The sequence below is a fragment of the Ostrinia nubilalis genome, chromosome 22 (genome assembly GCF_963855985.1).
Source record: "Ostrinia nubilalis chromosome 22, ilOstNubi1.1, whole genome shotgun sequence".
NCBI lineage: Eukaryota > Metazoa > Arthropoda > Insecta > Lepidoptera > Crambidae > Ostrinia > Ostrinia nubilalis.
In genome coordinates, this window is record NC_087109.1 from 12,332,581 (window position 1) to 13,444,475 (window position 1,111,895).

Consider the following 1,111,895-nt stretch of genomic DNA (forward strand, 5'->3'; position numbering starts at 1 on the left):
TACCTACCATGACCAGTTCATCATGATGAGATGATGAATATCTGATGTAAACACTTGAATAACTTTAGAAACTATACTAATCTATAAAATTAAAAGAATTATCTTCCAACTCCTAAGTATTAAGGAGTTTTACCTTCTATCATCAGCTCATCAATATGAGATGATGATTTCCAGGAGCAAATACTTGAATAACTTAAGAAAAAGTTTGAAAAACGATATACGTGCCTATAAAATTTGAGGGTTGCCCTCGATTTCCCTAGGATCTCATCATCAGATCCTAACTTGGTGACAATGGGACCACCTCGGAAGTGTACCCTATCGAACAAAAAAAGAATTTTGAAAATCGGTCCACAATTGACGGAGTAATCGGTGAACATACATAGAAAAAAAAAATACATACAGTCGAACATAATTATAACCTCCTCCTTTTTTGAAGTCGGTTAAAAACTTTAAAAGAAAATATAATTACTTTTACCTAAAGCTCAATTTATTAATGAAATATTGCATACAGAAAAGGCATTAAAATAAATTAACGAATAAGAAATTATCGACCAAAGTAAGAGCTTGAACTCGTTTTTCCAAAAACAGCAGTAATTTATTGTCGTTCGCCATATTTCTGTTCCAATTCGTTTTGCATTTTGTTTGGTTCCGTTTTACATGTATCGCGGGATATTTTTGGCTTTTCGGCTAAAAGCGCGTCCACTCCCTACAGACGACGTCATCGTCACCCTTTTTATGTTGCCTGCCATATTCTGACTTTGCCCGCGTAAAATAGGACCAGCGTTGCCAGACGTCCCGATTTTGGCGGGACGTCCCGATTTTTTAATCAAATTTAAATGTCCCGCGCGGGACAGGCTCGGTCCCGCTTTTCGGAGAGAAACACTCACTTCACCAGACTATTGTTTGAAACGCCATATTATTGTAAATAATGAAACTTTTTTAATTTCGATATTTTTTCTTTTTTTATTCTAAAGACGAATTTAATGATAGAGTAAATCTGTACCTCTAGCATGAACAACTTTCGTCTTCGAATCGTTTGCGTATTCGATAAAATTGGGGGGGTTGTTGTAGTTTTTGTACTAAATCTTTTGATGGCGATTTGAGTACGCAAACGATTTGAACTCGAAAGATTTTCGTGCTAGTCGTACTAATTTAAAATATTATTTTTTTGTTAAATACATTTTCTATGGCTACTTTTGCTATCTATTGTCACGTAAACGTAATTTTAAGTCAAATAGAAAGATAAATATTTGAAAACCTTTGATTATATACGTTTTTTTACTATGTCCCGCTTTTGACGGAAGAATCCCGCTATTTTCACTCAAAAAGTACCAAAGTCCCGACTTGGCGGAAAAAAAAACTGGCAACGCTGAATAGGACCCAAAAATCATCTGAGGGCTGAGTGTGAGTTTACATCAAACGTATTCGACATCGAGTGCGTTAAAAATATGTATGAAAATAGTTCTTGAACGTTTCCGATAGAGGCGCTGTACAATCCGTCATAATTATTACATTTTATGTCATTTTTTTGGGCTGGAAGACGTAGCGTGGGCAGGCCTCCTACTAGGTGGACCGACGATCTGGTAAAGGTCCCGGGAAGAGCCTGGATGCGGGCAGCGCAGGACCGTTCATTGTGGAAAACCTTGGGGGAGGCCTTTGTCCAGCAGTGGACTTTATTTGGCTGAAACGAACGAACGAACGATGTCATTTTTTTACGCGCTCACTAGTGGTCTAGTGAGGACGTTTGATGTAGGTAAACTCAGCCCACTGCAGCACTGTTGTGATGGTAATGAGTTATTTTATTTGAAAATGATAATTAATTAAACAAAAATCTAAATTAGATAATCAAAGAAAGGATGATACAAGTTTAGACAGGGAAATCTACACTACAAAAAGGAAAAAAAAAAAGCTTTATTACGTAATCGGATTAAGCGTTTAAAATATTTTTATGAAATAGGACTAGCTGACCCGGCGAACTTCATAATCGTCTGAGTCCATCCATACTCTCTCATCTGTGGAGTCCATCAGAATTATTGTAATAGCAATAGTAAATTATTTATTCAAATCGGTTTAGTAGGTACCTACTTTTGGAGCCTATTCAATAAGTACAAACAATCAAATATTTCTTCTTTCTTAGTTGCGAGAGGCGAGACTGACTGAAACAGAACCTAGGCGTTATTTACAACAGATGCATAGGTGGAATTCCACTTCAGAATTGTCATCATACTTAATCAGCATCAGCATTAGTATTAACCCTTTACACACGACGATACACGTACGTGAGAGTGACTTTGAAAAAATCTCATGCCCATGTAAACTTGTTTTTGCGGCCGCAATCGGCAGCGATCGCTCGTGAGAGATATTTACTCGCACACAGTGCCGCTCAATTAGTGTTGGGACCTGTCAGTGCTCGTTTACTCGGACTTAAAGTTGACTGCATTTTTTGGAACGAGAGGCGGCCAGTGTAAATATTGATTTTATGTGGTTATTGTTGTTTTCGGATAAGTGTTATAGTTTTATTTTATTACGAAAACAATGATTATCCGAATGGAATACTTTTATTGTTATTTCATTGCATAAATTAATAATTATTACTACCACAAAATTAAGTCGCACGATCGTAGCTGGTCGGTCAAACCTCCAGTAGTTGATTGAAAACTATTTTATTTGTTATTTGATATTATGGCTTAGTGTTTAGTTGTTTTTCTATTTTAGTGCATCCTAAATATGAAGGATGTGTCGTAGCATTATTTGGGAACGCAACCGACTATGAAATTAAAGATTTTCATGACTAAAAAGACCAGGAAACACAATTTCGGGTTTTTACGGACTTTGAAGAGTAGAATACCAAATATGAAAGCTCAGATGACGAAGTAGACCCTGAACATGAATCAGCAAGGCTGGTCAGACATTTTAAAAATACTATGTGGCAAGCAAAAGCTGAAACAAAAGCCACGTCCGCAACAAAATACAGGGTCAATTCGGAAGAAAATTCAAACAAATTGAATTCGTACTCCAACTGAGTATCTCAATTGATTATTTTGACGACACATTTTACAAAGAGATGGCTAGGTGTACAAACTTGCACTACATGCGTTAAATCGATAAAGAATTAAAAACTATTAGAACCGAAATTGCTATAGTGTTCGGTGCACATATTTTCATGAGATGCCTTCCGGACCCATGTTTGCATATGTACTGACACACTAGTATAAAAAATAGGGGCTTATTGCTAACAAAATGGTTCATAACCGATTTGTACACACACGACATTCCCTTTATGTATTTTACCATGACCAACTAGCAGAAACAGAACAAGACAACCGCTTTGGAAGGTGCAACCCATGATAAATAAAGGATCAATATACCTGCAAAGAGGTCTATCTTATTATTCAATCGTTGAACGATATGAGTGGTGTAGATATTCTGGACTAACAAATGGAATGCCACCAAACCTTTATTACAAGATAATAGGGTTTGAAAGTTCTAGTTTAAATTTTGGACCTGGCAGTTGTTAATTCGCGGCGGCTTTAGAAAATTGATTGCACAGCTAATGGTTATTCAAAAAAAGACATTTTAGCATTACTAGATTTTCGTTTCAGCATAGCTGAGGCTTTAAACAGATATCCTAATAAAGAGCATCGTGTCGAAAATTTACTAAACGACTCGACATCCATAAACAATATAATATAGACTTTTAAGGTCAGAAGGCAAATTATAACACAGATGAGAACGATTGCCTGGCTAAAAAGCACCGAGGTGTTACATGTTGGAAGGATGTTCTAGCTGGTCAAAAATTAAATGTGCTAAGTGAGATGTTTACCTGTGCCTTTCTCGCAAAAAAGCTGTTTCCAGTCATATCATCTTAAGCCATAAAAATTACATTTATTTCTTTATTATTAATTATAAAGTAATTTTGTTCTATTTTACAATCTCTTAATAATCATCTCGGACCTCATATTGGTACCAACCAAACTAATAAAGGTTTTTACTTTGCAAGTTTGTCAAAAGGTGGATATTTTTTAATTCATTCGTTTTTTGTAAGACAATTTGCTAAAGGAGGTTTAATTGCTTGTTAAATTATAGCTTACTCTTTACTTATAGGGGTCTCTTACCAAATGAATACTTATGTGCTCATAAATTAGTAGTTTTCATTAAATAAATTAACTAAATAGTATAACACTCACTATCGTGAGACTAACAAATTATACCGAAGCCTCACTATCGTGAGGGCATACTTTCAGGAAAACTGAAAATGCAAAATTTTTAAAAGTATTTTTCTAATCTTATTTAAACTCTAAAATAACCCCTAAGTAAAGTTTTATTAAAATATTGACACTTTTTTATTCTCGTGTGTAAAGGGTTAACAATACCGTTTGTTGAATGTTTATCTGAATATCTCCAGTACTAACTAACTACTTGTAATCATTATAGCCTAGGCTGCCCCTTTACATTTTGAACAAAAAGTACAACTACTCGTATATTATTTACAAATTAATGTTAAGTAGATATCTATCCCACAACGAATGTGCAAAGAAAGCAGACTTCACACGTCGAGAAATTGTGTAAGACATTAAAACGTAGGGGGAGTCCGGGACAGTTTAGCAGGTGGGAGACAATAGCCACTGCTCATAGAATTTTTATGGAACTAAATATTGCGACGTAGCCACACTTCTTAGACTCCATAGGCGCGTCCCACCTCGCTCACGCATTTCCGTTGCGATTGGCAGTTTGGTTTAGGAGTGACAAGTGATAACACATTTTCGAGCCCAAAAAGTAACTTTTTTCAATTTTCGATATTTGATTTCAGTTGTTTACTATGAATAGATTCCAGCATGTCATTTATATACATCGTAAATGTAATTATCCTAGTTCCATTTACGGTAGACAGTTTTTACTTAAGTGTTATAGTTTTTTATAAAAATGTAATAATGGACAGCTTGGCCTGGGGTGGGAGACATTATCCTGGCATCGGGAGGAGACTTTACCCAGGGTAATCTGGTACTTTTATTGCAGATAATCATACAAAATGCCTTTCAAATATAAAAAGGAACATCTAGAAACAGGAGCAATTTAGATCTGTCAGTAATAAGAAATGCTATAGGTTGAAACATAAAAAAGGAAAATTATTAGAAGTGTTGCCCCAGTAGAAACCAGTTTATCCAGATCAACCAGTTTTAATAGATAAAACGTTGCTGATTTTTTTTTAAAACCTCAAAGAATTAAATTTTGACACATTTTCATTCAAGAAGATTAAATTTCTTTATAGTATTATAATTTTTAGTGATTATTTTGCTTATTTTTAAACCCGGGTAAAGGCTCCCTACTTGGGGGGTCAAGTCTCCCACCCAAGCGGGAGATATTAGCCAAATATCACTTTGGTTAAAATTGTTAATTACTTTTAAACTAATAATGATATATTAAACTTTCTTAGAAGAAAATATACCTAAATAACGTAGCTAAAGATATAATTAATAAAAAATAGCTATTTGTAAGTATATAAATATTTATGAGCATTTTAGTGGAAGGCGGGTAGACTCTCCCGGACTCCCCCTACTTTCTCGGCTGACATAACTAATGACAATTTTAAAGTTACTCTCATTTAATTTTGTGCTCAGTATTGTTGTGGTTCAGTGTTGGACATCTTTAGGGCTCGCGCGCACGGATGACTTTTGTCACCGTGACTTTTTTTAAAGTCCATGGACATGGTATAGAGGTGCGCGCACGTAACGACGTGACAGTGACAGAGACTTTTTTAACATTTACCATACATTTATATGGAGGTGACAAAAAGTCACCCGTGCGTGAACGCCAGCCCTTAACACCTATTTTGTTTAGCCTAAGCCAGGGGTGTCTAAACTAGATGGGACCCAGGGCCAATAAAAATGACTAAATACATTGGTGGGCCGCAAAATATTTATGAAAATAAAATACTGGTAATAATAATTATCGTTATTTATTATCTACTTTTTCATTAATTTGTCTTTTACAATTCTGTCAACATCAAACTCAATATTAGTAGGTAGTAGCTAGGCGCAGTGCATGTTTATGTGAAGTATCTGTCAATGAAGACCTGTATTTCGATTAAATAAGCTTCATTGTTGAATATGCACTCTCACAAAGGTAGGTACTGCCCATCATCGAGCCCATTTTTTGCCCGAAATTCGTCAGTTTCGGGAAACGTTCAGCGAGGAGCTTAAAAAAAATCAAGTCCTGTTTAAGTTCTGCCATTGTAAAAGGGGTCTGATTGCAGATCACACAGTTCCAGTTGATAATCAATCTTCACAACGATGCGCGGTAGGTACCTATTTTGCGTTCGGGGAATTCCCCGAATTCTCGAGTGAATAGTGATGTGTGCGACGTGATCGAACATACCCAAAACATTTGAATTTCGTCGCGATAAAAATAATTTGCTCATTAATGTATTTAAACAAAGAAGATAAACAAGCTTTTGCTTTTTTTTCCGAGGTTTTCCTCGGACAGACAGACAGACATATCGAAACTATAAGGGTTCCTTGTCAGGACTACGGAACCCTAAAAAGATTCCACGGGCCGCAATAATCCAAACAGGACAGCCCTGGCCTAAGCTTAGACGCAGGCCACCGACTTTTAGTTGGCCGATAGTTGGGTCGGGCTGTTAATCAGTATGTACGCACATTACACCGATTTGGTATAGGCAAATTAGAATCGGGCTTGGTATCGGCCAACTAAAAGTCGGTGGTCTGCGCCTAGGCTTAACCTACCTCCTGTCATCTTCTTCGCCCACCTTCACTCGTTTAGGAGTTGCCGGTCCAATGTCTATGTTAAACGACGCTAAAACATACTGTATTTGGACGCTATGACTCATTCGATGAGTTTTTTCACCTCTACACAAAAATATCGACCCGAAACAGTTTAGCGCGGTACGAAGAAACATCTGTTTTCAAATGCTAATTTAAATTTCAAAGCTGTATACAGTGTGAGTCACGTTAAAGTGTACATATGAAAATAGATGAAACTAGACCTATTTTTATCGATAAAAAAGAGGTCAAAAATTTTTTTAAATTTTTTTTTAATTTTTTATAGAATTTTTTTTCTTCCAATTACTTATTGTAAAGAAAACGTAATAACTTTTAAACTAAGCGGTATATCCTGATAAAATAAAAACAGTAATAATGCTAAATAACAGGTGATACTAAATAAATACATAAAATACACAAAAAAGGCCAACAAATAATAAATAATGATACTTTTTGAAAAAAATCTGCTTTTAAATTCGTGTTTTTTTGGTTATTTGATAAATTTCTCCAAAAAATGCCCCTATAACCGGTGGTTTTTATTACTTTGTACTATTCTCTATCGTATTACCTTCGTAAAACAAAAAAATCGCATGTCTCTATCCCTATCACAACGTTTGCAATGATCGTTTGAACTAAGCCTCTGCGGGCGCGCCATTCAACGCTTCGTTAACAACGAAACTAAAAATGGCTCTAGATTTGTAATTTTGATAAAGACAAGTTAGATTTCAAATAAAAACAAAAGATTTCGAAGTAAAATTAGCATTTTAGTTAAAATTAAAATTGTCTCTACCTGTAGCGGAGAATAATGTTGTGGCAGGCCTTTGTTCAAACGATCATAGCAAATGTTGTGATAGGGATAGAGACATGCGATTTTTGGTTTTACAAAGATAATACGATAGAGAATAATACAAAGTAATAAAAATCACCTGTTATAGGGGCATTTTTTGGAGAAATTTATCAAATAACCAAAAAAACACGAAATAAAAGCAGATTTTTTTAAAAAAGTATCATTTTTTATTATTTGTTGGCCTTTTTTGTGTATTTTATGTATTTTTTTAGTATCGCCTGTTATTTAGCATTATTACTGTTTTTATTTTATCAGGATATACCGCTTAGTTTAAAAGTTATTACGTTTTCTTTACAATAAGTAATAGGAAGAAAAAAAATTCTATAAAAAATTAAAAAAAAATCTCAAAAAATTTTTGACCTCTTTTTTGTCGATAAAAATAGGTCTAGTTTCATCTATTTTCATATGTACACTTTAACGTGACTCACACTGTATAAGCGGCCATTTTTGTAAAATATAAATATTAAAGTTTTTATAACAAGGCAGGTAATAGACCGCAATCGTAGGGTAACTACGCTGGTTCTCGTCCAATTAGCGGAGTTGCCAGCTTTGTGATGCGAAATGAATATCTTGAAATACCCTTACATATATGTGTCATAATTGTCGTTTTAGTCCTATAGTCTACTTTACGTTAATATTACATGAGAATGTAAATATCACGGTTTTTTTTATAAAAAATATTTTATGCAAAAGAGGCGATTTCGCTAGTTTTCGTCCAAAAAAATTGGTTTTCGTCCTAGTGTACGCTCGTTTTCGACCACTATGTAGAAAAAAGAGTGCAGTTGCATTATTGAGTTAAAACCAATTCTAGAATACAGTAACTATGCATTGTGGTATATCATTTGAAAGCTAATTTTGTTAGCTTTCAAATGATATCAAATAGACATAAATAAATTTCTTACCTTAATTTAGGGAATTATTGCAATAGGTCGAAGAATAAATGGACGAAAACTAATCTACAGTTTAGCTAATTTTAATTTTCGTCCACCCCACAGTGCCTGTTCATGGAGTCATGGAAGAAAACAACACAACACTTAAAGCTGTTTTTAGTTTTCGTCCACATCTTTTTAACGGTTTTTATGGGTATAAGAGTGTAAAAAAGTGGACGTAAACTAAAATGTTTAATGTAATAGCAATAAAGATCATATTGGGAGAAAAAACAATGTATTTTGTAGGTCCGTTGAAGTAAAATGATCATTACAAAAATTAACTATGTTTTAGAGTTTCCGTCCACGTGGCGAAAACCAAAATTTTGCAAAATCATTATGCTAGTATTAGTCCACTTAATTTATCTGAGATTTATACGTTATTATTGTCTCGTAATTCAACGTCAAGCCGGAACTGGGTGTTAAGGCAAGTTATGTCGGTTATCAGAAAAAAAAAATCTATGTAGCATATTTTCAAAATAATAGGCATTTAAAAAAAATCTAAAAAATCTACTCCCGGTGACGGTCTTTTTACTCCTTTTGCTACAAATCTTCACTTCTTCAAAAAATTTTTTTTGTTATGTAGTCCTGAATAATGCTTCTCTAAATTGTAATCAAAATTACAAAACCAGCTGCTCCAGCTAGGATAAAAAAAATATATTATTTCCAAAAAAATATCAAAATAAAAATTTTGTCTAGTTTAAACTGATTGCACTGGAAAAAAATTGTACTACGCGAGTTTGGCAAGTAACATCAAAAATTGGCGCATTTAGTAAGGATTCCAAAATGGTATATACCACTTGGTAAATTCTTGATTTTTTTTATTGGAAATAGTCCCGTTCTTTAACTTTATCAGCTACCTTGGTTAAAAATATTATTCTAATGTGCATAAAATGCAAGTTTCTGTGACTGACTGTACGGTGACTTTTGTCACCATGACAGTAATAATTATTAGTAGTTGACATACTGTCATGATGACAATAGTCACCCATGCGCGCGCGCCTTTACTACCTGCTCTGCCTGCACAAGATGACCCTCTCCGTCTACGGTTACCAGGTCCAAAAACAGGACTCTGTGCCTCATTTGACCGGATATTGTACCCTAAAAGCCGGACATGTCACTACTCATGTGGGTGCAATTAGTGTCATAACTCATAGCTCACGAGTGAGCACTATCACCATCGGTCTAAACTAAAACCAGCATCGTGGCCTTCCTCATTGAGGGCCACGGCGTATGCTGAGTGGAGTCCCATTGCGATGGGCATCGCTGTTGCGATAGGATAGCACTGCTCAGACACATTTTAATTCCTCGTAATATTTATTAGGGGTCGCAAACCGGGATACCGAATTTCGAAAATACCGGAATACCGGGCCAAATTTAGGTATAATTAATACCGGTATTCATTTCACAAAAACCGGGATATTCGGTATTTTCGGTTTTAGTAAAATAAATAAAAATCACATACAAATAGAAAAATTTACGCACCATTTAATTCAAAATACGCGCGCGCGAGTTCGTTTTGAGTTGATATATGAGTGATAGTCGACGTAAACTCCGCCGCCGACGTCCTGACACCTCTCATCGAAAACATCTGGATGGAAGAGGAACTCCCAGACGTCTGGAATAAGGGGCTTTTAATTACTGTGCCAAAGAAAGGGGATCTAAACCAGTGTAGCAATTGGAGAGGTATGTATATTTGCTCTCGATACCGTCAAAGGTTTTCTGCAAGATTATCTTGGATAGGTTATCGGGGGCCGTTGAACCTCTTTTGCGTAGGGAATAGGTCGGCTTCCGCCCGAACCGCTCGTGCACCGACCAGATCAATACTTTGCGTATCATCTTGGAGCAGGCATCAGAATGGCAAAGGGAAGTCTATCTTACCTTTGTAGACTTTGAAAAGCCTTTGATACGCTAAAGTGGGTAATCATATGGTCGCGACTCGCTGACATTGGTGTCCCGCCGAAAATTATCGATCTACTGAAGGCCATCTACAAGAAATATTCTTGTACTGTCACTCACGACGGCCTCATCTCCGAAGACATCGAGGTGCATGCGGGCGTCCGGCAAGGCTGCCTGCTTTCGCCGCTTCTCTTTCTGGTTGTTTTGGATGGAATCATGTGTCGTGCAAATCAAAACTAACGGCGTGGAATAGAGTGGGGTATAATCGGAGTCTTAGAAGACTTAGATTATGCCGATGACCTCTGTTTGCTGAGCCACACGCATCACGATATTATGCAATCCAAAATGACCTACATCGAAAGGCGGGCATCACGGGGCTCAAAATTAACTGCCGGAAGAACCAAGTGATGCGATCTGGAGTGAGGAATTGCACACCATTACGGATTGGTGTAGAAGATGTAGAACGTGTCCACAATTTTACCTACCTCGGAAGCGTCGTGCCAGAGACTGGAGGTACCGAAGAGGACATCACTTCGCGCATTGCTAAGGCTAGAGCTACCTTCGCACAACTTCGTCCCCGTATGGCAGTCGCCCCGTATGGCAGTCACGGAAACTGACCCGAAGGGTCAAGATCAAAAGTTTCGGGTCCAACGTTAAATCCGATCTGCTCTATGGGTGTGAAACGTGGAAGGTCACTAAGGTCATCTCGCACCAGCTGCAGGTCTTCGTCAACCGCTGCCTTCCCCGAATTCTCGGCATATACTTGCCTGAGAAAATCTCCAACGTCGAGCTATTGGAACGCTGCCACGAAATTCCGATCGACCAGCAGATCAAGCGCCGCAAGTGGAACTGGATTGGCCACACTCTCCGAAGAGATCCCGATCACATCCCCAAGCAGGCTCTGGATTTGAACCCCCAAGGAAAACGCAAACGTGGTCGCCCCAAGCAAACTTGGCGGCGCACTGTAGCAGACGAGGCGAAGAAGATCGGCAAGACTTGGAGCGAGATCAAACGCGAAGCTCAAGACCGAACGCGATGGAGGACTGTTGTGGACGACCTCTGCCCCATCTAGGGAATATAGGACCTTAAGTCAAGTAAGTCAAGAGTGATAAAAGTTTAGGTTGGTACTTTACTGTTTCTTCGATCTCATTACAAGGCTCAACCAAAAGTTTAATCTAGATTTAATAATATTTTGATTAACTCAATTTGATTTGGACTGAATTTTGTTTTATTTAGAAGAAAACTTTATTTAGGTTAGGTACCTACTTACTATTCCTCCGCAAACTAACTTAAACTTTAGCTTAATCCCGGAAATATCGAAAATACCGGATTATCGGTATTGGTTTAGAGCCAATACCGAAAATACCGGTTTTGCTGAAATTATTCGGTATTGCGACCCCTAATATTTATGGGTTATTTCTGTCTTTTTTCCGTATACGTTCTCTGTCCTTAACTAATTGACGTTCATCGTAATGTTTCTTTCTTTCTTTCTGATGCGTGCGCCTGACGCGGAAGCTACATGAAAAGCCTAACAATAAAAGCCGGACAGGCCGGACAAGACCGTAAAAAGCCAAACATGTCCGGTTAAAGCCGGACACCTGGAGACCGTACCTCCGTCCCGCTCATACCTTTTAAAATGGCTTCTCCACCTCGCTTAAGCTAGAAACTTGAATTTTGGGCACATTAGAATAATTTTTAACCAAGGTAGATAAAGTTAAAATCGGGATTATATCCAATTAACAAAAATTGTCGACAATTACAGCAAGATTTTACCAAGTGTTATACCATTTTGGAATCCTTACTACGCGATTTTTTTTGAGTACAGTCAGTATAATTTAGGTAAAACTTTAATTTTGAAAAAATGTATTTTTTTTTCAACCAAGCTGCAGCAGCTGGTCTTATAATTTTGATAACAATTTAGAGAAGCATTATTCAGGGTTACATGACAAAAAAATTTTATGGAAAAAGTGAAGATTTGTGGCAAAAGGAGTAAAGAAACCGTCACCGGGAGTAGATTTTTTTATTTTTTTTTTAAATGCCTATTATTTTTAAAATATGCCACATAGATTTTTTTATATTTTTCTGATAACCAGCACAACTTGCCTCAACACCCAGTTCCGGCTTGACGTTGAATTACGGGACACCCTGTATACAGGGTGTTAGGTAAATGGGTATATGAACCGACACTAGCCCATGTTAATATGGGCATATAAATGGTATGGTGAAGTCAGAAAATTGATATCTTCATTTTAATTATTTTAATGTTCATACAAATCGGATTTTATAAATTTTACCCTGTATAAAAACCTTTATAAACCCTTAAAATAGTGTTTATGCTAATAATTAGACATACGTGCCAAAAACATTACGTAAAGTAGCTAAAACAGTAAAGTAGTTCGGATAACAGCACTTTTTTTCTAACTCTATGACGTTTTCAATACACCTGTGTGGAGCAGTAACTTTCGAAGACTTTTTTGGAGTCAATGCTTATCAAATTACCTTTTCATGCAGGTATAATGGTCGCTTAGTTAATATAAATTGCAACAAATCCAAACTTGCACGGAAAGGTAGGTTTATATTTTAGTTTTACATACTTAGTTGTGGCAACTCGGTCAAATGGACGAAAACAGGAGCTGGGCGGAAAACCAGCGCAATTACCCTACTGGTGTTAAGTGAGATGCAGTCTAGGATGTATGACCATTGATCTGAGGTACATACATCTGCCCTGTATTAAGTGCCTATCTATCACTCTCGCCTTGAAAAGGTCGGGATTATAATTGAGAATCAAACGAACTTGCAAAAGTGAAGTTCGATACCAATTATGTGACAGCTTCATTCGACGCGATTTATATAACATAGTGTAGTAGCGTTGCCACGCTACAGCCTTGCACGATTTTTTAAAGCAATTTTACATGACTTTTTCCTTTTAATTTAAAATTAAAAATAAAAAAGTCACTCAATTGACTACCGTAGTTGTTATCCCTACCCTTCTTCCGACAACGATTTCGAGTTGTTGCTCATTTAGTTAAAAGACAATGATGATTTTTTATTTACGTGTGTAAATGTTTCTTGATAAATGACATTTTATTTGCAGGGTTGGGAATAAAATAGTAACACGTGTAAGGTAAAACAGTGTTGACTTTTACTATTCAGTGTTAATGGGTGGGTGTATATATGTCGCAGGCAAATTGTATGATTCCGCATTTTACAAACGGCGTCGTCAATTCACAAACGCTCGCTGTTCTATGAAATGCCGAAGGCAAAATGTAAATTGCCTTGGCACTTTATAATATGCCAAAACATTTGATAGCCAATTCAATCGCTGTTTACAAAATGCCGCGGCAAATTGAAGTATTTAGTTCTTTTTCTTACCACGCGAGGCGCTGCTAATCAAAACAAGAAAAATGGCGTCGATTAGTGGTGTTGTGATACAGAAAACAGTGCAGTATTCAAAGGACTTTTCACAAAAAAAGACATTTATTATACTTAGTGAATTAAGAAAATTTTACGATTCACAAATAGGAGCAGTGAAAAAGCTATGGAAAAATAAAATAGTTTTTGAGGTTATCCGGCACGTAAAAAACGCTAAGGTGACAATGGAGTCTGGTGCTCGGAGGACTGCTGTGGAATATATTGGTATAAAAAATATTGTGTTATGTCTTCTAGACTTCTTCTTGGTATAATTAAAATGTAAGACTTATCTAAAAGAGTGACTAAGATATCGAAACTTATTTAATGTCATATTTTTATGTACCTACTAGGTACGTCAATAGTTTAAATTAGTTTAGTCTTGTTTTTGTTATGAAAATATTTTAATTCCTTAAGGAGTAGCAAGTATTTTAGGTTTGTCTTACTTAAATAGATACCTACCTGATTTCTGAAATTAAGTCTGATTTGTCCAACATGTGTTTTATGATTGATGGTCACCCTATTGCAACAATCATAGTCGAAATTTTATCAATTGAACGAGTCGCCAATTTGCCTTCGGCATTTCATAGAACAGCGAGCGTTTGTAAATTGACGACGCCGTTTGTAAAATGCGGAATCATACAATTTGCCTGCGACATATAAATCGCGTCGAATGAAGCTGTCACATAATTGGTATCGAACTTCACTTTTGCAAGTTCGTTTGATTCTCAATTATGTTTCCAGCTTCATTCTTAGCGATTTATATAACATAGTGTAGATGTTTAGAGACAGTTTAATAAAATGTCATCAGTGTACTTCAGGTGAGTAATAAATTGGATTGTAAATAAAAAATGTTTTTGTGTAACAAATCATTCTATTTTCATGTGTATACGAATACAATTATATTAATTTAATAATCAAGATGATAATACATTTCTAGCAAATTCATTATCATCACAAGACAAAACATCTTTATTATAATACTAGCGGCCGCCCGCGACTTCGTACGCGTGGATCCCGTTTTACCCCCTTCATCTATCTTACGCGGTTTAGATTTTTTCATACAAATATTTTTTCCCGCTAACTCCCGTTCCCGTGGGAATTTTGCAATATCCTGTTGTAACTAAGCTTTGAGTTTACTAAGGTACCTGCATGCCAAATTTCAAGCGTCTAACTTAAGCGGTTTAGATTTTTCATACAAATGTTTTTTCCCGCTAACTCCCGTTCCCGTGGGAATTTTGCAATATCCTGTTGTAACTAAGCTTTAAGTTTACTAAGGTACCTGCATGCCAAATTTCAAGCGTCTAACTTAAGCAGTTTAGGTTTTTCATACAAAAGGATTTTCCCGCTAATTCCCGTGCCCGTGGGAATTCCTAAGTATCCTATAACCTGCCCAGGAGTACGAAGAATAATTGTACCAAGTTTCGTTAAAATCCGTCAAGTAGTTTTTGTTTCTATAAGGAACATACAGACAGACAGACAGACAGAAAGACAGACAGACAGACAAAAATTTTACTGATTGCATTTTTGGCATCAGTATCGATCACTAATCACCCCCTGATAGTTATTTTGAAAATATATTTCATGTACAGAATGAGGATCAGTACTGTTGTAGAAAATTCAATAAAACTAGTATCTACGTTAATCTTTAAGACATAAGAAAGATATATCTTTTTGAATTATCCAAATCGGACCATTACTTACGAAGATATTAAGTAATAAACATAGGCCGTTTTTGCCGCTAAAAGTCAACGTACGCAGGGCCGCGTGACGTCATTATATCCGAATCGAGCGCAGCCGGCGTACTATTGGGATGGAAAATATTTTTTTCCAGCTAAACCATCAGTTTTAGAAAAAAACTTTTAATAACATTTATTCATCAAAATAAAGTAACCTATCGACCAGTAATTTAAAAAAATAAAAATTGTGAAAATTAAGTATCGCTATGTCCAAAAACCACATTTTCATAGGATTCGATGCAATGCGGAGACGCGGTTGGGGTGAGTGTAACTTAATGATTGTTTGTATTGAACATAATAATACATAATATGATGCTAATATACTCAACATCAAATAAACCGCACCTTCCGCGACGCGAACTTTAAAGATTTTCTTCCGACACAATCATGGTACCCCAACAATATTGGTGTTATTTGAAAGCCCAATAAATATCCTTAAAGAAAAATACATTTCCTTTCTAAATAAATGATTAACATATACCATGAATGTGACTTGAAAATAGACCTCACTTTGGGCTCACCTCTGGGATCAATTAGACCAATTTTTATGGTTATAAAACCAAATAAAGATCTCACGTGTCCTCTTTAACAGATGGACAGCGATTAATCCCAACTTAACAGTTTTATAGTCATAAAAAATGGCTATAGCGTAACTACCTATTTTTTGAAGAAGTGTCTCTGGATCCTTCTAAAGACACATTTTTGGGGTAAAAACCTTTCCTTTAATGAAATGAAGGTAAGAACTAGGCTTTTAAATGGTGCCAATATCGGTGGGAAGTGGGGAAGCATACGTTTGAAAATGCTTGTCGCGGGAGGTGCGATTTATTTGATGCCCAGTTTCTGGCCTGGGGGGGGGGGGGGGGGGATAAGTCATACCCAGCTTATAGCCTAGGGGGAGGGGCAAGCCTTACCCAGCTTCTGGCCTTGGTGGGAGGGGGGGAGAGGCAAGTCATGCCCAGTTTCTGGCCTGGGGGGGGGGGGGTAAGTCATACCTAGCTTCTGGCCGAGGGGGAGTCATTCCTAGCTTATGCTTATGGAGTGGGGGAAGGGGCTAGCCTTACCCAGCTTCTGGCCTGGGGGAGGGGGGGGGGGGGTCAAGTCATAACCAGTTTCTATGGGATGGGGGGAGGGGCTAGCCTTACCCAGTTTCTAGCCTGGGGGGAGGGGGGGTATGTAATACCCAGCTTCTGGCCTAGGGGGAGTCATACCCAGCTTATGCTTATGGGCTGGGGGGAGGAGCTAGCCTTACCCAGCTTCTGGCCTGGGGGATGGGGGGGGGGTCAAGTCATAACCAGTTTCTATGGGCTGGGGGGAGGGGCTAGCCTTACCCAGTTTCTGGCCTGGGGGGGCGGGTATGTAATACCCAGCTTCTGGCCTGGGGGAGGGGGGGGGGGGGGTCAAGTCATAACCAGTTTCTATGGGCTGGGGGGGGGGGGGCTAGCCTTACCCAGCTTCTGGCCTGGGGGGAGGGAGGGGGGGGTAAAGTCATACCCAGTTTCTGTCTTTTCTGGCATGGGGGGGGGGTGTCATACCCAGCTTCTGGCCGAAGGGGAGTCATATCCAGCTTATGCTTATGGCCTGGGGGGAGGGGCAAGCCTTACCCAGCTTCTGGCCTGGGGGGAGAGGGAGGGGTCAAGTCATACCCAGTTTCGGGCCTGGGGGGGGGGGGGGGGGGTAAATCATACCCAACTTCTGGCCGAGGGGGAAGTCATGCCCAGCTTATGAACTAGGGAGAGGAGGGGGGCACGGGAGTCATACCCAGCTTCTAGGCTAAGATTAAATAGATTTCCAGGAGGGAGCAGCTGTCCTTTCCTGCAGCAGCTGGTCCGCCCATGGGAACGGCGAATAGATAGGTAGGTACGTAGGTTTAACTCAGAAAAACTAAATAACAGGTAGGTATTGCGTGTACATCGAAATGATCTGCATAGAAATGTCTTGTAGCCTAGGCAGAGTGTATCTGCCTCAGCTATACCTTATTGTTAGAAGTAAATAAATTAATACTTATACATTTTTATATTTTACTTGGAAGAAGATATGACTCTAACAACACTTATGAACACTTTATTTGAATAAATCGCCAAATATACCACCGCGGAGACCCCAATCGCGTCTCTGCGTTCCATGAGCGGATGGATTTTTTGCGTTATTTTTCACAATTTCTATTTTTAAAATTACCTATTGATAGCTTACTTTATTCTGATGAATAAATGTCATTACAAGTTTTTCTCTCAAACTGATAGTTTGGCTAGAAAAAAATATTTTCTATCCACGCAGTACGCCGGCAGCGTTCGGATCGGATACAATGACGTCAACGGTCCCGCGCCGGGCGGTCAGTGAACTTTTTTAGTAATTTGGCCATAACTTCGTCAATTTTTGTCGTAGAACAAAAATTTTTGGACTGTGTATTAAGGATTTCTTAGCCCTATAAATCTGCATTCACAGCTAAAAATCGAAATGATCCTCATTGACCTCTCTACAGATTTATTATAAGTATAGATAGATTTAGCAAAGGTGATCGAAGAGTTTGACCAACCCGCGGTCTTTCTAATCAAGTCTATACCGACTCCGAGTCTGTTGGCCGCAGAAGTTGACGCATGGCGCGTACTGTGCGCCGTGAACAAGGATGTATCAATACCACTTTCAACAAGAACATCGCAAATCCAGTGACTCATTCTTTGGCTTGAAATTTTATTATGTGGTTTTTTATAACTTATAAATAAATAGCTACAAGTAGTTTTACATAAATCCTTAGTTTTATTTATATATTCCTGTAAACATTTACCTTGGCAGATCTCTGGCTTTTCATGATAAAATGGAAGCCTTAAAAGAGGTTGCAATGAAGTAGGATTTGAAGTTTTAATAAAATCAGGGACTTTTATAAGTATTTCTCTACTATTAATCAGAATATTTTCAAGTTTAATTAACGCAAAAGTTTGCATTCGATGCGCAGTTACTAGGGCCAACAGAGTCAAAGTCTTCTTTGAGAGAGTTTCCAGGTTAAGATCTTCATTAGGCCATTTTTGAGATAAATATTCTAAAACGATGTTTGGGTTCCATGTAAAGTTATATTTCGGTCTTGTTGGTCTTAACCTGAAAACTCCTTTCATGAATCTTTTGATTCGATCATCATTAAGTACATTATTTCCAAGTAATAAAGATAGAGCCGACTTATGGCTGTTAATTGTTCCATATTTGGCACCAGAATCGAACATTAGAGTTAAAAAATGTATTACAATCGGTACTGACGCTGCTGTATAATCATAACTATGTGAATTACAATAATCAATCCATTTTCTTATAGAAGAATCATATTGCTTATACGTATTTTCCGATAAGGAAGAAAGCATTATTTCGACAGATCTGTTAGACAATGATCTTTTCAATAAAGCTTGCCTGATAATTTCGCAGCAACCAACCTGAGGCTGCGGTGTAGGTAAGTTGTGAGGTTGTCTGGAAGGCGAGATCAAAAGGTTAATATCAGGATCAAATGTTATAATGCTATTGTCAACAATTAGAGTTTGAAAGAGTGGAAACCAAGGCTGGGTTGGCCAATAAGGTACGACTAAAATACCTTCTGCCCTGTCATTAATGATCTTTTGAATGCTTTTTAAAATTAGTGAAAATGGAGGAAAAGCGTAAAAGAATATTTTATGCCAAGATATTGTGAAAGCGTCAACGGCCCATGCATCAGGGTCGTTCTTCCAGGACACAAAATGGTGACATTTTGTATTTTGGCGAGTGGCGAACAAATCAATGTTAGGATTTCCAAAATGGTTTTTTAGTTGTAGAAATGCATAGTCTGCCAACTCCCATTCTGTATCGCTAAATTTCTTTCGCGACAATCTATCAGCATCATGATTGTCCTTTGTATTAATATACGAGGCAAAAATAATTATTTTTCGCTTTTCACACCATTGCCAAACCTGTCTTGCAATATTATTTAGATTTGGGAATTGTACATTACCCATTTTATTTAGACAAGAGATTGCAGTTACGTTATCAATTTTTAATAATACCTCACAGTGTCTTAAGTCTTTGGCAAATAATTTAAGTGCAAAAAAGGCAGCTCGGAGTTCTAATTCGTTTATGTGTAGTTTTAATTCATCATTTTTCCAAAAACAATGAGATTCTTGCAATATGCGCCCCACCCAGATAAGGATGCGTCAGAAAATATTTCGATACAAAAGTTATTAAAACGTAACCGTGAAACGTCAGATTTTACGTGTTATACCCACCAAAGCAAATCATTTTTTATCTCAATTGGAATTGATATATTTTGTTCGTAACTTGGGTTTTTCATCAAAAATAAATATTTGTGTCGTTCTAACAATTTAGTGTACACCCAAGAATAATCAATAGCTGGGCAGGCGGATATTAGCAGTCCAAGTAGTCTAGCAAAATCGCGCAATTTGCAAGATTTTATTCGAAGAAATTTATTTAAAGTGTCTGTAATTTTTAAACGTTTTGTGTCTGGTAAATAAATAGTCATATTTTGTGAGTCAAACACGTATCCAAGAAATTGACAAACTCTGTTCGGTATCAAGCAGCTTTTTTGAAAATTGATGATAAAACCTAATGATTGCAAAAATGATATAGTGGCTTGTACATTCTCATCACATTCTTTATAGGTACGTCCGATGCATTGTATGTCATCAAGATAAATAACCGATAAAAAATTCTGACTTCTTAAATATTGCATGACTGGTTTGAGTATCTTAGTGAAAACAAATGGTGCTGTACATAAACCGAAAGGTAAACAATTAAATTCGTAAAGTGTGTCGTTATAATTGAACCTGAGATACCTACTTTCTTTGTGATTTGTTTATATTAATTAAAAAGTAAGCGTCCTTTAAATCTACTGATGCCATATAACAGTTTTCGCTTATTAACTTCATAGAATGTCTTCCATTTTAAAATGAGAAGGCTGGATAAAGTTCAGGTTTTTTAAATTCAGAATGAATCTTTTTTCACCGTTCGGTTTAGGTACTAAAAATATGCTGGATATAAATTCTCCCTCAACATGTTTACATTTGGAAATGGCATTAATATTTAACAATTCTTTAATTGCAATTTCAAAATCGAATGACTCTTGTTCTGATTTTGGGTAAACGTTTGGTTGTGAATACTGTATAGGCTTTAATTGAAATGGAATCACATATCCTTTAATCCAGTCGAGAACAGTTTCATCGTCGGTTATCTCAGTCCACTTATGAGTGTAATTGCTAAGACGACCAGCGTACTGTACCTCAGATTGCTGCGGTTCTAACGCCGATAGTGTTGGTGTTGCTGGGTCCTGGGGGGCGGCGGCGGCGGCTGCGGCGAGCGGGTGCGGCGGGGCGGCGGTGGATGAGCCCTGGCTGCTGGAGGTGCTCTGTACGCGGCTGAGCGGTTCTGCCCCGCATCGAACCTGGCCGTTGTCTGTCTGGGATGCAGGGCTCTGGTGTTTAACCTTCCTTTGGGTTTGTCCTTGTTGTTTACATTATTTTTACCCGTTTGTGGACGCTGTTGATTTTTCAACGTGTCACCTGATTTTTGGATAGTTTTTGCCGCGTTCAATTTTTCGGTCAAATTTTCTCCGAATAAAAACTTGTCTCGACTTGCCTCTATAAGTGCACCTTTTAGGTTATAGTTGATAGACGATATGACGAAACTACGCCGTGTTTTCGTCTCTATGTGGTGGCTATCACAGAGAAGACGGCTGGCATCACTGAGTGGTTTTAACAATTTTTCTCTTGAAAATTCGTTAGATATCAACACGTCGGTTACCTGCGCTAGGGCGGCAAGCGCTGCTGCTATACCTTTTTGTTTATGTAGCAATGAAAAATCTCTTTTTACCAGAGCGTCCGGGAGTGCCGCTTTCGCCTCTGGATTTAAGATTGGCGGTACCAATAGGTCGCAATTGGCAGGAATAAGGTATTCACTTACCAGTTTTTCTTTAGTTTCTTTAGGTAACCCTTTGGCGAGTATTTCTTGCCATCTTGTAGCAACATCTTTGTGGATATTGTTTCCAAAAACAGTTTCAGGTTTGGGTGCATCGCCCAAGAGACTTAGTATAGAATCATCGAGATCTTGTTCGGCTGCTGGTACCGGAACTGTTGGTGCTGTGCATGCCGAGGATGGTCCAGGCTGTGGCGACAAGTCTGCCACTTGAGGAAGTGCAGCTTCTTGGTTCGATGAGTTAGCTGGCGGTGATCGCTCGCAATTTGGTGTCATTGTGCCGGCCCAATCACTTGGCGGTAGGTAAATAGAATCGCATCCTCGTTATATGCGAGGCAGAAATCTTCAGGTATGTATGGGCCTGGAAAAAACCAAGCACCATTTTTAGTAATGAAGGAGAATACCCAGTGTGGTAAGCTCGCAACATCTTGTATTTAACGGTAAAAGCCCAGTGTGGCAGTTACGCATTTAAAATTAACGAATATTGGTAGGTAGGTGGAAAAAATAATCACTATATTTAGCTGTGAAGGAGAATACCCAGTGTGGTAAGCTCGCAACACAATGAAAGTTTTTAACGGTAAAAGCCCAGTACGGCAGTTACGCATTAAACAGAAAACAGCACAGTTTACTTACTTGGTGATCTTTCTGGAGGTTGATCTTTATTTTTTACATTCTTTAACTTTCCTTGTAACTTCTTAATTTTCTTCATTATTTTTTCGTCGTCCATATCTTCATACTTTCGTTTTTTCCCCATCTTCAGAGTTCAGAATAATATATTTTTTACGAGTGACTGTGGACGTGCGAAGGCTACAGCACGGACACGCAGAATGAGCAACAACTCGAAATCGTTGTCGGAAGAAGGGTAGGGATAACAACTACGGTAGTCAATTGAGTGACTTTTTTATCTTTAATTTTAAATTAAAAGGAAAAAGTCATGTAAAATTGCTTTAAAAAATCGTGCAAGGCTGTAGCGTGGCAACGCTACTACACTATGTTATATAAATCGCTAAGAATGAAGCTGGAAACATAATGTTCAGCAGCGAATTCCAGTCTCTAGCTGTTCGCAATGTTCGCATTATAAAAGAGTATAATTAAATTATTTTAGTAATGCGTCACAGTCAAATTTAATCAATTAGCCTACCTAATCCTATTCTACTTCCTCAACTAGGTACCTACACTACCTACTCGTAGGTAAGTAAGTATCCTTAATATTATTATAAATGTGAAAGGAAGGATGTTTGTTACACATTACACACTTTCACTGAAAAACTACTGAACTCGATGAAACTTAACAGTATTATTGTTTAATTGTTTATGCTTTAGAATAATAAAGGCTAATTTAACGACCTGTGTGTGACTAACTAAATAAACTCCACGCGCAGCCGCGGGAAAAGCTAAGCTTAGAATAATATTGTCTACCTACACAGTTATTGTTACTATTTACGTAGTTCGTAACCAAAATGAATTATTATATATTTGCTATTTTTGAACGCATTATCCGCAAATTCAATGGATATAAATACAACAATACAACTTTAGCAACAATATCTAGAATATTAATTCGACGGGGCGGACGTTAACATAGTATATTTAAATAAAAAACCAAGCAAACTATAGAAAAAGTAGTTCCAAGGGTAGTGGCGACCAAGGAGGATCACAGCTTCATAAGGTTGGTATAATAATTATGTTATTATTTAATACATTACCTAAAATTGTCTACAGTTGTAAAATTAGTTCAATGGTACAAGTTATGTAACTTAAAAGATGTCACCCTTTAAAAGCATCGAATAGCATAGTTAGGTACTTGACACTTGAAGATGGCGAAAGAGTGGACTAAAGAGCCCGTGAACCCTAGAACATCCTTATTTTATAAAAATTGAAAGTTTGTCAGCAACGCATAGGTACTCCAACACAGGGAAAGACGTTGGACCATCATGAAGTTTGGACTCCTGGCTTTATACCGCAAAAGCTGATTTTTTTGTAGCATTTGGGCAATAATTAGACGATGTTTCCTCATCAGCCAGAGAGTTTTGACAGTTTCAACCCCGTGCCAAGCATTCATGATGGTTCATTGGGTGGGTCTGGGGTTCACGGGCTCTTAACTCTTCTAATAGAGGCCCTAAGCTAGCATTTGACCGATTGAATATTAAACAAGATTGCTTAATCTTATTAATTGTTAAGGGTATAAAATTAATTCAGAAAAATAAATGGTTCTTTTCTTTTTAGTGGAAACCTCTCCGGTTGGCACCTGTTAAGAAGTCATATAAGTTGTAAGCAGACATGCAGGTGTTCCAGTTTCTTCTAATTTTTGCATTAATTGCTATGTCTTCAGCTACAATTATTGAAAGAAGACCATGCCCACGTGATTCTATAAGATTGGGACCAAACTGTTACAAGTTAGACAAAAACTATATTAATGATGATTATTATGTTAATGATAATTATGATTATTAAATGTATTTTTAAGCTTGAATTATGACTGCATGCACACGCGTAAAATAATATGCCTGAAAATTGGCAAAATATGTAAATGATAAGTTTTTATAAAATGAAATAAACAATACGCCAACTGGCGGAATAAATTCGCAGTTTGGATTATAAATAAACCCAAAAATTGGGTTATTCCGTATTCGACCCACGACAACTCAACCCACTCATTATTTTTTCCTTACTCAACCCAATTTTGTTCCTTACTCTACCCACAACAAATTTTTAATTTTATGTTCCTTATTCACCCCAAAAACATTCCTTTTTTTTTTTTTTTTCGGGGAAAAAATGCATTGAATTGCATACCTATCCTGCGGGGACAGGGTAGGTTATGTGGGGCTCACCAAGTCAGAAGGACAAAGGCATACCCACTAAAAAGACCCCGGTGCTCCGTCATTCGCCTTAAGGGGATTCCGGACAAAGCCTTCACTACCACAGTCCCTCCCGGCGATTGCCCGCCTACACGACGGGCCCTACAGGCCCCCCAGGACGGGGGGCGACGGGAGCAGCATTTTATGTTCCTTATTCACCCCAAAAACATTCCTAGCTCAACCCATTTTAAAACCACTTCAAAAATATAAGATTTTTATGCACGGTCAGAATAAAAATATATTTTTTAGAAATTGAAGCTCAGTTAACTTTTGTGTTAAGATCGTTCTATTAAATAAAACTGCAGGAGTTCTGATACAATAATATTATTATATTTGAAAAACGTTTTTCACAAAAGGACACAAATCAAATAATGACTAATTAAAATCTACTATAAATCCACTATAAATCTACTATAAATCAAACGACTGTGATTTTTTATTAAATCAGTATAACCAAGCTATGGCGTATAATTTTTTCCCCAGACACTTGTTCATGAATGTCCAAAAATATAAATAATACAATGTATTTTATCTTTTTTTTCAAGCGGTATGAGATGACAAAAGAAAAATAATAAAACTATTCACGTGGACAGCTAATCCCGCGGTATAAGTTTTGAGCCTCTTAATTTGTTTATGTATTTACCTTAAAATAAAATAAAATCTTTGATATATTTTAGTTAATCAACATACCTACTCATATCTATCATTTTTTCATGTAGGTGATGGTTTTTTTTTTATTTAATTATAAATAAATGTACATACTAGTACATATTTATTTATCATTATTAAATTTCTGAAAAAACAGTAAACGTTGTTTTGCTATCCATACTTATTTTTGGTATATTTACTTTGGGTTGAGTAAGGAATGCATTTAGGTAGAATAACGAAATTATGTAATGGGTAGAGCTAGGAATACTAATTTAGGATGAGTGAAGAAATGGGTTGAGTTGTCGTGGGTCGAATACGGAATAACCCAAAAAAAAAATGGCCAAGTGCGTGTCGGTCGTGTCACGCGCAGTGTAGAGTTCCGTAGGTCTCCGTCATTACTACAATATATTTCAAAAGCAAGCAATTACTTAATCATCTAAAGTCACTTTTCATATTTTCTTTTAAGGAATTTTTACTGGTTAAGAAATATAATACATGAGTCAAATGACTATTACTCTTAAACTAACTGATGTATCTTAACCGTTATAGTTTTCCTTTAAAGTTCATGAAAAGCAGTATTAACTATTAAGAATTTTTCCAAATTTTTCAAGCCAACAGTTTAGTTTTTAGAGGGGGGGCTACCTACTCGAACAAAAATTGGCACTTTAAACTTTAATAATTTGCAAACAGATCCCAAAATGGAAAAATAGTCTTGGAAACACCGAAGCTATTTTAAAAGACCTATCCAACGATACCCCACACGAGGGGTAGAAGATGAAAAAAAAAATTCATCCCCACTTTTCATGTTGGACTTGTCGCCGAGGCAATGTTATCCGTGATAGTATAATTTATTTATATTTTAATATTATTATGTTTCTTTTACACCTTCATAAAGAGAAAAAGAGAGACATACAGACTGTCACCACTTGACTGTCACGGTGGCAAATAAATGTCACCCGTGTCGTGCACGATCGCCCTTATTTGGGTATCTACCTACTACCACAGAATAATAATAAGTACTACTGCTACTACCTACCTTTTTATGTTTGTAACCTACGTAACTAAATTGTTTTCTTGTTCTTGCAGGTATGTCCTTATACCTACTTTTTACTTACTCTTGAAATACATTTTGTATTTGTTTTGTACTTGTAGGTAGGTAGGTAGCCGGTAGGTACATGATGTTTTTTTTCTTCAATAAAGTTGTAGTTGACTAACCAAACAAGTACTGTCTCTTTAAGTAGGTGGGTATGCAGTCAAGGATGGAAAAAGGAAAATAATTAATTAATTAACTATGTCATGTCAAGTTATTTATTTATTACAAATACACAATACATTACAAATACTCAAAACATTACAAAAATCAATGTGATGCTACTACAAAACTTAAGTAGTTCATATTCATATTCGATATTAATTATAGAAAAATTATTTATCTATTTGTGTATGTTACATAGATAGATACATACTTTTCTAGTTTAATTACGCTAAATTGTTGGTTATCTACTTGACAAATACTCGTAACAACAAAATAACTTTAATAATTTTGAATCCCTAAATTATTCATCTTTAAAACCCCATTCCCATGCTCCGTCTGGCCAGTGTGGAGAGCTCAGTGTACTTACCATGAGTTTACGTTAGGTGTGCTCGATAGCGCGTACGTCAAAAATCTCTATGAAGATATTGTTTCTTGAAAGTAGCCGCTAGGGGCGCTGCACAATATGTCATACAATTAATGTAATTTTTTTACGCTGTCGCTAGCGAGCACACCTAACGTAAACTTATGGTAAGCACACTGATCATAGAAGGGAAGTGGAGAGTGTAAGCCAAATTCTCCATTTTGCTTCATGGTAAGTACTAAATTAGAAACTAGGTACCTAGTCTAGGTACTCCATTAAAACGTCCTACTGCAATGGAGACTTTTTGACCTGATGATGACCATCATAATGCATCTATACTTCTATACTAATATTATAATATAATATAGTGTATAAGTTCCCTAACATTGCTAAAAGAAATGCTGTGTATAGGTACCTGTAATTGAGGTCATATACGCATCATGTGTTAAACCATGTTAAAATGTATGAACTGTATTATGTACTATGTGACTTTGTTGGTGTACCTAATAAATAAATAAATTATAAATGCGAAAGAAACTGTCTGTCTGTCTGTCTCGCTTTCACGCCTAAACCACTGAACCGATTTTGATTAAATTTGGCATAGAGATAGTTTGAGTCCCGGGAAAGGACAAAGGATAGTTTTTATCCCGGTTTTTAAAAGGACGAGCGCGATAAAGTTTTTCTGTGACAGACAAAATTCCACGCGGGCGAAGCCGCGGGCGGAAAGCTAGTAGTTACTGTATGAAAGAAGATTATGCCGTATTAGGTTGTATAACATTATGATGTGTCGTGTCGTGTCGCTTCTGACGTGTTCGATCCAATCCCACACAGACTGCGGCCTTATTAGGCGATGCGTTCTTTCATGATCAATCTACTGATTGTATTAGTATTTGCAAAGGGGAGGCGCTTTCATTTACAATTTGAATAATTACTTTGTTTGTCATTTACATTTTTATTTATTAATCATCATCATCATTTTAGCCATAGGACGTCCACTGCTGAAAATAGGCCTCCCACACCCCCAATGATTTCCATGTTGCCCGGTTGGTATAATATATCAGACATAAATTATGTCTCAGGTATATGTATAGCGGCCCGCGTCCAGCGACTTCCTGCTATCTTTATGATGTCGTCGGGTAGAATCTTATATTAATATCCAATTCAGGCATCATAGCTAAAGGAGAAGGCACAGCATAATACTCTAGCAAATTGAGTTCTTAGAATAACAACGTTAGTTTTCCTGTTTTCCATCATCATCATCATCATTTCAGCCATAGGACATCCACCGCTGAACTAGGCCTCCCCCAATGACTTCCATGTTGACCGGTTGGTAGCGGCCTGCGTCCAGCGCCTTCCTGTGCTACCTTTATGATGTCGTCGAGTACAATCGCTATCGCAATTAGGGTTGCCAGGCGTCCGGCTTTAGCCGGACATGTTTGGCTTTTTACGGCCAAATATGTCCGGCCTGTCCGGCTTTTGTTAGGCTTTTTATTTGGTTAGGCGAAAGTCAAGCCACAGAATCATATGAAGCGCACACATGTCCGGCTTTTAGGGTAAAATGTCCGGCCAAATGAAACACAAAGTCTGGCTTTTGTGATTTTGGACCTGGCAACCCTAATCGCAATCACAACTCGGCCGTCCGCGAGATCGTACGCGTGGATCCCGTTTTACCCCCTTATGGGTGGAGTTTCGTAAAATCCTTATTTAGCGTATGCCTACGTCATAACATCTACCTGCATGCCAAATTTCAGCGCGATCCGTCCAGTGGTTTGGGCTGTGCGTTGATAGATCACTATGTCAGTCAGTCATCACCTTTTATTATTTAAATTAATTATAATTATTGTGTATTAAAATCTATAATAAAATACCCAAAGAATTTAGGACATTAAACATTTGTAATTTTAAGAAACATTTGAGTAAATGGTTGCTATCACTGACACTTTACGATTTAAAAGAGTTCTTTGACTTGCTGTAGTTTTGTTCTTCTTTAGAATCGTCGCTAATATTGTGGTGTTTCTAATTTAACTTTTGCATGCTAATAATTTTAGCTAAACATGTATAGTTTTCACTGTCTGTACCTAACATCTTTATATACCATGTTTAATTGCAAATAAATGATTATGATTATTTATTTAAATTTAGATTTAGTAAAGGTAAATTCGCACTAGCTAGCTACGTTGCGACAAGTTCAACAGGCGTAGAAAGGAAAAGGTGTACAACAGATACAGAACAGATTAATCATGAAAAATAAATCCCACAACGTATCACAGATTGTAGAAACTAAATTAGTTTATTGGTAGTGAGTGGTGTCACGTCTATTGCTCTTAGCGCAGATTGTTTATTGATTTCAGTTCTTCATTCGGTCATATTATTATGTCTCGAGGAGTTCCACGGAAGGTACAGACAACAGCACAAGCCAAAACTGTGACATCTTATAGAGTGGTGATAAATGCTATTTTGCCCCAAAAATTTACAGTCTGATGTATGCTGTACCTAGTTGTATAATTAATCTGTACATGTCTGGGTCCGCAGACCGCACCGTATCGATCGGCCGCACCCGATGCGGGAAACTAACTTTAAACACGTGGATGCTAACATAAGGGTTTTGGAATAACATTAGATAAAAGTCTGACTAAAAAATGGTAACAAACCTAAACTGAAGCAGGAAAGAAATCCTCTCCTAATAAACGTTAATATTATCAGGTACTGGACAAGATAATACATTTTCAAATAGGAATCCATTTTATGGTCTTTTGAAGTTTGAACCCCGCGAACTACAGTTTTGTAGATCTCTACAAAAAGGTTAAGAAACACTGCCCTAATGGTTCATAGGACATGTGTGTATAATTAATAATAATACATAATATTCATTATTGTAATGAAAGTAAACTGCAATAATTTTTTTTTGGCAATCTTGAATGACCACGCATATCTACCAAAACTAGCCGCAAAGTCCAAATTTATTACATTTGCTCACACAATCCCTAATGTAATAATTTACAGTTGCTTTTCAGTCCAGCCCGAGGGTGTGTCATCTCTGAGTCACCGAATGTCGTCACCCCAGGGGTGTGCTAGGGGGTGACTGTTGTGTGTATTTTTGAGATGAGAGTTAGTCATCAAAATTAAAATAGCGGCGATCACAACAGATCGATAACGGTCGCAGTGATACTAGGACTTTCATCATCATCATCATCATTTCAGCCATAGGACGTCCACTGCTGAACATAGGCTTCCCCTAGATGCTTTTCACGTTGATCGATTGGTAGCGGCCTACGTCCAACGCTTCCCTGCTACCTTTACGATGCCTTTACTAGGACTTTACTGAACTAGAATAGCCGCTCAGCACAAATAAAATAAAAAAATAGTCATCAAAAAATATTAGGGGTAGTTATACCTATTTAGGTAGAGGTACACTGGCCACGTAGCTTGCGTCCATGAAAATGTGTACTGGCGATCATCGAAAACATACGCTAGTTATTAGCATGTTACATGGTAACTACAACGGAATTAGTGTTTTTTTAACCCTCAACGAGTAAACTCTTGGCCTGCATCTCACCTGATGGAAAGTAACAGTCAACTCAAGCCGAAGGTGGAAGCGACACCCGGAATCATAAACTACAGAGGCTATCTCACCTCCAACTGCCGGAGCACAATAATACTGTTATAACATTGTTTTTATTTTGACAGACTTAGTTAAAATGGTGGAGCTAGCCTTCTCTTCACTGGGAATTGAACCCAAAACCCTTGGGTCTAAAGCAGGTGGTTTATACACTAGACCACAAAAGGTGGTTAAAGGATGAAATATGATCATTAATTCGTACTTTCGTACCTTACAAAATGCATTAGCATAATAACCAAATGCATAATTTTTATTCCGCAAACCATAATGTTGTAAGAATTTTGTTTTAACTACATTTCTGATAGAAGTTTGAACACGAACATGCGTTGACCTCGCGCTAAAGAATTTTCAATTAATTACTTTTTTATGACTTTTTGGCTTCTATTAGTCTGGACATGAAACCCTGCATGACAATGTGTTAATTTCTACTTTTCTGATCTAGATTTAATTTTATAACATTCTGTCTGAACGCTCCTCAGGCGACTGGTTCATCATGCAATGTTCCAGTGACATTTCTAATCAGTCAACTGACCCTGCGAACTTATATTACCCCTATGTTCACCAGAAATGTAGGATTCTGATGGTGAAAGAATTTTTCAAATCGTTTCAGTAGTTTTGGAGTCACACAGAAATCAAATCTTTTCTTTATAAATTGGTATAGTTTGAAGCTAGTGCAATATCCTGTAAGTCGTTTTCTCTGTTACGTATTATCATATATGTATAGGTCTGTTCATGGCAAAATTACTAATATTAAGTGGTAGCCCTGCATGACGTCATCTCCCGCGGGTAGCACGCCAGACAGGGGTTCGCCGACATGGGGTTGGACGCGACACGCCCCAGCAAGGTGTGCAGCCGAAATGGGTTCAAATTTGCTAATGGCCTTAGTAGGTAGAGGTATGTAACTTAATCCACTTACTTAAATGAAATTACTATTTAAGGCCTATATTCAGCAGTGGACGTCCTATGGCTGAGATGATGATGATTAGGTTTTTTGAGTGATAATAATCACTCAATAAGAAGTTAACATTTTTTAAGGCATTTTTTTACTTTATGGTCACACAGAGTCCTAAAAAAATACTTTTTTTTTCTTCTTTATGGCTCTCGCGGATTACGTTTAGCCAAGAAAGGGTTTTCGACAAAAGAAAATTACTTGAGACTGGCTAAATCTGCAACAGACCGCACCCGCATCCGCATCTGCACGAAGAAGAAATTAAAAAAAAATAAGTAGGGGGTAGAGGCACACGTTGTGTGGGTAGTTGGTAGATGTGAAGATGTTAAACAAAATTAATCAACTACCTACACCTTCATTTTCAGCATTAGTTGGTTTGATTTGAGGCTAGGCATTTTCAAATTCATAATTTTTTGTTTAATCTAATAAGGTTAACTGCCTGATAGAGTTATGGAATCTAAAGAAAGTTTTGATTAATTTACAGGTAAGAGTAAAACGAAGTTAGTGTCCCAAAACATACGAGTAATAGTATCATGTCAGTAACTAACCTAAAAATTCTACTGAATTACAGAACTTACGAAGTCATGAATATTTAAGCAACGATCAATAAATTATTTGACCCTGTTGGGAATCGACACTTCTTCCCTCCGGCAATCGTGTTCAGGTACGTATTATATTATGTCATCTCTCAATCATAATGTCATTGAACAACTTTTACTGCACCGGCGCGTTGCGTAGGCGGGCCGGTCGGTGACTCACCGGTCGCAGGTTCGAAGCCGCTTCAAGGCAAACTGACTTGTAGTTGTTGTGAATTTTGATGAGTATACTGTGATGTTGGTTATAAACAAATAAGTACTATAAAATAAACCTCAATTTATGTCATGGTTGCTAGCAATTGTTATTATATGAATAATATTGTTCTTTACAATGTGATGATGACTAAGTTCATTTTAATTAAACATTTTCCTATTAAGACATAATTTAAGTAGGTACTGTAACTGTTTACCTCATGTTCTGATGATCTTTGACGATTTGTAAGATTAAATTCCATTTTTTTTTCAACATTTAGCCATAGAATTCGCACTTAAGTAACTATTAAGTCATAAACAGTAGCCAGTACGTATTGGGGAACTCTATGTTCAGACTTCAGATCATAGAACATAGAAATTTCTATGTTCTGTGGTTCTGATAGTGCTGAGCAGTGCCACGCCTATTCCTTCAACCTACCTGAAATGATGATGATAAAAGTATGAACTTTTTTTTATTAAATTCATTGAGTAGAAGTTAAGCACGTTCAAGCTGGAAAACTCAATAAATTGGTGTCTAATCATTTGAATTTTAACTGCTCTGGAGCACTTTTTTAACTTCTTTTGGAGTAATTGGGTAAAAATGGCCTTAATGCCTAAGGGGGACAAAGGATTATCTGAACCACTTTAAGGATGGATTAAGTAAATAATAGACACTAAATATTATATTATATTGATTACTTCATTGCGGTTGTGACTTGTGGGGCGTAGGTAGCTGTATGTAGGCCTCCGAACATCTGCTATTTGTTATGACAATGGACACGTCATTATTCGAGGAAGGCGCTATGTTTACTATATTAGGCTGTGGAGGATAATAATAAGTTATTGGTTTTCAATTTGGTTATAATTAGGACATTATTTGGTGTTTACTGAAAAATTTAGGCTAAAATTGTAGAGTTCGAGTGATTCTGCATTAAGTAGAATTTGAATAATTTGTGCCAAGGTCAAGTAGAGTCCAATATTAAAGTTTTAAGATTTTTTGCTTTTGAGTAAAATTAAGTATTATTAACGTACCTACTTACCTAGTTTGCGATGGGATCAAAATATTGCGTTCATCGTTACTTCTTAGTTATTCTGTATCGTTCGTTCGTTACTGACTTAGGAATTTTTGGTTTAAAAGTATTAAATTTTATTGGTAGGTACTTACTTATGTTCATTATTTCCATTTAAACAATATTATTTCGTAGAATAATTCCCGCAATTCAATTTTCCCTGTGTGGCTTGCCAAATTGCAAAGCCATTACACTCCAGGACAAAAAACCGGGAACAGTTTATAAAATATTCGCTGGCGCTGCCAAATTGTTCCGCAGTGATTTTCGATGCAGGCTGCTTGCTGTTATACAGCCTTTCAAGTCTGGCTTTTTATTTACCTGTTCTACTAGTCAAAAATCTTAATAATGAAGTCTGTATTTTACCCTATATTTTCAAATTTTTCCTGCATCATTACTATTTTAGGTAATTTAAGTATCATTAATTTAGTGTCTTTTGTATCTTTTTCTTTTTACAAGCTTTATATTGACTTCACTTGTTAGTATGTGTGGGACAAATCTTGCAACTGAATTTAAGACCAGTTCTCCTACACCGATTGAGCTGAAATTTGGTATACTTATGTAAGTACGATGACAATGCAATATTATGGTACCATTGAGCTGGTCTGATGATGGAGTCAGGAGGTGGCCATAGGAACTCCTAAACGAATCGACGGAATCGCATCGAATTTGGGTTCGTTGGATTTGGCTTTTTGAGCACTTTAGTGCTAAATGATGTTCAGGATCCTGAGATTGATAAACAACTAAAAAGTGTAAAATAAAATTATAATTAAAAAATAACTTTTTTTAAAACAAGCTTTATTCTGAAATGCAGTTGTACTAAAACGGAAAAAATAATTGTACGCAAGGTTCAAATAATTTCGAAAGCTTGTAGCGCAAACAGAAGAAAAGAGGAATAAATTCCATGCGCGATACAAGCTTTCGAAATTATTTGAACCTTGCGTACAATTATTTTTTCCGTTTTAGTACAACTGCATTTCAGAATAAAGCTTGTTTTAAAAAAAGTTATTTTTTAATTATAATTTTTCTCTCTGATTGTTTGATGAAGCTTTTTGATCACCTTGAACTTTGTTTCTTTTGGTATTGAATAAGTAACCTTTTTAGTAAACGTATTTTGATACCATGTAACCTACTTGGGGTTAGGACCTTTTACCAAATTCCTAATCCCATTTAGGCTCTCAATCCAATGGTGTTTGTTTTGTTAAACATAACCCTAAAATAGTGGCTTCAAAATTTAGAGCCATTTTTGAGTTTCTTTAAAATATCAATATTTAAGAGCGTTTACGCCGTTTGGCGCAAAAACAGTACTTTTTCAACTCGTTACAATCATTAACCAGTAATACTACAAATATGTTATAGGCATAAATAGTTAGGCAATTTCGTCGTCTAAATAGTTAATTGAGAAAATATTGCGATTAGTTTAGTATTTAAGAATTCTATCAAGATAAGTCCACACAGGTTTTGTAAATTTCCACTTTAGCGTCAGTTTACAAGCTGAAATTTTTATAAAAATACTGTGAAAACGATTTAACAAACATTTATATCCTATAGCATAGATCCTTGGGCAAATAGTTATCTGAGAAATTTTTTAGATTTAAGCATTTTACAATAAGAAATAACAAATTAAAAGAACGTGAAATACCCAAAAATCAAAGTGATTTTTTCACCAATATTCTTCCTTTATTCAACATAAAAATAGCTTAATATAATAAAACAACATCTTCTTTAAAATATTTACTTTGAAACGATATTTAATTCATTGTTATTGTTTTGCTATAAACATTTGAAAACTATTAAAAAACGCCGCGCGCGAATCATTTCCAATGATGCCCCTTGAAACGCCGCGCTTCGCGTAAACGCTCTTAAAATATGCTAAAATTCAGCTAAATGTGCAATGCTCAATTAAACTTAAAACACCTATGTATGTACCACATTTATTACAAATAAATATATTCTATTCTATTCTATTCAATAACTCGGTCTAGCTACACCCAGGGCAGTAAATCCAGGTACCGGGTCATAGCGGTCGATGCCCCGCGGATCAATACAGCCTACAGCCTGGATGCGGGCGGGTGGCACTAACTGCTGTTGAGAGGGGTTTAGTTAATCGTTGCTTAAGCTAGGTCACGAAAATCAATTGATTTTTGAGTAGCCCTGCTAATGCCCTGCCTTTGTGGTTCAGGACTAAGTAGCGATAAGGGTAACAGTGGACTATTAAAACTAGTGGAGTATTTTGAGATGAAAAAAATATAATATTTTATTAGTCTTTGCTAAAGACCTGGCAATCAACAATCGAAGGATATTAGTTCGGTTAGCTTGTATTGCTGACAATTTAGTCGCAATACACGAATATGAAGCGAATGTAATTAGGGTAAAAGATTTAATAATCGACACAGAATATTTTGAGGTCTTCGTAGAAATTGTCATTGAGTTGTCGAATATTTTGAAAGAAGGCTATACGAGTACGTCGACGATTACAACTTGTAATTTACAAGTGAGAGGAACCAGAATGATCAGGCTAATACGATGCAATTGTCCAAACGGTTTGAGAATGGGACGTTTATTACAGAATAGAGTTCTGCTGATAACGCATACTGTTCAATAGGCAATTGATTTTTTGAGCTTTCGCTAATACCCTGTTCAGTGATGATAAGAACCCCTCCCTGTTAATCGACAGTTAAACCCGCATCAGCTCCATCGGTTCATCCGGCCCCAGCAAACCTAACTACCGCATCTCAGTCTAGCTTTCAGGGCGTGGCGCAGCTTCCAGCCTTCCATTTTTGCTGCTAGAGCGAGACGGAGAACCATCCGCATAAGGCTGCCTCGCTCGCTCAAGCACTAGGTTACAGAGGAAGTCTGGGTTGCGTTGCCATGGCGACCTGTGGGTGGCGGGAGTGGGAGTATTGATGAGTTTGTGATATACTTGAAATTACGTAACGCTGAATATGGGTACTTAGGCAAGTAGGCAGATAATGTATACGTTTTATAATCTCGAAATAAAATAATAAGTTCATTTCAGAAAGCTACATGACTGAAGAAAAGGGCGTGTACCTATTATATAACTTAGCTATTTTATTGTTATTTTTTTAATAATATAAGACTGTCAAACGTGTGCTCGTTTTCAGAGCTGCTTGAATATTGAGTCAGCGTTGCACAATATGTTTTTTTTATCCCTAGTGTGTATTAGGCTTTACTCATTATCACATAACCCACCCACCACTTGCAAATTGCAGAGGCAAATTAAAATTATCTCATTTTCCCATCTAAAGTATCAATCTTGTTCAATCCCGCTACTTAATCCAGCGAGATTTATTATCTGTCCCTGACATGACGGACCAAAAGAGCTCCCTTGATGGCCCAGATAACTTTGAGGACGTATATTGAGACAGATTGTTCGTAAAGTGACTTTTATGTTCAAAGACCAATTTCTTATTCCGCCTAGACATTATCCACTCAATATTTTTACTAATACAGTTCATATTCGCTTGGAGATTTCTAGTTATACTAGGAACTAACACTTTTGACACGCCTACGCGTTTGGACACCATTATTGCTTGTACCCACACTGATTGTTTAATTGGCCTTTTCATGGCCTTTTTGCCGGGAAATTGGTCAATTCAAATGTCTGATGGACTGGCTAAATTAGGGATTTAGATTGGAAAGAATGACGCTAGATGGGATCTTTAAATTAATTAAACATTTAAAAACAGATACATTTTGTGTTGTGGTTGTAGAGTTCTTGAGCAGCAAGCCATTCTGAATCTTATTAAGTCTATTTTCGAGAAAAATGACTAAGTAATAAAGAAATTGCGGATTTAATGTTTCAAGATTCGAGTAGAAGTCAAGTTTCTTTCTATTCATGTTAATAATTTAAACTACCTTAATGCGGGACTAACAATAAAGTCATCAATCGAGTAAGTTTTAATTTTATTAAAATTAACATGCTCGTATGGGTAGGTACGAATGGTTCTGAAGTGCCTGTCTGGGGACTTTCTCTGTCATAAGAGATTTAACTACCTCTCTCAACTCATAAAAGTCTACAGACAGACAGACGTCTTTGGTGGGCAGCATTATTATTATGGAACTAGGGACAGAGTTGATTTTCTTTTAAAGACCAAAATAAGCGAATTTCATTGCGTCATTTTAGTTTTTCCTTCCCGCTTGCAGACAACGGCATTTTTCACTGAAACACCCATTTCAATGAAATCCAGTGGCAAACGCAAATCAAAATGCCTTTTAATCCAATCCTGCAAGGTCGTACAGGATACTTCCGAAATAAAAGTGGCAATATTTCATCCGATTGTCTATGCGCAATGGCGCGCGGCGCCGGCCAGAGACAAAACGTTTTTATTTTTATACGGCATTGCATCATGCGGCTAAGGAACATTTTATGTCGCTACCTAGATTCAGAGGAAAGACGTTCGATAAAAAAGAGTGATAATAAATTAAAAGGTTAAACTAAAGCACAAAAGCAAATCGAATATGAAAACAAGAAGTTGCATAAACACCAGTAATAGTAGCCGCCTAGCAACAATAAAAATAACGACGAGTTAATTTGTAAGTATAGGACTTACTTTACTACCTACCCTACATTTTCCCAATTTCGGTCTTAAAACTTTTTACTTCATAAAAGCCACACAAGGTGCCTTAACAGAAAAGACAGCTAGCCTGTAGCTACCAATTATTCTGAAGTGCAATTTATTTGTTTTCGAGATAGTGAGGTTGGTGTAAGACATATTTTATCCTCATTTATCTGTAATTTTCTAAGCTTCAAAAGAGTGCACACGAATTCAAAGAGTGTCGTATACCTCCCAAATTTAGTTCCGCGTCCCGCACTAATTAGATAAGTGCACGTCGCTTCGTTCCTCAATTTGTGCCTATTCCTGGCCTATCTGTTTTCTGTTTACTTTGAAGATGAGGTTTTGAGTTTCTTCTTTAAATTAGCACCTTTATTTAATACACACTTCATTAGTAACTTTCCGCTATGGCCACTTTAATCAGGATTTTTTTTTCTTGAATTGGAAATCAGTTTCTTTGTCCAGCAGTGGACGTCATTTGGCTGATGAAACAAACAAACAACCAACACTTTCTTATGTTGTGCTTTTTCACTGCTACTGGCCCACATTGTAGCAAGCTTAAAAAGCTTCGGGTTATTCAAATACAATTTAATTGTCTCTACATTGTTTAATATTGAAATGTGTCCATAATAGTGGCCAACTGTGCCAACCAAATTATTTCCAATTCAATTGAATTCTTATTTGAAAACCCCATTTGTGTGACCTACTTCTTTATCGGAAGCAATTCTTATTCCTTTCATGTCAGCGACATACGACGAAAGAAATATTGCCCGAACGAAAACAAATCATAAATAAACATCCAAAATTGCCCTGAAACTTGATAATCTGCCCTAAACACGCCAAAACACTGGCATTCGACATCCACCCTTCTTGCTAAAACAATAACGCTAAGCTTTTATAAGTACAACAATGGTTTATTATTGAGTTGCGTATCGCGTGATCCTTGGATTATTAGCCTTTATTCTTATTGAATACAAAATCTGATAATAATGGAATAAAGATTTGGTTATATATGGTTTATGTCGTAAAAGCAAATAAGTAAGTATTGTGCGTAAAGTTGAAGAAATTAAACTGGTAAGTGATACCGATTACCGACTGCCCACGATCCCGCCCACATTTTTTGAAACGTGTCCTGCTACGTGGGTTTTTGAAATGTGAATGGGAACATGAATTTTAAGACCCAAAAGTCAGAATAAATTTCATATTTTCAGCCTTGAATATAACTAATGGGTAAGTATTGCAATTTGCAATACTTACCCATTAGTTATATTGTAAATTACAGGAGAATGAAATTGCAAAGTTGTGTAAAATTTGTAGGTAAGGTAAACAAGTGAATACGGAATATAATAACACCTTATTAACAAGAGCTTTTAGATAACATTTTGTGTAGTATAAAGGACAAATTAAATTTAGAAATATTGTTTTCATTCTAAAGCTCTCCGAAGCTGCGGCTCTGTCCAACAACTATCCGACATGTTTGTAATTTCGCGGCGTAGGCCTTCTAGCGCCATCTATAGGATTCCAAGACAAAACTCCTTCATAAGTTTTGCAAACCGGCCAGTCTCACAAAAGCAAGCGTCTATCGTCGCGTATCAATACGGTGACAAAAAACACTTTCCGACCATGACCGAACGAACAGAACAAAGAATATGTATAAAATTCTGTTACAAACTCGAAAAAACGTGTGCCGAAACAATCGAAATGCTACAAAAGGCGTTCGGGGAGGAATGCATGGGGAAAACCCAGATAAAAGAATGGTACAAGCGCTTCAAAAATGGCCGAACATCTGTCGAGAGCGCTGCCCGTTCCGGCCGGCCCTCTAAATCGGCTGAAAACGTCAAGCGTGTGCGATTAAAAATGAAGGAAAACCGCAATTTAACTATTAGAGAGCTGGCAAATGAGCTGAGCATCCCGAAAAGCACCGTTTCAGAAATATTGAACAAAAAGAAAATTCCCCACTCTACCAGAAGGACGAAAAGGAAGAAAACTGAGAAAAACAAACAACAAGCCCCTAAAATCGTTCCCGAGAGTAGCAACACTGATGCAGGCTTTCCAAATACGGAAGCGGAAATGGCCAGTGTTGCTAGCCATCAAAGTACAATGCAAGAAGTTATTCATCAAAACCCGCTACACAATCCGACAGATCTGTATTATAATTACCAGAATCAAAATATAATATTATAAAAAAAAAACTAATATCATTTTCATTATCCTGCGCTGCGTCTCTACCCGTGCATACTACTTTCTTTATAGCCTTGTTTGTGTTTTACGCCACAGAGCACGCCACGAAGGTCGACTGGTAGAAACTGAGTAAAGCCTTCTATTTTACATTCGTGAGATTTATTTCATGAAATGTAGCGAAGTAAATTACACGCAAAAAATAGATATGTAGGGTACGATAGCAAATGATCACAAAATTGAATTTCTCACGAATCTTACCGAGAGACCCAAGCAAGGCACATTTACAAACATGAAGACATAAAAATAGTTGTTGCCTACATTATTTAGTTGATGAGACATTACAGTTGGTTGACATGGGAAAACCTGCAGCTGTTTCATTTATAATTTACAAAAGCGATTTATTCTTCTTCACGACCTTAGATTAATAAAACCTATATAATAATCTAAGTTCACGACATAAAATGGCGCCTGGCGACCTTGAAGAAACTAAACTCATTTATCAAATATTTCGTGACGGTTTGAGCGACACAATTTCATTTCAGCACCTACTCGTATATTATTATACATCTGAATCGATCTAAGCTGGATATTTAACTACCAAGCATTTTTATTTTAAATGTGTATCAGTCTCATCAAAATCCGTCCAGTAGTTTTTGCGTGAAAGAGTACAACACATTTGTCACCAACACCAATCTCTTCACGTTTATAATATCAGTAAGATAAAATTTAAGTTGCGATGGAAATAGTATTCGAAATAAGCCTGAATGCTGGCTATAACTATTATAAGCTGTAATAAATAATTCTGTCTACTTTTTCCACTACCTATTTACAAAATCTATCATAGTTATTTAATTTTTAGCGTATCTCAAACTTTTTCAAGTTATTTATTTTAAAATCTATCATATTGCTTTTACTACGTCAACTCAACCCAGTAGGCCTAGGATGCGCGACGCGATAAGCGTTTATCACGTCATTTTATTGATTTTACGCGATAAGCCTGAGATACATTTGTCGTCAATCGATAAGATTTTATCACGGCGAGCATCCTAGCCCGTCAGGTCAGGCAACAATTTCAAATAAAAGACATAAATAAATCAAAATAAAGTTTATTGGCAGCTGTGCCTACGCGTCGGCGATGGTGACCTCCACCTCTACTCCAGGCTCGATGTTAATAGACGTGATCTGCTTCACGATCTCAGAAGGAGAGTGCAGGTCGATGACCCTCTTGTGGATCCTCATTTGGAACCTGTCCCAGGTCTTGGAACCCTCACCGCAAGGCGTTTTGCGGGTGGTGATGCGGAGGATCTTGGTCGGCATGCGGACGGGTCCCTGGAATAAAAATAGAGCAGACATTAGTGTTGGAAAACTTATTTTAGCACAGAAACATAAGAGTAACAGTAATTTGAATACAGAAATATCAATTCACAGAACCACATGGTTGAGATGAAAATTATTTTAAACTAGCTTTTGCCCACGGCTTCACCCGCGTGAAATTTCATTTGTCACAGATCGTCATAAATTATAGCCTATATGTTATTCTGGATTATAAACAATATTACTGTAAAGTTTCATCAAAATCCGTTCAGTAATTTTTGCGTGAAAGAGTAACAAACATCCAAACTTTCACATTTATAATATTAGTAGGATACATAACTTGAAAAAATCTAATTTGTTAAGGTGGGAAATTGAGAAACAAACCTTTAAATATAGGTTGAGATGCAACTCAAACGTTAGAAAACTTTCAACTTTAGTTGTTTAAACAAATTTAAAATAAGGTAAGCAATAGTTGTCATGGTTTTATTGTAACTCTTCTATGAGCAGAGTCAGTCATGGAAGACAAACACTGCACTTTGAAGAGTATTGATGTCGCGCTGGTTTGTGAACACTATGGCACAGAACACATAGTGTCTTCATCTGGGCGCTATATGCCTAACTACAGAGTAGTATTCAGGAATGTCTTTGTATGAGGACATGTACAGATGACAAAACATCAAAGATTGTTGCATCTTAGATAGGTAGTTGATACAAATACCATTTAGCAGCAAAAACATCTGTCTGATGTTGTGGTCAACTGAAGGTTATTAGGTTTGGACTTTAACATGGAAAGTTCCTTCCTTTATATCTATCAAAGACTAATCTAACTAATCCTCTAATACAAATGTTGAGTAACTCTAAGGTTATTTATGTCATTAAACAGTAGTAATGAATAAGGAACTAATAGGTTCATATTTTTGTAATATTCACCTTAACACGCAGCTTCTGTTTCTTGGCTCCGTTGATGAGGTCAGCGCAGACCTTCTCCAGTGAACGCACGTTGCGGGACGTGAGCGTGATACGGATGCGGTGGATGGGGGAGACTTCAGCCTGGGGCTTCTCGATGTCCTTGCCTGCTACGACGGCGGCTGCCTGGAATTACATAGATATTAATATTAATTATTGTTTGCTATTGACAGAAGTATTGTAGAGTCTGTGGCTATTAGACTGGTAGTTTGCGGTTGCTACAAAATATTGTGGTTTCAAGTTAGGTATGTGGTATTTATTACTAAGTTGTTATCATCTCTCTAGGATGGATACATAGCGTTTTGTTTAAATCCAATGGTATTAAACTCATTGAAAGTCCACTTAAGGGACACATTAGGTGTTATATTAAAAGCGTACAAAGCCTCCAGTTCACTTGCTAAAGAAGGAATCGAGCATAAAATGTATTAGAGGCGGGAATAGGCGAACCACGGATTTATCATAATAATACCTTTATGGTTAACTAAAGGCATGAGAATAGAATATAATTAATGATTTTAATTAGACAATAACTATTGAAAGAGATAATAAATAGAAGTTTTGGACCACACGTGTGTGAAGCTAACCTCAAAATTTCAATGAATCACAACTCCGCCAAAAACATAATAAATGTAGAAATTCATATTTCTGTCGATAAAATTGGATTTACTTACCATGTTGATGCGATTTCCCGGTCGAGATAAACAACTTTACGACTAAAAATTGCTCAGCGCTGAACCGGAGAACAGCTTGCTTGACAAATGTCACGAAAAGAAGAGAGAATTCATACCATAGACAAAAATAAATAAATGAAAAAACTGAAGTTGTAATTACTCTTTTATGCTCTTTGGTTGTAATGTAATCACTAACGCCACCTACAACTCCTACAAGCTTAGGATTCCGTGGCGGGTAGTTGAACCGATAGGACGGAAAACATGGTCGATCTGTTTTAATTTATTATTTAATGGACTTTAGTAAACAAATCTGGTGTTATTTTATGTTCTAAAGTGCAGTGAAGTGATAAATTTATAAAAACATTGAAACACTTTGAATTGTAGCGCGAATCGAGTGTCAAGCGAGTTCACAGCGAGTTGTTGTGGGATCAAATCGCTTTGGACCCAACGCGATGGGCGTCTTGAAACCTGGCTACGTGAGTACTTTTTGTTTCCATTGAATACAAAAAAACGATAGAACTAAAACACCTAGGTTCTCTTGTTCGTGTTAAACATCAATTTCCACGTGATATTGGCATAAATAAACGACTTGCCCACGAAGGCGAGCTCACTCACTCACTCGCTTTCGTGATTTGCAAGAAGTTATACTCGTAATAATATTATACTGTCTGAGCATTCGCTTCCACCTTCGGCCTGATCATCAGGTGAGATACAGGCCAAGAGCTTCCTTTGTATAATAGATAAAAAAAACTAGTTAATTACTTGAATGTGTTGTTAGTGTTCTTTATTCATTACATCTATGTGAATAGTTAATGAAAATCACTTGAACGGTAGGTATCATTTAAATTTAATAATAATATAAATAAAGGTACTAAAATTAAAATAAAACATTATTTTAACGACGGGGCCTGTAGTGTTGGTACATCATAGCTAGATTAACATAATCACATTATCACCCTCAATTACACATAATTCAGATAAAGCTGTTTAGATGTTTCTGGCTTACTGCGGGCAAAATGATGTATGTAATTTAAATCAGACGTTGTTCAGCATTAAATTCTTCACTTGCTTGTCAAACTTCCTGAAAATAAAGATGAATAAAATTAAAATTATCAATGAAGAATTAATCTTATCTTGGACAGCTTACATTCATACGGGTGTACTAAAGAACACAAGTTTTAATAGGTGTACAAATCATTATTTTATAGGAAAGAGTTCTTTTATTAGTAGCAAATTTGTTTAGAAGCATACTTCACTTTACCTACTCATATTTTTACTTACTGGGAAGAGATGGGGTCGCCTGGCAGATGGAAAGGATTACAAATGGCGTCGGCATACAACGCGTGCAGTCGTCTCAGTGCTGTGCGGACTTCTGCGTCGCGGATATTGCTGCCGCTGGGTGACGTAGAGCTCGTTACAAGCACCAGCTTGATGCGCGTGTTGGTCACATAGCCATAACTGTAATGGTTTTGAGCATTATAATTTTTTCATAATAGAAAGCACTATAACGCGGAATGAGGGTTTTCGCCAATGAAAGATCCGCTAGATGGCGGGACGTGGATGTGGAGTCTGACTGCTGCGTGATTGGTGGATTTTGACATATCTGTCAATGTCATGTCAAAAATCATGCAGCATTTGGACCTCGCGTCTACGTATTGCCATCTGGCGGATTTTTCATTCGCGAAAACCCTCATTGAGAGGAAAAGTTAGAGTCTACTTAGCTACAGTCATTTTAACATACATTTTATGCGTATCAGTGGAATACAAAAGTCCCAAATACAGGTCTCTCATATCAGTGCGGGCTGCATTCGCGTTGGCGCCAGCAGCGCCATTGCTGCTGGTGGTAAGACGCTCCTCCAATGCATCGAGGGCGGTGTGGACCAACCATTGTCGTGATAGCTCGTTGTCTGACCCGGAATCATTGCCGATACCGCCTATGTATAACGGGGAATTCTGGAAAAAATATCGACTTCATTACTTATTTCGTATTGTGTAGTAGAATGCCAAAAGCACCCAATCCTATGAACATTTTTAACTGCACAGTCGGACGGACAAAGTGTTTCTGTCTCGCTTACAGACATGGTTGGCTTGGCTAGTATCTAGAGTATTTGATATTTGAACTTGAATTATGTACATCAGTGTGAGGATGTGTTCGCCTCAACTTTCTTTGAGCGACCTATTTGTAACACTAGCGCCACCTACCTATGTGTTACATTTTTCGCCAAGCATGATATTTTTTTATTACCATGTTGTAAAAAAGTCTAATATTATTCATTTAATTAAATATAATTTTATAATTACCGAAAATCGTGCTAAAAGTCATTTTTATATGAACGCCGATTTTAAAAAAAATATTTTACAAAATCTACACCGCCCCATACAATCGATCTTTCTCATTGGTGTCTATGGTTCATGAATGACACCAAAACAAAGTGACGTGTAAAATTTACTGATTTTCCTAAAATAGATCAAGACTGTGTTTGAAAATGTTCTTAGAGGTGATTTTTGGTGAATTGTGTAAGTTAAAAAGTGTTTAGGTATTTAAAATGACTGAAAACTTACATCTTTGCCGATAACTGCGACACAAACAGCCATCGTTGCTCTATGTTGACGGGAAGTAAATTGGTGCTGCCAACAGCTTACAACTAACATTACAAGGCGGGAAACTTTGAAAAACTTTATTGGCGTACATACGTGTGCATGACAATAATTTTATTGATTATTTATTACCATCGGACGCGGACGTCTGCGTGAAGTTGCATCATAGGTGATTTAGGGCAATGTGTTGATTGATTGATTTGTGGTCCAGAATCCAGATTTTAAAATGGCAGGTAACGATGAAGACATTCACCACTTTTACGAGACGAACGAACGCGGCGAGCGTGTCATGGTGCGCTCGACGGCTTCCGAGCAAGCTATTTACATACGTTTCGTAAATAGCGTATCGCGCCCGGTAGACATCTGGTGGATCGATTTCCAAGGCCTCCGTCGTCATTATGTGCGGATGCAGCCACGCACATATTTCAACGTGGACACCTACGTCACTCATCCCTGGGAGTTCACCGATCCGACGACTAACGAGAACTACGTAATCCACAACAAGAGGTTCTTCAGAGCTCCCAGCTGCCTGGCGGGGGTGCAGCACCGGACCAACTGGTTTGTTTGCGTCCAGGTAAGGTCCCTACGGAAAACTGCTCTATTGTTTTTGGCTCAGCACTTAAAATGTCCTACGCGGGTGCCCGCCCTTGGCTTGCCCCGCGAGCTGTCCCGAGACTTAGAGGGCCTCATCTTAGCTATTCAGAACACACCGCCTCCGCCGCAGCGCTCCTGATATATGGTTTTGGATACAAATGGGCGGACGGCAGTACTTATTAGTTTTATATCTGTGGCGGGGGCCTTTCTGGTTTGTTTAGTTAGTAAGATATGGTTTGAATTATGTGCTTAAGATCATTTTGTGGATTGAGTTCATTTCTGTTGTGAACTAACTGATAGTAGCCTATCCAAAAGCGAAACTAAGTAACTGATATTACAAATATGTTTCTGTTCCTATCTTACTACTATTAACATTATAAATTACAGTAAGTGCTGCCTTTTTAATTTGTGATTTAAACCAAAAAGTCCTTTCTTTTAATGACATTTCATTATTAAACATATTTTTATCATATATGCCGAAGATGAGTATAAAATATATTGTGTGTGTAAGCATACAATACTGAACTCTTAAAAGGTTAATGTGAGTCCCTTAAATTGTATAAATTAAGGGCGAACTATAATTTTAGCGTAATCTTAAGACACTTATGTCTTGACTTGTTGCAAAATGCTCAATGTTTTCTAGCGGATTATCTTCTAAAATGGACTATTTAGATGATATCTTTAGTAATTTTAAGAAATATTTGGAACTCAATCAAGAATGAAAATTAATGTTAAGTAAATGTTTTGGATTGTCTGTATTAATAAGAACAAAACCGCAATTAATATAGCAGGCGTATACAATTCAGTTAGACCAAGTGATTAACTGACCAACTGACTGGTAGTTTTCATGTGTATTATATTACATGAAGCGCTTAAATGTATCTGTTTTATTAATACAGATAAACACAGGGTCTCTAAAATCTATTTTTAAGCTCAGACCTCCTTTAAAATTTTACCAAAGGCCTCAAAAATAGGTTCTTTAGTACATTTAGACGGTTCAGGGTTTCCATTGTATAGGTTTTGATGAATAATTTTATGACTCGTTAAGATCCGTTATCTATCGTCTGATATTTTATTTATATGAGGTGTCGAATCTCTTGACTTTTAACTTGAAAATATGATGTGAAAGTCAAAAAGTTATGTTCTCTAAAAATTTGCATTTATTAACCATTCTGAGATCTTCGCTGCGCACGTTTGATAGTCAGAATAGGTATATTATGTTTCCGACATTTTAATAACAAATTAAAAATATTTACTTAACTATGTAACTAGGTCAGTATGGATGCAAGTGGATAACACATTAGTAGCATCATGTTTACTTCGATGTACTGTTGACTCATCTGTAATTTTGTCAACGATTAATATTGTTCGCACTATTTTATATTATTCAGGTAGAATTCTTCTGTTACAATATTTTTTTAACATTACCTACTTTTTACATATTTCATTATTTTTTAATGTGCCAAACTCGCTTTAAGTTTATTAAAAAGTTCAGATTTTACCTGAATTATGTAAATTGGGTTTATTATGGAAGTTAATTTTTATTTTGAATATTATGTGCGAATGTTATATGATTAACACAGCGAGTAGGAGGTAGATTTAAGTGAAGCAGTGGGCGAACCAAGTAAGATATGATAAGTAACAGCAATTCTTCTTTCCGAACTGCATTTGATGTTAGATCTAAGAAAGTAGAATAAAAATCAGAATTATGTATCTGTGTTTCTAGGTAAGGATCCCATGTACAAGTTAATTTGTAATTTAATTATTTTTTAAATTTTATTTATTACTTCCCCATTATTACGTTAATAAATTAATAATTTTATTTCAAATGTGATAATGGCAAGATGGCTTGTTAATGCATAGAATGATTAATAACAGCAAAAATAAAATTGTAATTATTACAAAAATATTTCTAAAATGTGTGTAAAACCAAAGGTTTTGCTTTTACCTGTTTTGCTTTTGAATCTTAAGGGATTAAAAGGGTACCTTCAAATAAGTCCAAATTAACATGATGGAAAAAATAAAATTGTTTTCCAATTTTGAAGCAAAGCAGAACCAATTTATGGTAGGTACCTAATCGAAAAAATTATCAAAGATAAGAATTTAATGACAAGCTTTAAGGGAGTATACGCCTAAAAATGAGGCACTCCTAAAAACGAGCTTGGGAATGGATAATATTTGGAATTGTTTCGTATTTAAGGGGTAACATCTGAGACTGAATTGCTAGGGATATTTAGATAATCATCGTTTTGAGCGATACGTTACAAAATTAAACAAAATTGTTATGCATAATTGATAAAAATTCTTGAAGTATTGACGTGCAGCATGCATACTTCTATTAGTTCAGGTGCAAAACTTTGCGCCAGGAACTGGCAAAAATGTCTTTTATTTTCTTTAAAATTAAATCGACTGATCATGGACGTAAAATTTTTGAGAATAAGTCCATGATTATTTCAAGTTTTAGTAGAACACACTTTATAGAAAAGGAAAGAAATGTAGGTGCACTAGAGATTGCACAATTTAGGGGGTGCTATGAAGCGATGTTTGTCTCTTCTCTTTGAATATTTGGATTTGGTGTGGAACTGACTGGTGAATCTTGTGATCAAGAAGATATTATCGAATCAAAATTTTTATAAATCTATTGTATATCCCATAAATGTTATTTAGACTTTGGAAGTCTTTGTGATGGATTAAGTTAAATAATGTAAAAATTACACATACTGTCAACATACATTTAATTAAGTATGATAGTTTTATTGTGACTCTTATAAATTAATCTGTGATGTAGGTACATAACTTTAGATGGAATGTACGAGTACCTATGTACTGTGCTAAGAAAAAGATGGTTGCATTTATATAATTATTTGTATTTTGTATAGTTATTTTATTTTTATATTATTCACGGAACTAATTAATTTATAACTTGAAATCCGATTAAATGTTAAATTAAGGCCGGGTAGCAGAGAAAATGGCGAAAATGAGGTTTTCATTTTTCATTTTTGAGGTACTAAACAGTAAAATTAAAGGCTAAGATTTTTATTGGGCATAGTTGAGGATATTTTCTAGGGCTATTAACGGATGGAAACACGATTTGATGAAGTTGACTCGATAGAATAAATTCCCAAAGTTACCTCTATTCGTTTTCTATTTATGGTTTTATTTTTAAAATAAGCGATTTGGGATTCTAAATCTTTTACTAAACTAAAGTTCAGAAATAACTTGAGGGCTTTTAACGGATGAAATTTTTATATTGCGTCTTATTTAGTTGCTATGTTAAAAAATGTGGAAAAAATCGTCCATGACGGCTTGGACAATCTCAATCAGTCGCGCGGTGGCGCTTACGGAGGACGGACGCGTGTCAGTTTTTTGGCCGTGACAGTTCGCGATTTGTCAATATTTTTGACAATGATGACTTTGATGAGTCACAGTATAATAATATCAGTGTTACTGGAGAAAGCTTAAATTTTTGATAATTAAGAATTATCAATTTTGTCTTCCTATTGAAATTTTAATCGTTCGCATCCTTTTAAACGAAGACTCTACTCATGATACATAGTACATTCCTCAAATATGAGACAAAACCAATGAGTTAAAATTACATTTTAATAGTATAGCCTGACCAGGAACATAAAAACCCTCGCCATGTTGCGGAAAACTAATGGTACTAATTTCTTTTAATGGCAACAGTAACTGAAAACTTCATTGACATGTCACCTTGCATGTCAGTCTATTGTTGTCAAAGTGTAAACAAACTTTATTTTAAATGTTTGCAATTGATTTTGTGAATTAAATTGCTAAAATATTTTTATAGTCGTGAAAGAAAAGTGGTTCACGATGTGTTAATGTATTTGTCGAAGAGAAATACTAAGGGTTCGGACAATATTTTCATTGAATAATGTTTCCGACAAAGGTTGTCAAATTGACTGACATGTTTATCGTATAGTACAGTCCACTATGAAAATTAGCTGTAGTCTGTTTCAACTACTTATTTTAATGTTTTTTGTCACTTTCTAAGTTTTGAATTTTATGGAATTGGGAAAGAAGTACCGAGTTTGAAGAGTTCATGAGCAGACATTGCAGTTGAATATTCAAGTTCTGAATTTGATTATTGATGAATAATAAAATAAATCCTACTAGCTCGATTGATGGTTTCATTTAATTTATTTAAACCAGGTTACCTTTAATAATATTTTTCGTTAATTTATGAAAATATCAAATTAGCCCGTAATCCTGAATCCTGATACATAAATTTAGCCTATTAATTTAACACATGTACGACTGTACTCAGTGTTGCACTATCAAATGCAATTGAAGCGCCTCTATGCCAGGGTTTTTATGTTCCTGGTCAGGCTATACCTACATACAATCGTCTTACACTCTTTAGAAGAGCACACTGACACAAATAAATAATAAAAAATATTGTCTAAGGTCTGTAGCTAAAGATCTAAGCTGTAAGATATAAGAATCTTATAGCCAAAAACATGGAAGATGCAGCAGATATCAACGGATTTAAAACTGGAGTTCATGTGACTCCTTGTAGACTTGAGTGTCTAGGGCGTCCCTTCCTCCACCATGCGTAAGAATTTTCACAAAAATACTGTCTAAGGTCTGTAATAAAAGTCAAAGCTGCAAGATAGAAGAATCTTTTAGCCAAAAACATGGCAGATGCATCATATATCAACGGATTTAAGACTGGACTGGCACCACCTTGCAATGTCATCCTCTCATTGTTATCTGTAATGTAAATTATTTTTAAAATGTATTTAAAAAATAAAATGTTCGTTTTATTATTTCAATAATCTGACCTCTCAACTCAACTACACTACACAAACACCTTTGTTCGCAACTGTACTGACGAAACCTCGATATTATACCGTTCATTTAAGACGCCACGCCTCTTTGAACCGTGTTTACTTTGGCAGTTATATTCTATATTTATTCGATTCTAAAATATATTCCCAAAAATTTTGAAAGTTGTTTTAATTTGTATCACTTTGATATAATTTGTATTAGAAAGTGCTGTGAGTGCGATGCTTGAACGGAAGGAAGTCAACCTAACCTAACCAACTGCGTATTTCTAAACTGCGTATTTCTATACTGTGTAGCCGCGAGAGCTCTTTGGCGCGCTGTCTTCGGCGAAGTATTGCGCGCGCAGATTTAGACAGCGCGAAATACCTACTTTAGCAGAAATACCAAGCCTTAATCTGTAAGGTAATGAATGTTGATTATCAATTATAATTAATTATTATACCAATAAAATTAGGTAATAAGCCAAATATAAACGCACTAGGCCTACACTTTTTCTACTACTAAATGTTTCCCAATTTCTACTTCACAAATTGACAATTAAATTCATATTTTGATACCTAATTATTTCTAATATTACTTTGATAATATGATTTATTCTTGTTTTATGTGATTAATAGTTTATCCATATACCCTACGAGTTTCTAATCTAGTATTTGAGAAATCATAATTTTTATTTAACTAATTATATTTAAAGATACAAAAACTATTTTTGACCTATCTACCTACCTTGTACCTACAGTCATTTAGTATTTAAGGAATTAACTCTAAGAATGCCATATTACTTTTTAGCTTTTGATGTTGTTTAAATATACAATTTTGATGGAATTAAAATATACATTGATGTCTATGAGTGTATTTTACTATTCTCCTTGTCGCTTTTGAGTGTATAATTATGTTGTCTACTGGCAAGATACAATGTCTTTTAAAATCAAGATTGACTAAAATGCAAGTGAAACAAAGTATAGGGTATAAAAAATAATTTATTGTAAAAAAACAATTAAGTATTTTGAAATCACAATCACTTTAGGTATGGCAAGTCACTCGGCTGACTTCTTGTCTTTGTGTATGTGCGCTACTAGTGCCAGGGCGCCGCCTGGGATGAAGCGGACGAAATTGTCCGCAGTCAGCGGCCCGAGGGCATAGACACCTTTGGGGCCGTGTAGCAGCTCGTGCGTGCTCTTGTCTATGGCCACTGGGTTCGCTCTGCCATCCACAGGCTTCTTGGGATCGATACCGAAACCGATCCCGCTCGAATACGGGTTAGCCTGGCACTCGCAATTGTCCGGAATGATTTTTTCAGTCTTATCGCACGCGCATCTCGTCTTCTCCGGCCGTCTGTTGCAGTCTGACAGATCACATTTTGTGTCTGTGTTCCCGTTTATCTCGGAATAATTCAAGTACCTAGATTTGCAGCTATTGATGCCTTGTTCCAATACGTTTTTGAAGTTCATCCAGTGGTTTTTGAGGAAGCATTCCTTGCGTTCGTCGTCAATTTTTTTCTTGACGTGCTTTTCTTGGAGGCAGTTGATGCAGTCGTCTTGTTGTATGCAGTTGAGGTTGAAGTTTGTTTGGAGGAAGAAGAGGTCTGGTTTGGATCCGATGAGGACCGCTATGAGAGAGACGGTGACCTCGGTCACGTGGTCTGTGGTCAGGTTGAGGAGGCGCACGCGCTTTAGGGCGTGTCCGCAGGCGGGGTCGGTGACCTCGGGCGTGACGTCGATGATCACGTGGTCCGGGAACGACTTGTAATTGGGGTAGTTGCCTTTGGAGCCGTCGCACATCATTTTGTAGACCTGTAATAGATAATGTTTTAGTTAGCAATTGTTTAATCAAAATATAGCCTAGCTGGCTGGTAGGGTAGACGCCACATAGGGGAAAAATGACGTGACGCCACTAGGTCTTACTTTTGATTTTGATCATAATTATGTTAGCACTGGCAAGAACTTTTAATTAAATTGGAAAATGAAGAAGAATTGCAATTTAAGAAGAATTCCAAATAAAGAATTTCTTCTAAAATAAATTTTCCTGCGTTTATTTCGGTCTGTCACACAAATATTAATTGCGCGTATGCGCAATAAATCCCACGTTTTCAACCTGGTATAAAAATTGTTCTTTGTTTTTCCCTGTGTGTCAAATTATCTCTATTATTTTTACTAGATCATCGTCTGGTTTGCCGTCTTCAGCCCGTGGTCGCCACTCGAGAACTTTTGTGACAACGCGCAACGGTCATCAGTTCTACTAGCTACATCGCCAGTTAAGTTCGGCAATACATGTAAAGCCTGGTCCGTAAGCACGTAGAATTTTGTCCAATGACCTGAAGCTACCCATCCTTATCCCTCGCGCGTAATTATATTGCTGTCGCGACTGTGCGACGCGCGCCCGCAGTGAGTGTGCGAGCGCGACAGCAACATAAGTACGCGCGAGCAATAAGGATGGGTAGCTTGGGGTCATTGGACAAAATTCGGTCTATTCCACTTTGATCACCTGGCTTTGATGACCCAGGTGATCAAAGTCCACTTCCAGCGACAATTTAGTGTCCTTTGATCACCCACGGATATGATGCCCTGGGTGATCAAAGTGGACTCCAATTAAATTATTATTTTAGTGTCCTTTGATCACCTACATACAAATCACACCTCCTCTGAATAGACACGTCATGTCCAATCGTTGTAAGTACAAACATTTTCTTAAGATAGTCAATTTTTTTTACAGCATGAAATATTTTAAAGCGTTACTTACCTGAACAATGTTTGTCCGTACATTAAGTATAAGAGGAGGTGTGATTTGTATGTAGGTGATCAAAGGACATTAAAATAATAATTTAACTGGGGTCCACTTTGATCACCCAGGGCATCGTATCCGTAGGTGATCAAAGGACACTAAATTGTCGCTGAAAGTGGACTTTGATCACCTGGGCCATCAAAGCCAGGTGATCAAAGTGGAATAGACCAAATTCTACGTGCTCACGGACCAGGCTTTAGTATGTACTGACCTGGCAGTAGTCGGGATACTCCTGCGGATCCAGCCTAGCCAACGCAGCGGGCGGCGCGCGGTGCACGTGCAGCGCCCGCACGCCGCGCGCGCGCGCCGCGCCCACCGCGTCCGCTGCGCTCGCGCCGGAACCCACTACTAGCGCTGTGTGCGTGCCGCCTGGAATGATGGAATAAGAAAATCATCAAAATCATTTATTCAATTTAGACCACAAGTGGCACTTATGAACGTCAAATCAAAATGTAAATAATAAAAAAAGAAAAGGTAGCCCTTATGAGGCACTTTACATGTCTCCTTATCTTTTGGGCTCTACCAGCGCTTCGAGACAAACATATGGCAAGTGCTGAGAAGAAACGCCGAAACAAACTCAGTAAAATAAATACGCCGGAATAAACTCTGTAAAATTTATTTAATAAACAACTTGACACCATTCCCCAATCATTCGAAGTCACAACTTTTCTAAAAAGACACTTCATTCTGGTCTTAAAAACTTAATTAATTACGATTTTTGGTCACATTGTAATGAGGGTTTTCGCGAATGAAAGATCCGCTAGATGGCGGGACGTGGATGAGGGGTCTGACTGCTGCGTGATTGGTGGATTTTGACATATCTGTCAATGTCATGTCAAAAATTTTCAAACGCGAAAACCCTCATTGAGTTGACAAAATAGTGACGTCACTTGCTTGTAGTGCCATACAAAATCTATGAGAGTTTCGTTTTGACAGTTTTAAAAAGTACGTCAATGAGGGCTATCGTTTTTATAGCCTGACCAGGAACATAAAAACCCTGGCATAGAGGCGCGTCAATCGCATTTGATAGTGCAACACTGAGTACAGTCGTACCTGTGTTAAATTAATAGGCTAACTTTATGTATCAGGATTCAGGATTACGGGCTAATTTGATATTTTCATAAATTAACCAAAAAATATTATTATAGGTAACCTGGTTTAAATAAATTAAATGAAACCATCAATCGAGCTAGTAGGATTTATTTTATTATTCATCAATAATCAAATTCAGAACTTGAATATTCAACTGCAATGTTTGGTCATGAACGCTTCAACCTCGGTACTTCTTTCCCAATTCCATAAAATTCAACACTTAGAAAGTGACAGAAAATTTTAAAATAGGTAGTTGAAACAAACCACAGCTAATTTTCATAGTGGACTGTACTATACGATAAACATGACAGTCAATTTGACAACCTTTGTCGGAAACATTATTCAATGAAAATATTGTCCGAACCCTTAGTATTTCTCTTCGACAAATACTTTAACACATTGTGAACCACTTTTCTTTCACGACTATAAAAAGATTTTAGCAATTTAATTCACAAAATCAATTGCGCACATTTAAAATAAAGTTTGTTTACACTTTGACAGCAATAGACTGACATGCAAGGTGACATGTCAATGAAGTTTTCAGTTATTGTTGCCATTAAAAGAAATTAGTACCATTAGTTTTCCGCAACATGGCGAGGGTTTTTATGTTCCTGGTCGGGCTATATACTTAACAGTTGGCACCCCTGGCGATTGACAGGACCTTACTCTACAGTGGCGCCATCTTGATGAGTGCAAATGCGATAGTCCTCCTACCACTTTAGCGCTCACCAGTTGGTGCCACTGTCTTCGCTACTAGCAAGTGACAGGACCTTACTCTACAGTGGCGCCATCTTGATGAGTGCAAATGCGATAGTCCTCCTACCACTTTAGCGCTCACCAGTTGGTGCCACTGTCTTCGCTACTAGCAAGTGACAGGACCTTACTCTACAGTGGCGCCATCTTGATGAGTGCAAATGCGATAGTCCTCCTACCACTTTAGCGCTCACCAGTTGGTGCCACTGTCTTCGCTACTAGCAAGTGACAGGACCTTACTCTACAGTGGCGCTAACTGGTGAGCGCTAAAACGATAGCCCTCATTGACTGGTGGTATCAACATGGCTATTGTGTTCACCAGTTGGCGGTAGGGAGAGTGTAGAGGGAGGTAGCCAGCTTAGTGGGAGGGAGCAGTTTAAGAGATGAGGGGGGGGGGCAACGTAGAGAATGGAGACCAGCTTAGGATGAGGAAGGGGCCAGCTTAGAATAAGGAAAGGGGCAGCTTAGAGTGAGAGGAAGGTAGCTGGACTGTGAAAAGAAAGATTATGATTTTTTCAGGACTTACCGCAGTCTCCCAGCTCAGTAAGAGCCTGCTCTATATCAGCGAGCGCGTGTAGTGCATCTGTGGCATGTGGTAATGAATTAGGTCTGGCGCCGGCGCCGCACGCCACCACCACGCGCCGGCATAAGTAGCGGAAGGAGGGAGCAGCTTAGAGTGAGACGGGGTCGCCTTAGAGTGAGAGGGAGAAAGGGGGAAGCTTAAGAGAAGGAGGGGAACGGAAGTAAGAGCGAGAGGGGGCAGCTCAAGTAAGAGGTCAGAGGGGGTACTTACCATAGTTTACTAGTTCACTGAGCGGGTGTAGCGCGTCTGTTGCGTGCTACGCAAGGGGGGCAGTTGAGTCTAGAGAGCTAAAGCCCGGTCTGTGAGCACGTAGAATTTCGTCCAATGACCCCATGCTACCCATCCTTATCGCTCGCGCGTAAATATGTTGCTGCCGCGCTTGCACACTCACTGCGGGCGCCCGTCGCACAGTCGCGACAGCAATATAATTACGCGCGAGCGATAAGGATGGGTAGCTGGGGGTCATTGGACGGAATTCTACGTGCTCGGCGACCAGACTATAACAGTTTAAAGTGAGAGAAGGAGGGAATAGCTTAAAGTTAGACTCACCACAGTCTCCCAGCTCAGTAAGAGCCTGCTCGATATCCGCGAGCGCGTGTAGTGCATCTGTGGCATGTGGTAGTGAGTTAGGTCTGGCGCCGGCGCCGCACGCCACCACCACGCGCCGGCATAAGTAGCGGAAGGCTCGACCCTCGCACACGTCGAAGCTGGAATAGATAGACAGAAAACCTTTAGTTGCACTCAAATTCCTATCAGAGCCCGTGCAGACCATCTTTTATATTTAGGCGCCATTGGCGTGCGTATTATGATCGCGCCCTATTAACTTGCCCTTACTATAAAGAAGTGCGCAGATGCGTATATGGGCTCACATTTTTAATTTTTGATATTTCCATAGTTCATTCCTTTATTTCTTGCATTTATTTACTCCACTCACGCAAAGGTATAAGAGCACCTTCGAACAGTGCTGCGGCCACGCTGCTTTGTCAATTCATTTACATAAAAAAAAAAAACAAGTCTTCGCTTGACACTCGGAATTTTGAGGATTTTTTTTAGTATACTAAATAAAAACCTGTTTTACAGAAAATTACTGGTACAAAATGATGTGCGTATCGCGACGATCGGAAGGCAAATGAGTTGACATTTAAATGTGACATTTAAACTGGCTAAACGCCTAGGATTTTACAAGAGCAATGTTACGTAATTTAGTATGGCGAGTGACGTATGCGCATAGGAGCCGTAACACCACCTGCAGCATTCAAAAAGAGGTCTTGAGCGATTGTCACCACGGGTTTAATAACTGGTGGGCCGAAATGACTAAAGACCCAGCAGCGCGGTCACAGAGCTGCAGCCGTGCGACACAGCAGCTGATTTGAAAACGCGCTCTTACTATGTAAGGGTACAAACAGTCCACGAAGTGAATTAATTAAACTTATTAATTAAAATCGCAATACACCCAAATGGTCCAGCCAAAACCGAAAAAGTAGCAAGTGGTATATGAAACTAAAAGGTGAAGTCAACAACCTTCATAAATGATGTACTCACCCCGAGACCCAGAAGCCGGCCTGCAGCGGGCACGACGCGACACAGCGCGGCGCAGCCACACGCGGCGCGCGCGTCACGCTCGTCACCACCGCGCCGCTGCGGAAGTACCTCTGGAAACCACCAAACACTATAATTATTCATGTAACAAATGTTTTATCTACTTAAAAAATACATGAAGGTTGTCAAAAGCACGGTCAGTCTTACATTTGTAGGTACGGCCAATGATGATTTGATCTGGTGCAAATACGAAAGTTTTCATTTAACAATATACATTTCGTAGAGCTGTGAAACATTATTTTATTTGAACGTGTGCCACTGTGTGATGGAGGATGCCTCTAGTACTAACCTACAACACTGATTATAGAGACTTTAGTACTGAGCTACAGTCAAAATCAAAATCAAAAATATTAATTCAGTTTAGACCACAAGTGGCACTTATGAACGTCAAAATATAATAAATAATAAAAAAAGAAAAGGTACCTAGCCCTTATGAGGCACTTTACATGTTTCCTTATCTTTTGGGCCCTACCAGCGCTTCGAGACAAACATAAATGGCAGTCTACAGATTGGTACGTATCGTCGGGAGAGCAGCGTACATAGCGTCGAAAGTACTTAGCCGGTGATATCGTGCGCGCACCTTAATGATGATGGAGGCTCGGTACTGACGTACAATCTTGATGATAGAGCTTATGATGTAGCTTAGAGAAAGCCCGGCGCGGTGAACAGTAATGCTAATCTGTAATGCCCTGCTCTGATCCCTGATGGAAGATTTGGCACGTACCTGTAGTCTACACACTCGTACGTATCTCCTACAGTAGTCGGCCACAGCTCGAACCCTCAGTCTACCAGGCGCGGCGGCAGCCAGCGGTGGTAGACAACCAGGCGCCGGGTGATACCGTGCCACTTGTGATAGAAGCTGATGTAATGTAGTGTGGTGGAAGCTATGGTACTGACCTGTAGCCTACACACGCGTACGTATCTCCTACAATAATCGGCCACAGCTCGTGCCCTCAGTCTCCCAGGCGCGGCGGCAGCTAACGGTGGTAGAGACAACCAGGCGCCGGGTGAAAGCGTGCCACTTGATAGAAGCTAGTGTAATGGGAGCTAGGCCACTTGTGATGGAAGCTAATGTAATGTAGTGTGGTGGAAGCTATGGTACTGACCTGTAGCCTACAAACTCGTACGTATCTCCTACAATAATCGGCCACAGCTCGCGCTCTCAGTCTCCCAGGCGCGGCGGCAGCTAACGGTGGTAGTGACAACCACGCGCCGGGTGAAAGCGTCCGCACTCCAGGCGGGAAGGTATGCCACTTGTGATGGAAACTAGTGTAATGGAAACTATAGTAAATACCTACGCCGCCGGGCGGGAACTGGTTGTGGAGTCTGTATTCGTAGTACTGACCTATTCTGCCCCAATGATACAAACTTGCTTGTCTGTCTATAGCGCCGGTAGTAATCAGCCACAGCGCTTGCGCACCCTAACAATGATGGAGGCTCTAGTACGTACCTGTAGTCTGCAGACTTGTAAGTGTATCTACACACGCGCACATAGCGTCAAAAGTAGTCTGTGACGGCGCGTGCGCACCATAATGATGATGGAGGTTCTAGTACAGGACCTGCAACCCAGCTGATGGAGAGTAGTACGTACCTGTAGCCTACAAACTCGTACGTATCTCCTACAATAATCAGCTACAGCCCGCGCCCTCAGCCTCCCAGGCGCGGCGGCAGCTAACGGTGGTAGAGACAACCACGCGCCGGGTGAAAGCGTGCCACTTGATAGAAGCTAGTGTAATGTAGTGTGGTGGAAGCTATGATACTGACCTGTAGCCTACACACTCGTACGTATCTCCTACAATAATCGGCCACAGCTCGCGCTCGCAGCCTCCCAGGCGCGGCGGCAGCTAACGGTGGTAGAGACAACCAGGCGCCGGGTGAAAGCCTGCCACTTGATAGAAGCTAGTGTAATGGGAGCTAGTGTGGTGGAAGCTATGGTACTGACCTGTAGCCTACAAACGCGTACGTATCTCCTACAATAATCGGCTACAGCTCGAGCCCTCAGTCTCCCAGGCGCGGCGGCAGCCAGCGGTGGTAGCGACAACCAGGCGCCGGGTGAAAGCGTCCGCACTCCGGGCGGGAAGGTATGCCACGCGCCGCCGGGCGGGCCCCGCCCCAGCACTATGTGCGAGATCTGAAAACGATTTTTCACATTTAAAAGGTCATAAAAAAACCCATAAAACTAAGTAATTTTAATTTTGCAAGTAGGCTCTGGAAATCAGCAGCGTGGGACGTCCACCTACAAGGTGTACCGACGACATCGTAAAGGTAGTAGGGAAGCGCTGGATGCAGGCCGCTACCAATCGATCAACGTGGAAAGCATTAGGGGAGGCCTATGTTCAGCAGTGGACGTCCTATGGCTGACATGATGATGATGATGATGAAGTAGGCTCAGTTTAACTTTCCCGCAGGACAAACTTGACCTGCACTGGTTGGGTTTTTATTGGCGGTCAAGCTGTAGATCCTGGCTACACAGGAGTTGCAGCGGTGGGAACGAGAGGTGGGCCTGTCGGGCAACCCGTAACCCACAATTGGGGGGCGTCGAGGCTTTGTCAGGGTCATGATGCAGGGGATATCATTAAAAATCCCCATAAGTAGGGGTTGGCGGGGCGTTTGAACGGACCCATTCTTTGGAGCTGCGAACGAATGTCCAAGTTAAGGCAATAACTCGCGTCTCCGTTTCATTGGGCTCCGGTGGACACCGTCGAATTTTAGTGGGTAAGCCTCGCCTTTAGTGAGCAGGCGGGTAGTGTCCCACATAACTCACTGGCCGTCCCCATCAACAGTGAGTAAGCGCAAAGCATTTTCCCACGTTAAAAAACATAAACCTCCTTCTGGCGCAGTCAGGTAAAAAGTTATATTTAATGGATGAAACATAAGGTAACGTATGGCTAGATGGCCAGAACCACACCAGTTGCGTTCAGCCTTTTGCCATGCAGCAGGACGTTTAAAAGCTTACTTTTCTTTACATAATTAGTAATTAATTGGATTGGGGATTCTTTGATGGCTCAAACTAGGAGAGCAAGTGTGGTTTTGTTCCGCAGTCGACGAAACACGTCATGGTGTTGTGCCCTGCGTGCCCAAACAACTGCACGCAGGAAGATTTAATGAACTGACAACGCCACTCTTGTGGCGGAGTTTTGGGCTGATACTGTATGTTGTTGTCGACACGACAAGAAAAAGAAGAATTAATTCTTCTTACCTGTTTCTCCACGTCATATTTCCACTCGATCAGTGGGTCAGCTGGGATGCCTAGGTCAGCGCACGGCCTCAGAAGGTTGTCCATCTGAAACATGGTACATAATCATTTATTTATAACGCCATTCCATTCAATTACTTGATAGACATTGAGCATTCTATGTCAAGAACGCTGCGTGAATTGAATCGAAAAGTAATTTCATTGTTGAGTTATAAAATTACGAGTAAACATTGTTCTTACAAACAAAAACTATTTTTTGCAGTAAAGTTAAGTATATTAGAGACGTCGTCTTTTTTTTTGGTATTATTCAAGGAAAGAGAGATAGTTCGGTCATCAACAGTCCACTTGGACGCAGTTCAAAGGATTTGAACTTAATATTTTACTGTGGTTCACGAATCATTTGCCAAATATACTTTTGCAAAATTACTACCTAACTCACATGTTTATTTGACTTTAATCAATATAAAACTTCTTCGCTTTTATAATTACATAAATTGGGATTAAATACATAATTCTTAATTTACTTGCATGATCTTTTAAATGTTCTCCATAGCATTCAGGGTCGACTTTGATCTTGGGAGAGTAGACATCTAGCAGAAGGAATAGATAATTAGGGAAAGAAAAGATGAAGTTAAAAGTTAGGTCCATACGATAAGCCCATACATTTGTCGTCTAAATCGATAAGATTATATCACGGCGCGTATCCCCTAAATAATGTAAGAAGCGATTCTGATAGATAGGTACTGCTACTGGGTTATAGCAGTTATAGACCGTATTTAAACTACTACAGTCACTGACACTAAAACAGTTCAAGGATGTATAAAAACGCGAACGATCCATTTTTTTTTGTAGTCAATTCAATAACCTTTGTTAGACGAAGGCCGAAGCAGCCGAAGTGCCACGCTTTACGAGTAGCAATAACTTTGTATGTACTCGTATAACAATACCTTCATTTCAATAGTTTGGATGTTTAAAATATTGACGGCTTCTGACTTGGTGATTGGCGCCTAACTAAGTAGGCCCACAAACCCTTTTTAATTTACCAGAGGCAAATGGAAGATGAGGAGATCCGTAAACTAACTAAAGTCGCTGACATAGCTCGACGGATTATTCGTTGCGGGTCCAATGACAGTTTAACTTTCCCCCGGGACAAACTTGACCTTCATTGGTTGGGTTTTTGTGGCGGTCAAGCTGTAGATCCTGGCTACACAAGAGTTGCAGTGCTGGGAACGAGAGGTGGGAATAGATAGTCCCGTGACATAGCCCGACGGATTAGCAAGCTGAAGTGGCAATAGGCAGGGCAGGTACGCAGAACTGACAGCCGATGGGGCAGCAAAGTTCTGGAGTAGAGGGCATTTACCGAAAAACGCAGCATGTGACGCCTACAAAAGGTGGACCAACGACCTCATGGAGGTAGCAGGAAGGCGCTGGATGCAGGCCGCTACCAAACGGGCGATGTGGAAATCATTGGGGGAGGCCTATGTTCAGCAGTGGACGTCCTGTGGCTGAAATGATGATGATGAAATAGAAGATTTGGTCTACACTCCTACGCTGGCCAGACAGGTTGGGGAGACCCGATGTTTACATATTTGTCCCTTAGGCCTTTTACGAATCCTCTCTAATCCACCAGAGGCAAATTGAGGGTTTGGCATGTATATGTTACGGTTAATGTGATAAATTGAAAATTATTAATAATAACCGGTTATTATGAATAATTACCGACAGTCGCGGTAAAAGTGATAAATTAATCACATTTAACAGTGATTATTTAATAATTCAACCTTAGTACTAACAAATTTCATAAAAGAGAACAACATCTTGTGTACGTGCTCGTGTACAGCCAAACTTTTGAACGTTTTGATATCATATATAATTTGGCATAATGAGTTTGGAATGTTTCTTGCATAATATTACTTTTCCATGATGCCTATAACATAATGTTTTGATTTAAAGTGAAAAATAGGTTAAGGTGCGGCGGGGGTGGCCCTTGGGCCACCCCTAAGCCGCCTATTTAGTTTTATACACACATTAATGACCTCATATTAATCACATTTACCAAATCATGCGGTAATTATTCATAATAACCGGCGATTATTCATAATTTTCACATTTATCACTTTGACCGTAACATATACACTCCCTTGGCCAGACGCGTTGGGGAGGCCTTATATTCGCATAATATTTGGCCCATCCAAATGTACCAACATGATGCAATAAACATTTATGACTATGACTATAGTCGCCTTTTTGCGACATCCACGGGAAGAGTGGCGGTTTCCTATTCTACTCTGCCGAGACCACACGGTCATGATATTATTTTTCCAATAAATTAAACCGGATCCACCAAACCTGATAGTGTGACCACTGACCAGGCTATGACCTATATTCCTCCGAGTAAATAAACATTGCATAATGAATATTTTACGGCGAGTCATTTGTTATGAATAAAAAACACATAATTAATGATAAACATTAATTAGTGAGTATGTAACTCATAGTAACTGCAGATAGGACCGTGTCGTATTCTATCACAGTAAGGTATACTGTATTGGTACTATTTTTTAAATTATTATTGTACAGTCAGCGTCAAATAACACTCAAACGGCCGAATACTGAAACGCCATTTAAATATTTGACGGCTTCTAAAATAGTTAAGCAGCTCCTAAACTTACATTTCGCATACTCAAAACAATATCTGAGCAGTTCTCAATTTGTAAGCACCTCTCAAATTAAGTTGCACTTAAACGCCACTCAAATGAATTTTCGCATACTGAAACGCCATTCAACGCTAAGCATTACTCAAACAACTGTCAAATCGTCTTAAGCAGCTGTTAAATTTGAGAGTGCTTGCCCGGTATCTTAAATCCTATTCTTATACCTAAATCGACCTAAATAGTGGTAAATAATGTGTGTCATCGTTATCATTTCTTTCGAGCCTTGAGGAAATACCTAGGAACGCAATAAGGCTGAACGCTATTGAAAAATATTATTATAATGTCATGCAATTCCGAGCGAGGTTCCGCGTCTCTAAAGAAACGGTGTTGTTTCTGGATACATAATTTGGAAGCTCTTTGAAACCCCTCACCAAACGCCATACAACCAGTGGACCAAATACTTATTATAACCCTACTGTTCTACGCAACGGGAAGTTATGAACGTGTACTAGGTGATATCTTCCACATCTAACAACCAACTGTGCATCGTATAGTGCACGAAGTAACAACCAAAATAGCTGCTATGAAACCGCAATACATAAACATGCCTATTTCTGAGGAATAAGGGGACATCGCATAAGTAGCAGCATTTCCAAGAGTTGTTGATTTGTCAATTTGATGCACTGTCAACAATGATAAATGTCAATTGTGGTTACGTTTCGGTCCACGATCGCCACTTAATAGATTTCAACAATAAAAGTATCACCTTTAAAATTATTTTTTTAATTAAATAAAAATGCAAGCATTAATTTTTTATATGACAAAACGAGATTTATATATGTTACGGCTAAAGATAGGTGTGAACATAAACTTAAGATTAGCCGGCTAAACTTAAGTTTATCTTCGACGAGGTGTTAATGTTAGTTTCTTCTATCTTTTGCCGGCTAAACTTAAGTGTAACTGCAGACCCCTGGCTAAAAATGTAGAAGGAAATGGAAAAGAAAACAATGTAATAATGTTTACTATTTTGACACGAAAACTTAATTAAGAAATAATCACTTTCATTACACATACTTTTATGTACCTACCTATGTAGGTATTCAAAATTACAATTTATTATTACAATAACAAAATATTAATTACTTAAAACAATATCTACCTAATCATTAAAATAAAATAATAAGGAACCATTTGGTCATTACAGAATCTTCTGTAGGTATTAAAAATTACAAAATAAAACTGCGCGCGCGTTGTCTCCCCACCGCCCCCTCAAGCCCTCCGCCGGCCTGGCGCGCCCATCGAATACATTTTTAGCCGTTTCGTTTTGGCTAATGTGCACATTAGCCGGCTAAAGATGGAATATCAGGACGCAAACTAACATGTTATCGAACTTTAGCTGCTTCTCGAAGATAAACTTAAGTTTAGCCGGCTAATCTTAAGTTTATGTTCACAACTATCTTTAGCCGTAACATATATAATAGAAACTAAAAATAAACTGTTCTATGTTAAGTTGATTGAGTATATTTCCTTAAAAGACAATACATAAACAAACGATGCTGCGTGTAATGGATAAAAAACGCAAAGTTATCATTTGTGTAAATGAAAACATACTTTTTTTGGTAAATGTTGCCATTATGTAAACATTTGAGAGCTGCTTAGCTGATCACGGCTTCAAATCCGTTGAGTGGCGTTTGAGACTACCATTTAAAATTGAAGGATACTTAAATTTAGGAGCCCGTCAGCTGAGTGAAAGATTTGAGTAGCGTTTCAGTATTCGGCCGAAAGTGGCCAAAAGTTGACAACACAACCTCATTCCAAGTCGTGCTGCGAACTTTTTGGATACTTGGGGCACGGTAATACTATCTATACAGTATTCCAACTCGGCCATATTTTTGAAATAAATGTCAACAGTCGCGCGGTACGTCACAGTATGACAACATGCGATAGAGCTGCCCACCTACAGTACCCAGTTTGATTACATCTGCCTACTTAAAATTTCTATCTAGTTTTGTAATTGTATTTTTTATTTAGTTAGACAAACAAAATACTTTGTGAATGGAATAGGTTAAAAATGTGTGTTGTTTTGTGATTAGTAGATTTAATTTAGTAAAAACTACTTAAATCATTTTGAAACTTTAATAATCATAATGATCTGTTACTTTAATTTCGGGCGGGCGAAGTCGTGGGCAAAAAAAAAGCTGGTTTAATACAATATAATTTTCATTTCAAATCAAACTGACTGAAAATCAATTTGACTAGTTTTTGACCAATTTGACCGTAAATGACGGTCATTCAAATTCAATCAGTTTTGTCATTTTTAACACTTGGCCCACAGCTTGGCCACCGACGTCCATTCGGCACATTCGCGACACCCCCGACTTTTGCATACTGAGCGCATACCGAGATTTGAATTTCGAAAGAAAGTTCTCGTTTCGTCTGTTTATATGAAGTTACAATACTGTATGATATTATTACCGTGCTTGGGGTGTCACGAACTTTGTAGGTTCAAAGCTAAAAGAGCTCGATAAATAAAAAATTAAAAAAAATGATGATTTTCAAAGACTGATTAGTTTTTACTTCTTTTATTCGCTAAATGACGAAAATATAACTCTTCTTTTGCCATTGTGTAATTTGTATTTTTAAAAAAGTGCATGCGATTTCTGCAGACAGGAATTTTCAATTTAAAATCATCGAATATATTAATTAATAAAATAAAAATAAGAATAAGACCCACAGGTCATGTACCCGAAGTAAATCACGCGCGGGCGCATTAATCACGAACACGGAGCGGACATTTTTATTTTATTTTATTTGTTTAACAATGTTTCAACAGCATTAAATTGTACTTTTTACACTCGCGAGCAAAACTATGGAATCACTTACATGAAGTTGTTTCCACGCGATCTTGTGTACTAACGAATTTGTTAGTAACAAAAAAAGTGGCACCATTTTAAAGATTAAACTTTTATCTTTAAATTGATACCAAATTTATTGAAATCACACCAGTATTTAAAAAGATGTCCCGGCTGATGTGAAGAAGTAACGAAAAAGACATGTATCAACTGTTTGATACGTCGCGAGTTGCGGCCTATTTACCCCTATAAAAGCACGCGTTTTCGGATTTTTGCTTTCACACGTTGATTCATACACATCTCCGCTTCTTTTGACACTTTACCTGGGATTCTACACCTTCAAAAGCAGCACAAATCGTTGCACTATTGCAAGAAGGGCTCAGCCAGCGGGCTGTCGCACGTCAGCGCCACATAAGCCAGTCCTGGGTTTCGAAAGTTTTAAGACGCTTTCGGGAGACTGGTGGCTTTATCTCGAGACAAAGTTCTGAACAGCGCCGATGCACATCGCAGAGCGAAGACCGGTTTTTCATGTCAACCACTATATGAAATCGTTATTTGACTGGAATCGACGTCCAGCAAGAGCTCAGAAATGTTCGTAGGATAACTGTTAGCGAGTGGACAGTTTGTCTAAGATATAAGCAATAGAATTTGACTCCAAAAAGGCCTGCCACAGGCTCGAAACTGACGGCAGGTCACCGATAAGCACGCTTTCAATTTGCTCGTACACATCTCGATGGGAAGTCGAGCAAGCCACCCCCATAAGCCACTGTTTCAGCGAACAAGCACTGCACAAATCGCTCCCCAGGCCGCCTATAAACCCGACCTCTTCGACTGCTGCACTGCAAACACAGTTTGCATTCATCGGAGAACAGAACTCGCCTCCATTACTCGCCTTCCCATCGAGATGTGTACCTACGAGCAAATTGAAAGCGTGCTTATCGGTGACCTGCCGTCAGTTTCGAGCCTGTGGCAGGCCTTTTTGGAGTCAAATTCTATTGCTTATATCTTAGACAAACTGTCCACTCGGTAACAGCTATCCTACGAACATTTCTGAGCTCTTGCTGGAGGTCGATTGCAGTCAAATGACGATTTCACAGAGAGGTTGACATGAAAAAACGGTCTTCCCTCTGCGATGTGCACCGGCGCTGTTCAGAACTTGGTCTCGGGATAAAGCCACCAGTCTCCTGAAAGCGTCTTAAAACTTTCGAAACCCAGGACTGGCTTATGTGGCGCTGACGTGCGACAGCCCGCTGGCTGAGCCCTTCTTGCAATAGTGCAACGATTTGTGCTGCTTCTGAAGGTGTAGAATCCCAGGTAAAGTGTCAAAAGAAGCGGAGATGTGTATGAATCAACGTGTGAAAGCAAAAATCCGAAAACGCGTGCTTTTATAGGGGATAAATAGGCCGCAACTCGCGACGTATTAAACAGTTGATACATGTCTTTTTCGTTACTTCTTCACATCAGCCGGGATATCTTTTTAAATACTGGTGTGATTTCAATGAATTTGGTATCAATTTAAAGATAAAAGTTTAATCTTTAAAATGGTGCCACTTTTTTTGTTCCTAACAAATTCGTTAGTACACAAGATCGCGTGGAAACAACTTCATGTAAGTGATTCCATACTTTTGCTCGCGAGTGTATATTGTAATCTTATTGATCGAAAAGTAGAGAGCGAAGAGGTGGCGTTTCGGCAATGCCTGACATAGGAGGTAGGTTCATATTTATTTATTTACTAGCGGCCGCCCACGACTTCGTACGCGTGGATCCCGTTTTACCCCCTTCATCTATCTTACGCGGTTTAGATTTTTTCATACAAATGTTTTTTCCCGCTAACTCCCGTGCCCGTGGGAATTTTGCAATATCCTGTTGTAACTAAGCTTTAAGTTTACTAAGGTATCTGCATGCCAGATTTTTCATACAAAAGGATTTTTCCGCTAATTCCCGTTCCCGTGGGAATTTTGCAATATCCTGTTGTAACTAAGCTTTAAGTTTACTAAGGTACCTACATACCAAATTTCAAGCGTCTAACTTAAGCGGTTTAGATTTTTCACACAAAAAGATTTTCCCCCTAATTCCTGTTCCCATGGGAATTCCTAAGTATCCTATAACCTGCCCAGGAGTATGAAGAATAATTGTACCAAGTTTCGTTAAAATCCGTCGAGTAGTTTTTGTTTCTATAAGGAACATACAGACGGACAGACAGACAGACAGGCAGACAGACAGACAGACAAACCTCAATCATCACACCCTGATAGTTATTTTGAAAATATATTTCATGTACAGAATTGACCTCTCTACAGATTTATTATAAGTATAGGTAGATTAGGACAACCAACAAGACATAGTTTAAAAAATCTTTACGTTTCAACGTTTGCCATATTTTTCAAATCGATGTCATATTTATTTTAAGATAGAGTTAAATATTTAAACAACTAATCTTGATTCATTTTTTAATGATAGAGTGTATTTGACTTGTATTACAATGAGGATCATTTCGATTTTTAGCTGTGAATGCAGATTTATAGGGCTAAGAAATCCTTAATACACAGTGCAAAAATTTTTGTTCTACGACAAAAATTGACGAAGTTATGGCCAAATTACTAAAAAAGTTCACTGACCGCCCGGCGCGGGGACGATGACGTCATTATATCCGATCCGAACGCTGCCGGCGTACTGCGTGGATAGAAAATATTTTTTTCTAGCCAAATTATCAGTTTTAGAGAAAAACTTGTAATGACATTTATTCATCAGAATAAAGTAAGCTATCGATAGGTAATTTTAAAAAATAGAAATTGTGAAAAATAACGCAAAAAATCCATACGCTCATACGATTCAATGGCACGCAGAGACGCGATTGGGGTCTCCGCGGTGGTATATTTGGCGATTTATTCAAATAAAGTGTTCATAAGTGTTGTTAGAGTCATATCTTCTTCCAAGTAAAATATAAAAATGTATAAGTATTAATTTATTTACTTCTAAAAATAAGGTATAGCTGAGGCAGATACACTCTGCCTAGGCTACAAGACATTGCTATGAAAATAATTTCGATGTACACGCAATACCTACCTGTTATTTAGTTTTTCTGAGTTAAACCTACGCACCTACCTATCTATTCGCCGTTCCCATGGGCGGGCCAGCTGCTGCAGGAAAGGACAGCCGCTCCGTGCTGGAAATCTATTTAATCTTAGCCTAGAAGCTGGGTATGACTACCCCGCCCCTCTCCTCTCCCCAGGTCATAAGCTGGGCATGACTTCCCCCTCGGCCAGAAGTTGGGTATGATTTACCCCCCCCCCCCCCCCCCGGCCCGAAACTGGTTATGACTTGACCCCTCCCCCTCCCCCCAGGCCAGAAGCTAGGTAAGGCTTGCCCCTACCCCCAGGCCATAAGCATAAGCTGGATATGACTCCCCTTAGGCCAGAAGCTGGGTATGACACCCCCCCCATGCCAGAAATGCCAGAAACTGGGTATGACTTGACCCCCCCCCCTCCCCCAGTCCATAAGCTGGGTAAGGCTAGCCCCTCCCCCCAGCCCATAGAAACTGGTTATGACTTGACCCCTCCCCTCCCCCCTCCCCCCCTCTCCAAGCCAGAAGCTGGGTAAGGCTAGCCCCTTCCCCCAGTCCATAAGCATAAGCTAGGTATGACTCCCCCTCGGCCGGAAGCTGGGTATTACTTACCAATCAATCAATCACAAATTAATTTCAAAACAATAACTGGCTTTCAGCAAAAAGTGTAGTACAAAATCAATCAATAAGCTGGGTATGACTTATCCCCCCCCCCCCCCCCCCCCCAGGCCAGAAACTGGGTATTAGCATCATATTATGTACCTATTATTATGTTCAATACAAACAATCATTAAGTTACACTCACCCCAACCGCGTCTCCGCATTGCATCGAATCCTATGAAAATTTGGTTTTTGGACATAGCAATACTTATTTTTCACAATTTTTATTTTTAAAAATTACTGGTCGATAGGTTATTTTTTTTTTTTTTTTTTTATTTATTAGGACAACCAACAAGACAAACACGCATACATGAAATTACTATAACTAAAAGTGCTTAAAACTAAGTGCTGTCTTAATTAAAGGCTGCCACGGCATGCAATGTGGACAGTTGCAAAAATAAGAACTAAGAGATAGTAGGTAACACAGTGAAAAATTGAAGTGTAATGAACATTATGAATAAATTTCTTTTACATTATTTGCTGTGGCTGTAAGGGACCTCAGCACAGAGCGCCTGAATTTCAATGGCTTATGATGAAAGATGTCGACGTCACATGCTTTGCACAGTCTGTTGTACTCCCTTTGCAGTCTGCTCATGGTGGCGTGGTAACCCAGATTGGTTTTACTAAATTTTGTTGCGAAGGGGACATACTTGCAGGAACGTGGGAGCTTAAGCGGTACGTTAAAATTAATTGAGCTCAAAAGTGAGGGACAATCGACGGCTCCGTTGATGAGTTTATACAATAGCATACAATCCAAGAGCATCCTACGCTCCCGCAAGCTGTGCAGTTTGAAGTAGGCCAGTCGCTCTCCATATGAGGGCAGCTCCTTTGCCATTCTAGTCTGGTATGATAAATGCCACAAAAAACGTTTCTGAACGCGCTCTATACGCTTTATGTGAACATCGTAATGTGGTGACCAAATCTGACTGCAATATTCGAGACCAGAGCGGACCAAGGACCTGTACAAAAGCACTTTAGTGGAGGGTTTTTTGAATTCCTTCGTACTGCGCAAGACGAAGCCGAGCATCTGAAAAGCCTTGGTGACGATATGGTCGATGTGTTTATGGAAACGCAGTTTCCTATCCAAGATAACTCCCAAATCGCGAATAGATTCCACCTCCACCAAGTGGTGGCCATCAATATTATAAGTTGGCAGCTGAACTTCTTTCCTTCTTGAGAATCTGATAAAATGACACTTATTAAGGTTTAAGAATAATTGGTTTTTAGTGCACCACCTAGCCAGACCATCCAAGTCCTCCTGCAATAATAAAGTGTCATTCTGATCTCTGATTTGCATAGCTAGTTTCATGTCATCTGCATACAGAAAACACTTAGCGTGATTGAAGCTGGAAGTTATGTCATTTATGAACATGTTAAAGAGGACCGGGCCAAGATGGGAACCCTGAGGCACGCCGGATGTTGACAGGAATGGCCGCGAAGAATAGCCGTTCACCACCACCCTCGAATTCCTCTGTCTAAGATAAGAGGAGAACCATTCAAGAAGATTACCAGAAATACCGAATGTAGAGAGTTTGTGTACTAGGATATTATGATCCACGGTGTCAAAAGCCTTACTGATGTCTGTGTAAATGGTATCCACTGATAAGCGTGAGTCAAGAGAGACCGAGACATACTCGACAAATGAGGCAAGATTAGTGGTGGTAGAGCGAGAAGTCAAGAAGCCGGATTGTTGGGGTGAAATTATCTGTTTTATATGCCAAGCAAGCGCAGGGCACACCATGGACTCGAACACCTTGCCAAATACACAAAGAATCGATATTGGTCGATAGTTTTTAACTGAACCGACGTCACCTGACTTAAAGATGGGGACCACTCGTGCCTCCTTCCAGGCTGAAGGAAAAATACCTGTCCTCAAAGATGTATTGAAAATTAAAGTAAGAGGCAGAGATAACGCTTTGCGACAAATGAACACAAACAAAGGCGGTATACCATCGGGTCCAGCTCCCTTGCGCCGATCTATTTTGTCTAGAGATTTAAGTACTTCTTGCTGTGAAAATTGCAGGTTTACGAGGTAATTCGTCGTGATAATTTGGTCATTAGAAGTCACGGGTAAATGGGAGCAGGTCTTATATACTGAGGCAAAGAAAGAGGCAAACAAGTCGCATATACCCTCGCCACTGTCCGCCATGCTGTCATCGAGGGTCATGGATGACGGATAGGAGTTACTATTCCGTTTTTTATTTTTTAAAAATGTCCAAAATAATTTCGGGTTTTCGCTAAGAGAGTCTTCTAAATCTGTGAGATATTTTTTATGACACGTATCTATCAATTCAACGCATCTTCCCTTGAGCGAGCGCAGAGCAAGCTCGTCCAGAGGATTTTTGTATTTGCGGAACTTGACACGTAGCTTGTATTTTTCCTTTAAAAGTCGAATGAGCTCAGTTGTGTACCAAACTGGATACTTTTTTGAGGTTGGTTTGGATTTAGGAACGTGCCTAGCAATTGTTTCTTTTAATATTCTATTAAATGAGTCGACCATGACATCGACTGAAGATGAAGATAGTTCATGTTCCCAAGGCATTGTGTTCAAATGCCTAACTATTTTGTCATAGTCCGCCTTGTAGAAGTTGAATCTTCTGTTTGCGGCGTTCGGCGGTAGACTACAGGGGTCGCAGCAAGAGACGGTCACCTTCAGGGCAGGATGATGGGAATCGAGATTACTTAATGTGAAGTCACTACGAACAACACCTTTGACCGCTATGTTGGAAAGAACAAGGTCCAGAATCCTACCTCTATCATTTAAGATGCTATTAAACTGTGTAAGACTGTTCAGGGCGATGAAATCGAGCAAAGTATTATCTAATGGAATCCCTGCGGTGTAATTAGGTGTAGGCGTATAGTTTTCGTTGTTCCAACAAATGTTACCCAAATTAAAGTCGCCTAAGATCAAGGTCCGTGCATTCGATTCAAAAACGCGGTTAGTGTTATTGATGTAACAATCTAAAATATTTTTTTGTATAGGTGACGGAAGATAAACACCACATAATAACAACTTATCAGTAGAGCCACTTGTACTGCGCATTTCCAACTCGACCCACAAGTCCTCGCAGTCGCTTTCCAAATGGGGCAACCTTCTAGAACCAATACGTTTAGACACCGCAATGAGCACCCCGCCACCAGATTTGACAGTGTGAAAGCCGCTAGTCTCGCGGTCACGCCTATACACCAAGTACCGGTCATCGAAAAGCTCCCCGTCATAAATCAAGCTGTTAAGCCATGTCTCACACAAGCATATGACGTCATAGTCAGTACACAATACATTTTTGTAAAATTCCGTGGTCTTCGTGCGAAGGCCACGGACGTTCTGATTGTAAATACTTAAATTATCGAATTTTAATCTTTAATTACTACACGCTTAGCTTAAGAGAGTAAATAAATAATTATACAATATTCACTTAGGTTAACTGTTCCAGTGTCGATACGTTACGTACAAGTACATACTCTGACGTGTCCGTCCTACGCATGTAAATACGTCCTCCACGAACCCAGACGTGTTTGTATTGCAGCTCCTTAGCTTTGGCGCGCGCTGCAGCGTGGAGGAGCTTATTTTCTGGCGATAGGTTCTCAGTGACGTAAATCGCGGTCTTCTTATCGGTCCCGAAGCCCAGGTGCCCCGTGTTCAATCTATCCTGAGGGTGGGATTTATTGTACTTGATTGAAGCAGCCAGAAGGGTATCCCGGGAGCGAGGACTGTTCAGTTTTATCAGAATTGAGCGGGGGCGAGGACTATCAGGGTTCTTTTTCGCGACGCGCGAACAATAGGAAATATCCGATTCGCTGATAGGGCAGGACACGGTTTTACCCAATTGTTTGATGATGGTTAAAAGATTCTCAGTTTTCCGCTCCGGGACGCATTGAATTTCTAAATTTGAGGCGCGGGAGATTTGTTCGAGCTGATTGAATCGACTTGTGATAATATTCAATTCGTTGCGGAGGGATTCTTTCTCCTTCGTGATGGACTCGAGCTTGCTTTTCCAGGTGGCTATTTCTGTGTTGAAGCCATCAAAGGATTCGCTTATAAAATTCATTGATTCCTTCAAGGAACCTACCTCGCTTCTAATGGCTCCCAATTCCCTGTTTATATCGCTTTTTAACTCCCTTACGCATTCCTTTACAAATCCCTGCAGTTCCTCTTGCATAATGGTCCGCAACTCTGCGCGCGAGACGCACGCGCCCGAGCAACCGGCCGCGGGCGCGGTCGGCGCAGATGCAGGAGCAGCCGCGTTCGGCTTTTTAGTCGGGCCCCGTTTCCCAAGGCGCACGGTCACGTTTGGATCGGCGCGCGCGCCCATGGAAGTGGGCCGGACCGGCGTATTCGAATTGTCGCTTCGCGGTTGTTTGTTACGACATTCTGGACACAACCAACTCGACTTGATGTCGGACGAAAGATTCTCTAACTCTTTAGGCGATATACCGATGCAAAGGCCATGATAGAAGGCCGAACATGTGTGACATTCCATATAATCATGATCTTCAATAACCGATTTGCAAGCGGCGCATTGATGCGCAGATCGGTGTTGTTTATTCATTACGTTACTTTATTTTGAAGAATAAATGTTATTAAAAGTTTTTTTCTAAAACTGATAGTTTAGCCAGAAAAAAATATTTTCCATCCCAATAGTACGCCGGCTGCGCTCGATTCGGATATAGTGACGTCACGCGGCCTTGCGTACGTTGACTTTTAGCGGCAAAAACGGCCTATGTTTATTACTTAATATCTTCGTAAGTAATGGTCCGATTTGGATAATTCAAAAAGATATATCTTTCTTATGTCTTAAAGATTAACGTAGATACTAGTTTTATTGAATTTTCTACAACAGTACTGATCCTCATTAAACTTGATTCATACGACAGATGTATAAATTGGAAACTTTGCCCGGAAAGTCGTAAAAAACTAATTCTACTTAATAGGCAATGCCACGGGCTGAAGGTAAGTAGTTATTGATAATTGATAAATATTTATAACAACGCTAGCGCTACTTATAATATTGATCAACCGTTACAGTTTATTTTTCACAAGCTATTAAAATAATGTTAATTGGTTGGATTCTAGGAAGTGTCCATTGATTCATTTGACATTGGACTTTCAAAATTATTTATTTGTAAATAAATTAACATTACTACCGGTATCAATAAATTAATACAAAGCGAATACTTTCAAGTTAAAATTATAAACGGCAATTAAGAAAAAAATGTGGTTCGACAATGCAAGTTCTTTAACTTTTAAAATAAAACAATAGGAAAAATAATCTCATTATCTTGGATTATAAGGTTACGAGGCTCAAAAAACTAGATAGATAAAAAAACTTTTAAACTCATTTTATTTTTGCAAGTGGGCTTTTAAAAGGCACTTTTAGCTTGTTATCGGTGCCTTTTATTGGTTCAAAATCAATATTTAGACCAATCACAGGACAGATTTAATCGCATTTTGGGCATAGGCAAAAAGGGCCCTTTTTCAAATTAAAATTTTCGTCAAAAAATACATGAAATAGCTTGCACTAAGAGTCTAAAACTACTGAACCAAGGCGTTGCAAACATCAAAGGAACATCGTTTTTCCGCTTCCGCTACAGCTTTGTAAAGAACCAAAGCTTTATAGGAAACACTGTCATGTTTTTATTTGATAAAAAAATTAAGCAAGAAGTGAATGAAAAAAATATTGCATTTGGATTCGTGATCGGCAAAGTGGAATCAACAAAAAGTATTTTCGGATTTGACTTTTTTATAATCTTATTTGTTCTTAAGCTACTCGTATCAACACACGTTTGGTTTTATCTGCTGATAGGTACCTACTACTTTAGTACTATTAAAATATATTTTAAAACAACCGCAAATAGCTTCTTAAGCGAATTAAAACATAATGTGGTAAGTAAGATAAGTAAAAACGCTTATTTTTTGTTTGTGAGCTCTACATTTTTACATGCTTCAGTTAAAATCAGTACGTTTATGTAATGCAATTTGTGTTTAAGACAATTTAAATTATAAAGTGTATATGCTTGCATTTATGCTACTCTATGATCATCATTGTCTTTTTAATTGAAATACAATCGATAAGTGACATTTTCGTAACAAGTCCCTCCAAGGCTTTCCCACACCCTTTAAAGTTTTGCTGTGTCTTTCTGGCAACAGTATTATAACAGTATAAGTACAGTCAGCGTCATATAGTTCGTGACACCCAAAGTGGCCAAAAAGTTGACAACACCTTATTCGAATAGTAACAAAGAAGTGTTACGAATTTTTTAGCTACTTTGGGTGGCACCCACCCACCCACAATAGTAGTGTGTATAGCACCTATGTGTAGTTTTTCACACATTAGTACACACACTAGATCAACGAGGTGTCAAAATTCAGCAAATGAATGAATGAGTTGGCGTGGCAACCGGTTATCGAACGCCACCGCGGCCCACGATAGCAAAATATGAATATACATTTTAGATAAGGCCGCGGTCTGTGGCGCAGCGTACTGATTAATTATTAAAATATACGTGACTGTAAAATGTATAAGTGCATTCAGTACACAATTACACATGCCAAGTCTGAGTACGGGAGCATTGCTCACTTTCGTTCCCACCGCCAATAAAATCTCAACCATTCAAGGAACTTTTGATGAAATTAAAATGAATGAAAAGTAGCAAATATTTCCATGCCTAGTTTGGTGTTGGCCGAATTGTAGATCTTGGATATACTGGAGTTGCAGTAGTGGGGACGAGAGGTGGAATTTTACTTGTGTCATCACTAATTAGCCAGTACTTATACGTGTAACGTCTTCCATAAGGTCTATCGCTCCTTAGGATAATCTTACGTCCAATAGTGGAAACTTCTAGTAGACTTCTTCCTCAAATTTCTGGCGCTCCTTGGGAAGACTATTGCGCAGCAATGGATTGCAATTGACTTAAATGATGTTTCGTTTCCTATATTCACTCGGACTACTCTTTGAGTTATAACCACTAGTATTTAATTAGTGTGACTAGTGTACTCAAGACTGCACATAGCACGTATTCAATAATCAACACACCGCCTCTTCATTTAATCGTGTTTACAAGACGTGGTAATTTACGTCTACCACTTGACTACTCGACAACTCTTCCTGACTTGAATGCGCAGACGCACGTGGATTGTATGTATGACACTACGGTCATACAATCTACACGTGGAGTATACACACAGATATTAAGTTTTACGAATTCTTTCATCAGTATGTCACTTACATGTCCGTAATATAGCTTGCTCTACCATCTCCATGATATGTTACAATATTAATGGCAAATAACAATTTGCTTAATTCAAACTACCAATCAAATGATTACTTCGCGACCTACAAATCATACAAAACTTTTTCATTTCGTTCCTACAACCAAGTTGTAGGCCAATTCTCGTGACAATATTTTTGAACATATTTTAAACACGATAAAGATTAATTTACTGGGGGGCACTCAAAAAAACTTACCAGAGGTTAACGGGTGTGTCAAGTTGACAAATTGTTAGTTTGTTGCTAAGCGATTAGCGTTTTAATTAATGAGGCGAGGCAGATAATGCAATGTAATCGACACATTAACTATGCGAAATTGTACCTACAATTAATTTTAAAATAAAATAGAGGCCTAAATTACCTACCGTAAGTTTTTACTGCAAGTCAGTAACAACTAACAATATTTTTTTTAATTTCATCAAAAATTAAAGTAGGTACCTACCTATTGGCTTCATTTAGTTGAAATACTTGAACTTTAACTCTATACAATTTATTACTTTATTGTGAGTAGTTAAATTTACACAAATCATTACATGACTAAACAATTACCGACCCTATTTGCGTAAGCAATCAATCCGATTCATAGTTTATTTATTTACCTAACTCAATGGTTTTCCTTCTTAGGCAAAGTGTATAATAATATGGCTATTATTTCATTCAATATTAATTATCATCATTATTTCAGCCACAAGACGTCCACTGCTGAAAACAGGCCTTCCCTAACGATTTCCAGGTAAGTCGGTTGGTAGCGGCCTGCATCCAGCGCCTTCCTGAAACCTTTATGAGGTCATCTGTCTACCTTGCGCGTGGAAGTCCCACGGCACGTGACCTCCACTCCAGAACCTTCCTGCCCCATCAGTCGTCACTTCTGCGTGTGCCCTGCCCATTGCCACTTCGGCTTGCTAATCCGTCGGGCTATGTCAGCGAGTTTAGTTCGGTTACGGATCTCCTCATTTCTGATTCGATCTCGTAAAGAAACAGAGCTGACCTATCGGCACCAATTTTATTGGCGGTCAAGCTGTAGATCCTGACTACACAGGAGTTGCAGCGGTGGGAACGAAAGGTGGGAATAGTCTTTTGACCAATATTTTAGTATCAATGGGAGACTCACCAATAAAGGGATGGGGTTCTGGCTTCTACCCTCCAGACCTTCGGCTAGCTCCAGTAAGTCTGTTTCGTATAAATTCTGTCCTTCTGGCAGGTTTGATAATCTGGAATACACAAAGTACAGATTACTGAAATGGTATACCTTTCTAAGAATGAGAGGGACAAATGTGCAGGTCACTTGTGCAGGACCGATTGTTGTGGAAATTTTTGGGAGACCTATATCCTGCAGCGGACTTTCTTGGATGAAACGGAATACTAAATTTTTTTTTCGTTTGTTAGATTCAGCCAAATGACGTCCACTGCTGGACAAAGGCTTCCCCCAAGGATTTCCACACAGACCGGTCCTGCGCTGCCCGAATCCAGTTGCTTCCCGCAAAAATTATTCTATTCTATTCTAAACTAGCTTTCCGCCCGCGGCTTCGCCCGCGTGGAATCTTGTCTGTCACAGAAAAACAATATCGCGCGCGTATTTGCTCACCGTTTAGACCTACCCTGGACTACGACAAACATTTTAAAACCAAAATCAGCTCAATCGGCCCAGCCGTTCTCGAGTTTTAATCAGACTAACGAACATCAATTCATTTTTATTTATATAGATAGATAGATGTCGCCGCCACCAACCGGCCATTGTGGAAATGGAAATAATTGTGGGAGGCCTATGTTCAGCAGTGGACGTCCTATGGCTGAAATGATAATGATGATTTTAAATGCTTGCAAGTTACCTGGCTCTGAGCATGTCATCGATGGGCAGGTCTTCTGGCACTCTCTTCAGGTAGGGCACGTTTCCTGCCAGCATGAATGACGTCACCATCCCGCTGGGGCCGTTGCCTGAGGATTTTATACAGCTGTTGATTGCCAATGGAAAAGACTAGTCGCCTTCCATCATTCATCACAGAGGCGGCTTCAGAAGGCGCTACATGCATACGGGTGACAAATCAGAGGTGCTATACGGCGGTGCTATTAATAAAGCTGCGTATTTCAATAATACTTATGTATGATTATCTTAATAAAGATTGTTCAACGGCCAAGTCACACAACATTAACTATAATAATAAAGAAATCGCAGTAAGGAACCATAGACTTGGCACGACTTTGTCTAGATTTCATTACTTTTTAGAGATAAACAAGCAGCTCTATCGAGACTTGGCTAGTATTTTACAGAATGTTTTTGGTGGGATCCATTTTAGACGATAAAACTACGCATTTGTCGTCAATAATGATATAACGGTACGAAAGATTATATCCCGTCACTGCCCCCAGCTGATCCTTATTTTCGTGAGATCTCAAATGGATCTTCAAGATAATGACACCGTCTCAAGTTCCAGATCGTTCCGCAGCAATTGCTTTGACCCGGCCAATTACGCGAGTCAACTGTCGCGATCCGGTGGACAGACGGACACGATTGATATCTATCCCGTGTCTGGCGCGTGTTAATCAGGACACTACTCCAGAAATGTGTGTGTGCTGAGAAGAAGCAGCGCAAGAAACTCAGTCACTATTGTATAGTTCACAAATGTCAAAATTACAAAATTGTCAAAAGACAAAAAATTATTACCAGTAATAGTAAAAACAGTTTAAAAGTATGTACAAAACATGAATGAATCTATCGAAGACCAAACAATAGCAAATACACGAATAGTAAACATCGATTGTGTAATACTGCAACACTGATAAAAATAATTAGATATGAAAATGTTACGTTACCGCGCGAGCTGAGGTTTTTACTCTTTGAATATCGTATCGCGCCTTAGATGGGTCCTGTATTAAAATTTGGGGGCCCCATCTAAAAAGTAATTACATCAAGGGGTCCTTTTCATCTAAAAAATTACATTTCAAAATTATAGAACTTTCCTAGCCAGTTGCCTAATCGGCACTGGGCCCCTGTATTCTGGGGCCCCGTATTATTGATACGGCTGATACGGCGGTAGCTACTCCCCTGCTTTCAATGAAAACGAGTCTCTTATAAAAAGAAAAGAACTATTTCTTCTCAGCACCATATATTGTTGTCTCAAAGTGGTAGAGCAAGCTATATTTAGGCGGTGTTTATGAGCCCTGTAAAGGACCTACATAAAGAAGGATAAAGAAATTGAATTTCACTATTTTATTTTATTTATTGGTTTACCAACAATTGTACAATAATACATACATACAATATAACAAAAAAATTACAATTAATACAACTCTAGTGGCAGCTGGTATAAAATATTTTTTGAAATGATTTTTTTACAAGGAATTATCGGAAAAGGAGAAGATCCACAATGTATGGACCAAAAACCTATCAGTAGTTTCATTATAACGCACATATTTTTAACCCACTGAAACCTTTTTTTTAAGAAATCACCGAAAAAGGAGAAGGTCCTTCCTTAATCTATGAATGTACCAAAAACCCAGAATCCATTGGGACTAAATAGGATCAGTAGTTTCATTATAGCACACATTTTACCCCAGCGAAAGCTCGATGTGGAAAAACCTTGTGTTCTATGATCTCACTATCAGAGTTAGGTCATCCACTAACCACAGGGTTATTAAATCAAGAAGAAATGACACGTTAAAACAAATGAAATTGACTTTCTTGAACAATGACCAATTTTCGTAAATCTTCTTTTGTTTTGTGAGATTGATATTGGGTCATACAGTCAATTGTTGAATATTATGGAAGTTTTTGATGAATGAATGTATTGAACATGACACCGTCGATTGATTGATAATGTTTTTGATTGTTTAATAAAAACAAAAGCCGTGACCGCCATTTTGTACACGTGGAGATTGTGTTCCATTTTGTCGCCCGGCCAAATATGGCCTCTCTATTTTTTTATCTACATATTTATTGTTACATACAGATTACAGACTCTAGCAAACACTTTATTGGTCTGGATTAGCACGATATACACTTATTATTCCCTTTTTTTCAGTTTATAAAAATACCAAAAGCACAGAAATTCAACTTGGACTGCCACAATTTTTAATTTTCAATTATTTGATTTGAAACCAATAAATTGCTTGTCAAAATTGTTTTTGTGAAAAAATGACGTCACATCTTCAATTTATTATGCGAAATGTAGCAGTAGTATTTTTAAACTTCGTAACTACTAGGTATGTCAATTGAATTTTTTTTAAACTTAATTCAATTTTATCAATTGGTGGTTTGCCAGAAGAGGAAAAAATGTAAAAACCTCGGGTCCAGTCCAGTAGTAATCTTATCGGGTATCCAAAAGTATCGGGTCGGGTAGTCTTAGTTGTCAAATATACTTTTTTTAATTAAAATACCAATAAAAAATACATACTCACCAATGACAACGACCTCTTTGTATTCGATGTCGTTTGACAGTGTGTGTTGGCAGGACTTCATGGTGTCTCTCATATTTATCCTTCAAACATAAAATATAACCTCCTTGCAATTGTTATCTGTGCTCTTTTCTCTTTCCCGCCTTTTATAGTCTGTTAATTGACTTTTGAGTATTGTCGTCAGTTAGTTAAATGCGTACTAATAATAAATAAATAAATTATATCACATTCAGTTTTGAGTCCTGCTGACTGTTTTGTGTCTTTTAGTTCGATGGTCTGCGCTTGCGACGATTTTTTTCGATATCTGTAACAAAAAGAACAGATAATTAGTAACATGCAATAAATAACTTGATGACATCCTACTATAATAAAGGCCATAGCAGACTTATCAACTCGGAAAGGGATCAACACCATTTGCCTTTCGCGCGCTGTCAACGGCGCCGAGGCGTTATGAAGTTTCATACAAAGTATCACCTCGAGTTGATACGGTTACGATCCCTTTCCTGGTAGATAAATGTGCTACGTCCTTTAATGCAATAAACGAATTAACAGATGAACGAACTTGGAAACTATTTGGCAAGCATCTTGACAAGTTATTATTAATCACGGCATTTGTCTGCCATATAATGGTTGTCTGTGTACTTAATAAAAAAGTGAATTCAAAAATAAAATTGTGAATTTTGGCCACTAATCATCATTAATATAATTTACATTCAAGGTAGCAGGAAGGCGCTGGATGCAGGCCGCTACCAAGAAACCGTGCGATGTGGAAGTCATTGGGGGAGGCCTATGTTCAGCAGTGGACGTCCTATGGCTGAAATGATGATGATGATGATTCAAGTTGTCATAGTCTGAGAAATAATATTTTTGCCAGCCTGTTCTTTAGCTACACCCTGTATTTATGTACAACACCCTGTGTAGCAATTTAAAAGACGAATTTCATTGTTTAATACTATAATAAATCATATAATTTGGGGAAAATTACGTATGACTTCAATATTGTGTAATTTATTGTGATAAATAAAAGATAAATCGATATACCTGTGAGTATGTTACTGACTCAATTGAGCATATTATTGAATTATATATTTATGACATGGAATGGAATGCGATAAAAATATTGACTTTTATAAAAAAAAAATTGTTGTGTATGCTAAAGGACTACATAAATAAAGGCTAGTTTGTATGTTTGATTTGAGCTAAATAAATAAACACATAATATCAATGTATCTATCATTCGTGCCTAAGACGGGCCCTGTATCAAAATTTGGCCCCATGTAAAAAAGTCATTGCAAAATTAAAGAACTTCCATAAGCAATAAAGATAAAGATATTTATGTATTTGGGTATTTCTTATGAAATCTCAAAATTTGAGATTTTATTTAAATTTCTTTTTTTTTACATTAACTTAGATATTTTTTGCAGAGATCAGAAAAGTTACTTTTAGAGATCTGTCCAGGGGTATTGGTCTTCCATATTTTTTTATATTACCTATAAAAAATGAGGTTTTAAAAAATTAATAAATGAGGGAATGATTAACGGAGTGAGGGAATGATTTATTATTATATTATAGTAAAAAACAACATGTACAAATGGCATATTGGCATGCTTTAAGCATTGACAAGTATTTCGGGTATTCACTAGTCTAAGTTTTTACTTGAACTTTCGCTTTTTTCTTTAAATATTTTAATCTTTCGTTTTCCCGCAGTTTTTTCAAAGATTCAGTATTATTTTAATTTTTCTCGCCTTTTTCTATCGTACTCTTTCTTTTTTATTTATTTTTTTGCATCACTCAACTTCTTTTGTCGTGCTATTTTGCTTCCACATACATGCACCTCTTTTAAATTAAATACCATGAAATACAAGTTACATGAAATAAATAAGCCTAGGCGCAGACCATCGATTTTTCGTCGGCCGATAGTTTAGTCGGGCAGTTAATCAGTATGGGCATGTATGGAAGTTCGCACATTACGCCGATTTGATTTGGCCGACTAAATAGTTGAATACGATTCCCAACTGCCTTCCAACTAAAGTATCGTCCAACTATCGGTCGATAGCTTGATCAGACGGCGCTCCTCTACGCGCGCGCAGACTGGCCGATTTTTCGTCGTCCAACTCGGCCGATAGCTTCAGTTTGCTCCTCGTTTTTGGCGGGAAAGGTTATTATTACTAATTAATTGATTTAACTAGTTATTACTCTCGATTTCACTTTTTCATGATCATTTCCCTTTCATCATCATCATTTCAGCCACAGGACGTCCACTGCTGAACATAATCCAATGACTTCCACATCGCACGGTTGGTCCCGGCCTGCATCCAGTGCCTTCCTGCTACCTTTATGAGGTCGTCGATCCACCTTGTGGGTGGACGTCCTACGCTGCGCTTTCAGGTACGTGGCCTCCACTCCAGAACCTTGCTGCCCCATCGGCCATTAGTTCTGCGTACTATGTGCCCTGCCCATTGTCACTTTAGCTTGCTAATCCGTTGGGCTATGTCAACGACTTTGGTTCGTTTACGGATCTCCTCCTCATTTCTGATTCGATCTTGTAAAGAAACACCGAGCATAGCCCTCTCCATAGCACGTTGTGCAATTTTGAGCTTATTTATAAGGCCTATATTGAGAGGCCACGTTTCCGAACCGTATTACCACACATTATTGCAGATCCATTATGTACACCTCTCCTATAGTTTTATATGCCAGCTAACGTACACAAAAACTGCTGTTACATGATGCAGATAATGTGATAACATTTTGGTGTACTGCAAACCTGCCTATTGGATTCTTTCGGAAAAAGTAAGTATGTGAGTGACTTTGATTATTTTAAACACTCTGATCAAAATAAGTGAATAGGCTAAAATATCTTTTTTTGATTGTTTTTCGAATGAAGATAATAATTGAAGACATGAATGGAAGAAGGTGATAAATGTCGGATTTCAGATTTTTCTCAGTTCGATGATTGGGTAAAGGTATGCTTTATGCTTTATGTTTGAGGCTACTTATAAAGGTGTTATGTACGTTATCTTTTTAGACGAAGGGAAAGAAACTTACACCTCTTTAAAGGAGCCAAAAAAAAGAATATTTTTGCGAAAGTATAAGACTATTCAACAGAAGAACTGGAAATTACAGTTCCGCTACCTACTGTAATCGATTATGACAGTCAAAATGATTTAAGGATCTATTCAGGACTACTCTAGAATGTTAAAAAATCTTTCATAAGCATTGAAGTCAAGGGTTCTTGCTTGAAGACTTTTTTTAATCATGTATGTCGGTATTATAAGTGCCAAGAAGTAGGTATATACCGCGGTAAAGGGTTGATATCTACCTAATCTATCTTACACGATAACCAGTAGACCAGTAGTGAATATTATAATAACAATAAAAACAACTTAGACTACCTAGTACCTACAAACTTAGGTTCTAGTTTGAAAGGTTTTAGCGTGAAATGAGGTAATAGGGGGCTGTAGTAAGTTAGACTAAGTATATTTATCTATTAATAATTACTTTAAGTGCATTAAAATCAATAATGAATAAATAAAACTATTTAAAATTTTGCATGTCCATTACTCGCTTGGCCGCGCGTGCCCGCAAAAAGTAATATGTAGTAATGTTAGGCACCATAGGTACTTACGACTACATAAGGTTTGACCGCTACAGTTTGCAACAGTAGCCAGAAAAAAAATAAAAAAGATTTTTCTCCATACAAATTTTCTTGTCATATTTTTTTTAAGCATGAAAGGCTCGTTTTATCGAAAAATGCATAATGACAAATGTTGATCAGCATTCAAAATGCTATCCAAAACAATTTTTGTTTCGGTGAAATTATGACTTTCGATCGTATGTCCACCTATTTTTAAAATCAAACTACTGTGTGTGGTAGGCGTGGACCTTTGGGAATAAGCCGTATGTAGGATAGGGTAGCTATAAATATTATGTGAAAAATATATCGCTAAGCAAATTCAAGAGTAGTTAGATTAATTCAGATATTTTTTTGATTATTCGTAGAAGTACGAGTAAGATTCTTATGAAGATAATAATTGGACTTTTTTCTTGGAAATAGGGAAAACGCTCCTCTATACTTTCATTTGAGAAGATATTTTTAAAGACGAACGAATCTGATAATCTTGTGAGAAATTAATTTTAAAAATTCAAGTCATCATAATTAATTCTGGATGAAAAAAAAAAACAATATTTTCCGGCCTGCTGCTATTGTGTGTGTGTAACTTTGACATGTGTCAAATAAAAAAGTTCGTTTGTTCGTATCTTGACAGACGACTTCTACAATCTCCAAACTTCATAATTAGGAAGTTGGCTGCTATCGCCCACTAATGACCTGTCCACGTTATCAGGTGCTCTTAAGCGGTCATTGACACCATGTGTTACTAAGCTGATTGTGCTGAGGATAATTAGGCAAAATATCTTTTATGTTTAGTAGAATTTCCGGGACGAATTCCATCTCTAGTTCCCGCCAAACTCCTGTATAACCAGGATCTAAAGCTTGACCGTCTATAAAACTCAACCAGTGTTATGGGCCATTGCCCCTTAGTTTGCCATTTTTTATATATTTTTTATTTTTCTTTATTCAGAAAACCACAATTTCGCACTTCGAAATAAAAGATAGTTAAACCAATGATTTACACTATAAAGATAAATATTTTTATTTACAAAACATGGGTTTATCATCTTTCCAATTTCCAATGACATAATCTCTGATACGAGTAAATCCAATGTCCAATGAACTCTGCCCCTTTTTAACTACGCATAGTTAAATTGTAGACCATCGGTTAGCAGGAAAACGGTAGCAAGGGCCGAATACATTTGGGATGCCCCATGACGTAGGCGGTGCCACTGCCAACACCCATGGAATATATTACTGGTATATGGCACGGATAACAGCATGTCAAAATTAACACTGCGGTATCTTATAGCCGTTGAAATAAGAGCGATTTTGGAACAAAAATGCATAGTTTGACGAGCTGTCTTTAGCTAATTTTGTAAGGGACACTCGTGTGTATGACAACGATATTAATATGAAGATTTTTGTAATATATTGCCTGTCAGATAAGATGTCATAGGTTATTTCATCCAGAATATATTCCGTTTTGGCAGATAGGTATACCTGTTTTGTTTAGATAGCAATATCATAAATAATAAAGAGGAATTATCACTATGGCTGGGATTTGCGCTGCATCTTTTTGGCACCACATTAAAGTTCTATTGCAGTGGTAGGGTTAAAAGTTATAAAGAAAAAATATAAAAGAGATTTTTACAAATAAATAATTACAAAAAACTACGAGGTAGCCAATAATTAACTTTAAAAAAAAATAATACCGACTTCAAATGCGTGAACACAAAAAAAAAAACTAAAAATTAAAAATATTGCGTATAAAAAAGTTCAACCCCAATTTTCCACCCTTGGGGGTGAAATATTTTCTTCAAATTCGCATGAAACCACCCTTTTGATAATACCTATTCAACAAAAAAATAATCGTTCAAATTGATTTATAATCGGCGGAGATATTGCGTATAAAAAAGTTCATCCCCAATTTTCCACCCTTGGGGGTTGTTTTTTCTATTATTAAATTTAAATGGGACCACCCTTGAGGTATTACCTATACGCCGAAAAAAGATTTGTTCAAATCGGTTCATAATTGGCGGAGTTATCGCGTAACAAACATAGAAAAAAAAAAAACATACGGGTCGAATTGAGAACCTCCTCCTTTTTTTTTTGAAGTCGGTTGAAAAGTTCGCTTCACCTCTTTGTTACTAGGAATATGGTTGTTTTGTCAACTTTTTTGACACTTTGTGTGTCATGACTATTTGACGTTGACTCTACTTGTTCAGTTTTCTCTCGCGCAGTCTTCCATCATAACTTTTAATTCATAAACTCAGTCGGTAAAGTAATAATTAAAAACAATGTCGCATCTGGCGTCTGGGTTATTTATTATTAGACGTGTTTAAGACTCTGGCCATCCTTTAATAGTTCCTAAAATAACACCAGTTGGCAAGAGGAAAACATAGCAAGTAAGTTTCATGAATTGAGAAACACGACGAAATTATTTCCAGCAATTTACTTACAAATTTATTTACGGCTCATTTATATTCATTGATGAATCATTATTCGGATCGTAATTAAATAAGACAGCATTTATTTAAGAGGCTCTTATCATTAGTTTTATAAGAATTAGGTACTGTCTGATCACATTCTTACTTAATTACGAGTATAAATAGTGCAAAATCATCATTATTATCATCAGATCATTTAGTCTCCACTCCAGGGTGACGTATGACCCTCTCTAACCAGGTAAATATTGTCCTGTGAGTAAGATGGGCAACATGGAAAGCATTGGACGACCTATGTTCAGCAGTGGACGTCCTACGGCTGAGATGATGATGATGATGAGTAAGATGTTGTAGGAGGGGGAGATGTAATGATAATTATGTTAACATTCATTCCCCAAGCCTTAGGCCAAATTCTCCATTTACCACTTGAGCTTAACTGAGCGTATCATGATCTTTTTTTTTATACGTGGAAAAAATGCATAAAACTGCATACCCGCCGCTGTGGTCAGTCGACGGGTTATGTGAGGCTCTCAATGCCAGAAGGGCAAGGCCTACCCACTAAAACAACCACGAATGTCCTTCTTTCTGGGCATAGGGGAAATGCCGGTATAGCGAACCTAGTCCCGATTTCGGCATATGCCAAGTTTGTCCAGCTTGTGCGGAATTTTCATGGAAGGGTGATGGTTTTTCCAGTAGCGGCGTAAGGGGGGGGGGGGCGGTGGGGGCGGTCCGCCCCGGGTGCCAAGCATCAGGGGGTGACAAAAGTCGCGCAGATTAGTACTCACTGGCGCACTGCATGATAAAGATCATGATACGATTGGTATCATTGTAGCTGATTCGTACATCTTTCATCTTCGAATCGGTATCCTGGGGGCCACCAGACCTGACCATTCTGGGGGTGCCATAGCCTAGAGCATGGGGGGGGGGGGTGATCGCCCCGGGTGCCAAGCCATGCTACGCCGCCACTGGGTTTTTCCTCCACCAGATTGGTCTGAAGTCAAGTTTGGCGCACATCGGGCGTCACGTGGCTTTATTTGTCTCCACCTCGTCCATCAAACTCGACCTACATTCATAACAACGACCTATTTTTAGGCTAGAATATACGCTAAACGCAAGATCGAAGAGGCGTGGGTGTGATACCTCTTTACAATGATACATTGCTTGTAGAAGGTGGAATAAGGCGTACGCACTATGTGAACAATGCAAGAATGGCATATTAAGCTAAATAAACATTCTTATAGAGTTGTAACAAGGGCCATTTCTACAATAAATGATCTACTTAAACCTACTATTCTATTCTATTCTATTCTACACCTTTTGTTCAAAAGAAAACTAATGCTATTATATTGACTAAGTTCTATAGTCTGTATGCTTTAGAAGTATGCGTAAAGGTAACACGCAATAAAAATACCTAATTCATTAGAACAATTTATTATGAAAGTTCAGTCTTTGACGATGACGTCAGAGGCTCAGAGCGTCATTTGAATGGACAGGGGCGTATTTAAGGAAAATTGGTACGTTTTGTACCAGTACACAGTCTACCGTCTACACTATTTTAATGTAAGAAACATGTCTATATTTAGTATCTAATATTAAGTAATAAATAAAAGCCTTTCTTATTTTTATTTACTTGCCCCAAGTCCGGCCACAGAATAAGTAATAGTACAAGTACAGAAGGATTACTCCGCAAGACGATTTAAATAAATACGAGTCTTGCTACGACGCGATACAGTGGAATTCAGCTCGCACAGCACTACGTACCTACAATTTTATTCACCTACAAGTTTTGTCTCTTTCTATCGTGTGCCTCTGAACTCTTCTTACGCTGTTAGGGTTGCTGTCTAGTGAAAAAATAATTAATCTACTTATTATGTAATGAGGTACGTATGTAGGTAAGTACCCATTCATTATGGAAAACCTTGGGAGAGGCCTTTGTCCAACAGTGGACGTCATTTGGCTGAAACGAACGAACGCATTCTGAGCAGTAGTCATGGTAGGTTAGGTTCCTATACTATCCTAAGAATTATTGATTACCCACATGGCAAACATACCTTTCAGCATCTTTGGGAAGCGAAAAAGGCTTTTCGAATTTAAACACCCGAACGCCGCACAATATTTCTTTCTCTTTATGTCCATTTTTAAATAATACTTCGATCATAGAATTAGGTACTACAACGCACGCCAGCGTCCTGACGGGCGCGCGCGTGACACTCGACTGATATAATACCCGCCGGCGGGGCGCTTCGCTGTAGGTAATTATCGGATGTACCGCGCGGAGTGAGCCAGGCCTGGTCCGGCCCTGCCCCACAATGGCGACTAAGGCGTGGCTACCACGTGACTGACGTCTGACATTAGGCAAACACACTGACACCACGGTTTTAGTAGATAAGATATCGCAAATTGGTGAGTACCCACATTAGTAAATACCTACTAATAAAGTAATAGATTATAGTTGAGGTTATTGGACCTGTTTAAAAATACGGGGTCGGAAAATAGAGGTTCATGTACATATTTTACTAGCATTTTCCTGCAGCCCCGTCCGCGTGATCACAGAAAATCTTTACCCCGCGTGTCACGCTTCCAAATACAGGGATAAAAACTTTCCTTGAGACGCAAACTAACTATACGATACCAAATTTCGTTTAAAAAGCTTCAGTGGTTGAATTGCGAAAGAGGAATTCATCCACTCATCCTATAAACTACCAAAAATTAGAAGATTACTATGTTTTCTATAGATATTTTAATTAAAAGCACAAAAGGCAATGTCAGACATGGTATGGTTTCCTGACTGACACCAAGGTTGTTAACTAACATTATAGCACACTAAAATAAAAAAATACTCTCAAGATAGTGCCAAAATACATTATAGACCCCCTGTAGGTAGACCGTAGTCAGACCAAACATGAAAATCTAAATATAACTCAAAGGTGACTGACTGACATGACATAGTGATCTATCAACGCACAGCCCAAACCACTGGGCGAATCGGGCGGAAATTTGGCATGCAGGTAGATGTTATGACGTAGACATCCGCTAAGAAAGGATTTTACGAAACTCCACCCCTAAGGGGGTAAAACGGGATCCACGCGTACGAAGTCGCGGGCGGCCGCTAGTGAAATATAAACATGACGTAAACATATCCAAATTTCATGATAGTGAAATCTAGGTATCGAATTAACAATCAAGAGGCATTCCAGTTTTGATAAGATAGAAACAGACATACGTCACGGTATCGTACGAGTGATGCAATATTTTATTTCGGAATTCCTTTAAAAAGGTTATAGAAGAGTTTTTTATGAAACGGTACTTAAAACTCGACTCAAAAGCTCGGTTTCTGAAAATCTGAATTGAGATTTCCAGTTTGAGCGAGCTCCTCATCTCCTACTCAAGGATAAATAATAATATGTCATGGTAAAATTGTGAATTCCGTTAGTTTGCAATCTCACGCGTTATATTATAAACTGACGGAGTTCGCCGTTTCACGTTGACAAAATATAATATGAAAAGTTCATAGGTTTAGAAGATATGCACGCTTGAACCAAACATCTAAATTCAGAAAATGGCCAAAGTCAAGCATGAATCCAAGCCTGTAGATAAATAAAATTTCACTTGATGACTTAGGCTGACCAATACTGGCCAATTTCACTTTTCACCAAAAAGATGAAAACAATAAAAAGACTGAAACTTTTCCAGGAGAAAAAAAAGAAAAACGACGCAGGCGGAATTGCGCGCAAAAATAGTGAATAGATAACATTATCGCGTACAATTGACCTTTGTCTGTTGATAGTAAAAATCGTGGAAATAAACTCGTAGTCTAAATAGTCATAATCCGTGATGGAGTGGCTGTCTTATAGATAACCTTTAACAATAGTTAGATAGGGGGTCTACTTTATCTTGAGTTAAAAAGAAGGTCGGCGCGGACTTGAAATGAGGATTTAAATAAATATAGAGCGCGCTCATCTGCATCATCATCATCTCAACCATAGGACGTCCACTGCTGAACATAGGCCTCCCCCAATGCTTTCCATGTTGATCGATTGGTAGCGGCCATACGCTCATAGCATAGTAATGTAACACCATGGCCTTTCATTTTCAAAGCGACGTACCACGAGATATTACCATAAAATGGTCAAAGTACTGTCTTACCAAGCACTTTACCATATCGTAGTCAAAGTAAAGTCGAGTAAAAATCCCCGAACACATCAGTGTTCCCGAATTCAAAGATCTGACTAGGTATCTTCTGACCTGATCCATCATAGATCAAGATCGGAGATACAAGTTTAGATATGAATAGATAGATAACATTGATATTGAAATCAACCGATAAATTCTTTAAGTAGGTACATAGGTAATGCAAACATAGCTGTATTCATAAACCTTCGTTCGTTCGTTTCAGCCAAATGACGTCTACTGCTGGACAAAGGCCTCATAAACCTTAGCATAAACTAATTGAAAAAGAGGATATCAATAGTAAACTATTTTCTAGAGCTGCTCCTTCAGCACTTATGGGAAATCTACCTACATTATTTTTACATTATGGTGATGGGACGCATTTATAAAAGGATTATATATATCAACTTAGTGATAGTTTTTAAATAGTGAATCATTATGATGGAAATCAATTACACAAGAAAAGTAATCCCATAGGGCAGGGGATTTTTCAGAAGCAAGCGTCATCCATTATCATTTTTCAGAAGCAAGCGTCATCTATTATCCTAGGAACATCTGGCATCACAATCATTAGTTTACAACACAGTAAACAATTATTGCTTGTACTATTTGGCAACTCAGAATCTCAGACGCTCTCAGGAAATCCCGAGGCAAGATGGCGGAGTGCCAGGAACTAGAGTTGCCTGGAAAAATATCATTAGTCATAGCGATTTGGACTAAGTTTTAAAAATAAATATGTGAGATAGTCAAACTTGTAGTAGTCGTAAGTGGTAACTCGAGTAATAGAGTTCAATTATTTCGGACTTTTCAGAATTTACAAAATATTTGTCTCAAAAACACGTGTGACATGGTAAGGGCAATTTAAAATTATAGTTAGTGGTACCACCATCTTTCATCATAGTCTATCGCCATAATACAGTATTATAGCATTGTTGTGTTTTGGTAGATGGAGGTAAGATAGCCAGTTCCTCCGTGGTTAAGGATTCCGGGTGAAGCTCGCTTCCACCTTCGGCCTGATCATCACTTACCATCAGGTGAGATACAGGCCAAGAGCTTCCTCGTTGTGGATTAAAAAAAAAGTGAGCACATTACACCGATTTGGTGTTGGCAGATTCTTCATATAAATTAGAATCGGGCCCATCTATCGGCCAACTAAAAGTCGGTGGTCTGCGCCTAGGCTTATGGTAATAATAGGTTCTGCTCTGGCAAATGCTGCTATTAGTTTCTTTACGAGACCGAATCAGAAATGAGGAGATCCGTGAAAAAACTAAGGTCGCTGACCTACCCCGACGGATTAGCAAGCTGAAGTGGCAATCGGCAGGGCATATGGTACGCAGAACTGACGGCCGATGGGGCAGCAAGGTTCTGGAATGGAGGCCACATACCGGAAAGCGCAGCGTAGGACGTCCATCCACAGGGTGGACCGACGACCTCATAAAGGTACCGGCCATTATGGAAATCATTGGAGGAGGCGTATGTAAAAAAAAATTGTAAGAACCTTATAACCTGTATTCTGGCAAATAAACGCTTCTTATTCTTATTCTATATTTTTGCGAACATATAAAAGGTATTCATATTCAATAAGTGAAATTACGCAAACAAAGAAGTTTGATTTGATTTGATTCAAGATGCTTATCAATTGACTTGCTATCAGTCGCTGCATTGTCACTGCAGTTATCAACATTGTCAGGCAAAAGTAGGTCCTTGAAGGTATGTACGTTGTTTAACTTTATTACATTACGTTGTAACTACTCGTACTTTGCTAGTCACGGAAAATTATTAAGTTTCAAAACATTGTTACACTCTTTAAAAATGTAGTAATTTCACAATGTTGCAAGAACTAAATAATTTATTAATACAACTTCGTAGCTTAAGGATTACATAACGCATAATAAAATGTTTTTAGTATGCTCTTTCCTAGCATAACTGCTTGTGCTCATCATTTGCTTCCACTGGGATTAGAATCTGTAACCAGCTAAAGTTTCAATCCAACGACCACGAAGCTAGGCGACCGTCCATATCGAAACAATTTTCAGAATCGATTATATGACTCAGAATTTAATAATAATGAAGGTAACTACGAAATGAAAAAGTTCTGTATTTGACGACCGCCTACCGAAAACTTGTTAATTACGATAAATTACGTCTGACATTTGAGTTATGACTAGTTACTTCGGTTGTTACAACCCACACAATACGTAGAAAACACATTAATATAATAAAAAGTACGTACGTACAATATGTACGAGTATGTAACTACAATCATGATTATAATCCTCAAAGTTACAATATTGAAGTTTGTGATTCATATAATTATTTGCCTTAATAACGATATTGATTTGAATTTTATGTCATGACAAACTCTGAAAGGCCTATGATTGTTACGAGTACCATTAATTTGTGTTCAAAATCCACCCCTTGGGGAGGCCTATTTTCAGCAGTGGACGTCCTGTAGCTGAAATGATGATGATGAAAAAAAGATATTTTATAAAAACGTCACACAACGTCGCCGTTCATTTAAATAAACATGATAATAAGATTGATATACATAATTAATCGACCTTGGAATTAAAATGTAACAGCAGACATGAAATTCAAATCATGAACCGTTATAAACAGGACTCTAGTACGGTATATCAGATTTTTAAAAAGAAACATTATAATTTTTAATGAATGGTAGAATTGGAAACTTAAAAAAAAATATCCCGAATTCCCGATGGATGTAAAAAGACAAATTAACTGTGGTTTCAGCAGAGTGGTTCTATTCTATTGATCGATTTTGCCCATACCTTTTGACGTCGATAAAGTAGGTATATCACGGCGCGCATACTAGCAGATGATGATGGATTATACTAATGATCCTGGTGCTAGAGGGTCGTGCTGTGTTTCTACAGTATAGGGCGATGATGATGATCTCGATATTATCACTCCGGAATATCAAGTGGTGTATTGCACAATATATCGTAATATTCGTAATACACGTGTCATTGCCAAGATAAAACTTTTCACTAAGCGGCATGACTTGCAAGTTTTGCCCATACGACTGAATATAAATGTATTTCTTTGCATGTTTTTTGCAAGCGGAATTAAGGCCTCAATTTGATTTGATGACAGCATGAATTTGTGTTCTGCGTAGCATTTGGTCCGTAAATTCTCTGTCTCATGCATCGAGCAAAAAGAAAATGTAGGTAATGTCGTATTTTTATTTCATTCACCAAAAAGCAGTAGGAGCTAGAATCGATTAGTTTGAGAGACCCAGGGATAAAAGGATAGTTTTTATCCCGGTCTTTTTTCACGCGACCGAAACGCGGGCAAAGCCGCGGGCTTAAGCTAGCGTATTATAAATCGAATTAATCATGACATAATTACACGCACTGTTTAGTTAGCGCAAGTTGATTCAAGTTTGTGTAACACCACTGATATGATAAGTGATAAGATTCGGAGATGGATTAACATCTTTTGCCTATGGCTTCGCTCGCGCGAAATTTTGCTTGTCGCAAATCATGATAAATTATACAGGGTGTTAGGTAAATGGGTATATGAGCCGACACTAGCCCATGTTAACATGATCATATAAATGATATGGTGAAGTCAGAAATGGCAATGCCAGATTTTGTATGGAAGGTGGCGTCTTTTTTTTTTCGCGCGGCCATCGACCAAACTTTGTTTTTTAATTACAAAATAGTGTAATAAACCAAACTTACTATGGCATGTATACCTCTAAACTCAGTCTGAACTGAGTTACGAGCATTAGAAGTTTGATGATTTTCATACTAGATTTGCTTTTTGTGTGCAAGTTTTGTAAGAAATTGCAACAAAATATTGCGCTATTTTTTTATTGCGCTGATTCTGCTCCATACTGATGTCTGGAGCCTTTAATGGATGGTATTGTTTGTTTACACATACAATCTCACTATTTTGTTGCAATTTCTTACAAAACTTTGCGCGCAAAAAGCAAATCTAGTATGAAAATCGTCAAACTTCTAATGCTCGTAACTCAGTTCAGACTGAGTTTAGAGGTATACATGCCATAGTAAGTTTGGTTTATTACACTATTTTGTAATCAAAAAACTAAGTTTGGTCGATGGCCGCGCGAAAAAAAAAAGACGCCAATTTCCGGCATTGTCTTTTGATATCATCATTTTATTTTTTTTAATTTTCATACAAAATAAATTTGATAAAATCCGATTTGTATGAAAATTAAAATAATTAAAATGAAGATATCAATTTTCTGACTTCACCATACCATTTATATGACCATGTTAACATGGGCTAGTGTCGGCTCATATACCCATTTACCTAACACCCTGTAGTTGGGAATAAATTAAATATTACTGTAAAGTTTCATCAAAATCCGTTACGTAGTTATTTCATAAAAGTGTCACAAACATTCATCCATCATCACTTTTACATTTAATAAAGAATAAAAGTCTTAAATAACACTTTTTAAGAAGTCCTAAAGAACGTTTGGTCTAAAAACTTTTTTCTTACTTGTACTAAATAATATGAAATGACTAGTCGCTGTTTCTAAAGTATTTTTATAAGACAAGCCAGACATAATATTAAACCTATTAAGTCCGTCTGACCCTGACTGAGGCTCAGAATAATCGGAACTTTAATCATTATTTTCTTGAAAGAAATGCTAAGAAATGTTTAGATAGAGTTTCGGTTTTTTTTTTCTAATAGTGTTTCTGTTAAACAGTAAAAATTTTAGCTGGACTTTTTTTTTGCTTTAAAATCAATCAAAAAATGATATTAAGCCAATTAAACGAATTAAGAACAACTTACTGTTTACATTATTATTATTTAAATGCAGATGGCAATTTAATTAATTAATACACAATAAAATAACTTATTCACGACACTATCATAGAATAAAATATACTATAATTTATTAAAAAAGTTGTACTTTTAAATATTCACGCCACAATTTATCATGGTTTTTTTATTTGCATATTTCTGTCCTGTCATTAAATTAGTTATGGTTTACTCGTAATTATCGGTACATATAGACGAAAATATTTACTGCATTTTCCATTTTATTACCATTTATAATTAAATGATTAATATTAAAGTCGACATAATATCATAAATGACCAATTAATTAAATTGATTTAACACGCACCGAATCACGATGTAGAAATCACAAATGAATTAAAATTATTAAACATTTAAGCCTTTATTACATGACAAAATAAAAAAAAAGAAAATATCAAATAACCTCAAAAAAGAAAAATGTACCTGTGTAAAATTTTCCGGTACAGAAGCACTAAGAAAATTCACAGAAAAGGTTTTTTTACACGATCACTTCAACGTTTGAACGAACTCGCGGCGTCGAGACGAGCGCTCTCTACGGCAGCCGGTGGCCAACTGATGTTTACGGACCGACAACAAATGGAGGTAACGTTACACAATACCGGTAATACGGTAGGTCTGCTTGGATTATGTCAACCGGCAATGAGTTTGTTGCGCTTCTTCTCAGCACGTGCTTTGGCAAATAATGAGACACGTAAAGGAGTGGATTTTTAATTTATTTTACCAAACCATTTGTAAAGTACTTAACGATTTATTAATCACTTTTTAATACGTTGGTGTAAGTACAATAGCAGGCGTGTTTTAGTTCTATTGCTTTTTCGTGGATTCCGTGGAGACAAGTATTTCCGTAAGGTTTCAAGACGTCATCAGGTCCAAAGCGGGTTGTTTAGAGATTTTTTCCTGCAAATAGATGACACTAATGGGTGATTCATGAGTGAAACTGACACATGATAATTAGCTCTAGTTCGTGGAAATCGTGGTGAAAGTTATTGATTCGCATACGACTTCGCAAAATTTGTATACAGGTGACTCATTCATGGGTGATCGGACAAAAATGATGGGACGCATCGTTAATATAATGAATATTTTTTGATATGATTTTATATTTTTTGCTTGTATTTTTTTAATTTATTTTCTTTGCCAGTTAAACAGTTTTTTCTTAATTTATTTCTTTTACTGGCAAGACTTCTGCGTGTTCTTGATTTATGAACAGTTTATGAGTACACTTCCGATCGGATTTTCCGCACGCTTCTATGTATGTGCCGTCATCATTATCTATCTTTATGAACACTAACAGGTTATCCAGTACGGGTTTATGTGCTCGCTGAGTTACTTTTATTGGCACTAAAACATGGTAGGTACTAGGTACATAGAACTTGCATACAACTGCATCAGTCAACACTGGTTTAAATTCTTTATTGTAGTGCCTTTTGCCTGTGATGCATATTTCGGCACGCGCGCGGTTTGGCCCACATGCCGGCTGCCTGTATTTTAATAATTAATATTATACATTACGCGTAGGTATAGTAGGAAAAACTATCCGTGTAGATTTGGGATAACACAGAACACATCTACTATTCTGAAATAATATTTTATTTATTGACAGAAATATTTTATTTATTGCCAGAAATATTTTATTCATTGGCATTAGTGTGCCCTGAAAAGATCTGTTCAAAGAATATCGTTCTCCAAGGTCCAAACTATATGCTAAATCTAATCAGAATTCATATAGCTGCGTAGCCGTGTAGGCGATTGGGGTAGTACCAAAAAAAAATAACATTTTGACATCAACATATTTCAAATTGTTTATTATAAGATACATCACTGAATAATTTTGGTAATAATGGCGTTGAAATTCAAGTATGTTTTAAAACTTTTAAAATACATTTAGGACAGTCGGACGTAGTCAAAATATTTTGGTAACACATTAATCACAAGCTACAGGTACTTTCGTTTCCCGTCTATCACGTTACCGGTTTTGGCCGGTAAACTCTGGTTTTTCCTGCTTTCTACATTTCTACCTGTTTGTTGCAACCAAATGAGTTTTGACCATGTATCTGTATAGAAGTCCACTGCTGGATATATGAGTAAGCCCCTCTTCCTACTAAAAATAAGGATAGACTTAGCCTAGGCGCAGACCATCGATTTTTCGTCGGCCGATAGTTTAGTCGAGCAGTTGATCAGTATGGGCATGTATGGAAGTGCGCACATTACACCGATTTGATTTGGCCGATTCTTCATACAATTTAAAATCGGGCACAACTATCGGCCAACTTAAAAAAAATTAAATAAAGGCATAATGATAAGTAAATCGAGGCAGGACAAACTTTACCTTCACTGTTTGGGGTTTTATTGGCGGTCAAGCTGTAGATCCTGGCTACACAGGAGTTGCAGCAGTGGAACGAGAGGTGGGAATAGCACCGTAAGTGTAACCTAACACGGTGTCGCTATCGGACTGGATGGACTGAAGTATTTTGGTGAAACCAATCCTAACACAAGCATTATAATTAGCATAACTGGAGGGGTTAACAGGAATATTAGTAATTTGTACAATACGGAATACTCTTAACTAAAAAAACAAAAGAAAAATAAAAATATACTAGTCTAGCAAAGAAAAAGACAATGTTGTATAACAAAATTGACCTTCAAAGTAGGTAAGTCGCAATTAACTAACGAAAATATTGAAACAATACTACACAAGCGTGACAATAGAAGAGGATACGATTGGAAAACGATTTTCGATGTATAAAAACATTCGGTTGTTTTAGTTTACGATGTCCGTGAGAGAGAAGAAACTTCCGTGGAAAGAAATATAACAATCTTGGTTTTTAAAAGAGTTCTTGTTGCTTATAATATTTAGGAAAGATTGAGATATTATGGTGTGTAATTTTGTATTATGAAACGATCAAACGACACTCAAGTATATAGTATGTATAAAAAAATCATAAGTGCCAAATATTGGTCTAAATTGAATAAAAAATAAACATTTTAATTTTCAAAATATGAATAAAATAAATATGCGCTTCTTTACTTTTACATACATATTTTATTCTTGAATGTGACGTAATAATTTTGAATTACTAAATTAGTCAGGACTTGTAACAACTATAATTAAGTTTTTTATCATTATAGTATATGTAAATAAATAAACATTGTTTTACAATGATAACGCACTGAAACAATGATGTTCATTATGAATCGGATTTTTTTTTATCATTGGTGTATTAATCAAATCACCTAATTAGGGGTATTTTTCCATTTTTAATGACATTACAATATTCCTAGAAAACTATACTTCCTATTAATTTACATTCATAATGTTTTTTTTTTGCTTAGCCCAATATTTGATTGGTAGAGTTTACATGTGGATTAAATACCAAGTATTTATGCGTTTTGTAAACCTTAATTTTATTTGTGCCCTTGTTCGCCCATTTATTGCCCCGAAGCAGTGATAGGGTTAACACAGGGACGTTTAAAAGTACTTTTTAAAAGGCTACTAGCTAAAATAAATTGTTTTTTTTTATGATGTATAATATGATAAGCATGTAAAGAATAGTATAGTAGTATAGATGTTCTGATCTATAAATAAACCCGGTAATCAATGAGATAAAACACCTGTGAATTATCGTATTTTTGGGCGATAATTATCAACTACTGCGCACAACTTGTCCTTCCCTATAACTGCGTAGTCAGTGAAGGGCTTAGTACCAAACAAGCGTGTAGTATCGAAATACTATAATGGTTCTGTATAGTTTTCAAGTTTTTTAACAAAAAAAAAGTAATTTAAACATAAAAAAAAGAAAGAAAAAACGAAATAAAAACTACATATTTTGTTAGTACTTTGTAAAAAAAACTAATAGACAGCTCTAGTTGCTATTGCAAATTAAAATACGAAAAAAATGGTTTAACAATGACTTCAGTACTGATCCCCAAAAGTGTAATAATTTGATTATGTAATTATAGTTTTGTTTATTAATTTTTATCGAGTATTATTAGCAATAATACTTTGCAAGGTCGCACTATATCGAGTTGAGGTATTCCTGCTGCGCACTATGTTGTCACAGTAAAAGGGAAAATAAATACGTCTTCATAATTTATTTTGATTTTACCGTCCAAAGCAAACATAAAAAAAACCTTTAAAAATTGCGGCAAAAAAGAACAAATAATAAAAAAAAATGTGTAAAAAATACTACAGCAAGGAAAGTAGGTGGCACTGTAGGCAGCAAGAGCTTGAAAATACGTATTTAAAATGCGTAGGCGCACGGTAAAAATGAAGCTGGTTTACTTTTCTATTTTACTGTGATGGTGGGCTTCGTCATTGACTATGACCGTGAGATAAAAAAAACTATACGTGATACGCAGTGTTATGTATGTATAGTTATGCACGTATGTAGTTAGGCTCGCAGTTACGCCGCTGGGCGCTAATAAATCAGTTTACGTTCAACCGCTGTCTTATTGCTACGTACCTATCACTGGCGACGGGCTGATAAAATTAACCACGCGTGTGCAATATCTTACCTGATAAAAATGCCTATCGGTAGTATTGAACCGTATAACTTTTCGAGTAATAACTGGGATGCGTATGTACGCCGGGTGAAGCAGTTTATAGCACTAAATAACATCGCCGACACATTGCACGTGGCCACGTTAGTAACCATTGTAGGCGCAGAGTGTTACGAATTAATGTGCGACTTGTGTTCCCCGAATACCCCGGAATCAAAATCATTTGAGGATCTAGTTAAGCTAGTGAAAGAGCACCTGGAACCTGACAGATCGGAAATTGCGGAAAGGCATATTTTCCGACAGCGAACGCAACGTCAAGGAGAAAGTGTTCGTGAATACTTGCAAGCGCTAAAACATTTGGCAAAAACTTGTAACTTTGGAGATAAGCTGGAGGAGAACTTGCGCGACCAGTACGTATCGGGTTTGTGCAATGAAGACATGAGATCGAGGATCTTCGCGGAGAGGAACGTGGACTACAAGCGCGCAGTGGAGCTCGCACAGGCGCTGGAGGCGGCGGAGCGGCACGCGGCCACGGCGAGCGCGCAGGGCGCGGGCGGCGCCGGTGCGCGGGCGCGCGACGACGGCTTGCATCGGCTGGGCGCGGGCGGCGCCGGCGGCTCCCGGGCCAACGCGGGAGCGCCCCGGCCGCAGCGCGCATGCCCACGGTGTGGTAAAGTAGGGCATGTCGAGGGCAAGTGTCGTTTCAAATACTACAATTGTGATGAATGTGGTCAACGGGGCCATATAAAAGCAGTGTGTGTTAAAGGCAATAAAGTGAGTGGCAAGAACGCAACGAAAAATCAATTCTTTTTGAATGGATCGGACTCGGACGATGAAGGTTGTAACTTTTATAATTTAGTAGTCAGTAGTGACGGTGATGGGCCTTATTTTGCAAATTTAAAAGTAGAAAACATTTTATGTAAATTTGAAATTGACACCGGAAGCAAATTGTCTGTTATTTCTAAAAAGTTCTATGACAGAAATTTCTCTAATTTACCAATTGAACAGAAACAAATTACCTTAAAATCGTATACCGGTGACGTCATTGAGACTTTGGGCTTTATTATGGTCAACGTTAGTTGTGGCAAAAAACAAGCAAAGTTAAATTTATTTGTTATTGAAAACGGCGGGCCGCCATTGATGGGCCGTACGTGGATAAAATGTTTAAAATTGGGAATAGTAGAATGCCACAATTTGACTGAGGAGGACTCAATGGCGATTTCTTTGCGAAAAGAATTCCCAGATGTATTTGCTGAAGGTTTAGGTACGTTTAAGTCTAAATTCAAATTGTATTTAAAAGATGATTCACCTGTTTTTATTAAAGCGCGACCCATACCGTTAGCATTGCGACAACCTGTCGAAAGGGAGCTCGAACGATTGCAGCGGGATGACGTCATTTACAAAGTTGAGAGGTCAGATTATGGCACGCCTATTGTGCCTGTAGTTAAAGCGAATGGCAATATTCGATTGTGCGGTGACTACAAAGTCACAATAAATCCACTTTTAAAAGACTTTCATTACCCGTTGCCTCGTATCGAGGACCTTTTTGCCGCCTTAGGAGGGGGTGAACAGTATACTAAATTAGATTTATCCAATGCATTTCAACAATGTATTTTAGAAGAAGACTCGCAAGCGATGACAGCCATTACTACTCACATTGGTACTTTTTTATATAAGCGCGTACCGTTTGGTATTAAATGCATTCCTGAAAATTTTCAAAAAATCATGGAAGAGACTCTAAGTGGCCTGCCATCGACTGCTGTATTCGCTGATGATATCTGTGTCACAGGGAAAGATAAATCATCCCACTTGGCGAATTTGAGAGCGGTGCTACAAAGGCTTAATGAAAATGGGTTAAGAATAAATTTTAGCAAATGCCAATTTTTCAAGGATAGCGTTACCTACTTAGGGTATAAAATTGATAAACTTGGTTTACATACAGATTCAAAAAAAATTGAAGCCATTGTAGCAGCGCCCGCACCAACCAATGTCACTCAATTAAAAAGTTTCATGGGTCTGGTAAACTTTTATTCTAAATTCTGTGCAAATATGAGTGACATTTTAAAGCCTATGTACGATCTGTTGAAAAAGAATGTTCAGTGGAACTGGACAGCTGATTGTGATAGGGCTTTTAATAAAATAAAAACGGTGTTAAGCAGTTCCCCTGTGCTCGCGCACTACGATCCAAACTTAGAGTTGATTTTGTCGGTTGACAGCAGCGCGTACGGCCTGGGCGCGGTGCTCACGCAGCGCCGCGCGGACGGCGCCGAGCTGCCGGTGTGCTGTGCCTCGCGCACTCTCAACAGTGCCGAAGCTAGCTACTCTCAGATAGACAAAGAGGCGCTCGCTATCGTGTTCGGAGTCACTAAGCACCATCAGTACCTATACGGGAGACACTTTACTCTGAGGAGCGACCATCGACCTTTAAGTTACATTTTTGGTAAAAATAAGGGTCTGCCGGTGACTGCGGCAAGTAGACTACAACGTTACGCGGTTAAGTTAGCGGCATACGACTTCTCTATAGAATTCGTTAAATCGGAAAAAAACTGTTTTGCCGATGCTCTTTCTCGTCTTCCTCTAGAATTGACCAAAAAGCAACTACGAGGTGAAGACGAGGAAGGTAGGTATTTGCATTACGCACAAGATAGCTTTCCGATCAGTTTTAACGATATTAAAACGGAAACGGCAAAGGACGTGCTTTTAAGTAAAATATACGGATTTGTAATGTATGGTTGGCCGAATAGATACGCGTATAATGAAATTGAAAAGATTTATTTTAATAAAAAAGATTATTTATATATTGATCAGGGATGTTTAGTATGGGGTTATCGTATTGTGGTCCCAAAGTCATTACGAAATTGCATCATGAAAGAGATCCACGACGGCCACCCGGGTATAGTTAAAATGAAACAAATCGCACGTAATTATGTTTGGTGGGAAAATATAGATCGAGACTTAGAGGAGGTTGCGCGCGAGTGTTTACCGTGCCGGGAGCTGCGGCCCGCGCCCCCCGCCGCGCCGCTCCACTCGTGGCCCTGGCCAGCGGAGCCATGGGCACGATTGCACGTCGATTTTCTCGGCCCGTTCAATAATAATTATTATCTCATAATAATTGATGCACATTCAAAATGGATCGAAGTAGAAAAAGTCAACACAACCTCAGCCAACGCAGTTTGTGATAGTTTGAGACGTCATTTTTCTCGTTTCGGTTTACCTAAACGCATAGTAAGCGACAACGGACCGCCATTTTCATCTGCCGCTTTTGCTGAATATTTAAATTGTAACGGTATTAAACATACTTTAGTGCCACCATATCATCCCTCGAGCAATGGAGCTGCTGAAAACGCCGTGCGCACTATTAAAAGAGTACTCAAAAAGGCAGAATTAGAAAGAGAAGACACGAATAGGGCGTTGAGTAAATTTTTGTTTATGTACAGAAATACCGAACAGAGTACGACGGGACGCGAACCTGCAGTCGCCCTGATGGGCCGGCGGCTGCGCGGCCGCCTGGACCTGCTGCGCCCCAACGCCGCCGAGCGGGTGCGCGCGCGCCAGCTCGTCGAGGAGGCCCGGGACGAGGCCCCGTTACGCGTTGCCAAACAAAACGAGCCAATTTTGATACGTAATTATTCCAAGTCGGGCAATAAGTGGGAGGAGGGCGTGGTACATGAGCGTATTGGACCTGTATCCTACAATGTGACTACAAAGAACGGTCATACACATAAGCGTCACATCGATCAGATACTCGCTAGGAAGTCACGTCATTCACTGAGCCGAGTGATGGATAATTCGCATAATAAGTCAAATTCGGCTTGTTCTAAAGACATGTCGGTCGGTGACGGTGACCACGAACATGACGAGTCATTTGATAGTGCGGAGGAAGGACCGAGCACGGGCGCGGCCTCTCCGGTGCCGACCTCGCCATCGACGTTGCTGTCTCCGACGGCACAGCCTACTGATAAAATGCGCAGGGAAGCTGCTATACGTTGTTGCAAAAAACTTAAAAATGTTAACTAATTTGATTAATGTCGAAATATATAATTATTTTGATGTTACATTAAATACATATTTATATATGTTATAACATTATACATATACACATACGCTCATTTAACTTGTTAGAGACTATATTTATTTGTTGTAACAGAAACGGAATGGTGGTGTTATATTTAGGAAGGAAAAGTGTTATGTATGTATAGTTATGCACGTATGTAGTTAGGCTCGCAGTTACGCCGCTGGGCGCTAATAAATCAGTTTACGTTCAACCGCTGTCTTATTGCTACGTACCTATCACGCAGTATCTGGAATATTTGGTGTGGACACACAAACGACACAAGAGATACTTTAACGTAGGTATGAAGATTGACAATTCAAAACCTAATTTTTTGTTTCTGTAATACAAGGCAGGTATTTGATCGCAATCGCAGCGTGTTAATTGAGATGCAGTCTAGGATGGTACATATCTGCCCTGTAAGTGCCTATTCAATCTCGCCTTGAAAAGGCCCGGATTAGTGTTCAGGAAAGACAGCAGCAGGCAGCGAATTCCAGTCCCTTTCGCATTATAAAAGAGTTATATTTATTTGAATCATATTTGACAAATATTTTGGCACTTATGACCGTCAAAAATAATAATTATATGGTTTTTGAAATTTTGATTAAATTGTAGAGAAATAGGCCTTCAGTCATAGAAATAATAAATACACTTGAAAGGTCTCGAATATCAGCATGTATATTGTTTACGAGTTGCACTGTCATTGATAACACGCCCCCCGGTAGTGCAGTTAAATTTAACTTATCAAGGCGTCTAGACGATTCCATTAACTACTTAGTTTACATTTAATTAACTTTATTTAAAGCTGTCACAAATGACAGCCTTAGTAAATAAATTAACTCTGCTTCTGCTGATTTAACAAACCATACCTGTAAATAAATGGGCACTTTAACTGTTACTTTTTGTAACTATTACTACCGCCGTAACTCGCAGAACTAATGACCGTTAAGCCAAAAATGTTCTCGTGTGGCGACTACGGGCCGTAAGATACGGTGTGAGCAGCCTTTCTACATGGTGGACCGACGATCTAGTGAAGATCGCTGAAAGCAGCTGGATGCGGGCAGCGCAAGACCGGTCTGTGGAAATCCATGGAGGAAATTTTCCATAACGAAGCAAAAACAGTTAAATTCGTCTTCATATTTACTAAGTGCTTTTAAATTATATGCCTCAGCCTTTGGACATTTCAATTGCTTCCAATCATTCATAATTGTACGTTACTTTGTAAAGTACTAGACAACACATCAAATATCATGAATTGACTATTTTATTGGTAAAGTGACATTTGAAGACAACATAATGGACGGTTAATGACAGGGTCTTTCCAAGGACTTATGCCCGTTTTAACCATCAATCCCTAATTTTTAAGTGACCCCTATGTAGGGTTGCCAGGCGTCCGGATAAAGCCGGACATAGTTAGGCTTTTTGATTGCGTGTCCGGCCATAATAACCGGTGTCCAGCTTGTCCGGCTTTTTATTAGAATGCCGCGCCAGGCGGAAGTCGAGCACAGAATAATATGAAGCGCACGCATGACCTTGGACAAAACCGATGATGATAGTAAAATGTCCGGCCAAATGAAAAGCACAAGAGTCCGGCTTATGTGTTTTTTGACCTGGCAACCCTACCCCTATGGTAACAACATAACAGGAATTTTGTTTACATAGGGTTCACTTAAAAATTAGGGATTGATGGTGAAAACGGGCATTAGAAGACGCATTTGTTTATCTTATTCATCAACGCGCTTGAAGGCCAAAATCTGCCCAATGAAAGAACAACCTAATATAACGTATCAAAAGTATTTAAGTACCTAGGTATACTTCTGGTGAAGGTCGCGGGAGGTGCCTGGATGCAGACCACGCAGGACGACTCGTTGTGGAAACCCTTGGTGGCCTTTGTCCAGCAGTGGACGTCATTTGGCTGAAAAGAACGAACGAGCGAGGAATTACAAAAAAGACAAAGTATCTTATGTTAAGCGAATTTATACGATGCGAATATTTTTTCAGGTAAGCGCCAGTAGTTTAGTAATTAACACTGTCTAGCTAATTGGTTCCCAAACTTATTTGAGACGCGCCCCCTTTCGACCATTCAAAAAATTCCGCGCCCGACCTCCTCCAGTCAAGCTTATTTATTGGTCGTATCGAGCAGTCTGGAATGCATTCTCAGCGGTCGCAGGTTTTTTATACTTAAGTACACAGATGGCCCGCGCCCCCCTTTAAAGGTCTTTGCGTCCCCCACTTTGGGAACCAACTAGCTCCAGCAATTGGAGTTAATATGCTTATTTTATCTAGAAAAATATCATTATACATGTAGATACATTCTTAACGCGCGTAGCTGATATATAAATGACACTAATTGAATTCATGGGATCAAAGATCACATTTGCATTGCAAATAGATAAAGACAGGTTAGACAGGTCTTCTGCATATACTTTGTACGATAGATCGTTTCACATTACGCAGCTATGCCTTCCTTCGTTTTCTTCAAAGTCAAAAATGTCTTCATTTGCCTCCATTTCAGCACTTCCTGGACAACGGCAAAGATCCCCAAGGAATTCCACAACGACCAGGTGTTTGCTTCACCACACCAGATCGTCGGTCCATCCAGTGGGTTTTTTTTAAATAGTGACACCATCAGGGGAGATACAGGGCAAGAGCTTCCTCGTTGTGAATAAAAAAAAGAAAGAATGGCGTAGTAACAATAAAATAAGATCAATATTCGAAATTCTCAAACTTGCAGACTCTAAATATCATTCGATTCACATCCAGACCTCATCGCCATGCACCTGTCAATCGATATTAATGAATATTCCATAGCTTATCGTGGTGACATCGGTTTGGCCTTCGATATAGTCACCAGACCGCGTCTCTATGGATACCATAACGCACACAGAATACATCAAAGTGTAGGCATTGTATGTGTGCTTGTTGTGACTCAGCAGCTTTTGCAAAATAAGTACAAAGAAACCTAGGGTTTTTAGAAATGTTTTGTCCATTTAAAAAGAGCGTATTATCTAGAACTAGCCTGTATAATGTATTGAAAAAGCTTTTCATGATTTGAAAAAGCTTAATGCTTTCACTTCACACTAACAAATTATTGTGGAATGCTTAGTCAGTCATAGTCATAGTTATTTATTTTTAGGCCTTAAAAACTCAAATATCTAGGGGGCCCGAATCCACACCGTAGATAGTATTAACTGCTAATTTTGAGAATACCGTTAGCCAACTCCATTATCACTTAAAAGACCTGTTATCCCACCAAAATAATGGAAACCTAGTTCATTCAATTTTAACAAAACATCCGAATAAAGAGCACGCTCTCATATAAATAACAATAGTGTTTTCGTGTATTCAACGTGAAATCATCTATATCAAATCTATAGAAAATAAACAATACCCCGTAATGATGATTCATTTTCTTCTAATTTACCTACTTTGGCTAAGAATCTTTTGAACTCTAGAAATTCATAAAAAACCATTATTAGTTAATACACTTACGCCCGTATTCACAAACATTACTATGAGGTCTCACAGTGCGCGTGGACTCACAGGGTGACACACGAAACAATCACAGAGCTCTATTCAACGCTGTGCATCCGATTTGTTGCAAGCATCGTTTGTGAATACGGGCGTAAGCTGTTTAAGGAGCATTTTACACAAATGTCAACATAATTTATCCAGGTGTAAATCATCAGTTTTATTTCGATAACCCCGATTCGAACTATTTGGGGCACTGTACTTCTTGTGGTCCTTCGAGCCGGATCGATGTTGTATCCGAAACAAATACCCTCGCATCCATTTCCTGAGTTTTTTTTTTCAAAGTATTTCAGAAGTAAATCTCACTAAATGGGACATTGACTGGCCTATAAAAACAAAAATGTTATAATCACCCTGAATAAGAATATAACAACATAATAGCATCTCATTAATAATGTATGACTCCAGACATGAATGGAAGATGTTTTACATTATGCGACTTGTAGATTTTTTTCGCAATTATTATCCATTTATGTTTATTATTTATTACTATGTCTATTTATATGCTTACAATTAAAACGGTCAGCGAACCGAATACTTTATTGTGTTAAAAGAAAACAAGTATAACTTGCTCACACAACGGTAGCTTAATACATAACTGTGTGTGAACATGATTTAATTTTATGTAGAGTACTCGTACAGCTTCAAATAGTTCGTGACCCCCAAAGTAGCCAAAAAGTTCGCAACACATCTTTGTTACAATGAGGGCTATCGTTTTTATACTTAACAGTTGGCACCCCTGGCGATTGACAGGACCTTACTCTACAATGGCGCCATCTTGATGAGTGCAAATGCGATAGTCCTCCTACCACTTTAGCGCTCACAAGTTGGCGCCACTGTCTTCGCTACTAGCAAGTGACAGGACCTTACTCTACAGTGGCGCTAACTGGTGAGCGCTAAAACGATAGCCCTCATTGCAATAAGGTTGTGTTGTCAATTTTTTGGCCACTTTATTCATCATCATCATAATTTCAGCCACAGGACGTCGACTGCTGAATCGATCTGTCACAATATCACCTTACACGCTCTAGATTCTAGAAAGTTGCGAATATTAATTACTTTCTTCATAAATAATTATTTAATTTTTATTACAGTAGCTAGTAGTATAATTGCATGCATCGATCGATTAATTAATTTAATAAAAACTTAATCAGTGCAATAAAATATTCCACTGCGGACATTAAAACTGATTTATGTAACATCAATGTAGTACTCGATTGACAAAGTCACATTGTCACTTATCGGTAGGTCAACAGTGACTGACAGTCCTTCTTTATGTGACTACTATTAGTTGAACTATTTAATGTAAGGCTGCGAGTACATATACAGGGTGTTAGGTAAATGGGTATATGAGCCGACACTAGCCCATGTTAACATGGGCATATAAATGGTATGGTGAAGTCAGAAATTTGATATCATCATTTTAATTTTTTTAATCTTCATACAAAATAAATTTTATAAAATCCGATTTGTATGAAAAATGAAATAATTAAAATGAAGATATCAAATTTCTGACTTCACCATACCATTTATATGACCATTTTAACATGGGCTAGTGTCGGCTCATATACCCATTTACCTAACATCCTGTATACCATAGGTAAGTACGCTATCTTTTTGCAGATACATTATTTAGGAACACAAACTTCATAAAATGCCTTATCACTGCCAAATAATAAGAAAGTTAGAGGACGCCCACTGGCCACCTGACGGTCAACAGTGGACTTAGAGCGTGCCCAGACAAATATTTCGACAATCCAGGACAGATTGTCCTGGCGCCTCAGAATAAGAAGAGCCGACCCCAAATAATGGGAAACAGGGAAAAGAAGAAGACAAACTGCATATAATATGCTAGCTCTATGCTTAATTTTAGTGGCTAAACTAGGTTTCCAGGATCTGGATTTTATGAAAATAATTGTTGACTTGACACCCACAGTCAATAAAAAAACTGGCAGACAGTGTTAAGTTAGTTTTTCTCGACACGCTGGTAGCGCAAAAAATAGGCTCCTTAAGCTTAAGAACAAGATTGGCTATACATAAGGACTAATGCACACAAATAAAATTAAATAAACTAGACTTTATTTCATTTCGATTAGGAGATCTACTACTAGTTGTAGCAGGGCTATTATTCAGCAAAAAAGTACGATAAATACTGAAGACCACCTACTTAAGATAATCTTTACATACATCTATCAAAAAATACATAAAACAGCAAGTGTAAATACAGCTTTGGACTCTGACCTTGCCGCGTTTGCGTCACTGCCCCATGCGGCGGCTATACTTATGTTATCTACCTCCTATCTACCATGGGACTGCAAGTCATCTCAATTAATAACCTTACCTATAACTACCTAGATACTACTACCTAAGTATAAATAATTCCAAAAAAATTTTAATAAAAAGACTGCCCGCAGACTTTTTGTAGGCAGATACGTTTTTGTCGGGCTAGTGATCATTATGACATGAAAGGGCGCACATTACACCGATTTGGTATCGGTCGATTCCACATACAAATTAGATGCCGAAAAATCTCTAGTCTGCGGGGACTAACAGAATGAGGACTATCGTTTTAGCGCTCACCAGTTAGCGCCACTATAGAGTAAGGTCGTGTCACTTGCTAGTAGCGAAGACGCGTCTTTCCGTTCTATACATGGCCAGAACGCACCCATAGGAAACTGCTCGTGTATATTTTGGAATGTCCCTTTGTAAATCGGTCACAACAAACTATACACGAATTTTGCGTACTGATCGTGTATAGTTTGTATCGTGGATGGATTCCGTCTTCGCTCCAAACTATACTACACCACTTACAGTTGACTAGTGTGTTTAGTTGATTTGATTTAGTAAAATATGGAATTATTACTTTTATTAGATATTATGCTCGTGCTTTGTCCTCGAGATTAGAAATAAGAACTACCTATATGTAGTATCACGTACGGTGATGCCATTTTTAAATTAATTAATTAATTATTACATAAAATATTATTATTTTACTGAATCTACATATAATAAATCTAAATTTATAACACTAATGTAAGTGGTTTCTGAAATTAAATTGATTAGGTAGATTTCAAATTAAATAACAATTATTTATTAGTGTAATCATAAATTCATTTAAAATGAGAGAGAGTAAATGAAGAAAGTTAAACGTGCGTTATTAACTAAAATTGTCGACCGTTTGGTGTAGTTATTGATGTGCCTTTCCCGAGAACGCTCTCCTCACTGAGAATATTCTCGGGAGCGCTCCCGGGAGCGTTCTCCTAAGTGAGAAAGGTTGAGAATCATGTTTATCAAATGGAAATAAAAAAACTTTTTTAAGTAAAATAGTATTAAATTAAGTCGACAGATAAGTGTATATTAAACAATACACTCTATTTGCAGAGAAAGGCTATATTCTCAGTGTTCCCGAGAATATTCTCGGGAACTTTCTCGGAAATATTCTCGGCAACTGTTCCTTTATTATATTTTATTTTTTTCGTCGTGAAATGTCGTTTTAATGATATGTAAGATGACAGAAATTTCTTTTTACATGCAATTAAATAATATAACTGTCATTTTTTTCGTTTTTAACACGCTTTTATTAGGTCGTCGTGTTTGTAATATAACTAACTATGTAATGGAATCTTAGAATCTGATTTACATGCATTTCTAAGTCTTGTATCATCATGAAACTTTATGCAGATTAGATGACAATACAATATTGTGGTACCAGCTGGTCTGATGATGGGACTGGAAGGTGGCCAAAGGAACTCCTAAACGAAACGGTGGAATCACATCGCGTTTGGGTTCATTAGATTTGTCTTTTCGATATCTTCAAGTGCTAGATAATGTCCAGGGTCCTAATGATGGAGTCAGGAGGTGGCCATAGGAACTCCTAAACGAAACGGTGGAAACTCATCGAGTTTGGGTTCGTTGGATTTGTCTTTTCGAGCACTTTAATGCTAGATGATGTCCAGGGTCCTGATCATTCCTGTTAGTAATTAAAAGCGTGTTTTTAGTTTTTGAAACTATTCTTTACATTTGACATTAAGGGCATATTTCACAATCGCTTAGTAAGGGCCTGTTTCGCCACTTCTGGATAAGTTGTGGATAGCCTGTCTGACGGATCATTTGACACATTTTTATATAAAATACGTGCTAGCTAGATTGATCTTAGTCTGTACGAGATTAGAATGGTTCTCAAACAGCTGAAAAACAACAAGGCACCGTAATCACGGCTGAGCTTCTGAAAGCAGGTGGAACGCCGGTACTAAAGGCTTTTCAGAAGCTGTTCGATTCCGTCATCCTCAAGGGAATTACGCCTACGGCATGGCAAAGAAGTATGGTGATACTCCTCGTCAAAAAAGGCGACAAAACCTTGTTGAAGAATTATAGACCCTTTCGCTTCTGAGCCATATCTACAAGCTGTTTTTGATAGTCATTACGAATTGTCACGCTAGCAGGCTTGACAACTTTCAGCCCCCCGAACAAGCCGGTTTCTGAAAAGGCTTTAGTACCATAGACCATAATAATATACGCTACGGCAGATTATACGGAAGATCAAGGAGTATAATCAGCCACTTTGCGTTTGTGAACTATGAGAAAGCCTTCGATTCGATTGAGACATGGGCACTATGGGCAGTGCTGCAGTCTCTCCAACTGTGCCAAATTGACTATCGATACATTGAAGTGTTGAAAGGCTTGTACAAACACGCCATAGTAACAGTCCGTTTCAAGATCAGGACCCGAAACCTATCCAGTTGCAGCGAGGGGTGAGACAGGGAGACGTCATCACCACCGCCCTAGAAGATGTTTTCAAGCTTTTGGGCTGGAGCGGATTTAGCAGGAAGATCTAGGCACAATGCTCGATGGCTTCAATAGAGTCTCTCAACAAGTGGGTCTCAAAATGACCATGGACAAGATTTAAAAATCATGTCTAAAAACCGTGTTGCACCCACTCCTCTAAAAGTTGGAGACTCTACACTCGAAGTTGTTGACAACAATGTATACCTGGGACAAACAGTCCAGTTAGGTAGGTCCAACTTCGAAAAAAAGGTCAATCATCGAATCCAGCTCGGTTGGACAGCCTTCGGGAAGCTTCACGATATTTTCACGCGGCGTCTCCGTCGCGTCGCCGCTCCGCTTTAAATCCGCTTTGAATCCGCTTGAAATCCGCCAGAGTGGCAAGGGCCTTAAATCTCGAGGCACACTCATGTTCAAATACCGTAGCCGAGTCCTAAAGCTGCGGTACGCGTTCGCCACGAAAAGAGTGAGCAAGACAGCAATATTTCACTCACACGTTTCATGCCTTGTTTATGACGACTAGTCTTAACGCCCAGTTAATAAAACATCGAAGCATTACAAATAATACCACATATAAACAACAAAATTAAAATTAAAACTAAATGTATTCTGTCGAGAACACTGAGAATATTCCCGGGAGCGTTCTCGGTTCTCGAGAATATTCTCACTGGGAATATTGCCGGGAACGAGAACTTTCTCAGCGGCACATCTCTAGGTGTAGTGGTTCGAAACGGATAACTGTTCCGGAGGTAGCGGGTTCGATTCCCGCACAGTACAAACATTAATTTGTGTGCATGAACATATTTGTTTGTATTGGACTGGGTGTCTTATTATTATTATTATAAAACTTTATTGCACAATAAAATAGTACAAAAGGTGGACTTAATGCTTCTGTGTATAATAAGTATGTATTTACAAAAAAAAGTATTTAAGTATGTTTATATCTGTTATCTAGTACCCATAGTACAAGCTTTGCTTAGTTTGGGACTAGAAGCGCAGTGTAAAATGTCCAGGGATATTTATTTTTATTTATAAGCTTTTATCTCAAGAACAAAATCATTTTGACATACATAATAATAATTCTTAATTTAAGAGTTATTGGAGAATTGATAAAATATCAGCCCCATAACAAATATATTTTCTATGGCAGAATACAAACACCAAAAAACTCAGTTATGAATTAATATGTAATAGAAAGAGAGGTAAATAAGTCAAAATGACGAGCATGCAACTACTCGCGTATATATTGTAATCGCGAACTTATTACAATACATACATGATTAGTCCGTATGCGTACTGACGATGTATATTTTGGAGGAAGATAATTGACCTAAGTCACTACAAAGTATACGCGAGCAGTACGCAGCGTATGCGTACTGGTCGTGTATAGTTTGGAGGAGCTTAGTAAAAAAAGTCATATCCAAACTATACTCGATTAGTTTCACACCCTTGCGTTCTGGCTATGTATAGAACGGAAAGACGCAGCGAAGACAGTGGCGCCAACTTGTGAGCGCTAAAGTGGTAGGAGGACTACCGCATTTGCACTCATCAAGATGGCGCCACTGTAGAGTAAGGTCCTGTCAATCGCCAGGGGTGCCAACTGTTAAGTATAAAAACGATAGCCCTCATTAGTTTCTTCAAACGTTATGATAATAATATGTGATGTGAACATCAGCCTGTCAGACAGTCACAGTACTGTATCAACATCTGATTGATTTAAAATTTTAAATCCTCATGTGCTTTGTGTACCGATTGACATTTAATCAGTGCTTCTCATCTCACTGCAGAAGTTTGTTTGTAACCCACAAGGAAACCTGGCGCGGTGCCAAGGGGACTACTCCAAAAACGTTATCCGAAGTTTCGAATGTTTCCATCCCTTTTACGCAAAGCCAGATGCCAGCAAGAGCGGCAGAGTCAGACTCGAAACTATATAAACGGCGTTCCGGAATAGCCCTACTGGTTAGGTAAGACCCAATCTAATCTAGAATCGTACTCTCGCCCTTTCGAAAAACAGTCTAGTTTTGTGAATAATAGGTTCTCCCTATCTGGATGATGTCATTGCAAGGGGATTAGGGATTTTGACACTAGTTTTTGTTAATTCCAAAGAAAATATCATAGAATAGACGGAGAATTTATTTATTATATCGATGTGCTAGGTCTTGTTTCAAGGTGGTGAACAAATGGCTTATGTTTTTCCGGGTTTGGTTGGGATTTCCCTTCAAAGGTTGATAGTGATGCCCTCAAGGTTTGAATCAACCAGATTATTTCATTACATTCTCCGGCTCGTGATCGCCACTCGAAAACTTTTCTGCCCTAGCGGACATACAGCTGTCAGTGCGATTAAAGTAAAAAGATATACACCATGGACTGGACATAATATGAACTGTTAGGTACCTGCTAATATTTTTTGCAAAAATTCTCGCTTATACGCACGGATATTTTTCCTTGTCGTCCAAAAAAGATCCTTAGAGAAATTAATGGCAGACACATTCCATGTCATCTTATACCATTAACCTTGAACCTGACGCCGGATTTATTTCTGGACGCTAAAAATAAGAAGCCAAGTGCGATTTTAAACAACTGCCGAGGGTTCCGCAGCACTGGCACTAAAATACTTTATGTAGACGATTCCTTTATAGATAACCGGTAAGGGGTTTATCTAAATTAATATCGTCTGCGTGTGGGTAGTCATATGAATAAGCTGCTTTGCATTCATGAAAAATACCGTACTCTCGAACGCACAATTCTGCGGTTGTTTTTTGTGACGCGACATCTACCAATAAAGGATTCTTATCAAGCTTTTTCCTCTAGCTCATGTTTGATTATTATGTTATGGAATAAAAAATAAAATTCTAAAGTGCACTTTAGGTACCTTAATCAATAATTTTACCTGTGAGTTAAATAATATGTTATTCAAGCTAACGCGATAACGCTTTCGAGACCATGGGATAAGTTGCAAAAAATCATCAAGGAGGTGATTAAGGGCAGGAAAAATCGTATTTCCCCGTCATTTCTCAAATTAGAGACTGAAAGTTCATAATTATGTTTTTAGTAAGATACAAAGAGACCAATCGAAATCAACATGGGCGACCTTTGTACTTCAATATTAAAAAACTTGAAGACAAATATGCTGTAGTTTTATTTAGACCCAACGTTTATACCCCAGTTTCTATTTCTTCCGAGGGTCGCGTATATTTAATCGTTTCCTAGACCAATTACAGATGATGTATTACGTACAACGGGGTCATGGATGCATCGCCAGACGAGGGCGAGACGGAATTAGACGATATATTTTAGAATACTTTGTTTTTAGAGTGTAATGACTAGCCCAATGCTTGGTGACCCTGATTCTGTCAGTAAGTAGGTAAGTACTTCTTTATCCCTTGAAAATGATGGAGGTCTCTCAATTTTTCCTCGGTTTTCAGAAGCGCGTTGACTTTTTGTGTCCAGCACAAGTTTGTTAGGAAAACTGGAAAACGTGACTTTTATTCGGTCAAGTTCGGATTTATCTGGTCAACTGCTACCCTTAATATCAAAACTAAAGCACCTGCATTTCAAACAGCCTCCGAGGACTTTTAGGACTGTTTCAAAGATATTGGAGTCGGTCTTATAAAAGCACAACTGACCTCCTGCTAAAAACATCTAATTTGAAAGAACTCAGTTCAAAAGTCATTTAAACTGACCTACAAAACGGCTATTTGTCTGACGAATATTCAATTGGTTGCAATTTCAGGAAACTAACTGATGGATGATGTAAACGTGCTCTCGAGTGTTGACGTGACTTGGCAAGCGTTTGGGAAGTGGGGTTGTCTCCCCAAAGGGGGTAGATCGATAATGTATGGGCAGCAGCTGTTAGATAACTACCGCAGGTGTAGTTCAGGAAGTGTAGACTGACTTTCTTGCGCTACTTCTCAGCACTGGCCCATTTATTGTCCCGAAGCAGTGGTAGGCTTAAATTAATACTGGGACGTGTAAAAGTCTCATCACCATCATCATCATTACAGCCACAGGACGTCCACTGCTGAACATATGCCTCCCCCAATGATTTCCATATCGCCCGGTTGGTAGCGGCCTGCATCTAGCGCCTTCCTGCTACCTTTCTTTTTCTTTTTCATTTATTTGGGACAAAAAACAGTCTTACAATGGGTCTTAGTCTAGAATCGCACTTATCTATCTAAACTATTGTATGACCAACAACAATGTCCACATATTACATATAAATATTTTATTGAGAGCAGACCTTTAAAAAATTAGGTTTAGAGTAATTAAGTTTATATAAATCATATCTTAAAAGTTATAAAGTAAGCCTTTGTGAGGTCGTCGGTCTTAAAAGTCTATTTGCAGAGAATATATGAATGATCTTTATATTCGTTGAAATCTGCGATGCAAGATTTTGATTGTGAGAAGGTGGCTGACAAATCTCGATTGGGATTTGGGAGGCTTAACGTGTTCTTTCTTCAGAATCAGTATCAATATGAGCACGCTCAAGCTGAAAATCTCAGTTCAGAAACCGGCCTGCGCATACGCAGAGGAAAGCAGCAGTGGACAGATGTAAGCGCTGGTTTATACATCTGCAATATCAATGACTTAGACAAGCCATTGTGTGATAGTACAACAAACACACGTAGTACAATGAAAGTAAATTGTAATCCATTATACAATACAATAGTGCAGTCTCCGGCGGATGGACTGTTTTATAAACATCCATTCACGTTCCTTTGTACTATCCTTATTACAATACCACCTGATGCTACAACACTGTTATAATAAACGCTGACTCTTTCATACGCACGAGAAAATTGTCATTACAAGCTATTTAGCAGTTAAATTAAAGGCTAGTTTATATTTCGATTCCTAAATAGAAAGAAAGAAAGAAAAGTATTTATTCTATAAATAAAAGCCCTTTTGTCGCAATTTTTATATCCAAGGGTCAATGCTACGGGACTATTCCCAATTCTCGTTCCCACCGATGCAACTCCTGTGTAGCCAGGATCTACAGCTTGACCGCCAATAAAAACCCAACCAGTGAAGGTCAAGTTTGTCCCGGGGGAAAGTTAAACTGTCATTGGACCCGCAACGAAATTAATCAGAAGAACATAGGAGGAGTTCGAAGGGTCACTGCTGGCAGTGTTTGTTTTTTAAGATTGGTAGCTCGTTGTTTTTGGCGCCTAGAGCAACTGCTACTCTTTTTTTAGTCTTTTAGGCCTTGATGAGAGATTTATAATCTACGGATTTACATACACATTCAGCACAAATAGGAACAAACGATTTCTTTCAGATACGTGTTTTACCATTAAAACAAAAGAATAAACGGAACGAATTAAGAAACCAAAAAATTGTCCTCATTGTCTTTAACTAACCTCGCCAATGAGAAGTTACGACCAGTTGCGAAAGAAGCCCTTGCGCATAACATAATACGCTCTATTACCCCATATAACAAGCTAGTTTATGTGGACAAGTCAATGTGCCATAACAAATGGGATTATTCCAGCGTTCTACTACAATGGAAGTGCACTCGGCGAGTCCTTTTCGTATGATATTTTGACCTATAGAAAAAAACCGTCCAACAAATTAGGAACATAAACGTTTCGTACCACTTTAGTGGCGACGGGAAAGCGTAGTGGGGGCAGATCTCCCACTAGGTGGACCGACGATCTGGTCAAGATTGCGGGAAGCACCTGAATGCGGGCAGCGCAGGACTGGTCGTTCTGGAAATCTTTATTGCGGGCATTTGTCCAGCAGTCGACGTCATTAGGCAGAAACGTACGAATGAAAATGAACCCCTTAAATTATTATGTGCTGTGCTATGTCTAGATGAATTCTGGATTTGTGACAGATTCAGAGAGCTAGGGACTGGAATTAGCTGCCTGTCAGCCTGTTGCTATCTTTCCCGAACACTAATCCGCCCCTTGTTAATGCAGAACCAGACACAGGTTACCGTACCATCCCTATATTGTGGACATTCCACCAGCTCGCAGTCGCACTAAGCGTTTCGATGACTCTTTTATAATGCGAACAGCTAGGGACTGGAATTCGTTGCCTGCTGCTGTCTTTCCCGAAGACTATAATCCGGGCCTTTTCAAGGCGAGAGTGAATAGGCACTTACAGGGCAGATATGTACCATCCTAGGCTGCATCCCACTTAACATCAGGTGCGATTGTGGACAAATACCTGCCTTGTTATGTATAAAAAAAGAAAAAAAAATGCGAGAAGGAATAGGCACTTACAGGGCAGATACCATCACTTACTTTGAAGACCGAAAATATAGCGAAGAGATAACTACACGGAAGCTCAGGTCAGGAATGTTAAATATTTTGCCCAGAGACTGTGTTTTAAAGTGCCCTACTGTGCCTTCCTTCAGTCATGGTCTGCTGATGGCGAGCCTACCTGAGGTTGCGTCAGCAGAAGGTCGGTTCCGATCGAATCAATAAACAGTAATTAAGCTTTTTATGTCGCTTAAAGAACAACCAACGTTAGCTTGACAATAAGGCGTAGCGCGAATAATCTTGAGCGTACTGATTATGATATTCAGTAGGTAGCTAAATAAGTAAATACTTTAAAAAATCGAACTGCCTGGTGGGAATCAAAACCACGACCTTTCGCTTGCCGGGTGACTGCTCTTCCTTCTCAGTTACTTAGACACTGGATGAACCCATCAAAGTTTTCAATACACTGTTATAATTTTGTTTGTGCTGTGATTTCATTAGCAAGCTACGAGTAAAGTGGCAATGGGCAGGGCACATAGTACGCAGAACTGACGCCCGATGGTTCTGGAGTAGAGGCTGCGTACCAGAAAACGCAGCATAGGACGTCCACCCACAAGGTGGACCGACGACATCATAAATGTAGCAGGAAGGCGCTGGATTTGGGGGAGGCCTATGTTCAGCAGTGGACGTCCTATGGCTGAGATGATGATGATGTGATTATTTACATTTATTTGAATCAATAAATTGTCATTGTCAATTTTAATGACTGTTTTCTTTCAGCTTAGGGATATTTGATTAGTCTCACTTATTTTTATGAATAGTTTTAGGTAGCTTAATTAGATAAATGCCTTATTTTCTTTTGATTAATTTAATGAGAGTCTAGACATTTTAATTTGCTCTAGGACCAACTTTGCCTTTACTGGTCGGGTTTTTATTAGAAATCAAGTTGTAGAACCTGTCTACACATTAATTGCAGCGGTACAAATGAGATATAGAAATGATCCTGTAAATAACAATTGGCTAAGTGCTATTTTATTTATTAGGACAATATAAATATAAGGAAAATAATTATTATATGTAAAAATGCTATAATACTATTGATCACCAAAATAATATTATTCAAGTCCACTGGTTATTTCAATAAAATCTTCAATAGAATCTATGTAAGTATTTTTTTTACATTTATTGAACATACACACTCACCCACAGGCTTTGCTTAATAAATTATACTGATATGTGTTTGGTATGTAATGGTACCTATTTGATGACTAGACTTGAAATTTGAATACAAATTGTATTTTTGCAAACAAGTAACAAAAGAAGAGAAATAAAAGGGTTCACAGTATGGCGTAAGTAGTGCTTGAAAAAGTGTACCTATTATTGTAATTTTTATACGAGTTCATTATTCTTTATTTATTATGTAAATGAATTGAAAATTCATTTCAGCTGTATCATCTAAACGCCGCTTTATCTACTGAATAATTAATAACTACAATTTAGATATGTTTTTCTAGCTAGTTATTATGTTAAATAACTCTAGTAATATTGTGTAAGGCCACCATAAGAGCTATTATCGAACAAACCACAAGTAACCTTCAGGCACGTGTACAACAGGCCAACCTTTCCTCGAAAACCGACGGCGAGCGCACGTCGCAAGAATTGTCATAACATACACGATTATTGTGAGAAACCACCACCAAACAGGGTCCAGTTACCTACAACAGTACCTGGTTTTAGAATAACAGCACACGTGCAGTATCAGATCGATAGAACAACTCCCATGTCTGCATAAATAAAACACTGCAGATGGGAACACCTCAGATCGATTCGCACACGTTTCCGTCTTTCCCATCTCTCTGTATGCCCTCATAATTGTTACGCAAGTCGACTGAACAGTAGTGAACGACACTGGCATAGAATTTCCCAGTTGCTGATACAGAAAAACAGTTTTACTCACCAAAATAAGCGATGGTAAATGAAACCGATGATACCCACTATAAGTTAGATCTATTACAATACACAATACACTAATCACACTACACCGATAAATAACTAGAACGAATAGTTATGAAATTATCTTAATTATAACTATGTCTCCTTTGTAATTCAGTAAAATAATCTTATTTTTTAATCGCGCAAAGTGCCACTGTTTCACTCGAATCGAACTTGAAAAAAGTACAGTCTCTGACATATCCGTCAGAGGCGCTAGCGTCGATTTTTGACATTTCACATCTGGGCAGTTGGTTCAGAAATTTGAGTCGTACATGCAATGCATTTTTAATTTGAATCACTAAAATTCAAATACTTTAGACTTAAATTATACATAATATTTCTAATTTCCATCTATTTTATTTATTAAAGTTATCGTTATAAATGTTTGTTTCTGATCAAGTACTTGAAGTGTCAATCAAATAAAAAAAATAGATTAGAGATGTCCAATTATCGACATCTGCAGTTGGACAGTAATCGATAGATTTGAATTTTGAACTAGAACTGTAAGAAGAAAAAAGTAAAGGATTTTTTCGTCATTTTCATTATTTATCTTCAGAGTAACAAAAGCTATAGTAGTCTTACTTAACCTTTGACGGTTATTAGAAACCACAAACTTGTTGAAGTACTTAATCATCATTAAGAAGCCGCTTGTCAGAATACTCTGTACATTGCTTTAATGGCAATAAACATTTTTGGTTATGCTCAAAGTTACCCTGCGTGATCGAATCAGAAATGAGGAGATCCGCACTTCCGCAGGAGAACCAAAGTGACCGACATAGCTCGCAGAGTTGCTAAAATGAAGTGGCAGTGGGCGTAGAGACGATGACCGTTGGGGCAGAAAAGTTCTCGAGTGGCGACCGCGGGCCGAAAGACGTAGCGTGAGCGGGCCTCCCACTAGGTGGACCGAGAATATGGTGAAGGTCGCAGGAAGAGCCTTGATGCGGGCAGTGCAGGACCGGTCATTATGGAAATCCCTGGGGGAGGCTTTTGTCCAGCAGTGGAAGTCATTTCGTCCCTCGCATGACTAACTATTCTATCTCAGTCTTTTGGCGATTTGATAACTCAAGTCCTATCCATCCAGTCCATATTTTTATTTTATTCAACCTTTACTTTTTATTGGTTTAATAAAATGAAAATGTTTCGTAGATACAAAAATAAAATGGTAAGGTATACATTGAGGTCCATTTATAAAATGCGAGAAAAATTCTACCAGTGAGAACAGTGATCCTAGATTCCCGTGTTAGTGCAAAATAATCATCGACGTTGATTTTTCGGGACATACATCACTTCACATGAATGAATTGAACTGTCAATGTCAAACTGATAATGAGTAATCAGAGGAATTTTGGTATTTTTACAGGAAAATCCCAAAAAATAATTCTGCACAAAAATAACAAAAGTAATTATAGCTGAAAACAGTAGTTGCCATGTCATAGTTCTAGATTTACTAAAGAAACTTCGAAAGTTTTGAACAAACATGTACAAAAACATTGAATTGAGGAAGCTGCCTGCTGGGTCTCTAGTGAGGGTGACAGAGACGCTAGAGATCAACGATGCCTGGAAGAAGGTGATGAGCCGAATCCCCAAAAACTTGGACGATGATAAGTTTGAACCGAAATATAATAATGAACACGAGGAGTAAGTTTTGGCAAATTCAATAATAAAGTACATTAGCCAACATTGTACTGTCTGTATTATGTTTTCTTCCCAGCACTGGCCCATTTATTGTCCCGAAGCAGTGGTAGGGTTAATATTGGGACGTGTAAGTGCTTTTTAAAAGCCTATTTGCAAAAATAAATGAGTTAGAGTTTTTATATTCACAAATAGTTATTCAAATTAGCGACACTAATCCTAAAAGGGCTAAGGACATTTATACAAATCAAAAATGTATGAATTTGCTGTATTTCTACACTAAGGCCTTCTCAAGCACTTGTTTTTGTCTCTTGATGTCTTTTTCAACCCAAAAACCCTTGAATTAATTTCTTGTATGTTTCAGAGCTATTGCTAGGGATGCTAAACACACAAATAGGTTCTGCGCAGAGATACTGTTCGATGAATGGGCTACGTCAGGCAAAGTACGACCAACTCTAGGCACGTTGCAAGATATAATAAAAAAAGCGGGCATTTTAAAAGCTGCTGACGAGATAGCACAGATGTTGCAAGGTATTAATAATTTTCTTTTTAACCGACTTAAAAAAAGAGGAGCTTCTTAATTTAAGTTATTATTGAATGTGATGAACAAATTTTTTATGTTGATAAACACTGTATCCTGCAAATGTCAGCTAATCATAGTAATGTATCACTTTTGGCAATAGTAGATAAATAATAATCCAATCTTTGAACTAAATTAAGGTTTTTTTGTTTATTTTATTTATGAAAACAAAGTATCTGATTGTTTAAACCAAAGTTATATTTTGCATTACATAAATACATGATGATTGATAGTAACACTATAATATTACTATTATGTATGTATAAATTATCTTATTATGTGTATATTTAAACTGTGCTTTTATCCTTTATAGAATCACCTGTTACAAGGCCTGATGAAGGTCCAGGAATGAAGATCAATACCAGCATAACTGAAATATTGAACGAGAGTAGAGCGCACAACAACGTCACAAAGTCCAAGAAGGACAAAACCGAGTCCACAGCTCAAATGAAATCATTAGACATCCCCAGCTTCTTCAAAAAGTTAAAGTCAAAATCGATAGGCAACAAGACAACTCAGCAAATGCAGTCCGAAGGGGAACATTACGCAATCTACAACAATGATAGCAGCTATTCTAACGAAGGCGTTCCCAATATTCCAAACCTAAGCAGACTGATCAAACCTGGAAACAGTCAGAAAAATACTATACCCTATCCAAGACAACTAATCAAGATTGATACCGATATCCTGCAGAACAAAACGCTTATTCAATTCGATTATAACGAGTTGAAGGACATTACCTGTGGGTTTTCAAAAGACTTTATCCACGGCCCAACCGGTCCTACAGGAATGATTGGCAGCGGTGGGTTCGGCGACGTATACGCTGGCTGGCACAGACATCACGGTACACTTGCTGTGAAAAGGTTCAAGAACCTCGGTATGATGACAGAGAAGCCAGATTTTATGCTGCAAAGCTTTAATTCAGAAGTCAAGTTTCTTGCTCAGTTGCGGCATGACAATATAGTCCCTATTATTGGTTATAGCATACAAAAAGAAATGTCATCGTTTCCATCACTGTGTATTGTATGCCAGTACATAGACGGAGGTTCTTTAGAGCAAAACCTAGCAGCCAAAAGGCTAAGCGAGAAGCAGAGGTTAGAGATAATGCTAGGAACCGCTAGAGGGCTGAAATACATACATAACACGGAGATTTTGGATCCGGACAACACGAGTGCGGACCCTGAAGCAAATAAGGTGCAGTTTATACATGGGGACGTGAAAACTGCGAATATTTTGCTGACAAGGGATTACAAACCTAAGGTGAGCATCATACATTCTTGTTATTTTCCTCTGGTACTTGCATAGATGCTATTTTAAAGTTTCAGTAAAGAATTAACCTGTTTATTCACCTCTAAATTATCAAATCAATAATTCAATCTTGACCAGTATTTTGGCACTTATTGCCTCATACATTGGAGTATTTTAGCATAAAACTCAATAAAACTCAGTAAAACTCATTTATTTCTGTAAGTAGGCTTTAAAAAAGCACTTTTACACGTCCCAGTATTAACCCTACCACTGCTTCAGGACAATAAATGGGCCAGTGCTGAGAAGAAGCAGCGCAAGAAACTCAGACACTATTGTCATAAAAACAAAGGATAATGTTTTTTATTTCTCCAACAAAAAATCATTGATTTCCAACTGCAAGTTATTGTACAACTGTCTAAAATAAAAATATCTCTACGTAATTTTAAATATTTTTCAGCTCTGCGACTTCGGTCTAGCGAAACCTTTCAAGAGCACAGAGATCACGCAGTCACTGATCGGCACTAAGCCCTACATGTCCCCAGAACGCTTGCAAGGCACCGTCACCCAGAAAATGGACGTCTACAGCTTCGGAATCGTACTCTTGGAGCTACTAACAGGCCTCCGATGCGCCATCAAGTTCAAAAGCATACAACACTATATCAAAGAAAAAGCACCGAACGGTGATATAACAGAATTATTAGATACAGTGGCCCAACCTTGGTCGAAAGCGCAGGAAGTGTACGAGCTAGCCAAAAAGTGTCTCGTTGAAGATTATATTCTGAGGCACTCGATTGACCAAGTGTATGAAGAATTGATTAGGATAAATGAGGAGTATAAAGACGTGGTTGTGACGAATGATGCGGACCAGATATGATGATCTAAACGCTCGATAAATGAAAGATGAGTTAAATAGTTAATTAGACAAGTCGGTAAAATTGTTAGTTGCTCTAAGTTATTTTTAGAAGGCAACAAGAAGGAATTTTGCAGAAAAAACGACGATAACTACTTCGATTAGTGGCCAAGGACCGCAAAAGTTATAAATGGTTTTTAAAAATGACCGTTGAGAAATGAGAACAAGAATTAATTTTTTGAGGTAGAAGACACCCGAAAAAATCATGAAACAACTGCATTTACTTAGCCGAACACATTCCCTTAAATTACGTAAATTTAACGCCATCTAGTGGGAACAACACATTCAGGTTTATATTATCCTTGAGCCCCTCGGTTCTAAGTCTGTTAAGATTTTTTAGCTTTTTAAATTTAAAAATTTTAAGTGAACTTTTACAAGTCTGGAACTGGGAGAGCCTTGCACATTTTTTTTAGAATAAAATCAAAAGTAAATAGGAAAGATAGATTTATTTAAACGTAAAAAAAAAGGAAAATGAACGTATTTACTTGTTAGATCATTTAAATATAGAAATATATTTTATTATTATGGTAGAATATTTTTATTATTAAGTTTTTCGATAAGTAATTAAGCGTTAAAAAATATTTCTACGTTTTTATGTATGTTAAAAATATTAAATGTGCTTCCAAATACAATAACTTCAGTACCTAACACTTAAGTTTAAGGGAAAGAAATTACTTAAAGTGCCTATCTATACATTTACAATTTAAGTGTATTGTTGACCAACTATGAAAAAAAAATGTTGATATGTGTTACCTATGTACTTTATATAAATATTATTTTTGTCCGTTTATTAAAGTGGATTATTGTAATTTATATTGTTTTATTTTGATTTTGTTTCTAAAATCAGATTTGTAATAAACGCCAGCATCCACTGGCATCAGTCATATAAATCTACCTATCGGGTCTATCTATATTTCGGGATTACAATTATTTCAAACTAGTTGTTGCCCACGGCTTCACCCGCGTGAAATTTAGTTTTTCACAGATTGTCATAAATTATTAAGTGTTATTCTGGTTATGAACAATAATACTGTAAGATTAGGCGCACACCGTTGATTTTTCGTCGGCCGATAGTTTAGTCGGGCAGTTGATCAAATCCCACCACCACCCATGGTTCTTCCTGCCTCACGGCGTACGAACCGAATCTCGGGAGAGCGCGCAGGTACTTGCTCTGGGCTCTTTCCCCGGGCGCTTTGCTTGACTCCCTACAAATTTCTCTTATCCTTGTCCCTTCTCATTGTCAATTCTCCCCCTTCTGGGGCTTGACACCACAAATACGGTACTTCGCGTCGGGCTGCTAACGTTGAGGAATGTCATCACTTCTCGTAAATTCGCCTGATTGTGTGCCAGGAGTGCGCGAACTCGTGCAGCGCGATCCAATTACTACGACTACTCGTGAGGTCCTGGTGATAAACAGGTCCTTGCTCGGCTCTCCGTATCGCATCCAGCATCTTCTGTCGAGCTTCGTCATAAAGGTTACATTCCCAAAGCGCGTGATCGCGGCTCTCTTCGACTTCCTCGCCGCATGGGCATAGTGCAGACTCGCACAGCGTCATCCTATGTAGGCGCTGCCTGAAGCACCCGTGCCCAGTTATATAACAATTGGGAAACCACGTAGTCCGGTTCAACCCAGCCGAGAGAGAGCCTCACCGCCACAATGGGAAAGAACTGGTACAGCTCACGTCCGTCACTGCTGGCATCCCACCGCTCCTGCCAAAGGGTCACGGCATCCTCTCTAATGGTGCGCTTCAATTCCCGGCGCTCCCTGGGGGCCAGTTGGATTCCCTCCTCCGCAAGTCGTCCTGCACGAGAGACTTCCAGGTCGGCGGGCAATACGCCGGCAAGCACCGGTAACGCTGGGGGGGGGGGGGGGGGCAGTTGATCAGTATGGGCATGTATGGGAATGCGCACACTACGCCGAATCGATTTGGCCGATTCTTCACACAATTCAAAATCGGGCACAACTATCGGCCGACTAAAAATCAACGGTGTGCGCCTACTCTAAAGTTTCAACAGAATTCCGTTCAGTAGTTTTTGCGTGAAAGAGTAACAAACATGTTAACATCCAGACATCCATACAAACTTTTGCATTTATAAATTAGTAAGATGGTAGGTAAGATTGTGTTTGTGAAAAGTTTAATAAAATAGAATATTTAAGACGAGCCGATTACAATAATTACAATTGATTAATGAAATCGTTATCTGCACATCACTAACGTCAAATAGTGTTGTTAAATAATCGATTTAATCCCTCCCCAATTGAATAGTTTGGTGAGGCTATTAAATGTATCGATATTTAATCGGTTATAAAGTTATAATCGTAATCTAACTCAATCACTCAACCATCGCGTTGTTTATAAAGGGTGTTTTTTCGAGGCATACGACTTTAAATTGCTTACACTGTTTCTAGTGATATTTAATTTGATAGTTGGTGGTACATTTCTAGACAGTATGTTTTGACATTCCATAATTAAGTAAATAAATAGAATTATTTCAGAACAAAAGGTTACAGAGTGCCCCTGGGCCTGGCGTCATCTAAATTAAGGTTATTTCGTGTCAAACCCATGAAACAAAACCTTTATTAATCGATAATTTATAATAATCGATATACTATTGGTTTATATGCTCAGCTCAGCACTACACTACAACTGTCAAAACTGCATTGTTGTGTTTACTTCTCAAACTGAAGCCGTGGTATTTTCTCTCCAAAATCGAGGTTTTTATAAAGTTATAACAAAAGTAATCATGATAGCAGGAGCGCGGATGGCCCGCTTAGCTCGTGAAGTGAAGAACTTTGAAACTAAGCCGCCGTGGGGCATATCTTGCCATCCAGAGAAGCCAGACAGCTATGACGTGCTTACAGTCACTTTGCTCGGTCCTAAAGGGTCTCCGTACGAGAAAGGAAGGTTTAAACTGACCATTACCATCCCTGAAAGGTATCCCTTCGAGCCGCCACTGTTAAAATTCAATACACCAGTTTACCATCCGAATATTGATAAAGGTACGTTTGTATGTAAATACTTGGTAAATTGCAAATAAAAGTTGTTGTAGTCTTTCAACGTCCGTACATAGATGAATAGTGTTAGTATTGAGTTAAATGTAATTTTAGTTAAACATATCAGTTACAGTACTACATTTTAAGACTAAATTATTTTAGTTCTTGTAGTATTATTTGATTCTTTGTTTTATAGGTGGCCGTATTTGCATGGACATGCTCAAAATGCCTCCGAAAGGCGGCTGGCTCCCGACAATCACTTTGGAGACGCTCCTGGTGTCTCTGCAGACGTTGCTTGCGAATCCCAACCCCGACGATCCATTGATGATGGACGTAGCCAACGAGTACAAGTATGACATTGAGACGTTTTTGGAGAACGCTAAAAAGCATACTGAGAAGCATGCAGTAGGCACTGTTAAGTTTAATTAAGAAATTGTTGTTGTGGAAGATAAAATATCATCTCAGGAAGTTTTTCATTACATGTAATGCATCATCTGACAGAAAGTTCGTAATCGGAAATGACTCACAATACACGTAAAAACAGATTCAAGTTTGTGTTAATTACTCCTATTAATGATTACACTAGTTTTGTATTACATTTCATAATCAAAAATCAAAATCATTTATTCAGTTTAGACCACAAGTGGCACTTATGAACGTCAAAAAATAAAAAATATAAAAGGTAGCCCTTATAGGGCACTTTATATGTCTCCTTATCTTTTGGGCCCTACCAGCACTTCGAGACTAACATATGGCAAGTGCTGAGAAGAAACGTAATAATTATGTATGTACAAAGTAGTTAACTTGGTCCCAATAGTAAAGATAAATAATTTACTTAGTTTATCATAAAACTTTAAACAAAACCCATAACATTGTTTGTTTTAGCTGATAAATGATTAACTTTCTGTCAAATGATTATTATTCCATTTGCATAGTTATAAAAAGAGAAGAATCTATAAAATGTATCTATGTTTAGCAAAACAAGCAAATATCTAAAATTATATTAGGTAAGTTTGAAGTGTTTTTTTGAAATTCTGAGAGATGATTTTATTGTTAAGAATAAAATGTGATCAATAAGTTGAAATTATAAAAGTATGTAAGAAAAAGAAGTTGTTTGTAAGCATATTTGTATTTTTATAAGTTAAGACAATAATAATGGTAACAAGTTATTTTGTTGTATTGCTTTTGGATTACTTTTAAATGTAATCCATGGAACCCCAAATAATCCTAAATCACACTTGTAGCAAGTGATTTCTTTATCGGAATGTTTCAATTTTCAATAACAAGTAAGTTTGTAACTTGAATAATGAGAATCCTTTAAATATAATACTTTTCTATACCATGCATAGTAACTTTTCTTAGTCCTAAATTAGGCTTTTCACTGGCAATGATTAGCATACAATCTTCAGAATAATACTTGTTTGATACCGAGTTTTTAAATCGTAGTCTTCAGCCTGTGTCAGTGCTGCTATCGTCACCAGAACTTGCGCTTTCTGTTTCTGAAGAACTACTATTTCTTTTCGTTTTTTTAACATTATCTGGTTTAATTTCTGCATTGGAAACACTGGGACCATCTTGAGTAGTGCTATTATTGTTGCTTGCATCGGTTTGTGGCTTGATGACTTTCTTTTTTTTCTTATCGTCACTAGTGGTAGGTTTCAAAGTCTCTGTGGAGACGGTAGCGACCATCTTGGACTCTATCCTGGTCTCTGAAGGCTTGAAATCATCTTCTTCTTCTTCGTCCAGAGGTTTTCTGCTGGCTATTGATGCTGCTACTGCAGATTTGTATGCTTCAGGGTATTGGGTACTGAAAACATTACAAAATATGACATTACTTTCTATACTGTCAGTATAAACAAATTTATACCAATTTCTATTGATCACAGAGAAAAATCTAATCTATCTGGCAGTAACTAGATCAGTGGTTCTTAACCTTTAAGTCATGAGGGACCATTTTACCAAATTTCTGTCTTGTCAGGGACCACCTCATAATCGGTCAAAGCCAGTTTGACTGCAAAAATCAGTTAAAAGTAGTTTTGACCAAGGTGTGCAAGTGCACATCATGGACCACTTGGAATGCCTCCAGGGACCATCAGTGGTCCGCGGATCACCGGTTAAGAACCTCTGAACTAGATAAATATGTATTCTAATGCTAAAAATCTGAAAGAAATACCTTAGTTTAGTTTTTATAGCCCTTATTTTCTTGAATATAAACTCGAGATCCTTTCTCATCTCCATGAGGAGTTGTGTGTGCTTCTTGAATTCAACGGAAGCAGCACGCAGACGACTTGCAGATAGCTGGTTGCAGTTTGTTAGCATTTCTGTGGTTTTCTCGAAGCGTTGTAGCCTGGAACATAATTGGTAGATAATAAATAACAGCATCTTAATGACATGTCGGTATAAATACATACTTTTTTCACTACTGTATAAACTAGTGAAGAAACCAATATCAAATAAGTAACAGGAATTTTTAGGAAATTTAACATTTTACCCATATACTAAATTACCTATATTAGTGATTTTAAATAGAAAATTAGACTATTATTAACGAAAACTTACATGTTTTTCTGTGCCCGTATAATGGTTTCTACGTCGGTCTGGTCGACCATTCCCGCCAAACCTTGCACGAAAACCTCCGGGGCGGAGTAGTTTTGGAAGCATTCTATCGAAAAATCACTCTCTGGGGTCTCATTTGCCATTTTTGTTGATATTTTGTTAGGTCTTCGATCGATACATTAGTTCGCTGCTGTATGTTGTGCTGTATGGTTTAAATTATCAGTCTACAGGATTTTCACAGGTGCCGATTGAAAAGATATTGAAATTTCTAAGCGCTTTTGGCTCAAAATAACCTGATTTTATGGTAATTAAAGGAAATTAATACCAAGAAATAGAAGGTAGGATTCATTGAAAAATAATATCTGTCAAATATGTCAAAGTGACTTTAGCTTCGTGTTTTACCAGTTTTACGAAGTTAATTCTTTGTATTCAGTTTCGTTTTTTGAGAATATTTTTTTTAGACCGGCTTCACACAGAGTCCAAAAAACGCTTTGTTAAGCGTGTGGAATGTGGATCGAGTAAATAATATTGGCACCATGTGGGACATCCTCATGTTGGCTCTGGACGGGACAGGATATGATACGAGTGTTTAGAACCAACGTGTGGACGCCTTACGAAATTAGCTGATCAACGACGTTGGTACGAGCGTTCTGCCCCCGATAGTTGAAAAGGCGCATCTATCAGTTTTTTTCGGATATGAAGTAAACTCAAGAACAGCTAAGAATTAAGTAGCCCTTTAAATTTTTTGAGAGTATCTTTTTTGTCTCTGTTTTGATATGGTGTTAGATGCGCCTTTTCAACTATCGGGGGCAGCGTTGGCGGCAATGCGTGGTGCCGGTATTAAAAATAAATAGAATAAAAGAAACAAATAATTTAAAGTGAAAACGTTTATTTTAAACCATTATTCCACCTAAGGATTGACTTGACCCAAACCTTGAACTTGTAGTTGGAAGGGTACGCCGTATTCGTTCACGTTCTTTTGAACATTTCTTCTCCAAACGTTGGATTTATTAAGTTTTGACCTCTTTAACCTTTGTTTGTTTGTTAAAGGAAACATGCGCTTGCTTCTCAGATCTTGTCTTGAAACCTCTATTGCGTTGTATACCCATCTTGGAACGTACACATTGTTATTATTCTCGTTATGAAAGAGCACTTCAGACTTCATACCGTCTCCCAAAACGATGTCTGTAACCTTCCTCTCTACTTCCCTGAGATTTGCTTTAGCGCCAAGTCTCTGCACTTCTGCCCTCACTTTCTGCAGCTGATACTGCTGTTTTGTAGAAAGATCCGACAAATCCTTCTTACCTCTGCTATTTCTAACAAAATTCAGCGCATTCCCGATTACCTGCCTCTTCCTGGTTTCGAAAAACTCTGCCAGATCATTAGGTCTAATGGGATCATTTTTCTTGACTTTATTTTTGGTACCAGAGAGAAGTTCGTTGACGACCCGCGAGACTACGTCATCGTCATCCCTCGCTCTATTCAAATTAAGTACAACCGCGTCTAAATCTTTTTTATCTTCTTTTTCATCCGCAGATCTCGTGTCTCCATAAAAATAATCTGTATCTACCCGGTCCTGGTTCTGTTTGGATTTCATCAAATTACCATTCAACGTACCAAGGAGGCCTTTGAAATCGGAGATATCGACGACTATGGCGTCTAGGTCATCGTTGATTTTGTATTTGGTTCCAAACTGTTCGATTTGGGATTGTATGTTGGATTCTTTTGAGCGTTTCCCGCATCTGCCGTGTCGACATAGCGATTGGTCATTGTCTCTGTTTTCGGATCTAGTTCGACCTCTGCAACCGCATCGCCCGTATTGGTCGCATCTCTCGGCACACCTCAACGGGTCTTTGTCTAATTCCTGTTCTAATTCATCCAGGATTTGCTGTACTTCGCTAATATCTTCGCGATCATCTTGGCGATCTTCCTCGCGTTCCTCGCATCGGTCTCCCCTGCAGCCACAGCGGCCAGTTTTGCATATTCTGTCTTGTCCGACCCCTGTTCTCTGGTCTTTCTTTTCTGCATTGTTTTTTAGGAAAAGATTCAGAGTGTGTACATTCAGAAGACTGGCTAAATCGTTTCGTGCTTTTCCTAAATATGGTTTGTCCTGGCTGGGATATGCGTGCGTTTTGAGATGATTCACCAAGTTCTGGAAGCCATCGTCATTTAGACTATTGGCTTCTTCGTCACTCACGAGTCTTCTCTGAAGAGTGGAAGCCACAGCAGCAAGCAGAACTAGGAGTTGACACAATTTAGAAGACATTTTATTTTTGATTTTTTTAACTTGCCCACATAATTTAACAGTTCGAAATGGTTATAAGAAATGAAAAGTAATGATTGAATTTATCTTAGATATAAGTTTTCTTAATTAACCGTGATATTGGATTGAGTAATCGTAATCTTTAAAAACTTTAATTAAAAATCCCCCGTAAATTATAATTTCTTCGGATGACGTTCAGAAACTCGCACTTCAATGCAGTTTTGTAGAATTTAGTCGTTGTATCGATGGTCATTGTTTTTAGGCTAAGTTTTTAGGACCCTGTTTCATATTATGATTTTAAACTATAAGGTCCACTCGCTAATATACCATGGCAACTTAGATATGAATCGTGTGAAACAGAGATTAATTAATCTGCCACAGTGTCTAGATTGCTAAAGTCGATGTCTGCCATGGCTCTTAGGGGCAATACTTAAATGGTGGTTTAAACTTAGGTCTTTAATCTTTACAAGACAATAGTTTTCACTTGAAAAGATACAAGTGAAATAAAATACCTTTCGCATGACTTTACCACAGTTAAAACATTATTAATACATCGGTTTACCCTGTCAAAATTTGAAGAGCCGCCTATCATAAATCAGTGTTGTGTGTAATTTCTGCAAAGTCAGCTTATTCTAACCAATTAATAAAAAAGTTCATTAATTATAATGTTGCGTAACGTAACATGGTTCTTATGTGTCTACTAGTGACTTGCCCCGGTTTCGCACGGGTGCATCACTCGTAGTTTTAAAGATCATGGGGATAGACAGCGGAAAGCGACTTTGTTTTACACTATGTAGTGATTAATAAATGAAACAGATTTAGCTAATGCTTAATTTATTTCTAAACCACAAGAGGAGCTTGCAAGTAACCCTCAATAGTCATTTCGACAGGCACAGCGTAATGCATCATCACCTCCTTCTCAGGATCTGCCAGCAGTTCTGTGTTGCCATTTTCATAAACCTGGACATCTGTGGGCAACACATATTTTTCCTTTTTGATTTTTGGAACGACTCCGTTACTCCTTCTCCATGCGTGAACATCTTCATGCAATTTCTCTATCAACTTCCTTGCTTTCCTGCTATCTGTAGTCAAAAGTTTCTTTAGATTCTTGTGGTAGTCTGCTACTGTTCCACCACGCTTAGACGTATCAGCAGACGAAGCAAAATCCTCAACTACTCCGTTGGGATAAATAATTTTTACACCTCCACCTTTTTTCGCGTTTCCTTGCCGTCTAAAATACTCATCTTCTTCTCTATTGTAAGTGTACCGGTCGTATACTTTGTTCTGCTGTTGAACGAAGGAGGTCAGGTCGAATCTGTCGTTATCTTCTCCAAATGCGACGTCTGGTTTCATCTCCATGTCAGCCACGAATTGGCAGAGGATTGGGGGAAGTAGTGCGCTGAAAATCAGGTAAATCATGGTCTGAAACAAAAGGGCACAGGTAAAAGCATGACTAAATGGTGCTTTGCTCGGAGTTTTCCTGCGTGATCGAATTAGAAATGATGAGATCCGCAGAAAACACAAAGTGCAGAGCCCGCAGAATTGCTAAAATCATGTGGCAGTGGGCGGGGCACATAACTCGTAGAGCTTATAGTCGTGGGAGAAAAGTTCTAGAGTGGCGACCACGGGCTGGAAGACGTAGTGTGGGCAGGCCCAACTATGTGGACCAACGATCTTCTGAGGGTCATGGGAGGTGCTTGGATGCGGGCAGCGCGAAAGTGAGTAATCAAAACTGCTATTAAGTGAAATTTAATAAGCACAAAATGTTACAATAAACTATTAAGAAAACATATCATACCTCTTGATAAATTTTCACAGCATATAGGTAGGTAAAAAAAGCAAAACTATTATTTTTTCTAGACAATTTTCTTCATTAAATGATGAACACGCTCTCACTGACACAAATTACAATCAATGAAGCAGTTCTTGTAGTTTTATTAAAAGAAAGTTTACACAGACTATCCGGGACCGGAGTAAACAACGTCAAAGAATGAAAACAATAAAACCAAATACGATTCAAAGGATTGGAATTGTGTAATATGTGATTAATTATGCTTGTAGTCGTGTTATTTCAACATAAGGACGTCCATTGCTGGGTAAAGGCCTCCGTCAAGGATTTCCACAAAGACCGGTCCTGCGCTGCCCGCGACCTTTATTATATCGTCAGTCCACCTAGTGGCATGGCTGTCCACACCGTCTCTTCCAGTCCGTAGTCGTCACTCGATATTCGAGAACTTTTCCGTCCCATACGGCCATCAATTCTACGAGTTATGTGATGACTTGAGTATGTTAATTCTACTTAGCAAATATTCTTTAATCGTATCACTGTGGGGGCAAACCTCCCGCTAGGTGAGCCGACGATCTGGTGAAGGTCGCGGGAAGTACATGAATGCGGGTAACGCAGGACCGATCCTTGTGGAAAACCTTGGGGGAGGCCATTGTCCAGCAGTGGACGTCATTTGGCTGAAACGAACGAAGATTTCAATGGTATGTAATGTATCTACAGATTAACTGCGTTTCAATCTTACCTCTTGCACTTGAAAAAAAAAGACGCATCAAAATTAAGACTTTTTCCCAACCACTCACACTCAATAATAGCTCTTACTATTATATTGTGAAGGAACAGAATACCGCTGGAAAGAAACATTCAGTAGCTACGTAACACTGATTTTATGCCGCAATTTTGTGAAAGGTAAGTTTAATTAATTTTAAAGTTAATCAACTCGTAACTTCTGATTCAGGGGCGGATTTTACAGGCGTGTCAGTATCGTACAACTTGTTATTTCAACACAGGAAATATTTTAGACGCAAGTATAGTTAGTAGGTAATTAATATTTTAAATTATTTTAACTAGCTCGGAGTAAATTCTTTGTCTGTGGCGGAGGCATCTTCTATTTAAGCCTTTGTCATCTGAAAATAGGATTCTAAAAACTAGCAGAATTATATTCAGAAGGTCCATGAATGGTCTTCCTAATCTACATTTAAAGATACGAAAGTAGCTCTGTCTGTTTGTTACGTACAATGGGCCACAGTTGATCACAGTTCCAGCTACCCATTTCCATTTTTTCTCTCGCTCTCATCAAAAGGTAATTCTTGACCGAAAATGGGTTGCTGGAACCATAGTACGTGTTCACGCATTCATTTCATTTTAAATGATTTAGATGTGAATGATGAAGATGATGATGAAATGAGGAAATAAGGGACAGGAAAGCGGTTCGATAATTACACAGACTGATGACGCATTCATAAAATAAATATCATAGAGATAAGACTTAAGACTTTGGCAACAATGTTACAGGATTGTTGTGTTCTGGCATTTGAAGGTAAGATAGCCAGTTCCTCTGTGGTTGAGGATTCCGGGTGAAGCTCGCTTCCACCTTGGGCCTGATCATCACTTTCTATCAGTGAGATGCAGGCCAAGGGCTTCCTCGTTGTAGATAAAAAAGACTAAGAACGAGCCTACTATGTCTATGTCAATTCTGTTACAACCACGCACGACAATTAAAACAGAATCAGCGCCCGCCAGGCGGCGCCACAGACGTGACGTCACGGACGCCATTTGCATTTTTTCCGACCGCGCGCGTCGGACGTGACGCTCGCTTTTTATTGCGACATATGGCGGGAAATGTCGTATGAATAAAGATGGCCGCCATCGGTAAAAGTCGCTGTAAATCTTTTGACCTTTTGTGAAGCTGATGTAGCCGTTGGAGAAGAAATAAGAGAGGCAGCGCCTAATTTTTTAACCTAGGCAGTACCAAAAGTTTGAGTCCTGAAAAATTCCGACTTTGTCGGTTAAGTTGGAGACACTACCTAAACTTAGGCTGAGTTACTTTAACTTTGAAAAACGTCAAAAATATGTCAAACCACATACAAAAAGCACCGGATAATGTTAGGCCCAGAACAGACGGTGAAACGCAACTGCAACGAAACTGCAACTTTCTGATGATTCTAATGAATGATCCTGAAACTGAAAGTTTCAAACTGGTCGCGTCATGTGTGGTCTCTCAACGGACGCTATGGCAGAAACTTAGATGCAACTAAGCAGTTGCAGTTTCGTTGCAGTTGCGTTTCACCGTCTGTTCAGAGCCCCGATTACGGTAATTTTTAACGTCTCAGCACAAAGCACAAAAAAAAACAGCGTACGTCAGCTGTTTTGACCAATCATATCGCAGAATCGATGAAGCGCGTCTGGATTGGAGACGTTAAAAATGACCGTAATCGGGGCTCTGGGCCTTATTGTTACGGTTAAAATAAGGTAGTGCAACTTAGCCTAAGACTGGATTGCACCATCTTACTTTAAAAGTCTTCTTCTTCTTCTTTTATTTTGGCGACGGCTTGGTTTTGAGAACCATGATTTCACCAATGTCACGTAAACAGCTTTGACAAAGTTACAGGGTTTTAAGGGATACTTTAAAAGTAACTGTAACTATTACCGGTGTTTTTCTATGGAATTTTGACATATTTTTGACGTTTATTAAATGCAACTTAGATGATGCCACTTAGCCTAAACTTACTAAGTAGTTTAAAGTATACAATTCGGTAGATTGGAGTCTTATACTAAAGTATGGAAATCTATTCACTATTTGCATTGGATACCATCTGAATCGGAATCACCACACACACAAGGCTATGGAAAGTAGTCTGGTGCTAAGCCATGAGGTTTCAGGAGGTCAAATGTGCCAAAACCATAACCCTTTTACTAACGTATTCCACTTTGAGCACCCGCTCAAACAGCACCTGGTCTATTCCATGAGCACCTATCGATATTTTGGGCAGGTGCTTTGAAAATGTCACTAAGGTCATAGTTTGTGACCCGCTATAGGCAACTGACATAGTTAAAACGTACCAATGAAGGCTAAGCCATACAAATCCCAACTAATATTATAAATGCGAAAGTAACTCTGTCTGTCTGTCTGTCTGTCTGTTACGCTTTCCCGCTTAAACCTCGCAACCGATTTTGATGAAATTTGGCATAGAGATAGTTTGAGTCCCGGGAAAGAACATAGGATAGTTTTTATCCCGGTTTTTGAAACAGGGACGCGCGCGATAAAGTTTTTCTGTGACAGACAAAATTCCACGCGGGCGAAGCCGCGGGCGGAAAGCTAGTCTTGTCTATAAAACAAGCCTGCTAAATTATTCAAGCAATAACTACTGTTTTCCACCGGGTCACTCGATTTTAAACGCATTAGTCACTTGACAGTAATTGTGGCTAAACAATACTTGCTGTCACGATTTGACACTTGTGGATAATGGGACTTTGTATTATTGATGCCTTGTATCAGACTAGAAAGTTTCGGCCTTTGGTACGATTTAAGTTTTTAAAGGTTAGGTACTTCTTATCTACTAGTAAGTTATTTACGTATGTATGACCCTTCCAGCTAAGCTAAATATAAGTACATAATCTTGTGTAGGAGTAGGTTCTATTTACCACGATAGTCCAGCAGTCGTCGGGGATCAAACTAGCGTTCCTCGAATTTAATCGGAGTAGAAGATGATCAAGCTGGTTTCAATTCAGAAACCGGACCTTTTACAGTGTAAAGCTTTCGCGTTCCATTTAAATAAAGAAATTTTGAATTTTTTGAATTTTTAACTAAAGTAAAGAAACGTACGGGTCTCAAGACGCCAGTCTGCTTGTGTCCACGGCTGCAGCATAGCAGCATTAGCAGCCGAAACGTCAAGCCGTGAGTTCATGTGTAACTCATTTAAAAAATGTCGCGTTGAGATCATAATTAATATTACTTAGCGGAATAGAGCAACAAAGGACTGAGCTAGCGAGATGTCACTAGCAACAACATTGCGTGAAAAGAAATGCGTGATGCCGTCACCGTCACGTCAAACAGAATCGTTTTTGCAACTATTTGACAGTTCCGAGGCACTTATTGGCACGCTGAAATTTAAACTCTGAGATATTTTCAGATCCTAAGTTGGTGCTTTAGAAACTGGTGACTGATTCAGTGATTGATTTATTGTACAAAACAGTGAAATAATCCTGACACTGACAAATGATATCCAGTGTCATCCAAAATCGGTTTCATTTGACAGCTCGCGGTTGTTGCTCTAATTCGAAGGAATATTAACTTTATGGTTGCGACCCGTGTTTCTCTACTTTAACACATCTCTGACACAGTTACATCCTCCCAAACCAGACGTGCAAACACAGCGCCATCGCAGCTGCGCCGGCGCTGCTAACTGTTAACTCAGCTGTCAACACAATGCCCACGTGCCAGAAAACAGGCAGACGTAGCCCCTTTGTTCGCTGTGAATTACATTATAGAGCATCGTAGGTATAGTACGTGTATGTTGAGCCTCTACTAAAGCTAAGCGTTTCGATAACTCTCTAGGTGAGCTAGGGACTGGAATTCGCTGTCTGTTGCTCTCTTTCCTGAAATTTCGAATCCGGGCCTTTTCAAGGCAAGAGCGAATATTATAAGCACTTACAAGGCATTTTAATTAATTAAATAAATAAATAAATAAATAAATGTACTATCCTAGACTGCATATCACTTAACATCAGGTGCGATTGCGGTCAAAAACCTGCCTTGTTCTGCATAAAAGAAAATCAAATGTGGCGACAGCTTTAGCTTTTAACCAACGTTGTTACTGCTTAGAACGAGGTTATGTTTGTGAAACGCACCAGAAAATTGGAGAGAGTACTCTATTTGGTCCTATTATTATCATCATCAGGCCATTCAGTCTCTACCTACTGCAGAAGGACTCTTTCCAATGTACCAGAGGCAAATGGAGGATTTGGTCTACACTCCCCTTAAATTTTGAGATTGCTAAAAAGGTGCCTTCTAATATAGAGGCGTGAGGAAGCTCAATTGCACTACTTATTAGTTTTCATACAATGTTTAGAGCGCTTTTCCTCACGCCTCTAATTCAAAGGCACTTAACTACCTATCCTACACATAAATTAACCTAGCTTTAGTATGCTTAACTTAAAGAACCTCCTCCTTTTATTGAAGTCGGTACTTCTTTTTACTTTAGTATCTTTTAATTACAAGATCTATACTAATATTATAAATGCGAAAGTAACTCTGTCTGTCTGTCTGTCTATCTTGCTTTCACGCCTAAACCACTGAACCGATTTTGATGAAAGGCATAAAGATAGTTTGAGTCCCGGGAAAGGACATAGGATAGTTTTTATCCCGGTTTTTGAAACAGGGACGCGCGCGGTAAAGTTTTTCTGTGACAGACAAAATTCCACGCGGGCGAAGCCGCGGGACGAAAAGCAAGTAATTTTATAATTCTAACACCATACTTTTTTAAGGTCGAGTTCTGTCTATCATTTAAAAGACAGTAGACACCCTATATGAAAGTTCCGAAGACTCCAAATCTATGCCCGTGTTGCACAATAAAGCAATCGGAGCCCCTCCGATCGTTACGGGCCACAGGTGCTGCGGCGCCCCGGACAGCTGGACCCACTGCAATACTGTGGCTTTCTTGTATACTTACAAATATAGCAAGTATTATACCATGCCCCCATAGACGTTGGCAGGTTTCGAAACTAAATTCTTAGGCTGGGTTGCACCATCTCATTTTAACTATAACAAACGTCAAAAATATGTCAAACTCCATAAAAAAAACAACGGTTATCGTCATAGTTACTTACGGTCAAAGTTAGCTGGTGCAACTCAGCCTTAGGAGACCAACCTTAGTATTCTTAGGTGACTAAACTTAGGTTTACGCAACCAAATCATTAGAAATATACAACAACAACAATAGGTCAGTGTCAATGTTTTGTTTTTAGTAAGATTTTTATCCACCTGCAGTCGTGGACTAAGTATCTAGGTAACAGTAATATTATGTAGATCCGTTGGGATGTTGACCTGTATCAGAAAATATAGAACAATTAAGAATAACTGCTGGATGCTATGTACCAGAAAGAGGTAAAGTCGTAGGCAAAAGCTACTTAGAAATAAATACCTACCTAATAAAAGTTCTACATTCATAGCTTAATAAGTAGCAACTTATTGTTAGCTTAGGTAGTATCTACATTCTAGACAATGATTTAAGCAAAAAGTTGATAAACAAAACTATTTGATACTGTAAAAACTCAATGTCATAGTGTTTAACGGACAACTTTGTCGTTGCTTTGGCATCTTAAGTAGCATTAATAGGTTGTCTTGTAACAAAAAAATGTATAATGTATACCTATATACAGGGTGGAAACGATAAGTGATCTCACTCGATTATTTCTAAACTACACAAGATATCGAAAAACTGGTTACTGATCCTGATGTTGTTTCCAGCTTCCATACTAAATGTATGCCAACCACTCAATATTAGAAGGGTATTTTTTTTAAACTTTAAATTAACTCGTAAATTGCATTCTTATTTAAATTATTTATGGAAAACATTAGTTTTAGGCTTTTCTTGCTATAAAATTTGCTATAATATTATCAAGAGATGAGTACCATATCAGTGATAGTACTAAAATGTATGGAAGATGGAAACATTGAATTTTTAGATAGATCCAGTTTATTCTGTAACTTAATATTGATAACATTGGATAGAGCTCGTGAAACACTTTTAGGATCAGTAACCAGTTTTACGATATCTTTTGTAGTTTTTAATATTATGAGGCTGTACCAAATGTATGGAAGCCGGAAACATTGAATCCCATCAAAAACAATACTTGTCAAAAAAACCAAGTCTCGCAACTCAGTTGTTCTACGGTAAAAAGTTGTGAGATCCATGTAATACCAAGTCCAGGCCAGGAAATCTTTAACGTTTTACATAAATTATTGACTTGGCCATCGCACTAAATAATTTAATTTACACGTGTTTTCATGCGATGGCCAAGTCAATATATTTATGTAAAACGTTAAAGATTTCCTGGCCTGGACTTGGTATTACATGGATCTCACAACTTTTTACCGTAGAACAACTGAGTTGCGAGACTTGGTTTTTTTGACAAGTATTGTTTTTGATGGGATCTCATTTCTTTTTGTATTTTGTAGACAGCAGTTATGTATCTAGAAAACTGGACCGAAATTGAAAAATTTTACTCGACTTGGCGGTTGCACTACCGTGCCCCCAAATATCATTTCTTTTTGTATTTTGTAGACAGCAGTTATGTATCTAGAAAACTGGACCGAAATTGAAAAATTTTACTCGACTTGGCGGTTGCACTACCGTGCCCCCAAATATTTTAGTTTTTCCTTGATTCATACACCAAACACTACTTATATTCCAAATTTGAAGCTTCTAGGTCTGCTAGAAGTGCCTTAGAGTTTTGATGATCGGTGAGTCAGTGAGTCAGTGAGTCAGTGAGTCAGTCAGTGAGTGACAAAATTAAGTAACTTTGACCCGTTATAATTCTTAAACTACTGGTTCAAATTGAATGAAATTTTAAATATACCGTGTCTTTACAATGCCTGCATAGCTAATGAAAATTCAGCCTTCTAGTTTTATCCACAACGAAGTTACAGGCGGTCGAAAATGGCCTGAATTGCTTCGAGAAAAGGATGGTACGGCCGTGCCGCTTTTTTGCTCGACTTGGTGGGGGCACTGCCGTGCCCCCAGATTTTCGGATCGATCCAGTTTATTCTTTAACCTATTATTGGTACCGTTTGATAGAGCTCATGAAGCACTTTCAGGATCAGTAACTAGTTTTTTGATATCTTGTATAGTTTAGAAATAATCGAGTGAGATCACTTATCGTTTACACCCTGTATAGTCTAACATGCTGTCGGTACACACCGATTGGGGCTCAGATCGTTAATTTGTACACAGGTGTTGCGGTCCGCCCGCACAGCTGTTCGGAGCTATAACAATACCTATGTACTTCTTTACATAAAACATGTACATAATATCTCTACGTCAATCAAAGACTTTTATGTAGAGTCGACATAGTATGTGATTAAAATTAATATATTTTTCGTTGCAATATTATAACTTCAGCAGGAGTCTTATCGCTATGAAGCGATTTCTTCTACTTTGTGATTAAATATCGATGAAATACTTTTGAGTAGGATTAAATATGTAAGGGTTATTGTGCCTTGTAAAGTACGAGTATAAAGCTTGAATTTGCCCCGAAGTTTGACTCTAAAGATAACATTTTTATCTGAAAATTGGATGAACCAGTTACGCTACTTATGTATTATGAATATTTTTTAAATACTCGTAGCCTTAAGCAATTTTTTGTATTATACGAGTTTGAAAACTCTTGGGATAAAATGAGATTCTAATATTTAATCAATTAAAATTCAAAAATCCATAACAACCCGCATAGTAAACGAAAAAACGCCCGCCCACAATCGTGAAGCGCAAAACAAGCGAAAACGCTCGCCGCCCAGCGCCCACTGTTTACAGAGAAAAGGTTTTTCCGCCGCTCGCCGCCCTAGCTCAGTCAGCCGGCGCGCGCGAAACGAAACGCACGCGTTCCCGCCAAAACCCACGTCACATTGACAGCCGCGTAGATAAAAAACATTCTTGTTTTTTTTTCCAAAAAGGTTTAGGTTCACACAAACATTGTGGTTTTGTTCTTGTGATTTGTTATTGACTGTGTTGTGAATTTTGGGACTGGTCTTCGTTAGCCGTCAAAACGCAGGAGGTGAGCTATGAAATTAATTTATTGTGTGCAATTAATGTGATATTTCCGAGCCGTGATTTTATGCCGAAATGCAGCGCGTCAAATCTGACGCGGAACATGAGTTGGAAATTAAAATTTTATCGTCTATTTGTTTTTGCCATAAATTAAGTCTGATTTGTTTTCTATGGAAGCTTCAGATCCTTAAATTATTTATTTTGAAAACAGACACAATGATAATAAAAATTAATGATGTTTTAATGATAGTTAAGTATTTTCGAAATGTAGGGTAGATACAATTATTTTGAAGATTGTAATAGGTATCATTTGCAGCAAAAATTGTGTCAGGTAGGTATTGAATGATATTATAAGTTAAAAGATAAGATAAAGACAAGAATGTGTTTGTTTATTTGTTGCCTGGACAAACACATTAAACTTTTGGAATTTTAATGTCTCGTAGGTAATATTTCTCTGTCTTAGATACTTGTCACTTATTAAACCTTAATTACAATTCTTGCAAAAGAGCAGCTTTCTTATTAACACTGGAAAATCTAGGGATCTTTTGATTACTTAACTCTGGCCTAAAAGTAATTCACAGAAAACCTAAAGATCCTATTACATGCATAAAACCTTCTTGCTCAATTTAATATTCCTAGTTCGATTCCCATTGGCACAGAAAAAAAAAACTTATTTTCATAATGAAAATCCTGGCCACTGCCGCCTTTGGGAATAAATAAAAAGTTATTAGTTTCCAGCGCCACCTGGTCGCGTCAGATGTTCGCGCCAATATGCCGCCGCCCGATGCTGCATATTGTAAAGTTTATTGAATGTTTTCTTACGAAACCCAGAAGGGTATTTGGTATTTGTAACCCCTTAAGTGTGGCACTTATCTTTGTTATTTTATTTTTTGGGGGACCGTAACTTAGAGGGAAAAAGGAACCTTAGTTCCTATCAGTCCTTGGTCTGTAAATACTTTCTTAAAAATACTAGATTTATTAGAAAAGCTTTGAACTTTTTAAATGTGTTGGTAAAATGTTTTGGGTAAAATGTACATGTTTTTGGTAAAATTAAGCTTCCTAGTCAAAGTAAAAAAATGCCGCATAGAAGATTTAATTTTAGACTAAGTATTGCTTTTCCTTTCCTATGTCTTCTTGATCACAAATCGTAAAATAATATAATAAGAAAATAAAATAATCGTGAAGTAAAAATTAACCCCAAAATATGACACAAGTTTTTGCCATTTACAATCACACTCTTTAAAGCGGTTTATCACTTTTAGGCTGGGTTGCAGCACCTTTAACTTTAAACAAACGTCAAAAGTCTGTTAAACTCGATACAAAAAACAATCGTTAAAGTCACGGATAAATTAAAATAAGGTGGTGCAACGCAACCTTAAGGAAGCCAAATTGGGAAGGACTTTAAAACGCTGAAAGCTACCTTGCTAAGAATTAAATTCACTTTTCGGACTCAGGTTTTTTTAATTACATAAGACGTACAGTTTAACGTGTCCTATCAAATTATTATATGAATCAAGTAATAAACTTATTAAAGTTTCAAATAAATAGATTAAAAATATATTTTATTAATTTTCCTTGGCCATCGCAGTAACTAACAATCTCGCTCCGATCGGCGACCGCAGTATCGCCCCCATGCTCCATGCGGGCTGCGGGCTCACAAACTCAAAGATACTGACGCTATGACGTTGATTGTTTGTTGAACCAAATTTGATAAAACTTCAAAGCAGACCGTAAATCAAGTAAAAAAGTATTAGATCTATGGAATATAAGCGCTGAGTATTGAAAAAAGTCAATTTTCAATTTAAATTACGTCAGTAATATTATAGTTGCAAATGATTTATAGTTTACTAATTTTAAAGAGGTAATTTTGAAGATTGAAGTAAAAATATAACAATGTAATAATCCCAATACACACTTCACACTACTACTAATAAACATGAAGAAATTCTAAGAGAGTATTGTGTAGTAATGGTAGTCCGTTACTCCTTCGCGCGAAAAATACCATCTCATCAACTTTTTATGAGATTATTTAAGCGTTAATATAAAGTAAGAGAGTTAAGAGTAAAGGTGCATCGTACACCTGTATTCGTATACCCACCCTTTACTGAAATCTAAGCAGCCAGAGTCACAGGAAAAATCTATAGCAAATCCACGTCTAGTTCAGTAGAGCCCCCATAACACTGGTATTTGATGAAGCACTCGTTTATCTCATGCGGGATGCGGGTAGATGTAATGTGGAATTTAAATAAGCTGGAAACAAGATGGTCTCTTCTATAAAATATCTATTAAACCTGTTTTTAAAAGTATATTTGAATTTTACTTACCGATTTCTTCAAAAACGACACGAATAACCCTTGCATTTTAGAGTCTGCGTTTCTCGCACCCCTGTGCAGTCCCTGAAACAAAAATAAATAAATATTATGCTGATTGCTCTGGTGAAGTAAGGTAGATGATTATTTATGAGACAAAAATGTATAATTGGAACTGCCTGGCTTCACACTGTAATGTAATACCTGACAATAGTGACTGAGTTTCTGCGCTGCTTCTTCTCAGCACTGGCCGAAGTCCCGAAGCAGTGGTAGGGTTGGGACGTGTAAAAGTGCTCTTTGAGAGCCTACATAAGCCTACATAAAATTAGTTTTAGTAAAAAAAAAATTAAAGGCTCTTCTGAACTATCAGCCCCCATCTTTTGGGAGGGTGATCTTTAACTGAATGTGACATTAGACCACCTTACTACATATGTATTTGTATGTCAATTGTTTTTTATGCATTACAAGGCAGTTATTTGACCACAATCGCAAATGATGTTAAGTGGTATGCAATTTAGGATGGTACTTACTTATTGTTTTTTTTTACAGAATAAGCAGGTTCATTATTTTGTTTAGTCATCATACGAGCTTTTTGCCAACAGCAAAAGTCTACCAAAATCTGTTTTTTTATAAGTATCCCATCTTTTTTTTAGAGGCAGTACGAGTAGCTTTCAAAAATCGTACTATCTCTACCTTTTCATCGTCATAAAGGCAGTTTACAAAGCCTAAAAGTAGCTCTACTACAACCACAAGAGACAATTTCTCACAGCCTTGTAGGCCACAAAGTTTCTGAATAAATAAAACTGCATATTACAGCCACACGTGTGGAGCCAGGTGCGCGGACATGTACGTGAAATGCCAATATTGGAACCCTTCTTCTACAATTTACGATAACGTTTCTCCGTGCGTGTCATTGGAGTTCCAATTATATTTTTACCGTAACTTAGGACAACTTAATTTTACTTGTTTTTATTTTGTGCTGTGCAATGACGAGTATCTATTTACCTATTAATTTCGTTAGCTGCAACCGGAGGTTCCAAGAAAAAGCAAACTTTATTTAATTAAATTTAATTTAAAAGAAAGAAATTACAAATAAACTAAAATTAGCCTAGCCTAGTGATACCGTCTCGAAGTATGAAACGAACATGATTATAGAATAATTAGTAAAATTAATGAAACGTCGCCGCTGTCGTCATGAGAGGCGCATTTTGCTGATGATGCTCCGCGCGGTCCATAGTGCAGTTGCAATGTTGATTTGGGTAAACTGGGTCAGCGTCGATGCAGCGATCTTCATAGATTAGGCGTACGTAACATATTTTGTCATTACAATGCATCATAAACAGGTCACTCTAAACTAAATAAATAAAATAACCAAATAAATGATTGGGGAATTGGGTGGGTAATTAATTACTTATTGTAAGTTTCTACTGGTAGAATTATCTATGCATTAGAAGAAACAGTGGATTCCTCTCAATAAAGATTACCTACATTAAACTTCCCCAACAACTTATTACAAACCTACTAAGTGTCAATAAAATATTTTCTATTTGATTGATCGACTTGGAAGTTAAATCTCTACATAGATTTACGAAACATTTGAATTGAACAGTTCAAAAGAAAAAATCGAAAATTCGATGGCTTTTTACGTTGTTATGGGTTTAGGTACTCTTGGTAGAGACCTGCCTATACCGTGAAATGAAATAAATTATCGAGTTTTTTTTATGCACAACCGCAATCGCACCTGATGTTAAGTGAGGTGCAGTCTAGGATGGTACATTATATCTGCCCTGTAAATATTCACTCTCGTCTTGAAAAGGTCCGGGGATTATTGAGTATTGGTAAACATCTCATCTTGGGGATGCAGAATGTGATCTAAGATGGAGTGAGCTTACCCAAAAGATCTCCTGAAAAATAGAAGTTTTTTTGCATTGCTGCTGATGATGACAAAACTGAAAGGTAGAGCAATAGAAAACAAAACTTTTTCTTGGTTCCTGCGACACTTATCAACTGCCAGTCTTCATATTCCATTTTCAATTAATTTTTTTTTTCGAATTCCACCTGTTTAGTGTTTGTTTCAAAACAGTCCTGTAGACGCCAGGTGCGCACGCGCTCTTTGCACAGCTGCGGCGCTGGTTGCTAGCGGTGTATTGTTTGACAGCTATTTCGGGCGATCGATTTTTGAATTACAATTGACGTGGATAATTCGCGAACGTAAAACGTTCTCGTAACTACGGTTTAGAAAAATGACGTCGACGCCATAGTTGTGACATTATGGTCACGTTTTCTGTACTTATAACTGTTTTCTGCAGTTTTTAATTAATAAAATAATCACTTAGCCCTTAGGAAAGCCTTTCTAGATAGAGTTCCTGCGTTATGATCTCTTGCATTGGGAAAAACAAGAACATTGCAGATTTTTCTGTCATTGTTGTCACAATAATTGTTGATAGAGCCAATGCTATAGATAATACCTATATATTATGCTGGCTCTACCTGACCTAATGTCAACATATTATATAGCCTCAAACTTTTTCAAAATGTTCTTAAATTGGACCCAATCCACTTCCAATCCCAATCCTACTTTTCTTTTCAATACTGCAACTCACCAGGATCTACAGTTTGTTCCCCAATGAAAGCCACCTATTAAAGAATCTAACAGAAGTAAACAAATTGCAGGAATAGTAATGTGCTCATTATAAGTATTAGAAGCTGCGGGTAGCTGTTGACGAGGTGGCCGGTCACAATCAGAGCGCCCGCAGCGCGCGGCTGATAACTGAGTGCGGGCGGGAGCGACAGCAGACAAGAGCGCTTAGGCCCAGTTTTTTGATTCATAGTTAAAATAACAAATTGTTAAATTTTGCTACTAATGGTTAAATATTAACAAAATGCTAACTAATAGTTAAAAAATGTACTAAAAGTCAAGCTAACCATTGTTCGAAAAACATTTTTTTCTGATATTTAACCACTTGTCATTTGACATCTGTCAAACTTGACCATTGGTTATTTTAACTACGAATCAAAAAACCGGGCCTTAGTGTGAGTTCACATCAAACGTACTCACTGGTGAGCGCGTAAAAAATGACTTAAATGTATGACGGATTGTACAGCGCCCCTAGCGGAAACTTTTTAAAAGCCTACGTGCAAAAAATAAATGAGTTTTAGCTAAAAATTATGAATACAAAAGTCATAAACGAATAATAAAGTCCTACCAGGCTTCTTGGCGGGAATCTGAAGCGTCATGTTAGCGGTTTTGTTTTATTTCCTCAAATTCATGTTTGGGCGACTATTAATGTGTAATAATGGTGGATTATTTACCATTAAGTGTTCGTGAACGTGCATGAGTGTGGGCAAGTGAAGCAAAACTGTGCATCGTGATTCTTCTGGTTCTGTCAAGTTGTCCATAGGAGGTCTCAGTAAAGCACCACAACTTTACTGAGACTCAAGGGGTGGGAAGGGGTATCATCTATCATCCTTCATTATATCATTACTTGATCTCATTTTGTAACTCGTAATCACATAAATACTTGAAAATGGCACAAATCAAGTCGACCAAAGATGCAACATTTTCCGATTAACTTTTAGTTTTGTACACCACAACTTTCTGTCGATTATTTTGATACATTTTGTCATATTTTTACATTAAAAGGATTTGACTATCATCAATCTGTTTATATGCCGAACTGCACAATCTAGTCAACCTACCTACCTTAAAAAATAAAATAATTATGATGTTGGTAAAAGGTGATTTTAATTCAGTTTTCTATGCCCTTGCGGCGATAACACGCCCTCATGCTGGCTCTATGAAACGTAATAAGTAATATTGCTCCACGGTCATACGGGTGAAATATAAAATTAACGATCTTCTTTCTCAAAACTCAAAGTATGTACGGTATTAAAACGGTAACCTAATGGATTTTAATACTAAAAACTAGTAATAGATAGAGTGATTCAAGAGGTAGATTTATATGCATAGTGTATAATGTAAAAGAAAAGCCGAGAAATTCCATTACAACCGTGCAAAGTCGGGACCGGTCGCTAATTTTATTCAAAATTAAAATTATAACCCTTTTTTTGCTGTCGCTACCGCCCGCACGCGATAGAGGGCCGCGATGTTTGCCGGAGATTTGGGTGAAGACCACGCTCCATCGAGCAGCTCGGGGCTCGGACTTGGTTCTTTAGATATAGCTTTTGCCCGCGTATTCGCTCGTGTATTTCGGTCTGATATACCCTATGTTACTTAGGGATAATGTAGCTTTTTAAGGATGAAAGAAATTTTGAAAACGTTCAAGTAGTTTTTGAGTTTATTCGTAACAAACATACAAAAGTACAAATGGTCTTTATTCAGTTGGCGCCACTGTAAAGTAAGGTCACTGTCACATGGCAGTGGTGCCAGCCAACTGTTATTGTATACAAACGATAGCACTTTTAAACAAAAGCTTAATTTAAATTGCTTAATTAAGTTAAAGCACATATAACACTGTTTGTTTGCTTGGTTAGCTTGTACCAAAATAAGTTTGTAATATTACTATGAGGATAATAGTGCTGGTTGCGTAATAGTATAAGTTTATTTAATGTTCAGCAGTTGTATTTGCAATATTGCGCAATTGTTTGTTATCCCAAATAAAATAAAATAAACATAAAAGCTTTAGTGAAGAGCTCCCATTGAAATGCTATCTTCACACTTAAAACCACCAAATTTTTTTATAATTTTACGACACGAAATGAATTAAACCTAACTATTACATTATTCTCCAGAAATCAAACTCATGACCTATCTCCAAGCCGTGGCGTCAGATTAATGTCGGCAAATACTATTAATCATGGCGCGCACCTGCGAGGGGGTGGGGGGAGTGGATAGAGGGGGGAGGGGGGTTTGAGACTTTCAGGTTTAGTGGACACGACTGTACTGTGGTGGTGCTGTGAAGTATCACGATTAAATATACATCATCATCAATCTATACTATCTATCTATACTAATATTATAAATGCGAAAGTAAAGCTGTCTGTCTGTCAATCGTCGCTTTCACGCCTAAACCACTGAACCGATTTTGATGAAAGGTATAGTGTCCCGGGAAAGATCATAGGATAGTTTTTATCCCGGTTTTTGAAACGGACACGCGCTATAACGTTTTCTGTGACAACAAATTTTCACGCAGGCGAAGCCGTGGGCAAAAGCTAGTAAAACAATAAAAGTATTTAAAAATAAAAACTTTCTTGAACGTTTGTCTTAAAAGGAAATTGCCTTTCCATTAGTAATCATGCATTTAGAGACATTTGTTGTGATTTCCTTTTAAAACTTTAATTTAATTGCATTTTGCTATTGAACTTAGTTAAAGAACGAAATTACCTAGTATCATCTTAAATATCTACGTTGTAACTTGTAACTCAATTTTACTTTTTAGGGTTCCGTACCTCAAAAGGAAAAAACGGAACCCTTATAGGATCACTTTGTTGTCGGTCTGTCCGTCCGTCTGTCAAGACCCTTTATCTCAAGAACGCGTGAACGTATCAAGCTGAAATTCACATGAAATACTCAGGTCTATTGTCCCTTTAAGCTGTGAAAATATCAAACTTCTAAGCCAAGCCAATCAAAAGATACAGCCGATTATGTCGATATTTTCAACAAATTTTCGACACTCGCAAAGGAATCAAAACCTACAGGATACTTCCCGTAAACTCAGAATCTTGAAATTTGGCATAAAGCATTGTCATATAATGCAAATATAGGAAAAATTGCGAAAATTACATTTTTTTAGTTATATAATATAATAAAAATATTTTAATAAAATGAAACTTACTACCTTATTTCTCACGAACGAATTAAGGTATCAAATTGAAATTTATACCAAATACCTAGATCTATTGTCCCTTTAAGAAGTAAAAAAATCAAACTTCTAAGTTAACGCGATCAAAAGATACAGCAGTTTATACCGACACCTTAGACGAATTTCCGTCACACGCTAGGGAATCAAAACCTACAAGGTACTTCCTGTGAACTCAGAATCTTGAAATTCGGCACGAAGAAACGTTATATAGTACAGATAATGGAAAAATTGCGAAAATGATAAATTTGAAGTTATAAAAAATTTAAAATATTATTTTTGCTTACATGACATAAAATATTTTTTTAATAATTATAAACTTACTACCTACCCTTTTTCACATGAACGCGTAGAGATATTAAAGTTGAAATTCATATCAAACACTTCTTAAATCTAATTGCCTCTAAACTGTGAGAAATTCTAAATCAACGCAAAAATTCAAAACGCTGAGGTAGGTACCTACCTATAATGCAAATATAGGAAAAATAAATAAATAAAAAATAATCATACCGCATATTTTGAAATTCGCCACTACTCGCAACGGAATCAAGTAAGTAATTTGATTTAATACGTCATAAATTGTAAACCGCTACGTTTGTACGGCGGAACCCTCGGTGTGCGAGCCCGACTCGCACTTGGCCGGTTTTTTGTAATCGGAAAACAACAAAGCAGTTTTAGATCGTGAGAAGAATGATTTTGACTTTGTGATAGAAGGAAAGTTACGAACTAAGCCGCAGAAAGATGCTAGTACCTAATAGGTAGGTTATAAATAGTAAGATAGGTACGCAATTAGTTATTGTAATTAGTTGGTCCTTCGAGCCGGATAAATAGCTCCTAAGCATTCCAATTAAAATTTTCCAAGAATATTAATTTAGTTTTAACCGAAAATATCCATTGAAATATATTTTCAACAGGAAGGTATAGGTAAACCGTATACTACAGTACAGGAAAATTGTTTTCGCCGCGAGTTGTCAAAGTAAATCTACAATTTATATGAGATCGAAGCTTGTGGAGTGGTTTTTGTTGTCAACTTCACAGCGCAAGTGAGATTGGGCTGTCACACGCACGGGGCTAGGGCTGTGGCTTCACTGACAGCTGTGAGCAAAGCGGGAACGAATAGGTTACAGGAAAATCGCATTTAGAACTACATAAGGCGTCACTCGCCGTGTTTAGCTTGGTGATGATGATCTGACCATCACTATTATAGTTGCCTTAATGAAGCTGAATCACCTGTCCAGATCACTGATCGGCGAGTACTTAATCTATGGATCCTAGATCAACTTTCGCACTTAGAACTTTCGACATTCTTTGATTAGACACCTTTTCTCCCTCATCATCATCATCATCTCAGCCATAGGACGTCCACTGCTGAATATAGGCCTCCCCCAATGCTTTCCATGTTGCCCGGTTGGTAGCGGCCTGCGTCCAGCGCCTTCCTGCTACCTTTATGATGTCGTCGGTCCACCTTTGTGTGCGTCCCACGCTTTCCGGTACGCGGTCTCCAGCCGACCCGACCTTTCTCCCTAAATTATGTTAAATAAATAACATTTACGAGTACCTACGTAGTTCTAAAATTCACATGCACTTTGGTAAGTACAGTGTTTGTAATGGCGTTGCAACACTTTGGGTCTCTGGTGGCAAGATAATCTATTGTTACTGATTCAAAGCTTGAAAGAGTTGCCCGATGAAGTTTTGTGTAGAACAGCTATGCAATCTCCATAACCCATCTGGCCCGCGTGGGGAGTATAGCCAAAACCTTCATTTACCTCAGGTAAATTGGAGAGGCCTGACATAGCCCGCAGAATCGCTAAAATCATGTGACAGTGGGCGGGGCACATAGCTCGAAGAGCTGACGGCCGCTGGGGCAGGAAAGTTCTTGAGTGGCGACCACGAGCCGGAAGACGTAGCGTACGTGGGCAGGCCTCCCACTAGGTGGACCGACGATCTGGTGAAGGTCGCGGGAAGTGCCTGGATGCGAGCGGCGCAGGACCGGTCTTTGTGGAAATCCTTGGGGGAGGCCTTTGTCCAGCAGTGGACGTCTTTCGGCTGAAACGAACGAACGAAATTGGAGAGGGTCGTGTTCCTACAGTGGAGACTAACCTGTGGCCTAATTGACGTATTTTGACACAGTCAAAATCTCGTTGACGTTTAGAAGTCGTCCTATTGAAAAACAGTTCTAAATCCGCAACAAGGGTCATTTTGATAGAACGATTACTCGATAGGATCGCAACTCAGCGATTTGTTGTCGTTAAAGTTTTGTTACGTGAATAATGCCCGTTTTCACCATCAATCCCTAATTTTTAAGTGACCCCTATGTAAACAAAATTCCTGTTATTTGTTACCATAGGGTTCACTTAAAAATTAGGGATTGATGGTGAAAACGGGCATAAGGCTACGGATAATGATGATGATGAAGTACAGTTATAGCTGTGGTTACATGGTTATAGCCTACAAAATAGAAGATAATTATTCATATCTTTCACGCGTTTAACTGTTGCTGAATGAATCTTCACCCTTAGCACAGATGGCGCGGCAAGCGCGGGATTGACCTGTCGCACGCACGCGCAAGAGTTGTGCCGAGGGTTCAGTGACTTATCATCATTGAGTTATAATGTACTACGTAGTAATATTACTTCAATGCTTATCATAGTCATTTTCAATCTTCACCTTTTACCAAAGGAAGAGTTACCCTTTAGGAGGATATCTACCCGTCTTTGTTACAATTGGAGTGTTATGAGTGGGTTCACCTCCATAGTTCTGGATTGACGGGGATCGAACTAGCCTTCAACGGACATCATTATTTAGGACATTGTCGGACAATTTTACGCACCATCAATCCCTAATTTTTAAGTGATCCCTTTGACTACAAAATTCCTGTTATGTGTTACCATAGATAAGACATTGTCGGACAATTTTACGCACCATCAATCCCTCATTTTTAAGTGACCCCTTTGACTACAAAATTCCTGTTATGTATTACCATAGGGGTCACTTGAAAATTAGGGATTGATGGTAAAAACGGGCATAAGTCTCTCTAGTTTTTTTTCTTTTGTTGGCTTTACACGGCTTGTGTGTTGCCGTCTCTCTAGTTCAAACTTTAAACGTAACGCGACTGGCTATTTGACAGATGCTGTCAAATCCCGAAACGTCACATGGCACAGCCACGCTCACACTCTGTTTACAAAGGCTCTAGCATCCGATTTAACTTTTATTTAAGAATAACCACGAGCGCTGGGCCCGACGGCGCCGACATAGTTTTCATAATTGAACGCGCGTGTGTGTGGCAGCCTGTTATGCTCAACTTTGATTAAACAAGCAATCAACCGCGGTTTAAACTGTTCAGTCAATTGCTTTTGGATTTTTAAGGATTAAAATAATATTTTAAACTTGTAAAGACATACAGCCTTTGCTGGGAGTTCAACTCTCTCCGCTATGTTCAAGTTAGATTCAAGTTCTAAGAGGGAGTGCAGAATTAAAAAAAAAGAAATATTTAAGTAAAGTATGCATAAATCATAATAACTATTAAATAATAATGAGCAGTCGCCAGCTTATTAAAATAAAGAACTTAAATACAACTTCATAGATCCGTGATCTGTGATACCTACAATATTCTGTGAAAACAATATGTCATTTGCTGGAAAAGCCGACTCTATTTTAGCATTTTTACCCGACTGCGCCAGAAGGAGGTAAATATTTAGGCTGAGTTGCACCACCTGACTTTAACGGTAACTATGACGATAACAGGTGCTTTTTATATGGAGTTTGACAGATTTTTTAAGGTGGCCGGCTAGCCTTACATTACCACAACAAACTTCTTACAGTAACAGGGTACTTCTCATTTACACTCAAAGGACATTGTCAGAAACCGCCTAAAAAACCGCCCAAAAACATTAACCCATCATAATTATTTTCTATTTTTTTTAATACATTAAGCACCCTTTCATTCTAATGGACACTTAAGCATTGAAAAATTAAATAAATAAGTCTTTCAACGTTTATTCTATAATACTATTACAACTTCCGGACGTTTTGGTGCGTGGCATGGTCTAAAACCTATCAAGTTCCATAATTTTTGCCGATAAAATCTGTACGAGGCATTACCGTACTTTATTGCTGGGAGTCCATGTATAGTGATGTTCCTGCGGCCATCATAGACAATAAAATATCGATTTTGAAAATAAAATAAATCGATTAAACTGCTTTGAAGACTAGATTTGCGTTAAAAGCTAAAAAGATATTGACACTATTACAAGAAGCTATCTAAAGTGTCCAACTGGTCGAAGGTCGTAAATAAAATAAAAATAATTAGGACCATAAACTGATATTCATGGTATCATAACTGTAAGTGTCAGAATCCGATGTTGAATCCAATGCCAGTTGAAGTGTGAGAAACATATATCAACCTAGTATAGTTGCCAGTCTCTCATAATCTATGCCAATGAGGGTTTTCGCGATTGAAAAATCCGCCAGATGGCAATACGTAGACGTGAGGTCCAAATGCTGCATGATTGGTTATTTTTGACATGACATTGACAGATATCCACCAATCATGCAGCATTTGGACCTCGCGTCTACGTATTGCCATCTCGCGGATTTTTCAATCGCGAAAACCCTCATTCATAGCACATGTATAATAATAGACCAAATGAACTTTTATAGATTGTGAAAGAGAAGATAAAGATTTTATTATTTTATTAAAATCTTGCCACGAGGTAGTTTTTCAGTAGAAACCAGGATTGGATAATCGCTACAGGCAAGTATCAGAACATTTTATAAATATTTTTAATCGATTATATCCTTGTGAATCGTTTTAATAAATTGTCATTTTACTTTTTCAATTAAAACTTTTTCAATCCCTAGTCTTGTCAAACTGTCATAATGTCAACAAATTATAAATGTCACGTCAGTTGACTCAATTTCAGTCTTCTGTGCGTTTATTGTATTTTTATTTCAATGAAATAGTGCTAAAGGGTTAGTACTAAAAGTGAAAGCCTTTTTTCAGAAAGAAAACCAATGTGGTGCCCTTATTATTCATACTGTTTGAAAGTTACAAGTCAGTGATACAGAGTTGCCGATATTATAACTCCGTAGTGATACCATACCAAAGAAGAAGTTTTCCTAAACACTTGTGTTATTTTTATATGTGATCAAATAAAAAGGATTAATTCTACTGCTCAAATGGAATAACTTATCCCAAGAGACCGAATATAAAAAAAAACCTCTCCATAGAAATTATCACCATCACGAGGATGTGAATTTTTTTGAGAATTTGATATTGGTCCTGTAAGAAAAGTAGTTGTATTTCAGTAGTAGAATCAACCCTTCTTGTTTCATCAGCAAGAGTAACTATAAAAACGCCCTGTAGGTAGGTATTATTAAGCTGAAGAGTTTGTTTAGTGTCAAAGACTGTCACACAGTGTAACTTAAATTGGCATATTATGATAATGAACATAAAAACTTAAATAAATATTTATGTTAATATTTTTTCTATTTATTTATTTTCCCAAAGCTTCACAGTGACAGCTGAAACAGCAATACTGTTGTAAAACTAAACTTGGAACAAACTGTTACAAATATTTTACAAATTCAAATAAAACCGCATGTTGCTTTACTTTCTCGTATAGGTAATAAATGTAATTAATGGCTAGATTATTAATGTTACTTTGTTACCCTCAATAGTGAGGAGATCTTATAAAATGGTAACCCTGATTTTCATTGTCATTCAAGTGCTCTTTCTTCGCATAGGCTTCTGTGATTTGGCCAAGGGCCACACACATTGCGATAACATTATGCGACATTGATTTGACAGCAGCGGAGTGAAGTCTTGCGACTATGCAAAATGATACCCTGTAATCGTAGCGCATATAGACATAGACGGGGCGGGGCACATAGCTCGTAGAGCTGATGGCCGCTGGGGCAGGAAAGTTCTTGAGTGGCGACCACGAGCCGAAAGACGTAGCGTGGGCAGGCCTCCCACTAGGTGGACCGACGATCTGGTGAAGGTCGCGGGAGGTGCCTGTATGCGAGCGGTGCAGGATCGGTCTTCGTGGAAATCCTTGGGGGAGGCCTTTGTCCAGCAGTGGACGTCTTTTCGGCTGAAACGAACGAACGAACGAAAATAGTGGTACTATTTACCAGACATTACTATTTATTGCATACTCGCCGGATTACACGTAGGAGCACGCGCGTTACAGCTTCGGCCTTGCATTATTATAAGATCTTGTTCCGCCCTTTTACGAACTTCCTCCGTGAGGATATCCCCGCCGAATTCTATGATGAACCTATCAAAAGTCATATTCTGCAATGTCAACCCACCACAAGGTGGACTGACGACCTGATAAAGGTAGCGGGAAGGCGCTGGATGCAGGCCGCTACCAACCGTGCGATGTGGAAGTCATTGGGGGAGGCCTATGTTCAGTAGTGGACGTCCTGTGGCTGAAATGATGATGATTATGATGAAATGAATGAAAATGACAAATCTTCGAACGTGTATAATACCGTGCCAAAGTAATCATATAATTTTGCCACCTTAATAACTATTGCCGTTTTTGTTGTAATAATAATAATAATAATAATATAATAAAATCTTTATTTCATTACCAGCGGAATTGCTTATAATTAATAGTGATCGATGCCTCCTTTTAAGCTTAAAGAAGCCTGTGCCAGGAGACATCGCTCTTCCTTGGAATATTATGTGTGCGTAAATACAATTCAATAGGTACTTATACAAAAATAAAAGTAAGCACTAATACTACATAATATCAACTAGGTATACTAAGTAACATATCTGTAGTAACAAAGTAAGGGGGATGGCGCGCGCGGAGTGAGTGAGTGTATGTGTGAGTGAGTGTATGTGTGTGTGTGTGTGTGTGAGTGTGTGAGTGTGTGTGTGTGTGTGTGTGTGTGTGTGTGTGTGTGTGTGTGTGTGTGTGTGTGTGTGTGTGTGTGTGTGTGTGTGTGTGTGTGTGTGTGTGTGTGTGTGTGAGTGTGTATGTGAGTGAGTGAGTGTATGTGTGAATGTGTACATGTGTGTTTTATTTTTATTTATTTTTTATTAGTTTAGTTTAAGATTGTCTCAATGTCGTCATAAGATTTTGGCTTCAGCCATTTCATTAAAAGTTTCTTGCACTCGAAGTAATTTTTGTCATAAATATTAATCTCCTTATTAAGTAAATTATAGAGATACACAGAACGCCTATCATATTGCTTTTTTGCAAAGAAGGTTTTAAATCTAGGAGCATGTGCAACAATATCTTTCCTCCTCCTATTGGTGAAGTCAGGGTTATAAGGCATGGATTTGTGCTTTCTCAAAACAGTGTGAAGCACATACAACTTCCTAACTGAAAGAAGGCCACTAATTTGATAAAGAATTTGTGTTGGAAATCTAATCTTTTTAAAATACATAACCTTAATTAGGCTACGTTGGGCCCGTTCTACATCAATGAAGCAATGTTGTAAAGATCATGCAGCGCTACTTGCGGATATTATTGGAAAGAAAACTATGTAGGCTCTAGATCTGAAGCCGCTTTAACGAACACGAAGTGCTCATACAATGCGGCGTATTTTCTTCCAGTCTTTAGTCAGGACTTTAGTCGAATTTATTTATTTATTTATTATTCATTATTGAGCAATTACATATTTGATCCAAATAGCGTCCTAAATCCTCTTTAGGTTTGTCTAGACACTATTGTTCTCTATACAAATAAAAACAAACGTTTTAGTATAATATAATATAACATAATTAAAATCCCGGTTGAACGTGATATAGCCGCACTAGAATACGATGCTTTTTTGCATAATCGCAAGACTTCGTTCCGGTGTCGACCGAATGTTATCATGATGTATGTGGCCCAGGGGTTACCGTAGCCGCTAAGGTTTGAAACTTCTTGCTTAAAATATTGTAGTCTTTGGCATAGACTACGACGGTAGTCATGGAGATAGGAGTTTGTTATCTCGTGTCAGATGTAAATGGTGAAAAGAAAACTCATGATTCGTGTTATTTTTATGCAATATGTAGGTATTTTATAAAAGTGGAACCCCGAGTGATCTCCAAAACCCATTCTATTATTATATACGATTCGGCTTCGATATCTATAATACAATAGGAGTTTATTTCATGTGTCAGATGACAAGAGTGGAAACAACCTACGATTCATGTTGTTTATTTACGTGCAATATGTGGGCATATTATAAAAGTGGAATGCCGAGTTGTATTTCTAAAACTTGTTCTATTATTTTATACTATTTGGCTGCGACTCGGCGTGACGACAATACAAAACATTTTTCGCGAATCGGTGTTCATACATTCACACAATACATTAGACGCCATGTTGTCATAAACGACATATTATAAAATCGCTGTGATTTAATATTCTTAATCATTAATTTTATGGCAAGTGTCCATCAGGAATCATTGTTCTTACACACAGAATCGTATTATTTCGCTTTCGGCTAGTAATATGTCAAAATTGTTGGTTCTTAGGCGAACAATGTATGGAGAACGAACATTGTCCTTTGATGGTCACACAATAATAGTTCATAAACGGTATAAGTTAGAACAATACCTTTGAAATCAGATGATAAAATATCAATTTAGCTACATACAAAATAAATTTTATCGTAATAGAAGCAAAAATAATACGAAAAAATCACATGAAACGATAAAAAACGGGGTCATTTTTCGCGTTCTCATCGTGTCACACCTTCGGTTGCAATGAAACATTTGGTTACTGCATTCACAATTTTCATTCAATTTGTGTGTAGCATATACTAAAATCATCGTAATTAAATATACTTTCCACACAATAGTCAAAAAAATATCTTCTTATAATTATTTTGAATTGAGAAAGCGAAATACGTTGGTCACACGATTTTAGTTACCTAAAATTTTGAGTAATAATACAAGATTGCCGTTAAACCGAACACCAGGAACCAATCACAGTGTTCTATTCGGTTAACGTCAGTCACGCTTCGACCATTGGAGAAGTGAGATAGGTCGATCGTCGCTCCGCGAAAAAAATACGTAGCTTTTTGTGATTGTCCATAGACATACCGTCGCTTGCTTGAACAATATTTTCTACCTCTAAAATTTAAACAATTTAATTGAAACTTTGCCATTGAAAACTTAACATGTTAGACTTATTTGTGTAGTATTCGACTTGAACCGTTAAATTCAAATTTAAGGATAATTAATAAAAAACTAAAATTTTCGTCACCTTAGTGGCATCACCTTCGTGGTGTTTTATACACGAAGGTGATTTTAGGCCACGAAAGTGATTTCTTGCTTTGGTTTATTTTAAAATATAGTGATTGGTGTTTATGTTTTTATAATATTTTAATAACTAATAAATTACGTGTATAATACGTGGTAAAGTAGAGATCAGTACATCAATAAATAAATAAGGGCCTCGTATTTTTGTTGTCTGTCTGTATGACTGTATGTATGTCTGTATATGTGACTGTGTATCTGTTTGTAAGATAAATTTAATCTGAAGTTTGAGTTAAAAGTTGTACAACACAAATACGAGGCCCTCTGGCCTAAATAAAAAATATATTTTTGTTGAGGGACTGATAATCAGTTAGAGTTCTTTTTTATTGAGGTACTGATAATCCGTTTTTTGCTTCTTTAGCATTTCAGAATGCCACCAGTGTCACCCTTAAAACCAATTGCGTAGAATCTTGTAACTTAGTAGGTGATCTAATCGGTAAAATTGTATCTTGTATTTAAGTAGGTACCTATTTATATTATGTTATTGCTATTTATCTATGAAAATAAGACAAAATATATGTTTTATAAACACTTGAGAGTCATTTACAGTAGTAAAGTTTGAAAAAATTATTGCTGTGAAGTACAGAATCACTTTCGTGGCATCAAAAAATTCAAAACGTTAAATCTTCCAAACGAGACTCACTATTTGACTGATTTACTGAGAATACAATCTTCACATCAAGCGCTACAATTTTTGTTTACAAAAAGTTGAAATAAGTTAGAAATAAAATTCACCACGAAGGTGACGATGAGAACCGTGGCGATGAGAAATACCCAACAACATTTGACAATTGTTAATTTTGTTATTACGTTAAAAAGTCCGGGCCTCGTACTCCTGTCTGAAGTTCTGATCACGGCCGTGTGCGTGGCAGCTCGATTATACAACTCCGATGAAACAAGCAATCAGCGCCGCGGTTTCGACTGTGGAACTCAATAAATCTTTTGGGAGTTTTGTTTTGAGGGTTTAGGTTAATTTCTTTTGCAATTCCATAATAAGTAACCAAGAGTGAGTTAAGTTCATTTGTTTTTTTTTGGTTGCATAATAGGTAGTAAAGAGTCAGATCAAAATACAGGGTGGAATTTTGTTATGACATCTGAAGGGAAAGTACTTACTCTAAATACTGTAGATAGATAGAAAATTTTTTCAAAGAAAAAAATTCCTTAATTTTGAAAAAAAAAAGAAAAGACTGAACTGCAGCATCTTATTGACAGAATACTTACTACATGTAAATGTAAACAGTTACTTACTTTACAATCTGTTTATTATAATAGTGTCTTTTCCTGTGGTGCGGTAGAAAAAAAATACATACAACCGAACATAGAAGCAGACAGCCTCTTCCTTTTTTGATTTCGGTTAAAAACACCGCTTATGGTTAAAGTCACGGTTAAAATAAGGTGGTGAAACTTAGCTCATGACTACAAAGCCACTCTCTACTATATTTTAACACACATAATATAACTACAGGTTGTTCAAAGACATCAAACCCCACGTTAAGCCGTGCTGCGCTTCCGTACTTTACTATATTTTAATATACATATAGTTATATACAGGGTGTTCAAAGCCATTAAACCACACGTTAAGCCGTGCTGCGCCTCACTTTACTATATTTTAATATACATTATAGCTATATACAGGCTGTTCAAAGACATCAAACCCCACGTTAAGCCGTGCTGCCGGGAGCAGGCGGCTGGCGGTGACAGGCACCTACCCCTTGGCGCGCCCCATGAGAGCCTCAAGGTCCTCACTTTAATCTTTATGTTTTTGACTCTGGAATGCTTTGGGCTAGATGTAGAATACTCGTATGATTTTTATGGGTAACGAAATCATAATAGCAAAATTCCCAAAAAATATTTTGAACTTATTTAGTACAAAAAAAACCGGAAAGGCTGGAAAAACTGGCTGGCTTTCATATATTACCAGCTGACCCAGTGTAACCAACGCAAAGCGACTTCTTACCGCCTATAAAATAATTTTATAAACTGCGAAAGGCGGCATAATAATATTTTCAAACCTAAAATTAATTTTCCGATGTTTATTTATTTTGCTAATTGTGAGACTGAGACGAAACCTTGCAATCAGAGATTATTAAAATCGGACCAGCCGTTCTTGTGGTATACTAAATTGTGTAATACACTTTGTTTTCTTCTGTATAAAGACATACCTACATATTCTATTTCCATTATTTGCTTTAAATAAAAACAAAAAACAGTCAGCCGCTCTTGAAAAGCATCACACTTGTCGAATTGTCGTCAAAATTGGTTTTGACAGCTCATAAAAATGACCCCATTAACAGGTGACGTTTAACCCTTCACTTCTCGTGTGCCCAACTTTGCCGTTCCCCCAAAACAAATGCAGTTGCACCCTTGTACGGGGGAATGCGGGTGACGTGCTTGCTATTGTTGGGGCAGCCATAATTAAACCACGACCCACTTTTAATTGTTTTTGCTAAAACATGATTTTTTGAATTGATAAACTCACCTACTCTTTATTTTCAACCGACTTCAAAAAAGGAGGAGGTTCTCAATTCGACCCGTATGTTTTTTTTTTCTATGTTTGTTACGCGATAACTCCGCCAATTATGAACCGATTTGAACAAATCTTTTTTCGGCGTATAGGTAATACCTCAAGGGTGGTCCCATTTAAATTTAATAATAGAAAAAACAACCCCCAAGGGTGGAAAATTGGGGATGAACTTTTTTATAAGCAATATCTCCGCCGATTATAAATCAATTTGAACGATTATTTTTTTGTTGAATAGGTATTATCAAAAGGGTGGTTTCATGCGAATTTGAAGAAAATATTTCACCCCTAAGGGTGGAAAATTGGGGATGACTTTTTTATACGCAATATTTTTAATTTTTAGTTTTTTTTTGTGTTCACGCATTTGAAGTCGGTTTTATTTTTTTAAAAAGGTAATTATTCAAACTAAAGTTTAATATAAACATGACTTGTGAGTACTATTTTAATAGTTAACTACTGAATTGAGATTTTTGTGCACGTTAGAAATCTTATTCAGAAACCGGGCGTAACCAACCAATTTTGACTTTGACCTAACATAAAATCAGAGATGTGATTTTTTTAAATTTATTTGAAATAGGTACTTCTATTTTAAATGCAAATAGAAAATGCAAAATACCTATTTTGTATTTAAATACCTTCCAGTGAAAAGTATTTTTTATTTTATTTGAAATGCCTTTCGAGATGCATTTTGTATTTTTTGATAAAAATACTCTTTCCCACGGGGACATCCCGTTTTTTGCAGGATTCCGTTTAGTATATTCACACGTACGTCGTACATCCCGTTTGCAGTGTCCCGCAAAAAAGCGATCTCATCAAATTTAACTCACACATTTGTGTGTTCACCAATGCTTTGCATAATAGGTAGTAGTTCAAACATCAAAATAATATTACCTACTAAACTAGATTGCCGTGAAAAAGGGCCCTAAATACTTGTGTTTCAACATGATAATTATTGTCTGGCATTAAGTCCGCCACTGTACAGTTGTATGTGCAAAAGTGTAAATAAAAAAAAAAAAAAATAATTAATAAGTGTGACTTATAGAACGCATTTCCCTTTTCTCCTCTTTTGACCAAAGACAAGATAAGTTGGTCACGCTCCAGCCATCACTTAACACAGATTAAAAATCCCACCATAAACACCGTCTAAAAAGGTTCTAATAGCCGCCATCGATAATTGTAATCGGGGGGGCTAGGGTGGCGCCATCTGCCGGCAACCCCCCAGGCTGTCAACCGCAGGCGGGCAGTATGAGCGAAATTGATTCGTTGATATGTTTAGTTTTTCGGCCCTTTTTGAGGTTAGGTTCTTTAATGTTTTTAAATTTAGGTTCTTTGTTCTGAGAGGTTTGGTGAGGCGTGGTTTACATAGTCTGTACCTAACTGAAACTCAATGTAAATATTGTGATATTTGAAAAAGAGGCCGTAAAGCTGAGTGCCTTGCGCTGTTTTTTCTCAGCACTAGCCCTACTAAAGCAGTTGTAGGGTTAAAAGTATACCTACCTACATGAATGTATGAAAAGAGTTTTTTAAAAGCTTATTAGCAAACATTTATGATCCTATGACTTTTTTCAGCTATGGGCACTAGCTCACTTTATTTATTAAGCTGAAGGAGTGACGGTTTTTTTCAGGCACCTACCACTGTACAGTAGCATAAAGCAATTATGATTATATCCGTTGCTGGTGCAAGCTTTGCTATAGTACCAAAACAAAACAGTACAATTAGGCGGTCTTATCCCTAGGAAGCGATTTTTTCCGGACAACTATTTTTGTTGTTGTTGTCAAAAAGACCTAGGTCTTTCTTTCTTTCTTCTTAGGACGGACCCATTCAGCGCTGATTTATTGTACTTTTAAAGGTACCTCCTTAGTTTAAAGTCTCAAATCAGGCACGTAGTGAGCCCTAGCCAAGTTCTTACTACATCGCTCGTCCCCGTCGCGCCGGCCGGCGAATGTTGTTGCTAACGCGCGGACTCAACAGCGCTGATCTATTGTACTTTTAAAGGTACCTCCTTAGTTTAAAGTCTCAAATCAGGCACGTAGTGAGCCCTAGCCAAGTTCTTACTACATCGCTCGTCCCCGCCGCGCCGGCCGGCGAATGTTGTTGCTAACGCGCGATGGAGGCGGGTGGCAGGTGCGCACGACGGCGCGGCTTTGGCAAATTTTAATGAATGTTTGTACAGAAGTGAGAGGACTGGATGTGGCTTGTGTTTGAGGATCAAATTGGGTTTGATATTAGGCATGATACAAGTAAATACTTGTGTGGTCATAGGGCCCATTTTATTTAGCAATGCAGGTCGATAAACTATTGACAGTAGGGTCATTCCATGACAAATGTTACCGAGGGTGAAAAACTAAATATGTTTTTTTTTATTTGTGTATGCAGTATGAGTTGTCTTTTCTACCTAACTGTTATATTTTTAATCCCATTCCATTGTGTTCAATGCCAAAAAAAATCAGATTTAATTTTACCTGTGTCCATTTTAGGGTTAGTTAGTTATGGCTATAAATAAATTTAAAATTATATTTGAAGTATACGCCATGCTGGTTTCGGAAATTTCGAAGGTTTAAAAAGATATCTACACGTTTATGGGTTAAAATCACTTTGGACGCAAGTTTAAATATTATATTATTATTATTTATATGTATATTATAAATAGCATTAATTTTACTACGAAAATTTTACTCCAATCAAAATAGCAACTATGCTCATCACTATCTTCATCATTTACGCCGCAGGACGTCCACTGTTTCACTTATAAGTATCTCCCAACTACGCTCAACTTCTGCTCAAACTGCGCTCACGCCGTTCTGTTTTCTCTATATCCACGTCCTCGTACCATATGCCACCAGCGCCGATGTTATATGGATTTCATTTAGGAAATCGTATAATATTACAACAGGCGTTTAGCCGTGCTAATGCGTATTTTTATGCTTAATTTTTCAAAATGGCCGCCGCGCCACTTTTATTACGCTGAGTAATGTTTTGTCAACGGATTTTCGTGAGTTTACAGCTGAATTTTAGTTTCGTATGGTTTATTTTACGTTCGCCCTTTTTTATTTGGCCATAGGTACCTACTACCTACACTAAATAATAAATGTTAGTGTTCACTCATGTGTCAGTTCGTGAGAAATGATTGAAATGATAACCTTCATTGACATACATTACATAAAATTTTGTTGCGATGAATAGAAATCTTAACGCAAACTCTTGTAGAGTTTACAAAAGACTCTATTCAAGGTGTTTACTGAGAAATGTTTTCTTTATTTTATGTAAGAAGTAAAAACTAAGTCTTTCAAAGTATTAGTTTTCTTTAGTACTGGCCCAAAAGGCGCTTAATCTTCTATCAATAATATTTTTGTGTGTAAACATTTTTTGTAAAGAATACGAGATTCTTTGTAAATACTATTAAGTCCCTATAATCTGAAAATTCTTGAACAAAAATGTAATTTATTGTTACAAATTCTATGTAAGGATAGAAGAGATGTAAAGAATTCTTTGGCATTTAACTCAATGTTGGCTTGTAGGGTTATATGAAAGAATTTTGCGAAATTCAACCCTCAAGGGGGTAAACCAGGGTTGATTTTTCATGAAAGTCCTTCATTTTTGAGGCTAAGTAGATTGGAACTGTTTTTAGGCTAACAAATAAAGACCAACGTGTTTTTACTTTTTAACGTTGTTTAAAATTCTACCCCTGAAGGAGTGAAACGTGGATTTTACATTATTAAGAATAGGCTGATTACAAATACTATAGGATCGTTATAAGTGTTTATTTCTCTCTATTAATTGTCCTGGAGAATAATTACTTACACGTCAGTTTGTCCGCAGATTCTGATAGTCTTGGAAAGTATATTTTTTGATCTTTTTAAACCATTTTTGCCCAGATTTATCGCGACTCAAGACGGTTATTAAAGCTAGTTTCCACACCCCGCTGCAAGTGGCACCCTACCCTAAGTCGCCAGCTGTGTCCGCGACGGACGCAAAATATTTCATATACAAGCTGTGCCAGCGGCTTTGCCCAAGTGTGCACCTAAATAAGCATTATGTTTTAACAACAAACTGGATAAGTGATTTGTGGCGTGTGTTTGTATTTCCAGCTCTAAATGGGTTTGTGTGCTTGATAATAATACCTACCTAATTCGAAAATGACTCCTTTGTACTTTTTTTAAGCAGAACAAGGCAAGGTTCATATCTGCCCTGTAAGTGCCAATCTTGGTAAAGTTTTAAAGAAAATCAAATAATCTCGAAAAGGGGTAAAATTTTGTATGAGAGCACACTTTTTATTCTCATTTATGTTCTCAATTGGATACACTATGGAACAATTGTACATACCATCTGGGAATTGAACCTGTAAACTGATTTCTATAACAAATGTTTGGAAACATATTCGTAGCATAGCAGTTGTGATAGCAGTTTTGTTGCAAAATCGTACCTAATAAAAATACATTAAGGTCCCACAGTGACAAGTGCAATGAGGGCTATCGTTTTAGCGCTCACCAGTTAGCGCCACTGTAGAGTAAGGTCCTGTCACTTGCTAGTAGCGAAGACAGTGGCACCAACTGGTGAGCGCGAAAGTGGTAGGAGGACTATCGTATTTGCACTCATCAAGATGGCGCCACTGTAGAGTAAGGTCCTGTCAATCGCCAGGGGTGCCAACGGTTAAGTATAAAAACGATAGTCCTCATTGAGAGCATATGAACCTAAACGTGTTAGTTGGAAAACATCATCTATCACAACTACACAAGGTACCAAAGTGTGAAACTCGTAAACAAACTCCATACTCAATTTAAACAACATATTAATTCATTTAGCACGATTCCCATCGCATTACTTATCTCGTCCCAATAACATTCCACAGGCAGCTGTCGTTTCCCACGCGGTATGGTAATGCCACCCCACGCCCAGCTGTGGGAGAGAGCACGTGTTTCAGCCTTTTGGACCTCCAGATCCATTATACAACCGCAGACTTGCGGGTAGATTAGGAAGAAACTGTTGGGTTTAAGACAGGTCGATGGAATTTTATTTGGGATTTAGTTATTTGTTGGTTTGGGAAAAAGGAGGGTGGGAAAACTTGCCGTTAAAATTAAAATAAATAAATAAAACTTTATTTGTAGCCAATTACAATTTTACATAGACAAATTGAAACGTTAATGACTGCAGTAGTCAAAGACTGTGTCGCAGTCATTAGCGCCTTCCTCTAATACAGACGCTATTAATAAACAATTTATTTTGGTTACTATTAAATAACTGAATACTTATTTAGCTTTAACTGAATACCTACAATACAATATCTGAATTGAGTAAGTAACATTGAGGGTTATAATGCTTGTTTACACAATTTAACATTGGTATATTGACTTTATGGTATCTTTACAAATAAAAAAGTCTTTGAAGATGACATTCTTTGTTAAGAGTATTATTACATTAAATACAAAGTTTGTATACCTATCAGTCACATAGGATTTTACAGATTAAACGACAGTTTAATTTCTTTTGATTCAGGAATCTGTTGACGTAAAGTTAGGTATTTAGACATAAAGTTAGGGCTTTTTAAGAAAGTATTAGTTATTTGCTAATACTCTTAGTAAAACAAAGTGGCATTTGCTGTCCGTCCCTATTTATGCTTAGATCTTTAAAACTACGCAACGGACTTTGATGCGGTTTTCTTTAAAAAATAGAGTGATTCAAGAGGAAGGTTTATAATTATAAAACATCCTTCCTACTAATATTATAAATGCGAAAGTTTGTGTGGAAGTCTGGATGTTTGTTACTCTCTCACGCAAAAACTAGGTACTGAACGGATTTTGACAAATCTTTACAGTATTAATTTTTATAACCCAGAATAACTAGGCTATAATTTATGACGATTTGTGACAAACTAAATTTCACGCGGGTGAAGCCGCGCAATTTAGTTTTTCATAAACAAAACTAGCTATAATTTGGATCTTCTACCACTAATTTCACAATCAACCAAGCTTTTTACCCATGGTCCTCATTCAAACATTCCATAGCTTCCAAAATTCCAGCTGTATTTTATATCTAATCCGCACCGGCGAGGCCTGTTTGCACAGGGCTTAGGGGGTGGGGGCGATGATGAAAAATGCGAGCCCAGCTGCCGGCTCTCACAAGCTGGATGCAGGATTAAAGCATACGTAGTAATGTAAGTGGAATGTGTTAAAAGTGGGTTGATAAGTTTTGTGATAATTTGTAGATTGATAAGCGATTTTTATAGGAAAGTTTTTATCTTTCCTCAAACAATAATTAATTTTCTTCAAACGCTTCAACATTCGCATTTTATATGGTTCAAAACTCTTACAATTAAAAAAAAAAAGTAATATTGTTTTGACATAAAATATCTTCAAAAGTAGGTTAGTAGGCATATTTTGCGTAACAATATATTATGATTTAAGTTATTATATATTTAATTTCAAGGGCTATGCTCGGTGTTTCTTTACGAGATCAAATCAGAAATGAGAAGATCCGTAAACGAACTAAAGTCACTGACATAGCCCGATGGATTAGCAAGCTGAAGAGGCAATGGGCAAGGCACATAGTACGCAGAACTGACGGCTGATGGGACAGCATGTTAATTTCTGGAGTGGAGGCAAACGGAACCGGAAAACGCACAAGGTGGACCGAAGACCTGTTAAAGGTAGCAGGAAGGCGCTGGATGCAGCAGGCCGCTACCAACCGTGCGATGTGGAAGTCATTGGGGGAGGCCTATGTTCAGCAGTGGACGTCCTGTGGCTGAAATAATGATGATGATGAATGATATGGAGGCTCACCTTTTTCGATTTATATTTTTTCCCAGTTTTATAATCAATACCTCAATAATTTATGTACCTAAAATACATACTCCAACATAATGTAGGTATATTGTTCGTGACATTCTCTGATCTTGTAGCGTGCTACGAGCCTATAATACCACAGTCGACGCTACAAATTGCTACAAAAGGCTGTAGCACGTAGCCGTTGCTACGAACTACGAACGTAGCAATAAGTTTAGTGTCCTTCAGAAAAAGTCCTGTAGCACTTTAAATACTGATTTTAAATAAGTTTCTTGAAATAATAATATGTATACCTTTATTCTATTATTCGTTTTCATCATACTTACAATTGGTATTACCTTCATTTTATCAAAAGTGAAAATTAATTCGATTTGTGATCAATTATAACAATTTGTGGTAGTGTTTTTTGAAGCTCTATTAGAAACTTATGTATAGCAGTGAAGCACTATAGCACTACCGCAGACTGACAGTCGAAATTATGATAACGTGACAGATTGAGAGAAAGAACGAATGAATGAATGGAAGAAGTAATAGACTAAGAGCTAGTGAACCCCAGACTTACGTCATTTTATAAAAGCTGAAAGTTTGTCAGCGTATGCTCCCAATATAGGATATAATGTTGGTGAATTATGAAGTTTGGGTCGTGGTGGCTTTGGGAGCTACCCTAAAAAAACTGTCTTTCAAGGAGTTGGAACTGTCAAAACTGAAAAAAAATCAGATTTAATGGTATAACGTTAGTAGAATTACAGTCTTTTGAATATACAGAAAAAGCCACCGTAAAAGTTAGACTTACGTTATACTATAAAATCTGATTTTTATGTATAATATTTGGGCAATAATTAGAAGTATTTTCCCCAACAGCCAGACAGTTTTGACAGTTCCAACTCCTTGCCAGACAGTTTTTTTAGGGTAGCTCCCAAAGCCACCACGACCCAAACTTCATAATTCACCAACATTATATCCTATATGGGAGCATACGCTGACAAACTTTCAGCTTTTATAAAATGACGTAGGTCTGGCGTTCACTAGCTCTTAGTCTATAAGTATTTTGGATTGATTGACTGTATTTAGATTTAAGCATATTTTGTCTCTTTTTGTTAAGTACTAAGTACAAATAATGCATTATTTAAAACATTAGCTCGATAGTACATCTACATTTACTTTTAGCATTCTCAAAATAAATATAGACTTATAATTTATTTCCACCCGTTTTCTTTTAATCAGCTCCCAGATGCAAATGTCGCAAATCGATCAGCGCCATCCGGCGATCTTTTCGGTATTAACGCGCCATCTGGCGGCGATATTGCCATAGACTATAGACCGTGCGCGCTGGCCGAAAGGGTTGATACGATTTCTTTTGTGAAAATCTACTTTGATTCATATTATTAACTTATATTTTCTGTATTGCTTTATTTATTTACGTTTCCGGCGTTAGGTAGGTCTGTGTGTGTCATCATTAGTAAGTTTTTTAATAATCTTACTGAGTTTACTAAATATAGAGGCTTATCAGCTTAAGTGAAGCAGCAAATCGAGCACAGCGTTGAATAGAGCTCTGTGATTGGTTCGTATGTCACCCTATGCGTCCACGCTCACAGTAATACATAGTAATGTTTGCGAATACGGAGGTTAGTCTGTACTACAGGAAGATGACCCTTTTTTAATTAAGACAATATTAATGGATTTTGGGCAAAGGGAGTTGATGTTATAACTTTTCTCCCTTAGATGTCAAGAAGAGAGGATTCATAAAATATAAAGAGGAATTATGGAAGGCTTAGTTATTACATTCAACAACATTGTGCAAAAATAAGTCTGGAAATAATTCTACTTAGAATATTTTCTAAAGGCTACCCGTGCGAAGCCGAGTCGGGTCTATATTTTAAAACAAAGAATAAGAATAAGAAATTTATTCATAATGTTCATTACATGTCAAATTTTCAATATATTTTCTTATTAATAATAAACAATTGCAGTATTAATAAGAAAGAAATACACATCATGTCCAAATAAATTAATAATATAAATAGAATTAATGTCAATTAAATGTCAAAATAAATAGTGGGTAACAGTGTCAATAATAATTAAATTCCAAACAGTTCGTCAATTTTATAGAACGCCTGCTCGATCAACCACTTTTTTAATTGAAATTTAAAAGAATGGAGTGATACCGCTTCTTTCACTATTTTAGGCAATCGGTTGTATACTTTAGGCCCCAATAGACGCACCAATACGTGCGTCAAAGAGTCAGACTTTCGTAGTCTACCTGCAGTCAATACTAGTGCTTCGGCGAAGCGAGTGTTATAGTTGTGACGATCCCTATGTCTCACAAATGAGTCCAGGTTCTCGCGCGTGTATATAGCTACCTGGTAAATTACTATGGACGGCAGGGTGAGTATACCTAGGTTTCTGAAGTGAGGCCTAACAGTTGTTCGCCGCGATACCTGTACAATGGCCCTCATAGCGCGTTTCTGCATCCTAAATACCCGCTCTCGGTCGGCACCGAGACCCCAGAGCTCAGCACCATACTGCAGCAGCGAGTGCACGGTTGCGAAGTAACATGTTCGCATCGTATCTTCTGCTACTACCCGAGATAGTCTGGTCAATGCGAAGCACGCGCTCCCCAACTTGCCACACAACTTATCCATGTGCGAGGTCCATGTCAGGCCCCGATCTAATTCGAAGCCCAAAAAGGTAGTGGCCCAAAGTAACCATATCTTTTAAATAAATTACTTTTTTAACCAACCTTTTTTCGAAAGTTAACATTTTATTTACGCGTGCAATCCCGAAAGCGCTCGCATTAAAAGTGACATTAGCCGAACGAATTCGTTTCCAACACGCCACCTGGTGTCGGTGTCGGCAAACACGCGGCTTACACTGTTTGGGCTGCAGATTAATGTCATCAACAGCAAGCATGGCAACACCAAACGGGAATGGTAGGTGTACGAGTGGACAGAGCGACAGTGACCGTATTACTATGGTATTACTCTAGAAAAGATGCATAATTCTTAAAGATTGAAAGAAAGAAATAAATAAATAATATCCTTGGACATTTCACACTACCAAATCTATTTAAAAAACACTTCATCATCATCATTTCCAGGACGTCCACTGCTGAACAAAGGCCTCCCCCAATGACAAGGTGGACCGATGACCTGATAAAAAACACTTACTTACGCCTAATTTTGTCCAGCAGTGGACGTCTTTCGCGCTAGAGACGCATTCTGACGTTTTCCCAAATAGACATTTCACATCATTCCTACACTACACTTTAATGACAGAGCTACTTGCATTAGCTAGTTATAGATCATATAAACATCCCGATTGTCGAAGTTAAACTGTCTACGTAGTAGGTCGTTTTCAAAGTAGTTAGTTTTCAATATAACTTGCCCTTCAACCACTTTGGGACAACACATCGGCTGGCGTTGAGAATGACTGACTGAAGAAACTTTATTGAATTTGTTATTTTATTAAACTTTCATGGTCATTTTGTCATTATTAAGTTTGCATTTGTATGTTTTATTAATTTATTCTTTCTATTCCAGGTCTAATTCTACCCTTAATTCTCCTTTCCCCTAACTTCACATTAAAACTAAAGTTTAATGTAAAAACAGTTGACAAGCGCTCAGCTGAGCTGCGGCGAGCGCCGCCCGCCCAACTGCGCCCAAGGCGGGCGGGAGCATTTGGTTTCCGTCGGATGGTACACACACTGTTATGTAATAAATAATGGGGCAGCGTTCAACACATTTGAAAATAATATCCTTGTGAGTTTTCGCACTAAATTCCCTACTGTTAATATTATAACTACGAAAGTAATTCTTTTTCCTTTTCACACTAAACCACTGAACCGATTTAGATAATAATATGTAATTTAAAAGAAAACCGTCTGAATGTTGTGCTTACCCTTAAGTGACATATATATCAGAAATGTTATCTTCATAAATGTTAATCATAAGAGTATAATATATATGTTGTTGGTATGCCATATAAATAAATAAATAAATAGATGCAATTTGGTATAGAGATAGTTTAGGACCCAGAAAAAACAATAGGATAGATTTATCCCGATTAAAGAGAGACGCGCACGATTTATTATTTCTGTGACAGACCAAGATTTATGTGGACAAAGCCGCGGGCAAGAACTAGTTAAGCAATAAAACGTTAGTAATAAGTTTAAATAGTTACTACTGTAGTAAGCAATAAGTTTAAATAGGTACTAAAATCAGTTCGTCTATATGAATACTTAGGGTTTAGCACTAATATTAGGGATTTTTAGGAAAGGTACTAATTCAGCAAAAAGGTGTAAATCTAGTTCACGTTTATAAGACTCGAAAGGTCCCTAAATATCTTGCGCTTCCAAACGAACAATATTCAATTATCCCAACGAAGGTCTTCTGGAATTCAAATGATTGTGCAAATCTTATTGTACGAAGCAATTTGTTTTGATTTATTCTATAAAAAGTCTTTGAGACAGATTGCCCGACAAATTGGATAAAGTTGGAAGAAAGGCTCTAAAGGTTTGATAGGTATTGAGAATTCAATAATCTGAGTAGTATAACTATGGTTATAACTCGGATATGCTTTAAAGAATAAAAATAAATGTCTCTCATTGCGAAATGTTATCAGACCTCAAGTAGAGCCAAGTTTCTAGCTCTACTTAAAAACCAATTTAACTCTATGGTCTACATATTATACCATAGTTAGTCAAAATATGTGGCATTTTACTAAAACATCACGCGAACTTCTTGAGATAATATAAAGCAAGGTTTCAGTTTATGCACATTCATGAAAATATACTATTTCGTTTTTAATAAAAATCTCTAATTAATTACGCTTTACTTTCCCGCCAAGAAGTCACGTTGACGTTTATGACAGCTCAGACTTTTTTTTAATCCACACATTGGAAGGAAGGCCCATTTCTTTCAGCTTCATATAACCAGCCAGCATCAGATGGCGGCTCAGACTTTCTATAATCTACGCATTGGAAAGAAGGTTTAGCTTCATAACCAACCAGCACCGTGGTGCATAACGAAAATTGACAATTAAAACGCTTCATTTTCCCGCCAAGAAATCTCGTTGACGCCTAAGGTGGCTCAGACTTTTCAACCGACTTCAAAAAAGGAGGAGGTTCTCAATTCGACCCGTATGTTTTTTTTTTTTTTTCTATGTTTGTTACGCGATAACTCCGCCAATTACGAACCGATTTGAACAAATCTTTTTTCGGCGTATAGGTAATACCTCAAGGGTGGTCCCATTTAAATTTAATAATAGAAAAAACAACCCCCAAGGGTGGAAAATTGGGGATGAACTTTTTTATACGCAATATCTCCGCCGATTATAAATCAATTTGAACGATTATTTTTTTGTTGAATAGGTATTATCAAAAGGGTGGTTTCATGCGAATTTGAAGAAAATATTTCACCCCCAAGGGTGGAAAATTGGGGATGAACTTTTTTATACGCAATATTTTTAATTTTTAGTTTTTTTTTGTGTTCACGCATTTGAAGTCGGTTTTATTTTTTTTAAAAGTTAATTATTTTATTCGCATTGGAAAGAAGACCCAAAAAGTAAAAAGTTTTGTTTTAAAAATGGAAGGAAGGCAAGGCTCTAATCTTCTTTCAGCTTCATAACCAGCCAGCAGCGTGGTGCATGCGCCGCGACAGATGGCGGCCGCACGTGCCCGCCATATGGCGGCTATTTGCGGCCTGCTCTCTGGGAACCGGGCGAGTAGGCAACCGATCGAATGTTATCGTGTGCGATATTGATAAGAAAAGGGTTATTGCAATCAGGGCTTATTCTAGGGTTGATAATATTCATATTGAAGAATAGACTGCGTAGCTACATTAGAAACTAGGTAGATGCACTAGGTCCATTACTCCAGTAAATCCAAATTAGTATTTACTCGATTAAATTGGAACTTAAGTAAGAAGTTGAATTTTAATATTTAGACCGGAAAACTGCGGTTTACTGGCAGCGAAGAAGATAGAGTTGCTTTAGTTACACAATTCTTAACAATTGCGAACATTTGTACATCAAAATCAAAACAAAAATATTTTTATTTGTTTAAACCAATTAAATTAGTTAAGTAAATTGTCAAAAAGTGGTTTTAAGGAGCATTTAGGCATTATTTTTCTCAGTATTCAATAGCAATTTATTTATTACAATTGATGCACCCTACATTAAGTAATTGAAGTCCACAACATAATCTTAAATTGATCGAAACCTTCGTACACGTAAATGGATAAAGTCGATCGATTCCAGCATCGCGCAGTAGCCAGCGGTCCATCTGTGCGTCCAGCCGTGATTGTTTAGACGAGTGATGTACAAACAGCGAGTAATAAAACATTTTACATGGATCTGGATGGAATTATGGATGAAAACAGTTTAAATACAGTTGCGGCATACTTTCAGTTGAGAATTTGGACTGTAGGCAGATGTGTTTTATTCGGAAATTGTGTAGGATGATGATGAAAATGTTCGTGTGTACACAAAACTTCTTATCATAGCTTTGAGTGATCAAATTACCTTTGCCAGTAATACACGTGATACTTTTACAGTGGTGGTATTATGCATCAAGTAATACTTAAATAGACAGACACGCGGGTGTACTTTAAGTTAAGGGTGCCAACAAGGGTATATTTTATTTGTCCTAGTTTCAATTTTTCTTGAGTTTCATGAAGAAAATGCAGGTTTTCCTATTTTTTAACATAGTGGATAGATTTTACTGGTCCACTTTAGGTAAGTACTGATTTCGACAAAAGCTACTTATATCTAATCTACATACCAAACATAGTTACAGTGCAATTTTTTCTATGGAAATGATGAGGTTAGTTTTTAAGGGCTGATTTAATCACCGAATAACTTGTAATTTTTAATTCCCGCCTTAGGCAGTTCGATTTTTTCAAGTTACCTAGGTATTTATAATCTTCAAACTTTTAATTTTAACTGAAGACTAGACTTTGCTATTGATAGTTTCTGTGCTGTGTCAAAATTGTCCAACTGTAGAAAAATCTTAAATAAAGCATACAAAATTACGAACGATGCCCTGTTTGATCAGACTGTTTTCCCGCTTCCTTGACGGGCGTGTTATCGAGGTGCAAATACACTAAGCAGGTGCGCACGCGCATTCCTTTGCACTGCGTCTTGTCTGCGGCCTACAGCTTCCTGCGATCGCGAGTGCAATATGGGTCTTATCGATTACTCTATTTGTGCCCTTGAAAATATCATCATCATCATCATTTCAGCCTCAGGACGTCCACAGCTGAAAATAGGCCTCCCCCAATGATTTCAATATTGACCGGTTGGTAGCGGCCTGCATCCAGCGCCTTCCTAGCCTAGCCGCGATATTCCGAAAATTCCCGCTCAGAAATCGTATAAAAAGTGATAATCAGAGTATAAACGTTATTATGTCAAATTAATTATGTCAAATAGCAGCTATACCTAACCTACTTCATAGTCAAACATACAACTTCTTCTTGTCGTGTCGACAACGTGTCTATATTTCTGAAAGTGTTGTGAGTGCTTATACTAAAACGTTTATTTTTATTTGTATAGAGAACAATAGTGTCTAGACAAACATCAAGAGGATTTAAGACACTATTTAAATCAAAGATGTAATGTAATAATAAATAAAAATAAAATAAAAACCTATACAGTGTCAGCCCAAAACTCTGCTACAAGAGTGGCGTTGTCGGTAGCATTCACCATATCTATAAAGCGAAAGGTCACTGATTGACTGACTCACTCATCACGAAATATCAGAAATTACAGACACTACTTTTACAAGTGCTAGGAGTCTCAAATTTTGCATGGGGGTTCCTTTTAAAACGTAGGTGCTCACTAAAGACGGGATTTTCCAAAATTCAACCCCTACGGGGGTAAAACGGGGTCCACGCGTATAAAGTCACGAGCGGCCGCTAGTCAAATATACAACTAGAGACCTATTATTTTATTTTATAAACCAAAAACTGAACTGCAAACCCGCTCCTCAATTCCTCATCCGTCCCAAACTTCGTAACAAGCGCCGTAAGTTAGCATTTCAATAACGTGCAAATATAAAAATTGGAAGACGCACCTGCAACCCGCACCTGCGCTAACGACCCCACCCCCGCCCTCTAGGGGCACCCGCCCACCCCCTCTGTAGGGGGTTAATGAAAGGATTGAGCACCGTTTGTCTTGTTTCGGGAACCATGTGAGACAAGATGCATTATTTTTTGAAATAACTTGAAAAATCCAATTGTTTAGGGCGACAATTTAAGTGACAATTACTTTGGGATACGATACGACTCTTAGAGCTGATTTACACGTGTTGTTAAGTAGGTAACTAAATTTTAAGTGATCAATTGCGTTTAAACACGAGTTTGCTACTAAATTCTGTGTTTACATGCAATTAATCACCAAAAAGTAAGTTAAAATTTAGTTATGTACGTACTTAACAACTCAATAGGTACGTGTAAATCAGCATTAAGGCCCATATACCTACTAAACAACGCTCAACCGCTCAACATTTATTCTGTCAAAGATTTTCTCCTATGATTGGTGGAAATAGGAAATTCAACCGAAAGACGTTTGAAATTGAATCGAGTTTGGAGTGTCTTTTGCCCGTTTTCACCATCAATCCCTAATTTTTAAGTGACCCCTATGGTAACACTTAACAGGAATTTTGTTGTCACTTAAAAATTAGGGATTGATGGTGTAGGAGGCCTAAGTTTGGTGTGTGGTGTTTAGCCTTCCTACTTTTCAGTGTTGAGGAGAGGTAGTTGAAGTAAAACTCAATTGCTGGTTCAGAAGGGAATACTTTATTGGCGAAACAATGCCATATTTATTTACAAAACTTATGTACAACTAGACTACCTAAGCAACCATACATTTTGACCAATCGCCGTTTGATGTTATATTCTTGTCGTCTCGCTCCCACGATGTCTCTCTGTCATCGGGTTCGCGCAGTGTTCCGAGTGCGGCGCGAGTCTTCTGTCTCGCTCTCACGCTTCCTCCTTGTCGCGCGGCGCGCGCGCGGAGTGCGAGGGGAGGTGTCGACTGGAGTGCCCGCTGGCTGCCGCCCAGCCTCGATCTTTTCGACGGCGGGCAGCGGCGCAGGACGCACGCGTGTACCGGAGCGCGGCGCGGCGCGTGCCCACGCGGCTCGCCGCTCCACACGTGGGCGTTGGTGATGCTGCTTGGTGACAGTGGTGCGAGCGGTGCTGGTGCTGCGATGAGGGACGGTGCGACGTGCAGTGGTCACAACGAAACAGCTCTTCTCAGAGCTATGCAACGGCTCTTGTCAGGGCCACATTCCTGTTTCTATTATGATGACCAATGTGGTGTTTCTGTGCTGAAAGTTGCTTGTGGCTTCGGCTGCAAACATTCCTTGTTTCTATTCGAAGACGATTTTTATTGTGGTCGCTGGCGGCTACAATGGTGAAAACGGGCATTAATGGCCTGATGATAAATAGCTTTATTTAGTTACTACATTTCAGTAACATGAGTGGTCAAAAAGCTTGCAATCTGTTTGTATGAAGCCCAGCATTCGAGTGGTAGAAGTGTGGCTGCTTAGATCTAAGTGTGGCTGACACAACGCAGCGGCCGCTGACAAAAGGCAGGTGTGTGTACGTACACTCGGACCAATACGAATTACGATGGTTTTATAAAACAAATGAAAACTAGAAGCACTAATCTAAAATCTTCTTGGTCTAAAGGGGATTGAGAAAATAAGAAAATTGAGATTGAGAAAATGCCTAGTGGGATTTTAAGGCGATGTTTTGTATCGACACACCCTTGTAAGTGCACAAAAGACTCATATAATGTATTTGCAATAGTAGTTCCTTATGTGCATTGCCTCCGGTGTAGACATCGGGCTAATTAAGTCACTAATAAAGCAATTATTTCTATAGCTGTGTTATAGAGTAATTTATTAAATTTTCACCACTTTGCACTCACACAAATTCAACGATAAGTCCACAGAATAATAATAAGTACTACGTACAGAAGTTTTACTTCGCGAAGGTATTTAAAAAAATTTATGCTCATTGTCATTAACAATATGGTGTAATTTAGCCTGTCTCAAGAGTCAAGCACCATTTTCAACCGACTTCAAAAAAGGAGGAGGTTCTCAATTCGACCCGTATGTTTTTTTTTTTTTTTTTTTTTTCTATGTTTGTTACGCGATAACTCCGCCATTTATGAACCGATTTGAACAAATCTTTTTTCAGCATATAGGTAATACCTCAAGGGTGGTCCCATTTAAATTTAATAATAAAAAAAACCACCCCCAAGGGTGGAAAATTGGGGATGAACTTTTTTATACGCAATATCTCCGCCGATTATAAACCAATTAGAACGATTACTTTTTTGTTGAATAGGTATTATCAAAAGGGTGGTTTCATGCGAATTTGAAGAAAATATTTCACCCCCAAGGGTGGAAAATTGGGGATGAACTTTTTTATAATATACATTAAGAATATGGTCTCAATGTACTGCCTACCTTCAGTGGTAACATCAAGGTAATAATTAGTTAACTAAAAAGCAAGAAATAAGTAAAATTTTATAAAAAAAAATAAAACCGACTCCAAAAAACCTACACTAAAAAGTAGAAAAATAATTACTAATTACCTACTTATTTATTAGGACGAATTATTAATATTTATGTAGGTATACCATGATTGATACTTTTGGAGTCGGTGCAGGCAAACTTTACATGTTTCATAATCTTGGCACCGACTCCAGAAGTATCAATCATGGTATACCTACATAAATATTAATAATTCGTCCTAATAAATAAGTAGGTAATTAGTAATTATTTTTCTACTTTTTAGTGTAGGTTTTTTGGAGTCGGTTTTTTTTTTTTTTATAATGTTGACAAACGTCAGTGATCGGCATTGCGCCGAAGCTATAGGGCTGACTTCGGTAAAATGATGTGACGTGAGGTGCCAAACTGCGGAAAATGACGGAGGAAATACATGATTTAGCATGAATTATCATGAATAATATTAACTACTTATTTACCTCTCAGTGTCTTGAGGCAACTTAAAAAAGTACATTCTGTGTTTTTATTATTATTAAGGCAGTTAAATACTGCACAGTATTTAGTACACCTTTTTCTTTATTTTCTTCCATCATACACAAGAATACGCGTGCGTGAGTCAATGTTCGCTCGTATGTGAGGCCTTGTCGAATAGTATCCTGTAGGTGGGACTTCGTGCGTGTTTTCGATGTAAACTCGCGGAGATGAACAGGCCTGATAAGTCCTGCAATGTTACTCGTATTCGTCGCTTTGGGCGGAGTGTACTGAGCGGGCGGCTGCCTATCGTCAGGGCGACGGGAACAGCTGGACAACACGCGCTCATGCAGCCTGACCTTCGAGGGAGTGAGTTCTTCCTCGTAACGGATGTTAAAGATCGCTACAAACTTTTAAACTTTCGCTAATTTTTAAAGTTAGGTATGAAATTAGCGCTTGCGCTTGGCCGCTAAGAAAACTACATTATTTTTTCACTTTCGACCAATTTCGATATTCTTTTGTTTTTTCACGACTCAAATTTTCGCCTAATTAGAAATACCTAGGTACCTACATACGTTTGTAATAATTTACCACATAAATTATAACGTGTATTTTTATATTTTCGAAACCAAGAGCACACTTAACATTCAAGATTTAGGCCAATTGAGCCACTACATGTCCATTTTTGAGGTACGCAGTGATAATATAAAGTTCTAATTTACTAAACTATAGCGCTTCTTCTTTGACACTAGGTACAAAACTTTTAATTTTCCTTTTTCATTTTTCACAGATGGAGGCCAAAGTGAAGGAAGAGATGCCTGACAAAGACTACACGCAGCCTACGAGCACAGACAGGCGAAAATGTGAGTATTTAGACCCATTCTTAACACATAAGAATAAAACAAATGCGTGAACACAAAAAAAAACTAAAAATTAAAAATATTGCGTATAAAAAATTTCATCCCCAATTTTCCACCCTTAGGGGTGAAATATTTTCTTCAAATTCGCATGAAACCACCCTTTTGATAATACCTATTCAACAAAAAAATAATCAGTCAAATTGATTTATAATCGGCGGAGATATTGCGTATAAAAAAGTTCATCCCCAATTTTCCACCCTTGGGGGTTGTTTTTTCTATTATTAAATTTAAATGGGACCACCCTTGAGGTATTACCTATACGCCGAAAAAAGATTTGTTCAAATCGGTTCATAATTGGCGGAGTTATCGCGTAACAAACATAGAAAAAAAAAAAACATACGGGTCGAATTGAGAACCTCCTCCTTTTAGACTCCGGCATGAGCACGAGATGACATGCAACAATTTACGGATTGACCCCTATAAACCACAACAAATCATAACAAAATCCCAACCAATCGTCACGTTCATAGCCCTCATTAACTCAATAGTCTATCAACTCAAGGGGATCAACAAAACATAGCTTGTAAGCTACGTATTGTTGGATCTCTCTCTCTTTTCACGTTTGGTAGCAGACTGTATCCATTAGCAGACTGCAACTAAACGCCCTTGGAGCTCAGAACTTTCGAAGTTCAATAAAAACTGTGAGCACATTATTAGGTACTTTAACCTCCTCCTTTTTTGAAGTCGGTTGAAAATAGAAATTTTCACTCTTGATTTTAGCCTTTCAAGTACCAGCGACTCGAGAAACAATAGAAATCAACGTTGTCACCGATTTTTCGTGCTATCACAGGCTGAGTTGTACCACCTTATTTTACTGGGACTAAAACCATAACTGGTATTTTTGTATGGGGTTTGACACAAGTTTGTGAGATGATGCAACCTATCTTTAGGGTTCCACGAGATAAGAATGAATAAATTGATTATTTTTTTACTTTTCTTAGGATGAAGCGCATTTTTTGGTCAGAAATGAAATTGCAATACAAACAAAAGTGATAAGAAAAAGACGGACTGGACTGGAAAAACAATCAAATTAAGTGAATCAGTGTTGTAAAATACAATCTTAACATAATTAAAGCGTGGATCATAAAGAAACAAAGCTCAAAGCTACATTTAACCGCAAACTCATTGATATTATAGGCCACAATGCAGGCCGTAATGCGGGCCCCGCATAGCGATGCATAGCGACAATAGTTACGAGTAGGTACATTGTAACTTTCATTCAATTAGTGTCACATCTGTGATCAGCGCACTCTCTGGACCTGGTGTCATGGGTGTAGTTATTAAAATTTCTTAGCGATTAGAGTCGCCTTTTAAACTAAATTATAAATACAACTTGAAAAAATCAAACTGTCTAAGGCGGGAATCGAATCCACGACCTTTCGAATGCCGAGCGACGGCTCTTCCATGGGTGTAGTGTTTGTATAACTAAATGAAATAAACCCGTAGAGCAACCTACATACTTTTAGTTGGCCGATAGTTCGTCGCTTGCCTCTCTAACTGACGTAACTGACATTTTGCAAAATCTTCAGGCGATTAGACAGATCGATTCGTCTTGCAAAATTGATTAAGATGGTGTAGATAACTCAGTTTCGAAAAAAAATTCATATACGTCAGTTAGAGAGGCAAGCGACAAGTCGAAGCCGACCCAGGCTTCCAATTTGTATGGAGAGTCGGCCGATACCAAAATCGGTGTATTGTGCGCACTTCCATACATGTTCATACTTGATAGTTACAGCAGCGCTACCCGACTATCGGCCGACTAAGGGAGTCTAAGCAGAAGTGTTGCAGTGTAAGCATAACAGCAGAGTTACTTTCGCATTTATAATATTAGTACAAAAATAGGGACAATGGTAATAAGTTAATAACTTAACTAACAACTAATAATAACTAGTCTGTAGCAATATGCATATTAACGTCATCAAAGCAAAAATATTGATCGTTCGTAAAATAGATGTTATTTGTAGCTACAATAATAGGAATTAGGGGCAGCGCTCGCAACCAGCGACCTTTCATAACGAACCACAGACGACACGGCTAGCTGCTGGAAGTGTAACACACATACTTATTTTTCCGTCGGGAAATGCATGAAGTTGAATTAGTACGTAGTTAGTTATTTAAATACACTCGAAAAACATAACCTGGCGCAGTCGGGTAAAAATGTAGGGCCTACCAACCAAAACCCGACGGTGTCCTCGGAAGCTTATAGTGAAACGGAGCTGCCAGTTATTATTATAGGACTCTAGAACATTCAATTTTGTCCGGGGCTAATAGCATACTACAGTTTCTATGCCTGATTAAAAAATTGACGATATCGTATTCACGACTGAGGCCGTGGAAGATCTAGGCACAATGCTTGATGGCCTCAGTAGAGCCTCTCAACAAGTGGGTCTCAGAATGAACATGGACAAGACAAAAAAAATGACATATGCCCGTGTTGCACCCACTTCTCTGAAGGTTGGAAACTCGAAGTTTTTGACAATTATGTAAAAATTAGAGAGCTTTAAGCCCACTTTCTTAAAGAAATGAATAGATTAGAAAAAAATGTAGGGAGCGAAATATGTATAATGCGGGGGAAAAAAGCTTTTAATCTATACGCAGATAGAACCAGTCCCTTCTTTCCCACTTGGATCTCTGGACGTTTCCACGGTCCTAGACCTTTTTTAGAAGGAAAGTGTTTAGATGATGACAGGTGCCTAGTAAGTTAAAGATGACTCATAGAACAATTATGGAAGACTAGCATTCCGCCCGCGGCTTCGCCCGCGTGGAATTTTGTCTGTCACAGAAAAAATTAATTGCGCGCGTTCCTGTTTCAAAAACCGGGATAAAACTATCCTATGTCCTTTCCTGGGAATCAAACTATCTCTACGAAATTTCATCAAAATCGGATCAGTGATTTAGGCGTGGAAGCTAGACAGACAGAGTTACTTTCGCATTTATAATATTAAGTATAAATAATAGTCTCTTCTAGCACATTCTATTCATACGTCAGTCCGTGCCTTCGGGTGAGCACAGTAGATTAGGAGCACTTGCGCAAGTTCCCACGGTCCGTGCTCGGCGCGGGCGGTGTTTCGACGAATATGACACTGTCGTTACACTCATATTATACTGAGTTGTGTATAATATTATGCCTTGTTTATTTGTTTGAATAATAATGACGCATGAATCGCATTCCAAGTAGTGCTAGCCACAAAAATAAGCAATTAAGACCAAGCTACATTGCCAACGATTGCTTAATAAATGCGAAATACCACTCACTGATTAATCACGAAATCTCCAAAACTATCACACCTACAAATTTCGAATTTGGCAGGTAGGTTCCTTATAGATATCCGCTAAAAAGGGTTTTACGAAACTCCACCCCTAAGGGGGTAAAACAGTGTACAAAGTCGCGGGCGGCCACTAGTAGTATTTAATTTTGTATGATTTCGAAAACGTTGTTATTTACAATGAAAGAATGATAAAAAACAAGTCATACAGAGCCACATAGTGATTTCTAAATTGTTTTCTTTCCATTTATTATCATAAAAAGTTCAAAACGCTAAAGCATTTTGATAGGTTACCATTAGAGGCACTATCATCATCATCATCATCATTTCAGCCATAGGACGTCCACTGCTGAACGAACATAGGCCCCCAGAATGATTTCCACAATGGCCGGTCGGTGGCGGCCTGTATCCAGTGCTTTCCTGCTACCTTTATGAGGTCGTCGGTCGACCTTGTGGGTGGGTGAAAAAGCACTATGTTGATTGCTATAATTTTGATGGTGGCAAAAGTGACCTATGTCACCCCACCCACACATGCATATTTTAAGAAAAATCAATAAAATTACTACTGCACTAGTGTTACATTATCTACTACCGCGAATTGGGTCGTCTAGGTCGTAGTGATTTTCCATGAAACGAAATTATTTCGCTATCAATGCCATACCATAACTTATGTAAAAAAAACTTAACCCTCCTTTTGGTGCAGTCCTCCAGTTCCTTTTTTAGGCATTAGTAGAGCCGCTTAAAGCTTTATTTGAACGTGTAAATATGATTTATAAATGTACATACCTACTTATTAGTTTTGCCTGCGACTTTTTTGAGTCTGTCAAAGAATTTATATTTATCGAGCTATATTAATGGGATAAGATTAAGGATTTCCTAATAAAGAAAATTAAATTAAACTAATATTAGTAGGATCCTCCACTCCGCGCTTTCTTAAGTAGTTGACGACGATAGAGATGGCACCAAATAATATACAAATTACAGCAGATAAAATAAAAGACATAAAAAGAAGAACTCCAAAATGGAATCCCAGCGATCAACCAATATTTCCTACTTTTTTCTTTATCTTCCCATCGTCCAACCATGGTAGCCCTATAGCGGTGGCCAGCCGTGGGTTCCCACGTACCTAATTCATGGTGTTTGCCTACAGCCCGCCTCCGCCAGTCATTGCTGTCCACAAGTGTTATTATAGCGCTATAAAACTCTTTTATGACTGATTGGACTTTAATGGCCAGGCTTGAATTTTTAAAGTATAATTATTGTTTTCAAGTTTCAGGCGGTTGTAGAGTCGTTTTAAAGGGCGCACTTAGAAATATGTAATTACAACATTGGACATGTTTAAAAACAATTTTTGAAAGTCAACATACAGAAATGTACGTGAAGAATCGTATTTGGGCATTTCTACGGGGACGACCGATCGACCTACTGGGGCGAAAAAAGTACATTTAAAATTGAAGTACGGACTTGAAAAAAATCACTCGTATTTATAGGACTCTTGACTTGATGGAGAGCATATTTAGAAGACCGCCAGGTTTTACATCTCGCCTTGATAAAATCCGAAAGTTCAAAAACGGGCGAAATTTGGCCTAAAATGGAGTGTCCGGTTTCCAGAATTTACTCGTTTTTGCTTCATAACTTTTGAAATAATAACTTCCCCATTATGAAACCCACATTCACAGAACAAGGGATAGTTAATAAAACTATATAAATGAGTTTCTTTATTGCAAGTCCTTGGGTTTTAATACAGTAACACATTTAAATTTTGTCCGACGTGTGTGCCTCAATTCCGTGATTTTTACTTTTGTGCTCCTATATCACTAACAACGCACAATACGAACACCCACGCCTGATTCCCATAAACTAGCAGTTGCACTCGAGTGGTCGAGCAGTATAAAAGAGGGATCAGTCGCTTTGAGGAGCATTTTTCAGAGGTTTGAAATCACTCAGAATTTTTGGTCACTGGTCATTTCTCAAACCGGTGTGCGATATTAATAATGTTCATGAAGTATTTAATGAGATTACTGCTGAATTAATTAAGTATTTAACTGATATCTGCCATTACGTTTGGTAGAAATCGTTGTAATTTATAATATTTTCGAGTAATTTGATGAAATGTGATTTTTCCTCAATTCCGTGGATCTCAATTCCGCGGAATATGGGGCATCGAATTGAGAAAACACGTACACCGAATTGATATTAAATGAAAATAGATACTTTTATTGTGGTATAAATTGTTTGTGTAACTTAAAATAATAATGAAATCAATAGAGCATAATAATAGGGTGAACTACCCATCATTGGACAGTAGGTACCAGACATTGGACAGAAGACAATAAAACTAATTTTTTGGGGTTTCATTAAAAAAAATACACTGCTATTGCTATCTTATTAAAATAATTCTTCCAGGTTCTTCCCTCGACCTTCACCAGATCGTCGGTCTACCCTAGTGGGGGCCTGCTCAATGGTCCGTGGTTTCCACTCGACAACTTTTCAGTCCCAACAAACATTATCTGTACGAGCTATCTGCCCCGCCCACTGCTACTTGATTTATGCAATTTTACGGGCTATGCCGGTCACTTTGGTTCTCTTGCCGATATTCACATTTCTGATTCTTATTAGGCTCATAGTAAGCGACCAAGTTTCACATCCATACACCATCACTGGCAACACACACTGGTAGAAGACTTTTGTCTTAAGACGCTGCGGTATTTCAGACGTAATAGCGAAACTTCCTGATCGATGCTTAGCTGAGTTGAATTCAGCGATAGACCTCTTTCTCAAAGTTGGACCTAACTATCTGGACTCTTGTCCCAGGTATACACAATTGTCAACAACTTCGAGTGTAGTCTCCAACCTTCAGAGGAGTGGGTGCAACACGGACATTTGACATGATTTTTGTCTTGTCCATGTTCATTTTGAGACCCACTTGTTGAAAGGCTCTACGGAGGCCATGACTCCGATATCATCCCCGATATCGCGACTCCTTGGTCTTCTGTATAATCTGCCGTAGCGTACCTGTGTGTGTACCATAATACTAAAGCCTTTTCGGAAACAAGCTTGTTCGGAAGACTGGAAGTCGTCGAGTCTGCGAGCGAGATGATTCGTAAGGACTCTCGAAAACAGCTTGTAAATACGCCTCATAAGTGAGATGAGTCTATAATGCTATCACCACACTTTTGTGCCATGCCGGAGGCGTTTTTTCTTCGAGAATGACGGAATTGAACTGCTTGTGTAGAGCCTTTAGTACCGGCGAAGCTCAGCTATAATGCCGTAACACCTGGTGCCTTGTTGTATTTCAGCTATTTGAGTGCCATTTTAATCGTGTACAAACTGACGTCCGATAATTATAATCTTCGGTATAGTGTCAGGTCAATCTAGCTTTTGGGTTTTGCAATATTTGTTTTATGTTTCAGGTTAAGAATAAATAAACAAAGAGACCCTGTGTTATGTATTTATTTGTTTTATTTAAATAAAATTAAAATAAATATATCAAAATTAAGAATTTATTATAGTTCCTTATTAAAAAATTAAACATATTGATTAGGATTTTTGTTTTATTCTATTTGTATTTCAGACACATAAACCTAAAATGAACCATCTAACTAATAGACCAGCAATCAGATATCAAAACGTTTTAAGTATTTATTATATTAATTATTGAAATACATTAGGTATTTCTTCATAATGTCATCAATTCTAAGTTTGCGGAGCGATTTTTATATTTGGAGATTCATTTCTCAATTCCGTGATTCATTTTCTCAATTCGGTGCTCTCTCAATTCGATGCTTAACATTTCTCATAAACCACTTCACAATATTTAGTGACAATGCTATTTTTACATTCAGAAAGGAGTAACATTTATTTTTTTGTATTGAAACTACTTAAAAAACTAAAAATAAATTTTAGCACCGAATTGAGAAAAAATACACCGTACAGTAGAAATGCCCATTTAAACCCAACTTACAGAAACTTTATACATATTAGGTATCGTTCGTACGAAATGGAGATTTTGATAAAACACAAGAGTAGGCAAGGAACGTCCACCCACAGGGTGGAAACCGACCTCATAAAGGTAGCAGGAAGGCGCTGCATGCAGGCCGCTACCAAGCGGTCAGTCTGCAAATCATTGGGGGAGGCCTATGTTCAGCAGTGGACGTCCTGTGGCTGAAATGATGATGATGAGAGTGAGGTACTAAGTCTCAATTACCTCTCGTGCTCCTGCAGTGAAGAATAAATGAGCTGATATGATGATGATACTGAATAGGCCTGGGAAGACCTTATACTGAACGACTAGATTGAGCGTTGGGGCGTTTTGGGTACTCTAAAGCCCGGTCTGAGAGCACGTAGAATTTTGTCCAATGACCCCTAGCTACCCATCCTTATCGCTCGCGCGTAATTATATTGCTGTCGCGACTGTGCGACTGGCACCCGCAGTGAGTGTGCGAGCGCGATGGCAACATAATTACGCGCGAGCGACAAGGATGGGTAGCTTGGGGTCATTGGACAAAATTCTACGTGCTCACAGACCAGACTATATCTATTTCATGGGTTAGAAAAGTTCTTGAGTGGCGACTACGGGCCGAAAGACGTAGTGTGTGCATACCTCCCACAAGGTGGACTGACTGTCTGGTGAAAGCCGCGGGGTATCTGGATGCAGGCAGCGCAAGACCGGTCGTTGTTGAAATCTTTGGAAAGCTTTGTCCAGCAGTGGACGTCATTTGGCTGAAACGAACTAGGTAACGAACTTTTTGGCCCAGAACACACGGTGAAACGCATTTGCAACGAAAGCGTCATGTGTGGTCTCTCAACGGACGCTATGGCAGAAACTTAGATGCAACTCAAAAGTAACTAGCAGTTGCAGTTTCGTTGCAGTTGCGTTTCACCGTCTGTTCTGGGCCTTTCTGTTCAAAAGTTTTTCTTTAGATTCTAGCCAAGTGTGCGAGGTTCCTATAAGTACAAGTGCAGACCGTGCAGACGAACGACAGTCAATGGATTATTCACGCGGCCCACTTAGCTTGACCACTATAATCGCATCGCCCTATCATTTGCTTCCATTTTTTATTCCGAGCTAACTCCGATCGTGACTTTTCATTTTATAATGCTTTAAACCGAGTTTTCCAAGGGAAATGGAAATAATTTTAAAATATGGTTCATTCAGTGACTCAATGTTTGACTTTATAATGATAGGGGAACCTATATTTTAAATTATCAATTTTACGTAGTTTTAGCGCGTTTTTATGGGTTTCGGTAAACGCTACCGATTACGAGTCAAAAATAGAGACGGAACAAAATCAAAACACTTTTTATTCCTTACGTAAACGATTTTAATGAAGTTTTTTAAATAACATTTTCATCCCTAATAATTTCAACCTCATGAAATGATTTTTTATGACAAAAGTATAAGTGGCAGCAATAAACTCTACATAGGTAGGTCTACTTACAATTGGTGCAAAATTACACGTATTAAAATATCATTAAATGTTTTCGCTTGAATTACAGCAACTTTTTGAAAGTAAAATAAGAGGTAGAACAATTTTTTTCAATATTATGCCAATATGAAACTTATTTAGAATACAAAAAAGTGAACGTTAAAAATTCTTCAAATATCTATATAAATTGCGTATGCAATGTAAATTACTCAAAGGCTAATACCAACATCAATAAAGTCTGAGATTTATGGTCTAGATCCAAACAAATAGTCCAGGCTAATGCACGCCGAAAGACAACCCACAGATAGGAAGGTAAGTGAACGGATTGATGCATAGAAACACGCGAAAAGTACAAAACAGGTGTAGAATTTCAATCGATTAGATTCCTCTAGTATTTTTTGGAAACTTTTCTATGAAACTGAAGTTGAGAGGTAACATCGAATAATACCTTCCAAGCAATCTCTCCAAAATTGATTTTTGGTAACCAAACCAAAGAGTTGTCTTACAGACCCTATTAAATTAAATGATACGCCTTCGCTATCTGACTATACAGCCAGCCCAATGGCTGAATTTCATAAACCATACGAAATAGACAGACAATTTTGTATAGATAAGTAACTCGTATTATTCTGCCGATATTAAGAACTTTGTTTTTTTTTAATTTAATATGACCTATCCTAGAAGATATAATTAACTTTTTAAAAAAATAAAACCGACTTCAAATGCGTGAACACAAAAAAATACTAAAAATTAAAAATATTGCGTATAAAAAAGTTCATCCCCAATTTTCCACCCTTGGGGGTGAAATATTTTCTTCAAATTCGCATGAAACCACCCTTTTGATAATACCTATTCAACAAAAAAATAATCGTTCAAATTGATTTATAATCGGCGGAGATATTGCGTATAAAAAAGATCATCCCCAATTTTCCACCCTTGGGGGTTGTTTTTTCTATTATTAAATTTAAATGGGACCACCCTTGAGGTATTACCTATACGCCGAAAAAAGATTTGTTCAAATCGGTTCATAATTGGCGGAGTTATCGCGTAACAAACATAGAAAAAAAAAACATACGGGTCGAATTGAGAACCTCCTCCTTTTTTGAAGTCGGTTGAAAATAAAATCTAGTAATTACGTCATGTATCTGGGGGAGACTTTGTCCAGTAGTAGGCGGCACTAGGTTGAAACAAACGAACCCAGGACATGCTAGACCTTATAAAAAATTACACCAGGGAATGAACACCGAATTAAAATGACATTTATGTTCCATACTAAATGACAATTTAAACCAGAGTTCAACTAGGGTGTAACTTTTATTAATAAGTGGATTAACGTTCCGAAAGCACGGAATATGTCTCATCTTATCAAATCCCGGTCAATAGCATTGGACACCCCACAACACACAACACACCACAACACAACCAGGCTAGCCATAAATCCTCGGTTGTTGAATGGGCCCTATCGCTGACCCTTGCAATTCATCAGGCTGTCGATCGCAGGCCCTGTCAGCCCTGCAGCCCTGCACCAGTGAAGCTGAAGTCAGATCTGTTCCATGCTCTACTTAACGTAGGTACTGTTGAAATTCTGCCCTTTTAGAAGTTGGTACGTACAAAAATCGGAGTGAAGCGATTTTGGAATTATAAAAACTTCGAATCGCCCGTATTTTTATTATTCCTCGAGTTTTAGTGAGACAAATAGCAATTATTTCTTCAATATTATATTGAAGAAATATTTATTTGACTGGCCATCGCCTAGACCATCTAGGAACAAAGTGAGTGCCATGAATTGTTACACTTTTTGTTTGTTGCCAGTTTGATTTGGACATTGCAGGCTTGAATTAACTTTGGCATCTTGGAGGTTTTTTGTTTAAAACTTATAAATTGACAGACAATAACTAAACCCAAAACAATTTAATCCAAATCAGTCAAACCGTCCACTTACGTTAGGGCCAGTAAATCAGCGTGTAGTATCGCGCTAGTGGCGCCACCAATCATTCCTCAGACACTAGAGCTAAGGCTGCGTTCACACGCAAACACCTGTAACAAGTGTCTTATTATTTAAGGCTGAGTTGCACCACTTTATTATAACCATAACAATAACAATAACCGGTGCTTTTTGTATCGTGTTTGACAGATTTTTACCTGACTGCGCCAGAAGGAGGGTTATTGACGTTTGTCAAAGTTAAAGTATGATGGTGCAATGAGTTGCACCATCATACTTTAACTTTGACAAACGTCAATAGGCTAAGTAAAGGCTGAGGCCTTAGAGTTACAAAGTTTTCTTTGAAATATTTTTAGGGTTCCGTAGCGCGAAGAAACAATTTAACCCTAGTAGCATCACTTGGTTCAACTGTCTGTCAAAATCCGTTTTTTCAGAAACTCGTGAAGGTTGAAATAAATTATTATAATCTAGGTACCTATTATCCTAGTTTCAATTCAGATCTTAGAATTAGCAGTTCTTACAACGCTTGAAACAAATTGAGCTGTAATAGTAAAGATCTTAATCATTGCATCATATATTTTAGAAACATCTAATAGGGCTTCAAGTGGCTTGCATCTAATAGAAAGAAAAGAAAGAAAGAAAGTATTTATTTGATGACTTACTTGACTTATGGTCCTATGTCCCCTAGATGGGGCAGAGGGCATCCACAACAGTCCTCCATCTCGTTCGGTCTTAAGCTTCTCGCTTGATCTCGCTCCAGGTCTTGCCGATCTTCTTCGCCTATTTATTTGATGCGATGATAATATTGTTTATTATTTATTTTTAATGCTAGTAGTAGCTAAACCCCAGCCTAGTCCCGCGTGCGTCCGACAGAGGGCTCTCGAGGCGCTCGAGCCCAACGAGTAGCGCCACCAATCATCCTGTCCACTATGCTGTGTACTTGTGTTGCGAGGCTGGGCTAGTGGCTGTTCAGATCTCAAGGCCATAGGTTTGATTACTAAGGGGAGACGACATGACTTTCACGAAGTAAATGTTAAAAAGTAACTACTTTGTGAATTAATCTTTGGAGACAGATAAACGCATAAACTTCAAGATCATTTTAAGCTTTTTATACTGCATCTTGCATTTTATATTTCACCTAATTTGAGGAATAATAGCTACTAGCTGTGCCCCGCAGTGTTACCCGCGGTAAAACGTAGCCCATGTCAGTGTGTCAGCTAACTCCATACCAAATTTTGTTAAAATCGCTCCAGCCGTTTCTGACGTGATGAAGTAACAAACATACACACTCGCAAACTTTCGCCTTTATAATATTAGTGTGATTGCTGCCTAAATAGTTTCTAATCTGAGCAAAAATGGCTTAAAACCTAGTTTTCCAATGTCATTTCGAAAACAATATAAGCTTTGCTAAATTCCTCTAAAATGCACAAATTCTAAAACCGCCAGGAGGGCCAACAAACTAACTGACAGCCGTTATCGGTGGGGCCATAGCGCGGGCGGCTGAGTGGCCAGCGCGATAACGTGGGGCCACTAAAACAGTGCTAACATTATTATTATGACGACTAGCTTTTAGTTGATCGGTATAGTAATATTAAAGTGCTTTGAATACGAGTAGGGGTTGTAGCATTCTTGCTTAGAATAGAGCTTTTCATGTTTTTGGTAGGCAAGATTTCTTCTCTAAAGATACTGTAAGTTTGCTCTTGTTTTATATTATCAGAGTAAATACAAATGAGTAGGTCATCTTCATAGAAACGCACCGAGCGCGGTTTGTATGTGAGCGCGCGCCAATACGTATGCGGCGCGCACGCACACACTGACAAAATTCGGGGCAACTCACCGCTAATCAACGCTAAATTTTGTCAGTGTGTGGGTGCGCGCCGCATACGTATTGGCGCGCTCACATACAAACCGCGCTCGGGCGTTTCTATGAAGATGACCTACTCATTTGTATTTACTCTGATATTATTCTGAATACATATTTAACTTTTTAATAAAAGGTACCTACTATCAGAGTAAATACAAATTGTTGTATTTACTCTGCTACAATGTTGTCCATTACAAAAAAAAAGTAAAATTGCGAGTGTATTTTTACAAACTCCAATTTGTTTATACGCATGGTTTCACGAAAATATTTGTTAAATGTTGTGAATACAAACGTATTAGGTATGTTTAATCTAAAAATTTTAGTGGCTAACACCACACCTTGTCATGTCAAAAATACTGAAATTCAGTGTCAAGTTATCGGCCGCCGCAGCCACAGGTGACGAGTGCCGGCCGCGCGATAACGTAGGGCCACTAAATTAGCTGTTTTAGAACAAAACACTATTCAGTTTATCAAGCTTTGTTTTTCGCGGAGCTTTATCCAGAGATTCAGGATCAGGGTCTAAGGTAAAATATAATAAATTTTACCTTAGATATATTCTGGGCTTTTTGCCCGCGGCTTCGCCCGCGTGAAATTTTGTCTGCCACAGAAAAAACATTATAGCTCGCAGCCACGTTTCAAAAACCAGGATAAAACTATCCTATGTCCTTTCCCGGGACTCAAACTATCTCTTTACCAAATTTCTTCAAAATGGGTTCAGTGGTTTAGGTGTGAAAGCCTAACAAACAGTATTAATAGGAAAGGCAAATACAAGGTAGGGCATAAATAATAGGGATTTAAAGTGTCTCTGTCTAATTTGGATTGAGACACACAATATTGCTCAAGTGTGATGTGATTTTTTACAGTATCAGACATCCTAATCTTATTGCAGATTTACTTGTTTTTATAAGAAAATTACAGTATTTTTTCGCGTGTTTTCCCATGCAAAAACCCTTGAAATAACCATGTACTGGCTAATAACGACCATGTTAATGTGTGTGCCCAGGTGGGCCGTTTCTCATGGGCAACATGCCATCCCGCATTATTGTGCACTCAAACGATAAAGATTGTGTTTGTTGTTCCCTTTTTTAACGCAAAACATTGTTGCTGTAATTTTAAACAGATCCAAAGTAATATTAAAACAGTGGCTATGTGTTTTTGTTTTCTTTTTTCAAGAACTTTGATTTACTCAGGTACCTACTTGAAAAACTTCTTACATAGGTTGACTTTGAATCGACTTTTGGGTAGGAATCTGTTCCGAGTGCGGGCGTTAATATCGTCTTGTAAAAAAAAAAGTAAAAAGTATTTTATTTGCCAACAAAAAAAAATAATCTAGCGGCTGCTGCACTAAGCTGTGCACCAAACACCAAGTACATATGTAGCGGCACAGAATAAATACTAGTACTTGCAGAAGTTATTATAAAAGAGGTATTTGCTTAATTTTTCTATACCTGACTTCGTCGCTTGCCTGTCTAACTGACGTAACTGTCATTTTGCAAAGTTTTCAGGCGATTATACACATCGATTCGTCTTGCGAAATTGATTAAGATGGTGTAGGTAGATAACTCAGTTTCGAAAAAAATGTCAGATACGTCTAGTTAGAGAGGCAAGCGGCGACTTTAATTGCACGAAGACATCCCATTTTTGCAGAAACTGTTTTTGCAGGATCCCGTTTATGTAATATACGTGTTACAAGAAAATCCCGTTTGCAGTGTCCCGAATAAACCGATCCGTTCGTAATTCGAACTTCATGCACATAAATGTGTGGTCACACGACAGTCCAGTTTTGTGGAATCCAGTAATGCAGGGTCCCGCAAAACTGGATTGTCGTGGGAATGAGCCCTTAAACTTATATTTTTTTCTTAAAAGGACTTATGCAAACAAGTTTCAGTAATTTTTCAAAAGTTTTGCCAAAGGAACTACTGCAAAAATCGAAAATCTTACGTATCCTTCAATGCGTTTGCATTTGTTTTGAGTTCCCCTTTCTATCGGCCACTGTATTGTGAAAGCACTTTAAGCTAAACACTATAACTCTTACGCAGTTGTATTAGGTGTTAGTTTGCAATAAAAATGTATAGTCTTTTTGTGTTTGTGCTTTCAAGTTTCAACTGTACAAGTCCTGGGCAAGGTGTCGCTGCCACACCAGTTGTATCTTAGGACTAGAGTCGTCTAGATTCGTATCAATAGATAACGATAAATGATGCTAAAGGATGTTTAAATCGTTTGGATTTGAGTAACGAAAGTAACCCTTATTTTTGTAACTTAAGTTACACACATTCTCAAAGGCTGTGGGCGTATAATTTGTTCTCGGCTTGTTTTAGAAAATTGCTGCCTTGCTTCAATTATCTTGCTTGTTCCAATATGATTCCGTATATCGACTTAGTCCATGTTTTTCTGTTAGAGTCATGTCAGACATGGCTGAAATTCTATAGAACTTCTATAATAGAAGGATAAATTACACTGTTTCTTTGTTTGTTAAAAACCCTCTTCAAATAGCTGGAACTACGTACATCATAATAAGAAGTTACTTAAAATTATTAGTGAATCAAAGCTTTCTAATTTTGTGCCCACACCATCTAATTAAATACGCATTTTCCGTCCATAGACTTTTGTAATGTCAGGAAATTAGAGTGGAAAACTGAACAAAATAAGTTTTATTTATTTATTTATTTGAAATTAAAATTATCTTCATAAAGTTTAAAACCAAATAAACAAGGCACTATGAAATAAAAATACAACCAAATCATTGTTTATTTCATTTAGCACACTTCAAAAATTACGAGCGAATGTTGCGGATTTCATATTTTCTCATGATTATAATTTCATACAACAAACAAAATGTTTATTGAATGTGATTTTTCAACAGTTTTCCTTTCATTAATAGTTGTTTGTCGGTAATTGTGCGCAGATAAAAGCGGCCTTAGGCGAGGTGTCGCCGCCACGCGCCGCGCTTAACGACTAGGGGCGGGCGGGACTCGATAACGTCGATATCGGTTTGATAACTTTTATTTCGTTCGTTCGTTTCAGTCGAAAGACGTCCACTGCTGGACAAAGGCCTCCCCCAAGGATTTCCACAAAGACCGGTCCTGCGCCGCTCGCATTATTTAGCCGCGTTAAAATAATGACAGTGAAATACAAAGTAAATCATAATTGTTGCCAATTCATGTATTGCGTTTAGTTCCCGCATTTCAGCGATTTAAAAAATATAAAATTAAATACAACGCGAAAGTTTAAAAAAAATGAATGTCATTTAAAGTTTCTAATGCTACTAAACCTAAAACTGTGGAATCTGTGTGATTCCGGCAGAGTGGGAGTTGCACTCTTCCCATTGATGTCTTAAAAGGTGGCAAATGCGGTTAGCGTGGGAGAGAGTAAGCAAAATCATTCATTTGACTCTGAAAAGTAAGAGAAGATCTTGCTCCTGCAGTATAGAGACTAAAATAATGACGTAATGATGATGATGATGATAACGATGATACGTCAATTTCCAACTCTTTGAAAACCTGTTTTCTGATTAAGGGTTCTTTTTGTATCAGATAAGTTAGTAAGAAAATACCTAAACAATGGTATTGTGTAACGTCCAATAAAACTACAAACATCGATATAATTTATCGTCAAATCATCGACACCTCCCTCCCCCTACGCTACGCTGCAGCGCGTGCTCCTGGCAGCGGTACTTGGCCCACCACTAGGTTCCCAAACTTTTATTTATTCTGTCACCGGCAGACTAGCTTTTTGCCGCGGGCTGCCGCGGACGCGCCATTACGTTTCGGATAATGGAGTTATACTTGAGATCGAAATGGGGTGTAATGTGAGTGAGCCGTCCTTGAAACTCAAATTAGTAGGATTTTAGCAGTTTTGGTACTGTATTGGATCAAAATTGGGGTTGGAAGAATACCTATGAGTAAAGCAAGAAAATTTCTTAATTTTGGTGTGGCTCTACTAATAGTATTAGTGTTTTTAGAAAGGCCATAAGAAACTGTTGGATTTAGTTAATTTTGACCGAAAATAGCAAGTTTGAAGTGAGTGTGAAGAAATTTTTTTTATTTTGTTAAAGTTTTTCATTTGAAATACATAGATAATCAAACATATAAATTATAATAGAAAACTCGATGACCAACTTTGTGATCGTTTCACTACGAGGTATGAAGTAAAGAGTAGTTGGTACAAAAAACAAAATATTATGTAACTAGCTAGCGATTGCACGCGACTCTACTTGTATGAAATTCAGTTCGCAGTTTTACATGTAAGTTTATCAAAACTTATGTCAAACAATTGTATCTACATAGATATTTTTGTAAACGATAGACAAACATAGAAAGTAGAGAAAAGTAGTATTAAAATTGATACACAACACTAAGCTTCACAACTAATTTAACGATATAGAAATTATATTTTTTAAACTAGAAAAATCGATTGCCTCTTATCCCAACATTCCCTGGGAATGTAATAATCCCTACACCCGCTCGTCTCGTGGCCCCACACTCTTAACCATAGACTATCTGTGCAAACTGCGTGATGGGGTACGTGTCTCTGAATACGCGCGCTTTAACGACCAGCGAGGGATGACGCTTTTTAAGGGCCCTTTCAGATTTGCTTGCGAACTGTCAGGGAATAAATCGACTATCATAATGCTGCTAGTAATCCATCAATAGGCATGACATTTCCGTGATACTTAAAGAACACTTTCTGCGTAGTATTTGATGTTTTCCTGGAGTCACATCACTATCCGAACTTGTGAAAATATTACAAACACACATGACAAAGGTGACTGAGTTTCTTCCGTCACTTCCTCAGCACCAGCCCATAAATGTTGTCCCGAAGTGCTGGTAGGGCAAGCAATATTTGGGGCGTGTATAAGTGCCCTGAAAAGGGCGTATGTACTGTATTGTATTTGTACTGAATAAACTATTTCATTTAGCCACTGTCACATAATTATACAACTTCAATAGCTTATGTACATGTGAGGCTTTAAAAATAATTTTTTAATGTTGTTGTTAGTAGTAGCACGATATCGTAGTTGTAGCACAACGTAAAGTTGTTACTACGAAATACGAGGTTTTCATTTTCTTTTAACATCTTTGTAGAAAAACTTTAGTGTCACTTGACATAAGTCACCAGCAGTCTCTAATAATGAACTTGATGCTAAAATAATTTATTTTCCTAATTATTTAATGACTCTTCGAGTGACAATTTGACTGTGTAATGCCCGTTTTCAACATCAGCCCCTATTTTTTTAGTGACCCCTATGAAAACAAAATTACTATTATAATAATAGTAACGTATAACAAACAATTTTACAGATCATATTAGTTAGTACTACAATTTATTCAAATGTTATTACCATAGGGGTAACTTAAAAAATAGGGATTGATGGTGAAAACGGGAATGAGTCTCTCTGTACAGTGTACACGCAGTGACAAATACTCGTCATAGTAATGGACACATAAGTACGAAATATTATAATAATGAAATACTGAATTTCTGACTATCTTTTTTTCCTAATCTGTGAGAGAACAACGTGTTTTTTGCAAATGCTTAGGCTAGGGATTAGTACGGCTGGTTTTGTAGAGATTTCTTAAATCAGTCCTAAAATCATTTTACACAGCATTGGACAGCGCTGAAAACATTTTAAGTCTTTTAATTTATTATCACCACGACCACAGTTAACTTTAAATCCTTATTGTGTTTTGGGAAATTCTGTAATACGAGTAGCATGAGGTGGGGTCATCCCGGGTGGAAGTAAAATTTTCTGACACGAAAAACATGAATAAATGTACTTAACGACTTATTAAACTTCAAACAATATACAGGGACACTTTTAAAATGAACGACCAAAAACCTATTTTAGACAACGATAGTAGGTAAATATCTTTTTTTATGTAAAAAACACACATTTTATGCAAACTAGCAGACGGATCACCTGATGGTAAGTGATTACCATTATCATCATACTCTTTAAAGAGTATTTAATAAATAACAGTCCCAGAATTCTCTCGTTACTTTATACCTAACCCAATTTAATATTTTAGAACTCTATGTATATTGCCTGCAGTTAGTAAAAAAATGTTCAATCAAAATCGCCCGCCGGTTTCGGGGCCCGCCTGTTTGCGCCGCGCGCGTGTCTCCGCATGCCGGACCTTCGTTATTCGATTCCCACCCAATTTGTGGGTGAATAACGCTGTATTATGCATTGATCACTTCACGGTTATCACATAAATCTGGGTGAAACGAGCTTTTCAAATTTTACAGGAAAAGCTCCATGATATGCAGATTTTTGACACTCTTATCTATAGCACGAGAGGGGACGCGTATCCTACGTCACTTGACACTAAGATAAAGCTCCATGGCACACGTTCAGAAAAGCTGTGATAAGCTTTAGAACAATTAATTACGTAGGGTATCTTACGATCCCCTCTCGTACTATTAATACGCGCCATTTTATTTGTGTATCCAGCTTTTGCCAGTGACTTTGCTAGTCGTCACTACAGTTACCTAGCTGAAGAGCAGGTGGTTTACTCCAGTAGTTATTGGTTCTTCTGCAGATATGACCGATCAGCCCATTACAACAGGAAGTACATACAAGATTTGATTCTCAGCCCTTTTTTCCGTCGGGAAATTCTTGCCAGTGGGTTATGTGTGTGGGACTTTACCCACCAGAAGGGAGGGGCCTACCCACTAAAATCCGACGGTGTTCTTTGGGGCCCTTGAAACCCAAGTTATTGTTATTCGTCCGATTCTCAGTGCCTTGATTGACCCTTAATCACCTCAATTTTATTGTTACAATTCATAGAATAGACAGTTCATAGCACCTATAGGAAAATTTTATCTATTATTGTTTGTTGCAGCAACGACAGCTGGCAAAGAGAGGAGGTCGCCGGAGCAGGAAGAGGTCAGAGCCTCCCCCACTCCTGGACCTCCCAGCCCACAGAACAATGGGACTACAGGTATGAAACAACCACTGATTGCATAAGATAAGAACATCTCTCCACTTTCCTATGGCCATACCAACCCAACGGTTAAATATCTGGCTGAATCAAGAGAAATGTACGCGGAATTGCAGCTGCTTTTGGCAGATTGCAAAGAGAACATTGAAAATGTGTCGCTCACGTAATTTTGTATGAAGAATGACAACATCTTCGAATGCTAAAAGCCCAAGTGCAAAACATGTTTAGTTCAATACGGAATTGGGGGCCATGTACACCTCTCGTTCCCACCGTTGCAAATCCTGTGTAGCCAGGATCTACAGCTTGACTGCCAATAAAACCCAACCAGTGAAGATCAAGTTTGTCCCGAGGGAAAGTTAAACCATCATTGGACCCGCAACGTAATTAATCAGAAGAATATAAGAGGAGTTCGAAGTTAAGGTTAAGGTTTATAGAAGATTAACAGTGAAATGGTGTTAAAGTGTCCCGTTTGCCCCCAGCGGCACTGTCCTCCACCGAGTCTCTCTCGCCCCCGCTGTCAGAAGCGTCCTGCGCGCCCGCAATGCAGCGCAGCGCCGCTTATCTTTATCAAATTTAGTGTGACATCTGATTGCAGTAGTTAAGATTCTACGAATACTTGTATTATGTGTGTAACAAGATTGTAAATAATATGTCCCATTTGCCCCCAACGGCGCTTTCCTCCACCGAGTCCCTCTCGCCCGCGCGTCGGAGGTGTCCCGCGCTCCGTGCAGCGCCTGTGGTCTGCACTCATACTATAGTAGTAAAAGTCCCAGGGAAAAAACAGGATAGTTTTTATTCCGGTGTTCCTCACACGGGCGTGATACTTATACGTATAGACTTCTATGTACGCGGGTGTAGCGGGAAAGAACTAGGATCTACTACTTAATATGATTGAAACAATGTTTCGTTTGCCCCCAGCGGCGCTCTCCTCCACCGAGTCCCTTTCGCCTCCGCTGTCGGAAGCGTCCCGTGCGCCCGCCCTGCAGCGCTTGCGCCGCTTCCTGTCAGCGCTGCAGCAGTTCGCTGCCGACGTAGGCGCGGACGCGGGAGAGAGGGTGCGACAGCTGATTTATAACTTGGTGGTGAGTGCTGGTGTTTTTGCTACTTTATTTTTAATTTCATAAAGCCAAGGCTGCATCCGACTGTGACGCGTCTTTCCATTCTATACATGACCGGAACGCAAGGGTGTGAAACTAATAGAGTAGGTATAGTTTGGAAATAACTCTTTACTAAGTTCTTCCAAACTACGAGTATACGCGAGCAGACTATGTGACGTTACACAAATACCATTTTGCCAGCGATCCTTCTGCATCTTTCTCCAAAGTCTTTATTTGAATTGGTTGATGGACGGATGACACCATACTACATTTTTTCATCATACCGGTCCTCCTACTCCTAGGACCTACGATTATCAGTCGAGAAAATCTAACCTTCAACCAATTCAAATTAATTATTCATTTTGCGTTACTGAAAAGTAGGTACATGAGGACGTAGTCGGTCTGTAACGATGACGTTTTAGCAAAAATAAATAATCCTCTACTTCCCCAGTCAGGGACGCTGAACATCGAGGAGTTTCAAGCGGGAGTGCAGGAGAGCACCAACTACCCTCTCCGCGCGTCAGTCCCGGGCTTCCTCCGCGCTCTCCTGCCGCTTGCACAGAGGGACTTACATGCACGAGCACGGAGAGCTAAACAGGTGAGAACGTAACACTACGAGTATCATCATCTAACGAAGCGACATATATTAGCCCAATGGTGTCGGTTTCGGACTGGCCGAATCGATATCTAAGGAACATAGGCTCAAAGTTCGAACCCATCCGCTGCTGGACTATTATGGAGAATCCACTAGTAACAAATCCCCATACTGGACAGACATAATGGAGCATTAGGGCCGTGTGGATGTTTGTTACTCTTTCACGCAAAAACTACTGAACGGATTTTGACGAATCTTTACAGTATTATTGTGACGATCTGTGTCAAACTAAATTTCACGCGGGTGAAGCCGCGGGCAAAAGCTAGTGAGATCATTAATGCATTTCTTACGAGAATTGGACGAAAACTCGAGTAAGTAGTTCGAAGCACAAAGAACCCCCTACGCGTAAGCGTTTGCTGAAGCAATTGACGCAGAAGAAGAATCTTGGAGAAAGAACTAGTCTAGTGAAGCGCCTGAATATGGGAAGCAGCTTGAGGGAGGCCTTTGTCCTATGGATGGGAGGAGGACTAAGAGACTATTAATATGTACCAACAGGATGCAATAAACATTTATATGACTATGACTATGACTAATAAAATCGAGGCCAGAAACTATCCTCAATAAATGTCACCAACTAAATAATATAATCCAACATGTAGAGAACGCTGTGACAAAGTTCGCCAATTGCCATTTGTTTGTCCCAAACTTCATTTACTATCCTTGTTGCCGTTTCTTCCACTAACACCCTGTTCTCTCCACAGACCCCCCTCCAGTACATCAGGTCGCACGAGCACCTCATCTTAGAATCTGGCGGCGACGGCAGCGACATCTTCGCGACGCCCCAGCCTGCCGGCGAGACCCTGAAGCGAAGAGCCAGTGAACCGTAAGTCCTTATCATCATCATGTTATTTGGTCACCACTGCAGGAGCATGAGCCTTTAATTCACCAGAGGCAAATGGAGGATTTGGATCTTGCCAACGATGGCCAATGGTGCCAAAAGCCAAAGGTGTGTCAGTATCGGTGTTCTGTCGTCGGCTGAGTTATTCCGGTGAATGAACCATCTACCTCTACTAACACAAGCATACAAAAATAATATTTATCTAATTGATTTGTGTTAAGAATCTTAAATCTTTTCATACTGCCCCAAACTGCCCATGTAGACAAATGCCCGTATTCACAAACGATGCTTGCTTAAGTGAAGCAGCAAATCTAACGCACAGCGTTGAATAGAGCTCTGTGATTGGTTCATGTGCCACCCTGTGCGTCCACGTAAATAGTAATGTTTGTGAATACGGGCGAGAGATTCTTAGCAAAGAAATGTGATATCTAATTTATGTTATGTTATACCTACTGTCTTACTCATATGCATTAGCCTATGTTACATACGTTAAAAAATATGGGAAAGTTAAACTAAATTGAGCATCCATCCCTAACTCAAATCAAAATCAACGCATTCTAATCCCAACCGTCAAGCTCTTTCGTTTTTTCCCATCCCGCACAGATTGTAAACCAATCAAAAGTTCGCAAACGAGTTGAAAAATCATTAGCCGGCAGCGCCGCCGCGGGACAATCGCGAACTATCAATAATCGCAGGTGCCTGTTGTGGACAGGTAATTTGTGCCGCCCCCGCCGCGTCTTTCCAATCTATACATAGCCAGAACGCAAGGGTGTGAAACTAATCGAGTATAGTTTGGAATATACTTTTTTTACTAAGCTCCTCCAAACTATACACTGCCAGTACGCAAAAACCCGTGTATAGTTTGTAGTGACGTAGGTAAATGATCGTATTCCGTAATATACATAGCCAGTACGCATACGGACTGATCATGCGTGACGTAAAATGTTGGAATGAGTGCGTTATTACAATATGTGAGTATGTAGTTGTATTATTCGACATTTTGATTTATTGACCTCTCTTTCTATTACATGGTAATTAATATCCGCGTATCTTCTTTAAACACTGAATCATCTTTCGGCACGTGCCGTTATTTTGATAGAGGGTTTTTAGTTAAAAATGCCGAAAGGCATTAAGTCCGCCTTATGTACACTGTTTTATGTGCATACAAGTTTAAAATAAATATAAGTAGGTAGTAATAAAATAAAATAAATGTAAAAAATAAATGAACATAATAAAGAAGAACGGTCACGCCCCATACAAAAAAAACCCAGACCCGACAGAAACGAGACATACCTCAGTTTTTTTGTTATGTTTTAATTAGTTAAATTATATATTTTTTATATTCGAAATCAATGTATAACACCAAAATATTACCCTTTGTTTTTGTTCAGGCGTTATACAAAAACTAATACAAAATGATTATTTATCACCAAAATTGGTAAATGTATGTACCTAAATGTCTATTACAGCTGCTATGGAATGTATCTAGGTGACCTGGAGATACAGCCGGATTATACAGGGTGGTTATACATATGGAACGATAAGTGATCTCACTCGATTATTTCTAAACTATACAAGATATCGAAAAACTAGTTACTGATTCTGAAAGTGCTTCACGAGCTCTTTCAAATGGTACCAATAACAGGTTACAGATTATGGAAGCTGGTAACATTGAATTTTTGGATTTTGTAACTTCTCGTTTCCATCCTGTAGGGTAATTGCGCCGGTTTTCCGTCCAGCTCCTGTTTTCGTCCATTTGACCGACTTGCCACAAACAAATACGGAAAATTAGAATACAAACCTAACTTTCCGTACAAGTTTGGACTTGTTACAATCTATAATATCTAAGTAACAGTTCTGCCTGCATCAAAGTGTAATTTGACAAGTAATAACTCCAAAAAAATCTACGGAAGTTGCTGCTGCACACAGGTGAATGGAAAACGTCGTCAAGTTAGAAAAAAAAACGTGCCGGTAGGGAACTTTCATGGTATGTTTAATTACTGTTTTAGCTACTTTACGTAATGTTTTTGGCACGTATGTCTAATTATTAGCATAATAAACACTGTTTTAAGGGTTTATTAAAGTTTTTGTATAGAAATCTTAGATAATTAAGTGGACTAATACTAGCATAACAATTTTGCAAGATTTTGGTTTTCGTCCACGTGGACGGAAACCCTGACACCTAGTTAATATTTTTAATAATCATTTTACTTCAATGGACCTACAAAATACAATGTATTTTCTTCCAATATGATCTTTATTGCTATTACATTAAGCATTTTAGTTTACGTCCACTTTTTAACAGTGATAAACCCATAAAAACCGTTAAAAAGATGTGGACGAAAACAAAAAACAGCTTTAAACGTTGTTGTGTTTTCGTCCATGACGTCATGAGCAAGCACTGGGGTGGACGAAAACCAAAATTAGCTATTCCTGTAGATTAGTTTTCGTCCATTTATCCTTCGACCTATTGCAATATTTTCCTAAATTTAGGAAAGAAACTTATTTAAATCTTTTTGATATCATTTGAAAGCTAACAAAATTACCTTTCAAATGATATACCACAATCCATAGTTACTGTATTGTAGAACTGGTTTTAAGTTAATAATTAAACTGCACCCTTTTTTCTACACAGTGGTCGAAAACTAGCGTACACTAGGACGAAAACTGATTTTTTTGGACGAAAACTAGTGAAATCGCCTCTTTTGCATAAAATATTTTTTATAAAAAAACCCGTGGTATTTACTTATTGTCATATAATATTAACGTAAAGTAGACTATATAAGGACTATAATGACATATGATACATAAGAGTAAGTGTATTTTAAGATATTCATTTCGCATCACAAAGTTGGCAACTCCGATAATTGGACGAGAACTAACGCACTTACCCTATAATCCGGCTGTATCTCCAGGTCACCTAGATACATTCCATAGCAGCTGTAATAGACATTTAGGTACATACATTTACCAATTTTGGTGATAAATAGTCATTTTGTATTAGTTTTTGTATAACGCCTGAACAAAAACAAAGGGTAATATTTTGGTGTTATACATAGATTTCGAATATAAAAAATATATAATTTAACTAATTAAGACATGACAAAAAAACTGTGATATGTCTCGTTTCTGTCGGGCCTGGGTCACAGATGACCGTTCTTCTTTATTGTTTTATTAAAATTAGTAAAGGAAGCACGACAAATAGTGTGTTACACACACGTTTAAAAAATAATCTCTTAACTCACTAGAAATAGAAATCTTAAAAATGTGATAAGCATGTAAATTTTTTTTTACTTCTGCTTCGTTCGCTACGCTACTCAGCCAGGGATGTCCTAAAGTAGATTCCGTCAAATTATCGATAAAGTGATGTATTTTAATTATTATGGTGCAGTAGCAAAATGAGCGAGGAATAAGAATTCAGAATGTAACGATAGACTTAAAAGATAAATTTTCCTAGTTCAATTTTTGTGTCTTATAAATATATTCAAATCATTTCCTATTACGTTGAACTTTTTTATGTTAAGTTTTTTATTAATAGCTTTTATTTAACTTACACTATTCGTTTGTACGTATAAATGTAAATTTTCAAAACTTGCAAACGATTTTTCGACCATACGTAGATCCAGACAATTAAATTGCAGTAATAATTACAGGCCTATTATTTAACATAATTTTAAAGGAAATGGAAAACTCTTTTAGACAGAGCTCAATACTTATCTAAAATAGCAAACAAAATAGTATTTGTAAAATATCGATACTCCTTTTATAAAGTATATTACCCCAACATTCATTCTATCGCCGAGATCATTGAATTATGAACCTTAAATCGTTTGTAATAGATAATCAATTTAATCTATTAAATTTTTACTGACATCTACTGTAGAGTAGCGGAATTATTACTTCGGAATTTGTAATTTGCCCAGTGATTTTCAACTATGGTCCTTATTACTTTGCATTAGATGTTGTATACACTGAATCATGTGTTTAGTGTCACCTAGTGATGAGTAGCAGTACAATAATGTAAGTAAAACGAGATTTTAGCTTTAAATCATATTCCCTTTTGATAAGGTTGGATTTCAATTGATTTGTGACATGCGCTCTTTCGAAAGGCCAGACCAGTGCAACGAATGACAGACAATAATCTAAGTGTTCTTCTCTGCTGTAGCTGTGGTTTCTGCATAATTAATTTTATAAAAAGTGGTAAATATAAGTGAAGCTCATCAATATGAGATGATGATTTTCAGGACTTAAGATAAAACATGAAAAATGATATACGTGCCTATAAAATTTGAGGGTTGCCCTCGATTTCCCTAGGATCCCATTATCAGACCCTGACTTGGTGACAATGGGACCACCTCAAGAGTATACCCTATCGAACAAAAAAAAAATTTTGAAAGTCGGTTCATAATTGACGGAGTTCTGCGGTAACGTAGGTACATAGCTACAGAAAAATCGAATTGAAAACCTTTTTTTTAAGTTGGTAAAAAACTACTTACAAGTGTTAAAAAAATAGTTTCATATTGATTCAGTAAAATAATAATGTGTTACATGAAATACATTTCACTTTAAATAGAATTCCATATTTTAGGTACTACATCAAAATCAAACTAAATTCATAATATTATTTATGTCAAGTGTAAGTAGTGTAGTATAGTTTGGATCGAAGCCGCAAGCATCCACAATGCGAACTATACACAGCCAGTACGCAAAATTCGTGTATAGTTTGTAGGAACAGATTTACAAAGGAGCACTCCAAAATATACACGAGCAGTTTCCTATGGGTGCGTTCTGGCCATGTATAGAACGGAAAGACGCGCCCCCGCCTCCCCTGAACCCACACGTAGGGATGTGACTCACTTGCTAAAGGAACTGGTATGACGATACCGGGAAATTGGTACCATTTAGTATTTTTTCTTTGTTTGAACTTGGCGTTTGTTAAGTGGATAGTAATAGTTTTAGTAACTGTCGTTTGTTAAAGAATAACATAAACCATATGATTACGTAGAAGAAGAGACTAAGAATTTTATTAATTTTGATCTTTTAACGCCTGATGATTTAGTGCAGGCAATTGCTACTATGTTTTCTTTTGCTATTCTTATAATATCTTTAACCGGCAATCGTTATTTACTTAACTTACATAAGAATATTATAGTTAAGTTTTTCTGTAAAGCTCTACAGAAAGCATAATAAATACCTAATCATCAAAAGGAAAAGAAGCTTAAAATTGTCTAGGTAAGTGTCACATATTAGCACTCAAAGGTAGCGTTTAACGTGGTAGTTTAAAACCAGATAAAACACGTTATTCGATAGCTGACCATGGACCTATAAAAAAAGGCGGACGGAACTCGCGCTACAACAAAACTGTGACGCAAAATTTTGGCGTTTGTCTATTGTGTGAGTGAATTTAGGGATGCCATGTTAGCCAAAACATTTTACCCATTTATTTTAATAAAAACATAGATCGGCAGATGTTACTTGGAAATGTAGACATAATTATTCCGTGCCATTTTAAAAGGATGAAAGGTGAATGCGTTGAGGTAGGCGCGAAATTTTCAATGTTCAAATTTTCTTACATTGTTTGCAAGTCAGTGTGTCAGGGTATGTACATAATGTTGATCAAAAATGATTCACGCAGTTACAAATTACGAATCTTGTGTACATTATAATCATAATCTTATGCATCATCAATATATTATTATTATCTCTGATAGATTTTTTTTAACATTACAACCTGACACTGACTTGCAATCAATGTAAGAAAATTTGAATTTTGCAGTTCCACATTTTTGGGAAGGATAAAAGGACAATGACCAAAAATGTATGGAGTGTGGTCCAAATGTCCACCACTAACGAGACCTATATAGTAAAATAGTCTACTAAATACTAATTCATTATAAACAAACCGCAATCAAAAATATGCTGTCAGTAAAAAGTTATGGCTGAATGAAAAGTCATGTTTTTTACCTTTTCAACCGAAAAATGTTCTTGATATCATTCTATCCATAGCACATTTTGGACTAATCTATGCATGTTATGTCATGTCGTTTATTGTGCCGTGTTAGATACTCGCTAAAAGAAAAAAAAATAAGCTTAGAAGAAAGACAACAATATTGGAATTATGGTCGGGTGGTCGCTGCTCCGCCCCTATTGGTTGTAGGGTGATGTTATATAACCTAAAACCATCCTTGATAAATAGGCTATCCATAACAAAAAAAATTTTTCAAATCGGACCAGTAGTTCCTGAGATTAGCGCGTAAACTACTACAATTTTTCATACGGTCATAACTTTTTACTGACAGCTTATTTTTTTTTCGTCCCATACTGAAAGTTAATCTCTATTTGATGGACTATAAGCCAATATAGGTCTCATTAGTGGTGGACATTTGGACCACTTTTGGTCATTGTCCTTTGCCTATAAAGAAAATATATCCCATTAAAACACAATTATTATGATAAATTATTTTATTTCAATAGTATGCGTAATAAATAACTAAAAAGTCCTAAAATTATTATTAATTTCCCATATTTCGGGTAATTTTCCCACGTAAATAACTTAGAACACTGGTCTTTGACGTATTATTTTTTAGAGTGAATGACGTTTGATTTCAATTAATTTCAATATTTTAATGTCGGGAAATAAGTGATTGGATTATTATTTTGCCTGTAAATTGTGATTCCTTAATTTTTGTTTGTTCGAACAGAACGGTTTTTAAACAATTTCATCACACAAGACATGTCGTATTCGTGTTGTTTTTTCGCTGCTTAAATGTGTCAACTGTGTGAAGTTTGCACTCGAAGTGGTGTATCAGGGTGTGACGTACAGGCAAGCTGGTGTATCCTAATGTCACAGTATTTTGTTGATGAGAATCCGTCCGACTTTTTTTATAGGTCCATGTAGCTGACAACACAATTTCAGTTCTGTAAATCACACGAATCCCGTTCACGCGATACCAGAATCACGGCCCTACCCGTCACCTGTCACGCACAGTCACATTTCGTCGCGGCCGCGATTGTTCGAGTAATAGCGAGTCGATGGCGACTCCTCTGCGACCTGTCGAGGGCTGTCATTGCGGTCACCGTGATGCTTTTGAGCTTTTTGGGGTGGACTTTATCGATATTACATGAGAGAAAAGCAGTACTGCCAAAGTACCTACGACCCAATAGTATAAGTACTCATTACTCATTGCTCGAATATGAATCTACGACTTACTATTGTCGTTTAGTTGTCTTTTTTTAATCCGACCGACCGCGACACATCGATACAATACAATAAACCGTGAACCTGATAATTTCCATAAAGCAAACAATCTGAAGAATAAGATTTTGCTAATAGAAAACACCAGGCGCCAAGAAATATGTACGTCTATTTCACTAACGTCATTTAGGTCCACAATAAATAGTGCCAGCTGCTTCAAATTTTAAAATACGTCGCACCATAGTAGACGCCATTATTAGTTCGACAAAACACGCGGCGCCAAGCCCCTGTTTAGCAGTTTATTATCATTGCGCCATTTGGCCAGCCTGGCCGGCGATTTAAATTCCGTGGCCATTCGTTATGGCGGGTTGTGGGCCGGATTTATGGGAACATGGCCAGGGGCCGGTGTTTGTGGCCGTCAAACGCTGCATCAGGCTTTGGGAGCCCAGAGAAAAACGGTTGGCACTGGACAACCGAAAACAGCGATGTAGGCGAGCTTATGTGATATGGTAATTGGTGTGAAGACTACTAGTAAATAACGAATGTTTACTATGACATGATAGGGTAGAAAGGGCTTTTGGAAAACAATATAGATTTTCAAACAAACGCTCTTCATTATAGCAAAGCTATAGACATACACAGACTAAGTAGACATCACAATGAGTTCACATCACACTGTCTTAAAGACAGATCTGAAGTTAATATCTAAATGGAATCAAAATTACCTAATTACTTCATAACGTCGAATGATGAAGAAACTTACCTCAAATTTTGATGGCAATCATAAAAAGTCTCAAAGAATCGATGAAGTATCAGATTTAAGAGAGATGTAGACTTTACGATTGCGTTCAGCGATTTAGAGGCTCGTTTTAAAGAGCGCCTGACGGTTTAGTGCGAGCAATTATCGCGATCTGAAGTTTGCTGGCGGCACGTGGCAGGCGCTATAAATGTTAATAGCGTTGACAGACGACACTGCCAGCTGCTGCCCGATCGGAATATAATACTTGGGAGAGTTATGGAAAAACGCAATCTGGTGAGACCCTTAGGAACTCTAATTTATTATTGTTAAATTAAGAAAGTTTGTGGTATTTGGTTATATGTAATATTAAACAACTTTTTTCTTAAGCTTGAAAAACAGCAACAACTGTTTATAGTTAAATGAATCAACACGCAAGAAAGAAAGATCTAAAAGAGAAACAAATTAAGACATTCGTAAGAAAATCTGCAGTTTCAATCTGAATTGTTATTAAATCGTTCGCTCATCAACCAAAATTATTTACCCAAAATTACCTATTCTAAACAATATCAAAGAGAAAATTGTTTCTTGATTCTCACTCCCGAGTTTTGGGTCCAAATGCCCACAATTAATCAGAAGTTGCGCAAAGCGTTCAACGCACCACATGTCCCGTGTAGCGCCTGGAGGTTTGCAATTACTTAGTGATTTAACTTCTGCTGTACTAATTGCTATTGCGGAAAGGCAGGCGCTGCGCTAATCTTACTCCAAAGATTGTTTTGCAAAATAGTTGGTTATTACTACTGTGCTTAGTAATTGAATTCTAACTACCAGGATGTATCGACATGATTTCTTTTAAATAATATCTACATCGTTTGGTAAAAATAAATACCTATTGTATTGTGTTTAGGCACAGTATGGTAGCAGCAATAAAACTAGGTTTTTGATGAAATTAGAGTAAATCTATTCAGAGATACTTTTACAGTTTGAGAGTTGAATGGCAAGTGAAGTACCTACATTATACAAGAATAAAAATCTATGGACGCGCCTATGTGTCGACACAAACACTTTCACGAGATCGTTGTTTTGCTGTTAGAAACCGCACAGGCACGCGCCTGAACACCTATACTTATCTATACAATACATTAATACATAATAAATAGTGCTTAATTAAAAGAAGTATTCTAAAGTACGATTTTTCTGCCGGGTGGGTGTAGTGCAGGTAGCCCAACAAATACAACAAAGGTATCGCTATTTGTTCATAGACTACATATAAATTCTTATCCTAGACAAATATCAACACCTCAACTTGTTATTTATGGGTTTTGATAAGTAATCCAAGCTTACGTAAAGTTTTGTGCAAAGTTTTTGTACACTAATTCCAAGACCTGTTGGCTGCAGAGAGGGCGGAGCCTCCGGATTATTAATTTATCGGCGATTGCAGCGGAGACCTGCATCGATTGGGGTGCGGGCCAAGTGAAGAGAGGAAAGCTTCGAGCCAAGAGAAATTGGTTAACATAATTTAAAATGGCATTGATAGAGATTCAACAAAGTGCAAACAAAGTTTTATATTTATGAACAAGACCATCATCAAATAGTTTTAACTACTTTTTTCAATCGACTCACATTCAGTCAGTCATTTGCGCTTGATGCACAGATTACGAGTGATGATAAAGGTACTCCTAGAGTGCAAAATACATTTTGTCGAATTTTGGTTTAATAAATATAGACTAGATTTTTATATCATGTAAAATTAAAAATATTATAGTATCAAACGTAAAGTATTGAGTATTATACTCATGTAAATTATGATATTGATTTGAGATACTTAAATCTTATCCGAATTGCGATGATTCTTCTGTGCTCTACATTAAGATTATTACGTCTAAATAAAAATAAAGATTTGAGAAACTTTCCGTGTCATCCGCCATAATCTTTTGCCTTCGCCACCTATAAATATTAATACCCTCCGCAGTGTTTGGCCAAACTTGGCATTGTCTTCATTTGTTCAGTCGTTTGTTCTTTGCTCTGAATTGAATCCACTCTTTGAACTGGTATTCGTTCCATTGAAGGCTTCGCCGATTGGTTTCTGCTGATGACACAACAGCCTACTTATATTGTTTAAGTTAGGTTTGTTTTTTGGTTGATAATTAGTTATGAGAGGTTCGGAATAAATCCTTAGTTTTATGAATAGAAGGCGCACAAAAATTTCGCACTTTGAGTATTTATTATGGTATCGATACCGAAGGCTGATGTTCCAAACCCTACAAACTTGTTATTTTCGGACGGTCATGTGAAAAATACTTAATACATAAATTATTCTGTGATACTACTTACTTACTTTTAATCTACTGTCATCTATTGGCAGAAGGAGAAAAAATAGAATAAAACATGTAACATCGCGATTCGCGATGTAGGACTCAGTGCGCCATCTTACATTACAATAAAACTTTGTAGCATTTTGTTACTATTGTGATTTTTCCCACTGATTCTCAAACTTCTCTTCCAGGTTCTACGACGCCCAAACCAACGGGTCGCACGAGGACTACGCCCCCATGGCGAAGCGGCCGCCCCCCTCCAGTTTGTTCCTAAACCCCTCCCCCTTCCTCTGTCCCCTGCCAAGCAACGCCAGTCTGTTCGACTATGCGCCCCCTTACCACGCGTACCATACTCAAGGGGAGAGCGCATTTGAGCGGAGAGATGGTGAGTGGAGTTGCTAGTGTTTTATGTCAAAGTCAAAGTCAAAATTTCTTTATTTGTTTGGACTAATAAATAGTTCTTACAAATCGTCATTTTGCTCTTAAGGAGCCTCTACATGTCTCATAATCTTTTTACCCTACCAGCGCTGGTAGGGTAAAATGGTTCTCAAACTTTTAATGGGGTAGCCCCAAATAATACTTTTGGTTCAAAATTAGTACTAAAGATACGATTAGTGATGTCCGAATATTATTGACAACCTAGTGCATGAGGCAATCATTAATTAGAGCAATTAATACATTTTCTAACTTGTCATATTTTATTGAAGTAGACACCTACACACATGTTTTTTAACAAGCTTCAAGACCGTGGGTCTCGCAGTGTGTAACTATATTTTAATTTAGTTACGTTATTTGCTATTATGTATTATGTATATTATATGAATCGTAAAGGGATGGCAGAGAAGTGATGGATAGAAATCGTTTTAAATAAGAAAAGGGAGACACAGGATTTTTTTTTAAATTCCTTTGTAAGCACATTGAAAACTATTGTGTTACCAAAAGTCATGAAGAAATAAATAATTAAATTTTTTTCACTGTCTTAAAGGAGGCATATCAGTCCGCGACGTGTCATCAATGAACGCGTCATTCTCCGAGCCCCGCTCGCTCGCAGCGCCCCCTGGTGGTAAAGGGGATGACGAGTGGAAGAACATCAACACCATGCTCAATTGTATTTTAAGCATGGTGGAGAAGACGAAACGAGCGCTGGCAATACTGCAGCAGAGAGGTGGGTGCTCGCAACTATTGTATAGGTCATAGATTCTCAAAGTTGTGAAGCGGAGCGCCTAGTGGGGGACTTCTTTTAAGTCTTTCTTTACAATAGAAAATAATTTTATTTGGCTTAATTGACCTTGTGCTTCCAAGTTCCAACAGAGTAAAATAAGACTATCCTAATGTGTCTTTATAAAGCGGCTAAAAGATAAATAAATATGCAAAAATCAGGCATTCCCAAACCTAGGCATGGACCTGGGCATTCCCAAGTCTGGCCAGCATGGAAAGTATCGGCCAAATTCTGCATTTTCCTCTGGTAAATTAAAGAGGGTCGTGTTCTAGCAATGGAGTCTACATGACCTGATGATGAATGATTCAATGAATTGGAGAAAATAAACATTTATCAGAACGCACCTAATTACAAGATATTCCTAATCTTAAATTACAAAAGACAACAGTCTTTTTGGATTTAAGACCAGCCCATTTTCAACTCCACAGGTGTAGAACCAACAGAAAGCAACGACATTAAAAGGGCCGCCAGCGAGATCATGGCGGCGGCCGTGCGCCAGACGGAGGAGCGCGTGGCCGAGGTGCGCCGACGCGCCGAGGACGCCGTCAATCAGGTGAGGTATCTACTCATTTCGTATTGAGCTACTTTTTTGTTAATGCATAACAAGGCAGTTTTTTAATTTTGATCACAATCGCACCTGATGTTAAGTGGGATGCAGTCTAGGATGGTACATATCTGCCCTGTAAGTGCCTATTCACTCTCGCCTTGAAAAGGCCCGGATTATAGTCTTCGGGAAAGACAGCAGCAGGCAGCGAATTCCAGTCCCTAGCTGTACTCTACGCCCTTTCCCACTGCTGTCCGGTTTAGCGGGATGGTATAGCAGGGTCTCGATACGCAAAACTGTACGATACATAAATGTGTGTTTAAAATTTGAATGACAAATTCAAACGCATCTGTTTTTTCGGGTAACTGCAAACGGGATATTCGTGTGATTGTTAATGTTAAAACACGTATACTTTTAAACAGGATCCTACAAAATAACCTGCAATATTAAACGGGATGTCTACCAAATATACGAAGAGGGCGATAACTGACGTACCTACAGTTACCGGTGTAGAAAATAACGAAATCTTAAAGTGACCTCAGATTGAAGTGATTTTGATCAAGTTACGTCTTTCGTACGCAGGACACGTGTGGAAGTCCTTGGGAGAGGCCTTTGTCCAGCAGTGGACGTCATTTGGCGACACCATTTAAAAGCAAACTTTTTCTTGTTAACAGGTGAAACGCCAAGCCCTGGTGGAGCTTCAACGAGCGGTGGGGGCCGCCGAAGCTAAAGCCTTGGAGCTGGTGGCAGCCGAGAGGAACAAGGTGGAGAGACACCGCCACAGCCCGCCGCCGGGGAGAGACCTCAGTCCCAGCGCCGCTGCTCAGCAGAACGTAAGTCACGAGCCTCGCCTTCACACACCAGCAGAGCAAGCCTTGGAGCTGGTGGCTGAGACGAAGGTGGAGAGACACCGCCACAGCCCGCCGCCGGGGAGAGACCTCAGTCCCAGCGCCGCTGCTCAGCAGAACGTAAGTCACGAGCCTCGCCTTCACACACCAGCAGAGCCAAGCCTTGGAGCTGGCGGCAGAAAGGAACAAGGTGGAGAGACACCGCCACAGCCCGCCGCCGGGGAGAGACCTCAGTCCCAGCGCCGCTGCTCAGCAGAACGTAAGTTGAATGGCACAATCTTTGTCTTCACTGATGTGTGAGATAATATCTAATGTCACCCACTTTGCTCTGGAGAGAAGTCAATCTAAACTTCAAACTCCTTTACTACAGTTTAACTTTCCCCTGGAACAAACTTGGCCTTCACTGCTTGGGTATAAGCGGTGAGGCTATAGAGTCTGGTACATAGATGCCTGCCAATAGCGGAAAAGATGTAGGAACTAGATTTCAACAGCCTGGGCAGATACCCATGCTAAGGCTTATACCCTTAGATACCACCTGGATTTTATTATTATGGCTAGTCCAAAACTGGGGATTCTTTGTTGCCAAGAATAACTTGTTTGTCCCAATTCCAACCAGATTGAAATAGATAAAATCGAGTTTTAACGTAAAGCTTGTAGAAAAATAATAGCAATTACTGTTTGTCTCTATAGTGTTGCTGGAACTGCGGGCGCAAGGCGCAGGAGACGTGCTCGGGTTGCAACGCGGCGCGCTACTGCGGCGCCTTCTGCCAGCACAAAGACTGGGAGAACCACCACCAGGTGACTATCACGACAACTGTAATTTGTAGTTGTTGAGGAAACTGGATGCGGGCAGCGCAGAACCGGTCTTTGTGGAAATCAGGAGGGGCCATTGTCTAGCAGTGGAGGTCTTTTGGCTAAAACGAAGGAATGAACGAAAGTAGGTGTTGACACAAACGACTGCTCTTGATTCATTTTATAGTTTGCAGCGATAGAAACTGACAATTACTTCACAATCAGAAATCTAAGCTCGAACTAAGAGATTGGTACATAAACAGCTCAGTGGTAATGTTATTTGGAATGATTTATCTGAAGAAACGGTATCCATAATATACTGAACTGATTCGTTTATTTATTATTAATTTATAGCCCACAACTACTAGATTGGCATATGAACCCTTTTCTAACATCAACTTTTTTCCAGGTCTGCAGCGGAAGAGACCAGAAACCGACAGCGCTGCTCCGAACCTCCCCCCCAGTCCCACCCACCACCCTCGCCAAAACCCTCACCCGTTCCACCACCCCCATAGCTTCTGCCACCACCAACCCCCCCGCCACAACCGGATCAGACCGCCCGGATAACCGGTTATCGCTCAGCTCCCTCAACTCAGCCGAACGCTTGTTAACCACCAACCAAGAACGGACCTTATCCTCGACCAATAGCGACCGGATTGCTCTGGCAACGCTGTCCAGTGCTCAGGGGCTCATAGGGGGGATCGGAGGGAAGAAATGACGCCTCAATAAAGAACCCCTAGCTTGTAACTCCGTCAGGTTTCCGAGGAAAGTTAGGAGGTAATTTACTAGTCTGATGTTGGACGTTGGTCCTAATAATTTGTTTAGTATAATCAAACCAATGCAATTATAGGTGTTCGTTAATGATAATTGTGTACTTCTATAGCTTCAACCACATCGCCATCGCCGGCGCGATCAAAGGCCAATGACAGGCCGCGCGATCCATGACAGTTCACGCGACCTGTCATTTCCCTATGATCGCGCCGTGATCGCGCCGGCTATAGCGATCAGTGCGTTGATGTGGTTGAAGCATAGTTCAAGTCTGTAAATTTCCATTGTTGATAGACGAAATGACGATTCCTAAATCCTATTGCTAATAGGGATGTTTCCTGGGTCAAAAAGCAAGAGTTTTAATTAGTCCGTCAGTTAACTTATCAAAAAATACTCTACACGTATTTTTCACTTTTTCAAACTAATGAAAATTTAAAGAGATAAAGCGCGCCAAAGTTCATAAGAAGAGGCCCGTGACGTCAATGCTTGCATAAAAGTGCCGCACGTTGTGACGTCGTGCGGAACTTCAACGCACCATAACTATGTAATTATTTGTTAGATTGACAAATAAAAATAATATATGTGTCCAATATTTTTTGATATTAAACATGACGGACTAAAAAAATTTTTTTAAGAAACTAGCCTATTGTCTATGTTTAAACTTTAACGTTCCCTTGTGAAAGTTTGTACAACTTGACTTTCACTGGTTGGGTTTTATTGGCGGTCAAGCTGTAGATCCTGGCTACACAGGAGTTGCAGCGGTGGGAACGAGAGGGGGGAATAGTCTATGGTTAAAAATGGAAAATTACTGATACGAAAATACAGTTCAGAGAAAACCATTATTTAAACTACATGTTGATTTAAGATATCTAATAAAAGTTGTAAAGATTGTTGTAGTAACAGATCTAGTTGTTAATTTACCTCATTAATTTAAAACCAAAGATACATTTTTAGAGCCCATATCATTTAAGGTTTAAAATATTTTTTGTAAATAGATTTAGTGCCATTTTTAGTTGACTCACGGATAAAATAATTATGCAATTTGTAAAATAGTAACAATTCTAATTGTGTGTCATTTTTGTCACCAAGGTCAGTAAGCGTGGGTCATTTTGTGATACTTATAAATGTAAAATGGGGATGGGCGTTGTAAGTTTGAGAAACAATGTATTTTATATGCCAATATTTGTGAGATATCATTTTTTTTTTCAAACAGATTGTGGGGAGAAGTCTAGTTAATATTTTCATGGTTGTATAATATAATTGTTAATTATTTAAGCAGCATTATCATTCCACTGAATAAATACGTAATAATATTAATAAAATAAAATACCTAATAGCCTACTACGTTTTTCAACTACTCAAAATTAATAAATAATACCGCTGTTTGTTTGTAGATCATCTTTAACTATGCAAATACTTACACTTTCTTCAAATACAATACCACTATATTTTTTCCTTTGAACTTCTGTATGAAATACTTATACATACCTATTACCTAATGATGTACATAAATTAATTATAAATAAATAATAAATTGCTGTGAATGTAAATATAAATACTAAACTTATTTAAGTTATCGCAACTACCCTATGATTAATGTGCAATATTAAAATTAAATCTAACTTTATTGATGTATAAAATTTCGAATTTAGTAAAACATAAGGTTTTAGGGGCTTGTGTTTCTGAAACTGTAAATAATACCCCATTAAGAAAAAGTGGGTCAGAATTTCGTATAATATTAGTTTTTAATTAATTACATCAAGTTAGTATGAAGATGGGGGCAAAATACAGTTTGAGAAACAGAGGCTGGAGCACTTTATAGAATAATCAATTCTGCATCGAATTCGTGAAATAAATACTTTAGAAAATAATTTAAATATGTTTTTAATTAACCCTATCCTATTTGCCTTCTGTCCATACCTTAAAATGTAACAGAAATAAGATTGGTCATCTTAAAAGCAGCTTCTTTATTAGAAATGGTAGTAAATAAGAAACACAAATCAATATTTCAACGTTTTCAATGTTTCGGACTGGAAAAAGTAGTTTCCTGACCTACTACAAAGTCTCAGGTATAAGCATAGGTATACGAGTAATAACGACATAGATAATTACCTACACAATACATTATTTATACAATCTAAATAAATATTTCTGAAATAATAATCAAGTTTTAAAATTCAAAAGACCGAGACTCGAGAGGTCAAATACCTGCCTTGTTATATGCATAAAAAACAAAAAAAAATCTCAATTTAAAGGGACGAAATCTGAATAGTAGGTAGAATGCTATTGATTTTGCCACTGTCTTCATCTCTTATGGCCACAGTGACGAAGTCTCTCAGTCTCTCAGAGAATGTAATTTAGAAAGAAAGAAAGAAACATTTATTGCAATGGACATCACAAAATGTACCCATTCTGTTGTCTAGTTTTAGTTATTATCTTGCTGTATACCTACTTGCATCGAATAAATATTTTTCTTTCTTCTTTCTTTAAAAGACAAAAGAGGTAAAAAGGATTTAGAACACATTTCATACTCTCATTCTGGTATATTTTACGAAATATTAATAAATATGTCGCAGACGGTCATGAGTACGGACACTAAAGTGAAACGCAAGTGCGCCACCTAGCGGTGAATCGGCGCAACACCGCTTTGGCGCGCTTCGACAGAGTCGTAACGGTCACGGCGGGACGGATCGAACTCACTTTCGCTCCGGACGCCGACAAGAGAAGACATCGTCACGGAACTGTCCCACGTTTCACCTAGTGCCTATTTTATCGCTCGACGAAGTCTAGATTGTAGTAGTTACTAAGAACTAAGTGCTGATTTTGAACTCTGTTTGACGATTATTAAAAGTGTTCGAACACAAGTCTCATTCTCATTGCACGATACCCTATTTCGCCCACAATATCTGAGGTTCGAATCCCTGACGAGCCGACATCAGAATTGGGATCGAATCGTGCAATTGAGATCACTTTCAACAATATTGGAACCAACACGCTAATAAAGAGGCCAACATTTGCGACGTGCTATTTTGGACCAACAAAATAAGAACATACCTACTACCGGCAAGCTCCTTTGACATCCAGGAACCGTTCGCTCGCTGGTCGTTCACTGGGCCTCGACCAATGTCGTCTCACCCGGTGGGCTAGTACCGCGCTGAGGGCGGAACAGTGGTGTCAAAGTCGAGCTGAAGGTATGCCCGGAATATAACTGGCCAGAAGAATGAAGAATCAGGATAGATGACGCGGGGCGACGGTCAAGTTCACAGCGTTGGACCGGCGCGAGACAGCGGTCAAGCTCACAGCGTTGGACCGGCGCAGGACGGCGGTCAAGCTCACAGCATTGGACTGGCGCGGGGTGGTGGTCAAGCTCACAGCAATGGACGGCGGCGGCGGTTAAGTGGAGGACACTGGACCGGCGCGGCGCGGAACGAGGTTGCCCGCGAGTACTTTGGATCACAAGGGTGAGCGATATTGTTTTTCATTTGATTCTTTTGCTGAATACTTGTTGTTGTTGGTTAAATATTGTCGCCAAGATTGAGTGGCAGACGTTTCAATAATGTTACTGTAATGACCGGTATAGGTCAAACACAAGTAGTCAGCACAGAATACATTTTATGTTGTGTAATGATTAACGATCGAATTGGAGGAATGCCCATCAGTCGAGTGCCGATTGATTAGTAATAACGATGATTTGAGTAATGATATTAGTGATGTAGAGGCCACTGAGTGATAGTCACAGGGATGACTACCACTATGTTCGTAATCACAGGGATGATTGCGATGTGTGATGTAATCACAGGGATGATTACATAATTTTGACTTGATGACGGACCATAGACTTTCGACTTATGACGATATCGTGATCACAGGGATGATTGCGATTAGTAATGTAGTCACAGGGATGATTACATTATTTTGAAACCTATAGTCACAGGGATGACTTGGGGTGTAGTGTGCAGTTACAGGGATAATTGCAATAGTAGTCACAGGGATGATTACTTTATTTTGAAACCTATAGTCACAGGGATGACTTGGGTATTGTGCAGTTACAGGGATAATTGCAATAGTAGTCACAGGGATGATTACTTTATTTTGAAACCTATAGTCACAGGGATGACTTGGGTATTGTGCAGTTACAGGGATAATTGCAATAGTAGTCACAGGGATGATTACTTTATTTTGAAACCTATAGTCACAGGGATGACTTGGGTATTGTGCAGTTACAGGGATAATTGCAATTGTAATCACAGGGATGATTACTAGTGATTGTTACAGGGATAACATTCACTCATTTTGAGAGTCACAGGGATGGCTTTCAAAGTTGTGGCACTTACATACCTACTATTCATGATGCTTTCTTTAAATTTGACTAAAAGGCACTTGTACTTTTTGGCTTTTCTCTAGTACCTATTTTCGTTAAAGTACGTTTTATAGGACAAAGGTAGTTTTCAGTTGATGAATTTTCATGTTTTACCATCTGGTAAAAGGTAGTTGTTTGCAAATTAGTATTACGTCCAATCAAGTGATAATTTAATCTTAATTCAAAATAATTTTTGGTTTGGCTCAGTGGTACAAATGGTATCAAAAAAGGGGGCCGTTAAGAACATGCAATAAATTACGTCACGTGCTCAATCACGCGTGACCTCGGCTGAGTTTACATTGAATGAAGATGTTATTGTAAATTATTTGGTTCCTAGGTGGTAGGTTCACCACTGATGTGAATATTATCGATACGGACGTACGTGACGGATGTAAATAGACTAAAACTATTAGAATTGCTTAAATAGACTTCCTGAATTCCTTGTCGGTTTACCTTGTAGGTACTCGTTTAGTAGAATACGGGCGGTGAGCTTAAAATAAGATTTCATCTTAGGAAAGTAGCAGCCTTGCCACTTTGCACTTGCGTACCTACTATTCATGATCAATTGAGAAGAATGCCATAGGGTTTTGTACCAGTCTAAAGTTGAAGTCGAGGTACATGCTGATCACAGTTGTGGTGATGATGATTATTTTTTCTGTAATGGGAACTCGAGTTTGCTCTTGAGCCGTAAATCGTGGTGTGTAGTCCGTGGGTGATGCACACAGTGTTGTGATGGTACTTAATGGTACAATTTCAGTAATGGTGTTTCCTGTGGCATATGGAGATACTCGAGTGTCCTACGAATTTATTAGTGACTAACATTATTGAAGTGTTGAAGTTAATGATCATGTTACATAGCCCTGGCTACTTCTATGTTCTTAAATGTTAAGTTTCGATTTTAGAAAATAATTAGAATTGAGTTAGTTTACTTTCATGTTTTAATAGCAGTGATTGTGGTAGCGATTGGTAGTGTAATTATGAACATTTGATTGCAATGAAATTAGAACGCCTGAGGTAGACGTGTCTAATGTAGTACAAAAATGCTAGATAAAGTATATGGTAGATGAGTGTACTTGATGGAGGTACATTGCTTTTTCATGGATGATAATGAATCCCCTACATTCATATGGACATGGACCTTAAACCAGTTGTAGGATTAGTCGATCAAAACTCAATTATTTTAAAGTTACTTTTCTCAGTATCGTAGTATGCAAGTCGCTCAGATTGCTTGCATCTCCCGTGCATTCGTAGTCGTAAGCGTAAATCGGGCCTGATTTCCCGTAGCAGTGCGGCCATGACTGTGAATGGCATGCGTTTGGCGGGGAGGTGTAAACGATCGCTGTGAGTCCACCGGATTGTTTGTATTCGGGTACCGGAGGGAGGTAGCCCATGATTGTGTTGTATTTGGGTACTGGATGAAAGTAGCCCATGATGTGTTGTATTCGGGTACGGGATGGAGGTAGCCCATGTTTGTGATATGGTGTAAGAAACAATCGGATGGAGATGAAGAGTATTGTTTACTGCTTTGCTGACCTTAGTTATTATGATGATGTAGTTTTGATGGACCTTAATCTCTATTGTGTTTTGATAATGTATCAAGCGATCACTAGGTAGATAGTAGCGTACGTATTTCCGAATAGTCATCCGTTAAAATCTAACTGATCGTTGATTATTTCGTATTCAATTCTAATTGATTGTGGGAATAGACGTCTATACTGCAAATAGAGACGAATATTTCGAGTTTTACAGACCCACTTTATAATGAGTCAACCCATCTACCTTCGTTTCAAATTGTGGAAATCTATGATGGTGACCGTTATGTTTTAAAATCCCTAATTAACAAACGTGTATTGAGTATTCACATGATCGTGTTAGGAAGACCCCTGAAGGCCCAGTACCTATTGAGATTGTGAGGGAAACGAGTTGGATGACTAAGTTCCATCTAATTAATTACAAGCACAGGTTTCTCAATTGTTTGGTCGGAAATTGTACCAGGATGCCGTAGCCGTAGCCTATTAGAAACTGGTATCTGCTCTGAGTAGTCCGTGGGAATTCGGTAGTGCGATAGTTCTGGGTGGTGCAGTAGGATCTGGCAGTGTGTAGCTAAGATCATAAAGTCATTGGTTGATTGACTTAGGCTCCCGAGGTAGGGTAGCAAAATGTGGACCGCGATTGTGATACCTGGGACTCATTAAATTTTTGAAGTAATTTTTGGTAATGATGATTTACCACATGGTCTTAGTGACTTCAATGTAGCAATTATTAGGAATTGTGAATAGTAGTGATTGGATTCCTAAAAGCTAGGTAGTTTCTAATAGATAGCTATGGTTACTAGTTAGAAACACTAGACATCTACTTGGATGGCTTTTATTTGGAAGAGTGGATAGAGTATAGTAAACTAGTAGTAGAAAGAGTAACTAGTAGTAGAAAGAGTAACTAGTAGTAGAAAGAGTAACTAGTAGTAGAAAGAGTAACTAGTAGTAGAAAGAGTAACTAGTAGTAGAAAGAGTAACTAGTAGTAGAAAGAGTAACTAGTAGTAGAAAGAGTAACTAGTAGTAGAAAGAGTAACTAGTAGTAGAAAGAGTAACTAGTAGTAGAAAGAGTAACTAGTAGTAGAAAGAGTAACTAGTAGTAGAAAGAGTAACTAGTAGTAGAAAGAGTAACTAGTAGTAGAAAGAGTAACTAGTAGTAGAAAGAGTAACTAGTAGTTGTAGAAAGAGTAACTAGTTGTAGAAAGAGTATCTAGTAGTACTGAAAGTTTAGTTTCCTCATTTCTGAAAGCACATAAGTTGCTTGAAATAGGATTGGCCGAGCGGATACTGTGCTGTTCTTTTGGTTTTTTTCAGATGATCACACGAGGACGTGTGACACGCAGGATGGCCGTGTCGCAGACGGTCATGAGTACGGACACTAAAGTGAAACGCAAGTGCGCCACCTAGCGGTGAATCGGCGCAACACCGCTTTGGCGCGCTTCGACAGAGTCGTAACGGTCACGGCGGGACGGATCGAACTCACTTTCGCTCCGGACGCCGACAAGAGAAGACATCGTCACGGAACTGTCCCACGTTTCACCTAGTGCCTATTTTATCGCTCGACGAAGTCTAGATTGTAGTAGTTACTAAGAACTAAGTGCTGATTTTGAACTCTGTTTGACGATTATTAAAAGTGTTCGAACACAAGTCTCATTCTCATTGCACGATACCCTATTTCGCCCACAATATCTGAGGTTCGAATCCCTGACGAGCCGACAAATATATCAATAAAGTCCTACGGTTACAACGCACAGTAGATAGTAACCTAAAAGCAAGTTTGCTTTAAAATATCAAAGTCACATGAAATTCAGTTAAATCCCAATGAAAACCACATTTTCCACTTAAGTAGCAGTTTGACTTTCTGCTCCTGACGTTTCTTAAACCCTTTACAAGCCAAAGTTATCCTAAAAACGGCAACTCTTTGATCTGCCTTGGCGAACAGTTGCAAAGGGGATGACATGACACATCTTTGTGCGCAAACAAGCCGCGAGCGATGCTCAGACAGGTCCGCTCTGGCCGGCGTCTGACAGCCTTCTGACGTTTCACGTTCCGAATTTGAATTTCGTAATCTACAGCTACCGCCGCGGGCCAGTTGGCATCTTTGACGCAAAAATTGCTTTTCAGATGCAAAATGAATTGGAAATTGTTTTGATACAATGCAGAAATGCCTTTGATATCGTTAACTCTTTGCATTCGGTACGAAGTTCGCCGGGACAGCTTGTTTTAAGTCATATTCGTGAAAAGTGTTCTTTTATTTAAGCCAAACGGAACAAGAATCCATTGCCTTATCAAAACTTCATAGATTAGAGGGTCAATTAACGAATCTGTCATAGACCAACACCACGGCTGTCATCGCAAGGGCTATCGCATTGTTTGACTTGAGGGCTACTGCAAATTACACACTGACCACACGATATGAAATGCAGAGTTAGTCTTTGCATATTTTTTTTACCACTAATAAACTTTCAGATTTAGAACTTGTTTTAAAAGTTACAACTAAATAGTTTTGAATGGGAATTTAAAAACAAACAAAATAAGAAAAAAATGTCCCAAGTTATAAAAAAAAGTCGTTGTAGTCTTTCTTATTTCTTAGACACATTATCGTAAATGCCTGGCACATGGATTTTTTAACTAAGATCTTTATTTTCAAGCTACAAAAATTTTCTTTTTCTTTTTCTTTCTTTCTCGCATTTCATTCTTTTTAAGTTTTTCCTTTACTGAATAGTCAACTACCCAACGAAAAATTATAATCTGCGTACGATGTAGAGACGTGAAATGAGTTTGCAAAAGCAACCACTATGAGTACTTAGTCATCCAAACCACCATGGACTGGACGGACGCTCTCCATCGGCCGTCATTCCGAATATGAGTGGTTGATGCGACCGAACTAATGAAGACTGAAGTGTCAGTGAGATCCGTAATTAAACGTCAATCAAGTTCCTTGATAAACTTTACTGTACCGTGTGTCACCAATGTGCATAGAGAGACAAAAAATAGGAAAGGCGAATGGTCGTGGAATCTAATCTCTATTGAAGTAGCCATTTTAGTTAAATAGTTATTAAATTTTTGGTTTTTGAACGAGGAGGGCCGACCCCAAATAATGGGAAGAGGCACGGAAAGAAGAAGAAGAAGTTATTAATTTTTTGGTTTTTGAACGAGGAGGGCCGACCCCAAATAATGGGAACAGGCACGGAAAGAAGAATCAAATCAAATCAAATCATTTATTTTGCGAAAATGGGTTTACATCAGTAGGTGAAGAAGAAGAAGTTATTAAATTTTTGGTTAATGCATTATGTTAAGTTCCTTTTATCTTTTCGTCAAGTTGTCTAGTCTCCACTGCAGATGCACAATCCTGCGTTATTCATCACAGGCAATCATTTTGACCAGCGTACCTACACGGGTATTTACTTAATTTAAATGATAAATACTCATATGAAAACAACATATTCATTTTATAAATAAATCTTATTGAATGTTGGATGATTCAGATTCTAAACACATCATCGTTAAAATTAAATGAGAATTTTTGAATTCAATTATTCATTCTGCCAAATGTATTCGGATAACCGGAGTGTATTGTTAGTCAAAAGTCAAAAAAAAAGTCAAAATTTCTTTATTTGTTTGGACTAATAAATAGTTCTTACAAATCGTCATTTTGCTCTTAAGGAGCCTCTACATGTCTCATAATCTTTTTACCCTACCAGCGCTTCGTTTTTACCCTACCAGTGTTTTGAATATGTAAACAAACCGAAAGTTAACTCATTTTTCGTTCTGGTGAAAAACCGCTCATATTGCTAATGAGTAATAATTACCAGAATTCTCATGAAACGAGGTAAATAACCCAATACAATGAACTAAGGTCATTTAAGTAAGTATTTCCATTGAAAGTTTCGTCGAAAAACAGTGTTTTAATGGCGATCTATTATTAAGTCAAACAAACATTAATAAAGGATTGCGGTTATGGTAACAGCATAGTATATTATTATTATATTAAAAAGTTATTAAAACTGTAATTAATGAAAGTCTAAACAAATACATAGACACGTTAATGACTTTCTTATAATGTGTCAAGTGGGTGCTGTTTCAAAATCTTTGGGAATCACTGGACTAAGCACAACATGAAAAAAATGGCACAATGGCTCGATTACTTTATTTTTCTATGATCGACATAAAGCCTGCGTTTTCCCAATAAAAAGGAACATTCATAGAGAAATTTTAACTAATGCAGTGTCCCAACGATGTCGTCGGTCCCCCTTGTAGGTGGACGTCTCACGCTGCGTTTTCCGGTACGCGGCCTCCATTCCAGGGAGCAGGGAAGCGCTGGACGCAGGCCGCTACCAATCGATCAACATGGAAAGCATAGGGGGAGGCCTATGTTCAGCAGTGAACGTTCTATGGCTGAAATGATGATGATGATGATGATCAGTGTCCCAACTAAAAGTTGAACTTATATCCTCTGAGTCGAGAACGCCAATTTCTAACTAACCACTAAACCATGAGAGAGTCAATCGTGAAATAAAACAATACGCCATGTTTGCAGAAAAAAATGTGTCTTTAAAAAATTATATTGCATCAGGAATTTTCCAATTCGTTAGACGGAAATTAATTATTTTTACAAAGTTTACCTCAATATTCTAAAGCACGATTTTACGTCTTACGTGCGGTACTAAGTATAATACTAAGATAGCAATTAAGTAAATCCCTGCACATTATATTATAGGAAGTACTTAGTACATTCAACCGACCAAACTTTGACTCATACAATACACGCTGTCTCAACGGATACTACAAAGAATGACTCAGAATACAATAGGAGTAGCACGATTTCAACATAATATTGAAAGTAATGGACGGCTAAAAAGATTTTACCAAATACAACGAAAACCCGATCCGTCTGAACAGCATGGGGAGTATCAGGGTAAGTCAGGCTGTCTTTCCCGAAGACTTTAATCCGGGCCTTTTCAAGGCGAGAGTGAATAGGCACTTACAGGGCAGATATGTACCATCCTAGACTGCATCCCACATAACATCAGGTGCGATTGTGGTCAAATATCTGCCTTGTTATGCATAAAAAAATCCTTAATTTGCCAATATGTGTCAGAGTCATCGTGATGATAAATAAATAATCAGTAATATAGTTTGTTAATTTGTCAAAGATCACATTAACTTAATTGCGTAATTTAATTTTCAAATAATTTTGGGGTTTAAAGAAGTTTTTAGAGAAGGATATTATTTCCTTTCATCATGAAAATTCACTGTCGAAAGGAACGATGATGGAAATACACCAAAAATGCTTCTATTTAGTAAAAAATTATTGTGTCCTAAACGCCAAATCAAACGCCTGATAGAGACTGTGTCTCCAAAAAGCACGAGAGCAAAGCCGCTTGCTGGAGCTAGTTTTCTACTAGCATTTTTATATTCGTGCTAGCCCCACCGACCTGTTTTGTCTGCAACTTGCGATGCCCGACCAGTCATCTCCATAGTTGTGGTCAAAGAACACGTTTTGCTTCTTTTTGTGCTGTGTTTATTTAATTTAGTTGTAATAAATATGCGTACTCTGGTGAGTATTTTTTTATAAACTTGTATTATTTAATTAATGTTACGTTGATTGTTTTTTATTGCGTATTAATAAATGTAGTTAATAAGTTGTAGATAGTCAAAACAAAACAAAAAACAAAGTAGGTATTACGTGCATAATATGTGTGTAAATTATATTATATATATATAATATTGATCGCAAGTAGCTAGTTTCTTTTCTGGCCTTTAAATATTTAGAATACTAGCCAAATTACTTGTTATTAATAGGCACAAGCTACAAAGCCTCGTGAAGATTTTTTTTTGGGACTGGAGAGACGGTCTTGTGTTTTAGTCATATAACGTCCCTAATTAGTTGACCACGACTGTATGTATCTTTGTTTATAGTTGGGTTGAATACCGTGAGATTTTAACTAAATTAAAAGTTTAATTTATTAAAATGGTCGTCTATGCGGCTTTTAGAGGGTTACCCATAAACTCATTATTTAAATTCAAAATCCTAGGTTTTTTTGGATGATTTTTTTTTAAATTTCGTAGCGAGTGTAATGTCAGCATAACTTTCCCTAGTTATGTACGTATTATTTGCGGTCTACCTGCAAATCCTGGCTATACAGAAGTTGGTCTGTAGTAGGGAATTTAGTGCAATGATTTGTATGGAGACCCCTCCACTTTGGTATAGAAGGCTCATTTTTGCAACAGTGGTTCTTTGGGTGCTCCTGAGTGGATTTCCGTCGGTAGACATCGGGAGCCCCCCCTGTGGTAGCAGGGGGAGGGGGGGCAATTTTCCTTCCGCCGCGCTTCACTTTAAGGCCCATATCTTCAAAACTATGGGTATCAGGGCAAGTGTGGTATCATTTTCGGATAATTAAAGGATGGCGAATTCATTTCTAGAACAAACTTTTTGCCTTTTCATACAAAAAAATAGAAATATTGAGTAAAATTCACAAAAACCAAAAAGTATTTTTTTAAATAAACGTCGTTTACTTTTAAACCACTGGAGATAATGTAATAAAAAAAATGTGACCTGAAAGCTACATTTATCAGGATTATAAAAATATAACATTGTATGGTACTTTTTTCGCAAAAAGTAGGTGAAAAAAATTTTTTCTTCAGGACACAGCGGGCGAATTTTATTGCGCATCGGAAAAAAATATTTATTTTATCCATGAATTCATACTATTTGGTTCATAAGCAAGCAAGGATTATTATTTTAGAATTTATTTAGAGTTGCTAGCACATCAATCTACCATGATTTATATTTTTTCGTCCATTGATTTTGAACTCTATCTGTGAGAGATAAGGTTGAAAATAGCTTAAATACATTTTAATATTGAAAATATCATAAGAAGAAAGCCTAAATAAAGAACTTTAATTTGTCTAAACGTCTTAATGATTATTATTATTTTAATTAAAACTTTTATTTCTACATACTATTGTACCAGTGATTTAACGGAAAGGTAAGTGTGAGGAAAATGAGGTTTCACAATCATAGTACGGGAGATATTTTTAGCACAATGGTTACGGCTGTGACCGTTTTAGTTGTTTTTTCAGACAGCACCAGCTTCTGCATTACTTACATCTCACCATTTCCAGACAAGCCTCGGCAGCTACGGCAAACCGGTCCATGTAGGCTCCATCTTGCTATCGACTCTGGTCCACCCCCAACCAGTCGGGTAAAGGGAAGACTCGAGTCGGTTGCTTGCACCTGATCCTATACGCGAATCCCTTGATATACTGCCAGTAGCCAAGGCTGATACAATGCTGCTGCTGCTGTCTGGGTTATCTTATGTAGGGCCTAAGCTAAGCTAAACTAAGCTAGGTCTAAGCGTAGTCCACAGCGACCCATTAGGATCTTTATGCTCCATTTTTTTATTCCCTATCATCCAAAAAAATCCTATCCATTAGGTGAATTAAGCGTCTGAGTGAAAGCCTTCTAAGTCTTCTGATGCCGGATATGCTGACCCAAGCAGACCCATCCTTGCAGTATTGATTCATGGACCCCACATGTATTCCACATTCTCGAGAGCTGTCTTCTGTTGTTAGGCCCATTTTGTGGGACATGTGGTTCGTTCCATAATGCCCAGTTTGCGTACCAGTAATTGCTTGGGCTTAGGTACCTTTTATTTCCGCTTAATGAGTTTTCTCCATGACTCTGTGTTTCCCTTTAGGAATGATTTGGAGAGGCTTATCTTATATCTTTGGAGCTTTCCCATTCAGCACTGTGCTTCTTGGATATGGCCATATTATGGCCATGAGGTATGCTGTTACATAAAGGTAAGTATCAGTTCTGACCCAATAGGTATCGCCTCTGACCCTAGTTTCGCTAGACTATCGGCTCTCCCATTGCATTTGATCCGTGTATGTCCAGGTATCCCACATCAGGGACACTTTCATGCCTTCCGAGTTTGTTCATCTTTAAGATTGCATCTAGAATAATTCTAGACTCAACCTTCACTGAGGCGATGGCTTTTTGTTTGAGTGCTGCCTGGCTGTGGATCAGGATGTAAATATTGCATTTTTTACACCCCTGTTCTTTAGTGCACACATATTATAGCGTAGAATTCAGCTTGAAATACTGTAGCAAACCTCCTTAAGCGTTCACTATGTTCGAAGTGTTTACAGTTCCCGTTCCCAAGGCCATCTTTGCAGTGGCGGCGCGTAAGTCCTAAGGCACCCCCTGGTAACCCCCACGATTTTGGGGTTACCTACCGATTCCAAGATTGAAACACAATGACATAGACCGCAGACTTGCTATGCAGATGCGCCAGTGAGTACTAATCTGTGCGACATGTGTCACCCTCTGATGCTGGGCACCCGGGGCGGCCCCAACCCCCACCCCCCCCTACGCCGCTACTGCATCTTTGAGCTGTCAGTTAACCAGATTAGGCTGTTCTGTTGGGATTTTCGTCCTCTTTTCTAGTCGTCCCTTGTTCAATATCTATCCACTTACTTATTAGGTCAATCCAAGGGGTTCGTGTATAGGATTAGTTGCAAGCAACCGACTCAGTCTTCCCTTTACCCGACTGGTTGGGGGTGGACCAGAGCCGATAGCAAGATGGAGCCTACATGGACCGGTTTGCCCGTAGCTGCCGAGGCTTGCCTGGTAATGGTGAGATGTAAGTAATGCAGAAGCTGGTGCTGTCTGAAAAAACAACTAAAACGGTCCTTCCGTAACCTTTGTGCTAAAAATATCTCCCGTACTATGATTGTGAAACCTCATTTTCCTCACACTTACCTTTCCATTAAATCACTGCACAGTATGTTATGAGACTGTATAATCGGACATTCTCATTTATTTGATGAACCGTATAGAGCTCAGTTATACAAATATGATAGTAAAACTCTCGTTTGAAAATTCCAAGTAGTTTTCGCGGTATAAAAATTCAAAGTTACCTATTTTTTTTCTTCAAAATTATGCAAAAATATTCTCACTCGTTAACTAATAACATTTAATTCAGAATTGTTATAATACTTTATAGAGCTCTTAAAACTACACGTAATAAGCGTATTAAGTGCTTCGTAAACGCATTCAGTTAATTAGGAAAAATGTTTTTAGTGATTTTTGTTTTTATTTTTTTTTCTCAATTATACCTTAATATATGCAAACATTTTTAATTGCAAGATATAGTCTGATATTTAATCTAATTGTATTAAAAAAATCAGCTTTAAATTCCGTGATATATTTGAGGAAAATCAAATTGAAAATATGCGCCATATAGAATTGTAAATTTCCCATCACTTTTTAATAGCAATATTTCTTTTGGATGTTTAAATATCATCAGCTTGATTGTACCAAATTATTGTATTGACATCCGATTTACATAGGTTTCAAATCGATGAGAAAATTATTAAAGGTAGGATAAATTCGACTTCCTAGATTTGTTTACATACTTTTTTAGTTAGTTACTTACATACAACTTAAGTTAATATAAGAGTGTTAAAAAAGAAAAAAAACTCGACTTGAGAACCTCCTCCTTTTTTTGAAGTCGGTTAAAAACGATGTGAATGTGACTTTTTAGAACCTTCAACACTATGCACATAACAGGCGGGATTTGAAACTTTTTAGACATGAATTATTCCTTCCAAAATTGTCGACCCTAGACGCGTAAAAATTTTATTAAGACGTTTTATGTTTTTTCTCAAATATATCACGGAGTTTAAAGCTGATTTTTTTAATACAATTAGATTAAATATCAGACTATATCTTGCAATTAAAAATGTTTGCATATATCTATATTAATAATTTCGTCAAGGGGTACGGTAGACTGGATCGAAACCTTATATGAATAACAAAGCATAAAAAAATAACGATTTTGAGTCGACAACATATATCCGCAAAATTCGGATAATGGAGAATTTCGTTAAATTCCGATGGCATTGACAAACAAACCGCTGTCGCCATCTTTAGTAGTTCACCATCCACTCACTATGCGATCAACGCCAAAAGCTGGGTTGTCATCGATCCATAAATAAATGGAAATCAGTGCGTTTCGCGATTTTTATGATAATATACTCTTTGTTATGTGTTTTTTCTTTAAACCTGGTATTGGCCGATTCAACCACAAAAAAAGAATATTAGCCATAACCTTATATAGTTCCAAAATACTGGACTGTCCTGTCGATGACATTGACAGTGGGGCGCCACCGTCAATACCGGATCGCTGGTTCAGATTTTTGCCATGTTGGAAACCATATAGTTGAACGATGGTAGCGCCCCCCTGTCATTGAGTTTGGTGGGACAGTTCAGCGTGGGTCATCTATAAGTTGAAGTTCAAATGTCAATGTCATTTAGTTTCGCACAGTGATAAATTCCAGTGACATGCAATTTTTGTAATGGTAAAATATTTGTAAGAAACTGCAAACAAATGCTAATGTGCAGTCGATGTGTGGAATGCGACAACATTATACTCGGTAAGCGGCTTAATTTTTTTTTTATTTAACCCGAAAAATAATAATAAATGACCACATGCATAGCCTGTGTTGAGTTGTTATCAACATAAATACAGAAACAGACACGATTTTTGCACCGTTTTTTCTGATAACCGAATAGACTCCTTCATGCGCAAGTTCCACTTGAGCTCGGCTGGTTCTTATTATAAATAATTTTGTAATATATTTTTGCAGATAATTTCAATTATTGCGAGTGTTGTGGCTTAGAAACAATTAGGCAGTTAAGAATAAACAAGACTCGGGCACTATCAAACCTTTTTCCTAAAAAGCAAAAAGCTGCTTCTGCTGCTTCACAAGATTTATTTGATGACTTTCAGGTAAGTTAATAGTGTAGGTCACTGAGTAAAGTAAACTAATCCACGCAAGCCTTATAAAGGACCGGGCCACTTTTGACCCGTGAGCTCCAAAGCGTACAAACATAATAATAATAATAAACTCAATACCCCAATCCAGCAAACGCGGCTCACTTGGAATAGGCCCGTGAGTCAGTCGTCAGTACCGAAGAAATCAACTTCGAGGATTAATAAAACTCATAAAAATAATAAATAAACTTTATTTATCTTTCACAGAGGTATAAATAAATATTAGAGGTGGGAGGATATACCTACACCTACATACATTCACAATACTTATTATTATTTGAATATTTGTCTAAAAATAAAATATATTTCTCTTATTAAACTCAGTTAGCTCAGATGGAGCGCGACAACGGAGAAGTCGAGGATGTAGGTTCAATTCCTGCATGTGGTGTATTTTTTCATCACATCTTATTAAATTTGTTTAATAAGAGTAACACAATATATTTCTCTTTTAAGGTTGATAACGAAGAGTTGACACTAATCGAGGATTCATTGATGATTGATGATGCTTCTTCGGACAACAAGAAAAAACAGCTACTGTCAGTCAGCAGTGATGATGCTTCTTCAGACAACAAGGAAAAACAGCTGCTGTCAGTCAGCAGTGATTTTATTTCTTTAGAAGAAGAAGAGAAAGAAAACATATCAAATGGCGGGCAGACCCCCGAAAAAACGTAAATATTCAAGCAGGTTTAGTACAGAATATCAGCCCCCCAGGACTAACTATTTATATTTAGCACTTTCAAATAACACCATTCAAGTATCAGTACATTCAGTTGGTTCTATGATTTATGAATGTGTTCAATGTCAAGCACTTCATTTCTTAGGTGAAAAAATTAAAAATCATTTTAAAAATTGTTGTCATAATGGGAAGGTATACATAGACCCAGACAGTCTTAAAGCCAATTCCAGAAATATTATTAGCATTTTTTGAACCAAACAGAACAGATGAAAGTGTTTGACAATATCTTTACACTGAAATTCCGACACATTTCAGATTTATCCATGGACAGTGGCAACCACGAATATCTCAGTCAGCGGCTGATAAAGTAATTGCAAGAATGTATAATTATTCCTTTTCTGATCGGGAACGATATTATCTCCGGCTATTACTTCTTCACGTCAAAGGGCCGACTTGCTTCAGAGATATTAGAACTTATTAATATGAAAATATTATTTACACATCATTTCGAGAAGCTGCTCAAGCAAGGGGGCTACTTTTTGACGATCAAGAATGGGAAAGATGTTTGGATGAAGCAATTGGTTTCAAACTTCCTCGGCAATTACGACAGCTGTTTGCGTTAATTTGCGTGTTTTGTGAAGTAACTGATCCTAATGCTCTTTGGGAAAAAATTGCATCACATTTTATCGAAAACTTTACAAGATCCCGCCCTGAAATATTATCCAAACAGTTGGCTTTACAAGAAATTGATGAAACATTAAAACTCCACGGAAAGAGACTAACAGATTTCGGACTTCCGGAGCCAGATATTGATGAAAATAGTATTTTCTTATCTGATCCCGTTTCTGACTATTAATAAGAGTTATTTACATAACCTATATTAACGATTGAATTTGATTGTTTTGTTAATTTGTCTTAGTTTATTTTGAATGTTGATTTAAAATAAAAATAATTTGTGTAAAAACATTTGCAGTTTTTATTTACCATATTTATTAAACACAACTAACGAAGCTATATGAATCTATATTTAATATTCTTTGAGAACCGATGACTACAGAAACATCTATCTACATTTTGCACCTAGAATTGTGTATTATGAGTCAAATTGCACCCGAGCGAAGCCGGGTTTTCATCTAGTTAAGGTATAATTGAGAAAAAAAATAAAAACAAAAATCACTAAAATCATTTTTCCTAATTAACTGAATGCGTTTACGAAGCGCTTAATACGCTTATTACGTGTAGTTTTAAGAGCTCTATGAAGTATTATAACAATTCTGAATTAAATATTATTAGTTAACGAGTGAGAATATTTTTGCATAATTTTGAAGTAAAAAAATAGGTAACTTTGAATTTTTATACCGCGAAAACTACGTGGAATTTTCAAACGGGAGTTTTACTATCATGTTTGTATAACTGAGCTCTATACGTTTCATCAAATCAATGAAAATGTCCGATTATACAGTCCCATAACACACTGTGCACTGGTACAATAGTATGTAGAAATAAAAGTTTTAATTAAAATAATAATAATCATTAAGACGTTTAGACAAATTAAAGTTCTTTATTTAGGCCTTCTTCTTATGATATTTTCAATATTAAAATGTATTTAAGCTATTTTCAACCTTATTATACCTTACAGATAGAGTTCAAAATCAATTGACGAAAAAATATAAATCATGGTAGATTGATGTGCTAGCAACTCTAAATAAATTCTAAAATAATAATCATTGCTTGCTTATGAACCAAATAGTATGAATTCATGGATAAAATAAATATTTTTTTCCGATGCGCAATAAAATTCGCCCGCTGTGTCCTGAAGAAAAAATTTTTTTCACCTACTTTTTGCGAAAAAAGTACCATACAATGTTATATTTTTATAATCCTGATAAATGTAGCTTTCAGGTCATATTTTTTTTATTACATTATCTCCAGTGGTTTAAAAGTAAACGACGTTTATTTAAAAAAATACTTTTTGGTTTTTGTGAATTTTACTCAATATTTCTATTTTTTTGTATGAAAAGGCAAAAAGTTTGTTTTAGAAATGAATTCGCCATCCTTTAATTATCCGAAAATGATACCACACTTGCCCTAATACCCATAGTTTTGAAGATATGGGCCTTAAAGTGAAGCGCGGCGGAAGGAAACTTGCCCCCCCTCCCCCTGCTACCACAGGGGGGGCTCCCGATGTCTACCGACGGAAATCCACTCAGGAGCACCCAAAGAACCACTGTTGCAAAAATGAGCCTTCTATACCAAAGTGGAGGGGTTCTTGCACTAAATTCCCTACCACTGATACCTAGGCGCATTGAGGGTTCCGTACAGAACTCTCTGAACGAAGTCCTCATTTATTAATCTCACTACAAACTCCCACTTTTCCACGCCTACTTACAGAGATTCGGGAAAATTATGTAACTAAAGCCGAAGGTTAGGTCATTTCGTTGAAATAAAATGTAAATATTGAGATATTATCTTGAATTATCTTGGATTACAAGAATTCTATTTGCATATACATAAATAACTGTTATTAAAAGTAGCCTTGTAGCAATTATTTAAACGAGATAAATTGGTTTGTGATTAATACCATTAATACTAAATACCTGCCTACTTTTTCCTCTATTTAAAAATATGGGATTCTCTACAACAATCGCGCGATCAAATCTATTTTGAGCTATGTTAGTCGAGTCTGCAATGGGTTCTTTCTGCTCTTCTTCATAATACATCTATCAGTCACCATCCGCATTAAGAAAACTGTTGGAACACATGGCGCGAGATTCCAATTTCAGCAATAAAAATCGCAAATATTAAAGTTTTATAAAATAGTTCGTCTTGAGGAGGTAGACCGTACGTAATCCTGAAAATGCGCACATTTAGAAATCCTTTTTGTCCTAAACACAATTAGGTGGTACGACTTCTGCATCAAAATGTGGTCGAAAATAGTCGAAATGTTTCGACCAAACTTAATAATAGGTAACCCCACCACCCTAGACCCAATAGATTTGTTGTTTGAAGCTCACCGGTGAGCCGCGTGGCGTTCAACGTGTAAAATAGCAATTCACTCACCACTTCCAGCTCATCTTCCTCTCAGTCCTGCTGCTGGCATGGCTCGGGCATGCTACACCCATCAACCCGGCCCGCCGCCTGGTGAACAGGCCGACGGAGGCCGGTGACTTGTACCCGCGCGCGCGCCGCTCGCCGCAGGATGTGAAGGGAGGATCGCCTATTAAAGGTAAGTTATCAAACTCACGAAATGATAGTACATTTACTATCTTAGGGTCTACGCTAAAATTCGCACAGGCGCTCGTATCTACATCATCATCATCATCATTTCAGTCATAGGACGTCCACTGCTGAACATAGGCCTCCCCTAATGCTTTCCACGTTGATCGATTGGTAGCAGCCTGCATCCAGCGCTTCCCTGCTACCTTTACGATGTCGTCAGTCCACCTTGTAGGTGGACGTCCCACGCTGCGTTTTCCGGTACGCGGCCTCCATTCCAGAACCTTGCTGCCCCATCGGCCGTCAGTTCTGCGTACTATATGCCCTGCCCATTGCCACTTCAGCTTGCTAATCCGTCGGGCTATGTCAGCAACTACGTATCGGTACTAACGTATCTACATACTCGTAAGTAGGTATATCAAAAATAGCATGAGTGGCGCAGTATGGCGCCATACTTAAGTACTCGCACGCGTGTGACGGTTTTCCAAACGCACGGCTGGGTGCGCGGGCGCACGCAACGGGCAAGCAAAGCAGGCTAAAGTTACATCATCAATATCATCATCATTTTAGCTACAGGACGTCCACTGCTGAACATAGGCCTCCCCTATGATTTCCATATTAAACGGTTGGTCGCGGCCTGGATCCAGGCAGCGCCTGCCACGCTCTATCAATACTGTTTTCTCGATTCTGACTCAACTGAATTACCAACATTGTAAAGGCATTGTTAGTAGACTTAATACGTGTGGCGGTTAAACTTGAATCGGCGATTGCAACAACCATTTTACACAATAATTGTTCACTTTTAACACTCAAAAGTACGGAATTTCACAACACATAAATCTAAATGATTTATCATTTTTGCTAAAATCCTTCGATGCAAAATGACGCGACGTGCGTGCACTGTCTGAACGCGACATTTTCATCCACCCGCACAAGTTATATTTATTTTATAATTTGTTGAATTTTTGGACAACATCACGCGTGATTTGTTGTTAAATTATTATTTGTAAATACGAATATTTTACATTTTATTTATTCTCAGTTCTCACACACTGTCACGCTGGGTTTTCTTGATTTGAATGATTTTCAAAAGGACCACCAAGAGTCGAATCGTTGAGATACTTTTAAGACCTGTCAAAACGAAATCCACTTTCTGGGAGTCAACTGACGAATTGATTAATTTGAAAGCCTAATATTGTGACTGACAAAGAGCCAGCTTTGACGTATAATTTATTTTAATAGTTTTTGTTTAGCGTTTTTGCTAAATAGTTAAATCTTGATTTTACGAGCGTCCTCTTGAAATTGCCATTGATCTTGATTCTTGTATCGCACTCATGTTGATAATACATGGTGTGTTAAAAAGAACTGAATCCCTTGTAATATCCTATCCTATATTTCCCAGGTCGAGTCCTGCTGACCCGCACTCAGCCAGCGCTTCGCAAAGGGGAATACATCTGCGGGGGACGCGTCTGCAAGCTGCAGCCGGGAGAGGTGCCCAAGGGATGCAACGGGATCTGCCAGTACCCTATCTAGGATATTAAACTAGTCTTTATTACTTCTTTGTGTTTAATTTGTTATTATTAACGTCCTGTAGTGACACACTACGGGACAACAACACTCCCACCGCTGCAACTGCTGTGTAACCCACGCTGAACTGTCCCACCAGGGGGGCGCTACGATCGTTCAACTTTATGGTTTCCAACATGGCAAAAATCGGAACCAGCGATCCGGTATTGACGGTGGCGCCCCGCTGTCAATGTCATGGATAGGACAGTTCAGTATATTGGAACTATAGCCGGAAGTTGACACACTAGTCAATTGACGTACTTTTAAAAGCTGTCAAAACGCGACTGTATGGCATAGGAACGACGTTTTAGTTTTAGCACTCACCAGTTGGCGCCACTGTAGAATAAGCTTCTGTCACTCGCAGTGCTGCCAACTGATAAACATAAAACGATAGCGATAGCATCTCAAAAACTCACTTTGCTTACATACACCATAGACACCCTATCTACACGGGAAACTAGCAGGATTTCTTGCACCAAGCTGTACCAATTGAGATCACAATCTATGAGCCGTTTAAAGGCATCACAGCATCACGTCTCGTCAACTCGCATTTGTTCATGGATTATTTTTCTAATTTTTTAAAGAGTGTAAAATAAAACAGCAACTAGATACAGAATTATTCTTTGTCTTTATTCCCATCCCCCTTCAAATATTTCTGTTCCCAGCGCTGCTGGTTGGCTTTAAACGTGTCCACGTCCAGTTTCTGGGCTATGATCCGGCCGTAGTTAGTCCCGTTGAGGAGGTTGCTCTTGTCCTCTAACTCAGCCATCAGCTGGCCCTTATTTTCCTGTGTACCCTTGGCTGTTCCCTTGATGGTACAGTGGTAAATAAATTTTAACCGCTGTACCCTTGGCCGTAAAACCCAACCAACTTAAATTGTACACGTGACCAAGAGGACTAGCTTTTCTTGAATTTGGCCAAAAGACAAAAACAAATGAACATCGATAAAAACAAATGAAGTAACATGGATGTAGATAAAAGTAAAACCTAATTATAATTAATTAAGTACATAGAATAAAGACAATATTACGCCATTTTCCTGTACCACTTCTGAAATGTCAAAATTGTAGTATTGTCGACCGTCATGTAATAAAATAATACCGCCATTCCTCTCAATAAAACAAGGTATATCTCATCGTCAATGCAATTAGCTTCCATGATAAAATTCACAACAAATTTGTCCTAATAAATAAATAATGTAATTATTTTCTACTTTTTAGTGCAGGTTTTTTGGAGTCGGTTTTAATTTTTTTGTTAAAATTAATTTATTTCATGCTTTTTAGTTGATTAGTCCTTGTTATTCTCACTGAATATGGAGAGTACCTCTGAATATGGACAGTAGGGGAACCTGTTGAACCTTGGACAGAGTTGTACCTAAAACAATTGTATATATTTTTTAAATTATACGGTTTTATGAAAAGTTGTCTAGGGTATTACATACGTTATTTGTCAACATTAACGTGAAGTTAGCTAAGATTCGCCGACGCCGTGCAAGTACAAGAAAAAATGGTAATTTAATATTTTACACTGACGCAGTGAGATTTTGGAGGTTTACTTCATGTCAATTTATGAAAAATGTTGCATGTTTGACAAAACGGTTATAGTTAGAACATAATCTTTATATATCTAGCTACTGGACGATATGAGTTTCAGATCCTAAGCTCAAATGGAAGTGGGTTTATTATGCTTATTAAGTGAAGTAGTCGTAATGTTGTACCTTGACCACCCAACTAGCGATGTACCTTGGTCACTGATTTTCATTACGTTTTAATGAGAATTTTATTGTAATAAAAAAAACATATTATACTGTTATAGAAACAATGCCCCGAAGACCTCAAAATAGCAATTTAAAGTCTGTTTTTGATAATTTTTTTAATTTCTAATGTTTTTTTAAATTTACGTTTAATGTATCTTCATATGACTTTTTTAAGATTATTTTTGTTGATAAAGCGGTTTTAATGGATATTTTGCTAGAATTTAAGTTAAGATAAAAAAAAAAAAAACTAGATTGCAAGTTAAAGCCACTCCAGCGCGTATTTTGTCCTACACGACATAACATATCAACATTCAACAAAATTTTCTAGAAAAAATGTTGAATATTGTCATATTTTTGTCGATTGTGTAAGGCTAAACATGGACTGGAGAGCCGGCTTAAACTTAAGTGATTTGTTGCCAGAAAATTGTGAAAAATAATTAGTGCAAAAAATATGGATGAGGATCTTTTTAAAAAAATACTTTTACTTAGATATTGTTGCTAATAACTGTAATAATTGGTATTTCAAATAATAATTTAACAGAAAATTAACAAATTGAAGCGAATATAAGCATTTATTTAAATTTAAATAGGTACAACGTACACGGTCCAAGGTACATCTGGTTTGTTGTACCTAGGACAGTTTTCCCTTTTTTTTTCTAGCAGCTAGTATGCCCAAATTTTTAAAATTATACACAATTTTATGAATGAATTATGTAGTTAATTAAATGATCTTTAAATATAACTACACTAGACAAGTTTAACTATCACCATTATTTTTCAAAAAATCAAAATTCGAAAAACTGGCCTAAGTACAACAGGTTCCCCTACCTATGTTTAATGAGATTGAGACTATAGTTTTCCATTTTAAGTGTAAATAATCTTCCCTACAAATACAGGCTAACTACCTAATTTAAATATGGGCAACTAAAAAGTATCATCTAACTATTAACTTACAAAGTTCGACCTTTTATCATCAGCTCACCTAAAAAACCTGAAGTAATACCACAGAATAATAATAAGTTGGTAATACCTATATGTATATGTACCTAAAATATTTAAAGAATTATTCTCCAACTCCTAAGCTTTAAGGAGTTTTACCTTCCATCATCACCTCATCAACATTAGATGATGACTACCAGATGCATACTATACTTGAATATCTTTAGAATAAATATGAAAAACGATATACGTGCTTATAAAATTTGAGGGTTGCCCTCGATTTCCCTAAGATCCCATCATGAGATCCTGACTTGGTGACAATGTGTCCACTTCAGAAGTGTACCCTATCGAACAAAAAAAAGAATTTTGAAAATCGGTCCACAATTGACGGAGTAATCGGTGAACATAAATAGAAAAAAAAATGTGTAACCTTTTTTGAAGTCGGTTAAAAATGGCGTAATATTGTCTTTATTCTATGTACTTAATTAATTATAATTAGGTTTTACTTTTATCTACATCCATGTTACTTCATTTGTTTTTATCGATGTTCATTTGTTTTTGTCTTTTGGCCAAATTCAAGAAAAGATAGTCCTCTTGGTCACGTGTACAATTTAAGTTGGTTGGGTTTTACGGCCAAGGGTACAGCGGTTAAAATTTATTTTCCACTGTACCATCAAGGGAACAGCCAAGGGTACACAGGAAAATAAGGGATCAGCTGGACTTCTGTTGAGGGCTGCAGGAATCAAGAATATACTTACATATCGGCGTACCGAGGGGGAGAAGGGGCAGAGAGGTCAGCTGCCCCTCCTCCTGGAAATTTTAGCTCCCCTCTTGTCCCAAAAGCTGGGTACTTCTATTATTTACATACTATAGACATCTATTCTGCACAGAAAACGGCAGGGTTTAAAACTGAGACCAGAAAACGTCAAACTCCTATGAGCTGTCATAGGCGTACTTTTCCAAAATTTCCAAGAGTGTAAAATAAAACAGCAACTACAGAATTAATCTTTATTTCCACTCTCAGCTGCTCTCTTTAAATATTTCTGTTCCCAGCGCTGCTGGTTGGCCTTAAACGTGTCCACGTGCAGTTTCTGGGCTATGATCCGGCCGTAGTCGGTCCCGTTGAGGAGGTTGCTCTTGTCCTCTAACTCAGCCATCAGCTGGATTTCTGTTCAGGGCTGCAGGAATCAAGAATATACTTACATATCGGCGTACCGAGGGGGAGAAGGGGCAGAGAGGTCAGCTGCCCCCTCCTCCTGGAAATTTTAGCTCCCCACTTGTCCCAAAAGCTGGGTACTTCTATTATTTACATACTATACAGGGTGTTAGGTAAATGGGTATATGAGCCGACACTAGCCCATGTTAACATAGTCATATAAATGGTATGGTGAAGTCAGAAAATTGATATCTTAATTTTAATTATTTTAATTTTCATACAAATCGGATTTTATAAACAATATTTTGTATGAAAATTAAAAAAAATTAAAATGATAATATCAAATTTCTGACTTCACCATAGCTACCATTTATATGCCCATGTTAACATGGGCTAGTGTCGGCTCATATACCCATTTACCTAACACCCTGTAGACATCTATTCTGCACAGAAAACGGCAGGGTTTAAAACTGAGACCAGAAAACGTCAAACTCCAATGAGCTGTCATAGGCGTACTTTTCCAAAATTTCCAAGAGTGTAAAATAAAACAGCACTACAGAATTAATCTTTATTTCCACTCTCAGCTGCTCTCTTTAAATATTTCTGTTCCCAACGCTGCTGGTTGGCCTTAAACGTGTCCACGTCCAGTTTCTGCGCTATGATCCGGCCGTAGTCGGTCCCGTTGAGGAGGCTGCTCTTGTCTGATATCTCGGCCATCAGTTTTATTTTCTGTTCAGGGCTGCAGGATTCGAAGATGCGTTCGAAAGCGCGGGAGCCGTGCTGGGACAACGCCAGCGTTTGGTAGTAGCCCTGGAAAGAGCATGGAATTGTATAGTTGACACCAATAACAAGTAGCGATGGGCGATTATTACTTAATTAATCGAATTAATCCAATGGTCTCTATAATCGAATGTATTCGATAAGCAATCGCAGTCATTCGATTAATCGACGCGCGCCGTATTACTAACGAATAACATGATTCGTTCACTGCGGTCCTGAGAGCGCGCGCCGCACTACCTACTATCTACTATAACGAATGAATCGTCGCGTAAAGATAGGTAAATAGATTTATCATTCGATTGTCGATTATTATTCGATTTTTTTTTCGAATTACTAAATTGACAATCGAAAGTTCGATTGGTCGATTGTCGATTCATTCGACTATTTTTTTTCGAACAATCGCCCATCGCTAGTAACAAGTAATTCCAAGACTTTCTTTGGACTTCTTGGCGGAAATCTGAAGCGTCAAGTTACCGTCATGTTTTATTTCCTCAAATTCGTGTGTGGGCGACTATTAATGTGTAATAATGGTGGATTATTAACCATTGAGTGTTCGTGAACGTGCATGGGTGTGGGCAAGTGAAGCAAAACAGTGCATCGTGATTCTTCTGGTTCTGTCAAATTGTCCATAGGAGGTCTCAGTAAAGCACCACAACTTTACTGAGACTCAAGGGGTGGGAAGGGGTATCATCAATCATCTTTCATTATATCATTACTTGATCTCATTTTTAACTCGTATCACTTATATACTTGAAAATGGCACAAATCAAGTCGACCTCGACGTGTATTGCCAACATCATCAAAAAAGAAGAAGAAGACTTTCTTTTTTTCAACCGACTTCAAAAAAGGAGGAGGTTCTCAATTCGACCCGTATGTTTTTTTTCTATGTTTGTTACGCGATAACTCCGCCAATAAAATTATGAACCGATTTGAACAAATCTTTTTTCGTATAGGTAATAGATATGAAACGGATATCCGGTAACTATCCGGTAGGCCGGATATCCGGCCTAAATTTACTATCCGGCCGGATACCGGATAGTAACTCACTATCCGGCCGGATACCGGATATTAAAAAACTACGACAATTTCCTATTAATAAAATGAAATACATTAATCTTTGAGGTAAACATCAATAAAATGGCATATAATAATGACGTCTTTTATTTAAAGTCCAAAAAGTTACAAAAAGCCATATTAAGGCCTTTAAAAAAACTAATTTCTTTTTCTGGGCTATTCAAGTGAATGACGAATACATAAACAGTAAACTGTTAAGTCAAAATATTGCCAAATAAAAATAGGCGATCTTTTTTTCACTGATGATCTGATGCAATTCAGTCAGATTAAGCAGCAAGTAAACTAATTTAATTTTCGCTATTCAATCACACACTCACGATGGCAACCGAAATCGCCCGAATTGATCTGCCCCCTAGACAAGTGGCAAAATCTGACATTCTATTCGGACTGATTCGATTTTCGAAAAGTGTGACTAGTCTAGTCTACTAATAGACCCACTGATCGCGTTCGAAGCACCTGTGCGGCGCTAAACTCGTCACGACATGCAACGAGACAATGGGCCAACTATCCGGCCGCCGGATATCCGGCTATCCGGCCTAGCAGCTGGCCGGATATCCGGTATCCGGTATCCGGCCAAACAACTATCCGTTTCATCTCTAATAGGTAATACCTCAAGGGTGGTCCCATTTAAATTTAATAATAGAAAAAACAACTCCCAAGGGTGGAAAATTGGGGATGAACTTTTTTATACGCAATATCTCCGCCGATTATAAATCAATTTGAACGATTATTTTTTTGTTGAATAGGTATTATCAAAAGGGTGGTTTCATGCGAATTTAAAGAAAATATTTCACCCCCAAGGGAAGAACTTTAGAGGTGTACCCTTTTCTCTGAGAAATCTTCGCCGATTATGAACCGATTTGAACGATTCTTTTTTTGTTGCGTAAATAATCACAAGGGGTGGGACCAATGGGACCACCATGTGAATTTGAAGTCGGTTTTTTTTTAAAGTTAATTATTAAGAGGGCCACGACTTCTGCAGTGGAGACTGATGATGATGATAAACTTAGAGAGTAGAGTAGTCGAACATTTATTCGTTCGTTCATTCGTTTCACTCAAATGATGTCTACTGCTGGACAAAGGCCTCCCCAAGGATTTCTACAACGAACGGTGCTGCGCTGCCCGAATCCATTCATATTTAACCCATATTTGCTATGGGCCTGATAAGAAGACAAGGCCCAAGGGCCATGGGGCGTGATATCCTTGGAGTTTCCTGCATGATCGAATCAGAAATAAGGATATCCGCAGAAAGATAAATAGCCTATCTATTTTATTTATTTTATTTAGTTTACCAGAAATTCATCCTACTACAGTATACATACAGCCATAGTGGTAATAACTAAATGCACAATTAATTTAAGGTAAACACCGCATGCAATATATTAGTAACATCAATTATAATTATTATTGATTGAAACTAGACCGGTAGACAAATAAATTGAAAAGAAAAAGAAGTTACAGAAATGGTTAGATACGGGCACAGAAATCTATATTAGTAAATTCAGCAATATCTAAACAATATTAATAATATAGTTTGTAAATAATATCCCATCAAAAACAATACTTGTCAAAAAAACCAAGTCTCGCAACTCAGTTGTTCTACGGTAAAAAGTTGTGAGATCCATGTAATACCAAGTCCAGGCCAGGAAATCTTTAACGTTTTACATAAATTATTGACTTGGCCATCGCACTAAATAATTTAATTTACACGTGTTTTCATGCGATGGCCAAGTCAATATATTTATGTAAAACGTTAAAGATTTCCTGGCCTGGACTTGGTATTACATGGATCTCACAACTTTTTACCGTAGAACAACTGAGTTGCGAGACTTGGTTTTTTTGACAAGTATTGTTTTTGATGGGATCTCATTTCTTTTTGTATTTTGTAGACAGCAGTTATGTATCTAGAAAACTGGACCGAAATTGAAAAATTTTACTCGACTTGGCGGTTGCACTACCGTGCCCCCAAATATCATTTCTTTTTGTATTTTGTAGACAGCAGTTATGTATCTAGAAAACTGGACCGAAATTGAAAAATTTTACTCGACTTGGCGGTTGCACTACCGTGCCCCCAAATATTTTAGTTTTTCCTTGATTCATACACCAAACACTACTTATATTCCAAATTTGAAGCTTCTAGGTCTGCTAGAAGTGCCTTAGAGTTTTGATGATCGGTGAGTCAGTGAGTCAGTGAGTCAGTCAGTAACCATAAATATACCGTGTCTTTACAATGCCTGCATAGCTAATGAAAATTCAGCCTTCTAGTTTTATCCACAACGAAGTTACAGGCGGTCGAAAATGGCCTGAATTGCTTCGAGAAAGGGATGGTACGGCCGTGCCGCTTTTTTGCTCGACTTGGTGGGGGCACTGCCGTGCCCCCAGATAAATACAAACCTTGAGTCTCCACACTAATTTGTCCCTTGCCTTGCCCCCGACGCAGGCGCTGTGGCAGAAGGCGTCGGCCACGTGCGAGCCTTTCGCGTCACGCAGCACCACCAGTAACTCTTCAGCAGACAGCTCTAGAAGACTGTTCACTGCTTTGGCTGGGCCAGACCAGCGTAAGATGGTAACCTACCTCCAGTGTCCACCCTTATGTCTCCTTAACAGTTTGTCCCTCAGTCTCTAGACGAGCGTGTCCCTATCTCTAGTCTCCACATGAGCTTGTCCCTCAGGCTCTAGCGAGCTTGTCCTTACCTTCAGTCTCCACACGAGCTTGTCCCTTCAGTGTCCACAGCCACACGAGCGTGTCCCTTTAGTCTCCACACGAGCGTGTCCCTTTAGTCTCCACACGAGCTTGTCCCTACCATGTCTCCACACGAGCTTACCCCTAGTCTCCACACCAGCTTGTCCCTCTAGTCTCCACAGCAGCTTGTCCCTCTAGTCTCCACACCAGCTTGTCCCTCAGTCTCTAGACGAGCTTGTTCCTACCTTCAGTCTTCACACGAGCGTGTCCCTTGAGCCTCCACACCAGCTTGTCCCTAGTCTCCACACCAGCTTGTCCCTTGAGTCTCCACACAAGCGTATCCCTACCTTGAGCCTCCACACGAGCTTGTCCCGTGCCTTGCCTCCGACGCAGGCGCTGCGGCAGAAGGCGTCGGCCACGTGCGAGCCCTTCGCGTCACGCAGCACCACCAGTAACTCTTCAGCAGACAGCTCTAGCAGGCTGTTTACGGCTTTGGCTGGCCTCTGGGGAACGACGTAAAATGGGTTGTTTTAGAGTAAGATAAGGAAAACGCAGCGTGAGACGTCCACCTACAAGGTGGACCAACGACATCGTAAAAGTAGCAGGAAGGCGCTGGACGCAGGCCGCTACCAACCGGGCAGCATGGAAAGCATTGGAGGAGGACTATGTTCAGCAGTGGACGTCCTATGGCTGATATGATGATGATGAGAGTAAGGTACCGTAGATAGATTGATGTACTTTAATTTACTCAAACACCTCAAAGAAATACCAAATCGTAACGGCACAATGCAGGTTGGCGCCACTGGTGATGACTTTTGTCACCGTAACAGTATGTCTCTCCAAAGGCAAAAATATGTACTAAGTTCTCTTTTTTTTTTCACTTTATAAAAGTGTAAAAGAGAAGAGAGACTGTCACGTGTCACTGTGACAAAGTCACCACCAGTATCAGTGCGCGCAGAGCCTTACTCGACAAATAGCGCCAACCTGGCGATGCAATAGTCCTCTTACCGATTCAACACTCACCAGTTGGCGCCACTGTCTTTGCCATTAGCAAATGACAATGACCTTATTCTACAGTGGCGCCAACTGGTGAGCGCTAAAACGATAACGATGGCGCGGAGGCGTGTGCCATAGTAAGCTTGTATCAGCGCCATCTGTTGAGTGATTCCTGCCACCAGTTTGTAGTGATGAGTTGATAAGTGTCTCTAGGTGCCTGGCTCTCTAGGGCTGCCTCTAGGTGCATCCCTGCTGCACTCTAGGGCTGCCTCTAGATGTTTCACTGCTGCTCTCTAGGGCTGCCTCTAGGTGCATCCCTGCTGCACTCTAGGGCTGCCTCTAGATGTTTCACTGCTGCTCTCTAGGGCTGCCTCTAGGTGCATCCCTGCTGCACTCTAGGGCTGCCTCTAGATGTTTCACTACTGCTCTCTAGGGCTGCCTCTAGGTGCATCCCTGCTGCACTCTAGGGCTGCCTCTAGATGTTTCACTGCTGCACTCTAGGGCTGCCTCTAGATGTTTCACTGCTGCACTCTAGGGCTGCCTCTAGATGTTTCACTGCTGCACTCTAGGGCTGCCTCTAGGGGTCTTGCTGCTGCACTCTAGGGCTGTCTCTAGGCGCATCGCTGTTGCACTTTAGGGCTGCCTCTAAGTGTCTGTCTGCTGCACTCTAGGGCTGCCTCTAGATACTACAGGGAGTGTGTTACATTTATTCACAGCAATGTCCTTATCCTTCATTTCAAGTATCCACTGACCTGGAACTCCAGGATGCTCTGCAGCATGACGGAGCCGTGCACGTGTATGAAGTAGTCGTCGTGCAGCTGCGACGTGTCCAGGCGGCTGAGCGGCAGCAGACGTAAGCATGCCACTGAGAAGTACTTCTGGAGATCGCCCACTAAAGAAAGCTAAGGTGAATCGCTTCCTTTCTTGGGTTTAAGGTGGAAATATTTACAACCGCGATGCAGTTTTGGCGAGGAGGCGTGTGCCGTTGTAAGCTTGTATCAGCGCCATCTATTGAGTGATTCCTGCCACCAGTTTGTAGTGACGAGTCGATAGGTGTCTCTAGGTGCCTGGCTCTCTAGGGCTGCCTCTAGGTGCCTCGCTGCTGCACTCTAGGGCTGCCTCTAAGTGCATCGCTGCCGCACTTTAGGGCTGTCTCTAGGTGTTGCTACTGCACTCTAGGGCTGCCTCTAGGGGTCTTGCTACTGTACTCTAGGGCTGCCTCTAGGTGCCTCGCTGCTGTACTCTAGGGCTGCCTCTAGATGTTTCACTGCTGCACTCTAGGGTTGTCTCTAGGTGCCTCGCTGCTGCACTCTAGGGCTGTCTCTAGGTGCCTGGCTGCTGTTCTCTAGGGCTGCCTCTAGGTGCATCCCTGTTGCACTCTAGGGCTGCCTCTAGATGTTTCACTGCTGCACTCTAGGGCTGCCTCTAGATGCCTCGCTGCTGCACTCTAGAGCTGCCTCTGGATGTTTCATTGCTGAACTCTAGGGCTGCCTCTAGATGCCTCGCTGCTGCACTCTAGAGCTGCCTCTGGATGTTTCATTGCTGAACTCTAGGGCTGCCTCTAGGTGCCTCGCTGCTGCAGTCTAGGGCTGTCTCTAGGTGCCTGGCTCTCTAGGGCTGCCTCTAGGTGCATCGCTGCTGCACTCTAGGGCTGTCTCTAGGTGTTGCTACTGCACTCTAGGGCTGCCTCTAGATGCATCGCTGCTGCACTCTAGGGCTGCCTCTAGATGTTTCACTGCTGCACTCTAGGGCTGCCTCTAGATGTTTCACTGCTGCACTCTAGGGCTGTCTCTAGGTGCCTCGCTGCTGCACTCTAGGGCTGCCTCTAGATGTTTCACTGCTGCACTCTAGGGCTGCCTCTAGGTATTTTGCTACTGCAGTCTAGGGCTGTCTCTAGGTGTTGCTACTGCACTCTAGGGCTGCCTCTAGATGCATCGCTGCTGCACTCTAGGGCTGCCTCTAGATGTTTCACTGCTGAACTCTAGGGTTGCCTCTAGGTGTCTGGCTGCTGTTCTCTAGGGCTGCCTCTAGGTGTCTGTCTGCTGCACTCTAGGGCTGCCTCAAGATACTACAGGGAGTGTGTTACATTTATTCACAGTAGTGTCGACTCACCTGGAACTCCAGGATGCTCTGCAGCATGACGGAGCCGTGCACGTGTATGAAGTAGTCGTCGTGCAGCTGTGACGTGTCCAGGCGGCTGAGCGGTAGGAGACGTAAGCACGCCACTGAGAAGTACTTCTGGCCGGCTTCGGTACTGCACTCTAGGGCTGCCTCGAGATTCTGGAAATAGTATTGACGTCATCATTATGTTTGAAATGAGGTGCACCTTGCTGCCTTCTTAGACGCAAAGAAGGACGATGGAGGATATGCTTCGAGTTTCCCTATGTGATCAAATTAAAAATGAGGATTCATATGAGAGCCAAAGTACCTGCCACAGGTCAAACTTAAGTGGCTGTGGCAGTGAGCGAGGCACTAAGAACTTGTCCAAGTGACGCCTTTTGTCACTCGCACTGTATGAACCACTAGTAGTATAGTATCTCCAAATCACGCGAGTAAAATCGCGACATCTGGACCAGTTCGTAGAACTATAAAAATTCTCTAAAGACGTAGTGCAGCAGGCCTCCCACTAAGTGGACAGACAATCTGGTGAAGGTCGCGGGAAGAACCTGGATGCAGGTACAGGACCGGTCGTTGTGAAAATCCTTAGGGGGGGCCTTTGTCCAGCAGTGGACGTCATTTGGCTGAAACCAACCATAAACTTACCGGGACGTCTCGCGCGCAATCTTGGCGAGCAAGCTCGTCGAACATCGGCTCGAACTGTTTGTGTACTTTTAGCGATAAAACCGCCTAAATTGTGCCGTATCTTTTGTATAATTTCTTTCTTTGTGGTGGAGCTGGTGGACAATTACTAGTGTATTTTATGTAAACTTACCGCGACGAACAGCGCCTGTCTCGCTCGCAGCCGCACGCAGGCCTTGGCGATCGCAACGAGCACGCCGGTGTTGCCGATCACTAAAGCGCCGAACTTGGCGCTCAGCTCGTCGAACATCGGCTCGAACTGATAAAACAGATGTTGATATTGATCGTCTTTGTTACGATAATATAATCATTGAGCAGTAGGCTACTGTTATATGGTGGGTGCTTTCGGACGGGTGCTCTAACTGGACTACTTCGAGAAAACATAACGTTTACACTTGAAAATTTCGACGGATTCATCCAGTGCATTGGTTCCCAAAGTGGGAGGCGCGCCCCCCAGGGGAGGCGCAAAGACCTTTAAAGGGGGGCGCTGTCCATCTGTGTATTTAAGTATAAAAAACTTGCGACCGCTGAGAGAATGCATTCCAGACTGCTCGATACGATCAATAAAATAATCTTAACTAAAGGAGAGGGGCCGCGGAATTTTTTGTATGGTCGAAAAGGGGCGCGTCTCAAATAAGTTTGAGAATCAATGAATTAGAGCATCCGTCCTAATAGCACCTGCATGAATAGCAATCAGCCGAACAGCACCCACAACACAGCAGCCTAGTGCTGGCTGCTAATGTATTTGTTGTAATATAAAGCCTGGTCCGTGAGCACGTAGAATTTTGTCCAATGACCCCAAGCTACCCACCCTTATCGCTCGCGCGTAATTATATTGCTGTCGCGACTGTGCGACGCGCGCCCGCAGTGAGTGTGCGAGCGGTGTCTAAGCAATGTACATACCTCTTCCTTACACTGGCAGTTGTCAATGAGCCGTTGTACTGTGAAGTTGAGCATGGGCACAGTGGCCAGCTGGCCGAGCCGGTTGATGAAGCACTTGGCGTAGATCTGGGTATACATCTTCTTCTTGGCCACGAATAACGCAGCCTCCAAGAGCCTAGAACAATCCCAACTAATATTATAAATGCGAAAGTAACTCTGTCTGTCTGTCTGTTACGCTTTCCCGCTTAAACCTCGCAACCGATTTTGATGAAATTTGGCATAGAGATAGTTTGAGTCCCGGGAAAGAACATAGGATAGTTTTTATCCCGGTTTTTGAAACAGGGACGCGCGCGATAAAGTTTTTCTGTGACAGACAAAATTCCACGCGGGCGAAGCCGCGGGCGGAAAGCTAGTGAAGAATAAAATAAAGAGATTAGTTCAAAATAGTTGAATGTTGTTGTTCAATTAATTAGTTTATGCCACTTAACTAATCTAAAAGATACCATGCCTAAACCAAATTAGGGTGAACGCTATAGTAATTAGCCAATACATAGTTATTGGCCAACTTGCCTTAAATAAAAAGAAACAAGCCTAATGGAAGTCATTAAGAGAGGAAAAGAGACAAATATTTTTTCAGTCCAATGTAGTAAATATTTTTGTCTCTTACTTATACAATACAATATGCCAATAACTATGTATAGGCTAATTACTATAGCAATCACCCTAGTTTTTCCACACTAGCAATTTGTTCTGGAACCAAGTGGAAAATATTATGACAAATAATATGCTGCTATTTAACAGCTTGCAGTTTATGGTGACTATGTTATAACTATTCACAAAGAGATAAAGAAACGGTCAAAAATATTTGTCTAAAAAAATAAAAATGTAGACCTACCTAACAGCTGATTGATCTCCAAAAACAGGAGGCAATTCGCCACTCTCCATATTGCTGCTCTCCTTAACATTATCTTTACTGTCCACTTCAATTTTCTCATCATTCTTCTTCTCATCGTTGGCATTTGATACCCAATCATCAGGCGCAAAGCTCTCATCCAAGAGCTTCTTCAACAAATTTTTAGTTATTGAATTATCCACATTTCTGATTGCATATAGTAACACTTGCAGTAATGCTGACGTTAGATTCTGGTACGGTAAATCCTTAAACTGGGGCCAAGCAGACAATCGGTTAGCAAACTCTTTCACTAATTCTTTGAACTCGTCAGGTACAATTTTGTATTCCATTTTCGTCAAATGTGGAGGAATGCCTTTGTTATCTGGCAATGTCACTTTGAACATATTCGTTTTGGGTTTTTCACCAGGCAGTAGTGTAATTCCACTGAGGCATTTTAAAGCGCTACGCAAAATGTGATTAGCATATGAATCCCATACGAAGTCTTCTAAATTATTGAGAGCATATTTACAGATTTTAATCGTGAATTCATAGCATTTCTGTACATGTTCCTCACTGTATTCGGATTCCGGTTCCGTTTCTGTCTTCTTTTTCTTTTTGGGCACTTCTTCTTCGTCTTCTATGACTTGCAACTTTTCTATAGCTCTTTCACAGGATACTCTTAGTAACGTTTCAACGACATGACTAGAAAAGTTGTCCGAACAGAGTCTACGTAGTTCAGGTGAGAGGACTTCGATGAAACGCTCCAGATCTGCAGCGGATGCGAACGGCAGCAGCAGCTCGATCACTCGGCAACCGAGCTGATTCCCAACTATATTTAGCTCTTCATCTTTAGTTCGTTCCAAAACGTTGTTCACAAGTGATTCTGAAAATTAGAGAAAATACTATCATTATTATTTTTTATCTAGTGAAAACATACAATATGGTCAACTTAGCCTTCATTCAGACAACATTTAGTGGCCAATTTCATAGGGTACAAAAATATACAAGCCAAAGTAACCTTCATTTTGAAACTTTTGAAGACATTAAATAAATAAGTTTAATCACCAAAAATGACCTCCCAACAGCCTTTAATGACAAACTTACCTCTTTCTTCTTTGTTTTCAACTCCTTGCTTCATAGCATCGAGGATTCCCACGAAGTATTGGTACAATTCATCGGGCATGCGAGTGCCGCGGCCCATTTGCCCCTTTTTCGCATATTTCTTCGCGTTTGCCAAGAAGTTTTTACGCTTAGTCCGGTTCCGCTTTTTGGGGAAACCATTTGCAGGGGTTTCTTCACTCATTTTGTAATATTTTCCTGGTTTTGAAACACAAACAAATAAAAACAGGTGGACTTGAGAGGTTATGTTGTCATAACATGAGCTGTCAGTGTCAGTGAGAGCACTGCTGTCAAGCTAATTTTCTTTTTTTAGCAACAGCATGCATAGTTATACAACCAAGCTAGCACGTGTAGTATGGCAAATGATAACCTTTCACCGCCGCAGTCTTCTATAGAAGACAATATCAGATCACATTTCTTTAATATTAATACTTAGACAAATTAATGCTTTCTTTATTTTGTGCGTATTTTTACGATTCACTAATAGGGGACTTTGTTTATTTTCAAAACAGAAAGTGAGTTGGCGACTAATAGGTTAATAGCGCAATTTTCAAAGAATATTCAAGCAGTATTGGCTTTACATGGATATTAATATCCATAGTAGGTATATTAATACAAAAATATTTTTTTTTGTTAGATAAGCTAAGCTAATTAATCTTGATTTTGTATCTTTTTCGTTTACATTACCTACCTACACGTTTGCCGAGTATCTTATTCACCCATCCCGTGATTTTTTACATTATTGTTTCCAAACAGAGAACGCTAATAAGTAGGTACTTAGTTAATACAAACCAAAATCAACACGGACAAAGGCTACTCAGTCAATCAATAATAATAAACTAATTTGCATACAACTATTAATAATTAACAATGCTATGCATAATAATACTGACAGACGACGCGATAGCCTGTTATAGACACAAATGTGTGTACCAAGAACTTTGTAGACGTTCTGTGAATGTAAATAGCGTCCCCCGGCGCCCATCAATGAAGCATTCTTGCTGGAATGGCCCTTCCAATAGCTTCGGGGCGAAGAAGACAAATAATGTAGTCGTCTCAGTCTTGGAACCACGGCTTTATATATGAGCGTGGAGGATTCAATAAATTGATAGGAGGTAGTATCAAAGCCATTTTAAAACTTGGAAAAATAGACAGATGGAAAACAATATACTACTATATATTATTCTACTACTACAAATAATATTTGCAAGTTTTACAACTCCTAGGAACTATGGCCCTGCCTGTGGTAAGCTTAACGAAGCATAACGCACTACTGCGCGTGCATTTAAATCTGAATTCAAATATCTATTCTGCATTTATTAAGCCACTCTACCATGACTTTAACATCACCGCTACTCGCGTAGACCCCGGCTTTACCAACGAATGCACTCACGGGCAGTCGACCAACGAAACTAGTTTGTGTTGTCAGGCGCCGGCTTTCGGGCACGCTTGCGTTAAATCGAACCGTGAACTTTCGATGTCGTGAATAAAAACTGTTTTAAACTCTGATAAAAAGCTTTTTGGTGAATTAACAGTGTCTCTTTCTTTGCAGAAAAAAAAAAGAAAGTGGTGTTTACTTTTTAAGTTTCGAATTTCGAACACTGAATTCGAAGAATTGAAACTCGATTCTCGATTTTTTTTTTATTGTGAACTTTTTGCAAGCGAACTTTATGGTTTGCGGGAAAAGGTATTTTACAGTGTCGTCAGAGTTATAGCAGTCGTTTAAGGTGAGATTTAATTATTATGGTGAGAGTTGAATTGTCGTGAAGCTGTGCGGCGAGTCGGGAAATGCTTGGGAAGGCGTTGACCGAATAAAGCGCGGTGACACTGAATTAATTATTTTCTTTCTTGTATAGTTTTTAGGGACAATACTGTAGCGCATTGCATAACGTTACTTTAAAAAGTTTGAAAGTTAGTTAATAAAGTTATTTCTAATTACTAAATTACAGAAATGAATTCGCTATTAGTAAATAATTTGATATTTAACTGAAGATCTAATTAGAAAACATTTATTGTCAAACATTAGGTAGAATTAAAATAGGAACCGACCACAGACCTGACAATAAAGGTCTTATTACGATGTTTCAGGTTCGATTCCCAGTGGAGCACAAGAAGTAGCTACTTCCATAATGTCTTTCGTTCGTTATTTTTACGGCTTCGCGGCGATTATCCGTAATTACTGTAATTTGAGCCACGATCGTTCAATTAAAACCCCAATTTAAGCACTAGCTACCTATTTTAAACCTTATTTCGTAATCCTTAAGAATTAATCAAGAAGAAACCAGGAAATGGGACTCAGGTACACTGTAAACTGTCTTAAATTAAGTTTGCTCTATAATTTACCCATAGGTAAATAAATATGCAAAGTCCCTTTACTTTAACATCTAAAGAAAAAGCAAAACATTTCGAAAATCGCATCAAATAATGTCATCACGTAGTCGCACAAACATATTAGAAAATAAGAAGTGAACTAACTTAAAAACGTATGTAGAAAGAGAGAAAAGTTAGAAAAGTCAAGTTAACAAATTGTTTTAAATTAAATTAGGTTTAGGCGCAAAACAAAAGTTATCTAATAAACTTTTACCTATTTCTTTTCTTTATCAGTCATGTTTGTATAGCGATAACCCATATTTCTATCTCTAATCAGTGTAACACAATTTCTTAATCTACAAAGTGTATTTTCAACCGACTTCAAAAAAGGAGGAGGTTCTCAATTCGACCCGTATGTTTTTTTTTCTATGTTTGTTACGCGATAACTCCGCCAATTATGAACCGATTTGAACAAATCTTTTTTCGGCGTATAGGTAATACCTCAAGGGTGGTCCCATTTAAAGGACAATGGGCAAAATGGTACCCGGCTCCAATAGATATGTGTCTAGTATCGTTTGAAAGGTCTTACCAAGATGAACATCTTTTACTATGACCACCAAGCTCAGATCTGGTTGTGTACGAAGATATACATACTTTTTTGCAGAATGGTACCCGGCTCCAATAGTTATGTTTGTAGTGTCATTTGAAAGGTCTTACCAAGACGAACAACATTTACTATGGCCACCAGCCTCACATCTGGTTGCGTTCGAAGATAAAGATACTTTTTGTGTAACCTAAGTATCATACAGTATGAAGGGGGACGCGCTCGGGGCAGGGCACCGACGAGATGGTCGGACGCGGTGAGGAAGACGGTGGGCGGGAGTTTGCATCGTGCGGTCCACACAGCTTATGAACACTATCTGTGGTCACGATCCTCATCAGTGAGGGACCGAGGAAGAAGAAGAAGAAGTATCATACGTGTCCATCGTATGGTACTTAGGTTATGCGAGGCAGGAAGGGTTTACTGCTCCAGCATCCTTCCTTAACTCTATAATTATTGATGGGGATAATAATTGTGAAATAAATATTTTTATTTAAAGAAGTACAACACCCTTATTAATAAAAAGTTACACCTAGGAAGAACCTTGGATTAAAATGACATTTCCATACCAAATGACAATTTAAGCCAGAGTTCAACTAGGGTGTAACTTTTATTAATAAAGGGGTTAAAGTTTTATTACTTCTTAATGGTTTTATTCTGGGTTGCTAAAGCGAATAAACCCACAAGACCCAATAAGTCCACCCACAAGATGGACCGACGACCTCATAAAGGTAGCGGGATGGCGCTGGATGCAGGCCGCCACCAACCGGCCATTGTGGAAATCATTGGGGGAGGCCTATGTTCAACTGGACGTCCTATGGCTAAAATGATCATGATGATGATGATGAAAGCGAATAAAGGGCTAATAGCTCGGGTAGTTCATCGTAGGTATAATCCTTTCCTTTTCAATGCTTCTTTTAGTTATATTAATAGATTGTAGTCATAATACATACTCGTATACATGGATGATTGTGTTATACTTTCATTATAATACTTAGTGGAATTACTGCTTTCAAAACGTGAATTAGAACTGGCCCCATAGCAGACATTTTCCTACATCTAAAGGCCTTTTAAAATATATATTGGTTATGGCTATTGGAGCGGGTACCACTTTCCATACATTTGTGCCCATCATCCTTTAATAATAGAAAAAACAACCCCCAAGGGTGGAAAATTGGGGATGAACTTTTTTATACGCAATATCTCCGCCGATTATAAATCAATTTGAACGATTATTTTTTTTATTTTATTTTATTTATTTAATAGGACAACCAACAAGACATACACTGCAAGACAATCAATATTTACAACGTATTTAACTTAATCTAAGTGAATAGGTATTATCAAAAGGGTGGTTTCATGCGAATTTGAAGAAAATATTTCGCCCCCAAGGGTGGAAAATTGGGGATGAACTTTTTTATACGCAATATTTTTAATTTTTAGTTTTTTTTTGTGTTCACGCATTTGAAGTTGGTTTTATTTTTTTTAAAAGTTATCCTCAGATCATAACAAGCCCATTAAATGTATTTTTAGTCCAATTATAGGTAGCTATTATAAACTTCTCTTTTTCCTGAGTCGAAGACCCCTATTTGTCATAAAATCAAAATTATATTTAGTTAACTGATTTTTTATCTGTAATGTGTTTTGTTTTTTTTTTTTATACGATTATTATTAAAAGATGAAATGTTATTATTAATAAAATTCCTGATCGATTTATCTTGGCCTTCGGAGATCAATGCCCGCGCATTATTATTTTTATTGGTATCGCCGTGTAACAGGCAGTTTGTGCACGATAAAAAAGCTAGTCACGCTACTTTGTGACAATGATAGCGCTTCTTTTTTCCGAAAAAATAAAAAAAGTTTGACATTTTGTTATGGCGCGAAACGAAAAAGGTCGGGCGACTTTATATTGTTTTATTTTTCTAACAAAATAAATTATGTCGTACTTTTCATTTGTTTTTGTTCAAGCCCTCATGTTAACGAGGATTTAGGAATATCATGCTGTCATGCATGACTCCCAATTAAAAATACCATTACTACTTCTCTTGGCATACCATAATCTTCGTAAGATCTTTGTTTCAAAATGCCACAGGTGAATCAATCCAGCAAAAAGTGTTGTTAGACCTATCTTACTCATAATATTAAACATCTAGGCCACCTGAGCCCCGTGCACGCGCCTACACCATGACGTCACGCGCTCAGAAGCGGGAAACCTGTTTCCAAAACTCCTGTCCCTGATTTCTCGGAATCCTCTTTCAAGTAGGCACATAAAACCTGGCGCTGTAGCTTACTGACGCGATGAATAGTCTTGAGCACATTGGTTTCGGGGTTTGATTCCTGATCGGGTCACTTTAGGAAGTGATATTTTTTACATTGAGTGACAAAAATGTTGACACTTATTATGTAGGAAGATTAGGAATACTTAATTCTTTCGATATTATTGCTTTTGCTGGGAACGCGCCCACACTAAACAAGTTATGATAATATGAAACTTTGTCTTGGTTCGGACATCGAACCCGCGACCGCTAGCGTGTACAGTTCTCAACCACTACGCCAGTCCGTCGTAAAGTATGCCTTGTGTGAGACCGCAGGACTTTTGAAATGGCCGCCGCGGCTAATCCATTGCGACACAATTCTCACATGTCAAATTAATTAGGTCGTTGTAATTACACTCGATTATACCTAGGATTTAGGCGACACTGTCTCTCTCGCACTTGGCATTAGTTGAAGGTGCGTGAAAGAGTCAGATAGAGTTTAGCTATAGCGGATGGGGCCCTCTGACTGAATCATCCGATGCTTGCGGTCAGACAATCCTATTGTCAGACTATTGAAGATCCACGGTCATCTTGATAGAATAATAACAGCTGCGCCTATAGAAAACTTAATATTGTGTAAAGCGGTCACAGAATTGAATGTATCACATTTTTTTTTTGTTTTTTTTTTTAGAACTTTGTCTACGGAGTCACAAAGTTAGGTACCTAATATTCGTGACAAAGTTTCACTTTATTTAGATTGTTTGGATCTGTCAGGTCTTGGCAGAGCGAAAGATCTTGGCGCCAGACGGCAAAACAATCGGCAGTCTGACATCGACAGCCTTGATCTATTGTCGCCTCTAAATGATTCCTCTTCCAGATGATCTGTGTAATTTGAATGTTTCCGGAAAAGAAATCCCTGGTTAGGGATAGGGTTATAAGTAGTCTTGGAATCGATCCTGGGGAGAGACAGTAGGTTCGTTCGTACGTTTCAGCCAAATGACATCCAGTGCTGGACAAAGGCCTCCCCCAAGGTTTTCCACAATGAACGAGTGCGACATAGGTATATGCCTTATTTGACTTCAATAATTGCTTCCTAAACCATCAGGATTTATTTACGTCATGTAACGACTATTATTGTTCAGCTTGAGATTCATCTCAATGTCAAGTTGAAGAACTTCAAAACAGGCATACTAATGTAAATGAAGATAATGTAGCCCACAAAGTGCTAAGATTATGCTAATGTTCCCTCTTAGCCTGGCACTTAGCTCAATTAGCTGTAATTAACGCTTTTGAGCTTTTAAGATGTGTATTATGACCAGAGTTTGCCACAATATTTTTACAAATTGTAAGCAATCAATGAGCAAAAAATTTATTTGTTTAAGTAATTATTATGATCTTTGCTCTACTAATTAAATAAATGGTTCTTGAATAATAAAATGCGCTCAATAATCAAAATGCGTACGATAATCAAAAATCTGCCAAATCAATGTGGAGACTCTCCATCTCCATACCTACTATAGAGATGGATGTTTCTGAGCTATGGAGTCCATAGCTCATTAGGTAGAGCCACAGATAGAGTTACAGCCGTCTGCCGATAAGAAAGAAACATGCTTAATTATCTTAGTTAATATCAAATTATCAATGTTACCAGTAAAGCCAAGTTAGTCCTGGTCCTGGATGAACTTTACGCTTTGGGTACGTACCGAAATTAACGCATTAGAAAAAGTTCAAAGGTGAACTGGTAAAGATTAACTGTTCTTCTGCTTTATTTAACTTTGTGCAAAAGAGGTGACAAAGACAAAATACCAACAATAAAGTGTTTGGTTGGTGTCATCATCATCATCTCAGCCATAGGACGTCCACGTCATACGGCTCTCCTCATTTCTGATTCGATCTCGTAAAGAAACACCGAGCATAGCCCTTTCCATAGCACGCTGCCGCGCTGTGCAACTTTGAGTGTTTGGTGTGGTCCACTGAAAAATATTTCAGGCATGTTACGTTACCACTATTACAATACGACTTGCAAGTTATGCACATGCAAGCCGTATTTCATAAAGAGGACGTGGTACGTTCAAAATCACCTGATCACGAAACAGGTACGAAATGGTGCCAAGCCGGTATGTTGTTTACATCTTGTATCAGTGCCTTAGATACTTCAATGTTGTTTACGTTTACATGCTCTTGTTTAATATCAGAAACAGACATTTCCACGTGTAAACAGAATGGATTGCATCCGAAATACATTCTAACCAAGAGATTTGAAAAAGGCTGGAAAAAGAGAAATCTGTATGTTATCAAATAACATACAATACACAATACATACATTAGTAGTAGACTCTCTACGTACTGTACTGGAATGAGGAAGTTTTACAGCGTTAATGAAGAACTTACTGAGGTTCTTTTACTTGATAGAGCAATATTAGACTGATGAATATTTGCTCACTATTCAATTAAATTACATAAACGTACTTAAACTCAAAGTTTCAATATGATGTGTTACAATACTTATATGACTTTGGAATAGTTATAAATAGTTGAAGGCATTGAAGGATTTACTACATAGTTTTGCTATGCACTAAACTCTACACGTGTAGATTCGCTGGCAATAGACTTTCAGGCGTTGGCTTGATGATGGAGAATCTCTGTTCAAATGCACGTGAAAGACAGAACCTGCCGAGCTTTTTCCTATTATGTGTTTATTTAATGTTATATGAAGATGCCGATACAATATCGCGTATCGTTTACAATGGCTGGTTATTAAGACGTGGCCGGTGGAGCGTGCGCCGGCAATGGGGCATGACTTTGATCTGGGGCGACGACCTGTGGGTAGCTTGATAGATTAAATTATCAATATTTAGACTAAGCGCAGACCACCGATTTTTAGTGGCCGATAGTTGTGCCCGATTTTAAATTGTATGAAGAATCGGCCAAATCAAATCGGTGTAATGTGCGCACTTCCATACATGCCCATACTGATCAACTGCCCGACTAAACTATCGGCCGACGGAAAATCGATGGTCTGCGCCTAGGCTTAACAACAATGTAAATCTGTGAGTTTATAGGTACTAGGAACATAATTTAGAAAATTATTTCACTATAGTATGTTACATAAATTATTTTTTGTAACAGATCGATCAAAGCAAGCGAAGCCGCGGGTGAAGCTAGCCGTAGACATATTAAGATTCTCTATTTTTTCGTCTTGTTTATAAGATACCAACGATCTACCACATATTTAAAACAGCAAAAAAGGACAGTTGTTTGAGATAAACTGCAACTTAAAGAGGGGATTACGCGACAACCAGAATAGATATTTGTATTCTAATTTTAGCGAAGTTAAAACTTATAAGTAGGAGAATAAGAACGAAACGAAGATATACGGAAAAGAACTCAAGGAAGTAGGTAGGTAGGTACTTATGTTAATTTTTTATGAAATTAGATCGAGAAACCCTTTAAAATAGTAAGTAGGTAGTAGATACGTTTAGATTTTATGCTAATGCTAACTATTAACAATTAATTCCTTAGAACACTGCACAATCGCGTTATCGTGGAAAAGGCACATTTCCCACGTTTTCACGACTCATTGTGCCTCACATGAAAGCAAACGTATCAAGAGTCATCTTCAATAGTCCGACACTTTGATTAAGTAAGTAACTAGAACCTACTCACTTCATCATCATCATCATCATTTCAGCCACAGGACGTTCACTGCTGAACAAAGTCCTCTCCCAAGTGGTCAACGGGGATCGAAATCGTTAGACTGATATCGTTGTGTTGTCACCTCATTATTTACATAAATTATGCACAATAGGCTAATGACACAATTATTTGTCCGTCAGACAGATAATTATAAAATATTAGACTCATATTATCTGACCACAAATGTAATCAATGACCATGTAGGTGTAGGACCTACATGTTTCCTCGTTCAAATAATCAGCTACTAACTTTTGCCCGCGGTTTCGTCCGCGTGAATTTCAGCCTACGTCACTCAGGTATCATGCCCCTTTCTAGTGGCGAAAGAATTTCCAAAATCGTTTATGTACGAGTAGCTCCAGAGACTACTTCCTATAAACAAACTCACAAACAAATAATTAGTGTTCCCGCGATTTTGCCGGCGTGAATTCAGCACGTCTGTACTCTACCTATCACAGAAAGACTATTGCTCCCGTCCCGATTCGATCATAATCCGCGAAATTCCCGACTTTTAAAATTAATTTCCTGTTTTCCTTGGTATATAACTAGATCTTGAAACTATTTAGCTACCTACATCTTTCATCATAAATTTCACTGGTTGAGTTGGCGGTCATAGATCCTTACACAGGAGTATTGAACCCTTACCCTTTCTCTCCTTTAATTTTCCCGTCGGAAATGCTTTTAAAACCTATCCCCGCCAGAAGGGCAGAACCTACCCACTAAAACCCCACGGTGTCCTCTTGGGCCGCCAGTTATTATCCTAAAATTGGACGTACATCCGCGGCTCCCCCTCTCTCCCCAAGGTTTATGTATGAAAAGGCAACAGACAAACAGTCTTCTTTTCTCATAAAAAATAAGGACATATTGCTTATCAGCTATTGTTTTCAGGAGCGAGATGCGCGAGAGTCTGCGTCGGCTCGCGTCGGACGAGCTCGTGGCGCGCAGCATCATGGGCGGCAAGCGGCGCGTGCGCGTCGAGCTGTTGGATGGAGAGCACATCAACGTTGACATCGACGTGAGTACACCAGACGAACAGCACATCAAGCTGTAGACTGAGTCATCTTGTAATTTAAATAGGGACTATTTAATGTGATATGCTGTCGACTGCACTTTGGTTTAGTGTATCAAGGGCGAGCACATTAACATTGACGTCGATGTTAGTACAAAATCTACTTTGCCTTCGACGCAACATAATGTCCTTCAAAAATGTGGTTACGCTCGTGATTATGGAAAATTCGGGACCGTTGTAATCAAATAATTTGTAGTACGTAATTACTCTATTTAAATATTAATTAAATTCTCTAATTGATAATAGGAAGACTGAGTTCATTTAAATAATATGGTCCCCAACGAATGAAAATTGTACTTTTCACCAATTTCTTAAAATATACTGAAAACACCGTGAGCCGCCTCTTTCTGGAAGAGCTGCTTACCGTTTCGCAATACATTGTTTACAATGTACCGAGATGGGTGTATCACAGGCACTTGATAAGTACCAGCTGTTCTATTTGCAGAGAGTGTAAATCACTCAGATTTGATGGGCTGTAGGCAGATTATGGACTCATAAATTGTAGTAGGTCCGACGTTACACATCACTTTATGCCTACCTACTTTGAGTGTGAAAATATCTATGAAAACAACAGACCTTGAACCCATAAATACCCATACCCTTGATGCTGATGGCTCTTAGGGCATAAAAGTTCTCCATGGAAACGTAGTGAAGGCATGCTTCCTAGTCGCGGGAACATGTAAATGCCAGCAGCGCTAAACCGGTCGTTGTGTTGTATGTTTTTCTAAGAGTGTGTTAATAAAGTTTCTGTCTAACAATAAAACATTTGTCACACTTGGATGTGTTATAATACGGTCTGCAGTCAGATGCTCAGGTCTTCAGTTTGCGTTCTTTGCTCGTCCCCGCACTGTCAGATCGCATCAACTCAAAATTATAGAGCCCGAGAATGTTGTTCAAACATGATGCTTCACTTCGACCTGACCGCAGACCTCAGAACGCATCCAGCGTGGCAAATCCTTTATGCTCTCTAATAAAAGAAAAATTAGGTATTTCAAACCCACCTCTATTCCTTCCAGCGTAAGGCCCGCGGCTCCGAACTCCTGGACCGCGTTTGCGAGGACCTGGACGTGCGGGAGCGAGACTACTTCGGGCTGCTGCATCAGCAGCGCGCCGACCCTCGCGTGTGGGTCGACCTCAACCGCCGCCTGTCCAAGACCTTCAGAAGTAAGCCCTTTGCAGAAGAGCAGCACTCTTCTTAATAGAACAAGCCTTGTGGCTTGGAGATCGCAAGTAAGCCCTTTGCTGCTGTTCTTCTTGATAGAAAGTGCTTTGCTCTTGTTCTTCTTCAGTCATGAGGTTGTGCAAGGCTCCGAGTTGCTGGACCTTTGCGAAGATCTGGACCTCAACCGGCACCTGTCTGAGACCTTCAGAAGTATAAAGCCTTCTTCTTGATAGAGCTAGGTCTGACGCTTGGAATTGCTGGACCGCGTGTACAAGGACCTAAATGCGCAAGAGTGGGATTTGCTGAACCAGCAGTGCGTCGACATAAAGCGTCGTCTGTCCAAGACCTTCAGAAGAAAGCTCTGCTGCTGTTCTTCTTCTTGGTAACACCAGTCTGAGGCTCCGAGCTCCTGGATCACGTGTGCAAAGACCTAAACGTGAGGGAAAGGGGTGGGTCGACATGAACCGCTGCCTGTCCAAAAATCTGCAGCTACACATCATCTGCATCATGTCGTAATAGCTTAATGTTACAACCACATTAACTACCAGGTTAACGCCGCATTTCTCACCACAGCGTTATTTTAATGAACTATTCATATTTTACAGATGAACCATGGGACGTGATTCTGGCAGTGAAGTTCTACCCTCCTGAGCCCTCAGAATTAAGAGATGACGTCACTAGGTATCAAATCAGCTTGGCTGTCAGAAGAGATCTCCTGGAAGGTCAGTGAGCCCAAATGAGGCATAATAAAATTATGTTAAAAGTAGGTAAGAAAATAAAAATAAAGTAAGGAGTTGGATAAAATTGGACTTCAAACATTCTACAGTCCGGGCTTAATTTTCTTTGGCACTTAAAAGTTGGTTGTTGCTATTTTAGGGTGAGACCGTAGAGGAGTAGGTATCAATGGCACAAGTTTTACCGCAAACCAGGCTGCTAGTGATTAGCATCTTATTGTAGTAGTCAGGGTCTGGCTAAAAGTGTTAAGACGTCTAATGCAGTGGGTGAGATAAGTGAAACCTTACCTTTGTCTTAACTCGTTCCAGGCCGCCTCACCTGTTCCACCATCACATACGCGCTGCTAGCCTCCTACGTCCTGCAAGCCGAACTGGGTGACTCCTCCGGCGACATTGCACCATCCGCGCTGACAGAGCTGCGAGCCGCACCGCTACATGCCCTCACTCCTGACCTGGAGGAAAGAGTGCGGGAACTATACTCCAAGCACAAGTGAGTGAGCCTTACTGCAATATTACTGCAGGTGGAGTTTATGTAACTGCTACGGTAAGCTGGCACCGTTCGCCCGAAGTGGGAGAGCGAGTGTGCGAGTTGTACTTCAAGCAGAAGTAAGTGCCTCTTCTGCAAACGTCCTCCAGGTGGATTAATGAACAGCCATAGATGACTGTCATAGCTCAATGGGACCAGCGGCTTATCATGCTTACCTGAACGGAATCCTTTCCGGACGATAAGGTACCGTTGATTCGAATCTGTATCGTCTTAATCAAATTAGACTATGTACGAAGATGGGGGGTAGAATGAGGCTTTAGTTAGGCTTCAAATATCGAGCAGCTTCTAAAAATTATTAAGTTGTGTGGGACTCGAAATGCAGTTTTCAAACATCCTAAAATGGGTTTGCCGACGACGTCTTCTGTGGAAGTCCCACGCTATACGGTAGGACAACGACATTAGCAGAGACCATAGCCCCAATCCTGATGTGGTGGCGACCTGTAGTTAAGATACTGCAGCAGGCTATTTAACCCTTATGACCTTTATTACGTGTTTTCTTCAGAGGCCAAACCCCAGCGGAAGCGGAGCTGAACTACCTGGAGAACGCCAAGAAGCTGTCTCTGTACGGCGCCGAGCTGCACTGCGCACGCGACCTGGACGCCGTCGACATCGTGCTGGCCGTCTGCGCTAGCGGCGTCTCCGTCTACCGCGACGGGTGAGACAAGGACGACAAGTTTCTTAAAGTTACAGTAGACCTAACTTTCTAATAAGCACTCCAACAGTCATCAATACATATGCACTTTATTTCAATAAAATTTTCACATTGTGCTGGCCGTCTAGTCTGCGCTAGTGGCGTCTCCGTCTACCGCGACGGGTGAGACAAGGACGACAGTTAGTTAAAGTTACAATAAGCCTTGGGGTGTAACTCTTTGAAAGTTCTCCGACAGTACGTAATATAGTCGAACTCGACGTCGTCGACTCCGTATTCTTAGCTATTCCCATTGACTTTCTCTTAAGTAAGAGGGGCTTGTAGAGCTGAATGAACGCAGAACACATTTTAATTGTGTCTAGTACCACAGCTTGTACCTAGTACCCAAAACACCCTATACTTTTAGCGGAAAAGTTTTTTTTGTGGCTTCTACTTCTAACTAAAATGAGTTTCCATGAATTCTGGAATACGAGATTTGCAGGTCAGAGTCTGAGGGCCCCTTTGGATTTAGGGAAGCTGGTGCACGATATCGCATCTATCTGATAGCTACACCAGTGTGCCTACAGCTGATATCCGTAATTTTTTCTTCCCAGGGTCCTAATGAACCGCTTTCCCTGGGCCAAGATCACGAAGATCTGCTACAACAAACGCAACTTCACGCTCAAGCTGCGTCCCAGCGAGTTCGACGACTTCGAGACTGCGCTGTCTTTCAAACTACCCTCCACGAGGGCTTGCAAGAAGCTATGGAGGTGCAGTGTGGAACACCACATCTTCTTCAGGTATAGAGCACTGAGGGAAGTCGAACCTTAACTTCGAACTCCTACGTTCTTCTGATTAATTTCGTTGCGGGTCCAATGGCAGTTTAACTTTCCCCTGGGACAAAATTGACCTTCGCTGGTTGGGTTTTTATTAGCGGTCAAGCTGTAGATCCTGGCTACACAGGAGTTGCAGCGGTGGGAACGAGAGGTCGTATGGAGCAACGAAAATTTGTGTATCAAGCTGCGTCCCAGCTAGTTCGACTTCGAGACGATACTGTAATTAAACTGTCCTCCACGAGAGCCTGCAAGAAGCTATGAAGGTATACCGTGGAACACCACATCTTCTTCAGGTCTCATCGAACTCATTGTGAGACCTAACCAGTAACTGTATCCATCTTCTGTACCACATTTAAAGCAAATAAATGATGATTCTGATTCTGATTCTCATCCAACCTCTCTTTCCTGTCACTGTAACTCTTAAACTAATAAATAATAATAATAAATAATAAATATCCTTAGACATTTTACACTGCGCTTCTAGTCCCAAACTAAGCAAAGCTTGTACTATGGGTACTAGACAACGGATATAAACATACTTAAATACTTTTTTTTTGTAAATACATACTTATTAAATACTAAGGATCAACAGTTTGGCGTCTAATAAACAACCAATTGATGATGGTTGAACATGTAGTTAGTCACGGCAGACGACTTAATGTTAGTGACCTACAAACTGGTCGAGTTAACTGCGCACCTGACAGCCGTGACGTCACGTCGAAACTGGTACGGACGAGGCGAACGGGGACGGAGTGTGCGGATGAGTGCGAGGTAGAGTCGCATTCCAGCGAGATACGCAGTTAGCTCGATCGGGTTGTAAATTATAATTCCCTCCATTGCAACTGACAAGATGACTGAAAAGGTAGCTGTTAAAAGGCGATGGAGTGGACTGTATATTTCTGAGAGATAGGCCTGCTGGTGATTAATATATGCAAAAAGCAATTTAAGGAAACACTCCATATAGCCCTATTTGCTCAAGACATTAAACCAGACCAGTGTATACCTACCATGAGTTTACGTAAGGTGTGCTCGCTAGCGATTACGTCAAAAATCTCTATGAAGATTTTGTTTTTTGAAAGTAGCCGCTAGGGGCGCTGCACAATATGTCATACTAATTAATGTCATTTTTAACGCAGTCGCTAGCGAGTACACATAACGTAAACTCATGGTAAGCAGTGTAAGCACACTGCAAGAGACAGTAAAAAAACAAATTCAAAGTCCAAAAACAATAAAAAAAGTAAAAAACCATAAATATTTTCAAAAAAGGATTGCTGACCAAACTGCCAGCAACAGTAGCCTTTTAAGAATGGTTGTTAACCTCGTACCTTTTGTTTCCCAGACGCGAATCCCCAGTAAAAGTGGAGCGCATCGCAGGCTTCCCACGCCTGGGCTCGCGCCGCGTGTCGTGTCGCCGCACGCTGCGCCAGATGCGCGCCGAGCCGCCGCCGCCGAGGGCCGTCATCGCCTGACAGTTGACACTGACAGCTCACTGACACTGACAGTCACAGCTCGCGCGCGCTGAGGAATGGCCGATTGCATTTTGGCCATTAGAAACTGTAGAAAACAAAAATAATGTGTTGTTGGAACTGTGTAATCGAATTGCAAAAGTATTATTTTTGTACTCTTGTATTTTTCTCTGTAGTTAAGTTATACTTTACAACTAGCGCACTTTTCTATTCTTATAAAAAGTTTTTGTATTCTATATTTTTGCGATAGTGTCTGGTCCAGACGGGTGTAATGTGTAATGTAATCCACCGTGTAATGTAACACGAATTCTACGTGTGGACGGCTGCCCATTCTATTTCCACTACATTACACGATACATTACTTACATAACACGTTACACCCAGCTTAAACTAAGCAATGTATTGTTTTTCAATTCTGCATCTAAGGATTTAAGTTAAAAAGTGTTATTTTAACCGACTTCAACAAAAGGAGGAGGTTTTTATAAGATTAGTAAAATTACGACACGACAACTTTGGCGCTAAAAAGACTGTTGTATTTCATAGTAAACGACCGCGAAGTGCCATTATAATGTTAAAAATATAATATTAAGTTATTGGCATAAGTAACTCAAATCGATTGCCCCAAGTGGGACTAGAACCACAGAAATGTATGTATACAGCCCGATTGAGCTAACTGCGCACCTCGCTGCAATCCCTTGCACACCTCTCCTACTACGAAAAAAGCAATCCAAAGTTCGTATATTTCCATCCCTCTCACACAAAGCGAGGTGCCAACATGAGTAACAGTGACAAATATCCGAAACTACGTAAACAGCGTTTCGGAGTAGCCCCGAAAGTAGCGTCGATGTCACGTCACGGCTGCCAGATGCGCAGTTAACTGGATCGGCTCGTAGAACCTCTTATGACCTTGCTTGCAGGTAGCAAATGAAAGGTTGCTTAACCCTTCATTTGGCAAGACACAAATTGTTTGATTTTTTCAATAAAATCTATTTAGACCTAATTGTTACTATCAAATAAAGTTAAGAAAAATAATAAAAAAAATATTTGGTTGGTATTTTCGCGAAAAACGATTGTTGCTTATTTACCACATTGCCAAATAGGGGTACTTAAATATAACATTGAGATATATTATAGAATTATTTTTTTTATATGAAAATCATAAAAAAAATCAATCGTATTTCACATTATATGCATTAAACTATTTTTTGGCCATTTTCGCAAAGTCGACAACGACCTTTTTCTCCAACATTTGATAGATGACGCATGTCATCATACTTCACGATCAATATGCCGAGCCAAGGTTGGCTTTTTATTTTCTCTTTAGCTTCTGAAACTGGTATGTTACCGTTGTCTGCTATAGTTGTTGACTTCAACGCAAGAAAAATGTGTTTATCATTTAAATCAGTTCAGCGGTATAAGCTTGAAGACAGACAACACAGAGACAGACAGCAAATTCTTCCTCTCTCCTAAAATGATGTGCCCGACAGGGTCCATAATTGCATCAAAAGTAATTGTATACCATCTCTAATAACATTATTCATGTAATACATGATTGATTTATTGGGTATTGACACTTTTTTGTATTAACAAAAAGATAAACCTATTTTGTTAGATGTTTGGCACTGATGCTTCTAGGCAACATCGAGGTTCGGAAGCATGTCATATATTAGAAAACATAGTTTCTACGCCAAATATTGCTTTATATGATTAGTTTGATTTATTATGAATAAAATTTAGACAAAACAAAAACAATTAGAGATGATAAAATAGTATAAAATCATAAAACTTCCGTCTTTGTTATTCTCATTGCGCGTCATCTTGGCGTCTGACAGAAATATGAATATGAAATCACTCAAAACTCAGTCGACGACCGATTTACTAGTGTTTTGCTGAACTAAGCTTCGTAACAAAATCGAATGATTTGCACAAAACTTATTATTTGGTGCTGTAGAAATATTCAAAGTGGTTGTTGCTTAAAAGCATCACTGCCAAATGAAGGGTTAATTTAGAAAATTGAATAACATCTTCGTAGAACTAATTCTGAATTGCGGAACATTTTTTTATTTAAAGGCAATGTGACCTTAAAATAGCTAAATTAGAATTCACAGAATATGTTATTTTAAGAACAATTAATTGAAGGAGGAAAATCCTAAAGATCTTCTTATTCCGACGAACTGGTGAAGGTCAGGAAGGCAGCGCTGGACCGGTCGTGGTGGAAATCCTTAGGGGATACCTTTAACCAGCTATGGATGCCTTTTCAACCGACTTCAACAAAAAAGGAGGAGGTTCTCAATTCGACCCGTATGTTTTTTTTTTTTTTTTCTATGTTTGTTACGCGATAACTCCGCCAATTATGAACCGATTTGAACAAATCTTTTTTCGGCGTATAGGTAATACCTCAAGGGTGGTCCCATTTAAATTTAATAATAGAAAAAACAACCCCCAAGGGTGGAAAATTGGGGATGAACTTTTTTATACGCAATATCTCCGCCGATTATAAATCAATTTGAACGATTATTTTTTTGTTGAATAGGTATTATCAAAAGGGTGATTTCATGCGAATTTGAAGAAAATATTTCACCCCCAAGGGTGGAAAATTGGGGATGAACTTTTTTATATGCAATATTTTTAATTTTTAGTTTTTTTTTGTGTTCACGCATTTGAAGTCGGTTTTATTTTTTTAAAAAGTTAATTATGGCTGAAAGTAACGAAGACCCCTTCTGTTCTGTTAAGTAAATAAACATTACTTCATTAAAAATCAATTTATATGTTAATTTAGTTTTACCTTTTTAGAAAATAATGTTATTCATAAGAAAATATTACGTGTATCACAGCAATAATACTTTAGAATTGTGACTCAAAGAGTAACGCTTATTTTTATTAAAGTTAGTTAATACGACGAAAGTCACACTTATATTAAGGTATTCTTTGTTTTACCCCAAACTTCGACTTGTGAGTAAAAGTAAATTAAATATGTTTGTATTTCACAAAGTGTCTTATTGAAAAACCCATCCTGATTTAAGTTATGGCCAATGCCATATGTAAGAAACTTTTACCTATTACCTACTATTGCAAAATTATCTTAATACCTATCCAGGTGTTAACACCTGTCCTATGATTATGTCAGATCAAATCAAAAATATTAAATCATTACCCATGGTCAAAGGTCAACCATTAAGTCTATCATCCCTTAAGTTGGGACACCCTGTATAATATTGCATTGTCATCAAGTCGCATACTGCATTATAGTACGAGAGCCCACGACCAAAATTTTTGTCTCATAGCAATACGGCCAAAACCGCATCAAATCGATAGATACGATTATCCTGAACTCGAAAATACCAATATCAGATATTTTCCGCGTAGCGTTTGATCTGACCGAATTTTCAAAAATGTCAAAGAATTTTACCGAACTGCATTATAGCAATATTATTATGTCTGATTTGCAGACTGTAGTTGAATGATAGTTCTGAGATACCGGAAACATTATTTTCAGACGTTAGTGGTGTAGCGCAAACCCGTAAAATCACTTAAAAAAATTAAAAATGAGACAAAAAAAATTTCTCATAGCAATACGTCTGAAAATCTTTTTTATTAGTAAATTTTGGTTATTTGATGCGAACAAAACAATTTTCAGACGGAAATGTGAACGCATTAAATTTTGAGACCGTTTTGAAAATGTTAACAAATTTTACCGATCGGTATCATAGCAATATGTCTGAAAATTGTTGGACATGATAAAATAAGTTGTCCACATGTGCAAAAAATTTATATCAGACAAATTAAGTGTAGCACCTTCTCTATCATACAACTTTTTGATACACTTAAAGTGTCTGAAAACAGGTTTTTGGTAATCATGGCAGCAATACGAAAAGTTGAAAAAAAATATTATTCGTATTGCTATGATACAGGTCGGTTAAATTTGTTGACATTTTCAAAAATGCGCTCAGGCTATATGCTACGCGCAAAATGTCTGAAACAAACTTTTTCGTAATACAATTATAAAATCTATGTACATTTTCACTATCAGACGTATTGCTATAATACCGACTGTCATTTTAATTTTGACACAGCAGAAATGGCCTCCCACGCAGTTGCTACACTTTCGACCGTTACTACACACCTAGTCGGGTTCAGAATCATACAATCTAACGATTTTATAGGGTTTTTGCCGTATTGCTATGAGACATGGTTTTGGTCGTGGGCTTTCGTACTATTACCTATTGTACACCTAACAAATAGACTGCAAGTTTAAAATCTGTCTGTTGCCATTTTTTGTAAAGAAAAACTAATGAAATTAATTAGGCTGACTAAGAACTCGGTTAAAAATAAAAAGCATTAAGTAGGTACTACTGGTACTACTTAAGATTTTTGCTAACTTATCCACCAGGTAGATACTATCAAAAATTATAAAACACATGTTTTACACAGCCGCAGAATCACGTGAATTTGAAAGAACAAACACCTAAAGTACCTATTTACAACCCAGAGTTGGACAAAATGTAATTAGTTAAAAATTAACAATTACATTACAAAATGTAATTGGCGAGTTCAATTATTATAAATTACTTGAAATTGATAAAAAGTAATTGAATTACAATTACAAATTGTAATTGGTAATTGAAATTACTCAATTACCTTTTCATTTAAGTTATGGAAAACGATGAGGTAAAGAAGATAAATCAAATATTTAATCCAGAAAAAAATTTACACAAGAATTATTTCAAATTTTATTTTTATTAATCTAAGATTTTAAAACGAATTATTTTGTAAAAAATGAACTAAAAAGATAAAAACAAGACAATTTAGTGTTAACAAATGCAATCGGAGTCATCTATGACTAATAATTTTGTTAGTGATATGTAGGTAATTGATGCCTCCGACTGCATTTGTGAACACTAAGATGTCTTATTTTTTTCTTTTTAGTTCGTTTTTACGCAGATGGGTTTTTTGTTTTTTCAATAATAATTTTATTTTAATCTTTTTAGTTAAGCACCATACATTTTTGTAAGCTACTTAAAAAGCCATTTATTTTGATACCTCACTTGATTGGTCTTGAGAAAAAAAAAATTTTTTTGAACACGTTATGGCGCCTAGAATCCGCCATTATGATTTTTTCCAATTTTAATATACACAGTGTCACTCTCACGATTAAGACGAATCTAACGACACCTCTCACGCTAAAATCGGTTTAGGTTGTAGGCCGTGCCAAAGAAATATACATACATACATAAACTCGAAAAACATAACCCTCCTTCTGGCGCAGTGGGGTAAAAAGAAATTCAAGATTGTTTACAGTATTGTACAAGCAAAAAACAGACTTTATCCACTCAATTATATAAAAGTAATTAAGTAATTTGAATTACCAATTGCCTATGTAGTTAATTGAATTAAATTACTTCCAAATTTACGTCATGTAATTTGAATTACAGTAGTTCAATTACTTTGATAAGATTCATTTGATAAAAATGAAATTAGTAGGAATTCAATTACACATGTATTAATTAATTACAACCTATACCTCTAGCACGAAAAATTTTCGACTTCGAATCGTTTACGTATTCGAATCACCATCAGGAGAGGCAATCGAGATCGTCATGTTATTGTCTAATTCAAAAGCTGGGTATCGAATTTTACGCAAACAATCATCATCATCTCAGCCAGAGGACGTCCACTGGGCCTCGTAATTGTTGCCCGGTTGGTAGCAGCCTGCGTTCAGCGCCTTCCTGCTTTATGATACGCTGCTTCCTGCTACCTTTACACAAACGATTAGATGACGAAAAATTTTCGTGCTAGAGGTACTAGTATTAAATTGAAAACCTAGTAAAATAGGTACTTAAAGTAATTAGAAATGACGCCATCAAATCATGTTTAATTCATAACGATACAATTTGTCGTGGTTAACTTATTCCTTGCGTTTTTTGAATATTAATGACCTGTTTATTATTTAAACAGCTCGGTTTTTACAGTTGAAACTTTATATAAAGCCAAGGTAAAAATTCACGTGAGTAACTGCCGGCGACTACCACTGGCCAGAAGACGTAAGTGTGGGCAGGCCCCCCATTAAGTGGACCGACGATCTGGTTAGGGCGACCCTCAGGGTGCTTGGATGCGGGCGGCGCAGGACCGGTCATTGTGGGAATCCTTGGGCGAGACCTTGGTCCAGCAGTGGACGTCATTTGGCTGAAACGAACGAACGAAAAACTGCGGGCAAACAAGGTACTCAAGTTCTTTCTTGAACTGAATTTTAGCGTGAAATTCAGTTTGACAGAATTCGCTGCGAAATCGTGGGCAAATCATGCATGCATGCAAAGCATGCTACGAAAGTCAAAAGTACCTCTCTCTTTGAAAATTGACAATCAAGTTATTTTGTTGAATCCCACGCGAGTCACTAAGGACGAAAGAAAGGACGGTTTATCTTTAAAAACCTCAATTACTTATCCAATGTAGCCTTGATACTTCCTGGGATTTCCTAATAAGTCAATGAGTTTATTCAAAAACATAAGTAGGTACATAATCTTTGTAAATAAAGAAGTATAGGTACGATAAGAGCGTGACCTGTGATCTTATTTAAACTTAACATCTGACATTCTACCCCAGTTGAAACTGAACCACGCGGCGGTAGGCTGTGTTTACCTACCTCACTTTGGTACATATTTATTTTATTTATTAGAATATTGAATTAAATTAAGTGACTGAAAACTTGACGGATGACTTTCGTAGCAGTGAAAAAGCTCTGAAAGTTGTGAACTTTTATAAAACGTGACAAACGTGCAAACACTGAAAAAACTCATTTGGAATTCCAAAATGGTAAGTTCGAATGTTCTTTAAGTTTTTCTCGAAATCATAAACTTGAGTTTTTATAAATTAATGGAACTTTATGTCTGTTATCATAAATCTTGGAAGTTTTTTTTTCAGTATTTTCCTGTAATGCCAAAACAATTCAGTTACTCGTACATATTGTTTCAAATCATGAAAGCATCTTTATTTACCGGATTATTTTTTGAAATGTAGAAAACGCCCTTAACATTTGTCGGGTAGGTTTCCTAACAAATTCCTTCGACTCTATGTTGTCTACATATTACCCTTCTTGATTCTTCCGCTATTTGATACCTTCCTAATCATAAGTTATTAGGTACTTCTTCTTTATAACTGTGTCAGAACCTTCCTTGAAAGGTAATTTTATCTTAAATTTTTAGTGCTCTTCAAACTACTTAGTACTTGTTATTGTTGTTACTTTAGATATCTATAGGATAGGTATCTGACGATGTGCGTCAATATTTCAAACCGGTTGTAAATGCCTAAAAGCTAATTAAAACCTGCAATTAATTACTGGTGGAAACTGAAACAAATTGCCCGTAGTCAAGATAACTGGAGGTTTCAGCTTGTGAACGTAAACAAAACTTACGGTATTTACCTTACTCTTTAGTATATTTTAGCACTTATACAACTACATACCTGCTTTTACTAACGTACCTACCTACTATAGTGTGTTGTACGTAACGTAGTACGTTTACTAATTAGGTAAGAAATAAAATGTAAGAGGAAGAAAATCGGCGATAAATCTTATAGCACACTACATAAAATTGCCGAAAGTTTCTCAGATATTTATGTTAATAATTTTATTATTTCTCATTCCTTTTTTTTTGTTTGGTATTTGATTTTATGGTAGCCACTCGAGAACTATTCGGCCCCAACCCTAACGGCCATCAGTTGTACGAGTGCCCCGCCCACTGTCACTTAAGATGCTGTCAATTTATTAAAATTGCAGTTTCATAACTTTGAACTTACTACTTAGTTATTTAAAACAGACTTCCCTTACATATTATTATGGTAACTAGTTATTTTGTTTTATTTTGTTATCAAAACTTATCAGTAAAATTAAAATACACGTAGGATATCGAGGTACTGACGTTCGATACGACAAGTCAGAGTTCAGGGAGAAGCCCTGAAATGTAAGATATACCAATGTGATAAATAAATAACTCTAGAACTCGGAGGAATGGAAAAAACCAGCTAAGCACAAGTCGTATCTATCAATGATACGGGACCCCGGGCTTCAGGGGCTCCCAGGACCGGACTTTATCAGATTAGAGTATTAGACAGAGTAGGCAACTGCTTAGGGAATTACTTAAATTTTTCAAAGATATCTTTAGATCAATGGGCCCCTGGATCTAATAACCATAGATGGGCCCCCAACAAATTTTAATACAGGACCCGTCTAAGGCACGCTACGCCACTGCCTCACAAAAACACAAAATAAAACGGGAAAGATTCTAACGATTTTCACGCGCACAAAGTCGTGACCGGCCTGCGTCCAGCCTTCTGCTAAGTTTATGACGTCGTCGGGGTTCACCTTATGGGTGGTTAAACGCTACCAACCGGGCAGCATGGAAAGAATGGGGGGAGGCCTATGTTCAGCAGTGGACGTCCTATGGCTGAGATATTGAAAGTCGTGAGCAAAGTTACTCTTATGACTTACTTTTAGGTATTTGTTGTTTCAGATGAAGTATTTCCTCCAGCTATGTTACTGCCTACTGCTGAGCGCATGCGCCGCGCTCGCAGCGCCGGGCATCTTTGATGACTTGGGCCGTGGCCTGCAGAAGGAGGTGGCGGCCGCCAAGAACCCTGTCTACAATACCCTCGCCTTCATCGGCTCCAGCCAGTGTGAGTCTCGATCTGACCTTTATAATAGGCGCTGGAGAACGAAGGGATCCTAGCTGTCCCCTTTTGACCACTAGCTAGGTATAGGTCCCGCGTTTCCGAAAAAATGGCTTACGGCACCGTTTTTAGTAGGCAGGACTTGCCATCCTCATACAATTTTATGTATTTTCCGGAAAAAAATGGCGTTGATGCCAGAAGAAATAGACGACGCGACGGCTAGTAAAGCGATGACGGACCTGTGTCTTAGGTTTTTAAAAATCTTAGGTGTAGTAAAATTTTGAATGTTAATACAGGTTCCCATGTCAAAAAGTTGGCTGGAGTCGCGTACGAGCAGATTGAGGGAGAGAAGGAGCCAGACCTGGACCAGCTCACACTGAAATATGTCTCCCAGTAAGTGTTCCAAGGTGTACCGACCTCATAAGAAAGCAGGTAAAGAACTGGAAGCAGGTCGCCCGCCACCAACAGGCCAATTTGGAAATTATTGGTGTAGGCTTATGTTCTGTGACTATTATGATGATGGTGATGAAGTGAAAGATGTGGATTTAAATAAAAATAAAATAAAATGGTTTATTCAGTACATGCATAGGCCCTTTCGGACACTTTTACACGTCCCAAATATAGCTTGCCTTACCAAACTCTGTCATCTTTGAAATTGTACAGTTACTTACTTATTGGTTTTCAGTTTTCAGAGGTAAGTACCTATCTATTCTGGGCATTTAGAAGATAAGTAGGATATTATTATTGACCTGGTATCTACTTTGTGGTTAACTTCCAGCGCCATAAACGTGTCTTTCAACATCAACACGCTGAAGGACATCCCGCTGGCCCAGGACGAGAAGCTGGTCATATTCCTCCACGGGTTCATGGACGACCCTGGCTCGAACACCTTCAAGACTGTCAGCGAGGCGTTCTATAAGAAAGGTAAACTATTTGCAATCTGTCTTTAAAAGCGTAGGTACCCTCGGTTTCTTCGGACACATTATGCGGTCTTCAAAGCATTGTCTGGAGGAACAAATTATCTTGGGACAAATGGAAGGTAGACGTGTTCGGGGCAGGGCACCGACGAGATGGTCTGACGCGGTGAGGAAGACGGTGGGCGGGAGCTTGCATCGTACGGTCTACACAGCTTATGACCGCAGTGGAGGAACACTATGTGTCGCGATCCTCATCAGTGAGGCTTCGAGGAAGAAGTCTTTAAGACATTGAAAGTCGTTAAAACGTCCAGCTGTTTACTGTTCCTGTTTCAGAGAGTTCTTTGAAAGAAAAAATACCTAATTGTGAGAAATGTCAAGGATATCTGTCTGTCACTCATTCTTAGAACGACCAGCCACCATTGATAACTTGACCTTACTTCTTGAAGTGATTGTCACGATCAATGTTATAAAGCTGAAGAGTTTGTTTGTTAACACGCTAATCTCAGGAACTACCGATTTGAAAAAATATTTTTGTTTTTGGTAGCCCATTTAGCTATCTATAAAAGCTAGGCTATACACGCTACGACCAATAGTAACAGAGCATCTATGAAAAATGTTGCGGAAACGGGAAATAAGTAACATTCAAACTTTTTTCACGTGTATGAAGTCGCGGTCACAGTTAGTTTCAAGTATACCTAATATTAATGTATGCTACACGTTTGTGTCTATCAATGGTCTGCAGGTAATTTATTACAAACAAACATAATCTGCCTTCATTCTGTAGGTAATTGAAATGTTATTCTTCAATCTATGTATTTGTGGTAGTTACATTTAGTATCCACTTAGCTAATTTTATTCTAAATAAAGCATACACCGGAATAATAGTGATATTATCATTATCCTCAACGACCATGTAAACTGCCGCCATCAAGATGCCAATGCACATAAATTACTTTGATGTGCCGTGTAGGTATAAACAAACATGGATACTTAGCGTACCTAAATAATATGCACAAGGATGTCGTACACATACAACACCACATTAGACTTTACGTTTTTTTCCCAAAGTAGCACGCATTACCAGTTACCACATCATAAGTGGCACCAGTGGTCTAAATTGAATAAAATATCTTTGATTTGGTTTGATTTTGATAGAAACAGTGTTTAATTTTATGGGCTCTTGTTCCGTAGGTGTAAAGAAGTGGTAGGGAGTTAAAATACTAATTAATTTAAGAAGTAAATAATACAAAGTTGTAAACTTGTAATACAACAGTAAATAATTATTTTTAGGCAATTCATTAAATGGTAAGCACGGAATCAAACCTAGAAACTCGAGAGAGTCGCTTCCAAACCACTGGACCATAGCAGAGGTTTGTATTCGCAGAATCGAGGCGTTAAATTAAGGACAGATTTTATCAGTCATCAATTACTGGTCATAATGTAAAATGTAGAGCCGATATTAAAAAAGGGCCATCCTGCACAGCCCTGAAGTGTCTCAATAGCGTGAAATAAATTGAGCATTAACCGCGATATCACCTTGTAACTGCCTTTGAAGACTCAAGTTCAACGGGAACTGACGTCACTGCGCGGATTATTCCACTTTGTTCACCTGTGTGATATCACTGGGCGAAGAAAGTGGAATTTTTAGTGTCCTCATTTCACCTTGGAACCATTTTCCAGGTGAATTGATTCGACTAAAGCGGTCAACTTTGTTCACTTAGGAATTAATTCACCCTGGTCTCAGCATCTGTTTGAATCTGGGTGAATTAATTTTTAGGTAAACAACGACGACTGACGACGAAAATGAAGCTGGGTGAAATGGTTCTGAGGTGAAATGAGGACACTGAAAATTCCACTTTCTTTATCCAGGTGATATCACCCAGATGAACAAAGTGGAATAATCCTACTGCGCTGGCGCCACAATCGTTGGACACGCGAACCATTGTGCAGATGCAATTTTGTTGTTGCAACTGGTATTTTATTAATAGCAAGCCATGTAGTGTGCGTGGATGATACTATTATGGAAATAACGAGTTGTGTGTTGTTCCGAGGCAAAACATCTGTTTTTGTAACTTAGTAGATAGTTCCTGCCCGCATTTTTAGCTGCGTGGGTTTTGGGATCTAGATTTTTTTCTCGCTATAAAAACACAATCGTTAATACCATTTTCATAAATTGAGAATAGATGGGCTTTCATTTTTAGTGGGGAACTTTTCAAGGCTTTGTTAGTAAAAGACAGCATCACAGAACAGATTTGCTCAGTCTTGGGACTGATACAAAATAAAAGTAAAATAAGTATTTATTAAAATTATTACAAAAAGATGGTTTGTCATAAGTAAGAAACTATTATACGAAATTATAATGCGTTAGGCACGTGAAAAATGAACTTCTATTATTAAAGGATATTTATAGCCTGACCAGGAACATAAAAACCCTCGCCATTTTGCGGAAAACGAATGGTACTAATTTCTTTTAATGGCAACAGTAACTAAAAACTTCATTGATATGTCACCTAACATGTCAGTCTATTGCTGTCAAAGTGTAAACAAACTTTATTTTAAATGTGCGCAATTGATTTTGTGAATGCTAAAATCTTTTTATAGTCGTGAAAGAAAAGTGGTTCACAATGTGTTAAAGTATTTGTCGAAGAGAAATACTAAGGGTTCGGCAATATTTTCATTGAATAATGTTTCCGACAAAGGTTGTCAAATTGACTGACATGTTTATCGTATAGTACAGTCCACTATGAAAATGAGCTGTGGTTTGTTTCAACTACCTATTTTAAAGATTTTTGTCACTTGAATTTTATGGAATTGGGAAAGAAGTACCGAGTTTGAAGCGTTCATGAGCAGACATTGCAGTTGAGTATTCAAGTTCTGAATTTGATTATTGATGAATCCCAACTAATATTATAAATGCGAAAGTAACTCTGTCTGTCTGTCTGTCTGTCTGTCTGTTACGCTTTCCCGCTTAAACCTCGCAACCGATTTTGATGAAATTTGGCATAGAGATAGTTTGAGTCCCGGGAAAGAACATAGGATAGTTTTTATCCCGGTTTTTGAAACAGGGACGCGCGCGATAAAGTTTTTCTGTGACAGACAAAATTCCACGCGGGCGAAGCCGCGGGCGGAAAGCTAGTAATAAAATAAATCCTACTAGCTCGATTGATGGTTTCATTTAATTTATTTAAACCAGGTTACCTATAATAATATTTTTTCGTTAATTTATGAAAATATCAAATTAGCCCGTAATCCTGAATCCTGATACATAAAGTTAGGCTATTAATTTAAAACAGGTACGACTGTACTCAGTGTTGCAATATCAAATGCAATTGACGCGCCTCTATGCCAGGGTTTTTATGTTCCTGGTCAGGCTATACCACCTGTATTACCACGTGATAAGCAAATGAATAAATAATTTATTTTTGCTAGCCACACCTCAGATGCGCGTAATTTGTACCAATTAAGAATATTAAAGAAACGAGTTGCTTGAGTCAATAATGCATTCATTGCAGGTATTTACACCAGAAGTGGTTTAACCATACCTTCGTGGTTGATTCATTAATGCAATATTATCAGCTTAAATTACATGCTTTTGCATCAGCCCCCCTAGACAAAACGCACTTTTTGATCGAATCGAAAATCGAATCCGTCAAAACTCCATACAAAAAAGGGGCTTTTCGACCACTTTTCGACTGGTTTGCGATTATAATTTGCACTTTGTCTAGACCCACAGGAATGCCCGAGAACTTGAATTTTATGACTCACGTGACATTTGTTAATTTCTTCTGGGAATCCCACTATAAAAAAGCAGGGAGGGGCGAGAGACATTACAAAAACCACTGAACAGATTTTTATTCGATTTTCATGACATTTCTTAGATTCATTTTTCATATTTTTTTCTGGTGATTAGAAAGAAAGCAAAATAATTTATTTCAAAATACCTATAAATAGGTAAGAATCAGACTCAGAATCAGAATATACAAATACTGGTGTGGTTTTTTGAACCAGGAAATTTCATTACGTCATCATTATGATTTAAATCTTGTGTTTGTTTGAATAACATTTGTTTGTCAAACTGTATGAAGAAGTCATAAATGATTAAAAAACCCACTTCAGGCATTCTTGAGAAGTCTTCGTGAGGCCACATTATTAGGAAGTGGTTAAGAGCGTTTACGCGAAGCGCGGCGTTTTAAGGGGCATCATTGAAAATGAATCGCGCGCGGCGTTTTTTAATAGTTTTCAAATGTTTATAGCAAAACAATAACAATGAATTATATATCGTTTCAAAGTAAATATTTTAAAGAAGATGTTATTTTATTATATTAAGCTATTTTTATGTTGAATTAAAAAAGAATAATGGTGTAAAAATCACTTTTTTTTTTTTTTTTTTTTTTTTTTTTTTTGTGGAAATTTGAAAACCTGTGTGGACTTATCTTGATAGTATTCTTAAATACTATACTAATCGAAATATTTTCTCAACTAACTATTTAGACGACAAAATTGCCTAATTATTTATGCCTATAACATATTTGTAATGTAACTGGTTAATGATTGTAACGGGTTGAAAAAGTACTGTTTTTGCGCCAAACGAGTAAAGAGTTTCGACTCGAGCCTCTCAAGTAACTTAAAAAGTCATAGGTAATCGTTTCAGCCAAATGACGTCCACTGCAGGACAAAGGCCTCCCCCAAGGATTTCCACAAAGACTGGTCCTGTGCTGCCCGCACCCAGGCCTACTTCTCGCGATCGTCGGTCTATCTAGAGTCCTTTGGTGTCTCCTCTATTTGTGCGTGTATGAGGGTCCATAAGAAGATAAAAGAAACGTACACTTTAGATGATGATTTAGACACTGACTTGTCACATAAGATTTCAAACAGTTTTGTATAACGCTTTACATATTAGGAATTCGTATGAGTAATCTCGCTAATGCCCGCTACAGTCCTAATAACAATGTTTTATTTACAGGCAAGCACAACGTGTTGGCGCTGGACGCTAGCCCGCTGATCCACTGGCTCTACCTTCGAGCCTCCACCTACGTGCGCTTCATAGGGGAGAAGCTCGGCGCCATGCTGGCACAGATGGCCGAAGGTAAATGTTCTTGAACTACATTGTATGCTCTTGGCGGGAAAGTGAAGCGCCATGATTTGCAGTAGCATAGGGCAGTCTTACTTCAAAACAGCCGAAAATTAATCTCAAATGATAATGAATTGCTTAAACTATTCAGTGTTCATAAACGTGTTTTAGAAATTGCCTACGAAGTCGAAAACAAAGTCTGCTATCATGACCTCTTTGCCATTTTCCATGCCCTACTCAACAGGAACCCTCCAAGTCACTAGATCAGACTCGATTATGCAATCTATGAAGTAAGTATTAAACTGATTTTGAAAATTCTTTCACAAGTAGAAAGCAACATTCTTCCTGAGTGGCAGAGGTCGTTAAAATAGATCAAAATTCACGCTGCTGCAAATCTCTGTAACATTATGGAAAGCCGCAACCAAAATCTGTAGTTTTTTTCTAATAATAGACTTTCTCATCCAGCCGGCTACGACCCGTCGAACTTCTACATCGTCGGGCACAGTCTGGGCTCGCACATCGCCGGGTTCACGGGCAAACAATTCACCGGGCTCACCGGGAGTCGGGTCGGCCGGATCACCGGGCTAGACCCGGCCGGGCCCTGCTTCTCGCACGTCGATGATGACGTCAGGCTGAACTCGACGGATGCGGAGTTCGTGGACGTGATCCACACTGATGCAGGCGTGTTCGGACTTAAACAGCCTATTGGTGAGTTGACTAACGCCCGTTTGCTATCAATCCCTATCCAAATCTGTCCATCAAGTGTCAAATTTCAGTCTGTTTTCGATCAAATATCCACAATTTTTTTTAAAACATCGAAACCGAGGATATTTTAACGGACGGATTTGGATTGGGACTAACTTACTTCATCTTAGCAGGAGCCCTAAGTTCGATCGCAAAAAATTGTAGGCCTATAAATTTTCCGTCAGAAACGAAGTCTAAGTACATGCTTCTAACCCAATTTATTTAATTGGTAGGTAGGTTACACCTACTACATTTTGGTTTTGAAACAACGCAACGATCAAATTGTGTCGAATTTCAATCATTATTATTATTCCAAAAACAGCATGAATGTACTCTTCTTAAAATATTTTTCGAATCACTAATGTAGAGCGTCCGTTGCATCCATGCAATACGAGCCAAAAACTTTATGTCAGCTGACATTCGTCTTTGCATCTTCCAGGGCAAGTGGACTACTACCCCAACAGTGGGTCGCTGCAACCCAACTGCCTATGGGAGACGTGCAGCCACAGCCGCGCGTGGAGGCTGTTCGCCGAGTCGGTGCTGAACGAAGCCGCCTTCCCCGCGGTCAAGTGTGAGAGCTGGGAGGCGTTCTCTAAGAAACGATGCTCCAATGAAGTCAGGTAATAAAGAGGTCTATTCCACTTTGATCACCTGGTTTGGATGACCCAGGTGATCAAAGTGAAGTGAAGAGAAGAGAAGCTACTGGAAAAATTATTTGTGTTGGATAGCCCATTTATCAAGGAAGGCTTTATAATGTAACATCACACTACGGCCAATAAGGGCGGAGCAGTAGGTAATGAAAAATGTTACAAAAACGTCACAAAATATTCAAACTAATTTTACGCGTAAAGAAGTCGCGGGCACATTTTATTACAAAAAACAGTAGGAATCGTCAGGTTAAATGACACGTGGAATGACAATAGGAATGTAAAGGACAAACAACTCACGTAAAAGCACGGTGAAACTGGCGAGGTCTTTGGTCTGAACAGCCCTAGCTGGGCTTCCTCGGCTTCTGCTCCAACCGAAGGCACACTGAGCTGATGAGCTCACGTAATCTTCAGAGTCCAATGAGACACACCGAAAACAATGCACTTTGTTTGTAGTCACAAAACTTTAAACACTGGCACAAAAACACTTTAGTTTTCAATCACAGTCGTACAAAACAATTAAGAAAAAAATACAAATACATAACCTCAACAAAACACAAAACAATAGGATTGACTGCCGTTCCAAATTCGAATCCAAACCGATTTGATGCTGCTGCACCGATGCTGATGTCGATGGAATCTTGCAATATTGGGTTTTCCAAGTCTTCTCACTCACTCCTGTATACTTCGCACATTGTAAAAAGGAGAGGGAAAAGGAGGGTATTTTTTCGTGTCTACCCACGAAAATGTTAATTTTAATAAAATTACATTAATACTTACTTAAACAAACGATGAAAGAGTTATCGTTAGACACAAAATCTAAAAATAGAACGTAAATTGTTTTTACGGTGGTACCAACTGCCTAACAGTTAACAGTGTCTTTGGTTAAATTGTTTTTTTTTAATAACCATGGAATATTCCATCAATAATTAGTTTACTTACGGCATCGCGAGTGTCGATGTAAGGACACTTTAAAGCCTTGATCACACGTACAGAGTAAACGGGCGAGACAGTAAAATGTTTACTCGGTCGAGACAGTTTGGTGAGCGAGTCACATACTCGAGCGCTCGGCCGAGCACTCGGCGTAATGTTCATACACACCGAGTACTCGGCCGAGAGCACTGTCTCGCCCGTTTGCTCGGTGCGTGTGATCAAGGTATAAACGGTGAAACTGAAGTTAATCAACTATCTTTTTCCAGTTACATGGGATTCCCCTCCCAACCTGGCACTACGGGGCTCTACTACCTACAGACAGGGGAAGTCAGCCCGTACGGGCTCGGAATGAACGGGACAGTATACGTCAACAATGAGGGCATCGTCAGGAACATCTTGAAAGGGTAAATCTGGTCAAACAGGGGTAGAAAGTGTTGCCATGCAAAAAAAAAATCCAGTCAGTGAACAAATATTAATTTAAATCTTCTTTTAAACTTTCAGCAAGCCTTTTACAATAACAAGTATTCTCATAGCTGTGGCAAATGATAAACCAATTTATTGGCATAAAACGATTTAAATTGACTCGTATGTGTTAAAACTGCAACGAAAATCAAAACAATATTTTTCTTATATTAAGTGACATTTATACGTATTACCTCAATAAAGCAATTAATGTTTATTTATTTATTTATTTAAAACTGTAATATATCAAAGTACAAAATGTATTTTATATCTGCTAATCTAACGCCCGATTCCCATATTCAATCCTTGTCCAAATCCGGATTACAACTGTCAAATTGAATTCAGTTTTAGATTATATTTCCAAAATTTTCGATGCATTTACACTTTAATATTGTTTAAATAGTCTTATAAACAATATAAAAATGTAAAAACATCAAAAACCGCAGTTATTTTGGCCAAAAACATATTAAAATTTGACAGTTGACAATCCAAATCCGTATAATTTGGATTAAGATTGAATATAGAAATCCAGCATTAGACTATAAGTAGGTATGTGACAGTGACAGTGAAAATAAAACGATCCAATTTAAAACAAAGCATTTTTATTTTATTTCTATTTTATAACTTCTCGTAAATACAAAATAATACGGAGCTGGGACGAGTTAGAAAAATAAACATCTTCAATAAATATGGGACGTAACACAAGTGGACATTGCGCTCTCGGAGAAGATAACTTTAAAGTACCTATATTACACAAAAACAATCATATCTGTTCTAAAAAGAACGTCTAAACGTTCTTGTACAGATTTAATAATATAAATTATGTAAATTTTTAACTCTCAGCTTTTATTAAACGTTCTAAAAATCCTTCCATTACGTTACCAACACCTACAAGGCACTAAATGAGTGTTATCCTCAATTTTGTCACACAAAAACTAAGTTTTTAAGTAAAATCAAAACAGCAGCTATCTTCTCCGAGCACACAAACGAAATAACGATAGGGCTCGCGAATTTGACACAAAAGCACTGATGATTGTCAAAATCTGTCATTACCATGGCATATACATTTGTACCCATAACACTTCTGCCTCAAACCCACAAGCCCCTCCAAATAAATGTCATATACATAAAAAAGACAAACATTACAATTAAAATCTGATTCACAATCAGTGCCGATAACTTCATAATATAAACTTATGTACTATTACAAAAACTTTACGTCTAGCTAGTGTATGAAATATATTAATAATAATAATTGTACAATATCAGTATCATTTCCAACGTTTTGCAAACTGGTGTGATGACTCCGCGGTATTCCCTAATGTTAGCACTAACATTAAATCATTCCATCGGGCTCGAAGGACCATAGTCCTGGAAGCCGATTATACAACTCCTTATATAAAAATTTGCTTGCATCCGTATACGTAAAGCATGCTATCTACAACGATACTAATAAGCATGCTTTCGGCCACGTACAGCGAAGTCAAAACAGTAGTTTTTGAAGAGAAATAAATCTTAAAATATCTATTTAAAAAATTATAAAAAAGAAACACTTTGTGTCATGATCTAGTTAATTCTATGAATTTGTGAACAGTTTTGGAATGTCCTGTTATATTAAGATATACAAAAAAATCGACGCGTTGCTCATATAATAGTGTGCTCGTTGAAATTATAATAACATGTTATTCAATCATTAGCACAAATCAAAAGATTTACGAGACAGCATCAACAGTTAATGTAACTTCTTAATACTCAATTTGACCAATCAATATAATCAAGATGACAGTAATAATGTTAACGTGTGATGAAACTATTATTTCAACGAGTAACGATTGTGCTTGTGAATATAAAGACGAAATGCTCGACTGGCCTTAATATACGCTAACACCGACTAAGCATCGCCTTGTGGGAAATCGACCACGTAATAATAATTTGTCAATTAACATAATGCAGTCATAAGAATAATTATAAGAATACAATAGATTTAGCAATCTCAAGGTAAAAGTTTCATACAAAATCCAAGTAATACTAAGAGATCTATGATCATAAGAGTTTTTAAATATTGCACAGAAATCTAATATCATTTTCAATTACTTACTCAAGTCATAAAAATAAGTAGATCCGGTTCTAAGGACCAAAATGATCCTTCGAGCCGGACATTAAGGCATGTTTTAAACAATGGTCGATCGTCCCACATGTTTTATAGGTTATACTAATTCCACGTACAGGATAAAACGAAATAGACCGTAACTATAACCTAAGTAGCACCTACCGTTGAATATACTCGCAACCGTCATAGCAACACCTCAATATATTATTTTATGCTTTAACATACATTTATGTGTTGACTCTGTGGGCCCTGGGTGATTGTACAACTCATGTTTCACTCTAACACATTCGTAACTAATTGTTACTGTCATGTGATGTCATGCTTAATTCAATTGTAATTTACACATTAAAATGTTCAAACCAAGTTATAGAGTAAAACAGCAATAAACAAACAATTTAGAGTCAAAATATTATATTTTCAAATAGAAATAATCTTCATTAGTCCCATGCTACATTGTCGCGATTAAAGTTTTTAGTCATAAGATAGAAATCATACTTTTTAATCTAAAAAACGGTGGTCTACCTCGTGTGACATATTTTAAAGCTAATCCGTATTGAGAGACGTTAAATATGAATTTACACGAACACTTCCTTACTATGGCAACACTCATTTGCTACAAGCCGTATAATATGTACCGGTTAGCGGGGTGAGCGCAGGCTTATTCGTATAATAATAACTACTTATATTGAGGCATTATTGTATCGCTAACTTTATACATCGACTGTCAATTCCAAAGTGTCAAAATAGCTGTCAAATTTAGTTATTTATGTAGTTAGGTGTCTTAGAAAAAAGGTTAGTTGAAATACGAATGCGCCCACGCTCCATGCTACACACAGAAGTATCGTATAATATCGCCTTAGCCTAAGCTTATAAAAAACTTTGAAAAATGCTCACCGCCCTAAACATGTATTTTACATACAATAAAAATTGCATTTCTTAACTTTAATAAAATAAATCGAAGGTGCGTTTCGACGTCACAACATCAAATATAATAATTAATTAACACTGTATCAATCAATTAATATAAATGTTTTTTATTTAAATAACTTAGTATTAATATTCGCAGTGATGTCGCTTATAACTAGGTATGTAAACATACTGTAGACATGACTCGAGTTGCCATATTGGAATATTGTGATGGCAGAGGCATACTCGGTTTGACGCCGTAGTCATAGTTAAAAAGTTTTATTACTGTCTTGTAGGTTGGCAGCGATGGAGTGTTGCCAGCCACAAGATCCAAGATGGCGGCGCGGGCGCGTTACGGCTGCGTGCTCTGCTGTTGGATCTCGATTTTCTCCACTGTCATGTCTGGGTTCATTGCAGTGGCCTCCTGTGGACAGAATAATCAAACGTTATAGTGCGTGTTAGCAACCAGTCACAGTTCTGGTAACAAGATTGTCGCAATAGGCGGCATATTAGTCTGGTTGTGATCACCACCACAGACGAAATGTCAAGCTGTATGTACTATAGTATATTTTGAGTCTCATTACTTTCAGTTTTACACGATTTCGTAGTTGCCTCGATTCATCATGGTCATTTGGTCTCCAATGTAAGCACTACCCCTTTTACACCCTTTCTAATTTATGAAAGGCAAATGGAGGATTCTGGAGGATTATCCTTCACTCCCCACGCTGACCTTCGACAATCTTATGATGATTTTAAACGATAAATGTATAAGCTTATTGAGTGAAATCGAAAAAATGCCGGGATGTAAGTTTATCATGCCATCCCAGGCCTACAAGTGTGTTTAGTCCGATTTTTAGGCAGGGTACACCGCTTCTACCTGTTTCATCCTTAAGTTGCTTAAGGATGAAACAGGTTGAGGGTTGGGAGTTTACTGGTCTCTTCTGCCAAGGGGGTTATGTTTATTATTATACACTGACCTGGATGGCCTCGGCGAGCGCGCGGTCGTGGTCGATGGGGTCGCCGTCGGACTGAATGGTGATCTTTTGCTCCACGCGAGTCTCCACCACGCCGTTGCGCTCCGTCTTGTACTGGAATTAACGTCATATCCTCATGAATGCTTGTCTATAGGGTACTGAATAACTTCCACGCATGAGATCGCTCTATATCGGGCCAACATACTAACAAATAATTTGAATTAAATCACAGTTTTTAACACACTAAAGTTTTCAGATTAATCGTCCATTTATCTTATCACACTTTTTCAGCAACTCAGTAAACTTTACTATTTAAATCTTATTTTACAGTTAATCGAGAACTAATTGGATTTTCACGACTAAAATTTTGAGTTCTTTCAATGAAGTTGTATCTTAAAACTATTGGTAATAGTTTCGACTGTCTAATTATTGGTTAAAGCTGAAGTAATCATATCTATCCAGCATTTCAGCCACAGGACGTCCAGTGCGTCCATAGGCTCCATACATTTCCAGATTGGCTGGTTGGCAGCGGCCTGCATCCAACACCAACCTTTATGAGGTTCACTTTATGTGGATATACCACGCTGCGCTTGCTGATTCACTCTCATTAACTAGCTAAAGCCTGGTCCGTGAGCACGTAGAATTTTGTCGAATGACCCCAAGCTACCCATCCTTATCGCTCGCGCGTAATTATGTTGCTGTCGCGCTCGCACACTCACTGCGGGCGCGCGTCGCACAGTCGCGACAGCAATATAATGAGGGCTATCGTTTTAGCGCTCACCAGTTGGCGCCACTGTAGATTAAGGTCCTGTCACTTGCTAGTAGCGAAGACAGTGGCGCCGACTGGTGAGCGCGAAAGTGGTAGGAAGACTATCGCATTTGCGCTCATCAAGATGGCGCCACTGTAGAGTAAGGTCCTGTCAATCGCCAGGGGTGCCAACTGTTAAGTATAAAAACGATAGTAGCCCTCATTACGCGCGAGAGATAAGGATGGGTAGCTTGGGGTCATTGGACAAAATTCTACGTGCTCACGGACCAGGCTTTACAGAATATGTAACTTACTTTGATTTGATTTTGATTTTGGAATTTCTTTATTTGCATAAATAACATACATACATGTTTAGTTAGTACATGATAACTTAAAAGCTAGCGTTTTTTATAGACTTAATAATACGTCTTTATAAAACATGCAACATAATAACATTTAATTTAAATCATAAAAGAAACAACACAATAGCTACGTTGAATTTAAACACTTATAAACTAATCGGCTTAAGATGTCGATTTAGCTACATATAAAGTATCCTACCTAAATTGTTGCTAATTATAAATTAGACTGAACATCATAAAATATAAAATTATCTGCTTTTATGAAGAAAGGAAGCAAATAAATACAAAATGTGACAATTAGTGGGTAGTGCGCAAATAAAATATCAACACAAACGTATGGTTGCGTTAAGTTATACGGCGAACGCTTCGGCTCAACCGGTCCGGCAGTCGGGTCGCCTGAGTCATCTATACTCGAGGAAATAGTGATGCGGTAAGCGATATCGACAATAACTATCGGCATACCGTAAATTGTGAAGTCGTGTTTTACCGATATTGGATATTAGTAAATTGGAATGATGGGGATTTATGTCACTTACTGTGATGGTTTCGACGGTGCGCGTCTTGGAGCTGATGGTCTGCGAGGAGACCACCTCGCCTTCAGGCGCCGGCGTCTCGGGCTCGTCCACGATGGGGCTGGCGCCCGTACTCGTCTGCGGAACAAACTTTCATTTATACGTCATCCTAAAAGGTGACGATTTAATTTATCTGCAGAGCTGTAGCTAAACCGTCCACCTAAGCTTTTGAAGCTAATTGATCAAGGTAGGTGCTTTAACATAAATATTTTTTTTTCTGTGTTCATTTGCAATCAGTCCCAAGACTATGAGCAAATCTGTTTTTTGATGCTGTACATACAACATAAATATAATTTTTAATTTGTTACACGAAATCCTATACGTTCATTGGTAGTTACACTATTTAAGAAACTATGTTAAAGCTAAGTAGAAATATTATAACGTCTTAAAGAAAGAAAAGTTCTTTGGAGATTATGATAGGTTTATTTAAAAAACTAAGCAGAATATTGCCCCTGCCAGCTTATATCATGGAGGCTTATACTGCCTACTTTTCTAAGGCCTTCAATTTTGTAGTGCGAAATGTTTACAACTTTATATTCCAACACAGCTAAGGCCTTCGACATGGTAGTACCTCTTTATCTGCTATTTACAAATGCGTCTTTAGCCACAAGGCACCCTCGTAGTGGATGTTATTAAAAAAACTGAGCAGAATATTGCCCCTGCCAGCCTGTATTATGAAGGTGTATTCTAACACAGCTAAGGCCTTCGACATTGTAGTTCAACTCTACTGCCATTTACAAATGCGACCTTATTTTAATAGCCACAAAACTCACCCTGGTGGTGGTTCCGTGCACCATGCTACCGAAGGGCGCGTTGCCCATGACGGTGGTGGTTGTGGTGGTGCGGTACGCGCCGGGCTCCTGCAGGGAGGAATGTTGGGACCACTTAGTTATAATATTAGAGATACGTGGTATTCTGTGTTTGGTTAGTTGTTTTGGCCATGTGTTTACTCAATGTGTAGATTACTGATACTTGTTGGGTCGATAACGAGACGGTGTCAGCCCAAAACTCTGCTACAAGAGTGGCGTTGTCAGTAGCATTCATTAAATCTTCCTGCGTGCAGTTTTTTTGGGCACGACAATAGGTAACATAATTTTAAAATATTAATTGGACTTTATGACGAGTTTTCTAAACTTCAACGTAGGTCTCTGTGTCACTTACGGTTCACAGTAAATAAAAATCCGAATAACTTGTTAAAGGAAGTAGGATAGTAAAAAATAAAATTATACTGTAACTATTCCTGTTCAATATTAACGATCTTAATCTAGTTATCTAAATTGTTTTGACAGTTTTTTTAAAATTATGTACATATTTACTGCATATCTAAATATATCGCGTCTAGATGCACTATCAAAATATATGCTTAAATCATTCACAAATCGCAACAGTTCGTGCATAATATGTACGTGAAAATAACAAAATGCTGGTAAAATAGTTACCGTACCTTTCTGATCACGACCAAAGCTCGAAGCGTCATTGCACAATTGCATTCAGCGTACTAATGCGAAGCCTACCTCAATAACGATTCCTTGAGGAAATCCTTCATGCAAGAGTGGGTATGCGGCACATGCTTATATTTCAACCGATAGAAATGGCATTGCTTCGTATAGCTTTGTAAATCAGTTCTGTAGCAGCTACCTCATTTTGAATCTTACCGCCTTGACGTAATGTTGATAATGTGAAAAATTACAATGGTAAGATTTAGGCGTTTGAACCTTGATCTTAAATTCAAAATAACTTCTTTGGAACTTTAACATACTTTCTCAATTTTAGTGGCAAATGAAAAAAAATGCTATGCAATCATATTTTTAAATGTCATTTCTATCTAGATTGAAATCGCAAATACAGTTTCTATTCAGAAGTGTGAAGTACTTTCTGTATGTAATTTAATTATGGCTTCTCCAAGAAATAATATATCACCTTCTTAATTACTTACAAATATTACTTCAAACTTCACCTAAGTTCTAACACATACAAAGCACAGAAGTAATGCATTAAAACAATCATTTTATAATTTCAAACACATTACCTGTGTATTTTTAACTTGCTAAGAAAATACCTGTAAATACCTGCATTTCCTTCTCCAGTTGAAACACTTCTGATTTTAAGATATGACTTTTACAAACTAAAATAAACAAAATAATCGTCCAAACAACAGTTTAGTTCGACAACTGCATTCCCAATGAGCGACTATAGCGTTAATGATGGTAATTGGTATTTCCTTTACAATTAATTTTGAACACAACTCGTCATCGTATAAAAAAATTATGAAACTTCAGCGTTAAGCCGTGCTTTAACCGTTTTTTTAAATAAGTATATTCTATGAAAATATGGCTAGTTTTTGCTGTTAACTGGCAAAAATATACGCCTGTCTTTGAAACTAAAGTTTGGGAAATACTATGCTAAACATTTATTTGAGTTACTGGACCTTGATTTGTATTCTAAAGAAAAAAATGTTACTAAATCTTATTAATTGCATGTATAATGTAATATTTTTTGAATTTTTAAATTAACCATTTGTTCGCCGGTCAAGTTAGATACTTATAACACCTAAATAATATTTATCAAGGTCAGTAAACTTACAATACATAAAGCACAGCTTTAGCAAAGCCATTCCGAGCTTTTAAACAATTTTCCCAATTAAAAAATTGTCCGGTACTTTAGCTTTTAAAGTTTATAATTATGTCACTTAATACCGACACCATAGTAGCAGTTTCATCAACAGCCCTTTACAGTCCACTGCTGGACTATGAGCCTCCTCCACTATAGTGGAGGGTTTTGTCATAATCTCCACGCTTGGCAGGCGGGTTGGAGATCGCAGTTTAAAAGTAGCAGTTTACGTGTTCCATAATGCAGTACACCGAATAACGCTTACTGTGGAAGCGCGGCAACAAATATCGCTCGTGACCCAAAGCTGCCTGGCCCAGAAGGGAGATACGGGAATACATAAATTTTTACAATTAATTCTATAGATTTTAAACAAAATTACTTTGGTCCTCTTTAGATTAAAAATTGGGTAAAAACATGATTTTATATTCTTCCAAAATCTGTAAATCTAATCATTTCATATTTTTCTGTATAAATTAGAATCTAAATGACTTAAGATCAAAGAGACTTAAAGGTTGAGTTAGCTGAAATTTTTATAAGTTAATAATTAACTTTTTAAAAAAATAAAACCGACTTCAAATGCGTGAACACAAAAAAAAAACTAAAAATTAAAAATATTGCGTATAAAAAAGTTCATCCCCAATTTTCCACCCTTGGGGGTGAAATATTTTCTTCAAATTCGCATGAAACCACCCTTTTGATAATACCTATTCAACAAAAAAATAATCGTTCAAATTGATTTATAATCGGCGGAGATATTGCGTATAAAAAAGTTCATCCCCAATTTTCCACCCTCGGGGGTTGTTTTTTCTATTATTAAATTTAAATGGGACCACCCTTGAGGTATTACCTATACGCCGAAAAAAGATTTGTTCAAATCGGTTCATAATTGGCGGAGTTATCGCGTAACAAACATAGAAAAAAAAAAAAAAAAAAAACATACGGGTCGAATTGAGAACCTCCTCCTTTTTTTTGAAGTCGGTTGAAAACAGTCACTCAGTCGCCTATCATTTGTACTGAAAAACTTCTTATAAGTCCAACAAACAACGTTCAAAAAGTAAAGAACATACAATTTGTCTTTTACACAGTTATGTATTCTCGTATCCCACCCAAAGAATTACAACGCCTAGAATCCGAGCAAGCGCAAGAAAAGTGAGGCACTTCAAACTTGAACATAGGCTTAGTTTGGCAATTGTCAAAGTCAAAGTCTAGTAAGGTCACATTGGACGGCATGTTTTTTGCCTCACTTTAGCCAAAGCGCTTATACGAAGACTGTCCATCTATAGCTGTCGCGCTCGCACACTCACTGCGGGTGCCAGTCGCACAGTCGCGACAGCAATATAATTACGCGCGAGCGATAAGGATGGGTAGCTTGGGCTTGGGGTCATTGGACAAAATTCTACGTGCTCCCGGACCAGACTATAGGCGTTAATAATCTAAGATCTCTTAGTCCCGCCACCGATACTCACAGTGACGTAGTAGTGTCCCTCTCCCGCGCCCTCCTCGAAGTCGATGGGCGTTCCGGAGTCGCCGCTGCTGATGGAGCTGTCGGAGCCACGCCTAGCCAGCTGCTCCGCGGGTTGAGGCCGTTAGTGACGTTGGCAAATGGCGGCGACGTTTTGAAATGGCGGCGCCGTTTTTTGAGGTTATCGAAATGAGGATTTCATTTTTTAATTGGAAATTGTTAAGAATGAAGTTTTTTGGGTCATATGACGTTTTCAAGTAGAATTTTTCGTCAAATGCCGTTTTGAAAGTAACAGATTTATGTTGTATGTCATGGATGTGCAATCCCATGATAAATGGTATGGATACGATATCACACAGTTATTTCAGGCCATAATCCAAAGCGTTATTGACGTTCAGGTCGATGGGTGCCGATTCGGGATGGAAGAGAAAACAAAAAAAGAAAAATTAGGAAACGAACATGCGATGGCGATGCAACTCATTGACTTTGACCATGCTATGAGTATTGTTCTTTATTTCGCAAATAAGTATTAAACGGGTTGCAGACCAAGAGCTAAATAAGTTAATTTAGCTTTGTAAGCAAAGCCAACGCAGTTTCCCATAGTGTTTGTATGGTTTCCAGTGTCCAACAACTATAGAAAACTGCGTCAGTTTTGCGAGCTAAGCAAATTAACTAAGCTTAGCGCATGGTCTGCACATTAAGCAGGTGAAAGAGTTGCATCGCCATGAAAAAATCAAGTTAAAAAAACCATTAGAAAACTCAAAAAACTCAAAATGCTACATGCTAATGACTGAATAGACCTGGCGTTTTCATTGACGCCCGTATTCACAAACATTACTGAGGTCTCACAGTGCGCGTGGACGCACAGGGTGACACGCGAACCATCACAGAGCTCTATTCAACGCTATGCGATTTGCTGCTTCACTTTTTTTTTTATCCACAACGAAGAAGCTCTTGGCCTGTATCTCACCTGATGGTAAGTGACGATCAGACCGAAGGTGGAAGCGAGCTTCACCCGGAATCTTCAACCACGGAGGAACTGGCTATCTTACCTCTAACTGCCGGAACACAACAATGCTGTTAACATTGTTGTTATGGCGACAGACTTAGGTAAGATGGCGGTAGCTAGCGGACTTAGAACCACTTAGCAAGCATCGTTCGTGAATACGGGCGTTAGTATCGTTCGAAATGAGTGTTACCTTGTCGCCGGTGGTGACCATGGTTTTGACTTCCTGTGTCAGCACGCGCTGCTCCTGCCTCGTGGCCGATGACGTCAGAGTGTGCGCCACGGTCTTCTCTTCCATCTGCTGCGTCTTGGCCTTCGTGTCCAAGTCGTGATGGGTCGTCGCCGTCCGAGTCGTCACGGCCCGCGCGGTCACGTAAGGACTCTTCCCCTCCATAGGTTCCAGACTTTCCGCCTATTATTAAACTAGCATGCTTACTATTTACACATAAAAAGGAAAACTAAACACTTAAAAGCTTGAAGCTAAAATTAAAATGCCACACTGTACAAAATTAAAGGGAAAACAAAAACAGGGTGGCGTCTCGTCTGCCGGTTATTCGAATTTAACATACAGAATCAAACGCACCTTATTTGTGTGGGTGGAGAATGTCACTTCTCCGGTGCCGAGGTTCTCCACTTCCTGTTCCACGTTATGCGTCACGCCCTCGTCATTCTTCGTCAGAAGCTGCTTGGTGGTCGTCTTGACGACGACAGGCGGCGTCGGCGTCTTCTTCGTCCGCTGGGACACTGGAATCTTAGAGGATAGTGGGGTACTGGAAGACACGTAACCCTGGTGCCGTATGTGCTCGCTTGTCGTGTACTCCGTGAAGGTTTTGGGCTCGTCTCCTTTCGCGGGGCTCTCGTCTTTGCCGAACGTCGAGAATTTGTGCGTGTTCACCGTTTGGATGTCGATGTTCGCTGGTAAGTCCTGGGTTTCTTTCTCTATCGTGTAGTTGCCGCTCTTGTCCTCAAAGTGCGAGGGGTCGATTTGAGAGTAGTGCAGGATCAACTGTCCTGTCACCGGGTCTCTGACGGCCGTGCTCGGGTCGATGTCGCCTGTATCCGGGTCGATATCTCCGTATTCCGTCTTGATTCTGCCCGTGACCGGGTCAATTTTGCCTGACAAAGTCATGGTTTGCGTCACCGTTGTCCTAGCGCCCTTTAGCCTGGGATCGTCAGGGTCTACGTCAATAGTCTCACCAGTAATAGGATCGACGATCTGGTACAAGTAAACCGTTTTCGTTGTGATGATTCTGCCTGTGGTTTCGTCGATGGTGCATTCTTTAGGATCAACTTCTTTCACGCGTCCCTTTTCGTCCTTCTGGGTCATGATGTAGATTTTCACTATGACCAACCGGCCGGTGATCGGGTCGATTTTGCTGAGTTTGGTGTAAATCTCACCGGAGCTAGGGTCGATTTGGGATGCAGAGTACAATGGGTGGTTGTTCTCATCAACTTCTCCAGTTGCTGTGAATATCTGCCCATTAACAGGGTCAATCTTGATGAGAGACTTGTCAATGTCTGTCGCTCTAACGATGGTACCGGTCTTGGGATCCAGGCGGCCGTAGATTGTAATGATGTAACCCGTGACGGGGTCAACCTGTCCAGCGGTGTACAAAGTTTCTCCTGTTTGAGGGTCTTTAGGTCCTGCGATCCAGATTTGGTTTGTTTTCGGGTCAACTTTAACGTTCCTTGGGTCGTTAGAAACGATCTGCTTGCCGGAGATAGGATCAACTTTGTTCCTAATGATTCTCAGGCAGATCAACCTGCCGACGTCCTTGTCTGGTTTGCCAGATTTCGGGTTGATTTGGCCACTTCTCAATAAGAATTGACCTGTGACAGGATCAACTTTGAGGTCTCTGCTTTCGAATTTACCCGTCTTAGGATCGTTGTAGGTCACGGTTCCTTTCACTAAATCGATCTGTCCGTATTTCGTGTCAATCTTGTTGTTCTCAGGGTTGAACTGACCAGTTGTACTTTCAATAGCAGAGTGTTTGGGCTCGATGACGCCTTTCTTTGAATCGACTTTGCCTACAAACGTTGTTACCTCCACTACAGGGTCGATGTGCGTTCCAACCACAATAACCTGTCCAAGTTTAGGATCGACCTTTCCTGTCTTCGGGTCAACGACTCCTGTGACAGTAATTTGTCCGTTATTCTCGTCAATGTTAACTGGTTTAGTATCTTGAGCACCGGACGTGTCAGTTACGAATATAACACCATTAGACGGGTCAATGACACCATATTTAGTAGAAATATGTCCAGTCTCAGCATCAACTTTACCTTTAGTATGCTCAACCGATCCGTTTTCAACATCAACTTTGCCTGTTCTAGGGTCAATAGGGCCGGTGATGGTGGTGATTTCTACGACAGGGTCATCCTGTTTGGCTACGCTCAAAATCATGCCCAAGTTAGGGTCAATCTTGCCCGATTTAGGATCAATTACACCGGAATTAATAAATATTTGTCCAGTTTCTGGTAAAACGGAGCCGTCTCTAGTTTGCTTTTGTCCTGCAGCATCAGTGACAACGATGGTGCCTCTGTTCGAGTCAATGACTCCGTATTTAGTTTCAATCAAGCCGTTCGGATCAAGAATTCCGGTCAGATGTTCCACTTCAGCAGTGTGCATATCTGGCTTTTTAGTCTTAGGATCAATTTTGGTGAAGATAACCATGATTTTAACAATCTTTCTCTTGGGAGGCTCTGGTGGTGCCGTGGTCGGTTTGACAGGAGACGCCCTCTGTATTGAGGAAGCGATAGGCGAAGCTCTCTGCACATAGCTGGTAATAGGTGAAGACGTACGCACTGGCGATTGTAAAGGCGTTTGTGTTGGCGTGGGTGTGGGTGTTTTGACTGGCGAGGGAATCTGCCTTGGCGGGGATACGCTAGCTCGAGTTACTGGCGCTACTTTAGACAACACATTCTGCTTATCGACTATCGTCAACTGCTGAGCGAATGAGGGGTCTACTTTGCCTGTTCTAGGGTCTACTACTGCAGTCGTGATGATGAAGTTGCCGGTCTTAGGATCGATCTCGGCTTGTTTCAGCTCTTGTTTGCCGGTTACAGGGTCCTTGTAGAAGATTTGACCAGAGCGAGGGTCGATGATTCCAAAGTCAGTGTGTATTTTGCCATCTTCAGCACTGACGTAGCCTTTAGTGGTTTCAATAACTCCAGATCCAGCATCAACAGACTTTGTGTACGGGTCGTATCGGTTGGTGATGATAACTAGACGAATCTCGCCCTTGGTAGGTGGCTTCGCAATCGGTACCACTGTCTTGTTCACAACGCTGAATTGCTGAACCAATGTTGGGTCAACTCTGCCACTAACTGGGTCTACGACTTGACTAGTAATCAGCATGTGACCAGTGGCAGGGTCTAATTGGGCTTGCTTCACCTCCTGTCTGCCAGTTCTTGGGTCAGTCACAATTATCTCTCCGGAACGAGGATCAACGACGCCAACCGCTGTTCTGATCTTGCCATCGGGCCCTAATGTTCCAGGGACGGTATCAACATGGGCTTGTGTTGGATCCATCTTCTTAGTAACCGGGTCGTATCTAGTCGTAATTATAACAAGATTAATCTCCCTTTCAACTGGTTTGGCTTCTTTGCTGACAATGCTTAATTGTTGAGCTAATGTAGCGTCAGGCTTTCCGGTCTTGGGGTCTACGATTCCAGAGGTTAGAATGAGATGGCCTGTCTTAGGGTCTGTGGTAGCTTGTTTGAACTCCAACGTGCCAGTAGTAGATTCAACATGCTCAATTTTACCAGTTCTCGGGTCAATGATTCCGAAGTTTGTGTGTACTCTGCCGTCTGAAGCAATGATACCTCTTGATGTTTCAACATGACCATTAGGATTTTCAAGCTTCTTGGTTTTGGGATCATACTTGCTTGTGATCACTACCAACTGCACTTCTTTGCCTGGCACGGGCGTGAAGTTGTCTTTAGGTTTGTCGACAACAGTTATTTGCTGTCCCAAAGTGGGGTCGACTTGTCCTGTCAGGGGATCAATAACACCAGATGTCAGCACCATGTTTCCTGTTTTAGGGTCAACAGTGGCTTTCTTAAGTTCTTGCTTTCCAGTGATAGGATCAGTGATGAGAATATCGCCAGTCTTAGGATCGATTCCTCCGAATTCGGTATCGACTTTATTATCTCTTCTGACGGTACCAGGGATGGTATCAACGTGAGCATTGGTCAAGTCGAATTTCTTATTCTTCGGATCGTACTTGGCGGTCACAATGACCAAATTGACAAACTTCTGCGGTATCTTATCTTTGTCGACAATGGCCAACTGTTGAGCGAGACTCGAGTCTACCTTTCCTGTCTTGGGATCAACAACTCCAGATGAAATAATAAGATTGCCTGTTTTAGGATCAGTGACGGCTTGTTTGATCTCTGTCTTGCCGGTTTTGGGGTCAATATGTTCCACTTTGCCCGTCCTTGGGTCAAGAACACCGAAAGTCGTGTGGACTCGGCCGTCAGCTGCTTGAACTCCAGGTAGAGACTCCACATGGCCGTTAGGGTTATCCAACCTCTTATTCTTAGGATCGTATTTACTTGTAATTATAACCAGTTGAACCTCCTTTCCAGGTACTGAAGTTACTTTCTCTTTAGGTGCTGGCACAACGGTTATTTGCTGAGCAAGTGAAGAATCAACTTGGCCGGTGCGTGGGTCAACCACTCCAGCTGTAAGAAGTAGATTTCCAGTTTTGGGATCAACAGATGTCTTCTTGACTTCCTTCTTACCAGTTACCGGGTCAGTAATGGTTATTTCACCAGTTGCCGGGTCTATTACACCGAAATCTGTTTTTACTTTGTTATCAGCTTCAATCTTACCAGGAATGGTATCTACGTGAGCGTCGCTAAGATCTAGTTTATTGTTCTTGAGGTCAAATTTAGATGTGACGATTACCAAGTTGACGAATCTTTCGGGTACACCCTTTCGTGAATCCCTGTCAACGATAGCGATTTGTTGTCCAAGTGAAGAGTCGACTTTGCCAGTTTTAGGGTCTGTGACGCCCGAGGAGAGAATCAAATGACCGGTCTTAGGATCAGCAACAGCTTGCTTAATCTCTTGCTTGCCCGTTTTAGGCTCCACGTGCTCAATTTTACCCGTCTTGGGGTCAATGACACCGAAGTTAGTGTGCACTCGGCCATCTGAAGTCACAACACCTCTGGATGTTTCTACATAACCGTTGGGGTTATCCAATCTCCTGTTCTTGGGGTCATATTTGCTTGTAATAACAACCAATTGGACTTCCTTTCCAGACACTGGAGTGAATTTATCCTTTGGTTTGTCCACAACGGTTATTTGTTGACCTAAGGTAGGGTCCACTTTGCCAGTTTGAGGATCTACAACACCAGATGTGAGCAATAAGTTCCCAGTCTTGGAGTCAACTGACGCTTTCTTGACTTCTTGCTTTCCGGTCACTGGGTCTGTCACTGTGATTTCTCCTGTGTTCGGATCAACGACACCGAACTCTGAGTGAACTTTATCGTCAGTGCCAATTTTTCCAGGAATGGAGTCAACGTGCGCGTTGGATAGATCCAGCTTCTTGCCTTTGGGATCGTATTTAGAGGTGACAATCACTAAGTTGACGTATTTTTCTGGGTGTTTTGGAGCGTCTTTGTCTACGACGGTCAATTGTTGAGCTAGTGACGAGTCAGGTTTGCCCGTCTTGGGGTCAATAACACCTGAAGTAACGATGAAGCTACCAGTCTTATTATCTACCGTAGCTGGTTTCGATTCGCGCTTTCCAGATTTTGGATCAGTGTAATAGATCTTCTTTGCTTCGAAGTCTAATATACCGAAGTTGGTATGCACTTTGTCATCTTTGTCGCTGATGATAGCGTTTGACGTTTCAACGAAACCGTTGGGATTTTCTAGCTTCTTGTTCTTTGAGTCGTATTTGCCTGTGATCGCAACCAATTGCACCTCCTTTCCTGGAACTACCGCAAAGGTATCGGTCGGTTTGTCAACAATGCTATACTGTTGGGCCAACGTTGTGTCCAACTGTCCAGTCCTTGGATCAATGACACCAGACAGAAGGAGAATATTTCCAGTTTTAGGATCCACTTGCGCGTGTTTGATATCTTGGTGCCCAGTCTTGGGGTCAGTGACCAGGATGTCACCAGACCTCGGGTCGATGACCCCGTATTCAGAGTAGATCTTTCCATCTGTTCCGCTCAGAACTCCTTTAGCAGAGTCCGCGTCAACGAATGACGGATCTAATTTCTTAGTCTTCACGTCATATTTGGTTGTAATAACTACAAGACGAACTTCTCTATTCGCTTTAGTCGCGTCTTTTTCGACTATGCTAAATTGTTGTCCAAGTGAGGAATCCACTTTGCCAGATTTAGGATCATGTACTCCCGTTGTTACCAACAGGTTGCCTGTCTTTTGATCGACGTAGGCCTGTTTTGGATCCTGCTTTCCTGTCTTCGGATCAATGTATTCGATCTTTCCACTTCTCGGGTCAATGGCCCCGTAGTTAGAGTGAACTGTACCATCGGGCGACACCACAGCTCTGGACACCTCAACATGCCCGTGGGAAGCATCTAACTTCTTGTGTTTTCCGTCATACTTGCCGGTAATCACTACTAAATCGACCTCCCTTCCAGGTTTGGCTCCAACTTTGTCTTGTGCTTTTTCAACAAAGCAGTACTGTTGGGCCAGCGTCGAGTCCATCTTGCCAGTCTTGGGGTCGATGACTCCAGACGTGAACAGAATATGACCCGTTTTGGAGTCAACATGTCCGTTCTTTACTTCTTGCTTATTTGTTGCGGGGTCTGTGTATGTGATTTGACCTGATTTGGTGTTGATAGATTCTTTTTCTGTTTGGATCTTCCCATTGGCCTTGTTTAGTGTGCCTTTGGTTACTAGAATAGTGCCATTGGCGTCGTCAAGCTTTTTGGTCTTAGGGTTGTACCGGCCGGTGATGATAACGACTTGAATCTCGTTTTCTGGCTTGGCAGCGGCTACAGGGGCGACTGTTACGGCCGCCATAGGCGCTTCATGATGCGCCCTTTCTGCGTCAAGCAACGCTAACGTTGGGTCAATGAGATGCTTAGGCGCTTTAGCTTGCTCCTTCAAAGCTGCCGACTGCACGTAGTCAATGCCAGGCGTTTTGAGTTTGCTTGGATCATCAGCCGTTTTACGCTTCTCAGCGCTTTCAGCGACTTTCTTGTCTTCACCCGGAGCGTAATTGAACGCGAGTCCCGCTTTCCTAGTTGTCGGACTTTGGCTCTCGTCAAGAGCTCTTTGCCGCTCTTCTGAAATGGGTTCTTTTTCGTAACTGAACGCGCCTTGAATGAAAGGCTTGGTGCGCGTTGGACTTTTTTCTGTGTCAGTGTATTCGTAGGGCTTCGTGAAGCCAGGTTTGTCTTCGGATTTCGTGGGACTCTTGTCCATAGACGATTCGAGGTTAGAGCTCTCATTCGACGTGTCGAGCACGGCCACCTTCGCTTTGGGATCTTTAACTTTCTTGTCTTTCTCTTTCGGCGATTTGTCTTTAGTTTTTGGAGATTTCTCTTTTGGCGACTTTTCTTTTGGTGATTTCTCATCTTTTGGCGACTTGTCCTTCTTGCCAAATAGTCCGAAACCTCCCTGTGAGATCGGATGGGGGTAGGGAAGAAAATAAGAAAAATTAAAAATAATAAAATAATTGCACAAAATTATAAAACGCGACAAGTGTCGTGTACAAGTTTACAACATAATTTCGATTAAAAGGCCAATCTCCGTTTTCAGAGTGTTTAAACTTATACAGAAACACGCAGTGCGAACTGAATACAAAAATGCTGTATGCATATATGCATGCCTCGCTAGTTGCAGTACTTGCAGTATCTAAGACGTTCATATTTACAAAATGTATAATACACTATCTACTTTGACATCACATACTGCGATGAAGTTGAATCGAAAGATACTGTGTCTACCATTCGCTTGTATGGACATTGTATTAGCAGCGTGGTGGAGGCAGTTAGACTCACCTTGGCTTTCTTGGGCGTGGTCTCCACGTTGTTCGTGATGCCTGGATCGCTGGACGTGTCTGTGCCTGAAACAGGGATAAAACAGTAATTTGAGAACATAGAATTTTAAACTGAACTTGAAACTGTAGCCAGCCTGTCTTTGACGTCTGCTGACACTAACGTTATTCCAGACCACACATAACTAGTCAGCCAGTGATCAGATTTGCGTGCGCAATCAAACTAGCGGCATTCTTTACTGAACCTGTGAGCCCGTTTACGAGAAGTCTTCTAACCTGAATCATAAGATAGTCTAAGTGGCAAGGCTTGTTATGATTCCGCCTGACAGTTAGGCAGCGAGCTACCACCATCATACCTAAGTCTATCTGCAGTTGGAGTTAAGATAGCCAGTTCCTTTGTGGTTGAGGATTCCGGGTGAAGCTCGCTTCCACCTTCAGCCTGATCGTCACTTTCCATAAAAGTGATGCAGTGAACGAGATGCAGGCCAAGTGCTTTCTCGTTGTGGATAAGAAAAAGAACCAGTATAATATAAAATTATTTTAGCTTCACATACCGTTTTCAGCGGGTTTCTTCTGTTCCGCCAGTTTCTTCTCTTCTTTCTTATCCGGGGGTGCGGTGGGCATGACCTTCACGGCTCCAGGCGGGGGCTTCTGCAAGTGTCAAGAGGTTTTTATGAAATCAAGAACTGCCATATTATTGTCGTAACACTGCTGTACAATTTCTGAGAAGATTATGGTAAGATTTTAGATACCTAAGCACATTTTTAATTCAAAATGGAACGATATTGAATTATTGACACACTAAAACTGTCTATGTTAATTAACTCAATGTTTATTTAGAGCATCTTTGTTAAAAAGCCAGCTATTGTTTTTTAACTAAATGTAGTTATTATACAGTGCATATTATTCTTCAAATATTACCAAAAAACAGACTTGTGATTTTTACTAATCATTCAAAATGTAAAACTATATGATCTACAAACTCTAGTAAGCTCGTACTAGTTATGAATGACGTCATGGAACACAATGGTGGTGACTTGTGACGCATGAACACAGCCATTCAACTGACATTTATGTATGAGTTTATTGATTTTTGACACTTATGTCATTGCACGTACAAATAAGTAACGTAATAAAATATTATCAACATACATTATAAAAAATTCTGGTTACATTCATTAATAGCTTTCTACAAACTGAAATATTTGTCTGGCTTTATTACTAAGACAGTTACTGTAATAATACTAGTGAATTAAAGGCTACCATGTGGTAATTACTGCCACTAATGGATTTTAGACTAACATTAACCCATTAAAAACATCGGGGAAAACCACCACCACCACAAAGCCCATACTTAACGCAGCCCAAAATCTATGTGTACGTATCTAGGCTATTTTTTAAATTTATTTATTTCCCCCTATCTAAGCGAGTGCATTGGAGTAAATCGACCCTTAACTTCGAACTCCTCCTACGTTCTGATTAATTTTGTCGCGGGTCCAATGACGTTTTAACTTTCTCCCAGGACAAACTTGACCTTCACAGGTTGGGTTTTTGGCGGTAAATTCTCCCCCTATGCTAAGATTCGTAACATCCCCGCTGTTCCCTCATCTCCCCCTATGCTAAGATTCGTAACAACCCCGCTGTTCCTTCATCTCCCCCATTGCTAAGATTCGTAACTCCGCTGTTCCCTCATCTTGCCCTATCGTCCCTACCCCGCTGTTATCGTCCCTACCCCGTTGTTCCCTCATCTCCCCCTATGCTAAGATTCGTAACAACCCCGCTATTCCCTCACCCCCTTATCGTCCCTACCCCGCTGTTCCTTCATCTCCCCCATTGCTAAGATTCGTAACCCCGCTGGTCCCTCATCCCCCCTATCGTCCCTACCCCGCTGTTCCCTCATCCCCCCTATCGTCCCTACCCCGCTGTTCCTTCACACCCCCTATCGTCCCTACCCCACTGTTCCCTCACCCCCCTATCGTCCCTACCCCACTGTTCCCTCACCCCCCTATCGTCCCTACCCCGCTGTTCCCTCACCCCCCATCGTCCCTACCCCACTGTTCCCTCATCTCCCCCTATGCTAAGATTCGTAACAACCCCGCTGTTCCCTCATCTCCCCCTATGCTAAGATTCGTAACAACCCCGCTGTTCCCTCATCTCCCCCTATGCTAAGATTCGTAACAACCCCGCTGTTCCCTCATCTCCCCCATTGCTAAGATTCGTAGCCCCGCTGTTCCTTCATCTCCCCCTATCGTCCCTACTCCCTACCAAGCGAGTGTTCGTGGTAATCCCGCTGTTCCCTCACCCCCTATCGTCCCGACCCCGCTGTTCCCTCACCCCCTATCGTCCCTACCCCGCTGTTCCCTCATCCCCCTATCGTCGTCCCTACCCTTCTGTTCCCTCAGCCCCCTATAGTCCCTAGCAAGCGAGTGTGCACCTTGTCCCGCTCGGCGAGGTACTCCCCCTCCAGCGAGCTGGCGGAGGACGCGCTGGCCCCGCAGCTTCCGGCAGCGTGCGCAACACAGGTTAGGGCGGGGATACACAACATCTAGCTAGGCCCATGGGCGATAGCGATCGGCGCGCGTTGGTGTGGTTGAAGTATTAGTAAACCGATTGCTAAGATACGTAACAACCCCGCTGTCTCATCTCCCCCTATGCTAAGATTCTTAACAACCCCGCTGTTCCCTCATCCCCCCCAGCCCCCCCCCCCCCCCCTATCGTCCCTAGCCAAGCGAGTGTTTGTGATAACCCCGGCTTGTTTCCTCATCTCCCCCTATGCTAATATTCGTAACCCCGCTGGTCCCTCATCTCCCCCTATGCTAAGATTCGTAACAACCCCGCTGTTCCTTCATCTCCCCCATTGCTAAGATTCCTAAGCCCGCTGTTCCTTCATCTCCCCCATTGCTAAGATTCGTAGCTCCGCTGTTCCCTCATCTTGCCCTATCGTCCCTACCCCGCTGTTATCGTCCCTACCCCGCGGTTCCTTCATCTCCCCCTATGCTAAGATTCGTAACAACCCCGCTGTTCCCTCATCCCCCCTATCGTCCCTACCCCGCTGTTGCCTCATCCCCCCCTATCGTCCCTACCCCGCTGTTCCCTCATCCCCCCTATCGTCCCTACCCCGCTGTTCCCTCACCCCCCTATCGTCCCTACCCTTCTGTTCCCTCACCCCCCTCCCTAGCAAGCGAGTGTGCACCTTGTCCCGCTCGGCGAGGTACTCCCCCTCCAGCGAGCTGGCGGAGGACGCGCTGGCCGCGCCGCCCGAGCGCCGCCGCAGCTTCCGGCAGCGTGCGCAACACAGGTTAGGGCGGGGATACACCGGCAGAACGGGGATTCGTTGGAATAATGTTAATTACTACTCCTGGATTGGATATTTCCGCTCATTGTGATTACTGTTAAACTGTTGTACCTAATGAACCTTGCGTGATTGAATTTTTACATAAATATAAGTGCCACTTGTGGTCTAAACTGAATAAATATTTTTGATTTCTTTTTTGCAAATAGAAGAAATTTTCTAAGACTAAAACGACTAAAGCGGCCTAAAGCAGACGACAGTAATCCACTGTCCAACAAAGATTGACAAGTATGACAGTAGGAAAGTAGTGGCTAATTTAGTATGCTTTAAAACTTACAATCTTGCAAATTTTGTTATCTTCAATCATAATATTATGATAGCAAATGTTGCTGTTATTGTTAAGAAATAGGCACTCTAAAGCTTGATTGCACCATCTTACTTTATCTTTGACAAACGTCAAAAATCTGACAAACTCCATATAAAAAGCACCGGTTATCGTCATAGTTACTGTCAAAGTAAGATGGTGCAACCCACCCTTAGACTCCTCGCAGACTATCAACTTCTGATAGTTGGGTCGACTTCTAATTTGTATGAGGAATCGACTGATACCAAATCGATGCACTTCCATACTGATCGGCCGACAAAGTCAGTGTTCTGCGCTTAGGCTTGTACATCAATATCCAATCCAGAAGAAGACATACATATTTCCCCACTTAAATGAATATTCTCTTAAAAATTCCGGTGTATTCCCCGCCGGCGAAATGTTACATGAAAAAGCGACATGCACATAAGAAATACAATACATTTGTTTGTCTGTGATTAGTATGTAACATGCAACATGAGTCACTGCCACCGTAGCCTTACGGCCGAATACTGAAACGCCATTTAAATATTTGACGGCTTCTCAAATAGTTAAGCAGCTCCTAAACTTACATTTCGCATACTCAAAACAATATCTGAGCAGTTCTCAATTTTTAAGCACCTCTCAAATTAAGTAGCACTCAAACGCCACTCAAATGAATTTTCGCATACTGAAACGCCATTCAACGCTAAGCATTACTCAAACAACTGTCAAATCGTCTTAAGCAGCTGTTAAATTTGAGAGTGCTTGCGCGGTATCTTAAATCCTATTCTTATACCTAAATCGACCTAAATAGTGGTAAACAATGTGTGTCATCGTTATCATTTCTTTCGAGGCTCGAGGAAATACCTAGATCTAATCGCAGGAACGCAATAAGGCTGAACGCTATTGAAAAATATTATTATAATGACATGCAATTCCGAGCGAGGTTCCGCGTCTCTAAAGAAACGGTGTTGTTTCTGGATTCATAATTTGGAAGCTCTTTGAAACCCCTCACCAAACGCCATACAACCAGCGGACCAAATACTTATTATAACCCTACTGTTCTACGCAACGGGAAGTTATGAACGTGTACTAGGTGATATCTTCCACATCGAACAGCCAACTGTGCATCGTACTAGTGCACAAAGTAACAACTAGTGCAAAAAGTTAAAATAGCTGCTATGAAATCGCTTTACATAAACATGCCTATTTCTGAGGAATATGGGGACATCGCATAGCAGCATTTCCAAGAGTTGCTGATTTGTCAATTTGATACTCTGTCAACAATGATAAATGTCAATTGTGGTTACGTTTCGGTCCACGATCGCCACTTAATAGATTTCAACAATAAAAAGTATCACCTTTAAAATTATTTTTTTAATTAAATAAAAATGCAAGCATTAATTTTTTTATATGATAAAACGAGATTTATATATAATAGAAACTCAAAATAAACTGTTCTATGTTAAGTTGATTGAGTAGGTATATTTCCATAAAAGACAATACATAACCAAACGATGCTGCGTGTAATGGATAAAAAACGTAAAGTTATCATTTCTGTAAATGAAAACATACTTTTTTTGGTAAATGTTGCCAGTAGGTAAACATTTGAGAGCTGCTTAGCTGATCACGGCTTCAAATCCGTTGAGTGGCGTTTGAGAATACCATTTAAAATTGAAGGATACTTAAATTTAGGAGCCCGTCAGCTGAGTGACAGATTTGAGTAGTGTTTCAGTATTCGGCCGTTAGAAAATACACACATCTATAAATAAATATGACTGTCGGTCAATGTCATGCAGATGACCCACTCAGAATATTAACTTGATAAGAATCTAACGATACACAAACAGATTAGTTAAGTAATTATATTGTTTTCGATATTAGATAACTGGAATTCCAAATAACGTATACCACTTATAGCCTGACCAGGAACATAAAAACCCTCGCCATGTTGCGGAAAACTAATGGTACTAATTTCTTTTAATGGCAACAGTAACTGAAAACTTCATTGACATGTCACCTTGCATGTCAGTCTATTGCTGTCAAAGTGTAAACAAACTTTATTTTAAATGTGCGCAATTGATTTTGTGAATGAAATTGCTAAAATCTTTTTATAGTCGTGAAAGAAAAGTGGTTCACAATGTGTTAAAGTATTTGTCGAAGGGAAATACCAAGGGTTCGGACAATATTTTCATTGAATAATGTTTCCAACAAAGGTTGTCAAATTGACTGACATGTTTATCGTATAGTACAGTCCACTATGAAAATTAGCTGTGGTTTGTTTCAACTACCTATTTTAAAGTTTTTTGTCACTTTCTAAGTGTTGAATTTTATGGGATTGGGAAAGAAGTACCGACTTTGAAGCGTTCATGAGCAGACATTGCAGTTGAATATTCAAGTTCTGAATTTGATTATTGATGAATAATAAAATAAATTCTACTAGCTCGATTGATGGTTTCATTTCATTTATTTAAATCAGGTTACCTATAATAATATTTTTTCGTTAATTTATGAAAATATCAAATTAGCCCGTAATCCTGAATCCTGTTACATAAAGTTAGCCTATTAATTTAACACAGGTACGATTGTACTCAGTGTTGCACTATCAAATGCAATTGACGCGCCTCTATGCCAGGGTTTTTATGTTCCTGGTCAGGCTATACAAAGAAATCCGGTCTCATAAAGTAAGATTTTACTCACTTACGGCCGAATACTGAAACGCCATTTAAATATTTGACGGCTTCTCAAATAGTTAAGCAGCTCCTAAACTTACATTTCGCATACTCAAAACAATATCTGAGCAGTTCTCAATTTTTAAGCACCTCTCAAATTAAGTTGCACTCAAACGCCACTTAAATGAATTTTGGCATACTGAAACGCCATTCAACGCTAAGCATTACTCAAACAACTGTCAAATCGTCTTAAGCAGCTGTTAAATTTGAAAGTGCTTGCGCGGTATCTTAAATCCTATTCTTATACCTAAATCGACCTAAATAGTGGTAAATAATGTGTGTCATCGTTATCATTTCTTTCGAGCCTCGAGGAAATACCTAGATCTAATCGCAGGAACGCAATAAGGCTGAACGCTATTGAAAAATATTATTATAATGACATGCAATTCCGAGCGAGGTTCCGCGTCCCTAAAGAAACGGTGTTGTTTCTGGATTCATAATTTGAAACCCCTCACCAAATGCCATACAACCAGTGGACCAAATACTTATTATAACCCTACTATTCTACGCAACGGGAAGTTATGAACGTGTACTAGGTGATATCTTCCAAATCTAACAACCAACTGTGCATCGTATAGTGCACGAAGTAACAACCAAAATAGCTGCTATGAAATCGCTTTACATAAACATGCCTATTTCTGAGGATTAAGGGGACATCGCATAGCAGCATTTCCAAGAGTTGTTGATTTGTCAATTTGATGCTCTGTCCTGTCAGTCAACAATGATAAATGTCAATTGTGGTTACGTTTCGGTCCACGATCGCCACTTAATAGATTTCAATAATAAAAAGTATCACCTTTAAAATTATTTATTTAATTAAATAAAAATGCAAGCATTAATATTTTTATATGATAAAACGAGATTTATATACAGGGTGTTAGGTAAATGGGTATATGAGCCGACACTAGCCCATGTTAACATGGTCATATAAATGGTATGGTGAAGTCAGAAAATTGATATCTTCATTTTAATTATTTTAATTTTCATACAAATCCGATTTTATAAAATTTATTTTGTATGAAAATTTAAAAAAATAAAATGATGAAAACAAATTTCTGACTTCACCATACCATTTATATGACCATGTTAACATGGGCTAGTGTCGGCTCATATACCCATTTACCTATCACCCTGTATAATAGAAACTAAAAATAAACTGTTCTATGTTAAGTTGATTGAGTATATTTCCATAAAAGACAATACATAACCAAACGATGCTGCGTGTAATGGATAAAAGACGTAAAGTTATCATTTGTGTAAATGAAAACATACTTTTTTTGGTAAATGTTGCCATTATGTAAACATTTGAGAGCTGCTTAGCTGATCACGGCTTCAAATCCGTTGAGTAGCGTTTGAGAATACCATTTAAAATTGAAGGATACTTAAATTTAGGAGCCCGTCAGCTGAGTGACAGATTTGAGTAGTGTTTCAGTATTCGGCCGTTAAAGTGAATTCTTACTTATGAATTTAGAAATAGTTAAGGAAAAGTGACTACTATAAAATACGTTACAGTTTGCGCAGAAACATAATTTGAATATAGTATTTTGAAATCATGTAGTATTGAGCAGCGAACTGTTAAAAATATTACTGTGATTTATATCAAGGCTATAAGGTAAACCCTCCTTGGGTGATTCTAAATGAATTAAAATCACATCACAATACAAAAAGTTAAAAAAAAAATAACCACTAGTCATGCATATTTTCTAAAGCTACTCTATTCGTGTATTGTATTAGTACATGAATAACAGTTACAATAACTACTACGTTACAGTGGAACGATGTTATGACTGTGCTGTTTCTATCAGTCCAGCGGGACAAATGTAAACAAACATCTGCCAAAATCAAAAGGAATCTTTTGGAGATTATTTTTAAAATGTAAAGATGAGAATAGACTAGAGGAGTATTAAAACTCATTTATTTCTGTAAGTAGGCTTTAAAAAAGCACTTTTACACGTCCCAGTATTAACCCTACCACTGCTTCGGGACAATAAATGGGCCAGTGCTGAGAAGAAGCAGCGCAAGAAACTCAGACACTATTGTCAGCCTCTTTTTCAAAGGTTTACATTCACTAAACTGGTTGTAGAAAAACGAGCCGCACTAGAAAATATTCTTGTGTTAGTGTCACACTTTCACAAACCAGACATTTTGCTATTGTATCATACGTAAGAACGTTACATTGCATAAAAATGCTCTACTATAGTCTATACTCATCTTAACATTGTGGCATTTCATTTAGTTGCAATAAGAACTATTTTTCAATAAAAATGTATCATCTGATGTGCTTTTTTGCTCTGAGTTAAAGATGATATTGTTTACATTTAGTGCGCCATAGTGTTTCGACAAATCATAGATAAAGTCTTATTTCATGTGAACAACTCATTCTTTAGTAAAGCCAGTGACACGACAAAGACTTTTATTGTTACTGCCATAGAAACAAAAAATTTTTTTCTAAAAACCTCATCAAAATCAGTTTAGCCAACCGCGAGCTAATCGCGAACAAACATAAAAACCTTTATAGGCGGTCGGTCTAAGGTAAAAATTACTGCTCTACTCCGTCCTATGTGGAAATCCAGTTACTTCCATTACCAATAAGTAGGGGAAAATTCCAGTAACAGAACAAGTCAATATTATGTTACGAAGCTTCTTAAATGCGGTGCAGACTTAAGATTCGCATGACGAATTGTTTACCTAGCCTTTGCAAGCCGAGACTCGATGACATCACTCATTCATACATCTTACTTTATGAAATCAAAGGTTAACCACAACATAGTGTCATCAGGTTGTTTTCATAATCCCATTGAATAAATGTGACCTGTATTTAAGTAGGTAAATATAGATCATAGATTAATTAACTTCACAAATTGGAGCAAAGAATTTAAACTCAATTTCAAACAAGAATTTACATAGATAAGGGAGAGGAAGAACTTGTCAACCAGAATCACTCATCATCATCATTTCAGCCACAGGACGTCCACTGCCGAACATAGGCCTCCCCCAATGATTTCCACAATGACCGTTTGGCAGCGGTCTGCATCCAGCGCCTTCCTGCTAAAAGCCCGGTCGCCGAGCACGTAGAATTTCGTCCAATGACCTCAAGCTACCCATCCTTATCGCTCGCGCGTAATTATATTGCTGTCGCGACTGTGCGACGGGCGGTCGCAGTGAGTGTGCGCCCACCTTATGGTGGACCAGAACCAATACGCGTTGGAAAAGCAAGTAACTATAAATACTTGTTCACTAAACGTTTCTTTAATTACAAGTAATATGTCAAAACACTATTGCGCCCGCGCTATCTCAATAGAACTTAAGGGCGCGCATGTCAAAACACTGTCAATTCAAAATCAAGTAAGTCAGTCAACTGACTGAGCAATAATCTACTTGGATTTCAGTCGTCAGCATTTCAGCTTACGCGCACCCTTAGTGAAATTACGCAATGCATCCGAAAATGGGGGTCCAAAGTTGCAGTATTGTTTGTAGTTATTTTTTAATGCAGAACAACGCAGGTATTTGACGCAATCACACCTGATGTTAAGTGAGATGCAGTCTAGGATGGTAAACACGCCTGCACTGTAAGTGCATATTCACTCGCCTTGAAGTTTTCACGAGTTTAAAACGGATGCAGGGCTTGATCACTCATACAAATAATACAGTAGTAGTAGTAACTTCGGACCGCCATATTTCGGTTTCGGCAGAGCGTAATTTTTACATGAGTTGCAGACGAAGAGCTTAAACTAAGTTACATTTAGCTCGCTTAGCTATCGCAGTTTTCCATAGCTGTGCAAACTGTAAAATATACAACACTATGGGAAACTGCGTTAGATATGCGAGCTAAGCTAAACCAACTTAGTTTGGCTCTAGGCCTAGGATGCGCGCCGCTATAAGCTTTTATCGGTTTTACGCGATAAGCTCATACATTTATCGTCTAAATTAATCGATACGATTTTATCACGGTGCGCATCTTAGCCCGGTTGGTCAGCAAACGACGTTACAATGACGTGTGTGTTGTGATATGTTTATGGTGTTCCATGGTGTCCAAAAACATAACATACCTTGTCTTTGATGGTGGGCCGCGGCGCCGGCTGCGGAGGCATGGTGTGCCTCTTAGCAGCCTCCGGGGGCATGTCATCCTTGTCTGTTCCTAGACCTGGAAATTAAAATTGGACTTTATTGTAATGTGCTAAGGTATCAAGTACGAAAGCAGACCGGAGTTTAACTGTATGGCAAATAAGATATGTAGTTGAATTAAGATATTTGAAATAGTGTGATGAAGTCAAATATCAAGTAGGGACGAAAAGAAATCAAGCTTAACAGTGTCCCTCTTCCCCAAAGATATTTAGCAACAAATATGTATGTTACAGTCAAAACTCATAATAACATACATAACGCGCTTGGTCAAAACCACTTTTGACTGGAAAAATCAGTCAAAGTGATATTGACCAAGGACATCAGTCAAAACCACTTTTGACTGATTTTTACAGTCAAAAGAGGTTTTGACCGATTATGAGTTTTGACTGTAACATGTATAGTTCGATTTGAAGTCTACTTTAAATTATTGCTTATTAAAGTGGCTATAATAATACAAGAAATAAAAATATGAGACGAAAAAAGTAAATAATGCGGTTGTGAAACAATCAATTTTATCTTGTGTACGAGCACTTTATGATATTTATTATTGTTTTAATTTCAATTTTTTCTCTCGTGTGAGGCGAGACATAAAATCGCCAAAAATTATGATACATCTCTGGCAATGCTTTCACGAGCATGTCAAGAGGTAATTACACTAATTGCAAACGGCGTAGTGCCAAAATTAAACAAGCCTTGTTTATGACATAGTACCCGCGCTACTGTTCGCCGCAACCGCGGTGTAAATTTACTTCCACAATATCATATTGTGTAATATTACATACTATGATATGTCACATTATGACTGCGGCTTTGCCCGCGTTTTTTTCATGTTTTTGCAACAAATTGAAGAATAACTTCTGTATCGTGCAGTCTAGACGTAAACGGTGCCAGCTTTAGGCCTCTACTTACTTGGTTAGACGTAAAAAAGTTTGCACATACAGCTAGACCTCACTTAATTATATGATTTACATTTCTGATAGTTTTCTATTTGAAAGAGACATAGCCATAACACCGTCAGTTCAGATAAAAATGGGGGTATTGTAGAGAAGCTATTATGTCACAAGTGCTTTAATTGAAATCATTGCACATTATTTAATAATATAATAATAATAATAAAAGCATTTATTTCTTTCTTTCACAATCCAATAATACAGTGAAACACAAATTGCTATGTACTAATTGAACAGGGTAATTAGTATTTGTCTATTACATATTTCCATTTTTTTGACATAATTTGACCTACTTGGGGGCACTTCAATTTTGGCCAATCTATCCATTCAGGATTCCTATAGTGTCGACCTTGACACCATGGTGGTTCCATCCCACACTTAGGGGAAGTGAATAAAACTATTCCCCGAGATTCCCAGCAAATCAATATAAACAAATGTATTTCAAGGAATATCAAAAATACTTGTATGAGTCACTGTGGCCGGCTCTATACATCTACTTCGGCGATCAATATTAATAACATTTCGCTCTGTCGATTCGGTAGTTGAACCACAGAATAATAATAAGTACTACGTACAGAAGTTTTACTTCGCGAAGGTATTTAAAAAAATGTATGCTCAATGTCATTAACAATATGGTGTAATTTAGCTTGTCTCAAGAGTCAAGCAAGTTTGTCAGAAGTTTTGTTGACAAACGTCAGTGATCGGTACTGCGCCGAAGCTATAGGGCTGACTTCGGTAAAATGATGTGACGTGAGGTGCCAATCTGCAGAAAATGGCGGAGGAAATACATGATTTAGCATGAATTATCATGAATAATATTAACTACTTATTTACCTCTCAGTGTCTTCAGGCAACTTAAAAAAGTACATTCTGTGTTTTTATTATTATTTAGGCAGTTAAATACTGCACAGTATTTAGTACACCATTTTCTTTATTTTCAACCGACTTCAAAAAAGGAGGAGGTTCTCAATTCGACCCGTATGTTTTTTTTTTTTTTTTCTATGTTTGTTACGCGATAACTCCGCCAATTATGAACCGATTTGAACAAATCTTTTTTCGGCGTATAGGTAATACCTCAAGGGTGGTCCCATTTAAATTTAATAATAGAAAAAACAACCCCCAAGGGTGGAAAATTGGGGATGAACTTTTTTATACGCAATATCTCAGCCGATTATAAATCAATTTGAACGATTATTTTTTTGTTGAATAGGTATTATCAAAAGGGTGGTTTCATGCGAATTTGAAGAAAATATTTCACCCCCAAGGGTGGAAAATTGGGGATGAACTTTTTTATACGCAATATTTTTAATTTTTAGTTTTTTTTTTGTGTTCACGCATTTGAAGTCGGTTTTATTTTTTTTTAAAGTTATTTTCCATCATACACAAGAATACGCGTGCGTGAGTCAATGTTCGCTCGTATGTGAGGCCTTGTCGAATAGTACTCTTGTAGGGGGCAATCGTGCGTGTTTTGTTTTCGATGTAAACTCGCGGAGATGAACAGGCCTGGTTGAACAAACAAACGAATTCCAGTAGTGGAAAATAGTTACAATTTAAACGGTATCTAATCGTCAGGATTTGAATAAATATGTAGTATAGTAAACTAATGTATTTTTATGTGTACAAATGAATCCTTAAAAATAATGTTGGGAAACATGAAACTTTTGGAACAAACACTTCCCATATTCTTCAGTAGTAGCAGTAAGTATGTAAAGAACGCGTGATTGGGAAAGCGGATCCCGCGTAACGGGATAAGGCGAGGCAGAGAAAGAAGAAGCATTATGTAAAAAGATGTATTTTTCGTAACTTTCCGGGAGGCAAATATTAGGGCGATGAGCATGTGCTTTTCCACTCGAAGTCAAGACATGAATACACGAAGTATACAGTATGTATACTTTATCTAGACGCCAGAGAAGGGTGCAGGGCTTGTCTGTTAGGATTGGACAAAAGTATTGGCTGTGATATGCAGTTCATTTCTAAAAGATATGATGAATCTATCAAAAAGCCTTTTTAGAGTTAATAAATCGAAACCAACTTGCTCTTGTACAGCTTGGAGACCAGCAATCATTGAACACCATTTTGCCAAATGCAATCTTTTCTTATAATGTAAATATTTTAATACTCAATATTTCTTTTTCACTTCTCACTTCACAAACAAGTTCCACTACCACTGACTATTGACTAGTTAGACCCACGATCGGTCTGCGCGAACGTCGCGTGCGCACTGGCGGCATAAAGTATAAACAAATGTTGAGTGGTCGTGATATTAATATCGGTGTTCACTATCGGCTAGACGGGGTGGAGGTGCGTTTATGATGCTTGCCAAAAATACAAACAACTTTGTTGAGGGACAGTTTCATCGGTTGGTAAAGTTTCCAAAATTAAGTTTGTGAAAACAAAGTTAGATCGATTGAAGCGCCACAATTTAGTCGGTATTATTGCTAGGAAGCGTTCACTTTTAAAAAAACTAGGGAAGGGACTAGTTATATTTGGAGCAACAGAATCAGCCCTTTCGGAATGAAAACAGTTTTTCTACGCCTTGTCTAAACAAGACTATTTGATACAAGCCAGTTTTGGTAGTTGAAGGTAAAATAGTTCTTCTGTGATTGAGGATTCCGGCTGAAGCTCGCTTACATCTTCAGCCTGATCGTCACTTCCACACATCCATCAGGTGAGATGCAGACCAAGAGTTAAGGATCAAAAAATAATCTGAATCTTATGCAGTTGTAATAAATACAATTTTGCAACTACCAAAATTATGATGCTGACGATTGTGTACATTCATGCTTCCGCGTATTTCGTAACAGGCCTTAAACAGAACAATATTAATAGACGTTTCATTAGGACTATAGGAGCAATAATTTGGTTCAATGAGACCGTGACGTCACTCCAGGCTGGCACAGTGACAATCAGTGAGTCAGGCGGCCGCCGAAAGTGCACTAAGTGATGAGCAAGGTCACCTGTGTTTGTATTTGTTCGTAAATAAATATGAGATAACGCTAATAAAGTTTTCTTTTGACGATAATTAATTATGACTCAAGTTTATTTAGAAGTTATGAACTTGAACTTGATGAATTGATTTGTTCGTTAAAGAATTTTGACATGAAATATCCACAAACTTGAGCGGGTTACAATTTTGCATAGGTAAATTGTAGTGGTTAAAAAATTAAATTAATTTTATTGGATTTTAAAACTTTCGCGTTCCATTTCAACTATAAGTTACAAAAAAAAATATATTTAGGTATGTTTATATCCGTTGACTAGTAACCATAGTACAAGCTTTGCTTAGTTTGGGACTAGAAGCGCAGTGTAAAATGTCCAAGGATTTATATTATTTATTTATTACATCTAAGCTGTGAGTACATTCATAATGTAACTCAGTCATTAATATCGCGTTAAGACCCGTGTTTTTCTTTTTTAATTTTATTGTAGTAAGTAACAAAACACTTGATATAAAATATGTACTTAATAGCCCGTGTTTTCTAATGTACGATTGATTGGTCGTTGTGCTTATTTCTGTTTCACACTAGTTCTTCATGACCAATTACTGAGAGGAATGTCCCCTACATTTGAAACACTTCAATTGGGATGGTGACATTTAAATTTTTCATTTGGTTTTTGTGACGTCATAAGAGAACAGCTCATAATAAATATTTCATTTTAAGATAATAAGACTGCAAATTGCTTATTTTGTGCGATGTACAATAGATTATCTAATTAGCATATACGATTAACTAAGTTTGTGCATACATATTTTGTTCTAAGTAAATTAGTGATAAATTCAAATAAATACCAAATTCTCATAAGATGAGCTTATCAGTCACATTAGTCATGTGTGGTAGCTGTGTTACATCGAAAACGTCTGAAACTGATCGTTTTTTACCAACTACGTCACCTCCAATTGAGAGTGAATGCGTAATTTATACCATGATTAATGCGTTGATTTTGTGTTATAGTATCAAGTTGTAGAAGCCAAGAAAACTGGCATCACGCCTGGTGTGTCGTCATAAACATTAAGGCGATGACAATATTATTATGTTTTGGGATCATTACATTTGTTGGATCATCAGGTGTGTCTGTATAAATTCGGGCAACTCGTCCCACGCTGTTTTTAATCAGTCATGAAAATTTCAAGAAACCTGCAGAGGTCAAGACGAATGAAAAGATAATGTCACTGCAGAAAATAGATAATAATCATCAATAGACGGAGCACGGGTGGACGCAGAGTATAGCAGACCTAAAGTATAGTTCTAATGACCACTGGTCCACTTTTTTAATTGCGTAAACTATAAAAAAAACAGTAGTAGGCCTAGAATGAATTTATCGCGGCATTTTATCGATTTTACACGATAAGCACGTACATTTGTCGCCTAAAATGATCGATATTTTTTTTTATCACTGCGCGCATTCTAGCCCGTAGCTAGGTGACCACTAGGTTTCTGGTAAGGCTTAACTGGAAGTAGGGTTGCCAGGCGTCCGGCTTTAGCCGGACATGTTTGGCTTTTTAGGGTCTTGTCCGGCCAAATATTGCCTTGTCCGGCCTGTCCGGCTTTTGTTAGGCTTTTTATTTGGTTGCCGCGCCAGGCGAAAGTCGAGCCACAGAATCATATGAAGCGCACGCATCAGGTAGCAACCGATGAAGATAGTACTCACTCATGAGCTGACACTAATTGCAACCCCCCCCTCCCCCCCCCCCGTCACATGTCCGGCTTTTAGGGTAAAATGTCCGGCCAAATGAAACACAAAGTCCGGCTTTTGTGATTTTGGACCTGGCAACCCTAACTGGAAGGCGTCTCCTATTTTTTTCATAAACATGCAATAATCTCAATCAAATTGAAAACAACAAAAACTCGAGCTAGTGTCTAGACCCCGAGAGGCTTTGGATCAAGATAATCACACTGTAAGTAACTAAACCCCGAAGCTTTGAGCTAAAAGAGCCCAACTTTCATGGCAACGCCTTCCAGGGGCTATGAACAAAGAAAGTCCAGGTTTAGGGCCTGGACCCCTAGGGGCGATGGCTACAGAGGCTGGACCCCCAGGGGCTATGGGCTCACTCTTATCGCTGTGCAGAGCACACTGGGGGTCCGGGCGCAACAGTAGTGCGGGCCCGTTGTACAAGCTCACGGGGTTCCAGGCACGACTGTAGTGCATGCGCCCGCTGTACCAAGCTCACTGGGGGTGGGGGTCCAAGTGCAACTGTAATAGGGGCCCGCTGTGCCGAGCTCACTGGGGGTCCAGGCGCGACTGTAGTACAGACCCGCTATACCAAGCTAACTGGGGGTCCAGGACTCACCGGCGACGCTGCTGGTGCTATAAGACAGCGTGCGATGCGAGAGAGTCCTTGCGAAGTGCGGCGGCGGCGCGCAACTCGTAGTGCGGGCCCATTGTACTGAGCTCACTGGGGGTCCATGAGTGACTGTAGTGGGGGGCCTGCTGTACTGAGCTCCCTGGGGGTCCACCTGGGGGTCCAGGTGCGACTGAAGTGGGGGGCCCGCTATACCAAGCTCACTGGGGGTCCAGGACTCACCGGCGACGCTGCTGGTGCTGTAAGACAGCGAGCGATGCGAGAGAGTCCTTGCGAAGTGCGGCGGCGCGCGACTGTAGTGCGGGCCCATTGTACTGAGCGCACTGGGGGTCCAGGAGTGACTGTAGTGGGGGGCCTGCTGTACTGAGCTCCCTGGGGGTCCACCTGGGGGTCCAGACGCGACTGAAGTGGAGGGCCCGCTATACCAAGCTAACTGGGGGTCCAGGACTCACCGGCGACGCTGCTGGTGCTGTAAGACAGCGAGCGATGCGAGAGCGTCCTTGCGAAGTGCGGCGACGGGCGCTGCGGCGCGCAACTGTAGTGCGGGCCCACTATATCGAGCTCACGGGGGGCCAGGCGACTGTAGTGGGGGGCCAGACGCGACTGTAGCGGGGGGCCAGACGCTACTGTAGTGCGGGAAAGGGGGGCCAGGCGCGACTGTAGTGGGGGCCAGGGGGGCCAGGACTCACCGGCGACGCTGCTGGTGCTGTAAGACAGCGTGCGATGCGAGAGAGTCCTTGCGAAGTGCGGTGACGACGCGCGACTCGTAGTGCGGGCCCATTGTACTGAGCTCACTGGGGGTCCATGAGTGACTGTAGTGGGGGCCAGGGGGGCCAGGACTCACCGGCGACGCTGCTGGTGCTGTAAGACAGCGTGCGGTGCGAGAGAGTCCTTGTGAAGTGCGGCGGCGGCGCGCGACTCGTAGTGCGGGCCCATTGTACTGAGCTCACGGGGGGCCATGAGTGACTGTAGTGGGGGCCAGGGGCCCAGGACTCACCGGCGACGCTGCTGGTGCTGTACCGAGCTTACGGGGAGCCAGGCGCGACTATAGTGGGGGCCCGCTGTACCGAGCTCACTGGGGGTCCAGGTGCAACTGTAGTGGGGGACCCACTGTACCAAGCTCACTGGGGGGTGGGGGTCCAAGTGCAACTGTAATAGGGGCCCGCTGTACCGGTCCAGCCACGACTGCAGTGCAGGCCCGCTATACCAAGCTAACTGGGGGTCCAGGACTCACCGGCGACGCTGCTAGTGCTGTAAGACAGCGTGCGGTGCGAGAGAGTCCACGCGACTAGTGGGGGCCCGCTGTACCGAGCTCACAGGGAGTCCAGGCGCGACTGTACTACCCGTTCGCGCTAAGTTTGCCGGTCCGTGGAATGCGCATCCCCTCCCCCAACTGCGTTTAAACGCAATTAGTTACTAGTAGTGCGGGACATGGGAGTCCAGGACTCACCGGCGACGCTGCTGGTGCTGTAAGACAGCGTGCGATGCGAGAGAGTCCTTGCGAAGTGCGGCGGCGGACGCTGCGGCGCGGCGGCGCGCGACTCGTAGTGCGTGCCCATTGTACTGAGCTCACTGGGGGTCCATGAGTGACTGTAGTGGGGGCCAGGGGGTCCAGGACTCACCGGCGACGCTGCTGGTGCTATAAGACAGCGTGCGATGCGAGAGTCCGCGCTACTGTAGTGCGGGCCTGTTGTACTGTTCTCACTGGGGACCAGTTGCAACTGTAGTGACACGGGAGGCCAGGACTCACCGGCGACGCTGCTGGTGCTATAAGACAGCGTGCGATGCGACAGAGTCCTTGCGAAGTGCGGCGGCGCGCGACTCGTAGTGCGGGCCCATTGTACTGAGCGCACTGGAGGTCCAGGAGTGACTGTAGTGGGGGGCCAGACGCAACTGTAGCGGGGGGCCAGACGCTACTGTATTGCGGGAAAGGGGGGCCAGACACGACTGTAGTGGGGGGCCCATTGCCCCGAGTTCACGGGGGTCCAGGCGCGATTGTAGTGCGTGACAGGGGGGGCCAGGGGGGCCAGGACTCACCGGCGACGCTGCTGGTACAGTAGGACAGCGTGCGGTGCGAGAAAGTCCTTGCGAAGTGCGGCGGCGGCGCGCGACTCGTAGTGCGGACCCATTGTACTGAGCTCACTGGGGGCCAGGCGAGACTGTAGTGGGGGCCAGGGGGGGCCAGGACTCACCGGCGACGCTGCTGGTGCTATAAGACAGCGTGCGATGCGAGAGAGTCCTTGCGAAGTGCGGCGGCAGGCGCTGCGGCGCGGCGGCGCGCGACTCGTAGTGCGTGCGCCCGCTGTACCGGAAGCGGGAGCCCAGGAGTGACTGTAGTGGGGGGCCAGACGCAACTGTAGCGGGGGGCCAGACGCTACTGTATTGCGGGAAAGGGGGGCCAGACACGACTGTAGTGGGGGGCCCATTGCCCCGAGTTCACGGGGGTCCAGGCGCGATTGTAGTGCGTGACAGGGGGGGCCAGGGGGGCCAGGACTCACCGGCGACGCTGCTGGTACAGTAGGACAGCGTGCGGTGCGAGAAAGTCCTTGCGAAGTGCGGCGGCGGCGCGCGACTCGTAGTGCGGACCCATTGTACTGAGCTCACTGGGGGCCAGGCGAGACTGTAGTGGGGGCCAGGGGGGGCCAGGACTCACCGGCGACGCTGCTGGTGCTATAAGACAGCGTGCGATGCGAGAGAGTCCTTGCGAAGTGCGGCGGCAGGCGCTGCGGCGCGGCGGCGCGCGACTCGTAGTGCGTGCGCCCGCTGTACCGAGCTCACTGGGGGTCCAGGAGTGACTGTAGTGGGGGGCCTGCTGTACTGAGCTCCCTGGGGGTCCACCTGGGGGTCCAGGCGCGACTGAAGTGGGGGGCCCGCTATACCAAGCTCACTAGGGGGCCAGGACTCACCGGCGACGCTGCTGGTGCTATAAGACAGCGTGCGATGCGAGAGAGTCCTTGCGAAGTGCGGCAACGGGTGCGACTGTAGTGCGGGCCCGCTGTACCGAGCTCACGGGGGGTCCATGAGTGACTGTAGTGGGGGCCAAGGGGGTCCAGGACTCACCGGCGACGCTGCTGGTGCTGTAAGACAGCGTGCGATGCGAGAGAGTCCTTGCGAAGTGCGGCGGCGGGCGCTGCGGCGCGGCGGCGCGCGACTCGTAGTGCGTGCGCCCGCTGTACCGGAAGCGGGAGCCCAGGAGTGACTGTAGTGGGGGGCCAGACGCAACTGTAGCGGGGGGCCAGACGCTACTGTATTGCGGGAAAGGGGGGCCAGACACGACTGTAGTGGGGGGCCCATTGCCCCGAGTTCACGGGGGTCCAGGCGCGATTGTAGTGCGTGACAGGGGGGGCCAGGGGGGCCAGGACTCACCGGCGACGCTGCTGGTGCTATAAGACAGCGTCCTTGCGAAGTGCGGCGGCGGGCGCTGCGGCGCGGCGGCGCGCGACTCGTAGTGCGGGCCCATTGTACTGAGCGCACTGGGGGTCCAGGAGTGACTGTAGTGGGGGGCCAGACGCGACTGTAGCGGGGGGCCGGACGCTACTGTAGTGCGGGAAAGGGGGGCCAGCCACGACTGTAGTGGGAGCCTGCTGTACTGAGCTCCCTGGGGGTCCACCTGGGGGTCCAGGCGCGACTGTAGTGGGGGCCAGGGGGGTCCAGGACTCACCGGCGACGCTGCTGGTGCTGTAAGACAGCGTGCGATGCGACAGAGTCCTTGCGAAGTGCGGCGGCGGGCGCTGCGGCGCGGCGGCGCGCGACTCGTAGTGCGTGCGCCCGCTGTACTGAGCTCACTGGGGGTCCATGAGTGACTGTAGTGGGGGCCAGGGGTCCAGGACTCACCGGCGACGCTGCTAGTGCTGTAAGACAGCGTGCGATGCGACAGCGTCCTTGCGAAGTGCGGCGGCGGACGCTGCGGCGCGGCGGCGCGCGACTCGTAGTGCGTACCCATTGTACTGAGCTCACTGGGGGTCCAGGAGTGACTGTAGTGGGGGGCCAGACGCGACTGTAGCTGTATTGCGGGAAATGGGGGCCACCCACGACTGTAGTGGGAGCCTGCTGTACTGAGCTCCCTGGGGGTCCACCTGGGGGTCCAGGCGCGACTGTAGTGGGGGCCAGGGGGGGCCAGGACTCACCGGCGACGCTGCTGGTGCTATAAGACAGCGTGCGATGCGAGAGAGTCCTTGCGAAGTGCGGCGGCGGCGCGCGACTCGTAGTGCGGGCCCATTGTACTGAGCTCACCGGGGGTCCAGGAGTGACTGTAGTGGGGGGCCTGCTGTACTGAGCTCCCTGGGGGTCCACCTGGGGGTCCAGGCGCGACTGAAGTGGGGGCCAAGGGGTCCAGGACTCACCGGCGACGCTGCTGGTGCTGTAAGACAGCGTGCGATGCGAGAGAGTCCTTGCGAAGTGCGGCGGCGGGCGCTGCGGCGCGGCGGCGCGCGACTCGTAGTGCGTGCGCCCGCTGTACCGGAAGCGGGAGCCCAGCCGTGGGAATAGCGTGCTCTTGTCGCGTGGCGATGGGCTTGTTAACCTGTGAGAGAATGTGGATTTAGTTTTTGTGTATAGAATCTGCATAATAAAAAGAAAAAATAAACGCCATTTGACTCCCGAAGATCGAACTGGCCTTCGGATCTATCAGCACTGGTAGGGTCCAAAAGACAAGGAGACATGTAAATTGCCATAAGGGCTACCTTTTTTTTATTTGATTATATTTTGACGTTCATAAATAAGTGCCACCAGTGATCTAAATTGAATAAAATATTTTTGATTTTATTTTTATTTTTTGAACGGCTAATACATCTAAGTCGAGAATTGAATATTGTTTATTTGATCTTTTTATCGGGAAATACTCGTAAACTTAATTTTAAAAAGAACGAAAGTCAAAAAAAAAATGAAAAAAATAATAATACAAAGAAAATTGAGAATAGAAAAAGTAAAAACAAAGAAAATAATAAACATTAAACAGAGAGTTAAAAAAAAAAGAAAAATGTGATCTGAAAAAAGTATAATATCAAAAAAATAAAATAAAAACACAAAAACCACTTCAGATATCGACCAAACAAAAAGAAAACAAACTTCACCTAAAGAAAGTATGGTGTTGGTGGCGGTGGTTGGCCAGCTTGAAGCCGACGGCGGCTCGAGTGTCGCTCGTGGCTGGTCTAAGGGTCTCGGGCCGCGTGAGGTTGTATAGTGGTCACTTAAGGGTTACCTAAAGAACGTGTGGTGCTCCACGCAGGTCTTCCACAGCTTCTTGGCGGCGCGGTGGTTGGCCAGCTTGAAGCCGACGGCGGCTCGAGTGTCGCTCGTGGCTGGTCTAAGGGTCTCGGGCCGCGTGATGTGGTATAGTGGTCACTTAAGGGCTACCTAAAGAACGTGTGGTGCTCCACGCAGGTCTTCCACAGCTTCTTGGCGGCGCGGTGGTTGGCTAGCTTGAAGCCGACGGCGGCTCGAGTGTCGCTCGTGGCTGGTCTAAGGACCTCGGGCCGCGTGAGGTGGTATAGTGGTCACTTAAGGGTTACCTAAAGAACGTGTGGTGCTCCACGCAGGTTTTCCACAGCTTCTTGGCGGCGCGGTGGTTGGCCAGCTTGAAGCCGACGGCGGCTCGAGTGTCGCTCGTGGCTGGTCTAAGGACATCGGGCCGCGTGAGATTGTATAGTGGTCACTTAAGGGCTACCTAAAGAACGTGTGATGCTCCACGCAGGTCTTCCACAGCTTCTTGGCGGCGCGGTGGTTGGCCAGCTTGAAGCCGACGGCGGCTCGAGTGTCGCTCGTGGCTGGTCTAAGGCTCTCGGGCCGCGTGAGGTGGTATAGTGGTCACTTAAGGGTTACCTAAAGAACGTGTGGTGCTCCACGCAGGTCTTCCACAGCTTCTTGGCGGCGCGGTGGTTGGCCAGCTTGAAGCCGACGGCGGCTCGAGTGTCGCTCGTGGCTGGTCTAAGGACATCGGGCCGCGTGAGGTGGTATAGTGGTCACTTAAGGGTTACCTAAAGAACGTGTGGTGCTCCACGCAGGTCTTCCACAGCTTCTTGGCGGCGCGGTGGTTGGCCAGCTTGAAGCCGACGGTGGACTCGAACTGCTCGAACTCGCCAGGTCGCAGCTTCACGTAGAAGTTGTGCCGCTTGTAGCTGATCTTCAGGATCTTGGGCCACGCGAAGCGGTTGATGCGCAGTCTGGGGGAATGGGGGAAGACAAATTATATGAACTTCTTTTAATCAGAATCGCATCGTCATATTAGCTGTCTCAATTTTTGAGAACTGCTTTGTAACTTCACCACCGGATACCCGGCACTGGTTAGCCGGCAACCGGGACATGTGAAAAGGGCCTAAGAATTTGAATAGTCACGGGACCCACCTATAACTAGGGCAATTTACATCGACAAATAGGCGGGGTCTACCAGCTAAAAGTTGCTGCCAATATCTTTGCTTGATGCTCACGTTTCGGGCTTGCCCCCTAAGCAATCGACGGAGCCAAACTGTCTAGCCTCATCCGTCAAATATTAAGCTCTAAGCTGACATGATGGAAAAGACTAGGATTTTTATTACAGGACATAACCAAAAAGGACATTGTCAGAAACCGCCTTAGATTCCTGGGCACAGCAGTAAAGTATCAAAATTAATCTCTTACTTTTTGAATACTTAAATATTAATTAGATTGTAACGGACACTTGAGGATTAAAAAATGAAATAATAAAAGTATTTTATATGTATTCCATAATACTATGACGACATCCGGACATTTTAGGGCGTGGCCTGCTCCATATCCTATGAAGTTCCATAATTTGTGTCGATAAAATCTATGTAAAATCGGCACAAGGCAATGCCGTACTTCATTGTTAGGAATCCATGTAATAGTGATGTTGACTGCGGTCATCATAGACAATAAGATACCGATCTTGTAAATAAAATAAATCGTCCAAATTGCTACAGTATGACTAGATTTTAATTAAAAGTTAAAAATATATTGCACGATACTACAAGAAGCTATCTAATGTGTCCAACTGGTCGAAGGTCATGAATAAAATAAAAAGAATTGTGATCATAACACTGATATAGACAATGACAACAATATGGGATCATCTTTAATATATCTGTTACAGTTTCAAAATTCGATGAAAAATCCAATGCCGCTTAAAGTGAGAGAAATGTCTAAAGTTCTAATAGAATTGAAAGTTTTATTCGCTCAAAATGCTTATAACAATCATTGGTAATACATTTCAAATATTAAGTACCTTTATAATGTATCGATAGAACCAAAATGATATCCTCTCAGCTTGGAAAGGGAAAACCCAGGATTGGGGGAGCGCTCCAGGCAATTTTTAGAACATTTCATAGGTGGTAGTAAATAATATTTATTTTATTATTAAAATTGAATATTTTGATATTGATAAAATTGAATATATCTTTCGATTCAAATACCGAATATTTTTCAATCGATAATAATTATCGAGAATTGTTAATAATATTCAATTAAAAGTTGTTCAATCCCTAGTCATGCATAGACTAAGACGGTAACCATGGAGATAGTTAGTTTGGTAAGTCACGTGTTAAATGTCAAGAGTGGAAAGTAAACATAGGATTCATGTTATTTATTTACGTGCAAAATGTAAGTAAGTAAATCATAAAAGTGGAACGCCGAGCTATTTCCAAAACCCGTCCAATATTATAATACAATTTGGCTGCGACAACTACAATACAGAACATCTCCCAAATCGATGTGCATAAAATAATATAATACAATACTAGTAAGTAAGAGGTTATGATAACAATATTGCTATCAATAAGTTTATAGAATTGGTCCGCCAGGAATAATTGTTCTTACATAAAGATTTGTGTCATTTAGAACCTAGAAAGTATTATTTCGGCACTGTTGATCTAACGGCGAACAATGTATGGAGAACGAACATTGTCCTTTGCAAAGAAATTCGATGAGATAACTACTCGTATATCTGTTATCACATTCCTACTGCCTAAAAAGTATTAATTGAAGTGTCAACAATATTTTTAGCCCAGACATTTATTTCTAATGCCTATCAACTGACAAAGGGTCAAATTCTCGTAAATATCCTATACTCTCATTCCTACTCACTTCTCTCGATGCACCAGCAGTCCCGAAGAGCAGACGCCGAGCGTGATGTCGACGTTCTCCGAATCCTTAGCTGGATGGAGGTCCACGCCGTACATGGCCAGCTTCTTGGCGTTCTCCAGGTAGTTCAGCTCTGCCTCTGCCGGGGTTTGGCCTCTGTGGACAAATGAGGATGATGAATTTTGTTTACATTATTACAGGATTGACAAAACTTTATGACAGTGTTCGGGGCACACACATAGCTTGTAGAATAGATGGCTTAATGTGAGTTTAAATCAAACGTATTCGATATTGACTGCGTAAAAAAGTGACGGATTGTTCAGCGTCCCTAGCGGACACTTTCAAGAACTAAAATCTTCATAGACATTTTTGACGCACTCGATATCGAATACGTTTTATATAAACTCACACTAAGCGCCCTGTATAGTTCTCAAGTAGTGTCCACGGACCGAAAGACGCAGTGGAGAGTATCTACGATCTGGTAAAATCGGGAAGCGTTTAGATGCGGGCATGCGTTGTAGAAATTCTTGGGGGAGGCATTCGTCCAGCATGGAAGTCTTATGGTTGAAACGAACTATGTATGTCTACAAATTGAATCATGCATTCAGTCCAAGATTGCCACCAAAACATCCAAATTTTTGACTCCAGCTTAAGCTGCTTGCGGACCACACTCGATGTCTCAGGGGCCAGCTGACCTGCTGAGAGTTGCTACCGACCTGTGCAAACTCCTCATATATTCTTCTGATTAATTTCGTTGCGGGTCCAATGACAGTTTAACTTTCCCCCAGGACAAACTTGGTCTTCACTGGTCACACTATAAAGGAGTTGCAGCGGTGGGAACGAGAGGTGGGAATAGTCCCGTTTACCTGTGCGTCTTGTGTAGCTCCACGACCTTCTCCTCCAACTCGGGCGTGCAGGCAGCAGGCGGTGCAAGCTTCAGCTGCTTGCATAAACCAGCGCCGTGTTCAGAGCCCTCGTGGTCGCCCAGCCACACTCAAGTGTCGTAGGGGCTACCTTACCTACTGGAGGCCTGGTGGGTCACCTGTGGCTCCTACTGAACTGCTGGGGTTCTTTAGTGGGTCACCTTCAAGCTTCAGCTGCTTGCAGAGACCAGCGCCGTGTTCTGACGCCTCGTGGTCGCCCAGCCACACTCGGTGTCGTAGGGGCTCCCTTACCTACTGGAGGCCTAGTGGGTCACCTGTGGCTCCTACTGAACTGCTGGGGTTCTTTAGTGGGTCACCTTCAAGCTTCAGCTGCTTGCAGAGACCAGCGCCGTGCTCAGACGCCTCGTGGTCGCCTAGCTCAGACTAAAAATTCATTTTTGTCCCCAGTATAAGCTGCTTGCGGGCCGCAGTCGCTGTCGCTGAGGCTAGCTGACCTGCTGGAGCCCTCTAGTGGATCACTTGTGGCTCGCTGCCGACCTATGCACCACCACCAGTTTAACTCCCCGGGACAAACTTGGCCTTCACTGGTTGCGTTTTTATTGGCGTTCAAGCTGTAGATCCTGGCTACACAGGAGTTGCAGCGGTGGGAACGAGAGGCGGGAAAAGTCCCGTTTTTGCTGGAGCTCTCTAGTAGGCTGACCTGCTGAGATTCTACCAACCTGTGTGTCTTGTGTAGTTCCACGACCTTTTCCTCCAGTTCGGGCGTGCAGGCAGCAGGCGGTGCGAGCTTCAGCTGCTTGCATAAACCGGCGCCGTGTTCAGAAGCCTCGTGGTCGCCCAGTTCTGATTGAAGTAGGTAGCTCGCTAGCAACGCGTGGGTTACTGTTGAGCATGGCAGGCGGCCTGAGGATATAAGTAAGAGGTGGTTAAAATGAGCAGTCTATGCGAATTGTTGTTGACACACAGTCAATTTAAATATTTACGAGCTGTCACAACGACTTTCCTCCTAACTAATTTGCTAACGCCCGTATTCACAAACATTACTATGAGGTCTCACAGTGCACGTGGACAGGATCACACACGAACCAATCAGAGCTCTATTCAACGCTGTGCGTTCGATTTGCTGCTTCACTTAAGCAAGCGTCTTTTGTGAATACGGGCGTAAGTCAATTGACTTTTATGAATTTCAAAGCTAAAGTAGCTCTCATCAATCTATTTAAATTATTCAGCAAACTATTTAAAACTAACTGGATTTAACTTTTCAGGGCTGGATTCAAAAGAAAGTGTCTTGGGATTACTGGTTAAAGATCATCTGCCAATGAATAGCTGGCAAATGTCTTCACATTGACATTCTCATCTGTACTATCAGTGGCGTAACTATACCATCCGAGGAACGAGGCAAATTCTGTGCATGGGGCCAAGTCATTTTTCAGAGGGGCCCTGGGAACATTTCCCTAAAGAATCGCGAGGGGGGGACGAGGACGCTTAGGGTGTTGGGCCGGGGCCCGTGGCATTTTGTCAGCCCTGCCACCCTATAGTTACGCCACTGTGTACTATCCTCCTCTCCAAGTTACCTTCTTATAGACTTCGGACGCAGGTTGGCCGTAGTAAGGACAATCTGGTCAGGTGGAGATTCTTGGATGGCTTAAACATGGAGTGCAGGTGCGGTTTTGTGCCCCAGTCGATGAAGCACCTGATGTCGTGCCCTGGGTGCCCAAGCAACTGCACTCAGAAGGATTTGATGAGTTCTGCTGACAACGCCACTCTTGTGGCGGAGTTTTGGGCTGACACTAGCCCACCACCACCCATGGTTCTTCCTGCCTCACGGCGTAGGAACCGAATCTCGGGAGAGCGCGCGGGTACTTGCTGTGGGCTCTTTTCCCCGGGCGCTTTGCTTGACTCCCTACAAATTTCTCTGATCCATATCCCTTCTCATAGTCAATTCTCCCCCTTCTGGGGCTTGACACCACAAATACGGTACTTCGCGTCGGGCTGCTATCGTTGATAAATGACTGACACTGTGAAGAAGAAGAAGTTACCTTCCAACAAGTCCCTCCTGACGGCCAGCACCAGCTGGTACCGCGTCAGCTCTTCCTGCAGCTGTGCCGGCTCCGGCGGGTAGAACTTTACTGCGAACCTCATCTCCCAGGGTTCATCTGCAAGGAATATATCAACACTATGTAATACAGTAAACAATGGTATAATACATATGTATGTATGGATGGGTTCTTCCCACCTTAAGCAGTTCGATTTTATTAAGTTGTTTATTTAAAATTTAGTTTGAGAAGTCACTCTATTCGCTACAGAAATTTTAATAACGATTGAATTGAATGAGGTTCTGTTTCATCTTAACTGACAGTCAAATATTTGTAACAATATTTCTGTTGGATGTTAAAGGGTACTTAGTACTACTACTCAACATTGATGAAATAAAAAACGCGGCCATAACAGCTTTACACTTGAAAATTTCGATAGGTTCATCCAATGTCTAAGTAGCTCAGTTGGAAGAGCAGTCGCCTGGCAAGCGGAAGGTCGTGGTGGGTTCGAATCTCGCCTTCGATTTTTCAAGTTATTTATTTAAAATGTCTTTTAGTTCTAAGAAGATAAATCAGACTTACGTTTGATAAGCTTGGACACGCGTTTCTCCAGGTCGATCCAGACGCGCGGGTCCCCTCGATCCTCGTACAGCAGCCCGAAGTAGTCTTTCTCCACCAGGTTCAGTTTGTCGCACACTTTTCCTAGGAGTTCGTGGCCCCGGATTTTTCTCTGTAATGAAACACGGAAATTATAAATGTGGGCTATCTGTATTGTCAAGAAAAATATCGGGTTCATTAAAATTGAATAAGATGGTGGCATGAATAAGATAGGACACATTCGCACTAGATTAGCACATAAAATAAATCAATTGCAGACTGACGGCCGATGGGGCAGCAAGGTTCTGGAGTGGAGAACGCGTACCGGAAAACGCGGCGTGGGACGTCCACCCACAAGGTGGACCGACGACATTATAAAGGTAGCAGGAAGGCGCTGGACGCAGGCCGCTACCAACTGGGCAACATGGAAAGCATTGGGAGAGGCCTATGTTCAGCAGTGGACGTCCTATGGCTGAGATGATGATGATGATGATGTTTTAATGATCTTAAACGTTGCTATTTCCTAGTTAGCTGTCTAGACATAATAATACAGCAATAATTAGGGCTCACGTAATTCCTGTGTAAGCTTAGTTAATTATTTCATCCCTAATAAACTACCCTGCTCAGTTTACCTGGCAGCAATTAGGCGCCCAATTTATAGTAAAACGAGCACATAACACAAACATAATGCCTGTAATGGAAATTGGACTCGCAAAATTAGGGTGTGTTAATCCCAAAGGATTAATTTTTTTCACATACAATATGAATAAAATAAAGGTTAGGTGAAATTGTGAAACATTTATAAAAGAACATTTTGGTCAAATTAATGGTTTCAATAAGAAGTCGTCAGCGTATTCAAAATCAACAGATCACACATGATAGAATTATACCTACTAATTACATTCTGTAGAAAACTTACTGAATGATCAAATTCTTTTCTGATAATTTTGTTTTATGTAATAGTGAATTAATATATATTAATGTTTCTTACTAATTTTGGAGCTTTTCCACATTTCCTACATTTTCTCTTGTCTTCTCCATCCTCTTGATTACATAGACCCATATCAGAAAATCAGCAGACGATAAATAACATACGTCGATTGCGCTAGCAAACGAAATTCACGACAAAGTCCAAGAAAATTGGAAAATAGAAACATAAGACCTTATTTTCCCGTCTCAGCATTAGCCAAGTGAAAACGAGATAACTTGGCAGACTTGGCACGCTTCCCGGGAGGCTTGACCTGCTTACAGCGACTGTTAGACAAGACCTTGAATTTGATAACTAGTCTTTTCTGAGGTAAGTGGTGAGAAGTGGCCTATGACATTCAGTAATAGCGTAGTTTTCTACCCGTGAATGTAAAAAAACAACTAATTTTATAAATATTGACACAACTTTATTTAAATTGTCAATTAAACTATTTAAACTCATAAAACTCATTTTATCTTTGTAAGTAGGCTTTTAAGCACTTTTATACGTCCCAGTATTAACCCTACGCCCTACCACTGCTTCGGGACACTAAATGGGCCAGGGCTGAGTAGAAACAGCGCAAGAAACTCAGTCACTATTGTCAGCCTCCTTTTCAAGGGTTTACAGTCTTTAATTTAACTTTGAAAAATATTTTTACGAAGGTATTTTTTTTGTGATCTATTTTACCTTCTCCTTAAGTTAGGCACGGTCTTTATGGGACACCTGTATATCGAAATGTTTGAAGCTACTCGTATAGTCAAGTATCAACGCCCACGGATTCCTTGTATCGCTATAAATAAACTCGAAAAAACAAGTAGAACTGTGTTTTTCGATTACTTTGATGATAAAGTAAATTGCCGGCGGAATTTGACCTTTTATGCCCTAATAAACCGGTGACATTTGGAGCAAACATAAAACTGTTATGATCTTTTATTTGGGGCTTATAACTATAAATACACTTCGCTGTGCGTACTTCTGCATGCATTAATGAAATCAACAATTCAAGTAAACTCTAGTTAAGCTTCAACCACATCAACGCGTGCAGATCGTGCCGGCGATGGTGATCTGCACGCGTTGGTGTGGTTGAAGCTTAACTAGAGTTTACTTGAATTGTACGAAAACTATAGACACTTACGTCTGCCTCCAGATCCATAGTGGAGCCATCTAGCAGCTCCACCTTGATCTTGGCCAGGTTGCCCGAGGGCCTGCGCTTGGGCGAGGCCTCCTTCTTGGCCTTGGCCTTCGCCTCATCCTTGGCCTCTTTGGCCACGCCCTCCGGCATCGCGCCGCTCGTCCTTCACCAACTGGAAAGATGGAGAATAAATCGTTAAAAAATACAGAATAAAACTAGATAGTATTTGATTGAAAGGTCCGTAAAGGATGATAGATGAAAGATCTAGTCAGATGTTCATAATACGATCTAAGTATATTATTTTAAAACTATGCTATCCTCTATCAAGCGGTCTCAATACAGAAGTAGAGGGGCGATAGTAAGGCAATTTACTGGGCGTGCTGCTCATGAATACGGCCAACTTTTACTATTCAACCGAATGACATAAAAACTGTTCTACACTAAAAGTTCCACACAAAAGAATAATAAAGTAGCTGTTGCGTAGTAGTTTTTTCTCGATTATTTTCTAGTTTTATTGCAGAGCCGTCTTATGTCACTCCAAGTTAAGTAAACATTACTATTATGTTGTTAACTTGTGACAACGTAATGCTTAGTAATTGTCCGACCGACAAACGACATTGCAATACCTAAAAATAAAACGTATGTCCACGGAAAACATAAAAACAAGTCAAATAGCCACTACGCCACAAGCAAGTGCAAGTCGTTTTAGATCTACTAGCATATAGGGATTTTAACATTTATATTTCAGCTTGGGCAGTCGCCTGGCAAGCAAAAAAAGTCGTGATTGCCATTTCTACCTTCAAGGATTTCTCCCAAGAAATATAATAATATTATTTCCTTGTGCGTGCGTGTGTATATCGAAATTCACGAGGACAAAAGTTGTACAAAATTTGGTAGTACACTTCGTTCCCACGTGTTACACGTGTTGGATGTTTGTTTACTCCATTGTGAAGCAATCCACTGCATTCTGACACATTCTGAGCAAATTGTCATCCATTGTTAATTCGGGTAGACATTTGGAGTCGACCATTCGGTTTCTATGGACTCATCAACGAATAGTAGTTTGGAAAAACGAGTGAACCTTTATGATGTATGTGGATTTCCTTTAAAGGTTTTTAAACTACTTAGGTAAGTATTTTATCAAGACCCTGGTAAGTGTCCTAGATTGAGTTTTAGACTAGGCGCAGACCACCGATTTTTAGGTGGCCGATAGTTGTGACCTTTTTAGCACGAGACTTATGTATTGTCTAATGTAATGTTGTGTGTTTAATGTGTTTTTTTTGTGTTTTCTCTTCTTTTATTTGTTCATTTTCATTTGTGTTTTCGTGTCAAATAAAGGTTTTTCTATTCTATTCTATTCTAAATTGTATGAAGAATCGGCCAAATCGAATCGGCGTAATGTGCGCACTTCCATACATGCTCATACTGATCAACTGCCCGACTAAACTATCGGCCGACGAAAAATCGATGGTCTGCGCCTAGGCTTAGAGATAGTGAGCATTCGTTTTGACAGATAGACACGCGTCGTAGCGTCTCGCTATATCTTTCCTTCCTTAATAATTTATTCATTAAAATATCGAGCGTTACTAGCTGCGTTTCCAGATGTCTGACATGGATATCCAATGGCACAAAACAGCAGACACTACGAGTATTATTACCAAATTGTGAATTGTTTTTAGTAGGTTTTTAAAACTCGATAAACCAGCAAAGCGTGGGAACAATACCGTGAAGGAGACTACTTAAAGCTATCAATTAACTATTTAACTCCCACTCGTACATCAACACTGTAATTTGCCAAAAATACAATAGAACTGTATCTCCTTGGCGGCGAGGTTTCGCTTCAAATTATACAATTAAACATACTACATCATACATACATACTATACAGTTACATACATGTCATATCTTATGTATAACAGTCTCTACGTTTGATGGCCATTGTAATATTGTTTGAATTTTAAGTTGCATACTTGCAAGATGGACAATAAAGCTGTGACTATTCTGTTTCTGTTGAACGACTTGTCGTGCTTGTCTTGGGAAGGTTGAGAGTGCTCACAAGAGCGCACGGCAGGTCGCCTATGCGCTGCACTGACCAGGTCAAAACCACACTCAATGGTCCACTCCACGAGTGCACAAGAAAGGCTGCAGTTCGGAAGGAATGGCGACAGATTGTGAAGCTTGCCACCGGGCCGGGTGTGACGACCACGACCACTCTGGCAAGAGTGTAGCGACAAAGAAGAAGAACACGAAACTAATCATCTTCTCACAAGATCAAAACCAATAAAATAAAGGCCTTTAAAAGAACTTCTTAGAAGCTGAGCCCATTAAAACTCTACTAGCCACCTCGTTAGTCGGTTATTTAAAACACTTCTCCGCTCTGTTCCACCTTGGTGGACACCGGGCCTAAGAAAGAAAGAAAAAATATTTATTTTAAGAGATGTCGTATCAACTTTATGAAGAGGCTGTTATATTTTAGCTATAACAACAATGCAGTGTACTAATAGTAATACCGAAATAATTGACCAACACCTAAATGAGCGTTTGATTGGTACAAATTGTTTCTTACGAAGTCTCGCATTACTCGAGTAATTTAGAGCAGATTCTAATACAAAAGGAAGCAAATAAAACAATTCAAAAATGTAGAATTAAGATAGATAACTCTATCCTACCCCTGTAAATAGTCTAGATATTAAAATTGGATAAGGATTTAGTATCATGTTAAGTGTTAATATGCTGTAAGAAAACACTAAAATATATTTTTCTCTAGCAGCTAGCAGTCTTATTGTTTTGAACATACGTTTTGTATCCCTTTTCTTTTCATTTGTCGTTAATCATGCCAGGAGCAACGAGCGGGAAAATCAACAATGAGACTACCGAGGCAATCGAGGCAATCATGGAGGCACACAATTCAGTCGCATTAAGACTAGGCGCACACCGTTGATTTTTAGTTGGCCGATAGTTGTGCCCGATTTTAAATTGTATCAGGCCTGTTCATCTCCGCGAGTTTACGTCGAAAACAAAACACGCACGATGGCCCACCTACAGGATACTTATTCGACAAGGCCTCACATACGAGCGAACATTGATTCACGCACGCGTATTCTTGTGTATGATGGAAGAAAATGGTGTAATAAATACTGTGCAGTATTTAGCTGCCTAAATAATAATAAAAACACAGAATGTACTTTTTTAAGTTGCCTCAAGACACTGAGAGGTAAATAAGTAGTTAATATTATTCATGATAATTCATGCTAAATCATGTATTTCCTCCGCCATTTTCCGCAGTTTGGCACCTCACGTCACATCATTTTACCGAAGTCAGCCCTATAGCTTCGGCGCAGTGCCGATCACTGACGTTTGTCAACAAAATGGTGCTTGACTCTTGAGACAGGCTAAATTACACCATATTGTTAATGACATGGAGCATTCATTTCTTTAAATACCTTCGCGAAGTAAAACTTCTGTACGTAGTACTTATTATTATTCTGTGATTGTATGAAGAATCGGCCAAATTGAATCGGCGTAGTGTGCGCACTCCCATACATGCCCATACTGATCAACTGCCCGACTAAACTATCGGCCGACGAAAAGTCAACGGTGTGTCTACTCTAAGAGTATTGACTGAGGCAATCCTGGAGATACAATGGCGCAAGTACACTATGCGGGAATTAGTAATTAGTATAGTGTAAACACGCACTTCGGTTAGTTTCCCATACTTCGGTGTGCAGGCTCGCGCTTCGTCTCGGTGAATTTCCCGCATAGTGTACTTGCGCCACAAGGCGAGGCAGGAGCAATTCAGTAGTCCTTTGATCAAAGGACGTAACGATTGCGTGATAGCCGCGACCTCTGGCGGAGTGCGGCCTTAATTTGTTCAATTGACGCTTGCTTCTGCTACATATTGTAGATCCCGAATTGTACCTACGACGGAATTGTGTTAAGGTACAGTCTTATTCATTTTTGTTCTCGGGAAATGTCATGATTAGGTCTAGCCAAATGATTTGCTCTCTACCTCAGATCTTGACTAATGAAGTGAGAGAGACGGAAGGGGAGACACCAAAGAACCCATCAGTGGAAATACCCAAGCTACCTATAGCTATCGTGAAATTCTATAAGACTAACGGCCGAATACTGAAACGCCATTTAAATATTTGACGGCTTCTCAAATAGTTAAGCAGCTCCTAAACTTACATTTCGCATACTCAAAACAATATCTGAGCAGTTCTCAATTTGTAAGCACCTCTCAAATTAAGTTGCACTTAAACGCCACTCAAATGAATTTTCGCATACTGAAACGCCATTCAACGCTAAGCATTACTCAAACAACTGTCAAATCGTCTTAAGCAGCTGTTAAATTTGAGAGTGCTTGCCCGGTATCTTAAATCCTATTCTTATACCTAAATCGACCTAAATAGTGGTAAATAATGTGTGTCATCGTTATCATTTCTTTCGAGCCTCGAGGAAATACCTAGATCTAATCGCAGGAACGCAATAAGGCTGAACGCTATTGAAAAATATTATTATAATGACATGCAATTCCGAGCGAGGTTCCGCGTCTCTAAAGAAACGGTGTTGTTTCTGGATTCATAATTTGGAAGCTCTTTGAAACCCCTCACCAAACGCCATACAACCAGTGGGTGGACCAAATACTTATTATAACCCTACTGTTCTACGCAACGGGAAGTTATGAACGTGTATCTACTAGGTGATATCTTCCACATCTAACAGCCCACTGTGCATCGTATAGTGCACGAAGTAACAACCAAAATAGCTGCTATGAAATCGCAATACATAAACATGCCTATTTCTGAGGAATAAGGGGACATCGCATAGCAGCATTTCCAAGAGTTGTTGATTTGTCAATTTGATGCTCTGTCAACAATGATAAATGTCAATTGTGGTTACGTTTCGGTCCACGATCGCCACTTAATAGATTTCAACAATAAAAAGTATAACCTTTAAAATTATTTTTTTAATTCAATAAAAATGCAAGCATTAATTTTTTTATATGACAAAACGAGATTTATATATATATAATAGAAACTAAAAATAAACTGTTCTATGTTAAGTTGATTGAGTATATTTCCATAAAAGACAATACATAAACAAACGATGCTGCGTGTAATGGATAAAAAACGCAAAGTTATCATTTGTGTAAATGAAAACATACTTTTTTTGGTAAATGTTGCCATTATGTAAACATTTGAGAGCTGCTTGGCTGATCACGGCTTCAAATCCGTTGAGTGGCGTTTGAGAATACCATTTAAAATTGAAGGATACTTAAATTTAGGAGCCCGTCAGCTGAGTGAAAGATTTGAGTAGCGTTTCAGTATTCGGCCGTAAATGCCATACCATCGATATTTCCCCTGAACCACCAGAAATTTGAACCAAATACTTCACCCTGACACTTTCCAGATATAAATCCCGATTCAAGCAAGCCATATATCTTCGTAACTTCTCCAACCATGATCCTCTTGAGTTAGTATACAATATACATTGACGCAACCAGGCATATTCAGAGCGATCAAACATCATGGCCGTTAACCAGGAGGATATTGGCACCTGGCAGAACGCCAGCTGAATCATATCCGATCCATGTCATAATTTAAGGGAAATGTACTGAAGTGATCGTTTTGGTTTATTACTTGGCCGGCTCTGATTCTGCCAGGATTGCGCACTTGTACGGATTACATTTTAAGCAACTCCAAAGAGGATTTCGACGAAGGACGAAAATAACTATTGCAATGTGAATCAAGAACAGTGGCCCAATTCTGTGTCCAAAGCAGAGAAAAATAAACTGCCTCAAATACGTAATCTTTCGTCATTGATAAGTTTTAATTTCGCCATCACGTAATAAAAGTAAAAGGGTACAAGAATATTGGTAGCGCAGTGAGGACAAAAGAACAGCAAAAACTATCGTCTCAATGGCTCTATTATAGGAAAAAGTATTAGTTCACATTGCAAATTCAGCAGTCCTCAAACTGCCTCTGGTTACATTCGTCAAGAGTGCTATACCATAACGCGAGTCTATTAAATAAAACTTTACGACACTCTATTGAGCAGTTACGCCTCGTTTGCGAGTACGTGCCTTCGGACGTGATTGCCAAGTCGTCATTACACATGGATGAATATTCCAATGGATAATCGATGAGAGAATAGAAACTCTGTAGAATGACCTCTTGTGATGAAGGTGACTCTTACTAGGCTACTACTAAAGTAGATATCACAGAGTCTACTGCCCGGTCCGCATGATATAAAATGTATTTAATACATTCCATGCTTGATCACCAAGGATCAGGGGATCGAAAGGTGTACACTGTACTGAAGGTACTGTACATCAAGGTACTGAAGTATCTATATGGTGGTTCATGGTGCCATTTGTAACAAAAAAGAAGTGCTATCGACGATACATTTACGTTTAACGTCAAAGCTCTAGCTTTGTACGAAAAGTGGCTTCTGCGATTTTGCATTCGTTGACTGGAATGAGGATCAGTACTGTTGTAGAAAATTCAATAAAACTAGTATCTACGTTAATCTTTAAGACATAAGAAAGATATATCTTTTTGAATTATCCAAATCGGACCATTACTTACGAAGATATTAAGTAATAAACATAGGCCGTTTTTGCCGCTAAAAGTCAACGTACGCAGGGCCGCGTGACGTCATTATATCCGAATCGAGCGCAGCCGGCGTACTATTGGGATAGAAAATATTTTTTTCCAGCTAAACCATCAGTTTTAGAAAAAAACTTTTAATAACATTTATTCATCAAAATAAAGTAACCTATCGACCAGTAATTTTAAAAAATAAAAATTGTGAAAATTCAGTATCGCTATGTCCAAAAACCACATTTTCATAGGATTCGATGCAGTGCGGAGACGCGGTTGGGGTGAGTGTAACTTAATGATTGTTTGTATTGAACATAATAATACATAATATGATGCTAATACCCAGTTTCTGGCCTGGGGGGGGGGGGGGATAAGTCATACCCAGATTATAGCCTGGGGGGAGGGGCAAGCCTTACCCAGCTTCTGGCCTTGGTGGGAGGGGGGGAGAGGCAAGTCATGCCCAGTTTCTGGCCTGGGGGGGGGGGGGGGAAGTCATACCCAGCTTCTGGCCGAGGGGGAGTCATACCTAGCTTATGCTTATGGACTGGGTCAAGACATAACCAGTTTCTATGGGCTGGGGGGAGGGGGGGTATGTAATACCCAGCTTCTGGCCTAGGGGGAGTCATACCCAGCTTATGCTTAATATGGGCTGGGGGGAGGAGCTAGCCTTACCCAGCTTCTGGCCGAAGGGGAGTCATATCCAGCTTATGCTTATGGCCTGGGGGGAGGGGCAAGCCTTACCCAGCTTCTGGCCTGGGGGGAGAGGGAGGGGTCAAGTCATACCCAGTTTCGGGCCGGGGGGGGGGGGGGGGGGTAAATCATACCCAACTTCTGGCCGAGGGGGAAGTCATGCCCAGCTTATGACCTGGGGAGAGAAGGGGGGCGGGGGAGTCATACCCAGCTTCTAGGCTAAGATTAAATAGATTTCCAGGAGGGAGCAGCTGTCCTTTCCTGCAGCAGCTGGTCCGCCCATGGGAACGGCGAATAGATAGGTAGGTACGTAGGTTTAACTCAGAAAAACTAAATAACAGGTAGGTATTGCGTGTACATCGAAATGATCTGCATAGAAATGTCTTGTAGCCTAGGCAGAGTGTATCTGCCTCAGCTATACCTTATTGTTAGAAGTAAATAAATTAATACTTATACATTTTTATATTTTACTTGGAAGAAGATATGACTCTAACAACACTTATGAACACTTTATTTGAATAAATCGCCAAATATACCACCGCGGAGACCCCAATCGCGTCTCTGCGTTCCATTGAATCGTATGAGCGTATGGATTTTTTACGTTATTTTTCACAATTTCTATTTTTAAAATTACCTATCGATAGCTTACTTTATTCTGATGAATATATGTCATTACAAGTTTTTCTCTCAAACTGATAGTTTGGCTAGAAAAAAATATTTTCTATCCACGCAGTACGCCGGCAGCGTTCGGATCGGATACAGTGACGTCAACGGTCCCGCGCCGGGCGGTCAGTGAACTTTTTTAGTAATTTGGCCATAACTTCGTCAATTTTTGTCGTAGAACAAAAATTTTTGGACTGTGTATTAAGGATTTCTTAGCCCTATAAATCTGCATTCACAGCTAAAAATCGAAATGATCCTCATTGAATGAAAATTTATAGATTCTATGTAAACAACGTTTAACTTTCTCTGCCCGAGCCTACCCTTTTCTCTCCTATAAGTAACGCAGGCTACTACTCAAATTTCAACATCACTAATCTAAATACACAGATGTTCAAAGTCAAAAATTGATTTATTTGTAGACTAGATAATGCGTACGTGCGATAGTCTGTACATTGTAGGCGCATAGCATCGCTGATGTCACCGCATTGTGGCCGGTCAGGGCGTGTTATTGTCCAGCCTATTTGGAGCTCTATTACAAGCTGCTGGCCTATTGTTGGGCTAAATAAAGCTGCAGGCTGCCGTACAAGCGAGACAATCGGTAAGTGAGTCTTTCATCTGATAGCCAAGATCGCTTGGCGCCACAGGATGTTACATGGAAGTGCACTTTGCTGGTCGATCCACTTAGGTTATGTTAAAGACTTTGGTAATCTTGCACAAACTTTGACAGCGAACTCTGATTGGAAATGTCTTTGATCACAAAGTAAAATAATCGAGGCTTCCGGCGACTGGGACCACTCATAGATAACTTAGAAAAATATATTATTCAGGCCAAAATCGGTACAGTCATACGAAAACACCCTATTTTTAGGAGCGCGTTCTGGACTTCTTGAGATCCTGACTGTGACTGTCTGTACTGTCAATGAAAGAATTTCCGAATCATATCAAATCTCGCAGGTTGAAATATGTATAATAGGTATGGCTATGGACAAAAAGGTTTGAAACATTTGAAAACAAGCAAATGATTTTGTACCGAATACTACTGACATTACTCTCAAAGAATTCATGGTCACCGAACACAGAACCACTTTACATGATAGCTAAGTGTAATTTAATGGTGGCCGTCGAATATAAGTAATATAACAAACAACATACATATTACGCTGTACTTCACGTGGCCTAAAACTCTATTTCCGATAAGGCATTGTTTTTCCAAGTTCGGAGCTTGGTCGCAGTAAACATAGATGCAGTAGTATAAAGCCATGTATTAATTAGGCAACATTATTTGTTGATAAACTGTTTATGACTAGAGTGAAACAAGTTTACCATAAACACAGGTTTCTGAAACTTGGCCGTCCACACTTGCTCTCCACTCATAGCGCATAGCGGGGAGCACAGCAAAATGTATCATGAACAATGTTTCATCACCTATGTTTATGGACTGTTTATAAACTGTTTACATAGATGATGAAACATTATGAAACACTGTTTATGAACAGTCTATAAACAGTGTTTATCAACAAATGTTGCCTAATGAATACATGGCTTTACTGCGAAAGTAAATCCTCGACAGAACAGACTGCAGATCTTAAGTAGAGAAGAATTAGTAATAGCATTAAGAATTCGTTCCGGACACATTCCGCTAAATAAATTCGCTTATATGATGAGAAAGTCCGACACGCCTAATTGTAGTGAGTGTAATGTAATTGAAGATGTTTGTCGGCCGTTTGGTGTAGTGGTTCAGAGCGGACTACTATGCCGAGAGGTCCCGGGTTCGATTTCCGGCCGGGCAGAAATTGAAATGATGAATTTTAATTTCTGTGACGGGTCTGGGTGTTACTATGTATAATATGTATGTATTTAAAAAAAAAAAAAATATATAAGTAGTATATCCGTTAAGCTAGCACCCATAACACAAGCATTAAGTTGCTTACTTTGGGGCTAGCTGGCGCTGTGTGAAATTGTCCAAAGATTTATTTATTATTTATTTATTTATTTATTTATTTATGTTTATCATATCTTGATGGAATGTGTCCGCAACGAGCAATTTAGAATTAATTTACAGTTCTCTTGTGAAATTTTGTGGAATGTCGGAGGATGTAATAGTGTTATGGCTTTTCCTCTATCAAAGGAAGCCAGAGCACTATACAAATTAGTCAGAGTGGGTTTGAAACGGAGGTAACTCTGCTCAAACTCATTCATGTAACTAAAATGTGGCTGTACGGAGCGACATGGTCGCCTAATGTTGATCAAGCTCCTTAAATAAAGATAGAAAAAAAAAAAAAAACAGACTGCAGATGGTCATAAATTGGGCTTACTTATCCCATTTTATTCGGTGTTTACATTATAAAAATGAAGTCGTAACTTTTAAGTTCCAGCCCAGACAAACTAATGAAAATAACGACTAGGGCTACTGACTGTGCTGAATTTCACTATGGCTCTGGCGCCACATGGTCGAGACATGTTACTGTGAGAGTTTTCTTCCGACGTTTTCCCACTAGGTGCCGGCAAGTAGAGCGAGTCGACCTGAATGATATAATAAACATTATACACTTGCCTTTGACGACAAAGGCACTGTTTACTGCTTTGATGACCTCTGTGGAAATTGATTACTGTTGCGGGTTTATTACTTTTTTGGCTAAAGCAATTACTTTACTTTATTCCTTTGGGGTAGCCATAGCCAGATAATGGTAAAATAAGGGGCTGTTTGCATAAACGTAAAACCAAAGTGACCAACATAGCCCGCAAAATTGCTAAAATCAAGTGGCAGTGGGCGGGGCACATAGCTCTTAGAGCTGGCCGCTGGGGCAGAAAAGCTCTCGAGTGGCGACCACTGGGCTGAAGACGTATTGTGGGCAGCCCCCCCCCCCCCCCCCCCACTAGGTAGACCGACGATCTGGTGAAGGTCGCGGGAAGTACCTGGAACCTGGATGCTATGGAAATCCTTAGGGAGGCTTTTGTCCAGGACGTCATTTGGCTGAAACGAACGAACATAAACGCACTTGATATGGCACTTTCGGTGAGTCAGAATAATGTCGACACACTGCATGTAGATATTTACCGTCTTGACGCGGAGATAATTGTCAAAACTGGATTCCGTTTAAGAATTTACGTTTGTACAACTTTCCTAGTTGCAATTTTGCACTTTCTTTGTAAGAGGTGTAAACATTTTTATTCCGAACCCGCTGTGTACTCTACAGTGTGATTTCACCCAGTCATAGTAATACGCAAGACTTGAATTCCAGCCATTTAACTCATCCTAAAACGTACATTAATTAACACATACTATGTGAGCCGTGAATTACATTTTGCGTAGGTCAAGAGAAGCGAATATAACATCAGCATCTACCATATTCTATCAATATGCGAATTCCTCTTTTTTATTCAAAGTCGAGTTTCTATAATATCCAGCGCCAAGTTTTATGATTTCAGGTTATCAGGTCTGGCAATGATATCAGATCTATAACCCAAACTCAAAATAAAAAGTCTTCTGAATCGACCCATATCAGTCAAGCATTTCATGTGGAATTCCTTCCATGTATTTTAGAACTTGTATTCTGTTAGCCTTTAAGATGCTTGGAATCCCACCAAATGGATATTTTTGGTGGAATTCCAAGCATCAATGTCAAGGTATTATCAAAACCAACTGGTATAATAGACTCCTCGACAAAATCATCGCTCCTTATTACAAAAAAATAACTTTTTTAGCCAAATGTGCAGACTCTTTTAGTCGAGCTACAAGTAGGTATATCCACATAACATTCCCAAGTAATGATTCAATGGATCCATCATTCGTTAGCAGACTCGATTGTTATTGATTTACGATACGTATTAAATTCGATGCTACTTCAATTGAAACAGCATTGGGTCGATTACCGATAAGTATTGACTGGTTTGTTCAAGTTTAAGGCCACAATTACACTTAATTGGTAGCAGACAGCATTGTTTACACGTACGAACTTTTGTTACGTTGGAATTTTGTTTTTGTGTGACAGTAGGCAAACGAGCACGTATCACCTGATGGTAAGTGATTAGGTACCGTTTTTGTAGGAAGCTTGATTTTGTAGCTATGTAGTTCTAAAACTTTAATATTTTCGAAATGTTTTAAAGGGACAATGCACCTGCGTGAGTTATAGTGGAGGCCCTAATAGTTTCAGTGGTCTGGTAAGTATGAGGTTTTTCAGCAAAAGTAAGTGTATATTTAGTAAAATAACTGAAACCATAAAAAGGACTGATTGTTTGGACTGTAATCCTATTACACTACCTATTTCACTGACACGGCTAAATCTACGAAAGCTAATTTACAAAAATCTATAAAATATTGCAAAGGTTAAAAATAGTTTTCGCATATTTCTGTAAGTGTAGCAACAACATATCTACGACAGGAAATATCTTGGCATTTTCTACTCGTATTTAGCAGTGAGAAAGTAGATAGTTCAGTCAAATAGGAACATCATAGAATAGAGAGAGAACTGAGTAAGTTACTCAAGTGAAACTTTTGAATGCGTCATCCTAACAAAAAATTAACATACTTTTTATAATTAGGCCCGTCTGTTGACGCTTCAGTGAGTAACGAGGCCGTAGGGTAGTTCAGCAACGCAACCACGTGGGTATATATTACTCATGTGACGCAACAGTGGTTTCTTTATCTTACAGGTGTTCAAAACAATGATAAGCACTTACATTTTACAGTAACAATGGACAACTATTTACATTTTTCTTTCGCAAAATTATTTTTATTTTTTTTTTTTAGTTCAGTTTAACAGTCATATCCATGACATGCAGTTATGCACTTACAGACACTTACCATATTTCTTTAAAAGTCAAATATAATTAATTCATCGCTATTAATTGTAAATTCTATAGACATTACAGTATTTTATTTTCCTCAAAACATGGTTGAAGGTCTGCCCAAAATAATCTTCATGTTTTGCACTGTCGTCGTATATTGAGGTCGATTGCAATAAACATATTTGTTGATTGTTTACTAACAGCACCACCTTTTCAAGTACGATCACACTATTAGACTATGACATAACACAATGTCTCTCTCTATCCCGACAAAATAAAGATCTTCGGCAGGCCTAGGATACACTCCGCGATAAGGTTTTGTCGCGCCATTTTATCCATTTTACGCGACAAACCCATACGTTTGTCGATGCCCATAGATCGATAAGAGATTATCACGAGCGCATTCTAGTTCACTCTATCACATTGTATGCATTCTTTCGGTTCGAAGTCACTGAATAAAGAAAGGAAATCATCTTCTGACTAATATCAAAATAAAATATCAATAGCCACTTTTTCTACCATAACAGAGCGTTATCACGAGCCGTTTGCTTGCGTGGGCAACAACAAAAACAAAGCCAAAGAAACTAGAGCAGTTGTAGGGCGTGGACGGGGTGTGGTCTAGGTCGAAATTAATTAGGCAGGGCAAATGGCTGAAAGTTATGCTGACAGGTGGAATGTGACGTTTGATGGCACGCGGCGTTTGTCATTCGAAGAATGCAGCCATGTTTATGACAAGGCATGGAAAGGCTAAACAAACAACTTTAAACATTGACTGATCTCGTATTTATTTATGACATAGGAAAGGACAACGGGACTATTCCCAGCTCTCGTTCCCACTGCTACAACTCTTGTATATCCAAGATCTACAGCTTGAATAGGAAGACAAGTAAAATAAACTGAATACTCCACGTGAGTATTACAAAAGCACAGCATTGTTGTGTTCCGGCAGTTAGAGATGAGATAGCCAACTCCTCTGTGGTTGAGGATTCCGGGTGAAGCTCGCTTCTACCGTAGGCTTGATCATCCCTTTCCATCAGGTGAAATGCAGGCAAAGAGCTTCCTCGTTGTAGAAAAAAAAAATTAACTTACGATAGAGCGGTACAATTTGCTGTATAAAACTTTTTTTTATGCATAACAAGGCAGTTATTTGACCACAATCGCTTATTTAAGTCCTACAGAAACACCTACTAATCAAATCACCACCCAATTAATTGACTGTTAATTCCCCCAATCAAGAGCTGTTCCTTACTTATCAGATCTAAATATACGATACCATATCTCTATGAGTTGCCCATTAACTCGTATAAACACGGTAACCATAGCTCCCCCGTTCCCGAATTAAACAAAGGCACAAAGTAGTGCAGACCATGAACCCGCGCGCCCACAATTAGCATGCCTACACGCAACGCTCAGCACGCCATGGTTGATGTATGATGGTGTATTGAATTTGAATTCTGCGTATTCACCATTGGGAAAACAAATTTTGGACCTATATTGACGTTTAGATATTTTAAGGTTTTTAAAGAGGATGCCGTCTTTTTGTAGGGCTGACTGAACCCACTTAAAAGCAAATCTTGGTGCACATTTTGAGGTAGCCCATATACCTACTTTGATTTCCTATGCAGCGAAGTAGAAAAATGCTTCTTATTTTTCCTTCGTTTAACACTAAATGCTCACCTAACATCCCTCCATCATCGCTCTTCCTAATCATCTGGTACAGGACTGATACACATATCATATCGGATCATAATAATATCGAATGTGAAGAGACAGTACTACCATCATAACGTAAGCTAATCCCAAGTTTTAAAATATCACACAGCTGTTACACATTACAACATAGCTTAAGCATACCTAGCATTAGTGACCGTTAGCTTCATCGCCTCAAAAGGCGTACAGTCATATACGGCAGTCGTGAGTATTGATGTGCCGTTCCCGAGAACGCTCTCCTCACTGAGAATATTCTCGGGAGCGCTCCCGGGAGCGTTCTCCTAAGTGAGAAAGGTTGAGAATCATGTTTATCAAATGGAAATAAACAAACTTTCTTAAATAAAATAGTATTAAATTAAGTCGACAGATAAGTGTATATTAAACAATACACTCTATTTGCAGAGAAAGGCTATATTCTCAGTGTTCCCGAGAATATTCTCGGGAACTTTCTCGGCAATATTCTCGGCAACTGTTCCTTTATTATATTTTATTTTTTTCGTCGTGAAATGTCGTTTTAATGATATGTAAGATGACAGAAATTTCTTTTTACATGCAATTAAATAATATAACTATCAATTTTTTCGTTTTTAACACGCTTTTATTAGGTCGTCGTGTATGTAACTAACTATGTAATGGAATCTTAGAATCTGATTACATGCATTTCTAAGTCTTGTATCATCATGAAACTTTATGCAGATTAGATGACAATACAATATTGTGGTACCAGCTGGTCTGATGATGGGACTGGAAGGTGGCCAAAGGAACTCCTAAACGAAACGGTGGAATCACATCGAGTTTGGGTTCATTGAATTTGTCTTTTCGATATATTTAAGTGCTAGATAATGTCCAGGGTCCTAATGATGGAGTCAGGAGGTGGCCATAGAAACTCCTAAACGAAACGGCGGAAACTCATCGAGTTTGGGTTCGTTGGATTTGTCTTTTCGAGCACTTTAATGCTAGATGATGTCCAGGGTCCTGATGATTCCTGTTAGTAATTAAAAGCGTGTTTTTAGTTTTTTAAACTATTCTTTACATTTGATATTAAGGGCATATTTCACAATCGTTTAGTAAGGGCCTGTTTCGCCACTTCTGGATAAGTTGTGGATAGCCTGTCTGACGGATCATTTGACACATGTTTATATAAAATACGTGCTAGCTAGATGATTCTACGAGATTAGAATGGTTCTCAAACAACTGAAAAACAACAAGGCACCGTAATCACGGCTGAGCTTCTGAAAGCAGGTGGAACGCCGGTACTAAAGGCTTTTCAGAAGCTGTTCGATTCCGTCATCCTCAAGGGAATTACGCCTACGGCATGGCAAAGAAGTATGGTGATACTCCTCGTCAAAAAAGGCGACAAAACCTTGTTGAAGAATTATAGACTCATTTTGCTTCTGAGCCATATCTATAAGCTGTTTTTGATAGTCATTACGAATTGTCACGCTAGCAGGCTTGACAACTTTCAGCCCCCCGAACAAGCCGGTTTCTGAAAAGGCGTTAGTAGGTACCATAGACCATAATAATATGCGCTACGGCAGATTATACGGAAGATCAAGAAGTATAATCAGCCACTTTGCGTTTGTGAACTATGAGAAAGCCTTCGATTCGATTGAGACATGGGCACTATGGGCAGTGCTGCAGTCTCTCCAACTGTGCCAAATTGACTATCGATACATTGAAGTGTTGAAAGGCTTGTACAAACACGCCATAGTAACAGTCCGTTTCAAGATCAGGACCCGAAACCTATCCAGTTGCAGCGAGGGATGAGACAGGGAGACGTCATCACCACCGCCCTAGAAGATGTTTTCAAGCTTCTGGGCTGGAGCGGATTTAGCAGGAAGATCTAGGCACAATGCTCGATGGCCTCAATAGAGTCTCTCAACAAGTGGGTCTCAAAATGACCATGGACAAGATTTAAAAATCATGTCTAAAATCCGTGTTGCACCCACCCACTCCTCTAAAAGTTGGAGACTCTACACTCAAAGTTGTTGACAACAATGTATACCTGGGACAAACAGTCCAGTTAGGTAGGTCCAACTTCGAAAAAAAAAGGTCAATCATCGAATCCAGCTCGGTTGGACAGCCTTCGGGAAGCTTCACGATATTTTCACGCGGCGTCGCCGTCGCGTCGCCGCTCCTCTTTAAATCCGCTTTGAATCCGCTTGAAATCCGCCAGAGTGGCAAGGGCCTTAAAACTCAGAGGCACACTCATGTTCAAATACCGTAGCCGAGTCCTAAAGCCGCGGTACGCGTTCGCCACGAAAAGAGTGAGCAAGACAGCAATATTTCACTCACACGTTTCATGCCTTGTTTATAACGACTAGTCTTAACGCCCAGTTAATAAAACATCGAAGCATTACAAATAATACCACATATAAACAACAAAATTAAAATTAAAACTAAATGTATTCTGTCGAGAACACTGAGAATATTCCCGGGAGCGTTCTCAGTTCTCGAGAATATTCTCACTGGGAATATTGCCGGGAACGAGAACTTTCTCAGCGGCACATCTCTAGTCGTGAGCATCGTGACCATGTTTACTTCAAGCTTGAGGCGTCACCATTCATCATCATCAAGTCATTTGGGTAAATTATCATTTCACTACAAGGTTACGTAGTAGTTGTAGTTACTATCTTGGAATTTAATAAGTCGTTTTTAGAAGTCAAGATTATCAAAACAATGAAGAGTGCTAAAAGGCAGTTAAAAGGGCTATTTTTTTGACGTTCTTCACGCAACGGTTAATTTGATAATTTCCATAATGTGGGGTGTCATACAACTTTAAGACAGTCAGACTCCACATCTTTAATGTCTAAGATTCTCACTTCACTACTGTGTAATTTCAATCTGACCTACATCGTACTCACATACTTTGAAAATAACAGGTATGTTGTAGTAGAAATTTCGCACGTTGCTACCTTGTAATATTGTCTGGCGTACCTTGCACTCGTACACTTCGAAATTCAGTACCAGTCTCAAATATTAAAGCTGGAAAACCATATCCCCCATTCATTTCCCACCCCGATGCTGCGTTGCTTCCATTCACGTAGCCATTGTCCCGGTCGATGGTGTTTGGGGAGCGTGAATAATCCATGTAGCCGTCTGCAGAGCTGGAGTGGGTGCATCGATCGCTCGAAGATTTGCTACAGGAATTTTGAAAGAGATATGTACAATAATGGGAGGAAGAGTCTGAGTTGGATGATATTTTTCTTTAGTACCATTGGTATTGTAAGATCGTCAATAAATTCAGACGTTTGCTAATCTGGTGAGTGAATCGATCGGTCGGAGATTTTCCGTTGCTGTGAGATATACGGAATATACGCGTCTAATAGAAGACATTTTTCTTTGGTACAACTGGTATTGACACTATTACTCCCAGATAAAGATAATGTTTGGGAAACGAGTAAAGGGCTCCTAGCCAGTAATAGCTTTCTTTATTGCTCAATACAAAAAACACAAGTTCAAAACGGCACGAGAAACGTTTGGAAAAGTCATGTAGACGTCTGCCGAACCGATGCTAGTAAGTAGATCGGTCGAAATTTAACATTGCTGCTCTATTTTCAACCGACTTCAAAAAAAAGGAGAAGGTTCTCAATTCGACCCGTATGTTTTTTTTTTTTTCTATGTTTGTTACACGATAACTCCGCCAATTATGAACCGATTTGAACAAATCTTTTTTCGGCGTATAGGTAATACCTCAAGGGTGGTCCCATTTAAATTTAATAATAGAAAAAACAACCCCCAAGGGTGGAAAATTGGGGATGAACTTTTTTATACGCAATATCTCCGCCGATTATAAATCAATTTGAACGATTATTTTTTTGTTGAATAGGTATTATCAAAAGGGTGGTTTCATGCGAATTTGAAGAAAATATTTCACCCCCAAGGGTGGAAAATTGGGGATGAACTTTTTTATACGCAATTTTTAGTTTTTTTTGTGTTCACGCATTTGAAGTCGGTTTTATTTTTTTTAAAAGTTAATTATATTTAACGTTTACTTCTTAACCTCCGACGTAAAAGAGAGTTACCATTTACCATGTATGGTTCTACCTTTTTTCGCAGAACTTTTTTAATCATAATTTTACTATGCATAACAACGGATGGCATAATCTTCTTTACGCAAAAATTCGTTAGGCATACAGTCATTTGGTATACATTCAAAACTAATAATTTTGTACGGCAGAATCATCTTTAGGCATAACTTTAATATCCCGAATAATTAAAAAGCAGAACCATCACATCGCAGAAAGTTCTTAGTCAGAATCGTCTTTTGGCATACTATTAAATGTAAAATGTTAATTCCCCTATCGCATCGCATTTATAAGGGTTATAGGGATGAGGTGGAGGGAGAGAGGGGGGTAGGGGAACTCCCCCTGTGAATGGAGGAGATCAGAAACTTAGTTTCTGAAAAAAACTGAAAATGAAATTTTGAGGTTGAGGATTGGAAATCAACTATTTAAGTACGCGATTCTAGACTTAGCGCTCGGCGGCCGCTGCCGCGGCACGTTCGCTGCGCTCGCTCGCTCACTCGCCTTCACGCTGTGTAAGGTCGCAAGTCTAACCTAACCTAAACTATAGCTTTGTTGTCCAACAAGTTTTTTAAAATGACCTTCGTTGGTACATTTGAAGACTAGATCATGCCGATTCTACACTGACAAAAGGACGTCTTAGGCTGGACAAACACGCAAACCCAAAAGTTGGGTAGGCACTCTAAATGTTACGTATTCAACCATTGGAATACCATTAAATAATGATGCCAAATAATCATGGTGCTAAAGAAACATTACCCTAATCGAAATTATGCCAAATAAAATTCTGCTATCTTAAAAGTATGCCATTGAAAATTCGGGTATATAAACATTCTACCAAACGATGATTATATTTAACAATGTTTATGCCTTATAAATATTCGGTTAAAAAAGATTATGCCAAGTGAGTTATGTCAAATGAGTTTCTGCGTAACGAGATTCTGCCAGATAGAGGGGAGCCACCATGTATATCTGTGGCATTTTGTTTCTACCAGTAAAACTATTTTGAACAGATTATATTGACCATCAAAATGCCATAGAGTTGTTTTCTAGAGATAAAATAATATGGCCGCAATATTTCATGTAGTCATTCAACATCAACTTCAGCTGAATTGCAGAATAAATATTTTGAAAGTTATAAATAATACATTCATGAACAGCCGTCCGTCTGTCTGGGATGTATCGATTGATGGGTTTCATACGTTGCCCAGTGTGTGAGAATTTAAGAAGCTTTTCACGTGTCTATTTTGGAAAAATTCAAGGAATATAGAGCTTCGGCTACTGTGAAGCGATGAGAATAAGCAACAAGGACTTTCCTTAGAGTATTTTTTATGCAGGTATTTGACCGCAATCGCACCTGATATCAAGAGAGACACAGTTTAGGATGGTAAGTCTTCAATTGTTGACATATTGAAGACTCTACATGATTCGTTCGAAAATTCGAAATTAATTATACATCCTACTACCCTCCTTTTCGGTGCCACATAAGTAATCAGTCACCATTCTACACAGAGATCGTAAACACAGTCGCCGCCATACAAACAATTGCTAATTACCGCTCGCAGTCTGTCTGCGTGGATATTTCACACGGTGCTGCCACAATAGATGTTTCAACAGTAAAATCACTGTCTACGCCTATAGCAGATGTTCCACAAAGGACTTGTCGCAATAAATTTTTATTTGAGGGCCAAATAAACGGCTCCAAATACCTTTACGTAACTTCAAAGATTTCCTGGGCATCCAAACTTCGTTCGAAAGTGGTATTTCTATTTATCTTTGAAATTAAAAATGATTTTGCTGTGACCGTTAATAGTCTCAATGGAAATTAAGATTGCAGTGAAAGGAAGTCAAATAAGAATCCAGTCCGTGTGCATAGCGAGTTTACTGCTCATCTGCCTCTATTCCCCGTTGTTGTGTGCCTGCGTGGATGCAAAACAATCAGGCGTAAAGCGCGCATAACAAATCAGTCTCGGGTCTAACAGCTAACTGGATTCGTGGATTGTTCTTTTGATACATTTGCGTCTATCCCTAGAGAACATACATTAGACTATAGGCACTAGGTCTTTTGTCCCGCTAATTCTTATTTCATCCCATTGTGAACTTTACAAAGTTTTTGGCGAAAGTCCTAAAAATGTCTTTCCCGAGTGACATACGGCTTAGCTGCCCCGGCGAACTTCATACCGCCTATATGGTCATCAGAAATAATGTAGGATTCTTATTGATCAGTGTATAAAAACTTCATTTGGCATTTCCTAGGAACACTTACAAGCCAAAGTGGTGGCCACCACTAACGCTTCAACGTTTCCAATCCCGAATTTGTAGCCGCAAGTATTTTTCATTTCGCCGACATCTGAAATCCAACGTGGCGTGAACTAAATCCCAATAAGACAGACGAATCTCGAGGATCTCTTTAATCCGAAGAAAAATAAACCCATAGAGTCGAGTTCCTTTCCAATTTGCAGCCGTCTGCACCTGGCCTTTGAAAAGTTTAAATCGGAACGACTGACTGTTTTACATTTCTTAAGTTTCAGTTGAATGTCTAATGTTATCTAATTAGATAGCTTCAGGTTCTATCTGTTTTATTACTGTGGAAAAAGAATAAAGTACTTTGCCTAAGATCCCTGGCGGAATTTATTCGCAGTTATGTCAAAGACAAAAAAATAGTACCAAAATAATCTAACTTCCGGCTTAACGAAGTCTTGTATCATAATTAAACTGTAGTTTTATAAATTAACCGTAAGAAGTTTTTTCAATACAGAGATTTCTAATTTAGACGTACAGTTATAATCGTAGTTACTGTAAAAGTGAGGCAATAATAAAGACATTAGTCTGATTCCGACTAAAAATAGACAGATTGCTTTTAACGTTTCTAAAAGTTGGACGTTCGAATGAGTACAATAACCACAGTTTTTCCATTGACGGAGTTTACAATGGCGCACTCAGCAACTTTCACTGCATTAAGGGAGCTTATAGACGAGCGACAGTATATCGGTGACTGCTTGCGACTACAGATATTCAAATTAGACGACTATCGACGCTTAGCGAATACGGCTCATAGTCGCCGACAGTCGCTGATGCATCGCGACTAGACATTTTCGCCGCTTCAAAAATCGCCGCTGTCAAAATTTTGAGGGCGCGCACCTCTAATCTCGACTTTCAAAGACGGGTAGTCACTAACGTCAGAGTGTCAACATGTCATGACAGCAAAAAGTGCGAGTCGGAGACTGTCGCCGACAGTCGCCTACAGTCGCTGACCGTCGCCTACAGTCGCTGGTCGTTGCCTATCACTATCGCAAGCAGTCGCCAACATAATGTCGCTCGTCTGTGAGCTCTCTCAAACGAAAGTTTGATGTAACAGAGCTTCCTTGTTGAGTCTATTTCGGCGTTCATTATAAAGTTGTTTTAATGAGCCCTGCATGGGACTGCATGGCTGAGATGGAGTTTTTATGGCGGAATGGGAATGCAGACTTTTATCAGTGCTGTTAAAACTTTATTTGTCAGACGGTAAAGTTTTGTATACGAGGCATGGAGATGGTAGGAGTTTGGACAATAGATACGAGGTAGAATAGCCTGCGGTGTGAATTTTGGTTCATCACGGAAATTTTTGAGGAATCTTCTTCAAATAGTGCATATTAAATAGGTGGTTAGTACCAAACTACCTCAGGTTAGTTTAATACTGGATAAAAGCTTAGTACTTTACGTAATAATATGAGTGTAATTTAATTATTTTTCGACCACACAATTTTCTAGAAAGACGACAAGACACAACCTTTGCAATCGAGAAAAGTATACACAAGAGAAAATCCTCCAGTAATAAAATTACCAACTTTCTTGAAATTCCAAATGTAAGCAAAAAGATCACAAAACCAACATCATTCTACCGAATCATATGATCAAGTCGCGTCCCTCCGTCTTTGGGACCCTCTCCATTGTAATTAGGAAAGTGCTAAGGGCCTCCTTCAATAAAAGTGTCACTTCATTGTCATTTGGGTGAACAGTCCGATTAGGGTGGTACGAGAGAACAACCCTTAGCGCATCGTTACAACGAAATAATGATGACTTGGATGTTGATTCTTTGGAGGGGAGTTGTGAAATTTTGTGGTACCTTTTTATCAAGTATAAAAAAAATTAAAGAGACTTATGTAGAGCATCCGGCAATACAGTAGATGGATTTACTCTAAGACATTCCGCCGACTTCGGACTTTTTGTCGGCCGATAGTTAGGTTGGGCTGTTAATCATCATGAACATCATCAGTATGAACATTATTGAACATGTATGGAAGAACGCATACTACACCTATTTGGTATCATATAAATTGGAAGCCGACCAAACTATCTAGTCTACGGTGTGTCTTATAAACAAGAAAAGTTTTGATAATTTCAATACTGAAGAAGCATTCAAAATGTATTTTTTTATTGTTTCAGACAGTTGTTTAAACTTCCTTTGGCTTCAATCATTACTTTCTTTTTCAATTGTATCAACTAATCCGTCTTTCCTTCATTCATAAATACGATGTAGATTATCGTCCGCTAAATATTTATGTTATTGCTAAACTAGCATCGGTTATGCTAAAATGGCTAACAATACCAGTGGCAGGAAACGTCTTCATCACGTCATAACATTTCGAGACGGCTCATGATGCACACAAATTCCTTGTTATAGTCTCTGGAAGCTTTAACTAGCATCATAAACATATTATTTACGACTATGATTCCAGTAATCGTTTTGTGGTGCTATAATTCAGCACTGACAGTTGTGTGAAATTGGATGCTTTGGGATTTAGGACAAGCTTGTCAACTTTGTTTTATTTGTAGCATCTTATTATGCTGTGTTTTAGAAGTATCTTAATAAATTACTAGTATTATTCCTCCCAATTTCATCAGTAAGGGTCACTCTAAGACCCCTTTGCAAGTAGATTCGTTAGATTTCAACCTCCACCACAGAATTACTAGTCTCTACTCCTCCACTTTGAATAGTACATTGATTAAAACTCATTCGCCTTATCATTCTGCAGTGCGTCACTAACAGCTATGTATGCTAGAAGGTCTTGTAAACGACATTAAATGCGTCTGAGATGAATTAACTATCTCTTATCAGTTCCAAAAATTCTAACTGGTGTCATCATATTTCGAAATCACGCGCCCGAAAGAAGTTCGCGAGCTTTGAGCGGCCCCAGCCGCTGTTTAGTCTGCCAGTGTTTTGGGCGAGCTAATTTATGGGCCATCCCCGATTATTTATGTGGTTCTAAAGCTGCGTCCTCGCCGAGTGCATTCGTCAGTTAAACATTCGAACATCAACCGAATGTAAGAGAACTATGAGCGAGCGAGCAAAGGAATTTAATGCAGTTTCAAATTCTTTTAAATTAGATAACATTGGTTGGTGACCGTAATCTTTCTTGTTCGTTCGTTTCAGCCAAATGACGTCTACTGATGTACAAAGGCCTCCCCCAAGGATTTCCTTAACAACCGCATCCAGGTACTCCCCGCGACCATCACCAGATCGTCAGTCCACTTATTGGGCAGTGTTACAGTCTCCAACATCGAAGTAGTGAAAGGCTTGTACAAAAACGTACACAATGTAGATCTGCCTCCAAGATCTATCAGGTTGCAACGAGGGTGAGGAGACAGAGAGACGTCATTTCTCCGAGTCTGTTCTTGTTCTTATTTGTTGTTGCTCGCGTGCATCGCTCTGTTGTGAACACACCTTAATTAGATTGCTTATCCCGAAAGGGGTTATTGGTCCTATTAAATCTTGATTGTGGTTGCCAAAGATGGGCCAGCCGCCATTCGGGCAGAAAATACACAGTATGAAAACACATACGGCAACTATAATTAAATGCACTCTGCGTTGCAATCGGTTCACCAATAAAGATCCATTTCAGTTCATGAGTTTCATCAAGCATTATAATGGAACCACAGAAATTAAATAAGTTATTTTAAGCACAAAATTTTGATGACTTGAAAAAGGTTGTTCTAAAGAGGCTAATGCCCGTTTTCACTATCAATCCTTAATTTTTACAAGAATTTTGTTTTCAAAGGGGTCACTAAAAATTAGGGATTGATGGGGAAAACGGGCATAATAAGTACTCACATTCCTTATTGTATAGTTCTTACCTGAAAATAATAAAGTAAACGTTAATACAGCATGGTAAATAATAATATACACAGTAAAAATTGGGTTACCTACTGCTGAAATTACGCAACTAGCTATATTTTCACTGCAAATTACTACTGCACAGTTATTTAGGTAAAATAGTTCTCAAACAGTTTACGGCAAAATGCAACTGCCAATTTATGCAAATGTGGCATTCAACAAATAACTTTGTAATTTTCATATCGTACGGTAATCTGAGGGATTTTTCCTTTGTCCCCCAGCTAAGGGTGTTTAATCACGCGATGGGATATGTACATCCAGAGCATATCAAAATACATATTTTTATTGAAAAATCACATTTATTACAACTACATAAAGTGCAGCAGGATTTAGCTTATGTGTCGCTTGTGCATGCAGCTCAAATTATGGACTAATGGACTTGCAATGGGTTGACTTGATTGCATCGGATTTAGTGTTGATATGATTCGCAATATTATCAAATGTAAAATAATCAACATCGAGATTTACGAGTCTTTCTGTATTCATTTCATCATCGTCATCGTCCAAAGTATTGTGTATTCTATGACTAATGACAAGAAGTACCTATTCATCTATCAGTAAATTGCAATAATTGCATGTTATATTTCAACGGGACTATTTCCACCTCTCGTTCCCACCACTCCTTTGTAGCCAGGATCTACAGCTTGACCGCCACAAAAACCCAACCAAGGATAAGTTTGTCCCGGGGGAAAGTTAAACTGTCATTGGACCCGCAACGAAATGTTATATTTCAGTCCAAATTAATAAATATTTAGAGTATTTAGTATCTAAATTACTAATTGCATTCTAAATTTCGTTTCCCCATTGACATGCCACCTCCCAGTATGCCTTTCCAAACGTTATCTTCAATACAAGACACAAAATTACCCTCTATACTTGACAGCCATTGTCAAGATCGTTTCTATAACGTGGGTCTATTCAATGTTCCCATTCAAGGCGAGGATTTCACCTCCATTCATGCTGGCATGCGAAGCTTCAACTCGTGCTAATGTATTTTCAATAAATACTATGTAGCAAGCTCGTTTAATAGGTTAGTTATTTGTACAGGCTCAATAGAGACCGTTGAAAGGTATTGGTTGGGTTTTAAATGAGGCTGGAATAAGGAGCTGTTTTCACCTGCATCAGAATTTGCCATCGAGTACTAGGACGAGTTAATATTCTTGCTAAGATATTACGCTTTTCTAATAACTGAGCAGGTTTAGTGCAAACATTATTAGCATATCCGTTCGAAGGTACCATTTTATGGGATTATTCTGGATATTTCCAATAATGCCTTCAAATTGCTTTCTCTCCAAAATTCATTGTACCTACTAATAAATTGACAGGCGCCAGTTCATTTCCAAAAATAACAAAAGAACACACCTCATTTTGGAACTCGCAGACAGACCTATTAACATAACATCTAAATAGTAATAATAACTACATTACGTTACCACAACAATAGCCCACGTTGTGCGCGAGCGCCGGTGACGTCACCCACCTGGGGTCGACGACCTTGTCACAGAGCACTCGAAATCAGAGGTGAAGCGATTACTACGAGTAGATAGAGAAAGATGGGAGCCCTTTTGTCATTTTAATTGTTACTTATTGACTACGGTTTTAGTCAGGGGACAAGTTTGGTTACTATTTTAAGTTACGGGAATATTTTTTTGATTTTAATTATGGCAAAGTAATATAAAATCTGTATATTAAACGACAATATAGCAAAAGCACAAAACTCTATTTGGTGTAGATGTAGAGTTAGGTAGTTGAGTCATTGTTGGGAAAATTTAATTTAATTTGTATGTGTTAATCAAAATACAGTCGTTCTCACTATTGTTATCTATGTAACCAAGGCCTAAAGGCTAATTAAGACAAACCAACACATGACAAAACAAAAAGTTTTAAGCTGGTCAAACTTTTTCTCAGAAATTCCGTACATTTCCTGAAGAAGTCATAACATTTTGAACATAAAGGTAAACATCCCTGACAATATAGTTGGAAACCTCACATTGGCGATGATCCAGGTGCACACCTTTTACTTTCGTTGTAAAAACATTGTTTAGCTTCAAAACTCCCAATAAATCATTCAAACTGCTTGTAATATTTGAAAGCTGTCTATTGAAAACGTTGAAGCGATTTTTGATGAATTGTTGGAAAATATGCAAATGTAGCATAAACGTTTTACAGTATGATTTATAGAACAGAGAATTAAATGCGATATAATTTCTTCTTAAGTATAAACCACCATTAGTTTATTTTATGTCTGTTATCTAAGTAGTCACCAGACCAATTTACAAGCTCTATTTAGTTTCGAGCTAGAGACAGCGTGAAATGAAACAATAATTTAATTTGATGGAATCGAAACAGGTAATGTTTTGCCAAAAAGTAATAAAAAAGCTAACATTTATAGCTCACATCCTGTCTGCTTTATCCTAAAACGTTTCTAACTCGATCTCTGAGTACCGTTACTCTATGCCGAACAGACAGCCAGGTGTATTGTAGGATTTGTATTATGTATGCGCGCGCGCCGGTTTTTGGCCACAGCCGCTAATTGCTCGGAATCGGAGGGGGGATAAAGCGCATCAGCAAACTCTATGGTAGAGACTAGAGCAGGGATGGCGAACCAATAGCACGCGTGCCATCGATGGCACGCGCCACAATATTTAGGGCACGCCCGCCAATCACAAAATCTTCTATACTAATATTATAAATGCGAAAGTAACTCTGTCTGTCTGTCTGTCTATCTATCTGTCTCACTTTCACGCTTAAACCACTAAACCGATTTTGATGAAATTTGGCATGGAGATAGTTTGAGTCTCGGGAAAGGACATAGGATAGTTTTTATTCCGGTTTTTGAAAAAGGGACGCGCGCGATAAAGTTTTTCTGTGACAGACAAAATTCCACGCGGGTGAAGCCACGGGCGGAAAGCAAGTTCATTATAAAATAAAATAGTACATAATGTGTTTTGAATAAAGGCTACTTGCCCTTATCAGTTAGTGTCACTGTAAAAAGTAAGGTCCTGTCACTCGCCAGTGGCGCCACTTGTACTATACCCCTCATTGATAGCATTAGGTGATATTTGATGGCACGTCTATGACTACATCAAACATTTTTTCCGGAAAACGGGCACGTTGATACATAAAGGTTCGCCATCCCTGGACTAGAGCCATTAGATGTGGTTAACCAGGTATAGAAAATTTCGTTATTGTTTTTTTGCAGAGGGAGGATCGCAAACTCTATGATGAGACTTAAGATGTGGCGAACCAAGTAAGAGACCATTTTTCGATTGATTTTTTACTACATTGTATTGTAGATGATGCATTGTCATGTTTCTTTTGCAGAAGGATAATGTGAGTGCTCTATGGTAGTGAGATTTTTATGTGGTGAACAATTTTGCGATTGAATTTTTTTACTACATTGTAAGTAATTCAGATTTCTAATTTCTGTCGTGTCTTATTGGAATTCCAATGATTGTGTACCTAGATCTGTAAAAATGTAATAAGGCACAATCTCTGTCTCTCTCTTATATCGGAACCAAGGACACGCAAACGCGACAAGAAATATTAGTGTTAATATGTATTCATAGACTTTTTTCATCAAAGACACACCAGACAAAAAAATACATAATCAATAAGGCCCTTAAAGAAATTCCATTGATCACAAGACAATACCTACATGTAGTTCTTAACTAACGGCTGCACCATCTTGCATTGTGTACTGTGTCCCATTGTGTGGTAATTTAAATAATGTTCTAAGCGTTTATTGTCCCACATGCACATGGTATTTAGCTTTACGGCATATTTTCACATAAACACTAATGGATTTTGAGTTAAGCCTTAAATGTTGTCATGTGGAAACAACCCATAAACCCATTAAAGGCAGATGAGGTTGACGAGAGAATATTTATACGGTTTTCAACTTTATGACAGCGTAAAGCTTTAAATATGCTCGTAGGGCGGCTGAAGATATTGTTATACGAGAATTCAATAGATATATCTGGTGGAAACCCGACAATTAAATACCAATACCTATGTTTCATGTTTAAGTGTCTCTATTTTAATTAATGTCCTTATTGGCGTATAAAAACTTTAATCCTTTATCATAAAATGAAAGATCCTCTGTGCCGTGGTTGAGGATTCCAAGTGAAACCCGCTTCCACCTTCGGCTTTATCAACACTTTCCATAGGGTGAGATGGAGGCTAAGAGTTTCTTCGTTGTGGATATAAAAACAATGAAAGCAAGGCCTTTCATCAAGATTATGTTTGTCAGTTCACCGTCCATTTCAAACCAAGTCATTCATAAAAGCCACTGCGATCAATTTCCATTTGACCGAGCGCATCGCTCGCGACTTACAATTAATTGATCATGTCACAGGTCACAGTTTGCCAATGACAATCGATTGTTATTGACACCAGCTGAAGGTGACATGAATGATTACAGCTCCCGTAGACTACAGTCTTTGTCGACCGTTAGTTTGGTCGACTTCTAAGACTCCCCTACCCCACATTGCTAATTTTGCCTTTTGTCCACAGATAATTTGGTCGGTTTGTTATCCAGTCTTAGTAGTGCGCACATAACACCGATTTGGTATCAGCCGATTCCTTATAAAATTAGAAGCCGATCAAACTATCGGCCGTCTCAGTCTGTAGTTTGGTCCAAGAGTCCCCACATTTCTCATACAACTTTCAAACTATTGGCCTACAAAAATTCTGTAGTCTGAGGGTTACTAATTTCCCTCTGTATTATACTAAATCGGTGTAGCGTGGGTCCTATCATATTGATGTAACAGCCTGACCAAACTATCAGACCAAAGTATGCAGTGTGCGGGGACTCTTACTGGCTTTCTAGTTAGAAGACAAAAAGTTACACAGCATTTGCCGCGCACAAGCCGTGGTTCCCACGGAGTTAGGCACCGCATGCGGGTTTCCCTGCATGCTTCTTCACCGCAAACCTCTTACAATGGACGCTTAAGTTGTAGAGGCAACTGTTACTTGTAAATAACATTATTACAAGAAACCACACTGACGAAAATGCTTAAGGGTTTGCAGTAAACTGAAACCAATAAATATGGAGTACGTAGAGCAGAAAAGGGACATTCTTTTAGATATCCAGAACGGAGTGCGCGATGTGGTCATATTGAAAGTCTATTGTTTCTTTCAATTAACTAACAACTTATCTCTCGCTCTCTCTCTCTACGTATCCTGTCCAGAGGATCCAAAATTTTGGACCTAATATAAAAAGTAAATCAATTGCTATACCTATTATGGTACTTTTTTCAACGATTGAATCTTATCTTCTACTTATCAATTTCAAAATTTCTTTGAACATGTTCATAGTACGTAACTCGATGAATGCTGAAAAAGCTACTTCAAATATAGCCAGAATCCAAACAATGCTACACGCCCTAGTTCCACTTTCAGAGGCGAGTGGCATAACATCGTAACCGCATGATGTATCGGCGGGCGACACTCGCAGCTGTGGCTAGGCACACATTATTATGAGCCAACTTTATGCCACTACTAGTACAACTCGATACAACCCCACACTCTCATAATAAAATTTTGCCAAAAAGGACTGCAAAACTTCGTGAATATTATGGGGGATACTTAACTTACAACTCTCATGGAAAATAGTTCATTCATAGACTTGAGTAGTAGCCTGTTATCAATTTGAACTCTTATCTGCCACCAATTTAGAAATCTACGAGTAAATCTCTGCAAGTATTTACAGCTATGGCACAATATTTTGATAACATCTAGGTCAGTGATCATTACTATGTCTGTCGTCTCTATCTTTAATTTTAACTAACATTTTTCAGGGAGAATGTATGACGACTACCCAATGATTACTTTCCGAATTACAACACCAGCATCTATTTTAAGCCAATACACATGATTATAAAATGTTGAAAGTTTGAAAGCATGAATCACGCAACCCTTCACGTAGTAGGCGCTCTGGCACTCCGCCAGCACTAGAATCAATTGCCCGGGGTCAATGGCACTTTATCAGTGCCTACCTGTTGGTTCCGACTGCTTTGCTTTTTAAGTTTTTAAACAGGTTTTCAAATAACAGCAAGAATTGATTAAGCCTAGGCGCAGACCACAGGCTTTTAGTTGGACGATAGTTGAGTCGGACTGTTAATCTGTATGGAGATGTATGAAAGTGCGCACATTACACCGATTTGGTACAGCCGATTCTTAATACAAATTAGAATTGGGCCCAACTATCAGCCAACTAAAAGTCGATGTTTAAGAAGATTAGCACGCTCAAGCTGGATATCTCAATTTGGAAACCAAGCATAAGAAATTCTAATTACTTACTAAGATTTAATGACTCGACTCGAAATAAAGATCTCAACAACAGAAAGCTTTATCATAATATCAGCATCAAAATATTTGGTAACGATTCATCAATGTCATTTTAGACCACTCCAATCCTAGCTGCAGACTATACTTTGTCAGCCGATAGTTGGGCCGGGCTGTTATGAAAGAGCGCACACTGGTATCGGCCGATTCTTCATAGAAATTAGAATCGGGCACAAACTAAAAGTCTATACTATAGTCTGCGTTGAGTCTCGACTATCCTTCAAAATAAAGACAGTCGTTAAAACCTGTATAATTAATTCAACAGAGATTCTACAATAAATAGCGGAACGAGAAGTGCACCAAGAATACTAAATCACGAACTAAAATTACTGGCCACTCCTAAAGCTCTAGTTAAAACTAACCGTTAAGTTCAGCCAGTTAAAAACTTCCAACAAATGGGGTCTCGGCTGGCGTCTGGAATTTAATGAGCCGTTTGGTATGGTTATGGAACGGATTTTGAAATATTGCCAGTCGGCGGATGCAGTTTACCCGGGCTTTAGGGTTGTTATTACAGTAAACAACAGAAGATTGACAAAATTAAATACTTATAAAAGCGAAAGATCACTGACTCACTCACTCATCACGAAATCTCAAAAACTACAAGTGCTAGGAGTCTCAAATTTTGCATGCGGGTTCCTTTTAGAACGTACGTGCTCACTAAGAACGGATTTTACGAAACTGCACCCCTAAGGGGGTAAAACGGGATCCACGCGTACGAAGTCGCGGGCGGACGCTAGTTAAATATAAATATGTAGCTGATTCATTAGGTTTAAATGCAAGGAGCGCAGAACCGGAAGTTGAGGAAATTACTGGGGGAGGCCTTTGTCCAGCAGTGGACAGCTGAAACGAACGAAATGATGATAGTGCCTTGATCTTGGATGCAGTTGGTAAAGTTATAAAAGACATCAAGATAGCTGGGAGCGTTTGAATGACAAAAGCAAAAGATCGTGCTGAGTTGCGTAGATGAAACCGAGAATGGTTGAAAGATTTATGGTGATAATATCAATTGAAAATGCTAAAGTAAATAAATAATTAAGAAGAAGAACACAAATAGATAACATAATTGACGGCGAAATCCTCAATGGACAAGCATCAGTGATATTTTAAGCCGATAATCCTCAGACGGGACAGCTAATTGGATTCCTTCCTAACGAGCTGGCTGGAGCTTTCCAATAAGGTAAACAACCACAACAGCTTTGGATATTAAGATATAATTTATCACTTTGGCTTCGTTCCGTAACAATTTGTAGGTACAACTACAGCAGTAGAGTATTCCAGTAACTGGGACCACTTTCAGCTTGATCCACGGGCCAATGTGCATGTTACACCAAATGAATAAAAATCTACTCTAGAATCTTAGAGTGGGCCCAGTTGCCGGAAGAAAAAATATTTAAAAATTCAATCCAGCTACTTGGTCTGTGGATTAAGCTAAAAGTGGGCCAAGTCGCTGGAAAACTCGTATATACTAGCACATCAGACTATACACTTTTGTTGCAAAATAACACCTATTGTAGCCACATTAGATGCCAGTGTCAAGCTTAATGTGAAGTCTGATCAAATGAGAGTCTAGAGTTGAACCCCGTAATTCAATATCACAGTCGCTAACTTCGTTATCTTCGTCTATATTTAGACGGTTGCCTCATGTCTGCTGTCTGTCATTGTTGCTAGTTTAACTCGCCTTTGACTGCGGCTTCACCCGCGTAAAATTCAATTTGTCACGGATAGACAGGCTTACTTGACATTGTTATTATGATGTGTAAACAATAATACTGTAGAGTTTCATGAAAATCCGTTGAGTAGCTTTTGCGTGAAAGAGCAACAAACATTTATCCTTCCTGATAAACTTTCACATTCATTATTGCTAGCTTTAGCCCCGAATTCGCTCGCGTGAACTTAGGTTGTTCATCATCATTATCATTTAAGCCATAAGACGTCCACTGATGAACATAGACCACCCCCGGTTCTTCACCTTCCTTCGTCGATCTATTTTACTGAGGGATAATGTAGCATTCTAATGGTGAAAGAGTTTTTCAGCTTATTCGTTACAATAATAAAAAAAATCCTATGATCAAAGAGTGATCAGCACTGTCCTGTAAGCTTATATCGCACCATTTTATCGACTACGCGATAAGCCCATACATTTGTCGTCTAATATCATCGTAAAGATTTTGTCTCGGCACGCATCTGAGCCCGGCTGGCCGCTTGCATATACCCGGTTGAAAGAATTTTTGTCACAAACATACAAAAGTACAATTTTTCCTCTGATGGAAGAGTGAGCAGCACTGTCCTGGAGCTCGCATATTCCCGGAGCCTGATGTAAGTATCGATCGGGGATTCGGGAGCGGCCGGGTCGCCGGAATCAGGTCAGATGCAACTCAACTGTGCATTCAATTACTGACCAGTTAATCGGGCTGGTTTAACCCTTAATTGGTCGCGTGGGGTGTTATGCACCCCAGAGCAGGTTTCCAGGCTCACAACTTTTTAAAATTTGAATTTAGCGCGCTGGCCTTCTAGGTAGCTTCGTAAACACGTAAAACGTACACGATTCAGTTGCGAGCGGCTCTCTGTTGTGGACGGTTGGGCTCGGAAAGCGTGTTTGGGGTGCACGACACCCCAGGTGACTGTTTGTGTTGTTTAAATTTCGAGGTAGTGGATGATGTTAATTTCATTATTTCCCTTTTAAAACATTGTAATAGAGAAAAGAAAGCCCGAAATTATTCATTTTTACAATAAAACAAAAGGGGGAGTTGATACAAACGACCAAATGTGCGCCAGTTATAATGTAAGAAGACGCACCAAAAGATGGCCGATGGTGATATTTTTCATCTTTTCTAATATCACAGGTATCAATTCCTATGTGATATACAAATCTAAAATTGACTCTAATATGTTCCGAAGAATGTTTTTAAAGCGACTAGCTGTCGATTTAGTCAAACCTCACCAAATATCAAGAGCCAGCATGCCCACACTACCACAACCGCTGCAAAAACGACTAAAAACACAACATGGAATTCAGGACCAAGAATCTATTTCTGAAGCAGGCCGATCGCAATCATACAAAAGGTGTCATATATGTCCAAGAAGTAAGGACAAAAAAACAAAGACTGAATGTTCGAAATGCCAAAAACATGTGTGCAATGACCATATGAATATAGTCTGTCAAAATTGTGATGATAAAAACTAGGAAACGTAAAAAAATATTTTTCATATTAAAAAAAAGGTTAATTTTCTTAAAAATACGTTCAAAAGTTGATTAATATGTTAGTTCAAATGTCCTAATTAAAAAAATCTGATTTTGCATGTATTTCGTATTTTATTTAATTTCCTAATTCTGGGGTGCCAAACACCCCACGCGACCGCTTATGCAACTTTTTAGGCGCGCCCAATTGAGGGTTAATTATAGTTTTGGAATGGGATTGGATTGTAATGGAAGAAAGCGGTGGTGAATGGTGATTGATAGGTTTTTGTAATTGGCGGATTGAAAACTTAAAACAGACCATTCAGAATTTCAGATATTTTGCCGCCCGAAAGAGTTAGTGAGAAAACTGATTGTAAACTGTTGTAAACTTGAAAAGTTGTTGAATACAAATCATTCTCAATTTATCTAACACTGGAAGTTTAATTTGTAGTATAGTCAACATCTCATAGATAATCATAGTTGTTAAAATAATTTATCAGATTTAACACTACTTTGCTTCATCTTGGTTCAGCCCCATAACTGTTACTACTAATTGTGTGATGATGAGGATCATTGTTTTCAAATATGTTATGGTACTGACGTAATTATAAGCCTTCAATATAGATTCATCAAGATTAGAAGCCATCAATTTAGATTCAAAAAGTAAGCAACTCTAATGCACGAAAAAGTACAACCATTTTCTAATGACACAAAAATTAGAAGCAGTTTGGAACTGTAAAGGTTAGCAAAAAAACTATAAAGTACAGTTATTTGGACCTCAATTAAAATGAATAATGCTGACGAAAGCTTTCTTATGGAACTGTTAAACTTCCAAACAACTTTTCTGGGTCCAATATTCTTGGAACAATTTTATTCCAGTAGTTTGAAGTTTACAAATAAAAGTTCACCAAACTGCCATTCCAAGTTGGGAATTTGAAGCGAAAATTATGCAGCGACCGTAGTTTGGGAAAAAAGGATAATATCCTTACAGAAGTCTCACTGGCCTGGACTTCGCGAGGCGTGTTTCTTCAGCTGTGACTATGGGAAGTTTGATAAGTGTTAAGCATTTGGAGTTTCTGGAGTCATAGACTTTATTCATACAGATTACTCCGAAACCCCGAGTCATGGGTGAAGTTAAATAGTATGTGCTAGGAACACATGGTACTTATATCGAATATTTCGATGGCATTTATTTTGCAGCTTATGATGTAGGTATGTTTTATTTATTTGCCTCATCTAGTCTCCATTATACTATTTTCTGTGTAAAGCCAGGTAATTGGCGTAATAATCGAAACCATTACATCATTTATTTACTGCCGTATTAAATTTAAGTACTTCGAGCCTTGAACGGCGAACGCCCCTAACCCTGACTTGTTAATCGTCGATGAATATTTAAACCCTCCTCTAGCAGTCGGGCAAAAAGAGGGCAACATTGTGACAACGCAATCCCGATGCGTCAATACAGGGGGGCTGGTATGGTAACGTCATCCCCCACGGGGAGGGGATATCCCTCCACTAATAAAACTTGCGATTGTTTGCTTAATGGGGCGCATGGATTCCCATTCATTGATCAAACTTTACGACTTTGAATGGCGTTTATTTGTATTATAAACAACGGTTATGAATCTTCAGTTTCAGATGAAAACTACGTAATTCTGAGACAACATATTCAACATACTGATTATAGAAGCGTGTTTTCCCGAAGGAAATGAAAAATATTATGACAGTATTCAGTCAAGAGACGCTGTGTGTGAGATAACACTTCATATTTTCATGAATACCACGAAATGTTTTTTATTTTTCACGGCAAATCCGCCTCTATGTTACGAAAATCTGCGTTGAGGCACGTTCACAACTTTTCTTCTTTAGTTTTACGAGACATACTTCCCCAGTTTCATCTTCTCAGCACCAGCCCATATGTTGCCCCGAAGTGGTGGTAGGGGTAAGCTATATTTGGGACATTATACAAGTGCTCTGGAAAGGGCCTAAGTACTGAATAAATGATTTGATTTTGATTTCGGACGATTCGAATTATCATTTACAACATAATCAATAAATAGGACAATGACGTGTCTCATAGATAAAAAAATTGCGATATTGCTATTTCTTTATCAATATCATACATCAAGCATTCTTGGCAGAAGTTTGTGGCAGCACGCCTCCTTCAAGAGTTAGGAAAGTTCCGATATGATGGAAAGTTGTCCAATATTCTTTAACTTCCAAGTAAGCTTACAATGGATAAGATTGGCGCGCGATGTGTTGAACAACTTTACTTCAACGATGTTCACGGAGTTTCCCACATAATAGAACGTTGTGGCACCTATCTATTGTTTGGGAAATACGTGCTCTTAGAGCAGGAGACAATGCTATACATTGTTTAGGAGACATCGTAGATTTGAAGGGAACATGTCAAACAAACAGCCACAACCACAAAATATATTTTCAGGATAATAATAATGTCTAAGTAGGTATCATTATAACATTTGTTCATTGGGTGCAGCAGCGTAGCCGAACAACGGGCTCAATTTCTCCGATCACCATCGTCGCTGCAGGAGGCCTGTAGCAGCCTAGACGGGCTGCTTGCCTTCTGTGGGGATCTGGGGTGGTTGGAGTAGGAAGACAAATCGTGCACAATGGCCCAATCATGAGGCTAAATGCGGTATTCAATTGCCCTGCAAAACTTAACTAACATTTTCCGTGCGTAGAAAGTGCAAGGCTACTACATCTACGTCTCCTATTAACCCTTGGCTACTACTCAAAATATTTTTTACACGGTCACTACTCAAGGGTCATTTTGACCCTGCTATAAAACTTTGTATATCTTCAAAACTATTGCGGATTATGGAGTAAAACACATTATTTAATAAAAATGGTTTATAATGTAATGAAATAACAACTTGAATTGTTAACTAAACAGTTTGAACAAACATTAATTGAGCATGTGTTGCAAATGGGTGTTTTACACGAAGAAAAAACACTGTTGGGTTCGCGATCTTTTTTGTAGGGACAAATGCCGCAAAGCTTCCTTTTAGATACCACATTAGAGACAACTGGAACAGATCTTTCAGGCATAGGCAGTTTGTATATCCCTGAAGTTATCAGACGCAATTCTCGGGGAATCTTTTCATTGCAAATTCGCTGCTGAGCGTAAGGTAGGCATAACTTCATATCAAGCCCTCGTAGGAAGTTTGGTCGATTTACTGATGCTGTGTAAAGAAACAAAGGTGGAGGGGCCTTGTATCGTGGAAGTATCTACCTCATTAAAATAACCATCATCAAGCAACAAAACATTGACAATTTCTTCATCCGTGAGCGCATTTCTACCACCCATGCCTATGACAAACCAAACCAAAATTAAGAAAAAGACGACGACAAAAAGCTACACAATCATTGCAAAACAAACCCTCAAACAAATAGTATTTTACACATAAAAAAAAAGGTAAAAAAAATATCACAAAATATTTTTTATCGCCTGTCCCTGCTACTCAAGGGTCACCGTGACCCTGTCTTTGCCATTTTGTCGCGAAAAATGCACTGAGCCACTGGAAACACCCACCATACGAAGCAGCGAGCGCCGTACTGAAAATACACGGGCGGGGGACTCGCAGTCTTTAGGGGCCATTGCCAGTAAACGTAGGTTTTAAAGTTGGCAGGGTCTCACTGACCCATGAGTAGTGACCAAGGGTTAAACGCTATTATGTACACGGCGTACGACATCAGTGTCAAACGTTCCTATCGATGTCCATAACGTCTGAAAAAGACCACAAAATCAAAATCAAAAATATTTATTCAGTTTAGACCACAAGACGTGGCACTTATGAACGTCAAATCAGCATAAGACCTATGCTTATTTTTATTGGATCAAGTAGATCTATCAGTAAGCTCTACTAAATAACATATCAGTTAATCTATCTCAGTGTTAGCGTCAAAATAATACCATAAACCCATTACCTATCCATCTCGCGTCACATAGCGGTAAACCCATCCCCATCGGAGGCAGTAAAAATGAAAATTTTACCGAGCACATGCGCGCATAAACACACATAAGTGTCACCTTAAAGGGTGGAGATACAGTTGATTTTGGCGTGACCTGCAGCTTAAATATACATAGATATTTTCAAAGAGCTATGGTATTTAGTGCACGGTAATAGGGTTGGTTTTTCCGAAGCTAGACAGATGTATAGTAGCCACAATGTTTTCCCAACGTGGCGCAATCTCTGACGAGGGGTGCGAGGCTCCGGCGAGTCGGGCTACACGATAGGCAACGGTAGCAAAAAACATTTTCAGACCTAGCAAGTTTCATAAAAAAGTCTTTGGCATAATATGTAGTACGAAATACGGCTGGCAGCAAAAATTTTCAACCCTATCAAACTCGATATTACAAATTATAACGGTACGAGTAGTAGGTACAACGATTCAGAAAAACATTTCGGCCCTAATCAGCTTTAGTGTATGCTGGATGCCAGGCCAGTGTGATAACGGGGAGATATTCGGAATCTCCTCAGGCATTGAACGATTTATTAGACTTGAATCCCTTAAATTTTAGAATTTCTGAAAGTGAGAATCGAATCCACAACCCTTCTCTTACCTCTGAGCTACTTAAACATTGGGCAAACCCGTTTGAGTTGCAACTCTTAACGCTAAAACTTCAAACTTCACGAATTCAATTTAGATTTGAAATGCCTGAATTTATGGTAAAATGGAGACAGCCGGAACCTTTAAAGTGGCTGTGGCTGAGTTAGTAACTTAAACGTAAACACGTGAATCTGCTAACTCTACCTCCGATGTATATGGGGGTATGCCTAGACAGTTTTATGTCATTGGTTTTATTTCACCTACGCCAATGTGGGGTGGCTGGTCGCATTTTAAACCACATCTTCCTCTTCGCTCTCGGGCCTTGGCGCGAGCAGACGCGTCGCAGTTTTTATTAAAAAATACAAAAATTTTGTGCAACTAAAATATTCCTTACATAACAGTTTATAGATTCTAATCTTGTTTGAAACCATCTGCAAATACTCAACAAAAATTCCGATCCGTGCGACAGCAGCGGCTACCTCGTCCCCCGCGTACCTCAAGTGCGACAGAGTGAGTTGCCATTTTTCGACTCGCTCAGTCCGATACGTCACGGCGCGCGGTCCCACCCACCATCTCAACGTGTTTGCTACGAGGCGCTACGAAACAGTGATTGCGCGCTACGGATCTGGTACTACGGACTGTATGCTACGTGTCGTGCTACGGACGGCTTGTGCGGCATCTGACTTAAGTGAACATTGTGCGCCAAAATCAACCTTATCTACCTAATAATTAGACCCAATCCACGTCCTGCTAACACGTCTTACGTAAAACAGTGAACAAACATACGAAATGAATAAGTCATTATCCGAATCAAACTTAAATGTATCGCCCCCGCGCGATATAAATATAACCCCACCGAACTACGTCTCCAACCGTGCTGCTAAGAAGAGAAAGGAAGACCACAGCCCTCCAGTGCACACGGACACTCAGCGCGAGCCCGGGAATAACGACATTTCTGCACTTAGAGAAGAAATGAGGGAAATGTTCGCAACACTTCTTGCTACCCAGCGGCAGGAATTCGAAAAGATCAATCCCACTCTAAAACAAATCCAGGACACTAACATAAAGATAGAAAGCTCGATTGAATTCCTGTCCAGACAAAATCTAGAACTACAAAAAAGAATTGAAACCTTAGAACTACAAAAAAAGGAGGACGCCAAACACATCACGGCCCTCGAGGACAAAATCGAAAACATGCTAAAACACTCAAGAAAAGCTAATTTTGAAATTAAGAATGTGCCGAAGAAAGAGAAAGAAACAAAAGAAGACTTAATCAAGATGGTGACCTGCTTGTCCTCCTCAGTGGGCGCTGCCCTTACCAAATCCAACGTGGCCGACATCTACAGAGTACGTGGCAAAAAAGACAATGTAGTTAATACCCCTATTGTTGTTGAAACAACGTCCACTACCCTGAAGAGTGAATTACTACAGAGCTGCAAGACCTATAACATCCGCAACAAAACCAAACTTCGGGCGAAACACCTTGGATTCGTCACACAAGAAGAGACCCCCATATTTGTCTCGGAGCAATTGACCCCAAAGGCCTCACGCTTGTATTTTCTAGCGCGGGACCTTGTGAAATCAACGACGTTCACTTTCTGCTGGACCGCCTACGGAAATGTATACGTTAGAAGAGATGAGAATTCCCCAATAATTACCATAACGAGCGAAGCTCAAATTAAACAACTTTTCCAAATTAAATGACTAGCCTTAGTAAGTAAATTTAAAGGTCTCTATTACTTATGTAATTTTGTATTACTAATCTCACTGTTAACACTTTACAAACTCACACCGTTTTTTAATCTGATCATAAACTATAAATCTAAATACTCACATACACACACCATACATAATATACTCATTACTCGTACACAAACACATAATATACTCTCACACACACAAAAACTCACTTTTATTTACGCTACTATATCGTACCAAACTTATAACATCCTTTATATGAGCATACCTCCTGCACTTCTTAATTACAAACTTTCTACTTCAGTTCGACGACCGCGGCTTCTACAACTTCATACATGATGAACAATTTTAATAACTTAAAGGAACTTGATGATATTACTATTGCACCCTCAGTAAAATGTGACCTACAGGATCTTAACAGTCACATTAATTTTAATAAATGTAATCTAACTATAATTCAGCAGAATATAAGGAGCATTTATTGCAATCTTGACAACTTTAGTGCTACTTTTTCGAATCTAATAGAGGAAATTGATGTTATAATTTTTAGCGAATGTCATCTTAACCCACGCAAGCCTGTCCCACAGCTAAATTATTATTCTCACTTCGCATCCACTCACAACTCTAACCAATGTGACGGCGTGGTGATTTACGCCAAATCTAAACTAAACCCAAATTTTAAAGAAGTACAAATAAATGACGCTACCTGTATTCAATTGACCATTTCTAACACTACTATACTAGGTTTATATCGCTCACCATCAATTCGAAACGCCTCGTCCTTTATTAATTCACTTGACACGTACTTGGTATCAAATAAACACCTACCAAACATAATAATTACTGGCGATATAAACATAAATTTAATTAATAAATTAAATGAATCAACGTATGACAATAACAACAGAGTTTCCTACCTAAATATGCTAACCTCTCATGGTATTATGACGGGACACACACTCCCAACTAGGGAAAATAACTGTTTAGACCACACTATGCTAAAAATTGAAAAGGCCAAGGTCTCCGTCTCGATTGCAGTCCTAAACTCAACAGTTACTGACCACGCCGCAGTATTCATGAGTATTTCCAAAATTAAAGTTAATCAATCTTCAACTACTACCCCATTTATAGACTACGAAGAAGCTGCTAAAATACTATTAACTAAAGACCTACCAAATTTGCTAACGAACGATGACCCAAACTTCGTGGCAAAACAATTAATTCACAAACTCTCTGAATCTTTGAAGGATAGTACTAAAGTCCAAATAGTGTCGAATAAACAGCGCAGTATTAAACCTTGGATAACCAGTGGAATACTGCGCTGTATCAGAAATAGAGATCGAATGCAATTAAAATTAAGATCAGACCCTCATAACGCCATACTCAAACTAACATATCTAAGATATCGAAATTATTGTAATAACTTGATTAAAAAACTAAAACGTAAATACGAATCCGAACAGATTAAAAACAATATTAAAAACCCTAGAGCGCTTTGGAAATCAATAAAAGAAATAACTCACCTTAAGGCAAACAAAACCACCAATAATGAATTACTAGGTATTATGAACTCGCCGATAGATTCCGTAAACCACATAAATAATTTTTTCGCAAACGTTGGCAAACAACTTGCCGAAGACATCATCAATAAACCCTCTAATGGAAAAGTCCAAACCATTTTGCCGGCGCCCCAACCATCATCATTCGTTTTATTGGGGACTGACATTGAGGAGATTAATGCGGTTATCTCAAACTTAAAATCTGAAAGTGCCCCTGGCTGGGATGGAATCCATATTAAGTTTCTCAAAATGGTCAGACCCATTGTTGTTCCCATCATCTGCCATTTAGCAAACCTCTGCTTTGAGAAAGGTATCTTTCCCACTGTTCTAAAAAAATCCATCGTCACACCAGTCTACAAAGGCGGTAACAAAAGCGACCTTAATAACTACAGACCTATTTCTGTCCTGCCGGCTATCTCAAAAATAATCGAAAGACTTATTAATGCTCGAATCATTAACTACCTTGAAAATTTCAAAATCATTTCCACCTCCCAATTTGGCTTCCGTAAGGGGAAATCCACCGAAGATGCGGTCATGGATTTGTCTTCTCTGGTCACTAAATATTTAGATCAAGGAACTAAGTGTCTAACGGTCTTCTTAGACCTAAAAAAGGCCTTTGACACAGTGGCCATACCCGTACTCCTAGAAAAAATTGAAAACATTGGCATTCGGGGTACTCCATTAAACCTACTAACAGACTATCTTCGGGACAGATCGCAGTGTGTTAGGATAGACGGTTATTTAAGTAACGCTACAACCACTGAGTACGGAGTACCACAGGGTAGCGTACTGGGCCCCACTCTATTTCTAATATATCTAAATGACTTGACAAACCTTAATATTGAGGGTGGTCGTATTTTTTCCTACGCGGATGACACGGCCATCGTATTTGGAGGCTCCTCCTGGAACTCTGTGTTTGATATAGCGGAGAAAGGACTCTTTAAGATCTCTAACTGGCTCAAATCTGCTCTCTTAACCCTAAATATTGCTAAGACCAACTATACTTGCTTTGCTATTAATAAACGAACACAACCATCTATTAACTACGAACTAAAAATTCACTACTGCGACTACAGCAACACCAAATCCTGCGGTTGTGCTGCAATCAAATGTGTAAACTTCACTAAGTACCTCGGGGTAACTCTCGACCAACGGCTATCTTGGCATCATCAAATAGATCATATTGATGATAGAATAAGAAAACTTGTGTGGATCTTCAAAAAACTGAGGCACGTCACTTCTCAAAATCTTCTCTACAGCATCTACATAGCTTTGGCCCAATCTGTCATGATATATTGCATAGCTATCTGGGGAGGTGCCACAAAATCTAAATTCCTCGAGGTAGAGAGAGCACAAAGATGCTTACTAAAGACGATGTTTTTTAAACCGTACAAATTTCCCACAGACGAATTATACGAAACCTATAACATAATGTCGGTTAGAAAACTATATGTCCTAGCATCAACACTTAAAGTACATAAAACCATGACATACAAACCCGACTTGATGACTGGTAGAAGACAAAACAATGTGATACCTATTCCGACTTGTAAAACTGAATTCGCCAGACGGCAATTTTATGTTCAGTCTACTTCTGTATACAATAGATTGCATAAAAGACTTAATATTTATAAATTGCAATACTTTGAATGTAAAAAAATCCTGATAAAGGGACTTGCATCTTTTGGCTACCATGACTTAGAAGAGCTTCTTTCAAGGCCTGTACTGTAGGCTTTTATTCGAACCTAACCGTGTTTTGAGTAGTGGTCTTTAAAAACCGATCCCAAGATTAAAATCGTAGGGCTACCCATCGCACACAAACTCACACACACACACACTCTCTCTCTCACACACACACACACACACACACACACACACACACACACACACACACACACACACACACACACACACACACACACACACACACACACATGCACGCACGTACACTTACAAACAGTGAGAATCGACCGTTATTTAAATATTTAAAAATTGTAAGAATTTGCTTCTGTAAAAAACTTCTACTGAAATCTAAAAAGATGATTTTATTTTGCATACTAGTGTTAAAGATTACCTATGTACTTAAATTATCGTAACCAGTGTAAGAAGAGCGGGGCCTCCTGCCACAGGTATATCCATATACTTACTAGGTAGGCCCCAGCCTCAGATTAATGTAAATACCTGCTTGTAAAAGTAAATAAAAAGATTTTATTTATTTATTTATTTATCTTTAGATGGCAATAATAACAACAAAATTGGAGTGTTATGTGTATTCGGGAACCTCTAGATAAGAAAAAATGGTTTTTAATCATATTTTGGAAATTCCAGATGGACACAGGCTATTTTATAATTACCTTGCATTATAGGTACATAATAAGCACCTAAAACGAGCGAAACCTTGGCCATTGAGTTAACATTTTAATAAAATTAAAAAGCTCAATCACGCCAAGAAAATCGTTTCTAAATCTATATATATAAAAGAAAGTCGTGTTAGTTACTCCACTTATAACTCAAGAACGGCTGAACCGATTTAGCTGAAAATTGTCAGGGAGGTAGTTTAGAGCCAGGAGAAGGACATAGGATACTTTTTATCCCGTTCGAAATAAAAAAAAAGTCTGCTTATTTATTGCCATTAAGGCGGAACAAAGTTCGCCGGGTCAGCTAGTAAGAATATAAAGATGAAAGTTAATGTGTACCTAAACAAATATAAATTGCATTACACAACAAAGTTTATAAATAAAATAAATGATACAAGGAAAATTAAAAATACCTCGAGGTTGCACTTGCACTGCGCTGACGTTTGGTTATATTTACCTGCAACAATAAAATTATAAATAAGCATAAATAAATCGACAATATTTATTATACAATGTTATGTTTAAGGTTTTGAAAAAATTACAAAAACGAAAACTGGGAAAACCAGTGTTTTATTACAAGCTTTCTACCTGTCCGTAATGAAATCTTGCAAGTTAAAGACCTCCTTCCCAGTTTTCTACCGATCTGAAATTTTACATGCATGATTTTATAAATCTAGGCATTCAGTTTCAGCTGCACGAGGTGGACCGACGACATCATAAAAGGTAGCCAGAAGGCACTGGATGAAGGCCGCTACCAACCGGGCATTATGGAAATCATTGTTCAGCATCCTGTGGCAAAAATGATGAGTTTCATCTTCAATCGAGCTTATTTAATTGATTTAGTGGTAGGCGAAAATAGTTTCATTGCGTATCACGAAACGTAATCTGTGCGTTTACACTTGCGTACTCTAATTTTAGTTTTGGTAACATAGTTTAGCGGCTAAAACTGATTTTATGTCAGTTCTATAACATTTAGGCTGAGTTACTTTTTTTCGGACAGATTTTTGACGTTTGTTAAAGTAAGATGGTGCCTTAGTTTTGGAAATAGTATAGCGGCTGGAACTAATTTTACGTCGGTTCTATCACATTAATCGATTCGATCTAGCCCAAAAATACCCTAGTTACATAACACGAAACGTAAACTGTGCGTTGTTTACACGCGTGTTTACGGTCGGCAGTTTATTGCGCCCTCACGCGACTTTTACGTTCTACGGTTATTTTTAACGTAAATACGGTCCACTTTCGTCTGCGGACCACGTTTTCGTAATAAAGAAAATTAGTAAGGTAAGCATGGTGGTCTTGTCGTGTTGCCATGGCTACCAGCCCCTCGACTTTACTCTCTGGTCCGAGTCAATATTAGAGATTATGACTTTTAGCAATGATGGAAGGTGACCTCTTCATCTTTTAGTTTATTAACCCAAGTGGTTAGAATATGAATATGCTAGCGCTAGAGTCAAGTATGAATCATATTATGAAATAGAGAATTCGGTGTATCAGACGGGTCCTATTGATGAAGGTGACTATCATAAAGACAACCCCTAAGATAGTGTTGTTACAACTAACAAGCTAAAATGAGATTTACCCCATGATCAATTTGCAATCTCGCCCCCATTACACGCTAACTGCAGCAATAGCGTCGCGACAATGTAATCGATGCATCGATAATGCGATTCCAGGCTCCGCCATCGATTAGGCGGTAGCCGTTAACTTGTATCGAGAGGGCATTTAGCTAAAGTTGTCTACGGATAAAAGTTAGTAACGGATATAACACTCGAGTTATCTGTTGTGAATAATCGATAATTCGAATGCAACGTGCTCTGTCTATCGATAACGCGAAAGCTGTTAATTTGAATCGAGACGGTATTTAGCCATAAGGTCTAGAACCGAAGGATTAAACGGTACAGAACGGATAGAATACACCGGTGATTCGGTTAGTATAATCGATGTTTAGATAGGTAATACGACTAAAGTGTGCTTTATACATCGATTAGAGATAGCTGTTAACTTGATCGAGCTGTCATTTAGCTGAAGCACTATTAAGCCTAGGCGCAGACTAACCGATTTTTAGTTGGCCGATAGTTGGGACGGATTTTAATTTGTATGAAGAATCGGCCGATACCAAATCGGTGTAATGTGCGCACTTTCAAACATCTTCATACTGATTAACTGCCCAATCCAACTATTGCAGAGCTGAATGTATCAATACAACGTAACGATCGAAGGGCTAGTGGAAACGATCGTTAAATTCTGTCGATTTCTCAACTGGCCAACTTAGACATGTCCCAACTTTTCCAATAACTAGATCATCAACTTACGAAGTCCATCAATTGCTCCCCAACTCAATTTGCTGGCCATCAACACGCCATCTGTGACACAAGACCCTACATCAAACAATCTAGCAACTCGACCCTGTCCAATGCCATCTCTAAATCTATTAAGATCCAGTTAGGAATAATAGTCGTGCTCCAATAAACAAGATCGATTGTTGTTTTAGTTTATCGATACTGCGGGAAAATATATCGATAAATATCTACAGTTGACAGCACAACAGATTGACAAATTTTGTTGAAAAGGCGCATTATGTTACAACTACTTGTGCTACTGCTAAGGTAAACGTACCTTGATATGCCGTCGTTTGTACAAATAATATTTTAAACATCCTTATGCAAAACCCCTCCATACATATTTTAATACATTGTGCAGTAATGTGCAGATATGAAAACGAAACAATACACTTGTAGCATTATTTATTCATGACAATACAGCTTTATTCAACGTGCAAGTCTGTCGAAATCATTTTGCATTGTTCGAGTCAATATTTTGCGTCCATTAATCCATTCACAAATTAGCACTTGAAATTCAGCTGTTAAAACATAAATATCTTTCAAGTCTTTATACAGGCTGTTTTTTTATAGCTGACCAAAGTTGATTCTACTACTCAAACTGCAGTGTCCTACGGGACCAAAATCAAATTTAAAAAAATACATCGTACCTATTTAAAAGATTTTTTAAAATAGGTATTTGATCTTCGGTCTTTTTGGAAAAGTTTATTGTATTAGCAGCAGACAAACAGCAGCAGTATCAACTCTTATTTATTTGATCAAGTATAATTTTTGACAAAAAGGTCAAATGACAGGTGGGACTCGCCGCTGCTGGGGCGCTGGCTTAGCTTGCACGTCTCCAGTGCTATGTAAGCGGCTTCATATTCATTATTTGTATCTTACTAACATAGGCTAAGTGAAAATTGTTACTAAAACGATTATGGACCCCGGTCTGACAATAAATTTTTTCAATTTCAAATTTAAAAAAAAATTCAAATCGTATGATACTCTGACATTATCGACAAAAGAAGATCGCGGCCATCACTAATGATCGGCGACTTGTTCTTAACTCGATTAGCGAAGTATCGAGACGGCAGGCTAATTGGGGTCATCGGCCTATTTATCGATGACGCATCGAGTCGGCCATTCGATTCTACAATCGGGATAGATAACCCCGGGGCGGTCGAGTGGGTGTCAGCCATTCATGGGCTTCGATTGTTGTAATAAAGGCGAAAGGGCCATTGTCATAACTAGTTTTGTTTCATCTAGTATCATAATCAGAAACATCTATTATGAAAAATATCATTAGAGAACGTGTAGAAATAATAGTATTTAAATGAAATTCAAATAAGCTTTTTTATTAAGCTAATGATGATGGCTTCTTCGCCAAATAATTTTTTTCTTAACACATAAATTATGCTACAAACGCGAGAAAAATGAATTATTAAGACAATTAGTATGCACTATACACACTTCAAACAGAGAACAGGCAGCAGCGCTCTCTGAAAAACATCAACCTTTTAAAATGTGATCTCCAACCCGCCTACCAAGCGTGGGGATTATGGTAAAACCCTGGAAGAGGCTCATGGTCCAGCAGTGGACTGTAAAGGGCTGTTGATGATGATGCACAATTGTGCAGTTAGTGGGTTTTAAAACTTGCGAAGAAATTCAGGAGTGGCTGAAAGTGGTGGTAGTCAATACGCTGACTGAATCTTACAAAACCTGATCAAAGATAGCAAGTGTCCAAGCTTACAGTGTCTAAATAAACTGTCGATAAAACCATAATCAATCAAATGATAACAGAGATACGGAAAATTGAATTCCATGCAATATTTAACTTCGCATGGTATCATTCCATGCACTCACAATAATACCTACATTCTATCTTTATCATTCTGATAACTGGTTACAGTTATTATGAAAATAAATATCGATATCATATCCTTTTATAGCAAAAAAGCTTTTCAATTTGAACCAGCAGCAACAATAAATAGTACTATCAAACAAATTGTTGTTTGTACTTGTTCCAAACGTTCCAAATAATAGCTCTACCAACATTTCGGGACAACATATAGGCTGGTGCTGAGAAGAAGTGGCAGAAGAAACACGAAGTCATTTTTTCAGCCTCTTTTTCAACTGAATAGATACAAGACATACATTAAACAATATTGTAAGAAGTGCAAATTGGCAGAAAAAGTCTACGCACTCTTGTCATTTCAAACCTTAATTGTAATTGGTAAAAGTAAACTTTTCAAGACAAAATTACTCAAGAATCATTCGCCAATGCCTTCTCAGTAATCAACAGCTGTATAGCATCTTTAGAACGAGCTGAACGTAAGCTATTGGAAAGTTCAGACACGATTGAAATAGCGAAAACGGGCAAATCCACGGTTGTACTGTTGCAATTGAATTTGCCGATGCGATGAAATTGTAGAAAGACCCGTTCGTCGACCTTGACTTGACAAGGGGTCATTTACAAAGGTGTATGTTTAATATTCGCCACTAACTTCTGTCAAAAATGATACCGATTCGTTCTGCAAATCATTATGAGAGGTTACCAATGGAAAAGAGGTCTTTACGTTTTGCTTGAGCTCGATGACATCATGATTGACACCACAAATACCATAAATGAATATTCTTTCTTCGATAGGAGTTAATTTACAATTAATGCTTGGAACGCAATCTTATGTAGATTGTATAAGAGTAAATGTCCCATCCCAATGTCTCTATTACATCAAAAAGTCCTTATCACGATTCACTACTAGAAATAAATTACCTATCAGTGATAACAAAATAAATAAAGATTATCGTCTTGTACATTGCAAGTCTACCTTCTATACTTCCATTCTACTTTTCCATCTTATACGCTCCCGCTCGTTCCCCTTAATCATTTTACAGCGGCGTCACGTCGGCGACTTTGCCCGGATCGATTACTGAGCAATCATAATCGGATCAGTTAATTGAAACTTACTACAAAGAATAGGACTTTTTGATTGAGTAATAAACTTTATGGTTCTCTTCAGAAACCGCTCGTAATAAAGGCTTAATGGGTAATAGCCACAGCCTTACAAACAGGTCGGATGATGGCATCATGACGAATGAAATGAAGTCATGCAGTTATTAAAAGTGTTATTTACTTCTGAAAGCGTTCGTTATTTTGTACAATGTGGGCATGACTTGATCGTTGCAAAGAATATTTATTAGACATGCAATTTTGCATTTTATCTTAATTACAAAATTAACTGTCACGTCCATGCATTCAGTCATGACCGTGTCAGTACAATACGATACATCATCAAAGTTTCCAAAATGAACAATTTCCTAGAATGGTTTATCATCAACATTACCCACAAAATTGTCCGTCATCATCACTCCCATTCAATTAGCACGAGTATCAATCACAAGCCAAGTGGCTGAGTGTGAGGAATCTATTGACACGCATGGCCGAGCCGACCCTACGGGGCAAACAATGGATTCGCTACGGGGAAGGCCTCTTGGAGGCCTGCACTTGGGAAACTTTGATGGCGACTCATCTACTCGTAAACTTTTAGTAAGGAGCTAAGTGCGAATCAGTTTCGTAGATTTAGGTAAGTAGGACAGGAACCCGAATAAATTGGTTTTGATTCTCTTGTGAGTCTAAACTTGATTTATAATTCTACAGACGGACAAAAAACTCATATTTAAGGTGCCTTTTTTGTTAATCATCATCAAACAGCATTTATGGCTTCTAAGAAGAAGCTATTTCAGAATTCAACAGCGCATTCCTACGATCCCAAAATTTCAAATTGCTTTCTTTGGTGAGAAATAAACTGATGATAATGATGACACATTTACCATTTAGCGACAGTGATGCAGTCTTTACGAGTTCTTAAGAAACTGCCCACCCACTCGTAAGGTGAACAACACAAAGCGCGAGTATGAATGTGCTGTCATATTATATCACAGGACCCGGAAGCGATTGTGGCGCCTTTTGAATAGCCAATTAGCTCACAAATTGTGTTATTGCCTCATCCTGTATTTTGTAACACCCATCGTGGTTTTTAATACAAACATATTGTTACTTCTTCTATAACAAACGCTAATATCCCTTCAAGTATCAGAGAATTCAGACAATAGAAATCAATTATTACTGCGGTCTTATGCGACCACATGGGTTCCACAAGATTATCATACTAATGATTTTTAACGGTAGAATTTGCCTCATACTTATACAATTTATAAGCACAGGTGAATCTACCATCTACTTGAAAGTACTAAATAAGTTTGATTTCGGTGAGTAAATATTATTATTTTTGCCAATCTCTGCCGAATCAGCAGGAGTGTTGTTGATACAAATCAAACCCATCGCACACCAGATGCTACCATAACTCGTGCGCAAGCGCATACCGGGCCACAATACACGAGAATGCAGTGAGCATCCTTGAACTGGGAGTTTCCAAATTACCATGTGAGGCAGTAAAGCTGATTCCACAATAATCCACGCTTTTTTCCAAAAACACAAGAGACCAGACCTATAACAACGTTCTTTGGCGTTACAAATAATAAACTAAAGAAACTGCAATATTCTTCATTCTTGTCAGAAACGGGAACAGATGCACAGAAAACGACTAAGCCAGAATGTTTTAAAAACTCGATAGCATCTAAAAGAGATTAGAAATTTTGCACAACTCCTGAGACATGCTGTTACAAGACACTAATTGATAATTTCAACACGTGTCTCTTACAAATTTCAGGGCTATAAAGAGAGACGTCTTATTTGCCGAAGAATAAGACCTTGGGGGTAAGTCCAATCCTTCTGAATCTACATCAACTGTGAATGAACTAAATGGGCGGACAGGGCGCGTAAAAATACCGCACAGTAAATATAGGGCTATGATGTCAGCTTGATCCGTTGTAACTGAGACGATTGTCTCAACAACGGGCCGGACCAATGAGCGAACTTTTTTCGGCTTGGAAATTGAGTTAGCTTATCATGATGTTATTCTCTTGTCAGAAAGTAATCAGTAAACAAGTCCAATGTGTGTGTAAAATAATAAAAAAGCAAACATCTTGGTTTCATTGGTTAAATTTAATGACTAACTTTTTAAAGTAAAGAACTTTGATGATATATGTCTCTGATATGTAGTATATCAGAGACATACATCATCAAAATTGTTCATCATCAAAGATGGCCCAATTTTATATAGCGGTTAACTTTCTGAAGACAATAGCCAACTTCCTGCATGGAATACAAGTACAAATAGCATCGAATGAAACGATTCACGCATTACCAAAACTCCTTAGATACGTGTTCAGTCACGCTATCATCGATCTAGCTAAGTAGTACGCATCGTTACTATCAAATGTCATAGTTCACTCCAATAATTTTGAAGTCCCTGTACCTAAATAAAACGAATAAGTTCTTCAGATTTGAAACCCACATAATGATTGCCTGCTAATTTTACATCCTTTTAGTGCCTTTTCTGTGATGCGGATTTTGGATCGCGTGCGGATGTAATCTGCTATACGAATTTTTTTTCCAGCGTGATTTTTCACGCATGCGGACCAGATCCGCAGTCGTACCGAAATGCGCATCACAGGAAAAAGGCACTTATTGGCATCCAAAAACTAGTCTAATAATGCAGTAATATCTAGAACCAGTTCCAGCACATTTAATAAGCTGCCGGAATGTTTATCGTCGGTCTTCCGCCGCCGTTCATCCGGAGTCGTTCGCATGATGCCGGCTTAATGAAGTCGGTTCCAAACGTAAAAACTGTTCAGTTTTTTGCTTCTAAATTGAGGAATCTCTCAGTTTGTTCTTTATTAACTTCCGTCACGATTTTAGTGTCATACATGCTTCACTTTATTAGTTGTAGAAAGAAAAAATAACTGGAATTCAACGATCTTGTTCATTAAGTGATTTAAGTTATTTATTGTTTACCTCTAAAAACTTTACCTGAAAGACTTGTTATTTTTGCGCGACTGGACTATGATGCAGGCTACTGGCTATCTTAGTAAAAGCTTTATCATCCGACTAAACACAACCAGGTCAATTTCACTTTAAACAAACAAGCAATTTCCCACTTTTATACCTCGATGATTTCTTTATCTCTAGACCTAAAATTTTGCACAACATTTTGGCTTCACTTAACATCAATTAAATCTACTTTGGTAAATCTGGTCACAAAACAATAATTTGAAATGGCTATGGTTGCATGATGGTGGGAGTAGGTACATACGTGAGGGAATGCCATGATATGACATTTCATTATGTCGCGTGCGGTGCATTACAATGTTTTATGGTCGGAACTTATGTTGGCTTTTTGTGGAGTGAAACTTGTAAATCATTTACTGTTATTTTTTAACCGTGTTATAAGTTTAAACAATAAACTATGCCAACAATACCATGTTTTAATAATCTTAAGAAATTCTTCGTCGTTAAATGTAGGTTAGGAAGTGGACATGAACCTTCAAAGTAACTAAATAATAATTCTAAGAAACTACATAAAATAGTAAAAATTCTAGAGTTTCATAACATCGTTGTCCAAAAAAACAGTTTCTTGTGATGATTTATCATTTGTTTGGTCTTAGGTACAACCTTATTAAATTAACCTTGTCAAATATGTAGTTAAAAATTATATATCTAATCTAAGCTGGTTCATAAATAAACACTCAATTAGTGCCAGTGAGATCATCAACTTAATAATATTCACTGATGTAATGTTTTTTAATGTTTGTTTTAATTTTAACTGTGAACTGATTAAATGGAAATGGAGTATCTTATTGCCGACTTTTATAAATACAGTACTCATTAGAGAGATGGCTTGTATTTAAGTATTCATCATCATCATTTCAGCCATAGGACATCCACTGCTGAACATAGGCCTCCCCTAATGATTTCAATAATGACCGGTTGGAAGTGGCCTGCATCCAGCGCCTTCCTGGCTTCCTGCTACCTTAATAAAGTCATGAGCATCGTATTTAGGGGTAATTAACACCTTGAGTATAATAAACAATAAGTTAATGACGTGAAATTCAAGGTTAATCTATCAAAATCATGACATGACAAAGCAACGGCAAACGGACACAGTACTTCAATAAAAATGATTTACTGGCATAAAACAATTGATTCCGTATGTATTAAGCCTCTATGTAAAATTAATTATCGCCGTCATTGAAGTACACTGACAATGGCTAATGGCCGCCATATCAGATGGTCACGGTGGCAGCGCCCGCGCGGCCACTTGTTAAACCTTTAACTGGTATAGGGAAAAATATTTTCCATCGGTTTTGAACCTTCTGTTATGTCACTAAAGTTCAAAATACGGTGGCATCAACATAGGCGACGCTTGCGCAACTGTTGGATCACACGTGGACGATTCTAAATAATCTGGTAATGTATAGATTTTAGTGTATTTATCTTTGGTAAAACATATTGCTAACAATAATAAGCTTCTCTTTGCTCAAAATGCAGCCGATATGTTGTCCCGAAGTGATGGTAGAGCAAGCCATATTAGGAGGTGTCACATACACCTGAAAAGAGCCTTTGATACTATAAAGAATTTCACCTACTTATTTGTGTATTTGTTATCATTTTTACATTTGTATGAACTCGTCATATTTTATCTTGAATAACATTTTGAAGAGCAGGAGGTTCAGTTTTTGTTTATGGAATGGACACCTTATTTTCAAACGTAGCATTGGCATGTCCTGAACAACGAAATAACACCTATATCTTAAAAAAAACAAACATCTGTAATTTTACTACAGTATATTCAGTCTTACTTTCACAGCATTCACTATACTGGTAAACTCTAAATCAAGCCATTCATAAACAGCCAAAGAAGCCATTGAAATGCAACGCCAAAGAAAGCATTAGTTCCAGTGAAAAGAAAAAGATTTTCATTGACTCGTGTCACAGTTACCAACAATGCAACCGTAGAAATGTCTTACCCTGTTTATTTACATTCGCTTATTGTCTCGGTATTTCGGATAAAAAGAGGCCAACCGGTCGTGGACTGTATATTTAATGCCCCTGATGTCATGCGTACAACGCCGCAGAGTTAAAAAGTCCGCTTTGCGTATCTCCGGGCAGATAATTGGGGGGTTACTCAAGTTGGTAACGTTGCAAGTTTGAACCAACCGTCCCAACGGTCGAAATGGCCGGATTTTAAATACTTGTTTCGAGTATGGTTGGTTGTTTTGATGAAAATAAGGTAAAATTCAAGATTTTATCAAATAAAGGATTTGTTCCAACAAATCGTTTATCTACTTATTTTACGGTGACGACATCTACGAATCAAATCAATAAAATGCTGAATGGTAAGCTTAATTCCAATATTTTGCTACTAGAACGATGCCCAACTTATACAGAGTTCAGAGTTGAATAAATTGGAGGAAGCTCCGGGTTTGACTAAGTATATTTTTAAGGAAAATGTGGATATAGTCAGTCAGGGACTAATCGACTTTTTAGACAGCTTGACAGAAAGACACTATGTTAAAGAAATGTGCCAATATCTCTAAGATATCTACTACAATCTTAACGGTAAACTACAAACCTATCTACAATTCGCACGCGGCACAGTAAGCCAGTAAATGGTTCGCGCTAACGAACCGTTTAGAAAAAAATGGAGTCTCGATGACATCATGAAGTCGACCGGTTTCGCAGAAAGCTTAAGAGCCCGTGTGGCGGTCATAGCTAATGCAGACTAAGGCCAACATACACTTACTAAAGGTACCGCGTGTTCAGCTAATAAAAGCAGTTGTTTTGAGGATTTCATATTGACTTTCAGGCTTTTTATTTCTGACTTATTATGTCCTTGATGATTGGTGAATTCAAGAATAATCACAGAATCATGTTTGGCACTAAAATGTTGGATTGTTGACACCGAAGCCCTTAGTGATTTTTTATGGGACAGGAGGCAAATCATCTATTAGTAAATAATTTCCTTGTAGAGTTAAAAATATAAATAGACTTAATAAGAAAAACTATAATAAGTAGCACAATATGTTACAATGAATGTGGGCATTCAATACCACAAATATTTATACCTGTTAGTGTAGTTTATCTGCCTACCTTGTAATCTGTATTTCATAGCTCAGAAACAGTGAACAATAACATATTAATTCATAAACATAAATAATAATGTTAATAACGCCTACTGATTTCACATAGTATCTTTCCGATACCGCAATCGTTCATTGATAACGCCTGACTTTCATTTGGTTTGTGAAATCATTCAAAAAATACTTTTATCGTTTTATCCACGACAAAAGGCATTAACTTTTCTGCTACTCTACTAGATTACGGTTGTCTTATCGCCAATATCTGAAATTAGTCGCAGAACCGCAATTTAGCTTTTAGTGAAGTCACTTAATTCGTTGTAAACCGATTCCATTTTGTGATAACTGCACTACTTAACCTCCGTAGACTGTAGGGTCTTCATAAGCTTTGGGAGGGCGTAGACTGTAGGACTCTGGAGTCAGGCAATCGAATATAGCAGATTTTTTAATAGTCAATAGAAACTGGAATTTTAAAGCAGAGCTTAAATAATAATAATCTCTCTCTTGGAAGCTACTAGGGATAAGTAGTAAGTAAATAAACGTGCTCAGACTCCAAACAGTGTCAAGGCATCTAGGCACATAAATCGTGACTTCTTTATATAGCTTTCATACATATTTTATGAGCTTATTACATGCTTTAGCTGCGATATTAGGTTTACAGCCAATAAAATAAATTTCATACGAAGTAATGGGATTAATATAGCTGTAGACAAATAAACCATTCTGCGTACAAGTTATTGCGATGCATCTCGAAGATGTTTGTTTTGATGAACGAATTTTAATAAATTTATTTTAAATCTGGGTTATTATGAATGATATTATCATTAATCAGGGAAATACGAGTAGTACATGCGTACTAGACTTGTTACGAATCGAAAATAAATTTGTCATTTTTTTAACCACTCTTGAATAGCCTAACGAGGAAATATGGTATTAATTGGTTAAGTTGATTCTCATCAGACAGGGATCGTCGGCTGAAACCCCGCAGACTAGACATTTAGTCGGCCGATAGTTGAATCGGGCTGTTAATCAGTTTGATGAACATGTATGGCAGTGCGCATATTACATCGATTTGGTATCGGCCGCTTCTTCATACAAATTAGAAGTTGACCCAACTTTAGGCCGACTAAAACCCGTATTCACAAACGATGCTTGCCTAAGTGAAGCAGCAAATCGAATGCACAGCGTTGAATAGAGCTCTGCGATTGGTTCATATGTAACCCTGTGCGTCCATGCGCACTGTGAGACCTCATAGTAATTTTTGGGAATACGGGCGTAAGTTTGTAGTCTGCGAGGTTTCTTTAGAGTGTAAACCTGCTAAGTCATTAACCAAGTCTTGATAAATCGCTGTCGTCCAGACATCCCGTTCCATCCCAGCCCTTCAACGGTACTGTAGGCATTATGCAGACGTTACTACCGCATGGCGGGACCGGCCGGTCCGCCGTGTAAGGATCTACCGGTTCCGAACCGGATCGGATAGTTATCGAGATAATCGCAGTTCACTGACCTTATAGATGAGACTATTAAGACTAAGATGCCGCGAAATTTTGACACATTGCTTGGACTATCTATTCTAAGATGACGAGTACGACGACAACCATATTTCAAGTACCATCATCATCATCTCAGCCATAGGACGTCCACTGCTGAACATAGGCCTCCCCCAATGCTTTCCATGTTACCCGGTTGGTAGCGGCCTGCCTGCAGCGCTTTCCTGCTACCTTTATGATGTCGTCGGTCCACCTTGTGGGTGGACGTCCCACGCTGCGTTTTCCGGTAACGCGGCCTCCACTCCAGAGCCTTGCTGCCCCATCGGCCGTCAGTTCTGCGTACTATGTGCCCTGCCCATTGCCACTTCAGCTTGCTGATCATTTCATGTACAGTTAGCGTCAAATAGTTCATGACGTCCAAAGTGACCAAAAAGTTAACAATACAACGGTATTCCAATTGTAACAAAGACGTGGTGCGAACTTTTCGGCTACTTTGGGTGTCATGAACTGAACATGCTGACTGTACTCGTAACAATAGTAATGCAATTATAACTAAATTATTCCAACAATAATTGCAAACGGAGCAAAGTAAAATAGCGACTAAATAACGGCAGGCTTCCGGGCATTCTCCATCTTATTTATTTTACTAGTCACGACGCAGACAAAATAATTCAAATAAACAAATTACATCCTATCTATCTTCATTTATCTGAAGCAATCCTTTGCCTTGGACTAGTCACTAGCTATCGGCGATAACCTTAAAAAATAAAATAAAATAAAACCTGTACAATCCCAGATAGAAGTTCAAGAGCGTCAGTACCTCTGGCACGAATAACTTTCGACTTCGAATCGTTTGCGTATTCGAATCGCCATCGAAAAATTTAGTATCAAACTTAAACAGCGCCCCTGTGAACGTGACGTAAAGTGAACTAGTATGAGAAATTGTAGCACGAAACTAATTTTGACAATCGAGATCGTCACATTATCGTTGAATTCGAAGGCTGGGTATCGATTTCTTTTAAAAGAAGTAATTGTATTGCACAAATTACTAATAGTCCCGTTAGCCCCTTGTGGTAAGCCGAATATACTTATGTTACGAGTGGGCTCATCACAATAGTCGAGCGGCGGTGGGAACTCAAGTCCAGTCCGACCCCTTCACCGTTCTGCTATCGTAGCTTAAATTTTGTCGAACATGCAAACGATTCGAAGACGAATTTTGTGTTAGAGGTACTGAGCTAGCTTTCAGTGGAGCCTTGGTCCTAGGCCATAAATCCTATGCATTCTGAATGCACCGACCTTCTCCCATGCATTAGCTAATCGTATTGTCGACTGACTCACTATGAGGTAAGCGGGTAAGGCTAGGAACACATTGGGTACGAACTAAACTATGTAGAGTTAGAGAAATTAAACATTTCTTAAATAAATTAACCATTAAAACTGCCAATTGGGTTTTGTCGAAGGCCACGTGATAACAGAACGTAGAAAAGAACGTAAAAGTGGACATAACATACAGCTCTCTTTACATTTAGGCTGGGTTGCACCATCTTACTTTAGCTTTTTAACAAACGTCGAAAATCTTTACAAAAAACACCGGTCATCGTTATAGTTACGTTTAAATTTAAAGTTAGATGGTGCAACTCAGCCTTAAATGTGTTTTATTTATGTTTCGATAAAAGAGAACATTTTTAACAAACCACGACAAACACTAAAGTAAACATTTTTAGCAAAGTATGACTAAAATTCGAACATCATCTAAATTCCAGCACCATTTGATATGTCATGCCGTTGTACCAGCAAAAACTAATGAATGAATATCTATATTTAGACACAAGATGGCATAATATTAGCATGAATTTACTCAGCTTTGTACATACAGATCACGAAGTTAAGGCATTTAGTTTGTTTTATTCTAATCAGTAGTTTTTGCTCATGTGTTCTAGGCTTAATAGTTGAGGTCGAGGCAAAACGTGTCGTTTCTCAAAATGACGCTATCGCATGTTACTTTTGATCTAAGCTGGCGATCCAAATATAGTAATGATTAATATTATGACGTGATAGCGGATGGACTCGTCAGCATTGGTAACCGATAGCGATGACTGGGAAACGATATTTTATTTATAATACTTGAGTGTGAAGTCAAAGGACATAAAAGTATTGGGACTATATGAACAAGACGTTCAAGATAGAATCAAATGGCGGCGCATGATTGGGAAAGCCCGAGTAACGGGATAAGGCGAGGGACAAGAAGAAACACTTCACTTAATTCAAGTCAAAGAACAAGAAATCACATTTGAAATGTATGCTGAAATGACATTCAGATAGAATCCCGGTATTAGACAGCAATTTCAGTTGTGCAGTCTAGGGTAGTACATCAGACTTGTAGCGTTTTTTACTCGTCTTTAAAACAATGGTTTGGAGAAGACATGGGAATAAAAAAAAACTTCCAGACCCTAGCATTAGGTGGGAAGCAAAACATGAATCAAAATAAACTAGGACGACAATATTTTCTTCAATCCCAGACATTCAGAAAAGTAGAGAGCATTCAAGTTCCTTGCAATTTTGTAGGTGGTTCAGCGAACACAAACGGACGTAGTTTCAGGTCAACAAAACATTCGAGCAATTTTGCCAAACCGGAAAATTTTCCTACTATTACATGTTTATTGCAGAAGAAAATTACCAGACCACCGGCTTCGGAGTTCGGTTTACAGTAAACACCAATCTTGTGAAAAATGCAGTTCAATTCGGAGTAACAGCTCAAAATACAGTACTCGATGCCAAAGGAAACACGAGTCTAGTCTGGAATAGTGTTGTTAAAATATCGATATTATTTATCATTTTGAAAACTACACTTTGGTCAAAGAAGGATGCCAGGAGCCATTAGCTCCATTACAACTTTGCTGTGTAATAGTTTCAGAGTTGGACTCTTTCGACTCGAGAAATTCTACGTTTTATTTCGATTAGACACATTGTAAATCAATTTCGTGCACATGTGTTCTTAGTTTGGTTACATAGTAGACTTGATCAACGTGATTAGTGATTGTCTGTCGAAAAAATTGACCGGTGTCAGCGCCTATTAGCGACTTATTAAATCTGACCAGTGATATGAACCCACTTGTTACAAATAAAATTAAGGACTTGTTCCCACTGATACATCCCGTTTTTTGAAGGAACTGTTTTTACAGTTCCAGTTTTGATCCCGTTTAGTAATAAGTATACATATTTTACGTGTTTTCATTCACACGAACATCCCGTTTATGTCCCGCAAAAACTGAGCCGTTCTAACTTGTAATTCGAATTTCAAACAAATAAAATAAGTCTATGTGTGTTCACACGATAGCCCAGTTTTGCGGGATTCTGCATTATTAGACACTGCAAAGCTGGATTGCCTCGGAAACGAGCCCTAATACTGCAAGAGTTTTTCTTTAGACAATCGATACTAGAATCATCGACATTCCTTCAACTCTAACTCTAGCGGCCTGTATTCTTGCGCCTACGCAGCGGTGGGCGGCCCAAATCGTGGCCTAACGAACTTCCTCGCTTTTGCCTTCGCATATATTTCAATCAGGAGCAGACAAGTCAGTTTAGGACCAATTTGTAACCAGAACTGTGTCAAGACTTTAAAGTTGACAGCTCGTGTGAGAGGCCAAGTATGAATAAATGAAACAATATGCCCGATAGTAAGATGTTATCTCATGGTGTTAATGATATCTGTGGCATTAAGACGGTTTTAGGAAGGAAGCACATCATTGGTAAACCTGTCGTATAAAGAAATATCAAGTAAAAATATTGGTCGTGGCCAAGCAAGCCAGAAAAGTTGACAAATTCACGTACAAATGTTGACATCATAAGAATCTTAAAGGCTTAATTAAAGGATGCGACTGATTAGCAAACCTTAGTCACAACTTCAGTACTGGCAAGCACTCTACAATTCTATGCTCTCTGCTGCACATTGCTCAATTAACAGTATGAAAGCCTGTACGTGATTCAATGAGCCAGCCCGTATATAGCGTCCGTAACAGTATATGAGAAGGAAACGTCTTTTCACGATGACAGTCGCTATAATTGAGTTGATCAATTCAATGCAACATTGTACGAGGGCCTAGTGACACAGTATAAATAGGGATAGAGTCGCCTGCACAAATGTGAAAACAAGCCCAACATATCGGTACCATCATCAGAAAGCAAAAAGTATTAAAATTAGAATAATCGTCCAAGAGAAATGCCTATGCAAACCATAGATTAGTTATGCAGGAATCAACTTGATGCTCTACTATGCCTCTTTCAACAAGACTGCGAGCGAATGTACCTATGGTACCTATAAGTTAACTAAAATCAAATAGAAATAGTGGTTATTCCACTAATCTTCAATTCTCCATCGACTCGCACCATCAATGGGTAATGTGAACTTTTCTTTCACAAATCCCAAACCAAGTTACTTTTCTATGAAACATCCATTTCAATTTTGCACTCTACTACTTTGCTAAATGGTATGATAGCTATCTCATGAATAGTTAGCAGTACTGTATACTGGCAACTTTGACAGTCTTTAATTAACTTCATACTTTAGGCAGCCTTGGAAAACGAATCCTAAATGGAATGTAAATAAGGTCCTGATTCCTGAAGGAGGTATCTTATTTTGTATGGTCTTCTAAAACAAAAACAAGTAAGGAGGTTAACGTAACTTTCGGAGTGTGGTCCCGCCGAGTGTTGCCATTTGGAAGGTCACAAAAACCTTTGGATGCAAACATTCCTAAACTGGTTCCTACAATGAGAGCCGCGTGGGCCGAAATCTTGTTGCTCCAGGGTTGCCATCAGAAAAATTTTTGGAACTTGCAATTAATTTGTATAATGCCATATTTTTCAAGATGGAGAAGTTTATTTTAGGGCAACATCCCTTATGGGCCTTTTGTATACTTTTGAATAATACGTATCCGATGTGTGAAGTTTTTAATGAGATTTGAAATTCGAAATATTTAACGGCTCGATTTTTTTAACGGGATCCGAACTATGGGGTTTTATCTAAAACCCATCAACCATCTAATACATTTTTGTTGCAAAATCGCACCTACATAATTACTTAACTGAAATAAATTAGCTTGACGTGCCTTCCAGTAATTTAAAAGTAATATATTACGTGTTGACACCCCTGTCTGCGCCCGTGCAGTTTATTTTTCTTCGTTGTCACACCACTCCGGCCAGTTTTTTGGCACCACACCAAATGCATTCAGGGAAGTTTCTTACGTTCATTTCGCTTACAACTGCTGGAGAGATACGGTTTCCTTCCTCAAGGGAATTAAATAGAAACACTTAAGAACTTTATTTGGGATGGAGATTTTTTGGCATGTCATTTGGGGGAGTTAAGTTTTAAACAGTTTTGCTGTGTAATATTTTATGCCTCTAATTTTTCTTCCATTTCATTGTTCAGATTAAAACCCTGATGTCAGACTTCATGAGTCACCATGGCTTAATGCCGACGGCTTATCGCGCCCTTCGAAGTGTGGAATATTTTTCTAGTTGGAAAATCAGTTTGAATTATTCAAGCTTACAATATCCTAGAGTCAATTACATCCTAAAAAAGTAATTTCTTCGTTTAAGTGCCCAGACTAACAAATACTTATATAGATTTATCCAAAATTTCAAAGTAGTCCAGTCAATAAAGCATTATAGATGGAAATCCTTGGAACACAATTTTTGACTTCGGGACTTTATTTAGACTAGTTAGGAGGTGAACCTAGCAAAAGTCCCCGCCCTTAGCCCTTGAGCCGGCGGGGAGAGGGGGGTTTAAAGGTGCCACTTTTCGGTTTTTCGCTTAATTCTCGGAAACTATGCGTCCTAGTGACATGACTGCTATGAACCAAAAAAAGCTTATTCAATTTGCTACAGGTGAGATAGTCAAGTTTTTCTATATCTTGTATAGTTTTCGCGGCATCTGCTCTAGAAGGTCTGTAATATTGGAAATTTGATTTTTGTCTTACATGTTTCCATCAGGAGAAAATCGACTAAATCAACATTAAGCTAATATTCTAGACATGCGGGAGCATGTTAAGCCTAGTTCCAGGGAGGGGACTGCACCGTGCGTATATTTAGACGAACCAATTGGAGCCACCTTTGACTCCTCATCACTCAAAAAGTACTGTGCATTAACACTTCAAATTTGGCTCATGTATTGAGACTTGCAAGATATAAACATCAGCTTCAAATTTCATAAATATACCTCAAACGGTTCTTTAGGCATTGACGTCTAAAAATCTACATGGCTGACCTATAAGACCATATTCTAACCACTTCCAGATGACCTTGAAGGTTCAAATTTGGCATCCAGATAGGTAGTTGTGTAAATACACCAGTAAATTTTAACATTTCACAGGTGATAGATAGATTTTAGTGTCCGAAATGACGATTTTTGAACGTCAATACCTAAATAACCGTTTGAGGTATATTTATGAAATTTGAAGCTGATGTTTATCTTGCAAGTCTCAACACATGAGCCTAATTTGAAGTGTTAATGCACATTGCTTTTTGAGTGATGAGGAGTCAAAAGTGGCTCCAATTAGTTCGTCTAAATATACGCACGATGCAGTCCCCTCCCTGGAACTAGGCTTAACATGCTCCCGCATGTCTATAATATTTGCTTAATGTTGATTTAGTTGATTTTCTCCTGATGGGAACATGTAAGACAACAATAAAATTTCCAATATTACAGACTTTCTAGAGCAGATGCCGCGAAAACTATACAAGATATAGAAAAACTTGACCGTCTCCCTTGTAGCAAATTGAATAAGCTATTTTTGGTTCATAGCAGCCATGTCACTAGGACGCATAGTTTCCGAGGATTAAGCGAAAAACCAAAAAGTGGTACCTTAAAACCCCCCTCTCCCCGCCGGCTTAAGGGCTAAGGGCGGGGACTTTTACTATGTTCACCTCCTAACTAGTCTAAATAAAGTCCCGAGGTCAGAAATTGTGTTCCAGGGATTTCTCTCTACACCGTCGTTAAAGCATTCATTGACTGGACTAAAGGTTCTTTGACGATTTTTTGTCTTAATCCAATAAGACCGCGTGGTCTTTGGTCAAGTCAAGATCGTGACTCATGGACAAAATACGCGACCCTATACTGTGACACTTAAGTCATCATTCTCTTTACTTAGGCTGATTTGCATCAATTTACTTTTTACCATAACTTTACATAACCGGTGATTTTTATGGAGTTTGTCAAAGTTAAAGTAAGATGGCGTAACTCAGCCTTAGACTAGGAACTTTTGCCACCTGAAGAGTTCTAGGGTTGTCTCAATAAAAAATGATAACTTTGTTATTCAACCTCGGTGCAAATTAATGTTTTTAGTGATGACGTCGATGACGTAATCCTGCGCTGCCGCGTGGGACGGTATAAATGGAGTGTGTCAAGGACCCGTTAATTCGACAGATGGCAGTAAAGTCAAATAGTCGAGATGAAACGACTTTTTTATTGCTGCGGAATTCGGCGGAAGACTGCGGGCGACCGACGCTGGTGACTGCGGTTTTGGGCAACTGCAGTTGATTTAGTTGAAGGACATCATATCCTGCAGAGGCATGCCAGTATATTATTATTTAAATTCAGGTTGAATAGTCTTGGCGACGCAAAAAAGGAAAGCTGGCTTTATTTATATGCATTTTATTTAAGGGTAATTTCTACTATCACCAGCAGCAGGGTCACTACAGCAGCGTAGGTAAACACGAAAAATTAATTTAATGTAAGTGAGCTCATGCTGATAAGTTAATCTCAAAAAATGATGAAATAAAATAAGACGAGAAACATTTAACATTAGTTCAAAACTTCAAATAAGAAATATCAAATAAGACCAAAAACATTGTTGAACTAAGATCTAGTACAGCATCATTCACGTAAAGCATAACCTACAAACACTACGCTAACTATGACTAAATCTGTACACACTCCTTATCTAGGCATCTAATCGTGTGGAACAATAACAAAGTGTGTCAGCGTAATAACACGGAGCCGGCGAGATGAACTGCTTGCCGTCTGAGATAATAACATCAATGACGAGATGGTTAGGGAGGACTGCTTGGGACTAAACTTCATCCTTACCACAGAATACAAACATAATCCATCATCTTACCTAAGTCTGTCGCCATAACAACAATGTTAACAGCATTGTTGTGTTCCGGCAGTTAGAGGTAAGATAGCCAGTTCCTCCGTGGTTGAGGATTCCGGGTGAAGCTAGCTTCCACCCTCGGCCTGATCGTCACTTACTATCAGGTGAGATACAGGCCAAGAGCTTACTCGTTGTGGATAAAAAAAAATATTTCGTGCATATATTATGTTGCATAGTCTTAGTTCTAAGATCCCTAAATATTTAAAACTCTGTGTAAAGCACACAGGGCACATTAGTTTACCCTACAGTATAGGGCCTACACCATATTTTTGGCAACATGTCGACTGATGCTGAAAAGAATTGGCGCTAGACGGTCTTATCTTTCAGACTTTAGTTTATTTATTTAGGCAAAACAATTTACCGTCTAACACTTAGGTAACGCTAAGCTGGAAAAGAAACTTAATCCAATAATAAGTCACGCCACGTTGTTAGAAAACCCATTAAACAAGGTAACATTTACAGTTTCAACGATTTTGAACTGAGTTTGTTGCAGCTCTCTGGTAGGGAAAAAAGATTATGTACATGAAAAGGCCAAAAATGTCTACAATATGCCTTATCTCAACGCCATCTAATCAAGCAGATTATGTAGAACAATAACAAAGTGTGCCATCGCCCAGCTGATGTTGATGAACCGTTTGTTTTCTTAGCTAATAGCAATGATGCTTTTATAGGCGGCTGTTTTAGGGTAACAAGAGTAGACTTATTTTTAGTAACCAACGTTAGGGACACGTTGAATTGATTTTTCTTTTGTAAGAAACACGCTTTTGTGACCGCATCCTTTTTCGTGTATTTTGATACGGGATTTCCTATCAAAATCTCAGAGATTTCGCCAAGAAGTATTTAAGTTGATGCGAAGTACTAAGCCTATGTAAAATACGTGTGTGATGTCTATTTGTAGCAGTCGGTACTTACAAATTACAGTCGATGTATTTTTATACAATTAATTATAAAAGACTAATTTTACTGCGGTAAATGTGGTCATTATTATGACAACAGATTACTATTATTAGCTTTTTGTTTGGATGAATCAAATTAATATTTCTGATTCAATCATGATTCACAAGTTTTATAACCTTTAGTCAGTGTTGGCCACCGAAAACAATGAATAGAAGTGGATCAAAAGTCAAAACATAACATAAATAGAATAGAACTTACTAAAGTATTTATTAGATAAAATTTATTTATGAAGCCAAATCTCAATTACTGATGCTACTCGAGTCTGAGGTCTGAAGTGGCAATATACTATTTTTATACGACACTCGAGTGCATTCATCGGCACTTATCGTTGTGCGGACCGTAAACAAAGTCAATTGAGTCATTCGTGTCGTAGTAAAGTTTGACAAACTGGACGTCTGTTCACGTAACACCTACGATGTTTAGAGATTATTGTACCTACCCAGTACCTAGCATTAGAATATTGAAAGAACTAATTGCAATATCTAGACTAAGGCCCAGAACAGACGGTGAAACGCAACTGCAACGAAACTGCAACTTTCTGATGATTTTCATGAATGAAACTGAAACTGAAAGTTTCAAACTGGTCGCGTCATGTGTGGTCTCTCAACGGACGCTATAGCAGAGACTTAGATAGATGCAACTCAAAAGTAACTAGCAGTTGCAGTTTCGTTGCAGTTGTGTTTCATCGTCTGTTCTGGGCCTTAGAGAACTAAAAAACGGAAGTTGAACTTTAAATTCGAACTCCTCCTATATTCTTCTGATTAATTTCGTTGCGGGTCCAATGACAGTTTAACTTTCCCCCGGAACAAACTTGACCTTCACTGGTTGGGTTTTTATTGGCGGTTAAGCTGTAGATCCTGGCTACACAGGAGTTTCAGCGGTGGGAACGAGAGGTGGGAATAGTCCCGTATCTAGAGGACTAGTTCGACATTTGGTCATACATGGTGCCTAGTTCAAAACCATCGACGTATTTTGGGCATTGCGGTGGCTCCGGTAGTTACTCACACAGCCAGTAAAACTAAAATATTTTTGTAATAACTTTCGTACCAAAAATTAGCCCGTATATCAAACCTAACGGATCTTTAGCAATCAAACGCTGTACAACTCAAACAAACAGGTTTCTAGCTCGTACTTAAGCTATAAAAATACCAACAACAACCGTTACTCTAATAACCAGGGTTCGAAAATATCCGATATTTATGATATTTATCAGATACATATCTGATATATATCATAAGGATATTTTCGAACCCTAGGTTCGAAAATATCCGATATATATCCGATATTTATGATATATATCCGATATATATCGGATATATATCATAATATCAGATATATATCCGATATAATATCGGATATATATCATAAGGATATTTTCGAACCCTGCTAATAACACTAATGCTTGACGAAAGATGCGCCTGCGCCTACTCAGGAAGTTGCAATGCTCTAATTGGATGACCGGGGCTCGGAATGGATGACGACATCTTAATTGTCTATGATTTAAATGTAAAAATAGACAATAACTTCATTCTGTACTAAGTACAATCTTACTAGGCTAGAGCTATAGTTATTCTGTGCTAGAGCACAGAACAGATTTTAAAGATAGTGAAATATTCATTTTAAATACTGTCTTCATTAACACCTCGCAAAAAATAAGCATTTACCTACTCAGTCGCTTAATTAAGTTCGCCTTTTTCACAGTCATTACCAGATTTTTTTTATATCATAAAAGGCGACACAGCTAAGGCAAAGCAGAAATATATAAATCATTAACGCTACCATTTTGTCCACCGCCAAAAGATAGCTGACAAAAACAACAAACTCGTCAGCTTATCGAATGGAATACGAAGCGGAATTCAAATCAACGGCCGCCCGAACAGGCCCGGTGCTGGAATATCAATGAACGCATAAACAGGATCACAAACAAACGTGTGCCCACCCTCAAACTGGATGGCCGAAATGCAAATAAACTCGATTTATTTGAGGCACGATACGTGGACGTATGGAAATGGATGGTCAAGACCATGATTAGGTATTTTCGAAGGCCTACAAACGGTAACCAATATCTTTCTTAGTTTCTTCACTTTAGGGATTTCTTGATGATATTTGTGAGGTTTTGTTAGGAAGATCGGGGTTACGGGTCAATTGATAAGATGAATTTCGTGTCTACAAATTGTAATTATAAGAGATAAGCCCCGTCCAGATAAAACCTTCAGTCACTATGAAAAAAAAGAATGATTTCAAGTTTTATATTCTCGTAATCGTAACTCCCGAATGGCGGAGTTTTAGGCCTCAGCCTCGAACTTAGCGGGCAGCGGGGCGGCGGCGGCGGCGGCGCGGGAGCGGCAGGATCTTATGCGTAAAATCAAATAGACCGGTTCTCGAAAACAGCGGCGCGGCAGCGGGCAACGGCGAGGGAGCGGGCAACGAGCGGGCAGCGCACTCCTTCTTTTGCCCACAATAAATCGAGCGTTAGGAATAAATTTGAATCGAAATAAAATTGTCGCCGTTGTTCAGACATTTCGTTTGCGAATAAAAACAAATATCTCGACAACACAACCCCGAACACAACACTTCGCCGCTAAAGCGCCGCGCGAGCTGCCCGCTTGTTTCGAGAACGGGTCTGCGTTGCCCGCCCCGCTCCAGCGCCGCCGCCGCTCCCGCCCCGCTGCCCGCTAAGTTCGAGGCTGAGGCCTTAATGTCCTGGGAATATAAAGCTCCCGAACAATTTCTTTAAGTTGAAGAAGTCGATGGTGGTGGCCGATCGGTGAATTCTCAGTGGATTTCAATTGTTTATCAGGACATTCTTGAGCACATCGGACTATCCATTGTTGTTCCAAAATAGCTTCTATTGCAACTAAATACAATGACAGAGTGTACTGCTTGAAGTACCGTCGTGTGTACCATCGGCTGGTAACGCGACAAGTCGACCAATGATGTCACCAGGAAACCTAGAATTGCCGCAATGCCGAATCTCGCGGTGATGATGTCACGCCACGGGCAGATTGGCCAGGGATAAAGGTCGAGGCTGAGCGCATGGGCAATCAGCGTTTTATTGAATGAAACAGCTAGATCGCGAGTAAACTATACCTACGACTGTAACTACTTCGTTGGGTAGGTTACTATTGGCGGTCAGTAGATCCTAGCTACAACATAGGACTTTCAGTTGTGAGAGATTGTAAATTTCGTCATATGGGGGCAATGAACGGAAACAATCGGATTTGGAACATTGTCCAATGTTTACCTATCCCAAGAATTTTGAAGACCAAGCCAGGCGACATCAGATTACTGACCAACTTTTTTCACTTCAATGTTTTACTGATAGCATAATATTATCTCATGTCTCTCAGTGGTCAGAGCAGTGGCTTGGCAAGTAAAAAATTGTGGGTATAAACAAAGTCCAAGGCAGTATGATAATTCATCAAACCTGAAACATTGTTTCGGGAAAGGCGATTAGTGCAAATGTGGTGCATGTAAAATCCTAGATATGTACAGTTTCAAATAGTTCCATACTGTTCAGAGTTGTAGTGCAGAGTTGAATAGGAGCACCCATACTCTTCACATGAATGTCGTAAATTATGTGATCATCAGACCTAAACAGTCAAGCCAACATTCGGAATACAGGCAAAGTAAAGAAGGCATGCTCCAACTGTGGGGACCAAATGACCTGATGATGATGACAGTCACATATTTATCAGCGATACTGTACAATGGCATTTAAGCAAAACACATTTTTGCTTTTAATTAAATTTAAATGAAAATAACTAATCTAGAGCAACATAGGTATCTGAATTGATTATAGAAATATGTTTTTAAGTGTCATCAAACTTGTTGTGCAAGTTAATAAAATACAATTTATTGTGGTCAATTTAATTAAAGATAAATTTTATTTATAATCTATATTTATTTTATAACAGGAAAATGATGACACCAAACAATTAATATAATTAGGCATAAATTCATATTTAATTTATAAATATTATATGAAATTATGAAGGCTTGTAAAATTTTACCCTTTACATTATTATCCAAAGAATAATTACTCTACATTATCGTTATTAAGTTACTTACATGCATTAAAAATAATCATTATAAATGAACAAATATAAAACATGTAGGTACCTAATTGTTATTAAGAATCTGACCTTACTTTGATTGTCTTGTATGACATCATTATTGGAACTCAGAGGTCGGACTTTTTACCTAATAAAAGGAACCTGTTAGTTAACGTTACAAGTTTTTGGAACATATTTAGACAGCATAATTACCTGTAAATTGTACAACAAAAAATGCATCATGACTATGACACACATGCATTCCATCTTATTGCTTATGGGATTACAATAAGATTTCACAGAACAAGTTAAAACTACACTACATAACTCCTAAAAACAGTTGTTTGACCCACATACAATAATACTTTATCCAGAATTACACCTGTAATATCGCTGTACGTGCTCGCGGCCACAATCTGGTAGTACGAGGCAGCGCCTACTTGCTACTTATCAGAAGTAGGACGCCGCCGCGCCCAAGGAGTAACCGCCCTTCGCTCGCGTCTCACGCATTCCAATAAGAAAAAATATCTTTTGCAACTCAAGCAACCGTAAACAATACCTCTTCAACACACAAGTACGCCGGAAAACACGTAAACCGTCGGTATTTAATTGGCAAGACCGACCACGAACTTTTACCGCTATTTTTATGTCAGAAAGCTAAACTACGCAAATCTTACAAACTATCTTACCTGTTGATTAACAAGATCCCATTAAACGGGACGCTTGCAGGCCGAAGAGTGGAATTTCACACAATAGATACCGTTTCAGCACGTAAACACTGCGGTCACACAAAAAGGAGAACTGGCTAAACACTGTCACCAAGGATCCACCTTTACGATCGCACTGTTTCACACTAAGTTCAGGTTTATGAATAGTATGGTTTTTCGCGGACTTTCTGAGTACCAGGACCACAATTTTCATTCATCGCCCGGTGAAATCATTCGAGACGAGTGGCAGTTCTGCAACCGACCAAGGAAAACTACGGGCGCGGGCGGCAGGGAGCGCGCGCGTCATCCGCCATATTGGATGATTACGTCAGCTCGACAGCCACCTTTTTTTGTTATTAGCATTGGGTAGCTGGTGGATTGCCACTTCTTTCGTTTTTGTAGTGTATCCGAAGGTTTTTTCTTTTTTTCGGTTTGGGCTTAATTCCGAAACAAACCAGGGTGCGGAAACTTCCATACAACGGTCATCGAAGTGAAACTTGCTTCCAAACAGCGACATCGGTGAATAAATTCAAATACTTTTTAACTACCCTAAAACGCTCTAGATGTCGCTGCTCCTGTTTCCTTCATATTTTAATTTTTTTCTTAATTAAAATATATTTGAGAATATTGTTAATTACAATGTGAAAACTTTTTTTAAATGAAATTAATTTGTTTTAATTTAAAACTGAACGGTGACATTTTTTGTTACAATTTACATAATAGAGTAGTAGAAATTACTATTTAACATATCGCACCCTTAATAATATAGGGGCACAACTCAAAATTTTTGGTTTTTTACTTTTTGTACTAGAGAGGCACATTTTCGTCAGTTCTACAAGATGGCTTTCACAGAAATCGAAAACAATGATCAGATAAAAGAGTTCTACATTTTGTGCCCCTTCCATACTTTCGTCTATCTTCCCGCTAGAAGGGCTGAATCAGAGACATGCCGATATTTGTCGAATCCGGCCCGCGCGACTGTGGTCCAATTTGGAGTTGTGCCTTTGTGTGACAAACTTTTAAGTAAGTGTTAGTGAGATAAGACTAATTAATTCCATATATTTCTAATAATATGTTACATTTTCATTTTTATTACATTGATAAAGTCCCGTTAATCATAGAAAATTATAAAATATAACTTTAACTTTAGTTAGGCGGACCATGGATGGGTGTTTGTAGTTAAATTTACAACTCTCCTATAAAAATAATTTGCTTCTTGGTATTAATTTTCATACCTATTGGTTGATTAGGAGCTTACAGAATGTTTTATCGCGATGCTAAGAAATAAAGCGGTGGTTATGAAATACTTCCCGACAAATAAACTAATGATTAATAAAACAAGAGACATACCTACGTGCTACGTGTTAAGGCTATTAACGTTCGCTCGGGGCTCGAGTTGGCTTTTTTCTTTGTTTATTTTATGAATAAACGCACTAGTCAGCCAAAAGGTGAATAACTTTAATATGATAGTGTTATAATTTTTAATTATATTATTCATTACTTTATTACGGTCACATAAATTGATGCTAGTTAATCACTCAGATTCTGAGGACTGAGGATACATCGAATTTATTTTAAAATTATCTTTTCACGTATTAAGTTACTACAATTTTACTGATCAGCTATTAGACCTTGAAATTTTCAGTTTGTCTAAATTTAAGTTCTAAAGTGCTTTTTGTCTTAAAAAATATGAGTTCGTAATGAAATCTTGTGTTAACACCACTAACAGTTTTTTTTTAATATGTAGCAAATATTGTACACAAAAACAAAGAAAAAAGATCACGGAGTTTGTGATAACAAACCAAGCATACTTTGGGATAAAAATTGTACAAAATAATAAATATTGGGTGTCCAATATCGTCGTAAACCTTGTGTACCTAGACTCTTTGCAATACTGAAGTCAAGCAGGACGTAAAGGGCTTCTATTTGGAGGGCCAAAGATATGTATTGAGCTTTCTAATCACTAAAATGATCAAAAGCAAAATGATGATGAGTACGGAAAAATTAAAAGCAGCTATCTTCGATGGACTACAAATCCGTGCTCTTATAAAAGACTGTATTTGTAAACCATATAACACAAATTGAATCTGAAGCATGGCTAAGGTGCTTTGGTGGTGGCTTTAGTAGTAAAATATTTTTTGGGGAATGTTAGAACACCAGAATGGATATTCTTGTGTTCAAAATTGGTTGCTAAAATCCTTCAAAAATTACACACGCCAATTTGAGTATTAAATTGTATTTTTTACAATAGCCATTTGAACTGATTCCCACATAATGTGGGTGATTATAGTAAGGGACAAGGAGAACGGTTCCTTCCACTAGGACAGCAGGATAGTGGAAAAAAGATACCAAGGTACTGGCTGTTGGACTTTAATAAGTGATTATCCTGAACAAATCCATAACAGAAAACCTTACAGAAAAAGTTTTTGTAGGTTTTTCTTGATTTGATGAAAAGCATATTTTTTATAGGGTAAGAGTCCCTATCTATCTAAGTAAAAATATTTTGAATGCATAAAATTAGTATTTTCATGTCGGTTTTCTCAGAGAAATAGCTAATAGTCTTTATTTTAATCTAATTCGACATATCTAATAATTTTCTAGTATTCAGCACCCTACTCTTATACTGAATTGGATATAATATATTGGGCGTAAATCAATATAAAAATCGAATAATACACTTATTTTTAAATATTAGAGAGCAATATTAGGGAATATGCTATATAAAACAATTCAGCCTAAGGATTAGATGGGCACAAGTATAAGTAATACCCAAAATCACAACAACGGAAATAGTAAAATAAAGGCCTAACTTTGAAATATTTTTTTAAACAATATTTTTAAATACTCATAATCAATATTTTCAAAAATGTCTTATGTCAAATTATATAACAGATACCAGTGATGAAGTATGCTTAATTTGAAAGTTGTAGCTGATAAAATAAAGATTTTAGAGCCAATTATGTAAAAAACCGCGATCCGCCGATTGGTTTTTTGGCTTTTCCCAAAAAACTGAATTTTGGAGTTGTGCCCATTCATTATTAAGGGTGCGATATGGCAACTTTGTTTTTCCTCCAAAATGGCCGGTGTTGTTTTTGTTATGTTAAACAATGTTAAATGCATTCTTGTTTTCTTAGCCATCATTTAAGTGTTCTGTGGCCCTATAAAGTATTGAAGAGTCGTCGAGTCAAATTCAAGTTCATTCCTTCGTACCTGCTGCTGTTCTGGTTCATCGGAGTTTTGTTCGTTCCTTCGTGAATCGCGAAGAAACTTTCTGTTATGTTCACAAGTGATCTGAGTTTTCTTAATGTGCAAATGCTTTTTTAGTGTTGTTGAAAACTTTGCGAAAAGACGCTTTTGGTGTATAATAATTATGTGTGTTCATAAATAAAGTAAAATTATTAAATTCAAAAGTTTTTGTTTACTTATTTGCATTTCCATGTGCAATGTAGAATTTTTCCAAATCCATTGTTTTGAAAATAATACAATACGTACACCATAAAGATAAATTTTTTTTTTTTAAAATAATGGATTTGAAAAAATTCTACATTGTACATCATAAAAACAATAATCCTTTGAAGGTTATGAGGGCCTATGTGTGCGTGAACTGTGTGTATGTGTGCGTGGACTTTATGTATGTATTGCGTGTACTATGTATGTATGCGAGCGTTACGTACGTAGGTTAAGTACAGGGAATTTAACACCAGGCTGTCAATTAGTAGGTTCAAAAATTTGACAGAGAGGGTTCTCTATTTCCTATGTATTACTTTTCTCTATGAAACAAACTGTATAGTAGCTGTAAAATTTTAACTTCAGCAGTTTTGAAGAGGAAAATTATTTAAATATAACTTATTATTCATAAAATCTCAAAAAATGATTCCATCATGTTGTACATCCCAGGTTATTATAGTATAGAAATATTTAATCGTATTTCTTATTTTTAAATATTAAACTTATCGTCAGTTGCAGGTTCACTTGGGGTAACTGACAAAATACAGTTTTTCAGTAGAGCCGTTTAAAGTTTTTTTTCGTCTTAAATCGGACATAACTTTTTTCCTATTTAACCTTTTTTGGATCTGTTTTTACAGAAATGCTTAGAATTCTACGCGGTTTTAGATTAAATAAAAAGAATTATCTAATATGTCTTAGTTAAGGAAATAAATTGCAGTTACACCAATGTATTTTTGTACTTTTGACAGTTACACTAATTTTACACCATACTTTTGGAAAAAACATAGGTCAAATTGGTGTAAGTACTGCCCATATTAAAATAATTTGATGTTTTTGCTGGGTTTTGTTTACTTAGTTGCTGTATAATTTAAGTAAAAGTATTAAAAAATAAGAGAATTCATGAAAAAAATAACATTTTGTCGTTTTCTTTGTTTTTTATTTTATTTTATTAGAAGTAACTTTTATTTTATTCATTAAAAAATGTTAAAAAAGCCATGGGAATCAAGAATATATGTGTATTTAATTTTTTTAAGACAGAAATATTGAAATAACTACAGTGTTACTGTGAAACTAAGTAATTTCAATATTTTTTGAAGCTTTGACTTACCAATACCGTATTTAGCTCTACAGGGCAACTTAAACTGAAAACAAAATGGATTTAATTTCCCACCTCTTTATAGCAATGTTGAATTAAGGTCATGAGTACTACAACAGTAAAAGTAACAGAGTAACAACAGGTTAATGTTAGCAACGCGCAGTGACGCCTAGTTGGCTGTATAGTTGCTCAATTTCAATTTTTTTTTTGTTGAGCTAACTTTAACTTGTTTAACTGATACTGCTGGTATAATAATAGCGACGTTTTACCTGAAAATAAAACGTTTATTAAACATACTTACCTTATTCGAAGCCTTTATAATGAGAGTAGTGTCTGTCTTTTCCTGTTTGAGTACTAGTTTTGACGTATAATCTGCCCACGTGACTTCCGCTCCGGTCCCCCACCGCCTAAGCACGCCTCAATTAACGACACTAGCGCCACCAACGGTAGCTCGAAACTAGGTTTCGATATTCTCGTCATTGTGTTTTATGACACCAGGTAGATTTAAAAAGTAGGCTTCGAATAAGGTAAGTATGTTTAATAAACGTTTTATTTTCAGGTAAAACGTCGCTATTAAACAGTACTGTACCGTTATTCGAAGCCTTTATAGTGAGAGACGTGTCTATTATCTCCTGGTGGCGCTGTGTAATTGCCAATGTGATCAATTGAAGAATATGACATTGATCAGTGAGAAATGTTATGAATTAGTTAGAACTTTAGCTTATCTGTCTACTGAGTGGTAATGTACTGTGTGTAGGTACATTATAATATTTTACAGAACGCAACCTGCATCTGCATCTCCGTAAATTCACGTCTAATGCATCGTTTATTAACAACTATGTAATAATTAACTATCGGTTACTGTACGTCATGTAAAAGGCGCAAAAGCTACGTCCATCCTCACTCACAGTATCAGACCGTTGGATGAATTTAATAAGCTTCGGTAGGAGTGAATAATTATTAGGTATGGATAAGAATATTCACTGGTACAGTTAAGGTCGCTTGCCGATAGCGGGCGTTTGATGATCTCCAACATTTCCCACATTTAGGTATCAGCTCAGATTTTAATATTTATAAACCTTTACAGGACCGTAGCCTAGGTGGACGGTGTAATGAATAGGTGACAATAGCTAGCCGGCTATGTATAGGTACGATACTTTTGTATTGCCTGAGTATTCCGCGTTATCGCTGTTCGTTAGGTATAGCGAAGTTTGAGTCGGAATTGATAAAATTTGTAATAATACAGACTTTCCTAGTACAAACTTAGTAAACTTTGCGGTTTACACACGTCGGTGCTGTGGTAAGACTGTGCGACCATTATCTTTAGGGCTATAACAGTGATAACTTGTCAGCTAGATCAGCTTATTGACGGTTAGTCAACCAGCTTAATTCAGAGCAATCTTAATATGTAATTATGTATTATTGTAATTACAATTATGATAATAATGTTATAGGGCTGAACAAGAGTTTGTTTGCATCAACACAAAAACTATCTTTGTGTTGGAGTCCTTTAACCACGAATTCTATAAAATCATAATAACATCATTCTACCACCAATAGTAGCGGAGCATCAATAAGAATGTTGCGAAAGCGGGAAAGGTTATGCAAACGAAGTCGCAAGCACAGCTAGAATTAAATGATAGTTTCGTAGCCGATCTAAACCTTATCAGGTTTCATCAAGGCCCTTAGGGTGGGCATCGGATTTAATTTCGAATGATTTATTTTCATCACCCTGAATGCCGTTGGACGATCGCTCTGTGCACGATGTAATAATATTTATGTAAAAATATTTATGTAATGATGTTTGTGTAACACTAAGTTTTATATCATCGCCAATGTCACTCATGATTCGTTGAAGTGTACATACCTAAGTTGCCAGTAGGTAGGTAAGTACTAATTTTTGTGACAATAGTCAGCAGAGACAAATTACTTTATTGACCTAGCGAGTCGGGTAGGTATTAGAATATTTCACGAGGCTGTTGTACTTAAAACAAGTTAACTCGTAAACAGTTGTGTGTGCCACAACATTTTGCTTGTGACTACCTTCGTTACAGTATAATAATTGATGGATTTAAATCACATCAAATACGAATTTTGTAAATTGTACTATGTAGGTAGGCGAAGGACTTTCGGCTCCAAGCAAAGAGCTTAAGAGTGCGGCACATTATCCAAAATTAATTCCAATCATTTTTATGTACTTCTGTGTGACCCTAAGGTCACAGTGATAATTGGAAAAATCAGAGTTAAATTACTTTCTTGGACTGAAGGTTTTGATTTATTCCCTTTAACTCCTCGTAAAAGTCGTTCATATTCATACGACAATTTTTATTGAACCACAGAGGTGCACAAAAGGTCGAATTAACAATATGACATGGTGTCATATGACATTAATATTAAATTATATTTATTTACTTAAATTAAGTAGACAAGACGTAGTCATTGACACTATAATAGGGCACACGGAAAGTTCAGTTAAGATACTGAAGACTTGTGTGACTTTTGGTATGCAATCTTTTCTCCAACGAATGTAATGGCTTGTATAAATGAGAAAATAACTAATTGTAGTATGTAAACCTACGCGGTTTAATATATATTTGGTAAGTACGGTTTACTAAAGTCACTGTTTTCGTTGTACAGTGAAATTCAATTGCGAAATGCGTTACCATGCAGCGTGCCCAATTTGTTTTAAGCTCAGATAAGCTTTATACTTTTGGTTATTATGGATCATAAGTATTTGGTATTGGGTGCCATGAGCGCCTCAAGTTGGCGGTTAAAATGCTCTTTGCCTCACGCAAATCATGAATTGTAGTGTTATAACATGAGAAGAGCCAATGCTTTAGGATTTGTAACGTTACGTGACTTGATCTGTATGTTTTTGGTAACCGAGACTCGGTTAGGCCATTTTGTATTTATGGAGTTCACCTTTTACTGTTACTAGTTTGTAAGACTGTTATTATTTTGTTTATTTATTTTATATAGGTAAGGACCGACTTCATTGTGTTTATTATCCAGACTTGTGTGCTTTTATTACAATAGGGGCATGGGTTATATCTGACCCCGAAGCAAGGATGGGTCCTGAGTTACCCCAGAATGAAGTCGTCCAATAGGTAAGGGCGCAAATGTCGCGACTCTTTCTGTGCGAATCAATTGCCGTCAGAACATTTGCATGAGTCTGTCGGTGTACTATAGGTATGTATAGCAGACAAATACTTATTTTAGTATTCAGTACTTTGTGGTACCCGCCAAGCGTCTATGAATGTATACCTTATTTAAAAGACTATCAGGTCAATAGTTTTTACTATGCAGAGGCTGCATAAAGGCTTAAGTTTATTTAATTTCTCCAGGCGTTAACTGTTCGGTACCAAAAATTCAGGGCGCATAGCTGCGGCCCCGATTAATTAACATCCTTCAAGATTCTGAAGGTTTAGGGCGATGCCCTTGTATCATCTCGGCAGTAATGAAATAAGCCAAACTGACACGAATCGAGTAATTTTTGCGTAATCTCATGATCTCTGTCTCCACCTTTTACCCATGGCAGGTCTTAAATAGCTTACTTTTGTCATGAAATAAAGCATTTTAATTAGGGTTCCATAACCCTTGAAAATTATGAGGATTTGGGGCGATGCCCTCATATCCTCCCGGCAACATCACTTTAATTTTGCCGTGCAAAATAGAATTTCCGAACCTTTTATAGTTATGCGGATTTAGGGCGAAGCCCTCATGTCTACCCGGCAACTTTACTTATTTTCGTTTGCCGTGGAATAAGGCGTTTGGGTTCTATAACTCTTCAAAATTATGAGGATTTAGTTTAGGACGATGCCCTCATGTCTTTGAACCGCAAATACAAACGAGCGAGGTTGCTTGGCTCGAAATGTAATGATTTGAGTCCGATTCTCTTTGGGTAATCTCCTATCCCAGAGGGATGAGGGATAACATGAGGGTTTAGAGCGATGCCCTAAGACCTCTCGACGTAAATAAAAATGAGCGAGGTTGCTCGGCTCGAAATGTAATGATTTGAGTCCGGTTCTCTTTGGGTAATCTCCTATCCCAGTGGGATGAGGGATAACATGAGGGTTTAGAGCGATGCCCTAAAACCTCTCGACGTAAATAAAAATGAGCGAGGTTGCTCGGCTCGAAATGTAATGATTTGAGTCCGATTCCTATCCCAGTGGGATGAGGGATAACAAGAGGGTTTGGGCCAATGCCTTACTAAGACCTCTCGACGCAAATAAAAATGAGCGGCGTTGCCTGGCTCAATATGAGACTCCTTGAGTGTTTGAGTTTTCTCCTATCCCGGTGGGATGAGGGAGAAAAGGTTCTGGCTCCTGGTTTTTCCCTGTTTGCTCCAAGAGAACTTACCCTCGCTACAGGATTATGCTGCTGCGTTTTGGTTACACTGCCATCTAGCTTGCCGAGTAGCCAGTGAGTTTTCCACTGTAGGTATTTAGCATAAGGCGAAATCTCAGATCGATCTGCGGAGCAGAGTTGCGATCGTATTGCTGCCGAAAAATTTTCCAGACGCCGCTAGCATCAAATAAACTGCGTATCAGGCTGAATAGACAATGTTCATCCTTCACCGTTTATTACACAGACTCACTGTTTAACTACACAGTAACAGCATAGCGTTTTCCTGAAATCATAGTTTAAGAAAACCACAAAGGTATTATTATACTTACGTACCGTATCCTAATAGGACAAACTGCACACTTCACTCTTGGGTTATAAGCCATGCGTTAGACTTCCATAATGGCGGTAGAATAGGTACGTCGGTACGCTACCCTACCTAGTGGAAGTTTTCATACTTTCCCCGGATGTATATTGATAAAGGTAGTTTACCGTTTATTTATTTTGTTGATTTATAAATCAACACAATCCGTCCGATGGAATTCGTATGTCTGAAATGGTATTGGTAAGTTGGTACTTACAGCTTATTGTAGCAAGCAATCACATCTTGCGACTATCACATTACACCACACCATCCTTTGATTTGACCTCTACGCCAACTCTTGCTCCTCTTCTGCACGTGGACATAATATTTCCTCTTTCCTTTTGAAAATAAAGACATCTAACGGAAAACCCTTAGGAACAAACACAGCTTAAAAGGAGTGTTATACCGTTAGGAATGAACATTGCTAAAAAGGAATATTAGTTTTAAAACACATCTAACGAAAACCGTTAGGCACAAACATTGCTAAAAAGGAATGTTAGTTTTAAAACACGTCTAACGGAACACGCCGTCAGGTACGAACATTGCTAAGAAGAAAAGTTAGCTTAAAAACATATCTAACGAAAAACCGTTAGAAACAAACATTGCTAAAAAGTAATGTTACTTTTAAAACACGTCTAACGGAATACCGTTAGGTACAAGTATTACTAAAGAAGAAAGATAATTATTAAAAATTACACTGAGTTAGATTGAATGCAATCTACCCCCGAACGGTAACACCGTTGTAAAAATAAATTACACTGCGAAATAAGTAATCACAGTAATTTTTATAAGTTTTCAGCCCGTACATAATAATTTAGAAGTACTTACATTATGATGGTAATATTTTACCTGAATCACGTCACGACTAGTACCTGTGAGATGGGTCGCGAACTAGCGGAGCTAATTCTACGACCGTCTCGAACGGGAACTAAAACACCAATGACGAGAATATCGAAACCTAGTTTCGAGCTACCGTTGGTGGCGCTAGTGTCGTTAATTGAGGCGTGCTTAGGCGGTGGGGGACCGGAGCGGAAGTCACGTGGGCAGATTATACGTCAAAACTAGTACTCAAACAGGAAAAGACAGACACTACTCTCATTATAAAGGCTTCGAATAACGGTACAGTACTGTTTAATAATGTAATATGCCTTAAAACTTTCTAAATTCCTATTTTATTTCATGTTATAAACCTTAGCAAATCAGTGTAATTGCAAAGTTTTGTAGCAAAATTTTTACATTATTACAGATACACCAATTCAACCTGGTAAAATTATTACAATGTCAGATGTTATTACACCAAAATTTTGAAGGAAATCTGAAAAGTTCACACCTGAAAATGTCCGTGTAATTGTAATTTTTTTAAAGCTAGATTTTTTTTACGTATACCATTCGAAAGAGCAGAAAAAACTAAGAAAAACTGTATATTTAACTCAAAAACCGTATTTTGTCAGTTACCCCAAGTGAACCTGCAACTGACGTTATGTCATTAACAGGGCGAGATCTGTCAAAATTTGACAATAACTAACTTGTACAAACATTCGTCATTGTTGTGTGAAGGATTTTTATTAAAAATACAGGAATAAAGAAATATTTTGCTCATTAAATTCTATAATCTTAATATTCGTGAGCGCATATCTAGTCTTCAAAATGCAGGGTAATTATGTTCCATTTTAATTTGTTGGAAATGTAATAATCTGAAGATTTCTTATGTTTTTCTTTGTTTTATTCTCATTTATTTACTTTCAGACACAAGACCCGAACTGTATGAGGAAGTGAAATTATACAGAAATGCCAGAGAGCGTGAAAAGTAAGTCTACAAAAAAAATAATGGACGATGGATGAATCACTCATGTTTTATGGGTATTTTACTTCAGATTTATCATAATATTTCCAAATTGATAAATTTAATGGATGTCAAGGGTTATAGTTATCAAGAATGAGGGAAAACTCATTGTGCTTAATATTATCCTTGATTTGATTATTATTGATTTTTTGTTAGGTTTGCTACATCTCTCTTCCAGAACTTTCAACATTGATTAAATTTGGAATACATTTTAACTGTGAAGTATTCATATTGTAGGTCAAACATCTAATGATATCACTCTACTTACCAATAAAACAATAAAGACTATCAAAGTTGTCTAAACATTGAAATTAAAAAAAAATCTAGATGCTTTAAGTCTATTTTGTATATTCAAATTAAAATTCTTTATTTGCAGTAAATAGGGTTTACAAAATTGCCTATTCAGAGGAATTCATTTCTCTCAATTCCGTCCCTTAAAACATATTCCAGGCATGACAACATGGCTGAGCTCTACGCTGTAGTCAGCACACTACAGCATCTGGAGAAGGCGTACATGCGTGACTGTGTGCGTGCGCAGGAGTACACAGCAGCTTGCAGCCGCCTGCTCGTGCAGTACCGGGTGGCGTTCAAACAGGTGCAGGGAGACGACTGTCCCACTATAGAGGCGTTCGTCACTAAATACAGGGTGAGTGGAGATGTCACATGCTTTTTCTTTGGTTTTGCACTAAAATAATGTGCCATTTCAATTATATCACTTTATTACTGCTCTCAAGACATGTAAAATTATTGATTGTCTTTTTTACTGTTTAAGAAATAAATAAATAAATATCTTTGATAAATATCTTTGGACAATCTCACACAGCGCCATCTAGCCCCAAAGTAAGCAATTAATATGCTTGTGTTATGGGTGCTAGCTTAACGGATATGTTACGGTCAAAGTGATAAATGTGAAAATTATGAATAATTGCCGGTTATTATGAATAATTACCGCATGATGTGGTAAATGTGATTAATATGAGATCATTTATGTGTGTATAAAACTAAATAGGCGGCTTAGGGGTGGCCCAAGGGCACCCCCGCTGCACCTTAACCTATTTTTCACTTTAAATCAAAACATTATGTTATGGGCATCATGGAAAAGTAATATTATGCAAGAAACATTCCAAACTCATTATGCCAAATTATATTAATATTTGATATCAAAACGTTCAAAAATTTTGGCTGTACAAGAGCACGTACACAAGATGTTGTTCTCTTTTATGATATTTGTTAGTACTAAAGTTTAATGATTAAATAATCACTGTTAAATGTTATTAATTTATCACTTTTACCGCGACTATCGGTAATTATTCATAATAACCGGTTATTATTCATAATTTTCAATTTATCACATTAACCGTAACAGATATACTACTTAAATATACTTTTTTTTTTAAATACATACATTATACATAGTAACACCCAGACCCGTCACAGAAATTAAAATTCATCATTTCAATTTCTTCCCGGCCGGGAATCGAACCCGGGACCTCTCGGCATAGTAGTCCGTTCTGAACCACTACACCAAACGGCCGAAATAACTGAACTATAAATACAGTGTGAGTCATGTTAAAGTGTACATATGAAAATAGATGAAACTAGACCTATTTTTATCGACAAAAAAGAGGTCAAAAAATTTTTGACATTTTTTTAAATTTTTTTATAGAATTTTTTCTCTTCCAATTACTTATTGTAAAGAAAACGTAATAACTTTTAAACTAAGCAGTATATCCTGATAAAATAAAAACAGTAATAATGCTAAATAACAGGCGATACTAAAAAAATACATACAATACACAAAAAATGCCAACAAGTAATAAAAAATGATACTTTTTGAAAAAAATCTGCTTAAAAATTCGTGTTTTTTTGGTTATTTGATAAATTTCTCCAAAAAATGCCCCTATAACAGGTAGTTTTTATTGTTGTGTATTATTCTCTATCGTATTACCTTTGTAAAACCAAAAATTGCATGTCTCTATCCCTATCACAACATTTGCTATGATAGTTTGAACAAAGGCCTACCACAACATTATTCTCCTCTACAGGTAGGGACAATTTTAATTTTAACTAAAATGCTTATTATACTTCGAAATCTTTTGTTTTTACTTGAAATCTAACTTGTCTTTATCAAAATTACAAATCTAGAGCCATTTTCACTTTCGTTGTTAACGAAGCGTTGAATGGCGCGCCCGGAGAGGCTTAGTTCAAACGATCATAGCAAATGTTGTGATAGGGATAGAGACATGCAATTTTTGGTTTTACAAAGGTAATACGATAGAGAATAATACACAACAATAAAAACTACCTGTTATAGGGGCATTTTTTGGAGAAATTTATCAAATAACCAAAAAAACACGAATTTTTAAGCAGATTTTTTTCAAAATGTATCATTTTTTATTACTTGTTGGCATTTTTTGTGTATTGTATGTATTTTTTTAGTATCGCCTGTTATTTAGCATTATTACTGTTTTTATTTTATCAGGATATACTGCTTAGTTTAAAAGTTATTACGTTTTCTTTACAATAAGTAATTGGAAGAGAAAAAATTCTATAAAAAATTAAAAAAAAATGACAAAAATTTTTTGACCTCTTTTTTGTCGATAAAAATAGGTCTAGTTTCATCTATTTTCATATGTACACTTTAACGTGACTCACACTGTATTCTGCAACTTCTGCTGAATCTTTTTGTATTCTTTAGGCTTAGAGTCGTATTCACACTATTTGAAATATTGACAAATAACTGTGTCAAAGATACATTTCAAATCCATCATAATTGAGTTGTAGAAATATTTTATTTACTTACAAACCATACAATAAATTCGTTATTCTCTATAATCTAACAAATCAATAACTTTATATTATTCATATTTGCAGTTAGACTGCCCAGCAGCATTGGAGAGGATAAGAGAGAACAAGCCCAACTTGATCAAGGACGACAAAGGGAACACAAACAAATACATCGCTGAAATTGTTTCCGTAAGTTTTTTCTTTGCTTTTGCATTTCTCATTTATAAGGCTTCCAGAAGTAAATTTCAAATAATAAATTTCTGCAACAATTACTCCAATCAGTCACATAAATTATGCTATGTTCTCAAAATTATTAAGAAATAGGACTACTGAAGACCACATACATACACATAGAGGCATAATTATGTACAGCAAGGGACGTTCTGTGTTCAAAAGATGATGATGAAAATACATATTCTAAGCATTGATGCAATGCTACTCTGCGCGGCGATGCAAAGTGTATAGGCACTTACAGGTAGGTACCGTCCTAGGCTGCACCTCCCTTATAGTAGGGAATTTAGTGCAATGATTTGTATGGAGACCCCTCCACTTTGGTATAGAAGGCTCATTTTTGCAACAGTGTTTCTTTGGGTGCTCCTGAGTGGATTTCCGTCGGTAGACATCGGGAGCCCCCCCTGTGGTAGCAGGGGGAGGGGGGGCAAGTTTCCTTCTGCCGCGCTTCACTTTAAGGCCCATATCTTCAAAACTATGGGTATTAGGGCAAGTGTGGTATCATTTTCGGATAATTAAAGGATGGCGAATTCATTTCTAGAACAAACTTTTTGCCTTTTCATACAAAAAAAATGAAATATTGAGTAAAATTCACAAAAATCAAAAAGTATTTTTTTAAATAAACGTCGTTTACTTTTAAACCACTGGAGATAATCTAATAAAAAAAATATGACCTGAAAGCTACATTTATCAGGATTATAAAAATATAACATTGTATGGTACTTTTTTCGCAAAAAGTAGGCGAAAAAATGGGTTATTCCGTATTCGACCCACGACAACTCAACCCACTCATTATTTTTCCTTACTCAACCCAATTTTGTTCCTTACTCTACCCACAACAAATTTTTAATTTTATGTTCCTTATTCACCCCAAAAACATTCCTAGCTCAACCCATTTTAAAACCACTTAAAAAATATAAGATTTTTATGTACGGTCAGAATAAAAAATATATTTTTTAGAAATTTAAGCTCAGTTAACTTTTGTGTTAAGATCGTTCTATTAAATAAAACTGCAGGAATTCTGATACAATAATATAATTATTTGAAAAACGTTTTTCACAAAAGGACACAAATCAAATAATGACTAATTAGAATCTACTATAAATCCACTATAAATCTACTATAAATCAAACGACTGTGATTTTTTATTAAATCAGTATAACCAAGCGATGGCGTATAATTTTTTTCCCTAGACACTTGTTCATGAATGTACAAATGTTTCAAATAATACAATGTATTTGATCTTTTTTTTTCAAGCGGTATGAGATGACAAAAGAAAAATAATAAAAGTATTCATGTGGACAGCTTAAATCCCGCGGTAGAAGTTTTCATCCTTTTAATTTGTTTATATATTTAGGTACCTTAAAATAAAATAAAATCTTTGATATATTTTAGTTAATCAACATTATTCATATCTATCATTTTTTCATGTAGGTGATGTTTTTTATTTTTTTTTATTTAATTATAAATCAATGTACATACTAGTATGTATTTGTCATTATTAAATTTCTGAAAAAACAGTAAACGTTGTTTTGCTATCCATACTTATTTTTGGTATATTTACTTTGGGTTGAGTAAGGAATGCATTTGGGTAGAATAACGAAATTATGTAATGGGTTGAGCTAGGAATACTAATTTGGGATGAGTGAAGAAATGGGTCGAATACGGAATAACCCGAAAAAATTTTTTTCTTCAGGACACAGCGGGCGAATTTTATTGCGCATCGGAAAAAAATATTTATTTTATCCATGAATTCATACTATTTGGTTCATAAGCAAGCAAGAATTATTATTTTAGAATTTATTTAGAGTTGCTGGCACATCAATCTACCATGATTTGTATTTTTTCGTCAATTGATTTTGAACTCTATGTGTGAGACATAAGGTTGAAAATAATTTAAATACATTTTAATATTGAAAATATCATAAGAAGAAAGCACTAAATAAAGAACTTTAATTTGTCTAAACGTCTTAATGATTATTATTATTTTAATTAACACTTTTATTTGTACATACTATTGTACCAGTGATTTAACGGAAAGGTAAGTGTGAGGAAAATGAGGTTTCACAATCATAGTATGGGAGATATTTTTAGCACAAAGGTTACGGCTGTGACCTTTTTAGTTGTTTTTTTTCAGACAGCACCAGCTTCTGCACTACTTCTTGCACTTACATCTCACCATTTCCAGGCAAGCCTCGGCAGCTACGGGCAAACCGGTCCATGTAGGCTCCATCTTGCTATCGGCTCTGGTCCACCCCCAACCAGTCGGGTAAAGGGAAGACTGAGTCGGTTGCTTGCAACTAATCCTATACGCGAACCCCTTGGATTGATCTAATAAGTAAGTGGATAGATCTTGAACAAGGGACGACTAGAAAAGAGGACCAAAATCCCAACAGAACAGCCTAATCTGGTTTACTGACAACTCAAAGATGCAGTAGTGGCGTAGGGGGGGGGGGGGGGGGGGGGGGGGGGGGGGTGCCAAGCATCAGAGGGTGACACATGTCGCACAGATAAGTACTCACTGGCGCATCTGCATAGCAAGTCTGCGGTCTATGTCATTGTCTTTCAATCTTGGAATCGGTAGGTAACCCCAAAATCGTGGGGGTTACCAGGGGGTGCCTTAGGACTTACGCCGCCACTGTAAAGATGGCCTTGGGAACGGGAACGGGCGTCTACTGTAAACACTTCGAACATAGTGAACGCTTAAGGAGGTTTGCTACAGTGTTTCAAGCTGAATTCTACGCTATAATATGTGTGCACTAAAGAACAGGGGTGTAAAAAACGCAATATTTACATCCTGATCCTGTGGGATACCTGGACATACACGGATCAAATGCAATGGGAGAGCCGACAGTCTAGCGAAACTAGGGTCAGAGGCGATACCTATTGGGTCAGAATAGGATACTTACCTTTATCTAACGGCATACCTCATGGCCATAATATGGCCATATCCAAGAAGCACAGTGCTAAATGGAAAAGCTCCAACGATATAAGATAAGCCTCTCCAAATCATTCCTAAAGGGAAACACAGGGTCATGGAGAAAACTCATTAAGCATTAAGGTATCTAAGCCCAAGCAATTACTGGTACGCAAACTGGGCATTATGGAACGAACCACATGTCCCACAAAATGGGCCTAACAACAGAAGACAGCTCTCGAGCATGTGGAATACATGTGGGGTCCATGAATCAATACTGTAAGGATGGGTCTGCTTGGGTCAGCATATCCGGCATCAGAAGATTTTCACTCAGACGCTTAATTCACCTAATGGATAGGATTTTTTTGGATGATAGGGAATAAAAAATGGAGCATAAAGATCCTAATGGGTCGCTGTGGACTACGCTTAGACCTAGCTTAGCTTAGGCCCTACATAAGATAACCCAGACAGCAGCAGCAGCTTTGTATCAGCCTTGGTTACTGGCAGTATATCAAGGGATTCGCGTATAGGATCAGGTGCAAGCAACCGACTCGAGTCTTCCCTTTACCCGACTGGTTGGGGGTGGACCAGAGTCGATAGCAAGATGGAGCCTACATGGACCGGTTTGCCCGTAGCTGTCGAGGCTTGCCTGGAAATGGTGAGATGTAAGTGCAAGAAGTAGTGCAGAAGCTGGTGCTGTCTGAAAAAAACAACTAAAACGGTCACAGTCGTAACCTTTGTACTAAAAATATCTCCCGTACTATGATTGTGAAACCTCATTTTCCTCACACTTACCTTTCCGTTAAATCACTGGTACAATAGTATGTACAAATAAAAGTGTTAATTAAAATAATAATAATCATTAAGACGTTTAGACAAATTAAAGTTCTTTATTTAGTGCTTTCTTCTTATGATATTTTCAATATTAAAATGTATTTAAATTATTTTCAACCTTATGTCTCACACATAGAGTTCAAAATCAATTGACGAAAAAATACAAATCATGGTAGATTGATGTGCCAGCAACTCTAAATAAATTCTAAAATAATAATTCTTGCTTGCTTATGAACCACATAGTATGAATTCATGGATAAAATAAATATTTTTTTCCGATGCGCAATAAAATTCGCCCGCTGTGTCCTGAAGAAAAAATTTTTTTCACCTACTTTTTGCGAAAAAAGTACCATACAATGTTATATTTTTATAATCCTGATAAATGTAGCTTTCAGGTCATATTTTTTTTATTAGATTATCTCCAGTGGTTTAAAAGTAAACGATGTTTATTAAAAAAAATACTTTTTGATTTTTGTGAATTTTACTCAATATTTCAATTTTTTTGTATGAAAAGGCAAAAAGTTTGTTCTAGAAATGAATTTGCCATCCTTTAATTATCCGAAAATGATACCACACTTGCCCTAATACCCATAGTTTTGAAGATATGGGCCTTAAAGTGAAGCGCGGCAGAAGGAAACTTGCCCCCCCTCCCCCTGCTACCACAGGGGGGGCTCCCGATGTCTACCGACGGAAATCCACTCAGGAGCACCCAAAGAACCACTGTTGCAAAAATGAGCCTTCTATACCAAAGTGGAGGGGTTCTTGCACTAAATTCCCTACTATTAACACCAGTACGCCTAGCACGAAAAACTTTCGAGTTCAAATCGTTTGCGTACTCGAATCGCCATCAAAAGATATAGTAAGAAAACTACAACAGCGCCCTTCTGAACGTGTCGTAATTAGTGAACTTAGTATGAGATGTGGTTGCACGAAACTTATTCTGAGAATCAAAATTGTCACGTTATTGTTTAATTCGAAGATTGAGTATCGAATTTTATCGAATACGCAAACGATTCGAAAACGAAAGTTGTTCATGCTAGAGGTACAGGTGTAAATGTGGTCAAATACTTGCCTAGTTCTGCATAAAAGAAAGATCTGTGTCTGCCTTTCTGTTAACGTAGCAATATGTTAAATCGTTAATGTTTGTCCTTCCAGCTGTTCATAACCCTGATGGACAAGCTTCGCCTGGAGTTCCGCGCCATGGACATGATTCAACCAGAGCTGCGTGACTTGCGCGACACCATGGACCGCCTGCTCATGCTGCCCGAGGACTTCGAGGGCAAGCTCAAGGTGCGTCATAGTTCTTACCAAGACGCAGTAACGTCGTCTTGAGTGGCCTTTTTGACAACTTTATTATTATTTTTTTCCTTTTTTCTTTCTCCTTTTTGATGTTTGTGATCTAAATGATAAGAATGTATCTATTTTCTACTATTGTTGTTGTCAAATAAAGATTTTTCTTTCTTTCTTCCAATAGAGGCAATGTAATAAATTAAGTATTGATGCGAGACATTCCTTCTTAAAAATAATAATAATTTCTGATCCCAACATAATCTGTGTCGTCGTAAATTTTATTAAAAAAAAAAAACAAAACGAAACCAAATATCCTAAATTCTATTCAGTGTGATAACATCTTTTAATACTCATTTTTGTTTGAGGGGATTCTGATTAACAGATGAGTTCACGGGGATCGGGTTGGGGGATCCTAGTGGACGAAAGGAGACAAACAACAACAAGTGTCCCTTAAGGGCTACTTTTTTTATTATTATTTTTGACGTTCAGAAGTGCTAAAATATTGGTCAAAATTGAATAAAATATTTTGATATTTTTAATGCCACTGAAGTCACGTTTTTAGCGTCTACTTTCTGACTGCTATAGGTCAAGTAAAAAGGCAATACAAATATTTGCTTAAAGGCCTATTCAAACCTGAGCGATATTCGCTGCCGCTGTGGGTAGAGGTACATACCGCGTGGGTTTCGCTCAGGTATTTAGTATCAAGTACCGCGGCTAGAGCGTTTTCTCTGCCGCAGACGGTAGCGAATACCGCTTAGGTCTGAATAGGCCTTTAGCCTTTATATGTAAAAATTTAGTATCTGTATACGCTTATCGCGCTTATCGACGTAGCGTGGGCAGGCCTCCCACTAGGTGGACCGACGATCTGGTGAAGGTCGCGGGAAGTGCCTGGATGCGAGCGGCGCAGGACCGGTCTTTGTGGAAATCCTTGGGGGAGGCCTTTGTCCAGCAGTGGACGTGTTTCGGCTGAAACGAACGAACGAACAGTAATAAAATTCTTATTCTTGTTCTTATTCTACACGGTGTTTATATTCTCCTTTATACAACTCCAGGTGCAAGAATGGCTGGACAAGCTCTCTGAGATGTCTGCGTCGGACGAGCTGTCGGAAGCGCAGGTGCGGCAGCTGGTGTTCGACCTGGAGACCTCCTACGGCGCCTTCAACAAGTTCCTGCACAAGGACTAGCGAGGTATGAGCTTTAGGATAGTGGACGTAGTCACAGAATAAGTAATAGTACAGGTACAGAAGGATTACTCCGCAAGACGATTTAAATAAATGCGAGTCTTGCTACGACGCGATACAGTGGAATTCAGCTCGCACAGCACTACGTACCTACAATTTTATTCACCTACAAGTTTTGTCTCTTTCTATCGCGTGCCTCTGAACTCTTCTTACGCTGTTAGGGTTGCTGTCTAGTGAAAAAATAATTAATCTACTTATTTGTAATGAGGTACGTATGTAGGTAAGTATGCATTCATTATGGAAAACCTTGGAAGAGGCCTTTGTCCAGCAGTGGACGTCATTTGGCTGAAACGAACGAAAGCATTCTGAGCAGTAGTCATAGTAGGTTAGGTTCCTATACTATCCTAAGAATTATTGATTACCTACATGGCCAACATACCTTTCAGCATCTTTGGGAAGCGAAAAAAAAAGATAAATCCGGTAGATTACTTTTCGAATTTAAACACCCGAACGCCGCACAATATTTCTTTCTCTTTATGTCCATTTTTAAATAATACTTCGATCATAGAATTATAATCATACTACAACGCACGCCAGCGTCCTGACGAGCGCGCGCGTGACACTCGACTGATATAATACCCGCCGGCGGGGCGCTTCGCTGTAGGTAATTATCGGATGTACCGCGCGGAGTGAGCCAGGCCTGACGTAGTGTAGAATTTACAGATGCAGAGAGTGGCCTAGCCAGGTGTAGAGTAAACTAAATTTTTATAGCAAATAAACTAGCCAGGTGTAGAATAAACAGAGACTCTCTGAGTACTATCAACTGTCATCTTCTACTAATCGGTAGCCGGAAATCCTGGGGGGAGACGACCATTCTAGCATGGGATAGCTAGGTGAAGAACAACAAACACAAAAAGCCTCTGGTACTTTTAAATTTCACACACTTTGTAAACAAAACTCCAAGTTTGGAAAGTCTTACAATCCCATCTTATCCTCTATTCGAGGTAGCCTCATAAAACACATTAATTTTTTTGCAAGGAGGCTTTCAAAAAGCGCTTTTTCATGTCCGCCTTATTCTTTTCTTGCAGGTAAAATCGAAGGCTCAAACGCGTTGTCACATATTTATAGTTGTGCTTAGTGGAACATGTTATAACTTATACCGTAATGTTACTCGTAATGTAAGTAAGTTTTATTAACGTATGTGAATATACTGTATCATTTACAAGAAGTTCTTTTATTTATTCAATTAGAATCAATTGCAAACATTCGATCTATCAATCCGCCAGTTAGAGGTAAGATAGCCAGTTCCTCCGTGGTTGAGGATTCCGGGTGAAGCTCGCTTCCACCTTCGGCCTGATCCTCACTTACCATCAGGTGAGATACAGGCCGAGAGCTTCCTCGTTGTGGATTAAAAAAAACGATTTTTCAATCGTAAAAAAACCGTTAGTCCCAATCGAACCCTGGACCTCTACAGATCGAGTATCCAACTCAAGTCTAGCAATGAGGGCTATCGTTTTTATACTTAACAGTTGGCACCCCTGGCGATTGACAGGACCTTACTCTACAGTGGCGCCATCTTGATGAGTGCAAATGCGATAGTCCTCCTACCACTTTAGCGCTCACAAGTTGGCGCCACTGTCTTCGCTACTAGCAAGTGACAGGACCTTACTCTACAGTGGCGCTAACTGGTGAGCGCTAAAACGATAGCCCTTATTGACCGAGTTAGTGTCTGAGGTATGGGAGCGGCGCAGGAGGGTGTTTTTGTTATGTCAAACGTCAGCGAGACTTCAGATGCGCTTCAGATTTGTAAAGATGACCCACGGTGAACTGTCCCACCAAACTCAATGACAGGGGGGCGCTACCATCGTTCAACTATAAGGTTTCCAACATGGCAAAAATCGGAACAAGCGATCCGGTATTGACGGTGGCGCCCCACTGTCAATGTCATGGATAGGCCAGTTCAGTATTTTGGAACTATATGCTCTGTCACGTCATAATATTATTTTGTCATTGTTACCCCTCCCGTGCCGCTCATATCTCAGGCACTGGCACAGATAAGTACAAGACTTATAGATTAGGTGATAATAACCCACACATCTATATAAAAGCGAAAGGTCACTGCCTGACTGACTCACTCATCATGAAATCACAGAAACTACAAGTGCTAGGAGTCTAAACTTTTGCATGGGGGTTCCTTTTAGAACGTAGGTGCTCACTAAGAACGGATTTTATGAAACTTCACCCCTAAGGGGGTAAATCGGGATCCACGCGTACGAAGTCGCGGGTGGCCGCTGGTTTTTAAAATGTTTTCCCCAGTTTTTGACAAAACTTGAATGCATAATTTTTAATACTTAAAAACCTTATTAAAAGTAAGTACCTACGTTTTATGGCGCTCGTATAACGTAAACATGATTTGATTTATGTAAGTAAACAGTGGAAAAGTTGATGTCAATTTTTACGTAAACCGTTCGTAAGACGCCATCACTTTTATCGGCTTACGTATTGCAATTATAATTAAAATTTTACTATGTCCATAACCATCGAAAACTAGGGTTGAAACAGCAAACCTGAGTTTTCAAAATGTCCTTTTTTACCCACAACGAGAAAGCTCTTGGCCTGCATATCACCTGATGGAATGTGATGATCAGGCGAAAGTGGAAGTGAGCTTCACCCGGAATCCTCAACCACAAAGGAACCGGTTGTCACCATTTTACCTATGATTCACAATATCTCACCTGATTGCCGAAACACAACACTGTTACTGTTAACATTGATGTTCTGGCAAGACTGATGACATACTTAACCCTTAACCAGGCCAAAAAAAACTCATTGGTTTTCAACCGTATCTTCACAGCATAAAGTTCAAATTGATGTGGGCTCTATTTAACCAAAGACCTGGTTAAGGGTTAAGTAAGATGGTGGTAGCTAGCCAGGCTGACTTAGAACAAGTCCTACCAAACCGGGCAGAAAATATTGTCCCCACAAGGAGTCGAAGAAGGGACGTCTGGATTTTGGTGATCGTGGATGAGAAGTGTGTTTCTTGAACAGTTATAAGAACCCAGAAATCGCCTGTATACGCCCGGTCAAGTTAACTGCGCAAGCACCTGGCTGTCGTGACGTCACATCGACGCGCTGGGATGGACGGTGCGAATGCGGGGAGGTTTTGTGAGGGCGAGTCGCATTCCAGCCAGGTGCGCAGTTAACTTTGACCGGGTTGTACTAATAAAATAGTACCTAAATGTAAAGCTTGACGAGCAAGCCGATTGGTTACATAAAGTCAATATACTATGACAACCCTCAAAACAAACGAGTGCATCGTGTGTAAAAACGTGCTGGCTTATCTTGAGCCATTTCGATTGACTTCAAGTAACTTCTGTAGTATAAGAGTGCACTCACTTCTTGGCCCATTCACTTGTTACTACTGTAGTACACAGTAACGTAACTCTCCAACCAGTTAGACTTAAAAGATCAAATTGTTAATTTTAATATTTTTAATTAGGAATAATGAGTGGTTTGGTGAAGATGAGTGAGATTCTAGTGGTGTTGGTGTGCGTGATTGGTCTTCGGATGGTGAGTTTTTAAATTTAAATGTAGGTACTTACTACCCGTTCGCGCTTAGTTTGCCGGTCCGTGGAATGCGCGTCCCCTCCTCCAACCGCGATTAAACGCAATTAGTTAGTGATTAAATGCAATTAAGTGTTTTATTTTACGCAAATACACAATTTTTATCAATATTAATAAATAAAAAATATTTTCAATATAGTTTGCTAAGTATAGACGCTTTCCTTCGAGTGACGTCATATCGCCAGCGGCAAACTTATCGCGAACGGATAGTAACGGCTTTGTTGATGGAGTACAGATTACAAATATTCCCTAGTTTAGAGACGCTCCTTTAGTATTTTTTATTTGCCGCAGTATTTTCATTTTTACATTAATCTTCGTAATATTTCTTTTCAATAAGACAATACGGAAGCCTTCATAGAAGCTATGAAGGCATGAGTTTCATAACTTAAGTAGCCATGAATTAGTTGGATCCGAATTATAGTCGTGACGGACTTTAGGTCCTATTTCGTTAAAAAGTCTACAGTAAAATGTACTTGAATTATCAAGGAACCCTTACCTCCACAGTGCACGACAAATCTCTTCGAAACCATAGACCAAAAGTACCACCTAGTCAACGAGGCTTACTCCGTAGCCAAGAACCTCTTCAACCAAGGGCGGTCCAACTACCATGGCCTGAAGAACAAGAGTCTCCACACCATAAACACGTTTCTAGATCTGGTCCAGATCATGAATGAGGAGATGGCCAGAGAGCTGAGGAGCGCCGTCGTGAAGTTCTACAAGATTAAATACTTTTACGATTTCACTAATTATGTGATATCGCTTGAAGAGGTAAGAGAAAATAGCATGAAGAACTCATGCTATTTTTAGCAGAATGCTTTATGCTTTAAAGTTAAAATAATTTAACGAACGAAACCCATTTACTTATGCAAGATTTTGACCGTTTAACGCCCATATTCGATCTTCAATCCAAAGATTTTAGCAATCTTCAAATCTTAATCTAATAAACCAATCTGTAGATTATTGGTCTCCTACCTGCTTTCCAGAGCCGCTAAGTCTATCTAGGATCGATTACTGTTTGCTGATTGGTATGTTATCCCCTGCCGTATGGCGCAAGTGCACTATGCAGAAAACTAACCGAGATGAAGCACTAAATCCGACACCGAAGTATGAGCGACGCACGGGTGGGGAAGGAGAAAGTAACAGAGATGGTGTTCACACTTACGTCTCGGCCAATTTTCCGCACAGTGTACTTGCGCCATTAGGTAGACAGATACATCCATGCACAAAAGAAAGACACATGACTTTCTCTCACGGAACCTGAGATATGTCTCATAGTTTGCTCCATCTTAGTAATCTTACCCTTCTGCACAGATGATAGATATAACCGAGCACTGCCTCGTGGAACCAGCGGAGAAGCTGACCCAGATCCGGGAGCAGTTCCTCCGCGTCATCAAGAACTTCGAGGACGTCCGGCACTTCGACACCGTTAACAAGTGCCACAAGGAGCTGCCGGACGAGGTCGCTGCCACGCACTGCATCCTGCACCAGGCTGTTCTGTGAGTAGATCAATGAATTTCATTTGTAGCATATGGAATATTTTATAAATGGAGCCAGTAGAAACGTTGACTCTTTCTACAACCGACTTCTGCTAAAAGCTGCGGCTATCATATTATAATTAGAGAGGTGTTCTTCCACAAAGCAGCCTCTGTTCTTCTTATCTTCGAGAGAAAGACATCAACTGCTAGACCCAGTAGGTCAACCCACAAGTTTTTTTAAATCGCTTTAATCCTCATAACTCGTCGTAGTAGCTTCGTCTCGCACAAAATCCTGTTCGCATTCCCTTCCTGTGACTACCTTACCCAGTATTTTCCAAAAACTCTTTAAGAAAATAACCGAGTAGGTATAGTTGTGTACTCATTTACTTGTTTTTGTTGACAGCTTCAACGAAACAATGCAAGAGAGTCTCGTCACGATCGTGGAAATAAAAACCCGGCAACATGCCCAGGATATGAACAGCTCCCTCTACAACGTCCAGAAGTGTCTCCGGGACTTCGTGCCGAAATTCTTCGACCAGCTGCTCCTGGACGCGTATACAGACAACTGCGGGTACCTGAGGGTAGTCAACGCGTCCATTGCTGACCTGGTCAAGGACAAATGGAGGGATAATGTCACTCTGTTCACGGAGAAGTGGAGCCCGCTCGTTACACTGCTGAAGGAACGGTGAGTTTGGGAAATAACACTAAGTGGAACGACGATTTGGTAAAGAAGCACCTGGATGAGAGCAGCGCAGGATCGTAGTAGAAATCCTTGGGAGAGGCCTTTGTCCAGCTGTGAACGTCACTTGGCTGAAACGAACGAACTGGTTTTTGAAGAAATAAGTAAGATTAATGTTTGAGTTTTAAAAAATGTGGAGGAAGTGTTAACGCGTAGGTATTACCTGTGGTATTTCTACTTACATATTTTGATTGTTTGCTTCGCAGGTCTCAACCACCGCAATCGCTACAAGATCCGTTGTTCTTAACGCTCTTTGCTGCAAACTTGTCTTCCTTGGACATCTTCAAAACCCTGTATTAGTGAAAAATATTGAAATATTAATAAGGAGCAAGAGAAAGACAATTACTTATTGTGTATGATCATAAAAATATAAGTCGTACCTATTTTGTTACATTTAAAAGTGTCGTATAAATTCTGTGTTCAAGCTTCCTTAGAATTAAGTAATGTAAAATACTTATGTAAGCAATAGTGTATTTTTGTAACAGTAAATGAAATTATTTTAAATGTCCATAGTTGTGTGATTCTTTCCTACCCTACATCAGTTTAATAATGGATCAAAATTTAATGCGATGCGCGTTGGCATGGCAGTGGTTATAGGCACTTACAAGTCACCATTGAAGTGAAAAAAGAAGGTATCTGGTTGATGGTTGAGAGAAATGCTCATTTTGTTTAGATTTGCTTGAGATGTGTTTAACAAAAATAAAGGGGCAGTTTTATAGCTAAAGCTGTATGATTATAATTTTCTTTGGCATGATTTAAAGCTGTCAAACTGACATCTGCTAGTTTGACATTAATGACATTTATCGTAATTTTTTATTATAGTTGCTTGCTGGGAAACAACCAGGGTGCGGAAACTTCCATACAACGGTCATCGAAGTGAAACTTGCTTCCAAACAGCGACATCGGTGGATAAATTCAAATACTTTTTAACTACCCTAAAACGCTCTAGATGTCGCTGCTCCTGTTTCCTTCATATTTACATTTTTTTTCTTAATTAAAATATATTTGAGAATATTGTTAATTACAATGTGAAAACTTTTTTTAAATGAAATTAATTTGTTTTAATTTAAAACTGAACGGTGACATTTTTTGTTATAATTTACATAATAGAGTAGTAGAAATTACTATTTAACATAATGGCAACTTTGTTTTTCCTCCAAAATGGCCGGTGTTGTTTTTGTTATGTTAAATGCATTCTTGTTTTCTTAGCCATCATTTAAGTGTTCTGTGGCCCTATTAAAGTATTGAAGAGTCGTCGAGTCAAATTCAAGTTCATTCCTTCGTACCTGCTGCTGTTCTGGTTCATCGGAGTTTTGTTCGTTCCTTCGTGAATCGCGAAGAAACTTTCTGTTATGTTCACAAGTGATCTGAGTTTTCTCAGTGTGCAAATGCTTTTTTAGTGTTGTTGAAAACTTTGCGAAAAGATGCTTTTGGTGTATAATATTATGTGTGTTCATAAATAAAGTTAAATTATTAAATTCAAAAGTTTTTGTTTACTTATTTGCATTTCCATGTGCAATGTAGAATTTTTCCAAATCCATTGTTTTGAAAATAATACAATACGTACACCATAAAGATAAATATTTTCAAAATAATGGATTTGAAAAAATTCTACATTGTACATCATAAAAACAATAATTCTTTGAAGGTTATGAGGGCCTATGTGTGCGTGAACTGTGTGTATGTGTGCGTGGACTTTATGTATGTATGTGTGCGTGGACTGTGTATGTTTGTGAGCGTTACGTACGTAGGTTAAGTACAGGGAATTTAACACCAGGCTGTCAATTAGTAGGTTCAAAAATTTGACAGAGAGGGTTCTCTATTTCCTATGTATTACTTTTCTCTATGGAAACAACAAACGCGCGCGTTCCTTGTATCATGTTTTTTGCGATTTTATGATAACTAAAATAATTTCAAAATGCCTAAAGCTGTTCGAGACCTTCTACAAAGTGAATTAACTTACGATGAGCCGGATCGCATGCCGGAGAAGATCTCAATAACCAACTTGGATCTGTTCATGTATTGTGTGGCTATAGTTGGTCATTTCGTGGATCTGGGCTTCGATATAAACGTAGCTGTGAGGTATGCCGTGGCCCGGCAGATGGTGATCTTCGGGTGGACGCTAGTCTTCATCCTTTTGCCCGCATTTGTTAATACATTAGTATCAATACGGATGTAAGTAATCTATTGTTTTGGTTTGTTTTTCTCGCGAGCTCTTGATTCATTTTATGAGCACCTTTGTTAATGAAGTTTATTATCAGTTTTATGAATGGCCTTGAGTGTGATGGGACCTGCATTCAAATCCAAACTTGTGTAAATAAAAATTTTGTGAACCGCTTCTTGATTGTTACTTAACAACTTAAATAAAGCACCTAATTTACATAATGACATCAAGTTAGTGTAGATGAAGTGCAGTGTTTTCAGATATGTGTGATACTACCTACTCTAATCTACTTTACCATCACTTACATGTACCACTTTCAAGCGAAATAAATGATTTGATTTGATATTAATTAATAATTTTTCCCAGTCGATTTATTTACTCAATGAATGCCATACTAACTTTAACTTTGGGTCTCAAAATTACATCAGTCTCTAATTTTCAAGTCTATTACAGACCTATGGTAATCTGTATTCTTTTAAAATTTTAATAAAATCAAAAAATCCTTCATTATTTTATCACCCAATAAAAAGTTCCTTTTTCTCAAGGTTCTTAGAAGTTTATCATTTTTATCTATATCTTATAATAATAGATTCTTTGTTGTCTCTCCTGATAATAAATAATTTATGCCTTTATCTATTTGTTCAATAAAAATGATAGCTATTTGATTTTTATTTTCTAAATTATGACTTTGGGCACTTCTTTTGAGTCATAAGGACACAATAAACTATTAATTTATAATTCATAAAATAATCAGATCAGAAAATTGCCTGCTGTATGACAATTTGTCTCGAAGTTCTGATAGGGTCCAAAAGATAAGGAGACATGTAAAGCCCCCTAAGGGCTACCTTTGTTTTCTTATTTTTATTTTAGGCGTTCATAAGTGCCAAAATACTGGTCAAAATTGAGTAAATATTTTTGATTAGATTTAATTTGAAGATCTGTTATTTCAGGTATTCCCAAGACAAACAACAGAACTCGCTCTCTAATGAGTTCTCGAAACGTCGCTGGCTGCGGATAGTGGTGCTGGTGCTCCAAATGGCTCCCATCCTGAGATTTGCAGATGCTTTCATGTGAGTAAAAAGATGCAATGGCATTCTGCTATTTAACTGACTTCAAAAAATAAGAAGTTTCTCAATTCATCCATATGTTCTTGCCAGTAAGTAAATCTTACCTGTGGTTGACTGGCAGAGAATGCCACGTGGCATTAAGACCGCCACTGTACAGTTTTATGTGCGAAAGTATAAATAAATAAAATTGGGGTGTTATTTTGTGAAAGAACACATTTTATCTAGAAGCTACAATTTAACCACAGGAAAATTATGTAAAAGATCTATTTTTAACTCAAAATGTCGCCGCATTATCGCAACATAATGTTACCTACTTCAAATTAATTAATGGTTATTATGTGTTTATTAAATATGCGCGGCGCCAGCTTTATCACCGGGAAATACTGTTTGTTGGGTTCAGTGCGAAACGTTCTGCATTGGCTATGTGCTTTACAACATTGCTGATAAAAGACTTAAAGCTTCAACCACACCAACGCGTGCAAATAGCCATCCGCCGGCGCGAGCAAAGGCCAATCACAGGTCGCGCGACCCATGACATTGGCCTTTGATCGCGCCGGCGATGGCGATCTGCACGCGTTGTGTGGTAGATAGAAGCATAAGGCGTCTTCAAAGTAGAGACGAAAAAGTTTAAAGTACTGAAGAGAGACCACTTGAAATATGTCGCGGTATTTTCTTATTTTCCCAAAGGAAAATAATGCCAGTCCCTAACAAAGTAATACTCGTGACCATTTACAAGCTCATAGCAGACTTATCAACTCGGAAAGGGATCAACACGGTATCGCCTTTCGTGAGCTGTCATCGCCTTTCGCGCGCTGTCAATCGCGAGTCGTGAAGTTTACGTTACGGTGCGGTATAATATGGAGTTTCATACAAAGAATACTGACCGCCTCGAGTTGATACGGTTACGATCCCTTTCCGGGTTGATAAATGTACGACGTCCTTAATTCAGAAATCGCTGCACACCATTTATTTTGCCCGAGGTACTTCACTTCAACAAGTGATCGCAAAACTGCAAACTTGGTTTGGGCATAGTTTAAAATCACTCAAAAGTAGCAGTATAAAATTAATGAATGATGCTGACAACGCCACTCTTGTAGCGGAGTTTTGGTCTGACACTGTGTAGGTTTGTTGTCGACACCATAAAAAGAAGAAGAAGCCGTATATTTGCTACAGCTAATCATACAGACGACATCGTAAAGGTAGCAGGGAAGCGCTGGACGCAGGCCGCTACCAATCGATCAACATGGAAAGCATTGGGGGAGGCCTATGTTCAGCAGTGGATGTCCTATGGCTGAAATGATGATGATGATGATGATGAATCATACAGACCTCAAACTCCTACTTTATCAACAGCTACGCCTTAAAGTGTCGTCGCGCCGAGCGCAAACAGGACCCCACGTCCCAGCGGCAGTACTACGCCCTGATGCTGAAGGAAGACAGCGATGCTGCACTGCTGCGGATCTTCGAGTGCTTCTTAGAGGCGGCGCCGCAGCTGGTGCTGCAAGTCAGCCTGCTGCTGCGTGGAGACTATCAGTTCACTGGTGAGGATTATAGACCAGCAGGGCTTTGCAGACTGCTACCAAAAGACTAATCTGGACATCTATCGCAATAGTGCGCTGAGTGCGCGCTAGCTCTTACAGCTATTGCCACTGTGAGTAGTAGTACTGTGACTGTTTTGTCACTTGTATTTACCCAGGTTGTGACGACGTAGCTTGCGCATTATATCCACGGTCTGCATACGAATGAATGAAGAACGTTAGTTCCTAAAGTAGATTGGATCACATTAACTTTATACTGCACCCGAAACATAACCTTCGCTAACGCCTGTTAAGACCAAGTCCCTTATTCCCAAAGAACTTCCAGCATTACTGTCATAACTATTTTTTTTAAAGTGATGCCTTCTAAATGGACTCCGCAGAATACCAGTGCCCATACAATTCTTTCTCTTCCAGTGCACCAGATCCTGTCGATAACATCGTCTTTAGCCAGCATGGGCTGGTGCCTGGCGGCGTACCAGCGCGCGCTGCGGTTCGCGCAAGAAGACAAACTTAACATGAGCTGGCTGGGATCCGCCATGCAGACCGCCTGGCACTATCTGCTGTCCAGTAAGTTAAACTCATTTATTTTTGCAAGTTTTACACGAGCTAATGAGGGCTATCGTTTTAGCGCTCACCAGTGTTAATTGTGAAAAATATAAAACGTTAAAATAGCGGTATCGTTATAGCCAATGAGCTGCTGTCATAGTGACATTGACGTATTGTCAATGTCACACGAGAATCAAACGTCAGAATAGAGGGACGCGCGGAGACAACTCCGCGCGCTTTTGTGCTAAGTGATGAATTGTAATTAAAATAAGGCAATATAATGTGAAAGATGAGTATCCAGTGTTTTATTTATGAGAATAGATCGACCGGCCTTTAATACCAGTTAGCGCCACTGTAGAGTAAGGTCCTGTCACTTGCTAGTAGCGAAGACAGTGGCACCAACTGGTGAGCGCTAAAGTGGTAGGAGGACTATCGCATTTGCACTCATCAAGATGGCGCCACTGTAGAGTAAGGTCCTGTCAATCATCAGGGGTGCCAACTGTTAAGTATAAAAACGATAGCCCTCATTCCCACCAGCCCCCTGCCATCACCGGGGAACTTGACGCAGGTTAGCGTTCCACTCCGGCGACGGCGGAGGGGTCAGAGGAGGCGACAATATGATCGCCTCCAGTTTCCTCTCCTCGGTGATTGCCAGCGGGCCGGGGGCGTGGGGGCGCCCCCGCCTGCATTGCACAGGTCACCACCACCGTCGGACGGGAACAGCTGTGTGCTTCCAGTTGCTCCTGTCGCCCCCCGTCCTGGGGGGCTTGTAGGGCCCGCCGTGTAGGCGGGCAATCGCCGGGAGGGGCTGTGGTAGAGAAGGCTTTGTCCGGAAACCCACAGTTTCCTCCCACTTATGGCGAGTGATGGAGCACCGGGGTCTTTTTAGTGGGTATGCCTCGTCCTTCTGACTTGGTGAGCCCCACATAACCTACCCTGTCCCCGCAGGGTAGGTATGCGATTCAACGCATTTTTTCCCCGAAAAAAAAAAAAAAAAAAAAAAGGTTAGCGTTCCATCCCTATATTGTCGACAGTCCACCAGCTCGCACTAAGCGTTTCGATGACTCTTTTATAATGCGAACAGCTAGGGACTGGAATTCGCTGCCTGCTGCTGTCTTTCCCGAAGACTATAATCCGGGCCTTTTCAATGCAAGAAAGACTGAATAGGCACTTACAGGGCAGATATTATTATGTACCATCCTAGACTGCATCCCACTTAACACCAGGTGCGATTGTGGTCAAATATCTGCCTAAAAAGTAGGCTTTTAAAAATCACTTTTACACGTCCCAGTATTAACCCTGCCACTGCTTCGGGACAATAAATGGGCCAGTGTTGAAAAGCAGCGCAAGTACAAACCGGTCCAGTTATCTGCGCACCGGGCTGCTATGAAACTTTCCCTCGCACTCTGCGTTCGCTCCTGTCGTTGCCAGAGCGTCAATGTGACGTCACGGCAGCCAGGTGCGCAGTTAACTTGACTGAGATGTACCTAAGTTGCAAAATTATCTCAAATTTTACTAAACTACGTGTGAAAATGTTATTTTCTGTTGATTACTATGCGCAACATATGCGCTTGTACTGTAATAATAACATAACGACCTATTGCCAATGCAAAGATACATAGGAATATTACATACACATAAAATCATCTTCACTAATGTTCTTATCATAATAACACTTGCTCCCGGCGACCTTCGAATAGCAACCGCAGTTTTTTATCAAAAATGATTCATACTAAAACTTTGTCAATGACACATTCTATAATAATTAATAGCTGAGAACTGACTGAGTGATAACATTTGAACCCAATACCTACCATCAGGCAGTTACGGAGGTCAATGCAAATTATTACATTGAAATATTGGCTACTGATAAGACTATTATTCAATGAAAATTAACACTATGATGATGATGAAATGACTTTGTGACGTCATCATATTAGTTTTTACTAAGTATTTAATTATTAAATATCTCTTTCCAGTGAGCAGAGTGATATCATTATCACTAATGGCGTACCTCTTCCCACACTGGACGGTGCTTGCCTGCGTCATACACATCCTCATCATGACAGCGTGGATTCAAATCTTCGAACACCCTATATTCTGCGTACGCAAAATAGCCGAGCTAGCGTTCGCCCTAGCTTTAGGAGCTGTATACCTTTTCACATACATACTGGCGGTCGAAGGCAGAACTAGGTACAGATACGCAATTTATTATAGTATATGCTTCTGCCAAAATGTGGTCTGTGGCGCCATATGGTATATCTACGCTGGAAACGAAGATAGACAGTCTGGTCATTTTACACCGTTACTGGTGTTGACGGTGGTCCCATATGTGATAGGGCTGGTGATCATGGTGCTGTATTATTCGTTCTTCCACCCCAAACTGAGAAAAGGAGTAGTTAGGGAGACAGATATAGCTGTTACGTTTAAAAGTGAACAGGCTGAGGTTAAATAATAAATAATAATAGCTACTTATAATGGCATATTTCACAGACGTGATTGACCTGACTCAAGGATTAATTAGTGCAGATGGTAAGAAAATAATGTGCCAAGAGCAAGTACCTAGTATGAATATCTTGATGCCAACTTTGTCTTCTATCAAATGTGCATCATAGATAATAATTTGTTACCTACTTATGTCTGTAATTATTATGTAAACTATACGTAAGTAAGTTTTGTCTGACCAATGCTCAATTTTGTGTATAGTTGTACCAGTGCATGTTATGTGTAGAATAGGTACACTACATCTAATACTTTTACATCAGCATGAGATTTGATTTTGTGATAAGTAAAAATGAAATCGTAGATAATTAAATGACTAGTGTAAATAATGCCTAGTGATATGAAGAACCAAGACTGCCTCGTTTTTTTAACTATTTTAATGTAATATTTTTGTAGAAATATTCCTAATGTATGTTGGTACTTATTGAATCTCTGTAAAATACTACAATGCATTTTAATGCAATTATATTTTTAATAAAACAATGTTTACATGTAAAATTTTATTTTGTCTTCTTATTTATTAATTTTATATCATATACTTTACAATTTAGGTCAAGAGAAGCATTACTCATTATTACAATGTGACATTCCATATAATACACCATCTTGTCACATCACAGTCATGGTTGGTTCTGTCACCCACATTGGTAGGAGGGTACACCAACTATTACTATCTAAAAATTAAATAAAACCTAATGTCACCAAATAAAAGGAGCTCTTTCTCGTAAAATTCTCAGCCCAAACTTATTCCATTCACTCTGGTTGATCCACAACTCAATGGCGGACTCCAAACAAGACATAACTGCTGCTCCCTTCCAAACCGTACTTGCTGGATCAATGTCCTTTGGTGACGTAACTATTTCTAGCTGCTCAGTCTTATATGCATAAGGTATCTGTAAAGCCAACCGATTCTGGAGCCACAAATACAACCCGTCTACCTTCACACCTCCACCGACTATCAGAATATTGCTGTACATTTTACGTTTCAATTCCTCACTTGGACACCTGTCAATGCTCTGTAATATAGCAGCGTCTAGAGCCAGTACTTGACCAGGTGCTAATGATACCACGTCTCCAGGACCACCTTCCAAAGCATCAACAACAATATCCTCATCCGGGTTGGCTGATGGCTGAGATTCATTCACAGCCTCAAACTGCTGGCTTTCATTGGCAGCTGGGTCCGCTGTTTCACGCTTTCTACCAGTTTCTCTCAGAAACTCTGCATCAAAAGGATCTTCAGGGTCACTAGGAGGACGATTCTGAATTTTCGTAGTTTTTGGGCCAGTTATTTTCAATAGATCAGTGTAGAACATTGATAGTGGTGAAATTATGCATTCATCTCCAACTTGTAAAGTGTATTTGTTGACTACATCTCCAGGATGGTCCACAAAGAATGTCTTTTCCTGTGGACCGCAAACATCTAGGTTTACGTGACAGAAATTCTCATACAAATTTCTCATTAGTATCACATCTCTTGGTATGTTTTCTGTCCAATCCTTGTAGGGAAATGCACTCTTATGGAACATCCAGGACAATGCTTGACACACATCACCAGCTCCATAGTCCATTCGTAATCTGGTTGTCTTGTGTGATATGCAGTCTTCAACACAAGATATAGCAGTTTTTTGATCACCAATATCAACTACACAAGCTGAGCCAATGCCAGCACCAAATGTAGCACCAACACTTTCTTGAACTAGAAAACAGTGGCCAAATCCTAGATCTCTCAATAATAGAGACATTAGGCATTTTAGATGACTTCTGGAGTAAATATCAGGTATTAGCAGCACACATCTGTATTTTACCAGTTCTATTAAAGGTATTCCTAGTTTGTACTCAATGATGGAGCTCCATATGGTGTACAAATCGTTCAAAACTGAAGAAACTGAACCACCTACTTCAGAATGTAAATTAAAATCCCCTCTTCTATATGGAAAATGTATGTTGTAAGGTAGTTCTGGGTCGATATCTAGGACTAGATCACCAATGACAATTTCACACTGAACTTGAGGCCATGGTTCTCCATCGTTAACGCTTTCTGGCAAAGATCTACGGTTAAAAGCGGCTATTTGTTGAGGAGGCGTCGCGTACCGACGAGCTCCGTTCGACTGGACACATGTCTGAAGAGTGTGGGATATCTGCAGACGACATTCTTCAAGCTCTTCAATCAAATCCTTCGTTTTTGGGACGCTTGGTGGTATGAACGGGTCCCGATATATTTTTCCGCCAGGACGACGTTTCCTTGCAATACAATGCAGTTGTTTGACTGGAAGAAGGTCTGAAGCTCTTCCTATTCTTACGTAGAGTGATCCTGGGTGGATCACGATGATCCTATTAGAAGGGAACTGCTGGAAATGTTCTGGACCGGGGTCGTACGTCGGCATACTCATTTTACAGGATATTTACTTCCCCAAACTGGTCTGAGTAAACGCTCGTGAATTTTGAGAGCCAGTCTCGATGTAGAATTCTTCAAACCACCCGTATTACCATAAAATCTGAAAAATAAACAAATCAGCCAGAAAACTAACCTTTCTCTGTTTTTTGACATTAATGACACATTGACTTCGTTTCACGTACGTTTCGAAATCGTAACGACTTGAATTAGGATTTATTTAAATAATCCATGACTTTGAAACCATGCTTTCTATAATTCAGGCTCCAAAAAACTACAAAATAACTACGTTGAGGAGTATTTTTTTGTATAAAAACTACTTTTTGTTGTTGAACCAAGCCAAAGGCCGAAAAGTTATAAAATACATTGTGATTGTGCGTGTGTATCCGAATTCATATTTCTGGCACCATTTGTCATGTTGCCATCCTATGAATATCTCGACCACAAAGGGTAAGAAAACTACTATGGCAGTAAACTTATTATACAAAAATAACACAAAATTTTAAGTACCCATGAGTTTATTAGTATAAAATAAATTAAAATGATCAAAGACAAAATTGTTGTTGACAAACAAGCGATTTTCTCAAGGAAGTTCAGAGATTTGGCTGACAATCTTATGTGCTTGGGGAAAATTGTTTTGTAGGTTGGGAACCCTTAAATTTGACATTGACAGTGTCAAAGTTGACAGCTATCGCGTCACACCAAAAAAATCGCGAAAAATAAATATTTTCGCTGAGTTTTCCGTGATTAGGAAATTAACGCGAAATCATGGTGTCGAGAAGCCTCACTGAGGTTTTCGTGTTAATGCGAAATAATGCAATACACAGCAGACAGATATTTGCCGAGCAGGTGTGGAGAACTTTTATCGATTGCACTGTTTTGGACGTATTTTATGATGCAATTTGTATTAAAAAGACCTTCAAAGGGCTTTTCAAGTACATAGCGGGCTATTTTAATCATTTTCCATTTGTAAGACGGGTAATATTGGGTGAATTTGGGCTATCAATCCGTAATTGTGTCATAAGATAAATATTTACTTTCTAAATGACACTGGGACTTCCTTGCCTCAGTTGCCACTTTTTATATATTTCAGCAGTCAGAGAAATATACATTGGGGCTTTTAATAGGGTTTTATAATGATTACATACATTAGGTATTATCAGCAATAAGTTACCAAATTGAACCATTGATAGCTAGTATACTTTCTCATAAAAAATGCCTGGGCTTGGGAGAATAAATACCCTGGGAATGGTACATAATTTGCACTGAAGAAACCTAAAAACACTGCCAGCCATTGCCTAGTAGATGGGTTGTGCATTTGCAGTGGAGGCCAAATTACCTAATCATGATGAAATTATTAAAGTTAAGATAATATAATTTAGACTAGATATAAGGTACATATTCAGGGCTGCCTTTATCTCACCAGGGGCCTTAGGCTTTTATAATAATAGAAAGAAAGAAATGTTTAATTCAGACACAAAAAAATAAAATCCAACTAAACTAGGGGGTCCTTTTTTTCAAAAGAAAAAAGGGATCCATCAGGGTTTATTCCATTTAGTGGCTGGAATATGCCAGAATGCCAATGGAAAAGAGGGGTGCAGCTTTATAGACTTTTCATAATCATCATCATTTCAGCCATAGGATGTCCATTGCTGAACATAGGCCTCCCCCAATGATTTCCATGTTGATCAATTGGTAGTGGCCTACGCAGGCCCCTCTTTCCCACTGGGCACTTTGGGCAAGTGCCCAGGGCCCCGCGACCGAGGGGGCCCCTGTCTACTCAAAAGACCTTTCTCCAGATGATATGGACCCCTCTTGATCCTTAAGTGCCCAGGGCCCCTAGTAGGTTAAAGACTGCCCTGGGTCTACGACTGTTCAGTGATATGGAAGTATTATGTAAACTTGCTTATTTAGAATCTATTTGTATAATCTACAGCAAGGCAATGAATCGGAGCGCGTGCGTCTGATGCGAGCGAGCTCCCGCGATATGGAAGCGGGCATCGAGCTTCGAGCCGATGGTTGCGCGCCGCCGCCCTGGACCGATGCTTTGGAGGAGGCGCACTACGTCATCACCAGGTACCTGTAGTGTAGTCTGAAGCAGGTGACGCTCAACGCAGTATGTACCTACTGTACCTTAATACCTTATAAGTGCATAAGTGCCACTTGTGGTCTAAACTGAATAAATATTTTTGATTTTGATTTTATTAGCTTTGCCAAATACTCAATAGTTTATTGCTTCCAAATAGAACGTACCTAGCGCGCTAGAGCGTTAGCCTGACGTCGCGTTTTAGCACCGAATTGTGCTGCCTGTAGCTGTAGGCCTAGGATGCGCGCCGTGATATTATGCTAACGTGCCTTTTATCGGTTTAAAGCGATAGGTACTCATACTGTCCATGTCGTCTAAAATCAGCGATAAGATGTTATCACGTCGCGCATCGCGCATCTTAGCCCGGCTGGTAGAATGTGGATCAAGCAAGACAAATACAACGCCGGTGCTAGCAACGCTCTGTAACTTTATTAGCGCTATAGCCGCTATAACGCGACGATATTTTACGCGTTTTATTTTGCGAAGACATTATAAAACACGCACGTGATAAACTGTGTCAACTCCAAAAAATTGATTTTCAAGGTACTATCATAAAACGGTGGGGGGGCGGTCCGCCCCGGGTGCCATGCATGAGGGGGTGACAACAATCGCGTAGATTAGTAGGTACTCACTGGCGCATCTGCACGACAAGGACGGTCATGATTGGTATCATATAGCTTATTCGTACTAACATCTTTCATCTTCGAATCGGTAACCCAAAAATCCTAGGGGCACCAAAGGATGGCCCCGGGTGCCAAGCAATGCTACGCCGCCACTGACTATAATAGTATATTTTTTATGACTTCCCGCCCAGGCTAAAGACAAAGCTGTCTGAGCTGCAAGCCCGCCACGAGCGCCAGATCCGGCGGCCGGCGCTGGACGACGCGACCGAGCAGCAGCACATCAGCCGCCTGACGTCAGAGATCGCGCGCCACTTTGGGCACGCGCACACACACTTAGGGGCCATCAAGGCACAGTGCAGGCATGGTGAGCGACTATCATGTCATTTAGTTTCTACTACAGGGACACGGCCCTTCAATCTACCAGAGGCAAATGCAGTATTTGGCCTACATTCCCCACATTAGCCACTTTAGGTTGGAGAGGCCCGATGTTCGTTTATTTCTCTAGTCGCCTACCACACGGTACCTATGTTGTTCGTTCGTTTCAGCCGAAAGTCGTCCACTGCTGGACAAAGGCCTCCCCCAAGGATTTCCACAAAGACCGGTCTTGCGCCGCTCGCATCCAGGCACCTCCCGCGACCTTCACCACATCGTCGGTCCACCTAATCGGAGGCCTGCCCACGCTACGTCTTGTTGTTGTATTCACGATCACGAATCATAAGCCCAAATATTTTTTTACAGGTAACAAAACAGAACAGATGCTTGCGACTAACGTCGTGACGGCGCTAGTGACGACCCTCCGTGACCTCAGCGAGGCCTTCCGCAACGCTCAGTCCAACTACCTCAAGTCCCTGACCTCCAGAGAAGAAAGGTCGAACGCCTACTTCGATCTCCCAGACTTTGAAGAACTGAGCCTGAACGATAACGACCTACTACCAGGACTAACGAATAACCAAACAGATTTACTATTTTCTCTACCAAGCACGTCGGGCACACAAAAACATTTTACGGACGAACCAAGCAACGGTGCATTCCAGAAACAAACGCAAAAACAAATGCTGCTTCTAGAAGAAGAAAACACAAGAATGGCGGCAGAAAGAGAACAAGAAGTCAATCAGATAGTCCGGTCGATAGTAGACCTTAACGACATCTTCAAAGATCTAAGCCACATGATCCACGAACAAGGAACCGTCTTAGACCGAATAGATTACAATATCGAACAAACCCAAGTACAAGTGCACGAAGGATACAAACAGCTGCAGAAAGCTGAGAGATACCAGAAGAAGAATAGGAAAATGCACTGTATATTAATTCTAGCGGTCACAGTTATAGTGATGGTGATATTACTGATAATTGTTAAGAGCTAGTAAGACAAAGAGCTGGATAAAAGATGCCTTATATTACGTAGTCATGCAGAACGACTATGTCTTTGTCTGCAGCCAAATTAGTGAAAGGTAAGAGTTGCTAGAAGCCTATGGCTTTCTTCGGGGCTCGATATGAGAATCCTGAGGCATCCATGGAATTCTCGGGTGTCTCAAACTAATACAGTGTTTCATATCAATGTGTGGAAGCGATTACCAAAGCACATGCTTAATAAATTAATTAAGAATATACTGGTAAGAGAGTGCGGTGCGTTTAAGCAATTAGGCAGTGGTAAATGGTTTAAGGTAAGGGAAATCAATGGTTTTAAATTCTAAGCACTACTGCCTACCTCGATTGAAAGTAATGCCCGCCGCTGTCCACAGTCATTTATAGTATTGTCACATTTAGTGAGAAAACTTTAAGAAAATTTAGTTTGAATATTTTTTTCTAAAACAAAAAAAAGTGTCAAACACACACTATGTACCTATGTCTCTACTATTGATTGTACATAATGTGTTTTATGAAAATATTTATACACAGGTAAAAGTACAGAACATTACAGTAAACAAGGTCCTGTATCTAGCAACTTTACCACAATGTCTAAAATTACTAAACCATTATTGAAATCAAATCATTCCTATAGAATATTTTGAAATCGGTCTTAAATGAATTTGTTATTTATAAATGTCGAGAGAATGTATTAAATTATGCTTATTTATTTGTAGAAGTTAAGTTAGTGCTGGAAAATTCTTATTTCAGTGTACAAAAGACATTAAATTGATGAAATTTTGTTGTATGTAGTGAACTGTGTGTTGGTCGAATGCGAAAGGTATCAAAATGAACTCAATGATTATTACACAACGAAGATCAATACTTGATTCAATTTCAAGCATAGATTGTGGCTTTTGAACCGACTTCAACAAAAGGAGGAGGTTCTCAATTCGGTTGGTATCTTTTTTTTTTTTTTGATTGGTTAAATTTCAATATTATTAATTTAGGTTCATTACAACACATAAATTGTAATCTTAATATGACTAAAATTGAGTTGAGTTTTGGTCTTGTAATACGAACCTAAGAAATCGTAGCTAGCAGTCAGTAATATGTGTGCTTAAAAGGTATTGTTTTAGTTTATATAGTGTACTTAAATGCCCAAAAGTGATCGCCCTTTTTACCCGACTGCGCCAGAAAAAGGGTTAAGTTTAAAAAAATAAACGGACAGACGGAACCAGATTTGTACTATACTTTCATTCCACAAAAAAATCTAGGTCTATTGTGCCTAGGACTGGACTGGATGAATGGTCTTTTGTGGATGTGTATTATTATTTTATTACTTCGAATGTCGCCACCACTGCACATGATCTAGTCTGCTGTGTTAGGTGTATTTATTGTAAAAATAAGTTATGTTATAGGGTATTAATTAATTTATATTTGCGTGTGCATATATTGGATTGGATTGTAAGAAATACAGTCGATAGAGTGTATGAATATAAAAAAATATTCTGATTGCATGAAATTGGTGTTATCTAAATATTGCATATCGTCAGCCTATTAAACATGCAAGCATAGGTACACTTTTCCCAGGCGAGTACAAAAATGGAATGATATTGCACCATTGACCAAAAATACACAAAATAGAAAGTTATTTAATTAATGTACCTACTTTGTGATGAGTGTGCCAATGTCTGATATTGCAACATGAGTTCTAATCTTGTTTTAATTAATTGATACATTTTATCCCCCTACCTCATCTAAATTCATTCACCATAAAAAATAACACTTCAAATAAATAAATGATATGCTTTTTCAAAAAGTTGTAAATGTGAGTTGGGACACTATTGCTTGACCATTCCTAATCTTTATTTCGCTGTTCTTTTTAATTATTATTGAAACATGAAGTTCAATATTACTTCCATATAAATATAATAAATGTTAAAAGTTGTTGTACTATGTAAGTGCTATAATTTAAATAAAGTTGTTAATTTATTATTATTAATGACATCATGAGAATAAAAAATATGTACATTGAAATGCACTTGTTTTATTATTTACAGCTCCATACAAATGCGGAACAAAATGGTTTCTAAGGTCCTAGTGGGAAAATGAAAACAATTCACATTGAAACTTGTTATTCTGTGGGTGAAGCCATATAAATCTTTAAATCTATAAATCTTTAGACAATTTCACACATCGCCAGCTAGCCCCAAAGTTAAGCAACTTAATGCTTGTGTTATGGGTGCTAGCTTAACGGATATACTACTTATATACTTTTTTTTTTTTAAATACATACATATTATACATAGTAACACCCAGACCCGTCACAGAATTTAAAATTGATCATTTCAATTTCTGCCCGGCCGGGAATCGAACCCGGGACCTCTTGGCATACAAGCACGTTCTGAACCACTACACCAAACGGCCGATATGAGACAATTTTATTGCAGAGGTTTAATTCTTAATGAAGTAGGATCATAATAAGAGAAATTAACTATGTAATTAAAACAAGGAATCAATTGCACTAAAGAATTATAATTGTCAGTGATCTCTCAATATATAAACTCCATCTTGCTATTCAAACCGCTGGGACAGGGAGCGATGGCTGCACGTGTAATCGGAAAGCATATTTTATATACCTCTCAAATATTTACCTACAAAAATATATCGCTAATATTATATCTTTACTTAATTATGATGATAGAAATATGCCTATTTTGAAAGCAAATGTTTTAACAATGATATTGAATTATTTAATTTTATCTATTAGAATAAGATATAATTTAAAAACAGTAAATTTTATGCTCAGATTGATCTAGATAGTACCCAACTTGTGCCTGCCGATGAGGCACAATGGACATGATTATAGACGCAAAACTTAACAATGCAAGGACATGATTTAATTCATTTCTATGTACAATTAGTTAAGGCCCATTCACTCCCAGTCCCATTACAAACATACCGGAACATTCACAACACAAAATACAACGCAATTCAAAATGTAATAAGACAATAACCACTATTCAACTATGAGTCTTTGTGTTTATTGTAAAATTCGTCTAAGTATTTTTTATAGGCGGCCTGGTTCGACCAGAGGTACGACGCCTGCTGATTCAGGGGGCTCTGGACGTTGGGTTCTGCCAGCAGACTTTGGATTGACAATAAAACAGTGCGGACGTCATACAGAGCCGTCCACTTGTCCTTTAAAATATCTAAACATATTAATCCGCACATGTCCACGTTTGGATGGAAGCACGGGGTTACAAACTTCACTACTGGAGGCGCGTACGGGTACGAATTGGGGAACTCCAACGATAATTTGTACTTGTGTCCCGCGTAAACGGTGTCCTGGGGACCGTTGATGGTCCCGATCCATTTGAACAGGTTCTCGCATTCGGGGAACGCTGATATACCTTTGTCAGCGCATCGCATAAGTTCCATCAGCTCTTTTTGAAGTCTGCAGACAAAGTAAGAGTTTTAGCAACTGCCCCAAAGTGGTAGGAAAAGAAAAATGCAAGTGCATTGTCTGTTTACTCACCTTTTGCTGACTGCATGATTGTCTTTAAGCTTTATCGTGTCCTCGTTTTGTTTCGACGGGTTAGACGATGAAGCGTAATGAGGATTAATATTTTGAGCCATAATACGACGAGAAAACAAAATCAGATGCCACTAGTTTTCTGTTGGACGATCGACTTCCTGTTAAATTTGAAAAAGCTCAATTTTTATTGGTTATTGAACTGAACATATTTGACAGCGTAATGGCGGCAATCAACGACGAGCCGCGTCAACGAGAAATAACACGTTATTAGTCTATGACTGTTATTAGTAACGTTATTTTGAAAGAGATGTCATCGTATCACAAGATGGAGACGACAAAAAAATTGCCCATACTATATACTAAGCGAGTGGCCATAAAATTATGAAACATTTATTTTATGATTATATATTTTGTATCTCATTCGTGGGACAAAACACGTTTTTAGGAGGTTATTTCCTGCTAATAATGTTCTTGATTATATCTGATGGTTTTTAAGTAATAATGTATACGTAAATCAGGTTACCAGTTAAGATTTCTTCCAGTGTTAATGATTGTCTCTTCATTTCGTTAATAATTCATAATTAGACTCGTAAAAATTACTTGGTCACAGACCAGAGCAAATTTTCACGCAATCATACAATACAAAATAATAAAAGTCCCAAGAGACCACTAAACTTTCACTTTCTCCGGTGAATTTAATGTTCATTAGTCCGTGAAATTGGAGATCTGCGTTATGATGATTGAATGCAAAAAAGAAGGGTCTAAGAATCTATTTAAAATCGAGCAACCTATAATTACATTTAGTTTCACTAAGTATTTCAAGCGATTTGACTAGATTAAGAAGTGTTTTACCGCCATGGTGAGTATTAACTATTAGGTATAAATATCTTTTGTATTTTATTGGCTTACACTACTTTGAAAATTTTGAATCCCGGAATCACCTAATAAAAATCCTCGTTGAGAATCCCAAAAGTGAAATCCTTCGTCCTGTGTGTATGACATCATCCATCAGTGACGTCCTTGTGAAATTGATTTTCATTCATTCACTCATTCGTGACTCACTCTTGTCTCTTGTGTTTATTTTGACATTGACATTAGCTCTCGACGTTGTTGCTTGTTGTTTGTTGAGATAAATTTCACAATTTCAAGATAATTAAATAAAATACAGTGTTCTAAGTTTGTTTGCATCCAACTGAATTAATACTTACCACAAGATAATAAATCAACTGCTAAAATATGGGTTGCCAAGTTTATTTTGAGAACCATCTGGTCTCTCAACTCGATTGCACCAATGTGTCGTCATTGAAACAGAAGATTTCTCAAGAATATGCTGTCCCTTGTGAAGATTTATATGCTACATTCCAAGGGAAGTTAATTGCTGACGATTACGAGTTGAATGACTGCGGAAATGTGGTCAGAGTGTTCACGAGATTGGTTGGAGGGAAGGGTGGTTTCGGATCGATGCTGCGCGCTATTGGGGCTCAGATCGAGAAGACGACTAACCGTGAAGCTTGCAGAGACTTATCTGGGCGACGTCTTCGCGATATTAACGAGGAAAAGCGTCTTAGGAAGTGGTTAGAAGGCCAAGAAGATCGTGAAAGGGAAGCTTTGGAGCGAAAGCAAAGAAAGATTGAGAAATTGATAGCTGAACCGAAGATCGATGTTAATTTGAGTCCTGTATACGAGAAAGAGCGACAGGAATTGCCTGAGAGGGTCAGTGCTGCAGTGGACGCTGGCTGGCAAGCGGCAGGCACTAGTGATGGAGGTTTAAAACGTAAACTGGCCGAAGAAAAACCAAAAGGCAAGAAGAAGGCAAAGCTATGGATAGATGCTGAACTCTCAGACTGTTCTTCGTTGAGTGAGGATGAGGAAGAAGATGAAGCTAGGTCAAAAGACAGACAGATGGTGTCCACAGACAGCGGAAATGAGTCTGACCACACGTCTGATTGTAGTAAATTGTGATAAATGAAACGAGTACAACATTTATATGATTTCTTGTAAATTATGAATGAATAATCATAGAACACCATTAGGTCATTATACTAATAAATAGTCTACTCATAAAACCCTCAATAAATTGGTCCTCTTTCAGTTGGGACTATCAATGATATAAACATACATAGTTAATATCAATAGCAGGAAGAGTTCAGTAAAACAGAAGAAACATTACTTATACATTATTTTTCTATGCAAGAAATATGTATTATCATAAAGGAAGCATAGATCTATAAAAATATTAAGCTTATATTCCTGTAAAATGAGATAAAGCGCATGAATTTTAAATCCAAATAGGTACCTAAAATATTGACAGATATCCAAGTGTTCATGTAGACTGATGAGTTTTAATTTAGATGCAACCAACTACTTGTTTATCACATCTATTACAATTTTCATTTTACCTGAAATTTTCTAATTTTGATGATACTTATGTGATGATATTGATTTTAGTCAAATATGGTATTAATTTGTACATCTAAATTGGCTAATTAAGTTTTTGTAGGGCAATGTATCTAAACTACCAATTAAATATTTGAAAATATTACATCTGTTTTATTTATTACATTCCTATCCGTTATCTACATTTGTTTAAGGTTTTAATTAAATATAATAAAGACCCACAATAATAAATATCGTAATACTCTACTAATAATTTTGGCAGACCAGTGAGTCTGACTCTTGGACAAAATATAGAATTTCTAAATTAATTCATTTCTAACCAAGCTGTAATTAAATATACTTTTCTTGGTTCATTATAGTTTACCATGTGGAGGCTTGTGCTTCTGATGTCGTTGGTGGTGCTCGTGTCTGCGAGGCCCCAGGAGTTTGACGATGAAGAGGACAGCCACGATCCCGCTGCGGATAAGAAAGGTATGAATCATGAATTTACCAACCTACCTTAGTAGTCACCAAAGAAGCTTAGCTAGTTATGGGGTGTGGTCACACTAATTGATTTTAATTTTATCGCTCCAATTTCATCATTAAGCATGTATTATAAATTGAAGATTATTTTCATGGTTTTAATCCTGTCTATCCACGGTATCGGGTTTATAAGTTATGATAAGTACGAGTTCGATATGCACGAAACGCCTAATATTTTCGTAATAGCAAATGCACACGTGCATAACTTTGCCTGTGAGCTTCATAGGCCATATTGAGTTAGTTGTTTTTGCGAGTACTTAGTTCTGTATGATGAATACTTGATCATCTTTACTTATGTACCTAAGTCTAAACCTACTTTTAAAATTTCAGACGACGTGGCGCGTGTGCAAATAAAAGTCTACAGGGGCCCGACAAAGCATGACGGCTACGCCCCATGGGGATTCTGGGTCAAACAGCCTTCTGACGAACAATAAAAGGCTGGCCTTAATAATATAAGTTACATTAGTTCCTATAAATAATACTAACATTAGCTTATTATGTGTATTTTTTAAGTTTATGATCTAAATTTATAAACGTTTGTTATTTTTAACGTTGGTTTGTTAAAATAAGCTAAGTAAAGGTTGTTATTATTTTTGTATTAAAACCAAAGATTAAGTTACAGTAGTCTACACATTTATTTTAAACTTAATTTACGTAAGTACCTCCCACCCCCCCTACTTAATTTAACTAAGTAATTAAACTTAATTTAACTAAGTACCTCCCAACCACTCCACTTAATCCTATAAGAATTAGGTAAAGTGTATTAAAATTAATTGCCGTAACATCACCTTCTGTCATGAAATGATAATATTAATACGCTCTCAAAAAGCCGAGGCAAACTACTAATCCTACATACAGGGTGTATGATTTACATAGTATTTAAAAAGAAGACGTGGTATGTACCTAGGTATTTAATTAAGTAGGTAGGTACAAGTTCTTAGATAAGTACAAAAATAAACAATCGGTTAAGACAAACTGTAGCCGAACTAGAAAACCCGGCTGCATAATACTTACTTCTTATCCCATAAGATTGAAGGATAGGTATCATTTAATTTTGTTCTAAAGAATACGCATGATTAATGATTATGTCTACCTACTATAAATAATTATGATTTAATAACTCACAAGATCACCGAATGATCATTATACTTAATAAGTGTATGTTATTAATTTGGTTTACCTGTTTCCTGTTTCTATTTATTTTGTATGATTCTTCTTGTTATACTAGCGCTGATGTAAAATCGTATCTTTTAAGACGCTAAAGTTGAGCTTGATGTTAATAGTGACCACAAGATACCTACTGAGGCTGAGTTGCACCATTAACTTTAATGGCAACTATAACAATAACCGGTGCTTAGTTATTAAATTTTTAGCGTTTAGAGTCGCATCTCAAACTAATTTGAAAATTATAAATAACTCAAAAAAATCGAACTGCCTAATTATTATTTTATTTTTTCAAGTTATTTATAATTTTCAAAATAACCGGTGCTTTTTGTATGGAGTTTGAGTTTTGACAGATTTTTGAAGAAAGAAAGAAATAGACTTTATTAACACAGTAAGCACAAAACGAATATAGTTAAATTGTGGGCCACTGTGTCAATAGGCTCCCGCTCAGCATTTATCCTGACATGCTCGTAAGGGTATGTCAAGAAACTGGTCTTCCGCGAGAGCCCTTGTTGTGGCTTCGCGCATCCCTTCGGAGAGACATCGACTCGAGTTCGATATCTTTCAAAAGGGGTGAGCAACGACGTTTGACGTTTGTTAAAGTTAAAGTAAGATGGTGCAACCCGTCCTCAGTGATTCATATACTAAAGTCCAGGCTTGTGCACCGGGACGATCTCTACTAAATCTACTTAATCATAATCCCGCATATTGCCAGTGAATAAATGTTATTTGTTTGACAGCATTCTAATACTCAAGTAGGTAGAGCCCTACACAGGCCTACTTAAGGAATCGTCGAGTTGAATTCAGTTCACTTTCTTTTCAAAAGTAAAGGAATGTTTTCTTTAAGTAAAATTTTCTATCTACAGTATTAAGAGTAATTTCCCTCCAGGTGGCATTACAAAATGCCACCCTGTATAAGTAATCATAAAATGTAAAGGAATCAACAGGAAAACTAATATACTTAGTCCAATATACGTAAGTTACTGTCAATAGGATTATTGTTGAATCGAAAGTTTCCTTATTCCTATTTGAACATTGAACAGGCTACAAACCAGTAAACCTTTTGATCCAGGTAGAAGTTAGAATAGGCGGTGAATACAGGTTTTATTCCATAGGAAATCCAGGAATCTAAAAGCTAAATCCGTAAGTTACACATAAAGTAAATCTGCATTTTAACGTTGAATTTATAAATTAAAGCCAGTTCCCGTCTGGGGTTTTATTCTCTGTTTGTATTACAGTGCATTATGCTTAAAAGGATTTTCCCGCTAATTCCCGTTCCCGTGGGAATTTCGGGAATTCCTTTCTTAGTGCACCTCTACGGTACGTAAGCTATGTCCCTTCCAAATTTCAAGTACGTTAGCCGTTTAGGCTGTGCGTTGAATGTCAGTCAGTTTCTCCTTTTATATAATATTTAGATTCGTAGAGGTATCGAAAATTGCATAGGTAGGTATATTGACATTGACTTTGTAATTTGGCGGGACGAGTTTGTGCAGCTTTGTGCAGTAGTTTGTTGGTGTCGTGCGGTTAGGTCGGGTGTTAGAACGTTAGTTTAAACAGTAACATTGTTTGGTTAACCTTTCGGAGCCAAAACATTTGGCTGGCGTTAAAATGGCGCTAAGGTAAGATAATTTAAATTTAGTATTTTTTTATGCAGAACTTGGCAGGTATTTAACTGCAATCGCACATGATGTTATGTGAGATACAGTCTAGGATTACATTAAAGAGAGCAAACGAACGACATTTTGTTTTTTTGATGATTTACTTTGGTGTTGACCAAAATATTTGTTGCTTGTGAGTAAATTTTGTTTTATGTAGACAGATAAAAAAGTTTTGTTCACTTTTATTTGTGGTGCATCACGTATCGGGCAGGGCTAACTGGTTTTAGGCATTTTTTTCCTTTTTTTAAGCTCGTGCAAAAATAAGATTCGTGATGGAATAGGTAGACAGATGATTTTTGAATGTGAATAACATCCAGAATTTTATTCGTAAATGTAATTTTATTTCGAATTAGATTACCTATAGGTAAAATTATTGTGTACCTTAGGTACAGCGATATCGTAAGTTGTGTCGTATTTAGTTTACTTATTTAGGTATGCCTAACTCTGCCTAAATACCAGGTTGTCTGTTGAAGATGGCTCCCTAGCGTTAAAATCAAAATCAAAAATATTTATTCAGTTTAGACCACAAGTGGCACTTATGAACGTCAAAATGTAAATAATAAAAAAAGAAAAGGTAGCCCTTATGGGGTACTTTACATGTCTCCTTATCTTTTGGGCCCTACCAGCGCTTCGTGACAAACATAATTGGCAAGTGCTGAGAAGAAACGCCGGAACAAAGTCAGTTAGTCGGCCATTTTCCTTCTGATTGGCAGTAGGTATTATACTTACTGTGTAATAAAGATAATAATTCTGTCTACCTATAAAAAAATCCTGTTTTCAATATCTAAGTCATTGTTATAACTATGTATTTCAGCCTACAAAATATCTGAAAAAGTAAAAGTTACCAGAAGTACGCCATACATTCAATGAACAAGAATTAACAAAATAGCCAAAACTCTTTTAGATGCGCTAACTAGTTGTGAAGGTGACCTGTCTAGAATTTCAAGGCTATTCCTTTATTCATCTATCTAGATATTCAAAAGCGCTAAACGTTTTTAACTTAGTAGTCTTGGTACTTGTATTTTTTCCAAAAACTCCCTTTTATTTGCGAATTGTGTTATTAATGTTGTAGAATCATTTATAGAAAATCATACATGTGCACCAGTAGATACTATATCTTTACTAGCTTTCCGCCCGCGGCTTCGCCCGCGTGGAATTTGTCTGTGACAGAAAAACAAGATCGCGCGTGTCCCTGTTTCAAAAACCGGGATAAAAACTATCCTATGTCCTTTCCCGGGACTCAAACTATCTCTATGCCAAATTTAATCAAAATCGGTTCAGTGGTTATAGCGTGAAAGCGATACAGACAGACAGAGTTCGTTCGTTCGTTCGTTTAAGCCGAAAGACGTCCACTGCTGGACAAAGGATTTCCACAAAGACCGAGTTACTTTAGCATCTATATATATAAAAGAAAGTCGTGTTAGTTACTCCACTTATAACTCAAGAACGGCTGAACCGATTTAGCTGAAAATTGTCAGGGAGGTAGTTTAGAGCCAGGAGAAGGACATAGGATACTTTTTATCCCGTTCGAAAAAAAAAGTCTGCTTATTTATTGCCATTAAGGCAGAACAAAGTTCGCCGGGTCAGCTAGTTCTTAATATTAGGTAGTAATATTTATGAAACGGCGATCAAAACTCGATTTGAAGTTACTCTAAATTATACATAATTTTGCGGTTGGTTCTGGCAGAATAGATAGACTTCACTCCCATTCTACCCGTGGATGTCGTAAAAGGTGACTGAGAAACATCAATCAATCAAAAATCAACATGAACTTATTGGTGGTTTCAAGTAAGTACTTACTTAACTACCTACATATTAATATTTAAAGAAACCTACCTAATAATGAGCGGCCGCAGCAAGTCATAGTCATAGTCATTTATTCCATACTAGCTTTTGCCCGCGGCTTCACCCGCGTGAAATTTAGTTTGTCACCGATCGTCATAAGTTATAGCCTATGTTATTCTGGGTTATAAACAATAATACTGTAAAGTTTCAACAAAATCCATTCAGTAGTTTTTGCGTGAAAGAGTAACAAACATCCAGACATTCAAACATCCAAACTTTCGCATTTATAATATTAGTAGGAAACAATAAGAAATCTGAAACTAATTAGGAATTCACTTGCATCTTGTAAAAAACATTAAATACGTAAATTACCAGAACATAGTTAGTTTTTCTAGAATGAGAGCAAAGCCGGCATTGTCATAGTTATTAGACTTCATAGTCACTAATTTGTTAACGGTCATTGTAGCGCTACATTTTAGCGGCTCTTTGGTGACGCTATGGCGCACCGCTGCCACTGCAAGCGTTGATAGAGCTACGTTATATTTAGGTGTAATAAAAAGTGTTCTGTGGTAAAAGAGTGAGACATCCTCGACTAAGAGGTTCAGAGTTTAATTCTCATGTGGGACACATAATTTAGTTCACGAGTAGGCACCTATTTTTTACCTGTTTTGGAAAGGCGTAAATTAACGTTTAGCTAGGCGCAAACAACCGACTATTAGTTGGCCGGTAGTTGGGCCCGATTTTTTGTATGAAGAATCGTCCGGTACCAAATCGGTGTAATGTGCGCACTTTCATACATCTCCATACTGATTAGCAACCCGACTCACCTATCGGCCGACAAAAAATCGGTGTTCTGCGCCTAGATTTAGTTTAACATTGACGTTTTAACTAGTGTTCAACACGTGTGTGTAACTTATTATTAGAACTTATTAGGGTTTGAATTAGTTCTAATCGCTTCGCATGTGCAGTGTAGCACTACCTCTACTCACACATTAGTTTGTTTTAGATAACAAGTGACACTCGACCGGCGGCAGTCGCGACATGCTGCGAGCATGACCAAGAGCAGCCTGCGGGTCCTGTGGTCGCGTCTCGGTGAGGACATTGGACTTTTGTTTATTTACAAAACATAACAAACGCGTGCTTATGTTGTGTGCTAAAAAAATGTAAGACTTAACCTTGCTTGGTTTACTTAGATAGATCTATGTTTTATTATTTATGCAGATGCAGAGTATAATCCGGGCCTTTTCAAGGTGAGAGTGAATAGGCACTTACAGGGCAGATATGTACCATCCTAGACTGCATCTCTAACACCAGGTGCGATTGCGGTCAAATACCTGCCTTGTTATGCATAAAAAATAACAGCCTAGTTTCGACCAGTTCTCGACTGAAGACAACATCTTGTTTTGGTCAAAAATTCCTCAATATTCCAGGTCGTCGCTACCAACAGCTGGTTCTGCTGCTGGTGGTGGTGACCGCTGCGTGCGTCCTGTCACAAGCATGGTGGATCTCAAGGGTCACCAGCGCGCTGCTGCCGCCATACCCTCAGGGTCAAGACCTCCGGCATTACAGGAGAGATAGGAACTTGAAGCGGTACTTGGACAATATGTAAGTCTTGATGCTGAATTAAATTCAAATTCTTTATTAGATAGGGCCTTTACAGGGCATTTAAACACGTCGCAATAAGGCTTGATCTATCCCCATTTCGGGACAACCAATGATGGTTAAAAGACAGCTATTTCCTGTGACAAATCAACCATCACTGGTTGAGTTTCATTGAAGGCCAAACTGTAGATCCGGGGTAAACAGGATTCGCAGAGGTAGGAACTAGAGATGGGATAAGTCCCAGGATTTATCCCTGTAAAAGCTTCAAGCCCTGGTCATTATACTTTGCAAAACCTGAGGAAATAAAAAAGAGGAAGATACCTGAAATGGTACTTTGATAATGTACGTTTTCAACCGACTTCAAAAAAGGAGGAGGTTCTCAATTCGACCCGTATGTTTTTTTTTTCTATGTTTGTTACGCGATAACTCCGCCAATTATGAACCGATTTGAAAAAATCTTTTTTCGGCGTATAGGTAATACCTCAAGGGTGGTCCCATTTAAATTTAATAATAGAAAAAACAACCCCCAAGGGTGGAAAATTGGGGATGAACTTTTTTATACGCAATATCTCCGCCGATTATAAATCAATTTGAATGATAATTTTTTTGTTGAATAGGTATTATCAAAAGGGTGGTTTCATGCGAATTTGAAGAAAATATTTCACCCCCAAGGGTGGAAAATTGGGGATGAACTTTTTTATACGCAATATTTTTAAGTTTTAGTTTTTTTTTGTGTTCACGCATTTGAAGTCGGTTTTATTTTTTTTAAAAGTTAATTATTCTTTAATTAAATTTAACAAAAGCTCGGCAGCTTTCCAATCAATTGGATCACGTTGTAATTCGCTGATACCATGGTCTAGGATTGTTTTTTATTCAAATAGGGATTTATTTCAACCTTATGTTTTCCAGCCAGCTGCTGATAGAGCCCTCGTCTTCCCACCACCCCTGTGAGGGGACCGAAGAGGTTCCCCTACTGGTGCTGGTCTCCAGTGCTCCCTCCAACCTGGACAGCAGGCAGGCCATCCGGCAGACCTGGGCGAGACATGTACCGACATTTTTCGTGATGGGCCTGGATGGGCCAGATGTGGATGAAAAGCTGGTAAGAGTCGAAGAAATGCTTCAGTTGCTCACACAGATACTCCGTTAACATAGTTGAAAAGGAATGTGTAACATATCGGGACTGGTTTTTTGGCGTAATGACGTAACGACTTGCATCACGAGAATCTACGAAAGAAAACATCTGAAAAAAATATCTTGTACATTCGCCAAAAACCATCTTAGGCATCTTAATTCGATCAATTATCGCCTTCCCCTGGCATTTAAAGAACCAACTGTCACCCTCACCTCCCTGGGTTGTGTGGAAGAGGTTTCTTTCTCGATTTTCGACATTTTCGAGAGAGCAATAAGACCGCGGTCTAAATGATGCCTTTTCGGTTTTGTATTTCTTTTCTTTCTCTGTTTTATGTTCTGTACAATGACCCACATATCTAATTAAATAGAAAAGTTGTCTTCAGGTAGACCCATCAAATTAAATTCACACCAGTTATCTCCAGGTAGACATCTACATCGAGGCGAAGCAGTACGGCGACATGCTGGTCTACGACTTCGCGGACCACTACCAGAACCTCACCCTCAAGACGGCGCTGATGCTGGAGTGGTCTTCGCACCGCTGTCCTCAGGCGCAGGCGCTGTTCAAGACCGATGATGACGTGTTCGTCAACCCCTGGATGTTGGGGAAGGTGGTGAAGGAGCATGTCAATAGTCAGCTCATAGGTGAGACTTAAGCCTTGATCACACGTATCGAGGAAACGGGCGAGACAGTGTTCTCGGCCGAGTACTCGGTGTGTATGAACATTACGCCGAGTGCTCGGCCGAGCGCTCGAGTATGTGACTCGCTCACCCAACTGTCTCGAGCGAGTAAACATTTTACTGTCTCGCCCGTTTACTCGGTACGTGTGATCAAGGCTTTATAGGCCTGCTTTTTAGAACAGTGTTAAATTAAAAATTATTCATTTACTAACAAAATAGAAAGAAAGATATTGTTTGATATTTAACCAATCAGTGAATGAAACATTTATTACAGTGGTGGACATCACATAAAGACAAAAAGGTACTTAAAAAAAACAAACCAACCGAATTGAGAATCTCATCCTTTTGTTGAAGTCGGTTAATTAAAACACATGAATTCGTATTTATACGCATGTAACAGAAGAAATAAATCGGTGAGAATATAGTAATCGAGTAGGTAGTTAGTAGTAATAGTAACTAGGACGTTTGTAGTAAAAGTTTCATATTTATACTCGTAGTAGTGTTTCGTAGAGAGGTTTAAAAAGTATGTTTGTAACTGAATTTCAATACTTTTTTCCCATAATTTTGCTGAATGCTGAAAAAAACTGATGAAATTTCATTTTTGTGAACTTATTCTAGGGTACAAGATCAACAACAGCCTGGTGCACCGGGACGAGTACACCAAGTGGTACCTGCCTCGCTGGCTGTACCCTGACGAGGTCATCCCGGAGTACCTCTCTGGGACGGGGTACATTATCAATGGTAAGATCGTTACTCATGATGAACATTCGATTTAATTTTATGCCCTTTTTCACCATCAATCCCTAATTTTTGAAACCCCTATCAAAACAAAATCCCTGTTATGTGTTATGGGGTCACTTAAAAATTAGGGATTGGTGGTGAAAATGGTGATTAGTCACTTATTTACTACCTAAGAGCCAAAAGCACACGATGCGGAACGGTTTCGCTGCGTCGTCTTACATAGAAATATCTTTGGTGGCTTTGGCTTTGGTTCTGAAATCTCCCTATACTAGCATAGTATCATAAAAAAAGTTAATTCCTTCCCTGGTCTCTTCAATATTCTGATTAAATTCGTTTCGGGTTCCAAGATCCCATGGGACTACTCAAACTTCCACGTTGTAGATCCTGGTTATATTATACAGGATTGCAGTGGTTGGGAGAGAATGAGAAGTGGAATTAGTCCCGTTTTAACATAAATTGTCGAAAGTTTACAGAATAATGTAGGGTTAAGTATGGTTTTGTAACCATTTCTTTTTATATTTTCAGGGGAATACATCGAAAGAATACTCAAAGCGGCGTACAAAGTACCTCTCATCAATTTAGAAGACGTTTACCTTACACACATCGTGGCAAAGAGGACCCTGCATTTGACCCTCTCGCACGACCGAAGGCTGAGTCCCTACAAACCCTGGATCAGGTCTGCCTGTTCTTACTGGTGGCTGGCCACAGCCCATAGTTTGAGTCCGGACGAGGTCATATCCGCATGGTCTAGCATTTTACCTTTGATCAAGCAGTTCAAAAATGGCCGCGATGTATGTAACCTCTTTAGGTTCCTGTCAAGTTATATGTTTTTATATTAATTTGTGTGTTATAGGTGAGATTATCATAGGATCTAAGGGTAATGTATGGGTGCTTTCAGGCACGTTTGTTTTAGGTTTGTAAACGAAGGCCATTATGCGTCAGGAACGTGTATTATGTTAGGTTAAGCAAATAGAAACCAGAAATCAATATTGTTGATGTATCTTTTTAATAAGTGTTTGTTGTGGAAGAACGGGGTCCCGTAGCACTAGTAGGTAGAATACTTAAAAGGACACCTACCTAGCATAAGTATTAGTATACAAGAAATAAGATACAGATTACAGAGTAATCATTATTGAATTTTGCATTTGACCAACATTTCTAAGGTAACTGATAGAAGATTGTAGTCTAGTAGTTTTGAGTGGCATAATGTAACTAAAACGACAGAGTATAGAAGTGCTCCGTCAAGGCACTCACAAAGTTAAGATTTTATCGGCACACATCCTTTATCTGATATTTTGACATTATTGTTTTGGACTTTATAGTCCACTAGCTTTTGCCCACGGCTTCACCCGCGTGAAATTACGTTTGTCACAGATCGTCATAAATTATAGCCTATATGATATTCTGGGTTATAAACAGTAATACTGTAAAGTTTCATCAAAATCCGTTCAGTAGTTTATGCGTGAAAGATTAACAAACATCTAAACTTTCGCAATAATAATATTAGGTAGTAAGATATTTTCACTACTTAAAGGACTCGCATCATGTTGGTAAAGTTGGATAACCTATTAAATCGATTCAACTTGTCATATCTTTGTTCAATACCCAATGATTGGCGTTTTGTAGTTACTCGTATTATGGGTTTACCAGTCGCATGTTTTGGCAGACTAGGATGTTTCAGTTAGGCCTAATGTAAAATTAACACGAATGTCCTTGGCTTGTTTAATTACATTCATTAATATGCACAAAGAGACCATATTAGCATGTTTGATGTAGGCTGATCATTCCATTATTTGATAATTACAAAATTATAATAACTCTTATTACCTAATTAAAATGAAAAGGTAGAGCGTATTAATAATTTCTTTCTAGATTAAGACTAGGCGCAGACCACCGATTTTTAGTTGGCCGATAGTTGGGCCCGATTTTAATTTGTATGAAGAATCGGCCAAATCGAATCGGCGTAATGTGCGCACTTCCATACATGCTCATACTGATCAACTGCCCGACTAAACTATCGGCCGACGAAAAATCGATGGTCTGCGCCTAGGCTAACGCCGCCGTTTCTTTATGGACGTCGTACATTTATTTTATCAACCTGGAAAGGTATCGTAAAGGTAAGACCAGACCAACGCGTGCAGCCGGCGTGCACGATGACGATGGCGATGGCGACCAGACAGCGTGTATGAATTTGTAGCGATGTGTTCACATCAACGCGTCCTGTCATTGGTCGCGGCGATCTATGCAGCGTCTGCACGCAGCGATCAGCGATCATCGCGACATTTGTCACTGTGGCGTTTCTGTTTTTTAAAATCGATGTAATAAATAGTAAGTAGGATCTGTTAAAAAGTTTTTACATAATTATAAATGATACCACTAGTCTGACCTACTTGAATAATAAAAAAGGTTTTAGAATAAAGTATCAATATCAGAATTTATTTTTTTGTAATAAACAAATTATTCTAGTTTTCTCGAGAATCTGCTTCTTCAACTTCATAAATAAAATTGGGAATATTGGGATATTATCTGCAGAACAAAATAATTGAGAATGTACGTACATGTCTGCAGCTTTCTCAAAGGCCCTAGAGCAATTCTAAGTACCTATGCCATAAATGAAAACCTAATTAGACCCATCAAACGTCTCAGTCATTAATTTAGTGCCATTAGAAATACCTAGTTGACCAAAACTGATGTCTTTTTGTATTTTTGAGTTACCTATTATTTAAGACAAAAAAGATATTTGGGTGCAGTCCTGTTGTCCCCCCTGCTTGGCCCCCCTGGGGGAGCCAACAGGATTTCGAAATCCTGTTGTCCCCCCTGGCTAGGGGAGACAACAGGACTAGATTTTTAATCAATGATTTGAGGACTGTTGTCCCCCCTGGCAAACATGATTTAAAAGCCATATATTATTTGTATAAAATATTTTTTTAGATACTGAAGTACTTGACTGAATGCCAAATTGCCAATTGAATACCTAACCGTTTGTTAAATAATAATTACCATTTTGATAACGAAAAAAATAAGGTGTTGGTGCCGATACTGACACCTACAAACTTAAAATTTGGCAGGTAGGTTCCTTATAGTGTTATAGAGATCTGCCAAGAACGGATTTTATTAAACTATTTATTTAAGGATATGAAATAATATGAAGGATATAATAGAGTTTTACGAAATTCCACACATAAGGGGGTAAAACGGATTCCACGCATACGAAGTCGCGGGCGGCCGCTAGTTGAATCACTGAGCAAGTGTTGAATATTATGATTAATTTAAAATTATGCAGTTTTAGCGTCCTACCTACTAATATTATAAATGTCAAAGTTTGTGAGTATGGATGTTTGATACTCTTTCACGTATTTAAAAACTACTAAACGGATTTTTAGTAAACTTTACAGAAGATAATATTTTTTATACATGAGAATAGCATACCTTTAACTTAGCTTTAAAGCCCACGGCTTTGTCTGCGTAAAATTTTGTCTGTCACAGAAAAAAATATAAGAGCGCCTTCCTGTTTCAAAAGCTGGCATAAAAACCACAGTTGATAAATCAAACAGTACGGAAGCTTCATACAAACGCTCGAAATCAGACTCACGCACACAGACGCACGCTTTACACGAGCTCTAAGCGAACCTCGCAGTCCATCCGTCGCGAGTGTCGCGCGCGTTGTGTTTTTAATAATAATTTCATTGTATGCACTGTCCGCTGTATTTTTAAAAACATGCCACGAGTGTATTGCGTAGTGTACGGCTGCTTGAACTCGGCATCTTCAAAACCAGAACTTTTATTTTTTATACTTCGTAATAATTCTGAATTGTAAAAAATATTAAATATTACTTTTTAAATAAAGTGCTTACATCTGATTTTGTAATAGTTCTTTTTAAATTACGTAATTACGCTTTTTAACAATTTATGTGTTCTATTTGATAAAGTAATTTGCTCCGCACCACGCTTTTGTACTAAGTGATGAACTGTATTTAAAATGAGGCAATAGCTATGTGAAAGTAAGTATCCGGTATTTTATTTGTGAGAATAGATCTTCTAACGGCCTCTAATAGTACTTAATCAATTTATTCGATTATGTATTCGATCATTATAGAACCTAATTAAAGTTTTATTTTTTTGTTAACTACTTAGTCAATTAATTTATTCCATTAGGTTTTTGATAATTAAAAAACCTAAATAAACGTTTTAATAAATAAGTAAGTAAGAACCCCATTAATTGTATAAAGATTAAGAGTGCCAACCCTAACACTCAGTCGAAGTGTAGGTATTTAACTCGCCGAAAGGGCTAAGTTTCCGTACTGCTTTAGCTCATAATTATATATACTGTGTAAAAACTATCCCACGTCCTTTCCCGGGACCAGGCCTGGCTCACTCCGCGCGGTACATCCGATAATTACCTACAGCGAAGCGCCCCGCCGGCGGGTATTATATCAGTCGAGTGTCACGCGCGCGCCCGTCAGGACGCTGGCGTGCGTTGTAGTACCTAATTGTATAATCGAAGTATTATTTAAAAATGGACAATTGGACATAAAGAGAAAGAAATATTGTGCGGCGTTCGGGTGTTTAAATTCGAAAATAAATCTACCGGATTTATCTTTTTTTTCGCTTCTCAAAGATGCTGAAAGGTATGTCGGCCATGTAGGTAATCAATAATTCTTAGGATAGTATAGGAACCTAACCTACCATGACTATTGCTCAGAATGCGTTCGTTCGTTTCAGCCAAATGACGTCCACTGCTGGACAAAGGCCTCCCCCAAGGTTTTCTATAATGAATGCGTACTTACCTACATACCTACGTACGTACCTCATTACAAATAAGTAGATTAATATTTTTTCACTAGACAGCAACCCTAACAGCGTAAGAAGAGTTCAGAGGCACGCGATAGAAAGAGACAAAACTTGTAGGTGAATAAAATTGTAGGTACGTAGTGCTGTGCGAGCTGAATTCCACTTTATCGCGTCGTAGCAAGACTCGCATTTATTTAAATCGTCTTGCGGAGTAATCCTTCTGTACCTGTACTATTACTTATTCTGTGCCGGGACTCAAAACTATCTCTTTACCAAATATCAAAATCGGTTCAATGGTTTAGGCGTGAATTCGTATCAGACAGACAGATAAAGTTTTTCGCATACTTAATATTATTTAGTAGGGATAATTCATAAAGATACTAGCTTTCCGCCCGCGGCTTCGCCCGCGTGGAATTTTGTCTGTCACAGAAAAACTTTATCGCGCGCGTCCCTGTTTCAAAAACCGGGATAAAAACTATCCTATGTTCTTTCCCGGGACTCAAACTATCTCTATGCCAAATTTCATCAAAATCGATTGCGAGGTTTAAGCGGGAAAGCGTAACAGACAGACAGACAGACAGAGTTACTTTCGCATTTATAATATTAGTTGGGATTAGTTGGGATAGTTGGGATTCGGATACCGGTACTGCCGGTACCAACAACTTATATTTTTTTCGTTAACAAAATATTAATTATTATTTGACATTCGTTTAGGTATTTAGTTTGGCAATAAGTATGACATTCAGTCAGGTACTCCATTTTCAGTTCATCTTAAAAGTTATAAAAATATATGGCTTCTAAATACTCAATGTTTGCCAGGGGGGACAACAGTCCTCAAATCATTGATTGAAAATCCAATCCTGTTGTCTCCCCTAGCCAGGGGGGACAACAGGATTTCGAAATCCTGTTGGCTCCCCCAGGGGGGCCAAGCAGGGGGGACAACAGGACTGCACCGATATTTGGACTAATAAGTACTCTGTGGTTTGGGTGCATAATGTAATTCCTTTGCCTTAAAAAAAGTAAATGTCAAGATGACTGTTGCACCAAAAATGAAAATGAAAATTGATTTTGATAGATGTTTTGTTGAGTTCTGTGTAGTTTTGTGCGATTTAACGATAAGAACTACAATGGTAAAAGGTAATGGGGGCAATTTTTTTCCCTCAAGGAAAAATATGAATTGGTTATAATCTTACTTGCCCACAAGGATACTGTACGAGCACGTCAGCATCGACCGTGACTAGCCGACTGGCCCATGAACCCTGAACGAACGTGCACCGTAGGCACTCTACACCGACGGCACATTGGACTGGACACATTGAATTGTGTACCTACATTATGTAAATCTTGTATATAGCAATAGCATAACAGTAATAAACCAGATATCAACCGTCCGCGTTGTGTTTCATTTCCCCCACTGAGGCCAAGAAAGCCTTAGTGCAGTCCTCCTTCCTATCAAACCTTTCTTTAAATCTAATTAAAAGGTATTGTTAGGGCTCTAGGGACTACAAACGAAGCCAGAAATATAGCTTGGTTATGAGTAACCAATACCTACTACCTATACCGCATGTAATCATGTCTCATTCTATATAATATATGGCCGCCTGAATAAACTTGAGTGAAAAAGTGTTTCCACTGTCTCAATTGCATCAAAAGCTTCAAACAAATCATTTAATTCAGTTTCCATTTTGCCGAATAGGCGTGATTGACAATAAGCGAAAGTGACAATATGCGTGACAGTTGTGGTGACAGTGACAACCTGCACGCGCAGTGATCGCCATCGCGGTCGCGGCAGTGTGAAACAACTTTTGCACGCGCAGTGGTCGCCATCGCCATCGTTATCGCTGCACGCGTTGGTTTGTCCGAACCTTAAGTCGTAACCATATCAACTCGAGGCGGTCAGTATTCTGTGTATGAAACTCCATATTGCAATGCGCACTTATCCGTACCGTAACGTAAACACCTCGCCTCGCAATGGACAGCGCGCAAAAGGCGATACAGCGTTGATCCCTTTCCGAGTTGATAAGTCTGCTATGAGCTTTACTTGGTTCGCTGATGATAAGTTATTATATTCCAGAAAAATATCCAGTTTTGTTCAAATGTTATGTTCAATGGGAATGTAGGCACTAAATTGATTTTAAATGAAAATACTGTGTGTCTGGTGATAAAAATAGATGCCATTATAACGAAAGCCAAAGACTTTAAAATCAGTACTAAAATATCTAAAATAAGTACTTAAGGCTTACTTATATAGGTTTAAGTATGAACAATTTAATTTTTTATTGATTAGTTAGTCTTATTCATTGATCGAGCATAAATCATGTGAATTGTAAACAATAATGTAAATAATAGTTACCAAGTTTTGTAATACATTACTATTTTTGTGATATTAGTTTTCATTTAACAGTCAAGCGTGATCTGCCTGATAACAGCCTTTTAAGTTGGTAAAGTTTTATCAAATCATACTACGGATTTTTGGATGCCCCTCCCCCTTTTAGTGAGATATCGTGAGATTTGCCTCGACGTCCTCCCTCCCTGTAATCTCACGTGAAATTTTCTAATTTTTAACACGCTTTTATTAGGTCATCGTGTATGTAACTATGTAATGGAATCTAAGAATCTGAATTACACGCACTTCTAATAATTCTTGTATCATCATGAAACTTTTCAATTATAAGTAGATTATAGATGACAATACAATATTATGGTACCATCGAGCTGGTCTGATGATGGGACTGGAAGGTGGCTGTGGAACTCCTAAACGAAACGGCGGAATCGCATCGAGTTTGGGTATATTGGAATTATCTTTTCGAGCACTTTAGTGCTAGATGATGTCCAGGGTCCTGATGATGGAGTCTGGCCTTTTAGTGCAGTAATTTAAAGCGTGTTTTTAGTATTTTGACTATTAATTTTTTAATGTTTCTTACATTCCTTCTAGGTCCAATTTAACAGAAGAAGATGGACGTAATTTGATTGTGTGGACCGAGTAGTATGATTATGTAGGCAGTCAGGTGCAGCGATAAGGATTATACGTTTTCTTATTTCATTCATTGACATTGTGTACCTCAGTCTTAGAACACAGAGATGTATTTGGTGAGGTGTAACATTTTAGTAGTACAGTCGCGCAGACTGCGACACTTTGGACATGTCTCAAGGTGGGATTACAACTCCATAGAGCGATTGTTCGTTCAGGGAAAGGTTGAAGGGCTCCTATCGCATGGACTGACCTAGTTTTTTTTATGCAGGACAATTTGACCGCAATCGTGCCTGGTGTTAAGTAAGATGCAGTCTAGGATGGTAAATATTATCTGCCCTGTAAGTGCCTATTCACTCTCGCCTTGAAAAGTCCTGGATTATAATGTTCAGGAAAGATAGCAGCAGGCAGCGAGTTCCAGTCCCTAGCTGTTTTATAAAAGAGTCATCGAAACGCTTAGTGCGAGCTGGTGGAATGTCGACAATGTAGGGATGGTACGCTAACCTTCGTCTGGTTCCTCGGTGATGGAAGGGGGCTGGTGGAATTAGGTCGTATAATTCCTTCGCACATTCTCCGAAGTAAAATTAGCATTGGAAAACTGCGTTTCTGACTGGACCAGACAGTCTGCCAACAGAGAGAGATGGCGGGAGATCGTGCGAAGAGCTGTATCCTCCACAACCGACGAGAATGCTTCAAAGTGACCACGACAGTTCTGCCAAGAGCGAAACGTCTAAGAGAAGAATTAAATTAACATTTTATAGGTGTTCCCATTTCTTTGCTATTATTTGTGTTCGTTTCTTGCAATGTAACAACCCTCTTACTAAGGCAAATATTTAGGTATTTATTTCCACCAATAACCTAATGTGATATAATAAAATATTTTTTGTAAAGCATTATTACAATGTTAGTACTTAGATAACTTTAAAATCCACCCGGAAGCTCATTAGTGAGATAAACTTGATTAACGAATAACTAACTAACTCCTAACTCTGTGTTAGGGATAAATGATATTTCTGTTTTTAATTATAATGCCATACAATAACTAGGTGGTCATATAACAGTTGGTGGACCGACGATCTGGTGAAGGTCGCGGGAGGTGCCTGGATGCGAGCGGCGCAGGACCGGCCTTTGTGGAAATCCTTGGCAGAGGCCTTTGTCCAGCAGTGGACGTCTTTCGGCTGAAACGAACGAACAAACGAACAATAACTAGCTCTACCTACTTACTTTACTTCGATGAGTTCACCTTCAGTCGTTCCTATTGAGTTTTAACATAACTTTATGGGTGGCTCTCTCTATGGTGGCTCTTAAAATCTAAAGACTCCGTAGCTTATGCTAGTTTTTATTTCCAACTATGATACTCAACAGAGTAACGGCGTTAGATTTACAACTAACCTCTCACTCTACATAAATTGTATTTAGAGAAACAAGGCACCCACTGAAACAGTCGTGTCTTGGCATCTACCTATGTTGTCAAGAATTCAAAGGTGGGTGATCTTTCAGGCAACTTTTTGTTCGTTTGTTAAATTTTAAAATTATGTCAAGTGTCTTTTATAAAGTTACTAGCGGCCGCCCGCGACTTCGTACGCGTGGACCTCGTTTTACCCCTTAGTATGTAAAATCTGTTGTTTGATATCATGTTGATACTCGTAGATGGCGTTTCACGGCTTCCCCCGCATGAATATTTACGAACGTCAAAAAAAGTAGTTTGCCCAGCGCTGTACATTTTAACCAATGACGATGATCGCGCTTTTTAGACACGTCTCATTTATTTATTGAAATTTATTTGTCACATATCGTCATGAAATTATAGCCTATATGTTAATCTGGGTTATAAACATTAATATTTAATACTGTAAAGTTTCAACAAAATAACGAAAGAGTAACAATCATCTAGACATCCAGACATCATGACATCCAGACATCCAAACTTTCGCATTTATAATATTAGTAGGATTTTCTTTCAAAAATCTAGAATATTCTAATTATTCCCCTAAATCCGTCCCCCAACCTGCAAACAATGCATCAACGCTTGCATCCGAGCTTGAAGCTATAAAACGCGCACGCGCAGATGGTCAGCATCTCACTGCACCATGGAACTCAAGTGGATCGTGCTGGCTGCCCTCGTGCTCATCATGGTGTACCAGGTGGAAGCAGGTTCGTCTTATGTCTAGTTTAGCAAGGGCATCTCCAGTTTGGAAAATGAAGAAGTTAGAAGTGACAAACGGACACTATAGATCAGTTAAAACAGTTTAGTATTTTTCGAACTTATGTAGGTACAGTCAGTTGTCAAATAGTTTGTGACACCCAAAGTGGCCAAGAAGTTGACAACATAACCTTATTCCTATTGTAACAAAGACGTGTTGCGAACTTTTTGGCTACTTTGGGTGTCACGAACTACTTGACGCTCACTGTATTTACTAGAAAGAAATACTACATGTAGGCTACAACCTAAGTTGTTAGGCGGATTACATTATTCATCGTTTCCATTAGAGTTTCACTTTTATTTAGAGTATTTATAATATTCCTTAGATATTTCTTTTGGTATTATAGTAATAATAGAGATAATTTTAAATAGAAAAACAAATTGCACATTAAATAACGATAAAGAGGTGATCAAGGCAAATGATATCTTCCCCGAGATGAAAATTGTGATTATTGAGAACCTTTCCATACTATTGTTAACTACACAAACAATTTACAACGTAAACAACTTAAATAATCCTGAATGGATAGAAAAAGGTACCTACCTATTATTTAGCAGTCTGAAAATAACCACAGCAATATTAAGTAATTAAAATTTCTATAAATAACCAGAGAGTATCAAGCATGAACATTGTTAAGTGCGCTTGAAGTTTTTGTGGCAACGTTTTCCATTTCCGCGAGTGATATGAAACAAACCATTCAGGCGTGGTTCTTTTCTTTATAGAAATTGAATCACGCCCAGACGTCTGGAGCCACAGAAGTAAAGATCACAGGAAAAAAGTTGGAAAACTCAGTGCGTGGGACAAAGTCTTCAAGAATTATTATTTAGACGACAAAAATACTGAGGAAGAGTCTGGTATGTATACATACACACATGTATAAATCTAATTATATTTATAAAACACAAATGTATTCATTGAAACAGCTAATGATGAACATTTTTTTCTAGTGGCACAACTTCAAAAAAAGTTTAAGAGCGAACGAGATTGCAACAACGAGAAAAATAAAAAGAGAACCGCTAGAAACATCGAAAATCACAAGAAAATTGTGATTTACGACATACTTTCACTTCTGACACCACTGTTCGCTACGAAGTCTGTTGATTTTCATGACGAAGCACCGGCCAACATGATCTCACAAGAAGAAAATCATAACAAGAAGCCCGATGAAGGCCGAAGGGTTTTAAGATACGAAAACAATAAGACAGCTGATGAGGAATCGTTATTTGAGGTCCTAAGTAATAAGCTTCATAATGATATCGACAAAAAAGTAAACAAAGCCAAAGAAGACAAAAAGATAGACCCTGCTAGGCATTTCTTGATGTCACTACTCGAAGACTTTGAAGCGATACCAAAAACGTTAAAAGTTGATGCTAAATTCGAGATCCTGTCAGTGTTGAGGAAGTATAATAAATACTATGAGAAATCATCTACCCCAATACCAGCTGTGTTGATTCCTTCGTATAGAAATCCTGAATCAACTGATTCTGATTCTTCTGTTCTATCGGACTTATTTTCCGATTAGCGATGACTACTAAAGATTAATCCTTTTATTTTTTTAAATGTAACGTAAGTTTAATGAATTTTTTTACTTTTTATATTCAATAAAATCTACCGCAAAGATTTGTCTTATTTGTTTAATCTTCTTTGCTATCTACAAAAGTCGTTCTATGCAATCGTTTGTACGAGTATATCCTTCAAGTATTTCATATACTTAATATCTTAGGAAAAATAGATTTGTAACCCTCGCAACAGTCATTGTAGCAAAATAAAGCTCAAAATTAGAATAGGATATTTAATTTTTACTTGGTCTAACGCTGCTCCGAATTCCAAACCTTTTTAGACTTTTACTTCAACCACATCTGGCCGAAGGAAGACGAACTTGAGGAAAATGACCTTAAATGCGTTCCTGGTCGTACCATCATCAAGCTCATTGAAAAACCGGCTGAACCTGTGGAAGTAAACTCGTCAGACGACGAAGATGAAGATTTCGGCAACGCTTTGCGGTCTCATATGAACACCAAGATCAAAGAAGATTACTGTAAAGTGTGTGTCTGCTCAGTGGAAGGGAAGGATGAGTACTGCAGCGGAAGACCAGCGATGAATGTCAATGAGTGCCTCAGGATGAGCACATTGATGGAGCAGTTTCATAACAACGTGCCTTTCGACCACAAAAGGACTTTGGCGTACAGAATTAGGAGAGGTTCGTCTAGAATGCAGGGTGGAATCGGTGCAGCTGAAATTTTCATGGCAAAATTATTAAATAAAGTTGTGTTGCGTTAGTTTTGGTGGTAATCATAACTGTATTCAATCAGCTTGTCAATATTTTTAGGGATGGGTTGAGTGAGTCTTTCTCAAATGTAAATTGTATGTATTATCCTGATATACAAGTACCTAGCTATCAATGAACTAATTTTCAACTAAAAACAGATTTGAAAATCCCAACTAATATTATAAATGCGAAAGTAACTCTGTCTGTCTGTCTGTCTGTCTGTCTGTCTGTCTGTCTGTCTGTTACGCTTTCCCGCTTAAACCTCGCAACCGATTTTGATGAAATTTGGCATAAAGATAGTTTGAGTCCCGGGAAAGAACATAGGATAGTTTTTATCCCGGTTTTTGAAACAGGGACGCGCGCGATAAAGTTTTTCTGTGACAGACAAAATTCCACGCGGGCGAAGCCGCGGGCGGAAAGCTAGTTATAAATAACTTGAAAAAATCGAACTGCCTAAGGAAGAGCAGTCGCCCGGCAAGCGGAAGGTCGTGGGTTCCCCAATTCCCGCCTTAGGCAGTTCGATTTTTTCAAGTTATTTATAATTTTCAAATTAGTTTGAGATGCGACTCTTAACGCTAAAAATTAAATAACTATAAAAACAGATTACCTATGGCACAACGACGAGATCCCGTACGAAGCGAAAGCGAAGTGCAGACGAGGAGTCTCTTACTACAGCAACTCAGTCACTGCAAACGACACCGACATTGACGTCGCTTCTGACGTCGAGTCTCTGCTAGACTACTCCAACAAAGACGTGTGCTTCTACTGCGTCTGCGCCGTCCACGGCCGAGGAGTTGGCTGCATCAAACGGGACACTTGGTTCTGCGAATACTACAGAACCATCAGAGAAGAGGACGCGTCCAGAGACATGTACACAAAGCTCTTCAATGAAGACAGGCCGACGTACTTTAGGCAGCTGTCGTGGAGACTGAGGAGGACGATGGACGATGGGCTTTACGACTTGAGGACAGCGGGTAGGGTTCCGCAGGGTTGAACTTTGGGGCCAGTTTTGTTTCTTGTTGCTTTTTGGGCTGTTTTAATCACATTATACTTAGGTATTCGATAGCAATATTGTCTGTAATAGTGTTTTATAAGTTAGTGATATTTTGTGTACCTATTATTTGACAGAAGATCGTGAATATAATGATAAAATGTGTCAGTGTGAAATAAATTTCTTGAAATGCTGCCAAGTCTTCAATGTATCGCCTTCTGCAGCCAATCATGGTCACTTAATTTTGAAACTAAATTGATTTGTTCTGGAAGTTCATGTTCTCCTGGTAAATGAAGATTGGTTGTTGCAGGAGGCGATACGTTGTGCTGCAGCCACCCCGACGGCCACCGGAGGAACATCCATAGCAGCGTGAGGAGCAAGCTCAGGCAAATGAGAAGGAAGGTGCCGAAGGAGAATCTGTTAGGAGGTGGACCTGGTGGAGACTACGCTGATTTCGTCGTCAACAATGATTAGAAGTTGAAGCTAAGGAGAGAGATGTTGATGATGAAGATTTCGAAATTTTGTTAAACTGAGAGAGATTGGTGATTTTGTGGATCTTCAGATCAAAATCATTGATTTAAAAAGCATATTGGAAATGATACGGCTTTCTCTTGTGTGTGAACGTGAAGAGTGATTGTTTTTATATTTTTTTACTCAAACAGTGTTGATTCGAAATAAAGTGTCCAATTTGTAAAAGTGTCTGTGTCTACATTATTATTATTCGTCGTAGGCTATTATTTTGCACATACATTTTAAATTATTTTTATCCTTATTTATCACAGTTTAAATTGGCACATGCACATTACTTTCAGCTGCACCGATTTCACCATAAATATGCACTCTTAGTATTTTTAAGTTATTTACATAATTATTATAATTAGGTTAAGCTATGCCAATTTTATTCTGAGGTGAGTTTCAAGAATGTTTATTTCGAAACTTTTATATTTTAATTGATTCAATTTATAATGTGTAGAGAGCAATCACACGACATACCTACCTGTTAGTAGAGCCACCAACCTCAACGTATGAAGAAGAGCACCGTTGCGTTGCCGGAAGACTTTTTCAGACAAAATGTCATATGAAAGAAGAAATGCATTACAAGTCTCGTGTGATCGCTACTTTAACGAAAGTTCTTAGTTAAATTATTTAGAAAATTAAGTGTAACATGAATTATTATAAGTGTGTGTTGGTATTTCAGTGGGCAGCGACACCAGTTACGACGAGTCAACTTCGTGTGTTCCTTTTATATCAGAATACACTGACTGTACTTCAGGTAAGAACATGGATTTTCAATTTCGATCTAACATTTCCGATTGATAGTTTAACATTCTCCGGGGTCTTAACTTACTACTAAATAACGCTTTGGAATATATTCTGTTAGCTTGTAAGATGATTGAATAATAAATAAATAAATAAACTAACCACTCGTCTAGCCAGCGTGAGACGTGTAGGCCTCCATTTGCCTCTGGTAAATTAGAGTGGGTCGTGCTCCTGCAGTAGAGACTAAAATATGACTTGATGATGGAAACTTAGCCTTGACTTGAATAAAGTGAAATCCCCATACATTTTTGATCTTTAAGACATTTCTGTTAGGTTAACAACAATATGATAAATTGAATCGATTTGAAAAATCCTCTCAGATTTCGAGTAAAAACTTTGAACAACAATCTGCCATTTAATTAGTTCCGTAGGAACTAGGACTAGCGGCTGATAGAGATAGGGTTTCTTTCTTCTATTTCGTTATTACATAGAATCCTGCCATGATTCAATTTATGTAATTGCCCACGATTTCAGAGAACCGATGCAAAGGCTGTGTCAAATGCTTGTGCCTGGCTGACGCCACATGGTCCTGTACCGACGTCCAGGAGTGCCCCGAGAAAGAATCCGAGTACCAGCTCGAGGACTCTAGCATAGATGACGTGCTGAACGAGATCCAATACAGTCAGTATTTCCTTTGTTTTCTCAATGAAGGCTAGGTATTTTTAACAGTTGGAAACACTGGTGATTGACATGAGCTTACTCTACGTGGTGCCATCCTGATGAGTGCAAATGTGATAGTCCCCTTACCTTCAGCGCTCACCAGGGCGCCACTGTCTTCGCCACTAGCAAGTGACAGTGGCCTTAGGTACTCTACAGGGGTGCCAACTAGGGAGCGCTAAAACGATAGCCCTGTAAGTGTGTTCTTTTTCACTGTTAGAGCAGGAAGAAGATAACTTGCATGATTAGTAGTGAAATTAATTTACACCCGTATTCACAAACGATACTTGCTTAAGTGAAGCTGCAAATCGAATGCACAGCGTTGAATAAAACTCTGTGATTGGTTCGTGTGTGATCCTATGCGTCCACGCTCACTGTGAGACCTCATATTAGTGTTTGTGAATACGGGCGTTAGTACCAAGGAATAGACGACAGTAGGTCAAGCTAAAATACTGCAGCATCCTATGTAGTTGAAATAGGAGTTATTTTGCAATAAAAATGTATTATCTGATGTACAATGCTGGTTTTGGAGACAAGTTTCAACAAAAGTAGCTCATAAAAAGAATATCGAAGATTCGTAATGTCTATGAAATTTTAAATATTAATACCTTTACAGGAATGAGTAATAATTACAATCCGAATAACATTTATAATCCGGGAGCAGCCAAAGGTAACTCCAAGACAACCTTCGTGCCTCGTCCTCCAGAAAAGGATAGCGATCTTCTTTTAGGTAAGAAAGAAGATTCAAAACTATCTTCTGTTTTTACAATTCTGTGTACTATCGGGCACAGCTCCAGCTCCGCATTTCCGGTCATGTCGTCTCGTTTTATCGCAAAGAATCATCATTTGATGAGAGCGAGAGAAAAAAAAGATACATACAGCCGAACATAGAACCTCCTCCTTTTTTAAAGTCGGTTAAAAACGGAAATGGGTAGCTGGAACTGTGGCCCACAGTACGTACTTACATTCTATACGTCACTGTCGCTCGCTGCTACAACCTTTTCTCTGTTACTGAACTTTAAAGGACTTTTTGAGATTTCACCAGTAAAATAAATTATAATTTAACTGCTTTCAGGTTATATCATTGCCGTTCCTAAATAAACCACGATGCACGCATTTTCTATAAAATACAGCACATTTTGCACAAAAGTCTAATATTTCTTTCACTTCCTTTAAAAACTAAAGGAATATGGTAAGATTGTGTTTCTGATTATTATGAGAATAATTCTTTTAATTAATGAGGGTAAGGAATTTCAGGTTTTGGGCCAAAAAGTTTGGAGTCAAGCATAGCAAGTTTGTTGCGCAACAAAAGATCAATTGATAATGCTAACAATACGGATGCAGTCAAATTTTTTCACACTGTTGATGAAATAAATGAAGGTATGCACATTTTATATCAATCTAAACTAGCCTGTAATAATTGAGACGAAGTTTCATTAATAGTAATGTGAAAGCACATAACAACAATACTATTTGTGCAGACTTTGATAATTTTCCACTAGCAAAATATTGTATGTCTTTATGTATATTTTCAGATACTTTGAAGCACGGAAATGTATCAGGGACTCTTCAAGCGCACAAAGTTGACGGCGTTATTTCTCCAAAAATATCTCGTAGGACCGGTGTGTTGAGTGACAATGTGTCTGAGAGTTCACTGCACATAGAGTACAACGAACCCAACGACCCTCATATTGCAGATAACAAAATAGATGCAGTCCAGCATGAAGACCAGTTCGACTCCTTAAGTCATAACAAGATTCTCACAATAATCGGCAACCACACCCAAAAACAAAAGGATAAAGATCTATCCAAACTAGTCGTCAATGAGCTAAAATTCGGCCAAGAAATAATAGGAGATGAACACGCTAAAATCATGTCCAACATTACCTTCACACCAGAAAACGATACGCTTACAGCAATGGCTTTCATTGCTGGTAATCTTTTAAACAAACTTTGGAATATGGAGAGAGATTCTGGGGAAGATTCAGTGGAGACCGAAGTATTAAAACACGAAAAAATATCTGATTTACTAAATTTGTTTAAAGAACCATTGAATTTGAGACAAGAGAACTTCTTAAAAAGTGCTTTAGAACAATTATCAGAGGCTATTGATAAGGACAAGACTCTCAAAAATGTGACGCTCTGTGAGAAAATGGAAAAATCAAAGGGAATTTTAAGGGCAATAAATGGTTCAAACGAAGAGGGAACAACTGAAAAGCCTCATGATAGTGATAATGTTGACAATAAAGAACCTAGTTTAGAAAACAACTCTGAGGTTGCTACAGAAGCAATTACTAAGATAAATAATGTATTAAGTCTGATTAATAAGTTTCAAAAAGTTCAACAAAATTTGAATAATTTGAAACAGAAATCAAAAAGTAATAGTGGAAATGTCAAAAGAAAAGCTAATAAGACCAAAATACCTACGGAGCTAAGTTTATCAAAAGATGAAGCTTCATCACTAAATATTTTTGGTACAATTTTAGAAAAAATCACAAAACTATTGATGCCACCTAAAAAGAGTAAAAAAATGGCAAAAAACATACGGAACCAAAATGTTTTCAAAAACAACAACGAAATAGCAGCCACATTAAAACATCTGTATAATATTGATGTAGATGGTTCAGATTTGACATCTAAAGACAAACTTATATTTGATTATTTATCTACGGTAAAGAGAAACCCCAACTGTATTCTAGAACATTTAAAGGAAGGCAAACAGAGTCCTATAACCAAAACAGAAGGGGATATTTTATTAAATCTCTCCGAATTTTTCAAAATTAAGTCTTTTGTTGATTTGCTGAAACTTCTTGAACCGGAAAATAAATCAAATGTACGGAGTTCCAACTTAACAACGACAAGTAAACCAGAAACCACCATCACCTCCGAAAGAACTACGACTAAAATTACTACTACAACTGAAATCTCGACGAAGCTAGCGAATACTAAACAGAAACTCAAAGCTCATCTCAAAAATATTATTGATGATTTGATTGAAATTCAAAATGCTAAAGGCCATCCTACAAATAACATAAGCATTGTAGATGCGTTACCTTGTATTTATAATATGCTCAATGCTGATCAAAATGTACAGAAAAAGTCATCGAAAAGCAAAGCAAGTACAGTATCACCAGTTGATAAAGTAACAGCGATATTTCATGCTTTGAAACAAGACCTAATGTCAACCCAAACTCGCAGAAGCAACGTCATAACCGGTGAAAGGCCGAAATCAGCTGTCGTTTGGGAAAGAATTATCAAAAACTTTGATAACAAAAATAAACAGAGCGCTAGACGCCACTTAGAAATTCAAGAGCCCAAAACCTTTGAAGAACTTAAAAATCTAGTAGACAAAATTGAATCAACTTCAAAAACCTACAAAAATGATGCTTTAATGAACGGAGTGCCGCCATCAGAGCGATTAGTTTTGCTCAAAACTCTATCAGAAGATGTCAAACAATACATAAGTGTCCTAGAGGATATTGATAACTCTTTGTTCAACTTGGAAAATATACCTGTAGATAAGAAAACTGAATTGAAAGATTTTATAGACAATTCAGCAACAAATCTAAATCTGAACGAAAGAATTGCTAAAAATATTAATGAATTAAAAGTGAAAAGCAACACACAACAGGAAAGTTCGGCTAAAATAGTAAATAATCTTAAAGAAAAATATGTTCAGAAACACTCTATGAAACTTTTAGATATAAAACCATCGTATGAAAGGAAAAATGTTAAATTGTCTAGAGATTCTATCATTAACCAGTTGATCAAGAACCGAATGGAATTGTTCATCAAAATTAAAGAATCCAAAAACGTAGATCTTGAGAGTGATATGAATTATTCTATTGCTAAAAAGATTTTGGCGTATCTAGAGAGCGGTAATTATACTATAGCAAGAGAACTGTATAAAATCATTGTGTCCCAGAAACAGAAAACTAACGATCAGCCGCCAGCTGATAAGAAAACAGGTATTTGATTCATAACTTTGTTACAATAAAAATACTATATTGACACGACAAATGAGTCCCACCATGATGCGCTAATTTCCAGTGAATTGAATTTGTTAACAGGATTTTCATTTCCCATAACTCTAATATAGGTAGTTCTTCTCCAGGTAGGCTTTCTCCATCATAATCTTACATAGAAAACATCGCTGCAGCCTGAATAATCTCTTAATTTCACATTTCAGTGCTAACGTCTGGCAGAAGGTCATCAATTCTCACCAAAGAGCCCGTGGTGCAGTTCGAAGGGCCAAGGGGCCAGAGTCAACTGCAGTGGCTCAACCAGGACATCTGGTTGAAGCAGCTGACTAACTTGAAGAACATGAGATTATAGAAGTTTTTGTATTTTTATACGTTTTTGATAAATGATTTGTAAGAATGCCTTGTTTTATTGACCAGCGTCAGAATAATCCACACTAGCTACTCGTACCTATCTAAACGCCTAAATCCTACATCATTTGGGTGTTTGAAATAAGATGGTGGTTAAAGTTATAAATGGTTTAAGACCTATTAGGCTAGGTTTTCGATATACAGGGTGGAAACGATAAGTGATCTCATTCGATTATTTCTAAACTATACAAGATATCGAAAATCTAGTTACTGATCCTGAAAGTGCTTTATGAGGTCTATCCAATGGTACCAATAATAGGTTACAGAATTAACTGGATCTATCCGAAAATTAAATTTTTTCAGCCTCCATACTAAATGTATGCCAGCCAAACAATGTCGGAAGTATAATTTTTTTTATTAAATAATAAACACTTAGAATTATCTCGTAAATAGCATTCTTATTTAAAATGATTCTCGGAAAACATTTGTTTTAGGCTTTATTTGTTTTAATATTATCAAGACTTGAGTGCCATGACTGTGGCGGTACTAAATGTATGGAAGCTGGAAACATTGAATTTTCGGATGGATCCAGTTTATTTTGTGACGTATTATTGGTATCGTTGGATGGAGCTCGTGAAGCACTTTCAGGATCAGTAACCAGTTTTTGAATATCTTGTAAAGTTTTTAATGTTATGTGGTTTAACTAAATGTATGGAAGCTGGAAACATTGAATTTTCGGATAGATCCAGTTTATTCTGTAACCTATTATTGGTACCGTTTGAAAGAGCTTGTGAAGCACTTTCAGAACCAGTAATCAGTTTTTCGATATCTTGTATAGTTTAGAAATAATCGAGTGAGATCACTTAACGTTTCCACCCTGTATTTAGTGGACTGTATTTCTGCGGATGCCTAAACAGATGTCTAAATAAAGAACGCAGTTGTAAGCTTGCAAATACTGAACTAGGACGAAGAAAATCAAGAAAATAGCGACAGGAATGAAAGGGAAACATGTGCGCTTATAAGCTTGCAAATACTGAACTGGGACGAAGAAAATCAAGAAAATGGCGATAGGAAATTTGGAAGGGAAACATGCACTTACCAATAATATCTTCGTCGGGTACTCTCCGTCTTGTCAGTCACAGTCACAAACTAGGATTCCGAGCACTTGAAAATTTGTGTTCTTCAGACAGCTGTCTTGCACAAAATCGATATAGGTCACGCACAAAATAAAGACACGTCTGTCTCAGTGTAGGGCGTAGGCCAAAAATTGGAAGAGGGTGATGTCCGCCGTATGAGTTGCACTTTCGTAGACCGCGGCGATAGACAAAGACGGCCATAGCAAAAGTGCACATGTTGGAAAGGAATGGGAGATGACAGGATTGAATTTTAAATACTTGCAAGCTTACCCTACAATATTTTTATTTTTGTTAATAACCTGTCCTCGCAGACTGCAAACTTTTTATCGACCAATAGTTTGATCTTTAACGATTGTGTACAGTGCGATTGCAAAATTGTTACATAGTAGGTACTTACCTTAAACACGTACTCTGTTTTAACATTCTAGTAAATAAAAATATCTTGCCTTTGTAGGTTAAGTTTAATGTTTAATTTGTACTTATTTATTTATTAATACAATCAAATAATGACGAGAAGAATCTAAGAATAAAGAAAGATCATCTATTGAGTCTTTCGGATATTGTTATCTGTCTTCATCGTTGTAGCAACCGACATTGTTTTGTTTTTCTTATTAGATTCTGAAAACAAATGTAATGTTATTGGAACCACCAGTTTTTGTATTTTTTTACATTAATTAATTACTTGCGGAAATGTATACTTACTTTTACTTTTCCTCTTTGCTGAATTTGCTCTTCCACCTCTCTGATTAGATTTAGCTTTGTGTTTGGTAGAGTTCATACCAGAACTAACCTTGCCTCTCAGGTATTTCGGCAAGATATTTTTTATGCGAGTTCCTAAGTTCTCTAAACCAAACACTGATCTTCTTTTTCTAGTAATATCTAGATTATTCTGCCACTTCTGCATCACACGTTCATATTCCATAAGTTTCTTCTTTGTCATTTCGTTTAGTTTTTTCTTTGCAAGTTGCTTAACTATTTCTGATTTAGGTACTTTTTTGTGTAATAGATTTATGATGTCTCTCTTAGAATTTTTCAGTAAATCTCTTATGTGTTTCAAAAAGGTTTCCTTTTTGTTCTGTTTGGTGACTGTGAAAACCTTAACAATTCCATTGTCTCTGTTATTAAAGGATCTCAATTTGATAATTTCATTGATTTTGCCATGTATTGATTTCAAGTCGTTGTTGATTCTTAATATTTCGTGATCGCTAAGTTGGTCTGGGAATGCAATCATACGTCTGCTGTGAGCAAAGTCGATCAACGCAAGTGCGTCTCTCATCTTGTTGATGTCCGAATCCAAGACAAACTGCAACAACTTCATGTGATGTAGTCGATCCCAAGGTGAGCTGTTAGAAATCTTTATCGTCATCTCCTTCCATTTGGAACCAATGTTCTTCAAGTCATTAGTTAAATTGTAATTAGAATCGTGAACTCTAAATCCTAAGACAGATAAATCTTTCAGCTTGTTATTTTTTATCACTCTCTTTATTATCTTTCTTGTTTTTATTGAGAGCGGAGCTAGAGCATTGCTTTGAGGCATATTCCGATCTATAAGTAGTAATATATTTATCAAATAGTTTTTAGCAAAGTTTTTAGACGTGTAGGCGTTACTATGTCTTCTTAGATCATAATCATCATCTAAAGATCTAAGCTTATGTTTCTTGTGAGTCTTCGTGTGGTTACGCATAAAATGTTTTATAGCATGTGTCAATACTTTTAAATCTTTAGGAAAATCTTCTTTGCCGGTTATTGTTTGAATACTTATAAGGTCTTTTATCACGACATAGATATCTTTTCTGAGTTTCTTTAAATAGTTATCTAAAAGGTCGATTCCGGCTCTTGTTGCAATGTTATCAGTTTGAGGCACTATCTGTACATTGTAAAAGGAAATGTACGAATTGCTGCCATTCTCAGCTTTTTCACTTTTGTTTAAAACTAAATAATCATTGTTAGGGCCAAGGTTCAAAATTTCAATCAGTTTTTCTCTAACGTGTAGCAAGTCTTCCAACTCCTTTTGCTTTTCTTGTATAATAGAAGTTAAGGGGAGATAAACGTTATCTTTTAGTTCTATACTACTATTAGTGATATTAATTTTCTCAGTAACAGTAACGTTAACATTATTTTCCGTGACTTGTTGAATATCTCGTTTCATAAGATTAATTGCATTGAATTCATATACACTATCATTGTTTTCAAACCCTGTATCGTTTAGTAGATTCATTTTGATATCTGTCTCATTTAGATCTAAAATAAAAATAATATTGTAAATACAGAAAATAAATTGAAATGTTTATCTTTAATCATGATAATTTATACAAACCGTTCCCTGTTGTCCCTATTCTTTTCCTGGCTAACTCAAGCAGATCTATCACAACTTTGGTGACAGCCTCTGTTGTAGTAGATTCTTTGCCTTCTTCTATGGCATTTAGGATGTTTATGAATTGGTTAACTCCTCTCATTTCTCTAAAATCTTCAACTGTTATATTTAAATCGTCAAGTTTCATATAATCGTGTTCTAGAGTGTCGTCATGAGTTGTGTTTAAAGGTTTTCTTCTGCTGTAGTTCTTGCCTTCGATAGCTACGTCGTGAAGTACGTCGTCAAATACTACGTAATCTGGTACCATGTTTATAATTTCATTGTTCTTGCTTGTAGTTGTATCTGGAAATTAAGGAACGTGTTTGGTAATTGCATAGACATCAATGTTTTCTATAATACCCTACTTCATGTTGAATTTTGTTTTTTATATGATTCATTATGACATTACTAAGCATCAATATGTTTTGTACTTTACCTTCACTGACTGTGGTTAGAACATCCACTTTGCCTTCAGTAGTCCTGTCTACAACACCTGCTTCTGTTGTGATACTGCTTCTAGCATATTCTTTATATTTTAACGGTTGTACACCGTACATCCATTCGGCTAGCTCTTCGAATGTTATCTTTTGTTTGGGAACGGAGGACGTGGAGGTATTCGTTATGGATCTTTTCAACCTAAATGAAGGGTTGCCATCTGGAAAAGGAAAGGTATTTATTGACATTAAAATTGCATGTTTTTTAAGTAATTTGTGCACTACTATTAGTTTTTTGCAGCTAACTAGATGAGTTTTATCCATTTTGCAAGAGTTCATTTGAAATTAGTTACAGATTTTAATACAAGTACATTTAAAAGTGGAAGAATTAATGTTGGGGAAGCAAGTTTCCTGCTTGACTCAAAGATTCTGCGTTGGTAAGCGATCCTTAAGCTCTGAGGGGCTACGTGGAAGGCCTATGTTCAACAGTGGGCTTTTAGAAGCTGATGATGATGATGATGATGTTGCTATGAAAGAGCCAGTAATGCTTATTATACCTCCCCTCAAAGTCTCCACAGCGATGACGAGCGCGCGGTGGTCCACCTCCAGAGGCTGCTCGGGCCTGCAGCGCCGCACCGAGCTGCAGTTCCACCGGCCGGCCTCGTCGCAGGCGCAGGATTGGCAGCCCAGGCAGATGTTCTCTGGTTGTAGGGCAAATGAAAATGAAATAATGATCGTTATTAAAACAAGAACACTTAGGGCGCCTTCAAATTAGAGGAAGCGAATTTGCAGCGCCACTACCGTGACAACAGACAAACAGGAGTGGCGCAACAACTACGAGTACTCTTCAAAAAATTATACGAAAACTTTAGTAGATGTAGCGCCACAGTGCCACTACAGCGCTTCCTCACGCCTCTGATTTGAAAAACTGTCCTTAATTAACTCTTTACATGACTTCTTATCTTTTGGGTCCTGCGCCAGCGCTTGGAGATAAGCATAAAATATGGTAAGAGCTAAGATTTGAGTTAGCGCGTTTGACGGCTGCTTCGCTGGTGAGATTATGTTTTTACCCGACTGCGTTAGAAGGAGGGTTAGTGTTTATCTATGAAGTGTGTACTAACCTTTAGTGCAGTCTGTGTATTCGGAAATAAACGGCACACAGTCTTGTGAGGGGGCAAGGAGATTGGCAGCTGAAACACAAAATACCATTTATTAGAAGGGAGCATTGTAGCTACGGCTAGCCCATTTGTCCAGAAGTGGGACATTATAAACTTTCCAATATAAGTGTTGTTCCTACTTACATTGTTCAGCCATCCCCATCATCAAGGAGTCCACCTGGATCTTCAGTTCAGGGTTGGTGGACTCTGCAGGGCTTTCATCATCCACCAGCATTTCACTGGTGACAATGTAGAACTCACATCTGTGGAGATATTTATCACTTAAGAGTTGATGCAGTAAAATTGTTTGATAGGGGAAATAATAAATTATACAATTTAGGATTATTAATTACTAGCTTTTGCCCGCGGCTTCACCCGCGTGAAATTTAGTTTTTCACAGATCGTCATAAATTATAGCCTATATGTTATTCTGGGTTATAAACATTAATACTGTAAAGTTTCGTCAAAATCCGTTCCGTAGTTTTTGCGTGAAAGAGTAACAACCATCCAGACATCCAAACTTTCGCATTTATAATATTAGTAGGGAAATTAGATCAACCGGTCATTATGGAAATCATTAGGGGAGGCTATGTTCAGCAGTGGACGTCCTATGGCTGAAAATGATGACGATGAATAAAAATTCATATTTTAAGTTTTCAGTAAGAATCTTTCTGCCACTTCCTCCCGAGTTAAACCGCGTGCAGTAACTAGTATAACTATAACACGAACTGTAGTGTTTCTATTGTATAGCTCGACAACGGTGCTTTGTAACGATGCCGTAACTCACGGGCACACTGTAAGCCTAAACTGCGATAAAGTTTGTTTGTACACCAGTAGCAGTGTTACGTTTGATACACGTGACGAGAATGTGTGGGAAACAGCGAAATATTAACTCTTAATAGGAAAATACTGAAAGAAAGAAGTAAAGACAGCCAAAGGTGCATTAGAGTCTAATGATTTGACCATCATCATTATCATATCAATCCACAGCTGGTAGCTCAGAGAGATGACGATTTATGCTTTGGACTCTTCCTACATACTGTTTTGATTAATTTCGTTGTGGGTACCAAGACAGAAACAATCCTCCAGGACTATTAACCTTCACTGGTTGGCTATGAAGGAGTTGCAGTGGTGGAAACTATAGATAGGACCAGTTCAGAGCCTTAGTTAGGCCTCCCTCAAAATGCCATGAAGATCTATTAGCTTTCCACTCTTGCCTCAGCTAACAAATTTGAAACTTGATGCCCTAGCCCTATAGTCTCTAGCATCTTCGAAAAAGAAACCAAAAGCATATATCTACCACTTATAGCAAAAGTTTTGGACCTGGCTTGGTTCATGCTTAAACAGTCGTTCTCCCCGTAGCAGATCCTGCAGTCCTCGTCATCAGCTCTTCGGTTCGAGTCCGGTTTGAAGTATGTGAACACATCTTGCTGTGCCGCCACTGCCACTAGAAACAAAAGTTATACATTAAAAACAAACATTATACAGGATACTAGGGCTACGTTCTTTGGTCAGTATAGTAAGTAAGTAAGTCCTATAGGACTTCGTTCCGTGGCACTACTTGGCACAGTCTCGCAGAGTAATTCAGAGTATCTATCCAAAGGGCGATGCCTTAAGCTTCCGTAGCTAGTAAAACGACTATATCCACAGTGCGACGCATTGCAACGCAACGTAATCTCTTCTAAAACTTACCGTAAACGGTCAAGCCAAGCACGGCAAGCGCGGCAGCCATGGCGAGTGAGCAGCGCGCGCGCCGCGATAGCGGCAGTCAGCAGGGCACGGAGCGGACTTGGAGATGAAGGAAATACCAACCACATGGCAACCGCTATTAAGTGGGTAAACTTGGACATACCACAGGCCAAACCTTCTAATATTTCTGTTGGTCATGGGACACTCCTCAGATTAACGCTGAGTGGCAGAAGTTGATCTTACTTTAACAGTAACTATAACCAAAGCCGGTGTTTTTAGTATGGAGTTTAGCAGATTTTTGACTGTTAAATTAGTTAAAGTAAATTGGTGCAACTCAGCTATAAAGATTTTTCAAGTGAAAATCAAGTTACGATGATTATTAGCTTTCACAAAATGTCGATCTCTCAATTGAAAATCTCTCCCAACTTTAAAGATTGATAATGATACAATAGTATTTGTTGTTCATGACTATTGATTCAGGATGTTTGTTGTTAGATATCCCAAATCCGGCTCTGGTGGGCAAACGTGAAATTTTTCAAATGTTTACAAACAGCGCGGCGGACGCGCGGCGGCGGCGCGCCACTCGCTCGGACGATGCTGATCCTGCTGGTGGTGCTGTGGCTGCTTGGGGTCCTGGCGAGAGGTGAGTGGTTCCAAGAGATCGGCGTTAATCACTCAGGTGAGCGAGAGGTGACCAGGAGACTTGGGGTTATCGTTATAGGCAAATGAGGAAGCGAGGAGGAGTGGAATCACGTGTGGCAGTCGCTTAATCAGAATGGTATTCAGGAGAATTGGGGCAATCGCTCATGGTGAGTTAAGAGAGAGCTCTGACGATACTGATCCTGCTGGTGGCGCTGCCACAAACTGATTAGCGTCTTAGCTAGAGGTGAGTGGCTTCAAGAAGTGTTGGAGCGTACGCCGTAGGTGATTAAAATAAGGAGACGTACGGTAATGGCTTGACACGAGTAAGTAAAGTGTAAAGACTATACTGATCCTGCTGATGATGCTGTGACTGCTCGAAGTGTTGGAAGGGGTGAGAGGCTTCCAGTAGAGTGAGTGGCTCCAAGAGATCTACGCCAATTACTTAGGTAAGCGAGATAACTGGCATCCAAAATATTTGCGGCGATTAGAGTGGCTTTCAAATCAGCAGACGTGAATGGGGTAATCGCTTGACACGAGTGAGCATTGTGACATCCAGGAGACATCCTGCTGGTGATGCTGTGGCTGCTCGGAGTACCTTTTGGCGAGAGGTGAGTTAGAGTTACAGAATCGCTGTAAATAAGTAACGAGAGTGGATTGAAGAGCCTTGCAGTAATCTCTCGAGGAGACTGAGAAGAGTGGCTACAGGAGACTTGCAGCAGTTGTTCGAAGTAAGTGAGATTAGTCAGGAGAGTATCAGCAACTGGTACGAGGTGAGAGAAGAGAGTAGTGGCAGGAGATTTTCGGATTGCCGCACGTCTCCTACCACTGCCCTCGCTAGCTATTGAACTAGAGGCAAATGAAGTCAAGAGTGGCATAATATATGGAGACTTGCGGAAATCTCTCGAGGTGAGTGAGAGAGATACCAGGGAAGTCAATCCTGAATGAGATATAACATTTTGGGAGCCGTTTTTTTAATAGTCCCGTTAGCGCCTCGTGGTAAGCTACATAAAATATTATGCTTGTATTCACCACAATACACGAGCGGGCGGGGATCGAACCCGCGTTCCTCGGATCATAAGTCGCCCTGACTTTCACTATTCGTCTATCATCGCTAAAAGATCGTTGCGTTGCAAGAGAGGCATTATAAATCGACTAAAATTCTTTGCGTAGTTAGTTCTTTAACCAATAACAAAAATGCATATCCGGCTTACGTCTGCCGTTTGCACGACCGCGTCAATTCGAAGAAGTAAATAGTAAACAATCCTGCCGTAGTAGTTGTTGTGCAACACCGCATTGTATCTCGCGAGTTACGGAGTTGAGCCGTCGGGTAGGATTTTTAAAAACTATACTTTTAATTATAGATATATTTATTACATAGATATTACAATGGTGATTATCTTAAAGTGATCACGATGATCAGATCTTAACTAAACGTCCTGATGCTTCCGCGATTGAAGCTCAAAGGCACCGCGAAACTGTCCGAAAGATTCACTTGATCGAAAACTGTCCACTATGCACTTTTTAACACTATTGCACAATCGAGCCACCTGCACTTGGGCAACACGTGATGTTCGCGTGACGTATGCTGTGACGTAGACGAGGCTTGCACTCGTAACACCTCCCCTCCTAGACGAGCAACTATTTGCGAAGGTTGAGAGCAAATGTTGCGGCTTTTCTATCTTCAATTGACGGTGTAGTAACTGCTGATGCCATTTCAATATCTTGGGATTGTGAAGATATAATTTCTTTCAGATTGATTCGCCGCCGTAGGTAGTAAGCCACACTAATGAGTGCAAGTGCACTTAACAGTACGATGACGTAGGTAGGTATCGTTGTGTGGTATAAGCTGGATAAGTCCACATTGTTAATTGCCACGGGTGGATCCATAAGTACTTGATGTTGAATATTGTGCAACTTATTCAAGTCGATTGTTGTGAAATTATAATGTGGCAGCTGTGTCTTCGAATTAGCTGACGTCAGGATCGATTGTGGGAATGTGATGATTTCAACAGGCTGTCCACGAAATTTGTCGTCGGTATTGATGATTGTGAATTCGGGTGTTCGAATGCTGCAATTTCGTGGAATTGTTGCTAGGTAACTACCTCGTAACAAGTGGTATTTTTCTTGCGCGCAGGATATTTGCACTTTGATTTCATTGGGCAGTGAAAGGATATAATGCTGACTGTCGAGTTCCAGAAGTGCTTCCTTTTGAAGTGATACAGATGTAGGATGGCAGTTTCCAATGTCTTGATGGTAGATGAGGTTAACGATGCAATCACTATGCGTTCGGGTCTGATGACTAAGCTGCTGCTTGCAGATGTACCAGGTGTCTATCTTCGGGCATTCAGCCTCCATGTACGCAAATTCCTGGGAATTGGATGCCATATATGGGAATGGTGGAAGGATAATTTCGGAGTTTTTATTTGGAACAGGACAGAGTCTATACAGATCATATGATTCAAGGGACATTATGGGAAATTTAAGGACAATTACAATTTTCCTATCAATAAAATATGAGCCTATTGAAATTAAATCATAGTAATACCTGATATCTGAGTCTAATAATGTGCCAGGATTATAGATTATTTTAAGCTGGCTTAACATATTTCTTAAGTCACTTATAGGTAGAATAGAATGGTGCATTACGTTTGTGCGACTAAAAGCTACAATATTACTTAATTTACTTATTTCGGTTGAAAGTTCCTGAACATTTTCAGTAACTATACTGAAAAGTTGTGAAATTTGAGCATATTGGTACATCTGTTCTTTATCATTAATAGATGCATTACTCAAAGATATTATTGCTTTTTCTAATTTCCTTTGATTCAAAGTAATATTATTTAAAATTTGAGTTTGTTGGAGAGTCATTTCTTTATATAAGCTTATATGCTTATTGAAGCTAGCAGAAAGCTCTTGATCATTTTCCTGTAATATTTTAAGAGCATTTTCGAATTTCAGAGCGTCCTCATTGTCAAGATTACCTGATATACTTTTAACAAACGTTCCCAAAGGATTGAAAATACCTCTTTTAACTCTTTTTGGTTCGAAAGTTTCTAACTCTAGTGAAGTTTTATTAAGTTTATTGAATAAGTGCAATATTTGATATTTATATAAAATGAATTTTTGGTTAGGTAGTCTATTAGCTAAGTCAGTAAGTTGAGTTTGCAGTAAGTCAATTTGTCGTTGAATTTTGTCTAGGTCAATTTCGTGGAGGAATGTATGGTCATGGGATACGATTCTAGTCGAACCAAGTTTAAAAGGCAGAATTCCAGGTCCGTTAGACAGGTCATCAAGTCGGATCGCGTTTACAGTCAGTGGACCTGCTTGTGCTTGGTCCAGGTCCGCCATTAGTAGCAGGGTCCTGTAACAATTGACTGTCTTTATTTTTCTTATCTCTCTTGAGTCTAGTTTTAGCTACTGGTCCCCGTTTCTTGGAAGTATAAATGTGTATGGGAAGGTTAGAAATCACTTTATCCTGTGTATAGCGGGGTGCAGTTTTTTGCCTGATAACAGCTGGATTTTTTATGTAGACTGTTTGATCCTGACTATATTGAATTTCAGGTTCACGGTCTATGTTGCGTCGCTCCATAATGCCTGTACGCTCAGCGTAAGATGAGTCATGTATAATATTATAAACTGTGTCCATTTTACTACGATGCTCTTGTAAGTACTGCTGTAAAAGTCGTTCCGATAAGTCTAAGTCAGTCGGGTTTCTGGGGTCAAAATGACCAGTAATAAGGTCAAATGGGCGGCATTTAGTAAGGCTGTGAATAGAGCTGTTATACGCAATTATTGCGTATGGAATTAAATTTTGTGTGGGTTCGTTTTTGTGTTGTAATTTTAAAAGACGAATGTGTTCTAAAAGAGTACTATGGAAACGTTCTATCATGCCATTTTCATTGGGAGCATGAGCAGCTATTTTATGATGGTGTACCTGATGTAATTTTAAAAACTCGCTCACTACTTGATTTGTGAATTCTGTTCCCTGGTCTGTAACTAGACGCATTGGGAATCCATGATGAGTAGCAAAAGTCAAAAGAGCTTTGACTATATTGGGGGCAGTGCAATCTGGTAGTCGGTATACTTGGGCGTATTTTGAAAATGAGTCTATGATTGTTAGGTATTTATCCTGTTCTATGGTAAGTACATCCACATGAGCTATTTGGTATGGTTTACCTGGAGGAGGTACAATTTGGAACTGAGGTTGTAAAGGAACGCGGTCGTATTTAGCACGATTGCATATGTCACATTGGTTTATATATTTAGTTATGCTATCCTTTAATTTTGGCCAATAATAACGTTGGGAAAGCGCTAAATGTGTTTCATTTATACCTCTGTGGTTAGTTTTTCCTTCATGGTACTTTGCTATTATATCTTGCTGGTTCAGAAAATCACAAATATCTTGGATCTCTTTTTTTACTAGGATTAAGTTAACTGCACTATTTTTTAAAGTTTTTTGTAAAATAGGTACAATGTCATACATTTTACTAAGGGGCTCCACTAGAATAGCTGTACGCAATTTAGGATCAATGTGATTTTTTACTACAGATATAATGTCTTGTTCCAGGTTGCTTTCGGAGATTTGAACTACAGTTTTCTTGTATGTCTCAAAAGGAATAGTCATTTTTGGTTTCACACAAACGTTAGAGTTAACTTTTATAATTAATTGTCTTTTAAATTTATTTAAGGGGTCCTCTGATACTGGTATTTCAAGAACAGGATGCTCTACGCTGGTGTGGTCAGTGCCTTCTTCAAAATCTGGTAAAAACGGTAAGTCGTCATTATTTTCAGGTGGTGGGGTGAATATTGGTCTCAAGCTCGGTGCTGTGTCGGTTGAAGATTGACTGATGAGTGGTCTATCATCGGGGGCTGTAACTGTTGAGGATGACGAGTCATCTATTTGGACAATTGACTGAGATGATGAGGAGTCACTGATATTAACTACTACTGAATCTAACTCTTCGTTGTGAATTTCAACGCGAGATAGAGCGTCAGCATTAGTATTAGCCTTGCCTTTTTTATAAATGATAGTGAAGTTATATTCTGCCAATTTCAGTCGCCATCGAGTCAATCGAGAGTTTGGTTCCCTGAGATTGAGAAGCCATTGTAGAGGTTTGTGGTCCGTGACAATTTTGAATTTGCGTCCAAATAAGTAAGGTCTGAAATATTTCGTTGCCCAGACTATGGCAAGTAGTTCTTTCTCTATGGTAGAGTAGTTCAGTTCACTGTCATTTAAAGTTCTTGATGCGTACGCAACTGGTCTGTCAGAGCCTATCGTGCCTTGGGACAAAACGGCTCCTAGGGCGACGTTAGAGGCATCGGTGGTCAAAATAAATTCTTTGGAAAGGTCGGGGTACTGAAGAATTGGGTCATTTATAAGTAAGGTCTTACAGTGCTCGAAGCATTTTACGTAGTCAGGAGTGAGAACAATTTTTGAGCCTTTTTTCAGACATGCTGTCAGAGGTTTTGTCAAACGAGCAAAATCGGGAATGAAACGCCTATAATATCCAATGAGTCCCAAAAATCCTTTTATTTGCTTAGTAGTTTTTGGAATGGGGTATTTTAAAATTGCTGAAATTTTATGCGGGTTGGGTTTAATGCCTTGTGGTGTGATAATGTGTCCAAGATATGGAGTCTCATGTTTTAAAAATTCAGACTTGTCCATCTGAACTTTAAAATTTGAGTCTCGAAGCCTGTCAAAGATTTTACGAAGGTTTATCATGTGTTCCTGAAGGGAAGTTGAGAAAACTAGGATGTCATCTAGGTAGACAACGCAAATGACGTTCTGTAAGCCTCTTAAAACATTATCCATGACACGTTGGAACGTGGATGGACTGTTTTTGAGTCCCATGGGCATTCTCAAAAACTCGAAGTGTCCCTGGCCGTCTGCAACACTAAAACCGGTCTTATGAATGTCATCTGGATGCATCTCCACTTGGTAAAAGCCGCTAGCTAGGTCTAGTGTAGTAAAATATTGGCATTTACCTAGCTTGTCTAGGATGTCAGTCAAGTTGGGAATGGGATATTTATCGTCCACAGTCTTTTCGTTGAGTTTTCTAAAGTCAACTACTAGTCTCCATTTAATTTTGCCCGATGCGTCGGCTTTTTTAGGTACTATCCAAATAGGCGCACTCCAGGCTGAAGTGGAAGGCCTAATAATACCTTGCTCAAGCATTTTTTTAACTTGCGATTGTACCTCTTTTCTATGCACAAACGGATATCTGTAAGTTTTACTATGTACCGGAATTTCGTCTGTAGTTGTAATGCGGTGTTTAATTTTGTTCGTAAAAGTTAATGGCTCATCGTCCAAATAAAATATATCGCAATATTCTTTACATAATGTAAGCAAATTGGCTCTCTCCTCAGCATTCATATGATCCGTCCGCAACCGCGACAAAACTTCTCGGAAGCGTTCGGCGTCATGTGTCATTCCGTCGATTGTATTGAGTGAGTCACTTTGTTCATTGAAAATGTGCACCTGCAAAGGTTCTGATAAGGTAAAAATGACGTCGTTTTGGGATGGATTAACAATTTCTATATAGGCTCGACTGTCTTGGGCGGTCGATAGACAGTTTGTGATATCGCAACCGCTTATAGTTTGCGACTCTATGCATATATCACCTTCAGAAATGTTAGTTGGAACCTGTACAAACTGAGATGATTGCGCGGGAATCACGGTTTCAAATAGGTTAATGCTGCCTGATTTGTACATAAGGATTGGATTTTGTGCGTATTGGGTCTTTAACACGCGAGAGCTTAAGTCAATTTTAGATTGCCACTGTTCTAGGAGATCTAGACCAATCAGACCATCGAAATATTCGTGGAATCTATACACAAAAAGTTTTATAGGCCTTTGGTCATTAAATTCGGGAAAACATGGAATAGTTACAGAATAATTATTTCTGGTTGTAGCATGAATGTTCGTGACGATAAAGGGGTCATATTTCAGGTCATACGATGAAAAAAAATTTTCCACCGCTTCTGGGCTAATAAACGATTGGTTAGCACCAGTGTCAATCAGAAGTTTCAAAGGGGGGTCATGGATTTGAATAAATGGTAGTTGCCTTTGATTTTGAAGGTGCAACTCTATGTTGGGGATATCTGATCTGGGGTCAAGCAAAAATTTTCTTGATCATTCTGGTCAGCTGTCTCGGTCATTTCCTCAGTCAAGTAATTATTTTCAGGTAGTGAAGGCTCTAGGCCGTAGTCAAAGTCGTTGTAGTACATAGTTTCAGGGTCATAAAATTCATTTAAGTTAATTTGAGGACGTGAATTTTGTTGAGTGGGCGGTAATATGCGAGCAACTGGGTGACTAACGCCACTCATAGGCTTTGGGAAATTTTGAAAACTATTATATGCCTGATTTCCTCGTGGTGGAATTTTGAAACCTGTAGACATATTGGAACGCGGTAAAGCTCTCATAATTTGTTGAGTCCTTGAAGGTCCTTGCTGGTGTAAAAAGTTTTGAGGAGGCAAAGTAGGCCTAAAAATGTTATTAGGAAAACCTTGGTTAGGTAAAAAATTTCCGGGAAAATTGCCTTGTTGCATCAATGGGTTAAATGGTCTAAATGGACGCGTTGGCATTGCAAAATTAAACTGTCTTGGCGCCATGGGTGAATCATGCAAATTAAAAGGCGAGTAATTGAATGCATTATTCGTCACTGATTTCTTGAAATTAGCGAGCGGGCTTCCGACTTTATTTTGCAGATATAATACATTTAATTCCTCCTGGGCGAATTCCAATGCCTTTTGTAAAGAATCGGGACGCATGCAACGCACGCGGGAGCCCAATGGCTCGGCTAGGCCTCTAGTGAAGGTCTGGAGAGCTAATTTTTTGTAAAGGTCGCGCTTAGCCTCAACTGTGGTTTTTATTGGTTCGTGTAACTCTACATAAGTCATTATTACACTTAATAAATTTTGGACTCGTTCGTAAAATATCTGTGGGCTGTCGGAACCTTGCGTTAACATAGACATATCAGTGTATAGAGCGGACTCGTCTCTGTGATCCGAAAAGCTGTTAATAAGAGCATTTCTAATACCGTTCCAGTCCTGGGGAATGCCATTTGTATTTAACGTTTTAGCGGCCTGTCCGGTTATTTTATTTAAAATGCCATTAATTAAGGCGGAATTATTTAATTCGTTGCCCGGGGCTGGATCGATATATGTCAAAATTAGCTGGTCACAAATATTCAAAAATCTGATTAAAACATTTGAATTTCCATCAAACTCAGGTACTAGTCTTAGAGCTTTCCAAATTCTTTCTGTCTTATCATAGGCAACAGGCATTTGCTCGGTCGCCATTTCTTCTGCTATAGTCTCAAAATCACGATAAAATCTAAATTCTCTAGAATTAGGTCGGATACCTCGCCGTTGATTCGGCCCGATATCCCTATCACTCCTCGGATGAAAAATCTTGAAAACTAATTAAACTACTTATAAAAAAAAATACTAGAAAATACTTATTTTAAGAAATATTACGCCCTACGGGAGACTGGAAAGGGACCGCTGGCAACCAATAGGAATGCGTAACTTATAAAAAAATAACTCACAGGAGCAGGATGCTTAGCTTGGCCATCGATTTTTGGATTAGCGCCGGTTTTCGAAGTCGATTCTTCTTCTCCGTCCGACGACTGCTTCACGTAGATTCGTAGGGATAGTCGACACGTCGGCGAAACGACTATCAGGCGGTTCGAAGTGTGAAATCGCGCACTGACTCGACTGTCCTACCGACTGCGCCAGTTACGGAGTTGAGCCGTCGGGTAGGATTTTTAAAAACTATACTTTTAATTATAGATATATTTATTACATAGATATTACAATGGTGATTATCTTAAAGTGATCACGATGATCAGATCTTAACTAAACGTCCTGATGCTTCCGCGATTGAAGCTCAAAGGCACCGCGAAACTGTCCGAAAGATTCACTTGATCGAAAACTGTCCACTATGCACTTTTTAACACTATTGCACAATCGAGCCACCTGCACTTGGGCAACACGTGATGTTCGCGTGACGTATGCTGTGACGTAGACGAGGCTTGCACTCGTAACACGCGTCATCAGTTGTCATTGATTACAATGGTTGCATCTAAACAAATAAACAGATTACAGCCACACACTAAAATAGCGTAGTAAAATAGCATAGCGTAGTACGCTATGACCAAGTGAGAGCCGGAATTGAGTAGAGTTCTGTATGAATGTAAATATCTAACACTAATTACTCATTTATGAAGTACTAGCGGCCGCCCGCGACTTCGTACGCGCGGACCTCGTTTTACCCCCGTTAGATATCATGTTGATAGATGGCGTTTCACGGCTTCCTCAGCATGAATATCTGTAAAGTTTCAACAAAATCCGTTCAGTAGTTTTTGCGTGAAAGAGTAACAAACATCCAGACATCCAGACATCCAAACTTTCGCCTTTATAATATTAGTAGGACGTTTCTTAGAAGGGTCGAATTCCTTCCTTAGAATACATAGGGTGTAAAAAACTAGCGGAGTACCACGTCTTCTGTAATCTGTACATCTTGAAGGACATTTTTATTTAGGGCAAAAGGTACAAGGAGTACCTTATTCTTTCAGTAGTAGATGGAACCCAAAACGTAAGGAATTTCTATTCTCCAAATGTAGCGCTTTGTTCGTGCATTTACTTGTCCGAAGTTGTTATTATTCCTACTCTATATTTATTCAAGTATCCAAGTTTTATCTTGCCCTTCTAATCGCAAGCTGCTAGCTTAGACATTAAAAGCTTTGCTTAAGTAACTGGTGTGTGATAAACATTTCAATAATCCATGTCTTTAAATCGATTGTCTTACAATCCATTTGAATACTTTAAAGTCGATTAATAAAACTGACAATATCAGTGAAAAAGAGCGGAAAGCCGCGGGTGTTTTAGAAACAGATCACACAACTCAAAACAATTGCGACTTGCAACTTGTTGGTTTTTCGTGACACAGTACCCGGGTTCGATTCCCACGGCGGTGAAGAAACAATGTTTTGCGTAAGAATCCATTTAACGGATTATGCAGTAAAACTAGATTGAGGAAGTGATTGATTTTATTGAAGAAGCGTTTCAGATTGTGTAATAGTTGTTATAATTTAGAAAAGTAGGACAATTAGTCTGTTCTCGATCCTATTTTTATTATGTGAACATCGTTACATTTTTAAAGTCGATTATCTCTATTTACTACGATCCCTGACATTTCAAGATCATCAAAATAATCTTCTACAGATTTGGGCTTATGAATGGTACCTACGGTCAACAGATCACTAGAATATGCACTTTTTCTGTAAAACGTAAATCTATTACGCTATGTCAAGCTTAATGCGCTACCGTTTGATGGCAGGTATTATGATGTGACTGTGAGGAAGAGCCTCAGATTCAGGCTGTAGTCTACTTATGGTCTAGGACCTAGGTATTTTGTGCACCACGCGTTAAGCGAAAGTCCTAGCAACTATACAAACTTAGAAATTCATGGGTTGCTTAATTTTTGTAGTAGGTAATATACTAAATTCTTTAAGCGAAGACAGAATTATAGTACTCGTACCTTGCTGAAAATGTTGAAAACACGGTTAGCAAATACAGCAGTTGCCCTGAAAGTTAAAAACTACTCTACTATCTATATCATGCTGGGTCTGATTAAAAATGTACCCCATTAATTCCAGATGACCCCCAAAAAGACAGCAGATATGTGATCAAGCAGATCAGGTCGTGCCCCGACGTGGGATACTTCTTTAGGAGAGAGGGCAGCCCCAATGCGCTGGATGCCCTCTGCCACCTCTGCTTCTGCCAGGACGATGGCACTGCCGTCTGCTGGCCCCGGGAGAACAGGCGGTGCGATGCGGCGCATTACCAGCACGGCGTTGGAAAGAGGTGAGGGGAAGTTCCCACTTATTTCTTCCCACTTAGACGTGGGATACTTATTCAGGAGAGAGGGCAGCCCCAATGCGCCGGATGCCCTGTGCCACCTCTGCTTCTGCCAGGACGATGGCACTGCCGTCTGCTGGCCCCGGGAGAACAGGCGGTGCGATGCGGCGCATTACCAGCACGGCGTTGGAAAGAGGTGAGGGGAAATTCCCACTTATTTCTTCACAGGCGCGAGGGCAGCCCCAACGCGCTGGATACCATATGCCACCTCTGTTTCTGCCATGTTTCTTAGGGCACTCCGCCTGGCCACTGCAGAGAGTGTAGGCGAAATCCTCCATCTGATTGTGGTAAGTATATTATAGAGGTTTATGCTCCTACAGTAGAGACTTAGTAGCTTTTTCCGGCTTTGTCCGTGTGAATTTCGCTCTGTCACAGAAATATTTTGTTGCTCCCTTTAAAAATCGGGATAAAAAGATGTCTATATTTGTAATGTATTGCTGCCAGTGCTTCTAAATCCTTAATGTTTCAGAGATGCAAGAGTTCGCCGCAGTCCCATAGGCCTGAGCGATATATTCTTCCGCGATGCAGCACGAGACTGTAAGCACGTTATAAAACAATTAAATATCTATTTTTTACATGTTTATATTTACTGGTAATAATGATTTGTTTCCAGTGTTCAACAAGCAAATGCCCGAAACTTGTAAGCCGTACGAAAGCACTTTCAGCGAGGGATGTCCACCGGGTATGTACCTAATAACAATCAGGGATTTGAATGAGAATTTCAGGCCATATAATAAAATTGGATACTTATTCATTAGATAATTCAATTTATACCTTGATCCTTTGATTTCATTTTAACTGAGTATCTACCTACATACTTTTGGATTCATTGTCGAAATATGCTTTATGAACCAACCCTGGCTTTTCTGATTTGTAGCGGACTGGTGTACCGGCTGCACAGTGTGCGACTGCGACGCCAACGGCCGCTGGGACTGCCACATCCTCAGCTTCTGTCCCGACAGTAAGCATTCCTGGGATTACGCCCACAAGTTACGCCATTCTTTCAAATCAAAAAACTGCTCTTTGTGCAACGTTGAATCTTTTTTTGCAGAAAAAGATAAAAATAAACTTAAGACGAGCAAAAAACGACTCAGGGATGGATCTCCTCCGAAAAGAACAACTGTCACAGCGTCTAAGTCTGTCACCCCAAACAATAAAAACACTAAGAACCATCCGAAACGTACCCCCACACCTACTACTCCCAAAAAGCCGGCAGTCAACAAAAAGCAAGTGAAAAATAACGGTAAAATTTTACAAAAAGAAAAACAAAACAATGGATATACAAAACAAGTAAGAAAATGGACTCCCAACGCCACTAACACTATCGAGAAAAGAAGCAGTGCATCTCCAAAACCCTTGATTATAAAGAAGGAAGTACCCAAGACACCAATTTTAGTAAATGTACCAAACTTAGAAGGGAAAAATGCTGAAATATTTACTCAAGAGGTGTATAAAAAAGTCGTCTTAGCCGTGGAAAAGATGTTAGAGAAAAGAATAGCGGCTGTGCCTAAACCAACAAAATCTACGGGAACACGGAGTCGAAAAATGGTGAAGAGGAGCACAAAGAATTTGAAAAATATAAAGAACGCAAAGAAGAAAGTTGACGGTCAGTTTAGGCCTGTTCCTACTAATAGAAAATATACGAAACCCATACGGCCAAAGAATAATAAGAAAAACGTTAAAAGGAAGTCACCAGTAAAATCTAATAAAAAAGTTGGGAACGGGAAACGTATCAAACGAGATATCAGTGAAAACAACACGACAGAAAAGCTAGTGATTGAATATAGCACCTTCAATAATACAGGTAACAAAAATTTAATTGCGAGTAGTTTTTCGTCTGTTTGCTCATTCTCAATAACTAATAACTGTTTGAAACTGTTGCGATACAATTTTATGAATCATAATCACGCAATAGTGGAGGAATGTTAAATCGTATGTTGAAAATATGAACACCACAATGTTGATAAAAGATGATTTAACAGTAATCTTTGTAAACTCACTAGCATCACATTCTTTTATGATCATGGTATAAAACTTTAAGAGATCTTAGATTACTTGCTTACTTTACTTTATAGCTCATTCATTTATAAATTGTTTTCTTTCAGACTTTACCGTCACTATTTTACCAAACGCAACTTCATCAGGAGTTGAAGAAACCGTGACTAATGTAACAGGGACGAATAACTATTACAAATACTCAATGATAACTCCATCGCTTTCTACTGCCACTGTAAATTCAGAAGAATACCAAATTGTGTATGCTTCAGAGAAAAATAAGACAACAGACTTCAATAGAACACATACGCACCAAAAAAGAGATAAAGAGAAACATTTCGATGAAATTCAAGCTGAAGTGTTAAATAATAATACCAATATCATAAAAAATAATACAGTTTCTGAAAAACCCAAATTTTCTCTTGAAAATGTTTCTTCTGACTTAAATGATTTGAAATTTAAGGAATGGTCTCAGATCAAATTGCTTAAACACAGAATTATGAGTGCAAAACAAGTTGGCATCAATGCTACCGTTAGTGGAAATAAGACGTCGAATTTCTCAAAAGTTTATGAAGACTCAGGTGTGAACCAACCTAAGGTTAAAGCAAAGGATATTGCACGAATAGTTAGCCCAACGACCAGAAAATACAATAGGAGTAAAGTTATCAACACGTCAAGATGTAACACAGCGAATTCAAAAAAACGAAGTCCTGAAAGTTTTAGAGAACGATTTTATCATAAAATTGATGATCTGCAAAATGTCCTGAAAAGGCTGCTGAGTGAATTTCATAAGACGAATAAAACCAACATCAAGCCCAAACCGAGAAGATTTAGTGTAATAAAATATTTGAAGAGGTTTTTTACTAAAACATTCAAAAAATACAAAGGAAAAGGCAAAAATGGAAGTAAATACCAAAATGAGCTCAACGATCACATTGTAAATACAATATGTGAAAGCTTTAGTGATTGCGACATGAGTCAAAAGAATAACATAAAACTGAGAAATAAACTAAGAGAGTTGAACAATGAATCGTATGTTATTATACGAACTATCAAGATAATAAAAGGATTACTGCATCTATTGGACGTTCCTTCTGAAAATATAATTGATGGTGATAAAAAATTGAATAGCCCTAAAGATAATTCAAATTTTAAAGAAGACATTCATAAACTAAATTCGGTTCTCAAAGATAAATATATAAACAACAATACTCCATTAACGTCGACTCAAATGACTCAGATAAAGTATATCAAAAACAATACTCAATTATTCGTGCAGTCAGTCAGTAGATTTGCAAATATACTGAATGAGATCATAACTATTTTGACAAAGAAACAAAACATCGAAGACAAGAGTAAACAGTCTTTCAAAACGGCTAAAAGAAGTTATGATAACATCAGGAAACTGAAAAATGATACTGACGGAGATTTTAAAAGACTGAAAGGTTTGCTAGTAAAATACAATTTGATTCAGAATACTTTTGTGCGTAAAATGTATAATCTATTGACGAGATTTGAGAAAGTACAAGAGAATAGTACAAAACCGAAGATGAATAAAGAAAACAAGTTGACGACAGCTACCATAGAGCGTTTCTCAAGGAACATTATCAATAACCTAAGGAAACTGAAGAATTTAGCGAAGATGTTAAACTCTAGAAGGAAGAAGAGGAACGCTATGAGAGACGACGATGCTATGGAGTATTTGTTGACGTTGATGGAGTATTTGCTGAAACAAAACTATCCGTTAGATGCAGCACCAGGTGAGATTATTAGGTTTTATTTTATTATTTTTATCCAAAACTTATGTATTGATACAATATTACTTATATTTATCCTATGTTCTTCATATTTCAGTAAACGATGGCATTGATCTATTAATAGAGGCGATAAAAAGTGCACCAGATATCAAACCAATTAAGAAGAAAGTGTTACAATTGCCGGTTAACATCAGAATTTCTAGAACGACGGAGCCCATTCCTTATGGCATGTCCAAAATGGACACCTATTCAGACTCGAGAAAGGCAAGTGATGATAGCGCATACAATGACACCGTATCAGATACGAGAGAGCATAGCAGTAATCAAGAAAAAGACAGCGAGGACTTCAAATATCAGCCAGGTAAAAATATATTCGATAGCGGGGCAGCAGGGAATACTGAAGTATACTACGAAAAAGGCGAGCCTTCAGCAACTCCAAAGAAATTGATGGATACTACAGTGCCAGGTAGTTTTGGTATCTTCGGAAACGTAGATGAAACTACGGAATATAACAAATTCAAAAAGCTTGAATCCATTGCTAAAGAAAGCAATAAGAAATTCGAATTATTTAACAGTGATTTAGATGATGACGAAGTTGAAGTGTCTAGCACAACCGTGGTATCGAATGCAGAAACTGAGATGGATAATGCTGTCACTGTCACTATTCCACTGGAGACAACTGAAGGTAATGCTGATGATAGAAGTAAGCAATACAACATCAACAGTGCAGATGTATCCGGGAATAGTGCTGGTGACAAACGGGTGGTCTTAGATTGGCTAGATGACGGCTATGAAGACAATAAAGAAGTGAGACAGACTAAAAACGTAACTGTAGCACAGACTGTAGCACCAGTGATCACTACAACTAAAGCAGTTCACGTCGATAATGTTAGCACTTTGACGAAAGAAGCGAGTGATGAGGAAGAGAAAAAAAGAATGATGAAGATCAATGTTCATGATGTCATGTTTAAGAAGCAAATGGATTTGCTGAATTCTCTGGATTATGGCACTGAAAGATCTGAAGCTGATGACACTGAGTCTAAAGAAGGTGATGAGAGGTACTCCGGCGATGTATTTCCTTCGTATTTTGCGTAACTAGGTATGTTACAAAACATACCTATTGTTTACGTAATTGATCTTATTATCTAATTGGTAGATCACTCATACTTGTGTAAACTTAGAAATAGTTGCTGTTTTGAAGAACGTGTGTTTTGATGTTGAGTGTGGTGGCATGTCTTTTTGAAATTATGTGTATAGGCATACTATTAAAAAGACGGTATTAAATGCTAGATTTCAGAAAATCGGCACAAGTAAAAATTGGATCCCCACGCAAAATTAAATTACGAGATATCACTTCTTAAAAATCGGTTCGTACACTTCTAAATTGGTCAACTCTTTTACTGATAAAAAGTTGATCAGTTGCTCTACTATTTTCATTAGATAATATTAATTAAATTAAATTGCATTTATAAACTCTATAATATTGTCTGCTGAAAGATTGATTTAAGTGACATAATATTTATAATTACTTGTTTTCAGCGAAGTTTCATGTTATTTCATTATGTTTTAGTTTTATTTATTGTTAATTTAGATAATTTAATGTAGGAACCAAATAGCAAATTAGATTGTAGACTTGTACATATTGTTATTATCCCAGTAATTATAAGTATCACCAATAAACATAATTACAGTTTGTTTTATTTTTGATATTAGTAGATTAAGCACCTTTACTTTTCAAAGATATAACTAAAACCACTAAAACTATGAAACTAAACAGCGGGAAGCACCAAGATGCTCGCAACTCAGGATTGATCGCTGTGAAAATCCTTGTGAGATTTTTTTGTCCAGCAGTGGACGGCTTTTAGCTTCAGCCAACGTTTGTTTTAACGTACGAACGAACGGTGGACAATTTAAAGTTTTTACAATACAAAAAAAGTTAAGAATGAGAATGTCCAGACCTCTACACAATACCCTCAATGTTATTAATAATTTTAAGTGTTACTGAGTACTGTCGCCGCGCCGTAATTTAAAATAATGGCGAAAATAATAATGCGATACCCATGTTTGTAAAGTATAATGTTGTAATGGAATTCCAAGCTCCAATTACAGAATTTATCCGTTCATTTGTGCATTGTGGAAGCCAAGTGGTCGGCCTTGGCTCATATCAGCTAGCAGGTGTTCAGGCCGATCATTTGCTTTGGAGGTTTTCCACTTAAAGCCGGGTCCTTTAAGACCGGGTCCCCAGCGCGGTTTTGCCCTACACAACCGACAAAAACTTTCCAACATTCAACAAAATTGCTTACAAAAATGTTGAATCTATACTAATACATGCGAAAGTAACTCTGTCTGTCTGTCTGTCTTGCTTTCACGCCTAAACCACTGAACCGATTTTGATGAAATTTGGCATAGAGATAGTTTGAGTCCCGGGAAAGGACATAGTTTTTATCCCGGTTTTTGAAACAGGGACGCCCGATAAAGTTTTTCTGTGACAGACAAAATTCAACGCGGGCGAAGCCGCGGGCGGAAAGCTAGTGTTGACAATATGTTTTTGGTGACCGTGTAGGGCAAAACACGCGCTGGAGACCCGGCATAAGAAAACAAATTTTCAGTATTCAATTAAAATAATAAGCTAATCTAAGATTTAGTAGTTCTGAAATACAGCATGATAGACAGATTCGGTAAGGGTAGGACTAAAGAACTGGCAACTTTTTAAAAAACCTTGTAGTCACTCCTTTCAGTTGTAAAAGGCAGTACTCAGGCCATAATATAATTTAAATTGGATCAAGTTTTTAAATGCAAGTACTAAACGCAATGGCACGACACTGAGGCAATCTCCCGGCACTTCTTGACACGACACGCCCAGCAGGAATGAAATTTGGGATTTGATAGTGACTATGGGTTAGGTGGTGTGTAATCTGTGGATCTATTGAGGGAGGCGATTCATGAATGATTCATTTATGGAACTATTTTTAAATTAGGAAATTAAAATTCTGTTATAGAAAAAATATATCTGTAGAAAATACCTATTACTGCTACATTTTTACTAATGCATTAAAATGTCTTTGCCACAAAGCTTTTTGAACAATTAATGAAATTTTTTAATTCTCTTAATAAAAGAAAAAAATATCGTATTCTTTAAATACGATATTTTTTTACTAAAAGGTGCTCATGAAGTGTCTTTATCTATTTAATTGGCTGCAAGAACATTTTGACCTACATTTGGCAAGCCCAATGAACTGGCTCATTTCTTTGGACTGTGTTGCAAGAGCCTGTGTCCTGCTCGCAATTTAGACACGTAATTAGTGGAATGCTTTCGAATGCGCTGCGCATATAGTGCAGCGGCGGTAATGTAATATATGCTACACTATGGAGATATCTCTGTCAGGCAGCTTCTGTGTCTAGCCTTGTACATAAGGAAGTTATGTGGCCTGTCGGACCAGAAAAATTCGAGACATACACGATAGCGATAATGCCGCCTAAAAGCTCCTTTGTGTATTTCTGGTTTTGTGTGGTTTACTATAAAGTGTTTTATCTATCTAAATGTTCTTTCTATACGTTAAACACTGTAATTTAACCTTAACTATAACAATAACCGCGTTTTTTGTATGGAGTTTGACAGATCTTTGACGTTTGTTAATAACTTTAAGTAAGATGATGCAACTCAGCCGAAATGTGTCTTATATTTATGATTTGATAGAATACAATTTGTTGAAGACATCTTGTCGTTTGGTGGTAAGCACATTTTGAATTTCATTTCATTTTGAGCTTCTTAGTGGAAGTTTCTCGTAAAAGAGCTTTTACAGTCCACATACTAAAATATGTTGTCAAAGTATATACCAACATACTCACATACCCACTTTGTCTATAACAAAGTGTTTCGTTTTCCAAAAGGAATTTATGGCAAACGGAGCCGCGTGCGTATGTAGGTTCAGAAACTGTAGATTTATCAGTATCTGTTATTGGCGGGCATTTTTCCACTGATAGGAGATCCCTTTAAGATGCCATTGAATCCCTCTATAAATCAGTATCAGGCGAAGAGTATCGTCGCCACCCTGTACCATGTGAGAGTAGCGATAGAGATAGATCGCCCGACTTGATAGTGCCGTGGTAAGGGAAGTTAAATGAAATGTATGTTAATTAAAATTTATTTTAATATTCTTGCTATTTAGTACGTAGCTTCACAAATATCATATGTACTTTGAAAACGTCACTTTTAATATAATTTCTCAGAAATTCAGAATTACATATTCCTTGTAGTTTTATTTCTAGCTTTATTTGTTTGTTCTGAGCGATGTTGCCAACTCTGCTTTAGCACAGAGAAAACTATTATAAAATAAAAATAAATGCTTATAGGGTAAACCACCCAATTATTGGCACTTTAAGCAGCTACTTCACAAAACCGGAAAAAATTGCATGTAAAAATAATTATGTTTTATCAAAGAAAAAATCATTTATATTGGTCTTTTAATCTTTGCAGAATATTATAAAGTACTTATCATTAATAAATTAAGTCATTTATTCAATATAGTGTACCTTTTAAAAAAATACCTCAAAATACCAGTTCCTGGCATAGCCAAACCTTTTATTGGCAGTGATAATTACCTATTATTGGCACTGTTCTCGCAAGACTGAAAAATAGCTGCTAGGTCTTATGTAGAGGTTTTAAAGAGATTCATGATAGAAATAAACAAAATAAAATTCTTTGTTATAAGAAAAGTAACATTTATTTGTATAGGAACATACCATATCAGTTCTTATATTTAAATATGGTTTTAAACTTTCCATAAACACTTTTATCAAATCTTCTTTTCTCTTCGGAAATACTTTTTTGCTACTGATTTTTATTTTATCCAGTTAACAAAAAGCTGTTCTTCCTCGTCAGTTAAAATTGTGAACGGACCGGGCTTAGAGCGATGATCAGGACGTTTCAATCTGAATTGTATAGTAGACCGTGGTACCACTTTCAAAGACTTTCAAAGGCTTATTCCAATAATCCCGGGGATTAGTGAACTTTTTATTCATTAATCCCCGCTAACGCCAATGGAGCTTATAATGGGGATTAATGAACTTTTTAGTTTATTTTATTCAAAAAACTACGTTAAAAAATAAAATACTAATGTAAGAATCATGTACCTTCTATTTATTATTGGACAAGAACTCACTTATTGATTATTTTTATAATCAAATTAAATTAAATTTAAACCTGATAACAAAGCTATTAATTTACACCATTTTTATCTTGTTACATCTTGGCCCAAATTTGTATGTAATCGTTTCCATCTTCTTTTAAATGATGAATGGAGAATAACGATTCAATATCCATAGTGCTTTTGGTTAATCAGGTGTTTTTTTTTTTAAGTATTGTGATCAGTCTTAAATTTAATGTAATTTGATAATAAAAATAATAAGTGAGTTCTTATTCAGTAATAAATAGAAGGTACCTGATTCTTACATGAGTATTTTATTTTTAACGTACTGGGGATTAATTAACTTTTTAGTTCATTAATCCCCATCGTAAACTCCATTGGCGTTAACGGGGATTAATAAACAAAAAGTTCACTAATCCCCGTTGACGGGGATTGTCAACGGGGATTAGTGGAATATGACTTTGAAAGGCTTTGAAAGTGGCTGAAAAGATAATATTTTTTATTGGCACCTTTTTAACCAATGTTTGACACCCGTGCCAATAAATGGATTTTATATAATTGGCAGTGGGCCAACATTTGGATTGGTGTATCCAAAACGTTAAAAAATATTTTAAATGCAATTTAAACACAATTTTGAGACAACCAAGGTATAATTTTTAATAAACTCAAATTATTTTAAATACCCTTTTATTGGCATGTGTGCCAAATGCCAATAAAATGGATAAACGGATTTTACGCATACCAAATGTTGGCACACCACAAATAATTAAAAGTTGGCGGTTAAATTATAAAATAATGTTTTAAAAAGGCAGTTAATATATTCAATAATAAGACAAAATGATTATGTATAGGGACAACAAAATAGATTTGCATTTTTTTTAAAGATTATGATAGCTCTTACCTTAGTAAAAAACGAATATTTCGATTGTTTTTTTCGCACAGGTCGCGGTTTGTCAAACAAATGGTTGATGCGCCGCGATGTTTGAAAAAATAAAAAACGTGTGTAGCCAGTTGAGTAATAAATGATATTACTGTACAATTTCTACTAAAAAATATAAGGTTTGGCTACAAAAAACCTTTATTTTCTTAAAAAACTGGAGCATGCCAATAAATTGGTAGAGTGCCAATGATTGGGTGGTTTACCCTACTTTTTTCAAATATAAATTTTTTTTTTGAGAAGCATTTCAAAAAAATTTGGCAGAAAATGGCCAGCATTTGATTTTTATTAACTGTTTCTCGAACAAAAAGCAAGTTGTATTACGAGTAATTATGCAAAATGTAGATCAAGGAATGTTTTCATACAGTACGCATTATTTTTTAATGTCAAAGGAAGTACAAATATAGAGCCGAAAAAACGACCACTTACTTTACAAGGTGGTAATCGAAAACCAGTGCAACAAAATACTTTCCGGATTCTATACAATTACTGAGTGGCCTTCAGCATCCGTTGAGTTAGCTATACCGATTAATAAGTATGCCCCGCCATTGCAGCCTTTCGCGGCCCGCGCGTTTGACATTTCACTGCGTTTTCGCGCCAAAGCCGCGCGGGTTTGTGTATCCGAATGCGTTTTTGTTTTTTAATTCGCGATCGAAATTTGAATTTGGAAAGAGGGTTGACTGAAAAAAAGTTTAGTAAGTTTTAATGGCCGCTGGTGTGATTTGGATTTTGTGATAATGTTTAGTGATTAATTTTTAATGTGAATTTATTGGACTTTTATTGGTGATTGGAGATTTTTCTGGTAAGTAACTTATTATCAAACTTTTATAGACATTCAGGTTGCTTTTGATTTAATGATAAAGGTCTTACATGATACGATACATAACCCACAGGACTAACATGGCTAGGTATTTAAATCACTAGGGCTAATTATTTTCATTTGTTGTCAATATTATTTTATCAATCTATCTATAGAAATTGATATTGCAAATCAATGTCTGTGCAATTTTTACCTGAATGCCTCGATGCGAAGGAGGGTAAGTAATGTGTTTGGAGATATTTACTATGTAGATTCCAATTTTACTCATTATCCATTTACTAAAAATGAAATTATAGGAGTTATAGGCATACTTAACAAATGATTTTTTTCTGGAACGTATTTAGGTACTATACAGTGACCTGACATGTAAGTTTGTGAAATTTTCGCCAGTTTCTTGTAAATCTTAACATCCATCCATATGAAATTAGTATCTTAGTACATTACATACCTACTTACATTGTTATGCTTGAGTCAGGTGAACTTTACCGTACATTTAATATTAGCATAGTTTTTATGCAATGCCGGTAGTTTCGAAAGGCTTTGTACTAAGTATTTACAATTAATGAATGAATTCGTTGCCTTTAATGGCGGCTACACTTTGTTTGTTCATTTTATTGTTTATTTCGAGTTGTGTAAATGTAAATTAATGTGTACGATTTTACATTTCCTATCTTTCACATAATTATGTTTTAGACAGTTATTACTGGTATTGCATACCATACAAAATTTATTAGGAAGACAAGATTGATACAGCAAAATTTAGGCGGTCTTATAGCTAGAAAGCAATATCTTCCAGACATTACAGTGGAGGACAGTTTTATTTCCATTCATTAAAGATAAGATGTTTTCGATTTAATCGATAGATCATTATTAAATTATCACCTGTCAAGAGTAGTTCATACATTTAAACTATTAACGAATATTTCAAGATGAGCTTTTCTAAAAAAGTTTAGATTTTTCGGTGCTTCGTAAGCAACCTCTACTCTAGTTTACTAAGCGAATTGTCGGACCTACTTGTCCGATGTAGTTACATTTCTACCTAGTCTGACAAGTGAGTTGTCGGACAAGTAGGTACCTAGTTAGATAAAAAAAATCAAATCAAATCAAATCAAATCAAATTAGTTTATTGCAATTGTAGGTACATATCATACATTGATGGATCTTAAATTCAAACGTAAAATTGTTCAGCTACAATTTGCCAAGCAGATGGCGTGCAATATACGTATAAATGGTTACTTAATACTAATACCTGTTCATTTTATAATTTTACATGCAAACATTTTATGATCACATTTTTAAATTGTCCAGGAGGAATTCGTTAATGGAGTAGTATGCCTTCTCAACCAGAAAGTGAAATAATGCATTTTTAAAGGAAATTAATTCTTCTTTATTCCTTATGTTGTCCGGTAACTTATTGAAAATACGTGGTGCCATGCCCGTGACATTTTTCGTGAACAAAGCAGTCTTATGTGTTTTCGAGCATATTTTGTTTTTATGACGTTTACTATTTAATGTCTCAAATAACGATAAGTTCTTTTTAACGAAAAGGCAGATTTCCTGTATATAAATACACGGCAGAGTCAGCAGTTTCAATGACCTAAAGTGTGGTAGACAACTATCGGTTGGTCGCAATTTGCACAGAGCTCGAACACATTTCTTTTGTGCTCTGAAGACTGTTTCTCTATCCGTGGAGTTACCCCAGAAGATGATTCCGTAACGGATCGTTGATACGACATATGCGTGGTATGCTATTAAAACAGTGGGTTGATTAACGAGTCGGGCAAGTCTATATAAAGCATATGAATATTTGTTTAGCTTTTTGCACACTGTTTCTGTCTGAAATTTCCATGTCAAATTATTATCCACCCAAAGACCTAGGAACTTTGTTTTGTCGGTTTCTTCTATTTTTGTTTGTTTAAATTTAATGTCCAGATTTAGTTTATTTGTGTATTGTTTAAATGTCATGATATGCGTCTTGCTTAAATTTATTTTAATATTATTTGAAATAAGCCATTCAATTACATTGGAAAGTGTCATATTTATGTCAGATTTGTAGGATTCTAATTTATCTCCAGTAAATAATATTGTACTATCGTCAGCAAATAAGGTCATTGAGTAATCTGTAACTTTAGGCATGTCATTAATGTAAATCAAGAAAAGTAATGGTCCAAGGATACTTCCTTGGGGGACTCCATACTTTACCAGTTTTCTTTCAGAACAAAAACATTTAAAAAAGTAAGTAAATTAATTGATAGGTCGTGTCATCCGATTCTTTCTTCGATGATGATGATGATGCATGATTAACTTTGAATAGCATGTTGACGTTGATTAATATCGCTACTGGCTTCTTAAAACGCCTTGGCAGTGTTTGCACAAAAACTGTCCTCAGGCGCTAACCGGTCTTATTGTGGTAGGGCGCCCACGCTTTATGCATATCGTGGACTGGCAGGCCACCCACTCGGTGGACCGACGATCTGGTGAAGGTCGCGGGAGCACCTGGATGCGGGCAGCGCAGGACCGGTCGTGAAAATCCGTGGGAAGCCTTTGTCCAGCAGTGGACGGAATTGGTTGAAACGATAATGAGACTGAAAATTATGGTTATGTGACAAATTCAATATGTAGGATTTTATCTGGAGTTTCTTTGCTCCTTTTTAATTTTCTTTTTGTGTCAAATAAAGTTTTTGTTATCTTATTTAATTGTTCGTGACTCAGAAGGTTGCTTCATCATAATCGGAACCAACCTTCTACTTAACAAACGAAAAACTGCATCGAGTGGTCATTTCCGCCCGCGGCTTCGCGCGCGTGGACTACATTACTACATATTTTACGGAACCCTATTTTTTTCCAAAATAAAATTTAGCCTGTGTTACTCGTGGATAATGTAGCTTTCGAATAGTGAAAGAATTTTAAAAAACGGTCCTGTAGTTTTTGAGCCTATTCATTACAACCAAACAAACAAACAAACAAAGTTTTCCTCTTTATAATATTAGTGGAGAAAAAAAAAAACTAAAGTAAGTAGGTAAGTTGTACGTTGGACAATACAAAATAAATTGTTAAATTAACGAAAGATAAAAAAATCTCATTTTAATTTTGCAATTAAGCTTTTAAAAAGCACTTTTAAGATACTCTTAACATTTGATGTCACGTCGGGGTCACCAATGTAGGTTTTTATCGTAACCTATTTTATAAACTCGTGTAAGTGTACCTATTTAGTGTCTGTATAAGAATGTTAATTTATCTGACTCAAAGTTAACTCAAGTTGGTAAAGTGTGAGGATCCTAGCTATCCTGGGAGTTACTGCCACTGACCTTCAATGAAATACGAATATACCGACCAATAGAAACGCAATTTTATTTTACTTAAATTTCCCAAAGCTAACACGTTTGCCCGAGCCGGTCAGTGCGCAGTAACTGGCCGACTCTTTGATTCACACGTCACACAAGCATTCAAAATCGCTGACATACACCTTTCATACTACATGTGTCCCTACAAATGTATAGGCTACCTACTTTAATACAACTACATCTTGCGTCCTAAACAGTCCTGCATTTCTGTACACCGTGTGGTCACTGTACCATGGTGTGCTATACGAGTTCACAATAACATTATTGTCGTCGGTCCTTACGCAATGAAAGCAAAGTGTAGCAGGTTGTGTTCTCGGGGTGGACCACTAAATTAAAGAAATACCTTATTTGGGTGAAATATGTGGTCATGTTTGAATGAAAGTATTTGCCAACAAAGTAAGTTTTTATCATTCTTGAGACGAGGGCTAGGACACTTTAAACCCATTTAGAGTTAATAGTACCTTACCTAAGAAGTATTTTCATCACGTCAAATAATTTGTCTAGTCTAGATATGCCCGGTGCTTAATAAATAAATGTATTCTTTGTTTGTACTTAAGTAGGTACATTATGCCTTTTTCAGAGTAGCTCTACACGTTCTAAACTTAATTTGTCAAGCTGTAGGAAACCCTAAAAATACGAGTATGAACTTAGGACTACCTAGTTGAAAATCTATAGCGTGTGCTCATCCGATAACATTTACTTCCGAAAATAGAACTCACAACCGAATGTTAAGTTGCGGCCGATATCAAAATAATTTTTGGGTAAGGTTTTAGGGCCAAGACCACTTAAAATATTTCAGAAACTTGCCCACATTGCGTCGCACCAACAAGGTTACATCGCGCGTGCATACGAGTACAATATAATAAGTAAATAATTGTATTATTATAGTAAACATTGCAACGGTCACGCGATCCTAAATATTTGTTTCACAATAAGTTGCCAAACGTCGCCTTGGCATTTCCGATGCATGTTGGAACTTGGAAGATGTTATTTTAATGTTGGTTAGTAAAGGTCAATGTTAGAATCATCGCTGGAGGCAGAAACATCATCATGAAAATGCTCAGCATGACTCAAAAGTAGAATTTGTACTAGCAACTAGATATTACTTGTAAACAAATATTTAAATTCAAAACAGCAGCTTATCTATACTTCTATACTAATATTATATGCGAAAGTAACTCTGTCTGTCCGTCCGTCCGTCTGTCTGTCTGTCTGTCACGCTTTCACGCCTAAACCACTGAAGCGATTTTGATGAAATTTGGCATAGAGATTGAATCCCGGGAAAGGACATAGGATAGTTTTTATCTCGGTTTTTGAAACAGGGACGCGCGCGATAAGCTTTTTCTGTGACAGACAAAATTCCACGCGGGCGAAGCCGCGGGCGGAAAGCTAGTGTGTCAATAAATTATTGAATTTGCCTACTTAACCAAAAATATAAAATATGTATTACAATTAAAAAAAAAAAATAACACTAAGTACTTATGTACCATCTCTATCAAACTGGTTTTTAGATTTGATTCACAGCCATCGAGACAGCTGAAACTAATTTCAAAATTCGAATACATAACAAGTAGGTAATTCTTGTTATTCACGATTTTGATTGCCCATTATGTTGTAAATAAAATTTTTAGTCCTCTTCATGATATTATAACATTATTAAATTCAAAGTAAAGACTAAAGACCGATGCCTGGGTGACTAATCCTAGGTGACTGGTAAAGCATAAATAAAGTCTTACGCGAAGTTTCAAAAAATTAAGACTAAAGCCTGGTCCGTGAGCACGTAGAATTTTGTCCAATGACCCCAAGCAACCCAGGATCCTTATCGCTCGCGCGTCGCACGGACCAGGCTTTAGCTGTGCCTGTTAAATAAAGATTGCCATCTCGTCTCTACCTGCTGTTGTTACCGCCTCAAGCATTTCGTAGTTTTTCCCAATAATCTAAATAATAGCATGCAATTGGTCAATCAAACCGTCTGCGGTCTCGAAGGTAACGTGCCGCAACCGGCCCTTAGAGCGTGAGAGATTATACGCCGCGGGCGCAGATTCGGGCAAAGAGTAACAGAAAGACAGAAGTGACGCTTCATATACTAGAGTATAAAACGATGTAGACATCGTTTTCTTGAGGATAGGTAGGCATTAACTTTGCATAATGCTCCTATAGCTTTTAATTGATAATTCAAGCCAATTAATTTAAGTTCAGAATGTTTTGTTATTATTAAACGAGTAGAGAACGAAGTATCATTATGTAAATTTATATTGATCCTCTGTTATGAACAGCATTCATCCAATTTATGTATCACCTATTGACCCTATCAATAGATCAACACAGCCTCCAGGCAATTACTACGATCATTATTGTCTGTCATAAAATTATGCTCTACCTAATAATCTAAGTTCTTGTCTTGCGTAGTATAATTATTATAATATCATTTTACAATAGAATAAGCGTCTGTATAATTCTGTGTTTTTAGGGTTCCGTAGTCCTGACAAGGAACCCTTATAGTTTCGTCATGTAGCCGTCTGTCTGTCTGTTCGGCCGAGGATTTGCTTGGAAACTATTGGCACTAGAGAGCTGTAATTTTGTGGAGGTTAGTTCGGTATTTTATTACTGTGTATGGTACTGATATTTTAATATTCTAGAGAGTTGTTAATATCTTTAAAATTTTACTACATAATTTAGGTAAAATGAAATTCGGCGTCTTTTGATATTTTCGCATGGTTGGTTTGTGCCCAGTCTTTACTCTTTGCCAAGATTCAGCATCAAGATCGATCGCCAGTGAACGGTTACGAAATCGATACGGATTCGAATAGTAACATTATACAATTGTGTTAATCGTCGCGGTATCATTTATCAATTGACTTGTTATAGATTAATTTACCAGATCAATTTAAATGGGACGTTCTCAATGACGTGAAAAATGCGATACAAATCTGAGTTAGTTGTAGAAAATTATGTAAATAGGCGCAAGTAAATAATCTCCATTGTCATAATTTGTCTTGTACAAATTATTAATAGTCCCGTTAAACCCTCGTGCTTGGTTAAAACAGTTGTGTTATGAGTGGGTTCAACACAATAGTCCAGCGGGTTTTGAACAAGCGTTCTTCGGATCTCAAGTCAAATTCAACATTTGATTGCATGTCACATGAAGGTATCAGGCTGGCCGACTGCCAGCCTGATACCTTCATTGCTGGGCTATTGCCGCTTATTATTCCATGGGGCATATAAACAGTACTGATACTGCCCACAGCGATATAAGAACCGGTTGATCTGCGTTAATCGGACGACTCAGGCGCTCCCGTGACAATTGCGTAACGGCTCCGATCCGATTACCACATGAGTAAACACAGGTTAACAGGCTTTGGTATGCGGCAGTTAAGATAAGGTGGATTGGTTGGTGTCAGGGGTCAAGCGATTTTACTTTGACAGGCTTTCAGTTTCATTAGTACCTACTTGAGTTATAGGGTTCAGTACCCAAAGGGTGCCAACCAAAAGGGTGGTGTAGTTACCGTGGTGATTCTACCACTTTCCTTTATTATTTTAAAATGGCTCGTATGGCGGTAATTTACGAGACCATTATTATTTATCATTCTTAGGCTGAGTTGCACCACCTAACTTTGATCGTAACTATAACGATAACCGGTGCTTTTTGTATGGAGTTTGACAGATTTTTGACGTTTATCAAAGTTAAAGTAAGATGGTGGTGATGGCCTTAGAGTTAACTTTTACACATTTTGGAGTTTGACAAGATTAAGCCAAGCCACTCAGCCGATTATCGAAATTAGTCACCTTCGAAACTTCCAACGCACTTTCATTTGTACGCAACACTCTTGAATGTATGTAAATTTTACTAAATGTCACTTGCAATAGTCTGTCCAGCGCTGTAGTGCTAGAAGTGTTTTCAATAGGCACTGCTATACAGGGTGTCTTAAAGTCAAATCTTAGATTATTTATTACAATCTCAACAGAAAAGTGAACAGGCTATTTATCTCAATATATGTATAACTTAAAGGTGACTGCATGTCTGACTGACATAGTGATCTATCAACGCACAGCCCAAACCACTGGACGGATCGGGCTGAAATTTGGCATGCAGGTAGATGTTATGACGTAGGCACCCGCTAAGGATTTTACGAAACTCCACCCCTAAGGGGGTAAAACGGGATCCACTCGTACGAAGTCGCGGGCGCGCGCGCCGCTAGTTATATGATATAGTTTTTGCAAGATTGCAAATGGTGAACCACAGTTTGAAGGTAGAGTCGTGTTTTTACTAAAAGAGTACTCGTTACTTCGTGGTTGGGACGTGTAGAAAAGGGCGTATGGACTAATAAATAATTTGAATTTGAGTCATTTAATTAGGTGACTTCAAACTTACGAAGTATAGATAGATACCTGGTAATAGGTACATTATACTTTATTGTGTGGATTACTGCTGAACATAAATAGTAGATCAATTACTACGTGCGTATAAATAGTATTACTATTACATCAGTTAAAATACATCGTTTTTACCGTTAAATAACTTTACAGATCATACTACGTGCGTTTATAAAAGCAATACTATTGCAGCAGTTAAAAATAAATCGTTTTTGCCTATAAATAACTTTAGAGATAATTCACAAAAACCAAAACTGGGACAAAGATTGGGCAAGGCAATTCGTTGCCACCCTGTATGGATAAGTTCTCGAGTTAACTCTCACGCGTCTACAACTGCACTACAATACGTTACAAAATTATCGCGTACGTTTTGCGTAAGTAATTCACACTTTATTCACAACGCGGCATTATGTGTTCCATGATTTTACGTTTTTTTGGAAACGTTATACGAGGGTAACCTGCAGCGTTTGGCACATGTTCTTATTTATTCATTTATTCACATGAAAAAGTCAGTCTTTGTGATGGTTGGTATGTCATAGTACCTACTAGTATTAAGTTGTTATTTAGTTCTCTATTTCGAACTCCTTTATTCTTCTGATTAAATTCTTCGCTAGCTCCAAGACAGTATAGTAAGGCTATCTCCCGCAGGGTTCCTAACCAACGCTGGTTAGGTTTAATTGGACTGTAGATCTTGGATTCTTGGCTAGTAGTTGCAGTGGTAGATTAGTCTCGTATTTTCGCAAATCCCGTACTGCTCTTCGTCAAAACTTTTTTATTTTTTTTATGCAGAATAAGGCAGGTATTTAACTGCATATCCTGATGTAAGCGAAATACAGTCTAGGAAGGTGCATATCTGCCCTGTAAATACCTATTAAAGAAAAGGCCCGGATTATAGTATTCGGGATATAAATCCTGGCTATCCACAGGAGTTGCAGAGGCGGGAAAACGACCACCGTCTGTAGATTAGACCTTTATCACTGCTGTCAAAACTTACCTTTTTTCAATTCTATTAAATAATCTCTATTCAAGCAGCTTCTTCAACGTGGTCACCCCAGCGCCGGTTAAGATCGCAGGCATGTCGAAAACGTCAACAAAACTTAATAAAACATCGGCCGCGGTCAAGGGCGCGCCTTTCGTTTGAATATTCATGGCTGCTGTTTACAAAATATTTGCGTTATCGAGATTGCTCGCAATGCTGGGAACCAGATGAATTTGGGAAAGATATGTTGATTATGATTGTTAACCTTTTATGGGGCTCTGTCTCACTAATTGCCTCATAATAATAATAATATAAGGTCGATACTTAATTAACGACAATATTATGTTGTGGCCCTTATAGGGCTGAATCATCATTAATAATTTTTTTAACCACTGGCATTCCACTGTTAAACAGAGGGTTTTATATGTTAAACTTATTTTTACCTGTAAATAGAACCAATTAGAATATGTAAACATTTACTTAATTTGTGACTCCGAGAAAGTAGAAATCATATTGCTAGAGGGGTCACCACATCAGAGAGCCGCGCTGCGTCCAAGATGTAAATTTTTCTCTCCATTAAATCATCATCAACAGCCCTTTACAGTCCACTGCTGGATGACTCTGAGCCTCCTCCACTACTTATAGTGGAGGGTTTTGCCATAATCTCCACGCTTGGCAGGAGGGTTGGAGATCGCAGTTTAAAAGATTGATGTTTTTCAGAGAGCGCTGCTGCCCATTCTCTGTTTGATGTGTAGTCCCTAAGTCGCCTCTTACGACACCCGCGGGAAGAGTAGGGGTTGGTGACAAATGTATTCTACTCTGCCGTCACCACACGGCCATTAAATCATATCAAATCAATCTATTCTGGCTGAATAGTGTCTTCTTAATCGGTAAAAATTAGTAACGCAACGAATTGCCAATGATTAACATGCTAAGTGGATTACCGGCGCGCGCGCACGGTGAGGCAACGTCATGCGTTGCTGGCTTGCACATTTGGGAACCTTCTAGAGCTCCTGGATTTCAGGCATTTGCTTTGAAATGTACACTTTGAAGGTTACATTACATTGCTGCATTAATTGGATCAGGAATGTGTTTTCGTATTCGTAAAACTTGAGCTATTTTAAAACCTCGTTCAAAACCTTGCAAATCTGGTTTTAGCAGGAACTTCACCTTGCTTTAATTTGCTTAATTTAATCAGATAATTTATGTAGGGAAATATTATTTTACATAAACTAGAGCGAACTAACTTTTATAATGCGAAGTTAAGGACTGGAATTCGCTGCCTGCTGCTGTCTTCCCGAACATAAGTTATTCGCCTCTTCAAGGCGGGAGTGAATAGGCACTTACAGGGCAGATATTAGATGTACCATACTAGATTGCATCTCACTTAACATTAGGTGTGGTATCATGAACACCTTCTTTAAAAGTTGATCTTTCCTGATCTGGAGGGTTTCGGTTCGATTTCTAGACAATTAATCGAATTATCGAAGAATCACTTTTTGTGATTGTTCTGAGTTTAATTCCAACTTCAGAAACTCAAAATCGAACTGAACAAGATAATAACGAAGAAATGTCGTGTAATTATTATGCGTGTTCCCAGAGAAGTTGCGTAATCGTGACATAACAACAAAACGTCTTATTACTGTGGTTGACAGAAAGGTAGAGTCGGCATAACATGTTCCTTATTGATGGGAATCCAGAATTTTTTTATGTTTTCTTCGTGATATAATATGTAGAGCGTAGGCATAACAACCATAAGCTCGTACAGTCAGCGTCAAATAGTTCGGTGACACCCAAAGTGGCCAAAAATTCGCAACACAACCTTATTCCAAGTAGCTAACGCCCGTACCTATTCACAAACATTACAGTGAGGTCTCACAGTGCGCGTGGACACACAGGGTGACACACGAACCAATCACAGACCTCTATTCAACGCTGTGCGTTCGATTTGCTGCTTCACTTAGGGCTGATTTTTCAATCGTCGGATAACTTTTATCTGTAGATTAATTTTGGCACATTGACAGGTCCAGTATGGAAAATATGTCAAAATAACAAGTTTATTCTTCAGTTAAAAGTTATCTGACGATTGAAAAATCGGCCCTTAATCAAACATCGTTTGTGAATACGGGCGAAAGAAGTGATGCGAACTTTTTGGCTACTTTGGGTGTCACGAACTACTTGACTGACTGCACCATTTATCCGACTGCAGAATGTAGGGCAATATTTAACAAGTTTCTTTGTGGCCGTCCTTGTGTCATGATGAAACCCCATAATTGAGATAATTTTGTATTTTTTCCAACTCTACAACAATTTAATTTCCCAATTCTCCGAAAATTATTTAAATGCATTATTACATTTCACGTGCTCTGTAATTGCTGCTTTTGATGACTTAATGCATCATTTGTTGACATTTAAAACCAATCTCGCGGTTGCATCACAGTTGATTGTTGGAAATCAATTCGCGACCACCGGGGCAACGAGAGGAAAAACTGTCTGTCTGTCTGTGACATTGTTGGCTAGATCTAGCCCGGTTTAGTGTCTCATTGACAGTTTTTTACTGGATATAGAATGTTGAAATGACTATTTTGCGAAATAGAAGCAACTAAATACAAATAAATAAACAAATAAGAATTAAAAAGAAAAGGAGATTGTCATCGAATTTTAATCTTCATAATTAGTTGTTGGCTTGTTTTCATGAAAGTAGCACTAAAACTAAAAATTTATTAATTAATTCTGCAATTAAAATAGCATATAAAATAGCATTAAATTCGTTTTTGTAGTCTGGTGCAATAAAATTTGAAATAAGATATAAATTCAAAAGTGCAATTTTCCAAAAAAGGGAAATACCTGTTTGGATTTCAGTAACTTATTGATTGTTACGAAAATTGGTACACAGAAATGTAATGCAATTTTAAGTTTACGTTAATTTATGCAAAACAAAAAATTAAAAAGTATTTCAAATCGTTAGGTATCTTTGATCGATAACATTGCCTTTGGCAACTCTTCATAGAGCGCTTGACTGGCTTTAACCAACCGTGTAATTATCCAAATAATTAATATCAATTATATCCTCACACAATGTAGAAGGATTCAGTTTGATTAACTACTTTGAATTCCCTGTTATGCTTCAACCGCATCGCCATCGCCGGCGCGATCACGGCGCGATCAAAGGCCAATGACAGATCGCGTGAACTGTCATGAGTCGCGCGACCTGTCATCGGCCTTTGATCGCGCCGGCGATGGCGATCTGCACGCGTTGGTGTGGTTGAAGCTTTATAGGGCCCCACAGTTTTAAAAATCCACCGTTCAATGAGGGCTACGGTTTTAGCGCTCGCCAGTTAGTGCCACTGTAGAGTAAGGTCCTGTCACTTGCTAGTAGCGAAGATAGTGGCACCAACTGGTGAACGCTAAAGTGGTAGGAGGACTATCGCATTTGCACTTATCAAGATGGCGCCACTGTAGAGTAAGGTCCTGTCAATCGCCAGGGGTGCCAACTGTTAAGAATAAAAACGATAGCCCTCATTGACATATTTAAAGGTCTAGCGCCTTAGTGAGTGCGGTACGGGAGGGGTGACATTGACATATTATTATTAAGACGTGACAGAGCATACAAATCTGAAGTCCCTCCCGTGTCGCTCTTATACCTCAGGCACTGACTCAGTTAGCCAGATCTATACTTTAAGAATTATCAGAAAGTGATTCATTCGTACTCGTAGATTTTAAATAGCAGAAACCTTGGACTTTACTTGATGTCAAATCAATTACACTTCTTACTGCGAGTATTTATTGTTAAAACAAAAAATCTAATTTTACAGTTTCTTTGAAAGTTACCTAATTGGGTAGGTGGTACTCAAAGTTAAGTTCTGTGATGAAAAGTGCTTCTTCTCAGCACTGACCCATTTATTGTCCCGAAGCAGTGATAGGGTTAATACTGGGACGTGTAAAAGTGCTTTTTAAAAGCCTACTTGCAAAAATAAAATGAGTTTTATGAGTCGATCCAGCGCCTGGTATCTAGAAATGGTAAAAATACATGGACATTTTATAGAAAGGGTGGGCATACTGTACCTTTTTATCATGTATAAGTTTATGTAGGACCAAAATAAAAGGTGCTGTTGCACACATCCTTCAGTTATCTGTGTAACGCGCAGTTCCTGCGTTACGACCGGCTGGACAGATGTTGAAGTAGTCTCACTTTGATGCGCTTACTCCACTTCCGAATGCATTATAATTACTTAATTTGTTTACTACTGTCAAACTATTTCTAGAAACGGCATTAAAATCAGTTGCTTACGGCCGATTACTGAAACACTACTCAAATCTGTCACTCAGCTGACGGGCTCCTAAATTTAAGTATCCTTCAATTTTAAATGGTATTCTCAAACGCTACTCAACGGATTTGAAGCCGTGATCAGCTAAGCAGCTCTCAAATGTTTACATAATGGCAACATTTACCAAAAAAAGTATGTTTTCATTTACACAAATGATAACTTTACGTCTTTTATCCATTACACGCAGCATCGTTTGGTTATGTATTGTCTTTTATGGAAATATACTCAATCAACTTAACATAGAACAGTTTATTTTTAGTTTCTATTATATATAAATCTCGTTTTATCATATAAAAATAATAATGCTTGCATTTTTATTTAATTAAAAAAATAATTTTAAATATGATACTTTTTATTGTTGAAATCTATTAAATGGCGATCGTGGACCGAAACGTAACCACAATTGACATTTATCATTGTTGACTGACAGAGCATCAAATTGACAAATCAACAACTCTTGGAAATGCTGCTATATATGCGATGTCCCCTTAATCCTCAGAAATAGGCATGTTTATGTAAAGCGATTTCATAGCAGCTATTTTGGTTGTTACTTCGTGCACTATACGATGCACAGTTGGCTGTTAGATGTGGAAGATATCACCTAGTACACGTTCATAACTTCCCGTTGTGTAGAACAGTAGGGTTATAATAAGTATTTGGTCCACTGGTTGTATGGCATTTGGTGAGGGGTTTCAAAGAGCTTCCAAATTATGAATCCAGAAACAACACCGTTTCTTTAGAGACGCGGAACCTCGCTCGGAATTGCATGTCATTATAATAATATTTTTCAATAGCGTTCAGCCTTATTGCGTTCCTGCGATTAGATCTAGGTATTTCCTCGAGGCTCGAAAGAAATGATAACGATGACACACATTATTTACCACTATTTAGGTCGTTTTAGGTATAACAATAGGATTTAAGATACCGCGCAAGCACTCTCAAATTTAACAGCTGCTTGACAGTTGTTTGAGTAATGCTTAGCGTTGAATGGCGTTTCAGTATGCGAAAATTCATTTAAGTGGCGTTTGAGTGAAACTTAATTTGAGAGGTGCTTAAAAATTGAGAACTGCTCAGATATTGTTTTGAGTATGCGAAATGTAAGTTTAGGAGCTGCTTAACTATTTGAGAAGCCGTCAAATATTTAAATGGCGTTTCAGTATTCGGCCGTTAGTTTAATGGATCTAAGAGCACCTCATAGCGAGAACGATTTTGTTTTGAACTGTGTCGGTTCAGCCAAATGACATCCACTGCTGGACAAAGGCATCGCTCAAGATTTTGGTTGGTTGGTTTATGTCACTGGAGTACTTATTATCATTTTGTGCTAGAGTGTTCTGCAGATGATCTCTCTCGCAGTGTATAACTTAGGCCCAGTTTTTTGATTCATAGTTAAAATAACAAATTGTTAAATTTTGCTACTAATGGTTAAATATTAACAAAATGTTAACTCATAGTTAAAAAATGTACTAAAAGTCTAGCTAACCATTGTTCGAAAAACATTTTTCTGTGATATTTAACCACTTGTCATTTGACATCTGTCAAACTTGACCATTGGTTATTTTAACTACGAATCAAAAAACCGGGCCTTACTGACACAAATTGGGAGTTTAATACTGAAAGTAGGTAATGTTGGAAAGTAAAGAAGTCCTGGAGTAAAACCAAGGAAAACCGCGTGCATGGGCTAGTACTTCCAATGAAACCTATTTGTATTCCAAAAGTACGAATAGAATCAATATCAATTGGCCATGATGCATGTTTCATTCTTTTTGGATTGATTTGACTCTATGATTTGACAGCATTGTGGTTTTTTTGCTGTGACGGACGTGATTGATTTGTTATGTCAATACGTAATAGGTACATAGTGTAGTGGGTCAATGATTATTATTATCGATTTTATTATGTAACAAGCTTGAATTCATTGATTGAAAAATACCATTTGGTCTGTAACTAAATTACAATGGGATCGACAAAAGCACTTAATAACGGTAATATATTGATGTTTTATCAACTTAACTCTGGTTTGTCTTAAGGTCGCTCGAGGATTTCTCATGGTAGGAGATGGTATAAGCAATTTAGTATCCTAATTATCCATTAGGATGAAGGTAGAGCCTTAAGCCGTACCTATACAGAAAGAAAGCTGGAAACTTATAAGCGCTTACCGGCGCTTGACAGCGCTGGTCCGTTCGTTCACAAAGGAAGCAAGTTGAATGGAATTACGCTGCCATATCATGGCAGCGTTCAGCGCTGACCAGCGCGTGTTGAAACTTGTCGGCGCCGTTCAGTGCTTATCGGCGCGCGTTCATATATTTTCCTGCGCGGGTTACCAGCGCTGACAAGCGTTTCCAGCTTTCTTTCTTTATACGGCCTTATCGGAGCTCTTATTTTTTGCATGGGTTATTACAACTGAATTCATAACTATGGTGTCAACTTCGTAAACCCCATGCTGCCCCATGAAAATTTATCTAGAGATTAATTATTTATTATTTTAATGTTTTGTCTTTTGTTTCAGATGGATACAATAAAATGTATCATCGGGTAAGACGAAAAATGAGACTTGTCGTATGTGCCATATTACTATTAGTTCCAAGTTCACCAGCTCATGACAACACAGCGCCGCCGACTCAAAGCACAGAACCGGTCGACGACAACTATGAGAACAATATCATAGATTTTGATGAAGAATACTCCGTGAAATTCAACAAGAGATATGGAGCCATACCCTGGAATTCTAATAATCAGAAGTACTCCAAAGAATCCCACAGATACACGATTGTCAATGAACAGAAGAAGAATAACAAGCAAAATGAAACTGAGATACATAACATGAAAGAAAACCTACAAATTATTAGTGAAACCACTGAAGCAGATTTTAGTGTAATACCATTAGAACTTGTTAGTACAACTGAGAATTATTTAGTTAGTATTGTAGAAAGTACCACTGATCCTGATTTGTCCGTCATACCTCTATCGACTACTGTAAAGAATGTGCCAAATGTGCAAATTAATCTAACTGTCACGTTGCCTTCTTCGACACAAGATACTGAAACCACATACACTACGGAAAGCATTCCAACTACTTCTGATAGTAATATAAATATTACAACAGTTATAGTACAAACCACGACGTCTTCTAACTTAAGTACGACTACCAATGAGCCAAAACTATTAAATGAAACTTCAGATGACTCAAGTATAAGTACAGAAAGTCCTTCTACTACAACAAGTGTCATTACTACAGGAACAGATTTTGATTTTGAAACTTCAGCTACTTCTGTTGACACAGAAAGCACAACTGAAAAAGTGAATGTTACAACAGAAATAACAAAATCCAATGTAACACTAGAAGCAGGAAATGTAACAATAGCCAAAACAAATCTAACTTTGACAGTTAACGTAACTAACGCAAACGCAACAATAGCAAATCAAACCGATGCTCTGAAAGTAAATTCGACTAAGAAACCTCGATTCAACATAGACAGCATAGAAGTGGATGAAAAAGATGTGCCAATCTTCACTGAGCTTGACTCAGAAGATGAGGAAGTTCCAGAAGATTACTACGATGGAAAAGACGTGATTCCTACAACAGCCCCCAAGACTAACGCTATATCGGTATTAGTGGGTCTGGCTGGGAGTGTGGTGGAGAGTATGGTGGAATCGGTGGCGGAGAGGGTAGTTCCGAAGGGGATATTCGATTTGTTCAAGAGGATGCAGAAACAGAACGAGCAGCTGGAAGCAGAGAGGCTGAGGAGTCGAGAGGAGAATGGAGGATTGGGTATGTAAATAAAAAGTAAATTATTTCTTAGTAAGTTCAAGAAGTATGAAAGTACAAGAATCATGAGTAAATTTTGTGCACTCTATATGAATAAATCTTGTCGTCATGCCTTAGACTTGAGAGTAGCCATAATGGAACTTGCAAACTTAACTTATTTTATGCTCTTTGAAATTTAATTTACTAGCATCTCACAGAGTAGTAAATCTTTAGTTAATGTTGTTGAAACTTGGACATTGGACATGAAATATTCTTACGTAACTTGAAAACTGAACAATCATTAAAATTCAAAATTAAATACAAGCTTTCATATTTGGGAATTCTAATTCAAATAGTTTATTCAGTACATAGGCCCTTTCTAGGGCACTTATACACATCCCAATTATAAGATATTCGTAACTTACAGTATCTTTATTGATTATGTGTATGGAAATTCTGAATTATTTAGTATTTCAGACCTTTTAACAAAAAACCCAACATTATTTCTTCTGCGAGTTGTCATAATAAATCTTTGTCTCAATTTCCTATATTTTGTCCTGGCCTGGACCAGTTTGGTTAATTAAAGAAATAAGTATTTCGAACTCATTTTAATAGTGTAAGTAGTATGTTTAATCAATATTTTCAAAATTAATCATTAACATTAACGTGTTTGCCTCTATATTAATACAACCGGCGCTTTAGTTCGATGGCCGGTTTTGATAATGCACTGTGACATAACGCGGTATTGTCACGGATTACGTAGGTAATAAGGCCGGAGACATTTTTGCGATTTGTTGCGAAGGAAATGATGATTTTGTTGTGATAGTGATTCAAGTTATGAACTTGTTGACTATGAATGTACTGTGAAATTTAACATTACTTTATTAGTAGTACGCGTACCTATTAAATTCTGTAGGATTTAATTTAGTGGCTTAAAAAATTTGGAAGTGTCTTTTGAAGCATGAGATCTCTTATTTCATTGGACAATGAAATGAATCAGTATAAGCCTACAATATACTCATCCAACACCTTATGTAGGTACTTATGCGATTGATTTATACTCTGAGATTCGCTACGAGATGATTTTATTTAGTAAGTATTGTATAGAGTTTACGAGTAGACTCAGCTTCTTTGAAACATCGAGTTATTATACAAAATCTAGTTTTTTGATGGTCGCAGACGTGTCGCCTGCCTAAACACAAATCACAACTTTAACGATCTACGTGACCGTTTTCAAGAGTGTCTCTGCATAATTGTGGGAAACAGGCTCTGACGCCTATATTGTGTTTAAAAGGCGTTTATGATTGCTCATATTGTTGATTTGTCATTCAGTCTGATGATGATCATCACGTTTATTAACCTTTTGTAAACGGACCCCTTAGGAAATCAAGTTCAATTTTAATACGATTATGACCCAGCAATACGATTACGACTTTTACTGACAATAGTGACTGAGTTTCTTGCGCTGCTTCTTCTCAGCACTGGCCCATTTATTGTTCCGAAGCAGTGATAGGGTTAATACTGGGACGTGTAAAAGTGCTTTTTAAAAGCCTATTGGCAAAAATAATGAGTTTTATGAGTTTTTTGGTGGCATTTATTTATGATTGTTAAATAGTCCATCCATAGAAAAGGCTGCCTCCATACATAAGCTCACGGACTCCCAGAGGTCCACAGACCACAGGATAAGAGACGTTGCTCTATATCTTACAGGTCAACTTGGTCGGGGTATCCTGAAGAGCATCTCCTCAGGGCTGAGCAAACCCTTCACCCAGTTAATGGCGGGTGCCCGCGACATCGGCTCCTTAGACAGCGACCGCGGCTTTGTCAGCAGCCTGGCTTCTGGAGTCACCAGTGTCGCCAACGTCGCCAACTCCTTGTCAGATGCCTTCAAGGATAGAGTGCAGGCTATTTACCCAGGTGAGCTGGTTTCGGTGTCCCTTCCTTCACCCACCTGATGGCGGGCGCTCGCGACATCGGCTCCTTGGACAGCGACCGCGGCTTCGTCAGCAGCCTGGCCTCAGGGGTCACTAGCGTCGCCAACGTCGCCAACTCCTTGTCAGATGCCTTCAAGGATAGAGTGCAGGCTATTTACCCAGGTGAGCTGGTTTCGGTGTCCCTTCCTTCACCCACCTGATGGCGGGCGCTCGCGACATCGGCTCCTTGGACAGCGACCGCGGCTTCGTCAGCAGCCTGGCCTCAGGGGTCACTAGCGTCGCCAACGTCGCCAACTCCTTGTCAGATGCCTTCAAGGATAGAGTGCAGGCTATTTATCCAGGTGAGCTGATTGTGGTATCCCTTCCTTTATTCAACTCATGGCGGTTACCCGGGACATAGGCTCTTTAGTCAGCGACCGCGGGTTCGTCAGCAGTCCGGCTTCAGGGGTCACAAGTGTCGCTAACGTCGCCAACTCCTTGTCAGATGCCTTCAAGGATAGAGTGCAGGCTATTTATCCAGGTGAGCTGATTGTGGTATCCCTTCCTTTACTCAGCTCATGGCAGTTACCCGGGCCATCGGTTCCTTAGACAGTGACCGGGGCTTCGTCAGCAGCCTGGCTTCTGGAGTCACCAGCGTCGCCAACGTCGCCAACTCCTTGTCAGATGCATTCAAGGATAGAGTGCAGGCTATTTACCCAGGTGAGCTGATTGTGGTGTTTCTTCCTTTACCCAGCTCATGGTGGGTGCCCGGGATATCGGTTCCTTAGACAGTGACCGGGGCTTCGTCAGCAGCCTGGCTTCTGGAGTCACCAGCTTCGCCAACTCCTTGTCAGATGCCTTCAAGGATAAAGTGCAGGCTATTTACCTAGGTGAGCTGGTTGTGGTATTATAATCATTATTTCAGCCAGTGGCAGTGAACTGCTGAACGCCTCCAAGGAACTTGCAAATTACGATCTCCTGCTTTTACTACACAGTCACTGCCTTCTTTTTGAGCTCATTGGTCCTTGATTTACCTCCTTGAGAACTCATTTACTCCACTTACAATCCAACAGATATTAGTATCCTTGAGGTAATTTATTTAGATTTTAGCAACTCATAAGCAGTAGATGGACTACTCTTGGATGGATATCCATTAGAGATTTTTCCTTCCTTCGTCTTCATTCAAAGCTTTTCTTTTTACTCGTGTCGTGATTTGATGATTTTATTTGATCTAACTATGGCTTTATAACAATGTTATCGATATCCGAAGCTCTGAAGCATACCTATTTTATGCAGGAACGGTGTGGTGCGGCGACGGCCATTCCGCCACGGCGCGCTCGGGCGAGCTGGGCCTATTCTTCTTCACGGACACCTGCTGCCGCCAGCACGATGCCTGCAAGATCTACATCAAGGCCGGCGACACCAAGTACGGGCTCACCAACACTGGACTGTTCACCAGGTATGGCAGGAAACCATTTACGAATGATAATATCGATTAAAAATAGAATTTTCAAAATTCTCCACCCCTTAAGGAGAAGAAACGGTTCTTCAAAGTGACCCGTCCCTGCTTCGTACAGGTAAGTACAATGTACAATTATTATACTATAAACTCATGAATTACTCTATCTTTTTAAAAAACCACATCAAAATCCGTGGCATAGTTTTAAAGATCTAAGCATACATAGGGACAGACAGACAGCGAAGCGACTTCGTTTTATATTAAGTAGTGATGTACATATCAATTGCATAACCATAATTTATAGTGCACTTGACCGCCCCTTATCTAATATCTGCATCGTTTCAAACGCACATGCCCACGCGCAGCTTACGTCACAAGTTGCCGTATAGATGGTAGATCCAGTTCTGCGTGGATGCTTAGTTAACCAGCTTTTAGCCAATCACAAACCGTATTTGGTAAGTGAATATGAGGTCGCCAAATGGTATCTTTGCAGTCAGGTCAAGTTGAATTGAATTAAGTAATGATACATGTTACAAAAATATTTATAAGATGTGCAAGAAACATCTGATTTGAAAGATTGTTCAATTTAATTAATTGGGTGTAGAGGTCAGTTTTAAAGCTTTATATGACTTTGTAGACCAGCGGTTAAAGAGTAAACTAACGGTTTAAGTTTGGTGTTGAAAACACATCGGTTGTGGTTTTCTGTCAGTATGTTTTATTTATTATTTTTTATTTTTTTTTATTTGGTCCAAAACAGGGACACAACCACAACATACAAAGCGTCTAAAGCAGGTTACACAGCATAACTTGTTGCAGCTCCAATAACAAGTGCACACAACATACAAATCGAGTTAACAATATACATAATATGTATAATACAGTATGGACTTATTGTGATAAGAATAACATATAATAACCCTCCTTCTGGTGCAGTCGGGTAATAAAAATTGAAATTAACAAAATGAATTATAACTATACCGAATCTCAGCACAGATGTTCTAAATTGAAGATCTGTTTCCTGACCCCATCAGGAATCGAGCCTGCGATCAAGGCTCGACTATCCGTCAGTCACGTTTGTAGTAGATATTGCGCGACCGCGGTGTCACGGAGAGAAAATATCCGGAGGTGTCGCAAGCGGCGAGATTCGGCTAGGTCTTACAAATCGAGGAAAATCTTAAAATAATAGTGCTAGCTAGCTGTAGGTCAGGTTCGTAGATAAATTAATATTGTGTAGACAGGTATTCTTCGGGAAATGTACGGATTTTTTGTCCAGGATATAGGTACCTACTAGTTATGTAGAGTCAGGAAGCCTAGGTTATTATGGGATTGTGTTGTGTTTTACCTCTTTTTCAATAAATAGCATACCTCACGAGGTCTAATTAATACACAATAACACATTAAGTAGGTATTACCCTGGGAATTAAATCCTACCTAAAACTAGCTCGACTACGAAGTTTACCAACCAATTTATCTAAATTGGTGTGACATTAAAGACAGCTGAAAAATATTCTTCGTTAACAACATTGATTAAAACTCTTTTATCTGGGTTTCCGCTCTTGTGGTAAAACAATAAAACGAAAACTACCCGCAAAATACCGTGAAAAATGCAACCGCACCGACCGCAATACGCGTGTCAAAGTGCGCACGAGTTGATTTACTACAGAACTCTTTATTTCCTTACTCATAAAGTTCACTTTCTCTTTGCTTTAAATTCAAGATAGACTGGAGTTCGAAATATTAGTAATAGACTCTATTTCTTGGTGATGAAAGTTGATAGTCTGTCTTCCATGTCAGCAGACTTACAAAATTGAAACGGAAGAATCCAAGAATTCATATGCGTTCGTGATTGCCACTAAGATGAAAGTCATAGAGTTGAAACTGTGATAAAAACGTGGAATGCAATATTGTGTGTGATACGCATCGGTTCATTTGCCTAATGGCGCAGGTACACTATGCGCGAAATTTATCGAGACAGTGTAATCACGTATTTCAGTTCTTTTCGCCGTACTTCACCCATACTTCGGTGTGTTGTTCGATTAATGTCCCGCATAGTGTACCCGAGCCATAACAGTTGCAGCGAGTGGTAGGCGTGGCAAGTATTGGTGGATCAATTTGTGTTTCTTCTACTATAGTGTGGGTCAAAACAGAGGTTTATAACCCAGTGCCAGATTGTTTAAGTTTTAATTAAAAATTATCGATTTAACCCTCAGTTTGCATGGTGACTAAAACTTACGTTAAGTGTAAGGTGGAGACCCAGGGACTCCATATTTCAAATGAAGAAAAAATATACTAATACTTGTAAAAGTAATATATTTTTTATTTGGTAACATAATATGGTTAATATACTATTAATTAGAAACAACAGAAATGGAAACATTAATTAAAATTAATTTAAAACATAAAATTTTCATGAAGTCGTAAAAATCACATAAAAATCGACAATAGGCATTTTGTACCTCTTAAACATAGAAAAAAAAATAACCAAAAATTTTTTTTCTCTCTAAATTATGTGGACATAACAGTCTTCTTGATAAATAATATGTAAAATGTTAGAAAAAAATTAACACGAAAAAACGTGCAATGGCTTAGTAACTACTACGAGCAGCACATTGCCTGCCAAACTTTTTCGAACAATACAAGCATATTTTTGTGAAATGAATTTCAAAATAAGCAGTCTTTCTTTTAATTCATCAAAACACATCATCAAAATACAAAATCATCAAAACATATCTTTCGGGACGTAAGATGTAAAATCCTCTTCTTTTTCTTCATCGTCTGCATTTTCTTCTAGACTTTCTTGCCAGTCCCTCATATCTGAGGCCTCATTTCCATCTAACGTATTGATAAATCATGTATTGTGACTGTTTGATGCTTTTTTGATCCACTCAAACCGTAAATAAACCATAATTAAAAAAAAAACATATCATAATAAAAATTTTTGTTACGCAAAGTGTATGGTGGAGTCCACGGGACTCCGCAAGTGTCAATTACTCAACTTTCTGTGATGCGCACGCAGACAACCTCTCGCCCCCGAGTTGGCCACGACACCAAAGGAAGCTACTCAAGCACACAGCACTTTATTCGCGTATTGAAAAAAAATATATACCAAAACAGTTTCACATGGAGTCCCTGGGACCTACCATGCAAATTGAGGGTTAACATGTAATGTTTTACGTTGCATTCAATACATTTGATGGATTCTTTTTTGTACTTACTCGTTTTGTAAGAAGACAATAACTCACACTTTTACTTTTGATTTAAATGCAAAAGAATCGGGCTCAATGTCATAAGTTTCGTCAACTTTAGCTACAATGATGCCAGAGTCATTATAAATGTAAAATTAAATTATTTACAATGCATTTATCCAGCGAATTATCACATTTCCCCTTCCGACGCTGTAACTCCGGTAAGAACCGGTGTTATCCAACCGGTGACCGGTAGGAAGCAGTTTCGTTGTCGCCGGGGAATGGATCCTAGCAATTTGAATTAACGGTCCTATGTAATAGGTTTGGTGATCATTTGAATAATTTTGGACACCGCGGTTTGCGTAGAATTACTAGCCAAGTATAAGCGTCCCTGACTCTACGAAATTTTGTTAAAAGTGCTGTCAAGGGCTCCATCAGCATTGGGCATTTCACAAGCCAATCGGTGCCAGCAACAAAATACATACAAATCTAGCTCTTTCTGTGTCGCCATCATGGTGGTGTCTAGATAATAGTGAATGAAGATTTAATAAACTGTGAACTTCAGGAAAGTTTAGAGGTTGGAACTGGAACTGTACTTTCTATTACTGTACTATTATTTACCGATCAATTTGGTTGCTATCTAATGATTTCGACAGGGTTATTAGCTTCTAGAATCAGGACTAATCTAGCCTATAATATTTCGAATATATTTGGCAATTTCTCAATTCATCTCTTCGTAAACCCAATTCACGAGCTTTAGCAATACATTCAATATTATTTAAATACTCGTATATTTTAAATTATTTAATGTCATAACAATTACACAGTTTTTATTAATTATACAACTCTGTCAACAGAGTCTCGTGCTGCATATTACAGATATTATGTTTGAAATGTGCTAACTAGCAGCCAGACTGTCCTGCGATGTTAGATAATCCGTTGCGTAAACGTTGCGCGGGCGCACGCCATAACGGATCCTGGATGCAGCAGATCCAATCCATATTGTACAGACGAGATCACATCAGGGATTTTTCAAATCCTCCAATTTTTTACTTGGTAAATAGGAGACTCATGTTGTGTTCCTGCGGTTACGACTTAATGACCTGATGATACAAAATCGTTTGTATTAACTGCAAGTTTAGCCCATAGCTTTTTAGGTTTCTCTAGTGTAGAGGGTGTATTTGTTACGTCGAAATGTCAGCGGAGCTTGCTGCAGAAATTATAATCCGTGATATTTCTATAATCCGTGTTACGTCACATACTATTTGTTCATAAGATGCCCCTGTTGCTTGATACACCTGTCAGTCCTGTCACCTGTTTCTCCATATCTTCGAATTTATTTATTTATATTAGGGAAACAAACAATTTTGATATACAGACAAATAATCACACAAAAAATAGGACAGAAATCAGCAAAGTTTCCACAGTTAAAATTAATACAGAGTGTATCTACGAATGATTTCAAATGATTTGATACAACGATTTCTTTCTATTAGGGAAATACGTCAAACAACACGAGCCCACTGTACTCGATGTTTGAGAAGATTTGAACTTCTTACTGGTTTGACTGGATATTGATTCCTGGGATACAGGTCAGCGTGTTGCAGACTTGCAGTGGACGTTGCTGCGCGTATCAAATGTCTATCACTGGATTATTGCGCCCTATACTTATAAGGCGCATGATTAGTAGAGCGGGAAAGAAATGTCACTGACGAACTGAAAACAATTTTATCGGGAAATGACAGGATTTAATTAACTTTGAGGCTTATTTATGAGGCATAAGCTTAATCCGCCCTTATACGAATTCTTTCGTTCGTTTCAGCCAAATGACGTCCAATGCTGGACAAAGGCCTTCAAGGTTTTCCACAATGCATGGTCCTGCGCTGCCCGCATCCGGGCTCTTCCGAATACAAGTTACTTTCGCTATAATGTTAAATCATTTACTGCGCATAGTTTGTGGCATAGTTCTCAACTCATGTCCCTTTTGTTATGTTAGTAGCTCCTCAAACGTCCCTTAAAACACTTCCTTCTTTCCTCGAGCTATTACAGGCTTCTCAAACGTTCACACCCCATGTATGGTTAAGCCAGGCCTGTTCATCTCGCCGGGAGGGACTGTGGTAGTGAAGGCTTTGTCCGGAATCCCACAGTTCCTTCCCACTTAAGGCGAATGACGGAGCACCGGGGTCTTTTTAGTGGGTATGCCTTTGTCCTTCTGACTTGGTGAGCCCCACATAACTAGTGACCGACCGAATATTCGTTTTCGTTTTCGTTTTCGGCCATTTTCGGCCAAAAAATGGACATTCGGCCATATTTTCGTTTTCGGTCAAAAACCAGCCGAAGCTTCGGCCAAACCGAATATCAGAAATACGTGAATAAGATGGTGACGTTTATCGTTCCGATATCTTCGGGTGTGAATCTGGTGCACTCATGGTTCCAATCAGACTTGAACGGACGCGGTATTGTCACACTCTTTTGAAGTTGTGAAGTGAGGTTACGTTGTAAAGGGTGTCCAGCGAGAATTTTCCAAGTTCAAAATTGAATACAAATAAAACCAAACAGTTTACATTAAGTTTAATTGTTTCAAAATAGAGTCTAATGCGGATTTGAAATACGCCATGAGTCACTGGTCGGGAGCCTACAGAGCGTTCGCAGTTGAGCAATAAGTATTTGAAATGTATTGTCGAATGATCGATGAATGTAGGTATTGTCTGTTAGCACAACTGCAACTGCATCCCGGTCAACTATGTAACTCTATTTCAGCAAGAAGGTGTCTCACCACACACGGAGAGTACTTCGATGGAGACACTGAGGACTATTTTTTTTTTTCAAATAAATGATCAGCAAGTACAGGGACATACCCTATCCGCCTCGGTCACCAGATCTCACACCATGCGACTTTTTCTTGTGGGGATATCTCAAGTCAAAAGTTTACAGCAAACAATCCTTAAATATTTCAGGTTCTGTAAGAAAATATCCGCCGTGAAGTTGCAGGAAAATTATTAGCGCGATTTGCTCTCGCATAGTTGCGAATGTAAGGGTCCGGCTACTGTGAGAGTGCCTAAGATAGTAAAACGGGCATCATTTAAAAGACATTGCCTATAAAAAAAAAATCCGCCTTGTTAAACTCCATTTTGCATTAGTAATAATAATAAAAAAAACATTAATTAATTTGTATTCATTTTTGAAGTTGCAAAATTCCCACTGGACACCCTTTATTTCTTCTTCACTTCCCAATATTTCAATATACACCGGAAATAATATTCTACTAAGAATTCATGATTAATTTTTTTGTGTTTTAATGCCGGTTTTCTTTAATCAATCCTTATCAAAATCAACTGTCAAACGTCATTATGTTTTTGGTCAAAACATTAACGGTTTTCAAAGTTTTTACATAATTTCAGATTGAAATTTGAGAGTTGAAGGTCATTTTCGTTTTCGTTTTCGTTTTCGGCCGAAAATGAGACTGCAGCCGAAGCTTCGTTTTCGTTTCCGTTTTCGGCTGGAAATCCATATTCGGTCGGACACCACACATAACCTACCCTGTCCCCGCAGGATAGGTATGCAATTCAATGCATTTTTTCCCCGAAAAAAAAAAAAAAAAAAAAGGCCTGTTCATCTCCGCGAGTTTACAACGAAAACAAAACACGGACGATGGCCCACCTACAGGATACTATTCGACAAGGCCTCACCTACGAGCGAACATTGACTCACGCACGCGTATTCTTGTGTATGATGGAAGAAAATAAAGAAAATGGTGTACTAAATACTGTGCAGTATTTAACTGCCTAAATAATAATAAAAACACAGAATGTACTTTTTTAAGTTGCCTCAAGACACTGAGAGGTAAATAAGGGTTATTCCGTATTCGACCCACGACAAACTCAACCCACTCATTATTTTCCTTACTCAACCCAATTTTGTTCCTTACTCTACCCACAACTAATTTTTAATTTTATGTTCCTTATTCACCCCAAAAACATTCCTAGCTCAACCCATTTTAAAACCACTTAAAAAATATAAGATTTTTATGTACGGTCAGAATAAAAATATATTTTTTAGAAATTTAAGCTCAGTTAATTTTTGTGTTAAGATCGTGCTATTAAATATAACTACAGGAGTTCTGATACAATAATATATTTGAAAAACGTTTTTCACAAAAGGACACAAATAAAATAATGACTACATGCAATTAGAACTATAACTTTTCATAACAAAACAAAAAGTAGATACATTTTTTAAAATCTTATAATAAAAATCACAGATTAAAGAGGAACCATTAACTTACATAATTTGAATCTAATATAAATCTACTATAAATCCACTATAAATCTTAATAAAAGTATTCATGTGGACGGATAACTAATCCCGCGGTATAAGTTTTGAGCGGTATGATTTGACCAAAGTGTCTTAATTACCTTAAAATAGAATAAAATATTCGATATATTTAAGTTAATCAACATTTTTAAACATTTTCTAACAAAACAAAATATAGGCCGATTCGCAACATTGTCAAAACAATTAAAACCGGTTTAAGGGTGAACAATGGATGGACAAGCCGCTTGGCAAGCGGTATCGGTTACTCATTTGCATAGATAACAGTTAAAAAGATAATAACTCACACTTTTACCTTTAACAACGGTTTGTTGAAAGTGCAAGTTTTCCCATATGTATGTTTGTATATTTTATCAAACATGTAGGTGATGTTTTTTTTAAATAAAAATAAATGTACTAGTATGTATTTATCATAATTAAATTTCTGGACAAATAGTAAACGTTGCTTTGCTATCCATACTTGTTTTTGGTATATTTACTTTGGGTTGAGTGAGGAATGCATTTGGGTAGAATAACGAAATTCTGTAATGGGTAGAGCTAGGAATACTAATTTGGGATGAGTGAAGAAATGGGTTGAGTTGTCATGGGTCGAATACGGAATAACCCGTAAATAAGTAGTTAATATTATTCATGATAATTCATGCTAAATCATGTATTTCCTCCGCCATTTTTCGCAGTTTGGCACCTCACGTCACATCATTTAACCGAAGTCAGCCCTATAGCTTCGGCGCAGTGCCGATCACTGACGTTTGTCAACAAAATGGTGCTTGACTCTTGAGACAGGCTAAATTACACCATATTGTTAATGACATTGAGCATACATTTTTTTAAATACCCTCGCGAAGTAAAACTTCTGTACGTAGTACTTATTATTATTCTGTGGTTAAGCTACAAACCCTATATCAGGTTCTTCAAACGTCCCACTGATCAACACATGGGTTCTCAAGTCACAAAATCGGATGCATGCAGGTCACACTACAACTGCGACAGGCAGTTATGCATTCAGTGCAAAAAAATACTTGTTTGTAGCTCCTCAAATATCCCAGAGGTCATCTCAATGTTGCTCGCTGTTCTCAATCAACAATCCATCTTCTAGCTTTCTATGAGACCTACATGAAAAGTCACAGAGATCACCTTATGTAGGTAAACTAAAGCCGTAATCCTTATTGCAGATCGAACTGAAGCTGCGACATGCAATTTAAGCACTCTTGGTAATAGTCAAGTATAATACACTTGCGAGCAAAAGTATGGAATCACTTACATGAAGTTGTTTCCACGCGATCTTGTGTACTAACCAATTTGTTAGTAACAAAAAAAGTAGCACCATTTTAAAGATTAAACTTTTAACTTTAAATTGATACCAAATTCATTTAAATCACACCAGTATTTAAAAAGATATCCCGGCTGATGTGAAAAAGTAAGGAAAAAGGCATGTATCAACTGTTTGATACGTCGCGAGTTGCGGCCTATTTACCCCCCATAAAAGCAAGTGTTTTGGATTTTTGCTTTCACACGTTGATCCATACACATCTCCGCTTCTTTTGACACTTTATCTGAGATTCTACACCTTCAGAAGCAGCATAGGGCTCAGCCAGCGGGCTGTCGCACGTCAGCTCCACATAAGCCAGTCCTGGGTTTCGAAAGTTTTAAGACGCTTTCGGGATACCGGTGGCTTTATCCCGAGACCAAGTTCTGACCATTGCCGGTGCACATCGCAGAGGGAAAACCGTTTTTTCATGTCAACTTCTCTACGAAATCGTCATTTGACTGGTATCAACGTCCAGCAAGAGCTCAGAAATGTTCGTAGGATAGCTGTTAGCAAGTGGACAGTTCGTCTAAGATATAAACAATAGAATTTGACTCCAAAAAGGCCTGCCACAGGCTTGAAACTGACGGCAGGTCACCGATAAGCACGCTTTCAATTTGCTCCTACACATCTCAATGGGAAGTCGAGCAAGCCACCCCCATAAGCCAATGTTTTAGCGAACCAGCACTGCACAAATCGCTCCCCAGGCCGTCTATAGACCCGACCTCTTCGACTGCTGCACTGCAAAAACAGTCTGCATTCATCGGAGAACAAAACTCGCCTCCATTACTCGCCTTCCGAGTGCGAGCTAATTGAAAGCGTGCTTGTCGGTGACCTGCCGTCAGTTTCCAGCCTGTGTCAGGCCTATTTGGAGTCAAATTTTATTGCTCATATCTTAGACGAACTGTCCACTCGCTAACAGCTATCCTACGAACATTTCTGAGCTCTTGCTGGACGTCGATACCAGTCAAATGACGATTTCATAGAGAGGTTGACATGAAAAAACGGTCATCCCTCTGCGATGTGCACCGGTGCTGTTGAGAACTTGGTCTCGGGATAAAGCCACCAGTCTCCCAAAAGCGTCTTAAAACTTTCGAAACCCAGGACTGGCTTATGTGGAGCTGACATGCGACAGCCCGCTGGCTGAGCCCTTCTTGCAACAGTGCAACGATTTGTGCTGCATCTGTAGGTGTAGAATCCCAGGTAAAGTGTCAAAAGAAGCCGAGATATGTATGGATCAACGTGTGAACGCAAAAATCCGAAAACACGTGCTTTTATAGGGGGTAAATAGGCCGCAACTCGCGACGTATCAAACAGTTGGTACATGTCTTTTTTCTTACTTCTTCACATCAGCCGGGATATCTTTTTAAATACCGGTGTGATTTAAATGAATTTGGTATCAATTTAAAGTTAAAAGTTTAATCTTTAAAATGGTGCAACTTTTTTTGTTACTAACAAATTCGTTAGTACACAAGATCGCGTGGAAACAACTTCATGTAAATGATTCCATACTTTTGCTCGCGAGTGTAGATATTTTACATACACACAACATATTATAGGTCATATTGTGTCCTCAATTCGTAACGACTAACTATTGTTAGTAGTTCCTCGCAGGTCTCCCCATATTCTCAAGCCACCAATCCTCTTCCAGGTCGCACTGCAGCTGCGACATGCAGTTCCGCGAGTGTCTGCGGCGCACCAACTCGCTGGTGTCGGCGCAGATCGGCCTGACGTACTTCAACGTGCTGGGCCCGCAGTGCTTCAGGAAGGCGCACCCTATCGTCAAGTGCGTGAGGAGGACCAGGTGAGACTCGTTGTTTAATCGGACATCTTCGCTATTAGAAAGACCTTAGTCATTAGCCAGTGTGGTGCATGTAGGCTATTGGTTCCCAAATTTATTTGAGACGCGCCCCCTTTCGACCATACAGAAAATTCCACGCCTCCCTCCTCCAGTCAAGATTATTTATTGGTCGTATCGAGCAGTCTGGAATGCATTCTCTCAGCGGTCGCTGGTTTTTTATACTCAAGTACACAGATGACCCGCGCCCCCTTTGAAGGTCTTTGCGCCTCCCCTAGGGGGGCGCGCCCCCCACTTTGGGAACCAATGATGTAGGAAAACTCCTTTGGCCTTTGGTAAATTAGAGAGGGCCGTTCTCCTGCGATGGAGATTAGATGTCCTGGATAATAATGATGATGATGGATGGTCAGCTAAATGAAGAGCCGTGAGCGACTGATATGGCATGCCTACCTGAGCTACCAAAAAAAAAATTAATTCATATGTTGCACTTAGGAATTGACAGGGACCTCCAATTCTACACTAGTGCACGTAATCTTTCAAATCCCACCATCGAAAATTATAGCATTCTCGTGTTGCACCAAAAGTGTATCAATCTCATAGAAGCTTTTCATGTATTTCAGGATAACAGGCCAAAAGTGCGAGGAGTATCAGCTGGACTACACCAAGCCGAAGATGTGGCAGTGGTTCGACAACGAGACCTTCTGAGTGGCGCCATCTACCTCACATTCGAGGCTAAATTGGCGTTGTTTGTACATACCTTACTTTTTTATTTCGTTCTACAGAGAACAGACTAAGGTATTTGTTGCAGGGCAAGAATCTTCTGTGAAGAATATTCTGTGACGTAGAAAGAATAAAATATCAACCCTTTGTTCAGTGCAGGACAGATATCGAGATTATATTAAAGCTAAATGATAATAAACTTACAAAATCTAATAGCCTATCCGCTGAATTACGAATCTCTCCAATACTGAATCTGCTCTGCACCGAACAAAGAGAGAAAAATCTGCTTAAATGTTCCATGGAGATTTTTTTAAATATTTGCTGTGACTTTCAAGTGTGAAGAGACTGGCGACATCTATTGGCAGACAGGTAATTGTGAAAGTACAATCGCGTTCATAACGCTTATCATTTTGTGATTTATTTATCAAATTATACGTATTCGTCATATTTATGATAGTACGAGAGCCCACGACCAAAATTTTTGTCTCATAGCAATACGGCCAAAACCGCATCAAATCGATAGATACGATTATCCTGAATTCGAAAATACCAATATCAGACATTTTCCGCGTAGCGTTTGATCTGACCGAATTTTCAAAATTGTCAAAGAATTTTACCGAACTGCATCATAGCAATATGTCTGATTTGCAGACTGTAGTTGAATGATAGTTCTGAGATACCGGAAACATTATTTTCAGACGTTAGTGGTGTAGCGCAAACCCGTAAAATCACTTAAAAAAATTAAAAATCAGACAAAAAAATGTCTCATAGCAATACGTCTGAAAATCTTTTTTATTAGTAAATTTTGGTTATTTGATGCGAACAAAACAATTTTCAGACGGAAATGTGAACGCATTAAATTTTGAGACCGTTTTGAAAAAGTTAACAAATTTTACCGATCGGTATCATAGCAATATGTCTGAAAATTGTTGGACATGATAAAATAAGTTGTCCACATGTGCAAAAAATTTATATCAGACACATTAAGTGTAGCACCTTCTCTATCATACAACTTTTTGATACACTTAAAGTGTCTGAAAACAGGTTTTTGGTAATCATGGCAGCAATACGAAAAGTTGAAAAAAAAAATTATCCGTATTGCTATGATACAGGTCGGCTAAATTTGTTGACATTTTCAAAAATGCGCTCAGGCTATATGCTACGCGCAAAATGTCTGAAAACAAACTTTTTCGTAATACAATTATAAAATCTATGTACATTTTCACTATCAGACATATTGCTATAATACCGACTGTCTTTTTTTTTGACATAGCAGAAATGGCCTCCCACGCAGTTGCTACACTTTCGACCGTTACTACACACCTAGTCGGGTTCAGAATCGTACAATCTAACGATTTTATAGGGTTTTTGCCGTATTGCTATGAGACATGGTTTTGGTCGTGGGCTCTCGTACTATGACGAGTAGTTGAAGTTGCTGAAATATTTTTACAGTGTTCGTGTATATTTTTTCAGAACCGTTGTTCTAAATTGTTACGTAATATTTAAATTGCAGTATCAATTAATATGATACGTTCATATATTTTTATACTATTTTAATTAGTTCTTATTAAACCAACGAAAATATTTTTGACCATAAACTTTTCGATTCGTGTTAAATTCAGTAGAGATGCATTTCCATAATTGGAAAAGAAATTGGAAGGAAAAACGTAGTCATTTTCGTTTCGAACTTAAAATTCCAGATTATTTTGAGGTGTTCTATAAATACTCAAAGGTATAATATATTTTATTGTACATAATATTTACTTCTAAACAACAAAGTTACCATACACCATTAAAAAGATAAATTATATTTTACATAGTTAGGATTTTACATAAATCCATAAGATTTTATTGAAATAAAGCAATATTTTGTTAATTACCTATGAATATTTTTATTTCAACAGGATTATCTACGTTCAAACTGTGGGTGAACTACGAAATAAAACAACAAGATTAATTAATTTATTTCTTTTATATAAGAAAACATCAGAATATATTTCGAAATGTCACATTTAACAACAAATAAACTATCATTATTTACCATTATGGTACACATTGAAAATAAATTCTAATACAAAAACTAAATTGAACCAAATTACCTGGATATCCAGACGATCTACGCTGTTTTATAATTTCATTGATATTTTTTTATTTACTGTGCGCAAAAATTTTTCAGAAAAATTGTGTATAATAGATATGTCAATATTAGTATAATATTCAAAATGATATTCCGATGGACACAGTCAGTTGGCAGATATAAATATGATTTGACTATTATAATATTAATATGAAGATGCTTGAATGCGATTAGACAGGACAAGCCGAGTGACAGGGTTACTGTAATATTACGTTCAAAATGTGTACAGTTTCAAAAACATGTTCACGGCTGTTCATGAACCATCTTTTTTACGTCATATTTATGGCACATGAACATAAATTTAATGTGAATTCATCTACAATGCTATACTACAATGTAGCTTATAATGTTGTAGAATTATATTGAGCTGTTGCCGATACTTTTCGATGTAAATTCATTATTATTATAAACAGTATAATATGGGTCTTGTTTTGCACAGTTGATTACAATTTTACAATACTACAAGTCAATCTAATTTAATAACACATAAAATCTTCAGAAAATTCTTATTTCATAAAATCACACCAATAATGATGATGATTCGAATGGACACACCATATCTTTGCGATTCCTCGCAATATCGTTTCACTGATGGTTAGTTATGATAAATATAAAATTCTACGGTAAGCTACGCCTACTAAATTCTATGAAATCTATGGCCCTATCAAATATATAGATATATTGCTTAACATGGTCCAAAGGGATTATAATTAGGCGTGAACTTATGTTAGGTTCAGACTTGGGGACCTGCAATTATTATAATAATGAAGTGGAACATGACTGGCTGATTCTACCACCCAAGTCTTGTATGAACACTTTGGTAAAGCATGCAAGGGGAGGGGAGGAAACAGCAGTAGATTTAGTTATACTGAAGATATACTGCAAATTCCTTTTATTTAATCTTATTATGCATTTTTCGTTCAAACAATATTCTGAGAGTATTTCATGGAAAAATATGATTTTCTGTTTTTTCCTAGGCAGATAAATTTTGCTACAAATAGCAGCTGATTAGTGAAGCTAAGGCATGACTTTATGTGGCTATTATTATGAACCTTCTAATTTTTTCAAACATTTTATTGTCTCATCCCTGAAATATCTACATTTCTCACTAGATTTCTGTTTGTTTCGTTTAAAAAAAAAAACTAATTTGACTAAAATGTGCATGAATAGTTGCAAAATATACATTCAAGCCTCTGCCAGAGCTGGCGTGACTGCAGCGCGACGTCAACGTGACGAGACGTTTACTATATCATTTAATAGTCACGCTGAGCTATTTTACTATAGACGGACACTCCTTTACAGCTGTCGATTTGTATAGAAACGTGGCATCGCATTCACGTCGAGCTGCTACTACGCTGTATATAAAAGTATTTTTTAATGTGTATGATTGATTATTATTTATATATCGTATAAAAAGTCAATATACATAATTTCAATAAGTTCTTTAACGGCTGATGGTGTTTGCATAACCTTTGATTAGTATATTTATATTTTTCTTATCAAGCCACTTATATATTTTTCAATGTATATTTTTTTAATATACCTTCATAAATGATCAACCAACTAAGGTCTACTGCTGATAGAAGGCTAGGGCTAGGTATTCCAGGATAGTCCAAGGGCTAAGTGAAATTGGTGTTTTATATTGGACCCTGGGATTTAATAAATACTTAAATGCTCTCCGAAGGAATATTCGAAGTTTTACATAATAATATAAGTATGATTTATACAATTTAATGTTGGAGGCAGTTTGAATTATTAAACTTCAAATAAAAAAAATATTACGAATAAGTTTAGCGGAGAAGTGAAAAATTAATTAACATTATTATGTACAGTTTCTAACAAACTTATATGATTTCTTCAATTTTTTTCTTATTTTTTAAACTAAAAAAAAATGTGTTGTATTTTTTTTTCAAACGATTAAATTGAAATTTAATAAAAATAAAATAAAATAAAATGAAAAATTGAAATAAATGAATAAACAAGTTTTCGCGAAAATATTACTTCGTAGTTAGCAAATAACCAAACTGCCCGAACGTATACACTAACGTCGATAATGATCTAATGTTAACATCAAATAGAGAAGATAAAATACACCTATTTATCAGCTAATAATTCATATAATATACTAATAATGTAAACACTAATTATATTTATATAATTTATGTTCTAGCGTCTATCCAATCGCTTCAATATAAAACAATGACACTAATAAAATAAGGCAAACAGGTTTTTTTCGGAGGGATTAAATAATTATATTCCGTCTCTAAATATGAGGCACTGAAATTGAAATAATTTTCATTTAAACCAATATTACGTCTAAAGGCATTATTCCTACAAAATAACGAAACATTTTATGGGATTTAACAAAAGAAACATCTACGCATTACGTCTTTTGAGATATAAGGTTCGTTTGTATATAATTTTGTTATGTATTTGGCAATCTCATTATTGGATGGACTCAATTTTTGTTCCATACTTCAAATCCTGCCTTTTATATTGCCTTTTTGTTTCAAGCTCACTTCTCACTATTCTTGCCTCATCTTGTTTTAGCTAATATAAACATACATACTAATGTTATACCTCGCAGGGCTACTTTAAATGGACTCTTCTGTTTGTTGATTTCTTGATAATAAATAGCTCGTGATGTTAATAAAATTGCAGATGTGCAGATTATCTGTATAAATCAAATGAACGGATAGATGTGAAAAGCATTTGATGATGGCTAAAGTATGTATATAGTGTTGCGAAAATATAGCTTTGAAGAGCCCTGCGAGATAAAGTACATACTAACCTTACACACTGATAATTGCCTTTCTTTATATTAGCTGCCCATACCCGTACGTACACTCTAATTATAATTTCGCAAGCTACTTGGCTCTATCCCACTTCTACTTTAGTGCTATGAACCTGTTGATTTATCTTCAAAGGGATCTTTCTGACACAGTTCAAATATATTTTTGCAATGCTGCTTAGTAAGTCCATTTTTGAATACTTATATACAAAGTTCTATCTATATAAGTTTCAGCACTAATATATATTTTGTTTAAACAAACTTAAATGAAAATATAAGCTTACTATAAATATCTAATTCGTTTCGCTCAAATGTTGAAGCTGTGGACCCGATTGGTGTTTTATTTAATTTAATTTGAAGAAGAATATAAGTATATCGAAGACTTTACTATTAAAGGAGTGTCAATTTTATGTCGCAACTTGGTAAAGACGTTAAAATACTACTGCTGAATGGTATACTTATGATAAATTAAATAGTGCTATAATTTTGTGCAAACAATAGTTTCTAGAATAACAAAAAAGTAAATGCATAATATTGAGACCGTAGAAACGTTAGATCATCTTACTAAATCGAATATACAATACTGAATCATACAATCACTATAGTGTCCAATTCATGTAATATACATCATATACCTATAATTAATAATAATAAATATCATTCCAACACACGCAAAACAATACTTTTCTGCTATTATCTTATAATAATTGTGAAATCAATAACGAAATGCTACATTTTGTGAGATTACTTAAATACTTATGTAAATATGAATATATGAATAAATTATAAAAATACTAATATGGCTTATAAAATGTAGAACTACTTACACGTAGGTTTAGGAGACACATAGGGATCACATATATTTTGTTACAATGTATCCTTTTGTTATACAATAGTAATAATATAAGTTCTTATTATAAAAGCAATTACACCTACAAAAATCATGCCGATCCTATTACAATAATAATACCGTTCATTTTCATATAACACATTTCCCATTTTAACGCATTTGAAAACGTCTTTCACGCACATTACATTATAAAAGTATTTTCAATGCTCAAAAATCATTACAATAGAAATAATCATAATTTATTTGGCATAGTTTTAAATAACTATTTATAATTTTAATTAAATACTGTTTTTAAACGTGAATTAAAATTCGTGTGTAGTGTTAAATACTATCGTACGTCAATTGTCAAAAGATGGCGTTGACTTTCAATAAATAAAAGCTGTCAAACTAACATTACAATAAAAAAAATACATTTGACTTATAAACCCAGACATTTTGGGAGTAAATAAATTTATCGTATAAATAATTTATTATTTTATCATACTTTTTATTCTCGCCGACCCGTCATTTCCCCCGGTTTTGGCTGAAAGCAGAAAGCTATTCTACTACTACAAATGAAAGTATAGGCATAGAAAAGCAGATGTGCATTGAATTATGTAATTATTTGACCCAATCATGACGTATATTTGATAACTTATTAATGGCAAAAAAACTGTTAGACGTATTTTGATATTGACTGTACCACCACTAGTGTTTTATTAGATTTTTTTAAATGAAATCCAAGGTCATGATGGGGTCTAAAATTCTTTGATATAAAATGATTATCTACCTTCTTATTATTGATATTGTTGATCGAAGTTATCTATTACATTATTGCCAAAATAAGTTCTTGAAAGCTGCTAGCAACTACTTCTAAACAGTTTTTTAGTTTAAAAAAATCTGTTATGATATTCATATTGGGCACCTATTATTTAGTGTAGATATTTTATATATTTTTTAGTAAGTTCCTTCTTATTTTAGAAATATAATTGGCTTAAAAATATTATGGACTTAATATTTTTGGCTTGACATTCACAAAAAATATTGCTAAAAATATTTCTATGACCACTAAACATGAATGTTGTTACGAACTGAGATATTACGTTATCATAAAGTAATTTAATCGATTACTATAATTTTCGATAAAATTTTCGAAATAAAATGCGAGATTTGAAAACAGAAAGCAATGCAGCAATGCCGGTGTAGGATAACAAGTAGGTAATGAATGCATAGCAGAGAAGCTATTAGCGTATCTTCTTAGAAAGTAGATGGTTGCCTGGTGCTTGGTATCTGACGCCTGGTGTCTGGTTCCTCGTGTCTGGCCTGGTGTCTGATGTCTGATACTTGATGATTAGTATGGTGTCTGACACCGGGAACCTGATATCTGTTACCTAGTATCTGAAGCATGGCGTTTGGCCTGGTATCAGACGCCTAGTGCCTAACACCTGATGTCTGACGCTTGATGTCTGACGCCTGATGGCTGACACCTGATTTCTGACGCCTGGTGCCTGACGCCTGATGGCTAACACCTGATTTCTGACGCCTGATGGCTGACGCCTGATGGCTAACACCTGATTTCTGACGCCTGGTACCTGACGCCTGATGGCTAACACCTGATTTCTGACGCCTGATGGCTGACGCCTGATGGCTGACGCCTGATGGCTGACGCCTGATGGCTAACACCTGATTTCTGACGCCTGATGGCTGACACCTGATGTCTGACGCCTGATGGCTGACACCTGATGTCTGACGCCTGATGGCTGATACCTGACGTCTAAGAGTAGCTGACAGCGCAGTCGAAGAAGGGGAAGCACGCGACGGGGTCGGCGGGCGCGTGTTACAGCACGTGCAGGTTCTCGCACGACTTGGACTTGGAGTCGCGCGCCCACACGCGGCCTAATAGGCCTCGTACCTGGAAATGTATGGAGCTTGTGTTAAACATCTCTTACATTTTAGTGTACTGACAGCTGATGGGCTCTTCTCCAGGCCATTTATCTCACATTACATTTTTTATTACATCTGTGCAAGCGTAGTCTCAGATTTTGCTGTCTGGGCTAGTCTGGAGAGGAAACTCGAGGAAACCTTTTAAAAAATCGGTGGTATGTCTAATTAAATAGGAGCGATTATACCTTGATAAGCTTGACCTTCATAAGCGGTCAAGCTGTAACTTCTGGCTACACAGAAGTTGAGGGAGAACTACGAGGTGGGAACAGTCCCGTACACAGTAGTTGCAGTGGAAACGAGATGGAAAAAGCCTCGTACCTTGACGCTAGCGGAGAGCCGAGTCCGCTTGCGGGGCGAGCACCATTCTAGTTCGAGTTGTTGAGGGAGGAACAACAGGTCGTAATAGTCCCATACCTTGACGCTAGCGGAGAGGCGTGTCCGCTTCCTTGGCGTGCTGGCAGCGGAGACGGTAGCGGGCGGCGCGGGCGGCGGCGTCTCGGTCTCAAGCGGAGAGCGGGCGCGCGTGCGGTTCTTGCGGGAACTGCTGCGCTTCCTGGAAGAGTTTGCGGCTTGATTACTAAGTATTAATATACTATATCACACTTGGTGGACAGTCAACCTAGTGACTGGTCGCAGGATGCACCTGGACCGGCCTTTGTGAAATACTAACATTTTTGGGTTCGATTTCCACCTTAGGCAGTTCGATTTTTTCAAGTTATTTTTCATTTAGTTTGAGATGCGCCTAAGAAAATAAAAAATCTTTATTATTATGTTATTAATTGCTTGTTGTTATACATAAAATATCAAGACACAAAGAAGAGCCTAGTAAGGGCGCAACAAAATATTTACAAAACAAGAACTTTTATTTTAATTTTCAAGTAGATCTCCAATGTTTTGAAAGGCTGAACATCAGCGCTGAGTACGCTAAAAATAAATATCTAAAGAATAATGTCTGCAAAATGTAACAACAATGCTTTCTTCAGAAATTCTTCATTCATAACACCATTCAGAAAGTTTCTGAAATATACTAAGTATTTTGTATCGAATAAACTATTTAATTCAGAATTTATAACAATACAAGAGCCCTCGCAACCACAAATTCGGGCAGATAAAACCCTCGAGCACTAGGTATTATTCCACAAAATTATTCTACCTCAAGTTCAATCCACGTTGTATCAACCCAGAGCACTCTTTAGCAATTTCGATCCGAATTACTCGATGGCAAATATCCGCTACGCACCGTGTTGAGGACCCTTCGTTGTGTACACTTTGGAAGGACGATTTACAACATACGACCAAAGTTTTAAGCCACGTGGTTTCGGCACAGAAGAAAACCACTTCTAATCTTCTGTGGATGTTGTAAAAGGCTACTAAGGGGCAAGATTGCGAACATCAGGCCAGTCAGTTGGGGTGTGTAGGCCAGGCCAAATCCTCCATTTCCCTCCAAAATGACTTGATTATAATGACTAAGTTTTAAAGCTGCATATTAGCTTTTATAAAGCGCTTTTACACGATCAAGAAGACCGTACGCGTCTTATTATACTATTATGCGAAACTCCTGAGTACCTATAGAGCACCTTTAATGTATTAATGAAGTGTACTGTGCATAGGTACTATGGGTAAAGAATACCCATGATACCATAGGCAATGACTGAAAACTATCACTTTGATTGTAATCATTTTGTGGAAGTCCGCTTTACACCTCACGACTAGCCCCAAAATCCAATCGCACCGTGTAAACCCCATTCCACTAGAGTGCCCAGCCACTGCTGATGAGTGCCAGGAGGACCTTTACAAAGCGGATCGTAGGCGCAAACATTTTTGCGGGTTCTTACTTCGAGACAGCCTCTCGAATGAGCCCTCGAGACATAACATAGGTAGATATAGTAAGGAACCTTGGATTTGGCGAAAGAAAGTTACATTGGAAGATACGCTGACAGCAGCCAAAACCTGCGTCATGAGTAACTCGAAATCTGGATAAAAAAGGATCACGTGGTTTCTTGGTTAAGTCCGATATAAGTTACAAACTTCCACAGTTGATGCAGTTAGTCCCATACTATGCCATGAGAGTGGGGTGTGTCATATTAACTCCAAACATCGTTAAGTTAACCCACCCTTTAACAAAACTAGTTTTAGCCAGTACTTAATTAGGAAACTTTTTCTTTATAAGGATCAAGGATCATTCTTCTTCAAAATGTTCTTTTTTGATGGCAAACCCTTCAAGCCTTGCGAATCGAGACAGAATACGTTTGTTACGCGGTCATATGCGACCGCTTGGGGATTGATGGGGTAAACCACGAGTATTGTGATGTAGCCTCCATTTCACTCTAAGATTTCACCAATGTAAAGATGAATTTCTTCGTAAATACAGTAGATGGAGATATTACTAAAGCGCGGTCTGTGAGCACGTAGAATTTTGTCCAATGACCCCAAGCTCACTCACTGCGGGCGCCCGTCGCACAGTCGCGACAGCAATATAATTACGCACGAGCGATAAGGATGGGTAGCTTGGGGTCATTGGACAAAATTCTATGTGCTCACAGACCAGACTATAGAAGTGAGTCTACTTTAGTCTTAGTTATGTATGCTTTAGGGCTGGCGAGGCGTGGATCGGAATTCAATAACATCTCGCGTGCGTCTAACCAAATAGGTCTTTTATGTGTGTCTTACTTTCATTGTTGTCAGTAATAAGATTTTTCCAATACCGCTAGTGTGTTTAGCTAGTGTTCAATACGTGTAACTTGGTGTAAATAATAACCTACGTACCTACATTGTGGTACGTAGGTTATTATTTACACCAAGTGGTGAGTTGTGACCCCCTGTCTGGTTCCCTTAATTAGTTTGAGAAAGAGTGAGAGTGTATAACATAGGCCTTGGAAAATTCTTCCATTCATCTCTGGAAAATTATTCAAGTAGTAAACAGAATTAAACGCACATTCTCATAAGGACTGATTCCACTGCTAAAATGCAACGACGTTTATTATAGAAAACTAAAAGAAACAACTTCTTCACAAACTGACCGATAACATGCTTTTTTTTCAAGATTTCGACATTGGACCCAAAGGAAAGTTGTTACATTTGAGCAGTGGAATCACACCTTTAGTAAAAGTTCCATAAAGGATTTGGCAAACTGCTGAATGCCTTCAGCGGTCTGCGGTCAGGTCAAAGTGAACGCAGCCCGCATCATATTGGAAAAAAATTGTCAATCCCTATACATTTTGTATTGATGTGATCTGACAGCGCGGACACGAGCAAAGAACATAAAATTATATAATCTGTTAAACTCGTGCTCCTGCAGCGGAGACTAAAAGATCTGATGATGGTGAACAAGTGCTCTCACCTGACTATACGTTACCTAAAACCCACAGATCACAGAAACTAAAGGGAGATGTGACAAGGGGGCGGAGCCTTCGCAGCAATATGCCCAAAAACAAAACACATTGCTCGCGACAGCAATGATGACAGCAGTGACGTTATATGTGTAAACAGTTTACCATCAAAAACAATACTTGTCAAAAAAACCAAGTCTCGCAACTCAGTTGTTCTACGGTAAAAAGTTGTGAGATCCATGTAATACCAAGTCCAGGCCAGGAAATCTTTAACGTTTTACATAAATTATTGACTTGGCCATCGCACTAAATAATTTAATTTACACGTGTTTTCATGCGATGGCCAAGTCAATATATTTATGTAAAACGTTAAAGATTTCCTGGCCTGGACTTGGTATTACATGGATCTCACAACTTTTTACCGTAGAACAACTGAGTTGCGAGACTTGGTTTTTTTGACAAGTATTGTTTTTGATGGGATCTCATTTCTTTTTGTATTTTGTAGACAGCAGTTATGCATCTAGAAAACTGGACCGAAATTGAAAAATTTTACTCGACTTGGCGGTTGCACTACCGTGCCCCCAAATCTCATTTCTTTTTGTATTTTGTAGACAGCAGTTATGTATCTAGAAAACTGGACCGAAATTGAAAAATTTTACTCGACTTGGCGGTTGCACTACCGTGCCCCCAAATATTTTAGTTTTTCCTTGATTCATACACCAAACACTACTTATATTCCAAATTTGAAGCTTCTAGGTCTGCTAGAAGTGCCTTAGAATTTTGATGATCGGTGAGTCAGTCAGTGAGTCAGTGAGTCAGTGAGTCAGTGAGTGACAAAATTAAGTAACTTTGACCCGTTATAATTCTTAAACTCCTGGTTCAAATTGAATGAAATTTTAAATATACCGTGTTTTTACAATGCCTGCATAGCTAATGAAAATTCAGCCTTCTAGTTTTATCCACAACGAAGTTACAGGCGGTCGAAAATGGCCTGAATTGCTTCGAGAAAAGGATGGTACGGCCGTGCTCGACTTGGTGGGGGCACTGCCGTGCCCCCAGATTTATAAACCTGATGATGATTTTTAATTTTCAACCGACTTCAAAAAAGGAGGAGGTTCTCAATTCGACCCGTATGTTTTTTTTCTATGTTTGTTACGCGATAACTCCGCCAATTATGAACCGATTTGAACAAATCTTTTTTCGGCGTATAGGTAATACCTCAAGGGTGGTCCCATTTAAATTTAATAATAGAAAAAACAACCCCCAAGGGTGGAAAATTGGGGATGAACTTTTTTATACGCAATATCTCCGCCGATTATAAATCAATTTGAACGATTATTTTTTTGTTGAATAGGTATTATCGAAAGGGTGGTTTCATGCGAATTTGAAGAAAATATTTCACCCCAAGGGTGGAAAATTGGGGATGAACTTTTTTATACGCAATATTTTTAATTTTTAGTTTTTTTTGTGTTCACGCAATTGAAGTCGGTTTTATTTTTAAAAAAAGTTAATTATATTTAATTTTATTTATTTGATCACCAACAAGGTAACATTATAGCGTTCACAAAAGTAACTTAAAATAATGACACTTGTTAAATGCAAACTTAATTAAAGGTGACAACAACATGCGTTAGAGACTAAAGCAACAGCAATTAGGGGTTAAATAACTGAAAATATTAAATATGGTGTGAAGAATGAATGAAGAATGATGAACAAGTGCTCTCACCTGACTCTCTCCGCGTGCTGCTGCTTCAGGCGGATCTGCGTGAGGAGTCCCACCAGCAGCTCGTCCACGTTGTGGTTGATGCCCACAGACGTCTCGATGAACTTGCACTCGTAGGAGGTGGCCAGGATCTTGCCCTCTAGAAGAACAGGAGTTAGGGTTTATTCAGGCTGTAAGGAGCCAAGAATCGTTTATTTAGCCAGATATTTTGGGTAGTTGTAACCATAAATCCATTTGAAAGGAAAGAAAAAACAATATTTATAATGATTCCTCATTATTAAGCAAAGACAAAACATTACAACACATAGGTGAGCACTCGAGCACACGAAGAAAGAACAGTAGTAACAAACAAACATTGCCGTAATTGGGGGAGGCCTATGTTCAGCAGTGGAAGTCCTATGGCTGATATGATGATGATGATGATGAAACTGATCAGTGCCACTCTGCCGCAATTGCAATGTCCATTGTCCACGTAATGATGACGTCGTTACACTGGGTTTTCTGTACACTCCTTATCTCATGGACTAAAGTATAATTTTGTTGGTTTCCTTTTTACATGCTCGTAAACGAAACAAATCTTAGAACCTTTTCTTTACTTACTAAATTGACTATCGATTCCGAAAAAATAGAAATACTAATTACAGTTATTTGAAAATCCTAGAAATATGTATACCTACCTACCTTTTATTTTAGTGAAATTAGCCTAGGAAATAATGAATGGCGAATTGGCGACATAATACTATTACTACCCGATTGGAGAAACTTATTTCACTAAATAATGATTCAGTCAAATTAATTACCTGTCTGGATACTTTGACTCGTAACTACGCACTTTTTATTGTATTTCTGATATATTTCAGCACAATCTTGAACACCATCTCGTTAAACTAAACTAAACGTGGGTGGGTGTTTTTTGGCAGATAAATGAATCTACCCTCTTTCTTATATAATCGGTGATGCGGTACCATTGATCACTAACTCACTATTTACTCGAACTTCGATATTCTTTCGAATTCAAAACTATTTTAGAAAGGGTAAAGACGTGAATCAAGTAAGTAATCAAACTTCTGTAACCGAGTAGTCAATGAGAGGAACACATAAAGAAAGCGTTGAGTATGAAATTAATTATAGATATGTCAGCGTGATCCGTCAGTTTATAATATAACGCATAAACTAACAGTGCGTTAGGTTAGGTTACATTGTAATCAAACTACGTCAGATTATAATCTGACGGAGTTCACAATTTTACGGTGATGATACAACAAATTAACTGGCCATTCCAAACATGACCAGTAATAGCATCAAACCGAACAGCGAGCTGGAATGCTGATGCGATCGCCATCAACCATCAATTCATCGGGTTAGGATCCTTATCAAGTGCTTATACAACAGACATGTACATTCAGTAGGTTCTGTGATTTTAGGTAATGTTTCTGACTTTTTAAACCAAACCAAATCAAATCATTTATTCAGTACTTAGGTCCTATCCAGGGCGCTTCTTGCACACGTCTCAAATATGGCTTGCCCTACCACCATTTCGGGACAACATTATGGACTGGTGCTAAGAAGTGGCGGAAGCAACTCAGTGATCTTTGTCAACCATCTAAGCAAAGCTTGTAATACCTACCCAAAGTGGAATAGACCACATTCCAACCATTACACCACCATAACAACCATTCCATCAACCTGGGTGATCCAGATGATCAAAGTGGACTTCAGGCGACACTTTGGTATCCTTTGATCACCCATGGATAAAATCACCTAGGTGACCTAAGTGAACTTCTTGATCACCTGGATGATCAAATCCAAGAACAGGTGATCAAAGTGGAATAGACCAAAGGGGTACCGAACTATGTGCATAGTTTACATAAAAAGCATCTAGATGTTTATGGACTGTTTATAAACCCACGACCTCTGGTATTGTAGTACGCGAAAGGTTTAAGAGTAGATTATGTTATCTTTGGGTGTTCGTTCGTTTCAGCCAAATGACGCCCACTGCTAAACAAAGATCCCCCAAGGATCTCCATAACAGCCGGTCCTTGGGTCCCTTGATGGTTTGTATGTGGTCATTTATTTGAAGAAGATATTCTTCTTCTATTTAATTTATTAGATGGTATCTTGTAATGGAGAGTCTGCTGTATTTCTCTCTACTGTTGATAGTTTCGATGTCGTTGCGAACGATCTAATTACTGATCGGATTGACGTCAAAGGTTATTGCGATCGCCACAGAGCTTAATCAGAGTGCCTATTTCCAATATTAACGATGTTTCGACTGTTTCCATCGCTCTCATTCAAAGTGAGATGTCAGTTTGAGCGACAGTGACAGAAAAACACGAAACTATGAGAACGGCGTGAGAGTAGACCCCCAGATTTGAATTTCCAATAGATTAATTGATCTCGATGTAATCTGCATTGATGATTTTGCTATTGGGAATTAGTGGTTTCATGAGGTGATTTTGAACTAAATCGATATGACAATTCTATCTGACACAATCGGGTTATCGGCGGGGATCAAATAATAATTAATCGATTCTCGAATGAGCACCACCGTTGATCTATTGTTGCCTTAAATTTTGAAATTACATAATTATTCGTCTTTCAATTTGTATACGAAATTAGCATACAATCGTGATCGTACCTTTATAATAACTTTCCTTCCTAACTTCAGGCTTTAATAAAGTTGTGAATTCATTTTTTATGGGACATTGTATTAATTTGCATGTGGAATAGAATATTAGAACACAATTTATTTATTGCTACCTATTTGTATATCAAGTTATTCATCATTATCATCATCATCTCAGCAATAGTACGTCCACTGCTGAACATAGACATAGGCCTACCCCGGTTGGTAGCGGCCTGCGTCCGGCGCCTTCCTGCTACCTTTACGATATCATCGGTCCTTGTGTTGTGCATTAAAAGTTTTGAGGATAGATTAAGTTTTCATTCCCTAAAAACAAAAACTAACGGCGAATCGATTTTATTTTCGCGATTATAAGCGATTATTTTTCGTTTCGTCTCGCAGGAAAGAGGCTATCGCTGCCCAGTGAGCCGGGTAACACCCGAGTGACAGCGCTTAACGCGAAAAAACAAGTATTTACTGAAAGGAACAAATAATCATTTTGCGGGAAAGGACGAAGAATAACCTAAATCCTAAGACATGAGTGAATAAGTTTCTGGATCGTTCCATTATAGATAATAACTTTTGGTGGGTGAAATTGTTATCAAGAAAGCGCAGACAAAAACAATAAAATAGAGAAGTTACTAGGGCACTATTTAAGTTGTGAGCCTCGACAACATAACGTGTTGTTAGACGACATCTGATACTTTTAATGAAAAGTTTGACATTTTTGACTACAACCTTATTCAAAACTTTTTATCATTTGAGCACGTTTTGTATTATTAACATTGAATTGAAAATTATCTTGACTACAAAAACATGGAATTGACTTGCGGAAATTTTCGCGCGAAGATTTATTATGACTTTCGACGTGGTTAATCAATACAAAACTGAAGCGGTCAGCTAAATTTCACTTTTGGTGATAAAGATCTGTCCTTAACCATTGTAAAACGCTAGTTTAAGAAGTATAATATTGCATGTTATTGGCTCACCGGTGAACTTTGCGAAAGTCGTCCAAAATAACTAATAGTGGCGGAAAACATTGATGTTGTCAGAAAAATCGAAAAGAAACCTCGTCATGTGATATATCGTAGGATTGACATAATCCTAGGCATTAAGAGCCATTTTACATTTTCGTGCGAATTTCTAAGATTTTGGAAGCATGAATTACTATCTTAAGCAACACCCAGATATTATTGAATAACTGCGAAAGATAGGTCAATCCTTAGTGTTGACCATTAATGAAACGGATTTACTAAAACTCTTTTGCTTAATTCTCAGTGCCCCATCTCCCACAACCATTTTACGGAAAAATTGCCGCAGACTCAATTTCAAAGTCCTGTATCTATTATTTATGCTCATATAATAAGCTTACAAATATATAGTAATCATCGGACATATATTCTTGTTGTCCATTAATGAAATGGATTCTTGAATTTCAATACCATTATTGAGTAAAATTTAAAAATAATTTGGCAAATTTGAAGATTAACGTCACATTTTGATCGTGGTTTTTGGTTTAAAAACACAGCAATAACTGCAATAAAAGTGTCCCAAAATAAAGAATATGCATTGTAGAATAGATTTCTACAGTTATTGTTTAAATATTAGTAACCACTTTGTCAAAATATTGATGTGAATATCATTATAAATTACAATACGCAAGCCGACATCGATTAGTATGGCGCGAGCGCCCGTCAAGGCAGGACCTGTGTCACTTTTCCCGCCATGACGTTTACGTGCGTTCGTGTCGTGAAACGGTGATTTATACGGCGACCAAATACATTTGATACTATGCCGAGAGGTCCCTGTTTCAAGTCGGCCGTTTGGTGTAGTGGTTCGAAACGGACTAATATGCCGAGAGCTCCCGGGTTCGATTCCCGGCCGAGCAGAAACTGAAAGGATGAATTTTTTTGACGGGTCTGGGTGTAACTATGTATGTATTTATTTTAATAAATAAATTATTAAAAAAAGTATGTAAGTGGTATACTTATCTGTTACGGGTAATGTGATAAATTGAAAATTATGAATATAATCGCTGGTTATTATGAATAATTACCGACAGGCGAGGTAAAAGTGATAAATTAATCACATTTATCAGTGATTATTTTATCATGTAATCTTAATACTAACAAATATCATAAAAGAGAACACCGGCTCGTGTACAGCGCTCATGTACAGCCTCACATTTTGAACGTTTTGATATCATTTATTAATATAATTTGGCATAGTGAGTTTGGACTGTTTTTTGCGTTACGTTACTTTCCCATAATGCCTATAAAACATTGTTTTGATTTAAAGTGAAAAACAAATTAAGGTCAAAGTCAAAGTCAAAATTTCTTTATTTGTTTAGACCTAATAAATAGTTCTTACAAATCGTCATTTTGCTCTTAAGGAGCCTCTACATGTCTCATAATCTTTTTACCCTACCAGCGCTTCGAGACCAACATTTGGCAAGTGCTGAGAAGAAGCGCCGCAACAAACTCAGTCACCACTGTCTGCCGGTTAATATAAATAAATAGAAATAGCAGTAGTAGGTACATTCGATTCAGGAGCAGTTCACTGAATTTACCATGCATTCTTGTATAGTGTATCTTATAATGGGTATACAAAATTGCGTGGTATATTAAACAAGGTAGTGACGTGCTAATATCTAGACTTACAGATTACATACCTAAATACTAATAGAAATGACTCGCATACATAAATTGGAATAACTTGGATTGACCAGTCCCCGAAAGCAGCGCCTGTTCACAGACATGACGAGTGAACCAGCCATCGCTTCACTCGACGATATTAGAGGGAATGTAACGACCCGCCTCACTACGCCACCACCCCAGAGACATTTTAGTGAGAATGACAATACCAAGTTATCTCTTAGAGAAAAAAAAACCGAAAGGAGCGGCGGGGGTGGCCCTTTTTAGATTTATACACACATAAATGATCTCATATTAATCACATTTACCAAATCATGAGGTAATTATTCATAATAACCGGCGATTATTCATAATTTTCACATTTATCATATTTACCGTAACATTTATATTTTATGCATAATTAATTTATTAACTTCTAAAATATATTTTATATCCTATTAATAGATGAAGTGCTTCGTATTTTAATAAAATTATTACCTGACTAGGTTAAAAAGGTGTAGAATGTTATTTTGGAGATAACTTGCTTCCATAGAGAGAGATGCTAGCTAAGTAATGCGCTGAGTTCGAAACTCAGTGTCGCAGTAGAAATTCACACACACAAAGAAATCAAAATATGTGCTCATTATACACTCTGGTATTAGTATTTAACGTTCGAATAATCTTTAGTACTATGCAAGCAATGTAAACTGTTTACATTATGACGTCGCTGCTGTCATCATTGCTTTCACAAGCAATATGTTCTGTTTTTGGGCATATTGTTGCGACACCGGCTCAAGGCTCAAGGGGGCGGCTCTTGTCACATCTCCCTTAAGTTTCTGTGATCTGTGCTTGCTTTGAAATTGATGTCAATTAAATATTCCTTAGAGCTTTTGATTTAAATTATTTTTTTATTTTGACACGTGTTTGAAAAATCAAGGTCAGATTGCAAGAAAACGTAACATTGCAACTCGCAATGTCTCAACATTGATGAGGAGATTCCATTGTAAAGTTCTGTATTCGTTCCTAGGATTCCCCTAATACCATCAAATTAAAGAGAATTCAAGAGAGTGCAGTTTCCCATCTCATGCTTAGGGGCCACGGTTTAAAATAGCGTGGTTGCATAGAGCCTACAACGGGCAACCACGTGCGCTGCTCATACTAATTTTCGATACAAAAGCAAGTGTTGGCGCCCTCACGAGTTTTAGCGGAGTGCCATATGGTAGCGGAAGTAGACTTAAGGGAAATCTATGCTTCTCCGACGGCCAGTTGTATGTAGCATGCTCCAGAGTATGCGCACAATTCTGGTCAACGCTAGGGATGGATAAGTGTCGCTGTCGCTGGCGACAGGGTCTTCTTGTTCAGGGTTCATGGCGTAGGTCTCAGGCAAAATGAAATCCACTCGTAGAAATTAATAAACTCAGTGTATTCACGAGAATAATTACACACAGCACTAGAGTCGTATCGGAACTGAGTGAACCAACGGTTTTGCGATAGGAACGTCCGACCCGAGTGATAGTTGAACACAGACTGCCTAGTACTGCTGTGCTGTACTGTAAAGTTTCATCAAAATCTGTTCAGTAGTTTTTGCGTGAAAGAGTAACAAACATCCAGACATCCATTCAAACTTTCGTATTTATACTACATATTAGTAAGACTAGTAAGAAGTAAGATAGTTAGATGAAATATTTTAGTTATTTGTTTAATAATAATAATTATTATTTATTTATTTATTTCTTAGCTCTGTCTGATAATGGATCTGGAGGAGTTGCAATGGCCACCTCCATTGCAACTCCGTAACAAAACAATAGAACCCCATGGAGTTTGGGCTTGTGTGATTCGCCTTGACGAATACTTCGTCCCTAAATGATATCCAGGGTCCGATGAGAGAGCTGTAAGAGGGCATTTTTTTTTTCACTATGTGACTGTCTTTATTTTGTACTTAATATATATTTTACATATTATACCTATTCGTGTTTCATTATTATTAATCGAAATATAAAAATTTTTGAAATATTACATAAACTCTATTAAAATTTTAAATTAATTTATCAAGTTTTAATACCTTATTCTACCTTAATATTAATAACTTATATCAAGTCTTAATCACGGCTCAAGATTTTTTTGTCCATTTCGGCGTTCCTTTTTACTCTTTTTACGTTGCGTTGACAGTTTGTACCTAAATTCGCGCGGAACTTTTTTGTGAAATGGCTCTTAATTCCACTAGCAGTAATAAAATATTGTATGACCATATTATGGTTAATACGTTTTTTTCTCGCTGGATGTCACAAAATTTTTCAAACGCTCAATAGGACGCTTGTGTCTTTTAGTCCTTGGAAATGTTTGATAAATACGTTTAAAAGCTTTAAAAGCCGTTTTTAAAATTGTGACAGTTGACGAATTAAGGATCTATGCATAATGATCCTGAAAATAAACAGCTATCGACTATGGAGGTGTATTAAGATGAACCAATTCCAACAAAAGTCCCATGCGCTCGGAACACTTTGAAACTTACGGTCGCCTATTTTTCCGAAATATCCGATTATATGACAGAAACGTCACTAGAGAAATTTAGAATGGTTAATTCTTAATAGTAAACAGCCTCTTTTTTTTTCAAAAGTCTTCAGTTTAATAAGGGAAACTGACCAGCATATTCGAATCGCCATTCGTGACGAAAATGTGCGCTTTTACACGTCTCGTGAAACAACTGACTATTTGAACACTCAAAATAATGAAATAAACAGGTCCAACGCTACAAAATTCTTGCTTGGAATCTAAACACTTCTTTTGGTACCCATATATTAAAATTAAATGCGTGAACAGTGATTTATGTAGCCAGAAGCAACTGTCGGTGCGGTCAAAAACCATGCTTTGGAGGTGCCTCAAGCTGAGTGGAAAAAATGCTATGAAAAATGTTTCTGACACATTAAAAAGTACATAAATCATGAAAGACAATACCAATAAACGCAATCAATACCATTTTAATAATAAACTACTTTGTTTTCATAGTTAGGCTCACAACTTAAATAGTGTCCCACGTATTAAGTATCTGTGTGGGACAATACGAGTATCATGGGGTACGACGTTTGTAAAAAGAATTGCTTTGTTTTTAAAGAGTCGATTTTTCTTTTAATTCAAGGGAAAAAATTGTAGAGCCTTAAGCGACTTGAAGAAATCGTTTGTCTAGGCTCTAGGTACGTATTTCACATTTCCAAAATATCGACGTTTTATCGATGGTATCATTAAATATCGAAAATCTTAAGTACTTCTAATATTATTATCTGAATAAGCGATGAAGCACGCTTTAGCCTCATGATATAATTTTTATTTGTTTTTGCAATGTTTCAACAGCATTTAATTAAACCTAGATGTACATAAATATAAGGTACTAAAAGTCTGTTTTATACTTTCAAAATTCAAGCAACAAAAACAGAATTGCCGCAGTAAAAACATTTCAACATCTACTCCAAAGTGAATAAATAACGGCTTTATTAATTAATCCTTGTTAGATTGATAGCTTCTCTTTATTTGCGCTAAAACAAATGCAAATGAAGATTGGAAAGTTGGATCGTATTCTGGAATACTCTGGCGACAAGTAAATTAAATCCCCCCGTTTTAGTGGGAAATTAATTTGCACGATTCTGGTAATGGCTTGTTACGTGATTCGTGTTTGCGGTAGTGATGTTGGTGAAATATTGATTTTAAATTAGTTGTAGATAGTTAAATGTCAACAAAAATTGTAAGTTTTATTAAATAAAAATTTTGCGCATTACCGCTAAGTATTAAAATTATACTGTTAAAAAGTCAAACCAATATTAGTTGTTTTCAGTGTAAATGCACTATTTACATTTATTTTATTTAATACATTTTATATTCTAATCGTTCTGAAAAAGTATTGTTTGCACTAAGTATAAGTCTACTACGCTGTAATTTAATTTTATACTTCACAGGCTTGTATTAGTTATAGGTACATTAATCGATTTATGCCTTTAATCTTGAAAACTCTGTCTTCACGTCTTAGCATTAATTAATAATTATACACGTAGCATTAATTATAAAAATAAACATGTTTTATCGACAGTAATATCGACAGTGCTTCTGCAGGCACAGTGATGTGCCTTGTGTTTACAGCGTGAAATCTAATCGCTTCTTAAAAGCCTCCGCGATGGAGACGTAAGAGATGGCTGAAAGGGTATTAACCACTTTTGAGGATTTTTATACCCCATCATTAGATTATGGAAGCTTTGGGAACGCTGTTGATAAGGTTTGGTAGTACGTTAATTTTTACTAACGTTTAAGTGTTTTGGAAAAAATTGAATTGGAATTCTCCCTCAGAAAGGATGGAGTTAGTACATTTTTAGGGGTCCGTAGCCAAATGGCAAAAAACGGAACCCTTATAGATTCGTCATGTCTGTCTGTCCGTCTGGAAAAACGATACATAGGATATGCTTGTGATTCATACGGCGCCAATAACTCAAGAAACTTTATAGAAAAGCTGTTTACAACTAAATAACATTCTGATACGAGTATCTGCCATAATGAAGTAAAGGTTTGAAATATAATAATGCGTTAACAGATCGCAGTTGACACTTAAGTACTACGGCTTTAATAATGTAAGCATAATAATTGATTTATATCAAGTGAAATATTATTTTCATCATTAAAATTTAAAACATGCCAGCTAGCATCGTTTCTCTCAGGGCTACAATTAATTCAGTCTTTAAATTGAAACATAAAACGACCATCGTTATTCGGCAATCAAATATTTATGAAGTTTTTTCGTTATTTTGTAGCGAAGAATTTATTCGGAATCAATATTTGAGAAAATAAACATGAACCATAGCTTTTGCCCGCGGATTCACCCATCATTTCATGGATTTCATATAGTTTATTATATTATTCCACACTTCTACACTAATATTAAAAGGAGGATTTGTTTGTTTGTATTGAAACGACCGATTTGAAAAAATCTTACACCATTAGAATCATAAATTATTTCTGATGATCATAGACGTTACGAAGTTTGCCAGGTCAGCTAGTAAACAATAATACTGTACAGTTTTATCAACATCCGTTTAGTAGTTTTTGTAGTTATAGAGTAACAAACATCCATCGATCAATCCTCACAAACTTCCACATGTATGATATTAGTTGAGTAGTAATATACAGGATATTTGATTCTGAATCAAAGACCACTCGTTTTTGTCTCTGGCATTCATATATTAATCTTAACCCATATTTTCACAAATGATTTGATTTTATTTGGCATGTGAGCATTTGTTCTTGTAACTTCTTCGACTCAATGGTTTAGGATTGTATTATCTTTTTTGCCTCGGGCAGTAAAATCCTGCTAAGTAGTAGCAGTAGTAGGTACTATTTATCTACACTAATATTATCTACACTAATATTATTATAAAGAGGAAAACTTTGTTTGGTTCTAATGAATAGGCTCAAAAACTACTGGACCGTTTTTGAAAATTCTTTCACCATTTGAAAGCTACATTATCCACGAGTAACATAGGCTAAATTTTATTTTGGAAAAAAATAGGGTTCCGTAAAATATGTAGATAATATAGTCCACGCGCGCGAAGCCGCGGGCGGAAAGCTAGTTTTGTATAACTTTGAGAGGATTAGTGGATATTTGTTTCTCTTCCACGCAAAAAACTATAAACAGATCTTGAAGAAACTATACACCTATTGTCAACGCACAAAACTCCGCACCCCAAAGGGCGCCCGAGCATCCTTCGGCGTACCTATTCATACATTCGCCGTTCTCCACTCACTTAAATTTAATCAGTATAACAGACAAACTGAATTTCAGGCGGGCGAAACCGTGATCAAAGGCTAGTATTATTAAGTCCTTCTAAATGATTCTGATAGGGTATCTGTTACGAGAGCCGTCGCGGTCGGCCGCCTGACATCCAGCCAGGCCCCGGCGAGGCATGGACTGCTAATTGGCGTGGCGTATAACTACGAGGGAAGCGGTAGATCCACTAGTCAATCATAAGGAACAACTCGATTTCGACCCCCATTGTCCCCATGGACCAATGGCATTGCACAAGAGGTCTAGATATTAACTGAGTCAGTACCTGAGGTATGGACACGGCACGGGAGGGATGATATTGACATATACTTATGACGTGACAGAGCATATAAATCTGAAGGAGATCTGAAGACTCGCTGACTCGCAGAAAAACTTGTTCTCTTATTTATTTTTGGACAGTCAAGATACTCCACTTCTGGCTTGTCATAGCCAAAATGCGAACTGATTTGACAGCGTGATTTAAAACTAGTAGAAGCACAGAAGTGAAATATTTTTAAGACAGTAAGTAAGAACAGCCAAAATATTCAGAGATTCTGTGTGTTTCTACATTGTGCCTGGTCGAAATTACAGCTTTAATTGCTCCAAAATTGTTTCTAACGAATATAATTAGGGGTTTGGTCTTACTCATTTTAATTAGAACGTGCCGAAAAAGTTAAGGGTCGGATACCTGTTATTATTCCAAAAGAATGCTGGAAGACAACATTATTATAACATTTCCCGTTCTTTTGTCCGAGTGAAAACGACTTAAAAATAAAGAAAATTAAAAAGATAACAAGAAAAGAACACTCAAAAGGATTTTGTTAAATTATTTCAAGCAAAAGTGACTGAAAATGAAAAGCAAATTGGGATGTTTGTGTAAGAGTAGGACGACCTTTCAGTTGAAATAACAAAGTCATCAAGTGTAAACCTTTATTAATTTTTGTTTTGTAATTTTAACACGAACAATTTTAAAGTTAGTTGTGAATAGGTAGGTACTCGTACATACATAAAAAAGTGAATTTGTTAGTATTTAATTACCAACAATGTGGATCTTTCTCTTACGCTCCTAAAAATAATGTGCCTTTTGACCAATCTTACTTCTTCCCACCATTGCAACTCCTGTGTAGCCAGGATCTACAGCTTGGCCCCCAATAAAAACACAATCAGTGAAGCTGAGTCCTCAGGGATAGCTGTCTCGGAACCCACAGCCAATTTAATCAGAAGAATATAGGAGGAAATATTATATCGACTCACCATCAGTGGGCACGACCCTGGACCGCGCGAGGTCCGCCTTGTTCCCCACCAGGATGACGACCCTCCTGGAGGTGTGACCCGCTCATAGCGCCTGCAGTCTTCTCTCCGCTTCTGCGAAACTGCTGCGGTCTGCTGTGGAGTCACTCACCATCAGTAGGAACGACCCTGGACCGCGCGAGGCCCGCCTTGTTGTCCACCAGGATGACGGCCCTCCGAGAGGTGTAGCCCATCCTGTACCCTCCTCTCGGCCTCTGGAAGCTGTGTGGAGGACTTACCATCAGTGGGCACGACCCTGGACCGCGCGAGGTCCGCCTTGTTCCCCACCAGGATGACGGCCTTCCTGGAGGTGTGGCCTGCTGTCCACAGCGCCTGCAGTCTTTTCTCCGTTTCTGCGAAACTGCGGACTTCTAAGGAGTGACTTACCATCAGTGGGCACGACCCTGGACCGCGCGAGGTCCGCTTTGTTCCCCACCAGGATGACGGCTCTCCTGGAGGTATGACCTGCCGCCCATAGCGCCTGCAGTCTTCTCTCCGCTTCAGCAAAGCTGCTGCGGTCTGCTGTCGAGTATACCACGCAGTAGCCGTGTGCGCAGCCGTCCAACTGAAAGGAAAATCAATTTATCATAATATCAAGAGAGACAAAAATAAGGCAATAATAAAAAATATCTGCTAGGCTAGACTAGACAGGGCTGCGTTGCGTATGACTATATGTAATTTAAATGAAATGAAAGATCTTTAAGATTATTTTCTTTCGTTCTACTGTATGGACAAAACAATTCTCAATAGTGGTTGAAAGTAGTTACTTTTTAACATCATATACAAATTGTTAACAAGGCATATAGTAAGTAAGTAATGATAACCGCAAAGCATAATGCAAAATAATAATTCATTCATGTAGTACCTACTCGTAATGCAATGTGATATCAAATCATAGCATCGTGCAATAACATTTTTTTGTTTTTTACATAGCACTGTGGGTTAGTATACAACTTGACATGACATTCAAGTAGTGGATAAAACCATTCATTCCAATGTATAAATAGATCATGCACTTTGATGAGTCACTTATCCTGATTGATTCAGATTTAAGACCATGAATGGATGTAATTGGTAGAGATACAAAAATATTAAAGGAACTTTTACCTTACTTTGCCACAACTTATTATTGTATTTAAATAAAGTAGGTTTTAAGTTTGAAATGACACTTTGGAAGGCATAGATTGTGAAGTGTCCTTTGAAATTATTCCACCGCGATCTTATGCACAACCAGCACCATCTTTTAGCAGCGTTTGGAACTTCTTGCTTATTTCTAATCTGAATATTCTTGTACCTAACCAAAGGAGATGGAAATGAGGTCATGCTTAGAAGACTCACGACTACATGGTCAGGTGGCGCGTCCAGGAACGTGATCTCCGACTCTTCGCCCGCCAGCAGGACGCAAACTGACCGCTCACCCGATTCATCGTCTGGAAGGAAAAAAATAAGTTTAGTTCAAGTTCTCGGTGAAGCCCTTTTCAGGGCACGTATTCCTAACCATAAAGCACAATTTAATCTATAATGCCAATTAAAATGGTACTTATAACTTTTAATGATATCAGTCCCATATTTTAAGATAATTTTCTCGAAATTGTATTTATTTACCAGTATTTATAAAGCTTATAAACTGGTTGTTATGTGCAGTGCAAGCTTTTCTCCAAAACTGATGGAGTATTTTATTTGATAAAAACAACTTCTAGAACATATCTATATATTAGGGTGGTCCTTATTCCTACGAAAAAAAATTTTTTTCTTATATTTTGCGGGGCACCACGTAATTTGAATATATACCATATGAAAGTCTTTCATTATTTTTTTTTTAATTTTTAAAAGACATTTAGGGGTCGCTACCAAGGTTTGAATTTTAAGTAAAAACACAAAATCTATATTTGTTAGATTCATTTATTTTTAGCCAAAGCCAAATAAAAATATTACAAAATTATTGTTGTTGCTATGAACTAAGATATTATGTACAATACATTATTTGAATCAATTATTTTGAAGATATGAGTGTTTACTTGTTAGTATCTCGACGCGTCGGTACCATGGTCGGTACAGAAGAGGGGTTGAGGGGAGAAGGGGACAAGAAGTGATTGTCTATTCTATCTATGCGATGTTCATTTGCACCTAAAATGTAATATAAACACTTAAATAAAACATTTATGAAACCATGATTTAAGATCTTCAAAGCTTTTGTAAATATTTTGACAGCTGGTAGCGACCTCTAAATCTTAACCAAAAAAAAAACAAAAAACGCTAATTTCATATTTAGAGGTATATAATCGAATGAGAAAGTGCCCCGGGGAGAATTCAAAAGTCGAAAAATAAGGACCACCCTACTATATATATAAAAATGAAACCCGTTTTCCGTTGTCACGACATAACATGAAAACGGCTTGACCGATTTGGCTGATTTTTTTTTTGTAGTTTTCTAATACTCTGTACAAGGTTTTTACGGAAAAAAATATAAAGAAAATCTCTACGCTAAGGCGGTACGAAGTTCGCCGGGTCAGCTATAATTAATATAATTATTTGTTCATTGCGAATTCTGCCAATAGCATAAGTACAAAACAAAATTAAACTTTGGGAACTTCGTGATAACTAAAAGTAACTAACATAACTTTAAACAAAAAGTTCACAATGTTGTAAAGTTTTGGATAATGGTTAAATACTTTATCAATCTCACCAAAATTGCAAACCACCCAGCCTTTAATAAAGTAATATTTAGTTTACTCAAGATAAAATAATTTCCGATATTTCGGCACTGTTGCAAGCGCCATGGTCACGGAGTAACTGAGGAGGAAACACCGGAGAATTGAACAAAGTGTAGTTCCGCGGTCAGATACTGTAAGTGTTGTGTGTCGAGAACAGTTGCGAGAAAATAGTGAGTTGGTGAACAGTGGTACGGGAGGCAATCGTAATAAAAGACTGTGAAAGAGGGTAGACCGATATGTCTGCCTGTAACATCTCACCCGCATGTTTCCTCAGTTACTCCGTGACCATGGCGCTTGCAACAGTGCCGAAATATCGGAAACTCAAATTAAGGTACATGGTATAGTCTGGTCGCCGAGCACGTAGAATATTGTCCAATGACCCCAACCTACCCATCCTTATCGCTTGCGCGTAATTATATTGCTGTCGCAACTGTGCGACGGGCGCCCGCAGTGAGTGTGCGAGCGCGACAGCAACATAATTACGTGCGAGCGATAAGGATGGGTAGCTTGGGGTCATTGGACAAAATTCTACGTGCTCGCAGACCAGACATAGCAATCCCGTCAGTAATAATAATAATGTTGAAACTCACCTATACTAGTGTCGTAGGCGTGGAGATACTCCGAGGTCATGAACTGGCCCACCAGGCTGGACTTGCCCACTCCTGGCGCGCCTAACACCAGGACTCTGTACGCACTGAGGCCTGCTGACGAGTCCCTGGAAGGAATACATACGGTTAGGAGACGTTTTACAACCTGAAAAGGCAATGGCGATCAGTAGAAATCAGAAGGATCGCTATCGCCATCGCGCACGCAGGTTATACGCGTTGATTTGTCCGAATCTTAAGCGGCTTCATGATAAACTGTCGCAGATTCACCTCACGAATGGTGGAATAAATGGTTTGAAAATAAATAAGTCACTGTCTTGGTAAAAGTTCAGAATGACCGATGCCCTTAAAAAAACGGGAGATCGTTGGAGCAGTATGTTTTGGAAATGCTTATTATTTTGTTTTGTTATTTTCGATCAATAGCTTACTGGATGAAAGGTAGGTAGATACTTTAAATATTTTACATTATTATTGTGTTCCTCACGATTGTCTTATGAAAACCCATCTGTCTATAATCTACATATCTAGGTCAGATGAGTATTCCATATAATAATAAGCATTAATTACCTCCTTATTAGGCTGTCCATAAAGGGGTCGTGTTAACCTTTAGTGTAACCTTTGCGTTATGTTTGAAGACACCGTCAAAGGCCGGCCATTTGCTAAAGTAGGCCATCTATAAATCTTCCCAGAAGTAGGCCAGGTGGAAATCTTAAGAATATAGGGTGGAGGTGTACTCCAGGGTCGTGAGGTGCATGCAGGTACACAGTTAAGGTATTAAGCTTTTTTTTTAGTCTTTGGCGCTTAAACATAAACAACGCATTTCGTTCGCCTGATAGATAATTTATTTAAATAATTGGTTTACGGAAGTATTTCACATTGACACCTTTACTACGGTGGTGATAGTGATTCGGTGCATGGATTGTGACTATGAACTCATCTTTAAGAAAGTGTTAAACTCAAATAAAAGTAAAAAACTTTGTGCACAAGCAGTATTTCGCCGCCATTGCTATCGGAACTCGTCACGCAACGTATCATCAAGCGCAAGACACTATCACGGTTGGGTACAGCGCGTTCGGGTCATAATCGCCTGCGCAGTACGCGTCTTGTGACTCAGCGTGTCCCGCACGTCGTATCGCCATAGATCGCACAAGCGCAGAAGGCGCTCACTATTTATATCAACAGTCCTGTCTCTGAGAGGTATTACGATGTTCTGCGCGGGGTGCAAGGGAAAACTGGATGTGGGCAAAGACTCATTGAAGTGCAATGCCTGTGAGTCCTACTACTGTCTGGAGTGCTTAAATTTGGGTGCGGGAAAAAAAGTGAGTGATCTTGGTTCCGAACAATTGTCTGCATTGAGATGCCCTTCCTGCACGAATGTATCCCGTAGGAGACGTGGGAATGAATCGCCGGGTATCCTCTCGCCCTCCATTAGTAAGCACTCGCCGACTGCAAGAAACGTCTTGACAATCGAAAGCATTAGCGAACTTTTAGACCAAAAATTAGCACCGACCTCGGACGCAATGAAGAACTCACGTAGTATTTTAATAAAAGAAGTCAAAGGCTTAATTACCGCAGAAATGGGCAAGATGGTCAACGAACTGAAAGAAGAGTTCACCAAAACAACGGACTTCATTATGGAGGAGGTGAAAAGTTTAAAATCCACCATCGCTCAGAAGGACACCGTAATTAAATCTTTACAGAGCGAGCAAACGGTGCTTAAGGACGAATTACACAAAATCCGGAACCGTGTCTCTGTAATGGAGAAATTGTCGCGTGACCGCAACGTCGAGCTCCAGGCTGTTCCCGAGAACCGAAACGAAAACGTTGTATCAATGGTCAAATCCTTATGTGAAACCATTGAACTACCTATCTCGGACTCCGACATACATGCGTGCCGCCGAGTTGCAAAAATGGATACAACATCAAAACGGCCACGAAATATTGTGGTCACTTTGACATCTCCACGCCTTCGTGATAGTCTGATCTCGGCCGTGCACCGCTATAATAAGGAGCATAGCGACAAAAAGTTGAACACCAACCATATTGGTATAAAGGATGTATGTCACCAAATATACGTCTCTGAACACCTGTCACCGGAATGTAAACAATTATATGCTGCGGCCAGACGGTTGGCTAAAGACAAAGGTTATACCTACTGTTGGGTAAAGTACGGTCAGATCTATCTGCGCAAGAGTGATGAAGCTGGTGCTATACTAGTGAAATCTATTGATTTTTTAAACACATTAAAATAATCAAGCTTTTATCTATACATTATTACTGTTTTAATGTTGTTGTTTTTAAAAGAAGTAAAACATCATTAAATGTTCAGTTTTTTAGGTTTCAGTTTGTTATAGACTTAATTGTTTTATACAAAACTACTTTAGTTAAAGTTAAAATTAAAAATCAATTCAAGTTGTACTTTATTATTTTCTATTTCTTGAGGGTGTACAAGTTGGAATGTATTTCTACTCTCGTTTATGTAAAAGTAATGTTGCGATACAGTGTTTATTACAATAATAATATGGTAAATGTAAATGAATTCATGATTTACACACACATTTTCTATTATTTAATTATTAAGATTATAATAATAATATACGTATGTAAAGATAGTAAGCAGCGTCGCTTCTATAATATATTATGTATAAATAGGATATTTTATGTACATTTCTATTTACTACTCACGTTACCACTATACTATTTTAATATAACGTCGCTTCTTGATGATTCAGTCTCCCTTCGTTTGTTTATGACCCAATTAACAAATAATTACATGTTAATTCTATGTTTTACACCACATAACGTCATAACCACTAAGAAACCTCCAGTACACCATGTTGATAACACTTATAAACAATCGCAACACTCACAAGCAGTATGGCGTAATAAAATTGAAACATATTCACTCCGAAAATGGCTGTAGTAGGTAAGAAACTGTCAATCTATTATCAAAACGTTCGAGGGTTGCGGACTAAGTGTTTAGAACTTTATAATAGCTTGTTGTGTATGAACTATGATATAATCATACTCACTGAGACGTGGTTGCAAAATGATATATTGGATAGTGAGCTGTGTGACACCCGCTATGACATCTTCCGTTGTGACAGAGACCTTAGCTTATGCAACAAGTCGGGCGGGGGCGGGGTTATGATTGGCGTTCGTAGGTATCTGGGAGTAACTGTTGTGAATGAATGGACTAGTGATACCGCTGAATCTCTGTGCGTACGAGTGCCCGCACCTGAACTGTCATCCCAGGTAGACCTTTTTTTGATAGTGGTATATACACCGCCCGATCAATCCGGGTTCTCGTTACGTTTAGACAATGTTATTAATAACATTTCTCAGCAATTAGATAAATTCCCTAATGCTAATTATTTGTTGGTGGGAGACTTTAATTTACCGTGTGTGAAATGGGACCTAGATAAATACACAATATTAAAACAAGGTAGTAGTGACCTACAGAACTGTGCCGCGAATTTTATAGATCACCTTCACTTCCATGGCTACAGACAATATAATAACGTGTTAAACTCCAAAGGTAGATTGCTCGATCTTTGCTTCAGCAACCTGCCATTGGATGTTACGCGCTCAATTCAACCGCTTTTAAAGGAAGATAACTATCATCCAGCATTAAATATCAACATATTTGATCTAAACTGTCAGCATTTTAAGGAAAATATAAATACCCGTTATAATTTTTACAGGGGTGATTATGACTCTGCTAATAAATACTTGGCCGACATTAATTGGATGGAAGTCCTATCATGCGACACAGTGGATGAAGCAGTGGACAACTTTTATAATATACTGCAAGATTGCTGTACTCGTTTTATACCTCTCTCCAAATACACAGTTAGTAGGTCACACTATCCTATTTGGTACAATAAAACACTAATAAAAGTCATTAAGCAGAAAAATAAAATACACCAAAAATGGAAACGATTTGGGAATCCCAGGGACTATGATGAGTTTTGTGTGCTCAGGACTCGGTTTAAGAGATTGCAGGAACGGTGTTTTAGCGATTTCACAAGGAAAACAGAAAGTATTATTAGGCACTCACCTAAATATTTTTGGACGTACGTGAAATCTAAAAGAGGCGGTTCAAGTTATCCAAAACAATTTATTTTGAATAATAATTTGCTCTCAGATGGACAAAGTATTTGTAATGCTTTTAATTCATTCTTCGAAAGTGTTTTTTCAAATAATTCATCATCTTCCAATCTTGCTGACCCTTCTTCTAATCCTCCCCCAAACAATCAAATAGTATCACAAATATACGTATCTGCAGCCATGGTTGAAAAACACCTTAAAGGTTTAGACAAAAGCAAGGGAGCAGGATGTGATGGTATACCCCCAATGTTTTTATCTATGTGCGCTAAAAGTCTGGCTTTACCTATATCAATTTTATTCTCTTTTTCTCTGAAAAAATGTGATTTCCCCGCAATTTGGAAAAAAGCCCATATTATTCCCATCCATAAAAAAGGTTCTAAATCTATTATTTCAAATTATCGACCAATCTCTATACTTAACACTATCGCAAAAGTTTTCGAAAAAATTGCATATGAAAACCTTTATCAAATCATTGCTCGAGGTGTACCGTCCTCACAGCATGGATTCTTGAGAGGTCGCTCTACTGTCTCCAATTTGTCTGTCTTCACCAACTATGTCCTTGAGCACATGGAAGGTGGCGGCCAGGTTGACGTGATCTACACAGATTTCGAAAAAGCATTCGATCGGGTGGATCACGTCATTCTGCTTCACAAGTTGGAGTCTCTAGGCATACACGGTGACTTGCTGCGATGGATTGCCTCGTATCTAAGAAACCGTTCTCAGGCAGTCGTACTGGGTGGATACAGATCGGACTTTGTGGCAGTGCCCTCAGGCGTTCCGCAGGGCTCTCATCTCGGGCCTCTTTTTTATAATGCATACTTATATGACATTAATACATGTTTCAGTAGCGCTAAGTACCTTTTATACGCGGACGACAAAAAGGTTTTCATGAAAGTCAGCTCTATTAATGATTGTTTACTGATTCAACAGGATCTCAATAATCTAGTAAATTTCTATTCAAAAAACAACATAACAATTAGTATACCAAAATGCCAATGTATTAGCTTTACTCGCAAGAAACAACCAATCATATTCAATTATAATTTTAACAGTATTGCAATAGAGAGGGTCGAGCTTATTCGTGATTTGGGAGTCTGGCTAGACTCTAAAATGTCATTCTCGGATCACGTAGATAACATAGTTGGCCGTTCGTTTCGTAACTTGGGCTTTGTGATGCGCACCTGTAAACCTTTCACCGATCTAATTAGCCTCAAAATTGTTTATTTCGCATACGTACGGAGTATCTTAGAGTACGCTTGTTCCATTTGGTATCCATTTTACGCCGTTCATAAAAATAGAATTGAGAGCATACAAAAGAGATTTATTAACCATCTAAACTTTAAATTAAAAACAAGAACACGTACATCATACACCGACAACTGCCGCGAATACCGAATGCTGACGCTAGAACAACGCCGCAAAATGCTGGACATGGGGCTCCTGCATGACGTAGTGCGCGGGCGCCTTGATTGCCCGGAGCTCGTGGCGCAGTTGGCGCTGCGGGCTCCGGCGCGTCGCACGCGCCACACGACCTTGTTTGCCGTCCCGTCACATGCCACTAACTACGGCAGCAATGCTGTGCTAGCTAGACTCGCTAATACTTATAATAGGGAGTTCAGTGAAATAGATCTTTTCATGGGTAGCAAAAAATTTTTCCTAGACAATGTCAGAAAGATATTTATGTGAAGTAACGCATTATTGCTATTATTATTTACTTTATTTATTTATACTATACAAATATTATCTTATATCGTAGTTTGTTTTAATCAAGACTAATAATTTTTTATTCGATAAAACAATAATTTTATAATATATTTACATAAACTTAAAATTACTTAAAAACTAAAATTTAAAAATAAGTAATGATAAAAACTATTTACAAAATTGTTGTTATTGTTTGTTTTAATTAAATTTGTTTGTTTTGCGACGAGTATATTTTTACATACCAGTATTTATCAATGTGTGTGTGGACTGGATCATTTAACATAACACTTGATCTTGCCAAACATATTATCATGGGGCAGTATAGAATTGTGGTCAGGTGTCTATATAAATTTCTTTAGTGTTTTTAACTTGATAGTTTAAGCAAATTTCGTTAATGCTGTGGATAACCTTTTTGGCCTAATTAGTTTAAGAAAAATATTTGATTTAAGTCTAATTATGTATCGGCTGTTGTTATTCCAAATAAATAAAATAAAAAAAATAAAATTAAGCGATGTTTGGTTAAATTATAAACGTTGAGATTTAAACCTTGGATTTACACCCTGTACTTTTTCATGGTTTAGGAAGCGAATTTTCGAAAATCTTTTGATGCACTTTTCTTTCTTTTCAAAAATTTCTTTGTGTAATTTTTTTTTATGTGACAGGAGGCAAACGAGCAGATGGATCACCTGATGGTAGGTAAGTGATTACCGTCGCCCATAGACACCCATTTCTATCAACACACACTCACACGCCCACAGACACATTTCTATCAACAGTATTAAGAGTACTTTCCCTTCAGGTGGCATTACAAAATTTCACCCTCTATGTGTGAATGTTCTGCCTTTTGTGACTTCATATGGTAATGAGTGTCTTCTTCCAATTACCTAGGGAGGGAACAAGGCTCTCCTAAGCTTTGTCTCACCTAGAAGACGCCAAAAAACACGGCATGCTTTCACTCACCTAATGACAGTTTAACTTTCTCCGAGACAAACTTGCCCTTCATTGGTTGGGTTTTTATGGCGGTCAAGCTGTAGATCCTGGCTACACAGAAGTTGCGGCGGTGGGAACGAGAGGTGGGAATAGTCCCGTTCTACTCACCTAGAGGACGCCAAGGAACATGGTGCGGAGGCTCTGGTGGCCGCTTCCGTGCTGGAAGCGCTCGACGCCACCGACGTGTTGGAGCGGGAGCGACGCGAGCGTAACGAGTCGCCTCGGTTCACCACGCCTTTGCCTGTAGGGGGAATAATTTAATTTAGACTTTTGCATCTTTAGTAGTAAGCTAGCTCCAAACTGACTAGAAGATCTGCTTATTTAGGGACTCAACTGTTATTCAGTCATGAGACCTGATTACATAAAGGGCATCATCATCGTTTCAGCATTTGGCATTCTACTGGATGCAAGTTTTATCCAAGTTGCGCCACAAAACACAATGAAATAGAGCACTGCCTGTTCGAATTTGTCGAGACGTTGTCTCCATTCGAGAAGTACACAGATATTCTTAAGAGTTCTCACCAGTGACGCTGAAATGTCTCAGCCGGTAGTATTTCTCCTCTACCCCAGGGTTGGGCATGAGGGCAACCCTGACCCTCTACTACAAAGTTCCAGAAGCAGCCAGTCCCTTTTCTTTATCTACCCAGTAATATTTCTTAGAAGGGGTTCTCACCAGTAATGCTGAAGTGCCTCAGCCTGTAGTACTCCTCTTCAACCCCAGTGTTGGGCATCGAAGCTACCCTGGCCCTCTGCTGCGGCAGGCCCAGGAGCTGCCTCTCTCCCGTGCGGGACCTGCCCGCCTTGACGGACTGCGATCGCGAGTGGTGCGGGCTGCCATACCTGGGGACAATGGAATTGGTTAAAATAAATAAGTAGTAAGATACGGGTCTCAACGCGACGTTTATAATGAGTTACATTATGTACTCACGGCTTGACGTTTCGGCTGCTATACTGCTAAAAAAATATAATGGAATTGACGTAGAATTTATATAGCTCGGTAATTAGGTATTCTATGGTAAAGCACATAAAAATAAATGATTTTCACGTGTTGAAAAGAAAAGCTGCTCCATTTGCCTCTGTCTAATTATAGAGGGCCGTGCCTCTGCATTGGATACTAAATAAGTTGTTGATTAAAGAGAAAAGAGTGTGAACTTATTGCGAAATAAAGTTTCCTCTATTATTTTAGTTCTGCGTATGAAAAAGCTCAAATATTTAAATTACTGATAATGTAGAGAAATGTTAAAAACATTAAGAGCCATTTTACATTTTCGTGCGAATTTCTAAGATTTTGGAAGCATGAATTACTATCTTAAGCAACACCCAGAGATTATTTAATAACTGCGAAAGATAGGTCAATCCTTGTTGTTGACCATTAATGAAACGGATTTACTAAAACTCTTTTGCTTAATTCACAGTGCCCCATCTCCCACAACCATTTTACGAAAAAATTGCCGCAGACTCATTTTCAAAGTCCTGTATCTATTATTTATGCTCATATAATAAGCTTAAAAATATATAGTAATCATCGGACATATATTCTTGTAGTCCATTAATGAAATAGATTCTTGAATTTCATTACCATTATTGAGTAAAATCTAAAAATAATTTGGCAAATTTGAAGATTAACGTCACATTTTGATCGTGGTTTTTGGTTTAAAAACACAGCATAAACTGCAATAAAAGTATCCCAAAATATAGAATATTGTAGAATTAATTTCTACAGTTATTGTTTAAATATTAGTAACCACTTTGTCAAAATATTGATGTGAATATCAGTATAAATTACAATGCGCAAGCCGACATCGATTAGTATGGCGCGAGCGCCCGTCAAGGCAGGACCTGTGTCATTTTTCCCGCCGTGACGTTTACGTGCGTTCGTGTCGTAAAGCGGTGATTTGTACGGCGACCAAATACATTTGATACTATGCCGAGAGGCTGTTTCGAGTCGGCCGGCCGAGCAGAAATTGAAATGATGAATTTTAATTTCTTTGACGGATCTGGGTGTAACTATGTATAATATGTAGGTACCATGTATTTAATTTAATAAATAAATTATAAAAAAGTATATCCATTATGATAGCACCCTTAACACAAGCATATTGGTTGCCTACTTTTGGACTAGATGGCGCTGTGAAATTGTCCAAAGATTTGTTTATTTATTTATCCGCTTTGAGTTTTGTTTCGTGAAGAAGAAAAAGAATCGTTTTGTTTTGTTGTTAAATCTATACTAATAAAAGAGGAAAGATTTAATTGTTTGTTTGTTTGGAGGCAATAGGCTCCGAAAAAAATTTCTTTCACGATTTAGAATCCTAATTTTTTTCTATGTAGGCTATAAAATATTTTCAAAAACTTTAGTCCAAAATCTTTGATAAAATTCGACGTTTAATAAATAAATTAGATAACATGTTAATACTTTTTTTTTCAGTACGATTTTAGTACTTGTTTTTCCGAAATTCTACGATTTAACTAAACTTCTAAAGTGTTTATATTTTATGCATAATTTATTAACTTCTAAAATATACATATATCCTATTGATAGATGACGTGCTTCGTATTTTATTAAAATTATTACCTGACTAGGTTAAAAAGGTGTGGAATGTTATTTTGGAGATAACTTGGTTGCATAGAAATATAGAGAGATGCTAAGTAATGCGCTGAGTTCGAAACTCAGTGTCGTATTAGAAATTCGCACACACAAAGAAATCAAATTATGTGCTCATTATCCATTGCGGTATCAGTATTCAACGTTCGAATAATCTTTAGTACTATGCAAGCAATATAAACTGTTTACATAATGACGTCGCTACTGTCATCATTGCTTTCACAAGCAATATGTTCCAATTTGTCCCTTGTCACATTTCCCTTTAGTTTCTGTGATCTGTGCTTGTTTCTAAGTTGATATCAATGAAATATTCCTTAGTACTTTTGATTTAAATTTTTTTTTTATTTTGACACGTGTTTGAAAAATCAAGGTCAGATTACAATAAAATAACAAGTGAAAACGTAACATTGCATTGCAACTCGCAATTTCGCAATATTGATGAGGAGATTCCATTGGAAAGTCTGTATTCATTCCTAGGATTCCCCTAACACCATCAAATTCAAGAGAATTCAAGAGAGTGCAGTTTCCCATCTCATGCTTAGGGACCACGGTTTAAAATATTTTAATTATATATTTTAAAATATTTTAAATATAGTAATATTGCATAGAGCCTGCAACGGGCAACCGCGTGCGCAGCTGCTCATACTAATTTTCGATACAAAAGCAAGTGTTGGCGCCCTCACGAGTGTTAGCGGAGTTCCATATGGTAGCGGGAGTAGACTTAATGGAAATCTATGCTTCTCCGACGACCAGTTGTATGTGGAATACTCCAGAGTATGCGCACACAATAGCCTGGTGATTTTAGCACCTGAAGGAAAAACAAAAAAACATTGTTTACAAAGAAATCTGCGGCAGGTGTAGTGTTTTAATTTTGTTTTAGAAAGATCTCATAATTTTGTAAGTATTCAAATATTTAAACATAATGATGTGTATATTTTATATCAAAAAATATAATCATTTAACAAAATTAATTTTCTTAGAATATTTTAATTCTATTAGAACCATTTTCCACTTCATCGCAGAAGAAGTCGCGGGCAAAAAGCTAGTATGAAATATGTAGTATTGCCCGCGGCTTCACCCGCTTGAAATTTAGTTTGTCACAGATCGTCATAAATTATAGCCTATACATTGTTATTCTGGTCGACGCCAGGGATGGATGAGCGTCGCTGTCGCTGGCGACAGGGTCTTCTGGTTCAGGGTTCATGGCGTAGGTCTCAGGCAAAATGAAATCCACTCGTAGAAATTAAAAACTCAGTGTATTAACGAAAATAATTACACACAGCACTAGAGTCGTATCGGAACTGAGTGAACCAAAGGTCTTGCGATAGGAACGTCCGACCCGAGTGATAGTTGAACACAGACTGCCTAGTACTGCTGTACTGTACTGTAAAGTTTCATCAAAATCTGTTCAGTAGTTTTTGCGTGAAAGTGTAACAAACATCCAGACATCCACACAAACTTTCGTATTTATAATATTAGTAAGACTAGTAAAAAGTAAGATAGTAAGATGAATTATTTTAGTTGTTTGTTTACTTATAATAATATTTATTTATTTATTTCTTAGCTCTGTCTGATAATGGAGCTGGAGGAGATGCAATGGCCACCTCCGTAACAAAACAATAGAACCATATGGAGTTTGGGCTTGTGTGATTCGCCTTGACGAATATTTCGTATCCAGGGTCCGATGATGGAGCTGTAAGGGGGCAGATTTTTTTTTTCACTATGTGACTGTCTTTATTTTGTACTTAATATATTTTACATATTATACCTATTCGTGTTTCATTATTCGTATCCAGGGTCCGATGATGGAGCTGTAAGGGGGCAGATTTATTTTTCACTATGTGACTGTCTTTATTTTGTACTTAATATATATTTTACATATTATACCTATTCGTGTTTCATTATGAATCGAAATATAAAAGACTTAATAAACTCTATTAAAAATTTAAATTAATTAATCAAGTTTGAATACCTCATTCTACCTTAAAATTAATAACTTAAATCAAGTCTTAATACGGTCACGGCTCAAGATTTTTTTGTCCATTTCAGCGTTCTTTTTACTCTTTTGACGTTGCGTTGACAGCTTTTACCTAAATTCGCGCGGAATATTTTTGTGAAATGGCTCTTAAAGATGACTTGAATTTTATTTAGATAATCGTTGCCTGTAAGAATATGCTGAAAATCTATTGCAATGATAGAGAAAAACGCATGAAGATCATCAGGATACGATTAAGGTTTACTTAAGTCTAGTAGAAGACCCAGAAAGAACTGAAGATGCTTAAACCCACGTTATGTTGCACCGGTTAAACTACGAACACTAAACAGTAAATAAAAACGTAACAAAATAACCCCGACCTCGTTCAAAGAGCTGACATTTAAAAGGGTTACATAAAAAGCGCTGAAAATGTACATTTCTTATGGCTCTAGTTAAAAAATTAAGCACTTTAAAGTGCTTCACACTTTGTGCTTTTAATTGAGCAAAAATAAAATAAAAACTCCGTAAAAAGAGTTCACGTGCCACAAAAGAAGTCATAAAAGAAACCCTGTTGAAAAAAGGGATATTTTAAAATGTCAAACATAACTTTTCTTCAGTACTCTTAACAGGTGAAAGAATTGCGTAAAAAATATTACATTCTGCATTACACTTCTCGTATATTATTATGCTAATAAGCTTTTTTAAGACTTGCGTGTTTTCATTACCTCTTTTTGTTTTAATTACGTAATGAAACCGAGTAACCTAGTTTTTTTTACTTTATTGCTTTAAAAGAGGTATACAGAAATTATTTAAAAAAAAACATGTTGCACACAGGCGACGAGACTGCAACGCAACTTGAGCGCGATTTCAATGTGTTTTCGTCAGAGAAATTCTGAGACAGTGTGAAAGTAATTTTTGACTTACGCACTGTTAAAACTTGACTGACGATTTCCTCTTTTTGTCACTCTCCTACTTTTATAAAATAGACACTTCAATTGTTTTTGTGATCCAACAAAAAAGGGGTAAAAATAATCCAGCAAAAAGATTAGATCGTCATTTTTACGGCTGAAACATTGCCAACATAATGTCATCATGTGTCACCCTTTAAAACAGCTCACTTCGCAAGTTCGCGGGCGTCCAAATTATGCAAACAAGGTGTTTGCCCAAACACTGACGCGGACGTAACGCGCCGATTATTTGGCCCTTAGTGTTGTGCCGCTATCGATAGAATAATGTCGACATATTTATAGTGTAAGCTAACAACTGGACATGATTTTTCCTTTGATGATATTACATGAACCCTTGTTTCTCGTAATCTTTGCTTGGGCGACAGCTCTGACAAGTGATATAATAATATATACAATAATAATAATTAACTTTTAAAAAAAATAAAACCGACTTCAAATGCGTGAACACAAAAAAAAACTAAAAATTAAAAATATTGCGTATAAAAAAGTTCATCCCCAATTTTCCACCCTTGGGGGTGAAATATTTTCTTCAAATTCGCATGAAACCCCCCTTTTGATAATACCTATTCAACAAAAAAATAATCGTTCAAATTGATTTATAATCGGCGGAGATATTGCGTATAAAAAACTTCATCCCCAATTTTCCACCCTTGGGGGTTGTTTTTTCTATTATTAAATTTAAATGGGACCACCCTTGAGGTATTACCTATACGCCGAAAAAAGATTTGTTCAAATCGGTTCATAATTGGCGGAGTTATCGCGTAACAAACATAGAAAAAAAAAAAAAAAAAAAACATACGGGTCGAATTGAGAACCTCCTCCTTTTTTGAAGTCGGTTGAAAATATTGGTCGTTTTGGAATGATTTTTACGGTGTTAATAAAAGTTGTTCTAAACATTTACGTCATATTTTATGAGTTGCGACAAGAGTCTCACAACTCTCACATGGAAAAATCAGCAAATAAGTATTAAGATAAATGACGTAATTATCCAATTTTCTCCATGTTAGTGTCATCTGTGCCAAATGTCCATGATATTACTCAAATAATTATAAAAGTAATCAACGTAACTTGATGGCAAACGATCATCGTCGCCAATTAACATTAAAATCGTACCCCAATTATAAATAAAACGAGTTTCTGAAAACATGTCTCATCAAGCGCCAACTGCAATTAAAATAAATTGATCAGACGTGACACAGACTTCTATATTGGGCTAGCTTCGAAAGGGTTGTGCTGAAGTCGTAATTTTTTAAGTAAACATTTTTTGGAAGTATCTATTATTTTTTTCTTTTTTGGAACTACCTACAAGTTTATAAAGAAGGCTATAACTTTGAAAGTACTTAACTTGTTCGTGAAATTTTTAAGTTTAAACTGATGACTTTTGGTGTAGTTAGATTTGGATTAAGTTTAGAGAAGATATGTTTTTTTTTTCACTACTTAAACCTAGTTAAAAGTGTTAAAACTCATGATCTAAAAGGTGTTTATAAAATTTATTATGTTGTGTCGATAACGTCATTTTCCCAACAATATCCATGGGTTTAAAGCCAGTTTTATGGGGGTGTGAAACGTGGTGCCTCCATAAATTCCACAAAGTAACTGGGGACCACTTGAATAACTTCCCTATTTCTTCTAGGGCATAAAATAAATCTGGATTTTACCTACTTCAGCACTTTATGTAGGTTGACGTTTGACTTGAAATAGCATAATTTCAGTAATCAAATGGCAGGTTTCAATAAGTGAGAAACGAGAGAAATATTTGAACAAGGCTTATAGAGAAAATTTTTTGCCGAGTGTTTTTGTTTATTTTGATACATACAAAATTCGAAATATCGCAAAAACAGCGAGTTCCAAAGCAAAAGAGGCACTCATCTTTGTCAATACGTTAAGCACCAGCCAAAGCTATGAAAATGAAAAATTAATCAGTTTAGACCATGAACGTCAAAATTATGTGGACTCTATTTAGTCTGTCTGTCTGTTTGTTTATTTATCTATTTTGGAAAACCAGGGTTTTACAATATTCTAGTTTAGTTTGTAAATTGCATGTAAGCGCGACTAATAAACTTCACTAATTAGTTCCTTGCAGTTCGGAACTTGTCACCAACTCCCGACAGCTGTTCGCGACTTGTTTCTGAGGCCTTGACTCAATTTGCTTCAGTTATGGACTTGTTTCGTCTATAATGGGACTATAATAAATAAACATGTGAATCAATAAAATTCATCATCATCATTAAAATTTAGTCTTCACTGCAGGTGCACGACATTTTAGTAAACGACAGTGGAAAATACTCGTAGAAGATTTGGCTTTACTTTCCGCGTTAGCCAGACGGGTTGTGGAATTCAAATTCAAATATTTTATTCAGTACATAGGACTTTCCAAGGCACTAATACATGTCCCAAATATAGCTTGCCCTACCAACACTTTGGGACATCGTATGGGCTGGTGCTGAGAAGAAGTGGCGGAAGAAACTCAGTCACCTTTGTCCTGATATTTGCATATTACACGTATTTGTGTCTTAATAGCCTATTATTTAACTAGTCCTACTTTGTTGTATGCGCATTTAATTTCATTAAACAGCAATAACATTGAATTTTGAAAAAGTTTTCTATAGACACAAAATTAACTGAAATTGGTTGTGTTTTAAAACGCAACAAACAGACAGAAAGAGTTATTTCGCATATAATGTTTAGTATATTATGTTACGGTTAATGTGATAAATTGAAAATTATGAATAATCGCCTGTTATTATAATTACCGACAGTTGAGGTAAAAGTAATAAATAAATTACATTTATCAGTGATTATTTAATAATGTAACCTTAGTACTATGAAATATCGTAAAAGAACAATAGCTCATGTATATGCAGTGCTTGTGGACAGCCACACATTTTGAATGTTTTGATATCATATATTATTACAATTTGGCATAATGAGTTTCGACTGTTTTTTGCGTAACATTACTTTGCCATAAAGGCCATAACATATTGTTTTGATTTAAAGTGAAAAATAGGTTAAGGTGCGGCGGGGGTGACCCTTGGGCCACCCCTAAGCCGCCTATTTAGTTTTATACACACATATATGATCTCATATTAATCACATTTACCAAATCATGCGGTAATTATTCATAATAACCGGCGATTATTCATAATTTTCACATTTATCACTTTGACCGTAACATATAGATTACCCGCAATTTTTTGTACGAGCTTACAAAAGCTTAACATAATGTGCTGTGATCCATCCCAATAAAGGAGGTCGTGACATTTGACAGGGTTTGTTGCATTGTGTAGGAACGATCAGAAGGGCTGCTTTACAGTTCCATTGGGCGAATTTTGCGGTCACTTTTGTTCGCAGCCTAAGGATATAGGGTTCAATTTGAAGATGGAGAGTAAAAAGTTTACTCCATCCATGATGTCTCGAAGAGGTTTATTTTTACACAAGTGAATCACTTTGTCAGGTGTCCAGATGCGACACATAAAAGTGTAGGCAAATTACGAAATTTTGAATTTATGTTACCCATAATTTAGCATAGGCAGAGGAGAGGTGGATTTTTTTGGCAATTTCGGATTTATGATTTGAGGCTTGACACTTAAAAATTGGTTGGTTTAAATGCATTGGAGTTGCTGTATTTTAAGACGTTTTGATTTGAAAAATATTTTTTGAACTATAGAAGTACCTATCTAAATTTTATGGTTTCTAAATGGAGTCAGGGAAGTGGCATTTCTAACCCTTTCTTTATTATGTCTGTACACAAGGGACTCCATCCACTTATGAGGATTATCGCTATTTGTCATCGGATGAAATTGCGACGACGAGTAAAGGGATCAGGACCACTTGTAAATATCAACTCATTTTGTATGAATTTTCAATGGCTCTGGAATTTTTAAAGCTCTTTCAATTTGAGACATGACCTGCATTCTAATAGGTTTTTTATGGGACAGGAGGCAAACAGATCACCTGATGGTAAGTGATTACCGCCACCTATAGCCCCGGGGGAGTTACAGGTGGTTTAAAAAAACTAAAACTCATTTTATTTTTGCAAGTGGGCTTTTAAAAAGCACTTTTACACGTCCCATTATTAACCCTACGACTGCTTCGGGACAATAAATGGGCCAGTGCTGAGAAGAAGCAGCGCAAGAAACTCAAGTCACTATTGTCATCCAAGAGGATACTTATAATAAAATTTAAACTCTTGAAGAAGACTTGAAGAGTTAAAATTATAAGTAGGTACGCTCTCTTCTTGAAATATTGCAGGTTGTATCGGTCCGGTAGGTTCTCTTGGCGACTCAGTTTGTAAAATAAAGAAACTTATCTATTGTAGATGTGTAAAGGTAAGTTACACATGCTCATACTTATTAGCATGCTTAAAACAAGCGTGCTTAAACAACTCGAAATGAGTATGCTAAATATTAATTGCCCAATAGTGGCATGCTTTCGTACTAGTAATGAGCATTTGCAGTTCTTTGTACCTTTAGTTGTTTGTAAAGTGACATTAAAACATAACACATTTTTTACGTCAGGGGTAATTAAAACCATAATGTAATTTAGAACATAATATTTTGTTTAGAAAGTACCGGACAGTAGGTAAAAATTACGACGAACATTCATTCTAAAAGAGTATAATCCTTCCGTTAACCCTACCGCGGCCATCAGTCACTCTGACATTTGCCCACAATGCGCGCCGCACAAAGGCCGTCAACGGGTTAACGCTTTGTACGTCAGCATGACGGACAAATGACGTACAAGGAAGCTTTTATTGTCTAAAGCTTTCGAATGGGCGGCGAAATGGACAGCGGGCTTTTTTGTTACGAGAGCTTTTCGGGGCATGAGCTGGCAGAGGAAAATTACGATGTATATCCAGGGTATTAATGTCAGTACCGTTTTCCATGGGTAGTCTGTAAAAGAACTCAATTTTATTTATTTCACCTGTATGTGTATGTATGTTAAATATATTTACGTCCGTATTCACAAACGATTCTTTAAGTGAAGCAGCAAATCGAACGCGCAGCTTTGAATAGAGCTCTGTGATTGGTTCGTGTGTCCCACGTGCCCCTGTGCGTCCACACGCACTGTGAGACCTCATAGTAATGTTTGTGAATACGGGCGTTAGTCACACACTTGTTGTCAATTACGTCACACTTCACGCCAGCTGTATGGTTTTAATACCTTTGTAATTGTTTGTAATAATTTAGGTAAAATACTGAATCGCGTGATTGTGGCCTTCACTGTGCAAACAAGTCAGTATCGTGCGGTATTGGTAACTAACGACTTAACACTTACGCCCCTTGTGGATTTTTAACACGCCAATAGGATTTTTTCTACCTATGCATTTGCATAATATTTAACCTTGTTTTTTGATTAGTCACAAACTTATGAATGTTGTAAAGTCGAAAGCACACAGAGTTACACTTTTTTTGCATTATTAAGTCAATTTGTAATATTTTTTTTTGCAAAAAAAATGTATAACTACTGTGTGTTAAGAAAACTCTTCACTGTTAAAAGTGACTGAGTTTCTTTCGCTGTTTTTTCTCAGCACTGGGCCATTATTGTCCCGAAGCAGTGGTAGGGTTAAAATTGGGACGTGTAAAGCGCTTTTTAAAAGCCTATTTTCAGGAAATAAATAACTTTTATGGCTTTTAATTAACTTCTAATCGTAGTACAACATAACATTTTATAATATTTATCTGTAAAATGACGTCATGACATGAAAAAATGTACGTAATTTCACACTTGTTACAAAGCAAAATGTATTCCCCTCCGGCTCTTTACATGACGAAAGGACATAACGAAGTGATCAGTATCTCTATGAAATGGCTATATTTTAGGCCAATTACCGTTAAATTAGTGTCATCGTGGCATCGTAACAGTAAACGTGGAATATTAAGCATGAATGTGATGTGTTTCAGGTATTTTGGCTCCTGAAATTAAGATACAAGTACGTAAATTACTGTCTGTTTATTTGACAAGGTTAAGTTTTGATGATTCAATTACTTATTTATGATTTATTTCTATAGATACTTTTGAAATACCTAGAGGAGGAAAAATGTATTGGGAACCCATTAATGTTTCTTCTCTTTCTAAGACAATTTCTGATAGGATACCTATTATTTTTGGAAAATTAAGGTGTTTTTGATTGCATGCGTAGATAGAATTGAATACTTTTGTAACTGATAGACATTAAACCCTGAAATACATAACGTTTGTTTTCCATTAGTTGCATTCCACTCTTTAAAACGCACGGATAATGAGAGTAGTTAAAATTCCTCAGTACATCTTATGGATTGAATATGGAAAAGGTCCTGGTGCTTACATCGCCAGGGCCTTAGTTTGTGAAGCCCAAGCGTCAGCTCCGATGTAGTCCTTCAAATCAATTGACATGCGATTTTACGAATGTGTATCCAGTACGGCTAGCACGAGACTCTTTCGAGTTTGAATCGTTTGCGTATTCAAATCGCCATCAAAAAATTTAGTACGAAAACTACAACAGCGCCCTTGTGAACGTGTCGTAAAGTGAACTTAGTTTGAGAAATGCATGCACGAAACTTATTTTGAGAATCAAAATTATCGTTTAATTCGAAGGTTGAGTATTGAATTTTGTCGAATAGACTAACGATTCGAAGACGAAAGTTTTTCATGCTAAAGGTACAGTACTTAGGTAACATTCTGTCGCCAATCGAGTAGAATTTCGTGACATTGTAACTCGTGTTAGTTTGTTTACGTGAAGTGAATTCGAAGCCAACAACGTTCAATTACCCAAAGCAAACATTCCCGAGACGTGTAATGCTAAACATCTTGTTTGTTACCTAATTAACTATACAAAGGTACTGAATTTCCTTGTTAGTTTAAACTACTAGTTTACGGTGGTAATTAGCTGACAATGCTCGTAAACACTGATTATGTAAGTTCCAGATACCAGTGTATCATAGGCAGAATTCCCAATGTGAGTTTTCCATTTTTGACCCCGTTGCATCTGACGAAATCGGAAAAATAATTGATAATTTAAATCCAAATACCAGCAGCGGTTTAGACGGCATAACATGTAAAGTTGTTAAGAGTATTAAGCCATGTATCTTGGTTGAATTAACTAAATGTATTAACCAGTGCCTAGTGAGAGGTTGTTTCCCTGATTCACTGAAAATAGCCAAGGTTAGTCCAATTTTTAAGTCGGGTAATAGAACTGATGCAGGCAACTACAGGCCCATATCTGTATTGCCTGTTATATCTAAAGTGTTTGAGAAGGTTATTTATACACAACTGGAACGATACCTAAATTCCATTAATTTTCTCTTTAGTAAGCAATACGGTTTTCGTCCAAAATCCAATACCCTGTCCGCATGTATAGATCTTACAACTAGAATTAAAACGGAAATCGACCACAAAAAGATTGCCCTTGGTATATTCATCGATCTTAAGAAGGCGTTCGATACGATAAGTCACAAATTACTATTACAAAAATTGGAATCGATCGGCGTTAAGGGAATGGTACATAAAATGCTCCAGTCCTATCTCACAAATAGATACCAGATTGTTAGGATCGATAATATGCAGAGTTCAGCAGAATCAATCATATATGGTCATTGGGGGAGGCCTATGTTCAGCAGTGGACGTCCTGTGGCTGAAATGATGATGATGATGAATCATATATGGTGTTCCGCAGGGATCTATTCTGGGGCCACTATTGTTCCTTATTTATGTAAACGGTATTGGCGATCTGGGTCTATGCGGTGATGTTTCTCTGTATGCCGATGACACTTGTTTGTTTTACTTTGGAGATGATATTGTTTCTACGGCGCAAGTAGCACAAAAAGACTTAGACGCTTTGTTTGGTTGGTTTCAGTGTAACTTATTAACTCTAAATATAGCCAAGACCAATTACACAATATTTAGCGCCAAAAATAAGCAAATCTCCCATTTTGATCCGTTAACCATCAACAACGAACCATTAAACCAAGTAAAATCTGAGAAATATCTGGGTCTTACGCTTGACAACCGCCTCACCTGGAAACCTCACATCGAAAAGACTCGTTCTAAATTAACATCCCTTATGTCTATTCTCCGTGGCAACGTTCGCTGCTTCCCCATGTCTGTTCGGTACACTATATACAACTCCTTAGTGAAACCCCACCTGGATTATTTGATGGAAGTTTACGGTAGCGCTCCCAAAACGAACTTGAAAAAACTACAAACATCGCAAAACAAAATTATAAAACTACTGTTCCAATTTCCCTACTTAACACCAACAACAGAAGTCTATAGGAAAACCGGCTTAATGTCAATAGCTCAAATGTATAAATTTAATACATGTTTACTTGTACATAAAATATTAAGAAAAACTATTCACACACAACTATCATTTATAACATAATCACAATCACAAAAGCGTTCCTTAAGAAGACCTTACGATATTCAATTACCGTCACCCAGAACCAATTATGGCAAGAAAAATATAATGTACGAGGGGGCACAACTATTTAACGGGCTGCCAAATTATATAAAAAATACGCAATCTTTTTTCTCGTTTAAAAAGAAATTAAAGCACTACATTACAAAACACTTTTTAGAATTCTCGTGAAAAAAAAAATAAAAAAAAAAAAAAAAAAATCAATCTGGTTCATTGTACGAGCACATTCATTCATTCACATTCTCGCGTTTTTATTAAAAACTAGCTGACCCGGCGAACTTCGTACCGCCTTAGCGTAGAGATTTTCTTTATATTTTTTTCCGTAAAAACCTTGTACAGAGTATTAGAAAACTACAAAAAAAAAAATCAGCCAAATCGGTCAAGCCGTTTTCATGTTATGTCGTGACAACGGAAAACGGGTTTCATTTTTATATATATAGACTACTCGTAATGTAAGAAAAAAAAAAAAACCGGTCACATAGCAACTGTGATAGCAACTGTTGAGCGTTACGTAATGGAAGCCAAGCAGGTTGCTGGTTTTGTAGTTGCAGTGTGGGTAGGTTAAGAATAAAACTACACTTGAATTTGAAAAAATATAGCATTTGAGCGGTTTGTTATTATTTTATTTTATTTTAACTTCATTAGTTTCTGTACCTAGTTTCATTTAATACATAAATGAAACGAGCTTGTCTGTTGCGTGCACTTGCTGCTTATTTATTATAAAGTGTATTCTGTATTTTTCTTATAAGTGAATATAATTGTATTCTTTTAGAAAAATACATTTTATATCTAAAACCATAAAACCATAAAACCATTTCACTGGGAAAATTAAAAAGATTGCACATTTTTTTGCCTCATGTTAATAAAATGCAGCCCAAATGTAGGTTACATTTGGGCGCATTTTCTTTATTTTTTCTTGATAAATTTATCACAACTGTGATATTTATTCGTAACTAGATGACCCGGCGAACTTCGTACCGCCTTAGCGAAGAGATTTTCTTTATATTTTTTTCCGTAAAAACCTTGTACAGAGTATTAGAAAACTACAAAAAAAAAAATCAGCCAAATCGGTCAAGCCGTTTTCATGTTATGTCGTGACAACGGAAAACGGGTTTCATTTTTATATATATAGATTGCGCCACCTGTTTATCCCACGGTTAGAGTTAACTGCATTGCGTCTTGTTGAAATTAAATTAAAGGCATTTTTGGTCTAAATGACTAATATCATCGACAGATTTTGCTCATAAGGAGCCTTTACATGTTTCACGATTTTTTGTCCTCCCAGCGCTTCTCGAAAATCATTTGACAAGTACTGAGTGAGAAGAAGCGCCGCAACAAACTCGAATCACCACTGTCTGTCAAAAGTGGAAAAGTAAAGACGCGCTGAGAAGAAGTGCCGCAAAAAGCACTATTTTCTGTCAAAAATGTGTTCAAAACTGGAGGCGAATTTGACAAGCCTTCCAACTACCTAGCTGTACATTCTGACATTCGGTGTACGTTTAAGCTTTCCAAATGCATCTTGGCGGGTTGCCAGCTTGCTAGAGCCGGATATTGGGCTCTATCTTAGGAAATTAAACCAGGCCTGACGGGCCTGGCGGCCTGGCGGGCGGCCGGTTGAGATCCGGGGCTGAACTTGACTTAGATTGGACAGAAAGTTATTTTAAGAATAAATGGGGCGAAATAGTGAAGTAACTAGCGAAAATAGTTTTACAGAAAATATATTGCGGTACAAAAGTTTTTAAGTTGAAAATTGTACTTATTCATGCTGCTGCTGTCTTTTCCGAAAATTATGATCCTGGCCTTTAAGGCGACAGTTAATAGGCACTTACAGGCAGGTATGTATGTATTAGTATGTACTACCATTCTAGACTGCATCTCACTTAACATCAGGTGCGGTCTAATATACCTTGCTCTGCATAAAAAAATCTTAACATGCTAGAATTTGCTTAACTGTGAAATACTATGTTTAAATCGCAATGCAAACCAGACTAAGGTGCCTTTAATATAATTAGGAAAACACGAAATTTTCCAAACAAACCGTACCTAAACTAAGGTAAATTAATTTGGCTGTTAAAATAACTCAATTCTGAAATTCCACGTCACTTGAACCGTCGTTAAGATATTTCTGAATTGTTTAGTGAAAATCGCGGAAGTCCCCGATTTGGGACAAAAGGGAATCAGAGTCCAGGAAGCAAGCGAGTCGGGACCGGGAGTAATTTGCTCTACACTTAAATAAATTGAATTTGGTAACAGGAAAACCATGTTTTATTCTTCTAAGAACTGTGGCGTAGTGACTGACTGGCATCGCATATGCTAGAAGATTGAAATTCAGCAATAGCAGACATGTTTCTTTCAGCATCGACGATTTTGCGACTAAGTATATTTTATCGATGCTGAATTACGTTTCGGCGACTCTCTGCGTTCGATCGATACAGCATCGGGATTTCGCGAATTATTAATAGGACGGACGTGGTATCGGAATCCTTAGGTGGAATTGTGTAAGGCAATCGTAATCATTTGACAGTTCATAACGTACGATTATTCTGTCAAACGCTTTGTTTAACTGACTTTATCGTACGTACGTTATGAACTGTCAAATGATTACGATTGCTTTACACAATTACACCTCTGAGTTTTAACGTGTTAATTACAGGCATGCTTCTTTTAGCTTTAGCTTCGGCGTTTGGCTATTTTGCGATACAGTCGTATACCGATGCTAAAATTTGCATGTCGGCTGTGCTGTGGCCCTTTTAGAATATACATTTTATAATGAGTAACATGATGTGGTGTTTAGAAAACTCACGCCCGTATTCACAAACGATGCTTGCTTAAGTGACGCAGCAAATCGCACGCACAGCGTTGAATAGAGCTCTGTGATTGGTTCGTGTGTTACCCTGTGCGTTCACGCGCACTGTGAGAACGCGTGCAGTAAACTTCAAGCAAGTGATCGGTAGATTATTGACTTAACGAACCATCGCACCTTCGTACGCGAACGTACGTTCAATCTTTTGATCGTATTAATATTCATAAGGGAACATTTCCAAACAACAATAATCTTTAGGGTTGGTGGCCTGAAAGACGTCATACTCGAGTCGCAGCTGAAAATAACCCCATACATTAATAAACGTCGATATGTGTGAGGGTAATATAGTGACTATTAATAAAGTAACGGAGTAGATACAATCTATACACCATGGATCTATAATTTATTACACACCGTGTTCATCAGGCAGGATATGTATAAACTTTGGTATGTTATTCAGACCATTAAACAGGTCATTTAACATTATGGAAATATTATAGGGTATTAAGATTATGAGACATGTAAAGGCTTCTTAAGGGCAACTTATTAAAGTACTTACTTTTATTAATCGTCTTTGTTTTTATTTTGATCATGATAATATACCTACTTGAATATTTTTTTAAAATTTTTATTGTTTTTAGTACCAATTAAATGGTTAGGTAGATTTAAATTACCTAAGACTCAAGTCGCTGACTCATCAAGACAACACTGTGACAGGTTATTTGGTTATAATAGGTACTACATTACAACAAAAATTATAGTCAAATGTGCTGGTAGGTAGGTATCTACTCGTACTAGCATATAAATAGGTAAACAACTTTACCTACAGAGATAAATTTAAAGCACAACCCCGTACCTTCTATTAATGAGTAAAGTTTACAGTTTCACGGGAGATAGCTATTTGTAAATTTCAGAAGTTTGTAAATACAAAGAGAAATCTGCGAGCTCAGACAACCAGGGAAAGTTGAAGATAAATAAGGGTTTATTATCGACTATGGATAACGTAAAGTTCAACATTGGCTAGGAAATTGTTAACCGTTTTCTATTAAAGGTAAAGGGAGTTTTGGTGCTGAAGAACAATCACAAATCCATAATATTAGTCTAGTCAATTGAACCAGCGTTTAAACCTTTAGTATTAAACAAATAATGAGTTTTCGTACTTTAAGGATCGACCCTTTGTCGCAAAATAAAACGTGAAGGTCTTGAAATAGGGAATGAAAGTATATCAAGAAATAAATAACATTATAAAAAATAAAAATCAAATTTTACTGAGTAAGCGTGTAGTTAGTAGTACCACAGAATAATAATAAGTACTACGTACAGAAGTTTTACTTCGCGAAGGTATTTAAAAAAATGTATGCTCAATGTCATTAACAATATGGTGTAATTTAGCCTGTCTCAAGAGTCAAGCACCATTTTGTTGACAAACGTCAGTGATCGGCACTGCGCCGAAGCTATAGGGCTGACTTCGGTAAAATGATGTGACGTGAGGTGCCAAACTGCGGAAAATGGCGGAGGAAATACATGATTTAGCATGAATTATCATGAATAATATTAACTACTTATTTACCTCTCAGTGTCTTGAGGCAACTTAAAGAAGTACATTCTGTGTTTTTATTATTATTTAGGCAGTTAAATACTACTACTACACCATTTTCTTTATTTTCTTCCATCATAGGTACACAAGAATACGCGTGCGTGAGTCAATGTTCGCTCGTATGTGAGGCCTTGTCGAATAGTATCCTGTAGGTGGGCCATCGTGCGTGTTTTGTTTTCGATATAAACTCGCAGGCCTGGTAGTACCTACATCCTACATGTAAGATTTTTGCTAACAACCTACTAAATAAGAAGACGGCAAGTCTTTAAATCGTTCAATTAAACAGTTGTTCTTACAATAGAACAATGAGAGCTAAACTAGGTCCGTGTTACAGTTTAACCCAATAAAAAAGGCGAAAATAAAGTGAAACTCTCTATAAATGTAACTACAAATTACGCCGTCCAGCAAAAGGCGCGGGACGGGACAAAGCGCAAATTGCCTTTTAAAAGGACATTTATTTCTTTTTGCTCGCCCATTCTCACCGGCGCCGGCGAGATTTTTTATTAAAACGGTAATGGAGAACAAACCAGTGGGTCCACTCTAGTCTCCAGTGGTCTAGCTACTGATAGAGTCTACCCATAGGGCCATAGGGTCTAAGATTTGATCTCTTAAGTACTCTACATCTGTACTTATCACCATTGATACAATACGTTCTAGTATTAGTACAGTGTGCTTTCCGTGAGTTAACGTTTGGTGTTCTCGCTAACGACTGCGTAAAAAATTACATTAAATGTATGACAGATTGTACAGCGCCTTTAGCTGCTGCTTTTAAGAACTAAAATCATCATAGATTTTTTTTGATGCTCTCATAGATCATAATTATAGATAGAACGTTCTAGTATTAGTACAAACATTTAATTATTATCTGTCCTCAAAAAATTAAAAAGTTTATTGTGATAACTTGCTAATTCAAAATAACCCTTCTTTGTCTACTTTCGTTGCCTTAAATTAAAACTCGGAATAGGAGAGTCGCAGACATGCTTTGACATTTAGCGTCAAATTATAATGATAATAATGTTTGGAAGGCTGTGATAATTCTACCAAGATAAATAACAAACTTTCTAAATGAATCGTTTAAAAGTTATAATTTTTTCCCATTATTTTAGAGCCATATTTAAAGTCTCTGTGGCTCTAAAATAATGGGAAAAAATTATACAATTCTTTTAAACCTTATTCTTTCTTTTTAACCGACTGCACCAGAAAGAAGGTTATGTTTTTAGTTAAATATTTTATTGGAGTAAATTCACTATAGTCTATCCAATATAGCTTGATTAGAATGACGGCTGTCAAACGAATGTGACTAGTGCAGGGTATGTTTCGTACGGTTCACATAGATGTATCGATAATGTTTTCGAAAAAATGATTTAAAAAAATGCACCCAATTTTTCTTCATATCTTTATTCATAAAAATGACAATTATGATTTAAATTTAAAGACAGTAAAATTTAAAATTGATGTCAAGGTCAAACAACCTAAGTCGTAGTCATTATATCATCAGTGTTCTTCAGTGGGTTTTTCCTCTCGCTAGAGGGCGGTGGGCATCTCTTCTAGAGCAAAGGTGCTATGAATACCCAAAATATTACCGGTGATTGATTTCCTATGTTTGATTATTTAAGAATGAAATGTTTTTTGGTTTTTAATAGTGAACATTTAGAAAAACGTATAACTTGACTTAAATATGTTAAAAAATTAGTTAGAAAAAAAAATGTTAAATATGTTAAAAAAATAGTTTTAATTTAATATAACATTTGTCGAAATGTCCCAACACTAACATTTTTGTAACTCGAGACGTCCTTGTAGAGACGTCGTTAATACTCTAGCTTGATTTTTATAATTTCGAATTACTACTTATTGGTGTAATTTAACGCTGCATTTACACGAAATTAACATTATAATTGGAAGCACTGTCGTCGAAAATATTGTTTGTAGGTCAGACGTGAATTATTTCTTGTCCGCCAATATTTAGCTCTCATTGATCGCTACTACAAAGTTATGTCGTTACTTTTGATGGCAGCTGTCATTCTAATCAAGCTATATTGGATAGACTATATAAAATTGGCAATGTCAATTAATTGCAGTTATGAGACTCGAGATTGAAAAGGAGATGAATGCTGAATGAATTTTTCCTTCAAGTTATTTTTCCAATAACAGAATTCCATTTTGTAAGTTGCTTTGCGATTTTCTTTGTAACTGGATGTAAAATGTTATTTCAGTTTCAATTGGCGATACTTTGATAAAGCATTTGTGTTTATATGGGATTTGTAGGTAACTGATTTCCACTGGCATAGAAATGTTTTATCACACATTGTGCTCTCGATCAAAAAGACTTAATTTACATAAGCAAAGACATGGATAATTGTCTTCAACGTGAGATATTATTATCACAAAAAGAAGCTGAAATTTTCCTCCGTTTCAGGCTATCTTGAGAAAATCCCCAAAAACACTTGACTGCAAAAATCAGTCAAAAGTGGTTTCGACCGATTATAAATTATGAGTTTTGACTGTAACCTTTATGAAAATGGCTTCAGCGGTTTAGGCGTGACAGACAGACAGTTACTTTCGCGTTTATTATTAGTATGGAGTAATTAATTCTCATCCCGAGACGTCAGCCTCGATCGCCATATTTCTTAATCAAACAACAAAGACTGTGCACTGAGAATAAACACGGCCACATAATTACGTTTGTAATTAGCTTCGTTTCAGCTATGAAAGTAAACAGAAAGACTAATAACTGTGTCTGAAATTATTTTCCTCGCTAAAAAGAACATTATTTTATGTGATCTATTTCTATAAAAGCGAAAGGTCACTCACTTAATCACTCATCACGAAATCTCAAAAGCTACAAGTGCTAGGAGTCTCAAATTTTGCATGGGGGTTTCTTTTAGAACGTAGGTGCTCACTAAGACAGGATTTTGCAAAATTCAACTCCTAAGGGGGTAAAACGGGATCCATGCGTACGAAGTCGCGGGCGGCCGCTATAGTCTTTCGTAATGTCCTACATTCATCCACTTTACACTGGAGAGAAGTCGAACCTTAACTTCGAATTCTTCCTGTTCTTCTGATTAATTTCGTTGCGGGTCCAAAGACAGTTTACAAAGTTAAACTTGACCTTCACTGGTTGGGTTTTTATTGGCGGTCAAGCTGTAGATCCTGGCTATACAGGAGTTGCAAGGGTGGGAACGAGAGGTGGGAATGGTCCCGTACCTCGTGGAACTATACTTGGTCGCATGAGACCGCGGTAACAATTGATTTCTATATCTCAATTCGTTGTTACTTCAAAGACTAAGCTATTACAAAATAGTTTTCTGGAGCTGATAGGTATTAGAGGAAAGATATTAAAAATAATCCTATTAGAATAATAATGTTGTATTTATACTGTTGTTTTCCCATGAATAATATTAATATTTTAGATTTATCAATTTCTCAACTGCTACTCCACGAAATGAGAAACATAATTTCATTTTGAGGCTACAATAGCCCAGCGGTGTTGGCATCGGACTACCAATTTGAGTCGCTAGTTTGGTTCCCGTAGAAAATTGTGGTATAACATCAGCATCTTGGCTACCTATACCTACACTAACATTATAAATAGGAAAGATTTGATTGTTTGTTTGTTTTGAATTGGCTCCAAAACAACTGGACAGATTTCAAAAATTCTTTAATCGTAACAACTCGAGGCGGTCGATCAGTATTCTTTGTATGAAACTTCGTACTGCACCGAACACTTATCCGGACCGCGAAAGGCTATACGGTGTTTATCCTTTTCTGTGTTGATAAGTGTGCTATGACCTTAAGAAGTAGTGGACGTACCTCTTATCGAAGTCATGCAGGTCCTCCGAGGTGAACTGGCTGGTGACATCCAGTAACTGCTGGATGTGGTCGCTGCAGACGCGGCTCTTCCGTCTTCCGTCCTCGTCTCGGACCAGGATGGTGGAACAGCCTCCGTAGTCCAGCGAGAGAGATGGCTGCTGGACCACGATGGTAGTCCGGCCAGCTGGGATAGTGGTGGCTGCTGAGTCCAGCGGGTTGGCGGTCACGTGGACTTGGGCTGCTGAGAAAGAATATGTAGGTTACTGATCTATGAAAGGATTGGGTTTTCTATTGGTTGACAAGATCCTTCTTGCTATAAAAGAGTTGCAAAAAAGTTCCGAACTAATTTGCAAGCGCACAGCAGATGTGGATGGATGGGTTCAGTGAAATGTAATTAATTCTTTGGTAAACCAGGATGGTGGAGCAGTCTCCGCAGTCGTAGGAATGGTAGAATACCAACTTTCCATGGTGAATCAGTCTTTAGACAATAATTTGTAGCAGCTGATTCAATTTCCTGATTTATCTTGCTTCATTTGGTCACTAAATTAGATAAAAAACAGTAAATGAATTCTAGCTGCATACCGATCACAACATCTTAAAATTACCTGTAGATTGTCTTCTCGAAGACGGTGGAGGGACCGAATGCTGGTGCGCAGAAGATCTCCGCCTCGTGGTCGTGAACACCTCAGTCCCCTCTAACTGCCGCCTCAGTTTCGCCACCTCATCCTTATAATATTCCTGCTTATCCATCTTCTGCTTATTCTTCATCCGAGGCTCACTGCCTCTTCTCTTCACCGGCTCTGGTTCAAATTTGAAATGGGTCTCGTACTTTGCCTGGATTGCCTTCGGACTCTTCGGCGTTTCAGTTTTAGGGTCATAAGGAATCTGGATAGACGTAGACGGAGCGCTATTAAGTACTTGGGTTTTATTCCGTGGTTTTTCAGCCTTTCTAGGATCAGGTAGGGGTACATCGAATATGAATCGTGCTGGGCCTGGTCTAGGGGAGTCTAGGGTTTCTGTTGCGGATTGTGGTTTGGTGTATTTGGGGGAGTCGATTTCGCAGCTGTTTTGGGCGCGGTGGTAATGAGGCGGGGCTGTGCTGGGCGGGTTGGGGTTGGTAGGGGCGGGTTCGGCGTCGATGAGGCTGGGCGGCTGGGGCGGCGGCTCGGGCGGCTCGGGCTCCGCGTCCATGGAGTCGTCGGTCCCAGTGATGGATGTGAGCGCGGTGGCAGCGGAGTCTGTGCTGGTGTTGATGGTTTTGTCTGAAGTGGTGCTGCTGCCCATGACGACCACCTGGGGACAAGGAAAGAGAACGTTTTAAAATCGGTTTAAAGGTTTAGATTAGACTAAAGGTACTGCTTACTCAGTCAGTGTTTGAGGTATGGGAGAGCCACGGGATGGTGTTTATGAGACGTTAAACGTCAGCGAGACTTCAGATATGCTTCAGATTTGTATGCTCTGTCACGTCATAATTTGTCTATGTCACTCTTCCCGTGTCACTCCCATACCTCAGGTACTGACTGATTTAAGCGCATGATGACTTAAAATTTTCATTATTTCATTAAGAGTTGAGATATCATTCGCAGGAATTCCAAAGAACTCCACCTATTACCTAGTTGTTGTGTTGGAAATTATGTTCTTATTTACCACGTCAACTATTGATTTTCAAGAAAGGCTACTTCTCTATATCATGTGACATTTTATATAGCGTGCAATAAAGAATATTCAATCTACCGATCACGACACCATGTGAGCACACACGCGTGGTGCCTGCATAACTAATGTACTGGACGGGATCGATACCCATGGGTGTCAGTCTACGTTATGGTGGATATTATCTACAACGACTGCATGGTGATAGAATATCAATAAAAGTGGTTATTTTGTTGAAGTTAATAATAACAATAGCCTAGCTTTATGGCTTGCTGCTGGCTAAGTTAGCAATTATTTTGTCTTTACCATTTACTAGATCAAGATTACCTGTTACTAACACGTTTATCATGTCCGAAATAAACGTTTTATTATTATTATTATACACTATACCATAGTAAATCCAGTACCTAAAAAGCCTCGTGCACGCGTCAGTCATTATTATCCTAACTCAGACTCAATTAATCTCCGTAGAGGACCGACGCGGGCCACTGAAAATAGCTCTGTCTGTTGGGCTACAGGATTCAACTGCTTTGGTCAGCTGTGAAAAAAAATAACGCCATATTTCTGACAAAGGAAGGTATATTTTAGTATAGTTACAATGTATTATTTTAAGTGCGTATTTCCTGTAATGTGGATTTCAGCACGTGTGCGAATATGATCCAAGTGCGTGTAAAATCACGCTGCTGGTTGCACGCAGGACAAAGATTTCGTATTTTCGTTATGCGTTCGTGTAGCATGAATAAAATAATGAAATGCGGACAGACCGCATATGGATTAAATCCGCACGCGTGTCGAAATCCGCATCACAGGAAAAGGCAATAATCCTGTGTATTGATCAATAATTTCACTGGTTCAGAGAAACATATTCTAATGCTTACTCCAATCCGTACCGACCTTATCCATACATATTTATTAATACTGCCAGATGTTCTAGGAGTTAGTTGATGTACATTTGATATGATTGCGATATAATGAACGGAGGTTTGGCAACGGGACTGATAGATCTCACTATAACAATCTTCTATATATATAAAAGAAAGTCGTGTTAATTACTCCACTTACCTATAACTCAAGAACGGCTGAACCGATTTAGCTGAAAACTGTCAGGGAGGTAGTTTAGAGCCAGGAGAAGGACATAGGATACTTTATCCCGTTCGACAGCATTCCCGTGTGACTTGACTTGAAACGTCAGTCACTATAAAACGTGGTATAATAAAAAAGAATCAGACTTGGAATAACAAACCACGCGGGCGAAGCCGCGGGCGGAAAGCTAGTAGTACATAAAATTCACCAAAATACTAGTTTATTTTACCTATATTTTCTACTTTGTCCTAAATTGAACGGGAAGAGATTGCCACTTGGCATTAAGTTCGCCTTGTATACCCTGTTTTACGTGGAAAAAAGTTTTTAATAAATAACGCTGCTGGTTGCACGCAGGAAAAATATTTCGTATTGCGTGCCCGCATCAATCCGCATTCCGCGTGCGTGTAGCCCGCATAATAGGAAAAACAATGAATTAATGGTATGATGAAAAGTGCTTTTTGAAAGCCTATTTACAAAAATAAATGAGTTTCACTCTTGTGGCGGAGTTCTGGGCTGACACTGGGTAGGTTTGTTGTCGACACGAAAAGAAGAAGGATGAGTTTTATGAGTATTTATATGCGGGTAGCCTGCATGCGGATTAACCCGCACGCGTGCTTAAATCTGCATCACAGGAAAGAGGCACTTAAGTTTTCATCAACCCATAACTCACTCATTTAGTCCACAAAGAGCCGTATAGCTTTCAACTTGAAGGAGCTTTCAAAGCTCAAATAGGCATCAAATGTCACAGAAGTTTTGCTCTTCAAAAACACATCACATGGGGAGTGAACCGGCTACAGCATAGAAGAATGCTTACACTGGATTCTTGATTCATTCGTTCGTTTCAGCTGAAAGACGTCCAAACTGGACAAAGGCCTCCCCCAACGATTTCTACAAAGACAGGTCCTGCGCCGCCCTCCCGCGACCTTCACCAGATCGTCGGTCCACCTAGTGGGAGGTCTTCCGGCTCGTGGTCGCCACTTGAGAACTTTTCTGCCTCAGCGGCCATCAGCTCTTGACAGAGATTCTTGGTATCTTTTCATTATTGTCACTATTTTACACAGCGGGTTAATAGGTTTGGGGTTTTCATCGTGATTCGTTTATATTTTATTTAAGAAACATTGGACGGTTTACATCTGCAGATTGCAGTTTTTAACTCTTGATAGGTCACAAGACAAAAATCTTACTTTCGTAGATTCTAAAGAATGAAATAACTTACTAGCTTTACAGTCACGTTTTTACAGCTTTAGCATTTGTGACTGAAATATAATTTATGTTTACAAAGAATATTTTTCATTCATCCTTCGTACTAATAGACATTGTAGTGCCATCGTTATTAGATCGAGTTTTGACTACAACCGGAAAATGGACCACAAAAGGCTGCTTCTACGCTTCGCCCTCATGGTTAGCCTTTGTTACCCGTCACAAGGCATCAAATTGACATTAGGAGTATTATCCACTCCCTCCCGATCCCGATCCGGTCCCTCTCGTGCTGGAAAAAAGGGATTTCCCTGCAAATTGGTCGCGATTTGCTTTGGGTCGAGGGTTGAAGTGTGAGAGTTAGAGGTTAAGAAATGATTTTTATTGCGAGCTGGGAAAAAATAGCGGCCTTTGCTCTAAGAAATGCTTGTAAGGAATTTGATAAGAGAACTATGTAGTTAATGAAAGAAATAAATCATACATTATGTTTACAATACTGTTGACCTATTTAAATTCAAATTCCATAAAATGTAAGCCCTTTTTATGGCATTTAAACGCGTCGAGACAACATTATTTTCGGCTGGTAATGAGAAGTTTTTTTTTCTGTTACAGTTATAGTTAAAAAAAATAAAATAAAAATAAAAAATAAATAAATAAAAGGGCAAGCACGTTCAGAAGTTGCCTGATCGCGTGCCTTAAGTTCTATCGATCATAAATCCCAAGTTTTCATACAAGTTTTTCGCAAAAGATACGCTTCATCTTACAACTTAGACCACGCACAGTTGTTGTTAAGCAAAACGCTGACATTAACCGAATCGACAGCAGCCAAGCAGATCTATCCTCCTCCCATAGGGAAAATACCGCCTAATGCAATCCACGTGTGGGATTATCCTTGATTGTTCTAGAAAGAAAATTGAATTTAGCCAAATACAGCTTCTACACCTTAACGCTGCAGCGGCGGGCAAAGTATAACTGTCATTGAAACCGCAACGAACTAATCTACCACGTGAACACTGAACATAAGGAGAGTTCATAGCTAAGGAAGGAGCGCAGAGTAGACGGCAGAAATCTAGTACATAATTATATGGAAAGGATAGGTACACATGGCCAGCATGCGTTTTAAGGAGTCATGGCTTTTGTCGTCAATTAGTAATACTATAGGTAGCGGCCTGCGTTCAGCGCTTCCCTGCTACCTTTATGATGTCGTCGGTCCACCTTGTGGGTGGACGTCCCACGCAGCATTTTCTGGTACGCGGCCTCCATTCCAGAACCTTGCAGAAGGCAGGCCGCTACCAATCGATCAACATGGAAAACATTGGTGGAGGCCTATGTTCAGCAGTGGACACTAGACGTCCTGTGGCTGAAATGATGATGATGATGATGATGAAGTAATACTAGAGAAGCGAGAGAGAAGAATATTCTAAAGCATCATCATTGGTGGGAAATGAATTGTGAAAAAGTAGAGCAATAAAATACTAAATGACTTGATGACTGAGCTCTTTTCTCCAGAACCAGAACTTACAAAATTCTAAATTATTTGGTACTTGCGAGTGTCCATTTATTTGTAGTACATATTAATGTAGCTACGTACGTATATTTCCTGCCAACCGAATATTAATCACGTGTTCGCGATAGAACGGCCACAAAGGCTTGTGTATTACGGGTAATTGATTCGTACGGACAAAGAGAATACATATACGAGTACATGTAAGGTATCCAGTCCACGTACCTAAATTGTAAACTTGATTGTGCAGTATGAACATGGTTACGAGACAAAGGGTCAAGCAGGCCATTATTGGATACACAAATTGTTTACACAATACAATGTACCTTCACCTATGTAGAACTATGAAGTCAATTTGAAGTCACAGTAGACCAAAAGGTTTCGGTCGGCATAGTACGCAGAACTGACGGCCGATAGGGCAGCAAGGTTCTGGAGTGGAGGCCACGTACCGAAAAATACAGCGTGAGACGTCCACCCACAAGATGGACCGACGACATCATAAAGGTAGCAGGAAGGCGCTGGATACAAGCCGCTACCAACCGGGCAACATGGAAAGCATTGGGGGAGGCCTATGTTCAGAAGTGGACTCCTATGGCTGAGATGATGATGATGATGATGATGATGATGATAGACCTGCTGATTCAACAAAATCAAATCAAAATATTTATTAGTATGTAGCCCCTTTCCAGCCGGGCTAGGATGCACGCCGTGATAAAATCTTATCGACGATTTTAGACGGCAAATGTATGGGCCTATCGCGTAAAATCGATAAAACGGCGTGATAAAAGCTTATCACGGCGCGCATCCTAGGCCTACAGGTCACTTATACATGTCCTAAAATATAGCTTGCCCTACCACCTCTTCGGCCCAATATACAGGCTGGTGCTGAGAAGAAGTGGCGAAAGATACTCAGTCACCTTTGTAAGCCTCTTTTTCATTTTTTTTTCAAAATTTCAGTACAGGAAACGCAGGCCGCTACCAACCGGGTAACATGGAAAGCATTGGGGGAGGCCTATGTTCAGCAGTGGACGTCCTATGGCTGAGATGATGATGAATGATGATGAGATACAGGAAATACATTAAATGACGCTAGGCTGGTAGGACAGTTTGAGTACTTATTAGTTACTTAATTGTCACTAGATATAAAGAAAGGAAACAGTTTTATTCGTACTCTTAGCTTTAAAAGCTTTTTATAGCCGACACGAAGGCAGAGGACGTGACCGAGCGGTTACCTTCCATAAAATATGGCAATCGTTGTCCAAAATGATTTATTTTGTCAATTTCAGTTTGGAGAGGTAGGACAAGGGTTCTTTTACATGTCTCATTATATTTTGACGCCTTTGAAAGCTACAGGCGCTTTGAGAGATGAAACGAAAAATCTAATAGATGTTGTATAGTACTTACCTACAAGCCAAATTTTTACATATAAAGTGAAATACTACTCACTGTCACTGATTAATCACGAAATCACAGTATCGGAGACTACACAGAACAGAACTAAGAACGGATTTTACGAATCTCCACCCCTGAGGAGGTAAAACGGGGGCTAACTAACTCCACGCGTATGAAGTTCCGGGCGTTAGTTTAATATATTATGTAGTATGTAGGTAGTAAATACATTGAAATGGAAATATCTAGAATATTATGTATTAGCAACTGTTTGATATTTCAAAACTGAACTCCGAGCCAAACATTGATTGGAGCTCCATTAACTAGTCTAAAACACGAATGAATAAAAGTTGTAGATTGAAAAGTTTGGTTTTCAATCGAAACCGTATGTCTACTCACGGACATTGCCCGCGGGCGGCGTGACCGGAGGGAGCGGCGAGCGTTCGGCGAACGAACGAGCAATGTTCGGTTCGCGAGCGAACATCTAAGAAGACGATCCTGACGATTTTGATTAGCAGGAAAATTACTACCCTCCGTGGGGTGAAAAATGTTGATTTGTGACAGTTCAATATTCATAAAAAAGTACATTCAAAATGTTACCCAGTATATCCTGATATGTCAAGTATTGAAAGTAAGAGATAAAAAATTTAAATAAGTTTATTATCATGGTCAGTCCTGATAGGTCAAATAATATGTTTAAACTAGCTTTTGCCCGTGGCTTCACCCGCGTGAAATTTAGTTTGTCACAGATCGCCATAATATTATTATAGCCTATATGTTATTCTAGGTTATAAACAATAATACCGTAAAGTTTTATCAAAATCCGTTCAGTAGTTTTTGCGTAAAAGAGTAACAAACATCCAAACTTGCGTATTTATAATATTAGTAGGATAGGATAGAAGTAAGAGATAAACATTGAGATGAGTTATAGCATCTAAACTTAACACGTGTGATTGCGGTCAAACGCACTGTCTTTTGCATTAAAAATTTTAAAAAAATCTTAACATTTTGTGTCAGCTTTTCAAATTAAAGTGTCAACATTTTAAATGACTTCATCATCAACAAAATGTAAATAAACATCAAAACAGCCGCCATATTTGCATGTTTACATTGTAACAAGGGTCTGTGAGATGTAATTATAAAACCTGAATTCCCGCGCGCGGGCGCGCATAATGGCGTGTTATTCGTACAGTGACGTAAAAATTAAAAGAGCTAGTATGTATACTTGTGACTTTGACGTCACCAAGAAGCGGTCAAGTTTGTTTACTATTTAACATGATTCACAGATGAAAACATGGATTTTTTAATTTGACTGAAACCTAGCTGACTCCGAACCAAATGGGCTACTCATAATAGGTATTTTCATCATTATCTATGTTTGTATTGGATGTTCCTATTTGTAGGCCCCACTTTATGAGTCCATAAGGCGTCCCTAAGAGTAGGCGCACACCGTTGATTTTTAGTTGGCCGATAGTTGTGCCCGATTTTAAATTGTATGAAGAATCGGCCAAATCGAATCGGCGTAGTGTGCGCACTCCCATACATGCCCATACTGATCAACTGCCGGACTAAAACTATCGGCCGACGAAAAATCAACGGTGTGCGCCTACTCTAAACATACATTTCTTGTGTTAAGAACGTTGTCAAGTCATTTGAGCACATGACAAGCCAAATATTAAGTATGTACAGTCAGAGTCAAATAGTTCGTGACAACCAAAGCGGTCAAAAAGTCGACAACACAACCTTATTCCAATGAGGGTTTTCGCGATTGAAAAATCGCGAAAGCCCTCATTGTAACAAAGACAAGTTGTGAACTTTTTGGCTACTTTGGATGTCGCAAAATATTTTGACGCTGACTGTACTTGACTCTTGAATTTTGATAATCTGAAAAATCACGTCACTAGTATTTATCAATACATCCCTATCCCGAATTCCATTTATCACAATCGTAGCAATGACGTCACAGCTACGGCAACGGTGCTGTAGCAAGTCTAATGGACGCGCTCACTTTGCTACGGAGTGCTACAGCTTTTAAATTGACTACGACCGACTACGAGGTTTGTAGCTTTCAGTGATATCGTAGAACGGACACAAAACTTAACTTTGCTATTTTCAGTGTTGGTGGAAAATGAAAAATAATAAATTTTTGCAACAATCACATCTTTCTGTTAATAATTTAGTCCCAAACTAGAGTTTAGGTATGGTACCTTTAGGATATTAGATAACTAATAAAAATTAAAACTTTATTTGCAACTATCACACTAATGTTTCTATACTATTTAGCGAGTTCTGTATTTCAATTTGATTCTTCTTTTCAAACCTAGAGAAGCCATAAAATGAAATAAAATCCAACAAAATCGAAAGGCACCTCTAATTCAATAGCACCAAAAGGATATCGATTCCTTCGATAAGATAACTCCATTTCCTTCGGCTAGACCTCCCCCCCCTCCCCCTACCTTTATGACCTGCAGTATAACACATGACTAACAACACTGCGACAATAAAACGTTTACGACATTGTATAATATGACGTACATATACATTTGTTCGGTTGACTTATAACAAAAAGGAAAAGCTTGTAGGTATAGCAAATCCATTTTCCTATTGATGGAAAAAATCCATTCGTAAACCACTATGATTGTACTATAACAGAGTATAAAACGATTAACTGTCCGATGGTGTTCACACAAAACTAGGATTGTCTTTTATCCATGTGGCCATAGAAATACGAAGTGTTTATTATTTACTAGCTGTTGCCCGCGGCTTCACCCGCGTGAAATTTATTTTGTCACAGAGCGTTATAAATTGCAGCCTATATGTCATTCTGGGTTATTATGAACTATAAATACAGTAAAATTTCATCAAAATCCGTTCAGTAGTTTTTGTGTGAAAGAGTAACAAACATCCAGACATCCAAACTTTCGCATTTATAATATTAGTAGGATTTTTAGTACTTTCTGACGCAACAACAGGGATGTCAAAAGTTTTACCTGTGCTTTTGAGTTATCGTAGCTTCCAAACGAATTGATAAATTTTGATGCGTTTTATTTAAATTTGACGTTATAGTGATGGTTTTTAGCTAGGTATTATTTATGATGATCAGGAGGCTTAGTGCGAGTTTACATCGAACATCTTCGCTAGCGACTGCGTAAAAAAAATAATTAAATGTAGAACTGTGGGCTGTGTGAGTTTACATAAAAAAAAAATGTATGAAAATTTTAGTTTTTGAACGTTTCCCGCTAGGGGCGCTGTACAATCCGTCATACATTTAATGTCATTTTTTGACGCGCGTTTGATGTAAACTCACACTAGGCCCTCAGATGTACCTAGCGGAGACTTTCAAGAACTAAAATTTTCATAGATTTTTTTGACGCACTCGCTAACGAGCAGACCTAACGTAAACTCATGGTAAGCACACTTCGGTAGATATGTTTGTTTCTTTTCAACCGACTTCAAAAAAGGAGGAGGTTCTCAATTCGACCCGTATGTTTTTTTTTTTTCTATGTTTGTTACGCGATAACTCCGCCAATTATGAACCGATTTGAACAAATCTTTTTTCGGCGTATAGGTAATATCTCAAGGGTGGTCCCATTTAAATTTAATAATAGAAAAAACAACCCCCAAGGGTGGAAAATTGGGGATGAACTTTTTTATAGGTACGCAATATCTCCGCCGATTATAAATCAATTTAAACGATTATTTTTTTGTTGAATATGTATTATCAAAAGGGTGGTTTAATGCGAATTTGAAGAAAATATTTCACCCCCAAGGGTGGAAAATTGGGGATGAACTTTTTTATACGCAATATTTTTAATTTTTAGTTTTTTTTTTGTGTTCACGCATTTGAAGTCGGTTTTATTTTTTTTAAAAGTTAATTATTCGATATTTAATTAAATGTTCAGCCTGCTATGTTCAGCAGGACGTCCTGTGGCTGAAATGATGATGATGAAATAATTGTTATAATAACTGATGAGGTTGTTTGTTGGCAATTAGGTTTTAATCTAAAATTCTAAATCAATTATGGTATTAATAGTAACATTGAACAAGACTATAGAAGAATTTTAGTGTTGTTTTAGCCACGTCGGCGTCGGTCACTCCCTAGCCGTTAACGACAGTCGTTCCCGAAATCAAATGCCAAGAAAGTAATTGCGTTGTCAGCGTGTTGAGAAGGATCGCCATAGAGCTGCGACTTGCTACAGACAGAATATATTATAGGTTAGATTTTAACAGAAATTTACAGTGTAGAGAAACCTCTTTCAATGAGGTGACAGGTGACAGATTGCCGATTCGAATATCGGTAGTCCAATCGATTTTGGTCACAGGTCAACCCACTCTCAACACAAGCTTCAACGTATCTAGTTTAACTATGGAGTCAACAATTGTAGAATTTTATCATCTGTCTGTCTGTCGGTCCGTCCGTCTGTCTGTCTGTCCGGTCGTCTGTCCATCCATCCGTATGTCTGTTTTTCCGTTCGTCCGTCTGTCTGTCTGTTTGTTGGTGTTCTGGACGTCACAAAAAGGTATAATAAAAGGACACATTTCAACAACCGAAGCCTAGTCACATTTTGACGTGTTTTTCAAATGATTGAAAAACTTAAAGCCTATTTACTTAATCATCCAGACGCAAACAAATCACAATGATTTATCATTATAACTTGCCAGACGCTTCTAGCTGCGCTTATCCGTGTAACGGCCAAAACCCGTTCCTTTTGTTTCGCTTCACTGTAGCTCGATCGCTCGTATTGACAGTGCCGTGTGTCGTCTTGTTTAATGATACCAAACTACCCACCCACACTAACTTAGTTTAGCACGCTCGCGTATTTGTAAAACGTTTATTTTAATATATTTTTTTTATTTCTGAGTTCTCATGTAAGTGAAGTAATTCTTATGAGAATAAAGTTTCTTTACCCGTATTAACACAAGTAAATACAAGTGGCATCTCTGTGGCACCTGTAACAATGTTACGTTAAACTTTTACAGTCCCAAATCCGGGCCGCGGTAAGTGTCCGCGGTTTTTATAGCGCCTGCGACGCTGATTATGCGCGCTATGAAGAGTCAAATCAACTGAGAGTTATGAGTTGTTCACTGGCTCGTGAGAATATTGTGCCAAGTTTATTAAGGCTGGGTTGCACCTTCTTACTTTAACTTTGACAAAGCTGTCAAACTTCATATAAAAACACCGGTTATCTTTAAAGTTACGGTCAAAGTTAGGTGGTGCAACTTAGCCTTAGTTTTACTTACACAGTATAGAAGTGTTTGTGTGAAGCCAGTTATTAAGGTTTTCAAACTATTTTTTTCCATTTCATTTCAAGTTTTTCCAGTCAAGCAAAATGTATAATTACGTCTATTGTAGTGAGAAGTTTTTTTAATTCAGAGATTCATGGATGGATTATCATCTGTAAGTTAATGTCGGAGAGTCGGGCTCTCAGACCGCACTAGAAGGGTCTGTCATTGAATTCATACTATCTACCTATGTGGCGTATAGGAAACACGTACGAGTGGACACTAGATCTCATGTAGAGCCAAGTTTCTAAATCTAAACACCCTAATTTTACCTTGGTCAAAATACTCGTATGTGGCTTCGTTTAGGCAATATTTTACATGAAAATAGTTTGTGTATTATCATACTAGTGCTTAACATTTTACACAAAAGCTCTCCTGGCATCGAATTAAATATGAATAAAGCTCCAGACAGGCAGTTACCGAGAGTTTCCCTGAAGGGAGGTGCTTTTAAGCTCATCAATCAGTCAAAATCAGATAATCTCGAAATTACTACTGAAAGGGATCCGGCCAAATCCAGTTACGGCCGCTTTGAACCGGCCCGATCAGCTTTCAACTCGTTGGTAGCAGATACGAGCGGTTGATAGTTTCGAAATCATTTGATGTGATGTCGGTAAAGAGCAATGGAGTTTTATTTGAGTGGTTTCATCTGTTTTACCGTCTTTTTAGGTGCTTTATTTATTTTAATAAATATATAAATAGTTTTCTAATCAAAGCTTATTATATTTTACCAGTATTTTGGCACTTATTTATGATTTACTTCACGTCAGTTTTGTACCACAAATCTCTAAGAACAGATTTTAGTGTCGCTATGGCATAACAGAAAATCATAAACTTCCATGCTTCCGATTTATACAATTCCGTAACCTTCACACTTTGCGGGATTTGTTTTTGTACCCACAGGTGGCATCGTATAGTAATATGCGAACCACCAGCCCAAGAAACATCTTTCTCTCCTAAAAGGTAACTTATCAACCTGTAGTTAGTCCATTATTGAAAATTAAGTATTTTAACCATGGACTGACGACGACGCATCGTAGAACCGGTCGTTACGGAAATCCTTTGACGGACCAGCTTTAGCATAACATACTCCACATTTTCGTGGCAAAATAACCCATCTACAAATACATAAGCTGTCACAGCGTTTAGTTTGATACGACAAGTAATACATATCGATGTTATCGCCTTACTGCCCAACCCTAGCACGTGTCGAGTTCCGTATGAATATTGATGGGGCTCTATTTACATAGCGGACCACAAACATCGAATTACTGACACAAGGAAGGGTGTGACGCATTTTGTGATTTTGGTGGTGTCTATGAGTATATGAAATTATTATTGTAGGTTGTATTTTAAAAATATTTCGAGTTGTATAGTGGGTTGCATGGGAGAGAGCTTTCTAGCAATAATAGAGCCTCAATTGTGTAGTTTCAACAATAAGATTCGGTTCTAGGTTTGAAGGGATGGGACATAAAACCTAGTGTAAAATGACTTCGTGTCTTTGGTTTCTTCTTCCCAAAAATCTAAAATGATTTTTCTTGACAAATAAATTACTATAATGTATTTGAATTTCTAAAATAACTACACATCTTAAGTAATTGGTTTAAAATATAAAATTGGGAAACCTAAGTTCACCAGTCCTATGGCTGAAAATAATTGTAGCTGTAAAATAAAGATTTAAAAATAATTGTAGCTCTTAATAATATGAATAAAAATGCTATTCCCCAAATTGGACAGGTATTTCAAATCCGGTGTAAACAACACGAAGCCTGAATGAAAACAAGGAAAAATGTGCGTTTCTCTGCAATTTGTATCCGAACAAGAAGGAAAGTAATTTATATTAGTATAAATCAAGGAAAATGCCAACATATTTCCCACAAACCGTAGGGGGTGGAAAAAGAGATGTTATTTGAAATTATTACATTGAAACAGTCAATTACCTGTTGTAGATTGAAACGTGAATGCTAGCAACCCCCCACGTACGATGATTCTGTCTTTATTAGAGAGAAAAATAACACCTTTTTATAGCTACGAGTAACATAAGTAGGTACACAATGCGCTGTAGGTACCTACTTCACTTATTGCATAAGTGCTATTATTGAAATATAGTGCAAACTTTATAGCGACACTTATGGGACTAAGCATTTTTCGACGTTATAGAGAGTTGTCTTAAAATAGAGTGAGACGGTAGACCGGATAACAAGACAAACTGACAAAGTCAAGAAAGTCGACGTTATAAGGAGTTTTTCGATAACTCGAGTGGCGTTATAGAGAGTTTACACTTTGTAAACTCTATCACTAAGCGATACGTTATATGTAGTTAAGATTTCACAATTTCAAACACTCCAACTAACTCAAAGTGTGTCAGAAAACTAAATTAATTTGTCCAATAAAGCAGCTTCGTTGTTAGCAACTAGAGTGAACAACAAAACTGCTAGAAACTTGCTTTTTTAATTTTTAAATGGAAACGCAGAGGTTTCAAACTATAATTGAACATGTCGGCTCGCTTTAGAACTGGACGTTGTTATCAACTTCACAGGAAAAACCTTTCAAAGAGAAGTTTTTCTTTTATACCTGAAACCTATTTTCATAGTTTGAATCCAGTTTGGAACTAGGCTGAAAAAATTGAAGCCACTATACCACTCAGTTAGACTATGTAGGTCGTAAAAGTATGTTGAATTCGTCATTCAATAAATCCCGGCGCAGTCAGGTAAAAACTATTTATATTTAACCAAATAAGTGACCGGTAAGAATGTTTTGAGTGTGTGAGAAAGAGAGGTGAGTAATTATACCTTTAAGGAGCTCTTTATAGAGCTCAAAGGTATTAAAATTCCTTAAAACATAATATTTGGTACAAACTGGGCAAAAGATAGTGTAGAGTTTTCAGGTAAATGAAATAGTTTTCAGTCTATTACGTACGATATTATTATATTAATTGCCACTTCATTTTGATCCAATCTCCTTAGGCTATCTTGTATTACATCACCTTACCTCTGTACAATGTTTCTCTTTATTCTATTTTCAGCCAAATAAAATTAAGAACAAAAATTTTTTGATACTATGGTTATCAAAGCAGCAAAATAAAGACAAAAAGAACTTTTTCGTTGGTACTATGGTTAACAAAGTACTCATAAAGAAAAACAAGTGAAGCCTGTATTTCACATTTGGTTAAATTAAGGAAGTTGATCATAAAAACGGTCTCGTTCCAAACAGATTTGCATCCGAAGTAAGCAACCAACTTGGAATTGGGCAGAACGTAAACATTCCATTTTTGTTTGGAAGTTTAATAAACACTGGAATGTACAAAACACCGATGTACAATAACTAGAAGTCGCAAGAAATGTAGTAAGTTACACCCTGATTGTTGTTCTTTTGTTTTAACAGCCAATTTGTGTTTCCATCCGTTTGCATAATATAGTGAAAAATAATGTTTTCCATCCATTTGCATAATATTCGTTGTAACATAGTGAAAAATAATGTTAAGAGAGCAGTTTATGTATGGACTACGAGTATACCTTAACGTAAGGGAAAATTTTCCTGAAATAAGTACCTACCTTCATTTCAGAAGTGCTTTGAACTTACCCAACTAAAAACTAACTTTTTCTTAAGTTATGCAATATTAATATGAATGAACATGATGCAATAAATATTTATGACTATGACTATGAATCTTTATTAAGAATATGATACGAAATATGAAGGTGGTACAATTTAACAGCCGGTCCAAAACCCGACTTTCCCCTATTTCAAAATATTGCGTTAATAATTATTTGTAGTAGATAAAGGTCATATCGTCAAGCCAATATTTCACTGATACCGTTCTGATAACGTATGAAGGTTTATCAAATTCTATCATTATGAGTATTTTAATTAAATTAAGGACAAGCTTTCTTATTTATTCTTTCCGTAGTTTTTTTAACGACTTTCAAATCAGTTTAACGTTGCACTACCTAAATTTAACCGTAACTATAAATGATAACCGGTGTTTTTTGTATGGAGTTTGACAGATGTTTGACGTTTGTTACACTTAAAGTAAAATGGTGCAACCCAGCCTAAGTCAATTCTACACTCAGCATCAAATAAATCGCACCTCACGCAACAAGCACTTTTCAAACGTATGCATCCCCACTTCCCATCAACATTGGTACCATTTGAAAGCCTAGAACTAGGCTTCATTTCATTAAAGGAAAGGTTTTTACCCCAAAAATGTGTCTTTAGAAGGATCCAGAGTCACTTCTACAAAAAATAGGTAGTTACGCTTGAGCCAACTTTTATGGCTATAAAACTGTTAAGTTGGGATTAATCGCTATACATCTGTTAAAGAGGACACGTGAGATCATTATTTGGTTTTATAACCATAAAAAGTGGTCTAATTGATCCCAGAGGTGAGCCCAAAGTGAGGTCTTTCTTCAAGTCACATTTATGGTATATGTTAATCATTTATTAAGAAATTAAATACGTTTTTCTTTAAGGATATTTATTGGGCTTTCAAATAACACCAATATTGTTGGGGCACCATGATTGTGTCAGAAGAAAGTCTTTAAAGTTCGCGTCGCGGAAGGTGCGATTTATTTGATGTTGAGTGTATTTAAAAGAGACACATTCAACCAACAGTTTGTCTCTTCCAGGCTTAATTTATACATCTTTGTGTAATACAGTCGGAGCAGTAAATCAGGCTACTTTCCCAGCATTTCTTGCGAAACACGGCGCTTGTGACTAACGACCAGTGCGCATGACGGCTGTATGAAAACTATGTGGTTTTTGCGGCCGAGTGTACTTTACGAGGGCGATAAGAGCTGTTGGGGAAATGTTTGGAATGCTTTCGAGAGTAAGTGAACTTATGGAACTAAATAAAAAATGATACTAAATCTAAGTTGTTGAAGATATGTGTAAAGTTTCAGTAAAATCAACGCAATCACACGCGATCAGCCGGCATGCAGCGATGGCGATCAATGCATTTAAGTCTGATCGCCATCGCTGCACGCCGGCTGATCGCGTGTGATCGCGTTGGTTGGCTGAATCTTAAGAAAGGAATTAGAACCCAAAACAGAATATACTATGTTTCAAAAATTTACTTTTCAGGTGGGACTTGAATAGAACGGAGAAATTTCCGGGAATAACGATAATAAGGTCTCGTACACAATTTGATTTTCCCCTAATTTGGTCTGTTCATAGCTGCTAATTTAAAGCGCTGCGAAGCCGCAGGTAAGCTAATCCTTATAACATACTAGCTTTCCGCCCGCGGCTTCGCCCGCGTGGAATTTTGTCTGTCACAGAAAAACTTTATCGCGCGCGTCCCTGTTTCAAAAACCGGGATAAAAACTATCCTATGTTCTTTCCCGGGACTCAAACTATCTCTATGCCAAATTTCATCAAAATCGGTTGCGAGGTTTAAGCGGGAAAGCGTAACAGACAGACAGACAGACAGACAGACAGACAGACAGACAGAGTTACTTTCGCATTTATAATATTAGTTGGGATTACATAATGTGAAAGGAACCTTGTCTGTCTGTTACTTTATCACGCTAAAAATAATTAAAACCCATTATGATGTGGTTTACAGAGTTTGAGACCATGATATTATAGTTTTTAACTCTGTTTTCGGAAGTGTCCCTTTGTATTTTGTTGAGTTTGCAATGTTGTACTTCATGCGAGTCGCATAGAGTAAGCCCGCTACCAAGCCACTATTGAAATACGCCCATTGTGATAAAAAATACTCATAAAACTCATTTATTTTTGCAAATAGGCTTTTAAAAATCACTTTTACACGTCCCAGTATTAACCCTACCACTACTTCGGGACAATAAATGGGCCAGTGCTCAAACTCAGTCACTATTGTCAGCCTCCTTTTCAAAATCAATAATATACTTCTACAGTCATCTTTCATTCAGTAAATTTTCTGTAGAGTCAAGGAACACCCATAGTCACTAATAGTACACACTGGTGTTACAAGAGGAAGGAAAATAAAGACATACGCCAGAAAGTCTGTCTGGGTCAGACTGAAATTCACCATGAGCGTTGGCGCGGGCAAAAGCTAGTGTAAATACTGAATTAAATTTCCAATATAACCAACAACAAGTGACACATAATCACTACGAGCATCCACCCGCGTCGTCCGCATTGTGTGTGAGATTGCTACCTGAGATTTAATATTGACTGGCATTGGCTGGATCGGTGGACCCATTAACTGGGAGTATACGAAGTTTAATTAAACTGGTTTATAATAACGCTGGTTAACTGGCTAGGTCTCTATTTTGAGCCTAAATCAAACTTTACTGGGAGATATTGGTGATCTTATTTATCGATCAATGAATGTTGATTAACTTCAAGGCGAGAGTGAATATGGGCAGACCATAATAGACTGCATCTCACTTAACATCAGGTGCAATTGCGTTCAAATACCTGCCTTGTTCTGTATAAAAAAAGTATTTTTTCTTCTCATTTTGAATAAAAGTAGGTATTTATGTTGTTGTCTGACATTATGAAGCGTTACAGCCGTCTGATTTTGCCTTAGCATTAAACATCATTCTAAAAATGCGTATTACTCGTACAATCTCTTTCAACGAATAATTAATTTCGTTTCATTCCAACCGAAGGACGGCTCAATTTAAACAGACAAAACACAATGTTACCTCAAACTTAAAGTAATTACAAACAAAATAAAACCACAGGGAACTGGCTCACCTTTTCACAGGCATCCATTGTAAATCCATTCTCTTTCGCAGTTAACTCAGTCCAACAAATTACAACTCAATTAATATAACCGCTAATGTGATGAACTAATTCCAAAGTTTTCCTTCAACGATTTGTCTCACAAAGCCCGCATTAAATTTTGCCACAGTATACATTTGTGAATTAGGTAGGTTCATTATTTAATGTCACGTAAACAGTCATGAGTAAGTTACCTACTTAACTTACTCATGACTGTTTTCGTGAAACACGTTACCTACCCGACTGTTGTAGTACTACGTACTACGTAGGTACGGTAGTAAAAGGCAGCAAACCACTACGCAGGCAGGTATATCTAGTACCCACATAGTAATTTTCAGAGAGCAAACAACATCATTAAAATAAGTTTTGACATGTTCTGGGTATAATGGCTTTGCCACAAAAGTCATAAAAGTATTTTTTCTTAATTATTTCAACCTTAGTAAAGCTTTAGGGAAAAAAAATAGTTACTTTGCACAGAAAAACTAGATAATGTGATCTATTTTTGACAATATTGATATTCAATTTAACTTTAATTTATATGGCCTATCAAATTACACTTACTGAATTATTATTTTACTATGACTGGGACAAGGATAAGGTTTTTCCATTTAGACAACTCCCAGAGGAAAATATCTTGATTTCATGAATGGAAAAAAACTTTTTAAACGAAAACAATAACCTACTTTATTGCGTTGCCTATTTAGGCTATTTACAAAGTAAAACTTTTAATATTATTCGCTTACAAAGTTAGTCTATGTACGTAGGTACTTTGTAAAACAAAATGTTGCAAGAAAACTGTTTAAAAAGAAACACTTTTTATGCTCCAACATAAAAACTACACTTCAAACGTTTTTACAGCGTCTTGAGCACAGATTTAAATTATTTTCTTGCAAAGATTTATTTTTTCATTAGTTTTGAATAGAAAAACTTTTACTGTAACTTTCCACACTTAAAATTTCACTTTTCTTTTGAGAATGTATTTTTACACAACTTTGAAAATACATAACGTGATACTGGCTACATACACTCCAGCCATTAAAAAAAACTTTTCGTTCCAAAAGTTCGCTCCAAATTTAAAAACCCGCCAGTCACTTTCCCTCCAAAATAAATATTTTTAAAAACATCACACCTCAAAAGAGTTTGAATTTAAACACAGTTCCCGAATGTTGTCCGAAGTGTCAACATCGTCCGTATAACTTTTTCGACGGCGGCCGGTCGCGGCGGCCAGTTGTTTTAAACAAAAGTGAAGGTTGCGTGTGGCTGGGCGGGCGGCGACGAGTGCGGCCACTGCCCGCCCTAGGACTGTATTGTGTGGGCAGCGTCATGAGCGGAGCGGGACTTACTTCCGCGCAGGTAGATTCGAATTTGATGAAGTTAAATAAAGTACTGCTCATCTTCTAATCAGGGGCAGGGCACCGACGAGATGGTCGGACGCGGTGAGGATGGTGAGGAGGACGGTGGGCGGGAGTTTGCATCGTGCGGTCCACACAGCTTATGACCGCAGTCTGTGGAGGAACACTATCTGTGGTCGCGATCCTCATCAGTGAGGAAACGAGGAAGAAGAAGAATCTTCTAATCAATCGAATCTTGGTAACAATTTACTAACGGAAAAAGTTTCCAAAAATGTCGTTTGTGTTGTGCGACTTAAAAAGTACAAGAATCTTGTATTTTTCTTTGCTCTCAGTAAAGTAATTATTGATGTTACGATGCTTTTTTACCCGACTACGGCAAAGCCAAAGGAGGGTTATGATTTTGACAGGCTATGTATGTATGTATGTATGTTCATCTGTTCCCTCGTAACTTCTAAACTACTTATCAGAATTTGACAAATGACATATCATTAGAAGCGTCTTAATTGTCCGCTGGTTATAGGCTATATGGGGTTTCACAAAATCTAATGTGGCGCCCTCTAGCGGACAAAACATACAGAGTAAAAAAATAAAGTTAAGATAAATATGCCGTGTTTGGTATCATTTGAAAGGGCTTTACTTGTACATTTTGAATATATATATATTACAAGCATTTGCCTGTGACTTTACCTGTATTCATGGGCTGATTGCATATAATTCACATCTTTTCGTTCATTGCTTCTTTACTATCATCATCAATATAACTTTTGTTAATATTATGCGCCACAAATACACTTTAACACCAAAATGGTACAAATAATAAATAAAAAGTAAAAAAACTAAAACCCAACTACGACAAAAAACGACTCTAAAAAAGTATAAAACAAGATTTTCAGAATACTGAACTGAACAAAGTTGCTAATGTAGTTGCATAGTAATTTTCATGTTTGGAAAGGCGTAGTCACACGTTACATATACCTACCTACCGTAGCACTTTGACAACGTGTGACTGCGGTTTTCCAAACATGAAAATTACTATGCAACTACATTAGCAACTTTGTTCAGTTCAGTATTCTGAAAATCTTGTTTTATACTTTTTTAGAGTCGTTTTTTGTCGTAGTTGGGTTTTAGTTTTTTTACTTTTTATTCCCCCTCTATATTTGTTAAAAACCTAGCCAGTGCCAATTATTATACAGCGTACTATACCTACCAGTGGCAGCTTTGTGGTTACAGTTTGCCCGCTGGGGGCTTTGTACTTAGGCTGGGTTGCACCATCTTACTTTAACTTTGACAAACGTCAAAAATCTGTCAATATCCATACAAAAAGCACCAGTTATCGTCAAAGTTACGGCAAAGTTGGGTGGTGCAACCCAGCCTTAGAGTCATGGTTGTTTCTTAAAATATCTGAAATATTTAGACGTTTTTATTTCTGGGCTACACAATGAGATTTTATTTTTTAATATCTCTATCAATCGTGTTTTAATCTTCTAGGATCTCTCCCCGCTTCCGCTCCCGCTCCGCCCATCACCACATCCCCTCTACTCGTGCGTCAGACAGACCCGTCCCCGCTCGTCGCGTCGTGACGTCACGCTGACGTCACCCCGTTGTAATCAGGCGATCGAGTTGGTTCGTTAGCGCCTGTTTTTGATCAAAACCATTTTTATTACACCGTTTGTGTGCCGTAACCAAGTTTCTGGTTCAAAAAGAGTAATTTTGCTATTGTTTAGTCCTACGAATATAAACAAAGGCTCTGTAATTATTTTTTAAAAATTATTTTTTGTGTATCTGAGTGACCACATAAAAAACCTCTTTTATTTTTGCTAATAGGCTTTTAAAAAGCACTTTTACACGTCCCAGTATTAACTCTACCACTGCTTCGGGACAATAAATGGGCCAGTGCTGAGAAGAAGCAGTGCAAGAAACTCAGTTACTATTGTTTTATCAAAGACATCGTTAATTCTACACATCGTTGAATCAACGTGGCTTTAGTTTCTATTGTGATTGCTGTAAAGACCATATCGTTAAAATTTATTATTCAAGATACCTGATTGTGCACTTTAATGTACGAAATCAGATTTCTACCCAAACAATCAGGTTGAGACTGACTTGACCTGAAAAAATGTGGAATCTATACTTAATATTATTAATGCGAAAGTAACTCTGTCTATCTGTCTGTCTTGCATTCACGCCTAAACCACTGAACCGATTTGATGAAATTTGAAATAGTTTGAGTCCCGAGAAAGGATAGTTTTATCCCGGTTTTTGAAACAGGGACGCGTGCGATAAAGCTTTTCTGTGACAGACAAAATTTCACGCGGGCGAAGCCGCGGGCGGAAAGCTAGTCTCCTATATTCTAGATATTTTAAGTCCATTAGCATCTGAAAATACTTAACTAAGTAGAATACACAACAATGCTCCCAAAATATAATTGGGTGAGGTGCTTCCTTTCATGTGAAATATCCTGTAGCCCTCAACAGGGATGTCAGACAAGTTCCAAGAGGATCTTCCCTCTCAAATAAGAGTTCTTACTCGCATAAACCGGTGTATTATTCGCACGTTTGAAAAAATAATAGCAAGAAAACCTACAGGTATACCAAAAGTTCAATTATTAGAACAGAATAGAAAAATATTATTAGTATCACACAACATTTTACAAATAAATGTATGTAGATATCTAGGAGTGTGAAACGGAACGCAAGGGAGTGAGTGAAAGGGAATGAATGAGTGAGTGAGTAAGAAAGATGTGATTTGAAGAAGACAGAACAGAAGACGTTTAATTAAGACGGAGCGAAGACTTTCCTTTTCTTGTGGTTTTATCCCGGAAAAATACAAATAAAGCTGGAAAAATACACACTGCTTTTCAATTCCTACATGTATTATATGGTACATTTACAATGATACTGAAATGGTTTCCACTCAGCATGGTATCGTAGCATCTCAGGCACCCCGCAGATTATAGACTTTTTATCAGCCGATAGTTTGATACGTTAATCAATATGAGCATTTATAGTATTGGCCGATAGTTTGGTCGGTCTGTTAATCAGTATGAACATTGAACATGTACTTATGATGATGATGATGATGATGAAGTGCGCACATTACTTATCAACTCGGAAAGGGATCACCGTATCGCCTTTCGCGCGGTGTCAACCGCGAGGCGAGGCGTTAACGTCGTCGGTGCGGATTATGTGTGCTTTGCAGTACGGAGTTTCTAAGAATACTGACCGCCTGGAGTTGATACGGTTACGATCCGTTTCCAGATTGATAAGTCCTTACACCGATTTGGTATCAGCCTCTTCCTCATACACATTGGGAGCCGACCCAAATATAGTCCAACTGTTGTCCGTTGGTTGTCTCATATAAGCCACGACCCTGGTCTTCCGTGGACACCATGGTGATCACCACAAGCCAAGTAATTAATAATCAGGGTTTATTAGTGCCTGCTAATCCGGTTCTGTGCCAGTCGGGCACGTCCTGCTATTGTCTTTATTTTCTCCTTGATTGGGGTGACCAGGATATCGTTTGAGGTAAGATAAAACGAGACTATTATAGTTCTAGATAGATTTCCACGTAAAATAGCATCGAACTCTTGTTGTTGCTTCAGTAAAAGGGTTTCTTTTTATCTTAAAAATCATCCTGTCAATAAACCGGCTAAATCACTTCATATGTTTACTTTGTCACTTAAAACTTAATTAAAAAAAATTAAGTAAATTATATTACCTACTTAAAATACGACTAAATCACATTTGATTGGAGTAAATATTCCCAAAAAATGATTGAAAAGTCTATAATTGCCATTAAAAATGATCACTATTTTGGCAAATGTGAAGTTTAATTGGTAACTCTATATGTGTTATAGAATGCTGTTTGTTTTCCTAACAATAAAATAAAATAAAAATAAAATGTTGTCATACAATTTGGCATTCAAGTTCCGGGGCAAATCTGGGGGCACGGCAGTGCCCCCACCAAGTCGAGCAAAAAAGCGGCACGGCCGTACCATCCTTTTCTCGAAGCAATTCAGGCCATTTTCGACCGCCTGTAACTTCGTTGTGGATAAAACTAGAAGGCTGAATTTTCATTAGCTATGCAGCCATTGTAAAGACACGGTATATTTAAAATTTCATTCAATTTGAACCAGTAGTTTAAGAATTATAACGGGTCAAAGTTATTTAATTTTGTCACTCACTGACTGACTCACTGACTCACCGATCATCAAAATTCTAAGGCACTTCTAGCAGACCTAGAAGCTTCAAATTTGGAATATAAGTAGTGTTTGGTGTATGAATCAAGGAAAAACTAAAATATTTGGGGGCACGGCAGTGCAACCGCCAAGTCGAGTAAAATTTTTCAATTTCGGTCCAGTTTTCTAGATACATAACTGCTGTCTACAAAATACAAAAAGATCAAAAACAATACTTGTCAAAAAAACCAAGTCTCGCAACTCAGTTGTTCTACGGTAAAAAGTTGTGAGATCCATGTAATACCAAGTCCAGGCCAGGAAATCTTTAACGTTTTACATAAATATATTGACTTGGCCATCGCATGAAAACACGTGTAAATTAAATTATTTAGTGCGATGGCCAAGTCAATATATTTATGTAAAACGTTAAAGATTTCCTGGCCTGGACTTGGTATTACATGGATCTCACAACTTTTTACCGTAGAACAACTGAGTTGCGAGACTTGGTTTTTTTGACAAGTATTGTTTTTGATGGGATAAATTAGTTTTGAACAACAAAACAATCTATTCAGGTTCAATTTCGACCCGTAAATATTCAGCGAACAACCCAAATACAAACAAAGTTAACATACAACAGCGTTGTTGCAGGGACCAACAAAATGTTTTGTTGACCGTTGTTTACATCTGCTTTTAGGGTTTTGTTTATTTGTTAGAAGGTTTTAGTTCCCGAATACAAGATTCTTTGGTTTTCATTAATCAGTTTTAATCACTTATTTTCATAATCTCGACTTAGGGCTGATTTTTGGATAAGTTTTAACTGAAGAATAAACTTGTAATTTTGACAAATTTCCCATACTGAAACTATAAATGTGCCAAACTTATTCTTCAGTTATTTATTCTTCAGGTGAAATAAACCCTTAATGACCTAATATTTCATCGCTTAGTAGATAAGGAGTGACTCTAACAGTTTAGGAGTTCACTACTGCTATAAAAATGAAAAATCGTTCGTACTAGAAGCTGCTCATTAAATGCCATTAATTAATTGAAAAACTATTCCCTTGGTAAACTTTTTGTGCTACAGGTTTAATTAATGATCTAGCGTCTAGGGCTAGGGGATCTATTAGTTAATCTAGTCTGACAGACTGTAGGGCAAATTATGTGTTTTTTTTTTATGCTAGATAAGGCAGGTATTTAAGTGAGATTCAGTCTAATGTTAATGTTAAGAATGGTGAGGGGTTCGGCAAGCCAATCTGGTTTGAGTTGAGGCTTGAAGCGTGATAAGTCTAAATTTATCAGACGCCTATGTTATGGCAAATTCGAAATCTGGAGAAGTGGGCTAAGTGATAGAAGGAATACGAACTCTCTCCCTCTCCCTCTCTCTCTTTGATCCTGATGTGGTGGAATTATCCTAAGTCACACTTCTGACTTATGGCTAAAGCCCTATTAAAATAACCAAAAGTACACACAGCCACAGTGTTAACTATCCATTTCCGTTTTTGCTCTCGATGATTCTTTGCGATAGAACGAGGCGACATGACTGGCAATAGGTAGTTAACACTGTTGCCGATAGTACATCACATTTTTATTTATTTGCAGACACGTCGTACTACATTGTCTCCAAATCCTGCAACCCATGGTCACCCTATCGTTATCTTATCCCTCCCAACCGCTTCGTTAATAACGGACCTCGTGACAGAGATATGCTTTTGGCTCACCCGTTTTTATGCTACGTGCTCCGAAAATCTTTTCTTTTAATATTATGTAACGTAATCTAGGTAGACCTAATGTTTAATTGAAACCATAGGCTATGGTTAACAAATTATTTAGGTTATGGGGTGCGGGACTATTCCCACCTCTGGACCCCACCACTGCAACTCTTGTGTAGCCAAGATCTATGGCTTGACCGCCAATTAAAACCCACCCGTGAATGGGGTATAACTAAGGGATACCATACTATGGGGTACCATTCTGTGGGGTACCATACTATGGGGCAGCCGATAACTTTGCGTTAGTCCTCTCAACTGAGGCATCCAATGGGTTTTACCTACCTACTGCAGGAGGCAGAGTGCCAAAACACCCACTAGCGGAAAGCTGTAAATCTTGGCTACAGAATTGCAGGGGTGGGTACGAAAGAGGGTATGGCGGCTGCAGAACCGCAATAATCATCCATTTTCCTTCGTCAAATTCGGGTTAAAAAGCAGCTGTCTCAATGGTTATGAAGTAAAGCTTTGTGGCATTATAATATTACAATACCAAGGTCCGTAGGGAATTTTTAGGTAGGTACTAAAAGTACAAAAATAATAATTTAGTTAGTTAAAGCCGCTTAGTTGTCAAGCCATAACGATAAGTAGTATAATCGTGTCCTACAGTGCTACAGTGAACACAGCTCGTCGCCAAAACGGTGTAGGAAGGTGTCTATATCGCATAACCATAGACGAGGGCAACACAAGTAAATCTAGTAAATGCTATTTTGCAACAAATGAGCTGACGTCTGTTCATATATTTTATCGTTCATAGTAGTAATTAGAGAGTTGAATGTTATTGAATTTCCTACAGCATCTTGAACGACAGCACTGAACAAAACACTTGCTTAATTGATTGTTTTCTGAGAAATATAACCATCCAATACCGGACCGTTCCAATACCAGACCGATAGATATCCAGGGTGCGACAACAGTGACGTCACTACAATAACTGCAATATCGGCAGCTATTTAGGGATTGCAATCCAGCGGCGTTTTCAATCCAGCTGGATTCTTGCTGGATTGACCTGAATCCAGCTGGATCCAGCGCGGATCCAGCAAAATGTAGAACGAAAATAAAAAGACGACATTTTAAGACTTTTTTTATTAAGTAACTAGCTTTTCGCCCGCGGCTTCGCCCGCGTGAAGAAAGGGCTGTTTTTAGGGTTTTCATGGAAATTATTCTAATTTTTCTCGCCGTAAACACCATCCTTGGACTTCACGAACATTTAAACAAAAATTGGTCTAGGCGTTGTTGAGGTCTGCGCTTACCAACACATTTTGCGATTCATTTTTATATTATTGTTCTTCTTACGATAATCTATGAAATACGGCTAATCAGTAGAAAAAACAGTCTTACAAATTATTATAAAATTAACTACGAAAAGGACCGTAATTTTAATCTGCAATCAATTTTTTGTATCAATAGAAGTTACGAATCCGAAATAATCTTCTGCGATAATTAGGCAGTTTAAAATCTGACGACAAGCGACTGACCATGTCATTTTTTGAATCCTCTGGAAGTAAGACCTTAGAAAACAAATTTTTATCTATAGTCTAAACTCCCAACCGCACAGAACTGCATAAATGTAGCCGTCTGCTGAGAATGCCCTTTCAGCCTCCACACTGGTCGGTTTTAGGATAATTAAATAGTCATACACCATAGATAAATGTTCACCTCGCACTCGTTCGGTCTCATAAACGCCCATTTCTTTTTTCAGTGCCTTTTCGTAATCTAATTGACCACTTGGCATTTGTTTATTAAAGTTCTTCTTCTCTATTTTAAGTTCCATCTCGAACTCTTGTTCTAAAGTCATTTTCACGGGTTCTGCGTCATCATTTAGACCATTATCTTCTAACTCCATGATATCTTTAGCTTCTTGCACCGGCTCTATAACATTTTGTTTATTTACTCGTTTTAACAAAGTTTTCATCTCCTGCCGCATCGCATTCTTTTTTGGCAAAGGAAAACAGACAGTTTTTTTTACTGCTTCTTCATACTTTTTTGAATTTTTCAAGCACGTTCAACGCACACAACAACAGAACGGCAACGTCACCGCGCCATTTTGAAAATGGTGGCAATTCGAAACTAAGCAATAGAAAATTATACGTTTGCGGATCCGCATCGCTGGATCCAGCACTGTATGTTGGATCCAGCATGTTTAAAAAGGCGCTGGATCCAGCTGGATTGCTGTATGCTGGATCCAGCAATTGCAATCCCTACAGCTATTTGTCGCTCATAACCGCGACGCTCCAGGAATACTTCCCGACGCTTGCATCCGCTAGGGATGGGACAACAGACTGTCACTTAGTATTTAGGGCATAGAGATCTAGAGAGATACCTACTAATATGCTGAGTTTGAAACCCAGTGTCGCATAATCGCATTAGAAATTCACACACACAAAGTAATCAAAATAAAAACAATACGTCGCGAAGAAGTGTGCGTTGTGCACACATTGCATTAAAGTGCGACTATTGGTTCGCATACCAGCCTAGGTTGCATATCCACTGCGGTATCAGTAGGTACTCACCGTTCGAATAATTCAACGTTCGCAAGCAAATAACGTCGCTGCTTTCATCATTGCTTTCGCGAGCAATGTGTTCTATTTCTGGGCATACTGCTGTGACACTGGCCCCGCCCCCTTTTCACATCTCCCTTCAGTTTCTGTGATCGGCGTCAAAAATTCTACCTACACCTACCAACTTAACGGTAAGTACCTAATACTTCATGGTAAAATAATGTTGGCAAAGAAGCCTGCCACAATACTTTGCTCTTTAAAGTAAGTCAGGAGTTCTTACTTATTAAAACTATCGGCTATGTGCTCCGCCTACTGGACATTTCTGAAATAACCAGTAATTCCAAGACACAACTTCTTTAACGATACACGTAACATCCATCCCTGAAGAATAAGTAAGTTTTGTCAGTCAATTGAGTTCGCAAACTGGTTCGTCATAATTCGGTTTTTTCATACGATATCATGTTATTTATTTATTGGTGTGTCAACTACCCTTTTGTGCAGACTTTTCCATTACCAATTCACAGGTATACCTCAAAGCTTATAGCAGTAAATAGATGTGTTGATACTAAATGAAAACAAAACAACATCTTGTCAGAGGCTTGCCAGCTCTGAGGCTTTAAAATACATATATATAATGTAAATTCTTATCAGTATGCAAATTTTTGGTGTTATTTGTCCTTCCAAAGTGGAAACGATTGTTATCATTGATTTTAAATTGATAATTCGGGCTTGTTTTGGCTTGGCTTTAATATTTAAAAATATTCTGGTTCGGCATAGCAAATAAATAAAGAAACGGTTCGATGTGAACAAAACATCTAAATTTTGCTCAAGACAGAGGAAATTACAAAGTTTATAACATCTTATTAATTACTTCATTCTTATTCTACTACAGTTAGTAAATCAGTTGAAATTTAAGTGTTAAGTAAAACTTAATTAAACATTTTCTAGAGATAGGTATTAGAAAACAATACATTAACATAAGATAATACACAACAAGTAAATAGAGATTCACAGAACGATATAGGTATGTCATTAAGCAAAATAAATACATTTCCAAGTTACAATATTGTCATTATTCCTAACAATTGAATAAGTACCTAAATAAATCTATATATATAAAAGGAGAAACTGACTGACTGACTGACAGATCGACGCACAGCCTAAACGGCTAAATGTAGGCACTTGAAATTTGGCAAGGACGTAGCTTAGGTACCGTAGAGGTGCACTAAGAAAGGAATTCCCGAAATTACCACGGGAACGGGAATTAGCGTAAAAATTCTTTTGTATGAAAAATCTAAACCGCTTAAGTTAGAATCTTGAAATTTGGTGTGCAGGTACCTTAGTAAACTTAAAGCTTAGGTACAACACTGCCGTCCTATCACTATAATGCCGTTAACCCACAATTGGTCAATTTTGACTTTTGAATACCATCCGAATCAGAAAAAAATGCTTAATCTAGCACTATTATCGAAATTTTTATATCTTGTTTAGTTCCTGAGATAAAAAAAATAAGAAAGCCGCTAACTGCTTCGCCTTTGCAAGATTACATAACTAAAATGCAGTTACATTACATTTCTTAGCTTAAACGCGGTTAAGTGTCTTTAATTGTTATTAGAATTTAAAATTTAAGAAAAATTACAAAGCTTTATTGCCGTTATTTACAATTTCTAGTCAATACAGCCGTTAAGGTACTTTAACGACAATATTGCTAAGCTGCTCTTTGCAAAGCTTTAATAGACTCCTCAAGACTAAAACGCCGTTAAGTAAAATTATTAGACTTAAACGCAACAAAGGTCCAATAACGGCATTATAGCTTTGTATTACATGAATTTATTTATTGAAATTGCACTAGTAAATTCACCATTAAGGCTAACCAAATGTAACAATCTATGTGTTTTTTACATTTTTACAAGACTTAAATGCCGTTAACCTACATTCCTAAACTATAATGCGGCTATGTTCAAAAAGTTGAATGAAGTGTTCTAAGCGTCGTTGCGTGCGTCGATCACTCAGCTCAGTCAGAGTTACTGATGTGCCGCTGAGAACGCTCCCGGGAATATTCCTAGCGTTCTCAACAAAATAAATTTAGTTTTAATTTTATGTTTGTTGTTTATTAATATGTGATGTGCAATGTTTCTCTTTTATTATCTAAGACTAGTCGTTATAAACAAGGTATGAAACGTGTTAGTGAGATATTGCTGTCTTGTCATTATTTTCGTGGCTAATGCGCACTGCAACTTTAGGACACGGCAGCGCGGTAATTGAGCTTCAGTGTGCCTCTGAGTCTTAAATGATGAACGCGTTGCGTTTTGTTTTCTAATTTTAAAAATTAGTAAAAGAAGCCTGGTGTTCGATCATTTTACTTGTTCATTTTGTTTTACATCTTCTATGTTAGACGAAGACATAACGCTCGTTTGTTTCAGGCAAATGTCGTTCAACGGCTGGACAAAGGTCTCCTCAAGGATTTCCACAACGACCGGTCCTGCGCCGCCCGCATCCAGGCACCTCTCGTGACCTTTACCAGATCGTCGATCCATCTAGAGGGGCCTGCCTGCCCACACTACGTCTTCAGGCTCATTGTCGCCACTCGAGAATTTTTCTACCCCATCGGCCATATTCAGCTCTGCCACTTGATTTTAGCAATTCTGCGGGTTATGTCGGTCACTTTGGTTTTTCTACGGATCTCCTCATTTCTGATTCGATCACGCAGGGAAACTATGCTTGGCATAGCACGCTCCATCGCCCTTTGGGTCCACATCACAAATCCGTATACTATCACTGGCAACACACACTGGTCACAGACTTTTGTCTTAAGACACTGCGGTATTATTTCGGACGTGAAAATATCGCGAAGCTTCCCGAACGCTGCCCAGCCGAGCTGGATTCGACGATCGACGTCTCTCTCAAAGTTGGACCTACCTAACTATCCAGTTAGTACCTGTACCTGAGACAAACCATCCGGTTTGTCTCAGGTATACATAATTGTCAAAAACTTCGAGTGTAGTCTCCAACTTTCAAAGGAGTGGGTGCAACACGGACATTTGACATGATTTTTGTCTTATCCATGTTCATTTTGAGACCCACTTGTTGCGAGGCTCTACTGAGGCCATCGAGCATTGTGCCTAGATCTGCCACAACTACGATATCGTCTGCAAATCGAAGGTGGGTGATGAACTCGCCGTTGATATTTATGCTGAATCCTCTCCAGCCCAGAAGCTTGAAAACATCTTCCAGGGCGGTGGTAAATAGTTTCGGTGATATTACGTCTCCCTGTCTTACCCCTCGCTGCAACTGGATAGGTTTCGAGACCTAATCCTGGAGACGGACTGACATTTTGGCGTTTTTATACAAGTCTTTTTTGAAGAGGAGTACCACCATACTTCTTTGCAATGCCGTAGGCGTTTTTCTCTTGAGGATGACGGAATCAAACAGCTTATGAAAAGCCTTGTACCGGCGTTCCGCCTGCTTTCAGAAGCTCAGCTGTGATTACATCATCACCAGGTGCCTTGTTGATTTTTAGCTGTTTGAGAACCATTCTAATCTCGTACAACAGACTAATATACGGGATATATTTGGCAAGTGTCGGGTCAATCTAGCTAGCACGTATTTTCTATAAAAATGTGTCAAAATGATCCGTCACATAGGCTATCCACAACTTATCCAGAAGTCGTGAAACAGGCCCTTACTAAGCGATTGTGAAATATGCCCTTAATTAATGTCAAAAAACGAACAAATGGACAGTAACATTATGTAATTACGTGTAAAAAGACATTTCTGTCATTAAAACAACATTTCACGAAGAAAAAATTAAATTTAGTAAAGGTGTAGTTATATTGAGAATGTTATCGTGAAAGTTCCCGAGAATAATATTCTCGACAATACTGCAAATAGAGTGTATTGTTTAATATACACTTATATGTCGACTTAATTTGATACTATTTTACTTAAGAATTGTTGTTTATTTCCATTTGATAAACATGATTCTCACCATTCTCACTAACTAGATGATTATTATAAGCAGCGTGAAGTTCATTTATTAGGTAATTGAAATAGGTGAATTAAATAAATAGATCTTAATTTTTATTAACTACAAAATATTGTAGTTGTAGCCTACTGAAACAGGCAAAATAATATAAATATTGCGGCATTGGTAATAAAGTGTCGTCACTTATTATTTTTATTAGGTATTGTGAAACTGCTAAGTTTGAGAACTTTCAATAGTTGGTTTTAATTGATCTCAAATAGGTAATGAAAATGTAAAGATTTTATTTTGTGTTGTCTTTTATGAGTATCTACTTTTTTAAAGTGGTAAATTTAAGAAATTATTATAATAAAACGTATGATTGATATCAACGAATGCTAAAAATAGTAAAAACTTGATTTTTTTTACATAAATATAGATGTTCAACACTAAAACAGGTTTTGTTATTTTTGACATAAATGCAATTTTCTTTATTTCCTGAACTACTAAGTAGCTAGTACTTAGCTTAAATGCCGTTATGGTGAAAAGTTTTGTTTTTAACTGCATTTTAGTCTTGTAATCAAAACGAATCAAACAGGCATACCAATAGTTTCGTAATTTATGTGTTAATACTAGACTTAAATGACGTTAGCTAACATTAGCTGCATTTAAGGCAAGTATTTTGACGTTAAAAAATAATAGTATTACCGAGCTAAAACGTCGTTAAACTATTTAACGGCATTAAAGTTTAGTAGAATTATTAGTTAGAAACTCATTTTACAAATGTATCAAAGTTATTCAAGATCCAAAACTTAAACGCCGTTAAGGTAGCCATACCGGCGTTTTAGTTGTGTATATTTTGAGATATTATTTCAATAATACTGAGTTAAAATGTATAAATTAAAATATTTCAAAATCTATAATATGTAGCGTCGTGAGAGTTTGTGTCAATTGTAGCTCTTAAAAATACCTTTAAAATGATATATTTAAATTACAAATTACTCTTTTACTTTTGAAACAGCGAATTTTTTTTAATTCGCGATCTGTTCAATACGGAACATAAAAAATTAAAAAAGTAAAAAATATTGTCTATGATTAGATTGGTCTTTGCTCTATGCTCTCTCTTCTATTTTGGAGCGCAGCGCAGCCATATTGTGTGCATTTATAAATTGGTTTCAATAAATCAAAATTTGCTATAAAATACTCCGCCTGTTTTATTTAACAGGCGGAAAGTGGTCCTTCGAGCTATAAAATAACCTGTGAGTGTTTTCGTTCGTCTTTACTGCGGATCGGCGATAATTTCGGTCTATAAGCCGGAACCGGTCACGTGCCAGCGAGCGTCCCTACATCGAGAATTCTATAAATTCTCGCGTCTACGACAATATCATCGTGCTACAAGACCCCAGGGTCATTTTTGGAGCAACCCCCGTGCGACACCCCGGCCTGGGAGGCAGGGTCACCGGCGACAAAATCACTTGGCGGAAATTCGCGGCGTGGGTGCTGCCGGGTGCCGGCCATATTCGTCAAAAGTGCAAGTGTTTGTGTGTTTTTATCAAGTGGTTCTACTAAGTGCGGTGTTTACGTTTCGTTATTATGGCTACCACGGAAAAGGAGCTGAAAAGACTTTGCAAACAGCGAGGACAATGTAAGTCTGCAATCACTCGCTTAGAAAAATTTATTGATGAACCTAATAACCTGGAATTATCCAAGGTTGAGATGCTGGAAGCGCGCAGGGACAAACTCATCACCACCTACAAGGAGTATGAGGGTGTATGCATAGATATATCATGTTTAGACGAAAGTGATGAAGAAGACCAGGAATTGGTCGAAGACAAATACTTTAATATTCTTAGTAAAATCAATGCTGCCATAGTTAAACTTAAATCAGAGTCAGTTTCAGAAAGTCAGTCAAATAGTAAATTGCCTAATATTGAGTTGTCAACATTTGATGGTAGAGATTTTACTCAATTTAAACCCTTTATGGATTTATTCAAAGCAGTTATTGACAATAATCAATCATTATCCAATGTTCAAAAAATGTTTTATCTAAGGAAATACTTGCAAGGTGATGCGTTGGCAGTTGTTATAAACTTGCCTCTCGTTAACGAATCATATCCCGAAGCGGTTAAATTGTTACAACAAAGATATGATAATAAAGTTAGAATTATTGCAAACCATGTCAATCTTCTTTTGGATATGCCCCAAATGCAAAAGGGGACAGCGGCAAGTATTAGGTCTTTTATATCAGATGTGCGTCAACAACTTCATGCTTTAAAAAATTGTGGCCAACCTGTTGAGGAATGGGATATGTTATTAATATCTTTGCTTTCACGTAAGCTTGATAGCTATACCAACCGAGCTTACCACCTTGACAGGCCATGTCCTGATAACTTACCTACTATGGATGAATTTTTATCATTTTTAGAAAAAAGAGCAATAGGTCTTGAAGACAGTTTACCTGTAAAAAATACTTCATATGAAGGAAAAACTAAATCTAACTTTAATCAATATAAAGTTTCCAATGTTGCCACAAATTCAAATAACAAAACTGTGAAAAATTGTTTCTTTTGTAGTAATGATCATCCCATTTATGCATGTCCTAAATTTAAAATGGCACCAGTAGCTGACCGTAAAAAATTTGTATCTGATAACAACTTGTGCACAATATGCCTTGGAGTTCATTCAGAAAAATGCAAATACAACTTTAAATGTAGGGTTTGTAAAAATAGCCACAATACTCTTTTGCATGAAGGGAAACCAAAGGGAGATGTAATTACTTTGCATTCCAACTTATCTTTGAATGAAAAACACATACTCTTGCCTACATTAAAAGTGAAAGTTGTTGACAATCTCGGGCAGGAAACCTTTGCAAAGGCACTTCTAGATTGTGGCAGTCAAGTATCTATTATAAAGCGCTCACTAGCAAAGCAATTGAACTTGACCCCTATGGCTCAAGATTTTAATATCACTGGTTTGGGCAATACACCAAACAAAGTTCATGAGTATACTAACCTACTTATCAAATCTTCAATACAAGATGTAAAATTATCAATTAAATGTCATATTGTGGATGCAATAACTGCTAATTTGCCACAAAATTATTTCAAAAAATGTCAAATTCCTCCTCATATACAATTAGCAGATGATGAGTTCAATAAACCATCTGAGATATGTCTGTTATTAGGAGTAGATGTTTATTCTAAAATTATCCTCGATGGCATAATTAAATTAGAAAATGGCCTTGTTCTGCAAAACACTATATTTGGTCATGTGGTCTCTGGTACAGTTGAGAGCATCAAATTACATACAGCCAATGTCAACCTAGTGTCAAACTTTATTATTCAGGATGACAACTGCAATGATAGGTTAGAAAATATAATGAAAAACTTTTGGCTTTCAGAAAAGGTACCAGAGGAAAATAATAGTCAAAATTGTGAATTTATGCAGGCGGAGGCATGCTTTAAAAACTCTGTAAAATTAGAAAATAACCATTTCTATGTTGACATTCCATTAAAATTTCCTTTGGAAGAATTAGATATAGGAGATTCCTTTTCACTTGCCTTGCAAAGATTTCATGCCCTAGAGAAAAAATTTGCTACAAATCATGAATATTTTGTAAAATATAAACAGTTCATTGACGAATTTGTGAAGCTAGGTCATGCCAAGGAAGTTGACATTAGTCAATACAATGTCTATGATGATCCCGTTTACTTTCTTGCTCATCATGCAGTTCACAACGAAGATAGCAAAACAACAAAGTTGAGAGTTGTGTTTGGAGGTAATGTTAAAACTAAAAATGGTGTCTCAGTGAATGACTTGATGTTGAATGGCCCAATAGTTCAAAATGATTTATTTAACATACTTACACTTTTGCGAACCTACAAGTACACTCTCATGTGTGATATTGAGAAAATGTTTAGAATGTGTTTTGTTAGTGAAAGGTTTAGACCATTGCAGAATATCTTGTGGAGAGATGACCCTGAAAAACCTATTTCATGTTTACAGTTGCAAACAGTAACTTATGGTCTTAAATCCTCCATGTTTTTAAGTACCAGATGCTTAATTGAACTTGCTCAATTATATCAGGATCAGTTTCCAGCTGCTGCAAAGGCTATCAAACAAAGTACTTACGTTGATGACATAATCTGTGGTGCAAATAGCAAAGAGGAAATTTTTGAGCTAAAACAACAGTTAATAGAATTAATGAAAATAGGCAGTTTTAACTTACATAAGTGGTGTTCAAATTTCCCAGAAACTCTGCATGATTTGCCTGATAGTATTAAATATTTTGATCAGATTGCCCTCAATAAGGACAATATTATTAAAACACTAGGTTTAAAGTACGATGTACTTACTGATACTTTTTTATTTTCATGCTCCATAGCTGATGATAACAATAATCTTCAAACCAAGAGAGACATATTGAGCTTTATTGGAAAAATGTATGACCCTCTTGGCTTAATAGGCCCTATAGTAGTCAAAACTAAATTGTTCATGCAGGAAGTGTGGAAATCTAAGATAAATTGGGACTCTCCCCTACCTACTGCTCTGTTGCCCACATGGCAAAAAATCCTTAGAGAACTATAAGACATGGGTACAATCCAAATACCCAGAGCAGCTGTAGGCTTTGATAATATAGAGACAGTGGAACTGGTTGGATTTTCTGATGCATCTCTACATGCCATAGGTTGCTGTATATTTCTTCGATCTTTATCAAATGATGGTCAGGTCCAGGTCAGTTTATTGTGCTCAAAATCTAGAGTTGCCCCTCTTAGTAGAAAACTTACCATCCCAAACCTAGAGCTTAATGGCGCTCTCCTACTTTCGGAACTCTCTTCAAAGGTCTATAAATCCTTGATTGACAGGTACCCCAACTTAAAAGTGGTTTTATATACAGACTCGCAGATAGTCTTAGCATGGCTCTCCTCTGATAAAGTCAAAGGAACCTATGTTTCCAATAGAGTCAGAGACATTCAAGCTTTAACTAAAAATTTCACCTGGTCTCATGTCAAAGGAGTTGATAATCCTGCAGACCTCCTATCAAGAGGTATTGCTCCATACAAATTACAAGATAACCAACTATGGTGGCACGGCCCATCTTTTCTATCAGATTATCAATTTCAGCATAATATTACTTTTTCAACTCCTCAAGTTTCAGAACTTTATAAAGAAGAAAATCAAAATGTCTGTCAATTACAACATAATGACTCTGAAATTCAATACAATATTTTTGATAAATATTCTGACTTCAATAAGCTTCAAAGAGTTATAGCTCTACTCTTACGATTCAAAAATAATTGTTTAAATAAAAATAATAAGTTATTTGGTTCCATCTCTCCCCAAGAGTTAGAGTCGGCTGAGCTGGTCATCATAAAACATATTCAACATGAAACATTTTCAAAAGAAATTGAGTTATTGCAAAAGGGTAATCAAATTAATTCTCACATGAGCAGTTTGCATCCATTCTTGGATAGTAATTCAGTATTAAGAGTAGGAGGTAGGCTCCAAAATGCAACTAATTTGTCCTATGACAAAAAATATCCTATTATTTTACCAAAATCTAACAATGTTGTGTATATGATGATAAGAAAAGAACACTTGAGACTCCTTCATGCTGGAGCCAAGCTAGTTCTGAGCTCTCTTTCACAAAAATTTTGGCTATTAAATGGAATTAGAGAAGTAAAAAAGGTAGTTCACAAATGCTTAACTTGCTTTCGAAATAAAGCAATAGCTGCTAAGCAACTTATGGGTTCCTTACCTTCACCTAGAATTTCAGCATCTCGACCATTTCAAGTCACTGGAGTCGATTTCTGTGGACCATTCGACATCAAGGTTGCTCGTGTACGAAAACCTATTGTAAACAAGGGTTATGTTGCTGTCTTTGTATGTTTTTCTACTAAGGCTATTCATGTAGAGCTAGTCAGCGACTTGACAACTGCAGCTTTCTTGGCATGTCTACAGCGTTTTATAGCTAGGAGAGGTCTACCATCCTCCATATATTGTGATAATGCTAAAACCTTTAAAGGAGCATCTAACAAATTAAAAGAATTGTATGATTTGTTTTCAAACAAATCTCATGTAAATGATGTAGAAAATTATTGTTCAAATAATTTAATAAAATTTAAATTTATCCCAAGTTACAGTCCTGAATTTGGTGGACTCTGGGAAGCAGGGGTCAAGAGTGTAAAATACCACATTAAGAGAGTAATTGGTAGCTTATCTTTAACTTCAGAAGAATTTAATACAATTCTTACACAAATAGAAGCCATTTTGAACTCCAGGCCACTGCTTCCCATGAGTAGAGATATTTCTGACTTAAGTTACTTAACACCTGGGCATTTTTTAATTGGTTGTCCATTAACTAGTTACCCAGAGGTGGATCTTACTAATAAAAATAATAATAGACTCAAGATTTGGGATCTTTGTTGTAAAATAAAGCAGGACTTTTGGAAACTCTGGTCTCAAGATTATTTAACATCTCTTCAAAATAGACCAAAATGGAAACATGATCATGTAAACCTTAAAGAAGGTGATCTAGTTATTGTAAAGCAAAAAGATGTTTCACCTTTATGTTGGCCTATGGGTCGAATTGTTAAAACTTTTCCAGGACCTGACGGTAGAGTCAGAGTCGCAGATGTTAAAATGGGTCATAATAATAAAATTTATGTAAGGTCTTATACCAAATTGTGTCCTTTACCCTTGCAAGACATCTAATATGTTTATTGTCATTTGTATTAAATAAATTAAAAGTAAATAAGCATAACAAATATAAAAATAAAATGTAACAAGTAGTATAATAAATAATTTAAAAGTAAATATAACAAATGTAAAAAAAATAAAGATGTAACAATTAACAAAATAAAATAAAAAGGCACTAACTTAGAATACTTTATTAACATATAATTAGCATTTCATTATTGTAGATGTTAAGAATAAGTTTAAGACATAATGATGTGTTATGGTTTACAGTATTAGACAGTATGTCTGTCACTTAAATTAAAAATGGGCTTTACTTTCTAATTAGGTATATCAATAATTGTTTTTGTAACTCAGTGCCCGCCCCAACTTATGTTCAATACGGAACATAAAAAATTAAAAAAGTAAAAAATATTGTCTATGATTAGATTGGTCTTTGCTCTATGCTCTCTCTTCTATTTTGGAGCGCAGCGCAGCCATATTGTGTGCATTTATAAATTGGTTTCAATAAATCAAAATTTGCTATAAAATACTCCGCCTGTTTTATTTAACACGATCTTTAAACTCGTTTTTCTCCGAAAGTGGTTTTTGCACTTAACGGCGTTATAGTGATCGGACGGCAGAACAGGATAATGCAAAATTCCCACGGAAACGAGAATTAGCGGGAAAAAACATTTGTATGAAAAAATCTAAACCGATTAAGATAGACGCTTGAAATTTGGCATGCAGGTACCTTAGTAAATTTAAAGCTTAGTCACAACAGGATATTGCAAAATTCCCACGGAAACGGGAGTGAGCGGGAAAATCCTTTTGTATGAAAAATGTAAACCGCTTAAGTCAGACGCTTGAAATTTGGCATGCAGGTACCTTAGTAAACTTAAAGCTAAGTGAAATTCCCACGGGAACGGGAATTAGCGGGAAAATCCTTTTGTATGAAAAATATAAACCGCTTAAGTTAGACGCTTGAAATTTGGCATGCAGGTACCTTAGTATTTAGCATGCAGGTACCTTAGTATTTGGTATGCAGGTACCTTAGTAAACTTAAAGCTTAGTTACAACAGGATATTGCAAAATTCCCACGGGATCGGGAGTTAGCGGGAAAAAACATTTGTATGAAAAAATCTAAACCGCGTAAGATAGATGAAGGGGGTAAAACGAGATCCGCGTACGAAGTCGCGGGCGGCCGCTAGTACTAAATAAATAAACGAGAAGCGACGTTTGAGTATACAGTTCAAGAAAATGTGTTTTAAAATGCTAAACTAGCTAACCCGGCGAACTTCGTATCGCCTATGTTTACCAGTACCTCTAGCACGAAAAACATTCGACTTTGAATCGTTTGCGTATTCGAATCGCCATCAAAAGATTTAGTACGAAAACTAAAACAGCGCCGCTGTGAACGTGTCGTAAAGTGAACTTAGTATGAGAAATCGTTGCACGAATCTTATTTTCAATCAAAATTGTCACGTTATCGTATAATTCGAAGATTGAGTATCGAATTTTGTCGAATACACAAACGATTCGAAGACAAAAGTTGTTCATGCTAGAGGTACAGAAATAATGTAGAATTCTAATGCTGAAATATTTTTTTCAAATCAGTCCAGTAGTTTAGGAGTCTATTCAATACTGTATTTCTGGGAATTACCCTGGATTCAAAACTCCAGTGGGGCTCCCATATAGAAACTCTGGCGGGAAAGCTCAGCTCAGCGGCTTTTGCAATAAAAAGGATACGGTCATTAACCGATGTTTCAACAGCTCGCTTAGTCTACTTTAGCTACTTTCATAGCCTAATGTCATATGGAATCATGCTATGGGGCAAAGCTGCAGATTTTGAAACAATATTTATTCTGCAAAAACGTGCCATAAGATACTTGTATAAAATGAAAGCAAGAGCGTCCCTTAGAGAATTGTTTAAAGAAATTGGCATTCTCACGGCCGCTTCACAATACATCTTAAACTGTATTCTATTTATTCAACAAAATATTAATGAATTCAAAAAGAAAAGTGATATTCACCAAATCAATACTAGAAATAAAAATAAATTGGCTATACCCGCTTTTAGACTTAATAAAGTGTTTGCCACCTTTATGGGACAAGGTATCCATTTTTATAACAAAGTCCCTGATAAATATAAAGAGCTACCGTACAATAAATTTAAAGGTATAGTTAAAGATCACATGCTTAAAAAAGCCTATTATACAACTCGAGATTTTCTTAATGATAAGTCATCCTGGGAGTAGGATTATGGTCCTCTCATGCTCGCACTAAAAATAATTAAAATCGTGCTATGAAAAGTAATGTATAAACTAATCTAATTTTCTAAAATGTTATAGTGTCATGCTTCTCAATCTGGACTGTTACTTAGCTTTATTATTGGTTTTTTTTTCTCTAAGAGATAACTTGGTATTGTCATTCTCACTAAAATGTCTCTGGGGTGGTGGCGTAGTGAGGCGGGTCGTTACATTCCCTCTAATATGGTCGAGTGAAGCGATGGCTGGTTCACTCGTCATGTCTGTGAACAGGCGCTGCTTTCGGGGACTGGTCAATCCAAGTTATTCCAACTTATGTATGCGAGTCATTTCTACTAGTATTTAAGTATGTAATCTGTAAGTCTAGATATTAGCACGTCACTACCTAGTTTAATATACCACGCAATTTTGTATACCCATTCTTATAAGATACACTATACAAGAATGCATGGTAAATTCAGTGAACTGCTCCTGAATCGAATGTACCTACTACTGCTATTTCTATTTATTTATATTAACCGGCAGACAGTGGTGACTGAGTTTGTTGCGGCGCTTCTTCTCAGCACTTGCCAAATGTTGGTCTCGAAGCGCTGGTAGGGTAAAAAGATTATGAGACATGTAGAGGCTCCTTAAGAGCAAAATGACGATTTGTAAGAACTATTTATTAGTCTAAACAAATAAAGAAATTTTGACTTTGACTTTGACAAACAAATATTTCCTCTTTAAAATATTAGTGGTAAAAAATCATAGTAGGTAAAATATTTAGCAGTGTGTCCCATCACTACGTTTCCAGCACTAACTCTTCAGCGAATGCATTTCATCGCAATAAAGCTTCTGTCCCGGGAGCTTAAAGTGCAGAATCGTAATGTGGACGGAAACTTAGGTCGGGGTGACACAACTAAATTCCTGTTTAATTAGACCCAGTAATTTGTCATTTGGAGTGTCATTTTCAACAATTTTCGGGTCATTTTCAACAATTTTCGGACGTTCGTATTATTAGCTTTGTTAAATTGGTCAAATTTAAATGAGTGGTTACGGATTCTAATGAAAATTGAACTTTAACATTACATACACAAGTATTCAATTCAAATTAAATGTAATCTTATACTTCTTCATGTTGGTACAAAAGTTCATAGATCCGTAACATTACCCTGCTAGGGCATTGAAATTAAGTAATCTGAAGTTTGCTTATGTAGTAAATCCCAACTAATATTATAAATGCGAAAGTAACTCTGTCTGTCTGTCTGTCTGTCTGTCTGTTACGCTTTCCCGCTTAAACCTCGCAACCGATTTTGATGAAATTTGGCATAGAGATAGTTTGAGTCCCGGGAAAGAACATAGGATAGTTTTTATCCCGGTTTTTGAAACAGGGACGCGCGCGATAAAGTTTTTCTGTGACAGACAAAATTCCACGCGGGCGAAGCCGCGGGCGGAAAGCTAGTAATAATATAAGACAATAATACATTTACTTACTAAGGCTGGGTTGCTGGGTTACATTAAACACAACAAATGTCAAATGTCAGTCAAACGCTACAAAAACATCGGTTATGGTTATAGTTACAGTTAAAGATAAGGTGGTACAACTAACACATAAATAAAATACAAAAATATACGTAGCCCTTCTTCAAATAACAAACGTCAAAAACCTATCAAACTCCATACTAAAAAATCAACGATAATTTTTATTGTACAGTTAAAGATAAGGTGGTAAGTACAACTAACTTGCTATATTTTAACATTGCAAAAATATACAATGTTAAAATATAGCAATATACAAGAAATATGCAATAAAAACACTGTGAAATGTGTCATTTTCATTTCAATCTCTAATTATGCGGTACGTTTCCGAGGTTATTACGGGCAGGTGTTCCGTTCCCAGGCGGGTCACATGTGGCACTGAATAGGCTGCATTTAGTATACAATGGTACATGCAGGATTGATTGAATCGGTACATAATAGTGCCTACATCTGCACAGCAACAATAGGTATAGGTATGGATGGAAACACATCAAGTTAACGCCAGTATCCACAAACGATGCTTGCTTAAGTGAAGCAGCAAATCGCACGTTGAATAGAGCTCTGTGATTGGTTCGCGTCCACGCGCCTCACAGTGCGCTATACATTTACTTTATTATAGTAGTATCTTCTAGGTGTATAAACAAGAACGGCATTACGCACCTAGCATCTTCATATTCATCTGTCTTTTGAAGGAGATAAATTTGAAAATGAGAGGCGAGTATTACCAACTGGATGCTGCACTGTTGTTGGAAATGATATGTGGATGGAACATAATTATATTCTAAACGAAGATTATTAAAAATAAAAACATTCAATTCATTGAATTCATTTGATAAATGATGTTTACGCCCTAACAGAGCTTATGTTACGAATTTTAATTGTACACACACTGAAGCAAATAAATTTTAGATCTATTCGTACATAGAACAATAATAACAATAATGTGTTTCAGTTCTTCTTCCGAGTTTCTTTCCTCTTCTTTTGCGCTTCTATTAAATTCTTGTAACGGCATTACGCACCTAGCATCTTCATATACATCTGCCTTTTGCAGCAGATGAGTCTGAAGACAAGATTTTCAATTTCAATTTCAATTTTATTTATTCCAAAAACAAAACACATTGTATAGGAAAATTAGGTAGACATTAAAATTCACACAATCTGCAATTCAATTAAAATAAAATTAATCTAATCTAAGAGGCGAATAACACCAACTGATGCTAAAACTGATGTTGATTTCAATGTTACTGTTCTTCGTCCGAGCTTCTTGCTTCGATATAGTCTTGAATTTCTAGACATTTGTAGGACCGGCATTACGCACCTAGAGATTTTAAATTCATATGCAGCACATTTGAGTTTAAAGTCTCGAGGCGAATAACGCCACCTGCCAACTGGGATCTTGAACTGCTGTAGTCTTCTTAAGAACTTATCTACTAGGACATTATTATAAATTTTGATTAGTATCTTTGTTGACGACGTGAAATGCATTACAATATAGAATTATTTAGGTATTTTTTGTCTATTTTTTTTACATTTTGTAATAATTTCCAAATGCAAGCAAAATAAAAGCACTGGCCCAATTATTGTCCTGAAGCAGTGGTAGATAGGGTTAATATTGGGACGTGTAAAAGTGCTTTTTAAAGCCTACTTGCATAAATAAATGAGTTTTATGAGTTTTAAATGTGGCGTTCACCAGAGGCAGATATCCCTATTAATATTAAAGTTCACATTCTCTTCAGAATTATGGTCTCACGTGTTCCTCCTCACCGTAACGAGGAAATAAATAACCCAGTCAGTTCCGACGACCTAATCTTATCCCAAATGCAATCGCCAACTTGGCCCTGCACTACCGTGCACCGAACTAACGACTCCTATAAAACATTCAGGGCCATCTCCGAGTAACGACTGGCTTAATGGGCTTCAGCTGAACCTGGATGTCCTAGATTTATAAGGACGCGGCCTCACTAGCGGCGAGGATGATTCGCTGAGTAAGAACGTGGCCTTACTAAGAGCGAGGAATGAGTGGATTTAAGACTTAATGGATGTTTCTAAGCTCGACGATGAAAGAAGTATTGTTAAATGAATTGTGAAGTGTTGTGTGATATTGCATGTGGAAATAACCACAACGTCACGACCCTAGAAAATGCCCTGTAACGAGTTTTCGGTAAACATTTTCAGAATCTTCTGAGAAACTGACCAAACTTGACCCATTATTAAAAAACTTATTAACTTCGACGCGGCCTTCACCAGATCGTCGGTTCACCTAGTGGGAGGCCTTCCCACGCTACGTCTTCCGGCTCGTGGTCGTCACTCAAGAACTTTCCTACCTATGGGGCCATCAGCTCTACGAGCTATGTGCCCCGCCCACTGCCACTTGATTTTAGTGATTCTGAAACCAAAGTGACCCCTATGAAAACCAAATTCCTGTTAAGTGTTACCATAGGGGTCACTTAAAAATTAGGGATTGATGGTGAAAACGGGCATTACTAAAGTCAAGTAAGACCTACAGGTCTCGCTAAAATACCACTTGCCGTTTCTGCGAGCTTTGTGTAGGTAAGTACTTTTCGAAGAAGTACCTACGTATTCATTTGGTTTCCACCTCAGTTAAAAGGGACCAAAATAAACAACTGACCTAAATTTAGTCCAACTCCGGCGTGTGGAACTTTAGGTTTATTTTAAGACGTAATTTGTATGCTCTTATATTCCATGCCAAAGGTACAGTCAGTGTCAAAATAATTTGTGACATCTAGAGTGGCCAAGAAGTTGATAACACAACTTTATTCAACCCAATTCTAATAAAAATGTGTTGGGTACGAACTATTTGACGCTGACAGGAGGCAAACAAGCAGACGGAACACCTGATGGTAAGTGATTACCGTCGCCCATAGACACCCGCAGACCCAAGGGCGTTACAGGTGCGTTGTCTTGTAAGCTAGCAGGTCGTATCGGTACTGTGCAACTCAGATTCTACGTGTTGCATGCAGTAACGTTCCGAATCTGCCCCGATTTGCGCAATATTCTTCATGACCCAGGACATATTTCGTGTTGCTCTACGGGCAAAAACAGTCCCCGGGAACACCACTAAGTTGGTCAGCGACATGTTCCGCAACATCCGTCTCCTAGTGTATCCGTCGCATTCAAATCAATTGAAATTTTGACCACTATTTTGGCACTTATAACTCTTTCGAAAAATAAAACCTCTTCGAAAACACCTTATTTATTCGTAACAATAAAACGTTGGAGTCCTAATATTACATACAATACAGGTTCCGTACAATAACAATATTTCGGCTGCCAGCGTAATGTGTTTCCGAGACAGCTATAAATAATGACATTTCTCACTTTAGCCGCCTGTTAAACAGCCGGCCTGCGTTAGAGATGTGCCCTTGTCGATAAGTTTATCGATATATTTGTTAAACTTATCGATACGTACGTGGTCTAGTGATCAGAGAGGTTCGTCTCGATCATAAAGTTCTAGACTTGATTTACTAGGTGGCCACAAAACTTCACTGTGCTATAATATTTCCTAGTCTACTTACGTTTTATTTTGCATTCTCAACCTCATTTCCAAAAAGAACCTGTTTCTGCGTTCACAAAATAACACATAACATAATCATCATCAACACATAATCGTCAAACTAAAAGTAGTAATCAAATCTATAAAACTATCTACCTACATCCCTATCAGATGGACGATACGGCATAATTTACCCAGAAATGGGGTAATTCTGGTTTAACTGTCGCCTCCGTTTTACTTTCAGTGTAGGGTAACTAGCCGAGAGCCCAGTTCCCCTTATCTGGAAAGATTTGGGAAATAATTGGAAAACTTTACAGTTTCAGTTTTTGGTAAAGTTTTCAGCGAGTTGAAGTTTATAGGGGATTTAATGCAAGTGGTTGAGTGTTCCATTGCATAAAAATGAGTCTGTTGTCCAGTATAATGTACTTCTTCTAAGCACTGATCCATTTAGGCTGGTTTTAGACTTAGTTATTATGTCCTTACCTATGAAATTAGCGTTTTGTATGGATAATTTCATGAAAATTCATAGTAATATAACATTTTTGCGATTTATTAAGGAACCACAAATTCAAATTTTATAAAATTTTGCAGGTAGATTGAAACAACATTAAGCTGTACAAAACATTAAGGTTTTTGATTTTTAAAGTTGGTAAGTATCTGTATAAAAAAAATATTTTTGTAACGGAAACGGACGCCACTTAGGACGAACTGTCTTTGAAGATTTAATTCTAATTGAAAATACAAAAATTTGTTAAATCTTACCTCTAATATTAGGGTGTAGATTAAACATCATTTTGACAGCGTAAAAAATACTTACCTAATAGTCCAGTCAATGAATGCTTTAACAACGGTGTAGAGAGAAATCCCTGGAACACAATTTCTGAGCTCGGGACTTTATTTAGACTAGTTAGGAGGTGAACATAGTAAAAGTCCCCGCCCTTAGCCCTTGAGCCGGCGGGGAGAGGGGGGTTTAAAGGTACCACTTTTCGGTTTTTCGCTTAATCCTCGGAAACTATGCGTCCTTGTGACATGGCTACTATGAACCAAAAAAAGCTTATTAAATTTGCTACAGGTGAGACAGTCAAGTTTTTCTATATCTTGTATAGTTTTCGCGGCATCTGCTCTAGAAAGTCTGTAATATTGGAAATTTTAATTTTGTCTTACATGTTCCCATCAGGAGAAAATCGACTAAATCAACATTAAGCAAACATTACAGACATGCGGGAGCATGTTAAGCCTAGTTCCAGGGAGGGGACTGCATCGTGCGTATATTTAGACGAACTAATTGGAGTCACCTTTGACTCCTCATCACTCAAAAAGTACTGTGCATTAACACTTCAAATTAGGCTCATGTGTTGAGACTTGCAAGATAAACATCAGCTTCAAATTTCCTAAATATACCTCAAACGGTTATTTAGGTATTGGCGTTCAAAAATCGACATTTAGGACACTAAAATCTAACTATCACCTGTGAAATGTTAAAATTTACTGGTTTTTTATTTGTTCCTTTATATTTACACAACTACCTATTTGGATGCCAAATTTAAACCTTCAAGGTCATCTGGAAGTGGTTAGAATTTGGTCTTATAGGTCAGCCATGTAGATTTTTAGACGTCAATACCTAAAGAACCGTTTGAGGTATATTTATGAAATTTGAAGCTGATGTTTATCTTGCAAGTCTCAACACATGAGCCAAATTTGAAGTGTTAACCCACTTACTCCTACCAGGCGTTATAACACCGCTAAAAAGTAGTTCGGAATATCCTCAGATTAATTATAAAAATATCGAGAATTTGTTTACTGTTCCTTGTGTTTTCTCTTCATTACGAATCAAGCTGTAATTGAGTATGTTCGATATCGCATATTTGCTTTATTTTGTAATTTTTTAATATTTTTAATTCTGTTATTTAGTTTTGTGCAAAAACGTCTAATAAATGGTAAAATATTTAATAAACTTGCTAGTAATACCTTAGATTATACTAGTTATTATTTTATGTACTACTGTTAGCTACAAAACAATAAACATATGTTTTTGAATAGCTTTACATTTTTGAGACTTTTTATGACAAAATTACGATCGGTGTTTTAACACCTGGTCGCATAATCGACGTCTAACCTGTATATTTTTTAAACGTTTAGGCCACGATATAAAAGACCGCTGAGACTTCACGAAATTGTGGACGTATTAGAAAAAATTGACGACGATGCTCAGATACCGAATCACATAGCAATTTTACCACCAGAAAATGCTAATGCAGAAGCAACGGATGAATATTCTGGTGAAAAAGACCACGTTACCTTACAAAATTTTCCAGGTTAGCCTGGTTCCGTTTATCTTACTATAACCTGGAAGATTTTGTAAGGTAACGTGGTCTTCTTCACCAGAACATTCATCCGTTGCTTCTGCATTACTACTTATAGCGTGTAAGTTTTCTATTGCAATTTTTGTGAACTTCCAGGTTCGCAACTTAGAGCCTAGGCAGAAGTACTGTGCGACTAGTCTTTTTCAGATAAAGATGATAACATCCCGCTCTCTGATTTTTTTAAAGTAAGACGATATGAATCTAGTGATGCCTCCAATGCAGTTAGTTCTTCTGCCATGAAAGTACCTACCGCAATCACAATTTTACAACAATGCAATATAGTGCAAATACTGTGAAAGTTCTGTGCCAAAATGTCTAAATTATACATGGCAAAGCAGTCATACTCCGAAACAATATTTCTGAAGAATGGCACCACAACTAGGGTCCACGGAGCTTAATTTACTTACGAGTACTACACGCAACTGGTAAAATTTGCAAGAAAAAATCAATTTGGTGTAAAAAATGCGCCACGTACTAAAGCATCCTGGGTATGATTTATGTCTTACCATATACCATAGGACCTCTGAATAAGATTTTGGTATTTTTCTAGTAAATGAGTATAACTTACAACTCGTTTTTAACTCTTAAACCTAACAAAATCATAGTTTTTTTTTCTCATAGTAGTAGTTGTGGTAGTAGTCCATTCTCCGACCAGGTGTTAAAACACCACCCATTTTCCGGCTTTTCCAGATGACCAAGAATTTTTCTAATATTTTTCTGTGGACACTTGACCTCTATTTAGAAACATACTAAAAATGTATAAAAATTGACAAGTATAAAAAGTTTCAGGAGTATCTGGGTTAATGCATAGTACTTTTTGAATGATGAGGAGTCAAAAGTGGCTCCAATTGGTTCGTTTAAATATACGCACGGTGCAGTCCCCTCCCTGGAACAAGGCTTAACATGCTCCCGCATGTCTAGAATATTAGCTCAATGTTGATTTAGTCGATTTTCTCCTGATGGAAACATGTAAGACAAAAATAAATTTTCCAATATTACAGACCTTCTAGAGCAGATGCCGCAAAAACTATACAAGATATGGAAAAATTTGACTATCTCACCTGTAGCAAATTGAATAAGCTTTTTTTGGTTCATAGTAGTCATGTCACTAGGACGCATAGTTTCCGAGGATTAAGCGAAAAATCGAAAAGTGGTACCTTTAAACCCCCCCTCTCTCCGCCGGCTCAAGGGCTAAGGGCGGGGACTTTTGCTACGTTCACCTCCTAACTAGTCTAAATAAAGTCCCGAAGTCAAAAATTGTGTTCCACGGATTTCCATCTATAATGCTTTATTGACTGGACTATAAACTGTATCAATTGATTAGTGGTGATAAAATATTCCATTCTAATAAATTATGCCACAACTACCCACCTTCAATCTAAAGCGGGGCACCAAACCCAGAACTTTCCAAGTCATCCGGTATTCATTCACTAATCATTGACCAAACCCAGAGTAAATACAAATGAGTAGGTCATCTTCATAGAAACGCCCGAGCGCGGTTTGTATGAGAGCGCGCCAATACGTATGCGGCGCGCAAGCACACACTGACAAAATTTAGCGTGGATTAGCGGGGAGTTGCGGCGCAAATTTTGTCAGTGTGTGCTTGCGCGCCGCATACGTATTGGCGCGCTCACATACAAACCGCGCTCGGGCGTTTCTATGAAGATGACCTACTCATCTGGGGGCACGGCAGTGCCCCCACCAAGTCGAGCAAAAAAGCGGCACGGCCGTACCATCCTTTTCTCGAAGCAATTCAGGCCATTTTCGACCGCCTGTAACTTCGTTGTGGATAAAACTAGAAGGCTGAATTTTCATTAGCTATGCAGGCATTGTAAAGACACGGTATATTTAAAATTTCATTCAATTTGAACCAGTAGTTTAAGAATTATAACGGGTCAAAGTTACTTAATTTTGTCACTCACTGACTCACTGACTCACTGACTCACTGACTCACCGATCATCAAAATTCTAAGGCACTTCTAGCAGACCTAGAAGCTTCAAATTTGGAATATAAGTAGTGTTTGGTGTATGAATCAAGGAAAAACTAAAATATTTGGGGGCACGGTAGTGCAACCGCCAAGTCGAGTAAAATTTTTCAATTTCGGTCCAGTTTTCTAGATACATAACTGCTGTCTACAAAATACAAAAAGAAATGAGATTTGGGGGCACGGTAGTGCAACCGCCAAGTCGAGTAAATTTTTTCAATTTCGGTCCAGTTTTCTAGATACATAACTGCTGTCTACAAAATACAAAAAGAAATGAGATCCCATCAAAAACAATACTTGTCAAAAAAACCAAGTCTCGCAACTCAGTTGTTCTACGGTAAAAAGTTGTGAGATCCATGTAATACCAAGTTCAGGCCAGGAAATCTTTAACGTTTTACATAAATATATTGACTTGGCCATCGCATGAAAACACGTGTAAATTAAATTATTTAGTGCGATGGCCAAGTCAATAATTTATGTAAAACGTTAAAGATTTCCTGGCCTGGACTTGGTATTACATGGATCTCACAACTTTTTACCGTAGAACAACTGAGTTGCGAGACTTGGTTTTTTTGACAAGTATTGTTTTTGATGGGATTTGTATTTACCCTGCCAAACCCTTCGAAGCGTGGACCGGCGCAAGCCACCGGCCCCTCGGTCCCGCTCTACTTGCGTTTGCGTCATCGCGCGCGTCAACGTGCGCGCGCAACCGGTTCGAATCCTGGCAAGAACGGAGTGGACTGTGTGATGGGTCCGTAGGAATTAAGAATCATTAATTATTAATTTGATACTATTTAGTATGTCGCAGAAAAAAAAATAAAGCATAAATTTCGAAATATCTTCTAAAATTCTAAATAATAAGATACAAATACTCCTCTTACTCAAGTACTATTGACTGACAAATACTTACATAACTTAGTAACTAGCCCCCTTACTAATAAAAATTACACACTCGATGAACAGTGTTTTAAAATGACGTTTAGTATGGAAATGTCACTTTAAAGCAGTGTTCAACAAGCGTGTAACTTTTTATTAGTACCTACCTAAGGGGGTAGGTGTATTGTTAGAAACATAGCAATGACAAGCTGGCTGACAAAGGTGACAGAGTTTCTTCCGCCACTTCTCAGCACCAGCCCATATGCTGTCCCGAAGTGGTAGTAGGGCAAGCTATACTTGGGACGTGTATAAATGCCCTAGAAAGGGCCTATATGTACTGAATAAACTACATAATTTTTCTGCATAACCTGAAGGTAAACTGGATGAGAATGCCTTTTGGGCTAATGTTAAAATGGCATTAAAGTATAAATAAATAAAATAAATAAATAATTTGAATTTGAAGTAATTGTAAATTGTAATTCATACAAAAATATCTTTATTATGTACAGTCGACAGCACATCAAGCTATACATTTTCGTTGCAATGTCGCCCCTATCGCAACTACGTAAGATACCACAGTGTTTACGTTGACGTGCTGTTGACCGTACTTCTTAATAGTACACGGTACCTTAAAGGCGTGATCCTTGCCTACAGTATGAGCCACGACCAGCTTTGTGGTTTGAAATAAAGGCGATTTTGGAACGAATATGTTTAGTCTGACTTGTTGTACTCGATGTACTTTAATCTGGGAGTAGACCTTAGTAATTTTCCATTTAATTAGAGCATAAATATGTTAATGAAGACCCTTATGACGTCAGTGGTACTGACAGGATCTATACCACTTTTGATATACATATTTATGTATTTATGACACCGATATCGGTGGATATTCCAAATTTCCAATAATCAACCAGCCAGCAACCATATTAATATTCTGTCACATATGGTAGGTATAAAATTATTTACAATTTTGAAAAGCTAAATATTATGCAGGAAAAATACTTATTTATCCAAAATCTCAAAAATATTGATGTCCTCATACCAATGACCTATGAAAAGGTTAAATTTTTTTTGGAAGATTTGGATTTCCTTCTCTTGAGAAAAGTTGTTGCATTTGAACAGTCGAATTGTATGTATTGTATGTAGATAAATAAATGCCATTAAAATGTTTCATATACTTTAAATTCTGAGCTAACACATAACCGGTTAAAAGTGATTTGTGGCATATGCCAGCATATTATGGCAGATATACAGACATAATTTATAATTATGTGAGGCTGTCAAGGATAAAGTAAATAAGGTAAAGATAAAAATATGTAAAAGGTATACATATATGACGTCACTTGTTTTTCATTTTGTTTGACTTATAATTTATAGAGTGCAAAGCAAATAAAAATCAAATTTTACTAATTGAAAATTCAGGCATACTACAGTGAAAACGTTTTTCACACAATATGCACCTTCAAAATATTGGTTTAATAGTGTGAATTACCAGTTGTCACGATTTTTTTTTTTTTTTTTCATTTATTATCATTTTACAAAGGAAGTTCTTAAACATATTACAATTAAATGCATTGGCATAAACCACTGAGGTTTGTTTGCAATGCTTGATGCGGTCAGTCTATTAAATTAGTAATCAAACAGTTGCGTTCTACAAAGAAACAAAGAAAAAACATAGTAAAAGTTACAATTTTCATAGATAGGCATCCCTGTCGAGCCGATTTACCAAGAGGTTACTATATAATGTATTCGTATAAGTCGTACCCATACTAGGCAAATGCATTTCCGCTATGAAATATGTTCCAGAAAAAACGACCTTAGCTTGGACTTAATGTTATTTTGAATTAAGAAAACTATGTAATGTAATTTTGTACAAGGTGTTAACAACCAGACAACCGACTGATTTTACGGAGGGCATCATCCAGTATTACAAAAAAAGCGATCGACGTAAATTGAAAAAAATTGTAAATTTTTACTTGGCCTGGTAGAAAAGTGAAGTGTCGGACAATATTGACCGCGTTGGCGTTCAATGTGTTAATTAAACCGGAATTCAAATTCGAGTCTTCTCTTCACGATTATACTACTTTATCTACTTAAATTCTTTAAAGCAGCGGTCAGCAACCTTTTAGCAAGCAGGGGCCACAAGGTGGCAAAAAACCAAAGGTGATATAAATCCTAAGGGTGCGCCTTTCTTAAATCAAATCAAATTAATAAATTGATAAACATAGATTACAAAACGGTGATAACTATTACATTAAAAGTGGGCTCTATGCTTTACCTATTCAGGTACATATTAAAGTACTTAATGGATGTTTTTTGAAAATAACTTACTAGCTGTGCCCCGCGGTGTTACCCCGGTAAAACGTAGCCTATTTGTTAATCCAGGGTGTCAGCTAACTCCATACCAAATATTAAAATCTCTCCAGCCGTTTCAACATGAAGATGTAAGAAATATACACACTCACAAAGTTTCGCCTTTATAATATTAGTGTGATGATTTATAAAACATTCTTCCTGACGCAGTCGGGTAAAAAAACCCTTTACAGGAGAAACGACAGAAGTAATTACAAGACTTAACATCTATTCTAATTAGGGAAACCCTGTGCGGCCGGTGACACTACACAAGCGATTGTGGTCTCTATAATAAAATAATTATGAGCCAATTAAAAATACCCATCCTTCTTCCTATACCTACATGATTTAATCTGGAAAAAATTAAGGGTAGATTTGACCAAACAAGAGAAAATATTAATCTCAGAATAAATCGTCAGTTTTTACATATTTCCCATACTGAAATTGTCAATGTGCCAGTTATACCAGGAGTTATTCTCGGATAAAAGTTTGGTCGAATCGGGCCTAAACGATATAGTTCAATTGCTTGTAATTCAGATTACTTTGATACAGTTGAATATTCAGATTCTACTAGTAACGAGAAAAGTAATATTACTCTAACTATACTAGGTAATACGTGCTAATATTATGAGAAAAGTAACTCTACACGAGGTAAATAATTCGTTATTTGACGTCCACTTTGACATTGTACGAATATATTCTTTTACATTATTCGTTATTATGTATTAAACATTTATTGTTTATTTACATAACAAAATGAATATAGGTAACCAGGTAAATAGACATAGGCAATCAGTAGCCTTTTTTTTTTTTTTTTTTTTTTTTTGAAGGGACGCGCGCTGGTAGCTTGAGGAGCTTTTCCAGCTTCACCGGGCAGAGTGGCGAGTACAGAAGGTACTCTAGCCGTTTGGCGATCGTCGGTGCGCGAGCCGACGAAGCCGAGTGTGGGCTTCGCGAAGCGAAGCCCAGGCTCGTCCGCGTCGGTCGCAGACCGACGTTCGCGATCGGGCCGTATCGAGCGCATAAGGCGCCCGATCAGTGGCGAACCCAACTAGAGGGTTGCCCACCGCGGTGTTGGACCAAAGTCCAGCCTACGGCGGGCTCACTCTAGTGGGCCCGATCGAGGGGACTACGGACGCGGCCTGAGGGCGCCACGGTAGGCTCGGACCTCGGCTCAGGCCGTGTCCGGGGGACGGATAGGGGAGAACCGGCCCGGTACATGTCTGTACCGTCCGAAATGGAAAGCAGGGCCTCGTACTCGCCGGCGAGTACGGTGTAACGAGCTACTGTGTTGTGGAGTAGTTGGCGTGCTTAAGGCAGTGATGTCTGTTTTCAGAAATTCGGTAATAGGATCGTCCGGGTCGTCTAGGACATGCCTAGGTCGTCGGTATTGGGCAGCGACATCTTTCTGGGGTGTATACGTGGCGGCGCTAACGATAAGAGGGTTCTTGTGGTTGATCGCTTTATCAAAGTAGCGGCGAGAGGCTTCTTTCATAAAGTGATCAATCGATGGGATCTCGAAATCTCTATGGAGATTCGTGTTACGCACGAACCACGGGGCATCCGCGGCTCGGCGTAAGAATTTGTTTTGGAGGGTCTGGAATTTCTTAAGGTCTGTGCAGGAAGTGTGAGCAAACACTGGACTGGCGTAAGTCAACACTGGACGGATGCAGGTTTTGTAAATTGTCAACTTATTTCTAAGTGACAATTTACTTTTCCTTCCAACTAGGTGGTACAGTCGGTGCATGTAGTGGTTCGCACGGCTCAAGACGCGTCTGAGGTGCGGAGCGAACGATAATCTCTGGTCGAGGGTGACACCTAAGTACTTGGCCTCACTTTTCCAAGGAATAGTTTGGTCAAATAAGGTGAGATGGGTGGGGACATTAGGACGAGTGCGAACCGGAGGACGTTTCGCAGACAAAGCCCTAGAAAAGTACACTGCTGCACTTTTTTCGGGATTTACCTCGATACGCCACTTCCTGAACCATTCGCCTAATTGTGTGACTGCGCGTTGGAGCGCCAAGATGACGTAATTCCGATTACGTCCGGACTTGTAGAGTGCGGTGTCGTCCGCAAAGAGGGCTAAATCCGTATTCGGGTATTTGGGGATGTCATTGACGTACAATGAAAAGAGGATGGGCGAGAGCACGGAGCCCTGGGGGACTCCTGCTCTTATGGGGCGGGGGGAGGAGAGGGAGCCATCTACTCGGTAACGAAAGGTGCGATTCGATAAAAAGTCACGTAAGATGTGCACGAGACTGTCCGGCACACCGAGTTCGTAAAGCTTGTAAATCAAGCCGTTGTGCCAGACTTTATCGAATGCCTTCGCTACGTCGAAGAATAACACTCCTGTCCCTACGGGTGGCTTAGCAGTGAGGCCGCTAAGTATATGCTCCGTTAAGCGGTGCACCTGTTGTACGCAGGAATGTGAGGCGCGGAAGCCAAACTGTTCGTTTATTAAGAGATTATTAGAAAAAACATAATCTCTTAATCGAGAAACAATTATACGTTCGTATAACTTACCCATGGTCTTTAAGAGACTGATGGGTCTGTAGCTTGTGGGGTCAGCCAGTTTCTTACCGGGCTTCGGGATGCCAATGACTTCTGCCTCTTTCCACGCATCGGGAAAGATGCAGTGAGACATGGCCGCGTTGAAAATAGTAACTAAGAGGTATACTAGGGGGGCGGGCAGGGCGCGTAAGACTCTATTAGAGATACGGTCCGGGCCGGGGGCTTTGTTGGGACGGAAACCTTTGATTATCGTTCGCACCTCGTCGACGTTGGTCGGGTCTAGGGTTGTGGTCGGAGGGAGGGAGGCTCTACGTTCGACTTCGCTGTCCACCATGCGGAGGTGGGCAGAGTCTACTGGGAGGGTACTGGGGGTGCACTGTGCTTCTAGACTGTCGGCTAGACATTCGGCTTTGGCGTCGTCGTCAAACGCAAGCGTTTGATCGGGACGTAAAAGCGGTGGCGTGGACGCTACGGTGTCGGACTTAAAGGCTCTCGTCAACTTCCAATAGGCTTGGTGAGATGGCGAGATTTCTTTAAGTAGATCATCCCACTGATTGTTACGGAGTTCCGCGATACGAGCCTTGACAGCAAGGCTCGTATCGCGGAACTTTACGATAATCAGTAGCCGAGGTGAATGGCCTCCGATAACCGCACTAAACTTGACCTATTCGGCACTCGTGCGACCTTTATCGCACACGAGTCGATAGCATCTGGGGATTCTATTGGCTTCACTAACTTAAGCTTCAACCACACCAACGCGTGCAGATCGCTATCGCCGGCGCGATCATAGGCCAATGACAGGTCGTGCGACCCATGACAGTCCGCGCGACCAGAGCCCCGATTACGGTAATTTTTAACGTCTCCAATCCAGACACGCTTCTCGATTCTGCGATACGATTGGTCGTTCAACAGCGTCAGCTGTTTTGACCAATCGTATCGCAGAATCGATAAAGCGCGTCTGGATTGTAGACGTTAAAAGTTACCGTAATCGGGGCTCTGTCATTGGTCTATGATCGCGCCGGCGCAGCGATGGCGATCTGCACGCGTTGGTGTGGTTGAAGCATTACAGAATTCTCTGAACAAGTAACTTATAACTGTCTAACTGAAATAGGTATAATATACTAAAATTGACTATGTACAGTCGCGGAATGAAAAGGTTCGTCACCTTAGTGTCGCTTTTCGCTTGCACTAGGTACTGAAAGAATCAAACCTGCCAACATAACCGTGCAAGAAACAGTGCTGCTAACATTGAAATAAATAACTATGACGTTTGCTAACGAATAAGGTTTTTGCTTGTTTATTTTTCTATCCCATCAGTGCAATGTCACAAAATGTAGTTTTTTTTTATTTAATAGAAATAATAATGGCCTGTTGAACCAACAAGAAGGTTTTAGTTTATCAATCATAATAATCTTCTTGACAAGAAGAATCGTCAAACAACTTTGATCTGAATAATTTTGAACTTTGCTGACGAACAGTTAAATATCATTTTCTCTAACTCGAGATTATTCTGTAACATAGTTTCAAAAGGTAATATGTGCTCGCGATTCGTTGAAGGAATCAATTTGAAAACTGACGAACCTTTTCATTCCGTGACTGTACATAATTGACCTCTCGACTGTGGCAGTTTTCTTCGGAGGTACCAGTTTTTCTCGGTTTTATACCGGAAGCCAGTATTAGCCTCAGTTGTCACTTCAATGAAATTCAGCAATAAAAACGCCCTGTGTAATGTAAATATGAAAAGGATTTTCAGTATAATTTAAATAAATCCGAAAATGCTGATCGTATAGAAGAAAAATAATAATAAAAATAAACTTTTTTAAAAACAAGCTTTTATTCTGAATTTCGAAAGCTTGTATCGCGCATGGAATTTATTCCTCTTTTTATCTGTTTGCGCTACAAGCTTTCGAAATTCAGAATAAAAGCTTGTTTTTAAAAAAGTTTATTTTTATTATTATTTTATTTAACACTTTTTAGTTATATCTTAATCTCAGGACCCTGGACATTATCTAACACTAAAGTGCTCGAAAAGAAAAATCCAACGAACCCAAACTCTATGAGTTTCCGCCGTTTTGTTTAGGAGTTCCTATGGCCACCTCCCGACTCCATCATCAGACCAGCTCAATGGTACCATAATATTGCATTGTCATCGTACTTACATAAGTATACCAAATTTCAGCTCAATCGGTTGAGGAGAACTGGTCTTAAATTCAGTTGCAAGATTTGTCCCACACATACTAACAAGTGAAGTCAATATAAAGCTTGTAATAAAGCTTGTAAAAAGCTTGTAAAAAGCGGCGATGTACGAGCGCGAATTGCCAGTCGCACCTAGCACACGCGGTCGTCAAGTCCTCTAAGCATTTATAGAGTCAGTCTTGTCATTGCGCTGTGATCGCCACCGCCGACGCGATCTGCACGCGTTGGTTTGGCTGAAGCTTAACCGATCTAGCGCTGCATATTTTAATACTTTGGTAAGAAGACAGAACTAATGTTATGTACGCTAAAGGGAACTTTATTTTTAATTTTTCCAAAATGAAGCAAGAATTTTGCTTACGATAGCTTCTCTATCCTATATAAATAAAATAAAAATAACTCTATGAATGTAGGTAATATGTTTCGAAATAAATGCCTGTGCTATAAATATACTTATTTCTAGTGTTATCGCACGATGCTAGAATAAGCCGCGCATTTTTCACGGTTGGAAAAATTTCGGCCATTGCTCCATTCCACGATCTATAGCATGCACGAATAGCTTCAAGGAGAAAACACTTTCTATTGCCGAAACAATACTAGAATAAGTTATCAAAGGGGCTTGAAAACCTTTAACTTTTTCATGGTAAAGGTCGGGAGATACCACAGTTCAACAATTTACTATCATTAGCCTGTCAAGATGATGGTTTTGCCCATAAAGTAAATGGATTTTACTTTGTAGGGCACATTCTTTGAAATTAACGTACTATTGTATATTAAAATTTAATAATTTTGTGGTTTGTATTACATCATTCTAATGGTTTTTTAGTGTGGAAAACTACAATATACTTGTTAATGTGAGTATAAAAATTACTCTCCAATTACTAGGAAAAACGACAAATTATAATATTTTGATAAATATTCATAAAAGATGAAAATAACTACAAAACTAAGTAGGTAGGTAGTACACTGGACCTAGTCCCGAATTAAGCAAATCTTGTACTATATGTAAGTACCCTAAAAAGGCCTACAAAAGATTATCCTACGTAAATGCATACATAATACACAGAAAACACCTGCCTATACAAACAGATATGCACCCAAATATTTGTATTTTGCGGGGACTGAACTACCGACCTCTGGCAGCCCGTTACGAGAACCAACAGTCCATGAGGGTGTTATTATTATGTTTTATCATGCTTATAAGAATCTTCATGGTGTCTTGGCACCAAATATTAAGCGATGTACTTTCTACCACTTACTAACTGTCAAACCACACATGTAATGCGAACAAATTTTAATGATATGATTTGTTACCAAATTAAGAACACGCATTTTTGATTAATCACTATTTGCATTAGTCGTTTATTTGGTTCTAATGATGCCTATCTTTAATATCTATTTTTAACTTTAACCCGAATTATTGAGTATATTAAGTATACTATTATTACGTTGTATTATGTACCAAATAACGACTTAAAAACAAAAAGAAAGAAAAAGTTATAGAATTCTTTCCCCCTTTATTTCTTAAACAATTTGTAAAGAAATTTGAACACGAAACATTTTTAAATAAACTAATAATTTAATGTTAAACATAATGACTTAGATTGCATTAATGAGCACTCTCTTTCACTTAAATATATAATTAACTTTAAAAAAAAATAAAACCGACTTCAAATGCGTGAACACAAAAAAACTAAAAATTAAAAATATTGCGTATAAAAAAGTTCATCCCCAATTTTCCACCCTTGGGGGTGAAATATTTTCTTCAAATTCGCATGAAACCACCCTTTTGATAATACCTATTCAACAAAAAAATTATCGTTCAAATTGATTTATAATCGGCGGAGATATTGCGTATAAAAAAGTTCATCCCCAATTTTCCACCCTTGGGGGTTGTTTTTTCTATTATTAAATTTAAATGGGACCACCCTTGAGGTATTACCTATACGCCGAAAAAAGATTTGTTCAAATCGGTTCATAATTGGCGGAGTTATCGCGTAACAAACATAGAAAAAAAAAAACATACGGGTCGAATTGAGAACCTCCTCCTTTTTTTTGAAGTCGGTTGAAAATTAATAAACAATCTAATTGTAACTATTGCTTTGTAAATGCTCGTAAATCTTAGGAAATATCAATGTTCTCGTATACTGACTATACGTCACGTCCAGGTGGGTCCACAGGGCGTCCGACACCGCCATCTCCTCAACAACATTCGGCAGTTTCTTCAGCAACCACTTCACATCTTTCACGTCTACCAACCCATCGTTTCTACCATACAAAGTCACCACCGGCACTGTTACCGCACTAAGATTGTACTTCGGAGGCTCCTCACTTCCATACAATTCTAAATTATGCGCCTTCCCGTAGTCGAATTTCGCAAAATCCTTCCGCATCATACTTTGACCGTATCTCGCCATATTATGTACTGAGGTACCAGCAGGGAAATGACCATAGAGCACTCTAGTGGTCTCGTTGGATACCGATCCCGGGTGATAGGCGTCTAACAAAGACTGAACTGTAGCACATATGCTACCGGTCATCGAATTCAACTGACAAAAGAACGCGAGGAACTCCTGGCTAAAAGAGCCCTTGGGTAAGATCTCACCAACACTCGTCTTCTTCAAGATACCCTCAATTGTGTACACACTTTCCATTATAAATCTGTACAGAATAGAACCCGTATTCGTCTGTCTCGCTGCAGGTGCCAATGCAATCATCACGTTCGCCTTATCACAGTATCCAGGTCTTTCGGAGCACATGATGAAGAAAGTACCAGCGCCTTGAGAGAATCCAATGTAGTTCAGGTTGTCAGCTCCCGTGTGGTCCAGCACGTAATCCATCATAGCCGGGACATCGTAATAACCGATTTCGTCTACAGAAAACTGCCAGTACTGGTGATCCGTATCAGGGTTCAAGGAGACGTGTCTTCTGGAGTAGTAGTTGCCTCTGCAGTTGCCGACCCAGAGGTCGAAGCAGGCGTCTGCTATCAGGTACGCTAGTCCAGCGTCGGGCCCCGCATCCAGCCAGGAGTCGGAGCTCTGGAGAAGTCCATGCATGAGGATCACCGGTGGAAGTTTGGTTTTTCCGTTGCAGTTCCTTCCTTTATTTATCCTGAACATTCTGAGGATGTATCCATCTTCCGTGACGACTGTGTGTTCCTCAGAGCTGTATCCATATTCGTTTGTGAGCTCCGTGAAATTAAATAGGGAATCTTTGGGATATCCCCAGGATATTTTCGTCTCTGTGTTGATGGGGAGCCGTATAGCGTACAGTAAAGTTGCGATCGATATTAGGAGAAGGATATTGAATGTGTAGAATCCTTTGGACGTCATGTTTCCGACTGGACTGGTCCCGCGGTTGCGGCGTCTATATACGTCTACGCTGCGCACGCGTTTGGTCTGTTATGCATTTATGAAAACAATAGTAAGTGAGTTAACCAAAGTTCAATAATGAAGGTCGTGATAAAAGGATAATTGTTATTATTGAGAATTACAAATTCCGTTGCAAAATGGTTTGAAGGAACACGCAATGGAGAGTGTGCGTAGGTTCAGGGTTCCGTAAGGAGAGCTATAATCCGCCGGTTGTTTTCCTCCAAGGAGTATTGGTACTAGAAATGTATCAACTTCGCAAGCCTTTTATAAATGGGCCTTGTTATGTAAATAGATTCTATTTCTGAACATTTCTGTTTGTTTTCCTTGTTAAATTGTTTCGTGATTTTACGAGCTAAATAAAGATTGTAATGTTTATTTTCACCGCTTTTATTTGCATTATTTTTAATTATTTTACAATCATACGTATTATTAGTTCTGTTTATTTATTACATATAGGTAGGTACCTACCCCTTGTATTAAATGATTTATCAGACAGCAAAGACGTAGCGTAAAGGATTTAAGTATTCACACTAGTTGTCTGCGGTCAGGTCAAAGGGAATGCAGCCCACATAACGGATGATTACTTTAACTCTTAGATTTTAATAAATCCTAGATCCATATTATATATAGTCTTCATACAAACGCTTCGTCAAAAGTGAGGCAAAAATCTTATGTCATTACTGTCAAGTCTAATGTCATTATTACTGTCAAAATGTTGTTAAAAATATTTAAAATGTGGCGATTTTATCGAAATTGAGAGGTTTTTATCCACATTAATATCGTAATAGAATGTTATTATGTGTTATTTAAAAAATATTTATTAAGACATTTAATTAATATAAAAAAGTTTAAATTTTCAAGTGGACTTAGTCTACTAAAAGTTCCCTCACTTTTCGTGCGCTTACTACCTATCTATCTAAACTTTATTAATCTATGCTTTGACCGCAGACCGCATCCAGTATGGTAAATCCTTACTCTAATGGACATCAGAAAACATCAAAAATAAGCAGAATGGAAATCACAAAACACCCAAAATAAGCAGTCCTACTGAAAATACAACTAGTGCAAACGGCACGATTCAGATCTTATCGCTAGAAAGTGATATGGTCATGGTTATTGGGGCTGGCGTATGCTGCCAAACGATGTAGGAAAGAGACGTTAAAAAAAGGTTTTAGTAGCTTTAAGTTAGCTTCAACTTGCCTTGAATATATTTTCAGAGAGAATGAGAAGAAATAGACAAATAGAGACAGAGAGAGTGAGTGAGAGCTTGATTGATATCCTTAGTTAAGAAGACCTAAGCAAACTTTTTGGTTTATTGGTAAATTGCTAATACTGGCGACAAAGTGTCTCTACATCATTTGTCTTACTTCCCAATGAACGGACGATAGATGACAGCACATAAAGTTTAAACGCTGTGATATCTTATGATAGTTTAAATAAGTGCTATTTTAGAAGAGTACTGTCAGGATAAGTGGTACAAAATGCATTTGGTAAATATTTCGGCTACCTAGGGCATCGCAAATGCTTGAAAAATATTTCTGTTGTGTAAACAGTCGCTGTGGAAAGTTTTCAATGGATGCACTGTGTGATATAACCCAGTAATCAACTATAATCAGGCGAGTATATGACTGCAATTAAGTCAATCACAATGTACAGCAAGTAAACAAGATTAACGTCAAACTTGGCATCGTCATTGCCAAGTTCAAGCGAACCTCGTACCCTTGACCCTGTAGTGTGTCTCCACCGGTATTCGGCGAGAATACAATAATTATGTTAAAGTGCATGATAAACAGTTGCGTATCAAGAAATGAGTAGGTATTGTTTATTGTTTCTTAATTAATTAGTAATATTCAATAGACATTTTTAAGTATGAGTCTTATCTATTGTTAAATATTTAAGGTTTAAGATCCGAAACGTGAAATAAATTGACAGTAAAAGAGCTGTGCGAATTCTTTCCAAAACTTCGTCTCGTCAAGTAGAGAAGGCATATGGTACAGAAGGGTTCCCTCCCCTTTCTTAGAGACTTCTATAAGATAGCAGTGCCCGGATAAAACGCAGAAGAGCATTTTAAGTGGGGCTAACAGTTTATATGAATAATAATTAACTTTTTTTTAAAAAATAAAACCGACTTCAAATGCGTGAACACAAAAAAAAAACTAAAAATTAAAAAATCGTTCAAATTGGTTCATAATCGGCGGAGATATTGCGTATAAAAAAGTTCATCCCCAATTTTCCACCGTTGGGGGTGAAATAGTTTCTTCAAATTCGCATGAAACCACCCTTTTGATAATACCCATTCAACAAAAAAATAATCGTTCAAATTGATTTATAATCGGCGGAGATATTGCGTATAAAAAAGTTCATCCCCAATTTTCCACCCTTGGGGGTTGTTTTTTCTATTATTAAATTTAAATGGGACCACCCTTGAGGTATTACCTATACGCCGAAAAAAGATTTGTTCAAATCGGTTCATAATTGGCGGAGTTATCGCGTAACAAACATAGAAAAAAAAAAACATACGGGTCGAATTGAGAACCTCCTTTTTTGAAGTCGGTTGAAAATAAAGAACAATGTTTTTATTTACTGTGAATACATCCACAAATGTAGATAACGTTATAAATTCTTATTATTGTCTTATTATTAACCACGTAATAGCAGTAATAGAAAACTCGTATGCACAGAGCATGGATTCCATGCTCTGTGCTCGTATGCTACCAAATAACGTCAACACGGAAGATACGGAACTTTGACTTTCATTAGTTTTCGTGCTTAACTAATTCTAACTTTTTCGGACGCGTCCATAGTAAAACCCAACCTGTTACACATTGACCGGTTCCGGAGGCCCAAACTAGTTCCGCCGTCTCGCTCGCACTTACCTGTAACAAATGAGATGTATGCTAAAATTATGCTAATACATTGACAAAATATTTTTATGTGGGATGATGCGGCTATCTCGAAAAACGATAATTTTGAAGGACATCACTTCAAATTATAAATGTGAGAATTATTCGATACGCCCATAAGTACGGAAATAAAAACAGTTGTTTTGCATTAAATAACATTGAACGTATTTCTTCCTCCTCTTCTTTCTTACTTAAACTTATTTCTATGTTCTGTGGTTTGAGCCAAATGACGTCCACAGCTGGACAAAGGCCTCCCCCAAGGATTTCCACAAAGACCGGTCCTACGCTGCCCGCATCCAGGTGTTTCCCGCTACCTTCATCAGATCGTCGGTCCATTCTACATATCGAGTGGCAACCACGAGCCGGAAGACGTAGTGTGGGCAAGCTTGCGACTAGGTGTATCGACGATCTATTTTACACACGCAGATATAATTTATGTAGAGATAGCGTTAAGACCCCCTGCCATGGGTCCCGTCTCCTGCCAAACTTATGATGCTTGCTTAAGTGAAGCAGCAATTCGAACGCACAGCGTTGAATAGCGCTCTGTGATTGGTTCATGTGTCACCCTGTGCGTCTACGTGCACTGTGAGACCTCATAGTAATGTTTGTGAATACGGGCGTAAGACTCTACCTACCACATAAAATACATCCATAATTTAATTTAGCCCATTCTATGCTGTCCTCTGCTGATTTACATAAATATAATAATTAATTAAATTATTCTTTATTTGTACAACCCAAAGGGCATATTCTGAGTCACAGACAAACGCTTGAATTTTATTAAGTTATTAAGATAAGAATTCATTTGTTTAGGTACTAAAACTTAAATGAAACACTCAATGACTAACTTAATCTATCTGTACACAGAGCCTTTAATTACACTGCGGAACAAAAAAAATAAAAAAATCTGCGGCATCTATTTTGTTAATGGTTTTTGTAAACACATGTATTAGACATGAATGGTGTGCATTTACTTTCTTTGGATTGACTCTGGTTCTTGAGATAAACGAGACGCAAGAAATCAATGAAAAAAATTAAACGACCCTCCCTAAACTTATTAATTTGATTATACCCCACTAAGTTTTATTTTCTACTCATGTATTAGTGTAGTTGTAGTTACAACAATTTAGTAATCAGCTACTAGACCTTGAAATTATCAGTTTGTGTCTTTTAAATTAATTTTTAAAGAGCTTTTTTGTTGAAATACATAAAGCACAACACTATGATCGTCAATTGATTTGCACTTCACTAGTGTCAATTTTCTCTTCTCTCTGGTCGCGCCGAGCGTCCCACCGGTGTTAATTTGTTTTAATATAAAATGTGCTGAAATAAAAGCAAGTTGATCTACAAACAGTTTATCATTATTCTCAATATGGTAGCAGAGCGTAGTTAGCTACAACAGTGGATAACGGAACAATAAAAGGGGTTGCGATCCTGAAAATTGTGGTAGCACATTGTGAGTGTGACTTCGACAAAAATGGCGTCTGCGGGCGTTGCTGCGGCGGCTACCACTTTGCCACTTCTAAATGAGAACACAAATTTCAGCACATGGAAATTTCGTCTGAAATTGATATTGGAGGAAAAAGGTGTATCATATGTTTTGGAGGAGGACAAAACAAAGGAACATGACAAACAATTCATGAAGGATGATGCCCGAGCCAAATCACTCATAGCTCAGTGCATTTCCGACAAATATGTGGAAATTATAAGAAATGCGTGTAATGCAAAAGAAATGCTAACGTTATTGGAAAATAACTTCGAACGAAGAAGCGTATATAATAGATTTTACCTAAAGAGAAAACTTTTGTCCATGAAATGCACAGAACCATTACAGACTTATTTGATCAAGTTCTGCTCGATAATAAGCGATCTACAAGCCATTGACGTACAAATAGAAGAAGACGACAAAATTTGCTATCTGCTATCTTCACTACCCAAGGAATATGATCATGTCATAACCTCAATTGAAACAATGGCAACGGAGAAGAGTTTGAGCTTTGACTTTGTAAAAGCGAGACTACTCGACGCACAAACTAAATTAAATGTGAGTAATGAAGACCACGAAGAAAAGGCTTTCATCACCTGTTATACATGCGGAAAACCCGGCCACAAATCATACGAATGCAAAAATAAGGAAAAAGTACCGGAGCAGAGGAGGAATAATGCAAGGAGCCGTGGCAGAGGCCGAGGAAGGCAAGGACGAGGATCAAGAGGATATCAACCGTCATCTTTACTACATCAAAGTGACCTGAGTTTCATTGCGAGTGAACAAGAGATGTTAACTGCTGCTGGCAATGATTTTGAAATTAATTTTATTGTGGATTCCGGTTGTACACAACACATTGTAAGTAATAATTATGAAAAGTACATGTCAAATGTTAAAAGCTTGGATAAACATATAAAAATATTTGTTGCAAATGGTCAATACATAACAACCAATAAAATTGGAACCTTGAGATTTAAACATAAAAATAATAACATAAAAATAGAAGCGTTAATTGTTGAAAATGTCACTTATAACTTATTATCTGTAAAGAAAATAACTGAAGCTGGATTTTTGGTAAATTTTAACAAAAATAATGTCATAATAAAGGGCACACATGTTAATTTGGTTGGCTATTGCGAAAACAGGTTGTATAAATTGAATGCAAATATAAATTTTGTAAAATGTAACATGAGTAAAGCTAGTAATCAGTGTGATGATGATCTTTCCAATAATATCTGGCATCAAAGATTAGGACATTTAAATAGAAAATGTTTAGGTATAATGCAGTTACCAACAAGTAATAAAGTTTGCAGCCCATGTATGGAAGGGAAAGCTACAAGGCGACCGTTCAAGGAGACATCAAAACCAAGATCGAGGAGAGTGGGTGAAATGTTACACACCGATATAGCAGGACCTGTCAGAGAATGTGGACTTAACGGTGAGAGATATTTTTTGACTATTTTGGATGATTACTCTCATTTTTGCGTAGTGTTTCCAATGGTAAATAAATCTGAAGCAACCGATATATTAATAAATTACATAAGAAGGTTGGAAAATGACATAAGTAATAAAGTTCAAAGGATTCGATGTGACAATGGCGCAGAGTTTACAGCACTTAAAGTGAAAAACTTTTGTAGAAATAAAGGAATACGATTGGAATATACCTTACCTTATTCCCCGCAACAAAACGGAGTGGCGGAGCGCTTAAATAGAACCTTGTGTGATAAAGTGAGAACTTTGTTTGCAGAGACAAAATTGCCCAAGTCATTGTGGTGTGAAGCGATACAATGCGCAGCTTACCAACTGAACAGATCTCCCTCAAGGGCGATCAATTTCAAGACACCATGCTTCATGAGATATGGGAAAACTGACTTATCACGACTGCGAGTATTTGGTTCAAGAGTGTGGGCTACTATCATACCAAGACAAGGAAAATTGAATAAAAGAGCGCAAGAAACAAGAATGGTTGGTTATGGTATTGTGGGATATAGGCTGTGGAATCCGGAAAATAACTCAATTATTGTGTCAAGAGATGTGCAATTCGATGAAACTGATTTTCAATACAGTCAGAAGGAAGAAATTAAACAAGGAAAGTATTTACAACAGGAAGAAGAAATAGATACAGACAAATTCAATGGAAATGATGAAAGAAATGAAAGTTCAAGTGAAGAAACTGAAGAATTAGATGAAAAATACTGTACTAAAGCAGGAAGAATAGTGAAACGACCTGCATATCTACAACAATACGAAAGTAATATCGTCATTTGTCTAAGCGCCAGTGTACCAAACTCGTATGAAGAAGCAATAAAGAATACTGAGTGGAAAGAAGCAATAAATCATGAATTACAAGCACTTGAGAAATTGGAAACATGGGAAGAAACAAAATTACCGAAGGGAATGAAATCAATAGATACAAAGTGGATTTTTAAAGAAAAAGAAGAAGGAACTAAGAAAGCAAGGTTAGTCGTGAGAGGATTTCAACAGAAGAAAGAAGATATTTTTGAAAATAATTATGCACCAGTTGCGAGACATGCTACAGTAAGAATGTTTATTTCAAAAGCAGTACAAGAAGATCTTGAAATTGTACAACTAGACATACCAACCGCATTTTTGAATGGAATGCTAAAGTCGGATGTATACATAAAAGTACCAAAAGGATATGAAACTAAAAATAAAAATACAGTGTTGAAACTGAAGCGAGCATTGTATGGACTGACAGAATCTCCTAAATGTTGGAATGAAACTATAGATGAATTCGCGAAGAGAAATGGATTTCTACGGTCAGAATACGACTACTGTATGTACTACAAAAAAGACTGCTGGATGTTGATATACGTCGATGATATTCTCATTATTGGAAATGGAGAAACTACTATAAAGGAATTAATTAGACAATTCAATGCGAAGAACCTAGGAAAAATGAAAACATTTTTAGGCATGCAAGTTGAGAGAAATGAAGATTCTATAAAAATAAAACAAACTAATATGATAGAGAGAATACTAAAGAAATATAATATGACTGACTGCAAAGGAATGAAGACACCTATGGAAATAGACTACAATATAAAAATAAATGATAATGAAGAAATACTGAATGTACCCTACCGTGAATTGATTGGAAGCCTGCTATACTTAACTGTGACTTCGAGACCGGACTTGACATTTGTGGTATCCTATCTGAGTAGATACCTAGATAAACCAAATGAACAACTGTGGAAAGCTAGTAAGAGAGTGCTACGCTACCTAAAAGAAACCAAAGATAAAGGTATAATATTTCGAAAGACTAAAGATACAAACCTGTATGGATTCTCTGATGCAGACTGGGCTGGAGACAGAAGCGACAGGAAAAGCGTAAGCGGCAGCATAATACTACATGGAGTGAACCCTATAGCTTGGTTTTCGAAAAAGCAATCGTGTGTGGCGCTATCCACCGCTGAATCGGAGTACGTCGCTGCTGCTGCTGCTGCACAGGAGCTGGTAAACATCAAGGGCCTCAGCAAACACCTGAGCATCAATAGTGATGCTATTTTACTTGTTGATAATATAAGTGCTATATCTATGTCGAAAAGTTACGAAAATTCTAAAAGAACTAAGCACATTGATATAAGGGCTCATTTCTTGAAAGATCTTATTGAAAAGAACATCATCAACATTGAATATGTAAATTCAAATGATAACTTAGCAGATTTAATGACTAAAAGCTTATGTAAAGAAAAGTTTGTAAACTGTGTTAATCACTTTATGAGTTAGTAACTAAAATACTTTATTAAAACTTTATAAAAGTTATATACATTCAGGAGGAGTTGTATTTTGTTTAATTTAACTTAAGGAAAGTAATTATTGATATGAGTAAATATAAAAGGGTGTAATAACGCTGACTGTTGTGAGATTTAAGATTATATACTTATCTGAAAAGTAAAACAAATTAGTATTGTATAATTAAATAAGTAAAAGTAAATGGTTAATAAGATAAATAGGATAAATACTTACATAAATACCTAAGTTAACTTGTAATAAATGTATGGATAGATAACTAAAGAATACTAAATACATAGATAAATAGTAAACTAATAATTTTAAATATGTAAAAGCTGTAATTGTTATAGTCTAATTTGTATTTGGGGACATAGTGTGGTGCTTTACAAGTAGCAAATTTAAGACGTTATTGTTAAATTTGAGGAGGAGTGTTGAAATACATAAAGCACAACACTATGATCGTCAATTGATTTGCACTTCACTAGTGTCAATTTTCTCTTCTCTCTGGTCGCGCCGAGCGTCCCACCGGTGTTAATTTGTTTTAATATAAAATGTGCTGAAATAAAAGCAAGTTGATCTACAAACAGTTTATCATTATTCTCAATATTTTTGTCTCAAAAAATATGAGTTCATTTTGAAAACTTTACGTTTACAACCCCAACAGTTTTTGTTAATATTTGGCTTGTAAACTTACAAAAGCAAAGAAATAAGATAACGGAGGTAGTGATAAAAACCTACCAAGCATACTTTGGTATAAAACTTCCATAAAAAAATAAATATTGGGGGTCCAATATCGTCTGCAAGCCTTGTGTAGACTCTTTGCCATACTGGAGCCAAGCTGGACGTAAAGGACTTCAATTTGGAAGGCCAAAGATATGAAATGAGCTTTCTAATCACTAAAATGATCAAAAGTCAGCCAAATTAAAGTCTTTTACGTCCTGAAACGTCCGTTTGAATACGGAAAAAATAAATTCGATTGACCGCAAATCCGTACTCTTATAAAAGACACTGTATTTGTAAACCACATAACACAAATTGAATCTGAAGCATGGCTAAGCTTTGTTTTAGTAGTTAAACAATATTTGGGGAGGCATAGAGCACCAGACTTTTCAGAATTGGTTGCTAAATTGTTTTAAAAATTTTACACATAAGGAGCTAATTTGAGTATTAAATTATTTTCTTTACAATAACCATTTGGACAGGTTCTCCCATAATCTGGGTGATTACAATGAGGGATAAGCAGAACGGTTCTACCAGAACATCAGGATAGTGGAAGAATGATATCCACGGTCAAAGGGACCGCCAGATGATGGCTGATTACTGTTGCCATAATTATGGAATTTTCCTGACCAAAACCATAAAATAAAAGCTTACAGAAAAAGCTTTTTGTAGTTTTTTTTTCTATTATTGGATGAAAAGCAAATATATTTTTAATTTTTATATCGTTCTTAAATAGGATCTTAGTGTAAATATTTTTTTTTATACAGATTGGTATTTTTATTTTGGTTTTTTCATATAAATAGTTAATAGCTTATAGTATTTATCTCAAGATCTAGAGTCAATTTGACAAATCTAATATTTTTCTAGTATTCAGCACACTAGTCGCATACAGAATTGACTCTAAACTACCATGCCGCAAAATTACTGTTCCCCAGTGTTATCTATAAATATTTTATAATGATTAATAGACGTAAAACTCTATCGTTATTAGTGTCATTTAATTAGTTTTGAAGCCATATTTGTGATGTTTTTGTTTCGTGATATGCCGCAGTAATAAAATTTTGTAATTAACCTTAATTTTACACGTGTCATCGCCATAAGGAACATAACGTGGGTACCTATCAGTTTTACCGGTTCCTGATAAAACCATAAAAGTATTAGGGCCAGTTTTACCGGTTTCTGATAAAGTTACAGATTTGACATATTATACTATAACAATTTTCGAAGTAGATTTAGCTGAGTTAGCGAAGAGTTCACGAAATAGAATTTGTACTAATGTTACAATGTCTAGAGACATAAAGTTGTTATCGATGTTATATGAAGAATAAGTTGCCGCGACTATCTATCTATACTAATATTATAAATGCGAAAGTAACTCTGTCTGTCTGTCTGTGTCGTTTTCATGCCTAAACCACTGAACCGATTTTGATGAAATTTGGTATAGAGATGATTTGAGTTCCGGGAAAGGACTTAGGATAGTTTTTATCCCGGTTTTTGAAACAGGTCCGGTGACCCTGTGCGTCCACACGCACTGTGAGATCTCATGGAAATATTTGTGAATACGGTCGTAAAGACTCACTTCCTTTACCTGCTATTTTTACACAAAGAAATTGCTTAAAATAGAGTATTCTTACGCTAAGACTCCTCAAAACTCAATGATTGCAGGCGGCGCAAGATTTACGAACGTTTAATTAGTAACGGAGGGTAGAGAGGGAATGCGACGGGCTACGTAATTTGATAAGGCGACACTCAGCCTCCGACTACGAACACCTTGCATGTAAATGAAATTTTCTGTGATTCTGTGCAATATACTCGTGAATTGTGTCACATTGGACACAGCAGGACATCACAGGACCCAAAAGGACATACATCTTTAGTATGACAAATTAATGATTTCTACTGGTTGCCAGTGTTGCCACACCAATTGCTATAATATGCTAAAATCTATATTTGGCACCTGTGGTAAAAAAAATTTTGTTTATCTGACAGATAAGACCCTAAATAGACATCAAGGAGTTTATCAGCAAGTGTAAAAACAAGTCCGCATGGTGCTAAAACTGAACTCACTTTAAATAAGTTTCAAAATCGCCGTACTAAGCCCTATGACCTAATTCTAGCCTTGGGCTTGGGATTGAATTAAGATTAAATAAAAAAAGTTAATTAATAAGGATGTTTGTATTTGCGGAAAGTTGATGTGCTCCATATTATGTCCGGTTTTCACCAAGACGGAGCGGAGCAGAGAAAAGAAGCGGAAATAATTAAATCTGATCGATTATTTAAGACACTTCCCTGCTCCGCTCCGCTTTGGTGGAAACCGAGCCTTAAACATGGGTTACCTCCGCCATATCGAATAACAAAAGATCGAAAAAACATGTTGCATCGAAAACTCAAAACATCAAACGATCAAAATATCGAATCTACAAATGATCGAACGTTCAAAATTTGTTATTCGATATGACGGAGGTAACCTCCTACCCTCCTACTCAAAAACCCACTGACCTATTTAGGCCAGGCTCTTCCTACACTGAACATATTATGTCTGTCTTTGACAACAATCCTTTATTTATTTGCTCCACACTGATATTATGAGCATTTAATGTCTTTGACAACAATAACTATGCGTTCCCCGATAACTGCTGGCTTCAATGAACCGATGGGATGACGGGAATCGGGATACAGGTCAGGGGTCGGCGACCTATCGATCGCTGGGTCGCGGTGCATCGCACTAGCACTCTTAATTATAACACCTTAGAGTTTAATAATGAATGTCTGTGATAAAATTCAGGGCTTACATTATTTGACACATAACACGTGACAACATTATTTATTTCTGTGGGTGCAACTTTTCACAATCGCCAGTACATCAAAGTAGGTAGGTCTAGGTACCTTACTTTAACCGCAACTATAACCATTACCGGTGTTTTATGTATGAAGTTTGACAGACTTTTGACGCTTGTTAAAGTTAAAGTAAAATGGTGCAACCCAGCCTCAATGCTGACCTAATGCAATTGAGGATTTATTAGAGTCGTTTCATCCATAAATCTTTAATTTCATGATTTAAAAAAATAAAAAATCCTACCAACTCCAAGTTTCAGAGGAGTTTACTCTGTATAACTTTCAGAGGAGTGCGTGCAATACAGACATTTGCCATAATTTTCGTCTTAGGCTTGTTTTCCATTCAATCTGGTGATGTGGAAATAATTAAATCAATTGGTTATTCAATTGGCCGCTGCGATACAAGCTTTCCTGCTTAGTGCAGAGACCGCCAGAATAATTTGTACAATGTGACATCTTTTAGTAATAAATACTTTTTTACTTTTACTTTACTTTTAATTACATCCCCTCTCCTCTTGGTTTTGGTGGAAACCATACCTTATCCATGTTCATTTTGAGACCCACTTGTTGTGAGGCTCTACTGAGGCCATCGAGCCATAGTAGAGCCTTAATTTACACTAAGGCTGAGTTGCACCACCTTACTGTAACGGTAAGTCTATCATTATAATCAGTGTTTTTTGTATGGATTTTGTCAGATTTTTGACGTTTGTTAAAGTTAAAGTAAGCCTAATTTTATAAAGAGGACTGATTGTGATTATTTGTTTGTATTGAACAGGCCCCGACACTACTGGACCGATTTGAAAAATTTTTCACCATTAGACTCTTACATTATTTCTGATGATCACAGGCAGCTAGTAATATTTTTATTGCAAATTTGCCTCTATTACAACGATATAGCGCCACAGGTAGCTTGACGTGCTATCCTGTTACATATCCCGCCATCTGCGCCTGCGATCGATAGTGTCGCATAAATACCGTGCCATAGACAAGCTCTATCTGGGTCACGCGCAAGCCGGCGAACTTTGTCTATGGTTAGTGCACCGTTGTGGCATAGACAATAGGTGGACGTGATGAGTAAATGCTTTTCATCACAGACGCAAGCAATAAATTTAATATTTACTTACACCAATATTATAGGAAGGAAGGATTAGTTTGTTTGTATTGAATAGGCTCCAAAATTAAGTAAGTAAGTAAGTAAGTAAGCATTTATTTGCTGCACACAAAGTCACATACATAGTTCAACAAAATAACATAATACAATATTTAACATGCACATTCAAAAAAATAAAATAAATAACAATGAGAAATGTTATGAAATGTGAGCAGAGTTGCGGCAGCAAAAGGTCTCCGTCTCAGCATGTGTCACAAGCTAATGCCTGGACGCTGATTTTCAGACGGCGGCCGACGAAAGTGGAGAGCGGCGGTAATCGCCGCAGCAATTCGCAAGGGCATTAAAACACAAATGATAAATGATAAAGAAAAATTAAATAAATAAAAAGTGAAAATTAGTTTAATGTCAAAATGATATATTAAATTATGTAAATTAGATGTCAGGACTGATTACTGATACTACTACTACTTCATTCATTCCCATTTTATTTGGGGTCGGCCCTCCGCGTCATGCGTCTCCAGGCGGCTCGGTCCTGGGTTGTCTTACTGTTAACTTGGGCTAATTGTTATCCAAAATTACTGATACGATTTGAAAAATTCTTTCACTATTAGAATCTAAATTATTTGTGATGAACAAACAGGCGGTACGACGTTCGCCAGTCAGCTAGTATATTTGGACATTTTAAGCACCATCTAGTCCTAAATTAAGCAAATCTTAGTACTTGTTCAGGCAACGGAAACATTGCTGGCTACAATGTTTTTAGTAGGAATTACATTATGTAAATAAAATAAAATAAAATTCATAAAATTCATTTATTTTTGCAAATAGGCTTTAAAAAAGCGCTTTTACACGTCCCAATATTAACCCTACCACTGCTTCGGGACAATAAATGGGCCAGTGCTGAGAAGAAGCAGCGCAAGAAACTCAGTCACTATTGTCAGCCTCCTTTTCAAGGTTTTACAGTCTTTAAAATATACAAATTATAGTCATAAGTATTAATGCGAGCTAGGTAGTTAAACATTCCAAACATTTTTATCCTTTATATAATCATCAACTTTATAGTAGCCCTTTTTCATTAAGGTGCTTTTGATATGTGCTTTAAATTTATGAATGGGCAATTCTACAACAGTTTGTGGTAATTTATTGAAAAGTTTAATACATTTCCCCATAAATGAATTACCAATCTTGTGCAGTCTGAATTGTATTTACATACATAGGTCACAACACATTTCCTACATTGTCTGCATTGTGTATAAATTAATATATTCCTGTTGACAGCACGTACTATTCTAAATAAATTCACATGTAAAGGGACAATAATTTCCCATTAAGATATTTTCCACGAAAGCGTTGTTAACACAATAGACAGGCCAAATTGTGAATTTGTTCAGAAACTCAATTACAACGATACGCTAAAACGTAATTATCACCATTATTTGACTGCTTTGTTGCCAGCTCGTTGTAAACAACTTGAGTATAAAACTGGAGTTTTTAACACTTGTTTTTGCAAATCATAAAGCAGAGAAATGTTAATGTTTATAGCAAAGTAACAATAACACATTGTTATTTAGTTATGTCATTTTTCCGACGCGGCACGATGCGTGCTGATTTAATGATGATGTAACAAAATTTGTAATTACGCGACACAACGCGATGTGATAGAAGCCTACGCAACACGATAAGTGCTAACGCGACACAACGCGACATCGACACAATGAGTGTTTACGCGACACGACAAGTGCTTACGCGACACAACGCGACGCGACACAACGCGACACGACAAGTGCTTACGCGACACAATAAGTTTTTACGCGACACGACAAGTGCTTACGCGACACAATAAGTGTTTACGCGACACGACAAGTGCTTACGCGACACAACGCGACACAATAAGTGTTTACGCGACACAACGCGACACGATAATTGCCTACGCGATACAACGCGACACGATAAGTGTTTCACGACACATGATAGCTCCGTGACAACAATACTAATTCGAAGATAAAGAAGAAGAAAGAAAGAAATAGACTTTATTGAACACAGTAAGGACAAATTATAATCCCATCAAAAACAATACTTGTCAAAAAAACCAAGTCTCGCAACTCAGTTGTTCTACGGTAAAAAGTTATGAGATCCATGTAATACCAAGTCCAGGCCAGGAAATCTTTAACGTTTTACATAAATTATTGACTTGGCCATCGCACTAAATAATTTAATTTACACGTGTTTTCATGCGATGGCCAAGTCAATATATTTATGTAAAACGTTAAAGATTTCCTGGCCTGGACTTGGTATTACATGGATCTCACAACTTTTTACCGTAGAACAACTGAGTTGCGAGACTTGGTTTTTTTGACAAGTATTGTTTTTGATGGGATCTCATTTCTTTTTGTATTTTGTAGACAGCAGTTATGTATCTAGAAAACTGGACCAAAATTTAAAAATTTTACTCGACTTGGCGGGGACACTACCGTGCGCCTTTATATTTATATGGTATTACAAAGTTATTTAAGTACCTAAGTAGTTAAATATTTATAAAACTGGACCGAAATTGAAAAATTTTGCTAGACTTAGCGGTTGCACTACCGTGCCCCTAAATATTTTAGTTTTTCCTTGAATCATACACCAAACACTACTTATATTCCAAATTTGAAGCTTCTAGGTCTGCTAGAAGTGCCTTAGAATTTTGATGATCGGTGAGTCAGTCAGTCAGTCAGTCAGTGAGTGACAAAATTAAGAAACTATGACCCGTTATAATTCTTAAACTACTGGTTCAAATTGAATGAAATTTGAAATATACCGTGTCTTTACAATGCCTGCATGGATACTGAAAATTCAGTCTTCTAGTTTTATCCACAACGATGATACAGGGGGTCGAAAATGGCCTGAATTGCTTCGAGAAAAGGATGGTACGGCCGTGCCGCTTTTTTGCTCGACTTGGTGGGGGCACTGCCGTGCCCCCAGAACAATAACAACACAAAACGAATATACAGGGTGACAGGTAAAGCGATACATTCCTTGAAAGGGGTTAAAGTAGAGCTTATTTGCAGTCATTTAAGTTATATGACACCATGTCCGAAACTTGTTCATTTCCAAGTTATTCAAGATTTAAGTATTTTTTAAAAAATCTCCAGTTTTTATGTTAAAATGTACCCTTGTAATGAAGAATACGGAATAATGTTAACTTTTTTGTTGTATTCGTATAGCTAAATAATAAGATTGACATTTTAAATTAAAATTTGCAAGAAAGAATCGTCATTACTCAAGTAAAAGCTAAAAAACCATGTATTATTTTGCAAAAAAAAAATGTTTTAGGTAATTAAACGAAGAATTTCCAAGAAAAAATGTATGGAATGTTGTGTACAAATTACAGAATTTAGTTCCTTGATTCATTAGCTATTCAAAAAGGTACAGGTGTTTAACAAACACTACATAATTATTTTTTTATTTGAATTTAAACGTCTAGTAAGATACTTTCATAAAAAATAAATAAATAAAAAAGTCACACTAACAACTGTTCTTGGGTCTCAATAATTGAAAAACTTAGTATTTTAATAATAATTGTATCACCTAATTTTATCTAGGTACATTATTTTAAGTCCTGCTCAAACTGTGAGCCCCGTCTTCTAATACCAGCTCGTAGTCTGTTTCTCACTTTTGTTTTTGTGACTCTTGTTGTCAAACTGCTGAATATCTTGAGCTGCCCTCTGAATGCGCTCACGAAGCTCTTGCTCGTTGTTTACGGGGGTTACATACAAGAGATACTTCATGTGACCCCATAAATAAAAATCGCAAGGGGTCAGATCCGGACTTCTGGCTGGCCAAGGAATGGGTCCACCGCGCCCAATCCAACGAAGTGGATATTGTTGATCCATCCATTGGTGTACACTGAGCCGAAAGTGTGCTGTGTGTGTGAAAGCTTCGTGAGCGCATTCAGAGGGCAGCTCAAGATATTCAGCAAAGTTTGACAACAAGAGTCACAAAAACAGAAGTGAGAAACAGACTACGAGCTTGTATTAGAAGACGGGGCTCACAGTTTGAGCAGGACTTAAAATAATGTACCTAGATAAAATTAGGTGATACAATTATTATTAAAATACTAAGTTTTTCATTTATTGAGACCCAAGAACAGTTGTTAGTGTGACTATTTTATTTATTTATTTTTTTATGAAAGTATCTTACTAGACGTTTAAATTCAAATAAAAAAATAATTATGTAGTGTTTGTTAAACACCTGTACCTTTTTGAATAGCTAATGAATCAAGGAACTAAATTCTGTAATTTGTACACAACATTCCATACATTTTTTCTTGGAAATTCTTCGTTTAATTACCTAAAACATTTTTTTTTTGCAAAATAATACATGGTTTTGTAGCTTTTACTTGAGTAATGACGATTCTTTCTTGCAAATTTTAATTTAAAATGTCAATCTTATTATTTAGCTATACGAATACAACAAAAAAGTTAACATTATTCCGTATTCTTCATTACTAGAGTACATTTTAACATAAAAACTGGAGATTTTTTAAAAAATACTTAAATCTTGAATAACTTGGAAATGAACAAGTTTCGGACATGGTGTCATATGACTTAAATGACTGCAAATAAGCTCTACTTTAACCCCTTTCAAGGAATGTATCGCTTTACCTGTCACCCTGTAGAAAATAGTGGGCCACTGCGTCAATAGGCCCGCACAGCATTTATCCTGACATGCTCGTAAGGGCATGTCAAGAAACTGGTCTTCCGCGAGAGCCCTTGTTGTATGGCTTTGCGCATCCCGACTCGAGTTCGATATCTCTCAAAAGGGACACCGGACATTACATAAAGAGCTAAGATGGTTAATCATCATCATCATTTCAGCCACAGGACGTCCACTGCTGTACATAGGCCTCCCTCGATGTTTTCCACATCGTCCGGTTGGTAGCGACCTGCATCCAGCGCCCTCCTGCTACCTTTATGAGGTCGTCGGTCCACCTTGTTAGAGAGCTAAGATGGTTAAGAAATTTAATTGTAACAATTTCTCAATAAACAACTGTCAGACAACTGAGACAACCCAAGAGAGACTTATCTTGAACCCCAAATGAAATGGTAAAGGACACAGAAGAAGAATACAATTTGTCAGTAAAGAAATGTCCCTGACTCCACAATTTTAATCAGGCGTTTAATATGAGAAAAATTACCACAAAGATGTGCCTATCAAAATTGTGATTATGCAAAGATTCCTTCCAAACTTGAATTCGTACGAATTAATATTTAAATATGGCGCCTCTTATTCCCTAATTCAACTTCCACCACTCAGCTCTGAACTTATTTTCGGGGTCTTCCAATTTGAAAACCTACTCATAATAATTATACCAATTTATTTCTATCTATTAAATCCTCTGTGCTAAGATGATTAAAGGGGATGTAGTGGGTAGAGACTTCGAAGATATTTATAGCCTAAACTAGCTATTGCCCGCGGCTTCACCCGCGTGAAATTTCGTTTGTCATTGTCACCGATCGTCATAAATTAAAGCCTATATGTTATTCGGGGTTATACACAATAATACTGTAAAGTTTCATCAAAATCCGTTCAGTAGTTTTTGCGTGAAAGAGTAACAAACATCCAGACATCCAAACTTTCGCATTTATAATATTAGTAGGATATCAAATGGGCAACAAATAATTACCTGTAGGAGGTAATCAATTGGATTGGTAAGATTCAATAAATTCCCCTTTTAGCTGCCTAAGTAGCTTATCCCAACTAATATTATAAATGCGAAAGTAACTCTGTCTGTCCGTCTGTCTGTTACGCTTTCCCGCTTAAACCTCGCAACCGATTTTGATGAAATTTGGCATAGAGATAGTTTGAGTCCCGGGAAAGAACATAGGATAGTTTTTATCCCGGTTTTTGAAACAGGGACGCGCGCGATAAAGTTTTTCTGTGACAGACAAAATTCCACGCGGGCGAAGCTGCGGGCGGAAAGCTAGTAAAATTATAAATAACCAATGAAGAAGAATTTTTCCCTGGCCTTTTCGTCAACTTCGTTTGCGTGAAAATCTTTTCAATATTTTTCCCCTTTTCGCAACATTTTTCATTGATGCTCTGCTCTATTATTGGTCGTAGCGTTAAGGACGAAGCACACTTATCAACCCAGAAACGGACTATAACCGTATCAACTCGAAGCAGTCAGTATGCTTTGAAACTCAGTACTGCAACGCACACTTATCCGCACTGTAACCGCGGCGAAAGGTGATACGGTGTCGATCCCTTTCCGGGTAGATAAATGTGTTATGGCCTATGGTATATAAAATATAGCCTATAGCTTTCTCGATATAATATTTTTTCAAATTGGACTAGTACCTAGTAGTTCCTAAAATATAAACGCGTTGAACCGAACAATATCTTCAGCTTTTGAAAGTATATATAGATAGATAATTAAGTCTTATTATACTAGAGGATATGATATAATTGGAAGCGAGCTAGTCTATCTAAAGTATTGACATGTTACCAAGATAAGGGTCGGTCCACACCGCGTGCGTATGACATGTTCATTATTGCCCTGAGAGTAGGTATATCTCTGAACTATTGTGACTTAGGTGTATAAATAATTTTAGTCTGATTATGTGGCTAGAGATTGATTGTTTATTAATTATTAACAAAACAGAATGACAAGACAATTTCTGATATTAAATAAATACAATTTAATTTTGAAATGTTACTCGTAAATGCTACGCTCATCTTAAATTCTGAGCAATAAAACTCAACAACGTTTCATTGCTAAGGTGTAGGTAAATGTGCGATGGGTGGATGATGTGCTTTATAAAGCTCTTTTATGCGTCCCAATATTTTTTTAACTTAATCGGTCTTTGTGGAAATCCTCTGGGGAGGCCTTTGTTAAGCAGTGGGTGTCATTCGGCTGAAACGAACTAACGAACGAAACATAATCAAGAGATTTTATATGCATTTAAGTTAAAGAGAAGACGATAAAGAGAGCATTTGGAGAGAGTTCAACTCCCTTGCACTTCTTCTTGTCGTATCAACAACAAACCTATACAGTGTCAGCCCAAAACTTTTGCTACAAGAGTGGCGTTGTTAGTAGTATTCATCAAGGCTGAGTTGCACCACCTAACTTTGACCATTCTATAACGATAACCGGTGTTTTTTGTTTGGAATTTTTGACGTTTGTCAAAGTTAATAACCCAGCCTAAATCTGCAGTTGTTGTTTGGGCCGCAAGGCACTTCACTCAAAATAAATTTATTTTACTAAAATCTTCATAAATAAATAAATATCGTTTTATTCATTCATAGTTTATTTTCAGTTTCCTAAAATTACACCGCGCTCTGTCTTCACCGAACTTGACGCCCCGATTTAGAATCGCCGCAAAACTACATGAATAATGGATCCGGATATCCAGATATATCCGGATGGAACTGGTAATATCCGGGTTGATCCGGCTCTCCAGGCCAATGGCATCATACGGGTTGATATTGAATTCCGCGCCTAGGGCTTATGGGTCCCGTATTCGTGTTATTTGTCAGATTATCTTATTCTTTATGCGATTGAATTTATAGATTTGTCATAATATCATAAATATTATAAGCAGTTTAGTGCCTGTTTCACGGGTTTGTGATAAAGTTTCAGATCTGACTTACGGCGGTATCTAATAATACTCTTATGCCCGTTTTCACCATCAATCCCTAATCTTTAAGTGACCCCTATGAAAACAAAATTCCTGTCAAATTTTACCATATCACTCACTTAAAAAATTGAGATTGATGGTGAAAACGGGCATTGGGCTGAGTTGCAGCACCTAACTTTGACCGTAACTTTAAAGATAACCGGTGCTTTTTGTATGGAGTTTGTCAGATTTTTGACGTTTGTTAAAGTTAAAGTAAGATGGTGCAACCCAGCCTTAATCTTTACATTAACATGTCAATGCAGAAGTGACGAGAAAGTACGGAATTGTAATGTAATGTAACACTAGTAATGTGTCGTTCTTGCTTGGGATATCGATTGCAACAGCACCTAAACGAAAATAGCTGACATAGTTTCTTTGTTCGATTCTTGCAAGGCACCCATCCATTAAATTAACTGTTGTGGGTGACTCTTCATATTTGTATGTTATGGTGCATCAGTCACTATTACATAACTAAGTAAATACCTAAAATACACCTTCCCATAAAAATAAAATTTGTGGCCTTTCGGTTTTTCTCCCACACAAAAAAATTTAAGTATTGGAGTACCAAATTGACCATTATCGGATCCGAAGGTCCCGTAGCTGATTAAAAATTGAAATAACAGCAAAACAGCTGTTTATAACATGCTTACTTAAATAACCTGTCTTCTCACTATTCTCACTAAAATGTCTCTGGGGTGGTGGCGTAGTGAGGCGGGTCGTTACATTCCCTCTAATATGGTCGAGTGAAGCGATGGCTGGTTCACTCGTCATGTCTGTGAACAGGCGCTGCTTTCGGGGACTGGTCAATCCAAGTTATTCAAATTTATGTATGCGAGTCATTTCTACTAGTATCTTAATATGTAAGTCTAGATATTAGCACGTCACTACCTTGTTTAATATACCACGCAATCTTGTATACCCATTCTTATAAGATACACCATACAAGAATGCATGGTAAATTCAGTGAACTGTTCCTGAATCGAATGTACCTACTACTACTATTTCTATTTATTTATATTATCCGGCAGACAGTGGTGACTGAGTTTGTTGCGGCGCTTCTTCTCAGCACTTGCCAAATGTTGGTCTCGAAGCGCTGGTAGGGTAAAAAGATTATGAGACATGTAGAGGCTCCTTAAGAGCAAAATGACGATTTGTAAGAACTATTTATTAGTCCAAACAAATAAAGAAATTTTGACTTTGACTTTGACTTTGAACCCTACTTTATACAACATTGTTGAACTTCGACATCACTTATTTATTTAAGGAACGGAAGGTCCAGATCGAATTAGAAGAAAACTACCTTCTTCGGTGTTTCGGGTGATCTGGATTAACCCAAAGTTGTCAAGTGACAGAAGATATTAGGAGGGTTTGGGATGAAAAGTAGGTAACTATTGTGTAGCGTAGGTATTTGTATTATTAACATTGGAGGCCTTTATAGACTTAACAGTAATCTGGTCGCTTTAAAACCGTGGTTAGTTTTTTATTTACTTTTATACAGCAAGATAAAAATAAAAAAGCTTTTAATATAAAAAACAACTAATTATACATTTATGCTAATAAACGAGATTTTTTTTATAGTATCTTAAGAAATAACCAGCTATCATAATATCAACAAAATCTTACAAATCTTCGCCATACACATAGCATTTTTAAAGCACCGTGTAGAGCCACTCTAAAAGAACAGCCGTATCTAAGGATCAGGCATTCTCCGCTAACGAAGCTGGTCGGAGGGCCCTCTGCCCTCGGCCCTCAATGTAATTGGGTCCATGCTTTATCTGTCCGAGGATGAGGGCAGGGTGACCGAGAGAAGAGCCTCAAAACTTTGGGTGAAGGTTAGACCTTTGGGATAGAAAAAATTCGCGCTGATTCATTTATGAAAGGATGCTAAAACTCAATTGAAACTGAAAGATTCGTTGAAATATTTTCTTATGACAGAATTTTAATACATAAACCAATTACAGACTTGAATTGAACCTATTTTCAAGTGTAAAGTCATAACTTCATAATACGGGGCATTATATCAAAATAGGGGTATTCGGCAAGTGTAAACTACATACGAGTATATTTTACTGGCCCTGAATTTTGTAGGACTAGACTGCCAAATGAAATTACAATAGGTACCTAGGCTGAGTTGCAGCATCATCTTACTTTAACTTTGACAAAAATCTGTCAAACTCCATACAAAAAGCACCGGTTATTGTTATTGTTACGGGTAAAATAAGGTGGTACAACTTAGTCCTAGTTAAAAATTTCACAAGTATCCCATTTATCAGACATATTTTTACACGCAAAAAAGTACAAGTATATAAAAGCCTTCAGCAAAAGCTTTCACCGCACGATTACATCAAAGGCTAATCACATTCCCCTTTGTACATATCCACATAAAACTTCGATAACTCATAAAAGCTTTTCCACAGGAAATGGCGGCGCAGCAGACGGCTCATTAGTGACGTCACGCCGGAAATTGGCGCGGGCGCCGAGAGTGTAATTTGCACTCTCACCAGCGGGTAACACACAGACATCTACATTGATTGGATCGAATTATGTTGCAAATGCTATTCATTTCTAGTTTTCACAAGAATGATGGTTTTTTTTGTAGCACTGTCCAATTGTTTAACGAATCGTGCAGCCTTTGTGCAGCAGTGGGAACCACTGACTGCACATTTTATCCACTTTTTGTTTCTTACCGGTTGTTTGAGAGAATTATAATAATTTCCTTTTAGACTACGAACGTGTCATTGTCACTATTTAGTACTGATATTCATCATCATCATCATCATTTCAGCCATAGGACGTCCACTGCTGAACATAGGCCTCCCCCAACGCTTCCCCGCTACCTTTACGATGTCGTCGGTCCACCTTGTGGGTAGACGTCCCACAATGCATTTCCCGGTACGCGGCCTCCACTCCAGAACCTTGCTGCCCCATCGGCCGTCAGTTCTGCGTACTATGTGCCCTGCCCATTGCCACTTCAGCTTGCTAATCCGTCGGGTTATGTCAGCGACTTTAGTTCGTTTACGGATCTCCTCATTTCTGATTCGATCTCGCGATATTTATAACGAGAAAGTTTGTAAAGATTGCAGGGTGGATACTCTTCCTAACTACCTGCTACATCACACAGAAATTATTTAACGGATTTCGATGTACAATGCTATAGATTTAACCATCAGAAATACATAATTATAGGCTACGTTTCGAAATAAATAAATAAGTTAATTAATTCACGTGGGCGAACCAAAGGACAGAAGCTAGTTGAATTACAAAACCCGTCAAAAGTTTCCCAACCGTTTTATTTTCTTAAAAATGCGTAACCATTAGATAAAAGCTTTTATTTAACTCAATTAAGCTCTGTTTATAAACAGCGGCTCATATTGCCGTCTTGAAAGTTGGCGAAACTTTTAAAAGTTGATTAAAAATACCATTAAAAGTAAAAGCTGGGAAACTTTGTCCCTTCGAGGAAAGTTCGCAATTGCAAGTTCTTGAGTTTGGCATTAATGAACGATGAAACAATGGGCTGGCACGGGGCCGCTTTTAATAATATTTCGGGGATGTGTGGGAAACTGTCAGAATAGTGATTGATTAAAAATATAAGGGATAGTAGAGTTAGTAGGTAATTTATGAGCTCTCTACGGGATAACCCACGCAAAACATTTTTATTCTTTTAAATCCCTGCATCTTTATAAATCCTATTATTATAAGGACGAAAACATGGAAAACATAGTAAACATAGACTTTGTAATTTAGTTTCTTCCCTGCTTATTATCAGTGACTCCAGTTAGCGTACAATTTGCTAAAGTATTTGCCATACTGGATACGTTTTACGGTTTGCGGTCAGGTCAAAGTGAACGCAGCCCGCATCATATGAATAAAATTGACAAACTGTGTGGCAAATCCTTAAATGTTCTGATTCCTAGTCACACCACATTATTAGGTTTAGACAGTAGCGACGACATCATAAAGGTAGCAGGTGCTGGACGCAGGCCGTTACTAAGCAACATGGAGTCGTCGTGCGGTAGTTGTTCGAAGAGCACGTATATTTCAATTCTCCGTCGATTTTAGTTCAAAGTGGTAGTGAAAAGTGATCATATATCGTTTAATTTGCGAGTAATACACAGCCAATTAAGTTCCCCATTGTCTGAAAAAAACAGTTTTTCGATATTCAATGTCGTTTCGGAGTAATAGAAGAATTAAGTTTGAATTATTTTAAAAACGGCTACCGATCGCTCGTCGGCGCAATAACAACAAGCGCGCTGCCGATGAGTCACCGTCACGGCCGTCACCGCCGCCGATTCAAGCGAGCGGCTAGCCCGTGCTGCGTTTACACAGACTGGACGGTCACCGTGCTTCGTTCAAGTGTCGTTTTTGTGCAAGTCAAACTGTACTCTAATTGCTGTTTGTGCTATTAAGTGGACATTTATATATAGAAGAAAAATGTCTCCGAAATGCAGTATATGCACCAAATGTCGACGAAAAATCGAAGACCGACGTTTCCTGAACTGTACATTATGCAAAAAAACATTTGATATTGAGTGTGCAAACGTGTCGGAGAAGCTGTTTTACCTTATGGACCATTCACGTAAATTACTATGGACATGTGAAAAGTGTAAACAAAAAAACAAACCTACAACCAGCACACCAATTGACAAGCCTCATCCACATAAAACAACAAGGACTTCTATTGCAAACAAGAAGCCTGACCAGAAGTCGGGAGCGGCCGCTAAGTTCTACAATAAAGGTCTGATTCTGAAATCTGGTGCAGACAAAATAACTGCAAACAAAAAATCAGCAAACATTGAGCAAGAGTCGACTCTCAACAAACCACTGAGACGGCCATCTTTGTCTCCTTGCCGACAGCCTTCACCTGGGCTGCCAACTACTTACCTGGAGGAAATGGCCTCCCGAGAAGAAACATCCGTTATGGACATCTGTCATGTTCGAGAAGTTTCATCACCTGCAGAACTACGTGAGTCTCCACTTGTGGCCCTGTCATGTGCTCCCACATCACCGCGTATTACGGGATTAACATCCGGGAGCTCTATGCCTCACTTGTTGCCATCCACGAGCCCGACACCTACCTTGACTTCACCCACATGCGCTGAAAACCAAGGGCCTGATTATTCTGTTTTTATTACACAAAGAAGAAAAAGGAACTACCTTGAAACATCGCTACCAAATATTGAAAGTGCAGATTCTTCTTCGTCCGGGTCGGAGTCTAGTGGGCTGGCAATGAAAAGCTTGCCGGACTTATCAACACTTCAGAATCACGAAGAATTAGTAATCATGAAAAATCAAATAAGCGAACTAAAGTTGAAACTTGAAGCTACAGAGAATGAAATGAATAATCTGATGTTAGAAAACAAGACTATGGCTACAAAAATCAAAGAACAGGACCAAAAAATCAAAGACTTAATAACTATATGCTCAACTCCTTTAAATAACAAAAACAAAAATAATAAAAAACACGGAAAGAAAGATAAAGCAAAAAACCATAAATCACATCGTAGCCTACAAGATCATGATTTAAGTGAACACAACACAAATAGTGCAGATAAAAGAAAAGATCAGGGGAGACCATTCGAGCTTAAGAAAGGGACTGAGACAGTGACAGCTATTCCAAGGAAAATAAAAGTTGTGGTAATAGCTGACCAGCAAGGACGAGGCGTACAACGAGCATTACAAAGACTTCTGAATAGAAACTATACAGTGACATGCTTCTGGAAGGATGGCGCGTGCCTAGAAGAAGTTCTAAATACCTGCAAAACCGAACTGTGTAGTCTTACATTGCATGACTTTATTGTAGTTATGGGAGGCTTAAACGACAATAACCCACTTAATTTAAAAATCACACTTTTAAAATGGTTAAGTTTAACACGACACACAAATGTTGTTATGTGTGGCCTGCCTTATAAAGCGAATTTAAGTAATTATCTTAATAGGGAAATAGAACTTATATGTAAGGGCTTCACCTATTGTACTTTTGTGAAACCTAATTATAACAGATCTCATCTTGGCTCCAAATATTTCTTGGACTTATGTTTTGGTATATTCCGAGACATTATACATGTATCCTATCGCAACCATGAACCATTCTTGACTGACTTGCGAAATCATGGGGATGTAGTGGATCACCTACAATCACCATATTCACCAAATCCATCAATATCAGAGCAGGCATGTCCATACCATGAAACAGACCTAAGATCCGACACACTTCCTTTTTTATAAAAAATGACTCGATCTTAATCATGCACCAAAACATAGCTGGTTTTCTTAGTAAGAAAGAACTTATAGAAATAACTCTAACTGAAATGTCGGAAAATTACGAAATCCCGGACCTGATATGTCTAACTGAAACGTTTGTCAAAAGACACTGTGAGTCAAACATAAATCTCAAAGGTTACAGGTTGGGCGCTTCGTTTTGTAGGTCAACGCAAAAACGCGGAGGTTCCTGTATCTTGCACAGTAGAACACTTACAACAAAAGCCCTTCCTTTTCTGAATGAATTGGCATCTGAACTGACTTTTGAATGTTGTGGTTTAGAACTAGTAGAATATAAAATAATCCTCGTGTGTATTTACCGCACACCAACAGCAAACTTGAAAATATTTTTTAATAAACTTAATCATCTTCTTGACAAATTAAAATCATTTAAAAAACATATAATTATTACAGGGGACTGGAATATTGACACCCTAAAGAAAAATGGTTTATCGGACGAATTAATTGAAACACTTATTAGCTACAATCTGGATTTGCATATAAAAACTCCTACTCGAAGGGAGTCTTGTATAGATCATTTCGCAAGCAATATCAGGGAAGCATACGGATATACCAAATCCATATACTTATCAGACCATAATACAGCCCAATTATTGACTGTACCAGTTGAACTACGTAAACCACAGCTTGAATCTTGGTATGAAATGAGACGTGATTACAGTATTGACAACCTGAACAAATTTAAATATGTTTTGACGAGCTACCCGTGGCGAAACCTAGTTGAATTCAGGAATGTAGATATAGACTTCACGCTAGTTCATAATGAATTGATCCTCTTGTATGATTTATGCTTTCCTCAATATAGAATTAAAATGTTTAATACAGCACATAAAAAATCTAACTGGTTAACCAAGGGCTTAAGAACATCATGTCAAACTAAAAGAAAACTACGTTTATCCTATTATAAAAAATATGCACATAATAAAAAAAAGAAATACCGACAGTACTCTAAAATTCTTAAAAAATGTATACAATATTCCCAAAAAATTACAAATGAAAATTACGTAAATACAGCTAGAAATAAATGCAAAGCAACTTGGAATGTAATAAATAACAAAGACAATACTAATAACAAACATGATATAGACTACTTGAAGATAAATGACAAAATAATAGATAATCCCTTAGAAATAGCAAACTCTTTTAATAATCATTATATAGACTCAACTAACATTCCTAGTAACTATAGAGGTAATCCAAGTAAACTCGAGTTCATTGAAAGTACTTCGGTATCATTATTCTTGAACCCTACTGACGAAAATGAAATAATTAAAATCATAAAATCTCTTAACAATACAAATTCTACAGGCTATGATGCGATATGCACTAGAATAGTTAAGGCTTGTGCGAAGGAGTTAGCGCCATTGCTGGTACATTTTGTAAATCGTTGTTTTGTGGAGGGTAAATTTCCTAGCACTCTTAAGCTATCCATTGTCAGGCCACTATTTAAACGCGGAGATAGGTATGATATAAATAATTACAGACCTATTGCCCTTATCTCAGTTTTGTCAAAGATTTTTGAAAAGGCAATGCAGGCCAGATTAATTTCATTTCTAACAAAACATACTATAATTAGGGAGGAGCAATTTGGGTTTCGCAAGGGAAGGTCAACAACACTTGCGTGTTACTCTCTTATTAGGAATGTATCGTACCATATGGACAAGAAGGTTCCCGTTTCCACCATTCTTTTCGACATGAGTAAGGCCTTTGACTTTGTCAATCATAAAACACTCCTGAACAAGCTCGAACGATATGGTGTACGGGGAGCTGCCTATGGTTGGATAGTGTGGTGTCTTAAATAAAACACTGATATATGTTCACTGTGTAAGCTAGTGCAAGCACTGACGTCCGTCCCGTGTGGCGGCCCGACTACGACTGACTCCCCACCGCGCCGTACTAGTCAGTGTTGCCATAGCGCACACTCTTTATTTGTGTAGTAGTACACCACATCTCTTCCTTATTTTATTTGATTCGAGACAAGCTATATTATAATTAATACTACTACTAAATTAAGGTACATTGGTTTGTAATAACTAGTAAGTAGGTACTTTCTATAAGCTTACAAATTATACACAAATATTTTGCTTATTCAATTTCCTGACACGTTACTCATCTTCCTTTCAATTAAATTGAAACAAGTCAAAAGGTCAAAATATTCAACCATCTTTGGACAATAGCCCATTAATGATCTGTAATACTTAATTAGTAAGTACTTTCTATGAGCTTACAAATTACACATAAATATTTTGCTTATTCAATTTCCTGACACGTTACACATCTTCCTTTCAATTAGATTGAAACAAATCAAAAGGTCAAATTAATATTCAACCATTTTTGGACAAAATAGCCAATTTATCAAATAAAATATTAGACTCAAACATCACAACACATTATTATTTGACCTCAAATAAGTTAATAAATAGTAGGTGTGTCCACTTATTACATTACGAATTTCCCACAAGATAGGTAGGTATCTCAAATTAATATGTCAATTATTTTTCTTACAATTTTAATTTCCTTAGTGTAGGCCTAGGATGCGTGCCATGATAAACTTTTTATAAACTTTGAATGATAAGCCCACACGTCTGTTGTCTAAAATCATGGAAAGATTCCATCAGGGTGCGCATCCTAGCTCAGCTGATCTAGTTAAAATACAATAAAATAAAGTTTCATCTACCACTGCTTCGGAACAGTAAGTGGGCCAGTGCTGAGAAGAAGCAGCGCAAGAAACTCAGTCACCTCTGTGGGCCGCTTTTAAAGGCTTTACTAGTATTTTATATATTCATCATTTACCTTTATACAGTTTGTGGCACAAAATATAGTGCGTTCACTACTCCCACAGGTTAATCTTATGTAATCTGAAATGTGTAGGCAGGCACATCACTCACACTTTTTCATAGACTTGTCTTTATTTTGCCATGAAATATGAACTGTGAAGCTACTGTCTCACTGACAGGCTTGCTGACAAGGCTTCAATATGTTGTTGAATTTCTCAATAAATGACACGAGTGAATAACAACGCTGTTGAATAATTACACAATTATTTTCAACGTTCATTATTTGTATGCTACCGAGTTAATGAATTCCTATCGTTGTTGTATGCATTTTTTTAGACATAATTATGATGTATGGGACTTGAAGTTATAAATGTCCATTCCTTTCGAAACTAAAATGATCTGTCACGCTGTATATTATATTGTATGTATATATTATGTAATATCATTTTGGTAGCGTTTGATTTTCCAAACGACCACCGGCACCGCGTGCCTTTCAATTTTCATCAAACATTACAGGTTTTATAACCATTTTGGTAGTGATTGGTTTCCCAAACCACCACCGGCACCGAGTGCGCTTCGATTTTCATCAAATCATCACTGGTTCTAGACCCATAATGTTTTCCCATTTAAGGCGTCACTGGACTATGTCAAACATATCAAAACCAAAAGCATCCAAATCGGTGAAGCCGTTCTCAAATTTTAGCAGGGAAAAATTAAATGAACAGCAATCTTTTTTTCGTAATAATGTAATATTGTATTATTGGCATAGCAACATAATATTCACATAGGATAGGTATATATTTTTGTTTTATTAGGCTAAGTGTACGAATGTCTGTATATTTTGTCTGTATATTATAATATGTCTAACGGTACCATCCGCGGTAGAACATTATTATTGAAACTGACTCAGATACTGGACACCCGTATTATCGTGACATTGGTTCTGCTAATAAAATATTTGATTAGATTTGACTTAATTTAATTTGCTGACAAGGCTGATCACATTTCTCAATTATATTGACTTCTTTATTCGTAAGAAGAAATAATATAGGTATATTTTGTTTGGCACATTAAACCAGCAAATTACAAATTTGGACAGCGTATAAATTAATTTGGTAGTTAATAATGCCAAAAAGGGCTTCCACTCAGCATAATGCCGCAGTGTGTAGCACTACAACGCTAGTTTTCAGTGGTTACTGAGCGAAGAGGTATGTACCTATCTCAAAACATTCATTTTCATCAAGGTTGATTCAGTAGTGTAGTTATTAGTCAAAATAACTGTAAAATATTGTCTATCTAATTTAACGATTTCCTTTCCAATCGCTATAATATATATTATACAAACATTTCACCATTAATTTCCACCCCTTTTTTATTCCCACATATATCACGTCCTTCCACGACTAACAATTTTGATTTACAACGTTAATTATTTATTAGCACCGGTCGATAATTAATCATTTTGTGCATGCTAGTGATTATCGCACCCCTGCTACTAAGTGGTTATCAGTTGTATTTTTCAATATACAAAACGAACATCAGTGCCAAGGAACAACTGCCATTTTTCGATAATAGTTATTGTGATGAAAATCGCTTGTTTATAATTGTTCCACATGATGGCTAATATATAATATCGGCTTTATCCCTGGCTATACAAAATGACTATTACAATCTTGCCTTTTATACGTCTTTGTACCTTTGATAATGTACCCTTGGTGACTGATTGGTGATAACCATTGAGGTAATTTATACAAATTATAGAACACTACACTACTTAGGTAGGTATGATCCATACAATATCAGCGATTTAGTTGCTTGCCAGCTTTAGACGTGTTATTAAAGTTACAACACTTTTCTTTCTTTCTTGAAATAATGTGAAATGTATTTGTGCTGTGACTGTGACAAAATGCTGTGATGTGAAGATGTTGCATACATAAACTCAAGGAATACGGCAAAATGCCAAGGAATAACTTCCCATCGGATAAATAAGATTCCTGGATGGTGATCAAACTTGGAGTGAAAATATGGTTGTGTTCTCTAGTCGATGGACCACATGATGTCGTGCCCTGCGTGCCCAATCAACTGCACGCGGGAAGATTTAATGTATGCTATTGACAACACTACTCTTGAAGCGGAGTTTTGGGTTGACACTGTATAGCTTTGTTATGGACACAACAAGAAGAATAATAATTTGATGTCTTAAAATTCAATGCAATCACCATATTTGTCAGACGCTATAATATCTACATCTGACCAACGATACAGCGCTGTGTCTAACTACTATACTGCATAAACAATTTGGTTTGACTTTTCAAAATGGAGTAGGTACGACTTAAATTGTGTACCGTCCTCTAGTTCACATTTGACACAGTAAACAGGTGTACCGATTAGGTTCTTTTTTAGTGGGACCTAAGTAGGTAAACGACATTTTTTTTTTTTTTTGGTTTGTCTGACAATACTGATTCTTAGTTGTTTTCAGAATCAAGCACATATTGGTTGCAATGTCAAGAAATTGATGATTATGGGCACGCTGTACTTGTATATCACCTTTATGAGTGCCGTATGCACGATTCACTGGCTCACCGTCACACTGCTGACGTCTACCATATTACTTCTAACGTGACAGAGATCAGTTGACAACCTATTACTTGTGCGCGTGATACAGTACTGTAGGTACCTTGTGAATATTTTCGATGGAAGTCACGTCCATTTTTTTTTTTATAATAGATATTCTAGGCTACGTCAAATTTAATGGTTACCACATCTATTCATCAATCATAAATCATCACATCACAATTCCAAAAAGAAAACCGAGACCAACACAAACAGCCGTTTGTACTGTGTGAGATATTGTTTTACTTTTTTGACGGTTCATAGCTTGTCTCTGGCAATTCACAACTTGCCTCGTTTTTTTTTTTTTTGATACAATACTTCTATTTTTTTTTTTGACGGGAAATCCTCTTAATATCATGAAAGTTTAAAATATTATCTTGTCTCGGGTCATGTCAGTTCGTTGGAGTAGGTACTTTGTAATAAATTATGATTTTTTTTTGTCTACTAACCTTAAATAGATATAAGTAGGTACTTACTAATATTAGATGTTTGTACAGATTTAGTTTTAAGACCTTTTAAACGCTTAGTGTGCAATTAATTAAATGAATATGTAATTTAAATTGACAATGTGAGCGCTTAGGATTTATCTGTAAGCTCACTTGCATTTAAAGTAAATAAATAAATCTATATACTTTACTATAATAAATGTATCATTTTCAGACACCATAATAAACCTATATTATGGTGCAATTATTACATGAAACTCAAACACACAACGATACCAGGTGGACTTTAAGACCACTTATGAATTTCACAACTTTTATTGTTGAATATTTTCTACGTGACAATAAATTATTATTTGTCTCGTGTCGTTGTATGGAACTCTTTAATAACAGACTGATACTTTGTAATAAAACTCTTTAATAACACACTGATACTTGATTTAATAACACACTGATACTTGAATATAAATGAAGTTTGTTTATTATTCCATATTAGCAATTCACTACTTGCTTTGTTTATTATTCCATATTAGCAATTCACGACTTGCTTTGTTTATTATTCCATATTAGCAATTCACTACTTGCTTTGTTTATTATTCCAGTTTAGCAATTCACGACTTGCTTTGTTTATTATTAAATATTAGCAATTCACGACTTGCTTTGTTTATTATTCAATATTAGCAATTCACGACTTGCTTTGTTTATTATTCCATATTAGCAATTCACGACTTGCTTTGTTTATTATTCCATATTAGCAATTCACGACTTGCTTTGTTTATTATTCCATATTAGCAATTCACTACTTGCTTTATTTATATTATTTAAGATTATATACCCAATCAGATTATCATAATTTCTTGACAATACACTATCTTGTCTCGTTTTATAGGTAGCATTGATGAAAACAGGAGGTAACCTACTACGTATTTTTTCATTGTAGTGAAATAATTTAATTCGTTCATGAATACGATCATTTTAATAATATAAATTATTTAGTTCGATGACCGTCCAAACGGCCCTGGGTACTAGTGGCATTACAAATTACAGCTTAAATAGCTACCTTTCAACTGGCAGGCAAACACAGTATGTCCGCGTCAAAATTCGATAACTGGCAGGCAGACATATCCCGTCTGCGTCAGTCTGGCTCGAGTGATCTTAGATGATTTAGTTTTAACAAGACTAATTATCATAGAATAACAAGTGACTTTTGGTAAGTAACGAGTTTGTTAATCAACATAACATGATCAAAATCAATATTACTATGGGTTTGTAGGTTTGATATTGTTTGTAAAATTAAATATTAATTTACTTGATGTTGATAATAATAATGATTTCGATAAATATTAATCGGCAAATAGACTGTGAATGTACATTCTATAAGTGTAATGATTGTAGCTACCTCCCTTTTATTTTATTTAATTTATTGGGTAAATAATCATTAAAATTATTAATTACTCACTTTTATCCTCGTCGCCAATGTGGTGTCTTAAATAAAACACTGATATATGTTCACTGTGTAAGCTAGTGCAAGCACTGACGTCCGTCCCGTGTGGCGGCCCGACTACGACTGACTCCCCACCGCGCCGTACTAGTCAGTGTTGCCATAGCGCACACTCTTTATTTGTGTAGTAGTACACCACAGATAGAAAGCTATCTCAGTGGGAGGACACAGTTTGTAGAAATACCTAAACTAGATAATAGGTTCCAGAGCGTGACGTACAGATCAGAGAGTAGGTTAAATACTTCAGGTGTACCTCAGGGCAGTATATTGGGTCCATTACTTTTCATCCTTTACATTAATGACCTTCCAAATTGTACGCAATACCCGGTCACACTTTTTGCCGACGATATTTCTATAACAATACACAAAAAATCGAATATTGACTATAATGATGAAATAAATAATGAAATAAGAAATATAACAAATTGGTTAGAATGTAATGACTTAAAAATTAACACAAATAAAACAAAATACATACAATTTTACAACAAAAATGGTAAACCTCAGCAATTATTAGTACAGCATCGCAACAATCCTATTGACATGACTACATCGGCAATCTTTCTTGGTATTGTAATCGACTCCAAACTTACATGGCAAAATCATGTTGACATTGTGTGCCAGAAGATTAACAGGTTTGTTTTCGCTCTGTATCGTCTTACGAAATTGTCTAACCTTAAGACAGCTCTGATGGCATACCACGGATACGTGGGCTCGGTGTTAAGGTATGGGCTAATCTTGTGGGGAAACTCGACTCACGCAAATCGTGTCTTCATTCTACAGAAGCGATGTATAAGAGCTATGTGCGATGTTGGGCAGATGGAATCATGTAGGCCTCTCTTTAAAAATCTAAAAATCATGCCATTACCCTCCTTATACATATTTGAAATCCTAATATTTACGAAAAAAAATGCAAACCTTTTTATAAAAAAGTCTGATATTTGTAATCGTGGTGGTACAAGAAGATACCCTTGGAAGCTATCAGTACCCCCAGCAGCCACAACTTGCTTTACTAAAAATTGTTATAGTATGTGTATACGATTGTTTAATTTACTTCCAAATCACATTCAAAATTTGCAATTTAATTTTTTTAAGAGAACTATTTTCCGAATTCTCTCTGAAAACTGTTTTTATGACATAGATGAATTTACAAAATTCTGCCGTGGTAACCATATGCGAATTGCTAATTTATGACATTCCTATAATTTTGATACTGACATTGTATTCTCACGTTTTATTGTGATCATAAAATTGTTTAATTTATTATAATTTATGTGACATCCGAAATTTTAATTACCTGAATTACCTAATTGTTTTAATTGATATTGTAATTGCATTGTAATAAATATTTTTGACATTTGAATTCTATTGGAGGTAGATCATGTAATATTAATAATGACTATTAATAATTTAATAATAATACTGCATGACGACTTAATGTTTGCATATCGCTATGTCGATGAAACATGTTGTTCTCGTAACAAGATAATAACTGAAATGTACCATGTTTTATGCAAATAAATAAAATTTGAATTTGAATTTGAATTTGGAAAGCATTGGGGGAGGCCTATGTTCAGGAGTGGACGTCCTGAGATGATGATGATGATGATGAGACAGTAGCATAGCGTTTACAATCATAAATCAAATCATTTGATTTGACATTATCTATAGTCCAGGAAAAAAAGCCAGATAAGCGATATCATAAGTAGATAAGACGTAATCACCCTCACGAGCTGACCTCTACCCCTTTGCTCTCTTAGATGGAGGCTGCGTATATCATCCGTCACGCCTAATCGATACACCGCTCGATCAATCATCGCCCGTCGGCCAAATATTTAATTAAAACCCAACTATTTGTTCAGCGAGATGAGGAAGTTTCGGTCTATTGCTAAAATCTTCTTACACACTTCTAATTCGTAAAAATGGATGATTAAACTTAAAGTACGGCCAACTAGCAGCGATACAAAAGGTCGATACGACTGTCGAGTTGACAATATATTCTGTCTCTTCCCATCTTGTGTCTCGTTCTCCCGCCAAAATATGTCAAAGTCAGACGGGTACACCCATGACATTGGGTTTGTTTACATTTGGTATCGCTTCTCGTTGGCCGTACTTCAGATGGAACGCACTTTATTTCACTTTCATTGTTCGTTCGTTCGTTTCAGCCGAATGACGTCCACTGCTGGACAAAGGCCTCCCCCAAGGATTTCCATAACGACCGGTCCTGCGCTGCCCACATCCAGAAACATCCCGCAACCTTCACCAGATCGTCAGTCCATTTAGTAAGGTTACAACGCTGATAAAAATTTCTTACGATGCGTTTTTTCAGCACTGGCCGTGTCATTATTACGTTGATGCAATGCACAGGTATGTGACACTTACGTTGACACCTATAGTAACCTGAGTATATTGAATTTTCAAGGAAGATCATTAATTGTGTTATTTCTTTTCGAATGCTCATAATATCAGGAAAATGTCGTCCATCTATCATCGCGTCCAATACCCCGAAACTACGTAATTAATGACACATCCCGCAAATTAACGAACGGCGCCGGTATCCGGGGCTGTTACATGACTGGTAACTCGTTATGGTTAGTAAACAAAAGAAAGGATGAAAATGTTATAGAACGTTAGCGAAATATTGATTTTCACGTATTTAATTGTAGTTACCTAGTTGCTAAAATCAAGTGGCAGTGGGCGGGGCACATAGCTCGTAGAGACGCTGGCCGTTGGGGCAGAAAAGTTCTCGAGTGGCGACCACGGGCCGGAAGACGTAGCGCGGGCAGGCATCCCACTAGTAGGTGGACCGATGATCTGGTGAAGGTCGCCAGAATTAAGAACCTGGATGCAGGCAGCGCTGGACCGGTTATTATGGGATTTATTCTTGGAGGAGGCCTTTGTCCAGCAGTGGACGTTATTTTGATTGAAACGATAAGTAGGCGTCATAAAAGTAATAGAAACTATGGCCGCTGAGTGAATGAGGGGTGTGCTCGACGCAGCACAATTTTCTTTGCCTCTTATTATATCCTAACCTTTGACTTAAACAAGGTGAACATTTTTGATATGCGTTTGTTTGTTGCTTATTATCTCCTAAACTACTTGCCCAATCTACTTCAAACTTTCCCCACCTATAGAAAATACATTTAAGATGAACATAGCTTAGTTATATCACCATAAAGTCTCACCTTAGGCGGGTTACTGGAGTTATGATGGCGGGCGGCGGCGGAGTGGGCGCGGCGGGTGGCTTTGTAGTGCAGCCGGCGGAGGGCGCCGCCCAGCCGCTCGGGCGAGCTCTCGCCTCGTGCTACTGTCATGTTGCTGTCACCGCCTGAAACGAAGACCAAAGTCAACCACATTATTAGCATAGAGCCTTACTATTGTAAAATCTTATATCGGGTGTGGGCCCCCACTAGATGGACCGACGATCTGTTGAAGGTCAAATCACCAAATATTTAAAGAAAAAAAAAGACTAGAATAACCTTCAAGATTTGCTCTTAAGGCGCCTGTACAAGTGTACATGTCTCAATCTTTTACCCTACCGACGCTTCGAAAGAAATAAAGACTTGATTAATCCTCTTTCCGTCAATGACACCATTGGGCTATCGCAGTGTCGGACTGACCTACGAGATCCGCGGAACGCGAGTTCGAACCCCGCCGCCGCTGACTATTATAATTGAGGTGAACCCACTCGTAACACAAGCAAGCATATTTAGCTTATCACGAAGGGTGAACGTGACTGTTCTTTTAAAGAATCCTCCTTTCGTCAATGTACGCTGAGTTTGAGCGGGACTATATGGTTTGGAACCACCCTAGGACCCCGCTACGAGAAGCAAGCATCCGCCCAACATGCGACGCGGGCGCAGCTCAAACGAAAAGCTTGGAGCCGTCAATATTGTTTTACTTTTTGGTTTCCGTTTTGTTTCTTTTCATCTATCAATCCTTCAAAGCATTTATTTATCTCTTTCGATGCTATAGCACTGTTTTAAAATTTGTTTGTGTGTAGGTAGGTAAACGTAATTTGAGAATTCCTTAGCATATTATGAATGATCGAAAATCACATTTCCAGTTCAAATACAAATATTCTAAGACTAATATGTCGTAATACAGTACCATTAACTTGCCTCAATAAAAAAATTTTCATACAAAAATATAAAAATGTGTACGTCAAAAACACGCGTTATCGTATTATCAAAGGTGTTCGCGTGAAATTGGCTTCGTTAATAATAATAATGTAATCACAGTAATATGGCCACGAAATTACGGCCGTATCAAATTGGATTCTTCTTTCGTTTCTAAGGTAATAAAGTAAGTTAGGAGCGTTGTATTATTCCACATTCGTATTCATCATCATCATCATCATCTCAGCCATAGGACGTCCACTGCTGAACATAGGCCTCCCCCAATGTTTTCCATGTTGCCCGGTTGGTAGCGGCCTGCGTATACTTGTATTATATTAGAATTAAAAAAAGAAAAAAGAAAAACATGGGCTAGTGTCGGCTCATATACCCATTTACCTAACACTCTGTATATAAAACTTTTTCCATTTTTTTTTCTTTCATGATTTAACTAATTAAGTATTTTCTTTGCTAGGATAATTTTATTGATTCATCACTTTTATAGATGTTGCCTGGAATAAGAATTCTCAGAAAAACCTAAAAGCAATCTATCTAGACCTCTGAAGGGGCTTGTTAAGTACTAATCTTTCCTAATTCTAGGATTAGAACTCTTAGGATTAAATAGCATTAGCCTTAGTTGTTCCAAGTTGATAGACAGATTCAGGATAACTTTCAGTCGTTTTCGAGAGTTAGGCTAAAATATCTATAATCTATTTAAAATTAACCCGCTTGTTTCTAAGCACAAAACTCGGTTGAACCAATGATTTTTTTATTTTATAAATAAATCATACTTTTATAAATTAATCATACATTTTTATTTTATAAATAAATCATTGGAGATTACAAATCATGCCATATACATAAAACACATTCAAAAAAATTATAACGATTAATGCACTCTGATTGTAGCTAAATTATGTAGCTAAGTTTTTTGTCAATATTTGAAAAACCCTTGACAGGTTGTTACTTACATGAATAGAAACATCTATAAGTTCGCTTTTACTGTCGTAAAAACTAACAGGGACTATGCAAGATACAAAAATTCTACCAAAATTAACGTAGGCGAAGTCGCAAACAAAAGTACTAATAGATTTGACATCGATACGCCCGCCGGCCGTTTCTAGGCCTAGGAAATTAAGTTACACGTGCTCGGCAACACGTGGTTAGTTGATATATTCCTAAAGTTATGTTAGGGTCCTAACGAATATTAGTAGAAATGAAATAGCGGACTGTATAAAAATAGGTGCTGTATTCTCGCCAGCCTAATTTACAATAATTATCTAGGATACGCGGGAATCGTGCGTCGACGGTGGTGTCCCAAAGGCGAGTGTGTGACCCGAGCGCAGCCGATGATGACGCTGTCGGCCCGAGGTGACGTTAGTCATCGTACACCGCCCGCACGTCTCCTCCCGCGCGTTGTTGGGTTCCCAACAGTTATATGTATAGAAGTGAGCCTACGAGTACGCTTGCAGGACACATGGCTCACCTTTAAAATGAGAGGACACCGTTTTTAAAGGTCTATTCCACTTTAATTACCTGGATTTCATCACCCAGGTGTCAAGTGGACTTCAAGCGACACTTTGCTTTCCTTTGATCACCCTGGTTAAGGGTGTCCTTTGATAACCCTGGATAAGAAGTCCATTTTGATCACCTAGGTGATCAAAGTGAAATAGACCTTTTTACAGGCGAATTACACCAGGCTCGCAGTGTGGCGTTTGCTACCCTTAAAAAGTTTTTCTCATAAGGTCTATTTTAAAGGATTTCAGGAGCAATAACTAAGTATATTTACCTGCAGCGAGTTCAGGGGAGGGTCGAGATGACTGGATCTTGGGGAGTTGGTGACGCCCATCCGCCTGCAACAAACAATACGAGTTAATATGTTTTCTCTCATCATCATCATCATCATCATTTCAGCCATAGGACGTCCACTGCTGAACATAGGCCTCCCCCAATGATTTCCACAATGGCCGGTTGGTGACGACTTGCATCCAGCGCCTTTCCGCTACCTTTATGAGGTCGTCGATCCACCTTGTGGGTGGATGTTTTCTCTCAACACAACAATGTGTAGACAAAAATTCTGGTTTGTAGTTGTAGATCAACAAAACCCTGTAGTATCATAATTGATGGTAATTCAAATTCTTTATTAGTATGTTATGTTGGCCCTTTTCTGGGCACTTATAAATAAAACTTACCCTACCACTACTTCGGGAAAACTTATCGGTTGGGGTAATAATTAAAAATTCGGCACTGAAAAATGGACTAATGAATTTAAAATTGAAAAATAGTTATTAATCACACCAAGGTCATCGGGGGAGGCCTATGTTCAGCAGTGGACGTCCTGTGGCTGAAATGATGATGATGATGAATCACAACAGTGAAGCTCTAGGCTTGTATCTCGAGTGATGACAAGCATAGGTGTAAACAATAAAAATAGCCAATCAAAAGACTCATAAAAACCAAATAGCAATTCCGTTCATCCCAGGTATGGAGGTATTTCTGCCACCAATAGATAAAGATTTAAAAATGGCGACTGCCTTACTGCGGCCACTAAGTAATCCTGTTCAGCAGTCCATTATACGTGTCAGCGGCCCAAACCTCCGCGGGCCGTATCTGGGCCACTCGGTGACCGGCCGGCCCTGTAGGGTGACCATCTATTATGGAAGACACACGTAACAGTATGAAACGTTATCGCGTTTGTTTTGGTCATTAGTTTAGGCCAGATACCTACAAAGGTTGCGGGACAGCTGGCGTTGGATTTATTGAATTGTCTAATATAGAATTATGAATTATCTATGGGCGACGGTAATCACTTACCATCAGGTGATCCGTCTGCTCGTTTGCCTCCTATCACATAAAAAAAAAAAAAAGAATTTCATTCCTTCTTATAGAAATAAACGCATCGACAAATACCGCAATAAACGTACAGAAATTGCTCTAATGTCGATAAACAGTGGTGCTTGTTACCATCAACTGATGTTACTTATTTAAGCGCGAGAGGGTGCTTTTTGCATCGTAATTCAAAGTAATATAATATTTGAGCCTAACATCAGTCTTTATTAGCTTAAGTAAGCAAATTTGAAAGATATTTATCACTAGCTTTCCGCCCGCGGCTTCGCCCGCGTGGAATTTTGTCTGTCACAGAAAAACTTTATCGCGCGCGTCCCTGTTTCAAAAACCGGGATAAAAACTATCCTATGTTCTTTCCCGGGACTCAAACTATCTCTATGCCAAATTTCATCAAAATCGGTTGCGAGGTTTAAGCGGGAAAGCGTAACAGACAGACAGACAGACAGAGTTACTTTCGCATTTATAATATTAGTTGGGATTAATATTGCATAGCTACCAATCTTAATACATAAACAGCTATAGGTGATTTGTAGTCATTTTATTATAGAATCTGCTGTAGGGTCAACCAGTTGACCTGCGACTGACCTGTCATTAGAGCATTCATTCCACTAAGAAAATTCTCGAAATAATAACTCATTTCATAAAAACTGGCATGGTCCCTCTACATCGGAAAGGTTATGTGTAAAGGATTTTCGTAAAGCTTCCGTTTATTAAAGAATAGCTCTCAAAGAGGGCATCATAAAAGATTAAGCAAGCCTTTGATCTGGAGGATGTGAGTCGGGTAAATTGTCTAAAATGGGTACAAGGAAATAAGTGAAGGTCACTGTTTGCTTTGAAAGTAAGTAGATATGGGTGAAGACAGACGGGGTTAAGGATATGGTTAATAGTCCAGTCAATAAAGCATTATAGATGGAAAACTGTAGAACACAATTTCTGACTTCAGGACTTTATTTAGACTAGTTAGGAGGTGAACATAGCAAAAGTCCCCGCCTTTAGCCCTTGAGCCGGCGGGGAGAGAGGGGTTTAAAGGTGCCACTTTTCGGTTTTTCGCTTAATCCTCGAAAACTATGCGTCCTAGTGACATGACTACCTTGAACCAAAAATAGCATATTCAATTTGCTACAGGTGAGATAGACAAGTTTTTCTATAAATTGTATAGTTTTCGCGGCATCTGCTCTAGAAGGTCTGTAATATTGGAAATTTTATTTTTGTCTTACATGTTCCCATCAGGAGAAAATCGACTTAATCAACATTGAGCAATCATTCTAGACATGCAAGAGTATGTTAAGCCTAGTTCCAGCGAGGGGACTACACCGTGCGTATATTTAGACGAATCACTTTGAGCCACTTTTGACTCCTCATCACTCAAAAACTACTGTGCATTAACTCTTCAAATTTGGCTCATGTGTTGAGACTTGCAAGATATACATCAGTTTCAAATTTCATAAATATGCCTCAAACGGTTCTTTAGATATTGACGTCCAAAAATCTACAAGTCTGATCTATAGACCAAATTCTAACCACTTCCAGATGACCTCGACGGTTCAAATTTGGCATCCAGAAAGGTAGTTATGTAAATACAAAGGAACAAATAAAAAACCAGTAAATTTTAACATTTCACATGTGATAGATAGATTTTAGTGCTCTAAATATCGATTTTTGAACGTCAATACCTAAATAACCGTTTGAGGTATATTTATGAAATTTGAAGCTGATGTATATCTTGCAAGTCTCAATACATGAGCCAAATTTGAAGTGTTAATGCACAGTAGTTTTTGAATGATGAGGAGTCAAAAGTGGCTCTAATTGGTTCGTCTAAATATACGCACGGTGCAGTCCCCTCCATGGAACTAGGCTTAACATGCTCCCGCATGTCTATAGTGTTTGCTCAATGTTGATTTAGTCGATTTTCTCCTGAAAGGAACATGTAAGACAACAATAAAATTTCCAATTTTACAGACCTTCTAGAGCAGACGCCGCAAAAACTATACAAGATATAGAAAAACTTGACGGTCTCACCTGTAGCAAATTGAATAAGCTTTTTTTGGTTCATAGTAGTCATGTCACTAGGACGCATAGTTTCCGAGGATTAAGCGAAAAACCGAAAAGTGGCACCTTTAAACCCCCCTCTCCCCGCCGGCTCAAGGGCTAAGGGCGGGGACTTTTGCTATGTTCACCACCTAACTAGGCTAAATAAAGTCCCGAGGTCAGAAATTGTGTTCCACGGATTTCTCTCTACACCGTCGTTAAGGCATTCATTGACTGGACTATAATAGTTCTGAAAGTGTTGTGCTGAATTGTCATATAATTGAAGTAAAAATTACTTTTACTGAACGCTGGAAAACAAACTGTTGAAGGAAAAATGGCACCTCCATGATAAAAGAATGGAGTTCTTCTTTGCAAAAGAAATGGACATCCATGCGTTATCCAGACCAAGAAAACATTGTGAATTCAAAAATAATAAGTTCATAATATTAGATACCAAAGGTACAGGGATTAATGTTTTACTTACTTTACTAGAGACTGCCCAACATTTAGCAGACTCCGGCATGAGCACGAGATGACATGCAACAATTTACGGATTGACTCCTATAAACCACAACAAATCATAACTAAATCCCAACCAATCGTCACATTCATAGCCCTCATCAACTCAATAGTCCATCAACTCAAGGGTATCAACAAAACAGAGCTTGTAAGCTACGTATTGTTGGATCTCTCTCTTTTCACGTTTGGTAGCAGACTGTATCCAGTAGCAGACTGCAACCAAACGCCCTTTGAGCTCAGAGCTTTCGAAGTTCAATAAAAACTCTGAGCACATTATTAGGTACTTTAACCAAAATCGCATAAGTGCCGAAGATATAAAAAAAACTACTATAGTAGGTATTTCGCAATGCACATATTTAATTTATTATTCGGAGTGAAAGAAATGTAGCGTTGAATCTTGAACAATTCGTTCCCTCCAGAGGGTAGTCCTCTCAGCCCCACAGGGCTCAGTAAATATTAGGAAGAGTACAGTCGCGACACAAAATTATTGGAATTGTACAAACCATAAGTGTTTTATCAATATTTTCAGGTTTTAAATGTGTACCAGCACTCACAAGTAAAATTTAAAACTTTATTGCACACAATGTTAAAGTACTTTTAGTAGTAGTGTAGTGTAAGTAGTACTTACAAAAGGGGAACTTTATGCCTTAAAGGAAGGATACGTTGTCGTTCCTTGGCTATCTATTTACAGCAGTTTTACAGTGACAAAAGATTTAGTTTATTTTCTTTCTTCTGTTTGTAGCCAAGTCAGAGTTGTCGGTCCCTAAGTCGACCTAACCACAGATTCCCGTTAAAGTTTAGGAGCCCCAAGTAGCAATTGGTATTAATGGCAAAATCTTACTTGTCTTAACCCTATCTAAATTTACACTTAAGCTAAAACCAAATTAACTTAGAATAGAGATTTATTTCTTTAAGACTTTATATTCTTCATCGAGCGCTACTTAAGCAAATTAAGAATACCCAAAACCAAGTTAAGTATTCTTTAGATAATTTGGTCTAAAGTTATTCTTAGCTTAAGTTAAAAAAAACTTATTTTACTAAATTAAGATTTTTTGTATGCTCACTTAATACTAAATAGTATAGATAAAGTATTATTTAAGTGTTGCAAAGTAAATAAAGTATTCGTAGATTTACTTAGGACTTTTTAAAGACAATGGTCTTAAAAATAGTTTTCTGAAGATTAAGTTAATTACTTTTTGACTAGAATTAGTACATTTTGAGAAAAAATACTCTTAACGGGACGATTTCGATAAAACAGGATCACGCACGCCTATTAATTCAAGGTAATGCACCTGCGTGCGCAGCTTATTGTATTAATTTTTGATACAAAATGCGTGCGGTCGCCCGCAAACTAAATTATGCTATTACTAGCGGCCGCCCGCGACTTCGTACGCGTGGATCCCGTTTTACCCCCTTCATCTATCTTACGCGGTTTAGATTTTTTCATACAAATGTTTTTTCCCGCTCACTCCCGTTACCATGAGAATTTTGCAATATCCTTTTGTAACTAAGCTTTAAGTTTTCTAAGATACCTGCATGCCAAATTTCAAGCGTCTACCTTAAGCGGTTTAGATTTTTCATACAAAAGGATTTTCCCGCTAATTCCCGTTCCCGTGGGAATTCCTAAGTATATTATAACCTGCCCAGGAGTACGAAAAATAATTGTACTAAGTTTCGTTAAAATCCGTCGAGTAGTTTTTGTTTATATAAGGAACATACAGATGGACAGACAGACAGACAGACAAAAATTTTACTGATGGCATTTTTGGCATCAGTATCGATCACTAATAGTTATTTTGAAAATATATTTCATGTACAGAATTGACCTCTCTACAGATTTATTATAAGTATAGATAAGTAAACCCAAAAATAATATGATTTACTAAAATATTGTCTAAAATATTTTCGAAATTGTATGGTAAAGTTGGGTACAACATGATATTATACAATGTAACTAACTAGGTGACAGTAGACCTACCTTTAAAAAAATCTTAACACAATAACTACCGAAAAATATTTCTATTAATTGTAATCCACACTTATTTACGCTTCTCAATCTTCTCATTCAATAAATTAGAAACACTGTGTGATTAAATTTAACAAAATCACAAATTGTTAAATTTCCATAAAAACAATTAAATAAAAACTTTTCACAATAAAATACGTCATGTGTTCATTAATACGGCAAAAATCATATGGCCGATATTCAATAAATTTAATTGCTTATCTCTGAGTGTCGCAATTACAAAGTTCAAAGAATACTTTACGAAATATGCGGGTGGTGCAATTTACCCGCCCTATATGTTATAACAAAACTAAAAACGTAAAACTCAATTAAAATCCTATTAGAACCATTTTCGACTTTCACACGGACAATCCGAGGAAGAAATCATGTAATTAATAAATTAGTAAATGAATTGTTCTTTAATGTATAGCAGGACCAATAATTTAGCAAGACTGAGACAGAATGAAAACTATTTATAGTTTTAACTAAATAAAACTAAAGATCTACTTGATACCATATGCACTTAAGTAATACTTCATCAAGTGAATTTTAAGTGTAAGTTAAATCTAATGTTTCTAAACTAATACTATGTAAAGTATAACTTGACTCAACTCTTTCTTCACTAAACTTACAAATTCAAAATCTTCTATACTCTTGCTACATTAAGACAAATTAGAATTACCGCCATTATGAGCTATGTGTAACAAAAAATAAATCAGAAATTAACTAATAATATCATAACAAGAGGACATTTAAATTGAAGTACGTCTTTGTTACACTTTTTCTAGTTGCATAAATGTCTAGGAACGTTTGCATAAAATAAAATCTTATTTTATAACCTCAAAGTTTTCTTTATACAATACAATTTCGTAATATTTTATTGATCTTATTAGGTTTTTTACAAGGCCCTCCTGTTTTATAACATTATCCACTGATTTTACACGAGAAACCACAATGCGTTTTATATTTCCTATGCAAAAATGACATTCACGGTCTATTCTAGACATAATATAAATTAGTTATTAAAATAATTTAATCGCCATTTTCGTTAACCTTTATCTAAAGTTGATTTAGTGTTAAAGATCACAATGTTTACTAAATTAAAGTTCCTCTTTAATAAAAAGTGTCTTACATCGTTCTTCATGAAGTTAAATAAACCTTAGCTGTAAAAATAATTATTACTCTTAAATAAGTATTCAAGATATCTTCAACTCTATTTCCTTGTCTACAGTCATACTACAAGTTATATTATAGTACTTGTTTAGAAATTCTTAAAACTACACTCTTAATTAGGATTTAAGTCTGCCTTAAGCGTTGCCTTAACTCTGTCTCAGTGATTTCCAAAGGATTGTGCCCTTTTTTGCTTACCATTGTCTTGGGGCATAACTTCAAGATTTCTTGAGTGCGACTATTGTCTTGGCCAAGACAACGGCTGGAATTAGGCTACTAGTCTTCAAGATATCTTCAATGCCTTATGAAGATAATCTGTTGCTACTTGGGGTACCTATCTATAAAGTATTTAATAAAATAGAACCGAAGAAAAAACGCACAGATCTTATTTGATCAAGTTGTAGAGATATAATAGTGTACCTAGAGTTACATAAAAAATATTTTTTAACAGACAGGGACAGAAAATGGCTCCTTTGTTTTCAAACTTTTACAAAGTAAACTAGACTAGAAGCGTAGTGTAAAATGTCCAAGGATTAAAAAAAAATAGTGCATAGAATACTAATAAAAGTAAGTATCCAAGATTTGCAGCCGCCTGTACATAGTAATGCGTACTTGCGTAGTGAGACTCAATCCTTTGTCTCCCGATCCCGCGGGAACGAAAGGTTTTATGATATTTTATTCTGTTGCCGAATAATTCTACGACGATCCCGTTTTAATATTCCAACAAAGGAATGTTGCATTTATAAGTACAATACATCAATAACTTGGTAGCAGATCTGTTTGATTTGTAGGAGAAAAGCTCTTTATTTTCAGAGCGAAATTGGATATACATAAAGAAATATTTATCTTTCTAAAAGTGACATAGAATTTTCATATTCAGCGCAGTTTTCTCAAAAAGTTCGATATTACGAGGAGATTATCGAACTTTTTGATTGTTTTATATTTTTATTTATTTTATTTGCTTCTTACATAGTAAATACAAGTGGTAAATAATGCTCTATAAAGTACCTTGCACACATGACATCCCGTAGCATTATAACATTGTTTTTCTAAAAATGACATACACAATTACAGGGCCAAAACTTGGACTAAGTATGTTGTGAAATTCGAATTACAAATTTTATTGGATCTGTTTTTGGGTTGACACTGCAAACAGGATGTTGGTGTGAATGTTAATATTAAAACACGTAGATACTATAAACAGGATCCTGCAAAAAACGGGATGTCTCCGTAAGAAAGATGCAGGCCCAAAATTTTCAAGTTTAATAAGTAATATTATAAATACATAGTTCGTAATGTTGTCTGATTATGGTATAAATGTGTGAGTGTAACCTTATGACCCTTATGGACTCACATTTTCTATAGAACCGTCAGATGTATCATCATTCAAGTTTAGTTCTTAGATCTTTACGCCTCGTGCCTAAAACTGGATCTATTCCGTCTTCATTAACTTAATCAATCATCTTTTGTCACTTTTCCACTCGCTGGACCGAAGCAAAGCTCTCCAATTAGTCTGATCTTATCTAGAGTTGTCAGAGAGTTTGTCTGTCTCACAAATTGCCGATTTCTGAACACTAAGAAATGTGTTAAGAGTCTTACGTACAATATGATAATACTGAGTAATGAGTAAGATTAGTAGTGAGGGATCAGAAACCATTCACATTTCTTAAGTATCTATTCATACGAATCAATCTATCAACGTTTACGATCAGTGTGACAAAATAATCCTAGATCAGCTATTTTAGCGATGAAACGATGATTGTCCAGTACAAAAAAACTTGTAATTTATTATTATTTTTGTGGGTTTGTACTTCTTTCGATATTTTTCTTCTTAAACATCATTCGATATTTCTCTTCTTATTCCTATTCATAACAAAATGGATACTTTGCAATTATCAGAACATCTGACGTGTTAAAAAATGTGAAATAAGATAAATGCGTTTTACTTATTACGGCTATTTACCAGAAAGAAAGCCAATAACTACGTGAGACCCTTAACCATTTCAAATGCCGAAGTCCATCTGATATGCCCAAAAGGTATCTCATTAACGAGATAATGTCTACCTGCTGAAAATATCAATCGAGTGAGGATTAACAGATTCATTGACTTCGTAAACGAAGCACAAAAGTTTGGCAGATTCTGGGAAGTACGCAGACTGATTTTCTGGAATAAATGTATTTACTTGTTCTTTAGTATAGAAATTATCTTGAACATTAGAAATTTAAGCCCTTAACAAAATTCAATTTTCAATAGAATTTCTTCCCGGAATTTCAGGATTTGCAAAGTTTTTGCAAAACAGTTATTATCCTTAGGCTATGGTCTTCTTTTAAATGCTACACGCGGCGTACGACGTCCACATCAAACGTTCCTATCGACGTCCATACGCCGACATCAACGTCTGAAAACAACCACAACTGTACATTTCTGTAGCAAGCATTGTGAATTTGTGACGCAGCTTAGCCTATGGCGTTTTAAGGAGACCATATCCTTAGAAGAAAGTAATCGGCACAGTTAAATAGTGATACCCAGTGGGCAAAAAGTTGATAACACAAACTTGTGTTATAACAAAGACGTGTTGCGAACTTTTTGGCTACTTTGGGTGCACGAACTATATGACGCTGACTGTACCTACTACTACAGACTTGCGAAAAAATCAATGACCTAAAAACAATGTTAAATAGGGTTTCATGTTAGACGACTATTAAAGTTTTTAGCGTACCTATTATTTAGGCTTAGGTCATAGTGATCCCTTAGATTCGGTATTATTTTAGAAGTTATGAGGCTCGACAGCTAAAAGCAAAAAAAATGTCTCTGATTGCAAAACACTTCCTAAGTACCCAACTACATCTTTGTGTAAGTGTCAAATCTATTCATCAATTTTGTTTAAATTAGTCTCTGTTACAGCTCCTAGCTTAGGAGCTATTCAACTCGGAACTATTAACAGACTGACACGTGAAAATATAACAATTTCATTTTTCAAGACTTATACGTAACCCTTTAAAAGTAACACCAAAAAAAAACGACAAATGATTTAACCCTTTTTGGCCTCCCAAACATGTGGTCTAAGCCTTATCAACAAAATACGTACCCGTAGTTGTATTGTACCTACTTAGACACGACTGGATTCGTTTAGCACGCTGTTAACCCCTTTACCGCCATGACATAAATAAGCTGGGCCCGCGGCCAAGGGCGGGCCCTCGTTACCTGCTAACCCTAAAGTGGTGACCTTGACTAATACTATTTGTTTTGCATGCTCTATTCGTAATATCAAACTTTTCTTAGTTCTTAGATTAATATGTTTTGTTCATTATCGTTAAATTATGTAGTTTTAAGTCGCGACTTCACGTATATATTCCATCTGTCGCAGAAAGTCTTTAGAGGGCGTCCAGCGGTTACAAACACTCTAGTAAATAAACTATCCCTATTCTTTGTTTACTAAAATTTACTAACTTCAAATACTCTAAGGAGAAGAGAGAGCACTCTTATTTAACCTCGCTTAGCACTTATTTTTAGCTTAGTTAAAGGAGTTAATTGAAATTATATCTACCTTACCTTATTTTTCACTTAGGTACTCAACTTTGTAAAACGTTCTAATACTGACATAAATATACCCTAGACACCTACCGGATGCAAAAACCTGCCCCTAGATACCCTTATTAACCCATTACTTCCCAAGCATCGAAATCTTTGAAATTTTTTGATCAAATCTTGAAACTAAGTTCATAATAGGCTAAGAAAAAATAATAAAAACAAAAAAATAAAAAAAATAGTACCTTTAATGCTGAGTCAGCCTGTCCTATAAATATGACAGTGGGGACATGTGATCAGAAATAATAAAAGATAACAATTGTAAGAAAATTAGCAGTATTTGAAAATTTGTCCGTAAACAGCTTTAAACATAAAGTTTTAGGAACTTGTTTTGTATGGTAAGGTATAAAACAATCACTGCAGAGTGTTTTTTTCACATTTAGCGCAAAAAATAAGAGTTTTTTTTACAATCTTCTCCCTGGCAATGCCTCTATTTGTCCCTCTTCGTCATATAGTAGTTAATATTGATCATATTGTTAAACCTCACAGGTTGTAAAAGGCGTTCATATGTACCTGGTGCAGGTTTTCTTGCCTTGCCTCCCGATTTTTTTATCCAAGAAAAAACCCTACGCTTGAAATCTTTCTAGATCTCTCATGTCTCATCTTTATTTACCTCATTGTAAATAATAAATAATCCATGCATTCACTAGGGACATGTCTAAAACACGAATGACTAAGGCCAAAACCATTTTTTGCCTCTGAAGCTGAAGATAATCTATTGATTACAGAATTGGACGAAAGTCAACGATAGAAATATTTGAAGTTTTGTGAACTTTTTGTTCACTAATCCCCATTAACGCCAATTGGAGCTTATAAAACTTATAATGGGGAATAATGAACTAAAAAGTTAGTTAATCCCCATTACGTTAAAAATAAAATCCTAATATAACGGGGATTAATGAACTTGTTAGTTCATTATTCCCCATTATAAGCTCCAATTGGCGTTAACGGGGATTAGTGAACAAAAAGTTCACTCTTCCCCGTTGACGGGGATTGTCAATGGGGAATAGTGGAATAAGCCCATTGTTTTGCGGTATTAGATACTAGCTGAATTTCAGAATATACTGGATTACTAGAAAAAGTCGCCAGAACCTTCTTCCATGTCAGTTATTTCGTCCACTTCGTCCGGAGGTAATATGGCTACTTCATTATCGTCCAACTCCTCACCACTACAGCTTTCTTTAAATCTGTTCGGCAGAGACCTTTTGAGTAATCTAAACACAAGACCCGCAAGAAACAAACAATTGACACGTTTGAACTAGTGCTTATCGTTGCAGATTCGAAAATGCCTTCGCGGCAAATTGTATAGACATGTTCCCAGTGTCATATTTATAGTACGGCTTATTTTGAAACATTACCACAAGTTTTTAAATTATGTTTTGTTTATGTTTATTTTTTTTTATGTATTGGTAGATGTCTAAGAATCAGTTTTATGTAAATTGGAGTTGGCCAGTTTTTTATATTATGGTATATAAAATCAAAATATGATGCTTCTTTTTGAGGCAACAAAAGTGTTGATTTGAAAAAATTACATTAAAATAACGGATACATTTTTTGCAGCCGAAAAATGTTATTTTATTAGAATAACAGTGCAAGAATACGAATGTTGTCAAAAACAATAAAAATTAGTTTATTAACTTGTAAAAAAAAAATGTTGAATATGGTGTCCTAAAAATAGGACAGTGGGGAGGAATGGGTTAACTGAATTACCGGAGGTTCCGGTGCTATATTATAAGCTTTTAAAAGCTCTTTATTTTTAAAACCATTATTAACGGCGCTGAACATTATGGAGTGGTTATTTTAAAAATAGATAGTATAGAGTTACGAGCAATCCGGAGTTAGCTTAGATGAGGGGCTTATTAAGAGTGAACGAAAAGTTCAGTCTAATTTATAATTAGCAACAATTTAGGTAGGATACTTTATATGTAGCTAAATCGACATCTTAAGCCGATTAGTTTATAAGTGTTTAAATTCAACGTAGCTATTGTGTTGTTTCTTTTTTATGATTTAAATTGAATGATTATGTTGCATGTTTTATAAAGACGTACTATTAAGTCTATAAAAAACGCTAGCTTTTAAGTTATCATGTACTAACTAAACATGTATGTATGTCAATTATGCAAATAAAGAAATTCCAAAATCAATCAATCAATCAATCTGGAGTTAGCTAAGATGAGGGGCTTATTAAGAGTGAACGAAAAGTGCATAGATGTAGACTTGAATGTAGAGACAACAGCACGTCAAGGTAGCTACTGCAGCATCTAATAAAACTGTAATAATTAACTAAGCGCAATTTTGCAAAAAAATGTAGTCTCACGCGCTAGGCATGTATTCGCAGAGCTGAAATAAATTATCATAATTTGTATAGATTTTGACCATAATTTGAATATTTCAAACGTTACAATGATTTATAGAGGTAAGCATGAGTCATCATCATCATTTCAGCCACAAGACATCCACTGCTGAACATAGGCCTTCCTAAGCATGAGTACAGTTTTCAGTCGAACGTCAGTTGCAGTTTGATTTAAGATCTTGATAAGTTCAATACTAGTGGTTAGATTATAATAGTTCAGTGTAAACATCCAAAAAAAACATCCAAAATTTTCAAAGAAATCGTAAAACATTTCTTCTAAGTTTATCCCTTCAGCAGAACAAAAAGCATTAATTCAATAAACTGCTCGCGCTCCATCGAACCCAATAATGCTCTGAGATCTTTTTAATTAACAAAGGAGGCTATCCTTTTGTATATCCAATTACCTTTAAAAGGTTGCGAAATATCTCCGCTATTGCACTCTTGCCCGCTCTCCTAGAGTGATAGATTTTATTGAGTTTAGAGGACTAAGAGTCAGGTTACGTTTGAGGCGTGGTCTAAAGAATAAAAGGTTGTGGAAAGAAGCAGCTAGTACCATCGTCGTTTCAGTCAAATGACGTCCACTGCTGAACAAAGGCCTCTCTCAAGGATTTCCACAAAGACCGGTTTTGCCCTGCCCGTATTGAGGCACTTCCCGCGACCTTTACTTGACTATTTACCATGATAACAATTTCATAAGACGTGCGCTTTACTAAGTTCATGGATTTTTTCACTAAGTTATACAAAAATGCCAGGCTTTGAGGCAGATACTGATCCAGTCGCCTCTTTATTATAGAACCTGAAGACACTGAATTAATAGGGTCGCATAATTTCCTCATAAATAGTTGGTTACAAGACTTACAAGACTCAAAATTTTCATTTTTGTCATTTAGTGGTAGAGAAAGCTATATTTGGAACGTGTATAAGCGCACTAGAAAGAGCCTAAGTACTGAAATACTGAATACGATTTGATTTGATTTATTGTTCAAAAATCAACATAAACTTGACTCCCAGCAATAAGGGTAAGTATTACCCATCAAAATCAATACTTGTCAAAAAAACCAAGTCTCGCAACTCAGTTGTTCTACGGTAAAAAGTTGTGAGAGCCATATAATACCAAGTCCAGGCCAGGAAATCTTTAACGTTTTACATAAATATATAGACTTGGCCATCGCATGAAAACACGTGTAAATTAAATTATTTAGTGCACTGCCGTGCCCCCAGATAGACCAAAATTTCGCCATTACTTGATGAAAAAAAAATGGCTTTTATTTGATAGCCAGATTTTTCTCGGTTGTCTTGTAATCGCTTCTACCTCTACTTACGCCCCGCCTGCGCTACGCTACTAATTACGGCCCACGGGTCGGTCGACACGTGCGGGGCTGCGGGTCGGTCGGTCGCACCCTTCAGCTATGGGCCTGAAGGACTCGTGCGTGCACTAGCCTATACCGGCTGGAGTGGGTTCGATGCTTTGTGGTGTCAAAAGTGGTAAAGAAGTTCGGTGGTACAGTAGGATCTATTATTTGTGATTAGTGGTAAAGAAGTTTGGGAGTACCAGTCCTGTAAACAATAAGAGACTGATAAGAGTGACTTATGCCCGTTTTCACCATCAATCCCTAATTTTTATGTAACCCCCCCCCCCCCCTTGGTAACAATTTACAGGAATTTTGTGGTCATAGGGGTCACTTAAAAATTCGGGATTGATAGCATGAGTTTCTTCTGCCACTTCTTCTTAGCATCTGCCGACGTTGTCCCAAAGAGGAGGTAGGGAAAGCTACTCGTATATTGGGATTGGGCTATTTATGTGCCCTAAAAAGGGTCTACTACCACAGAATAAGTATTAGTGCCACTACTACTCTAATAAAGAATTTAAAGAAACCAGTTTGATGTATTTTACCATCCATGGTACCTTTGCGGCGTAGGCGGCGGATTATTCCGTAAATTATTATTATATTATATTCTAACTCTTGTTTCGATCTTCGTGAGGATCATAAATCCTATAGCAAACCAAAGATAGAGTAAAACAAATTTTTCGCTGATATGTAAATTACAATACGAGTATTATTATTCCGTACGAACTTAACTTATGGTCACCTGACTTCTATCTCGTTCCTCGTCAAAATCCTATAACAAACCGGAAGGTAAACTCTATTTCATTTTAACCACGTTTCGTTCCACGAATCCCTTCAAAGCCTCCGATTGGTTAAAAATACGTTTTTTCGGAAGCGGAATCAATTTCGCACATGATTTGTTTCCGAGCACCAGTTCAAGATTCGATTTGAACCAAAAATAACTCTTTCAGGAATTTAATACAGTTCTTTGTAGGTGTATAAAATGATAAGATAAATAAGGAAGAACAAAATAGATCGTTTGATCAAATAGTTCATTTAATAGAAGTTTGATTTTTGGGTTTTGTGAACAGCTATTTAGTAAATATTTCATAGACAAACTGTAAGAAACTAGCTAAATTGTAAGAAAAGAACCTTAAGCGCTTAAATGGTCAGAGCCTGAGGGGTGACATTGACATCTATGACGTGAGAGAGCATAAAACTTTGAAGCATCATATGATAATCTCGCTGATGTTTGACGTCTCCAAAAGACTCTCCCCCGTGCCTCCTCCTCACCTCATTCTCTGAGTTAAGCACTAGACCCGTAACGTGCCTATTACCTAAACCCATTCGAAAACCATGTGAATGTAGGTGTTTGTATTATGATGAAATATCTTAATTTCACACACTCACTCAACGGTTAATAATCCACCATTATTACACATTAATAGTCGCCCAAACACGAATTTGAGGAAATAAAACATAATTAACTTTTAAAAAAAATAAAACCGACTTCAAATGCGTGAACACTGAACACAAAAAAAACTAAAAATTAAAAATATTGCGTATAAAAAAGTTCATCCCCAATTTTCCACCCTTGGGGGTGAAATATTTTCTTCAAATTCGCATGAAAACACCCTTTTGATAATACCTATTCAACAAAAAAATAATCGTTCAAATTGATTTATAATCGGCGGAGATATTGCGTAGAAAAAAGTTCATCCCCAATTTTCCACCCTTGGGGGTTGTTTTTTCTATTATTAAATTTAAATGGGACCACCCTTGAGGTATTACCTATACGCCGAAAAAAGATTTGTTCAAATCGGTTCATAATTGGCGGAGTTATCGCGTAACAAACATATGTAATGATTTTAGAATTTATATTGTATTTTATACGATAATTGGTTACTTTTAAATAGTTATTGCAACAATTTTAGTATTTGTATTGTATTTTAGAAGAACCCAAAAACCCGTTATTAAATTAAAATACTTTATTTGATTACCTCCTAGGCATTTTAGAATTTATTTTGTATTAAATCCAATTATTTCATATTTATTATTTCATTTAATTATTTTAGATTTTTATTGTATACATTTTAGTATTTTAAAAATTAAGAAAACAGCTAATTATGAAATAAGTATTGCATTTGACTAGTTCCGGAGCATGCCGTCGATAAGTCGTTTTGAACCGGTCGACTTTCGCTGATGGAAGGGGAAGTTACCTTATCGCTGGCATGCCGCTGGACAGTCAGTTCGATTTGAGCGTTCAAAGCAAGAGGTACTAGTAAGATGACGTCATAATGTCGGAATTGTGTAAATCAGTGGTGCTGAAATACAAGTTAGAACAACCTACAAGAGTATTTCATTTCAACTCAGAAGTGGTACGTGATCTACAGCTCATAAGGTACGTTTTTATTTATTTGGTTAAAAAGTAATTGATTTTAAAAGTTCAAGTAGAAAAACGTATGAATATTTCGTTTAATGCATGAAATAGTTATTTTTAAAACGAGTTTCAGTTTATCAGGCTAGATGCGCCTTAGACTATGACTAAGACTATGACTATGACCATGACTATGACCATGACTAAGACTTAGTATAACGAGGTTAGACGCACCTCCAGTTTATCAGGCTAGATGCGCCTTTGACTATGACTAAGTATTACAAGGCTAGATGCGCCTTGGACTATGACTCAGTACAACGAGGCTAGACGCGCCTCCAGTTTAATAGGCTAGATGCGCCTTGGACTATGACTATGACTTTGACCATGACTAAGACTTAGTATAACGAGGCTAGACGCGCCTCCAGTTTACCAGGCTAGATGCGCCTTTGACTATGACTAAGTATAACAAGGCTAGATGCGCCTTAGACTATGACTATGACCATGACTGACTTAGTATATCGAGGCTAGACGCGCCTCCAGGTTATAAGGCTAGATGCGCCTTAGACTATGGCTATGACTTAGTATAACGAGGCTAGACGTGCCTCCAGTTTATCAGGCTAGATGCCCTATTGACTATGACTAAGTATGAGACATATAGAGGCTCCTTATGAGCAAAATATTTGACGATTTGTAAGTGCTATTAATTGGTCTACTAAACAAATGAAGATATTTTGGCTTTGACTTTGACTTTGACTTTGACTTTGACTTTGACTATAACTATGACTATGAACTATGACTATGACTATGACTATGACTTAGTATAACGAGGCTAGACACTCCTCCAGTTTATCAGGCTAGATGCGCTTTTGAATATGACTAAATATAACGAGGCTAGACGCGCCTCCAGTTTATTAGGCTAGATGTGCCTTGGACTATGACTGTGACTTAGTATAACGAGGCTAGACGTGCCTCCAGTTTCATCAGGCTACATGCACCTTGGACTATGACTGAGTATGACGAGGCTAGACGCGCCTCCAGTTTATCAGGCTAGATGCGCCTTAAGGGTCCCATTGTTTAGGATAGTCTCTAGAATGAAAAGCCTTCTATTACTGACATAACAAGCAAGCCGTCCAGTTGTCACATGAGTTGTGTGTGAAGGTCGCACTGAATAAAATACAAGTATAAATACAAAATCTTTATTTATGATGCATATGTATAATAGAAACATGTCACAATGGTATTTTACTACACTTTGCTCAGGGAGCATAATATTAATTATCAAACAAAAGATTTTTTTAGATTTATTTTTTGAGATTTAGATTTTTGGAAAAGACACAAATCAAACTTTTGCTTAATATAACATGAACATAGCTTCCATATGATGTTGAGTTGATGCTGGTCAGACACAGTTTATTTCGTCGAGTACTTTATTTCACAGTTGAGTACAACGGCTACTGAAGATGGAGCTCGTATGCCGCCAGGGACACCCGTCAGCTGACGATGAAATAAGCGTGCTAAGCGGACGAAGTTGTCGTCGTCGTCCAGTAAGTAGGCGCCACCACGATCGTCTTCTATGGGGCCAAGGTTGAAGAAAAATACGCGAAGGAGCTCATCTTCTTCCAGCTCTACTGAAAGAGCAGTGCCACATGAGGTTCGTAAAATTTCTGGTAGACTCTAGTGAAGAAAAGTGCCTATTTTTTTATTGGTAGTTTTTTTTATTGCGCACACATTATGAAATATTACGCATACCTACAGTAAAATGGGAATATTAGCTTATGTAGTAAATCTTTAATAGTAATAATTAAAGGTAATGATAAAGTATTCGATTATAACGTTTAAATTAACGTTAAAATAAATGTGCTAAAAAAAATTATTTTTTTAAATATTTTTACACAAGTAAAGTAAATTATTTAATTGTTCGTTTATTTTAAAATTGTCGTCGGTTCGGACTTTCGGTAGGTTCTTTTGCCAAGTACAATATCTTGTCTATAGATCTATAATTCCACTTCAAAAATATATTTCGAATTATTCTGACCTCTGATTACATTAGTCTGACGTAGATAGGTAGTTTCTAGTTGAATTAAGCTTTTTCTTCTAATTTAGTTTTCTCAAAGAACTACATCAGTTAGCGAGCTCAAATAAACATAATATTATATTACTGTAAGAAGTCATAAAAAAAGTCATGCAATTTGTAACTATAAAAAGAACTTAGTACCTGTACCAAGGTTTCATAGGTTAGGTTAGTCATTTTTTTTTGGTAGATCAAAAGATATGAAACGTCAAGGTTCCATAATGAGCAGAAGTTTAAAGTTTTTCTTTTAGTAGTCTCTCATTTTATGACAATTTTGTGAGCGCTATTATAATAGCTAATGCAAATAAGATAATTTTGTCTTTGACTTAGACATTGCAAAAGTTAATTGGCTTAGCTAAGAGAACTACGGACGTCTGTTAGAGGAAATTTTGAATCCTGCTACTTGAAAGGATGTTTTACGTAATTATTTTTATGACAAAAAAAAATTTATGACACTGTTTTGGTAAATGAAAAATCCTTTTAAGTGTTGGTAGTGAGTGCACTTGTTGACACAAAACCGATGCTGAAACTAAGTATAGTTTGGCAGATCATTTCAATATCAATTCCAATTGTAAAAGTTGTGGTCAATCATCAGTCATACCTCTAAGTATAGAGCTAATATAAACAAAAATGTTGATGAGATTGACGCTGTTATAGAAGTGTTAGTGATTGATGATGTATAGCAGACTTCACTGACAATGGACGATTTGACACCGATATTGATTCAATATTACAATTTATTAAAGACATTCTGATCTTGAAAGCTTAATTAATCTGTAATGACCTGTAAATTATCATTTTTGGTCGCATTGTAATTAAGAAAAGTAGTTTGATTAAATTCACAAAATAGCGACGTCACTTGCTTGTCGTGCCATACGAAATCTATGGGAGTTTGATTTGACAGTTTTTAAAAGTACGTCAATTAACTGGCGGTGTCAACACGTCTATTGGTCAAAACTTCACGCAACTGCAATTTCTCACGGTTTTGAATACTGAAATTCTATAAAATTCCTGGTCAGAATATTTTCGAGAGCCACGAAAATGACGGACACAAGTGAATACCAGTTAACATAAATTTCTAGTTTTACAGAGGATAGTTTCTGGCGTTTACAGTTGCCTTTAGATTTAAATTTTTAAAATAACTTGACACCTGGCGAGCTTAAGGCCGTGGGTTCGATTCCCGCCTTAGGCGGTTCTATATTTTCAAGTGATATTTTATAATGCGAATAGCTTTCCGCCGAGGGTTCTTCCGCGTGGAATTTTGTTTGTCACATTTGTTTGTTTTGTATGTTATGTATGTAAATTAAACAGGGGGCCAAGTACCGGGTGTTTAAAAGAGCCTTTTTAATTCACAACGGCAAAGGTGAAATCGTTTTTGGTAATTTGTCTCCTAGTCCAATAACACTTAAAGCAAATATTTTAATAGCTACTTCAATGCTTTTTGGAGCATGTCCAATATGTCATGTAAATCGAATTGTAAAAGACCCCTCAGCTATGGATACTCTCGATAGAGCTGATATTATGACTTAGCCCGGACTTAGTTCCGACATGTTCTGGTTAGTTAGATAAGCTTTATACTCTTTTGTGAAATTATCGCGATTGTATTGCTATAAATCTGACTGAGATAGGACGTACACGTGCAGTCTTTGATGTCAGGATGAAAAAGAATGTGCAAATACCACCATTACCACTTATGTCATTACAAAAGGGAAAAGGGTTCAGAAAACCATAGATGACTAACTTGATCCAATGCTATGATTATCAATATTATTCAGGACTCTAAATCATATTTAAGTCAGATCTTGATGATAAAGAGAAAAGTCTTCAAAGTTCTGTAGCAGTCACTTACTTTAGTCGACCCACAGACAGACGACCCCTGAGGAAAGACATCTTCAATGAAAGACAACTTCTATGAGTTAGAGACACTAGCTGTGGTGTGTGTGCTAAAAAAAAAGGTATGTCTTTTACGACTTAAAAGTTTCTACTGGTTATGCTGCCTTAAGAACCACGTTAAAAAAAAAGGAGAAGAAATTTAGTTCCGCGAATAGTCCAAACACCAAAATTCAGTCATAGAATCTGACAACCCATCCAAACATCGTAATCTCTTCAAATAGCAGATACAGTAAGGTTATCAAATTATTTTTAGTGGTCCCACGTACAGCTAGATGGCAAATATGTTGCGCTTATCGTGATGAAATCGAGCATCACAGACATTAAGAAACACATAATATAAGGACACTGTAATTGTACCTATTGGTTTCAAAAACTTGGAAAATTTGTAAAGAAGAAAATTATGTTAAGGCCTTAGGAATACATAATTCTGACGAAAGTACCTTTAGTGTTAATCATAAATCGTGACCATAATTCATTATTTGCCAGATTACGGTTACAAATGGATATAATTGGATATACTTACTCGTAATATTAACGTTTTGACATGTTCTTATAAACTTAATAACTTTCACATGGCAGTCATGGCAAGATACACTGTAATTAAATTGATTATGTACTAACATCTAATGGACGTGTATTTATGTGAAATAAAAATTTGGATTTAAAAAGAGAAGTTTCCAATATATTCGATATGGTAGTTTTGAGAAAATTATAAAGTAATACGATTAATATCTGAATTTCATGCAAATATCCGTTATTGGTTATAAAATAAGTCATTACGAATAATATAGATTAGGTGAAAATGTATAGTGTGTATAAGTGCCTACAAGATTTTTCTCCCTTAACATTTGTTACTGGTTTAATATGAAGAATAGTTTCTAAAATGCATTATTAATGTTAAAACACTTGTTAACAAGTTGTCATAGAATTGTTTATCATTCTACTATTTATATGCTTCATATTGTAATATTGTTTGAAAAGTAATATTAATGATTTTAGAATAAATCCTTATTAGACGTGAATGCCGGGAGGCATCACGGTGTCGGATGGCCGAATGTAATGATTTTAGAATTTATATTGTATTTTATACGATAATTGGTTACTTTTAAATAGTTATTGCAACAATTTTAGTATTTGTATTGTATTTTAGAAGAACCCAAAAACCCGTTATTAAATTAAAATACTTTATTTGATTACCTCCTAGGCATTTTAGAATTTATTTTGTATTAAATCCAATTATTTCATATTTATTATTTCATTTAATTATTTTAGATTTTTATTGTATACATTTTAGTATTTTAAAAATTAAGAAAACAGCTAATTATGAAATAAGTATTGCATTTGACTAGTTCCGGAGCATGCCGTCGATAAGTCGTTTTGAACCGGTCGACTTTCGCTGATGGAAGGGGAAGTTACCTTATCGCTGGCATGCCGCTGGACAGTCAGTTCGATTTGAGCGTTCAAAGCAAGAGGTACTAGTAAGATGACGTCATAATGTCGGAATTGTGTAAATCAGTGGTGCTGAAATACAAGTTAGAACAACCTACAAGAGTATTTCATTTCACATAGAAAAAAAAAAAAAACATACGGGTCGAATTGAGAACCTCCTCCTTTTTTGAAGTCGGTTGAAAACCGCTAACATGACGCTTCAAATTCTCGCCAAGAAGTCTATTAGCAACTCATTGGCTATAACGAAACCGCTATTTTAAGGTTAACGTGTAATTCTCCATAAACTCATAGTGACATCCTTGAATAAGCAACCCCTAATTCAATTTCTGAACCCATTATCAGAAGAGTAAGGTATATGCTCTGGTTTACCTCTTTCCCTAAGGATGAGGCCTCACTACTGCGTTTGTGGTTTTCCGGTTTAAACATTCTTCCAAGTAAGACTAAACAGGTACCTACTTATTAAGTTTTTTACTGTATCCTTTATACCAATCTACTATAATATTAAAATGCGAAAGTTTAGACGTCTGGATGTTTGTTACTCTTTCACGCAAAAACTACTGAACAGCTTTTGATGAAACTTTACAGTACTTATTAGTATTTCTATCCCAGAATAACATTATTATTATAGGCTATAATTTATGACGATCTGTGACAAACTAAATTTCTCGCGGGTGAAGCCGCGGGCAAAATGTATTTTGACCGAATAAAAACATTTTATTCTAATCTAAATAATGATATGCATTAAAATGTCATAAACACTAAACGTTATTAAAACCTTTATGTAACGAGATCAATCGCTCGATGAAATTCACAACCCTCGTCAATGGATATTAATAATGATACAAATACAATATTCATGTAGACTTAATTAAGCTCCCAACATTTGTTACAATACAATATTAATTGAAATTAGCATTAAACTAAGTTGCTCATTTAATTAGTACTTCATTACCTAACAGTAATGAGTACATAATATTTATAGCCACGATAGCCGAACGGTGAAGGGGTCGGAGTGGCCGACTCGAGATCCGAGGAACGCGGGTTCGAATCCCACCGTCGCTCGACTATTGTGGTGAGCCCACTCGTAACACAAGCTCATTTAGCTTAACACGAGGGGCTAACGGGACTATTAGTAATTTGGGCAATACAAATTGCTAATAATCTTTTAAAAAAATATATAAAATCGAAGTAAGTATTATTAAACTTTCTCGATATTATTTTGGCATAAAAAATAAGGAGACCAAGAAGAAGAAGGCTGTAGCCTTAAGATTACATTTTTATGACAAAAATATTGTTATTAAAGCGAGTAAAAATAATTTAGAGAACTCATATTTGTTCCTATTATGGTAGGCTTAACTCATATCACTTTAAATTACCTATTTCAAACGTTCGAATATCAGACTGGCTTCCATGAGTAATGGGTCTTAGCAAAAGCACTTACTTACACCACCGATACGGCTTCGCCCTAAAGCCCTTCGCGTAATATTCATGACTCTAATCACGACCCCTTACAAGGGCCTTTAGTTCCAATCATACCGTCTACATAAACAAACCATGATTGAACTTCAAGGACTACCTTGGTGAACAATAACGGCTTAACTCACCTCTCTCACTGATAATAGCAATGAAAAGAGAGTGAAAGGGATGAACGTTTTGAAATTGTTTTGAGAGCGAATTCAAAACAAATTTATGACCATAGTAAAACGTCACCAACGCTAAGTACAGTAATACCTTTGACCCACGCCACTAATTAAAAACCTGTAATTAGCGGAAACAAGGTAAAACCGTGGTCGAATAAACAGCCCGCATTCGTTGGACAAAACGAAACCAACCATTAACGTCTGATCAATTTTAACGAGCAACGCTGTAGCTCTGCCAAACATTGCCCAATTAATACAATGTAGGCAAAACAATTTGGGCGAGCGATCGTGTTCGCTCAGATATATTGCCAGTTCGATATTACAGTTGGTCATTAATTGGGTAATGGGAATTTACCTGAATATAATGTCCTACCTGTTTACCAGCTTATGTAAATTACTAGGACATAATATTAATAAAACATGGTAAATCTTTAATTGATTATTAAGAAGACTATCTCGAGAAGATTAAAAGCTTAATCTTAATTAAGAGAATCCGGTTATTCCTTGTGGAGTGTGCACCCTTCCCGTCATCAGTGCTTCCGATAAGTGCCTCTTATCTTTAAAAACCCTTCTCATTTCCTCCCTAAAACCAATGCTTCCGAAAAGTTTATTCCTCAAGAGGTCCAAGGTAAGCACCCTTGAAAGCAAACAAATAACAAATCCTGCACAAGTGTTCCGATTCTGGAGCTAAAATGATAAATCCTTTGTTAGCTTCCACTCATAAAATAACTATTCTTTAAAAGAATTGAAGCACCGAATTACTTCGTAGCACGATTCACAAAGATTTGATCATACAATCCCTTAGGATTCAGTGGCTTAATGTGAAATAAACAGAATAAGGCTTTTGATCATCTTGATTACATAAATATGATAATGATTTACCTAACAATTTAAATCATTAGAGATTTGAATACTCAGTAAATTTTAAATATTCCATAGCAGTAATCAGAAACGTGATTTATCTTTGTGACGCCTATCTAAAGGAGTGCTTCAGGGGCGAATATTGGGACCATTTCCAAAAATCTTACTCAGAAATTTTCACAACAAAACAAAAATAAGGGTAAAATACAAACTTAATTAGTTTTCCGATAGTTGAAGCTTGAAGGGTGAAATAATTCCGATCTCAGTGAACTATTGAGAAACTTTGTAACAAGAATCGTTCGGTTTTCCATTAAAATAACAAGACTAAGTGTTCAGTCTGACGAAGCAATCTAACTACTGCGTTCCTTTCTATCGCAAATAATGTATCTTCAACTTAGTCTGTTTTAAACCACGATCATCTCTTTTACTTTAAAATAAGACTAGTTTTACATTGTTTAGTTAGGATTTGGATTGATTTAGATTATGGGAAATCGTTTTAAATCAAAATTCAAATAGTTTTATAATACAGTTTTGATGTCTTGCTATGCCCTTGCAGGGCATCACATGTATGTACCTTTATTGTGACAACACTATTTTGTAATGTGACATTTGAATTTGAATTAATTCCGAGAAAACTGTCTAGTTAACACAAGGTATATCTATTTGTACATAAACAGGATGTCGAATTCCCTCCCTAAATCTGATTTCCAAATATTCTTAAGCACAAATCATGAATTTTCTATTGGAGAAACTTTAACTTAACTCACTCAATCCAAATTTCCAGTTTCAACCGACGTCAGAACAATCCAGGCAAAAGCTAAATTTAGTCCTAAGCAAATAGAGACAAACTAAGCGAAGGCTAAATTAATTTGATAAATAAACATTTAACATAACGTCAACTAAGTTAAATTTGAAGCTCGCAATATTAAACGGGTTAACATTTGAAAATAAAAAACTGGGGCACGTTGGGCTAGATCAGTGGTTCTAAACCTTTAAGTCACGAGGGACCGTTTTACCAAATTTCTGTCTTGTCAGGGACCACATTTTTTTTTCAAAATCCTATGAAAGGGGAGGTCGATTTCTCGCCCACTGTGCGACGTTTGCATTGTGTTGATTCGTCTCATCACGTCACGCACGTCACTTGTTTATTACGATATCTTCGTGGACCACTTGGAACGCCTCCAGGGACCACCAGTGGTCCGCGGACCACCGGTTAAGAACCACTGGGCTAGATAAATAAATTATGATCGCTAAATCATTTCGCTTTTGTGGCCTCAACAAAAGAGATTTCAGACCCTCCAGTCCTGGGGACGGTAGGCCTCTATTTTTCACGACTGTTAAACTTCTCACGTTGCCCTCATTTGTATGAATCGACGATTTGGCGCGTTGACTTTTGACAATAAATCAGTCTCATTTACTGTGAATTTTAAAAAGGAGTGTTTTAATTTATTGAAGGTATTTAAATTCAAATGAGATCGTTCATTGTGGTTTAACAAATTGTTAGGGGTGACATAATTTTTGTACTGAAGGAACAGTAAATCAGTCAACAGCATTCCGCCGTATCTGATTGTCTTCGCGATAAAGTCAAAAACTACTTAACGGATATTCGTGCGATTTTCACCCATATGTAAAAGTTTAGATACTTAATTTGCCAAGGAGAAAAACAATGTACTTTTTATTCCTGTCCTATTCTAAGTACAGCCTTATTCATATTCATTTATTGGATCTTGTTGTACATTAGGTTTTAATAAAATTAGGCTTATAAAATTTGTCATGATGTTTGTCCCCTGCACTAGCCCACCTCTCCTTGTTTGGATAATATAATTAGAAATTTTAATGACCGCCGAAATACAAACTTTATACCGCTACTTAACTATAAATCAAGTCAAATCAGGATCGCTTTCTCTTCTTGAACTTCAGAACTTCGCTTTAGAATTTTAACTTCAAAAGCGACGGTTTTATTAATGGTTTATTACCTAATTGTTTTGTTTCATGAATCAATCATTTTTAATTGTGCTTAATTAATTAGTGACTGACTTTCTTGCGTTGCTTCTTCTCAGCACTGGCCCATTTGGTGTCCTGAAACAGTGATAGAGTTAAAGTACCTAATACTGGGATATATATAACTTTTAAAAAAAATAAAACCGACTTCAAATGCGTGAACACAAAAAAAAACTAAAAATTGAAAATATTGCGTATAAAAAAGTTCATCCCCAATTTTCCACCCTTGGGGGTGAAAGATTTTCTTCAAATTCGCATGAAACCACCCTTTTGATAATACCTATTCAACAAAAAAATAATCGTTCAAATTGATTTATAATCGGCGGAGATATTGCGTATAAAAAAGTTCATCCCCAATTTTCCACCCTTGGGGGTTGTTTTTTCTATTATTAAATTTAAATGGGACCACCCTTGAGGTATTACCTATACGCCGAAAAAAGATTTGTTCAAATCGATTCATAATTGGCGGAGTTATCGCGTAACAAACATAGAAAAAAAAAAAACATACGGGTCGAATTGAGAACCTCCTCCTTTTTTGAAGTCGGTTGAAAAGAGCTTTTTATAAGCCTACTTCTAAAATAAAATTTCATCATCATCATCATCATTTCAGCCATAGGACGTCCACTGAACATAGGCCTTCCCCAATGATCCATGTTGATCGATTGGTAGAAAAAACTTAAATTGAACTAAACATCAACACTTTTTCACCTAAACATTTCAAGGGTTAGCAAGCATCCCTAAAAGCAATCAACCACTTGGCTAGTTACTCCAAACTGCAGATTAGGGCTGTGCAAAATTAATTAGGTGCTTATTTAGGGGTTTATCGCAGATTAAGCCCAGGGTCGCGCCTCCTTTGTGGCGAGATTCTTTTGAGCAGACAACCGAGGAGGGATGAATTTGAAATGATTTTTATGGCTTTATGTCTTCATAAAGATGAGCATCCTGACGATAAAATCTTCAGGGGAGATTGTTTGGAGCAGAAATGGGTTATGAAAGAAAATAGCAAGTTTAAAACATTTAACGAGTAGGTTTTGGCTTAGCCAGTTAATCAGAGTTTAACATAAACAAAGATTTTGAGAAAGCAGCCACTTAACCCTTGATAATATCAAGTTGATATCCTGACATAAATCCGTCTCATGTAAATGATAATAACAGTCCTGGGCTCCAACTTTATAATCTGAAGCTTAAAATACATAATGTCCCCCTCAAAGTATGAAATTGTAAATCCATCTCCCAAAATCATATTTCTAATAATATGATTTTTCAATTTTATTCCAACTTAAGAGAGCGTTTTCGTTGGCTGTAATATCACGCACGACATTTATTTAGGTATCAGAGAGTCATAAAAGTCATATATTTTCGGCAAATAGGCTTTTAAAAAGCTACTTTATATGTCCCAGTTAACGTTTAACCCTACCACAGCTTCGAGACGATAATTGGGTAAATGTATAAGATACAGTAAAATAGTAGATTAGAGTATACTATCTGTTGTTGACATTCACAACTTCGTTAAACCCTTCTTTTAGTTGATGCGATACGAAATACCTGTTTTAATCACTTTTATTCGTGTTTCGTTAAAATGAAAGCGATATTTAGAATAAGAATAAGAATAAGAATACTTTATTCAGCATAGAAAAATAAAATAAAAATACAGTACATATAACATTAAACTACAAGCTATGCTGAAGAGGCGTCCGCTCAGCTATATTCACGACATAACAAGCGCCATGTCGAGAAGCTGGTTTTCAGCGGGAACCAACACGATGAAGATTGCGGATTGCGCACCCTCTTGACCGGGACCATATTGAGGCTACCAGTCAAGAAGGCGCGCAACAGGGGGCGTTATGGACGGTGATCACAAAAAAGAGAGAGAGAAAAAAACAAAACAAAAAAAGAAAACAATATTAACACAAAACTAAACAGAATCAAAAACTAAATTAACTAAAAACTAATGTATTAAGAAATGCCACACCCGAGACACTAACAGGGGGACGCCACCGTCAATACCGAATCGCATGTTCCGCTATTCGCCACGTTAAAACTATTTACTTGAACGACGGTGGCGCCCCCCCGCCGTTCCGCCCATTTTACGACTGGTTTGCGATTACAAATTGCGCCTAGCAAATCAAGTTCCAGTTCAAGTTGTAATCAAAGTAAAAATATTATATTTTTACTTTAATCACAACAATAGACCGGGAAGGTTCACAGCTGTTCCAAAAGACAAAACAAAGTAATGAAGAGAGGTAAGCTTTTATGAATGGTTGAACCTTTAGAAACAAACAACAAAATAATATAACGGTAAAAACAATAAAATAACGATACAAGATACATGTCTGTAGCAGTTTGCAGCCGAGTGCGGAGCGAACGGAAGGAAGAAAAAAAAAAAAAAAAAGAAAAAAAAAAAGTCAATTGTCATTTTATTTATACGAGATATCAAACAACTGGTTACTGATCCTGAAAGTGCTTCATGACATGAGCTCTATCCAACGGTATCAATAATAGGTTACAGAATAAACTGGTTCTATCCAAAAATTCAAACCGTTTGAAAGAGCTAGTGAAGCACTTTCAGGATCAGTAACCACTTTATCGATATCTTGTATAGTTTAGAAATAATTGAGTGAGATCACTTATCATTTCGATCCTGTAAAACTTGAAAGAATCGAATTGCCTAAGGTTGGAAATCGAACCCACGAACTTTCACTTGGTGGGCACTTAGACATAGGGTGTCAGATGGTTAAAGAGCAGTGCAAGTGAATGGTCGTGGGTTTGATTCCCATTGTATGCAATTCAATTTAATATTTAACTAAATCTTAAGAAGCTCTTAACGCCAGATAATAAGTAATTCTAATTACGCGAAAGTATCCAAAACCGTCCCATTACTGTTCCAAGCGAAGGCGACACGTTAATAACGTTACTGGTATAATAACGGCGGAATAACGGTATTAACGACAGCAGACGGCACTGGGAGCTTTGATAAAGCATTATTCCGGTTTCGGGGTGCGTATCTACCTACTTTGTTTTGGTTTGTGGTTTAATAATAATTGTAACTATTAATTTATGCTATAAAAAATAATGTAGTAAAGGTCTATCAAAATTTTGCGAAGGCAATTTCTTCGCAGTGAACGGTTGTAAATCCAGTAAAAAGGGGGATGAAAACCTGTCAGTTTTGCCTCTTGATAAAGAAGTAAGCTAATTATTTTGATTAACTAAGTATGTAAGTAGGTATTCTATGTAGAGGTGGGCGCCACGCCGGCGCGCCGCCGCCGCCGCGAATTTTTTCACGCCGCCGCCGCCGACGACCAGCTGTCGGCGCGCCGATACTGATACTGTACAAACTATTTGCAATTTATTCCTCTCCTATAGGTACTGTACTAATTTGTGTTTCAAACGCAGAAAAACTATTTTTTTATTGAGTTGAGCGGCTATTCTAGTTCAATAAAGTCCTAGTATCACTGCGACCGTTACCGATCTATTGTGATCGCCGCTATTTTCCTTACAGTTTGCCTCCGAGTCCTGCATCCATTAGGAATTGCAGTATCTTTTGGGGGGCGATATTTTTTACATCTTGTGGGCTTAGGATGTGTTTGCCCAGGTGTAAGCTTAGCTTGCGCATCAAAGGTCCGCAGTCCGTGAGAATGTGTAGTGGCGTTTCATCTGCCTCTTGGCACATCCTGCACGTTCTTGATTTGGACAGTCCCATAGTGGACAAGTGCTTGTTTAAGCTGTAGTGTGCAGTGAAGGCTCGAACTAAGATGCGCATTTTGATCCTACTCAGTCCTATGATCTGCTTAGAGCATTTTCGGTCATAGGCTTTTATAAGACTTCTGCCTAAAAGATAGAGGCAAATTTACCCAGGATTTGAGATAGCCTAAGCTTCGGCTGCTCTCCATACACGTCAAAGCCTACGTTAGGGCCCATTTTTGACCAATCAGTAAACCATATAACAGAAGAACTAACTATAATATTTATTCTTTAATGCCATATAAATTGGAACACAAAGCGAACTTAATGCCGTTGATATACTAATAAATTGATTGAGTAACTTAATACTAACTATATTAACAGTTAATCAAGTACATTATTCAAGTTACTGCTTGGTCTAGTAAATAATTGATCGCGAGAGGCGCCGTTCCCTCTTGCTGTCAAGAAAAAAATCCCTGCCTTCGTCTGGCAGATAACCCACACTATTGGACTATTCTTTAAGCGAATCACTCACACAGAGATTGGCAAATATGTCTCGGAATGCAAATAGGAACCACAACCTCTGGAAGGCAACAAAATACCTCCCTCAAAGTGTTCTCCGCTTATTAGGTCCGGTTACCAGACTACATGAGTGCGAACTGACAAGAAAAATCTCAGACCTTTGCTACATTACAAGCCGGTTTATTTAAATCCATTGACACGGATAATCCAAAAAATTTACAATTCAATCAAAAAAATAAGATCAAGCATTGGACTTGATCCGATACTTGCAGCTATGCCTGCATTTGATTCCTACTGATGATGATGATTCATCCGACCGATTTCGGTCATGGTGACTATTGGTGACCACTTCGACTTAGCTGTCTTAGCGGCACTGGTGCGCCCGAAGATGGCTTACATAGCCGATCTTCGCGGTACCTAAACTCCTCGCACATTGAGAGTAATTACCCGCCGCCAACATAATTATAGTGAATGGCGGCAGATGGACGGCATTTACATCATCGCGTTTTGCGTTGAGTTCAGTTGTGCGCTGCTCGTTGAATTCGCGGACTCGCCTCTACACAACACAATCTCCCGCCGATCTAGGCGCTGTGCTGCCAAACCTTCCCATTGTGATTTCAGAGGGCTCATTTTGCATCTTTTCGTATGCTGCTTCTGGACATCTTTGTACTTGACTATCTGAGGAGTTGACCGCCATATTTTCGCTTACCCTCCTCAAGTTCAAAGTAGAAGATTGATTCCTACTACGCTAATAATTGCGGACGAAAGACGCAGGAGGACAAAGTGACTGACATAGCCCACAGAATCGCTAAAATCAAGTGGCAGTGGGTGGGGCCCATTTCTCGTAGAGCTGATGGCCGCTGGCAGTAAAGTTTTTGAGTGGCAACCACGAGCCGGAAGACGTAGCGTGGGCAGGCTTCCCACTAGGTGGACCGACGATTTGGGGAAGGTCGCAGGAAGTGCCTGGATGCGAGCGGCGCAGGACGTCTTTCGGCTGAAACGAAAGAACTAACGCTAAGAGAGATAGCTAAGCTAAAGAAATAGCCAAAATGGACCCTCGTAAAGAACTTGCATTTGATCTGATCACCATGAAGTCCATGGTCTTGACAATGACCACACTGAGTGAGAAGAACCTCGTAAGTCGCCTCGCCTCTTAACTTTGGAAATGATCCATAAGGCTGGCAAGTCGCCTAACGAATTCTCTTATCGCTCAATTAATCTGACATTTGTATTGTTAAAATTATGGAAAAGGATCATTCTTGCTCGTTTATTCCCTTGCCTAAGTATGACCCATGTAATATAGTATACCCGACCATAAATTTTGGCAGAAACCATACCAACCATAATCAGTACAATGTTTGGAAAAGAAAGAATCCTGTACGTCTGCTTTCGCTGCGGTTTCAGCTGGGTTTATTATAAAGGACTACTCTATGACATTAAAAAGTACTCGCCTTTAGGAAATTCATGAGAACCTGATCTCAGCCAAACCCGCTATCCAAAAATCAAAGTATCTATGATCAAGAGAGCTAATTTATTAGGGTAAACCACTCTAGTGGCTCAAACCCCAACCAACTGCAAATCACCTGATTAGTCTTGACGACAGATACTAAAAAAGCAGATTTAAAAAAAAATTGCTAATTAACAAAGGTCAAACAAGGTCACGCCGCCGACGCCGCCGCCGCCGAGGTCAAAAAGTCGGCGCGCCGCCGCCGGCCAATTTTATATCGGCGCCCACCTCTAATTCTATGTCAAAAGGATTATGATAAAATCACAACAAGAACACGGACATGACTATACCATCAGGGTTACTTGTATTACTGACTAATGATGGTTAGTTAAATGGATTCGGTTGTGTTTTGAAACAGGTATGAGTTGGAAGACCACTGCACAGATTTCCCCGAATAAAGTCAAAGTCAAAGTCAAAATTTCTTTATTTGTTTAGACTAATAAATAGTTCTTACAAATCGTCATTTTGCTCTTAAGGAGCCTCTACATGTCTCATAATCTTTTTACCCTACCAGCGCTTCGAGACCAACATTTGGCAAGTGCTGAGAAGAAGCGCTGCAACAAACTTGTTATTTAACTAAAATTATTGAAATAAAATTATTATTGATTAAACAAAAAACCCAACTGCGTAAAAATCAAAGAGGCATCAAATACATACCTATCACCTATCACCAACAAAAGAATTAGTCATTGATGCTTCCGACTGCATTTGTAAACACAGTTGTCTTGTTTTTTTTTTTTATAAGTCTGATTTTTAATTCCACGGAAAGACAAATTAAAAAATAAGCCTTTCTTGAATTTAAGGTTTCAATTGAAAAAGTAAGACTTAAAAATGTACTGATCATTTCTACATGGTTATTTGAGATTTTATTTCATATTTTTGAAGTTACAAAAAATTAAGGTTATTATTTTTCTACTACTTGACTCCCTGGCCAATAATTCATAGGTTACAAACCTTTTTTTATGAAAATCCTTTTGTTAGTAAAATCTTCGCTTCATAAAATAGCCAATTTAACAATATGCCAATTTTATAATCCAAGTTGATTATGATGACGATAATGATGATTGATGATCAATACATTATTTTCATTTATGATAATAAAATAAATGTTGTTTTACTGTGTTGAAAACACGTTTTTTTCTATTTAATTTCTAAAATGTATATAATAATTAGTGTACCTACATTGAATTCACAAAACAAACAATAGTTCATTATTGTAAGTTGTAGGTACTTGATGTAATTTCATTTCATATTAATTATTAATAATTCAAAGCAAAAAGGCTTATTAGACTTATTACATCTGAATTGTCAAAAAATTACAGTTGGCAGAATTCCGCCCAATTAAAAATCGGACTATAGTTCATTATTTTATTGAGCCAGTTTGCGCGCCGCGGCCAGTTCGCGTTGTTGCCAGCTCTCTGTCTCACTATCGCTATCGCACCCGCCGCCAGTCGTGCGTTCGAACGAACAAGCACGAACAAGTGACAGAGGAGGCCCAGACCCAGAGGGGCGTCACACGCCTGCCTGTGCAGTCGCGCGCGGTACGTCATAATAACACAAGCGTTTCAAAAATGACACCACCGAAGCGACAACAGCATTGTGCGGTAGACGGATGTAAAAGTCGAATAAGAAATTCACGCCAGGATCTGTCTTTTTTCGCATTTCCAAAAGACGAGGAAAGGTAAGCGTTTATTTTTTAGTATGTTTTCACGGTTAAAGTTATTAGTGCTGTTACTAAATTACGCTTGTGCATGTGCTTGTGCTTCCCTTCTATGAGTGGCGACTTCGTAGTGTACGCATTTTAACCAATATTACACTGTGATTCAAATACCTACATAAAACTTTATAATAATAAAATTTCAATATTATTTACGAACGCTGCTTTTGAGCAGTAGTTTGAACAGCACTTGATAGATGGCGTTGCACGGCTTCGTCGTCCGCGTGAATATTTACGAAGAGGTTAAAAGCAATGTTGATAGAGGGCGCTTTTTCTCAGGTCTATTTATTTATTGAATTGTTTTTGTCACATATCGTCATAAATTATAGCCTATAATGTTATTCTGGGTTATTAACAATAATACTTTAAGTTTCAACAAAATCCGTTCAGTACTTTTTGCGTGAAAGAGTAACAAACATCCAGACATCTACACAAACTTTAGCATTTACAATATTAGTAGGAAGTAGGATAACAAGGGATAATACGGTACACGCTTACATTGCTAAAATAACCAAATTATCCAGCTGATGCACTACGTAAGTTAAGTTTAGTGCAAGCGAGTAGTCAGCGAGTTGGAAAGAGACAATAACCACGCCGAAGCGAAATTTTGTGCATGCATCTTACTAATTTAGGCAGCCCATATGCCAGTCGCTAGTGTTTAAATGTAAATTTCTATGTCTCAAAAATATTTTTTGAATGAGCCCTAGGTACCTCTTCTACTTATATTTGTTCCTTTATCTTTTCAGACGCAAAGCGTGGGCAGAATTGATTGGAAGACCGGACTTGGCAGCTCCAGGTATAAGGCCAGGCAGATACGTGGTGTGCTCTGTTCATTTTGATGACTCTGCGATGATTATCATGCCACGATTGCTGCCGGACGCAATGCCTACCAGACAGCTTCCATCTATTTCGGGCTCTAGTACTGAAACAACTGAATGTTCAGTGGACAAAATCAAAATTGTTGACATTAAATCAGGGGATACTCATACATCTGATGGTACAACTCAGATGGATAGCTCAGTCGCCTCTTCATCTAATCCGAGAAAAAGAAAACTCAGTGACATTTTGAGTGAGTCACAACTGAACATAGAAAAGGTTGAAATAGAAATAGACGACGAAGTTCAATCAGAAGAATCAAATGGCTTAAAATAGTACTTTCCTAAATTTAAATACTATGTATCTATCTCCTTTTGTTATATAAGTGTATCTTTTAATTGTCCATAAATAAATTACCAATTTATTCTACGATTCAGAGTTTAATTTTAACATTATTAGGGTTCCGTAGTCCTGACAAGGAACCCTTATAGTTTCGATATGTCTGTATGTCTGTCTGTCCGAGGTTTTGCTTGGAAACTATTGGCAAATTTTTATTTCTCTCAAGCGAAAGCAATGAGGGTTTTCGCGATTGAAAAATCCGCCAGATGGCAATACGTAGACGCGAGGTCCAAATGCTGCATGATTGGTTATTTTTGACATGACATTGACAGATATGTCAAAATCCACCAATCACGCAGCATTTGGACCTAAAATCGATGATCGTAATCTGGTGTTCCTACTCAGTTAAATTAAAATCTAGGGCATAAAATGCAAAATACTACATTCTACGAGTATGTCTAGATGAAATGGTTCTTAACCTACATTTTATGCATTATGTTAGGTAAGTACCACAGAGTCGAGTTGATTGATCTTCAAAATAACAATGGAGGCTTTAATATCTTCTCATTTTCTGTGTAAAACAGCATAGAAACATTCATATGTCGGCCGTTTGGTGTAGTGGTTCGAAATGGACTACTATTCCGGAGGTAGCGGGTTCGATTCCCGCACAGTACAAACATTTGTGTGCATGAACATATTTGTTTGTATTGGACTGGGTGTTTTCTATGTAAGTATAATAAGTATGTATTTACAAAAAAAAAGTATATAAGTATGATTATATCCGTTGTCTAGTACCCATAGTACAAGCTTTGCTTAGTTTGGGACTAGAAGCGCAGTGTAAAATGTCTAAGGATATTTATTTATTTATTATTATTTATAAGAAGAATCGCTTTTAAAAAGCGTTTTTGTTGAAAATAAATACTTTTGTAACTATGTCTTATGTGGCAGAGTGGCGTAATTCAAAGTAGGATCGGATAAAAGTATATTTGCTGAACGGACTCTTCTTCTTTTTGTCGTGTCGACGACAAACCGCCACAAGAATGGCTTTATCAGTAGCCTTCATTAAATCATCCGGCGTGCAGTTGTTTCGGCACGCAGGGCACGACATCATGTGCTTCGTCGACTGGGGAACAAAACCACACTTGCACTCCAAGTTTGAGCCATCCAAGTGCGGACTCTGAATATTTGGCAGCCGAATAGGTGCTGCTTAATGAACAGTAAAATAGGGAATCGTGATCGCCGTCACGAATGTAAAAGACAGGTGTTGGCAGGCAATTCGTACCTAATTTGCAAGTGTAAGTAAACTACCTACTAGTGTGGGGAAATATGCCTTTATAGTCCCTAAAATATTTTCTCCTCATGTAGGTGTTAGTTAGATACTCTGGATTACAGCCTAAGTACTCTACATAACATAAAGTCTACATTGCACATTTAGTAAGTATCATTACATAACATCAACGTAGTACTTATAGTAATCTATCATTTATTTATTTAATTAAAATCTAGCCACAGAGCTCTTCTAACATAGCTTCAGCAATTCCATTCGTTTCCACGTAACCTCGAAGTTGTGATCACTTAAATTAGTTTTTCATTCACCATCTAACTCAAGGCTTGTAACAAAATAATCAATTCCGCTATTCTATTAAAAGTTTCCAAGTACAAGGTGAGAACGAAACGTTTACAACGACGCCTGTGGAAACGCAACGGCAAATTGCCACCGCGCGCCACAAATTCGTTTAGCAGCACGGCAGGCGTAGTCGACTCATTCAGGGCACTCGTTTGAAGCTTTGAATTCAATTAAGTACACATTTTGAATAGATTGTGTGGTAAATAGAGAGTTATGGAAAGTTTCTGAGCGTGAAATAGACGTTTATTTTATACGGCTTTGATTTAATTTAGCTGTACCTGGAACCTGAATAGTCTAAATAGAACTTCTAGTATTAGATTTGCTCTCGATTTAAAGTGAATTCATACAATGCGTGTGTTTAAGGCCAAACTTTGAGAATACCTAGTGGTCATGTTGTAGCCTGTCAATACAGGTACAGGGCTACGTATTGTTTTGGGCCACCCTGTATAATATCGCCATTAAGTTGTAAGGTTAAAATTAATGTAAGGTAGGTATAACATTTTATTCTTCATTCTACGGTAATTATCAATTAAGCCCTGTCACACCTTTATTTTATATCATGATAATAGCAATTAAACAAGAGAAAGGCTCTTTGAAGCATTAATAATTTAATTTCTAACGAGACTTGAAAATTAAAATCAAACTTTATAACTTGAGTAACTTAATTAGTGTAATTTAATCAGGCACTATTATTTTAACGGGCTTGTAACTTATCTAAATAAGAATTGATCTGTCTGCCTTTGATTTAATTAAAAAGGCATTACCCATAGAAGTGTAACATTTTATAATCCTACTAATATTATAAATGCGAAAGTTTGTGTGGATGTCTGGATGTTTGTTACTCTTTCACGTAAAAACTACTGAACGGATTTTGATGAAACTTTACAGTATTATTGTTTATAGCCCAGAATAACATATAGGCAATAATTTATGACGATCTGTGACAAACTAAATTTCACGCGGGTGAAGCCGCGGGCATAAGGCAAAGGTACTACTTACCTAATAAAATAACTATAAATAATACTGAAAGGTATCTAAAATAGAGGCGTGCGAACCCGTGGGATGCATAAAGCAATTAGGGGAGCAAACGATGTAAATGTAAATCAGAGGGATTTGAAGTTTATACAGACTATGAATGAACACGGCTGGCGCACATTCATTTGGCATATTATTCACTTACCTTTTAAATTGGTGCAATATTTTGCCCGCTTTTTATTTTTAGCTTTTGCCCGCGGCTTCACCCGCGTGAAAGTTTGTCATAGTTCGTTATAAATTGTAGCCTATATTTTATTATAGGCTATAAACAATAATACTGTAAAGTTTCATCAAAATCCGTTTAGTAGTTTTTGCGTGAAAGAGTAACAAACATGTTGAGATCCAGACATCCATACAAAGCTTTTGCCCGCGGCTTCACCCGCGTGAAATTTGTTTGTCACAGATCGTCATAAATAGATTATATGTTATTCTGGGTTATAAACAATAATACTGTAAAGTTTCATCAAAATCCATTCAGTAGTTTTTGCGTGAAAGAGTAACAAACATCCAGACATCCACACAAACTTTCGCATTTATAATATTAGTAAGATGTACCGATGTATAGCATACCTATTTACCATACTGCACCTTAGAAAAATATCACCCGCCACTGGATAACACAAACAAACTTAGCTTCGTACACAAAAAGCATAATAACATAACTTAAACAAAGGAGTGTGCATGTAAGACTGAGGTAAAAACGAATGTACAGGGTGTAGGTAAGTATACCCATTTAGCACAAGTAGCACAAAAAGTATAATTTCAGCCAATGGCCTACGGTCTTCAAGGCACGTGGAGTTCCTACATGAGGTCGCTAGACGAACCGCCTTTAAGTTCAGAATGTCCAATTCCCAAAATGTCCAACGGTTTCAAAATGTCCAATTCCCGAAATGTCACAAACCGGTCGTCTGTAAGGAGCTAGATGCAGGCCGCTACCAACTGGCCAATCTGGCAATCATTGGGGGAGGCTTAGTTCAGCAGTGCCCGTGGAGCGGCAGAAATGGTGATGAATGGATAATGTTGGAGACATTTGATTGCCTTTAATTCGTTCGTTCGTTTCAGCCGAAAGACGACCACTGCTGGACAAAGGCCTCCCCCAAGGATTTCCACAAAGACCGGTCCTGCACCGCTCGCGTCCAGGCACCTCCCGCGATCTTTACCAGATCGTTGGTCCACCTAGTGGGAGGCCTGCCCACGCTACGTCTTCCGGCTCGTGGTCGCCACTCAAGAACTTTCCTGTCCCAGCGGCCACTACCACTTGATTTTAGCGATTCTGTGGGCTATGTCAATCACTCTGGTTCTCCTACGGATCTCCTCATTTCTGATTCGATCACGCAGGGAAACTCCGAGCATGGCCATAATAATAAATAACAATGGCTCTATAACAGCTTGTATAAATGGCCCCTCCGTGGGGCCTGGCAGCAAGCCGGGGGCCCGTGCCAAGTTGCCTATAAACTGCAGGCTACGAATCAAATTCAATTTTTCCTATTGACTCTGAGTTTTATTTGCTGGGAAAATTATGAAATTAGTTTTCGGTTGGCTAAGCATTTTGTTGAAAAGATCCAATCAATCGGTTTCGTGTTTGCAGCAAAGTTCGCTATTTACAAGAGTAATTAGTTTTGAAATGAACGCAATTACGTATTTTTTTCAGGAATACTTTTCCAACATTTTAGTGATGGAAAGAAATCACAAAGATTTTTTCCAGTACCAACATAATGTATTTGTGGAATATCTGGACAAAGACGTAGTTAAGGCTTATTCCCGTTTTTTGCAGGATCCCGTTTCGTATTAGGTAGGTAAGTAAGTGTTTTAATATTATCGTTCACACGAAAATCCCATGTGCTGCTGTGTCCCGCAAAAATCCGATCCGAATTTGTAGTTCGAATTTCAGACAACTGATGATGTTGATAAGGAACGATTTGACATGTGTGTTCACAAGTCCAGTTTTACGGGACCCTGCAAAATTGGATTGCCGTAGGAATAAGCCCTTAGACCTGTAATAAACACTTTCTTATCAATAACGTAGAGTTACTGACACATAACTGACATACCTAATTGATTTTGCGGTGAAGCAATAGTTCGCAGCCTCCAGGGACCAATCCTTAGGGATTTCTTATTTATATTGCTCGTTATTTCGGGAAATCTCTACAGGATATTTCTTATTTATCGACCTATTTACAAAGAGTAAATGGAGTGATCAGACACATTTGTTTTTGCTTTAGTTTGTCTTTATTTACACCCGTATTCACAAACGATGCTTGCTTAAGTGAAGCAGCAAATCGAACGCACAGCGTTGTATAGAGCTCTGTGATTGGTTCGTGTGTCACACTGTGCGTCCACGCGCAATGTGAGACCTCATAGGGCGATACGGTACTAACTTGCCAGACGGATTTTACCAAAATGCCATGTAGATTTTGAAGTACTATAGAGTCCAAAGCTGACTCCCATAAGTCTTAAAACTTATAAACGCATTGCTTTTGGATATTAATTACTCTCCTAGTTACGAGACAATGACAATAATGAATGAATGATGTCTAAGTCCATTACTGAAGAGTGAAAAAGTCAATTAATTACTACAATACACAAATGTGTGCCGTGTTTTTATGTTACTTCTTTGGAATTCATTACATAACGTTGAATAATCTTTTTATTCGCTTGATTTGTCCTTGTACCTAAATCTCTTGTATTGCAAAAACAAACTTGTAATTCTGAGTAATAAGAAAACAAAAATTACATAAGTAATAGCTACAGTTTCTCAGTATAAGTAAGTACAATGAATGTTGTGTGATTTACACTTTATTTAAATCAAAATATCTAGACATACCCTCATGGATTTCAGTTCGCAGTTTGTTAACACAGTCCAAATAGCTAGCTGGATAGTTCCGGTGGAAAATTTCAAACTGCAGCGACGAAAGCGCAACTTTGTGCTTTTTGTCGGGAGCTTCCGCATTATAAACAAATGCAGTGGGTATTCTAACGTGGGGAATGTATCAAGAGGTCAGACTCTGATGTCAGACTTTATAAGCCGCCATAAACGTCAGTTATTTCTGCAAATAGGCTTTCAAAAAGCGCTTTTACACGTGTCAGTACTTGTTTTCAACCGACTTCAAAAAAGGAGGAGGTTCTCAATTCGACCCGTATGTTTTTTTTTTTCTATGTTTGTTACGCGATAACTCCGCCAATTATGAACCGATTTGAACAAATCTTTTTTCGGCGTATAGGTAATACCTCAAGGGTGGTCCCATTTAAATTTAATAATAGAAAAAAAACCCCCAAGGGTGGAAAATTGGGGATGAACTTTTTTATACGCAATATCTCCGCCGATTATAAATCAATTTGAACGATTATTTTTTTGTTGAATAGGTATTATCAAAAGGGTGGTTTCATGCGAATTTGAAGAAAATATTTCATCCCCAAGGGTGGAAAATTGGGGATGAACTTTTTTATACGCAATATTTTTTATTTTTTTTTGTGTTCACGCATTTGAAGTCGGTTTTATTTTTTTTTAAAGTTAATTATTAACCTAATTAATGCTTCTGCATAAGCACCTGACATGACTAAAAGAGGCTTCCGGCGACTGGGACCGCAATTAACTGGGACCGCGGTCCCAGTCGCCGGATTCTTAAAAATTAAATAATATTCTTCCGGCAACTGGGACCACTCGTAAAAATAACTGAAATAAAAAAATGTACAGTCACACGAAAATGTTTTTAGGTGAAATAATTGAAGAAAAATCCTTTTTAATTTAAAAACATCATTTATTAATATGAAATATTTATTTAAAAAGGGCTACTTGACCTTTAAATCTACGAAGCTTTAGTCAACTCATACTGCTCAAAAATTATACCGCGGGATTAATTGTCCACATGAATACTTTAATTATTTTTCTTTTGTCATCTCATACCGCTTGAAAGAAAAGATAAAATACATTGTATTATTTGAAATATTTGTACATTCATGAATAAGTGTCTCGTTTGATTTATAGTACTTATAGTAGATTTATAGTGGATTTATAGTAGATTCTAAGGAGAAAAATAATAAGCATTAAAATATGTTGTACTACATAAATGAAATTCAGTAAATAATAATTTACTGGTAGAAAATGCTTTAAAGTATTCAGTCCAATATTAGTATTTGTATTAATGTATGTAAAAATGGCCTAGCTTAATCTACTTATTGCTAAGCGCATAGTATAAAATCATGTCTAGAACGAGTCAATGATTTTTCGTATGACTGTACCGATTTTGGCCTGAATAATATATTTTTCTAAGTTATCTATGAGTGGTCCCAGTTGCCGGAAGAAAATTATTTATCTTTTATGGATCCGGCGACTGGGACCGCGGTCCCAGTTAATTGCGGTCCCAGTCGCCGGAAGCCTCGACTAAAATAGGTCAAAGCTTATTATGCTCAGACAGACTCATAAATATTTCTTTATTCTTATAGGGACTATCCTATCACTTTCACTATCCTTTTACTAAAAATTTTGGTGAACAGCTTGTTTCTTATGAAACTGAAAACAACGGGTCTCAAACGCGACATTATGTAATGCGTTCTTACAACATGACATTAAGGCTGTGTTGCTATACAATCCATATCCTTCTGCAAGTACCTACCTACTTATCTCTAAATTTCGACAATTCAAAAAGATAACAGACATACAGGCAGTCAGAAATAATTATAAATGTGAAAGTAGCTCTACATTTACATTTAATTTCATAACTAGTGTGCAGGGAGTACACAAAAATTTAAAGCAATGCTGCTGTATCCATCTCTATTACTTATGTTACTGGTCTGTTTTTAGTAAAAACGAGCGACAACGTATCCGCACATTCACAACTCCGTATCAGCATTTGTACTGAAGTTTACTTTCCTGTTTGTACATCATTTCGTGCAGTTACGAGTTTTTGCTTTATCTTTTACATTCATGACTGAATTTCAGCTTATTTAATACATTCTAGTTTAGTTTCAGAATTGGACTCAATTGATTTGGAAGTTTTACTCAATTTACGTAATTGACCACAGCTTGAGAAACCAGCCTGATTGTCCTTGAAGGGTATATTAAGGTCCTCGTTCACCATCTCTGAGTAAAGTGTCAAGTATGCTTGCTTACTCATTACTTAAAGTTACAAGTAGCAACGAAACCATGACACTGGTAAGACTTTGATGCTAAAATACTTCTTACTTGCTTAATACAGTTAGTCAAGAAGTTACTATTTATAACTTTACTAGGAGATCGTGAAAGAGCCCCTAAGCATTTCTCTTGATGATTCGATTGAGTCTTCAGTCACTCTTTCTTGTGATTCCGACACAAGAAATTCCTAAGTTTATTTGAATTCGTAAAAGATTCTACCGTTGTCCCTTAAATTCTGTGTGGAAATTAAACCAACTCTAAATGAGTGACATCCACAACTTCCTATCTGCGTGTTTTGGGTAAAGTTTTAACGACGTTGTCAGAATTTAACATGACGTAACTTTTACTTTGTGCTGTTAAAACAGGCGTTTTAATGCTATGTTTCCTTCACTGCTGAGAATGTGGCTTCTAATATAAGCAGGTAGATAGGTCTACTGAGTTGATCAGTCAGTGCCTGCGGTAAGGGAGCGGCACGGGGTTTTTGTAACGTCAAACGTCAGCGAGATTTCAGATCTCCTTCAGATTTATAATTATGCTCTGTCATGTCACATTATGTCAATTAATGTCACACCTCCCATGCCGCTCCCATACTTAAAGCACTGGCCGAGATATGCGCTAGAGTCTAGACCTTTAACACTTCAGATTTGAGCATCACGCGAGATTACATTACAGCTTTTTTTTGCAGAGCAAAGCAGGTATTTGACTGCAATCGCACCTGATGTTAAGTGAGATGCAGTCTAAGATGGTACATGCCCTGTAAGTGCTTTCACTCTCGTCTTGAAGAAGCCCAGATTATAGTGTTTGGGAAAGACAGCAGCAGGCAGTATTTAAACAATTTCGGTTGGTATTTTAATAAAAGGTACCTACCTATACTATGTTATGTTGATTCAATATTTATAATTTTGCTGATATTCAACCGCAGTTCACATTGTAAACAAGGTAATACCTGACGGGAAAACCTATCTCCCTCAGTATTAGGTACAAAGCATGCACCGCAAAATGAAACAAAGCAACTGCTTGTTTTTACGAATGCATGATTCTATTGCGCATTATTTGATAATGACTAGAAAATGTTAATTATACCACAACAATATAAATTCGCTACAAGTTGATTGAAGTATGTAATCTTCTGCTGGTTATGTAGTAGAAACTTCAAGCAATCCGAACAAATACAGTAATTGTTTTTTGAAATGAACCGAACCAGGGAATTAAGGGCAACCTGGCACTAATATTCATTGGATATAAGCATTTCTCTATCAGGGTCCGTGTACCTCCTACAGATGATGTTTTTTGGTCATTACAAACCGAGAAAATTGAATAGAAGTAAAGTCAAGTCACAGCGCCATCAAGTATCGAATTATCTCTTACTTAGAGATTTATTTATTTATTTATTGAGGTATACCAACAACATTACATACAAAGTAATTACATGAAAATCTTACATATATAAGTTTAGTGTGTATGCATAACAGGTACACACAGCTTTGTCTAATATACTTAGTTAATTTCAATTAACAAGTAGATATGAAGTACAGTAGAGATGTCATTTACCGTAAAATAAGATTTTTCTAAGCGCACAAAGTTTCAGTTGAAGTAATCCGAATACATTATTATAACAATTTAAACATCCAAATATACTTTCACTCAAATGAAAAGATATTTAATATTCACTCAACCGAAAAGAATATTTCAAAAACTCGATAAAGCCGCAGAGACAATTGAAACGTTTCATATCTGGAACAAGCCTTCAGGTGGATCTCATTAGATACCCATTTGGAATGAAGCACCTACTAACGTGCTTGTGAAAAAATCTGCCAATGGAAGCTTTAGGGGCGGGCGCAAACGAATACCTGATGAAAAGTTAGACAGAACAAAAAACTTTATTTTACACGAAAATAAACAAAATACAAATTCATGAACAAAAAGAAATAAATCCACGAAACGTAATTTTCCTGCCCGTTTTCACGCACTCTCAGAGTAAATGCGAGCATCAGTTGAATGTTCAAGTTCAGACGAGGCGAAGAAAATCGACAACAATTCGAGCGAGATCTAACGCGAAGCTCAAGATCGAACTCAATGGAGGACTGTTATGGAGCCCTCTGCCCCATCTAGGGCACATAGCACATTAATTAATATTCATAAGCTCAAAACTCTTGTACAAAGTATACACTTAACACACACAAAACTTAAAAAAAGTTTTTTACAAAATGCAGACTCAGCTTTCAAAAATCCGCAAGTCCGTCTGCGTCAGGCCTACTTTTTTTACTCAGGCACTTACATACGGGCGCATTGCGAGGGTGGCTCTGAGGAAAATGGGGGGCAATCAGGGGCGGGCTAAGGTCACGGGGCCCAGGTCTTTGTTTCAGCTGAGTCGACAAAAAGTATAAAATAGAAATGTTTGTTCAAGATCAAATGGTGCTTGAGTTCAAAGCAAAAGAAGTAATAAATGCAAGGTTTGCGTGGCCTTTATGTTTTAGAATAATTTAAATCTACTGAAATAGACGTTTTCTGTTCAATTTCAAGCTTCGTGTAGTAATTTGTGAAACTTTGAGTTAATGGATACTAAGAATGTAAGACTTGTTCACATGTCTCTTTAGGCGCCAGCCTCTAGAAAAACAATGGTAGAGCCAAACTGATTTATTTTTAACTCAACGGAGATTTCGGTTTTTATCAAGCCGATCTTGTAGACTGAGACATTATTAGTTCAATCAATATAAAATAATGCAATTGAATGAATATTATACTAGAAACTTAGACAATGTAATAGATGTTTTAATTGCTATTTCCCCTGAGTCCGGCCCTGCGGTAACACAACCGTTACCACGTGTAATGATTACGTCTACCCTCCACTTTACTTATGTGTTATATCTGTTAGCTCGCGGCCGGAATTTATTCCGAAAGCATGTTCTGATAGAGACGATAATAAAAGATACAAGTGGTTATTGTTTCTCTCTTTTTTATCATTTTTCTTAAAAGAAAGACGAACGTTTACGCAAGATTTTTAAGGTTTAACAAAGTGTGCGTCTTTTTACTCATAGGCGGTTTTATTCATCCATACTTCCACTATCATCGTGGTCGTTTCAGCCGAAATACGTCCACTGCTGGACAAAGGCCGCCCCCAAGGATTTCCACAAAGACCGATCGCATCCAGGCATCTCCCGCGACATTAACCAGATCATCAATTCACCTAGTGGGAGGCCTGCCCACACTACGTCTTCCGGCTCCACTATCATATTTTAACATTATAAATGCGAAAGTACTACTCGTAGCTCCGTCTGCTTGTCTACAACAGTACCGTAGTAACGATTTGAAAAAATATTATAAGCGGAGAAAAACATAGCACAGTTTTTATCCCAGTATTTTAAATGGAGACACGTACGCAATAAAGTATTTCTATGTCAGACTGAAATCCACGAATCCAAACAAAACAGTATTGCAAAATACTCCTCCAATCCCTGCGAATACTATAAATGCGAAAGTAACTCTGTCTGTTTGTGTCACTTTCACGCCTAAACCACTGAACCGATTTGGATGAAATTTGGTATAGAGAAAGTTTGAGTCCCGAGAAAGGACATAGGATAGTCTTTATCCCGCTTTTTTGAAACAGGGACGCGCTTGATAAAGTTTTTCTATCACAGACAAAATTCATAAGTACGAATACCTAGCTTAGATAAGCTTTTGAATTGGGATATTAACTAGCCAATTTAATCGGGCAAATGAGCTTTTAGAAAAAAAAAATACTAAAAAAATTAAAGTGTTACAAAAATGAATTTAGAGCACTATCTCTTTCTTTTCTAAGTCTGTGTGGTGTACAAAAAAGTGTTATGTACGATGTGTGTAAGTGTATTCTATCTAACTGTTACTGAACCTGAAAGTGCTTCATAAGGTGTGCCAAATGTTTGGATACTGGAAACATGGAATTTTCGGATAGACAGATAGATAGGCTGTAAGAACAAAAATACCTGTTTGTATTATTATTATAAAGAGCTGTGGTTTCCTGAATAACGAAAAATAAAATAAAATAAAAATAAACATCCAGTTTATTCTGTAACCTCTTTACGGTATGATACAATTTGATAGATCTCATGAAGATCTCACACACACCCAGTTTTTCGATATCTTGTATAGTTTAGAAATAATCGAGTGAGATCACTTATCGTTTCCACCCTGTATATCTACATATAGACTGCGATGAAGCAAGGTATAAAGGTTCAGTTCACTTATCCATATCATCTATCTATATATATGTTACTGTAAAAGCTCGAATTGCAGTAAATCCTAAGATATTCCAGTAAAACCTAAGATCTACCAATTCCTAATGGTAAATGTCCCAAAAGGTTTGCGATTCGAACTCTTACCACCATTTCGTTGGTAAATCTTAGGATTTACATTAATGGCACGGTAAATGTTGAAAAACAAAACAAGCATTTTTGACAGGTAACAATCCGTCTTATCTACGCATTACACGAGCGCAGCCTTTTTGTATTGTTTAAACGTACGAACAATTTAAAAAGTAAAAAGAAAGACCACGGCATCACTTTTCATTTTAATACAATTAAACAAACCATGATGTCACTGCCTTGTTTTTTCTTTAGCAACGTAAGATCATGTCATATAAAATACTAGCTTTTGCCCGCGGCTTCACCCGCGTGAAATTCAATTTGTCACAGATCGCCATAAATTATAGCCTATATGTTATTCTGGGTTATAAACAATAATACTGTAAAGTTTCATCAAAATTAGTTCAGTAGTTTTTGCTTGAAAGAGTAACAAACATCCACACAAACTTTCGCGTTTATAATATTAGTAGGATGCATGCAGTACAAAATTTCAGTGTCCTAGATAGGCTAGATATGATATTTACAGGTATGCGCTACTATCAATGCTAGGTTATTATAATTCCGATTTATTCACTTCACATTTCGTCCATGCCATGGACGAATTAAAATTGAAATCTTACTAATTAAAAGTTCTGTAAACTTTTACTAAAACAACATCATTGGTAATGAGTCAGAAGGAATAAAAAAAGGAAACAGTAAAAATGTGAACACCAAAACACAAGAAAAAGAATGATTGCAAATAATTTAAATAAGTTGGTATTAGTTTGTACATAATACTATAATTCCACAATGCACGGTCCTGCGCTGCCCGCATCCAGGCTCTTCCCGCGACCTTTACCAGATCGTCGGTTCACCTAGTAGGAGGTCTGCCCACGCTACGTCTTCCAGCCCGTGGTCGCCACTCGAGAACTTTTCTGCCCGTCATCGTCTCTACGAAAGTTCATTGTGGAAAACCTTGGAGGAGGCCTTTGTCCAGCAGTGGACGTCATTTGGCTGAAACGCACGAACTATAATTACCTTTATAATACTATGTACCTACCTGTTTTGTCTAATAGTTGATGAAAGTAAGTAATTAAGAATTTGTTATAATCCTAAAACCAACATCTACCATCTGACAGAGGTAAAACCTAACATATACTGAATTCGAATGGTAAAAGCTCGAAAAAATCGTCGTATTTACAGAAATACTTACATTTACCAACTCATGTCGGTAAATCCTAAGACTTACACTTAAATCTTAAGATTAACCGTAGTTCGAGCTTTTACAGTAACATATATAAAAGAAAGTCGTGTTAGTTACACCACTTATAACTCAAGAACGGCTGAACCGATTTAGCTGAAAATTGTCAGGGAGGTAGTTTAGAGCCAGGAGATGGACATAGGATACTTTTTATCCCGTTCGAAATAAAAAAGTCTGCTTATTTATTGCCATTAAGGCGGAACAAAGTTCGCCGGGTCAGCTAGTTTTGTATAAATCCGCCATTTTATAAGCTTTTCTGTGTGAATGATGCCTGCCCAATGGCGCGGCAGTAATCGCGTCTCACGGCCGAGCGGCCCCGGGTTCGAATCCGGCTGGCGGCCACGATGAAAGGTAAAATTAAGAACATAATAGTTTGAAAAGATATTTATGAATGAATAGCTTTGCTCAACCCTTGATAGCTTTAAACCTACGAATATGAGATAATAATATGGGTAGGTAATGCTTTTTAGTGTCTGTAATAATACGTATTTTGGTTTTTACGACTGACTAGATGAAAACATGAAAAGATTTCGTTCGTTTCAGCCAAATAACGTCTGCAGCTCGGCAAAGGCCTCACCTTCAAGATTTACTATCGCTGAATTTCATAGAAAACATTTGAATACCTCAAAAGGAAGGTACCAACTTATTAAAACTGACTGAACAGTTAGTAGGGACCTAGCTAAGACTTTACGACCTTTTTGAATTTCTCTGAAAAACAGCTCGTGGCCAACATGAAACTAATTTCTACATATTACATCTTCAAAACAACCTAAATTAAAATAAGTGGGTAGGAGTATATTAAGCAAGGTAGCTTCCTAGGTACGTAATTATGTTACAACAGAATACTCGTAATTCACGAATATTATGTTACCTACATAATAAGATAGTCAGAGAGAAACAGACGAGCTTCTTCAAAGTGATGGCCACAAAGTCTACAAGTTGGTCAAAGATCAAAGCCTTTTTTGCACTAATTAGTTGCTAAAGAGTCCTTAATGACCGACTAGAGTCGCGGATGTCAACACTTGCTTACTTGAATCACTTTGATGCCTACTTTGATGACGTCAGCATATTTTTATGAAGATATTTTTTTTCTACTTTAAGCGGATAATAGCCAGTGTCAAACTTTAGACTCAACTGTCAAATTGTTCATTTTTTCAGGGATGGAAAAGTTTTTGCAAAATGGCGGCTAATTAAACTTGCGTTTATTTTGGGATAATAGGTCTTTAATTTAAGTTTAAAAATGTATTATAATAATGCTATTTGATGATGACAGCTGCTATCTCGTGAGGACTCGATAAAGTAAAACATTTTTAATAAAAATCACTATTTGGTTTATCCACTGTTATAAAATTTCAACACTCAAGAGACGGCATTTCGGTTTCATTTGTATTTGTTTATGAAGTGATTAACTGTAAGTATCGATAAAATCAAGCCACTGAACAATCTAGAATATTACTCTAGAACCCATTCAGGCCGTCAAAGCCTCCATCTTTATCGGGCCTAGGGTAGGGTTGCCATACGTCCCCGTACGCCGGGACATGTCCCCGTTTGAAGCATGGTGTCCTGGCGTCCCGGCCGATAAGCAATTTGTCCCCGTTTAAAAATCATAGTTATTTAATAGAGGGCTGGACTTGGTAAACAGTAATATACCTACGTAGAAATAAACGCGACTAACTAGCTAGGCTAATGAGGCTAATCGTACGTTGATAGAACGACGTAAGCGCTGACACTTAGTCTTGTCCGTTCACGTTTCACGAATTTACATCAACAGTGTCAACACATTTCGGGATCGCGAACTCTCGACGTTGACAGAGCAAGAGCGCATTGTGGCAACAATTAGACTAAGAAGCTTCCTAACCGCTGGATTTTATATTTGTTGATTAATTTATTATATTTTGTACTAATAAAAAAAAATGCCATGCATAAACGAGGATATAATATTTGATGATTATATTTTGTGTTAATTTAAAAAATAACAATGCCATGCATAGTTGATAGTTGAGAATGTTATATTTATTTATTTTGTTGTTGATTATATTTTGTGTTTATTAAAAAAATAACATTGTGATAATTTTATGTTTGTTGATTACATACCCCCTTACTAATAATGGTTGTATAGTGGCGGTATAGCTATACAATGTTTTGTCCTTATCTGTCAAATTCAAATGTCACAATGACAGATAAGGTCAAAAGATTGTATAGCTATACCACCGCTATACAACCATTATTAGTAAGACTAAGGGGGAACGTGTGCTAATTAAAAAATGTTGACAGATACTTAATACTTTGGTTAATGTTGATTAATACCTATTGTTGTAATAAAAGCTCCTTTTTTCTACCTTTAATAGTTTTTCTTTAAATGTCCCCGTCTGAGTCCCCACACTTATGGCAACCCTAGCCTAGGGTCAAGCCCTGACGTACCCAATAACCTCTACAAATTAATTGTCTACGTTAACCAATTGGATTTAATTGTACACGTCCATTGAGCATCCAGCCGACCCTTTCGAATTTGCAAACAAATCATATAACATTTGAATTGGAGACAAACATTTGTTCATCCTACGGGAGAGGCTGTAGATACACGACACAGCATTTCAGATTTTACTTAGGTAATAAAATCTAGGCAAAAATTAACAGTTTTCATCTCGAAAGCAAAGTTTGACTTCAACTATTAAATTTTATGCCAACAGTTTCCTTTACGTCCTGTGTATAATTACGGTCTACACTGTAATAAACAATTATTATTATGTTATGATTCTAGCCTTTATGTTGATAGTCTTACTTTCTAGACTAGCCATGAAATCTGCCCTTGTCGCTGCCATGGCGTCTAGCGTGGCAGTATCACTACCTACCTTACTTGATATATAATAAAATCTAGCAGGAAGGATAGGTAACCTACTGTTGCGGAAGTCTAATGCCCATTTTTACCATCAATCCCTATTTTTTAAGTGACCCCTATGGCACACATAACAGGAATTTTGTTTTCACAGGGGTCACTTAAAAATTATAGATTGGTAGTGAAAATGGACATAAGGCTACGGCCGGATACTCGCGACACCACTCGGGCGATGACGGAACGCCGCGGTGGTTTTAATGGTATACCTCGTCCTTTTCAGGACGGAGCAGCGCTCTTTTCAGAGCACCGGGAGTCCCACACACCAATCTGTCCCCCGGCAGTGCTGACGGTGCGCAAAGCATTTCCACCGCGTCAAACAAAAAAAGAGAGGGTAGATAATATATATACATTATAATGAGTTTGTTCCGGCGTTTCTTCTCAGCACTTGCCATGTGTTTTCTCGAAGCGCCGCTGGTTCCCAAAAGATAAGGAGACATGTCCTTAAGGGCTACTTTTTTACTGTATTTGACGTTCATAAGTGCCACTAGTGGTCTAAATTGAATAAAATATTTTTGATTTGATTTGATTTGAATGATACTTACAGAGCGGGGCGCGTGCGAGTTGGTGTGGAGGGGCGGGGGGCGGCGCAGGCGGGCCAGCGCGCTGAGCAGCCCGTCCGTGGTCACGCCGCGCGCGTTGTCATCTGCAACCAAGAGAGCCATCATTACAACAGTGGTACCTAACCAAAATTCACCCGCATGTTCTCCAAATGAGGTCTCCAAGGAATCTCGTTTCAGCCAAATGACGTCCACTGCTGGACAAAGGCCTCCTCCAAGGTTTTCCACAATGCACGGTCCTGCGCTGCCCGCATCCAGGCTCTTCCCGCGACCTTTACCAGATCGTCGGTCCACCTAGTAGGAGGCCTGCCCACGCTACGTCTTCCAGCCCGTGGTCGCTTGAGAACTTTTCTGCCCCAACGGCCATCGTCTCTACGAGCTATGTGCCCCGCCCACTGCCACTTGATTTTAGCAATTCTGCGAGCTATGTCGGTCACTTTGGTTCTCCAGCGGATCTCCTCATTTCTGAGGGAAAAAAAATTGAGGGTCGTAGGACAAGATGATCAGTAGACACAATACTGATCACCTCTCAGAACACTTTATTGCACGCCCATAGTGATAATAATGATATTCTGTAAAGTCTACGTCACTCTTATGAAGACCAAAGCTATAGGCTTTTAGTCGGCCAATAGTTGGGTAGGGCTGTTAATCAGTGTGAACATGTACAAGTGCACACACTACACAGATATGGTATCGGCCGATTCCTCATACAAATTGGAAGCCCACCCAACTATACACTAAATAAATCTGTAGAATTCTGCTGAAATGTAAGCCACTCACTAATAATAATGTGAATAAAATATAGGGTTTATAGAGAACTTAAAATTAGAGTTCACACACGTTATGATGTCATTTAAATCCCGAATGCGTAGAAGAAGAAAATCACATGACATGAGGCAGTGTCGCTTACAACCTTAATGGTAAGCAGTTTATTCCAATAGTTAATGCAGGGCGTCTTCCTCATTCGGGCCAATCTCGTGCCCCATTTAACTAACTAGTCGGTCAGCGTTATACTGTCCTCCAGGAAGTGAAGAGGATCGGTTGCGTGCAATTTACTTTCTTTTGGGGTCACACAAATCTCGCTACTTTTTCAACAAAGACAAAATCAGACCGGCATTGTTTTCTTAAGCCACGGTTAAGTACTCAATCTTGCCATATTGTAGTTAAGAGAGCCACTAGGACCTTGGGCTTTATCATGCGTTCTTGTTCTCAATTCCAAAGTGTAAAAGTAGCAAAGGTGTTATATTGCTCATATGTGCGTAGCATCCTCGAGTATTGTTCACAGATTTGGAATCCGCAATATAATATTTACATTAACAGGCTGGAGTGCGTCCAACGGAAATTTATGAGATACTTACAGTACAAGAGCAAGACTTACATTGATAATTACACAGGGAGGTGTAGCAGACATCACATATTACCGCTACAAGATAGACGCAAAATAGCAGACATCACTTTTCTATGAAAAGTAGCCCAATGTAAGATCGATTCCCCACACCTTCTTTCTTTAATAAATCTACGTGCTCCTAGCAGGACTTTAAGACGACCCATTACTCTTTCTGTTCCTCATAGTAATAGCAATTACAGGAAGAACTCATTTTTTATTCGAGCTGCTAATGTCTTTAACCTTATGGCTGGCGATTCCGATATTGATTTATTCAATTCCAGCATAAATAGTGTTAAACGAAATCTCTTCAAAGACTGGTTTGATGTGCATTCTTGAAAGGTGCTTTTTTTTTGTATTAAGCTTTAATTTAATTAGTAGTAGGTAACTTTTGGCTTGGTAACTTCTATTCTATTTCTGTTTATTGATAAACAAGCATTACTCAGGCTCTAAATGTGAAAACATGTTAATGGTTATAAGTTTTCTAAAATGTTAGTCTACATAGTTTCTGCACTGTATTGTTTTCCTTGTAAAATAAAAATAAAAAATAAAATAAAATATTCTCGGTTCTGTACTGCTCGATAACAACAAGCAAATGTGTTCCATATCGTGATCTATGCAGGTTAGAGAGTTTCTGGATTCTGTAGTCCTGAGTTTGATTCCTAAGTGGGACTCTCAAGTCAAAAACAAAAATCCTGTAACTATTGTTTTAGTAAGATCGTTGCCTAACAATCAGATTGTCTGAAAAAAAAACATAACCTGCTCTGTCCTTGGAGGGCACGTGAAGTTGCCAGCCTAGACGCCGATGGTAACTCATAAGCTTGTCATCAGTGATAGTTTTACTAGTCAAGAAGAAGAATACTGTACTTAGATTCCAACAGCTCCATAATACGTGGCAACTGGAAAAAGTGTATGAATTCAAAGTTGTCCATTTAGCCCACCTATTTATTATGTATTAACACACTTTAAATTCCATGGCTGGGGTGCCCGGTGGCCTGGACAAGCGACTCTGACTGCTCGCATGCGACCCTCGCCCTGGTTTAAATAGAACGAGGGTGGAATCATTGATTCACCGAAGCATACTTAATGGATGAGGGTATACTGATGATACGGTTTCGTTAAAAAATAGACAGACATTTCAATTTACTATTATTCGTAGTTGTATAGCTGAAACAGCATCAGCATCGGTTTTTAGTACAGTATTCAGTAATTCGGTATACTGGGGTCTGGGGGTTAACGATAACGATAAAGACAACGGTATTTTAAGAAAAATAGAAAAAACACGCATTGTATCCTTTGAATTAATGTTTTTACTAAAGGAATAGGTACATTAACAACATTATTAATAGATTTTTGATACTCAGAAGATTTTCCTATAAAAACCTTGCCTTAATCGTGTTGAAGCCAAACTAAAACCCACGTAAAACGGAACGCAGTGACGTCACTCAGCAGCGCTCTTATTGGCTACTTTAAAAAACGTATCGCTGTCAAAATTTGAATTTTATGTATATAATTACTATTTTGGTCTACGCATTACAACCTTTGAACCTGTAACTGTCTTTTTTTCTGCTCATCATCTACTGCAACTGAAATCTTCAATTCTCATACGAAACATTGGTCCTTCTCCACCGAACACTAACTGGATTACCGCAAAACCAGAGTCAGCGAGCCTATTTGCAAATACCGGAGACTACGCAACGGCCAGGATTCGAAGATTGGTACTGGAGCTGCCCCATCATCATAAAGCGCAACGGTACGGCCAGCCAACCTTTCTATTTCCCAGCCTATCTCCTCTATTTGTGTTTGATACTTGCGCTTCTCCTGATTTCAGTGCAGTCGTGGATGTGAGTTACCCGCTCGGTCAAGACTTTTTAACCGAAATTAACCGCAAGCACCAAGTGCATCTTCGCAGTAATTAAAACCGTGAGTACTCCACTTTCATTTACTACCAAAATGAGCGTATCCGAGACTTATGACACCCTAAGTACGGGCTCAACCCGTGACAAGTCTCCGTATAGGACTAACAGTGACTGTGATATTAAATTGATACGAGAACTCGTTAAAAAACGAGGTATTATCAAAGCGAGGCTTACAAGGTTCACTAACTACCTAAAATCACTCGATGGTATAGATGTTTTGCCTAGTCAGAATGTAATGGACTTGAAACTGCGCATACAAGGCGTTACTAGTATTTACACTGAATTTAATTGCATTCAAACACAACTAGAAGAAGCAGTGCTAGATGGTGATCTCGATGAACAATTAAATCAAAGAGAATCATTCGAAGATTCTTACTACACTGTTTTAGCCAAGGCGGAATGCATAATTTCAAAATCTAGTGCATCTATAACCGCTAATTTAAATAGCAATCATAACCTAAAATCTGTTAAATTACCTACCATCACTATACCCACCTTTGACGGTTCCTATGAGCACTGGCTGGAATTCAGGGATACATTCCTTTCACTTGTTCATAATTCCACTGAAATTTCTAGCATACAAAAGTTTCATTACCTAAAATCTTCGCTTAAGGGTAGTGCTGAGTTGGTGATAGATTCATTGGAGTTTTCTAGTGCTAACTATGATATTGCGTGGGAACTGCTTCTTAGTCGGTACAACAACAGTAGGTTATTGCTTCATAATCATGTCAAGTCACTGTTCAATATTCAAACAATAGGTAAGGAGTCATCAGTTTCAATTAGAAAATTAATAGACACTGTTTTAAAAAATTTACGCGCTCTAAAGGTCCTCGGGGAGCCTACAGATTCTTGGGACACTTTAATAATTTATTTAATCGTGTCAAAACTCGACAAAACCACAGAACGTGAGTGGGAACAGTTTAAAGGCACTTTATATTCTGAAACTGGTGACTCCAAAACTAAATTGAGGGTTGATCACTTGATTAACTTCCTTAAAAGTAGGGCTGATATGTTGGAAACATTATCCGTGTCGCATAGCAAACCCGATAATAATTATAAACAAACTTCACACGCTAATACAAGGGTTCACTGCAATGTTTCCACAGAAAAGCAACACGATAGCAAGTCTAACGTAACACAATCGAAAAAATTATGCTTAATGTGCAAAAAGCCGCATCCACTATACTCTTGTCAACAATTTTTAGACACTGATGTTATAGGTAGACTAAATTTTGTAAAACAAAATAACCTATGCGTTAATTGCCTGCGTCAGGGACACACGGTTGCGAACTGTCGATTCGGGCCTTGTAGACTATGTAACGATAAACATAACTCGCTAGTTCACCGCAATACGCACGATTTAAACGCACACAAATCGTCTGCATCAATGTTATCGCTGCACTCTAATAAGGAACCGGTTACCGAGGCGCGGCAACAGGCCATCCCCTCCGCGTCGCCCGCGACGTCAACACAATCAAATAATTTTAACACATCTGGTTCGATCCAGGTAAACAAGGCACACATAGATAATTTACGATGCGATCTAAGTAGTGTCCATCAACCTGTTTTGCTTTCTACGGCGTTGATTGAAATAGCAGATATTCGCAACAAATATCACACCGCGCGTGCGTTGCTTGACAGTGGCAGCCAGCGCAGTTTTATCACAAAAAGATTATGCGATTCATTAAATTTACCATTAATACAGTCCACTCATGAAATACGTGGCGTTGGAAACTCGGTGACACAAACTACGCAAATGTGTAACATCGAGATTCAGTCACGGACCGCAGCTAATAAAACTAATTTGCAATGTTTTGTTCTTTCGAATATTACTTCAGCACTGCCATCAGTACCTATACAAAGCGCACAAATCAGGATTCCTGATAAGATGCTTTTGGCAGACCCATTCTTTTACAAGTCTCATGACATAGATATTCTAATAGGCGCAGACAAGTTTTGGGATTTGTTAAATACTGAAAAAATTAGATTATGTAATGGCCCATTCTTACACGACACAAAACTAGGTTGGATCATTTCAGGCCCCATTTACACTAATGCGAAATATTTTAATTACAGTAACTGTAACTTTACACAATCTTTTGATTCTCAACTTCGTAAGTTTTGGGAATTAGAGGAGTTGCCTAGGGTTCAGGACATCTACAGCAAAGAAGAGCGTGCATGTGAAAACCATTTTGTTCAGACTACGAGGCGCGATGAGAATGGGAGGTTTTGCGTTAGTATTCCTTTTAAAACTTCACCTGACACATTAGGAGAAACTTATTCAATGGCAGAGAATCGATTTTTAGCGTTAGAAAAACGGTTACAACGCAATCCGAGTTATAAAAAATTGTACACCGATTTTATACATGAGTACATAGACTTAGGTCACATGTCTGAGGTGTTTAACTATGGCAAACCTCACTATTTTCTGCCACATCATGGCGTGTTCAGGGAGCACAGCACGACCACTAAACTTAGGGTAGTGTTCGATGCAAGCGCAAAATCATCCACAGGCCATTCATTAAATGACCTACAAATGGTTGGCCCACCAATACAAGGCGATTTAGTGGCCATTTTGTTAAGGTTTCGGCAACATAAATATATTGCATGTGCCGATATAGAAAAAATGTACAGACAGTGTTTAATTGATACTAAACAAAGAAATTTACAATTAATTCTTTGGCGGGACGAACCTTCGCAACCGTTACGCATTTATCAATTGAATACTGTCACATACGGTACAGCATCAGCCCCCTTTTTGAGTTGCCGCTGCTTGAAAGAGGTAGCTGCTAATTGCACGGACAGTGACGTCATTAGAGTCATTACGGAGGACATGTACGTGGACGATATGATTACAGGTCACGACGATTTATCAAAATTGTTGTCAATCTGCCAACAAACCGCAAAAGCGTTACAGGCAGCATGTTTTCCTTTGCGCAAATGGTGTTTTAACTTTAAAAATAATGAATCAGTAGCACCAAATATATTAAAAGATTTTTCATTAATTGATCAGGCTAGTTCCAAAACGTTAGGCTTAGGTTTTTGTAATCAGAATGACGAGTTTCACTACTTAACGCAATTTAAAAGTGAACACAGTAAAATCACTAAGCGCAGTATTATGTCAAACATTTCACAGATATTTGACCCACTGGGCCTACTGAGTCCTTTTATAGTGACAGTTAAAGTTTTGTTGCAAAAATTGTGGCTACTGAAATTAGGATGGGACGACGAAGTTCCAAGTGACGTCGCCCTAGTCTGGAACCGGTTTGCTAACGCGTTGCCTATTTTGCATACCATACACATACCGCGTCATGTCATCGGTAGTGATCCCGAGCGCATTGAATTGCATGTTTTCACCGACGCCTCAGAAACAGCGTACGGCGCCTGTGTATACGTGCGCACAATTTGCAAGGATTCAAATATTTTAGTAAGATTGCTATGTTCAAAAGGAAAGGTGGCCCCTCTCAAACCTGTAAGCATGCCTAGACTTGAGTTGTGCGGTGCTTTATTAGGCGCACGATTATACGAAAAAGTTAGGGAATCACTTCGTTGCAATTTTGATGGTGTCTATTTTTGGTGCGACTCAACAATAGTGCTGGGCTGGTTACGCATGGCACCCAGTCTACTCAAAACATTTGTGCAGAATAGGGTATCTGAAATTCATGAGATCACCAAGGAAGTTCCCTGGCGTCACATCAGCGGTAAACATAACCCAGCTGATCTCGTGTCACGAGGTGTCAAGTTGGAGGATTTGCCTTCAGCAGGTTTGTGGTGGGACGGTCCCTCTTTACTTCATGACAATACCTTTGACAGTACAAAACCTATGTCCACTGATTATTCTGAAATTGCTCAGAAGGACTTACCTGAAACAAAAATCAAGCAGGTACTCGCTTTAACATCTCAAACGCAATCTCCACAGTCTTTGTTTCCTTTTGAACGATTTTCTCAATTTAATCGCATGAGACGAGCTGGAGCTTATGTTTTACGATTTATTTATAATTTACGCAACAAAAATAATCGTCGCACAGGCTCACTTACTGTGGATGAATTAAAATTATCAGATTTAATGTTAATAAAAATGTCTCAAATAGAATCCTTTCCATTAGAATATAATATGTTAATTAATAATAATAATCTAAAGAAAAACAATAAATTATGCAAATTAAATATTTTTATAGATGAAAACCAATTAATACGAGTAGGTGGCCGTTTACAGAATTCTGCAATGTTTACGTACGCAAAGAAACATCCCTTACTAATTTCTGGTAAACATTGGTTTTCAGTGCTGTTGTTCCGTCACGAGCACAAGCAACTGACGCACGCAGGTGCGCAAGCGCTGCTTTACAGCGTGCGTGAGTCATACTGGCCAGTCAGCGGCAGGGATCTCGCCCGGCAGGTAGTGCACACTTGCGTTGTATGTACTCGACTGAGAGGCCGAACCCTTACGCCTATCATGGGTAACTTACCACAAGAGAGAATCACTCCAACATTCCCCTTTATGCGTTGTGGAGTGGATTACGCCGGGCCAGTGCTCGTACTGAACCGAAAGGGCAGAGGTTCTAAACTCATTAAATCGTATATTTGCATTTTTATATGTTTTGTAACAAGAGCAGTACATTTAGAGTTAGTAAGCGATCTTTCCACAAATTCTTACCTTTTAGCGCTTAAAAGATTTATTTCCAGGCGGGGTAAGCCTGCTGAAATTTATTCTGACAATGGTAGAAACTTTGTAGGCCTCATGAACGAATTTAAACATTTTTTATCACAGTCACATTCTGAAATTGCAGACTTTGCGTGTAGTCACGATATTAAATTTAAGTTAATACCACCGTATACGCCTCATTTTGGTGGTTTATGGGAGGCTGGGGTCAAATCGTGCAAGCATCACTTGCTTCGAACAGTGGGTAACGCGCATCTGACCTTTGAGGAGATAAGCACTGTTCTAGCACAAATAGAAGCTATCATGAACTCCCGTCCTCTCAATCCTCTCTCATCCGATCCACACGATCTCTTACCTCTTTGCCCGTCGCATTTTCTGGTTGGTCGTCCACTGACAGCGCCTGCTTTTACCGACCTCTCCGAAGAGCCAACTAGTCGTCTCACCCGATACCAGAGAGTGGAGCAGATTCGACAACATTTCTGGACGCGATGGACCAAAGAATATGTCTCAGAGCTGCAGACTCGGATAAAATGGAGTGAACACAAGCCAGACCTACAACCCAATACTTTTGTGGTTATAAAGGAGGACAATTCTCCCCCCTTGAAATGGAGCTTGGGTCGCATCATCACCACCATTCCGGGCAAGGATGGAGTATCTCGAGTAGCAGACATACGAACAGCAACTGGAGTGGTACGCCGTGCCTTCACCAAGATCTGCCCGCTGTTCCACGAGAATACACATTAGAAGCTGGTGCTTCCAAGGCCGGGGGCATGTTGAAGCCAAACTAAAACCCACGTAAAACGGAACGCAGTGACGTCACTCAGCAGCGCTCTTATTTAAAAAACGTATCGCTGTCAAAATTTGAATTTTATGTATATCATTACTATTTTGGTCTACGCATTACAACCTTTGAACCTGTAACTGTCTTTTTTTCTGCTCATCATCTACTGCAACTGAAATCTTCAATTCTCATACGAAACAATCGTTCATCTGTTTATCCAACTTTTGCTACTCTATTTAGAACCTTATCAAGTTGAAGTATGGTTCAAACAGATATTTTCCTCTGTACTGTTTACCAGGTAAGGTTTAATTGTTACAACGTGAAAAACGTTACAATGTTCCACAAATAGCTTCTATTTATAGGTAGCACATTGTGGCAGCCGGCGAGCTTCAACCGTTAGCACAGGGAAAACCTATGATGCAGATTTCGGCACGAGTGCGGATTAAAGGACTTCGCACACTTATCAACCCGGAAAGGGATCGTAACCGTATCAACTCGAGGTGATCAGTATTCTTTTTATGAGACTCCATACTGCAACGCACGTATGTAGGTGATCAAAGGACACTAAAATAATAATTAAACTGGAGTCCACTTTGATCACCCAGGGCATCATATCCGTGGGTGATCAAAGGACACTAAATTGTCGCTGGAAGTGGACTTTGATCACCTGGGTCATCAAAGCCAGGTGATCAAAATGGAATAGACCCACTTATACGCACCGTAATGTAAACGCCTCGCCTCCCAATTGACAGCGCGCGAAAAGCAATGAGACAGCTCGTGAAAGCGATACAGTGTTGATCCCTTTCCGAGTTGATAAATGTGCGATATCTTTTAATCTGCATGCAGGCTGCCCGCTTTTCATTATTTCATACATGTTTTTCCTATCACGCACGCGCGATTGGCCGCGGGCACACAATATGAAATCTTTGTCCTGCGTGCAACCAGCAGTTTGATTTTACACGTATGCGGACCAGATTCGCACGCGTGCCTAACTCCGAATCACGGGAAAAAGGCATTACAGCAGTTTGCATTCACCGGGTCTCTTGCATCCCTTCCCTTATCAGGTAACCTCACCATTATTAATCGAACCCTAATCCGGATAACCGTCCGGTGCGACCGGACACCGTCCGGGCCGGAAGGGCCTGTTTGCGCCGAGTTCGCTCGCAAAATGTAAACATTTGCAATGTCCAGCAAGTTTGCTAGTTAGACAGCTTGTAGATTGACTTTGCTCGCTGTCGGGTCAATTGTTGTTTTAGATTGTTAAAACAATGTTGCTTTAAGTGGGAGTACGGTGACGTCACCAAATTTAGCAACACCATTTATACAAAAATTTAGCTAAACATAACTTCTGCAGTTGCAATAGAGCAGCGATTCAACAGCAAATAAGTACAAAAGTGTAATGTGCTGGTGCTGAGAGCGAAATTCGAAATTTTCTTGTAATCACCAACGATGCTGGTGAAAAACCGTGTGAAAACCCCTTTTCACTTTCTTTCAAAAGACCATGCACCCTCAACGTAAGTGTTTGATAAAAACAAAGATAAAATATAGTAGGTAATTATTATGACTGTTCACCTGGATGACGAAAGTGGAATTTTTGGTGTTTTGGTGTCTATTTCAGATTTTACTACCCAGTTTATTACACATAAGTTATATTCCGGTCCCTAAGATACCCCTCGTACAATTTCAACTTAACATACTCTCACCAACTTAAACTATCACTTAGTGGTACTACCACAGAATACACAGTGCTTACTCCAAACTAATCTATTGAGTCACTTTCCATTAAAGGGTCTACCCGCTTAGGGGGGCTTACCCACGTAAGGGGGAATACCCACTATGGAGCTCGTATCCATGACGCAAAGACACTAAAACAAAACTTAGCGAGATTCAATCTGATGTGCCGTAAGTGCTCTGTTTGGAATAACTTATGTAGACCCTACACAGTATAGCTAGGATACGGTAGGTTGAGTCCAAACAAGGCCTGTTATACCTTTTATGTTTCACAGAAAAACTTTATCACGCGCATTCCTGTTTCAAAAACCGGGATAAAAACTATCCTATGTCCTTCCCCGGGACTCAAACTATCTCTATGCCAAATTTCAGCAAAATCGGTTCAGTGGTTTTGGCGTGAAAGAGAGACAGACAGAGTTACTTTCGCATTTATAATATTAGTAAGTATAGATAGTACCTATAGATTGATAATACAGATCTTTTTAACCGACTTCAAAAAAGAAGGAGGTTCTATGTTCAGCTGTATGTATTTTTGTAGACCTAGAATGCGCGTCATGATAAACGTTTATAGAGGCATTTCATCGATTTTACGTGATAACCCGATATATTTGACGTCTAAAATCATCGATAAGATTTTATCACGGCGCGCCTAGCGCATCCTAGCCCGGCTGGAGTAGAAAATACCAACACCTTCCATCACCAGGGAACCAGACGCAGGTTAGCGCACCATCCCTACATTGTCGACATTCCATGCACCAGCTCGCACTAAGCGTTTTTCTAACTTTTTTATAATGCGAATAGCTAGGAAACTCGCTGCCTGCTACTGTCTTTCCTGAACACTCTTAAAGGCGAGAGTGAATAGGCAGATGTCACTGCGACTTATACCAGTTTTATTCCACTAGTTTGGAAACCTATTATTTTTGGAGTCGTTGAAAAATTAAAAGATCTTCTGCTAGACCTATTTGTACTACACAAACGTTGCTCATACAATTATCAGCTTTAAAATTGTAGCTCGACAAGATGTGAATATTAATTACGTTGATTGTAAGGTGAATAACATAATTTATATTCATTGATAAGATTCCGAAACCGGTCGAAACAAATGATGGGTTTTAATACAAAATGAAAAAAATAAATAGTCCTTATTTTAAGTATGGATAATTTTGAAATGGGGAAAATAATATTTTATTTCAATTATAAAAATTGGAAGTATTTGGATAAGCCAAATAGTGGGTTTTTTCTGAGTATTTACCAATATTTATTATTATATTTTATACCCCTGCGGATAATCGCGGCGTGGAATCTAGTATTTTGGAAGACTTTCGTAGAGATACAGATTCAAATGGAACAAAGGTGTTGGGATACTATTCTCGTACAGTCAAAAAAATTTATTTTGTTTTTCCTGTACCTCCAAACAAATTTCTTCTCTGCTCAAACTGGTCGAGAATACTTTAGTGCATTAAGTTCGCCTTGTGTTCAAAATTATTTTGCATTCAAGTTTTAAATAAATAAAAACAACATCCACCAAATACAAAGATTGTTGTAGAAAGTTTGGAAACTAAGCCAGTTTAAGGAAAGGAAATTGCTAGACTAAGCTAACACTTCAGTAGGTACCTGTTAACCCAACGAAGGTTATTCTGAAAAACTTTTCAATAACAGCCAAATCAAACCTGCAATACCTTATGCCCAATCAATACCTAATGAACCCTCAGTTTGTATAGAGAGGAAAAAAGTTTCAACGATTTCCTGGAAATTTTACCTTTTTTTCTTTCCCTAACCTTTCATCGAATATCAATGATTATTTGATAAAAAAAATCGAAATATCGAATTTAGGCGTACGAGTTGATGAACAAGTCGCCAGTCAGTCAGTACAACTTACTCGAATTATGCACCTAATAATACATCAGGTAATTATTTAGCGGTAATGTTACTTATTTGGACAAGACCTTTTAATAAACAGAACTACAGTACAGACACAGTGTTCCATTTGCAAGAAACGAGCGTCAACGGCGCTTGAAAAAAACGCGGTTTAGATGGAGTATGGAACACCTTCTACTAGATGGACCGACGATCTAAAGGTCGCGGGAAGAGCCTGGATGCGGGCAGCGCAGGACCGTTCGTTGTGGAAAACCTTGGAGGAGGCCTTTGTCCAGCAGTGGACGTCATTTGGCTGTAACGAACGATGGTACATGAACCCTTACTGTGTACTCTTTCTTAACGTGCCCTGTAGACAAATGCGCCTTAATTAATAGATCTGTAATTACTCGTATCTCGCATTTAATTATACTTAAATCAGATCTAAGTGTAACAAGAAGGAAGCGAGTACTTCGTAGCAATAAAACCTCATCAAATTGTGATTAGCACCTTGCTCGCGTGTCAGGCAAGCGTTACTTCATTTCCTCGGCTAGATCGACTTAGTTTTGTAACTGCTGTTAGGAACAACGAGTATTAGGCAGTTTAAAATGGGTTAATGGCGTAAGATAGACGTTAATATTTTAGGGCGGAGTCACAATAGTCTAGACTCTAGACAGTCACGATAGTCTAGCCTAGGATACAGGCTCGTGGCTTCCGTTCTAGATAACTCCTGAGGATGGTAGAGACGTGTTCGGCAGACAACATGCTGAGTTGTTTATGACTTTTACCGAAGCAGCTATTTTACAAGTACATAAATAAATATCGTCCAATAAAATATTTGACGAAAATATATTTAGCTATAATAATCATTTACAAAAAAAGATTTTCTCCTGAATTGCACTTCACTACTACTGCTTCAAGAGCTACTATTTACCTTCAAATACCTCTAAAATGCTATTATTATATATCTTAATATTTATTGATTAAAATCGGTAATAATATTGAAAACTGCCAGTATAATTACAATTTTCTCACAACTCAAATAGCCAAATTCAGGTTACCAGATATATTTTCAGGTTTTCAGTTTGTTTTTTGGCATCACGCGCCGAAAAATGGCCGCCGCAGCCGACAGCGGCTGTGGTCGGCGGCGCTAACGAGCGCAAAAAGCCGAGCGACACGACAGGCCCAGGTTTGGCCAAAAGGGGAACAATAAATGATTTATTCGTTTACTTTAAAAACATGGTAGGCTTGAAATTAAGTAACCATAAACATTATTCTTTTTAATTTAGATTTTAAGGCCCTACTTACATACTACCGTACTATTAGTAGGGGGAGTCCGGGAGAGTTTAGCAGGTGGGAGACAATAGCCACTGCTCATAGAATTTTTGTGGAACTAAATATTGCGACGTAGCCACACTTCTTAGACTCCATAGGCGCGTCTCACCTCGCTCACGCATTGCCGATGCGATTGGCAGTTTGGTTTAGGAGTGACAAGTGATAACACAATTTCGAGCCCGGAAAGTAACTTTTTTCAATTTTCGATATTTGATTTCAGTTGTTTACTATGAATAGATACCAACGTGTCATTTATATACATCGTAAATGTAATTGTCATAGTTCCATTTACGGTAGACAGTTTTTACTTAAGTGTTATAGTTTTTTATAAAAATGTAATAATGGACAGCTTGGCATGGGGTGGGAGACATTAGCCTGGCATCGGGAGGAGACTTTACCCAGGGTAACCTGGTACTTTTATTGCAGATAATCATCCAAAATGCCTTTCAAATATAAAAAGGAACATCTAGAAACAGGATCAATTTAGATCTTTTAGTTATAAGAAATGCTATAGGTATGTAACATTGATAAAGGAAAATTATTAGAGGTGTTGCCCCAGTAGAAACCAGTTTATCCAGATCAACCAGTTTTAATAGAAAAAACGATGCTGATTTTTTTGAAAACCTCAAAGAATTAAATTGTTGCACATTTTCATTCAAGAAGATTAAATTTCTTTATAGAATTATAAATTGTAGTGATTATTTTGTTTATTTTTAAACCCGGCTACTGCTCCCTACTTGGGGGGTCAAGTCTCCCACCCAGGCGGGAGATATTAGCCAAATATCACTTTGGTTAAAATTGTTAATTACTCTTAAACTAATAATGATGTATTAAAGTTTCTTAGAAGAAAATATAGCTAAATAATGTAGCTTAAGATACAATTAATAAAAAATAGCGATTTGTAACTATAGAAATATTTATGAGCATTTTAGTGGAAGGCGGGTAAACTCTCCCGGACTCCCCCTACTGCTTTGAGATAATGATCGTCATTGCAAAGAATGATAAGCGCCAAAAACTCTGTGGTTTTTTGCTTCTTGCTCTTAACTTCTTTCTCAAAGGCGTATCAATTATTTATTGATACGACATGCGTGAGGTATATTTTTATCACTCTACACGCTTCATTTTTTCTCATTAGTATTATAAATACATACATACTACAAATCTTATGTCGTCTCGCTATGTAAAACTCGGGCTCTATGTAGGTATATCTCAGACATGATTATCCACGAAGTGAGTCGTTAATGATATTGACACATTTGATTCGTCGTTCCGCTCAGTCTACAACGACAGATGTTTTACAAACTTTACATAGCTACGAGTATGTATAATTAACCTTCCGTATAAGTACGGAAATAGAGATTAAGTAGGCAATTTCAAGTTGTGTTGTAAGTAGGTATTTGGAATAATTGCCCAAAATTATTGCCGTATAAGTGTATTTTCTAGATTAGTAAGCACATTAATATATCGCCCGTATTCACAAACGAAGTGAAGCAGCAAATCGAACGCACAGCGTTGAATAAAGCTCTGTGATTGGTTCGTGTGTCACCCTGTGCGTTCACGCGCACTGTGAGACCTCATTGTAATTATTATTACTGACGGGATTGCTACCATGTAGGTACCTTAATTTTGTAATCATTGTAATGCTTGTGAATACGGGCGTAAGTATATTAATGTGCTTAATGCTTACTTACCTAGTCATCGCCTTTGAGACTGGAGTCAGACATTTTGAGCCATGGCTATAGGTGACAACACTGTCACATTCCTAACCTCAATCTACGCCGGCTTAATGTGTCCACAGAAACAGTCATCTCATCTCATGAAATCAGTGAAATTAACCATGAAACTAGAAACCATAGTACACAGTCCTCTCCTATCCTAGACAGCATCTCATTCAACATCAGATGCGATTGCGGTGAATAAACCACGGATACTCTCGGCGCACTTAAGGGACTCTTATCTAGGTATAAATAAGACGTCAATATGTAGGTGACAATTTAATGCTTGACAAAGGTTGTCAATAGTTCTCAGTGGTTCACTATGTCAAAATCCTCCAGGTATATAAAGCCAGGGAAAAAAATCTGGACACCGCGGTACAGCTTTACGCGTCTCAAAGAGCAGTGACATCTCTCGGCAAATAATACAAACAAGTTTCATGGAAGGTTTATACATGCGGTCAAATACCTGCCTTCTTCTAGAAAAGTGATATTTTTCATCATCCGTGGATATGAATGAATGATGAACTGTGTGCCTACCATGAGTTTACGTTAGGTGTGCTCGCTAGCGACTGCGTAAAAAAATGACATTTAAATGTATGACATATTGTGCAGCGCCCCTAGCGGCTGCTTTCGAGAAACAAAATCTTCATATAATTTTTTGACGTATTCGCTAGCGAGCTCACCTAACGTAAACTCATGGTAGGCACACTGAAGTCCAAAATCCAACTTTGTTCAACACTGCAATACTGAGAATTCGTAATAATTAACTTTGGTATATTTTAGTACATTAGGTAGAGTATGAAAATCAATGTCAAGGTTTTACTTAGGATCAGTGGTGTGTTATAATTTTAGACTGGATTTAAGAACCTTAACTAAAAAGGTATTGTCAAAAAAAGCTCCTATCATCACTTACTAAAATAAAAGCTCTGACAATTAAACGCCCACTCACAGTAGAGTGCGTGATCCAATGTCAGTGGCGAGATACACGAGCTTTACACTAAAATAAAAGTATTTTCACTAAAATCCATTATGTAATACGAGCAGAACTATCTAAAAATCTATTTGAAACTGATCCTCGCTAAACGAGAAAAATATCTGATATACAATCCAATGTATCTAGAATATTTACTACAGATACACGTATTGATTTAACATCGAAACATACATTCAATTAAAACTGCTCGCTTCAGCAAAAAAGAGAGAAATAAAATATGTAAAGTAAACCTAAAATGTATTTCATACCTTCCGAAGTTCCGACTCGAATTAGTCCTAAAATTAAAATACCATACCTAACTTTTGTAACTGTGAAAGTTCCAGTTTAAAATTGGATCAACTAATTAAGTTAAGTTTAACAACTAAATTATGAATTAACTTTTAAAAAAAATAAAACCGACTTCAAATGCGTGAACACAAAAAAAAACTAAAAATTTAAAAAAAGTTCTACCCTTGGGGGTGAAATATTTTCTTCAAATTCGCATGAAACCACCCTTTTGATAATACCTATTCAACAAAAAAATAATCGTTCAAATTAGTTCATAATCGGCGGAGATATTGCGTATAAAAAAGTTCATCCCCAATTTTCCACCCTTGGGGGTGAAATATTTTCTTCAAATTCGCATGAAACCACCCTTTTGATAATACCTATTCAACAAAAAAATAATCGTTCAAATTGATTTATAATCGGCGGAGATATGCGTATAAAAAAGTTCATCCCCAATTTTCCACCCTTGGGGGTTGTTTTGTCTATTATTAAATTTAAATGGGACCAACCTTGAGGTATTACCTATACGCCGAAAAAAGATTTGTTCAAATCGGTTCATAATTGGCCGAGTTATCGCGTAACAAAAAAAAACATACGGGTCGAATTGAGAACCTCCTCCTTTTTTGAAGTCGGTTGAAAAATAAATACAAACAAAGATCGTTCTTATACCACTTTTACATAGTACGTATGTATATCTAATATGTAAGCTAATCATACCATTTTTGACAAGAAAATTAAGGTCCAACGTTTCAAGAACAATAAGTGACAGAATGTAAATAAATTATGACTTTTCATTAAAATTTGTATCAACTTGGATACAGTAAACATCACTGCTGCTATCTTAAGATCATTTGGTATGATAAAAATGCACACAAATACACAAAATTCAGCACGACAACTTTACACATTAATGTTTTATTAATAAAGTTTTAATTGTAGAGTCGGTGGGTGTAAACGGCACATTAGTATCACGGGACACGCTCGAATCGTCAACAGCCCTCGGCACAATATTATTACTAGAATAATATTTTATTTGTCACTTACGAACTGATATTTTTCCATTCCAACATTTTAAAATTTTGTTTTATTTGGTATCGTTCTCCTGAAGGACTGGTTTGACGTCAAAGGTTCGGGTCGCGTAATAAATAAAAGAGTCAAAAAGTACTGATGACGACATTAAGTTAAACAAACACACAACAGGTAATTTAATTTATGTTTACACTTTCTTTTTCGGTAGAGTCTTACCCAACTCATTTATAAAAATCCAAATGCTTAATACTGCAGTGTAAACCTGTAAGATTTTAATTTCTCTGTAACGACAGTAAACCAAGCAGTGTTTAAGTTCCAAACGGTCTTTGTAGAGCTATTTTTAATATGAATAAGAGGTTAGTCACCAATTAACCACGAAGGTAATATTTACCAATCATTCAAAGTCCAAAGAAAAGCTATTAATAGTAGCAAACACTAATAAATGTAATATTAGGCATGATGCGTCAAATCCCAAATAAAGCAAACCTAGTGAAGAAGTGCGAAGTTTTTTACCCGCATCATCATTAAACTTTTTTTCCTATCATCTATCATATTTCCCGCTTACAAAGCTAATCTTTGCTCACCTGCAAAAACTTCCTTGAGCTTAATTGCCCCAGTCACAATATTAATCACTCAATCGCGATATACAAGTAAACAGAAGCGTGGCCGAGGCAGTCTGTCGCCGGCGGTCGGCGCGTGCGCTAGTGTCCCCGTGCCATGTGAATTTACACGAACAAAATGTGTTACAAAGTAATCTTATTAACGCTCTCGGTCTCAGTGACTGCGAGGCCACAATTTTTCCCCCAAAACTTCCAAAGACAATACCAATTTGTGCCTGTAGTGGAACCAGTGTTTGTAGAGACATATGTGGACAGTGCGCTCAGCTTCAACTCACGCATAAATGCAGCTGCCAACCAGTTTTTTAATCCTAACCAGGACATACCAAGGGATGTGAGAGGAGAAACCGGCCCAAAGTTTGAGAGAATCATGGAATCCAACACGGAAATGTTAACAAGTAACCTTAACCGAATGGAGGACAATCGAAACGGTGCAGTGACTCCGAACGTGAATCAGTTCGATAGTGGAAATGAAAGGAATGGTGAATTTGTTACTCCACAACCAATTAATCCACCAACACATAAAAGGAAACACTCTCATAAAAATAGACACCGAGGAAATAATGCTACAAATGTTATGCAAAACAATCCGTTGCCAGATAATCAGGATTTCGATCAAAACCAGAGAAATACTAACAAGCAACTTACAACTCCAAGTCCTAACAATCAGTTCGTGCCAAGTGAAAATGTACCGAATTATCCAAACAATCCACAGGATAATAAAGCGTTTATAAACACACAGTATGATAACAACAATCAGCCGCCAAGACCTACTCCTGAGTATAGGTCAAATGTCAACGATGACCAGAATGGACAAACCGTTAGTGACGTGAATCATAACGGCAGTCCATCTAACAGTAGTTCGGCAAGACCTGGTTTAAATGAAGGTAGAGTGGCCCAAGAGGGAAGGATCAACGAAGGGTCTGACGAAGATGAAGACAAGTGGGTGTGGGGCTACTCCAATGTGACGGAAAAGGTAGTGACAGAGATGGTGGTGACAGCGATAACGCCTGATGTGGATGACCGAGCCAACTTCGATGGTGGATCGTGTCCAACGGGAAAGGTGAAGATCGGGACAATGTGTGTTGATAAGGACTGATAGATTAAGTTTACGTAACAGGAAAATTTTGATGCGAAAATTAGCAGGTAAAAATAGCTATGTTGCTAATATTGTGGTTGGCTAACGTGATTGTGATAATTTCGATGATAGGTTTGATTTTGTGAAAACCTAATAATGTCGACATCATTTCGTTAATACAAGATTGTATTTATGTGACTTTTGCGAGTGATGACAATCTGGTTTTGGTTTGTGTCACAAGTGTTAGAAAATTAAAAGTTGTTGATGAACTTCTTCATTTACTTGGATGATGGAGACGTTTGGTTTAAGCTCAAGGGTCTACGGCCGGCTTGAACTCAAATTATATTCTCAGTGAAGTATCTAGATTAGAAAATGTATATAAAATGAGTACTTAAGTATCTAATAGTCGTAAGTAAACCTCATAAAGTTTTGAGATTAGTCATGATTCTAATCCATAAATTTTCCATCGCACAGAGATGTAATTAATTCATTATATCTGTACTTACGGTTTATTGGTGTTCGAGATTATACATTAGAAGCTAAATGTACCTAGATAAGACATTGTAGATAGGTCTGCTGTGCATATACTTTAATATTGTAATTAGTTTTAATATGTAATCGTGTGTAGATAATTTGTTATTAGGTTTAATTAATTTATTAATGAATTCAGCCAACATTTAGACACGTGCTTTGGAATTATTAGCCACATAAAGCAAGGCCCATCGAACATCTTTTGTTGTTGTGATTAGTGAAATGTTCAAAATCTGATGTTCTGTTACTTACATCAGAGAATTAGATGTTGTTGTCAGTGCCTGAGACATGGGAGCGGGCACGGGAGGATGTCTTTGTGCCGTCATACTTTAACGAAACTTCCTTGATTTGTATGGTCTGTAACGTCATAACATGTCAATGTCACCCCTCCCATGCTACTCCCATATATCAAGCACTGACTGAGTTTAGCTCTAAACCAGTTATTAATGTCTTACTTTTCTGAATACTAATAATACTAGTGCTAAAACTGGATTATTATGTTACTTTTTATGTTACTTTAGTAATTAGGTATTACATCATCAAGCAATTTTGTCAGAAATAATTTGCAAATTGCATCTCGCAATGCCTAATGACCACTTTTGGTTATTAAAAATGACTGGAAATTAGTTATTATTATTAATCTATAACTTGTACATATTTATTGTAATTATTTTTAGAATCGAAGGAATATTGTGTAACTATACGGGGTGTATTTGGATTATCAAAACAAACAAATCCAAACTGTTTAGGGATCAATAATTGTAATACGTAATTTGATTTTCGGCAAAACAAAAAGTTTTACTGTAAATAGGTATTAATTTTAAATAATAATTAATTTTGTACCAAATATTGTATAAACATTTACTCTAAAACTGTGATCGTAAATACAGGCATAAACAAAACCGATTTATATTTTTTTATATGTCTTTACCAACCCATTCCCAACTGAAGCATACTTTAAAACTAGTTATTTGATATATCCAAAGAAAATTACAACCAGTCTCAAAACGAGAATAGTTATAATCATAGTTATGCGATGTCGTTAAGGTCGTTTAAAAAGCTCCAATTACACAGTAACACAAACACACAGTAACACAAACGCATATTCTGGCTTAAAATTGAAATTCGATGGCCTACTTTCTTTTATATTTAATATTAAATCTGTAATTACCAAGATATTACCAACCTTACTACTTTTATAGAACCTACTTAATCTTCTACATAAAAACTCATTTATTTTTGTAAGTAGGCTTTTAAAAAGCACTTTTACACGTTCGTGGCTGGCTGTGGATTTTAAAAATAAGTTTTATTGTTTGTGACTTATAAACTAATAAACTCTTTTATTTTTTTAAGTAGGCTATTGCAAGTCCCAGTATAACTTTGACAAATGGCTTAAGTACCTACATCCCATAATTTCTGACATAAATTACACCCTGTATGTCGCGTGTTGTCCACGCTGTATGGCATTAAACAGGTCACGTTTGTGGCCATCGTAATGCCATCAGTGATCTAACCGATGATCAACGGACGGGGTTTTCCTCTTATTGTTACGAAAACCTAATAATTTGTGCTTAACTTCGCTGGGTTTTTCGACCATCCAATACAAGGTAATTTTAATACTCAGGTATTGTTTCAAAGATTAGAACAAAAATCCCAATACTAATCTCAAGTACCTACTACACAAACGCCCGTATTAACAAGCATTATATGAGGTCTCACAGTGCGCGTGCACAGGGTGACACACGAACCAATCACAGAGCTCTATTCAACGCTCTGCGTCCGATTTACTGCTTCGCTTAAGCAAGCATCGTTTGTGAATACGGGTGTCAATATCTATATATATAAAAGAAAGTCGTGTTAGTTACACCACTTATAACTCAAGAACGGCTGAACCGATTTAGCTGAAAATTGTCAGGGAGGTAGTTTAGAGCCAGGAGAAGGACATAGGATACTTTTTATCCCGTTCGAAATAAAAAAAAGTCTGCTTATTTATTGCCATTAGGGCGGAACAAAGTTCGCCGGGTCAGCTAGTTATCTATAAATGCGAAAGTAACTCTGTCTGTTATTCTTTCAAGTCTTAAATGTGTATTGCTGTTGGTGTACCTTTATCAATAAATAAATAAATAAAGTCTAAAACACTGGACCGATTTTGATGCTGTATAGAAATATTTTGAGTCCAGGAAATGGACATAGGACAGTTTTATCCCGGTTTTTGAAACAGGGACGCGTGTGATCAAGTTTTTCTGTGACAGACAAAATTTATTTATTTATTTAAACTTTAATGCCAAAATAAAATTGTACATAAGGCGAACTTAATCACGCGGGCAAAGCCATAAGCAAAAGCTAGTTCTTCACAAATAATCATATAAGTATGTGAGCTTTTTTCAGGGCACTAATCACACGTCCCAAATAAATCTTGCCCTACAACCACTTCAGGACAACATTCAAAATATTCAAATATTGCAGATATTGCTGAAAAATTTCAAATCAACTTTTTCGACCTTCTTTTTACTACAGAAATACCTAAAATTTACAAAATAAGAGGTAAGCTTATAGTTTTACCTAATAAGGTAGCACAAATTTCTATCTATGCATTTGTATTAAAATTATCGACAGCGCTTCTTATACAAATTATTACAAATTGAATTGCAGTTCCATTAGCCGATAATTACGCCTATTAATTTTAGCATCCATTAGTAGTACAAAATAATAGCTTTCAATTAATAATAATTCTATGCTAATTTATAAATGCGATTATAGAAACAAGTAATAAAATTATTAATTCCACCTGACTTTGTCAATAAACGTTTAAAACAATAAGGTCCCATCAATTAATATAATTAATTAGGTAATTGAGATATAGGTTTAACTACCTATTCAAATTAATTTAAAACTGAACAAAGAGACTTTGAAAAGGCACCTTTATTTAATTTGAAAGAGTTCGTTGAAATATTTATTTATTCTAAATAATAATAAAAACACTAAATGCTTGTTTTATCGCTGCTACAAGCTGTAACAAGCTGTAATTTGAAATCGCGTGACAAACAAAACTTTAAATAAACATACTTAGTTCACAGTAAACTCTTAAATTCTACAAACCACCTGTTCATTGTCAAGAACGTTTTGTTTTTGATGCTTTTCATTTGACGCGAACTTTCTACAAAAGAGTTCCTTAATTTAAGTTTTTATTTCCACGGTCCTTAAATTTTTTTTATTCAAATTATTATTGCCTTTTCCTGAATAAAAGTGTTGCAACCGCCACAGAGCGGCTCTCTACATTCATAATTTCATTTCTCGTCACCGCCACAATCGTAAGGGGCGTAAATGAATTTTTCCGTCCGTCTGTATCTTGCACAGACCAAGGCTTTCCCTAGACACCGCAAAATGTGTAAATAATAATCATAGTGTACATTTATCACGATTATAATACGCGTGAAAAAAGCTCTACGCATTGGAACAAATAATAACCTCTATCTCATCTAGCGATGAAACAAATTATTATTTTGTAAATGATGGATGGATGGTTTGTACTATTTTCATGCAAATCAAAAAAGTACTGGACGAATTTACCTAACTAAGTCTGAGGGATAAATACTTAATAGTAATTATAGAAGGGCACTGGAATATTGTTAAATTCAATTGCCTGATTTAGCAATGGACATGAGTAAGGCTATTAATTATGTATTACGAAATCTGCACGGGCCAAGTTCATAATAACCCATCAAAAACAATACTTGTCAAAAAAACCAAGTCTCGCAACTCAGTTGTTCTACTGTAAAAAGTTGTGAGATCCATGTAATACCAAGTCCAGGCCAGGAAATCTTTAACGTTTTACATAAATTATTGACTTGGCCATCGCACTAAATAATTTAATTTACACGTGTTTTCATGCGATGGCCAAGTCAATATATTTATGTAAAACGTTAAAGATTTCCTGGCCTGGACTTGGTATTACATGGATCTCACAACATTTTACCGTAGAACAACTGAGTTGCGAGACTTGGTTTTTTTGACAAGTATTGTTTTTGATGGGATCTCATTTCTTTTTGTATTTTGTAGACAGCAGTTATGTATCTAGAAAACTGGACCGAAATTGAAAAATTTTACTCGACTTGGCGGTTGCAATACCGTGCCCCCAAATCTCATTTCTTTTTGTATTTTTGTAGACAGCAGTTATGTATCTAGAAAACTGGACCGAAATTGAAAAATTTTACTCGACTTGGCGGTTGCACTACCGTGCCCCCAAATATTTTAGTTTTTCCTTGATTCATACACCAAACACTACTTATATTCCAAATTTGAAGCTTCTAGGTCTGCTAGAAGTGCCTTAGAGTTTTGATGATCGGTGAGTCAGTGAGTCAGTGAGTGACAAAATTAAGTAACTTTGACCCGTTATAATTCTTAAACTACTGGTTCAAATTGAATGAAATTTTAAATATACCGTGTCTTTACAATGCCTGCATAGCTAATGAAAATTCAGCCTTCTAGTTTTATCCACAACGAAGTTACAGGCGGTCGAAAATGGCCTGAATTGCTTCGAGAAAAGGATGGTACGGCCGTGCCGCTTTTTTGCTCGACTTGGTGGGGGCACTGCCGTGCCCCCAGATATTATTTATTTACCGTAGTTTCTTCATCACACTTGAGGGTAACTTGGGGGAGCCCAATAATGTCTAGTTAGTTTGATCGGTATAAGTTTTGCTTCTATCTTCTAATCTTTGGATTAAGCACAAAAATCTGCTAGAGTCTGTGAACCCAGTGGTCTGCATGTTTATATCGAGCCGCGTCAAATCTCGTTTGTCAGACGAAGCCCTCGTTACTGGTCTTGTCACTCCATCAGCCTCGGATGAACTGACGATGGTGCTGATTTGTTCGCAGCTAGGACTTTACTGGCATAGACATTTTGCCCGAATTGTTTGACACAAAGATTAACTGGAGAAGAAAGCCATATGCCATTAAGTTCGCCTTTTGTATCATGTTCAATGTGCAAATAAGTTTTAAGTGAACATCAGTCAAGTGGTAGCCTAGACTGTGTAACTTTAATTCGTTTATTTAAAAGTTTAGACTGTCTATGAAAAAATAATTCCAAGAAAATCCTGTCCAACCCACTCTACTAATAGGTATTAATGTAATGAAGAATGTTCACTAATTTTGTTTTTTAGCTTTCTGTATTCTCTGTTAAAAATAAAAAATACACGTGAAAGAATTATTTCGATACGTCAATTAGTTTCCAAGATATTGAATTTTAAAAGTGCGGGCGGCGGCCGGCCCGCCATTTTATGCGCGTGACGTCATATTACAGTGACTGGCTCATATTTGTATGGGTAGAATCTTGCAAGCTGAATTAAGACCCACTTCCAGGCAACCGATTAAGCTGAAATTTCGCAAACACATGTGATTTGGATGACCATGCAATATTAAGATGACATGGAGCTGATCTGATGATGGAGCTGGAAGGTGGCCATAGGAACTCTATAATAAAACGACTTAAATCCATCGAGTTTGGGCTCGTTCGTTTTGTATTGATGAGTACTTTAATTCTATATAGTAATCAGGGTCTAATGATGGAGCTGGAAGGTAATTCGCAATAAAACGACACAATCGCATCAAGTTTGGGTTTGGTTCAATTTTAATTTCTGTGATGGGTCTGGGTGTTAATATGTATAATAAGTTTGTATTTACAAAAAAAAATGTATTTAAGTATGTTTATATCCGTTTTCTAGTGAGCGGACACTGTGAATGTACGTCACGCGGGGTCACGTGACCGTCGGCGGGACTCAATATTTAAGCGAACTTTGAATGCCTATAAAATCATAACTACTGGGTATTTTTGAATGAAATAAAAACGAATGTATTTGTAAATGTAAAAGCCTAACTGTAACATAGGTTTCAAGTGATTTTGCATACCTAGTAACATTCTCAATTTGACCGCCAAAAGTATGGGAATGTCCCACCTATAAATATTTTTTTAATTTCCCTGTGAGTCAATTATAGTTTACATAACAAATTATTCCTATGTGAACAGCAACCAAAGAAGACACATCTCTGTAGGAATTTTTAAAAGAAGCTTTATCTGAGTCACCATAATAAGTATGATGATGATGAGTAATCCCACAATTACCTACAACAAAATTGTTGTCCATAGAGCAATATTGGAGAGACAAATAATCTTAGGTGCGTGTCAGACCAAAAAAGCAATAAATCCAAAATTCTTATAATTTCGCAAATGTCTGACTCAACCATCGGCCGCCAAAACGCAACACACCCGTGCCATGACAACGTTTAATCAAAACTACGAAATAACCTGCCGCCCTTGACCTAGAGCTTCTTTAAATGACTCATGGGTGGTCTATGATGCCACAGTATAAAAATATTGGTAGGTTATCGTTGAACAAAATTATGTCTGTTACCTATTTAAAAATAGCCACTTTTCTAGATACATAGTTACGCAAATAATCAAATAAGTGAGATTTCAAAGAATCTCTACTTTTCTACACATTGGTATTAATTGCTCTGAAGTAGTAGTAGAATAAACCTTACTACTGGCCAGTGTATAAATGTTTCCGATCAGATGGCATATCAAAGCTACACATCGGTCTGATTGAGCCATCACTGCTTCGGTACAGTAATGTAAGCTAATTATAATTTAAAACAACAGCAGCAAAAAAATTTGTCCACCTCTTTTTAAGAACTTGTACAATATACCTAAAGCAGTGAGCTAAGCAGTTACAACATTTAATTTAGTAACATGCCCCGTTGCAATATTAAATTTTGTAATATTCAGAATAGATTTAACATTATGTTTAAATTTTAAGCGCTAATAGGTTTACTGCTCTTTTTGCATTAGAACGATACATAAAGAAGACATTATTGAAGGTTAACTAAGTGAGTTCTTAACTTCTTGTAGTAAGGTCTAAACTAGCACTTACACCAGTATTGTTTACATACCCATATCAAATGCATTGAAGGGCTGGTCGACCTTCGCAACATAGTATGTGATAGACTCCACATGTATGTCCCTTACAATGTCAATAACTTATTCATTCGTGTAAATTAAAACAGAAGCGCATTTTTAATTAAAACTAGTCATAGGTAGGTATTGCAGCTTTGTTGTTTGAATGTTTGTTGATGAGAAGTTTGATTGATTCTTGGACGGGTCAGTTTGGAAAGAACATTTTTAAATATTTTTGATTGATAAAAACATGGAGTGGTCTGGGAAAGTCGTAAGCTCGTGAACTAATTCAAATCATAAAGGGTGATAAAACTCTTATTTAGAGATCACGTCACGACAGTTGTTTTTCTGAACCGATGTTTAGGTATTCCCGTTTTGCTAGCAGGACCACAAAATTAAAAAATCAAAATCAAAAATATTTATTCAGTTTAGACCACAAGTGGCACTTATACATAACACAACACAACATAATATTATAGGTTACTTGCTGTATAATTTTAGCGGACTATTCGTAAACCAATTGTCTGTAGTATACTGAAAGTAGAATTTAATACATTAGAAATACCGACAGCTTAATTAGATTAAGTACATTTTTATTGCAAAATGGAAGCTATTTACACATACAAAAGGTGACACAGAATTTAACTTTTCGTCGTCAGTCTACGGTAAAAAAAACTTGACCGCACGTTTTTGTGAGTCAACCTAAATTACTTAGTAAAGTCATTGGACATAGGACTGGACTTCATTTAACTTTAAAATCTCTGTAAATAGTACCCATTATTCATCACAAGTCTGACGTACAAAACCCAATAATAATAATCTAAAAGGCAAACTTAATTTTATTTAAAACGATCCACCATTTTGTCTTCATCGCCCCAAGACGGCCATACATTACACCTGCCCTGGATACGTCAAGACAAAGTAGTGTCCGACCGAATATGGATTTTCAGCCGAAAACGGAAACGAAAACGAAGCTTCGGCTGCAGTCTCATTTTCGGCCGAAAACGAAAACGAAAACGAAAATGACCTTCAACTCTCAAATTTCAATCTGAAATTATGTAAAAACTTTGAAAACCGTTAATGTTTTGACCAAAAACATAATGACGTTTGACAGTTGATTTTGATAAGGATTGAGTAAAGAAAACCGGCATTAGAACAAAAAAAATAATAATTATGAATTCTTAGTAGAATATCATTTTCGGTGTATAATGAAATATTGGGAAGTGAAGAAGAAATAAAGGATGTCCAGTGGGAATTTTTCAACTTCAAAAATAAATACAAATAAATTAATGATTTTTTATTATTTATTACTAATGCAAACTGGAGTTTAACAATGCGGATTTAATATAGGCACTCTCACAGCTGGACCCTTACATTCGCAACTATGCGAGAGCAAATCGCGCTAATAATTTTCCTGCAACTTCACGGCGGATATTTTCTTACAGAACCTGAATTATTTAAGGATTGTTTGCTGTAAACTTTTGACTTGAGATATCCCCACAAGAAAAAATCGCATGGTGTGAGATATGAAAATTCTTAGGTTTTATTTGTATTCTATTTTGAACTTGGAAAATTCTCGCTGGACACCCTTTACAACGTAACCTCACTTCACAACTTCAAAAGAGTGTGACAATACCGCGTCCGTTCAAGTCTGATTGGAACCATGAGTGCACCAGATTCACTCCCGAAGATATCGGAACGATAAACGTCACCATCTTATTCTCGTATTTCTGATATTCGGTTTGGCCGAAGCTTCGGCTGGTTTTTGGCCGAAAACGAAAATATGGCCGAATGTCCATTTTTTGGCCGAAAATGGCCGAAAACGAAAACGAAAACGAATATTCGGTCGGTCACTAAGACAAAGTAATTGAAAACTGCGATAAATCTCTTTTAATGCCTTCTAATTATTAAAACCAGTGATGTGCCATCCATCGATAACCACGATATTAAACTACGACTTTTAATATTGGTTATCGACAAATAATAGAACATACTCTTATAGGTTGAAGTAAAATCAGAAAATCATGTGACGACAGGGTGGTTGGAAGGGATCAGTGATCAAACCATTACCGAATTAGATTATTATATTATCGAATTGAAATCAATGGAGTGTATCCCATTTGAACAATCAAAGATTTATCAAATTATAAATCTATGTGAAAGTATTTTATCCTATAGACACACGTGGAAATTGAGACCGTGCTAATGTAGCACCGATTTTAAAAGCTAAATAACAATACAATACTAATTACAAATGATCAATCGCTTTTAAAGTACTATCGATATCATAATAATTATTATTATTGATGCTTCTGCCTCACTAGCAACCAATTTTCCTGATTGCCGCTTTTGACTATTGTGTTGGTGTTAATTTATCGAGGTTAAACGAAACCCTCGAAAGGGGTTATTACTAGTAAGTACTTCAGAATTCATGATACTACAGATAATGATGACTCGATCCCAATAATTGTTGCCTTGAGGGTGAAGTTATTGGAGAATTGGACTGTTTCGAGTCCTGGTTTCTAATCGCACTTTGTATCATCATTTATCGTAGCTTGTTGAGAACATGGTAGGTAGGGCTAAGACGACGCCGTGACAAAATCTTATCGATGATTTTAGACGACAAATAATACGGGCTTATCGAGAAAATCCGATAAAAGTCTAAGCCTACAGGGCCCGTCTAGTGTTATAATTTTTCTTTACTCTGATAGGTATTAAGTTACTGATACCAAGGTTGTCACGTCACAACCCACACAATGGAATTAACCGTCTTGTAAACTTATACATAGCACATACATATTAATTTGCAGATAATTGATCTGATTTTAAGCTCAATGACGTTGGTATTAGGAACACTTGCGTCATCCAAGTAGGTAGTAGGTATACTTAATAAGTCAATACATTTAAGGTTTCGGCGTGATTTGCTAATACACTGAATGGATCGCAAAAAAAAAGAGTCGGTTAGAAAATCTTCTGTATCTTCAAAAGTACCTAGCTTGAAAGAAAGATTAAATTAATTCAAGCTTTTTGTTTTAAATAAATGAAAAATAAAAATGCATAATTTTACTACTATGTTTTGTTTCATAAAGCTAGGTCAGGCAATTTTCAAGATAATTATAGAAGAATTTTTAAATTTTGAAATTTTTCACCGATCCTTTTCTTTACAGGTATAGTGCAGTTACTACAATGTAAAAGTTGCTAAGATTCTTCTAAAATATTTTACCCCTATAAAGACTAACATTAAATCTAACTGACTAATAAATAACACCAAAAATAGCAAATAAAAGTAGCACCTGAATCTAGAAAATATTTTGTGATAAAATTCGCCATTTCAAGTCGGAGGTATCGAGCACATCTGCATGCAGAGCAGTTATAAAAGTCGTTCATAGCATTTTGACACAGTAAAAATAGACACAGTAAGACATATTACCAAGTAAACTGAATTAAATCTAACGTACCTAAAACTTGAAGTTGGGTAGGTACTTACTTAGGTGCAAAATTTACCCAAGTACCCAACAAAGAAGGTTACTTAAGTATTATCCCAAATTATCTCTATTTAATACTGAAAATATTGAAAGTTTAGAATGAGGGGCTGAGGTAAATAAAAAAGAAACATAAGACACAGATAGGTACTTAGATTTCACTTTCAACATGAAAGTAGTTCATAGTAGAAAGCAAACCTTAAAATTTTGCTTATTTAAATACTAAGAAGGTGAAAAGAAGAAGATCTACTAGCTCTTTAACTAAAGTGATAAGACTCTACTAGCCCTTTCTGTACTGTGGCCCAATCGCGACAATCGGGCTTCTTTGCAATCCACCCGCCTGCAGCTGTACAAGATGCATCGCAAACAAGCACAAAGCACTGCATCGCAAAGGTTTCTACGACGTCGTATAATATTACCTCGTTATTTCAAACGTACAATTTTAAGTACCTCTACGTGTTGCCGGTGTTATTTTTGCTACTTTGTATTTTGTTTTGAGAATTCAGAGTGAGGGGTAAGTTTACGATTCAGAACATACAATAATACTGTACTCAGATCATAGAAAGAGAATAGATATGAAGTCGCGCGTAACTACAACGAGAACCAGTGTCCCCACATTTCCCCCACCACAGCTCCCACACACACATTCAACTGTGTAAAAACAAAGCGACTGAGAGTCTACGACAACATGTGCAACCGGCTTAAAAGTGCTGTGATTGGCCAGAAGGCGTGCCTTATGGCCAATCAATGGCCGCGTGACGTGACGCACACTTTGAAAAAAGCAATTAGAGAGAAGAAAGATAAAATGGAGTCGATAAGATATCGATACTTTAAATCCTGGGGGCAAGGCTCGAAATTTTTTAAAAAAATGCTTGTATGAAAACCTTTTTATTATTATACGTTATTATTATGTTCTTTAACGATTTTTGCATAAAGGAGTCAGTTCCATTTTGTATGGACGAAAAACTCAGAATCAATTATTGGGACTAAATGAAGTTACCTTAAATTAATTTACCCCAACCAAAGCTCAATGTCGTTATCGATGGAGTATAGAAGTTATAGACTGACAAAGTTTGTATGAAAAGTCATGAGTTAAGTAGGTACTTGCGATTTTTACCAGTATTTACAATATTGGTAATATATTATTATTTACTTTAATAATAATAACAGGATCACTGTAATTATTATTAACTACTATCGCGCATTAACTTTTTAATTATGGCGAAATTCGTACCGCCTATGTTTATCAAAAATAATGCCTATATTAGGCTTTCAACTAGCTTTTATAGTAATTACATAGTTGACAGTTACTAATCCCTTCTACTGTTGTTATTGTTTTTGTAAAAACTTAAAAATCGCAAGCAACTCATGATTTTTTCATTCAAAATTAGAAAATAGAAAATAATAATTTACTTCTATTTATCGATAATAGGAAACCGTATTAGAACACGAGCCCTGCACTATGTTACGACCGGCACATGCGGCCGTACTGTGTATTTTCACGCGTCAGTGGATATCGGAAGAAATAAAATACATTGCGCAGTAGTTACGCATGACATAAAGTGGTTGCTAACTAAATCGTCAATGTACAACGTGTTTGAATTTTTATCACCACTAATTTCGATATCGCAGTAAATGTCACGGCACTGAATTCGTTCGTAAAAATGTTTAGTTTTTTTTTATTTATAAGCATAATACCAATGGATTTGCAATACTTACATGTGGTAAATGACTTCATTGTTCCTGTAGTTCTTCGTTTCACTTATGTTATTGCACGTTACGACGCATTATCCAACAATATCGGAGAACATTTCCTCAGTACGACTGAATCGCGACTAACCTGGCGTCGCGGGCGATGTTCGTTTCTGGGCATATCGCGGAGACACGCGCCACGCCCCCGTTTCACATCTATTCCCTTCTATGATCTGAGATACTGTACAATTTTTTGATGACTTACTATTATTAACCTGTGCCTATTCTTGCAAATACCTAAATATATTTATGTTATCTTTATTGGTCCTTCGAGCCTGATAAAAAAGAATTTTCTTAGTTCTTTGACATGTTCTGTTACATAGCTTCTTAGGAAAGCCTAAGCTTTTTTATAGTGAATTTTAATATACCGACGTAAAAAGGTAGGAATCGTCCACCTCTATAATTTTAGGGCTGAATTTGTTTGAAATTTGTAAGGTTTGATGGTAACGAATAAAAGATACAATTGTAGTGTTTTGTATCTATCTCTTATCAAACCAATACAAAAATATACTTTAAAATAAAAATATAAAATATCAAAAGCAGACATAATAGCCTCCGATCCTCTCCGCAGTATAATTACTGGACGTGCAATTTGCACTAAGTCGGTAATCCGGCGCCGCTCGATTCAAATTCCTGTCTGGACTCCACTTGGGGAGCTCTAGGGCTGCCATTTAGTCTTATTTTGACATAATAATATGTATTTTATGGCAGGTATTAAAGAATTTGAGTACATAGTTAATACCTACCTACATCATATTTATGCTTCATTCTAGTTTATTTAATGGAAACTTTGTAAAATGTGCATAATCGAATGATGAAGGACTAGGATACGTTGGTATGTAATCCTCTCATAAAGGATAATGATCCGACGAAAACGTACGTTATTACCCGACTACGGCAAAACAAAAGGAGGGTTATGATTTTGACAGGCTATGTATGTATGTATGTATGTATGTATGTTCATGTGTTCCCTCGTAACTTCTAAACTACTTATCGGAATTCGACAAATGACATATCATTAGAAGCGTCTTAATTGTCCGCTGGTTATAGGCTATATGGAGTTTCGAAAAATCTAATGTGGCGCCCTCAAGCGGACAAAACATACATAGTAAAAAAATAAAGTTAAGATAAATATGCCGTGTTTGGTATCATTTGAAAGCCCTTTACTTGTACATTTTGAATATATATATATTAGTAGCATTTGCTTGTGACTTTACCTGCATTCATGGGCTGATTGCATATAATTCACATCTTTTCGTTCATAGCTTCTTTACTACTTATGAGTTCATCAATTTAACTTTTGTTAATATTAAGCGCCACAAATACACTTTAACACCAAAATAGTACAAATAATAAATAAAAAGTAAAAAAACTAAAACCCAACTACGACAAAAAACGATGCTGAAAAAGTATAAAACAAGATTTTCAGAATACTGAACTGAACAAAGTTGCTAATGTAGTTGCATAGTAATTTTCATGTTTGGAAAGGCGTAGTCACACGTTACATATACCTACCTACCGTAGCACTTTGACAACGTGTGACTGCGGTTTTCCAAACATGAAAATTACTATGCAACTACATTAGCAACTTTGTTCAGTTCAGTATTCTGAAAATCTTGTTTTATACTTTTTCAGCATCGTTTTTTGTCGTAGTTGGGTTTTAGTTTTTTTTCTTTTTATTTATTTTTGATTTTGAACATTTGAACGAACAAGAATTTTTCTAAAAAATCCAACTCTAATAAGTGTCTTGGCCAAAAAATGCTTTACAGAAAAAAACTTGCTGCAAATGACGAATTCAGTTAAATTATTTTTAGTCTGTAACATTTCCATTTTACCACCGGCAGACCCTGCCACAAACTTGCAATTCAAATACGCGCCAATTGAGCTGCTTTAGGGCTGTCCAATTGCAATTAAATACTTGCTTGAAAAATACATTTACGTAGATCACACTAACGAGGTATCTATTTTTATATTCATCAGTTGGCGTAACCTGTGAGTAAGGTCCTATAACTCCATCAGATAGATTCAAATACGATAGCTTTAAATTATCCTGCTTGTACTACACTACCAAACTATTAGGTCTCTTACTATGAGGCGAACTTACCTAAAAGTATGATAGTAAGTAAAATCTCTACCTAGAAGTTTTTTCAGTTTGCTGTAAAACATTTTAGATTTTTACTCCCAAAGCGCGATGCAGTGAAAGTTGTGTTTATCTATTGACTACATCAAACAAGCTCTAGATTTTGTTTATACGTTGCCAACCCTACTCATCAAGTAGAACTGTAAGTGCGGCTCAGAGTTAAACAAAATTTACTCGGCATTCTGAGCAATCGAAGTCCCTGCATGTTTGGGAAACTGAATCCTATAGATAGCCTAAACATAGTAAACTATACTAAAGAAAAACTATATGTTAATAATATAACTCTTTGACAGTCGCAGTCAGCAGAGTCTAATACCTACTTCTACAGTAACTACACGTATTCTACTAGCTCCCTTGGGACTCACTTAACCTCTCTGGTTAGATTTTCAGCGGTCAAGCTGTGTAACTAAACTACACAGGAGTTGCAGTGGTGACTTCTCGTTCTTGTATTCCTCTTCATTTACGACAGAGACGGGGGGACAGCAGCTGCTGTAGGTACGTGTATGTCTCCAAAAAATATATTTTTGTTGCTAAATCGCACTTATCCTTACTTACCTTACGACTGGGACTTTCAGGTAGATTTTTTTTAGTTTCTTACTAGCGTCCGCTCGCGACTTCGTACGGGTGGACCTCGTTTTACCCCCGTTAGATATCATGTTGATAGATGGCGTTTCACGGCTTCCCTCGCATGAATATTTACGAACGTCAAAAACAGTAGTTTGTCCAGCGCTGTATTGTGATTTTAACCAATGACGATAGATGGCGCTTTTTAGACACGTCTTATTTATTTATTGAAATTTATTTGTCGCATATGGTCATTAATTATAGCCTATATGTTAATCTGGGCTATAAACAATAATACTGTAAAGTTTCAACAAAATCCGTTCAGTAGTTTTTGCGTGAAAGAGTAACAAACATCCAGAAATCCAGATATCATGACATCCAGACATCCAAACTTTCGCCTTTATAATATTAGTAGGATTTTAATATTATTAAGTAGTCAAGGAAAAATTTTGCTCGAGTCTCACTCTGTTTGAAGACCTTTTATTCAATAAATCTCTGTCACCTAGAAATATTAAATTCCCAATTTATTTCATACCTGAAGAGTATTTTTTATTACATTCAAATCAAATCAAATATAACTTCGTTAGTCTAGTCTAGTCGTTTCATTAACAATAATAATATTGAATCGTTTGTCTACAGCTTTATTTGCTATTTACTCGTGTTTGCCCAATTAATACAATAAGGTATACAACTATACAAATGCCTGCTATTAACCTACTGGTAGCATTGTGCTTAACATTCTGCGGTATGTACTAAGGTCGTTTCTAGATGTATCTATTACATAGTAATACCGTATCTTGTTTCATTTATTTACAAGTACTTGCAGTATATTATGTTTATGGCCATCTGCTATAATGTCATGTTTTATGGCATCCCTAGTTATTTGACATGTTTGTGTGATCACTATAATCATTTTGCTAATCATTGTTTAGCACAGTGTTTTTCAACCTTTTTCATGACGCGACCCCCCTAGCATGAAAAAATTTTTTGCGACCCCCCGACCCCGTTCGCTTTTTTCATGCCTTTTACGAAGATGTTGTAGGGACCGAATTTTTTAATCTATACAACATTTATGCTGAGTTTTTTTTTACTGAGGTAGTTTTTACGACCTCTCGCGACCCCCCTATAGAGGCTTCGCGACCCCCCAGGGGGTCGCGACCCACAGGTTGAAAAACACTGGTTTAGCATAATAAAATAGTTAACGACAAACACAGTCTTTCTGAATTCAGACTGGGTTTACTCTATTCACACTGAAGTCATAGCCAATCTGCTCATTATGGTTTAAATGTGAACGCGATCTTAAAACTAGGACTGCCTTCGATGATTAACCGTCACATTTATCCAATCTCTTGATAAACAGCACATCAGCCTATAGAGTTCAGTTGAAAAATGGCACTTATTATGCAGTCTACACACCTATATGAGTGAACGACTTTTTGACATGTTGTCAAAATTCAGAAAGTACAAATCGTCGACTTGATTCTATTGAAATAAAGCAGCCATATCAAGCCATGTCGGCGGACTTGGTGTGTAGAGTCCTTTACAATTACACAATATTTAGCTTAATGTGCTGTCTCTGTATTGGAACAGTTATATAGGCCATTCACCTCCTTGACATTTCTGGTCTGACGTCACGAACGAGCCCCAGCTTAGTATTTGCATAAATAATTCCGATTTCTACAAGGAAAATAGACGGATAATGGAAAATTTAGCGAATAGACCGGCCCTAAGCATGTCCGAAGTGAAATATAGAGCCGCCAGCATATTTGGACACAGTATAAAATTGAATATGGTAGGTAAATTATGTATATATTTTTATGATATATGACGTGATAACAATCGCCCGAGGGTTGCAGGTGGAGCAAACTTGCCCAAAGATGCCTATTTACTCTGTGCTTTAAGTATATTAATATTGAGAATTCTCTTTTTATTTTGACGTGTAGGTAGGTACTTCGTGCACCAAATCCCCCTTAGCTTCTAAGTCCAAATTTTTATTATGGTGTGTAAGTAGGTAATTCATTCCCAAGATCTTCCTTAGCTTCTAAATCCAGATTAGATCCAAGTTCAAATTCGGAAATCTGCTCACAACGGTTCATAAAACCTACCGTAGTATAGTTTCAGACTGGTAAAAACTACGAGTATTTAGTAAGGTACTACCATAGGTACCATCTATTTCAACTCTCACGTTCTTGTTTCGCCAAGCACTGTCACACTTTACTATGTCCCTATTCTGAAAAATCGTCGGCGCGTCCATAAACCTAGTGTCTTCTCTACCACGAACTCGAGTTATATTTAATTTTAGAGCTAGACAATTGGTGTGAGAGTTAGTTAATTACTTTATGGAATTATTTACCTGCTATATAAAGCTCTTAGCAAGGGCAGATCCTCTCTCCACGTTTGGTCTCCAATTTCTGAGAACCGCCCCTATTCGCCACAGAACGCGTCCAACGCGGTTTAAACTTAATAATGCCATTCAAGTAATTTTCCGACGAAGTCTTGCGCTAACAAAAGCTCGTAAATTAATTCCGTTTAATAATAGTATGCATAGTAGCAAATCCCACGAGCGGTAGATCGGTAGCACAAAAGAACCAAATACAGAAGTGCCACTTAATTCTGATCGCACTTTGAGATGCAAAAAATAATTAATTAATAAGCCCTACCCAAATTAAGCAAAACTTGCAAGAAAGAAACTAGAAAACATAAAAACATTAAGTATCTATACAGATTTGCTCACAACGCAATTCGAACTCGCAGTACGAGTAGATACTTTTACACCTTCTAATTCCCTGTGTAAAGATTTTTTCCTACATAACAAATAGTCGAAAACACTAAAGTGGTCTTAGGCTGAGTTGCACCACCTAACTTTGACCGTAACTATGACGATAACCGGTGTCTTTTGTATGGAGTTTGACAGATTTTTGACGTTTGTCAAAGTTAAAGTAAGATGGTGCAACTCAGCCTTGAAGTTTAAAATCTTACACTAAATGGTATTCTAAGTAACCATAAAAAATAGTTGATAGTTGAACATCGAATTCTACAATCACTAAATCGAATTTGACTAAAGCTGTAGTAATTATTCTTATAAGCGCTTTGAAACTTGTATTCTGTTAGCTTTTAAGGTGTTGGAATAATAATAAAAATGTAGAGCTCCTGAAATCGTTTAACTAAAGCACGGTTGATAAGATAAGATTTTTTAATTCAGAATAAGTATTAATTTCATGTAAAGTTATTAAACAGTATGTTTTACTACTGAATCAGACTTGCTGTTCAAACGTTCATTACTTAACTGTGTTTTAACACAACAGGTTGGTTTGCTGAGAATAAACAACCTTGGAGTAGTATGGAAAACTGTAATGACGTTTAATAGACGTGACGTGCGTCTGTAGGATCTAGTCACAAAATATTCGGGTAGGTTCAGGAAATACCTATTTGATTCGCGAAACACCTTCGTAGTTATTTAAAGAGCTGGAATTTCCAAGCTGGTTAGACTTAGATTCAGTTCCATTTAAATATCCTTCGTCATTTTTACAATGCACCTCCTAGTCTCAAACTAAGCAAAGCTTTGTACTAATAGATAATTTTCCCCCGGAACATACTTGACCTTCACTGGTTGGGTTTCTATTGGCGGTCAAGCTGTAGTTCCTGACTACACAGGAGTTGCACAGATAAACCATTTAATGGCGTAAACACACTCAAAATACTCTTCATATTCAACACATAGACTGTACATATCATTACAGATAACAAAGATTCAATAGATTTTATGATATTATATGGATTAGGTTATTAAAGTGAAGTATTGGTACTGTTTCATATGAAACGTGCTAAGTAACACTTTTAGATATTTTCTGTGGTTTCTAATTTAATTTATTTAGATTAAACAGAAACTCTATCCCAATATTCCTTTTAACACAGCTAATAATATGTGAGATGGTCTTACTAAAGTAATTTACAAATGAACTAAAAGTTCATTGTTTCTAGCATTCTCTCTATGTTAAATTAAACTTAAGCTTATAAGTTCTTTCTCTGACTTTTAAATTGACCTTTTTATTTCATCAAAGTTCATTGTTTACCAAGGTACGTACCTACTTATTCTACTTTACTTAATTAAATTCACCTTTATTGACTTCCAAAGTCACCCCAATAAAAAAACATTGGATTAAAAATTTTCATTTTAAAAATAAAGTTGCGCGAACTTTTCTCTACGAAAGGTTATATCGTTCTGAAACTGAGAAATAATTTATAAAAGTTTTTCACGAACGTGAAAATCACTTTATTTTCAAAGCATCCAATTGATATTATTCAAGCAACGCAAATCCTTTGATCACTGAGCGGAGAAACGGCATCGACGAGCGCCGCCAGAGGGCGCTGTTTGCCTCCATTTTGGTTTTTTTTAGCGCGAAACACCGAAAATGGCCGAGATCGCGAAGTGTAATACACTTTTTGCGGACAAAGGAACGTAATTCACAGGGCACGGTCCGATTTAAATTTTTCAACAGCCGGAAATCACCTGGAGAAATAAATAAAATTGGTGCTTGAAGCTTCGAGAACCTTCCATCGTGTTTTATTATTGCTATTAGATACTCCTTTAAAAATGGATTCCTTTTCCGAAATACCGTGGAAACGAATCCCAAATAAATTGCTCGTCTCGAAGGAATTGACGAAATATTTTCTAGCAGATCTATGTAAGTAATGTTTACTATAAGTATTGAGAAAAACGATTGGAATTATTACTTTCTCTATTTACCTACTTATCTTTTCTGTTTTTTTTTATGTAAGTACGGGTTGTTTACAAATTTTTGTTTGTAACATAATTACGGATTATTACGAAAACTTAGACTTAATTCCTTTCACATTTCATAATAATATTTGAAATACAAATTCAGGATAATACTTTTCTATTATCTTATCATATAAATAACTTTTAAAATCTTTATCTTTTGAGGAGACTTTCCTTCCATGAACACATCTTGATATGCCCTATCTAAGATTCGTACCAACTCCAATCCAAAACTAACCACTACACTGCGAGTCCTAATTAGTTATACGAACTTGTTCGAGCTTGTGATTAACGAGCTGCTATTTATACAACTCGGCCGATCTGCGTGTTATGTTATTACTTACTTATATTATGTATAATTATATACTTAGTTACTTTGTTAGCGCTTTTGCTAATGAACGAACGTATTAGTATAGCTGTGGTCTTTGTTACGAGGTTACGATAAAAACATCCCAGAATAAGTAGCTATTTATAAAAACTTTAAACAGCTAATGAGTAATGAGTGATGAATGAAGTAGATCTTGTTAAAATATTAATTACTTATAGAACAACTGGTCAAGTTTGCGTTTACAAGTCTTTCCAAAAATCTTACGCCGGTGTAATTTTGTTTGTCATTTTCAATATCCTATGTCCGTTCCTGAGATTTAAACTACCTGACCTCTATACAAAATTTCATCAAAATCAGTTCAGTGGTTTAGACGTGAAAGTAAATTCGATAACTATCCTATATTTTGACAGCCGTGTCTACCACACCAAGCCACAGATCTCCACACTCACGCGCTTGACGCTGTCAACTGTCATTTGAGAATAGAAACGTCACACCGCCATCAAGTGGCAGTGGGCGGGGCACATAGCTCGAAGAGCTGATGGCCGCTGGGGCAGGAAAGTTCTTGAGTGGCGACCACGAGCTGGAAGACGTAGCGTGGGCAGGCCTCCCACTAGGTGGACCGACGATCTGGTGAAGGTCGCGGGAGGTACCTGGATGCAAGCGGCGCAGGACCGGTCTTCTTTGTCCAGCAGTGGACGTCTTTCGGCTGAAACGAACGAACGAACGAACCGCCATCTTAATACACTGGGTTCGTTCGTTTCAGCCGAAAGACGTCCACTGCTGGACAAAGGCCTCCCCCAAGGATTTCCACGAAGACCGATCCTGCGCTGCTCGCATCCAGGCACCTCCCTGGACTCGAGTACTCGAGTGATTAGTTACTATTCGAGTCGGAAGTGAGAACTCCACGCAGCTTATTAACATAGCAAAGCCGAAAGCTCGCAAGGCTCCGTAATTGCGTCTTGAATTTAGAACTGACTCGTGGATTTAGTTCCGAAGAAACTTCCAAGTAAGTAGACAGCTTTTCAGAAACATGATAATGTAAACTGAAGCAGCAATTATGTATTCATAGAATAGGTACACTTAAATTAACTACGTTCTATTCTATAGAAAATTATACTTGAAAACTGTTACCCATCTGTTAGTCCAATTAGACAATAAAAATATACCTAGCTTTGGCGAACATATACCTATTACGGGACTATTCCCACCTCTCGTTCCCACCGCTGCAACTCCTGTGTAGCCAGGATCTACTGCTTGACCGTCAATAAAAACCCAACCAGTGAGGGTCAAGTTTGTCCCGGGGAGAGTTAAACTGTCATTGGACCCGCAGCGAAATTAATCAGAAGAACATAGGAGGAGTTCGAAGTTAGAGTTCAACTTCCCTCCAGCGCAAAGCGGATGAACATGCGAACATTTTTAGTTGTCGATTGAGTCATAGAGCCACGTTAGAACGCTCGATGTAAGGTTCATAAATAAATTCAAAAGCCAAAAGCAAAAAGGAATAACCGGAATATGTTGTGAACACAAAAATCAACTTCATACGTTTGCAAATCCAAGTTCAAACTCAATTATCGCACACGAAAGTTGCAAAGTGAGCGAAGCGTTGTCGTGTAAGCGGTACAAATTCAATTTGATGGCGACTGCTAACTCGGGTTGCGGCCCAATCCCAGAGGTCTAGAGGCTCTACTTCGTAACAATTTCGATATTCTGGTTTATCGATTTATCTTACTAACTCCAGGATAAGATCACTACGTTATGACACCTAAAGATTATCTTTACGATTAAATGTATCTTCTATATTCACTATTAAAGTGAAGCGAAAGTAAAATTTTGATACGAAAACAGTTTTTCTAAACAACTCTATCATTACCTCAATACACTTGAGAAGAAATTAATGAAAAAAATCCATTACATTCCTTTCGTTTGTTAAAAAACACTAACTGAGTATCAAATTCAGACATTTTTTGTTTTGTTTTTCTTAACAGTTTTCATACTGTAAAATGTTAGAGGAATGTGGGGTAACACGAGAACACAAGGTAAGGTTCAACTTGCTCATTATCAAGAAACTAACTTCTAATCCTTAAGGTTTACTCAAAGGAACATCCTTGACCTGGACTCAGCTCAAGCCTCAAGGTTGTATTTCTTAATCTACATTTTAGCTAGGAAAAATATTTATTTCACTTTATAAAGCAATCAAGAGCAGTAAATAATCCCTGGACATGAATATTTAAAGCTTCCTAAAGCTTTTAATTAATCTAAATAATACATAAGAAGTAGAATACTGATAGCAACGTATAATAATTTGTATTTTAACTGGATGGAAATTGATAATCGCTACTTTTTTTCTTGAGTTCTAAGTGGGTTAGACCCTCAAGGGAAGTACTAACCATTACAGTTAAATAAATAAGGCTTTTAACTTATGAACCTCTTTTACTGCCTAGGTCTAACGTATCTCTCTAGGGTGAATCGATTAAGAATTTTATTTTTCTGTTCGAATGTCGACCTTACTTACAGACACTTTTAATTGTTTTTGGACCTTGAGACAAGCGAATAAGGTTCATTAATTCAATGTTTATTTGCAAAAGGTGAGCGTATTCTTTATACGCTCACCTTATTATAATGTTCGAATATTTAACACAAATGTAAAATAAATAAATCATTTGCACTATTTCACTCCTCTTCCATTTCATCCCGCCTCCCCCTTGTAAATTTAAGCGACCCACATAATCAGGCCTTCCACATCCACGTGGGATGTGTCACTCCAGCGACCCTTTATAGAGGTTACGCAGAAGAACATGGCTTTGGTTTAAAATTATATTAAAAGGTCGTAAATTAACTTAACTCACTAACCGTATTTAATGAATATGTATAGTAGGAGTAAGAAAGAACGTAAAACTTGATACAAACTTTGAATTATCAAATAATTGTCCCTTCGTAGTGACAATCTTCAACGCTCAGGCAAATGGATTTATTTGGAACATTATACGAGTAACAACTACATTTTTTATTACTTAAACAATTTTCAACCGACTTCAAAAAAGGAGGAGGTTCTCAATTCGACCCGTATGTTTTTTTTTTTTATGTTTGTTACGCGATAACTCCGCCAATTATGAACCGATTTGAACAAATCTTTTTTCAGCGTATAGGTAATACCTCAAGGGTGGTCCCATTTAAATTTAATAATAAAAAAAACAACCCCCAAGGGTGGAAAATTGGGGATGAACTTTTTTATACGCAATATCTCCGCCGATTATAAACCAATTTGAACGATTATTTTTTTGTTGAATAGGTATTATCAAAAGGGTGGTTTCATGCGAATTTGAAGAAAATATTTCATCCCCAAGGGTGGAAAATTGGGGATGAACTTTTTTATACGCAATATCTCCGCCGATTATGAACCAATTTCTTTTGGTCTCAGTGTACTGCCTACCTTCAGTGGTAACATCAAGGTAATAATTAGTTAACTAAAAAGCAAGAAATAAGTACAATTTTATTAAAAAAAATAAAACCGACTCCAAAAAACCTACACTAAAACGTAGAAAAATAATTACTAATTACCTACTTATTTATTAGGACGAATTATTAATATTTATGTAGGTATACCATGATTGATACTTTTGGAGTCGGTGCAGGCAAACTTTACATGTTTCATAATCTTGGCACCGACTCCAGAAGTATCAATCATGGTATACCTACATAAATATTAATAATTCGTCCTAATAAATAAGTAGGTAATTAGTAATTATTTTTCTACGTTTTAGTGTAGGTTTTTTGGAGTCGGTTTTATTTTTTTTTATAAAATTTTACTTAGCTTAAAAACCATAATGGACCGTGTGGTATCTTAAATAAAACACTGATATATGTTCACTGTGTAAGCTAGTGCAAGCACTGACGTCCGTCCCGTGTGGCGGCCTGACTACGACTGAGCCCCCACCGCGCCGTACTAGTCAGTGTTGCCATAGCGCACACTCTTTATTTGTGTAGTAGTACACCACATCTCTTCCTTATTTTATTTGATTCGAGACAAGCTATTTATAATTAATGCTACTACTAAATTAAAGTACATTGGTTTGTAATAACTAGTAAGTAGGTACTTTCTATAAGCTTACAAATTATACACAAATATTTTGCTTATTCAATTTCCAGACACGTTACTCATCTTCCTTTCAATTAAATTGAAACAAGTCAAAAGGTCAAAATATTCAACCATCTTTGGACAATAGCCCATTAATGATCTGTAATACTTAATTAGTAAGTACTTTCTATAAGCTTACAATTTACACATTCATACATATTTTGCTTATTCAATTTCCTGACACGTTACACATCTTCCTTTCAATTAGATTGAAACAAATCAAAACGTCAAATTAATATTCAACCATCTTTGGACAAAATAGCCAATTTATCAAATAAAATATTAGACTCAAACATCACAACACATTATTATTTGACCTCAAATAAGTTAATAAATAGTAGGTGTGTCTACTTATTACATTACGAATTTCCCACAAGATAGGTAGGTATCTCAAATAAATATGTGAATTATTTTTCTTACAATTTTAATTTCCTTAGTGTAGGCCTAGGATGCGCGCCATGATAAACCCTTTATAAACTTTGAACGATAAGCTCATACGTCTGTAGTCTAAAATCATGGAAAGATTCCATCAGGGCGCGCATCCCAGCTCAGCTGATCTAGTTAAAATACAATAAAAATAAAGTTTCATCTACCACTGCTTCGGAACAGTAAGTGGGCCAGTGCTGAGAAGAAGCAGCGCAAGAAACTCAGTCACCTCTGTGGGCCGCTTTTAAAGGCTTTACTAGTATTTTATATATTGATGCGAGCGAGCGAAGATAGTTATCATATTCGGATCATTTACCTTTATACAGTTTGTGGCACAAAATATAGTGCGTTCACTACTCCCACAGGTTATCTTATGTAATCTGAAATGTGTAGGCAGGCACATCACTCACACTTTTTCATAGACTTGTCTATATTTCGCCATGAAATATGAACTGTGAAGCTACTGTCTCACTGACAGGCTTGCTGACAAGGTTTCAATATGTTGTGGAATTTCTCAATAAATGACACTTACGAGTGAATAACAACGCTGTTGAATAATTTCACAACTATTTTCAACGTTCATTATTTGTATGCTACCGAGTTAATGAATTTCTATCGTTGTTATATGCATTTTTTTTTTAGACATAATTATGATGTATGAGGCTTGAAGTTATAAATGTCCATTCTTTTCGAAACTAAAATAATCTGTCACGCTATATATTATATTGTATGTATATATATATAATATTGTGTAATATCATTTTGGTAGCGTTTGATTTCCCAAACGGCCACCGGCACCGCGTGCCTTTCAATTTTCATCAAACATTACAGGTTTTATAACCATTTTGGTAGTGATTGGTTTCCCAAACCACCACCGGTACCGAGTGCGCTTCGATTTTCGTCGAATCATCACTGGTTCTAGACCCATATTGTTTTCCCATTTAAGGCGTCACTAGACTATGTCAAACATATCAAAACCAAAAGCATCCAAATTGGTGCAACCGTTCTCAAATTTTAGCAGGGAAAAATTAATTGAACAGCAATCTTATTTTTTCCGTAATAATGTAATATTGTATTATTGGGCATAGCAACATAATATTCACATAGAATAGGTATAGATATATTTTTTTAGGCTAAGTATACGAATGTCTGTATAGTTTGTCTGTATAATATTATAATATGTCTGCCGGTACCATCTGCGGTAGAACATTATTATTGAAACTGACTCAGATGCTGGATACCTGTATTATCGTGACATTGGTTCTGCTAATAAAATATTTGATTAGATTTGACTTAATTTAATTTGCTGACAAGGCTGATCACATTTCTCAATTATATTGTCTTCTTTATTCTTACCTATAATGTAAGAAATTAAGAAGAAAGAATATAGGTACATTTATTTGGCACATTAAACAGAAAATTACAAAGGATGATGGGCAAAAATGTATGGAAAGTGGTACCCGCTCCAATAGCCATAACCAATATATATTTTAAAAGGCCTTTAGATGTAGGAAAATGTCTGCTATGGGGCCAGTTCTAATTCACGTTTTGAAAGCAGTAATTCCACTAAGTATTATAATGAAAGTATAACACAATCATCCATGTATACGAGTATGTATTATGACTACAATCTATTAATATAACTAAAAGAAGCATTGAAAAGGAAAGGATTATACCTACGATGAACTACCCTAGCTATTAGCCCTTTATTCGCTTTCATCATCATCATCATGATCATTTTAGCCATAGAACGTCCAGTTGGATATAGGCCTCCCCCAATGATTTCCACAATGGCCGGTTGGTGGCGGCCTGCATCCAGCGCCTTCCCGCTACCTTTATGAGGTCGTCGGTCCATCTTGTAGGTGGACTTATTGGGTCTTGTGGGTTTATTCGCTTTAGCAACCCAAAATAAAACCCTTAAGAAGAAATAAAACTTTAACCCCTTTATTAATAAAAGTTACACCCTAGTTGAACTCTGGCTTAAATTGTCATTTGGTATGGAAATGTCATTTTAATCCAAGGTTCTTCCTAGGTGTAACGTTTTATTAATAAGGGGGTAACTTCTTTAAATAAAAATATTTATTTCACAATTGTCCCCATCAATAATTATAGAGTTAAGGAAGGATGCTGGAGCAGTAAACTCTTCCTGCCTCGCATAACCTAAGTACCATACGATGGACACGTATGATACTTCTTCTTCTTCTTCCTCGGTCCCTCACTGATAGGATCGCGACCACAGATAGTGTTCCTCCACAGACTGCGGTCATAAGCTGTGTGGACCGCACGATGCAAACTCCCGCCCACCGTCTTCCTCACCACGTCCGACCATCTCGTCGGTGCCCTGCCCCTAGCGCGTCCCCCTTCATACTGTATGATACTTAGGTTACACAAAAAGTATCTTTATCTTCGAACGCAACCAGATCTGAGGCTGGTGGCCATAGTAAATGTTGTTCTTCTTGGTAAGACCTTTCAAATGACACTACAAACATAACTATTGGAGCCGGGTACCATTCTGCAAAAAAGTATGTATATCTTCGTACACAACCAGATCTGAGGCTGGTGGTCATAGTAAAAGTTGTTCATCTTGGTAAGACCTTTCAAACGATACTAGACACATATCTATTGGAGCCGGGTACCATTTTGCCCATTGTCCTTTGGACAGCATATAAATTAATTTGGAAATAATACCAAAAAGGCTTCCACTCAGCATTTCCTTTCCAATCGCGTATATATATATATATAGAGATTATACAAACATTTCATAATTAATTTCCACCCCTTTTTATTTCCTATATATATCACGTCCTTCCACGACTATCAATTTTGATTTACAACGTTGATCGCTTGTTTATAATCGTTCCACATGATGGCTAATACACATAATATTGGCTTTGAAATTTATTTGAAAGGTCATTTCAGATTAATCTGGGGGCACGGCAGTGCCCCCACCAAGTCGAGCAAAAAAGCGGCACGGCCGTACCATCCTTTTCTCGAAGCAATTCAGGCCATTTTCGACCGCCTGTAACTTCGTTGTGGATAAAACTAGAAGGCTGAATTTTCATTAGCTATGCAGGCATTGTAAAGACACGGTATATTTAAAATTTCATTCAATTTGAACCAGTAGTTTAAGAATTATAACGGGTCAAAGTTACTTAATTTTGTCACTCACTGACTGACTCACTGACTCACTGACTCACCGATCATCAAAATTCTAAGGCACTTCTAGCAGACCTAGAAGCTTCAAATTTGGAATATAAGTAGTGTTTGGTGTATGAATCAAGGAAAAACTAAAATATTTGGGGGCACGGTAGTGCAACCGCCAAGTCGAGTAAAATTTTTCAATTTCGGTCCAGTTTTCTAGATACATAACTGCTGTCTACAAAATACAAAAAGAAATGAGATTTGGGGGCACGGTAGTGCAACCGCCAAGTCGAGTAAAATTTTTCAATTTTGGTCCAGTTTTCTAGATACATAACTGCTGTCTATAAAATACAAAAAGAAATGAGATCCCATCAAAAACAATACTTGTGAGTTGCGAGACTTGTTTTTTTTGACAAGTATTGTTTTTGATGGGTTAAGCTTTCAAGATCAGAATGTCTTTAATAAATTGTAATATCGAATCAATATCGGTGTCAAATCGTCCATTGTCAGTGAAGTCTGCTATACATCATCAATCACTAACACTTCTATAACAGCGTCAATCTCATCAACATTTTTGTTTATATTAGCCCTATAGAGGTATGACTGATGATTGACCACAACTTTTACAATTGGAATTGATATTGAAATGATCCGCCAAACTATACTTAGTTTCAGCATCGGTTTTGTACCATTGATAATGTACCCTTGGTGATTGATTGGTGCTAACCATTGAAGTAATTTATACAAATTATAGAACACTACACTGCTTAGTTAGGTATGATCCATACAATATCAACGATTTAGTTGCTTGCCAGCTTTAGACGTGTTATTAAAGTTAAAACAGTTTTCTTTCTTTCTTGAAATAATGCGAAATGTATTTATGCTGTGACTGTGACAAAATGCTGTGATGTGAAATAAGATGTTGCATACATAAACTCAAGGAATACGGAAAAGTGCCAAGGAATAACTTCCCATCGGATAATAATAAGAGTCCTGGATGGCTCAAACTTGGAGTGAAAATGTGGCTGTGTTTCCCAGTCGATGGAACACATATGATGTCGCGCCCCGCGCGCCCAATCAACTGCACGCGGGAAGATTCAATTTATACTACCGACAACACCACTCCTGAAGCGGAGCTCCGGGCTGACACTGTATAGGTTTGTTGTGGACACAACAAGAAGAATAATAATTTGACGTCTTAAAATTCAATGCAATCACCATATTTGTCAGACGCAATATCTACATCTGACCAACGATACAGCGCTGTGTCAACTGCATAAACAATTTGGTTTGACTTTTCAAAATGGAGTACGACTTTTGTGTACCGTCGTACCGTCCTCTAGTTCACATTTGACACAGTAAACAGGTGTTCCGATTAGTTTTTTTTTTTTAGTGGGATCTAGGTAGGTAAACGACATTTATTTTATTATTATTTTTTTACTTTGGTTTGTCTGACAATACCGATTCTAAATTGTACTCAGAATCAAGCACAGATTGGTTGCAATGTCGAGAAATAGATTATTATGGGCACGCTGTACTTCTATACTACCTTAATGAGTGCCGTATGCACGATTCACTGGCTCACCGTCACACTGCTGACGTCTACCATATTACTTCCAATTTGACAGAGATCAGTTGACAACCTATCACTTGTGCCCGTGATACAGTACTGTTCCTACCTTGTTCCTAAACAGCTGTTTGTACTGTGTGTGACGGTTCATAGCTAGTCTCTGACAATTCACAACTTGCCTGGTTTTTTTTTTTTTTACAATTACTGATACAATACTTGTCTTATTTATTTTTTTTACGGGAAGTCATCTTAATATCATGAAAGTTTAAAATATTATCTTGTCTAGGTCATGTCAGTTCGTTGGAGTAGGTACTTTGCAATAAATTATGATATTTTTTTTGTCTACTAACCTTAAATAGATATAAGTAGGTACTTCAACTAATATTTGATGTTTGTACAGATTTAGTTTTAAGACCTTTTTAAACGCTTAGTCTGCAAATAATTACATGAATATGAATAAGTAATTTCAAATTGGCAATGTGAGCGCTTAGGATTTATCTGTAAGCTCACTTGCATTTAAAGTTAATAAATAAATCTATATACTTTACTATAATAAATCTATCATTTTCAGCCACCATAATAAACCTGTATTATGGTGCAATTATTTCATGAAACTCAAACACACAACGATAGCAGGAGGATAGATATACTTTAAGACCACTTATGAATTTCACAACTTTCCTTTTTGAATATTTTCTACGTGACAATAAATTATTATCTTGTCTCGTGTCGTTGTATGGAACTCTTTAATAACAGACTGATACTTTATAATATTTTAAACTATTATGTTTTAAACTATTATATAAAATTATAGATATTGTTGCAATAAATCCCGTGAAGTGATAATTTTTTAGACTGATACTTTGTACTAAAACTCTTTAATAATAAACTGATACTTGATTTAATAGCACACTGATACTTGGTGTTATTAATAATCTCAGAGTTCATTATTTATCACTAAATACTTAATTTCAGTGTGGGCGGGAATCGAACACGCGCCCTCACACGTACCTACGTGAAATTGGTGTTAAAATGAAGTTTGTTTATTATTCCATATTAGCAATTCACTACCTGCTTTGTTTATTATTCCATATTAGCAATTCACTACTTGTTTTGTTTATTATTCTATATTAGCAATTCACTACTTGCTTTATTTTTATTATTTAAGATTATATACCCAATCAGATTGTCACAATTTCTTAACAATACACTATCTTGTCTCGTTTTATAGGTAGCATTGATGTAAACAGGAGGTAACCTACTAGTATTACGTATATTTCAATGTAGTAAAACAATTTAATTCGTTCAGGAATACGATCATTGTAATAATATAAATTATTTAGTTCGATAAGGAATAATGATCAAAACGAGTCTCAGTGGCATTGCAAATTACAGTTTAAATAGGTACCCTTCAACTGGCAGGCAGACATATTCTGTCTGCGTCAGTTTGGCTCAAATGATCTTAGATGATTTAGTTTCAACAAGACTAATTACTTAATAATAACAAGTGACTTTTGGTAAGTAACGAGTTTGTTAATCAACATAACATCTGTGACTCATGCGTACGCGCAACATAATCAAAATCAATATTACTATGGGTTGGAGGTTTGGTATTGTTTGTAAAATTAAATATTAATTGACTTGACGTTGATAATAATAATGATTTTGATAAATAATAATCGGCAAATAGACTGCGAATGTACATTCTGTAGGTGTAATGATTGTAGCTACCTCCCTTTTATTTTATTTAATTTATTGGGTATATAATCATTAAAATTATTAATTACTCACTTTTATCCTCGTCGCCATTGTGGTATCTTAAATAAAACACTGATATATGTTCACTGTGTAAGCTAGTGCAAGCACTGACGTCCGTCCCGTGTGGCGGCCCGACTACGACTGAGCCCCCACCGCGCCGTACTAGTCAGTGTTGCCATAGCGCACACTCTTTATTTGTGTAGTAGTACACCACAGACCGGAAAAATTGTTAAGATTTTTTATAAATTTTCCTCATTAGGAAGAAAAGTTGGGTTAGTTTCGAACTTTCGTCAATGCAGCAACGACGAATTCAACGATGAATTCATGGATGTTGCTATTATTTACAAATGTGATTTTAACGAATAACACCAGACCTATTGAAAACGTTTTAAAATTCTAAAGTTCACCTCTAAAAGGTATTCCACCAAGTATACGTAGGACTTAATGTAAAATACTTTCATCATTCAAATCTTGAATAGGTCTGAGTACCTATAAAATTTAAATCTTACAAATGCAGGTTATTTTAATACTCGAGCCACCGTATTGAAGGTATTCAATTACTTTAGAGATTTAATACTAGAAACCCAACAAGGGCCATAACCCAGCTTAAGTTTATTAAAACGCAAATCATTATACTCGTACAGCAATGGCTTCACCTAAAATCCGTACTTATATCAATTGGAATTTCTATTTGCCTTTAAATCAATCAAATGGCTCTGTAAAGGGCTACGAAAAAAATCTAGTATATAAAAGAGACTTGAACTGTTTCAGTGATCTAAATATTATTTCAATTTTAAATTTCTTTACAGCAGAGTGGAGAGTCAATATTATTTCAAACCGTTTTGTTTTGGACGCTATAAGAAGGTAAGTACCAGGACTCTTGGACAATGTGACATTTAATATCGATTCGAAATCGCTTCGTTTCGAAGCACATCAGAAGACTGCATTTTTGTTGCATACTTAATCGTACATAAGATGCCATAGTGCTTAATTCGTTACGTAGATGCGTACGTAACTAGCTCTTCCTTCCAAATTCCATAGACCATGATCTGCGGTGCATTAAGCAAATATGCATGTTTCACCTCCTGGATCTACAAATCACAAGCGAGCACTGCCTGTGTGCATTTATTACCAACACCTATCTATACCACAGATATTATAATGTACTCGTACTTCCAACACGTTTCCCCACTCTACGAGACATCCCCAGGGAAATGTGATCCTCATCTCACCTCCTGCTCGCATACGCTTGTTCGATGCAACTTGCAATTTAATTATTTAGTAAACGACTACCTCATAAAGGTAGCAGGAAGGCGCTGGCTGCAGGCCGCTACCAACCGGGCAATATGGAAATCATTGGGGAGATCTATGTTCAGCAGTGGACGTCCTATGACTGTAATGATGATGTTGATGAATGTAAACGAGTAAGTTACGTGAAAAGAAAGCAGAATAGTTTAATAGGAGCTCTCCAAAGTACCGCTGACACATTCTAATTAATGCTCAGCACATAAAAGGATCACTATAACGCCCGTCAAGCACTACTTAAATGAGTTAAGTGTAGTTGCAAGGATTTCAGAGTGGATTTATATCCCAAAATAAGCAATTGCGGCGGCCATCCTGCAAAATGAAGGCTCTGTTATTCAGTCCGAGGCTTCGGAAACGCCATAAAAACAAAATGGACGCGCCGTAACAATCGGGGACCGAACACACTATAAATGTACGATTCTGTGGTTAGGGCTGATACTTTTAAAATACCTTTTTTGTTTCTTTCTTCTAACCCGGAGTTAATGGGTTCGATTTCCAGATGGGACACGCATTAAAATTATTAGCTTAAATCAACGAGATTTCCCGAAAAAGACATAGGATTCAATGCTTGAAAGGGCACGGTGAAAGATCGTTTTGTATTATGTCAATCACCTATGGCGGTTCATTAAAAAATGTGTTACCAAAGGTACCTTACCTTTGACTTCTTCTTATGACACAACCTACGCGATAGAGCTTTTTCCTAAAACCCACTTTCAGCCAGTTAAGAGGTTGCCTAGATGAAAATGAGATTTTAATAGTTAAATTAACTGGTTTTGATTTCTACAATAAACAATGTAAGTACAAGATGAATGTAAATGTCCTTCCACCAAGACGTAAACAATTTTCATTAGAATCATCTGAACAAAGTTTCTTACTTAGAATTGAACCTGCATTAGAGACCTCAATCTCCCATATGAGATCTAAGTTGAAGCACTTTATGAATACCAGGAGGAAGACAAACTGTGGAAACAGAATCCAATTTAATAGTTTCTCACGGAATTCTGGAAAAAAATTCACGAACTTGGCTATTAGATATTTTAAATCTCTTTTCACGGATTTCTTATCTTAGTAGTAGGTATCCCTGAGTTAGACAGCCCTGGTGACGAGTGGCAGAGGCCGCGACGTGACTTCTTACCAAATCCTCCCGCCGCGGAGGTTCACAGTTCAGTAACATAACCTCAGAGGCTCTGTGAATTATGTGCTCTTAGCCGAGATCGGTACTTCAAACAAATAAATTAAGCTAATAAAACAACATCATATATTTAATAAGCTGCAATGTTTTGGAAATTGTTGTCTATACCTGTAATTGGCAAACATATTTAAACTAAAACCCCAATATGTGTTGTATACTGTGAATGTCTTAAATGTGTATTGCTGTTGGTGTACCTTTATCAATAAATAAATAAACATCATGAATGGGTAACACTTCGCAGATTGAGACTCAAATGCAGATAGAGATTAGAGAGTATACTAGATGTATTGACTACATGTTTCTTCGCATAGATGAAGACCATCAGAATCTAGACCTCAATATGGGTACTTCTCCGTATAATGAACAAACTCTTGGGTACCTATGAAATAACTCTTGACAAACAAGTACAACGTACCGGAACTGCCTTTTACCTATACCACAGAATAAGTAATAGTACAGGTACAGAAGGATTACTCCGCAAGACGATTTAAATAAATGCGAGTCTTGCTGCGACGCGATACAGTGGAATTCAGCTCGCACAGCACTACGTACCTACAATTTTATTCACCTACAAGTTTTGTCTCTTTCTATCGCGTGCCTCTGAACTCTTCTTACGCTGTTAGGGTTGCTGTCTAGTGAAAAAAATAATTAATCTACTTATATGTCATGAGGTACGTACCTCATGACACGTATGTATGTAAGTACGCATTCATTATGGAAAACCTTGGGAGAGGCCTTTGTCCAGCAGTGGACGTCATTTGGCTGAAACGAACGAACGCATTCTGAGCAGTAGTCATGGTAGGTTAGGTTCCTATACTATCCTAAGAATTATTGATTACCTACATGGCCAACATACCTTTCAGCATCTTTGGGAAGCGAAAAAAAAGATAAATCCGGTAGATTTCTTTTCGAATTTAAACACCCGAACGCCGCTTATATTTCTTTCTCTTTATGTCCATTTTTAAATAATACTTCGATCATAGAATTAGGTACTACAACGCACGCGAGCGTCCTGACGGGCGCGCGCGTGACACTCGACTGATATAATACCCGCCGGCGGGGCGCTTCGCTGTAGGTAATTATCGGATGTACCGCGCGGAGTGAGCCAGGCCTGCCTATACCTAAAATTCGTAATACAATTAGAATTTGATCGATTTGCAATCGTACCTGTAGGGAACTTCATGAGCACAAAGCCACAATAAGCGGTTTACCGCTGCGTCATTGAGCTGTCAACCAAAGGCGAAGGAAGTCCTACGCCCCAGTGCAGGGCGAACACTATGACCTATGCTATGACTATATCATGATGAGTAATATACAATGAATTTCCAGCCGTATTCCGAGATTCCAGACAAAAAGTAGTCATTGTGTCTCGTCGCACCGATCAGTGCTCACGCATAGGTAGGTAGGTACGAGATATTAGTACTTTACTCTGTCATATTTGTAGCGTTTTCTTTTTCTGGCTTTTTTATTACGTATCCGCCTCATAGTATCTGTATTTCTACACTTAATACATACCCCAAAATAACAGACAAAGATGATGTTGTGTTGATACCGTCGTGATAGATTGAAACTACAAACATTTGTCTAAATACAAATATTCACACAAGTCGCAGAAAACACGAAGTAAATATTTAAAAGATTTACCTAATAGTCCAGTAGAATTAGCTTTTAAATCGGAAATAATTCCTACAAAAGATTTTATTGTTTTAATGGCTTCATTGGTTGCCCATTAAGATTCTCCTAAGTTTTCGACTTCGACGGAGTTGTGCTTAAGTGGTGGGGGCCCCCGAAAGAGGCATTTTTTCGGTTTTCCGGTTATACCGCGTAAAGGACTTACCCTATCAAAAAGTGGTCTTCATGACGGTTGAAGGGCACTTAATCCTGCATTGAATAAGACCAAATTCATATGTTTTGGACAAACCGTTCTCGCGCTAAAGTTCGGCAAAGTAGAAAATATACGTATAATTAATGACCCTCTCCACGTCCAATGGTTTGTTACCCACAGGCTTCCAAGTCTTGAAAAGGGCCACCTCAACCAGTGTAACCCTATCAAGGCTTACGAGCTTGATGCGCCTATCCTTGTTCGTCCCAGCCGTTCCTTAACTGCGGTTGCTGCACCTCTTCCTGGCACTCACCTAAACGACTCTGTGTTACCTACTGTGGCTGCCCCTCTTCCTTGTATCCTCCTGCATGACTACGTTGCCTAGCCGTATGCCTGGTCTAAGGTTCGACGCCAAAAATCAACAACAACAAGTTCATATTAAAACGCTGAAGAGTTTTTTCTTTGTTTGTTTGAACGCGCTAATCTTAAGAATTACTAGTTTGATTGAAATCATTATTTTTGTGTTGAATAGCTCATACATTGAGGAAGGCTATAGGATATATACAATCACTCTACGACTAATAGAGGCGAAGCAGTAAAGAAAAATGTTGCAAGCACGGAAAATAGTATTTAAACTATTTTCACGCGTACAAAGTTGATTTTGTGGCGTCGAACCTTGGACCAGGCATATAGCTAAGCAATGCAATCGTACAGGAGGGTACAAGGAAGAGAGGCAGCCACATTAGATAACACAGAGTCGTTCAGGAGAGTGTCAGGAAGAGGTGCAGCAACCGCAGTTAAGGAACGGCTGGGACGAACAAGGATAAGCGAATCAAACTCGTGAGCCTTGTTAGGGTTACACTGGTTAAGGCGACCCTTTACAAGGCTTGGAAGCATGTGGGTAACAAGCCATTGGACGTGGAGAGGGTCATTAATTATACGTATATTTTCTACTTTGCCGAACTTTAGCGCGAGAACGGTGTGTCCAAAACATATGAATTTGGTCTTATTCAATGCAGGATTAAGTGCCCTTTAACCGTCATGAAGACCACTTTTCGATAGGGTAAGTCCTTTACGCGGTATAACCGGAAAACCGAAAAAACGCCGCTTTCGGGGGCCCCCACCACTTAAGCACAACTCCGTCGAAGTCGAAAACTTAGGAGAGTCTTAATGGGCAACCAATGAAGCCATTAAAGCAAAAAAATCTTTTGTAGGAATTATTTCCGATTTAATCAATTTTTGTGTTTAATTCTACTGGCCTATAATAGAAATGTACGCTACTTTCTTAAACCTTTGTATACCTTTGTAATACTTTGTACAAGTTACAAGCAAAAGATCGTATCAGAACAGGATTAGGCGGCCCGCCCGCCCAAACTAACAATGGTGGGCGGTTTAGCTGGCTCCATGGGGATTACGGCTTACCACTCCAGCCGAGGTTACTGTAAGATACTTAGTAGTACTACCGAAGATAAAGAAAGACAAGAAATACAATCCGTTCCTAACCTGTATTAGAACATAATAAAAATACGATAGAAATTGCTTGTAGCTCTCAAAAAAATTAGACTGATGCATGGTGATGGTTCGAACACATACAATATGCCAACCACCGTTGCTGCGGGCTCGTGTGCCACTTCTGAGAGTAGATACCTAAAAATGACTAAATGTAAGTTATGATAGTAAAGGAGAGTCTTCAGAGAGGGCCCAGTTTTCGGAAGAAAAAATATTTAAAAATTCAAATCGGTGACTTGGCCCGTGGACCAAGCTAAAAGTGGGCCAAGGCGCTGGAAAACCTCACCTAGAGATTTGGGGCTTAAAATCATGTGTGAATAAAACAATTTATTTATTTTATCTCCATGGAGATGCTCAGACTGCTGAATATGCAGAAACATGGGCAACATGGCGCCTCTACGGCTCTCGTAAAATTCAGAAAAATTCCAAAGCACGGCCTGGGCTTCGAATTCATTACCATACAGATTCGCGGACCCTTCGCAGGAGCCCCCGTCCCATCCAATAACTCGGGACTCTGTCGATCGCAGCAGACTGGATATTTTTGATCCAGTGACCTACGGCTACATGCTTAAGTACACAGTGTGCCGTCACCCGTAAAAGCTCGTTCCCATGGAATGCATGGTCCCGCAAAACTGGACTGTCATGTGAGTGACATAATGTGTGTTGTGTTTGAAATTCGAATTGCTAATTCGAACATATCGGTTTTTTGTGGGACACTGCAAACGGGATATCTGTGTGAACGTTAATATCAAAACACGTAAACTACTAAACGGTATCCTGCAAAAAAACGGGCCTGACTGCGTAAACGTACGAGAGTAAATGGCAAAAACAACGATTTGTTTCTACATTAAAAAATCATTTTCTTTCTACATTTGAATTAAAAAAAATATGGAGTACCTAGATGTGACGTCAAGCTGAAATAAAGTACCTTTTCAGTCTAATTGGAAAACCACTTAGCTTGTTTATATAGAAAAATAAGCCCTTTGCGTATTAAAAGTTAAATAAGCTACCATTAATTATTTATCAAGTATTTCATTTACGAGTTTATGAGTAGGGTAGTAGGTAGGTACATATTTAATTAGGCCATCCATCAACCTCACAAAATTTTACATGAATAAGGATTACATTAATAGTAGGATTAGTAAGACTCAACGAATGCGACAACTTTACATAACAGCTTGCATCGTATTAATCGTAATTTTATGTCTTGGTTCTAATCCCTGCTAATTATTCACCCACTGTGCACTGGCAGCGGCGTATCTGCACATTGGTTGAGCCGGCACTGTAAGACGTTTGAGCCGCTATTAGAGCGACGCTAAGCCGCCATTAACGTTAGTCTGTTGTATAAACCGTGACTAACGCCAATCAGACATGATCTGCTTAGTATAAGAGAAGCACCAGTGTGCTCACCATCCCAACTAATCCCAACTAATCCCAACTAATATTATAAATGCGAAAGTAACTCTGTCTGTCTGTCTGTCTGTCTGTCTGTCTGTCTGTCTGTCTGTTACGCTTTCCCGCTTAAACCTCGCAACCGATTTTGATGAAATTTGGCATAGAGATAGTTTGAGTCCCGGGAAAGAACATAGGATAGTTTTTATCCCGGTTTTTGAAACAGGGACGCGCGCGATAAAGTTTTTCTGTGACAGACAAAATTCCACGCGGGCGAAGCCGCGGGCGGAAAGCTAGTGAGTTTATAAACGTACTCGTTAGCCACTGCGTAAAAAAATATATGTATTATAACAAATTGCACAGCGCCCCTGGCGCTCACTACCTATAAAGTCTGTTCGCCGAGAGTTGATAAATATTATGAAATGTCTTGCAATAGCGACTGTCGCTTAATTATCGCATTCTGTATGGCGGGCGTCGTTTGTCACAACGCGCACTGAGTACCATGGTACGAGCCACGCAGCTGAGCTGTGGTCAAGCGCCCCGGCCACAGCGTGACCACTTTTAGTAGATTTCTACTTTTTTGGTAGATTTGAGGCAAAGAGAACGATGATTTAGTAGTGCGAAATCGTTTAGTAGATTTTGGTAGATAATTGGTATTTTTAGAACATTCTTATAAATGGTGGTAGTCCAAAATTAAATTGTAACCGAGCCGAGAATCCAGGCCAAAAAAAAAGGCCAGGCCAAATAATCTACCAACTTTTTCATTATATCGACAAAAATAATTAGCGGGCCGCAATTTATAATGAGTTTAGAACCTCTGATATTTTTTTTTTATCAACTCTCAGCGAACAGACTTTAGTATACTTTTAGCAAAACGCAAATTAAAATGTGATGTCATTGACAGATAAGAAAGATTGTCCAAAAAGTATAACGTTACATTAATCATGAAACGTGAGCAAGTTAATTACTTTTTTAAATTAAACTCCAGATAAAATAGGTCACCATATTTTTAACCCCTGGCAAAAAAGAGGGTAATTACTCGTACTATTTGTTGCTTGTTGTAGCTATCTACCTACACCTATACGACTTGATTTTTAGGGTTCCGTACCTCATAAGGAAAAAACGGAACCCTTATAGGATCACTTTGTTGTCCGTCCGTCCGTCTGTCAAGACCCTTTATCTCAAGAACGCGTGAACGTATCAAGCTGAAATTCACATGAAATACTCAGGTCTATTGTCCCTTTAAGCTGTGAAAATATCAAACTTCTAAGCCAAGCCAATCAAAAGATACAGCCGATTATGTCGATATTTTCAACAAATTTTCGACACTCGCAAAGGAATCAAAACCTACAGGATACTTCCCGTAAACTCAGAATCTTGAAATTTGGCATAAAGCATTGTCATATAATGCAAATATAGGAAAAATTGCGAAAATTACATTTTTTTAGTTATATAATATAATAAAAATATTTTAATAAAATGAAACTTACTACCTTATTTCTCACGAACGAATAAAGGTATCAAATTGAAATTTATACCAAATACCTAGATCTATTGTCCCTTTAAGAAGTAAAAAAATCAAACTTCTAAGTTAACGCGATCAAAAGATACAGCAGTTTATACCGACACCTTAGACGAATTTCCGTCACACGCTAGGGAATCAAAACCTACAAGGTACTTCCTGTGAACTCAGAATCTTGAAATTCGGCACGAAGCAACGTTATATAGTACAGATAAAGGAAAAATTGCGAAAATGTTAAATTTGAAGTTATATAAAATTTAAAATATTATTTTTGCTTACATGACATAAAATATTTTTTTAATAATTATAAACTTACTACCTACCCTTTTTCACATGAACGCGTAGAGATATTAAAGTTGAAATTCATATCAAACACTTCTTAAATCTAATTGCCTTTAAACTGTGAGAAATTCTAAATCAACGCAAAAATTCAAAACGCTGAGGTAGGTACCTACCTATAATGCAAATATAGGAAAAATAAATATATAAAGAATAATCATACCGCATATTTTGAAATTCGCCACTACTCGCAACGGAATCAAGTAAGTAATTTGATTTAATACGTCATAAATTGTAAACCGCTACGTTTGTACGGCGGAACCCTCGGTGTGCGAGCCCGACTCGCACTTGGCCGGTTTTTTTTAAGTCGACACTGAGACATCGTCTTAAGCAGGGGTAATTAATAAAGACAAGTGCCACAAGAAAAGGTCTACCCAAGACATTAATTTACACCTCTCTGGTTCATGTTAACACCTAAGCAGAATGTTAACACTTACTTAAATGATACACAAACCTATAGGTACGAACCACCTACTCGTTTGTCATCATCATCTCAGCCATAGGACGTCCACTGCTGAACATAGGCCTCCCCCAATGCTTTCCATGTTGCCCGGTTGGTAGCGGCCTGCGTCCAGCGCCTTCCTGCTACCTTTATGATGTCGTCGGTCCACCTTGTGGGTGGACGTCTTACGCTGCGTTTTCCGGTACGCGGCCTCCACTCCAGAACCTTGCTGCCTCATCGGCCGTCAGTTCTGCGTACTATGTGCCCTGCCCATTGCCACTTCAGCTTGCTAACTCGTTTATAGGCATTTTTATAATCTTATAAACGAGTATCCTGACCTATTTTATATCACACTAACGCAATGATTAAGTCGATCAGAAACGGAAGCGGTTAATACCGCCGTAACCCATCGACGCCAATCCCATAAGTGCAAAAGTGTGTATCCTTGCCCGCGCCTTACATGGCAAGTAAGTATGGTGGGCCACCTTGCTGCGGGTGGGACGGGACTCAAGTGGGACAAAACAATATTAATATAAGACAGATGGGACAGGGATTTATTCACTTAATTAAGTCCAATCAAACTAAACAGTCATTTTAACGAACAAAGTAAACGTTACCACACGACTCAGAAAAGATTAGACGTTTCGACTTCGAGTTAACATTACAAAATGCTACCATTTTGTTTTACAGAAAATAAATTAAAATAAGTAACAAAGTCTACAAGAACGTATTTTACGACTCCGCCCTTCGTGACCGGAACGATTTATCAAAAAATTAATTTGTTATGTTCCTTACGATTAATTTGTCAACATTAATATTATATCAAATGACCCACATTTCACACTTTGAGTAATATTTTACACCATTGTTTATTTTATAAATCTGATAATAATATCAAATACTTATTATATCTAGGGTTTTTAATGAGGTTTGAATCAGATTCAACATGAAAAATATTTTCAGTAACACGACATTTCTAAAGGCCCAACTAAAATTTCTGAGAAATTTTTTGCGCGATCAAACGGAATAATCTAAAATGTAAATATAATACATAAATCGAATATTTATGAGCATTTTGTCGTCAACAATACTTCCACCACGAACCACCCTGTGAACGTAGTGATATAAGGTGAGTATTTCGTCGCTTTATGCTCAATAGATGCTCATAATTATCAAAAGCTTGAAATGAGAGATTCTTGAGTTGTTTGCCAAGATTTTTAATTGAGCAAAACAATCTAACAAAGTCATTAATTCTTTGGAAAATATGATGACCCCATAGCCACTCATTGAATTCTTTGGGCTGTAACGATTCATATAATTATCCTTAATGATTTAGGACTAGCTTTCCGCCCGGCTTCGCCCGCGTGAAATTTTGTCTTTCACAGAAAAACTTTATCACGCGCGTTCCTGTTTCAAAAACCGGGATAAAAACTATCCTATGTCCTTTCCCGGGACTCAAACTATCTCTATGCCAAATTTCATCAAAATCGGTTCAGTGGTTTTGGCGTGAAAGAGAGACAGACAGACAGAGTTACTTTCGCATTTATAATATTAGTATAGATGTAAATTATCTGAAAGTATGTCCAGAGTAGGTCCTAATTTGTATCCCGGAAAACTCGATTGCCGTGGGAAAGGGCTATTAAACGCGTAAAGTCCTTTCTTAAATGGGACGTCCCGCTATATCGGCACTGCGTGACCACTGACCACCCTATCGAATCGTAAACCGTCGGTAATGAAACACCGTATCAGAGGTCGGCATCGTGGTCTTAGTGCAAGTTAACCCCAGTGCCAGTGCACGTTCGGTTCGACCACAGTGCAAATATACCTACAGGAAATCGCAATAATATGTTTAAAACATGATTTTCCACTTTAAAAACTGCAGTGAGGCAAGAAATTGCGACCTTTTAGCTATACTCATACCAAAATGAGAAAATTCCATCATTGTATAAATTAGTAATAGGTATCGAAATTTTGTTTATTAAGTAGGTAACTATGTAGGTGGTTCAATTTCTTGATTGATTTAATTATCAATGTTAGTAGGTCTTGTTTGTTAAGATTTCCAATAACAAACCTTACAAGAGTCAGTCTTTGACCCGCGTGGTTTAATAATACATTACCACAAGTAAATGCATCCTTAATAAGTTTTAGAGATTGTGGAAATGTCTAGAGCGCGTTTTACTCCGAAATTAAGGCCCTAGCACAGTGGTTCTTAACCTTTAAGTTCACCAAATTTCTGTCTTGTCAGGGACCACCTCATAATCGGTCAAAACCAGTTTGACTGCAAAAATCAGTTAAAAGTGGTTTTGACCAAGGTGTGCAAATGCACTTCGTGGACCACTTGGAATGCCTCCCTCCAGGGACCACCAGTGGTCCGCGGACCACCGGTTAAGAATCACTGCCCTAGCACGATGACATAGTACCGTTCACGTTTACTGTGGCTCGGGTCTAAAGGGCCGTGTAATGCCCGTGTTGTAGGCACATGCCCTGGGGTTCTCAAAGGGACTGGCTTTAGTCGTGCAGGGCAATAATCCCGAAATCGGCCATCATTGTTCGATTACATTAACATTACGTACACCTCAGAAGTAGGATTTATTATTGTTTCAAAGTATCGTAGAATCAAAGAAGTCACGTTTTTGAAAGTGGTTATTTGGTTATTTGTATTGGCGGCACACATATTCGATTAAATACAGTTAGAGCTGATTTTTAATCAGATTACTTAATTGAAGTTTAAGTCAAAATGACAAGTTTATTCTTCAGCTAAAAGATATCTGACGATTGAAACATCAGCCCTTAGTATAATGTTGTTTTGTATCAATATTTGACGACGTAAACCATTAGTTATATTTATGTAGATCATCAGCTCACCTGATTACTTTAAGTTTACTTGTGAAAATATTCGAATCGACAACAGAAAACAAAATGTTCTTACCAAACTTGAAACATACGCAATTTTTTTTCCAGATTGTATTAAACCCAAGACATGCAGATTGCCAGACCGTAACGTTCACTTCCAACCCCATAAACCACTTTTTCAACCTTTGGCATTTACGTCATTAATATCCCAACGTTTCATCCAATCCATGCAACAAAGCCTGTTCGATCGCATTGAACAATGTCGTACGTTGTACAGAATTATATTCATAGCGAATATCGCTGTTTTCCCCCGAGGCGGTGCGGCCCAAATATTGCGGCGCTTCATACAAAGTTGCGTTCGCGATTTAAAAGCAGTCATCGAATGGAAGTTAAAACAAAATAACAACAACGCTCTCGCGCTGAGTGTGTAGTGGTTAAATAAGCTGTAGTTCCGTCTGAAATCCGAGTTTTGATCTCAATTGTTAAAATCTGGATACATACAACCTGGTAGTTAAAAGAGTGGATTCGTCAGTTACCTACCTAGTTAAACAAATAGTTAAGCTTTTTCTCAGCACTGACCTACTTTTTCATTTACCTACATTAGTTAACCTTATTTAGTACCCAAGTAACTATACTAATAATATTTTTTTTTTTTATCTTCGGCACTTTTTCGATTATTAATAATATTATAAAAACTTCTTTAAAATCCAATCTAAACCTTGCATTTAAGTCTAAATGACACAAATATCCGTAAAAGAAACGGTAATATTAGAAAATACATCCTGATATTTGAAGTACGAACCCCGAATCCCAATTCTCAGGTTCAAAGCGCATACAAACAAAGCTCGGGGCTTGATTTTAGGAATATTCCTCTCAACCGGAAAACGCATGAGTGGCTTCCAAAGGAACTTTTGAACGGCAATTGGAATGAGATTTTACCCAACAGGAACCATGAAAGGTGTAAATTATGTAGTAAAATTGAAATCGTACATTTACATTATTTTGGAATTACGAGTAACATGTTGGGCGCCAATGATTGCTAACTCGTAAGTTTTTTTTTCTGGGTCTGGTGAATGAACGAACGAAGTTTTGTTTTACAGTGGAAGTATGAATTTAATTAAACTACATAGTTCAAAGCCACAGAATCACGATTACGTATTCAAAAACAAGTGACGTCACTGAGAGATAGTAGGGAATGTAAACAAATACCTACCTAACGCCTCCCGCCCTTCGAAATTCGACACAAGTGAACAGATACCCGTACCAATTATTACTGTAATAGGTAGATAAGCTTTAATCATTAATCACAAGTAACCAACGTCAACGCGGTTACATTAAGTTAATAGAAATATTGATTCATTTATTCTTATCTTCCTATCAATTGATTTATGACCCACCGTTATTTGCCCAAGTGAAAATAACGCTCGTTATATTACGCACCGGCAAAACCAAAAAAACAAATTGCGAATAAACAGAACAATTTGCGATTCAATTTCGGGAATCTGCTTCTAAAGCGATTATCACACCTCAGTTTGTATAGAAAACACGCGCGGCACAACACACTGACAACGCGTCTGCGCGCGGGATTTTTTATATGAAATCACGCGTCCCGCGGCGGAGCGCGGTGCAGTGTGATAATCGCCTAATACGCATTACAACAGCACAGATAGCTCCCAAAAAGTAAACGTTTTCTACAAAAACACAAAATAAAAAAACAACACGTTGGGCGCCAACTGGTCGAAGCCCGCTGAACGTATTTTCGCAAATCATCTTATTTCGTGTATTACTCACACACTGACATTCACAGTAATATTATTATCAATATAACGCGTGTATTTGTAATTGCGTTATAACATAAAGCTAGGAGGCTATTCTAATAAACACCTTTTTGTCACCAACAACGTAATATTATTATGATTTTCCGGGAATAGGAGCTCATTTAGAACAACGTTAAAAGCTCATTGTTATTTCTGGGAAGTTGATGTTAGTTGTTTGTCTTTCTGGCCCGTGTTTTAAAAATGTGGGTTTGAAATTAACTAATTCATTAAATAGGTACAATTTGTTGATTTTCTCGAATGCGAGTAGGAGGAGAGAAATCGTCTAGCCAAATCGAGATCCGAGGAACGCGGGTTCGATAACATACGCAGCAGGAGTACCTGTACTCGTATTAATAAACTTAACCGCCTCTGTGGTCTATTGGTAAGACCACCTGCTTCAGACACAGAGGTCCCGGGTTCGATTCCCAGTGGGGGCAGATTTTTCTGTTCGGTTTGGTTGGTGGTAGGGCTTGTTCTAAGTCTGCCTGGGTAGCTACCGCTATCTTACCTAAGTCTGTCGCCATAACAACAATGTTAACAGCCAGTAAGATAGCCAGTTCCTCCGTGGTTGAGGATTCCGGGTGAAGCTCGCTTCCACCTTCGGCCTGATCATCACTTACCATCAGGTGAGATACAGGCAAAGAGCTTCCTCGTTGTGGATAAAAATAAATTGTGTACTTACCCACTCACAGTCAGCACAATCATAATAATTTAGCTTAACTGGAGGGGTTTTCGTTTAATTAGAAAGAACGGAATCTACTGTGGCACTGTTAAAATAGAAGCACCGATATTATCTAATGGTCTCTAAAACTAAATTAAAGAAATAACATTCCATCATTGTTATCTAAAGAACTAATGTTAAGCAACCAAATTCATCAATGAACAAAGAAAAGTATTATTGTCGTCTACATCCACGCTAGCATGTTGGCAACTCCATAAAACAATCCCCAATAAAGCCATGCTCAAATTAAACCAGCAGGAATACCGTTGAAGAGATTTATAAAAACAAAAAAAAATGGATTTACAGACCATGTGACATGAAAGATCCAAAAACTGACAGAAAAGATGACCTGACCTATCAGATTGCCCTAAAATCTATTCCTCATAATAAAATTATATCCCTACATTCTTAAAAAATGTATTCGGCCTAGTTTTTATTTTTATTCAGTAAAAAATACTGCGATCATGCCGATTATACCTATTACAAATGTTTTACATCATACAAACATAATATTTACTTATTGATCATAATAATATATTTTATGGACAACTTGCGTCATAAAGTAGAGGTAGGTATCTAATACATAAAATGAACCTAGGTAATAACTTTTTACAGCCAACAATAAATATTCGTACTTTACTTATCTCAAAATACCGCTCAACATTTCAGTATAAATTGTGTACAAAACCATGAATAGATGTTTATTTTGACGTATCAGCCGCAGCACAATACTCCAGTAATATAAACATTACAAATTCGCAATAAAAGAGAATCAAATATCGCTACAAATGGATATGGTCTATATCATTCGAGTGGCGGCGGCCACGCAACGCCGTATGCTAATACAGCTTTTGTTACGTAAATCACATGCAAATAACGGATAAAACGTTTAAAGAACGGCGCCGGCCCACAAAAAAGAACCCACATATCCACCACACCGCAAAAAGGACAATTTATTTTTGTTAAAAAACCGGGTCGCTACGTATCGGATGACGCCGACGAAAAACAATGCCTCACCGCGACTTACGAGGAAAAATTATAGGAGAAATGCAAAATCTTACCGTTGAAAGCACTCCAGAGACCAATCACTGAGCACAAAAGGTACTTTTTGAAAAGAACTACCCGATTCACTGCACTGAACACGCGGCGCGGGCGGATCTCATCGCCGAGACGACACGTGTAAACGCGGCGGCGGTCGCCGTACGACTGAGGCGGCACGGTGTTTACGTCGGCTCGCGCATGCGTTCTGCGTCTACCCACAGGATGAGACTGGGACAATTTTAAGTAGTTTTCGATGCATTTTATTGTGGCTTCTATCGCGGGGGGATAGGAGCGAGGTTGGAGGTTGGCGTGGCGTGTATTATGAAGGCGCTGCATTGTGAGGCTGTCGGGACGATGACCGAAGTGCGTAGCGGCGGGCACGATGGCGTGACCGGCACTCGATTACTGGCTCCGTAAATAACCATGATTACGTACTATAGACAGTTTGATTTGGGATTGATCATACTTACTTTCTAATAACCACAGAACTTATTTATTATCAATCTACCGGCAATATTTCTAGTGACTAAGTAGGTTGGGTAAATTTGGCATGATAATAGATGAAGGTAAGAAGATAAAATAATTATTTAGGAATGTACTAGAATGAAATGTTATATTTTAATGTACTTACCTACCTACTTACTTCAAATGTCTAACAAAATAAAAAGTTCGCTTAGAATTTATCTACCTAATTTGATAATTTGTTACGTCTCGTAAATTAAAATCCCACCAAAAACATTCTGTAAAAAACTAGCCAAGTCTCGACTCTCGATGGAGCTGCTTGTTTATCTCTAAAAAGTAATGAAATCTAGACAAAGTCGTGCCAAGTCTATGGTTCTTTACTGCGATTTCTTTATTATAGTTAATGTTGTGTGACTTGGCCGTTGAAGGGTACAAAACCAGGTGCTCCATGACACCATTGCACTCATCTGTTGCCAGAACCGCTACCCATTGACGATGGAAAATTGCCACTTGGAAAACGCTGATTTAATAACCAGTCAATTGTAGGCTTAATAAAGCTGCGTATTTCAATAATACTTATGCATGATTATTGATTATCTTAATAAAGATTGTTCAACGGCCAAGTCACACAACATTAACTATAATAATAAAGAAATCGCAGTAAAGAACCATAGACTTGGCACGACTTTGTCTAGATTTCATTACTTTTTAGAGATAAACAAGCAGCTCCATCGAGAGTCGAGACTTGGCTAGTTTTTTACAGAATGTTTTTGGTGGGATTTCATTTCTTTTTGTAGAATGTGGCATAATTATTTAACGTCGTCGTCCTTTAATATTATCGACATTTTTTTACGATATTAAACACAGCGACCTTTAAAATGGACAACGAATCAGAATTGTTTTAATAATAACTTAACCTTAGCGAATCTCACGATATAATAAACGAAATCAACTAAATTAAAATTACACAACATTCAACTTAATCGACGGGGGGGTCTAGAAAGGAAAAAAAATATGGACACCGCGGTGCAGAAAATTGACGCTCTAAGTGCTAGCGCCATCTAGCGGTGAGCGGTACAGGCGAACACCGCGGTGCCGGTGTGGCGCTAGTAGTATTGATTATGAATGTGGTGTTACTCCAGATCTTCGATTTTCCTACTTTTTATAGTTTTCCCTTTATGTGGCCACTAAACCCTAACTCTGTACCAAATTTCAGCTCTCTGAGTTTATGGGAAGTACTAGTTCTATTTTGATGATCATCAGTGAGTGAGTGAGTGAGTGTCATAAATGCGAAACTTTGCTTTCGCTTAACTTCGGAACTAAATGACCTACAGACTTGAAATTTTGGATTTTAAGTATGTGATTATAGCTTACTAGATGACGAAAATTTCTGCGTTCTGGTCTTATCCAGAGGTTCTCAAATAGGGCCCTGAAAATGCGGCGAAATGGTTCCAGTAAAGGATGGTACGGCAGTGTTAGCTTCGCGCTCGACTTGGCGGGGGCACTACCGTGCCCCCAGATATGAGTAGGTAATAAATATAAAAGGTTTTGTACAATTATAGGTAAGTACAGCGTTCTATCCTAAACAATATGAAAATTCCAGGTATTGTTCAAATTACTACTTGGATAATACGCCATACCAACCAACGAAGCTTTGAGAGCTTTAACTGTTTCTACACTAGCTAGAACTTTAAGCTTATGCTTTCTACGTGGATGTTTAATGGGGGAAAGTTCTGGAACATAATACTTTAAGCCAATTTAGGAGGTTTATGTTATGCTTCGGATCTGGACGTTCAGGGAAACTAGAAAAGGCTAGAAATCATTATTCTCCGAAGTCCCCTAAGCTGGAGCTTAAAATCCAAAAACCAGCTTAGGCTAAGCTCCTTGCATCCTTTGCTTTTAAAACGAAGGTTTATACTCCCACTGCTTGATTACTACCTATCTATTCGTATCCACCTAGTCTCACTTACTTAGATATTTACTTACAATAATAATTACCAATATCAATAAAAGTATTAATAATATGAGTAGGTTCCTACACCTTTGATAGGTATACATCCCTTCTATGATCTGAGGTACTACCCGTTCGCGCTAAGTGGAATGCGCGTCCCCTCCTCCAACCGCGATTAAACGCAATTTGTTAGTGGTTAAACGCAATTAAGAGTTTTATCTTACGCAAATACACAATTTTAATCAATATTAATAAATTAAAAATATTTTCAATATAGTTTGCTAAAGTTATAGATGCATTCCTTCGAGTGACGTCATATCGCCAGCGGCAAACTTATCGCGAACGGATAGTATACATAGTACTCGTACATTAATTTATGTAAGACCCTACAAACAAAAACTAGATTCAGTCTGACTTCGAAACGTTTTCTTTCATTGCTATTCTAACCTGTGTTAATGAGATTTATTTTTTCTGAACTATTATCCTGGATGTATCGGATAGTTACAATGTAGTTTAATACACTTTATCACTGTAGTAAGTTAACTCGGTATTAAGTAGTTCGATCGATACAATTTCATTAATATAATTGCGGTTTTATGATGGGTAGTCAACCAACGCCATCGCCAGATAGATTACGGTACCTACCTACCCCATTAAAAAATATTTGGTAATATCATACCATAGTAGATACCCTATAACAACAATTCCATCGCAATTTATATGAAAGTTTGTCGGAATTTCCGATAAGGCAATGATGTGGTCAGCTGGGCGGGCGGGGGCTGTAATTATAGTCCGCCCTACAAAGTTTCAAGTAAAATACCTATTTTCCCTGCCTTTATGAGGACTCCGGTCTTTGAAAAGAAAATTATCGGTCGGAAACGAGTCCCAATTTAATATTGGCCCCGGTGTTTTGTGGGAGTTTTACTGATTGATTGAAATTAATTCGATTCCTGCTTTATGCCTTATTTATAAAGTCAGGGACCCTTGTCAAAGTTTAATGAAAATTGTTTTAAAATTCACTAATTACGGTGAAAATAGTTTAATGTCTAGGAATTAAAGTATAAATAAAGAAATGTTAAACAAAATTAGATAGGATTATGTACTCAGTTATAGAGATATACATAGCTGTTTCTAAGATTAGGTCTAGACAGACCTAATCATTTGTATTGAGATATAAAATCCTAATACAACGGGGATTAATGAACTTTTTAGTTCATTATTCCCCATTATAAACTCCAATAAAATTGGCGTTAACGGGGAATAGTGGAATAAGCCAAATTAGGTCGACACTCTGTGAAAAATTACAGGTAGTACAGTTTTTATTTGTAGAATAAAGTAGGTACCGCCTTTTTAATATTATCAAACTATTAATTATACTACAATTACCTCCCGAAATTAATTCCATTGTCTAAGATTACGGCAATTACCGCAACTAATAATAATTACAATCAGTGGGGTAATTAGGCCGCATTGTGTCTGCAGTCGTATTTGCGGGAATTAATCGCAATTACTTAAGTTATAATATTACGTCTAAATTGGAGACGGGGCAATTACGCTGCTACGTGTTAAGGGGTTATTCAATTGCGGGGAATGTACTACACTATACATTACTTGTATTTATAGATGAGATTTACCTTCATACTAAGTTCATACAAAATTTTTTACACGTAGTAATCGTGAACCAGAGTGACATAGCCCGCAGAATCGCTAAAATAAAGTGGCAGTGGGCGGGGCACATAGCTCGTAGAGCTGATGGCCGCTGGGGCAGGAAAGTTCTTGAGTGGCGACCACGAGCCGGAAGACGTAGTGTGGGCAGGCCTCCCACTAGGTGGACCGACGATCTGGTGAAGGTCGCGGGAGGTGCCTGGATGCGAGCGGCGCAGGATCGGTCTTCGTGGAAATCCTTGGGGAAGGCCTTTGTCCAGCTGTGGACGTCTTTCGGCTGAAACGAACGAACGAATGAACCTAATCGTATTTATCTCTCACACTCCTGCCAACTGCCTCCTTTGGAAGATCATCGCGGGGCGTTTTTGGCACCTTGACACAATATTACCTTGTTGATTTATATTGAACTGTCAAATGTTTCTACATTAAACTAAGTACTTAAACATTGTCTAGATTTCGGTGTATTAATTATTACGTCTCCTGTCCTCTGCACCTTTACATTAGGTACGCGATAATTTTAAATGTCACCCGCCCGCGTGGAATTTTGTCTGTCACAGAAAAACGTTATCACGCGCGTCCCTGTTTCAAAAATCGGGATAAAAACTATCCTATGTCCTTTTCCGGGACTCAAACTATCTCTATGCCAAATTTCATCAAAATCGGTTCAGTGGTGTAGGCGTGAAAGCGAGACAGACTGACAGACAGAGTTACTTTCGCATTTATAATATTAGTATGGATTTTCACTGAATACTTAAACTATTCTAACTTACGTACTACTCACGATTTAAAATGCCACTTTAATGAAAGACGGAGTAAATAATTAAATCTAGTTTAGTTGCCCCAAGCTAAATGATTTCGTCAGCATTTCTTCTAACTCGATTCCGCCATTTTCCTGCAGCGTGGCTGTACGTGTGCATTTCCTTTGCCGTGGAAAACGTTTTTCATTCCGAGCTTTACTTCATTTTGGAATAAGATTAAGGTGCTGTTCAGTAAGAGTCGCTACTAATAAATATAGGTATAAGTAGATACCTAAGTATTTATTCTGTGCCAATGCGACATGAAGGATGAAAATCTGAATGAAAATTATGGAAGAGTTGGTATTTTACAGAACAAAAACATTTTATTGTAGGTAGGTAGATAATAGGCAAGTACTAAGGAAGAACATCACATCTCGAGCTAATTTCAGTAGAAAAAAAAGAAAAAAGTTAGTCTGAAGATATTGGGTTGAATGACTCGGAAAATATGTAAACCTACCTATAAGTAAACTTTCAGAATTTTACATAGGCTTAGGTACGCACCTAGTTCTTTTTCCTAAGGACACGATAACTAAGTAGGTACTAAGTTGATTTATCTAGAAGGCTAAGTACCTAGACAATCTATTGTTAGCCCCACGTCGAACGAACCTACTTCCTCCTTTCTACGCAAACTAAACTAACATTAATCCTATGAGTAATATTGCTTGCTGAAACTTAAATCCGGTTATAAGTTCAGCTAGTGCTAAAATAATCCATAAATGTCGCTCATGTATATTGATGGCGGCTCTACTCTAATGAGAATAACGCCTCCGCGTAGGGCGCGGTCGCGGGCGCAGCGGGCAAGGTCTAGGTAGGTACCAGTAGGCACTTTATAGTAGGACATCTCAGATTCTTATTAAAACATCGCCTTTACTCCGACACAGATCGACAGATTAATACTATTATTGTACACCACACAAAACACAAATGGAAAGAAATAACACACAGAAGAGACGGCACAATTTAGATGGTCTTATCGCTATAAAGCGATCTGTTTCAGACCATGCTTTTATTTACCAAACAACTGTAAAAAATTTAACTGTAGCTACTTATAGGAATGGTCTAGTCTAAAATAGGCTGTTAAAATTATATATTGGAATTGGACTGACCTTTAAAATATTGTTCCCAGCCCGCTGTCGTCGAGGAGGCGCCCCGTCGCAGCTCACTTCACTGGAAAATCGTGATCCACTCGTATCGCTGATCTTTTGTTGGAGCTTTCGAAGCAGCGCCGTTCTCGGGACAGGCGGTACGAGGAATCCGCCATGCGAGGGCCTCGATTGAACTTTGAAACTGTTTCACTAGAAAATCGTATAATCCAATATACAGCATTGTTTCTGAATTCACACATCACGTTTACAATTAGCACACTAAACCCTCACTCGCGTGAAATTCTCCACGTATTGTTTGTAAAATGAAGGACAGAGTGAAAGAAGCGTCGTTTTTGACAATTCGAATTTTAAATTTGAATTTAGAACACGCGCTCGCGCTGGCGGATTTTTTTAATATTGTGCTTTACGGCTCTGGGTGCAAGCCCTTTTGAGCCAGTCGTTCGCTTATTATGTTGGATGGCGAAATTCGGATAAAGTGCACAACTACTTATTTTTTCTTTTTGCAATATTGCTCAAGGCTAGGCTTTTGAAAGGCAATCACATCTTACAAGTGTTGAAAGTTCAAGAATATTAGTTCCTGCTCCGAACACAGAGACAGCTGCAAACGCTCGAGGCTTCTTTCACTTGTATGGACCAGTACTTATTATTATTCTGTGTATGTACCTACATCTTATTTTATCCCTCAGTGGGGAATTTCCAAAAATACTTACATTATTACAAGTGCCTTACTTTTGAAACGGATAGTTGTACAAAAATCTCTTGCCTGGCAACAACTCATGGTGAAATGTAAATTATTTTTTCCTAGAATCAATTAGGTTTTCTAGAATCTGTATAGCAAGATATCTCTAGTCTAGAAGTGTAAGGTGAGAGGCGTTGAAATAAAAGACATGTTTGCTTTTTCCGCTTCATACTCACTGTATGTGTTTATTTATTTTTTTGTGTTTTTTCCATCAGTTTATTTTATTTTAAAACTTCTCTTTAAATCAAATTTATATTAATTTTAAATATATAATATATCTCGAGTGTATTTACAAGCTATGTACAGGTGATGTATGTACACGCCTTAGACGTACGTATGTACAACGCTATATACCTAACAACATCTATTGCTAGCTATACCCAATGCTGATATAGACGCTGCCCGGTGGCTTAGGCACGAAGCGCTTTGAAAATGCATTCATTTGTACAGTCTAGAGGTCCAAAGTCGTTATACATACATTATTTACCTTTACCATTCAATTTGGTTCCTTACTCAAGACAACGGGCGATTTTTATAAATCTCCCTTACATAGATTAAGTTACAAACATCCATAGTTATTACTGTGATACGCGTAAATTATCTACTACAAAATACAACCATACAGACGAGTACATCACAGTCTCATACACAAGGGTTAAGTATAATTTGATGAAATTGGAATCGAATACAAACTGACATGAAAATATAGAGGTATAGGTACAGTCGCCAACACATCATACCACCAGAAAATGACAAACTTAGCCAATGAACAACAACAATTTCGAATTATTTTCTCTAATGTGAGACCCAAAATTCATTACATATGTAGATTAACGCGTTGGCGATCATACGTTTAAATAGTACACAACTAGTGCTAAATCCGCTGCTTTACTGTGAAGCACATTAGAACAAATTACATAAGAAATCAAAATAACACAACTGGACCGTGCGTTGCCCGTGGTTCTACTGCTCAGTCCTATCTGATAGAACCACGAAAAACTAATTTACAGTGGCCCTACCAATAGTTCTATGGGTATATTTTGATTGTTGTACTGCCGAAAAACTAAATAATCCGTGATACTACCAGTAGAACTGAGCAGTAGGACCATGGGCAACGCATGAGCTGGACCACACTATACCGGGCCGTCAGTTTTGTCAGCCAGACTGTCCACAATATTCCTAGAAGCAAGCAAATAATATTGTTAGTCCGACATAGTGTGATCCAGCCTTTAGATTCCTCACAAATTGAACAATAGAAACTTCACACTTCATAAGATAGTTCATTTGCTACTTAAATAATTAATTAAAACACGAGTCCATAAGACGTAGGAAGCAGTTAACATCTATAGCCCGGTCTGTGAGCACGTAGAATTTTGTCCAATGACCCCAAGCTACCCATCCTTATCGCTCGCACGTAATTATATTGCTGTCGCGACTGTGCGACGGGCGTCCGCAGTGAGTGTGCGAGTACGTGCTCACAGACCGGGCTTTAATTGTGTGCTAACCCTTTATTTCCATGTCAAGATGTTCCATCCATATTGGTCGTTACACACAATCGATTATAATACATCGACATAAATAAAATTACAACTAGATACTTTAAATACTTTCATAACACTGGTTGACAGAGCTTGGTACAATCTCTTGATACAATAAATAATACACAGTACATGTCCCCAAGCCACCGACCGCACTTAAAACTACAGTAACTTTAGTTGCACTCTTTTAATATCATTTTTTAGTTTTTTTTTGTTACTTTATCATATATTTTTTTACTTTACAAACAAATCTGGCCTCTTTGTTGTTACTAGACTATTTTGTGGAGCTCTATTTGTGATATAACATAATTAATCCTGTAATTAATAACAAAACTATATAATAAGTTAACGCAAAGTTACTTTGTTTGTTTGGAAATCTAGTTTCTATTGTTTAATAACCGTGTGGCATCACGCAGCCTGATACATACTCTAACAAAGTAATAAACAAATTTATATAATAAAACGAATAAAGGTAAATAAAAAAATCAACACGCTTCTAAGTAACATTGATTACTGAAACCTGCAATTTATCTTATTTCTGTTGATAAAGAATTCAAGGTTTTGTACAAAAATGCGCCTTTTTTAAAAAGAAAACTTATTTGGACGTACAGAATTAGTTTTTCGTACCCAAATCCGTGTCTTCCGGATATCATACATCACGGCGTACAAATTGAACCGTCTCCGTGCGACCCTCGTCACGGCGCAAATACAAAGTTACAATCAACGAAACACGAACACCCTCCACGTGCCGTGTATAGATGTCCACAGTTAAAGAGGTGGAAGGATGAAACGAGTTATTATATTTAGTCTTATGTTGTTCCTACGACCATAATGTCTTATGTTATGACGGGACCTTTCACGAAATTGTATCCGACCGACAAAACTAGTTATAATGAAGAAATAAGGCTGCGTTTCCACCAGAGATGTGCGAGGATGCGTAGCGAGGGATGAGAAGAACCAATAGAATCGCTTCATTTACCGAGGCGAGGTACAAACACATCCCTCGCTACGCATCCTGGCATTTCTCTGGTGGAAACGCAGCCTAAAGCTGGAGACTCGCGGCAAATTAAGCTGAGGTGGAATTGTGTAAAGCAATCGTTATCATTTGACAGTTCATAACGTACGATAAAGTCAGTTAAATAAAGCGTTTGACAGAATAATCGTACGTTATGAACTGTCAAATGAAAGCGAAGTCGCGAAGTGCGTCAGTTCAACAGATCAGTTAATTAACTGACCGTGAGTTTCAATTTTAATAAATACAAGAGTTATGGAAATCCTTAGGGGAGGCCTTTGTCCAGCAGTGGACGTCATTTGGCTAAAACGAACGAACGAAATACAAAAGTTCATTTCTCCCTCAGTAAGATTTGACGCAAGCCTATTTGTAACTTTAATGTCAATGAGGAATGACTGTGTCTTTTTTTAAATAAGTAAATCTACTGAATTTACATAAAACAAATCTAAAATCATTAAAGTAATATCAACTCAAATAAGTGTAACTAAAAACATAATAGCAAATAAAATTATGAAAACAGTATGTTGAATGTTCCAGTAACAACAAACAGGCTTCACTATTATGCCTGAGCCAGTGGATCTCAAACTATTGGCATTAACCTACTGGTAATAGAAAGCACGACAATAATGAGCACAGAGCAAATGAGGCACATTTTTACAACTTTTTCTTCTCTCAGGCAAGTGCAATCTAAAAAGTTTGACAGCCACTGGCTTTGACAGTGTAAACTCCTTTAACAAAACGACCTTATTACAATATATGCAAAGATCAAAACCGCATATTCAGTAAGACAGTTATTATTACGGCACGTCTACACGCGTATCGGTACTTTCAGAATATATTGAAAATGTATAACATTTAGTTTCAAAAGATTTCAAGTACCCATACACTTGATTAGCGCCGCGAAATATTCAAATAATAACAATAAAATTATACACAAAATAATAAATTACACAGGTTGAGAGATCTATATGTAAAAATTAAATGAGTAAGAAATAGTGAGTTATTATTACAGTCATAGGGAAAGTTATTTTTAGAAGGCCGACCAGTATTAAGCTTTAGGTTACGTTCACATGTGGCCGCTACTTCATCGTTACCACACTCGTCTTAACTAAGGAAAATCCGTGACGGTGTTATGGCAATTCCATAAAATTGCGACCTGAAACGACTAACAGCATGTGAACACGCCTTAACATGCGATAGTTTAAGTACCTAATTTCTATTTATGTGCCGAACGCAGTCTTAAACTAAATGCATTTTAATGAAATGAATTAAAACCAATCGTAGTTCTGTATCCGCAATAGCCGTTGTACTTTCGAGTCAAATGAATGGGGCAACAATTGTTACTAGAAATCGATTCTCGCCACACATACATCGATTTAGATTGTCTTAGATAGCTTCCCCTAAAAAAGATTTGCTAGTCATATCGATAACAATTATTATTAAAAAAAATACGCAACAGAATCAAGGTATTTATGCAACACTAGTGGCCACACGGGCTGTCAATCACTCCCTAAAAACTATCCAAAGGCAAATCCAACTTTCATAAGGTGACCCATAATACTGGGCGAGTTTTGTCAGCAGTGATTGTCATCCATGTTTCTTAAAGGTAAAATATTATGGATCGGAACAAGTTACAAACTAATTACACCTAACGAAGACTAGCAGATTAAAATGAGTTCAATAGACTACTGCTAACTAACGCGAACGGATTCAACTAAAACAGAATTAGTAGCGACCCGTGCGCACTTTTATCTTGCGGTTGGCAATATCACTTAGATAGATACACAGAATTTATTATGTTTATTTGAATATTTTTGATGCTACTGGGGTCAGTTCACAACCCAATATCGATGGCTCCTACGTATAAGGGCGAAACTGCCGCTTACGCCTTTTTCCAATTATTTAAGCAATGATTTCACTTTGCTCTAATCTATAACATCAGTAAGAAAAAAAAATTTTTTTTCCATTAGATACAAAATAAAATTTTAGGCAAATAGGCGTATGTGCAAAACTACGCCACGTATAAAGCCCAATCATACGATTCGTCAATCTATACGAGTAGTTGCTTACATAAACATATATTTTTTATAATCCAAATCTTAAATAAAGCCATGAAAATATTTAGCAAATTGTTTTATTTATAAATTATGACACATTATATAGTTATTTAATTTTTAGCGTTAAGAGTCGCATCTCAAACTAATTTGAAAATATTAAATAACTTGAAAAAATCGAACTGCCTAAGGCATCGTGGGTTCAATTCCCGCCTTAGGCAATTCGATTTTTTCAAGTTATTTATATTTTTTAAAAATATGACACATTATGTTAAAAGACCTAACTAAATCTCGAGCACAGTATATGGGCGTATTTGCGTTAAAACGTAAAACGGTACATTAAACGACTTTTTCTAACTGATTTATTATTGATATAGCACATGATAACAATTAAAATAATTACATGCATAAATAAAGAGAGTAATCGCTTAAAATATTATATTTACGTTGTCATTTAAGTCTCTTTACGTTGAACAATATACATGAAATTATAGAAATATGCCGACGTAAAAGGGCAATGCGTAAAATCTCAAAATATATAAGAAAAATATAAAAATTGATAACAGCAGTAGCAAAAGCATTACATGTTAAGGCTAAATGTGAAATTTCATTAAATTCGTTTTAGTAGGTCAGAAGATATGACCCAAAAATATGGTTCTGGCCACTAAAATGGCTCTCCTGTAAAATTTACTTTTTTCACTTACGCCAGTATACGTAGGAGCCATCGATATTCGTACGTTTGGGCCTACTTGTAATATCTGTCACACTCACTCATGGTAGAGTCTTGGAATGAGCGAAAGAGACAATAATGATACACCGTGGCAAAGTAGGGCCTCTGGGTACAATGTTATTTGTGTTAGACCCAAATAAAACACGTTTAATTACTTTAGTACCATTAAATACCGCTTAGTGGCGCAAGAGTCGACGAAAGTCAACGAATTTAATAATAAACAATGTATTAGGACTTCAAAGTTAATGTTTTTGGAGTCTGATGAGACTTGCTATGAAGAGAGTTTAAGAGACGACACTTTACGAGACAAAAAGTGATTATGTACAGCGCTATCACTTTCTCTAACCTTCCGAATATTATGCTGAGGACTCACTAACAAGCTATAAATGTGACGTCGCACGTGCGTGTTACACGCTCGCCTAGAACGACATAGAACCTCGAGAGTGTATCTAGTGGCTACAGTTACAGCTCGGCAGTGAGAACCCAGCTTTAAACCTAAAATATTGCGGGACAAGACTAAAATGCACACGTAACACTGTCCGGACACCAGAGTATACATAAACAGACTTGACATACGCAACTAACATACGTAGCACTTGGCAGTGTCATCTTAGAAGTAAGCGAGCGAAACCTTAGCAAAGACAACCGCACACTACAGCACTCTCACTACCCTGGACCCACATATTTCTATTTTGTTTCATCTTCTAACGCCTCAGTAATAAAATACACACTCTACACATATTTTATGAGATACAATCAAAACTTTAGCGGTTTCTCAAACTTCTCAACATGTTTATTTCCTTTTTTTTGTATTTTTTTTTTGTCCTGAGAGAGCTAACATCAGGCAAGTTTTTATCATATTTCTTAAAATATAAAAGATGTTTTGGCATAATGGTATATTATACAAAAAACGCGTTTCACTGATGAAGATTACAATTTTGATCTTTTATTCGAACTAATTAATATTTTGTCCATCTAATAGTCGAGAACGTTCACCCGTGCCCAATCTTATGACCGTATATAAAACCTTAACTATTAAAACTACACTATGCTATGTTTCTTTATACTATAAATAACAGTCACAGCGCTATATTACATTATTTTATTTACATATACTATCAAAAACAACGCGTTCTTTTTGGCTACTCACACACACCCAAACACGCAAATGAAAGGCCCTTGCTTGTAACCTGCTCCACACGTGAGAATGGTATCATTATTGCAAACGTGACATTCTACTTTAGCGTCAATTACTGGACCGCGAAAGACTTTTCATGCACACAAAATGTCACCAAGCGCACAATTCAATGCATTTTGTTACTTTAGAGCAGCGCTTAGCGACTCTTTCTATGTGGCATAAGTCTAAAACTTTCAATCCTTTAGCAAGCAGGATATTTTATGTCTTTCTTCTAGGGACAGTCAGCATCACCAGACATAATATAATAAATAACTGTTACTGGACATTGCTGGTCCAAGATCACTTGGCAAATAGGTACTCTAGCTACCTTTTAATAAAGGGCTAAATTACTCGCAGCTGTATTATGGAATTTATCATTATTAGGCATTAACTTTACTTTCCGAACTACAGCTACATGCCTGTCTGGTGAGTGCTGCCGACTGTCATCTCTCCATCACCAACTTTATACAATCGAGTACTCGTCAAGTCCATACGCTGCGCAATGACACCGCACTTTCCTAAGCGAAAACAATTTGTCTATAATTATTGCTACAGCAGCACACGTCTAAAACGCGACGGTGCATGTGTTTCGTACGCTACTCGCCACAGAGGTGCGTCACGCAGCATACCACTGTTCGCAAAATCAAATGCTTCCAGATATACAACAGTTGTTCAAATGTTTCAAAATATTTACTAAATAAAATATTTGCTAAATAAAACTTAATACTACTCCATTATCCGTAAAAGGGACGATCTGGACCGACTTTTCCAACACTTTTTCGTAACGCAACTCTGTGGCGGCGCGCAGTCATTAAACTAATCGAGCACTACGCAGTACTTACTACCATGAGACGCGAACCTAGACAATTACAATGAGTTCGTCTGAAAGGCACAGAATTACGAAAGGCTAACTTGACAACGATTCAGTTTCAGTATCAATAAGGCTCGCGTGCACGGGTGACTTGTCACCGTGACTGTTTCCTCACACTCTGAGAGATGTATGGAGGTGAGAAGTATCTGTCACTGTCACGTCGCTACGTGCGCGCACCTCCATATATGTCCATGGACTTGGTATGAGTGACGAAACAGTTATCGCGATAAAAGTCACTCGTGCGCGCGAGCCCTAACCATTACAATATTTAATTCATATCACGTTTGGTCCTTGGTGTTGTAGTGTAAATTAAAACATCAAGAACCCACCGCTTAGTAGAATTAAGTGCTAAAATGGTCAAAAATATTTGCATCATCTCAAAAACCTTAATACTTATAACTTTTGAAGCGTTATTGAGTCAATTAATGTTTCAGTCAATGTTACAATCGCATTGCTTAGTGAGAATCCTCATGGACGTCTCTGTTGGGTATATTGTCTCAAATATAAGAAAACTAGCTTTCCGCCCGCGGCTTCGCCCGCGTGGAATTTTGTCTGTCACAGAAAAACTTTATCGCGCGCGTCCCTGTTTCAAAAACCGGGATAAAAACTATCCTATGTTCTTTCCCGGGACTCAAACTATCTCTATGCCAAATTTCATCAAAATCGGTTGCGAGGTTTAAGCGGGAAAGAGTTACTTTCGCATTTATAATATTATAAGTCTAAATCATATTTGGTAATATTGCTGTTAACGCAACGCCATTTATTGCTTGTGTAAGCATATCTATCTATAACGTATAGTTATTATTTACGAAATAATATTTTTTGATACATTTTTCAAGTTTTTAACCCTTGCAATGATGCCAATATAAATGTGGTATGACGATAATAATTTCATTAAAACGATGTTTGGAAACGGAAACAATTAAACATCACATTCGCTCACACAAATCTCGCAAACAACATACAGGGTGTCTAAAAAATTTTCTTGTTCCTATTTATTATGAACACCTGGTATGTATTTGAAAGACTGCCACTCGCACAATACGTTATTCATATTTTTCACGAGCTACTTACATCGTAGATAAGACTTAGCGTAAGCGTAAGGTCTATGAACATACACGCTGGCGTTACGTACGAGAAACGACGGCGAAGCGTCTTTTAAATCTAATTTATTAGAATTTTTGACTTTACTTTTATATTACACTTGGCCATATTTTTTTAATATTAGCTTACGGCGTAGCTACACGATGACGCGTAGATAAGGATTATTAAATTTTACAGAGGTACAATATTCTCTACGCTAGCTATTTCTAACTATTTTCTAATATTAGGAATAGTTATTGAAATGGTTTGACATTTTTGAACCCAAATTATGATATGAAGGTCGTTGTAATTTTTAGTCTCGCGATTGCAGGCTGAATTTTGGGATCTAACAGTAAGGGCAAGTACCTCAACCATTACAGTTATAAAGAAACTTTCTTATAAAACTTAAACTTTTTGTAAAACGATTGAACATTTTTCCAAAGACTAAGTAAAGTACTCTGTAGCTACAATACGTGAAGGTACCTTCCCTCCCTGCCTCGCCCCGTAATGCCACTCTGCCTTAATAGACAATATACAGAAGCGACACCGTGTATACTTGCCTTAATATTATCATCTGTGCGCACATTGCCATCACAAGGACACAACATTTAATTTATTCATCCAAGATTATTATTTTTAAATGCACTGGACTCTTCAAATTGTATTCTACACTATTTTTAGTTATTTGGACTTTTTTTTTTTCGATTTTATGTACGAATTTTATACTTTCAAGCAATTTAAAAATCATTTAACTGACATATTACTTCACTGACTCTCCCAGCGATCAATAGTTATCAAGTACAAAATAATACTCCTAAATACAAGTACACACCCTTCTAACTACTGATATAGTACATCGCCATGGAATCTAACGGTCAATTCTGAGTGCGTAGTAAATTGATTATGCTAACTTTAGATCTTTGAAATGAACGAGCGATTATTTACTTATCTGCAGCTTATTTTACAGAACGATTTTAAACCTACTTTGTCAATGTTATAAAAATTATACCGTTATTAGCTAAATCGTGTTTATATTTAAGGCATTTGTTAATAAATGAGTTAATTATGACTACTGCAATGTAAGGCTCATACTTAGTCTGTGTTTCCCTATTTTACTCGATTATTTTAATAGTAGTGCAATATTGCTTTTGTAATGTATTCACGCGCGCGTTTCAGGCATTACTCTTTAATATTATGAGAACTATTCGATAAGGGTTATATACTAACAGTAAATAAGAATATTATTTAGACATTATAACAGTCCATATGAAATATAATTTCTTATTTATTCACTTTGGAAAATAAAGTCATTTTAACAAAATAACAGCTGTATGATTGTTGCTATTGCTTTTTGTTACTATAATCTATACATAACTGTACAAGATCAATCTCTTAAAATTATTTCTGAGTTTTTAACCGAATTTTGAGGAACCACTAATTACAATTTTCTTAGATATTTTTGTCTTTTTCCAACAGTTGACTTACAACAATATAGGTACAATTTCTAAGTTGATTTTTCCTGTGTTATGTACCTATTTTGTTTTAAGCTGAATACGTGTGGAATGTCCGGTATTTATTTATATCGCAGCTCGAAAGCTAACAAGTCATTTTCATTGTTAAATTAGCGTAACCACCCCTGTATATTACCTACGTATAATACAGGGTGGCGTACGGAAATGCAATTATTCTTTGAAATGTATTCCGCGAAGGAAATGTCAAATTACCTACGGCAATATTGCATTTTGGTTATAACTGGATCATTATAATTGATGACCATTGTCATTGTTGTGATACTTGTCTACGTCCGACTGCACACCACACAATCGTGATAATAATTACCTCCAGTTTCTGAATTGATACTGAAATGTTAGTATACTTTATTAATTTTGCATGATAAAACTAATTCATAGAAAAAAAATCGTACTTTAGGTAGTTACAGGATATGTTTTTGAATACTTTATTGAATCAAATCAATCCAATCGATTTATAACATATCAATTTAGAAACATTGAAGGCGAAAATATTGCGCCTGAGATCCGAATCACTGACGTTTGTCGAGAGGGCGCTGTAAAGCAAAGTGTACACTACCGGTTGGTTGGCAGACGTATAAAGGTACATCTACACTAGGCGCATGGATGCGAGAGGCAAGCTTGACATCCTTCTTACTCAAGAGCAGGGTGAGCAGGATGTGATGTGACAAGCGAGTCCATGTCGGCTGGATGTGGACGCGCCTTAAAACCTTGTATCTACTTGAGCATGCTCAGACGAATGAGAGCTCATTTGGCCGAGCCGCTCAAGTGGAGACGCCTGAGCACTCAGCTCAAGCTCGGCTTAGCATACTCAATTAAATACAAGGCTCAACACACGTCTGGAGCGTGAGTAGCGACGAACGACCGCGATAAGGGTCAGGGCACACCGCTGTGTGCGCGCGCCAGGCGATCCTCGATCACGCACAAATCACGCACGAGGTAGTCAGACATCATCCAACAAGTCTATACAGGGTGCCTTTGGGAACTGTCAGCAAAGCAAACATGTCACTATTGACAATGAGGAAAATCTAAGGAGATGGATTCTATACAAATGAAGAAAAGCGATTTTCTTCACTTACAATCACGGTTTTCACTCAATCACTAAGATTACTTTCTCAATAGTATGATTCCCTCGCTGATCGTTTCCGCAACGCCCTGTATAGGTCATAATACCCTCAAACGTAATCTTTGATTACAACAACAGTTTAAGCATAATTTGTATAATACCGCCGCATTTCGATGTACCACAAGCACAGATACCGCACAAATATTCAGTTAAAAGCAAACACTGGTTTCTTATTGGCTCAGCTAGAACGTACGCTACGTTCTGATGGATAATATTAGTTATTGTTATACGATACAATTTTTAGATTCATAAAGCTGTAGCCGAGATGACTTACGCATTACATCATATGCATACTGCGATTCGAATTAATACATAACGTCAAGAAGTTTCAAGTTATGTACAGTTCATATTGTAGTACTTTGAATGCGCGTGCGCCGCGGGTCAGCGACCTTTGTGTTTCGGCTCGCGGGTATTTTAAGCACAGATGACATGATGCTGAGTATTTTATTTATTTGTCCTAATGACTGCGAGCGGCCGCTGCGTCATCGCAGTATATCCGAGACACATTAAATGACGCTGATAACTAGTTTGTCCTAGTGAATGCACACGTAGCGTGACGTACTTATGTCATATTGCTTGTCCTAGTGACGTACTTAAGTCATCGCGATATACCCGAAACACAATAATGACGCTTGCTTGTCCTAGTGAATGCACACGCAGCGTGACGTACTTACGTCATCGCAATATACAAGAAACACAATAATGACGCTGATCGCTTGTCCCAGTGAATGCACGCGTGTTACTTGGTCCCGCGCGGGCCGGCGATGGTGGTGTATCATCGCGGCTGCTGCTTGCGGCGGCGCGGCTTGTCGGCGCGGAAGCGCTGCGGCGCCGGCGAGGCGTAGCGGCGCTGCTTGCACGTGTACAATAATGACGCTGATCGCTTGTACTAGTGAACGCACACAACGTTGTCCTAGTGAACGCACACGTAGCGTGAGGTACTTATGTCATATTTGCTTGTCCTAGTGACGTACTTAAGTCATCGCAATATATAAGAAACAATAATGACGCTGATCGCTTGTCCCAGTGAATGCACGTGCGTTACTTGGTCCCGCGCGGGCCGGCGATGGTGGTGTATCATCGCGGCTGCTGCTTGCGGCGGCGCAGCTTGTCGGCGCGGGCGAGGCGTAGCGGCGCCGCTTGCACGTGTACAATAATGACGCTGATTGCTTGTACTAGTGACCGCACACAGCGTTGTCCTAGTGAAGAACGCACACGTAGCGTGAGGTACTTATGTCATATTTGCTTGTCCTAGTGACGTACCTAAGTCATCGCGATATACCCGAAACACAATAATGACGCTGATCGCTTGTCCTAGTGAATGCACGCGCGTTACTTGGCCCCGCGCGGGCCGGCGATGGTGGTGTATCATCGCGGCTGCTGCTTGCGGCGGCGCGGCTTGTCGGCGCGGGCGAGGCTTGCACGTGTACAATAATGACGCTGATTGCTTGTACTAGTGAACGCACACAGCGTTGTCCTAGTGAGCGCACACGTAGCGTGAGGTACTGATGTCACATTTGCTTGTCCCAGTGAATGCACGCGTGTTACTTGGTCTCGCGCGGGCCGGCGATGGTGGTGTATCATCGCGGCTGCTGCTTGCGGCGGCGCGGCTTGTCGGCGCGGGCGAGGCGTAGCGGCGCTGCTTGCACGTGTACAATAATGACGCTGATTGCTTGTACTAGTGAACGCACACAGCGTTGTCCTAGTGAACGCACACGTTGCGTGAGGTACTTATGTCATATTTGCTTGTCCTAGTGACGTACTTAAGTCATCGCGATATACCCGAAACACAATAATGACGCTGATCGCTTGTCCCAGTGAACGCACGCGTGTTACTTGGTCCCGCGCGGGCCGGCGATGGTGGCGTATCATCGCGGCTGCTGCTTGCGGCGGCGCGGCTTGTCGGCGCGGAAGCGCTGCGGCGCTGCTTGCACGTGTACAATAATGACGCTGATCGCTTGTACTAGTGAACGCACACAGCGTTGTCCTAGTGAGCGCACACGTTACGTGAGGTACTTATGTCACATTTGCTTGTCCTACTGAACGTACACGCATGCGGGACGTAATCGCAATATACCCGAAACACAATAATGACGCTGATTTGCTTGTACTAGTGAACGCACACAGCGTTGTCCTAGTGAACGCACACAGCGTTAGTATTCGCAGTATATCTGAGACACAATAATGACGCTTGCTTGTCCTAGTGAATGCACGCGTGTTACTTGGTCCCGCGCGGGCCGGCGATGGTGGTGTATCATCGCGGCTGCTGCTTGCGGCGGCGCGGCTTGTCGGCGCGGAAGCGCTGCGGCGCCGGCGAGGCGTAGCGGCGCTGCTTGCACGTGTATGAGCGCTGCGCCCGCGCCTTTTGGCTGTTGTCGTTGCCGTAGCGCTGGATTACGCCTGCAATGGACAGAAGGATAGGTTAAGTGTTGATTTTGATTCCGGCGTTACACTACTCGTTTCGGCGTTTCGGCGGAATCTTGGAGGAAGTTGATCGCAGTTCCCTTGTTCACACATTGCGAAAAACCTATTCTCTCGGAGGTCGCGTACTAAGTAATATAATATGTGATAACACGGTGTTCAAGTGGCAGCTGCCATTACAACTATAACAAAGTTCAAATTCCTAAATTCCTAATTTTGTTTAGTGGCAAAACTCTGGGAGATTCCCATGAGATTCTCTGATATCCTACACCTACATGGAGAACTACTGTTAGTTGTTACTAACATGTATTTGCGTAATAAGATTTTGATTTTCATGCGCGTATACATCTATACTAATATTATAAATGCGAAAGTAACTCTGTCTGTCTCTCTATCTGTCTCGCTTTCACGCCTAAACCACTGAACCGATTTTGATGAAATTTGGCATAGAGATAGTTGGAGTCCCGGGAAAGGACATAGGATAGTTTTTATCCCGGTTTTTGAAACAGGGACGCGCGCGATAAAGTTTTTCTGTGACAGACAAAATTCCACGCGGGCGAAGCCGCGGGCGGAAAGCTAGTAAAGCCCGGTCCGTGAGCACGTAGAATTTTGTCCAATGACCCCTAGCTACCCATCCTTATCGCTCGCGTATAATTATATTGCTGTCGCGACTGTGCAACTGGCACCCGCAGTGAGTGTGCGAGCTAGATAGCAACATAATTACGCGCAAGCGATAAGGATGGGTAGCTAGGGGTCATTGGACAAAATTCTACGTGCTCACGGACCAGACTATATAGGTACATATAACGGGTGGGCCGGGTAGTCACGCACGGCCTACACCAGAAAACCACGCACCACTTGCACGGTCCCTGCCCCAAAAAAAGGCTGTTTCTGATTCCCACCTGAGGGTATGTTGTTGAAGTCGGAGTTGCTCGTGATGTGGTGGATGATGAGGCTCTGGTGCGCGGACACGCGGCGCGGCGTCGGCGACGAGCACTGCAGCGCCGACAGCGGCGGCGGCGACGTGCGCGCACCATGACCCGCCGCCGCGCCCGCGCCCGCGCCCGCGCCCGCTTCCAGCGGAGACGCGCCGCCCGACCCGTCTGACCACTCCTGGAACGAGATACGACGTTAGGGATGGAGAACTGGATATCTATGGTAGATTTTCTCGTCATTTTAGCTAAAGGATCCATTGACGAACATAGACCCCAATGATTTCCGTAATGACCGGTTAGTAGCGGCCTGCATCCACCTTGAGGTCGACCCGTCCGACCACTCCTGCGAGGAGATACAGGTCAGAAATGACGAACTGGATATCTATGGTAGTTTTTATCATCATTTTAGCTAAAGGACGTCCATTGCTGATCATAGACCCTAATGATTTCCATAATGACCAGTTAGTAGCGGCCTGCATCCACCTTGAGGTCGACCCGTCCGACCACTCCTGCGAGGAGATACAGTCAAAAACAAAGAACTTGATATCTATGGTAGATTTTCTCGTCATTTTAGCTAAAGGACGTCCATTGCTAAACATAGGCCTCCCCCAATAGTTTCCATAATGACCAGTTAGTAGCGGCCTGCATCCACCTTGAGGTCGACCCGTCCGACCACTCCTGCGAGGAGATACAGTCAAAAACAAAGAACTTGATATCTATGGTAGATTTTCTCGTCATTTTAGCTAAAGGACGTCCATTGCTAAACATAGGCCTCCCCCAATAGTTTCCATAATGACCAGTTAGTAGCGGCCTGCATCCACCTTGAGGTCGACCCGTCCGACCACTCCTGCGAGGAGATACAGTCAAAAACAAAGAACTTGATATCTATGGTAGATTTTCTCGTCATTTTAGCTAAAGGACGTCCATTGCTAAACATAGGCCTCCCCCAATAGTTTCCATAATGACCAGTTAGTAGCGGCCTGCATCCACCTTGAGGTCGACCCGTCCGACCACTCCTGCGAGGAGATACAGTCAAAAACAAAGAACTTGATATCTATGGTAGATTTTCTCGTCATTTTAGCTAAAGGACGTCCATTGCTAAACATAGGCCTCCCCCAATAGTTTCCATAATGACCAGTTAGTAGCGGCCTGCATCCACCTTGAGGTCGACCCGTCCGACCACTCCTGCGAGGAGATACAGGTCAGAAATGACGAACTGGTTATCTATGGGGGCCGTCCATATATTACGTCATTCTAAATTAGGGGGGGGGGGGGGGTTAGTCTGCGGATGACGGGAAATGATAGATAGGGGGGGGGGGGGGGTGTTTCGAAATTGACGTCATTCTTATTTATTTATTTATAGTTTATTGTTCACCTACAAAATGATTATTTCTAAAAAGAAATTTCTTCCAGCACACCTAGTAAGTGAGACTGCAAATGTGAGAGGCGGCTAAGGCGCGTACAATACTAAAAAAAACTCATAATAAACATACATAATGCAACATAGATGTACACAAATACAGTAATAACTACAGATAAAATACTCTAACAATAAAATATTATTGTATGTAATAACATACAGTGGCGGCGTAGCATGGGTTGGCACCCGGGGCGATCACCCCCCCCCCCCCCCGTCACAAGTCCTATGGCACCCCCTGGTACCCCCCCAGGATTTTTGGGGTTTCCTACCGATTCAAAGACAACCGCACCCCCCACCCCCCCGTATCATGACATAGTCCGCAGATTTGCCATGCAGATGTGCCAGGGAGTACTAATCTGCGCGACTTGTGTCACCCCCTGATGCTTGGCACCCGGGGCGGATCGCCCCCCCGGGGGGGGTCTAAAATCTGAAAAAATCGATGACGTAATTTATGGACGGCCCCATGGTAGTTTTTATCATCATTTTAGCTAAAGGACGTCCATTGCTGATCATAGACCCTAATGATTTCTATAATGACCGGTTAGTAGCGGCCTGCATCCACCTTGAGGTCGACTCGTCCGACCACTCCTGCGATAGGATACAGCGACAGAAACAAAGAACTGGATATCTATGGTAGTTTTTATGGTCATTTTAGCTAAAGGACGTCCATTGATGAACAAAGACCCTAATGATTTCCATAATAACCGGTTAGTTAGGTTTTTTTTTTATCCATAACGAGGAAGCTCTTGGCCTGCATCTCACCTGATGGTAAGTGACGATCAGGCCGAGGTTGAAGCGAGCTTCACCCGGAACCCTCAACCACGGAGGAACTTGCTATCTTACCTCTAACTGCCGGAACACAACAATGCTGTTAACATTGTTGTTATGGCGACAGACTTAGGTAAGAAGGCGGACTTAGAACTAACTCTACCACCAACCAAACCGAACAGAAAAATTTGCCCCCACTGGGAATCGAACCCGGGACCTCTGCGTCTAAAGCAGGTGGCAAGTGGGAAGGCAGGTTTTACTCAGAACGTACACAATCATAGTCCCCAGAATTTCCCGATCGCTCTCTGAACTCTTTTCTAAACTCGTTCTACCGTCTTTGATTTTGTAGTAAATTTAATGATACTGAAAATGAATACCAACTTACTCCAATGCTGGGTTTTAGTAAAACCGCGTTTCCACAAACGTGTTATGACTGATGTACCGACGTAGTTTTTCGAATTGCCGATTTGAAGGGTTAATGAGCAAGCCACATCATTCCGTCCAGAATGAATAGTTTTTGAGTGAGTGGATACTATGGACTACTAGACGCAGCATCATTACGTTAGCCTCCCACCAGCCGATGCTCATCTCTCGAGGCCGAGTGAGGCTCGCTCCGAGCGAGCCCTGGCCTGGGACAAATATTTAGTTGAAAAAATAACTTACAGCTCCGTCTCATTGGACTTCGGCGGATACCGTCGGGTTTTAGTGGCCCCCTTCTAGCTGGGAAGGCGTCACAAGCCCATTGACTGTCCCCGAGGCTAGTGGGTATGCAGTCTCATGCTTTCGCGTCACAAAAAAGGTCTTCCACCAGGATCCATAGCCTGGTTAAGTCTACAGGATACACTCACGGGCTCGGTGTCGGACGCGCGCTCGCGCTCGTGGTCGGCGCGCTCGGGGCTGGACAGGCGCGCGCGGTGCGGGAAGAAGGGCTCGAAGGTGTCGCGCACGACGCGCCCGAGCACGCGGCGGCGCGCTGTGGGAGACACTCACGGGCTCGCTGTCGGACCGCTCGCGCTCGTGGTCGGCGCGCTCGGGGCTGGACAGGCGCGCGCGGTGCGGGAAGAAGAAGGGCTCGAAGGTGTCGCGCACGACGCGCCCGAGCACGCGGCGGCGCGCTGTGGGAGACACTCACGGGCTCGCTGTCGGACCGCTCGCGCTCGTGGTCGGCGCGCTCGGGGCTGGACAGGCGCGCGCGGTGCGGGAAGAAGAAGGGCTCGAAGGTGTCGCGCACGACGCGCCCGAGCACGCGGCGGCGCGCTGTGGGAGACACTCACGGGCTCGCTGTCGGACCGCTCGCGCTCGTGGTCGGCGCGCTCGGGGCTGGACAGGCGCGCGCGGTGCGGGAAGAAGAAGGGCTCGAAGGTGTCGCGCACGACGCGCCCGAGCACGCGGCGGCGCGCTGTGGGAGACACTCACGGGCTCGCTGTCGGACCGCTCGCGCTCGTGGTCGGCGCGCTCGGGGCTGGACAGGCGCGCGCGGTGCGGGAAGAAGAAGGGCTCGAAGGTGTCGCGCACGACGCGCCCGAGCACGCGGCGGCGCGCTGTGGGAGACACTCACGGGCTCGCTGTCGGACCGCTCGCGCTCGTGGTCGGCGCGCTCGGGGCTGGACAGGCGCGCGCGGTGCGGGAAGAAGAAGGGCTCGAAGGTGTCGCGCACCCAGCGCCGGTACTGCAGCACGTGGTCCGTGACGCGCACGATGCGGCCCAGCACGCTGTGCCGCGCCAGCAGCGCGCTGTGCCCGCCCACCGCTTGCTGCACGATTATGTAGCCGTAGTCGAACGCCTGCCGACGTAGATAGGGTTCATGAGTATCGGTCAAGAATCGATATGAGAAAGAAGCGTTCTTGACGTCACGATCCGAGTGCGCCATCTCGATGGACCTCTGTTTGCTGCGAGCGAGTGAGGAGTTAATAAGTATCGATGTGAAAAAGAAGCGTTCTTGACGTCACGATCCGAGTGCGCCATCTCGATGGGCCTCTGTTGGCTGCTAGCGAGTGAGGAGTTAATAAGTATCGATATGAAAAAGACGCGTTCTTGACGTCACGATCCGAGTGCGCCATCTCTATGGACCTCTGTTTGCTGCGAGTGAGTGAGGAGTTAATAAGTATCGATATGAAAAAGAAGCGTTCTTGACGTCACGATCCGAGTGCACCATCTCGATGGACCTCTGTTTGCTGCGAGTGAGTGAGGAGTTAACAAGTATCGATATGAAAAAGAAGCGTTCTTGACGTCACGATCCGAGTGCGCCATCTCGATGGACCTCTGTTTGCTGCGAGTGAGTGAGGAGTTAATAAGTATCGATATGAAAAAGAAGCGTTCTTGACGTCACGATCCGAGTGCGCCATCTCGATGGACCTCTGTTTGCTGTGAGTGAGTGAGGAGTTATGAAAAAGAAGCGTTATTGACGTCACGATCTTAGTGCGCAATCTTGAAATATCTTTATAAGCTGCAAGCGAGTGAGGAGCAGCTGTCCAGTCAACGTCAAATAGTTCATGACACCCAATGTGGCCAAAAAGTTCACAACACAATTGTAACAAAGACGTGTTGCGAACTTTACGACTACTTTGGGTGTCACGAACTATTTGACGCTGACCATACTACAAGGCTCTCGATAAACAAACACAAATCATTTATTGTTACTTACGGGCATGCGCCCGCGCATTTAAACTAAACACATCAGTCTCGTCATCGGTCCTAAACACAGTTCCACCGACCTGCTTGACTTGTATGGCGCCGTAGCTGGAGCGGCCGATGTCGTTGCCGGGCGTGAGTGGGTCTTCGATGCACAGCAGCGACGGCCGGTGACCGTCGTTCATCTCCTGAGGAGTTAGTGCTCGTTAGCATAGTGGTGCACGCTGGTCATCCTGCTCACCCTGCTCTTGAGTGAGCAGGATGTCGAGTGTGCCGCGAGAGCCCGTGCGCCCAGTGTGGACGCACCATAAGAGACAACCTACACTAGCGTCTTTCGAGCGTCGTCGTCTTGCCAGCGCCCGCACAGCATCGCTCTGCCGCACAATTTATAAACGCAGTAAGTAACACGTGAACAGTTTCGAGAAAAACGCGATCAAAGTTGAAATTTTATTTTGGGGTGTCTACAATTAGTTACGCAAATATTTGTAAAAAAAAATATATGGGCTTATAGAGCTAAACTCAAAGTTTATTTTGATATGAGGTTTTTGTATTTTAATTAATATTTTGTATTTAAAATTATTAAAAAACTGTTTATGTTATGGATTAACTAAGATTTCGTTCGATACTTACTACCCATGAATGCAGTATGATTGTTCCTTACTGCGTTTATCAGTAGTTTTCGTTACTTACGGTACATGTGTTAAATGATTGATTTAAATTTTAGTTCTTACAACGTAATATATGCGCCGTATCTTTATAACTTACTGCATTTATGAGTGGGAGTGTGAATCAAAATAATTTATCAAAACTTTAAATGCGCAGTAATAATACAATTATACTGCGCTTATCATAAGCCAATAACGCTTTCATGTTGAACTTTCCCAAATGACCAAGGGGTAAATGAAACAAGTATTACAAAATAATTGCTAAGATCGCTTGTTATTCAATCAAAAATTAAGATATGGCACCCACTTTTAGATCTTAAATATACCAATCTAATAAAATAAAGACTCGGTCGTTCGTTTCAGCCGAAATACGTCCACTGCTGGACAACGGCCTCCCCCAAGGATTTCCACAAAGACCGGTCCTGTGCCGCTCGCATACAGGCACCTGACGCGACCTTCACCAGATCATCGGTCCACCTAGTGTGAGGCTTGCCCAAGCTGCGTCTTCCAGCTCATGGTCGCCACTCAAGAACTTTCCTGCCCCAGCGGCCATCAGACAACTCATAGTGTCTCCAACCTTCAGAGGAGTGGGTACATCACGGCATTTGACATGATTTTTGTCTTGTCCATTAAAGACCCATTTGTTGAGAGGCTCTATTGAGGCAATCGAGGATTGAGCTTAGATCCTCCACGTTCTCAGCCATGACTAGATCGTCCGCGAATCAAAGATGGGTGATGTACTCGCTGATGATATTTATGCCCAATCCGCTCCAGTCCAGAAGCTTGAAAACATCTTCCAGAGTGGTAGTGAACAGTTTTAGAAATATGACATCTCCCTGTCTGACCCCTCGCTGCATCTGGAGTCCTGATCCCGGAGACGGACTGACATTGTGGCGTCTTCGTACAAGCCCTTCAACGATTATATCTATAGTAAATTTGGCACCGTTGGAGAGACTGTAGCTTGAAGAGAAAAGTCTTTCTCATAGACCACAAATGCCAGACAAAGTTGCTGATTATTCTCCTCAGTTTTCTGCCATAGATAAGTGTGTGGTCTATCGTACTAAAGCCTTATCGGAAACCGATTTGTTCGGGAGACTAGATGTCGCGTGAAACCATTCATGATGACTCTCAAAAACAGAATCAGAAGTGAGATGGGTATAAAATAAATTCTTCAACAAGGTTTTGTTGCCTTTTTTGAAGAAGAGTATCACCACACTTCTGTGCCATGCCGTAGGCGTTTTTCCCTCAAGGATGACGGAATCGAATAGCTTCTAAAGAGCCTTTAGTACCGGCGTTCCGCCTGATTTCAGAAGCTCAGCCGTGATTCCATCATCGCCCGGTGCCTTGTTGTTTTTCAGCTGTTTGAGAGCCATTCTAATCTCGTACAGACACGTCCGGGATATCTTCGGTATAGTGTCGGGTCAATCTAGCTCTTGGGTCTTCGGCTAGATTTGTCATTTGGACAGGTTTTCAACTTCTTCCAATAACGTAAGAGTCAGCCACTGCGTTCATAACATGTTAACACCTAGGCAGCACTCTGACAATCCTTAGTATGTACGCAGTATAATTGTAATTACTGCATTAATATTAAGTACAAGTCATCTGTTTTTCCTATGGAAACATAATATCAGTGTGTGTTTAAGTGGAATTACTGCACATATACTATGTGCAAGGTGAACTTAACAATTGTAGAAACATAATAAGAATGATGTAATTGGCACATACTGCACTATTACTGTGTAGCAAATTAAGTAAGCGCGAGTATTCACGTAATATTAAGTTATTATGTGCTCTTACTGCTAACATAGTATGTGAAGAAACCTACAATCTGCTCTTTACTGCGTTTATGATAATATGTATCTTCCGTTCTAAGATAGATAGAAAAAAACGGGTCTTTGATTCTTATAGATCGCGATGTCAGGATTCAGAATATTCAAAACAATCATAAATGCAGTAAGTGGTACTTACTGCGTTTATAAATTGTGCGGCAGCGCTGTTCACAGCCTATGCTGAGCGGCTGGCGAACGGTGGATCTACGCAACGCTGGTGTTACGTTACATAATTTAATGAGTTGGTTCGCCGCGTTGACGCTGCGCAAGCGCTGGCGAGAGGACGACGTTCAAAAAACGCTAGGGATGAGGCCTAGGTGATGGTTAATTTATACTAGAGTTTATACCCACGCTAAGTAAAAATTACCCACATGTTTTTGAAGCTTAATTTCACAGACAGATCTACAGACTGTTTCATGCGGTAGATTCCGAATATACAGGTATAATATCTGATTATCATGAAAGTTAAAAGAACGTTTTACGTCTTATAAAAGATTTACATCTGAATCTTAAAACAAAGATCTGAAATAAATTATAATGATATTAGGGTGAATAGACTTGGTTTGAGTTACAAACAAATGCAATTTTAAGTCTCGTGACAATCAATCTAGATTCAAAACGGAAATCTCAATCAACATAAGTATCTAATCAGGTCCTAAATAACGTTCGTGAAGTCATTCCATTCTTACAGTGTCGGTCCACAATTCCAGATTGCGTCTAGATAATGTTATCACAGCGGGTCAGCCATGTCGGCGGACAGACGACAGTTCCGCCAAAACTGTTACAATGTTAATAATTATCGCAATTATCATTACATTGTCAGACTAACGTATCATTTCATGATTAGTGTAACATACTTAGTACTTGTCACTGAATAATTTGTACTTGATTGTGATTTAATGGCGGCTCTTAGGGATTGACTTCCGAGCTATCAAAGCGTGTTCATTTAACGTGTTAAGTGACGTCACGAGATTTCAACTAATGTATCTTAAATATTTTTCGTGATTTTTGACCAAAAAAAGTCGTGAATATCGTAAGAGGCGATGCAAAAAGCTGGCCTCTTTTACCCGTCTGGCCAGGGTGGGGAATGTAGACCAAGTCCTCCATTTGTCTGTGGTAAATTGGTGTCATGTGTCTATAGAGGAGATTAGTCTCCTATCCTATATTAGCCCGTTTTCACCATCAATCTTTAATTTTTAAGTGACCCCTATGAAAACAAAATTCCTGTTAATATTATGTGTTACCATAGGAGTCACTTAATAAGTAGGGATTAATGGATATAAAACGGGCATAAGTGATCTTACAAAATACGGAGTATGAACTCACCTTCTGCATCTCATCTTTGGAGACATAGCAGCCGCCGTTCTTCACTCTGATAGCTGTCTTCACATAGTTGAACTTCCTTCCATACAGCTCAAAGAACTCTATAAGCAGGACGCCCAAATTGTGGGGTTGCCTGAGACGCTCCGGCCTGGGGTGGAGTTGCAGGAAGCTGATGCACATGAGGATCAGCGAGTAGGAGGAGATGCCTCCCGTGAACACCTCGTTGAGGTCCCGCTGGAGCAGGAATTGCTTCAGGACCATCACCAGTCGGGACAGCACAGGGTATTTGTCCTGGAATCGTGATGAGGCGGTGGTGAATTCGCTTTTGCGAGTTCTTTGCAAGGTTGATTGAATTTAAATTAGTATGTGAGTATTTCTCAAAAAAAATGTACATTTTGAAAAAAAAAAGTGTGCTTTGAAACAGTTCAAAAGTTTTATATTTATAAATCATCACACAAAAAAAACACACACACAATTTTGAAGGATGAATATTAATCTTTAAGATAACGAAGAATTATAGCTATAATCCTACTTATTACCAAATATTTAGATATTTTAAAAATAGTCCTTTTTTACCTTTCATACAAAAATCTGTTTGCCACCCTAGCTTTTTCATGTGTTTTTGTTTCATAAAATGCGATACGTAACTAAATTATTGTAAATTTCTTTGTATTATCGTTCTACAGTAATCGCAGTTTCTGTATCAAATTGATTTTCTATGGGGTGTCATAATGAATTGGCAATTTAAAGCAAAAAAACAAAATGAGTCGCTCTCATTTACTATTTCGTTATTTACTCTTTAGTTACGATTTATTTCTACTTTCCCATGGTTTCTGAACAATTCCGTATTTATTTTACACGGACAACAATAGCTGCACTCTGAATGGCTGTTGGCCTGACGTCTCCGCCATAACATCTATCGCGAAAATTAGTGAAAACGTGTGTGTTTTGTGGGATTACTTTTTCGTAACAGGCAGTAAAATCAGCGATTTTATATAGAACGGTAAGTCTTCATTTAACCATTTTTTGTAATACGTGTGGTACGAACATTTAGTAAGCTTTTATATTTGCTGTAACAAATTTTATCAAAAAAATACTTGTTTCTGATCTCATTTTGTCTAATATTTCGTTACGTTTTTTACGAATTTCGTTACGTTACGAAAAAGTACAACATAATGCTGAGTGTATACTGTTATTACCTGACTAAGCATAGTAATATTCACTACTTAATTTATTTCAAAAAATATAGAGCGTTAATAACAAAAGGATTGGATACTATCTGCTTTACAGAAGTGCCACCAGCAAAAAAATATCAAATCATTTAGATTACGTTTTTATGTGATTACTTCTTTTGTTTTTTTAGGAATGCCGCCAAAAACCAATGCCGAAAGGCAAAAAGCTTACAGAGAACGACTCAAAATGGATAAACATGATGGAACAAAAATAATTTTATTAAAATAGTATGAATGATTACTCCCTTATTTTATTTCTAACCCCTTAATATTACCCCGTATTGGGGTGCATACTTACAAATATTTCGAATTGAATAAATGAAGAGCATTCACAATATTTCGCCAATGTATAACAAGCCTTATGGCCTTACTATTTCGTTACTACTATTTCGTTACGTACATTTTTTTTGAGAAATACTCATGTATAGTATGTAACAACTGTTAAGTACCTATTTACATTATAGTTACTACTTCGCCTATTCTCACAAGGTCATTAAAGTTGAGTCCGTCAGCTGTGCACACGGAGTCACGGATCACATAAACTCATACCTATTTACCGTACACTCCTGTCCACAAATATGTTTAAAAAAATTACGAGACTTAAAATATTGCATGATATTAACTTGCCACTAATTTTTCCTATTATAGACATTAAGCTTTCTGCATCTGCAAAACACCAAAACTGGCCAAAAAGTTGACAATACTTTGATCTATATGTATCACAAACTATTTGACGCTGGCTTTACCACACTGTTTATTGTCACCTATGTGTCAGTTAATTGATATCAGGTAAACATGAAAATTACATAAGATTCAAACCTATTTCCACAATACAAATGTGTACAACATGTGTACGACGGAGTGTACAACGAAGAATACGCACTGACCTTATATTGCTTGATAAGCTCAGCACTCTTGACCCCGCTGCTCATATTGAACGATATGTCCACCTGGGAACAATCAGCTGTAGTTTAGTACACAATCACTTACATATTTTTTAACAACTTAAAAAAAACAACTGCTTCTAGTGGAAATTGAACCTACGACCTTTCCCTTGCAGGGTGACTGCTCTGATCGCTGAGCTACGGATGTTATCACCCCATCATGTAGCCCTCTTTTCATATCTCCAGAATTCAAGGAATTGAAACAACAAGGAGAGGAAAAAACAAGGACAGCCACAGCTCGCGTAATTACAACCTGATCGAGTTAACTGCGCACCTGAAAGCCGTGACATCAAGTCGACGCTCTCATACGGATGAGGCGAAAAGGGAGAGGGTGCGGATAGTGGGAGGGAGAGACGCATTGCTGCGGGGTACGCAGTTAGCTCGATAAGCTTGTAGGTATAATTTAACACGATGTCAGAGTCCTTTCGATAGCATGTACTGAAGAATTCTATTGAACATCATCATCTACTTCCTTCATCCGGGAATATGTAGCTTAAGGTTCTGATGATAAAGTACAACTCACCTTGACGTCCGAGTATTTGTCGGTCATCTTGACGATGGGCACGGTGGCTTTCTCCAACACCTTGATGCTCTCCTTCTCGGCAATGTCCTGAACAACAAGCTCCCGCTCCAGGGTCCACAGGGGCAGCTTCTCCCATTGCCCTGGAAGATGAGGAAATAAGTCAGGAACTACGCTACTACAATCAAGACAAGAATAGTGTTAACCCCTCGTTGCGGTTTGTTCCCCAGTCGATGAAGCACATGATGTCGTGCCCTGAGTGCCTGAGCAACTTCAAGGAGGATTTAATGAATGCTGCTGACAACGCCACTCTTGTAGCGGAGTTTTGCGCTGACACTGTATAGGTTTTTTGTCGACACGATAAGAAGAACCCCTCGTGGTACGCTGTTACGAGTGGGTTCACCACAATAGTCCAGCGGCGCGGCAGGATTCGAACCCGCATTCTTCGGATCTGAACTGATACCGACACCGTTGGGCTCTTGTCGATTCCAGTTCCAATCCAGTTTGACTAGACCAGAAGAAACGAACCAGTCTTTGATTGGAGACCAGCTTTTACCCGCAACTTCATCCGAATTGATTAATCGAAGATTAGGAACTATGAGTAAATTATGGAGTCTGAAAATAAAAGCCTGCAATCAAGTCTTGTTACTTATATGAACGTATGTCAAGAACATGACGTGGTTTGTAATGACGATGGGATGCAATACTGATCACCATTAGTTAATACTACAATCCTATTCACAGCAGTAATTAGCCGTTTCCTTGGCAGTTATATAAAAACCATTTACTTCCGACGACGCAAAATGTAACTATGGTGCAGCAAAAACAATCTCCATATTGAAATGACGAAGTTCATTAGAAGACTTACTATTTCTAACACGAGTAACGTCAAATTCAATTCTCGCTATCGTCACATCTCCATTCATGCGAGCCACTACGGGCCACGAGCGGATCAGATATCATTCTCGTTCCATTCATGAAGCAACGTGTCACACCCATTGACTGGGACCAGCGGTGTAGGTCTTTAGCGCCAAAGGGCAAACGGAGATCCACAAAAAAGGGTTGAATTTCTCAATAAGAAACACTTATAAAGTAGCTTTTATATCAATAAACAGATGTCAGATGTGCCATTTGCAGACTGACGCATCCCTTGTTCTTAAAATCATATCAATAAATTGTTATTGTACGTTTTAAATGTTTGTTGTTCGGGACAATGATACATGATGGTAAATAGTAGGTAAGTTAAGAAGTAAAGAACTATTGTTTCAATAATAAAACTACACAGTTGTGTACTTCGGCGCTTGATCCGAAGATCTTGAGTTAGATTTTCATTTATAGTGAAGTTAACTTTGTGGAGAATCAGTGCAGCTTAAAGTTATTCTGCAGTAGGTACACAATGAAGCGTGCGTATGCGCATCTAAGTCTTGCGCAATGTGGTGTGACGTAGTAGCTAAGGCCACAGAATAAGTAATAGTACAGGTACAGAAGGATTACTCCGCAAGACGATTTAAATAAATGCGAGTCTTGCTGCGACGCGATACAGTGGAATTCAGCTCGCACAGCACTACGTACCTACAATTTTATTCACCTACAAGTTTTGTCTCTTTCTATCGCGTGCCTCTGAACTCTTCTTACGCTGTTAGGGTTGCTGTCTAGTGAAAAAAATAATTAATCTACTTATATGTCATGAGGTACGTACCTCATGACACGTATGTATGTAAGTACGCATTCATTATGGAAAACCTTGGGAGAGGCCTTTGTCCAGCAGTGGACGTCATTTGGCTGAAACGAACGAACGCATTCTGAGCAGTAGTCATGGTAGGTTAGGTTCCTATACTATCCTAAAAATTATTGATTACCTGGCCAACATACCTTTCAGCATCTTTGGGAAGCGAAAAAAAAGATAAATCCGGTAGATTTCTTTTCGAATTTAAACACCCGAACGCCGCACAATATTTCTTTCTCTTTATGTCCATTTTTAAATAATACTTCGATCATAGAATTAGGTACTAAAACGCACGCCAGCGTCCTGACGGGCGCGCGCGTGACACTCGACTGATATAATACCCGCCGGCGGGGCACTTCGCTGTAGGTAATTATCGGATGTACCGCGCGGAGTGAGCCAGGCCTGCTAAGGCGGAAACCGGACGAGTAGGTGTCATTGAGGTCTTCGTCATCCGAGGTTGAATGGAAGCTATTTTTCTTGATATTATGATAATTTTAATGCGGCAAGTGAGTCATATAATTATCTTCTATTTAACTCGAGTAAATAATCTGCAACTAGTATGTACAAACTATTTTTATATTCTACCTGTGAATCGAACCCAGAACCTGTATGTTGAGTTGAGAGTGTAACTATAGGCTTCCGTGACGGTTGTTCCGAATAATTCACGAATATGGTCTCCATTCAATTCGTAAATGGACGACTGACGATAGCAAATTAAAGTAAACTGTAGCTTCTTTTGTAGTTATGACCGTTGTAATTTAGTAACAAAACTGTTTAATCTACAGTGCAGTGCTGGCGAGCGTACAATACTTATACTTATAGACAAGTTATTTATCGAATAGTTTAAAGCGATTTAGCGTAACGTTCGGCCAGTCGCGGGCGCGGACGATGGTAATCAGTCAGGTTAAAAATAGTCGATGCGACTGCACTAAATATACCACTGCATTGTCCCGCCGGCGCACTGATAGACCAGCGGAGCACGGTAACACGCATTGACTACCTGTGTATATTGTTTTCTGTCACCTTATGGTTACTTTTTTGTGATGGTTACTATTACCACTGCGGCACTGCGTTAGTTTAGTTCAGGGATTGCAAGACATTCGGCCAATTTAATCCACAAAGTGAAGGTTCTTGGCCTGCATTGATCAGGCTGAAAGTGGAAGCGAGCTTCACCCAGAAACCTCCCGGAATATTTCAATAAGAATACCTTTACAAGACATTATTATAATAAACAGAACATATTAGTCCAAATTTAACAATGACAGATTCCCATGATGGCCTATAAAGACTGACTCCAGAGTTGTTACCTTACAACTTACGACCCACTATTCTTCGTTATGAATTTTTCATATGTGCGTGGGTGACCAAATCACTGTGGGTACCTACGTTTAAGAGATAATAAGCAATAAATAATTCAGCATCATCAGACAACAAATAAGACGTGTCACGTTTATGATTTAGCTTAAATTTTTAGAATTATCGTTATCACTTATTACTACTGTGTCACTATTTCAACATAACTATTGACAATCGTGTATATCTTTGTTACTATTAAAATTTTATCAAAATTAGGTCTGTATTGGACCGATAAGTAGCAATTTCTTTATGGTTTATCGTTTTATTTTCGGGGTTTTTTTTTTGTAGACAGTTATCACGGACTTTAAAAATGGCAGGGACGTGTAAAGGTATTGCAACAATAACATCAATAATAATTTACCTTTTGCCTTTTTTGTTTTAAGGGTTACAATAGCAAACGATTATGCCATAAGATTTCTGTAACTGGCATGGCAGTCACCTTACTTTAACGCTTAACTTTGCCGTGTTTTTTGAAGTCTTAAGAATTAACAAGATTCTTATAAAAAGTCCGAAGTAGCGTGTCAGAAGAATTTGTCAAAAAACAATGTCCGTTACGCGGATTTTTTTCATCAAAACAGAATAGCTGTATCTGAAAGTGCGATCCGAAACTGTCTGTTGCCACCCAAAAACTCGCTCGGTCGTCGAACCTGAGGCTACTCGACAGCAAAAATAGGAACAGAAGGTCCTCTCTTTTCTTTCTCTCAATTAGTAATCAAGTAACTTGGTGTGGTGACTCAATCGTAATACAAGCATATAATTTAGCTTGGCTCATCACGTTAACAGGACTTGGTAACTACCTCTACCGAGTGAAATGGCAGCAAGAACGGACTGAAAAGCCACGTTTGAGTGAAAAGGCGTCATAATATATCTGTCAATTTAAAAAAAACGACAAACATGAAGTGTGCGGGTTGTGGTTTTTCGTAAGATGTGAACCAACTGAATGTAACTGCAGTACTGAAGTACACGCCAACTAAATCAAATCTAGTGTTGAGATAGCAGACAGATAGGTTTATCTGCAGCGTAACTTGCTACACGTCACGCGACCTTGTCTTTCTTATAAATTATTAAAAATACAGGCCATTTCGAGTTTCATATCTTTGCTGAGTTACTGATAGTCTTCAAGTAGAAAACGAATTAATATCTTAAACTCAAATACAAGCTAAGTTTTCAGATAAGTATCGTGAAGTTTTCAAGACAGGAATAAGACAGCGATATCCGGGATCCCGGGAACAAATCCTCTATTTCCGATTGAATTTTGTGAGACATCTGCAATGGCCACCCATAAGAAGTTTCCTTTTATTTCTGAGGAGACCCTATAAAGGCTGTAAATGCTTTCAGACTGGTTTTATACTTAGTTCGGGACCTGTCTAGGATATTTTAGTGTTATTGCTTTGTTTTTGTTTCTACAACTCAAGGCCTTTTGGGTCATTTCATTAATTTATGGTAATGAGTTGAAGATAAATGTCGCTTATACACACTGACTTAAAAATTATATGGACCGACCGATTTAAAGCACATTTTTTTTTTGTATAACCGGTATCTCGGTAACTTAGTAGTTAGAATATTAATAGTTTTTGCATTTTATGTTTATTTCATCTCCGATTAAGTGGTTAAATACATTATTTTATTGCACATTTTTGAAACGCTTAGCAACATACGTAAGGCGTATGAAATGGATTTGCATCGATACATTTTATACAAAACTAGGCTGCCAATTTGGAACGCGATATCAGGTTATTAAAAGTTTACAGGCCGATTGATTTATATGCTTTATTTTATTTAACACTAGCATTTGTCCTGGGTTCCGTTCGCATGGATTAAGATTTAATACAGTTACACTACATCGATATGGGTCACCCAAATTGATAACGGATTATCTTTCCATTTGATAATGACATTGCAGGATTGAATCTACCAGAAACTAAAGATTCCGTGCTCCGGATGGCATATTTTATGAAAAGTTAAAGATAAAGTTTGACACCATTTCAGATACTAAAAATTACAATCCACACGGTAGAAGTAAATCAACAAGTCCAGCCCTCTCACTTCAAACACGTTTAATTACAGACTCCAGCGTTCTTATTCATCGAAGATTAAAAGTAATATTTAGATGAAGCTCTATTTTTGCCGGTGTGAATTATTCTTGCTTCATTATTCTAAATAATAAAAGCTTCTAAAAGTATTCGTGGTCTAAACAATACGTCAAAAACAAGTCAAATTATACATTTATCTATGCAAAACACGACACGCACGGTGCTGAAAATATTAGTGAACCCACGACCGCGTGAGACAGTAGCCAACTAAGCCAATGCTCTAGATATTTTTAGCAGAAATGATTAATATTTATCTGATTCCGCGGCACACACCGCGCTATATTTTACTTGGCCATTTTCAGCTTATCTAATTTAGGTAGATATTACATACATTTATTTTTCCATTGCAGTCCAGTCCATCAACCTTGTTTTTAGGCAAAGAGCCTTTTGGCAAAAGTTTCACCGTGAAAATTAATACCTTACGCGTTCAAGATTGATGGACAAAGAACTAGTAGTTGCAACACTGCGCCAGAATGCCACACCAGGCTGCGGTCTCAGAGGCCGCACTCACCGATGACCACCAGGTCGATGTCGCTGGTGGGCAGGTAGAGCCCCGTGCGGAAGGAGCCGAATACCTCGACGCGCGTCTGCGGTCACCGCCGTCGCCCGCCAGGCTGCAGTCTCAGAGGCCGCACTCACCGATGACCACCAGGTCGATGTCGCTGGTGGGCAGGTAGAGCCCCGTGCGGAAGGAGCCGAATACCTCGACGCGCGTCTGCGGTCACCGCCGTCGCCCGCCAGGCTGCAGTCTCAGAGGCCGCACTCACCGATGACCACCAGGTCGATGTCGCTGGTGGGCAGGTAGAGCCCCGTGCGGAAGGAGCCGAACACATCGACGCGCGCCTGCGGCCACAGCGCCAGGATGGCGCTCCGTATGCGGTTCACCACCGTCGCCCGCCAGGCTGCAGTCTCAGAGGCCGCACTCACCGATGACCACCAGGTCGATGTCGCTGGTGGGCAGAGCCCCGTGCGGAAGGAGCCGAACACCTCGACGCGCGCCTGCGGCCACAGCGCCAGGATGGCGCTCCGGATGCGGTCACCGCCGTCGCCCGCCAGGCTGCAGTCTCAGAGGCAGCACTCACCGATGACCACCAGGTCGATGTCGCTGGTGGGCAGGTAGAGCCCCGTGCGGAAGGAGCCGAACACCTCGACGCGCGCCTGCGGCCACAGCGCCAGGATGGCGCTCCGGATGCGGTTCACCACCGTCGACCGCACCAGGTGCTCGGTCTCCGTCGGCGACATGTACATGTAGAAGTGCTCGATCTCCTCGTGAAGCCTGCGGACAATACGATCGTGTTACTGACGTTATATGACATAATCGTTAGAGAACGCAGTAATCTATGACCTAAGTTCTAAGATGCAAATAGGCAAGTATTCAGAATAAAGAAGATGACAGAGCTAAAAGTAAAATGATGATACATGAATCATTTTGTACACATTATCGTGTGTACGAGTACACAGCGTGTCCGCAGCACATGAGACTATTAATTTTTGTTGTATAATAATGACTTATTACAACTACATAAAATGCCAATTGATCGTTTGCCTTCTGTCACAAAAAAAATGCAGTCGATGTGATTGTCGTGTACAAAGGTGAGCACGTTAAATTAACTTTAATTCTGAAATGTCTGTTACTTGTGCGAGTCCAAAATACCAGAGTCATGAAACTTAAATGATCATTTAAGAAGAATGTTGATTTGATTTATGCAGGTGCCCACTTCATGTAATCAATCTGAACTTGACAGTGTCGGAGACTCGAGGCTCAAGGGCACTATAAAAACTATATTTTGCAGTACCAACATGTACTGCAAACTTCAAATAACAATAATTCAAAGTTACTACTGCAGATGTCGTCTTCAAACCGGGGAGATTTCGATTCTTCAACCCTTTTACAGCATATACAACACATTCTACCTAGATAATCGACACCATGATTATCACAGATTGGTATCTGTCTCCTTTATTGGCACACTCCTATCTTTATAACACCTGAACAGATTTCGAAAGACAAAAGCAGACGATCAAAGGAGGGAATGTGCCTCTAGAGTCACGCGCAAACTCCTAATCGGAAATAAGCCTACACATGTTTTGGTGGCAACAGTTTACGTCGCCATGCGGCGCGTCACCTGCTAGTGTTTACGGCGCACGCATTATGCAATCCTTGGATGGACTCTCTTGGACTATTCGCGGACATAACTGTCGCGTAGCATCGCGCTAATTTGCTATCATTATGGACGAGTTGATTATCCGTGGCAGTAATCTAACTTTTTATAATCTTTTTAATGTTCACTAATCTTTTACCAATGGAAAGGTTCCGAACTTCCAAGTGCAATGAATTTTGTTTCAGGTATAACCAGTTTATGAATCGTGACAATGCGCGATATAATCTGATGCACGTAGATCGACGCAAGCGCCAGCGACCAGCAAATAAAATGAGAAAATTTCCTCGTTACTGCACCGTTTATTGAGAATGTTACTTTGTTGCACGAGATGATCTTGCGGTTTATTGGTTTTTCCTCGTAGCTGTGTTGCTAGCGAAATATCAAGATAAAGAAATCTTCTTAGCGATTATAAACCTCTAATAAAACTAAAAGATTCACAGTGCACGATCTGCAAATTATTTGTGATCCATTACAATGACTTGCCCCCAAAAAATTTTCCTGAAATGGATTATTTTCGACAGTATCATAAACAAAATGCTATCCGACAATCGTATATCTTAGAACAAATGGATTAGTCAATCATAGCAATATTGGGAGCGATAGCACCAAATTCCTCTCACATTAGTAGCGATGATGTAATTCTTTATCTTGCTTTATAAGCTTAATTAATAAGATAAACAATAACGCCCGTACTCGGCTACGGTCGGCACGCATCGGGCTTGTACATTATCTCTGTCATCGTACACGTAACGTATCGCAACGTAAATAGACAAACTCGGGCGTATCGTGAAAGGTCACAACTGCCTGCCTACGGGAATGTTTTGGTCAGCTGTTTTTGAAATAATAATCCAATTTCTGAGATTTATTTCTACTTTACTTAGAACTGAGTCTGATTTCAATTATATCCTTTACGCAAGATTAATAGGCATAAAACGGCCAATAAGCATAAGGACCCATACGCATTTGGATCTACACGCATCCACGGTGAGATGTAGGTATCATCTCTAAAATCTATCATTACCTAGAAATACTTTTATTAATTACTCTATTAAACTCATAAAACAAATAAGAGTTTGCGATAAGTAACGTAAGCAGTAAATCATAAAATCTGCGAGAACCCTGTAGAAAAGCAGCCTTCACGGAATCAAATTAAGTCGGAATTCGCTGTACAACTTAGTAACACCATTAACATTCTCACCGGCTAAAGCTTTAGGCAGATTTAATCTGGCAGAGAAACTATAATTTATGTGCAATTTATTTTGCTGGAAGTGAAATAGAAGAGAGATAAGATTTTGCAACGTCACGGTGCCGGCATGAAAAGTAAATTACATTTTGTAGATAGTGGGAGCTGAGATCTTCCAAAGGCTTTTGGTAAGATTAATGCCCACAATTTACGATACTTGTGGAATATTAAGTTTTGGAAGCGTCTTACTTTTTGGCAAATCTACCGAATTAAGCAAACTATTGATTAAGCTTTAAATCTTTGATATCAATCTTTAAGACGCAAGTTGACACAACGAATGAGACACTTGACAACAATGAAATAGAGCAGACAATCGCAAGTTCGCAACATTTCCCACTTCGGCAGAATCCGCCCTGTCGAGCCTTTGTGCACAATCGCCCCACATATTGTCAGCCACCTGGTCGGTCACCTCTGCCTTTCGCTACGTGCACGCGAATAAAGTTGACACAATGGCAACAATCAAATGGGGCTGACAATCGCAACATTTTCCACTTCAGCAGAATCCGCCCTGCCGAGCCTTCAAGCGTCGCCCCACGTGCCGGCAGCCGGTCGGTCACCTCTGCCTTTCACTACGTGCACGCGAATAAACTTAACACAATGGCAACAATCAAATGGGGCAGACAATCGCAACGTTTTCCACTTCAGCAGAATCCGCCCTGCCGAGCCTTCAAGCGTCGCCCCACGTGCCGGCAGCCGGTCGGTCACCTCTGCCTTTCGCTACGTGCACGCGAATAAAGTTGACACATTGGCAACAATCAAATGGGGCTGACAATCGCAACATTTTCCACTTCAGCAGAATCCGCCCTGCCAAGCCTTCAAGCGTCGCCCCACGTGCCGGCGGCCGGTCGGTCACCTCAGCCTTTCACTGCACGTGCTCGCGAATAAGATTAAGACAATGGCAACAATCAAATGGGGCTGACAATCGCAACATTTTCCACTTCAGCAGAATCCGCCCTGCCGAGCCTTCAAGCACAACTTCAAGCGTCGCCCCACGTGCCGGCGGCCGGTCGGTCACCTCAGCCTTTCACTGCACGTGCTCGCGAATAAGAGCAAAGCCGCAAGGTCCTCGCCGAAGGTGACCAAGTGGCTGACTTTGATTGGAATGTCTGCCCGAAAGGTTCTGAGACATGATTGTCAATGTATCCGGTAAATGGAGACTACTTTTAACTCTTAGGCGGTGATTGTGACTGAACTTATTTTAACGCTAGGCTAGGTGTTTGACTTTCAGAACTAAACAGAAAATCTAAGTGAATTTTAGAAGGGAGTTTTTGTATTTTGTTATTTACCTAAATCGATGAACAAACGAAACATTTTTGGTAATTTTCCTGAATAAATTTTTCCTAAGGGAACCATACTGAGTAAACATTATTATTTATTCATTTCAATTAGACAGCACGGCTTTCAGGATCATAGAAAGCGTTTTTGATCTTATTTGATACTTTTCCTCCAGGAACGAAATAAGCTTAAAAAGATGGTGAACCTATCTGTATTGATAGGAAAGCCACATCGATTTGTTTCGTATTTACTTTGAACAGTTACTCTTTGTGTCGAGTATTTCTTTTGCTACTTTTTGTGTCAACACTATCTAAGATTGGTTTCTAGTTCAAAATATACCCGAGTTGGTATACCCAACTGCAGAAAGGATGGCAGTGTTTTCAGTTTCGAGATATTTTTTCAAATTGCAATATTCGATTAAGATCCAATGCAACATCATCTTCTTCTTTTGAAAATCAGCCATTGCAATCCAAAAATTTTTTTCTGCTGAAACTGCTTTATTTGCTGAGAGAGCTGAGAAGCTGCTTGGTCTGCATTTCACCTGATGGAAAGTACTAATCGGGCCAAAAGTAGAAGCTAGCTTCACCCGGAACCCTAACCACACAGGAACTAGAAATATTACCAATTGTAACTTCCAAAACACAACAATGCTGTTAACATTATTGTTTTGGCGACAGACTTCGCAAAATATAGCACTATTTTAGCTTCCCTAGAATATTTTGTTGTATGCCTATCAAAGTGCGCAGGCACAGCTAGCCAGGCGTGACAGAGCTAGGCCGACAAAGGCGAGTCTAGACCGGCGGGCGACCTCGATCCAAAAGCGACGCCGGCGCAGGCAGCCATGCTTTCATTGACACGACAAAAACTTTGATTTGTTCAGTTTATTTTTAAATTCTTTAAACGACACCGTTATCCTATACTATGGATATTTAGGTCTTGAAGGTGGAACAAATCAAAGTGTTTTAATATGAGCTTTTTGTTGACTACAGACTTAAATTCAGATTCATCAGAAATCAATGATTTGGTGCTTTACTACCAGATTTTTTGTTCGGGAAACATTAGTCAGCTAATCAGAACGAATTGAATAAGTGCCGTGAAATGATAGTGGAATGTTTTATTAAGACTGATAGTCAATTAGTCATTAAGACGAATGTAGACGAGACGTAGTTTTTAATCTCATTAACATACATAGTAAAACAGTTAATTGCATTAATACTGCGAAACAAACGTCTCATCGATTATTTAAAATTAAGCGATAACAAACTTTAAAACATTTGGACATTTTCCTTTACTCTTTGCGGTAGTAAAAAGTAAAACAAATGTGAAGGAAATCACGAAAACTTGAGAAGAGCGGCCTCATGTAGCAAATATTTGAACTAGATTTTGTCTAGACTAACGAGTCCGCAACAAAACTTGCTCATTGTGCTTAATATCTGGGAGCATAAGAGTCAGATTCCAGCATTTGTTGTAATTCGCTGCTGTATTTCCTTTACCACGATGAATTGCCGTTCAAACGGTTGACTCATCGTAGGCAGGAGGATGTTTTGCTGCGGTAAGTGTAGTTGGTTCAATGATAAAAGGGTTTTAGAAATATCTCGAGTTTTCGACAGTTTAATAATGTAACAGCAGTCTACTTTTCTGGTTTGTTTGCGGCGATTTTAAAAGGCTTTAACTAATTACTGTCTAAATCAAGACAATGTCGTTGTAACCTCTTGTCTGTGTACCTGGAAATCCTGGAGTCAACAGCTTGGTCATTAATAAACGCAAAAGTTGACTATGGAAAAAGCTTTTTGGGGACGGGTCCGCGATTACTAAAGTCGCAAGAAAAACCTAGTTCTTAGTAACCCTTTAAGATGTTAGGGAAACTTTTCGCCTATGGAATGTAGCATCGTGAATCTCTAATTTGCCAGTACTATTTGTGGCAAAATCTCTGAGATTCGTGTTGATGAACTGACAGATACAGACATAATAAGTCCGAAATTCGGCAAACTTGGCCTTGAACGGTGCGTACTGTGAACGCCCTCGGTTACTTGCGTTACGTCACTGACGCACGAGACACCGGCTGTTCAGGTACATACATACATAGCTCCATTTAAATTTTGAATACGTTTTTTGTCGGCTCAGCTCGCTCCGGCTATTGCTCGGAAGGCCAATTGAAGAAGAAACGTTATTCTGCACAATAGGGCGATGAATGAGTGACGACCCTAATAAAAGCTAGGTATTTGCATTATTTTGCAACCGACGATGTCGGATCTTCGGGGATTGGCAAGTATTAGTAGGATTTACGTTATAACCGTCGGGTTTATTCAAATTAGTAATTTAATTCGGTGCTTCTTTATCATCAATATCGTCAAAGTCACATGCACCAAAATAATTTGTTTTCCTATTTTTTGGCCTTGTAAATAAATAACCTGAATTACCAGGTGTCTCATTAAGACTTTTTACACTACAGATATTTCCTATTTGTACCCATTTATTTTGGCGATACGAATGGACGCATCCGCCCCCAAAAGAGGACAGACATAGGAAGACTCCACGTTTTGCTTTCATCGTCGTCCATCGGTGCCAAATGAGCTTTCGCTAAAAAACATCTACTTACATTACTCATGAGAATAATTTCTCATTTTCCTCAGGGTCTATAAATGTTACTCAAAGAGGAAACAGCAAGCAATCAGGAGCAAACCATGTTGGACACTTGAAACTTGATGTTCACCAGAAAAAGTGGTATTACAAATTCAAAAATTTGGAGACATTATAATACGACACGTCATTGTTCTGAGACGCCGTAATGGCAGAGTAAATACAAATGAGTAGGTCATCTTCATAGAAACGCACGCGCGCCAATACGTATGCGGCGTGCACGCACACACTGACAAAATTTAGCGTGGATTGTCGCGCTCACATACAAACCGCGCTCGGTGCGTTTCTATGAAGATGACCTACTCATTTGTATTTACTCTGTTAATGGCCTACTGATCCTATCATATCCGATGACATAACTAAGGTTCATCAGACCTGACTTCTGAGTGCGTTGCACGATCAAGGCCACGAAACGCCGAATTTTGACCTAACCTTTTAAATAACATTACTTATAATTATTTACCTGAATGGAAAGAAAGCATGTCGACTTGGTGAGACGTCACGTATAAGACGACATCGAAAAAACATCTGCTATTGATGATGGATAATGACAATTTATTAACCCTCTCTTTGGTTTTAGTAGCTCTTGTTTTATCCCAGTCACCACATCCCAGACCCAGTTCACTGTGCGTGACGGCAGTAGTTGCTTTCATACAGGCACTACTCGTCATAATCGTTCTCTTACGAGTATAATAATACAGCCATTAGTTGATATTTCTGTTTTTATCAAGACCAGACGGGCGGCCTATAATGATTTCCGACTTTATTATTTTAGACAGCCACGAGAAGACACTTTTTATCAAATAAAAGATCTCTCAAACAAAGTATCAACGTTATCGCTTTCTGTTTAGCAAAGGCTTTAGTGAGGTATGTTAATTGATAAGACTGATTATTACGTTACGTCTAGTTTTGCGAGTTTTGCTATCTATTTAGCTGGCGCACAACGTGAATGGCGTAATAGGTAGGTGCTATTATCTCCGCTGTGATAATAGTGAATTAAATAATGTGGTGTTGAACAACTGTAAAACTATGGTTTACTAAGAATCTTGCGTATGTTTCGTGTTTGCTTCTTTTTTCTGTCGTTGGTATATCAATAATGACAGACTTTCTGCCGCCATACTCGTCTAACATGACTCAGTCGGCAAGGCTTAAAATTACTGCTGGATTTTTCATTGATAAAATTCTGGGTTGGCTTGTTCCAAAAGCATTAAACTAATGAGATTCGCGTAAACATCCTTCTTTAATCGCTACACAGTTCAGACATTAATTTTGTAAAAGTTAAAAAGATAAAAGCCTAAAATGTGTTATTTTAATTTTTTCATTAGGCTGTTATTTGTAAACATCACACAGTAACCAGGGTCACTCAAACCATAAACTTTCATGAGCGGCCTGCTAGCGGGGAATAACGCAGTGATGTCATCGACACATGTTTTATGATGACACAACACAGGTGGAGAAAGAAGGCCCATATTATATTAGTACTCTGCGGTATATGGCCCATATACCGCAGAGTTCGCGGAGTCGACTTTCGTAAGCGCATCACGAACATTGTCATAATGACACAATATAAAGGGGCAATGAGGGCTATCGTTTTAGCGCTCACCAGTTGGCGCCACTGTAGAGTAAGGTCCTGTCACTTGCTAGTAGCGAAGACACTGGCGCCAACTGGTGAGCGCGAAAGTGGTAGGAGGACTATCGCATTTGCACTCATCAAGATGGCGCCACTGTAGAGTAAGGTCCTGTCAATCGCCAGGGGTGCCAACTGTTGAGTATAAAAATGATAGCCCTCATTGGTGCTTTGGGAAAGAAACTGAGCAAATAACTACTTTTGCTCTTGTGGTGTGATGTGATAGGTCATAGGATTCTGTGCTCCAGACCGCATTTTTAAATGTATTCTAGCACTTTACTGCCATGAGTTTTTAGCCAGCAAAGCCAGCTGTTAACCAGCATGGAGTGGGCCTGCTGGATCTACTGTTAACTGTTATTATTGAAAGCTAGCATCTCATCCTAAGCAGGTATGGTACACCTGTATAAATTGACAAACAAGTGAAAATATGTATTATACTGAAATTAAATTATTGAATAGATTTTGGCAGGATGAATACATTTACGTGATTACTTTAAAATGGCACAGTGAAACGACGTATTTCGCACACCTGTGCAAATGATCCACAATCTATTATTTTAGAAACACATTTTCTGTTGAATTATGTCATACCCATAAATAAATATTGAATGAACAAACCAGGCAGAGTGAATTTTAAAAAATATATTTTGACCTTGGCTCTGCTGTCATACAAACATTTCGGATTTCCTAAGTACATAATATTCCCAGGACAAAAATTATTTACTGACTTTCCAAATTAAATAAGGCTGAGTTGCACGATCTTACTTTAACTTTGACAAATGTCAAAAATCTGTCAAACTCCATACAAAAAGCATCGGTTATTGTCATTGTTACGGTTTAAATCAGATGGTGCAGCTGAGCCTAAGACTTAAATCATTTCAGTATTTTTAGATTACTTTAAAATTACCCTCTAATAAATTATTTAATTAAGAGATGCATTTCAATGTTTTTATGATTACAATAATTGTATTTTACTGCCACTCTGACTTATTAAATTAAGTTTATAAAACGCTCCACCCATTGATGATGATGATTGATTTGACAAAATGAATTGATTTTATCAAATATTTTTTTCAGATCAAGCAAAATTAGTGAGAAGACAAAATGGAATAATTAGAAACATGCAGTGAGTCACTAACACACTATGTGGGTCAGTGGGCAGGCTGTTGTTTACTGTCACACTCACACACTGACTTTAATACCTGTTTTTATATCTTCTTTAGGTAATCTTAGATAATTTTAATTTATCAACATACAATAATATGGTTACCCCCTGCAGCTCCACTTTGTGGCCTATTTTCCTCTTAACTTACATTAATTTGTGATTTCATAGCAATTTTAACCACCCTCTTGTAATAAGCATGATAATTCATAAGAATAAATTCCTGGAAGTAGCTGCTAAAACATTATTAGCCCTAATTAACCCTAATAAAATAAAAATTTACATGTTTCAAGTGAAAGTTTGATAATAATGATTTGAGAAAAAGTTGGTGGTAGAAACAAAAGGTAGGTAGATAAATCACCTTTTGAACAAACAATGACAATAGTAACAGTATTGATCCACACTTCAACTTCAACAAAGTTCTGTAAATAAAATAACCAAATGTTATCTCAAATGGTTAAAAAACAGATAAGATAATATTTACTTTGGTTTATTCATCTTGAAATATCAATCGACATTGGACAAAACAGTATCACAGCTCCAAAACATTGAACTATCTGGTATTTTAGAGTGCGTGGGAGGCTGGCAGGCATCCAGCGTGCACCGTGAATGGTACCGTTGCTACAGGACGACATGCCAGTTACTGACTTATGGGTGCATTCTATGATTCCAACATGAGTTTAGTAGTTAATATTAGAACATTTTATATCATTTGAGTTTTACAGCAGTGGGTTTTTGTATCAATAATAGTAACTATATTATTTTGTAGATAAAGATTGAAAATAGTAGTTTACTACATTACAAATATTTTAATTATGGCAGGTGCAGTGTATGTAAAGTTATCAAAGTCAAAGTCAAAATTTCTTTATTTGTTTAGACTAATAAATAGCTCTTACAAATCGTCATATGCTCTTAAGGAGCCTCTACATGTCTCATAATCTTTTTACCCTACCAGCGCTTCGAGACCAACATTTGGCAAGTGCTGAGAAGAAGCGCCGCAACAAACTCAGTCACCACTGTCTGCCGGTTAATATAAATAAATAGAAATAGTAGTAGTAGGTACATTCGATTCAGGAGCAGTTCACTGAATTTACCATGCATTCTTGTATGGTGTATCATAAGAATGGGTATACAAGAATGGGTATATATCTTGATGATAAGTAAATACTGAAATTACATAAAACATTGTGATAACAATTAAATTTACGGTAAAAAACATATCATTTATCGACACCCTCTGTATCCATTCAAGCTTGTCAATAATACTGTAATATTTATTTCTTATCAATTTATTAATGAATGATTTGCACCTTTCTGTTTTGAACCAACACATTAGCAAATAAATGTAATGACAAAGATGAACCAAGTCTTAGGTATATGTTTTCTGGAATAGTATGATACAGAGGGTATGGACCAGAGATCAGCAGGTACATTCGCGCACGTGAACGTGTGAGAGCAGAGCACGCTTCTGGCGGCCTCCGTCAGCCCTCGGCTCGCACGCTTGCCACACCGTCACAGCGCCTCATAACCAACACGTTGACATTTCACATCATAACCAATACCAAATTAAAACGCTACTCACCCGAGAATCCCAGGCTTGTAAGGGTAATTGGGTATCCTCCACGGACACCCTCCGTATTCACCTATTAGAGCATCGTGGTTTTTATTCAGGTTAAAAGTTGATGCGCGGTTATCGTTTATTTTCCTCCGCGCGGGGTGGAAATAATTATTGTTCCTACTTTCACCGTTCACATCGTGTATTGGTATAAAGTCTTGAGCTTTATTCACATTAGGATTAGCATTTTCTAAGTTTTTTAGGTTCATTTTGTCTATTTCACTTTGAGTTTCCCAGATACGAAGCCACAGGCGCTTCGCGGGTCCTTCCTGCTCGGGCTGATACCACGCGACGGCGGGATCCATTCAGCCGGAGCAAGGTTCCACTATATGGGATTACACATGCTGTTACATTTCACATATAAATTACTGTATTGAAAATTAACACAAAACAAAAATAAGTCACACCACATTCGGAACATGGACGACACGCGTATAGTTGACAGTTCAACTACTAGAGGGAGCCATTTTTGCAAAATAAGTTCTAGATTTAGAACGAATACAATACTTTTTTAATTTAAGAATCAGAAAATGTGAATTAAATAACACACGTCATATAAGATCATAATTTTTATTAAATAAATTTTGAATTGATAGTAAAATATCAAGATTTTAATATAATATTAAATAAAAAGATATGCAATTGGTAGGAAGTTGCAACTGAAAATTCGGATACTCAATATTCAAATGACACAATAAGAAAGCTAGTGATATGAAGACAGAAGAATACCACAATTACTGAAAAAATATGACTATTTCAAAGGTTTTGTTTGTTGAGAACTAAAATTTGTTTTAGTCCTATAATGGCCCGTTACTTTTATGCAACTTTTATGCTTTACGAAACGCATGTATCCGAATGTGTTCCTTAGTGTTGCTCTGCATCTTAATCACAAATCACAATCACAAAATACCGGTAAACAGGAATCGAATCGGTATTCATTCAGAAAGTAAATCGAAGATCGAAGCTCAGCACTAATGACAGACTACTGTAACTGCGCGCCAAAATGGCAAATTTGACAGATAAATGAATAACCACCAAAAGATTGCGTTTCCAAAATTTGTATTTTGCCTCGTATTCATTGAATTAAGTTACTAAAACCATGAAATTCATATAATTACGTATGTTAAGTTTCAGTAAGTTAATCGTGCAATTTAGATTTTTAGTTAACTGTACACATTTGCCGGTAACAAGAAAAGTTATCTCACAGGTTTCCATTTCAAACAATTATTTTTATGGAAGAAATAGGATCATGGCTCAAAAAACCATAATGAGTTTCTTCTCCTCTGCTCCAAAGAAACCTGTTAAATTAGAACAGGAAGTTATACATGATGTGAGTATTTCTGTTCCCATTTTCCAATTGGTTGGATAGGTTATATCTTTGTTTTTTATTGAAAAAAAGCAATATATTTTCTCATTACTCAGGAGGAGACAGACTCTAATAGTGATCAATCATCACCACCGGCTAATGGAAAGGAAAAGGTCTGTAAATAAGATTTCAAAATATCTGCTATACATACATGCTCCGTTTCCAATGCTTATCTAATCTAGAAGGATGTACTAAAGTCATTATTGCTTGTTTTTTTACAGAGGTCCTCCAAAAGACAACGGCTAGAGAGTAACAGCAGTGGCTCGGCAAGTGAAGAGGCTTCACCTCCTGATAAGGTTCTGATTTCCTTTATTGTTCATGTATCCTCCTATCCTACTAATATTATAAATGCGAAAGTTTGGATGTCTGGATGGACGTTTGTTACTTTTTCACACATAAACTAGTGAACGGATTTTGATGAAACTACAGTATTATTCTATACCTAGAATAACATATAGGTTATAATTTATGACGATCTGTGACAAACTAAATTTCACGTGGGTGAAGCCATGGGCAAAAGCTAGTTACACCAGGCCTGTTCATCTCCGCGAGTTTACATCGAAAACAAAACACGCACGATTGCCCCCTACAAGAGTACTATTCGACAAGGCCTCACATACGAGCGAACATTGACTCACGCACGCGTATTCTTGTGTATGATGGAAAAAAATAAAGAAAATGGTGTACTAAATACTGTGCAGTATTTAACTGCCTAAATAATAATAAAAACACAGAATGTACTTTTTTAAGTTGCCTCAAGACACTGAGAGGTAAATAAGTAGTTAATATTATTCATGATAATTCATGCTAAATCGTGTATTTCCTCCGCCATTTTCTGCAGATTGGCACCTCACGTCACATCATTTTACCGAAGTCAGCCCTATAGCTTCGGCGCAGTACCGATCACTGACGTTTGTCAACAAAACTTCTGACAAACTTGCTTGACTCTTGAGACAAGCTAAATTACACCATATTGTTAATGACATTGAGCATACATTTTTTTAAATACCTTCGCAAAGTAAAACTTCTGTACGTAGTACTTATTATTATTCTGTGGTTACACTTATTAATTATAAGTATTATAATACTTTACATCTACTTATTAAGAATGCTATAAATAATTATAATTGTTACACTTTGTAAAACTAAATTGATATAAATTTCACAGAGAAGGAAATCAAAAAGGCTAAGGATTGAGAGCTCTGGCAGTGAGACAGGACCTTCTCCGAAATCCTCACCGATGAAAGTAGAAAAGAGTGCTGGACCACCAAAAACATACAACTCTCCTAAAAGCAAAAAGCCAAAAGCCAAAGTGGACTTATCACTGTTACCGAAGAAGGAAACTAACAAACGGAAAAGTTCTCCGACATCTGAACTCAAAGTTAAAGAAGAGGTGACTTCCCCAACTGTCAAAAGTGAAAAAGCAATTAAAAAGGAGGAGAGTGTTAGTCCTGATAGTAAGAAGGAGGAAAGTGTAAGTCCAGTTAGTAAGACAGAAAGTACAGACAGTGAGAAAAAGGAGGATAAAGTAGTTCCAGGTAAATATAACACCTTCATAAAAAAACTGTTTATTTAATTACACAACAGCTCAACTTATTTACATTATATGCAGTGGTAGTGACATACTCAACATTATGTTGGTTGAAGAAAAACCAACATTGTACCCTTATTAATAACTAGCTTTCCGCCCGCGTCGAATTTTTCAGTTTTTTATATAACCTATGACACAACAATAATGTGGCTTTCTATTTGTGAATTTTTTTTTAAAATCGGTTCAGTAGATCCCGAGATTACCCCTTACAATTTAACAAATATACAAACAAACACACAAACTTTACCTCTTTATAATATTAGTATAGATTTCCACAACATCCTCTTTCTACACAGAAACAGAATACAACCCGGCCAAGTCCAAGTACCACCCGATCAGGGACGCGTGCTGGTCGCGCGGCCAGGAGGTGCCGTATCTGGCACTGGCGCGGACACTCGAGGCCATTGAGGGCACATCAGCTCGTTTGAAGATGGTGGAGATCCTCAGCAACTTCTTCCGCTCGCTGCTGGCGCTGTCGCCCGAGGACCTGCTGCCGTGTGTCTACCTGTGCCTCAACCAGCTCGCGCCCGCCTACCACAGCTTGGAGCTAGGTTCGTGTTTACTTTATTGTACGCGTGCTAGTCACGCGGCCAGGTGCCATATCTGGCACTGACTCGGACGTTGGAGGCCTGGGCTGGAGGAGGAGACCTATTTATTACTTTGTTATTTATTAAACGAGAGCTCCAACGCCACCTAGAGGCGCTTGATAGAGTCTGCGACCTGGAGCACAGAGAGAAGGCGATTAATAATGATGTCGATCCGTCGACCTGAGAAAACGTCCTGCGAACTGTCGCGCGTTACTATCTCAATAACGTGCTTTAAAGTAAAATATTATGTTTATTTGGAAATAATAGAATTGAATTTGGTCGATTTAGTTACCATCTGATTCTGTTCCGATTGTGGTGACGTAATAAACCCGTCGTGTACTGAGTTTGGCTTTTATTTCTAAGCTAGTACACCCTCGATTCGACTTTGACCCAAGGGGGTTAAACAATCTGTGATTATAGTGCTTAGCATCCATTCCTGATAATAATATTGTGATTGCAGGCATAGCAGAAACATACCTGATGAAGGCAGTAGCGCAGTGCACGGGCCGCTCGCTGGCCCAAATCAAGAGCGCGGCGCAGAAGTGCGGCGACCTGGGCTCGGCTGCGCAGAGCGCGCGCGCGACGCAACGCACCATGTTCGCGCCGCCGCCGCTGCGGTGCCGCCGCGTGCTGCGCGCGTTGAAGGACGTGGCTGAGCTTACTGGTGAGTGCACAGGCTAGCTCGATAGACTATAGACCGACCGCTGAGAAGATAGGCCGCCTACATTTGTGATCTAGCCACTCGATAGCTCGACGCCTCGCTAAAATCGCTGAGAAAATAGCTGTTGGTAATATATACATTTTTAACTTATTTTGTAAAAAGTAATGCGAACGGACAATGTGTGTTAACCAGTGATAACTTATGGCTCGGAAACGTGGCCTCTCACTATAGGCCTTATACAGAAGCTCAAAGTTGCAAAGCGTGCTACGGAGAGGGCAATGCTTGGTGTTTCTTTGCGAGATCGAATTAGAAATGAGGAGATCCGTAAACGAACTAAAGTCGCTGACATAGCCCGACGGATTAGCAAGCTGAAGTGGCAATGGGCAGGGCACATAGTACGCAGAACTGACGGTCGATGGGGCAGAAAGGTTCTGGAATGGAGGCCGCGTACCGGAAAACGCAGCGTGGGACGTCCACCTACAAGGTGGACCGACGACATCGTAAAGGTAGCAGGGAAGCGCTGGACGCAGGCCGCTACCAATCGATCAACATGGAAAGCATTGGGGGAGGCCTATGTTCATCAGTGGACGTCCTATGGCTGAAATGATGATGATGATGATGAATGCGAACGGAAAATCAAATATTTACAAACTACCCACATAATTTTGAAGTGACAAAATCATGTTGTATTGTTTCATTATTTCAGGTCACGCCTCAGTGAACAAGAAAATCGCCAAAATACAGTCGCTGTTCACAGCTTGCAGGCATTGTGAAGCCAAATATTTGATTAGGTAAGTATTGTTTTACCTTTTTTCGCAAATCATTTTTAATTTCAAGTTATTTTATACTGAAGCTCAGAGATGCCCATTTATTCCCATTCATTATGGGTGATAATTTTTGTGTCCCAAATTTTTGAAACTATGCAACGACTGGAGTTTTTTAGTGGAGATTGTTTAGTGTCTACATTGCAACCGAGCGAAGGCAGGACAGGTCGCTTGTTCTTATAAATGCTATTTTCTCTGTAACTTTGTATCACAACTTACTCAATGAAGTTCGAAATGCGCTGTAGTAATCTAAAGTACCCAAAGGTAAAGTAGTCCACCCGCAAGGTGGACCGTCGACATCATAAAGGTAGCAGGAAGGCGCTGGACGTAGGCCGATACCAACCAGGCAACATGGAAAGAATTGGGGGAGGCCTATGTTCAGCAGTGGACGTCCTATGGCTGAGATGATGATGAATCTAAAGTAAGAGTATCTTAATATCTTTATGTTTTACTAGCTGACCCGGCGAACTCTGTTCCGCCTTAAAGGCAATAAATAAGCCATCGCAATTTTTCCTTATTTGCTCACCGTTTAGACCTACCCTGGACTACGACAAACATTTTAAAACCAAAATCAGCTCAATCGACCCAGCCGTTCTCGAGTTTTAATCAGATTAACGAACAGCGATTCATTTTTATTTATATACAGGGTGGAAACCTTAAGTGATCTCACTCGATTATTTCTAAACTATACAAGATATCGAAAAACTGATTACTGATTCTGAAAGTGCTTCACAAGCTCTTTCAAACGGTACCAATAATAGGTTACAGAATAAACTGGACCTATCCGAAAATTCAATGTTTCCAGCTTCCATACATTTAGTAAAACCACATAATATTAAAAACTATACAAGATATTCAAAAACTGGTTATTGATCCTGAAAGTGCTTCACGAGCTCTATCCAACGGTACCAATAATAGGTTACAAAATAAACTGGATCTATCCGAAAATTCAATGTTTCCAGCTTCCATACATTTAGTACAGCCACAGCCATGGCACTCATGTCTTGATAATATTATAGCAAGTAAAGCCTTAAACCAATGTTTTCAAAGAATAATTTTAAATAAGAATGCAATGGTCACCGCAGAATAACAGCGTCGTGTTCTGGTTTTATTACACTCCAGAGCATGACACATGTTGAGCGGTGGCCAATTTTGGTTCTAACTTATACTTGTTTTTTGTTATCTCATTCTGTGTGTTATATTTTTTAAGTTTGAACCAAATAAATGTTTTTCTTTCTTTCTTTCTTTCTTTCAATTTACCTACGAGTTCATTTTAAATGTTTATTATTTAATAAAAAAAAAAATACTTTCAATATTGTTTGGCTGGCATACATTTAGTATGGAGGCTGGAAACATTTAATTTTTGGATAGATCCAGTTAATTCTGTAACCTATTATTGGTACCGTTGGATAGAGCTCGTGAAGCACTTTCAGGATCAGTAACCAGCTTTTCGATATCTTGTATAGTTTAGAAATAATCGAATGAGATCACTTATCGTTTCCACCCTGTAGATAGATAGATTGTATGAAATATTGTGAATGAATATTTGCAGGTCCCTAGAAGGCAAGCTCCGCATCGGTCTAGCAGAGCAGTCAGTGCTACAAGCGCTGGCATTAGCCACGGCCACGACGCCGCCTGCACCCGGCGGCGCGACTGTGTTGGATGCCTCGCGCGGCCTGCCGTCCGACGAGTTCAAGGTTCGCTTCCCAGTACAAGCTGGAGGTATAATGCTGCTTTGTCGTCAGAGATGTGCGAGGAAGTTCTCTTGAGCGGTCCGGAGAAATGCCTAGCAGTTTCATTTAAGTGGTGTGGAGTACCTCTAATCTAAGACTCCGTAATTTAGTGGATTATGGAGCAAAGATGAATGTCATCTGACGGAGTTTCTCGTTCATGTACCTCACACTTTTCTCGAAACACATCCCTCGTAAATATTATCGCTTGTTGTAAAGAGGTACGAGTAAGTTGCTTCTTGTGCGTGCTATTTTCCTATAATATGTTTTATCTGTTTTCGACTGTGACTGTTTGACTTAAAATCTGCGTACGCGGCATTAGCATTTCGTATAGTGACCTCAGGCGTAACACAAACTAAGGCTGAGTTACATTAACTTACTAAAACAGTATCCAGTTTACTTTGTGTGCAGTTTAATAGATTTTTGAGGTTTGTTATAGACAAAGTTACTGCAATATGGTATAACTCAGCCTAAAACAGCTCACCTGAATGACATCATAGATAAGTCATGTTTAAATCAAAATTCTACTATTATTGATATGATTAAATGTCTTTTATGTGTGCATGGAACGGTTCGGAACAAACTGCATTGAATCTATATTGCATGTTGTGTCAGCTTATAATTGTTGTTGCATTGTAATTTTGTTCATGATTGTTATTTTTAAGTGTACATGTTGTTATGTAACAATGTTGGTAGACCTAATAAATAAATAAATAAAATAAATAAATAAACATCATGCAATATCCTCAGGCGCGCGTGGACGCGCACGCACTGACTATCAAGAGCACGTACTGCGCGTGCCCGAACTACGACGCGCTCATACCCGCGCTACTGCAGTATGGTGTAGCAGCCCTGCCCGAGCACTGCAAGCTGACGCCCGGCGTGCCGCTCAAACCCATGCTGGCGCATCCGACGCGCGGCGTGCACGAGATATTCAACAGGTCAGTCTAAGGCCCTTTTCACACGTCCCGGTTGCCGGCTAACCGGCGCCGGGTATCCGGTCGTGAAGTGTATGGGCATGCCGGATTAATTACGCCGGAACATGTGAAAGCTACGTACCATGCCCATACACTTCACCACCGGATACCCGGCGCCGGTTAGCCGGCAACCGGGACGTGTGAAAAGGGCCTAAGGCTGAGTTGTACCACCTAACTTTGACCGTAACTATAATGGTGCGTCCACACTAGGCAAACGGGCTCGCGCGGTAAACTCGACATCCTGCTATTGAGTGAGCAGGATGACCAGCGTGCCGCGCGAGCCCGTTCGCCCAATGTGGACGTACCATAACGATTATTATTATTATTCTGTCTAATGGCTTCAATGGTGCGAATTTAAACCGGTGTTTTTTGCATGGAGTTTGACGGATTTTTGACGTTTGTCAAAGTTAAAGTAAAATGGTGCAACCCAGCCTAAGTGGCACCAAATATTCAACATGTCAAAGGTCACTGGACACCGACTTCGTATTCCACAAATTTTATAGATGAACTACACCGAACTGTCCCACCGAACACATTGACAGGGGGGCACCACCATCGTTCAACTACATAGTTTCCAACATGGCAAAACCAGCGATCCGGTTGACAGTGGCGTCCCCCTGTCAGTGTCACGGATGGGACAGTTCGGTGTAGTTCATCTTTAAAACATACTTAATACAAAACGAAGACCAAACTCATTTCATTCTTTCATTTTCACGTCCGCGCCACGACCGAGATGGGAGACCGCAACTCAAATCAAAATGAATTTTTTACCCGACTACGGCAAAGCAAAAGGAGGGTTATGATTTTGACAGGCTATGTATGTATGTATGTATGTATGTATGTTCATGTGTTCCCTCGTAACTTCTAAACTACTTATCAGAATTCGACAAATGACATATCATTAGAAGCGTCTTAATTATCCGCTGGTTATAGGCTATATGGGGTTTCACAAAATCGAATGTGGCGCCCTCTAGCGGACAAAACATACAGAGTAAAAAAATAAAGTTAAGATAAATATGCCGTGTTTGGTATCATTTGAAAGGGCTTTACTTGTACATTTCGAATATATATACAGGGTGTTTGGCGCATCGTGTGCCAAAATGATTTGGCGGATAGAATGGGTCATTTCCTATATTTTAAGCCCCCATAACGCGTTCCATGCCAGGCGGTTACTTTTAAATTATTTTTTTTAGTAATTTCACCAAAATACCCAAAACGCATCATTTAATTTCGATTTAAAAAAAAACTACTAGGCGTAGCCTCAAAGTAAATATTTTGTTTTGACGTGCATTGATGTAGGGTTACATCAAATCTAAATTTACTGGCCAATATCATCTAGTTTTGTTAAAATTCAGCTCTGAAGTTTTCCGAAAAGTTAAAAGTGGACTGAACATTTAAGTTTACATGGCTATAAAATTTTTTTAAAAAGAGATAGCGATCTTCGGATTTTATCAAAACTTCTCTAGTCTCTCCCCACTCAAACGGTATACTAATCTTGTTTAAATAATAACAACAACTTCACAAATTCCTTAAATTAGTGCATTGACTCTACTTGGACTGATTTGCGAAATTTGTGTTTATAGCCCCTTTTTGTGTGAATAGCACGTTAAACACCTAACAGGTAAAAATTATTTATCTTATGCAATGTAAAAACCTTTTCCCTAACGTTTTTCAATGTGGATTTCTTGAAATTATAGACGAAAATAATTATTTTGATCGTTTATTAATTATTACAAATTTTGTTCAAAATGTCCGCCTCGGCAACGTATAGGTACACTCACGACATCTTCTAATTTTGACTGTTGTCGTATGCAGCCACATTTCTCTTTTTATTACTACAAAGGCGTTTTCTATTCGTTGTTGTAGTTCTTCTATTGTTTGAATCCGTTACGTACACCAGTTCTTTAGTTTGTCCCCAGACATAAAAATCTAACGGAGTTAGGTCTGGGGAACGTGCAGGCCACTGTATAGGGCCATCTCTTCCAATCCACGAATAGAAAACGCCTTTGTAGTAATAAAAAGAGAAATGTGGTTGCATACGACAACAGTCGAAATTAGAAGAAGATGTCGTGAGTGTATACGTTGCCGAGGCGGTCATTTTGAACAAAATTTGTAATAATTAATAAACGATCAAAATAATAATTTTCGTCTTTAATTTCAAGAAATCCACATTGAAAAAAGAAAGGGCAAAGGTTTTTACATTGCATAAGATAAATAATTTTTAGCTGTTAGGTGTTTAATAACGTGCTATTCACACAAAAAGGGGCTATAAACACAAATTTCGCAAATCAGTCCGAGTAGAGTCAATGCACTAATTTAAGGAATTTGTGAAGTTGTTGTTATTATTTAAACAAGATTAGTATACCGTTTGAGTGGGGAGAGACTAGAGAAGTTTTGATAAAATCCGAAGATCGCTATCTCTTTTTAATTTTTTTTTATAGCCATGTAAACTTAAATGTTCAGTTCATTTTTCACTTTTCGGGAAACTTTAAAGCTGAATTAAAAAGAAACTAGATGATATTTGCCAGTAAATTTAGATTTGATGCAACCCTACATCAATGCACGTCAAAACAAAATATTTACTTTGAGGCTACGCCTAGTAGTTTTTTTTTAAATCGAAATTATATGATGCGTTTTGGGTATTTTGGTGAAATTATTAAAAAAATAATTTAAAAGTAACCGCCTGGCATGGAACGTGTTATGGGGGCTTAAAATATAGGAAATGACCCATTCTATCCGCCAAATCATTTTGGCACACGATGCGCCAAACACCCTGTATATTACTAGCATTTGCTTGTGACTTTACCTGTATTCATGGGCTGATTGCATATAATTCACATCTTTTCGTTCATAGCTTCTTTACTACTTATTAGTTCATCAATTTAACTATTGTTAATATTATGCGCCACAAATACACTTTAACACCAAAATAGTACAAATAATAAAAAGTAAAAAACTAAAACCCAACTACGACAAAAATCGACGATGAAAAAGTATAAAACAAGATTTTCAGAATACTGAACTGAACAAAGTTGCCAATGTAGTTGCATAGTAATTTTCATGTTTGGAAAGGCGTAGTCACACGTTACATATACCTACCTACACTTTGACAACGTGTGACTGCGGTTTTCCAAACATGAAAATTACTATGCAACTACATTGGCAACTTTGTTCAGTTCAGTATTCTGAAAATCTTGTTTTATACTTTTTCATCGTCGATTTTTGTCGTAGTTGGGTTTTAGTTTTTTACTTTTTATTATTGGCTAATAACTTTAGTTCACTTACAAAAAAATATTTTTGATACCACAGACAGGTAAATTAGATTGTCATTGATTGATCAGATTCGAGAACGAGCAATTCACGTGCGAATGGAAGTACGACGGCGAGCGCGCACAAATACACGTGCCCGCGAATGAAGACGGCAGCGCGCCCGACCTTTCGCGCGCCGCCATCTTCAGCCGCAACCAGGAGGACAACACCAGGTCAGTTGGATAAGTATTCTTATATTTGTGGGCAGGCCTAGAATAGGGTCATGTTAATCGTCAGTGGTACCAACTGAGCCCCGATTACGGTAACTTTTAACGTCTCCAATCCAGACACGCTTCTCGATTCTGCGATACGATTGGTTTTTATCAGCGTACGTCAGCTGTTTTGACCAATCGTATCGCAGAATCAGAAGCGCGTCTGGATTGGAAACGTTAAAAGTTACCGTAATCGGGGCTCTGTTAAGTATATCCCATCAAAAACAATACTTGTCAAAAAAACCAAGTCTCGCAACTCAGTTGTTCTACGGTAAAAAGTTGTGAGATCCATGTAATACCAAGTCCAGGCCAGGAAATCTTTAACGTTTTACATAAATATATTGACTTGGCCATCGCACTAAATAATTTAATTTACACGTGTTTTCATGCGATGGCCAAGTCAATATATTTATGTAAAACGTTAAAGATTTCCTGGCCTGGACTTGGTATTACATGGATCTCACAACTTTTTACCGTAGAACAACTGAGTTGCGAGACTTGGTTTTTTTGACAAGTATTGTTTTTGATGGGATCTCATTTCTTTTTGTATTTTGTAGACAGTAGTTATGTATCTAGAAAACTGGACCGAAATTGAAAAATTTTACTCGACTTGGCGGTTGCGCTACCGTGCCCCCAAATATTTTAGTTTTTCCTTGATTCATACACCAAACACTACTTATATTCCAAATTTGAAGCTTCTAGGTCTGCTAGAAGTGCCTTAGAGTTTTGATGATCGGTGAGTCAGTGAGTCAGTGAGTGACAAAATTAAGTAACTTTGACCCGTTATAATTCTTAAACTACTGGTTCAAATTGAATGAAATTTTAAATCTACCGTGTCTTTACAATGCCTGCATAGCTAATGAAAATTCAGCCTTCTAGTTTTATCCACAACGAAGTTACAGGCGGTCGAAAATGGCCTGAATTGCTTCGAGAAAAGGATGGTACGGCCGTGCCGCTTTTTTGCTCGACTTGGTGGGGGCACTGCCGTGCCCCCAGAAAAACAATAGTCCTCATTAAAATTACAATAGCCTTTATTTGCTATTGGGCTCCCTGGACATGTTTCCGGGGCCTCGCTCGCTCGATCGACGGAGCCTCTACTAACGTCAGGTGACTGACTCTGACTTCTAATTAAACTTCAGAGCCACCTGTCGGCCCTCGACCGAGTTGATGAAGTAGTACGAACGGCGGAGCTGTGATTGGAATTGAGAATGTTACTAGGTATGCAAAATCACTTGAAACCTATGTTACAGTTAAGCTTTTACATTTACAAATACATTAGTTTTTATTTCATTCAAAAATACCCACTAGTTATGATTTTATAGGCATTCAAAGTTCGCTTAAATATTGAGTCCCGCCGACGGTCACGTGACCCCGTGTGACGTACATTCACAGCGTCCGCTCACTAGAAAACGGATATAAACATACTTAAATATATATTTTTTTGTAAATACAAACTTATTACACATATTAACACCCAGACCCATCACAAAAATTAAAATTGAACCAAACCCAAACTTGATGCGATTGTGTCGTTTTATTGCGAATTACCTTCCAGCTCCATCATTAGACCCCGATTACTATATAGAATTAAAATACTCATCAATACAAAACGAACGAGCCCAAACTCGATGCATTTAAGTCGTTTTATCATAGAGTTCCTATGGCCACCTTCCAGCTCCATCATCAGATCAGCTCCATGTCATCATAATATTGCATGGTCATCCAAATCACATGTGTTTGCGAAATTTCAGCTTAATCGGTTGCCTGGAAGTGGGTCTTAATTCAGCTTGCAAGATTCCACCCATACAAATATGAGCCAGTCACTGTAATATGACGTCACGCGCATAAAATGGCGGGCCGGACGCCGCCCGCACTTTTAAAATTCAATATCTTGGAAACTAATTGACGTATCGAAATAATTCTTTCACGTGTATTTTTTATTTTTAACAGAGAATACAGAAAGCTAAAAAACAAAATTAGTGAACATTCTTCATTGCAATTACAAGATTTATAATTTCAAACAATCTTATTCACGTACGCCCACATAGTCAACTATGGCCTAAAATGAAGACCCACAGCCGCAGCTAACCCTGCTCTGCCATATAAATTGTATTTGTGTCTATGTTTTTGATTTTCCTAATAACGACATATTGTTTTAAACTTTCCATGGATGTTAGTGCATTCAAGACGCTTGCAACAGTGCCGAAATATCGGAGGCTCGTTAATAACGTGCATCCCATTAATAAATTATTGTAATAAATGACGTCGCTTGCAGCAAGTACCCGGACATTCTGCGGCGGCTGCCGGGCTTATTACGTGAGAACGTGACCAGCTGCGTGCTGGACTGCGAGGCCGTGGCCTACGACGTCGCCGCCAAGAAGATCCTGCCCTTCCAGGTGCGATTAACTATGGCTCCTTATCAAGCTTTGGTAGTAAAAACTTTCTATACTTTTTTGGATTTTAACAAGAAAATAAGATGTAAAATGTGGTAGTTATTCCCATTGTCTGTAAATTTTTATTATGCCATTTCACCACTCAACTAACATGTTTTAGAGAGATCGCAACGCACTACAATGCCAACGCCCATGTGGCATCTCTCTAAGGCCGATGCCTCGAATTTTGCGGGCAGCGGCGTGGCGCAAGTAACGCAGATCCATTCTCGAAACCAGTGGGTAGATTACGCGGCGTTGTGTTGTGTCGTCAAAGTGATCGTTTATGTTCACGAACGAAATGTCAAATTTATTCCTAACGTGGCTTCGTGAGCGGTCACCGCTTGACAGAATGCACCGCTAGTCGCCCGCTCCCGCCCCGCTGTTGGAGAGTAGGTCTATTTGATGTTGTCACTCCTGCTACGAATGCCTAAAAGATTTACTTAGAAGCGGTCTACTGCAGCAAGAAGTCAGCTACAAGCTTGTATCTTTATTCGGGCTGTACAGCGAGTGTTCATCTATTGTCAGGTGCTGTCGACGCGCAAACGCAAGGACGCGCGCGAGGAGGACATCCAGGTGCAGGTGTGCGTGTTCGCCTTCGACCTGCTGCTGCTCAACGGACGCTCGCTCGTGGCCGCGCCGCTCGCCGAGCGCAGGCGATTGCTACGCGAACACTGCCGCGAGGTCGAAGGTAAAGCTACATGATCCTGCCTGTCCTGGCACATCCCGTCGTTCATCTGAGACTAATCACCAGTTGTCCTGAGTGAGGGACAGAGACAAGAAGCGACCACGAAATACAACCAATGCTTCACGCGCCGTGCGTCCTATAGATCGTTTCATCCATGATGAAGCGCCCCACCATTCTTCCGCTAATGTTTGTGTGTTATCGGTACACGCTAAATCATCCATGATTGCACACGCACACTACAATAATGACGCTCGGATCAAACTCCCCGCACCCCGCGCTTCCCTCGACCAAAAATTGGTCGGGCGCGTCTTCGTGGATGAAACGATCTATACGTAACTGTTCTACGTTGGATACTATGGTATGCCACGACTATTGATATTTTCGCAGCGCGTCGAGTTGCCGCGTTTGTCGTTCACCTAGACACCAGGTTAACCAAATGCCGCTTACTGATGAAAAAAGGTCTCCCAAATAATTCCACAATGACCAATCTTGCTGCTCAAACACATTCCGCAATCCTCATCAGATGGCAATCTACCGAGCGGAAGGCTAGCCTACACAAGACACAACGTTTTCGAATCTATCTTTTGGTCTAAATACCGCAATGTCTCAAGACTTAAGTTCAATGGCTCTTGCAATGAGGAGTGTACTATGCTCATTAGTTTCCTTACGTGATCGAATCACATTAATATCGCACTACGTCCGATTTTAATTTGTGAAAATACGGTTCAATGTAGACTATTTGTATGGTAATTTACGCACTAGATCTGATAACTGAATCTTATTTCTCTTGTTCGTCTTTTATATCCGTATTTCGACGCTTTCACGTTAGCCATATACTAAACACGTGTTCTCTTTTGCAGGCGAGTGGCATTTCGCGACGTCCAAGGACTGCAGCACCATGGAGGAAGTACAGCAGTTCCTGGACGAAGCTGTAGCCAACTCCTGCGAGGGGCTCATGGTCAAGACCTTGACGGGTGACCACGCGCGGTATGACATCGCGCGCCGTTCGCACAACTGGCTGAAGGTAATCACAGGCCCAGGGACACAGTACCAGCTCAATATAAAAGCCAAATTCACTTCACAACGGGCTTATTATATCACCAGAATGATCAAAGTAACAATTACAATAGTAAATCAATTAACTACTAAAAAAAATTGAATAGTAAATGGCGGACAAAAACGTTCATCGAGTGGTGAAAACTTCAACACCGAGATGCAACTCGGCACAGTGCCATCTGTTGAGTCTTACGTAACTTACTCTACATTGACTTGTAGACTTCTTGCAAATTATTAGAAGTACAAAATATTGTTAGTTTTCCTCGTGTATCAACTATTTATGCACAAGTATTTTTCACACAAATAAGTTACTAGTAATATTCTTTGTATAAATACACCTAAAGTCCGGTCGCCGAACAGATAGAATTTCATCCAATGACTCCAAGCTACTTATCCTTATCGCTCACGCGTAATTATATTGATGTCGCGCTCGCACACTCACTGCGGCCGTCCTTCGCACAGTCGCGACAGCAATATAATTACGCGCGGGCGATAAGGATGGGTAGCTTAGGGTTATTGGAAAAATTCTGTGTTCGGGGACCGGACTTTAGCAGTCAAACGAGAAATATCAAATAGTATCTAGTTTACCATTCCTAATCAAAGTACTATCAGGCCTGTTCATCTCCGCGAGTTTACATCGAAAACAAAACACGCACGATGGCCCACCTACAGGATACTATTCGACAAGGCCTCACATACGAGCGAACATTGACTCACGCACGCGTATTCTTGTGTATGATGGAAGAAAATAAAGAAAATGGTGTACTAAATACTGTGCAGTATTTAACTGCCTAAATAATAATAAAAACACAGAATGTACTTTTTTTAGTTGCCTCAAGACACTGAGAGGTAAATAAGTAGTTAATATTATTCATGATTTCATGCTAAATCATGTATTTCCTCCGCCATTTTCCGCAGTTTGGCACCTCACGTCACATCATTTTACCGAAGTCAGCCCTATAGCTTCGGCGCAGTACCGATCACTGACGTTTGTCAACAAAATGGTGCTTGACTCTTGAGACAAGCTAAATTACACCATGTTGTTAATGACATTGAGCATACATTTTTTTAAATACTTTCGCGAAGTAAAACTTCTGTGCGTAGTACTTATTATTATTCTGTGGTACTATCCCATAGTATCTAACCAGTGTCATATAAATCAAGAAAAGGTCAACTTCATTTACAATTCTTGACTGCGACAAATAACAAAACCGTCCATGTTATATCTCCTTTCAGCTAAAGAAAGACTACTTAGAAGGCGTGGGCGACACTCTAGACGTGGTCGTGATCGGCGGCTACCGCGGGCGCGGCAAGCGAGCCGGCGCCTTCGGCGGCTTCCTGCTGGCCTGCTACGAGCCCGAGCAGGAAGTCTACCAGGCGCTCTGCAAGATCGGCACCGGCTTCAGCGACGAGGACCTCCAGACGCTTAGTAAAGAGCTCGAGCAACATGTCATTGAGGCCCCCAGGAACTATTACAGGTATGCAATGACAATGAAAACAAATGGCAATGCCAGATTTTGTATGGAAGGTGGCGTCTTTTTTTTTTCGCGGGGGCCATCGACCAAACTTTGTTTTTTGATTACAAAATAGTGTAATAAACCAAACTTACTATGGCATGTATACCTCTAAACTCAGTCTGAACTGAGTTACGAGCATTAGAAGTTTGATGATTTTCATACTAGATTTGCTTTTTGCGCGCAAGTTTTGTAAGAAATTGCAACAAAATATTGCGCTATTTTTTTATTGCGCTGATTCTGCTGCATACTGATGTCTGGAGCCTTTAATGGATGGTATTGTTTGTTCACACATACAATGTCACTATTTTGTTGCAATTTCTTAAAAAACTTGAGCGCAAAAAGCAAATCTAGTATGAAAATCATCAAACTTCTAATGCTCGTAACTCAGTTCAGACTGAGTTTAGAGGCATACATGTCATAGTAAGTTTGGTTTATTACACTATTTTGTAATCAAAAAACAAGGTTTGGTCGATGGCCGCGCGAAAAAAAAAAGACGCCAATTTCCGGCATTGTCTTTTTACCCCCGCTTTAGAATAACATGTCTATTGGTGCCGAGAGTTTCTTTATAAGGTCTATATTGAAAAGCCACGTCCACCCACAAGGTGAACCGAAGACCACATAAAGTTAGCGGGAAGCTGGATTTCCTGGCGCTCTGCAAGATCGGCACCGGCTTCAGCGACGAGGATCTCCAGACTCTTAGCAAGGAGCTCGAGCAACACGTCATTGAGGCCCCCAGGAACTATTACAGGTATGCAATGACAATGAAAAAAAATTGTACCCCCGCTTTAGAATAACATGTCTATTGGTGCCGGGAGTTTCTTTATAAGGCCTATATTGAAAGGCCACGTCTAGTACAAGGTGGACCGACGACCACATAAAGGTAACGGGAAGCTAAATTTCCTGGCGCTCTGCAACATCGGCACCGGCTTCAGCGACGAGGATCTGCAGACGCTTAGTAAAGAGCTCGAGCAACATGTCATTGAGGCGCCCAGGAACTATTACAGGTATGCAATGACAATAAAAAAAATTTTTACCCCCGCTTTAGAATAACATGTCTATTGGTGCCGAGAGCTTCTTTATAATTGAGAAGCCACGGCCACCCACAAGGTGAACCGACGACCACATAAAGGTAACGGGAAGCTGGATTTCCTGGCGCTCTGCAAGATCGGCACCGGCTTCAGCGACGACGATCTCCAGACGCTTAGTAAGGAGCTCGAGCAGCACGTCATTGAGGCGCCTTACCTAGGAACTACTACAGGTATACAACAAAACGTAAACGTTAACCCCCTTACTAATAAAAAGTTACACACTTGTTGAAAAGTTTTAAAATGACATTCCCATACTAAACATCACTTTAAAACTCAGTTCAACGAGTGAATATTTTTTATTAGTAAGGGGGTTAGTCTTCATAACTAACTTTTATTTATAAACGTCTCAGCCTGCCTTGCTATCGCATAGGCTGGTTTCTTTCTAACGTGTAGGTCAATTTAGTCTTAACGTTAAGGTTTTTCGTTAAAACTGACAATTTCTACTAGCAATCCGAAGCTATTATTACTTTCTTTACAGAAGAGCGCTGTCTGATGAACTTTTTTTAACGTATCTAAACTGCGGAGTGATCGTTTTTCCGTCGGTAAATACTTTTCACATGATCGTCCCCATCGGCCAGTGGGTTTTGTGGGACTCCTCGCCAGAAGGCCGGGGTCTACCAACTAAAACCTAACGATGTCCTCCGCGGCCAAAAAAATGGAAGTGTAAATTATTGTTTTAAAACTAGATATTCGTCTGGGGCTGAAGTGATATAGACCCAATACATTGAACTGTCCCACGCGTGACAGGGGGCGCAACCGTCAATACCGGATCGCTGGTTCCGATTTTTGCCATGTTGGAAACTATACAGTTAAACGATGGTGGCGCCCCTCTGTAATTGAGTTTGGTGAGACAGTTCAGCGTAGGTCATCTAAACGTCTATCCCTTGCCTAAGGCCAAGATGTAGAAGTGAAGTAAAGTTGAATATTAATTTCCAGCTACGACCGCAGCCACGAGCCGGACGCGTGGTTCTCGGCGGCGCTGGTGTGGGAGGTGCGCTGCGCCGACCTGTCGCTGTCGCCCGCGCACCGCGCCGCCATCGGGCTCGTCGACCACGACAAGGGCATCTCGCTGCGCTTCCCCAGGTATGCTTGCGCTTTAACGCGCTTTATTTTAGCTCAGTGGTTCTTAACTGGTGGTCCCTGGAGGCATTCAAAGTGGTCCACGAAGACATCGTAATAAACAAGTGACGTGACGTGATGAGTCGAGTCAACACAACGCAAACGGCGCACAGTGGGCGAGAAATCGACCTCCCCTTTCATAGGATTAAAAAAAAAAGTGGTCCCTGACAAGACAGAAATTTCGTAAAATGGTCTCTCGTGACTTAAAGGTTAAGAACCACTGTTTTAGCTATTAGTTGGACCAATGGGTTCTAAGTTTTAGACCTTAACTACCATAAGAGAGATCGTACTTTGCGGTGCTGCTCCGTAGTTTTACATAAAATCTGACGTGTGAACGCAGATCTCTCTTACAATACCCGGCTATAAATATTGCACGTCAACCCTTAGAAAGAGACAATCGGCTAATTTCGGTTTCGTAGAGCGTTATCACTGTCGCACTTGAACAATGACTGACAATGACGTTTTGTCAAAGTGTAAAATAACTTTATTTTAAATGTGTGCAATTGATTTTGTGAATTAAATTGCTAAAAACTTTTAATAGTCGTGAAAGAAAAGTGGTTCACAATGTGTTAAAGTATTTGTCGAAGAGAAATACTAAGAGTTCGGACAATATTTTCATTGAAGAATAATGTTTTGTCAATGACGTTTTGTCAATCGTATAGGTAGTGTGCGACAGAGATAACGCTCTACGAGCCGAAATTAACCGATTCTCTTTCCAAAGGTTGATGTGCAATATTTATTGCCAGGTACTGTACTCGTGGTCGTGGAGATATCTCTCTCACTTAAAACAGTGGATTTGACCATTGTCTTGTCTTGAAAGGACAATGAGATGAGTCCTGAATCTCACTCGATGTCAAACTTAATGATGGAAGCAAACTGCCATAATCTTCATACACAGAAAAGCTGGATATCTTACAATGCTGTTAACATTGCCGTTACGGCAATTAATAGCAAACCCGGTGTCAAAAATCAAAATCAAAAATCAATTTTGACCACTTATGAACGTCACGCGTTCGATCTTGAGCTTCGCGTCTGATCTCGCTCCAGGTCTTGCCGATTTTCGTCTTTGTTACAACTGAAATAAGGTTATAAACGTGACCAATGAGGGTTTTCGCGTATGAAAAATCCGCCAGATGGCAATACGTAGACGCGAGGTCCAAATGCTGCATGATTGGTTATTTTTAACATGACATTGACAGATCAAAATCCACCAATCACGCAGCAGTCAGACCCCATATCCACGTCCCACCATCTAGCGGATCTTTCATACGCGAAAACCCTCATTCGAGTAGAAATCCCAAAGTTTCGACTGTCGCACCACACACAGCTTACACGCCTTATAACCTGCTCCCTGCCTTAGGTTCGTGCGCGTACGCACAGACAAGACTCCGGAGCAGGCGACGTCGGCGCAACAAGTGGCCGCCATGTACCTGGCGCAAGATCAGATCAAGAACCAGGCCGCCAAGCCCGCCAACCTCGACGACTTCTACTGAGAGAAGGCAGCCAGTATGATAAGAACACGGTTATGTATTTATTCCATTTTTTTTTCTGGCTAAGCCAACGTAAATAATACATTTTTTGTAATCACTGGCGACGTGAGACGCGATATGTACGTATTGTTTAAATGAGGGCTATCGTTTTTATACTTAACAGTTGGCACCCCTGGCGATTGACAGCACCTTACTCTACAGTGGCGCCATCTTGATGAGTGCAAATGCGATAGTCCTCCTACCACTTTATCGCTCACCAGTTGGTGCCACTGTCTTCGCTACTAGCAAGTGACAGGACCTTACTCTACAGTTGCGCTAACTGGTGAGCGCTAAAACGATAGCCCTCATTGAGGTGTCCCGCACAACGAAAAAGATGCGCCTGCATCGAGCAGCAGAAATAGTAAATCTTGCTGCTGCAATGGATTTTATTTTTATAACTGTACTTATCGTGTTTTTGTCAAATAATAAGCTGTATTATAATTAAGTTGTCTCGAATAACGTACGCGTATGTTTTATTGATACGTGTAAACTGATTTCGATTCTATGATACTATTTATAATAAAAATGTTAGTAATGTTCACAATGTTTTATTGATATTCTTAAGACTACTTACATTTAGATCATGAGTCGTTTGTGAAGCGTTTCGCAGGAAATGAATAAGGAATATTTTGCATTCACAATATAATATTATAATTATAGGGTTACGATTATTTTGATCTATTACGTTATACACTTGATATGGTCCATAATAAGACTACGTTATTAGGTGTTTATAAACATTCATATTTTTATATCAGTAGAAGGTAAACTTTACTACTAAGTCTAAATTGTAAACCTACAGTAAGCTCTCCTTGTGACGATTTAGAAAATAAAATATTCAAAATTAAAGCTTTTGAAGAAGAATAGCTAACTTATCCCAATAAATTATAATATTAATCACATGTCAAGATTTTAAAAATACCGGAAAATATAAGTTATTAATGTGTACGGGACGAAATAGAAACACAACCCCGTTTGTTCTCCCCGCGTATAAAGAAAGCTGTCATGTAATCATGCCTACATTTTTTCCTCAATGGTGTACACAAAAACCATGCTCTGAATAATTTCAGGTGACCACTTTGATACCGAAGTACGGTTTAGAAAATAGGACTCATTATTGTAGAATACAAAAACACACTCAGTTTGCTGTAGGCCGTATATCGCTGTAAAATTAATTGTACTTACTTAAATTATTGTACTTATACAATTAAAAATATTAATGCTCGTCGCCACTTTTTGTAATACTCTTAAAACAACCTTACGACATTTTAAAATTAAGAGATTCTTTGATATGGCACAATTTTTGACACAAATACCTTTGAGCGTTGCAACTGAGTATTAGTTCATTGCCAAAATTAATTTCAGAGACATCACTAAAATATTCCAATGTACGGTTAGTAAACACTTAAGTATCTTTTATTTGGTGTTTTGAGCAATATATAATAAGTAAAGTCATAATTTTTTTCATGACAAGGCTTTTAGAAAGCACTTTTGCGTGTCCCGATATTACTTGAACCTTACCACTGCTTCGGGACAATATGCGGGCCAGTGCTGAGAAGAAGCAGCGCAAGAAACTCAGTCACTTTTATCAGCCTCTTTTTTCAATGGCGCAATAACTTCCATCGACGCCCGCCTTAGCAATTACATTCCATAATGTGAAAAACAATCACAATAAAATAGGACTTACAAACCTAAACAGGAGCAATATCACGGTTATTTATAAGTAGATTTATATAAATCACTAACCAGTAATAAATAGTGATAGCTAACTCCGCCTTGCATAAAACTATGAAAATTGTCAAACTACAAGTGGTCTGATTATTAAGTAGGTATCAGCATATGAATACATAATATGTAGTAAGATATTCAAAAGTCATTCGATCACTTAAAATAATAGGTGCCGCGCAAGATACGAACACACTCCTACACTTATCATAATAATATCAAACTACCCTCACATTTGGTCTCGAAGATATGATAGATTCGAATAGTTATAAGAAATTCAATTTACAGTACAAGAATAACGTGTAAAAATAATATCTATATTAAGAAGGCAAGAGGTGGCCGCTTAGGATATGTAAGGAAATAAGACGCAGCGCCACCGGGTTCGAGGGCCGAGCTACAGTCGGTGAGTTGATCATGTTATAATATTATATGGGCTCATTTTTGAATGAAATGTCACCCAAATGATTGGGCTTTGCACCTAGAAGAAAGGTGTTGGTAATCAAGCGGCGCTTACAGCAGCGCGGCGCGCTCGGGCGGCGGCGACGCATCGCGTGCCTCCGCTAGTAGATTCGCGTGCTCCTGGAAACGGGAAAAGCATTTTATTTTAAACTTAAAACTTCATATATTCAATCAAAGGAACAAAAACAAACCATTTCCTACAAAACACTAAAGCGTTGCCCTTGTTACCTTTCCAGATACCATACATTACGATTTTTGCATTAAATTTCATCATAGTCATTATTAGGCAATCGAGAGGTAGCCCTGTTCAAATGCCACGTCACATTTAAACTTTAAAGGCATACATTCATCAAGACAGATGTATCAGCATTAACATAACTGGTACATCCGCGAGTAAAAACTGCATTGACCTTGAGCAACCGTCCAAAATCAGAATGATTACAAACAAACCAATTTCGTATAATAACATTCGTTTCATCCAAGTAATAAATTGTTATTTATTGTAGTAAATGTCAGTTGAATAGCTGTTTTCATGTGTGATGCAATTAAATTATACGACTAACCTGTTTTCATTTATGATAACACACTCCTATGTTAATTAGTAGGTACCTTTAACGTTAATATGTATGATTGCTAACCTAAATAATAGCTTTCTTTTAATCAAAATCGAAAGAGTTTTAGATTTGTTTGTTTAGGCAATGACTAAATGCTTGCTAATTTCGAGATATTAGCTTAACTTTTACTTATGATATTGAGATTCCAATGAGATGAAACAAATATAGAGTTTTGAACTAGATAAGACGCAAACGCAAATAAACTAAGCTATGGCTGGATTTTATCAATAACTAAGGCTGGGTTTCCACCAAGGCGAAGTGGAGCGGAGAAATGGTTTGATTGGTTACTGAGAATGGTACAGATCGACGAAATAAATTAAATACCTCAGTGGGGATGTTCTGCTGGGGCGCGTACATGCTCTCATATACGGGATTCGCAAAGTGATTTCCGCCATTCTGTAAAATAAATACACTCGCATTAGGAATAATTTACCGAATTTCACGCGGGCAAGACTACAGGCAGACAGAAGCAATTTTATTTCTTGCACCAATATAATCCAGCGTGAGTATCGAACTCATTTTTCTTAGATCACGTTATTTCGATACCTTCATCGTTCGGCTATTGTCGCTTCAATTCAAATTCGAAAGTTCTTTATTGTTTCATGTAAATTACTAGTAAAATAAAATTTATTTTATTTTTGCAAGTAGGCTTTTAAAAAGCACTTTTACACGTCCCAGTATTAACCCTACCACTGCTTCGGGACAACAAATGGGCCAGTGCTGAGAAGCAGCGCAAGAACCTCAGTCACTATTGAGTGAATCGGACACAGTTTTAATTACCACATCCCGTGACGTAGATAAAACTACAACTACATCCAATATCGTCACTGTAGAGGCACACAAGACACACAGCCCCTACAGTGACAAAGGAATAGAGTCACCAACCGTGTGCTGGGGCGGTCTTGGCGCCGGCTCGGGCTCGTCGTCGCCGGCCAGGTACATGGGGTTGGAGATCTCGACGTTGTCGGGCAGGCGCGCGTGCGGGAAGCCGCGCCGGCGCCGCGCCAGCCACAGCGCCGCCACCAGCGCCAGCAGCGCCGCCAGCGCCAGCGCCGCCACCCACGCGCCGGCGCCCCACGTGCCCGCGCCCGCGCCAACCGCCGCAGGGATGCAGGCTGCGCCTGAGGGGCACGCGCAGAACGGCGTGCCCTCGTCTAAGCTGTTCACTGTCAAAAAAAAATCAAAGTATTTATTCAGTTTAGACCACAAGTGGCACTTATGAACGTCAAAATATTATTATAGAAAATAATAAAAAAAGAAAAGGTAGACCTTATGGGGCACTTTACATGTCTCCTTATCTTTTGGGCCCTACCAGGGCTTCGAGACAAACATATGGCAAGTGCTGAGAAGAAACGCCGGAACAAACTCAGTCACCACTAATTGCCAGGAATTATCTAACGGTAAGAATGTGGATTGACATGTAACATTAAAGTAAATCCCATCCCATATTGTGGTGAAATCGTAACAACGTAGAACTATTCATGGGCAAAGTTGTAAAGCTGGAACACTTAATACATACGTATTTTAAACAGTATTACAGATTTTTGCTGTACGTGCGTTATTTGATTTAACAAACAATATTTGGATTTATTAAATTTGATCAAGATAATTAAAATTCAGTGTCAATATAAATCGCCATTTTTATGGGATAGAAGGCAAACAAGCAAAAGTATCAGCTAATGGTAAGTGACTGTCCGAAGTGGTAGTGACCACGAGCCGGAAGACGTAGCGTGGGCAGGCCTTCCACTAGGTGGACCGACGGTCTGGTAAAGGTCGCGGGAGGTGCCTGGATGCGAGCGGTGAAGGACCGGTCTTTATGGAAATCCTTGGAGAAGGCCTTAGTCCAGCAGTGGACGTCTTTCGGCTGAAACGAACGAATGGTAAGTGACTACCGCCGCCCATAGACACCTGCAGCCCCGGAAGAGTTACAGGTACTACGTTGCCGGCGGCGTTCAAGTAGTTAAACTTCAAAATAAATAAAATAAACTCACACGAAGGCTTCCACGCACAGACGTGCGGTTGGCGGCAGGCCAGCGCGCGGCAGGCGTCGTCATGGCCCACATAGTGCGCACAGCGGGGCCCGCCGTAGGGCGCGGCGCACACGCACACGCCGCGCGCGGGGCCCGCGCCCGTCCGCGCCAGCACGCAGCGCCCGCCCTGTGCGCACGCGCCTGGGGCGCACTCGCCCGCAGCCGCTGCGGACAAACGGGACACGTCACTTATTATGCTGTTGCATCTCTCTTACATCTTATATCATATCATATTTTTGGGTTAGGTTCAAATCGGTGATCGCAACCCAACTCAGACAATAAAAGGAGTATCTTACTAAATACCTATTATAAATGCGAAAGTTTATATGGATATCCAGACATTAACATCCAGATGTTAACATGTTTGTTACTCTTTCACGCAAAAAGTACTGAACGGATTTTGATAAAACTTAACAGTGTTATTGTTTATAACCCACCAGAATAACATATAGGCTATAATTTATGACGATCTGTGATAAATAAAATTCACGCGGGTGAAGCCGCGGGCAAAAGCTAGTTGGTAAATAATTTTGTAAAAAATAAGTGGCACAATGATATTTGAAATGTAATAGTTTCATGGAATCATGACATTGTGTACGAGTAGATGATCACTGTAACAGTCATGAATCACCATGATCAAAACTAATGGCAGACAGAAAAAGTCTAATAAATAATCAAAATGGTAATTAAGTTGGTATATCGATTTAAATTTATTGAACAGTACAAGTATAAATTTTTTGAGCTAACCCATTAAGCTAAAGTTTTGTTGACACAAAAAAATCGCTAACATGCTTGATTACAGAGGTCACGAACTTATGTAAATTGCATTTTTGTTTAGAAACAAATGTAACCCTCGGCTATACGTCGTCTTCTCATCGTAACCTTGAAATGACTATTAAAATATGAACGCAAGGTCCCGTATTTGATGATTCGTTAGATCATTCAAATTGCAGTACTTTTATCTGTGCCGACTCTGCCTGGTTTGAGGATGGAAGTTTAGAAGGAACATGAAAATACAAAACTGTTAACCTGAGCTTAAAATCCCTAACTCAATTTATTTTTTAGTTTTCAATAGGGAAATGTAAAGAAACATAGTAAATTAATAGTAGCAAGACTACGAAGCCGCCAGTGCGCGAATCCAACTCGCTCTTGATCAGTTTTTGGTGTCATTGTACTCGCAGCAAATATCCTAATGATGGAAGAGGAAAACCAATTACTTAACATAATGATAACTTTATCAGTTCCGTTTTGTATTTAATTAACTTACCTTATATTAATTAGGTAACATGTTTTTATTGTAGGTAGCCGATTAAATAAGTGATTTGAATAAGAAATAAATAATAATAAAACCACTATTTCTTCAATTTCACGCAAAAACTACTGAACGGATTTTGATAAAACTTTACAGTATTATTGATTATAACCCTGATTAACATATAGGCTATAATTTATGCCCATCTGTGACACTAAATTTCACGCGGGTGAAGCCGCGGGCAAAAACTAGTACCTACTTACATAAAGACAAGAGTAGGAACAATTTTGGCGGTCTTATCGCTTTAAAGCTTGGCTATAAAGCGATCTCTTCCAGAGACCTAGACGATAATCTAGATGACATTACGTAAACGGAATGGAAGATTATATGTTTAAAAAAAGTGTTTTCTATTATATGAACAAGACTAGCTATGCCCGCGACTTTTCTTTACTCATGTGCCACCACTTCGTATGCGTGAAAATAGTCTGTTTTTAACATTTTTCATTTATGCCTCCGCTCCTATTGGTCATAGCCTGGTGCTGCCTATAGCCTGTGCTCTAGCTTTCATCAAGAATAGATTATCCGAAACAAAAATAACTTTTAAAACGAGTAGGGGAGACCTAGGAGAGTTGTGACAATTTTTACTTTAGGGGCCATATCTCGGTCAAAAAACATTCCACAGCTATGAATCATACAAATTAATGAAGCGCCGTTCCTTCTGTTTTCAAAACAATCACCAAAGTTAACTAAAGTATTAGGGTTTCTAAGAAAATCACCAAAATCTTAGACCACTCCCTCTGTCACAACTCTCCTAGCACCGAGGTAAGTTGTGACAGGTACCGAGGTGAGTTGTGACAGCATTGTATTTCATCTATTAGATATAAAAATACCATAATACTCAATCAAATATGATTTTTAGCAAAAAAGTACTATAGTCATCCTTTAGTACCTTAAAACAAATAGTTATAGGATGTCGTTACACAGATTGAGCCACATTTCTCCAGCTTTCATTTTTCTCCCACGACACTGGATTTTTTTATTATATTTTTTAGCTAATATAGTCACTATTTTCTTCCTCTTCTGTAAAAATAAAATAGTCGCGGTGGTATTGATATTGGTGAATGGTATCGGTTGTCCATAGACGGAGATTCGCCTTCTGGGTTTACTTGATAAGCCTATTTCTTCTTAATATATCTTGACAAGTTTAGATTGTAAGAGGTTGCAGCATATCTTAAACTTTAACCCTTTAACCTAATCACTTCATAAGCCAGGTCCTAATAGATTTCAACTCTAGGAAGCAGTTCCTCTATATGGTTTTCAAGTATAGTTATTAGGCATTCTGGATCAAAAAAAGGAGCAGCATGCAATTATACAAATTATGAACCTACTAACACACAAAAAAACATCTGAAAACATCGTGGAAATGGCCCATCAGAAAAATTAAGTAAGCTAGGAGAGTTGTGACAGCTTGTCACAACTCTCCTAGGTGTTTAAAATGACGACTTGGTTCGAATAATATTTTTTATTTTCTAAACACGATGCGCACACAAAAGATCAGTGCTACATTTTGAGACCTGAATAACCATGCAACTTGAGAAAAAATAACACAACAGTGCACATTTACTAAAACATGATATAAATTGAAATACAATTTTGAAGAAAAACTTACTTTTCGCATCTTTTTGTACACAGACGTCATATTTACGTAACCGTGGCTCGTGTCCCGCCCGCAGGTACTTAGTCAAGAAGAGCGTCTTAAAAGCGACAAACAAGCATTTTTACCAGCTTCCTAACTATATTAAGTAAGGAGAAATCGTCCTTGTCACAACTCACCTCTGTCACAACTCTCCTAGGTCTCCCCTACGATATTAGCGCGTTCAACCAAACAAACAATACCTACTTACTGCAAAAGCGTATGTGCCACACTGAAATAACACATTATTAGTACGAATATTCGATTGGTTGTTTTTTTTTTGGTTGTGTTTGGTATAGGTAATTGTAAAATACATTACTCATCAAAGAGTAAATACTATGTGTTATTGTTTCGTACGGACAATCGGACATAGCGAGTCTATTTACGGCCCAGCGGCATAGGGTTATATGGAAGTTATGAGCAGAAGGTCTCTCCCATGAGTCCCATGACACTTGTCACAATCATTATTTCCAAAGGTCTATTGCTGCATGAATAAGATTCACCCGTACAATGTCTCTTCCACATCGAAAAAGGAATGTTTTTCATAAAACTATTAAGCTATATTGGAAACCTAAACAAGCGCGCTGATCTTTATATTAAGTAGGTTTTTTTTATGTACGATTGTACTATGAGTACCTATGTATAATCATCACTAAACATCTCCATAACCGCTTAACCGATTCTGATATTTTTGTGTGTGTTCGAGAGTTTAAATTCAATTGGCCCTTATAGATTGCGCTGTAAAAGGGTTGCAGGAATGAATGTAAAACAAACGTTCATTCATGAGCACACTGAATTTGAAGTTTAAAAGCTTACTTTGCTTCTAAATACGAATATTTTAAAAGTTCCCATGACCTCTAAACTCAACTGTGTATTGTTCTAAAGTTCCTTGTGGAACCTACACACATCTTAATTGCATTACATTACAAACATCTTCAATACACCTACGCCTTGAAGTTAAGAGTGAACTAGGTCAGTGATCACAATAATATTGTACGCTGTCTGTCTGCTATCCTCTTCCCGTAAAAACTTTTTTTACAAATACCCACCCACAAGTGGATCCGTTAGACGGGAACCGCTTCAAGTCTATCACCTAATTTAATACGGATAGATATGACCATGATGAGTGATAGCTCAAAACAACTAACACATGTTTGTTTTTCAATAATGTGCAAAAATGAAATAATTTTAACTTGGTGAAATCATCAATTTATTAACGTTCAGTAAACAAGTTCTGTTTTGTTATTATAGTAAAATAGTAGGTACTCACGGATGCTATCAGAATAACCCCATCGTTTCCGCCGGCCACCCATCATAAACACACCACTCGAGTTCACTTAACAATTTTTAAAAGTTATTTGGGTATTTTTCACTTTGTCATCGACATCTAGTCATTATTATTAAATTACACTAACTATCGAATCCCAAAAAAATTCACTTCAACCTTGTTATACCCATAAACCACTTAGTTACCGCCAGAGGCCGAAAATCTGTCCAATATTAAAAATTAAGTTTTTCAATAACTACCGTCTACCGCGACACGAACTTAGAATGTATCGCGCCGAGGGCGAGCCGTCCGCTGTGTGCGCACGCGACCCGCGCACTGAGCGATTTATGGTGATAAATCCAAAACTCGAACAGAAGCTTACGTCCTTCTTTTGTTTCGTGATCAGCTGGTAAATAGGGTTGGCTCAATCGGTTTTCGTACTATACTTAATCGCTATTCTTTCTATACATGTTCAATAATATTTAAATTGTTTAAAATAAGGTTTAATGCAAAGTTATAAGTATTAGCATAGAGTAGCCATTTGTTTTAGACATTACTGTTATTTGTAGGTAAGTTAAGTAACTTCTTTCGTCTCAAGTATAAATGGTAGAAAACTGTTTTAGATAAGTTGTGTACTTATTTTAAAGGTATTACAAATCAGATATGAATAAAGTTAGTTCGTTCGTGTTTTCTGTGTGTTCCTTGCGGGCAAAACCTCGCCGCATCTTGCGACTTGAGGAAAAACCACGGCACAACGAACTCAGCGTTTCCTCGAGCAATTATTACCAAGATCATATGCAAGTACAAACAAACGACAGCATACAAGATTAAATAACATCCTAGGAAGGTGTCCTAGGATGTTATTTAATTGTATTACTTAGTTGTTATTTCCCAACAAAAATGACGTCTGATTTGCAGCTATCTGAAATATATACGTTGAAGATTTAAGGTTAATCGTGTCATTAAAGAGATTATTTATTAATGTTCATGCACTTTTTTTTTCATATTTTATTATTCGGCTACATCCAACCACAGTCCGCACGTACTAACCGCACAAGTTATCGCCGTTATAATTTGCTATTACGTTCGAGGACAATTGGTTGATGTCGCTCTATTTAAAGCTACATTTTAATTAAGTAAATCAAGTACCTACGAATGTTAGTAATATTGACATAAGTACCTACTCATGTACTATCAATAAGGATACAACATCAAAATTGAAAATCAAATGGTATCTATTGTTTCGGTATTTTGAATAGAATACCTAACTTTGATGCAAATCATGTAAGCTATGGTCTAGTGGTAAGATCGACAGACCTTCTACAGACTCAGAGGTCGCGGGTTCGATTGCCAATGGGGGTAGATTTTTCTGTCCGGCAGGGCTTGTTCTAAGTCCGCCTGGCTAGCTACCACCATCTTATCTAAGTCTGTCGCCATAACAACAATTTTAATTTCATTCGGCAGTTGGAAGTAAGATGTTCATCTGTGGTTGAGGATTCCGGGCGAAGCTCGCTTCCACATTCGGCCTGATCATCATTTTCCATCAGTTGAAGATGCAGGCCAATATAAGAGCTTCCTTGTTGTGAATTAAAATAAAATAAAAATCACTTTACATTATACCAGTACCTATACCTAAGCTAGGTTTTTAATCGAACACGTACTGAATCTAATGAGATTACCTACTTTAATGTAATGTGATTTTAATTTAATTTTATGGGATACGCATAAGTAGGTAGTTTAAAAATACTTTACCTACTGTTAATCAACATCTGTGATACTGGTAATGTAAAGAGAAATACGACTAAGGCTTAGGCCTGATCGTATGATAAGAAGAGTTGCATTGATAGAACAGATACTAGCAGTGATGACCTATTCTACCTCCATACCATATTTTAAGAAATCCGGAATAAATCCTGAAAGTTTTATAAAATCAGACTTAATAATTAACTTTTAAAAAAAATAAAACCGACTTCAAATGCGTGAACACAAAAAAAAACTAAAAATTAAAAATATTGCGTATAAAAAAGTTCATCCCCAATTTTCCACCCTTGGGGGTGAAATATTTTCTTCAAATTCGCATGAAACCACCCTTTTGATAATACCTATTCAACAAAAAAATAATCGTTCAAATTGATTTATAATCGGCGGAGATATTGCGTATAAAAAAGTTCATCCCCAATTTTCCACCCTTGGGGGTTGTTTTTTCTATTATTAAATTTAAATGGGACCACCCTTGAGGTATTACCTATACGCCGAAAAAAGATTTGTTCAAATCGGTTCATAATTGGCGGAGTTATCGCGTAACAAACATGGAAAAAAAACATACGGGTCGAATTGAGAACCTCCTCCTTTTTTGAAGTCGGTTGAAAATAAGTACTGTCTTACTTAGATTAGTGACTTAGTGCCTAGAAACAGAAACAGGATATACGAATGGCATTTGAACTTCGTTGGTAGACGTGAAAAAACGTACAAATATTATAATAATTAAGTATTATTATAAATCACTCGGCTCTCCTTGACTCGACCGGAAAATGTGACTTTTAAAATAATAACAATCGCATCCAGCCAACAAAGTAATTTTATTCGGCAAATGCAATGTGTTAATTGCATTGATGTTCTGAATAACCTTCTAAAGCCAAATAATTGGCGTGTTTGAGAATACAGGGTTGGTGCTTTCCGACTGTATGAGAAAGAAGCAAGCTAAAGTCACTGAGCTTACTATTCATATATTTCTGGAAATCTAGAGATGTCAATCAATTATTACGCACTACGCATTGCGGTTCTTAGTTAAACAATAATACATTACCACAAGACTTTAACAATAACAAACAATAAGGTACACTAAGCTTCCCAGCAAGCCGTGCGTGCGATGCACACGCTAATCGGGTTACGTCTGCGGTGCCGCCAAAGGTCGCCGCGGAAGGCGCACCCCTGACCGTGCTACTGACCGGCGTCGAAGGTATTGTCTACTTAGTCATTATTTTATTTATTGAAAACCCTGCACAACATTTTACAGAATCAAACGGTATTATAATATGACATACCTAGTAACATATTGAATAATGCCTCTGTAAGATTATGCGGGCGACGGTATCCCGGAACAAGCTTCGCGGGAATCCCATTTTCAAAGCGCGATTTCCCAAAAACAGCCGCTGACGCATTTACTTAGATAGTAATAAAAAATGTCAACACAGTCGATCGATACTAAATCTTAGCACACTCGAAACTAGCAGGAAAGACGTCATGTACCACTCGGTTACCGAGAAGTGAGCGCAAGAGTGTTTCCCCACCGGCGCCGGCGCAGGTAAAGTCCGCAGCAAGGCCCGCTCGCTATCGATGCTATCTAGTTAAGCCTTACTGTGTGGACATTGTCAAGTCTGACGCAATCATTTATTTTACTGCCTATAAATCTAGGTATTCTGCGCAAATTAGTAAAGAAGCGACGATGAAACCTACCTACATTATTTAGGTTAGAGAAAAATATTGTCAAATGGTTGTGATCAAATAGATTTTCCATTAGAAGACAGAAAAAAGGAATCACAATTAACAATCTATAACTTTTAGATATTTACACTAGACCATGGACCTCGTTTTTTACCAATCAAACAGATAAATTATGATGTTGGAATGGATACGTATCATTTAAATAAATTCAGTATTTACATGTGAAATTGATGTTTAGTGTGAGATTGCAACATTTGAAAGCGAGCTGGGCGGCCGCGTGATTCATTGTCTCAGTACTTTACCATAGATCAAGTCTTCTGCTTGCGGATACCGCTGCATCTGGAAGTACCCAACATCCGCCAGCTATCCAAGTATACACGTATATTCGGACATTGAAATCCATTAAACTTTTTTTTTAATTAAATCCACTGATGTTATGATGTTAAACCAATTCGATCCAGTTGATTGGTCGACAAAAATCATAAATACTTCTAAAACCAGTATACCTCTTACTGTGACTATGAAACCATTTCGAATAAATTTTGATTGATCGATGTTTATCGGTATGCTTATGACTATTTTGCGAGTAAAAAATAAATGGTAATATTTCATTCCAAACTGTTGATAGGCATCAATTGCAACAGCAAAGCAATGATGCTAATATAAGGCAGTATGTAAACTAGTTGATAGGCAGCAATTGCAACAGCAAAGCAATGATGCTAATATGAGGCAGTATGTAAACTATACTAACAGAAAAACCCTAAGTACCGGAATATTAGGTACAAAGCTCAGATACAGCTGATGTAAAAATACAGCGAAATGACAAGGTTTATTACTGTTCTCCACACTTAGACCAACAGCCAGTGTTCAGTTAAATTGTAATTTTAGAGGCTGACAAAAAGAACTGTCGCCATCGTTTGGACGCTAGTCGCTTCTAGCATGCGTCGCGAGGCGCGAGGGCCGGCCAAGGCCGCGACAACCGGCTTCGACCGCGCCTCCGCGACCTTTTGGTATTTACCCACGACTCACGCGGCCAGGGAAAAGTTCAGAGAAATTTGGAAACATATTTAATATGTTACATTAGGAAATCACAAAATAATTAGCAGATAAGGGATAAGGGCGGCTACCTAAGTACTCGTAAACTCCGACAAACTTTACTTCGACATTACGTTACTCCGACATTTCTGAATATCGACATGACTTTACTTCGACACTACACTACTCCGACAAAGGATATTCGCCTTTGTCTAAGTAGTGTAGTGTCGAAGTAAAGTCATGTCGATATTCAGTAGTGTCGGAGTAACGTAATGTCGAAGTAACGTTTGTCGGAGTTCAGTTTTTGAGCCGATAAGAGCATGAAACGTTAAAGGCAAATCATATTAAGATTATATTTCAGCTTAAATTAGCTTTATATCTCCACAATTAATAATTAGCCTTATAACTGGGAAAGTTAATGAGGATGAATGGAGATTTACCGAGATCCACGAGCTAAGGACATCTTTTACAAATAAATACATTAATACAGTAATATTATCAATTCCATTTTTAGAGAGTTATTATCTCGTTTTGTTTAACAAGACCAATCCAACAGGTTTGTTTAGTTTTAATTTCTTAAACAAGAAATTCATGTTAATTAATCATCATATTATTATGTGCCGAGCGTCGGGCCAGCTTAAACTCAATCACACAAATATCAGTAATGGAAAATCCAAGCCTTCGTTATTTCCTGAAACTACAGAGGCCTCAAGAGAGCACAATCAACTCATCATCATCATGACGGGTAATTAACCGAAAACTCAAGACTGTTTTTGCTGTTCATCAAAATGTTCATGTTAACTTGCAAAAAATGCACAAGTAGACATGATTTGCGTTTGAAGGTTTCAACTCGTTAAACATTATATTTCTTTTAAATTATGATATTTTGGCGTAAATGAGTTTTAAATATGAGGGGACGACTAGTTCTGTATACTCACTTAAAAATATGTATTTTTTGGCAGCAGAATATATTGACTCGTGATTTTTCCAAGTTAGTCTCAACGAGCATGGAAATGCTCTGAAAGGTTTAGATTTATTTTAAAGCACGAAACGAATTAACACATAAGGTCTACTTATCCTAAATCGACATTGACATTTCTAATAATAAAAAATAATTTATAAGTCAAAGTCAAAATTTCTTTATTTGTTTAGACTAATAAATAGTACTCACAATTCGTCATTTTGCTCTTAAGGAGCCTCTACATGTCTCATAATCTTTTTACCCTACCAGCGCTTCGACACCAACATTTGGCAAGTGCTGAGGAGAAGCGCCGCAACAAACTCAGTCACCACTGTCTGCAGACTTAAAAAAAAACAATCTAGTAACGTACATCTCATGTACGGCTTTGAAGAAGCGGAAATGATTCAGGCATATTCGATCATTATTTTAAATGGAAACTACTTTCCTACTGTGAAACGTTTTTTGCGGGCATGCCTACTAGAAAACTTACTAGTACTACTAACTTTTTAGTACAGTTTTTTGTTTTTCTTTGTTGACAAGGAAGTACCTAGTCCTACTCATAGGTTCGTGCTTATGAATCAGACGTAATCACAATGATAATGATGACATAGAATCTACGATAATATTGTATTGATACATAGCGTAATCCCAACTATAATATTATAAATGCGAAAGTAACTCTGTCTGTCTGTCTGTCTGTCTGTCTGTCTGTCTGTTACGCTTTCCCGCTTAAACCTCGCAACCGATTTTGATGAAATTTGGCATAGAGATAGTTTGAGTCCCGGGAAAGAACATAGGATAGTTTTTATCCCGGTTTTTGAAACAGGGACGCGCGCGATAAAGTTTTTCTGTGACAGACAAAATTCCACGCGGGCGAAGCCGCGGGCGGAAAGCTAGTTAACCTTTAACTATAGTTGTGAAAAAATAATCACACTCCCATGGACGTCGGGTCTCACAGACCCCTATCTAAAATTCTTCATAATTTCATATCTGAACCAATTTGAATTTATCAAAGAGTTGATATACACCGTGTTACTTTGCATTCTTGCCATATTCACAGAGATAAAGGTAGGGAACAATACCTATTATTTAAGATAAACAAGAGACTCCCATAAAGAAAGTACACTAAGATTTTAGTAAATTTGGTTTTTCAGTACAAATTGGAATAAACCCATTTTGTCTCGCACGTTCTACAGGTGCAAGTGGAATAAACCTAGTGGGCGTGGCCTAGTTCTTAATAATCTGTTGATTTATGGCTCTGGGTACCAGCCTTTTTATCCAGTCATAATAATTATTTTAAAATACTCTTCAGTTGATTTCAGATTTTCCTTTCTACTTTACGGGCTTATGACCGTCAAAAATACGTAATAATTATTAGGGTTTTAATTAATTTTAACATTGTACCCTATTTTTACAAATTAATAAATTAAGTATGAAATGAAATCACCTTATTCACAATTAATTATTTATTTATAAGTTCCTACTTACAAAGTTTACGTACTGCGAAGCAAGTGTTCAAAGTGTCCTCCTTTCTGATGAAGGCACAGTCTAGCACGGCGAAGCGTAGTTTTTTCGCTTTAGTTTTCGCAACACATAAACGTTTTGTCTCACAGTTTCACTAAAACAATCCTTTCATGTAACTCGTTTACACTGTTTATCTCTTCTGCGCATACCAGTCGTTTCAAGTCACTCCAAAAATCCATTGGTGTCAGATCCGAGGATCGTGGTGGCCAAGCTACTGGACCACTCGTCCAATCCACTGTTCACCAAACGTATTATTCGCGCACTTGACGTCCTTATTGTAGGGGAGCACCATCCTGCTGGTAGTAGAGCATTTGGTGTTGTAACGCTAAGGGTATGTCATCAAGCATTTCGTCTAAAACGTCTTGCAGACACTCCAACCACCATTTTGATTAAATTATTCGTTGTTTGAATATACTTAAAAAAAATGTATTTATTGCCTTCAGACATTTTTGTATTATTTATAACGTGATTTGTGATTGATGGATTTCTCAGTTTTTTACAAGTGTCAGAAAGACATTTAAAAGACAATAGATTGCAATAGATATTTAAAAATACAATAAAAAGTAAAAAGTCTTCATCTCCATCGCCAACAAGTGATGTGCATGCGTTACGATAATTAGTGATGTGTTTAACGGATTGTCGATAAAATAAAATACTCAAGATTAAAAAAAAAAAATTCGGGCATTATTTTTTTACGGATTTGTGTTCAGTATCAGTAATATAGTAACCTCTGTAAATATGGCAAGAATGCAAAGTAACACCCTGTATATCTAATAACTATTAATAAAGGATTTAGTAGTAAATGTAATAAATTTTTTATCATTATTTAATTATTTTTTGGCAAAATTAAAAAAAATAGTCATTTTTCAGTGTTAATTGACTTGGCATCACATATAGGCTCCTTAATTACAGTCGATTAATAATAAATTAAAGTAATATTTTTTCCTTGCTAATTAATAACCGTGTAACATAAAAGCATAAACAGAATTTCTGAAAAACATAAAATAATAAGTTTGACAAGGGTTAAACTTACTAAAATTATAAATAGTGGCCTAGAACACTAAAGACAAATTATCTCTACAGGCATGTGTCATCTTTCTTTGAGAGCTTTGATAGGCAAAATATACACCATTCAGAATCGGAATCTGCAGCAATTGTACCTTCTAAGACATCTAAACTCAAAAGAAGGATCGTCTACAAGTAAAACCTTACTTCTGGAATTTTACTTAGAGAGTTGGGCTATTAATATAGCTGATGTACTCAGATACTTTCTACCATTATGTATTCTTAAACTAAAACAATTTACAACATATTATACTATAAAAAATTATAGTTGACAAGTCACATCCATACAAGTATGTTTGTATGGAAAATATAGTCATCGGGTCTCCCAGACCCCGATAAAATTTTGGATGGTTATTACTCACGTAATAAGTGCCGGAAGACGCGATTTTATGCCTCCTCGGTCTAAACACAGTTAAAACTGAAGCTACTGAGATAGTCGAGAGCAGCACGTGGCGGGAAGGTATTTAAACCGAGAAATTGAAAAGGGGGGTGGGCCTCTGAGACCCGACGTCCATAGTTAAAGGTTAAGTATAATTATTTTTCACGTCCATTGTGTGAATTACCGTAATTTAGTTAGGACCAATGAGGTTCAGAAATCGTGGACAATATTGGGACAAAGTGATCAATGCCCTGTGCACGAACAAACCGTTTATGGTTTTCGTTATGGTACGGCAATCGTTTCTTTTATATGAAAAACAAAACAGTGCAGCAGTGTTACGGTTGAGAAGTGCACGGGTGACTCTTAAGACAAAGAGTCACCCGTGCACGCGCGCTTTAATTGGCACGCAGGGCACAGGATAAAATATAAAGCACTCACCGGGCTCACTCGCGGCGTGGCTGGTGCTGCGGTTGTCGAGCGCAGGCGCGCCGGCGGGGGCGTGGTCAGTAGTCTCGTGGGCGTGGTCAGCGGAGGGGGCGTGGCCAGCGGGCGCGGCGTGCGCGCGGCACGCGGCGTCCACGCACGCGCGGCGCTGACAGCGCTCGCCGCTCCAGCCCGCCGCGCACGTGCACACGGCTGCGCCCGCGCCGCCGCCAGTTACGTGACATGTACCCTAAGGAAGAAAACGCTACAGTTAGGCCTGGTTCAGACACGCTCGGTTCCTGGGTGGTTCTCATTAGCAAGGCACTCAGGTGGAAACTGTAAATTTACGATTTCATGCATTATTGATGTGTCTGAATCAGGCTTTACTGTTTAGTGGATGACACTCGTCTCTGAGCCTACCAATGTTTATAGTTTGTGTGAAAAATTGTCCGATCTAGTGTTCATTCATTTCATTAGTCCGAGAGGAGTCAGACTGATTTGTCATTTTTCACAGGAATATATTAGAAAAGTGTGACAGTAAAGAAGCTTGACTGGTTTTTAACTTGTACATTCAACAAAAATAAATCGTGTTAGATAAGATTGACTAGGTTAAATCAAGAAAATAGAAAATCTGTCTCCAAAATAATATAAAAACATAGATCGTGTTACCACGCACCTGGTTGAGACAGTAGTCAATGCACTGTGCAGGCTCGCAGCGCGTGACGCCGGCCGCGCGCCGGCACACCGCGCCGCCCGCGCACGCCGCCGCGTCCAGGCACTGCGAGCAGCGAGCGCCTGCGGGCACACACGCACGTTACAACCGCTCGCTTGGCTGGCCTGAGGCTGTTTACCTCGTGTAAAGCCTGGTCCGTGAGCACGTAGAATTTTGTCCAATGACCCCAAGCTACCCATCCTTATTGCTCGCGCGTAATAATATTGCTGTCGCGACTGTGCGACGGGCGCCCGCAGTGAGTGTGCGAGCGCGCAGCAACATAATTACGCGCGAGCGATGGATGAAGGATGGGTAGCTTGAGGTCATTGAACAAAATTCTACGTGCTCACAGACCAGATTATAGTAGTATGTTTTTCATTACGATCGATAGGTGTCATAAATTACGTCAATAGTACGAACGTAAGTTTACAGGTTCAACGTACTGGATTATTATTCCCAACTTACGTTTCCACCGCTGCATCTCTTGTGTAGTCAGAATCTAAAGCTCAATAAAAACCCAACCAGTGAAGATCAAGTTTGTCCCGGGGGAAAGTTAAACTGTCATTAAACCCGCAACGAAATTAATCAGAAGAGCATAGGAGTCCGAAGTTAAGATTCGACTTCCCTCCAGTGCAAAGCGGACCATGGTATATGATACTACATATACCACGGATAGCAAGCATCAATTATGGGGGACCTATCTTGTCAGCTATGTCCACATGCAAGTTAACAGTTATAAAACTATGTTTTTTTTTCACAAACCCGATACACAACATAATAGGCAAAGCGATAAGATTTACAGAATGACGGCGACGATATGCTATTGAGTACTTGACTCACCGGTGTATCCTGGCGCGCAGACGCAGAGCGGCGCGCCGCGCACGACGTGGCAGGTGCCTCCGTTGTGGCAGCGCGTCGCGCTGCACGCTTCGATCGTCGGCGCCGTCTCGCAGCGCGGGCCCGAGTAGCCGCCGAAGCAATCGCACTGCACGAGCATGATACTCAAAATCAACATTTCTTCATTCATGACACGGCCCCGCTAGTATGAAAAATATTTTGCGACCCCCCGACCGTTCGCTTTTTTTTAATACATTTTTTACAACCTTTCACAAAAGGTCACAACCCCCTTAATGAGACCCACAGGTTTAAAAACGCTGGTGTAGACTATTTAAAATAGTGCTTACAATAAGTGGTTATGCAAAAAAGGGTCATGAATTCATGATATTACTGATATTGAATGATTTTATTTTAACCAATAAGGGCTGCCATCTTTGTGCTCACCAGTTGATATTACAGTTGTCCAACACTGAACAGTCCCAGCAATAACATGGATAGGAGGGCGCTACTATTAAATACTGAGAGTCTGAGATATTAATTCCGTTTTTTGCTACGTTGAGAAACACTGCAATATCATTTTTAGGACAAAGCTACTATTCAACCGACTTCAAAAAAGGAGGAGGTTCTCAATTCGACGCGTATGTTTTTTTTTTTTTCTATGTTTGTTACGCGATAACTCCGCCAATTATGAACCGATTTGAACAAATCTTTTTTCGGCGTATAGGTAATACCTCAAGGGTGGTCCCATTTAAATTTAATAATAGAAAAAACAACCCCCAAGGGTGGAAAATTGGGGATGAACTTTTTTATACGCAATATCTCCGCCGATTATAAATCAATTTGAACGATTATTTTTTTGTTGAATAGGTATTATCAAAAGGGTGGTTTCATGCGAATTTGAAGAAAATATTTCACCCCCAAGGGTGGAAAATTGGGGATGAACTTTTTTATACGCAATATTTTTCATTTTTAGTTTTTTTTTGTGTTCACGCATTTGAAGTCGGTTTTATTTTTTTTAAAAGTTATAATTATTTAAAGACTGTAAACCCTTGAAAAGGAGGCTGACAATAGTGACTGAGTTTCTTGCGCTGCTTCTTCTCAGCACTGGCCCATTTATTGTCCCGAAGCAGTGGTAGTGTAAATACTGGGACGTGTAAAAGTGTTTTTAAAAGCCTATTTGCAAAAATAAATGAGTTTTATACTAGTGATAAGGCATTAATCAGTCGTCATTATGAATCAGACAATGAGGGTTTTCGCGTATGAAAGATCCGCTAGATGGCGGGACGTGGATGTGGGGTCTGACTGCTGCGTGATTGGTGGATTTTGACATATCTGTCAATGTCATGTCAAAAATAACCAATCATGTAGCATTTGGACCTCGGGTCTACGTATTGCCATCTGGCGGATTTTTCATACGCGAAAACCCTCATTATCTGCGTTTGCGTCAAACTTCCTCAACGGCAGGTTAGTCAGTGAGCCTTACCTTGAGCGGCGGCGGGGCGGTGGCGTTGGGCGGCTGCGGCGCGGGGTCGAGGTAGCAGCGGCCGCGGTGCGCACAGTGCCGCGCACAGCGGAAGTGCTGGCACTGTGCGCCGCCGTACAGCGGCGGGCACGAGCACGCCTCCACGCCCTGGAGACGAAGTTGTTAAAATCAACTGTAGTTCTTACAAAGTCGTACAATGTACACTAATATTCTGTTTTATGTATTTTTCACGCCTGTATTTCAAAACTTTGAAGGTCAAGTTTGTCCTGGGGAAAGTTAAATTGTAATTGGACCCGCAACGAAATGGTTGGGTTTTTATGACGGTTAACTTGTAGATCCGCTACACAGGAGTTGAAGTACCGGGAACGAGGTGGTCCCGTATATTTCAAAATCAATTTTGATGAATATTTATAAAAAATTAATGGAATTTATAACAAGATATGATCCACTAATTATCCACCACATGTCTATCTGTGGGGACCTATAAATGGTTGTCAAGTGTTATTAATGAGGGCTATCGTTTTTATACTTCACAGTTGGCACCCCTGGCGATTGACAGGACCTTACTCTACAGTGGCGCCATCTTGATGAGTGCAAATGCGATAGTCCTCGTACCACTTTAGCGCTCACCAGTTGGTGCCACTGTCTTCGCTACTAGCAAGTGACAGGACCTTACTCTACAGTGGCGCTAACTGGTGAGCGCTAAAACGATAGCCCTCATTGGAAAATAAGTAATATTGGAAAAAGCCTTGGTCTTGAGTAGAAATGGGGGTAGGACATTGTCACAACCATTGGTACTCACCTCACTATCGAGGACGCACTTGCCGAGCCCGCAGGCCAGCGCGCACGAGCCGTTGGAGCGGGACGCACCGCCGTCACTGCCACCCCTGCCTTCCAGCAGGAGGCGATCGAACGGAGAGGAGAGGCATTTCTTCTGCAGGGGAAACAATTTGATTGCAGGTTAATGACATTGTCAATAACACCTTGTCATTGTCATTAATTCTTCACAATGTAGGTTCTTATCATAGATTGCACACACACACACACACACACAAACACACACACACACACACACAGGCAAACACGGTAACAGTGATGCATAGTTTTGTGTCAGCTAGCACCATTTCGAATTGCTCCAACTGTCACCTTCAGAGAGCTGGGCAAGGTTGAAAAACAAATTTCTTTTCTGCTCAACCCAAAGGTAAACTGGTCGAGAATGCTTTAGTGCATTAAGTTCGCCTTATGTACAAATTTATTTTGGCATAAAAGTTTAAATAAATAAATAAATAAATAAAAACAGCTCAGCCCGGGACTTGCTCTCGAGGCATCTTGAGCTGAACCTCATGGCCTTTTGTTTACTGTATTTAATTTACTCTAGTTTTAATTTTAATTGTAACTTTTAAATTTTGGTTGTGGGAAACAATAAATGATTTTTATTTATTTATTATTTATTATTATTTATTAATAATGAATTATTGAATTCATTATTACAAATACAATGTTCAAATGTAGTGAACGTGGAGAAACTACACATCTTTTCGTCCGAAATACCTCAGTACCTATAGACTTTCGTCTATCTACTACTACCAGTCTTTTCGGTCAGTCGGTCTACTACCAGTTTGTTACTACCAGTTATGATATAAGGCTCAGAAACGTGGCCTCTCACTATAGGCTTTCTAAATAAGCTCAAAGTTACACAGCGTGCTATGGAGAGGGCTCTATGTTTCTTTACGAGATTGAATCAAAAATAGCCCGATGGATTAGCAAGCTGAAGTGGCAGCGGGCAGGGCACATAGCACACAGAACTAAAGGCTGATGGGGCAGCAAGGTTCTGGAGTGGAGGCCACGTGTCAGAAAGCTCAACGTATGACGTCCACTCACAAAATGGACCGACGACCTTATAAAGGTAGCAGGAAGGCACTGGGTGCGGCCATTATGGAAATCATTAGGGGAGTTCAGCAGCGGACGTCCTGTGGCTGAAATGATGATGATGAATGTGGAGGGGTATGTGACAGGGCACTGACCTCAGGTCCTTCGCTGGAGGGTTGCAGGCCGTCGGGGCACAGGCAGGCGAAGCCGCGCGCGCCCCGCACGCATAACGCGCTCGGATCGCACAGCTCGCCGCCGTCTGCGCGGGCGCACGGGTTCGCGGGCTCGTCTGCAACACAAGGGATTGTGTGTCATCTACTTATATTTTAAGTTAAATTGAATTGTATTGTTTTTAAGTTTCGTTAACTACTCGTGGTATGTACTATAGCTGTAGCGCTTAAATAGTGTCCATGCGTGAGGTATGGGACCAGTACATATTTTGACATATTATGACATGACAGAGCATACAAATCTGAGGTCTCCCTGACGTTTGACTTAAGAGCGTTTACGTCTAGCGTGGCATGTCAAGTTTAGGTAATTTCGATGCTATTTTTATTCACACTAAAATAATTATGACTGTGTGCGTGTTCTCACGCTCTATAGTCAAACCAAAATACTTTGATCCACCATCGTAAAAGTGTGCCAGGCTGTCAAGTGACAGCCCAAAGAAACTATAAAATCTTCAAATCTTCCAACACCGACTCCATAATTATAAATAATGGTATACATTAGTCCTAATCAATAATAAATAGGTAAATTCTTTATCAAATAGTAAATTATCAAAGGTTTTTTACTATTTTGAGAATATTTTATACAGCCTATGTTCAGCAGAAAAAAAATGAATTTTAATGGTGAGAGATTTTTTCAAATCGGTTCTATTCAAAACAAACTTTTCCTAATTACTATTCTTTTTTTATCCGGAAAATGCATAACATTTCATACCCACCAGCTGCGGGGGCAGCTAGTGGGTTATGTGGGGTTCTTCCTACCAGAAGGTGGGTAGCCCCTACACCCACTAAAAACCTGACTGTTTCTGCCATGATCCATATGAGTGATATGAGGGAACGCGGGACATCGCCATTGGCTGTTGCCTGTAGCATTCGTCCTTAGCCGCCACCAGACACCTCCATGTCTAGCGACCGAGGCCTGTTAGGAAGGGACAGTTGGAGACCATAAGCTGTCCTCTTGCGCCCAGGGTGTCGGCGGCGGATAACCGGAGTGTCGGCTGAGGCCTCTCGCTCCCCCTTTCCACTGCTTCTTTCTGTGAAAGAACACTTTCACAGAAAGTAAGCACACTATACCATAAGATTATTTGTCTCATCATATATTTTATACCTACTAATGTAGATATTGTTTCCGAAAGCGAGCGGGTTCATTCCGTACCTGTACGCTTCATGCGTTCTCTAGCAAAAGCTGAAAATCAGTGTTCTGCCCTTTTGAGGGTAGTGTTTATACTGAGCTCTTTGCTTTTTGCATCGCTGCGGCACACATCACTCTGACACAGGGAACTATTTGAAACGCTAGTCATCTTTATCTTATGTTGTTTTGTCACTTTTGTTATGTTGCAACTGTTGAAATTATTAATAACCTGTGTAACAAAATACCAGTGGTGTCACCTAGTGTGTTTCTTGACTAACTAACTTTATTTCGATATTGAATTGAATTTCAATAGCAACTATACATAATGTGTGTGTTAAAAGCATTAAAAAAAGTGTGTTACAACAAATAAACAGTTTATCTATCTATCTCACGCCTCTTCGCGATTGGTAGGGAGAGGTCATTTCCAACCGCCGCTCGTTCGCTTAGGCTGGGCACTGTTGGAGCGTGTCAGTCTGCTGCGGTGACTCACGTGCCAAGACTTCAGTGTTAACTGACAACCATCTACAGGCTCTCGGCCTATACGGTGGAGGAATGGCCCGAAGCACCCATGGCCCGGTAGAACCTGGGTCGCCCTTTGTGTGAGGCGATCATGCCGTCGCACCCACTCCTCTAATACAGGCAGAACTGCCTCAATGGTGCGACGTAAAATTTGGGTGACGGCCAGGCGTACCCTTCAGCACTCTGGGGCCTAGATCCTCAAGCCTCTACCTTTTGGTTTCCACCTCTCGTGGTGCACGTACACGTACATTTCCCCTTGGGACCTATGGTCACCTCGCAACTGGCGTCTATTCTCGGTTGTCGATACTAGCTTTGTCGCCACTGAGGATAAATGGCATAAATAATATCGATTGTCACCAGTGGTGACACATACTTTCCCAGTTGTAGCTACAGGCTTTCTCACAACTTAGGTATGACAAATTAGAATAATACATCCCAATTTATGCCTAGTGGGGACGTACACAAATATTGACGCAAATGTCATCGTGCATGACATACGTAAAGTAAAAGTCAAGTAAGACCAGATGAATACAAATATTATTAATTTTATTTTGAACTAGCGGCCGCCCGCGACTTCGTACGCGTGGACCTCGTTTTACTCCTTAGTTCGTAAAATCTGTTGTTTGATATCATGTTGATAGATGGCGTTTCACGGCTTCCCCCGCATGAATATTTACGAATGTCAAAAACAGTAGTTTAGATGTAGCACTGTAGATTTTAACCAATGACGATAGATTGCGCTTTTTAGACACGTCTTATTTATTTATTGAAATTTATTTGTCACATATCGTCATAAATTATAGCCTATAATTATGTTAATCTGGTTTATAAACAATAATACTGTAAAGTTTCAACAAAATCCGTTCAGTAGTTTTTGAGTGAAAAAGTAACAAACATCCAGACATCCAAACTTTCGCATTTATAATATTAGTAGGACTGTTGTACGTCGCCACTAATGACAATAATTTTTTTCCCATTTATCCTCAGTAGGGACATAGTCAGTGTCCACAACCGGGAATAGACGGACTGCGGATACTATGCGGTATCCACGAATTACCTCAGCCTGTGCCTCAGTGATATCATGCGTTGCGCTTTTTTGAAATAGGTAGGATGCTCCACGACTACACAGCACTGTGCCATACTCGAGCCCCATATAGGACCATATAACGCGCGACGCAAAAGTATAGTCAGCGACTCAGTGCAGCCGGGCCTCCGAGATTAGGCATCAACTGGCTTAGTGCGCCGGCAGTAGCCAAAAGCTTAGGGGTGAGACGATTCAAGTGACCGTCAAATGACCACTGTCCAACTAACTACAATCCGAGGTACCTACCGCAAAGATTTTCCGACTGTAATACCTATGTTGTGTATGTTCCCTCTACAACTAGGTGGTACCCTGCTGGCAGAGCATTCCTATTAACTATTCTGTAACCACCTATTTATGGCAAATAAATTATTAGTATTATTCCTCTTTATAGTATTAGTATACATACATAACTTGCTGTTCCAAATTTTCGTCATTCGTTTTCGTTTCATCGCTAAAAATAACTTAATTTTATTTTTCATTACGTCTGAAATAGAATTTGTAGTAAAAATAGACTGTAGTGAAAAATAACAATAAAATATTTTAATTACCACGTGATCGCAAAATCTACCACCAAGATTTTGCGGATACACTATAAAAGTCCAGCTACCTGTCAAAGATCAACGTACGCGTGACACATGTCAGCAGAGCACCGAGCGACGTGACCTCACTCTGGAACGCCTCGAGGCGGACTGAATTTGAACGATTCGTGCGCGGCGTTTTATAGTACTTTTCAAATACTCATAGAAAAAAAATTACAATGAATTATTTTAAATTTCAAAGTAAATATTTTAGATAAGATATTCTTCTATTATATTAAGCTATTTTTGTGTTGAATAAAGGAAGAATATTGGTGAAAAAATCACTTTGATTTTTGGGTATTTCACGTTTTTTTAATTTGTGATTTCTTATTGTAAAATGCTTAAATCTAAAAAATTTCTCAGATAACTATTTGCCCAAGGATCTATGCTATAGGATATAAATGTTTGTTAAATCGTTTTCACAGTATTTTTATAAAAATTTCAGCTTGTAAACTGACGCTAAAGTGGAAATTTACAAAACCTGTGTGGACTTATCTTGATAGAATTCTTGAATACTAAACTAACCGCAATATTTTCTCAATTAACTATTTAGACGACGAAATTGCCTAACTATTTATGCCTATAACATATTTGTAGTATTACTGGTTAATGATTGTAACGAGTTGAAAAAGTACTGTTTTTGCGCCAAACGGCGTAAACGCTCTTAACAACAAACACTTCCGTGTCGCTTTCTCGGAACTATACTTACGAGCAAAAGTATGGAATCACCCCCTTGTGTTTTGTTCCGAGCGATCTTAAGGACTGAATGACAATGCACGTATCTGTGGTATCAATTTAAAGTTTATAATATGGTACCATTTTTATTTGTCTTCTATTAATCATTTAGTTTTTGTAATCGCACGAAACAAATAGGGTGATTTCATATTTTTGCTCGCGAGTGTAGATTCGGCCAGTTCAACAACGTCATCGTTGAGCTGTTGTCGCTTTATATTGATTTGTTATGCTTTTTGCGTATTGTGTAGTAAAATAGAATAGAATAGAAAATAAATGGTTTATTGACACAATAAAAAAAAAACACAAAACAGAAAAAAAACAACAAAAACATATAAGTAGGTACTATAACAAAGAGGTAAAGGTGAGAAAAAACTGTGCCAATAGGCACCCGCACAGCATTTATCGTGACATGCTCAAAAGGGCATGTCACGAAGCTGGTCTTCCGCGGACGCCCTTGCTTATTGCGCATCCCTTGGAGAAGACACCGACTAAAAATAATGTAACTGTAATTATAATAACAGTGAAAGTTCGATGTCTCTTCAAGGGGCACGTAGTGTAGTGTAGTGTGTACCTGCAGGTCGCTCCATGAGCAGCGCCAGGCCGGTGACGTGCGTGCGGTCGTGGCGCGGCACGGGCGCGGGCGCGGGTGACGTAGAGACGCGCGGGCGGCGCGGCAGGCGGGCCAGGCCGCGCGCGCCGCCGCACCACGCCCACTCCTCCCACACCACCAGGCGGGCACATGTAGTGTAGTGTAGTGTGTACCTGCAGGTCGCTCCATGAGCAGCGCCAGGCCGGTGACGTGCGTGCGGTCGTGGCGCGGCACGGGCGCGGGCGCGGGTGACGTAGAGACGCGCGGGCGGCGCGGCAGGCGGGCCAGGCCGCGCGCGCCGCCGCACCACGCCCACTCCTCCCACACCACCAGGCGGGCACATGTAGTGTAGTGTAGTGTGTACCTGCAGGTCGCTCCATGAGCAGCGCCAGGCCGGTGACGTGCGTGCGGTCGTGGCGCGGCACGGGCGCGGGCGCGGGTGACGTAGAGACGCGCGGGCGGCGCGGCAGGCGGGCCAGGCCGCGCGCGCCGCCGCACCACGCCCACTCCTCCCACACCACCAGGCGGGCACATGTAGTGTAGTGTAGTGTGTACCTGCAGGTCGCTCCATGAGCAGCGCCAGGCCGGTGACGTGCGTGCGGTCGTGGCGCGGCACGGGCGCGGGCGCGGGTGACGTAGAGACGCGCGGGCGGCGCGGCAGGCGGGCCAGGCCGCGCGCGCCGCCGCACCACGCCCACTCCTCCCACACCACCAGGCGGGCACATGTAGTGTAGTGTAGTGTGTACCTGCAGGTCGCTCCATGAGCAGCGCCAGGCCGGTGACGTGCGTGCGGTCGTGGCGCGGCACGGGCGCGGGCGCGGGTGACGTAGAGACGCGCGGGCGGCGCGGCAGGCGGGCCAGGCCGCGCGCGCCGCCGCACCACGCCCACTCCTCCCACACCACCAGGCGGGCACATGTAGTGTAGTGTAGTGTGTACCTGCAGGTCGCTCCATGAGCAGCGCCAGGCCGGTGACGTGCGTGCGGTCGTGGCGCGGCACGGGCGCGGGCGCGGGTGACGTAGAGACGCGCGGGCGGCGCGGCAGGCGGGCCAGGCCGCGCGCGCCGCCGCACCACGCCCACTCCTCCCACACCACCAGGCGGGCACATGTAGTGTAGTGTAGTGTGTACCTGCAGGTCGCTCCATGAGCAGCGCCAGGCCGGTGACGTGCGTGCGGTCGTGGCGCGGCACGGGCGCGGGCGCGGGTGACGTAGAGACGCGCGGGCGGCGCGGCAGGCGGGCCAGGCCGCGCGCGCCGCCGCACCACGCCCACTCCTCCCACACCACCAGGCGGGCGCACGCGCGCACGCTCACCGCCGCCGCCGACAGCTCTGTGCACGAACACATGACAAACTCATTTTAGTTTGTTCAAACATAATGTCGCAACAAAATAAAACAAACGAAGGCCCACGTTGACTTTTTGTACCAATGGGGATGTTGCCTGGGTCAAAAAGCAAGAGTTTTAATTAGTCCGTCAGTTAACTTATCAAAAAATACTCTACACGTATTTTTCACTTTTTCAAACTAATGAAAATTTAAAGAGATAAAGCGCCCCAAAGTTCATAAGAAGAGGCCCGTGACGTCAACGCTTGCTTAAAAATGCCGCACGTTGTGACGTCGTGCGCAACTTCAACGCACCATAACTATGTAATTATTTGTTAGATTGACAAATAAAATTACATGTGTCCAATATTTTTTGATATTAAACATTACGGACTAAAAAAATTTTTTTAGGCAACTAGCCTATTATGTTCGTGCGTTCGTACAGGTTCATACCGATACAATCGCAATGCTATCGTAACCCACAAATACCCCACCCACCACATAAACACCTGTGTATACCTGTAATTGAGGTCATATACGTATCATTTGTGTTAAACCATGTTAAAATGTATGAATATTATGTATGTGACTTTGTTGGTGTACCTAATAAATAAATAAATAAATAAATAAACACCCATGATGCAAATGCGATACTGTCGCACTTCTGTGATCGCTACAGTTGCCACGCCACCCTCTGTCCGTTCTCTCCCCGATGTCGTTCAATACGGTCACGTGCTTGCATCGATACAGTTGCGATGCTGTAGCGCGTTAGTAGCACGTTGACGTCACTTCTAATCCCGTTGCGAATGTCACTAACGTGCGTCAGTACAAAAAGTCGATATGGGCGAGAGGCCTTACTGTATACATTTAGACTTTAGACAATACCTGTTCACCACGTGTACACAGTTTTTTCTCAACGAACACTTTGTAAGTAGCAAAAATTGCCAAAAGTTCTAGTATCACTGACCGTCGCGCGGGTAGTGCGGCACGGGCGGCGCCCTGGGCACGCGCAGCGCGAAGGCGGCCACGAGCGCGCGCGCGCTGCCGTCCAGCCGCACGCTCTCCAGCGTGTCGTAGTACGCGTCCACGAAGTACAGCCGCGCGCCCGCCGCGTGCAGCGCCAGCGCCGACACCCGGCGCGCGCGCCGCCGCACCACCCAGCGCGCGGCGCTGCCGTCGCCCGCTGCTGTCATGATGCCGGGTGTGGAGCCGCGGTCCGACCAGAACAGTTGGCTGCGAGACGAAATCAAGCAGGTCCCATGTATGTGAAATTTACGCCCGTATTCACAAACATTACTATTAGGTCTTAGGCGGTTATCACACTGCGCCGCGCTCCATCGCGGAGCGCGTGATTTTCATATAAAAATCATGCGCGCGGACGCGTTGTCAGTGGGAAGTGCCGCGCGTGTTTTCTACACAAACTGAGGTACTTGCATACAATGATTAAATCTGTCGCCCCGCGCTCCGCGGCGGAGCGCGGCGCAGTGTGATAACCGCCTTACAGTGCACGTGGACCCACAGGGTGACACACGAACCAATCACAGAGGTCCATTCAACGCTGTGCGTTCGATTTGCTGCTTCACTTAAGCAAGCATCGTTTGTGGATACGGGCGTTAGTTCATAATGTAACATACCAGTGGCAAAGATGTACCTACCTGAGAAATTAAAAATTTGACAAAAATACTAAGTAAAGAAATCAGTTGAAACACAACTTGAACAGGAAGGCTAAAATTCTTCAATGCATAATAATATAATTAGCTAGTGGTCGACAGATCCTTCGTTCAACAGAAGTTGAAGTCTCACAAGAAAATAATATACAAGAGGTTTTCTGTAAGGTGTCAAACCGAAGCCAAAGCCAGGTGATAAGTGAGGACACCATACGAGGATGGAATCGATAGGTATGGTCCTTACCTATCACCTGGCTTCGGCTTGACACCTTACAGGAAACACCCTGTATAACAATACCGCGCTTGCTCACCCAGTGTCAGGATGTATCACAATATCGTCAGGCTCGGCCTGGTCGTGCGCGTGCAGCGTGGCGCGTCGCGCGGCGTGCAGCGTGGCCACCGACACGCCGCCGCGCGCGCCCGCCGCCCACGCGCCGCGCCAGCCCGCCGGCCGCGCGCGCGTCCACACCCACGACCAGTACAATCGTCGTGTGCGGGCGTCGATGGCGAGCCCGCGGATGCTCGCGCCGCCAGGGATCTACGGAAGACACAATGGTTCAAAACTTCTATGCCTCTCAAATCAAGGCAATTGTCACAATGCACCGCGTTCTGTCGCGTAGCACAAGGTTATGGTGATTATCTCACTGCACCGCGCTCCGCTGCAGTACGCGAGTGCCTCAGTAAAGAGAGAGAAGAAAGTGGTGAAAAACGAAAACGTAACCGAAAACTTGGTTCTGAAAAATAAAAAATAATACCGGTTTCGAGGAACGAAAATGAAATTATTTAGAATAGAAAAACCTTTATTTGACACGAAAACACAAATGAAAATGAACAAATAAAACAAGAGAAAACACAAAAAAGAAACATTAAACACACAACATTACATTAAACAATTATTTCATTCTCATGTACATAAGACTATAACGGTTTGAAAAATTAACCGATTTCCGAGCCCTGATAAAAAGTTATAACCATAGAAATCTGCTGTGCATGTAATTGTGCAAGTTTTAACCAAAGAGATACAGGCTAACAGATTCCTGTTCATCGTTCCCATCACTGTTAGTTTGTGATTGAGCAGTGAAGTTGGAACAGGTCCCAACCAGAGTAAATACAAATGAGTAGGTCATCTTCATAGAAACGCACCGAGCGCGGTTTGTATGTGAGCGCGCCAATACGTATGCGGCGCGCACGCACACTCTGACAAAATTCGGGGCAACTGACCGCTAATCAACGCTAAATTATTTCACACAAACCGCGCTCGGGCGTTTCTACAAAGATGACCTACTCATTTGTATTTACTCTGTCCCAACGAAGCACTATGCTGTGGAAGCGTTAGGACAATGACTCACGAGCGTCAGCGCGGGCATCAGTTCAGCGCGCGCGGGCGGCGCGGGCTGCGCGAGCGCGGCGCGGCGCAGGCGGCCGGCGCCGTCGCCCCACCACACCCACGCGGTGCCGTTGACCCACAGCGTAGCCAGCGCCGACACCTCCGAGAAGCTGGGACATCCACATTATTCATTATGCTGTTTATTTATTAGGTCTACCAACATTGTTACATAACAACATGTACACTTAAAATAACAAATATGAACAAAGTTACAATGCAACAACAATGAGGGCTATCGTTTTAGCGCTCACCAGTTAGCGCCACTGTAGAGTAAGGTCCTGTCACTTGCTAGTAGCGAAGACAGTGGCACCAACTGGTGAGCGCGAAAGTGGTAGGAGGACTATCGCATTTGCACGCATCAAGATGGCGCCACTGTAGAGTAAGGTCTTGTCAATCGCCAGGGGTGCCAACTGTTAAGTATAAAAACGATAGCCCTCATTACAGGCTGACACAACATGCCAATATACATCCAATGCCGTTTGTTCTGTTCGTTCGTTTCAGCCGAATGACGTCCACAGCTGAACAAAGGACTCAAGATTTCCACAGCGACCGGTCCTGCATCCAGGCACCTCCCGCGACCTCCACCAGATCGTCGGTCCACCTAGTGGGGGGCCTGCCCACACTACGTCTTCCAGCTCGTGGTCGCCATTCAAGAACTTTTCTGCCCCAACGGCCATCAGGTCTGCGAGTTATGTGCTCGCCCACTGCCACTTGATTTTAGCGATTCTGCGGACTCATTTCTATTTCGATCACACAGGGAAACTCTGAGTATAGCACGCTCTACCGCCCTTGAGCCTATACTGTTCGATAAGATAAGACAATATTTTGTTGCCTCGTTTTTACTTTACAAACATAGAAATATAAAAAAACATATTAAAAAACATAAGAGGCAAAAGAATGAGGCTCAGCATAATCGATCACAATTGATCGCTCCAAAAATGAAAAATTATGGATTATCTTTACAAAACATTTACAAAAGATAAGTAAGTATTACATTTAATACTTTAACACGTGTGCCTGGCGTCAGTCTGGTCATACTGAACAAATTTCTTGTTCGCTTACCTGTCGTTAGCGGACTTGTGCGCTGGCACGGCGGTGGTGGCGGGCGGCGACAGCGGCGCGGGCGCGGCGCCGGGCGCGGGCCGCTCGCGGTGCAGCGCGCGCACTGATAACGACGCGCCTGCGGCCACCAGCAGGCGCGGCGGCTGGCCTGCACACAGCGGATAATCAACACGGAGGCTCCAAGGGAGACCTTTAAGATATCTTAGAGAGCTGCCACACTGGCGGATTGTAAAAAAAAACTCATAAAACTCATTTATTTTTGCAAATAGGCTTTTAAAAAGCACTTTTACACGTCCTAGTATTAACCCTACCACTGCTTCGGGACAATAAATGGGCCAGTGCTGAGAAGAAGCAGCGCAAGAAACTCAGTCACTATTGCAATCGTTTAACGAACAGTCGGCGTGTTTTGAAAACGCTTGTAATCCGCCAGTGTGGCAAGGCCCTATCAATGTTCGTCTGAACAAATCGTTACCTTAGTTAATAAAATGTTTAGTGTTAAGAGTGGCATCTCAAACTTTAAGGGTACACTACCCAACATTGGTGCTGTAACAACGTATTAATAATCGATGGGTTCATCCAGTGTCTAAGTAGCTCAGATGGAAAAGCAGTCAGTCACCCGGCAAGCGAAAGTTTGTGGATTCGATTCTCGCCTTAGACAATTATTTGTAGTTTATAACAGTTTCCTTACCGAGATATTCGCAGGTCAGTGTCCCATCAGGTAGTTGTCGCTGTTTGTAGCCCGGTACACATCTGTTAACATGTCAGAAACGAGTTTACACACACATTTCGAATTTTAGAGATCCATTAAGATAGTTTGTGAATGAATAACCGACTCACTTGCAGGTGGTGTGGTTGCTGCGCTTGGGCAGGCACAGCTGCGAGCACGTGCGCCACGAGCACGCGCCTTCCTCTGCGAACACCGATACATACATGTTTATCGATGAAAAATTGTACACACACACAAGCTGGGCTAGGATGCAGGAGAAAGATAGAATAAGCCGTTTACAAGAAACATAATACAATGTAAATGCATGTATGTTGATGGTTTCATATAAACTGAATGTTAGTAGCAAGTGAATACAAAACGGGTGGGTACCTCCGTCGCAGGACTCGTGCGCGGGCACGCAGCGGCCGTCGGGGCACGCCACCTGCAGCGCGCCGCACGCGCCGTCGCGCTCGCCGCCGCGCCATGTGCGGCCTGCACATAAACATCAGCCTCTCAAAGTATATCCTATAAAAGTTACGCTGCCAAAAATAATAGTCAATGAAAAGAAATTTTAGTTTTATTTTTTGGTCAAAAAATAAATTAATAGGTAAGACTAAGGCCGCTTTCCGACTTGTAGGCGCGGCAGCGGCACGAGGCAGGATTCTGTGCCGCGCCAATCAGGAACGCTGCATTGAAGTATAGGCGCTCGGTAAGCTTAAACATAGAGTGCAGGTGCAGTTTTGTTCCCCAGTCGATGAAGCACCTGGTGTCGTGCCCTGAGTGCCCAAGCAACTGCACTGAGGAGGATTTGATGAGTGCTACGTTTTGGCGTTGTGGTGGAGTTTTGGGCTGACACTGTGTAGGTTTGTTGTCGACACGAAAAGAAGAAGAAGAAGTAAGCGCGTATGCCGAGGGTGCTGATGTCGTGCTGCTGCCGCCGACAAGTCAGAAAGCGGCCTAAAATGTCCTGAGGATACATATGTAATGATTTTAGAATTTATATTGTATTTTATACGATTATTGGTTACTTTTAAATAGTTATTGCAACAATTTTAGTATTTGTATTGTATTTTAGAAGAACCCAAAAACCCATTATTAAATTAAAATACTTTATTTGATTACTTCCTAGGCATTTTGCAGACATTAGAATGATTTTAGAATTTATTTTGTATTAAATCCAATTATTTCATATTTATTATTTAATTTAATTATTTTAGATTTTTATTGTATACATTTTAGTATTTTAAAAATTAAGAAAACAGCTAATTATGAAATAAGTATTGCATTTGACTAGTTCCGGAGCATGCCGTCGATAAGTCGTTTTGAACCGGTCGACTTTCACTGATGGAAGGGGAAGTTACCTTATCGCTGGCATGCCGCTGGACAGTCAGTTCGATTTGAGCGTTCAAAGCAAGAGGTACTATTAAGATGACGTCATAATGTCGGAATTGTGTAAATCAGTGGTGCTGAAATACAAGTTAGAACAACCTACAAGAGTGTTTCATTTCAACTCAGAAGTGGGATGTGATCTACAGCTCATAAGGTACGTTTTTATTTATTTGGTTAAAAAGTAATTGATTTTAAAAGTTCAAGTAGAAAAACGTATGAATATTTCGTTTAATGCATGAAATAGTTATTTTAAAAAACGAGGCTAGACGCGCCTTCAGTTTATCAGGCTAAATGCGCCTTAGACTATGACTATGACTATGACCATGACTATGACCATGACTAAGACTTAGTATAACGAGGTTAGACGCACCTCCAGTTTATCAGGCTAGATGCGCCTTTGACTATGACTAAGTATTACAAGGCTAGATGCGCCTTGGACTATGACTCAGTACAACGAGGCTAGACGCGCCTCCAGTTTAATAGGCTAGATGCGCCTTAGACTATGACTAAGTATTACAAGGCTAGATGCGCCTTGGACTATGACTCAGTACAACGAGGCTAGACGCGCCTCCAGTTTAATAGGCTAGATGCGCCTTAGACTATGACTTTGACCATGACTAAGACTTAGTATAACAAGGCTAGATGCGCCTTTGACTATGACTAAGTATAACAAGGCTAGATGCGCCTTTGACTATGACTAAGTATTACAAGGCTAGATGCGCCTTTGACTATGACTCAGTACAACGAGGCTAGATGCGCCTTTGACTATGACTCAGTACAACGAGGCTAGACGCGCCTCCAGTTTAATAGGCTAGATGCGCCTTAAACTATGACTATGACTTTGACCATGACTAAGACTTAGTATAACGAGGCTAGACGCGCCTCCAGTTTACCAGGCTAGATGCGCCTTTGACTATGACTAAGTATAACAAGGCTAGATGCGCCTTAGACTATGACTATGACCATGACTGACTTAGTATATCGAGGCTAGACGCGCCTCCAGGTTATAAGGCTAGATGCGCCTTAGACTATGGCTATGACTTAGTATAACGAGGCTAGACGTGCCTCCAGTTTATCAGGCTAGATGCCCCATTGACTATGACTAAGTATGAGACATGTAGAGGCTCCTTATGAGCAAAATATTTGACGATTTGTAAGTGCTATTTATTAGTCTACTAAACAAATAAAGATATTTTGACTTTGGCTTTGACTTTGACTTTGACTATAACTATGAACTATGACTATGACTGAGTATGACGAGGCTAGACGCGCCTCCAGTTTATCAGGCTAGATGCGCCTTAAGGGCCCCATTGTTTAGGATAGTCTCTAGAATGAAAAGCCTTCTATTACTGACATAACAAGCAAGCCGTCCAGTTGTCACATGAGTTGTGTGTGAAGGTCGCACTGAATAAAATACAAGTATAAATACAAAATCTTTATTTGTGATGCATAATTATGTATAATAGAAACATGTCACAATGGTATTTTACTACACTTTGCTCAGGGAGCATAATATTAATTGTCAAACAAAATATTTTTTAGATTTATTTTTTGAGATTTAGATTTTTGGAAAAGACACAAATCAAACTTTTGCTTAATATAACATGAACATAGCTTCCATATGATGTTGAGTTGATGCTGGTCAGACACAGTTTATTTCGTCGAGTACTTTATTTCACAGTTGAGTACAACGACTACTGAAGATGGAGCTCGTATGCCGCCAGGGACACCCGTCAGCTGACGATGAAATAAGCGTGCTAAGCGGACGAAGTTGTCGTCGTCGTCCAGTAAGAAGGCGCCACCACGATCGTCTTCTATGGGGCCAAGGTTGAAGAAAAATACGCGAAGGAGCTCATCTTCTTCCAGCTCTACTGAAAGAGCAGTGCCACATGAGGTTCGTAAAATTTCTGGTAGACTCTAGTGAAGAAAAGTGCCTATTTTTTTATTGGTAGTTTTTTTTTATTGCGCACACATTATGAAATATTACGCATACCTACAGTAAAATGGGAATATTAGCTTATGTAGTAAATCTTAAATAGTAATAATTAAAGGTAATGATAATGTATTCGATTATAACGTTTAAATTAACGTTAAAGTAAATGTGCTAAAAAAAAAAATTTTTTTTAAATATTTTTATACAAGTAAAGTGAATTAATTAATGATTCGTTTATTTTAAAATTGTCGTCGGTTCGGACTTTCGGTAGGTTCTTTTGCCAAGTACAATATCTTGTCTATAGATCTATAATTCCACTTCAAAAATATATTTCGAATTATTCTGACCTCTGATTACATTAGTCTGACCTAGATAGGTAGTTTCTAGTTGAATTAAGCTTTTTCTTCTAATTTAGTTTTCTCAAAGAACTACATCAGTTAGCGAGCTCAAATAAACACAATAGGTATTATATTACTGTAAGAAGTCATAAAAAAAAAAAAGTCATGCAATTTGTAACTATAAAAAGAACTTAGTACCTGTACCAAGGTTTCATAGGTTAGGTTAGTCATTTTTTTGGTAGAGCAAAAGATATGAAACGTCAAGGTTCCATAATGAACAGAAGTTTAAAGTTTTTCTTTTAGTAGTCTTTCATTTTATGACAATTTTGTGAGCGCTATTATAATAGCTAATGCAAATAAGAGAATTTTGTCTTTGACTTAGACATTGCAAAAGTTAATTGGCTTAGCTAAGAGAACTACGGACGTCTGTTAGAGGAAATTTTGAATCCTGCTAATTGAAAGGATGAACAGTTTACGTAATTATTTTTATGACAAAAAAAATCTATGAGACTGTTTTGGTAAATGAAAAATCCTTTTAAGTGTTGGTAGTGAGTACACTTGTTGACGCAAAACCGATGCTGAAACTAAGTATAGTTTGGCAGATCATTTCAATATCAATTCAGATTGTAAAAAATGTGGTCAATCATCAGTCATACCTCTAAGTATAGAGCTAATATAAACAAAAATGTTGATGAGATTGACGCTGTTATAGAAGTGTTAGTGATTGATTCACTGACAATGGACGATTTGACACCGATATTGATTCGATATTACAATTTATTAAAGACATTCTGATCTTGAAAGCTTAATTAATCTGAAATGACCTGTAAATTATCATTTTTGGTCGGATTGTAATTAAGAAAAGTAGTTTGATTAAATTCACAAAATAGCGACGTCACTTGCTTGTCGTGCCATACGAAATCTATGGGAGTTTGATTTAACAGTTTTTAAAAGTACGTCAATTAACTGGCGGTGTCAACACATCTATTGGTCAAAACTTCACGCAACTGCAATTTCTCGCGGTTTTGAATACTGACATTCTATAAAATTCCTGGTCAGAATATTTTCGAGAGCCACGAAAATGACGGACACAAGTGAATACCAGTTAACATAAATTTCTAGTTTTACAGAGGATAGTTTCTGGCGTTTACAGTTGCCTTTCGATTTAAATTTTTAAAATAACTTGACACCTGGCGAGCTTAAGGCCGTGGGTTCGATTCCCGCCTTAGGCGGTTCTATATTTTCAAGTGATATTTTATAATGCGAATAGCTTTCCGCCGAGGGTTCTTCCGCGTGGAATTTTGTTTGTCACAGTTGTTTGTTTTGTATGTTATGTATGTAAATTAAACAGGGGGCCAAGTACCGGGTGTTTAAAAGAGCCTTTTTAATTCACAACGGCAAAGGTGAAATCGTTTTTGGTAATTTGTCTCCTAGTCCAATAACACTTAAAGCAAATATTTTAATAGCTACTTCAATGCATTTTGGAGCATGTCCAATATGTCATGTAAATCGAATTGTAAAAGACCCCTCAGCTATGGATACTCTCGATAGAGCTGATATTATGACTAAGCCCGGACTTAGTTCCGACATGTTCTGGTTAGTTAGATAAGCTTTATACTCTTTTGTGAAATTATCGCGATTGTATTGCTATAAATCTGACTGAGATAGGACGTACACGTGCAGTCTTTGATGTCAGGATGAAAAAGAATGTGCAAATACCACCATTACCACTTATCTCATTACAAAAGGGAAAAGGGTTCAGAAAACCATAGATGACTAACTTGATCCAATGCTATGATTATCAATATTATTCAGGACTCTAAATCATATTTAAGTCAGATCTTGATGATAAAGAGAAAAGTCTTCAAAGTTCTGTAGCAGTCACTTACTTTAGTCGACCCACAGACAGACGACCTCTGAGGAAAGACATCTTCAATGAAAGACAACTTCTATGAGTTAGAGACACTAGCTGTGGTGTGTGTGCAAAAAAAAAAAAAAAAGGTATGTCTTTTACGACTTAAAAGTTTCTACTGGTTATGCTGCCTTAAGAACCACGTTAAAAAAAAGGAGAAGAAATTTAGTTCCGCGAATAGTCCAAATACCAAAATTCAGTCATAGAATCTGACGACAACCCATCCAAACATCGTAATCTCTTCAAATAGCAGATACAGTAAGGTTATCAAATTATTTTTAGTGGTCCCACGTACAGCTAGATGGCAAATATGTTGCGCTTATCGTGATGAAATCGAGCATCACAGACATTCAGAAACACATAATATAAGGACACTGTAATTGTACCTATTGGTTTCAAAAACTTGGAAAATTTGTAAAGAAGAAAATTATGTTAAGGCCTTAGGAATACATAATTCTGACGAAAGTACCTTTAGTGTTAATCATAAATCGTGACCACAATTCATTATTTGCCAGATTACGGTTACAAATGGATATAATTGGATATACTTAATATTAACGTTTTGACATGTTCTTATAAACTTAATAACTTTCACATGGCAGTCATGGCAATATACACTGTAATTAAATTGATTATGTACTAACATCTAATGGACGTGTATTTATGTGAAATAAAAATTTGGATTTAAAAAGAGAAGTTTCCAATATATTCGATATGGTAGTTTTGAGAAAATTATAAAGTAAAACGATTAATATCTGAATTTCATGCAAATATCCGTTATTGGTTATAAAATAAGTCATTACGAATAATATAGATTAGGTGAAAATGTATAGTGTGTATAAGTGCCTACAAGATTTTTCTCCCTTAACATTTGTTACTGGTTTAATATGAAGAATAGTTTCTAAAATGCATTATTAATGTTAAAACACTTGTTAACAAGTTGTCATAGAATTGTTTATCATTCTACTATATATATGCTTCATATTGTAATATTGTTTGAAAAGTAATATTAATGATTTTAGAATAAATCCTTATTAGACGTGAATGCCGGGAGGCATCACGGTGTCGGATGGCCGAATGTAATGATTTTAGAATTTATATTGTATTTTATACGATTATTGGTTACTTTTAAATAGTTATTGCAACAATTTTAGTATTTGTATTGTATTTTAGAAGAACCCAAAAACCCATTATTAAATTAAAATACTTTATTTGATTACTTCCTAGGCATTTTGCAGACATTAGAATGATTTTAGAATTTATTTTGTATTAAATCCAATTATTTCATATTTATTATTTAATTTAATTATTTTAGATTTTTATTGTATACATTTTAGTATTTTAAAAATTAAGAAAACAGCTAATTATGAAATAAGTATTGCATTTGACTAGTTCCGGAGCATGCCGTCGATAAGTCGTTTTGAACCGGTCGACTTTCACTGATGGAAGGGGAAGTTACCTTATCGCTGGCATGCCGCTGGACAGTCAGTTCGATTTGAGCGTTCAAAGCAAGAGGTACTATTAAGATGACGTCATAATGTCGGAATTGTGTAAATCAGTGGTGCTGAAATACAAGTTAGAACAACCTACAAGAGTGTTTCATTTCACATAGAATAAGTGAATATAGCGGGGGTCTCACAGAGGTCGGGGCTCTCGTCGCTGCCGCGGCCGCAGTCCGCGTACCCGTCGCACACCAGGCTCTCGGGCACGCACGTCCCGTCGTCACATCTACAAAACAAACATAGTGTTAAACGGTACAATATATTAGCTATATATGGAGCGGTTATATGGAGCTCTAAATACATTATACACTATACACGTAAAGTAACCAAAATTAAATTTTTAATCATGTGCATTTGAAGCAACTGGTCAACACAATTCCATAGGTCTAGGCGCATAACTGAGTAGTGCTTGAGGTATGGGAGCGGCACGGAAGAGTTTTGTGACGTCAAACGTCAGCGAGATTTCAGATGTGCTTTAGACTTCTATGTTCTATCACGTCATATGTCGCCTCCCGTGCCGCTTACATACTTCTGGCATTGATTCAGTTATATGACAGACCTGTAATATAATAAACATAAAAGGTGTCCGAGTATTTTCCGCCACTTCCTTCACCACCAACTCTGTTGTCGCGTTGTCCTGAAGTGGCGGTAGGGCAAGCTATATTTGGGACGTGTATAAGCGCCTTGGAAAAGGCCTAAGTACTGAATAAATGATATGATTTGATAAAAGTTTTTTTTAGTTTTTCTTCTGGAACTGGAAGAAGTGTCTCAATTTTCGTAGCTGCAAGTAAACTGACCGGTGCTGGTTATCAGGGCAGTCCCCGCAGCGTTCTTCGGCCGGGTCGCCGCAGTCGGCGCGCGCGTCGCAGCGCCAGGCGGGCGGGCCGCAGCGCGCGCACGCCAGCCGCCAGCCGCCGCACGCCGCGCGCCCGCAGCCCGCCTCGTCCGACCCGTCCGCGCAGTCCAGCGACCCGTCGCACCACCACGAGCTGTGAAGGGGCAGGACGTCACACGGTGAGATAGTGGCGCCCTCTTTGACAATGTTTTGTTTAATGTTATTTTTCTTTTTTAATTTATAATGTTGGTTGGAGAGGCGCCCGCTAAAAACCAGCGTCGGGGCACGCGTGCATGCACGTGTGGCTCGATTAATGCTGAGCGGGCGCCTTTTTGGCACAAAAATATGCGTGTATAGTTTTAAGTCCCTTTGTTCTGTTTTTTATTTTTTCCTTTTTGTGTCAAATAAAGTTTTTCTTATTCTTATTCACACCGTAAGCAAAACTTTAGGAGAGGTCATAAGACCTAATGCTCGCTTTCACTAAGCCCGAAAAAAATTGTTTCAGTAGGAAACTCTTGACTGAAAGTCATAAAGACATCACCAAAGTTGATTAGTCTGTTTCATTAAAGGCAAAGCATCGCCAAATGCATGGTCCTTATAGAGCGACACTTACTTAACGGCGCTAGTTATTTCTTAACAGTTTTTTACTCCCTATTTAAACAACACGGTCACAATTCTGCTTCATATGCAATTATCACATACGAACGACAGCACATTAAACTCTGCAGCATCTTATACAGTTGTAATAAAAGCGAGATTGCAAAAATGTATGTATGTATAGTGCGATGTGCTGTTGACTGGTATTATCAATTTGAACACAAAAGTTTGTCACTAAGATATAATGTATCAAAATGAAGATGGCACTTGCCATATATTTGTTTCGAAGCGCTGGTAGGGCCCAAAAGATAAGAAGACATGTAAAGTGCCCAATAAGGACTACCTATTCTTTTTTTTTATTATTTATATTTTGACGTTCATAAGTGCCACTTGTAGTCTAAACTGAATAAATATTTTTGATTATGATTTTGATTTTTTGAGCGTTATCGGGACTATTCCCACCACTGCAACTCCTGTGTAGCCAGGATCTACAGCTTGACCGCCACAAAAACCCAACCAATGAAGGTCAAGTTTAGATGTCACGTTAGTGAAATGAAGTTTACTTGGGCACGCAGGCGTCCCCGGAGGCGCAGGCGGCGGCGCGAGGGCAGGCCGGCGCGCAGCCCGCCTCGTCCGAGCCGTCCGCGCACTCCGCCGCGCCGTCGCAGCGCAGCGCGCCGCGGACGCACTCGCCGCTGCCGCATCTGCGAGGCCCAGGGGAGAGGAATGAAATGTGAACTCAAAGGTTGTTGATGTTCAATATAGGGCAAAAATAATTATCCTTTAAAAATAAAAATCAATTTGTTTGTCTAATACTTTTTTCGTTGCAATAAATATGACGTACAAGTGTAGGTCACTCACGAATGCTGAGATCATAAACACAAGCAAAGATTTGTATCTACATACGCTGTCTGCGCTGACGCCTTGCAAAGTTGGACTAACGAGTGTTTTGTCTCGCTTGGAAACATTTTTAACAAGAGTGAGATAGCTAGCTCACGTGTATTCGATATCTGAACTTGAAAGTGTATAGGTTACTTACGCTCTGTATTCAATATTCATTAGTGTGAGTATGTGTTCGCAGCAAATTATGTTGCAGGACGTATAATACACATTTGGTCTCAGTGATGACCAGTCTTCAATTGAAACAACGTATAGGATTATTTTCACCTCTCTTTTCCACCGCTACAACTTCTGTGTAGCCAGGATCTAGTTTGATCGCCAATAAAAACCCAACCAGCGAAAGTCAAGTTTGTCCCGGGGGAAAGTTAAACTGTCATTGGATCCGCAACGAAATTGAAACAACCTGTGGATTCAAAAGGAAGACAAGTATAGTCTGGTCTCTGAGCACGTAGAATTTTGTCCAATGACCCCAAGCTACCCATCCTTATCGCTCGCACGTAATTATATTGCTGTCGCGACTGTGCGACGGGCGCCCGCAGTGAGTGTGCGAACGCAACAGCAACATAATTACGCGCGAGCGATAAGGATGGGTAGCTTGGGGTCATTGGACAAAATTCTACGTGCTCACAGACTGGGCTTTAGTCCCCACCTGAACTCTGACTCGGAGCAGTTGCGCGGCTCGCAGTGCATCTCGTCGGCCGCGTCGCCGCAGTCGTCCTCGCCGTCGCAGCGCCAGCGGCCCGGCACGCAGCGCCCCGAGGGGCAGCGGAAGTACGTCGGCTCGCACGTCGGGCCCGCGCGGCCCGAGCACGACGCCTGCCAACATAAACTCGTTACAAGGGCCACCCGTACATGTCACTTTTGTCCGTTTTCACCACCAATCTCTCATTCGCATTCTCTAAGTACCTATCACTTTAGTTAAACGATCCTCTAATCTGCCCCTTTTCTAAACATCAATAGGGATCACTTAAAATTAGTGATTGATGGTAAAATCGGCCGTTAATCTACCTAACTCACCAGTTACTTCCTCATATACCAATCAAAACACATATTGTAGTTCTAGACAGTTTTTAGCAAGCCAAACAACATTATGACGGCCATACTCGAGTGCTCATTACCTTAAAGTAAAGTAACTTTTAATTTAACATTTTTCATGCGAATTAATGACGTTGCATAAACTGGGATACGATTCTCATGCAATCGAATTTTTTCCGTATACGAACTTTTGTTACGGTCCGTCGCGACGTTTTTAAAAACGCTGTAACTTCCGTATGAATAATTTATCTTTGCTTAGTGAAATTTTATTACAAAGCCCATTTATTTTTATAATTTGATACATAATGTTGTAAAATTATTACGCAAAATCACAAAATATAAAGTTTCAAAGGTTCAATTTTTAATGTTTAATAACGTGTACTGAATGTTTCGGAACATGTTAAAATGGTTAATGACATTAATGCCAATGTCATCATTGAAAAAATAATTATAACAAATAATTTAGATTTTTTCATACGAGTTTTAATGGAGGATATTTTATATTTTATAATCAATTTTATAAGAAATTAAACTTGCAAAGTCCAAAATTTCTTGGTTTTATTTCACAGTTCATATGATTATGACTTGGAGTACTTTGACAGATAAATTCGTGTACGAATTTCAAGATCGACTGGTACTTAGCACTCGTAGCGTTCGAGTGGTTTTCGATCGAACTTTTTCGATTGTGAACTTCTGAGAATGCACAAACGGTGTAATAGTCGAAAAAACCTAACCTTACCCTATGAACGGTCTTCGAATTATTTTTCGAATGTGAACTTTTTTTCGATTGCATGAGAATCGTCCCCCTGATTCGACCCTGTATATGTATACGTTCAAGAACTGGAGCTTAGGTGTTCTGCCGAACTAGGATGCACCATAATAAAATCTTATCGTCCATTTTAGATGACAAAATACAAATGTATAAGCTTATCGTCCATAATCGATATAAGTTTATCGTGGCGAGTATTCTACTCGTAGCCTACAGTACCTCGTCCTCGCGCTGCGGGCAGTCGGCCTCGGCGTCGCACAGCCACTCGGCGGGGATGCAGCGTCCGGATGCGCAGCGGAAGTGTCCGGGCGCACAGCGGCGCGCGGCGCACAGCGCGCCCTCGTCGCTGCCGTCCGCGCAGTCCGCGTCCGCGTCGCACACCCACACCAGCGGCACGCAGCCGCCGCCCAAGCACGAGAACTGTAGTAAGAGACGAGTTAAGCTTTGTTTTTGTCAAATTGCGAGTAATTTAGTAGCTAAACATTTATCTAAGCACCAAAAATGTTGTTGAAGAGTAAGTCAAAGTTAATTTTTTTTCACATTTGTTTAAATCATTTGGTCGAGCCAATCTATTTTGTTCTGTTTTGACAGGTGAGTAGCTTTACTGCCCTTCACGCTTACTCGTTCACCGGCCAAACAGTTCCAAACCGGTAGATTTAGTTTAATTCATTAAAAAAAAACTAATCACTTGTGTATAGTTCACAAAATGTGAACGGTTTTTTGGTCAAATCCCATCACCACTCATGGTTCTTCCTGCCTCACGGCGTACGAACCGAATCTCGGGACTTGCTCGGGTACTTTTTTTTTTATTCACAACGAGGAAGCTCTGGGCTCTTTTCCCCGGGCGCTTTGCTTGACTCCCTACAAATTTCTCTGATCCATGTCCCTTCTCTTAGTCAATTCTCTACTTTCTGGGGCTTGACACCACAAATACGGTACTTCGCGTTGGGCTGCTATCGTTGATAAACGTCATCATTCGGTTTTTTGGTCAGTAGTGAATAATTTAGTTAATGCAGGCCTGTTCATCTCCGCGAGTTTGCATCGAAAACAAAACACGCGCGACTACCCCTCCTGAGATACCAAATCGACAGGACAATCACGAGCGAGTATTGACGCACGCACGTATTCTTCACCCATTTGCATTGTAAAGACAATAAACCATATGTAAAAACGGTGGTGCAATTAATACTCTGCAGTATTTTTTAACTGCCTGAATAATATTAGAAACACAAAATATAATTCATGCTTATTCATGTATTTCCTCCGCCATTTTTCGCAGTTTGGCACCTCACGTCACACATCATTTTACCGAAGTCAGCCCTATGTCTTCGGCGCAGTACCGATCACAGACGTTTGTCAACAAAATGGTGCTCGATTCTTGAGACAAGCTAAATTACACCATATTGTTAACGTCATTGAGCATACATTTTTTTAAATACCTTCGCGAAGAAAATCTTCTGTACGAAGTACTTATTATTATTCTGTGGTTAATGACTCAAAGTACATTACATCATCAGCTCTGGCGACACTCACGTGGTGCGGCGGGCAGGTGTGCGGCGGGCAGTCGGCCTCGTCGGCGGCGTCGGGGCAGTCGGCGCGGCCGTCGCAGCGCGCGCCCGCCACGCAGCGCGCGCGCACGCCCAGCGACGCGTTGCCCGCGCACTTCAGCTGCGTGCCCAGGCACGTGAACTGCAACCGTGGCTATATGTTACATCTGAATTTATGTTCTGAAAAGTTTCTGTTAATTTTTACGCCAGTGTTGTTAATAAAAATGTTTCAGTCCACAGCTAACCGCTTCCAATCTATTTCTTAACTTTAAAATTTAAAAGTAAAAGCAAGTTTGACACATTACGTCATCATTTCGCAAATAAGCATAATTATGGTCACTTTCTCAAAATGTAAATATACAAAAAAAATTGTGAATGACATTCTGTGAAAGTAACATTGTGCGAAAGTGTCATTTTGCGAAAATGACATTTTGTAAAAGTGACTTTTTGAGACAGTGACTTTAATGACATTTTACAAGATTACATTCTGCTTCAAAACCATTTTACCACCGCTGCACCGGTGCTAATTTTCACATGGATAACAAACAGCACAGATATAACAGTTTAGAGCAAATATGCCATAAGCCTTTAGTTAGATAAACAAGAAAGTATTGTCATTCGTGTCTCACCGCGTCGCAATCTCTCTCATCGCTGCCATCAGCGCAGTGCGTTACCCCATCGCAGATGTGCGCGGAGTGCAGGCAGGCAGATATTTTATGCCTTAAGCTTTTAAATAAACAAAATGTATTATCACACATAGACAAGTCTCACCGCGTCGCAGTCCCTCTCATCGCTACCATCAGCGCAGTGCGTGACTCCGTCGCAGATATGCACGGGGTGCAGGCAGGCGGATATTTTATGCCATAAGCCCTTAGATAAACAAGAATGTATTGTCACTCGTGTCTCACCGCGTCGCAGTCCCTCTCATCGCTGCCGTCAGCGCAGTGCGTGACCCCGTCGCAGATGTGCGCGGGGTGCAGGCAGGCAGATATTTTATGCCATAAGCCCTTAGATAAACAAGAATGTATTGTCACTAATGTCTCACCGCGTCGCAATCCCTCTCATCGCTGCCGTCAGCGCAGTGCGTGACTCCATCGCAGATATGCGCGGAGTGCAGGCAGGCAGATATTGTATGCCATAAGCCTTTAGATAAACAAGAATGTATTGTCACTCGTGTCTCACCGCGTCGCAGTCCCTCTCATCGCTGCCGTCAGCGCAGTGCGTGACTCCATCGCAGATGTGCGCGGGGTGCAAGCGGGCAGATATTTTATGCCATAAGCCTTTAAATAAATAAAATATATCTAATCTATCACACATAGACAAGTCTCACCGCGTCGCAATCCCTCTCATCGCTGCCGTCAGCGCAGTGCGTGACTCCGTCGCAGATGTGCGCAGGGTGCAGGCAAGCGGGCGCGGGCCCGGCGGTGGTGGTGGCAGCACCGGGCGCGTCGAGGCTGGCGTGCGCGGAGCCGCACTGGAACTGGCCGGGCGCGCAGCGGAACGTGGGACACGACGCCGGCTCGTCCGACCCGTCGCCGCAGTCGTCCTGCAACAAGGATAATATTCTTTCTTTAATTAGGGGTTAGTTCCCTTACACTTGGTGATAGTATGTTGATGTAGTTAAGTTTAGATGCAGTAGTTGAGTACGAGTAGGATAAGTTTTCGGGAGCGGAATGTTAAATGAAAGTGTCCGTCACCGATGAGCTTTTTTATTGCACTGAAAAATATTATAACAATTGAGTTAAGCGTTGACGGTAAAATGCGGTGTCGGCGAAATATAAAATGTCGAGTGTGCTCGTACAAATTACATACAATATGTCTAACTTTTGTTGACTGTGTTCCGTCACTTCTCAGCACCAGGAGGCGTAGTGTGAGTTTACGTCGAACGCATGCGATGTCGACTGCGTAAAAAAGTTACATTAAATGTATTTTTTAATGCAAGACAAGGAAGGTATCACAAGCAGCCAAAAAAGTGTATTTCCTTGCTCGAGAGTTCAGTAAGAAAAATGATTACGCTTTTTGCTGGACGGCTCATGGAAAGATATTTGTTCGTAAACGTGAAGGTGCTCCATCACGCCGCATTGACTCTCAGGCAGATTTAGATCTACTGCTCTCTACTCCAGATAAGTGACTAGATAAGTTAGCACAGTTTTCTTTATGTATAATTTATAAATCATTATTTTTTTACAATTTTGCTAATTATATTACATTTGAAATGAATAACCACATATTACCACTTACTACACAATGTTACATTGCCGCCACACCAAACTATCACTCCAATACACTTGCATATGCACATTTACACTTCAACACAACTAACACTGGTTTCCACAGCTATACTTTTCAACTAGTTTCATCTGTTTCAAGCATTGCAATAATATTCAAAATTAACCCTCTGTTAAATCAAATCTGTGCCACAGAGTTTATCTGTGAAAGTGCTGCTCTTTGAGGACATATCTAATAATATCGACTCGGTTGAGGTAGCTGAGTCACTCACTTGCTGTCCTGAAAGTGTTAAAACTTATATTAATCCTCTATGTAAGTCACTTAAAATCATACATACCAATATACGTAGCATAAACTGCAATATGGATGTCCTTGAGGTTCTTTTAAGAAGAATCTGTATCCAATGTGACATCATTATTCTTACAGAGTGCTGGCTAAGTAAAGTTAGTATGATTCCTCATTTAGATGGTTACACTTCTTATTCGTCTGATTATAAGAACCAAAACGATGGCGTAGTTATCTATGTTCGCTCCGACATTAAACATAACATCTCTTCACCATCTTTGTTGGACGCAACCTGTCTAAGACTAAACTTTAATCACGAGTATGCTATTCTTGCTATATATCGCTCACCTTCATTTAAGAATATCGATAATTTCTGCAATAGCCTTGATAACTGTTTGACTCATATGAAATCTACCAAATCAGTGGCAGTAATCGGTGATATTAACATAAATATCTCTTCAACCAGCAATGACTCCAATGGCTCCAAATATCTTGACGTCATGTCCCATCACGGACTTCTAGCAGCTCATTTCTTTCCGACTCATTTTGGTAATTGTATTGTTAAAGCACAAATCATACAGTTTTGAGAAAGCACAAATCCATGCCTTATAACCCTGACTTCACCAATAGGAGGAGGAAAGATATTGTTGCACATGCTCCTAGATTTAAAACCTTCTTTGCAAAAAAGCAATATGATAGGCGTTCTGTGTATCTCTATAACTTACTTAATAAGGAGATTAATATTTATGACAAAAATTACTTCGAGTGCAAGAAACTTTTAATGAAATGGCTGAAGCCAAAATCTTATGACGACATTGAGACAATCTTAAACTAAACTAATAAAATATAAATAAAAATAAAACACACATGTACACATTCACACATACACTCACTCACTCACATACACACTCACACACACACACACACACACACACACACACACACACACACACACACACACACACACACACACACACACATACACTCACTCACTCCGCGCGCGCCATCCCCCTTACTTTGTTACTACAGATATGTTACTTAGTATACCTAGTTGATATTATGTAGTATTAGTGCTTACTTTTATTTTTGTATAAGTACCTATTGAATTGTATTTACGCACACATTATATTCCAAGGAAGAGCGATGTCTCCTGGCACAGGCTTCTTTAAGCTTAAAAGGAGGCATCGATCATTATTAATTATAAGCAATTCCGCTGGTAATGAAATAAAGATTTATTTATTATTATTATTATTATTATAGTGTAAAAGAAAAGTTATGTTAATAAGATCTTTATTTGCCTCATATGTTTGTTTCTGTGATGCTAACTTAGTACAGTGGTAAACAAGTATTGACCACATTATGCTTAAGACGGACAAACCTGCAAAAACTTTTGTCCTTGACTCCTTGGTAACAGATCATGCTCCATTATTGTTATGCCTAGATTGTAAAACTGAAAGAAACGTGACTAATAAAAGCATCGTAAAAATTAATTACACAGCTCTATCTCAAAACCTTGCCAATGCTGACTATACAAACGTATTCAACGCTACTGATGCTAATCTTGCAGCCGTTGCTCTTACTGACTTGATTTCAGAAGCTATTAAGTTAAACTCCAAAACAATAAATATTCCTCACCGTCTTCGTTTTATTAAGCCGTGGCTTACTCCAGGACTCGTGCGCTGCATCAGACATCGTGATGAATTGCACAGGAAAGCAAAGAAGGATCCCAGTAATAGTATAGCTCAATTAATTTACACAAGGTATCGCAACTATTGCAATAATCTTCTAAAAAAGTTAAAAATCGAACATCAAAAATCTGAACTATTAAAAAACAAAGGTAACCCGAAAGGACTATGGAATACAATTAATAAAATAGCTAATATTAAAAAACCCTCTCTGCCCCCTTGTGAATTACTTAATCTTGCTAAAGACCCACTTGACTCAGTAAACAAAGTCAATGACTATTTCGCGGCAGTCGGTGCCAATTTAGCCAACAAAATTTTAACAAATCACCACACTAACAGAGTTGATCAGGATGAACATGATGGAAAATCAGTATCACCGCTTGATTCAATGGTTCTGTTTGATACTGATTGTGAGGAGATTGAAAGGATAATAATTAGTTTGAAAAATAACTCAGCTGTTGGCTCTGATGGAATTCCAACTATGGTCATCAAAAGTGCTAAAAATGCTCTCATACCTCCCCTTACGTTTTTCTTTAATTTGTGTCTAAACACCGGTGTCTTCCCGGATATTCTGAAAAGAGCTTTAGTACATCCTATTTACAAAAGATTTACAAAAGTGGTGGCAGGGACAGTGTCGAGAACTATAGGCCGATATCGGTACTGTCGGTAGTCTCAAAAATCCTAGAAAAAGTGTTAAATAAGAGACTAACGTTATTCTTGGAGCACAATAATATCATTGCATCTAACCAATACGGTTTTAGGAAAAATAAATCTACAGAAGACGCTACCCTATTACTCACTGAAACAGTTACTAAACATCTTGATAACAACTCAAAGGTTATTGGCGTATTTCTCGATTTGTCTAAGGCCTTCGACACTGTCCCTATTCCTCTACTGATTAATAAAATGGAATCGATTGGAGTACGGGGAGTAGCACTTGATATTTTTCGTAGTTATCTCGGTGACAGAACGCAGTATGTTAAAATAAACGACTTCACAAGTAATGAAGCTCATCTCTCGTTCGGTGTGCCGCAGGGTAGTGTCTTGGGACCTACCCTATTTCTGGTATATATTAATAGCCTGTGTCAAAAATCTCTCCTAAACTGCAAAATCATCACGTACGCTGATGATACAGCGTTAATTGTACACGGAAAGAGCTGGGATGAGACTCGTTCTCATACTGAAGTGGCGCTTCGTAATGTAATGCAATGGCTTAACCTTAACTTATTAACTTTAAATATAAATAAAACTAAATACATCACCTTCTCACTAACCGCCTGTACGCAACCACCTGCAAATTATAGTGTGCGTGCGCATCAGTGTGATCGCCTTATTGATTGTGCCTGCCCTGTACTCCCAAGAACTACTACAATAAAGTATCTGGGACTCACTGTTGATTGTTTGCTAAAATGGAGTTACCACATAGACAATTTGATCAGTCGCATTAGAAAATTAATTCCGATATTTAGATGTCTCAGAGGTTCGGCTGACCGTGATACCCTAATGTGCGTTTATTATTCTCTTGCTCAGAGCTTACTCCAGTATTGTATCGTCGTTTGGGGTGGTGTAGGAATTACTGCTATGCTTCCCTTGGAACGTGCTCAAAGGGCAATTTTAAAAGTCATGTTTGGTAAGCCCCGTCGATATAATACTTCTCTTCTATATCAAGAATCCAAAGTCATTACGGTAAGACAACTTTTTATCTTGTATGCAATTCTCCGGAAACACAAAGACATAGATCCCTCGAAAATTCCACCTCGTAAAAACAAGCGCATTTGCCCCATTGAACCCCATAGAACGTCCCTTGCAAAATCTCAATACTATGTTTGTAGCTGCCTCTTATACAACAAAGCCAATAAAATCAATGACATCGTTGCATTGCCCTCGTACAAATGCAAACAGGTCGTTCGAAAGTGGTTGATGAGTCTCAGTTATAGAGAAACAGAGGAAACCCTCATAAACCCATAATTTATGGTCTTTAAGACTATAATCTGCACTTATTAATTTTCGAATACACACGCATACACACACACACACACACACACACACACACACACACACACACACACACACACACACACACACACACACGCACACATACACACATGATAATATAGTGGTAATTTCTCTTATCCAATCCAAATTTTCAATAATAAGACTATTAATAATGTTACTTAACTAGTATTATATAAACTCCATTTAACCTAATTAGTATAACACAGGGTGGAAAGCGCTGGCAGCTGTGACACAGTTTATACTAGTACAGCTGTCAACGTGTACCTCTTGTTAAGTTATGTGGGTACGTAAGTACTTATCCATTATTTATCTGAGATGTTAATTGTAAATTACACTTTACTTATAAGAGGAATTCTTGTACTTACTTGAAAGTTCAATAAATATATTATTATTATTATTATTATTTGACCGCAATCGCACCTGGATTTTACAGCGCCCCTAGCGGAAACTTTCAAGAACTAAAATTTTCATTTAATTTTTTAACGCGCTCGCTAATGACGATGTTTGATGTACTGACACTAAGCCCTCGGTCCATATATTGTTCTGAAAAGATGGTAGGGCGAAAGGGCCTAAGTACTGAATAAATGATTAGATTTTAATGAGGGCTATCAATTGAGAATGTTACTAGGCATGCAAAATCACTTGAAACCTATGTTACAGTTAAGCTTTTACATTTACAAATACTTTAGTTTTTATTTCATTCAAAAATACCCAGTAGTTATGATTTTATAGGCATTCAAAGTTCGCTTAAATATTGAGTCCCGCCGACGGTCACGTGACCCCGTATGACGTACATTCACAGCGTCCGCTCACTAGAAAACGGATATAAACATACTTAATTATTTTTTTTGTAAATACAAACTTATTATACATATTAACACCCAGACCCATCACAGAAATTAAAATTGAACCAAACCCAAACTTGATGCGATTGTGTCGTTTTATTGCGAATTACCTTCCAGCTCCATCATTAGACCCCGATTACTATATAGAATTAAAATACTCATCAATACAAAACGAACGAGCCCAAACTCGATGCATTTAAGTCGTTTTATTATAGAGTTCCTATGGCCACCTTCCAGCTCCATCATCAGATCAGCTCCATGTCATTATAATATTGCATGGTCATCCAAATCACATGTGTTTGCGAAATTTCAGCTTAATCGGTTGCCTGGAAGTGGGTCTTAATTCAGCTTGCAAGATTCCACCCATACAAATATGAGCCAGTCACTGTAATATGACGTCACGCGCATAAAATGGCGGGCCGGCCGCCGCCCGCACTTTTAAAATTCAATATCTTGGAAACTAATTGACGTATCGAAATAATTCTTTCACGTGTATTTTTTATTTTTAACAGAGAATACAGAAAGCTAAAAAACAAAATTAGTGAACATTCTTCATTTTATACTTAACAGTTGGCACCCCTGGCGATTGACAGGACCTTACTCTACAGTGGCGCCATCTTGATGAGTGCAATTGCGATAGTCCTCCTACCACTTTAGCGCTCACCAGTTGGTGCCACTGTCTTCGCTACTAGCAAGTGACAGGACCTCACTCTACAGTGGCGCTAACTGGTGAGCGCTAAAACGATAGCCCTCATTGAATTTATAAACAGAACAATAAAAGTGTTGTTTGAGAGCCCACTTCTTAATTACATGATTTGATTTGAGATGAGCCGGCAGTTTCATACGAACCTGCGTGTCGCAGCGCCACCAGAAGGGGATGCACTTGAGCGTGGTGGCGCAGACGAACTGCGCCTCGGTGCAGTTGGGCGCGCACGTGCGCCCGTCGGGTCTTAGCACGAAGTGCTCGGGGCACTCGCAGCGCGCGCCCGCCGCGCCGCCCTCCTCGGCGGGTGTCAGCAGGCATAGTCCGGAGCAGTTCAGAGATGCACACAGCGCTGACAGCTCTAGGGGTGGACAAGGAAGTTTTTGAAACAGTAAATACATATAAAATAACAACAATACAACAAGAACAGAAACAATGGTAAGCACTGAACAACTGTGTCAATGGGCTCAGTATTTATCTGGCCTTCCACAGACACTCTTATTTTTGCCATTGCGTATACTTTCGAGGAGCACCGACTTAAAAATTGTGTTGCCTATAAACTGCTATCTTTATACAACTTTGTTTTGGTGTGAGACTGAATCAAAATGCCTCTCTTTGAAAATATTATCAAAAGTACCTGTGCTCGTGACTTCGTAGGTGCGAAAATAGTTTGAATATTTTTTTCCATTTCCGCAACATTTTCATTGACCCCAGTTACTATTGCTCGTTTCGTAATGGTATGTAGCCTTTCTTAATAAATGGGCTAACACAAAAATAGTTTTTCAAATTAGACCAGCAGTTCCCTCGATTAGCGCGTTTAACCAACCAAATAAACTCTTCAGCTTTATAAATGTTGCGGGTTATAAGACAGTTAGCTTTCCCCCGGGACTACTTAGAGCGTTTTCACATTAGGGCGTTAGTAGCACGACTGCAGTGCGGCAGCGGCGTGTTTATAATGTGAAGGCATGCATCTACTGTCAAATCTATACTAATATTATAAAGCTGAAGAGTTTGTTTGTTTGTTTACTTGAACGCGCTAATCTCGGGAACTACTGGTTCGATTTGAAAAATTCTTTCAGTGTTAGAAAGCCCATTTATCGAGGAAGGCTATAGGCCATACTATCACGCTACGAGTAATAGTTGCAGAGCAAAAATGAAAAATGTTGCGAAAACGGGTTTTCACGTGTACGAATAAGCGGGCACAGCTAGTAGTATGATATTTTCGGCAGCGCGTCTGTCGCGCGTTTGTCACGATGCTAAATCGCCTAAATATGAAAGCGCTCTTAACCTTCACTTGTTGGGTTTTATTAGAGACCAAACTGTAGATCCTGACTATACAGGAGTAGCAGTGGTAGGATAGGTCCCGTTAATGTGTGAGTGACTGACCGGGCATGGGCGGCTGGCGCGCGGGGTGCAGCACGCGCAGGTCCATGGGCTTGTGCACGGTGGACAGCAGCGTGCGGCAGTCGTGCGCGCCGCCGCGCTCCAGCGCAGCGCCCAGCGACACGTTGCCCGTCTGCAAACATAAAGCCGCCTATATTACATTGTTCCATTCATTCACGATGCGCGTGCCCAGCGACACGTTGCCCGTCTGCGCACATAAAGCTAACTACATTACGTTGTTCTGTTCACGATGCGGTACAGAGAGTTAAGCAAGGACCTGTTTATCACTAGGACCTCACAAGTAGTCGCAGTAACTGGATCGCACTGCGCGAGTTCGCGCACTCAATCAGGCGAAGTTTCGAGGAGAAGTGATGATATTATTATCAACGTATTTATGGTGTCAAGCTCCAGATGGGGAAAATTGACTATGAGAAGGGACATGGATCAGATAAATTTGTAGGGAGTCAAGCAAAGCGCCCGGGGAAAGGAGCCGCGAGCAAGTAAGTACCCGCACGTTCTCCTGAGATTCGATTCATACGCCGTGAGGCAGGAAGAACCATGGATGGCGGTGGGGTTTGTTCTATTTTCGAACAACGTTTGACGAACTTCAAACGGCTCAAAGACTTCGCGTGCAAATGGTACAGGAGGAGGACGGCCCCGAGCGGCTGGGCGCCGTAGGGTGCCACCCGTTTTGGTGATCGTTGCAGCCTCAGAAGGGGTGGAGTCAGTCTTCTTCTTCTTTTTGTATATGGCCAGGTCTTTGATATGTCAAAAAGAGGTTACACAATTTTACTAAAAAAGAATCTTGAGTAACACCGGCTAAAAAATTAAAAACTTAGATTTATAAGACTTGGACCTGTCAACAGCACTGGACCAGGGGTGATTCACTGTTTGCACTCTGAATGAGAGGCGTGAAGTCACCATTCAATTGAGAATGTTACTAGGTATGCAAAATCACTTGAAACCTATGTTACAGTTAAGCTTTTACATTTACAAATACATTAGTTTTTATTTCATTCAAAAATACCCAGTAGTTATGATTTTATAGGCATTCAAAGTTCGCTTAAATATTGAGTCCCGCCGACGGTCACGTGACCCCGTGTGACGTACATTCACAGCGTCCGCTCACTAGAAAACGGATATAAACATACTTAAATATTTTTTTTTTGTAAATACAAACTTATTATACATATTAACACCCAGACCCATCACAGAAATTAAAATTGAACCAAACCCAAACTTGATGCGATTGTGTCGTTTTATTGCGAATTACCTTCCAGCTCCATCATTAGACCCCGATTACTATATAGAATTAAAATACTCATCAATACAAAACGAACGAGCCCAAACTCGATGCATTTAAGTCGTTTTATTATAGAGTTCCTATGGCCATCTTCCAGCTCCATCATCAGATCAGCTCCATGTCATCATAATATTGCATGGTCATCCAAATCACATGTGTTTGCGAAATTTCAGCTTAATCGGTTGCCTGGAAGTGGGTCTTAATTCAGTTTGCAAGATTCCACCCATACAAATATGAGCCAGTCGTTGTAATATGACGTCACGCGCATAAAATGGCGGGCCGGCCGCCGCCCGCACTTTTAAAATTCAATATCTTGGAAACTAATTAACGTATCGAAATAATTCTTTCACGTGTATTTTTTATTTTTAACAGAGAATACAGAAAGCTAAAAAACAAAATTAGTGAACATTCTTCATTGGCGCGAAATATTTGTTATGCATATACTCGTATTTTCATGATTCTTTCCCAAATATTAATGGTTTTACTTATATTTTCAAGTTTTATTAATAGAAAAAAATTGGAAATTCGCCATTCCCATAAATTGTTAATCTGACAGATCTTTCTACAAAATTTGTGGTCACTAGAGGTGCCGTCATCGTGCACACAGCGAATGCAATAGTATTAGCAGGCCTGTTCATCTCCGCGAGTTTACATCGAAAACAAAACACGCACGATGGCCCACCTACAGGATACTATTCGACAAGGCCTCACATACGAGCGAACATTGACTCACGCACGCGTATTCTTGTGTATGATGGAAGAAAATAAAGAAAATGGTGTACTAAATACTGTGCAGTATTTAACTGCCTAAATAATAATAAAAACACAGAATGTACTTTTTTAAGTTGCCTCAAGACACTGAGAGGTAAATAAGTAGTTATTATTATTCATGATAATTCATGCTAAATCATGTATTTTCCGCAGTTTGGCACCTCACGTCACATCATTTTACCGAAGTCAGCCCTATAGCTTCGGCGCAGTGCCGATCACTGACGTTTGTCAACAAAATGGTGCTTGACTCTTGAGACAGGCTAAGTTACACCATATTGTTAATGACATTGAGCATACATTTTTTTAAATACCTTCGCGAAGTAAAACTTATTCTGTGGTATTAGGTGTATTGTCCGACCTGGTAGAGGCGCGGCGGCAGGCGGCGACGGCGGCAGCTCTCGAGCGAGCGCGTCTCCCAGTCGCTCCAGTACACGCGGCCCGCCCACGCCGCCACCGCGAACACGTGGTGCAGCCGCAGCCACGGCATGCGCTCTGCACACGATTACAACGTTACTCTCACCTTTCAACTAAAGCCTGGTCCGTGAGCACGTAGAATCCCGCCCAATGACCCCAAGCTACCCATCCTTATCGCTCGCGCGTAATTATATTGCTGTCGCGACTGTGCGACGGGATTGTCATTGGACGGGATTCTACGTGCTCACGGACCAGGCTTTACAGTATCTTAACAAAAGCACGCAACTGATAAATCTAATCATAGATTTTTTTTAAACAAGCTCACTAGTGACGACTTTTGATGAAAACTTATATTAAGCCATTTGGAGACTTAAAAGAACCAAAAAAAATTTAATTTTTAGTAACAACGGCTCATTGATAAGTGAACCCAGTGGATCTCTGAGTCACCGTCCACGGCGGCGTAGCGTACTAGATGCGTACGCGTCTTTGTTCGCTTGATGTACAACTGCATACTCATTGCGTACACACTACACAATTATGCGTATGCGACGCTGCTGTTTCGTCGACAGATTAAGCGCAATTTGCAAACATTACTATGAGGTCTAACAGTGCGCGTGGACGCACATGGTCAAAACTCAAAAAAAACTCAAACCTCATTTATTTCTGTAAATAGGCATAAAAAAAACACTTTTACACACATATGTGACATACGAATCAATCACAGAGCTCTATTCAACGCCGTGCGTTCGATTTGCTGCTTAAGCAAGCATCGTTTGTGAATACGGGCGTTAGTGTGCTGAGAGGTGCACAAAGGACAATATAAACATGTACTAACCACGAGAGAGCAGCACGCGCACATTATTGCCGTCAAGATCAGCGACGGCGATGTAGTCCTCGCGTGCATCCGCGAAGTACAGCTCCTTGGAAGCCGGCGACACCGTGAGCGCGTTGGGCCAGCCCAGCCCGGCCAGCAGGATCCGTCGCGCGCTGCCGTCCAAGCCGGCGCGCCCGATGTGCGCCGCGCCGCCCCAGTCCGACCAGTACAGCGTGCTGAGGACATAGGAACTTGTTAACGGGGGCACTGAACGATGTGTTTACACGACGAACCCTACACCTTTCATTGGTCATCTCAACCTTTCGGTTATACTGGCTGAATCAAGAGAACCACTCGTTAACGAAGACACTGAATGATGTGTTTGTAACACGACGAACCCTCCACCTTTTCATGGTCATCCCTTTCGGTTTTACAGACCAAATCACAGTAGACGTGTGCGGAATGAGGGCTATCGTTTTTATACTTAACAGTTGGCACCCCTGGCGATTGACAGGACCTTCCTCTACAGTGGCGCCATCTTGATGAGTGCAAATGCGATAGTCCTCCTACCACTTTAGCGCTCACCAGTTGGTGCCACTGTCTTCGCTACTAGCAAGTGACAGGACCTTACTCTACAGTGGCGCTAACTGGTGAGCGCTAAAACGATAGCCCTCATTGCGTCTGCCCACCCGTCGCGGTTGCATTCTAACGCTCCACATTCTTCATCATCATCATTTCAGCCACAGGACGTCCATTGCTGTACACAGGCCTTCCACCCAATGACTTCACATCGCCCGGTTGGTAGCGGCCTGCATCCAGCACCTTTATGAGGTCATTGGCCTTGTGGTGGACGTTCCTACGCTGAATTCTTCTACATTCTTCGCTCCCTACAAATTCTTACAAATTCTTTGACTCTTTGTCTCGTCACAATACAGATGGCACCCTATGGCACTGGGTAGATCCTTGCCAGCCGTACGCGAAGTTCGCCTCCTATGAGACGAGATCTGTATACCAACGTAACACAACAGTGTCCACTCACCCTTGCGCCGGGTGCAGCGCGAGCGCACGCGGCTCCTGCAGCCCGCCGCGCAGTAACACGCGCCGGTGCGCGCCGTCCAGACGCGATACTTCGATCGTATCAGTTCCCTGTCAACATTCAGCGAGGTTTTAGTCGCCACCTCGTCTACATAACTGATTCAAGCGTTCATCTTTAAGACGATAAAAATGTATATTACAATGCGTCCTACGCCCGTTTTCACCATCAATCCGTAATTTTTAATTAAGTGACCCCCTATGGTAACACATAACAGGCATTTTGTTTTTATAGAGGTCACTTAAAAATTAGGAATTAATGGTGAAAACGGGCACTAGTCCCTGACACGATTATAAAAGCATCTAATTTTTTTCAAGTCCTTATTTTTAAAACGGCAATTATAAGCAACAACTAATTTCGATTGAGGGACGAAACTTAAATTTTACGTGAGGCAAATATGCCACGGTACCTTGTCGCACCAGTAGAGGTTCTCGCCGACCCAGTCCACGGCCAACCCGTCGGGGTTCTGCAGCGTGGCGCCGTGCAGCATCTGCGGGGGAGACACGTGAATGTTGTGGTGGCAATATGGTATGTCATCCACTTTGTTCACCTGGGTAATATCACTTAGGTGAAGAAAGTGGAATTTTAGGGTTCTTATATAACCTCGGAACCATTTCACCAAACTTAATGACAGTGGATGACATAACTTTAGGCGAAGTGCTTCATCATCATTTCATCGACAGGTTGTCCACTGCTGAACGAACATATGCCTTCCCCAATTATTTCCATATCGCGCGGGTTGACCTGCATCCAGCGCCTTCCTAGCAGGAAGGCCTCTTTCTTATGAGGTCGTCGGTGCACCTGCTGAGGTCGTGTCGTCGTGTCTCACCTGGAAGTCGCCGGCGGGCGTGGCGTCGCGCCAGTGCGCGCGGCAGTGGCGGCGCACGCAGGAGCCGGCGCGCGTGACGTCGCTCCACAGCAGGCAGCGCGCGCGCCACCAGGCGTCCAGCGCGACCGCGTTGCTGAGGTTGTGCGCCAGCAGCCACGACGCGCCGCCCTCCAGCGCCGCTTGCCGGATGTAGTACCGGTTCGTGAAGATCAGCGTCGCCGCCACGGCTGTCAGTCAAAGGTAGTATGAGGTGCATTGTTGACAGAAATCGCTCGCCCAGCATAGCTCCTGGTACTCACTCGATATCGGCGTGCAGCTGATGCGGTCCGCCATCAGTTTGTAGCCCTCCTCACACGAGCACACGAAGCTGCCCATAGTGTTTCTGCAAGCGACAATCACCCGGTGATTCAGTAAATAGAAACGGAAGAATTTCATAAGACTTATCTATTGGAGTGACGCACGGGCCCCGGTTCGCAATAGACGTAAAAATATTGCCTCCCGGTTTCATTTCGTGTTCAGTTGTTTAAAGTGTTTGTGCCAAAGCTACCTATATATCATTGTGTAGCCTACCAAACATCCTTGCTACTAGTGAAACAACTTTTGAAATCCGACGACAAAGACCGAAGATACAAGCGTTTATATATTTCAAGTAAAACCCAACGGCCATCGCCGTGCACCAAAACGCCGCTCGCTTCTCCTAGCCGTAGGTACTGTTCGCCGACGGCGCAGCGCTGAGTCATAGCTTACTCCGCCCGGCCGCTCGACAGTAAACGAAGTAAACATGCCGAAGTCTTGCGCCGCTTGTAGTAATACGATTTCAAACCCTGAACACATGGAATGCAGTAAGTGCAAAAAGTTTTATGACTTACTATGCCTGAGAATGAAAAAAGACGCATGGAAAAAACTTTCTCAAATCCAAAAAGAAAAATGGCTATGTCCGTCCTGCTCCAGTGCCCTTCCTAAAAGTGATAACTCTGCCTCCCCCGCCCGCCCGGCCATTGCTAGTTGCGGCGAACAAGGTGCTGCTGACGCAGAAAATGTTAACATTACCCGGGGCAGTAGAACAAAGACGACAACAATCCCGTGCACTGACAGTGTAGTGAACCTATCAGACATACTACGCGAGTTAACCAAACTGAGAGAGGAGGTCGGTGAAATTAAGGTCCTACGTAAGGAATTTGTAAATCTACGCACCCAGGTCCTATCAATCTCCACTACACTGAATGAGACATTGACGGACTACAGGAAAAAACTGGAAGACGCCGAACGCGAGATCTCCACTCTTAAATGCACCTTGCTGCAGTCACAGAGGGACCAAGAAAGGCAGGAACAGAATGCTATCTGTGACGAGCTCGAGGTGGCCGGCATCCCAGAAGAGAACAACGAAGACCTACTCAAGACCATCATCATCACATCTAACAAACTAGGAGTGGACCTAAAGGAGACTGACGTGAGCTATGTGACCCGAGCTGGACCAAGACCCTCCAAAGCGAGTCAGGGGACAAAACCGCGTCCTATACTGGTGAAATTAGTGCGACGTATTAAGAGAGATGAAATCATCAAGGCCAGTAAACTACAAAAGAAGCTCACCACGGAGGGAGTCTCCCCCGGACCACACAAAGCCATATATATCAACGAGCGCCTCACGTTCAAGAACAGGATGTTGTTTCGTGACGCAAGACTGCGCTCAAGGACACAGAACTTTCGATTCTGCTGGGTTCGACATGGCTCCATTTACGTTCGAGAAAATGAGAACAAACCGGCGATCCGCATTCAGTGCCATGAAGACCTCGACTGCAAGATTGGGCCCGCCGGCAGCTCTCATCCTTGAACTACGAGTACCATCCTTCCTCCTCAATGTTGTCACTAGTCTCTTCTGCTTAATTGCGTACAGGGGTCTAAATCCCCACTTTATCCATCATTTTGTAGGTAAAACCATTAACTCATCACAACTCCACACATCACTTTACACTCACAACAATAACACACTTAATACAATACAGCATGTCTCAAAACAGAATTTCATAATACGACCACCTAAACCTAAAGTAATCTGCTATACATCAGCTTTCTTCGTGCTTTCAAGCAATGGCATTATTTATTTGCTTCTTAAACATAAACAATGTTTGACTCTCAGTTAGACATAGACCAGATTCTACACATTAATTGCCATTCGCTTGAGAGACCTGAAGATTGCTGCCCATTGCTTACGTCTAACTTAAATTTTAAGGTCCTAACTCTAAATATAAGGAGCGTACAGCGCAACCTTGACGATTTTTTAATAACTCTCAAAAGGCTTAACATGGAATTTGACATATTAATTCTTACCGAATGCTGGCTCAGCGAGAGTACCAACATTCCTGAAATACCCGGTTACAGTGCTTATCAAACAAAAAACTCCATAAATAAATGCAGTGGTGTAATAGGTTACGTCAAAAACGTTTGGAGCCCCACTGTCTATGAACCACTGTGTGAAGAATGCAATTTCTTAGCAATCCGTATGAATGATACACTTGTATTAGGAATGTATCGCTCTCCCTCCTTCGGTAACATAGACAGTTTCCTGTCATCTCTGAACAACATTTTAATTGATAACAGACATATGAAAACTGTTGTTTTGGCCGGTGATACCAACATAGACATTCTCAGTGACACTCTCAGCGAGAAGCTAACAGACTATACATGCCTCATGGCGGAGCACCAGCTGATACCAGCGATCACGTTACCAACACGAAACGCTGCGTGTCTCGACCATATTTATATTAGAAACGCGTCCCGTGCAGCACTAGGAATAGTATGTAACAGCAACATAACCGATCATGATATTTGTATCGCTGGGTTTTCCACGACTCATATGCCTAAACAGACCAAGAAAAGAGTCCAACGTAAAATTGACTCCCAGGGCCTACTTTTAGACCTGTCTGCATCTGACTGGACCCCTGTTCTGAATAGTACGGACACCAATGTAGCAGTCAACTTCTTTTCCAATACGTTGGATAAAGCTCTAGAAAAAAATTCAAAACTAGTCAAGACCTCCCGTTTGAATAATAACCTTAAAGCTTGGATAACACCTGGGCTAATTCGCTGTCAAAGAACTCGTGACAAATTACATCTACAGGCTAAAAAAAATCCTTCCGACCCCATAATACAAACCAGCTACAAGCGATACCGTAATTTTCTTACGGCACTTCTACATAGGGTCAAAAGTAAATATCAAAATGAACAGCTCGTTAGTAATAAAAACAATTCAAAAAAGCTATGGTCCACAGTAAAAGACATTTGTAATATATCTAGCAAGAATAGCGACGCTACTGGCTTACTTAAACTCGATCCAGACCCAACTAAATCTCTGAATACTACAAATAATTTCTTTACATCAGTTGGCCAAAATCTGGCCGAGAAAATTCTCACTAAACTCAAAGTTACTGAATCAAACTTGGCTTCTAAATTCGCTCGTTCTACCACTCCTTCAGAGTCTTTTTATATGTTACCAACCGACACGTCCGAAGTTGTTTCTTTCATAATGGGCCTAAGGGATGGAAGCGCGCCTGGTGTCGATGGCTACACCCCAAAACTTATAAAAGAAATACGCCACTTAATAATAGAACCTCTTGTGCATATATTCAATCTCAGCATATCTCAGGGCGTGTTCCCCAGTCGCTGGAAACAAGCAATAGTTACTCCTGTTCATAAAGAAGGCGACAAAACAATATCGTCAAACTACAGACCAATTTCTCTCCTATCCATCTTTTCAAAGCTTCTCGAAAAGGTCGTCAACAAACGTCTTGTTAATTATCTAGAAACCAACAAACTAATTTCAAATAGACAATTCGGATTCAGGAATGGGGTCTCCACGGAGGATGCAGTCTCTTTACTAACGGATAAGGTATCGAGCTTCCTTGACCAAAAGGAGTGTTGTATTGGTGTATTCATTGACTTGGCCAAGGCTTTCGATACTGTATCCTCCTCGATCCTGCTTCGGAAGATGGAATGCCTTGGCGTCAGGGGTACTCCACTGAGTTGGTTTGATAGTTACCTCACTGGGCGCTGCCAATCCGTTAAGGTGGGTGACTCCACCAGCAATATTTTACCAATAAATACTGGAGTTCCTCAGGGAAGTATTCTCGGCCCCAATCTCTTCTCGATCTATGTAAATGATCTCCTAGACCTACCCATACCTAATGCAAGTATTATATGCTACGCTGACGACACGGTTGTCCTGTTTAATGCCGCATCCTGGGAAAACACTCTTGAGTGCGCTGAAAGGGGCATGTCTAGTGTTGCGAACTGGCTAAACAGTAATCTGCTAACCCTAAACATAAATAAAACAACCTATATGGCGTTTCACAAAACCAAAGCTTCATCGCCAAAAAATATTTCAGAGGTAATCATTCACGACTGTCAGTCCTTAAGCCATTCTTACTTACGTGGCACCGCAAGAGACTGCAACTGCAAGTCAATAAAAAGATCTGGCTTCGTGAAATACCTGGGAGTGCTAGTGGATGAAAACCTCTCTTTTAAAAATCAAATAGCACACATATCTGCTCGACTTCGAAAAATGCTGTACATTATAAAAGCCCTTAGACGATCAGCCCCTATTGAAGTGCTCAATATGGTGTATATTGCATTGTGCCAATCCATTCTAATATATTGTATAGGTGTCTGGGGCGGCTCAAGTAAAACAACCTTTATTCAAGTAGAGAGATCACAACGCGCAATCCTAAGAGTAATGCTCAGCAAACCCTTTCGTTTCCCCACAGACATACTTTATAAAGAGGCGAAGGCACTTCGTGTCCGGCAGCTATACATATGGCGAGTCATCTGTGCGCAGCATAAGAAAACAATTATTCGTTCAGACTTTGAAACTCTTGCTAAAAAACGTACTTTTAGAATACCCCTACCTCCTGTCCGGACTACGTTTGCAAAGCGACTTCCTCTATATTCGCACCCCTACATATATAATAATGTAAATCGGAAATGTCCCTTGAAGGATTTAACCGTGTTTAAAGTGAAGCAGATTGTCAAGACTTGGTTATTGGACCTGAATTACTCTGCAACTGAAAAAATCCTTCCATCAAATATTAACTGACATGCTGCACATCTCCACAGTAAACACACACACACACACACACACACACACACACCTCACTCACATTCACACACACACACACACACACACACACACCTCACTCACACCGCACACACCTAGTCACAACCTTAGATCCTTAGATAGTAGTTTTTGCCTGCCTTTACGACGCTTTTACATTTCATTAGAACCTTCAAACTTTATTGTATCATAGTAGAACCGGAGCTTTTTTCACAGTATAATTATTGAAAGTAAATTAATCACTCACTGGCTGCTGCGATACAGGCCGCGAGCCTAGTGCAGGAGCCGCTGTTAAACTCAAATTATGTAACAATTTTAGCAATAAAGTTTATTTATTATTATTTATTATTATTATTATTATTATTAATTAAATTACACATTATAGAATAGAAGCACAAAATATAACAGAAGACAAACTCCATACTAAACGCCCTCGAGCCACGCACACATAGACACCGCTCTAGCAAGACTGTCTTGGACGAATGCGAGCGCGACGTGGCGCGACAGACGTTCGCCACACGTTCGCTGTGGTTCGCTTGAGTCACGCGCCGGTTAACCGCCTGTGATATTATTTTGTTTTGCGAAATTGACGAAAATGAGTGAACAGAAAAAGTCGTATTATAATTGTTCGGTATTTGGTTGCTTAAACTCATCAATAAATACCGAATTTTCATTTTTTAAATTACCAGTTGATTCGGGGAGGTAAGTAAGTTATTTATTTGAATTTCAATTGAAATTGAAAGCCAACTCAATTATTAGGAATATCGAATTGTTTTAGAGAGGTTTTAGGAATTATTGGATAACTAGCTTTTGCCCGCGGCTTCACCCGCGTAAAATTTAGTTTGTCACAGATCGTCATAAATTATAGCCTATATGTTATTCAGGGTTATAAACAATAATACTGTAAAGTTACATCAAAATCCGTTCAGTAGTTTTTGCGTGAAAGAGCAACAAACATCCAGACATCCAAACTTTCGCATTTATAATATTAGTTGGATAATAGTGTCAACCACTCAACTAAATACTACTTACTTCTCGTGTATTTGTTTGCAAACTATTACTATAATAACGTACTAAGTTAAATATAAATAAGTATACGTGGATATCTGTTATTGTCTTTCTTGCATAGTATTAAGAGTAACATTTTTCTATCGTAACGAAATAAACGCAACACATGACAAGACAACCCTAGCGCGACGGCCGAGCGTGCGAGCGAGAGAGGTATGCAAAGCGAGGTACATACATGAGTTTACCTTCTGTTATATTTTGTGATAGAAGGTACAAAAAATAAACCCATAATTACAGATTACAAATTTAAATTTAAAGTTTTGTGCGTACCCGGCAGCGGTACTATCGCCCGAGACCAACCTTGAGACAAATCTTGATGCTTGAAGCTCAAGATTCTGGCTATATAGTAATTGCAGTGAGTGGTGGGAAAGTGTGGTGGGATAGGCATGTATACCTGCAGCGGTGGTCGCAGGGGTCGTCCTCCTGGCACTCGTCGACGTCGCGGCAGGCGCCGCGCGGCCCGCGCCGCCAGCCCGCGCGGCACCAGCAGGCGCGGCCCACGGCCAGGTCGGTGCAGTTGTGCGCGCACTCGCCGTTCAGCACCGCGCACTCGTCCACGTCTGCCGGAGAGCTCGCGTCAGCGCTGCGGCAAGCCTTGTGAGCACTAAAGCCTGGTCCGTGAGCACGTAGAATCCCGTCCAATGACCCCAAGCTGTTCATCCTTGTCGCTCGCACGTAATTATGTTGCTGTCGCGCTCGCACACTTACTGCGGGCGCGCGTCGCACAGTCGCGACAGCAATATAATTACGCGCGAGCGATAAGGATGGGTAGCTTGCTCACGGACCAGGCTTTAGTCGAGTCATTTAGTAGAGCGACTCGGCTTTAGTAACTACTAATCGCTACTGACCAAAAAGCCGTTCGGACTTTGGTCGAGTACAGTTTACAAGTAATTAGTGGTTTTAGACTAAATCGCCCGATTTGGACTATCCTATCTGGTGAGCATGTGATCAGGGACGCGTGGTAAAGGAGTGCTATTCGTCTGTCAAAATAGAACAAAAGATGGATTCGACCAAACAAAAGTAAATATTAATCTCAGAATTAATCGTCAGTTATTCGACATTTTAATATATTTCCCATAGTGAAACTGTCATAGTGCCAGTTATACTTGGAATTGTTCTCGGATATAAATTTGGTCGAATCGAGCCTAAATAACATTTTAAAAAAATAAAACCGACTTCAAATGCGTGAACACAAAAAAAACTAAAAATTGCGTATAAAAAAGTTCATCCCCAATTTTCCACCCTTGGGGGTGAAATATTTTCTTCAAATTCGCATGAAACCACCCTTTTGATAATACCTATTCAACAAAAAAATAATCGTTCAAATTGATTTATAATCGGCGGAGATATTGCGTATAAAAAAGTTCATCCCCAATTTTCCACCCTTGGGGGTTGTTTTTTCTATTATTAAATTTAAATGGGACCACCCTTGAGGTATTACCTATACGCCGAAAAAAGATTTGTTCAAATCGGTTCATAATTGGCGGAGTTATCGCGTAACAAACATAGAAAAAAAAAAAAAAAAAAAACATACGGGTCGAATTGAGAACCTCCTCCTTTTTTTTGAAGTCGGTTGACAAAGTAAACCTACTCGATTAAATTTTTGGACACCTTTAGCTATTAAATTATTCGCCACTCGACTAATGCAAACAAGACTTTAGCGCTGCGTTAAATCTCGTGTACTACACGGCCAGCTACTCACTGCAGGCGCGCTCGTCGCTGTAGTCGCCGCAGTCGTCGGCGCCGTCGCACAGCGCGCGCGGCGGCACGCACGCGCCCGAGCCGCAGCGCCACAGCCCGCGCGCGCACGCCGCCGCCGCCGCCAGCGGCGAGTCCGGCCCGCCGAACGCCGTCGCGAACGAGCCTGCGCAAGAGGAGGCTGTCGGTAACGCTTCGCCTCGAGTCGCTGATGTCGTGACTGTATAACTACAGAGAAAATCTGCTATGCCGGCAGTTCAATTTAAAATTTTCAAATTATACACATCATGCGTTTCTATGTCATATCTGCATACGTATTTTTGAACTTGAACGGTTTAGACGTATAATGTCAAAAGCGCAAAATGTCAAATCCATAAAAATCTTAAACCTAACCTTACGTATTCTACTTTATTTTATTAACTCAGCGGTTAAACTAATCAACAAAATTAAAACAGGATAAAAATATCATAAATTAATATTTTTTATGGATTTGACACGCCGTGTGGTGACGGCAGAGTAGAATACATTTGTCACCAACTCCAACTCTTCCCGCGGGTGTCGTAAGAGGCGACTTAGGGACACTACACATCAAACAGAGAACGGGCAGCAGCGCTCTCTGAAAAACATCAATATTTTAAACTGCGATCTCCAACCCGCCTGCCAAGCGTGGGGATTATGGCAATACCCTCCACTATAGTGAAGGAGGCTCATAGTCCAGCAGTGGACTGTAAAGGGCTGTTTATGATGGATTTGACATTTTGCGCTTTTGACATTATGCGTCTAAACCTTTTTGAACGCCCTGACAGCTCATATAAAATGGAGAACAGTGTTGCTAAGATATATTGACTACTTAGGCCGGCAATACACGGACAGCTCGAGCAGTTAGTCAGTGATCAACATACACGGACCGCTCTTGCAGTCAAGAGTCAACAGCTTGAAGCAGACAGTGATAACTGCTCGAGAAGTTGGTATTATCATGACATTTTTTTCTGCAAATAAACTTATTTGATTTGATTTGATTTAACTGCTCAACAAATCACAAGCGCGCGCGCCTTGGAATGAAGAAAGTGGGCGGAGGTCACTGCGCGAGAGCTGTCGACAGCTCGAGCAGTCAGTGTATGGCTGGCGACTACTTGACCGCACGATGAAAATTCACCGTGCTGCGACCGCCCGAATTAGTTGCAACTGCACGAGCGGTTCGTGTATGTGCGTCCATAGAACTCTACAGTTCACTGTGCAGTCGCAGCTTGAAGCTGTCGACCCTGACTGTTTCAAGCGGTCCGTGTATTGCCGGCCTTAGATGCCACGAACAACATGTTTACGTTTAATAAATAAATAAATACTGACTGCAGACGAGCGGGTCCTCGTCGGTGCCGGCGCCGCCGCCGCCGCCGTCCTCGCAGTGGTCGCGGCCGTCGCACTGCAGCTCGCGCGGCAGGCAGCGCCCGGCGCAGTACAGCGCGCCCGGCCCGGCCGCCGCGCACAGCGGGTGCACAGCAGGCTTTGGTGGCTCCGCGGGCGCTGGTAAAGGTTCCGTCGGCTCCACGCTTGGTTCGCCTGCCGGGGTGCCGTGCGAGCAGCCTGGTGGTTCGTCGGAGCCGTCCTCGCAGTCCGCGTCGCCATCGCAAAACGCCTCCTGCACAAGTATCGATGTAAATTCAAACAAATTACATTTGACGTCAAGCCCTTGGACTGAGCACCAAAAAAAATTATTAGAAAAAATATGTGATTATAAAATCTGTCAAGAGTGACTGTGAAGAATATTATTTTTAATTTTATATGCAAACTAATAAAGAAATGAGCTAATTAATTTTTAGTGACCAGACGTGTGAAACTGGTCTCCCTATGTTCAGTTCAGTTCAAATGTTTATTTGCTAAAAAAACACAGTAATACAGGGTGACAATATTACAGTAGGATCATGTGTTCAGTCTGCCCGCAGACGTGCAAAAATTACATAATTCAATATAGAGTTTTAGAGTGGTTTTCAATCAGTACTGGTCTGTATTTTCAGATTCTTATCGGGTGTAGAGCGATACCACAGCTCAGAAGCAAGCTCGTCACTGTGGAGTCTTCGATGTTAGTGTACTGACCTGCCGCACGCAGACGCGCGAGGCGGCGCAGCGGAAGGCGCGCGGCGGGCAGACACACGCGGCCTCGTCGGCGGCGCCGGGGCAGTCGTGCGCGCCGTCACAGCGCGCGCTCGCCGCCACGCACGGCCCGCGCGCGCCGCACGCGAACTGATCGGCTGTGCACGTGATGTTCGCGCCGTGCCCTGCGGAGCGAACGAGCGGCGAGTGGCCAGTGAGCCGAGACGTCGATGTACAGGGTGATTTTGCAAACAGTTGCCTTTTTAGGAGCGACTCAGAATCAGTATAGTTGTTGCAATTTACGAAGGCGAGTGAGCTTTATATGTACAGGTACACACAAGTAAAACTCTTTGCCTTCGTGAGTTGCAAGAACTATAACTTAATCGATTTACGTAAAATTTATTTAATTATTTTTATCCGTCCGTAAAATATCTTGACAACAGAAAGAATTAGATATGTGATCGTATTATTTCGTATAATGCCTAACAGTTGGCCACATGCGATATAATATTTTGCATCGGAACAATTTACCCCCGGCACTTTCAGCCCCGGTCTCCCCTACAGACAGTTAACTGCAAAGCTTAATAAATATGATGGTAGGCGAAAATAAGCCTTAGCTTTTAAAACTTAAGATATGGGCACCCGCGAATTAATACAAATACCACTATTAAAAATGTAATATTTTTGGAAACTGTATAATTAGTGCGTACGGCTGCAGTGTAGGGTCTCGTCGGAGCCGTCGGCGCAGTCCATGCGGCCGTCGCAGCGCCAGGCCAGCGGCACGCACTCGGCGCCCGCGCCCGTCCCGCCCGTATCGTCCTCGCCGCCGCAGCGGAACTGCTCCGGCCCGCACACGTCGCCCGCCAAGGTGCTGGGCTCCGTTGGAGGATCGACTGGGGACAAATGCGGCGATTATTTGTTTATTATCAGGTAACTATCAGGGACAACAGTGTTGTGATCAACATAAAATTTGAATTATAATTAATTTTTTTTAAAAATAAAACCGACTTCAAATGCGTGAAAACAAAATAAAACTAAAAATTGAAAATATTGCGTATAAAAAAGTTCATCCCCAATTTTCCACCCTTGGGGGTGAAATATTTTCTTCAAATTCGCATGAAACCACCCTTTTGATAATACCTATTCAACAAAAAAATAATCGTTCAAATTGATTTATAATCGGCGGAGATATTGCGTATAAAAAAGTTCATCCCCAATTTTCCACCTTTGGGGGTTGTTTTTTCTATTATTAAATTTAAATGGGACCACCCTTGAGGTATTACCTATACGCCGAAAAAAGATTTGTTCAAATCGGTTCATAATTGGCGGAGTTATCGCGTAACAAACATAGAAAAAAAAAAAAACATACGGGTCGAATTGAGAACCTCCTCCTTTTTTGAAGTCGGTTGAAAATATGGTTAATGTTTAACTAGTAGTAGTAGTAGTAAAATATTTAACTTTATGCTCTGAGTGATTGAGTCTGATGTCAAATCAGCGGTGCACGGTAAAACCAAAACTGGTTTTTGTGACATCGTCAATGGTCATTATTAATATTTGGAAATACTATGTAATTTGTTTTAAATAATAAAATAATAATTATTATTTATTGAAATAAAACAACCCTTTTAGCTGTCAAATGTAAAGAAATGTTATATTGATTTTTAAAATAAAAAAAGTTTTAAAACCTCTTTCGATTTCCAACATGTAGAACGATGAAATAATTACTACGACGAACTAACGATGAAATAATTTCTCAGATCGATCCAATAATTTTGGAGCCCACTGCAATGTTTCCTTTTTATAATATTTATTTATTTATATTTATCAGAAATTAAATCTACTGAAAAATTATGAAAAGAAAACAATGAACGCAACATGCGTCCTAATACGAGCAGGTACCTGTGGGGCAGTCCATCTCGTCGGAGCCGTCGGGGCAGTCGGCGCTGCCGTCGCAGGCCCAGGCGGGCAGGTAGCAGGCGCGGCCGCCGGCGCACGCGCGCGCGTCCGGCCCCAGCGCCGCGCACGAGGCCGCCGGGCACGCGCGCTCGTCCGACGCGTCCGGGCACTGCACGGCGCCGTCGCAGCGCGCAGACACGTTCACGCAGCCGCCCGACGAGCATCTGCCGGACGGGATTGTGATTGGGGCATACTCGGAGGGAAACCTACTCGACTGTAGATTCGATAGGAAGACTGCGCTCGCTTCGGTCACCCGAAGCGAATTTATTCATACGGTACGCTAATTTCTATTATTATATGCTTCGCGATATTCTCACATCCAAAATACTGCAGTCTCATTAAAAAAAAAACTCATTAAAACTCATTTATTTCTGTAAATAGGATTAAAAAAAAGCACTTTTACACGTCCCAGTATTAACCCTACCACTGCTTCAGGACAATAAATGGGCCAGTGCTGAGATGAAGCAGCGCAAGAAACTCAGTCACCATTGTCAGCCTCTTTTTCAAAGGTTTACATGCTTTAAAATGTACAAAGTTATAAATATTTATGCGAGCTAGGCAGTAACGTATCCCAAACATTTTTATCTTTTAAATAATCATCGACTTTATAGTAGCCCTTTTTCATTAAGGTACTTTTAATATGTGCTTTGAATTTATGAATGGGTAGTTCTACAACAGTTTGTGGTAATTTATTAAAGAATTTAATACATTTTCCCATAAATGAATTACCAATCTTATGCAATCTGAAATTTGGAACGGCAAGTTTATTTTTGTTTCTTGTATTAAAGTTATGCAAATCGCTCTTTTTCGTGAATTGCTCAAGATAAAAGTCTTTGACCAGTGTGAATTGGCAGAGATTTTTTTTTATGTGACAGGAGGCAAACGAGCAAACGAATCACCTGATGGTAAGTGATTACCGTCGCCCATAGACACCCGCAGACCCAGGGACGTTACAGGTGCGTTGCCGGCCTTTAAGGTGAAGATACGCTCTCCTCTTGAAAGCTTGCAGGTCGTATCTGTCCGGAAACACCGCAGACGACAGTCCATTCCACAGTTTGGTTGTACGGGGCAGGAAGTTTCTGGAGAAACGTACCGTTGTGGACTGCCAACCATCGAAGTGATGAGGATGGAAGTGCTGTCGGGTAGATCGGTGGCGAAAAGTGGCGGTAGGGATAAGTCCAGACAATTCTTCGGAAGATGGCTTATGGATCTAAAACGTGGTCTAATAAGAAGGCTCAAGGTCAAGACCAGTCTTTGTGGAAATCTTTAGGGGGAAGTCTTTGTCCAGAACGAACACTCCTATCTCTCTGTCACCGAAGTAATAGAGGCACTCACTTGAACTGTGCCGGCGGGCAGTCGCAGTCGTCCTCGTCGCTGCCGTCGTCGCAGTCGGCGCGGCCGTCGCAGCGCGCCGTCGCCGCGATGCAGCGCCCGCCCGCCGCGCAGCGCTCCCAGCCCGCCGGGCACACGCGCGACGCTGCAACATAAAACGTCAATTACTAGCCCGGTCTCCGAGCACGTAGAATTTCGTCCAATGACCCCAAGCTACCCATCCTTATCGCTCGCGTGTTTAATTATATTGCTGTCGCGACTGGGCGACGGGCGTCCGAAATTCGAAATTCTACGTGCTCGGCGACCGGACTATAAACCTTTTTATAGTACGACACTTAAATTTGTTTTTATTTAGTGTATAAGTACCTTAAACTTGCAAAAAGAAATGCTGTGTATAAGAAGAAAAAATGTGAGCTATGTTAAAAATTATGAACTGTATGTGATTTTGTTAGTGTACCAAATAAATAAATAACACGTCAGCGCAGCTCACACACGCTCCTCATGGGTGCGGATAGTAGGGAATTGGGAAATAATATCGAAAGATTATAATTATTTAGACATACATTTTAATCGAATTATGAATTGCGCTGACTTAATTAAAAGCTTAGAACTATCCTAAAAGTAGGTACCTAGGTATTCATTAATCTAGTTGGTGAATGAGATCATAATCATAATAATAATATCTTTATTGTGGTATAAACAAGGAGATAATCCGATTATGTTGAACGACCGTGAGCCAGAAAACCCTATCCCTACTCCTTAAGCGTCACTCACTGCAGTAGTAGAGGTCCTCGTCGCTGGCGTCGGGCTCGGCGCTGCAGTGCGGCACGCCGTCGCACACCAGCGCCTGCGGCACGCACGGGCCCTCCGCGCACGCCCAGCGCGCGCCGCACGCGCCGCCCGCCGCGCCGCACGCGCGCCCGTCCGCCGCCAGCACGCGGCCCGCGCCGCACGCGCAGCGCGCTACTCCGCCCTCGGAGTGGCACTCCTCCGCGCAGCCGCCGTTCAGCACCGCGCACGGGTCCGACGAGCCTGCACGACATACTGCATCTTGTAATCTATATACAGGGCGGAATTTTGTAATGCCACCTGGAGGGAAAGTACTCTTAATACTCTAGATAGAAAATTTTACTGAAAGAAAACATTCCTTTAATTTTGAAAAGAAAGAGAACTGCATCCAAAGATTTTCAAATTTTTTTCGAAAATTTACTACCATACCTCTACACATAATTACAATAATTTAAGATTTCATGGTTTTCCTTTCATTTGATTTATCAAGTTTGTTAGAGAGATTTCATCCTTATACTTAACCCTAACGATCGATGTAATAAAAATACAGGGTGTAATTTTTAACAGATTTTATTTGGTTCGATTCCCGGGTGTGGCAAGCAAATTTTTGGAAATCTTTAAATGCAGTTCTATTTCTTTTGAAAAATAAAGGAATGTTTTCTTTGAGAAAAAATTTCTATCTAAAATATTAACAGTACTTTCCCTCCAGGTGGCATTACAAAATTCCACCCTGTATATAAAAGAAAGTCGTGTTAGTTACACCACTTATAACTCAAGAACGGCTGAACCGATTTAGCTAAAAATTGTCAGGGAGGCAGTTTAGAGCCAGGAGAAGGACATAGGATACTTTTTATCCCGTTCGAAATTAAAAAAAAAGTCTGCTTATTTATTGCCATTAAGGCGGAACAAAGTTCGCCGGGTCAGCTAGTATAGACTATTTGCATCTTGACTTCCATTTGCGATTACCTATAAATGGCTAAACAGATACATAATTTTAGGCCTCATTATTTGTATTTGTATTGCTGTTGGTTTTCCTAATAAAATAAAATAAATATTCATTTTAGATCGGCTGGAATTATTTCGAACCAAACCAGCTCCTATAAATAAATTATTCAATTCCGACTTTTTTGGATCTCACTCTAGCGGCGCTCAAAACTATTCCTACCTAACCTAACGGTTTAAATTTTTATTGGTAACTTTTATTATTATTTTATTTAATTGTTACTAAATAATAATAATTTTGTGGCGAGCTGTTGGTGAGTAGCGACACCACGGGGCCAGTTGTAAATTCGAGTGCTCCCGAGAGTCGGTCAAGACCCTCGTCTTCGGCTTGCCGAAGTGGAATCCGAGAGGGTCTGCAGGACTTTCGCCTCTGACTTGCCTTAACCGGCCGGCCAGAGTGGAGTCGCTAGAGCTATATGCTCCAGGGGTGGAAGTGTTAAAGGACATAACGCCGCGAGTAACTTCGGAGAAAGCGCAGCACACCTCTCTACGCCCCTGAGCCGGCAGACGCCAATGTTGCCCGGTCTATAAGACTCATGACGCCAGAGGGGGGGAGGGGCATTTAGTCGCTGGCTGCCATTTTTTCAGTCCGAGACTATGAACCAGGTAGGGTAGGTGACCCGTAGTCTCCATCCATAGCCCAGTAACCAGTCCCTCCATCCTTCATCCATAGCCCTAGTCCATTTTTCAATAACTGCAATAGCTCCTGTGCACAGGCTAGGGATGGTTTCTGGCTACATCCCATGATGTAGTTTCACTTTCACTTTTGTCGATTATTTTCCGCTTAAAACGGCCTCTACGTGTTGAATCTGTACCCCACGCAAGCCTTATAAAGGACCGGGCGACTTTTGACCCGTGATCTCCAAAGCGTACAAATAATAATAGTAATATCATTTATTTCAGATAAACAGTATCCATATGGGTTAGTAACAATTTGTACTTAAACCATTAATGGTTAGTAAAAATATTTCAAAACAAAATTAAATTAAAATGGGCACTAAAGTTCTTTAAATGTGTATCTGCTCTATGAGAAAATAACTCGTCAACAGCCTATGGTCTATTCGCATCTAGACTTCCATTTGGAATGGCTAAGTAGATATAGGTGAATAATTGAAACATGCTCAAAAAGGAGGGACATCGAGGTTCCCGGTCTCACAGGCGGCGTGCTGCGGGCCGACGGCGACGACGCCCATGGGGCGCGGCACGTCGCGGCGCAGCGCCTCGGTGCCGCCGCGCAGCTTGTGCGCGCGGAACACGCCGCGCGCCACCCAGTCCGTCCACACCAGCCAGTCGCCGGCCACGGCCAGCGCGAACGGGTGCGAGGCGCGGTCCTGCGTCACCAGCTGCCGGTGCGAGCCGTCCAGGTGCGCGCGCTCGATCTAATGATGGGAGAACTCGTAAAAAATAAAACTCGATTTAACCCGAGTTAAAATCCACGTAACTCGGGTTGAACTCGAGTTAACTGGGTGGACAAGTGAATGTTTTTTATTTATTTTTACCAGTTTAATCCCTTAGCTTCGCATTAATACTTAGTTAAAAAAATTACACCTGAATTTTCCACTATCTGAATGGCTACAAATCTTTTACTATCAAATTAATTAAAGCGTTAATACCAGAAATTTAGCGTTATTTTTTTTGGCAGTGTCGGGTTTGAGTGTGCCTTAACCTTTTTTGAGGAGGCTCAACATCCAATGTGGTTGTCAATACAAGTAACTGCGATGAATCAGTCGAAGTACTCATATTAGGTACTTTCATTGTTGATAATGAACTCTGACTTTCCTCGATGGCAACATTAGGATGCTTTTTTTAATGTGGTCGTATTTCCACTATATTTGAATGAATCTGAACACTGTTTACACGCAACGCGTCCACTCTCCGGCGATTCGAATACGTCCCAAACTGAAGATTTTCTTGCCCGGCATTTTTCAAAAACAGAACATAAAACACAAAAATCAACAACAATAACCGGCAGTTTCTGTCGGTTCCATACAGTTTACGAACTCGAGTCAGAGAGAATTCAACTCGAGTGGGCTCGAGTTACGCCCACCTCGAGTTAACTCGAGTTAGGTACTCGAGTTGTGCATCACTAGCGACCTTGTCCAGGCGCGCGTCGGCCCAGTACAGGCGGCGCGCGGCGCGGTCCAGCGCCAGCGCGTTGGGCATGAGCACGCGCGACGAGATGATGGCCGCGCGCGCGCCGCCCGACGTCAGCGCGCGCTCGATGCACGGCTTGTTGGCGCGCCAGTTCGTCCAGTACACGCGTCTGCGGGTGAAAGGAGTCACAAGAGTTTTAAAATGCACTATTACACGTCCCAGTATTAACCATACCACTCGTCATCATCATCATCATCTCAGCCATAGGATGTCCACTGCTGAACATAGGCCTCCCGCATTGCTTTCCATGTTGCCCGGTTGGTACTAATACCACAGAATAATAATAAGTACTACGTACAGAAGTTTTACTTTGCGAAGGTATTTAAAAAAATGTATGCTCAATGTCATTAACAATATGGTGTAATTTAGCCTGTCTCAAGAGTCAAGCACCATTTTGTTGACAAACGTCAGTGATCGGCTCTGCGCCGAAGCTATAGGGCTGACTTCGGTAAAATGATGTGACGTGAGGTGCCAAACTGCGGAAAATGGCGGAAGAAATACATGATTTAGCATGAATTATCATGAATAATATTAACTACTTATTTACCTCTCAGTGTCTTGAGGCAACTTAAAGAAGTACATTCTGTGTTTTTATTATTATTTAGGCAGTTAAATACTGCACGGTATTTAGTACACCATTTTCTTTATTTTCTTCCATCATACACAAGAATACGCGTGCGTGAGTCAATGCTCGCTCGTATGTGAGGCCTTGTCGAATAGTATCCTGTAGGTGGGCCATCGTGCGTGTTTTGTTTTCGATGTAAACTCGCGGAGATGAACAGGCCTGGTGTTAGTCACTATTGTCATACGATTAAAAATAATGGTCAATTGGAGGGTCACTCACTTCTCGCAGGGGTCTATGTCGATGCCGCGCGGGCGGTCGTCGTGCCGCAGTCGCAGCACGGTGCGCGCGCGGGGAGCCCCTCCCCCCTCGGGCGCCAGGCGCGCGGCGCGCAGGGCGGCGGCGCTGGCGCACGTCCAGTACAGCGTGTCCGTCGTCCAGTCGTACACCAGTCCTTCCACCGCGCCCACCTCTGCGGGGAACGTATTAAATGGCTGATTTACACGTGTTAGGGTGGATTTGACCAAACAAGAGTAGAATGCTGCTTTTACACTGCGCGGAAATTAGCCAAGTCGAGTCAAAAAAACAGTGGGGTGGGGATGAAAAATGAATGAATTTCATCCCCACTCCTCTGTTTTTTTGACTTGACTCGTCTAATTTCCGCATAGTGTAAATCCAGCAGAATATTAATCTCGGAATAAATCGTCAGTTTTGACATATTTCCCATACTGAAACTGTTAATGTGTCAGTTATACCAGGAGTTATTCGAATATTAAGTAGGTAACTAAATGTTATCTTAATTTTAAGTCTATGTCAAAATGTATTTAAGTACTCAAGCTTTTGTTTACTATGAAACTATTTGTCAAAATGTGTCAAGTGACAAGCCCCACCTAACAACTTACCCGAAAAATTAAGTTAAAATGTAGTTACGTATTAATCAGCCTTTAGTGTGCAAAATTTCGAATCTAATAGTTTGTAGTTTAGTATCCATTCCTTTAGTTCCCAGTGTCCTATTTGAAGGCTTTGTTTAACTCACGCTCGAGCAGCACGCGGTGGTCGGAGCCGTCGAAGCGCGCGCTGTGGATGGCGCCGCGCTGGATGTCGGAGTAGAACACGCGCGACGCGTTGTACGAGTACGCCAGCGCGATGGCGTTGCGCATCAGCTCCCTGCAACGACACATAGGTTTAGGTTTAAAGAATTGTTTCTCATAAAAGATTACAAAATCCACTTACATGAGAACAATAAAATAACATAAATGATTAATCTAGATAGCGGTCGCCGTGTAACTTAAATAGATAGGTACACACGGCCACACTGTTAACTATCCATTTCCGTTTTTGCTCTCGCTCCCCTCAAATGGTGATTCTTTGCGATAGATCGAGACGTCATGACAGGCAATGGATAGTTAACACTGTTGCCGATGATGGTACATGTTCCTCACCGTTCCGACATAACGCTCTCGGAAATAAACAGTCAACAATGTTCAAGAATATACTTGTACAATTGAAACTTAAACCAGTCCATTGAATCTATGTCTTTAATGTTAGAAGGTAATTTGTAATACGTTACACACACTACTCGATACTGTACCTCTAACACGAAAAACTTTCGACTTGGAATCGTTTGCATAGTCGAATCGCCATCAAAAGATTTAGTACGCAAACTTAAACAGCGCCCCTGTGAACGTGACGTAAAGTGAACTTAGTATGAGAAATGGTAGCACGAAACTAATGGAGATCGTAAAATTCGCCACGTTATCGTTGAATTCGAAGGCTGGGTATCGAAGTTTCATGAATACGCAAACGATTCGAAGTGGAAAGTTTACTGAGCCTGTGTCTGAGATGAGAAGGCGCTCACTTGTCCTGTATGGGCGGGTAGGGCGAGTTGAGGTCGCGCTCGTCCGTCAGGTGGATGCTGTCGATCTTCGTCACGCGCGAGTACATTATGAACGACTTGTACGCTGCGGAAAATTAACGGAATTTAGTTTAAGCCTAAGCGCAGACCCTTGACTTTTAGCTAGCTGATAGTTGGATCGGTTAATGAGTATGGAGATGTATGAAAGTGGGCACATAACACTGCTTTGGTATCGGCCGATCCTCCAAAGAAATTAGAATCGAGTTCAACTATTGGTCGACTAAAAGTCTGTACCTAGTCTGCGGGGAGTAAAAAAAAACTCAGTAAAACTCATTTATTTCTGTAAATAGGCTTAAAAAAAGCACTTTTACACGTCCCAGTATTAACCCTACCACTGCTTCAGGACAATAAATAAATGGGCCAGTGCTGAGAAGAAGCAGCGCAAGAAACTCGGTCACTATTGTCAGCCTCTTTTTCAAAGGTTTACAGGCTTTCAAATGTACAAAGTTATAAATATTTATGCGAGCTAGGCAGTAACGCAGCCCAAACATTTTTATCTTTTAAATAATCATCGACTTTATAGTAGTCTTATGCCCGTTTTCACCGTCAATCCCTAATTTTTAAGTGACCCCTATGGTAACACATAACAGGCATTTTGTTTTCATAGAGGTCACTTAAAAATTGGGGATTGATGGTGTAAACGGGCATTAGCATGATATAATGTACCACATTCTGCAAATAAATAATTTTAATTTTCATTCTCGTTCTGACTTTAAACTTCGAGATACTGGACCGACATTGGAGTCGGAGACAATACTGTAACTTTTGTGTTACCACGGGTTCTACATTAGTCGAACGATGTGCCTTTACAACACAAAAGTATCTACCTACTAAATAAGTAATCCTGTGGGTACGTACGCGTGCAGTTCTTCCCGTTGGGCGCGAGCTCGCCGTGCGGGCACACGCAGCGCGCGCGGCCGCCGAACAGGCACAGCGCCTCGCAGCCGCCGCCGCCGCCGCACGTGCTCCACGCCGCGTCGCCCGCCGCCACGTCGGGGTCCAAGTCCAAGTCGGCGCCGGTGTCCAAGTCCAAGTCCAGCGCGTTGCTCGCTTCGGTTGTGGCGTGGGTCAAGTTAGATGGGAACGTTTGGGCGGCGCGGGACCACACCTGCAATATCATGTGTACCATGTAAGCCATGAATTGCATAAATAGTATTTTTTTACAAAACTATAACATACCTGACTGTAATCGCACATGTTAACTAAGTTTAAAAATCTCTGTACTGTATGTGACTATGATGTTTAGGCCCGATTCGACCAAACTGTTATCCGAGAATACTTAACTCCTGGTATAACTGGCATATTGACAGTTTCAGTATGGAAAATATGTCAAAATGTCGACGATATCTGACGATTTATTCTGAGATTGATATTTACTCTTGGTTGGTCGAATCCACCCTTAGGATAATTTTAAAATTCGCGTGCAATAGGTAAGTAATTTTCTGTACCAAACCGAAATCCACCCGGGCGAAGCAATGGACAAAAGCTATTATCTTAGCCATAAGGTGTGTAGTATGTGTACGCGCCACCCTAACTCTGAAGTTGCTATGTAAATGGAGACATAATTATACTCGCATCGCACAGTATAACTCTTTTATTGATAAACCCGGTCTCCACATTACAGGTGAATACCGTGTGAACGTGTTTGTGTAGCTTGACTGACCAGGATGTCCTTGAGGCTGCTGCCCGCGTTGTCGACGAGCACGGTGTGGTCGCTCAGGTTGCCCAGCGGCGCCGACACCACGCTGCCTCCGCGCAGCGCCCTGCACGCGGTAACGTCGCCGGTTACAAAGGATAGCGGGACGAGGCACATCTTGACTTCTTGGTGAGAAAGTCAAGTGTCGTATTTAGCAGTATTTAGGGTCGACGTGCACAACGTCTAAGCGTGACACTGCACAAGATAAGATGGTGGATTACTAAGTATTGTGTTCGTAAACGTGCACGAGCCTCCAGCAAATGATACAAAACAGTGCAACATCACTTCAATTAAGTTAGTATGTCATGTAGTCTGCGTTAGAAAGAAAGATACATTTATTATAATGGACATCACACAAATACAGGCAATTACATAGACATGACAGTGGCACATAATAATGGAACAAGAAAAAAAAAGTAAAAACAACAGTAAACTGAGCAGTGCCACCCACTCACCAACAAGATGCCCACTGCAACGGGACCTCAGCATATGCCGTGGCCCACGGTGACAAAGGCCACGGCGTTAGGTATCAATAAAGTGGTACATCTTTATGAAGCAGGTGTTATGACGGAAATACTTCTCGGGAAATTGTGAACTTCGTCAATTTATGATATAACGCGTGAGATTGTAAAATGAGGTATTAGGTTAGATTGTAATGTACGTACGGGTCGAGCCAGTAGAGGCGGCCGGCGTGCACGGCCAGCGCCGCGGCGGCAATGCGTGCCGCTCGCCGCGCGCGCGAGCCGTCGTAGCGCGCGCACCACACGCTGCCTTCCCACGTGTCTGTCCAGTACACCTCCGCTTTCTACGACGAAACGAATTTACAAATGATGACATCACACACTTGTTATTACGAAAATATCGAACTGCCTAAGGTGGGAGGGAATCAAACCCTTTCGCTTGCCAGGCGACTGCTTTTCCATCTGAGCTACATGCACACTGGATGAACCCATCAAAATTTTCAAGTGTATTACACTGTTACGGCCAGCCATTATTGTAGGGTAGTGACAGCATGTGTATGATAGTTAGTGAAATCATCAGACTAATAAACAACATTGTTGGGTAGTGACAGCATGTGTATGATAGTTAGTGAAATCAGACTAAGGGGCCGTCCATATATTACGTCATTCTAAATTAGGGGGGGGGGGTTGGTCTGCGGATGACGGTAAATGATTGATAGGGGGGGGGGGGGTGTTTCGAAATTGACGTCATTCTTATTTATTTATTTATAGTTTATTGTTCACGTACAAAAAGATTATTTCTAAAAAGAAATTTCTTCCAGCACACCTAGTAAGTGAGACTGCAAACGTGAGAGGCGGCTAAGGCGCGTACAATACTAAAATAACAAACATACATAATGCAACATAGATGTACACAAAATTAAATACAGTAATAACTACAGATAAAATACTCTAATAATAATCTATACTTATAATAAATCTGTAGAGAGGTCAATTCTGTACATGAAATATATTTTCAAAATAACTATCAGGGGGTGATTAGTTATCGATACTGATGCCAAAAATGCAATCAGTAAAATTTTTGTCAGTCTGTCTGTCTGTATGTTCCTTATAGAAACAAAAACTACTCGACGGATTTTAACGAAACTTGGTACAATTATTCTTCATACTCCTGGGCAGGTTATAGTATACTTAGGAATTCTCACGGGAACGGGAATTAGCGGGAAAATCCTTTTGTATGAAAAATCTAAACCGCTTAAGATAGACGCTTGAAATTTGGCATACAGGTACCTTAGTAAACTTGAAGCTTAGTTACAACAGGATATTGCAAAATTCCCACGAGATAGGGAGTTACCGGGAAAAAACATTTGTATGAAAAAATCTAAACCGCGTAAGATAGACGCTTGAAATTTGGCATGCAGGTACCTTAGTAAACTTAAAGCTTAGTTACAACAGGATATTGTAAAATTCCCACGGGAACGGGAGTTAGCGGGAAAAAACATTTGTATGAAAAAATCTAAACCGCGTAAAATAGATGAAGGGGGTAAAACGGGATCCATGCGTACGAAGTCGCGGGCGGCCGCTAGTATTACATACAGGGTTCGAAAATATCCGATATTTATTATAAATATCAAAATATCGGATATTTATGATATATATCCGATATATATCAACTTTGATATATATCAATTTTGTATGAAAGCCATAGTATTATTTTATTGTATTATTCATGAATACTATTGCATATGTGTTACATAAACATGTTTTTAATGTTTTTAAAACTTAAAATCAGACAAATAAAGCAAAAACATAAAATATCTTTGAAATACGGCAAAATCAACTAAAAAAATAAAAATCTTATGTCAAAAAGTACAAATACAGTAACAAATTTTAAAAGTTGATATATATCATCAAAACCGGCTTGATATATATCGGATATATATCCGATATATATCTTGATATATATCCCTTGATATATATCCTCGAACCCTGATTACATATAATACTAGCTGCCCGCCCCGGCTTCGCCCGTGGTACTTACATGTATTATACATACAGTGTGAGTCACGTTAAAGTGTACATATGAAAATAGATGAAACTAGACCTATTTTTATCAACAAAAAGAGGTAAAAAATTTTTTGAGATTTTTTTTTAATTTATTAGAGATTTTTTTTTCTTCCAATTACTTATTGTAAAGAAAACGTAATAACTTTTAAACTAAGCGGTATATCCTGATAAAATAAAAACAGTAATAATGCTAAATAACAGGCGATACTAAAAAAATACATAAAATACCCTCAAAATGCCAACAAATAATAAAAAAAGATACTTTTTGAAAAAAATCTGCTTAAAAATTCGTATTTTTTTGGTTATTTGATAAATTTCTCCAAAAAATGCCCCCATAACAGGTGGTTTTTATTACTTTTTATTATTCTCCATCGTATTACTTTTGTAAAACCAAAAATCGCATGTCTCTATCCCTATCACAACGTTTGCAATGATCGTTTGAACAAAGCCTCTACGGGCGCGCCATTCAACGCTTTGTTAACAACGAAACTGAAAATGTCTCTAGATTTGTAATTTTGATAAAGACAAGTTAGATTTCAAATAAAAACAAAAGATTTCGAAGTAAAATAAGCATTTTAGTTAAAATTAAAATTGTCTCTACCTGTAGCGGAGAATAATGTTGTGGCAGGCCTTTGTTCAAACGATCATAGCAAATGTTGTGATAGGGATAGAGACATGCGATTTTTGGTTTTACAAAGATAATACGATAGAGAATAATACAAAGTAATAAAAACCACCTGTCATGGGGGCATTTTTTGGAGAAATTTATCAAATAACCAAAAAAACACGAATTTAAAAGCAGATTTTTTTCAAAAAGTATCATTTTTTATTATTTGTTGGCATTTTTTGTGTATTTTATGTATTTTTTTTAGTATCGCCTGTTATTTAGCATTATTACTGTTTTTATTTTATCAGGATATACCGCTTAGTTTAAAAGTTATTACGTTTTCTTTACAATAAATAATTGGAAGAAAAAAAAATCTACAAAAAATTAAAAAAAAAACAAAAAATTTTGACCTCTTTTTTGTCGATAAAAATAGGTCTAGTTTCATCTATTTTTATATGTACACTTTAACGTGACTCACACTGTATAAACCTTCCTTAAGAATCACTCTATCTATTAAAAAAAAAGGTGATTCTATAACCAAGTGTTTTAGTTTTGTCAAACTGGTAATGACGTCAATTTTGGGAGAAGGGGGGGGGGGGTCATTAATAAATGACGATAGGATGATTGTAGGGGGGGGGGGTCTAAAATCTGAAAAAATCGATGACGTAATTTATGGACGGCCCCTATAAACAATTTAATTTACATAGTTTCCGAGTAAATATAGAAGCCATCTGTGGTATTCTGCTCATTAATAAATAAATAAATTAATTAATGAATATACAAATGATGACGTCACAAAAATATTTTAGCGCCGGCCTCAATAACATCCGTTTGCAACGGTGATTTCGATTGGTATTCAGGTGCGATTGTGGTCAAATACCTGCCTTGTTATGCATAAAAAAAAAAAAAAAAAAATTCAAATTATTTATTTGCAATAAATAGGGTTTACAAAAAGGTGTTTCAAAGAGATAAATGTTGCTTTCACCTGTTTAACTATGATAACACAGCATGCAAATTTTCGTCTTAAAACGACTATTTATAAATTACAATAAGTATAATAATTATGAAGGTATTCCAGAGTATATTTTTTCACTACACTATGCATCAAAGGTGAGGTGGAAGATTTTTAATCAGACTAGGTCCTTAGCATTCACGGGTGTGTCGCTCTAGAGCTCGTTTATAAGCAATTTCACATTAGGCGATTTAGCAGTGTGACAAACCCGCGACTAACGTGCTGTCGAAAATTTCATACTATGTAACAACGGATGCATGCCTTCACATTATAAAAACGCCGCTGCCGCGCTGCAGTTGCGCTACTAACGCCTTAATGTGAAAGCGCTGCTCTTAAGGCCAATTTCAGCAGGCAAGCATGGCATGTGTAACGTCGTGAGGTGGGAGGCTGACCTGCAGGTCGAGCGCGACGTCGCCGACGGCGGTGCCGTTGTGCAGCAGGCGGCGGCGCGAGCCGTCCAGCCGCGCGCGCCACACGCTGCCGCCGCCCGCTGCGAACAGCCAGCCGCGCGCCGCGTCCACCGCCAGCGCTGCAAGTGCAACCGAGCCGTGCGTCACAATACAATATGCATGTGGTGTGCAGCTGCTGACCCGACTAATGTCAATGTACAGTGTAAAAATAATGTAGGTAAGTGTTTGGAAATGCGGTCTCTTGTAAAGGCACCGACATGAACAATAACATTTTTTAATTTCTCACATTTTTGTAGCCTTGACATTATCAAACCATGCAGCGCTTTTTATTTTTTAAAAACTTCTAGAAATATTTAAGTTAAAGGTAATTTATAATCTCGTGATGTCACTATTAAAACGATATCCCATCAAAAACAATACTTGTCAAAAAAACCAAGTCTTGCAACTCAGTTGTTCTACGGCAAAAAGTTGTGAGATCCATGTAATACCAAGTCCAGGCCAGGAAATCTTTAACGTTTTACATAAATTATTGACTTGGCCATCGCACTAAATAATTTAATTTACACGTATTTTCATGCATTCAGTCTTCTAGTTTTATCCACAACGATGATACAGGGGGTCGAAAATGGCCTGAATTGCTTCGAGAAAAGGATGGTACGGCCGTGCCGCTTTTTTGCTCGACTTGGTGGGGGCACTGCCGTGCCCCCAGATGTTGCGTCCCATGATATTGTTGCATGAGCGAGTGTAATATGAAGTCACACTCAATTATTTTGACACAAAATGTAAACGCCTGTATCTTTTTTGTTTGTAGACTGATTTCAATACTTATTTTATACAACTTCTAAGATTTAACTAAAGTGTTTATTTATGAATATTTTCTTCATTTTTAAGCAATGTATATTTCCAGCCTCTTAAAATACTGCTAATGCTGCTGCTGAAAGAACAAACATGAAATGTTAAACCCAGCGCACGTGTCGCGTGGTGCCACTGACCGGTGACGGCGGCGGGCTCGGGGTCGCGCAGCACGTAGCGGTGCGCGCCGTCCAGCCGCGCCACCTCGAGCACGGCGCGGCGCGGGTCGGCCCAGTACACGTTGCCGGCCAGCCAGTCCACCGCCACGCCCGCCGCGTCGGCGTCGGCCGCGCCCGCCAGCGCCTGCCGGCCCGTGCCGTCGCGCCGCACGCGCCACACGCGCCCGCCCTCCGAGTCCGCCCAGTACAACCACGAGCCCTCTGAGGAATCGTCGTTAAGATGAGATAAGAACATTTGTGTCCGCCCTAAATTTCAAAACTCAAGCCTGTATTCGGAACGACTTAGGCACCGAACAAAATGAACAATTACTAAATCCTTTATATTGTTCGGTGCTTAAACTCTAGACTCTATTCAATTGATTTTTGTTTTTACTAGTGTATAATTACCCTAACATTGCAAAAAGAAATGCTGTGTATACCTGTAATTGAGGTCATATACGTATCATGTGTTAAACCATGTTAAAATGTATGAACTGTATTATGTATGTGACTTTGTTGGTGTACCTAATAAATAAATAAATAAATAAGAAAAACTTTATTTGACACAAAAATAAAAAATTAAAAATAGAACAAAGGGACTTAAAACTATACACGCATATTTTTGTGTCAAAAAGGCGCTCGCTCAGCATTAATCAAGCCGCGCGTGCCCCGACGCTGGTTTTCAGCATTGTTATTGTCGTTAGTTATTGGTGAGGTAAAATGAGACGAGTTTAGTGTTTTTTTTAAAGGACGCGCGCTGTTAGCTTTAAGAACTTTTCCAGCTTCACCGGGCAGAGTGGCGAGTACAGAAGGTACTCTAGCCGTTTAGCGATCGTCGGTGCGCGTGCCGACGAGGCCGAGTGTAGGCGAGTTTAGTGATGCTCAAAACGGGACTATTCCCACCTCTCTTTCCCACTGCTGTAACTCCTGTGTAGTCAGGAGCTACAGCTTGACCGCCAATAAAAACCCAACCAGTGAAGGTCTTTGTGCCCGGGAGAAAGTTAAACTGTCACTGGATCCGCAACGAAATTAATTAGAAAAACATAGGAATTCGAAGTTAAAATTCGACTTCCCTCGAATGCAAAGCAGATTATAGAAGACAAAACAAAGGCTAAGTAACCTTTAAGAACAGATATGCTCCACGAACAGTAAGTATCAACTATGGGGACCTATCTTGTAAATCGCTTAAGCCTTGATCACACGTACCGAGCAAATGGGCGAGACAGTGCTCTCGGCCGAGCACTCGGTGCGTATGAACATTACGCCGTGTGCTCGGCCGAGCGCTCGTATGTGATTCGCTCACCCAACTGTCTCGACCGAGTAAACATTTTACTGTCTCACCCGTTTACTCGGTACGTGTGGTCAAGGCTTTAGTGATACTCACCCGCCAGGTAGTCAATGGAGCTGGCCATGGTGAGCTGCGGGATGGGCGGCAGCAACGAGGCTGCCCCCGCCCCGTCTGTGGCATCCGCCCCCTCCGGCGGCACCGCTAACACGCCCCGAACTTCCCAGCTTAACGAATACACTACCACTTCGTCGATCGCTGTGGGCACAAGCACATTATTCTTAACCAATAGCAGAGTAAATACAAATGAGTAGGTCATCTTCATAGAAACGCACCGAGCGCGGTTTGTGTGAGCGCGCCAATACGTATGCGGCGCGCACGCACACACTGACAAAATTCGGGGCAACTCACAAAGATGACCTACTCATTTGTAAAGCACTTTGAAAACCAGCAACAAGGTTTTCTATATCTCGTATAGTTTAAAAATAATCAAGTGAGATCACTTATCGTTTCCACCTTGAAACCTACACTAGATGTAAAGTTTATCGGAAGTCAAATTAAATATCAGGAACAATAGGAAAGAGGGTTAAGGTCTATTCAGACTTAAGCGGTATTCGCTACTGTCTGCGGCAGAGAAAACCTAATGGGATACTAAATACCTGAGCGAAACCCGCGCGGTATGTACCTCTACCCACAGCGGCAGCGAATATCGCTGAGGTTTGAATAGGCCTTTAACTACACATACCGACGCAATCGTCACCCTTGAGTTCGTAGCCGAGCGCGCAGCGACATACGCTGCGGTCGCGCGCCACGGGCAGGCACAGGTGCGCGCACGCCGCCCGCGCGCACGCGCCCGCGCCCGCCTCCGTCGCCGGGTCGTACACGCGCAGCGCCAGCACGTCACCTACACGACACGACACATAGAGCACGACCGCAGTCCTGGATCTGTCGATAGGCCGTATAGGCCGCGGCCTAGGGGCGGCAGATTTCAGATGACGCTAACACGATTTCAGAAGATAAAAGTTAAATAAAGATCCAACCCCTAGCCTACGGGCGGCAAAACTGTAAATCCGCCACTGGCACGACGAGCACAGCACAACTGGCTGTGAGCCCCACTCCCACGCCCGCGCCACGTGGCGGCAGTTAATAAGCCATGTTTGCACTATATTAGTGCTTGCTTTTATTACCTTTAGCTAAAATACTCGCTATTGAGTTGGAACGCCACCACAAGCTGGACCGATGACCTCATAAAGGTAACAAGAAGGCGCTGAATGCAGGCTACTACCAACCGGTCACTATGCAAATCATTGGAAGAAGTCTAAGTTCAGCAGTGGACGCTCTATGACTGAAATGAAGATGAGCTGGAACACGTGGTAGCTGAGACGTTTAGCTATTAAATGACTCGATATTCGCGCTGCTCGCTCAATAATCGAGCAGGCAGAGCGCCAGAACGCAGAGAATACTGCGGTCCGCGTCTAGAGACTCCACTGTGGCGCTACAGTTATTGGTTACACTGGCGTCTTGGTCCACAGGACGTCATTACTCTTGTAGGTCGCCATAGGTCGCCAGGTGTTACCTGCGTGCTGCAGCAGCGGGCGCGAGTCGGCGCAGTCGGGCGCGCGGCACGAGCGCAGCGCGCCGCCGGCCGCGTCCGCCCACAGCAGCCGCGCGCCCGCCAGCGCCAGCGCCGCCGGCCGCGAGCCCCACTCCAGCGCCAACTATAGATATAGTGCGGGGTCACTCGCTATCGGTCAGTTTCGTCATTGCTCGCTTATATTTTATCGCATTACGAGAATGCATTTATATAGATTATTTTTTTTTCTTGACTTTCGCGGTTTGCGTTTAGCCACAACGGTATCGATAAATGTTAAAAACCGTTTTCATATTATGGTGCGTCCACACACCAGGATGACCAGCGTGTCGCTCGAGCTTGTGCGTCCAGTGTGGACGTACCATTAGGGCGTCAGAAGCGCGACAGCAGCGCAGCAGCAATAATATATAATGAAAACGCTATAATACCCCAATTAGCAACAAAAATGGTTTTATTTATTTTATTTATTTATTTAATCAGTCTCATTTTAAAATGGTTTATTAATGGCGCTCACCGTGGTCACGTTCATGTGGTCAAGATCGAGGTACTGGATGGTGGCGGTGCCGGTGTTGATCCAGTACAGACGGTTCCCGTCCGCGTCCACGGCCAGGCCTGCGACACAAGGCGGGTTAGAAGGGCTCTCCTCGACTGGCCAACAACAAGCTGTGGTGGTACGCACCGGAGACGCCGGCCACGTGCGGCGCGCGCAGGAGTTCGCGCTGGTTGCCACCAGCACCGTCTGCTGTTTCAATACGCTCGCTGGCACCTGCGCCTATCGCCCAGTACAGCTGACCCCTGTCAAGTGTTATTTTTATTTAAAACAAAAATACTGTGGGTAAATTACAAAGAGTTAGCTTTTTAACATTAATGTGATTTTGACAGTCTATTCGATCAGTCGTAACTCGAGGAATATCATTGGAGCGCCCCTGAACACGGTTCAACATCCAGGCTACTCTCTCTCTATGCACATCAATGTCAAACCTCTTATACTATCACATGCAAATACCCACTCCACTTTCAGATAATATATAGCGAGTGCGAGGACGCTTCCTGAAAATGCATTTTCAACAAAACATCTTTTCACGCCCTTCACATGATAGAATTAACTAGAAGAAGACCTGAGTTTCTTGCGCTGCTTCTTCTCAGCACTGGCCCATTTATTCCCGAAGCAGTGGTAGGGTTAATACTGGGTGTAAAAGTGGTTTTTAAAAGCATATTTGCAAAAATAAATGAGTTTTATTTTTCTTTTTATGAGAATGGTTGTTGTTGTTGTTTTTTTGTTGTTATTTTTTCATAATTGTAATTTTTTTATTAATTGTTCTTAATTGTCATTTTAAGTGTACAGTCGACAGCACATCAAGTTATACATTTTTGTTGCAAAATAGCCTGTGTTACAACGAGATAAGATGTCACTGTGTTTAGGTTGATGTGCTGTCGTCCGTACATGTTGTTATGTAACAATGTTGGTAGATCTAATAAATAAATAAATGGTAATCTTTCGTAGACACGATGGATGTGTACTGACCTGATCGGGTCACATGCGAGCGCGGTGACGTTCCCCCGCAGCGTGAGCAGGCGCGCGGCGCGGCGGCCCCGTGCGTCGGCGGCGAGCAGCGCGCCGGGCGCGGCGTAGTACAGCAGGCGCGCGCACACGGCCAGCGCCACGCCCGCACCGCCGTCGCCCGCGCCCTCCACCAGCGTGGCCGCCGCGCCGCCGCGGATGTTGGCGCGCTTGATCTCGCCCGTCTGCAACACCCAGCGATATTTATTTATTAGGTACACCAACAAAGTCACATACATAATACAGTTCATACATTTTAATATCTGGCTTTGATCACTTTCTTCTTTGGGCTAATCCATGATTATGTCAACGTGAAATTGTGAACTCTGTGAGTTTAGACTACGCGTTAGATTGTAAACTAACAGTGGGTTAGGTTAGGTTAGATTGTAATTTAACTACGTCAGATTATAATCTGACGGAAATACGGAATTCACAATTTTACGGTGACAATTACAACAAACTTTAAAGGGGAGGGAGGAGTGATATATTTCGTGAATTTTCGTGACGTCACATTTCAATTTCAATTTTAACCTAAGTATCAAAGTCTATGGATTCAAGATGTTTGCTTTGATCTTTAAATCGTTATTCTTTTATTGTGTTTTCAAATGTTTGATTTGATGTTAATTTCATTAAAAAATTTAATACAATTCAATATTTAATTCTAGACATAAAATTGAAAAAATTGTGACGTCATACTAGAGAGCGGGGATCTCACAAACGTGATCAGCTGTGACAAGGACGGAAGATGGAGTCCAAAATCATGAAATTCGTGTGTCGTAATTTATGGATGGGTCCTTTTCGGTGCCGATTCGGACCCGAGATACCACTGTAGTCCCCCGTTAGACCGTATACAGAAAGAAAGCTGGAAACTTATAAGCGCTTCCCAGCGCAGCACAAAGGAAGCAAGTTGAATGGCATTTTATATGGCAGCGTTCAGCGCTGATCAGCGCGTGTTGAAACTTGTCGGCGCCGTTCAGTGCTTATCGGCGCGCGTTCATATATTTTCCTGCGCGGGTTACCAGCGCTGTCAAGCGCCAGTAAGCGCTTATAAGTTTCCAGCTTTCTTTCTGTATACGGCCTTACCTCGGTGTCGGCCCACAACACGGCGCCGTCGGCGGCCAGCGTGGCGAGGTGCGCGGGCGCGCGCAGGTGCGGCGCCGTGATGGCGGGCGCCAGCGCCAGCGCCGGCTCGTCCCAGTCCACGCCGCGGATCAGTTACCTCGGTGTCGGCCCACAACACGGCGCCGTCGGCGGCCAGCGTGGCGAGGTGCGCGGGCGCGCGCAGGTGCGGCGCCGTGATGGCGGGCGCCAGCGCCAGCGCCGGCTCGTCCCAGTCCACGCCGCGGATCAGTTACCTCGGTGTCGGCCCACAACACGGCGCCGTCGGCGGCCAGCGTGGCGAGGTGCGCGGGCGCGCGCAGGTGCGGCGCCGTGATGGCGGGCGCCAGCGCCAGCGCCGGCTCGTCCCAGTCCACGCCGCGGATCTCCTCGCGCCGCGCGATCAGGATCACTTTCTCGTGAACTGTGTGGGTTAAACAAACGTGTTTCTAAAAATAGTCATAAATCATTTTGATAGCAATAATTCTAGGTTTGGACCATAAAGTTAATAATCCTTCAGAATAGAGCAACAACCACGAGCTGTCAAACGAAACCGATTTATGGATATCACCGGATGTCATTTGTGTGTCAATTTGCAGGATTATTTCACTGTATTGTACATTGTAATCAATCATTGTATTGCATGTTGTGTCAGCCCATAATTGTTGTTGCATTGTAACTTTGTTCATAACTGTTATTTTTAAGAGTACATGTTGTAATGTAACAATGTTGGTAGACCTAATAAATAAATAAATAAATAAAAATCACTGAACCAGTGATTGATGATGTTGATTGTGAACATGTTTCTGAAACACATTTCTCACGATTTCACTCTGATATGTATGAAATGCAAATCTGAAAGCGGTAAGCCGTGTGGTGACGGCAGAGTAGAATACATTTGTCACCAACCCCTACTCTTCCCGCGGGTGTCGTAAGAGGCAACTTAGGGACTACACATCAAACAGAGAATGGGCAGCAGCGCTCTCTGAAAAACATCAATCTTTTAAACTGCGATCTCCAACCCGCCTGCCAAGCGTGGAGATTATGGCAAAACCCTCCACTATAGTGGAGGAGGCTCATAGTCCAGCAGTGGACTGTAAAGGGCTGTTGATGATGCAAATCTGAAAAAAATTTAGATCTCTAAATAAGCTTGCCATTGAGTGCTAACGAACTGTCAAAAAATTGCAAAAAACCGTTCTGTTTCGTGTAGCTGATAGTGACATCTCGATCGCTCAATCCATTGTTGCTCTATTCCGTTAGGTATATTAGCTTGGACATAATGAGTACATAATCAGCTAAAATTAAAGTATGTACCTACCTAAGTATTTACAAAAAAAACGTTAGTGACTCCGAGACAATACGCGAGAGGCTTAAAAGAGAACAGGGCTGACCTTCGCAGGTGACGTTGTCTGGCGCGAGGCGCATGAGGTGCGGGCAGGCGCAGACGCGCGCGGCCGGCGCGTCGATGAGGCACAGGTGCGAGCAGTTGCCGTTGCCCGCGCACGGGTTGCTCGCCGCCGGCGGCTGGCGGCTCGGGTGGATCACCTGCGGCGTGACGTCAGTCGTGAACGTGAGGCTTCGGAAGCTAGCTCGTGCTCAGTCTAGCGATGGGCGTTGAATCAAGGAACGGTTGAAACCATCAACGCATATGTAGACGGTCTACCGTTCATTCATCAACTGGTTGAATTCGTAAACGTCTAAACCAGTGTTTTTCAACGGGGGTCTTGAGAGGTAAAAACTACCTCGTATTCGGTCCCTAAAATATCTTAGTAACATTATAAAATGCATGAAAAAAAAGTGAACGGTTGGGGGGTCGCAAAATATTTTTTCATACTAGGGGGGTCGTGTCGTGAAAAAGGTTGTAAAACACTGGCAAGTCGAAAGCAACAAGCGGTTACTTATTACATAATCCAATTAATCCATATTCAAAGCAAGTGTAGACGATGTGGTCGCCAGCGTGAGGAAAAGAGAAGTGAAAACACTGAAGTCTAGTTTTGAAAACCGATCCCGGCGGCAGGCGTGCGGGCCCTACCAAAGATGAGTTGCGACTGTCAAGTAAAAATGATTTTAGGAACACCGCACGATTGCCCCCCAGATACGCTCATTTATTAAATAACAATAAAGCTTGATAACCAAAGGGTCCTGAACGTACATAAGGTAAGTAAATACAAGTACATCATACAGGTAAGTGTTTGCATTGCTTATTTACTATAATTGATTACTGAAATGACCATAGTTAGTGATTTTAACCAAAATGAAGACGCCTAATCTGTTAGTTTTAAGTACAAGAAGATAAGGTGTGTAAATAAAGTCACAAAGTGATCAGGCGCTTCCTATATTTGTTTTCCATTATTTTACATTATTTATTTTACTGTTATACATACACAAATGAAATATATTTTTACAGCAGTGTGGCCATCGCCAACAGCAAGTAAATTCAAGTTTTATGCTAATTGTTGCAGAGTGGATATCTAATAGTTTCAATAGATGTGTTATTGTTCAACAGAGACAGAATGCGTTGAATTCGTAAACGGCTAACTAAATAAGAGTTCACGACGTTCTTACAACTGGCAAGGCGACGACGACTTCTACACGTGGTTACATAATACATCGTCCGTTTACTCCATGAATTAAATAAATAAATAATAAAATTGTGCGACAGGAAACACCGTTGTTAGTTGATGGAACGTCTGCTGTTGTCACGTTAACAGTCTAGTTTTGTTATCGAACAAAGCGTCGACGACGCATTCACGCTCTCACCTTGAGGTCAAAGGGCTGCGTGAGCGTGCGCTGCACGACGGCCACGTGCCCGCCGCGCCACTTGTCGGCGCGCACGACGCTGTTGGAGCGCCAGTCCGTCCAGTACACGTGCGACTCGAACAGCGTGACCGCGAACGGGTGCGACAGCGCCGCGTGCCCGCGCAGCACCTCCTGGTAGCCCGTGCCGTCGTACGTCGTCGTGTGGATGGCGTCCGACCTGCAAGCCCGACGAACCGCATTAGCGTCGAAGAATATCATTTAAGGTAAGTGAAAAACTTCAAGTGTCAACGCATGGAGGCAGAAGAAACACCGCATAGAGTGCAGAAGCGTAGCAGAACAACGGGCTCAAATTCTCCAATCACTAGCAACGCAGCAGAGGGCCTGGAGCGGCCTAGATAGGCTGCTTGCTTTCTGGGGGGATATGGAGTGGTTGGAGTAGAAAGATGTACCACAAATCGCGCGCAATGGCCCAATCAAGAGGCTAAGTGCGGTATTCGATTGACCTGCAAAACTAACGTTCATATTTACAAACGATGCTTGCTTAAAAGTAAAGCAGCAAAACGAACGCACAGCGTTGAAAGATGCTCTGTGATCGGTTCGTGTGTCACCCTGTGTGTCCACCTGCACTGTGAGACCTCATAGTAATGTTTGTGAATACGGGCGTAAGATTGTTCACATAAAATCACGCGCCTGTCCAATCTATTACACTTGCCTGGCGTCGATCCAGTAGAGGCGGTGCGCCAGGTGGTCGAGCGCGATGCCGTTGGGCCAGGCGCCGCCGCCCAGCGGGCCCACGCGACCAGCACGCGCCGCCTGTTACACTTGCCTGGCGTCGATCCAGTAGAGGCGGTGCGCCAGGTGGTCGAGCGCGATGCCGTTGGGCCAGGCGCCGCCGCCCAGCGGGCCCACGCGACCAGCACGCGCCGCCTGTTACACTTGCCTGGCGTCGATCCAGTAGAGGCGGTGCGCCAGGTGGTCGAGCGCGATGCCGTTGGGCCAGGCGCCGCCGCCCAGCGGGCCCACGCGCACCAGCACGCGGCGCCCGCGGCCCGCCAGGCTCGCGCGCTCGATGCGCGCCGCCGCCGCGTCCCAGTCGCTCCAGAACAGGTAGCCTGCGCACACGCACGAAGCTCGCGGTAACATTGTATTTCGTCGAGTTTGCAATATTGTATTTCATGCGAGTCGCGGTCTGTGGCGCTCGCCAGTCGTTTCCTACATTACATAGAGTAACCCCGCTACCAAGCCAGAGCAAGAATATACTTCTACAGTGTCCTTCGAACTTTCATTCAGTAAACCTTCTGATAGAGTAAAGTAACACCCGTAGACACCGATCTTACACACATATACTACACAGCTGCCCAACTGGTGTTTACACGGACGTTATACAGGTGACAGTAACGTGTTACAGTCAGTGTAGAATTCCAGATTATACCCTCTGCATATTACAACATTATCCACTTCCGCGACATGTGTCTATTAAAATATTAGGAACTCCGCAAACGCAAAACGCTAAGCTTATAATACTTGTAGGTGTACTCACCAACCCTCGGGTCCACGGCGATGGCGCGCGGGCTGTCCATGTCTCCGGAGAGCAGCGTGCGCCGCCAGCGCCCGTCCAGCCGCGCCACCTGCCACAACACTCAGTACCACACTCGACACACTAGGCCTACCACTGAATCAAATGCCCAACAATGGTTTGTTGATAAAATTGTAGTTTTATTTCTTTTTAGTTTCACATTGTTGATAATATGACATTTAGACAGATTTTTTTTTTTATTTTTTTTATTAAATAACCAGCGTATTAATTTTACTAGCGTGGGCAGACCCTCCTACTAGGTGGACCGACGATCTGGTAAAGGTCGCGGGAAGAGCCTGGATGCGGGCAGCGCAGGACCGTTCATTATGGAAAACCTTGGGGAGGCCTTTGTCCAGCAGTGGACGTCATTTGTCTGAAACGACGACGATTAAACAACCACCCTCAGCCCGCTCTATGTACCTCGATCTGGTGCAGGCCGCTCTCCACCCAGTAGAGGTTCTCGGCGACCCAGTCCACCGCGATGCCCTCCACCGTCCATAGTCCTTGTTCCACCACCACTTCGATCCCGCTTAGAGCTGTGAAAGATAATCCCGTAATAGACCATTTGACACTATTCCCCAATAATTGAAATCACAACTTCTTCAAAAAGACACTTCATTCTGAGGCTTAAAAAATGTGTGAAAATTTTAGTTCTTGAAAGTTTCCGCTAGGGGCGCTGAACAATCCGTCATACATTTGATGTAAATTTTTTACTTGATGACTTACACTCAGCCCTTAGGTCTTGAAAAAATAGTTCATTTTAAAATACATGTAAATTAATATAATTTTTGGTTGCATTGTAATTGAAAAAGTAGTTTGAGTTGACAAAATAGTAACGTCACGTGCTTGTATTGCCATACAAAATCTATGAGCGAGTCTCGTTTTGACAGTTTTAAAAAGAACGTCAATTGATTGGTGGAGTTAACATGTCTATAGTCCGGTCGCCGAGTACGTAGACTCACTGCTGTCGCCTGTCGCACAGTCGCGACAGCAATATTATTACGCGCGAGCGATAAGGATAGATAGCTTGGGGTCATTGGATTGAATTCTACGTGCTCGGCGACCGGACTTTATTACGTAAACTTGAAACATGAGTTTGCCAATCAGAGCAAGGTTTCGATGTGACTCACAGGTGCCGTGCAGCGTGCCGGAGTAGATCTTGTCGTCGACGACGTCGGTCCAGAAGAGGCGCGGCGGCGCGGCCGGGCGGCCCAGCCAGTCCAGCGCGACCGTGTTCTTCAGCGCCGACAGCAGCGCGCGCGACGTCAACGACGCCAGCTCCACCGCGCGCACCTCGTGCCGGTTGCTGAACACCAGCAGCGGCGTCGCGTTCACTGCGGAAAAGGGCACATACATCACACATGATTTGCTTGTATATACACTGTGAAAAAAAATTAACAGGTTATGTAGAAACGTGTGAAAAATTTAAAGCAAAAGAAAAAGAAATGTTTTTCATAATGTTCATTTTTTTATTAAATTTTCTTTAGGATGAAATTTTGAGTACCTATATTTAACTTTTTTTTTTGCATAAATAAGACCAGTATCAATAACTCATTACCCAGAATTTTTTTTTCGGTGATAAAAATTTAGTGGTGTATAACATAGTTGGCGGGCGCGAGTAGTGTGGTAGAGAATTTGTATCGGTCCCTAAGCGGAAATTTTAAGCTAAGTAATTTTATCTTTTTAATATCTAATCATGGATTTCCGCAAAGTAACGCCTGATACTATTAATTACATCATACACTCCACCCGTACACAAAACGAGGGAGAATTAGCATCGGAGGCAATAACTTACCTGTGCTTTTGCAAGTGAACCCATCGTCCGCTAGTCGGTAGCCCTCGTAGCAGGTGCACTTGTGGCGGCCGTTCTTCTGCGGCTGGCACGTCTGCGCATAAATACCGGTTAATAAAGTAATATTTCCCAGAAATAACATGTTTCAATATCTCAAAAGGTCGTTTTAACCATAAAGTTAATATTACTTAGGAATAGAGCAACAACCACCAACTGTCAAACGAAAACCATTTTAGGATGTCACTGATGTCATTATTTCACTGTTTTGTACAAAAAATCAATCACTAAAGCACCACGATTTCATTCACGTAAAATTTGAAAAAATATAAGAGCTCAAATTTTTAGCGTGCCATGATATGGTTCTGTCACGACGCATCACGCATCTTTTCAACCGACTTCAAAAAAGGAGGAGGTTCTCAATTCGACCCGTATGTTATTTTTTTTTTTTTTTTTTTTTCTATGTTTGTTACGCGATAACTCCGCCAATTATGAACCGATTTGAACAAATCTTTTTTCGGCGTATAGGTAATACCTCAAGGGTGGTCCCATTTAAATTTAATAATAAAAAAAACAACCCCCAAGGGTGGAAAATTGGGGATGAACTTTTTTATACGCAATATCTCCGCCGATTATAAACCAATTTGAACGATTATTTTTTTGTTGAATAGGTATTATCAAAAGGGTGGTTTCATGCGAATTTGAAGAAAATATTTCACCCCCAAGGGTGGAAAATTGGGGATGAACTTTTTTATACGCAATATCTCCGCCGATTATGAACCAATTTTTTTTGGTCTCAATGTACTGCCTACCTTCAGTGGTAACATCAAGGTAATAATTAGTTAACTAAAAAGTAAGAAATAAGTAAAATTTTATAAAAAAAAAATAAAACCGACTCCAAAAAACCTAATACTAAAAAGTAGAAAAATAATTACTAATTACCTACTTATTTATTAGGACGAATTATTAATATTTATGTAGGTAGGTATACCATGATTGATACTTTTGGAGTCGGTGCAGGCAAACTTTACATGTTTCATAATCTTGGCACCGACTCCAGAAGTATCAATCATGGTATACCTACCTACATAAATATTAATAATTCGTCCTAATAAATAAGTAGGTAATTAGTAATTATTTTTCTACTTTTTAGTATTAGCTTTTTTGGAGTCGGTTTTTTTTTTTTTTTATAAAATTTTACTTATTACCACACAGTGTTGCTGCTAGTGGCGTCCCGCTCGCTCAGTCCTTTGTTGGTCTATTCCACTAGGTATATTAGTTTAGTCGGCCGTTTGGTGTAGTGGTTCGAAACGGACTAAGGCTATTCCGGAGGTTGCGGGTTCGATTCCCGCACAGTACAAACATTTGTGTGCATGAACATATTTGTTTGTATTGGACTGGGTGTTTCCTAATTTTATTTATTTTATTCAATAAGTACACATACAGGTTACAGTCATTTACATATCAAAATACATAAACAAAATTAACAATATCTAGACTCCAACCTACAAGTTTGTATGTATTTAAAAAAAAAAAAGTATTTAAGTATGTTTAAATCCGTTGTCTAGTACTTATAGTACAAGCTTGGCTTAGTTTGGGACTAAAAGCGCAGTGTAAAAAAATTCTAAGTATATTTATTTATTTATTTAGTTTACCTGGCTGCAGACGCCCCAGTCGGAGCAGGCGTGCGCGGGCGCACAGGACAGCTGGTCGGGCTGCAGCCGCAGCGGCTCGGGGCAGGCGCACACCGGCCCGCCCGGCGCCGCGTGGCACTCGTGCGAGCACGCCGCAAGCTCGCACATCGGCTCGCCTGCGGGCACAACCGGTATCAGGCCTGTTCGTCTCCGCGAGTATGCATCGAAAACAAAACAAGCACGGCGTGGCGTACTCTCCAGCCAGGCTAAAATGCCCGCCGTGATAAAATCCTATCGATGATTTTAATCGACAAATATATGGGCTTATCATGTAAAATCGATAAAAAGACGTGATAACAATACGTGTGTGGTGCGCTAGATGGCGACACAGTCAGCCCTATATCATTGGCACAGTACCGATCACTGACAAATCAAACGAAACCGTGCTCGACTCTGAGACAAGTTAAATTACACCATATTGTTGACGACATTCAGTGCAAATTTTTTTAAATACCTTCGGGAAGAAAACTTTCTGTACGTAAGAGTACTTATTACTATTCTATGGTATCAGTTAAAAAATCGGCCAATGTATAATATGCCTTTCTTATTAAAAGTGTCAAGGGTCAACAATTCTTTGCGAAATGTGTTAAAGTTGGCGTTTCTTAGCTATTTTGGCAATTTGTTCATTAAATGCTTTAACTTTTTGACGCATTTTTATAAATCGCAAAGCCGGAGTGGCGAGAGGCGGGGCGCTTACCGCAGCGGTCGGCCTCGTCGGCGCCGTCGGCGCAGTCGGCGCGGCCGTCGCACTGCAGCGCCAGCGGCACGCAGCGGGAGCCGTTGTCGCAGGCGAGCGCGGGCGGCGCGCAGGCGGGCGCGGGCGGGGCGGGGCTGGTGGGCGCGGGCGCGGCCGTGGAGGCACCGCGAGGACACTCCTCCTCGTCCGACCCGTCCAGGCAGTCCACGCGCGAGTCGCACCAGAACTCCTGACACCGAATATCATGCAGGTTAAGAGGTGTGTTTAAATATATTTTTTTTTATGCAAGACAAGGCAGGTATTTGATCCGGTGTTAAATGAGATGCAGTCTAGGATGGTACATATCTGCCCTGTAAGTGCCTATTCACTCTCGCCCGGATTATAGTGTTCAGGAAATACAGCAGCAGGCAGCGAGTTCCAGTCCCTAGCTGTTCGCATTATAAAAGAGTCGTCGAAACGCTTAGTGCGAGCTGGTGGAATGTCGACAATGTAGGGATGGTATAGATGACCCACGCTGAACTGTCCACCAAACTCAATGACAGAGGGGCGCTACCATCGTTCAACTATATGGCTTCCAACATGGCAAAAATCGGAACTAGCGATCCGGTATTGACGGTGGCGCCCCGCTGTCAACGTCATGGATAGGACAGTTCAGTATTTTGGAACTATACGTTAACCTGCGTCTGGTTCTGGTTTGGTGGAATTAGCCTTACCTGGTGTCAAATAATGCCTTATTTTGCAACGACGATGATTAAGCAACGACATCGTTGATTCGTAACTTTAACTACTACTAGGCCATGTTTTGACTCACCATGCGAATGCACTCGGTGTTCTTGCACTGGAACTCGTGTTCCTCGCACAGGCCTCCTTTATCCTTGTCGTAGAGATTCGGGTGCCGGTCACTGGGGAGCAGATGATTAAATTGAAAATAATAATAATAACACAATGACAAAGCATTCAAATTAGAGGCGTGAGCAAGCGATGCACTAACGCCACGGTGGCAAACACAAGTCGTAGTGGCGCTACACCTGCAGCGCTGCAGCTGGGCTTCTAAAAATTGTATGAAAGCTAATACATGGTGCGGCAAGTGCGCCACAGTGACGCTTCCTCCCACCTCCATTCTGACGGCGCCCTATGTGTTAACGCTTGTGCACGTGGGCGGTACCTGCGAGCAGTGGTGGTAGCAGGTTCAGCGGAGGCGGGCGAGGGCGCGGGCGAGGCGCAGGCGCGCTCGTCGCTGGCGTCGGCGCAGTCGGCGTGGCCGTCGCAGTAGTACTCCCACGGCACGCACGCGCCGCCGCCGCTCTCCGCGCACTTGAACATCAGGTTGCTGTCGCAGTCCGCCGACTCTGTACCAACCGAACATCGGCAGAAGTTAGAGAAACTTGTAACGCTGCTTTATTGATCCATGTTGTTCATTCAATAGTTTTTTAACCGTCTTAAAAAGTGGAGGTTTCTATGTGCGACGACTTTACACTAAAATAGAGAAACACGGGTCTCGACGCGACATTTTTATATGAGTTAGGTACATATTGTACTTATGTAGGCTTGACGTTTAGGCTGCTATACTGCAGCCGTGGTCACAAACGTTGAGACTTGTATTTCTGTATTTTTGTTGAAATGGAAAGCGTAAGCTTAAAATCTTATAAGACTTTACACTTTACAGTAAACTTACGATGTATGATAATACCATTTAATTCTACATGGAAAAGAAACAGCATGAATAAGATTATAGACGAAACGGCGTACCGCAGTCGTCCTCGTCGCTGCGGTCGTTGGGCCCGCAGTCGACGGCTGCGTCGCAGCGCCAAGCGGCGGGCAGGCAGCGGCGCGAGCCGGCGCACGCCCACTGCGCCGCGCCGCACGACGCGCGCGCGCACGCCGCCTCCGCCTCGTCCGACCCGTCCGCGCAGTCTGCAACGCACACGCTCCAACCGTACACTCGCCGTCTAATATTTAGCACCCAAACTGACCATAAAGTTGTTAAGAACCTTATTCCAATGAACAAGTTTCCAATTTTATTCTTTTAATAAAACTTGAAAATATAAGTAAAACTAATAATAATTGTGAAATAATCATTAAAATATCTCTACAAATACAAAAGTTACAGGGCCCTAAAGTGGCTCTTAACAAAATTCACGCTATTTTGATTCGAAGTAGTCACGGCAGTCATTTGAAGTACAAACAGTAAATCAGTTTAGTTTTGGTCTATACTTTAATCCCATTCAGTGAAATCTAATGTTTTCAACATCACGAAACTTGTCTATTGCAACAAAGACGTGTTGCTAACTTTTTGGCTACGTTGCGTATTTGACGATAACTGTACCATCTCCTCAACCAAAACGATTGACGTTTTTTTAAATTTATTTTTTGAATAATTTCGCAGATGTCACAATGTCGATGAAACATGTTGTTCTCCTAACAAATAGTAACTGAAATGTACCGTGTTTTAAACAAATAAATAAAGAATTTGAGACTCACCTTTGGTACCATCGCAAACCCAGCTTCTTGGCAGACACCTGTTCTTATCACATTGCATGAAATGGTCCTCGTCACATGTCACGTTCGCTAAAATTTAATACGTCATACCATTAACTATTACGTAACTCTCAGGCTGGGTTGCAATATCTTACTTTAACTTTAACAAACGTCAAAAGTCTGTCAAACTCCATACAAAAAACACCGATTATGGTTATAGTTACGTTTAAATATTATTATAGGCTGAATTGCATCACCTTCTATTTCTAGAGCTAATTATAGGTGCTAAATATTTCACAGCCGAAATGACTTATTCCAAAACGCAACTAGGTGAGATAAGAAGATGATTATTGTGCTGTTCTAGTTTTTTTTTTTATTTTAACAGAAACCATCAGTTGAATTATTATTATAATTAAAGTTTACTTACCGCAGGGTCCGTTGGGCCCCACGTCTTCGTCGGAGCCGTCGGGGCAGTCTACGTCGCCATCGCATACGTATAATGAGTCCACGCAGCGGCTAAAAAATAAAAGTAACTTTTAAAATGTTTTTCCTCATAATTCAAATTTAAATGAATACGGTCAGTGAGGAGTGTTGGGAGAAAAATTTAGAGTACAATATAATCTAGCTAGAGTATAAAACGTCTGGTTCTAGAGCTAGCTAGAGTATAAACGTCTCTAATGTGTGTTAAAAGTCGCACTTCTGGCTGATCTAGTTTGCACTTAGCACTAATACTATAGGTGTGTAAATAAAATCACCGTAGTACTTGGGCTATTGAACTATATTGATCTATAGATTGATCTACATACATAATACACGGGTTAGACCTTATAGGAACAGTAAAATACTTTAATACCGCGTTCTAAAGTACTACAACGCCATCTATTGAGAATCTTAATAACTACATTACAAATGTATGAGTCCTTGTAGACTCAGAAAAATACTTCATCATCGCGATGTAAAGTAGTACAGCGCCATCTAGTGACGTTGTTTTGAACTTAATATTATAAATGTATCAGAATAAAGTATAAACGTTAACAATGTGTTCAAATTACGTCGTGTCTCTACGTCAGGTTTTTATTTCACACTTTTCGGAGCAAACCCATCCCTTATCATCATAATTAGAAACTCTCTTACACATCTTTGGTCCTTCGAGCCGGATATTCGAACCGACGGGGACTTTGACGGACGGGTCGCTCCCTACTCATACTACATGTATTTAAATAAGAAAATGTTATTGGCCTTAAGAGCGTTTACGCCGATTGGCGCAAAAACAGTACTTTTTCAACTCGTTACAATCATTAACCAGTAATATTACAAATATGTTATAGGCATAAATAGTTAGGCAATTTCGTCGTCTAAATAGTTAATTGAGAAAATATTGCGATTAGTTTAGTATTTAAGAATTCTATCAAGATAAGTCCACACAGGTTTTGTAAATTTCCACTTTAGCGTCAGTTTACAAGCTGAAATTTTTATAAAAATACTGTGAAAACGATTTAACAGACATTTATATCCTATAGCATAGATCCTTGGGCAAATAGTTATCTGAGAAAATTTTTAGATTTAAGCATTAACAATAAGAAATCACAAATTCAAAGAACGTGATATACCCAAAAATCAAAGTGATTTTTACACCATTATTCTTCTTTAATTCAACATAGAAATAGCTTAATATAATAAAATAACATCTTTTTTAAAATATTTACTTTGAAAAGATATATAATTCATTGTTATTGTTTTGCTATAAACATTTGGAAACTATTAAAAAACGCCGCGCGCGAATAATTTCCAATGATGCCCCTTGAAAAGCCGCGCTTCGCGTAAACGCTCTTAAATCAAATCAGCAAAGCGAGTGACGCCGAAGAGTAGTGTTTGAGGCACTCACCCCTTGCCGCAGTGGAAGTGGTCGGCGGCGCAGGGCGGCGGCGTGGTGAGGCGCGGCGCGGGGCGCGGCGGCCCGCAGGCGGCGCCCGCCGGCTCGCGGGGCGGGGCGCACGCGCACACGCGGCCCGCGCCCGCCGCCAGGCACAGCTCGGCGCAGCCGCCGTTGTCGCGCGAGCACGCGTTCGAGCCTGCGCCGCACCACACGTCAGACTGCGCACGTGACGCGACACACACGCTCCAACGAGTATGGGTAATAATAATAAGTGTGCGGTCGCTTTTAGCATGCTTGATCATATAACTTTTTCAATTAACTGAGCCATCATGCACAAGTGTTTTACAATTCTACACGTCAAATAGAAAATCTCAAGTTACTAACTCGCGTTTAGAAAGTGGTAGTTCGCAAACTTAAGCCGTAAATCTTAATATTTATTTATTTCTTGATTAGTTTAACATACAGGGTAATTAAAAAAAAACATATTTATACATTGTATCTGCTACGCCGATTTCTAAATCACACGTGGAAATTTACTTCGTTCATAGAAAAAATAATAACCGCATCCGTTCGGTCAAAATGAAAATCATAGGGAAGCCTATGTTTAAACATAATTACGATAAAGTCATATTGTTTTAGAGCTTATTAAAAAAAAAATGGATACTGACCGTGGCGGGAGGTGGCGGACACGAGGCGCAGGTCGTAGAGCGGCGGCGGCAGCGCGTGCAGCACCGACACGCTGCCGTTGGCCGCGCGCGCGCGCACCAGCCCCGAGTCGTGCTCGCTCCACATGATCGTGTCTGCCGGGCACGAGCACAATACAATTCACTCATCGTCTCAATACACTAAATTCAATAGCAAATTTTAATAGTTGCAGTACAAAAACGGACGAATACACTACCTTCGTAGATGGCCAGGCCGTAGGGCTTGACGATGGGCGTGGTCGGCGAGTTGGCCAGCAGCGTCTCGCGCTTGTTGCTGGGCAGCAGCAGGCGCTCCAGCTTGTTGAGGTAGGTGTCGCACCAGTACAGCTCGTCGCGCGCAGCGTGCAGCGCCAGCCCGGCCGGCCAGTGCAGCGCGTCGCTCACCAGCGCCGTGCGCCGCGCGCCGTCCATCTGCGCGCGCTCGATGCGCCCGCCCGCCCACGCCGCGCCCGCGCCCGCCCACACCGCCCAGTACATCAGCCTGCGGACAGAGCGCGCGTTAGTGAGGCCCACACTAGGGATGTCGAAAGTGAAAAAAATATCGATATATCGATATTTAAAAAAAATATCAATATTGACATTGATATATCGCGGAAAAAATATCGATATATCGGCAAAATTTAAAAAAAATATTGTGGTTTTAAAATAACAGTGTATTTAGCGCAATAATATCAATTATAATTTTTATACAAAATGTAAATTATTTTAATGTACAAATATCTTAACCTTGAAACAAAAGAACAACTGAAGTGAAGTGTCAAAGTGTGGTGTGGTGACTGGTGTGAAGTGAGTGACGGACGCAAAGCAACCTACAAGTCATAGACTATACAGTTATTTTTCCATTTGTTTTACGGCTTTGGATTCAAGCGACTTTAGAATTGGTAGCCGGCGTCGGCTGTAAAGGCACTTCCAAGCCAAGATCCATAAATAAAATAAAAATATCGTTTTTGATACAATTTTCGATATTGGATATTTTATATCGATATATCGGTTAACAATATATCGGCAAAAAATATCGATATATCGAATTAATAATATCGAATATATCGATATTTTTTCAACAAGCCTAGCCCACACGGCGCCGACGCCGGCCGCGCCGCCACGTACCCGTGCTGCGGGTCGAGCGCGATGGAGCGCGGGCTGTAGTCGCGCTGGTCCACGAGCGCGCGCCGCAGCGCCGGCGCACTCAGCCGCGCCACGCTCACGCGGCCCAGCGCCGCGTCCGTCCAGTACAGGTTGCCTCCTGAAACACATTGATGTACATGTCGTGTACATGTTTCATTATTACTAAATATGTAACACCTGTGTCGAACGGTCTCGCGCACTCACCCATCCAATCGATCGCAATGCCTTCGCAGTTGTCGACGTCCTCGTTGATGAAGACTTCTCGACCGCTGCCGTCCAGTTTCTGACGCACTATCTCGTATCTGTAAAGTGAGTTATCGTATTATTAATCTGCTACCAATTAGCAGTCGATGTGCGTTTAACTATCGACGACTCATGCTTGGCTACCTGTGCACGTCGCAGTAGTAGATGTGGTCGGCGCGCACGTCGACGTCGGCGGCGGAGGGCCGGGTGGCGTGCGCGGCGGGCGCGGCGGGCTCCAGCGCCGAGCCGGCCTGCAGCGCCAGCGCCTGCACCAGCGGCGGCGAGCCCCGCGCCAGCACCAGGTAGCTGTCCAGCCGCACGCCTGCCGGCCACGACCAAACTTAAACGCTGCTCCGTGTGAAGTGGGATTCAAAACAAATCTTTACACTCGGAACTTAAGAAACTATTAGGTAATTGAAAAATGCTATTATTGCATAAATGACTTTTTTAATGATAAATTTTGACATTATGTATAATATATTTAATTAATTTGAACTTCTCTAATTCCGTATTGAATTATTTAATTTTGACTTCGCTGTATTGACTTATAAAAACAGACTAATTATAATTTTTACACGCCGAATATCGGTAAGACATGTTGATACTAACAAAACCTACTAACACCAAAAATATATTTCTGTATTGTAATATTGTCCACACATGTACTGATAAATAAAAATATCTTTATCTTTATCTTTAAAAAAACTTGTAATATGCAGTGAGTAAACATTGTGGGCACTCACGGACGCAGTCGCCGGCGCCCACGAGGCGGAAGCCGTGGCGGCACAGGCAGTGCGCGTGCGGCGCGCCCGCGCGCTCGTCCGGCACGCAGATGTGCGCGCAGCGCCGCGCCGCGCACGGGTGCTCCGCTAAGGGCACAGGCATCGTGTTACTAATATCAAATCGGCATCGGCGGCACTGACCCGGCACGTGTGAAGCTAGTCATTCAAATCTATTCATAAACTTAGCCAGTCGAGCACTAATCAATGTTCACGTATTATGCATAACAGAACATTGGCTTAAAAAATATGAATTAATGTTTTATATAGGTAATTATAAAGTTTGTAGTTCGTTCACCAGGGAGTCGGCTATTAGAGGGGGGTCACTCATACTATTAAATAACCAATTTAAATGCAAAGAAAGGAAAGATATTGTTTCACTCTCAGTCGAACGAACTATTGAGCTTGCGTGTGCAGAGCTAGAGCAGTATATAATTATAAGTGTGTACAAGCCCCCATCTGCAAATTACCAATTATTCGAATCCACTATGGAGGAAGTCTTAAAAAAGGTATTTAAATCAAATAAGAAAGTGGTTGTATGTGGAGATTTTAATATAGATTTATTAGATAATACTCAATATAAAATAAGATTCTTAAACCTGTTTAAATCTTTTAACTTATTAAACCTCTTCAATGAGCCTACTAGAATCACTCCAACATCAGCTACTTGCTTAGATAATATTTTTTGTAACTGTAATATTCAAAGTAAATCAATAATTAATTGCCTTAGTTCAGATCATAGTGGACAATTGGCCACATTTGAACACCATCATGTCCCTAGTACAGTGGATGTTGTTTGTAGGCCAATAACAACTAATCGAATTGACAAATTCAAGAAAAACATTTGTGATAGTATTGATAAACTTATAATAAATGACAATAATGTTGATCGAATGTATGAGGATCTATTCAGTGTAGTGAGTGATGAGTTCAAAACCACATTCCCACAGAAAAAGATCCGAATAAATTCGATAAAATGTAAATTTGACGACTGGGCTACAACCGGCATTCACAAGAGTAGAAATAAAATGTATGAATTATATAGACTTAAAGCTGATACGCAAGATCCGAATGTTATAGAATACGTTAAAAATTACTCGAAAATATTTAAAAAGGTTTGTGTGGCTGCTAAATCGAATCATCTTCGAGATATGATTTTAAATTCTAATAATAAAGCTAAGGCTACGTGGAACATAATAAATAAACAAACATGTAAAAATAAATCGAAGGATAACACCTTCTCACTGAAAGTCGGGAATGAAGTTATAAATTCAGATACAGATGTTGCAACCACATTTGAGACATTCTTCTCAAACATTGCGTCCGAAACAACTAAAGCATTGAATTCATCGCCAATTCTTGCAGAGTCTCTCTTAAAATCTAATGTCACCGAGTGCCAGTCTCTTCTCCAGTTCAGGCATATAGATTGTAATACAGTAATGAAAACCTTCAGAGAATTGAATATGAAAAAAACCGAGGACCTTTGGGGAATCTCTGTCAGTATTATTGGGACAATTATTGACACCATAGCTCCTCACCTTGCATTCATTTTTAACACATGCATTGATCAAGGTTGCTTTCCTAGTTTAATGAAATTAAGTAAAATAATCCCATTGTTTAAGGCTGGTGATAAATGTGACCCCTCTAATTTTCGGCCGATTTCTATTTTACCAGTACTTAGCAAAATTTTTGAGAAAATTATATTTCATCAACTTCTTTCTCATTTTATTTTCAACAAATTACTTCACAATAAACAATTTGGTTTTACCAAAGGTAGAAGTACTACTGACGCTGGAGTAGCACTACTGAAACACGTCTTTGATGCTTGGGAGAGTAAAAAAGACGCTGTTGGTATTTTTTGTGACCTTTCAAAAGCGTTTGATTGTGTAGACCACCAAACCTTACTAAAAAAATTGCGACATTATGGTGTTTCGGATGAGGCACTTGATCTGTTGAACTCGTATCTCACAGGCAGAAAGCAAAAAGTTTGTATTAATGGAACTGAGTCTTCTGGAGCACCTCTTACCATGGGTGTGCCACAGGGATCGATATTGGGACCTTTGCTATTTCTTATTTATATTAATGACCTTCCCTACTTTGTAAAAGATCTATGTGATATTGTGTTATTTGCTGATGACAAATCTCTCATTTTCAAAGTTGATAGAGGTAAAGTAAACCTTGATGATATAAATGACACACTCTCACAGGTTTTGCATTGGTTTACTGTTAACAACTTATTGTTAAATGCAAACAAAACTAAGTGCATTAAATTTACCTTACCTAATGTGAGGCAGGTTCCCACACAATTGATGGTGAAGAATGAACCATTAAATAGCATAAGTTCCACAACATTCTTGGGAATCACTTTAGACTCTAAACTTCAGTGGGGTCCTCATATTGAAACCTTGTCAGCAAGGCTCAGTTCAGCTGCTTTTGCAGTGAGAAAGATAAGGCAATTAACTGACATTGAAACGGCAAGGCTAGTTTATTTTAGCTATTTTCATAGTATAATGTCATACGGCATATTGTTGTGGGGCTCAGCTGCGGACATTGAAACTGTGTTCGTTCTGCAGAAGAGAGCAGTGCGGGCCATTTATAACCTTGGACCCCGATTTTCCTTGAGAGAATTCTTTAAGGAGATTAATATACTGACAGTAGCTTCACAGTTCATTTATGAAAACCTTTTATATGTTCGCAAAAATATAGAGCAATTTACTAGAAAGAGTGATTTACACAAGTTCAATACAAGAAACAAAAATAAACTTGCCGTTCCAAATTTCAGACTGCACAAGATTGGTAATTCATTTATGGGGAAATGTATTAAACTTTTCAATAAATTACCACAAACTGTTGTAGAATTGCCCATTCATAAATTTAAAGCACATATCAAAAGCACCTTAATGAAAAAGGGCTACTATAAAGTTGATGATTATATAAAGGATAAAAATGTTTGGAATGTTTAACTACCTAGCTCGCATTAATACTTATGACTATAATTTGTATATTTTAAAGACTGTAAAACCTTGAAAAGGAGGCTGACAATAGTGCCTGAGTTTCTTGCGCTGCTTCTTCTCAGCACTGGCCCATTTATTGTCCCGAAGCAGTGGTAGGGTTAATATTGGGACGTGTAAAAGCGCTTTTTTAAAGCCTATTTGCAAAAATAAATGAATTTTATGAATTTTAATTTTATTTTATAATTTTTAATCATAAAATGACCAACGCTCCAAATGAGCATTCAAATATGACTTTCATATATCCTGACAGGTTCTGGTACATTCGCCAGGGTGATTTCAGTTTGCCAAGTTGCGCATAACATTCTACGAGTCGTGTCTGTATCGTGAATAGTAAAGTATCTACTCGTTCTATGTGTAGATACTTGTAATACGCACCGGGCGGGCTGGGCAGCGGCTGCGCCTGGCGGTGGAAGGCGAGCGCGTGCGTGGGCCGCGCGGGCAGCGCCAGCAGCTCGCGGCGCGCGCCGTCGGCCGCCACCGCCACCACGGCCTGCGCGGCCCACAGCGGCACGAACACCTCGTCCTCCAGCGTCGAGATCTGCACGATGCGCTGCGCCTGCGACACGTTACACTGATCACGACACCGCCGCACCGCCGCGAGTGATAAGTTGCACTATAGTCCGGTCGCCGAGCACGTAGAAAATCGTCCAATAACCCCAAACTACCCATCCTTATCGCCCGCGCGTAATTATATTGCTGTCGCGACTGTGCGACGGGCGGCCGCAGAGTGTGCGAGCGCGACAGAAACATAATTACGCGAGTAACTTGGGGTCATTGGACATAATTCTACGTAATGTTGGTTGGAGAGGCGCCCGCTGAAAACCAGCGTCGGGGCACGCGTGCATGCACGTGTGGCTCGATTAATGCTGAGCGGGCGCCTTTTTGGTACAAAAATATGCGTGTATAGTTTTAAGTCCCTTTGTTCTGTTTTTTATTTTTTCCTTTTTGTGTCAAATAAAGTTTTCTTATTCGTATTCTTATACGTGCTCGGCGACCGGGCTTTACCTGGCCAGAAGGCTGTGAGCAGTGGCGTAGCTAAGGGGGGGCGGCAGGGGCGGCCCGCCCGGGGTGTCACCCGTTTAGGGGTGACACCCGAACCCGACTATGACCATCAGTTAAAGTTCTTTCTTCCTATAAAAAATCGTAAATCTGTGGCAGAAAGCATAACCGCCACTTATAAAATTATGTAGGTAACTATAATATCGTATTTATGTATATATGTGAGCGTTACGTACGTAGGTTTAGTACAGGGAATTTAACACCAGGCTGTCAATTAGTAGGTTCAAAAATTTGACAGAGAGGGCTCTCTATTTCCTATGTATTACTTTTCTCTGTGGTCAGGGGATTCCCTCGATATAGCGCTCGTCACTTGTATTGTGGATTGGGCCATTTCTTTTGTTTCCTACCGCATTCATTTCAAAAGTCTAGTGCAAAGTGTTTGTTAATTATTAGATATTATAAACAACATTTTTTGTATAAAAACCAATTTAATATAGTCGTTCTTGAAGAAAATAAACAAGGTAAGTGAAGTATTTTTGTTATTACATGTAATACTTGCATTTTAATTCATTTAGTATCTTATAGCAGTATCTTAGATTATTTTGAAAAACCCTTCAATTATTTTATTCTCTTTTAATTACTGTGTATTTTAAAACTATATTATTGAACTGTCCTAAATGAAAAATAGGTACCTAAAAGTCTATTTCATTCAAACTTACTCAAAAGGTAAACAAACGAAGTGCATTGACCTGTGTGGTCCGCCATGACACTATAATAGAGATGTGGAAGTTCGGGAGTGATTGAGTGAATGAATGTTGATTAATTTCTATATTTTTACTTTAATGCAGTTAGTACGGACGTTTACTATTACTAATTATTGAACATTTTGGCAATTTCGGTAAGCTGACTTCTTTGTTTACCTTTTGAGTAAGTTTGATTGAAATAGACTTCACAGAAAGTATTTTAGACGGATTGCAGTAACATTAATTTTTAATTGTAAATAATATGCTTATTTATTATTCACTTACTTATTATTTTCCGATCTAATAGCAATGGAATTTGTTTACAAAAACGGAATACATTAAGTTTAGATTTTTAATTGAAAGTAATCATAATCATATCATACAACTTCGCGTACCTACGTTGATTTTGCTCCGAGATGAGTAGCTCGAGCACTCGTGCCACGGATATCACAATCAACGGTGGAGTATTTAACTAGTGTTTTCGAATAAAACTTAAAAACATATTTACACCCAGACGCAGGATTGTTAATATTTAATAAATAAACAATCCTGCGTCTGGGAAAAACATATTTTACAAAGCTAGTTACGTAACGTGTAGGTGTTTATTTACTGTTATAATTAGTTTATAAAATCAACGTATCACTGGTATCACTTACTAACTAAAAAAATATTTTTTAGAATACCCAGAACGAAAATTATGCCTCAGGGAATTCATACTTCGAAAAGACAAAGCGGGTTTCAACAGAGAAAAGCCAAAAAGGCTAAAATGGATGAAGTTCAGAGCATATCCGGTTCTCTTTTCAAATATGTCACAAAAGCAGATAGCGGCCAAAGTTCAAGTAAAGTACCCGAGTCTCCTGCTGACCAAAATAATGATTCACATCTTGAAGACTCACATTCAGATAGTAACATCGACAATACAGAATCAATGAAGACGACCCAGGACCTTGACGGAATCAAAATAAATAATGAAAATGACGCCCTTAATGCTACTTTGGGAGATAGCATTAGCTTCGAGGAATCAGTTCAACACTTGAGAGATGTTTCACATTGGAGTTTACCGGTACCTGATAATGTTCGCATTGACATAATAAAAAAGGGCAGTGAACATTTCCAGAACAAAGAAGGACCGTTTCCTACTGTATCTCGTCATGGTTCAAAGATTAAAGGTGGTTCTCGTCATCTTTCACAGGAATGGTTTTATAAACAGATGCCTTGTGGTGAAAAAATTCTACGATCATGGATGGTATTTTCTCCTATATCAAATAACCTGTACTGTTTTTGCTGTCGTTTATTTGCTGTCAGTAACAAACAAACAACATTTACAACTGGATTCCAGAAGTGGTGGCAACTAAATCCAAAAGTATTGGACCATGAAACTTCATGTGAACATTTAGAAAATTTCGAAAAGTGGAAAACTTTGGAAATGAGATTAAAATCTCACACCACAATAGATGATGCAACCTTGCAATTAATGAATACGGAAAAACAGAAGTGGAAAAATCTTTTATCTGGATTATTAGATATAACATTGTTTTTGGCTAAACAAAACCTAGCATTTCGTGGACATGATGAAACCCAAGGGTCGTCTAATAAAGGTAATTTCTTAGAACTAGTTAAACTGCTGTCAAAGTATGATGCAGTACTCAAAGAACATATACTATATTTGGAGCAGGAAAAATCACCTAAAGTAACATATTTATCGCCAGAAATACAAAATGAGTTCATAAATGTTTTAGCTAATCATGTAAAATGTCAGCTTGTCAACGAAATTAAATCGGCCAAATATTTCGGAATCATGTTTGATAGCACACCTGATGTTTTACATGTCGATCAAATGTCTGAAGTAATTCGTTATGTAAAAATTAATAATAGATTAACTTTTAAAAAAAATAAAACCGACTTCAAATGCGTGAACACAAAAAAAACTAAAAATTAAAAATATTGCGTATAAAAAAGTTCATCCCCAATTTTCCACCCTTGGGGGTGAAATATTTTCTTCAAATTCACATGAAACCACCCTTTTGATAATACCTATTCAACAAAAAAATAATCGTTCAAATTGGTTTATAATCGGCGGAGATATTGCGTATAAAAAAGTTCATCCCCAATTTTCCACCCTTGGGGGTTGTTTTTTTTATTATAAAATTTAAATGGGACCACCCTTGAGGTATTACCTATACGCCGAAAAAAGATTTGTTCAAATCGGTTCATAATTGGCGGAGTTATCGCGTAACAAACATAGAAAAAAAAAAAAAAAAAAACATACGGGTCGAATTGAGAACCTCCTCCTTTTTTGAAGTCGGTTGAAAAGTAGAAGTCAAAGAAGTATTCTTAGGATTCTTTCCTTTACATGGAAAAAAAGCAACTGATTTAAGCGCTGAAATACTAAAGAAGCTTGAAAACGATGGCTTAGATATTATGATGTGTCGTTCTCAAGGTTATGATAATGCTGCAGTTATGAGTGGTATACACGGAGGAGTGCAAGCTATTATAAAAGAAAAAAACAATAAAGCAATTTTTATTGGTTGTATAGATCATTCAATTAATTTATGCGGCCAACATTCGTTCGCACAAAATGTGACTTGTGTTACATTTTTCGGAACAGTGGAAACAATATTTAACTTTTTTTCAACTTCCACAAGCCGTTGGGAAGTGCTCCTCAATCACAGCAAAGCATCTGTTAAAAGACTTTCGACAACGCGCTGGAGTGCTCATTACGGTGCAGTAAAAGTATTGGCTGAAAATTTTGATGGGATAATATCTGCAATTGAGGAACTATGTGACCAAGACGTAAAGGACAATGGGCAAAATGGTACCCGGCTCCAATAGATATGTGTCTAGTATCGTTTGAAAGGTCTTACCAAGATGAACAACTTTTACTATGACCACCAGCCTCAGATCTGGTTGTGTACGAAGATATACATACTTTTTTGCAGAATGGTACCCGGCTCCAATAGTTATGATTGTAGTGTCATTTGAAAGGTCTTACCAAGACGAACAACATTTACTATGGCCATCAGCCTCAGATCTGGTTGTGTTAGAAGATAAAGATACTTTTTGTGTAACCTAAGTATCATACAGTATGGAAGGCAGACGCGCTCCGGGCAGGGCACCGACGAGATGGTCGGACGCGGTGAGGAAGACGGTGGGCGGGCGGGCGGGTTTGCATCGTGCGGTCCACACAGCTTATGACCGCGGTCTGTGGATGAACACTATCTGTGGTCGCGATCCTCATCAGTGAGGGACCGAGGAAGAAGAAGAAGAAGTATCATACGTGTCCATCGTATGGTACTTAGGTTATGCGAGGCAGGAAGGGTTTACTGCTCCAGCATCCTTCCTTAAGTCTATAATTATTGATGGGGATAATTGTGAAATAAATATTTTTATTTAAAGAAGTACTACCCCCTTATTAATAAAAAGTTACACCTAGGAAGAACCTTGGATTAAAATGACATTTCCATACCAAATGACGATTTAAGCTAGAGTTCAACTAGGGTGTAACTTTTATTAATAAAGGGGTTAAAGTTTTATTACTTCTTAAGGGTTTTATTATGAGTTGCTAAAGCGAATAAACCCACAAGACCCAATAAGTCCACCTACAAGATGGACCGACGACCTCATAAAGGTAGCGGGAAGGCGCTGGATGCAGGCCGCCACCAACCGGCCATTGTGGAAATCATTGGGGGAGGCCTATGTTCAACTGGACGTCCTATGGCTAAAATGATCATGATGATTATGATGAAAGCGAATAAAGGGCTAATAGCTTGGGTAGTTCATTGTAGGTATAATCCTTTCCTTTTCAATGCTTCTTTTAGTTATATTAATAGATTGTAGTCATAATACATACTCGTATACATGGATGATTGTGTTATACTTTCATTATAATACTTAGTGGAATTACTGCTTTCAAAACGTGAATTAGAACTGGCCCCATAGCAGACATTTTCCTACATCTAAAGGCCTTTTAAAATATATATTGGTTATGGCTATTGGAGCGGGTACCACTTTCCATACATTTGTGCCCATCATCCTTTAGAAACTAGAGGTGCTGCACAAAATCTTATGCCTGCTGTGTGCAATTTCTCATTTCTTTGTTTTCTTCTCTTTTGGAATGATGTGCTAAGGGAAGTGAACAATGCTCAGATTGCATTACAAAGTAAAGGTTTATGTGTTGATGAAATAATCATCCCATCAAAAACAATACTTGTCAAAAAAACCAAGTCTCGCAACTCAGTTGTTCTACGGTAAAAAGTTGTGAGATCCATGTAATACCAAGTCCAGGCCAGGAAATCTTTAACGTTTTACATAAATTATTGACTTGGCCATCGCACTAAATAATTTTATTTACACGTGTTTTCATGCGATGACCAAGTCAATATATTTATGTAAAACGTTAAAGATTTCCTGGCCTGGACTTGGTATTACATGGATCTCACAACTTTTTACCGTAGAACAACTGAGTTGCGAGACTTGGTTTTTTTGACAAGTATTGTTTTTGATGGGATCTCATTTCTTTTTGTATTTTGTAGACAGCAGTTATGTATCTAGAAAACTGGACCGAAATTGAAAAATTTTACTCGACTTGGCGGTTGCACTACCGTGCCCCCAAATATCATTTCTTTTTGTATTTTGTAGGCAGCAGTTATGTATCTAGAAAACTGGACCGAAATTGAAAAATTTTACTCGACTTGGCGGTTGCACTACCGTGCCCCCAAATATTTTAGTTTTTCCTTGATTCATACACCAAACACTACTTATATTCCAAATTTGAAGCTTCTAGGTCTGCTAGAAGTGCCTTAGAGTTTTGATGATCGGTGAGTCAGTGAGTCAGTGAGTCAGTGAGTCAGTGAGTGACAAAATTAAGTAACTTTGACCCGTTATAATTCTTAATAATAATAATAATAATAAATAACTTTATTAACACACATTACAAAAAACAATACAACAGATTTTAAAAGAAAAAGACGAATGCATGTTAATAGGGCGCCCGCTCAGTTTTAGTTGGGACACCTTATTAATATAGGATGTCCCGACACTGATTTTCAGCGGGAAGCCCTATTAGCTACTGCGCATCCCTACCGGCGAGCCTGCTGGTGTAAAAGGAAAATAATGTTAATATAAATTTAAATTTAAAACTAAAAAAGCACAGAAGGGATACGCAGCAACTATTAGTCGCGGGGTACGTGGACACGAACATAAACCAATACTAATAATAATATAACACAGACACAATTCGATAATTATCAGGAAGAAATTATTTAAAACATTTAACATAAAATTTACAATAAAAAGTTATTTCCATTACATACTTACAAACACGGACAATACAATAAAATTGTACCAATCCTATGTCTTCTCCACTTCACGCGAGGCAACTCAAGGAACAAAGATAGTGAGGTGAAAAAAACAAAGAGAAGAGAAAAAAAAAAAAAAAAAATGAACGAAAAAGAACTGACATGTCAAACGTGACAGTGTGTCGTTCAAATAACGATTCGACAAAATAAAAATAAAAATAAAAATTAACCTACCACCGACAGAGTGAAAAATCACTTTCTTTGGCTACCACGGATTTAATTGTGAATTGTGATTGCTACCTTCCAAGCGGTAAATGGAAAAAATCAAGATGGTCCACGTAGTAATGATGTGGCAAGCATGTGTCCTGAGGATTACACCCAATGTATTACTTTCCTCTATGGGATTGACGTTCTCACACTAATAACGATAACAAGTATAACAACCCTTTAATGCGTGGCTGGGAACTATATACGACTGCGTCAATCAAAGATTATAATATTATATTTGGATTGCGCACTAACTATAACAAGATGAGGCCGCCAGTGACGCTCAACGACCGTTCGCGCAGGAATTAATGGTATGTGAAGTTCATCAGTTATTCCACCGTTTAGTATCTATGCCAATAAATTCTCGTGCAAATAAACCGAACGGAGAAAGAAATTGGTTTGAAAATACTTCCAGCGCGCGACCGGGGTGATGGCGGCCCATCTAATCGGCCACAGAGACACCCACCCAACGCGAGTGCGATCCTCACTGGTGCCGGGACGACGCAGACAGGCCAGCTGCTGCCAATACACGCGACGCGCATGCACTCAAGGTAAGTGAAACACGTTCACTATCCGCCTTCTGCAGAATTAACATGATTCTTTTTAGTGCGAGTCTAAAAGTGTTTTTAAATTGCAGGGCGCGCAACGGCGGTGGCAGGTCGTTCCAGCACCGCGAGGCCGCATACCTGAAGGATCCACGGAATGCCATGGTGCGATGTTTCGGAGTTGCAAATATGCGGGTGCAAGATCTTTTTTGATATCTGCTATGACTCTGAGCCCATTCCAGCTTATTAAGCAGGTAACTAGGTCTCATTTTAGTAATGACTCCGAACAACATTACTGCAAGGTGTAGCTTTCTACGTGCCTCCATTTTGAGCATGTTAGCGGCATTGAGAAAAGGGGTTATATGAGATCGGGGGGGAACCATGAAGCAAAAACGGGCACATGCATTTTGCACCCTCTGTATAAGGCGAGCAGATCTGGACAGCAGGCATGACCCATACACTGTGTCGCAGTAGTTTAGTCTACTTAAGACCAGCGATTCACACAATGTTACTCTAATTCTTTCACTGAGGTATGGTCTCAGCCTGTAAAGAAGCTTTAGTCGGTAAAAGCAATTACGGGCGCACTCAGCAACATGATTTTCGAACCTCAATTGACTGTCAAAGGTTAATCCAAGGTTTTTTGCTCTATCAACCAACTCCAACGGCTCACCATTTATCATTACTCTGCTACTACCATTAACATTAATTTGGATTTTTAACTTCTCAATATTTTTAGTGGTTCCAATTAACATTAATTTAGATTTTTGGGGATTGAGAACAAGGCAATTTGAGTTACACCAATCAGATATCATATTTAGCTCTTCATTGGCCTTAGCTACAGCATTAACGTAGTCATATGGTGCAAAAGACAGATATAACTGTAAGTCATCCGCATATAAGTGGTAATGGCAGGTAGCAATACAATTTGTTATATCAGCACTGTACAATATGTATAAAATTGGTCCTAGTATTGATCCCTGTGGGACACCACGACGCAGGGGCTCCAACCGTGACCTCAATATAGTGCCATCTTTTTTTTTTAGTTCTACTATTTGAGATCTCCCCGTTAGGTAACTATGGAACCACTTAGTTGTACTATTATCCAGGCCGTAGTAGCTTAACTTAGACAATAGGAGCGGTATATTTATTGAATCAAACGCTCTGGAGAAGTCAAGTAGCATCAACATAGAGACTTGTCCCTTGTCCTGAGCCGTGAGAAGATTGTCGATCACATCAGCCAGAGCAGTCGCCGTACCATGTCCCCCTCGGAAGCCAGATTGATAGTTGGGAAGGATGTCATTATTTTCAAGATACTTTGTCAGTTGATCGCAAACTATTTTTTCCAGAATCTTTGAGAGACACGGCAGAATGCTGATGGGCCGGAGGTCCCGAACCGTGGTAGGGTGACTGGTTTTAGGCAGAGGTTTGACGACTGCCACCTTCCAGCACTCAGGAAACACGCTCCCTTGAATAGACATGTTCACCATATCTGTAATAGACTCAAGAGAGTAAGGAAGCGTCATCAACACCATGTCCAATGTAATACCATCGATACCCTGAGCATGTGATTTCAGTGACTTAATAGTTTTTAACACAACATCACTGTCCACAGAACGTAACGAGAAACCGGCAGAGGCATTAAATCTATGATGCTCATAGTAAGTTAGTTGGGAGATGTTAACCCCATTCTCGCCCGGCACATCTAGAAAGTGTGAATTTATTGTGTTTGGGTCAGTGAAAGTCTGTGAGAGGTCAGCTGTGTCCTTTTTACTTGTTAAAACTGAATTCTTTAAGTTTTTCCACAGTGTCCCTGAGTCTGATATTTTACTATTGATGTGTTGTGTAAAGTAGCAAGACTTTTCCCTATGAATAGCCTTTATCACCAGGTTTTTCATCCGTCCATAAGCATCCCTGAGGGCTGCGGTCCCGATCCTTTTATATTTTCTGTGATAGTTGTCCCTGATGCGCATCATATCCCTAATCGTGTCCGTCAGCCATGGATGGGGAGGGTGTTTAAATTTGCGTGTTTTTAAGGGTGCATGAAGGTCCATGAGGCCTGTGACACAACCGGTGAAGGCAACGACAAGACTGTTTACAGTATCACAACGTTTTAGGCTGTGCCAATCTATAGCGCAGAGATCTCGATCAAGTAGTTCCTGGACCACATCACCAAGCGGCCTGTAGGTGACCCAGAGTGGGGTCGGCCTTTCTGTCTTAATCCTAAGCTCCGCCACCAGCATGGCATGACCACCCAAATCAGGCGAGTGCTTCACCGTGACACGCAGGGCCTTTACATCGGTACATATGAGGTCGATCAGGGTACTACTGTGGTCCGTGAAGTGCGTAGGTTCCGTAACTAATTGCTTGAGATTAAGACCATGTATATATTGCTTCAAGGCTCCACATCTGCCGCCACCATCATCATCCAGAAGGTTGATGTTAAAGTCACCAGTCAGGACTAGTCCTCCATACCCAGTGAAAGAGGCAACAGACTCGGCGACGGCGTCCAGAAATATGTCAATATCCTGCCAGGGCGGCCTATAAGCAGTGCCAATAACGATGGCCTGCCCGTTCACGCGCACAGAGATCCACATCTGCTCGACCGATCCCACAGTGATAGGGTGAGGACATACTCTTACATTTAGACTCTTGCGAACATAAAAACCGACTCCGCCCCCCCGACCCCTCTTCACATGGGCCGGTCTGGGAGTATGTTTCAGGCGGTAGCCCGCCAGCTTAGGAGCTCGCTCCTCCTCCCCCGGTCTCAACCAAGTCTCATTTATGGCCATAACATCTGGGCTCAAATCCTCCATAGCCGCTAGGAATTCATCATGCCTTGTGCACAGTGACCCAGCATTGAACAGTCCCACCATTAAGTTTTTCAACCCAAGGCCTGTAAAGGTTGTGGAATAATCAAACACCAATAGGTCAATGTAACTGTAGCAATCCCAAAACCAATGCCTCCACTGTACTTATATAGTGACTTACCATAAGTAATAAAAATGTGATTTGTAATAAAATAAAAATTAAATTGATACAACCAATGATTTTTTCCTTTAAATGTTATCCCCATATTAACAGTATTAAATAAAGTGCAAATCGATATAATAAAGCCATAATATAGCAACTTCGTAAGATTCAATAAAACAATTAATGTTGCGTGAATGACCACATTGACATTGTGTACTGTACAGAATATTTGACAAATATGCATAAAATATATGAGCCCTAATTTCACCTTCCAGAAATCTAAAAGTCATAAACCAGGAGCTCCAAATACTCTGGCGAAATCATCAAGGGATCGAAGATGGAAGACCTGCGATCCGTCACTCTTACGAACGAAGACACGCCCTCGTCTCGTCCAAGAGTATCTCCACTGCTGCTTGCGACACTCCTCACGCACCCGGTAGAACAGCTGCCGATTGGAGCGGGTCAGGCGCTCGTTGATGTACACCCGGCCGCCGCCCTCGCCCGTAGCACCGCGACGCACGCGCGCGGCCCGCAGCAGGTCGTCGCGCAGCTGGCGGCGCGCCAGGCGCACCACCACGCGGCGCGGGCGGGCCCCGCCGGTCTCGGCCGGGGGCGCACCCACGCGCTCCGTGAACACGACGTCCCGCTCCTCCAGGGTCACCCCGAGGCGGCCGGCGAGCACGGCGACGTCGTGAAAGACGTTCCCGCCCTTCTCGTCCGGGAGGCCTCCGATCTCCAGGTCCGCGAGGAGCGCGTCCTGGTCGCGGTTGTTGAGCTCCAGCTTGAGCTCGGCGACGGTCCGCTCCAGCGCCGCGACGACTCCCGACCCGGCGCCGGTGCCCGCCTCCGTCTGCACGCGCCCCACCGCCTCCAGCCTCTTCTCGACCTCGTCCAGGCGCTCCGCGTTCGCGTGCCCGACGCCCGTGAGGCAGACCTCGATGGTGTCCATCCGCTTGTCCAGAGCGCTCGTGCGGCTCTCGCAGCGGTCTAATCTGCCGGACAGCGCCGACACCTCATCTTTGAGCGCGCCCATCTGCTCCCTCAACGCTTGAAGCTCGGATGTGAAGACCTCCCTGAAGTGCCTGATCTCCAGTGTGAGCGCCTGGATGTCCGACACCTCGACGGTCATATTTAGCGCGGTGTCATTTTGGTCGTCGAGCCCCTGCTCCGGCAAGGTGGTGTCCAGCTGCATGGGGCTGAGATCAGAGGCGCCGCGTCGCTGCGTGACATACTCAGGCGAAATTCGGACCGGCGTGTTAGTGTTGTCGGTCTTGGGCTGCTTGCTTTTACACGAGACGCACCTCCAGTTAGCCCGGTGGTCCCCGGTCAGCGTATTATAGAAGCGCTGCTCCGAAACTCCGGCGCATTCTAGGTCATAAGAGTCCCGGCATAGGCTGCACACCAAGAACCTCCGGTCCTCAATTTTCTTTAAACAGCCACTGCAGTTTTTAATGTTCTTCTTTCCCTTAGGCGACATTTTGCAAGAGAAAAAAAAATAAGTAAAAAAAAAATAAAAAATAAAAAACAAAAAATATCTTGATGTTGAGAATCGAACCCACAGTTCCTGCGTTATAGTTCGCTAGTCCAACGGCTATCCAACCGCGCCACCGTGTCACTTACGCTGTCGGTCCAATTTGACACCTATGTAAATAGTGGCGCGAAAGGTCGTTGAGCCGGTCAGCTGTTGAGTTCGATGTACCCGACACAAAACACAAAACAGATGTTTGCACCGATCACTTCACAGCTTTTGGTCCGATCACAATTATAGTTTTACACAGTTATTTCTTAGTTTTTCACGGAGATAATACTTTCACTAATGTGTCTTATTCACTGTATTCAATTAATATGGGTTTCGGAGAATAAAAATGATGTTTAGTATTTTTAAATTGAGTAAATACACGGAGCACGATACGAACGTGACGGCAGCGTCACGTACCCCCCCACGTTCTTAAACTACTGGTTCAAATTGAATGAAATTTTAAATATACCGTGTCTTTACAATGCCTGCATAGCTAATGAAAATTCAGCCTTCTAGTTTTATCCACAACGAAGTTACAGGCGGTCGAAAATGGCCTGAATTGCTTCGAGAAAAGGATGGTACGGCCGTGCCGCTTTTTTGCTCGACTTGGTGGGGGCACTGCCGTGCCCCCAGATAAAACTAGAAGCACTTCGTCTATTCATTGGAGAGAAACGGTTGCATCTAGCAGAAGAGGCAATAGATTTCGCTGTACAAAAATCTGAAAAATACAACATTTCGATGGAACGACGAATTCGTCGCAAGAAACGCATGCCCGGTGAGTTAGCATCGTCCACCGATGCTGGACTTACACTTAGAGCGGAACTTCAAAAGGACATGTTAGAATGTATTGACAGATTCAATATTGAACTCGAAACAAGAGTTAAGTCCATTAAAGACGTAGCTTCATTGTTTGAGGTTGTGCAGTCAAAGACCTTGCTTTCGGCAAACACTGAACAGTTAAAATTTGCTATATCAAAATTTACTAACCTTTACGATGAAGTATCAGAAACAGAACTCCTTTTAGAAATACCAAGATTGAGAAGACATTTAAAAGCGGCTAATATTACTGTCTCTAATTGGGTGACCCTGGACTTTTTGAAATTTATTGTGGAATGGGATTTTACAGAATCTCTTCCGAATCTAACGGTCGCACTAAAGTTATTTATAACAATATGTGCATCAGTTGCTTCATGTGAGAGAAGTTTCAGCAAATTAAAATTAATTAAAAATTATTTGCGGTCTACAATGACTGAAACCAGATTAAACAATCTTGGTATTTTAACGATAGAACATGAAGCAACACAAAATATAAATTTTGAAGACGTGATTTCGGAGTTCGCTAGTGTCAAAGCTAGAAGGAAGAAATTTTAATTTTTAACAAACTAAATTTGTTTCACATAATATACAAATATTTGTAATAGGTACTCGTATTTTAATAAAACGTAAATGATTATAACTTTTTTTATTTTAACAGTTTCGATTGACTTTTAGGGTGACACCTATAAAATCCGCCCCGGGTGCCACCTATGCTAGCTACGCCACTGGCTGTGAGAATAGGGGTCACTTACAATCCTGTGTTAGGTTACAACGCTATTGGAGACGGACGCGTCTAAAATTCGAAGTATCTACAGAATAACATTTCTGTAAAAATAATAAGTCATGAAATCCCGCTCAACATTGTAACAAAATGTAATTTTCTGTGTCATAATAGAGATCAAACCCGGTACCTCTATTCCCCTAGAGTGCAACAGATCATGGTGATAGCAACTTTAGTAAGTGTTTATACAACCATCCATGAAACTTCCATTGACTCCAAATAGCTTCATTAAAACGTCACGTTATTCATGTAAGACCCATATCTGTTCACGAAGAATTATAGCAATTTTGATGGCATTTTAATGCAGATGATCCTATACAGGGTGGAAACGATAAGTGATCTCACTCGATTATTTCTAAACTATACAAGATATCGAAAAACTGGTTACTGATCCTGAAAGTGCTTCACAAGCTCTTTCAAACGGTACCAATAATAGGTTACACAATAAACTGGAACTATCAGAAAATTCAAAGTTTCCAGCTTCCATACTAAACGTATGCCAACCACACAATATTAGAATTGTAATTTATTTTCAACCGACTTCAAAAAAAGGAGGAGGTTCTCAATTCGACCCGTATGTTTTTTTTTTTTTTTTTTCTATGTTTGTTACGCGATAACTCCGCCAATTATGAACCGATTTGAACAAATCTTTTTTCGGCGTATAGGTAATAGGGTGGTCCCATTTAAATTTAATAATAAAAAAAACAACCCCCAAGGGTGGAAAATTGGGGATGAACTTTTTTATACGCAATATCTCCGCCGATTATAAACCAATTTGAACGATTATTTTTTTGTTGAATAGGTATTATCAAAAGGGTGGTTTCATGCGAATTTGAAGAAAATATTTCACCCCCAAGGGTGGAAAATTGAAAAAAACTTTTTTTATACGCAATATCTCCGCCGATTATGAACCAATTTTTTTTGGTCTCAGTGTACTGCCTACCTTCAGTGGTAACATCAAGGTAATAATTAGTTAACTAAAAAGCAAGAAATAAGTAAAATTTTATAAAAAAAAATAAAACCGACTCCAAAAAACCTACACTAAAACGTAGAAAAATAATTACTAATTACCTACTTATTTATTAGGACGAATTATTAATATTTATGTAGGTATACCATGATTGATACTTTTGGAGTCGGTGCAGGCACACTTTACATGTTTCATAAACTTGGCACCGACTCCAGAAGTATCAATCATGGTATACCTACATAAATATTAATAATTCGTCCTAATAAATAAGTAGGTAATTAGTAATTATTTTTCTACGGTTTAGTGTAGGTTTTTTGGAGTCGGTTTTATTTTTTTTTATAAAATTTTTTGTTAAATAATAAACTTAAATAGTCGGTTAAATAAACTCGTAACTTGCAATTAATTTAAAATTATTTGTGGAAAACATCAGTTTTAGGCTTTACTTGCTATAATATTATCAAGAGATGAGTGCCATGACTGTGTTAGTACTAAATGTATGGAAGACGAAAACATTGAATTTTTTAATAGATCCCATTTATTCTGTAAGCTATTGTTGATACCGTTGGATAAAGCTCGTGAAGCACTTTTAGGATCAGTAACTAGTTCTGCGCTATCTTGTGTAGTTTTTAATATTATGAAACTTTACCAAATGTATGGAAGCTGGAAACATTGAATATTCGGATAGTTCCAGTTTATTCTGTAACCTATTATTGGTACCGTTAGAAAGAGCTCGTGAAGCACTTTCAGGATCAGTAACCAGTTTTTCGATATCTTGTATAGTTTAGAAATAATCGAGTCAGATCACTTATCGTTTCCACCCTGTATAAATGTACGTGATATGCATTTCATCAAATACGCTGACTCAGCTTTTCGTATCGTGCTCTTGTCATATTTGCAACTAAAAATACAATATTCGGTTAATCAAATCCATATTCAGTTATAATAGGCTATTGTTCGACAAAAAAAAACTAGTCTGTATAATTATTACACCACCAAGGGCGCCATAGTGCGTCCCTGGATGAATCCTTTACTCGTCGTGTAGGAAAGAGAATGTGAATGTTATGACTCTTGATTGATTGCTCTGTCATAGGTGCTTGATGTTCAGTCAGATACAGTTCGCGAGGCGTAAGCTGAGCTTTGCATTTGTGTATTCAGACAGTACAAGTATTAATTTGTTATTAGCTACGAAAGAGTGGCTCCTTCTGACCCAGGTGCAAAAGTTTTTAAAAGACGAGTCATGGTTTTTAAAGCCTGGTCCGTGAGTACGTAGAATCCCGTCCAATGACCCCAAGCTACCCATCCTTATCGCTCGCGCGTAATTATATTGCTGTCGCGACTGTGGGACGGGCGCCCGCAGTGAGTGTGCGAGCTATACAGCAGACTATAGTAGTCCAGTTAGTATAGGATGAGGAAATGGTACCTGCAGGCCTCTAGCGCGCGTGCGTCTTGCGAGCGCGGCGGGGTCGGCGGCGTCGGCGCGGTCGGCGCGGTCGGCGGGGTCGGCGCGGTCGGCGGGGAGGGCGGGGTCGGCGCGCGCGTCCTCGAGCGTGTCGAGGTAGGCGTCGGCCCAGTGCAGGCGGCGCGCGGCCGCGTCCAGCGCCAGCGCGCCCGGGTACACCAGCTTGTGGCGCACCAGCGCCGCGCGCGCGCCGCCCCACATGCGCGCCGTCTCCACCGCCGGCTCGGAGCTCCCCCACACGCACCAGTACATGCGCCTGCGACCACAAGTGACGTCAGCCGCGCTCGCTCGTGCGCCATTCAAACTTTGTTCGCACTAGTCGAGTAATTTAGTAGTTAAACGTGTCCGAACACCAAAAATTTAGACCAGTAGGTTACTAAATCGTCGAACCAATCCATTTTGTTCTATTTTGACAGGCGGGTAGCACCTGCTTACTACGCGTCCCTGCTTTTTTTAAATCTAGTAATTTTTAATTTTTCAGCCAGGGTCACTCAAGATTCTTTCTTAGTAAAATTGTAACCTTTTTTGACATATCCAAGACCTGACCATATTTAAAAAGAAAAAGAAGACTTTGACATTATAGCGTCATTCTTGACAATGCGTTAGGGGTGGTAAGCATTGTGATTGAAACTTGAACAGGTGGCCTGACGTTACGGCACCGCCTATCTTTAAATTCCACGCGAAAATATGGAGGTAATTTAAATATTTAATTTCTCAGCCATTTCTTGATGAATTTCAAAAATAACTTCACCAGCTTTTTAGTTCTCGTCTATATTTTAATCCCATTCAGTGAAATCTAATCTTTTCAACATCACGAAACTTGTCCATTACTTGTAAATTGTACTCGATTAAAGTGCGACAACAGTATTTTGTCAATAGCGACTAGTTCAGTTACTCAAGGCTCGTAGTAGTTGAGTGGTATAATGCACACACGCACCCGCGCGCCGGGTCGAGCGCCAGGCCGTGCAGCTTGGCCAGGCCGGCGTCCAGCAGCAGCCGGCAGCTGTCCAGCGCCGCCGCGCACACGTACAGCGCGCCGCGCTGCTCGTCCACGAAGTACCAGTTGTTGCCCACCCAGTCGATGCGCAGGTGGCTCACGGCTGCGGGGAACCACTCGTGAGTCTCGGTCGTCGAGTAAACAAACAAATCATTCATTTGACCACGTCGCAATCGTAAAACGGCCGATTGGAGTTGTGCTTCGAAACGGACTACTATGCCGAGAGGTCTCGAGTGCAATTCCCGGCTGGGAAGAAATTGATATGATGGATTTTAATTTCCGTGACGGGTCTGAGTGTTACTATGTATAATATGTATGTATTTAAAAAAATATACAAGTAGTATATCCGTTAAGCTAGCACCCACAACACAAGCATATTAGTTGCTCACTTTGGGGCTAGGTGGTGCTGTATGGAATTGTTCAAAGATATTAATTTATACGTCACCGTCGAGGTTGGGGAAGAGCGTGGGCGAGGGCAGCGTGACGCGCGCGGTCAGGTCGTCGGCGCGCGCGCACACCAGCGCCGAGCGGCTCAGGTTGTGGTGCACGTAGCAGATGCTCCTGGAACCAGAGCGAGTCCTTTAGCTCCCGCTAAGTGTCGACGCGTCACCTGTGACGTCACGTGGGGCCGCCGCACCTGTTGGAGTAGTGGAAGTCGATGGCGCGCACGTTGAGCGCGTCGAGCGAGTGGCGCGCGGCGGCGGCGCGGCCCGGCCACGCGCGCTGCACGCCGCGCTCCGTCACCACGATCAGCGACAGCGGCTCGTCCGGCGGGTCTGCGGGCACACGAGTTAGGCTCTTTTCACACGTCCCGGTTGCCGGCTAACCGGCGCCGGGTACCCGGTCGTGAAGTGTATGGGCATGCCGGATTAATTACGCCGGAACATGTGAAAGCTACGTACCATGCCCATACACTTCACCACCGGATACCCGGCGCCGGTTAGCCGGCAACCGGGACGTGTGAAAAGGGCCTTAGAGTAGGCGCACACCGTTGATTTTTAGTTGGCCGATAGTTTAGTCGGGCATTTGATCAGTATGGGCATGTATGGGAGTGCGCACACTACGCCGATTCGATTTGGCCGATTCTTCATACAATTTAAAATCGGGCACAACTTTTATAATACACCCACAAAGTTAATATTCCTAGCGGAATACAGCAACAAAGAACTGAGCGAGCGAGATGTCACTAGCAGCAACACTGTGTGATAAAAACAGATTCGTGATGCTGTCGCCGTCACGTCAAACAGAACTCTTTATTGTAACTATTTGACAGTTCGTTAACACTTATTGGCACGCTCAAAATTTGAACTCTGAGATATTTTAAGATTTTCCGTTAGTTAAATCGTGGATGTTTACGAGAGATAGTGCTTCAGAAACATAGTGATTGGTTCAGTGATTGATTTATTGTTGAAAACAATGAAATAATCCTGACAGGGAATCATCCAAAATCGGTTTCGTTTGACAGCTCGTGATTGTTGCTATTCCGAAGAAATATTAATTAACTTTATGGTCACACCCCGCTCCGGCGACTTGTGAGTTGTACTCACCGTTGATGGCGGCGCAGGTCAGGCGGTCCGGCCGCAGCGTGTAGCCGGGGACGCAGCTGGAAAACGAACTTCGTTAATGTTCTGCAGTAAGACTATCCGGATCTAGATAATATTTGTTAGTTGGTTAATGATTAAAATGTTTTACATAAGATTCGTATGTACAAGAGTGGTTATCATATAGATTTGTTATTATATGGATTGGAAAACTTCACTGACCTGCACGAGAACGATCCCACCGTGTTGTGGCAGAGCTGGGCGCAATACCTGTCGGAGGCGCACTCATCGGTATCTGAAAAACGATATCGTCATCTTTGTGCCATAATAGTAAACAAGGTTTGCGCTTCATTAGGTGAAACTGACACAGGGAATTTAAGATCTCTTAAATAAGTGCAAATGGGAGACGCTAGCAAGTTATAGACTATCGTCTCGAAGTGACATTACCAAAGACTTTAATACATTACAATTTATTATTATTATTATGTACACACACACAGTTTTGTTTTTTAAATATTATCCTTTTATTTATAAATATCTTATCACATCTTTTCTACTTCGTCTTTATCGTATATTTTCTACTACGTGTGTATTTACACTTAAAATTTATACGCGCACTATTATTATTATTTATGTACAGGGTGACTTTTGTATCAGTATCCAAATTTTTTCCTGACATTAGGTATCGTTTATAGATGACATTTTTAATAAAAAATAGGTAGGTCAAATTTTAACATCAACTATTTTTTTCCTAACCAATTAATCACGTAGTGTGGTTACCGCGCTTAGCGCGTAAACATTTTGCGGGAGAGCTGTACCTCTATTACGAAAAACTTTCGAGTTCGTTTCGTTTGCGTATTCAAAGTGCCATCGAAAAATTTTGTATGAAAAATTAAACAGCGCCCCCTAGGGCGGCTATAATATAGGGGGCGCTGTTTAATTTTTCATACAAAATTTTTCGATGGCACTTTGAATACGCAAACGAAACGAACTCGAAAGTTTTTCGTAATAGAGGTACTGGTCGAGCGGAGAGCTGGCAACGTGTGGCAACGCTCGACCGGCCGCGGCCGGCCTGGCCGCGCGCGCGGCGCTTCAATCAGTCGCCCGCGCAACCCATTACGAGACGCGCGTATCACTGCGCGCGCCGATCGTTCCGTCGCGCGGTCATCGTAACGATGTATTCGCAGCGCGAGTGTTATGAAATGATTCGGTGCTACATTTTAAGTGGAGAGAGTTTGAACCGGGCCCAGAGGAATACCTCGACTTCGTAACCAAGGACTAAACCCAACAGTGCCAAACCGGTGAACGATTTTAGCGGCAAACTGAAGCGAGATCCGCGAGCAAGTAGGTAAGTACCTACACGAGACGCGAAGTGCGAAATGACACTGTAGTTTTAAATAAACTCAAAGACAATGTACAAAAGCGTGCAAGTCTGTCTGGAGAAAAATGGTATGCACTTTGGGCAATTATTAAAATAACTACTCATAATTTGTTAGTTTGTTGTTAGGTTAGGTAGGTTTGGTAAGCAATCTCAATTATTGCACATGAAAATAACGATAAATACCCCCGAATAGGTACACAAGAAAAGTAGTGTTACCGCTCTCGGTGATTTTATTTTCTTTTTGATAGCGTAATTATTGTCGTAGGTATTTAATTTTTCTACCATAAATTAGTAAGTCTGTTTAATTAAAACTAATTACCACTTTGAAATCTTTTGCATTTTGACGGTCCTAAGCCCGTGAAAGTATGAAGGGAAAATCGACAACTTATAAATCGTATCGCAATGAATGAAATGCGGCGCGGGCAGGCGCGTACGTGTGTGCGTGCGTAAGCGAGTGAGCCGTGACCACGGTGTAAGTGTTTTTTCAGACTGTTTCTGGGTGCTTTATTTTGACATTTTTGTACTGGACGATACAAAAATAAAAAATACGTGTTTTGTCTTTCGCTTCATAGATTATTATATTAAAATTTGGATACTGATACAAAAGTCACCCTGTATGTATATTTTATGCAGTATAGGTTAGTGTCCGTGACTCCCACTCGGCATGGGGCACACTGAAAACCAGCGTCGTGGCCTCCCTCACCGGGGGCCACGGCATATGCGAGTAGGGTCCCATTGCGATGGGCATCGCTGTGCGACAGGGTGGCACTGCTTAGTTTACTTGCTCTTTCATTGTATGTTTTATGTCACCTCTGTCTTATTTGCTTTTTTTTATTTTACCTCTTTTGTGATGTCCATGGCAATAAATGTTTCTTTCTTTCTTTCTTTCAAAGTGATTTCGAAATGAAATAGCCTGTAATGAATCGTGGATGTTTAGAGTAATTAAGGAGCAGTGCACCGACCGACGCAGCGTGTGTCGCGCGGCTCGTGGCCGGGCGCGCAGTAGCACGCCGCGCCCGCGTGCGTGGGCCGGCAGCCCAGCGCGCAGCCCAGCGAGCCGCACACGCTCGACGTGACTGCAACAACAAACGCCGCGCTTTACTGGACCGTAGCATTACTTAACCACACGTCCTGTACCTGAAACTAAGCTAGGAAAGATCAAAGAATGAAGTATTCTATTCTATTTATATGGATGGATGCTCGAGTGCCACAATATTACCTTTTAGGATGCTTCCAAAAAGACCAAAAAGAAGCGCTAAGTTAGTATCAGATATTATCTGTGTTTTATGCGAGCATTCAATAGCAGGTGTTTGTTGTGTCTTCTCGTATAATATATACAATGTAGGGTACGCACAGTTGTCGCAGATGTCCCACTCGTCGGAGTCGTCGTGGCAGTCGCGGCGGCCGTCGCAGAAGCGCTCCACGGGCACGCAGTCGAAGCGGCCGTCGCGCGGCGTGGCGCAGCGCGCCGAGTTGCCCTCGCACTTGAAGTCCTGGTTGCCTGCGAAGTGACATCGTTTTATCAATTTTTACCCGCTACAAACGATGTCAGGGGAAACGTTTTGAAAGAAAGCCAGGAAGAGAAGGCGAGGACGGTGAGGGGGCGGAGGGGGGTACGCACACATGTAGACGTCCTCGTCGGAGGTGTCGGTGGGCCCGCAGTCCACGTCGCCGTCGCAGCGCCAGCTGGCGGCGATGCACAGGCCGCTGCGCACGCAGCGGAACTGCCCCGGGCCGCACGTCGCGTTGTAAGCTACGAGATATTGTTTTATAATTAATTAAATAATTTCGCAGAATAACTTGATTTCTTTCAGCTCTACACAGACGGAAGGTCCGATAATGCGAGTCCGATTTCTTAAATCATCAAATATTGTATAGGTAAAATAGTAGTGTGCACTGACTGCAGTCCATCTCGTCGGAGGCGTCGGGGCAGTGCGCGCGCAGGTCGCAGCGCCAGGCGGCGGGCACGCAGCGCGACGCGTCGGCGCAGCGGAACTCGTCGGGCCCGCACGTCACCATGCTCAGCCCGCCCTCGCCCGCGGAGTTCGTCGCATCCTCGCCCGGTGTTCCTGGATGACATTTTGCACCTTATTAACATGTGCCAACTGACTGGGAATGCCAGGGCAAGCAAGCACGAGCCGATAAGAAAATCGGGCCCGTCAACAAAACCTGTTACAATCGTTTGTGATGGCACTGAGTAGATCAGCCCGCAGTTCAGTTTGTTTTTAGGGTTCCCTAGCCAAATGGCAAAAAACGGAACCCTTATAGATTCGTCATGTCTGTCTGTCGAAACTATAAGAGCTATTACTGTTGAAACTTGGTATGTAGATGTATTCTGTGAACCGCATTAAGATTTTCATACAAAAATTTTTGAGAGTCCCCATACTAAGAACTGAAGCATTTTTTTTTTATCAAACCCATACGTGTGTATGGATCTATGGATAGGACTCCAAAAATTATGTTGAGGTTTCTAGTGTCATTTTTTTCTAAACTGAATAGTTTAGGAGAGAGACTCGTCCAAAGTGGTAAAATGAGTGTACCCCATCCCTCTAACTTCTAAAATAAGAGAATAATAAAAGTAAAAAAAATATGTGATGTACATTACCATGAAAACGTCCAACGAAAATTGGTTCGAACGAGATCTAGTGAGTAGTTTTATTTTATTTTAAAACTTCTACTACTTTCCTCATGAACGCGTAGAGGTATTAAATTGTAATTCATAACAAATACTGATAGCATATTTAAGCTGTAACAAAATCAAAGTTATATACCTACAGGTTTGTACGGAACCCTCGGTGCGCGAGTCCGGCTCACACTTGGTCGGTTTCTTCCGTTTCCTTGAATGCAGGGGCCCAAAAATATGTGGTAGAAAAGAGAAAGAAAGCGAAATAAATGAATGTAGTACATACAGCCCATTGTTTTTTTGTAGCTACCCAGTGTAAACCTATTCACTCTAGCTGTCAAGTGTCAACCACAGCTCAAGCAGAGGCCCAGGGCCGCGAGGAGAAAACTTCTGTATTAAAGAGCTGGAGGAGGGGATTGGGAGTCCCCTCGAAGCCGGAGCTGCGGACGTATGTCCAGTTAGGATAATGACTCGCGGCTCCGTGTCATTGGGTCAGTGACACCGTCATCGGGTTTTAGTAGGTAGTCCAGGCACTTCGGCCAGTGGGTGAAGTGTAAAGCATTTTTTCCAGTCAAAGACAGTTACAGAAAAGGTCTAGACAAGTGGCACTTTTTCATCGAATCGAAAATCAAATCCGTTGAAACTCCATACAAAAAAATTGGCCAAGTGCGTGTCGTGGCACGTGCAGTGTAGGGTTCCGTGGTTGTCCGTCGTTAACATAATATTTTCGGAAGCAAGCTTTCCTTGAAAGTTCATGAAAAGCAGTATTATTAATTACGAATTTTTCCAGATTTTCCAAGCCAACAGTTGACCGATTTTAGCGTGAGTGGTGTCGTTAGATTCGCCTTAATCGTGAGAGTGACACTGGCTATATTAAAGTTGGAAAAAATCAAAATGGCGGATTTTAGGTGCCATAATGTCTTAAAAAAAATTTTTTTTCTCTAAAATTTATCGAGTGGGGTATCAAAATAAAGGGCTTTTTAAGTAGTTTACAAAAATGCACGTTATTTTATAGACGCCCTACTCGAACAAAAATTGGCACTTTATTTAAACTTTAATAATTTACAAACAGATCCCTAAATGGAAAAATAGTCTTAGAATCCCCTAAACCATTTTAAAAGACCTATCAAACGATACCCCACACGATAGGGTAGAAGTTGAAAAAAAAATTGATCCCCACTTTACATGTAGGGGAGTTATCCTAAAAAAATAAAATATTTTACCGTTAAGTCGGCGTGATTAATATAGTACATACCCCCACAAAATTACAGCTCTCTCGTGCCAATAGTTTCCAAGCAAAATCTTGGACGGACAGACAGACAGACATATCGAAACTATAAGTACGTAACCCTAAAAAGGCTTTTCGACCATTTTTCGACATAAAAACTGTCACATTTTGCATTTTGTCTAGGTGGGCTAATTTATTTTTATGTTGTCCGAGTACCTACACTAATTCTATGACTTCAGTAAACCCGTTGAAAATCAGTTGTGAACTTGTGAGACATGTCGTCCCTGTCCCTGGCGGTCTCGATATTATGTAAGATACATAAGTATTTTAATAGTAACCATAAGTCTTGAATTTTGAGATAGTTCGAGTGCACCCAGTGATAATAAGTATCAAGGGTCAGAGCCGCCGACCGCGCCCGCCCGTCTTACCGCAAGCAAGTTACGTAATGCTACAGAATAATAATGGATGGTATTTAATAGGATAGGTACCTATTCATAATTACTTTGATGCAACTTCAAAAACACTCACCTATTAAAGGAGGTTCTCCGTTTTTTTGTATGTTTATTACTTCAATATTTATAACCGATCTGAAATCGAATCAAAATTATACTAATACCTCCAAAAATAATACAAAAATCTATATTTCAGTTCTTTTTCAGGTTCAGTCTGAATCTAGTTAGTTTATTTTTGAAATCTAGAATGTGTCATCCAAGTGTGTGGTGATATAAGGTGCGCTGTTCTATTTTAACACTACTATTCATCTGGTAAGTATTACTAGCGATTAAAATAATCTTTGAAACTTTGAATCAAGTAAACGAAATTTTTTGACTTTTCAGTAGTTTATTGGGTACTAGAATAAATAGCTCCATTCAATGATCTGCTAATCGTCATTGGTAACAATACATAATTTGGCATGATTATTTTGTATACAAACCATAAAAGATAATACAATTATACCTAGATTTAAATAATTAATCAATAAAAATAGCTACGACAATGTGTTGTTGTCTGTTTTAAAGTTCACTAAAATATCAAATAAATGGTTTAACATTAATGCAATAAAAAGTTGGAGATAATTAACAAGCCATTGAACTATCCCACGGGGCCACGTGCCCCGTGAGGCAGGGCGACCTTGGCCGTGCCACGGGTCACGGCCGCGCCAAAAGCCGGCGGAACAACACTAAGTGTTGTACCCTCCATACAATATCTGTCGTTGTTATCTGTTACACTTTACACTGAACCACAGATAAACTGAAGTAATAATCGCCGAACCGCTGACAATTTTTACCCACAACGTGAAACTTTTGACCTGCATGACCTGATGGAGAGTGCTGCTGACACGTGCTGATTAGACCGACTATGGAAGCGAACTTCACCCAATACTCATAAGTATACCTTTTTTGATTTTTAATATTTGACGTGACCTATAATCCTGTAATATTAGAGGATTTTCTTTTAAGCTGTTTCACCTATCCACGTCAATTTTGCGATTATTTCGCGAGCGACATAGATTTTGCTCCTTTTCTCCCCATGGCAAGGCAGTTGGTTGGTAGGTACTTGGCACCCACCGGGACGACGACTAAATCAAATTAATCAATTTAGCCATAGGCCGGCCGGTTGCGTTCGCGCAGGAAGTCTGTTCCTTGATGATCTTAAAGCTTAACCCGTCGATACTTGAGCGAGTGTTTTGTGCAGTTACGACTTAACTACGATATACTTATAAAAACACCATTAATTCAGTTCAGACCCGTGGCCACCATGGGTCTCCAGAGTAATTAGTTCTCAAAAAACATTTCTTTCCTTAAAAGCTTAATCTTGTCTTGATTATCAAAAACACAACAAAAAAAAAATTATCGCCAGGCAGAGCAGAAATGATGTAGGTTATTATTACACGCCACTCATTAAAAACAAAACCAAATTAAAGAACTTATCCTATAGTAAATTGTAGCTCAGTTAAAAACTTGTATCCTACTAATATTATAGGTAAATGCGAAAGTTTGGATGTCTGGATGTTTGTTATTCTTTCACGCAAAAACTACTGAACGGATTTTGTTGAAACTTTACAGTATTATTGTTTACAACCCAGAATAACATATAAGCTATAATTTATGACGATATGTGACCAACTAAATTTCAATAAATAAATAAGACGTGGGTAAAAAGCGCCATCTATCGTCATTGGTTAAAATATTCAGCGCTGGACAAAAAATTTTGATGTTCGGAAATTATTCATGCGGGGGAAGCAGTGAAACGCCGTCTACAACATCATTAGTAATTAAACGAGGTCCACGCATACGAAGTCGCGGGCGGCCGCTAGTACTAAATATTTATGTAAAGTAGACCCACTGACGAGTATAAGTTCAATACTCGTTCGTTATTGACTTCGCTGAAAAAACAAATTAAGATTTATATAGGAGGTACGGAACCCTAAAAGCAAATTAATCTAAGCTAAGAGCTACTAACAACAGCAGAGGAATTATGATTGATCGAATTCGAGCTCAATTGGTCTCGAGATGTTTTTCAACAAGTTTTCAACGAATGTTTCACATCACGATGAACGTCATAGTAAATTACATACCCACATTAGTATCTATCTACGCTTGCACTTTGACAAGACAACATGATAACGTATTATGTTGTTCGTCTTCCACGCAAGACTTCTATTATACACGTACGTAGAGCATGAACTTGCTAGTAAGTAGGTAATTTGCAATGATAGCGAATTATATTCAACCAAAACTACTTCCAATTTGAAAATCGTTAAGTGCGAAGGTTTTTCTGAACATAGGTACCATATTATTTATCAATAAAGTAATTATAATTTAATTCGCCATCGTATAGTAGGTACATACATATAATAATAATGAAGGTAATACATTTATTGTATCTGGCCATATCTGTCGGACTGCATAGTTTAAGGCATAGTTACTACAGCTGTGCGCTGGGTGCAGCAGTGTTTGCACGTGATCGATCGGGCGCGTCCCTGCGCGGCGCCAGGCGCGGTGCTCAGCTCAGACCACTGGCCTCCGCCTCCGTCTAATGCACTCCGGGATTACTCTACAAATAATTTCATTTCAATTTGAAAAGCTTACGCAGCATTTAATTGGCACCTGCATTTATTTCGTATCTAAGAAGTATTCACTTCTATTTTACATTGCAGTTATAAACACAAATGAAACGCACTCTTACCCATTTACTGCAGTAAACGGCCAAAGTAGCCCTCCTAAGTAAAATGCAAGGTTTAGTGATTTTTCTTAATACAACGGTATTCAGTAATAGTCTTCCTAGCTAAATGCGAATCAGATTTTGGGCTACATATTAAAGTTCAGGGAAGCAGTGGTCGGCAGTCGAAAACTTTTCTGCCCCAGCGGACTTCAGCTCTACGAGCTTTAGCAATTCTGCGGGCTACGTCGGTAACTTTGGTTTTTCTGCTAATCTCCTCATCTGATTCATCATCCACGCAAGGAAACTCACGAGTAAAGCACGCTCTATCGCCCTTTGGGTGACCTTGAGCCTTTTTATGAGGACCATAATAAGCGACCACGTCTCTGATCCGTATGTCATCACTGGCAACACACACTGATCAGACTTTTTTCTTGAGACACTGCGGTATTTCGGACGTGAATATTTCGCAAAACTTCCCGAAATTCTCGAATGCTGTCCAGCCAAGTTGGAATCGGCATTTTAGCTCTTTTTCTCAGTCTCCAACCTTCAGAGGAGTGGGTGCAACCCGAACATTTGTCATGTTTTTTGTCTTGTCCTTGTTCATTGTGACACCCACTTGTTGAGAGGCTCTACTGAGGCAACTGAGGCCTTTGTCTGTGCCCAGATCTTCCAACTTCCAAGGTCTCAGAGATATGACTGGATAGGTTTTGAGCCCTGACCCTTGAGGCGGACCGATATTGTGGCGTTTTTGTACAAGCCATTCAACACTATGTATTGATAGTCAATTTGACAACGTTGGGAGACTGCAGGTCTGCCCAGGTCTCAATCGAATGGAAGGCTTTTTCTTAGTCCGTAAGCGCCAAGCAAATTGTTGATTATACTCCTCGGTCTTCTGTATAGTCTACGGTGCAAAAACCTTTTCGGAAACCGGTTTCGATTAAAGAGACTGGAATTCGTCGAGCTTGCGAGCAGGACGATTCGTAATAAACTCTCGAAAACCGCTTGTAGACATGGCCCAGAAGTGAGATGGGTCTATAATTCTTCAACAAGGTTTTGTCGTCTTTTTAGAAGAATAATCTCATGCTGTGGGCGTTTTTCCCTCAAGGATGACGGAATCGAACAGCTTCTGAAGAGGCTTAGTACCAGCGTTGTTTCAGCTGTATGAGAGCCATTCTAATCTCGTACAGATTGACGTCCAGGATATCTTCGGTATAGTATCGGGTCAATCTATCTCTTGGGTCTTCGACTAGATTTGTGACAGGTATACGTAAGTATAATTGTCCGTTCCTTCCAATGTAGGTGTCAGGCCTCGACGTAATGGCTATGCCATCCTAGGTCTTCAGCTTCTATTTACATGACCAAAATCCAATCAATATCTACTTAATAGTAGATTGGATTGGATTGGATTTTGATTTGGATAGGCACATTCATCATACGTTTGTTGACAGTTTATTATTATGATTCATCCTGTCTGCATGAGCGGCGTGCAGTAACATCAGGGGCAGCCGCCGGCTCCTGGGAGCGGAGCGTGCGCGCGCGCCGTCCGGCTCGGGTTACGTTCCGCGCCGGAGCTTCGCATGCGTTGTACGACCAAACAAACATATATACTTACTGTCTCATAAATTATTTGGATTACTTTAAAAAAATTATAGAACACTTTTACATTTTGTAACCATGTGGATGTTAGAACAGAGTTTGTGCAATGAACCTTTTTTTGTTCATTGCACAAACTCTGTTGTGCTATGAAAATATCTTTCCTGAGTTTCGGTCCGTCACAGAAAATCTTTTTCGTACGCGTGTTCTTCCAAAAACCGGGACAAAAACTATCCCGTTTTTCTGGGTTCAGTGGTTTATGAGTGAAAGTTTAGCATTTGAAACATCAATCGACCCTCTCCTCACCAACTACCATTAGTACCTACTTAATATACATTTTAAATACCAACATTAAATTTAATCAATAATTCATGACAAGGATAATTTTCTGTTAAGTTTTATCATAGTTTCCATTCATCATTCAAAATAATTACTTACTATGTAGGTATGTATGTATATTATCTAAATTGGTGTCATGTTTGTGAAATTATAAATAATAATTATTAAACAAAAGCACAGAGGTATTATTACCCACATTCATTTTATTCAGATAAACATAATTATTCAGATAAGACCTTACATTACTGAAAAAATAAATCAATAATTACCTACTTCTGTGATTAATTAATTAATATTGAACATAGACAAGAAAAATAATGAAACAAAACAAAATTATTAATTAGTGACAAAAAGTAACAATTAATTAAACGAACTGATAGTTAAGTCACCCTCGGAACCAACTTAAGGTTGCTCACGTGTTGCTCCGGGCACTGGAGTCCGAACAATCTTTAGTGTACGGAGCCACTTCTCTTATCTTTCAATTGATGACAGTGCCAACATTCTTCAGGTTTTTACCTTAGAGATATTGGTATTTCACTAAGCCTGTGAAGTGGATAACTACAATGGGCTACTTAATATAATAAATGCATCCCTTGTTGTTTTTGGTTGCTCATTTATGCAATTTTTAACAGCAGACAGGTGAAATATTATGGCATTTCTGCAATATAAAAATCTACTAGCCAAATAGCAGCTACATCTACTCCCACTCTACACCAGTAGTAGTACATGTTGTGTAATAACTTCATACCGAAAGGGAACCAGGTCTCCGCGACTACTCACCAGCCTGCGGGAGCGGGAGCGCGGAGCCGGCGCTGTCGGCGCGGGCCGCGCTCAGCGCCGCCGCCAGCGCGCACCACGCAGCCACGCTCATGCTCGCGAGCCCTCGCCGCTCACCATCGCACCACCGGCCGCTTCGTCCAACACACCCCTTCTATTTATACATAACGCAAATTAATACACGCAGGATGCCCTCGAGTTATTTCCACTTTTAATTTGTATCAATTAAAACTATGGGGCGAACCGTTGATTGTTGAGCACGCGAAATTTAGATTTAGATCTGTAATCCGACTTGAAAACGCAGATGGACGATGAAAAAGACGCTATTCTTTTTTCAGAATCCTGTTTTATCACTAAAAAGAACGCTATACGAGCACCCGCGCCGCCTCTGTACCGCAGATAAACAACAAAGCAGAAGCTGTTTTTGTTTTCACTCCCTCGCTCGTCCTCCCCTGCATCTTGTTTCGGAGCTTCGACACTTAGCCGAGGTTAAATGCTTACTGTATATTAACTCTTATTTCATAGATATAGAGTTTAATTTAGCATACCATTATTATTATTATTGTTCGTTAAAAAGCGCTTGCTGAAAATAGTTATGTAATAAAAGCAATAATTTTTAAATGGTGATTAGTCTTTTTTTTCGTTTAATTCCACTCGAATATTCGATTATGGATGCAACTATTTTGATAGAACTTTTCCATACGTCAATTGGCTAAATACTGGCAATTCAAGCTTCAATTCAATTTTTTTTGTGATGTCAAATTTGTCAACAAAAATCAAGTGACAACTGACTGACAGATAGTTTTTATTAGAGTAAAAATTCACGTAGTTATAACTAATTAATTTAGATAACAGGTAAATAATGTTTCCAAGGTATTTCATGTTAAAACAGTTAAAATGAATGTCTTTACTTAGTCAGAATTTTAATGTTATGTAACAGATTTTGAGGTTATGATATTGTTATTGGATTTTCATTTCTTATTCAGCAGTATAACAATGGGTGGACACGGACACGAGCCCCCATACAAGATCCCTCATTATTCCCAATTTCAAATCAAAGGGATCCCACAGCTTGAGGAGCTCGAGAAGGCACTCGCTCAGAAAGGACTTCGCGACCCATGGATTAGGTATTTTCGTTGAATTTAGTTATTCTCTGACTATAAACTTCATTTTAACTCGTAGGTAGTTTAAAGCTTCATCTAATTCTCATATTATGTTGATTTCGATCACTACCTTCCTTGCACAAAAAATTTAGTTTTCATCTGTTTTAGGAATGAGGCGTGGAGGTACCACCCTGGATTTGGAACAAAGTGGGGTCGCGCTCGCAACGTGTTCTTCAGAGGCCTGCCTATTGGCCTGGCTCTGACGGTGGTGACTGTGGCCATGGAAAAGGTTCTTGGTGGCGGTGGCGACCATGGTCATGGCCACGGAGAACATTAGTATCTGATTTATCCTGCTATGTTTAGAGTAATTAAAATGCGCTGATTAAAATGTTACTTTACAAATTGTTTTCTTTTATTTAATTTTAATGACAAACTATACAAATCGTGAATATAGGAAGCAAAATTAGTACAAGGAAGTACAATTATTTTGTATGTTTCAATTCTTATTCTTAACTTATTTCAAATAAAGCACATTCTTATACAATTTATTTCACTTAACAAAAAGTAAATTAATCTGGAAAGAATTGATTCCAGACATCATTCAGAATGAAAACTCATACACAACATTGAATCATGGCCATCAAGGCTATTTAAATGTTTTAGGTGGTGTAATAACAAAACCAAATATTATGTAACTAAATAAATGAATGGAATGAAATTAGGTATATACATTTCATGTAGAGCGTGGCTTCAGGTCCTCGAAGCATGGCCGCAGGAAAATGTAATTCTTCTTAGCTGGGTTAAAGTGTTCATGGCCCTGAAAAAAAATAGATTTTAAACATAAAAAATAATTCTACCCATATTAATATGAAAAAAAAAATACAAACTGCATTTTTCGGTCTACTGAAAAGAAATAAAATGTTTAATACTAACTTCCAATTTATAAATTATACTCCATAATCGTTTATAAGGCAGTGGAAATACAATTCCCATTATACTTTTACTCATAATTGCTCGAAAGTGTTATGCCTGTCAAAGGGTTAACACTTCTTTCTGTCATTTTAATCTATAAAATATTTGTAATTTAAGAAAAGTGAGAGCTTAGTTAATTGTTTGACATAATATGTACTAATTAATTAAATATTTAATCTTTTCCAGCCAAATCAAATCAAATTTCTTTGTTTGCATAATTCCAGGTACATAATTAAGTGGTCATACATAGATTTGGTAGGTTTCACTGAAATAAAGAACTAAACAGGATTAACTTCGAAATCACTTTACTAAACGAAAAAAAATAATTTAAAAACGATGAGAATGATGTTTATGACTCATCATCATCATCATCATTTCAGCCACAGGACGTCCACTGCTGAACATAGGCCTCCCCCAATGACTTCCACATCTCACGGTTGGTAGCGGCCTGCATCCAGCGCCTTCCCGCTACCTTTATCAGTTTATGACTAAAAAGTGAATAATTGTGAAGCCAGAACAATCAATAAAATATTGCTGTAAGCCATGAAAAATGGCAACTTTTAAAAGGAAGAATTTTAGATCAGTTTGAATACGATACAAGTCCCCTCTCACCTTGGACCAGTCGTAGCCGACGGCGTAGGCGAAGATCTGTCCGTTGTGGTTGAAGGCGCACTTGGTGAGCGGCTGGTCCAGCGGCTCCGACGGCTTGAGCTTGGTGCGCGCGTCCTTGTCCCAGAACGAGAACGAGCCGTCCGAGCCCACCGTGGCCAGCGTGCCGTGCGCCGGGTGGAACGCGATGTCGTTCACGGCGTAGATGTCCTGCGCAAGCCAAAGGGAACACTGGCAGACCTGACTGTGTTATCAACTAATATCTAAAATAAAATTCTGTAATACCTATAGATGGTACTCGCATGAATCATCATCATTTCAGCCACAGGACGTCCACTGCTGAACATAGACCTTCCCCGATGATTTCCAGTAGTTTACCAGGATATCCATACCTACTTTTTAGTCACAGCGAGAGGTTCGAGTTTCTGAGTGCTATTTACGAGAAAATGAGTGTCACTCACCTGATAGCCGCCGGTGGTGCCGGTGGACCGGTGGCACTTGAAGGTGAAGTTCTCCTTGGGGTTGGTGGGGTTGACGTACTGGATGGCCACGCGGCCCTCCACGCTGCCCAGCGCGAAGCCGGTGGGCTGCTTGGTCTTCTTGTCGCGGAAGATGGCGATGCAGCGGTGCTGGTGCTTGAGCGGCGACTCCACGCGCTTGAACTCGGCCGGCTTGCCCTCCAGCGTGTACAGGCAGATGCCGCGGTCGGCCGTGCCCACCACCGCCATCGGGTAGTCCTGGCGCAAAACAATACCGACCGAGTTAACACATTTACCCTATTTATAATCTAACCAAAGAAAAAGAATGCCAAATTTTGAGGTATAAATAAACTATGGATTATTTCTGTTTTTGTAGTGTAATTTAGTTAAAATTTCTGATTTCACCTTCACCAAGTAGGTATTTCTATACATATATACATAAGTACTTACAACATCAGCACAATAGCAACGTTCTGACAAATTCATAGTCATCATAGGAACTGAACTTCGGGTATCCCAGAACTGTAAATACAAAACATAAATCATTTAAAGATATCTGAACATAATTAATTGTAAGAATGGGCTAGAATAGGTTCAGGACCCTAACAAAAATGTTATAAAAGTAAAAAAAAATAGTAGGTTAACCTTGAGTGTTTTATCCCAAGAGGCTGTCATGAGACAGGTATAGTTGGGCGCCTTGACCCAATGGCACGTCTTCACTGGTGCGTCATGTGCTGCCACCTGGCGAGAAGAGAGATATTTGTGTTTAATGAAATGTTATCTCATATAACCAGTAAAAAAATAGGCACAAGTAGGTATGTGTATTATGGTAATCAAGCTTTAAAAAGTATGCCTTACCTGCATTGTTTGATTTGCAGCTAGATCCCAGCATTTCACAGTTTTGTCTGTGGAGGCCATAAACACCTTTGAGCCATCCTGCAATATTTACAACATGTAGTGCATCATTCAGACTACGATGTAAAATGAGTCACTAAAAGATAATGTTTTAATAACCAAATTTTTCTTAAGTTTCCTGCCAGAATTTTTTAACTCAAATTGAATTGAATTCAGTAAGTACAAACAATACAACATCTTTTGAAGACATCGGATACTAACATCATGCCATGCTATATCCAGTATTGGTCCGTCCATGCCTTGTGCTGCCTTTGGCACAGTCTTGCCTGATGCCTCCACTTCCCAGCATCTTGCCTGAAATGAGAATAACTACATTATTGATCATATTTTATGACAAACATGGGTCAGAGGGTAGAGTTGGGAATGACTATGTAAAAATTATTTGGCTGAAACGATGTAAAAATTAACTTCTTGTTGCCCAAAGTGGATAACAAAGTATTGTGTTTAAATTATCACTTCACGGGATTTATTGCAACAATATCTTTTTTAACGGTATCTCTTCAGTCTGCCCGCGACCATGAATCGTGCAACCGAGCCAAAATGTAGGGAGGGTAAATATCTTATTTACCGTTAAAAAAAATAGTGTTGCAATAAATCCCGTGAAGTGATAAATTATAGTAAAAATGCAACATAATAGTTTAAAATATTATAAAGTATTGTGTTTTTTACATACCATCAAGTGATAAGACCATACAAAGCACAATAATTTTAATGAAAACAACTTATGATTGCCATATCACACACTAGCTTCGCTGGTGAGATAAGCTGTGCTGTATCTATTTTAACAACTATCTTATTGTATTACCTTTTCTTGCTGAATAATAAACTTTATCTTTGTATTGTATTGTTTGTTTTCTTTGTATCTCTCAAAAAAGCTGTAGAAGTAGGGGCAGGCAGAGAGAAACCCAAATGAGACTCGCGAGGTATAGATTCGAGATCTAGGAAATCAGTTGCAGTAATAAATAACACGGAATGTAGATGTAGGCAGTATGCTCAGCACTCACCCGGCAGTCCCAGCTGCCCGCGATGAGGAAGGTCTGCGGCACGGACGGCGGCGAGAACTCCAGCGCCGACACCGTGTCGTCGGGCGGCGACGTCACTTCCAGGTCCTTGTTGGGGTTGTTGGTCGTGGTGCCCAGTTGGTTGAACATGTTCACTTACTAAATGTTCACAGAAATACTGGCACTTGTATTAAACTCAGTTGCTGCACTTTCGCACGGTACGAAATTAAACAGGTATGTTAGAATCAGAAATTAGGTGGATTCTGGCTAATTTTATCGGTCATACTTAATAATATCACACAGAAATTAAGTTTAAATGCAAATCCGTTGGGTTTTAGCGTTTTAATTTGTGCTATTTGTTGACAGTTTAAATATTTTGGTCAGTTTTGAGGTTATGTTATTTACTTTTTTTTACACAGTAGTTTTTATTTCATTAAGGGTTCATGTGATTTGCACATTTGATTAAAAAACATTAATGATGATATTTTATTAAAAAATAATTTAGAAACAGCAATTTGCTGTGCAATTTTTTGTACTTAGGTTTTTATTTGCTGTATTTTATATTGAAATAACTTTAAAAATATTTTCTGAAATAGAGATGTTGAAAGTGACAATCAATGTGAACCAATGTGAACACAATATATAGATGATCCACGCTGAACTGTCCCACCAAACTCAATGACAGGGGGGCGCTACCATCGTTCAACTATATGGTTTCCAACATGCCAAAAATCGAAACCAGCAATCCGGTATTGACGGTGGCGCCCCGCTGTCAATGTCATGCATAGGACAGTTCAGTATTTTGGAACTATACTACCTACTTGACAATTAGTTTCCTCTTGGTTGGTGGGTTGTTTATAAAAAGATTGCGTTATGCCGGCTCTCCAGTGTGTTTTTTGTTTGGCCCTAAACAATCAACAAAAACATCTCAACATTTAACATTTTTTGTAGGCTTGTAACATTAGTTGAATGCTGACATATTTTTGTTGATTGTGTGGCGAAACACCGGCTGAAAACCCTATAACGTGCTCTGTGTGAAAACCCGGACGGGACTGGACGGGACGAGGCATTAATACGATCCCTTTGCAAATTGATGTGTGCTAGACATGAAGCTAAAGATAAAAATGGAGGGCAGAGTTGGAACAAAAACTTGAGTCAAATACCTACTTATATCTATCTCGCTCTCTGCGGCCCTACCTCTCTTTTTAGTGTGAACTGTAGTATTGCTATCTTCTGATTTAAATCTCCTTGTAAATTCTTCGAAATAGCCAATTCACTAACCAAATCAGAAGTTAAACAAATAAATAATTAATATTTGAAACTAAGATTACCTAGTTAAATAAAAAATCACAAAATTGTCGGCCATTTAGGCTTAATGTGTTGGCGAATCAGGGAATTACAATCCCAATTCCTGGGTAATCGGTACCATGTGGCAACATCGGCCCAATCCGGCCCATCATGGCGGTTGTTTACTATTTTGTTTATTAAGCAGTTAATTTCATTTGAGATTGTTTACAGGAAATAATCATTGTTTTATCACAAGAATTGGTGCAAAATTTTGTAGTGCGTGGTTGCGGTAGTACGTGGTGTCCTGGAAGTGACATAAGATTCCACGCGTAAGTGTTTATTTCGTGATTTCCGACATTGGATCATTGTAAACATTTTTCACATTTTTTACAGTAATTTCTTCCTAAAACGTTTTACCAGTAATTACACTTATCATTTTTAATGATACCTATGTCAAGAAATAAAGATTTTACATTGGTTTCATTGAATTTCAGCAATTTTATATTTTTTGTTTATTTAGAAAGAGCGAGTCTGCCCACAGAGAGCGAGATAGTGATACTTAGTTTGTGCTTCAAGTAGGTATTCGGAGTGTGGCCTCCATTTTTATCTGTAGCTTCATGGTGCTAGACCCTTATGTTCCTAATTGAACCATAGACAAACGTTGACAAATGTTGACATATCAGCTGATTGTCAAAATATGCAGCTTTTTTTTGACGTTTCGGCTTTGTAAACGTAGTTGTAAAACTACAAAATGAAATCCTAAAATTACTCTAATATTTTAAATTTACATGTAAAACAGTATATTTGTTCTTACACAACATGAGTAATTTAGAGTACGTTCAAATCAAAGATCTAAAACCGGGTATGAAGAACATAAACGCTGTGTTCATCGTCCTGGAGGTGGGTCCGCCGACGCTGACGAAAGAGGCGCGAGAGGTGCGCACGCTGCGCGTGGCCGACGCGTCCGCCGCCGTGAACCTGTCCGTGTGGGACGAGCCGGGCGCGCTGCTGCAGCCCGGCGACATCGTGCGGCTCACGCGCGGCTACGCGTCGCTGTGGCGCGCCGCGCTCACGCTCTACTCGGGCAAGTCGGGCGACATCCAGAAGGTGGGCGAGTTCTGCATGCTGTTCAACGAGCAGCTCAACATGAGCGAGCCGCAGCCCGCGCCGCCCGCGCCCGCGCCGCCCGCCGACCGCGCCAACGGCTCGCACGCGCCCCGCGCGCACCCTCAGGCCGCGCCCGCGCCGCCCGCCGCGCCGCACTCCGCCAAGGGCGACCGCTTCGCGCCGCCCGGCCCGGACCACGGCGCCAAGCACGCGCACAAGACCTACGTGCGGGGCCGTGGACACCAGCGGGGCAACAACCGGAGATAACAGCCGTACATCCTACTGTTGGATATCGTCAAAATGTATGAACGTTAGCACAGTGGCCAAGTTTGGTTTTGTTATATGATCAATGTTACATTCTAGTAACAATGTGTAGGATATTAGTTAAGTGCTCATAGATGTTAAATTAAATTAAATCATAATTACACATTATAGTGCATAATTGAGTCATTACCCGAGTTATTGGAACAGCACACCCTCCTGTGCTTGCTGTGTGTTTACTGTTTATCACGGTCAAACGTCAGCTAGACTTCAGATCTGTATGCTCTGTCACTTCATGTCAATGTCATCTTCTCCAGTGCTGCTCCTATACCTCAGGCAATGCTGCAGATAAGCATGATACCTATTTTAACTTGAATTTAAAAGAAATGAACTCGCATTTTCAACCGACTTCAAAAAAGGAGGAGGTTCTCAATTCGACCAGTATGTTTTTTTTTTTTTTTTTTTTCTATGTTTGTTACGCGATAACTCCGCCAATTATGAACCGATTTGAACAAATCTTTTTTCGGCGTATAGGTAATACCTCAAGGGTGGTCCCATTTAAATTTAATAATAGAAAAAACAACCCCCAAGGGTGGAAAATTGGGGATGAACTTTTTTATACGCAATATCTCCGCCGATTATAAATCAATTTGAACGATTATTTTTTTGTTGAATAGGTATTATCAAAAGGGTGGTTTCATGCGAATTTGAAGAAAATATTTCACCCCCAAGGGTGGAAAATTGGGGATGAACTTTTTTATACGCAATATTTTTAATTTTTAGTATTTTTTTGTGTTCACGCATTTGAAGTCGGTTTTATTTTTTAAAAAAGTTATGTATGTTCGTATGTCCTAAAAATATAGATTAAATATATCTTTAAAAATATTTTAGGTATTTGAGAAGAGGAATAAACAATAACCAAGTTACATATTGACTTTTAATTGCTACTGACAGGAATCATAGTTTTACCTATTACACAAAAAATAATTTTATTATAAAAATTAAAACCGACTCCAAAAATTGGCCAAGTAATTGTCGTGCCACGCGCAGTGTAGGATTCCGTAGTTGTCCGTCATTACCACAATATATTTCAGAAGCTAGCAATTTCTTCATCTAAAGTCACTTTTAGTATTTTATTCTAATTAATTTTTATTAGGTAAGAAATGTTATAATAATACATGAGTTAAACGACTATTACTCTTAAACTAACTGATCTATCTTTAACCGTTATTGTTTTCCTTGAAAGTTCATAAAAATCACTATTATCAAGAATTTTTCCACATTTTTTACCCGACTGCGCCAGGAGGAGGATTATGTTTTTCGAGTGTATGTATGTATGTATGTATGTATATTTCTTTGGAACGGCCTACAGCCTAAACGGCTTGACCGATTTTAGCGTGAGTGGTGTCGTTAGATTCGCCGTAATCGTGAGAGTGACACTGGCTATATTAAAGTTGGAAAAAAATCAAAATGGCGGATTTTAGGTGCCATAATGTCTTAAAAAAATTTTTTTCTCTAAAACTTATCGAGTGGGGTATCAAAATAAAGGGCTTTTTAAGTAGTTTACAAAAAGGCACGTCATTTTATTGACGCCTTACTCGAAAAAAAATTGGCACTTTAAACTTTAATAATTTGCAAACAGATCCCTAAATGGAAAAATAGTCGAAACCCCTAAGCCATTTTAAAAGACCTAAACGATACCCCACACACTTTACATGTAGGGGAGCTACACTAAAAAAATGTTTTTTTCAAAATTTTATTTTACCGTTTTGTCGGCGTGATTAATATACTTATATAGGTACCTCCACATAATTACAGCTCTCTAGTGCCAATAGGTTCCAAGGAAAACCTCGGACAGACAGACAGACATAACGAAACTATAAGGGTTCCTTGTCAGGACTACGAAACCCTAAAAACGTTATAGGTGCCTATAAAAATTGAGGTTTGCTCTCGATTTCTCTAGGATCTCATCATCAGATCCTGACTTGGTGGCAATGGGGCCACCTCAGAAATGCACTCTATCGAACAAAAAAGAATTTTGAAAATCGTCTACATTTTTGACGGAGTAATCAGTCAACATACATAGAAAAAACCGGCCAAGTGCGAGTCGGACTCGCGCACCGAGGGTTCCGTACAAACCTGCAAGGTTTACAAAGTTCGTTCATTACGACAATCGAGTCATAACTATGGTATTTTTATTGCAAAATGAAATTCATAACATTACAATGGGGAAAGATGGAGGAGCATAAATTTAAGACAAAGATCTCTTTATCGTTTAAGTAATCCTTTATTTTATATTAACACATATCATTTATCTATAATATAACTGAAATTATGTTTACAATCACAATTTTTTTGGTGGTATAACTACTTAAAATTTTAAGCTTTTCGGAATTTTTCTGTTACCTGTGCTGTAAGCTATTGCTTCTTACCAAATTTCGAGATTCTATGTCAACGGGAAGTGGTCTTTAGGTTTTAATTCCCTTGCGTGTAGTTGCGAGTTTCAAAATATGCGGTATCAATGGTTGTACTTTTGCGTTTTGCGTTTTTGCGTTGACTTAGAATTTTTTTTTTTCACGGGTTAAAGGCAATTAGATCTAAGTATTTGATATGAATTTCAACTTGATAGCTCTACGCGTTCATGAGGAAAAAAGTAATAAGTTTATATTTATTAAAAAATATATATTTTGTAATGTAACTAAAAATTTAAGGTTTTCGGAATTTTCCCTTTATGTGTGCTATAAAACGTTGCTTCATGCCAAATTTCAAGATGTAAGGTCGACTGGAAGTACCCTTTAGGTTTTGATTCCCTTGCGAGTACTTGCGAGTTTCAAAATATGCAGCTTAAATTGCTGTTTCTTTTGATTGCGTTGACATAGAAGTTTGATTTTGTTACAGCTTAAAGGTATTATAGACCTGAGTATTTGGTATGAATTTCAATTTAATACCTCTACGCGTTTATGAGGAAATGGTTAGTAAGTTTAAAATTATTTAAAAAAAATATATTATGTGATGTAACTAAAAATTTATGGTTTTCGTAATTTTTCCTTTATCTATGCTATAAGACGTTGCTTCGTACCAAATTTCAAGATTCTGAGTTCACGGGAAGCACCCTGTAGGTTTTGATTCCCTTGCAAGTGTCGAAAATTTGCGGCATAAACGGCTGTATCTTTTGATTGCGTTGGCTTAGAAGTTTGATTTTTTCACAGCTTCAAGGGACAGTAGACCTGAGTAATTGATATAAATTTCAGCTTCATACCTCCACGCGTTCCTGAGAAAAAGGGTCTTGACAGACGGACGGACGGACGGACAGACGGACAACAAAGTGATCCTATAAGGGTTCCGTTTTTTCCTTTTGAGGTACGGAACCCTAAAAAAAATACATTCATCCGAACATAGAACCTCCTTCTCTTTTGAAGTCGGTTAAAAACTACTATTTGTTTGTTGTACACTGACATGCGACCAATGACATCTTCTTTATAATATAAAAGAAAGTCGTGTTAGTTACTCCACTTATAACTCAAGAACGGCTGAACCGATTTAGCTGAAAATTGTCAGGGAGGTAGTTTAGAGCCAGGAGAAGGACATAGGATACTTTTTATCCCGTTCGAAATTAAAAAAAAAGTCTGCTTATTTATTGCCATTAAGGCGGAACAAAGTTCGCCGGGTCAGCTAGTATCATATAAAAACATCTTAGCATGCGACCGCTTAGGTTCACGTTATTTATAGTTGACATTTTTGCAAAGTTCATAATTGTATGCAATCGCTGTCGTAATATCAGCGTGGGCGCACACGCATGTGTAAGTGTTGTTTCATAATAGCTATAGTTCCTTAGCTTTCGTGTTAAGTGTTTCGATGTGAAGCTCTCAGCCTCACCTCAAGCTCATGCGCAAACTACGACATGCATCGCTTATGAGGGGGACATAAATTTCTTGTAAGGTGGAAAAACTTAAATTCAAATTATGTACTAAGTACCTACCTACATAACAAAAAATAACAATCTTAAATGGCCAATGTAAATTTTGACCTTTCCTTTAACAGTTAAAGTCCCCACTTCGGTCTGTCCCGTACCACCTTTCTTTCGCCAGTGATCGTGTGGAGCTTGCGCAGATTCTTCGCTACTTTGTCAAATTCAAAATTCAAATTCAAATTGTTTATTACATGTCTTACTTGCTATGCTTGCTACCGCACGATCGAAGAGGATTCTTTCCAGGTGACGACAGGTCGAGTCAGTGAAATTGAAGTCGGCAATGATGTTTGGCCACCACATCTTCCAGTTCCACATTCTTCCTTCTCCTCTAAGCGCCACTGTCTGTGCGTACCCCAGAAGCCAAACCATAAATCTTCAACCACGTCCAGGTCTTACAGCCGTACATGAGTGTTGGTCTTATTTTGGCACGTCTGCTGGCTGAGTAGGGTTTCTGCTCGAGCTTTCTCGAACTCGAGAAAACTCGAGAAATTTGGCTTCATTCGAGACGAGAAAAAAATTACCGGAGCTCGAGAATTCTCGAGTTTCGATTTTGAAGCTTTAATATTCTTGAAAGCCTATTTTCTTAGACAAAAGTAAGTTTTTAATTATTTAATAGGTCAACTTGGCTTTAAGACTGGCCTAGTCTTTCCTTTTTTAACTGATTTGATTTGCAAGTAATGATCTCAATCGAAACTATAATAATAATGTTCACCAACGAGTATGATAATTATATTTATTATGTATGTTTGACTCTGACTGATTTAAAGACGGAAAAATTTGTTAACTAGACAGTTACCTTACCTAACAGACGTTAGGTTAGGTACTCGTGCCTCCTCGTAAAGTTTATTCAAGTCGTTATCTGTAAGAAATTTAAAAATTTATTAAAAAGTTTTATTCGTTCATAAAAAAAACTATTTATCGTAATTTTGCTATTTGGACTTGTGTTCTTTAGAAAACAAGTGATTCAATTGTAGCTCCAGATTTTTATTGTTATTTATCCTTAAAGTACACGAGACTAGACTTTATGACTTTTTTTATGATTATTAGTAAATATTAATTATGAAAGAAGATTTTATTTTTTGTTTCTTTCCTTACCAAAATAAGTGGTACTAAATTCTAATATTGATTATTGTGCATAAAAGTAGGTATTAGATTAAAAAAACCTGTGTTTTTATTAAATTTCAAACGATTTCAGCAGTTTTCATTAAAAGACTCGAGACCCGAGAAAACTCGAGACTTTGGCCTCGAGAATTCTCGAAACTCGAGAAAAAAAATAAGTCGAGAAACCAGAAACCCTATGGCTGAGGCACTTGGACACCAAAATCCTTATCTTACCTTACCCATAAATACTATATTATCCAGCTTATTTTTCCTAGGTACCTACTTACCTTACCTTAACTTACTTTACCTACTCTACTCTTACAACTTTAATCTTTATGTCTAAGTACCTATGTAAAAAAAAAAGCCGCTTAAGCCGAGTGGTGACGGCAGAGTAGAATACATTTGTCACCAACCCCTACTCTTCCCGCGGGTGTCGTAAGAGGCGACTTAGGGACTACACATCAAACAGAGAATGGGCAGCAGCGCTCTCTGAAAAACATCAATCTTTTAAACTGCGATCTCCAACCCGCCTGCCAAGCGTGGAGATTATGGCAAAACCCTCCACTATAGTGGAGGAGGCTCATAGTCCAGCAGTGGACTGTAAAGGGCTGTTGATGACCTATGTAAAGTTTAGATAGACATAAAGATTAAAGTTTATTTTCGGAGATTTAGAATCTAAACCGTGCAAATCTCCGTTTTCGTATAAAAGACATCAACGCGCTCATTAAATACAACTTGCTTAGATAGATAGATAGATAGTGATTTATTGTCAAAACTGTGCATACATTGTTGTTACATGGATGTTAGATAAGATAAGATAAGATAAGATAAGATAAGATAAGATAAGATAAATTTATTGAATAAAAACTTAGCCTAAATACAAGAAACTTAAATGGGACTATGAAATTATTTGGTTAGTAACAATATGTTAATTAAGGTAGTATACCTAAACTAAGCAAAAATGTTTGCCTGTGTTTTAGGTATCCATACTTATTATGTAAGTTAGTGCTTATTAAACAGATATTATAAATAATTACACCAAAACAATGTTGATAAAGGTAAAGGTTGACAATTTTGTTACATAAATAAAATTTTGCTGACAGAATGTTTATTTATAGCTAGCATACCTAAAGTAAGTAATTTAACTAATAACTATTAACAGGTTTTCTGTGTCATCATATGTTTTACCCTTGAGCCATTTCTGCAGTGCATATTTACATTCTTTGCTGTTCATTGGGTATATACAGAGATACTTGTTTATACTGTTGTACAAAAAGCTTCCTAGAAAACAAAAGAATTTGTGGGTATGCTGTCTGTTAAATCGCTCAGAGGGACATACGATGTCGGCGCGCCTTTTGTTGGCTTTGAGGTCGGGATTAAAGGGAGTTAGTGAGTGTTTTTTGAGGATTGTTAGTAATACGAAAAGTTGACGTACTGATAGAACGTCGCATTTCGTAAGAAGCTCTACTGTAGGGAAGCGTGTTGGTCGGAAAGTGCTTACTTTCAGAACAGCTCTTTGAGCTATTTCTAAGCGTATTAGTGTAGTTTTATGCGTGCCTCCCCAGGATGTAATACAGTAAGTAATTAATGACTGACATAGCGTGAGGTAGACAGTTTTGAGAAGAGGACCCTTAGCCACGTGTCTCAGATTTTTGAAGGCAAATATCAATTTTCTGACTCTAGATGTGAGAGCTTCGACGTGAGCTTTAAAGTTCAGGTGTTTGTCAATGATTAGACCTAAGTATTTCATATTATCAGTACTATTTAAATAAGGGCATGCACATGCTTGTTGAGAATTAGTGCAGGAATGGGCTTTAATGGAGTATAAGTTTGAGGTAGGCTGCGAGAAAGCATTGTAGGAGAATGTTATGAACTTAGTTTTATCTACATTAAGGGTTAGTAAGTTGTTTTTAAGCCACTGATTGACAGAGTCGAAACCGAGTTGAGCTTGTGCGAACGCGTCACTCCAGGTGTTTGCGCTAAACATTAGAGCTGTATCATCGGCGTACGATATTATTTTCCCTTTGTTGTCGGGAAGTGGAAGTAGGCATAGGTCATTGATATACGTGAGAAATAACAGCGGCCCCAGTATGCTACCCTGTGGAACCCCATATTCGACAGTTAACTCTTCACTCACTTCATCATCTATAATTACACGTTGAGTTCTTTCCGAAAGATAATCCTTGATTAGAGTATGAGGAATTCCTCTAATACCGAGGTCGTATAATTTCTTTAGAAGCATTGGTATCGAAATTGTATCGAAAGCTTTTGCAAGATCAAGGAAGATGACTAAGCATTTATTACCTGAGTCTAGTTGTCTCGCAATGTAATTGGTGAGCTCATGTACTGCGTCATCAGTAGACCTATTCGGTCTGAAACCGAATTGAGTGTCTGCCAAAAGTTTATTTTTTTCTAAATAATTTAAGAGTCTGTTATAAATAAGCCTTTCAAGGATCTTGGAAATGGATGGCAGTAAAGCTATTGGGCGGTAGTTATTCATACAGGTTTTATCTCCACTTTTATGTATGGGTCGTATTATTGCTTTCTTTAGTACGTTGGGAAAAATTCCTTTCGACATGCATTGATTGAAAAGATGTGTGAGCGGAGGAGTAAGTTGTTTTTTGAATTGTTTAATAAAAGAGCAGGGGATTTTGTCAATTCCTGACGCACAGTCATTCTTCAGCGTCATGATAATTTGCTCAACTTCGGCCTCGTCAGTGTTAAATAGGGCAAACGAGTGTAATGTTTGTAATTTGGAAGGGTTTTGCATAGAGGGAAAAAGTTGCGTGCAATTTAGTTTAGCTTTTTCAGCGAGATTTTTGCCTATATTAGTAAAGAACTTGTTTACACAATTTACGGATTGTGCAGCCGAGGCGGAATTCGTGATTAGTTGCCGAGCGGAAGATTTGGTGTTAGTAGTGTAGGTGATATTTTTGATGACTTTCCACAATTTCTTTTTGTCATGACCTGCTTTATGAATTTCGTCACGTTCATACTGACGCTTTAATTTTTTTTAAATATTATTACAGAAATTTCTATACCTAAAATAAATTATTTTATGAGTTTCACTGTCTGGTGTTCTTGTGTATTTTTTATGAAGTTTGTCTCGATGTCTTATGCAGCGCAGAAGACCTGGAGTTATCCATGGTTTCTTAATTTTGGAACTACTGGTTGAATATACAGTCCGTGTATTTTGTACAATTATCTTTTTTAGTGAATTTATAAGATAATTGGCCGATGTATTGACGTCATCTGAACTGTAAAAAGGCGTTAAATCTAAGTTTTCAAGGTCATGGAGCGCTGATTGAGCACACATAGTTGATCGTTTCGGCATACTGTAAGATTTTTGGTAGCGCTTTTCTAAGCACAACAGCAAGGAATTGTGGTCGGTCAATGAGGAAGTTAGTACTAAAGTTTGTAGTGGGATGATACTTTTTGCTAATATATGGTCTAAGCAGTTACCCGACCTAGTGGGATGGAGATGAGTAGGTAGAAAACCTAGATAAGCTGCAAAGGTCAGGTATTCCTGTGACCTACTTTCGATATTGCCGAGTTTGATGTCGATATTTATATCGCCCATAATGAATACATTTTTAAAGTTTGATACTTGTTGTAAAATTTGATTCAATGACTGTAGGAAATTGGTAATATTATGATATGATGGTGAACGATATATAGCTACAATTGCCGTATCTGTCCCTATCTTTGCTATGAGACAATTTGCATCCACTATGTCGGGTTCCTCCACAGTGACCTTGCTCAAATTACTTTTAATGTACAGAGTTACGCCGTCGTTTTGTAAAATATTAGTTTTGTTAGTTACGTACGAATCATACCCTAGTAGCTGAGGAATTGGAGGGGAAGAGGTGAGCCAGCATTCAGTTAAGACTAACATGTCTATTTCCACATTAATTTGGCTAAGTATCGCTAACATTCCATTAAAGTTACAATTGATGCTACGAATATTCTGCATGAAAATGTTAAGACTACTTTTAATATTATTATTAGATAAATAGGACGAGCATGAATGTGGGTCACATACTATTGATTCAAATTCGTAAGAAGAGTCTATGTCCTTAATAAAATCAGGTGATATATTACCCATCCCTGTGCTTGTAGAACTGGTTGTGTGCTCAAATAAACATTCCAGAAGTTCCTTTTCGGGGGTATTGGCGGGCACTCCTAGTAATATAACTTTTGGCATCCGTTTTGTGGTCTCTTCAATTTTCAGGCCCGAGGTTCTCAGCTGTTCTGACTGCTTGAGCTTCTCAAGGTCATCCTTACCTTCAGCGCTAATAATAACACCTCCCTCTTTGGTTTTTCTCATTCCGCGTATATGCAGTTTAAGTTCTTCGGGCTTGATTATTGTTTGAATGAGCTTTTTCGTGTCTTCGCTCGACTTATCTTTGCTAGTTGGGTAAATGGCCAAAGTGCTGGTGCTCGAAGGTCGTGCGATCGTATGTTTGGTAGTTCGTACCACGTCAGCGAAAGATAAGCTAGGTGGTTGAACTTGGGGGGCAGTACGTATGCATTCTTTCAGGTCCTGAATCTGTTCCCCAATTTGATTTGACGTCTCTTTTTGGTCCGTTAAGGCATTGATAGTCAGTTGGGCTGAGATGTATCTTTGTTTCAGACACTGATATTGTACGGCTAACTGAGATACACCTCCCATGACATTTCTGCTATAGTTGTTGATTTTCAGTTTCTGCTCAGTGTTCATCTTTCCCTCAGCAGATATGTTGCATATCTCACTCAGGCAATTCTCAATTGATGAAAGCCATTTTTGTATTTCCTGGGTCGATACAGTACTTTCAATGTTCGACTCAGTGGGGGGTTGGGCTACCTTAGCTTGTGGTTTATGTTGTGGTGGAGGGGGGCTGCGACTGGTCCTGGTGCTCCTACCAAAGGGACTCTCCATTCTCGTATTTAGTATTCACAATGACACTAAAACCCAGGTAAAGTATGTCAATGACTGCATGACTAACACGCGCTGACACAGATTTATGCGATGTATGCACGACACTGATTTTATTTAGTGTAAAAATAAATTAATAATTGTTTGCTGATGGCACGTCCATCTGCAACGGTGCAAATTGAAATGGGCAAACTGTTGGTTCCTGTGTTAAATAACACAGGAACCAACAGTTTGCCCATTTCGGACGTACAATACAGTGTGAGTCACGTTAAAGTGTCCATATGAAAATAGATGAAACTAGACATATTTTCATCGACAAAAAAGAGGTCAAAAAATTTTTGCAATTTTTTTTAAATTTATATAGAATTTTGTAAAGAAATTGTAAAGAATTGTAAAGAAAATTGTAAAGAATTGCTTATTGTAAAGAAAACGTAATAACTTTTAAACTAAGCGGTATCTATATCTATCTTATATACAGGGTGTTTCATGTAAGGTGTCAAGCCGAAGGCAGGTGACAGGTGAGGGCTAGACCTATCGATTTCACCCCCATGTATGTTCTACGATTTTTCGTAGTTTAGAAGTTATCGTTAATTTTGTGATTTTTTCAAATTTTATGACCAAGTAGGTTTTAAATTTTTTTATCTTTTTTTTGGGTCGACTTTTCTCAGATTTCTTTTTTTTGACAGATTTCCTATTAATTGCAGATTTTTGAAAAAAATAATCAACTTCCTATCTTTGATGCAAGATTCAAAATTTTTGCTAGAAACATAAAAAAATATGCCTTTAGCGGAACATCCTAAAATTTTCAACTTAAAAGTTTAAAAAAAAAAAGAAATTCCATAGGTCCAAAATAATTTTAAAAACTGCGCAGTTTTCTGAACTTTCATAATAACACAAAAAAACATGTACTTAATAGGCCATTTTTTTCTGTAATCGCTCGACTAAAGTGGTAAGTCGGAGATTCCGTTACATGTTTTTGACTTTCTTAGGACTAACTAATGTTTGCAATTCTCTAAGTTTACGTTACGTAGAACACATTTAAAGACAATAACTGAACAGAACATTTTTTTTATTCACAACGAGGAATCTCTTGCCATTCATCTGACCTGATGGAAACTGATGGATGATCAGCGAGCTTCACTCGGAATCCTAAACCACAGAGGAATTGGCTGTCCTAAATAGGTGGCCTTACCACTAGACCACAGTGGTGGTTGTTACTTTACGATTAAATTCGATATACCTACATATTAGAGTGTGAGAGAAAGGGAAAGAGTTTGTGTGTGTGTGTGTGTGTGTGTGTGTGTGTGTGTGTGTGTGTGTGTGTGTGTGTGTGAGAGAGAGCAAAAATGGGTGTAATAATTTAATTTAAAGTAAATGTTCAAAATGTCCGCCGTTGACCTGAATGCACATTCGACAACGACGCAAAAAAATTCTTTGTGAAACCTTCTTCTTCATTTTAATTTGGTTTTGTGCTTCAGTCAGCTTTGTCCGCAGTTCATCAATATTTTTATATTCCCTATTGTATACCAGATGAAGGGCAAGAGCTTCCTCGTTGTGGATAAAAAATGTTCTTTTCAGATATTGTCTCTAAATGTGTTCTACATAACGTAAACTTAAGGGATTGCAAACATTACTTAGTCCTAAGAAAGTCAAAAACATGTAACGGAATCTCCAACTTGCCACTTGAGTGGAGCGATTACAGAAAATAATGGCCTATTAAGTACATGTTTTTTTGTGTTATTATGAAAGTTCAGAAAACTGCGCAGTTTTTAAAATTATTTTGGACCTATGAAAGTTCTTTTTTTTTCAAACCTTTAAGTTGAAAATTTTAGAATGTTCCGCTAAAAGCATATTTTTTATGTTTCTAGCAAAAATTTTGTATCTTGCATCAAAGATAGGAAGTTGATTATTTTTTTCAAAAATCTGTAATTAATAGGGAATCTGTCAAAAAAAAGAAATCTGAGAAACGTCGACCCAAAAAAAAGATAAAAAAATTTAAAGCCTACTGGGTCATACAATTTGAAAAAATCACAAAATTAACTATAACTTCTAAACTATGAAAAATCGTAGAACATACATGGGGGTAAAATCGATAGGTCTAGTCCTCACCTATCACCTGCCTTCGGCTTGACACCTTACAAGAAACACCCTGTATAAAAAATTAAAAAAAAATCTCAAAAATTATTTGACCTCTTTTTTGTCGATAAAAATAGGTCTAGTTTCATCTTTTTTCATATGTACACTTTAACGTGACTCACACTGTATAGGTAGGTAAAGAGAATAATATAATCCCATCAAAAACAATACTTGTCAAAAAAAACCGGCCAAGTGCGTGTCAGACTCACGCACAAAGGGTTCCGTACCATTGATTTATGAAATTAAAATTATTATTTTTTAATTTAAGTTATTTGTATGAAAGATTACGCGGTAATAAGCGGTTTACGATTTACGAGGTATTAAAAAAAAACTACTTACTAGATCTCGTTCAAAACAATTTTCGTTGGTAGTTTTTATAGTAATGTACATCATATGTTTTTTTTAGATTTTTCATTATCTTATTTTAGAAGTTAGAGAGGGGGGGACCAACTTTTTTCCACTTTGGAAGCGTCTGTCACGCAAACTATTCGGTTTAGAAAAAAAGTATTTTAGAAACCTCGATATCATTTTTGAAGACCTATCCATAGATACCCCACACGTATGTGTTTGACGAAAAAAAAATTTTTGAGTTTCAGTTCTAAGTACCTGTACTATTACTTATTCTGTGGTATGGGGAGCCCCCAATATTTATTTTTTATTTTTTATTCTTGCATCAAAATCTTAATGCGGCTCACAGAATACATCTACTTACCAAGTTTCAACAGTATAGCTCTTATAGTTTCGGAAAAAAATGGCTGTGACATACGGACGGACAGACGGACGGACAGACGGACGGACGGACGGACGGACGGACGAACGGACTTACGGAACCCTAAAAACGAAGTCTCGCAACTCAGTTGTTCTACGGTAAAAAGTTATCGCACTAAATAATTTAATTTACACGTGTTTTCATGCGATGGCCAAGTCAATATATTTATGTAAAACGTTAAAGATTTCCTGGCCTGGACTTGGTATTACATGGATCTCACAACTTTTTACCGTAGAACAACTGAGTTGCGAGACTTGGTTTTTTTGACAAGTAGGTATTGTTTTTGATGGGATCTCATTTCTTTTTGTATTTTGTATACAGCAGTTATGTATCTAGAAAACTGGACTGAAATTGAACAATTTTACTCGACTTGGCGGTTGCACTACCGTGCCCCCAAATATTTTAGTTTTTCCTTGATTCATACACCAAACACTACTTATATTCCAATTTTGAAGCTTCTAGGTCTGCTAGAAGTGCCTTAGAATTTTGATGATCGGTGAGTCAGTCAGTGAGTGACAAAATTAAGAAACTGACCCGTTATAATTCTTAAACTACTGGTTCAAATTGAATGAAATTTGAAATATACCGTGTCTTTACAATGCCTGCATTATAGGGTATTTCTTCGGAGGCAAAATTTTCGATGTCTTTGGGTATAGTTCAGTAACCAACTAACAAAATGGCATGCAATATTTTTTTTCGTATAGCTTAGCTATAGCCCTATCTGGCGCAAATTACATTTTTGACATAATTGCTGTCTTTATACAAATTAAAAATATTTGAAATGTGATTCTCTGATTCATATGGTGTGTCCGTTAGCCATTTTCCGGAACAAAATGGTTGATGTAGCATTTTCCTTTTGATATATCAATATAAATTAAAATTATTTCGAAAGCTAATGAGTTGTCCTTCTACAAAAAAAATGTGTCATAATTTTAATTAAGTTAGTTTGTTCGCAAAAAAATTAATAAGCAGTGTCCGGCATAAAATACTGATTCATATGGCGTGAGCTGTTCTTGACCATAACTGGTCAGGTTTTAATCATGAGAGTCTGGTTTCTGGCGTGGAGGCAAGCCCATCTTGCAACGGATGAGCTAGAAGGCAGACGTGGAGCTGGTTGGCTTAGAACCCGGTGTGACGAAGGCAAATACTTGATTCATCTGTGCTTGGTTCAGGTGGCATGCTGATTACAATGCCTACTTTATAAAATTATATTATTGCATTAAAAATCTAATCTGTCTTCCATGTGATGCTTTTGGGTTATAGATTCATGTAGAAAAATGACAACACTGTAGTTTGTATGTATGACGAGTTTTTCTCGATTTTAGGCAAAAAACTGATACATCTGTGCGTGATTCATATGGTCAGGGTCCTATATGAATCATAAAATAAATTAGTTTTTGATCTATCAAGCACCAAAAAAGGGTTTATTAGCTGAGAATGATATCCCAGACTGCATCTCACTTAAGACCAGATGTGATTGCGGTCTTGTTATGAATAAAAAAAATCATCATCATTTTTATACTATGAATACTGTATGTGTTTAAACAGTAAATAAGTAGTATATCCGTTAAGCTAGGAGCCATAACACAAGCACATTTGTTGCTTATTTTATGGCTAAATGGCGCTATATGAAATTGTCCAACGATTATTCATTTTATTATTATTTCAGCTACACTTATGGCGTCCATAGCACATAATAATACTGCTGAGGCTCATCTCACCTTCTTCATCTTGTGGGTGGACGTCTTAACAACGATAGCTTGGATAAGTGATACAGCTGGGTCATCTGAAATACCTTAGTGCCATAAGATGAAAGTCTACATCCAGTGTGTGTTATTAGTGATGACATATTGTTCTGAAAAGCGGCCTCTCACTATAGGCTTACGAACCACAAAATTGCATACCATACTATGGAGTGGACTATGCTTGGTTTTTTTATTTATTTTATTTATTTTTATTTTATTTATTTATTTATTATTCATTATTGAGCAATTACATATTTGATCCAAATAGCGTCCTAAATCCTTTTTAGGTTTGTCTAGACACTATTGTTCTCTATACAAATAAAAACAAACGTTTTAGTATAAGCATTCACAACACTTTCAGATATACAATCGAATCTGAAATGAGGAGATCCATAAACGGACTAAAGTCGCATGGTGGCATAGTCCGATGTTTTAGCAAGCTGAAGTGATAATGGGCAGGACACATAGTATGCAGAACTGATGGCCGATGGGATAGCAAGTTTCTGGAGTGGAAGCCACGTGCCGGAAAGCTCAGTGTAGAACGTTCACTCACAGGAAGGCGCTGGATGCAGTCCGATACCAACTGGTCATTATTGAAATCATTGGGGTAGGCTTATGTTCAGTAGTGGATCTTATGATTAAAATTATTATGATGATGGCAAAATATTATGGATGTATACTAAAGTTTCAGAAAATGTTTTTCACGATTTATTGTGGAATTCGTTGCATTTTTTTCTCGTAATATTTTGATTACTCATATTGTTTTCATAACAACAGATCTTTTTTTTTTTATAATATGATTATTTTCTTAATATAGAGCCAATTTTACATAAAGATTTTAAATTTTATTTCTATTTTTGATTAATATGTAACAAATTCTGATTCATATGGGCACAAAATATTTAAACGTTGATATCTTGAAAACTACTTTACAAAAACGAGTCCCTTATCCAAATATATGTTATTGGGTGTACCTATTTTCATATGAGTCTATGTTACAGACCTAAAATTGAATTTGAAATTTGTCCATATGAATCAGCCAAAAAATGCAATTTCGAAGAAGTGCCCCATAGCTAATGAAAATTCAGCCTTCTAGTTTTATCCACAACGAAGTTACAGGCGGTCGAAAATGGCCTGAATTGCTTCGAGAAAAGGATGGTACGGCCGTGCTCGACTTGGTGGGGGGGCACTACCGTGCCCCCAGATTTACAAAAATGTTACTTAAGTGGGTTGTCCATATTTTAGAATTTCAACAATGATTAAAATATTCTTCTAAACTATAAAAACATTTCATTATTAGCCAATCTTTAAGAGTTTTTACTATGGGCCTCATAAGAAGGCCAAGGTCACCCAAGGCGATGGAGCGAGCTATGCTCGGAATTTCCCTGCGTGATCGAATTTGAAATGAGGAGAACCAAGGACCGACGATCTGGTAAAGGTCGCGAGAAGAACCTGGATGCGGGCAGCGCAGGACCGTTCATTATGGAAAGCCTTGGAGGAGGCCATTGTCCAGCAGTGGACGTCATTTGGCTGAAACGAAGATAGTTAATCATTATTGCTAAGTAGGCGTAAAACAGCTTATATACTCGTATTATTAGTTTGACCTAATTTTACATTCACGCATGTAAAATGACTTCAGTTTAAATAAATTAGTGTATGAGCAGCGCTCAAACGGGTCGACTATATTATTTAGCGCTCTTTAGAGTAACCCTCATCAGCATAGCTGCAACATCTTACAGTAAAAGTAGGTATTTTAAGGCTGACTTGCACCATCTTACTTTGACTTTAACAAACGTCAAAAATCTGTCAAATTCCATACAAAAAACACCGGTAATCGTTAAAGTTACGGTCAAAGATAGGTGGTGCAACTCAGCCTAAGTATGGCGGTACCTTGAATTTACAATAACATCCCCTTGACATTTAGCAAAATTGAATTAAATTAATTTAAAATTGAGGTTAAGAATTTATTGTAATTGAAAAATGTTATTATAATATTAATTTATATTTCTGTTTGAAATCAGGGAAAGTGGTAATTTGGACCATTTTTGTAAGGTTCCGCCGTAGTCCTGACAAGGAAAGGACCCTTAGACTGAGTTGCACCACCTAACTTTGACCGTAACTGTAACGATAACCGGTGGTTTTTTGTATGGAGTTTGACAGATTTTTGACGTTTGTTAAAGTCAAAGTAAGATGGTGCAACCCAGCCTTATACTCGTATGATATGGCTATCATAAACTCAGAAGGACAGCGGGTTGTTGAAATACGAACACGAAAATACTTCACTCTTGTTTTATTGTAACTTCTTCTTATAAGTTAGGCACAGTAATTATTGCAATAATAAGTAGGTAACAAGATATCCGACACAGTGGTTAGGATAATGTTAACGGTTTCGATTCTGCAGCAAGACTGCGCTCCTCGACACCGTTACCCATAACGAAACTTCCCCTACCGCAATGCGGCGGACGTCGCATTGAACAAGATGTTCCCGCCTTGGCCAATGGGAAGTCAGCAACACTACTTAATATTAACTAAATACTATACTATAATAATAATAATTATAATAATTATGGATCGACTGATATAAATTTAATTAATGATTTATGGTACTATTTATACACATTAAATATTTGTATTTGATAGCGGAAGTAGTAAAGTTATGACACAACGTTACTTTGAATGAACTAAATACAATATTAATTATAATGATCATGAATAAACTAAAATACATTTAATTAGTGATTTATAGACATACTTATGTACATTACACATTAGTATTTGATGCCGGAAGTAGTTAAATTACGACAACTCGGCCATCCATCTTTAAACGAGTCCTCTCGTTAATTTAAAACATGAAATTGGATTACATTTAGATGTATACTAGGTTTATTATTATTACATAATGTATTCTATAATGATTTTACAGTAAATGCTCATTATTTTTCCCTCCTAAATACATACTCTATACTCCTTAAATACCTACGCCAGCACATTAAACCATAGATTTAGTTACCGAATGATGTCCATACAAACTTACATTTCATATTATACAAGTTATTATACATCCTTAGGCAATTATATAAATTCATAATCATGACCTTACTTAACGAATATTTAGTTCATAACCTTAACTAGAGTGCAGATATTTCATCCTCACATTCTTAGACATAATATTTATACATTCATTCATAATCATAACCTTACATAATGACCATCTAGTTCATGACCTTAACTAGGGTGCTTATCGATCATCTAGTTCCTGACCTTAACTAGAGTGTTTAAGTCAGTTGCCCGGTCCATGACGTTGACCGTTACCGGCAATAATGACTGCTGTGCCGGTTCATGACCTTAACCAGTACAACAAACTTAATTTAGTTTTTACCTTGCCCGGTCCATGACGTTGACCGTTACCGGCAATAATGACTGCTGTGCCGGTTCATGACCTTAACCAGCACAACAAACTTAATTTAGTTTTTACCCTTAATTGTTGTGGATGCCTAATTAGTAGTGACAGTAACAAGCCTAAAAATATAGGTATTCAAGAAGCATCAGACTCATTACGACTGTCATTATCAGATGACATCTCATCAGAAGAAACAGACTGTGTGATGGAAAGCCAGGGAAATATTTTATCTACCGCGATTATAGCCTCGTATCGTTTACCCTTTCGTGTGATCGGGGTGTCTTCTACTACGTATCGGTCATTCGGAAGTACTTTCTTGATACGGTATGGACCTCTACATTTAGGTTCAAGTTTCTTAGACTGTCCCTCGATTCCAGTTGTTGCACGTATGATCCTAACTAGGTCACCTACTTTAAACTCTACGCCTTTTTTTCTATGTGCATCGAACGATTCCTTATCTTTGCCCTGCTGTTTTTCTATTAAGTCGCAAGTTTCCGCTCTTATTTCTGATAGTGACGATTGAGTAGTGGGAGCAGTTTCAGAAATAATTTCATTGAATTTTCCCTGAGTTGGGTTCGTAACCGTTCTCCCGAATAATAGCTCGGTTGGAGTCTTTTTTGTTGTTGAATGAATAGTCGTATTTATACCCAATTGAATATCGGGCAAATGCTCATCCCATATACCATTTGGTTTATCATGATTCATAGCACCAAGAGCAGCCAAAATAGTACGGTTGTACCGCTCTACCTGACCATTTGCTCTTGGCGTTGCAACGGCATTAAGCACGTGCTTTATCCCCGTAGATTTAACAAAACTCTTGAAAGCACCACTAGTAAAGCTGGTCCCTTGGTCAGTGATAAGACGATTTGGCGTGCCAAAATAACTAAAATGCTCACGAAATACCTTAATACTTGTAGCAGATTTTGTGTTTCGAACAGCTGATAAATTTATAAATTTTGTGAATGCATCAACAATTACTAATATATACGAGTTTCCCCTTTTGGTTTTAATGAATGGCCCCAAGTGGTCCGCATGAATTGTGTCAAAAGGAATATCTACTTTTGGGATAGGATGCAGTTCACCAGCTTTCTTTCCACTTGGTAATTTGTGATGGGCGCATTCCACACATGCAGCCACATACTTCTTAATGAATCGTCTCATTTTGGGAAACCAGTAATTTGCCTTTATACGCCCTAACGTCTTATCATAGCCAAAGTGACCTATATCATCGTGGTTAACTTTTAACAGTTGCCACCTTGCTCCCCGAGGAACTAACCAGCGTATACTCGAATCATCAAGAATGCGATAAACACGACCATTAACCAATTTGTAATTTTTGAAAATTTCAGTAGTTTCCCTAGTCTTTGGGTCGTTAAGTATATCAGCAATGCGCTTTATGTCATCATCGGATTGCTGATAAGTGGTTAACCAATCATCAGTATCAATCGCGAGTATATCTAACAAATGCATAGAATCCTGTTCATCTACCGGACACCTACTCAACGCATCTACATGTGCCATCCTTTCACCTGATCTATACTCTATATCGCAATCATATTCAAGAAACTGTAACCACCAACGAGCTATCCTTGGTATGAGGTCGCGTTTAGTGAGCGTTGTACGAAGTGCGTTGCAGTCTGTAATGATCCTAAACCTAATACCTAATAGGTAGACTCTAAACTTGCTTAGGGATGATATGACGGCCAGGGTTTCTAGCTCGTACGAATGCAATTTTTGCTCATCAGGGGTAGTTTGTCTACTATAATATGCAACTGGGCGTATCATACCTGTAGAGTCTTTCTGCATTAGAATTCCTGCAACGCCGATCTTGCTCGCATCCGTGTGAAGTTGAGTTTCAGATTCTGGATTATAGATCGCTAGCACTGGTCTATCTACAAGTACCTGTTTTAATTTATTGAAGGCGTCCAACTCGTCACTACCCCAGCGCCACGAAGCATCTTTCTTTAGAAGGGACGTCAATGGTTGTGCGATAGCCGCGAATCCTCTGACAAACCTTCTAAAGAAGCTGGCGAGCCCTAAAAATCGTCTTACCTCATGAACGTTTGTTGGTGGAGCGAAGTCAGATATCGCTTTAGTTTTTGTTGTACCAGGTCTTACTCCATTTGCACTTACTTCATAACCCAAATAATCGATCTCGTCAAAGAAGAAGTTGCATTTCGCCAGTTTGAGAGTTAATCCATTTTGCATAAGTAGTTTTAAAACTTCCTCTAGACGAAACAAACCTTCCTCGAACGAGCTAGCCGGGATAAGGATATCATCCATATATACAATTGTGTACGCACGAACAGGTGAGTTTTGGACTATTTTATTCATTGTACGTTGAAATACAGAAGGTGCGTTAACAAGCCCAAAAGGCATCCTTTTGTATTCATACTGACCGTCCGGGGTCACGAACGCAGTTTTTTCACGAGACTGTTCCGCAATAGGTATCTGATAGTACCCTGACGCTAAATCGAGTGTAATGTACAGCTTACTACCAGAGAGTCTATCGAGTTGATCCTCAATTCTTGGCAGGGGGTAATGTTCACGTTTTGTTTTTCGATTTAGTGCACGGTAGTCTACGCATAGCCTCTTTTCTCCCGATTTCTTGTTAACTAATACTATTGGGCTAGCATAAGGAGAACTACTCTCTCTAATGATGTCGCAGTCTAACATATCTTGAACCATATCCTTAACCTGCTGACGTTCGTTATACGGTAGTCGATACGGACGATATACTACTGGTTCCGTGTCCGTTAACTCTATAGTCATTTCAGTGGCTGTAGTAAATCCCAAATCCTTTAACCCAGACGAAAAACAGTTCTTGTAGTCGTTGAGCAACTTTTTTAGCTTAGCTTCTTGACCTTGAGTCAATGTATCGCCACTTTTAATACTAGTATCAAAATCATCCTGGCAAGAATCTAAGTAATTAATATTAATGGCGTTTATAGAATAACTTCTTGTAACTAATTCGCCAGACTTGAACCTAAATTCACTATTACCCAAGTTTTGAATAAGGACGCTTCCTACGCCATCTTTTAACCGGTATTCACCAGGGAATAGGTAATGTTCTCTATTTGGAACGTACCTTAGACTACCATGAACGTAAATAGTACCGGTATATCCATTTGGACTTTTTACTGGTACTGATTTAATTTCGTGAGACCCCAACAAAACGTCACTAGAGCTAACAAGTGTGCATTTTACGGTTCTATAAAGGTCTGATTTTTGGAATATCACATCTGTGCCCGTTTTTATGATTTTAATGGTAGGGCGTTCTGTAAACGTGTGACCTAATAAGAGGGGACATGGTATGATATGGTCATCGACTACAAGAATGTTTACATTATGTTCGGTAATCCCCTGTATCTCAATAGTTGCATATAACGAACCAATAGGGAGGCATGCAGCATCAGCAATACCTTTTAGCAATGGGCCACTTACTTCCTGCCATTTCAATTGTAGCCGTTTGGCTTCGCTAACTCGTATCAAAGTACCTTCGCTACCTAAATCAACTAAACAATGCAACAACTGATTATTGATTTTGGCAGGCATCTTATATTTAAGGCTAGTATTGAGCCCGTAATCAACATTTAACACGCTTTTACTCTTATCGTCTGTGGCAATACTATTTTTCGATTTAGGGCAGTCCGCGACTAAGTGACCTAATAGTTTGCAATTTGTGCATTGTAGCCTGGGCTTTGGGCAGCGGAAAAATGGATGACCCTTCTCATTGCAGTTATAGCATAGTAAATTATTATTATTGGACTTTAGATAGATATTAGCAGTTCTATCATTAGAATGAGTTGGGTTATTATTCCGTTTTTCCCTGTCCCTATTCCTCGCGACGTCGTTATTGGTTCTATCATGTCCTACCTTAATGGATTTCAAAAACTTGAGAACTTGTTCAGGTTCATTAAACTCAGCACTTTGCCCGCCTACCCGTACATTCCGATCATCAATACCAGCTAACAAGCAGTCTACTGCGCGTCTACCTGTGATTTCACAACGATTCAAGAGGTTCATTTTTGAATAATAATATAGATCCAAAGATTCTCCGTAACGAACACGTTTGGCTAGCATTTCCGTTAATAATTCTGCGTAATTTTCCCTCGTTGGGAAAGATTCACGCAGCTTTATTTTCCATTCGGACCACGAATGAAGTAGAGAAGGTAACCCCTGATACCACGTTTTTGCTATACCCTGAAGCTTAGACATCGCGTAATGAACTATCTGCCTATCACTCCATCCGTATATTTGAGCGCATTCATCTACCTTATGAATCCATGCATCTACAGTCTGCTCCTTATTTAAAGGGTCAAATTCGGGTACAACATTTAAGACCGGGAACTTGTCACTGTCGCTACTAGTTTTTAAATTACTCATTACATCAAGAAATTTCTGAAAAAACATATTCTGGACATCATTGCTATTATTCGTATTAGCTACATTAGATACAGGCGATTGCGGTACGTTTAGTCTAGACCTCGACCTTGATCTTGATTTAGGTGATAACCTTCTATCCTTGGAATTATTAAATCTGATATGCTCACGTGAATCTGGCCGCCTTGAAGTAGATCTTGAGCGCCGTGAGCACCTCGAGCGCGACCTCCTCCGTCTTGAACGCCGGATGCACGGGGACCGGGTTGGAGAGCGACCTCTGGACTGGCTGCGGCTCCGGTCTTCATCAGAAACCGCTGCATGGTGGCAGGGTTCCCTCGCCTTCCGAGACTTGGACCGACGACGTCGGTGGGCTTTATCCTTGCCCATGGTTCACCTCGGAACAGAAATATTATATTAATACCGTATTCATCCTTACTACGTACGTAGCTATGCTTCGTATTGAAAACGCAAAGTCGATTGGACCACTCAATATTATGGGCAGAAAACATTCATGTTATGTTTGTGTGTAACGACTTAAAACGCTAGGGTACATTAGAAATAATCGAAATTATCATATTCTAGTAAACACTAAAACAAATTGTTTTAATATTAACTCTGCGTACCTACATAATATTTCACTCCGAATACTTGTAGTTACTATCACTAGACATGCAGTATGTAATTATGCGATAGCTTAATTAAATGCCTAGACTCATTAGGAATGTAAAATATTGGAAGCATTGAAACCATTTTAACCCAGTGATATTTAGGTTATATACTCATTGGGTAGGTACATATACATTATTTGTGTATAACACTTGTATAAAAATTATAGAAAGGAAAGAAGAAAACAAAATTTTCTTCGTGTTAATTTTCAGTACCAATTGTGGTGGTATGCACGAATATAAGAAAAAAAATCTACCAGTACATCAAGTAACTTGCATTAACACGGTCTTACAAAAGTTCATCAAAACTCCTTTTTGTAAAATATGAAATAATCAGGATAGAAAAGACAAAAAAAATGTTGGTACTTACACTTCGTTTTGCAGGCGTTTTTTTTTCAGATCCCACTTCTGAGATATGATATGGCTATCATAAACTCAGAAGGACAGCGGGTTGTTGAAATACGAACACGAAAATACTTCACTCTTGTTTTATTGTAACTTCTTCTTATAAGTTAGGCACAGTAATTATTGCAATAATTGAAGATCAAACGAACTTAACAAGTGAAGTTCGATCAATATTATGTGAGCAGCTTCATTCGACGCGATTTACGTTTAACATGGTGTAGTAGCGCCATCTACCATAGGCCTTTGCACAGATTAGTTTAAAGTTTTTTTTTTTTTTTTTTTTATATTGGCAACACTGGTAAGCATGGTGGGACGCTCCGATTTTCTCGGTCGTCATTTTGTTTAAAGTTAAAATATTATTATTTATTTTATTCCAGAAGGGCTGGGGGCCCAGTATGAAGTACTTCATTTAGGGTGGGTGTTGGTAAATCGCGTCGAATGAAGCTGCTCACATAATATTGATCGAACTTCACTTGTTAAGTTCGTTTGATCTTCAATTATGTTTCGCAGCTTCATTCTTTGCGATTTACGTTTAACATGGTGTAGGATGTTTAACGCAATGATAATAAAATAAATAATTGACAATGTAAAGGATGATGATTTGAGTATAAATAAAACATGATTTTTTCAAAACATCAGTCTTACTTTATTAATTTAATAATAGTAAACATGAACTAAAATATTTCTTATTAGAGTACATTATACAAACGATTAGTACATTAATTAATCCTCATTTTGGCAGGAATCAAGTAACGATTCGGCGAACTCATTATTATTTATAACATTCTTGTTATAGAATCGAGCAAAAGCAGATGATGAGTTGGACCATCCAGCAGTCTTTTTAATCAACTCTATACTAACACCTAACTTATTTGCCTTTGACGTACTTGCATGTCGTGTACTATGACCAGTAAATATTGATGTATCAACACCACTTTCATGTAAAGTATCTTTTAACCAATGGCTGATAGTTTGAGAGCTAACTTTTGAATGTGGCTTTTTAAGGCTGATAAATAGATTATTAGTGTTTCCGCGTAATATTTTAGTTTTTTCTATATATGATTGTAAACATCGGGCTGGACATATTTCTGGCCGAGAATTATAGAATGGAAGTCTTAGAACTGGTTGTGTCGAGTTTAATTTTGTTGTCTTTATAACATCGGGAATTTTGATAATAACTTCGTTAGAATTTGTAAAAATATTGCTAATTTTAATTAAAGATAAGGTCTGTACACGATGTGCAGTTACTAAGGCAAGTAAGGCAACTGTTTTCTTGGAAAGTGTTTTCAAATCAAGACTATCATTGGGCCATTGTTGGGCCAAGAAACTTAATACAATGTTTGGATCCCATGTTAAGTTGTACTTAGGATTTGTTGGCCTTAATTTAAAAACACCCTTCATGAAACGTTTTAACCTTTCATCATCGAGATTATTACCTAGTAATAGAGATAAAGCGGATTTATAAGAGTTGATTGTCCCATACTTGGCACCATTATCAAATATTTCTGTCAGAAAGTGAATGATTATTGGTATGGATCCACATGTATAATCATAATTATGTTTGGAACAATAACTTATCCAGGCTTTTATGCAACCATCATATTGTTTGTAAGTATTATTTGACAAGGATGACAGCATTATTTCTACAGATCGTGGTGACAAAAATTTATTTAGTAAAGTTTTCCGGATAATCTCGCGGCAACCAATGTTAAGCTGCGGTGAAGGCTGTGGCTCGATCTGTAAGGAGATTTTAATAGTTTACTATCAGGTGTAAAATAGACAACTTCCGATTGGCATATTCTATTGAATAGAGGATACCAGGGTTGTGTTGGCCAGTATGGGACAACAACGATACCTTCTGCATTATCAGATATGATTTTTTGAATCATTTTTAAGACCATAGAGAATGGTGGAAAGGCGTAAAAGTTTAAATCTGTCCATGAAATCGTAAACGCATCAACGGCCCATGCATCAGGCTCATTTTTCCAGGTAACGTATAAATCACATTTAGAATTGCAACGACTGGCAAATAAATCAACATCTGGTGTACCCAATTTTTGTTTTATTTTTTCGTATGCATGGTTACACAATTCCCACTCCGTATCTTTAAACTTTTTTCTAGATAGCTTATCAGCCTCAGTATTCTGTTTTGTATTGATGTATGATGCAAAAACTATAATGCGACGCCTTTCACACCATTCCCAAAGATCTCGTGTCTCATTATTGAGATGTGGGTATTGAACACTACCCATTCTGTTTATACATGAGATCGCTGTAACATTATCTATTCTCAATAACAATTCACAATCATGACAATCATTAGCAAATACTTTAAGTCCGAATAGAGCTGCTTTCAGTTCTAACTGATTTATATGTAAATTCGTTTCATATTCCTTCCAATGACCATATGACTCATCTCCATTACAAAATGCACCCCAACCCGTGGATGAGGCGTCGGTGTATATTTCTTTTAAATAATTATTTGTTTTTATGGAAGAGTAACCAAGATCTATGTTATTAAGCCACCAGTAAAGATCTTCTCTAATAAAATTTGGTAATAAAATGATTTGATTGTAACTATCATTCTTTAACAATGTTCTAAACTTGAGTTGTTCAAATAGTTTAGTATGCATCCACGAGTATTGTATTGCAGGGCAAGCCGATACCAAAAGACCAATTACTCTGGCAAAATCTCGTAATTTACATTTGCGAGTTTCTAAACAATTTTGAACATAGCATTTAATTTTTTCTTTTTTATCTAAGGGTAATTCTAATATCATTTTTCGAGAATCGAAAATAAAACCCAGAAATTTACAACGATAGTTCGGAAGTAGGCAACTCTTTTCGTTATTTATAATAAATCCTAATTTCTGAAGTAATATACAAGTTTTCTGTACATTAATATTGCAATCATTAAAGTCCCTTCCAATGCAAAATATATCGTCCAAGTACACTACTGAGATCATATTTTGGGAACGTAGATATTCCATTACAGGTTTCAATAATTTGGTGAATACGTATGGAGCTGTGCTTAAACCAAACGGTAAACAGTTAAATTCATATAGGGTTCCGTTATAATTAAAACGTAAATATTTCCTGTGATTTTTAGCTATGTTTATAAAAAAGTATGCGTCTTTTAGGTCTACTGACGCCATATAGCATTCTTTAGTTATTAATTTAATTGCTGTTCGATAATCCTCCATTTTGAAATGACTAGTCAGTACGAATTTATTTAATTGTTTTAAATTTAAGATAAAACGTTTTTCGCCGTTTGGTTTAGGCACTAGAAACACGTTCGATATGAATTCACCTTCCTGATGACAACACTCTGATATTGCATTGATATTAATTAATTTTTTAATTGCCTTAACAAACTCGGAATGTTCTTGTTCTGATTTTGGTACAGTACATGGACTTTCAGAACGAGTAGGAGTAGAAATGAATGGTATTTCATATCCCTTAATCCATGACAATAGAGTTGCATCATCAGTTATTTGAGACCATTGTAAGTTGTAATATTGTAAACGGCCAGCGTATTGATTTACCTGTGTATTTATCGACGGTAATTCCTCGTGTTCGGCGAAGGTGCTTTCGGCGGAGGCGGCGGGGGGCGCGAGTAGGTCGGCGCGCGTGTCTGCCGCCCTGGAGGTCGTCCTCGCGATGACTCGCTGGTTCTGTTCGGTGGTCTTCTTTGAGTTGGACCCCTGAAGTTTAAATTCCTCTTAGGGTTACTTTTAGAGTTCATTGTCTTGCTTGAAGATGCAACTGGATTGGTCTTAAGAAGGGATTCACCCGTCTTTTGAACGGTTTTGGCAACCTTTAACTTTTCTGCCAGATCCTCGCCAAATAAGTATTTATCGCGATTTGCATTAGAGAGCGTGTCGCGTAGACTTGTGTTGATGGAACTCATAAGTATGCTGCGCCGAGTTTTTGTTTCCACATTATGGCTGTCGCATAAAATGCGGCAAGCGTCACTTAGAGGTTGAAGGAGCGCTTGTTTTGAAGTCTCGTTTCTTAAAATCATCTCTGAGACTTGAGAAAGCGCAGCTAAAGCAACCCCAATCTGATTTTGCTTTTGCATTATAGTTGTGTCTCTTTTAGCCAGAACCTCTGGGACGGCAGCCTTAGCTTCGGGGTTCAATAAGGGTGCCACTAAAAAGTGACAGTTAGCCGGTATGAGGTATTTCTTCGAGATCGACTCTTTCACTTCCTTTGGCAAACCTTTGAGCAATATATCCTGCCAACGGGAAGCGATGTCTTTATGAATGCTTTTCCCCAATGCTAAATCTGGCTGTGGAGCTTCGCCCAAAATTTGTAAGATGTCATCATCCAGTTCAGTCTCCTCCTCTTGGTTTGAGACGTTAGTGGAACCGATATCTGGAGCGGTAGAGGGTCCTGGTACTGCCAAAGGAAGGTCCACCTTCACAGTCGATTCTTTGGGTTCGAGATCACGCGATGGCGTTCTTGGTATAGGAGAGATCAAACTAGGCATGTCTAAACCTGCTCCTTCGTGATTGATTGGGGATGCTCTCGGTGTGGCTGCCGGCGAGCTTGATGGTGTCAGCGAGGGCAAAACTTGCAACTCGATATCTGAATCTGCGTAACAAACAAACTGCATGTTACATTTGAACATTACGGTTGAAATTCAACCGATAAAACCAACATTACCGCCAACGACAGTCGTTGATTTTTATGGTTTATTAATATCCGCCAACGGCGGTAGTTATGTACTTAGTAATTAACATTCGCAGTTATTAACGACAATAATTTTATATAATATTTTTTTTTTTTTTTTTTACTGAATTTATCATCCGCCAACGGCGGGGTAGTTATTGTTAGAATTATTATCAACGATAATAATTTTTGAGAATTTACGAGAAATTAACACTTCTTTTTAAAATATTTTTGTCAACGACAGTCACTATTAAAATATTGGTATAATTTGCACCTACCGTCATCATCCGACGAGATAACACGTCTCCGTCGCTGTAATTTCCTTTCCAACTTCTTTATTTTCTTGGTAATTCTTTCTTCTTCTTCTCGTTTTCTTTTCCCCATTATATGGCTTGTAGTGCTTGTAGTTTGTGTGCGCAGGCTACGGTGAGATAACACAGAATGGCGACCGAGAAAATCGGAGCGTCCCACCATGCTTACCAGTGTTGCCAATATAAAAAAAAAAAAAAAAAAAAACTTTAAACTAATCTGTGCAAAGGCCTATGGTAGATGGCGCTACTACACCATGTTAAACGTAAATCGCAAAGAATGAAGCTGCGAAACATAATAAGTAGGTAACAAGATATCCGACACAGTGGTTAGGATAATGTTAACGGTTTCGATTCTGCAGCAAGACTGCGCTCCTCGACACCGTTACCCATAACGAAACTTCCCCTACCGCAATGCGGCGGACGTCGCATTGAACAAGATGTTCCCGCCTTGGCCAATGGGAAGTCAGCAACACTACTTAATATTAACTAAATACTATACTATAATAATAATAATTATAATAATTATGGATCGACTGATATAAATTTAATTAATGATTTATGGTACTATTTATACACATTAAATATTTGTATTTGATAGCGGAAGTAGTAAAGTTATGACACAACGTTACTTTGAATGAACTAAATACAATATTAATTATAATGATCATGAATAAACTAAAATACATTTAATTAGTGATTTATAGACATACTTATGTACATTACACATTAGTATTTGATGCCGGAAGTAGTTAAATTACGACACTCGTGTTTCTACATGTACTATAATGGTGATGATTTTTTTCATCTTCTACCCCATCGTGTGGGGTATCGTTGGATAGGTCATTTAAAATGATTTAGGGGTGACTATTTTTCGATTTAGGGATCCGTTTGCAAAATATTAAAATTAAAAGTGTTTGCACGTTAACCTCCCCCCCCCCCCCCTCTAAAAGAAAGTCTTTCAAATCTTATCTTATTAATGTTATAAATGCGAAAGTTTGTGTTCAACAAACAAGCAAAAACTGCTGAACGGATTTTGATAACAGAATAACATTATACACGGATATATGACAAACCAATTTTACGCGGGTCCAGCCGCAGGCAAAAGCTAGTGTAATAATGTTCGGGCGGGAGGCAGTGGTTGTAAGACACTGCTCCCGTGCCTGGGATATTATGCGGTCAGGAAGGAAACTAGCCTAATTTGCACTTGGCCGTTTTTTGAAGCACGACATTGAAGCGCCGCGTGGGCGCAGCTGGCAGCCCAACGAGCACGCGCGACCTTCGCGAGCCACTGCAGTCGGTTCAGGGGTGACAACTTGGGAGCCAGGCGCAGCACTCCGCGGAGCGACGGCAGACCTCTGGCCTCGCCCCAACGACGCGTCGCATCGCTAAACTTATTAAGCTGTCAAAGGTCAAGCCGGTGCCAGGTCAGGTTGGTCAATACCTACCTGTGTCAATCAAGTTTAGTTTTAGCTTTTTCACATTATCAGATTGACAAAGGATTACTAAAGTGTCTGGTTTTATCATAATCAAGGCGAAACTAGTCAAATGGTATTAGTACCCGAATTCACTCAAGGAGTAATTAATATATTATCCAAAGTATTAAACGATAATTCAAATTTTCTTTTCTACCTTTAACGTGCTTTAACTACCTTGGTACTATTACTTATTATGTGCTTTAACTCTGATTATATTGGTTAAACATGTTTATCGGCAGTTTTATGGAATAAATATTCCGGTATCTTGCTTTCGCAGTCGCAACATATCTGTACAAGGCTACCTGTGCGCGCGGACCGTAGAGCGAACGCGAGCAACGTGCTAAGCAACGTGCTATGCGTATGCGCATACCGCGCACCATCACATTTGTTGTTGTATGTACCTCGGCATTTGAAGAGGGAACTCCACGATAGTTGAATTAATCAGCGAATTCTCGACCGTTTGACACTGTCATAAAAGGCAGCGAGAGGTCAAGGTTGACGGGTGGGAGGCGGATCTCGTAAGAAATGAAGACGATCTCATACTTAGAAGATTTTGGGGCTTTGGCCAGCGCGAACGTAACAGCGCCAGTGACAGTGACAGTGCCGCAGAGCCCAGCAACATGCGCGCGAGCCGCCTCAGCGCGGCGCTGGTCGCCGTCCTTCTCGTCGGCGGTGAGTAGGGCCTCGTGCCCGGCTTCATTGCTCCAGCTGATGGTTCAGCAAAGGTTCTTGGTAGACCCTGAAGGAGACTTTACATGTCTCATAATCTTTTGCGCTTCGAGACCAACATTTGGCAAAGAAGCGCTGCAACAAACACAGTCACTATTGTTTGCCGATTAAAGAAAGACTACAAGTCAGTTACAACCCCTGGATGGTGCTTAGTACCACCATTGTTAATCATTAATTTTCTATGCTCGAGGGCTGCATAGTAAAATTTACTAACTAAAGTAACTAAAGGCCAACTAGCAGCGATACAAAAGGTCGATTCGACTGTCGAATTAACAATCTATTCTCTTCCCATCTTGTGTATTTGTCGTAATGTCTCGTTCTCCCGCCAAAATATGTCAAAGTTAGACGGGTTCGTCAACATTCGGACATCCATTTTATTATACACTAGCGGCCGCCCGCCGTACGCATGGATCCCGTTTTACCCCCTTCATCTATCTTACGCGGTTTAGATTTTTACACGCTAACTCCCGTTCCCATGGGAATTTTGCAATATCCTGTTGTAACTAAGCTTTAAGTTTACTAAGGTACCTGCATGCCAAAACCGTCTAACTTAAGCGGTTTAGATTTTTCATAAAAAAGGATTTTCCCGCTAAGTCCCGTTCCCTTGGGAATTTCGGGAATTCCTTTCTTAGTGCACCTCTACGGTACCTAAGCTATGTCCCTTCCAAATTCAAGAAACCATAAAGGCTGCACACGCGACGGGGGCTTAAAAAATGGAGTAACTTCTCCCGTTTTCCCATAATTTCCCTTCACTACCCTGCTCCTAAGTATACTATAACCTGCCCAGAAGTATGAAGAATAATTGTACCAAGTTTCGTTAAAATCCGTCGAGTAGTTTTTGTTTCTATAAGGAACAACAGACACAAAAATTTTACTGACTGCTAATTATAACATTTTAAAACTAACCCCAAAAGCTTGCGCAGCCCGAGACTTGCTCTTGAACCTTTATGGCCCTTTGGTTTTTTGTTCGATTAGTTTTTAATTTGTAACTTTTAAATATCGGTTTTGGGAAAACAATAGGTAAACATTAAACACATAAACGACAAATTGTTTAAAAATCGAAATTAAACTTTCATATCGCATGAACCGTGATAGCTAGACAGTTCAAAATTTCGGTATCTTAGTAAACTGAAAGCTTAGTTACAACAGGATATTGCAAAATTCCCACGGGTACGGGAATTAGCGTGAAAATCCTTTTGTATGAAAAATCTAAACCGCTTAAGTTAGACGCTTGAAATTTGGCATGCAGGTATATTAGTAAACTTAAAGCTTACTTATAACAGGATATTGCAAAATTCCCACGGGAACGGGAATTAGCGTGAAAATCCTTTTGTATGAAAAATCTAAACCGCTTAAGTTAGACGCTTGAAATTTGGCATGCAGGTATAGTAAACTTAAAGCTTAGTTACAACAGGATATTGCAAAATTCCCACGGGAACGGGAGTTAGCGGGAAAAAACATTTGTATGAAAAAACCGCGTAAGATAGATGAAGGGGGTAAAACCGGATCCACGCGTACGAAGTCGCGGGCGGCCGCTAGTTACACATAAATTATTACATGACCCCTGATTTAGTGTGAGTTTAGTTAGGCTCTAGGTATAGCTTAGACTTCCGTTTCCGCGGTCTATATCGCAACACGCCTGTGGTTTGTCTCGCGTTCTTTAATGATGGCTCATAAATGTGCATTAAGAAAGCATGTCTACTGTACTTATTACACAGCTCATTTGCGGTCAGTGGACTTCACGACTCACATAAAAATCTATTTTACGAAATTATCAATAAAGAAAAATCTAAATATTCTTAGACATTTTACTCTAGTCCCAAACTAAGCAAAGCTGACCTACTTATTATGGGTACTAGACAATGGATAAAACATTACTTTTTAGGGTTCCGTAGCCAAATGGCAAAAAACGGAACCCTTACAGATTCGTCATGTCTGTCTGTCCGTCTGTCCGTTCGTATGTCACAGCCATTTTTTTCCGAAACTATAAGAGCTATACTGTTGAAACTTGGTAGGTAGATGTATTCTGTGAACCGCATTAAGATTTTGATGTAAAAATAAAAAAATAATAATAAATATTGGAGGCTCCCTAGTCCCCATACTTAGAACTGAAACTCAAACATTTTTTTTTTCATCAAACACATAGGTATGTGTGGGGGGTATCTATGGATAGGTCTTCAAAAATGATATTGAGGTTTCTAAAATTTTTTTTATTGGTTGCATTTTTTTATTTCCTACTCGAAGATGCTTGGTCCGATTTGATAAAATATTTTGTTTTGTTTAAAAGTTACGGTCTTGTTTTATCGGAATTTTGAAAATAGGTACGACGTATTCCTACGAAAATATCTTCAAGAATTGGGAACTGACTCTTCGTTTGTGATTGAAATATCGCGAGATTGTTTCCTTGTAATTTAGTTGATCAAAATCAAGATCAAGATCGACTAAACTGTGCATTTAATTTACATACTTGTCTACTTCACGTGATCTTTTTCGAGTTGAGTTTAAATTATTTAATAATTTGATATTTTTACTAGTTTATGTTTAATAACACACATTCTTCACATTTTTAGAGTAAGCTTATCATGCACTCTCTATAGTTGAACATTTGACCAGATGGCCGAAAACCCAACTACGACAAAAAACGACGCTGAAAAAGTATAAAACAAGATTTTCAGAACACTGAACTGAACAAAGTTGCTAATATAGTTGCATAGTAATTTTCATGTTTGGAAAACCGCAGTCACACGTTGTCAAAGTGCTACGGTAGGTAGGTACTCGTATATGTAACGTGTGACTACGCCTTTCCAAACATGAAAATTACTATGCAACTATATTAGCAACTTTGTTCAGTTCAGTGTTCTGAAAATCTTGTTTTATACTTTTTCAGCGTCGTTTTTTGTCGTAGTTGGGTTTTAGTTTTTTTGCTTTTTATTATTTTTACTATTTTGGTGATAAAGTGTATTTGTGGCGCATAATATTACCAAAAGTTAAATTGATGAACTAAGTAGTAAAGAAGCTATGAACGCATAGATGTGAATTATATGCAATCAGCCCGTGAATACAGGTAAAGTCACAAGCAAATGCTAGTAATATATATATATATATTCAAAATGTACAAGTAAAGCGCTTTCAAATGATACCAAACACGGCATATTTATCATAACTTTATTTTTTTACTCTCTTTGTTTTGTCCGCTAGAGGGCGCCACATTAGATTTTGTGAAACCCCATGTAGCCTATAACCAGCGGACAATTAAGACGCTTCTAATGATATGTCATTTGTCGAATTCTGATAAGTAGTTTAGAAGTTACGAGGGTACACATGAACATACATACATACATACAGTAGAATCTCGATTATCCGGACTTCGATTATCCGGATATCCGATTATCCGGACTCATTCTTCATGGTTTCTAATTACCGATTCAGGATCTGGACCCATAAAAACCGAAGGCGCCGCCACCGTAACTTGATACGGACGTCTTTTTGGTTCATTGTTAAAAGAAATGGATGACCAATGGTCTAAAATTTAGATTTTTAGACTCTAAAATGATGTATTCAAAACCCTTTCTATTGTAAAAAGTTAATTATTGTTTGATTTTACTTTGAAATCGATTATCCGGATTTTCGATTATCCGGACCACCCCTGGTTTTAATTGATCCGGATAATCGGGATTCTACTGTACATACATACATACATACATAGCCTGTCAAAATCATAACCCTCCTTTTGCTTTGCCGTAGTCGGGTAAAAAGTTGAAGTCGTCGATGATTGCAATATTTTTAGGTCAAAGTTGAGTAACCATAAAAACCTTTGATAAATAAAATTATGAAATGTTATTTGGTGTTGTAACATTACTAATGGTTCCATAACAAGCACAACATACCATATACACTGATGGCCAAAATTTGTGGAATATTCCTAAGTACCTACTTGAGTGGACCTTCCAAACACAGGAATTTTTTGCTTAAATTGAGGTTCTTATCTCCTTACTAGCGGCCGCCCGCGCCTTCGTACGCGTGGATCCCGTTTTACCCCCTTCATATATCTTACGCGGTTTAGATTTTTTCATACAAATGTTTTTTCCCGCTAACTCCTTTCTTAGTGCACCTCTACGGTACCTAAGCTACGTCCCTTCCAAATTTCAAGTGCCTACGTTTAGCCGTTTAGGCTGTGCGTTGATATGTCACTAAGTCAGTCAGCTTATCCTTTTATATATTTAGATTAACTAAAGAAACCTTGTAAAAGAAATAAAATTATTTAATGATTTATTTATTACAAGCTTTGCTTAGTTTAGTAAAAAAAGTAAAACCCTCAGGGGGCCTTAGGTTATTTGGTCTTTACTAATGGAAGGACGACAATATATTTATTTTTGAACAAAACTAATTTACAAGAAGCATAAGGGTTTGGCATAAAATGTAACAGTCAACACTCAATATTAAGTACCTACCTACTGAACTAACTAATAATTTCGTACTTACCCATTTTCGATCCGATAATTTACCAGTGAGTGTAGAGGTGTAGGTAGAGCGACGCGACGCGTGGAATGCGTGGAGTGAGGCAGGGCCAGCGGCCAGCGGCCAGCGGTGACGCACGCAACAGTCTCATACATAGCGACCGCCACTTTTTAGAGTTCCGTAGTCCTGACAAGGAACCTTTATAGTTTCGTCATGTCTTTTTACACTTTTTTTCGATTTAAGGATCCGTTTGCAAAATATTAAAGTTTAAAATGCACTATTTTTGTTCGAGTAGGACGTGCCCCCCCTCTAAAAACTAAACTGTTGGCTTGAAAAATCTGGAAAAATTCATAATAGTGCTTTTTATGAACTTTCAAGGAAAACTATAACGGTTAAGATAGATCAGTTAGTTTAAGGTTTAACATTTTAAAATCTTTCATCATACCTGGTCTAATAAAAATTCCTTAGAAGAAAATAAGTAACTTTAGATGAAGTAATTGCTTGAAGATTATAATCTGACGTAGTTAAATTACAATCTAACCTAACCTAACCCACTGTTAGTTAACAATCTAACGCGTTATATTACAAACTGACAGAGTTCACAAAACAGAACGCTAGACTGCGCGTGGCACGACACGCACTTGGCAATTTTTTTTAATAAGTTTCGAGGATGCAGGATGTGCATTATTCTATGTAATATACAAATTGCAAGGACTCTGTAAATACATAATATACCTAATATGGGTAAAAGCAACCGTCTTACTATTGATCTATCTGGATCTATCAGTCAATAACACAAAGCTCAAACTAGGGGAAAGTAGTACGAGTTGATTCCCTGGGGTAAGATGATCTTTCGCGATTGTGCTGAAACCACTAACGTCATTTAGTTTCTTTTACTGGTAAAACATAGCTCTGGACACTTCCCCGCCTCAGTCAAATCGTAATGGTGGCGTGAGCGATACATCGAATTTGACGAGAAAAAAGAAGAATTGTGTACTTCTGATCTAAAATAGGCATGACTTTGAGCTTATGTTACTTTTATTCAAACAATGTTAAATGTAATTACTGTTGTGGTTAGGCTTTCTATTATGTTCAATTTTAATATATTGGCCATTAAAACATAGCCGCCTACTTGTAGATTATTTTAGTAAATTATTTAACAAAAAGTGGGACTTGGGTCAAGATGATCCCTTCCTATATGTACGAGATGATCCCTGGGAATTAAAACAAAAAAGGCAATGGAGTAGGTAAAGGGAAGTCAAATAAAAGAAAGAGAACTTCATATAACTCACCTGAGTCTGAAGAAGATGATACTGAGTGACTGTACTGAACAGAAAAGTTTTCAAGCGATACCAAGGGTGAAGGATGGATACAATGTTATGCATGTGGAAAATGGGGCCATAAAGCATGTGCTGGGGTAGAGGGTGATGAAGCTGGTGAATTTATTTGTGATATTATGCAACACAGTTCCAGCCAAAAATCGTTTAAATTATTTAAACGCTCTAGCAGGTGCTAAGGAAGAATAAGTTATTTTCGTTATTAAATTCGTAAATGTTTTTCTTTTCTAACTTTTTAACGATTTTTTCGCATTATTAGGTAATCAGAAAGGAATACAACCAGAAAAGAATAGATCATAGAATAGAATCATAGGGATCATCTTACCCCTACCAGGGGGATCATCTTACCCACAGGGGTGTACAAGATGATCACTTTGTAAGGTTTTGCAAAAAATGAAATATTATAATGAAACCTCAATTAATTTCTGGTTTTGAGTATTAAGAAAGTTGGATAGATAAATATACTAGTAGTAATCGTCTTTATTTTTGGTTTACCTTGAAAAATATGCGTTTTACAGCGATTCCCGCTTAAGGGGATCATCTCGTACTACTTTCCCTTCCTCTACATATTTGTATCATTTTGTATGTTTTGTTGGGGACCGGCGTAGGTAACCAATAGATCACAAATACACAACAAGGATTACTTGAACTTATCTAGTGAATGCGAATGTTTCATTAATTGCCTATCTTTGTATATAGATTGGTTGCGCCAGATTCCTGGGGTCAACTCTAACAACATCAAAATGGCTATGATGGGTAATTAAGGCAAAACTAAAATGTCAGTCAATACATATCTAAAAACCAAAAGCTATTAGACTCGTGAACTGCGCAATGAACTTGCTAATTGCCTTGTGTAAGGTGCAGGATAAACACAGCGTTTCATAATTGTTATGACTTTTAGATCTACACTTAATATTTCACTTATACATATAATTAAATATGGATAGAAGCACATAATTAAACATTATGAGTAATTTTTTTTCTTGCATTTAACATTGAAGACAAAGAGCAACTTAAGCACTTATCTACGAGTAGGTAGGTAACCTATTCCAATGTTTATAAGAAGTAAGACTTCATAAAAAATCATCTCCACTTTACATAAAAGTGAGTATAAAGGGAGCCGACCATAAAGGAGAGTAGACCATATAATTATAACTTTAAAAAAAAATAAAACCGACTTCAAATGCGTGAACACAAATAATACCTATTCAACAAAAAAATAATCGTTCAAATTGGTTCATAATCGGCGGAGATATTGCGTATAAAAAAGTTCATCCCCAATTTTCCACCCTTGGGGGTTGTTTTTTTTATTATTAAATTTAAATGGGACCACCCTTGAGGTATTACCTATACGCCGAAAAAAGATTTGTTCAAATCGGTTCATAATTGGCGGAGTTATCGCGTAACAAACATAGAAAAAAAAAAACATACGGGTCGAATTGAGAACCTCCTCCTTTTTTTGAAGTCGGTTGAAAAGGGGAGCTACACTAAAAAAAAATTTTTTTTTCATAATTTTATTATACCGTTTTGTCGGCGTGATTAATATACACTCGCGAGCAAAAGTATGGAATCACTTACATGAAGTTGTTTCCACGCGATCTTGTGTACTAACGAATTTGTTAGTAACAAAAAAAGTGACACCATTTTAAAGATCAAACTTTTAACTTTAAATTGATACTAAATTCATTTAAATCACACCACTATTTTAAAAGATATCGCGGTTGATGTGAAGAAGTAAGGAAAAAGACATGTGTCAACTGTTTGATACGTCGCGAGTTGCGGCCTATTTACCCCTTATAAAAGCACGTGCTTTCGGATTTTTGCTTTCAGACGTTGATTCATACACATCTCCGTTTCTTTTGACACTTTACCTGGGATTCTACACCTTCAGAAGCAGCACAAATCGTTGCAATATTACAAGAAGGGCTCAACCAGCGGGCTGTCGCACGTCAGCTCCACATAAGCCAGTCCTGGGTTTTGAAAGTTTTAGGACGCTTTCGGGAGACTGGTGGCTTTATCTCGAGACCAAGTTCTGTACAGCGCCGGTGCACATTGCAGAGGGATGACCGTTTTTTCATGTCAACCCCTCTATGAAATCGTCATTTGACTGGTATCGAAGTCCAGCAAGAGCTCAATAATGTTCGTAGGATAGCTGTTAGCAAGTGGTCAGTTCGTCTAAGATATAAGCAATAGAGTTTGACTCAAAAAAGGCCTGCTACAGGCTCGAAAGTGACGGCAGGTCACCGACAAACACGTCTTTAATTTGTTCGCACACATTTTGATGGGAAGGCGAGTAATGGAGGCGAGTTTTGTTCTCCAAAGAATGCAGACTGTGTTTGCAGTGAAGCAGTCGAAGAGGTCGGGTCTATAGGCGGCCTGGGGAGCGATTTGTGCAGTGCTGGGGCGCTGAAACAGTGACTTATGGGGGTGGCTTGCTCGACTTCCCATCGAGATGTGTACGAGCAAATTGAAAGCGTGCTTATCGGTGACCTGTGATCAGTTTCGAGCCTGTGGCAGGCCTTTTTGGAGTCAAATTCTATTGCTTATATCTTAAACGAACTGTCCACTTGATAACAGCTATCCTACGAATATTTTTGAGCTCTTGCTGGACTTCGATACCAGTCAAATGACGATTTCATAGAGGAGTTGACATAAAAAAACGGTCATCCCTCTGCGATGTGCACCGGCGCTGTTCAGAACTTGGTCTCGAGATAAAGCCACCAGTCTCCCGAAAGCGTCCTAAAACTTTCGAAACCCAGGACTGGCTTATGTGGACCTGACGTGCGACAGCCCGCTGGTTGAGCCCTTCTTGCAATATTGCAACGATTTGTGCTGCTTCTGAAGGTGTAGAATCCCAGGTAAAGTGTCAAAAGAAACGGAGATGTGTATGAATCAACGTGTGAAAGCAAAAATCCGAAAACACGTGCTTTTATAAGGGGTAAATAGGCCGCAACTCGCGACGTATCAAACAGTTGATACATGTCTTTTTCCTTACTTCTTCACATCAACCGCGATATCTTTTAAAATACTGGTGTAATTTAAATGAATTTGGTATCAATTTAAAGTTAAAAGTTTGATCTTTAAAATGGTGTCACTTTTTTTGTTACTAACAAATTCGTTAGTACACAAGATCGCGTGGAAACAACTTCATGTAAGTGATTCCATACTTTTGCTCGCGAGTGTACATACCTCCACAAAATTACAGCTCTCTAGTGCCAATAGTTTCCAAGCTAAACCTCGGACGGACAGACATAACTCATAAAAAAGCTCATAAAACTCATTTATTTTTGCAAATAGGCTTTTAAAAAGCACTTTTACACGTTCCAATATTAACGAACTAACGAAACTTAAGGGTTCCTAGTCAGGACTACGGAACCCTAAAAATGATAAATAGCTTTGGCCACTAAACGTCATAAAAGCCGCTTGGTTTAATTAATAGGCAAAAAATGTTGTTTCTTTTCGTACCCTAGTTAACATTTTCAACCGACTTCAAAAAAGGAGGAGGTTCTCAATTCGACCCGTATGTTTTTTTTCTATGTTTGTTACGCGATAACTCCGCCAATTATGAACCGATTTGAACAAATCTTTTTTCGGCGTATAGGTAATACCTCAAGGGTGGTCCCATTTAAATTTAATAATAGAAAAAACAACCCCCAAAGGTGGAAAATTGGGGATGAACTTTTTTATACGCAATATCTCCGCCGATTATAAATCAATTTGAACGATTATTTTTTTGTTGAATAGGTATTATCAAAAGGGTGGTTTCATGCGAATTTGAAGAAAATATTTCACCCCCAAGGGTGGAAAATTGGGGATGAACTTTTTTATACGCAATATTTTTAATTTTTAGTTTTTTTTGTGTTCACGCATTTGAAGTCGGTTTTATTTTTTAAAAAGTTAATTATGTTATACATAGTAGAAGATCCGAAATAGAAGCGACCTGCACCCATCTGTCCATCTGTTTATTCAATGAAAAGTATAAATAATAAATCAATTTTAGTAAGACCCGTTTATACTAAGTAGGTAAAATAATTTTCTATCTCTATTCACTAATAGTGTGTCCAGGATTTTTGGTAACCCATTCGCGACATAACTATTTTGAACATGTTGAAATTGATTTATATCATTGAATAAACAGGAGGGTTGCAGATCGCTTCTAGTTCGGATCTTAGACCATACAGAATTTATGGAAATGATTGCGATTCAAGATTTTTAGTCAAATTTTGTAATAGTGTGACTTTGACCTTTCTGTTCTAGTCCACTTGACATTAGATTGAGAGCTATAAAAATAACTAAAATATGTCATAGTCCATGGTCACTGCTCAATATGTAATCTCAGGTATAACTTGTTGACCAACTTCTCACGCGTCCCGGACACGAGACGCTTGAGATTGGTGCTCAACCACGCTCAACACGCAACTAGGCACGTGTGAGTATAATACCACAAATACCAAGGGGCCTCGTGTGCTCCACACGGCTGGCTATCGCGGGGAACAGGCGCGTCTCAATCACCTGCTCTGCAATAACTGGGACATTACTTTCACTTACCAAACAATATCGATTATAACGAGTGTTTTTTATAGAGGTAATACAACTTTAAATTGGTTACACTGTTTCTAGTGATAGTTATTTTGATAGTTGCTGGTACATTTGTGGACAGTAGGTTTTGGCATTTCATAATTAAATAGAATTACTTCAGAACAACGCTTGCAAATTGTGTAAAAATGTATTTTAAAAATCATGGTTCATTTTTGCATACAAATGTCCATATTAGGGTCGACGTAATTTTCGTAACTTTTCATTCCTCAGATGAATGATATTAATATGGTTTCAACAAGATGCTGTTATCATCCAACCAGCACGCGACACATTCAATTTATTGCGGGAAACATTCGATGAGCGCATAATTTCACGTGATGGATCTTTGATTTTGTCTCCACAATCGGGTGATCTCACACCTATGGATTATTTTCTCTGGGGATATGTGAAGTCCACTACTGCGCAGATAAACTACGGAATTCATTACCAACATTCGTCGCGTTATTGCCGATGTATGGCCCCAGTTGCCCGAAAAAGAAATTGAAAATTGGACATCTCGATTACGCTACATTTGAGCCAACCGTGGCACCCTAAGGCTTGAAATCATTTTGAAGCATAAATTCCATAAGAACATCTTTTAAACAATATCAATACTATATGAATAAAATATATTTTTACATATTTTATTTCATTTTGAAGTTGTATTAGGTACCTCTAAAAAAACACCCTATACAAAGATTTATTATTCATCAAGACAAAAGATCATGAATATAATGAACCAGCTTTTGCCCGCGGTACCTATCACCCGCGTGAAATTTAGTGTCACAGTTCGGCATAAATTAACTAGGTTATATGTTATCTGGGTTACAAACAATAATACTGTAAAGTTTCAACAAAATCCGTTCAGTAGGTAGTTTTTTCGTGAAAGAGTAACAAACATCCAGACATTCTGACATCCAAACTTTCGCATAATCTGGGGGCACGGCAGTACCCCCACCAAGTCGAGCAAAAAAGCGGCACGGCCGTACCTACCATCCTTTTCTCGAAGCAACTCAGGCCATTTTCGACCGCCTGTAACTTCGTTGTGGATAAAACTAGAAGGCTGAATTTTCATTAGCTATATAAAACACGGTATATTTCAAATTTCATTCAATTTGAACCAGTAGTTTAAGAATTATAACGGGTCAAAGTTTCTTAATTTTGTCACTCACTGACTGACTCACCGATCATCAAAATTCTAAGGCACTTCTAGCAGACCTAGAAGCTTCAAATTTGGAATATAAGTAGTGTTTGGTGTATGAATCAAGGAAAAACTAAAATATTTGGGGGCACGGTAGTGCAACCGCCAAGTCGAGTAAAATTTTTCAATTTCGGTCCAGTTTTCAACCGACTTCAAAAAAGGAGAAGGTTCTCAATTCGACCCGTATGTTTTTTTTTTTCTATGTTTGTTACGCGATAACTCCGCCAATTATGAACCGATTTGAACAAATCTTTTTTCGGCGTATAGGTACTCAAGGGTGGTCCCATTTAAATTTAATAATAGAAAAAACAACCCCCAAGAGTGGAAAATTGGGGATGAACTTTTTTATACGCAATATCTCCGCCGATTATAAATCAATTTGAACGATTATTTTTTTGTTGAATAGGTATTATCAAAAGGGTGGTTTCATGCGAATTTGAAGAAAATATTTCACCCCCAAGGGTGGAAAATTGGGGATGAACTTTTTTATACGCAATATTTTTAATTTTTAGTTTTTAGGGTTCCGTACCTCAAAAGGAAAAAACGGAACCCTTATAGGATCACTTTGTTGTCCGTCTGTCCGTCCGTCTGTCAAGACCCTTTTTCTCAGGAACGCGTGGAGGTATGAAGCTGAAATTTATATCAATTACTCAGGTCTACTGTCCCTTGAAGCTGTGAAAAAATCAAACTTCTAAGCCAACGCAATCAAAAGATACAGCCGTTTATGCCGCAAATTTTCGACACTTGCAAGGGAATCAAAACCTACAGGGTGCTTCCCGTGAACTCAGAATCTTGAAATTTGGTACGAAGCAACGTCTTATAGCATAGATAAAGGAAAAATTACGAAAACCATAAATTTTTAGTTACATCACATAATATTTTTTTTTTTTAATAATTTTAAACTTACTACCCATTTCCTCATAAACGCGTAGAGGTATTAAATTGAAATTCATACCAAATACTCAGGTCTATAATACCTTTAAGCTGTAACAAAATCAAACTTCTATGTCAACGCAATCAAAAGAAACAGCAATTTAAGCTGCATATTTTGAAACTCGCAAGTACTCGCAAGGGAATCAAAACCTAAAGGGTACTTCCAGTCGACCTAGAAATGATAAATTTGAAGTTATATAAAATTTAAAATATTATTTTTGCTTACATGACATAAAATATTTTTTTAATAATTATAAACTTACTACCTACCCTTTTTCACATGAACGCGTAGAGATATTAAAGTTGAAATTCATATCAAACACTTCTTAAATCTAATTGCCTCTAAACTGTGAGAAATTCTAAATCAACGCAAAAATTCAAAACGCTGAGGTAGGTACCTACCTATAATGCAAATATAGGAAAAATAAATAAATAAAAAATAATCATACCGCATATTTTGAAATTCGCCACTACTCGCAACGGAATCAAGTAAGTAATTTGATTTAATACGTCATAAATTGTAAACCGCTACGTTTGTACGGCGGAACCCTCGGTGTGCGAGCCCGACTCGCACTTGGCCGGTTTTTTTTTTTGTGTTCACGCATTTGAAGTAGGTTTTATTTTTTTAAAAAGTTATCTAGATACATAACTGCTGTCTACAAAATACAAAAAGATATGAGATCCCATCAAAAACAATAGGTACTTGTCAAAAAAACCAAGTCTCGCAACTCAGTTGTTCTACGGTAAAAAGTTGTGAGATCCATGTAATACCAAGTCCAGGCCAGGAAATCTTTAACGTTTTACATAAATATATTGACTTGGCCATCGCATGAAAACACGTGTAAATTAAATTATTTAGTGCGATGGCCATGTCAATAATTTATGTAAAACGTTAAAGATTTCCTGGCCTGGACTTGGTATTACATGGATCTCACAACTTTTTACCGTAGAACAACTGAGTTGCGAGACTTGTTTTTTTTGACAAGACTAAGTATTGTTTTTGATGGGATATTAGTAGGATTATTAAAACACTAGTAAAGGTTCTGAACATTGTAAAGAACGGCCAACGAGAAGCGATACCAAATGTAAACAAACCCAATGTCATGGTCATTTGGAATAGTAGGGGTGGGTTGCTGCACCACCTATCTTTAACGGTAACTATGAAGATAACCGGTGCTTGTGTATGGAATTTGACAGATATTTGACGTTTGTCAAAGTTAAAGTAAGATGGTGCAACCCAGCCTAAGGGTTTGACTTTGACTTTTGGCGGGAGAACGAGACATTACGACAAATACACAAGATGGGAAGAGACAGAATAGATTGTCAGTTCGACAGTCGAATCGACCTTTTGTATCGCTGCTAGTTGGCCGTACTTTAGGTACGTATTTTAATTAATAATGATATTCAGGTAATTGCAAAAATAAAAAAAAACATTTTTATAAACAAACTTAAGTAAGTATGCTCTAAAAGGAATAAAATAAAATAAATCGATCAACAAGACCTTTTAATGTTATTTTCCAGCCATCCAGTCGGAACTCCCTAAAGAATCAGCAAGCAAAAAACGAATTGCTCGAAAAGTGCTGGTGAAGCGCACCTTAGTGCCGAAGAGTGCGCGCTCCCTCGCGGCCGGCGCCGGCAGCCCCGACCCGCTGGCCGACGCGCGCCCCGACCCGGACAGCGCCCGCCACATGCGCAGTGCAGCTGGTATGTCCATTAAACTATTTTATAACAAACTAGCGGCCACCCGCGGCTTCACCCGCGTGAAATTTAGTTTGTCACAGATCGTCATAAATTATAGCCTATGTGTTATTCTGGGTTATAAACAATAATACTGTAAAGTTTCATCAAAATCCGTTCAGTAGTTTTTGCGTGAAAGAGTAACAAATATCCAGACATCCAAACTTTTGCATTTATAATATTAGTAGGAAGTAGGATAATATTAGTAGGAAACAACATTTTCCTCAATTTTGTCCTTATCAAAAACTAGTTGCCAGACCCAGTTAATTGGAGATTCGAGCCAATCACTGTTTTTCCCAATTAATTTTGGGGAAGAGATAGATGACAGTTTGTCCATCGTCCATTATGATTAGTACAAAAATTTCGGCAAAACTTTCTTCTGTCAAATGTAAAATTTTCTGCAAAAGGTTTATCAAGTTCCTCACTGTCTATCAAAGGTTTTAACGTATTTCTTAAGACTACGAACAAACCTATATTATTCACAATAGCTTCCATTGTAATTACATGTTAAAAACCGCATTTAAAGTTGAATGTTCCTCCGTGGTTGGGGATTCCGGGTGAGGCTCGCTTCCACCTTCGGCCTGATCGTCACTTGCCGTCAGGTGGGATGCAGGCCAAGAGCTTCCTCGTTATGGATAAAAAAAAATTTTATTGGTGACGTTACCCAGCCCAAACTAAATTTAAAACAAATAAACAATCCTTATCTGTTTTTAACCCCCACCCCTGACCATTATCTGCTTATTCGCAAAACACGTTAATTACGAGGTATGTGTAACGTCATTGTTGTTTTAAAGTCATGTGCCGATAGGAAAGAAAGGGTTTAACAGATTTTGAGAATAGAAAACAATGCTAACGATAAAATCACTTTCTAGTACCGTAATCGACGCTTTTTCTAAAACAAAGAACTAAAATACAATTACAAGAAGAGTCTACTTATTTTTTTTCGGAATCGTTTAACAGGCTAAGTTGCGGTTTGGAGCAGGAAATAGCTTAGAATATTAGTAAATAATGCAGTTATACCGTCCTAGGTTGTTTCAAGTCACGATCTAACAGGTCTTCGTAGAAAATTAGTACTTTATGTCTCGTTTCATACAAAAAAAAAAACAAATTATTTTTTTAAGCTAAAGTATCAGGTTTAGAGTGTGATATGACATGTCGTGATGAGTGAGCAAAGGACTATCGATTGGCAATTTTTAAAATTCGATTTTCCGGAAATAATCCCTATGTCCACTTTATTGCCATTTCGATCCACTGTGCGTCACGGCCCGGCTACGCGGCTGTTGGCTGCAGGCGCTATACTTACCTAATTACCTACTCGTAATATTCGATCTATTTCATTGTTTCAGGTACACCTAGTAACGTTTTGGGCCCATTGAAAATTAAGTCTTTATTTTTCGGTAAGCGAAGAGTTTAACCTCGGATACTTTTTATTATTACACAATCATATTTTTTTGTACATAATCTGTTTAGTTTTTAGTCCTAGTTTATCACATAAGTATAACCAAAATCTACACTGAATAACTAATTCATGTTTTCAGAGCGTCTAGCACGGTCTGATTCGATCCAGCGGCAGAGATACGAATCTAATCAAATTGAAGGTAAAGTTAAATTCAATTTGTGTTTATTGTGTTTAAGTTACGTACGAGTATTTGAAATTGTACCTCAGCTCCACTCCAATGTAGGTCATAAATTAGTCAAGTGCGAGTGGGACATGATAGAACCATTTACAATATTCAAACAATAAATAAAAGATTTAAAAAAAAAACAATTGCGATTGTTTTCACAAAAATTCAGGCATTCCACGAACTCAACTTTCTGTGAGAATTTTCACTTTCCGCCTATTAGGTACCTACATAGGCGTACGGTTACGTAGGTAGGTACGATACGAGACAGTGAAATTTTCTTTGACCGAATGTAAAATTTATTATTACATTGTTCCAGATACTAATCCTCAAGGACCACTGAAATTCACGAATTTTGTCATCGGTAAGTTTATCGTTGACGTAAAAGCGGCACGGCCGTACCATCCTTTTCTCGAAGCAATTCAGGCCATTTTCGACTGCCTGTAACTTCGTTGTGGATAAAACTAGAAGGCTGAATTTTCATTAGCTATGCAGGCATTGTAAAGACACGGTATATTTAAAATTTCATTCAATTTGAACCAGTAGTTTAAGAATTAACGGGTCAAAGTTACTTAATTTTGTCACTCACTGACTCACTGACTCACCGATCATCAAAATTCTAAGGCACTTCTAGCAGACCTAGAAGCTTCAAATTTGGAATATAAGTAGTGTTTGGTGTATTAATCAAGGAAAAACTAAAATATTTGGGGGCACGGTAGTGCAACCGCCAAGTCGAGTAAAATTTTTCAATTTCGGTCCAGTTTTCTAGATACATAACTGCTGTCTACAAAATACAAAAAGAAATGAGATTTGGGGGCACGGTAGTGCAACCGCCAAGTCGAGTAAAATTTTTCAATTTCGGTCCAGTTTTCTAGATACATAACTGCTGTCTACAAAATACAAAAAGAATGAGATCCCATCAAAAACAATACTTGCCAAAAAAACCAAGTCTCGCAACTCAGTTGTTCTACGGTAAAAAGTTGTGAGATCCATGTAATACCAAGTCCAGGCCAGGAAATCTTTAACGTTTTACATAAATATATTGACTTGGCCATCGCATGAAAACACGTGTAAATTAAATTATTTAGGGCGATGGCCAAGTCAATAATTTATGTAAAACGTTAAAGATTTCCTGGCCTGGACTTGGTATTACATGGATCTCACAACTTTTTACCGTAGAACAACTGAGTTGCGAGACTTGGTTTTTTTGACATATAATTGTCTCAATTAATAAGTTAGACTATGAAGTTGATAATAAATGAATGTTGTTCGTAGCGCCGGTGAAGCTGCCCGCGCCCCCGCCGCCCCCGCCGCCGCCCGCGCCGCCCGCGCCCGGGCTCTCTCCAGGTACTCGACAATGACGACATTATTGACGATGAAAATGACGATGACCTATAAAAAAGGTCCATGTCCTTGTCTCATAAAAGTAGCAAACACTTCTACTAGAGAAAAGAACTAGCCACTAGGTTGAGACGACGCGAATGTTTGAAGTGAATTTTATTGTTTCAGAATACCATCAACTTCTAATGAAGATCCAGGAAGTATTTCCTGGATTTAAGTCTGTTGGTAAGTAAAGATATTTTTTTGCAATTCATTCAAATCACAGTATATACAATGAGCTATACCTACTGTGTTCAAATGTAAGGAAGGACACATTATTGAATGCCTAATACTATTAAATTAAGTTTTGTTTATGGGTATTTCTTCGGAGGCAAAATTTTCGATGTCTTTGGGTATAGTTCTGTAACCAACTAACAAAATAGCATGCAATATTTTTATCGTATAGCTTAGCCTTATCCCTATCTGGCGCAAATTAAATTTTTGTAATAATTGCTGTCTATATACAAAATAAAAATATTTGAAGTGTGATTCTCTGATTCATATGGTGTGTCCGTTAGCCATTTTCCGGAACAAAATGGCTGATGTAGCATTTTCCTTTTGATATATCGATATAAATTAAAATTATTTCGAAAGCTAATGAGTTGTCCTTCTACAAAAAAAATACGTCATAATTTTAATTTCGTTAGTGTGTTCGCAAAAAAATAAATAAGCAGTGTCCGGCGTAAAATACTAATTCATATGCCGTGTGCTGTTCTTGACCATAACTGGTCAGGTTTTAATCATGAGAGTCTGTTTTCTGGCGTGGAGGCAAGCCCATCTTGCAACGGATGAGCTAGAAGGCAGACGTGGAGCTGGTTGGCTTAGAACCCGGTGTGACGAAGGCAAATACTTGATTCATCTGTGCTTGGTTCAGGTGGCATGCTGATTACAATGCCTACTTTATAAAATTATATTATTGCATTAAAAATCTAATCTCTCTTTCATGTGATGCTTTTGAGTTATAGATTCATGTAGAAAAATGACAACACTGTAGTCTGTATATATGACGAGATTTGCTCAATTTTAGGCAAAAAACTGATTCATCTGTGCGTGATTCATATGGTCAAGGCCCTATATGAATCATATAATAAATTAGTTTTTGATCTATCAAGCACCAAAAAAGTGTTTCTTAGCTAAAAATAACATCCCAGACTGCATCTCACTTAAGACCATGTGCGATTGCGGTCTTGCAATGAATAAAAAAATAATGTATGTGTTTAAACAGTAAATAAGTAGTACATCCGTTAAGCTAGCAACCTTAACACAAGCATATTTGTTGATTATTTTGTAGCTAAATGGCGATTGCCCAACGGTTATTTATTTTTATTACAATTTCAACTACATTAATGGCGTCCATAGCAAATAATGATATATTACTGAGCATTGGCCTCCAATGATTTCGATAATAACTAATTGCCATTGTCACAACCTCTATAAGCTCATCTCACCTTCTTCATCTTGTGGGTGGACGTCTTGACAACGATAGCTTGGATACGTGATACAGCTGGGTAGAGACATTTTAAATACCTTAGTGCCATAAGATGAAAGTCTACATCCAGTGTGTGTTATCAGTGATGACAAATTGTACTGAAAAGCGGCCTCTCACTATAGGTTTATGTACCACAAAATTGCATAGTGTACTATGGAGTGGACTATCTTGGTTTTTTTATGCAATCGAATCTGAAATGAGGAGATCCGCAAACGATCTATAGTCGATGTTTAGCAAGCTGAAGTGATAATAATGGGCAGGACACAATAGTATGCAGAACTGATGTCCGATGGGATAGCAAGTTTCTGAAGTGGAAGCCTCGTGCCGGAAAGCTCAGTGTAGAACGTCCACCCACAGGAAAGCGCTGGATGACACTACCGGTCATTCTGGAAATCATTGGGGGAAGCTTATGTTCAGTAGTGGATCCTAAGGTTGAAAGATTCAAAAAAATTTTTTTCAAGAATTCGTTGCATTTTTTTCTTGTGATATTTTGATAACTGATATTGTTTTCATAACAACAGATCATTGTTTTTGTTATAATATGATTATTTTCTTAATATAGAGCCAATTGTACATAAATATTTTAAATGTTATTTCTATTTTTGATTAATATGTAACAACTTCTGATTCATATGGGCACAAAATATTTGAACGTCGATATCTTGAAAACTACTTTACAAAAACGAGTCCCTCATCCAAATATATGTTATTGGGTGTACCTATTTTCATATGAGTCTATGCTACAGACCTAAAATTGAATTTGAAATATGTCCATATGAATCAGCCGAAGAATGCAATTTCGAAGAAGTGCCCTTATTCTATATCTGGAGGCACGGCAGTGCCCCCACTAAGTCGAGCAAAAAAGCGGAACGGCCGTACCATCCTTTTCTCGAAGCAATTCAGGCCATTTTCGACCCCCTGTATCATCGTTGTGGATAAAACTAGAAGACTGAATTTTTAGTATCCATGCAGGCATTGTAAAGACACGGTATATTCCAGTTCATAAATATGTATATAGGTCCAGTTTTATAAATATTTAACTACTTACCTAAATAAATTGTAATATCATATAAAATTAAATATAAAGGCACACGGTAGAAATGAGATCCCATCAAAAACAATACTTGTCAAAAAAACCAAGTCTCGCAACTCAGTTGTTCTACGGTAAAAAGTTGTGAGATCCATGTAATACCAAGTCCAGGCCAGGAAATCTTTAACGTTTTACATAAATTATTGACTTGGCCATCGCACTAAATTATTTAATTTACACGTGTTTTCATGCGATGATGTACTTACACGAAATATTTGAAAAGAAGCTTTTATTATACCACCTTCCGGCTCCATCATCAGATCAGACCCTGGATGTCATTCAAGAACAAAGTACTTGTCAAGACAAATCAAACGAGTCCAAACTCGATAGGGTTCCATCGTTTCGCTACTGAGTTCCAATGGCCACCTCCGACTCCATCATCAGATCAGATCCTGGATGTCATTCAAGACCACAGTACCTATTTGTCAAGACAAATCAAACGAGCCCAAATTCGATAGGGTTCCATCGTTTCGCTACTGAGTTCCAATGGCCACCTCCGGCTCCATCATCAGATCAGACCTTGGATGTCATTCAAGAACAAAGTACTTGTCAAGACAAATCAAACAAGTCCAAACTCGATAGGGTTTCAACGATTCTTCACTGAGTTCCTGTGGCCACCTTCCGGCTCCATCATCAGATCAGACCCTGGAAATCATTCAAGATCAGAGTACTTGTCGAGACAAATCAAACGAGCCCAAACTCGACAGGCTTTCATCGTTTCTTCACAGAGTTCCTATCTTGTCACCTTCCGGTTCCATCATCAGATCAGACCCTGGATGTCATTCAAGAACAAAGCACTTGTTAAGACAAATCAAAAGAGCCCAAACTCGATAGGGTTTCATCGTTTCGTTACTGAGTTCCTATGGCCACCTTCCGGTTCCATCATCAGACCAGCTCCATGACATCATTTTAGATTGAATCCGAATTAAACGTGTATAAAAAATTTCAGCTCAATCGGTTATCAAGAAATGGGTCTAATTCAACCTGCAATTAAATACCCAAGACACCATACTCGTAGTGTGCTCGTAGTAACATTGAAAGTTTAATAAAAGCTTGTAAACAATATCAATTTAATAATAACAACTGCAAAGTAATCCAAAATAATGAAATTGGAAAATCTTGGAAAACTGTTTTTCAGTTTGCGTTTGTTTATAGCGTTAAGTAAATTAAATTTACGATTCCAGGGTGGTTAGAGAGCACGACAGGGATGATGTCGAAAGAAAGTATTAAAATTAAAATGAATTGTAAGGAAATGATGATTATATCAAGTTGACAACTTGAAGGAGTTAACAAACACAAATATGGCATGATAATTAAGGATGTGGTGTGAACTATGACACATTCCGAAACATTTGTGAATACATGTATCCAACGACATAATTATTGGATGTAAAGGCAAAAGCTTCTGGATTCAGCACTCCTGATAACACAAAATAGTATTTTGTGCTGTAGGGATCCCAAAATGGCTCGTCATCGTATTAGTGACGCTTGCATAAAATTGTTATTAAAGGAGAACTCTTATCAACTGAATTGATGCTGATGTTCCTCATCACTCCACCCTCATGGGCACCGCTTGGCAAACCGTCGGGGGCGCGGGAGCCCACAGGAGCTCGCGGTGATGCGCGAGCGTTCCGCGCCAGCTGCTGTAGGTGGGTGGGTGATGAGGTATACAACACAGCAATGTTTACTAAATTACTAACCCTATTAACATAAGTTGAAATGGTAAAGTATTGTGAACTAACTTGACTAACATTATCATATTTCGAGAACGCCGTCAGGTTTTAGTGGGTAGGCCTTGCCCTTCTGGCGGGGAGAGCCCCACAAAACCTGCCGAAGCTGGGCCCCCACGGCTGGTGGGTTTTATGCAGTTTAATGCATTTCCTGGACGTTAAACAAAAAAAAAATAACTTGTCAAGTTGATTTTGGCACATTTTTTATGCTATTTCAAAAGTGGAATATTTGTAATACTTTTGCAACTTACTATTTTATTCCTTTTTAAAAATGGAATGTTTGTATTACTTTAATCTTTTTTTGGCCTTTTAAAAAGAAGAATATTTGTACCCATCAAAAACAATACTTGTCAAAAAAACCGGCCAAGTGCGTGTCGGACTCACGCACAAAGGTCCTGAGATTAAGATATAACTAAAAAGTGTAAAATAAAATTATAATAAAAATAAACTTTTTTAAAAACAAGCTTTTATTCTGAATTTTGAAAGCTTGTAGCGCAAACAGAGAAAAAGAGGAATAAATTTCATGCGCGATACAAGCTTTCGAAATTCAGAATAAAAGCTTGTTTTTAAAAAAGTTTATTTTTATTACATTTTTTTTTATTTTTGCATCAAAATCTTAATGCGGTTCACAGAATACATCTACTTACCAAGTTTCAACAGTATAGCTCTTATAGTTTCGGAAAAAAATGGCTGTGACATACGGACGGATGGACAGACAGACATGACGAATCTATAAGGGTTCCGTTTTTTGCCATTTGGCTACGGAACCCTAACAAGTCTCGCAACTCAGTTGTTCTACGGTAAAAAGTTGTGAGATCCATGTAATACCAAGTCCAAGCCAGGAAATCTTTAACGTTTTACATAAATTATTAACTTGGCCATCGCATGAAAACACGTGTAAATTAAATTATTTAGTGCGATGGCCAAGTCAATAATTTATGTAAAGTTAAAGATTTCCTGGCCTGGACTTGGTATTACATGGATCTCACAACTTTTTACCGTAGAACAACTGAGTTGCGAGACTTGGCTTTTCAACCGACTTCAAAAAAGGAGGAGGTTCTCAATTCGACCCGTATGTTTTTTTTTTTTTTTTTTTTCTATGTTTGTTACGCGATAACTCCGCCAATTATGAACCGATTTGAACAAATCTTTTTTCGGCGTATAGGTAATACCTCAAGGGTGGTCCCATTTAAATTTAATAATAGAAAAAACAACCCCCAAGGGTGGAAAATTGGGGATGAACTTTTTTATACGCAATATCTCCGCCGATTATAAATCAATTTGAACGATTATTTTTTTGTTGAATAGGTATTATCAAAAGGGTGGTTTCATGCGAATTTGAAGAAAATATTTCACCCCCAAGGGTGGAAAATTGGGGATGAACTTTTTTATACGCAATATTTTTAATTTTTAGTTTTTTTTTGTGTTCACGCATTTGAAGTCGGTTTTATTTTTTTAAAAAGTTAATTATTTGACAAGTATTGTTTTTGATGGGTTATTATGACCCCAAGCTACCCATCCTTATCGCTCGCGCGTAATTATGTTGCTGTCGCGCTCGCACACTCACTGCGGGCGCCCGTCGCACAGTCGCGACAGCAATATAATTGCGCGCGAGCGATAAGGATGGGTAGCTTGGGGTCATTGGACAAAATTCTACGTGCTCGCAGACCAGACTATAGTTAGTAATTAAAATGCTTATCAACTTACAGGAACTGATGGAAACATGTTGCCGATAATCATATTGCCCGTGCCGGTCTCAAGCAAGGAAGACCCCTACAGCTCGCGCCAGCAGCAGCTGAAGTACCTGCCCTCCTCGCCCGCGCCCCCCGCGCCCTACACGCCCCCCGCGCCCTTCACGCCCCGCCCGCCGCCGCCCCAACCACCCGCACCCACTTACGATCCACTCGTGCCACCACCTCCTTCATATTCGCAACAGCCGCACCTGTCGCCACAACCACTGTCGCCCACTTACTCACCACTGCCGCCACCTCCACCATTTTCACCCCGCTCGCACCCTCCACAACAGCCCCCCCTACAGCCCCAATCACCGGCACCCACGTATTCACCACTGCCGCCACCTCCACCATATTCACCCCGGTCGCAGCCTCCACAACAGCCCCAATCACCAGCACCCGCCTATCAGTCCCTGCCGCCACCGCCACCGTTTTCCCCCCGCCCGCAGCCTCCGCCACAACCCCTGGCGCCCAGCTATCAGTCCCCACCACCAAACTTGTCCCGACCACACGTGCCCCCGCCGCCCCCCTTCCATCACTCGAACGCGGCACCGCAGCGTGAGCAAAATGATCCGACTCCGTTTACAAGTAAGTATATTTACCTAAAAAAAATATATATAATTTCTGTGGCGGGTCTGGGTGTGTTACTATGTATAAAAAATATGTCTTTTGAAAAAAAGTATAATGTACCAGCACCCATAACACAAGCATATTAATTGCTTACTTTGGGGCTGTGTGAAATTGTTTTTTTTTAATTTATTTTTTTCTTTATTAAGGAAACAAACAGCATGAGTTTATACATTATATATATTTATACTTATAACAATTTATTTATTTATTTATTTCTCACTCCTAAATAATATAACATAATATTTTACTTATTAATCTAACAGAACTATTAGTAGTAGTTTAAATGCAATACATACCTAATTACTTAGGACTAATAATCTTTCTAAAAATATATCCTTACCTATTCTTTTAATCGTTTTACAACGAGTTTACTTAAATAATGTCTGAATGATTGGTGTCCAGTGCCCCTGAAGACTCTTGTTGAGCACTTCCGCGCTCAGACACCCCAGCTGCCAGAGCAGCCCGCCATCGTGACCCGGCACCGGCGCGAGGCGCCGCCCGCGCCGCCCCGGCCCGCCGCCGCGCCGCTGCCGGGCGCGCCGTCCGCGCCGCCCGCGCCGCCCGCGCCGCCGCGCTTCGAGCGCCCCTTGATGCTGCGCGGCAAGCTCACCGTCTACCGAGCCGGCTTCTCTGACAACTACGTTGTCTGGTACGTACTCGTAATGTTAAATCGTTTATTTTCTGCTTACCGTAATAATAACACTTAGGTATTGCTTCATAATTGAGTGCATTGTCAACCAAATGATTGTTGTAATGACGGCGTCAGGTGGGACCCGGCCAGCGGCTCCGCCACCACGCTGCTCAACCAGGGCGCGGCCGCCGCGCACCGCGTCGTGGACCGCGGCCAGGTCCTGAGGGTGACGGTATGTGTCCGTTCAATAACTCAACAACCGATAATGTAATCTTAATTGTACTCAATAAATAAACTGATTTGGTATTAAGTTTGTATGTTGTTCAGCGTCAGTGTATTAGACTAGGTTGGTAGGTAGGTGTAGGTAGCATAGCATTAATATGACGACTTATATCAATGATGATTGATACAATTTTAACAGACCTTAACCGACCGAAGTCAAGGAAGCGAGATTCGTCGATGCTTCGTGCGCCAGAGCAGCCTCTCCCCCGAAGACTTGCGTATGCCAGTTCTACCGGACACGAAGGACTTCTATTTTCATGGTAGGTATCTAGATCTATCAATTTATTACCTTTATTTGTGAAAGACTCACAAACTTTTGCGTTTATATTTTTAACCGACAAAACAATGGTTGTTCTCAAGCCGACAGATAAACTTTTTACAGAGTCCGATTTTGATAATTATTTTTTTATTGAATAGGTTTATCGCTGGAGAGAAATCTCCCCATTGCATTGTTAATTTAACTAGGTCACGCATTGATCGTTTTCGATTCATCAGGATATGTGCAGTACGGCGACAAGAAGGCGGAGAGCTGGAGGTTCGAGCTGCACGGGCAGGCCGGGCACTACGGTGCCGCGCCGCGCGAGGCGCTCACCTTCCGCCACGAGCTGCTGCTGCAGCGCGCCGCCGCGCCGCTGCCCCTCGAGTGAGCCCCAGCCTCCCAGGCCGCCAGGCCATGCTCTCCTACACAGCGCGCGTCATGCGTACGCCGCGCCACGATGTGTTCTCGTGACGTCGGCGTGTGGCATTTCAGACACGTTCAGTCGTCGATCGGACGTTTAGGCCTTTGCCACATTAGGTGGAAATGCCGTCGCCTATCTTCCGCAAAGCAAGTTATTGCATACGGAGCGACCGATCATCCGCGTAATGTGCTCATGTATAAGCAATTATTAGCGGAAGATCCGCGATATTTCCGTAATGTGTGGCAAAGGCCTTACGCTGAGTGTTTAATAGGAGACCGTAGTACTCATCATGTTGTCATCATCATACTAAGTCATCATGGCTTTTCTTCAATGCCACATCGCGTCGTAAACCCTGTCCTATCTCATAAGAACCGTAACACGAATTTTACGACGTGGACATTTGACAGTGGTGTTCGGTGCGCAGGTACTCGGTGACGGTGGACAGCTCGCTGCTGGGGCCCGCCGCGGACTCGTACGTGCACCGCTACCTGGAGGCGCGCGAGGAGCAGCTCGACCACGCCACGAACATGACCATGAGCAGTTCAGGTAACTCCCTCAGTGACTCTTCAAAGCTTCAAAAATAATTCATAACTCGTGGAAAGTCACGCTCATCGTGTTTTTGTATACCTATCAGTGAAGAAGTTGATACTTCGAGAGTCATATAGAGATTGATTGGCGATGTGAAATAGTTCGATAGATAACTGAGCTCTGTTGTTGGCAGAGAGCATGTGCGACACCACGGAGGAGATGGAGGAGGGCGCGGAGCTGGACGAGCCGCTGCGCGAGTACACGCTGCTGGCCCGCGACCCGCGCCACGCCGGCGCCGCCCGGGAGTGAGTCACGCACGCTGACCTGACATTGAGGGGTTAACAAGCTGAAGAGGCAATGGGCAGGGTATATTAATACGCAGAACTGACGGCCGATGGGGCATCACAGTTCTGAAGTGAAGGCCACGTACCGGAAAACACCAACTGACAGACGACCTCGTAAATATAGCATGAGGTGCTGGATGCACGTACTACGGGTACCAAGCAGTCAATCTGGAAATCATTGGGGGAGGCCTTTGTTCAGCAATATACGTCCTGTGGCTGAAATGATGATGGTGATGAATCCCGAAGATAAGAGACGTGTATTTTTCATCTTATTTCCAGTTAGTGGCAAGAAAATCTGATAATGTGCATGATTTTTCCAGATTCATTGGCCAATATAATCGGGAGTACGCCAACGCTGAGGAGGAGGCCGTGCGCTACAACGTGCTGATGCAGTCGCGCCGCTACGTGTCGTCCGCCAACCGCCTCGGGGCCACCTTCAAGACGGGCGTCAACAACCTCTCCGACAGGTCAGTCGCGCTCCCGGCTCGACGGAAGCGGCCCTAGGCCTCGCCAGGCCCGAGTGAACTCAGCGTGTGATTGGCGGGTTGGTAGAAATGTATCGGTGGGCTGACGCGGCGATCTAGGGAGGGTCGCGGGGAGCACCTGGTTGCGAGCAGCGCGGGAGCGGTCTGTGTGGAAGTCCTTTGTCCAGCTGTGAACTTCCTTTGGTCGAAATTAAACTAATAATACATAGGCACTTTCTACGCAAATACGAAGCGAAACAAGAAATTACACATTTATTTATCCTGAAATACGAGTACCTAGTGATATTAGTTCACCATTTCAATAGTTGTCTTTTAAATATGATTGGTTTATTTTGTTAAAACACAACACTGGATGCAAGAACTACACTAGGGTACGCCGCGGATCTGTTTAGCGTGTAATACGACAATCCGAGCGGAGCAGGGCTGAGAACAGCGCGTGTCCGCAGGCTGGACGTGGAGCGCGAGCAGCTGACGGGCGCGCGCGCGGGCGGCGCGGGCGCGGACGAGGCGCAGCGCTTCCCCTACTCCGACGCCGAGGTGCTGGACAAGGCGCGCCAGCTGCCCGTCGCCCTGGACTGGAACGAGCTTGGCTACGTGTCGCCTGTTCGAAGTAATAATGCACTATTACGAGTACACACTACTTTTTAGGGTTCCGTAGTCCTGACAAGGAACCCTTATAGTTTCGATATGTCTGTCTGTCTGTCTGTCCGAGGTTTTGTTTGGAAACTATTGGCACTAGAGAGTTGTAATTTTGTGGAGGTATGTATATTAATCACGCCGACAAAACGGTAGAATAAAATGTAGAAAAAAAAAATTTATAAGGGTCTCTCCCCTAAAGTCCCCTACATGTAAAGTGGGGATGAATTTTTTTTTATCTTCTACCCCATCGTGTGAAGTATCGTTGGATAGGTCTTTTAAAATAGCTTAGAGGTTTCTAAGACTATTTTTCCATTTAGAGATCTGTTTGCAAATTATTAAAGTTTAAAGTGCCAATTTTTGTTCGAGTAGGGCGTCCCCCCCCTCTAAAAACTAAACTGTTGAAAAATCTGGAAAAAATCGTAATAATAGTGCTTTTCATGAACTTTTAAGGAAAATTATAACGGTTAAGATACATTAGTTAGTTTAAGAGTAATAGTCATTTAACTCATGTATTATAAAATTTCTTAACTAGTAAATAATCCTTAGAAGAAAATATTAAAAGTGACTTTTAATATTTTCTTCTAAGGAATTTTTGATGATGATGATGAAGTAATTGCTTGCTTCTGAAATACATATATTGTGTTAACGACGGACAACTACGGAACCCTACACTGCGCGTGGCACGACACGCACTTGGCCAATTTTTAAAAAATACACTTTATTCTGGTCTTAAAAACTTAATTAATTTTTAATTACAAAAATTTTAAAAACCGGGGTACTTCTTGTGTAAGTCAGACCCTTTAAATCAGATTTTTCAGCGGTATACCCCGCCGCGAAATTATAGGTTTAAAATATTATTTGTTAGTTTTTAGAGTTTATTTTTTGTGTCGGGGGATTTTAAAATTTTTGTTTTTTTTTTTTTATTTCATGCTTTTTGAAGGTCAATTCTTATTTTTTTTATGACACAGTATTCTCTATTATTCAAGACCTTTCATTTGATACCCATATTGAGGGAGTTGTTAAAAATACATATATGTTGCGGCGGCCATCTTGGACCAATTTTCATCAAACATAGCTAAGAACATTCCCGACGATCACCTTTCAAACAAAAAAAACAAAATCAAAATCGGTTCACCCGTTCGGGAGCTACGATGCCACAGACAGACACACACACAGACGCACAGACACTTCAAATGTATAACACCCCGTCGTTTTCTCGTCGGGGGTTAAAAATGGAATGCAATAACAACCGTTGACTATTGAGACCTCCTAGCTAGACAAAGTAAAATGTTACTTACTGAAGTACTATGTCTATCGCAGCGCAAATGAACTGCCAGTGCTGCTGGGCGCTGTCGACGACGGACGCGGTGGAGACGGCGCTGGCGCGGCGCGCGGGCGCGCTGCGGCGCCTCAACCCGCAGGCCATCGTGGACTGCGGCGCGCGGTAACTCTCTACCCTACCTTACTTACTACTCTATCTACCCTCTCTGTACCCAGCCATTGTTGGCCGGTTTGTCATTAGTAAGCAAGCAGTCGTGTTTTTGATTTTTAATTTATAACATTGGCTTTAGCCACAACACTGCACGGCTTCTAATAGTTCTAATTATAAAAAGTTTTTCATGCTTTTTTCCGACATTTATTTATATAGTTACCTACTTATACTTTTAGGTATGGCGGGAATGGCTGCAAACCCACGTGGCCCATAGCCGCGTACACGTACATGCAGCGCGAGGGCGTGCCCTACGAGGAGGACTACCCGCCCTTCGCCGACATGGTGAGGCCGCACTCCATGAACAAACCCTTCAAAGTTCATTTGGCACGGAGCCAACTCTTGTGTAGCTAGGATCTTTGGCCGCCAATTTATGAAACTGAACCAGTGACGATTGGGTAGCCTCGGGACAGCTAAGGACTCAGAACACACTTAATGGCTCAGTTGTGGGAAATTGACCGAGACGAAGCGCGAGCACGCACACCAAAGTATGGACGACACACGGCGAAACTAACTGTTATATTATCTCGATCGATTTTCCGCAAAGTGTAAACTGTGCCATAAGAAGAATAGGATTGGTAATTTGCAGTGTCCACTGTCCAATTGAAGTTTTAAACGTTTTCGTCAATGTCTGTTTCGATCGACGAATCATTCACCTAGGAATGTGTCGCTGACACAATTTTATTATATTATTAAAAACACACAAGAATTAAATGAAATGATTATACCGTCGTTATCAACGCACTTGGATCACGGCCCGATGCTTGCAGGAGCTGACCTGCAGGCGCTCGGCGGAGCCCGGCGTGCGCATCCGCGGCCACGCCAACGTCACCGCGCTCAACGTCGACGCTCTTAAGGTAATACTTGTTGTTATTTGAGATTCAGCTTCAATGGTGGTTATTTAAATGACCCCTCCCCCCATCTAAAAGCTAAACTGCTGGCTTGAAAAATCTGGAAAAAATCATGATGACAGTGCTTTTCATGAACTTCTAATTTTTTTTATCCACAACGAGGAAGCTCTTGGCCTGTATCTCACCTGATGGTACTTACCATCTTACCATATCATCACTTGATGATCAGGCCAAAGGTGGAAGCGAGCTTCACCCGGAATCTTCAAACACAGAGGAACTGGCTATCTTACCTCTAACTGCCGGAACACAAGAATGCTGTTAACATTGTTGATAACAACAATGTTAACATCGCCATAAGGCGACAGACTTAGGTAAGATGGTGGACTTAGAACAAGTCCTACCACCAACCAAACCGAACAGAAAAATCTGCCCCCACTGGGAATCGAACCCGGGACCTCTGCGTCTGAAGCAAGTGGTCTAACCACTAGACCACAGAGGTGGTTGGCTAATGAAAACTATAACGGTTAATAAACAAATCTTTGGACAATTTATTACACACAGCGCCAGCTAGCCCCAAAGTAAGCAACATTAAATGCTTGTGTTATGGGTGCTAGCTTAACGGATATACTCATACATAGTTACAATACTTGTTTGCTTGTTTTCGTCCACCCGATGAAATCTACTGTTTCCCTGCCTCATTATAATTATCCTTATCGCTCTTTCCACCTTATTACGTGGCAATTGCATGGCTAAAATCACGTTAGAAACTTAATAGTCTTGAGGCCATAATATCACCTTTATGACGTTTTGAGACCATAATGAATTAGGTAAGCGAGATGTTACTTTATCATTGAATTCTCTTCTAGTTGGCGATCCACGACTACGGGCCGGCCGTGATCATGTACGACGCTGGAGCGACTTCCTTCATATTTTACAAAGAGGGCGTCTATTCCGACGAAAGATGGTAAGTCAGAGCAGAGGAGATCAGTCCAGAAGAGAGGGAAATTATGTGCTATAATATAACAACACTAGCTTTCCGCCCGCGGCTTCGCCCGCGTGGAATTTTGTCTGTCACAGAAAAACTTTATCGCGCGCGTCCCTGTTTCAAAAACCGGGATAAAAACTATCCTATGTTCTTTCCCGGGACTCAAACTATCTCTATGCCAAATTTCATCAAAATCGGTTGCGAGGTTTAAGCGGGAAAGCGTAACAGACAGACAGACAGACAGACAGACAGACAGACAGACAGAGTTACTTTCGCATTTATAATATTAGTTGGGATGTGCATTGTGCATAGACCTATTTTTATCGAAGAAAAACATGTCAAAAAAAATTGGCCAAGTGCGTGTCCGTGCCACGCGCACGTGGCACAGTGTAGGGTTCCGTACTTGTCCGTCATTACCACAATAGAAGGGACCACCTCAGAAGTGTACCTACCCTATCGAACAAAAAAATAATTTTGAAAATCGGTCCACAATAGACGGAGTAATCGGTGAACATGCATAGAAAAAAAATACATAGGTACAGTCTAACATATAACCTCCTCCTTTTTTAAAGTCGGTTAAAAATGGTCTGCAATGATTTTCATTAATAATGATTGGTAGATAAGAGCTAAGAAAAGCGATTTGTACCCGAGTTGAAATATAAATCGTTAATATTTTTTACTTTAGTAGTCTTATTGACTTTACTTCGCTTTAGAAAAGGTATGCCGATATTAGGGTCACATGCGGCGAATATTAGGGTGTTAGAGGCGGATATTAAGGGAAATTGGTATACTCGAAAAAAAACATCTATACAGGGTGGAAACGATAAGTGATCTCACTCGATTATTTCTAAACTATGCAAGATATCAAAAAACTAATTACTGATCCTGAAAGTGCTTCACGAGCTCTATCAAACGGTACCAATAATAGGTTACATAATCAAAGTCAAAGTCGCCGCAACAAACTCAGTCACCACTGTCTGCCGGTTAATATAAATAAATAGAAAAAGCAGTAGTAGGTACATTTGATTCAGGAGCAGTTCACTGAATTTACCACGCATTCTTGTATGGTGTATCTTATAAGAATGGGTATACAAAATTGCGTGGCATATTAAACAAGGTAGTAACGTGCTAATATCTAGACTTACAGATTAAGATACTTAAATACTAGTAGAAATGACTCGCATTAATAAATTTGAATAACTTGGATTGACCAGTCCCCGAAAGCAATGAATTGGATCTATCCGAAAATTCAATGTTTCCAGCCTCCATACATTTGGTAAAGCCACAAATTATTGAAAACTACACAAGATATCGTATAACTGGTTACTGATCCTTAAAGTGCTTCACGAGCTCTATCCAACGATATCAACAATAGGTTACAGAATAAACTGGATCTATCTAAAAATTCAATGTTTCCATTTTCCATACATTTAGTACTACCACAGTCATGGCACTCATTTCTTGATAATTATTATAGCAAGTAAAGCCTAAAACTAATATTTTCTATAAATAATTTTAAATAAGAATGCAAATTATGAGTTTATTTATAGTTTATTATTAAATTAAAAAAAAATACACTTTTAATACTGTGTGGTTGGCATACATTTAGTATGGAAGCTGGAAACATTGAATTTTCGTATAGTTACAGTTTATTCTGTAACCTATTATTAGTAGGTACCATTTGAAAGAGCTCGTGAAGCACTTTCAGGATCAGTAACCAGTTTTTAGATATCTTGTATGTATAGTTTAGAAATAATCGAGTGAGATCACTTAACTTTTCCACCCTGTATTATCAACATATGATTCGTAATTTTGCGAATGTAGTAATGAAGTTTCACTATCCCTCTACCCAAAAAGGGCATTGCAAGAAAGCAAAAGCTATTAATGTAAAAATTACAAGCAGTCAACAAACTCCAAAAAAAGTTGACATGGCCGATATTTGGTGCCACCACCCTACCTAAATTATTTAATACTTTCGAGTTTCGATCGCGTTAAGTACTGAGAGTACCTATTTATCTCTAATCAATTCTAGTTTTAACTCAGTCGTAATAAAATATTGAATGAAAACTTTTGTTACGATTTCAGTGGGAATGATCCTGCGCGACGGCGGTACAACCACGCCAGCGTGGCGGTGGGCTTCAACAGCGACGCGCGCGGGGAGCCGTACTTCATCGTGAAGAACTCGTGGGGCGCGCACCTGCAGGACCGCGGCTACGTGCGCATGGCCGCCGCGCCCAACACCTGCCGCATGCTCGACCGGCCCAGCATCCCGCTGCTATAGGCCTCCGCCCTCCGCCCTCCAACCTCCGTGTGCCGAGGGCGCAGTGACTTGTTATTGTTGTGATATTAAAATGTTAATTCTTATGTGACTAGTTTTATTTACAGTTGTAGATATGTTAGGCAGCTTACGCAAAATAAACTAAATAACAAAAAAATTGCCAAGTGCGTGTCGTGACACGCGCAGTGTAGGATTCCGTACCTAGTTGTCCGTGTTAACACAACCCATCAAAAACAATACTTGTCAAAAAAACCAAGTCTCGCAACTCAGTTGTTCTACGGTAAAAAGTTGTGAGATCCATGTAATACCAAGTCCAGGCCAGGAAATCTTTAACGTTTTACATAAATTATTGACTTGGCCATCGCACTAAATAATTTAATTTACACGTGTTTTCATGCGATGGCCAAGTCAATGTATTTATGTAAAACGTTAAAGATTTCCTGGCCTGGACTTGGTATTACATGGATCTCACAACTTTTTACCGTAGAACAACATAACTGAGTTGCGAGACTTGGTTTTTTTGACAAGTATTGTTTTTGATGGGATCTCATTTCTTTTTGTATTTTGTAGACAGCAGTTATGTATCTAGAAAACTGGACCGAAATTGAAAAATTTTACTTGACTTGGCGGTTGCACTACCGTGCCCCCAAATCTCATTTCTTTTTGAATTTTGTAGACAGCAGTTATGTATCTAGAAAACTGGACCGAAATTGAAAAATTAAAAGAAAAACCTCACTTTTAATCTCACGTGGAGGAGAGGGGGGCTGTCGACAATATCACGTATTTTTTTCCACAACAAACAGAGTAAATCCTCCGTCTGCATTTGTGAACACAGGCCCAGTTTTTAGATCCGCAGTTTGCTACCAATACTTAAATATTAACAAAATGTAAACTAATAGGTAATTAAAAATTGTACTAAAAGTAAAAAAACTGGGCCTAAGTTCTTTTGTTTTATCATTTCACTTAATTTTTTTACGCAGGTCGTTTTAAGGGTTCCGTAGGCAAAAAACGGAACCCTTACAGATTCGTCATGTCTGTCTGTCCGTCCGTATGTCACAGCCATTTTTTTCCGAAACTATAAGAGCTATACTGTTGAAACTTGGTAGGTAGATGTATTCTGTGACCCGCATTAAAATTTTGATGCAAAAATAAAAAAATAATAATAAATATTGGGGGCTCCCCATACTTAGAACTGAAACTCAAAAATTGTTTTTTCATCAAACACATACGTGTGGGGTATCTATGGATAGGTATTCAAGAATGATAGCGAGGTTTCTAAAATATTTTTTTTCTGAACCGAATAGTTTGCGTGACAGACGCTTCCAAAGTGGAAAAAAGTTGGTCCCCCCCCCCCCTCTAACTTCTAAAATAAGAAAATGAAAAATGTAAAAAAACATATGATGTACCTACATTACCTACTATAAAAACTACCAACGAAAATTGTTTTGAACGAGATCTAGTAAGCAGTTTTTTTTTAATACCTCGTAAATCGTGAACCGCTTATTACCGCGTAATCTTTCATACAAATAACTTTAATTAAAAAAAAATAACTTTAATTTCATAAATCAATGGTACGGAACCCTTTGTGCGTGAGTCCGACACGCACTTGGCCGGTTTTTTTTTATAAAATCTAATATTTTCGAAGCATGGATTATCTTATTTACCTACATTGCAAATATAGGCATTCTCGAAAATCTCACGTGAGATTAAGTAGGTGGTGGGGGAGGAGCTCTGGCAAAATCTCATGAAATCTCACCAAGGTGGGAGGGGGGGTTAAAAAAATAGCCAAAATTGTCTCACGTAATTAATGGATGCCCCCTAGCGGCCGCCCGCGACTTCGTACGCGTGGATCCCGTTTTACCCCGTTCATCTATCTTACGCAGTTTAGATTTTTTCATACAAATGTTTTTTCCCGCTAACTCCCGTTCCCGTAGGAATTTTGCAATATCCTGTTGTAACTAAGCTTTAAGTTTACTAAGGTACCTGCATGCCAAATTTCAAGCGTCTAACTTAAGCGGTTTAGATTTTTCATACAAAAGGATTTTCCCGCTAATTCCTGTTCCCATGGGAATTCCAAAGTATACTATAACCTACCCAGGAGTATGAAGAATAATTGTACCAAGTTTCGTTAAAATCCATCTAGTAGTTTTTGTTTCTATAAGGAACATTCAGACAGACCGACAGACAGACAGACAGACAGACAGACAGACAGACAAAAATTTTATTGATTGCCTTTTTGGTTTTCATCGCAATATAAAAAGTCGCGCATTTAACCGCTTGAGTCCCAGACGGCATTAATTAATGTCATAACAATTGATTATTATCTATTGTGTCTAGATTCGCGGGCCTTGAAGGATTAAGGGTTAAAAAACTTTTTCGCTACAAGTACGATCATATGCCTAGTAAATAGGAAAAGCAACAGTTCTCTTTACCTTTACTACTGTATCGATGCTCATGCAGATCGCACAGGCGTTCAAAAATCTACAAAATAAAGATTTAACTAAAGAAGTACTGATGAAATGGAAGGGAGTTGACTCCACACTTCGTTCGTTCGTTCGTTTCAGCTGATAGTACGAGAGCCCACGACCAAAACCATGTCTCATAGCAATACGGCAAAAACCCTATAAAATCGTTAGATTGTATGATTCTGAATGTGTAGTAACGGTCGAAAATGTAGCAACTGCGTGGGAGGCCATTTCTGCTGTGTCAAAAAAAAAAGACAGTCGGTATTATAGCAATAGTCCAGGAACTTGACCATCGCCGTAAGGTAGCATCCCTATCGGTTTTCTACAGGCTACACTTCGGAGAATGTGCGAAAGAATTACATGAATTAATTCCACCAGCCCCCTTCCATCATCGGGGAACCAGACGCAGGTTAGCGTACCATCCCTATATTGTTGACATTCCACCAGCTCGCACTAAGCGTTTCGATGGCTCTTTTATAATGCGAACAGCTAGGGACTGGAATTCGTTGCCTGCTGCTGTCTTTCCCGAAAACTATAATCCGGGCCTTTTCAAGGCGAGAGTGAATAGGCACTTACAGGGCAGATATGTACCATCCTAGACCGCATCCCACTTAACATCAGGTGCGATTGTGGTCAAATACCTGCCTTGTTAAGCATAAAAAAAATAAAATACGTCTGATAGTGAAAATGTACATAGATTTTATAATTGTATTACGAAAAAGTTTGTTTTCAGACATTTTGCGCGTAGCATATAGCCTGAGCGCATTTTTGAAAATGTCAACAAATTTAGCCGACCTGTATCATAGCAATACGGATAATTTTTTTTTTTCAACTTTTCGTATTGCTGCCATGATTACCAAAAACCTGTTTTCAGACACTTTAAGTGTATCAAAAAGTTGTATGATAGAGAAGGTGCTACACTTAATTTGTCTGATATAAATTGTTTGCACATGTGGACAACTTATTTTATCATGTCCAACAATTTTCAGACATCATATTGCTATGATACCGATCGGTAAAATTTGTTAACATTTTCAAAACGGTCCCAAAATTTAATGCGTTCACATTTCCGTCTAAAAATTGTTTTGTTCGCATCAAATAACCAAAATTTACTAATAAAAAAAGATTTTCAGACGTATTGCTATGAGACTTTTTTTTTGTCTCATTTTTAATTTTTTTAAGTGATTTTACGGGTTTGCGCTACACCACTAACGTCTGAAAATAATGTTTCCGGTATCTCAGAACTATCATTCAACTACAGTCTGCAAATCAGACATATTGCTATGATGCAGTTCGGTAAAATTCTTTGACAATTTTGAAAATTCGGTCAGTCAAACGCTACGCGGAAAATGTCTGATATTGGTATTTTCGAGTTCAGGATAATCGTATCTATCGATTTGATGCGGTTTTGGCCGTATTGCTATGAGACAAAAATTTTGGTCGTGGGCTCTCGTACTATGAAAGACGTCCACGGCTGGACAAAGGCCTCCCCGAAGGATTTCCACAAAGACCGGCCTGCGCCGCTCGCATCCAGCCACCTCCCGCGACCTTCACCAGATCATCGGTCCACCTAGTGGGAAGCCTGCCCACGCCACGTCTTCCGGTTCGTGATCGCCACTCAAGAACTTTCCTGCCTCAGCGGCCATCAGCTCTGCGAGCAATGTGCGCCGCCCACTGCCCAGTGGCGGCGTAGCATGGGTTGGCACCCGGGGCGGTCACCCCTTCCCCCCGTCATAAGTCGTAAGGCACCCCCTGGTACCCCCCAGGATTTTGGGGTTACCTACCGATTCGAAGAAAGGTCATAAAGAGAAATAAACAACTAGCACGAAAAACATTCGATTTTCTTTCGTATCGAGTTCAAATAGTTGACGTGGCGTAAAATGGACTTACTTATTATACACTGGTCATCACAGAAATCGACCCTCCCGCGACAAGCATTTTCAAACGTATGCATCCCCATTCCCCACTTCCCACCAATATTGGCACCATTTAAAAATTGCA

General features: G+C 38.8%; 43 protein-coding genes and 9 long non-coding RNA genes across 67 annotated transcripts; 27 read left to right on the forward strand and 25 right to left on the reverse strand.

The window, feature by feature from the left end:
• The first annotated feature begins 23,075 nt into the window (after positions 1 to 23,075).
• On the forward strand, positions 23,076 to 24,887 carry LOC135082702 (uncharacterized). Its single transcript, XR_010259455.1, has 2 exons — positions 23,076 to 23,204; positions 23,762 to 24,887. It is a non-coding gene; the product is annotated as an uncharacterized LOC135082702 (long non-coding RNA).
• Positions 24,888 to 40,928: 16,041 nt separating this feature from the next.
• On the reverse strand, positions 40,929 to 42,892 carry LOC135082899 (small ribosomal subunit protein uS10). The gene is made up of 3 exons (XM_063977662.1): positions 42,790 to 42,892; positions 42,083 to 42,244; positions 40,929 to 41,167 (listed from the first exon to the last, which is right to left on the reverse strand). Exons 1-3 carry the CDS (start codon positions 42,790 to 42,792, stop codon positions 40,961 to 40,963), a joined length of 372 nt encoding a protein of 123 aa, XP_063833732.1. The 5' UTR covers positions 42,793 to 42,892; the 3' UTR covers positions 40,929 to 40,960.
• Positions 42,893 to 43,547: 655 nt separating this feature from the next.
• LOC135082947 (trafficking protein particle complex subunit 2-like protein) lies at positions 43,548 to 48,926 on the reverse strand. Its single transcript, XM_063977714.1, has 4 exons — positions 45,352 to 48,926; positions 44,531 to 44,742; positions 44,071 to 44,247; positions 43,548 to 43,870 (listed from the first exon to the last, which is right to left on the reverse strand). The coding sequence occupies exons 1-4, from the start codon at positions 45,439 to 45,441 to the stop codon at positions 43,825 to 43,827; spliced, it is 525 nt and encodes a 174-aa protein (XP_063833784.1). The 5' UTR covers positions 45,442 to 48,926; the 3' UTR covers positions 43,548 to 43,824.
• Positions 45,614 to 46,120, forward strand: LOC135083096 (von Hippel-Lindau tumor suppressor homolog). Its single transcript, XM_063977862.1, has one exon. It carries the CDS (start codon positions 45,614 to 45,616, stop codon positions 46,118 to 46,120), a length of 507 nt encoding a protein of 168 aa, XP_063833932.1.
• A 2,826-nt stretch (positions 48,927 to 51,752) lies between the features above and the next one.
• On the reverse strand, positions 51,753 to 121,956 carry LOC135082626 (oxidative stress-induced growth inhibitor 1-like). 3 transcript variants are annotated; one of them, XM_063977410.1, is made up of 11 exons: positions 121,760 to 121,956; positions 107,089 to 107,198; positions 81,688 to 81,988; positions 79,122 to 79,227; positions 78,404 to 78,503; positions 60,798 to 60,881; positions 59,541 to 59,729; positions 57,542 to 57,651; positions 56,549 to 56,706; positions 53,783 to 53,940; positions 51,753 to 52,583 (listed from the first exon to the last, which is right to left on the reverse strand). In XM_063977410.1, the coding sequence occupies exons 3-11, from the start codon at positions 81,758 to 81,760 to the stop codon at positions 51,828 to 51,830; spliced, it is 1,734 nt and encodes a 577-aa protein (XP_063833480.1). In that variant the 5' UTR covers positions 81,761 to 81,988; positions 107,089 to 107,198; positions 121,760 to 121,956; the 3' UTR covers positions 51,753 to 51,827. The 3 variants fall into 3 exon arrangements, with proteins under 3 accessions (XP_063833480.1, XP_063833479.1, XP_063833478.1); XM_063977409.1 differs by lacking the exon at positions 107,089 to 107,198; XM_063977408.1 differs by lacking the exons at positions 107,089 to 107,198; positions 121,760 to 121,956 and adding an exon at positions 97,156 to 97,271.
• A 1,150-nt stretch (positions 121,957 to 123,106) lies between these two features.
• On the forward strand, positions 123,107 to 126,975 carry LOC135082968 (uncharacterized). The gene is made up of 4 exons (XM_063977733.1): positions 123,107 to 123,432; positions 123,791 to 123,957; positions 124,320 to 125,266; positions 125,712 to 126,975. Exons 1-4 carry the CDS (start codon positions 123,272 to 123,274, stop codon positions 126,126 to 126,128), a joined length of 1,692 nt encoding a protein of 563 aa, XP_063833803.1. The 5' UTR covers positions 123,107 to 123,271; the 3' UTR covers positions 126,129 to 126,975.
• Positions 126,976 to 128,796: 1,821 nt separating this feature from the next.
• On the forward strand, positions 128,797 to 130,328 carry LOC135082971 (ubiquitin-conjugating enzyme E2 T-like). The gene is made up of 2 exons (XM_063977735.1): positions 128,797 to 129,165; positions 129,356 to 130,328. The coding sequence occupies exons 1-2, from the start codon at positions 128,910 to 128,912 to the stop codon at positions 129,586 to 129,588; spliced, it is 489 nt and encodes a 162-aa protein (XP_063833805.1). The 5' UTR covers positions 128,797 to 128,909; the 3' UTR covers positions 129,589 to 130,328.
• A 103-nt stretch (positions 130,329 to 130,431) lies between these two features.
• LOC135082969 (kxDL motif-containing protein CG10681) lies at positions 130,432 to 132,088 on the reverse strand. Its single transcript, XM_063977734.1, has 3 exons — positions 131,719 to 132,088; positions 131,333 to 131,506; positions 130,432 to 130,966 (listed from the first exon to the last, which is right to left on the reverse strand). The coding sequence occupies exons 1-3, from the start codon at positions 131,856 to 131,858 to the stop codon at positions 130,609 to 130,611; spliced, it is 672 nt and encodes a 223-aa protein (XP_063833804.1). The 5' UTR covers positions 131,859 to 132,088; the 3' UTR covers positions 130,432 to 130,608.
• A 496-nt stretch (positions 132,089 to 132,584) lies between these two features.
• LOC135082714 (uncharacterized) lies at positions 132,585 to 134,052 on the reverse strand. Its single transcript, XM_063977486.1, has one exon. It carries the CDS (start codon positions 133,979 to 133,981, stop codon positions 132,626 to 132,628), a length of 1,356 nt encoding a protein of 451 aa, XP_063833556.1. The 5' UTR covers positions 133,982 to 134,052; the 3' UTR covers positions 132,585 to 132,625.
• Positions 134,053 to 134,795: 743 nt separating this feature from the next.
• Positions 134,796 to 136,007, reverse strand: LOC135082754 (uncharacterized). Its single transcript, XR_010259476.1, has 2 exons — positions 135,777 to 136,007; positions 134,796 to 135,400 (listed from the first exon to the last, which is right to left on the reverse strand). It is a non-coding gene; the product is annotated as an uncharacterized LOC135082754 (long non-coding RNA).
• Positions 136,008 to 182,975: 46,968 nt separating this feature from the next.
• LOC135082627 (protein CBFA2T3) lies at positions 182,976 to 220,141 on the forward strand. Of its 2 annotated transcripts, XM_063977411.1 has the most exons (10): positions 182,976 to 183,076; positions 203,497 to 203,660; positions 204,127 to 204,273; positions 205,032 to 205,153; positions 215,606 to 215,799; positions 216,400 to 216,579; positions 217,062 to 217,186; positions 217,852 to 218,010; positions 218,716 to 218,823; positions 219,227 to 220,141. In XM_063977411.1, exons 1-10 carry the CDS (start codon positions 183,004 to 183,006, stop codon positions 219,533 to 219,535), a joined length of 1,581 nt encoding a protein of 526 aa, XP_063833481.1. In that variant the 5' UTR covers positions 182,976 to 183,003; the 3' UTR covers positions 219,536 to 220,141. The 2 variants fall into 2 exon arrangements, 1 of the variants encoding a protein (XP_063833481.1); XR_010259422.1 differs by lacking the exons at positions 203,497 to 203,660; positions 204,127 to 204,273; positions 205,032 to 205,153; ... (4 more) ...; positions 218,716 to 218,823; positions 219,227 to 220,141 and adding an exon at positions 202,480 to 202,572 and having other exon boundaries at positions 183,002 to 183,076.
• Positions 220,142 to 230,931: 10,790 nt separating this feature from the next.
• Positions 230,932 to 241,773, forward strand: LOC135082634 (uncharacterized). Its single transcript, XM_063977423.1, has 3 exons — positions 230,932 to 231,038; positions 240,071 to 240,227; positions 241,620 to 241,773. The coding sequence occupies exons 1-3, from the start codon at positions 231,027 to 231,029 to the stop codon at positions 241,748 to 241,750; spliced, it is 300 nt and encodes a 99-aa protein (XP_063833493.1). The 5' UTR covers positions 230,932 to 231,026; the 3' UTR covers positions 241,751 to 241,773.
• Positions 235,226 to 238,431, forward strand: LOC135082680 (uncharacterized). 2 transcript variants are annotated; one of them, XR_010259442.1, is made up of 4 exons: positions 235,226 to 235,924; positions 236,138 to 236,280; positions 236,779 to 236,993; positions 237,317 to 238,431. It is a non-coding gene; the product is annotated as an uncharacterized LOC135082680 (long non-coding RNA). The 2 variants fall into 2 exon arrangements; XR_010259443.1 differs by lacking the exon at positions 236,138 to 236,280 and having other exon boundaries at positions 235,228 to 235,924.
• A 4,415-nt stretch (positions 241,774 to 246,188) lies between the features above and the next one.
• On the reverse strand, positions 246,189 to 257,129 carry LOC135083097 (nucleolar protein 9). Its single transcript, XM_063977863.1, has 9 exons — positions 256,845 to 257,129; positions 255,744 to 256,623; positions 254,870 to 255,023; positions 254,100 to 254,225; positions 253,931 to 253,984; positions 253,280 to 253,447; positions 251,920 to 252,069; positions 250,519 to 250,674; positions 246,189 to 246,444 (listed from the first exon to the last, which is right to left on the reverse strand). The coding sequence occupies exons 1-9, from the start codon at positions 257,041 to 257,043 to the stop codon at positions 246,196 to 246,198; spliced, it is 2,136 nt and encodes a 711-aa protein (XP_063833933.1). The 5' UTR covers positions 257,044 to 257,129; the 3' UTR covers positions 246,189 to 246,195.
• Positions 257,130 to 258,249: 1,120 nt separating this feature from the next.
• Positions 258,250 to 273,094, forward strand: LOC135083114 (protein 4.1 homolog). Its single transcript, XM_063977881.1, has 8 exons — positions 258,250 to 258,586; positions 266,607 to 266,733; positions 267,804 to 267,951; positions 268,555 to 268,671; positions 268,993 to 269,173; positions 269,733 to 269,885; positions 270,473 to 270,658; positions 272,034 to 273,094. The coding sequence occupies exons 2-8, from the start codon at positions 266,614 to 266,616 to the stop codon at positions 272,161 to 272,163; spliced, it is 1,035 nt and encodes a 344-aa protein (XP_063833951.1). The 5' UTR covers positions 258,250 to 258,586; positions 266,607 to 266,613; the 3' UTR covers positions 272,164 to 273,094.
• A 5,051-nt stretch (positions 273,095 to 278,145) lies between these two features.
• LOC135082927 (pancreatic triacylglycerol lipase-like) lies at positions 278,146 to 290,123 on the forward strand. 4 transcript variants are annotated; one of them, XM_063977691.1, is made up of 8 exons: positions 278,146 to 278,201; positions 280,665 to 280,827; positions 281,118 to 281,214; positions 281,600 to 281,745; positions 286,702 to 286,824; positions 287,275 to 287,517; positions 287,993 to 288,173; positions 289,400 to 290,123. In XM_063977691.1, the coding sequence occupies exons 2-8, from the start codon at positions 280,665 to 280,667 to the stop codon at positions 289,539 to 289,541; spliced, it is 1,095 nt and encodes a 364-aa protein (XP_063833761.1). In that variant the 5' UTR covers positions 278,146 to 278,201; the 3' UTR covers positions 289,542 to 290,123. The 4 variants fall into 4 exon arrangements, with proteins under 4 accessions (XP_063833761.1, XP_063833763.1, XP_063833762.1 ...); XM_063977693.1 differs by lacking the exon at positions 278,146 to 278,201 and adding an exon at positions 278,259 to 278,379; XM_063977692.1 differs by lacking the exon at positions 278,146 to 278,201 and adding an exon at positions 278,745 to 278,809.
• A 57-nt stretch (positions 290,124 to 290,180) lies between these two features.
• LOC135082624 (protein 4.1 homolog) lies at positions 290,181 to 410,129 on the reverse strand. 4 transcript variants are annotated; one of them, XM_063977407.1, is made up of 18 exons: positions 409,815 to 410,129; positions 338,764 to 338,932; positions 336,647 to 336,794; positions 336,068 to 336,184; positions 334,748 to 334,931; positions 333,148 to 333,300; positions 331,047 to 331,232; positions 329,415 to 329,593; positions 318,744 to 318,832; positions 308,882 to 308,978; positions 308,332 to 308,396; positions 300,929 to 307,948; positions 300,539 to 300,757; positions 299,344 to 299,442; positions 296,041 to 296,127; positions 295,232 to 295,345; positions 293,589 to 293,699; positions 290,181 to 293,035 (listed from the first exon to the last, which is right to left on the reverse strand). In XM_063977407.1, exons 2-18 carry the CDS (start codon positions 338,908 to 338,910, stop codon positions 292,964 to 292,966), a joined length of 9,087 nt encoding a protein of 3,028 aa, XP_063833477.1. In that variant the 5' UTR covers positions 338,911 to 338,932; positions 409,815 to 410,129; the 3' UTR covers positions 290,181 to 292,963. The 4 variants fall into 4 exon arrangements, with proteins under 4 accessions (XP_063833477.1, XP_063833474.1, XP_063833476.1 ...); XM_063977404.1 differs by lacking the exons at positions 329,415 to 329,593; positions 331,047 to 331,232; positions 333,148 to 333,300; ... (3 more) ...; positions 338,764 to 338,932; positions 409,815 to 410,129 and adding an exon at positions 321,802 to 321,859 and having other exon boundaries at positions 318,744 to 318,838; XM_063977406.1 differs by lacking the exons at positions 299,344 to 299,442; positions 329,415 to 329,593; positions 331,047 to 331,232; ... (4 more) ...; positions 338,764 to 338,932; positions 409,815 to 410,129 and adding an exon at positions 321,802 to 321,859 and having other exon boundaries at positions 318,744 to 318,838.
• Positions 410,130 to 420,706: 10,577 nt separating this feature from the next.
• On the forward strand, positions 420,707 to 431,394 carry LOC135082633 (vacuolar protein sorting-associated protein 28 homolog). Its single transcript, XM_063977422.1, has 7 exons — positions 420,707 to 420,737; positions 420,830 to 420,890; positions 421,377 to 421,572; positions 423,801 to 423,902; positions 428,851 to 428,985; positions 430,038 to 430,173; positions 431,255 to 431,394. The coding sequence occupies exons 1-6, from the start codon at positions 420,731 to 420,733 to the stop codon at positions 430,167 to 430,169; spliced, it is 633 nt and encodes a 210-aa protein (XP_063833492.1). The 5' UTR covers positions 420,707 to 420,730; the 3' UTR covers positions 430,170 to 430,173; positions 431,255 to 431,394.
• Positions 431,395 to 433,438: 2,044 nt separating this feature from the next.
• LOC135082708 (uncharacterized) lies at positions 433,439 to 436,483 on the forward strand. The gene is made up of 5 exons (XM_063977480.1): positions 433,439 to 433,736; positions 434,295 to 434,558; positions 435,102 to 435,286; positions 435,669 to 435,950; positions 436,211 to 436,483. The coding sequence occupies exons 1-5, from the start codon at positions 433,671 to 433,673 to the stop codon at positions 436,302 to 436,304; spliced, it is 891 nt and encodes a 296-aa protein (XP_063833550.1). The 5' UTR covers positions 433,439 to 433,670; the 3' UTR covers positions 436,305 to 436,483.
• A 1,374-nt stretch (positions 436,484 to 437,857) lies between these two features.
• LOC135082593 (XK-related protein 6) lies at positions 437,858 to 444,324 on the forward strand. Its single transcript, XM_063977373.1, has 5 exons — positions 437,858 to 438,179; positions 439,119 to 439,238; positions 440,589 to 440,776; positions 441,188 to 441,340; positions 443,299 to 444,324. Exons 1-5 carry the CDS (start codon positions 437,923 to 437,925, stop codon positions 443,772 to 443,774), a joined length of 1,194 nt encoding a protein of 397 aa, XP_063833443.1. The 5' UTR covers positions 437,858 to 437,922; the 3' UTR covers positions 443,775 to 444,324.
• LOC135082592 (actin-related protein 8) lies at positions 444,307 to 446,364 on the reverse strand. The gene has a single exon (XM_063977371.1). The coding sequence runs from the start codon at positions 446,209 to 446,211 to the stop codon at positions 444,520 to 444,522; it is 1,692 nt and encodes a 563-aa protein (XP_063833441.1). The 5' UTR covers positions 446,212 to 446,364; the 3' UTR covers positions 444,307 to 444,519.
• Positions 446,365 to 446,900: 536 nt separating this feature from the next.
• LOC135082594 (syntaxin-16) lies at positions 446,901 to 452,309 on the forward strand. Its single transcript, XM_063977374.1, has 4 exons — positions 446,901 to 447,062; positions 448,150 to 448,289; positions 449,114 to 449,286; positions 449,661 to 452,309. The coding sequence occupies exons 1-4, from the start codon at positions 446,982 to 446,984 to the stop codon at positions 450,284 to 450,286; spliced, it is 1,020 nt and encodes a 339-aa protein (XP_063833444.1). The 5' UTR covers positions 446,901 to 446,981; the 3' UTR covers positions 450,287 to 452,309.
• Positions 452,310 to 452,787: 478 nt separating this feature from the next.
• On the reverse strand, positions 452,788 to 454,045 carry LOC135082595 (ubiquitin-conjugating enzyme E2 C). Its single transcript, XM_063977375.1, has 2 exons — positions 453,811 to 454,045; positions 452,788 to 453,729 (listed from the first exon to the last, which is right to left on the reverse strand). Exons 1-2 carry the CDS (start codon positions 453,909 to 453,911, stop codon positions 453,300 to 453,302), a joined length of 531 nt encoding a protein of 176 aa, XP_063833445.1. The 5' UTR covers positions 453,912 to 454,045; the 3' UTR covers positions 452,788 to 453,299.
• Positions 454,046 to 454,417: 372 nt separating this feature from the next.
• Positions 454,418 to 457,350, forward strand: LOC135082793 (uncharacterized). The gene is made up of 3 exons (XR_010259482.1): positions 454,418 to 454,669; positions 456,567 to 456,678; positions 457,060 to 457,350. It is a non-coding gene; the product is annotated as an uncharacterized LOC135082793 (long non-coding RNA).
• LOC135082792 (splicing regulator SDE2) lies at positions 454,879 to 456,349 on the forward strand. Its single transcript, XM_063977554.1, has one exon. The coding sequence runs from the start codon at positions 455,047 to 455,049 to the stop codon at positions 455,770 to 455,772; it is 726 nt and encodes a 241-aa protein (XP_063833624.1). The 5' UTR covers positions 454,879 to 455,046; the 3' UTR covers positions 455,773 to 456,349.
• A 1,561-nt stretch (positions 457,351 to 458,911) lies between the features above and the next one.
• LOC135082629 (beta-1,3-galactosyltransferase 1-like) lies at positions 458,912 to 766,046 on the forward strand. Of its 3 annotated transcripts, XR_010259423.1 has the most exons (8): positions 459,323 to 459,512; positions 462,343 to 462,428; positions 462,767 to 462,941; positions 463,848 to 464,037; positions 464,492 to 464,711; positions 465,366 to 465,488; positions 466,014 to 467,594; positions 766,023 to 766,046. XR_010259423.1 is itself a non-coding variant. In XM_063977415.1 (7 exons), the coding sequence occupies exons 2-7, from the start codon at positions 462,389 to 462,391 to the stop codon at positions 466,325 to 466,327; spliced, it is 1,062 nt and encodes a 353-aa protein (XP_063833485.1). In that variant the 5' UTR covers positions 458,912 to 459,036; positions 462,343 to 462,388; the 3' UTR covers positions 466,328 to 467,602. The 3 variants fall into 3 exon arrangements, 2 of the variants coding, with proteins under 2 accessions (XP_063833485.1, XP_063833484.1); XM_063977415.1 differs by lacking the exons at positions 459,323 to 459,512; positions 766,023 to 766,046 and adding an exon at positions 458,912 to 459,036 and having other exon boundaries at positions 466,014 to 467,602; XM_063977414.1 differs by lacking the exon at positions 766,023 to 766,046 and having other exon boundaries at positions 466,014 to 467,602.
• On the forward strand, positions 475,297 to 481,840 carry LOC135082711 (uncharacterized). Its single transcript, XM_063977481.1, has 6 exons — positions 475,297 to 475,404; positions 477,295 to 477,654; positions 479,913 to 479,987; positions 480,509 to 480,655; positions 481,308 to 481,421; positions 481,767 to 481,840. Exons 1-6 carry the CDS (start codon positions 475,341 to 475,343, stop codon positions 481,790 to 481,792), a joined length of 786 nt encoding a protein of 261 aa, XP_063833551.1. The 5' UTR covers positions 475,297 to 475,340; the 3' UTR covers positions 481,793 to 481,840.
• On the forward strand, positions 481,945 to 485,026 carry LOC135083098 (uncharacterized). Its single transcript, XM_063977864.1, has 3 exons — positions 481,945 to 482,071; positions 482,227 to 484,659; positions 484,881 to 485,026. The coding sequence occupies exons 2-3, from the start codon at positions 482,565 to 482,567 to the stop codon at positions 485,024 to 485,026; spliced, it is 2,241 nt and encodes a 746-aa protein (XP_063833934.1). The 5' UTR covers positions 481,945 to 482,071; positions 482,227 to 482,564.
• LOC135082737 (uncharacterized) lies at positions 486,678 to 488,807 on the reverse strand. The gene is made up of 3 exons (XR_010259467.1): positions 488,476 to 488,807; positions 486,861 to 488,399; positions 486,678 to 486,776 (listed from the first exon to the last, which is right to left on the reverse strand). It is a non-coding gene; the product is annotated as an uncharacterized LOC135082737 (long non-coding RNA).
• LOC135082930 (uncharacterized) lies at positions 503,395 to 508,793 on the forward strand. The gene is made up of 7 exons (XM_063977697.1): positions 503,395 to 503,492; positions 503,826 to 503,893; positions 503,970 to 504,038; positions 504,234 to 504,317; positions 504,408 to 505,160; positions 505,462 to 507,111; positions 507,206 to 508,793. The coding sequence occupies exons 3-7, from the start codon at positions 503,984 to 503,986 to the stop codon at positions 508,201 to 508,203; spliced, it is 3,540 nt and encodes a 1,179-aa protein (XP_063833767.1). The 5' UTR covers positions 503,395 to 503,492; positions 503,826 to 503,893; positions 503,970 to 503,983; the 3' UTR covers positions 508,204 to 508,793.
• LOC135082608 (uncharacterized) lies at positions 528,918 to 547,374 on the forward strand. Its single transcript, XM_063977388.1, has 6 exons — positions 528,918 to 529,019; positions 529,544 to 530,806; positions 532,493 to 532,699; positions 533,992 to 534,154; positions 544,629 to 544,781; positions 545,396 to 547,374. Exons 1-6 carry the CDS (start codon positions 528,992 to 528,994, stop codon positions 545,478 to 545,480), a joined length of 1,899 nt encoding a protein of 632 aa, XP_063833458.1. The 5' UTR covers positions 528,918 to 528,991; the 3' UTR covers positions 545,481 to 547,374.
• Positions 553,090 to 604,061, reverse strand: LOC135083099 (uncharacterized). Its single transcript, XM_063977865.1, has 10 exons — positions 603,476 to 604,061; positions 602,871 to 603,111; positions 581,391 to 581,557; positions 580,826 to 580,958; positions 573,899 to 574,023; positions 571,933 to 572,024; positions 570,982 to 571,159; positions 558,252 to 558,387; positions 553,611 to 553,749; positions 553,090 to 553,164 (listed from the first exon to the last, which is right to left on the reverse strand). The coding sequence occupies exons 1-10, from the start codon at positions 604,059 to 604,061 to the stop codon at positions 553,090 to 553,092; spliced, it is 1,872 nt and encodes a 623-aa protein (XP_063833935.1).
• LOC135082940 (lipase 3-like) lies at positions 663,190 to 665,263 on the reverse strand. The gene has a single exon (XM_063977708.1). It carries the CDS (start codon positions 665,022 to 665,024, stop codon positions 663,777 to 663,779), a length of 1,248 nt encoding a protein of 415 aa, XP_063833778.1. The 5' UTR covers positions 665,025 to 665,263; the 3' UTR covers positions 663,190 to 663,776.
• LOC135083100 (uncharacterized) lies at positions 763,716 to 765,509 on the forward strand. The gene is made up of 3 exons (XM_063977866.1): positions 763,716 to 763,869; positions 764,389 to 764,501; positions 764,874 to 765,509. Exons 1-3 carry the CDS (start codon positions 763,716 to 763,718, stop codon positions 765,507 to 765,509), a joined length of 903 nt encoding a protein of 300 aa, XP_063833936.1.
• Positions 766,047 to 848,189: 82,143 nt separating the features above from the next.
• LOC135083101 (terminal nucleotidyltransferase 4A-like) lies at positions 848,190 to 873,530 on the reverse strand. Its single transcript, XM_063977868.1, has 8 exons — positions 873,072 to 873,530; positions 862,463 to 862,656; positions 856,209 to 856,348; positions 855,629 to 855,691; positions 853,513 to 853,800; positions 849,776 to 849,880; positions 848,620 to 848,844; positions 848,190 to 848,318 (listed from the first exon to the last, which is right to left on the reverse strand). The coding sequence occupies exons 1-8, from the start codon at positions 873,407 to 873,409 to the stop codon at positions 848,190 to 848,192; spliced, it is 1,482 nt and encodes a 493-aa protein (XP_063833938.1). The 5' UTR covers positions 873,410 to 873,530.
• A 577-nt stretch (positions 873,531 to 874,107) lies between these two features.
• LOC135082640 (DNA ligase 1) lies at positions 874,108 to 894,331 on the forward strand. The gene is made up of 16 exons (XM_063977431.1): positions 874,108 to 874,434; positions 874,527 to 874,583; positions 874,692 to 874,766; positions 875,639 to 876,008; positions 876,358 to 876,612; positions 877,109 to 877,312; positions 878,016 to 878,100; positions 879,686 to 879,830; positions 880,614 to 880,804; positions 884,182 to 884,322; positions 886,637 to 886,757; positions 887,319 to 887,481; positions 888,339 to 888,502; positions 889,771 to 890,012; positions 892,076 to 892,222; positions 893,619 to 894,331. The coding sequence occupies exons 1-16, from the start codon at positions 874,225 to 874,227 to the stop codon at positions 893,749 to 893,751; spliced, it is 2,703 nt and encodes a 900-aa protein (XP_063833501.1). The 5' UTR covers positions 874,108 to 874,224; the 3' UTR covers positions 893,752 to 894,331.
• LOC135082641 (uncharacterized) lies at positions 894,320 to 897,562 on the reverse strand. Its single transcript, XR_010259424.1, has 3 exons — positions 897,471 to 897,562; positions 896,910 to 896,981; positions 894,320 to 896,091 (listed from the first exon to the last, which is right to left on the reverse strand). It is a non-coding gene; the product is annotated as an uncharacterized LOC135082641 (long non-coding RNA).
• Positions 897,563 to 927,546: 29,984 nt separating this feature from the next.
• Positions 927,547 to 928,036, reverse strand: LOC135082653 (uncharacterized). The gene is made up of 3 exons (XR_010259432.1): positions 927,957 to 928,036; positions 927,698 to 927,770; positions 927,547 to 927,610 (listed from the first exon to the last, which is right to left on the reverse strand). It is a non-coding gene; the product is annotated as an uncharacterized LOC135082653 (long non-coding RNA).
• Positions 928,037 to 936,631: 8,595 nt separating this feature from the next.
• LOC135083102 (low-density lipoprotein receptor-related protein 4-like) lies at positions 936,632 to 940,825 on the reverse strand. Its single transcript, XM_063977869.1, has 5 exons — positions 940,808 to 940,825; positions 940,310 to 940,465; positions 938,996 to 939,196; positions 937,622 to 937,788; positions 936,632 to 936,776 (listed from the first exon to the last, which is right to left on the reverse strand). Exons 1-5 carry the CDS (start codon positions 940,823 to 940,825, stop codon positions 936,632 to 936,634), a joined length of 687 nt encoding a protein of 228 aa, XP_063833939.1.
• Positions 940,826 to 941,216: 391 nt separating this feature from the next.
• LOC135083103 (prolow-density lipoprotein receptor-related protein 1-like) lies at positions 941,217 to 955,074 on the reverse strand. Its single transcript, XM_063977870.1, has 10 exons — positions 954,993 to 955,074; positions 954,694 to 954,920; positions 954,274 to 954,354; positions 953,811 to 953,917; positions 952,793 to 953,007; positions 951,902 to 952,035; positions 949,473 to 949,602; positions 948,233 to 948,447; positions 941,654 to 941,869; positions 941,217 to 941,330 (listed from the first exon to the last, which is right to left on the reverse strand). Exons 1-10 carry the CDS (start codon positions 955,066 to 955,068, stop codon positions 941,217 to 941,219), a joined length of 1,515 nt encoding a protein of 504 aa, XP_063833940.1. The 5' UTR covers positions 955,069 to 955,074.
• Positions 955,075 to 955,573: 499 nt separating this feature from the next.
• Positions 955,574 to 956,524, forward strand: LOC135083104 (uncharacterized). The gene has a single exon (XM_063977871.1). It carries the CDS (start codon positions 955,574 to 955,576, stop codon positions 956,522 to 956,524), a length of 951 nt encoding a protein of 316 aa, XP_063833941.1.
• A 954-nt stretch (positions 956,525 to 957,478) lies between these two features.
• On the reverse strand, positions 957,479 to 966,569 carry LOC135083105 (sortilin-related receptor-like). Its single transcript, XM_063977872.1, has 7 exons — positions 966,554 to 966,569; positions 965,365 to 965,547; positions 964,658 to 964,839; positions 963,914 to 964,202; positions 962,571 to 962,732; positions 961,263 to 961,428; positions 957,479 to 957,551 (listed from the first exon to the last, which is right to left on the reverse strand). Exons 1-7 carry the CDS (start codon positions 966,567 to 966,569, stop codon positions 957,479 to 957,481), a joined length of 1,071 nt encoding a protein of 356 aa, XP_063833942.1.
• A 2,139-nt stretch (positions 966,570 to 968,708) lies between these two features.
• LOC135083107 (prolow-density lipoprotein receptor-related protein 1-like) lies at positions 968,709 to 980,922 on the reverse strand. Its single transcript, XM_063977874.1, has 11 exons — positions 980,904 to 980,922; positions 980,600 to 980,736; positions 976,726 to 976,865; positions 976,028 to 976,127; positions 975,223 to 975,472; positions 974,308 to 974,410; positions 973,486 to 973,616; positions 972,732 to 972,921; positions 971,828 to 971,996; positions 970,890 to 971,112; positions 968,709 to 968,974 (listed from the first exon to the last, which is right to left on the reverse strand). The coding sequence occupies exons 1-11, from the start codon at positions 980,920 to 980,922 to the stop codon at positions 968,709 to 968,711; spliced, it is 1,728 nt and encodes a 575-aa protein (XP_063833944.1).
• Positions 980,923 to 983,643: 2,721 nt separating this feature from the next.
• On the reverse strand, positions 983,644 to 1,001,213 carry LOC135083109 (prolow-density lipoprotein receptor-related protein 1-like). The gene is made up of 24 exons (XM_063977875.1): positions 1,000,934 to 1,001,213; positions 1,000,701 to 1,000,832; positions 1,000,042 to 1,000,228; positions 998,584 to 998,672; positions 998,160 to 998,246; positions 997,428 to 997,592; positions 996,844 to 997,027; positions 995,679 to 995,812; positions 994,943 to 995,097; positions 993,294 to 993,384; positions 992,629 to 992,832; positions 991,919 to 992,034; positions 991,463 to 991,550; positions 990,859 to 991,034; positions 990,635 to 990,735; positions 989,923 to 990,139; positions 988,554 to 988,707; positions 987,420 to 987,586; positions 987,148 to 987,252; positions 986,029 to 986,249; positions 985,183 to 985,298; positions 985,018 to 985,115; positions 984,489 to 984,630; positions 983,644 to 983,816 (listed from the first exon to the last, which is right to left on the reverse strand). Exons 1-24 carry the CDS (start codon positions 1,001,211 to 1,001,213, stop codon positions 983,644 to 983,646), a joined length of 3,582 nt encoding a protein of 1,193 aa, XP_063833945.1.
• Positions 1,001,214 to 1,001,856: 643 nt separating this feature from the next.
• On the reverse strand, positions 1,001,857 to 1,002,336 carry LOC135082654 (uncharacterized). Its single transcript, XR_010259433.1, has 3 exons — positions 1,002,249 to 1,002,336; positions 1,002,066 to 1,002,163; positions 1,001,857 to 1,001,979 (listed from the first exon to the last, which is right to left on the reverse strand). It is a non-coding gene; the product is annotated as an uncharacterized LOC135082654 (long non-coding RNA).
• A 10,209-nt stretch (positions 1,002,337 to 1,012,545) lies between these two features.
• Positions 1,012,546 to 1,017,292, forward strand: LOC135082651 (uncharacterized). 3 transcript variants are annotated; one of them, XR_010259430.1, is made up of 4 exons: positions 1,012,546 to 1,013,514; positions 1,013,619 to 1,013,754; positions 1,013,841 to 1,016,369; positions 1,016,994 to 1,017,292. It is a non-coding gene; the product is annotated as an uncharacterized LOC135082651 (long non-coding RNA). The 3 variants fall into 3 exon arrangements; XR_010259431.1 differs by lacking the exon at positions 1,016,994 to 1,017,292 and having other exon boundaries at positions 1,013,841 to 1,014,002; positions 1,015,095 to 1,016,792; XR_010259429.1 differs by lacking the exon at positions 1,016,994 to 1,017,292 and having other exon boundaries at positions 1,013,841 to 1,016,792.
• Positions 1,017,293 to 1,021,690: 4,398 nt separating this feature from the next.
• Positions 1,021,691 to 1,024,123, reverse strand: LOC135083110 (prolow-density lipoprotein receptor-related protein 1-like). The gene is made up of 6 exons (XM_063977876.1): positions 1,024,084 to 1,024,123; positions 1,023,898 to 1,024,036; positions 1,023,706 to 1,023,821; positions 1,023,201 to 1,023,363; positions 1,022,225 to 1,022,519; positions 1,021,691 to 1,021,702 (listed from the first exon to the last, which is right to left on the reverse strand). The coding sequence occupies exons 1-6, from the start codon at positions 1,024,121 to 1,024,123 to the stop codon at positions 1,021,691 to 1,021,693; spliced, it is 765 nt and encodes a 254-aa protein (XP_063833946.1).
• Positions 1,024,124 to 1,027,124: 3,001 nt separating this feature from the next.
• LOC135083111 (very low-density lipoprotein receptor-like) lies at positions 1,027,125 to 1,036,604 on the reverse strand. The gene is made up of 5 exons (XM_063977877.1): positions 1,035,911 to 1,036,604; positions 1,028,084 to 1,028,251; positions 1,027,804 to 1,027,935; positions 1,027,537 to 1,027,683; positions 1,027,125 to 1,027,258 (listed from the first exon to the last, which is right to left on the reverse strand). The coding sequence occupies exons 1-5, from the start codon at positions 1,035,999 to 1,036,001 to the stop codon at positions 1,027,125 to 1,027,127; spliced, it is 672 nt and encodes a 223-aa protein (XP_063833947.1). The 5' UTR covers positions 1,036,002 to 1,036,604.
• A 62-nt stretch (positions 1,036,605 to 1,036,666) lies between these two features.
• On the forward strand, positions 1,036,667 to 1,037,412 carry LOC135082650 (NADH dehydrogenase [ubiquinone] 1 beta subcomplex subunit 3). 2 transcript variants are annotated; one of them, XM_063977444.1, is made up of 3 exons: positions 1,036,667 to 1,036,762; positions 1,036,894 to 1,037,034; positions 1,037,179 to 1,037,412. In XM_063977444.1, exons 2-3 carry the CDS (start codon positions 1,036,904 to 1,036,906, stop codon positions 1,037,345 to 1,037,347), a joined length of 300 nt encoding a protein of 99 aa, XP_063833514.1. In that variant the 5' UTR covers positions 1,036,667 to 1,036,762; positions 1,036,894 to 1,036,903; the 3' UTR covers positions 1,037,348 to 1,037,412. The 2 variants fall into 2 exon arrangements, with proteins under 2 accessions (XP_063833514.1, XP_063833515.1); XM_063977445.1 differs by having other exon boundaries at positions 1,036,674 to 1,036,762; positions 1,036,897 to 1,037,034.
• Positions 1,037,393 to 1,041,404, reverse strand: LOC135082649 (protein Rae1). The gene is made up of 8 exons (XM_063977443.1): positions 1,040,990 to 1,041,404; positions 1,040,187 to 1,040,279; positions 1,039,929 to 1,040,006; positions 1,039,716 to 1,039,811; positions 1,039,521 to 1,039,592; positions 1,039,053 to 1,039,328; positions 1,038,595 to 1,038,801; positions 1,037,393 to 1,037,827 (listed from the first exon to the last, which is right to left on the reverse strand). The coding sequence occupies exons 1-8, from the start codon at positions 1,041,134 to 1,041,136 to the stop codon at positions 1,037,744 to 1,037,746; spliced, it is 1,053 nt and encodes a 350-aa protein (XP_063833513.1). The 5' UTR covers positions 1,041,137 to 1,041,404; the 3' UTR covers positions 1,037,393 to 1,037,743.
• Positions 1,041,405 to 1,042,956: 1,552 nt separating this feature from the next.
• On the forward strand, positions 1,042,957 to 1,043,647 carry LOC135083112 (SOSS complex subunit B homolog). Its single transcript, XM_063977879.1, has one exon. It carries the CDS (start codon positions 1,043,093 to 1,043,095, stop codon positions 1,043,645 to 1,043,647), a length of 555 nt encoding a protein of 184 aa, XP_063833949.1. The 5' UTR covers positions 1,042,957 to 1,043,092.
• Positions 1,043,648 to 1,073,918: 30,271 nt separating this feature from the next.
• Positions 1,073,919 to 1,107,515, forward strand: LOC135083113 (uncharacterized). The gene is made up of 21 exons (XM_063977880.1): positions 1,073,919 to 1,074,262; positions 1,088,348 to 1,088,530; positions 1,089,910 to 1,089,960; positions 1,090,102 to 1,090,161; positions 1,090,505 to 1,090,549; positions 1,091,461 to 1,091,532; positions 1,091,695 to 1,091,751; positions 1,097,584 to 1,098,195; positions 1,098,640 to 1,098,886; positions 1,099,004 to 1,099,100; positions 1,099,290 to 1,099,410; positions 1,099,646 to 1,099,793; positions 1,100,255 to 1,100,376; positions 1,100,552 to 1,100,663; positions 1,101,023 to 1,101,169; positions 1,101,634 to 1,101,797; positions 1,103,147 to 1,103,270; positions 1,103,495 to 1,103,600; positions 1,104,086 to 1,104,172; positions 1,105,033 to 1,105,130; positions 1,107,237 to 1,107,515. Exons 1-21 carry the CDS (start codon positions 1,074,211 to 1,074,213, stop codon positions 1,107,430 to 1,107,432), a joined length of 2,901 nt encoding a protein of 966 aa, XP_063833950.1. The 5' UTR covers positions 1,073,919 to 1,074,210; the 3' UTR covers positions 1,107,433 to 1,107,515.
• Positions 1,107,516 to 1,111,895: the final 4,380 nt, after the last annotated feature.

Bases quoted from the DNA above. Each gene is read 5' to 3' on its own strand.
- LOC135082899 (XM_063977662.1), bottom strand. The intron at 41,168-42,082 runs GTGAATATTACA...TTTTTATTCCAG, and splicing joins AACAGAAGCTGCGTGTTAAG to GGACCCGTCCGCATGCCGAC.
- LOC135082633 (XM_063977422.1), top strand. The intron at 423,903-428,850 runs GTAAGTTTTTTC...TTGTCCTTCCAG, and splicing joins ACATCGCTGAAATTGTTTCC to CTGTTCATAACCCTGATGGA. The intron at 428,986-430,037 runs GTGCGTCATAGT...ATACAACTCCAG, and splicing joins ACTTCGAGGGCAAGCTCAAG to GTGCAAGAATGGCTGGACAA.
- LOC135083104 (XM_063977871.1), top strand. From the start codon at position 955,574: ATGAAAAAAGACGCATGGAAAAAACTTTCTCAAATCCAAAAAGAAAAA.
- LOC135082649 (XM_063977443.1), bottom strand. From the start codon at position 1,041,136: ATGTTCAACCAACTGGGCACCACGACCAACAACCCCAACAAGGACCTG. The intron at 1,040,280-1,040,989 runs GTGAGTGCTGAG...TTCTCATTTCAG, and splicing joins CGGGCAGCTGGGACTGCCGG to GCAAGATGCTGGGAAGTGGA. The intron at 1,040,007-1,040,186 runs GTTAGTATCCGA...TAAATATTGCAG, and splicing joins TGGATATAGCATGGCATGAT to GATGGCTCAAAGGTGTTTAT.
- LOC135082608 (XM_063977388.1), top strand. From the start codon at position 528,992: ATGGGATCGACAAAAGCACTTAATAACG. The intron at 534,155-544,628 runs GTATGGCAGGAA...ATCCTCTTCCAG, and splicing joins AACACTGGACTGTTCACCAG to GTCGCACTGCAGCTGCGACA. The intron at 544,782-545,395 runs GTGAGACTCGTT...CATGTATTTCAG, and splicing joins AAGTGCGTGAGGAGGACCAG to GATAACAGGCCAAAAGTGCG.
- LOC135082971 (XM_063977735.1), top strand. From the start codon at position 128,910: ATGATAGCAGGAGCGCGGATGGCCCGCTTAGCTCGTGAAGTGAAGAAC. The intron at 129,166-129,355 runs GTACGTTTGTAT...TTTGTTTTATAG, and splicing joins CCATCCGAATATTGATAAAG to GTGGCCGTATTTGCATGGAC.
- LOC135083111 (XM_063977877.1), bottom strand. From the start codon at position 1,036,001: ATGAGCGTGGCTGCGTGGTGCGCGCTGGCGGCGGCGCTGAGCGCGGCC. The intron at 1,027,936-1,028,083 runs GTCAGTGCACAC...AATATCTCGTAG, and splicing joins CTCCGACGAGATGGACTGCA to CTTACAACGCGACGTGCGGC. The intron at 1,027,684-1,027,803 runs GTGCGTACCCCC...GTCACTTCGCAG, and splicing joins CGACGAGGACGTCTACATGT to GCAACCAGGACTTCAAGTGC.
- LOC135082634 (XM_063977423.1), top strand. The intron at 240,228-241,619 runs GTAAGTTATCAA...TATATTTCCCAG, and splicing joins GGGAGGATCGCCTATTAAAG to GTCGAGTCCTGCTGACCCGC.
- LOC135082792 (XM_063977554.1), top strand. From the start codon at position 455,047: ATGGGTTGCCAAGTTTATTTTGAGAACCATCTGGTCTCTCAACTCGAT.
- LOC135082940 (XM_063977708.1), bottom strand. From the start codon at position 665,024: ATGACGTCCAAAGGATTCTACACATTCAATATCCTTCTCCTAATATCG.
- LOC135082593 (XM_063977373.1), top strand. From the start codon at position 437,923: ATGCCTAAAGCTGTTCGAGACCTTCTACAAAGTGAATTAACTTACGAT. The intron at 438,180-439,118 runs GTAAGTAATCTA...CTGTTATTTCAG, and splicing joins ACATTAGTATCAATACGGAT to GTATTCCCAAGACAAACAAC. The intron at 439,239-440,588 runs GTGAGTAAAAAG...CTTTATCAACAG, and splicing joins AGATTTGCAGATGCTTTCAT to CTACGCCTTAAAGTGTCGTC.
- LOC135082624 (XM_063977407.1), bottom strand. From the start codon at position 338,910: ATGCCGGAGGGCGTGGCCAAAGAGGCCAAGGATGAGGCGAAGGCCAAG. The intron at 308,397-308,881 runs GTATGTGAAGCT...TCCCTGTTTCAG, and splicing joins GAAGAAACCCGCTGAAAACG to GCACAGACACGTCCAGCGAT. The intron at 293,700-295,231 runs GTAAGTGACATA...CGTTAATTCCAG, and splicing joins GCACCGTCGAAACCATCACA to TACAAGACGGAGCGCAACGG.
- LOC135082650 (XM_063977444.1), top strand. From the start codon at position 1,036,904: ATGGGTGGACACGGACACGAGCCCCCATACAAGATCCCTCATTATTCC. The intron at 1,037,035-1,037,178 runs GTATTTTCGTTG...CATCTGTTTTAG, and splicing joins CTTCGCGACCCATGGATTAG to GAATGAGGCGTGGAGGTACC.
- LOC135083097 (XM_063977863.1), bottom strand. From the start codon at position 257,043: ATGAGTGAAGAAACCCCTGCAAATGGTTTCCCCAAAAAGCGGAACCGG. The intron at 256,624-256,844 runs GTAAGTTTGTCA...TCTAATTTTCAG, and splicing joins TGAAAACAAAGAAGAAAGAG to AATCACTTGTGAACAACGTT. The intron at 253,448-253,930 runs GTAAGTTTATGG...TACTATTTCCAG, and splicing joins ATTGCGCGCGAGACGTCCCG to AATCTCGAGGCAGCCCTAGA.
- LOC135082640 (XM_063977431.1), top strand. From the start codon at position 874,225: ATGTTAAGTTTCAGTAAGTTAATCGTGCAATTTAGATTTTTAGTTAAC. The intron at 878,101-879,685 runs GTAAGTATTGTT...GAATATTTGCAG, and splicing joins GAAGCCAAATATTTGATTAG to GTCCCTAGAAGGCAAGCTCC. The intron at 886,758-887,318 runs GTGCGATTAACT...ATCTATTGTCAG, and splicing joins AGAAGATCCTGCCCTTCCAG to GTGCTGTCGACGCGCAAACG.
- LOC135082594 (XM_063977374.1), top strand. From the start codon at position 446,982: ATGGTGTCGAGAAGCCTCACTGAGGTTTTCGTGTTAATGCGAAATAAT. The intron at 447,063-448,149 runs GTGTGGAGAACT...TATAATCTACAG, and splicing joins GACAGATATTTGCCGAGCAG to CAAGGCAATGAATCGGAGCG. The intron at 449,287-449,660 runs GTGAGCGACTAT...ATTTTTTTACAG, and splicing joins CAAGGCACAGTGCAGGCATG to GTAACAAAACAGAACAGATG.
- LOC135082927 (XM_063977690.1), top strand. The intron at 286,825-287,274 runs GTAAATGTTCTT...TTTCTCATCCAG, and splicing joins GCTGGCACAGATGGCCGAAG to CCGGCTACGACCCGTCGAAC. The intron at 287,518-287,992 runs GTGAGTTGACTA...TGCATCTTCCAG, and splicing joins CGGACTTAAACAGCCTATTG to GGCAAGTGGACTACTACCCC.
- LOC135083100 (XM_063977866.1), top strand. From the start codon at position 763,716: ATGGCACCCAGTCTACTCAAAACATTTGTGCAGAATAGGGTATCTGAA. The intron at 763,870-764,388 runs GTTTGTGGTGGG...ATTGGTTTTCAG, and splicing joins GGAGGATTTGCCTTCAGCAG to TGCTGTTGTTCCGTCACGAG. The intron at 764,502-764,873 runs GTAGTGCACACT...TTTTTATCACAG, and splicing joins GCAGGGATCTCGCCCGGCAG to TCACATTCTGAAATTGCAGA.
- LOC135082711 (XM_063977481.1), top strand. From the start codon at position 475,341: ATGGAACTCAAGTGGATCGTGCTGGCTGCCCTCGTGCTCATCATGGTG. The intron at 477,655-479,912 runs GTTCGTCTAGAA...TTGGTATTTCAG, and splicing joins GGCGTACAGAATTAGGAGAG to TGGGCAGCGACACCAGTTAC. The intron at 479,988-480,508 runs GTAAGAACATGG...CCACGATTTCAG, and splicing joins ATACACTGACTGTACTTCAG to AGAACCGATGCAAAGGCTGT.
- LOC135082708 (XM_063977480.1), top strand. From the start codon at position 433,671: ATGAGTGGTTTGGTGAAGATGAGTGAGATTCTAGTGGTGTTGGTGTGC. The intron at 433,737-434,294 runs GTGAGTTTTTAA...TTACCTCCACAG, and splicing joins GCGTGATTGGTCTTCGGATG to TGCACGACAAATCTCTTCGA. The intron at 434,559-435,101 runs GTAAGAGAAAAT...CCTTCTGCACAG, and splicing joins ATGTGATATCGCTTGAAGAG to ATGATAGATATAACCGAGCA.
- LOC135082714 (XM_063977486.1), bottom strand. From the start codon at position 133,981: ATGTCTTCTAAATTGTGTCAACTCCTAGTTCTGCTTGCTGCTGTGGCT.
- LOC135082626 (XM_063977409.1), bottom strand. From the start codon at position 81,760: ATGAGAGACACCATGAAGTCCTGCCAACACACACTGTCAAACGACATC. The intron at 78,504-79,121 runs GTAACTTGCAAG...TGTGTATTCCAG, and splicing joins GATGACATGCTCAGAGCCAG to ATTATCAAACCTGCCAGAAG. The intron at 56,707-57,541 runs GTGAGTACATCA...TATCTATTCCAG, and splicing joins GCCGGCTTCTGGGTCTCGGG to CTTCGACGTGTGCGAGGGTC.
- LOC135083107 (XM_063977874.1), bottom strand. The intron at 975,473-976,027 runs GTCAGTCAAGCT...ATGATATTGCAG, and splicing joins GCAGCCTCAAGGACATCCTG to GTGTGGTCCCGCGCCGCCCA. The intron at 973,617-974,307 runs GTGAGCGCCTTC...GTGTCGTTGCAG, and splicing joins TACCCGCCCATACAGGACAA to GGAGCTGATGCGCAACGCCA.
- LOC135083105 (XM_063977872.1), bottom strand. The intron at 964,840-965,364 runs GTACGCACTAAT...TTCGCTCCGCAG, and splicing joins CGAGACCCTACACTGCAGCC to GGCACGGCGCGAACATCACG. The intron at 961,429-962,570 runs GTGAGTAGCTGG...GCTCTCCGGCAG, and splicing joins CAGCGACGAGCGCGCCTGCA to ACGTGGACGAGTGCGCGGTG.
- LOC135083099 (XM_063977865.1), bottom strand. From the start codon at position 604,061: ATGGACGCGGAGCCCGAGCCGCCCGAGCCGCCGCCCCAGCCGCCCAGC. The intron at 572,025-573,898 runs GTGAGTTTCAAC...TTTTCCTTCCAG, and splicing joins CGCCTACGACACTAGTATAG to ACGATGAATCGGGTGAGCGG. The intron at 553,165-553,610 runs GTATGGGACTAT...ATACATTTCCAG, and splicing joins GCCTCTCCGCTAGCGTCAAG to GTACGAGGCCTATTAGGCCG.
- LOC135082968 (XM_063977733.1), top strand. From the start codon at position 123,272: ATGTACAAAAACATTGAATTGAGGAAGCTGCCTGCTGGGTCTCTAGTG. The intron at 123,958-124,319 runs GTATTAATAATT...TATCCTTTATAG, and splicing joins GATAGCACAGATGTTGCAAG to AATCACCTGTTACAAGGCCT. The intron at 125,267-125,711 runs GTGAGCATCATA...AATATTTTTCAG, and splicing joins CAAGGGATTACAAACCTAAG to CTCTGCGACTTCGGTCTAGC.
- LOC135082629 (XM_063977415.1), top strand. From the start codon at position 462,389: ATGACCAAGAGCAGCCTGCGGGTCCTGTGGTCGCGTCTCG. The intron at 464,038-464,491 runs GTAAGAGTCGAA...AGTTATCTCCAG, and splicing joins CAGATGTGGATGAAAAGCTG to GTAGACATCTACATCGAGGC. The intron at 465,489-466,013 runs GTAAGATCGTTA...TTATATTTTCAG, and splicing joins GACGGGGTACATTATCAATG to GGGAATACATCGAAAGAATA.
- LOC135082595 (XM_063977375.1), bottom strand. From the start codon at position 453,911: ATGGCTCAAAATATTAATCCTCATTACGCTTCATCGTCTAACCCGTCG. The intron at 453,730-453,810 runs GTGAGTAAACAG...CTTTGTCTGCAG, and splicing joins AATCATGCAGTCAGCAAAAG to ACTTCAAAAAGAGCTGATGG.
- LOC135083098 (XM_063977864.1), top strand. From the start codon at position 482,565: ATGTCCAACATTACCTTCACACCAGAAAACGATACGCTTACAGCAATG. The intron at 484,660-484,880 runs GTATTTGATTCA...TTCACATTTCAG, and splicing joins GCCAGCTGATAAGAAAACAG to TGCTAACGTCTGGCAGAAGG.
- LOC135083102 (XM_063977869.1), bottom strand. The intron at 939,197-940,309 runs GTGAGTGTCGCC...CTCTTACTACAG, and splicing joins ACACCTGCCCGCCGCACCAC to TTCTCGTGCTTGGGCGGCGG. The intron at 936,777-937,621 runs GTGGGGACTAAA...TGGGCCTCGCAG, and splicing joins TGCTCCGAGTCAGAGTTCAG to ATGCGGCAGCGGCGAGTGCG.
- LOC135083103 (XM_063977870.1), bottom strand. From the start codon at position 955,068: ATGGGCAGCTTCGTGTGCTCGTGTGAGGAGGGCTACAAACTGATGGCG. The intron at 953,918-954,273 runs GTACCGTGGCAT...GAATGTTGACAG, and splicing joins ACCTCTACTGGTGCGACAAG to GGAACTGATACGATCGAAGT. The intron at 941,870-948,232 runs GTTCGTATGAAA...TCCTTGTTGCAG, and splicing joins GGTGGCGCTGCGACACGCAG to GACGACTGCGGCGACGGGTC.
- LOC135082947 (XM_063977714.1), bottom strand. From the start codon at position 45,441: ATGTTAGTTGTAAGCTGTTGGCAGCACCAATTTACTTCCCGTCAACAT. The intron at 44,248-44,530 runs GTATGTTAAAAT...AAACCATTACAG, and splicing joins TCCACTGATACGCATAAAAT to TTATGGCTATGTGACCAACA. The intron at 43,871-44,070 runs GTAAGTAAAAAT...CTTTATTTTCAG, and splicing joins GGCGACCCCATCTCTTCCCA to GAAGTTTGACAAGCAAGTGA.
- LOC135083110 (XM_063977876.1), bottom strand. From the start codon at position 1,024,123: ATGCCCATACACTTCACGACCGGGTACCCGGCGCCGGTTA. The intron at 1,023,822-1,023,897 runs GTGCGGCGGCCC...CTCTGGTTCCAG, and splicing joins GACTTCCACTACTCCAACAG to GAGCATCTGCTACGTGCACC. The intron at 1,023,364-1,023,705 runs GTGACGTATAAA...GGTTCCCCGCAG, and splicing joins GCTCTTCCCCAACCTCGACG to CCGTGAGCCACCTGCGCATC.
- LOC135082930 (XM_063977697.1), top strand. From the start codon at position 503,984: ATGCCCGAAACTTGTAAGCCGTACGAAAGCACTTTCAGCGAGGGATGT. The intron at 504,039-504,233 runs GTATGTACCTAA...TCTGATTTGTAG, and splicing joins CAGCGAGGGATGTCCACCGG to CGGACTGGTGTACCGGCTGC. The intron at 505,161-505,461 runs GTAACAAAAATT...GTTTTCTTTCAG, and splicing joins TAGCACCTTCAATAATACAG to ACTTTACCGTCACTATTTTA.
- LOC135082627 (XM_063977411.1), top strand. From the start codon at position 183,004: ATGGAGGCCAAAGTGAAGGAAGAGATGCCTGACAAAGACTACACGCAG. The intron at 203,661-204,126 runs GTGAGTGCTGGT...CTACTTCCCCAG, and splicing joins AGCTGATTTATAACTTGGTG to TCAGGGACGCTGAACATCGA. The intron at 205,154-215,605 runs GTAAGTCCTTAT...CTTCTCTTCCAG, and splicing joins AAGCGAAGAGCCAGTGAACC to GTTCTACGACGCCCAAACCA.
- LOC135083112 (XM_063977879.1), top strand. From the start codon at position 1,043,093: ATGAGTAATTTAGAGTACGTTCAAATCAAAGATCTAAAACCGGGTATG.
- LOC135082969 (XM_063977734.1), bottom strand. From the start codon at position 131,858: ATGGCAAATGAGACCCCAGAGAGTGATTTTTCGATAGAATGCTTCCAA. The intron at 131,507-131,718 runs GTAAGTTTTCGT...ATTATGTTCCAG, and splicing joins ATACGGGCACAGAAAAACAT to GCTACAACGCTTCGAGAAAA. The intron at 130,967-131,332 runs GTATTTCTTTCA...TAATGTTTTCAG, and splicing joins GCTATAAAAACTAAACTAAG to TACCCAATACCCTGAAGCAT.
- LOC135083096 (XM_063977862.1), top strand. From the start codon at position 45,614: ATGGCAGGTAACGATGAAGACATTCACCACTTTTACGAGACGAACGAA.
- LOC135083101 (XM_063977868.1), bottom strand. From the start codon at position 873,409: ATGGATCCCGCCGTCGCGTGGTATCAGCCCGAGCAGGAAGGACCCGCG. The intron at 862,657-873,071 runs GTGAGTAGCGTT...TATTGTCCGCAG, and splicing joins TACAAGCCTGGGATTCTCGG to GCTTCACGAGGAGATCGAGC. The intron at 853,801-855,628 runs GTCAGTGCGTAT...TCACGATTCCAG, and splicing joins AGCTTATCAAGCAATATAAG to GACAAATACCCTGTGCTGTC.
- LOC135082592 (XM_063977371.1), bottom strand. From the start codon at position 446,211: ATGAGTATGCCGACGTACGACCCCGGTCCAGAACATTTCCAGCAGTTC.
- LOC135083113 (XM_063977880.1), top strand. From the start codon at position 1,074,211: ATGCGCGCGAGCCGCCTCAGCGCGGCGCTGGTCGCCGTCCTTCTCGTC. The intron at 1,100,377-1,100,551 runs GTAACTCCCTCA...TGTTGTTGGCAG, and splicing joins CATGACCATGAGCAGTTCAG to AGAGCATGTGCGACACCACG. The intron at 1,105,131-1,107,236 runs GTAAGTCAGAGC...TTACGATTTCAG, and splicing joins GTCTATTCCGACGAAAGATG to TGGGAATGATCCTGCGCGAC.
- LOC135083109 (XM_063977875.1), bottom strand. From the start codon at position 1,001,213: ATGTACTGGGCGGTGTGGGCGGGCGCGGGCGCGGCGTGGGCGGGCGGG. The intron at 1,000,833-1,000,933 runs GTAGTGTATTCG...CGTGCCCGGCAG, and splicing joins CGGCCTGGCCATCTACGAAG to ACACGATCATGTGGAGCGAG. The intron at 992,035-992,628 runs GTGAGTCACATC...TATCTTTCACAG, and splicing joins CGGCACGCTGCACGGCACCT to CTCTAAGCGGGATCGAAGTG.
- LOC135083114 (XM_063977881.1), top strand. From the start codon at position 266,614: ATGCGCGAGAGTCTGCGTCGGCTCGCGTCGGACGAGCTCGTGGCGCGC. The intron at 268,672-268,992 runs GTCAGTGAGCCC...AACTCGTTCCAG, and splicing joins CAGAAGAGATCTCCTGGAAG to GCCGCCTCACCTGTTCCACC. The intron at 269,174-269,732 runs GTGAGTGAGCCT...TGTTTTCTTCAG, and splicing joins GAACTATACTCCAAGCACAA to AGGCCAAACCCCAGCGGAAG.